Source organism: Taudactylus pleione, unplaced genomic scaffold (genome assembly GCF_031769625.1).
Source record: "Taudactylus pleione unplaced genomic scaffold, aTauple2 ptg000207l, whole genome shotgun sequence".
NCBI lineage: Eukaryota > Metazoa > Chordata > Amphibia > Anura > Myobatrachidae > Taudactylus > Taudactylus pleione.
Window position 1 is genome coordinate 4,166,300 of NW_028284609.1, and position 1,153,433 is coordinate 5,319,732.

Sequence of the window (1,153,433 nt, forward strand, 5' to 3'; positions counted from 1 at the left end):
TATATATATATATATATATATATATATATATTGTTTATGATGAAAAATTCAAGCACATTTCAAATAAAATAGCACAATTGATAACATTAAGTAATTGCTGATTATTTTAGAATTTTATAATTCAAGTTATATACTGTAAATATATTTTTTCTTTGAGAATTACCATGTTTTTACATACAGTATAATCTTAATATAACTATGATCTGCTAATGTATTATCAACAATGAACCAAACAATCATTGACTTGTTATTAGGTTCTGTAAAAGGTTAGTCCAGACAAGGACTTGAGGTACAGAAAGAGAATGTTTGACTTAAATAAAATAAAATAAATTGCATATTTGAGATGTTTGTAACTCTCCCCTGGCCCTTACTGACATTGGTCATTCAATAGTAATGCTGGAGTATAGTGCGAACCATGTGAGAGTATGCTGATTGTACCATTTTGCTAAGCCAATTGGGATTTATTGTTATGCAATATAACGTTTTAATATATCATACATCAACTATTTTTTTTACTTAAGATGACCTTTCAAATTATTGTTTTACATATATAAGCAGACATATGTTATGATAAAAATGCTTTGAAGGGAAGCATAATTTGCATAATCAAAATAATTACTTCCATAACAAACAATTCTAAGCACCTGTTGCATTTTCTTTAGATGAACTCCCAAAAAAAACATTTTGTAGTATCTCTTTGTTGTAATGCATTTTCTTTTTTTATACCATATTCACTTTATGTGCTTCTATATACAAGTTAAATTTACTAATATTCCAAAACAGCACATGTGTGTGTGTTTGTGTGTGTTCTAAATGTTTAGTGTGCTTTACATTTAATCAATTATCTAATAAAATAATTAAAATAATAAATATAACAATCAAAAATGTTTGGATAAAAATATTTTAGCTCATTGTCGCAATCATAAAAATATTACAATTTTACTTTTTTAAAAATATAATTCACTTCTAAAACAAAACACTAAATGCAAGATATAGCAAATTGTCTGTATAAAAACACCATGGGGACCTGAAAAAAATGTTTCTATAAGCAGAATGTTCTTTCAGCAGGAATAACCTTCATAGATGGGAACAATAACACACTTGGGATCGCATAAAAAACCTTTAAAAGCTAAATGCTGCTTTGAAAAGAAAAACAGTGATATTAAAATGCAAGGTGTCCAAATTAAAACACAGATAAAGCAGATCAGTTATTTATTAAATAGATTGTGCAGTACACGAACAAAATATTTTCATACTTTAAGTATTTACTATAAAAGATTAAAAAAAAATAGACTAGAATTATTCAAATTGGTCATAATGTAATTATCTACAAGTATGTCTTTATTGTTACAGCTGTCATTCATAAATAAAAACAGAGATGTGATAGTTATACTTATATTAGTGAAAACTTCTGATCCCAATTTTTGGCTGCAGATTCACTGTACACAAAGATGAAGGGAAATTAAGTTGTCCAATGACATTTCCAGCTCATATAACACCAAAAATGCAAAACAAAAACATAAAGCGTATAGAGTAGAGTAAATTAGAAAATGTAACTATCTTTTGACAACCTGAAATACTCAAGTAACCACCCCCATGACTGATTGGTTCTATTAAACAAAGAAAAAAAGTTTCCACAGATTTAACAGCATAAGGAGAAACTTCTATCTACCAAGGATACAAAAGTAATAAAGTTGCCTCTCCCAACATTGGCCACTGGCAATTTTCAAATCATACTCTTTCACATGGGAGCACATGGGTGAATTTTATCTTTTTTTTATATAAAATAAATTCTGTATTATACACATAAATAACATTACATAGATATTTAAAAGCTTAAAATTATAAATAAAATAACTGGTAGTCATGTACTAACTAATAGTTATACAGGTTTGGTATATCTGGTATATATATATTCAAAATATCGACATCAAAATTTTGAGATGGTCAACATGTCAACAGACATCATTTCAACGTGATCATCCATGTAGATATTGAGCAAGTTGACATTTCATAATGTCAACATTTGATTTTTCTCTGTTTTCTTCAAATCTTGGTTTTTGATAGGTTTTAAACAACTTGGGGCAAGAATATTTTTTGAGGGGTTTATTTTTTCTATAAATTATAAGTGGTTTTTCAGGCAGAATATCTTTTAAAATTGTAGCATGTTTTAAAATGGAGTAGTTTTTTCTATTGCATATTTTATTTGAAAAGATGATTTATTATAAGTGAAGACAAATGCTAAATGACAAATGCTAAATGCTGAGTGGAAGCCTGTGATATCCCTTGAAGATAATGAAAAGGTTATTTTACATTTTTTATATGAATGAATAACATGTAACCTATGTAACATGTTTTCTTAAAGATGTGATTTAGATATACAAATAACAAGGTTCGTTTCTAATTAAGTGTTTTTAACAAGTGTTTCCAACTAATTAATTAATTATGTTAAACAAGTCCACTTGCAGATTTAAATAGAGCATGAGGCAGATAACACTCATACCTTGACAAAGAAGCCAGAGCAGCATTGAAACGCTTAGGTGAACTCTATGCCAAGATCCCCCGATTGTCCCAGATACCTGATGCCAAAAAGGACACACAGCCTCACCGCTTCAGCCACCATCAGCCACTGAGGTCCGCTCCTTGCTGCATACGTCTCGGAGCCTCTGGCCAGTCTAGCCCTACAGGCTTCCACTCAGCTCCTTTCCCAGGTTGAGCTGATATACCAACTTGCTTTCTACTGCATGCGGTTGGTTCCTAAATCAAGGACATCGCAAACCAGCGCTCCATTCACCCTAACCAAAACCGGGGTCTGTTGCCAGGCGAGGATTTCAATTACCGCAGTCAGGAATACTGCTGCTGCCGCAGATGACACATGGAGATCCAGGCTCCTGCTACCAAGGTTAGAGCCTTCCCTAGTGACCCCGTGATTCCAACTGCAATTTTTCCATCACAGGCATATTGGCTGTTAGCGCTAAACAACTACTATCCAGGAAACCTGTCCCTTTCAACCACTGCACACGGCTGGCAAGTATAGCTATACTTTTTGAACTTGCTTGGATATCCATCTACTAAACTTATTGAGGACACTGTTTGTGTGGGACACAGGACTACATGTCAATATATTGCAACATTTATGTTACAATGTTCATCTTATAATACATGTACAACTAGGGGTATATGATTTATTGATTTGCTATTTTATACAATTTGATAATTAAAATATTATTTTAAACTACCGAACCTTGTTACATTCTATTCACTACTTGATTTACCAGCTGTTTTTATATTCACGTTTATCTTTATTATTGGGACTGACTACAACAATCAGCTGTGATATATCAAGGTGTGATATCCACTCATTAAGCGCCTAGGTACTTCTTTTATTTGTGATTTTTTTTACATTGTATAGGTGTCGAAATGTGAGGTATCAACATTTTAATCATGACAACATTATAACATTTGACATTCTGATGTCAACATTGTCGACAGTGAATGTCGACATCTTGACTACATGGTATCCAGTCAGATGATTGGCAGTAACCTTGCAATATTCCTAATGTCGGCACCACAATGTCGACAGAATCTTGAAATGGTTCAACATGCCGTCAGACACCATATCAACATGTTCAGAATGTCACCATGTTCACGATGTCAACATCTGAAATGTCGCTATGTGAAATGACAACATTCTGCGGATACCAACAAATATTATATATTGAAATGAGCGCACCAATCCAATGGTGCTGCAGGAAGTGCTTGGGTGGCCACTTACACCCTATAAATCACAATAAGTACAGTACTTGCAGTTCCCGTGCTCCTCTGGAGTACAAGTCAAACTCAGGAAAAGTTAATAAATGAGAAAGTATCTTCGGAATAGATTCCTATGCTGTTCCTTTTCAAATGATTCAACCAGAGCCTTTTCTATATGATAATAGTCCTATTATAGTGACTATTATCATATAGATTGGGGAAAAATAGAAACTTTATTGTAGGAGGAGATATTGAGTTGGACTTTAGCAAGTAACTGTGCCCTAGAAGAATAAAATAGGATCAGTGGGAGATGGACCAATAGGGAGATAATTTAGGGTATATAAGGAAGTAGTATAAGGTGATCAACACACACCTTGAAAAAGGCTCTGTATGAGCAGAAACGCGTTGGTGAGAAGGAGCTGCACTGAGAACTCCCAGGAATAAGGGCTAGAGGACGCATCACTGCTATTTAGACACCAGGGGGACCACATGAACCCATCCCGGGAGGTGACTGTTTATATCCCTGTACATGCTATTTTGGGTGTGAATTGTCCTACACCCCTATATATCTGGTACGCAGCCATTTTTATGTGTTTTATGGATGTTTTGATGTTTTGAATAAACTGTACTTCACTATGTACTACTTCTGAATTTTTTTGAGGAATTTTGGCATATTTACTGGTTGAATCGTTTGAAAAGGAACAGCATAGGAATCTATTCCGAAGATACTTTCTCATTTATTAACTTTTCCTGAGTTCGACTTGTACTCCAGAGGAGCACGGGAACTGCAAGTACTGTACTTATTGTGAACATTCTGCGGATGCCAACAGTTAGGTGACGCCGGGAGGGTTGAGGTTAGGCTATGGAGGGAGATTAGGGTTAGGCACTAGGGGGATGGTTTGGGGTAGGGATTAGGTTTAGGGATAGAATACTCACCGGAATGCTGCTGCTGAGATGTTACCACTGAAACTGCTTCTTATGTAACCATGGGGACCCAGCTGCTGCTGCAACTGGGAGTATGTATGAGGCAAATAGACCACCAGGGAAGGTTTCAGTTCATTATGTCGACATATCATCCATATAGTCATGATGAATGTTGACGTGGTCCCTTGCAATATGCTAAACATGTCCACATGATGCATGTCAACAGTTTGACTATGTCAACAGTATTATGTTAACCTGATAAATGACCAAACAAACCACACGCATACCAATTATACATTAGTGTATATTGCACATTGGTATGCTGTATGTTTGATTATGGTACTAATATTTTGAATTCAAAAGATTAGATATTTCTAAAACAAAATAATTTAAATATGTGCTTTTAGAAAATATAATATTCAGCAATCTGTTATTTTTAATTACAAGAGTTTTGTTCACATTTTCAATGTTGCTTAATTAGCTCATCTGGCTGTGATTCTATCTTTACACTCCTCACTGTTTTCGTTCAGTTAACTTTGTATAGAGTTTAAAAACTAAATTCAAATCTGTGTTCCGGAGAGTGATGAGCTAAATAGCTAATAAATATGTCAACATACGCCTCAGTTGCCCTGCTTAAAATACAGCTATTATGTTTGAATTATACTCTTTTAATTTAACAATGTAGCATCACATTTTAATTACAACATAGATTATACGTTACAGCAAAGAATCAGTAAACAAATACTTAATTTGTGATGCTTCTTTACATAGTCTATCATTTACTGACTAATTAGTTTCTCCATCAAGCTCCAAGTGACTGTAGTGGAGAAAAATCTCCAGGGGATTAAAAGGTTGTTTTTGAAGTCATTATTAATATTCTGGTAACATAACAATGGATAGCTGTATTTATTAAATACTTCATTTTTTAACACCCTCAGATTTTATATCAAGTGATTTAGTTCTGTGTTATTTTATTTGATATATTTCATATTTCAGTGTGAATATTATTTATTGCAGCTGTTATAAAATGGAAAGAAGCATTTAAATAATTTTAAAGTAATTACATTTAGAAGTACAATATAAATGACATATAATTAAATACTACAATGTTGGGAAATAAATAACTACAAGCTATTTAATAAAATCATTCAAGAAAAATGTGAGACAAGATAATCTTACAATACACCACTGACTCACTGTATGAACTGAGAATACAGTATGAACTGCCACATGCAGAGTGAATTCAGCTGGTATGAGAAAGTTCAAAAATACTGGAACCATGATGTATTTCTCTGTCTTTTTATCAATCTCATCAGAAATCAGGTATATTTATTCATAGAATTGGCCGTAAACTAATAATGAAATTAGGTAAATTGTCACCAAAAGCTCCCTCACAGGGAATAAGAAAATCTCTTTACAATAAAAAAAAAACTATATTGGGATTTATTCAAAACTTTTTCAAACAAGGATGATAAAGCGTAGAATTATGCAAATTATAGAGAGAAACATGACAAAATGCCTCAATTGCATTCCCTGCCAGTTACTAATACATGAATTGGTGAATGGCTTTTCATTTATTTGCAAATGTGTTTAACTGATATCGCTTTTCCACCAAAATCCCAGGTCCAGCCCGTGACAATGAACACAGTTTTCAAGCCGTGCCACAGTGGCTTGAACCCCATTTTTACCTCAAGCTGGAACCGGTGTATTGCGGGAGCTTACCTCTACCGACGCTCAGAGATTACATCATCTCCAAGCACCGGGAAAAGCATCTCTCCTTATGCTGTGATACCTTTTTCCACTGAGCCTTACCCGAGACCAGAGCATCACTGAGCTTTTTCCACTGAGCCTTGACCAGAGCATCACACTGCCTTCACTGGCTTGCCGTCTTCCCATAGTGCATCCTGATGCTCTCTTTCCCCATGTAAACAATGCACATGCATCCTGCTGTCCGCATAATATAAATGAAAATGTGATTAATTCGTCCAGGCCACTTTTTTCCATTGCTCCATTGTCTAGTATAGATTCTCACGAGCCCATTGTAGTTGTCAGTGGTCAGCATGGATACTCTGACCAGTTTACAGCTAGGCAGCCCCATACACAGCAAGCTGTGATGAACTATGTGTTCTGACACCTTTCTATCATAGCCATCACTAACTTTTTCAACAAATTTGTGCTAGAGCAGCTTACCTCTACCAATGCTCAGAGATTACATCATCTCCAAGCACCGGGAAATGCATCTCTCCCTATGCTGTGAACGGGACCTGGGTCGGATGACCTGGTATACCATTTTCCACTGAGCCTTACCCGGGTTTTACCTGCATAAAACCCTCCTCAAGACCCTGGAGGGAATTCCAGGTCAGTCAACCCGAGATTTTTTCCTAGGAGCCTTTTCCACTGAGCTGCAAACTGGGTTGACATGGCAATAACCCGTGTTTTAGCGGCAGTGGAAGGGGTATAAGACTTCTGCATTTTATTTACTGTACAAATAGAATGACAGTTTTTTGTTAACCGGCTTACAGGACTGTGGCCCTCATTCAGAGCCGGACACTCTGAGCAGAGCGCACGCTCTGAATGAGGGCCGTCCTCCATAATTATGGAGCGTCCTCCTGGACGCTCGTATAGCTGTGGGTCACCACCCACAGCCTATACGAGCGTGCAGGTTGATGGCCATGATGGTCTTGACCATCGCGACCATCGCCACTGTGAGCAGGAGCCTGCGGTTGAGTTTCTCAACCGCAAGGCCCGGAGTGATTTTGGCTCTATCAGAGCCAAAATCGCTCCCACTGACATCACTAGTGATGTCAGTGGGCCGGCTTCTGACGGTAGGCGTTCCCTTGAAAACACCCCCGTCTGGGAGGCACGCCCCCGGCACGCCCACCAAAGGGGGTGTGCTGTCAATCAACATCGACAGCATGCCCCCTTTGATCAGACACAACGAGCGAAGGAAAGTCCTTCGCTCGTTGCGTCTGGCGCATGCGCATGACGGAGCTCCCGCCGTCGTGCGCATGCGCAGTGCACAACATCGACCCACTTGCGAGCGGACAGCCGCTTGCGAGTGGGTCTGAATCAGGCCCTGTGTTTCATTTCAAAATTACCCCTCCCTTTTGAGTAGCTGCTGCTACAAAAAATATTCAGTTAAACTTCCATTTTGTGTATCATTGTCTGTGAGGCATATGAGTGACCAGTAGCTGGCAGGAAGTATAGCTCCTTGAAGTGCCATTTGGATGGCTTTTATTGTACTTTCTGGTACATTAGCTCATTGATTAAAAATGCATAAAAATATATGATTATATAAATGGACTGTCATTGTTTAGTGTAGAATCATTCTGAGCAGAGGTTCCATGAACAGCAAGTGGATTATCCTATGTTTGCAAATGTGTGTAACTAAGACTTCTGCATTTCATTTACAAATAGAATGGCACCACTTTTATTGGTTTACAGCAGTGTGCTGGGGGATTTTTTTTGTGTGTTTCTCTTCTAGATACCCCTTCCTTTTAGAGAACTTCATAACTGTGGTTGATAGCACCTTAAGCATATAAACTAAACGGCACCTCTTGAAAACTTTTATTTTTTTATTAGTTTTTGCAGGCCCCTGGCTCATTGTCCATTGATTGTTCTGAGTCTTTCCACATGCTGTTCTACAAAGTTCTTCTCACAGTTCTGCGTATCATGCTCCAGTGCTCTGTATGGGATGTCGCTGGCATCATAGCAGTCAGGATGCCAGTTCTCAGAATTCTGGTGCCAGAATCCAGACATCATACAGTATTCCGGCACCACCTTTCTGTCCGCTGACATTGCGATGGTAAGTATATGGGTTATGATTAGGTTTAGGGGTTAGGCATTAGGGGGAGGGTTAGGTTTAGTCTGTGGGGGGAGGATTTGTGTTAGGATACTTACCTCCAGGTGTCAGCATTCTCACGTAGTTGGGATTCTGGTGTCAGGATTTTGAGTGCCGGGATCCTGAGCACCAGCAACCCGTACCCCTCTGTACATCACCATGTGCTGTATTACAATTCTCATCTTCCGCCTGTATGCTGGGCTCCAGAGTTATGCATGGTGCGTTTATGTGTAGAGTGCTTTGATAAACAGCGCAACTGTGCGCTGTGCGTCTTGTATGTTTTATGTCTTATTTAATGTGCGTATGGGGTATGGTAGGACTTTTAACAATATGCGGTAGCAATGCAGATGCACGATGCTAATAATAGCATATAGCATCACACACAATCGTTTAATGCTGAAGACGCAAAATGGCGTCATCAGGGGCGACACAAAATGGCGTTGCCCATTATTAATTTAAGATCTGGTCTCAGCCAATCATCCAGCTTTGACAATAGTGTGTTGATCTTTGTTTTATAAACTAACTAGATGGTCCTTATTGAAAGTGTGATATAGGCTGCATCATATGCGTGATTTAGAGTGTCAATTTTTTTTGCTACCTTGAACTCTTTGTCAAGTTCTTCAAACCATTCCTGAACATTTTTTACAGAGTGGTAGGGTGCATTATCTTGCTGAAAAGGCTCATGCCATCAAGGAATACCATTGCTATGAAGTCTGCAACAATGTATAGGTAAGTGGTACGTGTTAGAGTAACATTCACATGAATGCCAGGACCCAAAGTTTCCCAGCAGAACATTGACCAGAGCATCACACTGCCTCCACCGGCTTGCCGTCTTCCCATAGTGCATCCTGGTGCTCTCTTTCCCCATGTAAACAATGCACATGCATCCTGCTGTCCGCATAATATAAATGAAAATGTGATTCATTCGTCCAGGTCACTTTTTTCCATTGCTCTATTATCTAGTATAGATGCTCACGAGCCCATTGTAGTTGTCAATGGTCAGCAGGGACACTCTGACCAGTTTACAGCTAGGCAGCCCCATACACAGCAAGCTGTGATGAACTGTGTGTTCTGACACCTTTCTATCATAGCCATCATTAACTTTTTCAACAAATTTGTGCTAGAGCAGCTCTTCTATGGGATCAGACCAGATGGGCTAGTCTTTGCTTCCCATGCACATCAATGATCCTTGGGTGCCTATGACCCTGTCTTTGGACCACTTTTAGTAGGTAGTAACCACTGCATTCTGAGTGGGAACCCACCACAAGATCTGCTATTTTGGAGATGCTCTAACCCAGTCATCTCACCATCACAATGTGGCCTTTGTCAAAGTCACTGTGACCTAAGCTTGTAATTTTTCCTTCTTCCAACACATCAACTTCAAGAAGTGACTGTTCACTTGTTCAGCTACTGGGGATGGAGATATAGAAAAACAATTATATATATATTTTATATATCATATATACATATATATAGTGCATAGAAAAGAAGGCACTCAAAATGGCCTAAATAAAATAAAATAAAACTTATCTTATGGAAAATACATTTTGTCCAAGGACATTACGTCACAGTTAATGAGAGGTTCAGGAACTGAGTTCCTGCTTGTTTCTGCTGAAAAATAGCACACACACACACACACACACACACACACACAAGAACATACACACGCACACCAGCTCAATTGTCAAAACAATGGGAACTGTTTTATAAAAGTTGTATATTTGTATAAATTATAGCTTACTCCTTCATATAATTCAACTTTTTTATTTTAGGTTTAGTTGTCTTTTAAATTCTGTTTAGCTGACTATGAAAACATAAATCCAGCTGCTTATGCTGCATTCAAGCACAACTCCTTGCAATTCTGTTTATGGAACATACAGTTTGTGAATCCCTCAAATAGACAGGATTTATTTCCCAGTCCCTCCCTGTGTTCCTTTTCAATCTGCTATTAATTGTGTTCTTCCTTTACCTCTCAGTGCTTGTGTGGATTTTAAACATAGCCGAATGGCCATAACATTATTAATTTATATTTTAGTACTTGGCTTTTTTCTCCTTACTATTACAGGTAAATTTATACTCATCTCCCAATTGTAAATGTCTTACTGAGAGAACTACTGTATCTAACTACATTCAACTTTGTAAACCTATATAATATCCAAAGTTCTATTTTAATGTTTTGCATCTGGACTGCTCCTTTTATTACTTATAATTAAGCATAAATATTCAACAACAAAATTTGTACATTTAATTAACAGATTGGTTTAAAAAAGTATGCTATAAGCTAGGCCTCAGAATGTAGAAAATGGAAGGAATAAGGATTAAAATGTAATGTGGCAAGATCAGGGTAAGGATGCAGTCTCCTGGGGGAGGCTGCACTTGTCATGTAGCAGCCAAGTCAGTGGCATCACAAGGGGGGTGTGGGCCACACCTGGGTGTCACCCGCCGAAGCGTGACACCAAGGTACTGGCTCCCCCTCAGTGACAGGAGCTGGGTGCTGCACTGTAGCATTAAATGCAGCACTCAGGTCCTGTCACAGTGAGGGAGTGGGCACTCAGCACTAGAGATGAGCGGGTTTGGATCTCAGAGATCCAAACCCACCCAGCCCCGGATCTCAAACCGAGGCAAAACCTCAGAGACAAAATCTCGCAGCTCGCGAGTTTTCATCTCTGCTATATAAGGAGTCCCTGTGGCAGCGCCATTTCACTCCGGTTGTGAAGAGTGAACAGGGAGGGTGGGTAGTGTAGAGGGCTGGTGCTGTCTACTGTGTCCATCTGGGCTGGTGCTGTCTGCTGTGTCCATCTGGGCTGGTGCTGCCTGCTGTGTCCATCTGGGCTGGTAGCCTGCTGCCTGTGTCGTCAATCACTGCTGCCTCAGTCAGGAGTGCTCCGGGCCCCAAATTTTGGACAAAAAAAAAATTATCATTTTTTTTCTGTGTGTGCGTGTGCGTTAGCCGCACTTATTATCAGACAGCAACCTAGTGCTGGCTGTGTTGTCAATCGCTGCTGCCTCATTCAGGGGAGCTCCGGCCCCAAGTCTGGACAAAAAATAAATAAAAAATAATAAAAAGTGTATTTTATTTTCTGTGTGTGTGTTAGCTGCCCTTATTATCAGACAGCAACCTAGTGCTGCCTGTGTCATCGATCTCTGCTGCCTTGGTCAGGGGTGCTCCGGGCTCCAAGTTCTGGACAATATATATATATATATATATATATATATATATATATATAAAATAAAATGTGTATTTTTTTTTCTGTCAGTGCGTGTGCGTTAGCCGCACTTATTATCAGACAGCAGCAACCTAGTGCTGCCTTTGTCATCAATCGCTGCTGCCTCGGTCAGGGGTGCTCCGGGCCCCAACTACTGGACAAAATATATATATATATTAAAAAGTTTATTTTTTTTTTGTCAGTGCGTGTGCGTTAGCCGCACTTATTTTCAGACAGCAACCTAGTGCTGCCTGTGTCATCAATCACTGCTGCCTTGTTCAGGGGTGCTCCGGGCCCCAAGTTCTGGACAAAAAAATAATGAAAAGTTGTTTTTTTTGTCTATGTGTGTGTGTGCGTTAGCAGCAACTTGGCAACACTATTGCTTCTTGCTTGGTGACACTGCTGCAAGACCGCAGTGAAAATGGAAGGCAGTCACATGACAGGAGAGCAAGAACCACATGTTGTAGCTGCCGGCAGTAGTCATGATGATGCAAGGCCGTCAACGTCCTCGTCCTCTATGAAGGTTGATGCCCGAGGGCTTAAGTCAGGCCATGGACATGGAAAAGCAACTTCTTTTACTGTATTAAAGAAAAAAAAATCTAAAGCCAAGTTGGCTTTAGATAAACAAAATATTGGCAATATGCTATTCACTACACAATATGAAAAGGAAAGGATAAGGCCTTGGCCTTTATTTATGACTGGTGTTTCAAGTGATGATAGCCCTTCTGCTGTAGTAGTGGTGGTACTATTAAAAAAAAATAAAGTTGTTAAGAAGAAGAAGAGTAAGACAGCTCCGGAAGAACCAACTGTGTGCTCCGAGAAATCAAAATCACAAATCCCCAAGGAGAGTGCAAGTGTGTCCGCGATTGCCATGTGTGAGCCAGACCTTTCAAATAGTATACTTGAGGATCCTCCTTCCAACATTTGTGTGCCCTCTGTAAATGTGGGGAAGGGCAGTCGACATATTGCTGACATAGTCATCGAGGATGAAATCAGATCAATATATTTTGGCGACCATACTTAATCCTAGGTTTAAGTCATACCTTGTGTCTTTTTTTCCAACGTACATAAATCTGAAAAGATGCAAAGAGCTGTTGGTAAAAAAAGTTGTCAGCTGAAGCGGCACGTGACCCGCTATCATCTCCTCCTTCAGTTTCTGTTGCTGCCAGGAAAAATATAAAATTTCCCTACAGAATCCCTGCTGGTCATGCAGATAATTCACCAAAAAATGACACCTGGTCAGGTCTAAGAGAACTTTCTACGGTTACCAGAGGGACCAGGGTGGCTGACAGAGCTACTTCATCACTCCAAGGTATTATAAATTTACATGGTAGATCTGTTCTGGATTTCTTTTCCCAGGCTGGCACACATTATAATTAACCTCACCCACCTTTCCTATCATTTCAAATGGTCTGTGTCAATTGGCCAAATATTTACTTTCTACAGTGGGAACATAAATAAGCACTCTGGGGGTGATTCAGTAGTGGATAGAATTGCAAAGCTGCATTCAAGCAGCTATGCAATTCCATCCTTGCAAATATGCAAATGCAGCAAGAGGTGTCTGACACCCCCTGCTGCATTTGCGATCCCAGCATTGCGACTGAGGTCACAGGGTGGTATAACCGCAGCGACCATCTGTCCACCACCCAAAAAATGCCTTTGCCTGTCAATCAGGCAGAGGCATTCGGGGGCCTGCATGCAATCATGCAGGACTTATTCTGCACATACGTGCAATGTTGAATCAGGCCCCCTGCCCGCAGGAGTAAAGGCGCGTAATTAGGTATTATGATTGTACACCCTTTGTTGTGCCTGTTGAGCCTGTTCCAAGTGCTCTCTCACTATTGGCACCACTGCAGCTATTATTTCCTGTATTTGAAAAACATGCTTAATAACCATCTTATAATGACTGGGTTGCCCCTCCCATGTCTCTTTTGCAATATCCAGCAATCTTCTTGTGTGTCTCCCATACAACAAATCAAAAGGTGAGAACCCCGGAAGACTATAAAACCTCTCTAATGGCCTGCAATAAATAGGGTGTCAGGGTTCGGCCTAGGATCGGCCATTACTCACCCCAGCACCGGCTTCCCCTTACTTCTCGTGCTTTCAGATGTAAGGTGCAGCAGTGGGTTACTAGCTGAGGATTTTGCCTTAGGTGCCCTTGGTCTTCCATATGTGGCTGTGACTTGGTTACTGAGGTTGCCATCATGGGCGCAGCCATGATAGTCTGCATCACCTGACTGTTCTTTCAACCAATGGTAGCGTGATCTCGGTCAGCTGACACTGAACTCCTACGAACTGCTACCTTAGGGTATATAAGTATGCTCTGGACACCAGGAAGTTGCCTGTGCAAAGTCATCACTTCCAGTGTAAGCTTGTTGTCATTCCATTGCAGGCTCCAGTTCCTTGCTGTCAAGTGATTTCTATTACCATCTCGGTGCCACTCTCCGGTGTATTGAAATTCAAACACCGTTTACTCAGTACACATGATCGAGTACAACTACTGAACCACTCTCCGGTGCATCTGGAGTCACACGTTGTGTACTCAATACACACTATCGAGTACAATCAATGAAACACTTTCCGGTGCATCTGGATTTGCACACCATGTACTCAGTATATCTCCATTCGAGTCATATCTATGAGTCCACCTCCTGTACCAACGGTACTCCAGTATACACACTCCATGCAGCCAGTGCTCTCCCAGTCAGCTCAATCACCACCCTCATCCAGTGCCAGCAGAGTGTCCTACTCCTCTGTGGATCTTTCCTCTGGTCTCCCATTGTACCACTTCAGGATACAATTCCCTTTGTGCCTACTCTGTACCTGTGGGTATAGAAACCGTACTCCCAGTGGGCCATAGCGGTATACCTTTCTCCATTTCCCACTCGCATCGGACACCTGACTAAAGGACTGCGACCTGCTTGTCGGGAGCAGCTGAAACCCATATCTCGCTTGGAGGGGTCACTGCTGTACACCTCCCAGCAGGTTTGACTCCGCACACTTGGTCAGGTCTCGTCAATGTCCGATAATTGTGGATGAGGAAAATGTACATCCAGGCCCCTCACCTCCAATTTCTCCCTCAACCCAGGACCACAGCTTTCAGCCCCTCAGTAGGGGATTCCATGGGCTCAGGCGTGACATAAAGTAACAAATAATCCCAATCTTTCCAACCTATATGCACCACTATCTTTAGCGTTTTCTCTCATGTTTTGAGCAACCTCTCCACTAAACCATCATTCTTAGGATGATACATGAGAGTCCTTAGCATTCTCCACTATGGTGAGATTCAGGGTTAAGGTGCTGTCTCCTGCCGTAAATGGTTGTACTTGACATGCAGCAGCCGGGATGGGTATGGGATGCCAGTGTTCTGGATCCCGGCGGTCAAAATCCCAATGCCGGCATCCTGACAGGGTTAGCATACTGACACCTGTTGGTTGGTATACTAACCCTCCCTATCTTCCTACCCTAACCCTAACACTCCCTTACAAGTGCCAGAACCTAACCTCCCCCCCTAGTGCCTAAACCTAACCTCTCCGCACCCTAAATCCAACCTCCCTCTCCCTGCACCCTAAACCTAACTCTCCCTCTAGTGCCAAACCCTAACCACTAATCCTAACCCTCCCCCTAACCCCGCTACTTACCTTCGGGATTCCAGCGATCGGGTTTCTGACAGGTGTCGGGATTCTGGTGCCGGCATTCTGACCACCGGAATCCCATGTGCCGGGATATTGAACGTAACCCACAGCTGCCAAGTAGTAGTACACCAGTCAAGAGCCATGCAGCTAGTTTTATTAGAAGCACTAAACAAAACTAAAAGTAGATCCTGGCCTGTCTGGCTCTAACTAAACAAAATGATTTGCTTTCTCGGAGTGAAAGGACATAATATCTCTCTCACAATACAGAATTCTTTAGCACAAAACTTACATTCAGTAATCACAGTGTCTCTCAATAGGCCTCTGACCTGTTCCCTAGGCAGTGAGAGCCTCACTACAGAGACTGACACACCCATTATCAGCCTCTCACAGGTGGCCTGGCAATCAAGGCTGCTAATAAGCTTCTGCCTAACAGACAGAAGCTAAAAACCTGGGTCATATATATCACCCCTTGACAAACTTTCCAGTGTTTTGTCCTAGTATTCATTCTTACAGAACCTTTGACATGAGGCTAAGGCCATTATTCTATTCATTTTTCTACTTCTGCTTGTTTGGAATTTTCATCAGTTTTGAAGTAACTCAAGGAGAGAAAATAGCAGTGCTTTTAAGAGCTTTATATTTATAGCAGCTTCCAAGATTTCAGGCATTTATTCATTTCTGAAATAATTTTTACTTATTTCTTCCTGTTTCTGGAACTACTTACAAGAATTAGTATACAAAAATAGGTTCCTGTACTGAGTATTGCTGAGTACCATCACAAAAGAGCACTGGAAAAAAACTGTAGTGAAACAGACAACAGCAGGAGATGAGTGTTCTGATCTTGAAGGTATTAGCAGAATATTGTACCACAGTGGTAGGACACTGGATTCTGCCACCTATTAACTTGTGACTGCTGGACTGCGTCTGTAACCTGTTAGCAGTATGTCACAGCGGAAGATGTGTCTGGGTGTTATTATATTTATCCACTGGGAAAACAATTCACTTGACAAAAGTGTATAAAGGTGTTAAGCATGTTGCGCTGTATGTTGGTGCTGGTGGCACTTAGTCCACATGTGTTACAGCTTACCCAGGTCTTAGGTTTATTTAAGCAGGCAGAAACAACATGTAGCACAGAGACATAGGGATGTACTGGTTTAGTAACTGTCTAGAGCAGCCTGGAGCACAAGGGTATTGCTGGAAATTGTAGTGAGCTGTTATGTATTATGACAAACACCCTGGTGATTAGTGCCGCTATGCCCCTCTAGGGTAGCAGTAGTGATATAGTGTACTTGCTGTACTGTGCAGGCTATGTATGGCACTGTAGTAATGGGAGTTTTGGAGGGCTCATCCATTAACATGGAGCCCTGGGGAGGAAAGAAGAGCCAACAGGACATGTGTGTGCAGTAGCACATGTTCGAGGTCAGGCCCCCGGGTGAGCTCTAGTCACCTACTCAGTTACCCGGATGCAGTGTGGGTGGATCCAACAGAAGTAAGCAGTTTTTTGCGAAGTGGGTGGAATTGGACTAAAAAGGCCTCATCCCCACTGTGATGTTATGCAGATAACAACCAGGACATGGCCTTTAGGCTTCCTCTCTTGAATCTCTTAGAATGCAGGTCCAAAACTAAGCAATTATGAGCTATATTGTCATATATTATAATAAATATCTAGAAGTGGTGACGGTGAGGAAGAAGTGTGAAGCACTGATCTAGAGGGTATACACACACATACACATGTGACTGGCATATACATGTCACAAGCAGACTAGTGATAGGAAACTGGGACACGGTTTTTACATTTATCCTGTCTTTAAAACTATTGCGTTTTTCCATGCTATAAGATTACATTTTTCAAAAGGCCTGATTAAATTTGCAAGTACAGCATACTTGGTTAGATGACACCATAATGTATATATTACATTTATTGTTTGAAAAACTTTACTGTTATCAACATCATTAAAGTATACATTAATACATTTGAATTAGGTATGCTGTTGTAGTAAATGTTTTTCATTATATTGATTTGTTTTATTAAGATGATCTCAAATGTTATTATTAATGTTGTTGAGATTAATGACTAGTGATTTAATCATATCAACATGTTCCATGTGATGTCATTTGTAACATTAATTATGGAATTTGCTCAATGTGTCATATTCCGAGATATAGGCCTTAATTTCATCACAGAATTTAAAAAATTAGCACCTACAATACTTTAAGTGCAACCGTGACATGTTAGTGTGATAAAAGAATGACAATACACAGGGCCTGATGCAGAGATGTACACTAATGCCACCGCACCTGAAAATTTGTAGGCAGCAGTTGTGTGAAAATATATAAATGTCGCTAGTTGCCGGGATTTGTATTGAAATACCAACTGGCAGCTTCATAAATCCAAATGACTACATGCAGATCAGTCATTTATCGGAGTTCTGAGTATCCTTATGGTCGCACAGATAGGTCGTGGAATTTGAGACGCTGGTGCCATTTTGATTGCAGGCTGCCCTGAAACAGTCTCTACATTCCTACATTTGAGCAGTCACTCCTGTTACCTCCCCAAAATGCTGACTGTCAATCACACTGCAGGCAAATATTCACTGCGACCGCCAAATGTAATGAAAGTTAATGGCTGGGATCCATGACCCTGTGGACACCCTGCAGGGATTTTTGCCAGCCACATGCAGACATGAGAGACCATGTGGAGTCAGGCTGCTGAGAGAGAGAGCTGGGACTCTGAGAGCCACTGCTGTGGCTGCAGGGATGCAACGAGCCAAGCCAGACACTGGGAGAGTCAGGCTGCAGTGGAGGACACACTGATACCTCATTTCCACCAAAAACCCTGATCCGAACTGGGTTTTCAGACATGATTCTAACCCAGGTCAGACCCAGGTCAGACAATGTTTACACAGAGCCATCGATCTGGGTCGAAGTTTAGCAGGTCAGCCCCATTCATACTGAACCCGGGTCTGCCCTGCTAAACTTGTGAGGTCATAAAAAGTGGGAAGTAACTGCTCCACAACCACCAATCAGCTCATTTTAGGCATGACCCAGGTCGGACAACCATGGTTAGCCCGTTTACACTGCATCATTACACAGGTCCATCCTGGGTCTGACCCTGGTAGCTAGGTCTCTTGACCCGGGTTAATTTTTAGGGAGTCTTTTACACTGAGCTGCGACCCGGGTAGACCCAGCAATAACCAGGGTTATCGCAGCAGTGTAAAAGGGGTATAAGTAAAGCTGGGCTGAGCAAGGTTAAGCTAAACTGCAGGTCTGTCATATGCCCATTTACACTAAACTGATGCATACAGGTGTCCCTGAGACCAAAAGCCCAGAGACATGTGCAGGTGTCTTGTACTTGCACTATCTTATTCCTGCTCACTAAGGCAAGTATCTAACTACAAGAGGGACAATTTGCAACACTACAATATACAGTGCAGCATTTACAGTTTGGAGCCACCCTGACAACTTATGCTTATTTGATTGGTGATTGTGAACCAAGGACACGCCACTTACCCAGCTGTTATACAGTGCTAAGTTTACCCTTACTACAGTGCTGAAAGTCTTATACCCCTTTTACACCGGAGCTAAAACCCGGGTTTTTGAAGGGTTAACCCGGGCAGCTCCCTGGTGTAAAAGGGCAGAGGGTTGGATCGCCGGGTCGAGTGACCCGGCAATCCAACCCAGGTAACTAGCAGGGTTTAACACGGGCGTAGCCCGTGAAACCTTGCTATGGGAACAGCGCACTCCGGGTCACGATGACCTGGAGTGCGCTGCTAGCCGGCCGATTGGTCCGGCTTCAGTGGCGCTTGGAGATGACGTCATCTCCAAGCGTCCACTTTCACTCCGCAAAAACCGGGTCTATGCAGACCCAACTGCGGTGTGAGCGGGAATATCCCGAGTCAGCGCCGGCAAAATTCCTGGTCTGATCCGGATAGGAACTTTGTTCCAACACCCGGTCAGACCCGGAATTTAGGTGGAAAAGGGGTATTAGTGGAAAGGGACAGTATTCTTGATGCTACAGTTAATAGGTACTACGCTTTCATTAAGTACTTTCTGTGCTAAGGGCAGGTAGCACACCAGTCAGTGAATGGCCTCATTGTGACAGAGAAACGTGGTCAACACTGAGCTCTCTAAAATCCAATTGCCTCTTTTCATGTGCAGCACCGAAAGAGCTGGCTAGTGAAGATTAACGGGTTAACCCATTCTTTGCAAGGACTCATTGTGTTAAGGTTAGGTATCCTTACAGGACTTATTCTACTCATAGACTTATTATTGAGTTTGTTGCCTTCCATTATCTCATTTATACTGAATGTTATTTATCCTGTTTATTGAATGCACCTGAATTACTGCATTATCAGGCTTTTTATGCGATTGCCTATATTATAGTCTTAAGTGAATTACAGCTACAGTGTGTGTTGCTGTAGGGCCTTTCAGTCAAGTAGCAATTATTAGAAGTGTCAGTATCACACTTCGTGGTGAAGTGTACTGTATTAAGATTATTTATCACTCCTGAAGTATTTGCATATTGCACTATTGAAGCAGCATATTTGCTACTGCACAGTTTAAATTGAAGCTAAGGCCTTATAGTGATGCCAATAACACCGGCCAAGGTTTAGTTCAGTGTACTATAGTACAATGGTAATTGATATTCATTTTGCTTACCATAACTGAAAGCTCATTTTATATTGCACCTGTTGCTGATCCTTTTACATTTTTAAACAGATTTACAGTGACATAGGGATATATTTACTAAAGTGTGGGTTTTTTGAAGTGGAGATGTTGCTCTTAGCAAGCAATCAGATTCTACTTACCATTTATCTAGCACCTTCTAGCAAATAAAAGCTAGAGACTGACTGGTTGCTATGGGCAAAATCTAGTTAGTAAATATACCCAATAGTGTTCCACTAAACGTCACTTTATTTCTTTCTTTCTGCCTTATGTCTGTGATTTGGGAGTTATATGTTCCTGTGTCATGACAGGAAGAAAAGTAAGAAGAGCCTTCTGAGACCAGGGACCAGATTAAGACCCGCTCGCTAAGGCGCGTTCGCTCGCTCTGAGCGACTTTTGGCCATCTGCGTATGCGTATAATTAGCAGTGCGCGTGCGCAAGCCATTCGCTGCAATCTTATTTTGGTTGCACGTAAGCCACAATCAGGTCGCTGCTTTGAGTGACAGACAGTGCCGTTTGTGGGAGGTAAAGATGCTTGTGAACCGGGGAGTGGATGTGCGAACGCAGGCGTGTCAGGCCGCCAAACGCTGTTTAAAGGGCGTGCATAATTAGCAAAATAGCATCATTGTACACGTCACCTACATGTATTCCAGCCAGCACTGATCGCTGTGCTTGCGGCAGGTTAAGGCAACCCCAAGGGCTGCGAGCAGCTCCGATGGCTCACGATGGCCCCGATTAATCCATCATTTCCCGGAGATGACGTGTGTTGCAAGTGGCAAGGGGGCTTCTTTAGACACTTGCAAGTGCACTTTGCCGTAGCTCGTTAAAAATAGTGGGCGTCCATATGCGATGCAATGTGAGCTCTTAATTTAAATATCCAGCCCCTTTTTGCCAGCGAGCGATCGCATCTTGTGAGTGAGTCTGAATGAGGTCCCAGGTACGATCCACACCACACTCATCACCCACCACTAGGGGTGACACAAAACCAGCAATGTCTGTTACTCAGAACAATCCAACTGGTAATCATGGTAAATCCACATTTAGCTCCACTTTGTAGATATCCCCACAGAAAACTATGGGGATGGCTGATGTGACATCTGACAGCTGGTGGCTAGAAAGTAGAGATGTGCACGGACCCACGTATTTTGGTTCTAATTCAGTATTGTGTTTTTGTTTTGCCAATGTATGCCTCCTGGCACTTTCTCCAATACTCACTGCTGCTGCAGCTTCCAGACCTGCTATAGCTTCTTTTGATCTCATCTATACCCAGCCTTGCCTGCAGTATTCATCGTTGTGTCAGATCACTCAATAGTATATAGAGTTATCCAATACTAAGCTCCATCTGCGGCCTCTGTGGAGCATCACTACCTTGTGTGGAATGCTCCTTCAGTATAATCAGTATCCAGTTATGACTTTAAGAGATCTTCAGCTGCTCCACCTACTACCAGTAATAATCTGCACCTGTTCTCTCTCAGGAGGATGCGCCTCATAAAACATCCAAGCTTACTACACTTCATTCACACTCCAGTCAATCCAATGGTCCCTAAATCAAGTTCACCCAATTCTAGTATACTAACAGACACAAACTGAAGCAAGAGATAGTAAACAGGTGGAATTCATCTCTTTATATGCACAACTGGAGGAATAGCAACAAGCCATTCAAGCATACATAACAAGCCATAAGATTAGGAGAGGGGAGAGGGAATGTTACGTTAGTGCAGCATAGTGGAGAATACTCTCAATTTTATGCAAGCTACTGAAACCATTTGAAATATAGTAATCAATATAGTGAGTAGAGACACTGCCAGTCTGACCGAAGTCACACCCTAAATTACACTACTGGAAAAGCAGCTAGAGGATCTGAAGAGGGACATGAAAGTGATTCTGTTAAGTATGTTGGACTTGTAGATCAAGTTATTCTTTGCACTTTGCCAGGACCAAATGGTTTGCAACATCTTGCAATTGGACCAGTAAATTGTGGTAACCATGTTTGATTCTAGGTTTAAGCTCTTTGTAATGTCTTTATTTCCAACTGACACAGACCTTAAGAAATACAAAGAGCTTCTTGCAAGCAAGTTGTCAGCTCAAGTGGCACATGACACAACAAAATCTCCTGCTTAACTTTTTCCTCCAAATGCTACTGCCAGGAAAAAAACTGACCTTTTCCAAGAAGCCCATTGGTGGTGGTGGTGGTGTTGGTGGTGGTGATGATGATGATGATTAGTCAACTCAGCACATCAGAGTGAAACATTTTGACATCTGGTCAAGCTTAAAAGAATTGCCACAATTATTGACACCTGCTAAGTATGTTGGACTTGCAGATCAAGTTATTTTTTACACTTTTCCAAGACCAAAGGGTTTGCAATATCTTGTAATTGGATCAGTACATTGTGGTAACCATGCTTTAGTCTAGGTTTAAGTCCTATGTAATGTCTTTCCAACTGACACAGATCTTAAGAGATGCAAAGATCTCCTTGCAAGCAAGTTGTCAGCTCAAGTGGCACAAGACATGACAACATCTCCTGCTTCACTTTCTTCTTCAAATTTTGCCGCCAGTAAAAAAACAAACCTTTTCCAAAAGACCCATTGGTGGTGGTGGTGGTGGTGATGATGATGATGTCAACTCAGTGCACCAGAGTGAAACATTTTGATATCTGGTCAGGCTTAAAAGAATTGTCTACAATTATTGACACCTCTATTAAGACTCAATCTGATACAGTAAGCATCAACAGAACGCAGGATTTTTATTTTTTTTTTCCTTTATTGAAGCACAATAATTGTAAACATAATTACAACCGTACAATAGTTACACAGATACATTTAGTAGAAATAGTAACAGTGACAAGAGTGTATTCCTAAAACATTTCCCTATTTGTTATTTTAGTGATTGTGACAATGTTTCGACATAGCTTTCCCAAGTGGCAAAAAAGTTTTCCGTAAACTTTTCTTTTTGTAGCAAGGCTTCCAGCCACTCCATTCGGAAGATATGGAAAAGTTTTCCTCGAAACAATGTTAATGTAGGTGCTGTAGCCTGTAACCACACTTGCAAAATGCATTTCTTTGCTACTGCCGATATAATTAATAATTTCCTAACCTCTCTTGGTACTTTGGTTTCTTAGGTGTGATACCAAATATTGTCCACTCAGATGTTAATGGTAGACAGTTCACCAAATATCTGTTGACATAATTTCCCGCCATGACCCAAACTCCCTGTATTATTATTGGGCAGCTCCGTAAACAATGCATCAGTTCTGCTTCCTGCGCTCCACAACGTAGACATTTAGAATTCCCTAGCAGTCCCATTGCATGTCTATGATGAGGAGTGAAATACGTTCTGTGTAATACATTCAGAAAAAGTTCTGTGTAAGATGTTGCTGGCACCAGTTTGACTGATTGTTCAAATGAACGCAATTATTGTTCTAGAGGTAAAGATGGAAACTATTTTTTGCACTGTGTCATACCTGTTTGTTCAGTGTTATAGTTTAGAGGATTGTGTAAAAATAAATAGTGCTGTGATATATAGCTTTGTTTTGGGGATTTTCTGTTATTAGTAGATCATCTAGTCTATTAGCATAATCATTTGGTGCCATTTTTCTGGAGAGCTGGGCTATATAATGTTGGGCTTGGAAGTAGGATAGGGGTGACGTATTAACTATTGGATGTTTATCCACAGCTTGGGTCAATGTTAAAGGTTTTCTTGAGACGCTATCTATGAAATGTCGGATTGAAGTGATTCCCCGTCTATGCCATAAAATAAAGGGGTGTCCAGCATTCCCATGTTGGAAATTTGGATTGTGAATAAGTGGGAGGTGTAAGGACAAATATGGGTTTAGTGTGTATCTATGGCATAAAATATGCCCTATTTTTCTGGTAGTCATCAATAGGGGATTGGTTTGAATCTTTTCTGGTATTTCTTCATCATGTAGATGTATGAAGGATATGATACTAGTGTTCCCCAGAAATACTGCTTCTAATGTTGTATTGGCATGATGATTCTTATTGTGATTTCAATCCCTTAAATAGCAAAGGTGTGCGGCATGACTATACATATTGATGTTCGGCATATTGATACCCTCTTTTGATTTGTGTTGTTGAAGTCTCACCATACCAATTCTTGCCCTTCCACCCTTCCATATAAATGTTATAATCAACTTTTCTATTTTAGATGTGTCCTTTTTGGTTAAAAGGATAGGGAGAGATTGGAGTGGGTATAGGAGTCTTGGAAATAAAATCATCTTTACTAAATTGGCTCGACTCAAATAGGAGATGTTGAGATGTTTCCTATATCATACCTAATACTGTGCAAGATATGTTTCATATTTATTGTGTATAAATTATTAAGATATTTAGGTAACTGGATCCTTAGATATGGAATAGATTTGGTTGTCCATTCACTAGGGATTTCTCTAAACGAGGCTGGTCTCGCACAACCCTTTTTTAAATAAAGTGCCTTTGATTTTTCAAAGTTTACCTCAAAACCAGACACTGATCCAATTTCTAATATTCACTTCATTAATGGACTAAGTATTCTCCGGGGTTCTGAAATAAATAAAAGGACATCCTCTGTGAATGCTGACATTTTAACAGTCTCTGTGCCTGTGGTCTTGCACAACCCTTTTTTAAATAAAGTGCCTTTGATTTTTCAAAGTTTACCTCAAAACCAGACACTGATCCAATTTCTAATATTCGCTTCATTAATGGACAAAGTATCCTCCGGGGTTCTGAAATAAATAAAAGGACATCGTCTGTGAATGCTGACATTTTAACAGTCTCTGTGCCAATAGTAATTCCCTTGAATTGTGTCCAGTTTTGCAAGATTCTTAACATAGGGTCCAAGGCCAAGTTAAAAAGTATGGGAGAAAGTGGACAGCCTTGTCTGGTGCCCCTGGTCATTGTTATTCCTTCTGCTATAGTTCCGTTAATTAGCAATGAAGTGGTTGGCTGTGTGTAAAAAAATGTAATTAGTGATTGGAATATCGGTCCAAAACGCATTCTGTCAAGAATTGCATAGAGATAAGACAATGAGACCATATCAAAGGCCTTGGTAGCATCAAGACTCAAGAGCATAGATAGGTTTGTGGATTGTAGATTGGCTGTCATTACCGCTGCTATTGTAGTACGTACACCTTTTACTGAGTGCCTTCCTGTAGTAAAGCCTAATTGGTGTGATGTAAGTAAAGTGGCAAAAAAAATTTCAGAGGCGATCTGCCAATATTTTAGCTAATATTTTAAAGTCAATATTCAGCAGAGTAATTGGGTGGTATGATGACATTAAATTTAAATCTTTATTGGGTTTTTGGATTAAGGATGTATATGCTTGATTAAAATTTGGATAATGAGTATTTTCTCTTATTTTACCATAAAGGGCACACCATGTTGGGATTATCTCATGTTGTAAAATTTCATAATACTCTACTGAGTAACCGTCAGGTCCCAGGGATTTACTAAGGCGCATGGATGATATTGCAGTAGCTATTTCTGTTTCAGTAATGTCACTTTCTAATTCTTCACATTGTAGAGGTATTAGATGTGGTAGTGTTGCCTCATCCAATATTTTGGTAACAATACAGGATCATGGGTATCTGTGGTGTATAATCTTGTGAAATATTCCTGAAATTTTTTAGTTATATCTGTGGTTTTGGTAAGTAATATCTGTGTATGAGTGTCTCAAATAGCAGTTATGTGATGTCGTTATTTAAAACTTTTTGTCATGTTTGCCAATAATGTGCCGGTCTTGTTGCCCCATTTAAAGTACTTTTGTTTTGTTTGATCTAATTTTATTTGTGCTTGGGCTAGCACAAAACTGTCGAGCAGTTGTTTCGCTTCCAGGTATTTCAATTGATTTTCTGTTGTGAGTTGAGAAATGTAATCTGTCAATGTCGATTATAATGTCCGTTGTAATTCTGTATATTGCATCTTATTGTCTTTATTTCTCTTTGCTATATAGGAAAGAATGTATTCACGCATGACTGCTTTATATGTTTCCCAGAGTAAAATGGGTGTGTCCCAGTGGTCCAAATTATTGTACATGAATTCTGTCCATTTTGTCACCAAATATTTACAGAATTGTTCAGAATTATATAAATAGGATGGGAAGCGCCAAATGAAGAGTTGCGAATTAATTGATTTTGCAGCTAAAGTTAACGATATTGGTGCATGGTCAGATATTGCTATGTCCCCTATGGAAGTCGATATTATGTCTGAAAGGAGTCTATTCGTGAGATAGACCCATGAACAGCTGAGTAAAAAGTATATGATCTGACTGTAGAATTGTGCAGTCTCCATATATCTGTTAGAGTATGTTCAGTTATAAACTGCGGAACATATGTCCATTGTGTAGCTAGGGGGTTCGCTGTAATTGGCAATTTATATATGTTAGGGTTAGCTACATTATTCAAATCTCCACCAATTATTAAATTAAAGTTGACTCTACTATGTAAGAGTTGCGCTATGAATAGGAAAAAGGCCTGTTGGTCATTATTAGGTGCATATATGTTTAGCTATGTATATTTGGTTTAATAAATGTGGACATCTATCAATATATAGCATCCCTCTGGATCTTAGATAGAGTTTAGAATATTATATGGCATATGATTAGCAAATATGATAGCTATACCTCTTGCTTTCGTATGATAGGAGGCTGATATACAGTCATTAATCCATCGGTCTTTTAAAGTGGAGTCACCTCCCCATTTCCAATGAGTTTCTTGAATGTAAATTATATCAGGTTTCATTTTTTTTTGTGACAATTCTTTTTTTGCGCTTAATTGGTCTGTTAAGACCCCCTACGTTCTAAGAAGTAAGCTTCATTTTTTGTGATAATTGAGAGTCAGGAGGTGTTATGTTCACTGTGGAAATTGTCATCCTATTCCTCTATCATAGAGTAAGTATAAAAGGTATAATTCAAAAAGGACCAAATCCCCCCTGTCCCTGCCAGCAGGGAGAATGAACTGTGTATACAATAAAAGATCAGAATGCAGGCTCAGCTCACATAACATTACTGTACCTGTGCAATAATTCAAATATAAAATATGCTTTAATACATTTTCATAACTTTTCCTATCCAACATCTTACTATACCAAGTCTGAGTGTATTTCTCAGACAATGGTAAATTTCTTTTTTTATTCCCATTACCATATGTTGTTAGTTCTCATATTCTTTCAATATACATATCAGGTCCATTGAGGAAGTATTACCCTTCTACTCTATCCTTAGTTTTTATTGGACAAATCTGAATGGGAACAACTAAGAAAGTGTGTACGTGCCTTTTCATGTTTATCAAAGAATTGTGTTTGGCCATTGTCAGAAACTCTCAATTTTGCAGGATACAATAATGCGAATCTCTTATTGTTCTCCACCAAGAATTTACACACTGAGAAGAACTCTTTGTGTTTTTGCGCAACTGCAACAGAGAAGTCTTGGAAAATAAGAATATGTTGCTCATTAATCTCTAAATCTCTTTGTCTCTTGAAAGCTAATAGGATTTTATCCCTACCTCTAAAGTCCAGGAATTTCACAATCACAGGTCTAGGCCTATTTCCTGGTCTATCTCTTTCTGGGACTAACCTATATGTTCTCTCTATTTGAGGCACCCCTACGTCATCTTGGAGTTCCAAAAAAACTGGGTACAAGTGTTCTGCGCTCTGATATATAAATAAGCTGCTCAGTATTAATGGTCAGAGATATGTAGAAATAAAAACTAAGCACTGAAAGAGAAAGCATTTATAAAGATCTAAAAAAATATAAATGAAAATAATAAAAAAAAAAAAATAATAAAAATAAAATAATAAGAATAACAAATATAATGTTTAAAAGCCCTTTTGGGACGTGATGTAGATTAGCGGTATCACTCAGTCTCTGGTTAGAAGATGTCCATGGAGTAAGACTCCTAACACTTGTCCTTACTGACCCTACTTATGAATTGCAAATGGTGTCCTCGGTAAGTGTGTTAGATGCCTGGAATCCGGTGTCTGATAACTATCTGGTGTCCACGAGTACAGCGTGTATTCTCCACGGCACCTCATACCAACATTGGCACATGCTACACCTCGATCAAGATATAAAAGACCTCATACCTCCAAAAGCAAAAGTCATATATCGGAAAGCTAAAAATCTGAAACAACACTTAACATAAAGTTTTTTACCAATAGATATGGACAATCAAAAAGAGAAGAAAAAAGGCTTCTACCACTGTACAAATTGTATTGGTTGCAAACAAATCACAACCAGTACCAAATCAACAATGGAATATAAATCTACGAGAACACAAAAGCTCTTTAAAATTAAGGATAACATTATGTGTGCAACTGAAGGGGCAATTTACTGGAGTGCCCGTGCGGCTTGCAATATATTGGCCAAACTAAAAGAAAGATCAAAATAAAAATAGCTGAACATGTATACAATATTAGAAGAGGTTTAAAGACACACAGCGTATCAGCCCACTTTTCAGAACATCGCCAAAGGAATCCAAAAGGGATAAGATTCCTAGCCATCCAAAAAATTTCTCCGGATTGGAGAGGCGAAGACCTCATTAGAAAACTTAAAAAAGAGGAAATTGGGGCATTGCTTGGTGGCCTAAGATGGTGGATGCTATTTCTAGAGCTCCACATCTATCATCCATATAAGAAGGCTTCCCTGCCGAAATGGTGGACGGACCCTGCACCACTGTTTATCCGGAACACCGTTGAGGGTATAGTGGTCCTGCTGACCTTGTTTGTGGGGCCCCTTGGTGCAACACCATATTAGTGGCCTCTCCTAGGTGCCTCCCGCCGCCATTAACACTGTTTGCGGCTGCCTTCTCACGCACCTTATCTGGTGCGACTTCTCTGGATGGATCCGCATCGCTGGAGTGGTGACTGGCTTCCCTGCTCGTGGCCACTGCTGGATACTTGGATGCTGCCTAAGATTATAGCTGCATCGCCAACTTCCCTCCGAGGTGTGTGCTGTGGCCGGCACCTGATGCCTCCTCACCCTGCACACTGGGATTCCCGCTATGCGGTCCTCACTGTTTCTGTCTGGGATGCTGTAGATTACAGGTACACCGCCTCCTGCCCTGCCATGAGGTCTCCTGCAAATGGCACATACCTCCATCTCTCCCATCAGCCCGAGCCTCCTGCTGCACAGTCACTGCTGCCTTTTAGCTGGGACAGCTGCTTACCTCCTCATGGTGGCTCTGCAGCCCCCCCTGGTGATGGCTGCCCATCTGACTGGGACCTCTACTATTAAGGGCTGTTGGCTACCTTATCCCCCCAGAAGGCACCATTACACTCTGCATCCTATTCTCCACATGTGCATGTCTACCTATTGCATACCATAGTCATCCCACAGTGTACCCTAATCCTTATCACAGTGATTGTGTGGACACACTGCTCTCCCTTCTCACACATGTTTATTATATCATTATGTGGAACAGTTTTTCACTTGGTACCTCACAGTAATATTAGCTGACTTTTACAATATATTACCTGATTGTTTTTTGTGCTGAAGCTCCATCTAGTGGTCGCTACCTATGAGTACATCCCGACTGCAATTTCCAAATTTGCTCTAGATATATTCAGCTCCGCTCTATAATGGGATAACTTCAACCATAAAAGTTCCAGTTGTGCCTTGCTGATAAGAAGTTACAACTTCCCCTTCTCACCTTTCTATATGTTTGTATACCCTCTGTCCCTCTTTGTTAATATGCCTAAACACAAAAAACTGGGCGCTCAAGGCCTTACATCCTATTTTAAAGCAACTCAGGTCAGTGACTCTCAGAGACCACCTTCTACCCCGTCTCTAAACGGTGCTTCTGATGTGGATTCAGAAGCAGAAGATCTGGCTGCCCCATCTACCAAAGCAGATATTGCTGCTATTCTCTCTGACATGCAAAGTTTCCGTCAGACCATCCAAGACGAAGTCAACAAGGCAGTCTCTGGCCTCCAGACTGAGATTGCTGACCTGGGTTCCTGTATGGATGCTCTTGAGATCAAACAGGAAGAGATCATTAATTTCTAACAGATGTCTGAACAAGATAATATTCAACTCATGTAGGACTTTGTGTTGCTTGCTGACAAACAAACAAGAGGACCTGGATAACAGGGGGCAAAGAAATAATCTCAGGATCCATAATATTCCTGAATCCATGGAGTCTGCCCATCTCAAAGATTACCTTCTATGTCTATTCCGCTCCCTTGCCCCTACCATTCCTGATGATATGCTCCTCCTTGACAGAGCTCATCAGGCCCTTCGACCTCACTCCCAAGCATCTGATTCGCCGAGAGACGTAATCCTCCGATTCCACTATTTTAAGGCAAAAGATCAGGTTTACTCCCAGGCCAGGTGTTCTCCCAACATTGCCTTTGAGGATATCAAGCTGTTAATCTTCCAGGACCTATCTCTTCTTACCCTATCAAAGTGATGTGAAATGAAGGACATCAGCTTTGATCAGGAGACAAGTTCCTCATTGCAAGGTCCCCCAATGAAGCCCTACAGTTACTCTCACAATTCCATCTTCCACTTCCTATGCCTCCCGCCACAAATGGCCCTTCAAAAGGTGACACTAGGCCCTCACCCTCAAAGGTCCCTGGTTCCCCGCCGAAGGATGTGGTGCCCTTACCTCAATGATGAACACACAGAAACAAGCCTGAGCGCTATTAAGCCAGAGAGTCAATTATCAGTGCAGCAGTGAAACTTAGAGGTGATTGCCAACCTCACTGACAAGAACAATAAGAAAAAAACACTGCACTCTGAAATGAAAAAAACACTCACTCACTTCTAATTTGTCTTTTTACGTTGATCACTTTTTACAGGGTCACACTGTTGCTCATAGGTCACATATTTGAGATACGACTGATTTGCTAGAAAAATTTAAGGATATCACCTGGCGGCCTAGTTATGGTTTTTTGACTCTCGATGTCCAGGCGCTATATACCAATATCCTGCATGAAGCAGGTATTTCTGCGGTTAGGAAGGCATTGGGCATTGATGTGGATACCTCTGAGGAACAGCGTGAATTCCTGGTGAATTGTATTCGGTTAATTTTGACACACAATAATTTTATTCTTGACTCCACCCACTACTTACAGATTCATGGCACGGCCATGGGCACCAAATTCACTCCGAGCTTCACCAATATATACATGGGCGTGTTTGAAGATCTATATGTATGGAGTGGACTAGCCGGAGCGAGTCTGGTGTTCTATGGGCGATACATAGATGACCTTTTCTTTATTTGGGATGGGGATGTTGATTCAGTTTTTCATTTCACTAATTATTTGAACACCAACATGATGAATTTGAAATTCACATTTTAGTTATTTGACTATTGATTTTTTGGACGTCACGCTTTCAGTTGCTAATGACAAAATCATTTCAACTTTATATACAAAAAATGTGGATTGTAGTTCATATCTGCATTTCACTAGTGGTCATCATCGCCCATGGGTTCAAAATATTCCAAAAAGCCATATGGGCAGAATCAGACGCAATTGCACTAGAGATGCTGATTTTGAACTGTATGCAAATAAATTAAAGGAAAATTTGCTAGAAAGGGGTTATCCTCTGGGGCTGATAGAGAGTGCAAAAATTCATGCTGAAACAACTTACAAAAGTAAATTTACACAGAGTACTGATTTACACATAGAGAAGAGTATGGCTGAATCTAGTGTGATACCACAAGAAAAATCAATTGAACCTAGTGGTGGACCTAGGGATATCAAAAATAATATTATTGATAATAATAGTAAATATAAAGATACTATGAAGAAAGACACTTCCCTATTATTTATTTCTCAATTTAACAATGAATCTAGACGAATCAGTTCTATAATTAATAGAAATTATAAGATCTTACATTCTGACCCAATACTCTCTACCTTCATTGCACCTAAACCAAGTATAGTTTTTAAGAAAAATAGAAACCTCAAAAGTTTTCTTGCACCGAGGCTTTTCAGTAGTAATGTGACTACGTTTGGGCAGACCGATACTTGGACACCCAAGAAACCACTTGGTTGCTATACCTGCAATCACACGAGATGTTTAACATGTAAACACATTGCTAACAAAAGTAAACAAGTACTATCTGTCAAGACAGGTGCCACATTTGAAATCAATTCCTTCATTAATTGCGAGTCAACTTATGTGATATATGTACTTAATTGTAATTGCCCCTTTCAATATGTGGGCCGTACTACACGCACTCTGAAGGAACAGTTTCGTGAGCACAGACAAAACATTTTAAAAGGCAAGGAGACACATAGTGTCCCTAGATACTTTTCTCAGGTGCATCAAAATAAGCCTGACTGTCTTAGAGTCATGGGGGTAGAAATCATTAAAAAAACTATTAGAGGAGGTGATAGGTATAAATGTATATGTGAAGCTGAATCCAAATGGATTTTTAGACTTCAGTCACTAGCTCCAGATGGCCTCAATGAGGCACTGGAGTTTTGTGATTAGAACTCTATTTAGGATGGGGAGAGGGTCATCACCGGTCCGTATGTACTGTGCGGTCAGTGGACCGGTAACTACCCACCCCTCACCCGTCCATTGTTTTCAGCCGGGGGTCCATCTTTTTGAACTTTTCCATCTCTTGTCCTTTTCATCTAGGCTTTATATAATATTTATAGGTTGCTGTATAGTCTCGAGATTGAGTCATATAATAATCATATAATGACATTAACAAAAAATGTCTTTATCGTAATATAGTGTGACATGTTCTCATGTTTTATTTAAGTGGTATTCCTCTTCCATGTTTCTAGTTTTATATGAGCTACAGGTTTATTTTACATGATCTGATTTATGTATTGGGGGTGTATTTGCTTTCCTGTTATTGTTATTTTCTGTATCAATATGAGTTTTTATATACATGTGTATAAATATACATGTATATCATTTGTACCATATCATTGTCAGTTGTGATTATGGTTCTTTTTGGTTCTATGATGGTATCATCTAAAAAAATCTCAAATTCCACTATTATGACCATCATTATTCTAGTTTTTAGTAATTCAATCTATTAGGGTTAATTTTTATATAAATTCATTATTATTATATTATTTACATTAACATTATATTAATATTCTTTTTTTTTAATTTTTATTTTTCATTTATCATTTCTAATTAAATTATATTTGCACAATATAAGTGTTGGTATAGTTCTGTTTTCTTATGATGGCTGATATTGGATTAGGTGGTACTATAAAACAGCCTATATTGTCTAGAGCAGTGATTTTCAACCTTTTTTAACTCGCGGCACACTACACAAGATTTTAAAATTGCCAAGGCACACTATCCGGCGATGCGGTGTGCGCGGACTATGAAAAAACACACTACATTAGTTCCCACAGGAACAAAACACACTACATTGGCCCCCACAAGAATAAAAAACACACTACATTGGCCCCCACAAGAATAAAACAATCCCATTGGCTGGCCTAACAGAAAAAAAAACCACATTGCTCCCCACAAAAAAAACAACCATACCACATTGCACCCCACAGAATTGCTCCCCACAGAAAAAGAAACCTATGGCTGGCCCCACAGAAACAAAAAACAAAACAAAACACATTGTTCCCCACTAAATAGGCAAATATATGGCTGGATAACATATGGCTGGTTCTCACTAAAAAAAATGACATGACTGGTTCCCACGAAAAAATAAACTATGGCTGGTACCCACGAAGAAGAAAAAAATGTCTGGTCCCCACAAAACCCACATTTATTCCCCCCTTGTCACTTACACTGCAGCAGGATCACGTGCAGGCGGGCTTCCAGGCAGGCTGCAGAGCCTGCCTGGACAGAGCGCGGGCTGGCTGATTGACGCATGGCGTTGGCTGGCAGAGCGGGCTGGAGGGCAGTGGACAACACGGCGTGCGTGACCTGTGATGTCACGCTGCCGCATCTTTGCAGGTCACTACCCAGTTGCTCCTGAGTCTCCCAGAGGAGCTCAGCGGCCCGGGATGCTGAAGTACAGTAAAATGTGCCCGGTGGCTCTGACAGCCCCGCGGCACACTTCACAACCGGCCACGGCACACTAGTGTGCCGCGGCACACCGGTTGAAAACCGCTGGTCTAGAGAATCCATTTATTGTTATTATTATCATTAACTATTAATATTATTTTGGAATATACGATATATTATTTATTAGTTTTGGTCCATATGGCTTTGTCATGTTTTTTGTTGGGACATTGAGTTTATAAATATTAAAAATTATGCAAAATAATAGATAATATATGTGGGTATGTGCTGTGTATGTTGGTACATGTGCTTTAATATGTGTCTGCAAAATATTCATGTTTATACACATGTGCACGTATATGTGCACCACTAATTGCCTTATATGTTGTTGTAAGACTATTATCTTTATATTTATTTAAGTGAATAATTTATTTATTATTTTTGAATAGATTATATTTATGATATTATTTATGCCCACTGATATATAGTTTTATGCTGATACTATGAGAAGAGATGTGATTTTAGAAGAAAAATTACACAAAAAATGACACAGAGAGAAAGATATTTTGATCTATTTATGTTGAAACAAATGGTCAAGAGTTAAATTCAATTATCCAATTGTCCAATGGCTTTTAGCCTGATACTATATATATGAACTCACAATCTAAAGAGAGCATTTCAGCTTGAAAAAGGCTACAGCAGTAGCCGAAATGCGTTGCTGTGTTCTCTATTCAGCTAATTGGAACTGCTCCCCGATCAAGATACCTGCAGTTAATGGTTTGACAGCCGCTCACATTTTCTTCATGAGACCTGCTACTACTACCTAATTGCGGCTGTACCAGAAGCGGTAATTTACAACTTCTCCTGGGAGAGTGCGGGTGCACACCGGTTCCCTGTCCGCTGACCACACTGTGCTATCAGAGCATAGGCACCCAAGACGCTATCATTGCCGGTTGAAGGTCCCGGTGGACATCAGCACACAGACAGAGATTGGTATTAATTTCCATTACACAGTGTGCTCACATCTACCTCTGCCGGATGTCACTCCCTGGCTGGCCGTGCTGACCCACATAAAGCCACACTAGGTCCTGTGTTTCTAACACTCAGAGATTGTGATAGCAGCCTTCACAGGTAAACCTATGGCTTTCATCATTGTATAAACTCTCAGGTACCTACGTTTGTGTCCTGCAACACATTTCAGGAATTTACAATCATTTCAAGATACAGACTCACTTGCAGTTCTTCATGTTTACAATATGTTGGGGATAACCCACTGTATCCAGGACTTTGATACATGTGTTGGCATAACACCAAAGGCTTCTGTTTTTTCTAAAGCTAGACTGTGTCAATGTTTTCATTTTACATGCATTGCTGATTACACCTGAATTGGCTACTTAGCTGCAACTTTACTTTTTGGTACAGATTGTCATAATTAATATATCTATAGTCAATAATAGAGGATTGAGACACTAATATCGGAGCCTGATCATCTCCTTATCTGTATTCACCATCTTAATTATCCTTTATTGTTCACATTCTCTATAGCTTCCTCAGCTGACTTTATGTGATTATTATGTGTTTTTATATGTTATTTTCTATGTGTGTCTTATCATTATTTTAATATCTTTTTTATAGATAATAAATTGAGTTTAATATACCAAGGTGTTACTCATATGTTTCTACTTAATTATCAGAACGCAGTGTTTTTTTCTTATTGTTCTTACCTCAACAAACCCCGAAGAATGTATGGCACTAGTCCTAATCCTTCTGCAGTGACCTGACTTACCTACCGTTCCCCCTTTGTTGCTTAATATCTTTCCTTATCTGGGAACTAGGTCCTTTTATTGGACTTAACTCTATATTACGGTTCAAGAGTTTTTATGGCTGATACAGATCTCAGGTTACATCTCAAGTTTTGCTATATTTTGTTACATAATATTATAGTGATAATGTTTCCATCTCTGTTATTGTGTACCCCTTGGTAACCCATTATATTTCTTTATTCTATTGTCCTCCCAGTTATGGAGTAATTTATTCCCTTGACTTGATACTGCCAATGCCCTCCATAGCCTTATCTCAACCATTTCTTTAGGTGTTAGGGCAATTTATATTGTAGACCTGTAGTTTGTTGCTCTGTTACTATTTCTATGGTGCGACAAACTTTATATTCTGCCATACTTATCTAGAAATTTCTGTTTTAGTACTTTGCTGTTAAACTCCCATCTCTGATGCTGACCATTTCCCTGACCAGTTTTGATTAATGCCTCCCCTCACCTTATTGTAATTATAAACAGGGCTCCAAGGGCAATTTATAGTTCTGTCTGCTGTTATGCTTATTTTGTGTTATTACTGTGATTGGCTGAATTTCATACTTTACTGTATTTTGTTACGTAATTCTTGTAAAAGTAATACTACTTTCACCACTGTTGTACTTACTGTTATTGAGCCTCATTACCTCTATTGCTCTCCACCCTTGCATAACTGACCAACCTACTCTTATATGGTTTCTGAATGTGGTCCCCCCCTCCCCCCTTTAATTATCCGTATTAATTGCCGACCCCTTCTGACCACCCTTTCTGTGACAGTTGTATAGCCATCATCCTTCCCCTAATGCACACATGTGTTCCATTTCTTCCTTTTAAGTAACTTCTTGGCACCCTGTTGTTTTCTTATATTGTCTTTATAATTAACCCACACCTGGAGCTTGTTTTGTCATTTACTATATCCCCATAGCTTAGTGCTCCCTCTTTGGCACCTTTGACCACTCACCCCCAAGTGGCCATAATGACTGGCCTCAGACACTTTAGGCTTTTTAGCCATTCATCTCAGTGGCTCCGACGACAAGGACGGGACCTTCCCCATTTCTCACCTTCTCTACCTCTCTATCTTTTCCTATCCTCTCTTTCTTTCTTTCCCTGAGCGAAGTCCGGGTTCTCTGGTTTGTTACTAGCCTATTCTCTTTTGACCATTACTTACTAATCATCCTACACTCACCCCCATGACTACCAAACTCATAACATTTAACATTAGTGGTCTGAACAGACCACAACATTGACCTACCCTGTTTCATACCCTCTGCCAACTTCAAGGTGATGTTATTTTTTTACAGGAGACCCATTTCGCCGGCACTCGCCACCCCGAACTTAAATCCAAACACTTCCCCTCCACTTATCATGCTTGTGATCCTACCCGTAAAAAGAAAGGTGTTGCTATACTATTCTCTAGACAGGTCACCTTTGTTCCCTCCCTAGTCATCCGAGAGCCAGGGGGGCGCTATCTTCTTTTGGTTCGGGAATTAGATGGTACCCTTTTTACATTTGTTAATGTTTATGCCCCCAATTCTGCACAACCATGCTTTTTTCGCACTCTAAGTATACTGTTGTCCCAACACAGAAGAGGTAGAGTGGTTGTGCCAGGTGACTTTAACACTACCTTAGAGTCATGGCTAGATAGATCTAAACCTCCCCCTCAATTGTCGGTTAATCTGTCTGTGCTAATTCTGACGCCTTGCAACAGTTTCTCTCCCAACACCTCCTATTTGATGATTGGCGCGTGAAAGAGCCTACTGCTAGAGATTTTACCTTCTATTCACCTGTTCACGATATCCACATGAGGTTAGATATGATTTTTTGGGGGGTTGACCCCGCACAACTAATTCTAGATGCCAGCATTCACACCAGCACCTGGTCAGACCACTCCCCATTTACAGTAGATATTAAATCTCCCTTTCCTCGTAATCATTCTCATGTTTGGCGCCTTAATGATAGGCTCCTTGTGAATCCTGCCCTGCAGTCACAGCTGGCCTCTGAGATTACAGAATATTTTTCTCTTAACTCCAATCCTGCTATCTCTCCCCAGTTTCTCTGGGATGCCCATAAAGCAGTGATCCGAGGGTCTCTGATTAAGTCAGTGGGAATTGCTAGGAAGGCCAGGAGTAAGAGACTTCTTGAACTCATGGATCTCATTACCTGATTAGATAAAATCCACAAAACCTCAGGCTTGGCCGATGATTACCGTAACCTTGTAACTTGGCCTCCTTCTTACAGCAAAAGCTGAGACTTCTCTTAAATGGCTTTATCAAACATTTTACAAAAAAGGGATAAAGCGGATAAAATGCTGGTGTCTAGATTACGATCTAAACTTTCGCAATGGCACTAGACTGGGGTGCCCTTTCTCACCCCTGATATTTGCTCTCATCATTGAACCCCTTGCAGCGCAAATAGGCCTTGACTCGGATATTAAGGGTACTTCACTCAGAAAAACTGAATACAAAGTGTCTCTCTTTGCCAATGACATACTCCTAACCCTAACTTCTCTCCATACATCTCTTCCGAAACTTTTCCAAGTTTTGGCTGACTACGGCTCACTTTCGGGCTATAAGATTAACTTTTCTAAAACTGTGACTTTCACACTCAATATTTCACCTAGGGCCCTGGATCTCCTGCGTCACAATTATCATTTTGCCTGGTGCCCCTCTAAAATTAAATATTTAGGTGTTTACATAACAAACAGTTATGACACTTTATACGCTGTGAACTTTCCTCCCATGCTTAAAAAAATTTAACTGGACCTCCTCCGATGGCGAGATCTTATAATTTCCTGGTTGGGTAGGATAGTGGCAGTTAAAATAAATCTTATAGCTAGATTACTCTAGCTCTTCCAGACCCTCCCTGTTGCTGTCCCTAAATCAACTCTATTGCAATTACACAGGTGGTTTGTTAAATTTGTATGGAAATCCAGGCCTCCCCGCATCAGTTTTCTGACTGTCCGTCATCCCACTAACAATGGGGGCAATGGGTTTCCTGATTTTAACCTTTATTATTATGCTACCCATTTAAGTCAGGCAATAGCTTGGTTTGCATCTTCCCAGACAGCCTGGTGGGTAGAAGCTGAAGCTAATGCATGCGATATCTCCTTTATTTCCGCTATTGTAGGCTTGGCTACAGCTGATAGGCCTCAATCTGCTCGCTCACATCGGTAATCTCCTTTACATGCTCTATATGGGAAACTGTAATTCTCATTTTAACATTACCTCCTATCCATCCCCTATTACTCCTATATGGTTGAATCCACCATTTACACTGGGTTTCAACCTCACCCGCTTTTTTTCATGGATTAAAGGTGGGGATAGGGTGGTATTTAATGTTTTGTGGATGTGCCTCCCTGGGTTCCTTACAGAATAAACTTGATGTATCTTCTGTCAACACTTTTGCTTATATTCAGATACGACACTTCATTAACTCTGTCCCCATTAATTCAATTGATAGATCTCTTATGAGTCTTTGTGTCTCCACAATCCTGTCAGGAAATGGTATCATATCTGTCATAGATAGCCTTTTACTTTATGTTAATCTACCAGATACACCAGGCCATGAACTTCAGTGGGAAAAAGATCTGGGGAGTTCACCTGATGAGGACACATGGTCTGTGGTGCGGGAGAGGGTATCCAAGTCTTCTATTTCCACCTTAATAAAGGAAAATGCCTACAAAGTATATTATTGATGGTACCTATTACCTGCCCATTTGCACATAATGTATCACCTAGCCTCTGACCGATGTTGGAGAGGTTGTGGCAAGATGGGTACTTATATACACATATGGTTGTCATGCCCTAAAATAGCCAATTTCTGGGATGAGGTTACCATTCTCCTTTCGGAAATTCTTAAATTACCACTAAGTCTCCCTAGTCTTTTCTCCTTGGCTGTCCACTCGAGGGCCTTAACGCGCATGCTGATAAGCTTTCTTCACATATCTTAAATGCAGCTCGATGTCTAATTGCAAAGCACTGGAAGTATATTGACCCTCCTTCTCGCCAACAACTCTTAAATAAAACTTGGCATGTGGCGGCCATGGAAAAAATATCAGCTTATCTCCACAACACCTCTCATAAGTTTCTCATAGTTTGGGGTGACTGGTATTTATATAATAGCGCCACACCACATGGAACCCTGCCCTCAGGCTTTTCGAACCTACTACTTTACCATTCATAAATTACTTATATTAATTAGTCATTTATTTTCTTCTCATTTTGCGATGGCAATTTTTAATCAGGCTTTCCCAATATACAATGTATATCTCCCTACTTCCCCTGTCCCCCCCAATGTATTCTTCCTCTTTTTTTTCCTCTTTCCTTTTCTTTTTTTTTTTTTCTCTTCTCTTTCCCTCCATCTCGTAAGTGGTTCTGTTTCCCACCTTTACTTTCTTAAAAACTGTATATTTTGTATTGTTATATACGATTTATTCTAATATGTGCTTAGATAGATAATAGCTTTTAGTTTTTGATACTATATCTATTGCCTTTTTCTTTTCGTGGAATAGTTTGTTGATATAATTGTCATTATGATACCATGCTATTCTGTATGTCTGTATATCCCAAATACTTTTCTCTTTGCCTATGTATGTGTAGGTGTACAATTTTATTTTTGTAGAATCTAAAAATAAACTTGTTAAAAAAAAAGAGGAAACTAAGTGGATCTTCCTTTTAGACACACTTGAACCAAATGGCCTCAATATAGATATAGAGCTGAAAGTTTTTCTATAATATAGTTTCTATAACAGTTTTTAAAATATTGATCTCTATATTCATTTCAAACAAATTATTTCCCCCTTTTTTCACTACATTACTGATCACCATTATTGAGAAAGCATTGAAAATATTTATTTATTTTTTATAATTTTATTTATTTAATTTTTAATTTTTTTATGTTTTTTTTATTTTAAATGGAGCCCCAGAGAAGCATGTGGATACTGCTCTTTGGGGGACTTTCCATTTTATCACTTCCTGTTTGGGGATTTCCTATTTTATCACTTCCTGTTTGGAGAATAAAAGTTTTAAGTATTTAAAGCAGTCAAAGACAAACATATCCATCCTTGATAAAGAACCTGCAGAGGTTTGAAATGCGTTGGAGCACATAGAGCGGCACTTGGAAAAAGTTCTGAAGAACATTGCTAACGGCACCTGACGTCATTACTCAGTGCTGCGGAGAAGACACGCTGTACTCGTGGACACCGGAAAGTTATCAGACACCGGATCCCAGGTGTCTAACACACTTACCGAGGACACCATTTGCAAGTCAAAGGTAGGGCCACTAAGGGCAAGTGTTAGGAGTCTTACTCCATGGACATCTTCTAACCAGAGACTAAGTGATACCGCTTATCTACATCATGACCCAAAAGGGCTTTTAACATTATATTTGTTATTCTTATTATTTTATTTTTATTATTTATGTATGTATTTTTTCATTTACATTTTTTTAGATCTTTAGAAATGCTTTCTCTTTCAGTGCTTAGTTTTTATTTCTACATCTTGGAATTCCAGATTTGTGATCAAAGTTTGCCTAAATATTCAAACAATGCAGATCCCTTAATCTGTTCTGATATACCTATAAATCTCAAGTTGTTGGGGCTATGTCAGTTCTCTAGGTCATCGATCTTTTCTAGTAACAATTTGTGTGAAGCCACATAAAAATCATGTGACTTTTGTAAATTATGCAATTGATCTTCCACATCGCTTGTTCCCTGTTCAACAATGTCCAGTCTATTGGATTGCTCTGATAGCCTAGACAAGACTGTATCTAAGGAAGATTGAATTTTATCTAGCCTTTTATCAATTTTAGGGGCAAACTGATCAAGTTTGTCTTCCATTTTTGGAAGGAATTGATGAGATTTCTCATCAACTAAATGTTAAAGGGCTCTATTTATTAACATTATTTTTACTAAAATAAAGTGAAAAGGGGTGTTTTCACAACCTTTTCACATTATTTTAGTATCACCTACAGTTACTATAGGGCAAATGGAGTAGAATTCGTAAAATTCTACTCCAACCCCTAAATATCACTTATATTTAGTAAGCAGATCGCATTTCCCATAATTGTAATGGGAAATGTGATCCGACCAGAGTTACTAAAAATAAATTGTGAAAAAATACCAGGGAAAGCCCTGAGATAATAACGCCACCTGGAGGTGGCGTTATCCAGGGTCTCCCCTGGTTACCGGACTCCTGCTCTGCTCTAACGGGGAGAGCAGATCTGGGAGTCGGCCCCAGTAATCAGCTGTGTGGTCTAAACACACCACACGCTGATTCACTGTAAATAAAAGGAAAAAGAAACAATTTACTTAACAGACTCCAGGGACCGGTAGTCGGGGCTCTGGGTGATGTCCTCCCTCTGGTCAGCTGGTCTCCCATGCTGCGCTGTGGCCCGGTCATCAGGTGATTGGGTCCCAGTGCAGTTTGGGATATCACCTGACTGGAGGACATGGAGGACATCACCTGAGTCCCGGATCATGCAGGTAAGCGTAAGTAAGGGAGAGGGGGGTCGCGGGGGGGGAGGTCGCAGGGGGTTGGCGATTGCAGGGGGTGGGGCTTAATGACGGGGCATGGCTTAGTGCCGGGGGTAGCAGCCACGGTCGGTCGGCGCATGAGCGGGGCACTGGTCACGGTATTTTTTTGCGAAAATACCGTGACTAGTGTGCGGAGGGGATTCGCAGGGACAGAGCTTTCTCGCAAGCTCTGTCCCTGCAAGGGATTTGTAGTAAATCCCTGTGATATTGCCTGAATTCGCAATGCGAATTCAGTCAGTAATATCACACTACAATATGCATTACCAATGCGGATTGTAGTAAATAGAGCCCAAAGTGTTTCAAAGTTTTCATCTATTTTTTTCATTATAGCATTCAAGAGAGCAATAGCTATATCTGGTTTTGGGGTTATAGATTCAGCTCTCCTCATGTCAGACTGCTCAATGGGAGGAGTCTTTGTGGGAGATGATGGCAATGTACCTTCTTTCGCTGGTGTTTTGTTAGGTTTAACCATTGTACGTGAATAGGTTCTCTGTGGTAGTGGATGTAGAGATTTGATTAGATATTTCTCCATACACACTTGTATATATACAGCAAAAGATCATATCATGTATAATATGACTTAATATATTTCACATAAAATCAAATGTTTATATAGTTTGTACTATACACCAGTAGGTGGTGGTAATCATACACCAGATTAAACCTTTCTCCACAACTAAATAGGACAACAGTGGATATATACAGTATCAGCAGAAAGAATAATAATACCAGAACTAAATAATCTGTGTATTATTATGAGTGGTGATATTAAGGAATACAATAAGCACTTTCCTATCAGTATGTTATAATGATACAAATATGTAGTGAGCATACTCACAAAACCACTTTGTTTTACTGTATTCCAAACATTCAGGTCACCAATATCATTCCACTTTGGTAAAATAGAAAGTTGAAAAAACAATACAAATCTAGGACATTGTGCCGTATCTCATTATCTCCTTCCTATTAGGATTTTGAATGCAAGAATACTTCCCAGGACCGCAGCTTGTGGGAGTAAATTGAAGTATAAAGGAATATAGGGCTTGATTCAGACCCACTCGCGAGCGGCTGTCCGCTCGCAAGTGGGTTGATGTTATGGACTGAGCATGCGCACGATGGAGGGAGCTCCGTCGCGCGCATGCGCCAGACGCAACGAGTGAAGGAAAGTCCTTCGCTCGTTGTGTCCGATCAAAGGGAGCGTGCTGTCAATGTTGATTGACAGCACGCCCCCTTTGGTGGGCGCGCCGGGGGCGTGCCTCCCTGACGGGGGCGTTCCCATGGGAACGCCTCCCGTTAGAAGCCGGCCCACTGACATCACTAGTGATGTCAGTGGGAGTGATTTTGGCTCTGATAGAGCCAAAATCACTCCGGAGCTTGCGGTTGAAAACCTCAACCGCAGGCTCCGGCTCGCAAATTCGATGGTCGCGATGGTCTCGACCATCGCGACCATCACAATGCACGCTCGTATAGCCTGTGGGTGGTGACCCACAGCTATACGAGCGTCCAGGAGGACGCTCCATGAAAATGGAGCCCAGCCCTCATTCAGAGCGTGCGCTCTGCTCAGAGCGAACGGCTCTGAATGAGGGCCATAGTTCCAGCAAGAATTAACCTTAATTTCCTGTCAAGGTCCAATAGGATTTTCAGCAAAGATTTCCCCTGGAGCCGACACTATTCGTACTTTGCTGAATTCACGATTCAAGGGAGGAGTCAGCAAAGTTATTACCTCCGGTATCCACTAGTAGTCAGTTGTGTTTTCAGTGACAGGTCAGTTAATCAGGATTTCCCCTGATCATCAATTTTGTATTTTGTCAGATTATGTGCACCGGATATCAGCCTTTTGATCACCAATGAAAGCACTCCATGTGGGTGAACTGCATTTGGTATTAGTGATCTGGTTGTTGCATATTTCACCTCTCAACAGCCATATAGTTATGCGAACAAGGGCTAGGTATGTTCAGTCTCCATGATCACCTCACTGTTTTGCCGGTTCAATATGTCCTAGGTCAACCGGTGTCAGCAGCGTGGGAACAGTTAGCAACACTCACCCATTCACGCTAGTGTTTTCCGTCTGCAGCTCCATTTGCAGCCCCTTTATAAAGTGGTAAGAGCGGGTCGGGATGTGCGTGTCACTCCGCTAATTAGTCCTGTCGTCCTGTCATAATGAGGGGTCAAGCTGATGAAATTCAGCTATTTCCCCAGCGCCGCCATCCAGCATCCCAGGCCAGCTCCAGCTGAGTGGAGGTAGCCGAATGTAGTTATAGGTGATCACTTGGTCCCTTCTGTGGGCTCCGTCAATTTTCACCCAGTCCCCAGCTTCTAGTGTCCTCTGTACGGTATCTCTGCAGTGGGAAGTGTGCGGGTGTATGGGTTTTAGCTCAGCTTTGTCATGTAGTCGATCCCAGCCGGGTGTTGACCACTTCACCTCCTCCTCTCCCACGCTGTTTTATGCACCCATTTTGGTGTGGGCAAGTTGGCCTGATATTCAGTCGGCCAGACTCCAGTGTAATATGAAGTTTTGATGTTTCACTCCCACAGAGCTAATTTGTAGCTCAATCTACTCCCCAGTATTTGAGGAAGTAGATGGTAAATGTGTTGTAGTCCCAGATGGCCCAAATTTAGGAGATTGAGCTGGGTTTTCTAAGCTTCCTATGGGAGCTCACCTAAAACACGGCCATGCTTGATGCCCCGCCCACCAGAAGTTGAGGATGATTATTTTAATAATAATGTTCAAATCAGCATGTCACACAGTCCCTTTGAATACTGGGAGGAAAAAAAGAGCAATTTGGAGCCCCTTGTACAAACTAGCTTTCCTTTACTTATGCTGCACATCCTCCAGTGTGTACTCAGAAAGAGTCTTTAGCACAACCATGAACTTGTGAGTGCCCGGGGTAGGAGGCTATTTTCAAAAAATTTGGAAAAACTGATGTTCATCAAAATGAACTACAAATTCTATGAGGAAGACCTTTGCCACCAATTACTACAAAGTATAGACTTCTGTAATAGTGGATTCCAGTAGGGATGAGCAAAATATTGGGTGATGATAATATTAACAACAGTGATGAGGGTAATGATGATGATAATGTCATCTTCCAACTGTGGGCCTAATTCAGCTCTGGGAATAGAGTAAGATATAGCACATAACTGATCATCTTGGTGAAACCATGCTGCGCTGCAGGTGGGGCAGATTTAGATTTGGGAGGAAGGTGTCTAAACTGACAGTTAAATTGCAGTGTAAAAATAAAGCTGTGCAGTATTTGTGGGCTACATGCAAAAGCAGCCAGTATTTACCCTACATGCAAAATAAAATGTATGTATTTGCACCCCTTGCATTGCAACATGGTTTGTCCTGGTTCACAGTTACTTGCTATATCTTACTCTATTCCCAAAGCTGAATCAGGCCCTGTGACAATAATTAACAACATTGTCAGCTGCCTCAAGCCCACTAGTAATTTGGTTTGTGGGGGCCCAAACAAATCAAACACTTCAGCCACAAAAGTGGTAGTCCCTATCACTAAAATGCTTGGTGTGTTAAACTGTGCATGTCCTTATTAATATACACTCTAAGAGTGGTTGGGTGGGAGGGCCCAAGGACTTAATAGGTATGATTTCCCAGCGGCCGCATGGCCGGGAGTTCGAATCCCGGCGGCGGCAGGCCGACAAAACAGCAGAGTCCGGCAGCGGAAGCCCGACAGCACTGGAAAACCCGATTGTCCTAAGGTAAGTATCTACTAACCTAACCCCCTAACCCTAACCCTTCTTAGGGGTGCCTAACCCTAACCTCCCCCCTGTGCCTAACCCTAATTTCCCCTCTAAGTGCCTAACCCTAACCCCCCCTTCCCCGCTGCCTAAATCTCCGGGGGGAGCCAAACCCTAACCTCCCCCCGGGGGTGCCTAACCCTAACCCTCCCTCCCCTTAGCCTAACCATAACCATCCCAGGGGGGTGCCTAACCCTAAGTCCCCCCGGGAGCCCTAAACCTAACCCTCTCCCCATACGGCTGTCCGCTGGCAGTGCCCGGCATCCCTTCGTTCGGGATGCCGGGCGACGGTCTCCCGGCATCTGAAGAATGACAGGCGTCTAGATTTAGACACCTGTCATTTAACCCTCACCGGGATAATACAGTCGGGAAGCCGGCTGTCGGGCTTACATCAGCCAGTTTCCCAATTGCATCCCCCAAGAACAATTCCATTCTGCACCACTTTTGTGTGTTTGACAGGCAGTGCATATTACTGTACTTTACTGTGGTTTTCATGTTCTTTTGTATCTTGCAAGGGCTATATATAACTAGTTTCTCATCCAGGCATATAGGCCCCATTTCCTGGTGCTTATCAGCAGATACAGAATAGTATAATCAAAACTATAATTAATTATTATCGACTATGACTAGTTTGTTACTCTGCCTTGAATCTGTTGTATTGGCCTGAGACCTGTGATTTGCTGTATGGTATCTGTCTTCACTTTAAAAATCTCTTTGGTATTTCAGAAACTTGTTTTTAGTATTATTACTGTTATTAATCATTTAATACTTTGCCCATCTTCCAGAAAATACTGCACCTCCATTTACCTGTGCTGGTCTCAGACCTCTGATTTAGTTCTTGATTATTAAAAACATTCTATAGGATTGTATTGTTTAATAAACCACTATCCTATCTGCCACTGCAGTGCCACTATATTTCATAGATGCACTCTTCTTTTAAAGTGTAATGTGTTTGTGCTGCTGCTCTGTTGCTTACTATAGCCAGATGGCTCTCTACAGCCTTTGGCCAATATAGGCCTAGGAAAGACTCATTGCCTGAACAACTTTTCATTTCTGAGGATCATTTGAGGCTCAGTGTCTCCTGTGTTTTTAGAGCTTTTTTCTGTGGATACTCTCCTTTCTAAAACTCAGCCATTACCTACTTGTACCATTGCTGTTTGCCTCTCAGTGCTGTGGCTTCCATGCCACATACAGATAACCACCGAGACTGTTTACCATCGCTGCTTTATACCATCTCAGTGCCACGGCTTCCATGCTGCACACAGACTGATCATCTTTGTCTGCATTCCATCTACTGCTATGTACAATCTATCAGCGCTGCAGCTTCCATGCTGCACACAGAACGCTTCCAACTCCAGCTGCAGTTCTGCTAGTTCACCTGCGGTACATACCATCTGCTGTTGCCACACATCTTATCACCTGTGTGGAATCCACTCTGCGTTGTGCGGGCATCATCTGGATTGGGTTACTGCATAATCTAGGCTGACTATTTTGGTCATCCTGTACTATGTGTTCTGTGTGACAGTCAGCATTGGGGTTCCAGGTCTGGAGGGCATGATCGGGTCACAGTCTTTTAGCATTGAGGTGTTCAGTACTGTGGGCCTGATTCAGACCCGCTCACAAGCACTATGCACTCGTAAGTGGGTCGATTGTTAGGCAGTGCGCATGCGCGGCGTTCGCGAGTCCCGGACCGAGCGCAATAAGCACTCGCTCCAATGCTCGCATCCAAAAGGGGCATCTGTCGATATTGATCGACAGTTCGCCCCATTTGATGGGTGGGGGGTGGCGAGGCAAACTGAGGCATTCCTGCTGGAATGCCTGCTATTTGTGGGCGGCCCAACTGACATCACTCGTGATGTCAGTAGGTGGACTTCCTGCTCTATTAGAGCAGGAAGTCCACTGGTGCTTGGGGCAATGAGACCCTACCGCAATGGTATCATTGCAAGCCCAATGGTCGTGATGGTCTTGACCATCATGACCATCACCTGGCTGCTCGCATAAGCTGTGTGTGGTAACGAACAGCTATGCGAGGGGTCAATAGGCCGCAACTAAAAAAACAAGTGCCCACCATGATTCAGAGGGAGTGCTCGCTTTTTGCAAGCGCCTCTGAATCAGGGCTGTGTGTGCCTGAAGTGTCTCTCTATCCTGAGTTCCCCTTCCGGATTATGGTCCAGGTCTTGCATCACAGCTGTACCAGGGTTATAGCTTCATTAGTTCTTCCCTGGTTACATACAGTAGGATTCTGATTCCTGGCTTAGTTCCAAGGTCCAGACTGTCAGTACTATGCTGTTTTGAGTTCAGGTTCTTCTTGCCACCGGAGGTTATAGGTTATTGTATAACCTATAGCCTCATAAATGTGTATAAGATAAAGTCCCAGGTATGTTTTCTCTTCTGTCACCTGCAGGTAAATGACTACAACTCTCAGCATCTTCTAGCTACATTTTATTTGTATGTCCCAACCTCATAAGTTGTATTAGGTAAATGACTACAACTCTCAGCAATTAACTTAGTAGTAATGTTAAATAGTTTATCACTGTATACTATCTCTAGATGATGGTTTTGAATTTAGTGTTTGTGTTGTGTTTTCTTTTGTTAGCTTATAGATATGTAGACCCAGATGTTAGCTTAATGGCTTGTGCTATTTGTTTGTTTAAGGTAATTTATTGCTAGCAATATTAGTGGGAGTGTTTTGGGGGTTGTTAGCAATCAGTGGTTTCACATGCCAGGTCTCCTATATAAGTTTCATTGTTAGGCTAGAGTGCCCTTTCTCATAAGTGCTCTATTTAAAAGTGCTAATTACTTTTTAAATCGATTATTGGCATTATATCAGTGTTAAACAGAAGTGAAACAGAAGGAAAACCACCTATCTACAATCAAACAACAACTCAAACATTGATTGGACAAAGTGGGATCAACAATTGGGAGTTCACTTTCTCCATACTACAAGATCCTGTGGACTACAAAACCAAGACTTTCATTACTGAACTCCCTGTTTGGTGGCTACATAAACCTGGTGCCTCACCTTGCTACTATTTGTGCTGGCTCTATGCTTCACATATAGGGCTCTATTTACTACAATCCTCATTTGGAATGCAGATTATAGTGTGATCTTACCGACTGAATTCGCATTGCGAATTCAGCCAGTATCACAGGGATTTACTAAAAATCTCTTGCACGGACAGAGCTTACTATAAAGCTCTGTCCCTACGAATCCCCTCTGCACACTTATCACGATATTTTCACAAAAAATACGATAAGTGCCCACAAATGCGCCGTCGGGGTGCCGCTAAGCCCCGCCCCCGCCACTAAGCAGTGCCCCCCATGATCGCAACCCTCCTCCTTAATTACACTTACCTTTGGTGATTGGAGCTCCAGTGAAGTCCTCCATGGCTCCGGTAAGCTGATCTCCCTTCCTCCACTGGGACACAGTCAGTTGACTGGGTCTCAGTGCAGGATGGAAGATCAGCTGAATGGAGGGAGGACATCACTGGAGCCCCGATTTCCGGTCCATGGACTCAGGTACTGTAAGTGTTTTTTCTTTCACTATATATATATTTTTTTTAAGCAGTGATTGGCTTGTGGTCTGTTTAGACCACACAACTGATCACTGGGGCCAGCTCCGGGCTTTGCTATGCCTGTTAGAACAGAGAAGGAGTTGGGTAACTGGGGGAGACCCTGGATAATGCCACCTCCAGGTGGCGTTATTATCACAGGGTTTCCCCCGGTATTTTTTCACAATTTATTTTTAGTAACTACCAGACAGATCACATTTCCCATTACAATTATGGGAAATGCGATCTGATTACTAAAAATATTTGATAATTAGGGTTTGGATGAGAATTTTATGAATTCTACTCCAATTGCCCTTTAGGTGATACTAAAATAATGTGAAAATGGTGTGAAAATACAATTTTTCACTTTATTTTAGTAAAAATAATGATAATAAATAGAGCCCATAGTCTTAATGCATACTTATCTGTGTTAATGTTAGTTTACCTCTATAATAAAGTACTTTTACCTTAGCTCTTTTTCTCAGTTTTATATCATCTAGCTCCTACCACTGTCTATTTTACTATTTAATTTCTGCCCCCTTCAAATCTCCGCTTTTATTATACTCAATAATAAAGTTTTGTGGTACAGACACTTTGCCCACACTACTTTTACTTGCATTTCTGGAAATCTGCACTCTCTCTTGCATTCTTTCTTCATTCCTACTTTCAACTTTTTCTTCCCTTATTTACCTCGTCCTTACCATGGCCATGTTTTCTTCAACTCCCACCTTCACTCAGTGTCTACCTAATCTTTTGTTCTGGCCCTTGTTTCCACCTTTATCCTTTCCCCCTTGTCTCCTCCACTTTCTCCTCCTCTTATCTTCTCTCCTCTATTTACCTTCCTCCCCATCTTCTCCCATTACTCCACTTTCAATCTCCTATACTCCACTGAGGTACTACTACCTCACTGCTATTCCCTCCTCCCACCCCCCTCTCCCTATCACTTCACCCCACCTCCATCCACACATCATTATTCTCCCTCCCAGCCCACCTTCTACTGGCTCCCCTTCTAGCACTGGAGACCGCACCATCACTACACTCTATTCATCTCAGTCCACCAAATTAATCTCACCTCAACGCTACAGCAACCCTGATAATCTCATTCAAATCTCTCCAACAAACTTTGTCCCTGTGCCCACTGGAATGCCAGGTAAGTCTGTAATAAACCAGTCCCAACCCATGACCTTTTCATCTCCAACTCCCTGAAGCTCCTAGCCATTACTGAAACCTAGATTTTACCCTCTGACATCACTTCTCTTGCAGCTCTCTGCTCTGGGGGCCTCACATTTTCCCACACCCCTGACCTAGGGGTCGCCATGGTGGTGGTGTTGGGGTTCTATCCCCTGGTTACTCACACCAACCCATCCCTTACATTCTCTACATTTGAAGTCCATGCTATATGCCTCTTCCATGCAGTACACCTCCGAGTAGCTGTCATTTACTGTCCTCCTGGCCCTCCCTCCAAGTTGCTTGACAACTTTGCTCCCTGGCTCCCTCACTTTTTCTAATCAGACTGTCCCTCCATTTTCCTAGGTAACTTCAATATTCCAATTGATATCTCCACAGAATCCTCAGCCTCCAAACTCCTCACCCTCACATCTTCATTTGGCCTCACCCAATGGACCTCCTCACCCTCCCATTGGAGTGGCCATTTGCTTGATCTTGTCTTCACTCACCGTTGCAACATTTCTGATTACTCCAATTCCCCATTCCTCCTGTCTGACCATCACCTTCTCTGTTTTAACCTATCACTCTCTCTTTCCCCTCATCTACCTCCAAAAGCCACCATCACAAAGCGTAACATTGAGGCTATTGACTTCCCTGCTTGACTCGCTTCTCTCCCTGATTCTCTCTCTCTTCTGCCCTGAACAAATCACTTCCCTATACAATGCCTCCCTTACTTCTGCTCTGGACTCTGTTGCTCCAGCAATCACTACTCACACACGCAGATCTACTCCTCAACCCTGGCATTCCAAATGCACCAGATACCTAAAAAGATGTTTACAAACCACCAAGCGACAGTGGAGAAGATCACGCTCTAAGGCTGATTTTCTCCATTTCAAATTTATGCTCTCATCCTATAGTGCTGCTCTTTCCCTCTCTAAACAGTCATATTTCAAGAACCTCATCTCCTCTCAGTCCTCTAGTCCCCAGCGTCTCTTCACCACATACAACTCCCTCCTTCGCCCACCCCCACCTTGTCTCCCCTCCTTGCTCTCTGCCTTTGACTTTGCTATCTACTTTACATCTAAAATTGATTCCATAGTCAAGACATCATATCTAACCAGTCCCCCAGCTCTTCACCTCCTCCTTTCCCAGATCACCCCTCCCCATCAACTTTACCAACTCTAACCCTTCTCCCCTGTATCTGGAGAGGAACTCATGGACCTCATCCGGTCCAACCACCCTTCCACCTCCCCCTTGATCCTATCCCCTCCCACATCCTCCACTACCTCTCTCCTATTATCATTAACCTCTTGCTCTCATCTGGCATTTTTCCTTCTGCATTCAAGCATGCCCTTGTCTCCCCCATTCTTAAAAAAACCTAACCTTGATCCTAACCTTCTCTCTAACTACCAACCCATCTCTCTCCTCCCTTTTGCCTCCAAACTCCTTGAGCAGATTGTCTACACCCGCCTTACCACTTTTCTATCCTTCCACTCCCTCCTTGACCCTTTTCGTTGGCTTCTGTTCTCTCCACTCCACTGAAACTGCCCTCACAAAAGTCAGCAATGACCTCCTTGCTGCCAAATCCAAAGGCCACTACTCTCTGCTTATTTTCCTTGATCTCTCTGCTGCTTTCAACACTGTGGACCACCCCCTCTTGCTGCTCATATGTCCAACTGTCTCTCTGCTATCTCTTCCTGGATGTCCCAGTGATTTCTTAAACTTAATATGTCTGAGAGAGCTTTCCATCCTCCCACATAATCTCACTTCCTAATATTTATTTATCAATTAATGGCATAACTATCTCATCTAGGCCCAAAGTGCTTGGAGATATTGTGGACTCATCCCTCTCCTTCAAACCACCTATCCAGAACCTTTTTCAGTCCTGTCTTTTCCATCTAAAAAATATTTCCAAGATCAGACCCTATCTCACCCAGGATGCTACTAAAACCCTCATACACTCACTGGTCATCTCCAGATTGGACTACTGTAACCTTCTCCTATCTGGCCTCCCGAAATGCCATCTCTCTCCTCTCCAGTCTGTCCTTAATGCTGCTGCATGGCTTATCTTCCTCTCCAAATGCTCTACATCTGCCTCCCCTCTCATGCAAGCACCCTGCACATGTTAAAGCCCCTGTGCAGTTCCTCTATCCTGCCTGGGTTGTTTCTCTCTGCTCTGGTGCTTCTAGCACACAAACTGCTGAATCTCAGCATCTTGTTTCATCAGCGGAGTGTGCTAGAAGCACCAGAGAAGAGAACAACACACCAGGCAGGATAGAGTAACTGCATGGGTTGTGGCAGGTGCAGGGTGCTAAAAAGAAGACTACATACATGGGGCTATAAGTTATACACATACATGGGACCAGAGCCACAACTAGGGGGGCTAAGGGGGCACGTGACCTGGGTGCTGGACTTGAGGGGGTGCCAGGGAGAGGCTGCCAGGAGGCTAGGTTGCTGCTCTTGTGAGTTTGGAGCCACATCTCTGCCTTGAGAGGCACAGAGACACTGTCAGTCTAATGTGGTGCCAGTCACAAGCCAATCAGTGCATGCAGCCAATCAGCAAAGACTGCCGGTCCGTGAGCTCCAATTGGTTCATGAGCAGTGCCACATTACAATGACAGCAGTACTGACAGTTCCCCAGAGTGTGCTAGCCCCGTCCCATGCCACCCCGAGCTCACCCACCGCATGGCCCTGGCACATAAGAGAAGGGAGATGGGGTCTTACTGTGGCATAATGTATAGGGGGCCTAACTGTGGCATAATGAATAAGGGGCATTACTGTGGCTTAATGTATAAGGGGTATTACTGTGGCATAATATGTTGTAAGGGGCATTACTGTGTGGCATAATGTGTTGTAAGGGACATTATTGTGGCATAATGTGTTATAAGGGACATTACTGTGTGGCATAATGTGGTGTAAGGGACATTACTGTGGCATAATGTGTTATAAGGGACATTACTGTGTTGCATAATGTGGTGTAAGGGACATTACTGTGGAATAATGTGTTATACGGGACATTACTGTGTTGCATAATGTAGTAGGTGTTACCGCCAGATGCAGGACCGGCGGTTCAAATCCCGATAGCGGTAGCCCGGCAAGGGTGAAAATCCTGTTTGTCCCTAAGGTAAGTATCGCTAACCTAATTCTACCCCCCTAACCCTAACCCTCCCTTAGGGGTGCCTAACCCTAACCTCCCCCCAAGTGCCTAACCCTAATCCTCCCTCTAAATGAGCAGCTCCTCCATGTGGGTCCCAGCCAATGAGTGACCACTAATGGAAGCCGCCGCTGATTGGCTGGTACCACAGCACTAAGGATAACTCAAGGCCGAAGCTGTCATTAGCAATACTGTAACAATATGCTGTAGCGTCTTGTTACAGTGTCTCCGGGGCCCTCTTTGGAATACTGCGGAGAACACCGTGGGACAAAAGGTGAGTATTGGTTCTTTTTTTACAGGTACAACCATTGGATACTTTACGTTGAGAAGGGGATGTGAACATCTGGGAGCACATAAGTATGTGTGTGTATGTATGTAAGTAATAAATCTTCATTTTCACAGTGTGTGTTGTGTTTTTTTTACACATTTCTTTACAGGTGAACTACAGGTACCAGTGGCCCCTTAATGCCCTGCATGCTGGTACTTGTGGTTCTCCAAGTACCAGCATGCGGGGGAGGCTTGCTTGTACCTGCAGTTCTACTGTAAAGACAATGTTGATAATTAATTTTTTAACACTACACCTACACTATCAACCCACCGCCCACCGCCCAGGGATGGCGGGGATAGCCCCGGGCTATCAGCCTAGAGCCAGGGGAGCCCTGGAGAGGGGGTCCCCTTTATGGGCTTACTAGCGGTCAGGGCTGATGCAGCGGCTGGGGGGCCCAGTGAAAGGGCACCCCTAGCTGTGGCATCAGCCCCCTGCTAGAAAGGGTCCAGTGCTGGTTTTAATTTTAGGGGTACCCCATGCCAAATTTTTTACCCCTAAAATTAAAACCAGGACTGGCCTCTCAGCCTGGTGCTGGTTCTAAAATTACTGTGGAACCCTACACATTTTGTTCCCTGTAATTTTAAGAACCAGGACTGGCTGGCAAGTACGAGCTGGTTAGGCTTTAGGGGGAGCCCTATGTTATTTATTTTAAAAACTTTTAACCCATTTTTTTACAGCCTAGAACACAAGCAGCTTACGCATATCTCACTGATATGTGCAAGCTGCTTGCTCAGGAGAGTTTTGCAGAGAGAAGACACTACAAACTCGGGTGAGTAATCTCCTGCAAAACCTGCTACTCGGGAGAGAAATCTCATTCTGCTTCACCATCGGCCATGTCACTCTCAGCTAAACTCACTTCTTGGTAAATTTGGGAGTCTCATGAGCCTCAAATCACCTGAGTTTCGGTGAAGCTAATCGAGTTGAAAAAAGCAAACTCTCCCAGACTCAGGGCCTCATTCAGAGGCAGTTGTTAGATGCAAGCAGTCGCTCTGAATCTGGGCGGCCGCTTGCATCCTGAACGGCTGCCTCCTTGTCGATCATTAACAACTGACTGACATGGGTGATGTCGCGACCATCGGGGCTTATGACCAGACCCTAGGGTAGGGTCTGGGCACTTGTAAGCCCCAGGGAGCTTCCTGCTCTGTTTGAGCAGGAAGTTCCCCACTGACATCAGCAATTATGTCAGTGGAGCCGCCCCCAAATGGCAAGCATTCTGACTGGAATGCCTCCGTTTGGCCGGGCATGCCCCCGGCCCACCAAATGGGACGAGCTGTCACTCAACATCGACAGCTCGCCCCATCTGCTACGAGACCCCTAACGATGGAGCGCCCATCATTAGCCAGGTCCCGTGCATGTGCACGATGGAGCCGGCTCCGTCATGCGCATGCGCTGTGGGGCAACATCAAGTCGGTTGTGAGTGCTCAGCGCTCACTACCGACTCTGAATGAGCTACTCAATTCTTAGTAAATTTACAGCCTACACATCTTACAACAGTTGCACTGGTGGATTCTGAGTCTAAAGGAAATTGCATAGATAAAGGTCTGATGTCACAAACCGCAATTACTGGTTCACTTTTCTGGTTTCCTGTTCTATGATCCGGCTCCATGACAGATTCACTCCAGCTGTGGTATCTCCTGCAGTCTCTCTGGCTTCCACATGCAGCATTCCTTCCAGTGCTGGCTGCTGGGTGCAGCCTTCACAGTCTAAATCAGGTGACTATTCATCCTCCAACAGCAGACCAGTATGCAGTCACGTGATGCCTGCAGTCAATATTCTGAATGATAAACATGTGGAGTTGTATTTTTTAATACTACAGTATTATACTATTGTGTTTTTTCCTTGTGTTTATTTTTCATGAATGACGTCATTGAAATCGAGAGAAAACAGTAACAACATTACAAGACTATGGATTATGCTGTTGGGACAATCTAGAGCACAATGTGACTCTTTTTTCTATATTTATTAGTCGGAATCAGGTGACTATTCTTCCTTCAGCAGGAGACCAGTATGCAGTCACATGATGCCTGCAGCCAATCCCTGACTTGCTAGGGGTATATAAGAAATCTCCATGCACACAGCACTTGCCAGAGCAATGTTGTCAATAGCCCATCTTATACCTCTCCAGTGAGCTCCTGCATTTTAACTTGCTCTATTGCTCGAAGTGCCAAACTCCACCCAGCTGCACTACTGGCTCCTGAAACTGTCGGTCCAGTCTGATATGGTGCACCACCGGTTTCATCCCAGTGTAATCGGCTACTTAGCTATTCTGGTTTCATCCCGATGTACTCGGCTACCCAGCTATTCTGGTTTCAACCCAGTGTGATCGGCTACCCACCTATTCTGGTTATATCTCGGTGTACTCAGCTACTCAGCTATTCTGGTTTAATCACAGTGTACTCAGCTACCCAACTATTCTGGTTTCATCCTGGTGTACTCGGCTACAGTGGCGTAACTAGGGAGGGTTGAGCGTGGCTCATGCCCTGGGTGCCACTGACCGCGGTCCAGGACATGGGTGATCAGTGTAGTGAGGACTGCATGGAGTGCAATCCACACTACATAGTAACAAAACACAGCCGCCGGCTAGTACACTTGTACTGCCCGGCGACAGTGTGTTTGTTTTAGAAGCCAGCCAATGAGAGTCAGATAGACTCTCACTGACTGCTGTGCCCACTGCCGGAGCCAGACTGGAACACACTCATGAGCTCCTTCTTCCAGCTCCCATGGTGGGTGATGGAAGAGACGTCATAATGTCTCTCCCATAATGGAGTGGGCCAGCCCGGGAGGATGGAGGAGCGGATGATGACAGCAGGCAAAAGAGCAAGATCGGGGATTCAGGTAAGAGGCACTACTGGCGGCACTGCATCAGGGAGACCACTACTGGGGTCACTGCATAGGGGGGTACTACAACTGGGGGAACTATATAAGGGGCACTGCATAGGGGGGACTACTATTGGGGGCACTATATAAGGAGCACTGCATAGAGGGGACCACTACTGGGGGCACTGCATAGGGGGGACTACTACTGGGGCACTGTATAAGGGGAACTGCATAGAGGGGCCACTACTGGAGGAAATGCATAGGGGGACCACTACTAGCGGCACTGTATAAGTGGTACTACTAGGGGCACTGTATAAGTTGCACCACAGGGGGCACTGCATAAGGGGCACTGTATAATGGTACATTACTGAGTGCACTACTGGGAGCACTGTAGAAGGGGCACTACTACAGGATGCACTGCATAAGGGGCACTGCCACTGGGGACATTGCATAAGGGACACTATTACACTGGTCATTGCAAGAGGGGCACAACTACTTGCATATGGAATGGAAAGGAATATTCCCAGAGTGACGAGAAACTGTGGTGTGTCATTTTGGCCTGCCTCTATTTCCAGTGGTCACTCCCACTTTTTCAGCATGTGCATCTACTTGTGGGGGGGCTGTATATTTTAACTTGACGTGGGCTCCAAATACCCTAGTTACACCATCCCAGTGTACTCGGCTACCCAGCTATTCCAGTTCCATCCTGGTGAATCCTGTGTTTCCGAATCCATATCATACATCATCTGTGATTAGGCATCATCTGGACTTCATTTAGGTCCTCAACTGCATTTCCAGCACCCACAGTTGCCAACAGCACTTGCCTGTCCTTCAGCTTCTCACATATCACTAATATTACTCTTCCGGCCTGTCATCATTTAAGAGCAGAGATTACTATCCAGTTTCCCAATGCTAACCACAGATCCCAGGCCAGCCCAAAGGCTATTTCACACACACCGGTTTTCACCAGCTGGCAAGAAACATGCGTTTTTTTTGCCGTGTAGTAGTTTTAATAAAGTACAGTATGTAAATGGATGGGTTCTTTCAGATAGCACAGACACGACATGGTCACCATGTTACAGCCGGGAATATACACTGACAAAGATGGCTGCCATGCGTGTCCATGCAAGTCAGTGAAGTACATGTTTCCTTTCACTCACCGGCTTTTCTGGGCTTGCACATGCCCACAACTCCATCTGCTGCTGTGCATGCCTATTACATTGAAAAAAAAAAAACCCACAACATTAAAAATGGCTTAAAACTGTTGCATGAGAACTGCACTGATTGCCAGCAAAAAATGGCCGGCTTTGGATGGTTTTTTGCTGGCCGATGAAAACCGGTGTGTGTGAAATAGCCCCAAGACTCTAGTTCGGGTTCACAGACAAACCGATCCGTTACATATGATACATAAGCATCCAATTTCAATTATACAAAACATATCAGTATTCCATTAATACAATTGATGGATTGCCCATTGTTTTTGGTCCTTTAATAACTATACTGTATATCTTGAGACAGTGCAAGGTCACCCTTTAAATCTTGTTCTCGATGTGGTTCATTCACGTAAACATGGCTAAATACTAGCCACTACCCATCAATAAAGTGGCAAACTTAAAAACTTTTTTAACTTCTAAATTTTGCCTTGAAAAGTGCTTAAAGTCATTAAACTGAATTTCATTTGTAATATCCAGTAGTTCAATTCCTCAATGGTGGAAACATTTTATATGATTTTTTTAATAAGAGACAGACACAAACTCTTGCATTGCATCATATATGTATATATCTGATTGTGCCATTGGTAATATGCCAGGTGATCACATGCTTTTTGGGTGAAATTATTAATTGGCTGAGCCAAATTTAAAGACTTGTAAAGAATACATTAGAGGTAATGGAGTATGTGGACTTATATACCTCTTAGGCTGAAGCAACCATTTTCTTTTTAGTAAAAAAAGATGGAGGCCTGAGACTTCCATTGATTACAGGGTCTTGAATACAATATTCCTGCCAAGCATTCCTGAGCTTCTGAAGAAACATACCAGAGTCTTCACTAAATTCAATTTTAAGTTAAGAGGAGCACACAATTTGATCATAACACACAAGTGTTTGACTCTTGGATAGATGGTGTGGATGCTGATTGTATGTGTGGAATTGGTGTATACTCAGAACAGAGGCACAGAATCTAGGGCCCTATGACTGGGTTCCAATGTATGGGCTGGAGGATATGAATTAACTAAGGTAAGGAGTGAGCGTTGTCGCTCTGGGATATACTGGAATGGGTCAGATCCAGATGGGCAATGCTGTACCGGTGGGCAATCAGAATCAGGTCAGAGGAACAGTCGAAGTTAGAATCAAGAAATCAATAGGAACAGAACCAGAGCAGTAAACCAGGAGAGTTGTCAGATGCACCGGATCAGAACACTCATAACTTGCAGTGGGAGTTCACAGGGAAAAAAAGCTGAAGCAAAGTTATGGATCCTAATACTCTGGCACTTGACCAGTGCCCAGAGACTCTATTTTATAAGGAGGGAACTCCTCTTTAGTGCCAAACGTGAGGTCATGTTTGGCATGCCTATCTCTTAAAATTTAAAGGAGAGAGGTGCACGCCCCTATGAGCAGCAGCCAGGGGAGAGAAGAGGACAGCAATCCCTGCAGCCTAGGGGGCCCCTTCCCACAAACAGAGCACTGCAGCCCAGGGGGACCCGCACCGCTGTACCCGCTAAGTAAGAGCCGGGCTCCGGCCAGACCACAAACTGACAAGAGGAGATACCCAGAGGAGATAGAGGAGAAAGTTTCTACCAAAAATATCTAAGAAGTAATTTACTAAAGGTTGAGTTTTGTTTTTTGGTTGTTTTTCCATTGGTTTTGCAATCCGCTTTTTTACTAAAGGCAAAACCAACAGAAAATTACCGATTTTAGAACATCGGACCAACCATATTACATAGACAAGTGTACAAACCATAGATTTACTTGGCATCTGATTTCAAGATCAACCAAAACAAACCAAAAGACTACCTCAAGCCAGCCCAAACAATAGACCTGCCAGTGGCAGGAAAGTTTGGGTGCTGCCCTGCACATATCTCTATTATCTGTGCAGGCTTCATTTGCCTAATATGTTTATAAATGGTTAAAAATAGAAAAAAAAATGTGCGGAGTCCCCTTCCCCCAAATCCATAACTAGTCCTAGGCCTCTGAGCCTAAGCTCTTATTGGAAAATAGGGTGGAAATGGAGTGGGGTCCTACCATTTTCTAATAACTAGAATTAGGATGAACTAGGCATGGGGCTGACGATATAGAAAAAGGACCCCATCGCAAATAAGAGGTCACTCTCCATGGGAATGAATGGGTATGCGCTGATTGGTCAGGTCGAACCAGTTCCCACTCTCAAACAGCTTGTGCCCATTCATTCCTAAGGAGAGTTACCAGAAATGACTTCTCATTCGCGGCAGGGCTATGTAGCTAATAGCACAATTTTTTTGTTTTGCCAAGAGTCAGGATGCTATATGGAATGAAGAGGATGTAAGTAATAAATTGGTGAATGAGGGTGGTGCGGGCATATTTTTATAATTGATGAAAGACTCCAAAATTCAGTGTGTGCGTACCATGTTTTGTTTAATTTTTTTTGTAAGTAATAAATTGGTGAATAAGGGTGATGTGATAGTGTTTTCATTTGTTGAAATACTTTTTTTTACAAGTAGAGAACAGATGCCAGTGAGCCTTTAATATCTGGGTATGCTAGCACTTGTGATCCAAGAAGTGCCATCATGCTGGGGCAGGCTTGTAAAAAACAATATTATTTAACTCTGTCTTTACATAATTACTTCTGCACCCAAAGCATAATTACAGAAAAAAAGGGTGTTCCCTCCAGCACCCTGCAACAATATCAGCAAAAATACTTTAAACCTACATAATAATAGTAATTCAGAGGTATTAGTTGCATACATTTGCAAATATATGATTAAGTGTCGGGCCAGCGTCAAAGCTCCTCTATACCGGCGTCCCTAACATTCAGGGGTTCACCTCTGAGGTGCAGGGCACCACAAAAGAATACAGCCAAGGACCATCCCCAGGGCATCACACGAAAAAAGGAAAAAAGGTGATAGTGAAGTGTGAAGTATAGATGTGTATAGATAATCAATAAGTGTTAATATAGTAAGAAAGAATTAAAATTACATGGACAATAAACAAACAAATAAAAAGGTGATTTGAAAGTGTATCTATGTGAGTTAAGTGGTGATGCCCTTAAGAAGCCCAGCCAGATCAACCCCGGGAGCCCCATGCCCAAACGCTCACCCCAAAATAATTAATACTACCTAATAGTAGCACCCACTCTGGGTCATATAATTACATATTAATGTATTGCATAATAACAGCACATATATAAATATATATAAGCCGAGAGCTGACTCACTTAGGAGGTACCCCAGAAACCTCCAAATGGCACTATATGAACTAGGGGTGAGCGGGTTCGGATTTCTGAAATCCGAACCCCCCCCGAGCCCCCCCGATCCGAGGCCGATCCGAGTCAGGCTTGACTTTTCCCGCCTAACTCGGATCTGAAATCGAAGCAAAACGTCATCATCCCGCCTTCCGGGTCCAGCGGGTTTTGGATTCTATATAAGGTACCAGCGTCGGTTGTGGACAGTGAAGAGGGAGGGTGGGAGTTAGGGCTGGCTGGGCTGTGTAGTGTAGTGTAGTGCAGTGTAGTGTTGTGCTGTGCTGTGCTGCGCTGTGCTGCTGTTGTCCATAGGGGCTGTGTCCACTCCTCCAAAGTCCATAGGGGCTGGCTGGACTGTGTTGTGCAGTCAGTTGTCCATAGGGGCTGTGTCCACTCCAAAGTCCTGTGCAGTGTCCCAGTCCTAAAGGGGTGCTGTAGTGTTGTCCAGGGGGTGCTCTGTCCATCAGGGGTGCTCCCCCCAAGTGCAAAAAAAAAATATTTTTTCTGTGTTTGTGAATTGTGTGCACAGTAGCCGCACGTGCATCAACAAAGTAGTGCCAAGCGTTTGCCTGTGTCATAAGTAAAGGGCCGGCTGGCTTGTCCATTAAAGGGTGCTGTAACCCCCAAAGTACACTCCAAACAAAATAAAAAAAATATTTTCTGTGTTTGTGAATTGTGTGCACTGTGGCTGCACGTGCATCAACAAAGGAGCAGCGCCAAGCGTGCGCCTGTGTCCCATAAGTAAAGAGCCGGCTGGCTCATTTCTTAAAGGGTGGTGTAACCCACAAAGTGCACTACTCTCCAGCGAAAATAAAAAAATATTTTCTGTGTTTGTGTGCGCCTTAGCCGGACGTATATATCAATATAACCTAAATGGAGGACCAAACTTTCTCTGATAAAAATAAAATAGGGAAAGATCAAGAACCACTTCCTCCTAGTGCTGTTGCTGCTGCTGGGAGTTGTTCATCATCCCAGAGAGGAAGTAGGAACACCACTACTTTTACTAAACAATTGACCCTCCAACAGTCCCTAGTGAGGAGGATGAAGTACGACAGCAGTCATGCTGAAGCAAAACGTATAACTAAGGCCTTGACTGCTATGTTGGTGTTAGATGTGCGTCCGGTATCCGCCATTAGTGCAGTATGATTTAGACAATTGATGGAGGTAGTGTGTCCCTGGTTCCAAATCCCGTCTAGATTCCACCTGTACCATCAGAGCAGCAGCGACAAGCGTGCGTCTGTCTGTTAAAGGGTGGTGTAACCCTCAAAGTGCTCCAAAAAATAAAAAACTCTTTTTTTATGTGTTTGTGACTTGTGTGCGATGTAGCCGCACGTGCATCAACACAGTAGCAGCGCCAAGCGTGCGCCTGTGTCATAAGTCAAGGGCCGGTTTGGACATCTGGTCCGGACTGAATGACGTGCCAACAATTTCTGACAAGTCTACTTTCACTGCATATGATACTGTCCTCAAAGCAGCAGCGACAAGCGTGCGTCTGTTGTTTTTTTTTAAAGTAATTTTTTATTGATTTTTACCAATATAACATCCAAAAATTGTATACATATACGCACTCACATATACTCACATGCATACAAACTGTATAAATACACCGGTACACAAATACAGATATATGTGGAAAATACAGGTACCAATATATTATTCCATATTATATAAAGGATAAAGTTTATATTACTAGCAGAATGACACATAAATGAGATAGCAGTAAAGTATAATTATAGTTTAACTAAGACTAGAGAATAACTTTGTCTGCATCTCAGGACCGGCAATCTATAATATTTTCTAAAGTGCTTTATATATATATGTAGAACAATTCTCAGTAATTATCTGAATTAAGTGAGAAAAAGCACTAACAAATACTGACAAGGGACGGATAACACATAAGGAAAGTCAGGAAAAGCAGGGAAGGGAAGAAAAAGAAAAAGAAGGGGGAGGGAAAGAGGAGTTAAAGAAATGTGCCAAAATAATTTAGACGACATTGGGCCTGATTCAGACCCACTCGCGAGCGGCTGTCCGCTCGCAAGTGGGTCGATGTTATGGACTGAGCATGCGCACGACGGAGGGAGCTCCGTCGTGCGCATGCGCCAGACGCGACGAGCGAAGGAAAGTCCTTCGCTCGTTGTGTCCGATCAAAGGGGGCGTGCTGTCAATGTTGATTGACAGCACGCCCCCTTTGGTGGGCGTGCCGGGGGCGTGCCTCCCTGACGGGGGCGTTCCCACGGGAACGCCTCCCGTCAGAAGCCGGCCCACTGACATCACTAGTGATGTCAGTGGGAGTGATTTTGGCTCTGATAGAGCCAAAATCACTCCGGAGCTTGCGGTTGAAAACCTCAACCGCAGGCTCCGGCTCGCAAATTCGATGGTCGCGATGGTCTCGACCATCGCAACCATCACAATGCACGCTCGTATAGCCTGTGGGTGGTGACCCACAGCTTTACGAGCGTCCAGGAGGACGCTCCATGAAAATGGAGGCCGGCCCTCATTCAGAGCGTGCGCTCTGCTCAGAGCGTACGGCTCTGAATGAGGGCCATTGGCCCTCATTCAGAGCCGTTCGCTATTTGCGGTCGTTCGTTCAAAAACAAGGGGTGGCTATTCAAATGATCCATTCGCAAATTGCAGTCTGTTCACACCTCTAAGTCTGAACGAGCGAGCAAAACATATGCTCGTTTATTTGATAAAAACGCCACCTGGCCGCTCGCACCATACGTCATGTCCGCTATTTATTAGATTAATCGAGTACATCGTACAGCGTATGAACTGCTCGCTATTCTTGTGGTTGGTTTTTTCAACCGCTATTTTGCGAGCAGTTCTGAGTTAAAAAAAAACAAGTGACGTGGTCAATGACGCTGCTGTATTAATTATGCACTCCCTTAAAACGCCCGTTTTGACCTTTAAGCACGCCTGCGTTCGAATTCCACTCCCCGGTTTTCAAGCACCTTCCCCTGTTACCACCCACATACGCCTCATTCTGTCACTCAAAATAGCAGGCACTCGCTATATAGCGTACAAACAATTTTCGTCCGCACTGACTGGTTCGCGCATGCGTACTAAAAACCGTACGCATGCGCAGATGTGCGAACATCGCTCGGAACGAGCGTACGGCCGCTAGCGAGCGGCTCTGAATGAGGGCCATTGTCTTTATCAAGTTGACTATAATTAGAGTCTAACAATAGCCAAAGTAGCAATGGGAAATGGATATGAACTATAAACCCATATCATTTCTATTTTGGCCTCTATGAAGAAGATAAACGTCGAAGTAGTATCCAATCCGTATTTTCAAATAACTGAAAAATGTGGTCTTGAGTGGATTTATTCAATGTTACAATATAAGGTTCCCATTTATCATAAAACTTTTTCACTCCTTTATTTATGTCAGGTAAAGTTGACCTTCTGTCATAATATACTAATTGTAGTAATTTATATTTGACTTCCATCAAAGAAGGAGACGATCTATTAATCCAATGTACTAAAATTACTTTTTTTGCTACCGTAACTATATTAATAATTAATGAGAGTTTTGCCATTTTATGTGTCCCTAAATCTCAATGTTGGAAATTAGCACATAGACATGCTAATGGGTTAGGTGATAAATTTAATGTAAATATGTTATTAATCATTTGGACAACTTTGTACCAAAATTTCCGTACCTTTCCACATTCCCACATGCAATGGATAAATGTAGCATCTGTCATGTGACATTTGGGACAAACGCCCGTTTCAGACTCAACCATGTATTTACGCTGTGCTGGAGAAATATATGCCCTGTGAATCGTCCGCAAGTGTACTTCTTGCAAGTATGATGATTGCAATTTTCTTAAAGTTGATTCTAGGTGCATTGTTAAATCAGAAAGGTCAGGTATGGCTATCACATCTTTCTTCCATATATTATGTAATGATATCCACTGAGCAGCAGAGAAATTATTAACCAAATGTGCATATAACATGTTGATTTTGTATGGGACATTAACTAATAGTTTTAAAAGTGATCTAAGAGTGGTAGATTCAATGTCATTATCGGAAACTAAAGGAGCAGTAGATATGTAATGTCTTGTTTGCAAATACATGTAAAAATGTTGTTTTGGCAAATGATACTTCTGTTGTAAATCAGCGAAAGACAATAAGGAGCCACCTGGATCAAAAACTTTGGTGATACTTGATAGGCCTTTCTCTCTCCATCTAAGATAATTGCTGTTAGTCAAAGAGGGAGGAAAGGCTGGGTTACCCCATAAGGGAATGTACGGGGAATATAAATAATTACTTTGTAACTTTTTGTTAATAGAAATCCACGCATAATAAGTATCTTTAAAGATAATATTTTGTATAATAAAAGGAGGAATGTCTTTAATTTTGGAATGTAATAATGCACTAGGGGAGTATGGTGAGAATAATGCCCAATCCAATCGTCTATCTGTATACTCTTCTTTGTCTGATATCCAATCATTAATATAACGGAAAAATATAGATAACGAGTAACTCTTTAGATCTGGGAGACCAAAACCTCCTTTAGATCGAGTATTAGTTAACCTAGTCTGTGCTATACGAGGGCGTTTACCTTGCCATAGAAAATGTAAGAGATTTTTGTTGAGAATTTTAATGTCTTTTAAGGATAAACCAATTGGAAGCATTTGCATCAAGTAGAAATTTTTGGAAAAATAATAGATTTTATTACTGCTATTCTCCCCAATAATGAAAGGGGTAAGGATTTCCAATTATCTAGCAATGATTTTATTTTAGCTATCATTGGTATATAATTGGCCTCATATAAGTGTGATAAATCTGAAGTAATGTGAACACCTAAATATTTAAGTGTGTTTGAAACATCAGAAAATAATGGTATAAAAGGTAAAGAATTAAAGTAAGTCTTTGATCCACATATAGGCACTACCTCAGATTTATCTAAGTTAACTTTATACCCCAAAATCAATCCAAAAGAGGATATGAGATCCATCACTGCTGGGAATGATTCCTGGGGATTGGAAATGAACAGCAGCATATCGTCAGCAAAAAGCGCAATTTTCAAAGTGACGTCACCAATTGAAATTCCTTCTACATGCGGGGATACTCTTAATGCTATAGCTAAGGGTTCAATTGCCATGGCAAATAAGAGTGGAGATAGAGGACATCCCTGCCGTGTTCCTCTGTATATCTCAAATGGTGAAGAAATATATCCATTGCAAGAGACCTGTGAGAGTGGGTTCGTATATAATGTTTTTAAAACATCAACAAAAGATAAAGGGAAACCAAATTTAATTAATGTTGAATAAAGATGTTCCCAAATCACAAGGTCAAATGCCTTTTCGGCGTCAAAGGAAACTATAATATGGGGATTGGAACATTGAGAAAGTCGAAGATGCTGAATTGCAGCTAACAGTTTTCTAACATTTACTACAGAATGGCGACCCATAATAAATCCGGATTGATCCGTATGTATGATTTGTGGAAGGATTTGTTTCAATCTTTCCGCATAAATTTTTGTCAATATCTTATAGTCGATATTAAGTAAAGATATCGGTCTGTAAGAACCTGGGAGTGATAAATCTTTACCAGTTTTAGGTAAAACTTTAATTATTGCAGAATTAAAGTAAAGTGGAACTGTTTTAGTGTTGATAATATGATTATAAAATGAGACCAATGTGTCTCCAATCCTTGGTAAAAGGATTTTATAAAATTCTGATGATAAGCCATCTGGTCCGGGGGCTTTAGAAGACTTCAGCTGCTGCACACCCCTGTGACCTCCTCAAGTGTTATAGGATCTGTTACAGAATTTGCTAAGTCTGTTTGTATCTGAGGGAAATATTATTAGATTCAGTGGAAGTAACATTAAGTGAGTAAAGTTTGGCATAGAATGATCTCATAACCTCTGTAATTTGGCTACTTGAGGTGGTCAAAGAGCCATCTTCATTTTGTAATGGGTTAACAACCATTGGTTTCCTGGTTCCTTGCAACAAATTAGATAACAATTTTCCAGTTTTGTTGCCAAATTTATGAAATTTGTAATTAATCAAAAATAGATGTCTGTCTCCTTTATTTTTCATGTATTCATCGAAATTAATTTTAGCTTCATTATATGCCACTTTTGATGAGGGAGTCGGGTTCGTTTTAAATAATTGAAACACATTAGTGAGTCTATTTTGAATATCTGAATATGCAACAGCTAATCTCTTGTTCTCCGCCGAAACATATGAAATAATATTGCCACGAAGGACTGATTTCGCTGTTTGCCAAAATAATGACGGATTAGACTCGGCATGAGATATATTAGTGTGTTTATAATCCATCCACCCTGTTTCCAATTTATTACGGAAAGAAATAGGCTGCGAAAGGTATGCTGGAAATTTCCAATGTCGATATGGACCTCTATCTAGAGTTGTCTGAATAATCATCCAGACCAACGCATGGTCAGATAAAACTATAGACTCAATATTTGCCTTTGAAACTTGTGGAAAAAGTGAGTGAGATGCCAAAATGTAGTCTATTCGTGAAAAAGTATGATGAGCTGAAGAGAGACACGTATAATCTTTTTCAATAGGATTAATAGCCCGCCAAACATCTACTAATTGAAGTCTAGATGCTATAGTTGGGACTCCTAACTTAGGTAAAGATATTGTAGAAGAGGTTTTCTGGGATCTGTCTAAATATGGGGATGAAATTAGGTTGAAATCACCACATACTATCATTGAGTCAGAATCATATACCAATAGTTTAGTTAACAATGACTGAAAACAGGATTTTTTATATATGTTTGGAGCATATATATTACAAAGCACATAGTTAGTCTTATGGATACATATTTTAATTATGACATAGCGACCGTCTGGATCAGCGTCCATAGAGATAACAGATAAAGGAAAGGATCTTTTGGCCAGAATAACAACCCCTCGCGATTTAGAATTAAAGGGAGCAGCTGCTATTAATTTCCACTGAAGTATTTGTAATTTAGTTGTCTCTTCTGCCGTCAAGTGAGTTTCCTGAAGATATACAATATCTATTTGTTGTTTAGAGAGACACATGAGAATTTTACGTCTCTTCACAGGAGAATTTATTCCTCCTACATTCCATGTGCCAATCTTAAGCGCCATAGTGACTCATAGAAGGTTATAATAATTATAAGAATAAATCTTATATACCTGAAGTCATACATTTCCATTCCTCTTAAAATGATATAAAGTAATGGGGGAGGAAAAACCACAGGGGAAGAAGAACAAACAGACAAAGACAGGGGGAAGACAAAGCATATCATACTCCATTTTGATATTATATCAATGAACTCTAGCCCAAAGATTATTAGGCAAAACAATATTTGTATCAATAAACCAAGAAACATATTTAGACAATAATGGTCTACAGAGCCCCTTGTCATAACCCTCTAAAAATTATTAATCAAGAGAGCTAGTATTATAATGTCCTTATCACTAAGGTAAATAGAAAAACAAAAAATGCAAAGATAATATTTCTATAATCTAGTGGAAAATCTTTTAAGATCACATAAGGATAAAGATCAATTATTAATCAAAATATACTTATCCAATGATGAAATAATTATGCAGACTATTTTTTAGGACATCAACCTCTATTGAACCAATAGAAATGGTATCAGTCGAAACGTTGTCCACTTTTTATAAGTTTGGCCAATTTAGTTAAAATGAGATCATGTTGGTGTAACAATAGTATCAGAAATATCCCGAGACGAAGCTTCTTGTTCCTCACGGATGTAAGCCATAGCATCTGAAGGATTGGTAAAGTCCTTATACGTTGAACCTTCAAAAAGTCGAAGTCTGGCTGGGTAAATAAGGGCAAATTTGCATTTATCTGCAGCTAGTTGTGAACAGACAGGGGAAAACGCTTTCCTTGCTCTAGATAATTCTACAGAATAGTCTTGAAAGAGATAGAGCTTCGTACTCTCCCAAAGAATTGGCATGGTTCTTTTCTTTGAGGCCGCCCAAAATGCCTGTTTATGTAGGTAATTAAGACATCTAAAAAGGACAACTCTTGGACGCATGTTAGATGAATTGGGAGCTTGGCCCAGACGATGAACTCTCTCCACCACTAAGTCACTACATTCTTCTTCAATTTCGAGTAATTTGGGTAAGGTATTACGAACAAAATGAGCCAATGCTGGGCCTTTAATTGATTCTGGGAGTCCAACAAGTCTAGTATTATTTCGACGGGACCTATTTTCTAGGTTGTCTAGTTTGTGCCATAAATGGTAGTTGTCTTGCTCTAATTTCTTCACTGTGTGCTTTAGTTGTGAGACATCCTGAAAGACTTCTCCCATCCTTTGTTCTGTTACAGTAACTCTATGTGTTAACTCTTTCAACTGTGACGTGATATCTGAAACAGCTTGCGACAAGAGTGGACGCATTGTTGTTTTAATGGCTTCCACCACATCGTTATAAGTAATGGGAGCATCTGACACACTATGATTCTGTTTAGAAGACTGAGTGTCTTGAGGTAATATTACTTTCTTAGCTGCAGGTGATGCAGGATCTTTATCCTTTCCTGGAGACATTACCGTTTCAGCTCGACGTTTTTCCTGTCTCTGCTGTTGCGGCTTCAGCGTGGCTGGTGCAGAAAAATATTTTTCCATAAAAAATATATATATTATAAGGCTTTATAGTAATATTGAAATAAAGAAGTTGCGGGTAACAACAGGGCTCTGTGTAGGAGATATTCTCTACTTCATAATTATAATGAGAGTATGGAGTGTAAATTCAATACCACCTGGAATGTGGGATAATCATGGAAAATGAGTATGACCTGTCCAGCAGTGCCACTTATTATTGATGTCTCATCCAGTGGTTGTGGGGGAAAAGCAGGGTGATATTAGCTCTGTGGATCTCTATATGTATCCAGGAAGACCCCTCCTGTCAGTCTAACATTCAAGGCCTGAATGTTATCCAATATGGCCTGCTTCACTACTAGCTTTGTGTATTACACCACAGTAGTGTATCCTCAAATATAATAATCTGGGACCCCTTTGTTCTTTTACCAGTACTACTGTGCCCACCTTAGGAGCCCGATTATGTAGTGCCGCAGGCAGAGAGCAGTATATATTCCAGCGTCTCCTCACTTCCGGTTTCCGTCGCGATCGTGCTGGCCTGAAATCGAGGCCGCGGTCTCAGCCTCAGTGCTAGGCCCGAACAAGGACCGGAGACGAGTATGCTGCGAAACGGCTTAGACTTATGCGGCAGACTCCGGCGGAGTGCCGCTTCGTATAGTAGCCGCTCACCAGTCACTGGTGCACCCGTGAGCCTCTCTTTTGTGCTTGATCGCCAGGAGCGCTATCAAGAGCACGTCTTCCCGGATCCACATCCAAGCCACGCCCCCCGCGTGCGTCTGTTTGTTAAAGGGTGGTGTAACCCTCAAAGTGCGCTCCACAAACAATAAAAAAATTCTTCTTTTTTTTCTGTCTTTGTGAATTGTGTGGGCTGTAGCTGCACCTGCATCCTCAAAGCAGCAGCGACAAGCATGCATCTGTCTGTTAAAGGGTGGTGTAACCCCCAAAGTGCACTCCAAACAAAATAAAATAATCTTCTTTTTTTCTGTGTTTGTGTGTGAACTGTATGCGCAGTAGCCGCACCTGCATCCTCAAAGCAGCAGCGACAAGCGTGCATCTGTCTGTTAAAGGGTGGTGTAACTCTCAAAGTGCGCTCCACAAAAAATACAAAATTCTTTTTTTTCCTGTCTTTGTGAATTGTGTGGGCTGTAGCCACACCTGCATCCTCAAAGCAGCAGCGACAAGCGTGTGTCTGTCTGTTAAAGGGTGATGTAACCCTCAAAGTGCTCCAAAAAATAAAAAACTATTTTTTTATGTGTTTGTGACTTGTGTGCGATGTAGCCGCATGTGCATCAATACAGTAGCAGTGCCAAGCGTGCACCTGTGTCATAAGTCAAGGGCCGGTTTGGACATCTGGTCCGGACTGAAGGATGTGCCAACAATTTCTGACAAGTCTACTGTCACTGCATATAATACTGTCCTCAAAGCAGCAGCGACAAGCGTGCGTCTGTCTGTTAAAGGGTGGTGTAACCCTCAAAGTGCGCTCCACAAACAATAAAAAATTCTTCTTTTTTTCTGTCTTTGTGAAATGTGTGGGCTGTAGCCGCACCTGCATCCTTAAAGCAGCAGCGACAAGCATGCGTCTGTCTGTTAAAGGGTGGTGTAACCCTCAAAGTGCGCTCCACAAACAACAAAAAAAAATTCTTCTTTTTTTTTCTGTCTTTGTGAAATGTGTGGACTGTAGCCACACCTGCATCCTTAAAGCAGCAGCGACAAGTGTGCGTCTGTCTGTTAAAGGGTGGTGTAATCCTCAAAGTGCGCTCCACAACCAATAAAAAATTATTCTTTTTTTTTCTGTCTTTGTGAAATGTGTGGGCTGTAGCCGCACCTGCATCCTTAAAGCAGCAGTGACAAGCGTGCGTCTGTCTGTTAAAGGGTGGTGTAACCCTCAAAGTGCGCATGGTAAGGCCGGGGTTTACATTGAACCACAGAAAATGCTGGACAGAATAAAGCTGTCCAGCATTTGTGGGCTACAGTACATGCAGAACCAGCCAGTATGTGCCCTGCATGCAATCATAATAAATGTTTCTCCCCCTCCCTGTATTGCAGCATGGTTTGCCGAAGGTGTACAGTTACTTGTTATTTTTTGTTGCTTTGCTCCCTACTCAGAATCAGCCCATCTGCGTGCAAGAATCACCCTGTGTTTCATGTATCCCAGATTAAATTAGCCTCTGCCTGATCTACATCTATACATCTTCCACTCCTTAGTTGCAAGGCCATGAGGAATACATAAGGCCTGATTCAGAGGTGGATGCTAAGCAGCAGCAGCTGCGACTTCTGTCGCAGCCACTACTGTGAAATGACGCTAATGCTGCAAGTGAGAGGCTGTCTATTGAGACGCTCACTAGCTGCAGCTCTAATTCACCATGGAGTGCACAAAGGGGAACCATGATGCAGACATTAGCCACACCATTCTGAGCAACACTATGGTTTCTCAGAACTGCGATGGTATTTGGTTGCCACTGTATGCGAAGCTGCATCTTCCAACGCAGTCCCTGACACCAGCATGCTTCTGACATGCGGAAAACTCAAGCCACCTACCTATCACTGCCCATGAATGCAGTATCAGATACTATGTAATGGTAATGGTAACTATTGGGATGTATGTGCTGATGGCCGTCTAATCTGTCCTCAATGTTTCCGGTTTTGTACATGAGCGGCAGATGTGAGAGTCTTTCAATGGACATCTGTAAGCACTGGATGGCGAGTTAGTCATTAGCATAATTTATTAATTGCGATCCGTGAGAAATTACTGTTGTGATGGCATTTGCCTCCATCTCTGAGTCAGGCCCTCAATTTGTTATTTTTGACTTTTGTATATCTTTTGTAATTCTAAGACAACATTTAAAAATCGACTGTAGCAATTCCTAGCGCAGATGTAATTCTGGTTCACACAGAATCACATCTGCTTGTTTCCTTCTTTATGGCCTGATTCAGAATTGCACATTATGTGGACAGATCTTGCTATTTCCTCACTGTGCATGCCCTTCAGCCGAGCAACTATTATTTATCTATTCAACGTTGTCCCCACATCTCCATTTGTGGGTGTAACTGATAAGTGTTCTGTGGGCGTGCCATGGACCTGTAGACTGACTTATGGGCTACTCATACTGTAGGTGAGTGTACACATCTGATATGTGCCAGGGCTGTAGTGGTGAAGGCTACTTTTACAAGAAGATGTATGGGGGCCAATCTGAGTACAAATACACATTTATTTCCTATCATGCATGCAGCCCTCCTTGTGACCCACGTGCGTGTTACTCTGGATTAGCCCCTTTTAGCACAGGTAAGAACAAACGTTCCCCAGCAGTAAGAAAAAGATATTTGTAAGTTTGATTCCTATATGCTAGGTACTCCATAAAGAATACATTGTCTATCGTTGTTCCCATTTATCAACAAATAACGGAAGCAGTGCCTGGTACTTATATGATGCAGGTGGCACCTACTAAGGGACACTAAGGACTGTGTGTAACTCTTAATATGTATGATTTGCAATCATCTTCCATAATACAAACATTAATAGCAGATACCAAGGAAAGAGGATAAAAGCCAACATACAGAAGTGACGTGGTTATGTAACCTGCAGAACCAGATAAACCTGCCATGTTATGTGTAATTGTACAGGTCACTAATTGTCCCAGCCTGGTTACATGGTTGCTACAGACGCAGGATGGAGCTGTGAGGGAAACAGAGCTCTAGTAGAGCCTGGTGACCTTTTTCTGATTTCTACACCAGGAAACAGGATACGCTGCAATAAGCACAACTATTACCTTTAAGCTGTTTCATTTGGAAATAAAAGGATTAAAAAGTTAACAGAGAACTACACTCTCAATTTTACTTAATTACTGGCAATGAAGGTTTAATAGATCAGCTATTAGTGACCATCATTGCAGACCCCGCAATCATTATCAGAGTCCTGGGGATTTATTTACTAAAGGTCAATTTTAATCGATTTTAATCGATTTAAAATCAATGAAAAACGGTCAACATCGATTTTGCGTGTCTGGGGCTAAATCACACATTTACTAACAGACAATATTAAATGTTTCTTTAAGTGTTAGTAAATGTGTGATTTAGCCCCAGAAACATTGATTTTCATCTATTTTCATCGATCTTAAAATCGACCTTTAGTAACTGTGGGCCTGATTCAGCAAGGAACACAGTTGTAAAGACGCACACAATCGGTAAATTGTTGCGTTCTGCGCATGCATATGCATCACAGTGCGTGTGCGCGAACTAGCAATTGTGATGGAAACTGCATTTGCAGAGGCTACGCAGACCAAGAGCAAAGTGATTGACAGGAAGTGCCATTTGTGGGTGGTAACGGGGGGTGGTCGGGCAAACGCAGGCGTGCTGGTGCGTTTCAATGCCGTTACATGGGTGTGCATAAATTAGCCACTGCGATACCTGATGCCTCCTGAGGTCTCATAACGTGAGGTGAGGTCTGGGCTACCTTGATTGTGCGCATGGGTCCAATGTTACTCGATGTTACCGATTGTTTCGCTATGTTGCCCTATTATACAGATGTGAGTAAGGGGAAGTGGGTGTCTTTATGTCAGGCTGCGTACACAATGTGAATGCACACATTTAAATAGCACTGCTGATATTAGCAATGCAGTTGCGTGCGTATAAGCAGAATAGCGATCCATGCTGAATCAGGCCCTATATGCCCTGCACTTATCAAGGAAGGGTAACAAATAAACTATGTCAGGCATAGAAAAACTTCCACTACAGGAAATCGGATCTGTGTTATCAAAAAGGCGCTAAACTGATCAGCTAGTAATGATCACTACAGAAGACTCCTTCATTGCTGGGTATCCAAGTTCTGTACCTAACACTGTAATGTGCCTGATGCACAGATGGATGCTAATACCGCCACTGATGTTGCAAATTTGTACACAGCAGCTCTGCGAAAATATGCAAATGTTGCAGCCAGCAGGATTTGTATTCAGTCGCCCACTGGTGGCTTTGCAAATCCTAGCAACTCCAGACAAATTCACAGCATTGGTCGCAGATTAGTCGATAATTGACCCTTCTGAGTAATCCTATGGTCATATAGAATGGCATCAGGAACTCACGCTGCAGTGGAATCGCAGTCGCAGGGTAATACACTCCTTGAAAATGGTCGCAACGTGCCTACATTTGAGTCATCACCCAGCCCCATTACTGCCCACAAATGGTCCCCGTCTGTCAATCACTTGCGAATAAATCCTCACTGCTTGCAACAGTGGTAATGAAACTTCACACATGAGAAGTGTGATTCATACACATGTACAGATTATCCATAATTGCTCAACTGCATAAACATCAGCATTTATGTACATCTCTGAATCAGACCCAATGGTGGTTTAGAAGACAATTCCATCACTAACAATCAGAGCTTTGTTCTTACCAATAAGGGGTTATCAGCTCAGCTAATTATGACTTGTATAGAAGACTTTTCCAATACTAATATCAGAGACCTGTCCCTAATAATGGCTGGTGTAGTAGATCCCTACACCACTAGGGGGGAAATTTACTAAGAATCGTGTCTGGTTGAGTTTTAAACACATAGGGCATCACAAGGGCACAAATTAGTGTTACACAATCAATCGATTTTCATTGATTTCCTGCACCTTAGCCATGATTGGCTGAGTCCTACTGCTCTTAGCCAATCAGCGACCATTGTCATAGTAATCTGCCGCTGATTGGCTAAGAGCAGCTAAGGTGCAGGTATCGTGGGTTTTCTGTCATTCAGCTAGCTCTATACTAAAAATTTGAGAAATGCGGGTTCGGTTTTACCCGGTTCTTTTTGCCAAGTTCGAATTTCTCTTATGCCGAGATTCGAACCGCACATCTCTACTAAAAATACAGTATAGCAGTCGTTGTGGTCTGGGTAAGTCTTTTTTTATTTATTTTCTGAAGACTGGTTGTACTGGTGATGAGGACCAACCGGCACCAGGGAGTAGGTAAGTAAGTAGAGTGAGTGCGGGTGAATGAATGTTTTTTTTTATACTTTCTTACAGTGGGGGTACTGCCAAAGGCCTGCTGGCACTTGTGATTCTACATGTGCTGCAGGATAGGTTGTCTGGGATTTGTATTCCCACTGTGAATAACAATATTAGTACTTGATTTATACCATTAGCCCTGCACCCACCGCCTCCAAGGGCTGGTTGATGCATGGGAGGAAGGACCTCATTTTTATGGGGGGTACCCACTTTCTGGGATTGCCAGCTATGGGCTGACCAGTTTGGGGCTGTAGAATGGTTTGGCAGGAGGTCCCCATGCTGTGCGTCCCCCTGCTGTGCCATTACCATCACAGGTGGTTCAGCCTGGTGCTGGTTATAGAAAGATAGGGGAATCCCATGTTGGTTTTTCCCCTGATTTTCCTCTACCAGAACGGGCCCTGAGGTCCAGGAGAGGTTATGCTTTTTTTTGGGGGGGGAACCCTCACCATTTTGTTTAAACTAACCCTTTCTGTATATTATAGAATACAGAAGCATGCACAGATCACAAGCTGCTATTTGGTCCTCAGTTTGCTCCGTTTACGATTGTGATAGTAGACATGATTCTTGGTAAATCCCTGTGCTGTATTCTTGTCTATAGAAAGTACTTCCGAGTTTGACTGATGGTGTATTGAATTCTATTTGTGTGTTTAGCTGTGTTTTGCAGATTGATTTATGTTTTTACTCACATGTTTGACTTTAGTAAATACCTGTGTTTGAAAATCAGGGGAAACTCTCAGGTGAATGCTAACTTGGACAGACATGATTCTTAGTAAAGAAACCCCTAGGACTCAGAGGGGATGGGTACGGGATGCCGGCACTCGGGATCCCGGTGGTCAAAATCCCAACCCTGGCATCCCGACAGGGTTAGGATACTGACAACTGTCGGTGGGTATTCTAACCCCCTCTACCCTTACACTATCACTCCCAACCCAGTGCCTAAACCTAACCTCCCCCTCCCTGTACCCTAAACCTAACCATCCATCCCTAGTGCCTAACCCTAGTGCCTAACCCTAACCCCTAACCCTCCCCCCAACCCCACTACTTACCTACGGAATGCTGGCGGTCAGGATGCCAGCACTGAGATTCTGACAGGTATCAGTATTCCGATGCTGGTATTCTAAGCACCGGCATCCCCTGTGCTGGAAAACTGAATGTATCCCACTCAGAGCTTCCTCCTTACCAATAAGAGGTTACCAGCCCAGCTAATAATGACCTGTCACTAATAAAGGCCGTTATAAGAGACACCTCAAAGAGCTTTTTTCTTACCAATATGGGGTTGCCCAGTTCAGCTAATGATGATTAGCATAGAATATGTCTATGTTACTTGTATCAGAGACTTGCACCTAATAATGACTGGTGTTGGATATCCCTACATAAGTAGGACTCAGAGCTTCCTCCTTATCAATAGGAGTTACCAGCTCAGCTAATAATTGCCAGCATAGAAGACCTCTGTCACAGGACTCACGGTTTTCAGATCCATCTTGGGATCAATGGAACCAGCTGAAGCAGGAGTGTGGGTGAGACTTGATAAGTGGTCTGCTCATGGAGCAGATATGGACTAAAGCTGACTAACTTAGACATCTATGGCAAACCCGAACATTGGACTGGACAGGACCAAAAATACAGGGTGGAACTATGGACAGGAGTCTGCAAAAGGAGCTAAAGATTGAAACCCACAACTCGGAACTAACATGACTGGAGAAACACAGAGGTGCATAGCAGCAAACCTGGAGTCTAGAAACTCAGAACCTCTCTCAGAATGAAGGAACTTAGAGCATACAACCACAAGGGTCAAATTGCCCTGGAATCCACCCCCTGATTCACAGGCCTGGCACTGGAATCAGAATCTGGAACTCAGAAACTAGAAGTGGAGATACTGCACCACCCCGACTGAACCAGCAAGACAAACCTAAAAGCCACAGCCCACCTCAGCCCTGGAACTGGAATGTGACATTCAGGAACAGCCCTAGTGTAGAAACTCAGAACAGGAGAAACCAAACCACAGTACTGACCTATGGTTAGCAGCCAGAGGGACAGATGAGAGTTCAGATGTATTGATGTTTAAGAAACCTCCTGGAAGAACAGCAATAGATGATAGCAGCGGGTGCAGGACAGAAAGGCAGAATAGTAGAAAACTGCTGAGGACTGCAGACACAGAATTGCTAGTACATAACAGGAGTCTGCTCAGCAGGATACATATGACAGGTGGCAAAACTGTAAATGGTCAGACAGAGAAGCACTATAGCAAATAGGAACATCACAGGAATGACTGAAGCCTGTAGACCATGAACTATCTCAGGAAGACATTGCTCTGGCAATTTGCTGTTCTCCTGAAGGGGTTTAAATAGGCAGCAGTGGAATCCCATAGGCTTCCAGAATCATATAATCATGGCTGGAGCACAGGGATTGGACTGCGGAGTCACTCAGGGAAATCCAACATGGCAGTGCGCTTGCAGTTGGCTTGTTGATTTACAAATGTGATGTGGAGAGCTGTGTTGGTACTGGAGATGTGTGGAGCACAATGATGTGGCAGCGCTGGGTATGGTAATTGGGACTAAGACCCCGATTTGTAACAAATCTCCAATACTGCTATCTGAGTTTGTACCTAATAATGGCCAGTGTAGAAGACTCTTCCATTATAGGCATCTGAGTCCTGTACCTAATAATGGACAGTGTAGGATAACCCTCCATCACTAGGCATCAGAGTTTTGTTCTTACCAATCAGAGGTTGTCAATTCAGCTAATAATGCCCAGTATAGAATTGTTATCTGTCCTTTACCTAATAATGGACAGTGTAGGAGACCCCTACCACTATTAATCAGAGCTTTGTTATGCTTACTAATAAGGGGTTGGCAGTTCAGCTATTGATGAGCATCTCCATTACTGGTATCTGAGTCCTGTACCTAATAATGGCCTGTGTAGGAGACCCCCATCACTTGGAATCAAAGCTTTGTTCTTACCAATAAGGGGTTATTAGCTCAAATAATAATTACAAGAATAAAAATCCATTACTGGGTATTAATGTTATGTATTTAATTATGGACAGTGTAGGAAACCCCTATCACTAGTAATCAGAGCTTTCTTCTTACTAATAAGTTCAGCTAAAAATGACCAATATAGAAGACTTCTCCATTACTGGATTTCAGAGATATGTGCCTAATAATAGCCTGTGTAGGGTACCTCTCAATCACTAGGAATTAGAGCCTTGTTAGTAATAAGGGGTTACAACATACAAGCTCAGCTAATAATGACCAATATAGAAGACTCCTACATTACTGGGCATCAGTGATCTGTGCCTAATAATGGCCACTGTAGAAGACATGCTGAGGTAATAAAGACTAGTACAGAAGGTTCCTCAATTACTGGTATTTGAGTCCTGTCCCTAATAGTGGCCGGAGTAGGACACCCTTCCATCACTAGAAATCAGAGCTATGTTCTTACCAATAAGAGATTACCACCTCAGGTAAAAATGACTAGTATAGACCATTACTGGTGTCAGAGACCTGTATCTGATAATGGCTTGTTTAGGAGAACAATACATCACTAGGCATCAGAACTTTGTTCTTACCAATAATAAGGGAATATTAGCTCAGCCTATATAGCTAGTATAGAAGAAAGACTCCTCCATTACTGGGTATCAGTGTCCCATACCTAATAATGGCTGGTATAGGAAACCCACCACCACTGGGAATCCTAGCTAAGAATAATCAATATATTGTAGAAGATGTCTCCAGTACTGGGTATATAAGTTCTGTACCTAATAATGGCCTGTTTAGGAGACCCCCATAATTAGGGATCAGAGCTTTGTTCTTACCAATAAGGGATTACTAGCTTAGCAAATAATGACCAGTATAAAAGTCACCTACATTACTGGTATCAGAGGCTTGTGTTTTTTAATGGCCTGTGTAGGCGACCTCTCCATCACTAGGAATAAGAGTCTTGTTACCAATAAAGGTGTGATGAAATGAGGGGTCCCTTAATCCACAGCAATGCGGCACCTCGTTTCTCACAGGGATGAGCAATGCTCCTTTTACCCTTGATCCCTACCACAGACTTTAAAATAAGGTAGAAGGGTTATCATGTTGTTTGGTAACCCTGTATCTGTTATATGTAAGTTATAGGATATACTGTATTGTTACATATGTAATAGGTTTTGTTTTTATATTGTATTCAATGTTATACGCATAGGGTAAAGGCCAATGTTTTTATATACTGTACCAGGGAAGAATGTTCTGCAGCAGCCACAGGCATGGTATTACTAATATGCTGGGTAAGATTCTAGTTGTTATATCATAAACCAGATTCAGCCTTTCATTAAACAATATAATGTCCAGGGCTCATTGTCTACTGCTGCCAGAGTATGTGTAAGGTCCTTTAAGCTGGGTACACACTAGGCTGACAGGTATACACTTACCAATCGTCTGCCTGATGTGCCGGCTTGACAGCTCAACTGGGCGGGCATTTAAATTTGCCTGTCCTGTTGAGCTGTCAATCATCACCGGGTCCCTGCACCATGTGTATGGGCAATTGGCGGGTCATCTGTACACACCAGCAAATGACCGATATATCTTTCAGATATATCGGCCATCTGCTGTGCTGCACAGCAGATGGGATATATCTGTGAACTAAGTTGTCTGCTGCACAACAGATTGTATATGTCTGTGAACTACTTTTTTCATAGACATATCCACTGTACACACCAGGCGTTGCACTATAGATATATTGCCCACTCAATGGGAAGGGTGATATATCTATCAGTGTGTGCCCAGCTTTAGAACACTATAAAGGGATACTTAAATTAGCACACTGAATCACCAGTGTTATTTGTGTGGTCATAAAGTAACTATTGTCTACATGGCCCCAAGGCTGTAGCTAAGCAGAAATTACCCCTCTGTAAGATAAACCCTGCGCAACCTAAGTACACTGTTGTTGCTGCTGCCGGCTGCCGCTGTGCCTGTCAAACTGTATGACAGGCAGCGGCAGTTTGCTGCAGAGAAGCGTGGCCAAGTCTGAGTGGCTCTTCACACAGTCCCACCCCTTGCTGATAGCGGGCTGGGCAGGGGGGCAGGGTGTCAGATGCCCTAGACACCCCCTCCTTCCCTCTACCCTGTCAGTACCCTGACTATATTCTGCTCTATTGACTTTCCCGTGCCTGTCCATGACTAAAGCTGGCCACACACTAGACCAACTTACATCCAACCAGCCAACTTGTTGATGGGTTGGAATGAAAATCTGGTAATGTATGGGAGTAACTGATGATCAGCAATTTGCTCCTAAATGCCAGAAAACAGATGAAAATGGTCGTCAGACAAGTTTGTTAAATGTTTGATCTAAACTATTTGTTCAAACAACAGTTTTGGTCCATTTTCCAGCGTTTGGGAGCAAATTGCTGAGTGTATTCCTTACCAGATTTTCATTCCAACCAATCAACTAGTTGGCTAGTTGGACAGATAATCTTTAGATGTGTGGCCAGCTTAAGGTTATGTCCCCTCACCATGAGTCTCTGCCCCCCCTCCTTTCCTTTACCCTGTCACTACCCTGACTATTCTGTTCTATTGAATCTCCTGTGACTGTACCTTTCTAAGGCACTGTCCCCCTCCGGTCTGCCACTACTTTGACTCTACACTACTGCATATACTCATCTCCTGTCCCTAATTAATACCCTGCCCTACACCCCCTCATTTACCCTGTGTGACTATTCTAATATACTCCCTCCTGGCTAAGACCCCGCCCCTCACCCAAGACCCCGCCCCCTCATATACCCTGTCTGACTTTTCTAATCTACTCCCTCCTGTCCCTTGCGAAGACCCTATCTCATTGCCATGAGTCTGCGCCCCTTCCCCAGTCCATACTGTCTCTGAATTAATTTCCTGTACCCTGGAGCTTCACAGGGATCAGACGCTTCCTCCTTCTGGACAGATAAGTGCTAGTGGAGTGGTGAAAATGTTTAAATGTTATCTAGGGGGATGGACAATCGCACACATTGGGGGTTTCTGAGTACCCAGAAACCCCCCTGACAGACTTAAGAGCAGGCACCATCTTCTTAAGACCCACGCTTTCACGGCAAAATGCCACAATTCGTGGGTCAATTGGGAGGAGGTGGAGCCAATATGACGTGATTCCATTAGAATCTCATCATTTGGCTCTGCCCCCTCCCGATTGACCCACAAATTGTCGCTAGGGGGATGGGCCTAATGACATGGTACCAGCCTGCCAGGTCCCATCCTTATCAGGTCTACAACCCGCAGCTGCTGCAAGGTAAGTGTGTGTGTAATGTATGTGTGACATACATAACATACAGTATGTGTGTGTGTAAGGTGTGACATATGTATGTGTGTGTATGTAATATATATATATATATATATATATAAAGAATTTGCGGTAAAGTGGCGATAAGAACCGAGTAAATCCGAGTAAAACCGAGCCTGCACATCCCTAATATATATATATATATATATATATATATTTATGCGTGTGTGTGTGTGGAAACCCCCCTGTAAAAATCCTGAGTTTGCCCCTGGGATGGTATACTTATGCAATAAGATGGGGTGTACAGTATTTGTTTTTTACTTGGGAGGTTAATACTGTCTGTGCTAGGGATGGCGTATTGATGTGTGTGCAAGGGTTATATTGTGTTTTTGTCTGTGAGAGGTGTATTCATATTATGTGTTATATGTGGGTCAATGATGGTCTCTGCATTATCTGGCGGTCACAGCAACTCTCTTTGCATTGTCTGGCTGTCACTGCAATGCTCTCTGCATTATTTGGTGGTCACTGTTATACTCTATGCATTATCTGATGATCATTGCTATGCTTTCTGCATTATCTGGTGGTTACTGCGATGTTTCCTGCATTATCTAGCGTTTACTGTGATGCCATCTGAATTATCTGTTGGTCACTGCGATGCTCTCTGCATTATTTGGCGGTCACTGTTACGCTCTATGCATTATATAACAGTCACTGCAATGTTCCCTGCATTATATGGTGGTCACTGGGATCTTTCCTGCATTATATAAGGGTCACTGCAACACTCTTGGGCCTTATCTGATGGTCACTGCAACGCTCTCTGCATTATCTTGTGGTCACTGCGACGCCCTCTATATTATCTGAGGGTCATTACAACACTCTCTGTGTTATCCAGTAGTGACATTTACTAAACTAATAGTAATGTTGTACATGAGTTTACATGAATGGTAAGTAAGGGGCATTGACTCATGCACTGCTGTCTGAATGAATTAACTGTCTGGTTTATAGTGTCAAATTTTAAGGTATATTATTTAGTTTTTCCCAATAATATCCTCTAAATTTACTTGCTAATTAAAATGTTTGAAATTGCTTGTTTTTCTAACAGCCAGTGAGAGGGTGACCTACATGGGAGGTGTCTGTCGCCAGGGCCGGCGTAATACGGCAAGCCGGCCCTGCGCAGCAGGGAGGCATCTGGGTGGAGTGGTGCCACTGCCACCTTCTCCATTTGCCAGTGCTGTGATTTTGTTTCCAGAAGGCGCCCAGCGGCTCCCTCCCTGCAGCCAGAGGCTGGAGCTCACTCCTAAGCTCCATCTTTCGGCTCCCGTAGTGTGTAGGGAGAGACGTCATGACATCTCTCCCATAGTGTTTAGAGAGAGAAGCTGTCGGACAGTGGCGGGTGCAGGAGCGGGGGTCTCAGTTAATTATAGTGTCTCTGTGTGTCATTATGTGTAAGAGGCATTATTACTGTTTGTAATTATGTGTAAGGGGCATTATTACTGTGTGTCATTATGTGTAAGGGACACTAGTACTGTGGGCATTGTGTAAGGGGCACTACTACTGTGGGCATTGTATAATGGGCACCACTACTGTGGACATTGTGTAAGGGGCACTACTAAACCCATAGTGTTTAGAGAGAAAAGCTGTTGGACAGTGGCGGGTGCTGGAGCGGGGGACTCAGTTAATTATAGTGTGTCTGTGTGTCATTGTGTGTAAGGGGCATTATTACGGGTGTATCATTATGTGTAAGGGGCACTAGTATTGTGGGCATTGTGTAAGGGGCACTACTACTGTGGGCATTGTATAATGGGCACCACTACTGTGGGCATTGTGTAAAGGGCACTACTACTGTGGCCATTGTGTAAGGGGCACTACAACTGTGGGCATTGTGTAAGGGACACTACTGTGGGCATTGTCCATAAGGGGCGCTACTACTGTGGGCATTATGTGTATAAGGGGCAGTACTGTAGGCATTGTGTATAAGGGGCACTCTTGTGTATTGTAACATAAGTGATACTACTATGTGGTGTAATGTGAATAATGGGCACTATGGGCCTGATTCAGACCCGCTCGCAAGTGCATAGCGCTCGCAAGCAGGTCGATGGTGGGCCAGTGCGCACGCATGGCGTGCACACTGCGCGAGCCCTGGAGCGAGCGCACAAAGCACTTGCTCCGGTGCTCGCAACAAACGGGGCGGCTGTCGATGTTATGTCGAGGTTATGTCTCTGAGCCTGATTCAGCATGGATCACTATTCTGCCTATACGCATGCAACGCAGTTGCTAATATCAGCGGTGATATGTAAATGTTTGCATTCACATTGCGATCGCAGCCTTCCCCTTACACCATCTGGTATACTTTGACAACACAGCTAAACAATTGGTAACATCAAGTAACATCTGACCCATACGCACAGTTAAGGCAGGTCAGACCTCACTCAGGAATTGCTTACTTCTGCACACACTATGAGGCCTCAGGCGGCGTCTGATGTTGCAGTGGCTAATTTCTGCACGCCCATGCTATTGTGTTGAAACGCACTGGCATGCCTGCGTTTGCCCAACAACCCCCCATCACCACCCACAAATGTCACTTTCTGTCAATCATTCTGCCATGAGTCTTTGTAGCCTCTGCAATCGCAATTCCGATCGCAGCAGCTAGTTTGCGCACTGATGTATGCGCATACACTACAATCGGCCAATTGCGTGCGTATAAGCAACTGCAGGCCCTCTGTCTGTTTTATAGGTGAGGATATGTCTGTTTATACTTTACAGGTGAAAGAATGTCTCTTTGTGCTGTGCAGGTGAAGGTATGTCTCTATGTTGAGTACATGTGAGGGTATGTCTCTTGGCAGTGGCGTAACTTCATCCCAGGTGCCCGGAGGCAAGATAAATGTTGGTGCCCCCCCAAAAAATAAAATGTACCTCCCCCCAGCAACTATGCCAGCCCCAGCTGCCGCCGCTCCCCTTATGCAGTTCCTTTTATATAATGCCCCCAGTTGTGTTCTGCCTATGTAGTGCTCCCCAGTAATGGTCCCCCTATGCAGTACATCCAGTAGTGAGCCCCCGGTAGTTGCCCCCAGTAGTGAGGCCCCTTGTAGTTGCCCCCAGTAGTGAGCCCCCAGTAGTTGCCCCCAGTAGTGAGGCCCCTTGTAGTTGCCCCCAGTAGTGAGGCCCCTGAAGTTGCCCCCAGTAGTGAGCCCCTGTAGTTGCCCCCAGTAGTAGGCCCCTGTAGTTGCCCCCAGTAGTGAGCCCCACTAGTTGCCCCCAGTAGTGAGCCCCTGTAGTTGCCCCCAGTAGTAGGCCCCTGTAGTTGCCCCCAGTAGTGAGCCCCTGTAGTTGCCCCCAGTAGTGATGGCCCCCACCGCGCACACACACACAAAAAAAAAAAAAACACTTACCTTTATCCCCATTCCAGTGCTGCTGCCGTCCATCCCTGGTGTCTGCTCCTCTGCATTATGGGAGTGACGTCATTACGTCACTCCCATAGTGCACTGCGGGACCCGGAAGACGGAGCTCACTCCTGAGCTCCGTCCCCGGCGTCCGCTCCTCGGCACTATGGGAGTGACGTTATGACATCACTCCCATAGTACACTGTGGGACCCGGAAGACGGAGGGAGCTCCGTCCTCCGGCTAAATCCAGGAGGATAGGAGCCGGGCGCCCGCTGGTAACACACTCAGCAGGCGCCCGGCAAATGGAGGGTGCAGGGGTGCGACCGTACCCCTTGCACCCTCCATAGTTACGCCAATGGAGGTGGAGCGCCGATCAGCGGCGCTCCTTCTCCATGCAGCTCCCGGGGACGATGGAGCCAGGTGCCCCCTTCAGGGCTGACGCCCGGCAGTAAATGACTCCATTGTCTCTGGGAGTTCCGCCACTGTCTCTTGGTGCTGTACAGCTGAGGAAATGTCTCTATGCTTAGTACAAGTGAGGAAATGTCTCTATACTCAGTACAGGTGAGGGTATGTCTTTTTTGGTGCTGTACAGGTGAGATTATGTCTCTTTCTCATGTACAGGTGACAGTAAGTCTCATGGTGCTGTACAGGTGAGATTATGGGGTAAATTTATCAAAGGTCGATTTGCAAGTCGATTTGATGAGTGATTTAGCTCTTCTCAAATCGACTCAAATCGAATTGAGTCGAACCCGTTTTTTCACTGCATTTACTATTATTCAATTTGTTTTGCGATTAGCAAAACAAATTTGATATGAGTCGGTTTTGAACATTGATTTGCTGTTTGATTTGGCATGTTCATGTACAAATCGAACGGCAAATCACACCTCAAAACGAGCTGCAAATCCCTCAAGCATAGACCTGCTTCATGCTTTCACTTTCAGCATGAGCAATTTGTTCTCACACAGATACATGCAGACATCAGTGAGACGCCTGCATGTATCTGACCGTAAAAAGTAAATAAAGAGTTACAACTTAAAAAAAAATTGACGTGAGGTCCCCCCAAAACAGAACCAGCCGCGGACTGTTCAAACCCAGGTCTGGTTGACAAAGTACATGGAAAAAATTATGTAGGGTCTCCCTGTACTCAGTACAACCAGCACTGGGCTATGGGAAGCAGGGCTGGTTCTGGAATTACAGGGAAAAATTTACGTAGGGTCTCCCTGTAATTCACAGAACCAGCTCTGGACTGATGCCACAGCCAGGGAAACCCTATCACCGGACCCCCCCAGCCGCAGCATCAGCCCTGACCGCTAGTCAGCCCAAGCCAAGGATCCCTGGAGAGTTGGAGACCCCTCCAATAAAGGGGTCTCCCTCTCCAGGGCACCCCTAGCCTAAGCTGATAGGCCGGGGCTATCCCCGCCACCCCTGGATGGTGGGTGGTGGGTTGATTGTATTAGTGTAGTGTAAAAATAGAAGAATATAAACATTGTCTTTACATTAGAACTGCAGGTCCCAGCAAGCCTCCCCCCATGCTGGTACTTGGAGAACCACAAGTACCAGCATGTGGAGCATTAAGGGCCCACTGGGACTAATAGTTCACCTGTAACGAAATGTTGAAAGAAACGCACACACGCACACCTTACACAGTATAAGTTTAATACATACATACATACACACTCACACATGCTCACCTATATTACCTCGAGAGGTCCCCTTGTCCAGTAGGCATCCATGGGTCTTCTTAAAATAATAAAATGATAAATGCGACCATCGTACTTAGCAATATTCATCCTAACCAGGGTGAATATTCCTTCCCGAATGAAGCGAACAGACGCGGCTCCCCCCACAGGCACAGGAAACTGCTGCTGCTTAGCACACAGCACTGCTGAGAGATTAAGGGGGGGCGGAGCCAGGCCCTTCCAGCAAGCCCATGCAAAGGTAAATAGTACCTGCTCCCCCCTCTCTGCGCCCCTGCTTGCACACTGAGAGCTTTCATGCTGCGAATGCAATCGTAATGGCTAAATCATGTGCACCCATGAAACGGTGTTAAAACGGTCAGATACACCTGCGTTTTTTTTAACACCCCTGTTACCACCCCCAAATGCTGCCTACCTGACACTCACTTTGCGAGTGGATCCTCTCTGTGAACATAATCGCAAAGGTGGGTACAATATGTCTCTTTGTGCTGTACAGGTGAGGGAATATCTGTTTGTACTGTACAGGTATGCAGATGTCTCTATGCTCAGAACAGGTGAGGAGATTCTACTATGCTGAGTATAAATGAGTAGATGCCTCTATGCACAGAACAGGGAAAGGTATGTCTCTTGGTGCTGTACAGATGAGGTTATGTCTTGTTATGGTGTACAGGTGAAGGTATGTCTCTTATTGCTGTACAGGTGATGGCACAGTATATTTCTTGGTGCCAGACAGGTGAGGTTATGTTTCTATGCTCAGTACAAATTAGGAGATACCTCTTTGCTCTGTAAAGGTAACGAGATGTCTCTATGCTCAGTACATGTGAGGAGATGTCTCTATGCTCAGTACAGGTGATGGGATGTCTCTATGCTCAGTACAGGTCAGTTACAGGAGTGGCACTCATCAGTCTTGCCTGGTGTCATTCACATAGTGGAGAGAAAGAGCTATCAATTTTGCGTGTTATATGAATGAAGGTGTTGCCTTAGGGGGCTTTTGTTTCTCTTGTAACGTGACTCCTTAGTTACTCAACCATAGAATTCACAGCTTCAGTTATCACAGTAACAGCCTTACACAGTAACTGCAAAAATGTCACATTCATCACCCTCAGTATGACAGCTAATGGCAGAATACGCACTTTGCACAACTGAGGAGAGGCTGCTGCTATCTCTGTGTGTGAGTATCAGTTATACCATATGACACCAGAAAAGCTGCGGTTATCTCTGTTATATGTATCATTCAGCTAAGACTTGCTGTATGTGTTATGGGGTAAGGGACTAGTAATGTAAAATGTAATAGGAGTACAGACTGGTAATAACTGTGATGTGAGTACAGACTGGTAATATATGTGATGGGGCATAGACTAGTAATATGTGTGATGTGAGTACAGCCTGGTAATGTGTGATGTGAGTACAGACTGGTAATATGTGTAATGGGAGTACAGACTGGTAATATGTGTAATGGGAGTACAGACTGGTAATATGTGTGATGTGAGTACAGACTGGTAATATGTGTGATGTGAGTACAGTCTGGTAATATGTGTGATGGGGGCACAGACTGGTAATATGTGTGATGGGGGCACAGACTGGTAATATGTGTGATGGGGGCACAGACTGGTAATATGTAGGGGTGAGCGGGTTCGGTTTTACTCGGTTCTTATAGCCACTTTACCGCAAATTCGGCTCGATTTTATTCGCTATCCAAAACACATGTTCGGCGATAGCCAATAAAAAGATCCGAGTAAAACCGAGTAAAACCAAACCCGCTCACCCCTAGTAATATGTGTGATGGGGCACAGACTGGTAATATATGCAATGGGAGTACAGACTGGTAATATATGTGATGGGGGCACAGACTGGTAATATGTGTGATGTGAGTACAGACTGGTAATATGTGTGATGTGAGTACAGACTGGTAATATGTGTAATGGGAGTACAGACTGGTAATATGTGTGATGTGAGTACAGACTGGTAATGTGTGATGTGAGTACAGACTGGTAATATGTGTGATGGGGGCACAGACTGGTAATGTGTGTGATGGGGGCACAGACTGGTAATATGTGTGATGGGGGCACATACTGGTAATATATGTGATGGGGCACAGACTGGTAATATATGTGATGGGGGCACAGACTGGTAATGTGTGTGATGGGGGCACAGACTGGTAATGTGTGTGATGGGAGCACAGACTGGTAATGTGTGTGATGGGAGCACAGACTGGTAATGTGTGTGATGGGAGCACAGACTGGTAATGTGTGTGATGGGAGCACAGACTGGTAATGTGTGTGATGGGAGCACAGACTGGTAATGTGTGTGATGGGAGCACAGACTGGTAATGTGTGTGATGGGAGCACAGACTGGTAATGTGTGTGATTGGAGCACAGACTGGTAATGTGTGTGATGGGGGCACAGACTGGTAATATGTGTGATGGGAGCACAGACTGGTAATGTGTGTGATGGGAGCACAGACTGGTAATGTGTGTGATGGGAGCACAGACTGGTAATATGTGTGAGGCTTGGGTACAGACTGGTAATATGTGTGATTGGGGCACAAGCTGGTAGTACACTGAGGATATATATCGATGTTCGATTTTGGTCAATTTTGTGTTTTGGATGATATTAAATTCGATGTGCATTTGATATTTGAGCATAAGAGATCGAACACAAAATCCCCAAAATAATAGACCTGCTTTACACTGTAGACTTTAGCATGAGCAGGTGCCAGTTACACAGAAACATGCACAGATCAATGAGATCTGTGCATGCCTAAATGCACAACCAGCACCGGGCTTTTCTGAGCCTGTTCTGGTTGTGAGAATACGGGAGGTGTAATGCAAGGTGGTGGCAGGGGCAGGTCACTAGAATTTGTGGACTGAAGGTGCGAATGCAGGTGTGCCTGAGCATCTTATTGCCATTTCAGAGTTGTGCATAATTAACAGTCATAGTACACGTCACTTGGTTGTATTTCACACTAAAGTGCTTGCAGTGCTGGCGGTAGGGTATAGTCAACCACAAGCGCAGCGTTTGATTCCGATGCTACTAGATGTAACGATGGTTGCATACACAACATGGAGATGACTTGCGCAAGTGGGTATCTTAAGACAGGATGGTGGGCGTCTGCATACACAAAGCGATCGCATGCCAAGACATGGTGGGCGTGCTAATGCCTTGCGTTTTGTTAACATACATATAATTGCTGTGACTGCACGCAGTGTTAGCTGAGCTGCGCATTTAAAAAAGTGTAAAGAAAATAATTTCTATTGTTTGTACTACATCTGTGCACTATGGGATAAATTTACTAAGAATCGAGTTTGTGTGAGTTTTGGTGAGATTGCATTTTTTTCATCTCGCAAATTTAGTAAAGACAAACTCGAGTAAGTTTGGAAGAGAGTTCTCTTTTTTCACTGTTTTAACTCATGTGAGTTTGTAAACTCGAAAAAACTCACCATCGGCCAAAATAGGAAGTACTTTAGATTAGGGGTGAGCGGGTTGGGTTTTACTCGGTTTTACTCGGATCTTTTTATTGGCTATCGCCGAACATGTGTTTTGGATAGCGAATGAAATCGAGCCGAAATTGCGGTAAAGTGGCGATAAGAACCGAGTAAAACCGAGTAAAACCGAACCCGCTCACCCCTACTTTAGATGAAAAAGAAGCAACTCGCAAATTTACTAAGAATCCAGTTTCAAATCTCGTGTGAGATTGTAGCAAACTCACTGTGAAATAAAAGTTTCAAATAGACCACCTCCTGAGCTGCGAGTTTGGCAGAAACATACACAGATCAGTGTGATTTGTGTATGTTTCTGCCTGTATACCTAGTATAAAGTGTTTTTTTTTTTTTTAAATGACATAGGGTCATAGCAATACGTAAATAAACACAACATACACTGTGAAAGTATAACATACATTCATACTCACACTCACTATCACACATACTCACCTAGTATGAGTTAGGTTAAAACCTGATTTAAAATGTCATATTCCAAAAAAATTTAAGGGTCTTAATCCTCTTTCAGAAGAGGATACCAAACAATGGGAAATTCCACCTATGGTGGATGCTCCTGTTGCTATGTTGGTCAGGAATACAGTTTTTCCCACTACTCAGTCTGTAACTCTTAAAAATCCCATGGAGAGAAAGAATGAGGCTGTTCTGAAATATTTATTCACTTTGTCAGGAGTCTCGCTTTGCCCTATTCTGGCCAGCGCCTGGTTGGTAAAGGCTATCGGTCTCTGGATAAATCAGATGATTACTGGTTTTCAAACAGGGGATGAATCTGAAGCTAACTCATTAGCTGATTGGATTTCAGAAAGTTCTAACCTATATGTGTGATGCTTTATTAGATAGTATTCAGGTACAGTCTCATATTTCAGCCTTAGCTGTTTGTGCCAGACATTTGCTATGGCTTAAAACATGGAAGGCAGACACAGAATCAAAACATGCTTTAGAGGCAACTTCCTTTTGAAGGAAATTCTTTGTTTAGTCCAAAGTTAACCAATATTATATCTCCGGTTATAGGAGGAAAAATTCCTTACCTTCCTGTAACTACACCTAAAGCAAAAACTCCTAGGTTTCGTTCTTTTCGGAAAGAAGGCAGAGAAAGCCTTCAGGTTTTCCAAGGTGCGCATAGGGGTCCCCTGAAGAGGGACTTTTAGTGGACAGGGTGGCCTCGGCACCAGTTGGCCTGCCAGTAAGAGGTGTTGGTTAAGGGTCAGAGGGCCTGATTCTGCAAGGATCGCAGTAGCAAAGACGCACGCAATTGGTCGATTAATTAGCATTGTGCATGCGTATGCATCACAGTGCATGTGCGCGAACTAGCAATTGCGATGGGAAATGCATTTGCAGAGAGTACGCAGACCAAGAGCACATTGACAGGAAGTGCCATTTGTGGATGGTGACAGGGGGGTGGTTGGGTGAACGCAGGTATGCCAGTGCATTGCAATGCCATTGCAGGGGCGTGCAAAAATTATCCACTGCAATACCATACGCAGCCTGAGGCCTCATAGCGTGAGCTGAAGTAATCAATACCTGAAAGAGGTCTGACCTGCCTTAACTGTGCGTATGGGTCCGATGTTACTTGATGTTACTGATTATTTTGCTATGTTGTAGAAGTATACAGATGTGTGTAAGGGGAAGTGGGCATCCTTGTGTTAGGCTGTGATCACAATGCGATTGCAAACATTTGTATTTCACCACTGATATTAGTAACTGCTGTGCGTGCTTTCTAGCAGAATAGCGATCCTTTCTGAATCAGTTCCAGAGATTGTACTCTCTTAAGGAACACATTTCAGCCTTACCAATCCTGTTTCAAGGAAATTGGCCACCATTCCAGAAATTGACTTTCTTGCAGGGGGTTCTTTGTATACAGCCTCCTTATGTCCAACCGGTTCCTCCTTGGGACTTGAATTTAGTTTTGGAGGCACTCCAAATTGCACCAGGGCCTTTGGGGCCTGTAGAATTGCGATATCTCACTCTGAAAGTTGTTTTCCTGTTGGCCATTGCCTCATCCAGAAGTGTATCTGAATTAGCGGCTCTTTCCTGTAAAGCTCTGCTTATCATTTTACATGATGATAGGGTAGTGTTACGCACTAAAACTTATTTTCTGCCAAAGGTGGTATCGGCTTTCCACATTAACCAAGATACTGTCCTTCCAGCTTTTCGCCAGGATTCAATGACTAGTGAAGCTTCTTCCTTAGCACTGTTGGATGTGGTACATGCATTACACATTTAATTGGACCTTACTGCATCTTTGAAGTGTACGGATTCCTAGTTGGTGTTGATTGATGCACGAAAAAGAGTCTGGCCTGCCTCAAAAGTGTCCATCGCTAGATGGGTCACTTCTGCCATTAGGCAGGCATATTTTTCCTCAAATGTAATAGTTTTGGCCTCAATTCAGGCCCACTTGATGCGTGCTGTTGGAGCCTCTTGGGCTGTATGGCATGGTGCCTTGGTTGAGCAGCTCTGCAAAGCAGCTACCGGGTCAGCCATACAGATTTTCACAAAATTTTACCACTTCCATGCATTTGGCGCAAGGGGTGCCAGTGTTGGGTAGAAAATTCTTAGAGCGGTGAGTTCTGACGCTCCCCCTCCCTTAATTGGCTTGCTTTGGTATATCACCCAGATGTAAGGCATCCCCCAGATGGATGAAAAAGGAAATACAATTTTTACTTACCGTAAAATCTCTTCCTCACAGTCCATCTGGGTGATGCCAAGGTCCCTTCCTTGTTTGGTTTTCATGCTGGACACCTGTTGGTCTCTGGTTTCTCAGTTCTTTCCGTGGCTCTCCTCCAGCTTTGTTAAACATTATACTGAGCTTACGGAGGAAATGGAGGGATTACATGGAGTGGGAGACAGTTTTTAATTAGCTAGTGTCCAATGCCACACACCACTATACATAACCCAGATGCTAGGCATCCCCCAGATGGACTTCAAGGGAGAGATTTTCCGGTAAGTAAAAATCATATTTTTTGATTAATGAAAACATTCTATAGCATCATATACAGGTTGAGTCTCCCATATCCAAATATTTGGAAATACGGAATATTCCAAAATACGGAATATTTTTGAGAAAGTGAAACCATTGCTTTCTGGTGGTTCAATGTACACAAACTTTGTTTAAAGCACAAATTATGAAAAATATAGTATAAAATAACCTTCAGGATGTGAGTATAAGGTGTATATGAAACATAAATGAATTTCTTGTATGTACACAAACTTTTTCTGATGACCAAAACTATTAAAAATATAGTATAAAATTACATTCAGGCTGTGTATATAAGGTGTATATAAAACATAAATGCATTCTGTGTTTAGATTTGGTTCCCATTCCCAAGATATTTCATTATTTTATGCAAATATTCCAAAATATGGAATATTCCGATATCCAAAATACCCCTGTTCCAAGCATTTTGAATATGGGAGACTCAACCTGTAGTTTATATTAAACTGTCATCCTGTCTGCAACTGCAGTACCACTCTGTTTCCTAGATTTGCCATGTTGGAAGTTGAACTGCCACGTGTTTGTGCTGCCCACTTCTGTCGCATAGCTTAGTCAGCAAGCTAGCTCGGTCAACCTCCTGCCTAAACTGGATGAAAACAATATTGTGAGCTGGGAGGTGGTCAAAATTGACCGGAAATGACTGGAAATTAATGTAAATTTAACAGTTTTATAATGTAAAAAAAAAATACAGATCCAAAACCAAAACCCATGAGGGCGGTTTTTCCAAAACCAAAACACGAAGTTAATACAGTTCCAAAACCAAAACACTGGAGTCGGCACGCATCTCAACTCCTTAGAGTGTGTGTTTGTAGGTTGGATGCCTCAGGACCTCTTTTTACTCAGAGTGATGGTGATTTTAGACTGATGTCCTGGTTCTTTTGGAGTGTGTGTTTGATGGGTGACATGAATCATCTTATTACTTAGTTTGATAATAATGTGAGGCTTATGTTTTGGTTCCCTATTAGAGTGTGTGTTTGTTGGCTGAGTGCCCTGAGGACCTCTAATTATTTAGTGTGATGGTAATGTGAGGCTGATATTTTGGTTCTCCTATTAGAGTGTATTTTTGTTGTGTGTGTGCCATGAGGTCATCTTGTAACTTAATGTAGTTATGTGAGTCCGATGTTCTGGTTCCTCCTATTAGAGCATGTTTGTTGGATGGATGCCCTGAGGACCTCTTGTTACTCAGTGTTGTGCTACGGCACTAGGGGATTGTTGATATTGGTCTGGAGCTGTATGAGCTGTAGTGTGGATGAAGTTGGATGGCTTAACAATGCTGTTCCTCATGTAGGTATACTAGCAGTAGAAGACTACTAGTGGAGAATGATATTGGGAATTTAGGCAGAATTTCTGGATTGCACTGGAGCTGAATGCTGTGAAGCAACACTGTATCAGGTTTTCTGGATAGCCCTGGAGCAGAATGCTGTGAAGGAATACTGGAGCAGGTTTTCTGCATACCATTGAGGTAGAATGCTGCAAAGCAGTACTGTAGCAGATACTGTTACACTGGAGCAAAATGCAATTGTCACGGTCAGTGAGAAATTCCCCTATGTCTGTGGTCTTGCACCATTAGAATGTGTGTGTTTGTGTGAGTGCCCTGAGGGGCTCCTATTACTCAGTATGATTGCTATGTGAGGCTGATGTTCTGTTTCCTGCTCTTAGAGTGTGTGTTTGCTGGGTTGGTGCCCTGCTGAGGACCTTTTTATTACACTGTGTAATAGTGATGAGAAGCTAATGTTCTTGTTCCCTATTACAAAGTTATTTGATGGGTAGGTGCCCTGAGGACCTCTTTTACTTAGTATGATGGTGATGGTAGGCTGATGTTCTTGTTTCTCCTATTAGTGTGAGTGTTTGCTGGGTGGGTAACCAGAAGACCTATTGTTACTCAGTATAATGTGTTGCTGATGTTCTGTTTCCTCCTATTACAGTGTGTTATTGGTGCACTATGAGGGCATCTTATTACACTATTAGTGGGGTATCCTCATGCTGTATGATCAGTCTTCCCATTTTTATAAACCCTTTGTTTTCCCTCCCAGGCTACAAGATCATAGGACCAGGCATCCATATTCTCATGTATCATGGGGAACACAAAGAGTACGACTAAAAGTAATAACCAAGTAGATGGAGTTGAGATTTCCAAGAGGAACAACTTGCAGTCCCTACACCGTCCTGGCACTGCTGATGCAAAGAAAAGGAAAAAGACATCACCAAAATTCCTTAATGAAGCAAATGTGAGATATTGCATACAACAAAACTATGAACATTCATCAAACTAAATTATTTACACATCTATTCATATAATTTACACATTGCAGAAGGAGATTTTGTAATTCTATACCTCTGCTACTTACATTTTACCACAATGTAAAGTTTATTGTTTACTTTACTGTATTTTCTCTAAAAAAAATATAAAAAATCCAGGTACCATGAACCAAACAGCTTACACAACTTTTATGTTGCAAGTATACATGAACAGATACAGAGAATGTTATTTTTTTATACATTATGGTGAAAAAAGTTCAGTTACTGCCTCTCTCATGCCCACCTCATCTCTCTGTTATGTGGTTGGTAATAAGAGAGCTCTAACATATTGGAGATTAAGGGGTCTATTTACTAAGCAGTTTTAGGAGACAGAGTGAAAAGTGATAAGAAAGTGATAAGGTGCCAGCCAATCAGCTCCCAACTGTCATCTCACAGGCTGTGTTTGAAAAATGACATTTGGGAGCTGATTGGCTGGCAACTTATCACTTTCTTATTACTTTTCACTCTGTCTTCTAACACTGCTTAGTAAATAGACCCCTAAGACACCTGCCTCAGTTGTCTTTTCCTTCAGTTGGTGCTTTTTATCAAAGGGTTTATTGGTGAGTATGAGAAAATAATTGTAGCTAGAATATGATTAAAGCTTTTTTCCCTTATATTTTCTCAAACATAAGGCACCATAAATTCCATAAACCTCTTATTATTCTTTATGTCACAATGCAACTTACTGTCCATTCAGAGCAGAGTGAACACTAAACATTAACTTGTGACTTGAACATCAGAAAGATGATATAACATAAAGTTCCCAGGTTTTCCGAGTTTTTAGGTAGAAAAAAATTACCTTACATCTACATTTTTCCAAAATAAATCCACATTTTTTTCATCTGGTGTCTGTTCAAAGGGTACACAAATTGGTTTGTTTAGCCAATAAAGTAGGTAATGCATTTGGGTCTATTACTGGGACAAACTTTCAAACAGTCATAGTATACGGATGCGCTGTTGAATCACCGATGACCTAGAGTAGCAGCTTGTTATTGGTGTAGGATCAGTGCACTGCACTGTACAGCTACAGTAAAGCTCAGGCTAATGATCTTACAATGTCTAGAAATACCCAAGATGTTTTATAACTGATGCTCATCCATAGTTTGCTGAGACTGAATTCCTGGTGAATATTTACACTCATTAACCTCACTTGACACCACTATTAGGCACAGCAAAAAATACTCTGATTTCCTCTGTTATGTCATTCACAATACATTATACTACAATATCATCACATAACAACAAAAGTTATAAACATTTCCCACAAACTATGATTTTCTGTTATACTGTATGTTTTTATTCCTTTCCATCTCTTCAAACAGTTTATTTGTATGTTTTATGTTTAACCACTTTTGGTCTCTCTACCCTTCACATCTCTGATATCTGTAATAATGCCACTACTACTATTATTATTATTATTATTATTATTATATTTTATGTATATAGTGCCACAAGGGTTCCGCAGCGCCTCACAAAGTACATAAACAAATGAGCAAACAAGAAAACAGTGACTTCCAGTACAAAACAATGCAGGACAAGGACATAGTTTATAAAGATTGCTCCAATAGTGATCATGACACTCAAAAAAGCAGCAGGGTGTCAGTAACTAAGTGTTAGGTGCCCTTGTGGGGAATTTGGAGTAGACGATCGTATGAGTAAGTGAAGGAAACGCACATGAAGGAAGAGGGCCCTGCTCGTGAGAGCTTAAATTCTAAAGGGGAGGGGCAGACAGACAAGGGTGATACAGATGGGGTAGATAGTGATAAAGAAGCATGGACCAGCAGGTTGGGATGAGAGCTAGAAAGCTTTGATGAAGTAGTGGGTCTTGAGAGCTTGTTTGAAAATTTGTAGAGAGGTGGAAAGTCTGATAGGGAGAGGGAGAGAGTTCTAGAGGTAGGGAGCAGCACAGGCAAAATCTTGGAGGCGGGAGTGGGAAGAAGTAATCAGTTGGCAAGAGAGACGGCATGCATTTGTTGAGCAAAATGGGCAGGCAGGAGTGTGAAGTGAGTTGAGATTCAAGATGTAAATGAGAGAGAATTGGGTGAGTGTAAGAACCTTGAATTGGGTTCTGAAGGGGAGCCAGTGTAGGGCTTGTAGGAGAGGGGAGGCAGATGAAGAATGTTTGGAGAGGAAGCAGCCAAGCAGCAGCAATGAGGACAGATTGGAGTGCAGAGAGGTTGGAGTCAGGGAGGCCAGATACGAGGAGATTTCATTAGTCCATTCTGGAGATGACCAGTGAGTGGATGAGCTTCTTAGTTATCTTCAGGGGGAGAAAGGGTCTGATCCTGGAAATATTTTTCAGATGGAAGGGCAGGACTGTGAGAGATACTGTATGTGTGGTTTGAAGAATAGAGAGGAGTCAAGGATAACTCAAATACAGTGCACTTGGGGGTTAGAGGAGATAGTTGTGCCATTAATAGATAATGAAATTGTGGGAGGTGAGGTTATGCAGGAGGGTGGGAAGATGATAAGCTCAGTCATAGACAGGTTAAGATTAAGAAAGCACTGGGACATCCAGGAAGGCATAGTAGAGAGGCAGTTGGAGATACAAGTAAGGAGAGAGGTAAAGGTAGATCTGAGTATCATCAGCATAGAAAAGATACCATAGGCCAAATAGCTGACGAGTTCGCCAAAAGAAGATGTGTAGAGGGAGAATAGGGGAGTCCAGGAACAGAACCTTGGGCAACACCTACCATTAGCAGAAATGGGGGGGAAGAGTGGACATGAGAGGAGACATGAGAAGGATCGGTCAGAGAGGTAGAAGGACAACCAGGAGAGTGTGGTCCACAGTGTTAAAGCAGCAGAGAGGTTAAGGAGAATGAGCAGAGAGTAGTGGCCCATGATTTGGCAGCAAGGAGGTCATTGCTGACTTTTATAAGGGCAGTTTCAGTGGAATGGAGAGATTGAGGAGGTTGGCAAGATGGAAACAGACAGAGGGTGAAACTAAGTGGAAGAGACAGGAAGGTATAGCATCAAGGGGGGAGGTGTAAGAGGGAGAGGATCGAATGAGGGCCATGACTTCCTCTCCAGATACAGGGGACAAGGATTCCAGAGTTGGTAAGATGGATGGGGAGGGGTGGGCAGGGTAAGGGGAGGAGGAGCAATGACTTATGGAGTAAATTTTAGACATAAAGTAGGAGGCAAAATCAAGGACAGAAAGCGATGAGGGGAGGCTAGGAGGGGGTGGGCAGAGTAGTGAGTTTAACATGGCTAAGAGACGCTGGGGGTTAGAACAATGGGAGGAGAGGAGGTTTTTGAAATATGACTATTTAGAGAGGGAAAGGACATCTCTGTAGGATGAGAATACATTTGCAATGAAAGAAATCTGCCGTAAAGCGTGACTTTCTCCATTGTCGCTCACCAGTTCGTGAACACTTTTGCAGGTATCTGGTGCACTTGGAATGTCAGGGTTGAGGTGTGGATCTGCGGGGGTGAGTAGTGATTGCCGGAGCAACAGTGTCAAGAGCAGAAGTAAGGGAGGCATTGTATAGGGAAGTGGCCTGTTCAGGGCAGGAGAAAGAAAGGTTAGGGGAAAGAAGTGAGTCAAGTAGGGAGAAAAAAGTAACAGTGTCAATAGCCTCAATGTTATCAATAGTAATGGTAGCCTTAGGAGGTAGAGGAGGGCAGGGAGAGAGGGATAAGTTAAAAGAGAAAAGGTGATGGTCAGAGAGGGGAATGGGGAATGTTGCAACGGTGAGTGAAGACCAGATCAAGCATATGGCCACTCACATGGGAGGGTGATTCCAAATGAAGATGTGAGGGTAAGGAGTTTAGAGGAAGAGGATTCTGGGGAATATCAATTGGAATATTAAAATCACCTAGGAAAATGGAGGGAGGTTCGGAGGAGAGAAAGTGAGGGAGCCAGGAAGCGAAGTTGTCAAGGAATTTTGAAGGAGGGCCAAGAGGATGGTAAATGACAGCTACTTGGAGGTGTACTGGTTGGAAGAGGCGTATAGCATGAATCTCAAATGTAGAGAATGTAGTGGATGGTTCTGAGGGTATGAGTTGGTATGTGTAACTAGGGGAGAGAAGGACCCCAACACCACCACCATTGCGACCCCCATGCTGGGGGTATGGGAGAAGGTGAGGCTACCAGAGGAGAGAGCTGCAGGAGAAGTGATATCAGAGTGTGTAGTCCAGGTTTCTGCAATGGCTAAGAGATTCAGGGAGTTGAAGATGAAAAGGTCATGGGTGGGGACCAGTTTATTACAGACTGATCTGACATTCTAGAGGCCACATGATAGAGGGACAGAGTTTGTGGGAGAGATGTGAATGAGATTATCAGGGTTGCTGTAGCATGGAGGTAAGATTAATTTGGCGGACTGAGATGAATAGAGTGTAGTGATTGTGCTGGCTCCTGTGCTAGGAGGGAAAACTGTAGGAGGTGGGCAGGGAGGGAGTTTAATGAGATGTGGATGGAGGTGGGGTGAAGTGACAGGGAGAGGAGGGTGGGAGGAGAGATTAGCAGTGAGGTAGTAAGACTCTGGTGGGGTAGAAGAGCATGGAAGAAGAGGGGGAGGAAGGCAGACACAGGAGGGGTGATAAGGGGAAGAAAAAGTCAAGGAGACCAGGGAGAGATATAGGTAAAAGCAGGGGGCAGAAAAAAGGAATAGTTGGACAATGAGTGAAGGGGGAATTGAATAAAACATGGTCATGGTGAGGAGGAGGTAAATAGGGGGAGGAAAACTGAAAGTAGGAATGAAGTAACAATATGAGAGAGAGTGCAGGAGATTTACAGAAATGCAATTAAAAGTGCAGTGTAGGAAAAGGTGTCTGCACAACAACAGTTTATTATTGAGTATAATAAAAGTGGAGATTTAATGGGAATATAAAAGTAGACAGTGGTAGTACCTAGAAGATGTGAGACTATGCAAAAGAGGTAAGGTAAAAAAATACATTATTAGAGAGGTACAGATACAGTATGCATTGAGATGTTTATGAAAACCAGAGATCCAGCACAAATAGTAGCAAGTGAGGCACAAAGTTTTTGTAGCGACCAAACAGGAAGTCCAGTGATGAATGTCCTGGTTATGTAGTCAGCAGAATCTTGTAGTAAAGAGATTGTGAACTCACATTTGTTAATCCAACTTTGGCCCTCATTCAGAGCCGCTCGTTAACAGCAGTACGCTCATTGCCCTCCGATGTTGAGAAACCGCGCATGCGTCGGTGTAACACTGCGCATGTGCGTGCGGCATATTGCGAGTTTTTTTTGTCTCGTTCGTCAAATTGCGTACAGGAAGTGACATGTCAAATGTGATTGACAGAACAGGGCGTTTTTGGGCGTTGACGGGGGTGGCGATGGAAAAACGCAGGCATGGCGAGGCATTTTTTGGGCGTACATACATTATCTGATGCGAACGTCAAATGTGTTCGTACCAAGTCATACGTCACTGGATGATCCTCTTTCCGTTCAAACTGCTCGCACAGCTTGGGGTCTGGATTACTCGACCACATTGGCGATGGCCTTCTCCTCCGTCCCGGCCCTCCACGATGTTTCATCGATTAATCACGGCTTGTCAGAAAATCAATCAGTTTGGAATTGAAAACCAGCTTGTAATGTGTTTTGAAAACAGTTTTATTGGTTAGCACAAAACCGTACGCAGGTGGAAATCATAGCTGCTAATTTCAGGATTACACAATCAATTAGCGTACATTTGTAGGTATGTTTTTTTTGGTTTGTATTTGGTTTTTGTGCTATTGTAACAATAATGTCATCATGTTTGTGTGTATTTTTCCATTTTGCTTTTGTCTGGAGAATTTGCATCCTTATGTAAATTTTAAAGTGTTCCTTAAAGAGCCCTTTTTTTTTTTTTTTCGTTTTAATTTTTTGGGAGGTCGTTTTTGCCTTGTGGGCCAGGATTAACTGTAAACCATTTCTAAAATAATGTCAGAATACAATGTCGAACATTTTTTAAAAATGTATTGGAAACTAAAAACATTTTCTGGCACATTTTTGGCCCAAACATTTTTGGCAGTGTTATTCCAATAAAAATTATAATTTGTGCAAACATAAAAGGTATGGAAACTTAAATCAAAAAATTAAAAACAATTCACAAGAAAGGAGAGGGAAGTTTTGGCCAGAAAGGAATATGGGGCAAGCACAGAAGGAGTGTGGGAAAAGTAGCCAGTACAGTCAACGTTTTTTCCCCCGTTTGGCTGGGGGAGGGTGGGCTCCAGACCGGGTCCGGGATGTCATCGGGCTGGCCTGTCCAGAGGCAGATGTTGTGGCCTCTGGACTAGGCACAGGGCTAGGCACATTTGGAGGATTGGCTGATGTTGTGCCAGAGGTGGAGGATCCTGATGTTCCGGCAGGAAGGGAGGTCGGCTCCACCATGTGCTGGCGAACAAGCTGCTCCAGGGCATTGGCGATGCGGATGTTGGCCCTGGCATTTTCCGCCAGGGCCTGACCAATGGTCACGTTGGCCGCAGCATTTTGCTCCAGGGTCTCAGCCACCCATACCAGACTGGCGTCCGTCCTCTGCAGAATCTCCGTATGGAAATCCGATTTAAAATTGAGTTCTGTGAGGAGGGACACTGCCTGTGAGGGGGATTGCCTGGCTTCTGCAGGGTCCTCAGCTGGATGTAATGGTTCCTCCCCTGCAGAGCCAGCAGAAATTCTGCGGCCAAGGCTCCCCTCTGGAGCAGACTCATCCGCCTGTGTTTCTGTTTGAAAAATTAGAAAAGAGTCACATTAGAATCTACATATTGGCACAATAACATTTCAGAGTTGGTTACATCACAATATTTACCTTGGACAACATGAGGAGCGGCAAAGTCTGGCATGTCCGTATCCATGTTGGACAAGCCAAACACCTCCACAGCCTGCACACACCCCTGTGCCAGCTCTTCTAAATCATTCAACTCCAATGACACAGGGGTGGGACCCCCACCTGTCCCCCTTGCATGCCTAGCCCTGTCCGCCATTTTTTTTTTCAAGCGATATTTGAAGTCTTGCCATCTGTGGGTGAAAAAGGAACCATTATTCCGTTGTTTTTTTTGGTTTTGGTTTTAGGGGGGTCAAGTTTTTACTTACCGCCGTTTGACATCCCAGGCTAGACGGACATCATCACCCACCCTATTGACAGCACTGGCTACCTCCTCCCACATTCTCCACTTCTGGCTTGCACCCATATTCCTGTCTGCCTGTGGCAGGATGTCCACACACTTCTGAACCAAAACCTCCATCTCCTTTCTTGTGAATTGTGGCTGCCTTTTCTTTTTCCCTGCTTTGGCCGGAATACTGGGCCCAGCAGCCTCTTCCATGTCATCCTCCTCACCTATTTGTTTAAACATTGAGAAATTTAAGCTTGCAAACTTTCACTATATTATGTTTCAAAATATTCCTTGTTTGGAAATGCATGAAATACTTACCGGCAGACTCTTGGCCATTGTTTCTCTGGTCTGTAGCCATTTCTTACCTCCAAACAAGAAATACACCAGAACGTTTTTTTTTGGGTCGTGACGTATTTATACATGCGTTCTTATTTTTCATCCGCATCATTGATTGTGCGTTCCTATGATCCCTCCTTAATTTGTGTGGGAAAATAAACACTATTTATGGCTTTGGGCGTCTCGAGTCGAGGTGGCGGGTGTTGGTCGTTGGAGGTTACGTTGGTCGGAGTGGATTGTTGGCGGGAATTGTATTTGGCGTTGTTTGGAGTTGTTTTTGGTTTGTCTTTTTGGAGTTTTTATTTACGTTCGCTTTTTTTGGTGTGGTTGTTTTCTTTGTCGTGTTATTTTTTGGTAAGTTTTTGCCCGTCTTACTTTTGTTCACTTTGTGTCTCCTTCTTTTTGTTAAATTTGCGTCGTTAATTTTTTTCAAAATCTCCTTTGTTAGGTTTCTTTTGGCTCTGCCCCAACAACCTTTTTATCCGGTGACTTATATATCCTCTATTGGTAAGTTTTTTTTTTTCACTTGTTTATTAATTGTTCTTTTTTTTTTTTAACGCAACTTTGTTTGACCTTACACTTTTAACCTTTGGTTTTGTGATTCCGAAATGTATGAACTAATTAGCGCTTTTGTATCTGCGTATTTTTTGTCTTGTATTTGCAAACTAATTAGCGCATTTTTATCTTCTTATTTTTTGTCTTGTATTTGCGAACTAATTAGCGCATTTTTATCTGCTTATTTTTTGTCTTGTATTTGCGAACTAATTAGTGCTTTTTTATCTGCTTATTTTTTTACTTGTATTTGCAAACTAATTAGCGCATTTTTATCAGCGTATTTTTGTACTTGAAATTGGCTGTGATTTCCCTTTAGCAAATTTTTATTAAATTTGGGCCCAAATTGAGGTAGTCTGCACACTGTCGTTTTGCTCTTTGCCCAAATGTGTGTTTCTCCCCTTTTCTGTTTTGTCTTGCACCCAATTTAGATTCCTAAATGCCCACCCTAAATTGTTGCATTGTTTATTTGTTATTATTTATAGGTTGGGAAAATCATGACAATACCCCGGCATGTAAGCATCATTGGATTGTATCGTCAAGCTAAGTAATTTTTCAATTATTTATGGCCAAAAAAACCTTACATTCAATTCTTGCCATTTCAGGTTGATCTTGGTCGGATTGTTCTGGCCATGCTCCCGGAAGCCGACCAACCTCAATCTCGTCCCAGGCATAAGCATCATAGGCGTGCAAGGCCCCAGATATATCGAACACGTGTCACCCTTTTTGGAATGCCCGATGATGAGGTGTTAAGATGCTACCGTCTTCCGCCCCAAATCATCATAGACACTCTCTCATTAATAGAGAGTGATCTTGAGTGGCAAATTGACAGTCCTACAGCAATACCACCACTTACGCAATTTATGGCGGTGTTACATTTCTGTGCCTCAGGATCATTTCAAACAACGTTGGGAATAGTGGCAGGAATCTCCCAATCTTCCTTTTCCCGGATCCTGAGAGCAGTGATGGTGACCCTTTTCAAGCACCTCCATCATTTTATTCAAATGCCTTTGGATATGGGTGCCCTTAGTGTGGCCAAGGCAAATTTTTACCAAATAGCTGGCTTCCCACACATCATAGGGGTTGTGGATGGTACTCACATACCACTTCAGCCTCCAGCATGGCTGGAGGCCATATTTTGCAACCGGAAACACTATCACTCCCTGAATGTAATGGTGGTATGTGATGCCTCCCTCCAGATCCTATCCCTGAATGCAAAATTACCCGGAAGTGCACATGACTCATTCGTCATCCGGCAATCAGGGATATGGCACAAATTAAACAACCTACAAGCTGGTGATGCGTGGCTTCTGGGTAAGTGGAGACCTTTAGTACATAACAATGTTAAGCTTGATACACAGTGATCCTGATGTTGTCACTTCTTTTTCACAGGAGACAGTGGCTACCCTTGCACGCCCTGGCTGCTCACTCCTTATTTGGCTCCCACACCAGGGCCACAAAGTAATTTTAATTCCGCACTTACAGCCACCAGGCAAGTGGTGGAGCGCTGTATCGGCCTTTTAAAAGGCCGATTCAGATGCCTCCACCGCGCTGGTGGCGAGCTCATGTATTTGCCAGATATGGTTTCGAAAATTGTGGTCCTGTGTGGGATATTTCACAACATCGCCATAAGGAGTGGTGTCCCAATGCAGCCAGAGGATGCCTTGCCTGAGGATGGCCCCGCCGAGGTTGGTCGGAGGTCAGTATGTGGGGGGGGCCATGCGCGATGATGTGGTGGCCAGATATTTTAGGTAATTATTGGCACAAAAGAAGTTCTTTGACACAATGTGGTAAGGATTTTTGGAGACCATCTAATTAATTTGTTTTTTGTTTCCCATCTTCTGTTTGATTTCATAATCTTTGGGACTCAAACGATGACTACTTCCTGCTACCCAAATCAAACCTTCATGGGGATACATTGGATATATATTCTGGAACCAATATTGAAACGCAACATTTGTGGAATCATGTTGGCATGCTCATTCGTCAACCAGTTCTTGATTTTTCTTAACTTTTTTCATATGGTGTTTGATGGGTTGTATTTTTTGTTATCACTGTATTTATTGTTTGTGAGCCAACACTTTGGTTTTTTAGTTATGTTGTGAATAAATGTTTTGAGAGTGTAATTTTTCAAATTTTATTGACCATTGCAAGCAAGTGTAACCAGGTTCACCCACGTTAAAATTGCTTAAGGGTTAATCCTGTAATGTCGCAATTTGATCTAAATGTAAATATGCTTTCTGGGTCAAAACCAACACCAAAAGGTATTCTGTACAATCAGTAGGCTTTTTAATCTTGGCCTAAGCAGGCTGCCCCCCAAATTGGAACATGTAAAATGTAGTAATATAAAAATTGTAGCACACCAAAAAAGCCCAAGCAGATTGTTACTGTTAGCTGTTTCATGTGCCTGTTTCCTAAAAATCTACAACACACAATCTTAGTGACATTAATTGCAAATACTTGCTGGAAGAGTCTACTTATGTCAGTGTAAACAATCTAAGATTTGGAGACAAGGAATGAGACAGAACGCTAAGTTTAAATTTTTTATTAAGAAAAATATTTTAAAATGAAAAAAAAAAATTATGGACGCAGGATCCCAGACATACGGTCAAGGACCACCAGCAGGCCGATGACGTGGCCCCGCATCACTTTGACGCACCCAGCTAGGTCCGCCAAACGCCTCTGGTCCTATGTGGGTTAGAAAAGTGTGGGGCTTAATACATAATTAATGAAACCCACTGAAAAAACAAGCCAAACAAAGGTATACAAAAATGACAATATTGTGACCAAAAGCACATTTAACCCAAAAAACAAAAGGACACAAAAATGGACACCCAAAAAATTGCACAAAAAACAAAAAAATTTTGACAGGTGGGATATGTGTATGGGGAAATCAGCAGTAAAAAGTAAAGACAAACAGAGATCTACCCCAAATTCTGACAAACCAAAAAAAGTAAAAGGCACAGACACAGGATTAGATCCAAACATTTAAAAACCCAAAAAAGGATAAAAGGGAAACATACCGTTCAAAATGACGCCTGGCCCAGAACCAACTCCCTCGTCCTCCTCGGAGGTGGCAACATTCCCCAACGAGGTGGGAAGGGTGATTTCGGATTCAGGGGAGGGGGTAGTTATGAGAGGGGTGGTTGGAGGGGAGGGGGAATTGGGATGGAGGGGAAGGAGCCCAGACACATGTGCCACAGGGTCTGTGCAGGCTGGGGAGGAGGGGGAATTTAGGGTATTCTGGGGTGAAGATGTTTGGCTGGGGGTTGGGGATAGGGGCCGAGAGCGCCGTCTTTGACGGCGATGATGCCGTAGTCTTCACTCTGCCCCTAAAAGATGGAAAACAAATTGTGGTTATTTTAGAACATCACCTTGTTAAACGCTAATTTTTTACACCCAAAATATGTAAACATGCCCATGCAGATATGAGTACAAAGAATAAATAGGCCATACATGAAAACATGCCCATGCAGATATGAGTACAAAGAATAAATAGGCCATACATGAAAACATGCCCATGCAGATATGAGTACAAAGAATAAATAGGCCATACATGAAAACATGCACATGCAGTTAGGGCACAAAGATAAACATGAAAACCACAGTCAAAAAAACTTACTTTCCGCTATCTGCATGCGAAAGCATGCCAGCAAGCGGGGCGTCCGCCGTTGCAGGTCGGACCACCTGCGCTCCAGCTGGCCGATCTGGCGGCGTGAGCTGAAGGAACGCAGGTGGCCACGTACCTCCGCATATGCGGAACGCTTTTCCCTATTGGTGATGGGGGGAGGCTGGCTGGTGATCCGCCTGTCCATCACCTCGGTTAACACCATCAGCTCGCGCCGGGTGAATGCCGAGGCTCTCATGATGGCAATGGTGTATTTTCTAAAAAACAATTTTAATAAAGACCCGAAAAAAAATTTGATTGGCTAATGTATTTGGGTAATTAACAGGAACCATTCTATTGGTTAGTGTATGAGTCATGTGTTTTCGACAGGGCCACAAATCTATTGCGAGTTATGATAGGCTTGATGCAGTGACATGCGTAAGCTAATTTAAATAAAGAAATGAACCCAGGAAAATATGCGTGGTTAAAAACAAATGGATAATTGCCTCAAACATGTATTTTGACAAATAAAAGCGAATGTTTAAGCCGTACGTATTCTGCAGGTAAACACAAACACGGACAAGAGTAAAGTTTATTGCATTTCCAAAAAAAAAAAAAAAAAAGATGAGCAATTAAGATAATTGATATATTGATTGGCATGATACGATTGAGGGAGGTAGGCAGAATAAAGGAGCAGGTAATCGGAATCTGACAGGCCCACTTCCGGGTTGGACTTGTGCGTGCGTTCCCTGCAAGCCACATTGGGGATGTACGCTCGCTATTTGGCACGCTCGTAGTTAGAGGAGGGGTCGGTAGAGTTTGGGGAGGATGTTTAGCTGCGTTTGAAATTACGAGCGAGTGCTTGAATTAACATAATTCTGTACGTACGCCGAACGTACGAACGCCCACTTGCGTCCGGGTCTGAATGAGGGCCTTTGTCCATATATAGTTTAGGTTGTTGATAGAGTGAAGTTAGATTATTTTCCTTCTGTTTCACTATGGTTTAACGCTGGTATTATGCCAAAATTAGATTTTAAATGTAAAGTGCATTTTTAAATTCAGCATTTATTATATTCAGCAGTACAGTCAAGGCTTACAGCCTAATGATGAACCTTACATAGGAGACCTGGCAATGCCATGTCTGCTAATCTTCTACTAGTCAAAAACCAATGACTCTGGGCACTAATGAATGAGCATATAGGCCAAATCTATTAATGATCAATAGTACTGAAATATGATTAAAAACATATGGCAAAACCAGCTGTAGCACCCTGGTTATGAGTTTGTGGACACTCACTGAATGAAAAGTGAACAGAACACAATAGAGTGGTGCTGCTCTTATACAGGTGATGGATTAATCAGTCTTAAAGCTGCTTAATGGTTAAATATGCTCCAACATGCTGATTAGCAAAAGCTGCTTAGAAATTGTCACGCTTTTTTTATGACTGATTTAGATCAAGAACATCTATTTATAACTTATCCCACACAATTTTATTTAGAACGTTTTTTTTTTATTTAATAGCAACATTAACATCGATTTTTTTGTATTGGTCACTGATATATTGGACCACCGATGCTTGGAACATTACGAACATCGTAACTTTTATTTTCTCAGCAGCTGCTCCTCTGAGTGGCCGCAAGGTACACATTTGGGGCTGATGTGCACACTTGAATTTACATTTTTTGCGGTGGCTGCTTCTGCTGTGATGACCAATCAGCAATGATCGGTAGCATGGCAGACACTGGGAAAGGGTATAGGGATGAAGCTATTAGTAGCTGCTGGAAGATTGTCTTCCAGCAGCCGCCCACTGTGCACTTCTGAAAGGTTTCGTTTGTGACCATGTCAGTTAACACACTGCCTGGTGTGGTTGTAAACAATGCTACCACACCAGGCAAGTGGTTAAGCAGCTTTAAAACTTTGATTAATCCATCACCTGTGGCAGGAATATGGACAGTTTTTATTGTGTATACAAAAGAAGATTCCATTTACTGATCTGATTATTTTTAAACAGCAGTTTATGAAATACAATATTGATATTTATGTGATAAATCTCATTGTTACGTGTTGTGTGATTTTTTTTATTATTAAATGTATCACTGTTTAGTAATTAATTTGTCTTGATGACACCATTCTGCCACACCAATACTTCTACCTAACCATTATAAGCACAGCACCATTCTTTTACTTGTATCCTTATCTTCTATTGTCATGTCACAGCCTGACTGACCTTTCTCATCCTCTATTATTTTCTCACTGACCACTCCTGTGATGTCTCCTCCTTCCTGACCACTCTTGTGCTGTCTCCTACTTACTGACCGCTATTGTAATGTCTCCTCTTCACTTACCATTCTTACACTGTCTCCTCCTCACTGACAACCAACTCCTGTGATGTCTCCTTCTCCCTGACCACTCTTGTGCTGTCTCCTCCTTACTGACCCCTATTGTGATGTCTCTTCTTCACTGACCTCTCGTGATGTTTCCTCCTCCATGACTACTCTTGTGATGTTTCCTCCTCCCTGATCAGTTTTGTGATGTCTCCTTCTCACTGAACACTGTTGTGTTGTCTCCACCACTCTGACCACACTTGTGATGACTGACCATTATTGTACTTTTTTTTTCTCACTGACCATTCTTGTGATGTCTCCTTAATAACCATTTTTGTGATGTCTCTATCTCACTGACCAGTTTTGTGATATAGCTTCACATCTAGCCACTTTAAACATTCATAATTTTAATATGTAATTTCTGCATCCATTATTTCTCAAACACTTCTCTAACACTGTTGTAGCTGTGGTCATATACTTAGCAGCACTGTCCTTTTTATCTGCATTTTTTCCAATTTAACTGCCCTGTCTCTATATCACAAAGGCTCTACTCCAAGTTACATCCCTCTAATTCCCTCATCCACACCATGATCACCTTTACTTCAACCCCTCCCCTCACTCAGTGTCCACAAAATCCTTTACTTTCCTCTATTCCCACCCATATGCTCCAACTCTAGTCTCCTCAACCTCCTTTTCTCCCTCTCTTCCCTCTTCAGTCTCACTTCCCTCCTCCAATTCTCCTGTTCCTCCAATCTCAATCATGTCCCTCCCTCCATTACCCTACTATCCCACCACTAAGCCCTGCTCCCTCCCATCTCTCCCTGTCACCTCTGCTCACCTCCACTCACATCACACTAAACTACCTCCTTACCCATCACCTTCCATTTTCCTTCCTTGCTCAGGATCCAGCACCATCACTACACTCTCTCTGGCTCACTGCTCCAAATCAATCTCACCTCCACTTTACAGCAACTCAAATAATCTCATTCATATATCTACCACTAACTCGGTCCCTCTCTGCTGTAGCCTCTGGCCAGTGCTGCTCTTTCCCCCTGTAAACAGTCTTATTTCAATACCCTTATCTCCTCCCAATTCTCCAACCCCTGATGTCACTTTGTCCCTTTCAATTCCTTCCTTTGCTTTCACTCCTTGTCTCCCCTCCTCACTCTCTACCACCATCTCCTCTGGCCCGCAAGTGCACTGCCTTGGAGTCATCTCACAGTTCTGCCATTTCCAACTCAAAAATATCTCCATGATCATACCTTTTCTCACCCTGGAGGCAACTAGGACCCTCATCCACTCACTGATCATCTCCAGACTGGACTACTGCAACCTCCTCTTCTCTGTGCTCCCTGATTTCCATTTGTCTCTGCTACAATCTGTTCTTAATGTTGCTGCCTTCCAGCTCTCATACTAACCCACTGCTCCATGCTCTTTGCTCACTGTCTCTCCCCTCTGTGTCACCCCTGTCTGTCTGCCGCTCCCCTTTAGATTGTAAGCTCTCATGAACAGGGCCCTTTTCCCTTATATGCTTTTCCTTCCTTCACTTCTATCATCATCTCCTCCCCACTGCCTTAAATGGCACCCAACCTATTTGTTCTGCCTCCCTGCTGCTTTTTTGAGTATAATGATTGCTGATGCACCAATGTTTATAAACAATGACCTTGTTCTGCAATGTTCTGCATTATATGTCACTTTCATTTGTGACTATGTTCATACTGTTTCTGTGTACAGTACTGTATGTGTACTGATTTGCATTCCGTTCAATGAGTGAACGTGATTGGTCCGCTTGTCAAGGATATCGATCCACTTCTACAGTATGGTATTCAGTAGTATAAATTTCATCAGTGGAGCACTCGCCACCCAGCGTTAAGCGGTGTATTACATGCCGTGGAGTCTCTTACATTGTAGAACGCCACAGTGCGCCACAGTACAGCCACAATGCAACGTTCCAGGGTGCGTCTCAGAAGCCTGAATGTTGCGCTAAGACCAACAAACTAGCTGGGCCCATCTTTACTTTATAAGGTGCAGGGGACACCTTGTGGTGCCATATAAATAAAGGACAATAATATAATAATAATAATAATAATAAACAATAACAATATATCTCCACCTGACTGACCATTCTTGTGCTGTTTTTTTTTTTACAAACCACAGTTTCATTGTCTCTTACACTCTGACCAATGTTGTTCTGCCTCTTCCTCACTAACCACTTCTTTGATGTCTCACACACAACTCATGATTGCTGCTTCACATAGAACTCTTTTGTGCTGTCTTCATCTCTCTGACCACTCTTGTGATGTTTCATCCTTAGAGACAATACTTGTGATGTTTCCTTCACACTGACCACTCTTGTGATGTCTCCTCCTTAGAGACAATTATTGTGATGTTTCCTTCACACTGACCACTCTTGAGATGTCTCCTCCTTAGAGACAATTATTGTGATGTTTCCTTCACACTGACCACTCTTGTGCTTTTTGTTTTCTCATTATTTCTCTTTCATTCACAGGTTGATGTTCTTAACTCATGGGTATCAAGGAATATTAAGAAGAAAGAATGTGTGACGTTTATCCCACAAGCATCAGGTGGAGGGTACAGTAATTACTTTATATAAGCATATATTTAAATATTTTCTCACTGGAACTAATATGAATATGGGAAAATAAATTTGCCAGTAATAAATGCTTGGTCTTGTCTTCTATGCTAAGCATTGTTTTCTCTCTTTGAGAGCTTGGCAAAAGTCCCCATGCTGCTGTCTATGCAGATATAGAATAGTGTAATGTGCAAAGGGAACAGAGTAAAATACCCAGAACAATAATCTTGAAGGAAACATCTGTATGTAGAGCTGGATGGATCTAGTGAAAATTAGGCAGCATTTTTGGGGTTCACTGTCCTGAAATAACGTGTGAATCATTTCAATTGAATAGTAACACTCTGGAGAATCTTCTTATTCCCAGTTAATAGAAATGTAGGATGTCAGTCAGCATCAAAAGGCAATCTTCTTGTAGTGTTAGATGTGTATTTTGAAGAAACTATAATTTTTTTTATACTGCGTATGCATGAAAATCCCTAAAAACCTATTATGTGCACTAGAAATGTATTGGAAATGTGCTGGGTGTTCCTAGGCAGTGACTGGGAAGTGGCTATTCAGACACATGAAAATTGTCTATTTTATAGGCATGTCATAAGTAGTTGTGAGCTCAGACACTTAGGGCCTGATTCAGAGATGGACGCGTCTTTATACACAGTGGCTGTGTGAAATTATGGTAATGCCCCAGGAGGCGTCTAGTGTAAGAAGATGCCTGTTGCTGGCATCTCAGATCTGAGGGCTGCAGCCAAAGACACTTCATTGGATCAACATCATGATCATCGGTCACAGCATCTCTGCTGCTGAGGCCAGTAAATTTGCATCGGCACCCCACAAAACGGGACACCTCCGTTTTGGGAAACGGTCCTTGGCTCCACTCCGGAATGCCTGCAGCCTGTCAATCAGGCTGCGGTATCCAGGACACTGTTAGCGATGTCGCATGACAAGATCTACACATGTGCAGTATGACTTCTGCACATTTGCAGATCTCAAACCATCGGACATGTACGTGAACATTGAAGTTCTTTACATCTATAAATTAGCCCCAGAATTGCTCACATTGGACGCCACACTCTGATGAAAAATCTGCACCTGCCAGAGGGCTGAGTCAGGTTTTGATGATGTTACCGTTAGAGGCATCTAAAGACGCAACAAGCAGTATTACAGCATCTATAGATGGTCAAAGTGGGCGTCCCAGTCCTTACACAGTAAAACGCACACTTGTACACCAGGGGAAGGGCCGATACTAGCATTAGCATAAAGTCACAGAAGCAACTACGGCAAAAGACGCTAAAGCAGTCGCAGCAGTATGTGACTCAGAATCATGCCCTTATATCACTTTATTTTTCTTAAATCATTAATTTGTATATTTGGCTATAACTTGTTTATTAATTCACATTTATCTTGGCTATATTTAATTGTCTCACTGAATGAATGAAACATTTGTGTGTCTCTTGGCAATGCAAGTCCATATTCCATACAACACAAAATTTTCCCATTTTAGAAAATACACAAATTGAGAAAACAGTTAATTTCCTGTGTATTTTTGCAACTAGATGACATTGATAACATGTACAGAGAACAGTTATGTTTTGCAGGGGATGCAATCAAGTCGATGATGACAATATCAACATTCAAAATGTTGACATCAGAAGGTCTATGTTCATGATGTCAACATGGTCAAAATGTCGACATCATAAATGTTGACATTCAGAAGAATGTTGACATTGAGAGAATGTTGACATATGAAATGAAGGGCTACTATTAGGGTTAGAGTTACTCATTGGGTTACCATTAGAGTTGGGGTACCGTTAGGAATAGCATTAGTGTTACCATTATGGTTAGGGTTACCATCAGGAATAGTATTAGCATTAGGGTTACTGACAGGAATAGCATTAGCGATAAAGTTACTATTAGGGTTAGGGTTACTATTAGGGTTACTGTATGGAATAGCAATAGCATAAGTGTAACCATTAGGGTTAGAGTTACTGTTAGGGTTACCATTAGGGTTAGGGATACCGTTAGGGTTAGAGTTACCATTAGAGTTAGAGCTACCGTGAGGGTTAAGTTTACAGTTAGGGTTAGTGCTAGAGATAAATTTGCATGAAAAATACACTGTCGACATTCTGACCATGTAGACACATTAATAAATGTGAACATGCTAAATGAAGACATAGTATACCAAACCTGTTTTGCAGCAGTCAGTGTTTTTCAGTGATGGTAAAAAATGTGCAAGATATAAAGGGATAATAAAAATCAGGTAATGATGCTAGTACTGACTACATAGCTATGTAGGAGATGCAGAGTTCATAGATATAGTGCTTACCGATTGGCTTCTTTATGGTTCCTTCTATGCATTGTGATTGGTATGATTCTCCAGTGGGCATACATTATTCCATACATTTTGAAAGACTCGGAATCCATCAACTATTTATTGCAAAGAATGTGGATCTATGAAACATATCATCCATCTCTAATGAACACCAGGAAACATGTCACCATTTCACTTTTCCTCACTCAGAGAGACCTGCGGCTGTGGCCAAACCAGAGAGTTCCACTTCCGGGAAATCCCAGCTCCTGATGTGTTTCCAGAAATCACCTGGGATCCTCAGAAACATGTCATAGAATTCCCCAGTGATTCCCATGGAGATATGACCTTCACAGGAGCCAACAGGACATGGGCAAAGGTGAGTGCAAGATTCAGAATGTCTTCCTGGGCATTGTGGGATGTCTGAAACATTTAGGGCATTCCCCATATGAATGAGTGCTCATTTTACAGAATATTCTTTCTGTCTGTCTAACTACTGTGTATAAGTAACTCACACTAAGCTATGTTCCTAAACAGTATGTGCGGTCATCATGCAACACCTCACCCAGTGTATTGTATGACCTCATGACTCAACAATGGGGTCTCAGTGTGCCCAGTCTTTTGATATCAGTGACCGGAGGGGCCAAAAACTTCAGTATCAGCCCAAGGCTGAAAAACCAGTTCAGTCGTGGCCTAGTGAAAGCAGCAGAGAGCACAGGTAAGGTGGCTTTATGTATCACCACAATATTTTTCCCTGCCAGTCTTGTCTTCTTATTCTGTCCATTTCTCTCCCACTTATCTGCTGTCCTCTATAAACCTCTTTCCATAATGTTGAATTTGGACAGGGAAAAGGTACTTTATTTCCTGAACATGAAAATCTTGATCAGACCTACAGTACAACAGGAAATAATCATTTGCTGGTCAAAAGCTCAAAATCAAGTATTCTATGAAACTTTCAAGCAGCATTGATTGATAATTGTAGAGATAAACTTTGAGCTTATACGCCTCAGTTAATGCACATTTATGAACACTGAGTCCTTGACAAAGTCCAAATTATAATGAGGACTACTGGGTTGTAACCCAGGGTTATATTTAGATGCTGGGGCCCACATGTGTACTGTAAGTGTATTCTTAGAGGAATAATATTCCTGTAAGAGATGGAACCTTACAAGGGACCGTTGCCCATTTGTAGCAATGAGACTAAAGGGACCTATCCATTACACGACTTTTTGAATGATCCGACCAAAACCAGGAGGTTTTGGTTCCATTGTTCACAAAGCATGTAATGGATAACCAGCAAGGACCAGCGATGCACGTGCATGCTGGGTCCTTGCCGACCCGACTATATGCCGAACATGCTGGTCAACCTGACGACGTTCATCCGGTTCCACATGTTAGCAGATAGGGAGGTCGGTCTCATGCACTGAATGATGTTCAGTGAACGCCGTTCAGTGCGGGCAGCGCACCCGGCGACCAGAAGGACTGAACGCTAGACGGTCAGTTTTTCAGGTCGCGTAATGCATAAGCCCTTTAAGCTAGTTTGGATCCTTCATTTCTAATATTATATACAGGATTTAGAATGCTTTATGGATAGCATTACTGCCTTACCGCACTGAGGTCATGAGTTCAATTCCTAGTCATGGCTCATCTTGTATTTTACAGTATTTCTATGATTGTGAGAGTTTCCTGCAGGTGCTCTGTTTTCAATGGGGCAGGGACTGATATGAATGCCATATATTCTCTGTACAGTACTGTGTCTAGTTTTGGCACTATAGAAATAAATCATAAACAACAATGATCCACTGTGATACAGTCAGTGACAGGTGAAGAGACTACCCATACAGTACATAGAAAGAGCCTATCTGCCATAGGAAGTTGACCATGTGTGTGATTTAGCAGGATAGTGCTTCAGTAGAGCTTGTGGGGCAGGGGTGAAAGGATCTTATCACTGCCAGGGTGCATGATAAGTTTTCATCTTCCAGCACTGACACTTGTGCTTGTCTCTCCATTCAGGGGCCTGGATCATTACCGGAGGTACTCATGCTGGGGTGATGAAACATGTGGGAGAGGCTGTGCGGGATTACAGTGGAGGCCAACAAGAGATTGTCCTGATTGGCATCGCCACCTGGGGTATCGTCCATAACAGGAAATACCTGCTCAGCGAAGCGGTAAATTACCAGGACACTTTGCAGCACTGTACAACTCTATCTTTCTCTATGCCAAATCTCACTTCTCAACATTGTCTTCCAAATAGTCTACAATTATTTTTGAACTCTCACATCCTTCCTACTGTATGTCTTTATTTTACTTACTTTATATTCCATCAATGACTCATTAATTTTTACATTAAGTCCTATTACTTGCTAAAATTTACCAATATACAGTGCCAAATAAAACAAAAATAAAGTTTATAACAAAAAACTTTGAAAGACAAAAACTGACAAGTATGTAGGGTGTTATGACCCAGGGAATAAGAGAAGGCTGAAAGAGTAACACACAGTACTGAGACTTTTGAGCTAATACTATCTGGAATTAAAGTATATTAACCTGTACAGGATTAGGAGTTGATGTGTTGGATAAATAGTCCCTCTCTGCATCTTCTAGTAAAAGACTAAGTGAAAGCTGGGGGCATATAATATGGTTGATATGTAAAAACTCCACAAAAAACTATCTCTCATATATCGATTGTTTGAAATGAATCAATGATCAAGGCTCCTCTAAATATAAAAAAAAACAAATTTATTCACAGCCTACAATGTATAGAAAAAGAAAAGAAAAAAATATAAATAATAAAACAAAACAAAAACATGTATCTAAAACACACAGTAATTGCATAATATAGCACTGGCATAAATTAAATTTAAATCACTAGTGACATGCATATGATCCTTCCACATAAAGCTTAGTACATCAGCAAATGTCCTGATGGAAAAAAGGGAGATATCTCTCCTTTAGTTGATATATATCTGCCTGTATACGCTCTTATCCATATGCATATTATCGGTTAAAGAAAGTCTTTTCATGCACTGTGAATGTCTTTAGTAGCTAAAATAGGCTCTCACCACATGAGTTCAAATTGTAGAAGTAGCGGAGCATTGCCGTCTGCCTGTGTTCAAAATCAGTCCTAGGAGACCACGGAGTGGTAAATGAAAAGCGGCCGCTCTCACACCGGATGCTTCTCCTTGTGTACAGATGTCTCCTAGTAAAATAATGCAGTCTTTTTCCAACCGCACTGGATGGTAGGTGCAAGTGGGTGAACAAGTCAGTACACAGCTAGGTACACAGATCACAGGCACAATGGATTTACCCCATAAATGTGGACATGTTTCGCTCGATCAAGGGCTTATGGGTGTGGCCAGTGCCATGTGGGCATGTACACCCCTATACTATTAGCCTCAATAAAAACATAAAATAGAATTCACATGGTTTAATTAGAGATGTGTGGTTCGGTTCTCCAGAAATCCGAATCCACCCGAATTTCATGAATCCGGGTAAAGCCGGGTTGTGGGTCTGATCTTTTTGTGGTTTAAATCAGAATTTTGGGGTTTGGATTGCATAAATTACATGATTTTAGCTGTTTTTAAAGCTTTTTATCTATTTTTAAAAAAAAAATCCAGATGCAAAACCAAAAACAAAACACTTGAGGGTGGCTTTGCAAGACCAAATCCAAAACCTTGAAGGAGATACATATCCAAAACCAAAACACGGGGGTCGGTGCACATCCCTAGTTTTAATCGGCCACATAACCTGTGTAATTCATGAGTGTCCTGGTTTAAAGGAAATGTATGGTAAGCTTATATACTGTATACTATATATATGTATGTATATTTATATATATATATATCCAACGGGTGTCCATGAACCACAGACCAAGCGGCACTCCATGGGACTTTCAAAGTGTGCAAAAAAGGTTTATAATATCAACGTTTCAAAGCTCAATCGGCTTTTTCTTCAGGATGTTTTACATCCTGAAGAAAAAGCCGAATGGCCTTTGAAACGTTGATATTAAAAACCTTTTTTGCACACTTTGAAAGTCCAGTGGAGTGCCGCTCGGTCTGTGGTTCATGGACACCCGTTGGCTATATTTTGAACATAGGAAGGCACCTCGGCAGTTGCAAATTGATCCATGAGTGCCCCTCTACATGTTGGTGTATATATATATATATATATATATATAGATATAGTGGTCGAAGTGGAAATTTAGAAGTGGGGGTTTGGAAAATTGCTACAGTGGAGCAAGTAAAAATGCAGAGGCAAAGCATAGAGTCATGGCGTGTGAAACAAGAGTACTGCATGTCAGTGCACGTTGAATTGAAAAAAAAACAAAAGATAGTTTCATTGATGTAAGTCATTGACTAAGGATGTCCTTTCAGTTTAATATGGCCCACAATTCCCATTATGCCACACAGGAGTTCCCCTTATACACATTATGCCACACAGTAGAGCCCTTTACTCACATTATGCCACGCAGCAGTGCCCTCTATTCACATTATGCCACACAGTAGTGCCCCTTATTCATATTATGCCACATAATAGTGCCCATTATACACATTATGCCACACAGTAGTGCCCCTTATACATATTATGCCACACAGTAGTGCCCCTTATACCCATTATACCACACAGTACTGCCCCTTTTACACATTATGCCACACAGTAGTGCCACTCTGCTTGAACCAGTAGAACTGGCTGGGGCATCAGCTGTGAAACTGTTTACAGTAATTCATCAACTCTCTCATTTCCTTTGCTTAGTTCCCACTGTGTCTGTGCTCATGTGATGTGTGGCTGCTGCATCTAAGGGTAGAGAGTTGTGATACACCTTGTGCTTACTTACACTGTACATGGTGATACACCACATTCTGCTGTGCTGTACCTGGAAGGGTAAACTGAGTTACTGCCTGTATATCTCTGTTACCTGAGAAGTTGGGGGGATTATGTCAGCCAGCACTGTCTCTGCCACATCATCTGCTGTCATATAACCTTCTGTAATACTGGTTCCATGCTGTGACTGCCCAATCCCTGCTGACACAGGGTGATCATTGCTGGCTGTGACACCACTGGTTATGACCTCACTGGTCCCTGCTGGGCTCCATGACTGCTGCGTGTGGAGTATCCCGCGTAGCAGCATGCTTCATGACCATGGCGAGTAGCTGCTGTGTGCAGCTAATGGACAGGAACATTACTTCCTCATGCTCAACTATGTCCTGTACCTGCTGCTTGGGGCAGCGGTGTTCTCCTCAGTAGAGATGCCCTATATATATGTAATTCAGCAGCACAACACTACACTGCAGAATGTTTTGTTCATTATCTCTGATGCCAAATGTAGACTCAAGCTTAATGAAGTTAGATGGTGTGCTAGAGTGTGATTCAGCTTTTCCCAACCTATTTTTCATACACATACACTATGTTTTATGAGTAATATCTTCATCAGCTATTGAGGAGGTTCTGTCAATCCTACAATGCATATTTCAAGACTCCCTCCTTCTCACATACACCTGGAAGGCCTCATTTCAGGGGGTTGTAGGCATTTAAATCGTCTTCCAGAATCTTTACTCATGTTCCTTCTATGTTTCAGGTGTTCTAGGACCTACATCTCTCCCAGCAGTAACAGCATCACAGTGTGGTGTGGATAAATAAATGTATGTTTGTTTATACTTCTTATGTGTCAATCACTGTAGGGTGGAGCTCCAGCTCTGTACCCAATGGATGAAGGATCTCAGGGGGCTTTGTGCTGTCTGGATAACAACCACACACACTTTATTCTGGTGGACGATGGGACACATGGACGATATGGGGTGGAAATCTCATTGCGAACTCGACTGGAGAAATACATCTCTCAACAAACGATGCAGAAAGGAGGTGAGAAGGGAAATATAATATATTATCAGATAAGGCCCATGTAAATCCAGGCTCTAATTTGGGAAATGAAGAAGAGATTATCATGAAGTTCTGGACTTTTGTTTTCATTTTCATTTAATTTCATTAACAACATACAGTATATTGTATCTGCTCTAACCTGTGGTTATTGCAACGTAAATTATTATTATTAGTAGTAGTATTATTTTATATAGGGCACCACAAGGTATTTGCAACACCGTTCAATTGGCCTAATTCAGAGAAAGATGCTATTCCGATGCTCCTACAGTTGAGCAATTATCGGTGGTCGGCAAATGCATCAGATTCGCACTACACATGTGCCGCGATGCTCTTGCAATTGCGGTCACAGAGAAGATTTATTTGCAATGTGAGTGACAGGCAGGGACCGTTTAGGTAAGGTCATGGGGACAGTGGCGACTCAAATGCAGTCATGTCACGACCATTTTGTGGGAGAACCACAAATTTTGATCCTGGATGCAATCAAAATTGCTCCAGTATTTCACTTCACATTCTCTGCGATCGTAAGGTTACTTATAAGACTGATAATCAAATAATCTGTGTCTCATGCTGCATCTTTCTTAGCAGTTGCTTGGTTTTGCAAAGCCTCTGATGGATGTCTCAATACAAATCTGAGACATTTGCATATTTTCACACAGTCATTGCATACAAATTCACAACAGCGGTGGCATTAGCATACATTTCTGAGTCAAATGATATGAACACAATTACATGAATATTACATAAATACATTGATTAAACATAAACATAAACATAGTAATAATACCTATTACAAAGATATGGGGAGTAGAGGGTAGAATAGAGAGACTCACTATGGCTTGTAGATGCTGGCAATATTGGGGGGGAGTTTGAAGCAGACAGCGTTCAATGGGCCTGTACCCACTAAGTAGGCAGACAGTACCAAAGTAACCGGTGAAAAAATTGTAGACAGGGAAACAAATGCATACTAGTGACAAGGATAGTGCTAGGAGAAAAAAAGAGAACTCACAGTTTAAGAGGGAGGGGAGTAACAAGGAGAGTGACCTGGGATAGGGGTTAGGTGGGTAGTTAGAGTAGAAAGTTATGAAGGCTTCTATGAAGTAGTGAGTCTTGAGGCTTGTTTAAGGGTGTGTATGCTGTGGAATTATCTTATAGAGGGAGGAAATTAAGTCTAGAGTAATGGGGCAGCACGAGAGAGCTTGGATGGGGAAGGTGGTAGTTAATGGAGGAGCAGAGTAGGGAGTGAGGACAGAAATTAGTTTTGTGATGTAAGAGGAAATGAGAAAGTGTTTTGATTAAGGGCTTTATAAGTGAAACTGAGACGTTTAATTTATATTCTGTGGTGGATTGAAAGTCAACTAGATAAGAGGGACAAATGAGTGGAAAAGGCAAGATTGGGAGATAGAATGAATGTGGGGAGTGAAGTAGATGTATGATTCAAGGATATCTTCCAATCAGCAAGCTTGAGGGACAAAGGAAAATTTGGTATTGTCAACAAATAGAAATAGTAGAGGAGGTGAGGGAATCCTTGGGGGGAAAACAATGAGTTCATTTTTTGTCATATTGAGTTTGTGAATGTACTGGGACATCCAGCAAGATATAGCAAAAATACAGGAGACACAAGAGTGGATGGAAGGAGAGAAGTCAGGGGATAAGAGATAAATTTGGGTGTCATCAGCAAATACTGTAGGTGGTACTGAAGTCCAAAGGAGCTGATGAGATCTCCAAGGGTGAAGATAAGGGGGGCAATAACAGACCCTTAGAGAACACTGACAGGTAGAGGGACGAGTGAAGTGTAGTCAGAGGAGGAGACTAAGAAGGAGCAGTTAGTGATATTGGAGGATGAAAAGAAAAGAACAGAGTCATGGAGACTAAAGGACCAGAGTGTCTGAAGGAGGAGAGGGCAGTCCACAGAATCAAAGGGCACAGATATTTCCAGGAGCAAGAATAGAGAAACCTGGTCCCTACAACTTACTGTAAGAAATTTGTTACTGACCTTCTGTGAAGTGGAGAGATCAAAAATTAGACTGAAGTGGATCTAAGAGGTAGTGTGGTGAGGCAACTATAAACAAACATATTAAGAATCTTTTAGGCCAAGGCCAGGATATATAGGCTGGTAGTTGGAAAGAGAGCCTAGGTCAAGAGAGGTGTGATGATTGGAGTGATGAGATCATGCTTGAAAGAGGAATGAACAGTACCAGATGAAAAAAAAACATATTGAAGAGAACAAGGTGGTAACAGTCATTAGGAAAAATGGAAAAGAGAAGGTGATAGGGAATGTGGTCAAGGAGACAAGTAGAGAAGGGAGAGGATGAAAGGAGAGTATGGACTTCATTCCAAGTGGCAAGGGGACAATAGCATTCATTTTTTAGGTGAAATAGGTGACAAAGTTAAGGGCTCTGAGGGAGAAAGGAAAGTGAGGAAAAGGACAGAGGAGGGTTTTGAAGGTACAGTACTGTAGCAAAGAGGCATTGGTCATTGGAAGACTGGAAGGAAATTACAAATTTGAAAAAGAGCTGTAGGAGGAAAGGATGCATTTGAAATAGATGTAATAAAAGTCTGTGAGAAAACATGACTTCCTCCAGTGTTGCTTAGAAGTGTGAGACTATTTTGGGAAGTAGCAAGTGAGTTTGAAGTGCCAAGGTTGGGGCATGTGCCAATGGAGGCTGCTATAGCCGATTCCAAGGCTGAGGTAAGGGTAGAGTTATAAAAGCGTAGAGTCTTGTCAGGGCATTTTGCCATCTTTGCTTCAGAAGAACAACTTTGAAGCAACAATTGTGAGGTAACTGACTCTCCAAAACAAACACCTGCTGTCTACATAACCTAGTCACTCCACACTGAACTCCCTGCTTGGATACTGCAAGAACTTATCATCTTGCTTGAAAGTATTTGTTCTGGCCTTTTGTTCACATATACATCAGACTGCATATCTGTACCAATCCTGATTTGCCTTTATACCTCTGTTAGCCCTGTCTGAATTACCATTGCTTTTTAGTCTTGCCTCATATCCTCTCACTTCTATTGTCTACTTTAGCATATACTTTCTGCACCAATAAAATCTCCATAATTATTCTGCTTAATAATAACCTTTGTTGTTGTGCACAAATACAGTATTTACTGTACCATTACTTTACTTTCATCTGCATTTCTAAAAATTTACTGCAATGTCAACATCTCATACAGCCTCAGTTTTCATCCCCTATTTACCTCATCCACACAATGTCCATCTTTTTTTCAGATCCCCCCTCATTAAGTATCAAAATGATCCTTTATTCTACCCCCTGTTACCGCCTCTATCCACTCCAGTTTCCTCCACCTATTCCCCCTCTCCCCTCCTCTGCTTCCCTCACCCACATGTTCCATTACTACATTTTAACACCTCTCCCCCACCATTATCCAGTTACACTGCTATTAGGATCTGCTCCCTCCCTTCTCTCCCTGTCTCCTTTCCTCACTTCCATCTGCATCAAACCAAACTCCCTCCTGCCCACCATCTGCAGATTTAATGAGCAGGATGACAATACAAAGTTATCTGCTGGGGAGAGTTGGGATGTTCTGTAGTAATTACTGGGATCAGAAAGTTAGAGGAGTCAAAGCGATGACCAGAGAGCCAGGAAGATTGTTGGGAATAGCCAATGTCATCAACAGGTAGCCAGTAGTCATAGAATAATGGAGCAAGGCAGAGAGCACAATAATCTGGCAGTTTCTGCAACTAAAGCTAGAGTAGCTACATACTTGACAGAAATCCACAATTTTTTTTCTGAGACCTGAAATGATCCAGAGATCCAATTTCTAGTGTACACACTACTTGATTATGGGTCATATCTAAATGACAAAAGTCTCAAAGAATCATTGAGGTGAGGTTTTTGAATGCACTATGAGCCTAATTCAGAGTTGTATGGAACAGCATAGCCACTGTGTCTTTGTTCTCAGCGGCTATGCTGAATTATGCAAAAGCCGCAAGAGGTATCTAAAGTAAAAGATGCCCACTGCCAGCTCCTCTGATCTGCTGCTGTGTCTGAAGATGCAGCATTGGATCAACTGCGTGAACATCAGACATCTGAATAACCCTCAGGTTACTCAGGGTGACAGGCAATATCTCACTGCCAGGGTCCAAGGATGCAGCAACTGGCTTCCGGACACCTTGAAATAGTGCCAATATGCTTCAGTTTTCTGCAATTCTCCACATCATCACCCCAAATGCCAGCAGCATGACAATCATGCTGTGGCATTTGGGGCACTATAACAACGTTGCAGGACCTGATCTGCACATTAGTATTACGGCTCCTGTGCATGCGCAGAACAAAACACATCAGAGATTTTAAAAAATATAGAATTTACATAAATCTCTGAATTGGGCCCTATGTTGGCTCAATCTTGTACATTTGTGGTATGATATCGGCTACTTGGGACTGACAAATGTCATGCAGCATTACTGATATCAGGAGCAGATCTGATGGGTTTTGGAATGAGTGTTGGCCCCGTGTGCTGTGTACACACTGTGCAATAGTCAGACCAGGCAGCTGAGAATTGGCTGATTGACCCAATTATTGCACAGTGTGTACCTAGCATAAGTCTGGGATTCCATTTTCTCCAGAGTTTCTGTATTCAAATTTGGTCTTACTTTGTAAGATCTCAAATTTCCTCGACATAATAATTATACCACTGTGACACATACATAAAATTATAAATGAAATATCAAGGGCCTGATTAAGAATTGGACACAGACGTGGCTATGGCTGTGTGTTTTGACGTGCCAGGTCGGCATCTTTATGCTAATACCACAGACAATTTCTACAAAACTGAGATCCAGTTTGTTTTAGAGCATCATCAAACTATCATTGCAACTGTACCTGCCAAAGGGGCCTATTGTATGAGCCATTGTGCATCTTGCCCACAGCAGCTAAGCACCCCTCCCCCGATACCTCCCAGAAATGCCCACTGAAATCCACACTCTCTATACACTCTCTATATATCCAAATGTATTCTGCGTTTCCATGCGGTAATCATCAGGAAGCATGCACTCTGCTTAGAACATCGGCCAACTGTGTGCATATCGGCATTGCGTGCGTTAGCCTGCGACTCTGATTTTAGCTCACTTGAAACTTTGAAAACTTGAAACTTGGTTTAGTGTCCGGCAATCAAAACTTTTTTCTATTAAAGTAAAAGAAATAAAGAAAATTAAAAAGGCTAAAAACAGTTTTCTCAGTTCCCCAGTCAATTTCCCAATGATTGCAGTTAGTATTGCATTTACTGGTAAGTGTGAAGTGACAGGAAGTGAGTAAGTGCTGAGATTCAGGGAATTGGCTACACACAGAAAGTGGCTGTGTGCTGTTGCAGGTGATTGGCTGCAGAGAGGAAGTGGGCAGGTGCTAATGCAGGGAATTGGCTACAGAAAGGAAGTGACTGTGTGCTGATGCAGGAGATTGGCTGCAGACAGGAAGCAGGTGTGTCCTTATGTGATTGCATAGTATATAAATTGTGTGGCTCACCCAACCAAACTACTGCTCACAGGTATTGTGCAGACCTTCTGCTTCTTCCTATCAGACATACAGAAGAAATTGAGTGTGAACATTTTTCCTTTGATTTACAAAATATACAGTATAACCCCATGGAACACATTATGGTGTTTTAACATTTCTTTATTTAAAGTATGAGAATATTGTGCAATAAACAAGGCATAGGAGAGGAACGCCAAACAGAAGATATGAGCAACATTTTTGTCATGGTAATAACTTTATTTAATGTGAAAGAGCCCGGAGTGAAATGTTAAGCATAATAACAGTGACAGAACTATGAACACAGTATCAACCCCAAACAAAAGGAAAAAAATGTAGAGATTTATTTGTCTCATTTTCTACAATGAAGATTAGCCTGTATTTTGTTACGTGGAAAATATAATAGTAATAGGAGATTTTTCTTTATTTACATTTTTTACAAAGGATGGGTATTCAAGGAACACAGGGGAGATGAGGATAAAAGTGGGAGAGAGAATGGGGCAAAAAGGTTGAGTCAAGGAGAAAATAATAGAATAAATGAGCCGGGGGGCTAAACCATTTGGTATTACACAATTCACAAGGAACCTGGGAGTAGAGTGTTGTGTGAAAACCATGGATTCCATATTTTATGAAAATTGGCAACCTTAATATCATAGAGAGACTGGTGATGTATCCCATCCTGCCTATGAAACAAATACAATTCACAACTTCTCACAGTATAGGTGGATTGCTTGTTTTCAAATGATGGACTTTGCAGCACATGATATGTGCAGGGTAAGTTTGTCCAATGATGTATCAGTATATGGAATGGAAGCACAGAAGAGCATGTTGGTATAAGACACAAAATACTGAGTCCAGTGACACCCTCAATTAGGGAGCATATGTTGTCCTAAAAAATAGCATAATCTTAGGTCAGGATCACCAGATGTGTTAAAAGCTACCTATATGGCCACACAGCACAGGCTAGAATTGGTACTGTTGATCTTGTTGAGGTGCTCAGGAACCATATTCTGTACCTTCTGGTAAGACTTTTGAAGGATTTTCCTATAGCAACACTAATTGAACATTTAGAGTTGCTGGTCAAGATCCTATTCCATATCTTCTCGAAGGTTTCTCCCCCCAAGCCAATACAAGAGCATCAAGGTCACCCTGTGGTGGTCCATGTATAGTGTGATAGAGGAGGGAGATGGAACCCTTGCAGGGTTGTAAGAGGATGCCTGCTTTATGTGGGTAAGCTACCTTTCCAGAGCCTCAATAAGTAGTTTGTACAAAATGACAAAATTGAATAAATTGATTAATTTTTTTTATGGAAGATACAATACTATTTCTGGAAGTCTGCAAAGGACTGGGGAGCAAACATTCCCATTACTGTATGTAACATTAGCATGTGATTCCCACAGCCTTACTATTAAATGCCATATTATCATCCAAACCTGCCTGAAAAAGAGGATATCCATAAATTTGAGTGAATGGTGAAGCATAGCTTGACAGGTGGAGACCCTTGTGACATAGGGGCCTATTCCTCATCGGAGGCCGTATCGGAGGCCCTCCTAGCTTTTTCATATGCGCATCTTTCCACTCCAGGAACAGAGAACTTTTCTCTTTTTTTATATTGGTTTTAATTCTTAATAATATGTATTCTATTCCTATACAATTGTGATTCAGAATCTGAGTTCATTTATATTGACAACACATCAGCTCTCCTGCTTTTTTCCTTAATCTTTGCTCTTTGTTTGTGGGGTCATCTCCCCATTTGGATGTGAACTGCAGTTGATTGACACATTTTTCCAAATATTGGTATTAGATATCCAATATGTCTGTTTTTTTTTTTCTGGTTGCATTGCATAAAGGAAATTAACTGATGTATTTTCTGTATAATTGAAATTTAAGCATTGGATACTTTTGGAAATTAAATTCAAAGAGATTGTGAAAGCTACACCTATGCGTGCAGAACTGAAGAGGCCATGTACTAATCCATTCGAGAGCTGTGTCCAATGATAAATGAGCCGCAAACCAGTTGCATAGTTCGGCATCTATAAAATATAAATATATATAGCGCTGATATTTCTTTAATTTCAAAGTTATAAATCAGATAGATAATGACAGTAAGGTGCAAACATGATAATTGCTTGGTTCAAAGCACAGCATCCTAAGTTTTGCAAACCATGAGCAGTTGTCACAGAAAAATTCTGCAATGGCCACAGAAGGAGACAATGGCATCCATGAAGGGAGGAGAAACTGCCTGCCACTGACTGCTCATGTCAGAGACAGATATTTTAGAACATTATATAATAGTTAGATAAGCAAGTCATATATTATAAATAACAGATAGCATTTAATCTTTAGGATAAGCCATTATTATTGAAATAATGTATGTGAGTCTACAAGTCTAGAATTAGATTTTTCATTCATAAAATCATGTTATTAATTATGTATTTCAGGAACTGCCATAAAAATTCCTATTGTGTGTGTGGTGCTGGAGGGGGGTCCCGGAACCCTTGATGTGAGTATCATTAGAGCCATGTGTCCCTCCTACATTGTATTTGTCACTTTCTCTGTGTCATTCATTAATTCTGGTCCTCTGAGCTGTCCTCAACTGTTGTGGTCTCTACACTGTGAGATGTAGTTACTGGTTCTCTTAGTGCTGACTCTGTAATGGGAGTACTCTGGGCCTGATTCAGAGCCGGACGATATTTGCGCTCGCTCGTTCAGAAAAAGGGGCCGGATATTTAAATAGAGCGCTTGCTCTTTGCGGTCTGTTGATGCCTCTATGTCTGAACGAGCGAACGAAACATGCGCTCGCTATTTTTTAAAAAACGCCCCCTGGCCGCTCGCATCCTACGTCATCTCCGCTATTTATAAGATTAATCGAGTACATCGAAAGGCGTATGAACTGCTCGCAGTGCTTGTGGTAGGGTTTTCCTACCGCAATCATGCGAGCAGTTCAGGCTAAAAGACAACCAAGTGACGTGGTCGATGACGCTGCTTTGTTAATTATGCACACCCTTAAAATGCCCGTTTTGACCGTTTTGCACGCCTGCGTTCGGATCTCCACTCCCCGTTTTCAAGCATCTTCCCCTGTTACCACCCACAAACGCCTCATCCTGTCACTCAAAATAGCAGGCATTCGCTATTTTGCGAGCACACAATTTCTGACCGCAATGACTGGTTCGCGCATGCGTATTACAACCCATACGCATGCGCAGTTGTGCGAACATCGCTCGGAGCAAACGAGTGGCCGCTTACGAGTGGCTCTGAATCAGGCCCTCTGTGTCAGGTCATTTTATTGATGCACATGAACCTGACCTCTAATCTGTGAGATGCTGAATACCTCTCACATCATAGATATATGTCTAAATGTTACTATCCTGGCAGTTCCTGACTTGTGTATTTGGTCTTTTTGGTTAAAGTTCTAGTGTCCGGCTGAAATCCAATTTATGATGGGAACCCAGTGGTAGTTTCTGAAAGTTAGTAACTACCTGCCAGAGTGATGGAGAACTTCTTCCAGAGTGATGGTGCACTCCTACCAGAGTGATGGTGTACTCCTGCAAGAGTGATGGTGTACTCCTGCAAGAGTGATGGTGTACTCCTCCAAGTGTGATGGTGTACTCCTGCCAGAGTGATGGTGTACCATTTACAGAGTGATGGTGTACTCTTGCAATAGTGATGATGTACTCCTGCAATAGTGATGGTGTACTCCTCCCAGAATAATGGTGTACTGCTACCAGAGTGATGGCATACTCCTACCAGAGTAATGGCGTACACCTTCCAGAGTGTTGGTGTAATCCTGCAAGAGTGATGGTGTACTCCTGCAATAGTGATGGTGTACTCCTTCCAGAGTGATGGTGTACTCCTTCCAGAGTGATGGTGTACACCTGCCAGAGTGATTGAGTACTACTGCAAGAGTGATCGAGTACTACTGCAGGAGTGATAGAGTAATACTGTCAGAGTGATGAAAACTCTAGCCAGTGTGATGTATTAATCCAAAATTATGGAGTATTCCTGCCAGAGAGATGGAATACTCCTGCCAAAGTGATACATTCTTGCCAAAGACATGGTGTATTCCTGCCAGGGATATAGAGTACTCCTACCAGAGTGAAGGATTTCTTCTTCCAGAGTGATGGAGTTCTCCTGCCAGAGTGATGGAGTTATCTTGCCAGAATGATGGCGTTCTCCTGCTAGAGTATTCAAGTATTACTGCCAAAGTGATGATATACTCCTACAAGAATGATGGTGTAGTACTGCAAGAGAGATAGAGTACAACTGTCAGAGTGATGGAAAACTCCAGCCAGTGTGATGTACAGTATTAATCCAAAATTATGGAGTATTCCTGCCAGAGAGATGGAGTACTCCTGCCAGAGTGATGGAATAATTTTGCCATAGACATGGTGTAATCCTGCCAGGATTATTCCCACCAGAGTGAAGGATTACTTCTTCCAGAGTGAGGTAGTACTCCTGCCAGAATGATGGAGTTCTCCTGACAGAATGATTGAGTTCTCCTGACAGAGTGATGAAGATCTTCAGCTAGAGTGTTCAAGTATTCCTGCCAGAGTGTTGAAGTATCATTACCAGTGTGATGGAGTTTTCCTGCAAGAGTAATGGAGGACACATGCCTAAATGAAGGAGTACTCCTTTCAGAGTGATTGGAATACACCTGTTAAAGAGACTCCTTGCAGATATACATAGTACTCCCACCAAAATGTACTCCTGAAGAGCAATGGAGTATTCATACCAGAGTGATGGAGTACTCCTGTCAGAAAGATGAAGTACACATGCCAGAGTGATAGTATTCTCAAGTAAGAGAGACTGCATACTCCTGCCAGAAAGATGGAGTATTCCTGAAAGAGTGATTTCAGAGTGATGGATGGTTCCTGCTAATGATGGAGTACTCACTACTAACCTGTCTGTGTTGCATGGAAGAAGTGGATACCAGATCACCTGCCATAGAGAAAGAGAAAAATGAGCTTTTAAGGTATCCAGTCAAACAAATGGCACTTGATATATCTAGCTGTTAAAGAAAGGACTGCGCCCTTGGCATCCACTAGACACATTCCTTGTTCAGTTGGAAGTACGTCTGCACTTGTGTGACTACAGTATAGTGTAGTTATGGAAAAGACTTGGCACGTTTTGGTTGATGTTGCTGAGTTGTTTGTCATGAATTAAGCAGTTAAAAAGCAAGTACAGTAGAACTTGAAACTGATAATTTGAAAAAGAAGTTGATAGTTCTGGCATTTGTTAGTAGTGGAGTGTACAACTGAGCAGTCTCCAACAAAATGATTCCTCAAGGGAAGCTTCATTCATTATCCAAGATGACCGCTGGTAGTGTATCTACACATGCGCAGTGCTGTCTTGCCAATGTGTATGAGTGATCTGGTAGAGGGAAGACATTCTCCACTTAGAGTAGCTTCAGGGACACTTGTACTAAACCCTCTATATCCAGTAGTCCAGACCCTGCACCACTACCCGACAGAGGAGAGTCACCAGTTGGTAAGCACTCTACACACCTGCTTCACTAGGCTACAGGTTGTGGAATCCAATTACAAGAAAGTTTAAGAGACATTGTAGTTATGAAAACAGAACAAATTGTGGAAGAGACAGATTTTGACATGCAGAGCAAGTATGTGTCATTTGACATGCCAACAGCTGTAGAAAATTCTGACCAGAAACTACCAGCATCATCTGCTAGGTCATCTGCTAGAGCAAACATCAGCAAGCCACCCAAAAGATATGATGAAGATTATGCAAATCATGCATTCTGCAAATCTCTAGATATCTGCGATGAGAAAAATCCTGAAGTGACTGGTGCGAATAGAAGTCCGCCACAGATAAAGAAATGGAATTACAGTGATAATGACACATGGATCATGGTCCAAGGGCCAATTCATCAAAAAACTGTTAAATATAATTTTTTTGTTTTGCTTAAAGCTAATAATGGATGGGAGTATTACAAGTTACAAAGCAATACTAGTGGCGTAGGGTTATATTCAATACTCAGGAATCTACTATACCGTAGCTAGACATACTCCCCACTAGCAAAATAGTACTCTACAGCTCGTTATGGCTATCAGCTTTACAAAATATGTCACTGCACAAGATGGAATTCAGCATTCCTGAATGATGATTTAGTAGAAGAGATCTATATGGAGCCACCAGAACACTACGCTGATAGAATGTTAAAGGAAAGAGAAGTTTGCCTTCCTAAAGGGCATTGAATGTATTGAAACAGATTGGTCGGTGCTGGTACATTAAATTAGATGCTATGTTGCAAGAGATTAAATTAGAATGGTCAAAAACAGATTACTGCCTGTATTACAAACCTCTAAATAATCAACTATTTATCATTGTTGTATATGTGGGTGACTTGTTATTGGCAGGTCAAGAATAAAACATTGATGAGGTAAAGGGACTACTTGGTCAGTTCAGGATGAAGGACCTGGGTCTGGCACACCATCTAAAGAAGGCTTTATAACTGTTGACCAGCAAACTTACATAGAGCATTTTTGAAAAGTATGGAATGTCTGATTCAAAGCCCATCAACAATCACACAACTTAGAAAGGAGATGTCCCTAAAAGATGAAGGGGAAGCTGAATGCTCCTTACCAAAATCCCATTGGACATTTGGATGTATACAAGTATTGGGACATGTCTAGATATAATTTACGCTGTGAGTCAGGTGAGCCAATATGCCACAAATCCAAGAAGGCCACACTGGACGACATTATTAATAATTCTCCGGTATTTACAAGAGATACCCTACTTGAAGTTGGTATTTAGCAGGTCAGGAAATGTCAAGTTGGAGTAATTCTGCAATGCTAACTGGGGAGCAGATGAAGAGTGCCTTTATTCGTATACATGATCTGCTCTTGCTTGCAGGTGCAGAAATAATTTGGGCAAGGAAGAAGCAGCTCACAGTGGCATTGTTTACTACAGAGGCAGAATACATGGCCCTGACCAAATCAGTTAAGAAAGTATTATATTTAAAAAAAACCCTACTAGAGTTACAAGTCACAAACATGGGAGAGAAGATGAATATAATATTTGACAACAGGGGAACAATCACACCAAGCATCACAGAAGATTAAAAAATATCAAAATTAGACACCACTTTTTTTGGGAACTTGTTTAGAGGTTGTTTATTGTTGTAACTCACATTGTTAGTGAAGAGAATACAGCAGATATACTTACAGAAGGAGTCACATCTTGCTCTCAAATTTCCTAAAAAAGGGTGGACTGAATTAACTTGGAAAGAGACTTTTACAAGAAACAGGAGTCCAAAGTACAAAGATATCAAGCAATGTGATGTTTGAAAGCATTGAGTCATGAGACTGATGCTATGGCATACTGTATGTTACCATAGAGAAGCTTGTAGTGAGGGAGGGTGTTAGTGGTTGAGTGTGCAGTCTCCAACAAAAAGGCTGCTCTTGAGCATTGAAACTGCTCTGCTCCACGGGAGGTTTCTGTCCTACCTGAGCTTGCCACTGTGTATGAGCGACATGGTGGATGATGGACATCCTCCTCTCAGCTCCAGGGACACGCAGAGAAAGGCTTGTTGTTCTGATGAAACAATACACAGGCTATGATCAAATAGTACCTTGTGCTATACTATATGTGCATCATCTGGCTATAGTACTTACTGCCCCAGGTTGTTCAGGTAGATGGAGGCCCCCATGGGGGTAATAGTGGTCAGGCACTTGGTCCAATAGGGCCATCTAGATTGGCAGTATTGTCACAAACTAGAGCTATTAGGTCAAAGCTCAGATGCAAGCAGCTTCTGAAACCAGATACTGAACACTATCTTACAGAGTAAAGGTTAGCTGCCCTGGGATATTCACATCATTTATCAGCTAACCAATTTGCATCCTATATTGGCTTATAGAACATTGTTTATTCAGAACAACAAGCATTTTTCTGAATTTACAGACATTTTTATATATTTTATAAGTTTACACTGCTTACCTTGGACATGCAGGTAGAATTTTCTGAGTATTTTAATGTTATGAATATTTTGTATGTATAATGTATGTATTTTTACACCATTAAATTACTGAAATAATTTTTGGTACTGTATGTGATTTTGAATGTGCAGCCAATTGATTTTTTAAGTAATTGGACAATCTCCTTTATTGACAGCAGTACTCTATCACCTTAGTTACTTCAGGACCGCTGAGAAGGGAAAGTGGGGACATGATAGAAACGTTCAAATATATAAAGGGTTTTAACAAGGTAAAGGAAGGAGATATTCTTCAAAGAAAGAGAAGTATTAGAGAACGAGGACATGTTCTAAAACTGGAGGGTGGTAGGTTCAGGGGAACTTTGAGGAAAAATTACTTCACAGAAAGGGTAGTGGACAAGTGGAATAGCCTCCCATCAGAGGTAGTAGAGGAATAGCCTCCCATCAGAGGTAGTAGAGGAATAGCCTCCCATCAGAGGTGGTAGAGGCTAAGACAGTAGAGCAATTTAAACATGCATGGGATAGACATAAGGATATCCTTCAGAAGAAGTAAGGATCAATAAGGATTGAGGTAACAATTTGTTTAAAAATGGGGCAGACTAGATGGGCCAAGTGGTTCTTATCTGCCGTCAAATTCTATGTTTCTATGTTACACAGCAGTTTTTTTTCACTATTTCCAACAGTAAACCACAGGTTAAGTTCTTGACTGGTCATTGCCTACAGAATTAACCGCTGGTGTGTACAGTATTCTGTTTAACATCAAGGCTGCATACACATTTGCATCAGCATTATCCTCATTCATTCATTATATATATTGATGCTTAATTGTCTTTATTCTATCCAGCATATAAATCTATCTGCATTTTTTCCCTGCAACCCTTTCTACTGTAAGTTCCCCAATGTCCACTTTTTCCTTTCCACAGACCATATACAACTCCATGTGTAATAACACCCCATGTGTCATCGTGGAAGGATCTGGGCGTGTTGCAAACATTATCGCAGAGGTCGCAAATCTTGGTTCTTCCAAAATTACCATCTCCCTAATCAAGGAGAAACTGCAGAACCATTTCCAGGAGGTGTATGACACTTTCACTGAAACTCAGATTATCACGTGGACCAAGAAAGTGAGTCCCAAACACCTTTTATTTCATTCTATTTATTTTCATAGTGGCAGCATGTACAGACCCAATTTAATATATTATGTAGCCTCCAGCCCAATGTATACAGCAGCTAACTGCCCAATGTACTGTATACTGCATCCCACTACATAATATATACTACGTCCCACTACATAATGTATACTGTAGCCATTATTATAAATATACTGCAGACCCCTCCCAATGTATACTGCAGCCCAATACATAATATATACTGAAACCCAGTACATAATATATACTGTAGCCCTATATTACTGCAGTCCCTTCCCAATGATCACTGCAGCCCAATACATAATGTATTATGCAAAATGAATGCACTTTAGAGCAGAGCTTTTCAAACTGTGTGTCGCGGAAGACTCACAACACTTTAATGTTTCACAAATTGGTCCCTGGTGTGTCATGCACAGTGAGGTGACATAATAAACACTTAAGTCCTGCAGAACTTGCTCCGGCCAATCAGCAGATCAATGGGAGGAGAGGGAGGTTTCCCACTCTCCCTCCTGCTTCAGGTGGTGCTTTGGCCAATCAGCAGAGCAAGGGGAGGAGAGTGTGCTTTCCCACTCTCCCCATTGTTCCCCTGGATACGAAGCGAGCTTGTTAAAGATTTGCCCTTGCACTCCTTGGCTTCCTGCAGCATCAAAGAAGAGTTGGGAGCAGACAGGCAGCAGCAGCAGTGCAGACATCCCAACATCATCCTAAGGTAAATAAACTACAATAGTTACAGAGAATAGGGGGAGCGGTGTTTGGAATGTAAAGAACTGCTGGGAGTGTGCCCTTGAGTACACTATGCATCCTTTACATTTATTTTATATCTTTAAAATTTTGTGTTACATATGTGGATGTCACTCATCAGTCTATCACAGCAAAAAAAGTGTTAGGACAACTGCTTTAGAGTGTAGGAACCTCTAAGAAACTGCATTGGTCTCAGGTGACAGTGTTATGATTCTGCTGAAGCTGTTACTGGTTCTTTCAGACTAATGATGCACAGTTACAGTATGTGCTGTTGCTATAAATTCTAAATAATGGGTTGTCTGTAGCAGCGCTCTGCTCAACCTAATGTTGTGATCGGGAGCAGCTGTGTACTCAAGTGGTCCAGTCTTGCATGGGTACTTAGATAAAAAGGGGTTTGTACTCGTGATTGAATGCAGAGTGGCAGCAGGCTGTCAGTGATTGACAGTCTGCTGCCGTTTGAGGGCAAAGAGGGGGCTGCGACAGAGATTTGTATCTGTGGCGGCTGGCTTGCGTGAACCTAAGGGTCACTCAGCTGGCCAATGTTATCGCAGATTATCCTTGGACGAAGCTCAGATAAGTAATGCATGCAGGAGGCATGATGCCTCCTGCTGCATTACCATAACTGCAAGGACGGAATTGCAAAGTTGCTTGTGTACAGCTTTGCAATTCTGTCCTGTGCTGAATCAGGCCTTCTGTTTGATGGAATGGAACTGAGTTGCCTGGGAGATAAGTTGGCTGCTTTACGGTGCCCCTTCTGTACTATTCACTACGTAAGGTATACAATGGAAAGAGGCACCCTAATACCCCTTTTACACCGGAGCTAAAACCCGGGATTTTGAAGGGTTAACCCGGGCAGCTCCCTGGTGTAAAAGGGGAGAGAGTTGGATCGCTGGGTCGAATGACCCGGCAATCCAACCCAGGTAACTAGCAAGGTTTTAATATGGGCGTAGCCCGTGAAACCCTGCTGTGAGAACAGCGCACTCCGGGTCACGATGACCTGGAGTGCGCTGCTAACCGGCCAATTGGTCCGGCTTCAGTGGCGCTTGGAGATGACGTCATCTCCAAGCGACCACTTTCACTCCGCACTGATGTCAGTGGGGCCGGCTTCACACGGTAGGCGTTCCCATGGGAACGCCTCCGCCTGGCAGCCACGCCCCCGGCACGCCCACCAAATCAACATCGACAGCACGCCCCCTTTGGTGCGAGACCCTGAGTGACGGCTACCTCGTCGCAAGCCGGGTCTCGCGCATGCGCACGACGGAGCTCCTTCCATCGTGCGCATGTGCAGTAGGGCACCATCGACCCGCTTGCGAGCGTCCTGCGCTCGTGAGCGGGTCTGAATCAGGCCCACTGTGTCTCCAATTGAATAATTAGTCTACATCGACCTCACCCATAACAGTTCAGTGTGTTTATTTGCATGACATCAAACACCATAACCACTTTTTATCTAAGTCTTGAAATTCTATTTAAGCCAGTTCACTTGAATTCCGTTCAAGAATTGCACCTGTTATGGAATAGTCTTAAATTGGCCTCCTCATCACCCACTATGCTTTGCCCAATCCAGATTAACACTGCATGGGACCTAAGGCAAGTTGTTGATATCTAGCTAACCTTTGACCTATCCCTGCAAATAAACATGTAGGGCTGATTCTGAGTCGAACGCAGCCGTGGCCATTCTTGCGTCTGTTACTGCAAGCATTTGGTGAAGTGTTTGGTTTGTTTGGACCCCCACCAAACAAGCTACGAATGGGCTTAAGGCAGCTACCGGTGTTTTTAATCATATTTACATTTGTAAGATGTCATTCTCATCCTCATCTTCACCCTCATCAGTGTTAATATCATAAATACCTTACCCACACTGGAATCCACCATTACAAAAGTCTCTGTACTTTGATGTAATTGGTGTTCTTCCAAATGTAGTTAATTTTTCTTAATATCAGTTTTTCCAAAGTTATTGGAAGTAGCCTCCTATGCCAATCTATCACAAGTTTCCCGGCTGTGCTAAAACAAGCTAGTTTGTACAAGGAGCTGCAAATACACTTTTTTTTTCCTCCCAGTATTCAAAGGGACTGTGTGACAGGCTAATTTGTACATTATTATTAAAATAATCCTGTCACAAGCCGCCGCACTGCCAATGCTGTGCGGGGTGAATGCCAGGCAAGTGTTCGCTGAAATCTCCTCCTTCCTCCTGTTTGGATCTGTGCTTAGCAGCATATTGTTTGCAGTTCTAGTGTTGTTTGCTGCTGAGCCTCTGCACTATTACTGCCTTTCTGTGTGCAGTGTCAGGTTTCACTAATTGATTATCCTGAGTGTTCACAGCCCAGGTGCAAACTGGTCAGTCATCAAGGGAGACTGGCTCTGTTTGGACCCTGTTTCTGATAAATTCCAGCCAGCCCTTCACTCCATGCCAGTGATAGCGTAATCATCTGTTTCCGGTTTGTGTTGGTCTCCTGTTTCAGTCGAGTTCCAGTATCCAGCCAGATCCATTGTTCCTGCCGTTTGTGTCATCCAGGCAGCACAGTTCACACCTGCACTACCTGCCGTTTGTGTCATCTGGCACAGTCTGCACCTGCATTACGTGTTGTTTGTGTCATCCAGGCGGCACATGCCACACTCGGAGTCCTGAGTACGCAAACCTGTGTACAACCGCTTGTGTCATTCCCACTGCATTTAGCGCACCTTGGCGTTTTGGAGTATGCAATCTTGCGTACTAACTGCTGGTGTCATTCTGGCGGCACTGGCGCACCGCAGTGTCTTCTTGCCAAGTTTCCCTGCCCTCAAGGCAGCATCCAGCCTAGAGGCTGCTTCCGGCCCAAAGGCCACATCACAACAAATAGGCCCACAGGCCTCATTCAGCCCAGAGGCTGCTACCGGCCCAAAGACTGCTTCTCAACTAATAGGCCACAGGCCTCATCCAGCCCACAGACTGCTACTGGCCCAAAGGCCGCATCTCCATTTATAGGCTCACAGGCCTCACCCAGCCCACAGGTTGCTACCGGCCTAAAGTCCGCACCGCAACTAATTGGCTATAAGCCACATTTGGAGCTAGCTCCCTCAACCATCAAGGCAACCACCTGGCCGCATCTTGCCAAGGCATTCCAGCCCTCAAGGCTCTGCAAGACTGTCTCTTCTGGTGACCACAGGGTCGTAACAAATCCTCCACCATTCTATTGATTATTGTATCAAATTGATTCACGGTAGAGGTGTCAATAATTTGGGGCATTTGTATTGAGACTGAGCAAATGTCATAATGTTGTTTTACTCTGGTGTGCTCAGTTGACTCATCCTCACCACCATTGGGTATCTTGGAAAGGGTCATTTTTTTCCTGGCAGCAGCATTTGCAAGAGAAACTGAAGCAGGATACATTGTCGTATAATGTGCCTCTTTGGATGGCTTGTTACTGTTCTTCCCCTCCCCATATAAAGTTTGGAATTCCACCTGGTCACTACTTCTTGCTTCAGTTGGTGGCATAGCAAATGGAATTGTTCTTGCAGCTACTGCAATCTTCTACATGTAGTTGCTGAATGTCACAAATGTATAGAAATCTTTTGGCCCACGGACAACATCTCCTGCACGCCCCTGTCATTTATTTTAAATATTTTAAACCACCAAGTTTATTGTGTGAGCAAAACATGGGGAGTGTTGAAATTCACCCAGTTGTTATGCTCTCACAATGTTACATGCGTTATCGGAAATGACAAGTCCTGGGGAGAGTCCTAACGGGGTAAGCCATTTTGCTCTGACATCCCTGACTTTTTCTAACAGGTTGCCACAGGTATGCCTCTTAGTAAAGCTGGTGATACAGAGAGTAGCCTGCCTGTGAATGAGCTGTCTTTGTGTGTTTGATACTGCTGTTGATGCTGCTGTTGAAGACGATACACTCTGTCACAGTCATGTAATTTTGAGTTTGACCAGTTTCTAAGTCACCATCATTACTTTTACTGCTGCTCATCCCTACATTTGTAGGGTGTGGAAATGGTAGAAGAAGGCTTCTCTATGAGTACTGTTTCAGAAATGTCAGACTTACACATAGCACTTGTGTATTTATTAAAGTGAGCGTTTTTAAAAGTGGAGATGTTACCTATAGCAACCAATCAGATTCTGTTTAACATTTAACTAGCACCTTCTAGAAGATAATAGCTAGAACCTTATTGGTTGCTATGGGCAACATCTCCACTTCTAAAAACTCTCACTTTAGTAAATTCTAAAAACTCTCACTTTAGTAAATTTACCACTTAGACTCTCCTCAGGAGTTTGTGAACACAGTTTGTTTCTTCAGCCTTAGTTTTTTTTTGGTAAACTGATTTGCCTGTTGTAAAGGTGACATGTTTAGACTTAGGGTTATATTTATTAATGTGTGAGGTTTTAAAAATTGAGATGTCGCCCATAGCAACCAATCAGACTTTACATTTATCTAGCACCTTCTAGAAGATAAAAGCTAGAATCTGATTGGGGCAACATCACCACTTTAGTAAATATACCTCTTAGAGTAAGAAGGTGCTGCATGTGGGGTTTCAGAAGATGTCTGACTATGTTTGGCACCGGCTTCCGCAATAGGCAGTCTAGTGCAAAAACCAGCAATAGTAAGACCACCATTTACAATAAAAGGCCGTGGCCTGAGCATTCCCTTTCCACTACGGGTGTTGTATGGAATGTTGGCAATTTTATGCTTTACGGCAGTAAATGCTCCCTTTATTATTATAGGTGATGTTTTCTTTAACATTGTGAAATATTGTTTAGATTTCAGGTACCCTTTCTTAAACTATATTTCCCCTGGACCACCTGTAGTAGATGGTGAAGTACTATAATGACTGGCAGCAGCGTCAGCACTAGTACTGGGTTGCTGCTCCTGCTTTTCTATCGGCTGATCCATATTGACTCACAGCACTCCTAGTCAGCGGCGTCACAAGGTGGGTGCAGGCCGCACCCGGGTGTCACCCACCGAGGGGTGACACCAAGGTGCAGACTCCCCCTCAGCAACAGGAGCTGGATGCTGCACTGTATAATTAAGTGCAGCATCCACCTCCTGTCACTGTGAGGGAGCCAGCCGTCACTGCACCCTGCACACCCTCCACTGTAACCGCACCTCCAGCATCCCCGGTAATAATGGGAGGACAACAGTGCTTCGGCTGTGAGGACACCACCCTTCCTGACTGGCCATGCCCATTCACACGAGGCCATGCCCCCTTTCTGCAGTGCTGCACGCACACAGCATACCTGCCCGCACCGGGTGACACCATTGGGAGGGACGCAACTGCTCCTAGTAATGGCTTCCTAATAATGTTATCTTTTAACACAGTGCCTGATCACACAACACAGTGTCTCACAGCACTCCTAGTAATGCTACCCTAATGACGTTATGTTTTAACACAAAGCCTGAACACACAACACAGTGCCTAACAACACACCTAGTAATTAGATCTTTTTTTTTTTTAATAACATAGTGCCACTTTTACACATTGGTTTTAATGGTGTCTTTTTAATACAGTGCCTCACAGTGCTCCTATGGCAGTGGTACCCTATGGCTTTTGTTTATAACATGGTACCCCTTTAACACAGGGCTCCTAATGGCTTAATTTTTGTTTAACACAGTGCCTACCTGAAACCGGGAACACACAACACAGTGCCCCACAGTGCTCCTAATGGCTTTTTTTCTTTTAATCACACAGTGCCCATTTAACACAACGCTCCTGATGGCATATTGTAGTGCCTGAAAGTGAAATTTTTTAACACAGTGCCTTGCCCTGAACACACAACATAGTGCTTCACAGTGCTGCAGCCCTCAGTCCACACCCTTTCCTTCTGATCCCCTATGTGAAATGGCGCCTGATCACAAGGGAGGGACTTTTATATGCAATTCAAAAAACATAGGAGCCGATGCCGGGAAGATGACACAATTCAAAACACGCAAGATCCAGCACTGGAAAGATAGTGTTTATCCTCTCTTGTGTTAATTCCCAGTGTTTCTGGAACATGGGCCCCACCATCTTGGATGCAATCATATGAATGGCTGCTCTAACCAGACTATCAAATGCAGGAGCACTCTACTTAAATCCAGACCTGTGGTCAGACCTTTGCCAGTACAACATCTTTTCAGATATTTTTATCATTGCTCTTGGTATTTTGCATCTCTACATTGTTCCAGTCCTTACTTGCTGCTTGCAACCTGTGTTTGCATTTAGCTTAAGTCTTCGATATTGCTACAAGATCCTGTACTTTTCAGTTACAAGTTCCATCAATGCTAAACTGCACCCTGTGTTTGTTCCAGTTACAGATTTCTAACCAGTGCTATACGATAATACATTGGTTTAGTTCTTCAAACCCTTAACAACCTTGTATAGCTTACATAATTAAACTAGTAAATAACGACACAGACAACAAGAGCTTGGCTAAAAGGTCACAGCTTTTATTTAGAATTAATTAACTTAACCAGGGTGGCAAGAGATGCTGCAGACTCAGTTCCAGGTTTCACCTCACTCAAATACTCGGGGAACGACTGACACATCCCCCCTTAAGACGCACTAAAGATGCGAGGGTCGCACTCCCACTCTGGGCCAATCCAGGCGCTTACACACTGAAAAGCGCCCGGGTCCCCCCGCGCAGAGAAGGACATATTCGCCAGGTTCATTGAGGGCGAGTGCCCCCACAAAGATATCTTATGCCACAAAAAGCCACTGACCTGCAGCGTACTCCTGCCATGCTGTGCCTCCCCTTTTTGGGAAAGAAAAGGTTAGTGTGATACAACAAAATTCATTAACGGGTGGGATGGTGGGTTTCAAAGATCCATCACCAAAGAGGCTGTCATTATGCAAACGAGCCAATATATACTGATAAACTGACCACTCCCCCAATCCATGTCATTGGCTCTACCAAACATCTGACCAGCCAACACTATAAACTGTCCAGCAACAAGGCTGTCATAAACAGCCATACAGCAAAAACACCAGTAATCTTACATATGCTAATGCTTATGCCGCCTTCGCATACTATAAGATAATGCATTGGTTTATTGCTTCAAACCATTAACAACCTTGTATAGCTTACATAATTAAACTAATAAATAATGACACAGACAACAAGAGCTTGGCTAAAAGGTCACAGCTTTTATTTATAATTAATTAACCTAACCAGGGTGGTAAGAGACGCTGCAGACTCAGTTCCAGCTTTCACCTCACTCAAATACTCGGGGAACGACTTGCACGTCCCCCCTTAAGATGCACTAATGATGTGAGGGTCGCACTTCCACTCTGGGCCAATCCGAGGCGCTTACACACTGAAAAGCGCCCGGGAACCCCCGTGCGGAGAAGGACAAATTCGCCAGGTTCATCGAGGGCAAGTGCCCCCACAAAGTTATCTTATGCCACATAAAGCCACTGAGCTGCAGCGTACTCCCGCCAAAGTCAGACTCCAAAGGAAACTGGCCCACCACCCAAAATGACCGAGCCCCAGAAACACAAATCCTTATTACCACAAAGACCGAGGCCCTGATTCAGAGCCGGACGCTCTGACAGAGTGCTCGCTCTGAATCAGGGCCATCCTTCTTAATTTTTAGAGCGGCCTCCTGGCCACTCGTATAGCTGTGGGTGACCGCCCACAGTTATAGCGAGCGGCCAGGAAGATGGTCGCGATGGTCAAGACCATCGTGACCATAGGGCTTGCGTCGAGACCCTTGTGGTAGGGTCTCGTTGCCGCAAGCCCTGGAGTGCTTTTGGCTCTATCAGAGCTGAGAGCACTCCCACTGACATCACTTGTGTTGTCAGTGGGGCCGGGCCCAGATGGTAGGCGTTCCCATGGGAACACCTCCATCTGGGCAGCCATGCCCCCAGCACGCCCACCAAAGGGGGAGTGCTGTCACTTGCCATTGACAGCATGCCCCCTTTGGTATGAGACCCGGAGCGACGGCTTGCACATGCGCACTGGGCCAACATCGACCCACTTGTGAGCACTCAGCGCTCACGAGCGGGTCTGAATGAGGCACCCAGTCCAATTGAGACGCCTTCCGACCAGTCGTAAACTTCCAAGTTGGATTGCCAACGCAAAGTTATGACACAGAACCAAGCTACCCAGTGACACAGCATCTGGTACTGACACATACACACTAGACTTGCCTTGACCAACACCATATTTATGCGCCACTATCAAAGTCAAATAAAACAAGGCACCATTTTGACCATATACTCCTCCAATCCGCCTTATTCCAATAACATTCTAACCAAGAACAATCAACTCCACACCTTTCAACTGCACCACATCACTGCTCTTGACAGGCAACCCCACTCATAAACCACACCCAATGTGACAACCAAGGATCAAGCACGAAACTTGCAACTAAACCACGCACACTCTTCTTCAACCTGACACCCAGAAAAACAACAGAATTGCTGTGTAACCAAACCATGTCGCTCCAGCCCAAAATTATAAGAGTGGCCTACCAGCCCAACATGCTGTCAACTGCAGCAATTCCAGTGATAAACAACATTCCGTACCATGAGTACCTCACCAAACCCAACCATCCTGACACAACTTTGAGAAGAACACATAGCAACTACCTAGCAGGGATGCATTAGAGGGGAAACAAATAACCCGAGTGAAGAGGCAAAAACTAAAAAATCTACCCGTGAACCAAATTGGATCAGATCACGGCTCCCGGGAGGAAAAATTAAAAAATCCCTTCACAACCCCCAAATTGTCGAACGCTAGATATTCCACGATTGGCTGGTAAACAACATTTCAGGTTGATGCCAGGTGCGCAACTACTACTTGCCCTAACGTATAAGTCTCGCAGACAGCTGACTTACAACGCCCTAAATTCTGCATGTACCTGGGGGATGTCCCCTTAACACTGCGCCAAATAACTGCCCCAATATGAAAGAAATGAGTACTAAAAACTGAAGCTTACAACCTCACCTGACTAAACCCCTTCCAAATCGTAGCAAACTAAAATTTGTAAAGCAGGATACAGTTGGGATGTAAAAACCCAGTGCACCCCACCAGCAGGTCTATTTACATAATGTACCGAAGGACGTACCGGGCAAAGAACCTCAGGATGTTGGGAAAAGAAAACTAACCACTTATTACAGGAGACACACACACGTAGATTAAATTGTATAGGTGATATCATATGAATGCGTGCATACCGAAGGCCTCCATACCTGCTCTACCCTGTAAAATACATGACAATATCCTGTTACCCTGTAATCCAAAGACAAAATATTTTAAACAAAAAACCCTGACGATGAAGATGCCTTATTGACTACCATCAACTCTCTAACCTAAAAAATGCCCTAAAATTTGCTGCCAAAAATGAACAAATGAAATGAGGCCTAAATCCCCCAGAATTGCCTGACCCCTAACACTAGTAACACTTTTTTTAAATCAAAATTTTTACATTTTATTGAAGTAAATCGTACAACAAACAAATATCAATTACAGTGTTGATCACAAAATAAGTGAGAAACATCCAAAATACATATCAAAAATAAATTGCATAAACATAGGAAAAATATTCAAAAATCTTAACACAATAATATAATATTAAATAAATAATAAAAAAAAGAAAATAGAAATAAAAATAAAATAATATTAAAAAAAATAATAATAATAATACTTGAACACACTTAGTAGCTTATATCCAAAAAATTTGCATTGTAATGGGGAACAAAAATAAAGTATAAACAAATATATATAAATACTGTTAACGAATAAAAAATATAAAAATTGGGGGGAAGAGTTAGAAAAGTCAGCAGAGACCTGGAGTAATGAGAGACTGAGATTGGAACCAAGGAGACCAAATCGCGTGGAATTTAGCAACCCCATTAATTTGTAAGATAGTAATATACTCCATGGAGGCTATGAAATTAATCTTTGCTACAAAAGCAGGCAATGGAGGAGGGTTTTGGTCTTTCCAATGTTTGGCAATTAGGGATTTGGCTGCGTTGCATATGTGTACAAGCAATTTGTCTTGAGACTTTGAAATTCCAGGTACAGGAGCATTCAATAGGGCCGCTACAGGATCTAAAGTTACCCTAAACCCAAGAGCATGGTAAATCAATGAACGAACCTGGTCCCAAAAAGGAAGTATAGGAAGGTGCCCTCATTTCCACATAGCCTCCAGCATAAATTGGATTTAGCTGGGAAAATGGCATGGTGGGTACTAGATACCATCGGGAATAAACTTTGTAGCAAGTTTCTCTAATTGATACACTGATGGAGGCCTTAGCTGTACGTAATTTAATCTCATCCCACTGATCATCCTCCAGAGCTAAGGACAAGTCAGATTCCCAAGCCAATTCGTGGGGTTCACAGTGTGGGGGATCAGGGGCCAAAATTGAATGATAGATTAATGAAATGTTACCTTTCCGGCCAATTGAGTATAAACATAACCTTTCAAAAGGGGTAGGCGAGCGTAATGTAGAGGACTTAGGCCCTCATTCAGAGCCGTACGCTCTGAGCAGAGTGCACGCTCTGAATGAGGGCCGCCCTCCATGAAAATGGAGCGGCCTCCTGGACGCTCGTATAGCTGTGGGTCACCACCCACAGGCTATACGAGCATGCAGTTTGATGGCCGCGATGGTCTTGACCATCGCGACCATCGAAACTCCGAGCCGGAGCCTGCGGTTGAGGTTTTCAACCGCAAGCTCCGGAGTGATTTTGGCTCTATCAGAGCCAAAATCACTCCCACTGACATCACTAGTGATGTCAGTGGGCTGGCTTCTGACGGGAGGCGTTCCCGTGGGAACGCCCCCGTCAGGGAGGCACGCCCCCGGCACGCCCACCAAAGGGGGCGTGCTGTCAATCAACATTGACAGCACGCCCCCTTTGATCGGACACAACGAGCGAAGGACTTTCCTTCGCTCATCGCATCTGGCGTATGCGCACGACGGAGCTCCCTCCGTCGTGCGCATGCTCAGTGCATAACATCGACCCACTTGCGAGCGGACAGCCGCTCGCGAGTGGGTCTGAATCAGGCCCTTAGTTTGAGAACGGATAAAACTAAGAATTTGAAGATACTGAAAGTGACACGAGGAGGGCAAGCCACAGTGGTCCTGGAAGTCTGAAAATGTGGAAGGAGCAAATGCACCTTTAATATGGGTGAAACGTCACAATTGCCACAATTACGCCACTGAGCAGCAAATTTACTGTCACATCCTGGGGTGAACAAAGGATGGTTCCAAATCGGGGTCAGGGGCGATGGGTAAGAAGCTAAATCACAGGAATTACAAAGCCTATCTCATAACCGGATAGTAAAATATACAGTTGGAACTGAAAAGGCCGAGGCTGGTCTGCATGATCCAGGAAGCCATATTAGAGAGTTAATAGACCCACCCTGAATTAAGGAGTTTTCAATATCTACCCATTTCTTAATCCCATTTGCAGAGTGCTATGATACAATGTGATTAAGTTGACATGCCGAGTAGTAGTTTTGCAAAATAGGGAGACCCAGACCACCCGAGACTGTACTCTTAGCTAGGATGGCCCTATGAATGCGGGGCTTATGACCAGCCCATATGAACTTGTTACATAGTTTCTGCAGGGAAGCGAGTGCCGAACACAGAACTGCAACCGGAAGGGTTTGAAGTAAGTACAAAAAACGGGGGAGGAAATTCATTTTAATTGTATTAATCCTGCCTATCCACGAAATATACAGATTAGTCCACCTGTCTAGGTCTTGTGTAAGTAACTTAATCATGGGGCCATAATTTGCTTTATAAAGGGAGGAGTAAGATTTAGTGATAGACACCCCTAAGTATTTAATGGCTAAAGGTCTCCAAAGGAATTGGAATTTGGAGGTCAGTGTTGCCTGAATTCGAGTGGGAACATTTAAAGCAAGAGCTTCCGACTTTGAATGATTTACTTTGTACCCCGAGAGGGATCCGCACAACAGCAGTTCTGTTTGGAGATTGGGGAGAGATACTAAAGGATTAGACAATGTTAAAAGAACATCATCCGCAAATAATGATAGTTTGTATTGATTTTGTCCTATAATGATCCCTCCAATATTCAAATTCTTCCTGATGCGAGCCGCCAGTGGTTCATTACATAAGGCAAAGATTAATGGTGAGAGTGGGCAACCCTGTCTTGTGCCATTAGACACAGTAAACTATGGGGAGCAAAGGCCATTGGTCATAACCACTGACGAGGGGTTAGAATATAGAGCCTTAATTGCAGACAAAAAATTACCCTGAAAACCGAAAGAGGACAGTGTTGAAAATAAAAAAGGCCAGGAGATGCGATCGAATGCCTTTTCCGCATCGAGGGCCAGGACAACCGAAGAAAGTTTAGTAGAGTTGATATGGTGAATTATGTCAATAGTCCTTCTCGTGTTGTCCGAAGCCTGTCGACACGGAACGAAGCCCACCTGATCAGGATCCATGAGAGAGGCCAAGATGCCATTCAGTCTGTTAGCCAAGATTTTGGCAAATAGTTTGAGGTCGGTGTTTAGTAAAGGAATAGGTCTGTAATTAGCGCAGAGGGAAGGATCCTTACCTGGTTTTGGGATGACTATAATGCGGGAGCCCGTCGAGTCAGAGTGAAATGGAGCTCTGCGCATAATTTTGTTAAATAATTGAATCATATAGGGCATAAGTTGGGGAGCAAATGATTTAGAATATGACATTGGGAACCCATCCGGGCCTGGGGCTTAGATGGTTTTTGAGATTAAATAGCAATTTCTAACTCGTCTAGCGAGATATCTTCATTAAGCATTTGGCAAGTCGCCAAATCAATTTTTGGCAGGTTACAAGAGTCTAAATACTCCTGATACTCCTTTAAATGAGCAAGTGGGTCAGAAGGGGGGGCAAATTGTATAAAGCTTCATAGTATTTGATAAAAACATCATTAATATGTGTGGGATCGTAAGTCGTTTTACCAGAGAGATCTCTGACGGAGGAAATAGCTTGAGAAGCCCGTTTAGCACATAGTTTATTAGCCAATAAGGTGTGGGCTTTATTACCTTTATCAAAGAATATCTGGTTGACCCAATGTAAAGAACGTTCAATTTTCTCAGCCTGAATAGATTGTAGCTTGGCACGGGCCTGAGAGAGTCGAGATAGAACTTTTTTTAGAAAGGGTGCGCTTATGTTCCCTATCCAAATTCACTATAGTTGTAATCAAAGAGTTAATATGGTATTCCTGCTCTCTTTTTCTACGAGAAGCGTATTGAATTATAGCTCCTCTTACAACGGCTTTATGGGCCGCCCAGATCGTGGATATGCTACAGTCGCCAGGGGGGTTCAGAATGAAGTAGTCCTTAATATTGGCTTTAATGCTTTCCTGGAACTGAGGAATTTTCAACAATGTTTCATTCAGTCTCCAGCAAGGTCTGCCCCCTGTCGCTTCCAAAAGGTCAAAGGACACTATTAAAATAGAATGGTCTGACCATGTGTTCGGGACAATAGAGGAGCAGTGAGCTGTTTGTGATAGGGAAGCACAACACAAGAAAAGGTCTATTCTGGAGTAAACGTCATGAGGGTGAGAATAAAAAGTATAGTCTCGGGTGGTGGGATTAAGGGCGCTCCAAACATCAAACAGACCAGCCTCTGCCATACATCTATAAAGTGCAGAAGAGTTCAATGCCGCACCATTATATGAGGGAAGGCCTGATCTATCCAATTGAGGGGCGATGACTGAATTAAAGTCGCCACCTACTAGCGTCTTTCCTCATCTGTAAAGATATAGTTCGTGGAAAAAATTCAGCAAAAATCAGGATTGGCCGGTATTAGGGGCGTACAGGTTAGTCAGCGTAATCTCCTCATGTCCAATCTTACCACGAATCATAATGTATCTACCGTCAGTATCAAATTTTATGTCTAGCAGTTGGAATGGGAGGGAGCCACGGATGAGAATTGCTACCCCATTTTGTTTAGAGACATGATTATTGGAGGATAGTGAGGGATGGGAATCTTTTTTTAGGTGAGTTTCCTGCATAAATATCACGTCTCCACACAATTTCTTAAGTGTCAAATGGAGATGTGAATGTTTCTGAGGTGTGTTCTGGCCGTTGGCATTAATAGAAAGGCAAGTGATGGGCATTGTAACAGATATTTTGGGGCTCCTTAGACAGTGAAGCAGCACTACAGGCCCTGCCGTCTAAAAAGTGAAAAATAAATAAATAAAAAAAATAAAAATAAAAATAAAATATAATAAACTGAATTTAGAGAACTAATAAGTGGCAAGGATCACCCAATATACCAGGAGATCTGCCACTAAGGTTGAGCTCCACAAGAGGAGAAGCGCACTGGTGGGATCTAAAATAACAACTGACTATGGGCTCACTATGAGACCTCTACAGAGCTAAATTACAATAATCCCTAAATTTGGGGGGTGAGGTGGCCGGAGGAAAACCCACTGAAACCCACCCGAAGCTGATACCAAAATAAAATCAAACAATATAGAATAATAAACAATGTAAAGACCAAAAGGGAAAATAACAATAAATAATAAAGAGAGACATGGATAAAAGAATATCAGAAAACATAGAAAAATCAAAATCAGTAAACTTTAAGGTACATTGTTTAAAATAATGTGCAAACAGTTAAATAAGAAAATACCGGAAATGACCATAAACCTCAATCGTGGTGAAACAATGATAATTCGGTAAAAAATTTACCTATGGCATAAAGGCAACAACAATAATACCAATATAACAGGAACATATAAAGCATGGACTACTTATCAGACCCAGGTCAGGAATGCATCAGGTGCAAGAGGAGGCATCAGATCCATCGGGACCAGGACCAGAGGAGGAAGCTAGGCGAAGTTTACAAAGCAATTGCATCCCTTCTTCCACAGAACGCATAGTATGAAAACAACCTTCAACATCCACTGATAGGCGGAAGGGGAATCCCCATCTGTACTTATAACCATTGTCCCGAAGTGCAGTAGTAACTGCACGAAGGTCACGTCTTTTTGCAATGGTGGAAGGTGCCAGGTCCTGAAAAATCTGTAACTGAGAGCCTTCAAACAGAGGTGAGGTAGTCGTTCTGGTTGCCATCGTAATTCGGTTTTTGATCTTAAAAGACAGAAATTTAAGAACCGCATCACAGGGAGAGGTATAGGACGCAGCGTCGATGGGCCCTTTCTAGCTGGATGGATTCCACTGTCAACGATGTTACCAGCGAGATAAACAATCTTTTAAGATATGAGTCCAGATCAGATGCATTAATTGATTCGGGGACATTGCGAATGCGCAAATTATTCCGCCTCTCTCGATTCTCTAAATCTTCCATTTTATCACAAAGGAAGTTCAGTTCATTATGCAAATAGTCCATATCCCGACCAACTACTTCTTGAAATTCCTGATGCTTATCCACACGAGTTTCCAAAGAAGAGGTACGAGTGTCCAGGGTCGCTATATCAGATTTGAGTTCTCCAATGGCTGATTGAAGGGCAGAGGTAAATGAAGATTTAAGGTCTAGAATCATAGCCTGGAGAGACTGAATATCTTCTTTGGTGGAAGGAGCTGATCCGGGATCCATCACTGAAGGTGGTATACCAGAAATGGGCGAAGCGACAGAGGGTTGTTTGTCACGTCGAGAGAACTGTTGCGTAATATCTCGCGTGCCACCTTTGTTTGCTCTGTTATTCGCTCTGCTCATAATATCCTATAAAAAAAGGTACTAGTATAGAGGAAGACGACAAAAAATAAAGAAAAAAACCCAATTGGTCATGCTAGTAGCTCCGGGATAGGAATTGTGGCAGGTGGTGTATCACATCACAGTTAGTATAATTAAAACAGGAAGTCCAATATGTAACTTGAAAATCAGGAACGGGGGGAGTCAATGCCCCATCAGTAGCAAAAAACACCTCAGTAGGAACTTGTGAATTTTACTGGGGGATGAAACGTCACTCTGCACAGGGTTGTAGAAAATCCACATAGACTGTTAGGGATGAATGCAATAGGAGAAACTGCAGTCACAGGGCTGTAATGTGAAGCAGCCAACCTTCTCAGGTACCCCAAATCTCCCAATTCCACGGGGATGGATGCAGACCTCTGCTCAGATTAAAGTATTGTGATGGGCACTTGAGCTGGGGCACACTGGCAAGGTGACATGGCACAATGCTGATTGCAGCCCAGGGGTCAGGTGTCACGTGCAGGCCACATGGAGGAGCAGGCAGCAGGTTATTACAGTTTGGCTCCGGAGCTCTGTCAGTAATTTTATTGGAGCCTGCTATGTGAGAGACTTGGGTCCCAAGGCTCACCTGAGTCCAGATGTCAGGAGCTGCAGGTGGACCACGTGAGGCGGCAAGCTGCGGGTGATTGCGGAAAAGACTGGGAGCTCCGTAAGATGCGCCGCAAGAGCAGGAGCTCAGTAACAGGTGCTCCTGGGCGCTGATACAGCCAGGAGTCTGGGGAGCCACACGGAGATATATGCAATCGCGGGAGCCTCCGTCGGTTGAGTCGCGACTGCAGGGGGCCCGTGGTAGCCGGGCTGGATATCAGGTCCTAAATCGAGGCTGGGGATCGAATGCTGCGAGTAGGCCTCATGAGGGAGAGGCCAGCTGGTAAGCGCAGCCAGCTGCCGGAGCCTCAACGGGAGAGTCTGGGGGTTATTAGGAGCCCCAGGGGTGAGTATAATTGTCCAGTGCAGGGACAGGGCAGGTATGAGACCCCTAAACACCTGGAGCTCACAGTGAGTGCGACTGCACCGAAGGACCTCCAAGCCACGCCCCCCCATGAGAAACACTTTTAAAACTGCATGTCAATAGGCCACCGGTGGATGACGCGAACGGGGAACCCCTCCATACAACTTGTAATATTTAATCAACCAAAAATCGATTGGATTGGGTCATGACTACTTCCAATCTCACAATAGAATGAGATCCCCATTGGCGCAGCCACGCGACGGTCCTTGAACCTACCCTGCAAATTAATGGTTCCAAACAAAGGAGCAAAGCAAATATTCAAAGACTTACCCTCAGCAGACGTCTAATCTCTATAAGCTCGTCGAGCCCGCCCGGCAGACAATTATTTTGCAATGTCATTGTGACGAGAGGCCGCAGCACCAACTGTATGTTATATCTAAAATTTTAACAACAAAATGCACCAAATAAAATGACACAGCAATGCAAACTAAAACTGACGACTGGCCTTGGTTGTTTGTGGCATGAACTAAACCCAATTTTGTCACCAGAAATTAACAAGACAATAACTCAGTCGCGCAGACCAGAGAACATGGCCATGACAATTGGGAACAGTTCCAAACAGCAACAAATAACTCCTTATATCCACCTCACGCTAAGGCCGAATCCAAGAATCGACACAGAAAAAACCCATCAAAATTAGGAGCCAAAAATCCGGACGAGCCAGCCGCACTGGTGAACAGCTGCCTCGATAATTTGCCCTGAAGCCAAGGCAAATGTGGTTGCCATTAAATTTAACCAAATACAGAGTGCCTTATTGAAATCTGCTTACAAACAGACATGATGATAAGCTGGCTCTCCCCGGAATTGGCAACTTCCCTGCCCTAGATACCAGTCGAACCATGGAAAGATATAGAAAACTTAATTAAATGATCCAATAAACTAACAAACTACTCTCACTACAGATTGTGCCAACCATTAAACCACCCGCAATGTGACCATGCAACTGAACAAACTAGTCACTAACAAACGACCTACTGTTATCTCAACCAAATAGATCCCTAACTATAAACCGTAAAATACAACCTATCAACATGTCATATGAAAATGGAACCCCAGAAACGCATAAAGGTGACTGAGCAAAAAGAGAGGAGTGTCAAACCGAAGTCACTCCTTCCTGAACTCATGAAGAGAAAGCTAACCAGACAATGCGCTATACTAACCCCTCCAATTGCCGGCATGAGCACACTCTTGTCTAAGAATCTGTATAACTCCAAACAGACCCAGGAAACCACAGCCCAAGCATAACATTATTATTCCCAAAACCTGAAAACCACTGAAAAACACCCTGAAGTGACACGGCCTTGTATTGCAGACCACGAACTAAAAGCCTACCCAAAATCAAACATGACCATCAAGGCACCATAACCCAAACTGACTACTTACAGCTAAAATTCGACAAAAATTGAGAAACTATTCTGAAGGACCTATGGAGATGGCATAATATTGAACTATACTGACTAGGAGAAATGCTCCACTAACCGGAAACTAAATGCCACCTGTGAGGGAAAAAACCCCACCAGAGAGGTACAGAGATCCTGCAAGGGGCACAAGGAAAATGAACCTCCATCCACCCCACAACATCTTCACTCCAACTTATGCCCACAAAATTAGTAATAAACCCTGACCAAGCGGAAACTACAGAGTGTACTGATCAGCAGAGACTAAACTAACGACCAAAATTAAGCTGAATGAAGATCCTGCAACCACAACAAAATTTTCACCAACAGGTTATCTATAATTGGAACTTAGCCTAACTAGCTTCCTAGAAGCTGACCCCTAAGGCGGGAGCTAAGCCCAGCTGAACATCGGCAACCCCAGTTCCGGAGCTCGCCCTCGCAGAAGCGACAAGAGGGAAAAATGACAGCCCAACCACCGAGAGCCTCTGGAATCATACAGGCAACCATCGTCCTCCCGCCACCTCCGATAAACTAGGACCACCAGCAGAATAATCTCAGCAGGCGAAACCGTGACCAAGGGGTGTCGACACCACTGCAACCAACCTGAGTCTTTTTTTTTTTTTTTTACTCCCAGAAAGCATACAGTACCAATCCGGTGTATTTCCTTCTCAAGAAAATACCCACGCTCTTCAGCCCGCTAACCCAACCGCAATAGGTGAATATGAACCTGCATTTAAACCAATAAATATGGTAAAATCAAAATTTTCATCCCACCCATAGGGCCAAATGTAATAGAGTGAGAGTTTAGAAAAGTGAGAGTTTCTGACGCTTTTTAAACTTTGCCAATGTAATAGAGTCCAAAAACAAAGTAACAGAGCGAACTCGCATATTTTTTTAGACTTTAAAAACTCTCACGATTTAAAATCTCATTCAGATGTTTTCCCATTTTGAAGATAAAACTCAACCAATGTGAGAGTTTACTGCTAATCTCTCACATTTTGTAAACTCTCACCCTATTACATTTGGCCCATAGTGTTTGTCTTCTTAGTAAGAATACCCCTACAACCTCATATAAGTGAGAGAGCAAAATTGTGCAAATTTGTCTTTGCGGCTCTTTCCTCGCTGAAGTGCAACCACACAGAAAAACTGATGTCGCACAATGTAAGTTTCCGTCTTGCTAACCCCTGTCTATGTGTCATCACCTTCCTATCCTTATCACCAATCCTCTTAAATGAACGCCTCGCAACCTATTTGGTAATTTTCGCATGCCAGGTAACACAAATAGAGAGAAGAAATAATCAACAAAATTGTGAAACAATCATACTCACCAGAACCCTGTGGTCCCAAAACCTTCTCCACAAAGATTACACGCGGAGGATCCACTGGATCGACTGCCGGGGCCACCTTGATGTGCACAGGGTCATCAGCAGATCGGGTCACTAATTCTTCTTCCAACACTCTTCCCGCAAAACGCAACCGTGTCATAAGCCTCGCGATCCACCGAATCTTCTCAAAATTCCTCCCACAACCACTTACACCTGCAACTACAGGAGGCAGGTGAGAAAAAGCAAAGGAAGCAACACGGTGGGAGCGTGGATGAAAGCTGCATAGGGGGGATGGGCGGAATAGGATGGGGAGGCTAACCAAGGACGTGTTGAGGGGAGGAGAGGAAAGTAAACAGGGGGGAAGGGAAAAAAAGGGGGGTGTGATGAGAAGGGGAGAAAACACAATATGCATGTTGAATGTAGTAAGGGGAAAAAAAATATATACAATTTTTTGCAGGTAGCAAATGGGGCAAAAAGAGGTTGGAGGTAGGGGAACATGAGGGGATAAAGGGGCACGAAGAGTGTGCCTGCACAGGGGAATGTGCTAGCAAAACACTGTGACTGATTAGAAAAGAAAAGGGGGCAGGATGCAGGCTTAAGATCGGAGCTGAGCAGCACCTCAGCAAAATGGCCATGGGATAAAATGGCCACCGGGCCCAACTGTTTTGGCCAGATGCCAGGGGCTGATAGGATGGTGGGAGACTAAGTCCCACCATCCAGAAATATGCAGCACGATGGCCATTGGAGAGAAGGGGGGGTTGCCTTTATAGAGCGCGGCATGAGCCACGGCAGCGGGAGCTCCCGTGGGCGAGGAGGGGGTGAGCTGATGGGGCTGCCGAGTGTTGACACCATGCAGCCCCGGAGTAAAGGGAAGGTAAGGGCAGGGGAGGGGGCACCTGATGGGAGAACAGAAGCAAAGGCACCCGCTGATGCCTGAGAATGCCATGACGGGCTGCGAGCAACCCTGCACTGCAGGAGGAGTGACAGAAGGTGAGGGAGGAGGGAGGAGGAAACTGGCAGGTGCCCCGGCAGAGGGAGATGTAGCAGATGAACGGGGAATTGCTATAATGGGGCTGCAACTGAAAACCATGCAGCCCAGGGGAAACTGGAGCAGGTAAGTGAGGAGGGGGGATATACCTTGAAGGGGAAACAAACTATAAAACAAACGGCAGGGAGGATGGCCAGGGTAGGGGAGATGAAACGGAATACAGAGGGGCTAATTAAAACAGAGAAGAAATGAAGGACATGGTAAAAGTTAATCATAATGTACAGCCTATCTCAAAATGCAAACTACTCAGCCTGCTAGTGTTTCAAAGATCCATCGCAAAGGGGCTGTCATTATGCAAACGAGACAATATATACTGATAAACCGACCACTCCCCAATCCATGTCATTGGCTCTACCAAACATCTGACCAGCCAGCACTATAAACTGCCCAGCAACAAGGCTGTCATAAACAGCCATACAGCACCATCTGACCAGCCAGCACTATAAACTGCCCAGCAACAAAGCTGTCATAAACAGCCATATAGCACCATCTGACCAGCCAGCACTATAAACTGCCTAGCAACAAAGCTGTCATAAACAGCCATACAGCAAAAACACTGGTAATCTTACACATGCTCACGCTTATGCCGCCTTCGCATACTATACTTATCTGCACCTGTGTCAGTCACCTGAATTGCAAGTGCAGCCTGCTCCTGATTCAGCTAAAGTTATCTGTGGTTACCAAGAGGATTCAATTCCAGTTACCTGTGGTTACCAAGAAGATTCAACTTCTGTTTCCTGTGGTTACCAAGCGTACTCAACTCCTACTAGCTGTGGTTACCAAGTGTATTTGGCTCCTGTCACCTGTGGTTAACAAGTCTATTCAGCTCTAGTTACCTGCGACTACCAAATGCAGCTTACTTCTGCTATTTGCATTTCAAAGTGCACTCAGTTATTGACTCATGTTCTGCATTCATTAGTGCACTCAACTATTGATTCTGTTCTGTGTGTGCATTCAGTGTGTGCATCTGACCTAGCCTCCAGCTATCTGAATTTATCAGTTCTTTCTGTATCTGCTCCAGTCTGCATTCTACCGCCAAGGCTGCCCTGCACTTGTGTCTGTTCCAGATAGTATCATACTACACGCAGCTGTACCTGAGTCTATATAGTATTCCAAGTATCAACACTACCTGCAGGATAAAACGAGTATTACTAGCAGTGCGCCATACCTGCATTGGCTATATTACCATTCTGAGACATGCACTAATTATAGACTGTAATCATTGTGCTTCTGGCACTCCATTAAGTACATCTACAAACCATACCCATGGTCATGGTCAGGTGAGATACTTTTCTCAAGGTATCTGTTTATTCATACTTGTTGGTCTGGGTTCATGAGTAGAAACATCATCAAAGCCTCAAGCTCCATCCAGTCTCCAGCTAATAGCTGAATCTATGGTCCTGTTCTGAATCTACAAGATTCCAGCATCATGACACAAGAGATCCTTCAATTCTCAAATACTAGAGTCCCAGGACTTTGCCTATATGGTATCATCACAACCTGGTCTCTGTGCATTCTATCCACATCCATAAGAACTTATGAGCTCTAAGAGTCTATCATTCGTAACTCTTACATTATTTTAAAATTCATGTTGCATACTGAGGAATGCTCTCTCCATCCCTCTGTGCTTGGGCAAAGGATTGTCTTCTCAGGATAGCCACAGATGAGGTATCCCCATAAATATGCTGAAAAATTTGAAAGATGTCTTCCAATGTGACCCATTATTCTTCTGTCCTCAGCAAGATAGTGCAGTGAGTATCTCCTTTTAAAGCATGCAAGTCCAATTTGGCCTGTATGGCTGAATGTATCTGGTATAGCATCACAATCCTGCAAATCATTTCTTTCTGACAGCATCATATTGTTATATTGGGTGTTGAATCATAAGAGAATGGTTCAGCAAAAAACAGAATTTCCCTTGTGGGTGCACTCACAAGGGAGATTCTCTGTTTTTTGCTGAACCATTCTCTTATGATTCAACATCCAATATATAAATATATTGTATTTTCCCATGGTACACCACCAGCCATATATGGATTGGGCAGGCTTCTTCACCCCACTATAATGAGTGATAAAGCTGGTCTCAAATTATAGTTGTTGTTGTTGTTATTATTATTATTATTATTATTATTATTATTATTATTATTATTATTACTATTATTATAATTATCTTTTTCTTGTGTTTGATACAACAAACCCTTACCTACCCTTGCCAGGACCAATCCAAAGAGAATAGCCATAGGCAGTGCTGGTGGGTGAGCTTGTCCAGGAGATGCACAGCTGGGGGCAGAGGTTACCTAGCAAAAGGAGCTTGAGCCCCCACCATTGCTGACATCATTCACAGCATTGCCCATCCTGACAACTATGCCAAAATGTAAAGGGGCAAAAGGAACTGCTAATATTAAGTTTCACCTGGATGCTGGAGGGAGTGCCAGCACCTTCTCCTGGGTGCCTTTCAGTACACCGATACATCCAATTAACAAGACTAGGGAAGGAAAACAGAAGCAACTAGTCAGTATGTCTCACCTTATTACTGAGAAAGGTTGCGATTTATCACTCAAGGGTTATGATGACCTTCATCAGAAAGGTGAATGATCATCACAGGCACTGGTGCCTCAGTCACCCTGGGTTCACCATTTAGTACATTTGCACTGTGGTGAAACATGGCCCCTACATGGGCATGCAAGGATCACTAAAACTGACAAAAGGGAAGAGAACAAGATAAGACACACACACAATGTACACTCACTGCAGTAACTCTTGTCACCTTGCTCTGGGATCACTATCTCGCCAGTAAGGACAGCTGCTTTTCTGTGCCATTCCATCATCCACCATGCTTATTTGTGTGCGATCCTATTATCTGCCATGCTTATTTCTGTGCCATCCCATCATCCACTGTGCTTATTACTGTGCCATCTCATCATCCACCATGCTTATTTCTGTTCCATTCTATCATCCACCGTACTTATTTCTATTCCATCCTATCATCCACCATGCTTATTTCTGTTCCATCCTATCATCCACTGAGCTTATTTCTGTTCTATCCCATCATTTACCATGCTTATTTCTGTTCCATCCTATCATCCACTGAGCTTATTTCTGTTCCATCCTATCATCCACCATGCTTATTTCTGTTCCATCCTATCATCCACAGTGCTTATTTCTGTGCCATATCATCATCCACCGTGCTTATTTCTGTTCCATCTCATCATCCACCGTGCTTATTTCTGTTCTATCCTATCATCCACCGTGCTTATTTCTGTTACATCCTATCATCCACCATGCTTATTTCTGTTGTAATTTAGAGTTGAGAGAAAAGCAAAATAAAGAGTAAGTTTGCACCTTGGTAAAACCATGCTGCACTGCAGGTGGGCAGATATAAAATATGCTGATCCATTTAGTGCTGGGAGGGGCGTGTCTTAGCTGAACTCTATATTGTGTGACAATAAAGCTGTCCAGCATTTGTGGAATTCCAGCAAAAGCAGCCAGCATTTGCCCTGCATACAAAATAATAAATGTGTTTGCATAATTCCCAATATTTAAAAAAAGGAGGGGAAAGGGTAGAATACTACCCAGCTCCCAGCGCTAATATAGATTGATAGAAAACTGTCAGTCGTGATCAGCTGCAACTGCTTGGAGTTTAGTGTGAACTCCTAATACAAACACAGATATAACGACACAGGCAATGCACTGTGATCACATCTGACTAAATAAGATGTTCTTTCATGCAATAGAACACACACTGTGTGATTAAAAATACATTTTACTTCTATAAAAAATAGATACACAATATACATACAATGTATGAAACATATAAGAAAACTGAGCATATGAATGAAAAACGAATGAGTGAGAGAATTGTAACAACATAAATATTTGTATCAGAAGATGATTCTTCTATTGAGCAAATATGAAACAGTTAAAATGTAACAGATCAGTTCAATCAGATCACATCAATAGGATAGAATTGTACTGGATTTGTCCTTGTACACGCTGTTTATAGGTACTGCATTCTGACACCTGAAATATACAACTAGAATAGTTGTCTTTAACTTGTTGGTAGATAAAGTAGAAATAAGTCGTGCTGGCATCCCAGCATGTAATTGACTTCTGTGAAAACCACTTGGGATATGAGACTTCAAGTTCTATTGTGTTGTGAAGTCTCCCCGTGGGAGAGTATGTTCACCGGCACAGATGAGGTTTAAGTGGCAGACAGATAGTTTCCCTCTCTCCGTATAGATGTAAAGGAGAGAGTGTGTCTTACCGCTATCAGGAGCTGAATAGCAGCGCTCTCCCGGACCAATGAAGTCACTGTGAGGGGCTGGATGGTAGCGCTCCATGAGACCAGTGTCTCTGCTGTCTGTAGCTCCACGGTCGGCTCCGGAATCTCTCCAAAGGTGCAGGTGTGTATAGCGCAGTAGAAGGACTTGGCGGCAATGACGTCAACGCGTTTCATCTCTCTAATCCAGAGACTTTTTCAAGACTGACATTACAATGATAAGTGCCGTATTTATCCTTCAAGGAAGTCCGCCTCTGTAATTACTTTAATCATGGACAGCTGAATTGGATCAAAATAAACTTAACAGCTGTGTTTCACAGTTCATTGAGTTTGCGAATAGTATGAAGAAAAAACAATGACTATTTAACATCTATAATTACGGTTTTAAAGCCATAAAAAAACGTGTGTAATTGAACACAGAATTTACCAATATGTGATAAACATTGTATACAATGAAAATAATAATATAAACATAATAAATGTGTAAATGTAAATAAACATAATAGTATTGGTAATGTTCTGAATGGTAAATGATAAAAATAAATTATTGATAATAGACAATGATGGGTAGGAATATATGGGGTATGGGAAGTGGAAATATAGAATAAAAAATAATGATAATGAATGTTAAATGGAAAATGATAAAAATATATCAAAAATAAAATATATCAAAAAATGTGAACCTGTGTAGAGTATAACAAACATATGTGTGTACTGAAAATCTAACACATACATGATTGCACACATTTGATTGATCTTGTTTGTTAATTAATCAACTTATGTGTGTGAAATATATGAATATATATACTCATGTGCATCACAAAAAATATAAAGATATAAAAATATTCTCTATAAATATTGACTTAGAGATAGATGATATAGAATTTAAAAAAGCAAATGTGGATATAATATTTTAGAATTTATTATTTTCCAACAGAATTGAGACATATAACACGACAATAGTTTGTATGTACTACGACAATATTTGAAGTCATAAATATGTAGGTCAATAGACCTGCATATAGACCTACATATGAAGAATAAAAAATGGTAAATATATAAGTATAAATATATTTGGGTGAGATGAGAAATTGGTCTTGGGCATCATGCCAAAAAGGAATGGTTGGAAGAGACAGGGAGGATGGAGAAAGGTGGTTGGGGGAGTCTTGCTGTTAGTGGTCTTAATGTGCTTATGTTCTCCCTTTAATACTTTTGCATTTTTCTTATTTATATTTTTTTTTTCCAATACATTTTTTTATTGATTTTTCAACAAGAAAAACACAAATACAAAAATAGTAAAGTAAAATAAAATAAAAACACAAATAAAAACACATTACTTACAATTATAATGGTTGCAGATAAATGACATAAAATAAGTAAGCAATATAAACAGAAAATAGAACAAGGGGGAAAAAGATAAATATAATACAATACCAAAATAAAAGAAAAAAAGAAAAAAAAAAGAAAATAAAAGGTATTACAGTTCACAAAAATATACAGTACAAATAAAATATGTCATAATCAAAATGCCTAAATCCCAGTAAAGACCAATACCCCATATATTTTCATACAGAAGGTATATCTCCAAGCATAAGGTCTGCACCTTCTCCAACAGATACAAATTCCTGCCATTTACACCATAACCTCAGTGGCGAAACAGCAGACGTGGAATATGCAACGTCTACAGTCTCCATCAAAAATGCGAATTGTACCTTATGCATAATTTTATGAATAGAAGGAAGAGAATATGATTTCCATAATTGTGCTATTGCTGTTTTAGCTGCTAGGAGAACGTGCCCCACTAAGTAACAGTCAGTTTTGGCCATGCCTACAGGATAAACGTGCAATAACGCCAAAGAGGGGGATGGCAGGATATTCACTTTTAATACCTTGGAAATCAAATCAAATAAATCTTTCCAGAAAGCCTGAATATGAGAACAACTCCAAAAAATATGAAATATATCTCCAACATTCGTATTACACCTCCAGCAATATTTTGATTGCGTTGGCCATATTACGTGTAATTTGGCTGGAGTGAAATAGAGCCTATGGAGTATTTTATACTGTAATTCTAAATGATTATAACATTTGGACAATTTGTGGGCAGTAGTGAAAATAGATTCCCATTGCAGGGGAGTATAAGACTCCTGAAGATCAGACTCCCATTGCTCTTGGGACTTAAACTTAACTGGGGGGCAAGCCTCGAGACACATGGCATACCAAAAACCAATAGTACCTTTAGAATTACCCTTTTTTAATTTAGCTAAGATATCAGCCGAAGGCAACTCCAAGGAACCACACAGCTTTATTATATTAGCCACCCAGTGCTGAATTCGAAGATAGGAGAAAAGCTCTCCAGACAGTAACTGAAATAGGGATTGGATTTGAGAAAACGGGATTAGAGAGGAAGAACCCAAAATATCAGCGATAGTTTCAATCCCACATGAACGCCAGATCGCCACCGATAGATCAGGGATTGAGCGTGCTATAGCGGCTAAAGATAAACATTTAGCCGGTAAACTGATACATTTAGATTGAAATATCAAGTCGTCCCAGCTTTTGAGGGAGTCTAATATGGCCCTAGGGGTATTATTATTCGAAAGGGGACGCATTTGTTTGGGTGTCCAAATTAAGTCCACCAAGGGATACTCTTTCAATAGTGCCCTTTCTAGGTCAACCCAGGGTTTAGTGTTAGAAGGAAGAAACCAGTCACTAATTTGTGAAACTAAACACGCTGACTGATATAACTCTAGGTCTGGGATTTGTAATCCCCCCAGGATTTTAGGTTTGGTCAAGCGCTGGTAAGATAGCCGTGGAGTTTTACCTTTCCAAATATAAGACACAATTAGTTTACGGGCCTTAATGAGAAAGTGTTTCGGAACCAAAAAGGGAATGGTGCGAAATAGATACATTAACTTTGGCAAAATCATCATTTTAAATGCTGCAAGGTGACCCAGCCAGGAAACCTCGAAACCCAACCAGTTAAGTAATTGTTCGGCAATATGTTTTATTGTAGGATCAAAATTTATCTTAGCAAAGTTATCTAGTCTGTTCGAGATATTAATTCCTAGATAGAGAAGATAATCCGTTTTCCAATTATACCTGTATTGTGCTTGTAGACGTGACAAAACACAATCAGGTATGTTGAAAGGTAGGGCTTCAGTCTTGGTGGTGTTAAGTTTGTATAGTGAAGCTGCGCTAAATTTGTCTAGTATATCATGGAGGGTTGTCAACGAAGCAACAGGGTTAGTTACAAACAAAAGAATATTGTCTGCACATAAACATAATTTATGTGAAGTTGAACCGACTGTCACTCCAGGAAATAAAGGGGAATTTCTAATTGCTGAAGCTAATGGTTCAATGGCTAAAACATACATAAGTGGGGATAGAGGACACCCCTATCTTGTACCGTTTCTAATATTAAATGGGGAGGAAAGAAAGCCATTACTGAACACTCTAGCTGTGGTATTACTATAGAGTGCCTTGATAGACTCTAAAATAGCACCCTGAAAACCAAAATGGCTTAGAGATTCGTAGAGGAACAGCCAGTGAAGGCGATCAAATGCCTTCTCGGCATCGAGAGAAAGAAGAATGAACTCCTTGCGTTGCCTCAACATCAGCTCCACCAAATCAAATACTCTGCGAGTGTTATCTGATGCTTGTCTCCCGCCGACGAAGCCCACCTGGTCCGGATGAATCAAAAGGGGGATAAAAGGGGCCAACCGACTGGCTACCATCTTGGCATAAATTTTGATGTCTGAATTAAGTAGGGCTATTGGGCGAAAATTCGGGCAGGAGGAAGGAGGTTTACCTGGTTTAGGTAAGGTGATAATTTGAGCTTCCAATATCTCTGTTGGAAAGCTACCCTGACCGGAGACAAAATTAAATAAGGAGGTAAGTATGGGAGAAAGTGAATTAGCAAAGTGTTTATAGAATGGGTTAGTAAACCCGTCCGGACCAGGGGACTTCCCCAAAGGCAATGCCTTGATCACACTCAAAGTTTCTTGTTCAGTCCAAGGTGCATTCAAAACAGCCAAAGCATCCTCTCCTAACTGAGGAAAAGTAATGTCTCTTAAAAAGGTAGAAATAGAAGCGCCAGATGGCTGTGGTATAGTAATGTCAGTATGAAGATTATATAGTCCCGCATAATACTCAGCAAAGGCGTTTGCAATCTCAGCGGGGTTAAGTAGTTTCTTATTATTGGGTGTGATTAAATATTCAATCCTATTTCTGGTCTGACGTTTACGCAGTTTACGAGCTAGAAACTTGCCTACCTTATTCCCTGAATTATAGAACTTTTGCTGAAGTTTAATTAGGGATGATTTCATACGAGCCAAAAATAATTTCTGGAGTTGGTTTCGAATAGACACTAGTTATCTCTTAAGAGTACGTGAAGGACGGGCCCTATTTAGAGATTCAACCTGGGCTAAGCGTAATTTCAATTCGGATTGTTTGAGTAGATATTGTCTCTTAAGTCGATAACTTGTTTGAATGGCTACTCCTCTAAGGACAGCTTTGAGGGCGCACCAGTGTGTTGTGCTAGAGGTGTCCTGTGGATCATTATTTATTAAATAGGATTCCAGGGCCTCTGTTAACGGTTTAACACCTTCAGGGGAAGATAGTAAGTGATCTGGTAAATGCCATGGTCTAGAGGGAAATCTTGTGTTATGGCCATCCCAAGTCCACGTTACCGCAGCATGGTCAGACCAAACTATAGGCTTAATACTAGATTGTCAAGTATGTTGTAGTAGATGTTTGTCTAAAAGAATCAGATCGATATGTGAATAAGTATTATGTACATGTGAAAAAAACGTATAGTCTTTCACATTAGACGAATGAACCCACCACACGTCGTACAGATCGAATTCCGCCAAAAGCTTCCGCAGCAGAGCTGATGTATCGGCAACGCTATTGTTCACTCCAGAAACATTAACTGATGATTTGTCTATTCGACTATCAGGGACTAAGTTAAAATCACCCATTATAATCGTATGACCACGTCTAATCTGATAGACTTCCTCAAACACTCGTCTGAGAAACGGGATTTGAGGAGTATTAGGGGCATAGAGGGAAACTAATGTAACCTCTTTACCGTCTAGCTGACCTACTAATATAAGATACCGGCCGTTCTTATCTTCTACCTTTCTAGATAAAGTGAAAGACACTGAGTTATGGAACAGCACAGCTACACCATTCTTTTTGAGAGGACCGTTCGCATAATATGCAACATTATATCTCGCGTTTCTCAAAATTGGTGGGGCCGCAGATGAAAAATTAGTCTCTTTTAGTGCTACAACTTTAGCCCTGTGCCTATTTAAGGTGGACAAAGCAAGCCTGTGCTTGTTAGGAGAGTTCAAACCATGTACATTTAAAGAAAAAAATTGGACCATAATCTATAGACCATAAATAAGAGACGTTAGATTGACAAAAATACCCAAGGTTCTAGCGGAGATAGAGTAATATGCACTATGGTACCCAAAATACAAAATAAACCTGAAAAAAAAAACAAGAAGGACACACAGAAAAGGAACACATAGGGAAAACTGAGATAACCCAGAAAATTAGAGTTAGAGTGTTTGCTGTATAGAAAAAAAAAGGCAAATCTAAGAACATGGAGGAACGTGGCCTAGGGCAAAAGCCATAAACCCCCCATGCAGTATATTGGTAACCAAATACAAAGACAGGTGGACTACATAGATATAGGAATAAAGCTAAAATAAAACGCTCGCCAATACAGAGTGCGTAAGGACTATTCAAGTCTCTCTAGATGCCAGATATGCACGTTTAGCTAAATCCAAGCATAAACTAACATAAACTCGTCCACTTTACTAACAGTATAAATGTGGAGTCGCTAAACCCACAAAACAACAATAATAATAGTAATAGTAATACTATAGAAATGTTCGGAATCTGAATTACACACAGTAACAAAAACAATATGCATTAAACATGCTTATTTGATTATAGATGTACTAGAAGAGGGTCTCAAATTAAGACTTTTTGCAATAGTAGGAAGGATGGAAACCCTTAAGGGTTCCCCCCTCTTATTTCTTATTAGTAAATAAGGCCCTTAAACTAACAGAAATACAAAAATGCAGATTTTTGTTATTCAATTTGGTGCAATCAGACAATAAAAACATGATAGAACATACATAAGAAATTACTATCTCATGTAAAAAATGTAATCTAATATCTCCGGTCCTATCGATACAACAGGGCTGACCAGAATATAACAGAGATAACACAATAGCTGTATATATGTAGTAATCTCACGTAGCTTTAGACCAGTCTTGAGTTACTTGAACGCTGGAGCCAGAAGCACGAGTAGACACTGGGATGTCCCATTCCGCCAGAAGCTTAATTCCAGCTTCCACAGTAGAGATTACGTATGAGGAAGCCTCGTAGTTGACCAGAAGCTTTACAGGAAACCCCCAACGATATGTGATGTCATTATCTCTTAGAGCTGTAGTAATGGACTGGAAAGAGCGCCTTTTGGACAGAGTAGCCGCAGACAGAACAGGAAAGATTTGAAGGCTCCCCAAGGTGTCTGTGCCCTCAGCTTGACGTGCAGCGTGCATGATTTGCTCTTTGAAATGAAAGAAATGGACATGCAATAAAGTGTCTCGCGGGTAATTTCCAGCTCCTGATCTCGGTTTGGGAAGGCGATGCACCCGATCAATTAACAAGTCTTGTTGAGAAGCCGTAGGCACCAATTTAAGAAACAACTTTGAAATGTAATCTGGTAGCTCTGCATTAGATACAGAATCTGGGACACCGCGATTCTTCAGATTGTTTCTTCGTGAGCGATCTTCCATATCCGCCATTTTATCTCTCATAGATGAAACCTCTGATTGGAGTTCTGCGTGGGCTGAGAGGAGCTCATTATGAGATGAGACCAATTCCTGCATCTTCACCTCTATATGGTCTGTACGCTCTCCCAGCCCCAGAATATCAGCTCCAATAGATTGAATGGAAGTATCCACTCCCTTTAACACGTCAGACCGAAATGCCTCGAAAACCTGGAACATTGCCTGTGTAGTTAGCGGTGCATTAACATCCAGGTCTAGTCCCAGGTCAGCAGGTGAAATCGAATCCCGTGAAGAGGACATAGATGACGCTTCAGATGTTGGGGAAGGTATCTGTCCGACTTTAGATATAGGGGCAGTAGGAAAGCGGATTGGTGCTGGAAGTTTTTGTTGTCTTGTTTTCTTTGACGGCATAGTCGGAGAAATACATAAAATCTCACTTTGAAAAGGACCAGAGTGATATTTTGGGGAAAGCGACTCAGGAGATTACTGCATGGGTAGGCAGGGCATTACCCGTGGAGGTGCAACATTCTTTAGATAGGTATCTTCACATCGTCAACACAGTGGACTCTGGTAAGTATCTATTAGGATATTATCCGCTTGTAAGGATGGGTTAACACACAGGTACTGGGCTCCATCTAATGCTGAACAGCCCCTTACTTAATAGGATCTGATCTTTCTAACACACAGCAGGGCGACACACAGTTCTCTGTTTCACAGGGGGCACCAATGAAGCTCAAAGGAGATGAAGGATATATGTGAGCTCAACTAGATGGCTCACTTGGCACCACTCACAGGAGAGTGATTGTATAGTGCAGTCGCCAGGGAAGATGGCGCTGGCCTGTCACGTGACCAGGCCCTCCGGCAGGTCCACGCTGTTTGAGCTGTACATGCTCAGCCTCTGCACCTCTCAGCAGCTCAGGAGATTCCCCGTAGAGCCCTCCGGTCAGCGCCCCTGTGTGCAGACTGGAATGCAGGTCAGGTGGTGTGCGCTGAAGGGAGCCGAGTGGGGATGCCATCGGCATCTCACGCGGCCGGACTTGGCAGCAGGCTCAGTAGGAGAGAGCCCCGACTGCGCCGTCAGTGCAGCTCAGCGGCTCAGCCAGCGTCCAGGAGGTTCCCCTCACCTTCTACCATCTGCAGGCAAGTGTTTGGGTCCCGGGGAAGAGCAGGATATTGCGTCTGGATATTAATAACCTGGAGAGCACTGCAACCTGCGTACTACTCCATGCGCTCCTAGGCCACGCCTCCCCTCTTTTTTATATTTTAATATTTTGTTTTTTATTTTTTTTATATATTATATATTTTAACATCTATAGTGAATCTTGAATACATTGAATAAGGGCTTTGTTGTGGCATATTATAACATAGGAACATGTTGTAATGTTTAGAGATAGATTGCGAGGCCTTCTATGTACCAGGAGAAAAATGTGTCGACGGACGTCATCTCACATTATCATCATGGGACATACAAGGCCATATGTATTTTTAATTGTCTAAACAAGCAAAATCTAGGGCTTCGTTTAAACCTCCTAGATTTTGCTTCTTTATACAATTAAAAATACATATGGCCTTGTATGTCCCACGACGAAATTGTGAGATGACGTCCGTCGCCACATTTTTCTCCTGGTACATAGAAGGCCTCGCAATCTATCTCTATACATTACAACATGTTCTCCATCCTCCCTGACTCTTCCAACCATTCATATATTTCACACACATAAGTCGATTAATTAACAAACAAGATCAATCAAATGTGTGCAATCATGTATGTGTTAGATTTTCAGTACACAGATATGTTTGTTATACTCTACACAGGTTCACATTTTTTGATATATGTTATTTTTGATACATTTTTATCATTTTCCATTTAACATTCATTATCATTATTTTTTATTCTATATTTCCACTTCCCATACCCCATATATCCCTACCCATCATTGTCTATTTTCAATAATTTATTTTTATCATTTACCATTCAGAACATTACCAATACTATTGTTTATTTACATTTACACATTTATTATGTTTATATTATTATTTTCACTGTATACAATGTTTATCACACATTGGTAAATTCCGTGTGCAATTACACACGTTTTTTTATGGCTTTAAAACCGTAATTATAGATGTTAAATAGTCATTGTTTTTTCTTCATACTATTCGCAAACTCAATGAACTGTGAAACACAGCTGTTAAATTTATTTTGATCCAATTCAGCTGTCCATGATTAAAGTAATTACAGAGGCGGACTTCCTTGAAGGATAAATATGGCACTTATCATTGTAATGTCAGTCTTGAAAAAGTCTCTGGATTAGAGAGACGAAACGCATTGACGTCATTGCCGCCAAGTCCTTCTACTGTGCTATATACACCTGCACCTTTGGAGAGATTCCGGAGCCGACCGTGGAGCTACAGACAGCGGAGACACTGGTCTCACGGAGCGCTACCATCCAGCCCCTCACAGTGACTTCATTGGTCCGGGAGAGCGCTGCTATTCAGCTCCTGATAGCGGTAAGACACACTCTCTCCTTTACATCTATACGGAGAGAGGGAAACTATCTGTCTGCCGCTTAAACCTCATCTGTGCCGGTGAACATACTCTCCCACGGGGAGACTTCACAACACAATAGAAGTCTCATATAGCAACTGGTTTTCACAGAAGTCAATTACATTCTGGGACGCCAGCACGACCTATTGCTACTTTATCTACCAACAAGTTAAAGACAACTATTCTAGTTGTACATTTCAGGTGTCAGAATGCAGTACCTATAAACAGCGTGTACAAGGACAAATCCAGTACAATTCTATCCTATTGATGTGATCTGATTGAACTGATCTGTTACATTTTAACTGTTTCATATTTGCTCAATAGAAGAATCATCTTCTGATACAAATATTTATGTTGTTATAATTCTCTCACTCATTCGTTTTTCATTCATATGCTCAGTTTTCTTATATGTTTCATACATTGTATGTGTATTGTGTATCTATTTTTTATAGAAGTAAAATGTATTTTTAATCACACAGTGTGTGTTCTATTGCATGAAAGAACATCTTATTTAGTCAGATGTGATCACAGCGCATTGCCTGTGTCGTTATAATTCCCAATATGACCCATTCCAAGAGGGACAAAATGCTCTGTTCCTGAACTTCCCTCTCAATTTAGGCTTGCCATCACTTGTGTGGAAACATCTTTCGTATCATTGAACTAGTTCAACAGAGGTGACGGCAATCATAAATTAAGAGGGATGACCAGGAACAGAGCATTTTGTCCCTCCTGAAATTGGTCATGTTGGGAGGTATGCATTTGCCTCACTTGCATTGCAAGTGCAACATGGTTTGTCTGAGGACAAAGTTATTCCTTTTTCTTTTGCTTTGCTCCCAACTCTGAATGAGCCCACACTTAGGGCTCTATTTATTAACATTATTTTTACTAAAATAAAGTGAAAAAGGGTGTTTTCACACCCTTTTCACATTATTTTAGTATCACCTAAAGTTACTACAGGGCAATTGGAGTAGAATTCGTAAAATTCTACTCCAACTCCTAAGTATCACTTATTTTTAGTAAGCAGATCGCATTTCACATAATTGTAATGGGAAATGTGATCTGGCGAAAGTTACTAAAAATAAATTGTGAAAAAATACCTGGCGAGACCCCGTGATAACAACGTCACCTGGAGGTGGCGTTATCCAGGGTCTCCCCCGGTTACCGGACTCCTGCTCTACTCTCATGGGCAGAGCAGAGCCCGAAGCCAGCCCCAGTGATCAGCTGTGTGGTCCACACGCTGATCTCTGCTAAAATAAAAAGGAAAAAAAATAGTAAAAAAAAGAAACTTACCTGAGTCCAGGGACCAGTGATCGGGGCTCCTGTGATATCCTCCCTCCGGTCAGCTGGTCTCCCAGCCTGTCACCTGACTGAGTCCCAGTGCAGTAAGGGATGTCAGCTGACCGGAGCCACGGAGGAAATCACCTTAGCACCGATGACTGCAGGTAAGTGTAATTAAGAGAGGGGGGTCACAGGGGGTCCACGATTGTGGGGGGCAGGGCTTAACACCGGGGTTGGGGCTTGGCGATGATTGGACAGCGCATGCGTCGGCACTTGTCACGGTATTTTTTGCGAAAATACCGTGATAAGTGTGCGGAGGGGATACGCAGGGATAGAGCTTTATCGCAAGCTCTGTCCCTGCAATAGATTTGTAGTAAATCCCTGTGATATTGCCTGAATTCGCATTGCGAATTCAGTCGGTAATGTCACACTACAATCTGCATTACAAATGCGGATTGTAGTAAATAGAGCCCATAGAGACACAACTTGTGCACTGACAAATACTGTTTTAGGGTCTGTAAATTCATCTTAAAAGGCTATATATTAGTTTTGATTCACAAATTCCTTTACTAATAGTGGATCTCTGAAATCAGTACTGAGGGCCTGATTCAGACCCGGACGTAAGCATCCGTTCACTCGTATGCTGTCGATGTTTTGCTACCATGCATGTGTCCGGTCCATTATGCACATGTGCGGCCGTATCTTTGCGATCACTTTTTGATCGCTCGAACGGACTGCGAACAGGAAGTGACTTCTGAAATTTGATTGACAGAATGGGGTGGTAACAGGGGAAGGTGCGTGGTGGTGTGGACACAGGCGTGTGTGACCGTCAAAATGGCATTTAATGGGCATCCATAATTACAAAGACGCGTCATTGTGCACGTCACATAGCTTGATTTTTGACTGAAGTACTCGCAGAACTTGCGTGTGCCTAGGGCTACCTTAAACCTTGCGAGGGCTTCCGATGGCTCTCGATGTTACCGATGATCATACACTTCCTGGAGATGACTTGCGAGAGTAGAGGGGGTGGTATTAGGCTAGTTTGCGATCGCTTTGTCGCCGCTCGCAAAGACAAAAAGGCGTCCTTGAGCCTTGCATTGCAATGAGGGATTTTACATGGCCGGCCCCTTTTTGCATGTGAGCGAGTGCTTCTAGCGAGCGGGTCTGAATCAGGCCCTGAGTCCTTCTCCCACCATTGTTGCTCTGATTAACCTGATTTTAAAACCATACCAATAAGGATGATGGTCACTCTGCCCTGTTACTCCGCCAGCAGAAAGTAATATCCTACAATATGTCTGTCTGGAGAGAGAGTTCTGTTACATTTCACAGCTTATATTATTATAATATTTTCACTTATGTCCTCTTGCTGCACAGATACAGGATATTGTCCGAATGGGATCTCTGCTGACCATCCTCCGGGAAGAGAGAGTGGGAGACCAAGGGATGGACGTAGCCATTCTGCAAGCATTGCTGAAAGGTCAGAAAGTGGGGTGTATCTACATTGGGTGCAGGATGTGTGGGGTACATGGATCCACACCACACACCCTGCACTCATACATTATACTTACCTCTACAGAGTCTGGTGCTGCTGAAATCTCCAGGACAATGGTACAGCAGCCATTTTACTGAAGAGTTGCGCATGTGTGGTAAAGACTCTACATTGCAACTGCGCTGATGAGAGGTGGGCTACACTTAGACTGCAAGCGGGCTCCCTCCTCTCTTAAACAGCCCTGGAGAAAGAGATTGCTCCATACAGTATAATACGTCATACTGACAGAGGCCATCTCATTTTTACAGGTTCTGGTGCTGGCTCATGAAATAGGGTTCAGTTATATATTAGATGATGATTGTCTTTCCTGGAAGATCTCCCAGTGTGTGCCACTAACCTGTAGACAAATCCCAGATATGATGAATGACATGGTGTAGTTTGGTGAATGATAATTTCAGTGTTATTGCAGAGCTGTGTATCAGTGATTGACTGGGCTCTGTCATTAAGGTAGAACTATGAGCCTGATTCAAAGCCACTCATTAGCGGCTGCTCGTTCGCTCCGAGCGATGTTTGCACAACTGTGCATGCGTACGGATTGTAATACGCATGCGCGAACCAGTCTGTGCGGCAGAAAATTGTTTGTTCGCTAGATAGCGAGTGCCTGATATTTTGAGTGACAGAATGAGGCGTATGTGGGTGGTAACAGGGGAATGTGCTTGAAAACGGGGAGTGGAGATCCGATCGCAGGCGTGCTTAAAGGTCAAAACGGGCGTTTTATGGGTGTGCATAATTAAAACAGCAGCGTCATTGACCACGTCACTGGGTTATTTTATAGCCAGAACTGCTCGCAAGATTGTGGTAGCCAAAACCAACCACAAGAATAGCGAGCAGTTCATACGCTGGTCGATGTACTCGATTAATCTAATAAATAGCGGACATGACGTAGGATGCAAGCGGCCAGGGGGCGTATTTTTCAAAATTACAACCGCAAGTTTTGCTCGCTCTTTCAGACTTAGAGGTGTGAACAGACCGCAAAGCGAACGGTTCATTTGAATAGCCACCCCTTGTTTTAGAACGAACGACCGCAAATTGCGAGTGGCTCAGAATGAGGGCCTATGATCATAGTAATTGACTGGTGGTTATCTGTCTGGCAGCGTCTCACAGTACTGATCATTATGGACAGGAGAATTGGGATCATCAGCTAAAACTTGCTGTTTCCTGGAATCGGACAGATATTGCAGAGAGACAGATTTTTACTGAAGACAGGACCTGGAAGGTATGACTGCTATATAAATCATTCTCTCACCTGGCCTTTACTTTGCTTTCACCCTTGTGCAGTACTTCAATGTTCTTTCTAACTACCATATTGATCATTCTTGCCTCTGATCTCATAATATTTTTCACCCCATATTGTATTTTTTTTCCTTATGACATCCTATGGCTCCCAGGCTTTAAATAAAAATATTGATTGTCATGAGTCTTCACCACTTAATGTTGGGAATGGACATACAAGAACACTATTAAACAGACATAATTATTATTAGAGTTGAGTATTGCCAGGGATAAGAAAACTGAATATAATTAGAGAACCCCAGTATCTGAAATTTGCTTCATTCACTAGATATTTATAGTTTACAGGATTGTCTATAATTTCACACTTCAACTTCTGCATATTGATTTATATGCAATAGAGAATTCATCCGGTTGCACCTACATTTATAAAATATATTGAAGGGTTATCTATTATTTTTCTGGATTTACTCCCAACGTGAAATATTTCCTCCTTACTTGTATAACCCAATTATTAATGCTACATGGAAAATTAAGGGAGATAGGGAAGCCTCCTAAAGTTGTATTTCCATACATATATTAATTAATACAATTAAATTGTTAAAAATAAGTACAAAATTAAATAGCAATAAGTCGTATCTGTTTCTTGTGTGTCTGTGCAGCCTTCTCCCAGCTATGATCTCTCTCTGTACCACTGGACAGTTGTTGTATTTGCTTCAGGTGAAACAGGGCACAGGGAGAAATGCATGGATATGTCCTCTGGTTTTGTAAGTCACTTTGACAGTCAGGGCAAACACCTTTCCTCACCTCCCATGTGGTGTATTTATCACAATTCACATTTTTAATGTGGATGTGATAATAAAAATTTGGCTAAATTTGCATTGTAGAAATTAATATTTTAACAAAAAATTTCTTATGTGTGTATTGCCGGGGGAAAGGCTCGACCTGCTTTAGGTCCCCTGCAGCCAATGCACATATGTCACCATCAGCCAGCGCATGCATTATTGGTGGCAGATGGGGAGAAAAGGGACATATATAGGTGCGTGTACAAAAATCCAGGGCCATAACTAGCTATGGGTGACTGGTGCCGCCGCACTGAAGCTACCCCATGGCCTTTGCTTCTGGTTTGCAGGGTGCCTGGAACGGCACCTTGCAGCCACATTCAATGCAGCACTGCCGACCATAGCATCCGCTGGACACTACAGGCAGACACACTGCACTGTTTGCTGCCTGGATAGTCTTGAAGAGGCTCCGTGCACTGCTTCTGGAGTTCATGGTGCCAAGGGGTCCTGTCACCTATTCAAGATGACATGATGTCATGTACAAAGGGGCGGGGCAAGCACCGGGCAGCAGGAGCACTAGTTACGGAACTGCAATATCACAGGCTTATGAATACAATTAAACAACAGCAAAGGGTTCACCATATAGAGAGCCTGTTAGGCTACTTTACCCTAGAGGGGATGTAGTCAGATCATGGGCTGCTCTTTTGGCCATACTATTCTGTTCTATTCAAGCCTAATGTTCACCTGTATTTTGCAGATTTACATATTACCAAGGTCTATGGAGGCTCAGCAGGTCAAATCCTATAGAACGATCCAAGATCAGTCCAATAAGAACCATAACCTATCTGTCCAAAGTCAGGTGTAGAACCCAGCCTGGATGGCTGGACTCGCTCTTTTCACTTCAGTTCCGTTTCTCATGGTAGTGTTGTGACAGGATGACTGGTTAGTAGAGATGTGCAGGGAACCCTGTGTTTTGGGTTTGGTTCTAATTAATCATAGTGTTTTGGTTTTAATTTTGCCAAATCCACCCTCATGTGTTTTGGTTTGGTTTTGGGTCTTGTACTTTGTTTCTACAGTATTATTAACCTCAATAACATTAATTTCCAGTCACTTCCAGTCAATTTTGTCTGCCTCACAGCTCACAATATTGTTCACCAATATTGGCCAAAATCTGGTTGGCCAAACTAGGTGACAGAGCAGTGGTAAAAACACATAGCAGTTTAAAACAGTATAGCAAATCTATGAAACATTACCACACAGTAGTGGCAGACAGGATGGCAATATAATAAACTATATCACCCCATAGAAAGAATGTTTTCAATAATCAAGAACTAGATCAGAGTCCTGAGGGCAGTTCAGGGAATTGGAGGTGTAGTATGTAGTGGAAGAGAGGTAAACAATTGATTGATCGATTGATTAATTGATTGATTAATTAAGAAAATTGAATTTGAAATGAGGCTACTTTTTGCAGCAACTAAGAAAATGCCATTAAAATATACAATTTATCTTCTTAATATTACTGAAAAATACTAAATATTCTCCATAATTCTGTATTTTTTTTTTAGTTTTTTTATGAGGCATTATATTATTTCTGGTTAAAAATGTGTTGCATATTAGTAATCTGTTAGAGCAATAACCAATTAAAATGTTTGTCTATGCAAAAGTAACCAATGCCCTCCCCTAAATACAGCCCACAATAAAAAGAAAAGTGGTGCAAGATGGAATTGTACTTGGACCCCTCCACCCACCCTTATGTTGTATATTAAAAAGGACATGCACAGTTTAACAAACCAAGCAGTTGTGGCTGAAGTGCTTGGTTTGTTTGGGCCTCCACAAAACAAGCTACCAATGGGCTTAAGGCGGCTACAGCGTTATCTTACATACAGTAATGTCCCGTACTGACGCTAATATAGTTTTCCACAGTACTTTCCTTTAAAATTGGTTTCCAATTTTTTAATTTTGATGTATAAATTCCAATGGGTGCTGTATTTCCTCTTTGGTAAATTACTCCAACTCCCGATATTGGTGTACTCAAAGAGAAAAAGAAATACCACAATAGTGTAATATTGCCAGAAAAAAACACACTATTTATTTAACATATTGCACTCACATGTAAAAAGACATTTAAAAGCATATCACCTCAAAATGGTCAGAACTTGGAGGTGCAGATCGTACTTCCGTCCGTATTATGCCCAGGTGTTATAAGGACCAAGGACTGGAGACAGTAAACCACCAACAGTGAATCATCCACCAATGCTTAACGCGTTTCGGACTATGTCCTTCATCAGAAGCATGGTGGTAAGTTGAGAGGGGGCCCATTTTATACCCCTATGTTGTTAAAGTCCTCCTATAAACAAGCTACAGCATTGTTAATCATCTCTACCATGTAAAGATTACATTATCATCCTCATACTCCTCACCCTCATCAGTGTTAATGTTATCATCACACAATATTAGCGCATCTCCACTTGAATCCACCATTACAGAAGTTTCTGTACTTTGTTCCATTTAGCAGCAAGGGTCTACCTCATAGAATGATGTAGTTCATTTTTATAAACATGTTTTTTCTAAATTTTAGGAAGTAGCCTCCAGTACCAATCACTCACAAGGTTTTAGGCTGTACTAAAACCGCTTTCCATGTATACACTGTAAGGGTGGGCAGCTTAAGTGCACCAAAGGTAGTTTGTACAAGGGGCTCCAATTGCTTTTTTTTCCACCAAGTATTGTACATTAAAATAATCCTCCACCATTCTATTGATGCTTAGTATATCAGTTTCAATCATGGTAGAGGTGTCAATAACTGTGGTAAATTATTTTAAGCCTGACCAGATGTCAAAATGGTGTTTGACTTTGGTGCATCACCCTCACCACCAGTGGATCACTTGGAAAAGGTCAGTTTTTTCCTGGCAACAGCATTTGCAGGAGAAACTGAAGCAGGAGTTTTTGTCATGTCGTCATGTGTAATTTGCACTGTAAACTTGCTGTCAAGGTGCTCTTTACATCTCTTTAGATCTGTGTCAGCTGGAAAGAAAGACATTATGTACTGTATGACTTAAAGCTATCAAGCATGGCTGCCAAAATGTAGTAATCCAATCGCAAGATCTTGACAACTCTTTGGTCCTGGCAAAGTGAAAAAAGAAGTTGATCTACAAATCCAACATACTTAGTGGAATCACTTTGTTTCATCTCCTCTTTCAGATTTTCTGGCTGCTTTTCCAGTAGTTTTATTACGGAAATCACCTGACTCAAGTTGGCAGTACCTGAACTCACTTTATTAGTAGCTACTTCAAATGGTGTCAAAAACTTGCATAAAACAAAGAGTATTCTCCAGTGTGCTGGACTAAGTTACATTCCCCCTCCTCTCCTTATGTCATGGCTTAATGTGTAAATTTGGATAGCTTGTTGCTGTTCCTCCATATGCTAAAGCATATAAAGGCTGGAATTCCATCTGGTCAATACCTTTGCTTCAGTTTGTGGCATGGCAAATAGAACTGCTCTTTCAGTCACTGTAATCTTCTACATGCAGTTGCTGATTGTTACTTTTGTTAATGGAAATGACAAATATTGAGGAGAGTGGGGTATGTCATTTTGCTATGACATCCTTGAGTTTTTCCTAACAGGTTGACACCAATATGCCTAGTCTAGCACACAGAGTAGCCTAGCTTTGAATGAACTGGCATTGTGTGTTAGATACTGCTGCTGCTGAAGGCAATACACCTACCCAGTAAACTGTCATAGTCATGTAATCTTTATTTTGACCACTCCCACTTGTCCACATATTTGTGGTGGCTACAATGGCACTTCTAGGCCAAGATGTAGGATTTTTATAACTTCCTGCTACTGGCAAGGAATTGCTGTTCTGGTAAAATTGAATTGAGATGGAATTTGGTAGCGGGGACACAGGATCTCAAATCACTGCCTAAAACAAAATTAAATGATGGCAGATATTGGATGCAGAACTAATGCTAGCATAACCATCATGGCTTCAGTGATCTGCTGTGCAACTGGATGGCAGCTTTTATACTTGCTCCCTCTTGCAAAGGATTATTTCACAGTCAATTGTTGTTAGAAACTACTAGTCTTCTTGGTCCCTTCTTGGATGAAGATTGACCCCCAGCAGCAGAAGTCCTAGCTTGCAAGGTTTCTTCTGGGGAATTCTGGATAGGGGAGGAGTCAGTTAGCTTTTGCAAATTGGATGCAGAAGGACTACCACTAATCATTAATTAGATTGATTATGAAGGTGTTGGCGGTGCAGAGTGCATGTGTTAGGATCTATCCATGCTGCTGGCTGATGATGCTTGTTATAATTTTTACATGATTTTTGAGATGTTCCCAAATAATCTGCATGAATTCGCTGCAAATTATGTAAAAGGGAGGAGGTTCCTAGATGATTAACGTCCCTACCTCTACTTACTGTACTTTATCTTCACAAATGCTACAGATAGCTTGCCAAATGTTGTCAGTATTGGGGTAAAATAATTCCACACAAAATATGTGACTTTTTAGATCTTATGCCCAGACTTGACAATGGCCGTCTTCTTATCATGGGCAAGAACTTCTGCCACTGGTGGCTGATTTACATTTACACAAACAACATCCTCATTATCAACATCTTCATTAGTGTCAGATACACAAATATCCCCCTCATCCTGTTGCACTTCTACTGTAGCATTCTTAATTTCTAAGTCACCATTTTTACTTTTACTGCTACTCATCCCCTCATTCCGGTCGGCACATGCGTGGAACCTTGTCACTGTATTTTTCAGAAAATTACAGTGATAAGGCTGCGCAGGGACTGAGCTTTACCGCAAGCTCTGTCCCTGCAAGGTATTTTTAATAAATCCCTGTGATATTGCCTGAATTTGCAATGCGGATTCAGTTGGAAATATCACACTACAATCTGCATTTTAATGCAGATTGTAGTAAATAGAGCCCTTAGACTCTTCTCATGGATCTGTGAAGTATGTGAACACACAGTTTGTTCTTCAGACTTAGGGCCTGATTCAGAGCCGGATGCAATTAGCGCTCGCTCGTCCAGAAAATAAGGGTGACTATTCAAATGAACCGTTAACTCTTTGTGGTCTGTTCACGCAACAAAACTTGCGGTCGTTTTTTGGATAAATACGCCCCCTGGCCGCTCGCATCCTACATCATGTCCGCTATTTATTAGATTAATCGAGTACATCGACCAGCGTATGACCTGCTCGCTATTCTTGTGGTTGGTTTTTGCTACCACAATCTTGCGAGCAGTTCTGGCTATAAAATAACCCAGTGACGTGGTCAATGACGCTGCTGTTTTAATTATGCACACCTATAAAATGCCCGTTTTGACCTTTAAGCACGCCTGCGTTCGGATCTCCACTCCCCGTTTTCAAGCACCTTCCCCTGTTACCACCCACATACGCCTCATTCTGTCACTCAAATTATCAGTCATTTGCTATTTTGCGAGCACATGAATTTCGACCGCACTGACTGGTTCGCGCATGCATATAACGATCCGTACGCATGCGCAGTTGGGCAAACATCGCTCGGAGCGAACGAGCGGCCGCTTACGAGCGGCTCTGAATCAGGCCCTTAGTTTTGGTTTGGTGAACTGATTTGCATGTTTTAAATGTGACACATGTAAACTTAAAGTGAGAAGGCATTGCATGTGACATTTCAGAAGATGCCTGATTGTGTTTGGGGCCGGCTTCTGCAATAGGCAGTCTAGTGTATGAAACAACAGTAGCAGGAACACCACTCACAAAGGAAGGCCGTGGCTTGAACCTTTCCTTTTCTTATTTTATGCTTTTCGGCAGGAAATTTTCCCTGTATTATTAGAGGTGATGTTTTCTTTAACCTTGTGAAATATTGTTTATATTTCAGGTGCCCTTGCGTAAACTTTATTTTCCCTAGACCACCTTTAGTAGATGTTGAAGTACTATCATGAATGCTGGCAAGATCCACAGCATTACTACTGGGTTGCTGTTCCTGCTTTTCTACTGGCTGATCCATATTGACTCACAGCGCCCCTAGTATAAGGGTGGCACCTTAATGACATTATATTTTTTAACATTTTAATTTTTGATAATATTGCCTAAACAGGCAACACAGTCCCTCACAGCTCCCCTAGTAATGATGACACTCTAGTGACATAATATTTTTTAACACACAGATGATATAATTGTAACAGTGCTCGAACACACAACACAGTGGATCGCAGTAAATCTAGTAATGGTGGCACCCTAATGACATTATATTTTTTAACACACAAGTTTTATTTAACTTTTTCTAACAACACCTATACACACACAAGTGTTATTTTTTTTTAACACACTGCTACTCACAGCGCTTCTAGTAATGGTGACACCAACTGAATTTTATTTTTTAACACAGTGCTGCAGCCCACTGTCCACAGTGCCTCTATGGGGTAAATTTACTAAAGTGAAAGTTTTTAGAAGTGAGTTTTAGAAGAGATGTTGCCCATAGCAACCAATCAGATCCTAGACACTGCCCCTTTAAGTTAGACAGTGCTTCTAAATGGTCTTTTTTTAAATGACAGTGTCCACACAGTGCCCCTTTAAGGAAAGCACAATGGTCCTGATGGTATTTTTAAATGACAGTGCCCTGCCCCTCTTTGTGCTGGCTTGAAAAACAAAAACACAGTGCTCCAGCTGCAGTCCGACTAGCTCCTACTGGGGTTTCGTACCTCTGAGTGCTGCATGTGTTGCTAAATAAGTACAGTGGGGAGATGTATCAAGCCTTGGAAAGAGATAAAGTGGAGAAATTGCTCACAACAACCAATTAGGTTATTTCAAAGACCGTGCTAGAAGAATGACAGTAAAAAGCTGATTGGTTGCTTTAGGTAACTTCTCCACTTTATCTCTTTACAAGGCTTAATACATTTACACCCAAGAGAAATAGAGACCACCATAGCATAGTAAATATTTTGGCTAAAGTAATTCACACCAGGTATGTAGGCAGTAGCCAGGGGTGTACTATAAATAGGTATTTGAAGGCCCCATAGAAAAAGTTTGCAAGGGCCCCTATGTACCACCCAATGGTGAAAAATGTATATAGCACAAGTAACTTTGACAAGGAATATGGACCCCCCTCGGCTCTGGGTCCCATAACAGCTGTACCCCTTACACCTATGGTAGTTACGCCCATGGAAGTAGGCAATGGCAGCTAAAGTCATGAGTGGGGATCTGGCACACATGATAATGAAAATTAAGCTGGTAGCACCAGTCATGATCAAGCTAAGGGTCTGGTACTGTACATGGGATAGAAAACAAAGTGTGATGACAGCACAGCAGGGTTAGTGACTGATACTAAGTACTGTACAATATGGGAAAAGGATAAAACCAGGCATGTGGTTAGGAGTAAGCTACTGTATAGTCTGATACTGTACTTAATAACGTGAAGAATAAAGAAACAATAGACTCAGTAATTCAGCAATTGGTAACTGCATTGCCAGATATATAATATAATGACTGATGTGTGCTAGGCACCAATAAAGATACAACACCGGGCTTCATAAAATCATCTTTTGTTTAGCTAATTGTTCCGTCCCTTACCATCAGCTGTCTCCTTTGTCTCTTCTCCTTCTCCCTCTCAGTGACTCTGACACTGGCTGCTTGCCCATATGCTAGGTACAGAAGAGCTATTGTGTCTTCCCCTGCATTATCCCTACCACCAGTTCTCCTGGTCTCCTGTCTCCTTCTCCCCTCAGTGACACTGACACTGGCTGCTCACCCATATGCTGGGTACAGAGTCACAGAGAGCTGTTTGTGCCTTCCCCTGCACTATCCATACCACCAGTGCTGCTGATCTCCTGTCTCCTCTTCCTCAGTAATTCTAACACCAGCTTCTCACCCATGTACTGGGTATAGGGACACTGATAGTTGTTGTGCCTTCACCACTACCTGCGTAATATAGCTACAGTGAGTTGCTCCTTGTCTCCTGGTCTCCTTCCCTCAGTGATACTGACATTGGCTGATCACCCACATGTTGGGTACAGGGACACTGATAGCTGTTGTGCCTTCACCACTACCTGCTTAATCTAGCTACAGCGAGTTGCCCACCTTTCCCCTGTGCTTGTCACTCCATGTCTGTGGTTATCTGCTGTGTTTATAGTTATGCTCTATATTCACTATTGTGCATTCTATTTATCTTTACTTTAATTCATTTTATGTTACCTGTTGTATGGTGTTGTTTCTCATATAGATTGGCTTTTAGAACATGTGAAGTTCTGTGACCAGCTGTAGAGCAGTTCCCTAACTATGGATGTGTAAATGATGCCACTGCTATGGCACACGACTAAGGGGTGCCACTATTGATGCCCTATTGGTACCTGCATTTCTCTTGCAAATTAGAGATCTGGCCAAGTGACTATGGCGCTCAGCTTCTTGGTTCCTGCCCTCTCTTTATGATGTTGTGATGTAACATGTGCGGTATGTCCAGTGCTTCTATCTGTGACAGTACCACCTCCACAAAAAGCAGATGTCAGGAACTCCAGTAATTGTGGGATGTTGGTAATAAAATATGAAGAAGATTGGGACTTTGTTATTGAACATTCAGAGCATAACCTTTACATTAATGAAATATTTAAACTAACCATTAAATATTTCTGAATCTAAGATCTTCTTCACAATGAATTTCCCCTGCCCATAAACTTTAATGGGTGAGAGGGGTGGGGTTGTATGATGAAGTTGGCACTTCAGTCTTTATTTAAGATACATGAAATGTAATGTGAACACAGTGCATGAATATTGGAAAACTAAGTTATCACACAGATGAGGTTGGTCTAAGACAGTGAAAACACCAATAAATGTGTCTGCCAGCTTAGCCAATTGACATCATATTTTTTTTTTTTTGGTAAACAGCTAAACTGTCACCTAAAGAGTATTTATTGGTTGTCAACTTGTCATACAATGATCAACGATGATATCGTGTTATGAAGTATACAGTCCTGTTTCTTCCAGTACAGCCAACAACACAAGAGCTATGATACTGCTGCAGGATTATTTGCTTTAAATCTGTGGCTGAAACAAACACAAGCACCATCTGCTTGTATTAGCAGCTCAGTATATTTTAGCTTTAGCTTATGAAAGTCAGGATCTTTTTAATACCTTAAGTAATTTCACCCATTTGGTGGATACAGTAAGCACTGCTAAAACTGCTATGGCTTAACAATAGGTTCCTCTGCATCAATTATTTTTGGTATTGCTGATATAGTGCATCTACCTTAATGTATCATGACTGAGAGCGATAGATGACAATGAAGTTGTACAGATTGAGCTTGACTGGAGTTGAATTTTTAGCCAACTCATCATTGTTCCTATTCTTATGGTCTACTGTATATAGATTGTAATTGGTATGTTAAATTCTCCTTATAGAGGAATATGTTACCTGAGAGCCAATTGAAACTAGGAGTTCCTGTTCTCCTATCGAATAATTTTGCTTGACAAGTGACATTCTTTTAGAAATGTTTGCACAGGAATGGAGGATTCTTTTTTCTGTGACAGGATAGCTCTAGCTGTGGCCAGGCCCACCAAGAGTTGCAGCGGGCCCAGGTAACAGGGGGCGTGACCTAATCACGGAAGGCTGGGCCATGCCCCCTTCGGGAAAAAAATAAAATAAAAAGTTTTCACACGCTGTGTGCTGGGCTGCTGAGAGGGAGGGGGTGCGTCAGACCTGGGCCACCGCTGGGCCCCTCAGGAAGCCCGGGCCCAGGTAATTTGTACCCGCTCCCCCCCTCTCGGCGCCCCTGGCTGTGGACCAAGGGGGCACATACTCTGAAAAGAAAGTGGGAGCAAAATTCAAATGGACCAAGAGAGTTTGAAAATCTTTTTTTAAAGTAACAAATGGCTTTTTATTCTGGAATGACCACTGGAAAGAAATCCCTTTGGGCTCTATTTACTACAATCCGCATTGGTAATGCAAATTGTAGTGTGATATTAGCGAGTGAATTCGCATTGCGAATTCAGGCAATATCACAGGGATTTACTACAAATCCCTTGCAGGGACAGAGCTTGCAATAAAGCTCTCTCCCTGCTAATCCCCTTCGGAGCCTTATCACGGATTTTAGCAAAAAATACTGTGATTAAGAGCCCACGCATGCGCCGACGGATCGCCGCTGTTACCCCCCAGACACTAAGCCCCGGCGCTAGGCCCCGCCCCCGTGATCGCGGACCCCCCCCGCGACCCCCCTCTCCCTTACTTACACTTATCTGCATGCTCCAGGCCTCCGGTGATGTTCCCCATTCCTCCGGTCAGGTGATCTCCCATACTGCACTGGGGCCCGATCACCTGATGACCGGGCAGCAGTGCACTGTGGGAGACCAGCTGACTGGAGGGGAGTCATCACCGGAGGCCTGATCACCGGTCCCTGGAGTCAGGTAAGTAATTTTTTTTTTTACTATTTTCTTTTTCTTTTTTTTTACAGTAATCAGCTTGCGGTCTGTTTAGACCACACAGCTGATTACAGGGACCGACTCCTGGCTCTGCTCTCCCCGTTAGAGCAGGCCAGGAGTCCGGTAACCGGGGGAGACCCTGTATAACGCCACCTCGAGGTGGCGTTATTATCACTTTGCTTTCCCCTGTATTTTTTTCTCATTTATTTTTAGTAACTTTGGTCAGATCACATTTCCCATTACAGTTATGGGAAATGCAATCTGCTTTACTAAAAATAAGTGATACTTAGGGGTTGGAGTAGAATTTTACGAATTCTACTCCAATTGCTCTGTAATGACTATAGGTGATACTAAAATAATGTGAAAAGGGTGTGAAAACACCCTTTTTCACATTATTTTAGTAAAAATAATGTTGATAAATAGAGCCTTTGTGAGTTAAGCTGGGTACACACTATACGATGTGTGCACCCAGCGACGGTGCGATGGAACGATATATCGCTTGTGCCATACACACTATACGATCCAGTGTATGACCACTCAATATATCATTCTATGCTGCATTTAGCAGCATGGCATCATTCATTGCATCATCCCATCTGCTGTGCAACTCAGCAGATGAGACAATGCAATAAACAACCAACATGTACGCGCAATAGGGTATACATGCTGTACAAATACAATCCGCACAATATATTGTTCTGATCTGCGTCGGAACAATATATCGTGCAATATATCTTATAGTATGTACCTGGCTTTAGAGATCCGTTGTAGTTGTACAATTCTGGAAAAATTCTCTACGAATTATGTAGTAGTTTAAAAAGCCTAGAAAATGTTGCCGGCCACTCATCCACGCCGGCGGTGCTTAGATTAGGGTTTTGGGGTATTTAAGGGGCGGATGTGGACAAGAGCAGCATTCAGAATCGGGACACCTTGATAAAGACCACCAGATAGGGGTCGAAACGCGTTGGTGCTGTGAGGAGCCGATCCAGGACAGACGGAGGTACTGTTACCGGAAAGCTGAGAATATGAGCATGGACCAGTGGAGTTCCCGAGACTTACATTGATGTGATACATCACATGCTCATTGGGGTTTTTACTCCTCCGCCATCTGGTAATTACGTTTGGATACCCTGCCTAAAGAATGCTGCTATTTTAAATTTGTATTTCTTGTTTTATTATTAAAAACTGTGCTTCACTATATGCACTTTCTTTTCTTTTTCACTCCCGTTGGGAGTTCATAAGGTCTCCTGTTTAGACGAGTCATCCTCCATATGTTGTATATTGATCTTACTAAAAATGGAGATCCTGAAACATTGTGACTGGGCACAGGTTATGTAGTATTCTTATTTACTCTCAAACTTAAACAGTTTTCTCTTGTTATTAAATTTGCAAAAATCTCAAAAAAAACTTTTTACATATTGTCATTATGGTGTAATGTGTGTAGAATTTTTAGGACAAAAATTTATTTATTCTGTTGTGGAGTAAGACTGTAACATAACAAAATGTGGAAAAAGTGAAGCTTTGTGAATACTTTCCGGATGCACTGTAAATGATTGAAACAACTTCCTTTTTTAGGTTATCATCTATACTCCTTTAGAATGTCCAATCCTAGTTAAAAAAAAACATGCATATGCAGCTAAAAGGGATGGCAGCCCCTGGATTAAGATCAATTGAACAGTTATAACACCTATGAACTTGGAAATAGAGATGAGCGGTTGAGGCTCAGAGAAATCTGAAAGAACTGAAATAAGGAGTTCCCAAGTAATACTGATTCATGACCTGTGCACCAAAATTGGACCTTGTCACATAGCAAAACTCCATTTTCTCAGAGATCTCAGATCTCATGAGTTTTTGTTTGTATAATCCTGAGGTGAAGCAGGTTAAACTTAATTTTCCCATAGTTCTATGTGCTTGCTTTTTTATCATGTATAATGGCACTGTGAGGATACTCATCTGCCATTTTGACACTAGTGCATGTAGGCAAAGGAGAAAGGATTGCTGAGTATTACAGACGTCCATGGGCTGACTGCTCTCCATATCTCACTTATTAATTGAACACTCTTTACACATTAACTTTTTTCTACAATAAGACTCCCAAAATGGGAAATTGCAGTTTTTACTACCTATTTTAAGTAACTATATTTTCCATATTTATATAGAGGACACACAATGGGGAGATATAATATTGAGACTGGACAGCAAACTCTCTGTATCTGCCCATTGCAGATATGGAAACATTGGTTTCCACATGGTTAAAGTAACGTGACCATTAATTATTGTAGATCTGACCGGGCTGCCTTATTATTCAGCAATCCCCGAAAACCAAAAGTTTACAGAGTTTGCTTGCAGGAACCAATGCCATCTTAAAATGGCGTTGGTTCCCAGATCCCCATTCCTCCAACATGGTGGCTCTGCAGCTGTGTACATTCGTAACCGCTGATTACACATGCGCAGATGGCCAGCAGAGCAACAGTAAGTTACACTGCTACTTCGGTAGCAGTGATAAGGGGATCACAGGGACAGCTGCTTTTCAGATCAGCTGTCCTTGCACCGGAGCAATAATGAATTGCTCCGGTAATCAAGTATTCACCACCGCAACTCGCAGCAAGATGGATACTTAATTATTGTGGGGCCACCTGGCCCCTTATAATGTATAGGCCCCTTAATGTTTTAGCTAATGTTGTAGTGTTCAAAGGAGATGTAGGCTTTTGTTACTTCCTTCACCCATACATATTCTGGGACTAGAAAGTCCAAGCCCATCCATTTTGCTAATGTTATGTTTAATTATTACTATGAATGTGTCCTTTTTATCCGTGCACTTTCTAATAGTTTGTTCTATTGCAGCCCTCTGATCTTTACCCAAGTCTAATGGTGTCATTAATTGAAGATAAACCTGCCTTTGTCCACCTCTTCCTGGATCATGGAGTGAGTCTTTCGGAGTTCCTTACCTGGGACAGGCTCACATCCTTGTACAATAACACCGACCCATCCACCCTGATTCACACTAAATTGGAGAGACTGGCCACTATTGAAGGATCAAGGGAAACTTTTCAATCCACCATTGAACTACATCATGTATCCAGTGTCTTACAAGAGCTTCTGGGAGAGCTTACAGAGCCATTGTACCCAGAAGGAAAGCATCATCGCTTGCGAAGCCTGGCAAATGTAAACATCAAAGTGAGTGGCACAGGTTGGATGTTTTGGATGTATACAAAAAATGTGTCTAAAGGAGACACTCAAGTTGTGACACTACTGATGTGCCCTTGCACATCTTTGCTTCAGTCGGGTTAGACAGTCCCTCTCATCACGCCACGTAATGTGAGCAGGGCCGGATTGAGGGCCACATGGGCCTGGAGCTGAAAATTACCAATGGCCTATTATGAGAAGCAGAGTAGGCGTGACCAGTGCTGTGAGGGTGTGGCCAGTGCCTTGTGGGTGTGTACGCCAACTATACTCTCAGCCCCAATTTCTCCGTAAATATGTAAAAGAAAAAAAATGCATAATTTTGTGAGGTAAATAGAAATACAAGTTTATGACTTATGATTTATGGAGTGGAGAGCAGATGGCCAATCAACATCATGTTGTCATGACAATGGGCCTATTTTTATGTGGAGGCCTGGAGCTGTAGCTCCATCCGCCCCATTGTTAATCTGGCCCTGAATGTGAGGCTCTGCTAGTGCCGGGTGTCTTTTTTGCATCATTTTATTGCTGAAAAGACATCTAACTTGCAATGCGATGCAACTAGGATGCACCAGAAGAATGTGGTAATTAATTTGCTATGTGTCAGACTAAGGGGTCTATTTACTAAGCAGTGTTAGGAGACAGAGTGAAAAGTGATAAGGTGCCAGCCAATCAGCGCCCAACTGTCATTTTTCAAACACAGCCTGTGAGATGGCAGTTAGGAGCTGATTGGCTGGCACCTTATCACTTTTCATTCTGTCTCCTAACACTGCTTAGTAAATAGACCCCTCAGTCTCTGAATCATCATATGAAATGCCGCAATGCAACGGCTGCAGTTTTATTCCATGCCGTTCCATTTACAGACTCAGGGGTCTATTTACTAAGCTGTGTTAGGAGATAAAGTTAACGGTGATAAGGTACCAGCCAATCAGCTCCTAACTGACATTTTTCAAACACAGCCTGTGACATGGCAGTTAGGAGCTGAATGGCTGGTACCTTATTTATTTATTTTATTTTTATTTATTACCAGTTATTTATATAGCGCACACATATTCCGCAGCGCTTTACAAAGAATATTCGACCATTCACATCAGTCCCTGCCCCAGTGGAGCTTACAATCTATATTCCCTACCACATGCCCACACACATACACACTTGGGGTAATTTTTGTTAGGAGCCAATTAACCTACCAGTATATTTTTGGAGTGTGGGAGGAAACCGGAGTACCCGGGGAAAACCCACGCAAGTACAGGGAGAATATACAAACTCCACACAGTTAGGGCCGTAGTGGGTATCGAACCAACGACCTCGTGCTGTGAGGCAGTAACGCTAACCATTACACCGTCTGTGATGCCGTTCACCGTTCACTTTATCTCCTAACACAGCTTAGTAAATAGACCCCTGTATCGCACCCAGATATATAAGTATTGCATATAAAAGGAATCCACCAAGTTTCCGGTGCATCCTAATCACATCATATTGTGACAAAAATGCATTTTCGGCAAAAAAAAGATGCATGACACTAGAAGAGTTGCAATGGACCTGGCAGTTCACTCACGCCAGGCATATCACGCTGCGTGGTGTATTGAGGATAGATGTAGGAAGACACATCTGTAGTTGTTACTTGCTTACAGAACAAACAGGGGGAAGGGATTGACTAAAATTGCTGCACAGGAAGAGCAAAAAATATAGCTTTTGTTGAATACAGTTAAGAAGATAGTTAAAAAGTTAACAGCAAAATATCCTAAAACAATAGTAAATTGCATGTTTAAAAGAGCCAAATGATTGAACTGATTTGATTGAATTAAAGCATGGCTGTGCATGCACTTATTTGTTTCTTATATCAATAATTTTCTGTGAGAGGGGGTAATTTGTGGGTTCCTTTGTATTTGTGTGTAATAAATTGGTGTCATTCTTGGCTTATTATGTAATTGCCCTCGGATTTAATACACTCCGAAAAAAGGTTTTTTTTTGGTTTCTTATTTTCAGCAGCTGTGAATAACATCTGTATACTTTATATAGATTATTATATGTTCACGTTTTCAAGGCGTGGAGCTATTGGAGTGGTTGTTGGAACCATTGGGCTAATGTGATAAAGAATAGATACACAGAGTACTAGGATACAGAAGTCTGAAGCTGTTTATTGCTGTTTCTTAAAATCATCATAGTGATTGTCACCTTTTATGTGACATTTTCAGATGAATAGTAAAGTGGATGTAATGAAAGAATTTCAGGATTCCGAACATTTGGAACACCCTATACGTGACCTTCTCGTCTGGTGCATTGTCCAACATCGGTCAGAACTTGCAGAGATCGTCTGGAACCTGGTACTACAGTATGAATGATGTACTTTATTTATTACACCCACATTATAATCCATCTTATGGCCACCTTTTCTTACACCCACCCATTACTCTCATTGCACGTTCAATAAGTCTCATTCATAATTCCCATTTTTTCCTAATTGGATTCACAATATGCAGGAATATTAATTTTTAGCAAATACATACAGTATATTAAATTGCAAACATTAAAATGAAAAAATATGACATATGCAATAAATAACTGCTCCAGGTTTGGGATGATCACCCGATTTGTGCATTAAGTTGTCCAATGTTCTCTACAGTCACAGGACTGTGTAGCTGGGGCCCTTTTTTGCACCAAGGTCCTGAAAGCCCTGGCTAAAGAGGAGGAAGACAGTGAGAATATGGAGGAAATGACAGCACTGGCTGATGTATATGAAGAGCGAGCTATGGGTAAGATAATTACTATGGGGTCTATGTACTAAGCAGTGATAAGAAACAGAGTGAAAAGTGATAAGAAAGTGGTAAGGTGCCAGCCAATCAGCTCCCAACTGCCATCTCACAGGCTGTGTTTGAAAAATGACAGTTGAGAGCTGACTGGCTGGCACCTTATCACAGACTTATCACTTTTCACTCTGTCTCTTATCACTGCTTAGTACATAGACCCCTATATAATAGAGCAACATTACAGATAGTTAATCTGGATCACTTTCCATCCGTGTGTTTTTCTTTATTTCCTTATTATCTTTCCTTTCACCCTGTTCTGAAGTATTTTCTGTATCTTTGGTTAGGAGTTTTTTCCGAATGTTATTCTAATGATGAAAAACGAGCTGAAAATCTACTGACCCATGTGTCTCCCAAATGGGGAAAAACCACCATCCTAGAACTTGCTCGGGAGTCCCAAGCTCAGATCTTTATGTCTCATGGAGGTGTTCAGGTTTGTATACAGTCCTTAGTTCTGGCCCTATAAACACATCAGTACTAACAACCAGGGCTTGTGCAAAGTTTCCGGACGCCCTAGGCAACATTTCACCAACTGCCCCTGCTCCCTCAAATTCATAATATGCCACACATCAGTCTCCCCAGTTATATAATATGCCACACAGCAGTGTCTGAAATGATAATATACTATATAGAATATTGCACACAGCAGAGTGCTCAAACCATAATGTATCTCATAACACTGCCGCAAATTCATAATATGCCACACAGCTGTGCCATAACTTCATTGTAAGCCATGAATTATGCCATTCATTTTTTTTTGTGTGGACTCAGCGGTGCCCTCCAGTGGCCGGCGCCGGCTGCCTAAAGCTGCCTAATGGTAGCACTGGCCCTGCTAAGTCAACTACTACTACTACTATTACTACTACTACTACTACTACTACTACTACTACTACTAATTATTATTATTATTATTATTATTTTAAATTATTATATTGTACATAATATGCAAAATTAATAAATTAAATTAGAAACAAAGTCCCTTAGATTCTAGAATTAAACTCCAGGTTCACACATAATTAAAATCGCCATATCAGCTGAGGATGTAACAAACTAAAGCATTAATAGAACATAAATGTTCACACACATTTATTCCTTGACTCTGCTTCCTTGGAGTTACAGGTATTCCCATATATTTTATAATGGGAGCTTGCTTGCCAAAAATAGCCTGCAAAGAATGCGGTAATGTAACCCACGGAAAAATCTCCTCCTAAAGTAACTTTAGTAGTTGTTTCGACCACTAAGAGTAAAGTATGATGCCCTTAATGTTAATATGGCTTCACATTTTCACCTCAAACCTGTAGAGAGCAACTTTGTAAATATAGTCCTTACACTTTTAAGGGTTATAATGGTCTATCTGTATTCCTTTGTTAATTGCATTTTTCTCACCATTGTGATAGCAATATGCAACTTCTTGCAGTGCAATACTGTCCAGAATATGTTTCCATGGGTGTAATAGCATTCTGCTTGCATACAGACAGAGGGATGATGCAAGTGTTGATGGTGCACGCAATGAAGGTGGCATGTGAAGTATCATCGGTGGTGTTACAGCGTGCAGAGAGGCTGAGAGTGGGCATTTCAGTGCTTGCTCATTCAGATGCAGGAAGACTGAAGCCAGCATTGGCATATTATCACTGCTGCAACTCCATAAACAGATGCAGCAGCGGATGCAGCAGCGTGCACCACTGAATCAGGCCCATAATGTACAGACAGTCAGTATATTCATATATGCCATATATAGTAAGGAGCAGGTAGTATATTCCATGTGAAAACTTTAAATAATATTCAAATTCAACTATATAAGATATAACATAGTTCAAATGTATAGCCAGTTGGTGTCTTAATTCGAAAACAAAGTCCCATTAATGTTAATATCAGATGCTGATATTTAATGCTTATCAGTCAGCAAAGATCTGCAGAACAATCCAGGACTGATGAGCATTAAATAGCAGCGTCTGAAGATACGGGCCCTGATTCAGAGTCGCACACAATGCCGATGTTCACTTAGTTTAATGATTTTTTTGCAGCTGTGCACTCCTACAGCAACATGCATGCACGTACAAAGGTGCTGTTGAGACTGAGACGCACGTTTTAAAAAGTGTTGTGCAAAAGTGATGGCCCCTCGGGGATGGTGACTAGTTATACACACAAAATGTTCCATTTCATGGGTGTGTTATGGGAGTGTCGTGGGCATGTCAGTGAAAGCGGCTGCGTACATATACATAGGAGGCCATAGTCAGATGGAGAAATTGCACCTTTCATGGGGCTGTTGCAAGTTTCAATGGTGCACATGATGGTATCACAGAGTGTATAGACTCTGAATGGGGACATCTCAGTCCTTGCTCCTGCAGATGCACAGTGTACACCAGGGGAAGGACTGATATTAGCATTTGCATAATGTCGCAGATGCGAACATGGCAGCAGATACCGTCACTGGATCAGGCCCGCAATGCAGAAAAAAAAGCAAAAAGAGAGGATGAATCTGTTCAGCACATAATACAGGAAAGACTCTGCCACCTTATACAGCACTATATTTATATATATATAAAAATACAAAAAGTGGAAACAAGCGCCCAATAGTGTGATATTGCTATAATAATTGTGACACGTACCACACAAATATGTTCAGCGTACCGTATAAACCTAGTGAATAGGCATGTAGTATGGGATTTTATGGGAACCTCACTCCTAGTCTCTCTTTGCTGTACAGTCCTCAGAGAACATGAAAAATACAGAAATGGAAACAAACGCCCAATAGTGTGATACTGTTATGATAATTGTGACACGCACCACACAAAAATGCTCTGCGTACCGTATAAGCCTAATACATAGGCATGTCATTTGGGATCTTTTAGGAGCCTCATTTCTTTTCTCTCATATGATTTGGTGAGATGGTGATAACCGATTGTTACCAGGCCCAATTCGTTATATACGGAGACAAGATAACACTCTCATGGTGTAATACTACACAAATTTTTAATACACACACACAAAACACATATAAAAAGAATAATTACATTAAAAAGAAATATCAGAAGCTTATCTGGTATCTGACTCAGTCACAAAGCATTGGCCACACTGTCCTCAACGCGTTTCACCTCTGATGCTCAAAATAGCTGGGCTTCGTCAGGAGGATATTATGAGAGGGTTTATCCCTACCTATATACCTTAAAACCTAATTACATAATTAGAAGATGCCCAAAAAAGCCCGGATCGAATGTCCGGTGGGCGCCTCCATTTTGGGACTCATTGCACATGCGCGGAACTCCCAGGTATCGCGGGAGTTTCGCGGGAAGCCTTTCAAAGAAACTCCCCTATACGGAGCGTCCTCACTCTGTATATCACGCCCGACTCCACCAGGGGCTCTGCACGCTCCTGGCTGACCATCCATATGTTACTAGAACATTGGCGGCCATTTTCTCAAAGCACATTGCTTTTACCTGGGCGCCGCCATTTTGTGTGAGTCCAGTATGCATAACTGGAAGGGTATAGCTTAAATGGCAAGGATATAATCAGCAGAATACTCATTCTAATGTCCAAGATTAACAGATATATAGATATATAACAATTACAAATAAAATATTAATAAATTATATGCTATTACTTAGATATTACGAATAATAAATATACATAATATAAATAAATAAGTGAATGGCAATAATAATAATAAATATAAGATACCTAGATATACATTATTAAAAATACATACTTAAAAATACATTATTAAAAATCCATAATAAAAAAGAATATCTTAATATAAATAACATAAAATTATAAGAAGGATGTAAACTCATAACTTTCATTTAAACCACAGGGGACCATCGTATTCAAAGTGAAAATCCAGAACATCTCCCGTTGCGATAGTCTTTTCTCTCTGTCACCCCTCTGTTGCTCAACTGTACACATTCAATGGCTTTGTACTTTAACCCTTTTGGATCTCCATTATGGTGTTTGAGGAAATGTTTTGGTACAGAATGATTGTCCTCTTTGTTTTTAATAGCCCTAACATGTTCCTGTATCCTGAGTTTAACATTTCTCTTTGTTTTCCCCACTTATTTAAGATTACATGGGCATTCTAACATGTAAATCACCCAAGTGGTGAGGCAATTCATTTTACTATTAATCTTATAAGACACAGTGTTATTATGATTAAAAAAAGAGGTCTGACAGCCACTAACATAATTGCACATATTACAGCTATTACATTTAAAAAAACCTTTATTATTCAAGAAATGTGTTGCCGCCTTACCCAGGGGCCTCAAAGTATTGGGAGCCAAGTGGTTTTTCAGGTTTCTTACTTTTCTAAAGGCTATGGCCGGTTTCATTGGTAGGACTATTCAAAATAGGGTCAGTTTTTAAAATATCCCAGTGTTTATTGAGGATCCTTCTTATTTCTCTCTCTTTGTTATTATATTGTGTAACAAAAACAATATTCCTTTCCCTATTTTCCTTTTTCTTATACTGTAATAGTGTTTCTCTTTCCACTGTATGGACTTTTTCTCTCGCTTTCTGTATACATTCTACTGGATACTGTTTTTCTCTGAACCTCTCGGCAAACACCTCTATTTGTTGTTGACAATCGGTGTCACTGGTACAGTTTCTCTGAATGCGGCAAAATTGTGAAAACGGAATATTCGTCTTCCAATGTTTGGCATGGCCACTTTTGTAATGCACGTAGCTATTAGAATCCACATGCTTGATGTAGTTACAGCTGACAATGCCTCCATTGGCACTACCAATCACTAAATCCAAATACTCGATCTCACTATGACTGAATTTGGATGTAAATGCTAGATTGTATTCATTAACACTCAGGTATTCAATGAATTCAGAAAAATCCTCCTCTGTACCATTCCATTTAACCAGAATATCATCTATATATCTGGCATACATCACTAGTTGATCTTTAAATCTATGATTACCATAGATGTACTTCTCCTCCCAGCTACCCATGTGCAAGTTGGCAAAAACGGGGAGTGAACACTGTCCCCATTGCCGTGCCTTTAATTTGGATGTAGAATGACTCCAAAAACTTAAAATAATTATGATTCAATATGAATTTCATCAAAGTACAAATAAAATCTTTATGTTCACTGTCAAGACGTTCATCCCTTTCCATAAATTTGAGGCAGCTTGAAACCCCCTTTTCATGTGGGATAGACGTATATAGGGATTGTACATCTATGGTTGCCCATTTGTAAGAATCCTGCCACTGTATTTCTTTCAGAATCTGTAAAATGGCCGTCGTGTCCTTTACAAAGGATTTGAGTGTCTGTACATATTTATTTAAAAATGTTTCTACATATTTTGAACACCCTGTTGTCAGGGAATCAATTCCCGCCACTATTGGGCATCCAGGGGGATCAGTGAGTCCCTTATGGATCTTGGGTAGTTGATAAAAAGTAGGGATGACTGGATTATTTTTAATAAGAAATTGATATTCACTCTTGGTGATGATGCCCCTATGCATTGCATCTACTAATATGTGATGGAGTTCATCCACAAACACCAGGGTAGGATCCTGCTCTAATTTCCTGTATGAAACCACATCTTCCAGCAGCCTATTGGTTACTTTAATATAGTTATCCCTATTCAATATGACCAGGCCTCCTCCTTTGTCTGCTAGCTTAAAAATAAGATGTTCATTACTTTTCAATTTCTTTAGGGCCTCTTTCTCAAAATTGGTCAAATTTGATCTTTTTAGATTCTTATCCTCTAGTGCCTGGAAGTCTCTCTTTACTAAATCGTAAAAGGTCTCTATTTGAGTGCTTTTTGATTCCAAGGGGTAGTACTTGGAAGTTTCAATCCTGATTTTGACACTTCATCATAATTTTTCAATATACCTGATTCTTTCTTAATATAATGCCTTTTCAAGGTCAAATTTCTAGTAAATTTATTGAGGTCAATAAACATCTGAAATTTGTTAATTTTAGTAGTGGGGGCAAAAGAAAAACCATTTTTTAATAGTGAAGCATCTATACCAGTTATTTCAAATCTAGAAAGATTAAAGATACCTTGTTTCTGGAGGATATCATTACTAATTACTTTAGGTTCCTTCTTTTTAGGTTTCTTTCTTCCTCCTCTGGTCCCTCTTCTTCTTGGTACCTTCTTTTTAAGGGGGATGCTTTTGTAGACTCTTCTTTGAATAGGTACTTGGAGTATCGCTCCCGAGGATGTGAACTGAAAGGGGGTGTTTGGCAATCACTTTCCTCCTCTGATTCTATTCTATTTAATGCAGAGAATCTATTGCTCTGTGGAAAATGTGTCGATCTCTGGGTAATAATATTAGTAGGTTTAGAATATCTAGGTTTCTGTAATACATTTTTCCATTCACTCGTATAAAATTTCTTATGGTTTTGGTTTCTGTTATTATGGTGACTATAACCACTATAATAATCAAGATGCCTATTGGACACCTGGTGTCCATTCTTACTCCAATCTTGGATTTTATTATGAGTATAATCTGCCTTATCTCTGAAGAATTTTTTTTCTTTAATCTTTAATCATCATTCTTTTTGGGTTCTAAAATTGATTCCTTATTTTTAATTTCTTTCTCAATGGCTTCCAAATCGTTCTTTTTCTCTTTTATGATAAGTTTCATGAGTTTTAATGAGCTCTCATGTAATATATTGTTCCATTCCTTCTGGAATGTTTCATTATTTTGACCAAACGTAGGTCTCTTTACTAATCTCAGGCCTCTTGGTATTTGTCCCACTTTAACATATTGCTCAAGAATAGCTACATCCCACCATGTCCGAATTTCCTTATTCAATAACTTCTCCACCTCCCAAAAAAGGTCATCTAGACTCTGATCAGGGCAGGACTGATCCACGCTATATATATATTACAAATATACTGTAAATATAAATATATATATATGTGTGTGTGTAACAAAAAAGAAGAAAGGCGCGCCTTGTGAGTAAGGTATAAACACCAGTTTTACTGTATCAATGCTCACATACATCAAGAAATAGAACAATCAGTCTCATGATCATCCTCCGGTGCCTCCAGTTGGTTCTTGGTGTTCAATCCCATTGGCTTAATGCAGCAGTGACCCTGTCTGGTCCACAGGGCCACCAAGAGCCGCAGCGGGCCCGGGTACCAGGGGGCATGGCCTAATCGTGGGAGGCGTGGTCACGCCCCCTTCGAAAAAAAAAAAATTCACGGCGCTGTGCGCTGGTGAGGGGGGCGCACTGAGCCCCCTCAGCCTGGTGCAAAGCCGGTGGGCGCGATCAGTGTGATCGCTCCCCCCTACAGGCATAGGAGACTGCTGTGGCTGCTGCTCAGCAGCCACTAGCAGTCTCCCACTGCAGCTCAGCACACGCTGAGAGGGAGTAAGAGGGAGGGACAGCGCCAATTAAGTCAATTCCAAAACCATAAGTAAACAAATAACTTTTGTGAAAGCTAATTCTAATTCACAGCTGCACTCCCCAATAATATGGGTGTCAGGTATACAGGGCCGGATTAAGCCTTGTGGGGGCCCTGGGGCAACTAAGTTGTGGGGGCCCACTCCAAGCCATATGGCGCCTGTGCCTACCCTACCCCCCCATCCCCTGCAGCCACAAGGTGCCTGTGACTGGACGGTCCCGCACCCCCCTCCAGCCCCATACGGAGCCTCTCTTACCTTGTGTCCTGGCCGGCAGAGCTGCTCCTGGCTTTCCTCCTCAGCATCACGGACATGTGTCACATGATGCTGATGAGGGGACTCGGGAGCCGCTCTGACTCTGTGCTGCATGCAGCAGCACTAACAGTGCTGCTGCATGCAATAGAACAGCTGCGGCTTCTGAGCTCGGCCACCATCTGGGAACAGGTGCCGCTGGACACCTGTTCTTGGCAGGGTCACATCGACCCTGTGCAGGGGCCCCTCTTTGTGTGGGGGCCCAGGGACGACCGCCCCTGTTGCCCGCCCCCCCTTAATCCGGCCCTGTAGCTATACTAATAGGATTACAGCATTGGTTATATGCTATGAGATTAAACTGTGCTTAGTGTAACTGGTTGCAGTGACTAGCACGTTTTTAAAAATGAAATAAGCAAATGTGCAGACGTATATGTGTGTGGAAAAGTGCAATGCCAGGTGAAATATCAATAAATAAGTGTCAAACACAATAATTTAAGGTAAAAATATATAAATAGTTTATTTCTAAAATAGTAACAACTGTCCCCTAACTGATAGTCACTTAATATATATACACAGACCGTGCAATAATTAAAATCAAAGGCTTATCTGGATAAAGAGCAAATAGTTCATGAGGCAAGAAGAAAAGAGACCCAATGTATTTCATCCACTCAGGATTTCATCAAGGGGGTGATGAACTATTTGCACTTTATCCAGATTAATCACACACAAAAAAAATAAATAAATATATACAGTATATATATATATATATATATATATGTTACTCACAGTAACTTCCTACCAGATTGCATCAAGTACTGACATTAATAATTGTCACTGCTATTGTAATCAGGTTGTAGTGATGTCATAGTTTTATATATTGTCTGTCTCCACAGTTGTTCCTCACGAAGACCTGGTGGGGGCGCCTGTCGGTTGATAATGGGTTTCTGCAGATTTTGCTGTGTATGTTACTGTTCCCACTCATATACAGTGGACTCATCACCTACAGGTCAGTCTGCCAGACTTAGTAACATTGCAGTCATGTTTACCCCACAGCTAATTAAATGCACTGCCCAATTCAATTAGCTGCAGGAACCCAGGGTGCTAAGCCTTAGAGGGTGGATTTTACTCCACAGCCTCAGAAAGTGCAAAGAACAATCCATGTTAAAATTAAGACTTTGCATATTTTAGCATGTGGGGAAACCCATAGATTACAGCACTTTGCATGCAATCTACGGATTAGCATGTTAACCCATGGAAAATGCTGATTCATTGAATAGGTCCGGGCGTGAACTCCCCCCTAAGAAGGTTCAGCGCTGATAACTGAACTGAAGCTGGAAAAGCAATTCTAGTTTTTTGCTTTATATCCTTTAACCTAATAGATATAATTACTAGAGATTTACGCCAAACCCCGGTTTATGGTTTTGGTATTAGATCTGTATTAACTTTGTGTTTTGGTTTTGCCAAAATTCTCCCTTTTGGGATTTGGATCTATATAATCACACAATTTGGGCCTGTTTTTGTTCCTACAGTATTATTAACCTCAATAACATTCAAAATAATTTCCAGTCATTTTCAGTAAATTTTTACCACCTTACAGTGTGATCTGTGTAGTTCATTGTGTGTGTGTAAATGTAAATAAAAGGTTAAAATTGGAAAACAAAATGCATGGGGTATCCCACCCCCAAAGGCTCAACCAGCACCGGGCTTTTTTGAGCTGGTCCTAGTTGTGTAAAATTAAAATATGAGGGAAAAATGATGTTGGGGTCCCCCTATTTCACACAACCAGCAGCGGGCTCCTGAGCAAGTCCCTGTTGTGTAAAATACAGGGGCAAAATTACATAGGGGTCCCCCATATTTTACACAGCCAGCACCGGACTCTGTTTAGCAGGAATGTAATGCCACAGCCAGGGGACATGCTTATATTTGTACCCTGGGCGGAAGCATTCAGCATACCTCGCTAGTCAGCTGAGGCCGGTTATTCTGCAGGGAAGTGGGGAGCCCCTCAGCAAAGGGGCCCATCCGGGGACACCCCAGGCCCAGGCTGATAGCCCAGGGCTATGCTCTGCACCCCTAGTGGCAGTGGGTTTCCAAGTTCATGGTAAAAATTTTGAAAAAATACTATTGTCTCTTACAGGGGAGCTATAGGTCCCAGCAAGCCTGCCCCACTTGCAGGTACTTGGGGAACCACAAGGACCAGCATGCAGGGCATTAATGGCTCTCAGGTACCTGTAGTCCCCCTGTAAAAAGAAATAGTAAAAAAAAAGACAGGACACAGACACCGAATATTGTCTTATTTTATTACACATTCACACACACTCACTCACTCACACTTACTCACAACAGTACTTACCTTCACTCCCTGTAGCCATTCTGTCCTCTTGTCCAGTAGCATCCACCTACCCCTTGTGTCATGTCCTCTTCAGTCCATGTAGACATCCTGGGTCTTCTTAAAAAAAACAAAAATACAAATTGCGGAGCCCACTCACTTAGTAGTGACCTGTACGGTCATTACTACCCAAATAACCGCTAGCCGGGAGAATCTCCCATTGAAAACAATAGGGAGAGCGTTCATTGGCTAAGAGAGGGTGCACGGCTCTCTTAGTCAATAAACGCTTTCCCCATTGTTTTCAATGTAAGATTCTTCCAGCTAGCAGTCATTCAGGTAGTAATGACAGTCCTACAGTAACTGTGGCATTACATCCCTGCTACAAAAAGTCTGGTGCTGGTTGTGTAATATACGGAGGACCCCTACGTCATTTTCTACCAGTATTTTACACAACCAAGACCTGCTCAGGAGCCTGGTACTGGTTGTGTAAAATACGGGGGACCTCTACATCATTCCCCCCCATTAGTTTACACAACCAGGACTGGCTCAAAAAAGCCTGATGCTGGTTGAGCCTGTCAGGGGGTACCCCACGCCGGTTTTGTGTATATTTTTTTTTGTCTTTTTTTTTTTTATATTTGTCTCATCCAAACCAGCAGCCCCTAACAGGCCACAGATTGGCTGAGAATGGCTTTCACTCAACCAGCGTTTCCCCATAGACTTCAAAGTCCCCATTGAAGTCTTTGTGGACACATTGATTGGATGAGAGACAGCCATTCTCTGCCAGCCAGCGGCTCGTTACCATGGTAGCAGCTGATGGTTGCATCTGACAGTCTGCACTCCGGATCCAAAACATGGGAGATGCTACACCGCAAAGATGTTTTGCCCCGTTTTTGTATTTGGTAAAAAAAGATCCGAGCCGGGACCCGGGTCTACTCAGAACAGGTAAGTTCGGGTGGGTTTAGTTTCTAGGAAACTGGACCCGCTCATCTCTAATAATTACATGTTTTGGATGTACTGTAGCTGTACAGTGAGAGCTGAATGGTTGCAGTGCAGCTATTCACAGTGCTGCTAATTTTATGTGTTTTATTTATAGAAAAGGAGCTGGAAATTCTGAATCCTACATTGCAGAAATCCCAAGTGAGCAAAAAAATAGGAGTGTGCAATGCGACCGGAGGAATAATATGAACAGTAATACAGCCACGCTTCGCGGGTAAGGAATAACCAAGATCCTATGTAAGGCAGAAGCAGGGGAAATGTAAATTAATTCTAGTATTTTTTTACAGACACAGTGCTGATAGCTAGACAATTTCAGGTGAAGTTCTTTAGGAGCACCTTATAGTATAATGGTAGCAGAACATTACACCCCCCCCCCCAATTAAATGTGTCCTGGGGCATATTTATAAATGTTATTTTATTAAAGGGCAACTGGAGTAGTTTTCCTGAAATACTACCTCAATCCCTTCAAGTCACATATTTTTAGTAAACAGATCCCATTTCCCATACTTGTACAGGTTGAGTCTCCCATATCCAAATATTCCGAAATACGGAATATTCCGAATTACGGAATAATTTTGGCATGACTGAGATAATAAAACCTTTGATTTTTGATGGTTCAATGTACACAAACTTTGGCTAAGGTACAAATTATTAAAAATATGGTATAAAATTACCTTCAGGCTGTGTGTATAGTGTGTAAATGAAACATAAATTTAATTCATGTACGTACACAAACTTTGCTTGAGCCACAAAATTATTGAAAATATTGTATAAAATGAGCTGCACGCTATGTGTATAAGGTGCATATAACACATATATGCATTCTGTGTATATATTGGGGTCCCATTCCCAAGATATTTCATTATGATATGCAATTATTCCAAAATACGGAATATTCCGTTATCCAAAATACCCCTGGTCCCAAGCATTTTGGATATGGGAGACTCAACCTGTAATAGAAAATGTGATCTGCTCAGGTTTACTAAAAATATATTGTGAGAAAAAATACTGGGGAAAGACTTGTGATAATAACGCCAACTCCAGGTGGTGTTATTAGGGCTATCCCCCAGTTCCCCGACTCCTGCTCTGTTCTAACAGGCAGAGCAGAGCCAGGAGCCGGCCCCTGTGATCAGCTGTGTGGTCTAAGTAGACCAAAAGCTTATCATTTAAAAAAAAATAATAATAATTAAAAAAAAACCTTAAACACTTACCTGCTTCCGGTGAGGTCCTTTTGGGTTCCAGTCATCTGGCCTCTCGGCTCCTGCACTGTGATTCTGGTCAGCTGCTACATAAAACAGCTGACAAGGGTCACAGCGCAGGAGCCCTGACACCAGCTGACCGGAGCCCTAGAGAGGGGACCTCACCAGAGCACCGATCAACAGGCAGGTAAGTGTTAGCTAGAGGCACCGATCACCAAGCAGGTAAGTGTTAGCTAGAGGCACCGATCACCAAGCAGGTAAGTGTAAGCAGGAGAATTTCACACTGCAACACCCGACTCCTTTTAGGAGCAGCCGGCATTTTGGTGTCACTCCCTCCAGAGGGTGACACCCGGTGCGGCCTGCACTCCCATACCAATGCCACTGATTGATAAGAGTATACATTTAATGCTCATCTAAGACATGGGCTTCCTTGACAAAGTACATGAGATATGAAATGTATTGGAGAAGACACAATACAGCGCAGCTGTAAGCAGGCTTTTGCAACCCTTTACAGGCTTCCCCGCTACATCATTCCATTATGTCACTTCCGGTTATTGCAGACTGGGTGAAGCGCTTGGAGCAGATTGTAGACAGACTCCTGGGGGACACCCTGGCAACTCAGAAAACATGTACATGTACAACTTAGGGTCAGTTAGGGTAAGAAACTCAAAAAGTGTTCCTGATTACACAGACCTAACATTTTCCCCAAATGAGCTTTAAACTGTCTGATCTCTTCCATTCTAATTTACTTTATCTCTCCCTTACACCCTCTTTGGCATCACCTAAAGCATTTCAATCTATTTCTTCATCTTTCTACACCATTGGCTTCATCTTTTCTCTCTCCGCTCCCCCTCTCCATCACCCTCTCCCCCCATTTTTTCCCCTTTTTTATTTTTTTCTGTATATGTTTTTTTGTTATTTTAATGTGATTACATTTTATTTAATTCAATTAACATTATTTGGCTTATTACTCAATTTAAATACATCCATATTTGCATGCTATTATTGGCAACACATTATAATATAATTGGAAACATCTATAAATTGAAATTGGGCTTGTTTTGTCTTTATCTATAATAATGTACCTATAATCAAACTGAGCAGCACTTAGGCACATACTGTATTTCAAGCGCAAGAGTTTCTTTTTCAAATCATATAGTGCTATTGCTATACCTAAAGGGAATCCCTAAAAGAATCACCTGACAGCTCTCCAGCACATATGCAATTGGGAGGTTCTAGTGGTCTCCTACATTATACTACAGGTTGCTCCAAAAGGACTCTGGGCTAAATGTAATAGCTTGCGAATTTCTGATGCTGCAGGGATTTATGCGAGTTTCCCCTTATTTTTAAATGGCAATCATTTTAAAGGCTAAACCAAGTTGGTTTAGCCTTTAAAATGATTGTCACTTTAAAAATACGGGGAGACTCACATAAATCCCCACAGCGTCAGAAGTTCGTAAGTTACAGTATTACATAAAGCCCTCCACCTGAAATTGTCTAGCTATCAGTACTGTATCTGTATAAGAATACTAGATTTATATTTACATTCCCGGCTCACTTCTGCCTCATTTGCAGTATTTGCACCCACAGTACAATCACAGTTTAATTTCACCTAACACAACCAATTTCCCTTCCCCCAACCCCACCCTCACCCCCACATAGTGATAGCGCATCCCTTACCCACCCAAAGTCAATCATACTAAAAGGTCAGATATCTTCTAGGGGCAGCAGGTCCACAAACAGAGTAAAAAGCGCAGTATACCTGACCAGTCTTCAAGACCCTATATACCCATTAAAATATACTGTACATGTATGTACCATTATTACAGCAATACAGTAGCTCACAAAGTATAGCATGTGAATAATTCCATTCCCTGTTTCAGACATAAAACACCATCAAGTATTAATTTTACACCATTCTATACATCACTATTTATAACAGCAAGGAAAAGGACTTCTCCTTCCTATGATATCTCCCCTATGCTGTATAGAAAGTGTAAATTGTTTCTGTTCTTTCCGTGTAATATTTTCCATCAATTTGTGTGTCATACATTTTTATTATTATTTATTTGTTATCATAATTTGTCACAAAGCAATAGTACAAACCACAAGTGAAAACACATGAAAGCTTGTGGGCCTGATACGTATGCAGAGGCACATGCAGCGTCTATGGTGGACACCCACCGGCAACTTCATGCAAATGCCATTAAAAAACTAACTTGGAAACGTCTATCTCCCACCATGTCACTCTACACAGTGGCAAGATGGTGCCCACGCATGTGCAATATATTACATATGTCAACTATCTTGGTACAGGGAATGAAGCCTCTCTGGAGAAACATTAAGATGGAGTGTGCACAGTATTTTTGCTTCCCATTAAGGTGTCTTTGGGTGCTGAAATGCATTAAAACTAATTCTGCCAACTCTCCAGTGACTTGTATACTTTATGGGAGATCCACATAGTCCCTCCACTTAGAGTACTCACTTGTGACTGGACTTACCCCTTAGGATATTGAACAGTCCAAACCCAAAAACCAGTCTCAGTTACTACTCTGACCAACCAAGTGAAGTCTGATGAAAGCCGGTGGGTCAGAGTATTGGAGCAACATATTTTGGCTGGATCCTTTGCCAGCTCCTATACTTCTATTCATCTCTTCCATAAATGCTGTGTATGGGCAGACAACAATCTAGCCTGCCTCTACTGTACATTCAAAGCACTTGGTGGTTGTATAATGCATTCTCCACAGAGTAAGCTACATCTGCCAGTTGTGGTAGAGCCGAAAGCCAGCCTCAACAGAACTTTATCGACCTCCCCACTAAAGCTCTCCTCGATCGGTGCTGTGTATAGATAGACAGTAATTTATGCTGCCTCTACATTCAGATTACCTGGAAGGTGCACACTGCAGTAGAACAAGGCAGCCAGAAACACCTGTTAGCTGTGGTCTGCCTAAGACGGAGAACATGATGCTTTCACAGAGTTCTATTGATTTTTCCATAAAAACTCCCTTCAATAAACGCCAAGACTGCACCTACATACTAATTTACATCTGTATTGGGCGTTAGTTATTTACTGAGCCCTCAAGTCCATATATTGTAACATTTACAACCTTGGATTACATTCCAGTGGACCTCGTAGAATTATGTTGATATGAGTCATTTACACTATACTATTTGACTTGGCTGGAAATGTCTTATTATTATTATTATTATTATTATTATTATTATTATTTTTATTATTATTAATTTTTTTTTTTTTGTAAATATGTTTATTGAAAGGTTCACACAAAATATTATAACAGTAAATTCTAAGTGCAAAACACTCATTGGATGCCGGAAAATAGTTATCTTCATTTTTACTATATATTAGGTAGTTTGAAAGAGACTCTATAAAACATGGTCACATGTAAATCTGAACTGCAGAGAACAGAGTATCCAAGTAGGTAAATACAAATAATATTGTCTTCACCATAATGTAAATGCAGTACAAGAGAGAACATCGTTTTATCTCTAACTCATAGAGGAAATTAAAAAGGAGGGGACCCTTTAGCCAAAGTTTCTAGATTATACCAGGATGATAATTTAACCGTTTATCTAGTGAACTCTCTAACATGAGATGTTAAGTGACAAAATTGGGTAGCCAGATACTGAAAAAAGTTTAAACTCTGGTTTCCACATCTAATGAGCATTCAATCTATTCCATTTAAAACAAATGTGCCAATCTTGGGAACATTAAGGAAATGGGAACCGGTGAAATGCCTAATTCCCTAACAATATAACTCTGAGAACTCCTGAACCCTGGGGCATGACCACATGCAATACGGTAAATCTGCATCAGGCTGCGAACAATTAAAGCTAGAGATGTGCAGTTCGGCTTAACTCGGATATGTTTGGATCTCAAAAACAGCATCATATTGGCTACCGGGCTCCCGTGTTTTGGATAGCCAATAAGAAAACTCCACACTTATCCGAACTTGCGCTACTTTGGCGATAAGAACTGAACAAAACTGAACTTGCACATCTCAAATTAAAGCAGTAAGAGCCTGATGAGGCCCCTATCAGTCATCTCAGTTTCAGAGTGAGGACCTGTTTAATAATTTATCTCTTTAATAATTTATCTCTGCATACTGTAGGATGAAGAGACCAATTGGCGGTTTAATCTTACACATGAACAATGGTCTGTATGTCAACCTATGGCATTGCATTGACTAACTTATTTAAATCTGGTGTGCATATACAGTGCATCTGGAAAGTATTCACAACGCTTCACTTTTTCCACATTTTGCTATGTTACAGCCTTATTTCAAAATGGAATAAATTAATTTTTATCCTCAAAATTCTACACACAATACCCCATAATGACAATGTGTAAAAAGTTTTTTGTGATTTTTGCAGATTTTTTAATTAAAAAAAAACTAAGAAATCACACGTATATAAGTATTCACAACCTTTGCTAAATACTTTGTTGATGCACCTTTGGCAGCAATTACAGCCTCAAGTCTTTTTTGAATATGATGCAACAAGCTTGGCACACATATCTTTGGGCCGTTTTGCCCATTCCTTATTGCAGCACCTCTCAAGCTCCATCAGGTTGGATGGGAAGCGTCGGTGCACAGCCATTTCAGATCTCTCCAGAGATGTTAATTTGGATTCAAGTCTGGGCTCTGTCTGGGCCTTTCCAGGACAGAGTTGTCCTGAAGCCACTCCTTTAATATCTTGGCTGTGTGTTTAGGGTCATTGCCCTGCTGAAAGATGAACCATTGCCCCAGTCTGAGGTCAAGAGCGCACTGGAGCAGGCTTTCATCCAGGATGTCTCTGTACATTGCTACATTCATCTTTACCTCTATCCTGACTAGTCTCCCAGTTCCTGCTGCTGAAAAACATCCCCACAGCATGATGCTGCCACCACCATGCTTCACTGTAGGGATGGTATTGGCCTGGTGATGAGCGGTGCCTGGTTTGCTCCAAACATAACGCCTGGCATTCATGCCAAAGAGTTCAATCTTTGTCTCATCAGAACAGAGAGTCCTTCAGGTGCATTTTGGCAAACTCCAGGTGGGCTGCCATGTGCTTTTTACTAAGGAGTGGCTTCCGTCTGGCCACTCTAATATACAGGCCTGATTGATGGATTGCTGCAGAGATGGTTGTCATTCTGGAAGGTTCTCTCCTTTCCACAGAGGAATGCTGTAGCTCTGACAGAGTGACCATTGGGTTCTTGGTCACCTCTCTGACTAGGGCCCTTCTCGCCCAGTCGCTCAGATTAGACGGCTGGCCAACTCTTGGAAGAGTCCTGGTGGTTCTGAACTTCTTCCATTTACAGATGATGGAGGCCACTGTGCTCATTGGGACCTTCAAAGCAGCAGATATTTTTCTGTACCCTACCCCAGATTTGTGCCTCGAGACAATCCTGTCTCGGAGGTCTACAGACAATTCCTTGGACTTCATGCTTGGTTTGTGCTCTGACATGCACTGTCAACTGTGGGACCTTATATAGACAGGTGTATGCCTTTCAAAATCATGTCCAATCAACTGAATTTACCACAGGTGGACTCCAATTAAGCAGTAGGAACATCTCAAGGATGATCAGTGGAAACAGAATGCACCTGAGCTCAATTTTTTTTTTTTATTAAATTTGGAAAAATCTAAAAAAAACTTTTTACATGTTGTCATTATGGGGTATTGTGTGTAGAATTTTGAGGACAAAAATTAATTTATTCCATTTTGGAGTAAGACTGTAACATAACAAAATGTGGAAAAAGTGAAGCGTTGTGAATACTTTCCGGATGAACACTAGATACAAGAGTAGTGTAAGGACCCAAAAGGTTTTGTCATAAAGCCACATGTAATGGGCAGGTCACATACGCAGGTGATAAACGAGACAGCAATTGGGTGACATAGCTGTAAATTTTAAAATAGGAGAACAAGGTAAAATTAGCAGAAGGGTATTTTTCACTAAGTTCTGAAAGCATAAGAACGAGGAGCAATCAGTATTCAAGAATTGGTAAGCATACCATAACCCTTGGAGATGCCAAGAATGTATGACACCTCTTGTGTCGCTGCCCTGAAAGTCAGGATTAGACACTTGGTAGGAATAATGAATTGAAAGTGAGAGTGAGTGAGATGGTGTCATTTTCTAAGAGTATGCCAGGCATGGTAGGGTGTAGCAATAAGTGAGTTATCGGCTAGTTGAGGTGGAAATTTAGTGTGGTGCATATGTAATAAATACACAAATCCGTGCGTAGTTCTAGATGCAAGGGAGGTTGATACCCCCAAGAGTAGGGGGTTGCTACAATTTGAACAAGGAGATATGTGGACATTTATTTGCCCATATAAATTGAGTAAGAGTTTTATTGACAGAATGGTGATCTTGCTTAGTAAGTTTAAATGGAAGCATTTATATAGTATATAAGAGACGGGGGAAGCTTACCATTTTAAATAAATGATAGCGTCCTAGGTACTGTAGGAAAGAGAAAGGTTCTTCCATTTCCTAAAATCGGCTAACATTTGTTGAATAAAGGTGGGAATATTTACACTGGGGAGAGTGGGATGTGATATGGAGACCCAAGTATTTAATGGAACCCTCAGCCCACTTGAAGGGAAAGGAGTTACCACAGCCTACCTTAACATCTGCCTGCAATGCTAAGGACTGAGTCTTGGTCATATTAAGAAAAAATCGTCTGCTATGGTAGACATTTTAATTTCCTGACCACCTATGGCACTCGCTTCCACCTAGTATCTTTAATAAAAGTTCTAATTAAGGGATCAAGGGCTAGATTAAAAAGCAGAGGAGATAATGGATAGCCTTGACGAGTACCCCTATTTAATGTAAAAGAAGGAGTATTCAAACCATCGACAGTTAAAAAAGCAGTCGGCTTCTGGAAAATTCTATTAAAATCCGCCCCAAAATGCTGTAAATGTAGGACTGTTGGGAGATGTGACCAGGAAACGTGGTCTAATGTTTTGTCAGCATCACAACTAACAATAACAGCAGTTTTGCTGCCATCCATATGTAATCTAGTCATGGCAGCTACTAGGAGCCGAACATTATGCACAGACATACGGCCCTTAACAAATCCAGTTTGAGCTGGGTGCAAAAGTGTAAGTAAAATGGTCTGCATTTTCATGGCATTGAGTCTAGTAAATAGTTTTAGGTCTTGGTTTAACAAGGAGATCGGGTGGTATGACTGTACAAAAGTACAATCTTTGCCTTGCTTGACCGGAACGATAATTCTGGCTGTATTGAAATCAGGCAGAGGGACATTTCCTTCTATGATATAGTTAAACAGCAAAGTTAAATATGGTAAAAGATGGGTGGACAATAATTGATTCTAATCAGCCCCAAAACCATCTGATTGTATAAGAGATTGTACTCTTATTATTTTTATATCTATACAAGTTAGTCCCTGTTATATTCCTACTTCAGCACAATCATTAGCACTAATTACGAGAAGCTGTTTACAGATTTATGTAGTTTAATCTATATTATGTCTTGTTTAGTGTGTGTATATATACCGTTTTAATATTAAAATGGTGATACTTTAAAAGACAAGAGACTTGTTTTCCTAATTTGAGACAGTGCATCTTTATCTCTAATACCTATCTTGTGTGAAGGTTTTGCACAAATCCTTAATTGAAGGAAGCGACATCTCATTTTTATTTTTATTGCCACGTGACATAACGTTTCTTTTGTGACAAAGCTCTGACAGGCTCATTCTGTTGTAATCATAGTAACTAGAGATTTGTGGTGCGTTTCTCCAGAGATCCAAATTCACCCAAACTTTATGAATCCGGACGGATCCAAGTCACGATTCTGAACTAATGAGGAGACCCGGACAGATCCAAGTTGTGGTTCTGCTCTTCCCGCAGTTCAGATATCAGATTTTAAATCCAAAAAATTTGAGGTTTGAATTGCAAAAATTACCTGATTTTCGTTTTTCTTTTTCTTTTTAGCAATTTTTATAAAAAGAAAAATCCAGACCTAAAACCAAAACCTTGAAGGTGGTTTTGTAAAACCGAAAACCAAAACACGAAGATAAATCCAGATCCAAAACCAAAACCAAAGCACAGTGGTCAGTGCACAACTCTAATAGTAACCTGTCATAGTAGCATGCTCAGTGGACTGGAGACTCTATGGGAAGGGGTGGGTAAGAGGGTGCATGAATAGTGCTTGGCTTATCTCTGCCCTCATGGGTTGTAACAGAATAAATAGATAGGACAGGGTGTATGAAACCTTCTAAAGAGAACAACTGGAGAAGTCTATAACAACCAATCAGCTTATAGCTGTCATTTATCTAGCACATAATTGCCTACTTTTGGTTTCTCCTCTCTGGGAGAAGCCTGGAAAGGAAACGCAGCTGACCACTTAAGGTGGCATGGCTTGACTCTCACGTCATTAGGCACTATCCCTGTCATGGCAAAATGATGCTAATCGTGGGTCTGTGGCTAGGGGGAGGGGCAAAAATATGCTATTCTCTGCATTTTAGCCCATTCCCTTCCCTACGGACCCACGATTCCAGGCAATTATCTCCCTATCCTGGCCACTTCACTAGGAAGTAGGCGGGATGTGGGAGATCCGGCCACTCTTTCCAGGGTGCAAGGGACTACCGAAAAAATCAGGAGACTCCAGCACCTTCCGGGAGAGATGGGAAGCATACTCTAGTACATTCTATAAAATAGCCTCTTCATTCAGGAGCTCTGAGAGAGCATTTGGAGGAGGAGACACACAGACTGTAGTACTTATTTATCATTTTTTCTACTGGGGGCCTCCCAGATCTGCCCACACCCCCTCTGTCATTACGAGCCCAAGGTATGTTTTCACAGCCTTTTTCCTCTTTTAAAGGTTTGAGGCATCTCCTCCTGGGACCATTTAAGTGGTAACCCCAGTGCTTCCAGTATTTTGGATCGAGTTCACCAGAACTCCAATTCAGCATGTGAAATAGTTAAAAATAAATACATTTTCAAATATAGTTCACTAGAATAAAACACTGCCCAAAACAAAGTTCCCTGATTTTTATTTTTTATTTTATTTGATCAATTTTAATGGAATGGGGAATGCTTCTTTCTTTATAATGCAATGTGAGAATAAAAAACATAATAGCTGATACAAACACCTGCTACAGAATGATAGTGATTTGAACCTTTGCCCCCTCCAGTTTATCTCTCGGCTTGTGAGAGGGTTGGCATGTAGCAGCCTTGTTCGTTCCTGTTATGGTGAGTCAAACCCATAATTTGTTGGTAGTGCATCTTTATAGTAGATTTACAATAGTCATATCCCATAGTAGGATAAAATAACCATCTATGTAGGGCATTCTGGAACAGATGGTGTCTCTGCATAGTGGACGCTAATGTTTTTTGAAGATATTCTATATTTTCTTATGAATTGCTCAATAACTGGTAATGAACACCTATTTAAATTTCCTTTTCTTATTATTAGCTTGACTTTTGGGTACAAGTAGGTAATTTCTATTAGTTTTTGATGTTTTGCTTGTAACCCTAAAATGTAAATTCCTTATACATATATGTGAGGAAATCATCCTTAGCTGGGATGTGGAAACCCTCCATGGGATTCAGTTCGCTCGGGCATACCAAAATATATTATAAATATGCCTTTATTACACAGCACAACAACATTAGACATTCACATGGGACAGGGTAAATGGTAGCATGTACACTCCAGTAGCCTCTTACAGTCAGCACCCCAAAATAACAATCTCTGTATCCTCCCACAGAGTTACCACTACCATTAGCTAGGCAGTCCTGGGTCCCCCAGCCTGGGATACTGGTTCACACAGATTCTGTCCTTGTAGGGTTTCCTTTGGCGATACTGCATTGTCTGGCTCAGAGGTTTTCATGCTGGTGTCTTGTATACCAGGATGCTCTACAACAGAATGCCCTCCATTGCAAAACTGCTGTCATTATATAGTGTACGGCGGATCCCTCTGGTACCAAAAAGTCTACTCAGGGAGTAGGGTATGCAGTCGGGATGCCGACTGTCTAAATGCCGACCATCGGCATCCTGGCTGTCTAATCCCGGCAAGTGTCTAATGACAGACATCGAAATCCTGACGCTTGTCATTAGATCTACGCTGGGTGCCCAACACCCGGCTTACCGATCAAAAGTAAGCCGGGCACCGAGTGCAGACAGCCGTGGGGGGGACTTAGGGTTAGGACTTAGGGGGTGCCTAACCCTAAGTCCCAGGGGGGACTTAGGGTTAGGCACCCCCTGGGAGGTTAGGGTTAGGCACCCCCAGGGGGAGGTTAGGGTTAGGCACCCCCCTTGGAGACTTAGGGTTAGGCTGCGGGGAAGGGGGGTTTGGTTTAGGCACTTAGAGGGGGATTAGGGTTAGGCATTTGGGGGGGAAATTAGGGTTAGGCACCCCATAATGGAGGGTTAGGGGGGAGGTTAGGTTAGTAAATAGCAAAAACACTAACCTGTCGTGATCTCCATGTGGCCAGCGGTAGAGCACACACATTTTACAGTCCAGTATACACAGCCCCCCTCCCCCATATCAACCCAGTACACACAGCACCCAATATTACAGACCAGTTTACACAGTCCCCCAATATCTTCCCCCCAGTACACACAGCACCCCCATATAACAATCCAGTATTCCCAGACCCCCCCCCCCATATTAATCCAGAGTACACAGAGCACCCCCATGGTACCTGGTTTTATTGTTTCATACTGCAAAAAGCAGCAGCAAAATTCCAGGACATTGTGGTGAGGAGAGGCAGCACAGACACTAGGCAGGCAGTGTCACTCAGACGAGGAGCAGGAAGAGGAGGGGCCAGCCACTATGAATGTGAGGTACCGTGGCTGCAGTCTGTGCGAGCGTCATGCGCGGCACAGCTGTCAGCAGTTAAGCTGCACAGCTGATTATATTGCCTCTGACTGCAATGAGCTTCTGCACATGCTGCCTGATAGCAGCTGTGTTCTAATAGCAGTGTAAATCGGCCCGCGGAGCAGCAAGGGTGAGGGGTGGGGATGGGATCAGCTCAGACCAGCCCAGTCCTGACTGGCCCAGTGGGAAATGTCATGACATCCTGGTAGCCATATTATTTACTGATGCAATTTTGAATATTGCATCAGTAAATAACATGACACTTGATACCTCACACTTGCGTGAAATATTAAAAGATGTGACACATTTTATCTGCAGAATGACATGATCTAAGTCTGAGATACATTTTCCTACAATAACATTTACATGGATACCTATTAATACATTTCCCAATGCTACTACAGTGAGTAAAGTACGTTGCACACACTCTGGGAGTTTTCACCTAATTACCTCCCATATTACCTATTGACCTAGATAAGTAACTTGGGCTGCCAGCTAGCTTTTTTACCAGTCACTTAAACATTGTTCTTATTATATTACTAACAACCATTATCTAAGTCACACCAGAAACAATGGACTAGCACATGTGAGACAAATGGTAATTAACTTAGTTAACGTAACTGCCTGGCTCTGCATCTTGTCTTTGCCTTTATATCTCCAATGTATACAATATTGCACATAATAGCAAGGGCACAATACACCGAATAACATGAAATAACATTACACATAATACACTGGTGCTCGGGTGTATATACTTAAGGTGGGTACACACCTGATAGATATATCTGCAGATCGAGTGATCTGCAGAAATATCTTAAGATGATGGTCATTCATACACACTGAACAGCCATCATCTATCCGGCAGTCACAGGTCCCGCTGGCAGGGAGGCAGTGCAGGCCGGGCTGCCCCCCTCCCCGCAGCTGCCACTGTGTGTGTATGTGCGGTCTGCAGACCGCCCGTACACACTTGCCGATGGACAGATATGTCTACAGACATATCTGTCCATCGGCTGTGCAGCACAGCCAATGCGATATACCGTATCTGTGAACGACGCCGTTCACAGACATATCGTCTGTACACACTGGGCGACGGCCATCAGATATATATTGGCCAATCAATTGATCGGCCATTATATCGGCCAGTGTGTACCCAGCATTAGTCTGGACCAGACTCAATATTCTGACATACTGTGTCTGTAAGCTGTCCCTTGAAAACACTCTCTTCTATACAGATCCTTTGGAATTTACTTTTTAAGATTCCTTCCAGCCATTTATTATATTTATTATGATGCTCACTGAGCACATCAAATAGGAATTCGAATCAGTTGGTTTATTGAAACTTTTAATATGGATGACTCCAAAATTACATCTCAAGGTCTAAAAAATTAATGGAAACATTACTTTGGTTAAATACTGTATGTTTCATGTTTTAATTCCATTATTATTTAAAAATGCAAAGACTTCTTCCTGACCTCTTATAAATAAAAATTCTGTCATCATTGTATTTCTGCCAGGATACCAAGTTTGTTTACTGTGTATTTGGGTTTAGCCTTCATGGCCATTTCCTCCCATCTTGTCATGTATAAGTTTGAATAGCTGGGGCAAACTTTGTACCCATGACAGCTAAAGTCTTCTCTAGATAAAAATTCCCATTAAAAAAAAAAAATGTGTTCAAAATAAAACTGATGCTCTGTGTTACAAATTCCTTAAGGGATCTTCACTCATCTCAGTTTTTTCTAAAGAATGTGAGACTGATGATTTGCCATCATTGTGAACTATAATAGTATATAATTAGCTCAGGTTCGCTGACACTAATGTCATGTTATCTTCTCATACAGTATGACTTCTTCAAATTATTGAGGGTGTCCATACAGTCTTCTAAATATAATGGATTCTTCTTCAATAATTGTAAATAATAGTGACAAAGGAAGCTTATTAGTTGTCCGAGTGTTGGTCCTAGCATTAATGGGCCTCCCAGGTGGATTGAGACACTTCTGTACTTGTGGGGTATATACTGTAGATAACTGGAGTTTGCAGATGTTCTATATTGAGAAAGTCATATTTAGATTTAGTATTGGTTCCTTTTTTAAGATATTTCTCCAATAATTTCTGTAAACTGGTCTTAAAACGGTTTGTGGGATTTGAGAAGTTCCTTTATCTTGGAGTTGTCTGATAATACCTTTCTCATAGCCTTTCCAATTCAATAGAACGATTCCTCCACCTTTTTCTCCTGGCTTAATGTAAGATTTTCATCTTTCTTCAAATTTCTTATGGCATCTTTCTCCATTTTTTTCATGTTGTCTTTCCCTCTTACTTAATTTGTGGTGTCTTCCAGAACTACTTTATAAATTGTGTAAATAAAATTGCCTTTTGTATGGGATGGGTAAAACATGTACCTTTTTTATGAATTTTGATCATTCTTCTATTTTGGAAAGTCCCCTTCTTCTTCTTTATTTGGGTTATGTTTTTGGCATGGAATTTCTTGACAGTCAATGTCCTAATATTTTTATTTACATCAATGAAGGTCTGGAAAGGAGTTAATCTTTTTTTTGGTGCAAATTTGAGTCCTATCTCCAAATTAATGTCCGCATCCTTAGTCAGTTGTTTGGAATTTAAATTGAAAATCCTTGTTTTCTATTTGTTCTCCTCTATATAGACCCTTGACTTGATTTCTGGATGTAGTGTTTTTAGACATCTTTTTTTCTTTAATTTATTGTTTTTTTTTATTATTTTTCAGTTTACCATCACTTTTCCACATTTCTCTTAGAATATGTCAAAATTACTTGGTTCCTCACCAGGATATGGGGTTCCTATCTGATCTCTAAGGGTACCAGTTGGTTGAAATAGTTCTTATTTATTTTAGGGTTTGAACAACATTTTCTGTGTTGCCTCCACCTGTTATGATCTATGGCAGTACTACTCTTACTACAGTAGTGGTGCTCTCCCAGTGTTGAGATCCTGCAGTATTATTTTTCAACAATGGTGCTGCACTTCTGCTGGTGCTCCTAGCACTCCATGATGTGTATCTCTGCAGCTTGAGGCAATTGGCTAATGAGCTGCACCTGTTTTTCATGCTTATTATCAAGTGTCTGTCCTATTCCTGGCATCCAGTTCATTTACCAGGCTGCTCAGTATCCACATTCATGTACATGTTCCTTTCTGCTCCTAGCCTGCAGTCAATTACAGATCCATGCTGTCTCTCAAACCAGTCTGCACCCTTACAATCCATGCTCCCACCAGTGACCATTCCTGACTATTTTCATTAGCACATCAAGTGATTTTCATATATCAGGACTTTGCCTTATTGCCATTGTTTTGCAAGTCAAGCCTGCTATTCTGTTATATGGCATTAGAAATTATACCATTTTCTCCATGTGCTTATATTATAGGTAAAACATATGGAACAGGTTATAAGGATTTATTATGTTGATTTTTATTAACTTGATTCATAACAATATTTAGTCTAGTGGTGTATTTCCTACATTTTGCCACAAGAGGTCCACAGTTGTTTAAATATACCACAGTCAGTAGCTCTGGACTTACACCTGCATCATTTAATTTTAATCTCACGCTAGGGGCAAAATGTACTAAGTAGCGGATTCTAATCCCAGTGATTTGGCATTGGTTTTGCTACTGTATCTGTCTATTTACCAATGGCAAAACTGCTACAAAACTGCTGTGAAAGCACACTTTAGAATAGAATAGAACATAATTGAATATCAAAGTACCATCAATATTTTGACCATACAAAGAATAGAATAGAAACCCCGGATTTATCAAACAAGGGTTTTGAAATCTGCCATAAAAACCGCTGCCAAATCCACCCAAACAATAGACCTGCCCATGGCAGGTGAATTTGGGAGAAACACTGCACAGATCATTATTATCTGTGCAGGCTTTATTATGTTTAAAATTATAGAAATATTTTAAAATTATGGAAAAATACTGTATGGGGACCCCCACAAAATCCATAACCAGCCCTGAACCTTTCAGTCTCATCTGGTACTGGAAAATTGGGGGGAAAACGGGAGGAGGTCCCACCTATTTTCCAATAAACAGCACCAGGCTGAACCAACTGGGAACTTACTCTATAGCAGGGAGATGCACAGTGTGGGGTCTCTCTGCTATAAATTTAAACCAGCACAGACCAGGAAATTCTCAGAAAGTTGGGGTCCCTCCCAAGGGTCAACCATCCCTGGGATGAAACCCCAGGACTTTTCCCAGCATATATGGTGGCAGCGGATGTGATAAAAGTAGATAAAAGTTTTGTTTTTTACAATGGGACTACAGGTATCAGCAAGCCTGCCCTGGCATGCCGACACTTGTGGAACAAGTAAAAGCATGACCAGAAACTAAGTGTCTGATGCTACCTGTAGTACCCCCTAAAGAAAATATTACAACAAATACAGTACGCACTTACCAAAGAGGGAAGTCATTTACTAAAAAAAAAGTCACTGTACTGGGAAACCCAATGGATTGTATCCTCTTCATCAATGTAGTAGTCCACTGGTCTTCAGCATATAAAAAAATGCAAATCTGATCCCAGACGGACATGCACTGTACATGGTACAGTGACTAAGCCAAAATAACAGGGTCATCTAATGTCACTTTACTTGAAATCAATGAGAAAGTGCTGGTTGGCTGAAAGAGGATTCTGCCATAGAAACCATCCATCTCTCAGCCAATCAGCACTTCCCCATGCTTGTGTAGGTTTCCTCCAGGTACTCTAGTTTTGTCCCACACTCAAAAATGTATGCCTAGTGTATGTGTGTGTACAATATGTTTGCACTATGTTTGACAATATTTACACAATAACAGAATATACATAATATACAGATTAGCAGCTTCCCAAGGGGTGGTCCTTTGTTGGTCAAAAGAACTGAAATGTCAAAAAACAAATTTGTAGAATAAAAGGTCCCTGGGAGAGCTTATTATAAATATTGTCCAGTGGTGCTACCCAATTTTTCAAAGGCAGTTATGTCTCCTTTCATAAGGTGTAGGTTTCTGGGTAAGCAGGATGGTTAGATCTTCTTCTTCTGAAATAGAACCCTCGCACCAAGATCAGCCACCAAATAGTAATCAGCCTTTTAGTCTTGTGTAAAACCAATAAAATGTATTTATAAAAAAATTTAAAACTCTGTTCTTACATTAATTAATACAGCTTTCTGCTGAAAATAACTTCTAATTTAAAAATACCCAATGCATTTCCTCAATATTTTGACTTCATCGAGGGTGTTTTTACTATCCTGATTTCTCCAGTCTTTACGCAGTCACAGAGGATGTATGCCTCATGTATTATCATACTGCTTTTATTATCCTGACTCCAGTTTTCCAGCAGCCACAGATATATAGCAAATCTGCATGAATTAATTACACAAAAGCGTCCAATAACATGGCATCTTTCAAATATACTCCATAAAGTGGCACAGTAGATTTTGCAGCAATTCCTCTGTGTGTCTGATGATGTGTCATGGACTCTGTCTAAGTAGTGGATGCGGGGTTAATGTAAAAGTAGATAAAAGTATTGTTCTTTACAGTGAGACAACAGATATCAGCAAGCCTGCCCCAGCATTTTGGCACTTATGGAACAAGTACAAGCATGCCCAGACATTAAGTGCCTGATGCTACTTATAGTCACCCCCCTAAATAAAATATTAAAACAATGGCAGTACACACAGTTTGAAGAGGTAATTAATTTATTAAAAAGAAAACTATACTGACAAACCCATTAGATTGGATACTCTTCAGTGCATTTAGTAGTCCACAGGTCTTCAGCATATAACAAAATGCAAATCTGATCCCAGCCGGACATGCACTGTACATGGTATAGTGTCTAAGGTGAAAAGATAAAGTCACCCAATGTCACTTCCCATGAAGTCAATGGGGAAGGGCTGGTTGGATGAAAGAAGATGCTGCCATAGAAACCATCCATCTCTGAGCCAATCAGCACTTCCCCATGATTGTGTGGTTTTCCTCCAGGTACTCTAGCTTCCTCCCACACTCAAAAATGTATGCCTAGTGTGTGTATGTATGTGTGTGTGTGTGTATATATATATGTATATATATATATATATATATATATATATATGTGTGTATGTGTGTGTGTGTGTTATGTGGGCCTCTTCTATGTACTCTTATCTTTAGTTCTTTCCATAGATTTTCAATTGGATTCAAGTCCGGTGATTGGCTGCGCCATTCTAGCAGCTTTATTTTCTTTCCCTGAAACCAATTGAGAGTGCCCTTGGCTGTGTGTTTGGGATCATTGTCTTGTTGAAATGTAAATCCTCCTTTCATCTTCAGCATCCTGGTAGATGGCAGCAGATTTTTATCAAAAATATCGCAGTACATTTTTCCATTCACCCTTCCTTCAGTTACATGAATTATGACAGTACCGTATGCTGACACACAGCCCCACACCATGGAGTTCCCACCTCTAAACTTCACTGTTGGTATGGTGTTTTTGGGGTGATGTGCAGCGCAATTTCTCTTAAAACATGGTGTGTATTATGGCATCCAAAGAGTTCAATTTTGTTCTCATCTGACCAGACTATATTCTCCCAGTATTTTATAGGCTTGTCCAAATGTTGTCCAGCAAACTTTAAACAAGCTTCAACATGTTCTTTCTTCAGCACTGGAGTCTTGTATGGTGAGTGTGCATACAAGCCATTCCGGTTGAGTGCATTACTTATTGTTTTCTTTCAAACAATTGTACCTGTTAATGCCAGTTCTTTCTGAGGCTCTCCAGAAGTGGTCCTTGGCTCTTGGACAACTCTTCTGATAATTATTTCCACTCTATGAGAAATCTTGCGAGAAGCACCATGTCATGGCTGGTTTATGGTGAAATGATGTTCTTTCCACTTCTGGATTATGGCCCCAACAGTGCTCACTAGAACATTCAGAGTTTATAAATCCTTCTGTAACCAATGCCATCAGTATATTTTGCAACAATAAGGTTGTAAAGGTCTTAAGAGAGCTCTTTGCTTTTACCCATCATGAGATGTTTCTTGTGTGACACTTTGGTAAAGAGACACCTTTTTATAGGCCATCAGTTAGGACTGAACCAGCTTATATTAATTTGCACTGACAGTGGGCAGAAATTCTTTCTAATTACAGATAGATTTCAGCTGGTGTTTTGGCTTTTCGTGCCTTTTTGCACCTCCCTTTCTTCATGTGTTCAATACTTTTTCCCTGTGTCATTTCACATTATTACACATAACTTAATTTATGGACATCTATGGTTTGATTTCTTTGCATGTCTGGATTGCATGAATTGTTACTGACATTTGGTGAAAATTTCATTACAATAGCCCCATTAAAAATATATTTACTGAGAAAAATGTTGATGTGATCAATACTTATTTTACCAGCTGAATGTATATATATATATATATATATATATATATATATATATACACACATACATACATACATACATGTGTGTGTGTATATATATATATATATATATACTGTGTATATATATATATATATATATATATATATTAGGGGTGAGCGGGTTCGGATTTCTGAAATCCGAACCCCCCCGAGCCCCCCCGATCCGAGTCCGATCCGAGTCAGGCTCGACTTTTCCCGCCTGACTCGGATCTGAAATCGAGGCAAAACGTCATCATCCCGCCTTCCGAGTCTCGCGGGTTTTGGATCCTATATAAGGTACCCGCGTCGGCACCATTTTCTCACTCGGCTGTGGACAGTGAAGAGGGAGGGTGGGAGTTAGGGCTGTGTAGTGTAGTGTAGTGCTGCTGTTGTCCACTACTTCAATGTCCATAGGGGCTGGCTGTGTTGTGCTGTGCTGCTGTTGTTAATAGGGGCTGTGTCCACTACTTCAAAGTCCATAGGGGCTGGCTGGACTGTGTTGTGCAGTCAGTTCTCCATAGGGGCTGTGTCCACTCCAAAGTCCTGTGCAGTGTCCCAGTCCTAAAGGAGCGCTGTAGTGTTGTCCAGGGGGTGCTCTGTCCATCAGGGGTGCTCCCCCCAAGTGCTAAAAAAATAATATATTTTCTGTGTTTGTGAATTGTGTGCGCAGTAGCCGCACGTGCATCAACAAAGTAGTGCCAAGCGTGCGCCTGTGTCACAAGTAAAGGGCCGGCTGGCTTGACCGTTAAAGGGTGCTGTAACCCCCGAAAGTACACTCCAGTCCAAACCAAAAAAAAATTATTTTCTGTGTTTGTGAATTGTGTGCGCAGTAGCCGCACGTGCATCAACAAAGTAGTGCCAAGCGTGCGCCTGTGTCATAAGTAAAGGGCCGGCTGGCTTGACCGTTAAGGGTGCTGTAACCCCCGAAAGTACACTCCAGTCCAAACCAAAAAAAAAATTATTTTCTGTGTTTGTGAATTGTGTGCGCAGTAGCCGCACGTGCATCAACAAAGTAGTGCCAAGCGTGCACCTGTGTCATAAGTAAAGGGCCGGCTGGCTTGACCGTTAAGGGTGCTGTAACCCCCGAAAGTACACTCCAGTCCAAACCAAAAAAAAAATTATTTTCTGTGTTTGTGAATTGTGTGCGCAGTAGCCGCACGTGCATCAACAAAGTAGTGCCAAGCGTGCGCCTGTGTCATAAGTAAAGGGCCGGCTGGCTTGACCGTTAAAGGGTGCTGTAACCCCCAAAGTACACTCCAGTCCAAACCAAAAAAAAAATTATTTTCTGTGTTTGTGAATTGTGTGCGCAGTAGCCGCACGTGCATCAACAAAATAGTGCCAAGCGTGCGCCTGTGTCATAAGTAAAGGGCCGGCTGGCTTGACCGTTAAAGGGTGCTGTAACCCCCGAAAGTACACTCCAGTCCAAACCAAAAAAAAATTATTTTCTGTGTTTGTGAATTGTGTGCGCAGTAGCCGCACGTGCATCAACAAAGTAGTGCCAAGCGTGCGCCTGTGTCATAAGTAAAGGGCCGGCTGGCTTGACCGTTAAGGGTGCTGTAACCCCCGAAAGTACACTCCAGTCCAAACCAAAAAAAAAATTATTTTCTGTGTTTGTGAATTGTGTGCGCAGTAGCCGCACGTGCATCAACAAAGTAGTGCCAAGCGTGCGCCTGTGTCATAAGTAAAGGGCCGGCTGGCTTGACCGTTAAGGGTGCTGTAACCCCCGAGAGTACACTCCAGTCCAAACCAAAAAAAAAATTATTTTCTGTGTTTGTGAATTGTGTGCGCAGTAGCCGCACGTGCATCAACAAAGTAGTGCCAAGCGTGCGCCTGTGTCATAAGTAAAGGGCCGGCTGGCTTGACCGTTAAGGGTGCTGTAACCCCCGAAAGTACACTCCAGTCCAAACCAAAAAAAAAATTATTTTCTGTGTTTGTGAATTGTGTGCGCAGTAGCTGCACGTGCATCAACAAAGTAGTGCCAAGCGTGCGCCTGTGTCATAAGTAAAGGGCCGGCTGGCTTGACCGTTAAGGGTGCTGTAACCCCCGAAAGTACACTCCAGTCCAAACCAAAAAAAAAATTATTTTCTGTGTTTGTGAATTGTGTGCGCAGTAGCCGCACGTGCATCAACAAAGTAGTGCCAAGAGTGCGCCTGTGTCATAAGTAAAGGGCCGGCTGGCTTGACCGTTAAAGGGTGCTGTAACCCCCAAAGTACACTCCAGTCCAAACCAAAAAAAAATTATTTTCTGTGTTTGTGAATTGTGTGCGCAGTAGCCGCACGTGCATCAACAAAGTAGTGCCAAGCGTGCGCCTGTGTCATAAGTAAAGGGCCGGCTGGCTTGACCGTTAAAGGGTGCTGTAACCCCCGAAAGTACACTCCAGTCCAAACCAAAAAAAAATTATTTTCTGTGTTTGTGAATTGTGTGCGCAGTAGCCGCACGTGCATCAACAAAGTAGTGCCAAGCGTGCGCCTGTGTCATAAGTAAAGGGCCGGCTGGCTTGACCGTTAAGGGTGCTGTAACCCCCGAAAGTACACTCCAGTCCAAACCAAAAAAAAAATTATTTTCTGTGTTTGTGAATTGTGTGCGCAGTAGCCGCACGTGCATCAACAAAGTAGTGCCAAGAGTGCGCCTGTGTCATAAGTAAAGGGCCGGCTGGCTTGACCGTTAAAGGGTGCTGTAACCCCCAAAGTACACTCCAGTCCAAACCAAAAAAAAAATTATTTTCTGTGTTTGTGAATTGTGTGCGCAGTAGCCGCACGTGCATCAACAAAGTAGTGCCAAGCGTGCGCCTGTGTCATAAGTAAAGGGCCGGCTGGCTTGACCGTTAAAGGGTGCTGTAACCCCCGAAAGTACACTCCAGTCCAAACCAAAAAAAAATTATTTTCTGTGTTTGTGAATTGTGTGCGCAGTAGCCGCACGTGCATCAACAAAGTAGTGCCAAGCGTGCGCCTGTGTCATAAGTAAAGGGCCGGCTGGCTTGACCGTTAAGGGTGCTGTAACCCCCGAAAGTACACTCCAGTCCAAACCAAAAAAAAAATTATTTTCTGTGTTTGTGAATTGTGTGCGCAGTAGCCGCACGTGCATCAACAAAGTAGTGCCAAGCGTGCGCCTGTGTCATAAGTAAAGGGCCGGCTGGCTTGACCGTTAAGGGTGCTGTAACCCCCGAGAGTACACTCCAGTCCAAACCAAAAAAAAAATTATTTTCTGTGTTTGTGAATTGTGTGCGCAGTAGCCGCACGTGCATCAACAAAGTAGTGCCAAGCGTGCGCCTGTGTCATAAGTAAAGGGCTGGCTGGCTTGACCGTTAAGGGTGCTGTAACCCCCGAAAGTACACTCCAGTCCAAACCAAAAAAAAAATTATTTTCTGTGTTTGTGAATTGTGTGCGCAGTAGCCGCACGTGCATCAACAAAGTAGTGCCAAGAGTGCGCCTGTGTCATAAGTAAAGGGCCGGCTGGCTTGACCGTTAAAGGGTGCTGTAACCCCCAAAGTACACTCCAGTCCAAACCAAAAAAAAATTATTTTCTGTGTTTGTGAATTGTGTGCGCAGTAGCCGCACGTGCATCAACAAAGTAGTGCCAAGCGTGCGCCTGTGTCATAAGTAAAGGGCCGGCTGGCTTGACCGTTAAGGGTGCTGTAACCCCCGAGAGTACACTCCAGTCCAAACCAAAAAAAAAATTATTTTCTGTGTTTGTGAATTGTGTGCGCAGTAGCCGCACGTGCATCAACAAAGTAGTGCCAAGCGTGCGCCTGTGTCATAAGTAAAGGGCCGGCTGGCTTGACCGTTAAGGGTGCTGTAACCCCCGAGAGTACACTCCAGTCCAAACCAAAAAAAAAATTATTTTCTGTGTTTGTGAATTGTGTGCGCAGTAGCCGCACGTGCATCAACAAAGTAGTGCCAAGAGTGCGCCTGTGTCATAAGGGCCGGCTGGCTTGACCGTTAAAGGGTGCTGTAACCCCCAAAGTACACTCCAGTCCAAACCAAAAAAATATATATTTTCTGTGTTTAGCCGCACGTATATATCAAATCGATATAACATAAATGGAGGACCAAACTTTCTCCGATAAAAATAAAATAGAGAAAGATCAAGAACCACTTCCTCCTAGTGCTGAAGCTGCTGCCACTAGTCATGACATAGACGATAACATGCCATCAACGTCGTCTGCCAAGGCCGATGCCCAATGTCATAGTAGAGGGCACATACAATCCCAAATGGCAAAGTTCAGGAAAATGACCTTGAAAAAGACATTTAAATCAGCTGAAGAGAAACGTAAACTTGCCAATATGCCATTTACGACACGGAGTGGCAAGGAACGGCTAAGGTCGATCCCTAGTATGTTCATGACTAGTGGTTCAGCTTCACATGACGATGGAAGCCCTCCTCCCACTAAAAAAATCAAAAGAGTTAAGCTGGCAAAAGCACAGCGAAGAACTGTGCTTTCTAAGAAGATATCACAAATCCCCAAGGAGAGTCCAAGTGTGGTGGTGGTTGCGATGCCTGACCTTCCCAGCACTGGACGGGAAGAGGTGGCTCTTTCCACCATTTGCACGCCCCCTGCAAGTGCTGAAAGGAGCACCCACAGTCCACTTGCTGATATGCAAATTGAAGATGTCACTGTTGAAGTACAACAGGATGAGGATACTGGTGTAGCTGGCGCTGAGGAGGATGTTGGCGAGGAGGATTCTGATGGTGATGTGGTTTGTTTAAATCAGGCTCCGGGGGAGACAGTTGTTGTCCGTGGGATGAAAAAGCCCATCACGGTCATGCCTGGGCAGAAGACCAAACATTCCACCTCTTTGGTCTGGCAGTATTTCTATCCAAATCCGGACAACAACTGTCTTGCCATATGTACCATATGTAAAGGTGAAATAAGTAGGGGTAGGGACGTCAACCACCTAGGAACATCCTCCCTTATACGGCACCTGCAGCGCGTTCATAAAAAGTTACTGTCAAGTTCAGAAACTTTGGCTAAGACCGTAAGCAGTCCAGGGACACCTAAATCCCGTTGTCCTGTTGTATCCAAGCGCCTGCAAACCACACCGTCAACTCCCTCCTCGTCAATTTCCTCCTTAGTCAGGATCGGAAGTAGTCCTGCAGGCCATGTCACTGGCATGACTGACTCTCCTATCCGGGATTCCTCCGGAGGATCCTGCATTGCTACGCCTACTGCTGCCGCTGCTGCTGTTGCTGCTGCTGGGAGTTGTTCATCATCCCAGAGAGGAAGTAGGAACACCACTACTTTTACTAAACAATTGACCCTCCAACAGTCCTTAGCGAGGAGGATGAAGTACGACAGCAGTCATCCTGAAGCAAAACGTATAACTGAGGCCTTGACTGCTATGTTGGTGTTAGACGTGCGTCCGGTATCCGCCATTAGTGCAGTGGGATTTAGACAATTGATGGAGGTAGTGTGTCCCCGGTTCCAAATCCCGTCTAGATTCCACTTCACTAGGCAGGCGATACCGAGACTGTACAGAAACGTCAGAAAAAGTGTCCTCAGTGTCCTGAAAAATGCCGTTGTACACAATGTCCACTTAACCACGGACATGTGGACAAGTGGAACAGGGCAGACTAAGGACTATATGACTGTGACAGCCCACTGGGTAGATGTATCACCTTACGCAGCAACAGCAGCAGCGTCACCAGTAGCAGCATCTCAGAAACGCCAGCTCGTTACAAGGCAGGCTACGCTGTGTATCACCGGTTTCAGTAAGAGGCACACCGCCGACAACCTCTTAGAGAAATGAGGGAAATCATCGCCCAGTGGCTTACCCCACTTAGACTCTCCTGGGGATTTGTGATATCTGACAACGCCACCAATATTGTGCGGGCATTACATCTGGGCAAATTCCAGCACGTCCCATGTTTTGCTCACACAATAAACTTGGTGGTGCAGAATTTTCTGAAAAGCGACAGGGGCGTGCAGGAGACGCTTTGGGTGGCCCGAAAAATTTCTGGCCACTTTCGCCATTCAGCGACTGCGTGCCGAAGACTGGAGCGCCAGCAAACACTCTTGAACCTGCCCCGCCATCACCTGAAGCAAGAGGTTGTGACGCGGTGGAACTCAACCCTCTATATGCTTCAGAGGATGGAGGAGCAGCAAAAGGCCATACAAGCCTATACATCCACCTATGACATAGGCAAAGGAGGGGGTATGCACCTGACTCAAGCGCAGTGGAGAATGATTTCCGTGTTGTGCAAGGTTCTCCAGCCCTTCGAACTTGCCACACGTGAAGTCAGTTCAGACACAGCCAGCTTGAGTCAGGTCATTCCCCTCATCAGGCTTTTGCAGAAGCAGCTGGAGAAAGTGAAGGAGGAGCTAAGACGGAGCGATTCCGCTCGGCATGTGGGACTTGTGGATGAAGCCCTTCATTCGCTTTGCCAGGATTCCAGGGTGGTCAATCTGTTGAAATCAGACCACTACATTTTGGCCACCGTGCTTGATCCTAGGTTTAAAGCCTATGTGGTGTCTCTCTTTCCGGCCGACACAAGCCTGCAGAGGTGCAAAGACCTGCTGGTGAACACACTGTCAGCTGAAGCGGAACGTGACACGTCAATGGCTCCTTCTTCATTTTCTCCCGCAACTGGGGCTGCCAGGAAAAAACTTAGGTATCCTAAGCAACCCGCTGGCGGTGATGCAGGGCAGGCAGGACCAAGTTTGGACATCTGGTCCGGACTGAAGGACCTGGCAACAATTTCTGACATGTCTACTGTCACTGCATATGATACTGTCACCATTGACAGAATGGTGGAGGATTACATCGGTGACAGCATCCAAGTAGGCATGTCAGACAGTCCATACCTGTACTGGCAGGAAAAAGAGGCAATTTGGAGGCCCCTGTACAAGCTGGCTCTATTTTACCTGAGTTGCCCCCCCTCCAGTGTGTACTCCGAAAGAGTGTTTAGTGCAGCCGGGAACCTTGTCAGCGAAAGGCGTAGGAGGTTGCTTCCACAGAATGTGGAGAAGATGATGTTCATCAAAATGAATTATCAGCTCTTCCAGGCAGACCAGCCTCCAGAAGGTACAGAGGGACCTGTGGTGGTGGATTCAAGTGGGGACGAGTTAATACTTTGTGAGGATGAGGATGTACACACTGAAGAGGGTGAGGAATCGGTGGATGAGGAGGATGAGGATGACATCTTGCCTCCGTAGAGCCAGTTTGTGCAGGGACACATTAATTGCCAGCTTGTTTTGTGGGGGCCCAAACGAACCAATCATTTCAGCCACAGTTGTGTGGCAGACCCTGGCGCTGAAATGATTGATTTGTTAAAGTGTGCATGTCCTGTTTATACAACATAAGGGTGGGTGGGAGGGCCCAAGGACAATTCCATCTTGCACTTCTTTTTTTTCTTTGCATTATGTACAGTTTGGGGCCTAGTTTTTCTAACTGCCATCCTGTCTGCCACTGCAGTGTCACTCCTAGATGGGTCACGTGTTTGTGCCGCCCACTCGTGTCGCTTAGCATAGTCATCCAGCTACCTCGGTGCAACCTTTTGGACATGAAAAAACTATTGTGAGGTGTGAGGTGTTCAGAATAGACTGGAAATGAGTGGAAATTAAGGTTATTGAGGTTAATAATAGCATAGGAGCAGAGAAACCAACAAATTCTGTGATTTTAGCTGTTTTTATGCTTTTAAAAAAAAAATACAGATCCAAAACACAAAACCCAGAACCCAAAACACGGAAGGGTGGTTTTGGCAAAACCAATCCAGATCCAAAACACGAAGAAAGATCCAGATCCAAAACCAAAACACAAAACACGAAAAGTGGCCGGTGCACACCCCTAATATATATATATATAAATATATAGTTGGTGTGATTATACAATACTGTGCAGAAGGTTTTAGGCAGGTGTGAAAAAAATTAAGCAAAGTAGGAATCCTTTCTAAAATAGTAGTGTTAATAGTTTATTTTTAGCAATTAACAAAATTCAAAGTGAATGAACAAAACAGAAATCTAAATCAAATCAATATTTGGTGTGACCACCCTTTGACTTCAAAACAGCATCAATTCTTCTAGGTACACTTGCACAAAGTCAGGGATTTTGCAGGATTATAGACAGGTGTATGATTAACCAATCATACCAAACAGGTGATAATGATCATCATATTCATATGTATAGTAGGATAAAACACAGTCATTAATGTAAACAGTAACAGCTGTGTAGGAGGCTTAAAACTGGGTGAAGAACAGCCAAACTCTGCTACAAAGGTGAGGTTGTGGAAGACCGTTTCATGTCACGGGTCATACAACATGGCAAGACTGAGAACAGCAACAAAACACAAGGTAGTTATACTGCATCAGGAAGGTCTCTCCCATGCAAAGATTTCAAAGCAGACTGGGGTTTCAAGATGTGCTATTCAAGCTCTTTTGAAGAAGCACAAAGAAACGGGCAATGCTGAGGACCATAGATGCAGTGGTCAGCCAAGGAAACTTATTGTATCAGATGAAAGACACATCATGCTTACTTCCCTTAGAAATCAGAAGATGTCCAGCAGTGCCATCAGCTCAGAACTGGCAGAAACCAGTGGGACACCCATCTACTGTTTGGAGAAGTCTGGTCAGAAGTGGTCTTCATGGAATAATTGTTGGCAAAAATCCATACCTTTGATGTGGAAACAAGGACCAGTGACTGAACTATGCTCAAAATCATAGGAACTGGGGTGCAGAAAAATGGCAGCATGTGCTCTGAACTGATGAGTCCAAATTTTAAATATGTGGTTGTAACAGAAGGCAGTTTGTTCGCCAAAGGACTGGAGAGCAGTATAATAATGAGTGTCTGCAGGCAACAGTGAAGCATGGTGGAGTTTCCTTTGAAAGTTTGAAGCTGCATTTCAGCAAATGGAATTGGGAATTTGGTCAGGATTAATGGTAATAATGATTGGCTCCAAATATATTCTGCAGCAGGACAACCATGCCAAACATACAGCCAATGTTATTAACAACTATCTTCAGCGTAAAGAAAAACAAGGAGTCCTGGAAGTGATGATATGGCCTCCATAGAGCCCTGATCTCAACATCATCATGTCTGTCTGGGATTACATGAAGAGACAGAAGGATTTGAGCAAGCTTACATCTATAGAATATCTGTGGTTAGTTCTCCATCATGTTTGGAACAACCTACCTGCTAAATTCCTTCAAAAATTGTGTGCAAGTGTACCTAGAAGAATTGATGCTGTTTTTGAAGGGTGGTCACACCAAATATTGATATGATTTAGATTTCTATTCTGTTCATTCAATTTGCATTTTGTTAATTTATGAAAATAAACTATTAACACTTTTATTTTTGATAGCATTCTTACTTTGCAGCATTTTTTTCCACTCCTGCCTAAAACATTTGCACAGTACTATATATCTTTAGCTCTCTTGTAATCATATCCTAGAGCCAACCAGGTTCTTGAAGTGTGTTTATTCTTCTTCACAATGATGTAATTCCCTCATCCACCCTTCCTTCCATTATTCTCTACTTGCAATAGTGTAATAAATCATTAATATGTTTTACAAACAGAAAAAAAACTCCCCAATACCACTGGTTTCTTTGGGGAAGTTCAGTTCACATTCTCCTGACTGAATTGACTCACCAAGCTCTGCTTCTTCTGATATTAATATTGGCCAAAACAGTAAAGCTATTCTTGATAACCTTATTGATAGCATTCACATTCCTCAAGAGCAGAAGATGCCGGTGCTAACCAAAAATGCCAGCTAGTTAAATTTTCACATCAATTAACACTTACAAGTGGTTACACCAGAACATGAAAGAAACCTTGGCTCAGAGGAGCAATTGTGCAGTATTGTGACCTTCAAATACCATGTCTACAAGTGAATAGATGTCCTGAGTAAGCAAGTTGTACATGTAAGCTTTCAATGACAACTATAATAAAAACTACCTAACAGATAAGTGTTTAGGTCTAATGAAAAAAGAAACCTTTACGCCATTTGTGCATGATGAAGTGATCTACTTTCTTGTCTAATACCATTTTTAAATCACCTCGTATTATTATTGGTCACTGGAAACCTGTGAAAATTTCTGAAGAAAATAATTTAGAAGGTGCCTTGTCCAACATTAGAGGCATTTATGGAATCAACTATGATGGGCTATTGGTACACTATCCCAGTCAGGATTACATATCTGCCTTGGTCATCCAAGACCCAGGAGCCTGTGATAGTTTAGTCTTGTGTAGTAAGAGGGAAGTAATCTTATTCTTATACAGTCAAAAGTTGCTTAGTAACTATTTATGTTATTCCTCCTTCTCTTAGAGACCTTTACAGAATGAGACCAAGAAAAGTGTTTCTTACTGAAAACCTGTGAAAAAGTTTAAAATATTGGACAGCCACAGTATGCCTTTGTGAGAGGTTAAGCCCATTCACATTTAATAACAAAACTCATGTGAGATACTGTAATGTAGCTTTTCTTAACATTTTGGTTCCTAAAATGGACTGTGTCCAGTCCAAAGAATATGTGGAGGCAGCAATGGTATAGTGGCTTTTTAGTATGGTGATCGGATAATGCTGCAGTTAAATTGTCAATCTACCAAGCAGGTCTTGATTCCATAGTGAACAAATTAGCATATCCTGTGTGCCAGGGAAGCAATTGGGAAATTTTAGAAAATAAAGTAAAAAGTAGTGACAGGAGGACACGCAACAGTAACAAAGTAAGATAACAATACCAAACAACATCAAGCCCAATTCACTGGGGCATGGTGGCCTAATTTAGATTTTAATTGCAGACAAGATAAGATGATGTCATGCTTAGATTCACCATTTAAACCACTAAAACCATTAACTGTGATGATGTCAAATGGAAGTTCTCTTGTTTTCACTTCCTATAAATTAATTATTAATGTAACCTGCAATTTGGTGGACAGAGCATTATAGAGGAAAGGTGGCAACCGCCCTTAGAAAATTACAGTAATGTTTATGTTTCAAAGAAACAAAATGAAACACTGAAGCTATACAGTCCTGGGCACAGAATGATGTGTGACATATCTTTGCAATACCTGTGTAAGAGAATCAAAAGAGAAACAAACACTAAATACATTTAAGACATTACAGTCTTCTCGAGTGTATGATGGTCTAATCAGAGAATGGGTTGATCAGGAGAAGTTATAGAGAAAAAAGGACAGACAGTAATTACTTGTACTATTCAATTTGGAAATGTATATACGTGTCAGTAATATGGAAAAAAACTTAATAAATTAATAAAAACACAAATTCATAGGACATAATCTAAATAACAACTATCTAAAATTGCTGCTAATTAGGATAATTGAGTCTTCTATCTTGGCAAACAAAGTCCTGATCAGTCATAAGTCTCTTTTGTAAATTCAGTCTTTTATGAATAACAACTCAATCAGCAATATGCATATAAATGTATCTCTTACTTTGAGCCTGATTTGGATTTGTATACAAACCTCATGGTTCTAGGTCTGCACAGGCGCAGGACCCATTCTGCACATGTGCAGTATTGGTCTGACATGATCACTCACAGTCCCCCCTTAGCTGCAGCATGATTGACATGCTTTGGAATTTGGGGGGGCAGAGCTGGGGTGGCAACCAGGACCATTCTACAAAATGGGGGCATGTTGCCCTGTTATGTAAGAGTGCAGAGCCTAGGGCAAGTCCGATGGCCTGGCTGAGTAAGTTACAGCTTTCACAGACTGGCCAAGGACAGCGATGGTCTCAATAGTGATCCAAAGCAGCATCTACGGATGCTGCACTCAGATCGCAGATGCCTGTAGCAGGTGTCTATTTCCTATAAGCACCTCTTGCTGTTTTTGCATTTTACTTGTACAGTATTGCACAGCCATTTCCCTGCGGCATTCTGCACTTTGGAGCCGACAATGTAACTGTCAATATTGTGATTGTCAACATAGTGACTGCATCCTATCTCTATCAGCAGGTAGAATTATATGGGGGTAACATAAAAGGTTGTGTAAAAGGTAAGAATTATAAGCCAACATCCAGCAAAAAAGTCTCTCCCTCCCAACTCTGTAATACAGTATAAGTATTGAGCAAATCTCTAACAGCATTCAACATCTGAATTATCACAATGTTCACAGTCTCTTTCCACAACCCTATCAATGTCATCAACCAATGTCCCTATAATAGAGCTAAGCATCTAAACATTGTAAATGGTGATCGTGAAATAAAAAGCTGAGATCATGCAGCTAAAAAGCATCAGCCAGCAACAAGCAGACGTAAGTGTTCATGGACACATCTGGTCTCCACTGCTGCTGAATAATGTTTTGATACTGTCATGAATACTAATAGAAAATGTCTTTCTCTCTCTCAGACCTAAACCCTTCAGCTGTCTTTGGAAGTTAATGGCCTTCTTCAATGCCCCAATAATCAAGTTCTATTATAATGTTGTGTCATATATCGGCTTCCTGTGGCTCTTTGCTTATGTCCTGATGATCGATTTTCAGACATATCCATCTTGGGCAGAATACCTTTTGTATGTCTGGGTTTTCTCTATACTGTGTGAGGAGCTGCGACAGGTACTTTTCAAATGTTTATATTATACAAATGTATATTTACAGCCCTGTTTGTTTGGCTGCATCTGAAAGTGTCCTTATTATAGCTTATCAGTAACTTATAGAAAGTGTGATTGCTGCAGGAGTCCTGGCTCAGTGTCATAGTAATAAAAATGGCATAGTCAAAACTGTGACAGCACACATGGTGCAAATTGCATCACATGTGCTGCACTGTTTTCAGTCCCAAAAAACAGAGGGAGAGGACAGAGATATGTGAGGAATAGGGGGAGAGAAAGAGGGGAGGAATAGAGAGAGATGAGAAAATGGGGGAAGAAAGAGAAAGAGTAACCCTTCATAGATGGCCACAAAACTATACCTCGCAACCCGGTGAATGATATGAAATGAAAGTAGAAGTTTATACAGATAGATGAACATAAACTAGATTAAGTAAAAGTAATGCTCTTTTATTTAGAAAGTGATATTGATGACATCAGTGGGGAACTGCAATATGTATATAACATGAATACTTTCACAATTATTTCAACTGTTTACTTTAAATGCTTCCCCAGGGGTGTTGGATGTGATCTCCAATGTTCTGATGAGAATATAGTTACAGATAGGTACATATATTTAGATTACATTTGAAACAGCCTACAGGCTTGGTGGAAACTAATTACATTTATGCTGTTTCATTAAACAATTAAACTTTTGTAGATTGCTTGGAGCTAATATAGATTTCAAATTCATGCTTTTTAAAAATGTAGGTTTAGCTTTTAATACAGTTCATAACATTAGGTCTTGTTAAATAATGTTTTCTTTGGTCAGTCTATACCTCATTTAAGTGGATTTTGAATTAAATTCAAATATGAAAAATATGTAATCTCATCTGTTAAGCAAAGTTGGAATCCTATTCTTCTGCTTGTGACTCAAAAATGGCATCCGAAATGCAGTTCTACTTGAGTCTACTAAATTTGCCCTTTGGTATATTGGAAGTCCAAAGACAATAATTACATTTAAGATGCAAATAATTATTCAAATCTTATCAGAGGGTACTATCCAAAATGTTACCATGTCTACTACTAAAAGTTTATGAGAATCTAAAATTAAAAGTGTTAGAAATAAGGTAGGTGACAAAGTTAAGTGCTGGAGTAGACTCCCCATCCCACATAATAAATAAGTTGTTGCTGTACCATCCAAAGAGTACCTGATTCATGTGTGGTCCATCACAGATATAATCTTTCTCAAATAGGTGCATGTAAACATTGGTATAACTCAGCATGAATCTGGTCCCCATGGCCATGCCTAGAGCCTATAAATAAATTATGCTCTCAAAACAAATTTGATTATATAAGGCCTGGACATTAAGGGGTACATGTACTAAAAGTTGATTTTAACTGATTTTGATCGATTTTGTTAAATTTTGATAATTTTTAAATCAATCAACATCAATGTTATGTTTTAAAAATAAATCAAAAATTATCATTAAGTAAATGTGTGATCTAGCCCCAGGAACACAACATCATTTTTTATGGATTTTGATTGATTTTAAATTGATTTAAAATCAACCCTCAGTAAATATACCCCTAAATGTCAGGAAGCCCTAACCTTCTCTCCAACTGATGACCCTAACCAGACTTAAAATGTGAGTAACATCTCAGGTGTGTTTTTGTGAGGTTAAAAACTTCTAAGCAGGTCAGCAATTCCCTTAAGCTATATATAAATATAAATCAGAAGATATAGGGCGCACACTTGTGAGTAGTTAAAAATCACAAATTTTACTTGTAATAAAAATCACGTACATCTAATGGTGCATACACAGTCAGATAAAAAGGACTATATAAACGATAACGATATCGTTTATAGTTTGATCGTTTATATCATATTTTTTTTTGCCCCCTCCAACAACCAAACGATGGTCGATGCACGGGCATGGATGGTCGATATCGGTATCGACCATCACCCATGCATGCATGCCAACCTGGTCGATATCGACCAGGTTTGCCTGTTTACTATAGGAACCCGCAATCATTGATCGCAGGTCGTTATAGTAGTTCCCAGGGTTGGTGCATGTGCTGGATGTTCGATAACAATCATCCAGCACATGCAGGTCAATCAGACAACAATATCTGATCATTGTCTGATCTGACCATGTGTATGCACCATAAGTCTTAGATGTACATCATTTTTATTACAAGTAAAATTATTGATTTTATACAACTCACAAATGTGCGCTCTATATCTTCCTAAGCAAAAAGTATCCAGCATATCGCCACATAATAAGCACAGGACTATCAGCACAGTCACCAGTAGTGCTACCCAAAAACCAGTGTTCTGTGTCCACATTCAAAGCTGCCAGAATCATTCCTTGGCATCACAGCATCTCACATCATCTGGCTCTGCACTCACCTTAGTAAAGAATGGAGTTTTAGTTCATATTTTCATCAAAACATTTAAGCTTGAAGCCCCCTGCAATGATCTACCCTATCACTCAGAATCATAAACTTGGTAGCTGCTACCATACCAAAATGAAACTTTAAATGCCTCCTGGTGTAAAGGTCACCTGCACACTGGCTTTTAAAGGTGAGGCAGTTACCTAGCATATAAACCATACATCTCCTAGGAAAGCAGCTGACACATGTTTGGATTAAGGGGTCTATTCATCATCACTTAATGTTTACAAAAGCAGATGAAAATGAACATTTTCACCTGCAATTGTAAAAGTTAAGTTATCGGGCCATACACTAGTATGGGGACAGAATTCATAAAGCTCAGAAAATACAATATTTTTGGAGCTTGATTGCGGGAGCATTCGCCATCTTCAGATGGCGGGTGCTCCCACTACCCGCTCCTTCCCTAAGTAAAGGAATTCCATGTTGCGAAGAGGGATCCTTTTGGTTCCCTCCATCCCAGGCCGGCTCCTGACAACAGAGTGTAATGGTGTCTGCGCAAGAGGCCATTGCCAAGAATTTAAATCTTGAATACGATCTGACCAGAATAATTCAATTAAAACTAAAACTCTAGACCTGGGGAAGGAAGGGGAACACCACCAGCCTAAATATGTGGTAGTGAGGCCAATGGAAATTGAGGTAGGACCTAAGCTAAAGCTACCTAAGCCCTTTACCTCCTGGGTAGAGAGAAAGTAGTATAAATAAACCATGGATTCCAAACATGCTCAAATATGTCCAGGGAATCATGCAAAGCGTGAGTGATTCATTCCATATCTACAATAAACCATATTCTGGAAAAACCACATGCATAGAAGGAGGAGAGGGCTGTTTCCAGCACCTAGGTAGAGCATCTCTGGCAGCTTGGGGAACGTGTAGTACAAGTTTATTGGAAGAAGCACTAATACCTGGGACTGGGAGCCCTAACAAGGCTGTACATGGGCTAAGGGTACACCTGTCTCTTTTTATTCTGTTTCTCTCCACCTTTCTTTCTTTTTATCCTGTTCCTCCTCACCTGTCTCTATATTAATACTGTACCTCTCTGTCTCTCTGTAAATTTATCCTGCTCATTTCTGGCCATCTCCATATTTATTCTTTCCTTTCCAGCTGCCTCTCTATTTATATTGTTCCTATCCGCCTGTCTGTAAATTTATCCTGCTCCTTTCTGGCCATCTCAATATTTATTCTTTCCTTTCCGGCTGCCTCTCTATTTATATTGTTCCTATCCGCCTGTCTGTAAATTTATCCTGCTCCTTTCTGGCCATCTCCATATTTATACTTTTCCTTTCTGGCTGCCTCTCTATTTATGTTGTTCCTATCCGCCTGTCTCTCTATTTCTCTATTCATTCTGTTCCTTTCAGGCCATATCTCTAGTTATATTGTTCCTTTCCAGTCATCTCTCTATTTATCCTGTTCATCTCTTCCTGTCTCTCTATTTATCCTGTTCCTCTCTTCTAGTCTCTCTATTTATCCTGTTCTTCTCTTCTAGTCTCTCTATTTATCCTGTTCCTCTTTTCTAGTCTCTCTATTTATCCTGTTCCTCTTTTCTAGTCTCTCTATTTATCCTGTTCCTCTCTTCTAGTCTCTCTATTTATCCTGTTCCTCTTTTCTAGTCTCTCTATTTATCCTGTTCCTCTTTCCTAGTCTCTCTATTTATCCTGTTCCTCTTTTCTAGTCTCTCTATTTATCCTGTTCCTCTTTTCTAGTCTCTCTATTTATCCTGTTCCTCTTTTCTAGTCCCTCTATTTATCCTGTTCCTCTTTTCTAGTCTCTCTATTTATCATGTTCCTCTCTTAAAGGGCTCTATTTACTACAATCCGCATTTGTAATGCAGATTGTAGTGTTATATTATCGACTGAATTCACATTGCGAATTCAGGCAATATCACAGGGATTTACTACAAACCCCTTGCAGGGACAGAGCTTGCGAGAAAGCTCTGTCCCTGTGAATCCCCTCTGCACCCTAGTCACGATAGACCATGACCATGACTAGTGCCCCGCACATGCACTGACCGACCGTCGCTGCTCCCCCCCGGTACTAAGCCCAACCCCCAAGGCTAAGCCCCACCCCCGTGATCGCAGACCCCCTTCGCGACCCCCCTCCTTTAATAGCACTTACCTGCAGTCATCGGTGCTTTGGTGATGTCTTCTGGAGGGGAGTCATCACCGGAGCCCCGACCACAAGTCCCTGGAGTCAGGTAAGTGAATTTTTTTTTTTTACAAGTTTTTTTTTTGCAGTGTATCAGCTTGCAGTCTGTTTAGACCACACAGCTGATCTCTGGGACCAGCTCTGGGCTCTGCTCTGCCTTTTAGAGAAGAGTAGGAGCCCGGTAACTGGGGGAGACCCTGGATAACGCCACCTCCAGGTGGCATTATTATCACAGGGCTTTCAATGGTATTTTTTTACAATTTATTTTTAGTAACTGTGGTCGTATCACATTTCCCATTACAATTATGGGAAATGCGATCTGCTTACTAAAAATAAGTGATACTTAGGGGTTGGAGTAGAATTTTACAAATTCTACTCCAATTGCCCTGTAATAACTATAGGTGATACTAAAATAATGTGAAAAGGGTGTGAAGACACCCTTTTTCACTTTATTTTAGTAAAAATAATTTTAATAAATAGAGCCCATAGTTTCTCTATTTATCTTGTTTCTCTCCGCCTGTCTCTCTATTTAACCTGTTCCTCTCTAGTAGTCTCTCTATTTATCCTGTCCTTATCCTCCTGTCTTTCTATGTATCCTGTTCCTCTCTGCTTGTCACTCTATTTATCCTGTTAAGATTCATCTGTCTCTTTATTTATCCTGTTCCTCTCCTCCTGTATCTCTATTTAGGCTGGTAATTTCTGCCTGTCTCTACATTAACTCTGGTCCTCTCTGCCTGTCTATCTCTTTATTCTGTTCTTTTCTGCCAGCCTTGCTATTTACAGTATTCCTCTCCACCAGTCTCTCTAATTATCTTGTTCCTTTATGTCTGTATCTACATTTATAATGTACCTTTCCACCTTCTTATCTGCAGAATTAACCTCTATTTAATGTCTTCCTTACCTGTAATATGAGTTTTCCTTATGTAGTATTAATTTCTCTGACAGTCAGGATATCTCTTCTTTTAGTTACTTTATGACCCGGACCGACGTGGGTTTGTTATTAAGTGTGTCCAGTACATCTCTGAGTTTTGGAACCAGGTGGATGCATCTGCATTGTGCTTGTTTGCTGTGGGGCTTATCTGCAGGTGAGATATTGTTCATAGATAGTACACTGTTTTTGGGTGGAGCTAGAGAGAGTCTGGCATGAGGAAGTGATGGCATTGGTGGATTTGGAGGTGGAGATAGTCTGGCTGAAACTAGAGATGGTCAAGTGGAGGAAGAGATGGTCTGGTTGGAGGTGAGGATGGTCTGACTCTAGGTAGAGATTGTCTAGGTGGATGTTGAGATGGTCTGTGTGGAGGTGGAGATGTAGATAATCTGGCTTTTGGTACAGAGGGTCTGCATGGAGGTAAAGCTATTCTGGGTAGAGATGGCATGGGTGGAGGTGGAGATGAGCTTGGTGGAGATGGATATGGTCTGTCTCTAGGTAGAGATGGCCTAGGTGGAGGTGGAGATGGTCTGGCTTTAGTTAGAGAGGGTCTGGGTGGAGGTGGAGACAGTCTGGGTGGAAGTAGTTCTGGTCTGAATGGTCTGGGTGGAGGTGGATATGGTCTGTCTCTAGATGGCCTAGATGGAGGTGGAGATGGTCTGTGTGGAGGTAATGATGGTCTTGCTCTAGGTAGAGAGGGTCTAGGTGGAGATGGTATGGAGATACTGGACATTATGAAGCATGGCTTTGTAAGTCACTGCTTCTCAGTAGGTTGAAGCTAAATGTTTAAACCGGGACTAATATTCAGTGTAAAGAATGCCTGGATTTACACTGAATGTTCATGCTGCTTTCAATTTTTAACACCAACCCGCAGAGAAGTGGCAGCTTACAAAAGCCATGCTTAGTAAATATAGCCCCAAGGAGGAGTTACCTATAGTCAAGCAGCAAAGAGGATGGTATGTGTATACAAAATAAATGGCTAGCAAAGATCAGAAGGTTGCAGCAGCTTAGAATGAAGAGGTGCTTGTGGCATCACTAAGGCTCAATTCTAGATGGAAATAATGCTATGGGAGTCTGTGTTTGACTACAGAAATAGAGTGTAAGCAGCGTCTGTGGCAGAAAGTGAGTGTGAGTGGCACCTGTACATAAAGGGAGAGTGAGTGATGCTTGTGTCTGACTACAGAAAGGGATTTTGAGCGGCACCTTTGTCTGACTACAGGAAGGGAGTGTGAGCGCCATCTGTTTCTGATTATATTAAGGGAGTGTGAGTGATCCTGTGTCTGATCACATAAAGGGAGTATGAGTGATGCCAATGTCTGACCACAGAAAGGGAGTGTGAGCGCCACCTGTTTCTGATTACAGAAAGGGAGTGTGAGTGATCCTGTGTCTGATCACATAAAGGGAGTGTGAGTGATGACAGTGTCAGACGACACAGGGCCGGCTCTAGGGGTGTTCGACCAGTGCGGTCGCGCAGTGGCACCACCCATAGATTTGCGGCACCCCTCCCCAGCATCCTGATTTCAGTGGGACAGTACTGTCGTAGACCGTACGGCCGCCTCAGAATACAGCCCTGAGTGTACCTGAGTATACAAAAGGGAAGTGTGAGCACTGAGAGTGTTTGTAAACAGAAAGGAGTATGATTAATGCATATGTCTGACTAATGAAAGGGCATGTAAATGATGCCTGTGTCTGATTACAGAAAGGGATTGTGAGCAGTGAGTGTGTCTGGCTATAGGAAGGAAGTGTGAGCAGTGAGTGTATCCAACAACAGAAAGGGACTGTGAGCAGTGAGTGTTTCTGGCTACAGAGAGGGAGTGTGAGAGGTGCCTGTGTCAAACTACAGAAAAGGAGTGTGAGCAGTGAGTGTGTATGACTACAGAAAGGAAGTATGAGCGATGCCTGTATCTGGCAACAGAAAGGAAGTGTGAGCGATGCCTGTATCTGACTCCAAAAAGGTAGTGTGATCAGTGATTGTAGTCTGACTACAGAAAGGGAGTGTGAGAGGTGCCTGTATCTGACTACAGAAAGGGAGTGTGATCAGTGAGTGTGTCTGACTACAGAAAGGGTGTGACAGAGGTGCCTGTATCTGACTACAGAAAGGGAGTGTGATCATTGAGTGTAGTCTAACTACAGAAAGGGTGTGACAGAGGTGCCTGTATCTGACTACAGAAAGGTAGTGTGATCAGTGAGTGTAGTCTGACTACAGAAAGGGAGTGTGAGAGGTGCCTGTATCTGACTACAGAAAGGGAGTGTGATCAGTGAGTGTAGTCTGACTACAGAAAGGGTGTGACAGAGGTGCCTGTATCTGACTACAGAAAGGTAGTGTGATCAGTGAGTGTAGTCTAACTACAGAAAAGGAGTGTGAGAGGTGCCTGTATCTGACTACAGAAAGGGAGTGTGATCAGTGAGTGTAGTCTGACTACAGAAAGGGTGTGACAGAGGTGCCTGTATCTGACTACAGAAAGGGAGTGTGATCAGTGAGTGTAGTCTGACTACAGAAAGGGAGTGTGAGAGGTGCCTGTATCTGACTCCAGAAAGGGAGTGTGATCAGTGAGTGTAGTCTGACTACAGAAAGGGAGTGTGAGAGGTGCCTGTATCTGACTACAGAAAGGGAGTGTGATCAGTGAGTGTAGTCTGACTACAGAAAGGGAGTGTCAGAGGTGCCTGTATCTGACTACAGGAATGGAGTGTGCAAATACTTCTATTAAATCTATTTCTCTCCTAGATTGGTTCGCACTGATACGGTTTATCTGGGCCGTGTATTCCTATCATTGGACTTTATGATATTCTGCATGCGTATCATGCATATCTTCACCGTCAGCAAAGTCCTGGGTCCTAAGATCATCATTCTTCGTCGAATGGTGAGATATTTATTTGAAAAATTCCCAATACCTGTAATTTTAGCTTATTTATTGTTTTTTCTTATAAATATAACCCACAAGTAGATATACACATTTTAAAAATTATTCTGTGAAATAATCGCCCTCTAATTTGGCAACAGAAATTTGCACATGTAGCCATAATTTGGTCTGAAGTGTTCTGCATTGAAATGATCCCACCTGGAATATTCCGCACCCCCCACATACATTATACTGTACATTGGTATTTGCCAGCATTGTCCAACCTCCTTTGGTCCTTCAATTTGGAAAATGGAAAATAAAGAACGTATATTTTGAGATCCGGCAGAATGATGGAAGCAATGAAGGAAAGTACTGTATCTCTGGAAAGTCACACCTATGCACCTATTTTGCTGCAGCTTCGATAATCTTTGCCCACAAGGCAGAAGATATTGTTTATCCCATTGTAATTGATCAATATTTGTTATTGATTTGCTTTCTCCAGGTGAAGGACATTTTCTTCTTCCTCTTCCTTTTGGCTATTTTTATTATAGCCTATGGAGTTGCAAAGCAGGCGATTCTAACTACTAATGAAACTAGGCTAAACTGGATCTTTCGGAATGTTATCTATTATCCGTACCTAACACTTTTTGGACAGATTCCATCAGATGTGGACAGTAAGTTACCTGGTGCTATCTGACTGGTTATGGCTGTGAATTCATGGTATTGATGATGAGGAGGCTTCTGCTAAATAAGACTATGTTTTCATGCTGTACATTCTCCATAGCTAGCCGCATGCAAGCATACTGAAGAGGCGCATATGGGCTGATCTAACATAGGGTGTTGTTGGAAATATGCGTGACACACAGCTGGATGTAAGCATTAATATGTCTATTTCCAGGCTGATCTTTTGCACCTACTACAGAATGTTGCATGTATGCACTTAAAATATGATTGGTGGGTAACCGGGGCAGGGAGGCACCACAATATGCGGTTATTCAGCAAATATTCACCTTTTTTCACATGCATCCAGCGCAAGATCAAGCAAGTCCTATTTCTGTCCAACTCAGCATCAGGGCCAGAGTGTACAGCTGTACATACATGACACACAATATTTAGAGAATAATAATAATAGAATTGTATTCATACTTTTTCATCAGGTTTGAACTTTAACCCTTCACAATGTTCCCAAAATGGCACTAATCCTGCTCTGCCTAAATGTGTTTACAATGATGGATCCGGCAACGTACTATTTCCAGAATGGCTAACCATAATTTTACTGTGCTTGTATGTCCTTCTTGCCAATATCCTTCTGCTCAATCTGTTGATTGCAATGTTCAGGTAAGAATAATTCCTCCATGATTTGTCTGCTATGATTCTCATATAAATTGTCTTTTACTTCCAATGAGTCATGGATTCTGTGACAGAACAATTGTGGTGCGTGTTACATCCAATAACTTATGCACAGTAATATGTATTGTGGTATGGCTGGATGTCATGTATTCAAGAATGGAACAATTGTCATGCAATGCATAATCTATTGGATCACTTTTGGTACATTTTACCTATTATTATTATTAATTTATCTATCTATACTAATTTAATAAGAATATTGTTTGTTTGTTCCAAGTTGGTGCAAAAACTACTGAACCAATTTTCATCATTTTGTAATGGAAAACTCCTAGAAATAAGCTGCACATTGTTTCATCTCGATCAGTCAAGCTAAAGCTGAGCAATAGCAAAAACAAATATTATTGACATCATTCATGTAAGAGATAGGTGTGGCACCATGCGCGCAGCCAGTAAAGGGGTGGGGGGAGATAGGCTACATAGCAGTCTGTGCACAGGGCACACAGTGACATTGGTGTGAGTGGTGGGTGAAGGCCAGCTACCACCAGTCTGTATAGCGCTGCTGGTCACATGAACCATTCCACCGACAGGGCCCCTATGCAAAGCAATACTACTAGAACACCTCATATAAAAAATAAATGTTGGCAGAAGTGATTTAATCGTGGGCGAAGACACAGGCAACAGCTAGTTTATTTAAAAAGCACTGACATATTACACAGGGCTGTAGAGTGAGTAGATTATGACTTGACACAAAAAAAATACATAGAATGAGATGATACAGAAGCTAAATTGATAACCCTGGCAAAATGAGCTAACGCTAAGAAGTGTAGGGAAGACTTAGAGGCCCAATATCATTAAATATTTGCAGCATATTCCTCAAAAACACAAGTTTTCAGGGGAATTCCCAAATATTAAGTATTCCCTAAATGTACTATGGAGGGACTTCAGCAGATATCTCCCTCCATTCCTGCCAGATAACCTGCCAAAAAGAGGAGCAAATGTCATCTACTGTACTAAGGCCACAGCAGGCAGCAGCTGTTGAAAACTTGCTCCACTGAAAATGTGAAAGCTCGTCCGTAATGGAGTTATCAACCCCTTGGACATGTAGTACCACAAATCAGATGTTTAAACCTAAACAACACAACATGAGATGCAATAACAACCGCAAAACCGGAACAGTTGAAGAATGCTGGCTATTGATGGCACGCACCATGCCCAAATTTTTGCAGAAGAACATGATGTGACAGTCCCGAAGACGCTCCTCCCATAGATCAATGGCCACGGCAATAGGAATCAGCTTCAGAAAAAGAAGATTCCTGGTAAGCCCTGCCTCAACCTAATCTGATGGCCATGGAAAGGCTGACCAGGAATCCTCCAAATAAGCCCCATAACTAAAAGAGTCCACCAAATCTGTGAAGAGCTGGGCGCTAGACAAAGGAGGAGACAACCAAAATGCACTCCATTAAAATTGGTCAAGAATAAGTTCCAAGCCCCGAGGTCCCTACAAGTTTTTGATGTCAATCAAATATAGTGAAGAGGCCTACAAACCCCGGACATCACCTGCTCAAGTTTGCAACAAAAAACCCTGCCCATGTATATAACATGACAAGCAAACTTAAAGAGACCTAACAGAGACTGACCCTGGCATAAGGACACCACCGCATACCAATGCCCAAGCTATCACGTTGCACAACATAGCAGTTTTGTCTACTAGCAATCTACAACAGCATGACACTGAATTGATTTCAATACCGAAATATGATAAACAAGTGCAAGGGCCCTCACACTTGACTAGGGTCCACCACCGGGACCCTAAATTCAGAGAACAAGGCCCACAGTAAAAAAACAAGCTTGGCACACTGATTGAAACCAGAAGGGCCCACACAGAGGAAATTGAAGTAGGGTGCTACCCCAGACTCCCCTGTCACTGCGCAAATGCAACAGTGTAAAAAAGCACATGAAATCAAGCAACCCATGGACAGACATTTGACGATGTAAAACCCGCCACCCAGCCTAAAGCCCATGAATCAAAGAGAATCTGGATGGTAAGGTACTGTAAAAGGCTAAAGGCGGAATCCACATCAACCTTACTTAGCTATGAACCAGGCCCGCAGCTTTAACCTTAGCCAAGGCTGCATCACAAGTCTGATAAGGACAATTGAAAGGGACCCTGGAATGACGTTATTTACTGAAATGCCAGACAGGTGACAAGTGCTGTATAAAACGGTACTTCCCAGGCACTTTCTTGGGCACTATGCCAGTTGGGAAAAGCACCAAATTTGGTAAAAGAGGCATAGCAAGTGGCCCAACCATGCGCCCCAACTGAACCTTGTTCAGTATCTTATCTTAGACAATATGGGGCAATTCTATGACTGACCGCAGGTTCCTAGGGACACCCACAATCACTGTACCTGAAGTCGGGAGCCAAAATCCCTTAATAAATCCCTACAGCAAGAACCCAAAGAGCTCAAATTGGGTACCACTCCAACCACTTTGCAAAGGCAACCACGTGTACTGGGGACAGAGCTTTATTTAGCAACCACGTTACTAGAGGACCGCAATGTCAGGGGAGGGTCTGGACAATGTATGGCATTCCTTAGGTGGATGGGGCCCACCGCAATGCAAACAGAAGTGTACCATCTGCACAATTGTCATAGTTGAATACAAAACAACGGCCTTTAGGTCCCATCACTGGCAAAGAGTGAAATGAAGGCTGCAAGGAAGGATCTGGGTGCTTAGACAAAAGCTGCACCAGCCGCCACACAGGGAGGCTGCTTCACCTCCAGCCAAACGTATACATCTCTAGCACAAAGCACCATTATACACACACCATTTTGCTTGCGCCTAAACTCCTTGCCATAGCTCCTCCACACAGCTCCTTTGAACAAGTGGAAAAGACCATGAATCAACTGCAAATAACGCACCACATGCATGGCTTCAGCTGGCCTCATCTCAAGGTAGCACATCGCAAATACATGAAACTCATTCAGCCATTTAATGTATGTCCTCTCCTATGCACCTTTCTTTTTAGATGCTGCAAGTGCTTTAAGCACTTTAAATGTAAGGGCAAATACACAGAAATACTTGCCCTTTTTTTTCTCAAATATATTTTCATTAGTTTCAAATTATCACTTACATACATTTATAAAAAATAAAACCCTTTTAGACAATACATAAACATAAAACTTTTGGGATAACTTTTATATTTCGATGTATCTGCATTAAATACCAATTGCTTATCCATTACATATTCTTGCACTTAGATCACACATCTTAATTGATATCCTAATCAATCCCTGAATATACAACAATTTTATATTACTTAACCTCTACTTTACCTTCCTTCCCATATTCATCTTTTAATCATTAATATACTTAAATAAATTATCCCACCCATAAAAAAACACAAAACACACAAAGTAAATATCCTATAATCTCACAAAACACAACATATGGTATATTCTCCTAAAGCTTCTTTTTACTATTCTGTTCCTGGATTTCCCATTTAATGGTTAAAGTACCAATTAGTAGATTAAAAAATATATATTTTTTTTTTTCTTGAGTTGATTTTTCTAATGGCTTAATCTAGGGGCCTAACAGCTCCTATCTCAAGGTCCAAACTACTTGTCTTTATAAATGTATTATTTGCAGAAGTTCAGCTGTAATGTGTTCAATAAGAGATGGAGTATGTTCAATTCATTTGGTTAGATTAACTTTCTTAGCTGTTGTCACTATAACAATCAACACGTATATGTGTGTTGTCTTTAGTCCCCATGACTTAAAGTTTGCACATAATAATGCTGTAGGGTGTCAATTCAAATGTATTTTAAAAATTCTATTCAAAAAAGCAATAAGCATATTCCAAAAAACGTTGGAATTTGGAACAATGCCAAAAATTCGGAAAAAAATAATACATTTGAATTTCGATATTTGGGGCAATTCCCTGTTTCCTCCGGTATCATATATTTACATTGTCCTTGACATTTACTAAGCTTTATGTATCTTTCACATATGAATCTCTTGTAATTGTGCTGAATGTAAGTATTGTTGTGTTTTATCCAGTAAGATCCACTATATATGTAATGCTCAGACAATCTCGTGTCCTCTTAATTATCGTTAATTTCCAGATTTTTCCCATATTAGAATTTGTTAATTCCCAATACAAATATCTTGTTTTGTATGGCACATTATTTACTATCGACAATACCTTGATTGCTGAGTCTAAATCTATCATCAAATCTTGTGGTGATATAAATTGATAAATATAGTGACTTAATTGTAAATACATATAAAATTGTTTTTTAGTTATTCTGAACTTATTAAATACTTCTTGGAATGATAATAATCCTCCTCCTAGATCAAAAATATTTACATTTTTTAAAAATTCCTTTTAACTTCCATTGCTGAAATACACTGTTAGCCAATGCTGGTTTAAAACTGGGATCTCCACTAATCTCTATACACTTTGAGAACTCTGGCTTTCTCTTTACCATTTTATTAATACCCACGATGATAGATGGGTTTCATGAAACAATATACTAGCTGTTTTGAAGTGTGAATTAAAGTACTAAGCGAATAGGGAGCTACCATTGTTTGTTCTATTTCAAGGTTTGTAAATGTTAATTTATCCAATAACCAATCTACTATATATCAAAAGTGAACTGAATTAGATAAAGCTTATATCAGGTATTACAAGTCCTGCCTCCTGTCTCTTAGCTTCAATTTAGCCATCGATATACAAGGCTTTTTACCTCTCAATAAAAATCTTGAAAAGAGCCTTATACACAAAGCAATATCCCCTTATGAAATGATAAGGCCCAACTATCTGTTATAAGGATATTCTTTGGTCAGACCACCAGTTATAAAGATATGATAAGGCCCCGAGTCCCGAAGCGAGAGAATTTCTCTCTCGCCACGGGGCTTGCACATGCGCGCGGTGTGCGCCGCCCATGCGCAGTACTCCACCATTGACCCGCTTGCGAGCGTTATGCGCTCGTGACCGGGTCTGAATCAGGCCCTATGTTCGGTATGCCGGGCATCGGGCTCCCAGCATAGAGATAATGATAGGCGTTGGGATTTCGATGCCTATCTTTAGACCCCTGCCAGGATTTGACAGTCGGGAAGCCGGCGGTCAGCATTTCGACCATCGGCTTTCTGACTGCATCCCGTCAGACCACCAGTTATATGGATATGACAAGGCCTCACTATCTATTATAATGATATTCTATGGTAAGACCACATGTCATAAGGATATGATAAGGCCCCACTATCTGTTATAAGGATATTCTATGGTCAGACCACCAGTTATACGGATATGATAAGGCCTCACTATCTATTATAATGATATTGTTTGGTCAGACCACCTGTTATAAGGATATGATAAGGCCCCACTATCTGTTATAAGGATATTCTATGGTCAGACCACAAGTTATACAAATATGATAAGGCCCCACCAGAGCCGGCGACAGAAATCTTGTGGCCTGGCACACACATATTTTTGGGGACCCCCATCACTGTAGGTACAAAGTTGAAATAAGCAGGGCTTAAAGTTGTCTATGTGCAGTGATGGTAATAATAATAATAATCCTACAGCACCAGAGTCCTCTCTAATGAAAATTGCTCTGCAACACCCTCTATGGTCCTCTCCAACATACAGTATGGCAACTTGCATGTATTAGGCTTTTTGTGAATATGATTGTGATTGTGTCTCTGTTAGACTTTTATACTATTAAATATAGTTTGATATTTGGATATTTTACTTTAATAAATTACTTGCTTGTTTAGGACCCTTCCTAGTATATGAAAAATACCCTATTTATGTCAATTTCTAATGATTAAAATTCTAACTCAACACTTTTTATTCACATTTTGTTTTGTAAATCCGTTTCCCACCTCAATTCTCACATTGAAGTCATGCCCCCCCCCTCCAAACATTCTCACAAAGTAAAGTAACTTCTGCATCCCTTACCCTATGCACTATAATTGAATACCCCCCAGTTCTCCCATGGAAGCCTGCTCCCAACCTCCCCCACCCCCAGTTCTATTAGAGAAAGCATTTTTCACTAAGACCAAACTGCTTTCACCTTGCAGGTCTGTAGCTAACCGTACGGCATGTGTCATGCTGCAGCTTCCCTCCATGTGCGTGGTCTGCAACCTGCTGCAGTATACCATACACTGGACAAGCTCCTCCACGACCATCCCATCTCTAATTCTACCCCACCTGCATTGCACAGTGTGCACAGGGCACAGGGGCAGGCTTATTGTCACTAACGCAGGCTTATCCTCTTGACTTCCTTACACACCACTGCACTGGGCAGGCGCTTCCCGACTCCCCAATGCTATACTGGCAGTGCAAGGATTTCACTGGTTGATGACTGAAGGCTGATGTTTTCAATGCATGCAGGAGCCAGACTGCTGCTGCTTTCAAGAAGATCTCACTTTGCTCCATCAACATGCACATGGGGAAAAAGAGAATTATGCTGGGGTCCCACGGAAGTTCAGAGCCCGGTACATGTATCCCCTTAGTACCCCCCTGTTGCCGGGCCTGGCCCCACTATCTGTTATAAGGAAGGGATAAGGTCCCAGGGCTCACACTTCTTTGTTAGACAACTCCTTGTACAGATTTTATATTGAGAAGATTTTCAATGTCTGTCATTTTTCCTTCCTTCCTGTCCCAGTTACACATTCGGGGAGGTCGAGAGTCACACAGATCAGGTCTGGAAGTTCTATCGCTTTGGTCTAATAAGGGAATACAATGAACGCCCGGCTGCTCCACCACCATTCATCCTGTTTACCCATCTGTACATTCTCCTGAAATACGCCATTTGTAAACGACCGGAAAGAGGCTACAAAGTACTGAGTGAGTGTGAAACCGTTATTACCGTGGGATTAAGCATAGATGTGTAAACTATGTAATAATCAGGTTGGAGAAATTGTCACACATTGTCCATGCAGGACGCATGCTAGATGAAGGCCAGGAGTCATCGCTGCTGTCCTGGGAATCTTACATGAAGGACAACTACGAGCAAATGCAGCAACAGCAACAAAGGCAGAGCCAGGAATATCTGGTGAAGGAAACAGCTGAGAGGTAAAATCTCAGTGTAATTCTCTAATGTTATTACGTTGTTAAGGTATGAATGATATGTATCCTAATACACTAGTGTACATTGTACAGATCTCTGGATAAGGATACAAGCGTCTAATTTCTAGTGGGAACATTTGGTCACACAGTTCAGGTGTAGGGCCATTCATAAAGTGCTGACTGCCGATAACCTTTTCTTTCCATGCTGTGCCCTTAACACCCAACACAAGAAATCATGAGGGAAGATACTTGTACATGGGGAAATTAGGTCACAGCTTTTATGAATTATTGAAACTTGTTCAATTGAGAAGTTGGGGAAGCTAGCAGATGGGGCTGCGGACACCATCTACAAATTGCACATGTTGGCTTCATGTAACGCATGGATGTCCTCACTCCCAGCATCCTTGGCTAAGCCAGTCACCCCTGCACTGGTGTGTCTGTGTATGTTTTCCCCCTTAATGTTGACATGTGCATGGAGGCCGCTGTAGTGACCTCTCTGGCTGGATGGCCTAAAGGCGTAGCTGGTCAAGCAGGATCTTAGGGCAGCATAATGAATTTCTCAATACATTTTAGCATTTGTGTATGAGGGAGTGGGGGAGTAATACATAGGAAGATGAGAACTGACCAACCCCCACCTTCTTAAGATCTCTGAGCCAATTTGTATCTCATTAGGAGAAAATTAAAGACAGCTTTGAGACAATTTGAGTCTTGTTAGGAGGAAAAATGTAAATCCATTTCCACCACTGTTCTTGCGATGGCTGGCTGAAGTTTATCTCAACCTTTGTGCTGTATCCCACTTATATCTGCACCAGATCTTATGTACTTTTTCTGTCCACTAGACTGCCATTTGCCTAGCATTTTTATGCCTGTTTCCACTGTTGCTATAGCAACTGGGGTAGCAGCGCCATTGTGGAACAAGTGAATTTCTATAATAGCACAGATCTAAACCAAATAATTATGCTGTGAATTGGAATTTTGACAGGGCTATAGAGTCTGCATGTGCTAGGAAAATAGACTGGTACTGGGTGTGATGGCTGCAAAGTCCTTTACCAACTTTACTTGGCATGTCACTGAATACAGCGCTAGTGCTGCATGACAATTGATCCACTGCCATTCTTTTCGGTTTTAGATTTATGCATTCTACATGTAATGGAATTGCTGCTGATAACATTACGGGCTAGCGTGCCTGGAGGGGGCAATTAGCTATTCCTTAATGTCCTAAGAAGGCCATGGCGAAAGTAGCTTTAAATAATTTATCCTCTGGTTTACTTGTTTATAGTTGCCCTGTTGCATGGATAAGTTTGTTTAACAAGTGTCTCAAAATTGGATGTCTAGTGTAGCACGCTGGGGGCTTGGTGCATACTCTTCCATTAAGGATTTGATTTAACAGGAAAACCCTTGTAAAATCCTTAGTTTTCTGTAAATGGGTAAAGAAGGAAATGGCTGCAAGTGTGGCATTGATGAAAGACTTGGCATTGCCTGAGAAGTGCATCTTGGCTAGCAGCATGAAGAGTGTGGTCACCCAGATCTTACCGTGCCCCGCTCCTGATTTGTTGTGCTCCTTCCACTTACTCCACGCTGCATGATAAGCTAACCAGGTGGATGGGGCTAAAGATTCCGCTTTGAGTGCCGTTATGGTCTGTCGATGATCTACCAAACATGATGCAGGCAAAAGAGGTCTGTTAAGTGGGTGCTGGGGCCACTGGAAGAGTCATAGGGCATAACGATACTGGATCAGAACCTCTATACACTCCTTCCTATATCTTCTGATAACCTGCCTATACCTTCTATGGATGCCGCTAATTTGCATACGCAGTCATACAGTAAATAAAGACTTAGGCCCTGATTCAGAGCCGGACGCTCTGACCAGAGCACTCGCTCTGAATCAGGGCCCTCCTCCATTAATATGGAGCGTCCTCCTGGACGCTCATATAGCTGTGGGTCACCACCCACAGCATATACGAGCGTGCAGGATGATGGTCGCGATGGTCTTGACCATCGCAACCATCGCCACTGCGAGCAGAAGCCTGCGGTTGAGTTTCTCAACCGCAAGGCCAGGAGTGATTTTGGCTCTATCAGAGCCAAAATCACTCCCACTGACATCACTAGTGATGTCAGTGGGGCCGGCTTCAGACGGTAGGCGTTCCCTTGGGAATGCCTCCGTCTGGCAGGCACACCCCCGGCACACCCACCAAAGGGGGCGTGCTGTCAGTCAACATCGACAGCACGCCCCCTTTGATGAGACACTAAGAGCGAAGGAAAGTCCTTCGCTCGTCGCGTCTCGCGCATGCGCACGACGGAGCTCCCTCCGTCGTGCGCATACGCAGTGCAGACCATCGACCCACTTGTGAGCGGACAGCCGCTCGCGAGTGGGTCTGAATGAGGGCCTTAGACCTGGAATCTGTGGTTCCAAAGCACAAGTATTATTCAAGTAAAAGTTCAGACAGTTACACGCAATTGATCCAGACACAATTTTGGTGCAAAAGGAATTATACAGACCCAAGTACAGTATACATACGCAGTGCTTCCGGTACCAGGTGTTAGGCATCAGCAAGAAACCCCTCGTCTATCAGCATGCAGCATGAAGACTAAAAACCCAGTGTTTGAGCACACATATTTATACCCCCCAGGAATAGACAAAACAATAGAGACGTTTGTTGCTGATGCTATTGGGTCCCAAGGGGATCCATCTGTTACGGAGCATTTAACAGGCTGGGTCAAATAGACTCTCCCTGCCTCTAACAGCTGGGGGTCTCTCCCTTCCCGCCCCCTGTAACATCCTAACCGTTAATACATTTTGTTGCTTGAAGTCTCTGCAATCCATAACTCGAGAATGCATGATGCGATCTCTCCACCGATAACACCGGAATACTGTGGAAAGAGGGCCTGATTCAGAGCCGGACGCTCTGACCAGAGCGCTCGCTCTGAATCAGGGCCCTCCTCCATGAAAATGGAGCGGCCTCCTGGCCGCTCGTATAGCTGTATGTGACCACCCACAGCATATGCGAGCTGACAAAAAGATGGACGCGATGGTCTTGACCATCGTGACCATCGGACTTGCGACGGAGACCCTGCGGTAGGGTCTCCCTGCCACAAGCCCTGGAGTGATTTTGGCTCTATCAGAGCCAAAATCACTCCCACTGACATCACTAGTGATGTCAGTGGGGCCGGCTTCAGACGATAGGCGTTCCCATGGGAATGCCTCCATCTGGCAGGCATGTCCCCGGCACGCCCACCAAAGGGGGCGTGCTGTCAATCAACTTCGACAGCACGCCCCCTTTGGTGCGAAACCCGGAGCGATGGAAAGCCTGTCGCTCCCCGGGTCACGCGCATGCGCACGACGGAGCTCCCTCCGTCGTGCGCATGCGCAGTGGGGAACATCGACCCGCTAGTGAGCATACTGCTGCTCGCGAGCGGGTCTGAATGACCCCCAGAGTACGCATCAGTATGAAACCAAACACGGCTTGTTTAGCATGTATAAAACCTAAGTTATCAAATATCTTTATTTCACAGCGTTTATATTAACTGAACCAACTTAAATCTTATATCTTAAAGCTAATGGAACCTTGTAAGTGAATATGTAATGTGTGAGTGTACGGGGTTTGATATGAAGACGCTAGTTAACTTGGTGCGGATGCATGCGCATTTAGCTACTAAATGATGTTTTCATTCTGGGTCTTGTGCATTCGCTAATATGCGACTAGTTAACAGCGCTATTATGCGTATTATTGTGTATATGAGAAATGATGGGAGATGCAATCGCATGGTGCTAATAGTATTATCGCCACATGTACTAAAAAGTGAGTTTATCTAAAATGGCGCTTAGGCGGCCATTCGCAAAATGGCGTCTTGCGATCTCATTTTCAAGATGGCGTCTTGCGGCCAGTCGCAAGATGGCGTCGCCGCGATTCAATTTTAAACTGAACTTGTCTCAGCCAATTACTCAGCTTCGACAGGGCATCTGCTATGATATTTTCTGGAACATGATTTACGATTTAAACTCTCATCCAAATGTTTTCCCGTTTTGAAGATACAACTCGACCATTGTAATAGTGTGAGAATTTACTGCTAAACTCTCACATTTTCAAAACTTGGCCCTATATTTTTGTTGGAGGTGCTTCCAGGAGTACAATATCAAAGAACTCAAATTTGTGATGAAATAAGTAATAACAAATGTGCCCCAAATAGTTGTGTTCCCATCTTTTTGCCTCATGGCAAAACCCCACATATTTAAGCCCAAAACATTTTCGAAAGTGCCACTGCTATTGCAACATCTATAATTATGTAGTATTTGATCTGCCTATTCTGTTACTCTTTTGCTATTGCTAACTTATACAGGATACAATGTTTTTATATCTGCCTCAATGCAGTGTTTCCTCAGTGCTGCATCTGTTAAAGATGGAGAAAAAGGGTGAGCGACATCTGCTGGAAGGGCGTCTCTTAGCGCTGGAAGAGCAGGTGAGACAATGGTCCTACCATTAATAGACTATTCATATTGTACATTTGTCACAGGCCTCCATTTAATTCCAATGCTTTCCTGATTACAATACAAAGAGTTCCCAAGTGTCGCACTCCCAACTAGATACAACACAGTCAACTAATATACCGGCTACAAGAAATCAGACTTCTGCCATCATATACATGTTTTTCTCACACATGCAAATTAATATTTATCAAAATAGTTTTACAGCCATAACCCATTGTAGGGGCTTTATACTCCTCCAGTGTGGGGGGCGTCAGCACTTCTCCAGTCTTATTAATACAGCTAATGTACATCATAATTACTGAAAGTATAGTCACAAGACAAGTCCTGAACTCATGCTAGTTATTAAAACTCATTCCGGTCACATTAATATATATACGAGTAATTTTTGGACCTGTCCTATGACGGCATCCAACCTGCTCTGCCCCCATTCTCAACTCCATCCTCCACCACCCCATCCTCTGTCCCTACTCTGGCTTCTCTCCCTGCACCCATCCCTGCTCCACCTCCACCCTCTGTCCTGTATCCATCCTCACTCCACCGATGCCGTCCATCTGTTGCTATACTCTGTATATACTTACCCACCAGTGACTTTCTTGTCTATCATGTCTCTACAGCAGTGGGAGCCATTGGGGGAAGGCATGTGCCCTACTGTACATATCAGAGATATTATGGACTTATTTAGATAGATAGATAGATAGATAGATAGATAGATAGATAGATACATACATACATATTAGCATTTTCCCACAGCTTTGTTCACGTGGTTGTCTCTTATTGCTCAGCAGAACTAATTTTACAAAGACAGTAGTGGCATCTAATATTGTGATGTATATTTTATATTGCAGACATTGGACCTGATTCAGAGCCGGTCGCTATTTGCGGTCGTTCGTTCAAAAAAAAGGGGTGGCTATTCAAATGAACCGTTCGCTCTTTGCGGTCTGTTCACGCCTCTAGGTCTGAATGAGCGAACAAAACTTGCAGTTGTTTTTTGGGAAACTACGCCCCCTGGCCGCTCGCATCCTACGTCATGTCCGCTATTTATTAGATTAATCGAGTACATCGACCAGGGTATGAGCTGCTCGCTATTCTTGTGGTTGGTTTTTGCTACCACAATTTTGCGAGCAGTTCTGGCTATAAAATAACCCAGTGACGTGCACAATGACGCTGCTGTTTTAATCATGCACACCCATAAAATGCCCGTTTTGACCTTTAAGCACGCCTGCGATTGGATCTCCACTCCCCGTTTTCAAGCACCTTCCCCTGTTACCACCCACATACGCCTCTTTCTGTCACTCAAATTATCAGGCATTCGCTATTTTGCGAGCACATGAATTTTGGCCGCACTGACTGGTTCGCGCATGCATATAACGATCCGTACGCATGCGCAGTTGGGCAAACATCGCTCTGAGCGAACGAGCGGCCGCTTACGAGCAGCTCTGAATCAGGCCCATTGATCACAAAATGTCTTTGTAAACAATATTTGCAGTTTTTCCTTAAGGGATTAACACAAAAAGATGTTTGGGGCTACTAACTCGTAAGCAAGCTACGTAAGCTGCCCATGGGAGAAGCAGCTGGTCCTGATATCTATACCTGCAGCCCTCAGCATTTGTCCCTGCAACTTGTTGATCATCATAGCGAAGCAGACACTGCAGGCGCTTGAATTGAAAAGAAAAATTATTGGGGATTAGGGGTATACATGGTATAAACACAGTCTCAACTGCACCAGATCCCATTAGAATCTGCGCTTCAATTAGTTTCCTCTGTAGAGCAGTGACTTTAAGTCCGGTTCCTTAACATAACTTTGGTAGTGTCAAATTTCGCTGAAGCATTATCGGAACACCAACTTTCAGTGCAATGCTGTTTGCTGGAAGTCCAACTACACTATCTTGTAGATCCCAAATCCGTTGCTACTTAACCTACAGTAACACTGAAAGGTTGCAAGTAACATGATCAGTGACTCTATGATATGTAGTATTTGTCTTGGTGTGCCATCTACTAGATTGACATGTATACTACAACTTCATGAGTCAAGATAAGCTACCTGATTAGTACTTAATATATAGTTGGATTTTCCTGCGAAATAGATCTTGAGATAAATATATCTATGTATTTATATATGCATAATTATATATCTATTTGTGTCTTGGGTGTGAATTATATGTATATATTGTATAAATATATTTCTATTAATATAGTCATTTTGGACTTGTGGAGCCTATGCAAATTCCAATTAAAAATTTTTTATTTCCATAGTTCATAAACTGTCCCTAAAAGTATATTTGACATAAAAAATGATGATGATATATATCTAGTCATTTTTGGCTTGAGGAGCGTCAAGCATCTTTTTTTTCCTTTATTACTCCTCTCCCTGATGTCACAATGAGTTAATACATATCTCAGTTTCCTGCTATGTGACCGAGCTATACAATATTGAAAATGCAATCCAAATTCATCCCATAGTTTTTGCATGAGGCTGAAACAAACAGAGAGATAGACAAATAAAAATTCAGAAAAAGTTTTTTTTGTCTCCATAGTTCATACACAGTCCCAACGAGTATATTTCTCAAAAAAATGTCTATGTACAGACACAACCATTACAACTTTATTATAAGTATAGATATATACAGTATATATGAAATACATAAAAGACAAGGTGCGCCTCCTAATGCAATAAATCTATATTGCATAAATGGAAAAAGTGGACTTGTAACAAATAGAAATTAAATTTGGCTTATCTGAACATCCAGAATGATCCACAAATGTCCTCAATAACCAGAAAATAGTATTATATTTATGGCTTTACTGAACATAAAAAACATGAAAAACAAACAAAATAATATAGTGTAATCCATTATAACAACCAAGTGTAATCCCGTATAACCAGTTACACCAATAAAATATGTGATATTGCTCATACAATTTAAAATAATTATTTGCACTTATCTGAAAATGTAGACAGCCAACCAGCATATAACCAACGCGTTTCGTCAGGACAGATCTATGTCCTATTCTTCAGACTACCTCAGGGGTAAACAGACAAATGACTGAACTAACAACTGTGTCTATGCATTTATTACCACTGTCATTTTCTATCTAGCAGCTGTAGGATGCACATTGCTGGTTTTTGAGATAAAGTTACAAGTCTGATTAGATACTGTTACAACATTGCTGTTTTATTGTCTGTCTTATATGAAATATTTTCATGGCATCTTTTACTTTAGATCCATTTATCAATCTAAAATGCTGTTAATGTTTCATTTTAGAATTTGTCGTTTCTAGATTGTAAGTCACACGGAGATTTTGCTTGGGTAAAGGTTTACCAATTAGCACCATTGGGAGTCTGTTTTCTCTTCTCATATAGAAACATTCAGAGTATTTTGCTTAGTGGAGTGGTCAGAGATGCAATATTTGGGTGCACAAATAAGTGGCCACATGCAGTTTGTCTGGGTTAATACAAACAATATTATATTTTAATATCCTTATTCTCCTTGACCTCAAAGTACAACCTTCTTCCACTTCATCGGCTCTACAACTCCGATTTCTCATGATTCACCTCCTACTTGTCCAAACTGTCCTTTTCCAAATCTACACCCACCCCTTCCTCCTCTCAACACACAAATATAGAAGTGTAGCATATCAAGTTAATCAGTGCAGTCTCAGGAAGCAGATTGTCACATCCGTTTGTAACTTAAATACATTTCCAGCAAAATAAAGATGCTAAAAAGATGCTTGGTGCAAGCCAAGTTGCACAGGATCTGGTGGCTCACTAACTCCAGGTGCCCACTTTGCATGGTGTATTGAGGCTAGGTGTATGAGGACACATCTGTACTTTCTCCAGGCTCACCTCGCTCTGTTTAGAAGCCATGTGCTAAGTTCTCCCCCAACCTTCTCCCCTCCCCTATGGGAAAAGCGGGACTGTCCTGCAAAAAGTGGGACAATTGGAGGGTATGATATCCCCTATGGATAGTAAGCTTGTGCAAGCAGGGCCCTCTCTCCTTTGTCTTTCCTATACAAATCTATGTTAACTGCACACTGTAATTGTGTATCAATGTGTAACACGGTTTTGCCTTTTAAGTGGTTACTGCCTTAAAAATGTTGACAGACTCGCCTGAATTGCACCCATGCCTGTATCTCGCAAGGTATTATTACCAGTAAATACAAGCTATTTATATAGTGCACATATACTCTGCAGTTCTAATTTTTTGTTCTGAGATAATTGTTCTACCAGTATACTTTTGGACTGTGGGAGAACCCAATGAAAACCCATGCAAGCATGGGGACAATATATACAGGGAATCAATTCTAAGATGTCAGTGCTGTGAGGCAGTAATGCTAACCATCACACCATCCGTGCTGCATTGTCAAATGTATTCCCCCTACGCAGTGCTACAGAACCCTTATAGTTCCTTATAAATAACATTAGTACTAATAATGAACCATTTAACCAAGGAATGGTACACAATATAACACTATACAAGCATCTACAGTGCATCCAGAAAGTATTCACAGTGCTTCACTTTTTCCACATTTCGTTATGTGACAGCCAGGGGTTAAAGTGGGCAGGAACCGGGTGGAACTGAGGACCTGATTCAGACCCGCTCGTGAGCGCTGAGCGCTCACAAGCGGGTCAATGGTGCCCTAGTGCGCATGCGCGAGACCCAGATAGCGACAGCCAAGCTGTCGCTCCGGGTCTCGCACGAAAGGGGGCGTGCTGTCGATGTTGAGTGACAGCACGCCCCCTTTGGTGGGCGTGCCAGGGACATTGGCTGCCTGATGGAGGCGTTCCCATGGGATAGAGCCAAAATCACTCCAGGGCTTGCGGCAGCGAGACCCTACTGCAGGGTCTCGTCGCAAGCCCGATGGTCGCGATGGTCTTGACCATCGCGGCCATCATCATGGACGCTCGCATAAGCTGTGGGTGGTCACAGGAGGACGCTCAAAAAAAAAAACGCCCTGATTCAGAGCGGGCGCTCATTCAGAGCGTCCGGCTCTGAATCAGGCCCTGAGTTCCATCACTTCTAATGGTAGGCGGAACTAGTTCCACCTCCGCCATGTCCCTATATAGAAGTCCCACAGACAGAGAACTACTCTGTCTGACGGAGGCTGTTTCCAACTCCTCGGTTTCCAGCTCCATACTCCACCTCCTGCCCACGGCCTGCCTCTCCTGTCACTGACTTTGTGGGCCTGCTCCCTGACGGCTCCTTTTGTTGCACAGCGTATGTGACGTCATGCCATCACCGCCGCTGCATTGTGCACTGAGGAGCAGCGAAGGGGAGCAAGGGCCAGGGCAGGCATGAAAGTTAGCTGCTGCTAGAGGGACAAGGAGGGGGGATAAGCTGCAGGTAGGAGAGAACACACAAGGGCAGGGAACTGCTGCTATATTGGCAATAGGGGGATAAGCCGCTGGTGGTAGAGGAGACACAGGGGCAGGGATCTGATGGTGAGGGATACAGGGGCAGAGAGCTGCTGGAAGGACACAAGGGGATAAGCTGGAGAGACACAGGCGGATGGTGTTGGTGTGAACACATGGGAATGGCACTGGTGAGATGCAGGATGGCTGATGCTTATGAAACACAGGAAGATGGTGCTGAAGAGACAATGGGAGGATTGGAATTGGAAAGACTCAGAGGGGATAAAGCTGGTTGGACGCAAGGGGGGGTGAAGCTGGTGAGATGCAGGGGAGATGGTGCTGATGAGTAGCAAGTGGGGTGGCACTGTAGGGGTGATGCTGGAGAGACGTAGGAGGAGGCTGTCTCTCCAGTGTAAGAGTTACACTGATGATATAGTTTTTTTTTTTTTTTTTACATAACATTGTAGACTCAGTTGATGTCAGGAGTGCTATAAAAGCATTTAAAATATATTTCACACTGTAATAGCCCCCAAACCTTCTGTTCCTATACACAACAGTGTGTGTATGTGTATGTAAAGAACAGTTTTTACAGTTGTTCTGACATCTCAGAGTAGCTCCGCCTAGTGTGGGAGTGGAGGGGGAGTAGATGGAGGAGGAGATTAGTTCCACCACCTCTCCAGGACCACTTTAAGCCCTGGTGACAGCCTTATTCCAAAATGGAATAAATTAATTTTTGTCCTCAAAATTCTACACACAATACCCCATAATGACAACATGTAAAATATTTTTAGGGGGATTTTTGCAAATTTCATAAAAAAAAAAACCTAAGACATCACATGTACATAAGTGTTCACAGCCTTTGTTAAATACATTGTTGATGCACCTTTGGCAGCAATTACAGCCTCAAGTCTTTTTGAATATGATGCCACAAGCTTGGCACACCTATGTTTGGGCAGTTTCGCCCATTCCTCTTTGCTGCACCTCTCAAGCTCCATCAGGTTGGATGGGAAGCGTCGGTGCACAGCCATTTTCAGATCTCTCCAGAGATGTTCAATCAGATTCAAGTCTGAGCTCTGGCTGGGCCACTCAAGGACATTCACAGAGTTGTCCTGAAGCCACTCCTTTGATTTCTTGGCTGTGTGCTTAGGGTCGTTGTCCTGCTGAAAGATAAACCGTCGCCCCAGTCTGAGGTCAAGAGCGCTCTGGTTCAGGTTTTCATCCAGGATGTCTTTGTACATTGCTGCATTCATCTTTCCCTCTATCATGACTAGTCTCCCAGTTCCTGCCACTGAAAAACATCCCCACAGCATGATGCTGCCACCACCATGCTTCACTGTAGGGATGGTATTGGCCTGGTGATGAGCGATGCCTGGTTTCCTCCAAACATAATGCCTGGCATTCACGCCAAAGAGTTCAATCTTTGTCTCATCAGACCAGAGAATTTTGTTTCTCATGGTCTGAGAGTCCTTCAGGTGCATTTTGGTAAACTCCAGGTGGGCTGCCATGTGCTTTTTACTAAGGAGTGGCTTCCGTCTGGCCACTTTACCATACGGGCCTGATTGGTGGATTGCTGCAGAGATGATTGTCCTTCTGGAAGGTTCTCCTCTCTTCACAGAGGAATGCTGTAGCTCTGACAGAGTGACCATCGGGTTCTTGGTTACCTCCCTGACATAATATACACCTGTCTGTCTCTTCTTACTTTACATAATATAGACCGGTCTGTCTCTTCTTACATTACATAATATACACCTGTCTGTCTCTTCTACAGTACAAAATATGCCCTTGTCTGTCTCTTTTCATGGTACATAATATATACCTGTCTCTTCTTACAGTATTTAATATACACCTGTCTGTTTCTTCTTACATTACATAATATACACCTGTCTGTCTCTTCTTACATTACATAATATACACCAGTCTGTCTTTTCTTATAGTACATAATATACACCTGTCTGTCTCTTCTTATAGTACATAATATACACCGGTCTGTCTCTTCTTACAGTACATAATATACACGGTCTGTCTCTTCTTACTTTACATAATATACACCTTTCTGTCTCTTCTTACTTTACATAATATAAACCAGTCTGTCTCTTCTTACATTACATAATATACACCTCCCTAGTGCTCTTCTCCCCCGATTGCTCAGTTTAGACGGCCGGCCAACTCTAGGAAGAGTCCTGGTGGTTCCGAACTTCTTCTTCCATTTACAGATGATGGAGGCCACTGTGCTCATTGGGACCTTCAAAGCAGCAGATATTTTTCTGTACCCTTCCCCAGATTTGTGCCTCGAGACAATCCTGTCTCGGAGGTCTACAAACAATTCCTTGGACTTCATGCTTGGTTTGTGCTCTGACATGCACTGTTAAGTGTGGGACATTATATAGACAGGTGTCAAAATCAAACTGAATTTACCACAGGTGGACTCCAATTAAGCTGCAGGAACATCTCAAGGATGATCAGTGGAAACAGGATGCACCTGAGCTCAATTTTGAGCTTCATGGCAAAGGTTGTGAATACTTATGTACATGTGATTTCTTCATTTTTTTACATTAAATTTGCAAAAATCTCAAAAAAACTTTCTACACGCAGTCATTATGGGGTATTGTGTGTAGAATTTTGAGGACAAAAATGAATTTATTCCATTTTGGAATAAGGCTGTAACATAACAAAATGTGTAAAAAGTGACTCGCTGTGAATACTTTCCTTATGCACTGTATATGTCTTAGCCTATACATTTGCTCTTTGTCAGACAGAGCAGACAATTTTTAGACATTGACTTCTACGATTTCCACTAGTAATCAAATAATACAGATAAGAAATATGCTCTTATTCCAAATCCTAGTACTAAATTATTATACCAATAGCCTAGTTATCTACCCTTTGAATTATGACACTGAATATATTAAGCATGCATCACTCCTCCTCCTGTGAACAAAAAGTGTAAAATAATAAACAGATACCAGATACCTTATTGGATTTTAATACACACATTTTCACTTTTTTAGATCACATTTATTTTAAATATATTTAAATTAATTTAATTGAAAATACAAAATAGTTTAATGTGTCAGATTACTGAGTTAATGTATTTATCACATCTGTCATTGGCACTTCTCCACAATGCCCTCATACACCTAATAACCAGAACATGCCACCTGAATGCCAGAAAAGATGGGTGCCCCACTTAAGGATAGTCCTGTACTTTCTATTCTCTTTTTTTTTGCATGGTGGAATTTACACACTATCTGATGTGCTCACGGTGCAATATCGTGTCCGATTTCCCTTGAACTCTCCCTAGCAGCTCCCCGGCAGTCCTGGACACTATATGGTGCAAAAAAGTGTCTAATCTGACTTAAGCAGACAAGATCTGAAGATGCGATGTATGACCAGTGGGTACGCACGTCGGCATCGTGATCATGAGTGGACACACGATTTGGACATATTTTACACGATTTGTGGTTCCAATGCATCCAAATTGGTCAATTCATGTAAAATATCGCCTAGTGTGTTGTCACCTTTAGAGTCTGGTGTGAATGACTCAGTATTCTCTGTACAGTGCTGCAGAATATGGTGCTTTATAACAATAATGGCACTGGTAAATCTCAGGAATCCTAGTTCGATCTCTTTAGGTGGATCAGTATATTATGTCAATATTCTGTCCATCTTGTCATTTTCAAGGTATTGACATTTATGATGTAAACATTTAACCAAGTTGACATCATAACTCAACATTTCGAATTTTGTCATTGTCAAAATCCACTTTGTGACTGCTTTCCATTTCAGGACAGGACAGGTCTTGTGGTATATTCCTCACTACATGACTAATAATGACCCACCCTTTCTCTGTGACAGATGAATCAGTCCTCACAATACCTCAACTGGATCATTTCTGCGCTTACAGAGAAGGGTTTTAGCAGCAAAACCCGGATTTTAGGTGAGAGACAGACAGGTTTATATTATATACTGTAAGAAGAGACAGACAGGTGTATATTATGTAATGTAAGAAGAAACAGACAGGTGTATATTAAATACTGTAAGAAGAGACAGGTATATATTAGGTACCATAAAAAGAGACAGACAAGGTCATATTATGTACTGTATTAGAGACAGACCTGTGTATATTATGTAATCTAAGAAGAGACAGACCGGTGTATTTTATGTAAAGTAAGAAGAGACAGAAAGGTGTATATTATGTAAAGTAAGAAGAGACAGACCGTGTATATTATGTACTGTAAGAAGAGACAGACAGGTGTATATTATGTACTATAAGAAAAGACAGACTGGTGTATATTATGTAATGTAAGAAGAGACAGACAGGTGTATATTATGTAATGTAAGAAGAAACAGACAGGTGTATATTAAATACTGTAAGAAGAGACAGGTATATATTATGTACCATAAAAAGAGACAGACAAGGGCATATTATATAATGTAGAAGAGACAGACCGGTGTATATTACGTAATGTAAGAAGAGACAGACCGGTGTATATTATGTAAAGTAAGAAGAGACAGACAGGTGTATATTATGTAAAGTAAGAAGAGACAGACCAGTGTATATTATGTACTATAAGAAGAGACAGACCGGTGTATATTATGTACTATAAGAAGAGACAGACAGGTGTATATTATGTACTATAAGAAAAGACAGACTGGTGTATATTATGTACTATAAGAAAAGACAGACTGGTGTATATTATGTAGGGGTGTGCACCGGCCACTTTTCGTGCTTTGTGTTTTGGTTTTGGATCTGGATCTTTCTTCGTGTTTTGGATCTGGATTGGTTTTGCCAAAACCACCCTTCCGTGTTTTGGGTTCTGGGTTTTGTGTTTTGGATCTGTATTTTTTTGAAAAAAAGCATAAAAACAGCTAAAATCACAGAATTTGTGGGTTTTTCTGCTCCTATGCTATTATTAACCTCAATAACCTTAATTTCCACTAATTTCCAGTCTATTCTGAACACCTCACAATAGTGTTTTTATGTCCAAAAGGTTGCAACGAGGTAGCTGGATGACTATGCTAAGAGATACAAGTGGGCGGCACAAACACGTGGTCCATCTAGGAGTGACACTGCAGTGGCAGACAGGATGGCAGTTTGAAAAACTAGGCCCCAAACTATACATAATGCAAAGAAAAAAAAGAGGTGCAAGATGGAATTGTCCTTGGGTCCTCCCACCCACCCTTATGTTGTATAAACAGGACATGCACACTTTAACAAACCAAACATTTCAGCGCCAGGGTCAGCCACACGACTGTGGCTGAAATGATTGGTTCGTTTGGGCCCCCACAAAACAAGCTGGCAATTAATCTGTCCCTGCACAAACTGGCTCTACGGAGGCAAGATGTCGTCCTCATCCTCCTCATCCACCGATTCCTCACCCTCTTCAGTGTTGTGTACATCCTCATCCTCACAGAGTATTAATTCGTCCCCGCTGGAATCCACAACCACAGGTCCCTCTGTACGTTCTGGAGGCTGGTCTCCCTGGAAGAGTTGATAATTCATTTTATGAACACCATCTTCTCCACATTTTGTGGAAGCAACCTCCTACGCCTTTCGCTGACAAGGTTCCCGGCTGCACTAAACACTCTTTTGGAGTACACACTGGAGGGGGGGCAACTCAGGTAAAATAGAGCCAGTTTGTACAGGGGCCTCCAAATTGCTTCTTTTTCCTGCCAGTACAGGTACGGACTGTCTGACATGCCTACTTGGATGTTGTCACCGATGTAATCCTTTAACAGACAGACGCACGCTTGTCGCTGCTGCTTTGAGGATGCAAGTGCGGCTACAGCCCACACATTTCACAAAGACAGAAAAAAAAAGAAGAATATTTTTATTGTTTGTGGAGCGCACTTTGAGGGTGTCACCACCCTTTAACAGACAGACGCATGCTTGTCGCTGCTGCTTTAAGGATGCAGGTGCGGCTACAGCCCACACATTTCACAAAGACAGAAAAAAAAATAACAATATTTTTATTGTTTGTGTAGCACACTTTGAGGGTGTCACCACCCTTTAACAGACAGACGCACGCTTGTCGCTGCTGCTTTAAGGATGCAGGTGCGGCTATAGCCCACACATTTCACAAAGACAGAAAAAAGAAGAAGAATATTTTTATTGTTTGTGTAGCACACTTTGAGGGTGTCACCACCCTTTAACAGACAGACGCACGCTTGTCGCTGCTGCTTTGAGGATGCAGGTGGAATCTAGACGGGATTTGGAACCGGGGACACACTACCTCCATCAATTGTCTAAATCCCACTGCACTAATGGCGGATACCGGACGCACATCTAACACCAACATAGCAGTCAAGGCCTCAGTTATAAGTTTTGCTTCAGGATTACTGCTGTCGTACTTCATCCTCATCGCTAGGGACTGTTGGAGGGTCAATTGTTTAGTAAAAGTAGTGATGTTCCTACTTCCTCTCTGGGATGATGAACAACTCCCAGCAGCAGCAACAGCACTGGGAGGAAGTGGTTCTTGATCTTTCCCTATTTTATTTTTATCGGAGAAAGTTTGGTCCTCCATTTATGTTATATTGATATATACATGTGGCTAAAGCGCACACAAACACAGAAAATATTTTTTTATTTTTGCTGGAGAGTAGTGCACTTTGTGGGTTACACCACCCTTTAAGAAATGAGCCAGCCGGCTCGTTACTTATGGGACACAGGCGCACGCTTGGCGCTGCTCTTTTGTTGATGCACGTGCAGCCACAGTGCACACAAGTCACAAACACAGAAAATAATTTTTTTTTTGGTTTGGACTGGAGTGTACTTTGGGGGTTACAGCACCCTTTAACGGTCAAGCCAGCCGGCCCTTTACTTATGACACAGGTGCACGCTTGGCACTACTTTGTTGATGCACGTGCGGCTACTGCGCACACAATTCACAAACACAGAAAATAATTTTTTTTTTGGTTTGGACTGGAGTGTACTTTGGGGGTTACAGCACCCTTTAACGGTCAAGCCAGCCGGCCCTTTACTTATGACACAGGTGCACGCTTGGCACTACTTTGTTGATGCACGTGCGGCTACTGCGCACACAATTCACAAACACAGAAAATATATTATTTTTTTAGCACTTGGGGGGAGCACCCCTGATGGACAGAGCACCCCCTGGATAACACTACAGCACCCCTTTAGGACTGGGACACTGCACATTACTTTGGAGTGGACACAGCCCCTATGGAGAACTGACTGCACAACACAGTCCAGCCAGCCCCTATGGACTTTGAAGTAGTGGACACAGCCCCTATTAACAACAGCAGCACAGCACAACACAGCCAGCCCCTATGGACTTTGAAGTAGTGGACAACAGCAGCACTACACTACACTACACTACACAACCCAGCCAGCCCTAACTCCCACCCTCCCTCTTCACTGTCCACAGCCGAGTGAGAAAATGGCGCCGACGCGGGTACCTTATATAGGATCCAAAACCCGCGAGACTCGGAAGGCGGGATGATGACGTTTTGCCTCGATATCAGATCCGAGTCAGGCGGGAAAAGTCGAGCCTGACTCGGATCTGCCTCGGATCGGGGGGGCTCGGGGGGGTTCGGATTTCAGAAATCCGAACCCGCTCACCCCTAATATTATGTAATGTAAGAATAGACAGACAGGTGTACATTATGTACTGTAAGAACTTAAAAGAGACAGACAGGTGATATTATGTACAGTAAGAAGAGACAGACAGTTGTATATTATATAATGTAATCAGAGACATGCAGTATATATTATTTACTGTAAGAAGAGACAGTCAGGTATATATTATGTACTGTAAGAAGAGACATATGGGGCATATTTTGTACAGTAGGAAGAGACAGAGAATGGTTTTAGCAGTGAAACCCAGATTTTAGGCAAGAGACAGACAGTTAGGGATGGGTACGGGATGCCGGTTTTCGGGATCCTGGTGTTCAAAATCCACACGCCAGCATCCCGACAGGGTTAGGATACCGACACCTGACGGTCAATTTCCAAACACCCCCCCTACTACCGCCCCTAACCCTACCTTGACTAAACCTAACCTCCTCGCACCATAAACCTAACTCTCCCCCTAGTGCCTAACCCTAACCCCTAACCCACCCCTTAACCCCGCTACTTACCTTTGGGATTCCGGCGGTCGGCATGCCAATGCTGGGATTCTGACAGGTGTCTGGATTCCGATGCTGGCATTCTGACCGCCAAAATTCTATGTTCCGGGATATTGAATGTATCCCGGTGTAGGGATGGGTACGGGATGCCGGTATTTGGGATCCTGGTACTGTAAGAAGAAACAGACAGTGTATTATGTACAGTAGGAAAAGGCAGACAGGTGTATATTATGTACTGTAATAAGAGACAAAAGATATTATGTACTGTAGGAAGAAAGAGACTGGTGTTCAAAATCCACATATTATGCACTGTAAGCAGAGACAGACTGGTGTATATTATGTACTATAAGAAAAGACAGACTGGTGTATATTATGTACTGTAGGAATAGACAAGAGATATGTACTGTAAGAAGTAACTGCCAGGTGTCTATTATGTGCAGTAAGAAGATACAGACAGGTGTATATTATGTACTGTATGAGGAGACAGACTGGTGCATATTATGTACTGTAGGAATAGACAAGAGATATGTACTGTAAGAAGGGACTGACGGGGGTCTATTATGTGCAGTAAGAGCATACAGACAGGTATATATTATGTAGTGTATGAGGAGGCAGATGTTTGGTCTCCACTGTGATTATGTCCCGGCCATATAGACAGTAATGAGAACAGAAACAAGCAAACACAATACTCGAGCACTCCTTTTCAATCAGTGCATGAATAATTTTGTTCTGTTGAAGTCAATGCCTTTGAAGCAAATGAAACTGGTTGTCCTTCTTGCATCAGGCAACAGCCGAGTCTGTTTTACCTGCAATCACTCTGTATAGTAACTGGCTTGGGAACATCATAATACTTCAGCACAGGTTTAACTGTGACCAAATTCTTTATTTCCTGCACTACCTTATCATGCTTTGAAAGCCAGTGTCATAGCGCATCTCTGCATACATGCCTACTCTCCCGGGAGTCACGGGAGGCTCCCGATTTTTCGGGTAACCCCCCGCACCCCCTAAAGACATAACTCCTACACCCTGCCCACTTCCTAGTGAAGTGGGCAGGATGGGGAGATTTTAGGACAGATTTTCGGGTCCGTATGCAGGGGGCGGAGCTAAATGACGCAAATTGTGTAATTTAGCTCTGCACCCTCCTTGCAGACCCACGAATCGCGGGCTTTGCAGCAAAGGGGGCGGGGCCTAATGACAGCTGTAGCCTGGCCCCTGCACTCCGAAGCCAAGATGACCGTGCTGCTCCCGGAAAGGGTTCATTAAAAGTCGGCAAGTATGATCTCTGTCTAGAAGTCTGCGCAGAGATTCACACACCTCTGAAAGGCGAAGTATAAATTTGCCCAAATATGTTACAAACCCCATAAAACGTTGCACAAACTTTACATCAGTGGGCTTTCGCATTTCTAGAGCAGCTCTAGTTCTTTCAGGTCAACATTCAAACTATCAGAGGATATTGTTGTTCGGATTTGGGTAGAAATAGAACAACAGGATATGATCATAAAAATTAACCTCTTTAAACTTAAATTGCAGTTTCTTAACACTAAGGGGTATATTTACTAAAGTGAGCATTTTTAGAAATGGAGATGTTGCCCATAGCAACCAATCAGATTCTACTTAACATTTAACTAGCACCTTCTAGAAGATAATAGCTATAATCTGATTGGTTGCTATGGGCAACATTTTCACTTCTAAAAACTCTCACTTTAGTAAATATACCCCTTAAGGTGCATACACACACAACAATTTTTTGAACGATTATCGTTAACGATATCATTTATCGTTCAATCGTTGAAAAAATCGTTCACTTTCTGAGCTAAAACAATGAATGATTATCGTTCATGCCTGTTCACGTTTGTAGTTTGTAGGTCAGTCAGACTGACCAACTCAACGATTTTCAGTAAGGGAATATGCAAAAGTCGTTTGTAGTTAAAAAAAAACATTCATTACATTTAGTAAAAGAACGATTTTAGTAAACGATATTCGTTCATTTTTCCCTTGAAAAAATGAACGAAAATCGTTTACTAAAATCGTTCATTTACTAAATCGTTGTGTATGCAGCTTAAGTCTTAATTGCTCTTGTCTGCAGTGATCCAACAGTGCTAGCAACTTGCAGTTATGAGTATATACTGCTTCCTTTTCTGTCTCACCACAGCCAACAACAAGAATATCATCTGCTATCAGCTCAATGCCACTAAGCCCAATCAACAATTCATATTCTTTTCCCTGGTAGACCTCAGGTGCTACAGAAACTCCAAATGGAAGTTTAAGCTATTTTTTATTACACCAGGGGGGTCCATAAGGTGGTCCAGGGCCGGATTAAGGGGGGGGCGACAGGGGCGATCGTCCCTGGGCCCCCACACAGGGAGGGGCCCCCATACAGGGTCAGTGTGACCCTGCCGAGAACAGGTGTCTAGTGACATCTGTTCCTGGATTGAGACTCACTGCCGCGATTCGCTATTAATGTATGCAGCGGCACAGTCAGTGCTGCTGCATACAGTGAAGAGCGGCTCCTGAGTCTTCTCACCGGCGTCACGTGACACATTACGTCCGCGACGCCGGTGAGAGGACCAGGGAGCAGCTCTGCCAGGATGAGGTCACGCCGGCACTCAGGTAAGTCAGCGGCGGAGGCTTTGGAGGTGGGAGGGCAGAAGGCTTAGGGGGAAGGGGGGAAGATCTGTGTGGCTTGAAGGGGCCCCTGCAATTTAGTTAATATGGCCCTGAGGTGGTCATATAACTGCTTACTTCATCCAGCTTACATTGCAGGAATGCATAACGTGCATCAACCAGCGTAAAGACTTGTGCTTTGGGCACCTTATATAAAATATCCTTCAATGTTGGCATAATATAATGAGATCTCCGCAGTGCTTTTCTGCTATGTAGTTTCTTGACTCTAGGTGAGCACCGCTGGATATATATCTAATCTATCATCTCTAGAAATAATTATCATTACAGACAAGATAATTACCAGTTATATGAATATCACACTTGATTTGTGTGACTACATTTGTGCACAGACCATTCCCTATGTAGTATATAGAGGCTTTCAGTCAGAACATCTAAATAAAAAAACAATATTTTACAGTGGTAAAGAAAAAAACACCTCTAACAAAGGGAAAGTTTAGTGCAGAAAAACATAAAATTGCCATCATGCCATTCACCACATGCAGTGGCAAAGAAAAGCTCACCTCTTGGCTTGTATTTATGAGTGGTAGTTCTACAACTGTCAGTGAGGCATCTTCTTTTGCCTCTCATGAGGATGCAAGGCCTTTTCATTTCAAGTCTAGAAGAGATGTCAAAAAAATGAAAACCAGTAAAGCAGTAGAACAAACTGTGTGTTCAGAAACAGAAATCCCTGAGGAGAGTCTAGTGTGCTCACGAGTGCTATCTGTTAAGCTGGGTACACACCTATACAATCATCGGGCCGTTCATCCAATATTGAGAGAAAGGCCATTGGATTGTATAGGTGTGTATGCTGTCCCGATGCAGGAGCGTTAGCCGATAAACTGCTTTTAACGCTCCTGCAATGGTCAGGATCGAGAGCTCACATCTTATGTACGGTTTCATATTTATCAGGTCCACCTCCCGATCCCATAGAAGCCCACACACACTGTGCTATGTCTGTACAGTGTGTACGCAGCTGACAGGGGGTCACACTGGGGACAAACTGCATGGCTGTTTTACCCGATCAGCCTGCATTCGTAAAAGTGTATACCCAGATTAAGCCTGACTTTTCTGAACTCATAGAGAAGCCTCCTTCCTCCATTTCTGCTCCCTCTGCCAATGTGGGGATGAGCAGCACAAGTCAAGAAGTTGCTGACCCAGACATTAAGGATGCTACGGTAGAAATGCAATAGAATAAGGGGGATATTTTTTTAGCTGATTCAGGTGCTAGTGAGGATATTGATGATGAGAATATTGATGATGAGGATGTTCTTTGTGTAAGTGAGGCATCAGTGGACTTCTTGTCCATGAAAAGAAGAAGGCCATTGTCATGCCTGGGCAGTAGACAAAAAAATCCACCTCTTATGTATGGAATTATTTAAACCCAAATCTGAACAACAATTGTCAAGCCATCTGTAGCATTTGCAAAGCCACAGTAAGTAGAGAGGGGGACCTTAACCATCATCTAGGAACCTCCCTGTTGCATCATTTGAAGCACGTGCATGAAAGGTTTTGGGAAAGCCAGAATCTTTGGCTAAAAAAGTAACAAGCAGTCCAGCATCAGCTGGTTTCTTTTCTCTGCTAGATCCAAGCACCTGCCATCTCCACCACCAACAACTTCATCAACAATATCCTCAATAATGATTGGAAGTAGTACTGCATCCAGTTTAATAAGGCTGACTGCGTCTTCTCTTATCCAGGATTTCTCAGAAGAATCCTTAAGCATTACACCTGCTGTTGCTGCTGCTGGGAGTGGATCTTCACCCCAGAAGGTACCAAGAAGACTACTAGTAGTAGTTTAAAAAAATAATTGACTGTTAAACAATCATTTGCAAAGGGGAGCAAGCATGACAGCAGTCACTCAGTTGCACAGCGGATCACTGACGCCATAACATCTATGCTGTTATTCAATGTGCATTAAATATCTGCCATTAATGCAGTGGGTTTTAGACAGTTAATTGAGGTCCTGTATCCCTGCTACCAAATCCCATCTAGATTCCACTTCACTAGAAAATCAATTCCCAGCCTTTACAGCGATGTTAAAAAAAAGTTAATTAGTGTCCTCCAAAATGCTGTTGTACCCACTGTCCACTTAACCACAGATATGTGGACAAGTGCAACAGAGCAAACTACAGATTACATGACTGTGAAAGCCCACTGGGTGGGTGTATTGCCATCAGCAGCACCAACAGCAGCATCTAACAAACAGCAGCTCATTCAGAGGCAGGCTACTCTGTGTATCACTGGTTAACTAAGAGCAATACTGCTGACAACCTCTTAGAAAAACTCAGGGAAGTCATTGCAAAATGGCTTACCTGGCTTGGACCCTCCTCATGATTTGTCATTTCTGACAATGCCACCAATAATGTGAGAGCACACGTGGGTGAATTCCAACATGTCCCATGATTTTCTCACACAACTAGGTGGTGCAACATTTTTTAAAAAGAACAGGGCTGTTGTGGAAATGCTCTCTGTGGCCTGAAAATTTTCAGGACATTTAGGCCATTCAGCAGGTGTATGTAAATGATTGCAGCACTTCCAAGAAATGTTGAATTTGCACTGCCACCAGCTAAAGTAAGAGGTAGTAAAAAGGTGGGACTCCACTATTTATATGCTTCAGCGGATGGAGTAACAGCAAAAAGCCATCCAAAGCTACACAGCAACCTATGACATAGGTAGAGGAGGGGGAGTGTACTTTACTGAAGCTCACTGGAGAATACTTTCCATGTTGTGCAAAGTGCTGAAACTCTTTCCAGTAGTCACCTGTGAAGTGATTTTAGACACTGCAGCTTGAGTCAGGTAATTCCCCCAATTAGACTGTTGGAAAAGCAGCTCGAGAAACTGTAGGACGAGCTGAAACAAAGCAATTCTGCTAAGTATGTCAGACTTGTAGATCAAGTCCTTTATTAGCTTCGCCAGGATCCAAGGGTTGTCAGGATCTTCAAATTGGATCAATACATTTTGGCGACCGTGCTCGAATCTAGGTTTAAATTATATGTCTTGTCTTTCTTCCCAACGGACACAAATTTGAATAGATGTAAAGAGCTGTTGGTGAGCAAATTGTCAGCTAAAGTGGCACGTGACACAGAGGTGGTTCCTCCTTCAGTTTCGCAGGAAAGTGTGGCTGCCAGGAAAAAAAAATCAGCTTTCCTAGGAGACCCACTGGTGATGCAGATGAGTCAGTACAACCTGTTGACATCTGGTCGGGTCTAAAATAATTGCCTACAATTAATTACCATGACTCAATCTGATACGGTCACCATTCAAAGAATAGTTGAGGATTATTTTAATGATAGCATCCAAATAGGCATGTCAGACAGTTTGTTTGACTATTGGCAAGAAAAAAAAAGCATTTTGGAGGCCCTTGCACAAACTGGCTTTGCTCTACTTGAGCTGCCCAACCTCCAGTGTATACTGAGAAAGAGTTTTCAGCACAGCCGGGAACCTTGTCAGCAAAAAGGATTATTTTCTTCAAAATGAACTACAAATTCACAAGGAAGACCTTTACCATCAATTACAACCTAAAACATACAGAGGTACCTGTAATGGTGGATTCCAGCAGGGACAAATTAATATTGTGTGAAGATGATGTGCACACTGATGAGGATGAGGAATTAGATGATGATGGCGACAGCATCTCGCCTCTGTAGAGCAAGTTTGTGTAAGTAAAAATCATTCCCAGCAATGTCAGCTGCCCATTGGTAGTTAGTTATGTAGGGACCCAAACAAACCAATCACTTCAGCAACAAGTGACAGTCCCTATCGCTGAAGTGACTGGTTTGCTAAACTGTGCATGTCCTGTTTAATATACACAACATAAGGGTGTGTAGGAGGCCCCAAGGACAATTTGATCTTGCACCTTTTTTCTTTTGATTATGCGCTGTTTGGAGCATTGCTGCCTGTCTTTTTGCATAGATGATAAACATTTTTATCGTTTATTAAGCTGCCATCCTGTCTGCCACTGCAGTGCCACTCTTGTTTCCTAGATGTGCCATGTTGGAAGTTGCACTGCCACAGTCACTGAAATCTTCTACATGCGGTTGATGAATCCCAAAAATTTTCAGAAATTGTTATGGCCACAGATAGCATCTCCTGCATGCCCCTTTTATTTTTTAAAACATTCTGAACCACCAAGTTGATTGGGTGGGCAAAACATAGATTTAACAACGTAGATTTTCAAATTTACCCAGTTTTTTTTTATTGCTCCCCCCCGCAACCCCAACCAGATGCCCCAAGACCCTTATGAATTGATAGGCTGTTATAAATAATGGTTCAGCTCAATAAATGCATGCCTCCTTTGTATGTAGGTGACTCTGGAATAACTGTATAATGTAGATGATGGGTGTCATGCGAGAGACCAGAAATATGATCAGCAGCACAGAGCATTTCCTGCCAGGATGTGTGCCATAAAGTGCAAATATGTTTAATACAAAAATTATGTATATTGGTCACATCCATACATTGTTGACAAACAACTTCCAGCAGGCCCAGAAAACAGCACGGATTCTTTGAGTTATTGTTCAGCTGGATAGCTACAGGCTGCTTTCCTCTAATGTAAACAGCAAGTCTTTGTCCCATTATACCCAACAACCTCCCAGAGCCCAAAGTAAACATCTATTTTCAGTGTCTACTATTTTGCACCACCACATGCAAGGCCACTGCATTTCTATTAGATGTGTGAATAAATATACAGCATATATTGACTGAATTAATATTCAATCAGGATGTGGCACAAAATGGCTGCCCTTACTGTGTGTTAGCGACAGGTGCTCTGCAGATGTCACTCAGGTGATCAGTTTTTAGGTGGTTGGTTCACATAGGACTGGACATAAGTGGGCTTCATTGAGCCTGCTCCCATATACACCCCAAGCATCTCTGTGTGATGGTGCAGACACTGCATAATATCTTCTGACAAACTTTCCACACTCGAATAGCGAACCTTCTCAAGATAAAAGATGTCTTTCAGGAACTGAAGAACTTGATCCTACTTTGATCCTCCCTCTTAAATGTTCTTCAGAATAAAAAATGTAAACAAATTTTACAAATGAATCAATCCTTCCTTCCTTTCCCGGCCTTCAACTACTCCATAAACATACTCCATCTCCCTTGGGCCTCTGATCTAGTTCTTCATTAATGAAAACATTCTTGGTTTCTCTATGGGGTTGTATAGTTTATTAAACTGTCATACTGTCTGCCACTGCAGTGCCACTCTGTTTCCTAGATGTGCCATGTTGGACACTGAACTGCCAGTTGTTTGTGATGTCCACTGTTGTTGCTTAGATTAGTCAGCCAGCTAGCTCAATGCAACCTTTTGAATAAATCAATATTGTGAGCTGGTCAAAACTGACTGGAAATAAATGTTATTGAGGTTAATAATACTGTAGGAACAAAAACAGGCCCAAATTATGTGATTTCAGCTGTTTTAATGAGTTTTTAGAAAAAATACAGATCCAAAACCAGAACACGCAAGGGTGGTTTTGGCAAAACTAAATCCAGATCCAAAACACGAAGGAGATAGAGGGGTCTATGTACTAAGCAGTGATAAGTGATAGAGTGAAAAGTGATAAGTCTGTGATAAGTGCCAGCCAATCAGCTCCCAACTGTCATTTTTCAAACACAGCCTGTGAGATGACAGCTGGAAGCTGATTGGCTGGCACTTATCACAGACTTATTACTTTTCACTCTGTCACTTATCACTGCTTAGTACATAGGCCCCATAGATGCAAAACCAAAACACTGAGGTTGGCGCACATCTCTAAATGACACATGATCTACACTGGGCATAGCTCTTTCCCTCACCTGTGCATTTTACCACAGTATTTGCAAGTTGTATATTTAGCTGCTGGTGAGATCTTCTGCTGATTTTTATACTTTTGGCTATTCATGAAATCACTCCTGATGTGTTGTTGTCTTTCTGCAGCATTAACATTGTCAATACTGCATGTCAGACTATTGCTCTGATCCTCTGGTCAGTGACATCTGCTGTGCGACACATTTCAATAGCTGCTGACTACTCTAAACTCTGCTCTCTTAAGAGACGGCGACATGTGCTTTAGCAATTTATGCCCGAAACCAATTTATCTCGTATCAGTTCATCTTTTAATGTGTCATACTCTCACGTTGCTGCCTTTTCTTGCAGACAAGTAACAAGCTTATCAATGGATGCACCTTCCTCTAGTCTGCTGAAGCCAGAAATATACCTTTCATATATCACACTATTTTAGGTTTACAATATGTCTCCAATGCATCCAGGAGCAACATATTTTTGTTGCTCCTCAGAAAGATTCAGGTTGTGCTTATAAAAATGATGACATTCACTGCCCATCACTCTCCTCAGCATGGCTGCTTGCACCTCATCTGATTTGACATTAGAGCCTGTGGCTAAAGAAAAATCTTCAAACTCAGTTCTAAAGTTCTACCAGTTAATACACAAATTGTCATTCATCTGCATTCCATCAGATAGAGGAATAGTGTTTATAATTATCATGTTGTTGTGCTCCTACTTCAGAAAAGCATTAAAGTTTATCACAATGGCGTTTCAATCCACTTGATATCTACACAATCCTTCTCCTTTTCCTGTCACCACAGGTCTTTTCATAATCCTGAACTGTTGCACCACCAATAACCAGCATCATTTGTGGGCTCAGGAACTTCTGACACAATGTTTCAAAGGCATCTAATACTGACAAACACTGCAAGCTAGTTCCAAATAGCCATGTTGTGCAAACACAGGTAAAACAAACCATGCCCAAATCACAGGTAGCTGCACCTAATAAACACTGACATGGCACCACTAGGTGGCACCAAAAACATAAGACTAACAATACACTAACAAGTAATAACTACTGTATATGTGGGGAGAGATATCAGTATCTTACACAAAAATATATGTAGGGAGGTATACAATACTAGCATATATGTAGGGGGAGATATCAGTATATGATACTAGCAAGTATGAAGTATGAAGATTAATTTTGAGGAACCTCCCCCAATAATTATTCTGTCTCATTCCCAGCCCGCCCACTACACAATTCTTCCATTGAGCCTGAAAGAGAAGACACATTGGATGCTGATCGCAGTGAGGAGAATTGTTTGAACCATGTGAATTCCAGGATTCTGCAATATCCAAACTCCACTGTGACACGTTACCCAGTACCAGATGAGATGGTGCCATGGGAGGTATGGAAATGTATATGTGTATATGGGAGTTGTGTATATTGATTGTATGTAAATGTCTATATTGGACTTATGTATTTTGAGCGTGTGAGTGTATGTGAATATAATATATATCTGGCATGCGGCATATGTGTGCACTATAGAAATAACTATTAATAAACAATAAATAAATAATCATGTAAAGACAGTGACCTCTAAAAATACACCATTGTATTCTGTAGTTCGAACACAGTTTATTATGAGAGTATAGCATGAATTTGTAAAGGAAATGGTCACTTCTACACATACCAGAATATATTAGTCAAGCACTGCTAGACCCAGTGGCTGATGATCTGCCCCCATTTCAATGATCTCTTCATTCAGTGCTCCATTCACTTTGAGCTGTTACCTGGAAACTGTCCCTCTAAGAATGCCAAGTTGTCTTATAGTGTTTCCTTGCTTTCCAACAAGAATTAGTCAAGGTTTCTATGCTCTGGGAACAAGAGAATCCAGTTATTCATAAGTGCTCTTCCTTTCATGGTGTCTATAAATGTTTATTTAATAAACCTTGTTGTGTGTCCTCTGCTGCTGCTGGAATTCATCAACTTTGTCAAGACTCTGGGTCAATGGATCAGTGTAGTTCTAAATAATGACTTTAGAGCTTGGTAAAGGAACTATTCTCTGGATGCATCATTCTGGTAGAAGTTTTCTAATTCAACTAAAGATTAATTATTTCCTTCTCTAGTTGACCTCATCATGTACACTTTTCCGAAAAGCTGACTCCACAAAAAAAAAAGTATTTTTTTCGGAAGTGATACTTTTATTAATGAGGCATGACTAATGCCTCCAAAACATATTTTAAACTCGCAGCGAGGTAAAACATAATTATCAGTAGTGATACTATGTCATGATGAATAGGCCCCTTAATGTACAGTATTCAAAGATTCCAACCACCCACTTGCCTGTTTGTGTCCACCACATCAGTATCCTCTCAATACTCAGCTTTCTGCAAGCAGAGGGCCTGATTCAGACCCGCTCGCAAGCGCATTGCGCTTGCAAGCAGGTCGATGGTGGCCCAATGCGCACGCGCGAGCCCCGGAGCAGGCGCAAAATGCGCTCACTCCGGGACTCACTACAACAGGGGCGGCTGTCGAAGTTGATCGACAGCTCGCCCCTTTTGATAGGCGTGGCTGGGGGGTGGCTTCACAAACGGAGGAGTTCCCAAGCGAACGCCTGCCGTTTGTGGGCGGCCCCACTGACATCACCAGTGATGTCAGTGAGAGAGCTTCCGGCTCTATTTGAGCCAGAAACTCTCTGGGGCTTGCGGCCACGAGACCCTACCACAAGGGTCTCATCGCAAGCCCGATGGTCGCGATGGTCTAGACCATCGCGACCATCATAATGGCCGCTCACTATAGCTGTGGGTGGTCACCCACAGCTATGTGAGCGGCCAGGAGGCCGCTCCTTAAAAAACCTGCACCCTCCCTGATTCAGAGCGAGTGCTCGCTTTTTGCGAGTGCCTCTGAATCAGGCCCAGAGTGTGGAGTCATTAGCATCTCATCATTCATAAGGTTGTATTATAAATTTGATACTGGTCTGTGTGGTCAAGTTAATCCCTTGCCCCTATTAATTGTTAATTGGTATTTAAAAATTTGTTTATGATGGGGCAACATTTCTTATTTTATGGCACATCATAAATAATAAATTTTGCCCCTGTCATAAAAAATAGTTTTAAACACCATTTAACAATTAATTAATATAGCTCTTTAGTATAAATAATAAATAACATATATAAACAAAAACGTACCTACTAATAAATTAATAAAATAGTATATCCCTGACAAGAAAATTATCAATGTTATCTGTCTCCTTATTCAACACACAAAGATTACCCATATTGCAAGTGTATACTTTTACTACTGATTGATCACATACAGTAGCACACACAGAATGCTGTTTGAGCTACAGTATCTTGCCTGTCACAACCATCTAAATTTTTGGGGCGGAGTTGTTGGTGGGTTTGTGATTGGGTTTTATCCCTGCTGCTCTGTAAATCTGGGGTTCCTATACTTCTAATGGAAACACCATTGATGTTGGTTTGAGCTTAGTAAATCTGCAGGATGTTGAGCTGTGGCAGAATACTTGGCATTGGTTGCGGACCCCCCCGCGACCTCCCTCTCCCTTACTTACACTTACCTGCATGATCCGGGCTCCGGTGGTGTCTTCCATGTCCTCCGGTCAGGTGATATCACATACTGCACTGGGACCCGATCACCTGATGACCGGGCCGCAGTGCAGCATGGGAGACAAGCTGACCGGAGGGGAGACATCACCGGAGGCCCGACCACCGGTCCCTGGAGTCAGTTAAGTTAATTTTTGTTTGTTAACTTTTTTTTTACACTGTATCAGCGTGTGGTCTCTTTAGACCACACAGCTGATCACTGGGGCCGGCCCCCAGCTCTACTCTCACCGTTAGAGCAGGGCAGGAGTCCGGTAACCGGGGGAGACCCTGGATAATGCCACCTCACAGGGCTTTCTCCGGTATTTTTTTACAATTTATGTTTAGTAACTTTGGTCGGATCACATTTCCCATTACAATTATGGGATATGCGATCTGAATACTAAAAATAAGTGATACTTAGGGGTTGGAGTAGAATTTTACGAATTCTACTCCAATTGCCCTTTAGTAACTGTAGGTGATACTAAACTAATGTGAAAAGGGTGTGAAAACACCCTTTTTCACTTTATTTTAGTAAAAATAATGTTAATAAATAGAGCTCTTAGTCATGTGTGGACTATATAGAGGGATGTAATTGGAAAGAATAGTCTATGGGAGGTTGTGTGGGTGGTTCTAGAAAAAGATAAGCTACCTAAAGTTTTCAGGAAACTCTTGAAGGTATGAAAACTCGTATGCATCGCAGTGCGCATGCGCAAGCCAGTCACTGAGATCGGGAATCGTGTTCTCGTAGCAAAAAGACTGAGCGCTACCTTGAGTGACAGAATGTGCCGTTTGTGGGTGGTAACAGGGGAAGGTGCTTGTGGACGGGGGAGTGGTGGTTCGAACGCAGGCGTGTATGGCGGTCAAAATGGCATTTAAAGGGTGTGCATAATTAGCATGGAGGCGTCATTGTACACGTCACCTGGTTGTATTTCAGTCAGCACTGATCGCAGTGCTTGCGGTGGGGTAGGGTCTACCTCAAGCGCTTCGTGCAGCACCGATGGCTCTCGATGTTACCGATTAATCATACTCTTCCTGGAGATGATGTGTGTTAAGAAAGGAAAGTGGGCATCTTTATACACCAGCGTTCGCTCACTGCCGTCACTCTCTAAGACATAGAGGGTGTCCTTAACACCACACAGCTGTTGTGGAACTGCATGTTTGAACTGGAGTGGGACTGGATATAGCTGCAGCCAGCCAGAGTGGAAACACAGGCTTGAACTGGAATGAGACTGGAGAAACCAGCTTGGGGCCGGTGAGAGTAACAGTAGCCAAGCCAGACTGTGACTGGTGCTTGAACATAGGCTGGTAGGTGCAGGCTAGTAGTAGCTAAGAGGGCAGTGCTACAGAGTGGATGTTGCAGACTCAGAGGCAGCAGCTTGCAGGAATCCAGTATTGTAGGTTCAGGCAGAGGATCGGATGTAACACTTAATCATCACTGTGTGAGATCACTAGATAGTAAAGAACCACAATATTCAGACAATGTGCTAGTGTCAGGTGCAGGCTTTAATAGGGTGCTCTTGTCAGGGATACGATGAGGTGGTCATGTAAGAGCAGGAGACAGGTAGAGACACGATACTGGTACTCACCTGAACAGAGACAACATGGATGCACCCAATGAACCTCAGGGAATCCAGTGTGCTGAGACAGAATGGCCCACCTTGGTAAAGCACCGCCAGACAGGGTAAGAGTGACTAAGTCCCGGTTTTGTGACACTCTCCATCTTAGTATTCAAGATGTAGCTGAGGTGTGAGGGAAGAGGCGGGTTAAGGAGGAGAGGATATGGCCAGAGTGGGAAAGAGGGAGGAGGGTGATAGAGGAGAGGAGCAGTCAGAGTGTGAGAAAAGGAGGAGGGTGATGCAGGAAACTATATGGCCAGAATGTGATGTAAGGAACACAGTAAAGGAGAGGAGGGGACAGAGGGCCTGATTCAGACCCGCTCACAAGCGCTATGCACTCGCAAGCGGGTCGATTGTTAGGCAGTGTGCATGGGTGAGCCCCGGAGCGAGCGCAAAAAGCACTCGCTCCGGCGCTCTCATCCAAAAGGGGCGGCTGTCGATGTTGATCGACAGCTCGCCCTGTTTGGAAGGTGGGGAGGGGGGGTGGCTGGTCAAACGGAGGCGTTCCTGCAGGAACGCCTGCCGTTTGTGGGCAGCTCTACTGACATCACTCGTGATATCAGTAGTGGACTTCCTGCTCTATTAGAACAGGAAGTCCACTGGGGCTTGCGGCAACGAGACCCTACCGCAAGGGTCTTGTTGCAAGCCCGATGGTCACGATGGTCTTGATGGTCACCCACAACTTAGCGAGCGGCCAGGAGGCCGGCTCAGAAAAAACAAGCGCCCACCCTGATTCAGAGCGAGCGCTCGCTTTTTGCGAGTGCCTCTGAATCAGGCCCAGAGTGTGAAGGAATGAGAAGAGTGATGGAGGAGAGGAGGGGCTGCAGTGTGAGGAAAGGAGGAGGGTGATGGGGGAGAGGAGCTGCTGGAGTGTGAGGGGAGAAGGGTGATAGGGGAGCAGCAGAAGTATGAGGGAAAGAGGTGAATAAATGGCCACAGTGGGAAGAAAGAGGGTGGTGTTTTTATCCTCAGCCTCTCACACATCATTATGCTAGCTAATTATTGCAGGTGGCACCCACAGCTATGCGAGCGGCCAGGATGCCGCTCCATTTTCATGGAGGAGGGCCCTGATTCAGAGCGAGCGCTCTGGTCAGAGCGTCCGGCTCTGAATCAGGCCCTAAGTCCACACTGAGATTTTTATTTTATTAACATTTACTGGAAGCAAAGGAGTTATAGATCAGTAATAAAATAACACTGGGTAATAACAGACACAGAGGTAAGAGAGCCCTGTTTATAAGCTTACACTCTTTAGGGAAAGAGTAGTGTTATACACAAGGATAACTGCTACCTATTGCATATTGGTCTGGCCAGGTTGGGCTGTATGCTTGTGGTAAGCGGTAAGTGTGAGTTTAGAAAGAGAAAATATGTAACATTATGTTATGTGTGGACTATATACAGGGATGTAATTGGGAAGAATAGTCTATGGAGGTTGTGTGGGTGCTTCTGGAATAAGATAAGCTACCTAAAGTTTTCAGGAAACTCTAGAAGATATGAAAACTCTAGGTAAGTCTTACTGTGTGTGGCATCCAAGATAAAATTGCAGAAAGACATTCAGTAACACACCCAATATATATTGTGAGAGATCTGTAGAGGATACGTAGATTTTAATATCATCTGCATACAGTTGTTGCTGAAATCCAAAAGAGCTGATTAGTTTGACAAACGATGTGTTCTATATAGAGAAGAGCAGAGGACCTAGAACTGAGTCTCGTAGTCTCCAAATGATAGAGGAAGCGGAGAGGAGGTGGATCCAGATAAATGAACACTGAGAGAGCAATATGATAAGTAGGATAAAAACTAGGATAGGACTGTGGGCCTGATTCAGACCCGGACGCTAAGCTGCGATCACTCACTATCGGTGATTGTCGCCCGTCTGCGCATATGTATGCATCGCAGTGCGCGTGAAAGTCACTGCGATCAGGAATCGTGCGCTCGTAGCACAAAGACTGAGCGCTATCTTAAGTGACAGTGCCATTTGTGGGTGGTAACATGGGAAGGTGCTTGTGGACGGGGGAGTGATGGTGTGAACGCAGGCGTGTCTGGCCTTCAAAACGGCATTTAAAGGGCGTGCATAATTAGCATGGAGGTGTCATTGTACACGTCACCTGGTTGTATTTCAGTCAGCACTGATCGCAGTGCTTGCGGCGGGGTAGGGTCTACCTCAAGCGCTGCGTGCATCTCCGATGGCTCTTGATGTTACCGATTAATCATACACTTCCTGGGGATGACGTGTGTTAAGAAAGGAAAGTGTGCATCTTTATACACCAGCGTTCGCTCACTGCCGTCACTCTCTAAGACATAGAGGGTGTCCTTATGCCACACAGTGCGATTGCGGAATTTGCATACCCGGCCCCTTTTGGCAGCGAATGATCACGGCTTAGCGTCCAGGTCTGAATCAGGCCCTGTATCCTGAACTTGGGAGTAAACCTCAGTCAGCAAAGACCTGTGTTAGGTGCACTGGTGATACATCAGATTGAGGAGTTATTGCACTTGTATAGAAATGTTCTTAGAGGTGTAATTTCTATCTGATGATGCTCAGGGCTAAATTTCCTAAAGTTAGAGTTTTTAGAAGTGAGTTTTAGAAGTGATGTTGCCCCATACATGCCTACTCTCCCGGGAATCGCGGGAGGCTCCCGATTTTTCGAGCAACCCCCTGCGATCCCGGAAGAGTAGGCATATCTCCTAGTGAAGTGGGCAGGATGGGGAGATTTTACCTGAAATTATCGGGTCCGTCGGGAAGGGGCGGGGCTAAATTAAGCAAATCGCGTCATTTAGCCCCGCCCCCTCCTCACGGACCCGCGAATCACGGGGGTTTTCTGTAAAGGGGGCGGGGCCTAATGCAGTCTATCGTCTGGCCCCGCCCCCCGAAGAGGAGAGCAGCAGGTCCCCTCCTGCTGCTCCCGGAAAGCTGCCCAGCAAAGTAGGTAAGTATGTGTTGCCCATAGCAACCAATCAGATTCTACTTAACATTTAACTAGCACCTCCTAAAAGATAATAGCTAGAATCTGATTGGTTGCTATGGGCAACATCACTATTAAAACTCACTTCTAAAACTCTCACTTTAGTAAATTTACCCCTCAGAATCTAGCGAGGTGGTGCTGACTAGAGAAATCAAAGGAGAGAATGTCAAAGTACACTTTTACTTCATCCTACTTTTAAAGCCTTTACACCAGAAAAGACGCAAAGAGTTTTAAGGACCATTCTTATATATAGACAATTATTATTATTACATTTTATTTATAGGGCACCACAAGTGGTCCACAGTGCCGTACATACAGTACAGGGTACAGGGTACACAGAACATAACATTACAATACAGTAACCAAAATATAAAGAGAGCATAAGTGACAATTAGCAACACAGCTAAGAAGCTGAAGGCTGTCACTGAAGTGCTAGAGAAAAGGGCTGTGAGACAGTAGGTAGGAGAACCTTTCTTACAATCTACAAAACAAGTCTAATCTCCATCGGTGTATGTGAGCAAGTGATAAATAGGTCTTTGATTGCAGATGATATGAATAATCTCCTCAGCAGTGAATACTAGTGCTGAATCTCTGACAGTCTCTCAAAGCCAACTGCTGAATTCTGAGGTGCAGCGAAGAGAAAACTCCCAGGTGGTGAGGTTAGAGCACTTGTTGTATAGTGGACTATTGGCCTGATTCAGAGCCACTTGCTCTGACAGAGCGCTCGCTCTGAATCAGGGCCAGGCTTTTTATTTTAGGAGCGGCCTCCGTTGTGCGCATGCGCTGTGGGCCACCATCGACCCGGTTGCGAGCGCTCAGCGCTTGTGACCGGGTCTGAATCAGGCCCTATGTCTCTCATCCAATTACTAGCCAAACCCTGCATAGCTTTTGAGATCAGTCCAGGGCAGGCCTGCTGAGGCTGGTCAAGAATTAGGATATACTGTGATATGAGTTATGAAATATAGAAATACAGAAAACCATACTTGCCTACCCTCCCGATTTGGTCGGGAACCTCCTGAAAATCGGGTGCCGCTCCTGACCACCCGGAAGGCAAGGCAAGTCTCCCGGAACCAGCCGCAGCCATCCCACACCCCACGTTGCCGGCCACTTAATATACAGCCCGGGGGATCAGATGACGCGATTCGTGTTAAATCGCGTCATCGAAGCCCCGCCCCCCACAGTACAGTGCCTGTATTACGGGCTCTGAACAGCAGCAGGCGGGGCCACGATGACATGTTGAGCCACCACGCCCCCCCGCTCCGCCCACCTGCTGTGAGAGGAGTATCGTCCAGGCTGTCCCCTCCCGGAAGGGACAGCCTAAAGGTAGGCAAGTCTGATTTAAACCTAACCCAATTTAAAAATGCCATTACTGAATACTACTAGGAAATGAGCTCAGGCTTACTGTATCCTAAAACACAGCAGCAACCTTCCACTTCAGGGGCAGAACTATGGGAGACAATGGAGGCACCTTCCGCTGGGCGCCAGCAGTGAAGGGGCACCTCCTCCATTGACCACAATATATTCACCCCATTTAGGGCTGTAAATATGTACCCGGAGAGTACCGTCACAGCCTCCCAATACATGGCACTTCTTCCCGGCATAGATAGGATGGATGGATAGATATGCAACATATTTATTTTCCTTTTTTTTTGCTTCCGGGTGCCTGGGATGAACTTACACCACTGTTTCACTTACCATAATTGGACACACTTGTGAACAGTATAAGCTTAGCTATGGGTTAAACCAAAGATCTGGTCCTCTCTATACATTCCTTTTAGATGTGTCTCTTTTCTTCTCTATTAGACATGCGTTTTCTGCAGAACATTCGATCAGTGACATCCAGTCTCAGTCATCCATTGGTCATTTTTTGTATGGCATTTGGAACAGGCAAAAATGTTTTTTGTATTTAAAAAAAAGCTGCACTTGGAGGCATCGAAACGCAGTGGTCAAGGGGAACGGGTGTAATCTATTCTATCCAGCCTGTATTTCATCTTTCCAGCAGATAAGCTGCTGTGTGATGGCTATTCACTCATCTTTTACGAAAAATGACCCTTGTTTTTTTATTTATTTTAGAATACTAAAGTGTTTCTAATCAGACTATCTGCACTATTAGTTTTTTTAATCTCTTTTTTTTTGCCTGTGGAGGTAATTTTATATATACAGTAATATATATATATATATATATATATATATATATATATACTGTATATTATATATATGAAACCTCAATCTGTGAGATACGTAAAAGAAACCTTTACAGTATATGCTGTTCCTAGGCTGCATTTTGTTGTTTATGTCGATTGCATTCACCTCATTGTCCCATCCTCTTGGGGGAGCACCTTTTTCTTGGATTTTGAGTTGGTGGGATAAAGAAACCTTGATTTACTGATTAACAGTTTTACTATTTAAGCATCCAATTGATTCATCTATTATACTCCCCCTGTTTGTTCCAATTTGCTGAGGGAGCACTTCTCTTGGATTTCGGGAATATCTAACGACACCTTTTTTAATATATACACACCAGTGGTGCAAATTGTTATAGTATTTATGCCACTTTTTCTTTTCTGTCTATTTTCCTTTCATGTCTTCTGAGGATACAGCCTAGAGGCAACTAGAAAACTGGTATTCTATAGTAAAGGACTGTAAGCTGGGTCCAAGTCTGAGATTTTTTTTAGTTATGTATATACATTTTAATTTAGTATAGTATTGGTTATCCTATTTGTATATCCTTTTTTTGCTGGACAAACTTAGCACCAACTATATGATTTTTTTGGTATTGTACTAGTAATTTATGATGAATTAGGTGGTTCTCTGTTTTTCATCTGTGGCTGCTTGGTTTCTGTTTTTGCACCTTCAAAATTCTATCCATTTCCCCCAAACCTCTAATATGGTTTTATGTCCCTGGCGACTGCTGCTCTCTCCAGCCACCAGGTATGCACACTGATGGCAGTCCTGGATTTACCAGTGGCTGCAGAGAGGAGCAGCCACAAAGGATGCTCACTGGGGGCAGCACTGGAATTACTGGTGGCTGTTCCACTTTGTAGCCGTCACTGCTGGTCATACTGCTGGGAGAGAAACCGCAGGTCCGATGACCGTAAGCTGTTCTCTTTGCTTTGCCGTCCTGTGGCCAGCAGAATACTTGGACACCTTGTCAGCTTTAGACTAGAGATGAGTGGGTTCGGTTTCCTGGAAACCGAAGCCACCCGAACCTGGGGATTCCGTGTGGATCCGAGTCCCGACTCAGATCTTCCTGCCGGGCTCGGATCCGGAAACGAGGCAAAACCTCCTCTTTCTGGAGTCAGATCTCTGTGTTTTTTTTTTTTTTGTTTACTTCTGTCTGTCAGATCCAATTGGTGGGTTGTCAAAATGTTATGGGTGCTGATTGGATCCAACAGGCAGAAGTGATAGAAACCATGCCCCTCCACTGTGGTGACTATCACAGAGTTTCCCTTTGCACACTGAGGCACTGTAGGAGCCTGGACTCTCACATTTGCTACCAGCCAGATAGAAGCTCTGGGAGTTCTTGCAGCAATAAAGAATGAGCGGCCAGCTTACACTATCACCTGTCATCTCCCTGCAGTGTCCAGTTTGATCCCAGGACTCGGGCAAAGTGAGAGTATCCACTTTGTCAGCCAACACACACATTTAACTGTTTCCTGCCTTGCTCCAATCCATCAGCAGCACACAGCTGCACTCACTAAGTACATACAGCTGCACTCCCTGTCTATTTACACATGGCTGTAACTCCCTGTTCAGAGGTACAGGACCTGATTCAGACCTGGTTGCTAGATGCGTACGCTCGTTCACAGCGTATGCAACTTCAGCTAAGTGACGGCAAGGCAGGCGATCGCACGACAAGGCATAAGCATGCCCACTATGTCTTGGTGTGCAATTGCTTTGTGTATGCAGATGCCCACCAGCCTGTCTTAAGATGCCCACTTGCACACATCATCTCCAGGAAGTGTATGTAACCATCGGTACATCAGGTACCATCAGATGCATTTGCATTGCTTGAGGTTGACTATACCCTACCACAAGCACTGCGAGCACTTCGGTGTAAAATTCAATCAGGTGACTTGTACTATGACGCTGCTTGTTAATTATGCACGGCTCTGAAACTGCGTTAAGACGCTCAGGCACGCCTGCGTTCGCACCTTCACTCCCCTGTTTCTAGTGGCCTGCCCCTGTTAGCACCCACAAACTGCTTGTCCTGTCACTCATTCAGCTGGGCTGTCTATGCTCGGCAACCGTACACTTCCCGATCACTTGGACTAGTTCACGCACGCGCACTTTGATGCATGCGCACATTGCAAAACACTGCCAGCTACAAGCTATCGCATCCTAGTGGCCGGGTCTGAATCAGGTCCACAGTCTGGAGCACCATTACAATATAGATTGTGCTCATTCAGTATCATCTTGATTTGTATTGCTTTGATGCTTATGCTGCAGTGAAAGAGCTGTTTTTTCAATATACAGGCTGTCTGACGAGAGTTTGCTCATATTTCATTCAACATACTTTGCAGGGTTAATAAGACTCGGCTTCATGACTTTCTTTCACAGAGTTTCAAGGAGGATTAACATTGCCTGACTAATGATTGTCATGCCTAAGGGTTGGTTTGGGCTGTAACAGGCATGGGAGGCTGAAGAGGAGACTTGGGAGGTATGAATAAACCTGGGTGGCTTGAGCCAGGACTTGCTCGTGTATTGCTGTGAGGAGGTAGAAGAGCTGCAGAGGATGATGGGCCCAAAGGCGAGGACAGAAATAGAATGTCTTTATTAAACAGCAGAGAACTGGAGATGATAATACTGAATGAAGAGTAGAATTGGATTGGAACAGATGATGCTGGATTGAGAGCTGGATCAGTTTGAGACCGATGTTGATGATTTGAAAACTTGATGGATTTGAACCAGATGTTGAAAAAATGATGAACTTGATCGGTTTGAAACCGATGTTGAAGAATTGAAGAACTTAATTGATAGGAGTCTGATGTTGATGAATTGATGAACTTGTTCAGTTGGGGCCGATGTTAATGAATTGAAGAACTTAATTAATAATAATCCAGTGTTGGAAGCATCGGATCAGACTGATGCTTGGAGGTATCAGCTGGAACCAATGATGGCTGTAAGAACAAGTCTCAGTGGTAAAAACCAGACTGGTGTACAAGATGGTATAGAAGACTTGTTTACCAGTTACAGGAACTGGATATAATGGACTGGGACTGGTAAAATATAGAGTACCTGGGAGCTCAGCACTGAGCTGTAACTTCAGCAAGAAGCGACGTTACACTAGCAACAGAGGCCAGTCTGGAAATGAAATTTATAGGGGAGGGATTGGATGCTGTGATCAGCTGGTCTGGGAGCAACGCTCTGAGTGTGCCATCATGCTTGGAAGATACGCTGTGAGCATGAGGCTGCGGAGAGCCGTCTCCATGCTCAGTAACAGGACACTGAGCTGAAAGGGCAGGAGCTATGTGCAGCGTGAGCGGACCTCTGTGCTATCCTGGACAGGCACCAGAGCAGTAAGAAAGTGGTAAGAAAGTGGTTTTAATAGTCCAGAGCGTGACAATGATATGTTTTTTCTACTAACATGTGTTTTCGGGAGACTTTCCTTTTCTTATTGGCGGCCGAGAGTACCACCCGATCCTCCGGCCATTGCGAGAGAGTCTGTAAGTATGCCTTTAGCTGTTCCAATGTTATGGGAAGTCCAATCTTGTCTGCCACTGCGGTGCCTTTTCCTAGATGTGCCATGTTTGAAGTTGACCTGCCACGTGTTTGTGCCACCCACTGTTGTCGCTTGGCTTAGTCAGCTAGTTAGCTCCATGCAACCTTTTGGCCTAAACTGGATGAAAAGAATATTGTGAGCTGTGAGGTGTTCAAAATTGACAGGAAATAATTGGAAATGAATGTTATTGAGGTTAATAATACTGTAGGAACAAAAATAGGCCCACATTATGTGACTTTAGCAGTTTTTATCATTTAAAAAAATATATAGATCTAAAACCAATAGGGTGATTTTGACTAAACCAAAAAACGAAGTTAATACCGGCCCAAAACCAAAACACTGTGGTCGGCGCACATCTCTACTTTAGACATAGGAGTTTCAATTCTGAAACAAAGAGATATAATTTTGCAAACTGGATGATTAGGTTAAATTGTAGGTATCTGAGTACAGATCCAAAGAAGAACATTATGTTAGACCATTTTAAGGTTAGGGAATGTTACTAGATTGTCCAGGCTAGTTCTGTTACCACAGGTCATGTAGGCTCATATTTCATGTCAATTTATTGTGGTTCAGGAGCCATCACTGCTGCTGGCCAAGAGCAATGGTGTAGAGAGTAGTCTGACCAAAAGAGAGCACAGCTACGGTGATCATTTAAACAAATTTTAAACTAAAATCTGGCAAGTGCAATTACAGTAGTAGACCGGTATAAGTGAGCTTGAACTTAATTTAAGTCATATTTACCAACATTTGGGAGGCAGGATGCAGAATTGTATGGATGCGCAGAGGAAAGTGGGATGTGGCCACATCTCATAACCCAATTTCCATCCCAAGGGGGGCCTGCCCAGCTCTTCCTGAGCTGTTGGGTTGCCCCTAGTCCTTCTCTCTAGTGTTTAGATAATGTGCACATGCAGCTTGTGACCAACTGGTGAGTGATGGAGACCTTCCAACTGCCCCCTCCCCGATTCCCACGTGACATTGTATCCCACGAGTGGAACTTCAGTATAATGCCTGAAAAAAAAGGTTTCTGTACCAGAAGTCATGAACACCGCTGGTATTTCTCCAACATTCAGTAGGTCACTGATGACTGGCCTTTACAATCAGAACCCAGCTTGGCTCAGCCTCAGGCTAGAGATGACATACACCTCTCTCAGGTGTTACCACTAACCTCCAACACTGATAACTCATGCAGAGATTTCTCCATCAATCAGCCACTATAGGAACCTGCTGCGTGCACTCCACCAGTGCCTAATTATCATAGGTGCTCCCACTCCATAACTATAGTCTCTATCAGTGGCAGTTGCAAGGTGGGGGCTGCACCACAGTCCAAAACTAGTAGTGGTCCCATTTAAACAGTAAATTTAAGTCTACCTGGCTGTAAATGCTGCTGCCAGGGATTGATAAAATTGCCAGGGATCAGCTAGGTCTGTGTTTACTTGACAGGCACACCAGATTAGCCCCGCTCCAAACTCCTGTGTCATCTAGCTCCCATTGGCCACAACTAACCAATGGGAGATAGCTGACACAGGAATCTGGAGATGGGCTAATTCAGCATGCCTGTCAATCAAACAGAGACCCAGCTGATCCTTCCCTTGTGAATTTAGTGATCGATCCCCTGTAGCAGTGTTAAGAGCAGACTTAATATTATTATTTAAACAGCAACCCCTCTAGCAGTTTGGTAAGGACTGCATCCCCCACCTTTCAATTGCCTTTGTTACCCAGTATAGTTTTCTGCCAGTGTTGTTTTCAGCTCCAGTGTTTGGCTTCCATGACAGCAGCACATCCATACCCGCATTTCCATCTATGGTGTTTTTAGGAAGAGTCCTCATACCAGCTAAGTACTCTGTTGCGTTCATGGTGGGAACCAAGTACATTGGGCCATGTACTGGGCCCTAACTGAGGGCCTGATCAGCTTGGATCGCAGTTGCTAATATGCATGCAATAAGCCAATTGTTGTGTTCTGCGCAAGCATATGCATCGAAGTGCGCGAGGCCACTGCGATTGGGACTGCGATCGCAGAGGCTATGCAATCCCATCGCAGAGTCATTGACAGGAAGTGCCATTTGTGGGTGTGATGGGGTGGTCGGCCGAATGCAGACGTGCCAGTTTTGTTCGCACGCCATTTCAGGGGCATGCATAAATTAGTCACTGCAAAAGCCTACATAGCCTGAAGTCTCATAGCGTGTGTGGCTGTTAGTAATTTCTGAGTAAGGTAAACAAGTGTGTGTATGGGTCCGATGGTACTTGATTGTATCGATGGTTTCGCTTTTCTGCTAAGTATTACGGATGTGCGTATGGTAAAGTGGGTATCCTTATGTAGTGCCGAGTTTGCAGTGCGATCACAGTGGAGTGCCTTGCTGTTGCAGTTGAACTGCATGCATACGCAACATTGTGATCCATAGTGAATCAGGACCTAAGTACTCCTCTTGCAGGGATTCCTGGTGAAGTCTGGTGGAGGTCTCAGGCTCCACGCCAAGGTATTTGGTTGAGCCAATTCCATCAGTTGCATTTATCATCTGTGTGTGGGTGTGTGTACTTCAATACATTGCTATCTGTTTTGAGCTACAGAGTTATTGCAATATACTTCATGTATCTCATTGCATGATATGCACTGTTCCCACAGTGCCAACCAATCTGTGCCTCTCATTTCATGCTACTACTGTTCTCACAGTGCCAACAAATCTGTGCCTCTAATTTCATGCTATACACTATTCCCACAGTGCCATCACATGGGAGTTTTGTTTCATGCTGCACAATATCCAAACAGCACCAACATCTTCATATACCCTAATGTATGCTATGCACTGTTCAAACAGTGCCAACACTTCTGTGTTCCTTGCTGCATGCTACGCACTGCTCAGCCAGTACCAACACCTCCATGTACCTTATAGCCCACTATGTGCTGTAAAAACTGGCAACGCATCTGTAAACCTTGTGACACGCTACCAAAATTCCACACATTGTTTGCTTAGCTGTACCTTTGGCATTTGTGCCTACTGTGTTAAACACCTCAGGGTGTTCTGTGGCTATCACCTTTGGAGTATTGCAGCTATTACCTCTTTTACTGTTCCCCACAAAGAAGCAACATCCCAAGGCTTCACAAATGCCTATGGCCGGAACTCCATCCACAATGGATTTCCTGCAAGACATAACTGGATGGGTGGACAAATAAGTAAACAACTAATCACAGATAATGCTATGGTTGCAGGACTTATCACAACACCTGGAAAAATTTCACTAGCACCTTCTCATACTCTGGGAATTTAACAGTTCCACCTGCCAGCCCTACACCATCCATTGCCCAGGGCAGAGTTCAGCCACCTACGGATCCCTAACCACATAGTATATGGAGAGGACCACAGAGGTTGCTAGGGATTCCTCAATTAAATATTGAATTACTTCCAATTATTCCCCAGTGAATTTTCTTCTCAGAAGACCAGGGAAACATTTATCATCTCTTTACTATCTGGCCAGGTCCTAGCATGGGCTTCTCCCATCTGTGAGCAAGATAGTTTCCTTCTCCAGGATTCAACAGCATTCAGCAACACCATCCAGATGATCTTTAAAGAACTGGGAACAGTTGCATCAGCGACATCATCCATCTTTCGGCTCCACCAAGGTTCCTACACATTGGGAGAGTACGCCGTACAATTCTGGACTCTGTCCTGTGAGTTGACATGCAACAATGAAGCCCACCTAGCAACCTTCTGGAAGGGATTGTATTATGTATGCCCTAGCATCTGGAGACTTTCCACAGTCACTAGATAGCATGATTTCTGCTTGCCATCAAGTGTGACATCTGGGCTGTCTGAAAGAGCAGCTGAGAGAGAAGTTCCACCCAAATGGCCATCCTGGTACCAACCACCTCATGGCCAATACAAGGAACCCATGCATCTGGGTAGAGCATGCCTGACCCAACAGCAGCGAGAGCACCGTCTTAAGTACAAACAAATTTTTTCTATGTTGTCCCAGATCACCTGCTGTAGAGATGCCGAAGAAGTTGGGAAAAAGCCATGTCTAGTCAGGATCAGGTAATTACTCATTAAAAGTCTTCCCTGAACCTAAACTCTTCTTGGTATCCATCACTCTCATTTTCCCAAAGGGCAATATAGGGGTACAAGCATTTATCGATTTTGAGGTATCTGGAAACTCAATTGCTGATGACTTTGCTAAAGACAGGGGTCTCCAACTTTAAAAACGACTCCACCCATTCTCTTTGTTTGCCAAGGATGGTGGTTAGATCCCATATATCTTTATCACACAGAGTTCAACTGCTACTCAAGGCAAACAGAAGCCTCTCACTACAAATTCATCTCCTTTCTGGTCTTTTCACAAGCCACCCACTCTATAATTTTAGGGCTACCATAGCTACGTCTACACTCATCCACACTAGACTGGTCTTCTGTGAAGATCAAGGCATGAGGGACCAAGTGTCAACTACATTGCCTCACCAAAGTGGTCAAGAGTAATCCCTTGGTGCTCTGTGATTCTGAGGTCACCACAATCCTACCCTCCCACTATTCTAAATTCTCAGATATTGTCAATAATCAGAGAGCAGAGCAGGTTTCACACCACTGGGAGGGTGTCTGTGGAATCAACCTGGTTCCAGGAAAATCCCAACTTCATGGGTGGGTTTTCCCACTCTCATTGCCAGAGAACAAGGTTATATCAAACTATATCCAGGTGAATTTAGCAAAGGGATTTATTCAAAAGTCCAAATTACCTGCCTGAACTGGGTTATTCTTCATCACCAAGAATGATATAGCACTCCATCCTTGTATCATCTACAGGGGCCATAAGCATTAAAAACTTGTACCCTATACAACTAATTTCCAAACTATTCAGTCACCTGAAAGATGCCACTGTCTTTACCAAACTGGACCTGAAGGGGGCCTACAACCTTTTCCAGATTCAACAAGGAGATGAGTGGAAGTCCGCTTTAAAATAAAGGAGAAGCATTTTGAATACCTAGTGATGCCCTTTCGGCTCTGCAATGTCTCGGCAGTCTTCCAGGGATTCATGAATTAAATATTCCGAGATCTCCTGTACTCGTGTATTACAGTCTATCTAGACAACATTTTAGTGTTTTCTTTTTGTCTTGTGACAACCCGCTAATATGTAAAAGAGGTGTGAAAATGACTATAAGCCAACCTCTTACTGAATATGGCAAATTGGACAAGTGTCTTTTTGAGAAGATCTCCCTACATTGTTTCAGGCATGGGTTTGGAGATGGATCCGGTAAAACTCCAGACTATCAAAAAGTGGCAAATGCCTACTGACATCCGAGCCACAGAATGATCCTGGGCCTATTCTAAATACTACCGACAGTTCATTGAGAACTACTTTTAAGTACTAAGAATGGTGATAGCCAGGATAACTGCTCTCAAAAAGAAAGGGAGTAATCACAGAGAATGGCTGTCAGAAGCCATTCAGGCCTTGAATACCCTGTAAAAGGCCTCTACTTTGGTCACTATCCTCAAACAACTGGAAACCTCTCAACCCTTTATTCTGGAGGTGGATGTATCCTTTATTAATACTGAGAAAGTACTATCCCAGCGGTACACCATGGGGATGTTTCACCCTCGTTGATGTCATTCCCACAAGATGCTGCCAGCAGACATGAACTATGGAATTGGGGACAAGGAACTCCTAGCCATTAAACTCTTGCTCAAGCAGTGGAGACATCTGCTCGAGGGGGTCCTACACCCGGTGACAGTATTTACAGATCACACATAACTGACATAACTGTACAAAAACAAACTGATGACCTTGGCGCTTATATAACAATTTTGTATAAATATTTTCAGTTTTATTTAATTAATTTTATCAGTTAAAAGTCAACAATACGGGACTTGTCAGTACACAATAAACAACATTGAAAACAATAAAAATAAAAACAAATTAAGACTGCGCTGTTTAATTTAAACCTTTTATACTGTGAAATGGCAGAAAAATACACAGCAGTCAAGGCTCCATATCAATTGACAATTTAATTACATTAAATAGTTAAAACACATATCACAATCTGCTTCAGTACATATATGCAATAATAATATCACTTAAGTGTTTTCTTGCGGTCCTTTCACTTCAATATTAAAACACTATACTATTACAAACAGTATACTCCTAAAAATAAGTTTGTCTCTGAGCCACAACTATTAGGATCTGCAGTTAAGCAGATAATTTTAGTTGCTACTGAGACACAGCATTTATTCCTGTCTGTCTGTGTGCTGATCTCATGTGTTCAGTAATTGCTCTCTGGGCCTGATTCAGACCCGGTCGCAAGCGCTGAGTGCTTGCAATCGGGTCGATGGTGGCCCAGAGCACATGCGCACGATGGAGCCAGCTCCATCGTGCGCATGTGCGAGACCCAGATAGCGACGGGCAATCTGTCGCTCCAGGTCTCGCACCAAAGGGGGCGTGCTGTCGATGTTGAGTGACAGCACGCTCCCTTTGGTGGGCGGGCCGGGGTGGTGGCTGCCCAGACGGAGGCGTTCCCATGAGAACGCCTACTGTCTGGGGGCGGCCCCACTGACATCACAAGTGATGTCAGTGGGAGAGCTTTCGGCTCTGGTAGAGCCGAAAGCTCTCTGGGGCTTGCGGCCACGAGACCCTACCACAAGGGTCTCATCGCAAGCCCGATGGTCGCGATGGCCTTGACCATCACGACCATCATCCTGGCCGCTCGCATTAGTTGTGGGTTGCAACTCACAGCAATGCGAGCGGCCAGGATGCCGCTCCATAAAAAAAAAAAAAGACACCCTGATTCAGAGCGAGCGCTCCGTCAGAGCGTCCGGCTCTGAATCAGGGCCTCTGTCTCTGCACACTAATTGATTATCTTGTATGTGTGCACAGGCCAGGTGCAGGAGTCTGTCATTAGGGAGGCTTACAGGGCGTGCTCGGATGGGGCCCTGTATCTGTTAAATTGCAGCCAGTCCCTCACTCCATGCTAGTGATAGCAATCCTCATGTTTATGGTTGTGTCAGTCTCCTGTAATACAGTCGAATTCCTGAGTCCAGTTTGCCATACGAATTCTCTGCCGTTTGTTCCATCCAGGCGGCACGGTCCGCATTGCACCTGCTGTGTGCTTCTTGTGTCATCTAGGCAGCACGCTGTGCATCCCTACCTCTGCAATTTGTGTCATCCCAGTATTGAGTGCACCCAGGTCCTGGGGCGCATGCCAGCATCTGGTCACCAGTGTCAACCCGGTGACATTGGCCGCACCTCAGCATTCAGAGTGCGCAATCCAGAGTACCAATGCCAGTGTCAACCCAGCGACATTGGACGCACCACTGCATCCAAGGTGCACAGCCCCATGTACCAACACCAGTGTCAACCCGGCGACATTGGCCATACCTCAGCGTCCAAAGTGAGCAATCCAGCGTAACAATGCCAGTGTCAACCCGGCGACATTGGATGCACCTCAGCGTTCAAAGTGCTCAATCCAGAGTACCAACGCCAGTGTCAACCCGGCGACATTGGACGCACCACTGCATCCAAGGTGCGCAGCCCCGTATAACAACACCAGTGTCAACCCGGCGACACTGGCCACACCTCAGCGTCCAAAGTGCACAATCCAGCGTAACAATGCCAGTGTCAACCCGGCGACATTGGCCACACCTCAGCATCCAAAGTGCGCAATCCAGCGTACCAATGCCAGTGTCAACCCGGCGACATTGGTCGCATCCCAGCGTCATAGTACGCAACTTAACCAGAGACTGTTCAGCCCTCAAGGCTGCCACAGAGCCCATAGGCTGCATATCATCCTCGGCCCACAGGCTGCAACGAGCCAAGTCATACCAGCCCTCAAGGCTGACTTACAGCTCAAAGGCTGCATCTAATCCTCGGCTCACAGGCCGCGACTAGCCAAGGCAGACCAGACCTCCTGGCCACCACACAGCCCAAATGCTGCATCTCATACCTGCCTCGCAGGCTGCAACTAGCCAGCCCTCAAGGCAATCTCACAGTCCAAAGGCTGCATCTAGTCTACGGCCACTACCTCTATCCTGCCTGACTAACCCTCAGCTCCTAACAACAACCCAGATGAATATCGTATTTTAGAAGAACACTTTGTAGCAGTCCATTAATTAGACCTGGTGTGAACTTCCAGTATAAAGCTATTTAGTCCAATTAGGCCAATGGTTCTCAAACTCGGTCCTCAGGACCCCACACAGGTCACGTTTTCCAGGTCACCCAGCAAGTGCACAGGTGTATTCATTACTCACTGACACATTTTAAAAGATTCACAGGTGGAGCTAAGTATTTAACTTGGGATTCTGTGAGGAGACCTGGAAAACATGCACTGTTTGGGGTCCTGAGGACCGCGTTTGAGAACCTGTGGATTAGAGTAAAGTCCAAAGTGATGCAAATGTGTATATTGATTGGTTCCATAGCACGGATTATAATGTCACAATTGATGCACAACAGACAAATACTTCATAGAATGTCCTGCATAATTACCACGCTGAATGGAATCTCTGGTCTCCACACTAACCTCCAGCACCGATGATGCGTGCGAGGAATCACTTTTCAGCCAGCCCCTATTAGGACCTGCTCAGTGGGCTCCTCTAGTGACTGAGGGGTATATTTACTTAGGTCAGAGTTTTTAGAAGTGGAGATGTTGCACACAGGAAAAAATCAGATTCTACTTAACATTTAAATAGCACCTTCTAGAAGATAATAGCTAGATCTGATTGGTTGCTATGGGCAACATCTCCATTTCTAAAAACATTTACTTTAGTAAATATATCCCTGACTATCAAATGTGTTCTACATACAGTAGGTGTTCCTATTCCAGAACTATACTATCCACTAAAGTTTTATTCCAGTATTGTTTAAGCTCCAATGTATGGTTTCCTTAACAGCAGCACATCCATACCAGCAATTCCATCTGCAGTGTTTCCAGACAGAGTCCTCATTCCATTTAAGTACTCTGTGGCTGTCATGGTGGGAACCAACTAGACTAGGCTATGACCTGGCCCCTCACTGAGTAAAGTCAATATTCTCTTGCAGGTATTCCTGGTGAAGTTTGGTGGGGGCTTAGATTCTGCACCAGGGTATTTGGTTGTGACAGTGCCACCAATTATCATCTATGTATGAAACTCTGTTTCATTGCTGTCTGTTTTGAGTTCCAGGGTAATTGCAACATATTATGTACCTCTCATTGCACGCTATGCCTTCTTCCTACAGTAGGTGTGCACGCGGTAGGGGGTGGGGCTGTGCATTCAGCGCGGCTGGCAGAGGTTGTGGCTGGTGTGAGTAGGGACCAGCTTCCTGTGTATAGCCGCTGCTATTGCTGGATTGCCCGGATGTTGATGCAGGTGGGTACAAATGCAAGGGAGTAGATGTCTGTGGGTCCCCAATGCGTTTCGGCCTGAGCCTTTATCAAGGATAAAGGCTCAGGCCAAAACGCATTGGAGACCCACAGACATCTACTCCCTTGCATTTGTACCCACCTGCATCAACACCTGGGCAATCCAACAATTGCAGACACGCTGTCCCTATTTTCCAGCCTATTGGTTAATCATTCATTGCTTGGTTTTTCAAAGACATATGTATTCTAAATATAATTTGGTTTCTAAGTAACAGCTTGTCCTGTCTTATATTGTGGTGGGCTGGTTTACTAAATAACCAACTAATTGATTTACATTTGTAATAGGACTATAACATAGTGCACATTACTAGAATACCATCCCTTTTACAATCCTTTTTTTTATATCATATAAATCGTTACAAACAGGTGTAGCGCTGATCTCCTTTACCACTAAATACGTTTAATCATTGGGTGGGTGCCCAAACTGAGATTAGCTGCAAGCACCGAAACATACATAGGAAACATAAGTAGTGTAGCGCAGGTCTCCAATCACCCCCTAATCAAGAGGACCAACCAGCATCAGGAAATAGGTAAGTATGTGGTGTGAGTGTGGGTGAGTAAATGTGTAACAAAGTAATAAAACATTTTTTGTCTGTGTACAGTGTTTTTTTTATATATTTTTCACAGGGGGGGTACAGGTGTCAGCTGCCTGTTGGCTCTTGTAGTTCTACATGTAGTTCTACAAGTGCTTCATGGCAGGCTGGCTGGGACTTGTAGCCCAACTGTAATTAAATATATTAGTGCATGATTTAACCCACTACCCCTGCACCCACCATCACCAGCAGTGCAGGAAAGAGCCCTAGGCTTTTAGCCCAGGGCTGGTTGATCCTTTGGAAGGGGGACCCCATTTTGGGGGATCACACTTTTGGAGGATTGTCAGCCCTGGGCTGTCCAATTTAGAGCTAGTGAGTGGTTTGGCAGGGGGACCCCACAATGTGTCCCGTCCCCCTGCTGTGCCATTACCACCCTGGCTGGTTCAGTCTGGTGCTGGTTATTGGAAAATAGGGGGAATCTCATGTCTGTTTTCCCCCCTATTTTCCTGTACCAGAACTGGCTCAGAGGTCCAGGGCTGGTAATACTTTTTGGGGAGGACCACACACCAATTTTTTTATTTTAACACTTTATTTACCCTATAGCACATATACAGTGCTTCTGCTAAAAATGCAGCTTACAGGCAGGTCTATACATTTCAGTCCAAATACAATGAAACTATCAAACTTGATTCCATACACCATCAGAAAACACGATTCAGTCAATTCTTGTTAAATTTGTGAGTTTGTTTGAGAAAAACTCACTTGTGTTACTGCGATGCACAGTGTTTTTAAAACTTGTCAAGACACAATTCTTAGTAAATTTACCCCACAATCTCTATATCAAATTCAACTAATAGTGATACTTTGCCTATACATGCAAGGGTCAAATAGAAAATAATCATCCTCACAGTGCCCTTTATGAGATAAAAAAATGGTGAGAACAGATTTTTTGGGGGAAATTTATGTGTAACCTGGTTCAATTCAGGGTAGAGCAAATTATGCAATCAAAAACACAGAAGATCCGAGTTTTCCAGGAAAATGGAGGAGACATGTAAAGATAAATATGAAATAATGTAATTTCTCACTTTACTTGCAGGTAGATTTCCCAGGCTACAATCCACCACTTTATAATGCTGAGAGATCTGATCGGGGGACAAATGACCCGAAAACTGAGTAAGTCAATAAGTCTCACACAATAACTCACTTTTATGTCATTTATGTCATTTGGTTGAGAGTGATATTTACTATATGTGAATAAGTAGTAATGAATATTGACATTAATAAGTTGAAGGAACCAGTAATATCCAGTGTGAAGATACAGGGTTGCAGATCATCCTGGCATGGTAGCAGGTGAAAATCACTGGTGGTTTATTGAACAGAATGGGTGATAATAAGCATGGCACACTTCGATAATACAATCCACTAGTTCGACATGACAGTTCCCATAATGAATCCCTGGCATAGTCTCTTCTCTTAGCCTAGAATCAGTGACTACCAGCAAGGCAGCGGCCCTGTTTTGCTGTCACTGGCAAACACACAGATTCACGAGACCTGGGGTAACAAATCCAAAGGAAGAGGATCAAGTGGTCTCACAGTCCTACACCCAATCTCCATCAGCTGGCAGGAACCATTACTTCTTACACCAGCCTCATCTTTGTTCTCCGTGAAACACTGAACTGCTCCGTCTCCTCAGAATAGCCTCATGCTGTAGGGGTGTGTTTTGCTTTCTTCTTTCTAAGGATGTTAAGACGTAGGAATACAATATACATTTTGCTAATTTAGGTGAGTAAATCATGCACAGCAAATTACCCTGTCTGGCTAGATGTGAAACAGAAGGGGTACGCTATACCTAGCTACTGTAGATCGCCTGTGTTTTATGTAAACACAGATAGCTTTTGTTAAGCAACAGTCTGGTCTACATCACTTGATAATCTAATTATTGGTGTATAGAATACAGCTCTAGAATACAAATAGATTTATTCTAGGGGTGTGCACCGGCCACTTTTCGTGTTTTGTGTTTTGGTTTTGGATCTGGATCTTTCTTCGTGTTTTGGATCTGGATTGGTTTTGCCAAAACCACCCTTCCGTGTTTTGGGTTCTGGGTTTTGTGTTTTGGATCTGGATTTTTTCTTAAAAAAAAAAAAAAAACACTAAAATCACATAAAATGGGCCTTTTTTTGTTCCTACGCTATTAATAACCCCAATAACATTCATTTCCACTCATTTCCACTCTATTCTGAACACCTCACACCTCACAATATTGTTTTTAGGCCAAAAGGTTGCACCGAGGTAGCTGGATGACTATGCTAAGCGACACAAGTGGGCGGCACAAACACGTGGCCCATCTAGGAGTGGCACTGCAGTGGCAGACAGGAAGCCAATCAGCGTTATGGTGCCCATTTGCATGTAGCACGAACCCGGGAGATCCGTGCTACATGCATCTGTGTGATTGGCACAGAGCAATGACCGGTCCGTGAGACCCGTCTGTGCTGCTGTGGTAGAAAATAAAAAAAAAACCTGTGTAAAATAAGAAAAAAATGGCGTGCACCCCCCCAAAAAAGAGCAACCAGCCCCGGGCATTAGTAACCAAGTGCTGGGTGTGCTTAAATACAGGGGACAAATGACGTAGGGGTCCCCTGTACTTAAGCACAACCAGCACCGGGCTAGTCAGAACTAGCGCTGGTTGCCAAAATACGGGGGACAAACGACGTAGGGGTCCCCCGTATTCTGCGCAACCAGCTCTGGGCTCTGATCCGGTCCTGGTTCTGGAAATACAGGGGAAAAAAATTAGTAGGATTCCCCTGTATGTTCCAGAACCAGCACTGGACTTTTTCTAGCGGGGGGCTGATGTCACAGCCAGGGGAGCCCTTTCACCGGGCCCCCCAGCCGCAGCATCAGCCCTGACTGCTAGTCAGCCCAGGCCGGGGATCCCTGGAGAGCTGGGGACCCCCCCAATAAAGGGGTCACCCTCTCCTGGGCACCCCAGGCCCAGGCTGATAGCCCGGGGCTATCCCCGCCACCCTGGTGGCGGTGGGTGGCGGGTTGATTGTGTGGTGTGGTGTAAATAAAGAATATCAAACATTGTCTTTACAAGTAGAACTGCAAGTCCCAGCTAGCCTGCCCCGCATGCTGGTACTTGGAGAACCACAAGTACCAGCATGCAGGACATTAAGGGCCCACTAGTACCTGTAGTTCATCTGTAAAAAAATGTTTAAAAAAACACAGGACACACACACCGTGACAGTATAAGTTTATTAAACATACATACACACACACACATGTACACATACTCACCTATGTAACATCGTCCACTTGTCCGGTAAAGTATCCATAGGGGACCTGTGAAAAAAAACATACTCACCATCTCCTATGCGAGGTTCTGTCCTCTTCGTTCCAAAGTAGACATCCCCGGACTTGGCAAAAAAAAAAAAACGAAAACGCGATCCACGAACTTAGTACCGTTCTATAGAACGGTACTTCCCGAATGAGAGCTTAGAGGCGGGGTATCAGCAAGGAAACCCCGCTGCTAAGCGTTTTTTTTGCTGAGACCATAACCATAACCCTGTGTTATCCTTAGTTCTTTGTAAGAATATTCTTATTAATGATTTGTCAGATAAAAACAGAGATGGGTTTAGATTGGTGGTGGATCACCAGGGGGCTATATTTACCAAAGTGCGAGTTCCAAGAATTTGACAAAAGAGCTCTTTGAAAGTAAAAAATGAGTTTAGTAATAAAAACTCTTGGTAATAAATACTCCTTCCATCTCTATCTCTCTATTTCTGAAATCTCTATCCACCTTCTTTCCCAATTCTCCCTGTCTCTCTCTTCGCTTGTCTCCCCCATTCCTCCCATTTCTCTCTTTCCATCTTCCCCTGTTACTCCTATCTGGTATATTTCTCTTACTTGTCTCCCATTGTTCCTCCAATATCTTCTCAACTAATCATATTCTTCAAATCTCTCTCCTCCTATTCTTCCCCATATCTTCCTATTCATCCCATGTCTCTCTCCTCTCATCTCCACTATTTCTTATTCCTCCCATTTCTCTCTGTCCTCAGTCTCACCATATTCCTCCCATCTCCCTTTCTGGCATATCTCCTCCCAACTATCTGCCTCATCGCCTAATATTTCTCTCTCTCGCTCTCTCTCCCCCACTTTTCCTAACATCTGTCTTCCCCTATTCCTCCCATCTCTCGCTTGTCTCCTCCTTTTCTTCCCATTGTGTCTCTTTGCCTGTTTCCCCTTAATCCTCCAGTCTCTTTCTTTCTCTCCCCTGTCTCCACCTATTATTTCCATATCTCTCTCCACTATTCTACCCCCTTCTCTTCCCTGTTTCCCTAACCTTAACCTTGACCATTAGTCTATCGACCTTTTCTCCCTGTCAACCTTTGTCCCAGTCGACCTATTGACTGTCTAACATCTGGTGTCTATCTAGACATTGTCGACCTTTTTACTGTAGATCTATAGACCGGATTCCACCCATCTCACTCTCCTATCGGCTACCTTTTTTCTCATCTCCCCTCTCCTTCATTCTCTCTCTAATCTTATTTCTAACATCTGTCTCCTGGTAGGTGAGGGACATGCAATCACTATGTGTTGGTAGGAGAAGGGACATTTTTTGTGTTATGCGAAATGGATCTACAATTGTACTATGGGTGAAAATTATGCAAATGATGATGAGGCTGACATGGGAGAACCCTTTAAAATATTATAATGGTAAGAGACCACTATAACCCCAATTCAAAGTGTGCTGGAGAGATGCCAGGTGATTCTTTTAGGGAATCCCTTTAGGTATAGCAATAGAGCTATATTACTCTTAGATCTGTGGTCTATGGGCCTAATGGGGTCATTCAGACCCACTCGCGAGCGGCAGTACGCTCGCAAGTGGGTCGATGTTCCCCACTGCGCATGCGCACGTCGGAGGGAGCTCCGTCGTGCACATGCGCGAGACATGGCGAGCGACGGGCTTTCCATCGCTCGGCGTCTCGCACCAAAGGGGGCGTGCTGTTGATGTTGATTGACAGCACGCCCCCTTTGGTGGGCGCGCCGGGGGCATGCCTGCCAGACGGAGGCGTTCCCTTGGGAACACCTACCGACTGAAGCCGGCCCCACTGACATCACTAGTGATGTCAGTGGGAGTGATTTTGGCTCTGTTAGAGCCAAAATCACTCCAAGGCTTGTGGCTGGGAAACCCGACCGCAAGTCCGATGGTCGTGATGGTCAAGACCATCTTTTTGGACACTCGTATATGCTGTGGGTGGTGACCCACAGCTATACGAGCGTCCAGGTGGATGCTCCATTTTAATGGAGGAGGGCCCTGATTCAGAGCGAGCGCTCTGGTCAGAGCGTCCGGCTCTGAATCAGGCCCTAATTCAGCAAGGATGGCAGTTGCTAATATGCACGCAGTCGAACAATTTTTGCATTCTGCGCATGCGTGACGGTTGGGTGGTCGGCCAAACGCAGGCATACCAGTGCATTTGCATGCCATTTCAGGGGCATGCATACATTTTCCACTGCAAAGCCATATGCAGCCTGAGGTCTCATAGCGTGCGTAGCTGTTAGCAATTTCTGAGTAAGGTCAGGGCTTGTGCAAGTGTGCATATTGGTCTGATGGTACTCGATTGTACCGATGGTTTTGCTATTCTGCTAAGTATTACAGATGTGCGTATGGTAAAGTGGGCGTCCTTATGTAGTGCTAAGTTTCCATCACGATCGCAGTGCAGTGCCTTGCTATCGCAGTTGAACTGCATGCATACGTAGTATTGCGTTCCGTAGTTAATCAGGCCCTATGACTCTACAGGTGTGTATATGTGCACAGCAATGTTCACACATGGTGTCCCCTACTAATTGATAGTCTTATCGATAATTGTTGAAAATACTCAACCCTTTTCTCATTGGGGAGCCATGAACCTGCAGCCCTGGAGATTTATCTGCAAGCAGTGCTGGTGCTTGTCTCTATGGCAGGAGAGAGAGTCTTATCCTGTGTAGTGTGAAAGTGAGGATGGGGTTGGCGGGTTCCATTCTATGTTGTCACTGTCAATGCATTTCGGCATTAGCCTATATTTAGGATGGGGGTATCAGTGCTGTCACTGTTTAAATGAATGGGATTAATTCTTTTATTATGGTCCTGCCTTTGTGCTTGGCAAGTGTGATTGGTAGTTAGTGCTGTCACTTAACTTGAGGTGGAAAACATGCAGTAGGGGGAGGGTTGAGTGTGCAGGTAGGAGAAAAAAAAAGTTGGGAAAACATGGGATAGGGTGGGTGGAAAACATGTAATGGTGGAGGGGGGATGGAAAAAGATTTAAAACAAAGTTGAAAAAACATAATGGGGAGGGAGGAGGAAAAAATAAAAAATAATTTAAAAAAATGTAATAGGGGAGTAAGGAAGAAAAATAAACCTTTTAAGAGCCATTAGGGATATATTTTATGTGAACGTATTCCCTTGAAACACATTTCACTGGTGGTCCTTCTGTAGTTCATCTACATATGACTGCTTGTATGTTGAGGTCAATGTTCATGCCTTTTGGTGTCTTCATTTTAAGTGTGAATATCCACTTCAGTTCTTCTTTCTTCTGTTCTAGTGGTACGTTGTTCAACCAGTTTGGGTGATGGCTACTGGTGGACAGTATGTAACTGCTAATGTCTTTGCTCTTAAAGAATGTTTTCTATTTTGTGATTGTCTGTGCATGTCTAGATCAAGGAATTCAACTGTGTTTACTGTATGTTTTTCTTGATGTGGTCAATTCATTTTTTGAGGAGGTCTTGAGGTCCCTGCCAGATGAAAAATATGTTGTCTATGTATCTTTGCCATATGAATTAATTTGCACTGAAGTCATGCCTCCACCACGTGTAATATTCCTCCTGCCTACTCATGAAACGGTTTGCATAACTCGGCACAAATCTAGTCCCCATAGCAATTCCTGTGTTGTAAATAGAAGTCATTGTTGAACCAGGTGTAGTTATGTTCTAGGATAAATTTAATGGGGTCTAGTAGGAATTAGGAATGTGTTGGGTGCAATGTTGTGTCTGAGTGCAGGGTTTGATGCTCTGTGTAGAAGAAGGTGACATCCCTGGTTGCTTTGTTGTTAGTCCATGCTATGTTTTTTATTGTTTGTTGGATCTGTGTGGTGTCTCCCAGGTGAAACATCTGTTTTTCTTCATAAAATAGTGTTGGAGGAAGTAATCAATATTCATGAAAAGGTATGCTGTCAATTAATTCATAACTGAGATTATTGGTGGGTGGGTTTTGTTTTTATAGATTTTGGGGAAGGTAGTAAAAAACTGGAGTTACTGGATTTGTGGGGTTGAGGGAATCAAATTCTTGCTTATGAGAATCCCCGGTGTCATCCGATTAGTGAGGAATTGTTATAGGTCTTTTTTCATTTTGTTGGGTCTACTGTAATTCTAGTGTATGCGGTGGTGTCTTGAAGTATTCCCTGGCATTTGCCTCTCCCTTTATCTGCTGGTTTGATTGTGATGTTTCTTATCTTGTAGTCCCTTGAGGGTTGTTTGTTGTGCTTTTGTCAGGTTGAGGTTTGTTCTTTGTCATATGTCTAATTTGTATAGGTCATAGTCTCTGAGTAATACTGGGTCTGCATAATTATATTTATCAGTGGATAGTTTGGACTACTACAGTATGTAGTGCATTCTATAATTCAATTTTATTCTTTAACCTGATTGTCTTATTTGGAAGTCTATACTTGATACAAACTAATTCTACAAATAACTACATATGGATATTCTTAAGGACCAATTTACCTGGACAAATCCTATTTTGTGGTATCAAATATCCTTTTGGATTAATCACAAACTGCAACTGGTGGTTTAATCATATTGAGTCCATTTATATATTTTTAATGCTACTTGTTTGTTTTAAAAGGTGTTAATCCATGTTACATGTTTATCAGATAATACATTAATCAATTTTACTAATTAGTCTTTAGTAATATAGCTTGTGCTTCTTTTAGTGATTTATTAATAATTTCTCTAGTTTTAGACCAAGGATATGGGGGGTCAGTCAGACCCGTTCGTTAGCGCCGATGCGCTCGGACCGGGTCGATGGCCCCCCACAGAGCATGCGCACGACGGCACCTCAGACAGAGCTGAAAGCTCTCCGGGGTTTACGACAAGAGAGACCCTACCCTAGGGTCTCCTCGTAAGCCCCGATGGTAGCGATGGTCTTGACCATCGCGACCATCACCTTAGGCGGTCGCAAGGCTGTGGGTCTTAACCCACAGCCTTACCACCGCAAAGGAGGACATCTTGAAAATTCAAGAGGTCCTCCCCTCATTCAGACCAACCGCATGCTCTGTGCGACCGGCTCTGAATGAGGTCCATGGTGTGGACTGCTGCGTCTAGTTAGGTACTTCGGATTTGCGGTAAAGAATGGCAGCTGTATGATGTTATGAAGTTATGGGACCAAATGTCACAAATTAAAGTAAAAATCCAACTCGCACCTTCAGGCATTTTTTTAAGGTGCGAGTTGGTGCTGGGACTTGCAAATGTAATAGCCTGCAAACTTTTCAGCTCGAGGCTACTACACTATGCGAATCTGTGCGAGTATTTCCCTATGTAAACTTACACCTTTCAATCTGACTAGCATTAAAAGGTGCGAGTTATACAGAAGCCATCACAGATCATTGTGAAGGAAAAATAGTGTATCAGTACAGCGCTGTCACTAAGCAGCTGGTTCAAATGGAGGTAATCAGCCTCCCATACAAATAGAAACAAGAAAAAGTCCGGTGCTAGTTATGGAAATTACAGGGGACCCTTACTCATTTTGTCCCCTGTTTTTTCACAACCAGGACCGGCTCAGAAAAGCCCTGTGCTGCTACTTAATATACCGTGGTCTCCTACGCATTTTGCCCCCTGTATTTTTAGAACCAGGACAGGTTTTATACAGCCAAGTGCTGATTATGGTAATAGGGAGGGGGTGCAGGTCTTTTTTTTTTTTTAAATTAAAAGTGTTTTTATATGTACACCCAGAAACATGCACGTATCTCATGGATATGTGCATGTTTCTGTGCTACTCTGACCTGCTCAGAATAAACTCGCTATCCTGAAGCTGGTCTATTGTTTTTGCGAGTTCTCGGGCAGTAATATGTGCGAGTGAAGCACTCGCACTCTATTACACTGCCCGAGTTCTAACTAAAGAATAGCAAAACATCTGGATGCGATATGTTTTTTGCGAGTTATAGTAAAGCCCGAAAAGTTCGAGTACATTTGTGAATTAGTAAAAAAATGCGAGTTTAGTGCAAAACTCGCATTTTTCACAAACTCGCAACCTATTACATTTACCCCATGGTGTTTTATTGGGTGTGCTCTCCTCAAAGTTTTATACTTTGGGTCCAACAAGTAAAGTTGGAAGGAGAGTTGAACACCAGTGAATGGGTTCTTGTGTGCATGTCTTGTTTTAGCTACCTCACTAATAGTATTCCCACCACCATTTTATATAGATTTGATTAAGAAACAAATTTAAGTTTGTCAAAATATATTTGACCAATTTTAAATGCTAGACAGTTGTATGTCGTTTCCTAAAGGGATTGATGCACTGGGATCAAAGAGTGATCTGTCAATAGGGAGTTTAATAATATAATACAGTTTCTGAGGGTTTCATAAATAGTCTTTGTACCTGAATGGATGTGACATATTTGTGCTGGCAATTGCAAAATTTTGCAATGCAATTTAACATGAATTATATTTACAAGGCTATAGGTGATAAAGGGTCCACAGAGGCCTGAAATGTTGCTTATTGTTTGAAGAAACTTTGCATTTATTGCATATTTTCTGAAGTGTGGTTGTTCTTACACTGTTTAAATATATACTGTATGTATGTAATATGTGCACATTTGTAAAACAAGAAATTATATTAGTGTAAAATAAATAAAGTATCCATTATTTTCCTCAGTATTTCATGGTGATTATATCCTAGTATTTTTCTCTAGGATGGAGCAGAAGAACCGGAAATACAATTCTATGGATGGCCTGTTTGACTTCCGAAGCTGTCATGGAATATACACAGTGGCGGATGGCTTACCTCTGTGAGTGTTAGTATATCCCACCTCCCCCTTACACTGGTTGTGGGGACAATAGGGTAATTCATAGCACTGCAACCTTTAGGATAAATCCAGAAGGAGTGTAATGAGTTGTGGGGTTTTACAGATAGTGATCCCACTCATGTGTGTGGGTGGAGCTTTGACAAAAAGAAGCAAGGAAATCTGGTATCTATGTTAATAATAATAATAATAATAATAATAATAATATTAAGTTGATTAAAAGAAATATATGTATGTTTAGAGACATATATCAGACATTTATGTGGTCAGATAACGTCACAGAGGTTCTCCTAATAGAAGACCTTTTGCAAGACTAGTAAATGGAATGTTTATCCATTCCCTACCTAATCCATACCCCTAACAGTGGCTAATCCTAATTCCTGGATGGATCAGTATCACTATCCCAATCTCAGGGGAATTAGGCACATTTTGCATATTGGTCCAGTGGAAAAGTACATAATGAGGATATATATATATATATAGCTTGTCCTGGTTTCACAGGAAAGATGGTTTGGGAGTTAGTAGGTTCTTCCTACATATAAATTAGAGTGAACTGTGTAGAGGAAGAGGGATAATCAGGAAGAGCAGGTTATGGACGTTAAGGGGTTTGTAAGGGATTTTTCAAGTGACACTTGAAAGTCTGGATGCTAGAACAAAGTCTTGTTATATGAGGAAGGGAGTGAGTGGATGCCAAAATATTCCTGTAACCAAGACTGGAAGCAGATAATGAGCATGGAAGAAAGATGGAGATCTTGGGCTTAGTTGAAGGGTCTAAAAGAAGAAATGGTTGTTGGTGTAGTTTTGTTTAGGGCCTTGTAGTATAAGTATTTTATATGGGGTTTGGTAAAATAAATAAACATATGTAGGAAATAACAGAATGGAGGAACATTAGAAGAAAGTTTTACAAGGAAGATCAGTCCAGCTGCTGCGTTCAGTATAGATTGTAATGGTGACAGTCTGGTTAGAAGGGACAAGTAAGGAGGGAATTGCAATAGTCAATGTCAGAGATAATGGGCCTGATACAGAGGTGGATGCAATGTTGATGTCGTATGTAGTGGAGATTTTTTTTTGCTCTTGCACATGCGTCTTAGCCATACTGAGCATGCGTGACAATGGATTAGAGTGTCACATATCAGTTACTTAGACCCATTTATCCTACTCAGCACTGTGCATCGCCATCTTGCCTGAAGTATCTGAGTAGTTTCAGCCATTCACAGCATCTCTATGCTGCACATGACTCTCACATCAAATCCTGTGCTAGAGCTCCTTATTTAATCTGCTCTGTGCCACCTGCCTATTGCCAGTACAACAAGTCTCCTTGGACTCCTGGTCTCCTGTGACATGAGTGGTTCCCAGTTCCTGAGCTCCAGCATCTGTACTGTTCTCTCCATTTCAGCTGAGTGCTTTTTTTCCATTGGATTCAGCCTGTCAGCAGCACTCACCATTCTGAGCTTAAAAAGGAAAGTATGAAGGTAGCACTTGTATCTCTCGGTCATATGGGGCGCTGCCTGTGAGGGAAAAAATTAGGGGTTCAACTTCCCTAAGATTGTTTATTGCTCACCATTCTGCAACTAAGAGTTACCATGTGCTCATCTGTTGTAATGAGCAATACCTTACACCAGTGTGCTGTCTGTTTCCAGCAGCAAGCATATGTACATCATTACAGTCTGCTAATCCTAGCTTCCTGCATGTAGTCTCTCTCACCTATATCACCTGTGTTGAAGAGCTGCTACTGACTGTTTGGGATACAGTTGGGATGCCAGTGCTCAGAATGCCGGCTCTGACACCCAGACACCAGTCAGAATACCAGCGCCAGCATTCTGACTGTCAGCATCCTGATGGTACGTATTGGGGTTATGGGGAGGGTTAGGGTTTAGGGTTAGGCACTAGGGAGAGGGTTAGGGCTAGATTGTGGGGGAGGGGGGGCTAGGGTTAGACAACTGGGGGAGAAGGTTAGGTTTAGGCTGCAGAGAGGGTTAGGGATAGGGTTAGGATACTTACCGACAGGTGTTGGTATCCTAACACTGTCAGGATGCCGGCGTCGGGATTCTGATCACCGGTATCCTGAGCACTGGCATCCCGTACCCAACCCGACTGTTCAAGTTCCTTCAGCTGTCATCTGCACACACACAAATTATAGTGTGTTACAGACTGATCCTTCCAGTACTCCTTTGCACTCATTTGTACTAGACTGTTAAAGGTTTAGCTACTATTGCCAAGTAGCATACTTAAGCAGACCTAGATTTACTTGTTTTTGTATATGCTATATAAGTGATACTGAATGAGGAGAAGTTTCATTCAACCTCCTAGTTAAATCACTCTAGTTCTAGTCAGTCCTGTCCTATGGCCCCAGTTCTGGGTACTATACAAACTCTGAATCTGACATAAAAATGGCGAATACAGTGAGGATTTATTTGCAAAATTAGCATTTTGGGGAGGTAACGGGGAGTGGCTACAAATACTCAGGTGTGTTGGAACGATTTTCTGGGTGTACTCTAGTGAGCAAAGCCGTAACTAGACTTTTTGGGGCCCTGTGCCAGAAAGAGCATTGGCACCCCCCTCATTTATCAAAGGGACAAAATGCACCCAAAAAAGGGCAATGGCCTCATGGGGAAGGGCCAGGGAAGAGATAGGAAAGGCCAGGAGATGCTGGGATGAAATAAGAGGAAGCTACAAGTGAGAGTGATACTAAAAAGAAATTTGACAGGCCCAAACAGCGCGGTGGTGCCCTGTGGTGCCCTGTGTGATGGCACCAGCCGCACTACCCTAGCTACGGCCCTGCTAGAGAGCCTCTATGAATTTGTATGCAGATGGAAAGGCCCTGGTATCTTACGTGAGACAGACTTTCTGAGACAACATAGGGTTACTCAGATGTTCGATGTGCAACCAATGTTTCATCTTTTGGGTTTGATTAAGAAATGGATGCAAATCAGATGTTTTCTCACTTGAGCGACTATCAGCGGTCTGAGCATGCATCTCAGTCACACTATGCATGCGTCAAGTTACAATACCATCAGCAGTCACAGTGACTATTTTCCTGCAGTGTGATTGACAGGGAGCATTTGGGGAGGGAATAGGGGAGTGTCAGCAAAACACAGGCATGTCGGAGACTGTGACTGCAATCCCATATGCAGAAAACATGGTTTCGGCCAAGGGCATTTTAAGAGAGGAGAGGGCACATGTGCAGACTCGTGGCCTGATTCAGCGGGTCGATGTCAGGCCACTGCGCATGCGCACGCCAGAACCGGCTCCAACGTGCGCATGCGCGAGACCCGGCTAGCGACAGGCGCTCCGTCGCTCCGCTTCTCACACCAAAAGGGGGCGGCTGTCGATTTTGATCGACAGCTCGCACCGTTTTGGAGGTGTGGTGTTTGGGTGGCTTCACAAACGGAGGCGTTTCCATGCGTTTCCATGGTCTGACCATAGTGACCATCATCCTGGACGCTCGCAATAGCTGTGGGTGGTCACCCACAGCTATGTGAGCGGCCAGGAGGCCGCTCCAAAAAAAAAAAAAAACGCCCCGATTCAGAGCGAGTGCTCTTCAGAGCGTCTGGCTCTGAATCAGGGCCTCAGGACCTGATTCAGACCTGGTCGCAAGCGCTGATTGCTCGCAACCGGGTTGATGGTGGCCCACAGCGCATGCGCACGACGGAGCCGGCTCCGTCGTGCGCATGCCCGAGACCCGGCTAGCGACGGCAAATCCATCGCTCTGGGTTCTCACACCAAAAGGGGCGAGCTGTCGATGTTGAGTGACAGCTCGCCCCCTTTGGTGGTCGGGCCGCGGGGGTGGCTGCCCAAATGGAGGCGTTCCCATGAGAACGCCTGCTGTTTGGGGGCGGCCCCACTGACATCATGAGTGATGTCAGTGGAGAGATTCCGGCTGTTAGAGCCGAAATCTCTCTGGGGCTTGCAGCCACGAGACCCTACAACAAGGGTCTCGTCGCAAGCCCGATGGTCTTGACCATCGCGACCATGTGGTCACCCACAGCTATGCGAGCGGCCAGGTGGCCGCTCCATAAAAAAAAAGCCCAGCCCTGATTCAGAGCGAGCGCTCTGTCAGAGCGAGCGGCTCTGAATCAGGCCCTCAGTGCGGGCCCATCCAAAACATCAGCTAAGTCATTAGAGTATTTGCACATGGCAACTGCATCCACCAATGAATAAGGCCTAATGACTGCATGTATTAGTGAGTTTGCATTGTATTGTGTGAGAAATGGCCATATTCTGCAAATGTTTATTAGATGTATGTAACAGGATTTGGATGCAGACTAAATGTGGGGAATAATGGACAAAACAAGAATGACATCTAAACAGGGAGCTAGAGAGGTAGGGTTTAGTCATGATGTGTTGTCCGCAGAAATAGAGATGTCAGGTTTTCTGCTTCTGTTGTCACTTGTCTGGTGTTAATATTATTCTGTAGTGAGATAAGAAGGATTTTATGAGTTGATTATGAGAGGTGGTATAGAGAATGAAGAGGATCTTTTACTTTATTCAGAGTTGTACGCTATGCCGATGTTAACGCAGAGCAGCATTTTTTTGCTACTGTTCATGTGCAAACACACTTGAACTAAAGTTTGAAACAGCATTCACAATGTTTCCGTGATCGCCAGGTCCTAAGCAGACCACTGTGATCTATGGGCATTTCTGGGTGTAGTCGGGGAGGTGACCAAAAGTGTTCACAAAAAGAGGGCGGTCCATGGCCATGATATGGGAGTTCAAGGGGTGTGTCTGCACTCGCAGCTGCAATCCCAATTGCAGAACCCCAGTCTCAGGGGCCAGTTTTAGAGAAACAGTTGACCCAGAATCTGCACAGCCCAGGACTTACTCACTGATGTTGCATCGATGGTGATGTGTTCTCAACCCCAGGCGAATCTGCACATATCGCAGATGGGTGAAATAGGTGTAGCGACTTTTGCAGTCTGTCGTACACTATTTCAAGTGAGGAGATTACCATATCTTCTGAAATACATTGCGAACTCAGGGCCTGATTCAGAGCTGAACGCTCTGACCAGAACGCTCGCTCTGAATCAGGGCCCTCCTACCTGTTTTAGGAGCGTCCTCATGGACGCTCGCATAGCTGTGGGTTACCACCCACAGCTTATGCGAGCGTCCATGATGATGGTCGCGATGGTCAAGACCATCGCGACCATCGGGCTTGCGATGGAGACCCTGCGGTAGGTTCTTGCTGCCGCAAGCCCTGGAGTGATTTTGGCTCTATCGGAGCCAAAATCACTCCCACTGACATCACTAGTGATGTCAGTGGGGCTGGCTTGAGATGGTAGGTGTTCCCATGGGAACGCCTCCGTCTGGCAGGCACACCCACCAAAGGGGGCGTGCTGTCAATCAACCCTTTGGTGCGAGACCCGGAGCGATGGAGAGCCCGTCGCTCTCCGGGTCTCGCGCATGCGCACGACGGAGCTCCCTCCGTCGTGCGCATGCGCAGTGGGGGACATCGACGCGCTTGCGAGCGTACTGCCGCTCACGAGCAGGTCTGAATGACCCCCTCAGGCCCTGATTCAGAGCCGGACGCTCTGACAGAGCGCTCGCTCTGAATCAGGGCCGGCCTTCTTGTTTTTTAGAGCGGCCTCCTGGCCGCTCGCATAGCTGCCGGTGACCACCTACAGCTATAGCAATCGGCCAGGAAGATGGTCGCGATGGTTAAGACCTTGTGGTAGGGTCTCGTTGCCACAAGCCCCACTCGTGAAGTCAGTGGGGCCGCCCCCAAACGGAAGCGTTCACATGGGACTCGTGAGCGGGTCTGAATCAGGCCCTCAGTTGAGAATGTAATAATGTACAACTCTATATCAGGTCCCTAGCATTGTGGTCTACAACTGATAATGGACGTGCAGAGTAAGTGGATTCAGAGACATGGAAATTGGAAGAGCGATTTGATAAGTGGGATGAGAACCTGTATAAGACAGTGTCTAAAAGGCCAAGGGATTATAGTGTTTTATGAGAAGAGAGTGATTGCATGTTTCTAACAAAAGCACAGGATGCATTAAATTCTGCTATTCTCCCTAAAGTATGGTCCTTTCATGATTAAAAGGGAAAGTCTGGAAACCATTTAGTTGCAGCTAGAGTGATGAATGCAAAATCTGCCATACAACTGGACTCCGTGCACTGTTGATGCAAACCCTGTGTCTATAATGTTCCTCAGTTACACTTTAGCACTGTAATAATTGTGCTATACATTCCTCAGAAACCCAATGGGACGCACCGGACTACAAGGAGTGGGGAGCCTGCGTTGGTTTGGACCAAATCATTCTCTTCATCCAGTACTAACACGGTGAGATGTAATATATCCTTGACCACAAAACATATGTGACACACGTTTGTAAGCAAGTACATGGGTTGTGAAACTTACTGCGAGTGCAGGCTGATTTGCTTTGTTGCTGCAGTAACCTGGAGGTGACTCTGATCTTCTCTTTATAAAGAGGTCTAAATATTGTGTCTATATTTTTCTATTCAGACAGGACCATCACAGGTTATAGGAAGTTAGTACACTCAAATAGTAATCGTATAAATGCAAAAGTTTTGAGTTTTTCTAATGAAATAAATGCAAACTTAATTAATTTAAGTTTAAGAACCACTTTAAAAATCATTTTGATAAATCTGCCTCATTATTGCAGTCATTCCTTATGGTTTATATTTATAAGGAGGAGATTAATGCTTATTCGCTAACATGTTCATCTTGTGTCCTGACCCCCAGACGGAGCATGAATGTGAATGGAGGGTCCATCAGTAAGAAATCCCGGAAGAAGTTGGAGGTTTTGGTAGTGAAGCTAAGAGGAAATGAGCTGTGGGCATTACCAGGGGTAAGGCCAGAATCTTTCTCTCCAATAATAATATACTGCAGCATTAGGAGCCTAAGTGGCAGCACAATACTATAGGGGTCAGGAGAAGATGTTTGCGGCTCTTTGCATGGAAGCCAGAGAGTAATGTAGTGGAGCAAACTAAATTCTGTGCAATGCAGGGTAATGTATACCCCATGGCACACTGGGTAATGTGCATTGCAGGCCACTCTGGGTAATGTGCATTTCTGGACACTTTAGGTATGTGCATTGGAGGCCACTCTGGGTAATGTGCAGAGCCGTTGAGAGCAGACATGGGCCTAGGTACTGGGAACGGCATTAACAATTTGAAGGGCATGGCCACACTCCCCCTCCAAAAAATTTGAAAAAAAAAAATGTGCGCGGAGCTCCTGCTACAAGGGGGGGAACCAGGGGCGTCTTTAGAGAGGGGACCCATGTGCACGCCCATCATGGACCCCCTCCTCTCACCCCTGACGCAGTTGGTCGGCCACCACAGAATCAGTAGACTCTGGGCACTAGAGTGTGCCCAGAGTCTACTGTGCATGCAGGGCTGCCATTTTCCGGGCGATTTTCTCACAGCGTATGCACAAAATGCTGGAAAAATGGCCATAGTGGCCATTTTCTGGTTTGTCGAGAAAGCAACGCTGGACCTCGGAGAGGTAAGTTTTAGATAATATGGGTGCAGGATGTGCGGACCACCCCTGGACCTGGGGGCCCGTGTGCACTGCACACCCTGCACCCATTACAGATATGCCCCTGGGGGGAGCAGTTGTCCCCCTCACTGTGCTATCTGAAGACTGTCCCCAGCTTTCCTCACTTTGTAATGTGCTTTCTGAAGAGTATAGTCCCTGCAGATTACTCTCAGCCCCCCTTACCTTATAATGTGCTATCTGCAGAGAATTGCACCCATTCCCCATCACCCCTGTATTGTGCTCTCTGCAGAGCAATGCCCACAGCCTTCTAACCGTGTAGAGTGCTATCTGCAGTACATTGTCCCTGGCCTTGTAGAGTACTATCAGAAGAGCATTGCACCCAGCCCCCTCACACCTTGTAGAGTGCTATCTGTTGGTACAAGGATGGGAGTCCCACCAGCAGCTGCTCGCAGCTCTCTAGGCAGTACGCCCATTCGTGTACTGCCTCCTCCAGCCAGGCCGAATGAATCCCACACTCCTTCCCGCATCACAGACAAATCCCCTGCACCTCACAGAGTCTCTGCAGTGCCCCCAGCAGCTGGTCCCAGATCTCCTAACAGTCTCCAGAGGAGTAGGAGTGGACTCCACCTCACAGTAGCTTGTCCGGGGGTGACACTGAGAGGGCTTGGGCCAGTCCCAGGGACAGAAGCAAGAGGGAAACACATGTTGGGGGGCAACTAGGGTACTCTGATATAACATGCACTCTCACTCTGCATGCAGCTGTGCACAGAGGCTGTGTCTACCTGTCTGGACTCGAAGCTCCACCTCACACAGTCACTGCACTAGTAAAAATGCATTTCTTAAATCTGCAGACCTAATACGGGACAAAATGCATTTCAGATTTAATCAATACGGGACTATCCTGTATTATACAGGATGGGTGGCAACTCTATCAGGCCACATAGGGCATTCTGGGTAAAGTGTATTGCACGGCATTCTGGGTAATGTATATTGCAGGCCACTCTGGGTAATGCATTGCAGGGCACTCTGGATAATATATTGCAATATATTGCACTCTGTGTAAAGTGGTTAATGTGCATTGCCGGGCACTCTTGGTAATGTTTATTGCATGAATTACAGGCCACTCTGGGTAAAGTGCATTGCAGGGAACTCTGGGTAATGTGTATTCCACATATTGCAGGCTACTCTGGGTAATGTGCAATGCAGGCCACTCTGGGTAATGTGTATTGCAGCAGGGCACTCTGGGTAATGCAGGGTACTCTGGATAAAGTGTACTGCAGTTCACTCTGGGTAATGTGCGATGCAGGGCACTCTTGGTGATGTGTATTGCATGTATTATATGTCAGTCTTGGTAAAGCGCATTGCAGAGCACTCTGGGTAATGTGTATTGTACATATTGCAGGCTACTCTGGGTAATGTGTAGTGCAGGCCACTCTGGGTAATGTGTAGTGCAGGCCACTCTGGGTAATGTGTATTGCAGCAGGGCACTCTGGGTAATGTGTATTGTACGTATTGCAGGCTACACTGGGTAATGTGTAGTGCAGGCCACTCTGGGTAATGTGTATTGTAGCAGGGCACTCTGGCTAATGCAGGGTACTCTGGATAAAGTGTACTGCAGTTCACTCTGGGTAATGTGCGTTGCAGGGCACTCTTGGTGATGTGTATTGCATGTATTATAAGTCACTCTTGGTAAAGCGCATTGCAGAGCACTCTGGGTAATGTGTATTGCACGTATTGCAGGCAACATTGGGTAATGTGCATTGCAGGGCACTCAGGTTACTGGGAATTGCAGGCCACTCTGGGTAATGTGTATTGCAGTTAGAGCAGGCCGCTCTAGGTAATGTGCATTACAGGGCACTTTAGGTAATGCGTATTGCAGGTAGGGTTGCCACATATTTGCCTACCTTTAAAGTCCCCTCTCAGCAAGAAGCCAGGAAAAAAACAGCAAGCATACTACTTTAGGGGTGGGGCTAAACTTCCATGTCATTAGGCCCAGTCCCTGTCACATCAAAATGTCATGAATCGCAGGTCCGTAGGGAGGGGGCAGAACTAAAATGACATGGTTTGCATAATTTTAGCCCCATCCCCTCCCTACGGACCAGCTGGTATCCTCTTCCCATCCTGCCAACTTTACTCGGAGTGGGAGATATGTGGGAGATCCAGCCACTCTTCTTGGGGTGCAGGGGGATACCCAAAAAAATCTCCTGCACCTTTTGGGAGAATAGGCAAGTATGGGTTGCCATTTTATCCCTTTAACAAGAAACCGATATGAATTACATGGATTATGTGGCTGGCTGACTTCGGATCTCTATTTTACCTGGTTTTAATTAGAAATGAGCTGTTTGGTTTTTCTGAAAACTAAATTCACCCAAAGGGATCCGAGTGAATCCGAGTACCAGTTCAGGTCTTCCCGCCATATTCAGATCTTAGAATGAGACAAAATGTAATTTTCCCACAAATTTCAGATCTGTTGTGTTTTGGATTGCATATAACAGTAACCCCTTAGTGTTCAGGTGCCATTTTACTCAGGAGAGTGTAGGTAGAGAGTGTGGGACTGTGGGCTCTGTTTAAAAAAATAACACTAGAGCACAATTATGGCAAAGAGAGTTGCGAAGGGTGACTGCAGGCATCTTTGTCACTGCAAATGTGTTTGTCAGACCAGTGGAGTAACTTGTAAGTGGTGGGCCCAGGTGCAAAAATTTGCTTTCGGCTCTTCTCATCCACCATACTCCAAGTTCAAAGTGCAGAAGGTGACAGGGAGAGGCAAGAGGTAGACAAAAAGAGGCAAATAGGTGACAAGGAGACGGTAACAGGGAGAAGCAGTGGATGACAGGGAGAGATAACATGCAGTGGGAGACAGGGAGAGGGAAGAGGCAGTGGGTGACAAGGAGAGGTGACAGGCAGTGGGTGACATGGAAGAGGGTGAGAGGTGACAGAGACAAGCAGTGGATGACAGAGAGGGGGAAAGGGTGACAGGGATAGTTGACAGGCAATGGGTGAAAGGGATAGGGGATAGGCAGTGTTTGACAGGGGAGGGTCATAGGGAGAGGTGACAGTAGTGACAGTAATAGCAGTGGGTGAGATGGAGAGGTGACAGGGAGAGGGAGGGGCAGTGTTTGACAGGGAGAGGGTGATAGGGAGAGGTGACAGGCAGTGGGTGACAGGGAAAGGTGACAGGCAGTGAGTGATAGGGATATGCAGTGGGTGCCTGACACATTATACAACACTGTAGTGTCCCCCACAATCTCACACTGTAGTGCCCCACACATTGTGACACTACAGTGCCCCCACATTATGCTACACTGTAGTGCCCCCACATTATGTCACATTGTAGTGCCTACAAATTATGCCACACTGTAGTCCCCACACATTATGCCACCTATAGTGCCCCCACATTATGCTACACTGTAGTGCCCCCACATTATGTCACATTGTAGTGCCCTACACATTATGCTACACTGTAGCACCCACCCATTATGCCACACTGTAGTGCCCACACATTGCGCCACACTGTAGTCCCCACACATTATACCACTGTAGCGCCCACACATTATGCTACTTGTAGTGCCCACACATTATGTCACCTCTAGTGCCCACACATTATGTTACACTGTAGTTCCCACACATTATGTGACACTGTAGTGCCCACACATTATGATACTGTAGTGTCAATACATTATGCCACACTGTAGTGGCCACACATTATGCCACACTGTAGTGCCCACATATTATGCCACACTCTAGTCCCCTCACATTATACCACTGTAGTGCCCACACATAGGCTACCTGTAGTGCCCAAACATTATGTGACCTCTAGTGCCCACACATTATGCCACACTGTAGCCCCCACATATTATGCCACACTGTAGCCCCCACACATTATGCCACCTCTAGTGACCACAAATTATGCCACCTCTAATGCCCACACATTATGCCACACTGTAGCCCCCACACATTATGCCACCTGTAGTTCCCACACATTATGCCACCTCTAGTGACCACATATTATGCGACCTCTAATGCCCACACATTATGCTACACTGTAGTCCCCACACACTATGCCACCTGTAGTGCATGCTGAATTAGCCCCTATATGTGGTAATGCAAAAAAAGGCTCTTGACTGTTAAAAAGTGAACTTGCACTTTGTTCACAAGGAAATCTATCTACACTGCAGTGTGTGTGTGTGTGTGTATTTATATATATATATATATATATATTTATATGTATATTTTTTTAAATGACCTTGGTATATAGCGACAGCAGTGCTTAAATGTGATGAATTTTTATATAACAATAATAGATGAATCAATAAATATACAGTGTCCTATTATAATAAATACAGTTTAAGAAATATTAAAATTAATAGTGTCAGTGCAATTAATAGATTGCGTAAAATTCTAAATATTCCAAAATGATACACCTGTGAGTGTGTTTTACCTTTAAAAATATTCTCTAATGAATAAATATATAAACTTATGAAATATAACCAATAATAATAAAGTGTCAGTGCAAATGTGCAAAATAACGCTATGAAGCATACACCTCTGTGTATGTAATAAGCCTGTTGGCGCGTCTTCTTTATAAATGAAAGAGACAAGTGCTGTATATATACAAAATATTACCAATATTTATTAAGCTAATAAAAACAATAGTTTATAAAAGGAGAGAATATAAAAACATACATATAACAAGAAATCAATGTTTAAAAGAGGGATTTAATAGTAAACATAATAGACATTTCTAGTGCAAAGTATGCAAATAAATGGCAAAGTGCTGAATGCTTATCTTGTTCATAAGTATTTCAGGTAAGTTAATATAAGGCAGGTATGGAGCTCACCAATGCGTTCCGTCCGTTCCACAGACTTCCTAAAGGGTAATGCAGTTTGTCACTTGTTTATGAGGGCAGAAAAAATATTGTGCTGTGTCTGATCTGCACCCCAAAAAACTGGTCTATTCTAATCCAATTTTAATTGTATTTTTCAAGAATTGTGGGCTGAGAAGCAGCATATATTACTGCTGTAACTGTGAGTGGTGGTATCCCTTCAGCTGCACCCCAAAACAATTATTGCAAAGGAGTAATTTTCTGCTCCTGGTGTGTAAAAAATTGCCAGTATTCTATAAAAAAAGAAAAAAAATAGTTTTGTGTGTTTTTTGAGATGTAGCATATATTAATGTACTTAGCGGGTGTCGTATCCCATCATGTTTTTGAGATGCAGTATATATTGCTGTACTTAGTGGGTGTTACTTTATCCAATCAGCTGCACACCAAGAATCATAAGTGGAAAAAAATATATATTTTTTTCCGGTTTTAGAAAACTCTCCAATCTTTTTATGACTCTGCATGGTAAGGGTAACAGCCCCTCTATTTTCTATCTCATTGTATGTGCACATGGTGTGGTGGCTTTACTCAATTCCTGGTGTAGAAAATAGTCCACTACTGGTGCTGCCAGGTGTAAATGGCACCTCAAATCTAAACAATATTTCACAATCATAAAGAAAACATCACCTCTAACTATGAAGGGAATATTTTTTGCTGAAAAACAATAAATGCCTTTTGCAAAAGCTGGGGGCAAACACAGTTAGGCATCTCCTGTAACTTTGCATGCAACATCTTCTCACTCAGAGTCTAGATGTGTTACCTTTAAAATAGGCAAATCAGTGCACAAAAAGAACACTAAGGCTGAAGAACAAACTTTGTATTCACAAATGTCACAGATCCCTGAGGAGAGTTTAATGGTTGCCACGAATGCTATGTGTGAGTCTGACATTTCTGACACTATAGTCATAGAGAAGCCTCCTTCCACAATTTCTGAGCCCTCTGCAAAAGTGTGGATGAGTAGTAATTATAATAATGAGGACATAGAACTTGAGGAAGCTAATGTGGAAGTTCAATAGGATGAGAGGGATATTTGTATATAGGATGCCTATGAGAATGTTGATGATGAATATGTTGAATAAGAATAAGTTGATAACATTCAGGAAGAGGATGTTGTTTGCATCAGGCACCAGTGGCAGCAGTTCTTGTCAGTGTTAAAAAGAAGGACATTGTCATGCCTGGATATAAGACCAAAAAAGCCACCTCTTCCATGTGTAGTTTTTTATACCCAAATATTCTCTTTAAAGATCAGAGGTAGTCCTCCTGAATCCAGTTTGCATTGGCTAATTGACTCCTCCCCTATCCAGGATTCCCAAGGAGAATCTTAAATGATAGGGTTGCTGCTATGGGTGAATTTTCATCACAAAAGGGGACCAAAAAGATTACTAGTTTCAAAATAACAATTGAATGTTAAACAAGTATGACAGCCGCCATCCTGTTGCAAAGTGGATCACTGAAGCCATGATGGCTATGTTAGCATTAGAACTGCATCCAATATCCACCATCAATGCATCTGGGTTTGGACTATTATTCCTGTGTCCATGCTACCAAATTCCAACTCAGTTCTATTTTACCAGAACAGCAATTTCTCACCGATACCAGGACATTAAAAAAAAATTATTCTTGCCCTAGAAAATTGTACAAACTATCCACTCAACTACAGAAATGTGGACAAGTAGTAAGCTTACATGACTATGATAGCCCACTGGGTGGTGTATTACCTTCTGTATCTACACACAACAGCAGATAATTTACAGGCAGGCTACTCTATCTATCACAGACTTCACAAAGAAGCATACCATTGTCAATCAGTTGTTATGAATCCCTGGGTAGATTCACTGTGAGATTGATTTGGATTACCAGAAATGAGGAGCACAACAAAATAGAGTAAAATGAGTAAAAGAGCAGCCTAAAGGCCAGTAATAGTCCTAAAGTCTGATGCCTATCAAAAAGAGGATGTTGACCTGTGGTTGTCTCACAACATTGAATGCTGATGTGTACAAGGTTTGAGATGCGAGTCAATTGATAATTAATATTATGATGGTTGGTGTGTACTTGATAGAAATGCGGCCTTGTGGCCAAGTTGCAGCCTTGAGGTCTGATACGTACTTGGCTGGGATGTGGTCTTGTGGCCATGTTGCAGCCTTGAGGGGTGATGTCTACTTGACTAGGATGGACCTTGTGGCCAAGTTTCCGCCTTGAGGGCTGATGTGTACTTGACTAGGATGGCCTTGTGGCCAAATTGCAGCCTTGAGGGCTGATAAGTACTTGGCTATGGTGCAGCCTCGTCAGCTGTGTAGTGATAACGAGTGTCCAATCTGACATGGAAGTGCAGCTGAATCTTCTGTAGGATGGGCAATTGAAAGTCTATTCAGACACAGGCAGAGCAGCTAGGACAACAGTAAGATTGCAAATAAATATCCACTCAGACTCAGTGGTGTGGCTGAGATGGCTGTAAGTTAATAACGAACAGTCTACTTTGGCACTGCAGTGCGGCTGAGACTACCATGAAGGAAAATAAAGTCCTCTCAGATGCCACAGAACGACTGTAACAGAAGGAAATCACGATGACAGTAGGTACTGGATAAACCACGAGAATGATCTCCACACACTGAACCAGAAGCCACGTAACAAACGCTATAGCCGTCATCCAAGCAGAGACTCAGCAGAGGTGAGAAAGGAGAGGGATCCAATCAGGACATGACGGAGATGACAAAGCAGCTGGGTAGGAGGAGCTCAAGGAGTGACAGGCCGGCATCTTCGTCTCCTAGCAATGGGCCTTAGAGGAACGCTCGGAATACTGTTGTCAAACAAAAAGCAGTGGCGGCTTGTGACATCAGATGGAGAAAAATGTGGAAAAACTGACATTCATAACAAAAAAATGAACTACAAATTCTATGAGGAAGATCTTTGCCACCAATTACAACAAAGTACAGAAGCTTCTGTAACAGTGGATTAAATTGCGGTTGAGCTAATATTGTGTGATGTATTGACAACACTGATGAGGGTGATAAGGATAATGACATCTTCCAACTGTGATGATAACAACACTGTTATGGTGGGTACACACCTGACAGATATATCTGCATATGATGGTTGTGCGTACACACTGAACAACCATCATCTATGTCTGCCTGTAGGTCCCGGCGTCCAGGGGGCATGTCAGGGGCATGTTCTGGTGTGCGGGGGGGTGTCCTGCCCCCCTTCTCGTGGCTGCCACTCTGTGTGTACGGGCGGTCTGTTGTGCAGCACAGCAATGCGATATGATGGTGAACGCTGACATTCACCGACATATCGTGGGTACACACTGCCCGACGGGCAGCAGATACATTGGCCAATCAATTGATCGGCAAATGTATCGGTTAGTGTGTACCCAGCTTTAGCCACCTTATGTCCATTGGCAGCTTGTTTTGTAGGGGATCAAACAAATGAAGCACTTCAATCACAAACATGGTAGCACCTGTTGCTAAAGTGCTTTATTTGCTAAACTGTGCATGACCTGTTTAATATACAACATAAGGATGGGTGGGAGGGCTCATGGACAATTCTTAACCACTTTTCATTATGTGCTTTGCCAAGATTGTGCGTGTTTGACAGGCAGTGTACCATCATTTACTTGTGTGCTTGTTCTTTTGTTTCTTGCAATGCCATTTATTACCAGCTACTCATCCAGGCATATAGGTTTCACTTACTGCAGTTTCCCCTCTGATACAAAGTAGTACCATCACCATGTTTTGCATGTCAGTTTTTCTTTTTAGTTATTAATACTGAAACCAATAAATTAATCAAACAATTAATCTCATTGGGACTTTGGAAGCTTATTTTTTAACAGTGTTTTCCATGTCTGATTTGTTTTTCTTTATAGTTATATTCTGTAACCAATTAATTAATCAATCAGTCAATCAATCCTTTATCTGGATTCCAAAAATACTCCACCTCCATTTACTTGTGCTGGTTTTAGGCCTCTGATCTAGTTCTTGATTAATGAAAACATTCTATAGGATCATATAATTTATTAAACATGCGTACTGTCTGCCACTGCAGTGTCACTATGTTTCATAGATGTGCTATATTCTGTTAAACTGCGTGTTTGTTCCCCTTTTTTGTCGCTTAGTTTAGGCAGCCAGCTCACTGCAACCTTTGGCCAATATTGTTGAAAACAAAATAGTTAATAGGGTGGTGGTCAAAATTGACAGGAAATTACATGAAAATTACAATTATTGATGTTAATACTGTAGGAACAAAAACAAATTACATCATAGATTTTTTTTTAATTTGAAAGAAATACAAAACCAAAACATTTGAAGGTGGTTTGCAAAAACCAAAACACAATGAAGAAGCATAGCCGCATCTGAATTAAAGAAGCATATCCGTTTTTGTGAAAAATACCCTGAGAAGTGCGGGAGAGAGATTCACAGGAACAGAGTTTTCTCTGAAACTCTGTCCCTCCATGCGATAATTGATACATCCTTGCAATGTATTCAAATATTGCATGGCCTAAAACTCTGCGCACTCCTTATAAAGTAGCACACACCATACAGCAAAGAAACCAATACAATACTATGAATATAGTCTTACTGCCCAAAGGGAATGTTCAATGTGATGGATGCAGTTCTAGTTCTTCTTGTATGGAATCTCGCTGAAAATGGAAAAAGAGAACAAACAAGAAAAAAATAATATAGTTGTAGTAATTCGTAAAAAGTCTCACAAATAACACAAATAAGTGGTGATTTCTTCCTCTGAATATGAACAGAAAGGATGATCGTACCGCACTCACGTTCAAAAACTATGACTTCCACATATAAAGGTATCTTTAAATCAGATGGCCTCGTCACCACTGTGCAGCATACCAATAGTGAAGTTCACCCATGCAAATGGTGTAGTATAAAAAAGGCGGGCGTTCCCCAACTCACACTGATCATAAATTCATAGGCCAATAAAGGTATCTTTGAGCTTCAACACTTCTATTCGTTGTGGTTGATGACTTATCCTCTTACTCCAAACATATGAATATGGAATGGGATAAAGTGGAAACCAACCATCAAACGTCAGTTTAAAAAGTTTAATGGTTCATCATACAATACAAGTTAAAAAACGGGTAACCAAGTGGAAATAAAACAGATGGAAAATAAAAACAATGACCTGAGTGGATTAAAGGTATGGACTTTTTCACCACAGGTCACTGCTGCAGAAATCCACAGGGTCCCCTTGTATCCTGCTACCACCAACGCATTTCAACAATAAGTCTTTCTCAAGGTGTGTAGTGCAGGATACACCAAACAGCTTTATATACCCCTGGGATGTCACTCCTCCCATGAAAAGAAGCGGGGTCTCAATTAATTATACTCCATGTTTCACATAAATAGAAATAAAATGGACAAATCCAACCATCACAAAAAAGGTTACCTTTCTAAGGAATCCCATACCTAATGATCAAAGTGGAACGGAGATGGTACAAGTTAATTTCTATATGGCATTCCAATGCGTGGAACGCATGGTGTACAGAGGTGAACAGCTGACAAACCCCGTGATCACCCGAACCAATCATCGCGGGTCACGCGGGTAAGCGGCAGACCAAACCCTGCTTTCCAAATCAGTGGAGCGCATGTTACCCGGAAGTCCGGGAGGGGATGAACACGTATACCACGTGATATGTACAACCCATTATCGCGAGTCACATTAATGACTCAAAATAGAAGTACCACGCCTACCTGAGCGTGTTGGTATTATATAGCAAGAATATTTAAGCCTCATAGTGTGCGGATGGTTATAAATGTTACATCCCAAAAAATGCGTTCCAAACCTCTGTTTGGGGGACGCAATATAGTGTTCCAAAAACCTGAAATTCAGAAGGTTTGAGATTCCTTATAAATATACATATACACAATATGTTGAAAATATTAAAAATATATAAAACACCAAAAAATACCAATATGGATAAAAAAGTAGGAAAATAAATAGTCTATAATTCCCTAAAAAACATTGTAAAAATCATCATAAAAATCATTATAAAAAATCATTATAAAAACCATTTGGTCTCAAAACCAAGGTTGAGGCCTTTGGGAATTAAAGTTCCCAAGGTAAAAATGGTTTTCATTTCTGTTTGTGCTAACTTTTCCTCTGCATTGTTTTTTCTCCAATGATTAGGAATGAGTTGTATACCACAAAACAGAGTAAGTTCACTTGTGTCTCAATTGTGTTTCTGTTTAAAATGGGAAGACACCCCATGACTAATAAGACCTTTTCTAATATTGCGCAGATGTTCGGCCATTCTCTCTTTTAGCTTCCGAGTAGTACGGCCCACATATTGTTTTTTACAACTACATTCCAACAAGTACACAATATTCTTACAGTGACAAGTAATAAAATCTTTGATTTCAAATGTTTTTAAATTACTTTGAGATTGATATGTTGCAATAACAGAGTCCTTACTCTTACAGTTTTTACACATAAGACAAGTGCCACAACGGTAGAATCCCTTCGATTTAATCGGTCTATCAACTTCTTTCGTTCTTATAGCACTTTTAACTATATGCTTCCTCAGATTGTCTGCCTTTCGATATATGAATTTGGGTTTTTTATCAAGATAGTTATTTAAGACCGGATCTTTCAGCAATATCCCCCAGTGCTTCTTCACAATTCCTTCAAATTCTCTATATTGGCTATTGTACTTTGTGATGAAGGGAATTGTAGCGGTATTCCCATTTTCATTACGTTGTTCTTGTTTCTTAACAAGAATCTCTTCTCTCTTAAATGAGGCATATTTTTGGTAAGGTGCCTCAATACTATCCAGATCGTATCCTTCATTCACAAATTGTGTTCTCAGTGACAAGCCTTGAGTTTGATAATCCTCCAATTTGGAGCAATTTTTTCTTATGCGATGGAACTGGCTTCTGGGAACAGAATTTAACCAGTTCCTGTGGTGGTTGCTATCAAATTGGATGAAGGAATTACAATCTGTAAGTTTTGTATAAGTTTTGGTATGTATTTTACCGTCTTCAATAAAAATTGTTAAATCTAAGAAATTAATTGTAATAGGGCTACTGCAAAAAGAAAGCTGAATGTTTAAGTTGTTAAGGTTTAATGACGTACAAAATTCATTAAGTGATTGTTGGTCACCTTTCCAAATAAATAAGATATCATCGATATATCTTGTCCAGAGCACCAGATTCGCAACCAAGTCATGGCCACAAAAAATATAAAAGGTCTCCCAATGGGCCATGAATAAATTAGCATAACTTGGTGCGAAGCTGGTGCCCATGGCTGTCCCATCGAGTTGTAGAAAAAAAGAATCATCAAACCAAAAGAAATTGTTATTTAAAATAAATTCTATACTCTCCAAAACAAAATTTTTTAGATCCAAACTAAAATCTGTTTGGTCCAAAAAATACTTGGTAGCGGACAGACCAACCTTGATTTTGAGACCAAATGGTTTTTATAATGATTTTTCATAATGATTTTTATGATGATTTTTACAATGTTTTTTAGGGAATTATAGACTATTTATTTTCCTATTTTTTATCCATATTGGTATTTTTTGGTGTTTTATATATTTTTAATATTTTCAACATATTGTGTATATGTATATTTATAAGGAATCTCAAACCTTCTGAATTTCAGGTTTTTGGAACGCTATATTGCGTCCCCCAAACAGAGGTTTGGAACGCATTTTTTGGGATGTAACATTTATAACCATCCGCACACTATGAGGCTTAAATATTCTTGCTATATAATACCAACATGCTCAGGTAGGCGTGGTACTTCTATTTTGAGTCATAAATGTAACTCGCGATAATGGGTTGTACATATCACGTGGTATACACGTGTTCATCCCCTCCCGGACTTCCGGGTAACATGCGCTCCACTGATTTGGAATGCAGGGTTTGGTCTGCTGCTTACCCGCGTGATCCGCGATGATTGGTTTGGGTGATCACGGAGTTTGTCAGCTGTTCACCTCTGTACACCATGCATTCTACGCATTGGAACGCCATATAGAAATTAATTTGTACCATCTCCGTTCCACTTTGATCATTAGGTATGGGATTCCTTAGAAAGGTAACCTTTTTTGTGATGGTTGGATATGTCTGTTTTATTTCTATTTATGTGAAACATGGAGTATAATTAATTGAGACCCCGCCCCTTTTCATGGGAGGAGTGACATCCCAGGGGTATATAAAGCTGTTTGGTGTATCCTGCACTACACACCTTGAGAAAGACTTATTGTTGAAATGCGTTGGTGGTAGCAGGATACAAGGGGACCCTGTGGATTTCTGCAGCAGTGACCTGTGGTGAAAAAGTCCGGACCTTTAATCCACTCAGGTCATTGTTTTTATTTTCCATCTGTTTTATTTCCACTTGGTTACCCATTTTTTAACTTGTATTGTATGATGAACCATTAAACTTTTTAAACTGATGTTTGATGGTTGGTTTCCACTTTATCCCATTCCATATTCATATGTTTGGAGTAAGAGGATAAGTCATCAACCACAACGAATAGAAGTGTCGAAGCTCAAAGATACCTTTATTGGCCTATGAATTTATGATCAGTGTGAGTTGGGGAACGCCCGCCTTTTTTATACTACACCATTTGCATGGGTGAACTTCACTATTGGTATGCTGCACAGTGGTGACGAGGCCATCTGATTTAAAGATACCTTTATATGTGGAAGTCATAGTTTTTGAACGTGAGTGCGGTACGATCATCCTTTCTGTTCATATTCAGAGGAAGAAATCACCTCTTATTTGTGTTATTTGAGAGACTTTTTACGAATTACTACACTATATTATTTTTTTCTTGTTTGTTCTCTTTTCCATTTTCAGCGAGATTCCATACAAGAAGAACTAGAACTGCATCCATCACATTGAACATTCCCTTTGGGCAGTAAGACTATATTCATAGTATTGTATTGGTTTCTTTGCTGTATGGTGTGTGCTACTTTATAAGGAGTGCGCAGAGTTTTAGGGTTGCCCAATCTTTTTGGTTTGTGACTTATCTATTGGGGGTTGGTGATCCCCCCATGGTCAATCCTTCTTTGCAGCCCCCTTGTGCGCAGTTGTCCACTGTACCTTTCTTTTCAAATATTGCATGGCGACTTTTGGCAAATTTATCACATCCCATCCACATCTGTGGATTGTGATAAAAATGCCCCATAAAGTGAACATTAATCATGCTGTAGATAATGAACGGACATCTTAAATACTGATACTCAGTGACCTTTTAATAGATAACTACATTGCTCAATATGTGACAGCTAGATAATATATACTAATTATGCTGTGAAAAATGAACGTACAGCCCACTTTGTGGTAAGTTAAATCCAGCCTTACTGAAACAAATACTTGCACAGTCTGATTAGTGAAAATATTCACAGAACTATAAAGTAAAACTATGGGGCTAATTGAGAGATGTGCACTGTTCTGCACCGGTACAATACCAATACTGCACATGCAGAGCAGCAGCAGACTGTCAGTGATTGATAGGTTGCAGCCGTTTCCAGGAAGGGGAGCGGCAATGGCCTCCATTTCCCCAAATGGAGGCATGGGGGAAGAAAGAGGCCATGATCTCCTTTGGCTGACAGAGATTTCATGGCCTCTTTTGAGCTACTGCATTCACCGGATTGAGTGACCCCATGGTCATTTAGCTGGTAGAGGATCACATAGATGCTCTGATGCTGTGTCCATGGATGCAGCTCATAACAGTAATACATGCAGTAGGCGTGATGCCTCCTGCCGCATTACCATAATAGTGTGTATGCACTTGCCAATGCCGGGAGCCTTGCCTGATCCAGTCACATGACAGGTCGGCTGGGTACACACATCGTTAAATGTGTAGCCTGCTTAAGTCTGCACAGATCATACCAATCTGTGCATTGCTTTCAGCCCACCCAAAATGGTTGTGCTACTTTTTGGAGGAACAGGAACTAGGAAGTAGACAGGAAGGGATTTATGCAATCCAAAACATGCAAGATCTGCCATTTCTGGGATTATGATGGTTTTGCCTCAATTTGAGACCCAGATTTGGTTGGGGGTATTCGAGGCATGCATTGGTTCTTCCCAGAACCCCAAAGATGATGTATTTTTGTTTTTTAACAAAACCGAACCACTCACCTCTAATTCATATGTGTCTCTTATTAAAGAAATGATCTGGCAACTCTAATTTGAGGGCACTCTGGGTAATATGTATTGCATGGCTTTCTGGGGAATACATCACAGGGCACTCTGGGTAATGCAGTGCAGGGCACCGCATGTGATGTGTATTGCAGGGCAGGCTTGTAATGTGCATTCAAGGTATTGCAGGCCACTCTGGATAATTTGTATTGCAGGCCACTCTGGCTAATATATATTGCAGCTACTCTGGGTAATGTGTACCGCATATATTGCAGGCCACTCTGGATAATGTGCAGTGTAGGGTACTCTGGGCATGTATTGCAGGCAACTCTAGGTAATGTGTATTGCAGTGCACTTTGGGTAAAGTCACTATTTAGCTACCCCCTCTTTGGGGTACAGCCAGATCGGCACAGTAGGTGGCACATCATAAATGAGAAGTGTGGGGGTGTGGCAGCATGATCACATCATTGTGGCCCCACCCCAATGGATTACTGCTATTGTAAAGCAGGGACAGGGCTACAATGAAGCAATTCAGCACGAATCATGTCACAGTGCGTCTGGGGCACTCACTTCACTCGGAAAGTGGGTGGTGCATGCAGATGCAGGCAGCAGCAGCTCTGGACCGGGAGACTTGAAAACTTTCAATGTGGCCGGGTGCACCACCTGAGATTCCGGAGCTTGCCTGCTGTCCTGGGAGAGTAGGCAAGTATGGATAAAGTGCATTGCATGGTTCTCTGGTTAATGTGTAGAGCAGGCCACTTTGGGTAGTGTGTAGTGTAGGCCACTCTGAATAATGTGTACTGCATGGCACTCTGGGTAATGTGCATTGAAGGCCACTCTGGGTAGTGTGTAGTGCAGGCCACTTTGAATAATGTATACTGCATGGCATGCTGGGTAATGTGTATTGAAGGCCACTCTGGGTAGAGTGTAGTGCAGGACACTCAGAATAATGTGTACTGCAGGGCACTTTGGGTAATGTGTATTGCAGAGTATTCTGGGGAATGTGTATTGCAGGATATTCAGTATTATTCTGACTCAATAACCAGGCTGTAAGTGTAAGGCCCCTGAGATAATTCCTCTTTGTATATCTGTATTGAACCTGTACTTACACCAAGAGACTTTGTCAGACAGTGTCAACTAAACTAGTAAGGCATGTATGAAGAATCCAGATGAGGGTTTATTTCAAGCTGATATTCTTGTCATTATGCACAAAATAGTAGGTAAAAAGATGATAATTTGCCAGAACTCAACAAAAAGCAACTGAAAGCTAAAAAGGCAGACAAACAATGAGCTAGAGACAGGAAGAAAGGACGGCTGATGACATCAGATCCTAGCTACAGAGAATCGGGAAGGACAAATTTAACAAGATGCAAAGCCTTGCAATAGTAACATGGCAATAACTAAACAGCATATGAAACATATATATAGTGGGACATGACAGATATCATGATGTATATTGCATTGCAGGGAACTTTGGACCCAGGTGAGAAAATTCCCATTAAGTTCCAAGCTCTCCTGAAACATGAGTACCTGGGCGAGTTCCTGGCCTTGCTTGGCACCGGTGTTGAGGTAGGTGTGTTAGGGGCTACAGTTTGATGACACTCACATACAGTAAGATATATTAATAGTGACACAAAGACACACAACATTATGTTCTCTCTCAGGTTTTCCATGGATACCTGGATGATCCACGAAACACAGATAATTCTTGGATTGAGACTTTGGCCATCAATCTTCACTTCAAAACTAAGGAAACGCTAGACAAACTTCTCCAGGTAAATGATGGGGAGGGGGTGTCATGGTAATAGTGTAATGTCAAAAAATCATTAAGTAGTTCTATGGAACTACAAGTGTCAGCATGCCCTGGCAGCCATTATCTGCTCATTCCTTTGCTCATTTCTGTAGTTACAAGTTAATATCTACCACTAGAGCTGACAACCACAAACACTAGAGCTTGTGATATTATGCAGTACTGTTTATTGGAATGGCCTCAGATTTACAGCACATTAAGGTTACAATTTTTGTAGTATGGACCTTCTAAATAATATTTGTCTTGCAGAACCTGAAAGAATCAGATTCTGATATATCACTTCGCTGGCAGCTTTTGGACCATAAAATTCCTCTTTATGCTAATGAGAAGGAGATACTTCTGCAGACTGCTGAGCAACATGGAGCCCACTACTAAACTAAGAGCTAAGGAACACAGGACCACTACGGAGCTTTTAGCCAATGAACATGGGACCACGACTGACCTAACAGCTGGGGATCATGGGGCCAATACTGACCTAACAACTGAGGAACAAGAGGCCAAGATTGAATTATCAATAGAGCAGACTCCTCCCTGCAAAAACAGTTAGAACTTCCATTTTAATAAATTTACCCCTATTTAAGAAGTGATATTGCCCATAGCAACCAAACAGATTCCAGGTATTATCTTCTAGAAGGTGCTATATAAATGAGAAGTAGAATCTTATTGGTTGCTATGGGCATCATCACTTCTTAAATAGAACTCCTATCTTAGTAAATTTACCCCTTAGTGACTAATTGAAGAAATAGCCCCCACTCCATGAAGCCAGTGTAGCTCTCCTACAACTGCATCGTGTCACATGGTTTTCTAGCTAGAATATGGCAGACATCACACTCATTGGTTACTTATGTTCTGAGGATGATGGATTTTGTGTAATTGCATTCTTACCATTATACTAGTTGTTGGTGTATCAGAGTCAACTGTATTGGGATGCAATCGCAAAACCGGCTGTCTTAATCCCGACAGCCGGCTTCCCTACTGCTTTATCCTGGCAAGGGTTAAATGACAGGCGTCTATATCTAGACGCCTGTCATTTTCCCGATGCTGGGAGACAGGCGCCTGGCATCCCGATCAAAGGGATGCTGGGTGCCGAGAGCGGACAGCCGCGGGGGGAGGGTTAGGTTTAGGGCACCCGGGGGCAGTTAGGGTTAGGCACCCCCCCAGGAGGGTTAGAGTTAGGCTAGGGGGAGGGAGGGTTAGGGTTAGGCATCCCTGGGGGGGACTTAGGGTTAGGCACCCCCCCGGGAGACTTAGATTTAGGCAGTGGGGAAGGGGGGGTAGGGTTAGGCACTTACAGGGGGGATTAGGTTTAGGCACTTGGGGGGAGGTTAGGGTTAGGCACCCCTAAGGAGGGTTAGGGGGTTAGGTTAGTTTTTAATTACCTATGGACGATCGGGATTTCCAGCGCTGTCGGGCTTCCGCCGCCGGGATCTCTGCTTCTATCGGCCTACCGCGGTCGAGATTCGAACTGCCGGCCAGAGGGACGGCGGTATTTCATACCAATTCCACTGTATTTATATGGTTCTGTGCTGAATTTATTTTATTGTGGACAAATGGAAAACAACAACTTGTAGAAATACAGAGCATAAGTACAATACACAATAGTTATCTACAGCATAAATACAAAGCATATCCAAAAAACATTACAGTAACATAACACAATAGGTAGGAGAACAGGGGCGAACAGGGCATAAAACATGACATAAGTGACAATTACAAAAAGGCAGAATAAAGGTGTATGAAATGTGATTTCAACCAAACCACATGTCAGACAAACGAACTTGGCCTAAGGCCTGGCAGACATGAACATAACAGCTATTCAGAATAGGATGTGAGGATGCTGCTTGGGTAAAGCACATGAGACATTGCAGGCATACATGATGAAGATGAAGCATTGACTGATGTGAGATATAAGGTGGAGGAACCTGCCCCTAAATGATAGGCCAAGGAGTATGGACTGTCCATCTTGGGTAAAGTAATACAGTAAAATGGTGGAAAGTCTAGAGTGAGAAGGCTATATTAGCAACAAGACAATAAGTAAGGCAATGACAGATGCAAGATGACAATGAAAGCAGTATAAAAAATTGGAGACCAAAGTGAATGCAAAAAAAAAAAACAATAAAGAAAAATAAACAACACATGGTGTCATGATAAGCCTTGGGAGAACACAGGTGAATAAACATGGTTAAACAGATAAGAAAAATAGTAACACAGATTAATTACAATGACAGAGAGTCCTGCATCCTCACACGCCACATGGCTGCAGACATCAGGTGAGTGACAGTCTGCTGCCATTTGGGAGTGGGTTGCATTTCTGGAAACAACACATTTCCTGGGAGTGCCTAGGCCAGGGTCTGCATCATTGGACCCAGATTTCCTTGCCTCATAAGCGGTCAGGAGCTATCCAGGCTGACTAAGTTTTGGCTTAATCAGCCTTACTGAGGACAGCAACCATGCGATCGATGGGCACGATAGTGATCCAGAACAGCATCTACGGATGCTGCTCTTGAATCGCAAGTGCATGCAGGAGGTGTCTGTCTATTTCCTACTGACACCTCCTGCTGAATTTGCATATATGTGTACGGTATTTCACAGCTGATTCCCTATGCAATACCATCCACATCTGAATCAGGCCAGGGTGAATGAAACAATCAACAGGTAATCCAAAGTTATAAGAGGGCGATTGATAAAAATAGATATTGTACCATGCGCTCACCTTGTCATAATATAGGGGATGTAACAGATGTAAAAATTGTGGAGATGACGACAGATCTAATGTATGTTTTATTTATTTTAATTTATTTAATTTATATAGACACAATGTATCAATGTGTCTAGTGATATAAATAGCTATTATAAAAACTATTATATCTCCTTTCTGGTAATAGGAGTATAATAAATAATCTGATAAAATATATCTGATGACTAAGTCCTATATGGAAGGATCCAAGTTTGTCTGGGTGGTAGGTGTGCCCTTTGAGGGGGTTACCTTTCCGTAAATATATACGGTACCCTTATATAATAGCATCAGCTCAGTTTATGTCCACACCAATTTGCAGTGAAAAAGGCAGCCAATAGAAATGTTCCCAAATAGGTCAATAATGTCTGAGTGGTAGGTGTGCCCTTTGAGGGGGTTACCTTCCTGTAAATATATACGGTACCCTATGTCTAAAAAGACAGATACATGTGTGTCTCTTTGGCTACTTGTAGTGTGCTAGGGAAGAAAGGGTAACCTTGTATAGAAAGGTAGCTCTCCGTATGCAAATGTCTACATACGTGTCCCTGAATCTTGTAATTTTGGCTCCGCCCCCTGCTTCACAATGCCTGTAATATCGGCATTGTGTAGCAGGGGCGGGACCAAAATGATGCAATTGTGTGGCCCCTCCCCCCGCCCAGCCCACAAATACTCCTAGTCTGGCCAGCCCCGCCTCCATGCACTGGCCACGCCCCCCTGTCATGCCAATCTTGCTGCTCCCTCCCAGAAGGGGTAGCCAGAAAGTCAGCAAGCCTGTGGTGTACCCAGCCAATGGGATGACACAATGTAACGATACATTGTGCCGTCCATACACACTGCATGTTGTGTTGTACAACAGCGCAATATATAATTCCATGCAGCATTTAGCAGCATGGTATCATTCATCACATTGTCCCATCTGCTGTGCTGTACGAACCTCGGGGATGCGAGATCGGGCATATACACTATGAGTTCCGCACAATACAGTATATCATTCCAATGTGAACGATATATCATGCAATGGATCACATAGTGTGTACCCAACTTAACTGTGCACTTGGACAAACCACAATGCAATGCAAGGGGTGCATATATTTTAATACATTTTTTTGCATGCAGGATAAATGCTGGCTGTTTGCATGTAGCCCACAAAAGCTGCAATCAAGATTTCAATTTGGCGCACAACCCTCTCAAATCGAAATCTCTCTGCACATTGTACATCTGCCCCACCTGCAGTGCAACAAGTTTTTGCCAAGGTGCAGACTCAGGGCCTGATTCACTACCGATCACAAATGCAAATGCAATAGCAATTATGCACGCAGTTCAACTTCAATAATATGCTAAACCATTGCAATCAGTATGCCACTGCAGCACAACATAAGGATGCCCACTTTAACATTCGTAAAGTTTAGCAAGACTGTGAAACCATCCTTACAATCGAGTACCATCGCAGCCTCATGCACACTTGCACAAGGTCAGACCTTACTTCAGCACACGCTATGGGGCATATACAATTGGGCGCGAGGTTTAGCGAGGTAAAATCCTCACGCCCCTGCGCCCAATTTAGGAATACCACAGGTATGCACGCTCCTGATACCCGCGGTAAAATAAAAAAAATAGCGGTCGCAGGGTTTTCAGCTCAGAAAATCCTGCGCCGTTAAAAAAAATAAAAATCTTCACTTACTTGCCCGAGGGTCTCCAGTGTTCTCCATGACTCCAGGTGGCCTCCCCTCTATCTTCTTACTGGAGAGGGGGCTCTTGGTAGCACCAGGGGCTTCTGGCAGGCTCCAGGGGCTGTTGGGAGGGGCAAGGGCTGCTGGGAGATGTAGTTCTCACTCATACACACTTACAAACACCACACACACTGTCATACCATACTTGCCGACTATCTGGCTGCCCCTTCCGGGAGGGAGCAGCCAGATCGGCATAACTGGGGGCGTGGCCAGCAAACAGGGGCGGGGCCGGCCAGATGACAAGAGTTTGTGGGCAAGGCGGGGGCGGAGCCACACGATCACGTCATTTTGGCCCCGCCCCCGCTACACACTGCCGATATTACAGGCAGTGTGAAGCAGGGGGCGGGGCCAAAATGACGTGATTCGGCGCGAATCACATCACAGGTCCCCTGCTGCCGGGCATTTTCTTGTAATTGCGGCGGGGGGCAGGAGGGGTCGGCAGCTGCCGGGAGATTTGCCTGCCTTCCCGGGAGGTCGGGAGTGGCACCCGATTTTTTGGAGGCTCCTGACCAAATCGGGAGGGTAGGCAAATATGTGTCATACTCACCCTGCTGCGGAAGACCCGGCTTCCGATGCTGGATGAAGAAGACAGCGCTCAAGAAGGTGAGTAATTATGGACTAATTAAGCTATTTGGAAGCTTCCAATTGCTTAATTAGTCCTAAGGGGGGGGAGCGCAGCCGGGGTGCCAGAGCAAGTCCCACTGATTCTTCCTAAAATTAAAGTTTTTAGGAAATATCACACTTCATCTGGAGGTGCGTGAAAAAAAACCTCCTGGAGCACAAAAAAACCCCCCACGCACCTAATTGAGTATCAAAAATTCCATACCTGCAGGAAAACCTCGTAGGTGCGTGTTTTTGCTATCCTCGCACCCAATTGAATATGCCCCTATGAGTCCTAAGGCTGCATAAGGCATCGCAGTGGATAATTTTTGCACGCCACTGCAACGGCATTCAAATAAACTGGCACGCCTTCATTTCGCCGGCCACCCCCCATCACCTCCAACAAATGGCACTTCCTGTCAATCAATGAGTTGTCACTGCGATCGCAGTGGCCGTTTCTCACACGTGCACTGTGATGCATGCGCAGTATGCAATAATCGGCTGATTGCATGCGTATTAGCAGTTGCGATCCAAGCTGAATCAGGCCTTCAGTTACTTGCTCTTATTTGCTTTACTCCCATCTCCTAATCAGCCGCTTGTGCGGCTCTGCAAATCTGTCCATCTCTGAATCAGGCCCTAAGACAGCAAAGGTTTTTACCACAGTTCCCTGCAAGGTGGGATGGACTTGGCTGCTTTGCTGGCCAGGTTGTCTGATCCTATAGTTATTTAAAGAGTAGGATAAACATAATAATGCAAGATGGTAAATGCAAATGAATAAGATTCAGCAAGGAACACACGCTAGCAGACACACGCACCCAGCCGCTGCGAGAATATGCTAATCAATGCATACGCACGGAGTCGTCAGCACAGGATGCAGATACTTAGCCCCATATTAAGCCACCTATCTCCCTTTACTCACAGCCTGATCAGTACACAAGATAGAGTAACCATCGGACCCATACGCACAATAGTGGTTGACCTGACCTGCCACAGGATTTTGGCTACTTCCTCTGTACAGCTTACAGTATGGCTGCGTATTGCCGCCGCACTGCCTTAATTATGCACCCCCCTATAATGGTGTTATAACACCTGCGTACGCCTGACCACCCTCCGTCACCACCCACAAACGGCACTTCCTGTCAATCAATATCGGATGGGTCTGTACACACTGGGTATAGTCTGCGTACCATAACCCGATCGCACTGGCCAGTTCGCGCATGCGCAGTGCGATGCATATGCATGCACAGTGCAAAAACATTGTCCGAGTGCGTGCGTTCTCTCCTTTGCGTTCCTTGCTGAATCAGGGCCACAGTACACACATACACAAAGCCCTGACTAAACTGCTGAATTGAGTCATATTCAATTAGCCGCGATAAGTCCGTTTCTGCAGAAAAGTATCGCGAGTGACGTAATTTTGTCATGCGAAAAGTTTCCTCCGTATTCAATTCTGAAGACTTTCACTGGTGTGGAAACTCAATGCAATGGGACCTGCAAAAAATTTTCGCCTATGAATAGGTGTTGAAAAAAGTGCAGAATTGGGGATTTGGGGTGCAAAGCTACGGGAACCCCCCTACACCCTTGCGACAGTCCCCCAAAGGTAAACTGCATTTAAAAAAGTTTTAAAAAGTCTTTAGATCTTCCCAAAAAAATACTTTCATTTTGGGGGCAAAAAAGTCCAAAGTTGGGGGACAAACTTAAAAACTAGCGAAATAGACTCCAGGGGGGTCCCCAAGTATGCCCCATGTGTTTTTAAGATTGCAGGTGTTTGCGTCAGGTGGATTTTTAACGATTTTTAAAACTTCACTTTAGCAACATAAAAATATGCTAGCACCCATTTTCAGGTACCCCAAATTTGCTGGGACTACTTATTTTCTTTAAAAAAAATGGTAAACGATATTCTTCACCACTTATGCAAAGACGCTAAATAGCAGCTATTGAGAGCATTTAAGTGCCCCAAATACCTTCAGCAGGCCTATTCGGGGGTAACTAGAGTGATCCCCAATGTCAATGCATCTTTTGCGGGGATGTCAGGCTGATTTCCCCAAATCTGACAGTATTTTTCACACTTTAGAGTTTCACCGAGTCCCGTTATCGACGATTTGTAATTGAATATGGGGAAAAGCGGGCACGCGCGCGATAATTTTCCACATTGAAAAACAGCGAAGTTGGCGAAAAGTCCTGCATGCAAAAAGTACAGGACTCTTCGCTTGGAATTGAATATGCCCCTAAGTAGTATAACACGCAGCTAAATTACTCTAAAGATAGCTACACACTATGTAATTTTTTTGGTCAAACCATCAATCAGCACAACTTTTCTGCAAGTAGACGGTCCTGATATCTGTGCTATACACTACACATTTTAAATGGCTGATTTTTCGTCTCATGGAACGATCTTCAAAAATCGCATTTACCGACACACTACAAGATTTTTGCATCTGAAATTTAAAGAAAATACAGGACTACAAAAGAAGGCTGAGTATTTTTGACAGCTGGAAGCAAACAAACTTAATTTCCTGTATATTTAGGAGGCTTCTGTATGTATTTTAGTTGTTTTTGCTGTTGCTATTGTGACTATTTTGCATGACTTGAATAGGATGAGAAGTGAAGCTTAAGGCTGACTTGTAAGCCTGAGTCCAATTTAAACCCTATGGTTGAGCTGTGAGGCAGACAAATTAATGTCTGTCACTTGTATGTTTTCCCTAGTGGTTCGGGAGCCTATTGTATATGGTGTTTTGTAAATTATCAGGGATTGATAGACTGCATCATTTTTGTCTTCTGGAAATTCCCTCCTTTCCTATTATGAATTTTGTTGTGTTGTTGTGCTGTCATTTGTTGGTGGTAGAAATAATGCCATTTTTTGTGAATAGGGTATATTTATATTATAAACAAAAGAAACCAGCCATGGACTGTCACCCAAGAGCAATAAAATATAACAAAATGATGATGTCCTCAATAGAACCTGTGGCCACAGGACTTTAACAGCAAAAATATGATTGTATTGCACAATATATCACATCAAACTCCAGGTGGCATAGTAATGGTATATACACTGGAAATAGCAGTCTCTTATTTAAGTTATATCACATTGCTAAGATTGGTGCTAAATAGCAAAAATAAAGTATTTATTTTCAAAACATAAAACACACAGGGCTTGATTCAGCAATGCTAGGGAATCTGCGCAGGCGTGCAAAACGGGTATGCGATCCCGCTCGCAGACTGGCAGCAGACTGTCAGTGATTGACAGTCTGCTGCCATTTGTGGGCGGGGAGGCGGCGGCGATGGCCTCTGTTTCTTGAAACGGAGGTGTGTCACCGCCTTTGCTGGGGAGGGAAGAGGACAGGATCTCCGTCAGCTAACGGAGAATTCCTGGCTTCTAACTCTCAACTGCGGTGGCCAGCTGCATGACCCAATGGGTCACCTTAGCCGGCCGATGTTACACAGATTATCCGATGCAGCGTTGGACAACGCAGCTTGGATAAGTAATGCACAGGTGGTGTGATGCCTCCTGCTGCATTACTATATCTGCAAGGGTCGCAATTACAAAGCTGCCTGCATGCATACACCATATATCTATAGCCTGCATGCAGTTTTGCAATTACAAGCCTTGCTGAATCAGGCCCACAGTCTCAGAGATTACGTTAGTATAAATTAGAGATGAGCGGGTTCAGATCTCAGAGATCTGAACCCACCCAAATTTCAGGGATCCAGGGCGATCCTCACAACAGTTGGATCTCCCTGCCTGCCCTGGATCCCTCAGCCGAGGCAAAACCTTGCGACCCCGCTGTCGGGTCGCAAGGTTTTGCATTGAGCGGGCTTAACGCTGATTGGCTGAGAGAGCCGTCTGTCACAGCCTTTGCTCAATACTTTGTTGATGCACCTTTGGCAGCAACAATTTAGAGCAACAGGTGTGTTCTATGCCAACTCGACCTTCTTCTGTGTCACAGTTGGCCGCTGTACTTAAGGCAGAATAGCAAACCATACTACCTGCTGTTGTCCAGGAACTTGTGGACAGTTTGCCAAGAACGGTGTCTGCAGTAATCACTGCACGTGGTGGACTTATAAAGTACTGACGTCAATAAAATCTTGTTGATCTATTTGCTGTCAGTGTCCAATCACTTTTGTCTACATAGTGTATAAACTTGAAGTGTTCATACTACAAAGAAAACTGTAAAGCTGGCCATACACCAGACCAACTTTCCTCCAACCATACACTAGTTGGTTAGTTGGAATGAAAATCCGGTAATGCATGGCAGCAAATGACAATCAGCCATTTGCTCCCAAACGCTGGAAAACAGACGAAAGCTGTTGTCCAGGCAAGTTGTTTAAATCAAACAGGTTTAACCAACTTGCCTCAATTACTTTTTTGTGTTTTATGGTGTTTGGGAGCAAATTGCTGATTGCTATTTTCTCCTATACTTTAGCGATTTTCATTCCAACCAACCAACTTCTCTGATGATTGGAGGAAAGTTGGTCTCGTCTGGTGTAGGGCCAGCTTTGCTACGAATCACTGACAATGCTTCAAGTTTATTCAGGAAAGATGTTCTGTCTAACAGATATTTAGGATGTCTGACAGTACATTGTTGCGCCAAGGCGTCCAAGTAGATGGACACCAGTTGAAAGAGTGACCCATAGGCTGCAATAATTGGATGACCTGGCAGAGTCCCCACACATTCATGCACTTTCAGAAGTGTATACAATAAAGGGGTCATCCTGCACAATACGTAGCACCCAGGTGAGCATTTGTCTCATTTGTATAAATATGTTTCCAATTGTAACGCGCAACGGAATATGCTGCGCTATATAAGAAATTGTTAATATATATATATATATATATATATATATATACTGTTTATGTGGTGGCAAAAAGGGTTCCTTGCCATGTTTGTGTTACAAGTCGCGGTCACAACTTGAATCCTTCTGCAAACCTTAATGGGACTTCAGCCTATTTATACTCACTGGACTATTGCAGGTGTGCCGACTATAACGTGTCTGTGAGTTTCATCAGCTTTGCTGCATGGTCAGTTTGTTTGTTTCTCCTCCTGATACAGCTCATCAACTTCCATATGGCTTTCCAGCTGCACCAAGCAGCCCCTGTGCTGCCATCGGCTCATCAGCTTCCATACGGCTTCCTAGCCACGTCAAGCAGCCCCTGTGCTGCCATCGGCTCATCAGCTTCCATACGGCTTCCTAGCCATGCCAAGCAGCCCCCGTGCTGACATCGGCTCATCAACTTCCATACGGCTTTCCAGCCGCGCCAAGCAGCCCCCATGCTGCCATCGGCTCATCAGCCTTCATACGGCTCCCAAGCCATAGTCAAAACCTACATTGCTTTCTAACAGCTATTGCTGCACCATCGGCATTATTGCCGCACCATCGGCACTATAGCCGCATCATCGGCTCCCAAATCCATTGCCAAAACCTAGGCTGTTTAATAATGGTTATTGCCACACCATCGGCACAATCGCTGCACCATCGGCACTGTTGCTGCACCATCGGTACAACTGCTGCATCATTGGCACATTTGACGCATCATCGGCTTCCAAAGCCATTTCCAAAGACTAGACTGTTTTCTAACAGCTATTGCCCCACCAGCGGCTGCTGTGCTACCTTAAACCACTTCAAGTCATGCCATTGGTCAAATATCCACTCTACCTTCACCTGCATCTGTTCAAACTTTACATTTCATCTATTGAATTCCCTTGTACCTCCATGTGAGCCGCTACTACCCCGAGCATAAGTCTAGGTGGCCGCCTAAGTACCAGTGAACGTATCCAAGTTCTAAGGGAACAATAGGCAGTTGTTATTGTTGAAGATCTCACTAGCCGGGTTCTTGTGGTCTCACATGGAGTAGGCATTGGGAATTGTAACATTATAGTCGGCCTACATTCACAGGTACACTTGGATATAGATAGAGAAAGAGTCATGTTGGACTTATAGCTTCTGCTGTCATGGAGCAGGGACAGAATCTTGCCCAGGTGCTTGCAGCCCAGATACAAACTCTCACTTAGAAAGTACAGGAACTCATTATATGAGTTGAAGAGAACCATTCTCCTGTGCATGCAGCTCATCATTTTGAACCAAAGATTAATTTACCAGATCGGTTTTCAGGGGATTGCAGACAGTTTTCAAACTTTCGTGAAAATTGCAAGCTCTATTTCTGACTTTGGCCAGTCTCTTCAGGGACACAGTTACAACAAGTGGGACTGGTAATCTCTCTCCTTCAGGGGGATCCACAGACTTGGGCCTTTGGACTGCCTTCAACCCATGCAGTATTACAGACTGTTGAGGTTTTCTTTACGGCCTTGGGCCTATTGTATGACAACCCAGACCGTGCTGCTTTGGCTGAGTCCAAATTGCGTGCTTCAAACATGGTCAGAAGGCAGCAGAAGATTACTCAACAGAGTTCTGCAGATGGGCAACTGACTCAGGTTGGAATGATCCGGCTTTACGTAGCCAATATTGTCTCGGTCTTTCTGAGGCCATCAATGACATCCTTGTTCAATATTCATCTTCTGAATCCTTGGGTGATCTTATGCAACAAGCCATTAGGATTGACAATCGGCTATGGGAATGTAGAAGTGAACAAAATCTTCCCATCAAAACGCCTCGTTCTCTCGCTTGGGTTCCATCTTCGGTCACAGAGGAACCAATGCAGATTGGTGCCTCTCGCCTATCATCAGAAGAGAGATGCAGAAGACGGTCTCTTAGCCTCTGTATGTATTGCGGTGACAAGGGACATACTGTGAATAACTGTCCACTCAGACCGGTAAAAGACAAGGCATAAGTGTTCGGGAGGATTTAGACTTAGGCCTGGCATCCATTTCCTCCAAGAATTCTCTTTTAGTCCCAGCAGCCATCGAACTCGCCAATTCCACTTTGACTTCTTCAGCCTTCATTGATAGTGGGGCAGCAGGCAACTTCATGGATTTTCTGTTCTTTCGCACTCTGGGAGTACCATCTGTCCCCTTGGAACAAGAAATTCCTATCTGTGGTCTAGACAGAGGTTTTATTTCATCAGTTCATGTGACATTTAAGACACCTCCTCTCCAGTTATTGGTCGGTTTTTTACACTCATAAATGTTGTCTTTTTATCTCCTCTATTGTCCCTTGGCTCCAGTCATTCTTAGTTTTCCATGGCGTAGGGATCATAATCCCGTGATTGATTGGCAATCTGGTGAGATAATCAGATGGAGTCAGATCTGTCAGAATCATTGCTTGACCATGCCTATGCGGTCTGTATTAACTACGGTTGCTGAGATGCCTCCAACCATTCCGCTTCAGTACCAGGATTATGCTGATGTTTTCTCCATCAGCGTAATCCCGGTAATGAAGCGGAATGGTTGGAGGCATCTCAGCAACCATATGTTCTTCCACCATATAGATTTTATGATTGTGCCATGAATTTGATTCCAGATACCAAATTACCCAAAGGCCAGTTGTATTCCCTTTCAGAGGAAAAAGCTATGAGAGAGTACATCGAGGATGCCTTGGCAAAAGGATTCATCCATCCCTCAAAATCACCAAGGGGAGCTGGTTTTTTCTTTGTGGGGAAAAACGGATGGGTCTCTTCATCCCTGTATAGATTACAGAGGACTCAACAACATTACGGTAAAAAACTAATAACCATTAGCTCTCATTCCGGTACTGTTTGATCAGCTGCATCAGGCTAATATCTTCTCCAAAATTGACCTCCAAGGGGCATAAAACCTGATTCGAATCAAGAGTGGAGACGAGTGGAAAATGGCCTTCAGTACCCATTCCGGACACTATGAGTATCTAGTCATGCCTTTTGGCTTATCTAATGCCCCAGCTGTTTTCCAGGACCTGATTAATGACATTCTTCATGAGTTTTTGGGAGTATTCTTGGTCGTATATATGGATGACATTCTCATTTTTTCCCAGTCACTGAATCAACATCATCAGCATGTAGGTCAAGTTCTTCAAAAATTGCGGGAGAACCATCTGTATGCCAAGTTGCAGAAATGTGACTTTGATGTCACTCAGGTTTCTTTTCTGGGATATACCATCTCGTCCCAGGGATTTTCAATAGATCATGGAAAGTCGAGGCTATACTTAAGTGGGACCAACCAACTTCCCTTAAAGCCATCCAGTGGTTCCTCAGTGTTCCCAGTAGAATGAAATAGGGTTCTTGGATACAGAAGGTTAATTAAGCCACACAAACCAGTATCATGAAAAAAGATGCACTTTATTACAACAAATAACAAGATATATAAGAATGATAGTAACTTAACTTCAGAATATAAAATGGTTACATGATACAGGAGCCTCGGTCTATTCAGAATAGCTGGAATGAACAATATCCTGGCCACCAGCTGCAGACTGATCCAGACAAAGGGCAGGCCACTGAAACCTTCTTTATCTCTGTTTATATAGCATCCTACTTGTCATACCTAGCTAAAGCTTACTAATATGGGTATAAACCTACTTCAAACTACTCTATTGGTTAACTACTGATAAGAAATTTCTAAAACTTAACACAAGCATACATCGCAAAAGACAATGCCTAAAGGATTTATGGCTTGTCTGCTTTCCACATTCCTGTACCACTTCATGTCTGATACACACATTAGAACCATGAATGAAATGGCTCTCAGTAGCCATTTTGCTCTCCCAATACACTCGGCTTTTCTAATTATTATCGCTGATTCATTAAATCTTTTTCCAGTATTGGGCACCCATTGGTAATCTGACCAAAAATGGAGCGGATGCTTTAAATTGTCCAGTCGAGGCGATCCAGTTTTTTAAAACTCTCAAAGTCACTTTCACTCAAGCACCTTTCCTTTGACATCGTGATCCTGACCTTCCTTTTATCCTAGAGGTAGATGCCTCTAAAGTAGGAGCTGGAGCCATTTTGTCACAGAAAGACACGGCAGATAGTAAGTTGCACCCGTGTGCAGTCTTTTCTCTGAAATTCTCTTGCGCTGAATGCAATTATGTGGGAAATCGAGAATTACTAGCTATTAAATGGGTTTTTGAGGACTGGAGACACTGGCTGGAAGGAGCCAAACACCGAATATTGGTTCTTACTGACCACAAGAACCTGTCCTACATTCAGTACGCAAAAGGTTGAATTCCCGACAAGCACGTTGGCCATTGTTTTTTACCTGGTTCAACTTCCTCATCTCCTTTCGTCCTTGTTCCAAGAACGTCAAGGCTGATGCCCTATCCAGGAATTTTGGACCAATTCAACAGACATCCAGGTCAGAGGAATCTATCATTCCTGACTCTTTTTTTCCATTGTGCCCTCACCCGAAATCTGGCAGATCTTATTCAGGCATGTCAATCAGAATCACCTCCAGAGAAGCCTTCTGGTCGATTGTTCCAGAGAATTTTAGAAGAGCAGTTCTTCTGGATTTTCACACTTGTTGAGTTTCTGGTCATCCAGTCCAGTCATCACCTTAGAATTACTCTCCCGCTCTGTTTGGTGGCCGTCTTTGACCAAAGATGTGCATGAATTTGTCTTGGCATGTGAGGTATGTGCCCGTAATAAAACACCTCGGACAGCTCCTTCTGGTCTGTTACTTCCACTTACCATACCTAGGAGACCCTGGACCCACATTGCCATGGATTTCATTGTTGACCTCTCGATGTTCCATTATCAGGACAGTGGTGGACCGGTTTAGTAAAATGGCACACTTCATACCATTACAAAAACTTCCTTCTGCTAAGGAACTTTCCAGTCAGTTTCTTCAACACATTTTTCGGGTACAAGGCTTACCAATGGATATCATTTCGGATCGAGGATCACAATTTGTGGCACAGTTCTGGAGAGTGTTCTGTTCTTCTGTAGGCATTGACCTTAGTCTTTCTTCAGGTTATCATCCACAGTCCAATGGACAAACAGAGCGTGTTAATCAGTGTCTGGAACAATATCTACGCTCTTATGTTTCCAAGTGTCAAAATGACTGGGTATCTCATCTGCCGCTTGCTGAGTTCACCTTTAATAATTCATGCCATTCTACATCTCCAGTATCCCCATTCTTCTGTGTTACAGAGCAACATCCAAGGTCTAATGCCTTCGACTCCGGATCATCAGCCTCGTCATCTATTTCTTGGCTCCGACATATTTGGAGTAAGGTTCATCAAAGCCTCCGTAAAGGTATCTCTTTGCTCAAAAAGGTCTGTTGACAAACATCGGAGATCATGTGGTTTTAAGAAGGGTGATTTGGTTTGACTTTTCACCAAAAACATCATGCTCTGTCAACCAATGCAGAAGTTGGGTCCCAGGTTTATTGGCCCATTCCGAATTATTTCACAGGTGAACCCGGTAGCCTTCAAACTTCAATTACCCAACTCTCTCTGTATCAATACTACCTTCCATTGTTCCTTGCTCAAACTAGTCTTTTCTTCAGTCAAGTTCAAACCCAGGTTTTCATCCAGACCTGTGTCAGTTATGGTCCACGGTCAGCATGAGTTCATAGTGGAGAGAATCTTAGACTATAGAATTTCCAGGGGTCGTCTGCAATTCTTAGTTTACTGGCAGGGCTTTTGTCTGGAGGAATGTTCCTGGGTTCCTGATTTTGCATTGCATGCTCCCAGGTTGAGAAGATGTTTATTTTGTGATTTTCTAGACAAACCAGATTCTGGGGGTTCTTCAACCCCGTGTCAAAGAGGGGTACTGTAACAAGTCGTGGTCACAACTTGAATCCTTCTTACAGGTTGCCCAGACAGGACAGGGTTACTTCAGTTGTTCCTGTTGCTAGGCGATTGGCACGCCTCAGGAAGTCATGTATTCCACAAGTGCAAACCTGATTGGGACTTCAGCCTATTTATACTCACTGGAGTATTGCAGCTGTGCCGACTATAGCGTGTCTGTGAGTTTCATCGGCTTTGCTGCATGGTCAGTTTGTTTGTTTCTCCTCCTGATACAGCTCATCAACTTCCATATGGCTTTCCAGCCGCACCAAGCATCCCCCGTGCTGCCATTGGCTCATCAGCTTCCATACGGCTTCCTAGCCACACCAAGCAGCTCCTGTGCTGCCATCACCTCATCAGCTTCCATACGGCTTCCTAGCCATGCCAAGCAGCCCCCATCCTGGTACAACTGCCACACCATCGGCACATTTGCCACATCATCAGCTCCCAAAGCCATTGCCAAAACCTAGACTGTTTACTGACGGCTATTGCCACACCATCGGCACAATTGCTGCACCATCAGCACAATTGCAGCACTATCAGTACAATTGCCACACCATTGGCACATTTGCCCCATCATCGGCTTCCAAAGCCATAAGACTAGACTGTTTTCTAATGGCTATTGCTGCACCATCGATACTATTGCTGCATCATCGGCTGCAGTGCTACTTTAAACCACTTCAAGTCATACCATTGGTCAAATATCCACTCTTACCTTCACCTGCATCTGTTCCAACTGTACATTTCATCTATTGAATTCCCTTGTACCTCCATGTGAGCTGCTACTACCCCGTGCATTAATCCAGGTGGCCGCCTAAGTACCGGTGAATGTATCCAAGTTCTAAGGGAACAAAAGGTGGTTGTTATTGGTGAAGATCTCGCTAGCCGGGTTCTTGTGGTCTCACATGGAGTAGGCATTGGGATTCAAAACAGTTTGGCTATAAAGAGCATGACTCATTCCCTGCGACAAAGAGGCTGGTTACCTTTAAAACACAGCTGCACCACATGGGTGTTTGTGGTGACAGTGAGCTGCTAATGTTAGCTTAGTGTCAGGCAGCCACATGTGCTGAAAGAACATTGTGCATAAGTAAAAAGCCATCTGACAAGGATAACTGTTGGAAAGTGTGTTTCTTAGTATGGAGAATCATATATATATATATATATATATATATATAGAGAGAGAGAGAGAGAGCTAATCCACGGCACTCACCATGCCTAGATTTGGGGTGCAACATGGTATGTGACCACATTGTTTAAATAGAAATCACAGGAGCTCTGCACTCACCATAATAACTAACAATAATAATAATAAACATAATAAACAGGATCAATGCATTTAAGCTTGCAGCCCCCATCACGGGACCCCACTTTACTGCAAGTCCCTACTCTATTGCTCAGAATTATAACATGGACATAGCCATCACGTTAGTGTTAAACTCAGGGTATGCAATCAAGGTTTAAAGCTCACAGCAACTTTGCTTTTAAATGTGAGACAGTTACCAAGCACACCTGTTAAGCACCTAGGAAAACAGCTGACACAAGTTAGATTACTAGTTAAAAGGGGTGCATGAGAAAATGTGATCACAAAAATGATTAATTATAACAATTAATCATAATAAACAAAAAGCACTAATCCACGGCACTCAGCATGCCTAGATTTGGGGTGCAACATGGTATGCAACCACATTGTTTAAATAGAAATCACAGGGGCTCTGCACTCACCATAATAACTAACAATAATAATAATAATAATCATAATAAACAGTGGGGTTTTGGTTCATGAATTGATCAATGCATTTAAGCTTGCAGCCCCCATCACGGGACCCCACTTTACTGCAAGTCCCTACTCTATTGCTCAGAATTATAACATGGACATAGAAATCACAATAGTGTTAAACTCAGGGTATGCTATCAAGGTTTAAAGCTCACAGCAACTTTGCTTTTAAATGTGACACAGTTACCAAGCACACCTGTTGCTAAGCACCTAGGAAAACAGCAGCCCCCATCACTGTCTCACATTTAAAAGCAAAGTTGCTGTGAGCTTTTAACCTTGATGGCATACCCTGAGTTTAACACTAATGTGATGGCTATGTCCATGTTATAATTCTGAGCAATAGAGTAGGGACTTGCAGTAAACTGGGGTCCCGTAACGGGGGCTGCAAGCTTAAATGCATTGATCAATTAATGAACCAAAACCCCACTGTTTATTATTATTATTGTTAGTTATTATGGTGAGTGCAGAGCCGCTGTGATTTATATATATATATATATATATATATATATATATATACTGTGTTACCAAACAAACCAAGTGAAATCCCATATGGAAATGATGCCACTCTCCAGACTACATGTAAAGCATAGTAATACAGTGCATTTATTGTCCAACAAGACACATACCAAATTTAGGCATACATACCATACCAATGTTTCGGTCCCTGCTGGGCCTTTTGTCATGGCAACATCATCTAAGGATTAATGGTGAAAACAGCAAATTGAGCAATAATAGCAGAACACTGTGATTACCAGGTTCTACATGTCAGGATAACATTCACATGAATGCCAGGATGCAAAGTTTAGCTACAGAAAATGCCCAGAACCACCAGCTTGTCTTGTTCCCATAGTACATCCTGGTGCCTTTTCTTCCCTATATAAACAATGCACATGCACACAGCATCCATATAATATAAAAGAAAACATGATTCAGACCAGGTCACTTTCTTCCATTGCTCCATGTTCCTGTTCTGATGCTCATGAGCTCTCTGTAGGCACTTTCAGTGGTGCACAGGGGTCAGCATGGGCAGTCTTCAGCTAGGCAGCCCTATACACAGCAAGCTGCGATACTGTGTGTGTTCTGACGCCTTTCTACTTTCTATCATAGCCAGCATTAATGTTATCAAAAATTTGTACTAGAGTAGCTCTTCTGTGGGATCAGACCATACTGGATAGTATCGATACTATCATTGATACCATGCATATCAATGATCCTTGGGAACCCATGACCGTGTCCTTGGACCACTTTTAGTAAGTACCAACCACTGCATACCGGGAACACCCCACAAGATGTGCAGTTTTGAAGATGCTCTGACCCAGTGTTCTAGCCATCACAATTTGCCCTTTGTCAAATTTGCTCTGATCTTTAAAATGTTCCTGCTGCCAGAACATAAAGAAGTGACTGTTCACTTGATGCTTAATAAATCCCAACTCTTGACAGGTGCCATTGCAACGAGATAATCAATGTTATTCACTTCACCTCCTGTCAGTGGATTTAAATATCTAACTATCTGTCTATCTATCTATCTATCTATATATATATATATATATATATATACCATCTGGCGGCACTCTGTGGTAGAAGAAAAAGAATCACATCAGCCGTGCTTCATAGGTATAAGCAACGTTTCAGCGTGTTGTGGCGCTTTTATCAAGCTTAATATACATACAATATATATGTATATTAAGCCTGATAAAAGCACCACAATGCGCTGAAACGTTGCTTATACCTATGAAGCACGGCTGATGTGATTCTTTTTCTTCTACCACGGAGTGCCGCCAGATGGGATATATTATCGGTGTGTATGTTGTTATATACTGTGGATGGCACCCGGACTATATATTGTGCATGTTTGATCTTATGAGTGCCGGAATTTGGATGTGTATATATATATATATATATATATATATACACATATATATATATATATGTGTGTGTATTACACATCTCAAGTATCATAATATGGGAACTTTTTTATGAAAGTTGTATATTTCTATGTACTATTGCTTACTCTTTCGTATACTGTAAATCATGCATTTTATTTTAAGTTTAGTTGTCTTTTTAGTTCTGTTTAGTTGGCAATATAAAGATAAAACCAGCTGCTTATGCTGCATTTAAGCACAATTCCTTGCAATTCTGTTTATGGAAAATACATTATGTAAATTCTTCAAATAGACAGGATTTATTTCTCAGTCCTTTTCAATCTGCCATTAACTTTGCTGTTGCTTTAACTCTCAGTGCTCATGAAGATTTTAGACATTGTCTGAATGGCCTTAAAATTATTAATTTATATTTTTAGATCTTGGCTCTTTTCTCCTTTACTATTACAAGTCATTTTTTACTCAATTCTCTTGGTAAAACATATATAATATTCAAAGTTTTATATTAATGTTTTGCATCTGGACTGCTCCTTTTCATTACTTAATTAAGTATAATGTGTACATTTAATTAACAGTTTGATTTTAAAAAAAAAAAAAAGGAAAAAAGTATGCTGAAGGCTAGGCTTCAGAGTGTAGAGAATGGAAGAAATAAGTATTAAAATGTATTGTGAATAGTTCAGGGTAAGGGTGTCATCTCCTGGGTAAATGGTTGCACTTGTCATGGAGCAGCCAAGTAGTAGTCCAGGGCCTTGGTCAGGGGGGTTTCTATTATGGATGCAGGGTGTGCGGGGCACATGGGCCTCTGGGTTCAAGGGGACCCACACCGCACACCCTGCAACTATATTTTTAATACTTGCCACTCTGCTGCCAGAGTCCCAAGTCGGCGCCGGTATCAGCGCTGTCAAAATCGCTAGGTAAATTGCTGCTGCTGCCATTTTCCTGGTGTTTTGCTTATGCTCGGTAGGGAAAACACCTGGAAAATGTACACAGCGCCTTTTTCCCGGTGACTTGCGCATGTGCTGTAGACTCTTGGCACACTCTAGTGCCCAGAGTCTATCGTTGCGGCACTGTGCTCAGTGCACTGCCGGCCGCCAGAGAGAGAAGAGGGGGCCGTGGGCAGAGACTGCACACAGGCACCCTCCTTTCTTGAAACACCCCTAACCTTGGTACAAGTTTCTGCAGCTACTGAAGCCTGTCTGACTCTAACTAAACAAAATGATCCCTCTGTCAGATTGAAAGGACCTAATGCCGTCTTAACATAAGCCTTTAGCACAGCACTTACAATCAGGTAGTCACTGTTTCCCAGGCAGGGAGAGACTGACTACAGATACTGATACACCTTTTATCAGCCTCTCACAGGTGGTCTAGAAATCAAGGCAGCTAATCCGCTTCTGTCTATACCAGACAGAAGCTAAAAGCCTGGGTCATATATATTTCCCAGTGACAACCTTTCATCACATACTGTACCCCCTCTTCGCCCTGTGGGGCAGAATAACTGTAGTCCCTAAACAAAAATACTGGACAAAGCATCTGCACTGGTTTATGCTCTACTGAAAATAGCATTGGCTGGATTATAGGGAGTGCGACAGGGGCGGTCATCCCGGGGGACTCACACATAGGTGGCCCCCACAGAGTGTCCCCGGCCCCAATCCCCAAGATGGACTTTTTTTTTTTCTTTAATCAGGGCCGCCTGCCACAACCCATGAATAAGCCCCAGCCTGATAGTTAGCTCTGCCCCCTTCTGCTGCTGCTGGCCAATATGCCCGTCCCTGCCTCTGAAGCAGTAAGTAATGTATATATGTATATACGTATATATGTACTGTGTCTCTGTGTGTGTGTGTGTGTATATATTTATATATAAATATATATATATATATATATATATATATATATATATATGTGTGTGTGTATAATATATATACATATGGATATATGTGTGTATGTGTATATATATATATATATATATATATATGTATGTGTCTATATGTATATATGTGTGTGTGTGTGTCTATATGTATATATATATATATATATATAGACCCCCACATGTTTGTTGCCCAGGGGTCCCCACAGACCTTAATCTGGCCCTGCCTCCCATTGTATATGTAAGATAGGGATTGATCCCATTTATGTCAATAAATAACACTGCTTGCTGACTGCATTTCTTATACTCTTGCCCCTCATGAATAGTTCCCATAATAGATGGTTTCTTATTTAGATGAATAGTAGAAGATAGGATTGACAACTGGGATAGTGACACTAATGGATCTCTGATCTCACTGCTTAGAATCAGAAGGGTTCCTAAGCCATGAAATATGGGTCACTATGGGGGTAAATCAATATTGGGAAATGCAGGATATTAAGAATATAGTAATTTGAACAAAAGAGGGGACTGATAGAGTTAAACTCTGGATATTGGTTTGTTCAAATTTATGCTTGCGAGTGAAGGGGGTAGAGGTCATTTTGAAATTAGTTCTTGTTTCTAACATTTCTTCAATACCTATCTGAAACCATACTGTGATGCTAAGAAAATTAAATACATCAGAGTGTTTTGTGATTGTAATTGCATCTTAGTAAGGTTTTAAAATTGAGTGTTTTCTTTCCTGTCTGTTGACATTCCTATGTGCCTGCAGACAGATCATTTGACATTGTGGAGAAAACACTTAGAAAAATTAAAAATATTCCTTTTCCGAATAGTATGATGCAGTATCTGCAAGTGTTGGGACAGTTCACATTCTAGAATCAGATTTTAAATGGGTGAACTGGCAAGAAGTAGCACAATATTCAGTACCAATTACAAAAATGTTCAAAATTAGTGAGGCTAAAAGACTGACAATTCAGGCAAAGTCAGGTTTGGTTGGACTTTTTTCTGCTTATAATGTGTCTGTCAACACAAGATGGGGATTGAGGTATGATCTTGTGATAGCAAACATAAAGGAATTGCAGTGTAATCATGCACAATATGATAAAAAGAATGGTGGCACTGCTAGCAGCCATGGGGTACAAAGATGTAAACCAGCTGCCATTTTACAAACACACTGTAGAGGATAATACAGAAGTACAAGAAAATAATGATGAGAATACCTCAGTTGTTTATGATGACTAAATAATATCTTTGCGTTCAATATGCAAAGAAAAAATTATGTATTAACAGAAATAGTGACCTTTTAACTTAACAATAAACTATATAGAACGGAATACTTGCTATTACGCAACATAAATAATAGTTACAGTCAAATGTTCTCTGTAGCCTTAAAGGGACTACTTCTACTGTACATGTATTTTAAATTGAAGATTCATGCCAAAATGTACCAAATCCCAACTTGTTTCCAAAAGCTACCAGATGCAAATTTATTTGTTGAATAACTCCATAATATCGGGCAAAGTATGCAAATATGACATTTGGCACAGAAAGAATATATGAGCAAACAAGCTCTATATATATATATATATATATATATATATATATAATGAAAATATTTTTATTGAAGCTCACATATTTTTCAATCGATAGTCTAGTCAACTAGACTATCGATTGAAAAATATGTTGAGCTTCAATCAAAATATTTTCATATTTTCTATATCGAGAGTGCCCATCTCTGTGCATGTTCTAAATTTTGGTCCATTCAGTTGGCCCTTAATGGAGCACCTCATTAATAGTATATAATACGCTGGATGTGCAGTTTCTCAGTTGGATTATATATATATACAATATAAAACACCCTGTAGAGAAGTTACTTGCATATACATGCCACAAGCAGAGTAGTAGCAGGAAACTGTGATACCATTTTTTTACATTTATCTTGTCTTTAAAAATTTTGTTTTTTCATGCAATAAAATTAAATTTTTCAAAAGGCCTGACTACTTTTGCAAGTACAGCATATTTCATTGGATGACACCACCATGTACGTATGCTATGTTGTAGTAAATAATTTAATTTATCTTGTGTGTTTTAAAAATTGGTATTTAATCCGGGTGATTTATTGAACAAAATGTTATATTCCCTATTAATACATTGAATACAAATTTGTGCATAAAACTTTGCCCTGCCTATAAGATTCTCTTTTCAATAGACTTAATTCTCTACTACCCCCCCTCCCCCCCCCCCCCTTGGGTCTTCTGTAATACATTCCAATACAGAACTTCTTACTTCCAAATTGCCTTGGAAGACTATGTATTGATTTTGTTTTTCATGTTTCTTAGATGTTCCTGTATTTGGAATTTCAGACATCTTACACACATAAAAAAAGTCCACAGATGTGTTTCTATACATCACAAAATTTGTTTTACAGGTTACCATGTTTTTGTGTGTATAGTTATTTTTATTTTCTACTTTCCAAACAAAAGGATTTTTTTTCCATATGTTTACAGCACATACATTTGTTGCAGGGAAAACAACCTGTTTTTTTACTTAGAAAATTCCTACACTTCTTTAAGGGGAAAAGATGTTTCTAAATAGGTCATAACATACTAGGGGCTAAAATACACTTAAGGTTTTTGGATTTTCTAAAGATTGACTTTGTTTTATCTGGAAGATGTGGGCCTAAAATTGGGTCACATAACAGAATGTTCTAATGTTTCTATAAAATTATTTGTATTTTTTGTTCTCTTTATTAAATTTATTGATAAATGGTCTGTCATTCTTAGTTTCCTTTATCTTTCCTATTGGTCTTTTCTCTAATAATTTCATTCTATTCCTATTGAATATGTGCTTTTTCAATTTGTTTTAATTCATAACCTCTAAGTATCTCATAACTTATAACTTTCTAAAGAATTGCTCTGCTACTATTTGTGATTGATCCCAATAATGTTTTTCTACAATTTTTCCTCATTCTCAAAAACTGGGCACAGGGAATGTTATTGTAAATGGCAATTAGTAGAGGAAATGTACTGTAACTGTTTAAAAATGTTTCTTTAAAGAAGGTGCATGTACTGATACCATTGTTGGCATCACTCTCCAGTTGCAAGTCAAGATAATCCATGCTCTTTTCTTGATGTTTATAGGTAAATGTTAGATTATAGTCATTCTGACTTATATGTGTAACAAACTAATTTATTCTTGACTTATCTCCTATCCATATCAAAATAAGATTGTCTATATAATGCAGATAACATGTAATGTTCTCATCTTCATATTTGGTACCATAAACAATATTAATCTCCCATTCACCCATAAAAATATTTGCATAAGCTAGGAAAACTTTAATACCCATGGCTGTCCCTTGCTTCTGGAGAAAAAAATTCACCTTCAAATTTAAAAACTTTTGTTCTATGATAAACCTAATACTATCTAGTATTAACTTCCTTTCAACTGATGGCATTTCAAATTTGTTTATTAGAATGTTTTCTATAGCCTCTCAACCCCTCTTTGCATGACTGATAGATGAGAACATCTATAGTAGGGGTGGGCAATAAGCGGTCCCCCTGATGTTGTAAAACTACACATCCCAGCATGCCCTGCCACAGTTTTGCTATATGGTCATGCTAAAAATGTTGAAATGCATACTGGGATTTGTAGATCAACAACAACTGGAGGGCCACTTATTGCCCACCCCTCATCTATAGTCATCCAATTGAATAATGGACCTCGGTTTGCATCTTGAATCTCCTTTAACAAACTTGTAGAGTAATTTAGAAATGATTGTAAATTCTTAACATAAGGCTGAAGTTTGAGATCTATAAAGTGGGATAGATTGGCCATTAGGGAATCAATTCCTGATATGATGTTAGGATTTGCGGTTAGCAAATCATCTTGGTGGCAATTCCCAGTCTTAGTTGTTACTGGGATACTGCATCATGTCCTATCCTTGTTCTGGCTGGAAGCTGGAAATCCTGTCTTGTTTGTGTCAATTCATTGCCTGTCATTCAGGTCTGTCTGTGTTTGTGTTGTTTCATGTGTTCACTAATTAACTAGCTCTCTCCTTGCAGAGCAGGTACACACATGCCTTTTAATTAGGAATCACTCTCCAGGAATGGTCTCTGGTTGGATCCTGCATCTCATAAGTATACACCCAGCCCTGATCTCATTGCTGGTTATACTGTGTCCCTACCAGTGTATGTTTGCTGTTTTCAGTTCCTAGTGCTTGCCGGTCTACTGAGTACTTTGGTTATTGAATCTGGATCCTGTCTCCATTCAGGCCTGCAATAATTTACCACAGTCCTGTCTGTCTGCATTTATCTTGTTACCTGCAGTGTTTCCACCTCACTGCCTCCATTATGTGTTACTGCAGCATTTGAATCCACCTGTCTACTATTTAGGCCCCTGCCTAGACCATCTCAGCTGCTTGTGTCAACCAGGTGACACGAGCTGCATTACAGAGTGTCTGTGAGTTCCCTCAGCCTGGTTGCAGAGTCAGGTTGTTCCTGTTCTCCTGTTCACTGAACTACCATATGGCTTCCTAGCCACTCCAAGTAGCTTCCGTGCTACCACCAATCTCCAAACGGCTTCCTAGCCACGTCCAGCAGCTCCCGTGCTGTCAACATTCACCATACAGCTTCATAGCCACTCCAAGTAGCTTCCATGCTACCACCAATCTCCAAATGGCTTCCTATCCACGTCCAGCAGCTCCCGTGCTGCCAAGGTTCACCATACGGCTTCCTAGTTGCTCCAAGTAGCTTCCGTGCTACCACCAATCTCCAAACGGCTTCCTAGCCGCACCAGTAACTCCTGTGCTACCACCATTCCTCATTTGGCTTCTTAGCTGCTCCAAGCAGCTACCTTGCCACAACATCAGCACCATCGCCGTAACATTGGCACACTTGCCGCACTATCGGCTCTCAAAGCCATTATCAAATCATAGACTGTTTATCTATGACAATTGCCCCAACATCAGCACCATTGCTGCAACATCGGCACACTTGCCGCACCATCAGCTTTCAAAGCCATTATTAATCCATAGACTGTTTATCTATGGCTATTGCCGCACCATCGGCACAATTGCCACACCATCAGCACCATTGCCGCACCATCGGCACACTTGCGGCACCATCGGCTCTCAAAGCCATTATTAAATCATAGACTGTTTATCTATGGCTATTGCTGCACCATTAGCACCATTGCCATATCATTAGCATCACTGCCGCACCATCAGCACCATTGCTGCACCATCAGCACAGCTGCCACACCATCGGCTCCCAAGCTATTGTCCAAAAAACCAAACTGTACTCTCACAACATCTGGACCATCGATATCCTTATCATCATCAACTGTGTCAGTCCTAACTGTACATTCTTTACCTATTGAATTCCCCTGTATCTCCATGTGAGCCACTACAACCACAAGCATAAGTCCAGGCGTCCGCCTAAGTACCGGTGAATGCATCCTAGTTCTAAGGGAACAACAGGCGGTTGTTATTGGCGGAAGATCTCGCTAGCTGGATACTTGTGGTGTCACATGGAGTAGGCATCAGAATTCATAACATATGATTGGTCTGCTGGGAGACAGTCTTTGTTTTTATGTATCTTAGGTATATGGTAAAAGATTTTTATCCAAAGGTTTCTATCATACAAAGACTCAAATTCTTTATTGCATGTAAAGAAGATAAAAAGTTCATCATGATATATATTTTTAGGCTCCCTGGCTAGTTTTTCATATGTAGAGCTATCTCCTATGATATTATATGCTTCAGATATATCAAATTCTCTATCTTGAACTACGACTGCCCTCCTCTTATCAAACTGTTTTATAACAACAGATTCCTCTGATTTGAGTTGTTTAGCTTCTTGTCTTTCCTATTAGTTCATATTACTGTTACACTTGTTTGTTTTTTATTTTCTTCCCTTACTGCATCATAAAAAATATCAGTAAAACTCTCTCTTCATTCCAATTTAACACAGTGCAAAAAAACTACATCCAGTATGCACTAATCGAAATTGAAATTAAAATGAATCCACAATGAGCAGTAAAAAGAGAAATTCAATCAATGCTGCTTTGGTGTGAGGGTTTCGACACAGACAAAGAAAAAGAAGATTTTAGTCCTTACCTCAATAAACCTTAAAAGGACACTTATTGATCAATTTGGTGGACTTTGTCAATGGACATTAATCATTTGTAAAGTTTGTCACACCCAATTACATTGACTGTTCCATTGGGTCCTCTTCCAACAAAGGACCATCCCCAGGGAAGCAGCATTTAATTTCTATTTTTACTGCTATATATATAAGTAGAAAAAAAGGGGGGGGGGTAGCACTCACCAGTCTTCTTAAAAACATTTCTTTTTTACATCTCAGTAAAAAAAATTACAGCATATCAAAATCCGACGTTTCGGTCCTGTGCATGGACAAAGGTCCATGCACAGGACCGAAACGTTGGATTTTGATATGCTGTAAAAAATTTTACTGAGATGTAATAAAGAAATGTTTTTATGAAGACTGGTGAGTGCTACCCCCCCCCCCTTTTTTTCTACTTTTGCATGAAGAGGATTATTGTGATCCCATATGGGTGTGTCACCCCAGCAATTTATTATTGAAGACGAGAGTGTGGACCTATTTGGACTATATATATATATATATACATATATATATATATATATATATATTTGTGAGATTTTTTAAGACGGTGAATTAAACTTAAACATTAGAACCTTCTAGCAAGTGGAATAATCTATTGCAAGGATCTGAGAATAAAACAACAAATATTGAAACATTTTGTTACAAAACAATTACTAAGATACTATTTTAGTTTTTAGGGATCCTGGTAAACCTATGTAACAATATGTTTGCTTGATCCATACAATCCACCAGTTTCTTCTTTTGGGTCTCAAATAAGGAAATACAATTTTAGAAACCTACTTCAGCTCATACATACCTACCTACTTTGGAAGATTGACCATAGGTCTGGGGAGTGGGATGTCCAGATGGACAGGGTGGGGGTATGGCATAGGAAATCATATCATTGTGGTCTGCTATTAGCAGTATCTGCTTTTGGCCAGTCACATGAAATTGCTTCATCCTGTCAGCATCAGTGGTGTAACTGTCCAGTATCCATACTATTTCTCATTTTTAGAAGAGACCATGCAGGTGGTGCAGATGTATCTTCTGTTGGCAGGGTACATCACACCACCCTAATTATGGTTCATCTTTTTCTCTGTAAGTGGCTTGCTGCCCACATATTCTTGTGGGCCAGTCTAACAATTGATAAGGGTTCTTGCTACTTTATCCTAGTTTTCTTTTTCATATTTATCAAAGTATACCACTGTGGAAGCTTGTTCTTGCCTATGTAAGAAAAACATTAGCGGTACAAGTAACGCTGCTGTCTTTCAACACTAATGCCATCATATTTTTTATATTTTTCTTTTTTTCTGGAAACTACTAGTGGAAGCAAAAATCAGGCCTTCTAGTTGAGTTGGCGATGCTATAAATCTCTTCTTATCATTTAGTAAATAAACCATTTGGTGTACAGAGAAGAAACTAATCATATGATAACTAATTTAAGAATAAATGAATGTATATATGAATCACTATCTCAAGAACAAATATGCAAGAAAATATATGCAATTTAGAACATAACACAAAACTAAGCACAAGTAAGTGATGCAAAATAAAAATTGGACTGTAAAAAAAACTCTTCTACCTATATAAGGCTTGATTCAGAGATGTATGCAATGGAAGTTTGAGCATTTTTTTTATTATTGCGCAAGTCGCACTGTGCAGTGCAGCAATTGTCTCGCAATTCACAGAGAACCCATTCGCAAAGCGAGTGACAGGAAGTCACCATTTGGAGGAGGTAACAGGGGGCGGTTAGAAATCCGCAGGAGTGTCTGACCATTTAAACGCCGTTACATGAGCGTGCATAAATTAGCCATTGCGTTCCATTGCCATTGCATTCACATACACAGCATGAGAGCTCTCTGCATGTCAGGAGAGTTGCTGTATTTGAGAAAGGTCAGACCTGATGCAGGGCTTCATGGCTGGTAGATGTGCATCTATGTTAGCAACTTTTACGCTGGTAAGTGACATCAGACGCAGATGAGGAGGCAGCGGTGGGCATCTCTATGCTCTGGTAAGCTTTGTAACTATTAGCATATTTTCACAGCTGCGGTCTGTGCGAATAAGCAGCTGCAATCAAATTAGCGTCCATCTCTGAATCAGGCCCTTAGCATACAGTCAATAATTTCTACTTCAAGCTAAAGGTCAAAATCATAAAATGAATACTAAATCACATTCTAATGGCAACACAGGTTCCAAAATTTAATATAAACCAAACAAATACGGAAAAATGAACTGACTACCGTATGCTGCACAATTAGTTTTCAGCTGCACTAGGAGCCTTGTGTAGAGAGACTGGAGAGACCTATGTGACCCTCGTTCATCTCCTCCATTATGGAACCAAGGGCCTGATTCAGACCCACTCGCGAGCGGCTGTCCACTCGCAAGTGGGTCGATGGTCTGCACTGTGCATGCGCACGACATAGGGAGCTCCGTCGTGCGCATGCGCGAGACGCGACAAGCAAAGGACTTTCCTTCGCTCGTAGTGTCTGATCAAAGGGGGCATGCTGTCGATGTTGATTGACAGCATGCCCCCTTTGATGGGCGTGCCGGGGGCGTGACTGCCAGACGGAGGCGTTCCCAAGGGAACGCCTACTGTCAGAAGCCGGCCCCACTGACATCACTAGTGATGTCAGTGGGAGTGATTTTGGCTCTCCAAAATCACTCCTGGCCTTGCGGTTGAGAAACTCAACCGCAGGCTACTGCTCGTCATGACCATCGCGACCAACATCCTGCACGCTCGTATATGCTGTGGGTGGTGACCCACAGCTATACGAGCATCCTGGAGGACTCTCCATATTTATGGAGGTGGGCCCTGATTCAGAGCGAGCCCTCTGGTCAGAGCGTCCGGCTCTGAATCAGGCCCCAAGAGTTCTAGGGAAGTCTGAAGGATTTATTTGCTTACTGCCTCCTACTGCAGCTACTACAAGAGATTTAATATTTGAATCTACGGAAACTCCTCATCTGCAGTAGAAGCCTTGGAAGGTAATGAAACAATTTTTTCATTCTAATTTGCCCAACTTACCAGGCAGTGAATGAGTCTAAAAACGTGTCACTGTCACCACCACTGTTTTCTGCAGCTGCACTTACAATACTATAGTGGTGTAAGCTGCTGCCATCCGGTGAATGATTCTAAAGTGTCACTGTCACCACCACTGTTCTGTGGGCTTGGACCCACCCACTTATTGGAGGATTGGAGCTACAACTCCGGGGGTTCCAGCCCGCAGAGCAGTGGTGGTGACATTTTAGAATCATTCACCGGTCGGAAGAAGCTTGCACCATTATGTTAATGTAATTGCAGGTGCTCCTGGCCAGCATGGTTGTGGTAGAAGTGCTGCAGGGTAGCCCTGCCCATCCACAGAAGTGGGTGGAGTTACAAGTCCGGGGGCCCACCAGAGATTTTCCCAACTGCCTTTGTTCTGTACAGTTGGATACCATGTTGGCAGACCTTTAACCAAACCTGGCCTGCCTCTGCCTTTATCCTACATACTTGGATATCTTTTTGCCAGATCTTGGACCAGACCTGACCTGCCTCTGTCTTTATCCTGCATACCTGCTTATTTGGTTATCAGAACCTGGACTGAGCAGGACTTGCCATCCATCAGACACTAATGTGTATGCCTACTGCTCAGGGCAACTTTGCCATTTATTAGTTTGACCTGAGTCTCTCTACTTTGTTATGTAGTTCAGCTTATACTAGAAAACTAGTAGGTGGTTTCTTGTTTAAAATACTTATATATATCTAGAATTCACTGCATAAATGAATTATGTGTCTGTAAATTGAATTATTTCTAGTATTCACATGACATATTCATGATGACGCAATACAGGAGGATACAGAGGAGTCTAGGCAAGTATTCTCTAGTGAAGTAACTATTTTGTGTAGAAAAGTGAGACTGTCCTGGGACACAAGGTTATGAGATGTACAAAACATTATTTTAAATTGTATATTATTATTATTAGTATTATTAAATTTTATTTATAGGGCGCCACAAGTGATCCGCAGTGCCATACATACAGTAAAAGGTACACAGAATATTACAATACAGTAACCAAATTATAAACAGAGCACAAGTAACAATTAGCAACACAATTCTCCAAACACAATACAGCTGGGAAAGTGAAGGCTGTCATAGAAGTGCTAGAGAAGAGGAGGACCCTGCTCCTAGGAACTTACAATCTAGGGGAGAGGGTAGACAGACAGATGACATGAGGCATGAGTATGTAGAGGGTGACCTGAGTGCAGGAAGTAGGCAAGGTAGAGATGGCTGAGGCAGGAGTGCCAGAGACTTGGTGAAACGGTTATGTGGTGGAAGGGTATACTTTGATGAACAGGAGGGTTTTCAGTGCACGTTTGAAACTCTGCAAGGTCGGGGAGAGCCTGATTGAGTGAGGGAGCTCATTCCAGTGAAGGGGGGCTGCACGGGCAAAATCTTGGATATGAGCATGAGATGAAGTAACGAGGGTGGAGGAGAGGTAACGGTCATTGGCATGCCGGAGTGAGTGGGAGGAAATATGTAAGAAGATGAGATTGGAGATGTAGGGAGCAGTAGAGTTAGAGAGGGCCTTGTATGTGAAGGTGAGGAGTTTAAAGAGGATTCTGTAGGGGAATGGGAGCCCGTGCAGGTTTTGGCAGAGGGGAGCAGCAGAAGTGGAACAGTAGGAGAGGAAGATAAGACTAGCTGCAGCATTGAGAACAGACTGGAGGAGAGCAAGATGGCAACGTGGGAGGCCAGTAACGAGAAAGTTGCAGTAGTCGAGCCGAGAAATTATTAGTGAATGAATAATCAGTTTGGTGGCATTTTGGGAGAGGAAAGGCTTAGGCCCTGATTCAGAGCCGGACGCTCTTACCAGAGCGCTCGCTCTGAATCAGGGCCCACCTCCATAAATATGGAGCGTCCTCCTGGACACTCGTATAGCTGTGGGTCACCACCCACAGCCTATATGAGTGTGCAGGATGATGGTCGCGATGGTCTTGATCATCGCGACCATCGCCAGTGTGAGCAGAAGCCTGCGGTTGAGTTTCTCAACCGCAAGACCAGGAGTGATTTTGGCTCTATCAGAGCCAAAATCACTCCCACTGACATCACTAGTGATGTCAGTGGGGCCGGCTTCTGATGGTAGGCATGCCCCCGGCACACCCACCAAAGGGGGCATGCTGTCAATCAACATCGACAGCACGCCCCCTTTGATCAGACACAACGAGCGAAGGAAAGTCCTTTGCTCGTCGCGTCTCGCGCATGCGCACGATGGAGCTCCCTCCATCATGCACATGCGCAGTGCACACCATCGACCCTCGCGAGTGGGTCTGAATCAGGCCCTTAATGCGAGTGATGTTGCATAGCTGGAACTGACAGGATTGAGCCAGAGATTGAATGTGGGGTTTGAAGGAGAGGGTGGAGTCAAGGGTGACACCCAAGCAGCGAAGTTGGGGGACAGGGGAGATGATGGTGTTGTCAACAGTGATAGTGAGATTGGTTGGAGTGGAGACTATATTAAGGGGAAAGATGATGAGTTTGGTTTCGCCCATGTTGAGCTTCAGAGAGTGCCCAGACATCCAGGAAGAGATGGTGGAGAGGCAACTGGATACCTGAGAGAGGACAGAAAGGGAAAGTTCAGGAGAGGAGAGGTATAGTTGCGTGTCATCGGCATAGTGGTGGTATTTGAGGCCAAAAGAGCTGATGAGTTCTCCTAGTTTAGAAGTGTACATGGAAAAGAGCAGTGGGCCCAGGACAGAACCCTGCAGGACACCAATGGAAAGGGTGAAAGAGGGGGAGGGGGAGCAAGAGGCAGACACAGAAAGGAGAGGTTGGTGAGGTAAGAGGTGAACCAGGCATGGATGGTGTAAGAGATGCCAAAGGTCTGAAGAGTGCAAAGGAGGAGAGTATAATCCACGGTGTCAAAGGCTGCAGAGAGGTCCAGGAGGATGAACAGAGAGAAGTGGCCCCTGGATTTGGCTGCAAGCAGGTCTTTGGTGACTTTGGCCAGGGCAGTTTTGGTGGAGTGAAGTGGGTGAAAGCCAGATTGTAGAGGATCAAAGATGGAGTTGTCAGAGAGATAGCAGGTGATGCAGCTGTAGACAAACTGCTCAAGTAGTTTGGAGGCAAAAGGGAGAAGAGAAATGGGGCGGTAATTGTCAGGTGAGAATGGGTCGAGGTTGGGTTTTTTAAGGCTAGGTGTGACAAGAGCATGTTTGAATGATGAGGGATAGATGTTGGTGGAGAGAGATAAGTTGAAATGGTGAGCAAGGTGGAAGCAGGCGGTGGAGGAGAGGGAGCGTAGAATGTGAGAAGGGAGGGGGTCAAGGGGGCAGGTGGACAGGGGAGAGGACAAGATGAGGCAGTGGACCTTGTCATCCGTGGTGGGGCTGAAGGAGCACAAGGTGGGGTGGCTCCAAGGTGCGGATGGTGGGGTTGCAGCAGGGAGATTGGAGGATATATTGTGATGAATTGCCTCAATTTTGGAAGAGAACAAAGAGGCAAAGTCAAATGTAGTGAGGGAGGATGGAAGGGGTGGAGTTGGGGGTGAAGTAGAGTGTTGAAAGTACCAAAGAGGCAGTGGGGATTGGAAGACTGAGAGGAGATGAGTGACTGGAAGAAGAATTGCTTGGCGAGGGAGAGCGCCGAGCTGTAGGAAGAGAGGACAAACCTGAAATGAAGTGAATTTGTGATGTCAATAGGGATGTTAAAGTCACCAAGGATTATAGAGGGGAGGTCAGCAGAGAGGAAGTGGTGAAGCCAGACAGCAAAGTTGTCAAGGATTGGGGTGGGGGAGCCTGGGGAATGGTAGATGACTGCAACACAGAGATGAATGGGGTAGAAGAGACCGATAGAGTGGACTTCAAAGGTGGAGAAAGAAAGGGAGGGCTCAGGTGGGATAATGCGAAAGGTGCAGTTGGGGGATAAGAGGATGCCCACTCCGCCGCCTTGGCAGTTGTCAGGTCTGACAGAGTGGGTGAAGGAGAGGCCCCCATAGGAGAGCACAGCAGCGGATGCAGTGTCAGAGTAGGAGAGCCAGGTTTCAGTGATGGCGAGAAGATTTAAAGAGTGGAGAAATAAAGAGGTCGTGGATAACGGGCAGTTTATTGCAGACAGATCTGGTATTCCAGAGGGCACAAGAAAATGGGAGGGAGGGGACGGGGGATATGTGGATGAGATTGGTTGGGTTGTGGGTGAGGGGGTGTGGGCTAGATCTAAGGGGAAGGTGTAAGTCAGTGGAGATGGTTGGTATGGTGCAGGGGCAAGGAGGCATGGTGGCTGACTCAGGGTGGAGTGAAAGCAAAGGATGACAAGTGAGCAAATAGGAGGTGGGCAGGCAAGCACAGCAGAGCATGCAGGTATTTAGAGGCAGACAATTAGGCATTGTAATAATGCAGTGAGGTAGTGGAAGAGAATAGGTAAATAGTGTTGGAGGAATAAAAGTCAAATGAAGAGCAGTAAATAATACACTGGTAAGAAGTACATTTAGACAGGGTAATCATGTGTATATAAAGCAAATGACATTGTTCGGGATGTGCATTCAGATGTTTCTCAGAAACTGAAATTACAATGCAAGAAGCTGCAGCTGAGGGGAAAAGTTTGGCAGTGTCCAAATCAGGGAGATCAGTGTAGATTGTGCAGGTTATGCAGACTGCAGAAATTAGTTTTGATGATTTTGTTGACTTTGTGTAGCTTGAGTGTAGTCCATCTGTGTTAGTGCTGGCTTGCAGTATGTTTTCCATCTGTTTTCCTACGGTTTAACGCTGGTATAACGCTAATATTGATTTTAAATGCTCGACACACTTTAGAACTAAACACCCTAACATCCTAAATGGCCTAGCAGCCTACTTCTATATTATGTTATACTAATCACTCTAGTATTACACACAGTAAAAGGCTTAACAGATGATTTTAAAAGATATTATGTTCAGTATTTTGTATATATTTTTTCACTTTGAAAATCCGTAGAAAGACAACCTGTTAAGAAACCATAGTCAAAGCTGGTTTTGTCGTAATATTTCTCAATTCTTCTTTAGAATGCATAGACCTTAATATGTCAAGTATAAAGATAATTGTTGGTTGAGGGAGTTGATTTGGTTGTTTTCCAAAAGCAATCGGTGTCTGGTAAATTTATTCTATGAACTTTAAAGGCCTTAGAGAGGAATGATTTGTGGCTTTGCTTCATGACAGTTTAAGCATAGAGCTCTTGGAAGCTTAGTATGAAATCTTCTCTGGTTTAGTAAAGAAATAGGAAAATGTATCTATCAAACTAGGTATTGTAGCATTTTAATATCTTATAACATAATATAAATTCCTATTTCTTTTTTTATGGAGTGTAAATAAATCATTATTGATATTTTTGAAAAACACTAAACATATACTGCAATTCTGACTAGCGATGTTTATAGAAAACTAAGAAAGGTGTTGTTGCTTATTTGGCAACCAAAAGCTATCCAAGAGGGATACAAACATTGCAAAAATGTAGTCCATATACAGCTATTCTCAAACAGCTCCAAATAGCCCTGTATGGCACAACATGTATTTTTGTACATCACTAATGCAACAAAAGTACTATTACACATCGAGTGCATAAGAAAGTACTGAGTGTGTAAGCTAAAACCAATGTACTAGTATCTGTAAAAAGCAGGACTTCCTTACCAACAGAGCAATGGGCACCTTAACTGGCTGGAGAACCTAAAATGAATATTTTGATCTCAGCATACAGGACACCAAGGCCTTCTCTAGTCTAAAAGGTTAAATATTAGACTATGAGTTAACATGGCTGATCAAGCTCAACTAGTCTACAACCGGAGTTCCTATATAAAACAATCAACATGGCCACAAATTTATAATATAATCAATATGAGGAGTCAAGATCTACCCAAATTACTGTAAAATTGGTGCTAATAAGACAAGTGGATACAAAAAAAAGTGGATCCCAATGGGAAGGTACAGCAGTTTCTTCAAGATGATCCTCCAATACAGCCCACATTGCAGTTCATGTTACTGTAGGGGTGCAAATTACCTCAAAGGATGTGGGTGAGATGAAGTGCAGGGGTATGAAAATGATGGTAGGCCCACAACAACATCCAACCCCATGCTAGGATCTCAAGCCAGGGACCTGAGCTAGATAAAGTTTTAGAGATGTAATGAACCTGGCTATATAACTGTTAATCTCCACTTCACACTTAGCCAATGATGCATGACTAGCATGAGGGCCACCCTTAGGACTGTTTCCTGGGGCTCATATGCCCCCCTGGGTGCTGAAAATGAATGTTACATGTTGTCTGTTATACTGAAACTTGGAGTGCTGCAGTGGACTGTGAGTAGAGGGGAGGAATGAAATTTGTTCAGATGAAAGCAGAACATGTTGTTTTAAGGCACCCAGCATACAGATTAGTGAAGATGGAAATCTGTTTCCACAGGAGAATATGGGTGCACTCTCAATGTGTCTGTCTGTCCAGTCAGTCTGTATGTTTCTCCTGATACTCTGAATCCCAGTCCAGGGTCAGAGTGAGTATCTAAAAGCAAAAAATATGGTAGTTGCTCAATCAGCTTAATATACTACAGGTGCTTGTAAAGGGCGGGGTTTACACTGAACACAGAAAAAAGAAAATTGCCCCCCAGCACACTGCAGATAAATCAAAAATACTTGAATCCTACATGATAATAGAAATTCAGAGGTATTGGTTTACATACATTTGCAAATATATGAATAAGCGCTGGGCCGTCGTCAACGCTCCTCTATACCAGCGTCCCTAAAATTAAGGGGTTCACGTCCGAGAAGCAAGGCACCCCAAAAAATTCCAGCCAAGGACCATCCCCAGGGCATCACACGAAAAGGGGAAAAAAGGTGATAGTGAAGTGTTAAAGGATAGGTGTGTAAAGATAAATCAATAAGTGTTAATGAGATGTAAAAGAATTAAAATGACCTAAATAATACACAAACGCATAGAAAAGTGAAAAAATATTCTATGTGAATTAAGTGGTGATGCCATGAGCAAGGTCCAGCAGAACAATCCCGGGGCCCCACTCTCAAACGCTCACCCCAAAATAATTATTGCTACATAATAGTAGCACCCACTCTGGGTCATATAATAACAAATTGATGTACTGCATGATAACAGTACATGTATGAGCTGAGAGCTAACTTACCTTGGAGGTACCCCAAAAAACCTCCACATGGCACTATAAGGATCTGCACCTCCTCCTAATGCTGACTCCTTTCATGCCTCCAAACTGCAAGCAAAAAATATGGTAGTTGCTCAATCAGCTTAATATACTACAGGTGCTTGTAAAGGGCGGGGTTTACACTGAACACAGAAAAAAGAAAATTGCCCCCCAGCACACTGCAGATAAATCAAAAATACTTGAATCCTACATGATAATAGAAATTCAGAGGTATATGTAAACCAATACCTCTGAATTTCTATTATCATGTAGGATTCAAGTATTTTTTATTTACTAAAGGGAGAGTTTTTAGAAGAGGAGTTGTTGCCCATAGCAACCAATCAGATTCTATATATCATTTAACTAGCACCTTCTAGAAAATAATAGTTAGAATCTTATTGGTTGCAATGGGCAACATTTCCACTTCTAAAAACTCTCACTTTAGTAAATATACCCCCTAGGGTCTTATTTGGGAGTTAAAGCTAAAAACAATTCCTTTTTGGGAATGTAACATACACTTTCCTGCACTAAGCTTGTACACATGATTATGGACATGCACACTTGTTAGACTTTGTTGAATCTCCCAAACACCTCATATAATGCTTCTTTTTCAGGCCAGGTGTAAAGATACATGATAATAATGATGAATACCAGCATGAATCCTCAGGGGCTCCAAAAGGTGGGGGTCTGGTGCAACCACCCCACTAGTTATACTTGCAGGCTCCTCATTTGTCTCTGATTATGTTGGGAGTCCGAAGTTAAAATATGCCACATTAGCTTAAGCATGTGAAAACATTAAAGTATTGAATGAGAAACCTCAAGCACCTGGATCCTCAAATGGCAAGTAGCAACTTATTCTACAAGGTAGATAAAATACATTGCGAAATTATTGCCTGATATTACCTGTCCTAGATGTGACTGATCAAAATGTATTTGAAGGACTTTTGGATTATTTGAAAATAAAAGAGCATATAGTTATTTGTACTGAATAATATTCTGATATCAAGAAATACTGTGAATCATGCCTAAAATGTCAGATGATGGAACCTATGCCACATTTTCATAGCGTTTTGCTCACTCCATATATTATAGAGGTTGCCATTAGAAGCATAGAAGGGAGAAAAATGTATAAATGTATGCAGTGGTGTACTTTGTGAATCAAATTATTATGTCCATGGCATGGCTTACATGAATGAATTGGAGGTAACTGTTAGTCACTTTAAGAAAAAACATGAGGCTGAATAGGGAAAAATTACTATTAATTTTTAGTTACCTCCACTCAGTCTGCAGACACCTTACTGCAAATTAAAATGTAGGTGTGGAGTGAGTCATTTTCATGGGATTTGTATTTTTTAACATTCACAACATTAGATCAAGAATAAGAAAATATTTTATTTCTTAGTTGGACTATGATGAATCAAGAAAGATGGTTTTATTTTATACTTAATAAAGTGCTATAGTAGATTTTTTGGGACTCATTTTTTTCAATGAAAGTTTAATTTTAAAAGCTCCAGAAAAAAAATGTTGTGTTTCTATTAGAGGAATTTCTCTATTTCAGCTTACAGTAAAGCTTGATAAACAAGACACATCTGTGAGAGCTCTCAAATATGTTAGACCCATGAATGAGTTGCAGCTGGAAACAAAATAAAGCAAGATAGTATGTAAACTTCTGTTTAAAACTTGCTTGATTTAGGGTTGAGTGGGTATAGGAAAGAGTGGTGGTATCCCTAGAATAGGTTGCTGAGACTTGCACAAATTGGACATGTTTTAACATAATCTTTGATGCTTTATGTTAAGGTAGCCCTCCAGAAATTAAAAATGAGAGCCAAGGTTTTAAAGATTACCCTATCCTTGGCAGTTTTGCTGCAGAACATATTGAACAAAGTTTTGGATATAAATACAGACTGGTAGGTCATCTTGTAGAGTCTCCACAGGCGTGATGGTTAAATCAGCAGAATGGTGGTAGATTTCTTTGTGACAGAATGTTCTGGACAAATGATATTGGAGAGTGTATTTGCTGTAATACTTTGGGTTCTGGTATGGTAAGTAATTCTAAAGTTTACACAAGAATATATTTGATTCAGAGTAAAGTGCTCACTCCAGATGGTGTATGTATTCTTGCAAGGACAGTTTTACAGCTGTTGCTCTCATTTTCCGTTATTATATGATTTGTGACACTAAGGTGAACTTGAGAAATATGAGCAGAGAGGCTGATTCTAAAAGCTGCTAAAAGAATTGCACCTGCAGTAAAATAAGAAGTATTTATAGTAGAGATGTGCATGAACTCCCATGTTTTGGTTGTAGCTTGGCAAAACCACCCTCAAATGTTTTGGTTTTAGGTTTCTTTAAAAATTAATAAAAACAGCTAAAATCATGTAACTTGGACCTATTTTAGTTTCTATAGTATTATTAACATCAATAACATTAATTTCCAGTAATTTTCATTCAATTTTGATCACCACATACAGCACCTGAAATCACGAGGGAGGGACTCAAATGCTATCCAAAGCACACAAGATCCAGTGTTTAGGTCCGAGTTCAGAACTTGGTGAACTCGGTTTTACTGAGCCCCAAAGTGATCTGAGCTGGGACTAGGTTTGACTTGGAACCCCAAAGTTTGGGTGTATTTTCAGCAAAACCAAACCACTCATCTCTAATCTATAGTGCTTCAAAAAAAATTGTATGATTGGGATTAGAATAAGCACAGTGTTCTAAGCTAGTGGACAGTATAGCAAAATCTTCATCCCATGATGTTCCCATGAATCCAAAAATACTAAAGCTATAATGTTGTTGTAAATTAAATGGATTGTCCCTTGGAACAGAATTAACTGATTGTTAGGGAGTTGTTTGCGAGCTCTCAGGAGCCAAACTAATGGAGTTTACCTGAACACATCTTGGTTTTGACATAGTCCTGGATTTTTAGGGCTTGTACTTATTAAATGTACCTTCATACTAGCCCAGTATTCCTCCAATATCTCTTTCTCCAATCCAGTTACATTGTAACGCCAAGTGGTAAGGAAGTTTCAAACAATTTTGTTTGTTGGTCAAAATTGATAGGAAATTAATGTTATCGATGTTAATAAAATTGTAAGAACAAAAACAGGTCCAACATGGTTTTAGCTGTTTTTATCAATTTTAAAGAAATCCAAAAGCTAAAGAGAACCAAAACACTTGAGGGTGGTTTTGCAAAACCAAAACATGTGAGAGTGGTTTTACAAAAAACAAAACATGGGGGGCTGTGCGCATCTTTAACAGTAAGTACCGTTACCTGGAAGAAGGCATCCAGCTAGCCTGTCCTGTGTCATGGGGGTATACAGCAAAAAATCCTAAGTAATTCAATATATACCTGCTTAGTAGTACAAGTGTGATGCTCCAAGTTTATGTACTGCCTGACACATATATTATTTAATAAATCTAGGAGGAAACACCACTTCTATCTGGATGTGATTCTGCACACTGAGAAATTAAGAGAAGACATTTTTTATTATTTTATAAATCTCTGACTAAGGGCTTATTGAGAGCCATGTGGTAAATAAAGAAAAAAAACTCACTCTATGTCACATACATATAAATTATGATGAATATTTTTTTAATTATATTTTAAATACATATTTAGCTTAGAAAGAGCAATCAGTCTCCTTACAACAAATGTTACATGTTTTACACTGTATTGTCAAGTCAAAGGGAAGGTGCAAAGATACCGAACTTGAGTCCCAAAATAGGAACTACAGAGAAATAAACCACCACCAACATTCACCAAAATATTACTAATATGAAATTAATGTTACTCTGTATAAGTGTAGAAAAAATGCACACATTAAAAGTAAAGGTAGAGCCTCGATTTGCATTACCTCATTAACGCCTCTAAAAAGTGTCCTTTGTGACAGGTACCCACTAACCATGGAACGAGGATTGTGTACCGACCCCCGTGTTTTGGTTTTGGATCTGTATCTCCTTCAAGGTTTTGGATCTGGATTTGGTTTTGCAAAACCACCCTCGAGTGTTGTTGTTTTGGATCTGTATTTTAAAAAAAATGATAAAAAGTTTAAAAGCAGCTAAAATCATGTAATTTATGCAGTCCAAAACCCAAAATTCGGATTTAAAATCTGAATTCTGAACCACAAAAAGATCAGAACCATGACCCGGATTTACCCGGATTCACAAAATTTGGGTGGATTTCTAATTCTGGAGAACCGAACAGCACATCTCTACATGGAACACTCTTTATTGCTCCTGCTCACATCTAGAATTTAATTTACAGCAAATATTTACTTCTTCAAAAATAAATTCCATCATTGTTATTACCAGCGCAATTCAAGGTACATTCATGCTCTCAGTTAAATATTTAGCTAGGCATACACTATTCAGCCAAGTTTATCCCATTAGAAGATACAATGTTTTGAAGCCCACTCAGAAGCTGCCATTTTGACATGCACTTCCCATAAGAATGGGTGTCATGGGTGCAGACACATAAAGAAAATCGTCTGTGCTTTTTTTTAGTACGCATTTTAGGACTTTTGTAATAAAAGCATCTAAAATTACTTATTATCTATGAAAACTAAGCCGATGGTAGCAGAGAATAGAAGTGATAGAGAGATAGCAAAAGTGTATATGTTATAGCTGCAAAGTGCTACAATATCCTCAGGTCTAACCATACCAAGGAAATAAAGTGACAAATATTGACACGATTAGCAATTTTGTATCATAAGTCTCGCCCACAGTTATAAATAAACATACCAGTCTTTTACTTTTTTTTCTATATAATGCTGCTACTGATAAGAATGTTGGTGTTTTCAGGTATCTTTTAGTGCTAAGCTTTTTGAGTTACAGGTCATGTTATGAGTGTGTTTCTAAGCTCCACACAATTACTCATAACCTCAATAAAGAGCTGAGCAGCAGGAGGGTATTTATGTGATCTCACACTAAAAGCCCTTGTCTTATGCAGCACAACAGGGGTCTCAGTATTATGCAGCACTGATAAATAATATGAAGACATAACAGAAGGATAACATATTTAAACTTTCTATTACTGCTCCTGTGCTTATGACTCCTTGCAGGCCACTTGTGTTTTTTAGTGAGAATACGCTCCACATGGCTCCTGGCAGATTGCTGTAGAAGATTTCATTTTCTCCTTTTTTTTTTTGCTTGCTTTCATAAAATGTTTTACCTATTATTTTTTCAACTGAATTATTTTCAAGTCTCATTGCAGTATATAAGAATCATTGGGGGAGTTGTATGCTAGCATAAATAAAACAGCATTGCATCTGTGTTTATAATTATTTTGCCATAGTTTTGTTTTTGCTATTTTTCAGTAATGTTAGTTAATGCATGAAATGCTCATAATATTGCATAATTTATGGATATAAATGCAATAATAAGCAATGTTCATAATTCTGCAGGAAAATACTACTTATTAAACTTAAACAAAAGTTAACGATACTGCATGAGATAATTTTTAGTATTTTTTAATGAAAGGTACAAATTCTAGAAACATGGGCTTCTGTGCTGTTATCAGGTTAGCCTGATTCATCTTTGGATTGTCTCTTCTTTAAATAAAATGTTCACCCTGGATAATTTTACAACAAGAATATTTTTCTTCCCAACATGAAAACCTACCAGGGCCCCCAACTGTGACCCATGTTGTTTGTGAAATACTTACAGCTCCTTTGCCTCAACCCTTTGCTGAATCAATAGTAATGTTATCATTCAATTAAGACAAAGTGCTGACTGCAGCTGACTGGATAACTATGGCAGATATTTGGTGGTAGGAAGGGGTTATTCTTGGTGTAAATCTTTTACCACATTATTTTAAATATTGATTTTTTATACTTGAACTTATTCAAATTTTAGCAATTCTATTGCAAGCCAACATTTGCCCTATAAAAATACAAGTATTCTGGAGCCTGAAGAAAAACAGTTAATAATTACATGCATGACTTTGTATATGGAAGATTCTGGTATTCAAATAGATGCAAAAAGCCAGTTTCTGTGGAAAAGTTTCGCCGGTGACATGATTTCGCCAGGAGAAAACTTATCCCTGTTCTCAATTCCAAAGACTTTTCGCCGGTGTGGAAAGTCAATGCATTGGAACAGGTGAAAAAGATTCGCCTATGAAAGCTGTATAAAAAAATAGCAGAATTGGGTTTTTGGGGTGCAAACTTGCGGGAACCAACCTGCACCCTTGGGACAGCCCCCCCAAAGGTAAACTGTGTAAAAAAAAGATTAAAAAATACTTATGAACACCCCAAAAAATTAGTGTGAAAAAGGGGGTCGAAAAAGTAAAAAGTTGGGGGACAAACTTAAAAACTAGCGAAATAGACTCCAGCGGGGTCCCCAAGGATGCCCCAGGTGTTTTTAAGTGTGCAGGTGGTTGCGGCAGGTGGATTTAAAAAAATTTTAACACTTCACTTTAGCAACTTTAAGATATGCTAGCACCCATTTTCAAGTATCCCAAATGGGACTTTTCGCACCTAATTGAATACGGCTCTAAATCTGTAAAAGTGTAAACATTTGTCACATTTCCAAATGTATAAAAAAAGAAATGTCTGCATACTAATATATACAATTGTTGAACTCTATTTAAGATATCCAGGCAATACAATAAAGGATTAGTAACTCCCATGTTCTCTGATGCTGCCCCTGTCATTCCAATTTTTAAATTAAACATGATTGCAATATATAGAATTACTGTACTGTATATTTAGGTAAGGTATATATATATATATATATATATATATATATTAAGGGTGAGCAGGTTTCGGATTTCTGAAATCCGAACCCCCCCGAGCCCCCCCGATCCGAGGCAGATCCGAGTCAGGCTCGACTTTTCCCGCCTGACTCGGATCTGAAATCGAGGCAAAACGTCATCATCCCGCCTTCCGAGTCTCGCAGGTTTTGGATCCTATATAAGGTACCTGCGTCGGCGCCATTTTCTCACTCGGCTGTGGACAGTGAAGAGGGAGGGTGGGAGTTAGGGCTGGCTGGGCTGTGTAGTGTAGTGTAGTGTAGTGCAGAGTAGTGTTGTGCTGTGCTGTGCTGCGCTGTGCTGCGCTGTGCTGCTGTTGTCCACTACTTCAAAGTCCATAGGGGCTGGCTGTGTTGTGCTGTGCTGCTGTTGTTAATAGGGGCTGTGTCCACTACTTCAAAGTCCATAGGGGCTGCCTGGACTGTGTTGTGCAGTCAGTTCTACATAGGGGCTGTGTCCACTCCAAAGTCCTGTGCAGTGTCCCAGTCCTAAAGGGGTGCTGTAGTGTTGTCCAGGGGGTGCTCTGTCCATCAGGGGTGCTCCCCCCAAGTGCTAAAAAAATAATATTTTTCGTGTGTTTGTGAATTGTGTGCGCAGTAGCCGCACGTGCATCAACAAAGTAGGGCCAAGCGTGCGCCTGTGTCATAAGTAAAGGGCCGGCTGGCTTGACCGTTAAAGGGTGCTGTAACCCCCAAAGTACACTCCAGTCCAAACCAAAAAAAAAATATTTTCTGTGTTTGTGAATTGTGTGCGCAGTAGCCGCACGTGCATCAACAAAGTAGTGCCAAGCGTGCGCCTGTGTCATAAGTAAAGGGCCGTCTGGCTTGACCGTTAAAGGGTGCTGTAACCCCCAAAGTACACTCCAGTCCAAACCAAAAAAAAAATTATTTTCTGTGTTTGTGAATTGTGTGCGCAGTAGCCGCACGTCCATCAACAAAGTAGTGCCAAGCGTGCGCATGTGTCATAAGTAAAGGGCCGGCTGGCTTGACCGTTAAAGGGTGCTGTAACCCCCAAAGTACACTCCAGTCCAAACCAAAAAAATTTTTATTTTCTGTGTTTGTGAATTGTGTGCGCAGTAGCCGCACGTGCATCAACAAAGTAGTGCCAAGCGTGCGCCTGTGTCATAAGTAAAGGGCCGGCTGGCTTGACCGTTAAAGGGTGCTGTAACCCCCAAAGTACACTCCAGTCCAAACCAAAAAAAAAAAAATTTTCTGTTTGTGAATTGTGTGCGCAGCAGCCGCACGTGCATCAACAAAGTAGTACCAAGCGTGCGCCTGTGTCATAAGTAAAGGGCCGGCTGGCTTGACCGTTAAAGGGTGCTGTAACCCCCAAAGTACATTCCAGTCCAAACCAAAAAAAAATATATTTTCTGTGTTTGTGAATTGTGTGCGCAGTAGCCGCACGTGCATCAACAAAGTAGTGCCAAGCGTGCGCCTGTGTCATAAGTAAAGGGCCAGCTGGCTTGACCGTTAAAGGGTGCTGTAACCCCCAAAGTACACTACAAACCAAAAAAAAATTTTTTTCTGTGTTTGTGAATTGTGTGCGCAGTAGCCGCACGTGCATCAACAAAGTAGTGCCAAGCGTGTGCCTGTGTCATAAGTAAGGGGCCGGCTGGCTTGACCGTTAAAGGGTGCTGTAATCACCAAAGTACACTCCAGTCCAAACCAAAGAAAAAAATATTTTCTGTGTTTGTGAATTGTGTGCGTAGTAGCCGCACGTGCATCAACAAAGTAGTGCCAAGCGTGCGCCTGTGTCATAAGTAAAGGGCCGGCTGGCTTGACCGTTAAAGGGTGCTGTAACCCCCAAAGTACACTCCAGTCCAAACCAAAAAAAAAATTATTTTCTGTGTTTGTGAATTGTGTGCGCAGTAGCCGCACGTGCATCAACAAAGTAGTGCCAAGCGTGCGCCTGTGTCATAAGTAAAGGGCCGGCTGGCTTGACCGTTAAAGGGTGCTGTAACCCCCAAAGTACACTCCAAACCAAAAAAAAATATTTTCTGTGTTTGTGAATTGTGTGCGCAGTAGCCGCACGTGCATCAACAAAGTAGTGCCAAGCGTGCGCCTGTGTCATAAGTAAGGGGCCGGCTGGCTTGACCGTTAAAGGGTGCTGTAATCACCAAAGTACACTCCAGTCCAAACCAAAGAAAAAAATATTTTCTGTGTTTGTGAATTGTGTGCGTAGTAGCCGCACGTGCATCAACAAAGTAGTGCCAAGCGTGCGCCTGTGTCATAAGTAAAGGGCCGGCTGGCTTGACCGTTAAAGGGTGCTGTAACCCCCAAAGTACACTCCAGTCCAAACCAAAAAAATAATAATTTTCTGTGTTTGTGAATTGTGTGCGCAGTAGCCGCACGTGCATCAACAAAGTAGTGCCAAGCGTGCGCCTGTGTCATAAGTAAAGGGCCGGCTGGCTTGACCGTTAAAGGGTGCTGTAACCCCCAAAGTACACTCCAGTCCAAACCAAAAAAAAATTATTTTCTGTGTTTGTGAATTGTGTGCGCAGTAGCCGCACATGCATCAACAAAGTAGTGCCAAGCGTGCACCTGTGTCATAAGTAAAGGGCCGGCTGGCTTGACCGTTAAAGGGTGCTGTAACCCCCAAAGTACACTCCAGTCCAAACCAAAAAAAAATTATTTTCTGTGATTGTGAATTGTGGGCGCAGTAGCCGCACGTGCATCAACAAAGTAGTGCCAAGCGTGCGCCTGTGTCATAAGTAAAGGGCCGGCTGGCTTGACCGTTAAAGGGTGCTGTAACCCCCAAAGTACACTCCAGTCCAAACCAAAAAAAAAATTATTTTCTGTGTTTGTGAATTGTGTGCGCAGTAGCCGCACGTGCATCAACAAAGTAGTGCCAAGCGTGCGCCTGTGTCATTAGTAAAGGGCCAGCTGGCTTGACCGTTAAAGGGTGCTGTAACCCCCAAAGTACACTCCAGTCCAAACCAAAAAAAAATTATTTTCTGTGTTTGTGAATTGTGTGCACTGTGGCTGCACATGCATCAACAAAGGAGCAGCGCCAAGCGTGCGCCTGTGTCCCATAAGTAAAGAGCCAGCTGGCTCATTTCTTAAAGGGTGGTGTAACCCACAAAGTGCACTACTCTCCAGCAAAAATAAAAAAATATTTTCTGTGTTTGTGTGCGCAGTAGCCGCACGTGCATCAACAAAGTAGTGCCAAGCGTGCGCCTGTGTCATAAGTAAGGGGCCGGCTGGCTTGACCGTTAAAGGGTGCTGTAACCCCCAAAGTACACTCCAAACCAAAAAAAAATATTTTCTGTGTTTGTGAATTGTGTGCGCAGTAGCCGCACGTGCATCAACAAAGTAGTGCCAAGCGTGCGCCTGTGTCATAAGTAAAGGGCCGGCTGGCTTTACCGTTAAAGGGTGCTGTAACCCCCAAAGTACACTCCAGTCCAAACCAAAAAAAAATTATTTTCTGTGTTTGTGAATTGTGTGCGCAGTAGCCGCACGTGCATCAACAAAGTATTGCCAAGCGTGCACCTGTGTCATAAGTAAAGGGCCGTCTGGCTTGACCGTTAAAGGGTGCTGTAACCCCCAAAGTACACTCCAGTCCAAACCAAAAAAAAATTATTTTCTGTGATTGTGAATTGTGGGCGCAGTAGCCGCACGTGCATCAACAAAGTAGTGCCAAGCGTGCGCCTGTGTCATAAGTAAAGGGCCGGCTGGCTTGACCGTTAAAGGGTGCTGTAACCCCCAAAGTACACTCCAGTCCAAACCAAAAAAAAAATTATTTTCTGTGTTTGTGAATTGTGTGCGCAGTAGCCGCACGTGCATCAACAAAGTAGTGCCAAGCGTGCGCCTGTGTCATTAGTAAAGGGCCAGCTGGCTTGACCGTTAAAGGGTGCTGTAACCCCCAAAGTACACTCCAGTCCAAACCAAAAAAAAAATTATTTTCTGTGTTTGTGAATTGTGTGCACTGTGGCTGCACATGCATCAACAAAGGAGCAACGCCAAGCGTGCGCCTGTGTCCCATAAGTAAAGAGCCAGCTGGCTCATTTCTTAAAGGGTGGTATAACCCACAAAGTGCACTACTCTCCAGCAAAAATAAAAAAATATTTTCTGTGTTTGTGTGCGCAGTAGCCGCACGTGCATCAACAAAGTAGTGCCAAGCGTGCGCCTGTGTCATAAGTAAGGGGCCAGCTGGCTTGACCGTTAAAGGGTGCTGTAATCACCAAAGTACACTCCAGTCCAAACCAAAGAAAAAAATATTTTCTGTGTTTGTGAATTGTGTGCGCAGTAGCCGCACGTGCATCAACAAATTAGTGCCAAGCGTGCGCCTGTGTCATTAGTAAAGGGCCAGCTGGCTTGACCGTTAAAGGGTGCTGTAACCCCCAAAGTACACTCCAGTCCAAACCAAAAAAAAAATTATTTTCTGTGTTTGTGAATTGTGTGCAATGTGGCTGCACATGCATCAACAAAGAAGCAGCGCCAAGCGTGCGCCTGTGTCCCTTAAGTAAAGAGCCAGCTGGCTCATTTCTTAAAGGGTGGTGTAACCCACAAAGTGCACTACTCTCCAGCAAAAATAAAAAAATATTTTCTGTGTTTGTGTGCGCAGTAGCCGCACGTGCATCAACAAAGTAGTGCCAAGCGTGCGCCTGTGTCATAAGTAAGGGGCCGGCTGGCTTGACCGTTAAAGGGTGCTGTAATCACCAAAGTACACTCCAGTCCAAACCAAAGAAAAAAATATTTTCTGTGTTTGTGAATTGTGTGCGTAGTAGCCGCACGTGCATCAACAAAGTAGTGCCAAGCGTGCGCCTGTGTCATAAGTAAAGGGCCGGCTGGCTTGACCGTTAAAGGGTGCTGTAACCCCCAAAGTACACTCCAAACCAAAAAAAAATATTTTCTGTGTTTGTGAATTGTGTGCGCAGTAGCCGCACGTGCATCAACAAAGTAGTGCCAAGCGTGCGCCTGTGTCATAAGTAAAGGGCTGGCTGGCTTGACCGTTAAAGGGTGCTGTAACCCCCAAAGTACACTCCAGTCCAAACCAAAAAAAAATTATTTTCTGTGTTTGTGAATTGTGTGCGCAGTAGCCGCACGTGCATCAACAAAGTAGTGCCAAGCGTGCGCCTGTGTCATAAGTAAAGGGCCGGCTGGCTTGACCGTTAAAGGGTGCTGTAACCCCCAAAGTACACTCCAGTCCAAACCAAAAAAAAAATTATTTTCTGTGTCCCATAAGTAAAGAGCCAGCTGGCTCATTTCTTAAAGGGTGGTGTAACCCCCAAAGTGCACTACTCTCCAGCAAAAATAAAAAAATATTTTCTGTGTTTGTGTGCGCTTTAGCTGCACGTATATATCAATATAACATAAATGGAGGACAAAACGTTCTCCGATAAAAATAAAATAGGGAAAGATCAAGAACCACTTCCTCCTAGTGCTGTTGCTGCTGCTGGGAGTTGTTCATCATCCCAGAGAGGAAGTAGGAACATCACTACTTTTACTAAACAATTGACCCTCCAACAGTCCCTAGCAATGAGGATGAAGTACGACAGCAGTCATCCTGAAGCAAAACGTTTAACTGAGGCCTTGACTGCTATGTTGGTGTTAGACGTGCGTCCGGTATCCACCATTAGTGCAGTGGGATTTAGACAATTGATGGAGGTAGTGTGTCCCCTGTTCCAAATCCCGTCTAGATTCCACCTGCATCCTCAAAGCAGCAGCGACAAGCGTGCGTCTGTCTGTTAAAGGGTGGTGACACCCTCAAAGTGTGCTACACAAACAATAAAAATATTGTTCATTTTTTTTTCTGTCTTTGTGAAATGTGTGGGCTGTAGCCGCACCTGCATCCTTAAAGCAGCAGCGACAACCGTGCGTCTGTCTGTTAAAGGGTGGTGACACCCTCAAAGTGTGCTACACAAACAATAAAAATATTGTTCTTTTTTTCTGTCTTTGTGAAATGTGTGGGCTGTAGCCGCACCTGCATCCTTAAAGCAGCAGCGACAAGCGTGCGTCTGTCTGTTAAAGGGTGGTGACACCCTCAAAGTGTGCTACACAAACAATAAAAATATTGTTCTTTTTTTTTCTGTCTTTGTGAAATGTGTGGGCTGTAGCCGCACCTGCGTCCTTAAAGCAGCAGCGACAAGCGTGCATCTGTCTGTTAAAGGGTGGTGACACACTCAAAGTGTGCTACACAAACAATAAAAATATTGTTCTTTTTTTTTTCTGTCTTTGTGAAATGTGTGGGCTGTAGCCGCACCTGCATCCTTAAAGCAGCAGCGACAACCGTGCGTCTGTCTGTTAAAGGGTGGTGACACCCTCAAAGTGTGCTACACAAACAATAAAAATATTGTTCTTTTTTTCTGTCTTTGTGAAATGTGTGGGCTGTAGCCGCACCTGCATCCTTAAAGCAGCAGCGACGAGCGTGCGTCTGTCTGTTAAAGGGTGGTGACACCCTCAAAGTGTGCTACACAAACAATAAAAATATTGTTCTTTTTTTTTCTGTCTTTGTGAAATGTGTGGGCTGTAGCCACACCTGCATCCTTAAAGCAGCAGCGACAAGCGTGTGTCTGTCTGTTAAAGGGTGGTGACACCCTCAAAGTGTGCTACACAAACAATAAAAATATTGTTCTTTTTTTTTCGGTCTTTGTGAATTGTGTGGGCTGTAGCCACACTTTCATCCTCAAAGCAGCAGCGACAAGCGTGCGTCTGTCTGTTAAAGGGTGGTGACACCCTCAAAGTGTGCTACACAAACAATAAAAATATTGTTCTTTTTTTTCTGTCTTTGTGAAATGTGTGGGCTGTAGCCGCACCTGCGTCCTTAAAGCAGCAGCGACAAGCGTGCATCTGTCTGTTAAAGGGTGGTGACACCCTCAAAGTGTGCTACACAAACAATAAAAATATTGTTCTTTTTTTTTCTGTCTTTGTGAAATGTGTGGGCTGTAGCCGCACCTGCATCCTTAAAGCAGCAGCGACAACCGTGCGTCTGTCTGTTAAAGGGTGGTGACACCCTCAAAGTGTGCTACACAAACAATAAAAATATTGTTCTTTTTTTCTGTCTTTGTGAAATGTGTGGGCTGTAGCCGCACCTGCATCCTTAAAGCAGCAGCGACAAGCGTGCGTCTGTCTGTTAAAGGGTGGTGACACCCTCAAAGTGTGCTACACAAACAATAAAAATATTGTTCTTTTTTTTTCGGTCTTTGTGAATTGTGTGGGCTGTAGCCACACTTGCATCCTCAAAGCAGCAGCGACAAGCGTGCGTCTGTCTGTTAAAGGGTGGTGACACCCTCAAAGTGTGCTACACAAACAATAAAAATATTGTTCTTTTTTTTCTGTCTTTGTGAAATGTGTGGGCTGTAGCCGCACCTGCATCCTTAAAGCAGCAGCGACAAGCGTGCGTCTGTCTGTTAAAGGGTGGTGACACCCTCAAAGTGTGCTACACAAACAATAAAAATATTGTTCTTTTTTTTTCTGTCTTTGTGAAATGTGTGGGCTGTAGCCGCACTTGCATCCTCAAAGCAGCAGCGACAAGCGTGCGTCTGTCTGTTAAAGGGTGGTGACACCCTCAAAGTGTGCTACACAAACAATAAAAATATTGTTCTTTTTTTTTCTGTCTTTGTGAATTGTGTGGGCTGTAGCCGCACTTGCATCCTCAAAGCAGCAGCGACAAGCGTGCGTCTGTCTGTTAAAGGGTGGTGACACCCTCAAAGTGTGCTACACAAACAATAAAAATATTGTTCTTTTTTTTTCTGTCTTTGTGAATTGTGTGGGCTGTAGCCGCACTTGCATCCTCAAAGCAGCAGCGACAAGCGTGTGTCTGTCTGTTAAAGGATTACATCGGTGACAGCATCCAAGTAGGCATGTCAGACAGTCCGTACCTGTACTGGCAGGAAAAAGAAGCAATTTGGAGGTCCCTGTACAAACTGGCTCTATTTTACCTGAGTTGCCCCCCCTCCAGTGTGTACTCCGAAAGAGTGTTTAGTGCAGCCGGGAACCTTGTCAGCGAAAGGCGTAGGAGGTTGCTTTCACAAAATGTGGAGAAGATGATGTTCATAAAATGAATTATCAACTCTTCCAGGGAGACCAGCCTCCAGAACATACAGAGGGACCTGTGGTTGTGGATTCCAGTGGGGACGAATTAATACTCTGTGAGGATGAGGATGTACACAACACTGAAGAGGGTGAGGAATCGGTGGATGAGGAGGATGAGGACGACATCTTGCCTCCGTAGAGCCAGTTTTTGCAGGGACAGATTAATTGCCAGCTTGTTTTGTGGGGGCCCAAACGAACCAATCATTTCAGCCACAGTCGTGTGGCAGACCCTGGCGCTGAAATGTTTGGTTTGTTAAAGTGTGCATGTCCTGTTTATACAACATAAGGGTGGGTGGGAGGGCCCAAGGACAATTCCATCTTGCACCTCTTTTTTTACTTTGCATTAGGTATAGTTTGGGGCCTAGTTTTTCAAACTGCCATCCTGTCTGCCACTGCAGTGCCACTCCTAGATGGACCACGTGTTTGTGCCGCCCACTCGTATCTCTAAGCATAGTCATCCAGCTACCTCGATGCAACCTTTTGGACATAAAAACACTATTGTGAGGTGTGAGGTGTTCAGAATAGACTGGAAATGAGTGGAAATTAAGGTTATTGAGGTTAATAATAGCATAGGAGCAGAAAAACCCACAAATTCTGTGATTTTAGCTGTTTTTATGCTTTTTTTCAAAAAAATACAGATCCAAAACCCAGAACCCAAAACACGGAAGGGTGGTTTTGGCAAAACCAATCCAGATCCAAAACATGAAGACAGATCCAGATCCAAAACCAAAACACAAAACACGAAAAGTGGCCGGTGCACACCCCTAATATATATATATAAGTAATGGGCCATACAGTTGTAGTTTAATGCTAATATAACCACTTTATGACTAGCTGATGCCTGATGTATATATCCAAAAACATCTTTTTATCTATGCTTACATATAATAACTGTTGCTTATTTACTTGAAATTCAGTTCAGTGGGCTGTACCGCCGAATGGCCCAGAGATAAAGCTACTGTAGCCTTTCAGTGTTTATGCAGAAATATATGGGACAATGATTCTTAAGGTGAGTACACACTAGATGATTTGCTCCATGATCGACATCGTCTAGTGTGTCCCTGGCCGCTTCATCCCTCATTCCCGAACATGCAACAACCTGACAATATCGTCAGGTTGGCCTGCATGTTCGGGCGATAAACGACAAAGACAAACAACCAGCCGAAGCGCGCATCGCTGGTTGTTGGTCGTTATCGTTCACCGTTTTTGCGCAAAAATGAACAATATTTGGATGACTGAACGATAACGATATCGTTATCGTTCTGTCGTCCAAAATATCGCCCAGTGTGTATGCACCTTTAGAGTGGGGATATAGCAGAAATGAAGTTGATTATGTAATTTCACATGTTGGATGTTTTAAAAGGGAGGAAAATCCACAATCTAAAATTCTGCCATGTCCACAGACTATGTAAAATGTATATTATGCAGCACTTATACTGTTGCATAATAAGGGGCGGACTGGGATGGAAAACCAGTCCAGAAAATTTCTGGTAGCAGCCCTAATGGGGGGAGGGTCTGTGGAGGGGGCAGGGTCTGTGGAGGGCAGCAGGATACTCCCTCCTCATAGGGCATGATACTGTGATCTGAGTCGGAGGCAGTTGCAGCCTCCCTTGAGTCTTTTGATGCAGTTGTGTCGGTGAATTAATACTAAAGCCGTCAACATTAGTTGTGCCATTGAAACTTGCACCAGCCCTATGCTAGTGCAGATTGACCATCTAAAGGGGCCTATCCATTTAACGACATGAAAGTATGAACATCAAGCATTCAGACTTTCATGTCGGTGAGGTATGGGCCCTGCACTCAAAGACGTTCACTGAACGTCTTCAGTGCAGGAGCCCAACCTCCCTATCTATTAACATGCCGAACCTGATGACCATCGTCAGATTGACCGGCATGTTTGTTAGATAGTCGGGGTCGGCAAGGACCCAGCATGCACGTGCATCACTGGTCCTTGCCGGCAATCCACTAGCAGACTTTCTGCATGTTCCGACCAAAACCTCCTGGTTTTGGTCGCATAGTGCAGAAAGTTGGCAAATGGATAAGCCCCTTAAGTATGGCTTTCAATTTCAGCGAATCAGTGTCTCTGTACACAATCATTTTCCACAACACTCCTGTGTCACTCCTATAACACACCCATCTATACATCTGCATCTGATTAGCCAATCCCATGTAACTAAACAGGAATGTCCAACACATTTCTGATGCACTTCTTTTTGTGTGTGTCCGAATCTGTACTGCGCAATTGAACAAATCCCAGCAGAATGTATGCACGGTGCAAAAAACACCACTCCACTACATCCAGCATCACCTCTGCATCTGACTCAGAATCAAGCCAATTATGCTATATACTATGCCATAGTGGTGCTTGCTATATAATATAACTACAAAAGAGACATACATACTTACATAATGTCACTGGCATGACATTATGGTGACCAGTACACCAACCATGCTGCAGCATACAAATCATGTATGGAAAATATCTATATCTATTGATATATATAGGTACAATAGTCAAAGGGTATATATAATATAATAATAATATATATAAAACTCACTAACATGATTGGACACCAAAGATCAGATGACTGTACATTATTCACCAACGACCGCAGTTTCCAGCATAACTGCACACCTGCACTACTTCCAACAGTCACACCACCATATGTAAACAAATCCAACTGTAAGCACTGGTACACTCACAGGGAGTGATTCAATTCACCGCAATGTAGAATAACCTGGGGAAGGAGTTCCTGGAGTTATTTAATTTGACCGCGCTGTTAAGTCAGACTAGAGCCACTTAAGTTGGAGAATGTCAGTTACCGCGCCTTAAGCTTGGTGTTACTGGCATTCTCTGACTAAAGTGATGGCTGCGATGTGCTGTGTCTTGGAGGGGGTTTGGGAAATGTTTGGAGCAATGAGGAGAAAGCAGTAAAGAGGACATGTGTGTGTGTGTGTGTGTGTGTGTGTGTGTGTGTGTGTGTGTGTGTGTGTGTGTAAGTGGGGAGTCTGGGTCTGTGGGGAGAGGGTCGGGGAGGCTACGATTGGGGGTTGGGGAAGTGTTTGAAGCTTTGTGAAGTAGGGGTAGAGAGCAGGGTGTTATTTGCACATATTCAGTGTATTATAGCTTTCTACCTTCTGCCTAGGCTGCTGTGCCGGCTGTTTGATGTTGCAGACGGATATGGAACTGAAGTCAGGCCACAGACAGATTGGAGGCGGAGTCATCAGTGGTGACTGATGGGCTCTGCAAAGGCTTATAGGAGCAGCTGTTGTGGCATGCGTAGCAGCTCCCCCATCGGCCATTTTTTCTAGCTACAGTGTACAAATGTAGCCGCTCTCATTGTTGCCCCAATGCGCACGCACAGTCCCCCATTGCAGTCTATAGCGTGTGCATGCATATGCCTGTGAACGCCATTGATGTGGGCACACTAGTCTTGCCATCCATGCCATCACAGCAACAATGACGGTGGCTATATCTGTACTTCCGTTCAAGCTATAATGCTTCCTGATTGGAGCTGAGAGGTGAGTAAAGGGTGGCCGCCAGACACTAAAGGGAATAACAGGACCAGCCCAGCGAGAAACAGCCCAGTATCCCGGTGTCCCAATGCGCCCCTGTGCATCATTAAGGCGGTGGTAACTAAACACTGGAATTTGATTGGCAATGATTCCATATTTGTAATACTATTTCATCCACGCTTTGTCTATAGAAGGGGTCCCAATTTAGGACATTGTTTGGGTAAAACTGCCATTTTCATAGACAAGCTTTGAAAACTTCTAATTGGCTGACAGACATTCCTGGAGTTGATCAACATCTGGATCTAATAAGATCGCTACAGACTTAATTGTGAAACCAAATTTATTTACTTTCAAATGATACAGTAATTGTACTGTAACTATGAAGGAACGATATTAGAGCTACTGTAGTAACTCATTGTGTTTTTCAGACAAAAGAAGCATGTTAAAATATAACTTTTATTCCAATGTACCACATTTATTCAGCATGAATATTCAGCAACATAACATTAGAAGTATGGAAATTGAGGTTAAGCTTCCAGAAGTGATGAAAGGCAAGATGTATAAGTGAATATCCTAGTGTGCGATATGGGAATAGTTTAGAGCAATCTGCAGTGAACAGAGAAACTGTGTACTATTACAACTAATAGAATCTGAAATATCTCTATAGAGAGAACTGATAAAGCTTTATTCATACTGATCCTAGCACCGTCTTTCTGTGGTATGTAGGTTAAAGGTTGCAGGATCTATTCAAATGAATGTCAACTCAGCATATTGTCATAATCACTTCTATCTTTTAAACTTCTCTAGTTTTTATGCCTAATTTATTTTACAGTTAGGTTTGAATAATAAATGAAAAGGACTGTTTCAGGCAGGAAAGGAACACATGGATAGCAATAAGATGTATGCTTGTCACTAAAGGCAAACTGAGCTGTTTCTTTCAGCATCACAAAACTCTTTAGATTACTGGTAATAAAAATAATTAAAAAGGAGTGCTAGATAACAGTTATAAAATAATTCACACATGAGTAGAAAAATATGTATATAAAAATGCTATTTATTTAATAAGTAGGCAGCCGACAAAAACAGGAGAACTACATAACCATGCTTTTTTCCGGGATAATCAATACAGTTAATATAAATATAACAAATGATGTCTATAGAAGAAAACAACATAATTCATATCCAGGTACAGAAGTAATACAGTTTGAAACTTACTTGCACCAGGTTTCATTATAACCCCCACCCAAGCCAATAGTTGTCTTCCATGAGGTTACTATTGGATTAAAATCTTGCTGACACAGCATTATCCAGAGATGTGGGCCTTTTGTTGCAATCATTATTTACCCAGTTATTCTAACATATTACCAGTTATCAAAAAAACAGATCTCTCTCTTCCCAACTTGGTGTACTATTATTTCTGATGTTGGACTGCTACTTTATAATTCTTGTAATAAAAAAGGTGGCTCTAACAGTTACATTTATTATAATGTATTTTACATTTACATTTACAGTTACATTTACAATTACCTAATTTCGTGATGCCTCCTGACAAAATAACGACAGCGGCATCCCGATGGTTGGTATCCCAACAGGGGTCAGGTAAGTATACTTACACTCACTCCCCCCTTCTCCCCCTAACCCTCCCTTCTTGTAGCCTAACTCTAACCCTGTCCACCCCACACCCTAACCTTAACCCTCACCATTAGTGCCTACACGTAAGTCTCCCTCCTTTGTGCCTAAACCTAATCCTCCCCCCTTAGTGTCTAACTCCCCCCCCAGTGGTGCCTAACCCTAACCCCCCCAAACCATAATGCTAACCCCGCTATGCTACCTAAACCTACCCCTCCCCCCCTGCGGCTAACAGCTAAGGGTGCCCCGGACTTACCTCATTCGGGCTGGCATCCTTCTGGATTCCAGCATCAGGAATAAGATAGCCGTCGGTATTTCAATGCCTATCTTACGTTCCTTGTTGGGCTTCCCCCATTGGGATTTAGACCGGCGGCATCACGGCTACTGGTCTCATAACTACATCCCGGGCCAAACTAATCTGGTTACCAGTTAGACCTAAAAGATTTTAATATGGAAAAGAGAAGTGTACATGTAATTTGTATGTACACAAAAGTGTAGAATCCTTAATTCATGATAAATGTTTAATAGAAAGTTAATTAACTGTTAGTCCACATGTACAATTTATTTGGTGGAATGTAAATGTAGAGTTTAGTGTGCTGGACATATAACTTTGGAGCACAGGCAAATGGTTTTACAAATAGTGTCCCAACTCTTCCCAACATATCACATTACCATGATGTTGATTTTCAAGGACTAACAGTTAATGGTATTAAACATTTAACATTTACACAAATGGACTAGTATAGATTTATACTCTTAAATAATATAAAGGCTTATTGGATATTTATTTTTAATATTACTTTTTCTCCACTGTTAAATTACACAAAATATACAAAAGGCTAAGTAATATTTCTGCATTATACACATTTTTTCTTCTCTCATATTTGCATGCATTTGATTAGCATGATTAAAAATCAGATTTAGATATTTTAACCTCTAAATTATTAACATTGAGAGTTTATATTATATTCCATACTTGCTCTCTATATAAGGGATTTTTTTAGTTTTATGGTAAGATGTGTCTTCTGTGTGGCTAGGTCTTTAACTCTGATATCTCAAATTCTATAAGCTTAATTTAATTGTAACAATAACTAAATCCTCTCTGCTTGCTTAATTTACACCGTATGTCTACTTGATAATGAAGGAGAGTTGCCGGTCCCCACCATACCCATGTGCCCACTGGTGTGGACTACAGTACCTTTGAGCCATCTGTGATTACTCTGGGGACCCTCTTTGCCATGACAGTGTCTCCCTTCCATGGGAGGTGGTCTTCCTGCACTGACTGCCCCTTTGACTTCTAACAGACTCCACACTAGGGGGTAAATTTACTAAAGTGAGAGTTTTGTGAAGTGGAGATGTTGCCAATAGCAACCAATCAGATTCTACTTAACATTTGACTTGCACCTTTTAGAAGATAATACCTGGAATCTGACTGGTTGCTATGGGCAACATCTCCACTTCACAAAACTCTCACTTTAGTAAATTTACCACTAAGTGTCCAGATCCCAGTTCTGGTTTACTCACTTGTGCATGGACAAGCTGCTTCTCACCAGTTGTGATGTATTTTGGACCTGCCTCCCTCCTCTGCCCCAGGCAGGTGCTGCAGATCTCCTCTGTGACACCTGCATTGGTTTAGCTTGGTGCATCTGGAAGTGCACAGAAAGCAGAGCTAACTAGCCCTCATGGCATGGGAAAGACCAGGTGAGCTGCTTCCCTGATGTTGTTACTCCATGAGCATCTGTTGAAGACCAAAACAAAAAGCTTCTAAAGACCTTTTCTCCCAAATTAGGGATCTTTTCACTTATCAATACTTTTAAATCCACTTACTGAGATCTTTACTGGATGATTTAGACAATCAAGGGCAGCATAATAACATTTGGTTCTGAGGCTTGCCTGAAAACATACCTCAATCCAACTTAAATTATGTTTTCACAAACATCTTTTGTGAAGTTCTGGGTTTGGATCCTAGTTGAGAAATACAATTTAATAGGGCGCACAGAGCACTCAGACCCAGAGGTTTACCATTGGAAATCCCCGTGATGTAATCTATTACCTCCATTATTACACCCAAATGGAGGCAATTTTGAGTAAATCCCGCCAAGTTAGTGAAATTTACTTTAGCCGTGACAAAAAACAAATATTTTAGAACTTGTTGTGGTATACCCTACAATAAATAAGATCTTTAAAACCTCTTACAGATGGTCTTCACAAACATGACCTGAAATATTGATGGGGCATTTAGCCTACAAGTTGGAAAAAACGATTTTCATAAAAAATGAGCTACAAATTATATGAGGAAATCCTTTGCCATCAATTATAACAAAGTACAAAGACTTAAAATTGCATGATGATGATATTAACAGTGATGAAGGTGATGATGAGTATGATAATCACATCTTAATGATGATGATTAACAACACTGTTAGCTGCCTTAAGCCCATTGGTAGCTTGTTTTGTGAGGCCCCAAACAAACCAAGGGCCTGATTCAGAGCCGCTTGTAAGCGGCCGCTCGTGTCCTCCAAATGATGTTCGCACAACTGCACATGCGTATGGGTTGTAATGTGCATGCGCCAACCAGTCATTGCGGTCAAAAAGCAAGCGCTCGCAAAACAGCGAGTGCCTGCTAATTTGAGTGACAGGATGAGGCATTTGTGGGTGGTAACAGGGGAAGGTGCTTGAAAACGGGGAGTGGTGATCCGAATGCAGGCGTGCCAAATGGTCAAAACGGGGTGTTTTAAGGGTGTGCATAATTAACAAAGCTGCATCATCGACCACGTCACTTGGTTGTTTCTTAGCCTGAACTGTTTGCATGATTGCGGTTTAGACGCCTTTCGATGTACTCGATTAATCTAATAAATAGCAGAGATGACGTGGGATGCGAGCAGCCAGGGGGCGTCTTTACAAAATAGCGAGCGCATGTTTCGTTCGCTCGCTCAGACATAGAGGCGTCAACTGACCGCAAAGAGCGAGCCCTCAATTTAAATATCCGGCCCCTTTTTCTGAACGAGCGAGCGCAAATAGCATTCGGCTCTGAATCAGACCCCAAGTTCTTCAGCCACAAAAGTGGCAGTCCATTCGCTGAAGTGTTGGGTTTCTTAAACCGTGCATGGGCTTTGCCAAGTTTGTATGTGTTTGGCAGGCAGCATACAGTATATTACTGTACTTTACTGGAGTGTCCATGTTTTAATATAATGCAATATCATCCATCACCAGCTTTCATCTAAGCATATAGGTCCCGTTTTCTACAGCTTCTCTACAGATACAGAGTAAAGGTTGAGTCTCCCATATCCAAAATGCTTGGGACCAGGGGTATTTTGGATAATGGTATATTCTGTATTTTGGAATATATGCATATCATAATGAAATATCTAGAGAATGGGACCCCAATATACACACATAATGTTTTTATGCGTTATGTACACCTTATACACACAGCCTGCAGGTCATTTTATACGATATTTTCAATAATTTTGTGGCTCAAGCAAAGTTTGTGTACAGAAATGAAATTCATTTATGTTTCATATACACCTTATACACACAGCCTGAAGGTAATTTTATACAATATTTTTAATAATTTGTGCCCTAGATAAAGTTTGTGTACATTGAATCATCAAAAATCAAAGGTTTCATTATCTCAGTCATGCCAAAATTATTCTGTATTTCGGAATATTCAGTATTTCGGAATATTTGGATATGGGAGACTCAACCTGTACTATCATAAAATCATATAATCGTCATATAGTTAATTATTATTTGACTTTGACAAGGCTGCTACTCTGCCTTGAATATCTACTATTGTCTTGAGGATTGTGATTTGCTGTTTGGATTAAGTTTCCATTTTAAAAATCTCATTGAGATGATAAGAGCTGATTTTTTAGTAGTTTGTTCCATGTCTCAGATTTACTTCTATTTATAAGTATTAATTTTTAATACTATTAGTAATTAATCAATTAATCAATCAATCAATGCTTTACCTGGCTTCCACTAAATACTCCACCTCCATTTGCTTGTGCTGGCCTCGAGTCTTTGAACTAGTTCTTGATTAATGAAAACATTCTACAGGATCATATAGTTTATTAAACTGCCATCCTGTCTGCCACTGCAGTTCCACTATGTTTCAAAGATGTGATATATTCAACATTGACTGGAAATGACTGGAAATTAATGTTATTGATATTAATAATATTTTAGGAACAAAACAGGTCCAAATTACATGATTTTAGCTGTCTTTTTTTATCAATTTGAAAGAAATCCAAAAACAAAAAAACATTTGAGGCTGGTTTTACCAAAACCAAAACATGATGAAGGTTTAAAATCAAAACACGGGGTTAGCTTTCATCTCTAGTGTTAATAGGAAATATTGTTGCATTTATGAAATAAGTATGACCAAGAACTTGACTTAAATACATGTACATTTTAAAATGTGTATGTAATTTATTTTCAGTGTATTTGAGATCTTATTTTAAATTAAAAACAAAAATTACCATCTAATATTGTATGTTGTAAATTATGTCTTTGTTATTTTGTTCATTTGGGCTGAGTGACCAATTTTATTTCTTTTAATATTCCTTTTTATAAACTTTTAGTTACTTTTTTCATATTCATTAAATGACAAGACACTCTCATTTGTGTTCATGTAAAATATATAGAAAGAATTTTCTAGTAAAAACAAAACATTTGCCAGTCTAATATCCATCAGAAATCTAGCAACAAAAAAAGCTAGGTAATCAGATATGCCTTGCTGATACAATAGCTGTTGTCACTGTAGATATTCATTCTCTTAGATTTATTTAAATTTCAAAGAAACACAACTTTGTGGCTTGTTTCCAGTTTTCAGTATAAAAGTTACATTTAACTGCAATGGAAGAAAGAGCTATTTGCAAATCACAAAATGTGCATAACCACACTTCTACATTGTATGTGAAGGGTGTCTGGTTCCCTTGCTGCCACATTATAAGGACTTACAAACCAAAGAGACTTACCAGTGTGTAATTGGGTTGTAGTGAGGCATTCTCATGTAGGTAGAGGTCAGAGTAGGTGCCAACAGATTTGCGGACTATGCAGAGTTGGACAGAAGCATAAAAATGCCTGTTTTAGAAGGGTCAGGGTAGGCTGTTACAAATGTGCCCTGACAATGATGATAATGAGGTCATTAAACTAAGCATACTGTACTGAGAGTGGGCAGGTACATGGCAGAGATGGGTGTAAAGTGGGTAAAGGGGTGAATATACTTATTTTTTCCATGCACATAAAATAGAATTAAAAGTAAGAGCATCTGGGGCAGATTTGCTGAGTGTATTATTATTATTAATAATAATATTATAGAGCAACAAGGTGTCCGCACCACCTTACAAAGTACATGAACATAAACAGTATGAACAAAACAAGAAAATAGTGACTTACAGTACAAAACATTGCAGGACATGGACAAGGTTTATAAACATTGCTGCATCAGCAGTCATAATACACAAATAAGCAGTAGGTGACAAACTCAAAGGTTTGGTGCCATTGTTGGTAGTAGGGAGGAGATTGTGGTACAAGTGAGTGTATTCAAGATAACAGAAACTGGAAGTTAGACTCAGTCCTTAGAGGAATGATAAACTAGTATCTATAGCATGAAACCTACACTGAAAAAAGTGTACTGTACATTTTCTTCATGGTAATTAAACAAGTGTCATATTTATTGGTACAGGATGGCTATACTTGCTTAGACTTGATATGGTTATTTCAAGTTGTTTAAATAAAAAATCTGATGTTAAAATGATCAATGATAAAACTATGACAAATTTGTTGTCCTTGGGTAGTAAGTGCTGTTTCTAAATTGCTTATGTCTCAAAAGTACAGACAATAGCATTTATACCCCTCAAACTTTGCTTTTGTGACCAGGACATTTTATACTTTGAAATGTAACTATTTCAGATGAGAAAATGGTGAATTTGCATTTTCTTTTATATACAATGCAAGAAAAAAATCAATATAGATATATATATATGTATAAAATGTAACATATAAAGTTGTACAAACATGAACACAAAAGAATTAGAAGTGAGTAGCTTTTTGAGATTTATGATTATACAGTACATCACTTTCACAAATTCTTCTGAAGAATATCCTTATGTCTATCCCATGCATGTTTAAAATGCTCTACTGTCTTAGCCTCTACCATCTCTGATGGGAGGCTATTCCACTTGTCCACTACCCTTTCTGTGAAGTGATGTTTCCTCAAATTTCCCCTGAACCTACCTCCCTCCAGTTTCAGAACATGTCCTTTTGTTCTAATACTTTTCTTTGAAGAATGTCTCCTTCCTCTACCTTGTAAAAACCCTTTATATATTTGAATGTTTCTATCGTGTCCCCCCTTTCCCTTCTCTGCTCCAAACTATACATATTAAGATCTTTTAGTATTTCCTGGTATGTTTTGTGGTGAAGACCTTGCACCATTTTAGTTGCCCTTCTTTGTACAATCGCTAATGAATTAATATCCTTCTGGAGATATGGCCTCCAGAACTGAACACAGTATTTGATATGAGGACATACCAATGACCTATACAGTGGTATTATCACTTCTTTGTTTCTGTTACTGATTCATTTCCCTATGTCACCAAGCATCTGACTTGCCTTCCTCATTGCTTTGTTACAATGTTTGCTTGCCTTTAAGTCACCTGAAATAGTGACTCCTAGATCCCTTTCCTCTTCAGTAGTTTCCAGTATTGTGACATTAATACTATATTTAGCCTTTGGATTTTTGAGACCAAGTGCATGATCTTGCATTTTTTGGCATTAAACTGTGCCATGTTCTTGACCATTCCTCTGGTCTACCTAGATCATTTGTTTTACCCCTCCTGGTGTGTCTACCCTGTTGCATACCTTTGTGTCATCTGCAAAAAGGCATAGTTTCCCTTCAACATCATTGGTAATGTCACAAATAAAGATATTAAAAAGCACTGGTCCAATACAGATCCCTGAGGTACTCCACTGGTAACATTTCCCTCTTGAGACTGCACTCCGTTTACTACAACTCTGTTTCCTATCCTGCAGCCATGATGTTATCCATTCAACTATCTTTGCATCCAATCCCATGCTTTCCAGTTTATTTAACAGTCTGCGATGTGGAACAATGTCAAAAGCCTTACTAAAGTCTAGATAAGCTATATTTATGGCCCCCCCTTTATCTATTTCCGTAGTCACCCAGTTAAAAAAAGTCAATAAGATTTGTTTGACATGATCTCCCCCCAGTAAATTCATGCTGTTTGGGGTCCTGCAAATTGCTGGATATGAGATAATTTACGACTCTTTCTTTTAAAAGTGTTTCCATCATTTTCCCTACTACTGATGTAAGGCTCACTGGTTGGTAGTTGACCTTTGCCTTAGATAGCTTATGGAAGAAGTTTTGAAGGTACTTGAAGGCTGTCAAATCCTTATCTAGAGCCCTATTTGATGTGTAGTGGAGGCATCAGCACCTTCCTGAAGTCCACAAGTGGCTCTCACTTGAAGTTATTCATCACCACACAGAATTCTGTCTGTTGTGGCCAGTGTAATCTGTTGTAGTGTGCCTTGGTGTCACACTACACAATGTAGTGCTGTCCCAAACCCAAAGAAAGCAGATAAACTTGGTAAAACCTCCATGCAGACCCATTAGGATTCAGACATTTTATCATATGCACAATGAAGGTGCTAGTGCATGTCAGAGCATACTTGATGGGAAATTTATGATCCAAATGCAGATGGTAAAATAACTTGGAATGTGCATGTATTGCATATAAGAAATTTATAGCAGCCTCCTTATTTTAGTTTTATGTTGAAAACCATGGGGATATGTACTGTGATATCAGTGTGTACAACATAGTTATAGATGTACCTCCCCCTCTACATCATATGTGACTGTTTGCGGCTTTTGACTTCTTTATCATGTTGTATAATGGGCCACATAGACCTTAGAGAATTAAGCTGGGTACACACTGACAGATATATTGGCCGATCAATTGATCAAGCAAAATATCTGGTGCCCGTCGCCCAGTGTGTACCAGCGATATGTCTGTGAATGATGTCATTCACAGACATATTGCATTGGCTGTGCTCCACAGTCGATGGACAGATATATCTGCAGACATATCTGTCCATAGGCAAGTGTGTACAGGCAATCAGCCGACCGACCATACACATGCAGCGAAAGCCATGGGGAGTGGTTCGCGGAGCAACCCCTAGCCAGCAGGACTTGCGGCTGCCTGTAAGATGATGGTCATTCAGTGTATATGAATAACCATCATGTACAGATATATCTGCAGATCACGGAACGTATGGGACTGCTGTTAGTCAATTTTACCAATTGTTTTGCTATGTTGCCTTAGTATATGGATGTGAGTAAGGGGAAGTGGTCGTCCTTATGTCAGGCTGCAATTGCAAAGCGAATGCAAACATTTACATGTCACCGCTGATATTAGCAACTACATTGCGTGTGGTTAAGCAGAATAGCATTCCATGCTGAATCAGGCCCATAGTGCAGAATGTTTTCATTTAGTCAAATGAGCAGAAATAAAATGTAGGTATATTGAAAAGCTCTTCTTCCTATATTCCAGGACCAACAGGGACATCCTTGTTGTAATATCCTTACTAGAACAATGTTGTTCAGGCATATCAGAAACCTTTTCAAAAACTATTTTTCATTCTTCATCCAGTGGCATGTGAGAGAAGAAATGGAAAGTATATAAAGTCTCTTTTTGGAAACTTCTGCAATAGGATATATCTCGCCCTTAGCTGGTAGGTCAGTCCCCGGGTAGGGGAGTGGAGTTAAACTTTCGTAATATTTTTATTTGTTGCTGCCCTTCACTTAGCTCCATACATACTCAAGATTTCTATGGGACTGCTGTGTAGCAGGTCCACAGCAGATATATCTAATATCTGCTATTGACAATTTTTAGCACATATTATGAGCCATATGCATTGCAGTAAACCTCTGAAAATGGCTGCCAGATACTCTATTTTTTGTTTTATTTCTGTATTTTATTTAGTTTTTTAAAATTTTTCTCATATATTTGATACCTTTTATGAATACCGTTTAGTCACTATTTAGCGCTGCAAGTCGCTTAAGAAAGAATTACTTTCCAGTCCAATCATGAGGTTCTAAAGCACAAAAAGTTATTTATGTAAAATGGGGTAACACGATGTAAGAGTTAACAATTAGAGTAAAAAGCAATAAAATAGTACAGCCGATACATACGCATGTGCACTGGTCCCAGTATACAGTCATCAGTCCTGAAGTCTGCAGTTGCAAAGAAGATGTGTGTACACTGGGGTCAGGACACCAGCCTATATACCTTACCGGTTTCAGAGTTAACAAAGGGTCAAATTGACAGGTTCTCATTGGTTCTTGCTTCTGGTCAATCTGGTCATTGGTCAGTTCATATGGTGTCATCAGGGGTATGTCATGACTGCCGACACTTGAGACTCCTGGGAGGAGGCAGGCCTACTAGGCACAATAAACTGGGGTGGCTTTAGTAATGACCTTTTCATGAAATCTCGATAGCATGGAGTAAAAGTTAATGGAATTTATTCACAGGAGAAATATAATATAGCAGCGTCTCACATAAAGTCTCAACAACTCTGAGGTGCACATAAGCAATAACGAGTATAGGAGAAAAACCCCCATATAGTCTTTAACACAGGAAAGTTAATATGGTAGGGAACCCCGAGTCCAGTATGAGGCTATCACCTCAGGATGGTATAGAGGAGCTTGACCTGGCTGGAGCCCTGTTGTGATGGAGATCTGGAGCAGAGTGAGCCCTGTGATGTGGTGGATGATGGAGCAGGGTTGAGCCCTGTGATGCGGTGAAAGACAGAGCAGGGTTGACCCCTGTGATGCAGTGAAAGATGGAGCAGGGTTAAGACCTGTGATGCTGTGAGGTCAGAGCAGGGTTGAGCCCTGTGATGCCGAGGTGTACTAGTGTATGGGTAAGGATAAATGTAAAATGTATAGATGATGCAAAGTGCTCTTGGCTTATGGCAGGCAATGATATTGAAATGATATTCAAGCTAATGTCAATTACTATACGTAAAAATATGTTCTATCAATGCCTGTCAGTTGTTAGACCAGAGGTACAGCATTGGAATGGTGAGATGTGATTTGAGGGTAACTAATAGCAATGTCTCACATAAAGTCTCAACAACACTGAGGTTCACATAAGCAATAATGAGTATAGGAGAAAACCCCCCATATAGTCTTCAACACAGAAAAGTTAATATGGTAGGGAACCCCGAGTCCAGTATGAGGCTAACACCTCAGGATGGTATGGAAGAGCTTCAACTGGGTGGAACCCTGTAGTGATGGAGATCTGGAGCAGAGTGAGCCCTGTGATGTGGTTGAAGACAGAGCAGGGTTGAGCCCTGTGATGTGGTGAAAGACAAAGCAGGGTTGAGCCCTGTGATGCAGTGAAAGACAAAGCAGGGTTGAGCCCTGTGATGCAGTTAAAGATGGAGCAGGGTTAAGACCTGTGATGCTGTGAGGTTGAAGCAGGGTTGAGCCCTGTACTGCGGTGAGGTTGGAGCAGGGTTGAGCCCTGTGATGCAGTGAGGTCAGAGCAGGGTTGAGCCCTGTGATGTAGAGGTTGAAGCAGGGATGAGCCCAGTGAAACGGTGTGGTTCCAGAACAGGGTTGAGCCCTGTGGTGTAACTAGTATCCAGAGCATGGTTGAGCCCCGCAATGAAATGAAGGTTGAAGCAGGGTTGAGCCCTGTGAAGCAGTGTGGTTCCGGAACAGGGTTGAGCCCTGTGGTATGACTAGAATCCAGAATGGGGTTGAGCCCGCAATGCGGTGATGATAACTGTAACGGTGCAATTGACAACTGTAATGAAGATGGGTTCAATGTCCACAGGAGTGAGAGACAACAGGCAAAGTAAATAGTGCAGCAAAAGGTGAAACCACAGCAATGGAGCAAAAGCAATACTTAGGCAATGGCTATGCTGAGCTCTGTAGTGTGGCAGGTAACTGACATCAGAAGTTTAGCTGGAACATGAGTGGAAATATAGCAAAGTCCACAGCAACCCAGAGGCACAGCAGGGATCTGGCAGGATTCCAAAAAAGACCTGAAAGTAATGTTGAACAGGCACTGAGACACAGTTAGTAACAGGCTTTATACCAGAGGTCTGTAATCCATAGGAAATTCAGAACATGTAATTCAAATGTAATCAGGTTTGAAATAATGAGCAATCTAAGAATCCCACAACCTGACAATACCATGGAAACAGATGATCACTTTAACTCTCTATTCCCTGTATGTGAAGAACACCAGCAAGCAGGACAGCTCCTTCAATGACCACAAATGAAATTTGGAAAAAGTAATCTATCTTTATGTACTGAAATAGTCACAGTCCTGACAGTACCCCCCCCCCCTTTTGGGTGGTCTCCAAAAACCCACCAGGTTTTAAAGGGAATTTAGCATGAAAATTACGTATCAACTTAGGAGCATGGACATCAGAGTCTTTAATCCAAGATCTCTCTTCCGGGCCATAAAACACTTCCAGTCTACAAGGTATTGTAATAGATTTTGATGCTTACGTGAATCCAGAATCTTATCGATCTCAAACTCCACACCTCAAACAGTTGTTATGGGAGGTACTTTAGGCAAACTGTCATGAAATTGATTAAGAAATCTAAGCAAGGAGACATGAAAGGAGTTAGGTACACGCATAGTTGGAGGTAACTGTAAATTACATGCCACTGGGTTGCTAATTTTTATAATACGAAAAGGACCAATATACTGGGGAACAAACTTCATAGTAGGTACTTTAAGTCGAAGATTTGTAGTAGACAACCAAACACGATCCCCAACAGAGTATTTAGGAACAGCCACACATTATCTATCAGCAAAGACCTTATAATTATGAGAGGGTAGCTTTGGCTGCTGGAATGTCCACTGTAGGAATTGATTGAAGCTCAGGAACTCAAGGATGCTGACCAGAATTGTCAAAAAAAGGACTTACACCTGTAGCAGATGAATAATGAAAGTTATGAGCAAACTCAGCCCAAGGCAAGAAATCCATTCAATCATCTCGAGAACAAGAAATATACATTCTCATGAAGGTCTCCAACTCCTGGTTCACTCTTTCGGTTTGTCCATTTGACTGAGGGTGATATGCTGAAGAAAACAGTAATTTAATTTGCAATCATGAACATAAAGCCCTCCAAAACCGAGCAACAAACTGGACACCCTGATCAGACACTATATCAGAAGGAAGTCCATGAAGATGAAATATCTTTTTGATAAATATTTGTGCTAATTTGGGGCTGATGGAATTCGAGCCAAAGGACAAAAATGAGCCATCTTGGTAAAATGATCCACCACTACCCAAGTTACTGTACACCCCCTATACTCAGGAAGATCTGTAATAAAATCCATGGAAAGATGGGTCCATGGTTGGGTGGGAATGGATAGTGGATGGAGAGGACCAACTGGAGACTGCCAGGAGGACTTATGTTGTACACACTTAGAACGAGAACGTATAAACTCTTGGACATCTTTTTTCATGGAAGACCACCAATAGGAACATTGCAAAAATGAGTACATTTTATGAACCCCTGTATGTCCAGAGAAATGAGAATTATGAGCCCAGGAAAGAAGTTTACCTCGTAACTCTGGTGCCTCAAATATCTTCCCAGGAGGAGGATCAGGAGAGATGGAAATTGAAGAAAAAGCCAGAGGGTTTATTATAGGGTACCTATGATCCTCATTTTGTTCTTTCTCTTCCAACATTGAGCGTGAAAGTGTATCTGCCTTTTTATTCTATGAACCTGGACGATACCTGAGGACAAAATCAAAATGAGAAAAAAAGAGTGCCCGACTAGCTTGTCGTGGATTCAGACAATGGGCAGTTTTCAAATACAACAAATTTTTATGGTCTGTAAAAATAGTAACAGGGTGCTTTACACCTTCTAATAAATATCTCAATTCCTCCAAAGCTAACTTAATAGCTAACAACTCTTGGTCCCCGATGGAGTAATTACTCTCAGCACTAGAAAACTTTCATGAAAAGAATCCACAAGATACTGTTCTCCCATCTGCAGCCACTTGAGACAAAATAGTCCCAACTCCATAAGTGGAGGCATCCACTTCTAGCATAATTGGATTCTCAACATCAGGTTGAACTAGAATGGGAGCCACAGATAATGCATCTTTGAGAGTCTGAAAGGCATCCAATACCTCTGGGGACCACACTTTTGGATTAGCCCCTTTATTTGTCATAGCAGTAATTGGAGCTACAATCATTGAAAACGCTTTGATAAACTTTCTGTAATAATTGGCAAAGCCTAAAAATCTCTGAATAGACTTTAATGAAGTGGGCAAAACCCAATCTTGAATAGCCTTTAACTTCTCAGGATCCATCTGAAGTTCAGAACCGGAAATGATATACCCCAAAAAGGGTATCACTAGGACTTCAAAAACACACTTGGAGATCTTACCATAAAGCTTATTAGCTCAAAGACAACTTGATATCTCTTTAACATGGGTACAATGATCAGAAAGATTCCTGGAAAAAATCAAAATATCATCAAGATAAACAATAACAAACTGATAAAGTATATCTCAGAAAATTTAATTCACAAACTCCTGGAACACCGCAGGAGCATTAGATAAACCAAAAGGCATGACGAGATTCTCATAATGGCCATCTCGCTTATTAAATGCAGTTTTCCACTCATCACCCTCTTTAACTCTGATCAAATTGTAAGCTTCCTTTAGATCAAGTTCAGTAAACAGTCGAGACACATTAACTCTGTCAAACAATTCTGTAATGAGAGGCAAAGGATATTTATTTTTACCATGATCTCATTTAGACCTCTGGACGAAGACCACCATCTTTTTTCTTTACAAAATAGAAGCCCGCTCCAGCGGGAGATGAAGAAGGCCTGATAAACCCTTTTCGTAGGTTATCTTGCACATATTCCGACATGGCTTGAGTCTGAGGAACAGAGAGAGGGTATACTCGACCTTTGGGTGGCATTTTACCAGGAATAAGTTCAATAGGACAATCCCAGGGACTATGTGGTGGGAGTTCGTCTGCCGCCTGCTCAGAAAATACATCAGCAAATTCATGATAAGGCTGTGGGAGAGAAGGTGGAACATCTACTTTCACTTCAGCCAATAGTACCACAGGTATCAAACTATTTAATTAGCATTTAGGACTCCAAGAAAGAATTTGAGAACAAGTCCAATCAATATGAGGGTTATGAAGAGTTAACCATGGTAAACCAAGAACTGTATCATACATAGAAATAGGTAATACCAAAAACTCTAAACTTTCTTCATGCAAAGCTCCTACCCTCAACTTCATAGACTTTGTGTGATGCGTAACATATCCATTAGAAATTCTAGTCCCATTAACTGCAGAAAGGGAAAAAGAACGGGTTAATTTAACAACAGGAATTTCTGAACTAAAGACAATGAAATAAAGTTGCCAGCTGCTCCAGAATCTAGCAATGCAGAAAACTCTTGACACGAAGAACCAAAATCAGGAATGCTCACAGAAGTTAAACAATCCTTTTTGGGGGGAAACTTTAGAAAGTACCCCTAGTCTGACTTCACCTCCATCAACTAGGGATGATTGTTTTCCCGGCCTTATTGGACACTTAGCCAAGAAATGTTCTGAGGATGCACAATACAAGCACAAATTAGAACGCCTCCTACGTTGCTTCTCAACTTCAGACAATTTATCAGATGTACTATGAAAAGAGCGAGACTGGGTAAGAGAACTTTTAGAACACTCAGAGCAACTCCTCTGAACCCCTCATTTTCGCATATGCAGATCAATTTTAATAGTCAATGAAATGAACTCATCCAAATTCTCAGGAAGATCCCGAGTCACCAACTCATCTTTAAGTCTCTCAGAGAGACCATTCCAATATGCTGCTCTTAATGCCTCATTATTAAATTTAAGTTCTGCAGCTATATTTTGAAAATGAACCACATACTGACCAACAGGAGCTGGTCCTTGCTTTACTCGCAAAATATCCACTGATCTTCCAGGTTCATTAAATATCCTTTTGAAAGTAGAAATAAAAGCTTGGTAATTAGACATTAAGGCATCATTTTTCTCCCATACAGGAGAGGCCCACTCAAGAGCAGCACCAGACAATAACGACATAATTTAAGCCACTTTAACATGAGAGGTGGTAAAACTTTGAGGTAACAATTCAAAATGAATCACACATTGGTTGAGAAATCCTCTACATGTTTTTGGATTACCATCATAGAGGTAGGAGTTGGTAAATGTAAATGAGAAGCAGAAACCCCTGATGTACTTGCAACAGGAATCTTAAGTTTATCAAGATGTGTGGAAAGATCCTGTAGACTTTGCAAAACTTGAGTGTTTTCCTGTACTTCCAAACGAGCGGTCAAACCCTGAAGCACCTGTACCCAGGTAGCCTGTTCCAGATCTGTATTCATTTTTAGGTCTGTGCAAACTGTCACGGCTGCTAACACTTGAAACTCCTGGGAGGAGGCAGGCCTACTAGGCATAAAAAACTGGGGTGGCTTTAGGAATGACCTTTTCATGAAATCTCGATAGCATGGAGTAAAAGTTAATGGAATTTATTCACAGGAGAAATATAATATAGCAGCGTCTCACATAAAGTCTCAACAACACTGAGGTTCACATAAGCAATAACGAGTATAGGAGAAAAAACCCCATATAGTCTTTAACACAGGAAAGTTAATATGGTAGGGAACCCCGAGTCCAGTATGAGGCTATCACCTCAGGATGGTATAGAGGAGCTTGACCTGGCTGGAGCCCTGTTGTGATGGAGATCTGGAGCAGAGTGAGCCCTGTGATGTGGTGGATGATGGAGCAGGGTTGAGCCCTGTGATGCGGTGAAAGACAGAGCAGGGTTGACCCCTGTGATGCAGTGAAAGATGGAGCAGGGTTAAGACCTGTGATGCTGTGAGGTCAGAGCAGGGTTGAGCCCTGTGATGCCGAGGTGTACTAGTGTATGGGTAAGGATAAATGTAAAATGTATAGATGATGCAAAGTGCTCTTGGCTTATGCCAGGCAATGATATTGAAATGATATTCAAGCTAATGTCAATTACTATACGTAAAAATATGTTCTATCAATGCCTGTCAGTTGTTAGACCAGAGGTACAGTATTGGAATGGTGAGATGTGATTTGAGGGTAACTAATCTTATGATAAATAATTACATTTGTTTATTGATAAATACATGGTTTTTAACAAATAAAGACATGGTGATGGCCATAGTAGGTCAAGTAAAGCTGGGTACACACTAGGTCAATGGGCCGGTTGTTTGGCCGAGTCGCCAACCTATCTGGTGATTGGTAAGTGTACACACATTTACCAATTTGTATTGTCTTTATTCATCATATTATCCCTTGTTATTTGAGATCAGTGTTTATCCCTTTGTTGCCAAAGTTCATAGTGTAAGTATCCATTTTATTTCTTCTATATTTACCTATTTGTTGAAGTCACCCCTATCCAGTTTGCTTCTGGAGTAAAGGTGAGAAGGATTGGATCTTATTTGTGTACTTGTCTGAAGTGTTCTGAAACATTGTGTAGTTTAAACCATTTGGTGATCTTTCTCCAGTGCTCACCTATTCTGCTTTGAATGATCTATTTGTTTTTCCCACATATTGCTTACCACAAGGCCATCTAAGTGGGTAAATTATACCATTTGTATCATAATTTGCTTCTTTTGGAAGCTTTTGTCTGTTATATTTGAGGAGAATATTGTTCTTGATCTCGCAGTGGTGCAGTTCTTATACCTTTTACATTTTTATTCAATTTGTTTAGTTAAATTTCTAAAACATGTGATATACAAATTGCCAAGAAACTTTCTTAAATTTGCTTTACATTTAATATGTTAATACAATTGATTCATCCCAATTTCCAATATATAACTTGAGAAAGTGTCAAGTACAGGACATTGGGACTGGGATCAGGTGGCACCCTTCTGACTTCTTTCAATATAAATCTTATTGCTTTGTTTCAAGACCACAATGGTTCTCTCATCAGGGTGATCTCTCTCTCCCTCCCCCTCCCTCCACTCTCCCTCTCCCTCCCCCTCCCTCCCCCTCTCCCTCCCTCTCTCTCCCCTTCTCTCTCCCCCTCTCTCTCTCCCCTCTCTCTCTCCCTCTCTCTCCCTCCCTCCCATTTTTCCTCAAGTACCTAGTCTGTCCCTCAGAATTATAAACATGGCAAGTACTGTCACATAAAATTAAACTTCAGACATGCTTCCTAGTTTGAAGCTAACCTGCAGGCTTTTAAAGGTGAGATAGCCACACATCATATTAGCCATTAAACAGCTAGGAAAGCACCTGACAAAAGTTTGATTACATGAACTAACACGGGTTCACAATAATATTAATTATTAAAAAGATTAATTAAAAAAAATTAACCAAATAAACAAAAGGCATTGATCCAGTGAACTCACCACTCCTAGATCTGGGGAATGTGACCACATTGTTTAAATTAGATCACAGAGGCTTTGTACTCAGCATAATAAAGCATGTGATAGCAACTGCCAAGTTTATAATTCTGAGTGACAGAGTAGGTACTTGTTTTGATGAAACCACAAGAAAAATCCCTTTGCTTTATTTTGGAGAGTGCAGTGGATGCCCTCTGTGTACTATTGTAACAAAAAGAAAAGAAGCAGCAGCACTCTGAAGCTTTAGAAAAGTGAAGTATAGTCACATAAGCATATCTCTTTGTCAAGGTGAATATATACACTATATATTAACCTTGACAAAGGGTTGTGCTTATGTGACTATACTTCTCTTTTCTAAAGCCTCAGAGTGCCACTACTTTTTTTTCTTTTTATTACATTAGTTCACTGAGGGCATTGGAGCAAGTATTTTTTTAATTATCAGAGTGCCGGGCTTCTCAATTACCTACTGGATATTAACCAGGTGATATGTCTCACCAGCCCACAGGCAGTTGCAAAAATATCTATACATGAAAAGTAACTATAAAGACAATATCTATTCACACACCAATCAGCCATTACATTAAAACCACTAAAAGGGGAAGTGGGTAACAGGGATTATGTCATTACAATGGTACATATTAAGGGGTGGGATATATTAGGCAGTAGGTGAACAGTCGGTTCTTGAAATTTATGTGTTGTAAGCAGAAAAAATGGGCAACCGTAAGGATCTGAGTGTCTATGACAATGGCAAATTATGTTAGCTAGATGACTTGGTCAGGGCATCTTAAAAACAGCAGAACTTGTGGTGTGATCCTGGTATGCAGTGGTTAGTATCTACCAAAAGTAGTCTAAGGATGGACAATAGGTGAATCGGTGATAGGGTCATGTGCATCCAAGGCTCATTTAACCATGTGGTGAGCAAAGCCTATCTCGTCTGGTCCTAAAGATGTGTCCTCCATGATGTTGCACCAGTTTTCTTTTTTTGCATCTATTTTGGCTGAAAATGCAACAGACACAATGAGATTTGACTAAGATGCACCAGGAGACTGCACTGATAACTGTGTAAACTCAAACTGTTAATTTGTATAAAGACAATACCTGATCACTTGCCACCAACAAAAGGTTCATTACAGATTCTTCAAATTGATTACATTGAACTTTCTATATGTAGGATGTTAGAATATGTATTAGTATGTATTGATCTATTTTCTGGGTGGATTCAAGGTTATGAAGTAGCCAGAGCCACTAGGTAAACAGAGCTGGATTGAAAAAAATATGTAGCAAGAAGGATCCCATATATAATCTTCATAAGGATTTATTAGATGCATTGAGAAGTATGCAATAATTTCATGTGGTATAAGTAATATACTGTACCCAATATGCCTCTGCACTTTATACGTCTACATTTATTTTTATTGCACTTTACATATGCTTACATAAAGGTATGCAATGTGACACTTTATGCTTTATGTAGATTAGGTTTTTTTAATAAACATCTTTATGTACATATATATATATATATATATATATATAGTGTGAACTATCTTTCAAGAGACAAGCACATAGATTTTATCACTTATTACCTTTATAAATATGAGTAGCCAGAGCCACTGCAACTGTTACTGCTAATAGGATAGTACAGGAGTTTGTAGGCAGATATGGCATACCACAGGTAAATTCCTCTAATGCAGGTACTAATTTTAAGGGACTTTCTTTTAAACAAATGTTTGAGTTGTAGGGTCTAAAACATACTCCTTATCACTCACAATCAAGTGGAAAAGTCAAAAGATGCAATGGCGTTATTAAGTCCAAACTATCTAAATTAACAAAGAAAATAGGAATGCAATGGCCAGAGACACAGTCATTGGTTATCAGCGTAACCCCTCCATAACTCCTCAATTTATCACCATGTGAAATCCTTTTTGGAAAACTTCCTAATTTGAATGAATTGCTATACCAGTCAAAGCCAAGTTAATGATGTGACTTTTAAATATGTTTTATCATTTACTAAGCAGTTAAGATAGATTAAAGCTTCTTTGAAAGGCACAAAAGCAACTCCAGTTGACTGAGCCTGTCATAACCTGCATCCTGAAGATTGGGTGATGGTAAGAAGTTTCTAAAAATCTGGTTCGCTGATTGATCAGTGGGAGCTCCATATGAAGTGCTATTCACATCACCAACTGCAGTTAAAGTCAAGGAAAAGGGCACGTGGATACTTGCTTCTCACTTGTAAAAAAGCAAAAGATCCTGAAAAAGGACATCCACCATGTCTCAGCCGTTACCAAGGCAGACAGAAATTGGTATACAGAGTTAATGAGTCCTCAACCAAACATAAAATAATGGTTACTGTTATCTGTGATAACATTGATGATGTTTCCATTTAGAATTTTTCTTGACATTTATATTTATAAACATGTAAATGATCAACAGAAAATACTGTGACAAACATGGAAAGGAGGGATAAAAGAGAAACTATACTCACATTAAATGAACAATCAAATGAACACTATAGAAATGTACCCCCAATTCCAACATCTATTTGTAAATATTGTAAATGCTATTTAGAAAAGCCTTGTATTTAATGGTATGAGGATGATCCTAATTACTGTAGTGACCAACATCCTATAGATGTTTTTCATCAATTGTTAGGAAACAAATGTAATACTGGTAATTGATTGGTTTCTCCCCAAGTACATCAAAGGCATTATAATGTTAATCTGATACCATTTTACAATAAATTAAGGTGGGTACACACTATACAGATATATATGCAGATCGAGTGATCATTCATACAAACTGAGTAGCTATCATCTGATTCTGGCCACGGGTCCCAGCGGCCAGGGGGCGGATCCCACCCCCCTCCCTGTGGCTGCCGCTGTGTGTGTTTGGGCAGTCTGCAGACCGCCCATACACACTTGCAGATTGACAGATATGCCTGCAGACATATTTGTCCATCTGCTGTGCAGCACAAACAATCTGTGAATGACGCAGTTCACAGACATATCGTTTGTACATACTGGCTGATGGCCAACAGACATATTGGCCAATCAGTGTGTACCCAGCTTAAGGTAAGCAAAAATGTGGTAACAAGACTAGGTGAGAAAATAACACTACTACACCCAACATATGTTATTAAAATATGTTATTAATTTTAATATAACATGTTAAACAAAATACTGAACCAACAAAGAGACAAAAGTTAATGAATTATAATACAACAAGGATATATTTAGAAGAAGGTAAGGAATATATTACTTTATACAGTACACCTTAAATTTAATTGATGAACTAATAAATGTAACATTTAATGGAAATATGACTAGATGGACAAGACATTTTGTTAATCAGACTATTTGTGAATTAGGATTAGGCTGCTCATATCCTGATATCCCATTTATGCTCGCGAAAGAAGAGGAAGTACTCTCTTTTTGTGGGGCACTCTACCTACCTATTGATTGTAATCATAAAATATAACTTTTATTAGTATATCATTAAAAGCTTACACATATAGAATGTTAAGCATACAATATCAAAAATTATTTTCTATTCATAAACAACATAAAACATGAAACAACAGACAAACATGACAAATGAATATTAAGTCTGGCCACAGTGGCCCAATAGATAAAGTGCTGACTGACCTATAGCAAGGAGATCATCAATTCTCTGATCTCTGAGTTCCTATTAACGGTAAATCAAACATTTGAGTAATAACACTATTAGGTCAGGCAAATGGCGAAAATTATATAGAAATGATTTTGTATATATATTTATATAGGGAAGAAGAATATTCCCTCTATTGATAACATAAGTGACCACCAGTACAATTGCAATGATTAATTATCACACCTGTGTTATTCAGTATATAGGGCCTGATTCAGACCCACTCGCGAGCGGCTGTCCGCTCGCAAGTGGGTCGATGTTCTGGACTGAGCATGCGCACGACGGAGGGAGCTCCATCGTGCGCATGCGCCAGACGCGACGAGCGAAGGAAAGTCCTTCGCTTGTTGTGTCCGATCAAAGGGGGCGTGCTGTCAATGTTGATTGACAGCACGCCCCCTTTGGTAGGCGTGCCGGGGGCGTGCTCTGATAGAGCCAAAATCACTCCGGAGCTTGCGGTTGAAAACCTCAACCGCAGGCGCCGGCTCGCAATTTAGATGGTCGCGATGGTCTCGACCATCGCGGCCATCAAAATGCACGCTCGTATAGCCTGTGGGTGGTGACCCACAGCTATACGAGTGTCCAGAAGGACGCTCCATTTTCATGGAGGCCGGCCCTCATTCAGAGCGTGCGCTCTGCTCAGAGTGTACGGCTCTGAATGAGGGCCATAGTTCCAAATTCCAGCATATGGTTCTGTATGGATAAAACTCAGAATAACAAGTGCTTTGAGCAGCAGATAGTAGTGACACATTCAGGATTACATGTGTATAAATACACACATGTGTGGAGAGCTTACATAACTCTCAATTCCAGACGTCCCATATGATCAATCATCCACAGAGTATAAATTGTAGTATCAACAATATTAAACCTCATCAGGTATTGTACCAAGATATACAGTAATTACATTTAATTTGAGAACAATAAAGAAAAAAGGTCCACCAACTGATATATTGCAGAGATGGCTGCAACAAAAATAAGTGAAAAACTCAAGGACTGTGTCAGAATAAGTAATGAAAATGGTAATAAAAAATTGTAGTGAAAAATTTCAAAATAGCTCCACTTTCAAAAAATTATAAGTGACAAGGGTAGTCTCTCCACTGGTGTATGGTATGGATGGCTGGTGCAGGGTATCTTGCTTATGCATATAATGCCCTGTGAGTGGATCCCTCCCTATACATGGAGATAGAGGGATAGGTCATAGGCATCTGCTGTTACACAGAAGCACTAAGGTAGGAGAATCTGGTGAAAATCAGTGCAGATACATCCTCCTGTGTCTGTTAATGAGAGTGCCTTAGTGGAGTAAATGAAGGGTTAAATAGTGAAAATGAAAGGAAAAGTAAGGTCAAAGATACAGATGTGTGGAGAATAGGGTGATTCTCCAGGGTGCTACTTCTCACAGTGTGTGTCCAAATCACAGTGGACTGTGAGTGAGCGGTCCTATGAGTTCCCTATCACACTAATGAGTGCAGAGAAAAGGGAATCTGTGCAGAGTACTATACCTCCTGTGCCCTGATGGAATGAGCCAGCGCAGGGACAGAGACACTCTTCCCAGAGTACCTGAGTGGAGAGGTAAAATGCTGCTCGTGGTGGTGGTCATCCAGACTGGGTATCCCAGTGCACCAGGGACACCTCGTGGTCACCCAGACGTGCATTTCGGCAGAGGCTTTCTCAGTGGGTGGCCTCCCATATATGCTTCCAGACAATTTATATTTTATATTATTATTTATTACCAGTTATTTATATAGTGCACACATATTCCGCAGCGCTTTACAGAGAATAGTTGGCCATTAACATCAGTCCCTGCCCCAGTGGAGCTTACAATCTATGTTCCCTATCACATGCACACACATACACACTAGGGATAATTTATGTTTGGAGCCAATTAACCTACCAGTATATTTTTGGAGAGGAAACCCATGCAAGCACAGGGAGACTATACAAACTCCACACAGTTAGGGCCATGGTGAGAATCGAACCCATGACCTCAGTGCTGTGAGGCAGTAACGCTAACCATTACACCGTCTGTGCTGCCCTATCTGGAAGATGAGCATATAAATGGACACTGCCAAGTTTTGAAGGTGTATTTTATATTAGTGAATTAATTCCTAGTACTATTCTAATGGTACATAAAGATCAGATGGACAATATCACTCAAAATATAAGAGAAATAAAAGACTTATAAAAATTATAGATATCAATCAGCATATTTTTAAAGTAGACCACTTAATTAAAATAAGAATGAGATTGGATTTTTTTATGGACAAATTGGACACTTAAAAATTGTTAGTGCAATCGAACAATTTGCTGATTTATTGGATAACATTACAGAATTTATGATGATACATTTAGGCATGTTTCAAAAGAACTTCAAGCATATAAAACTGAATTGATTAAATATAGATTAATATTAGTTTATTTAATTGCCCAAAGTAGTTGATATTGGGGGTGATTCCTCTTAGGATGGAATTGCAAAGCTGCACGCAGGCAGCTTTGCAATTCTGTCCTTTCTAATATGCAAATGCAGCAGAAGGTGTATGACACACCCTGCTGCAATTGTGATCCCAGCAGGCTGGAATCACCATCGTGAACATTGGTCATGATGGTGGACGTTACTGGACCACCAGCCAGCAGAGTAAGACTTACTCAGGCTGACCAGCTTGCAAGGCCAGGAAACTGCATCTGTGGATGCAGCCCCTGGCCTTGCCTCTCCTGGGCAGAGGCAGAGGCATAAAAGGGGCAGAGGCATAGAAGTGGCTGCATGTGATCACACAGCAGCCATTCTGCAAATTTGCAAAGTGGGTCCTGCACACACAAAGATTCCTGATAATCAGGAATCTGCATTCAGCATTGCACAAACATGCAATGCTGAATCAGCCCCATTGTCATATATTAGAAACTGTGTATGAAACACATTGTTGTACTTCTATCACTAATTCAAAAGAAAATCCTAAGGAAGATATAGATAAATATATGTTAAATATTGCAAAATTGAAGGATACGTTTAAAACAGACCATAATGATCTAGCTTATAAAAATGATGACTGGTGGGTAAAGTCTTGATGGAATCCTTCTAATTGGTTTTCAGGTATATTTTCAGAATTATCTACATACATTGTAGAAAGGGTTATTTTATACTTAAAGAAAATATGTCTTTTGCCGAAATGATAAGTGTTTAAATTGATGCCAGAGTCCTTTAGCAGGACATAGGTTTAACAAGATGTAAAGGTCACATATTCTCTTTGACCTTAGGAGTTAAGATTCCTGAATACTTGTTAAATATGTCAAATGTAGTTATTGTTGAATATACTGTATGTCATCTGACATACAGTATATTCATACATACATGCATCTATGAGAGCCTTAATGTATTAATTGTATATGCTAATTTTTATTATCTGTATGTATGATTGTTCTTAAGTTTAATTCAAGTGGTACTACACTAGATAATATTATAATAAACTATTTTATTTTTGCCAAATAATTATAATACCAATGCTGTTGTCTCCTTTTTAGTATAGTTATTGTGGGGTTAGCAATTTTTTCCCTTTTTTTAATTCCATGATTACAGTTGATAAGGGGCGCTAAAGAGATTTGTTGTTGTTTTGTGGATCCATGCCTCAGAGGGTCAGAGCTGTTTTGGTGACATTAGGGGGTCCTGCACAATATACTGCTTACTAAAGAGTAGATAAACTAGTTTATGAGATAAACAGTTGAACCTGTATTTACTTCTTGCCACAATGCACAAAATAAGTATCCATCAACAGTGGTAGAGCTATTTTTGCATACAGTATGTTTATTTATCTGAGTAACTTACACCTATTAAGACTGATTCTGAGTCACATGCAAAGTGGCTGTAGTTGCGGGTAGCCACGAAAGCCTGGTTTACTACTTTATTCTAATGCCCAGCTGCTGCCCTGAAACACCCAAGTTCATAGAAAATCAGATCCGGCTGAGCTCTGTACCACTCAGAATAGGACAGAGATACTCAAAAATGCATATATTTGCTTCTGTGCATGTGCTGTATGCAAAAACTCGACACTTGCATCAATGCATAGCGACCCATCTGGCTCAGTATCAGACCTATCTTGTAACCAACACTGCATCAGCATCACTTCACAGTGGACGTTTATGCAGAAGATATACACTATTGGGCCTGATTCAAAGGTGGATGCTAATTGAGCCGCATAAGAGTCTTTTTACACAGTGTGACTATGTCCTTATGCCAATACTGCAGCTAATGGAATTCATACAGAGACTCCCATCATCTGAGATCCTAATCCTCCACTTTGTGTAAAAAGATGCACCATCGGATGCACATCAGCAGCATTATCAAACAATACACCAGCCCTATGGAGATGCAGAATGTCTATCTGTACATGGGCATCAAAATCAGTGCAACTGTGGAAAAAATTGCAGTCACTGACCACGACACACCCACAATATGCCCTTGGCTGGGTAGCCACCCCCATGTTGCCACCCAGAAAGGCATACTGAAAGAAATTCTATCTTTCTGCATCTGTATTCACTTTGCATCTCCTGTCAATATCCATTGGGACACATGTGCAGTGAGACTTGGACGCATGTGCAGACTAAAAACATTGTCCACTTGCATCAACAACTGAATCTGTGCCATAGGACCTCAATCAGAGTTGTATGCTATTACACAGTAGCTGTGTCTTTAGACGCAGCTACTATGCAATAATATGCTAATGCTGCAGGAGAAGTCTTATGGAAATATACACCTCCTGCCACCTTCTGTGAACCACAGCTGCATCCAAATCGAATCATTCTGCGTGTCCACCGGTCATCTGCGTAACCTTAGTTACTCAGAATGGCCACAGCTGAAGCCAGTGAAGTTGCGTCAAAGGATGCAGCCACTGACTTCAGCACACCCCTGTTTTCTAGGATGCTGCCTGGTACCGCCTCCAAATGGCTGCAGTGTCTGGGAGGCATGGGAGCTCACAGGAGATCGGCACAAGCACAGTACAGATCCTGCATATGTGCAGTTCTTCCTACATCAGAGTTGTATGCAAACCATTGGGTTTGTGTAGCACTCTAAAGGTCCATTGTCTGCAACCCAGACTACATGCGAGGTCACAATTTTACTGTACGTCTGAAGGCTTACAGTTGGACTGCAAAACTGTGGCCATTTCTAAGTTAACCTCAATATGCTATAATTGCATAGTTTCTTCATCACTAGCAAACTATCTTCAGGGATCGTGTATGTACTGTAGCTTCCATATAATTATTTTAATTTATTCAGATTACTGTGTAGACTTGTACATTAAAACGCATCTACTGTACCTTTGAAAAAACTTAATGGCATAAATTATCATAATTTCCACTAGTCATTCGAGAAAACATTTGTAATGTATACATTTATAACTAAGATTTTCTGAAATTCAAATACAGTTTTACAATATATGTTAGTCATATTACTCTATTAATGGTAAATGAGTCAGGCACAATTTCATATAATTTAAGTACACTGCAGTTTCATATTTATCAGACATGAAGGCATATCAGCTGATGAATGCCTGGTTTTAATTTGTGTTACAGCTCTCCTTTGCACTCTTAATTTAATGTTATGATTATTAAACATTTAGATGATTGTGCCTATGGGAACATACTGAACTTCATTTAGACACAATTTACATGTCTGTATGTGAAAATATTGTAATTGCAGTTATAAGGTTGTCACAAGTGGCCTTGATTATTCATTTATTGGACTACATTATATTTAAACAAATCACTGCCAATTTTCAGGAGACTAATTTCACAGTTTAAACTACTGTACTGTGCAGAGCATTTTTAAAATTACTTTAGCCAGTGATGGAAATATAAAGTGCAGTAGGGTGCACAATGGAGCTAATTTCCAAAACAAAAAGGGGTAGGATTAAATTCCGTTCAATGGATGCTATCCATTATCCATTATCCTGGAAATGCAAATTGGATCCATCTACATTGCAAGTTTTGCCTCATAGAGGTACAGCAACTGGTCAATGTGTGTGTATACATATTCATTAATATTTACAAACATTCTTAAATAAATATGCCCCTAAAAGTTCTCAGACAACCCCATATCATTAAAAATATTGTACAAGAAATGGAGAAATGCTAGTGCCAGGAGTAATGAAACAAACAAAAGGTATTGCTGAGGAAGCTTCATTCACATATTTTGAAAACAAGTAAAACATCTTACTTATGCACAATGCAAAGCAATTTGTGTTTACAGATTCTGGCCTCATAAAATGGGATAACATTAGATGAATTATTTTCAGGAATTGCATGTTGAGCAGCGATGATGAAGAGGTAACTGTCGCACAACGCGATGCAGCTGCCATTCTGCAATCACATGACAAGCATTTCAAAAGCACAACTCTCCCATTCTTGCCTCCCAGAAAACAAAATTATATTGCGAAGAAGAGACTAATTTATCATAGTCTAAGTGAGATCAGTAATGACATAGCAGACACTGGCAGCAATTTCTCCATTACAGAACCTTAAAATCAAGCACCTAAAAAAAGTTCCCAATACAAGATATAAAAGATATACCTATTATGTTCAGAATGTTAATTTAGGAAATTAAACTTGGAACATCAGCACTGATACATCACATGGAATTGCATCATTGTGTCCTCTGGGAGAAACATGCAAGACCTGATAAACCAGAGTACTATAAAAAAAAATAATGTTATTTATACATCTAGCAGTGTTGCCTCTGATGTGGCAAATTGAATACTTTGTCACTGTTGTGGAACTGAAGTTGCACTTGATAGGAATTATAACGTGCACACTGTGAGTTCTTAGTCATCATAATGTCATGTTTTTATTAAGTAAAATTCCAAACCAGATAATGGTTATTGACCACAAAATATCACTACTGGAGGTAGTACATAGAAGGAAAAAGAAGAGCAGTACACATTAAAAAAGACCATTTTTAAAATAATTTCTTGCTAATATTTGACATCTGCCATCTTTAGGTTCATCTTGACAGGAAAAAAACAAAACATATTGGTCTGTCTTGGTGGTGGGTATTCCGTCAGTGTAAGCAGCAATGATCCATCAGGGAACCACTGAACTGACAAATATTTCTTTAAAAATGTATTGGAAATTGTTGATTTTTAATTAATTTAATTAGGTAAATAATAAAGCCTTCAGTTCCCTGTTCCCTTTTTCAGTGCTGGGAACTCCACCTCCAGAATGCTGATTGCAAGTCATTCTGGGGCACAGAATCTATATGTGATGACGGCAGTCAAAAAAAACTGATATCACCGGCTGGTCCCTCACTGGTTCCTGTCATACAAAGTAGGGAGTCCAGGGCATGCTGGCAGCATTAATGGGCTGGCAGAGGTGCAGGATGCCCCTAACAGACTCTTTTACCGGGAGCTTGAACTCCACTAGCCCCGTCCTTGCTATGCTCCTGGTTGGGATGAACAATCTTTTGTCACATGACTAATGGATCAAAGCAGAGGGATGAATGCTAGGAGAAATATCAGAAAAGCTTACAAAGATTGCAGATTGTTGACAGACTGTTGATTTGAGGATTTTCAGTAACACATATGGTAAATCTAGCAAACAGATGCGAGCATAGTAACAATAAATGGTGAATAGTAATGACTATTACTGACTATTGAACTTTATTGTTTACATTTTTTAAATAAATATTATTATTATTATTATTATTTATTTTTCAGGCACCACAAAGTTTTCACACTTCCCTATATTATCATATATACAATACAGTATGAATTGACATATCTAGAAAAAGCATAGTAATTAAATTACAAACTGGTGAGGATGAGGACATGGGGTGAGGGTAGAGTAACTCACTAACTTGCAAGGCAATCAGTGGTGTGTCAAAGGGGTAGGGGCAACTCGATGAGTCTGTATACAAGTTCACTGAATTCTCTTGCTATTGTATAAATAAAACCAAAAATAATGTTTGCAAGTATTATTATTTATAATACATGAGACTCGCCAACAAGGAATAAAAAATATGTTTGAATTATTCTATCCAATATTATTCTATTTAATGCAATGTCTTGTGTTGTGTTCCAAGTAGTTTTATGGAGTGTACCGAATAATATAAATTTATATTAAAGTAAATTAGAAGAGGCGCATTAAAAGTTACTTCAGATTTATGTCATTGATATGCTATCTACTCAAAAACAAATCATATTTCTGCCTAAAGGAACAGTCAGAACAGTTTTCACTCACTACAAGAATGCTTCATTATAATTGCTCTTCTAAAATGCAATATATTTTTGTTCTAAGAAGCCTCTTCAACAAGAATTACTCCTACATTTATTCTTGAAAACACAGATAAGGTTATTTTTGTACTAAAACTTGTACACAAGAACTAATAATAACTAGCTTTTAGTCGGATTTATATAGTATGTGCAAAAAAGTATCTCTGGTGACTTAGACACAGTAAAATAAGGGGAGGACGTGGGTGGTGGGGATAATTTCCTGCACAAACAATGAGCCAGGATTAAGAATCTAGGTTGTTATGGTAACTGGAACACATCAGAATATTGTTTTTTTGGAACAAAAATTAGTTTGTAATTGCAAAATTATACACATAGGGCAATGTTTATAACATCTGCATCCCCTCTCCCTATACCAGAAGAGCTTTGAGCATAACAGTCTCTTTTGCCTGCGGGTGGGGTGGTGTGGAGAAGCGATCACACTGGATTTGCCTTTGTTTTTTTAAGGGAGCATGACCAAACCTGCATGATTAGGTCACACACCCCTGCATTGTCAGGGCCCAGAGAAGTTACTCTACAGCTCTGTATGCTTTACTTGTTGTGGAATGGGAGTATTTGGGGAGAGGATAGTGTTATATTAAATACTAATATTATAATTTGTTCAAACCTCAGTGAGATAAAGATTCTTCTTACTCTAGTTACAAGTTAGAAGTCTCATAGGGCAAAAAATTTCTTCCTATGGTATACAATCATACTTCAGATGCAATGGTACTTACAATTCCACTTGCGATTGAATGAATTACTGAGCATGCAGATTAATGCATACATACCTTTACAATCTACCTTGCAATTCCACACTGATCTCACAAAACCATCTGTATAATATATGGTGACTCCATACTGATATCACGCTAAGCTTTGATAAATAAAAGTCAGTTTTCATGTAAAACACGAAATTGTCTGGGTGACCCCAAACTTTTGAACTGTAGTGTAGGTGTAAACCCAGTTTAGCAAATGTTACAAACATCCTGCACTGACAGCCCGACAGGGGACAAAAGATAGATGTCAAAATTCCGACGAGGCCCACTACAAAATACTGACACCTGGCATACTGAACGTAGGTAAGCCGGGTGTCTTAGCATCTAGCAATGGGGAGGTTAGGTTTAGGGACCCCTGGGGGACTCAGGGTTAGGCACCCCCTGGGAGGGTCAGGGTTAGGGTAAGGAAAGGGGGGGTAGGGTTAGGCACCACCAGGGGGGATCAGGGTTAGGCATCCCCTGGGAGGGTCAGGTTTAGGGTGCAGGGAGGGGGGTTAGATTTAGGCACTATTGGGGGGGGAGGTTAGGGTTAGGCCCTAGGGGGAGGTTAGGGTTAGGCACCACTAAGGGAGGAAAAATAGATAAAATATATCAGGCGCCAAAAACAATCACTAATCAAGTGAAAGATATAGATGGTGAGAGCTGCTGCTTAACACCTGGGAATATTGCCAGTCTTCCCAACAACAAAAGATATGTAAAAAATGAGGTGGAAAGCGCTGCACAAACACACATAGATTCAGAAATTGTAATTAAAAAATACAATTTAATACAAAATAATATAGATCCAGATTACTGGTGCTTGAGTATAAGTAACCCAAAGGACAAATATAAAAGCTTGAAGAGATGTAATATGTAACAGAGTGCACAATAACAAGATGACAATGCTGTTGTTGGAAAGGCTTAATATTCCTTACTTTACCAGAATATAGTCATTATTAGAACCGATTAAATTGTCCATAAAGTAGAATGGAATTATAGCAGAGAAATATATAGATGATAATGTCTATTGACTCTGCTATTAATTGTATCAAGATAGTGTGGCTGTGTATAGCTTGAAACACAGTATCCACATATAGTTCACATACCCATTGACCACTCATTCTGCCTTTTGAGAAAGCCGCTGTTAGCAGTGAAATGCCTTAAGGAATCACCATTTGATGTTCCACTTTTGCCCTCCCGCACTCCCGGAGCTATTACCTGCCATGCCGTGGGGACCACGCATATCTAGCACCTAAGTCCGGTACAACCGATTCATCTGGCATGCATAATCACGCTCCATTTGATGTTGGATTTCCCTTCTGATACATACCTTTGGTCGCTGGGACACAGCTCTCACCAGTGTGGCACAGACATAACTTCAGCAGAAGAAGGGTCCCATTACTGACCGCAGGATCACTTTCTAGCTGGTAGGACAGCGATCCCACTGTGCTGCCGGAGGATACATCACTTGCAGCAGTGACAGATCTGTCCATCCGAGGAGGTGCTATGGGTATGTGAACTATATGTGGATACTGTGTTTCAAGCTATACACAGCCATGCTCTTGATACAATTAACAGCAGAGTATATAGACATTATCATCTATATATTTGTCTGCTATAATTCTATTCTACTTTATGGACAATTTCATTGGCTCTAATAATGACTATATTCTGGTATATGGAGCATTTTTGGATTAGGCCCTATAGCATCAACCATCAACAGCATAGAATTGATAATGAAAAGATCCTGTATTATGGGCTGTTAGTAATAACTTCTCCATGGTATATAATGCTCCATTTTTTCTCGTAAAGGACAATGGGCCTGATTCAGACCCACTCGCGAGCGGCTGTCCGCTCGCAAGTGGGTCGATGGTCTGCACTGAGCATGCGCACGATGGAGGGAGCTCCGTCGTGCGCATGCGCCAGACACGACGAGCGAAGGACTTTCCTTCGCTCATTGTGTCCGATCAAAGGGGGCATGCTGTCAATGTTGATTGACAGCACGCCCCCTTTGGTGGGCGTGCCGGGGGCGTGCCTCCCTGATGGGGGCGTTCCCACGGGAACGCCTCCCATCAGAAGCCGGCCCACTGACATCACTAGTGATGTCAGTGGGAGTGATTTTGGCTCTGATAGAGCCAAAATCACTCCGGAGCTTGCGGTTGAAAACCTCAACCGCAGGCTCCGGCTCGCAATTTCGATGGTCGCGATGGTCACGACCATCGCGGCCATCAAAATGCACGCTCGTATAGCCTGTGGGTGGTGACCCACAGCTATACGAGCGTCCAGGAGGACGCTCCATGAAAATGGAGCGTGCGCTCTGCTCAGAGTGTACGGCTCTGAATGAGGGCCAATATTATTAATATGGGTCCACTATCTTAACCTATTTTTCAAGATCTAGAGTGTACTAACTACTCTATTTCCTCCACTATTTATAGTGAGAGGATATGCGTGGCCAATATTTTTTTCCCAGTTTCAAATCAGGTCTCTATCTCTTTCCTTAGTATTTCATGATGTTTCCAATCATAATTACTTCCATAGTCAGATAATATATAAGAATACATTTATTCCTTTACAAGTGCACACCATCCATAATTATATATAATACTTACTACATTTCTTCTTTTTTCCTCCCCCCCCCTTTTTCTTGCTCTATGTATTTTGAAAAAAAAATTTGCACAACCTGTTTTATATGTAATTTTTTCATTCAAAACTACATTCTTACTACAAGGTAAGCTCCCTGTGTGATACAGGGATAATACAATTTTATTGATAGATAGACTATTTAGCTTAGCAGTAATTGGCACAACAATAGTGGACAGGTGCCAGCTGCTAACAAAGGCACATAGCCCTGATATATACCCCACAAGATAAAACAGGCACGTAGCACTCATTGGCACATTAATAATGAGCAAACACGTGCTGAGTGCTAAGAAAGACACATAGCCTTGATGCAGACTTCACAAGTTAAAGCCCGCGCCAGCACACATGATCGTGATGAGCTGAAGAGGCGGGACTCCTTCCAGGCAGCCGCTCATTGGTCCGTGGTCTGTTATTAGGAGGGTCTAGTGTTGAGACCCAGAATGTACCGTGAACAAGCCAGCAGAGGTGAAACGATATCGTCGGGAGACAGACACAGCACCTCCATTCCCGCTGTGCGCACAGCGGGTGCTGTAACATACCAGGAGATGCTTCATCCTACAACCTCAGCCACATAAGGTAACAAACTACATGTACCTTGTGGCTAATGATCGTGCTTTTTACTACACAGGCACAGTTGAGTATTATACCATGTTGTGATATTCAGTGGATACAATATCTACTGATTAACATAAACTTTGTGGTTAATGAATCCTGCAGACAGTGGGGAAATAATTACCTGTGCCATGCAGGATCCAGTTTGTCTTACAGTCAGATTACCAAGTGATTACTAACACATTACTGACTGTCGACAGGGTGCCATTCATTACACAGGCACAATTCATCACCCAACTTTACTATTACTACCAACTTACAATATATTTACAGAGTGACATATATGATATACTAAAGTGAGGTCTATAAACAATCAGTGATATTTTTAGACATAATACCACCTAGAATTTATGACGATACCAATAATATATCTTAATACCTCAAACAACTGATGACAGTAATTAATATTGACAGGTGATATTTGTCTATTACCGGAGTAGATTCATTGAGGTAAAGAGCATGCAGGATTGCAAATATAGTTTCTCATCCTCATGCCACCATTTGGAAGAATTTAGAATAATGGCGTGGCAGTGACAAGAGAAACCTATATTCAAGCCTGTGACAACTGTTGATTAAATATTGAGTGATATCGGTGACAGCATCATTACCATCGATTGTCACTGCACCCATTTACAAGGGGAATGTCAATCGTGATGATATTTTCTAGTTATTTTTGCCGAGGAAATTTTGATTGAACCAAATCAGATTACTATCCTTCTACAAACGTTTTTGTGGGAGTTTCACTATCATACATAATGCTGTCTAGATCCTCAGGTGTTTTGTGACTATATTTACTAACAGTTATGCATTACAAGCCATGAGCCCTCACTTGCTACTGTATATAAATTGTATGACATTAGTCACTTGATAGATGTTAGGATCATTACTCTAAGCACATATCATTTTGCAAGGTGTTTAGATACTATTCAAGGTAGAATATTCCTATAGAGGAATTACTGATCAAATTATGAGCAAATGTCTTTAGTCTATTTATCAGCTACCTGGCATGTTAGAATGGAATAAAAACTCTTTGAAGCATCCAGATATACATATATGAATTTGTACTCTAATTATCTAACACAGATGTGGAATATTACAGACTCTAGCCTAATCTTACTATCTTTCTTCGCACTCTCATTGGTGCTAGCCCACAGGAGCCAGGCACAGTAGGACCAAAAGCAGATGCACTTATCAAAGGGGATCAATTAATGTCACTATATGTACTCTCATCATTATCTCCTCTGCACGATAGTTTTGAAGCATTGAGATGTGAAAGCAGATGCATGGCATTCTTGATTCGTTCTTTTCGGTATGACTACTACTCATCCTAATTTTCTGACTATTATAACTGACACTGAGAAGGTTAACACTCATTAATATCATTCGATACATGCAGATGAATTAACAGCAGTATCTCACTCCTCAAAGTGTGCAGTTCTTTTATACCCACTAGTCTTCTTTCCTTTCTTCCTTTTTGGCAGTCAAAATCATTGACATTTATTAACCCTACATTATTAGGGAGCAGTCTGGTGACATTCCCAGTTGATACTTCATTCTAATTGTTCTAATATTTTTTGCCTTGACATAGGAACACGGTAGTACACACTGGGAGGACATATTCTGGACTGGAATAAGCAATTTTCATGGCCATTATGTGACCAGAATATGATAGAATTATCCAACTATTGATATTTAAACAGTGTAATACTTATACATATAACTTTTCTGTAATTTGTCTATCTATATATGGTGTTATGTCTTTTATGTATGTTTGTAAGTTGAAGACAATATAATAAACTTTGTTTTAATAGATTATATTAAGTTTGTGCCCCTAGCAAAAAGAGTTTTCTTCTCTTTCTTTTATTCATTACACAGTATCTTAACTCTAGGGGAGCACCGCCAATCGTAAATATAAGTTGATGGCATTTTATTTAGTGAAATTTCTAACCACAATTTGAGATTTACAATCCATTGTCATATAACTGCAAGTATTTGGCAATATTTATTTGAGTTTTTTAGCCTGTGCGAGGACACTCTCTTCGTTCTTTGTATATTCTGGTATAGTAAGGACTATTAAGCCTTTCCAACAACAGCATTGTCATCTTATTATTGTGCACTCTGTTACATATTACATCTTTTCAAGCTTTTATATTTGTCCTTTGGGTTACTTATACTCAAGCACCAGTAATCTAGATATATATTATTGTGTATTAAATAGTATTTATTAATTACAATTTCTGAATCTATGTGTGTTTGTGCAGCATTTTCCACCTAATTTTTTACACCACTAAGGGAGGGTTAGGGTTAGGGTGGGGAGAGGGGATGGTTAGGTTACTTACCAGGCCCAGTCGGGAATTAGGTCCATTGGGGTTCCACTGTCTGTATTTGATCCAGCTGCTATTCAGCCGCCGGCATTAAATACTGATTCCATTTCAAGTCAGTGACTTGCATACAGTCATGTTTCATTGCTTGATAAGTAACTTAATACTTCCATGATACTTCCTATTCTCTTTTGATTTAAAATAATAGCCATATACTGTATACAGTCATGTCGCACATATTCCTAACAATTAGCTCACACATTGCAGCTTTTGTATTGTTAGAAGATTATTACAATACATTTAAATTTACAGATAGAGAAAAAAATATATGTATGAATACACAGATTCTACGATTAGAATGTAAAATCGAAACTGTTAATTGGGCATTAGAATAATAATAGCTGTGTACGTATTGTATATAGGAAAATCAGGTAATGCAGAATAATAAAATAGATAAAAGTATAGATATATAGTTTAACATGTAGTTGCAGCCTACTTGGTAGGAGAAATGTTGGTTTATCTCCTAAACATGAATTCTAATAGGATGGGAAAAAGCTAAGTGGTACTGTAAATGTTTTGTTTAAAATAAATATAAAATATATGGAACCCAATCTATATATAAAATAAATAAATGTATATTTATATAAGCACACAATTGTTTAACAATTCTAAAAGATAAAACACATTTAGAGATAAAAGCTAAAAATTCGTATTAAAAAAACATGTAGTACAACAGATATATATTAAAACTTTAAAGTTGTTATATACGAATATTCAGAGACAAAATGTATAAGAATGCTTGTCACTGAATTAGTACAAATTTCAGTAATTGGATTCAGTAGAAATGAAGTACTGATGATTTGATACTAAGCAAAGTACAGTATATAGAAACAAAGTTCCATCCATTTAGCTTATTATCCACATCCTCATCATGTATGGGTTCAACAGATAAACATATAAATTCCTCTAGGTGTAAATGAATCATAGTATGTAAAAAGTGAAAAATAGAAAGGTAAAATCTCACCTGATGTGTTGTATACCAGTATTTAGCAGGGTGATTGGAGACGTCTCCACTATTGTGAATATTGATATGCTGGTGCCATTTGAGTTAACCAATTTGTCTTAATGACTGTTTTTGTCAATTTTCCAGCATTTCTGAGCAAATGTTCGAATGTCATTTGCCCCCATTCATTACCAGATTTTCATTCCAACCAGCCAACTAGTTGGATGGTTGGACAGATAATCTTAAGATGTACAGTATAGCCAGCTTTAGACAGCAGGGGTGAGCTGCGTTAAGGTCTCCTTATATTTGCCATCTGTGTTTTTCGGAGCTACAGTACAGGTAAAAGTCAGTTATCATCTTTTTTTTAGCAAAGGTGGGAGAAACTGGTCAGGCAAGGACCGTATGTACTACACTGGGGCAGTCTCAGAAAAGCGTAATTGAAAGAGGTGAATTCTGCCTCTATCTTCTGTCATTAATATCACTTTTACTGACTTATTATATAAATCATAATGTAAATGTTATTGGAACAAAAAACAAATTAAAAAAATAAAATAAAATGTATGTATAAATATAAAATTAAATAAATGGACAACAGGATTCTAAACTAGAAAGTCTACTATCCATGAGCTGACCGGGAGTTTCTGGCTTAGCAATTAAATCATATCGAATAGCTATTTAGTGCTATTACCAAATATCTAAGAAAAAGGGGAGAGACATACCAAAAGAATAATGGCTTTAAATAGGAAAAGAATAAGGAAATTAATTTACAAACTCCCCATAAATGATCAATCTCACTAATTGTAGGAAACAAGATAATCCTAAAGTATAAAGTATAATAGAACATGGCAGATGATATGGAAGGAAGAGGGGAACATTAAGGGGACAGATTACAGTATATGTACTATGATCTAAAACTGTGGACCACAGTTCAAATCAACAGATGTTATTAAATTTGATGTTCTCGTTAAGGCCATCTGGTGTCATGCAAATATCCAAAATACCCCACGTTTGCATAATTTGTTATTCTAGTCACCATACCTGGTAGTTTTATTTAGAGACTCAATGCCTTTTATATGTTTTTTCTTATTTCAGCCTTCTAATAAGATCTCCCTGGGGCAGTGCACACACGTTTGTATGGTTCATATTTACCACTTATACTGAAAGGGACATTATTAACATCTCAATAGTTTAATGCTGTCATCTGACACTTATATGAGAAAACAGATACCAATTAGTGCGCAATAAACCAAAAGCAAGCTGTCAGTGAAACAAACAGGGAAAGTTCACCCAATTCTCTAAAATTAAATATTGGAAAACTAAATATTGGAGCAACTCTAAAACTCACAAACAAAAAGAAATGACCATTGTGTAAAAACTTTCAAGCAGTATAAAAAGGTTTAATTTATACCATTGCACTAACATTTAAAACAAATATAAAAGCATATCACCACATTATGGGTTCCCAGGCAATTCAATGGATAGGCTGGAGCATGCCTTAACTCATCTGGCGGTAAAGACAAGTTGTCACAGGTTGTCACAAGATGGTTCCGGTTACCAGGTGTCCTATGAGATGGTTTGAAAAGTTCCAGCTGGTTCCAAGTGGATTGCCAAGTCCAAAAAAGTATTACAAGGTAAGTCCAGTGATTTGCTTAATGCATTTTGAACCTCCAGGTTTCTTTATCATGCTTCTGAATTTATTTTGATTTGTTACTATCTATACCATTTCCTTGTACGGACCACAATTTGGTTTACTAATTTTACATCTGCATGGATTTCTTTGAGGGATGTACATTTTACAAATTCACTTTTTATTATTTTGGTACTCTATTTCCTCCTGGTTATATTCATGTGGATTCTTAATGATTTATTTTAGTCCTTGCAGGGTTTTTTTGCTATTGCATCCATATATGTTATGATTTTATGATAATAAATGAGCCAATTATTTTTTATTAGAATCTGTTTTTCAGACTTTTGTCTTATTCAGTCTCATGTGCTAGCTCTTCTATGTTACCCCATACTTTAGAGAAGAGGTTTTCATAGGAGAGGCTTTAGGGATATTCTTTATATGCTTGAATCCAGATGGTTAAATCAAATTGAATGAGGTACAAATTAAGACATCTGTGCTCAAACTTGTGGACTGTAATGGCGGAAGTTTGGGAACCTCTGCTTTAGAGTTCATGTAGGCGTGCCCCTCCCAACTCTAAGTTTCTGAACTCTGGTTGAGATTTGCATTGTTAAAGAGTATTCCGCGTTCTGCCTCACAGCCAGTCAAAATCATCACCAGTCTACAAGATATTATATCATGCCAAATCCTGTACACTCTGTTAAGATGGAGAGTGCTACTGCGCAAACTCAATGTTGATCCACCATGGAAGCTTTATTGCCTATTCCTAGATGGCTACCAACCTAAGTCTGCACATTAACAAAGCAGAACATTTTAAATCTCTGTGGCTTTGCAACAGTTCAACAGTTTACCATTGAGAATGCATCCCACAGGTTTACTAAGATCAAACATGCTACAAAAATCTAAGATTATAAACTTTCAACACTTGAATCACAATTAGTGTTTTTACCATTAGACTAATAGACACCCCAGATTTATTCCATACTCCATGTGAATGATAGGGGCGATGCTGATTGGTCAGAGCATTGAAACTGCCATGCTCTGACCAATTAGCATAGTGTCATTCATTCCTATAAAGAGTGTCCCTGAGTAATCTCTTATAAAAGGTGGGGCTGCTGAATGAGCAGTAGCTAGTGATTTGTCTTTTGCTAAGACCTGGTGATGCTGCTTGGAATGAAGAGGAACTGATTCCTTGAATTTGTGAGTTATTTGTGAGTAATAAAGTGGAGAAAGAGGGATGTGGGGGTTGATATTTGTGTACTCTTTTGTTTAATACTATAAAGTCACCATCCCTGGTGGTTTCATCCTAGTGCTGGCTAGTGAAAAAGAAGGGAGACCTCGTGCAAATGTCCTGCTCTTTTTTTCACTGGCTAAATAACCCAGGGCTATTCATGAAATAGGGGAATTTTTTTCTTTTCTTTTTTTAAGTTTTAACATTTTTGTACACTATACCTTAGAGATCAGTGCAGACTTGCAAACCATAGAGGGATTGTGGTAAGTTAGCTGAGGGATAGTGGCGGGATAGTGATTTAGAATCTGCTGGGGACAGATATTGGTTGATATTTAGAAGATAAAACAACCTTTAGTAAATACTGTCTCTTAATAATAGAACCCGCTGTCAGGTGCTGTTGGTTTTGAAATTACTTCAAACTCACCGCTTAGCAAACTTACAGTACCTCAAAGTCTGTGCACTCCTCTCATCACCTCAACCTACTACCTGCCCTTCAACCCTATTCTTTATTCCCTCTTCCACACTGCATGACACCGCTGGCTCACTTCATAAACATGTCTCTCTCCATGGGTACATTACCATCCTCCTTTAATGAAAATTCAATTAAGACAGTACTTTCAAAAATAACCAATGATCTACTTACAGCAGTATGTAATGGGTTACTTCTCAATACTCATCCTCCTGAACCTCTTTGCTGCTTTCAACACTGTTCATCATCCTATTACTTTGTATACTCCATTGCCCTTGTGACACAATATTTTCTTGGTTCACTTCCTACCTATCAAATTGCTCTTTTGCTGTATCCTCTTCTAGCCAATTCTTCTCTTCACTAGCACTCTATTGGGGTTCCACAATGCTCTGTACTCATCTCTCTGCTTATCTCACTGTACACTTTTACTGATAAACCAATTTCACTCATTCTAGTTTTACCTGTACACTGACAACACCCAAATCTGAGTGTCCTCCCCATCCTTTTCTCTGCTGTAATAACTTGTGTATCCATCTCAATGCTATCTTCATACAGATGTCCCAATGCTAATTAAAGCTCAACATGTCCAAAACTGAGCTAATAATTTTTCTTCTATGCAAAGTCACTGCCTCCCCTCAAATCTCCCTCACCGTCAGTAACATCACAATTTCCTCTGTCTCACTAGCTCGATGCTTTGGTTTCTCACGTGACTTCCACCCTGTGATTTATTTCTCAAAGCCTCATATTCTCTTTACCAATCATGTCCCCTCCACCTTACAAATATTGCTAGACTATACCCTTTTCTAAATCAAAATGTTACTAAAACTTGAGACAATTTTTCATCATCTTCTGCAATTCCTGCTATCTGGTATTTCCTTCTACTTTTTCTACCCACTTCAATCCATCTTAAGGGGCATATGTATCAAAGCTTGATGTGAGATAAAATTGTGAGATGTATATCACCAACCAATCAGCTTCCTACTTTCATTTTGCAGGCTGTGTTTAAGAAATGTTAGTTTGGAGCTGATTGGCCCGTGATATATATTTCACAATTTTAACTCACATCAAGCTTTGATATATATGCCCCTATATGCCAGAGCAAGACTGGTCTTCCTTTCTTGCCTCTTTACGTCTGCTGCACAACTTTTCAAATCCTTTCTTCCAATATCCACCAAAATCCAATTTATTCACTGTTACCTGCAAAGCATACATTTCAAATCTCAAATCAAAATACTGTCACCCACTTGTATATATATATGACATTCACCTTGCCTTATCATGGTAACCCCCTCTTAACTACTGTCTCTAATACTTCTCCTATGGCCTTCTTTAAATGCTCTCTGAAAGCCCATCTCCTCATTAGAGAGTACTCTATTTCCACCTATACAACTGACATTAATCCACTTTCTTAAATGTGCCAAACTTCACTCACGCTCCTTTTCATATCTGAATATATTTTGTATGTTTCATGTGTGTCTTGTTTTCCTCACACTTTATTTCTAAATTTAGTAACTTTACCCTCATATGTCTGCTCACAGGCAACCACAGTGACTTATGTTAATATAACCTCATTTTATTCAGTGCCTTGCATCTTTAAGTATTATATTTGTATTTACAAAATATTAGGCATTTGCCAAGTTTAAAAACTGGAAATATTCACAGATCAGAATCTAGGGCTTGTAAAATGCTCTGCTTATAAACTGTACACGTCGTAGTGCATGCATTAATATTTTAACAGTCAAAATTATTTTCTCATCTCTGCACCAGTGTTCATGATGCCTCCCTGAAACAGTAATCAGTCACAGACAAAATAAATATCTATACAGCCTGAAGCAAAGCCTGGAAAAATCACAAATAAGTGTTACAAACTTTGCTGTTTGCTTGGGTTTTTTTGTTAAATTGAAAGTAGCTTTTTTAGTTATGAAATTTGACATATGTTTTTGTGTGACAGGACTGAGTACAATGCACATAAACAATCCTGACAGTTTTAAAGAGTTCTGTGGAAGAAACAATTTTGAATGTTCAGCAAAGTTCCATAACTTTCTATGATTTCCCAAGATTATCCCAGGTTCTAATAAGATAACTGTATCTTTATAGACCAGAAAGTACTCCATATTCTGTCTTGTATGTACAAGTAGTCACTTATCCATTAAATGCATATAGCTGTATATGAAAATGTAAAACTGTCACAAAAAAGTCCCGTTTTCTACCAATATAGGACCATTCCCTTCATTAATGTAAACTTTTCAGTTTTCCTTATAAAATAATGCTTTTTTTAGCTTCTCTAATGTCTCAAAGTAATAAATAATTTCAGGAATATCAGGACTGTTGTTTGGATGTTTGAAAATGTTATAATTTTTTTCAAAGTGCACCTAGAAATAATGCAGAAGTGTAACCTGAGCTGACTTCTAGGGGTAAATTTACTAATATGGGAGATCTATTAAGAAGTGATGTTGCCCATAGCAACCAATAAGATTCCAGGTATTATCTTCTAGAAGGTACTAGATAAATGAGAAGTAGAATCTGATTGGTCGCTATGGGCAACATCACTTCTTAATAGAACTCCCATCTTAGTAAATTTACCCCCCTAGGTCCTCAGTGCTGATTGAGAATAAACTCATCACACAGTGAGATAAACCTGATGTAGTCTCACAAAAGTTATTTTTATGCATTGTTCAAGCAACAATTGCAGGGAAAGATTGTGGATAAACTTTACTGTGACCAAACCATACAAACCTTTATAATATTACATATTGGATAAAGAAGAGAGATGGCATGCAAAAACGCAGTTTACTTTCACAATAACAAGAGAGGTTATACGGGATCATTATGGTCAACAAATTCAAAGAGTGCTTAGGTGATTCTATATTAAGGTATATTCTAGAGGTGTGCACATGTCCCCATGTTGTGGTTTTGTTTCTAAATCATTGTTGTGTTTTGGTTTTGGCAAAACCACCCTCAATTGTTTTGGGTTTGGTTTTGCTTTTGGTTTTGGAGTTCTTTAAAAAATTAATAAACACAGCTAAAATCATGTAACTTGGATCTGTTTTTATTTTTATAGTATTAGTAACATCAATAACACTAATTTCCAGTCAATTTTGACCACCTCACAGCTTACAATATTGTTTTCAGTGACAGAGCAGCAGCACAAACACATGGCAGTTTAAAAAAAAAAACATTTTTAAGTGCAGCTGTCTTCAATTTAATTTCTAACAAACTATTAGAACTGTTTAGCATTGTCCATTTGAAGTATGATTCCCTACACCACCAGGGGTCATCAGGCCTCTGATTATGTGATCAGCAATACTGGTCCTTACCAAAGGTGCTGCTCTTTGGACTCTATTCTGTGCCCAACTGACAGGTAATTAATAACTCAATTACCACAATGGACTACTACTGACAGCTGGCTATTTAGTCTGCATGAGCCCAGCAGTCAATGCTGGGTCATTAATGTTTCATGTTTGGTTTCTGCGGCTCCCTGTTTTGCTGTTGCAAGAACTTTGAATTCCAGTGCATGTCGTGTTCCTGCATGCTACAGTTTCTGCCAAGCTAAATGAATTCTGCCATTTATCAGGTTAACATTCTGCTATTTGTTTCTGGATTCTGTTTACTTCTACCATTCACCACATTATCATCCTGCTATTTGCTTCTGTTCATCAAATACCAACTATATTTGCATTGTTTATGTACCCACATTCCCCAGTATTCATGCAGTTTGCAGTAACCTGTGTTTTTTAAGTTTACCTGCACCCTCCTACAATTGTATTTTCCCACAATAAATACCTTCATATGTTTTATTATACTCTCTGATTTGTGGTTTAACTGTACCCATGGGGTTCATAATACAAACATACACAAGAGCCTATTCCCATTGTATTGCAGGTGCTAACAAACTGACAAACAAACACACACTGATAAAGATGTATGCAGTCTTTTAAATGCTTCCCACCCACTGCATCTACCTACAACTCTCTCTAATTGTGACTAGTATGTAGTACTGCAGAACAGACTACAGTACACACCTTCTCCATACGTTTTTCTGTGTGAAATAAGACCTAAAATCATGAGGGAGGGACTTACAAACAATCCAAAACATGCAAGAACCACTTTTGAGATCTGAAGTTGCCGAGGAGGCTTGAGCAGTGACCAAGTTCTACTCTGAAATCCATAGTGATCCAATCCAGAACTCGGTTCAACTGAACCCCAAAGTTTGGGTGTGTTCATTTTTCAGTAAACCCGAACCAATCATCTTTAGTATATTCATAATTTTTTATATTAAAGTATTATTATTAAACTTTATAGGGTGCGACAAATGGTGTGCAGCGCCATACAGAGGGCAAAACAATAAGACAGTACAGGGTAAAACAGTGCAGTACAATACAGTAGACAAGTAACAAATAGCACTACAACTCTCAACTCAGCCATTGTAAATATTCAGGGAGCGATTGAAATATTCAGTGTAAGCTAAAACCTGTATCTATTAGCGTTGGTGCTAATAATGTGTCTAGGTCATCTGAAGAAACTAAAACAATGGGGGAGTGATGTCTAGGGGAAGAGAGCCCAAGGAGTAGGTGTAGAATGTAAATGGTGTGCAAAAGCATTAGGTAATGAGAACAAGAGGGTGGAGGGCCCTGCTCATGCAGCTTAATTGTTTAGAAAAACAAGTGAGTCAGATAGAGGATTATACTATTTACACCTAATAACATTTCTGTGCACTTCCCCAAGTGTCATTCTGGTTATGTATTATTATTTTGGTTTATTAATTAAATCCAATTGTTACAAGAACTGCAGTTCTTAGAAGTGCTAGAAGGTGTTTATGTCATCCATGAGGATCTATAATGCATACTGTGGGCCTTGGGTGAATGTGTAAGAAGTGAGAATCTTGTTAAATTGATATCTTAACTTTTGAAAAGTTGATGTTTCTTATTTTTCAGTTTGGATGCTTTACTCATATCTATGACAGAGAAAGAGGACACAGCTGAGGAAGAAAAGGAGGCGGAGAGCCAAGTTTGGTTCCAACTCCAGATAACCTTCTGCGGGACATCCTGTGCACCTGGGGTGTAACAGCCAAGAAATGGGGTGTTTGAATATAGGCAGATATAGCTGTCAGTAGCTGTATCTATTTTCGGTTCATATGGTCTGGTACAGACAGTGTAATGGTTAGCTTTACTGCCTCACAGCACTGAGGTCATGGGTTCGATTGCCACCATGGCCCTACCTGTGTGGAGTTTATATATTCTCCCTGTGCTTGCATGGGTTTCCTCCGGGTACTCCAGTTTCCGACTACACTCCAAAAATATACTGGTAGGTTAATTGGCCCCCAACACAAATTAACCCTAGTGTGTATGTGTGTGTGCATGTGATAGGGAATAGGGAGTAAGCTCCACCGAGGCAGGGACTAATGTGAATAGACAAATATTCTCTATGAAATGCTGCGTAATATGTGTGCGCTATATAAATAACTGGTAATAAACAATAATACCTAAAAATACACATGAAAGATGATGATGATTGCCAGCACTAGCTAACTGTGTTAGATTGGATGATTGCATATTTGTATCTAAAGCTAACTGCTTTCTCTCTTAATTGTGCATAGATTTTTGTTTTTTGTGTTTGTTTTTACTTAATAAAAATGTTTTTGCTACTTTCATTCATAGATGATACAGAATATTATAACTGATAAATAAAATCGAACAGTGAAATTGTTTTTAACTATCAAAACAAATGTTAATAGACTTTTTGCTTGTGGTTATGACCTGGTAGTGTTTATATCTATTTGAGGATTTGCATGCCTGTTGTGAACCTGGCACAGGTTCACAACAAAGCTAAGGATGGGAACCTGCACTGCACTAGATGATGGGTTTAGTGTTAGTCAGCTGCGGAGCCTCTGTAGTGTAACCTGTCTCTATGGAGTACACTGATAGATTATAAACATTATAACCAATAAACATTTCATGAACCCCCATATTTTGCTTTTGATTTTGGCAAAACCACCCTCCAAGGTTTTCATTTTGCCAAAACCAGTTTTGGTTTTGCTTTTGGATTTCTTTAAAAAAAAATTGATAGAAACAGCTAAAATCATTTAACTTGGACCTGTTTTTGTTCCTATAATATTACTAATGTCAACAACATTAATTTCCAGACATTTCCAGTAAATTTTGAGAAATTTTGGCACCTGATATCACAAATGATGGACTTATATGCAATCAAAATAATGGGAGGTCCAGTTTTTACATCCAAGATCTCGACTTGTGGGAAAACCCGTGCCGGGATTGGGTTCTACTTGGAACAGCAAAATTGATCTGAGTCGGGACTTGGTTCAACTTGGTACCCCAAGGTGTGGGTGTGTTTGCTTTTCAGCAAAACTGTGCCGCTCAGTTCTACTTACAAACACACAACAAAAATACAACGGGTTGTGAAAAAATTATTAAAGTACATGGAATGGCTTGACTTGGCCATATTGTTAAATAGTTAAGCAGCTGACCACTCCAGATAGGGTGCTTTGTGTCATGAGGATGCAAGTAACTACCTAGGCATTTTCAGAGTTAGGTGAATGTTAAGTATTTCAAGAATGTCTGGACCTGTTTCAGGGTCTCCACGAGTTACAGCCTTATGACATATATCCAAACTCATGATTGAATTCTGAATTGTCAAAACGTGTGAACTGTAACCTCAATGGAAGCTGGTTTATAACAAGGGATTGGCACATCTACCAGAGAAAAAGTTTAAATGATGAAGAGACTGAATTTTTCCACAAGGGAGTAGTTAGTAAAAGAAGTCAGGGGTTTGTGGCCCTCATGCCCTGCACCATTCCAATAGTATAGTTGGATGTTTGGTATATTTGGGCACTTCAATATTTTTCCTGCTTTACTGGGACTGATTTGAAGTGGACTGGGAACAAACTCAACTTACCATGTGACTGAAGACAAAGTTAGCTGGTGCCTAGGTCTGGAGAATCTAAGCAAAAGCCAATCTTAAAAAGAGAAAATTGAGTTCGATGACCACAGATGCTTCAGGCCAAATGTGAGGAGCCAAGTTGAGCATACATGTGACCCAAGGGCAATGGAGTCAGGATCTGACTGTACAATCTTGGAGATGTGATCTGACCTTTTGGACTGTGCCCCACTAGTACAGCGAGCCCACCTGATGATAAAGAGCTTAACAATGACCTAGTTAAATAAGCAGGGAGGCACATGAAGTATACAATAAGTATATATATATATATATATATATATATATAACAATTAGAAAAAAAATGGTAAACAATTGGAAATTGAGTAGAAAAATACAAGCAGATTTCTATTACACTGGGTTACATTGGAAGTACTGTAAAATATAGGATCAGGATATTTTTAATTCCACATAATCCAGCCATTTTGTAGCGATCACTACATTGCAAAGACTCAGATCAAGCCAAATCTACACAACACACCTGGAGTCTATGACACATGTGTATCCTCTGCAGTCTCACCGTTTGCATTAAAGGTGCATAATATCTGCTGCATCCTCATGTAGGGTATACACTAAGAGCTGCATTGCCATGGAGTGTGACAGCATCCTGCAAATCTCTCTACTTTCTCCTTCCTTCAGATAGCTAAATCTGTTTCATAGTATAGAATCTGTAATTTCCCACGAGAATCCAGTAGTAGCCAACATTTCACATATATATTTACTGTACCTTACTGGCCCCTCTGTTTCTCAAGGACTGGATGCATTAATAATTGTCAAACTGATCAATAAATGTAATTTTATCACAACACACCATACTCAAAGTGAGTATGATATTTGTGCTTACCAGGTTTGTCGACTACAGCTTTTGCTGGTCTTCAAAGTGGTTCATGTTGACTGTGTCATCCCTCTTTGCAAAGAGGTAGGCACGCAGCACTTCCCTGGTTTTATTACCATGGTCATGTGATTAATGCCATCACAGAGATAGACTATTCAAATTGGGCTTTCCTATGTAAGCACCATTCTTGCTGCAGATGGCTACCAGAGTATTAGTCTAACTACCTACTGTATAACCAACTAGCATCTGACTCTTCTCTGCAATATCCCTATGGCTTATCCATGAGCTCTCTGTGTTCTGACCCAGGCAGTGTCCATGACTCCTCTCAGCATTATTGAAGTGGCCTATCTGTGGCCTCCCAGCGTGTTCACCTTGACTTATAGAAGACTGTGGCTTATAGAAGACTTCTCTTATTTACCACCAAGCTTTTGTGGCAGTAACCTGTACTAGAACTGCTTCTTGTGTAGTGGGAGCAGTAATGTCCAAACATTCTTGAGGAGTTCCCCAGCTGTGTGTTACACTCTCCACCCTTGATATCTCATAGAACTGTAACACATGTGAATGGAGGCTGGAGAGCATACAGATTGACATGCCTAATAGTCAAAAAGGAACAGAATGCACAAAATTAAAATTGCCACTATTGAAAGATTATGATATATAAAATAATATACAGTTGTGACATTGAAGTTTAGTTATAAAAAGTACTGTTAATTAATGTTAATTTTTTAATACTGATAGTTAAATACATTCAACTTAACTACTCGGAATAAATGTTTTGTAAAGGAGGTCATATTTTTTAATCTGATAAATAAAGCACTTTCTTTTTACCATGCTCCATCAGTCATGCATATTCACATAGCAAATCCAATTTGATACTGTGATGATAAAAATATATGCTGCATGTAAAGTAGATGAATTTTAAACCAATGCTTTCCTCATAAATGCTTTGCTGTCAATGTGCTTAGTGGTTAGTAGCAGTAAAATTGCAATGTGAGATTAAAAGAAAAAATATAGGGAACACTCATTTGCATTACTTGCTCATTTTTTACTTTAAAAACAACCCATTATAATTTCATACTAGGAAACTATAACTAAGATACAGTGCCGGCATTTATGCATAAAATCACATTTTACAATTGTATAAATACTGTACGGTATATGTTTTCATACCTTAGAGGATATTTGGTTCATTGTTTATGGACTCACGTGGGAATAAATGAATAAATTCTAAACTTCATATTTCTCTGTTCTGCAGATCAAAGTCCTGTTGTGTATCATAATAACTTTCTATTGTAAAACACAGCATGGGTCTACTGTAAAACCAATGTAATGAGGACGACACAGGGATTAATCTCTTGATAAACATAAGAGTATGATCAAATAAAAGTTCTAGACTGTTAAGATAAGAACAATGTATGCTGGTTATTTATGAAGGGGCATCAATTAACATTAAATGATGTAATGTTGATAAAAAAATATATGTATTTAGAATTTTTAAAACCTTTTTGTGACTGTTCCTATTAAGGGATGAAGTTATCAACATTTTCCTAAATAACTTGAAGATATTTAGCAAATGAGGGATTATTTACATGTAAACTATATACTAAAATATAAGTCAGGAGCTATTACTATAGCAAGCCGTAAAAATTCCAGTGTCCCGCTTACATATTTTTTCATGTGCTTAAATCCCAAAGTACTACTAGCTAGCCCAAATGTTTAATCTCCAGTAAACACAAATAGATGGATTTCCACACATCAAATTTAAATGTAAATCCGTGTATACTTTATACAGACATGGCATAATGTTCCTTGAAATGCAGTGCTGTGTATGTTTAGCAAAATTCTCAACTGACTTACATTTGGTGTTTCAGAATAAATGTACTTGCATTTTGCAAATGAATTTGGGACTAAGGAGTGTGTAGTGTATTGTAGTTTATATGTAGATTTTGCTAGAATGTTTGTTAATTTGCAAAATTATGTAGCACAAAAGAGTATTTACAAGATCGTTTATGCTTAAAAGTTGAACTATACAAATTATGAGATAGGACAAGAACATGGCGGATGATAATGATTAAAGAAAGGTTAGGTATTTGGGTAAATGGAAAAAATAATAAGCAGCTCAGATACTATATTGGACATTACTTACTTCTCCATAATACAGAAATAAATCAGAATATCTGCAGATCATCGTCTTGTCAAATATATGAAATGGCAATCTGCAGCATTCAGAGCCACAAGGTTATTCTTGTGTGATAGAAACTAATAGTTAAACTTAATGAATAGAACTACACTATGTATGCTAAAGTAATTGGACACTCCCGAGTAAGCAAAATGCATACCATTGCAGATGAGTTCCATAGGGCCACTAATGTGGCGGTTTCAACAAGAACACTTCATAGGGAATCCCATGCACTTGCAGTTCTATGGAAACAACAAATGTTTTTATCAGGATAATAATGCCACCTGTCATGTTTCCAAAGCAACGCTTGACTGGTATACAGAAAATTTGGTAACCCGGATGGACTGTCCAGCTCAGAGTCCAGATCCTAACCCCACTGAGAATGTCTAGGATGAAAAAGAGTGACCTGTGCCTTCTAGGTCATCTCGACCTTCTTCGGGAATCGCAGTTGGTCACTGTACTGAAGGCGGAATGGCAAAACATACCACCTGCTGTTGTCCAGGAACTTGTTGGATAGTTTGTCAATGTTACAAGCCATCATCACAGCCTGTTACTTTCTCCTGCTCTGACTGTCTCTCCAGTCACCAGGCAAAGCAGACGCCGAACTAGGACGGTGCCTGTGGTTGCTGGGATACCAAGATGCCAGGTGGCCGCAGGTACTGCTGGGACTGCCAGATGACGTGCAGCATCCCAGGTGTCCATTTTCTAGCAATTGGCATACCTGCCTCTCATTGGTGGAGGATCTTTTATTATTTTGCCTGGACCAATGCCACATCGCTGGTTTTAGTTTACTCTTCCTGTGTGAATGCTGGCCCTGTTGGTCCTGTTGTTAAATCCATCAGCTGGTTCTCCTTTGGTATCGACTGTCTGTTCTGCCTTGTCTATGTCTGTTTTCCTCTTGTCATCCCAATGCCGCCCCGCCGCATCTACAGCAATCACTCCAGTGTGCTAATACCATCTCAGGCCTCCTTTTGTCTACAAGTGCTGCCTATGCCATAATTTCCAGTGGCATCTGCCTGTGGTCTCATGACCTATACCTTCAAGGTCACACCTATACCATCAAAGCAGCACCTCTGCCATCAATGCCACATCTTTGCCATCAAGGTCACACCTCAATGCTCAAGGCTGCATCTAAGCCCTCAATGCTGCTTCCATACCAACAGGGCTGCACCTTGACACCTCAGCTCACAAAGCCACATCTCAGCTCTCATAGCCACACCTCAGCTCTCAAGCCTGACCTCAACTCTCACGCCGCACCTTGGCTCTAAAAGCCGCACCTTGGCTCATATCCATACTTGGTCGCATCTTGTCTTCCAGCTCATATCTCAGTGATCTACCTGTGCAGTTTCTATTACTCTGTCCTGAATCCACTACCAGCTGCTAAATACTATCTGATCACCAGTATAGCCGTGTAAGACACTACTGTCCAGACGGCAACCTAAGTACCAGTGTGCATACTAGCATTTAGGGAAAATGGGGGGCTGTTATTGGCAGAAGACCTCACCAGTGTGATTCTAGAGGTCTTACATGGTGACTTACTGGTGGTCTGCAGTAATCCCTGCACATGGTGGACCTACAAAGTACTTCTTGTTGATCTATATGCTGTCAGTATGCAATTACTTTTGTCTACATAATGTATAATGTTATCCCTTTATAAAGCACTGGTTAGGCCTTATTTCTGAATATACAGTATAATTTTTTGCACAAAAAAATTAATGTGTAGCAAAGGAATTGGCATAAAGTTGCAGATTAAGCATAATGATGCATGGCACAGGTCACCTGTATCAGACCTATCTATTGCCTTTTTGACCTAGATTTTGCTACTTTTCTATGGCAATCTTGGTTAGTGATATGTACTTTGAATTCAGCAGCCATCTTGGATCATATTAGGAATCTGGACCTATTTTAACTAGTCTACATTCACAAACTCTTAATATAATACCTTGCTACTGGGCATTCATTACTGCATTAGATCTATAAACATTATTTAATATTCATTCTTGACCTTTTGCATGTACTCAGACCTGATGATTGTCCTAACCCCATGCCTGGACTTTGACTACCCAACAGCATTACACATGTGTACTGTTGTTTTATTCTGCCACTTGCTTGGCATATTATACAATTCAACAGTTCTAGTGTAACTACTCAGCTCCCTAGATTTGCCCCAGAAAAAAAACTGATGGTGGTTGGAATTCTGGAAGCCTAACAAGAGAATTCAAGATAGTTATATAAGTGAGAAGACACTCTACTATGGGAAAGCTTGTCAGCAGTCCCTGACAAGAACAACCAAGTACACAGTTAGAGGGATCCATGTTTCCCAGAATCCCCTTTCAAACTCATATCACATTCTTTACCACTCTTCTATTTGCATGCAAACTTCTTTTGCCAAGACCAATCGAGCAAGTGCAGGAGGGACTGTAGGCTCAGGTAATGTGGTGGATGCAACCCATCCCCAGAAGTAAGAAGTGGGTAAAAGAGAGCTAAGGTAGGTAATCATATGCTTAACAGAGGAAGAACTCTTGGGGACATACTGTATTAAGTTCTTGTGATGTACCACTGGACATCACCACATTGTTTGTCTGCATACTTTACCATTTTTGCTAATTTTCCTGCACTCCTCTAGGAAAAATAAGCGAAGGTACTGTAGAAGTCGCAGAGTGCCTTCACCCAAACATTCCGGAGACACTTCAAACACATAGCTAGTAATTGAATAAACCCTTTTGAAGTTTTGAAACCCTGGTCTATAAATTGTAATTATTACCATAAAGCCATTAAAAATGGTACAACCTTTATGCTATTCAAATTAGTATCTGTAGTTAAGGGTTCATCAATTTAAATAATCCAAACAATTGTTTAGACTGTAACTAGTGCCACTGATAATTTGAATAATTGCTTCACATGCACTGCAGAAGAGAAAGAAAATGATTTCCATAATCTTGGCATTGTCCAGGCCTTCAGAAGTATACAATAGTAAAAATTAAAACTATGTCAAAGTAATGGGGATATACAGTACCTAATTGTATGAGTAGGATGAAGTTGCCATTTTGACAATCATAGTGTTGACAATGACAAAGGGGACAGTTAGGTTGAGCACTAGATGCCACCATGCTAATAATGCAATGTTAAGAATTTTAACATTGTCGGCTTTAGAACATTATACATGATGGTTAACTAACATGATTTACATCGCCCTATTAGCATGTTAGCATGTATTATTTGACCTAACAGTGGGCCTGATTCAGAGGTCAACGCTAATGCGTATGCAGCTGCGCATTCCCACGCTTGCAGCTGTGCAAATATGCTAATGTTAGCAAAGATCACCCAAGCATAAAGACGCCCACTGCTGCCTTTGTACTTGCATGCTTGATCGCAAACACACATAAATATCGGAAACATCGGAGGACATCGGTGGCCATTTTACCCTTGCAGTAGGTCTGACCTGCCGCAGCCTCAGGAGCTCTTCTGACATGCAGGGCTGCGTATGCACTTGCAGTGGCTAATTTATGCACACCCATGAAATTGTGTTCAAACGCCCAGGCACGCCTGTGTTTCCTTATCCACCCCACGTCAACACCCCCAAATGGTCACTTCCTGTCAATCAAACTGCAAGGGGCCTCTGTGGTCTTCGGGCTCACACAGCGATCACTGCAGGATCGCACAGCTGCCTTTGCGCACACGCACTGCGATGCAAACACATGCGCAATGGCAAACAATCACTCAGTCTGCGTGCAAATTGCAATATCGTCCACCTCTGAATCAGGCCCAATATCCCCATTATCATTGTACACTTTATGATTGTTGAAATGATATACCAAACCCGTATGACACCTACCCAATCAGACCCTCGCATGATAACTTCCAGTGATAACATGGATGTTTCCGATAGCCCAAACCTCTCCCCACATAGCATTTTCTTTGTTCAATACCAAGGATTTGAAAGGCCTCTCTGGCAATCCTGGTTTTGCAACTCCACTGTTCTCGCTCACAAAAGCAGCCTCAAAAGGCTTCTATGTGGGCTGTTTTTGCATAATTTAACAAGTTCTAGAGAGTCATGCATTCCGGAGCTTGGTCATGTTGGTTAATGCCATCTTCAGATGGCATTAGCTGCTGTAGCCTATTATTACAGATCACAAGAATTACTGGTAGAGGAGGGATCCATAGGATCTCTCCCTTGTACCCTTCACTTGCTCATGAGTGGTCAGAAATCACACATGTCGAGTAGTGCGCCCAGGTCCCAAAGGTTAAGTGAAGTAATCATATTAGCGATCACTTCACTTCTAACTCACCACAGGGACCCTGGTCCCTATGGGTCTATTTTAATATATTGAGGTGATCATTAATTTCTTATTGCTGCAAATAGCAGTGATCACAGATTATAATGATTGGATCCATGACCTGATAATTAATAAATATGGCTCTTACTATTCAAAAATGAAATATCGTTTTAATATCGTATCATATACAGTACCAAAAAGTTGTAAAAAATTATGAAAATATGAAAGACTGCCTTTAATAACATGTAAGTTGCCCTTCTTGAACCAAAGGTTTATTTGTGAGGCCTGTTGATTGGTATGCAATTGCTTAGCTGAACTTAAATGTACTCCTAATGCAGTATTTTGAGATTTCAAGCCTGAACGCAATGAATATAAAGTAATGCCGAAGTGCTAGTTTGCCCACCATGAAAGTGTAGCAGTCCATGTGAGATTTACAAACAGCAGGGTCCTCTCTGTGGGGGACTTATTTTACCTTGTTTATAACAGTCTGCTGTGCAAAAAGTTACCATTCTGGAATATATAATATTTTCTTGCACTAGTTAGTCATATTTATTATTATTATTTGTTCTCATATTCTGTTATATTTTTGATCAGAATACCACACATGACTTTATTTTATTTTTCTTCAAAAAAAGTATCCTATAAATTAAATAACTAAAAACTAACCAAGTTTTGTATTAAGTAAAATAAAGCTCAGGTCTGTATTGACATGTGAAAATGCAATTTGATTGCTAAATTGTGTTCTATCAAAATTAATGCATAATATAACAGTATACAAAAACAGATGCAGCCATGCCAATACATAAGACTTGTCAGGATAAGCCCAATATAAAAAAATGTCTGAGAAGAATTATACATTGAGGCCAAATATGCCTATTTCCTTCAAAAAGAGTTACAATAAATAATACTGTCCATAAAAACACTTTTAAAAACAATAAAATACAACAAAGTATGTGAAAAAATGCATATAGACTTTATAAAGTAGGTAATACTGTACAGTTCAACATTGAGTATCACTTACGAATTGCAACATAAAGTCCTTCATGGTGGTAATTTTCCTCAATGCCAATCGCATAATTGCAGTGATGACGCAAATTGTATATTCATGTCTCCATGCACTAGTCCTTTGGACTGTGACCTCGCTGCCCCAGAAGGGAGGCCCAAGAAATAGGCAAATATAGTTTAGTGAGATCCTTATAAAGTACCGAAGTGCAACATATGCAGTTTAATTTTGCAGAACAAGATAACTGAAATTATATAAAAGTGTATGTATGTATGTATGTATGTATGTATGCCAAGCACCAAATCTCCTACTCTCCCCATGTAGTTTACAATATGTCCACACACTCTTCTCACCTATGACAGCTACTGTATAAAATTTTGAAGTCTCAATGCTACCTTGTAAAGTGTCTCCTTAAACAGACGATTCACTGGACATGGAGATGAGATAAGGGCACTTGGGGTATATAAAGTGCATTTTAGGAGTATTCCTTTATTGTGGAGGGACACATAGCATGTCACAAGTCTCAGATGGATTATGGATGCGGCCCGTAGTTAGACAATTGGCTAAACCTATGCCTGAGGTGTGGAGTCTAATGTGCTGGCGGTATTCACCAGGGACCCTCGCAAGAAGGTATGGACTTTGCTGCGTCTGACACACAGGTCATGGCATTCAGGATAGGTTCCCCTATACAGGTGCTGGTGAACTGTGGATGAAGTGCAGAAGAATAAACGTAGTCAACAGGCTGGGTCAATACCAAACAGATGAGACGGTACCAGAGAGCAGACATAAACGGGTCACAGGGAGTAGCCAAGGTCAGAACCAGATATCAGAGGCAGTACCAAAAGGGTCAGACAAATTCGGAGTCACAAGCAAGCCAAAGTCAAGATCAGGATAACAGGTAAAGTACTGGAACGCTGGCACCTGTGTGCTGCCAGAGACTCCCTCTTATAGGGAGGACTTGAAATCCCACGCCAAATGCGATTTGCATTTGGCGAACCTGCTCCTTTAAATTTAGAACTGGATGGCGCGCATGCTCCTAGGAAAGCCATGGCCAGCTGTCACAGCCACTGTAGGGTGGGCGCCATGAACTCCTTGCCCGCTACCTGACAGTCCAGTGTCGCCGGACCCGGCTGAACACCCCACAAATGGTTTAGAAGGAAACTTCTGATGGAATTAATTGAGGTGCATGAATGTCTGAAGCCTTGACCCAACAGTGTTCCTCAGGGTCATACCTCTTCCAATCAACCAAGAACTGAACAGATCCCATCGACAGTCTGGAGTCTAAGATCTGTTTTACCTCATACTCCTCCTGATGGTCCACTGAAATCGCGGACTGCGAGGTACCGAGAAACAATTAAGCACCAGGGGTTTTAGAAGGAATACATGAAATACATTAGGTATCCTAAGTGTACCAGGTAATTTTAAACGAAATGCCACTGGATTAATCACCTGAAAAATTTGGAAAGGACCGATGTACCTGGGAGCAAACTTCAAAGTAGGAACTTTTAATCTCAGATGCTTGATTGACAGCCAGACTATATCACCAGGACTTAACTCCTCTTCCTGTCTGCAAAAAATGTATACCTTGAAGAGGCTTTGTACAAATTTTTCTTTACCTCCTTCCAAATATTGCAAAACCGATTCACTGTACCATGCACAGCTGGAAGTGGTACTGACTTGAGACCTGGTAACTTTGGTAACAGTGGATGCAGACCATACTAAGTAAAAAATGGGGAATGTCCTGACACTTCATGATACAATTGTTGTGGGAAAACTCAGCCCAAGGCAGCAGAGAAACCCAGTCATCTTGATTGGCAGAAACATACATTCAAATAAACTTCTCTAATTCTTGGTTTATGCACTCCGTCTGGCCATTGCTCTGTGGATGGTAGGCTGACGAGAAGTGTAAATTGATGCCAAAGCACCTGCATAGAGTTCTCCAGAATCTATAGGTAAATTGTACTCCTCTGTAAGAAACAATATCTTTATTAAACCCGTGCAACCTAAAGATTTCCCATACCTCCTCCAACTTAGGTGCTGAGGGTAGCCCTTTTAATGGAACAAAGGGAGTAGCCTTGGAGAATCTATCCACCACCACCAGGATAGTATTGAACCCTTGGCATGAAGGGAGATCCATCACGAAGTCCATGGAAATGTGAATTCAAGGACAATCAGGCACTGGTAGTGGCACAGAGGACCAGCTCAAGAGTGATGAGGAATCTTGTGCTGAGCACAAATTTAACAGGCTGCCACAAAATTCTTAACATCTTGACAGACTGTTGGCCACCAATACCCCCTGAGAATTAATTCCAGAGTTCTATTGACTCCTGCATGCCCACTAAAATGTGAAGGATATGCACATTGCAGCAACTTGGATCAGAATTCAGGTGCTACAAATGTTTTCCCTGGTAGAATCTTGACCTTGTTGGTAACATCCACAAAGCAAGCAGGATTTAGAATGGCTTTGCCCTCCTTTAATTCCTCCATCTCATCAGAACTGAATCCTCGACACAGTGCATCGGCCTTCACATTCTTATTACCCAGCCGCAAGGTAATCACGAGATTAAACCGATCAAAAAATAATGACCACCTAGACTGGTGGTAATTTAAACAATGGGCCGTCTTGAGATACATCAAGTTCTTATGATCAGTATAAACTGTCACCGGAAATTTAGCTCCCTCCAACAAGTATCACCATTCCTGAAGAGCCAACTTGATGGCCAGCAGTTCCTTATCTCCAACCACGTAGATCCTTTCTGGCACAAAGAACTTTCATGAGAAGAACCCACAGGAGTACCACTGGTTTTTCTTATCCTTCTGCAACAGCACTGCCCCCACTACAACCGTGGAAGTGTCCACCTCCAAGAAAAAAGGTAAATCACAATTAGGTTGCCTCAGAATAGGTGCTGAAAGAAAACACTGTTTCAATTGGGTGAATGCTTCTTCTGACTCCGATAACCATACACGAGTGTCTTGACCCTTTTTGTAAGAGCAGTGATGGGGCTGCGATGGATGAATAGTTCCTGATGAACTAGCAGTAGAAATTGCAAAACCCCAGGAAGCATTGTATAGATTTCAACCCAATTGGACGGGGACAGTTTACAATGGTGGCAATCTTTTCTGGATCCATTCTAAGACAGGAACCAGAAATGATATACCCCAAAAATTTTAGTTCCTTTTGCTCAAAGGAGCATTTCTCAAGCTTGCAAAAAAGCTGATGAGCCCAGAGTCGTGACAGCACCTCACACACATGTTGACAGTGACTTGCAATATCCTCTGAAAATATCAAGATATCATCCAGATATACCACCACATACTTGTATAACAGGTCCCAGGAAAATATGGTTCATGTACTTTTGGAAAACAGCTGGGGCATGCTTAATCCAAAGGGAATGACTAAGTACTCATAGTGGCCATCACGAGTATTAAAAGCCAACTTCCATTCATCCCCAGACCGGCCCCATGGAGATACAGTTTGGTAAAAATCTTTGCCCATTTTATTCGATCAAAAAGTTCAGAAATCAGTGGTAGGGAATACCGGTCCTTAATGGTGATTGCATTCAAACCCAGGTAGTCGATGCATGGTCTCAAACCTCTGTCTTTCTTCTTAGCAAAGAACAAACCAGATCCAGTGGGTGATTTAGACTCCCTGATAAATCCGCACTCCAGATTTTTCTTAACGTATTCAGTTACTACCTGGGACTCGGAAAGCGAAAAGGGAAAAATTATTCCACGGGGCGGTACCTTCCCAGGCAGTAAGTCTATAGCACAATCTCATTCTCGGTGAGAAGGTAGCATCTCTGCTGTCTTTTTACTGAACACGTCTCTAAAGGATTGCTAAGGAACTGGAAGTTGGTCTTCTGGAGAGATGACTGAGCTTCGAATGGCACAGTGAGGAGGCTTAACAGATGATAAATAGAACCCATGGCATTGAGAACCCCACGACAAGATTTGAGGTTCATTCCAATATAGAACGGGAGCATGCTTGCGGTGCCAGCGGAGACCAAGAATGACCGGACTCTCAGCTGACGGGAGAATGTAGAATGTTATCAACTCTCGATGAAGAGCACTTATTTGCATGGTGAATTCCGTCATCTGTGAGGGAATGGTAGCTGTAGGAAATTTATTCCCATCCACTCCGATGATGCAAAGGGGGTTTTCCAGAGGCATAATAGCAATACCTAACTCTTGGACCTTTTTAGCCGTGATGAAATTGCCATATGCACCCAAATCTAAGAAGGCCTTGACTGCTTCAAAGGAATTTCCCACAACCAGGGTTACATCGATGGAAAACTGAGAAGTAATTTGTTTTTTGGGGTGTGTTTCAACGCACCTAAACTGACCACCCCTCAATCATTTAGGCCTTCTTGTTTCCCGGACGCTTTGGACAGCCACAGAGAAGATGGCCTGATTTGCCACAGTACAAACAAAGTTTATTTTTCAGCCTCCTTTCTCTTTCTGCGGCAGGAAGGCGAGATTTCCCAATCTGCATGGGTTCTTCTGGACACTCAGTAGGTGCCGTGAATCATGGAGCCAGCTTAAAAGTGTAGTAATGAGACTGTTCCCTTTCTCGTGCTCTCTCTTTGTTGTGATGATCTGCTTGGATACACAAGGAGATCAAGTTGTGCGAGGAAGTGGCAACTCCTTAGATGCAAGGACATCTTTAATTTGATCCGATTGTCCCTGCATAAATGCGGCAACCAAGGCTTCATTGTCCCACCCCAACTCTAAAGCAAGGGTTCAAAATTGCACAGCATACTGTCCCGCAGATTGGTTTCCCTGCTTCAGCTGCAAGATGGCCGACCCTGCGGAGGACACTTGCCCAGGATCATCAAAGACTTTCCAAAAGGCTCTCAGAAACTCGGCATTGTTGTTGACCAGTGGATCATTCCTTTCCCACAATGGAGAGGCCCAAGCCAATGCTTGACAATAGCGAGATCATATAAGCCACTTTTGTCCTGTCTGAAGGGAAGGTTGCTGCCTGGATTTCTAACTGAATCGAGCACTGGTTCAGGAGTCCACAACAGCCTGTAGGGTCCCCATCATACTTTGTTGGATTCGGAATCTGTATTGGTGTGGAAGCCCCTGTGGATGGTGCAGTCATCGTAGTAGATGGACATGCATAATATGAGCCTGATCTTGTTCTTGCTTCTCGACTCTAGCAAGTAAGTTCTAAAGCAGGTCTCATGGTGACGGATTACCAGCAGCATCCATGTTTTAGGCCAGAGTATTCTGTCACAAGTCTCAGACGGATTTTGGATGCGGCCCGTATTTAGGGATTTGGCTAGACCTATGCCTGAGGTGTGGAGTCTAATGTGCCGGCGGTATTCATCAGGGACCCTTGCAAGAAGGTATGGACTTGGCTGCATCCAACACACAGGTCACAGCCCTAAGGTTACAGTAGGTTCCCCTATACAGGTGCTGGTGAACTCTGGATGAATGCAGAAGAATAAATGTAGTCAATAGGCCGGGTCAATACCAAACAGACGAGACGGTACCAGAGAGCAGACATAAAGGGGTCACAGGGAGTAGCAGAGGTCAGAACCAGATATCAGAAGCAGTACCAAAAGGGTCAGACAAGTTCGGAGTCACAAGCAAGCCAAGGTCAAGATCAGGATAACAGGTAAAGTGCTGGAACACTGGAGTATGGTATGGAGCCTATACTCTGGCACCTGTGTGCTGCCAGCGACTCCCTCTTATTGGGAGGACTTAAAATCCTGCGCTGAATGCGATTTGCATTTGGCGCACCTGCTCCTTTAAAGTTAGAACAGGATGGTGCATGCGCGTGCTCCTAGGAGAGCCTCGGCCACCTGTCACAGCCGATGGAGGGAGCCGGAAGCATCGGCAGCGGGTGCCATGAACTCCTCGGCCGCTGCCTGACAGTCCAGTGTCGCCGGACCCGGTAAGTACTCCCTGGAGTCCAGCACACTGTGACACAGCCATTTCAACTCCACCAAAGGAATTGATTTTTCCTACCGGGTTTGCTTCTATACTTGAAAGTAATGCATTGTGCACCATCCAGTCGCATTTCAATGGAGAAAACATGCCACAAGTAACAAACACAGATTGTTACAAAATCTCTTTATTCTCATGACTAATTAAATAAATAAATGAGGCTAAGCTGATATGTATTTTAAAAGGAAAACTGAACAGTTCTGTTTAATAAAAGAGGTTGTTATAAAGTGATAGTAGTTTGGAATTTTGATGTTAACACTTTTGCACAGTGCACATTTCCCACCTCTCCATACACATTTGCACACTTCTAGTTTATTGTGTAGTGCCCTCTGAATGGAGAGTAAGTACTTTGTTGTGCACCAAGTATAATGAACCAGAGCAAAGCAAAAGCATTTTGATGTGTGCATCCAAGCCACTACATAAAGGAAGTCAACTGTACTTTGTAGAGGAAGAAAACAAAGAACAATTTCCACTCTAATAAAGAACATAGGTAAATATTAGCTGTATATAAATTCATAATGTGGCAAGTAATGCCTGTTTTTGTTTTAAAACCAAATATTTTTGATTTCACATATTATAATATGTTAAGCTAGCTACAGTAGTTGCCCATAAAATACATGCTATAGGGATCTCAGCCCAAAGCTCTTTCCTAATTGGTTTATATTAGGGACAGGAAGCAGTTCTTGCTTGAATTTTATTGGACAGTTTAATAAAAACTCTAAAATGTTTCTTCTCAAAATGTATTTGTTAGATTGAGAACCCATAATATCAGCATTATAGCTAGCTATGTATTGTATCTACAAGAATATTGCTGCCACTGCTCTCAGGAGAAATGCCATGAACATCATATGTTGTAATTAGATTTTCTGAAAGCATTTGACAAAGTTCTGCATCAGAGGTTAATGAATACAGGGCAGTATGATAGAATCAAAAATGACAGATTGAATTGAAAGTTGGCAGTCCTCCAGAAAACCTAAGTAATAGAAAAATGAAACCTTTTTTGTAGCACATTTATTGAGTCTGTGGGGACAATGTGGTTTTAGTCATATAGTTGTAATAAGTTCCCCCAAATGAAAAATAAAGATAATTCCATCGTGTTGAATGTTAACCCCATCATGACTGGGTAAATTCCCCCCAAAAGTTGCTCCAGAAGATCACCAGGCATACTGTATCTAAGATCATGTCTACCTATATTGTTCAGATTAAGCATAAATTTGGCAGATTTAGAATTTAGAGTGGAGCATATGTTGCATTTTTAAATAAATGCAGATCTCAGTCAACACAATATCCTCTTGTGTATATGACACTTCCATAATTTGGACCCATCATTGCTGGGTCGGAAAAATCTCAAATTGCTTGAAACTATTGATCTGCATTTCTACCTGTAGCTGTTGTGCTTGGCATTGCCAGGGCTTTCCATATCTTTTCTCCCCTCGTCGACTTTCTTCACTCTGGGCCTGATGCAGCAAGGATCGCTACTGCTAATGCATACACAGCTGGGCGATTGAGCACACTGAGCATGCGTATGCATCGCAGTGTGCGAAGATACCACTGAGATCGCACTGCGATCAGGGAGAACACAGAGATCCATTGCAGAGTATTTGACAGTCAATGAGCATTTGGGGGTGGTGGTGGTGGTGGGGGGTTGGCAAAATGCATGCCTCTCCATTCAAGTACTGTTGCGTGGGAATTCATAAATTAGCCACTGCGATGGCATACGCAGCTTCAGCTATTACTACCTGCAAAGAAGTTAGCAATTTCTAAGTAAGGTCAAGGCTGCTGTAATTCTGCATGAGGAGCCGATGATACTCGATGTTACCGATGTTTGTGGAGGATTGCAAGGTATTACGGATGTGAGATAGTGGTAGTGGGAGGCAGTGAGCGTACCTATGCTGGCAGTATGACGGCTTTACAATTGCATTTTTTTGCATATTTTCGCAGCAGACCTGTGTGTGATTACAGAGCTATGATTGCAATAGGGATCCTTATTGATTCAGGCCCTCTGTCTGTTTGCCTCTTTTCCTGTCTCTTGTCTCTCTCTGTTTCTTTCTTTCCCCCTGTCCTCCTATTTCTATCTATCCCTCTCTCCTTGTGTTTTAATAATTTAGTGGGGATGATTTGAGCAAATTCACCAGTAATATCTAACACTGTAATCACAATGTGTACATCTCCTGTTAATTCAGTTCATTATGCTAAAATAGCATAAAGTGTAATAGAACAAGCAGATTTAAGTTTATCCTAATAATAACATAAATAAAGTTTAATACATGAATAGACTTTATAAAATAATTATATGAATCCATAGTTTGACCAAGGGCAGTTGTTTATCACATCCATCTAATGAACGATGCCATTCAAGTCAAACCTGATACAATACCACCATTGCGGGTCTTGCAGCACCTGAGAAAAAAGGACATAACCTGATTTTTAGTCAGAAATATTACATTACACATCTTCCAGCACAGATTCAAATATGCCTGTGTAATATAATGTTTAATTTATATTCTTGGCAATATTTTTTTTATATATATACTTTTATTTGAGGCATTACAGTACACAGAAAAATAAAATACTGAAAAAAAAGATATAGTAGTTACAAGGATGGAATAGAAAAAACAGTAATTCAATAAGATTGCAGACTACTTCCAGCAATACAATAACACAATAAAAGTAACAGATGAACAACGAGGAACTGAGATCACTACCATTTATATTGAAAACAGTAGAATCTGAAATACACATTTGTCTTGAAAATAAACATATACATTAGTGCAATTGGTCCGGTGGCAGGCGTCAGTCAAACAATCCACCTCTAGAAATGAATAGGGGGATCCTGCACTACAACTCCAGTAAAGGCGGGTATCTACTTGACAATTAAAATAAGTGACTGAACGATAACAATATCGTGATAGTTCAATCGCTCATTAATCGTGCACAAATCGGGCATGAAAATGTCGGAAACGACCAGCGATGCGCGCTCCCGTTGGTCATTTCTGACATCAATCATCACCTGAACATGCTGGTCAATCTGCTGATAATGACAGATTGACCATGTTCAGGGATGAGGGAGGGTGCCTACAATTAACGACATATCGTTCAGTGTAGGCACTGCAGGGGAAGAGGAACGACTGTACGATTACAATGTTGTAATCGTTCCACTATCGTTCCACTATCTGCAAGTGGATACGCACCTTTAGGTACCAGGTGATCTGATGAAAACCCTCATGAATTTGCTTTTTAGTTGTAAGCGATAAGGTATCAATATGAGATTTGCATAACGTAAACAATCGGCCTGCCTGTCCCTCTTTGTTACATAATGTTTCTTCCCATTCCATTCGGAATAGGAGAGATGCAATTTTTTTAAAACAAAGGCAATTGTGGTGATGTATAAGTAATCCAACCCTGCAAAATGGTCTTTCGCCCAGCTGTGCTAAGAGCTTGTAAGAATTTTACTCTCCGGGGTTATTCATTGTTTATGATCAAATATCCCTAAAATAGCCAAGTCTTTCTTCAACATATTATCGGGCAAGGTGCCAAAAATATTTATTTATAGGGCAAGCCCATAAACAATGGTAAATATCTGCCTTTACAGCTGAACAGGAAGCTATTCCAATACTTAGTTTGATAACCATTATCATCGAGGTGTCCTTGAACAATTGAAATGTAGTATGTGCAGATAATTATGCGCAGTGGGTGCGCGTTATAATTAGACCACAGAACACACAAAATCAATAAACATATATTAAAAACATATAATTTATTGCACATAGACTGGGAGACTACCTGCCTCTCCAAAAGGAGCAATATTAAATACTAGATTAATTAGTAATCCACAGAACTGGAACACAATCAGAAATATATATATAAAAAATATAAAAAATTACATAAAAAGTCTTCCTCTTATGGACCCATATTGTGCTAGTCTCCTTATATTTTAACTACACAGTTAGATGATGATTTGTCAGAAAGCCTATAGTTTTATGTTACTGTATGTAGGCAGAACAGGAGCCGGGAGAATAAGTGAATATGAAAGACCAATTTGGAAGCCTCAATACACCTTGGTCCTCACTGGTAGGAACTTTGGCACTACCGTGGTTATATTATCTTGGTAGGTATCATCACCGCTGTTCCTCTGTTTACAATCACTGCTTTCAGCCTTAGTGGCTTGATACTGCCTGTAACCTGCGGAAGAAATTTCCCAATGATAGTGAGGCTCTGTGCAGTAAGATACTTTGGGCAGCGGGACTTGGTATTAGGAAGGCAGTCTGCTCCCGATTTTGTTTAGCTGCACTCCGCTGTACAGCAAATAGCAGTAAGAAATGTTCACTGTCAAGTAGGTGCACTGGACATGGTGTCCATAAATCAGTGATAATCCCTTTGGTAGCACCCTCATGCATTTCTCTGTCTGTTTAGAGCTGACGGTTTCCTCAGTGGGTAAGTATATGGGATTTCCAGTGAACTCCTTATATATTAACTTTGGCCAATCACATTTGTACACAATCAGATTGATTAGCTCAGCATCAAGAAATACATGTGTCTCTAGGCAATAGCATCCATTATTGTAATCCAACAATTTCAAATATCAACAATGATCCAATACATATAATATAAATAAGCATAAAATAAAAACAATAATATATCCATGGCATCCTCTAAGAGCATTTTGATATGACAAAGTAACAGCTTTTTCAAACAATATATCAAGTCCCATATCTGAATTGGTTCCGTTAACAAGTCTAGCACTGTGGCTCAGTGCATAGAGTGCTAGTGTCACTTAACAAGCAGACCCAGGTTTGAATCCCAACAGTTTCATTTTATTTTGTATTATTTTTATTTTTATTTATATATATATATATATATATAGCGCTCAAATAAATTGAGCTGTAATAAAAATTCCATAACTAGATTTTTTACACCTACTTAACCAAAACTCCAATTCTTATATGTCCTTGTACAAACCCATAAAAGGTGCCAGGAAACATGTGTACATACACTTCATCCAAACTAAGCAGAGCCTGTAGTTGTGTCAACATGCAGCATTTCATTAAAGGAGACCTCATATAGTAGATTACTTACACTAATAATTACACTTTCAAACAACATTCTGCTATTATCCATCTATGAGTGGTAGGTTCAATTTGAGGTGATGTGCGCATATTACCCCACTAATCAGCCACAGAATACACTACGCAATGGTAATGTACACAGCTGTACATTGGGGTGATGTCCAGTGGCTCTTCACTGAGACCTAAATTGGCCTGGAAAACAATAATTTATTGCTATCTGACTGGAATCAACATATTTAACTATTCATCCTAATAAAGGGATGAGGGGTAATTATCTGCACCAGTCTCACAGTGTCACTTACTAGTCATGGTTAAGAATTAGAACACATCCATATACCTACTTGTAATAATGTCTTACACATACTAGGCTTATGATGCTTACAAGTCTACTTGCATCAGTGATATTGCCTTTCAGGCAAGTGGAAAATATATCCAGCAAGTTTGGTTGCCAAAACAATTGATGGTACTTCAGCAATATTAGAAGTCATTTGGGGTTTAAACTGATGTGGCTGAAAACCAGAAGAACCTGTCCCAATAGTATTACAGATCATTTCTTTTGTTTCTTTCTTTTTTGAAAAAGGCATTTAAGAAAGCAGTTGGAATGAGACATTAGTGATACAATATGAGAGAATACATTAACTTATTCACTTAACTTGGAATGGTTATCAGGGCTTTGGGATGGTAGTGGAAAAAGTATCGGAAAGATATAGATTGAACAAAATTACTTTTATTTGAAGGATTATGAGTTTCATAATACATTTAAGTTGAATGTATTGAGTTTAAGTCAAGCTATTACCAAAGTTCAAAACCATAAGCCCATGCAATTAGATACCAGGTTCTTTTTTTTACAATGCATATATAATATCCAAACGGTACAGCCTGATATAACATTTATATATTTATATTTTTAAAACTTTTCTTTTTTTGTATAAAAAATGTAAAGTCTTGATAGCTAGTATTTTAATTATGATGAGAAACATCAGCATGTACATTTGTTCAATCAAACCATAGAAGCAGCATTCAAGTTTTCTTTATTGTTAAATAAGTGGGCTTTTCTTGTTTTTTTAGACAGGTGTTTTAAACAGTTTCCCTGTTTAATAAAACAAAAGGAAATTGTGTAATAGCTATTGTCATCTTTTCATGATGTACTGTAGAGACCATCTGGGAGGACAGTGTGCCAATTTTTTACTGGCAAGATGTCAAGTTACTGTACCTGCTGCTTTGAAAAGAAGCCTTTATTAAGATTAATAAATCAATAACCAAGTATATGTCTAAATGAATGCTTTTGTCTTTTAACCAGAAAAATATGGGCACGGTATAACAAAAATACTATGTTTGCCCATCTTGTGATGTCATGTACCTATTTTTTAATAATTGGGAATGTTTATATAGACAAGCCCATAGCTTACTGCTTCAAAGTGTTGGCTACAAATTTCTGGAATGTGGGATAGCTACAATTATGAACCTTTTACCATACTGAAATTTAAAAAAAAAAACATTTAGTAGAATGTTCCTGGTTTAGCACACCACCACAGAACCTTTTTACCCCCAAAACAACTTGATTTTTACCTGCCCTTGGAAGCACCCCACCCTCCTAACTCAGCCATCTTTACTTCACCTATTTCCTACCCTCAGGTCCACATCCACATGCTCATGCCTCATGTCATCTGTCTGTTTCCACTCTCCCCTAGATTGTAAGCTACTGTGAGCAGGGTCCTCCTCCTTCCTGTTCTCTCAGTCCTCTTCTCTAGCACTTCAATGATGGACCTCACCTTCCCAGCTGTATTGTGTATGAAGAATGATGGTGCTAATTATTACTTGTGCTCTGTTTATGTTTTGGTTACTGTATTGTAATGTAATGTTCTGTGTCCCCTGTACTGTCCTACTGTTGCACTTGTGGCGCCTTACAAAATAAAATTTAATATTAATAATACTTTCAAAGGGGCATCATTTTCAACAACCAGATGCACTTTATAGAGAAAAGCACACGTAAAGGTACATAAATATCAATGTAATTCAAAGATTAAAATGTACATGACACATGAAGTATACACAGCCCTATGTCCTATGTCATTACTTCTTTACAATGTATTTATGGCTTGAAGTGTATTTTAGTAGAAAAACAGAATGATGTAAATCAGGGTAGAGCTGGAAAGTTTGACCAGTTACACAAACAAAGCATTTATTAGTGACCAAAATGCTGTGCTAGCCCTGTCCTAGAAACCACCATATAATGCAGACCACAAAATATCTTGTGGATTTACAAGGCAGGACCCCAAATGTCCAGTAGACGTATCCAAGCATCTTAGGAATTGCCAGTGTCATTCCCCAATTGGAGTGTTGGGAGGTCCACACACTCTGGGCCTTATTTAGAGGTAGATGCATTTGCAGCCACGACTGCATCTTTTGCCACAGTCGCTACTATGTCTTTATGATAATGCGGCAGCCAATAGTCATCATATTGAGATACCCACTGTGGCACTGATATTTCACTGTGTGTATTAAAAACACACCATCAGTCACTCCATCAAAGACTGCACCAGCCCTATGGAGATGCAGGTACATGGCCATCTGTGTCAGAGCAACTGTGTCTTTAGACGTAGTCGCTAAAGACAACACGCTCTGCATCTGGCTAGCCACCCCCATGTTACCACCGGTGAAATCTCACTGAAATCCCTAGCTCTTGTGTATGCATGTGCAGTCAGGTTTCCTGACTGGTAAATAGCCAGTGCAACCACCAATGAGAGAGCTGGACCAAGGAGAGGCTGTCCTCAGGGTAAAGTTATCTCCTACTACCCTTACCAGTCCACCTCTTGGTTTATTTAACTAAAGGGGTTGCCCAAAAAGTGTGAGGAATTTATGGTGAATTTTAATTTTTATGGCATGTGTATTGCCACCCTCACCCATAAACTCAAAGGAAGCTTTTGCACAGACACACTTCCTATAATGTGTGCATGAACCTATGCATAAATGGGGCAGTCATTTGCACAAAATTAAATGTACTGGGCATAAATAGTGTACATACTTTTAATTTGAAATGTATTAATTATTTGGTGATAGAATTTGAATTACTTAAAGTGGTTTTAATTAGTGATTGGTTTTATTTATTAAAATAAAAAATTTATTTGAAATATTATTTTTTTGTGGTACTCTATATTCGATAAACAAAATATAAATGATCTACTTATCTACAAAGCTAAAGGTTACTGTGTTAACATTTTTGAATAGATTTATACTAACAATAGCTGCAGTTGCCTGTAGTAATCTATTTTTTGTACAGTGATTAGTGATGTGAAGAAGAAATTACAGCACAAATTAAAATATTAATATTAGCACATCAACTAACATCTCCAACCGGAGGAGTAATTGTGATTGATTGGGCCCATGGCAAATGTAAATAATGGTGGCATGTTGAAAACTTTATTTTAAAACATCCATCCCCTATCACAGAAATGTAAGGCAAGCAAGGGTCCATCTGCTGACAATGCCTGCCAAGCCATGCCCCTGCACTGGTCTCCACCCCCCCCTAACAGGTGCCCAGGGTACATGCACCACTTGTTCCATGCTTGCTTATAACAATGATTTTAACAGATATTACTATTGTTTTGAGAATATGATTTCAAAAGAGTAAACTTTATTTCTATGTGACCATGTCATACGTAGAAGTGAGCTATGGTTTGAAATCGCTCATTTATTTCAATTGTCAAAGTACCTTGGAATTCTTGAAAAAATGTGTGTATTGATTTAGTATCTCATAATACTAGTTATTGCTATATTGTATTGTTCATTTAATAAGGCTGTGTCCATTTATCCAATTAGATAATTAGATTCTGCAATTCCCATCATGCAAGATAAAAGTATCTACATTCCAGTCCTAACATGGACCTTTGTCACATTCTGACAAAGGTCCATGTTAGGACCGACACATTGATGCTCATTCAGTATCTTGCATGATAGGACTTGCTGAATAAAATATAGCATTTTTCAAGAATGGTGAGTGCATCCTTTTTTTTTACTTTGGCTTTGGACCATGTTTTTTGGATCTATTTGGATTGCAATTTATTTTACCTAATAGACATGAGTTTGGACCTTGCTAACTTTAGGTCAGGTGCCTTTTCACATAGGTGAGTGGAGGGAGAGGGTGTGGTTCTGTGAGCTGTGTACTAAAACGCCATTAGGAGAACATCAGGACAAAAGGAGCTATAGTTGTTGTAGAGTAGGTAGATGCAGTGGGTGTGGGAAGGGTGACTGCAGGCATCATTGTTAGTGTATGTGCGTTTGTTTCTCACACACTGCACATGCACACACGGCAAACTAACAGGTTACTGTGTGTGTCGTTCTTGATTGTTTGTTAAAGTGAAGCTACACTTTTTATTTACTCATGGAAATCTGCAGTGTATTGTTTGTCACTTGACAGAGGCAGTGTTGATTTCAAGATTACATGAAGAAAAAATGCCCTGCTGTGTCTGCACCCCAAGAAGACCTATTTGTTTTGTGTCTTTTTCTTATAAGAGAAATATTTGCAAAACAATATTCTTTTCCTGTTGTATAAAAAAAACCTGCCGTCTTTTCTAATTCAAAGTATATTAACAGAAAACCGCAACGCTAAAAAAAAACCACATAGAAAAATAATAATAGTAATAGTACAAATAATCTCTATTTAATTGGTCAAACAGATAAACACAGGAAAAATATAAACAGTAATTCACAGATATAATAAAGTAAAATACTAAATATTTATTACAGCTTTTATAAAATTTCTGGATCAATTCATTTGCTTGTAGACATAATGTCCTCTGTAACTTTAAAGAATATTGTGTCCAGCAACAATGATAATAATTGTAACCACTGGATACTTATGTAGCAATATAACGAGCAGTAATTCCATCCAGAGATAAATTCTGTTCCCAGCTTGTTTGGTTGCAAAGTGTCCAAAGTCAGCATCTTTAAATATGCAATCAGTGCTGTTTAAAATGTGCACCTTGGTACAACAACAGGGATGTCTGTCAGATTTGTGGCCATACTAGCCTTCGGTATGTTTCCGGGCAGCTAGAACTTAGAGATCTGCCGGCCACTGGATCCGGTGATGGCTACATAGTGAGGGACTGCAGAGGTATTAATGGGCACCACTTGTCCAGGCAGCAATTGGCTGTTGAAGTAAATGTATCCGCTGGAATACTAGTGGCATAGCCGCAACTGCAGGGATCCCCGAGGATATATTTAGATGACACAGTGTAAAAAATATAACCACTCATGGATCAGTCAATAGAAGAGCATGAGCAAACCAGTACTAGTGCTACCGTTGCTGCCAGTCATAGTACTTCTTCAACATCTACTAAAGGTGGTCAAGGGGAAAGAAGATTTATAAAATGGCACCGCAAATCTAAATAGTATTTCACAATCTCAAAGAAAATATCACCTTTAATAATAAAGGGAAAATTTACTGCCAAAAAAATAAAAAATTGGCAACATCCATACACCACACACAGTGACAAGGAAATACTCAGACCATTGTCTTTGTTTGCAAGTGGTGGTCCCGCTACTGTTGTTTAATGCCATAGAATGCCTATTGTGGGAGCCAGGGAAAAACACAGTCAGGCATCTTCTGAAACCTTGCATGCAACACCTTCACGCTTTCAGTCTAGAGGTGTCACCTTTCAAACAGGCAAATCAGTGCACAAAAAGTACATCCTGTTCACAAATTTTACAGATCACTGAGGAGAACCTAAGGGTGTATACGAGTGATATGTGTGAGTCTGACATTTCTGACACTATAATCATAGAAAAGCCTCCTTCCATCATTTCTGGACCATCTGCAAATGTGAGGATGAGTAGTAGTAAAAGTAAATGTTGACATAGATATTTAGGATGCTACTGTGGAAGTGCATCAGGATGAGAGGGATATTTGTGTATCCGACGCTAATGAGGATGTTGATGATGAATGTGCTGGATAAGAACAAGTTGATAAAATTCAGGAGGAGGATGTTTGTGTCAAAGAAAGTCAGCCACCAGTGGCAGCAGTTCTTGCCAGTAATAATAATAAGAAGGACATTGTCATGCCTGGACATAACACCAAAAAAGCCACCTCTGTCTTGTGGAATAATTTTTTCCCAAACCCTGACAACATTTGTCAAGCCATCTGTACCTTACATGAGGTCAAAGTAAGTAGATGTAGGGACATTAACCATCTATGCACCTCCTCCTTGGTATGTCATTTGCAGCAAAATTTTAAAAGTCCTGTAGAATAATATCAAGCAGTCTATCATCAGCTACTACCAGCAAGGGTAGATCCCAGCACATGCACTCTCCATCACAAATACCTTCATCATCAACCTCCTGCATCCAATTTGCAATGGTTAAATGACACTTTCCTTATCCAGGATTCTCATGTAGAATAGGGCTGCTGTTGTTATAGGGGGTGAGTCTTCATCACAGAAGGGGACCAAGAGAATTAGTACTGTAATTTGAAACAACAATTGACTGTGAAACAATCATTTGCAAGAGGAACCAAGTATGTCAGCCACGATCCTGTTGCACAGTGGATCACTGACGCCATGATGGCTATATTAGCATTACATCGCATCCAATATCTGCCATCAGTCTGAATCTGATTTTAAACAGTTGAGGTTATGTGTCCCCACTACCAAATTCCATCTCAATACCTCTTTACCAGAACAGCAATTTCTCACCTATAAAGGGACATTAAAAAAAAACGTATTCTTGACCAAAGACGATTCCATCATGTGTTTAAAGGCAGTGTATATTACTTTACTTTACTGGAGCAGTCATGTTTTTTTGTATCTTGCAATGCCATCCATCACTGCTTCTTATCCAGGTGTATCAGCCCTGTTTCCTGCAGCTTCTCCACAGATACAGAGTAGTATCATCAAATCATATCATCATATAATTAATAATTAATTATCAATTTCAACTAGGCTGTTACTCTGCTTTGAATCCTGATGCCTGTGATTTGCTCTTTAGATTCACTTTCCACTTTAAAAATCTCATTGGGATTTTGGAAGCTTCTCGTTAATTAGTATTTTCCATGTCTTCGATTAGAATTTTTTTAGTTATATTAGTACTGTAATCAATCCTTTATCTGGCTTCAATTAAATTCTCCAGTTCCATTTACTTGTGCTGGCCTCAAGTCACTGATCTTGTTTAATGAAAACATGTTATAGTATAGAATCATATACAGCAGTTTATATTAAACTGCCACCCTGTCTGTATATTCTTTTAAACTGCCATGTGTTTGTGCCGCTGTTCTGTCACTTACTTTAGCCAAATTCTAAGCAGTGAGATGGTTAAAATGATTAGAAATTAATATTTTCGATGTTAATAATAATGTAGGAATAAAAACAGGCCCAAATTACGTGATATTAGCTGTTATTATCAATTTTAAAGTAATTCAAAAACTAAATTCAAAAAAATAAAACATAACAAAAACACTTGAGGGTGGTTTTGCCAAAAATGAAAGCTTTGCCAAACCAAAGCCAAAACATGGGAGTCCATGCACATCTCTAATATATGCACTCCTCCTTTAAGTCCATCAATAGGAGTGTCTTGTACTGTCTCAGCATAAACGACTAAAACCACAATAGTCCATTTCAAAAAGAGGGCACACACCAATCCACATGAAATATAATCACTTTAATAATTATCACCTTTAAAAATTTCTCAGTAAGTAATGAGTCATGGGCTGCTGCATGTGAAAGGCGGTTGCTGTGAAGTTGGTTGTCTTGAAAATGGACTGAGAGTGGTCTGAAATGTCGACATACATGCTGACATAAAAGCATATGTGGTGGTGATGATGTGCAGTTTTTTCATGACTTATTGAGAACTTTTTAAAGGTGAAAATGAATTAAAGGTGGCACTTGTCATGTAGCAGCCAAATAGTAGTACCCCAGTCCAAGGCCAATATCTGCAGCTAGTTGTAGCAGCACAAGAAAGTAACAAAACATAAAAGTAAATCGTTGTCTGTCTGGCTCTAAAATATAGAAAATAATTTACTCTCTCAGAGTGAAAGGACCTAAAGTCCCTCTCACAAAGCAGAAGTATTTAGTACAGCACTTAATTCTGTAATCACAGAGTCTCTCAACAGCCCTCTGACCTGTTCCCCAGGCAGTGAGAGACTAACTACAGAGATTGACATACCCTTTATCAGCCTCTTCCAGGTGGCCTGGCAATCAAGGAATGCTAATCAGCTTCTCTCTACCAGACAGTAGCTAAAAACCTGTGACATGTATATCTTCCCTTGACAAACTTTCCAGTGTTTTTGTCACTATATATAAAAAGTTATAGGGTGCCACGTGTGCTCTGCAGTGCTGTACAAAGTGCAAAACAATAAGACAGTAAAGTACAATACAATAGACAAATAACATAGCACTACAACCCTTGTATCAATTAGAGTGGGTGCAGAAAACAGGTATAGGTTGTCAGAGAAAAAACAAAAACAACTAAGGAGTGGAGTCTAGAGGCACAGAGCTCTAAGATGAGGTGTAGAGTGTTGCTGGTGTTTATGAGATGTAGGTAATGAGAACTGGAGGAAGGAAGGCCTTGCTAATGGAGCTTACAGTCTAAATGTAAGAGGGAGACAAATGGAAGACACTGAGCCAGTGTAAGGGAAACTTAGGGCAGAAAGGAAGAGTGGGAGAACTGGAAGATGCAAGAAGGTGATGTAGACTGCTTAGTGAGATGGTTAAGTGATGTACTGGTGGGTTTTTAGTGCCTGATTGAAACATTGCAGGCTGTGGGATAGTCTGATGGAATGAGGGAGAATGGTGGGGGCGGAGTTGTGCACCTGAGATTTGTCTGTTTCTGTGCCTACAATTAGTCTCATCAGGTAGCACCTCCCATTATATATATTCAGGGTGTGCAGACCAGGATTTTTTCCCATATACTCCATTTAATGTGCTTTATTGCACATCTGAGGGAAAGGAGACGCCTCTAGCACCCTTCATTATTGGTTTAAAAGCATGGAGTCTGGTAATGTATATGCACACTGGTATTAGGCACAATTCTAGGTAAGTCCTACAAGTTATATACTGTAGTGCAACCTTGGTTCATTTTTGGGGTGTGGGTCCCCCTGGATTGCTTTGGTTGATTTGTTTCAGGGCACCGCATTATAACACATTTTCCTTCATAACACATTTTAACCCTTCACTGTTTGTTTAATATATATGTACTTCACTTTTTTATTTTCATTCTTTATATGCAGCTGTGGCTGCTCTTAACAATCTCTTTACACTGCACTTTTCTTACTATGGCAGTGCCCTGGGGCGGCTCAGCTGGGCTAGTTTGGGGGGGTCCTGCACTCTGGATTTGAACCCTAGTATGTTAGGGACCTACCCTAAAGAGGTTACCTGGATATGGTGGGTAGGTCTCTAACCTTGGCCATGATTTTGCTAAAAATCTCTATTGATTGCAAAATTTTATTGCATTTATATATTAGCACAGTAATAATTTGTTTTTGTATTTCCTGCCCAGTAGGTACCAGGGATGTTTACTATAAGAAGAAAAAGTAGAAATAATGTTGGGGCATGTTTAGGTTAAATAAATAGGGTAAGGATGGATCGGACTAAGAGGCACCAAAATGGTTTCTAGTCTAGGAATTCATGGGTCTTAATCTGGCTTTGAACTGTGGGCTGCGCAATCTTAGCGCTGTTTGATGCTATGAGCTGGAATAAGAGACATTACTTGCTAATAGTTTGGCACATGACTATGCCTACTGTTGCAGCATTATGCAATAATAATAATATGTGAGGATGAGATTAAGTGATGGATTTTTGTCTATTTGTAAATCTGCCCTTTGGTGTCTCTTCAAAGGAAAATGGTATTTACAAAACAATTATTAATGGAAATACAATAAAGTATTTACTTACTAAATCTTTCAGATTGTAAATATTGTATTATTGGTCCTATAAATCTATTGTAAGGGGTTAAATCAGGGACAGCAATACACTGAATCTATCAAGTTAAACTCACTTCTTAACAGTATGCTTTCAAATGTACAAACTGTGAAAATACCTTGATGATTAAAGTAAAGGCTTTGAATTTGAATGCCCTATATAACTACAAAGAAACTGCTTGCAAATCAACTTTCTTTTATCTTGCCTTTGCTTTATTTAGACTGTAAGGAGAAATCATTCCTTAGTATTTTAAAACGGTTGCTCGCATTAATTTTAGCTGTTTCAAAACTATTTATGTAAATGTATTGTAGAAATCAGTTACAAGGACAGTTGCATTTTTATGTCTGTTAATGCATTTTTGCTATTATTGTGTTTTCTGCTTTATTGTCCTGCTTTACTTTTTAAAAGAAAAGGTTAATGAATCAACAACAATACAACACTCAATCTGTTCAAAGCATACAATATACACAGGGGCATTTTAATAAAGGAGGGGGCCCGTGTACAGCCTCTGTTTGGGCCCTCTCCTCTCTGTCAGAGCAGTAGATTCTGGCTTCATGTGGGTCTCCAGGAAAATGGTGCCTGCGCCTTTTTCCCGGAGACATCTTTTCTGCGCATGCGTGAGTCACTGGGAAAATGGCCACCGCCATTTTCCCAGTGACTTTTTCTTCTCAGAGCAGCATGCCAGAATCTGCAGAAAAGTAAGTATAACTAGTATGAGTGCAGGGTGTGCGGTGTGGGCCCCCCTGGACCCAGGGGCCCATGTGCACACCTTACACCCATTATAAATACGCCCTGAATATACATTAAAATAGAATTCTCCTTTCAAACCTACACTTAATAAACAATAATAAGCAAAAATCTGTAGGTTATTACAGTTTATGTCAAAGTGCAGGACCATTTGCTTACAAACACTGGAAAAAAGACAAAAATAGTCATTCAGAGAAATTGGTTAAGTCAAACGAATTTAACCAATTTGAACAATTGTTTTTGTTAATTTTCCAGTGTTTGGAACCATATGGTCGAGCATCATTTGCTTCCATACATTACCAGGTTTTCATTCCTACCAGCCAGATTGGACAGATGTCTGACAGATAATAGCATAGTGTATGCCCAGTAAACGTATATCAGTCCAATTGGAACAGGTGTCACACTTGCGGGACCAATTAGGAAATAAAAATCCCCTTAAAGTACCGTATAATTGCAGTCCCTCTGGCTGGCCGGGTTCAGGTGGTAACAGAATAGTAGTGCTGATGGATTAAAGCAACATATAAATGTCCAAAAGTAGGCTTATAGGGTATCCTGTGTGTAAAGACCTCCTTTAACTAACTTGTTTCAGCACTCTGCAGCACCCTGTGCAATTATACTTTAAGGGAATAGAATTACCGTATAGGTAAAATCTGTTAATGAACAAAAATACTGAAATATGATTAAAAAATGTAGTAAAATCATCTGCAGCAACCTGATTATGAGTTTGTGGACACTCACTAAAATAACTTTCTAACAAAAAAGGTAAACAGAATACAAGTAATAGAGTGGTGTTGTGCCTATAATGGCAGAATGATGTAATTAAGACACATGAATTACTAAACAATTACACAACATTTAATAAAAAACAAATCACACATCATATAACAATAAGAGTTATCACATAAATATGTACCAATATCAAAAATAAGGTGTTCTATAAACCACTGTTAAAAAATAATCAGATCAGTAAATGGAATCTCTGTCTGTATACACAATAAAAACCTTCCACAGGTGATGGATTAATCAAAGTCTTGAAGCTGCTTTATGGTTAAATAAGCTCCAAAAATGGTGTACTTGCACATGTCCCAAATTACCAGTATAATATTTGGCTTGTATGAAGATAATTATTTAGCGAGAATACACGCAGAGCACAATCTCCAAGTGTATATGCCCTGTACCAGCACCACCATGGGAAACAGATAGTCTTGATGTGAGCTCACAAACCAATCTAGCAGCAACAGCAGCAGCAAAAATTCCAAACAGGTGGCGACACGTTGTTCTCTGGGTTCAGTGTACAGCAAGAAGATAGTACAACAGTACCAAATGAGCAGCAGCAGTCTCCTCTGCATGTGGGGTGGCGGGATCACACTGACCACGCCCCCCCTGGATTTGCGCAGTTTAGGCCACACCCCATTCTATCGGGTCAGGGACGGCTCTTAATGGCCTTGACCTCTAGCATCTCTCTTTTACTGTTTAACTGTGGCCCACTAGTGAAACAATAAGACTGTGTCCAAAAAGAGGGACAGTCCTGCCAAATCCGGGACAGTTGGGAGGTATGAGTGTGTGTTAATGCAGCTTAAATATAAGAGTTTTTATAACATTTCACTTCCATTATAAGCTATGTAGATACAGGGTTTCTCTCACATGTTTTCAGATTCACACAAGTACTTTTCAGCTCTACATGGAGAAATATTGCAGATTAATGTTCTTTATTTGTATAGTGCCACCATTTTAAGCAATGCTTCTCAGAGAATATTAAATCATTGAAATCAATACCTACCTACCTACCTACCCCATTTGCAGTTACAGAATAAAATCTCTACCACATATACAAAACTAAGGTCCACTTTGTCAGAAATCAAGTACTGTACAGTATGATTTTGGACAGTGTCAAGAAAATGAAGCACTCAGAAGAAAGTCACACAATCATGGAGTGAAAGTTTAAGCTTGATTAATAGAGTGCCCTGGTTGGCTGGGGAGCTGGAATGTTATCCTATGTGCAGGGCCGGCTCCAGGGTTCTGAGCACCCTGTGCCGGCTCTTGGCCTAATTACCATAGGCCACGCCCCCTGTATGACATTTTTAGAGGCTTGCCTCCAAGTAACGTCAGGCTGGGGGTAAAGCCCAGCACTCCGTCACTGGCTGGGCTTCCCCCAGCCCTCTGCTGTCAGTGAATGGTTGCTGCGCGCATCCATTCACTCTCTGGGGTTTCAGCCCCCCGATTTGACCACCCATGGGCCACTTCGGCCCGCGGGTAGAATGGCGGAACGGTACTGTCCCACTGAAATCGGGATGCTGGGGAGGGGTGCCGCCGTCTACAGGTGGCGCCCCTGTGCGACCGCACTGGTCGAACACCCCTAGAGCCGGCCCTGCCTCTGTGTTATTGTGTTGAAATGATAGATAATAACATTATATGCAAAACAATAGCGTTGTGCTGCCCTATGTGATATTATAAAAACATTGAGTTATGCTGTATTAAACTTATCAGTATCTTTCATTTAAAGACTGGCTTATACCATTGGCATGGCAGTTACGTTGCATTGCCACTCACTATATTTCACACCTGGAGTAATTTATGCAAAACCAATTACAGTGGTTAGATGCATGAATGCCAATTCAAAGAGATGTAATTTGCATCAACAGTTTAAATTTTTTATTACATTTGGAAATGTGCTATTTTGCTTTGTTTTGCATTGTAAACTGTTTAATGTAATTACTGGCCTCAGTTTGTTTAGCCCTGTGAACAATCAAATGTAGAGTTTGGCTGCAGGCCAGTTGTTGCCCCATCCTCTGCAGAGTCATTTACAGAAAATCAGCACTAGAAAATAAAAAGGTTCTCACGCCCCAGTGAAACATATCTATAATGGACAATATATCCTTTGTACAACTGACAAATGATGTTTCTGGCCATACATATTATGTGCAGGGGTGCCAAGAAGGGGGGAGCAGGTGCTAAATACCCAGGCCCAGGCTTGCTGGAGGGGCTCAGGTCCGGCTCCACCCCCTCCATCTTAAATCAAAGCAGCCCAGTACACGCTGCTGTGTGCTGGGCTGCACTGGGAGACTGCTCACGGCTGCTAAGTAGCAGCAACAGCAGTCTCCTATGCCTGTGGGGGGAGTGATCCCACTGATCGTGCCCCCCACTCGCTATGCATCAGGCTGGGGGGCTCACAGTGCCCCCCTTCCCAGCTGCAATTTTTTTTCCGAAAGGGGCGTGGCCACGCCTCCCCACAATTAGGCCATACCCCCTTCTTCCACTGGGTCTGGCGCGGCTGTCGGTGCCCTTGGTTATGTGGACAGTTGGTAAGTGTGTGTATACAATATCGTTTGTGCATAGCCTTAGCAAATCGTTATTTCAGTTGGCCTGTCAGTCAGACAGCTGATTTGTTATTCCAGTGTGTACCCCAGAAAGTAATGGTTGGTAATATGAGTTTAAACTCTGAGCTGACAGTTATTTACAGAAGTGTTCTCAAACACCTAGGGGTATATTTATCAAAGTTCGATTTTGATTTTGTTTGATTTTGCATTTGGAGATTTACTAAAGGCAAAATCGAATAAAAAATGAACATAAAACTGAATCCCAGTCAAATCCCAATCAAAATTGAATATTGGTGCTTTTACATAGACCAACATAGAAACTCCTGATTTACTAATATTCGATTTGAAATTGAACATGAATCAAACTCCAAATCGAACATCAAATCCCCAAAAAAATAGACCTGCTACTTGCTGGCAATTTTAGCATGAGCAGTTGTGAATGTCACAGAAGCATGCACAGATCAGTGAGATCTGCGCATGCTTCTGTGTGTAAAAATGTGGCAAGTGTTACATTTTATTTAAAAAATTACGTGGCTCCCCCCTAAAAGCACAACCACTACCGGCCTTTTTTGATCCGGTCCTAGTTGTGAAAATATGGGGGACAAAAGATGTAGGGGTTCCCCCGTATTTTGCACAACCAGCACCGGCCTATTTCTAGCGGGGGTGTAATGCCACATACATGGTACCCTTTCACCGGGTCCCGTGGCCAAAGTATTATACCTGACCGCTAGTCAGACCAGGCTGTGGATCTCTGGGGGTTAGGACCCCCCAATAAAGGGGTCACCCCTCTCCAGAGCACCCCAGGCCTGGGCTGATAGCCCGGGGCTATCCCTGGCACCACTGCCCGTTGGTACCAGGTTGATTGTGTATAAAAATAGAATAAATAACATTGTTTTTTAAAGTAGAACTAGAAGTCTCTGCAAGCCTCCCCCTCATGCTGGCACTTGGAGAACCACAAGTACCAGAATGCAGGGCATTATTGGCCCACTGGTACTTCTAGTTCACCTGCAAAAGAAATATTAAAATAAAGAGACGACACACACCATGACAGTATAACTTTATTACACTCACACATACTCATCTACAATCCCTGTACATGTTCTAGTCTCCATGTAGGCATCCACGTATTCACAAAACCAAAAAGTGACATTAGTACCATCCTCTGAGGATGGTATTTCCTGAATGACAGCTCAGCCATGGCATTTCACGTCTCTCTAAGCCAATGATTTCTAAAATGCATGGGCTGAGCAATCATTGGCTGAGAGAGGCAAGCCTCCGCCTCTCTCAGCCAATGAACGGTTCTCACCATTGACTTCAATGGTGATAACCGCTAGGTTACTAAAGGTAATATGGCATAATTACAAATGTCCTGATCAGGGACAGGATTGACTGTGGGATCTATATATGAATGAGAGACAAGCCTAAAAGCCAACAAATGTATTTTTTACTAGCTTTTTATTAATGCAACCCAAAATTTGGTGACACGTAGCCTTGACCTTCATTCTATTCTGCATTGCATATATCACTGAACATTCTGCATGACACATGTGTCACTTCTGGGTCTCCCAGGTCCCCTAAGTGGGTCACCTCCTAACTTCTGAAGGTGTCAGACTAGATGCTTCTGAAATATTGGCAATACAAATGGCCACTTCTTTAGACAAGCTCAGTTTTCAGTGTTTCATGGGCATAATTAACTACCTGTCCAAGTTCCTGCCATACTACAGTGAAGTGACTGCTCCACTCCATCAGCACTTACATATGGAAAGTGTGTGGTGCTGGACAGGGCATAATGATCCTGCAGTTTCCTGACTGAAATCCATGCTGAGAAACAGCTCTGTGCTCCTGTTCTTTGATTTACATCTTCCAGTGTTACTCTCTGAAGATGCTTCCCAGCACTGTCTCTTTGCTGTTTGCATCTGTTTGCATGCAGTGTAACAAACCAGGTGCTTTTGCTTCTAGAGCACTAAAGTTGCAAATATATCATTTAGAGATGTGAATGTACAAGTGTAGGACAGAACTTCATGTGATGCACTCTACTGAGTTAATTTGCCTCAGTCCGATGTTACAGATGATGAAATTGCATTGTAATTTGATGTGTTGTCATGAAGGTATTTGAAGGAGCTCAACAGATCCATCAAGGACACCAAGGCTGTGAGGCAATAAAATGGTGGGCTAAGGATGTTCTGTATTGGACCTCCATGGGGTCTCTGATTGATCCCCCTGCAATGCTTTTCAAGCTTATCATGCCAAAGTCCATCATTACAGCTGACATCTTTGATTGGAGGGGGAAGAGTTCTTGGTGCTGGTTGAGTCATACTCTGGTAGGTTTAAATTGACTACTTTCCTCACATAACAAGCTCAGGAGTCAACAACAAGTTGAAGAGACACTTTTCTGTGCATGGCATCCCACAGCAACTCCTCATGGATATTGCCATGCAATTAATGAACAATGATATTCAGGACTTCAATAAAATTTAGGACATCAAGAAATCACCAGCAGTGCTTTTTTATCCATATTACAATGGACTGACCAAAAGGGTAGTTCACTCTGTCAAACACTTAAACTGGAAAAGTGCTTTCAAGAAGGCTCAGGTTTGTTCATGGTGTTACTTAACCTGAAGAATACCCCTAAAGAGGAACTGCTAACTCCTGCCCAGCTTCTGCTCTCAAGACATACCCATACTCTAATCCCTGTAGCTAAGTCTAAACTGCAACCACATATTTAAGTTGATATACTGGGTACACACACCAGATCTAGGACACAGCTCAAAACCAGTCATGACAAGTCCTCTCATCGTTTGAACCATATATATCCTGGTTATATGGTCAACTCGTGTTTCAAGGGTGTTCCAACTGAACCAACAGTGTCTCTGTGGAAGCTGGAGACACCACATATAAATGAAACAAATGCCACTTTCTGGAAATGTCCAAAACTCCAGATTCTCCTATATCACTTATGTGTCTAGAATCAACCTGCTAAAGTTGATGACAGTCCTTTTCCCTTGCCCTATCATAAGTCATGACCAAACCTCACTTTCTCTCTCCGTTATTACTGGTTCTGGTCAAGTTTCCAAATCTAAACCATAGTTTCAAGACTTTGGGGTAGATGTATCAAAATTTGGAAAGAGATAAAGTGGAGAGATAATGTACCAATTAATTAACATCTAACTGCCATTTTACAGGCTGTTTTTAAAAATGTACAGCTAGGAGCTGATTAGATGGTACTTTGTCTCTCTCCAATTTATCTCTCTCCAAGTTTTGATACATCTATCTCTTTGTTACCTAGTTCCATCCCTATGTGCATTTCAGTATTGTGTTTATCTCACTGTCCTACATTCAACACTGATTTACACCCACACACTTGTTTTATATATTTATTGCTTGAAAGGACGGCTGTAGATGTATGATACATTGGTTGGCATAAGTTGCATCATGCCCACTACAGGATCAGGAAGTGTGCCAGTAACCATCTTGTATTCAGTTTACTGCTATGACACCATAATAATCTTCCCTTGCTTGGGTTAATGGAGAGCTACAGTGGAAAATGAAATGAAAGAGGATTGAAAGAGGCAATAAAATATTAATGTTAGTCATTTTAATATTGGTAATATTTTTTCCATTATAAAAGGAAAATTTTCACCATTAACACAGTAATATTTTTCATTGCATGATCACATTATTCCATATTCACTATAAATTAATTTATGATCACATTATTCCATATTCACTATAAATTAACATGTTTCCTATACTTTAATTTATTGGTAACATTTTATGTAACAAATACTAACTATTGTTTTTACACAATTTGCACTTATTCCTTAGACTATTATTAAAGAGTCACCCTTTACATATATTTAGGATTTATTAGAAAATGTATTAATATTGAAATAATCTCATTACTAATTAGAGGACTTTTCTTAGTTTCTCTTATTTTATTTATGAAAATGATCATTAGTGAAATAAAATCACAAAATGGTCTTGGTTTGCGATCATAAAAATCACTAATTATATCTGCTAACTTACCCCTTTGTATCTATTAAGAAAGCTGCAGAGTAGGAGTGGGGAAGAGAGGACGAAAGAGAATTGTAAGAAAATAAAAAGGTGGGGAGATACGGCAAGATAATAGAGGTCTGGAAAGGCAAAAGTGCTAAAGGAGAAGAAAATAGCAGAGGATATATATTATTAATTTTATTAATTTTAATAGTAGTAACCTTATAGTACATTTGCCCCTAATGATATTGGTGAGGATGTAATTTCATTACAGAATGGATCATTCCGTCCTTTATATTAGTCAGATAAATTGCTATTTACAGTACCCTATAAACTAATCATTCAAGTTACTATTTATAGCCTTGAAACTAGCCAGACTAAGTAGTATTTATAGTCTATATTATAGTATGTACATACTTTATCTAATTAAGTTTTTAATAGGAATTCATAGTGCAGCTTTTCATTGTTTATCAATCTAGCTGCAATTGTCATTAACGAAAATCCTCTCAATGATTTGTGCAAAAAAACAAACATTTAACTGCAGATAATATTTCCCTACTGGAAATCTGACTAATGGGAAATAAACATTGTTTTAGTAGACTTGTGTTAAAGGATGTGCTAATCCACACGGAGGAATTAATAGTCAGGGAAATATAATTTCTATTTAATAACTACTTCTAACTAATATAATTAATTAACTACTCACAAAGCTAGTTACTGCTTAACCCAAGGAATATAATTTTTGTATTCTAAATTAACTCTGTGGTAGAAGTATTTATAGTTACTATATACTATTTATTTAGATTAGAGGAAATATCTTAGAAATGAGATGTGTGTACAATCATACACACAATACATGCAGTATAGTAACTTTCTAGCTACTTATACACATATACCACCAGTGCTGTAGCTAGCGCTCCCGGGCGCCTAGTTCAGGCCATGCCCCCTCCATATGATGTCACGTGGAGGGGGGCGTGGCCTGTACCCAGTGCTGGCAGCAGGTGATTACAGCAATGCCTGGAGTATCCTCAGGGTGCTCCAGGGTGCTGTAAGCGCAGCGTTGTGACCATTTGGAGCGTCGTAAGGATGCTCCAGGCTGCATTACTGCAAAGATTCTGGCAGCAGAGTGATGTTACAGGCACCCTTCTAGCTAGATGCAGGAGCTGTTGGAGAGTGGTGGTGGCGAGCGGCATGACCACAGAGCGCTGCGATCATGCTGCTCGCACACCCCTAGTTATGGCCCTGTATACCGCTATTCAGTCATACAATATTATATTCATATCACACACATAAACAAATCATAGATGCTTATTTCAGAAAAGATTACAAGCAAGATGTGGCTTCATTGAAAGTATTCTACTGTATATACTCTTGAAAGCAAAAGTTAATAAAAAATAATATAAAACAGTGAATAACACATCATCACATTTCCTTCAAGCTATACTTGCCAACCTTTGGGCTGCCCCCTCTGGAAAGAGGCAGCGAGATCAGCATTGCAGTAGTGGGAGGTGCTGGTAATGTGGTGATACACCATTCCGGGAGAGTAGGTAACTGTACTTTAATCTATTAGCATACAGAGTAATACAATACATTACATTATTTGCCTGTTTCATATATATGTGTGTCTGTTTGTGTCTATGTGTCTTGTGTATGTGTGGAGAGAGATAAAATTGTGAAAGATAAAGCACCAACCAATCAGCTCCTAACTGTCATGTTACAGGCTGTGTTTGAAAAATGACAGTTAGGAGCTAATTGGTTGGTGCTTTATCCCTCATAATTTTATCTCTCTCCAAGCTTTATTCAATCTCCCACTAAGTGTCCATTACAAGCTTGTCAAGCACCATTTTGAGTTTTACCACACACTTAATCCTAATCACATAACAATATATGATATCTCAAAACCACAGGTTTCCATATGCTACAAACACTGAACAAACAACTCTGTACTCCATAAAATCTAATAAAATCACAACACAGTTTTAACTGTACCATATTTTCTTACAAATAATCTGTGTAATATAACTATACTGTAGATTTAACTTTCAAACTCCATTAACATAGCTACTGTATACCACAAAATTCCATAAACTATAAACTATATGATCTCACAAAATGAAATTAGATGAAATTAATGTGTATAATCTGGGTCATAGCAAAATCAACACCATTCTCTTTCCTAACGTTACTGTTTGTAGAATTAATACTTAATACAGTCTCCATTGTTACTATATATATAAATATATGATAACTCAAAGCCTATCCACATACTAGAAGGTGAAGGGAAACAAGTTCAAATAAACCCTTGCTGCCCCATTAAAGAATTATACTTGAGAGGCATGACCTGTCAGCCATACTGAGTATACACAACTACATGTGGCTGTGGCCTCACAAATGCTAAGCAACTTGTTTTTGAACAGTTCCACTTTTGCCAGTTGCCATTTACCGGCTACTGAACTGGTTCACTGAGGAGCCGTTCCTGATGGGTATTCTCCCTGCTAGACCATCCCACAGCTTTGGGTTTACACCACCACCAAAGCCAGTGCCTGAAGTGAGAAGGCTTCCAGGCGGATTGTCCACGCTGCTGCTACAGGAACCCCCTCCTGCTGCTACCACCTATATTTCCTTGGTTAATCTCCTCCTACCATTTGCTGCTCTCAACTGGAGCTCAGACCCACTACTCTGGTACTGTGGCTGTCAGAACTCCTGTGAGTCCCAGCTGCCCCTGTTGCTTGTGTTGGAGCTGCCTGAGACTTGCTGCAGTTTACAAGATTTGGTCTTTTGCTGCTGCCTCCTTAGTCCAGTTGCCTCTTCACCTGCGGCTCTCAATGTCACATCCTCTCTCTGACTCTTTCCTGGGGACTCTGCTGATGACTCCTGCACCTGCTCTTTCCACCACATAGGAAGCTACAGCCTGCTGGGTCCTGATGAGTCCTGCTTCCTGCCATAGCAGTGCTGCCTTGCTCACCTAAACCTACTGTATTGCACCTATTGTAGCTGCAGTTATTGCCCATGGAGGGCTTGATACTTTGAAATCCAACTGATTAAAGGCTGGAGTGGTTGTCTCTGTATCAAGTCTCCTTACCCTTTCCACACTCCTGACTCACCACCTTCATCCATAGAAGCCTATTGCTCTCATATTACTTACCATAGCCTGCATAGGTGTCTCTTCTCTCCCTAACCTGCTAGCCTACATGAAGGCTCTCTTAATATGTATGTATTATGAATGTATGTGTAATATGTAGCTACTAATAACTAACTGTTCTGGTGCTACTATATGTGGGACTCTGTCTTAGCTGAATGCTGTTTTCACAGTTGTGGACCCATCCTATTTTAGTGTACAGGCACAGGCACATAGATGTTTTCACTAAACACAACACAGATCCCCTCAGTGGCTCTTACCTGCTTTCTCACCTTGTGGGGTCAGCTTAATTAATTGTGTCTTTCTTAATTCTTGTGTACTCCATTTATCATTTCTGAACTGCCTGCAATGTTTACCGTTAGCCCACAACTATCCTTGTCCCTCTCTGGTGCCATGTGACAGTTGCAATATGTAAGGCTACTTAATGGGGGCACGTAACCTCTGCTAGCCTTTGTCCTAGCCATGCTAATTACTTCCGTGGAATCTTTTATAAAGATTTTCCAATGAAGAAGGGTAAAAAATAGCATAAGGGAGATTACAAAAGACCATTCAAATAGTCCAGTCCCCTCGTTCTGATCTCTACTCTTTTCTGAAAACCACACCCTGACCAGAGTGCACTACGCCCTCTCCTCTGTTGGCTCCTGCCTCTCCAGTACCAATGGAGCAGGCAGCACCGGCAACTGATTTAACCACTTTGGTTCTTCAACTTCACAATGAAATTAGTGACATTCTCAACAATGTCCAAACCCTTCTTTCTAAAGAAAATATGCAAGACCTTGAGTCTTGACTACAAGAATCTGTACAGTCTCAACTCACAAATGTTGATGTGGATCTGACACATCTTGATGCGAGAGTCTCTACCTTGGAAGAGGAAAAACACAAGTCTGATGATCTCCTTAGGCAACTAAGTAGCACTATCATGCAACAAATCACTGCCATGAGGGCCATGCAAGTAAAACTGGATTACCTTAATAATCGTGGCCATTGCAACAACATATATGGGTACGGGGTCTTTCTGAGGCTGTTCCTGGCCACATCCTCAATTATACCCTTAGTAAGATATTGAATTCGACAAAGCTCATTGGGCTCTGCACCCGAAAAGTCAGACAGGCGACAGACCTCATTATGTGATCTGTCAACTCCTTTACTTCTCCCAGAAAGAGAATATTCTTTGAAAGGTGTGGAACCTTGGTAGGGTGGGATTCATTAGCCACAAATTGGCCTTCTGTGGAGGAAACATTTGTAAAGGGTTCAATGCTACAGATGTATTTGGTAGCCCCTGGCTGCCATCACCTGATTTTTATCCTTTTTGAAATTTGGTTGCAGTAGTTGGAGGAGGGGAGGTGTCTGCTTGTCAAATGTACTGTCTTTAACCAATTATTTACAATAGTTAATATTTACATTCCCAATCAGAGTCAGCCCAATTTTCTCAATATTATTTTAGAAAGGATTTGTTCTTGTGATTGATGGAGACTTCATTTGGGCTTTAGATCCCCAAACATGACACTTCTGTGGGGTCCATTACTTATCTGAGCCAAACAATGTGTAGAGTAAGGAATGCTTCATAAAATAAAAAATCGGTGATAGAAAATATTACATCAAGATGGAGAGCAAATTACATAGAAAAAGACTGCACAGTTAGAGATGAGATGGATACATAAAATAAAAATGAGTGACTCCTTTTCTGGACACACTAGAGACATGATTTTATATGAGGAGCACTTTGGTTTTGACTCTGATCTTCTCGCCAAGTTTAATCTCAGAAATAGGCAAAACATGATTTTTCATGGGAATCTGTGTCTATAATAGATTATGTTTTGCCTCATCCTGAGATCTGAATTTGCCAGGAAGATCAGATTTAAAACCAAATCGCTAATCTCTAGTTTTTCATCATAATACAATAGCAAAAACATACCCAAAATGGAGTATACATTTTTATTGTTTGGAGTTGACATTTGGGATCTTGGACTTGCCCCTTTTTACTAAGGGATGTTTTTGAATTATTTGAGACACTTTCAGCTTTCAGTCAGACTGGTTGTGCCTAACTTGAATATTTATTGATTCTGTTACACTATATTTTTTTTATTTCTCTCATTTTAAATGTGATAAAAATACGAATTTGAGAAGGAACCATATATAGCATAAGAATAATCCTTTTATGAATGTACTTTTGTTTCACTGATACCAATCACCCTATGTTAATATTTAACTATATTTAGTCTAGGTAGTAGAAGAAGTATATCATATGTGTATTTATAATGGGTGCAGGGTGTGCAGTGCAACTGGATCCCTGGGTTCCACTTCTATGGCTTGAGGTGCACTTAGCTGCATACTGACTGTCTGTTATAGTGATAAATAAATAATTAATTTTAAACCTGTTTGTTTTATTCGTATGTTATAAACATCTGATTATTTTTTCTGAGGTTACCAGTTCTACTTTATTAATCTGTGACATCCTTGTGGCTCCTCCCAGATACATGCATATGTGCTCTCTCTAAAAGAATGAGTAAGGGAATGCCTAATAACAGTTCTGTGTCATAGATGCATGTTTTATGTTTGTACCCTTTCAGCACCATCTTCTTGTATTTCAACTTGTACCTTAAGGGTTGGGGAAACCATTATATCTCCTTAGGCTGCAGGTATAGGGTACCCTTTGGTGTTGCCTATTACCCCTGAATCCCACCAACACAAATTATTTCTTCAGAATACATACAGTATTATTTTCCATTAGTCTTTTGTTCCATCTAAGATGTCAAATTAAATTTTAGTAAATTGGTCAAAAAATGTTTTATTTTTAATAACATGGTCTAAAAGCAAATGTAACATTTCCTATTTTTCTAAGCACTACAAATAAATAATTAGTAGTTCTTACTTCAGCATTAAGCCACCTTTACAAAACTGGAAAAAACTATGAGGTATATTTACTAAAGTTAGAGATGTTAGAAGTGACCATATCAACCAATCAGATTTTAACTATTATCTTCTAGAAGGTGCTAGATAAATGTAAAGTAGAATTTGATTGGTTGCTATGGGCAACATCTCCAATTCTAAAAACTCTCCCTTTAGTAAATATCCCCTAGAAGTCTACATTTAGGTTTTCATTAAAAAAAATCTAATAATGCATGTTTAATTTTATTATAATTTTAGCCCTCTCTATTTAAATGCTTGCAATGTATAGGAATAAGTCTACCACTTTTTAGTGCAAATAAATTTTTACTAGTTTATAATAGGGATGTGCAGGCTCGGTTCTACTCGGTTCCGTTCGGTTCTTTTTACCGGATCTTATTGGGTTTCAGCTGTCACGAGTTTTGGATAGCCAATAAGATTCGGTAAAAAGAACCGAACGGAACCGAGTAGAACCGAGCCTGCACATCCCTAGTTTATAATAAACAAATTAATAAAAACAACAATTTGGCTGTATATATTACAGTCTACAGACACATAGAAAATAGAGACATCTAGATATATATATATATATATATAATTACAAAATCCTAAAAAATTGTCTCAAAATAAGTCAAAACAAAACTATTGCAAAAAAAACCTAATAATACTAATAATGCTAGAAAAGGAAAGAAAAAAAACTTGTTAAGTTAAAGAAAAGAAAGAGAGACAAGTGCAGAAGAAAAGAGAAAAAAAGAGGGGTGGGAGGAAAATAAAGAAAAAAGGAGAAAGGGAACAGCTCCGAATCCCATAGAAAACATAAGAGAAAGAAAAATGAGACCTGCAAAGTACAAGAGAACCAAATCAGTGCCGAAACCAGGGGACCAAGGACCCAGAAGGATCTACAGACTGTAAGGAGGTATTAGGAGAAGTGAGATGCGATAATATCCCTATAGGTACCTGAGTCCTTGAAATCCATCCAGCGGAATCAAGTATCCCTGAAAACTGCATAGTTCCCTTCCACAGAAGATAAAATATCTTCCATGTTCATGTAGAAGTTGATTTTAGTAAAGCAGTCCCTAACCATGGGAGGAGAGGAGGAGCGCCACCTTACCGGGATGACTGACTTAGCAGCGTTGTTTAGGTGACACAATAGGAATTTTTATATCTCGATGTAGGGGCGGGGGACAAGTGGAATAACCAAAACAACGGGTCAGAAGGAACCGGTTCTTCTATAATAATAGCAGAAAGTTTAAGAACCTCCGACCAAAATGGGTGGAGATGAGTACATTGCCACCATATGTGAAGGGGTTGCCAGGGGCGTTCCCCACCAAACTCCAGATCCAAGTTCTAGTGAAATGTAGTAGAAGGAGACTCACATCTTCTGAAAGAAAATTATATATCAGCAAAATAGTATGAGAGGGGGCCGAGGGACCAGCACATAGGAGTTCGAAAGGCGTTAGAGTGGCATGAGGGGTATCGGAGGAGCCAAGCGAGTGGAGGAAGTGGTGCACCTGTAGGTATTGCCAGTATTCTCCCCGAGGTAAATTCCATTTGCTCTGTATATCAGCAAATGACGCAATTTTGCCCTCACTCACCAGCTGGCTGACTCAAAAGAGGCCCACATCTAACCAGTAACGAAAAGCTTTGAGGTTCAACCCAGGAAGAAAATTAACATTCGATAAGAAAGACAAGTACGGAGAAGTCGTAAACAAGATAGAGGGATTATTTCATAGAGACCTCTAACAAGATAGCATATCGCCAATGGTAGGATGGGAAGAGCTGGGGGAAAGGGAGCCATGGAACTATGGAAATGGGGATATTTAATACCTGTTTTTCTATCTGAACCCTTTGCTTTGGAGTATCAGTTGTAGAACATTCCAGAATTCTGGAATTATGCAGGAAGCATAATTTGTTAGGGAACATGCGTAGTAGTACCCCTGAATATTGGGGAGCCAGAGACCACCTCTATGCTTTGTCCTGTAGAGCAGATCTAGTTTCAGACATTGCTGGGGTATCCTAATAAATAAAGTTTGCAGAAGATACAGAATCTTTGGTAGAGAATTCATTTTTAAAATGCCTAACCTCCTGAATCATGAAAAAGGTCTAGCTCTCCAAGATCGCAAATCTGAACATATTTTGGCTAAAAGGGGAGTCAAATTAGCTTCAAACAAATGACCAAGGTCTCTAGTAATGACAACTCCAAGGTATTTCAATTGAGAGGCATGCCAAGCAAAGGGAAAAGCAGATTTAAGTCCTGACAACATTTGAGCAAGTGGCTAACTAGGCAAGTGGCTAACTACAGTTTGTCAGTGTGGTTGGAAGATCATTTTAGACATTACCTGTAAATGTTCCTATAAAAATCACATTCCATATTGGTAAGGCCCCATTTCACTCCTCCCATTTGCCTCCAAACTCCTTGAGCGTATTGTCTACAACAGCCTTACCACTTTTATTTCCTCCCTCTTCCTGCTTGACCCATTTAAGTCTGGCTTGGGTCCTCTCCACACCACTGTAACTGTGCTCATGAAATTCAAGGGCCACTACTCTCTGCTCTTTTTGACCTCTCTGCTGCTTTTGACACTGTGAACCACCCTCCCTTCCTGCAAATCCTTTACTTCCTCATTCTGCATTATACTGCACTCTTTCGGCTATCCACCTACCTTTCTGACCACTCTTCTTCAGTCTCCTCTCATGACTCCACATCCCCCCACTTCTACTAACAGTAGGTGTCCCCCAAAGTTCTTTTCTGGGAACTCTCCTAATCTATATGTCCTCTCTAAGTCAGCTCTTTTGGCCTCCAATATCATCTCTCTGATGATGACACTCAGTTCTACCTCTCCTCTCCTGACCTCTCTCCTCACTCATATCTCCAACAATCTCTCTGCTATCTCTTCCTGGATGTCCCAGCACTTTCTTAAACTTAACATGTCTAAGACTGAGCTGATCATCTTCCCACCCTCCCACATAACCTCATCTTTCTCCTTCAAACCACACATTCAGTACCTCTTGCAGTCCTGTCATTTCCATCAGAAATATTTCTCATCCTAGAGGCAACTAAGAGCCTCATACACTCACTGGTTGTCTCCAGTACTGTAACCTCTTTCTATCTGGCCTCCCTAACCCCCTCCTCTCCCCACTCTAATCTGTCCTCAATGCTGCTCCCCTGGTAATTTTCCTCTCGTCTCTTGTTACTACATCTGTCTTCCCACTCCTGCAAGTCCTACACTGGCACCTTTCCCTTTCAGAACCCAATTAAAGCTTCTCACACTCACTTACAAAGCCCTCACCCAATCTGCTCCTCCCCTTTAGACTGTAAACTGTCATGAGCAGGACCCTCTTCCCTCATGTGCTTCTCCATTCCCTAAAGTAAACTATAATATATTACCTACAATAGCACCTAACCCTTGGTTGCTGCCACCCTGCTGCTTATTATAATCATGGATTCAACAATGTTTATAAACTTTGTCCTTGTCCTGCATTGTTTTGTACTATAAGTCACTGTTTTCTTGGTTTGCTCATTTGTAAGGTGCTGCAGAACTTTATAAAAATAAAGTATAATAATAATAATAGACATAATTGCATGATATCAGCTGCAGCTTGGAAGCATGTAACTAAATTAAATGATGCTGAAATCTAACTCATCTGAAACTAATGCATTTATTAGTTGTCTACGGTATGTGTTACTATTGGATGCTAATGCACTAGGGTATGCTCATACCACTTTTATTGCTACAAGTTAACTCATTTATTTTTTACCTGTGCTTTTTATCTATGGTAAACACCTTGGTTGTCCTCCCTCATACTTTGAATGTTTTTCACTATAGAGATACCCAATTGTGTTGTGCACCCACTAAAATTTACTTAATCTCATTAGTCTTAGTTTTCAATCTATGCAATCAGCCAGATCATATTGTTGGTCAAAATAATTAGAATACACAAATAAAAACAATATGCATATACAATTCATTTTACTTTTAATTTGCTTATTTGGTATTTTATAGATTGATTTATGCACGGCAACATCAGTCCTTGCATGTCATAAAAATTCCAAATTGCTATGTTGAAGTCTATACAACATACCATTTATGTTCAAGACAAATGATTTACTTTGTACTGATACCTCCTACCATAAAAAAGAAGAATCATAGTGCTGTCACTATACATAGACAAACCAGTAAGCCTGACTCCATTTACAGTCTTCTTGATTTAATTTAGTTAAAGGCATTTTATTATAATACCTACTTCAGTCCACATTATTGCAGTTAGGAAATACTGTATGTCGGTAAAGTAAGTGGAAAAGGAATACACCAAAACAACTCAATATGCAAATAAATTTGTGTAACAAAGTAATGAAATACCATTGTTTTGTGAAGTGAAATATTCAATTTAAAATTCATCAGTCCATATCTGACCAATATCATTTTAATAAATTATTATGATAAACTCAAAAAAATACAGAATGGATTACACTGTTACATTAATCTAATACAGTTTATAGCATTGTAACATAAACATGCAGTTCTCAACCCTGTCCTCTAGGCACAACTGTGCAAGTCTTGCGAAAGTATCACTTTGATATAATAATCAATAACTCATCTATTCCCCTGGAAGAGCAGCAGAAAACATTACCTGTCAGTGTCCTATTAGTATAGGGCTGAGAACCACTGACATGAATGATGATATATATAGTTTACAACACTCAAAAATGACAAATATTATAATATGAATGCGTTAATTTTGCACAATGTATACTATATTTAACAACAAGTGATAAACAAATTGTGATTTATTCTGCACAACACAATTTATTATACAATGCACATAAGTAACTATTGCAAATGATATACAGTTTATATCCTTGTCATTTATTTTAATTATTAAACAACTTTCTTATACTTAGATTCAATATTCAGACATAGTTTTAAAAGAATTTACTTTATGTTGAAATAAAAGAATAAGTCAGTACAGCTAAACATATTTTAAACTGTTTATTGGGTTTGGCAAGAACAAAACTAGGACATTTATTTAAAGTACAATATACTGAACTTTCAAGTGAATAATTAGTTCATATTTACCTGAGTTTCGCTATGTAAGTATTTGCTGAAAGCAAGCTTCCATGAGGACATTGCTTTACTGCATATGCAAAAGATTACATGAGAATTGTTTTCACTATGACTATAAATCACATGTGGTAAAGGAGGGTATATTGTAGCTGGCACACAGATAATAAAGATGAGGAACATTTTTAAATCTGTTCTACTACAATAATCATTTTATTCCAGGGTTGCCTACCCTCCCGATTATAGCGGGAGGCTCACAATCTTTAATGAAGCCTCCCGCTGCCCCGCAAAATGTACTTTAATGCCCGGTTATTTATTTATTTTTTAAGCCATCGAACTGCGCATGCGCAAGTCCAGGAACACTGCGGGCAGGGCCTGTATGAGGATGTCATGATGTCGCTTACGTGACGCCATGTTACTTAAAGGCCGGCCACCGTGGGGTTGTGATTAACGGAGGCCGGAGAGTCAGCCCAGCTGTGCATGTTGAGAGGGCACCGGCGGGCAGACTGTTGGTGGCGGCGGTATCAGCAGCTGTATCAGCGGCACAGGTCGGCCCCCTCTCTGATCAGCAGCCGCTGCCACACACTGTCACCAGACTGACAGTGGGCCGGAGATGTCAGTCTGGTGACTGGGCCGGCCACTGCAACATGTGACAACAGCATATGGCCCCACCCCCTACCTTTCCTCCCTGGGGCTTCTCGCAGTTCAGAAGAAGTGCTGCAGGACCCGCTCCTCCTCCATGGTGGCCACACAGCAGTGTGCAAATGACCCAGCCAGCACAGAGCAGCACACATATCAGTGCTCTGTGTACTGGGGGCTAATATGGGACACTGTGTGTACTGGGGAACCATGGGGGCACTGTGTGCACTGGGGGGGTACTATGGCATTGCACCATATATAAAAGTAACACATGATACAAGATTGCTGGATTTGACTATACAACCTCTGGTAGTAGGCTACCCATAGAAAAACTAGCTCTGGTGGTATGCTGCTCTTAGTACTATAGTTTTCACCTGCCACTGCAGGACATGCCCCTGAGTGACAATAGACATGCCCATATGTGAAACTAGACATGCCCTTTGGGCGGAATATGACACGCCCCCCAGCAGCTACCACCTAAAATCTCCCTGAAACTATTTTTTAGAAGTAGGCAAGTATGTTTTATTCATCATTTTTCCATATAATTGTGTACTGTTTGCTTACAGAATTTGACCTTAAGGGGTTGTCCATAGCAACCAATCAAATCCTAGCTATTATCTTCTAGAAAGTGCTAGATAAATAAAAAGTAGAATCTGATTGGTTGCTATGGACAACATCTCCACTTCTAAAAACCTGCACTTTAATAAATATACCTCTAAGTGTTCCCAGTCCTATTCCAACAACACCCTTAAGCAAAGTAGAAATACAATTTACAAACACAATGTGAAATGGTACTGCACAGGATGGAGAAGCAAGGGTGAAACCTATAGACTGAAATGCTAAATTTTTCCGCCACTGCGGAACAGGCTTTTCAGTCATAAATAATCCTTAGTGATTCAAATTAGTTTCTACAGTACAACATAATACAATATTTTGAAAGTTTTAATTGCTCTTTCTTAACACAAACTTATTTTATGTTACTTATGTTATGACTTATTTCTATAAATATTTTTATATAAAACATAATTCAAAAGGAAAACTGTTATGAATAAAATAATATTTGAATGCTAAATAAAAATATATTATTTCAACTTAATTTGATTGGCAGTGATATCACTGTGCTTTGTTGTGGTTTAACTTGAAAATTGAAACAGATAAAAATTTATATCCATATACAGTATATCACCACTGCTATATTTTCCATTTACAATGATAGCTCACAAAAAAGTTACAACATATTAGTAAGTAGAGCATGTTTGGCAGTAGACACAGTACCTTTGTGTGATTAAAATAAAACATCCTTAAACATTTAATGCCCATTTTGTTTGTTGTAGATGCAGTTATGTAACATATATGAAAAATTAATTCTGTATAAGTTAATGCTGTGTGTGGCTCACTGTATTTTACTAAGAGTACATATTTTACAAAGCATGTCAGAGGAGCACAGGTGGAACCATTAGTAATCCAGCAACTGGAAATGCAAAAGGCCACCACACATTGCAGTTCCCTGTAAACAATGGTAACTTTACTGACCAATGTTTTGGAAATGCCATGTACCATCCCCGTACTCAAAATCATGTTATAAGAAATAGAGACAATAATATCTCTGACATTTTGATCAGTACAGGTTGTACTTTGCAGAAAAGTCCAGTGTAGTGTTTTTATGGTATGCCAAATTAGGTTTCTGGGAACTATAGCAGTAGCATAATTTAGTAAGTATACGACAGATCCATACAAAATGCAAGATAAGACTACAATTGGCCTTCAACTTTAAATTTATCTGTCCAACCGTCCAACTAGTTGGCTGGTTGAAACAAATGACAATAGACCATTTGCTCCAAAAACACTGGAAAATGGACAAAAATGGTTGTTCAGACAATTTGTGTAAACCCATTTTATTTAACCAATTTGTCTGACCAACAATTTGTGTCCATTTTCCCGAATTTTGTAACAAATGGTCAATTGTCATTTGCTCCCATAAATTACCAGATTTTCATTCCAACCCGCCAACTAGTTGAATGGTTGGAAATATAATCTTAAAGTATATGGCCAGCTTTAACAAACACCAGTACTGTAGATTGAGTAATACTGTATGAGTTATTTCTAATTGGTTAAATTGAATAACTGATGTGGAAAAACACAATTAACATGAGTTATTTAATCCAGCACATATTACAACAAATGGACATTACAGAGAAAATATGAGAAGAGCAGATGAAAAGCATAAATTGAAATGTAGGATTACCTGCAAGTAACATACACATTCATTTTTTAGTGTATTTTATATATAGCTTTTAGGATCAAAATAAAATTTTTTTTTAGAAATCGTTCATGCCAGGTCTTTTCAAGTCACTTTTTCTATGCTTATACACATGGATAAATAGTAAAATGAAAAAAAGTGCAGAAATGGTAAAGATAAATTGTATTATTATTTTTCTATAGTGTATTCCTTCAGGAAGATTGTTACCTTCTCTGAATGAAAAATATAACCTTGCAAAACAAAATAGAAAATACCATTAAATAAGAGATCAGTGAAAAAAGCACCATAATCTTCAAGTTTTAATAGAGGATCCACATGGACATCATTTCCTGCAATTCTTGTGGTTTTAAATTGACTTGAGAGGTGTATCCCAAAAGGGACCAATGCACCCAGAATTGGGAATCACCACTGCTCTCAAAAAATCCACATGCACATAGGAATTTTTCACAAGCAGTGTTGAAAATAAAGCCATCTTCTTCCATTCTCCAAAGCACCTGAAGTGTATTTTTGTTTATAAAAAAAAAAACATAAAATGCATAAGGCATTTCTTGAAAAATTATTAGTTTTCTAATCTAAAACACATACACTCTAAAAAATATATATTGGAAAAAATGCTGAATAAAATAATGAGATAGTTCTCGAAAAATTACTTTTTTAAACATTTTGAAAAAATATAATATGGCAAAATAATAGAACATTCATTTTGGATGTAGCCTAATGAACAATTGGAAATTATTCTCAAAAGTGGAGTACAGAGGAAAACAATTAAAATCTTACACTTACATATTTTTACATACTTACCTGCATTTATACAGAGATAATTCTTAAAAACAGAGGTATAAATAAGTATCAGAAGAGTAGAGAAAAGTAATATTTTTATAAAATTAATAATACCAAATATACTGTACATTTATGTTTTCAAGAGGCATCTTGATATATGGCAACCTGCAGCAAGGAGTCCCAGCTGAAACATGCAAAAAACAGAACTGCATAGAAGACTAATTATTTCATACTGCATTTGAAGCATGAAAAATGATATCCGCATCATATACAGCACCCCACTTCTACATGTGGCTTAATAGTAAAAGTAACTCACAGAAAAGTGAACAATTGGTACAAGTCTATTTAATAGGGCATTACACTGGGCAGATTGATAGAGTTTGGGAAGAAAATTAAAAAAATAATAATATTATAAGAAAAATCTTGAAAAAAAAATATCCATACAGACAAAGCCCTACATTTTAAAAAATGTCACAAACAGAAATATGCAAAAATCCTATTATAAGGCTGATAGGGTTGATGAAGGGTCTCTAATACTATAGTAAAAGGCATTCACATTTGTTTTATACTCTGTGTACGCCACTCTACTTCAACCTAAATCTCTTAGTCCAGTTGATCTATTCTCCTGAATCATTGTTAACAAATTTAAGATGTGTTTCTTGCTGTTCAGCTATGTGCAATCCACGTAGCATTCACAAGTGAATAGAAAATCACCCAACAAAATTTGCGTAATTAATCCAACCATATGCAGCTTATATACACACTATAGGAAGTGAAATACCAAGTACTTGCAAAATCATATATAATGCCATAAAATAAATGAGTTTTGATAGCTCTCTGTTTAGAATGGACATTACTCATGTGATAACTATAAATCAAATAATCCCTTTTTTCAAAAATTGGGACTACAATGAAAGAGAATACATATAAATTTATTTATGGAATATTATACAAGACATAAATAAAAACCATTAATAAAACTCATTCCAATGAATAAAATGAATTCAGGGATAATTGGATGGACAACACTTTATACATATATGAAATATATGATATAAGCCCTCTGGGTCATACCCTTTATTGGCGGTGGTGTGAGCAAACGTGATAGTAACTGCCCATTGTCTGGATCCAAGGCCAGTTTAGCATCACACCACTTACTGTAGCTTTTAGCCTTTAATCAATGGAGAGATATCCAGAAGCAAGAGGTTGTTTTTCAAAAAGGATTTAATAATCCAAAATGTGTTGTGTGGGCACTGTGCTGCAGACTTTGAGGATCTGGGATTTGGATGACCTTCAACAACCCCCTGCTTCTGGACATCTCTCCATTGATTAAAGGCTAAAAGTTAAGTGGTGTGATGCTAAACTGGCCTTGCATCCAGACAATGGACAGTTTGTATCACGTTTGCAAACACCACAGCCAATAAATAATAAAGTGTTGTCCATCCAAAAATCCCTGAGTTCATATCCATTGGAATGATTTTTATTAATGATTTTTATTTATGTCTTGTATAATATTCCACAAATAATTTTACCTGTATTTTCTTTCATTTTAGTCCCATTTTTGAATAAAGGGATTATGTGATTTTTAGTTATAACATAAGTAACGTCCATCTGAACAGAGCGCTATCAATACGCATTTATATTTTGGCACAATTCACATAGCATGACAGCAATTCACCTCATAATGATAATGATTCAGTCCTCAAGGCATTCATATTCTATATAATAAAAGCAAAACCATTTTACTTTATAAATGTTAATTCATATGTAAGACAAAATGGTCATTGACACATTAGCCTTGAAACACAGAAGACTCTCGTGTAATTGTTACACAGTTTGAAAACTATGGGGCATATTTATTAATTATCCGGTTCAGACCTGATAACTATAACTGCTCATTGACACTTATTTGTGGTACAAAGATATTAAGGATCATCAGAATTAAGTAAATAAACACATGCAGCTGCAGGGATATTATAGGATCCCAACCCTATGTTAGAAGTTAGGTCTTGGCATATGCAAACACTTTACTTCTGGGTTTGGGACCTGGCCAGCTACTGCGCATGCGTAATCAAAAGACTGCGCATGTGCGACTTGCAATTGTGTAATTATCAGACTGCGCATGTGTGACTGAGAGGGGGGTCTGAAGGCAATTGCCTTCAGATAGCCCTCTCTGTAAATTGTGCATAATGTACCCCATTGACTACAATGTGTAACTCCATGTAAAGATGGCATTAGCTGAAGGTTCAAAGCTTGGTAAAATTTATATTTTAGCAGCCACCATGAATATTATGGTGACTGCTTTTGCAGTCAAAAATGGGGACCACAACAGATATCTCTGATTTCTGCTGCAGTACTCCCTAGATTCATCCTTGGGATAATTGCGCCAATTCTTGAAATTTGTAGGTTATTACATATAGGCCCTTATGTACGTAATTTAATAATAGTACACTAGAAAGCAGTTATATCATTTACATTTAAACATTTTGCTATAAAAAAAATTTTGATAGGCAAGTTAATACATGAATTTAATATATACTGCAGCAGTTGTCAATGTATGTTTGTGATGTAGTGTATGTTTTGATGTGTGTGCATTCATATGTAGATATCATTGGGATTTATCACTGGCCTCTCAGTTTGACTTATGCATATTAATCATACAGTAAGCTGTGAAAATACCTAGCTGCTTACTACTTTTGAAACTAAAAACATACAAAATATGAGAAAATTTCATATATATATTCCAAATGATCTTTAAGAAAGCTGAAGTCTTTCCGATCAACTTGTAATAAATATTTTAGAAACAAACAAATTAAATAAATCTGGAGTGAGTAACTTAATGCATATCTCCATCAATATCATGTTTAGCATTATTGCAGATACTGGTATAATTATTATAATTATCAAGTAATTATATATTTTTTTTAATAACAGCTCTGCATATTGTTTAAATCTTTAAACAATAGTAATATAAATATCTGAACATCACATATAGAAACTGTGGTGGCAGCAAACACTAAACATTATTTCATTTTTCAAAATAATTTTCCCACTGAGAACATTTTGGTAAATCATAGATTATCTAAATATTATCTATATATTTTAAATATGAAATGCATTTACATATAATATAATTGTAAGTTATTTAGCAGTTCTATAATTTCACAGCACAAATAATGTTAAATGCTGTTAAATAAAAACAATTTACTTTTTTCCATACAATATCAGACCATATACTTTTGATACCACAACAATATAAAACAAAAATTTCATAGTAACATATTCCTTAACATTCTAAATATATAGAAAGTGAATTTGGTTCTTATTTAGCTAGATAGGTCAAATGCACACTTATTTCCCTGATATTTGGTATTTTAATTTTCTGTAGATGGTATGTGATTTAAGTTGCATCACTTGTTTACTTGTTAAAACCCACTATACCATTAATTAGCATAGTATTTTGTATGATACTTGCTTATGTTATGTTTACAAAAATAAATCGTATTAATATACCAGTTCATTTTATATACTAGTTTCCCTTTCTTTTAACTTAGTCTCTGCATTAGATTGCTTTTTGACAATGTCAATAGGTTCTGGGCTTTTCAAAGGTTCTGTCTCTTTCGCTATATTTTGTCTTTCGTTTGCCATCTTTTCCTTTGCCAGTAGTCTGTAATTGATGGCATTTCCAATAAATAACCATATACTTGCAACAATCACAATCACGCCACATACAAAGTACATGTATTTATAGTTTCCAGTTACGTCCACCAACCAACCTGAAAGACAAGAAATATGTATCTTTAGATAAATATGTTCCATCAAATCTAATGACTTTCACCCTTTAAAATATCTGAAGATATTTTATAAATTTGCAGTGGCTACAAATAAAACTATTATACAATATTCCAGCACTTGAAAATACTTGATGCTAAAATGGAAAGAAGAGATATTTAGTATAACATTCCTTCCTCGGAGTTGAGCATCCATTATCCTGCAGTATACATGTAGATGCCATATAAACAGCACCAGAACCACAATTGTGACACAGAAGAGTACCTTAGCTTCAAACGCTCATGTAGATGTACTAACTACATTCAAAATAACTAAATTATTATTTTCTTTAAATCATGATATATTCTCTATACTATTACTTTGTTAGCCTGAGAACTGTATAGACAAGGGATTTGCATTACTTACACAGTTATTATTAGCACAAATGTACTGTACATAATTAAATATGTTCTAGCCTCTAGCCTTACTTAGTACACAGATGTATAACTTTCAGAGGGACTTACTTTGTTATAACCATATGCTCCTGCTGCATCATAATTGGTTTAGTTAAAAATATACTTTTAAATCAGAGGTAGAGTATTTCTACTCTTTAACTACAGCATATAGAGTATAGGAGTGAAGTACCCTGATGTGGACTATGACTATATGGAGTCCTCTGTAATCAATATCACAATACAATTAACCCGAAGGGGTAAATGTACTTAGAAGCACTTTTCAAGTGCCACCACATCCTCTGCGTTTTTCTATTGGATTTGTTAAGTACAAAACTAGCTTGCATTGAAAAGTGCTGCTTTGCAAATTTACCCCTATAGATGATCCTTGACAAAGTGCATTACTGCATGAAACGCATTGGATGGTGGGATAGCTGAAAGACACCAAACCGGAAGTGCGATCGTGACCACTTCCAGTGGACATAAGACACCGACGGGGACCCAGGACATTGCCGCATTGCTGTGAAGAGGAAGAGGTGACCGCTGCCAGGAGACAAAGGTAGGAATAGGGTCAGCTAGTTAGAACCTGCCAGTGTCTCCAAAACATCGAGCAAGTGACACCGCCCTCAAAGCCTGCAACATCTACAACCCCCACAGCCCCGGCTCCACACAAATACCCGCAAAAAAGCTATAAACACATAGTGGTTAATACCACAATCTCTAATTTCATATTTTCTTCACAGCATTGCCCGGAGATATTTTTATTATCTTTATCCTTTACTTTTTATCTTAATTTTACTTTTTATTGCTTTTACTCTATTTTATCATTTTCTTAACTTTTAATTTCTCAGATCCATAGTTGTACATTTTACTCATTATACAAGCGCTCTTTTTTATACTTAAAGCAATGTTTGTAAGCCATGTACTTGTCCTGCATTATCTTATACTGTAAGTCACTGTGTTCTTGTTCTGTTCATTTATTTATGTACATTGATAGGCACTGTGGACCCCTTGTGGCGCCATATAAATAAAGGATAATAATAATAATAATAATAATAATAATACATACCCAAAGACATACTGTAGGATAATTAGATTCTTAATAAATTGACCCTAATGTGTGTCAGTGTCAGGGATATCGGGCCTGATCCACTACGGATCGCGACTGTGATCGCGGCTGTGATTACACATGCAGTCTCACTGCGATGATATGCTAACCCATTAAGTTCGCTATGCCATCGCAGCACTACATAGGGATGCCCACCTTGCCTTACACACATCTGTAATGTTTAGCAAGACTGCAAAACCATCGTTAACATCGAGTACAATCGGAGCCTCACGCACACTTGCACACTCACTGCAATGGCAGTCCCGATCGCAATGGCTAGTTTGCACACTGTGATGCATACACATGTGCAGAACGCAACAATCAGTAGATTGCGTGCGTAATCGCAGTTGTGATCCTTGCTGAATCAGGCCCATTGTAACTTTTAAAGAGATAGGTACCGAGTTTCATGATGCATTTATTTGATTGTTCAATGGTACAGTATATATTTTGGTACTATATAATGTAATCATTTTTGCTGCACTTGCTTTATTTAAATTCTATAAAATTGCTTACTCTCTGCATACATCTAGCTAATATTTTATGCAAAATATCCTTGATCTTAAACACATGAATCTTGCAACAGCTTTTCATTTGATGAGTTTCATATCTTTCAACAGAATGTTCTCTTGGGTTCCAGGAATTTTAAAGTTAATCATGTTATGTCCTTCAGCAGACTGGCTCATATAATAGTTAAAATTCCTCTAAGAACTAATATTTAATGACTGAATATAAAGCTGATATTATTTTATACACAAAGTTTACATTAATTATACTGTACTGTGTTTAAAACAAGAAGTAATATTCAACACTTTAATAAAGGAATTTATGAATTTATAGTCTTGTAATTTTATAATTCCCTCACTGGCAGGGCTGTAACTAGGGTGGTGCGACATGTGCCATGGCACAGGGCACCACAGGGCAGGGGGTGCTGATTGGGCTTGTCAATTTTCTGTTTATAATAATTTTTGCTTGTAGCTTCCTATTCTTTTATCCTCTATATCCCCTAGCTGCCCCTATCTCCTCCCTGGCTGACTCCCCCTCTATCTGACTACCTCTCTAACACATTCAATCACTTCCTCTTTTATTTAACAAACACATTTCAATATACTGTCATACCTGGGACCTTACACATGGAGCTATGTGCCCCATAATTTCTGATGGCAGCCCTGAACACAGCTACTGATTCCCAACCCGGGTGTTACCAGCTAACCTTGGGAACCTTTGCCGGTGAGTTCAGCAGCAAGTGCAGGATACATACAGTACACGGACCTCCCTTCCACTGGTGTTTGATGCATATATACTACAAGTAGCAGTCTTTCTATACCTTAAGTCGGTGATTTACACTGCCGCCTCCAGGTTTGTGCATTGCTGTTCTGATAGACAAATCCTGCTGCACGTGTCTTATGTCTCTATTTGAAAAATGGGGGGGACAATGCTCTTTCTGGCCCAGGGCACCAAAAAGTCTAGCTACGGCTTTGCTCACTGGTGTCACTAGGAGAGGACAGCACACCCTGCAATACAAAGCTGTTACAGCTAAGACTAAACGATGGGCACCTCACCACAAACACAAATACAGTAAAATCAACAAAAGATTTGTGAATAGAGACTTTTGGTTATTTTATGAAAACATTAGATTGGCTAAAGTAGAATCAAATTAATTAATGGGTTCAAGGTGTCTCTTTACCACGGTGTCACACAAGAGACATCTCATGATGGGTGAAAGCAAAGAGCTCTCTCAAGACCTTCGCAACCTTATTGTTGCAAAACATGCTGATGGCATTGGTTACAGAAGGATTTCTAAACTTCTGATGTTCCAGGGAGCACTGTTGGGGCCATAATCCGGAAGTGGAAAGAATATAATTTCACCATAAGTCAGACATGACCAGGTGTTCCTCATAAGATTTCAGACAGGAGGAGTGAAAAGAATTATAAGAGTTGTCCAAGAGCAAAGGACTACTTGTGGAGAGCTTCAGAAAGACCTGGAATTAACAGGTACAATTGTTTAAAAAAAACCAATAAGTAATGCACTCAACTGCCATGGCCTGTATGCACCGTCACCATGCAAGACTCCATAGCTGAAGAAAAAGCATGTTGAAGCCCTTTTAAAGTTTGCTGCACAACATTTGGACAAGCTTGTGAAATACTCTGAGAATATAATCTGGTCAGATGAGACTAAAATTGAACTCTTTGGATGCCATAATACACACCATGTTTGAAAGGGAAATGTCACTGCACATCACCCCAAAAATGCAATACCAACAGTGAAATTTGGAGGTGGGAACATCATGGTGTGAGGCAGTTTTTCAGCATATGATACTGGCATACTTCATATGATTGAATGAAGGATGAATGGAAAAATGTACAGTACCCAGACATCCTTGATAAATATACTGCCATTAACCAGGATACTGAAGGTGAAACGAGGGTGGACATTTCAGCAAGACAATGATCCCAAATGGAATTGGTATGATTTACCGCCCGGACCCATGCCCGGCGGTTGGAATCCGGAGAGCGGCATCCCGGCAGAGGAGGAAATCCCAATCGTCCTAAGGTAAGTATATACTAACCTATTTCTACCCCCTAACCCTCCCTTAGGGGTGCCTAACCCTAACCTTCCCCCTCAGTGCCTAACCCTAATCCCCCCTCTAAGTTCCTAAACCTAACCCCCCCCTTTCCCGCCACCTAAACCTAAGTCCCCTGGGGGGTGCCTAACCCTAAGCCCCCCCAGAGGTGCCTAATGCTAACCCCCCTTCCCCTAGCCTAAACCAAAGCCTATGGAATCTACTATCAACCGTGTTTGAAGGTTTTTAAAGTGATGATTTTGGACAACAATTCCTATATAAAAAAGAGGTTTATCCAAAAGGACTAAAACTGGACATTATTTTATAAATTGACTATTTACATCTGGATATTCATTGTGCCCTCTAAGTATTGTTTGTTGTATCTAATTTGTCAGGTTCCCACTAATAGGGGTTCCACTTGAGGTGCAGCAATCTCTGTACATCACAGCGCAAGATAAGGGCATCATCTATTCCCATATATATATATATATATATATATATATTTATGTAAATAATCGAGCGCATCATGTCTATTGTTTTCTTCCTTCCAGTCCCCTCCCATCTCTACCCATCATACTTGCCTCCCCCCCATTCCCAGTCCTCTTAAGTCCAATAGATAATGCTGTGTGCTTGTCAAGCCTAATGTGTAGGGCATGTTGGCCGGGGCGCATGCCGTGGACATGGCCACAGCGCGCGAACAAATTTAGGTCACCACATGTGGTTGATGACCTAATTTTGATCAGGGAGCGATTTATACTGTATATATATATATATATATATATATATATATATATATCTATATATATAGATATATATATGTACACAGTATACAGTGCATCTGGAAAGTATTCTCAGTGCTTCACTTTTTCCACATTTTGCCATCCACCAATCAGGCCTGTATGGTAGAGTGGACAGACAGAAGCCATTTCTTAGTAAAAAAACCACATGGCAGCCCACCTGGAGTTTGCCAAAATGCACCTGAAGGACTCCCAGACCATGAGAAACAAAATTCTCTGGTCTGATGAGACAAATATTGGACTCTTTGGCGTGAATGTGTTGTCATTATGGGGTATTGTGTGTAGAATTTTGAGGACAAAAATGAATTTATTCCGTTTTGGAATAAGGCTGTAACATAACAAAATGTGGAAAAAGTGAAGCACTGTGAATACTTTCCGGATGCACTGTAGATATATATATATATATATATATATATCGAAATAACGGCGGCACTCACAGGACTTGTATAAAGAAGTCTCACGACTCAGGAAGGTCAAAGTTCAACGTTTCAGTCTGGCGACTTTTATCAAGAACTACAGACAGAAGATACAGTGCATACCTTTATACCCAGTGACATCCCATAGTGACAATGTACACCTGCTCACCACGCTGCTGCTGGCGTCATCAACACGAGACAGAGCGCTTGCGCAATGATGCAATCGCGCACAACGTGGTTACCATGGTAAGTAACCAGGACGACTAAAAGGTAAATACACAAAACAGGCTCTGCAACGAAAGCGTGCTGCAATCCCCACCGCTTGCGCACTGGGGAGTGAGCACGCTGTCGCTGTGACAAGGCAAACACATAGCAACACCGTGTAATGATTCCTGGTAAGGTGGCAAAGCAAGCGGTGGCATACAAATTAAACACCAATGCGAATACAGAAACAACAATATGATACATGCGGGTAATAACAACACAATTTCAATGTCATAAAGAATCATATTATCGATCTTGCTACATGAGCAAGCATGTACCATGTAACATACATGATAACAACAGGTAAGTGGCATATATCTTGGGTAATATTGAAAATCAGAACCCACAGGTCAAACATGTTATCCAGATCTTAAGCAAGTGTGAAGCCAAGCAATGCATCTATAGAAATATATGTATATGAATAATCAATATATGAACTTGTGAGGATAAAATGACCTCCACATGACCAAAACTGAACAAATGAAACCTTTAGGCTCATAAATGAGTGGTTCTGACACTGCCAAGAAGGAAAAAATGTGACGTATAAAGCTGATATGAAACAAATGGCAGGTCATTAGGCTCTGACAGGTCCGCCATGTAATATAGACCGGTGGATCCTAAAGGGGATTCCGCAGTGCGCATTACAAATGATCAAAACACTGCCCAGCTGGATGTATCTGACAAGAGTCCATCCACTGTGTGGAATAAGGAAAAGTGACGGCAAATGCAAACGGATGAACATCAGGTAAGGATAAAAAGTGTTTTTTAATATTCTGTTTATTTCTATTAATATTTTTTTTTATCTGCCCACACAAATGTGTTTTTTTCTGTTTTCTCTTGGTTAACACCATATAAAATGGTGTTAACTTTTGGAAAAAAAATTGGAGAAGAGAGAAGTTTCTCTTCTGTATAAATACAATAACTGATCACTTACCATTGAAGCCCATGGGAGCGATATCACTAATATCACTTTTACAATAAATTCCTGGGTTTGACCCGGTATTTGGAAAAAGGTTACAAACTGGGTCAGACCTGGGACAGATCTCCTTCAGACCATGGCGTTGAGACAGGTTTTTCCCAGGTGGGCGCTGTTCACACTGTGCAGTGGAATTGATCCTCCAACACTTGGAGATTACATCATATCCAAGCACCAGAAAATCTGGAACTCTCCATCCTGTAAATGAGACCCGGGACAGACGACCCAGGTTACCCGTTTACACTGTAGAGTTACACGAGTCGTTCCCATGTTAAACCATGCAAATTACACTGGTTGGATTGGCAGGTTACTCGACCCAGGAATCCAACCCTGGCCCCTTTTACACCTAGCAGCAACCCGGGATAACCTGGCAATAACTCGGGAGTTTAGCTGTGGTGTAAAAGGGGTATTACAGAAGAGAAAACTCAACTAAAATTTTTTACTTCACTGTAATTTTCTCTCCTGTAGATAGGGAGAAGAGAACAAATGTCCTTTCTCCAGCTGAAATGCTGGAGAAAGAGGTTTTATGTTTACTAAATGTAAAGAATATACATTTATTAAAGCAGATTAAATATAAATTAAACTTACCAAAAGTTAAACTTTGCCATCTTATAGATCAGGGGTGAGAACCTTTTTTCTGCCGAGGCCAATTTTGATATGTATAACATTACTTGCGGGCCTGGTTTAGGCCATGACCCCTCCACATGACATCACATGGGTGCGGGGCCACAATCGCCAGTGATTACAGCAATGCCCTCTCGGGAGCTGTAAGGGCAGCGGTGTGACTGTCTGAAGCATCCTAAGGATGCTCCAGGTGGCACTCTTGCATAGATATTGGCTGCAGTGTGCCATTCTAGGCACCCTGTTAGCCAAATGAGGCTAGCAGAAAAAAGCTCTGAGGGCCAGACCAAATAATATCAAGAGCCTTATAAGGCCCAAGGGCAAGAGGTTCCCCATCCCTGTTATAGATCAACACATGAGCTGCTTTGATGTAAAAAAATTTAACATTCACACAATGATACAGGAGCTAGCAGCATAAAGTATGAAACCAGTCTTCCAGCAGGAGAACAGTTCGTGTCAAGCTCCATCCTTTAAACAATTCCTCACACCTGCACTCTGAAGAAATCCTGGTGTGATGAAATGAGTAAAGGGTGTGACTGCTGGAAAGGCTGATATATGCTGCTGGCTCCTGTATCATTCTATTGCAGTTAAAATATTTGAAGAGCTTCTTTAATTGTTAGTTAAACCTGTTAAAATATATCTATTTCATAGCCAGGAGCCTATGGCGCAGTACATGCCACCACACCCCTGCATCAAATGGTGTCTTTCACAATTTAAGTACTATATATGGGAAGGTATGTCTGCAATTCACTGTTATACAATTCGTAGTGAAGATGGCAGCATATCATGGTTTAAGCTACTTTGAACGAGACTTGATTGTATGTGCTGAAATCTACACGATATTTGCATTTTCACATGCAACAATATGGGTGTACTGCGACTACACAACATCAGGGAAGACATCCAGTGTGCATCATCTCTGTGACCATTGAAAACTCTGGATGATTGTGGACAGCATCATCTGGCACATAATGTAACATCTGATCAGCAACATTTAATGCTGGGGCCACAAGTAACATTAGAGTTCGAACAGTGCAATGTTCTCTTCTTCTTTGGGTTACAGGAGCCAATGGCCCACTTGGGTTCCATTGCTGACCCAATGGCACTAGGCTCTACACTAGTGGTTCCCAAACTTTTTTGAAATGTGGCGCCCTAGTGCATCAGCAGTATTTTCACGGCACCCCTAAGCCAAAAGTTTGTTATTGAGAAATTAATTATTTACATTACAATGACCATAAAGAATTTGATTTGGTGCTGGACCACCAACCTGAGGCACCCTTGCAAGTGTCCCGAGGCACCCAAGGGTGCCGCAGCGCACAGTTTGGGATCAACTGCTCTACACACTAAGAAGGTATCTCCGAAAAGAAGAAAAGCTTGGGCCAGTTGGGAGCATAAATAGGAACAGAATAAAATGGAGCCCTGACACTGTAACAACTGCAACCTGGTAATCTAAGGTAACACCCAAACCAACTGTGCACAATAATGCTAAAATAATGGTGAAAACCAGATTGCGCTAGTGACATAAACTCATGAAAAACTATACTTCTCTCAGTCGTACAAAACTGGCTTGTTGGTCTAATGTTCTTTACCTTGAGGGTGCAATTCATAACATGTAAAATATAAATAAGCACAGACCATAGTGTAACAAATTCACACTTAATTTATTCAATCACAAATTCTAATATTTAAAATGAGTGCAGTATATCAATAGTGATGAACTACACAACATAAAATATACATGGGATACAACTGGTTAAAAATTGGAGAATTACCAGATGCCCCTAGTAAAAGGGCCTGTAGATGTATAATTGGTGGAGGTCTCCGGAAACCTCTCGCAGACTCCATTATCAAGGGACCAATTCTGGATAACTACTCCACTGGATAATTATGTCACAATTCCACTGACGCGTATCGAGAGATATCACTCTCTTCTTAAAGGTAGTGTGACACTAGCTACCATGGTATGCTTTATATACCCTGTCTTAACTTCACATCTGGGTCATAGGTCGCTTTCAACAAAAAAGTAATCCTAAATAAATTATGTATCCCTGCCATGATACATAATACTTCTATATGTATGTTAGTCCTTGGATTAGAATTTGGATTCTTCAGTATTGATTTTATACTTTGCAGTGTGCTAATGCTATTGGAAAGCTTATCAAGCCAATCTAGATCTTCACCAGGGGAATCACTAATAGTAGAATCACTGACTGAAGGTCTATATTTTGAACTAAGCATGCTGAGAGTTGTCATGCACTGCCACAGTTTACTGTGTGATGGTGTAATTGTGAGGTTTACAGACCTGCTCCTTACTGATTTCTCTTTCTCAGTACTCTAGTTCAGCACCCAGATTTAATGGACAGTGTGTTTCCTTATTAGTTGCATATGACACAGCCCTTGCAGCAGCTCTAATCATTAGATTCCCAGTCATAGAAACATTGTTTATGAGGAGGAGTATCCAAATTTGGCTGCATTCAACTCCCTCACCTCATCCCTGCTGGGGTCTCTGCTGACTGACTGACTATCTCACAGATTCCTGGCTCTCCCAGCACCTCCTTCAGTCCAGCCTCCTCATGTAATGGAGCAACAGCTCTAAAGGACCCTGGACCTGCCGGCTAACTAACGCAGGCCTTCTCTGTTACCAGGTACCTCAGCTCCAACTTTCACACTTGTCTCAGCGTTATTTATAGCTCCTCTTGGGTTACCTTGCCAATCTCAATCAATTCACAGAGACCTCATTCTAAGAGTATAAAATATACTCCTACATTAACCCTCTCACTGCTGACATTACACACACGAACACATTTAAATACTGTATATACTGTATATGTATTGCTTGACATCATAAAAATTATACAGAACATTAAAAACATTCTTACCTCCCAAAGGTGGCCCAATAAGGACTGGGACACATTCCACGATGGTTACAAGTCCAACAGCACTGGAGAATCTTGCTGCTCCTACAATGTCCATCAATGTTTCAAACAAGACACTGCTTACCATGCCAAAGGCAAAGCCAAAAAACACTGAGTATATCACTAGTCCAGTATAGTCATTAGCAAATGGGCACAAAACATGGCAAATACCATTATACAAAATGGCAAAACTGAAAAAATATTGTATCTTTGGACGAATGTATTTAGAGTTTGCAACCATTCCCATGGTAGGTCGTGCAAACATATCTACAAAAGCTAGAATGGACAGTAGAAATGCCGATGAATACTGATCAATTCCCATGTGCTTAGCATAGGGTGCCAGGAAAACAATTGGAGCAAAGAATCCAATGAACATGATGACATTCCCAGATAAATAAATAAGAAACCCCCTGTGTTTAAAAAGTGATAAATCTAAATATTTGTTAATATGTTGGCAAAATGTCAACTTTGTGTTTTGGTTCTGAACAGCTTTTTGTTGCACCTTCTCCACATCTTTTTTTACAGGTCTAGGTCCAACTGGCCTCATGAGACTTCCAGCCACACAGCAGTTTAATAGGAGCCCTCCTAAAACTAAAAAACTCCCTCTCCAACCAAATTTATTGAACAGAAATTGATTAAGAGGAGCTAATGTGCTCAAAAATACTGGACTTCCTGCCATTGCCAGTCCATTTGCAATTGGGCGTTTTTTGAAAAAATACTTTCCAATAATTGTTAGGGAGGGCTGAAGATTAAATGCTAATCCAAAACCTAGAAGAAAAAAAATAAAACCTTGGTCAATCATAAAATGCATGATCAACAAACACTAATCAACATCAAACTATGAGCAAAAAAAGCTAATTGTGTAATGCTCCTGCATTAACCCTTTACTGGAAGATGGACATAGGACAAAAGTACGATGAGATAGGAACGCCTATATTTATTTATTTCCATTATACACATTATGTATTTGTTTATCCTAAATTACACTTATGCTATATTTTATTTTATACTATTTTCAAATATCCTACATTTAGCTATTGTGTAATTGGAAATACTTTTAAAATGTTTGCTGCTTCACATAACCAATAATCATCAATATTTGAAATGCCCATGTTAGATTCTGAATTAGTTGTGGACCCGGGGTGGTGACAGAAGTAGACACAGGAGCAGACTTAAATGAAAAAGTGGGGTTTTTAATAAGGACTGAGAAGACATGGGAGTGGCAATCAAAAGTCCAGGTATAGCACTAAAGTGCACTTGATAACTGTTGTGATGGTTAATGAACAAATGTCCAGGTAGTGACAGGCAGAACAGTCCAGTATAGGTATGGTGAGCTAAAACAGAATGCAGGCTTGATGAGCTGTAAGTGAATGCAGGTTTGGTGAGCTGTAGCTGACGCAGACAGAGGTAGTGAAGTCCAGCTGGGAATGAAATGAAGCAAGGTGCAGGGAAACAGCAGGATCAGGTACTCAGGCAGGTAGAAAGGTATATGGAGGAGGTAGGGGAATCCAGCAGGGTTTGGAGCAGGTTAGGAAAAGCAGGCTTAGGCAATGAATCCAATAGACATGTTTAAGCACAGGAACACTCTCTCTCAGCTCTCTCAGAGAAACATGTTGCACTGGCAATGCAAGGGAGCTCTGAACTCCCTTAAATCCCAATGCTCAGCCGTGAATGGTCAGAGAGGAGCATGTGACACAACAAGATAGGGCAACTAGGTCACCTGACCAGAGACAAGATGGCGGCACCCATGCCAGAACGGAACGGTAGCACCCCCAGGCCTAACCAGACCAGAGTGACAGTATGCCCCCATAGAACCGCTCACAGCCAATGCTCTTCACCAGGCACCACCGCCACCGCCAGATGCCCCTCGCCATAGCATCCTCACAGGTATTAACCGTCGACTACCATGCGGAGAGATCCTGGTCGTGACAGTACCCCTCCCCTTTATGGGTGGCCTCAGGACACCTTCTAGGCTTTTCAGGATAAGCCAAGTGGATTTTGTTGACCGGACTGGAAACAAGGATATCCTCAGCTTGGGCCCAACAGGAACTGGAAACTAAAAACCCCTCCTGGGGTACGAGACTTGAGGCCCCTTCCTGGGGTGCTAGATTTGAAATCCCCTCCTGGGGAACAAAACTTGAAGCATCCTCTCGAGGTATGGGGCTGAATACCCCATCTTGAGGCTGGACACTCAGAAATCCCTTAAGGGGCTGAGGCTCTGGAGACCTCCTTTGATGTTGAGAATTTAGAGACATCCTCTGGGGTTGAGGCTTTGGAGTCACCCCTCCTGGGGCTACAAAGGGCTTTCCAACAGGCAGTTGTAGATGTATAGCTGTCAAAACTTTTGCCCCAAGCATGGGTGTATTCCGTAGTGTTTCTAGACCACTATCAGAGGATAATGACCGTGAAAAGGCATCAGTCTTCGGAAGGCAAGACACTTGACATTCCACACTCCATGACAGAACCTGCATAGTGTTCCAATCAATTCTGGGGTTGTGCTTACACAGCCACAGGTATCCAATTATAACTTCATGGGAAGTTTTCGGTATAATGAAAAAACTGATATGTTCAACATGGAGGGCTCCAACACGAACTAAAACAGGTTGAGTTCTCTTAGACACAATTCCATTACAAAGAGATTTACCATCAATAGAGGTCCAGGAGACAGAATGATCCAAGGTGCGGCAGGGAATTTGTAATTTATCTGCCAACCGAGATGACATGAAATTCCCCGCTGCCCCAGAGTCCAAAAGGGCAGACACAAACACAGGGCTAGAATTAATGTCTAAGGCTATGGACAACACAGAGTCAATATGTTTAGAGGACGGAAGAATTGCTCCTAGCTGAGTGCATCCAGAACTAGCTAGAAACGGGACGCTCCCCGGCTTGCGGGTACAGGAAGCCACCAGGTGACCCGAGTCTCCACAGTATAAACAAAGGTTCTCTTTAAAGCGCCTCTGTCGTTCTTCATTAGAAAGGCGGGTATGATTTACCTGCATGGGTTCTTCCTCGGAAAGGGAGGGAGTGGGACGGGTAGGGGAAGGGAAACGCTTAGCTCTGTGTTTTTCATCTTGGCGCTCTCTAAAGCGTATATCAACTTTATTACAAAGGGAAATGAGATCACTAGGACTAGAGGGTAATTCACGAGTCACTAGATCATCCTTTAAACAATCTGATAGACCTTGCCAAAAGGCCAATGTCAAGGCTTCTTCGTTCCACTTGAGTTCAGATGCCAAAGTCTGAAACTGAATGACGTACTGGCTGACAGGATGGGTCCCTTGTTTTAACTTCATAATACTGGAGGAAGCAGAGGAAGTTCTTCAAGGCTCGTCGAAAATCCTCCTGAATGTTGCTAGGAACTCTGGGTAATTGTCCAGAAGTGGATCTGAATGCTCCCAGAGCGGAGAAACCCATTCTAGGGCAGAGCCGGATAACAAGCCACTTTGGTTCTGCATAGCTTCCAGGTTGTCCAAACGGCCAGCAATACTTCGGAAAAAATCCACTCCAGACTCCTGTTGGCCGGATCCATGGGGCCAGTGCAAACTGTTAGATTCTGAATTTGTTGTGGACCCGGGGTGGTGACAGAAGCAGACACAGGAGCAGACTTAAATGAAAAAGTGGGGTTTTTAATAAGGGACTGAGAAGACATGGGAGTGGCAAACAAAAGTCCAGGTATAGCACTAAAGTGCACTTGATAACTGTTGTGAGGGTTAATGAACAAATGTCCAGGTAGTGACAGGCAGAACAGTCCAGTATAGGTATGGTGAGCTAAAACAGAATGCAGGCTTGATGAGCTGCAAGTGAATGCAGGTTTGGTGAGCTGTAGCTGATGCAGACAGAGGTAGTGAAGTCCAGCTGGGAATGAAATGAAGCAAGGTGCAAGGAAACAGCAGGATCAGGTACTCAGGCAGGTAGAAAGGTATATGGAGGAGGTAGGGGAATCCAGCAGGGTTTGGAGCAGGTTAGGAAAAGCAGGCTTAGGCAATGAATCCAATAGACAAGTTTAAGCACAGGAACACTCTCTCTCAGCTCTCGCAGAGAAACACGTTGCACTGGCAATGCAAGGGAGCTCTGAATTCCCTTAAATCCCCAGTGCTCAGCCGTGAATGGTCAGAGAGGAGCATGTGACACAACAAGATAGGGCAACTAGGTCACCTTACTGGAGACAAGATGGCGGCGCCCATGCCAGAACGGAACAGAAGCACCCCCAGGCCTAACCAGACCAGAGTGACAGTATGCCCCCACAGAACCACTCACAGCCAATGTTCTTTGCCAGGCACCACCGCCACTGCCAAACGCCCCTCGCCATAGCATCCTCACAGGTATTAACCGTCGACTACCATGCCGAGAGACCCTGGTCGTGACAGCCCAGAAATAAATACTTAAATGGGTTTTCCTGGTAAATACAATGTTTACCTAAATCCCACACTTTTTATGAATGTTTATAACCTTTTTTTTCTATATTTACACTTAGATATCCCATCCAATCCTATAAACCCAGGTCTCCTGACTCTTTAATGCACTTAAATGTATATATTTGGTAGTACAATTTAGTTATTGTTGCTCTACAATGTACTGTCAAGTGAAATCACTTCCCATCCAACCTGATGGAGCTTGAGAGGTATTGCAAAGAGGAATGGGCGAAATTGCCCAAAGATAGGTGTGCCAAGCTTGTGGCATCATATTCAAAAAGACTTGAGGCTGTAATTGCTGCCAAAGGTGCATCAACAAAGTATTGAGCAAAGGTTGTGAATACTTATGTACCCTTGATTTCTTCATTTATTTTTTTAATTAAATTTGCAAAAATCACAAAGAAACTTTTTACAGGTTGTCATTATGGGGTATTGTGTGTAGAATTTTGAGGACAAAAATGAATTTATTCCATTTTGGAATAAGACTGTAACATCACAAAATGTGGAAAAAGTGAAGCGTTGTGAATTCTTTCCGGATGCACTGTAAATGATCACAATACATAATAAAATCTCCTCTACTGACTAATAACAATGATTCAAAGGAGACAAAAGTCAGCTCCTAGGTGCTATACATAAATAAAGCTTTGCCAAAGGAGCTGCCCCTTAATGTAAGACAGTGCATCACCGAAGCATTATATTCTCCCAATTGGACCTAACCACCCAGCGTGATACCGCCACTGTTTGCTGTTTTTCTCTTCACTTCAGTATTCCCCTACAGGCTGGCCATACCCCACTGGGACAGTTCAGTACAGGAGGGGGGGGGGGCGCTATGACATGCCCTTTCTTGGGGCACCATGACTCCACGCTACTCCTCTGCCTATAACTATGTATAAATACAAAGTGTGTGCAGAATTATTGAGGTCAGCATTTAACATTCAAAATTAAAACATTGCTTTTTTATATAATGCACTTTTCCATTGGCTGATAAACAACACAGGGCCTGATTCAGCAAGAAACGCACGGATGCGGATGCATGCAATCGGTTGCTTATTTCGCATTGCGCATGTGTATGCATCACAGTGCGCATGCGCCAACTTGTTATTGTGATTGGAACTGCGTTTGCAGAGGCTACGCAGACCCAGAGTACAGTGATTGACAGGAAGTGCCATTTGTGGGTGGTGGTCGGCAAACGCATGCATGCCTGTGCGTTTGGACGGCGTTTCATGGGCATGAATAATTAAGCCCTTGCAGTGACAAATGCAGCCTGAGGTCCAGTTGCACACAGGAAGTCTCGCTATATCTGCGGGAGGGTCAGGTCAACCACAATTGTTCGTATGGTTCCGATGGTTCTCTATGTTACTAATGTTTCCACTGTCTTGCCAGGTATAGAGGACTCAAGTAAAGGGAAGTGGGTGGTATTATGTAGTGCTGGATGTCTGCTTATTCTGCTGTGATTGCCGTGCGTATGCATTCATTAGCATATTATCGCAGCGCCCGATTGCATGCGTCTGCATTCGTGTGTTCCTTGCTGAATCCAGTGAACTAATGAATGATTATTTTTTGTTACTCACCACCAATAACACCAATGCATAGGTATAACTGAAGGACACTGTTGCAGAAAGAAGCTGAAATCATTCCCAAGGAGCATAGTAAACCTCCTGCTAATACAACTGGCCGACTGCCATACTTGTTTACAAGGATACTGCTTATTGGACCTATAGTAAAATAGTAAAGCAATAATGACATGAAAGCATTGCATTCAAAATGAAAACATTTGTATAGTTTTATAATTAAAAAGTTTCTTTTTTTTACATGTATAACTAATTATAAACCACAATATTATTAGTCACTGAAGGTCATTTTAATATTTGTATAAATCAATGCTACTGAGAAGATAAAGACATGAGAGTTATTAAGTAACATAATATGCAGTAAATGTGCAAAAATTGGAAGTGACCCGTCAAGCAATTGCCCACATTTTCTGACTTGCAGTAGCTAAATAAAAACTGATTGCTGATTGGTTGATTTGGGGTACTGCAGATTAAAAATTTGCTTTTAAATAAAATTGTAATTTGACATCAATAACTGATAACAAACTGCTCTTCACGCAGATACTCAAAGAATAAAAATTTGGTGATAATCCCTTTGACAGATGCTTTGGTAAAACAGGCTGTAAATATAAAACTTATTACATAAAAATTTGTGTGAGCATAAACAATTTAATCAGTGAGGCAGCATTTAAAGTTGGATGACATCCTAATATGCAGAATAATTTTACACATTTCTGTACTGCACATGTGGAACAAAAATGTGCCATTATATAAATGTGATCACCTACACCTGGGGAGGCAGAATGTGGAAGGCAAGCATAATAAGTATACTTATTGCTACATAATTTTGGCTCGTACATTCGGGAAAAAATGCATCCAACTGTAAATAGAGCCTAAATGTCTCCTGGCTATTATATTGCTCAAATTATATTTTTTAATTCTTAAAATTGGAGTTTTGAATATATTTTTTTTAATTTGCATTCCTAGAAGTGGGGTATGGGATCCCTACACTCAGAATGTCAATGGTCAGAATACCAACAGTGGCATCCCGTCAGTCAGAATCCCAACAAAATGTTGTAAGTAACCCTAACCCTTACCCTAGCCCTCTCCCTATCTCTAACCCACCTTTCCCACAGCCTAGCCCTTACCCACCCCTCCCACAGCCTAACCCTAACACTCACCCTAACACTCACCTAATGCTAATACTCACCATTGGGATGTCAGTGGTTGGGTTTCTAGAGCTGGGATTCAGATGCTGTTGGAATTCCAGCACTGGGATGCTGACCACCAACATCCTGACCATCAGGATGCTGACTACATCCTGTTAGAATGTTGCCCTGTGTAGCTACATTTAAAGGTGCACTACCATCTTGTAGAATTTTATTAAGGTGGGCTCTCTTCATTTCTCCTCCAGCCCCACTGCTTATGTTAGCAGGCAGGTGGTGGGGGTGGCATTTCTCCTCCTGAAACTGGAAGTGTGGTACTTGGCTGTAACATCATTGTCAAGAGCTACATTTTCAGTATAACAATGATATGGAGAAGCATAAATAAACAGTTTCACATGTAAGAAGCTGCAGACGGCTTCTCTATTATCTAGCAGCTCTCATTTGGGGGCATGCTGGGACAAAATAAACACTCACTTAGAGACATTATGTTACTCATTCAGTGTTTTAGATGGCCACTGCACTGCAGCAAAAGCAGTGCAGCTTATACAGTAGACCAGGAAGCGATGCCCTGGGGGTCGCACACCTCTGCCCTAGTGCATGATGATGACACCCAGGTCCCAGTGCCCATCTTCCTGCAGTAATAGATAATACTCGCTGTGCACCCGGCAGGTCCCTGGCTCGGAGGCTCCACTCCTCCTGTTCCGTTGAACAGTTTGCAGGGGAAGGAGATGTCGAGACATCACAATGTCTCATCCCTGGGAGAGTGTTCAATGGAGCATTCAGGAGGAGCTGCAAAGGAGCTTCCAGTCTGCAGGATGCCCAGAGAAGAAAAGAAGAGTAGTAGAAGAAAGTACAAAAGAGGAAGAAGACTGCTTGTGAGTAATAAAAAAAGATGGAGGAGGGGAAGTGCATTACATGTGTGTTGAATGCATATCCATGTCACTTGTCCAGCTTAGTCTACACACCTTTTCTATATGCTTTGTAGACACTTACTCATTAATTTCCCCACAAACATAGTTATCGCCGATTAGGGATATTTGTCAACCATTTCAAATAAGGATAGAAAGATGTATGGAGGTACAGCCTGGATGCAGTTTGTATGTCTGTTATTACTATGTAGCCATGCATCATTTATTTATAACAATTGAAGGGCAATATCAATGTTCCATTTGATGGACTCATCCCTATAACTATTTTTCCTGAAATATATCCTATGAGTATGATGAAGTCTCATCTCTAATGGTTGACATTCATTTTCAAAAAAGTAGATTTTATTGCAGTGCAAATGGAATTGTATCAGTTGTGTGGTGTAAACATTACAAATTGCTTACAGGAATGGGGAAACCGCTCCACCTACTGGACAAATGTATTAAAAAATAATAGTGGATTAATATCAGTATTTGTTGTGGGGGTGGCTTGGACCCAGGGACCCATCAGTTATAAAATGTGGTGTCCTACCTAATTTTTGCTGGGTCCCATCAGAGTTTTCTCTTCCATATGCCCCTTAAATACTCTTCAGACCTCCCCACATGCTCCTCAGATTGCCCCTTATCTGCCATCAGATTCCTTAATTTGCCTTTTGTAAGCCATCAGTCCCCTCCACATGCGCCTCATTTACAAATTGGTATTAAAACTGTATGTGTGTCCCAGGCCAGGATATATGAAGGGGCACCTGTGCTCTCTCTTGCCCAATGCACTAAAATGTCTAGTTACAGCTCTAGATGCCCACTAACCAAAGAAAGTGGTGGCCAACCCTGGCACTCCAGCTGCTGTGGGACTACATATTCCAGCAAGCACTGCCAGAGTTTTGCTATTAGGGAATGCTAAAACTGTGGCAGGGCATGCTGGGATATGTAGTCCCACAGCAGCTGGAGTGCCAGGGTTTGCCACCACTGCAGTCTAGGCTATCCACCTAGGACCACATAATGGTAGCACTGGTCCTGATCATATAAATGCAATAGTTGTGTTTTGCTTTTAACTAAATACACCTAACATGTAAACCTGCAGTACAGTCCATCATCAATATTTGTAAAACTTATTAGAAATTTTTTTTTAAAGTATCAGAGCTGAGAGCCGTAGCAAAATTATGGTTGAATGTATGTACAATAAATGAGTCATAAATGAATAAAAAGACAATGTAGAATAAGGTAAATATCCATTAGTTGAAAAGAATGGAATGAAATTTCCAGCCTAATGTACAAAAATATATATATAATATAATTATCATGAGCATGTATCATTTAAAATTGCAATGATAAGTCATCATATTGTGTAGGAAGATTCTCTGTCTATGTTTTTTAATATATCAAAATGTACATTGATGGCAATGCCCAATTGTGGGACTGTTCTCTGCTTGAACCTTTCCTATGCCAAACAAATATGCACTTTCTATGTGACCTCTGAAAAGTTTTAATAGACTTATTTTGTTAAGGATTCTATTGGTCTCGGTTGATGGGTTTAAGTTGAATTTACCTTGCATGCTGTGGACGTTTATAAACTCTGGAAACATTTCTGACAGGGTACTAATCAAGTGATTCACAAAGCAAATCTGTAACACTTTTGCACAGTAGACATTGATAAATAGAGCTCTTATTGAAAAAAAGAAAAAGAGAAGAATAATGTTTAACCACGAAATCGAACAGATGCGACACTTGGATGTTTCAGACACAATATAAAAATGCAGTTAGTAGGCTGATTTTCACCTTAAGAACAATAAAATTAGCATAAACTTGGGTGTTTCTAAAGCAAAATAGTGAAGAAAAATTATTAACTTAATTCACGGTAAAAATAATAATAGTAATAATAATAATACTAATAATAATAAACAGCACTATTTTAAGTTTTACCTTAAAGTTCCTTTTGAGTGCCTTTTTTCTAAATACTATATATATATTTATTTATTTAATTACTATTTTTCTATAGCTCCACCACCAGAAGCTCTACCCCCAGTTCCTGAACCTATTTTACCAGAAAAATTGCCCTGATAATAATAATCAGACATTACTGCAGTAGCTTCAAAATTATACATTTTCTTTTAAGCTTATACACACTACTAGCCCTACATCTAAAAGTACTGTAGGAAATATTGGGATGAATTTGGATATATTAAATTAAGGATTTAAATATTAAGATATAATTTCTATTTGAATTTGCACATAATTGACAAACAGTTAAACAATATCACTTAATGTTGCAATATCAAGAAATTAAATTGGAATTCTCATGGCATTCAGACAGATACTGTATTGCAGATATTGTTTAGGTACTTAAATTGTAATACTTCTAGTGCATTTTCTTAACAAAAAAAAACAGTCGATGGTAGGCGTCTGTCTGTTTGTTCAGGGTAATCTCAAGAACAACAGGACAGATTTTGATGCAATTTTCACTATTCTATAGAGCATTTGTAGAGAGAGGTTTAGGTGTATGAAACATTAATATATGACAAAAAGGAGGTGAGCAGTGACGATTTTAGTGAAGCAAGTCAATGAAAAAATTATCCCTGGTAGGCATCTATCTGTTTGTATGTGCTAATCTCAAGAACCTATAGACAGATTTTGATTGAGTATTCACTATTCTTTAGATCGTTTGACGAGAAAGGTTTAGGTGTATGTAACATTAATGTATGGCAAAAGAGAGCTGAACAGTGATGATTTTAGTGAAGCAAGTACATGAAAAATCGGATATCCAAGCGCTTTTTTTGCTTACACTGCCTAAACCATTAAAGATATATCACAACGATGGACTTTATTTTATACCATGTAGAGATTGATACATATCTGTTTTTTCCAGAAAATTGTATGTAAGCCCTGTTTACTGATACAACAGTTCAGTTTTTCCCTTCTTTTACCGTTCCAATTTAATTTAAGTGAAAAAGTATTCTTTCATTTCAAACAGGTCCAATTCCCAGTAAGAGTCTGCTTTGGCATGAGAATAAATAAAGCACAGAGACAGACACTTAATTTGGCTGGAGTTGACCTAAATGGAATCTGTTTTTCTCATGGACAACTTTATGTGGCCCTTTTGCGTGTCATATCAAAACTAAGGCCCTGATTCAGAGCCGGACGCTCTGACCAGAGCGCTCGCTCTGAATCAGGGCCCTCCTCCATTAAAATGGAGCGTCCTCCTGGACGCTCGTATAGCTGTGGCTCACCACCCACAGCATATACGAGCGTCCAACAAGATGGTCGCGATGGTCTTGACCATCACGACCATCGGACTTGCGAGTGAAACCCTGTGGTCGGGTTTCTCAACCACAAGCCCTGGAGTGATTTTGGCTCTATCATTCGGGCCGGCTTCAGACGGTAGGCGTTCCCATGGGAATGCCTCCATCTGGCAGGCACGCCCCGGCATGCCCACCAAAGGGGGCGTGCTGTCAATCAACATCGACAGCACGCCCCCTTTGGTGCGAGGCCCGGAGCGATGGAAAGTCCTTCGCTCACCGGGTCTCGCGCATGCGCACAACGGAGGGAGCTCCGTCGTGCGCATGCGCAGTGGGGAACATCGACCCACTTGCGAGCGTACTGCCGCAAGCGAGTGGGTCTGAATGACCCCCTAAATCTTCTCGTGTTGATGTCAGGTGGGAAAACGACTAATGTCATCTACAGGGAAATCTAATAAGACCTCGGTTAAAAAAGACTATCACGTAAATTCAAAATTGCTCCCATGCAAAATCGGGGCGGGTCGCTAGTTATTTATAAAACTATTTTCTTTTGTCTCATTTTCTGTATTTCTCACACTACTGGCGCTGCATACCTTGGGATAAATGATGAATGTTAGATATTTGTCAAAATATATTAGAGACTGTAAATCGTGATCCTTTTTCTGACTAGTCTGATATAATAAGATATTTTGCAACCTTTAATTATACAATAAAGGAAATACATTAAAGCAAAATACACCAATCACAAGCTTAAAATCTTAAGAGTGCAGAAGTTTAGTGAGAATGTTTTAAAAAAAAGCCTATATTTGTGTATCACTTTCTTCATGATAAATTTAGCAGAGCTTCAACACCCTTTTTATTGGAAGAACTTTGCTCTCTACACTTTGGAGTCTTGATATGATTGAGGTGAATTTACTGCAGATTACATTTTAGGTTTCATCATATTGGAAAACAAAGGCTGCAGTGAACACAGGTGTTTTTGATAGTTCTACAGCAGTATGTATATGAATGTCAGCAGTTTTGATAATACTGTACATCTGGGCACTGGTTGGAAGTCTGTTGAGCTTGTTGTAGCAACAATATTGGAACATTTTTTTTCTGACAGTTTGTGTGAGTGGCCAGTATGGTTTTAGGCTCTGCTCCAAATTTGTGACTTATTAAAGCAAACATATGTTGAGTCCTGCTAAGGAGAGTTATGTCTTCTTCTGCTATGCTAGTTACGAGGGTGGTTTGATAAATAAGGTAACAAGACCTCTCATTGTGTAAATTTATTCAACTCGTAGATATATGTATAATCAATACTATGGTCTTGGTAAAGGTTATTTTTCCACATTGTTCCCATATTAGTCTAAGTATTTGTTCCAATGGTACACCTGCATCTATCTCATCATGGAAGAAATCAGTGTCAAGCGCCTGAAGCCAGGACATATCCGAGTTACCCATGAACGATGTTGTACACAGTACCCACTGAGATGTTCAGTTCATCTGCAATATCATTAACTCGAATACGTTTGTCCTCCTGAATCAGCAGTGGCAAACGCAGGATTTCTAGAGGGGGGTTTCCAAATGCTTGGTTTTAGAGTGAGTGTGGCCAGTCCATGAAGAGGGCAGAATTCGTACTCAACCAGTTTTAATATGCGTCATACAAAGTGCAGTGTGTCATAATTCCAGCATATACAGGACCAGTGATCACAGTAAGCCATTAGATGCGGCAGTAGGGCCTTCCTATCTGAGCTGAATGGTTTTATTTTAGATGTAGGCACCATTCCAGACTATTGGAGCAAGTTCGGGAGCCTGGAGGAGAGGCAGAAGAACCTAGCACTACCCTGGACATATATGTACATATTGGGCTCTATAGCAGCACATCCCTAACAGTGCATGTTTTCCAGATCTCCTAGTTGGTGCACAGGTTATTTATTACTGACTGATACATGTTAAAAGATCCACAGGTGGTGCTAATTATTTCATTTGTGATACTGAGAAGAACATGCAGCACTAGTAACAATCTATTATATTACTATTTCTATTGTGGTCATGGTGTGGGCTGGGGAGGGGGGTTTCCAGGCAGACGGAAACCCCCCCTGCGTTTGCCTATGATCAGGCCTCCAATGCAGCACAAATTGTGCTTGACCAGGCCAGATTGCTGCTCATCTTGAACGTCTGTCCTAACGTTATCAAACGCAGTGCACCAAACCCAAACTTGTTTATGTGAGATGACGTTATCACTGGTGGAGATTTAGAATGAAATAGAGAACAATACACATGTGAGAGGTCTTGTTATCTTACTTATTGAACCACCCTCGTAATTCATAACTGGCATCTCTATTCAATTTTTTGGGATTTTGAAGTGTTTTTGGATTATTCAGAAAAAATTGTTGTGCCTATCATCTTTGTTGAGGATTGATTCAAGGTGCTTTGAGGTATGTACTGTAGTAATTCTGCCATTTACTAACATTTTCCTGTCAGATGTTTTGTCTGTGATCACAGTGAGGCAGTGCTGTGCTGCTTTTACCTCTGTGGTCTCTGGGCGAGCAATGGTTATTAGTGTGGAGAGAAACTTCAGTCATGTGATGTGTTTTGTCCCATTGTTTCAATGGGATTTGTTTGATTTTACCTGCTCATTTTAGAAAAAAACATTATTTGACTGCTAAACATCTAAAGGTTTGCAACTCTTGTAATAAATACTGCTAATAAACACAAATTCTGCTTCAACTCAATGGTAAGAAATACTATTGCTTTCTAAGTATTTATTAACCATTAGCTTAACTACAGCAAAATTACCCACAAGGTAATGATTTACTTACAGTACTTTAGCAAAAAGGTATAATGATGCTTTAAAGTGCATTGTTCTTTTTGTATCCTTGAAAGGTGGTTAGTGCACAGATTAGCGGTGTCATTACATTACACAATAACAGAAATGATTGCTCTGTCGACACCCAGTGTTCATTGTCTAACACCTTTATTATATAATAAATTACTGAGGCCACTGTGAAATTTGCAAAAACATTCTGGTCATGCAGTTTGCTGTAATTACACTAATGACTTGACTTTTATGACCTTTAGATACTTTACTGCATTCATTTATTTCTCTATGGAAATAAATAAATAAAACCTATGCAACAAATATGTGAAAGAATGGTAATTATGTTTATAATTTATTTCATATTGAAAATTACACTAAACCATCTGCTTGTCCATATGGTGTTATTGCTCATCCCAGAATATAGGTTTAGCAAACAATAAAATATTAATAAATGCCAACCAATAATGAAAACATAAACACGTAAACAATATGGCCATTAAAGTATTATAAAGTGTAACTAGTTACTCAAAAGTACACTGAATCCTATAAATTACATTTTCAGATATGAGCCATTAAAGTAAAATACTTGGTTTTGTGTTATCCTGACATTCCACTGAAGCTCTATTACAAAGTATTACCTTGGCATTCAGTGTCAGAACAGTGCCCTCATAGGTGCAATCCTGGGAATGCAGTAATTTGTGTCACTGTGCCTGGCCCTTTCCACTATATGAATCAATCATTTCACACAGACCATCACTGCAAGGCAAGTCTACCAAGCAATAAGTATTTGCTGTGTTTGGGAACACGTCACTTCTAAAATGACAGTCTTCTACACGGCAGTAAAAGAGAGCATGGTCTATTTATTTAGTTATGTATAGTGTAAATGTACTCAGTTTACACTTGTCTGACATCTCAACACCCAAGGACAGCCACAGTTAGCATTGACTAGAAGGATCCTGAACTACAACTCAGCAGCTCTCTAACTCAGAACTCCCAAATGCATCAAACCTCTCAGGACCCAGCTCAGGTCTCTCTTATACCTTCAGATCCCACCGCACACTATCTGTCACATCTTATAGATGATATTTCCAACCCCACAGGACACCAACCACACTTATGCATCAAAGGTTTATAACAATTCTGAATAGAGTAGACCCATCCGAATATGTGAGCCACTGTACCAGATTAGTATTTTTGCCAGATGTACTTACAATAGCATATAGATGTGACTTGACAATGATTTTAGTGAATGTTAAAGTTTAAATACTTTATTTGGACAGTACATAATATTATAATGTAACAAAGGGTCATATACACAAAAAATTATATTGTCTCGGCAGTTATTAATAAATAAGGAAGATATGTTTTCCAAATAAAATATAATTGCATTTGCACATGCAAATTAAATTAAATTACAGACTCTGGCCCTCATTCAGAGCCGCTCGCAAAAAGCGAGGGCTCGCTCTGAATGAGGGCGGATGCTTTTGTTTAGAAAGGTTGCCACCCACAGCTTTAGCGAGTGACCATCGGGGCTTGCGACGAGACCCTTGCGGTAGGGTCTCATCTACCGCAAGCCCCAGGTAGATTCCTGCTCTACCAGAGCAGGAAGCTCCCTACTGACATCACTGGTAATGTCAGTAATGCCGCCTACAAATGGCAGGCGTTCCTTCAGGAAAGCCTCCTTTTGTCCGGCCACCCCCCCACCCCGCCTACAAAACGGGGCGAGCTGTCGATCAACATCGACAGCCACCCATTTTGTAGCGAGCCCCGGAGCGAGAGAATTTCTCTCTCGATCTGGGGCTTGCGCAGCACCGTGCACACTCGGCACGTGCGCAGTGCCCTGCCATCGACCCGCTTGCGAGCGCATAGGCGCTTGTGAGCGGGTCTGAATGAGGGCCTCTGTTTTTTTCCCCTCTAAAAATAAAGGCAATCTCCTTCCTGCAGTAGTTGAAATATAAATGTGAAGTAAGTGCTGCAAATGGACCACAACTCATATAATAGAGACGTAACACTAATGATAGAAGTATTATCAGCTGGAGAGGTCAATACACAAGCAGCCAATTAGAAACAACTAAATAATGCTGTTGATAGTCAACATAGTCATTGTGTATTGTTGCCCCAGACCTACAGTGATTGTAAGGGATACATTGCTTATCTATTTAAGTATACATGTCTAATTGTGTCACAGTTATGTGAACACACCATTACAGTACTCAGGATGTCCCTGCTCGCCCTTGTTCCACCTTTCCACTTCTAAGCAGACACATGTCAACCATGTATATAATGTTATACGGACATACTGTATGCGCACACATTTTTTGTGTTAAAATTTACTACACATACAGTATTGGGGTTGATTCAATTAGCCATGAGCTCTGTGACATGCCATTGCAGCGGCATGAAAAAGCTAGTAACGGCACATCAACTTGCCCCATTACACTTTGATTTCACCAACCTGTATGGCTGCAAATAAAAATCTGTGATCTCGGGGCTACCATTAGTGTGCCATAAGCAGGCATTTACTTGCAGGGCAAGCTATCTCGTGGTTAATTTAATGAACACCTTTTAATACAAAATAATAGATATTTCAACTTCTAATGAACCTCAAGGAGTATTTCATTGCTGACCCTTTCTCTTTCTTTGTGTGCATAGTCATGTTGGACAGATTCATGTAGGTATAAAGCATGAAATAACAAACTATATGATTGATTTAGTTTTCTGGTTCCGAAAATGTATAGTAAATATTAGGTTTGGAAGCAGAATGTGAAATTTTCGGCATATGTCTTAAAATGTTCTTTGATCTTATTTGAATGTCCTGTCATTATTTAATTTCAGAAAATATAACTCACACATGTACAAGCATGTAGAGTTAACATTGTAATAATTAATGTCAAACAGGACATTATGGGAGAAATTTACTAAGAATCGTGTTGGTGCGATTTGGTCATTTTCATTGATAAACCCATGAATTTGAAATTCAGGAATTTTCTAAAGGGCAACTTAAATGTTTATCGCATGCTGAACACGACTTCGCAATACAAATCACAGCATATTACCATCGTATCAAACATCGTTTTAATAACATTGACATCAATACAAATCACAAATTTACTAAGAATCGTGTGGACCAACATGACCAACTTGCACCAAAATTGCAACGGATTGCACAAAATCAATAAACTACCAAATGAGTGGTGTGATTGAACGTGAAAAGCATTTCAATTAGGACACTCACAAATATGATGCTTATATGATGCTTGCAAGGCAACCAAGTCAACTGCTGCATTGTCTGTGATTCCAAACATGGCTCAGGCAGACTTTTCTGTCATGTGGTCACAGACATCGCTTTCATTTGGGTTGCACCAGCTGACTCAAAGGTTCCAGGAGCAAGAAAAAGAACTGTGGAATCAGCATTTAGGGATGCCGAAGAGCCTACCTAGGCCTAGGTTCTTCCATGGGTGGTTAAATCTCAATGCAGTGTCTAATGACAAGGTCATCCAGATGTTCCACCTCAACCACAACAACTTAGTTCACCTGTATAACCTCATTCAAATTCAGCTTGAACCAGACACTGCACTCATAAGTCATAACAGGCCTACACAAACTGCTGGCTGTTCTTCATTTTTGGGCTACTGGGAACTTTAAGTCAGTCACGGGGAAGGTGGTTGGAATATCACAAGCCACCTTCTCCCGCTACCTGACCCAAGTCCTAGCCACACTCAAGACCCTCTCCTACATCTATTTCTGCTTCCCTAGCCAGGAGTCACATTGGCTCAATGTCAGGTTAGCTTTTTAAAGCATTGCAGGTATGCCAAATGTCCTGGGTGCTATAGACTGCACACACATTGGTCTGAGACAACCTAGGGCTGGGCCCACATGTAAGAAAACAGACACCATGGAAATTCAACCAATTTGCATGTGGTTTGTGATGCAAAACAATGAGTCATGAGTGTTATGGTGGGCTATCCTGGCTCAAGTTATGATGCCTTTATCCTCAGTCACTCATCCCTCTACGCTAATAAAAAAAAATTGCACTTCCGGTTTCTGCAATGAACTAGAAACAGTGAGTTGTCATTTGAGCATGGGCAGTGCTGAATGCTGACTTTCCAATTACTAGAAAAGCCTTAGTGCTAGTAGGGAGGAGGCACAATGATTAGATGGAACTATAGGTTGCTACAGTGATCAAATGGAGGTCCGAACCAGAAATCGCTATTTATATTGTTTTTATACTGTTTATATACACAGTTTATATACACCTCCTACATATGATGTCAGCAGCACGTAGCCCATGAAGTACATCACATGCCATGCACTGGCTTGGTGGGTATATATGTGTGCAGATAGGCTGTCTACACACATATCTCTCGTTACTGTCATGGGTAAAAGGGGTGATATATCCAAGTTGCAAAAAGGGATGATTATTGGCTTTCGAGCCAAGGGTGGCAGTATTTCTGAAACAGCGCAGTTTGTGAACTGTTCGTGTGCTGCTGTGGTGAAGGGGTATCGTGACTGGATGAATGGCACCATTGCAAATAACTGAAGTGGAAACTGGTGAGCACCATGTGTGAGAGGTGAATATTGGCTACAAAGGTACGTGAGGGCCGACCGACACGCTACAATGGAGCAACTCACCCTCAAACTGAACCTGGGGCCCATCAGATGTGTGTCCAAAATGACAGTTCAGCAAACTCTGCTGCGTATGTCTTTCCTGAAGCATATTGATGGTCACTACACCTATGCTAACGAAGGTACATCGGTGGAAAAGGCTTCAATTTTCACGTCTGTATCGAAATTATCCTCGGCTGATTGGCGAAGGGTTGTCTTCTCCGATGAGTCACATTTTCTGCTTCATCAAACAGATGGACGTTGGCGTGTCAGACGAGAAACATCAGAAAACAAACACCCTGCAACCATTGCTGGAAGAACACAAGCTGGTGGTGGCAGCGTTATTGTCTGGGGAATGCAACATGTCACATGGCTAGAAATGTCAGACAGTGTTTGGACGAGCATGACCAAGACTTCCAAGTACTTCCCTGGGTCCCTAGTTCCCTGGACTTGAACCCAACTGAGCATCTGTGAGACCACCTCGATCGATGTGTTTGCTCTATGGACATTCCACCATGCACCCTCCTGAAGCTGTGGGATGTACTGCAGTCAGCATGGCTCCAGATACCTGTGCCAACCTACCAGCACCTTATAGTGCTGCTATTAGCTGGTGGTCATAATAATGTGACTCAACTGTGTATATGCTTATAGGAGTCATTTTCAATGTTTACACTCAGCATTTTTATAACTCAGAATACGTAATTGCTATATAACAATACCAGTATGTTTTATAGAAAATTGTAGATGTTTTATTGACACTAACCACTAATGAAGGGGTTGCAGTCAATATCCCAATTGCAGGGATTTCAGCGGTCAGAATGCCAGGGGCCAGAATCCCGACACCTGTGAGAATCCCAGCGCTGGCTTCCTGACCTCCAGAAACCCAAAGGTAAGTAGCAGGGTTAGGGGGAGGGTTAGCTTTAGGGTTAGGAGTTAGAGTTAGACTTTTATTACTGCATTTTAATTAGAATAAAAATTGGCATATTACACTATGAGATTCTCTTCTGTTTAATGCCGAGTGTATTTGGAGTTTCCCTTGGAACCTGCAGAAGGGAACAAAAAAACCTTTATACGCCTTATAAAAGCAGAACCTATGTAAGCATTAAAGTGATCATTGTTTTCTACACTATATATACATGTTGCCCCCTTTTTCTGGGAGTGCTGAGGCCAGGGTCTGCATCAATGGACACAGACTTCCAAGCCTCTCAAGCCACCAGGATCCGGTCAGGTTGCGGTAACTAGCACAGCCTGGCCAAAGAAAAAAAAATTGCGACCAATGGTCATGATTATTCCAATGGTGATTCCAAGCTGTGACAAAGGATGCAGCAAGGAGGTGTCTTTTTCCTAAAGACAACTCCTGCTGCATTTTCATTTGAGATTAATGGAACTGCACAGCTGCTTGTGTGCGGCTCTGCAACTCTGTCCATCTCTGAATCAGACCCAATGTATAATGCAGTGGAGATGTAATTTTTCATAAATAAAACATGTTTTTTTCTAAGATACTCACCAAATGGCTGTGCACATGGAGGTGTATGTGGTGTCTGGGGCAATTATTGGTTTTTGTTTGCCTGAGTGAGGCTGGAATGTTTTCCTTTTTGCCTGGCATATTGGCATGTGAAGATGGGCCTTAAAAAAAATTGTATTTTTGTTTGCAAGATTCTGTCTTGACACAAGACACACCATAAACCAGAAATGGTATTTACCTGTCTGATCCTCATCCTGCCTTAAGGGTGGGTGTGTTGATTTTCTTTTGACACTTGTACTTGGTCTGTGATGTAACATGTGAAAATAAATACATCAAATACTGTTTTTAAATATTTTTGACACATTTAACAAATATGCATGTAGGCTGGCAACATGTGCTTGGACATGCTTTGCAAATTATGAGAGATGGATCCTATGTAGTTTAGCCTAACTATTTAAATACAAATAATCAACTGTACTTTGTATAGGCATTATGTATACCTTTTACAACATGGAAACTCACCATGTTTTTAATAATGCATGACAATATACTGTGTATATATATATATATATATATATATATATTAATTTATAATATTTTAAAGCACAACCAAAACAAAACACTAAGATAAGTTTTACAAAACAGGCAAAATATTGCCATACTATATACGATGGCTGTGTGGACTCACTTGTTTTATGATTGCAAAGGGACATTTCCACAAAACTTAAAAAATACAGTTTGTAGAGAACTATGCACTATTCAGTAAAGATGTGTAGATTATATTTACAGAACATTAATTCATAGACAAAACATTTATCTAACAATACAAAGGTTAACATGAAGACATTATTCACTCTTTTTGGGCAGGGCATCAGAGTCATGTACATGGGTACCCTGCATCACTTCTGCGGAATAATTCTGCACAGAGGCTCTTCATATTGCATCCATTCCTGCTGAAATGATGATCCACCTCCGGCCAGCCTTTCCATCTGCCCCTCTGTGTCCATTTTCTGCTTCATGCGATGCTTGATGTCACTGTAGCGCTTTTTGCAGACCTCATCACTGCACTTCATTGACACAGAACAATTCACCTCATCCAATATTTGTTTCCAAATGAGGGACTTTTTGCGTCCACTTTTTCTAGAGGCATGACGCCCAAACAACACTTCAAAATGTTTCAGAAGCCTTCTCACAAGGGTCACATTCTCCTCAAATCTGAACCGCAAGTTGCGGGTCAGTCTTGGTCTTTGCCCTGAGCAAAGACACATCATCATCATCAGCCTCTGACTCTTCCAAAGGCTGCTGCATAGACATCTCATCCCCTCTCCATATCAGAGTCTGAGACCTCACCATCCACTGGCTTCCTACTTCCGCTGCTCTCCTCCATGAACACAAATAACACAAAACACAGAGAAATAAAAGAAAAAAACAAACCACCTCCAACACCACTACCCACAGACTCTTCACACACACACAAACACACACACACACCACAGACACATACAGACAACAAGACAAACACACACACACCACAGACACATACAGACAACAAGACAAACATTAAAAAGGACAAAAATGAAGACACACTGTAGAAAAATAACAAGACAACAGAAAAATTAAGACTACTTACACCAGTAAACAATTGTCAAATAAGCCAAGAACTCTCCTCTCCAACCACAGTGCACACGCCTCTCAAACCACAAGCCAGCAATGCATCTGTTGCGGCGGTTTGGTGGGTTGGTGACGACACAGGACCATTTGTGACTTTGGACCTATCGGAAGAGTTTTGCAAAGTTGTTGCGATTTGCCTCTGATTACATGGCGATTTGTGTTGTGTGCTCCAGTGCTTCCACCTTTAGAGATTTGATTTGCGAGTTTTAGACACAACAAGTTTTTTAAATTGTTGTGCGATTAAGTGCCAATACAAGTGAACTCGCACGCTCCACAACACAATCATTATCACCATCGAATGACAATTGTCAGCCCAACAAGCTTCTTAGTAAATTTGAGATTTGCTGCGGGATACTTTCCGGCGATAAGCTGCAAATTGTAATTGCAGTCCAACACGATTCTTAGTAAATATCTCCCTCTGTGTTTAGCAAATCAATAGAATAATAACAGTTAAAAGGCCGGATATTACAAAATAAGAAAACAAAACTCTAAAAGCAAAGATTGACCAATACCCAAAATATTGCAGTCATGAGGGTGAGGTTATATATGTGAGCAAAGATTTGCAAATGTAGACAGTAAATATATAAATATACTAAGGTGGTTTGAATGGTCAATAACCATAAGTAGCTACAGTAAGGTACAATTTAAAAGCAAACGTGGTTTTGCTATACTAAAATCATTCAGTGATTCAGAGTCGTGCGCTAATGCAAACGCATTTGCAAATTTTGCCGCTTAGCAGTAGCTAAAATATGCTAATGCATCAGCCAGCAGAATTTGCATCGGAGCCCTTGCAGCTGGCCGCAACTGCGTACACAAACGCAGCATTGGACTCCTTGAGTGAGTCTATGGTCACTCAGAACGGACGTGGTAATTGAGACGCTGGAGCTTTGTTCTCTTGGTGCGCGATCACAGATGCTGGCTAGTACACTCCCAGGAAACGGCACTGATATGCCCGCATTTTGACCGGAACTCCCCGTAACCACCCACAAAATGGTCTATTCCTGTCAATTAATTGCATGTGAATCCTCACAGTAAGCACAATCGCAATTCATTCGCAGCACGTGCGCAATGCGGGCTGTGATGCATGTGCAAACCACTTATAATTGCTCAACTGCATGAACGTCGTAATAGTGTTCAACTCTAAATCAGGCCCCTAATCCATTAAATTAATTATTTTATAATTTATTTTAAAAACATTTTTAATACAGCCTAAAGTTAAGTTTCAATAGTTTGTTCTTACAACTCAACATCATATGAACAAATAATATTAGATGTCTAAACTGACCTAATTAGTGGAATATTTACACAATCCTAGGAGAATACATTCTAAGCCAAACTGCATGATTAGAAGTATCTGTTGTGCTACATTCTCTTTATTGTTGACTCATTAGCAACATTTTGGCCTGAACAATATTATTATAACTATTCTTATAAAGTGTGGTGCATTTTAATATATAAAGGAGTACATTTGTTGACATGTGGTTGGCAGAACGATATGACCTATGGTGCTATTTTGTTTAATGTGAATTTTTCACATTTAATCATTAAAATAAATTAGTAATACAAGCCAATCACCTAATATTCTGTCACAGCAATGCAGTGTCCATGTGTCCATAACTAAATGAATGAATGAATGAATGTATTGACAAATTGGGGAATATATACAAAAGTTCGATTTTGCATTTGATTAAATTGGCTGAAATCGAATCATATCGACATTAGTTTTCACTGAAATCCTACATTTACTTAAGGCGCACATCCACATGCCGATATTACTGAGCGATTGCACGATTATGACATCGTAATCGTGCAATCGCTCAGTAATCGTGCACAAATCGTGCACTTTTATGTCGGAAACGACCAGCGATGCGCACTCCCGCTGGTCGTTTCCGACATCAATTATCGGGTGAACATGCCGGTCAATCTGTCGATAACAACAGGTTTCCCATGTTCAAAGATGATGGATGTGCCTACACTGAACAAATGCTTGTTCATCATCAGTGTAGGCACAGCACAGACTGTCAAACAACTGCACAATTACAATGTCACAATCATGCAGTCGTTTTTTGGTCTGCTAGTGGATGTGCAGCATTAGAATTGATTTTGAATTTGATTTCAAAGTCTAGTTCGATGTGTGTCAATTTTGAATCATGGTTTCTTGTTTGGTTTTGGATGTCCATTTCAAAATCATACATAAACTCACCAAAAAATCGTATATAAAATTCGACAAACACATCCTTATGTATTCCTATTGGATGAAACATATCACATGCAAGAAGCTGCTGTGGTTGCTCTAATTCTGGCTTGTGTACATCTCCGATGGTGGGCCGCATGCGCATGTACAAGACTCATTCTGTGTATATGCAGTACAGGTCATCGTACACAGCCGCAGCCTGTAACCGATGGGGACGTGGTGCCCAAAGAAGTCGGGGCAATGTGCACTAAGTCTATCTCTGAATGAGGCCCATAATACCTACAGTACAGCCACAGTAAACCACATGTTTGGGTCCCTTTGTATTAGAGATGTGTGCAAATCTTCAAGTGTTTCTTGATTTCTTTTAAAATTGATAAAAATGTCTAAAATGTAGTAATTTGGACCTGTCACATAGAGCCTTTATAGAATTACTAATATTTGGCCTGATTCATTGATGGATGATATGGTGATTGCAGCTGCGATTGTGCACAATGAGGATGAGAAAAATGATTTTAAAAAACCCAGCAGCCCTGAAAAGTACAGAGACGCCCAGCGGAGCAATCACAAAGGCTCAACGGGATCAGTTTGGAATCTCGGTTCTAATCCCGGCAGCTGTAAAGGTAAGTACTAACTAACCTAACCCCCCCTAACCCTAACCCTCCTTTAGGGGTGCCTAACTCTAACCTCCCCCCCCAAGTGCCTAACCCCCTCTGTATGTGCCTAAACCTAACCACCCCCATCCCCGCAGCCTACATCTAAGTCTCCCAGGGAATGACTAATACTAACCTCCCCCCGGGGGTGTCAAACCCTAACCCCCCCCTTCCCCTAGCCTAAACCTAACCCTCTTGGGGGGTGCCTAACACTAAATCCCCCCCGGGGAGCCCCTAACCTAACCCTCCCCCCCTGCACCCGACGCCCGGCTTACCTTCGATCGTTATGCCAGGCGTCAGGCTCCCGGCGTAGGTAAAATGACAGGTGTCGGGATTCCGACGCCTGTCATTAGACCCCTGCTGGGATTAGACAGTCGGGAAGCCGGTGGTCGGCATTTTGACTGTCGGCTTCCTGACTGCATCCAGGCTCAGCAACTGCATACACATTGCAGGCACACAAGCAAATCCTTCGTTATCGTTAGCTCGATGAAATGAATGGCTATGCACCATGGGAGTATGAACAGAAATGCCAGAGGCACACTGCTTGAGTACGGATTCACAGGCACACCCAGCAACACATCCCAGAAACAGCCACGAGACATCTGCATTTTTGCCACCAGTCATCTGTCAATGGCCAGAATCGGTGCCTGACTATCAATCACTCTGCATAAAGGTAAACGCTGGGAGCGGCATTGCTATTAGACTTTGGCACATGCACAGTGCGAATAATATGAATGGACAGTTTTCCAATAATTGCTCAATTGCAAAAACATCAGCATAGTGTCCATCATCTCTACTTTTATAGGTATCCTAATGCAGGTTTAGGGAATAGAATGTTGTTTAGAAGCTAAAATCTCCTGTCTGTTATTATTATTTTGGGATTTTGTGTTCAACTCTGTGTTCAATTTGTCTTCGATATTCAATTAGAATGTTAGTAAATCAGGGGATTCTATATTCCTCTATGTAAAAGTACTGATGTTTTGCCGATGTTCGATTTTGAATAGGATTCGGTTTTATATTCAAATTTACATTTGATTTTGCCTCCAATCTCCAATATGCAAAATCGAATGAAAAAATAGAATACAAATACACCAAAAACCCAAAATCGAACTTTAGTAAATATACCCCACTATCTCTTTCACTGTCTCTTCCTCCATCTTGGCATTACACTGTTACAGATGCAGACACGTGGATGAGCTTACAGCTTCCCATATCATTCTGTGCTGTGGACGGGAAGGATAACTAATGCAACACCTGATTATTTTTAGGTAATAAAACTTACCTTAGTAAAATCAGTTACCACCTGTATCCTGTCTGCTTGGAGAGAGCACGTTGCTGCAGTCTCAAAAAACAGGTAACAGCAGTGGACTTGGGAAAGTACAGGTTCTAAGCAGTTAAAGGCAGGGGACCTGGAGAAGTGTACCATTACCAAATAGGGTTGGGGCACTAAAAATATAGCAGCTGTCTGAAAAGGTACAAAAAATTAAATAAGGCTTTAGGTTAGGAATATAGTCTAAGGCTTTATTTGGTTAGAATTTACAATAAATAGAAAGAACATATTGGAAATAATGTCCTTTGTTGTTATACTGAGACAATATGCAGGCCTTTCCAATCTGTATGTAGAAGTGAAGGCCTTGACAAGTGGCAGGTAAAGACGAGTGGCCTGCATACATTTATCACACTTCCCTGGCAGTATAGAGGCCAATCCTTTCATCATCTACCATAGAATGTCTTGTAAAAACCAAAGCTCAACTGGATGACAAAGTGACTCACACGTAAATAAATATAATGCCATAGGATAATTAAGGTTTCTTATACTGCTGCCAGAGAGTGTCACTGGGCAGCTATCACTCTGCTGCTATGACAATATTTTAATGGTAAATTGTGGTGATAATAGATTTCTGTCATTTTAATAAATTGAGATAGAAATTCTCTCAGTGCAAAATGTCAGATATACCTGTATGACTCAGCAAGTCATTTGAATGCAGAGGGAGGAGAGGTTGATTTAAGAGTGCAGACAAGCTCTGAAAGGCATTCCAAAGCTCACTACATCATATGCCATGTGACTGAGGTTTACGTGATAGTTAAATGACACTGTGATTACAAATCAACTGCTACATGGACCCAGGTCACCCACCCTTTCTTGCTCCACCCGTAGTATACTTATCTCCAGTGCAGTTGCAACAGCCCTCTCCTTTTCTGGTCTGTCTCATCACCATCACTGCAGTGGGTTCCATTGGGGGGGGGGGGTACCCAGCATACTCCTGCCCCATGCCCTGTCCAGCCCTGTGCCCTCTCTATTTGCTGATCCAAACCTCTATTATATAGGAAGCAACCTGGAATAATACACCAAAGAAAAAGGGTAATTACCAAACTGCTACTTTTAGCATTCTACAGTGATTTATGTAAAGAGAGCATACCTTCTTTTTTTATGGGATTACTACTTTAATTCTATGGAAAACTAATATAATTTTTTAATGCATATGATTGTTATGTTCTGGGTTGTTTGTGGACCCGGGGTGGTAGCAGGAGCGATCACAGAAGCAGATTTGAAAATAAAACTAGGATTTTTAATAAGTGCTTGAGTAGACATATAATGTGGCAGTAAACAAAAGTCCAGGAATATATAAATGTGCACAAGAGTTCTGTGGTGGGAGTAATGGGTTAATGTCCAAGAAAAGCAATTAGAGCTGTCCAGGTGTGCAGGTAGTGAAACTGAAAATAATCAAGCCAGGTATGCAGGTAGTGAACTGAAAATAATCAAGCCAGGTATGCAGGTAGTGAACTGAAGCAATGAGCAGGATGTCAGCATGCTCAGGCACTCAGGTATGAGCAAGGGTGATGGAGGAATCGGGGTAGTCCAGTGGGAGCTAGGAGCTGACAGGCAGACTGGCAGACAGTGAATTCACAGGAACAGGATAAGCACAGAGAACTCCCTCTCAGTTAGGCTGATATACACGTTGCACTGGCAAAGAAGGAAGGCACTGACCCTTCCTAAATACTCCATGCCATGCTGTTACTGGCCGGAGGGAACATGTGACTCACCAGGATTGGCGAGCCGCATCACATGGCCAGAAGGCAAGATGGCGGCGCCCATGCCAAACAGAATGGAGACGCCACCAGGCCTTACCAGCGCAGAGTGACAACAGGCCCGCACAACAACGCGCGCAGCCAAAGCCCCCCGCCAGACACCAGCTCCGCCACCAGACAGCCTGCGCCACAATGACCTCACAGGTAACACTCGCCTAGCGCCATGCTGAAATACCCTGGCCATGACAGTGCCCCCCCCTTTTGGGGTGGCCTCAGGACACTCACCAGGCTTCTCCGGATGGACAGAATGGAATCTCCTGATGAGTGTGGGAGCATGGACATCACGAGCATCGGTCCAGCAATGTTCCTCTGGATCGCAACCTTTCCAGTCCAGCAAATACTGTAGATGACCTCTGTGTAGACGAGAGTCCAAGATCTGGGCGACCTCAAACTCAACTCCTCTCTCCGTCTGGAATTGAGGAGAAGCAGGTAGAGCATTATGGAACTTATTCAGGACCAGGGGCTTTAATAAGGAAATATGGATGGAATTAGGGATTTTTAGGTATGGGGGTAACTGTAGACGATAGGCCACTGGATTAATGACTTCTGTTATGGAGAAGGGACCAATGAAGCGTGGTGCAAATTTCATCAGACGAAGATTCCGGGTGGACAACCAGACCTGGCTTCCAACTTGCATGCGTGGAACTATTCTACATTTTCTATCAGCCTGGGTCTTATAGCGAGAGGATGCCTTCAACAAATCAGACCGTACTTGAGTCCAGATGGCAGCAAAATTCCGCACCGTGTCCTCCACGGCCGGAACATTGAAAACAGGCAGGCTTCGGAATTCGGGAACATGAGGATGAAGGCCATATACAACCTGAAATGGCGTTTGGTTAGTTGACGAGTGGTAGGAAGCATTATGTGCAAACTCAGCCCACGGCAGCAAGGCAGCCCAATTGTCCTGGGAAGATGACTTAAAAATTCTTAAGAAAGTCTCTAGATCTTGATTAACTCTCTCGGTGGAGCCGTTGCTTTGCGGATGGTAGGCCGTGGAAAAGTTTAACTTCACTTGAAGAACAGAACATAAAGCCCTCCAGAATTTTGCAGTAAACTGCACACCACGGTCAGAGACAATTTCAGCAGGAAGGCCATGTAGACGAAATATGTGTTGGACAAACAACTGTGCCAGGTCAGGGGCAGAAGGTAACTTCTTCAATGGTATATAGTGGACCATCTTAGAGAATCGGTCTATTACAACCCAGATAGTGTTGAAGCCTTGAGAAACTGGCAGGTCTGTGACGAAATCCATGGAGAGATGCGTCCATGGACGTGATGGAGTAGGTAATGGAAGCAATTCCCCAGCTGGAGCTTGTCGTGATGATTTATGCTGGGCACAGGAGGAGAAGGAAGAGATGAACTCCATTATATCTGCCTTCATAGAAGGCCACCAATAGTGTCTTTTCAGGAACTCCAAGGTCTTCCGAGTGCCTGAGTGCCCTGCGAAGCGAGAGGAATGTGCCCAAGTGAGAAGCCACTTCCTTAATTCCGGGGCCACAAATGATTTCCCCGTAGGAGGCTGAACTTGTAATGTGGCGAAAACTCTTGATTCCATGACAGGGGTATTGCTTTGATTTTCAGATTGATCATCACAGAGGAGAGATCTCGATAGGGCATCAGCCTTCTGATTAAGTGCTCCAGACCGGAAGGTCAGGGTGAACTGAAACCTGGCAAAGAATATTGCCCAGCGTGCCAAACGAGGACTCACACATTGGAGGTTTTTGAGAAATAAGAGATTTCTATGGTCCGTAAATACAGTAAATGGAAACTTGGCGCCTTCTAGCAAATATCTCCATTCCTTCAAGGCCAACTTTACAGCTAGTAGTTCTTGCTCACCTATGGCGTAGTTCCTTTCGGCAGGTGAGAATTTTTTAGAAAAAAACCCACACGGATGGACTCGGTTGTCCTCATAACGTTGAGACAAGACTGCTCCCACAGCTTCAGATGATGCGTCTACTTCCAACAAAAAAGGCCTGTCCAGATCTGTTTGTTGAAGAACTGGTGCTGAGATAAAGGCCTGTTTTAGAAGATGAAAGGCAGACTCTGCCTCAGGTGACCATTGGGCAGGATTAGCACCTTTGCGGGTCAAGGCTGTAATGGGAGCCAGCAGTGTAGAAAATCCCTTAACGAAGCGTCTATAATAATTGGCGAACCCCAACAATCTCTGGATGGCTTTCAGTGTCTGAGGTCGGGTCCAATCCAGAATTGCTTGTACCTTCTTGGGGTCCATTTCTAAACTGGAGCCAGATATTACATAGCCGAGAAAAGGTACACTGGGCACTCCAAAGACGCACTTCTCCAGTTTGCAGTAAAAGTGGTTTTCTCTCAAACGGGTCAGAACTTCTTTAACATGTTCTTGAGGTTTAGCCACAGAGGGTGAAAAAATCAGTATGTCGTCCAGATAGACAACAACCGAAACATATAACAGATCCCGGAAAATCTCATTAACGAAACTTTGAAAGACAGCAGGGGCGTTACACAATCCAAAAGGCATTACTAAATATTCGAAATGTCCATCTCTGGTATTAAAAGCGGTCTTCCATTCATCGCCAGCTCAGATACGAATGAGGTTGTAAGCCCCTCTCAGATCTAATTTAGAAAAAATGACAGAGCCCTTGACCCTATCAAACAACTCAGTAATCAGGGGAAGAGGGTATCGATTCTTTACAGTAATGTAATTAAGGCCTCGATAATCGATACATGGTCTTAGACCACCGTCCTTCTTGCCAACAAAGAAAAACCCAGCTCCGGCAGGTGAAGTAGAGAGGCGAATGAACCCCTTTGCCAGGTTGTCCCGGATGTACTCGGTCATGGCTTGAGTCTCAGGCAAGGACAGTGGATAGGTACGACCACGAGGTGGTATCTTATCAGGTATCAATTCAATTGGACAGTCCCATTCCATATGAGGGGGTAAGATATTTGCTTGTTGCTCAGAGAACACGTCGGCGAACATCTGATATTCCTTGGGAATGGCAGAAGAAACTAATGGAACTGTCTTTCTCACAGGTCGAATTTTTGGAAGACAGGATTTCTGACAGTCCATACCCCATGACAGAATCTGCATAGAACTCCAATCAATCCTGGGATTATGTTGACGTAACCAGGGTAGACCAAGAACAATTTCTTGAGAGGCCTCTGATATCACCAGGAATTTTAAGGACTCAGAATGTAGTGCCCCAATTCGGACCAATACTGGTTGAGTCTCTTTGGTGACTATCCCGTTAGTTAGAGGGCGTCCGTCTATAGAGGTCAGAGAGATGGCATGGTTGAGAGACAAACAAGGAATCTGAACTTTATCTATGAAACTAGACGTTATGAAATTTCCGTCTGCTCCCGAGTCAAGTAGAGCAGTAGCAAAGACAGGTTTGGGTTTAAGATCCAAAGCTAGGGTAATCATGAAATCTTTAATTTTTGGAGACGGGCTCATAACTCCTAACTTGATGTCTCCAGGGTCAGTTAGGATTTGGCATTTCCCGGTTTACGGGGGCAGGAGATCAGCAGGTGACCGGACTCTCCGCAGTACAGACAGAGGTTCTCTTGCATTCTTCTCTGACGTTCTTCTTTGGAGAGGTGTGTATGATTCACCTGCATAGGCTCCTCTTCAGTAGGAGAAGGAATGGGACGGGTAGAAATGGAGGGGGTAAATGACTTTTGCCAGTCAGTTCTGTGTTTTTCAGCCTGACGTTCCCTGAAGCGTAGGTCAACTTTCATACACAACGAAATCATGTCGTTCAGATTAGTAGGAAGCTCTTGAGTGACTAGATCGTCCTTTAGTAGGTCTGACAACCCATGCCAGAAGGCCGAGGTGAGGGCTTCCTCATTCCATTTGAGATCTGATACTAAAATTTTAAATTGCACGGCATATTGACTGACAGGACGGACCCCTTGTCTCAGTGTCATGATGTTTGATGATGCTGATACAGTACGCCCAGGTTCATCGAAAATCCTCCTGAAGGATGACACAAAGCCTGCGTAATTATCCAGCAGCGGATCTGAGCGCTCCCAGAGTGGGGAAGCCCATTCCAAGGCCTGGCCGGATAACAGAGAGACTATATAAGCCACTTTAGTTCTTGCAGTTAGAAAGTTGTCAGGCTGCAGGGTAAAATGTATGTCAAACTGATTTAGGAATCCTCGGCAGAGTTTAGGGTTGCTGTCAAATTTACTTGGTAAAGGAAGATGTAAGCGGGGAGATGATCTGCCTTCTGTATTCCCAGACGCTAAAGCGGATGTAGATGCTCCAGGGGTAGAAAAGGAAGTTTGCAAACTATCCTGTCGCTTGGACATCTCTTGCAGAAATTGGGCCATCTGATGCTGCATGTTTTCCAGATTCTCTAAACGACCAGAAATGCATCGGAACAAATCCACTCCTGACTCCTGATCCATGGCCGGCTCCATGGGGCCAGTGCAAACTGTTATGTTCTGGGTTGTTTGTGGACCCGGGGTGGTAGCAGGAGTGATCACAGAAGCAGATTTGAAAATAAAACTAGGATTTTTAATAAGTGCTTGAGTAGACATATAATGTGGCAGTAAACAAAAGTCCAGGAATATATAAATGTGCACAAGAGTTCTGTGGTGGGAGTAATGGGTTAAAGTCCAAGAAAAGCAATTAGAGCTGTCCAGGTGTGCAGGTAGTGAAACTGAAAATAATCAAGCCAGGTATGCAGGTAGTGAACTGAAAATAATCAAGCCAGGTATGCAGGTAGTGAACTGAAGCAATGAGCACGATGTCAGCAGGCACTCAGGTATGGGCAAGGGTGATGGAGGAAGCAGGGTAGTCCAGTGGGAGCTTGGAGCTGACAGGCAGACTGGCAGACAGCAAATTCACAGGAACAGGATAAGCACAGAGAACTCCCTCTCAGATAGGCTGAGATACACGTTGCACTGGCAAAGAAGGAAGGCACTGACCCTTCCTAAATACCCCATGCCGTGCTGTTACTGGCCGGAGGGAACATGTGACTCACCAGGATTGGCCAGCCGCATCACATGGCCAGAAGGCAAGATGGCAGCGCCCATGGCAAACGGAATGGAGACGCCGCCAGGCCTTACCAGCGCAGAGTGACAACAGGCCCGCACAACAACGCGCGCAGCCAAAGCCCCCCGCCAGACACCAGTCCCGCCACCAGACAGCCTGCGCCACAATGACCTCACAGGTAACACTCGCCTAGCGCCATGCTGAAATACCCTGGCCGTGACAATGATGGACTAAATGTGAAACCTCCCACAAACATTTCAACACTAGATACAGCTTTGAAGTCCCAGGGCAATACTTGTTTTTGAGATGTTGGGACATGTATACATACCTCCCAACATGTTTGAGTTTGGCATTGGAACAGTAACTGAGACTGGGGTACTCTGGTGGCGTGACTGTGCCGTGTGCAGGTGAGTGTTTTAAGCACAAAATGCTTCTTTTCATATGCATAGCAGGGGATTATGCCCATATTCCATGCTAATAGGCCCAACATGTCCCTATTACAGGTAGGTGGGTCAATACCCTCAGATTAAATGAAATGGGATTGTTGGAAGTTATGTGTATACTATCACAGTACAGAATAGAGAAGCATAGAACTATATGTGGCTTCAAAGACTGGTCTATTGGTGTGAAAAACTGCTGGTTTGTGCCTTTCATTAATTCTAAACATTATACATTGTTCAGAATTATATAAGAATGCAAGATTTAATGTAAACTGAATCACTACTGTATGTGAAAGCTGATTGGTTGTTTTGGGTAACTTGTACCCTTTATCTCTTTCGAAGGTTTGATACATCTCCCCTTAGGTATGATGGCTTTTTAAAAAAAAGAAAAATAAACAAATAAGTACAAAAACAAATACCTAAAGGAAGCTTCTAGCTATAGCAGTCATTGTCCACGAGAGCCTTAACAGCTGACTAGGAGGCTGCCAGTAGCATGAGCTTGGTGACAAAATTTGGTATTAGTTGTACTTAATTATAAAATACACTCATCAGCAGTTTACCTCAAAACACCCAGGTTACCTACTATAACCACCCTTCTTACTCATATATTGTAGCTTTACATAGGCAAAAATAGATAATTTCTTATGTTCATTAATTTAAAAATGTAGAGTTTTATTATCTTGAGTTATAATTGTCACAGTGCCAGATTAGCTCGGGGGGAGGGGAGTTCTGTGATGTGTTATTTACCATTTTATGCATTTATGTCCATAAAGTTATAAAGTTATGCGGTAGTGAAAGGTAAATGAGCTGCTTGAGTCTGTATGATTTATGATGTGATGTAAAATGGTTTATGATGTGATATGCTGTGATGTTAATAGGACTTGAACATTAAAATTGGCTGTGGTCTTGTCACAACTCATGTATGTGTTATTAATATGATCAACTATTAATATGTAATATTAAATTGTTTATTGTAAGCAAATGCATGCACTTTACTCAATCCCATGGTTCAAAAAAATTCTTGCATCAATTGTAAAGTTTTAACATTTGCAATAACTTTAGATTGACTAAAACACAGCTTCTCAAACTCGGTCCTCAGGACCCCAAACAGGTCATGTTTTCCAGGTCTCCTCACAGAATCACAAGTGAAATAATTAGCGCCACCTGTGGATCTTGTAAAATGTGTCAGTGAGTAATGGATACACCTGTGCACCAACTAGATGACCTGGAAAACGTGACCTCTGTGGGGTCCTGAGGACCGAGTTTGAGAAGCTCTGGACTAAAACAATGTAGCTAAATTTGAGCAACACAAACAAGATTGAACATGTCTTAAGGTACGTACACACGCAGCGATATTTTGGACGACGGAACGATAACTATATCGTTATCGTTCAGTCGTCCATAATATCATTCAGTTTCTGCCCCAAAACGATGAACGATAACGACCAATGCACGCTCCCGCTGGTCGTTGGCTATTGCCGTTCATCGCCCGAACCTCCTGTCCAACCTGACGATATTGTCAGGTTGTAGCATGCTCGGGGATGAGGGAGGGAGCCCGGTACTGAACGAAATCTTTTTAGATATCGTTCAGTGTTTCTGCTCAGTGTCGTTAACAACACTAAGCACACGCCTGCCGGGGACACACTGGACGATGTCGCTCATGGAGCGAATCGTCCCGTGTGTATGCAGCTTAAGCTTTACTAGCTTCATTTGAGTGTTTTAAACGTTTTTTCATGCTTGTACTTGAGAAATGTAATTTTCACTGCTCGTATTAAAAAATAAAGAAAAAGAAATACTATAAAATATAGTCAACTGAGCCCATATTAGTAGAAAAGGCAACAGTTTCAAACTCATTTTAACTGCAAGCTGCAAACTGCAAACACAAATGTTGAAATTGATTAGCTGTTTTAACATTCCCATAATTTGGGGGGGAGTTTTGCCTGAGAATGGTTCAAATGAATAGCTTGAGTATGTGTTAAATAGATTGTTTTATATTAGGCATATTTGGAAAATACAGTATTTAAGAATGTTTGTATTAAAGTGCACTTACAGTATATTTTTATTTTCATCGAGCACAGTTTAGTTACATTTTGTTGTGTCTGTAAAAATAATTCATATTTAAAATTATTTAATTTACATAGTGAATCATAAATTGGGTACAGTTACCCACTAGTTGAGGTTATTTATATAATACCTATAGAATCTCTTTGTATTTATAAAGTGGAGATAAGGGTACTGCCACAGAATAAAGGGAAATCAACCCCTTTGTAAAATACAGGCTTTGGCATAGCAAAGGAGATTTTAATTAGTATCTGTAATATTAAATCCAAGCAAGTTGGCTTACAACTTTTATTTTAGTTTTCTGAAAAAAAGTTAAAGCAAACAGACCCGACTGTAAACAATCAAAATTGCTCTTAATATAAAATTTTTTGCACACTTAACAGTTAGATATTGAATTTGACTATGAAACAACAAATTAGCTTATGGGTTATCTTGCTATAGAAGAGACTAATGAAGTATTGTGAACTTTTACTTTACAATCACTAATCTATATTTATCTACTGTAGGAATAAGTAAACAGCTAAAAGCAAACACAATAGCAAACTATTGTGCTGAGTTCATGGGAAAGAAAACATTAAGGTTATGTAGTTATACGCAAGAAGTAAGGTCAAAGGATACTCACTATACAGGTTTGCAGTTTTAAAACATTGTTAATGTCTCAGATGAGATGCCGACGGATAGATTCACATGATTGACTCTGTGAAACTGTTACACAGTCACAATACAAATTGTTCATCGAGTATGCCTTGAGCAATAAGCTGGGATGGAACCGTCAGTAATGGTAGAAATCTTTTATATGTTCTCTCCATTCACTTACGTTTTAAGAGGAGATGGGTTTAAATGAAAGGAGATGATACATAGAACAAATGTATCTGTTACAAATCCTAAAATGTCCCTTTCAATGCATGATACTGTATATGTAAGTGAACAATTGTCATAACCGGAGGCACTAGAATCTATGGGTGGTAAAGTATTTCCTTTTATTCCATCAAAGCAAATATGGGCAATAAAATAATATTAATTAATCTATATCCTCAGGTGATTTACTGCACAGCAACAGGCACACTCATGATTTAAATTCCACATTGAATATATTAACTCAGTGATTCTCAAACTTGGTCCTCAGGACCCCACAGAGTTCACGTTTTCCAGGTCACCACCAGCAGGTGCACAAGTGTACTCATTACTCACTGACACATTTTAAAAGACCAACAGGTGCAGTAATTATTTTACTTGTGATTCTGTGAAGAGACCTAGAAAACATGCACTGTTTGGGTCCTGAGGCTAGAGTTTGAGAACCTGTGCATTTACCTGATGTTTTCATTACTGTATATGCCTCAAATAATTTTATACTGTTTTCTTAAGAAACAAATAAGGTTTTGTTTTGATGGTACCTTATAAAGTTCATAATGAATTTGTTGTCTGTCTTTTAAAAGTATACATGGATATTTGGAAAGCTGGAAAACAAATTTTGAGTTGAAATAAGTAGGGTTGGAAAAAGCTGTGTTCACCAAGTTCAACCTTATATAAACTCTGAGTTGGCCCAGAGGAAAACAATTAATAACCACTGCGATAGTGACAATTTAGCATGACTAGGGGGGAGCTAAGGTGTCCCGCTATGAGTCTTACTATCAACCATAGAGGCATGAGTTGGATCCCTCCAGGGGGCTCACATTCTCTTGCTGTTGCTGGGGAATGAGATGCTGTGATACCACAACATTGTGCACTCATGTTCTGACAGTCTCATCCTCAGTGCAAAGAGGAGCCACCTATCCAGCCTAGTGAGCCCAGCAATGGTGTAATGCAATCTCCAATCTGCTTACCAAATTTTCTATAGAGATGATCAGTTGTTAGGTAAGAGCTGGTCGGGACAATATATACATTTATACCCACAGTACAGTCTTGTAGCACTCACTGTGAGGGTATTTATGACACAAATAAATATATTGCTACTGTCTCCGGATTAGCTATTTGAAGTACTTTATGGATCAGGCAGCCTTGGATATTTCTAGAAAATTAGAAAAATGCTACTACTTGGGTCATAACTCCAAAAAAAGAGAGAAATGGAAGGGAACATTCTGTGCAATTCAGTCAAGTCAGATGCATTCTGTGTACACATTTACATAACTATCTGCTTTTTTTGTTGTCACTCAGTATTTTTGTTGTTTTTGCTGTCACTCACCTGCAGCAGATATATCGGCTATCTGCTGTGCTGCAAAGCCGATGTGATATGTCTGTGAACGACGTAGTTCACAGACATATCGGAGGTACACACCCGTGATGCTTGTGCAAAATATCGGGCGTTCAAGCTGATATATCTCCCATGGTGGGATGCACCATGTCAGAAATGCGGAGAGCAGGCACCATCTTCTTAAACTCCGCCCCCTCATGGCAAAATGCAGTGATTCATGGGTCAATATGGAGGAGGCGGAGCCAATACGATGTGTTCCATTAGAATTGCATCATCTGACTCCTCTGGCTCCCGATTGCCGTTCGAAACGTGCCATTTTGTCGCTAGTGGGAAGGGCCTAATGACCTCATGCCAGCCTGCCAAGTCCATCCTTATCAGGTCTACAACCTGCAGCTGCTGCAAGGTACAATAATGTTGGCCATACACCTGCACGACCAGCATCAGATCTGATTCACCATCCCTGGCAGTCCCAGCGGCATGTTTGTTGTATTTCAAAGCACATGATCAGTCGTACGATCGATCGTGTGCTTCAAGCCCTCATTAGGGAAACAGTCATTGAAATTAATTGAATTGCCGCATGATGGATCGCATGAACAAAATAAACGGCACAATCTGCACACGATAGGATGGAACATATGGGCTGCACATCTGTCCATAAGATCCGATTCTAGGAGCTGCGGGAGCGCGCATCGGATCTTATCTTACTAAAATAATGCACAATTTTCACAAGATCCATCATATGACTCGTTGAAAATCGGGCACTCAGCTCAAAATCGTGCAGGTGTAAGGCCAGCATTAGTGTGTGTGTAATGTATGTGTGACATACAGTAGGTGTGTGTGAGGTATTTGTGACATGTATGTGTGTGTATATATATATATATATATATATATACACTATATGCATGTGTAAGGTATGTGTGACATATGAGTGTATATATATATATGTGTGTGTATGTATTATATATATCCGGTTTCGCAGCTTTTTCAGCCCGGTCCGGGACGCCAGTGTTAAGCGGCTGATTGATTCTTCCCCAGCACACTGCACGGATGCACCTTCCACTTACTGACCAGTCCTGATGTATGAGGTAAGATCATCACCGTAGACACACGCGGCACATTATGCCGAGCAGTCAGTTCATGGTTCCCTCATGTTTTGCAGGCTGTATACCTCGATTAGCATTGCCGGTTTAAACGGCGTTCCAATTGTGTCATGGATCAATGAGGTACTTTTTGACAGTTTTTTTGTCATTTAGAAGGTCAGACATCTGATGCATGGGTGTAATGAGGCTTTTTCTTTAATATATTCTCTCGGTTATGTGGGCTTGTCCCCACAGGACAGTGTGACCACTGGTGAATGGGTCTATTGGTCAATTTTTTATATTGGTTTAATTTCATATATATGTGTGTGTGCACTGATGCCGTATTCACTTTTTTGTGCATGCAGGTATATTTGCACTATATTACAGCAAGCTTTATATATATAAAAGCTTGGCTCTACATAGTCTTCTATTACTTCTGGGGAGCCTGTTAGACTTGTCAACTTGTTTCTTCTCCTTTTCTTTCACAGAGTTTTTTGTTATCATGCATATATATGTTTTTTTCGGATGAGGTCTTGATAAAGGTCCGGATTGGGACCGAAACGTCGACCAGAACATAGATGCATCCCAATAAGTGTGAAAATGGATTATGAATAAACATTGTTTTTAATATTCAAGTGGCGAGTGCCTCCTTTCCTTGGCTGGAGATTCAAGCATTTATGTGGGATTGACGAATCCTTGGAAGCACCCCATCGTTGTCTATTTCTTAGTTGAGAGTGCGGGACAATTTTGGTATATATGTGTGTGTGTGGAAACCCCCCTGTAAAAATCCTGTGTTTGCCCCTGTAGAACATGTTCTCTGGATTGTACCTCTGTCCATTTATTATTATTTATTTATTTATTATAATCATCATCGTTATTATTATCCTTTATATATATGGCACCACAAGGGAACCGCAGCACCTTACACAGTGCATAAACAGAAGCAGTACAAACAAAACAAGAAAAGCAATATGACGGCTGAATCCACAGGTTTGATGCCGTTGTTGGCAATTGGGAGGAAATGATGGTATAAGCGAGGGAGGGACGAGCACGATCAGGAAAAAAATAAGTAAGACTCAGAAACTATCCATTCACTACTAATTAAAGTAATAGTAATACATTATACTTATTTATAGGTCTAGTAAAACCCCACATTTAAATTTTGTTTATGAACTATCAACATATAGGGCCATATTCAATTTGAAGCAAAAACTCAACGAAGACGTCATTTTCGCCTGTTTCAATTATCCCGTTTTCAATTTCAAAGACTTTTCGCCGGTGCGAAAAGTCTTGGTTAAAAAACGGGGATAACTTTTCACCATGTTTTACATGGCGAAAAAAAGTGCAGAATTGAGGTTTAGAGGTGCAGGTTTAAAAAAAATAGCCTGCACCCCTGGGACTGTCCTATAAAAGTAATCTGTGTAAAAAAAAAATTAAACAAACCTTAGGACACCCCAAAACAAGGTCTTGAATTTTGGGGTTAAAAAAAAAAGGGGGAACAAACTTCTAACCTAGCATAATTGATTCCTAAGGGGTTCCCAAGTATGCGGCAGGTGTTTTAAAGAATGTGGGTAGTAGTGGAAGGTGCATTTTTGAAGAATTTTAAAAAAACATTTTAGGGACTTAAAAATATGCTTGCACCCATTTTCATGTACCCCAAATTTGATGGCCATAGTTATAAAAAAAAAAAAATAGATAAATGCTCTTCTTCACCTGTTCTTCACGGCGCATTTATGCGCCTGCTGCGGCTATTTCAAAACCCTGACTCCCTTCAGCAGGCAAAAACGGGGGTACCATAGTGATCCTCCATGTCTGGACATCTTTAGGGGGCTCCCAGGATGATTTCCTGAAAATTCCCTGTACTTTCCCATATTTACTTTCCGCCAGGTTCCGTTTTCGCACACGCCCGATATTTCATCCCAGAAAAATGATGGCGAAAAGTCCGACCTCTGACTTTTCACCATCAAATTGAATACCCCCTATAGTGACATTCCACTGCAGCTCTGTTGAAAAGTAAAATGTTGCTTTCCCCACTTCCTTAGATACAGCTGTAATATCTTTCACATATCTTGATGATACGTGACTCAGGTTCCTGTGACATTACTGGCCCTGCCCATGTACAGTATGATGTTTATAATCATCCATTCCGTACCATGCATATCTGCAAAGCAAATCTGACTGACTAGCTGTCAGACTGTCTGAATGTTTAATTCTCTCCTGACAAGGGAGTCTGTTCCAAAGAGGTGGAAGAGAGGACATGATGGGCATATTTATTTTAGTTAACCACAGCTTATCAAATCAGAAAGAATGGTACTCTCAGGACTTGCAGCAATGTCACAAGACAAGTGTGTTTATTGGAATTTGTAATAAACACATTTGTCTTGTTATATTGCAGTAAGTCCTGAGAGTGCTATTTTGTTTGATTTGATGGATTTCAGATAAGTTTAAAGCCACATAGTTTTACATCTCAGCTGGAATTGGGCTTAATATGGGTGACCAACTCAGATAGTGACTTGTTTTTTTGTTCTTTAATGGGTAAGCATTCATATCAATGTATCTCCGTTGTGATATGCTAATATGTTGCTTGATGTGTAACTTATGTGTAAAAATGGACTCGTATTTTGTCTATAATTTGTCTTGTTCAGTGTTTTTTATAGTATTTTGGCAAATGATGGCAGGGCTAAAAAACAAGAAATAATGTATGAGCTGAGAATGTTGTCACCACTGGCTGAAATAATTGTAACCAGCTATAGTGGATTAAAGGGAGAACGATGAGTGTTTTTAGTTCAGTGTAAAATAGTAGATAAACTTTCCTTTTGAACAACCCAAGTAAAACATTTGATAACCTAACAAAACATTATTAAGAACAAAAATGAAAAATAACTACAGAACTTTGGTAAAAATTGATAGAAAGTAAAGCTGGGTACTTACCGTTGAGACCACTCGGCTGATCGCGTAAACGCTTCCAATCAGCCGAGTGCTGTGTCCCTAGTTTGACCTCCTATGAGTCCCCTGCGAGTCCCATACACTTTGTGCTAGAAATAGTTAAGTGTGTATGGGCTTCTATGGGATCAGGAGGTTGGGTCGAAAAAATTAAACCTCCCAATCCCGACCATTGCTTGAGCGTCAATAGCCATTTACCAGCTAATGCTCTTTCATGCACACCTATACAATCCTCAGCCTGATCACCAGAAATCAAGTGATTGAGCTGAGGATGGTATAGGTGTGTACTCAGTTTAAGACAGTACTCCCTAACTAAAGTGCAATATAAGTACATTTACAACAGTAGAGGAACTTAATATACAAGAGGTTCTTCAGTTTAATATACCTGGCACACACTCATGAATGGTAATAGAAACACAGGCCTCACCATGCATGTAAATGTGCTGGAGCATGATTTACCTAAGCACAAATGTATGCCAGTTCAAACGCTGAATTTTCCAAAGTTAGTCTCTATGCGCATTTACAACTTACAAAGGGGTCTATTTACTAAGCTGTGTTAGGAGATAAAGTGAACGGTGATAAGGTACCAGCTAATCAGCTCCTAACTGCCATGTCACAGGCTGTGTTTGAAAAATGGCAGTTAGGAGCTGATTGGCTGGTACCTTATCACTGTTCACTTTATCTCCTAACACAGCTTAGTAAATCGACCCCAAAATCTTTCCTCTGGACCGTATCCTTTCCACTAAACTAGGTATTGTAATTCATTCTGTAGTGTTGTTGTGGTAACATTTTTCTTCAACAAATTATTCTTCCTCTTCAACATTAACTGGTGTTGGTGACAGCTATACAATTCTGCTTGGCACAGTACTCTCACTACAGTATATAGTTTAGGCAGAGAGGCATAAAATGTATTTTCATAGATAGAAAGAGTCAGAGTAATATTAGCTAATATTTAAAATGATCCCTACAAAATACCCCTATATTGGTGCTTATCCAGATAAGAAAACACCTAAGCAGCTCTAAAAGGGGAGACAGCTATAGTCCCACTAATGAAAAGATAAGACAAAAAATATAGTACAGCACTACTAATCTCACACCAAAAACAAAATACTAAACTTACTGCAAAATAACAAAAAATTGTATTATCCTAAAATAGCATAATAAAATATTAATATAACATAATGCTTAACGAGTATATAAACACAGTGGAGTGCAAATCAAATGTCTCCTACAGAAAAGAGATTATATGCATATGTTATAGTTGGTAGGAAGAAATACACATTCTGGCCACTACAAAACAAATGTCCCAGTAAGTGTCCCGGTAAGTGTGTACAGAATATTTTGAGTGATAAAGCTCAGGTGGTCACAAATGTCTGTATTCCATATGGAACCAAAGTCCCAAAGCAAATCTCTTACGGCACAAGCTAAACAATCCCAATATAAAAATGACACATCCAACAAAGTAAGATACTTGTGGGGATTTATATATTACTTCTCTACTGGTCCTGGCACCAGATTTTACTCTTATTAATGACAAAAAACTATGCTCTCCACAAATGAACTGTGCTCCATTTCCATACCTGGAGAAAATTAGTCAGGTATAATAATGACATCACGAAAGAGTCTCTCCGCAGATACCTCCAATTGCTAGCTGTGGGCTTGATTCAGAGATGGATGTAGTGTCGATGTTTGCACAGTTGAATGATTATTTGCTAGTGCACCTGCGCAAAATGTCCTGGAAACCCCTACAGCACAAGCATACCACTGAGTGTACACAGAGACTGCGGCTGTGTATGGGATTGCTTCCATTTGAGCTAGCGGTGTGATAACACTTTGTCTTTTCTACTATCTTTTCTGGCAGCAAGTTTCCCCACCACCCTGGGTCACCAGAGCTCCTGTAATGAGAGCTGCAGTACTAGTCCTTACCAGAGGTGATCTCATTTCCCAGGTGTCAGGTAATAGATGTCAGTTACCAGCATGGACTACACCTGTCAGTGGCCTTTTTAGTCTGTCTGTTTCCAGCACTCATTGTTGGATCATTTATGTTGTCTGCCTTAGCTTTGGAGTAATGTTCCCTGTCTGTTCTGATCTACCATACCTGGAACCTGTCACGGATGTTACATTAATGTTTCCAGTTCATTTCTGCATCTGCCTGTTATGTTGTTTGCAAGAACTTTGGATTCCTGTTCTTGTGAACTTCTGTATCTGCTAAGCTAAAGAAACTTCTACCATTCCATTGTATTCTCTCACAAGAAACTGAACTGTATTTTCTCACATTTAACTTCATTGTTCACTAGTATAATCTGTGACTTGTGGTTCAACTGTACACAGGGGTTCATAACATAATGGAAAACCATTGGAATTTCCCGGGAGGTGACTGGGAGACAGCTTGAAGTGATCACAAAAAAAGTTGTTTCATTGGTGTGTTATGAGAGTGTCACGGGCAGCCATAGAGCCATGTTTAGAGAGCAGCCAGAGAGCCATGTTTAGAGAAAATTCAGAAGGATACACTGTACCAGCCATAGAGCATCATAAGTGTCTACGGTGATAATAATTATGAGCTGATGGTGGAGTTTTGAGTCCACCGGTGGATTTGCACTGACCGTGGTCATTGAAAGTGGGCATCTCAGGGCTTGCAATGTCCGGTGCTCATAAGTACACAAGGCGAAGGCTGAAAGTAAAATTTGCTTCAAATTCCAAATAAATTGCAGCCGTGCATGTATTTGTGCACACCTCTGTCAGGCTCTGCATTACATGGCCCAACTCTGTTACATTTAGTAGTGAAAGTTCCAAGTAAGCTATCACAAAGAGTGGAAATGAAAACATTAATGCTGTAAGGTCATATCTCAGTGGTAGGGCACTTTGAAGCTTTTGATGAAGAGGGTTTATAAATAATAAACAGGTGCAGCCAGTTTAGTGCATAGTAGACAAGGTTTATTATACAGTACTATAAACCTGCTAAAACCTTGTAAGAATAGTGACAGCTATACTGTCAGGTTTGAGGAAAAACCAAGTGAGACAACTACAATAGTAGCAGCATAGAAAATATGTCTTGGGCTAAACCCTAAACAGAATACTTAAACTAAGAATATGTTAAAATAGAATATAAATGTTTCTATAAAAAAAAACAGAGATCGTTCACATTACAGTCACTGAGTCTGGGGTCTTAGTATAAAACATGACAGAATACCAGCAGCAAACAATGAAGTAAAACAGACAGAAGATACCGGAATTGGGAGTCATTGCGGAGTCACTCGGTTGTGACAAGATGGGAGTGTCAGGACATTGGATATAGGGGATTATTCCCTTTCTCATCCAATCAGTTTTTAAGAATGCTTGTATTGTATTAAGTTAACCATGTTTATATTTATTTTATGTCCACAAGTTCAATTCTTAAATGTAACCAGATGGGGTCACACACACTGCTACTATTGTGTAAGAATGCCTTTTGCTGGTGTACTGTTACTTCTGTAATATTCAGTAGTCTACATCTGCACATGTGCATATTGCTGGAACTCTGCGCTGTCAGTGTTAGGCTACCAATGGAACTGATAAAACTACTGCATAGGGGTTTCTAAGAGGATCTCTAGAATGATAAATGGAGAACAACTTAGGTTCTGTATTACTGTGATTTGTAGGGATACAGAACATACCTACTGACCCATCAATAGTACATAGACCACTAAGGGTCATATTTTTCATAAATCTCGATTTTGCACTGTTAACTATCATCTCATATCATTGCTGTTCGCAGCGACAAAAAATGAATCTTCAGTGCAATTTATCAAGCAACCTAAGCTGGGTAAGACCATCCACTATTTCGGTGAAGAGTTTACAGAACAGTGATAGCTATATGCTTCCAGATTCTGACCCACTCGTACTAATGAACATGTGCGGTAGTTAGGCCGGGCATATGCATAGAAACATTACTGAGAAGAGGGACTGTACCATCGTGCAGCTCGCTGGAAAGGGATTCAAGGATCCCTCTCCATATGGGCTTTCCCCAATGGGAAAAAAAACAGCTCATAACATATAAACTTGGCATTAGCTGTTGGAGACATGCTCCAATAAACTAAACTATTTGGGGCTTGTTAAATATCCCTATATTGTTGTCTCCATAGAAAACTGAGTGAACCTTTTGTAGACTAATACCACAGGTATCTGCAGCATTACAGCATTAATACATAGCAAATGACTTAAATAATGTTGTCCTGCTATTAAACCAGGCTGAGAATTCCTGCCACTTCAAGTATGTACAGTAAGTATGTATGGCATAGAGAAAAGAAAGAGACAAGGAAGTCACCTACTTTACATACAGTACAACCCAGTACACAGCTTCTGATATAGCTAGGGCAGGGTAAAACTGTAACATCAGACAATACTCATATATACATGCCATGTCAGCTGCGGGTAAAGGTGTTGGGTTCTGACTGAGGGCAGGAAGACAAGCACCAATATATATATGGGTTGACTGGCAAAATAGCAGTCGCCACCACTTTACAGTATCTGGCATTTTAACATATGTTTTAAATATTCTATTTATCCATCTCAAGGCCTCCTTATCAACAGTGCTGTTATTTACTTTCAGTTACCTGACAGGAAATTGTGGTTACAAGTTTCAAACTTTAAAACGTGTAATAGCAATTTAGGAGCTGTAACTCTATTACATTTTCAGTATAAGTTTTCAATAAAGGAATCCCTGTAAAACATTCTGTAAATAAATATTAATGTACCAGTCTGGCCTTTAAAATTAAAGCTAAGTAGATTCTGTGCACAAAATGATCTATAGACAAATAGAATTTCTCTACAGTCCCATGAAACTTCTGTTTGGCCAGTATTGCTTTACTTATAAAGTCTGTCTTCCTGTACACAACTTTCTTTAAAAACAAAAAAACACCCATCTAGATGAGGATTAAAAATGTGCTAATTTGTGTGACTAATTTAGAGTTACAGCTATGTGCGCTGTGCAGATGCTTTGCTTTTGAGTAACTACAGCTAATTTTTAAGGATCTCAGTTGCATCTCCACTTCCATCTTCGGAGCATTTGCACGTCATGTAAGTATCCCATGGGAGTGTGGTGGTATATAGATGGAAAACTGAGTTATTTAGAATTGTGTGTACACAGAGACACATCTGATTTCAGGTGGATATCTTGCACCGAAGATAAGGCTGGTGCATATGTGAGCTGATAAAGATGATGGCTACCTTCACAGATGTATATAGGCCATGCAGCAAAATCTAAATTCAAAGATTTGTATTTATTTCCAAGCATGCACTGTGGCCGCAGATGCAGCTGGATTGTGTGCAACTCTAAATCAGGCCCTTGTACACTGCTGTATGTAGGCTCTGCTACCTTCAACTATGAGTAGACCACTCCTTTCAGTTCAATTAAAAATTAGGTTCACACAGCTAGTTATGATTTTGCTAATGCAAATAGAGCCTAGTGTGTGTTTTCACAGTGAGGGGAGAGCCCCGAGGGCAGCCCAGCATCTCCGGGTGTGCTGGGCATACCCCCAGGGTGATAAAAACAAGGGTATGCTACAAGGTAATCCCCCCTCAACACTAGGTCACATCCCTTTCGGCGTGCAGCATCCCGATTCCTACACTGAAGATGTTGGGAAGTATGGGTAGGGACTGAAATGAATGATCGGGTTTGATGTGAATGATCAAATATTCCCTATAAAGCGCTACATAATAATCATGCCACTATATAAATAAATGATAATAAGTAAAATAAATAATGCAGGTAGATTGATTTACAAATAGGCATTTTCAACTTTTGTGCTATGCTACTCAGTCACTGCTGGTTTAATTGATTCGTAAAGTAGTTTTTATGCACAGAGTTTATGTAATTGAACTACAGTATTTACAGTATGACATCAAGCCAACATTTCAATTTTCATCTAATAAAGTCTATCATCTTCTGTCTCTGATTCATACAGAGGATCTCATTTAAAAAAACAATGTTTCCCATGGAATCTAACTGTTTATAATGTCATTTTTGTCTTATATTTTATACAACCTGCAGTTCAAAAACATGTCAAATAAACATTTTTAGTATTTCCACTTACTGAATAAGTGAATAAATATAAAAAAGGCAGACCTATCTGTGACAGTTTGCTAAGATCCTGGGAGAGTTTGTTTCCTTACAATGCACATGAGGTACAGTAGTTATGTTCTGCTGAGATTCACAGTTTCTAGTCCAATTAAGAAAAGGTAAAATATTTGCAGGAGCTGGTTCCCATTATGCTCTTTGCATAAACTTTGCAGTTCCCTGCTTGTTCTGTTCTAATCATGTCCTTGAGGAAGGTCAGGGATATGTGGTATCATGTTAGCAGAAGGGATTGCAGTTCAGTGCCATAAATTGTATATACTGTATGAATCATACTTATTGGGAGGTTAAAAAAGAATATGTACAAGAATACAGAAAGTACACTCGCACAGTGCTACATACAATCACAATAGATGTTTCAGAAATCTGGATGTATCACTGCATACTGCATATGATGTGTGACAGAAGGATGTATTTTACAAAGTCAAGTACACTAATGAGACCAATGTTTTTCAGTCATCCACAAATGCACTATTTAGCAGCACAAATATACACATTTTTAAGATACAGATAGGCTAAACTATATTTTAAGCATAGAGAATTAATGGGCAACCTGTTATTAAATTCTTCTCACTGACGTTATAGACAGATACATTTTATCTGGAAAGTCAGTAGCCAGTTATTCTGCTGCTAATGGGGATGACTATATTATACAAGGTCTGGCCAATTGACCTTAGAGCAAAGCAGTCAGATATCTCCCAGATAAAACTGAGGTCTGTGAATGCAGTCCAGCAGATAACAACATACACAGGCCAATAATGCTGATATTCTGACTGCACTTGTTAAAGTGCCATGTTACAAGAATCCATTCAATCAGTTAATTATAGATATCAACATCAGCTTATTTTCCATCTATATAACTGTCAAGAAAAAGCCCAACTAGGTGGAGTAAGTGGAGATAGGGGCTGTTGTAATACAAAATGGGGTCTAATTAATTTTTTATAACTATGCAATTGTACAACAATTAGCCCTAAAACACTACGCCTGGGCTATAAATGATCGTATTTGAATGATTTACAATGCATAAAATCTGGGTGGCTGAGGATCATTATGACATATGTGTAAATCTGTCTGAGCTATAGATGCCTATGTACATGTGTCCAATTTGCCTTTAAAGCATGTAACCAATTTGGCCACAAACCTGGTAATTCTTTTATCACTTTGTAACTAGCTTTAAATGGATCCTCCTTTCTTATAGTCAATCACATAAAGTTGAAAATGCCTCATTTATGGACTCATGTGGTCCCTGAAACATATTGCAAAATAAGTATTTGCCAACTTACCTCCAGCATACATTACAGCCAGCATAATAGATGATATCCATGCAATTTCACTGTATGATGTGCTGAATATCTCCTGAATTTCCTTGAAGTATACTGTAATGGCTTTGGGAAATGCATATGAAAATCCAATTGAAATGAAAGAAGCCAAAACTACAACCCATCCCCAGCCTCCATCTGGTGGGGTGTGTTGTAGTGTCGCTGGCGTATCAGGCATTTTTTAACGTGCAGATATTCTGAAAAACAAATATCATTTTTTCTTAGTTTAGAAATGAAAATACATAAAAAGTGTTACACATCCTAGTTTCTTGAGTCAGGCCTTTACAAATGATAAACATTATATAGTTGGACGGTCATGCCAACAAAATCAACTCTTCAAAGCTTTATATACAGTGTCTTAGCAACTGTAATATTAAAAGAGCAAAGAGTGGCTGAGGTAGATTTTTACTTAAACTTCAGCAACAGCCCATCACCTCGCACATCTTTTGTAAATATGGCACATTAATTAGGGATGAGCATAAGAAACATACATGCAGCGGACAAAATTGTAAAATATAACACCACATGCGGCCACTACAAACTGTATGTGGCATTAAGGGGTCTATTTACTAAGCAGTGTTAGGAGACAGAGTGAAAAGTGATAAGTAAATAATAAGGTGCCAGCCAATCAGCTCCCAACTGTCATTTTTCAAACACAGCCTGTGAGATGACAGTTGGGAGCTGATTGGCTGGTACCTTATCACTTACTTATCACTTTTCACTCTGTCTCCTAACAATGCTTAATAAATAGACCCCTAAGTCTTCTAATGACTAACCATGTGCAGAAAGTATACAGCACCACTTTTCTACAAGAAAGTCATATAACTGATGGTAGTGGAAATTGTCATCTCTGGCATTATTATAGAATATCCCATAAATGCTAATTTGGATCAGTTCTGGTGACAGAAGGCCATTTTGATTAATCCGTTGGATGATGACATAACCTCTGTGGAAGGGCAAATTGTTACAGACATCACAACAATCAGGAAACAAATGCTGGAACATGGGATGAACATGATTCCTTTAAGAGCTTTGACTTTGCCTTTTAAGGATATTACTGTACCCCAACCATTTCAGGAAAATCACCTCACAACATTACAGAACCACTATTACCCTTTAAAAGTTTATCTTTTGTTCACTGTTTGGTAGTCTATTGCCTGTCATCTTTGCCCTACTATACTTTCAATCATGCATTTCCTGGATAAATGAGGTTGAAATTTGCAGTCAATCTGCAATTGTTTGACTGTACTGTCTTGCACTTTAAATGCCTTTCTGCCCATTGATGCCCTTTGTGTTTGATGTTTCTCTTTTGGAGACACAAGCTGAAATTGCATTAGATAACTTTGCTTGTAGTACATTAGCAAGTTGATTGGTTGCTGAAGCTTTTGACAAATCCACTCCAACAATTACCCCTCTTCCAAAGTCACTTAGATCTCCTTTTGCAGTCATGCTAGCCATAATTATTAGCATCCAAGCAATTCATCATTTTTATACATGACCCTGACCCATTTTAAGGTATTATTTGATTAATTAATGCAGGAACCATTATTGTGTCCTTGCATTATCCTTTCTTTCACGTTCTCCCACTTCAATTACTGCAATGTCATCCTATATGGCATTACCCTCATAACTCTGTTCCCAGTTCAATCTGCCTTAAATGCTATGACAAGAGTGATGATTTACTCTTTCAACTCCAAGTCCATGGTATAACTATATCCTCCAGAATAGTCCAGAAATTCAAATTACTCACTCTCACCGACAAAACCCTCAATAACACCAATTCTTCTTAGATCTCAAAGCTCATTATAAAACACTTTTCATCATCGCAACGTAGACATGCACCTTGCCTCCTCTCTGATAACCATTTCTCACTATTGCCTACAATCTTCAATGCCACTATAAGCTGTGGAATTTCCTACCATACATGATCCTGTCATACATGGCACTTAACAGTCTAATATTTTTTACAAAAATAACCCCAAAATTGTAGACTTTTTTTATATGTTCAAATCTGAATTAGTATAATTTTATTATCACATATACAGGTTTTGGTCGCATTGTTCACAAAGTCATGTAATGGATAGCCGGCAAGGACCAGCACCCTGGATCCTTACCGAACACGACTATCTACTGAACATGCCCGTCAACCTGACGACGCTCGTCAGGTTCGGCATGTTCAGAGATAGGTCAGGCTCCTACACTGAATGACGTTCAGTGAACGCCGTTCAGTGCGGGCACCACACCTCGGCGACCTGAAGGTCTGAACGTTAGACGTTCTTTCAGGTCGCTTAGTGGATAGGCCCCTTAATTTGATATATACACAATTCTTAGGTACAAAAATGAGTCATAAATATTAATTATCACATATATATACACTTTTATTTTAATTTGATTTTAATTTTCCAGTACAATTGAAAAAAAAAATTTACATTTCAATGCAAAAGGACAATGCTTATAGGGGGCAATTCAATTGTTTTGTGGACAAGCAAATGTAATTGGCACCCATTGGAGTGCCTAAACCCATCTACTTTGGATACCAACTTATCGCACATTTCTGCTCGCCACCTCAGGGGGCGGTGAGCAAAAATGTGTGCACCTGCGGCTATTCGCACCCAAACAGAGCAACAATTTAATTTCTCCATTGGTCACCCAAAAGAAATAGCCAGGGGCAGAAATAATTGAATTGCTCTCATGAGGTATTAACCAGTTACAAATCTTGGAAGAACAGCACAATAGAGCACTAATCCCAGTAAAGATCCAAAACACAGCGAATTATAATATTACTACATCCAATCATACATGTAACAAACAATAGTAAACTTATAAACATCAAATTGAGCCATACTGTATACACTATGTAGACAAAATTGATTGGACACCCCTGCGCAAGTGAAATGCATACCATGCATACCATTGCACACGAGTTCCAAATGGTCACTAATGTGGCAGTATCAACCAGAACACTTTGTAGGGAGGTCCATGCACTTGTAGTTCTGTTTGAATGTTTTTATTAGGACAACAATGCCACCTGTCATGTTTCCGAGCGACACTGGACTGTTATACAGAAAATTCGGTAGCCCGGATGGACTGGCCAGCTCAAAGTCCAGATCTTAACTCCATTGAGAACCTCTGGGACGAATTGAAGTGACAGATTCATTCTAGGCTGACTCAACCTTCTTCAGTGTCACAGTTGGTCATTGTACTTAAGGCGGAATGCTAAAACATACCGCCTGCTATTGTCCAGTAACTTGTGGACATTTTGCCAAGAATGGTGTCTGCAGTAATCACTGCACATGGTGGACCTACAAAGTACTTACAACAATAAAATCTTGTTGATCTATTTGCTGTCAGTGTCCAATCACTTTTGTCTACATATTGTATATATGACTTAATTAATCTTACAGAGGTTGCGAATCTTTATATCTGTAGAGTCCTAGGGCTAGTACTCCTTGTGATAGATGGCATTAATAATAACCACTGTTCTTGTTAAAGTAGAATTCCAAGAAGAATAATGCAGGCTGTCTGAGAAGAAAATTAGCCCTTCTGTCTTAAACAAACACGGAGTATAACTATATTTATCTAGAGCTCCAGTAACATAAACTCACCAAATGACACATAATACAGTATAAACATCCTTGATATAAAAAAAACTTAAAAAATAAAATCTATCAGTGTCTGATTGGGAAGCTGGTGCTCAGCAACCATGGGCATCCAGTTAGTTTAGCTTCACATTTGCACTAAGCGCTACATTGGTCATAAATTCTGCAATTGGTAAGTGACCACCACCAGGACATACAGTGGAGAGTTTCTTGAAAACTATTAAGTAGGGAAATGGTTTGTTCAATATAATAAAAAGAGGGCGGCTCCCCTCTAGTTGTTCTTAAACTAAATATCTAATCTTAAAATTGCAAAACTATAGAGCAGGTGTAAGTATGATAAGAACTCATGTTTGGTGATTCATATCATGTGCACCATACCTTTGTAAACTTGACCTTGAATCTTTCACTTTGGGATTCTTTGCTAAAGGAATGTATTGTTGAATATTTTTACGCATATGTTATAGGCAAAGTGGGAAATAAGACACTGTGGCTGATGCCTAAGCATTGTGCACAGTGCCTGAAATGTGTTAAGCAAAGTAGAAAAGATCTTCATTACCTACTTAGACTAGGAAATGTTAACAATACCTAATGTATGTTAGGCAATGTGGGAAATTAATTACCTATTTTGTTTAGTAAATGTAGGAAATTGAAATACATGCTATATGGGATCCACTTAGTCTGTCTCATAGGTTTTCAAACTCGGTCCTCAGTGCATTTTTTCCAGGTCTCCTCACAGAATCGCAAGTGAAATAATTATCTCAACCTGTGGATCTTTTAAAATGTGTTATTGACTACACCTGTGCACCAAATAGGTGACCTGGAAAACATGAACTGTGTGGGGTCCTGAGGACTGAGTTTGAGAACATCTGATCTATCTGAACCACCTGAAAAAGAGGGGCATGTATCCAAAACTTCAAAAGAGGACAAATTGGAGCTTGCCCATAGTAAGCAATCAGATGCTACAGTACCTTCTGTTCAATAGAATGTACTAGATAAATGCTTAATGGAATCTAATTGGTTTCTATGGGAATCTTCTTTGATTTGATCAATATCTTCACTCTCATCAGAGCACCATCCATTCTCCAGTCAGAAAATGGAAGAGAGTCTACAGATAGCATTACCCCTTTGCCTAAAAGCATTTAGGAATTGTGCACAATGCCTATAGAAAATGATTGCAGTTTACTTTAGAGATGAGCGGGTTTGGTTTCCTGGAAACTGAACCCACCTGAGCTTCTCTTAACTGCTCGGATCTCCGCTCCATTTTCGAATTGAAAAACAAGGCACTACATCATCTTCCTGGTATTGGATCTCGCATATTTTGGATCCAATATAAGTCTCTCTTGCAGTGATTCAGCTTCATTTGTCACAGGACCGCCGAAGGGGAAGGAGGGTAGGCTAATTAGCAGGTGTAGTGACAGTTACAATTAGTGTAATGACAGTGAGTGAGACAGTGAGAGTTAGAACAGGTTTAGTGACACTGTCTTTAATGGGCAGTGCCACCCACATCAGTGACAGTCCCCTAGGTAATCTTGGCCAAACTACTTTTTTGTATAGCCAGTCAGCAAATCATTATTTTTTTCTTTATAGTGCAGGAACATCATTTAATATTAATAATATTACTTGTATGTGTTTTAAAAAAACAAAGTTTATTGTGTCTGTGATATATAACAGTCAGTAATGGTTAGTAGGTTAAGGTCCACCGCCTTATACTATCTGTGAAGTGTGTCGCAATCAGTGGGCACGTTTTTATTTGTTAAAAAAATTGTATATTTTTCTGTAATAAAAACTTCAGACCTTGATACTTTGTTTGTGGCCTTGATACTATGTCTGTGATATATAACAGTCAGTAATGGTCAGTAGGTCTAGGGCCACCGCCTTACACTATCTGTGCAGTGTGTCACAGTCAGTGGGCACATTTTCATGAAGAAAATATAAATAAATGTTGTGCTAAAAACTTCAGGCCATGATATGGAACACAACATTTAATAGAACAGCAGGAGCAGCAACCAAGCACTTGTGCTACAGCTGCTGCCACCAACATTCATCACAACGATACAGTATCATTGTCATCTACTAAAGCTGATGCTCAAGGGCATAGAAGCTTTCAGTCAGGGCATCTAAAATTAAAAAAAACTCCATTGCTAAAGAAAAAACACCTTTAATAAAGGGAAAGTTTCAGGCAGAAAAACATAGTGGCAAGGGAAGGCTCAGGCCTCGTATTTTATTTCTGAGTGGTGGTTCTGCAACTGCTATCAGTCAGGCAACTGCTTCTGCCTCGCATGATGACACAAGAGAGTTTCACTCTAGAAGAGGTGTCAAAAAAATTCAAACCGGAACATTAGAAGAAAAAAAAACACTAAGGCAGTTGTTCAAACTGTGTGTTGTTCAGAAACATCAAAAATCCCTGAGGAGAGCATAAGTGTGTCCGCAAGTGCTATGTGTGAGCCTGACCTTTCTGTCTGTGTCTGGGGATAAGTAGAACAAGTCAAGAAGTTGGTGACCTAGACATTGACGACACTAGGATGGAAGTGCAACAAATGAGGGGGATATTTGTGTAGCTGACACAGGCGCTTATGAGGCTGTTGATGAGAATGATTTTTGTAAGTAAGGCACCAGTGGAAGCAGTTCTTGCCCCTGATAAGAAGAATACCTGGACATAAAATGTAAAAATCCACTTCTTATGTGTGATATTACTTTTACCCAAATTCAGACAATTGTCTTGCCTTCTGTAGCATTTGTAAAGCCACATTAAGTGGCGGTAGGGACTTTAACCATCTAGGATCATCATTCCTGTTACATCATTTGCAGCGCATTGCATGAAAAGTTTTTGACAAAATCATAAACTAATTTTAAAAAAGCAACAACAAGCAGCCCAGCATCAGCTAGCTCCCATTTCTCTGCTAGATCCAAGCACCTGCAATCTGCAACACCAACACCTTCATCATAAAATATCCTTAATCATGATCATAAGTAGTCCTGTATCCATTGTGATAAGGCTAACTGAGTCTACCCTTCCTCAGAAGAATCCTTGAGTGCTAAGCCTGCTGCTGCTGTTAGGATCTTCATCCCAGAAGGGGACCAAGAAAACTAGTACTAGTAATAATTAAAAAAAAATTGTGGATCACTGACACCAGGGTTAAAGTGGACCAGAACAGGGTGGAACTGCATTCCGTCACTTCTATTTGGAGATGGAATCAGTTCCTTCTCCTGCAGCCAACCACATGATGTCATGACGTCTCTCCCATAGTTCTGAGAAGCAGCCAGGCACTATTTTTTAGTGCGTGCCTATGTAGTGCACTGTTCCTTTTATTGAAAGAGCGCCGGGTGGGGAAGTTTCTCCACTTCTCTAGGACAACTTTATGTCCTGACTGACACCAAAACAGCTATGCTAGTATTAGATTTGCATCCAATATTCTCCATTAATGCAGTGCATTTTAGACAGTTAATTGGAGTCCTGTGTCCCCGCTACCAAATCCCATCTAGATTCCACTTCACTAGAAAAGTAATCACCCACCTGTACATGGACATTAAAAAAATTTAATTAGTGCCCATTAAAATGCCTTTGTACCCACTTTCCACTTAACCACAGATATGTACACAAGTGGAATAGGGAAAACTAAAGATTACATGACTGTGATAGCCCAGTCTGTGAGTGCATAGCCTTTAGCAGCAAAAACAGCAGAATCTAACAAATGCCAGCTCGTTCAGATGCAGGCTACTCTCTGTATCACCGGCTTCACTAAGAGGCATACCGGTGTCAACCTCTTAGGAACTCAAAGATGCCATTGCAAAATGGCTTACCCCGCTTGGACCCTCCTCGGGATTTGTGATTTCTGACAACAACACAAAATTTGGTTCGGAATACAAAAATGTTATTAAATTGACATATCCTTTATTCCTTTTTCTGCCCTTAGGCCTCTGTTATAGTTCTTGATTAATGAAAATATTCTTGGTTTCTAATATGGGGTCATATACTTTATTAAACTGCCATCCTGTCTGCCACTGCAGTGCTACTCTGTATCCTAAATGTGCCAGGTTGGAAGTTGAACTGACACGTGTTTGTGCCTCCCACTGCTATCACTTAGCTTAGTCAGTCAGCTAGCTCGGTGCAACTTTTAGACTAAACTGAATGAAAACAATATTGTGAGCTGTGAGGTGGTTAAAATTGACTTGAAATGACTGGAAATTAATGTTATTGAGGTTAATAATACTGTAGCAACAAAACAGGCTCAAATTATGTGATTTTAGCTGTTTTTATCATTTTTTGAAAAAAATACAGATCCAAAACATGTGAGGGCTGTTTTGGCAAACCAAATTAGAATAAAAAAACAACACACGGGGGTCGGCACAAATCTCTATATTCTTTATATCCCACTTTCCCTAAAATGATCAGACACAAGGCCTGGATTTCCTACATTGATTGTAAAACATATAAAATATCAATTGTGAACATGTAGCCAACCAGCAAATTCTTGAAGAAATAGAATGACAAAATAAAGTCTATCTTGGAGACTTATTTGTGTTGTTGCCACACTAACTAGTAAACCAAAACAACCTAAAGCAAATGGATGGAATTTGACAATGAACTAAGGGCCTGATTCATTACCGATGACAACTGCGATTATGCACGCAATCAGCTGATTGTTGTGTTCTGCGCATGCGTATGCATCGCAGTGCATGTGTGCGAAGACTCCACTTTGATTGGGATTGCGATCGCAGTGACTACAAAGTTCCATCGCAAAGTGATTGACAGAATGTGACTGTTTTGGGGTGGTGACGGGGGGTGGTCGGTGAAAAGCAAGCGTGCCAGTGCATTTGAACGCCGTTACATGGGCGTGTATAATTTAGCCACTGCGATGCCATACGCAGCTTGAGTACTCATTGCTTGCAATGAGATTAGCAATTCCTAAGTAAGGTCAGCCCTCGATGTTACCGATGGTTTTGCAGAATTGCTAAGTATTACGGATGTGTGTAAAGTGGGAGTCCTTATGTTAGGCTGCGACGGCACAGCGATAGCATATTTTCGCAGTGTGACTGCGTGCGTAATCGCTGCTGCGATTGCAATAGAAATCTTTACTGAATCAGGCCCTAATACGACTAATACTACAATGTAGCAATCATTTTATATTCATAGATGTTGGCTTATAGGAATTGCATGTATTGGTGAGAAGTAATTTCCTGTAGACCGAGTTATATCTGCAGCATGTAAGCAATGCCATAGCTGCAGTGTGCAAGGAAGAAATAAATCTTATAATAGTTGGTAATATATTTAATGTGGGTAAGAACATACATGAGGTAAGCTTCCTATTCCATACTGCTTCTATATCAGTTCATTGGGTAAGTGTAGCACTTATGGCTGATCTTGATTGTCCGATATTCAGGTTTTTGGTTGATGTTCTGAAAAAATGGACATGTACTGTACTTAGGGCCAGATTCATTAAGGATCGCTATTGCTAAAGCGTACGCAGACGTATACATCACAGTGCGTGTGCACAAAGCCACCACTGCGATCACACAGACCATGGAGAGCCATTGCAGAGTGATTGACAGGCAGTGAGCATTTGGGGCTGGTGATGGGGGAGTGGTCGGAGAAATGTATACATCACAGTGCGTGTGCACAAAGCCACCACTGCGATCACACAGACCATGGAGAGCCATTGCAGAGTGATTGACAGGCAGTGAGCATTTGGGGCTGGTGATGGGGGAGTGGTCGGAGAAATGCAGGTGTGTCTGTCCGTTTGAACGCTGTTGCATAGGCATGCATAAATTAGCCAGTGCGATTGCATACACAGCTTGAGTAATTACTGCGTACAACGAGGTTAGCAATTTCTAAGTAAGGTCAGGGCTGCTGTAATTCTGCGTTAGGGGCCAATGGTACTCGATGTTACCGAAGTTTATGGCGGTTTCCAAGGTATTACGGATGTGAAATAGCGGTATTGGGAGACAGAGGGCGTCTCTATGCTGGCAGTGCGACTGCATTGTGATAGCATTCATTAGCATATTTTCGCAGCATACCTGCATGCGATTATGGAGCTGTGATCGCAATAGCGATCCTTAATGAATCGGGCACTTAGTCAACTTCCAAACTTATATGACTGTCATGTATGTTGGGATAATGTGAAACTTTGGGCACCTATGAATATATTTTTAAATCTTGTACAAACATAAGTCTCAGACCTAGCTTGCTAAAATAATTTGGATAAGAGTGGTGAGCATATCTACAGCCAAGCTGAAAGAATATAAGCCACGTAAAGTACTGTAAGTAATATTCTGTAAGTATACTGAGATTCCAGAAGAGATTATACTGTAGTTTAAATGTATGTGTCTAGTTCCTGAAAGATTCTGAGAAATAGTTTTCATTTTCAATATATAAATTTTTGCAAATTCATTGTTGACCCAAAGTACCTAAAAAAGCAACACATAGTTTGGGTGACTGGGGTAAGGAAAGTACCATACAATCAGTGTGGTGGTGTAGTTATTTAGTCACTTTGCTAACAGAGATATCCCAGATGTCTTCTGATTTTTGAACATGTATATTGCAATTGCCTTTGTCCAGTGAGGGCACAGTACAAGCCTGCTGTCTGGCCTTAATCACTGGAGAAGAGTGTTTAATATGCATGGAGGCTTACGCGCTATAGAATGAAAATTTATTTTAACATACTGTTCTGCTCCAAGTAAAATAAAATTACAACTACTGTATTTGCCAAAAAAAATACTTTTGGGCCATTGGCTTGGCTTAAATTATATTTGAAAACTCATGTGTGAAGTTGCTCATCACTTGGGGTACCCAAAATAGAAACTTTATTTATTTCAACCTGACTGAAAAAGGACTTTTGTAACACATTACTGAAAGCGATTGAAGCTCTGTGGTACAGTATGAGACTTCTTCATACTTATGTATACAGTTGGAAAGCAGGTGGAGAAATAGCTGAAAGGCAATGATAGACTGCTGCTCTGACATACTGGGGAATTCGTCTATGGGCCTCAGTCAGGGACAATATGCCTTTAATATTTGATTATAAAAGCAATTGCTAAGGAGGCTGACAGGGCTCCATCACTATGATGCGTAATGGGTTGGCATACATTAGAATAGGGTGCAATAGTTGAATGTTCCACATTCTGGCAACTACTTATCATCAGCTGGCTTTGTACTCTCTCCTGCTGATCACCAGGGTCTTACAAAAGGAAGAGCCTACATTCATAAGCATAAAGAAAGACTCCACATAACACTATCAGACAAACTCCTCACCCCTGAAGGGCAATCAGAGACTGCACCATCACAAGACCTAACACATTCTGGGCTGCATCATAATCCGTGTTATTTTTGTAGGTGACATGTACACAAAGTCCGTGACAAAATAAAGTATTGGGAAATAAAATACAAAAGAATATGTAAATATGAGTAAAATGTAATATCATATAGGAATTGTTAAGCTATCAGTAAATGTAATATTTATACTAAACAGTATTGCAATTTGATATGTATTAATAAAGTAAAATGATTTTTAAAAATGTTTATATAAATAAATTGTCCAAGAAAATGCATTCAAATTGCTGTTTAAATGCAAAAGAGAGTAGCAACATTTATAATATCAGCCTGTAAAGTGTGATTTTCAGAAATATTTAAGGTAATCAACGTTGGTAAAATAGATCCTCATGAAGTAGACCTGATCAGTATGGTATGGCATGTGTAACATTATCTCGTTCTAGGTGTGTAATTTCTAGAATGCTTGCTGTATTGTATAGTACTGTACAGTAGTCACTAGAAGGCTCTCTGTATTGTATACTGTACAGTAGTCAGTAGACGAATGTGTATTGTAAACTGTACACTTGAAATTTTGCTATTTCATAGAGGTCACTAAAAGTACTATATATTGAATACAGGTCACTAGAACACTTTCTGTATTGTATATAGGCCACTAGAATACTTTATGAATTTTAAATTGGAGGGTAGAAATCCCTCTGCATTTTATAGAGATCATAAGAATGATATCTATATTGTACATAAGTCACTAAATTACTCATTCCATTATACAGAGCTCACTAAATAGTGAACAATACTATTCAGATGAGACGGTGTTGTATTTGATTACAACTCCTTAACATAACATTTAGCTATATAAAATCTCACCCTTAGCTACAGTATATCCACAATATTTTGGTCAACCCCATCTTTCAGTTGCGATACACTTCTAGAAAAACATGGGCCACTTGTTTGTGTTTAGCCCAAGGCTAACGTTGCCATGCCTCCCAACTCCAGTGCCTAAGGCACCCTAACTTACAACTTCTTCTAACCACCTCCATTCCATTTTAATTTAGATAGCTAAACCTAGCTTAACATTGGTGTGGGTGGCTGACACTGGAATAACAGGAATAAACATTGTACACTACTTTTTTGAGTCCTAAAAAATAGTATACATCTAAAAATGTTATTCAATTGATTCATTAGACAAAACAGTGGTTAAACAGTAAAATATCATAGTTAGAAGTTGTATTGTAATGCATTAGTTTTAAGATAGGCATTGTGCACATTACATTCTCTCTCGAGAATTCACAAGCAGCAGCAACATATATGGAATGGAAACTTCTAAACATAACAATGAGTTAAGGAACTGAGTCACCCTCTCCATTCATATCTACAAAAATGCTCCACACATCAGGTGATCTGTTAAAGCAGTTCAAGTGAGAAGCATGTGACTGAGATTTGTATATATTCAATGACATGACTGGCCCTGGCCAGTGCAGATACATATTCAATTAACATTACTATGTACGTATAGCTGTTAAAGTCACAAAGGTAAAATAATATGTATGACTATAGATCCCAGATTACTAAATACACATTTGCTGTTTTTCTTTGAAACCACTATTTATTTTTAAAACTTGTTCTATCCGGTTATAAAAAATAATCTGAATACAGTTTAAATGTGTATGTACATATTTTTTAACGAAGGAATTAAATGTAAGAATAACATATAAAAGAAATGTTGCCAGCAACAGTCCATTTGTACAGTGGTTTAGCTGCCTACTCTCAGGCACCTACTGCAGGAGAAACTCATGTATGCCACTCACTCCTCTTCTGTAGGAAAAGTGGGTAGTTACATGGACGGGTATCATTGTGTATGCAGGTTTAGTAATAAATATACGCTGAATGTGGAGCTACCGCAGGAATGTTAGCACAGTACATTTACAGTTGACAATAAATGAGTGACAGTCCAATTCTCTGTTGAAATTAAGCTTTGCTTTTATTGCATCTTTTCCTCTTGCACAGTTCTAGTTACATGACTCCCAGTAGCATCACTTCACATGATAACACCAGAGCTGGCAATCTCACATGCTTAGATTGTTATGACCAATCTTTAATTCTCAGTTATCAGAATGTTTCCTCTTGCTATGATCTCAAACCACTAGAGCGCAGCTTCCCTTTAGTTCTTCTGTCTCCCGCCCCACATGTACTCACAGATGGAAAGGTCCTGCACACATACTTTGCTCTGGATGCCTCTGATAATAGACATTTACAGTATCACCTAGTCAGTCTGAAGCACCTGATTTGGTTGAACCCCTGAACAGGGACAGAGGGGTGGGGAAAGAGGGTACTAATTACTCAGGCCTAGCACTGTCTGAGGGGCCTGGCAGGGGCCCTGGGAGCAGTGGAGGAGGAGAATGTCCACCTCTGCAGCACGAAGCGGTATTTGTCCAGTGTGTTTTTTTCTGAAGCGGCGTGACCACTCCTCCCAGAATTTGGTCACACCCCGTCTCTACTGCTCCCACAGTTTTTCTCGGCAGCCCTGTCCCTGATCACTGTGCCCATTATTTTTATTAATAATGTATGTGCCACCTTTGTTTCAATAATATCTGGGGCATTGTATAAGAGATACTACTTGGGGCACTAATTTTTATTAATAATGTATGTGCCACCTTTGTATCAATAATATCTGTGCCCCCTTAGTAATAATAATGAAGTTCCCTTTTTAAATTATCTTAATATTAGTGGCCACTTAATTTTTATATTCATTGTGTACCAGCCATATTTTTCTACTCCTTCTTGTCTTGATTCAATATAGGGGGGAATTCAATTAGATGCAAAAAAAGCAAAAACGTAATGTTTTTGCACATTGTGTGTTTTGGTGCGATATTTTTGCGTGCTCCCATTTTTCACACAATCCAATTACAAAATACGCGAAAACGCGTATTAGTGGCACTACTGGGGGCACTGCATAAGGGAACATTACTGGGGGCACTATATAAAGGTGCACTACTCGGGGCACTGTATAAGGGGCACTACTGGGGGCATTGTATAGGGGCACTACTACAGGGGGCACTGCATAAGGGGCACTGCTACTGGGGACATTGCATAAGAGGCACTATTACAGTGGTCATTGCAAGAGGGGCACTACTACTTGGGGCATTAAGGTGTATATGGAATGGAAAGGAATGTTCCCAGAGTGACGAGAAATGGTGGTGTGTCCTGTTGCCATGCCCCCATTTTCCAGTGGTCACGCCCACTTTTTTGCACCGACTTGTGGGAGGGGCTCTTTTTTTAACTTGCCCTGGACTCCAAATACCCTAGTTATGCCACTGCTCACAAGTGGCTGTGCTGCTTAGTCAATGACTTTGTATAGGGGGTGCACGGTTGTGTATGCTGTGCTGTACTCTGCTATATAGGCTGTGTTCAGACTCATAAGTCACAAGTGGCTGTGCGTCTTAGTCAATTTGTATAGAAGGTGCACACTGCTGTATGCTGTGCAGTACTCTGCTGTATAGGCTGTGTCCAAACTCACAAGTGAAGTCACAAGTGGCTGTGCTGCTTAGTCAATGTGTAGAGGGGTACACGCTGCTGTATGCTGTGTTGTACTCTGCTGTAATGGCAGTGCTGTGTCCATCAGTGAGACATTCACGTGCATATATAAGTCCTGTGACTCCACTCCACACTGTTTAAATAGACCTGCACCTGCCACATCAAAAATTTTTAAAATTATATTAAATAATTGTATTGTTTGTACTGTTTGGTGTGGTTTGTTCACGTGCATATATAAAGCAAGCCCTGTGGCTCCAGTACACGCAGTAATAGAGCTGTGACATAAAAAAATAATAATAATAATTGTACTGTTTGGTGCGTTTTGTTCACGTGCATATATAAGCCCTGTGGCACCAGTCCACACAGGAATAGAGTTATGACATAAAAAAAAATAATTCAATAATTGTACTGTTTGGTGTGCTTTGTTGACATGCATAAAAAAGAACTCTGTGTCCTAAATGTGACATGTTTGAAGTTGAACTGCCACATGTTTGTGCCTCCCCCTGCTGTCGCTTAGCTTAGTCAGCCAGCTAGCTCGGTGCAATCTTTTGCACTAAACTGGATGAAAAAAATATTGTGAGCTGTGAGGTGGTTAAAACTGACTGGAAATTAGTGGAAATTAATGTTTTTGTACATTTTGGAACAAATCCAAATCCACAACCAAAAGCAGTCACGGCGTTTTGGCAAAACCAAAATCGGACAACGCATTATTGCCACAACAAACAAAAATGATCTCTAATAAATGACTTTTTTAAAAGTGCACATTTTTGACTGAAAAATATATTTGCACCCATTTTAATGCACCCCCAATTTAACTGCATCATTTATTTTGTCCAAAAATGCTTTTTATAATTTTTATTCACTTATGGAAATAAGCAAATAACAGCCATTTGACAGAATTTTAGAACCCTAAATACTTTTACGGTTGAGTCTCCCATATCCAAAATGCTTGGGACCAGGGGTATTTTGGATATCGGAATATTCTGTATTTTGAAATATTTGCATACCATAATGAAATATCTTGGAAATGGGATCCAAATCTAAACAACAATGCATTTATGTTTTATATACAACACAAGTTTGTGTACATACATGAAATTAATTTGTGTTTCATTTACATCTTATATACACAGTCTGAATGTCATTTTATACAATATTTGTAATAATTTTGTGCCTTAAACTAAGTTTGTGTACATTGAACCATCAAAAAGCAAAGGTGTCATTATCTCAGTCATGCAAAAAATATTCCGTATTTCGGAATATTTGGATATGGGAGACTCAAACTGTATTAGGGCCACTAATACACTTCTACATTGATTACCTATGTCAGTTACCTAATTTAAGTGGTACAGACATATTTTCCCAAATTCACCAGTACTTTTCGCTGTTTATTCCAAGAACAGTTTTCGTTCTAATGCATTTTCGCATTTTCGCGTATTTTGTAATTGGATAGTGTGAAAAATGGGAGCACGCAAAAATATCGCACCAAAACACACAATGTGCAAAAACATTAAGTTTTTGCTTTTTTTGCATCTAATTGAATTCCCCCCTATATTGAATCAAGACAAGAAGGAGTAGAAAAATATGGCTGGTACACATTGAATATAAAAATTAAGTGGCCACTAATATTAAGATAATTTAAAAAGGGAACTTTATTATTATTACTAAGGGGGCACAGATATTATTGATACAAAGGTGGCACATACATTATTAATAAAAATTAGTGCCCCAAGTAGTATCTCTTATACAATGCCCCCAGTAATGCCCCTTATACAGTGCTGCTAGCAATGGTTCCCCTATGCAGTGCCCCCAGTAGTGGTCCCCCCTATGCAGTGCCCCTTATCCAGTGCCCCAGTAGTAATCCCCCCTATGCAGTGCCCCCCAGTAGTGGTCCCCCGTATGCAGTGCTCCCAGTAGTGCCCTTTATACAGTGCCCCCAATAGTGGTTACCCTTATACAGTGCTCCCAGTAGTAGTTCTCCCTATGCAGTGTCCCCCAGTAGTGCCACTTATATAGTGCCCCCAGTCCCCCCTAAGCAGTGCCCCCAGTAGTAGTCCCTCTATGCAGTGCCCCCAGTAGTGGTCCTCCATATACATTGCCCCCAGTAGTGCCTCTTATATAGTGCCCCCAGTAGTAGTCCCCCCTACGCAGTACCCCCAGTAGTGCCCCTTATGTAGTGTCCCAGTAGTGGTTCCCCTATCTAGTGTTCCTTATATAATGCCCCCAGTAGTAGTCCTCCCCATGCAGTGCCATTAGTAGTGGTCCCCCCTATGCAGTGCCTCAGTAGTGGTCCCACCTATGCAGTGCCCCCAGTAGTGGTCCCCCCTTTTCAGTGCCTCCAGTAGTGATCCCCACGATGCAGTGCCCCCAGTAGTGCCCCTTATATAGTGTCCTCAGTAGTAGCACCCCCAGCAGTGCCAGACAAAGACAAACACGTTAAAAAGGAAAAAAAAACACTTACCTGAATTCCCTCTCCTGCTTCTACTCCTGCACCCGCCGCCATCGTCCGCTCCTCCGTCCTCCTGGGCTGGCCCACTTTGCATTATGGGAGAGATGGCATGACGTCTCTCCCATCACCCACTGTGGGAACCGAAAAGATGGAGCTCATGAGTGAGCTCCAGTCCGGCTCCGCAAGTGGGTGCAGCAGTCAATGAGAGTATATCTGACTCTCATTGGCTGGCTGCCAAAGCAAACACACTGCCGCTGGGTAGTACGAGTGTACTAGCCGGCGGCTGTTTATGTTACTGTGTAGTGCGGACTGCACTCCATGCGGTCTGCACTACACTGACCACCCATGTCCTGGACAGCGGCCGGCGGAGCCTCCGCGCTGCTGGCCCAATGTCTCCCAGGGCACGAGTCCTACTCGACCCCCCCCCTAGTTACACCACTGACTGTGAGTCTGGACACAGCACAGCAGAGTACAGCAGAGTACAGCACAGCATACAGCAGCGTGCACCCCCTATACACAGTCATTGACTAAGCAGCACAGCCACTTGTGATCTGGACACAGCACAGCCTATACAGCAGAGTTAAGCACAGCATTCAGCAGTATGCCTGAAAAGGAAATGGCGTGAGACCAGAGCCCAGACCACAGCCGCCGCTTGGATTGACTCGGATTCCCAATGTTCGAGTGGATTCGGATTCCAAGGAATCTGAACTGGTCATCTTTAATATTTATTCCTTAACTTTAAAAAAATATATATTTTTATTGTAAACCATAAAATTGGAATACACACCAATCTCCCCCTAAAAATGAAAAACAGTAAGCCAGATCTCCAAATATAAGTAATGAATAATCTATTTTTGATGCAGTATGTGGTATTTTTGTATATACAAAATAGTCAAAGTTGATGCAATATAAATGAACTGCTAGTAATTACAAAAGCAAATGAACCAGTTTATACAAGTTGCTCCACTTAACGTGTACAGTTTTTATATTTATTATACCTACAAAGGAGATCAAGTTGTTCTGGTTTCTGTGATGATCACAAAAGTTTTTTGCTCTGAGCATAAGGCATGTAATTGATATTAACCCTTTAGATTGTAACAAGTGATGCCCTAATCAGAAAACAACATTATAAACAACATTATAGTATCAAATGAGTTTCTGAAGGTAAATCATTGCTAATTGAAACTAGCCTTTGATGTGGTGATTGTTTAATGTAAACTTATTTAAATGTTCAGCTGACATAGCAGTACATAGCCACAAACAAAGTTATCTGCAGGTGGCGTGGTAGGAGAATCACGTTATCATGATGAAGGAGGGTTGTCTACTCCACAGAGATCACGGGAAATTCAGGAAAAAAAATATTTATTTAATATTTATTCATTCATTTTTTTTAAATGTACTATTTTTATTTCTGCAGTTTCCTCATAAATGGCATGTTTTATATTTGTTTGAAACAAAATAAGCCGGCCATACACAGTGCAATATGCACCTTGCAACGCGACGGGGGATCCGATGGCTGACATATCTGGCAGTCCCCACACATGGTGCGATCGGGTGGCCGATCTCCCAATATGCCAGCACCCCCCTCCCCCACCCGCATAGCGCTGCATGGGATCGCACATCGCAACCCCAGATCAACTGAACCTGCAGTATGATCTGGAGGTGCGATGTACGACCCCACAGGTGCGCGCACTATCTGATGCCCATACAAGTTACAATATAGCAGCGATATCTTACCAATCCATTATATCGGCTGCTTTATCGCACCTTGTATGGGCACCTTTAGTGTTTCATTTGCTAAACAAACATTTTGTTTCATTCATGTGTGCTTTCCTTAATCAGGTTCTCCAGTTATACATGGGCTTATTAGCTTATTGTATATTGTATTATACTGTAGGACATGGTACCAAACTCACCACTACTCTGGCTGCAAGATGTTTTATTTTCCAGTCTGTTATGGAACTCTCTGGTTACAGCTTCCCTGCACTCCCCTGTCACATATACTGTAACTGACTATAAATTACTATTCTGTGATAGCAATACTATCATAGTAAAGTATAATTTGTCATCATAGTACAGCCAGTTACTATCAGTTGTAGGTGGTATTAGGTTTACGAGGAAGAATACTTAATTTTCATATTGATTAACTATTCTGTAAAGACTGCAGGTTCAAGTTTGAAAGTCAATATGCGGTGATCAGTTTTGATGGGAAAATAACAGACCCATTTAGCCTGGATGTTTAGATAATATATAGGTGTAGCCATATCAGACAGATCTGACCTTTCAAACTCAATTAGTGTGGTCAGACAATGACCTACTGTACACTGATAAACCTTTAGTGTCTATTTAAATGTACACGTGTATAATTTGTTTGTGCCCCAATCCAATCAATGTACAGAGCTGTGTACTACTTTATCTCTTCATCAATAAAGGATAATAATAGTTTCATACTTTTTTCATTGAAAATACTCCTAATCAAATTATGAGATAGTTAACAATAATCATCATTATTCTATTATTGTCTAGCTATGAAGATCCCAAGCAGAAAAAGCCCTACAACACATTTTTTCGACAGAGCAAGCGCTTCTCCCTGTTTAACAAGCCACACAGCCAGTGATAACTATTGCGAGGTGTCAGCAGCATTAGACTTTGCCGGTTGCCTTCAGCTACAGGGGTGTATTTACTGAGCTGTGTTTGAAAAATGGCAGTTAGGAGCTGATTGGCTGGTACCTTATCATCGTTCACTTTGTCTCCTAACACAGTTTAGTAACTAGACCCCATAGAGTCCATGCAGGGCCGTAGCTAGGGTAGTGTGGCCGGTGCCATCACACAGGGCACCACAGGTCAGGGGGCGCTGTTTGGGCCTGTCAAATTTCTGTTTATTATCATTCTCACTTGTAGTTTCCTCTTATTTAATCTCCAGCATCTTCTGGCCTCCCCTATCTCTTCCCTGGCCCTTCCCCATGAGGCCATGGCCCTTTTTAGGGTGTATTATGTCCCTTTGAAAATTGAGGGGGCGCCAATGCTCTTTCTGGCACAGGGCACCAAAAAGCCTAGTTACGGCTCTGAGTCCACGTGCAAAGCCCAGAGAAGCCTGTTTAAGAAGTATTGCTGTGGTAGCTGTACTGCCGCAATTTTCTTACCCTGAGGTGGTGATAGTGGGAGAGTTACATGACTGTATTAGCCCGTCCCTGTGTTGTTTTCGAAATTAATTGTGATCACTTCACTTCTCCTTCATGGGCTGGACATGCGTGGTGTGTGCCGTGGAGGGAATCCTTCAGACTGTAGCCCATAGTTTACACCAGCTAATACCATCTTAAGATGCCTTAGCTACCAAGACTTGATAAATTCAGCAATTAAGCAGACTCCATAGAAAGAAATGTAACTGCCTTTGTTGTCGAAAACAGCTATCATAATAGCTATCTCCAGTATGTAATGCATTCCCCCCTATACACATCACTGGAATACTTAATATTTGCAGGAACTACCTGAAAACAGGTGTTTAAGGGGGATATCGCATAAATATTTGTTGATAAATATGCCCCATAATCAGAAAAATAATTGGCTTGGACAGTATTGTAAAAGTTTTGAAGATTATTAGAATATATTTTAGATACATGTGTAAAACATTTAAGAGACATTTTCCTACACAACTTCCTAATAACCTCCTAAAGGACACTGCGACCAGATTGTATTAGCCACATATGACTTATTGGGCTGATAACAGAAAATAATAGTTTCAACTAATATTTCTGTGTGGTAAATGGCGCCATGATGGCACCCGCTTGTCGGCACAAGATAAGATCGGAGCTTGAAGGGGGCTGCACTCAGGCCTCCTCGGGCATTAATGTCCAGCTGCATGGCATGGGTTTTATCCTGCAGTCAACCAGGTTTGTACCAATCCACACAATGTCTCCCATCAGAGAAAGTCATGTTTGGCATTACCAGAAACTGTTATATTTAAGTGAAAGTCACAGTTGCATTTGCACAAAATAGACCTGTAATTTTTCAGAATTGACCGCTTATATTATTTTTTCAGCATTAAATATTTAGTGAACAATAACTAAGCATGCTCTCTGTATTTTTATTTAAACAGGAACTGTTTGATTGTGCCAGTCACCAAGATAAGAGATTGCACTGTGGTCAGGAAAAGATTAAGCTAAATACTGGAATACAACATACTGAGTGGGCAGCTCTACAAAGTAACACAAAGTAACATTGGCAGCATTATAATGTAATAAAATAAGCAGGGACTGAGGGGAGAGAATGTTGCTCTTCATTTTCTACAGCGTCTTTCAATTATGCTACAGAGAGTTCAATTCATTCCACAAATATTTGCTGCTGATTGGCTGCAATCAGCCATACCCCTTTTGTTGGTTTCACAAGCGTGCTAACCTTGCTATTAGGAGAACGACCTTTAAAGCAGATATTCACATTGAATATGCCTTTTAATCATGTGCTTTCAAAGACAATTGAAATATTTCAGCATGGTCACAGGACGATTCTTGAATAGCCTGTGTGAATAAGATGATTACTGACAAGTACTCAGAGTAACAAGGCAAATGCTAAGCCAAAATAGTCCTTCCATTCAATATGTAAATAATTTATGCAATATATTATCTCTCTACACATGCATGCTTAGTTGTCAGCTGTCCATAACTTTTAGGCATAGTCTCAGATTTTACAGGTGGTCCTGTATAAAATGTCCTTATGTTAGATGCAATTCTAACAATCTATTGTTCTTCTATGCACTTTACAAATTAACATATATTATTATTGAGGGGGAGAATCAATTAGGTGAGAGTTTCTTTGCACATAATTTTACCATAGGTAAAGTGCAGAGAATCAATTCAATTATTACAACCATGATAGTCATTGTGCCTAGAATCGGGCTAATATCCCTCATTTTTGTTTGTAGCACTGTTTGTTGACTTTGTCAGGGACATGGGGGTTGATTCAGTTATCCGTGGGGTTTACTCACAGCTAATTGTCAGCCCAGACCTATTCGATTAGGTCCCACATCCCCATATGTTAAAAAGCCCCAGAGTGTAAACTCAACATGTGGGGTAAACCATAGTTTCCAGCACTTAGGACCTCATTCAGAGTTGGTCGTTGCGGCCGCACGGTCGTACGCCACCGATGTTCGTTATACAGCGCATGCGTAAAGTTCGCAATGCGCGTGCACAAACTAGCCGCTACGATCAGAAATTTCTCTCTCCTTGAACACAGCCAGGTCGGTAGTTTGAGTGACAGATGGAGGCGTTTGTGGGTGGTAACAGGGAAGGTGCTTGAAAACGGGGGAGTGGAGATCCGAACGCAGGCGTGCCTCATTATGCGAACGGCGTTTTATGGGAGTGCATACGGATTATGGGAGTGCATAATTAACAAAGTAGCGTCATGGCACATGTGACATGGGAGGTTTTTACACTGACATGATCGTAGAGCTTAAGAGAGGGTATGGTCAACCTTAAGCTCTACGACCAGTTCCGATGGTTCCCGATGGTCTCGATTAATCCTTATATGCCCGGAGATGACATGCAATGCGTACGAGAAGGGGGCGTATTTTTTTGTCTTCCGACTGCTTCCTCCCCTTGGTCGGCCAACTACCGATCCGAACTTAGGGACGCAACTTGCGAGTGAATCATTTGCATATCCGGACCCTTTTTCCGTACGACCGTGCGGACGCTTCGAACGACTCTGAATGAGGTCCTTAATGCGGAATCTATGGTTTACCACACATTGCCCATGGGTTTATAGTACTGGGAAAATACAGAAAGATTGATTAGCTCTAAGAGTTAATCCAGGAGCTTTACCCAAATCGTAAACACAGCGTGTAATTGAATCTGCCCTGTGGAATTTGTTGTTTTCAATGAACTGATATATATTAATTGTTAAGTGATAAAGTCAGTATATATATAAAAATATTACATGTAAAAAATCTAAATGTAAAACAGCCTAAAAAATACATGCTAAAATGTTGATATAATAAATGAGTAACGTATTAAAATTTCATCTCAAGACCTTTATGATAATGTGCAGATTGTCACAAAGGGCTTTATTTAGAGCAGACCACAACTTTGTATTGGAATGGCACTGCGAATTTCAAGAAATATTAATCCCATTTTGCAATTGGCCATAAATTTGAATGTTTCTGCAGTGGAAATTGAATTTAAGAGTTCCCACACCACCTTCTATCACACCAGACAGCAGAATTAATTAACGACTATCAACCCAGCTCTAGCCATAGACAATCAATTCTGCAAAATTAAAATGTAAAAATAAAGTTAGAAAAAATTAGTTATGGGAATGGCAAAGCAAAAAAGCAAAAATCATGCAAAAAATTAAAATTATTGCCAGAACTTTGCAGCTCTACAAAACTGCTTGATCAAACAAAAAATGTAATTTCTGGTTCAATATTGTCCAAACTATGCTCATCATACATACACAAACAGCAAAATAATGTTTAACAGTTCGCGTGTTCTGTGGAATTTACCGCTTGTCTTTTCTTGTTATATTATCTTCCAGACTATGCTGGTAACCATAAATTAACACCAGCAATTTGTAGGATTTGTAATTATAATGACAATTGGTGATGTGAGTAGAGACAGAAGCTCTGTGTCTGGAATCTAACCTTGACAGCAGAACATAGTTGAAGATACAGTAGGTAAAAAAGTTACTTAATTGTTTTTATTTATCACAATAGTTGGACAAATACACTAGGAAAGGGTTAGAGACAAGGTTGGAGAATACTTCTGAGGCTGTGTCTCTATGGATTTCCTTGCTTTTTTAAAACTAGAGATTGCAGTGGAGTAAATCACCAGCGATGCACTCTTTGGGGTAAATTGACCAAGAATCATGGGAGTTGCATTCCTGTGTGAGTTTTCCCTGAACTTAAAACTCGGAGATTTGCTAAAGGCAAACTCAAGTTCAAAAATATGATCCCGCGCAGAAGTAAACAGCAAAACATGCAAATAGAAGTCATAGTATCGAAATAACCCGCAAGTATATTGCATACACAGTGATACAACTCAAGGATTTATGAAGAATCATGTTTCAAAACACGATAGAACATGACAACAATTCAGTGTTGTGTTCTCACAAAGCATTGCACATACCAGTAAACTTACAGCTACCAGAACTTACAGCTACAAAAGAATGAACAATTAAAGCCCACCTGAAAAGTTGGGACTTACATTAGGGTCACATAAATCCAAGATGTACATTATGTACAAGAGAAGGGAAAAAATCTTACAGTAATCAGTGCCATAGAACAGTAAAGTCACAGAGGTCTCTTCAATAAAGGAAACATCATTATGTAAAACAAAATGGGGAAAGTAATAGCTACAGGCCCAAGGTGTCAGTGTCCAATTGTACATCCTAGATACACAGTATTGTTAGGTAATAATGACAAGTCACTGGAACTTTGGCGCAGAAAATTTGGCAACCTTGGATACACTGTGTTTAATGGGATGTAGTTATGAGACAGGCGGCCGCACGGCCGCCGGTCTCAATCCCGACACTACAATCCCGGCAGGGGATTTAACATAGGCATTACCAATGTTAATCCCAACAACGGGACACCGACAGGACACCAGACCGATCGTCCAGCGCTGGAGGTAAGTAGCGATGTAGCCATGGACAGGTTTAGGGACCCCCGGAGGGACTTAGGGTTAGGTACCCCCTGGGGAAGGTTAGGCTAGGGAAAGGGGGGGTTAGGTTTAGGCACTAGGGAGGGAGGCTAGGGTTAGGGACCCCCCCGGGAGGCACTAGGGGGGAGGTTAAGGTTAGGCACCACTAAAGGAGAGTTAGGGAGGGAGAGGGGAGGGTTAGATTACTTACCTCTGCTGTCGGGATTTCCTCCGCATTGGGCTAGCGCTGTCGGGATTTGAGCCGGCAACTACACAGCCATCGGCATTTCAATCCCGTTCTGTGTTTGATAGCTACAGAATGGGATGGTCACAGGAATGTCAGGGACTAACACAGAGAGGCCTGTATGTGAGAACTGTATATCAGAAAAACAAAGTTGTCAGCCATTTTGCAAATCAACAAGCAAAGCTACAACACCACATGAGATAGTGCATTCAGATGTGTTTGGTCCAATGGAAGTAAAGTCAGTAATACTTCATGACATTCATAGATAACTTCACAAGAATGACACAAATATACTCAGAGAAAAATCTGAAGTAACAAAGGAAAATGCAGACTAAAAGAGACTTGTGGAAAATCAAACCGGTCACAGACTCAATGTCCTGAAATCTGATAATGGTGGAGAACATCTGAACAAAATGGTGGAATTATTATAATTATTATGGAATATTTTGTATAGTGCATCAATTGACCATTGTCTACACTTGTTAGGAAAACAGTGAAGTGAACAAGCAAACCATACACTAGTGGAGAAACCAAGATGTATGCTAAAGGATGCAGACCTAGACAAATAGTTTTGGGCAGAAACCATGTCCACAGTAGTTTATTTCAAAAACCATTTTCCCACAGTTACGCTAAAGTTCATAACACTTATTAAAGTGTTGACAAAGAGAAATTCAAGTATAAAACATCTCAGAACTTTTTTACAGCCCTCTAACATATACCAAATGAATGAAGACATAAACTGGATTAAAAATCAGTAAAGTGCATCATGCTTGGCTATTGAAAGCAAAGGCTACAGATTATGGAATCCAAGAACCAAAAGGCTTATCAAGTCCAGAGATTTTATATAAAAGGAAATAGTGCAAGTTGTACAAAAGTTGGAAGTTAATATGCAGAACAAGTATGTGTCACTGGATGTGCCAGCAACTGGAGATGCATCTGAACCAAAGGCTACCAGCATGGAAGCTCAACCACAGAAAATGTCTTCTGCAAGATCAAAGTTTGGCGAACCATCTAAGAGGTATGATGTGGAATTTTAAAATATGCATTCAGTGAGCCGTAGGTTATTCAAACAGCATAGTCAAGAGCCGAAATGAGTGAAACTCAGCAATGGATAAGGAGTTGGAATTGCTTGATGACAATAACACATGGATCATGGTTCAAAGGCCAAGCTATCGTAAGACAGTCAAAAGTAAATCGTTGTTCTGCAGAAAATTGAAGGCAGATGGGAGCATTGCACATTCTAAGGTCCAATTGGTTGCAAAAGGTTGATTGAGGTAAGACTTACTGTATTCTCTGGTAGCAAAATACAGTATTTTACGACTGGTTATGGCTATATCAGCCATACAAAATATATTGATGTATAAGCAGGATTTTGATTTTACTTTCCTAAATGAAGAATAAATATGAGCTGCCAAAGCCCTATAGTGAAAAAATGTTTAAAAAAGGGAAAGTCTGCTTCTTTAAAATTATGTGGTTAATTCTAATATATTAAATTAGTCAGTACTACAAGAAATTGCCTTTACCACAAACACAATACCGAGTTAGCTCATCATTGTGGTATATGTGGATAACTCGCTATTGGCAGGTCAAGAAGAGCACATTAAAGAGGTAAAGGGGTTACTTGGACAAAAGTTCAAGATGAAAGACCTGTGTCCAGCACACTCTGAAGGATTAATCAAGACCTTGAAGAAGGTATCATATCTGTCTATTTAGAAAGGCTCCAGATATAAAGAAGAAATTAGTGACAAACCACTTCAGAGACACCACAACACTAATACAAAAAAGTATTCTAACAAATGCAAGAAGGAAAGGTTTCTTTTGGTGTGGGAAATGTAGTAGCTGTAGAAACACAGGCAAAAACACCACAAAACCAGCCATTAAGTTCCAGTCCAATCAAACAGGACAAATGTTTCATATAAAACAAGAATTAACATGTGACTCAAAAAATGTGATCTATCTTTTAGAATGTGGTTGTCATTTACAATATGTGGGAAGAACAGTACGACCACTGAAAGTAAGAATAGGAGAACACATTAGAAATATAAAAAGAGGATTTCAGCAACATAGCATCTCCAATCATTATAAAGAGGTACATAACAATGACCCTAGATGTTTGAAATTTCTAGCAATAGAACAACTAGTACCGAATTGGAGAGGAGGCAATTTCAATGCATGGGTAGATAAAAATGAGAGTAAATGGATCTTCAATTTGAAAACCCTGCAACCTAGGGGGCTAAACATAGATCCATAAGACCTTTATTATATATATATACCATTATAGACATATGGATATACACATGAGATTCTATGCATGTATGTACAGATGTGTAAGATATGTACTTTTATATCTAGATACAGACAAGTGCAGACAAATATGGATTTGATATAAGAATGATCAGATATGATTGATATATGAACATTCTTCAATTGTGGGGTACATAGAATGAATACAGGATGTGATGATTTATGTAATATACTAGAATAATTTAATATTCATGATAAACCAACCGAATATATTAACAAAATATGCGCTAGAACATCTGAATTTACTTCTGAATATATATGTGAATATATATGTGATTTAACATCTGAATAAGCTAAATAAGATGATTGCAATTAATAATGAGATAAATGAGCCAAATATTGTAAGTGAAATACGATAACCATCTGCATAATGATAAAATGACCACGACAAAATGGCCACCGGCTCATAAGAGACAGAAAACGATATAACATGCAAGAATAAAGCAAGGGAACACGGAACTAATAGACATGATGCATAAGGAATCCGCTTGTCCCCAGAAGAGGTTTGACGCATGCGCAGAAGTCCTGGTATGCAGTAAAAGATAGAGGACAATTTGCAACATCAAGAATACACGTGGAACACAAGTCCACGCAAGTGCATTATCTCCAGATAGCGAACTGACTCCAGTGCGCAGGCGCTAAAGATGGAACCCGGAAGTAACAACGAATGGAGTCCAGGGAGCAATTAACAAGGTATTTAAAGGGCATACGAACTGCAGTCTGGTAACACCCTTGAAAAAGTCCCGCAAATGGGATGAAACGCGTTGGGCACATTGGACACACATAATTGATTGTGGTTTTGTTTTGTTTTTTGCTTTTGATTTCGATATTGTATATATAGTTTTTATTTACTTCTACAAATAAATTGATTTTACTGAGCCAGCATCGTATACTGAGCCAGCAACATCCTATGTGGCACACTGAATATAACGCATATACACACAGAGGTCCACACACCCCCACTCATTCACCAGCTGATTTGGACAGAAGAGACCAGCAGAGAAGGATACCATGGGTAAGTTTATTCTTATCACCTCTCTGCACACATTGTGTCTGTAAGAAAGTGATACTGTTCCTATCCTTATTACTGAAGGTGCTGATTTTTGGAGTGGAGCTGTGGAGGAGTATTTAAGGTGGACCCTGTGGATAAATACTTTGAAAGAACAGTGTGGCATGAGTTTTTCAATCTTGGGATTTATATAAGGACATTGATTAACCACAGTGACTTCTGGTATTATTATTATACGAGACTCTCTTATCATACGAGACTTTTTCTTCTTAATTGGATTACTGTGGGACTCACAATAGGATTAGAGTCAATGGAGTTGTTATGGTACATGAGAATGAATTTCATTACAAGATTTATACAGGATTAAATAATTGCATTTCGACTCATATATATTAACGTCTACATCATATTTATATTTATATACAATATTAACAGATGAGCGCTGCATGTTTGTATATGTATTGATCATATCTGTCGACCAACGAAAAATATTTGAGATGACCACCATTCCTATATAGGGTATCTGTTCTTGCTGGCACAGGGTATCTGTTCTTGCTGGCATGCACAGCGATAAGCTGGGCAAGTAGAAAGCAGTCCACAGTAGCATTGTCTACCACCGAAGCAGAGTACATGACCTTGACTGAATCGGCTAAGGATGTCTTATATTTTAAAGATACGTTACATGAACTGAGTATTGCAAGTGTAGAAGATACCATCAACATAGAGTGTGATAATAAGGATGTAATCAACCTGTCCCATAGCATAAATCATCACAAGAGGTCTAAGAATATCGAAATCAGGCACCACTTCATTCAAGAGTTTGTAGAGAGGATCTCTTTATGTGGTTCATATGGTCAGTGAAGTGAAGCCTGCAGATGTGCTTATAAAGGCTCCTATCTCACACTCACTTAGAAATTCCTAGAGAAATGTTGACTTGATGTCATGTGATATGTTGATGTTTTTCTCATGTGTTTAACCCTGTTTCTCTTTCTGGTTACTATACAGAAGCTCAAATTGAATGTGTGTAAAATGGAGAAGCTTGTCTTAAGGTTGGTTGGGTGTTGATAGTGGAATGCGCTACTGTGCAGATTCCATTTTGTTCTTCCAGGAAGGCTTCATTTCCTGTTCCAAGATGGACACCAACAGTTAGTACTGTACATGCATGGCACCATATTGTCACTGTGTTACAGTGCCACAGTGGAATACAAATGTATTCCACTTAGCTAGGGTGAGATCTGCACTATTACCTGCATTTACCACTGTTCCAACATCCTGCACCGCTACCCACAAGTTACATACACTCACCGGCTGGTGAGTGTATGACATCCTGCTCCACTCAAGTTTCACAACATCCAAACCAGTGTGTATCATAGTGAGTACGGCTGTACCTCATTTGTCCTTCTATAAACCATTCTACTGGTTTAGCAGTTGTTCATAGTGATAAGGCATCCACTGTTGTGTAGCCATACCACTGCACTGTACACATATTTCCAACAGGTTATAGAATATTGTTGTCCATAGCCCTTGGTTTGGCATCTTTGTAGTCTGGGCCACGTGCTCTCTGTAGCATTAAAAAGTTAGTGTGCATCCCCGTCTCCCCCTGTACTTCACCTCCACTCTCGTGAAGGAAGCCTCAATAGAAGCCCCTAACAGGAGAAAGCATAGTTCACCAGGACTCGACTGCTATCTACAAGCTAGTAAGAATGGAAGGGGCACTGGCTGGGGATCTTTCCTATAGGTGATAGGGAAGAAGTTTCAGCATTGTGCAGAATGCATGCATAACAATCCAGATGTGGAGTGGAGACAGAAAGAACTAGTCCCAATGTACATCATCTTTGGGGCACTTTCCTTAAACTCCCTGGGCTACAAACAACTGAGAACATAAAATAGAGAAACTTGCTTGTGATGACACTCCTATTGTGACATTTAAAAATTGACAAAACTGTCACTTTTCAAACCGTTTTTAGACTTAACTGACAGACCTGGGGACCTGTGCTGCACATCATATTGCTTATGTCAACATACTAGTATATACTAGTACTGTTTATATATAAAATATCAACTTCATTTAAAATAGGCAAATACATTAAGCCAGTGTTGTTAGTGCTTGTTTCTATGAAACAGTCTGGTTGTGGCGCCTCATTTGCATGCTGTATGAAATCTGTATTTGATTATCTTACATAAGGGTATGATTAACCAAGCAAAGCTGTGCTATATTTCCCACTAATGTACTACATTCATTACAACTGCATTACAAGATATTGGATATAGCTCAGGCTGTTCTTAACCTTGGAACAGCAGTTTGGATGACACCATATGGTCACATATTTTCCTGTAGATTGGAAGAGACCAGTGCGTCGTGCGATGTTTCAAAATAGTGTTTTATTTAGTACTTCACCACAAACTAACCCTAAAAAAGATTTTAAATAAAATTACAATGATTTTTCAAATAGTTCCATTACCTAGTAAGGGCAGATACGTAATGATTAATATTGTGATGTATTTTTTTTAGTGATTGTTAAATATAGATAAACATGTATATGTGTGCGTTCTTAAATATATGTAATTGTTTCCGGTTACGGCAAACAGTGTGCAAACTGCAGATTTCAGTTAACCATACTTAGTATAAACAGAATCTGTGTAGATTATTCTACGTCACAATGACACATTTATTCCCCTGCTCTGGGAGCAGGAAACAAGCACACCGCCCCTGTAATGTAGGACAGCTACAAATATTTCACAGCACAGTGGAGGCTGGCTCCATACTGTACCTACAGTACAATGCAAGCTGGATTCTCAACATAACACATGTAAAGAGCCAGAGGAAACATAAGAACCTACATAATCGGTAATGCACGAGTGTCATATTGCTAAGTATTACACAACACATTTTATCCTTCCATTTCTTTATGTTACGAAAGCAGAGGGACCAATTCTGTATGTAAAATCTGAACATACTGTACACATTATTTGTCAGCAAAATACTGTTGAAAAATCAGTTAAGTCAGTTTACCTGATTAATGCTGGAATTCCTACTTACTGTACGTCCTGGTTTTTTATTTCTTTTTTTAGAAGTATGAATGGGCACAGTGTCAGTGTTTCAGTGACGTTTCAAATGTTTAGTAGGAGGAGTAGACTTGAATGATCTTATTGCTCCTAAAGAAAAAGGAGGTGGTGGAGGAGGCTGGTTCAGCTTGTCCTGCTGATGCTGGCTTCTTCTCTTACATTCAGTGTGAGTAATGCCTTAGGCAACCCAATAGAAATGGCAAATGGCACTTAAGTGAGAGGAAATAGTTCCTTTGTTAAGCTTCTCTCAATGAAAATACCAGAACACAGGTTAGATATATAATTTTGTTGCACAAAATCATTTTGATGTACTTTTCTTGATGTTGAAATATTACATCGATGCCTGGTATGTTTTATAAAAAGTGTTCACAAAATATTTGTGACTAAATATAGCGCAAATACTAATAAAGTAGGGATGTGTGCCGACCCCGTGTTTTGGCTTTGGTTTTGGATCTGTATCTCTTTCAAGGTTTTGGATGTGGATTTGGTTTTGCAAACCCACCCTCAAGTGTTTTGGTTTTGGATCAGGATTTAAAAAAAAAAAAAAGTAGATAAAAAGTTTTAAAAACACCTAAAACCATGTAATTTATACAATCCAAATTCTGAACCACAAAAAGATCAGAACCACGACCCGGATTTACCCGGATCTCCACAGGAGATCAGAACCGCCACTCGGATTTACCCGGATTCACAAAATTCGGGTGGAGTTTGATTTCTGGAGAACCAAACCGCACATCTCTATAAAAAAGTTAAATATTTTTGTACACTGAAATACCTACACAGCTTCATATTTTGTGCCTCTGGACACTTGCAGGGGTGCCTCAGCTCGGTGGTCCAGCACCAAATCAAATTATTTATGGTCAGTGTATTGTAAATATGTGGACAAACAGATGCGTGAACCAGTTCGCCACCACATAACTGACCCTAAGGATGACAGGTAATCACAGTTTACTTAATTATTATTCTGAATTTCTCATTAACAAACATTTGGCCTAGGGGTGCCTTGAAAACAATGCTGATACTCTAGGGCACCGCGATTCAAAAAAGTTTGGAAACTACTGCTCTAGTGCAAACCTCACTTACCAACTTCTACATTTTCTTAAAACGTCTGCAGTAAAAGGTGTTATACCTTAGCATTCATTCATACAAGTGCCTGTGGCACATTTTGTCATGTCATTTTCATTTTGATTGGGGAGTATAAGCTCTGTGAAAATACGGCAGGTACAGTGTTGTTTTGTCACTGTGCCATCACGTCTCTAGGTTATGTTTTAACTACAGTACATGTTAGAGCAGGTCTGAAGTTAATCGTACACAGGCTACATATGATCTGACCAGCTTTCTGTACCATCCATGTGACAGTATAATGCACATGCACTGTGATCAATGATCATGGTACATTCAGTATATTTAACTTGTTTCTAGCTCATTCCAAACACAATGTAATGTAACAAAATATGCCTGAAAAAGTCCTTAATAGCAGCATCTGTACAGAATTACAGACCCTTACTTCTTACAATACATACAATGTGTAAAATACAGCAAAATTATATAACACTAGTTTTATGAAAATAACTTACTAGTTCAATACTGCACACAAATAACCAAACAAAATGCTTATACCAACAAAACATAACATTTCCTAACTACAAATGTGGAAGAAGCTGCTATGTATCATACCTCGGGTAAACTGCAAAGAGAAATAAGTTTTCAAAACTACCAGACTGTTGCAGTTGTTCTTACAATTCTTTCCCAGCCCCGTCTTCTGTTCTGATTCTTCTCCAGTGAGAGAGAAAGAATCCATGTAAACCCTGCCTTCTTTTCCATACAGAGGAGAGGGGGTCACCAGTCATCAGCAAATACAGGAGAGTTTCACAATAACATAGTAAGAGATACTTTACTTGTACCAGATGAGGTGTGTGTCAATGTTTTCTAATGATAAAAAATTACAGGACTGCCCCCCTTAATCTGGCATGTGGTTATCCAGGGCCACAACTAGGGGGGGCTGGAGGTGCGCGTGCACCTGGTGCCGGATTAGGTGCCCATAGCCCCTGCATTCAACAGCGCTGCTGCACCAGCCACCAGTGTCCCCCAGGCCACCTCAGCCAGACAGCGCAGGTTGGCTCCATTTGCCGGACGCCAGCTGGGATTTTATTACCAGCGGGTGCTCGGCTTCTTCCCTGCGGGGCAGCAGCAGCCGGAGGCTGGAGTTCTCTCCTGAACTCCAGCTTCCGTCACCCCCCACAAGCACTATGGGAGAGACGTCATGACATCACTCCCATAGTTCCGAGGAGAAGCCGGGTGGATCGGACGGTGGCGGACGCAGGATAGGGGTTTTAGGTAAGCATTGTTTTTTCTTTCCTGTGTAAGTGGCACTACAGGGAGCATTACTATGGGGGCATTACTATAATGGCACTACTAGTGTGGAGGCATTACTATGGGGGAATTACCTCAGTGAGCATTACCTTAGGGGCACTGCTGAAGGGGGCATTACTATAAGGGCACTGCTGCAGGGGGCGTTACCTCAGGGGGCATTACTATAGGGGCACTGCTGAAGGGGCATTACTATAGGGGCAGTACTACAGGGGGCATTACTATAGGGGTACTGCTACAGGGGGCATTACTATAAGGGCACTACTACAGGGGCATTACTATAGGAGCACTGTTGCAGGGGGCATTACTATAGGGGCACTACTACAGGGGGCATTACTATAGAGGCACTACTACAGGGGGCATTACTATAGGGGCACTGCTGCAGGGGGCATTACCATAGGGGCACTACTACAGGGGGCATTACTACAGGGGCACTGCTGCAGGGGGAATTACCATAGGGGCATTACTACAGGGCGCATTACTATAGTGGCTCTGCTGCAGTGGGAGCATTATGTGTAAATGGCATTATGTGTAAAGGGCATTACAATATATGGCATTATGTGTAAAGGGCATTACAATATGTAGCATTATGTGTAAACGACATTACAATATGTGGCATTATGTGTAAAGGGCATTACAATATGTGGCATTATGTGTAATATGTTTGTTCTGTCGATATTTGTAATTTTAATAAAATAATTTGGACATTTGATGGTTTTATTTAAGAAATTTTAACTAATATTTTTTAAGGGTTGGATATTAAATTTATGTCAGAAAAGGCCATTTTATGATGGGTGGTGGGGGTGCCAAATTACTGTCTTGCCCTGGATTACAAAAATCCTAGTTTTGGCCCTGGGTTATCATATGCATATGTGTATCAACTCAGCTAGAGGCGGCCTGTGATAAAGATATATTTTGCAGTTGCTATGCATGGTGAGTGGCGAGCAGGATGTGGACAGCCTGTCCTACCTTACAGCTGTTCACAGTGCCTGATCAAATATTATGCTGCGGCCTGAGGCACCAGGAGTGGGGGTCAGGGCCAGCAACATAAGTATTGAGGCCCAGTACCCTCCCTGGTAGATACAGACTGTTAGGCCATTGGTTCACCCCCTGTATCTCTCCAGCTTCATCCTCCTGTCTCTCCAGCCTCATCCCTGCCTGTGTCTCTAAACATTATCCTTCCATGTCTCTTCAACCTTATCCTCACCTGTGTTTCTCCAGCCCAGGGGCAGACTGGGATGGAAAACCAGCCCGGGATATTTCTGGAAGCAGCTCTTATGGGTGTGGGTCTGTTGTGAGGGGGTGGGGTCTGTGGAGGAGGGCAGGATGCTCCCTCCTCTTAGGGCCTGGAAGCGCTTTTGCAAGCCACTGAGTGGAGCAGGGTCGGCAACAGAAATGTTGGACCCCCATCCCTCTGCACTAGGTACAGGCCAGTCAGTTTGGAAGTCTTTTTACTTACCTATATGGTGGTTTCTCTGCAACGGGGAACCCCTGAAGAATGTGAGCCTCACTGGGCAGCGTCTTCAGCCGATATTCACTATTCATGTAGATCACACTGCCTGGAAAATGCCTGTTTACGTAAAAATATAACCAATGTCATCATCATAACCAGATAATATATAGTAACAGAAGTGTTTGTGCAGGGCAAAATGTGAATTTCCCTGATCAAACAATTTCTGTGTCTTTCCAGGTCCCCGTGTTACTCCAGACTCCCTTACATCTCTCCATCCTCAGGCCCCCCTGTGGTTCTCCAGGAACCTTGTGGTTCTCCAGGCTCCCTGTGTCTCCCCATCTCCAGGCCTCCATGTCTCTTTCAAGGACCCCCTGCATCTCTCCATACCCAGGCCCATCTGTAGCTCTCAGCCTCATTCCCCCAGCCCCAGTGTGTCTCAGCCTCATTTCTCAGACCCAGTGTGTGTCAGCCCCATTCCCCCAGACCCAGTGTGTCTCTCAACCCCATTCTTTCAGACCCAGTGTGTGTCTCTCAGACCCATTCTCCAAAACCCAGTGTGTGTCTCTCAGCCCCAGACTGTGTCTCAGCCTCATTCTCACCAGCCCCAATGTGTGTCTCAACTCTATTCCCCAGCCCCAGTGTGTGTCTCAGCCCCAGTGTGTGTCCGTCTCATTCCCCCCAGCCTCAGAGTGTGTCTCACCCCCATTCCCCAGCCACAGTGTGTGTTGGTGTGTCATTCCCCCCAGGCCGTGTGTGTCTCAGCCCCAGTGTGTCAACCTCATTCCTCCCAGCCCCAGTGTGTGCCTTAACCCCATTCCCCATCCCCAGTGTGTGTCTCATGTGTCAGCCTCATTCCTCCCAGCCGCAAAGTGTGGTCTCACCCCATTCCCCAGCCCCAGTGTGTATCTCAGTCCCAGTGTGTGTCAGCCTCATTCCCACCAGCCCCAGTGAGTGTCTCAACTCTATTCCCAGCCCCAGTGTGTGTCTCAGCCACAGTGTGTGTCTCAGCCCCATTCCCCTCAGCCCCAGTGTGTGTCAACCCCATTCCCCAGCCCCAGTGTGTGTCAGCCTCATTCCCCCCGCCCCTGTGTGTGTCTCAGCCCAAGTGTTTGTCTCAGCCCCAGTGTGTCCCAGCCCCAATGTAAGTCAGCCTCATTCCCACTAACCACTGTGTGTCTCAGCCCCAATGTGTGTCTCTCAGACCCATTCCCCAAAACCCAGTGTGTGTCTCTCAGCCCCAGTGTGTCTCAGCCTCATTTCTCAGACCCAGTGTGTGTCAGCCCCATTCCCCCAGACCCAGTGTGTCTCTCAACCCCATTCCTTCAGACCCAGTGTGTGTCTCTCAGACCCATTCTCCAAAACCCAGTGTGCGACTCTCAGCCCCAGACTGTGTCTCAGCCCCAGTGTGTCTCAGCCTCATTCTCACCAGCCCCAGTATGTGTCTCAACTCCATTCCCCAGCCCCAGTGTGTGTCTTAGACCCAGTGTGTGTCCATCTCATTTCCGTCAGCCCCAGAGTGTGTCTCAGCCCATTCCCCAGCCCCAGTGTGTGTCAGCCTCATTCCCCCCAGCCCGTGTGTGTCTCAGCCCCAGTGTGTGTCAGCCTCATTCCTCCCAGCCCCAGTGTGTGCCTTAACCCCATTCCCTATCCCCAGTATGTGTCTCATGTGTCAGCCTCATTCCTCCCAGCCCCAAAGTGTCTCACCCCATTCCCCAGCCCCAGTGTGTGTCTCAGCCCCAGTGTGTGTCAGCCTCCTTCCCACCAGCCCCAGTGAGTGTCTCAACTCTATTCCCCAGGCCCAGTGTATGTCTCAGCTGCAGTGTGTGTCTCAGCCCCATTCCCATCAGCCCCAGTGTGTGTCTTAACCCCATTCCTCAGCCCCAGTGTGTGTCAGCCTCATTCCCCCAGCCCCAGTGTGTGTCTCAGCCCCAGTGTGTGTCTCAGCCCCAGTGTGTCCCAGCCCCAATGTAAGTCAGCCTCATTCCCACCAACCACTGTGTCTCAGCCGCAATGTGTGTCTCTCAGACCCATTCCCCAAAACCCAGTGAGTGTCTCTCAGCCCCAGTATGTGTCTCTCAGCCCCAGTGTGTGTCTCAGCCCCAGTGTGTGTCAACCTCATTCCCTCCAACCCCAGTGCATCTCAACCACATTCCCCAGCCCCAATGTGTGTCTCAGCCCCAGTGTGTGTCAGCCTCATTCACCCAGCACATGTGTGTCTCAGCCCAGTAAGTCATCCCCAGTGTGTGTCTCAGCCCCAGTGTGTGTCCGTCTCATTCCCCCAGCCCTAGAGTGTGTCTCAACCCCATTCCCCAGCCCCAGTGTGTGTCTCAGCCCAAGTGTTTGTCAGCCTCATTCCCCCCAGCCCGTGTGTGTCACAACCCCAGTGCGTCAGCCCCAGTGTGTGTCAGCCTCATTCCTCCAGCCCCAGTGTGCGTCTCAACCCCATTCCCCAGCCCCAGTGTGTGTCTCATGTCAGCCTCATTCCTCCCAGCCCCAATGTATGTCTCAACCCCTTTCCCCAGCCACAGTGTGCATCTCAACCCCATTCCCCAGCCCCAGTGTGTGTCTCAATTGTCAGCCTCATTCCTTCCAGCCCCAATGTGTGTCTCAACCCCATTCCCCTGCCCCTGTGTGTGTCTCAGCCCCAGTGTGTGTCAGCCTCATTCCCACCAACCCCAGTGAGTGTCTCAACCCCATTCCCCAGCGTGTGTCTCAGCCCCATTCCCCAGGCCACGTGTGTGTCAGCCTCATTCCCCCAGCCCTTGTGTGTGTGTCTCAGTCCCAGTTTGCCCCAGCCCCAATATAAGGCAGCCTCATTCCCACCAACCACTGTGTGTCTCAGCCCCAATGTGTGTCAGCCTCATTCCCACCATCCCCTGTGTGTCTCAGCCCCTGTGTGCCCAAGCCCCAATGTGTCTCAGCCATATTCCCACCAGCTCATGTGTCTCAGCCCCAGTGTGTGTCATCCTCATTCCCACAAACCCCAATGTGTGTCAGCCTCATTCCCACCAGCAACAGTGTTTGTCTAAACCTTGCCCCCTCCCATCGCCCCTGTGCAGCCACTGCATCTTACTTGTCTTGCCACAGCATCGCTGTGCAGGCTGAGGCTGCTCTGCTGGAGGTAGGGAGTCGGGCCGGGCCGCAGAGGGGCTGGATGGAGGTGGAGCTGTCAGCCTTTTTTTCTACCAGTAGCATTTGCGCATGCGCTGTAGAGATGCCCAATCGGAACTGAACTCCGATTGTGGCAGCGGGGGTGAGTAAGTGCTGGGTGGCTACCTACAGAGGCAGGCCCAGCGGGAACCAGCCCAGTGTCCCAGTGGCCCAAACTTCCCCAGCTCCAGCCTCATCATCATCTGTGTCTCTTAATCTTCACCTGTGTCTTTCCAATACCATCCCTGCTGTGTCTCTCAAGCACTATCCTTTTGTCTCCAACCTCATCCCTCATATGTCTCTCCAGCCTCCTCTCCCCTGTGTCTCTCAGCATCATCTCCCCTGTGTCTCTCAGCATCATCTCCCCTATGTCTCTCTGCCTAACCCCCCATATATCTAACCCTTGTGTTTTCAGCTCCTCCTATGTCACTTCATCTCCAGATTTTTCAGAGGTATGTCCTACTGACTGCTGCTCTGTACATTGGCAGATACATATAGCAATGTTGGGGAATGTTATGACAGAAGCCTATTTCTTCAGTAGTGCTAATCATTGCCTCGGGGACACAGCATGATGTGACATGACTATGCCTACAATGTGACTTTGCCACATCCTGTTTTGGAGATTGCGTATCAATTGCAAAACAATGAATGATTAGAAGTATGGAATGAGCTGTTTAATAAATCACAGTGTAAATACTGAGCAGTGCAGCTACTGTACTTAGAAAAAGGCAATGTATGCAGCTGATGTAACTGGGTCCAGAAGAATGTGCTACACTTGCACTAGAATATTGATTATCAGCTGAGGAAAATGGTGAGGCATCAGATCTGTACACACACCTTAAAGGTGCATACACACGGCCAGATTTGTTAGATGAACGATTGAACGATCTGAACGATCTGATAAACGATTTGACCAACGATTTGAACGATTTGAACTACGAACGATTTTTGACTGCATTAAAATGAATGGAATCGTCCAAATCTGACTGCAAACACATCAGATGTCAGATATCGTTATCTGACCATCGGGAATGCGCATCGTTCATCGTTCATCATTCAGACATGTCAGATATGCTAGATTTTCCTTCAGATATGAACGATTTTTTAAATTGTTATCGTTCAGATCTGAAGAAAAATCTGACCGTGTGTATGCACCATTACTATTCTACACTATATAGACTCACATTTACTCCTCTTGTTTTACCTGAGCCCTCTGCCAATTTCATTGTAAGCTGTCCATGGGGATGCAGTCACCATGTTCACAATTAATGTCAACATGGATCATGTCGACATCTGCAAAATGTTGACATGTGTTCAGTGTAGACATGTGAAATGTCGACATTCTGCAGAATGACAACATTATGTTTAGGCTGTGTCAGCGGAGGGTTACACTGTGGAAGGGTTAAGGTAAGGCATTAGGAGGGTGGTTAGGGTTAGGCTGTGGGAGAAGAGGATTACGGTCTGGGTTAAGCTGCAGAGAAAGGGTTAGAAATAAAATTAGGGATAGGGGTAGTGTACTCACCGCCACTGGATCAGATGACTGGTTCAAATTCTGAATCACAATCAAGAACAATGGTTTAGATATATATCATAAATGGTAAATGGTTGAAGAAACAAAGGCATATTTAGTATTCAATTATTACAAAGAGGATTGTGATCTAGAATTGTTCATCTGCTGTGGGTTGGTAAGTAGCCAAAGTGTACTGTTTTAATATGCAAAATTGCCAGGAACAAAGCTAGACCATGCATGAGTGTTGAATATAAGGTACATTGGGTTGGATCCGGGATCCGGGCGGTCAGTATCCCAAAGCCGGCATCCCAACAGGGTTAGGATAGCGACACTTGTTGGCAAGTATCCTTACCCTAACCCTCCCTCCCCGCATCCTAAGTCTAATTCCCGAATGCGTAAACCTAACCCTCCCCCCTAGTGCCTAACCCCCCCACACACACACACCCTAGTGCCTAACCCTAACTCTAACTCCTAACCCCACTACTTACCGCTGGGATGTCAGTGCCAGGATTGTGACTGGTATCGGGTTTCTGGCGCCGGCATTGAGAGGGTCCGCATCCCGGCTGTTGGGATTTCAACTACCTCCCGGTACATCTACAGGCACAACTTCAGACATCTATGGATATATTTACTAAACAATGTTTTTAAAAACTATCATTTAAAAAAAAAATTTGCAATACACACCATATTTAAAAAACACACTTTAAAAATGTAAAAATGCAGAAAATTGGCAGTTTGTAAAAGTTTTGTTTAATAAACGTTATCCATAAACATTATAAACCATATTCAAACCTGTCACAATTTATTATTTCAAACTCTCAACACACAGGGCCTGATTCAGAGCCGCTCACAAGCGCATAGCGCTCGCAAGCTGGTCGATGGTGTGCATGCACAGTTTGCGCACTACGCGTGCGCGAGCCCCGGAGCGAGCGCACAAAGCACTCGCTCCAGCACTCGCATCCAAAAGGCGGGGCGGGGGGGTGGCTGGGCAAACGGAGGCGTTCCTGCAGGAATGCCTGCCGTTTGTGGGCAGCCCTACTGACATCACTCGTGATGTCAGTAGGTGGACTTCCTGCTCAATTAGAGCAGGAAGTCCACTGGGGCTTTGGGCAACAAGACCCTACCGCAAGGGTCTCGTCGCAAGCCCGATGGTCGCGATGGTCTTGACCATCGCGATAATCACCTGGCTGCTCGCATAAGCTGTGGGTGGTAACCCACAGCTATGCGAGCAGAAAAGAGGCCGCAAGTAAAAAAAACAGCGCCCACCCTGATTCAGAGCGAGCGCTCGCTTTTTGCGAGCGCCTCTGAATCAGGCCCGCAGTACACTGAATAGCAGAGGAGTTATGAAGAACTATTCATATTGCCTAATATAAGGAAAATTTTCCTGTTTCCCTTGTCATGTGCATTACAGGCCAGAAATGTACAATTGAATTACACACATAACAATTAAGGTAAGGCTAAAATATAAACAAATGAAAGTAATATATAAAAAAATGTCACCTAATTATCGATTAATAAGTAAACTTAGGAATGTATTGAGGTAATAAAAAGCAGTTAGGTTAAAACAACAAACCTTTTTAGTATCGCTTATGTGTGAACATCTTTAAAAAAAACAGCATGTCCTTCAAAGTCATTGAGATCATGTTACAGCATATGACTGCACCTTTTATGCTGCTGGATGAAGCACAAGAAATGCAGGAACATTGCCAGTAGACCAAGTCGAGACAGGATTAGAGTACATTTAACACTTTAAGTGAATGATAGTAGTTGATTTAGTACAGTAACTGTATTTATCTATTCTTCCAAGCTCACAAACACATAATAAATATAGTAGTATTAGTCATCCACATCAGTACACTTGTAATGAATGTTTATTTTGCTGATTTCCCCTACTACATTTTTTCTTTATTTAAAGTTTTAATTGAAGAAAAATAATAAGACACAATAGCATATGCACAAAGATAAATAAGAGTTGCAAGAAATATAGTAATACAGGGCCTGATTTAGATGTGAATGCAGTGTCAATTTCGGTCACAAGTAGATGATGTTTTCCGTCTGTGCATGTGTCAGAGTAGCAGTGCACATGCGATGGTCTTGAAAAGGCGGTTATAGTGTGGAATAGGATGCAGAGTGATTGGCAGACTGTGACCGCTTGGGGGAGGTAACAGATGGGAGTGGTGACTAAAACACAGACATGTTCAGTGGTGTATCTATAATGGGTGCAGTGTGTGCAGGGCACACGGGCCACCGGGTCCAGGGGAGTCCCGCACCGCACACCCTGCACCCATATTATTTTAAACGTACCTGTCCGTGGTCCTGCGGTGGGTGTCAGCACTGCTCAGAACACCGGAAAATGGCCCAGAGTTTACTGTGCATGCACAAAACCCTGGAAAATGTCCGCCGTGGCCATTTTTCCGGTGTTCTGCGGAGGCGCGGTAGACTCCGGGCACACTCTAGTGCCCGGAGTCTACTAATGCTCCGGTGGCTCGCCAGCCGCTTCAGTTGGCTGCCGGCCACCGGGGAGTGCACACGGGCCCCTTCCTCTCTTGTTGCAACCGTTCGGGGGCGTGCCACTACCAGCAACTGTATCTTTGGACGGCCCCGGTCCCTTACTTACAACGGACATTCTGAGTAACAATAGGGTTGCCCAGAAGTCCAGTGGTGCAACTGTTGGTGTGTCCGATGGTGCCTCTTAGTACACAAGCAGCTAATCTGATAAGCCAGCGGTGGGCATCTCAATACGAATACCGGTGCCTGCTATATTTGCATATCCTCTCGAATCCACTTCGTACAAAGAGGCTGCGCACATGACCCGTACTGCGCATGTGCTGTATGGGTCTGCGATCCTGCACTCAGAGCGGCAGCAGACTGTCAGTGTGCTGCCATTTCTGGGCAGGAAGGGGCAGTGACAGCCTCCGCTTCCCCAAATGAAGGTGTGTCGCTGCCTTTGGGTGGGAAGGAGGAGGCTAGGATCTCTGTCGGCAGATGGAGATTTCCTGGCCTGTTTTGTGCATCTGTGTTGGTCAGCTAGAGTGACCCCATGGTCACTCAACTGGATGCAGTTCACATCAGTGATGCATGCAGGACACATCATGCCTCCTGCTCCTTTACCATAATAGCGCTATCGCATGCTGCCATGTTAGCAGATGTGATAGCTTGTCCTTCTGAGGCTGAATCACCCCGAAAGATGCAGCCATGAATCAGGCTCACAGTAAATTATGTCACAGTGAAATATAGAGGCAATTAAAATAATATCACATTACACATTATACATTATGTCTGGATATATAATGTATAATTCAATATATATAAAAGCAAATGAACCATTAAAAGAAACAATACACATAAAACCTCCATAAAATGAGTAATAGAGGAAGGGAGGAGGGGGGGGGGGATGACAAAGGTATGAAGAGAGGGTGTCAGGAAAGGAAGGGTAAGTAATTCACTTGTGTAACTGGAGGAGGTATTATGTGGGCTAGACACAAATCAACATACTGTATTCCAAGTCTAAATCTGTGAGAGATGGGAAGGAGGGCACTGTTATGGCCAGGTGGCCAAGAAGTCTGTGTGTTTGCCTACGTACATGGCACTAACTTTCCCATTAATGTACAATGACATGGTAAGAGTCATAAAAGATACCAAGGGCCCTATTTACTACAATCCGCATTAAAATGCAGATTGTAGTGTGATATTACCGACAGAATTCGCATTGCGAATTCAGGCAATATCACAGGGATTTATAAAAATCCCTTGCAGGAACAGAGCTTGCGATAAAGCTCTGTCCCTGCGAATCACCTCCGCAGCCTTACCACTGTATTTTTTGTGAAAAATACAGTGACGAGGTCCCGCACATGCGGCACCCGGCCGCTGCTACCCCAGCCGTGATCGTGACCCCCCCAACCCCCCTCCCCGCGCGGCCCCCAAATGACCATCCCTTCCCTTAATTTGACTTACCTCTGGTAGTTGGGCATCCGGTGATGTCTTCCGTGGCTCTGGTCAGCTGGTCTTCCACCCTGCACCGTGACCCGGACAGCTGATGACTGGGTCACAGTGCAGGATGGGAGATGAGCTGTTTGGAGAGAGGACATCACCGGAGCCCTGATCTCCAGTCCCTGGACTCTGGTAAGTTTGTTTGTATTTTTGCAATTTTTTTTTTCTTTAGCAGTGATCAGCTTGCGGTCTGTTTAGACCACACAGCTGATCACTGGGGCCAGCTCCCAGCTCTGCTCTGCCTGTTAGAGCAGAGCAGGAGTCCAGTAACCGGGGAAAGACCCTGGATAACGCCACCTCCAGGGCTTCCCCTGGTATTTTTTCACAGTTTATTTTTAGTAAATTCCAGGCAGATCGCATTTCCCATTACAATTATGGGAAAGGCGATCTGATTACTAAAAATATGTGATAATTAGGGCTTGGAGTAGAATTTTACGAATTTTTCTCCAATTGCCCTTTAGTAAATTTAGGTGAAACTAAAATAATGTGAAAAGGGTGTGAAAACACAGTTTTTCACTTTATTTTAGTAAAAATAATGTTAATAAATAGAGCCCAATGACCCCTATTATGAAACAGCAACTCAGTTTGCAGAGGCAATTAACCACTTAACTGGCTAATATTTTTTCAAAACACTTTCCAAAATTGACAATTTTTTTTATTAGCAAATTACGTAAATAAGAGCTATTTAAACCTGATTTAATATATTTTTTTTTAACAAAAGTGTTAAATCAAGTTTATAGAGCTATTAATTACATGAAGTGATAATAACTAAAAATGGCTGTTTTGGGGACATTTTTAAAAAAAAATACTTTCTAGTTTTAAAAAAAATCTGGGGATAGATTTAGCGAGGGGCAGGTGTGTGTGTGTGTATGAATGTATGTATATATATATATATATATATATATATATGCAGGGTGGTCCAGTGGGGGTGCGGGAGGGTCCCACGGCGGGGCTCGTTTGGCATGGGGGGTCCAGTGGCAATAGCCAGTGAGAGAATGGCTGCTAAGCTACTTTCATGCTAGCAGTCATTGGACAGGAACATAGTGACTTCATGACATCAGGTCACGTCATGACGTCACAAAAGATCCGAAATATTCAGGGTTTTTTTACAGACATTATATATATACAGACATTATACATATATATTTATATATATATATATATAATGTACAGTCTTTACCACCCAATCACTGTGGCCAACAGCGATTGGACACATGGAGGGCAGAGGCAAAGCCAGAAGGAAGAAGGAGGTGGTGAGGATGCCATTGGCCAGACACATCATCGTAGCAGCTGTGGTTACCAGGAGCCGTGGCTGCTGCTTTCAATGTGAAGTGGGGGAAAGCTTCTGGCTGTGGGACACAGCAGTAACCGGAAGTAGGGGGTGAAGATGGTGCCGACTGGAAACAGCAGTAGCCGTGGCCAGCTTCCATGAGCCACAGCTGCTGGCTCAATGCAGGTAACCTGAAGCAGGAGGTGGAATTGGTGCCGGCTGGAAACAGCAGTAGCTGGGGCCAGCTTCCATGAGCGGCAGCTGCTGGCTCAATGCCGGTACAAATGTGTCCTCATACATCTAGCCTCCTTGCATGTTAAACAGCACTGCGGGTGGGGGGTGATTCCAGCTTTCCGATCACTACTTGCCACAGTGATCGGGACACAGCAGCAGCCATGGCTACCAGAAGTCGTGGCTGCTGCTTCTATGGATGTCACGGCTTGGGGGGATGCCACTGGGTCCCGATCACTGTGGCTAGCAGTAATGGGACATCGTGGAAGGGGAGCCGCGGATGCAGGGGGACCAGCAAGTCCCTCTGATATAGCCGATTGCTATAGCTGACTAGTGGGCGTTTCAGACTGGTCGCATAAGATGTGACCATGTCAGGAAAACCCAGCCTGGTGTAGTCGCATCTGACATGACCATTCTAGGCAAGTGGTTAAAGGCATCAAAGCCCAATTGGCCTCAACAGACTTTCAAAGTCATTGTAAATAAAACAAAACTTGGGGAACATGAACCGGCTATCTTTGATCTTCAACAGCAGGTGACATTATTACAAAAAACTAACTACCATTTAGTCAACAAGGTAGAAGACCTAGAAAATTGTTCCTGCAGAAATAATTTGCGGATAGTTGGATTACCTGAAAGCTGGCAGGGCCCTGATTTAGACATATTCCTCCATACAGAATTACCACAAATTTTAAGTATTACTGGTGATTTCCTAGACTTTGCTATCAAATGGGCACATCATTCAGGTCATTTTAAATACTCTACTCATCCCCGCACCATGATATTAAATGCCTTAACTTTGCTCACAAAGTCAACATTTGCCGGCATATGTATCAAAGCTTGATGTGAGATAAAATTGTGAGATACAGTGCATCCGGAAAGTATTCACAGCGCTTCACTTTTTCATATTTTGTTATGTTACAGTCTTATTCCAAAATGGAATAAATTCATTTTTGTCCTCAAAATTCTACACGCCTACACCACTCCCTATATAAGGAGTTTACATTTTACTCGGCACCCCATAAAATAATTTTCTAGGATAGATTATATTTTAATTTCTAATTTACTCCTCCTTAGCTATTGTAACTCTAAGCCTCATGGATCATTCTTTGATTTGGATAAATCTCTGCTTCCCAATTTCTATAGACAACTTTAAACATTAGTACTTCCCCACTTTTCTGGCCTCTTCCACTAAATTTAAAGGCATGTTATAATCCTCCTGGAACTATTATGCATTTTTCAACTCCCAACATCTTGACGACCCCTGTTTATACTGGCAAGTGGCAAAGACTGTTCCAGGGGAACATCATCTCATTTACCTCTCACTATAATAAACACCACTCAGAAATACTCCATTCTGCTCAAACTGCTTTGACCATAGCCTAACAAAATGTATGTTGTTCCCCTTCCATTTCAACAAAGGCAGGAGGAATGCAGGATCAAATTTGATGCATTGGTGCAGTGTGTTGGCGATCACAAGATTCATGGTAATAAATATGCATTTCACATCTTTGATGATAAACATGGCAAACTTATCTCTAACTTATTACGAGAAGACCATACTAGTTCTGCTATCCTAGCTTTGACTGGCAGCATGGGTTCCTAACAACATAGTTATCCAGCCATACTTATATCCATTATGATTTTTACCAAATCAATCAGGTTAATAAAACATCTTTCTGGCATCATGTCTTTCCACCACAATTAACTATCGATCAAGTCACCTCTCTTACTCAGCCTATAACCAAACTGGAAGTCATAATGGCTATTAAAGGCCTCAAGTCATGTAAGTTCTATGATCCCAATGGCCTCTCAGCAGAATTTTACAAAGGTCTTCTTTAGTTACCCCTCTAATGAGTTTCAACAATTCTATTTTCTCAGGCAATCCCTGTTCTTTTCAATGATGCCATTATCAAGGTAATACCTAAACATCCCACACATCTTACCATCTGATTTCATTATTGAATGTGGATTATAAATTATTCACCAAATTAAGAGCTGACCTAGTGGTTCCCTCCTTTGTACTTTGAGACCACGTTGGCTTTGTTTATTGCGAAAGCTAACTTAAGCAAAGCCCTGGCAGTTCTGCAATACCTGGGGGATATTCATGAAGATGAACTCAACATTTACTAATCACTTGATGCTCAAAAGCATGGAATTTTCTTTATGAATCTTTACGCAGATTTGGCCAAAATGATCACTCTTATTCAACTATTGAAGTCGCTTCATCTTGAATTGTAGCAAACAACTTTAGCTGCCCCTCCTGTCCTATTCAATGAGGTATCCATCAAGGTTGTCCTCTATCACCATTGTTATTTGCCTTAGCCTTCTCCTTAGGTACCTACACTCTGTTCTGAGGTATTGATATAGCTAATATAGAATTAAAGCTTCTGTTATTTGCTGATGATATGCTTTTATTTTTTTCCCACCCCACTAAATCCATACCAGTTGTGTTGGAGGAAATTACTTGATTCAGCTTCTTTGCTGGATACAGGATCAATATGCAAAAATCAGAGGTTCTTCCTCTAACACGACCTAAAGTACTACACCAACACCCTGTTCTTTCCTCTCGTTTTCAACACTTCTAAATTGAAATACCTCAGTATTTATATTACCCCTTCCATAACATGCATATATGCTGCTAATTTCCCACTGATTTTTGATAACATTTTACAGACAATACAACGCTGGATGTCTCTGCGCCCCACCCCCTAAAAAAAGGGGGTGGGGCGCCAATGCTCTCTCTGGCATAGGGCACCAAAAAGTCTAATTACGGCTCTGCCTGGGGCTCCTGGGAGGCTACATGGGCTGGTGGGAGGGTTAAGGGCTGCTGAGAGATGTAGTTCTCCCAGCGTCCATTCCAGGGGCCACACAGACACTAGGGGGGGCACACTGGCAGTGGGGGTTACTCATACACAAAAACACTCACTCATACACACTTACAAACACCACACACACTGACATACTCACCCTGCTGCAGAAGAGCCGGCTCCTGACGCTGGACGAAGAAGACAGCGCTGTCGAAGGTAAGTAATTAAGGACTAATTAAGCTAATTGGAAACTTACAATTGCTTAATTAGTCCTAACGGGGGTGCCGCCAGGGGCCCAGAGCAAGTCCCACTGATTTTTCCTAAAATTAATGATTTTAGGAAAGATCATGCTGGCTCTGGAGGTGCGAGAATAAAAACCTCCCAGCACACAAAAAAAAAACAGACACCTAATTGAATAGCAAAAAACCCGTAAATGCAGGAAAAGGCTCGCAGGTATGGGTTTTTGGCTATTCTAGCACCCAATTGAATATACCCCTATGTATTATATGTTTATGTGAGGGACAACATTTTTTTTTCCCAGTTGGGGGGATATTGTGTTTGTTTTTTTTGCTGTGAGGGAAAATTTGTGTGTATTTTTTTTCCTGTGGGTGCCAATGTGTTTATTTTATTTACTGTGGGGGCAAATGTGTGATTTTGTCAGATAGTCCCAACACCACTTCCTGCGAAGTCACTCCCCATTTTTTGGAATACCATGCCAATTTTTTTGGGCATGCGCCTACGGCACATGCAAAGTAACTTGGTAGATTTTTTTGCTTTAAAAGTAGATAAGTCCAAAAGTCTGGCCACACCTGCAGTAGGAAATATTGGCAGATCCCATTGACACCTGAGGCCCAAGAGTGGACAGCCTTTATCACCTCATTTGGGCTATATGAGTTTTTAGCCATGCCCTTTGGGATGAAACTGCAGATATTAAATAGGCAATGATGACTGGGATTTAATTTTAGTTGTAAGGAGGACTTTAGGCTTCCTATTTGGAATAAATATGTCCTGAAAGACCCTTAAGTGGTAACACAGAAATTAAGAGTGAGTGGGAAAGATACTGGGGTGGGTAATCATTTCTGTAGACAGACCAGGTGTTGTTTGAGACCCACAACAAGCAAGCTCAAGTGAGTGCAGATCTTGATAAAGTTATGGACAGCGGTTAGAGATTGGAGTATCTTGAATCGGGTACGTAACACTCTCTTTCTCCACTGGCACTTTCCCCTATGCCTTTAAACATGTAATTGTCTTTTCTATATCCAAAAAAACCCTATATGGATCCAAACTCCCTGTCTAACAATTGACCCATCTCTTTATTCCCCCTTGCCTATAAACTCTTGCAACAACTTATCGTCTAGTGCCAGGTCACCTTCCTTTCCTCACACTACCTCCGCTACCTGCTTCAATCTTGTTTTCGATTCCTTCGACCAAGGTCACCAATGACATTCTCACTGCTAAATTTGATATTTATTTTTTCACTCTCATCCTGCTTGACCGGTCAGTAGTTTTTGACTGACTTGACCACTCTCCTTCCAACCCTCCACTTTTTGGGGCTCTACGGCATTGAGTTCTTGTGGCTGTTCTCCTACCTTTCTAACTGGTGTCTTCTTTTCTTACTCTACCTCCCCATTCCCCACTTGTTTTTAAAATCGTGTTGACATGTATAAACCATTTCAATTAGCCCAAACTCAATCAGGATGCTTATGAAAGGCAACAAAGTCAGCTGATGCACACTCCTTCTGCTGTCAAGCACGGCTGAGACAGGATACTCAGGGCCTGATTCAGCACGCACACTCGGCTGCTGCATGTATATGCTAATCAATTCCAACGCATGGCACCCGCAGCATAAGATGCAGACGCCCAGCACTACACAATGCCGCCCACTTCCCTTTACTCAAAGCCTGAGTAGTCCGCAAGCCAGCAGAAACATCGGTAACATCGAGAACTATCGGGCCATACGCACAATACAGGTTAACCTGATGTCGTGCAGGATTTTGGCCACTTCCTGTGTGCATCGAGTCATTTGGCTGCGTATGCCACCCCAATGCCTTAATTATGCATGTCCCTATAACGGTGTCCCAATGCACAAGCACACCTGCATTCGCCAGACAGCCCCATATCAACACCCACAAATGGCACTTCCTGTCAATCAATATCGGAAGGGTTTGTGTACACACTCCCTGTAGTCTGCATATTCTTACCCGATTGCATTGGCTAGTTCGCGCATGCGAAGTGTGATTCATACGCATCCGCAGTGCGAAAACATTGGCAGAGTGCATGCGTTCTCTCACTTACATTCCTTGCTGAATCAGTTCCTCAGTTCTTTGTGCACAGGCACTTATTTCAAGTTACTGAAAGGGCCCAGGAACAAGAAACAGAACAGAGGAACCAGCTGGGAGGGGTGCACAGAGCCTACATAGACCTAGGTTCTTACATGGGTGCTTGGACCTCAATTCACTGTCTGATGATGATGACATACAAATGTTCTGTCTCACCTGCAACAACTTAAAGAACTTGTATGACCTTGTCAAAGCTCACCTTGAGCCAGATACTGCACGGTCACAAACCTTATCAGGCTTACACAAACTGCTGGCTGTTCTGCACTTCTTTGCTACTGGGAGCTTTCAGTTAGTGATGGGGAGGGTGGTAGGCATTCCACAAGCCAACTTCTCTGCTACCTGGGGCAACTTGTTGCTGCACTCAAGACCCTCTCCTACACCTGTATATGCTTCCCTAGCCAGGAGTCACAGTGGCATAATGTCAGGTTAGCTTTTTGTAGGATTGCAGGAATGCCCAATATCCTGGGTGCTAAAGAATGCACACACATTGAGCTGAGACCACCTAGGACATGGGTCCATGTCTATCTGAACAGTCTAATGTCCAGATTATTTGTGAATAAAAACCAAAGAATACTGAGTGCTGTGGATGACTGTTCAGAGTCATGCCATGATTTCTTTATCTTCAGTCAGTCATCCATGTGTACTAAATTTGAGGTGAGCAAGAAGAATGGCTGATTGGTAAGTACCACATTCTTCTGGTAACTTCCTCACTACACACCTATTAATGTTGTAATGTTAACCATCAAATACACTTATTTATTTTCCTTACAGGGGATTTGGGGTATGGATATATCTTCTGTCTCCTGACTCCATTGCCACTTCCTGATAGTCCTGCTGAGCACAAGTATAATGAAGCACATAAGTTTATAGATCTGTGATAGAACATACATTTGGCCTATTAAAAATTAGGTTCCGCACTCTTGATAAATCTGGTGGGGCTTTGTTGCATTCTGTTGATAAAGTCTCAGACATTTTGCTCTGCTGCTGTGTGTTGCATAATATGTCCCTTAATCATTCTACCCTGCCACATTATGCAATGCAGAGTCAGCAGGTAGGGCTACTGGTTTTATTTGGTGACTCTGTGATCACAGAAAGTGTGAGGCAGGTTAGGGCTTTGGTGATTGACAACTATTTCAGTGTAAAGGGGCCTATTCATTAGATAACTTTTTGAACGATCCGACAAAAACCAGGAGGTTTTGGTCGGAATGTTTAGAAAGTCGCCTAATGGATAGCCAGCAAGGACCAGGGATGCGCGTGCACGCTGGGTCCTTGCCGATCCCAACTATCTGTGGAACATGCTCATCAACGTGAGCATCAGGTTCCACATGTTCACAGATAGGAGGTCAGTCTCCTGCACCGAATGACGTTCAGTGAACGCTGTCCAGTGCAGGCACTGCACCTGGCGACCTGAAGGACTGAACGCAAGACGTTCAGTTTTTCAGGTCGCCTAATGGATAGGCCCCTTTAGTGTATTACCCAACATTGCTATTTTTATCGTCAATAAAAATATATGTGTCTTCTAAATTGTTGAAAATTACTGTGCATCCTGTGCAACTTAAGCTGGGTACACACGTAAAGATTTTCTGTTCAACCATCCAGTTAGTTGATTGGTTGGAATGAAAATCTGGGAGTAAATGATAATCAGCAATTTGCTCCTAAATGCCAGAAAACAGATGAAAATGGTCGTCAGACAAGTTTGTTAAATGTTTGATCTAGGGGTGTGCACCGGCCACTTTTCGTGTTTTGGTTTTGGATCTGGATCTTTCTTCGTGTTTTGGATCTGGATTGGTTTTGCCAAAACCACCCTTCTGTGTTTTGGGTTCTGGGTTTTGTGTTTTGGATCTGTATTTTTTTTTTAAAAAGCATAAAAACAGCTAAAATCACAGAATGTGTTGGTTTTTCTGCTCCTATGCTATTATTAACCTCAATAACCTTAATTTCCACTAATTTCCAGTCTATTCTGAACACCTCACACCTCACAATAGTGTTTTAATGTCCAAAAGGTTGCACCGAGGTAGCTGGATGACTATGCTATGCGACACGAGTGGGCGGCACAAATACGTAACCCATCTAGGAGTGATACTGCAGTGGCAGACAGGATGGCATTTTGAAAAACTAGGCCCAAAACTGTACATAATGCAAAGAAAAAAAAGAGGTGCAAGATGGAATTGTCCTTGGGCCCTCCCACCCACCCTTATGTTGTATAAACAGGACATGCACACTTTAACAAAGCAATCATTTCAGCGCCAGGGTCTGTCACACGACTGTGGCTGAAATGATTGGTTCGTTTGGGCCCCCACAAAACAAGCTGGCAATTAATCTGTCCCTGCACAAACTGGCTCTACGGAGGCAAGATGTCGTCCTCATCCTCCTCATCCACCGATTCCTCACCCTCTTCAGTGTTGTGTACATCCTCATCCTCACAGAGTATTAACTCGTCCCCACTGGAATCCACCACCACAGGTCCCTCTGTATGTTCTGGAGGCTGGTCTCCCTGGAAGAGTTGATAATTCATTTTGATGAACATCATCTTCTCCACATTTTGTGGAAGCAACCTCCTACGCCTTTCGCTGACAAGGTTCCCGGCTGCACTAAACACTCTTTCGGAGTACACACTGGAGGGGAGGGCAACTCAGGTAAAATAGAGCCAGTTTGTACAGGGGCCTCCAAATTGCCTTTTTTTCCTGCCAGTACAGGTATGGACTGTCTGACATGCCTACTTGGATGCTGTCACCGATGTAATCCTCCACCATTCTGTCAATGGTGACAGTATCATATGTAGTGATAGTAGACATGTCAGAAATTGTTGCCAGGTCCTTCAGTCCGGACCAGATGTCCAAACTTGGTCCTGCCTGTCCTGCATCACCGCCAGCGGGTTGCTTAGGATAGCTACGTTTTTTCCTGGCAGCACCAGTTGCGGGAGAAAATGAAGAAGGAGCTGTTGACGTGTCACGTTCCGCTTCAGCTGACAGTGTGTTCACCAGCAGGTCTTTGCACCTCTGCAGGCTTGTGTCGGCCGGAAAGAGAGACACCACATAGGCTTTAAACCTAGGATCAAGCACGGTGGCCAAAATGTAGTGGTCTGATTTCAACAGATTGACCACCCTGGAATCCTGGCAAAGAGAATGAAGGGCTTCATCCACAAGTCCCACATGCCGAGCGGAATCGCTCCGTCTTAGCTCCTCCTTCACTTTCTCCAGCTGCTTCTGCAAATGCCTGATGAGGGGAATGACCTGACTCAAGCTGGCAGTGTTTGAACTGACTTCACGTGTGGCAAGTTCAAAGGGCTGGAGAACCTTGCACAACACGGAAATCATTCTCCACTGCGCTTGAGTCAGGTGCATACCCCCTCCTTTGCCTATGTCATAGGTGGATGTATAGGCTTGAATGGCCTTTTGCTGCTCCTCCATCCTCTGAAGCATATAGAGGGTTGAGTTCCACCGTGTCACAACCTCTTGCTTCAGGTGATGGCGGGGCAGGTTCAAGAGTGTTTGCTGGCGCTCCAGTCTTCGGCACGCAGTCACTGAATGGCGAAAGTGGCCAGAAATTTTTCGGGCCACCCAAAGCATCTCCTGCATGCCCCTGTCGCTTTTCAGAAAATTCTGCACCACCAAGTTTATTGTGTGAGCAAAACATGGGACGTGCTGGAATTTGCCCAGATGTAATGCCCGCACAATATTGGTGGCATTGTCAGATATCACTAATCCCCAGGAGAGTCTAAGTGGGGTAAGCCACTAGGCGATGATTTCCCTCAGTTTCTCTAAGAGGTTGTCGGCGGTGTGCCTCTTACTGAAACCGGTGATACACAGCGTAGCCTGCCTTGGAACGAGCTGGCGTTTCTGAGATGCTGCTACTGGGGACGCTGCTGCTGTTGCTGCGTAAGGTGATACATCTACCCAGTGGGCTGTCACAGTCATATAGTCCTTAGTCTGCCCTGTTCCACTTGTCCACATGTCCGTGGTTAAGTGGACATTGGGTACAATGGCATTTTTCAGGACACTGAGGACAGTTTTTCTGACGTTTCTGTACAGTCTCGGTATCGCCTGCCTAATGAAGTGGAATCTAGACGGGATTTGGAACCGGGGACACACTACCTCCATCAATTGTGTAAATCCCACTGCACTAATGGCGGATAGCGGACGCACGTCTAACACCAACATAGCAGTTAAGGCCTCAGTTATACGTTTTGCTTCAGGATGACTGCTGTCGTACTTCATCCTCCTCGCTAAGGACTGTTGGAGGGTCAATTGTTTAGTAAAAGTAGTGGTGTTCCTACTTCCTCTCTGGGATGATGAACGACTCCCAGCAGCAGTAACAGCAGCAGCGGCAGCAGTAGGCGTAGCAATGCAGGATCCTCCGGAGGAATCCCGGATAGGAGAGTCTGTCATGCCAGTGACATGGCCTGCAGGACTACTTCCGATCCTGACTAAGGAGGAAATTGACGAGGAGGGAGTTGACGATGTGGTTTGCAGGCGCTTGGATACAACAGGACAACGGGATTTAGGTGTCCCTGGACTGCTTACGGTCTTAGCCAAAGTTTCTGAACTTGACAGTAACTTATTATGAACGTGCTGCAGGTGCCGTATAAGGGAGGATGTTCCTAGGCGGTTAACGTCCCTACCCCTACTTATTCCACCTTTACATATGGTACATATGGCAAGACAGTTGTTGTCCGGATTTGGATAGAAATATTGCCAGACCAAAGAGGTGGAATGTTTGGTCTTCTGCCCAGGCATTACCGTGATGGGCTTTTTCATCCCACGGACAACAACTGTCTCCCCCGGAGCCTGATTTAAACAAACCACATCACCATCAGAATCCTCCTCGCCAACTTCCTCCTCAGCGCCAGCTACACCAGTATCCTCATCCTGTTGTACTTCAACAGTGACATCTTCAATTTGCATATCAGCAAGTGGACTGTGGGTGCTCCTTTCAGCACTTGCAGGGGGCGTGCAATTGGTGGAAAGAGCCACCTCTTCCCGTCCAGTGCTGGGAAGGTCAGGCATCGCAACCGCCACCACACTTGGACTCTCCTTGGGGATTTGTGATATCTTCTTAGGACGCACAGTTCTTCGCTGTGCTTTTGCCAGCTTAACTCATTTGATTTTTTTAGTGGGAGGAGGGCTTCCATCATCATGTGAAGCTGAACCACTAGTCATGAACATAGGGAAAGACCTTAGCCGTTCCTTGCCACTCCGTGTCATAAATGGCATATTGGCAAGTTTACGTTTCTCTTCAGATGATTTAAATGTTTTTTTTAAGGTCATTTTCCTGAACTTTGTCATTTGGGATTGTATGTGGCTTCTACTATGACATTGGGCATCGGCCTTGGCAGACGACGTTGATGGCATGTTATCGTCTATGTCATGACTAGTGGCAGCAGATTCAGCACTAGGAGGAAGTGGTTCTTGATCTTTCTCTATTTTATTTTTATCGGAGAAAGTTTGGTCCTCCATTTATGTTATATCGATTTGATATATACGTGCGGCTAAGGCGCACACAAACACAGAAAATATTTTTTTATTTTTGCTGAAGAGTAGTGCACTTTGTGGGTTACACCACCCTTTAAGAAATGAGCCAGCCGGCTCTTTACTTATGGGACACAGGCGCATGCTTGGCGCTGCTCCTTTGTTGATGCACGTGCGGCTACTGCGCACACAATTCACAAACACAGAAAATATTTTTTTATTTGGTTTGGAGTGTAATTTGGGGGTTACAGCACCCTTTAACGGTCAAGCCAGCCGGTCCTTTACTTATTACACAGGCGCACGCTTGGCACTACTTTGTTGATGCACGTGCGGCTACTGCGCACACAATTCACAAATACACAAAAAAAATATTTTTTTTAGCACTTGGGGGGAGCACCCCTGACGGACAGAGCACCCCCTGGACAACACTACAGCACCCCTTTAGGACTGGGACACTGCACAGGACTTTGGAGTGGACACAGCCTCTATGGACAACTGACTGCACAACACAGTCCAGCCAGCCCCTATGGACTTTGAAGTAGTGGACACAGCCCCTATGGACAACAGCAGCACAGCACAACACAGCCAGCCCCTATGGACTTTGAAGTAGTGGACACAGCCCCTATGGACAACAGCAGCACAGCACAGCACAACACTACTCTGCACTACACTACACTACACAGCCCTGCCAGCCCTAACTCCCACCCTCCCTCTTCACTATCCACAGCCAAGTGAGAAAATGGCGCCGACGCGGGTACCTTATATAGGATCCAAAACCCGCGAGATCCGGAAGGCGGGATGATGAAGTTTTGCCTCGATTTCAGATCCGAGTCAGGCGGGAAAAGTCGAGCCTGACTCGGATCGGCCTCGGATCGGGGGGGCTCGGGGGGTTCGGATTTCAGAAACCCGAACCCGCTCACCCCTAGTTTGATCTAAACAATTTGTTCAAACAACAGTGTTGGTCCATTTTCCATTGTTTGGGAGCAAATTGCTGATTGTCATTTCCATTCATACCTTACCAGATTTTCATTCCAACCAATCAACTAGTTGGATGTGTGTACCCAGCCTTACCCATCATTGCAGCAAATGTTATATTATGTGTCTTGCCTTCCCTCTAAATTAATTTTTGGCCTCACCTGTGGTTAACAACTTAGCCAATGTGTTTTAACACAGGTGATATCCTTAAAAATTAAAGATTGAAGTCCATGTGCAAAGCATTTAGCTCCTACTGTAATGTGTCCTGTTGGCAGTTCAAAGTGCTTAACATCTGCATCATTTTCAGTAGTTAACAAAAAATGTTTCTTGCCTATGTCACTTCAAGAAGCCTAAACACATCACCATCCAATGTTTTGGATAGGAAACATCTCAAATAACCACACTATTAGGGTGCCTCTGTTTGTGCTGCATATAATTTGCATGGCCTTTTGTGAAAACATTAAAAACGTCACATTGAGTTGAAGTATGTGACTGTATTTACCTCACACACTCTTTTAATAATATGTAAGTGAATTACAACTTTTTTCACATTAAATGTATCCAAACTCAGTTTTCCCTTATGTAAAGGTGTGTTATATTTAAAAATAACTAACTGCATGAAAACAAGTTTTACAGTGAAATAGAAAAGCAATAACACAATAAACAGGTTGCTAACATGTTTTATTCTGTCAACACAAGCATATAATGCTGTTTCTGGCTTTTTGTTAAAGTGGTGTAGGCAAAAAATAACTAATGCCTGAAATAGGGCATAAGCCAAAATAAAAATAACTATGCTGTTTTTCAGCATACAAATATAAAAAGAAATGTGTAATTTCTTTTCTGCATATAACAATAATAAGAAATGCTTTTTTTCAGCATACAAATATAACAAAAAAATAGTTTTTTTTTCCGCATAAAAATAAATAAAGTACCGAAAATGAAATATTCCAGTAACTAGGGAGTCAATGGGGAGTCAATGAAACCATATAGCATGGTTCTGCTTAAGACCATCCACAGAACCCATTTACTTAGGATCTGGTATGGACGGGTGCTTAAACTTGGTCCTGCTTTAGGGAAGTCCAAAGTGAAAATAACGATAATTTAAAGAAATAAATTATTTTCAGCATACACATACAACTGTTAAGCGTATATAGTAATAATATTGTGAATGGTTACTTACACTTTCATTTAAGAGAAAAAAACTGGCATTAATAGTGGTAAGCCTGCCCTCAAGTTTATGGAAATGCCAACCAATTTGTGACAAGTGTCTCATTTGTGTGTCCATTAGTGCCATATGATGGTGATGGAATGCTGTCATGGAGGGGAGGAAGGCAGAGGCAGTATCTGCACCCATATTTGTTGGTGTCTCTTGTAAGTCTTGGCTGGGTGGGCTTGGTGTTTGTGGCCATTGTGGTGTGACTGGAAACATGTGTAATGTGAATATTCCATCTTCTTGTGTTTCCCCAGGATCACCAAGTAAGTCTGAGTGAATAGATGCAAGAGTACACAAGGCAGAATTTCCAATTGTAGATTGTGGACCTTAGAAACTAACTTTAAAGCTGCATACACACACAACGATTTTGTTACCAACGATTTTATAAATGATTTTATGAACGATTTTCTGTTAGATAATCTGAACTAGAAATTATTTTTGTAGCTTCCCTTAATGAAAATCGTTCAGTTGGTCAGTCAGAATGAACAACAAAATACAAATGGGAACGCGCGTGAAGGATAATCGTTCATCATTATAACTCAGAAACGGAACGATTTTTTCAACGATCGAAAGATAACGACGTTGTTATAGTTAAATCGTTCAAAAAATCGTTATGTGTGTATGCACCTTCAAACTCAGACAGCACCCCCAACCCCCCCTAAACAACATAAATAAGTCCAATATGCAGATGCTTGTTTTAGTGCATGAAATGTAACCAGGATTGCCCGGGGTGTATGATTTTTTTGACAAAGTCAAAAGGATGGTCATTTGTGGGGTACAACATAGCAAACATGTAGCTTAACAGTCAAGGAGAGTTTTAAAAATTTTCTGTACATGATGATTTTTCCCTATGCTAAACTTCTCCGCTGTGCTACTTTACCACTTTTTACATCAATTCAAGTCATGAAAGTTTGACATTCTTCTTTGCAAATACTGACCAAATGGATGCGCATCCCGGAGGTGTCTGTGATGTTGGCAGAATGTGGGACTGTTGTTTCTCCCTACTCCAAAAAGAGAAGGCGGTGACAGTGGTGGCTGTCTGGCAGATTGGCATGCTGAAGATGGCCCTTAAAGAAATGAAGCATGTGTAAATTGCAAGACAACAATGTTCTTAAAGCCTGATTCAGCAAGGATTGCTATTCTGCGAATACGCACGCACCGCAGTTGCTAATATCAGCGGTGAAATGCTAATGTGTGCAATCGCTTTGCAATCGCAGCCTAACATAAGAACACCCACTTCCCCTTACTAACATTCATATACTTGGGCAATATAGCGAAACAATCGGTACCATCGGGTAACATAGGACCCATATGCACAGTTAGGGCAGGTCAGCCCTCACTCAGGAATTGCTAACTTCAGCTCACGCTATGAGGCCTCAGGCTACGTATGGTATTGAGGTGGATAATTTATGCACACCCCTGCAATGGCATTGCAACGCACTGGCACGCCTGCGTTCACCTGACCACCCCCCGTCACCACCCAGAAATGGCATTTCTTGTCAATCACTGTGCTCTGGGTCTGCGTACTCTCTTCAAACACAGCTCCCATCGCAATTGCTAGTTCGCGCACGTGCACTGTGATGCATACGCATGCACAATTCAAATTAATTGACCGATTGCGTGCGTCTTTGCTACTGCGATCCTTGCTGAATCAGGCCCTTAGTCGGTTATCCAAACACTATCCTGAAAATATATTTACCTGGCTGCTCATCATCCTGCCTTACGGGTGACCGGGCTGCTTTTTTTTTACCACTAAAGCTGGCCACACACTAGACCAACTTACATCCAACCATCCAACTATTTGATTGGTTGGAATGAAAACCTGGTAAGGTATGAAAGCAAATGACAATCAGCAATTTACTCCCAAACGCCGGTAAATGGACAAAAACTGTTGTTTGAACATATTGTTTAGATCAAACATTTAACAAACTTGTCTGACCGTCAATTTTCATCTGTTTTCTGGCATTTAGGTGCAAATTGCTGATCATCAGTTACTCCCATTCCTTACCAGATTTTCATTCCAACCAATCAACAAGTTGGCTGGTTGGATGTAAGTTGGTCTAGTGTGTGGCCAGCTTTACACTTTTGCCTGTAATGTTATATTGGGATATTATAACAAAATGCATTAAGGAAAAAAAATGTTTTACTACAAAAGTAAAAGGCTGCTAATACATATAAGGATATTTGTACCAACAACAAATGGAATCCAATGTACATTGTCCTAACCATTAGCAGAGCAGAAAAGCAACTGCACTTAGTATAGGCCTCATGTTTTGCCTTTTGCACATATAAAAACAGCTGTAATGCATTTAGTCATGGCACAAACAAATAAACCTGCCATTTTCTTTTTTACTTCTAAAGTTCATGTTTTGTGTTTTATACAAACCACATGCAACATGGGCAACAAAAACATAATGGTAATGTAGACACATATATTTGCTAACTAGACTAATTCACATTTCCAGGTCTGCACAAAACACAGGACATTGGGCCTGATTCAGCAGCGTACAACTACATACGCAGATCGGGCGATTGTTCAGTACTGCGCATGCACTGCAATGCACGTGTGCTGCAATCGCACTGCTATTACTCACGAACATAGTAATCCATCGCAGTGTGAGTGACAGACTGTGAGCGTTTGGGGGTGGTGATGGGGGAGTGGTTGGGGGTAAATTTACAAAAGTGAGAGTTTTTAGAAGTGAGTTTTAAAAGTGATGTTGCCCATAGCAACCAATTAGATGCTACTTAACATTTAACTAGCACCTTCTAATAGATAATAGCTAGAATCTGATTGGTTGCTATGGGCAACATCACTTTTAAAACTCACTTCTAAAAACTCTCACTTTTTCTAATTTACCCCTTGGTCTTGCCCCTGACCTCAGAGCCATCATCATCATCCTCCTCCTACAAATCTGCTGCAGAGAAACCTTCTCCACATCAGACTCCATCTCCACAGCCCTCTTGCTAACACTCTCCTCCTCCATCACAACACAAAATACTGAACATTGATAAATAAACCCTCCAACATCACCTCACACACATACACGAGTCACACACACCACAGACACTCACAAATAAGTACAAGATAAAAATAAAATTAACGCAGAACAAAAAAAGACAGACTTTAAAACCTAAAGGTGCATACACACAGAACGATTTTTTGAACGATTATCGTTAAACGATATCGTTTAACGATAATCTTTTCTAAAAATCGTTCACTTTCTGAGTCAAACGATGAACGATTATTGTTCATGCGCGTTCACGTTTGTAGTTTGTAGTTTGTAGTTCAGTCAGACTTGTCAACTCAACGATTTTCATTAAGTTAATATGCAAAAATCGTTTGTAATTCATAAAAATCGTTCATTACATTTAAATGAACATAGCAAATGAACAACTTTAGTAAACGATTTTAGTTCATTTTTTCAATGTAGAAAATCGTTTACTAAAATCGTTCATTAACTCAATCGTTGTGTGTGTATGCAGCTTTACAAGACTGTAGAAAAAGACAATGAGAAGTATAATAATACAATTGTGTAGCCACAAAAATGACGCAAAATGTAGGTAGCCCAGATACTATAAAAACTGGGAGGTATCCCTTGTAACCCATTAGGATAGATATTGGAAAAGAAAAAGGTATTGTTTCTTCTCCTGGCGCTTACAAAGAGAGTGTGTCTAATTAGTTTCTTTAAAACTAATGGCATGACACTAAAAAAAATAATAAACCAAATGTGGACGTAAAGTGCTGTCCTCAGATGAGTTATATAAACATCATTTATAATGCTCAATTATGTGCTGTTTATTCTAATCTTTCACAAGACAAGATAGCACCATTTATAGATACTTAGCTCATATACAGTACACGATGGTTAAAATCAATAACAGATAAGCACATAAGAAATGCATAAACACTCATAAAGAGCACAAACTAGTTGTATGTAAGAGTTCTGCAATACAATAAGAAATTGCAGTAAAAAGCAAATGTATAAGATCAAATTAGAGCATGGATTATGGTAGAAATAACTTTATCTCCTATGGATAAGTGTAGCAACTATCTTTAAGGTATTTAGAATCAAAATAAATAAAGTCAATGTCCATATATGAATAGAAGGAGATTATACCCCGCTGATGAAGAAGGAGCCACAGGTGTTTGTGTGCAGAGTATTCCGGATATACCCTGCTAATGGCTCCAAAGCAAATCAGTCTGAGGGATCTCTCCCTTAAAAGGTAATGGCTGGATAAACAGATCCTCTTTACTATTCAATCAAAGAGATCATTATAAAAAAAATATTGACAGGGTCAACTATTTAAAATCAATAAACCGACATCACATTGTGGTACAATTTCTTTTAGGACCTAAAGAAGACGGAGAAAAACTTCTTTGATTATAGAACAAAAAAAAATATTATTGACTTATGAAATTTGGTTATTGATCATGTTTTTTTCCTGAAATAATTTGGTGATAGAAATATTAAAAGCAATTATGGGAGATGACTTGGGAATATGTAGACCTAAATGTATCCATCCTCCTGGCCTTTTGGTTCTCCCACCAACAGTGTCGGACTGGGGCATTAAGGGTCCACCAGGGAAATGTAGCAGCAGGGGCCCGCTGAAGAGGTATGTTCAACCACTGGTAGGTGTGGTCACACTTTAGTACAGTATAATGCACAAGTTCTCAAACTCGGCCCTCAGGACCCCAAACAGTGCATGTTTTCCAGGTTTCCCCCAGAATCACAAGTGAAATAATTATCTTCACCTGTGGATCTATGAAAATGTGTCGGTGAGTAATAAATACACCTGTGTACCTGCTGGGTGACCTGGAAAACGTGAGCTGTTTGGAATCCTGAGGACCGAGTTTGAGAACCATTGGTCTAATGATAATATGTACACTATGCCACTCACACACTGACGCACACTCTGTGCCTCTCTCACACACTGATGCACACTCTGTAACTCTCACACACTGACTCACACTCTGGTGCCTTACATACGCTGATGCACGCCCTGTGCCTCTCACACATGTTGACGCACGTCCTGTACCTCTCACATACTGATGCATACTCTGTACCTCTCACTTACTGACGCACACTGTGTGCCTCACATGCTGTCGCATGCCCTGTGCCTTTCACACATGCTGACGCACGCCTTGTGCCTCTAACACATGCTGACGCACACTCTGTGCCACTCACACACGCTCTGTGTCTCTCACACACGCTGAAGCATGCCCTGTGCCTTTCAAACATGCTGATGTACGTCCTGTGCCTCTCACACATGCTGACGCATGCCCTGTGCCTATCACACATGGTGATGCACACTCTGTGCCACTCACACATGCTCTGTGCCTTCACACACGCTGACACATGCCCTGCGCTGGCGTACCCCCCATTCCTCACACACGCTGATGTACGCCCTGTGCCTCTCACGCACTGACGTACCCCAATTTCCTAACACACACTGCTGTACGCCCTGTGCCTCACACACGCTGATGCACACCCTGTGCCTCTCACATATGCTGATGCACATCCTGTGCCTCTCACACTGATGCAAGCAATGTGCCTCTCACACACTGACGCACGCCATGTGCCTCACACACGCTGACAAACACTCTATGTCTCTCACACACACTCTGTGCCTCTCACATACACTGACGCACACTCTGTGCCTCACATGCTGTTGCACACCATGTGCCCCTCACATATGCTGATGCACACCCTGTGCGTCTCACACATGCTAACGCATGCCCTGTGCCTCTCACACATGTTGACACACACTCTGTGCCACTCACACATGCTCTGTGCCTCTCACTCATGCTGACGCATGCCCTGTGCCTCTCACACATGCTGACGTATGCCCAATGCATCACACATTCTGACGTACACCCTGTGCCTTACACACGCTGATGTACGTCCTGTGCCTCTCACACACTGATGCATACGCTGTGCCTCTCACACGCTGACGCACTCGGTGCCTCACACACACTGACGCACACTCTGTGCCTCACATGCTGTTGCACGCCATGTGCCTCTCACACATGCTGATGCACACCCTGTGCCTCTCACATATGCTGACGCACTCTGTGCCTCTCACACATGCTGATGTATGCCATGTGCCTCTCACACATGCTGACGGACATTCTGTGCCACTCACACACGCTCTGTCCCTCTCATACACACTGACGCATGCCCTGTGCCTCTCACGCACGCTGACGTACTCCGCATCACACTTGCTGACATATGCCCTGTGCCTCACACACGCTGTTGCACACCCTGTGCCTCTCACACATGCTGAAGCACATCCTGTGCCTCACACACTGATGCATACACTGTGTGTCTAACACACTGGCACACACTCTGTGCCTCACATGCTCTTGCATGCCCTGTGCCTCTCACACACGCTGACGTATGCCATGTGCCTCACACATGCTGACATACACCCTGTGCCTCACACACACTGACGCACACCCTATGCCTCTCACACATGCTGACGCAGGTCCTGTGCCTCTCACACACTGATGCATGCACTGTGCCTCTCACACACTGATGCACACCATGTGCATCATGCTGACGAACACTCTGTGCCTCTCACACATTCTGATGCACGACCTGTGCCTCTCACACAAGCTGACACATGACCTGTGCCTCTCACACACACTGATGCACACTCTGGTCCTCTCACAAACATGTGTCTCACACACACTTTTCCTCTCACACACAATGATGCACACTCTGTGCCTCTCACAAACATGTGTTTCTTGCACACACACTGATGCACACTATGGTCCTCTCACAAACATGTGTCTCTCTCACACACCGGTCCTCTCACACAAACTGATGCACACTCTGGTCCTCACAAACATGTGCCTCTCACACACGCTCTCTCACACACTGGGCCTGATTCAGAGCCGGACGCTCTGACCAGAGCGCTCGCTCTGAATCAGGGCCCTCCTACATGAAAATGGAGCGGCCTCTTGGACGCTCGCATAGCTGTGGGTGACTACCCACAGCTATAGCGAGCGTCCATGATGATGATCGCGATGGTCAAGACCATTGTGACCATCGGGCTTGCGATGGAGACCCTGCGGTAGGGTCTCGCTGCCGCAAGCCCTGGAGTGATTTTGGCTCTATCAGAGCCAAAATCACTCCCACTGAAATCACTACTGATGTCAGTGGGGCCGGCTTCAGACGGTAGGCGTTCCCATGGGAACACCTCCGTCTGGCAGCCACGCCCCCGGCACGCCCACCAAAGGGGGCGTGCTGTCAATCAACATCGACAGCACGCCCCCTTTGGTGCGAGATCCGGAGCGACGGCTATCCCGTCGCTACTCGGGTCTCACGCATGCGCACAACGGAGCTTCCTCCGTCGTGGGCATGTGCAGTAGCGCACCATCGACCCACTTGCGAGCGTCCTGCGCTCGCGAGCGGGTCTGAATGACCCCCACTGTGCCTCATGCACACTCTGTGCCTCTCACACATAGAGACACAAACTCTGTGTCTCTCACAAATACTGATGCACACGCTGGTCCTCTCACAAACATGTGAATCTCTTACACACACTGGTCCTCTCACACACACTGATGCACACTCTGGAGCTTATTCAGACCCGGTCGTTAGCTCTACGAGCTCGCAACCGGGTCGATGTTGCTCCAGTGCGCATGCGCGAGACCCGGCTAACGACGAGTGATCCGTCGTTAGGGGTCTCGTAGCAGATGGGGCGAGCTGTCGATGTTGAGTGACAGCTCGCTTCGTTTGCTGGGCGGGCCGGGGGCGTGCCCGGCTAAACGGAGGCATTCCTGTCGGAACGCTTGCCGTTTGGGGGTGGCCCCACTGACATCATCAGTGATGTCAGTGGGGAGCTCCCTGCTCAAACAGAGCAGGAAGCTCCCTGGGGCTTAAGGTTAACGAGACCCTACCTTAGGGTCTCGTCGTAAGCCCCGATGGTCGCGACGGTCTTGGCCATCGCGACCATCACCCTTAGCGGTCGTTAGAGCTGTGTGTGTTAACCCACTGCCTAACGACCGACATGGAGGCGGCCGTTCAGGATGCAAGCGGCCGCCCTGTTTCAGAATGACCGCTTGCATCCTATGACCGCATCTGAATGAGGCCCTCTGTCCCTCTCACACTCTCCTTGTCTCTGGTCCTCTCACACACACTTATGCACATTCTGCGCCTCTCACACTACCGCAAATTCTGTGTCTTTCTCAAACACACTGTGCCTCTCTCTCTCACACACAATCCCTCGCACACACACACATACACACACTGTGTATCACACTGACACTAACCATTTTCCTGTGTTCTGCCTGAAGTTTCCTCTCTATAATCCACGCGAAGGCAGTCCTTTATGCAGGGGTGTAACTAGAACTTTCTGGGCCCCATAGCAACATTTTGAAGGGGTCCCCACCCAATGCTCCTAGAGACAGACCTCTTTCCACAGCAGTTCTTTATTTTATGATCTATGGTAGTGCCTAGGGATGTGCGCCGGACCATTTTTGACGGATTTGGATTTGGTTCTAATTCGTCGTCCGGCTTTTAATTTGGATTTGGATTTGCCAAACTGCGGTGACTGGCTTTGGATTTGGATTTGGATTTGGATTTTTTGCCAAAATTGGCAAAAAAAGCTAAAATTACATAAATTGGGCTTTTTTTTCTTCCTAGAGTGTTATTTACCTCAATAACATTAATTTCCAGTCATTTACAGTCAATTTAGACCACCTCACAGCTTAAATTATTGTTTTCACCATTATTGGCCAAAGGTTGCAGTGAGCTGACTGGTGACCAAGCGTCAGAGCAGTGGCGCAGTGGCACAGACACCACAGTTTAAAGCACATCTATGAAACTATGCCACACAGCAGTGGCAGAAATGAAAGGTAGTGCTAGATGGAATTGTCCTTGGGCCCTCCCACCCACCCTTTATGTTGGATCTTAAAAAGGACATGCACACTTTAACAAACGAAGCATTTCAGCGACAGGTACTGCCACTTTGTGGCTGAAGTGCTTGGTTTGTTTGGGCCCCCACAGAAAAATCTTCCAATCTACTAAAGGCAACAGGTCTACAGTGGCATGATGTCACCATCATTGCCATCCTCACCCTCATCAGTGTGTACATCATCCGATTCCTCACACAATATCAGTTCATCCCCGCTGGAATCTACCATTACAGAAGTATCTGTACTGTGACGTGATTGGTGGGAAAGGTTTTCCTCGTGAAATTTCCTGTTCATTTTAATGAACATCATTTTTTCTACATTTTGTGGAAGTAGCCTCCTTCGTCGTTCACTCACAAGGTTCCCGGCTGTACTGAAAACTCTCTCCGAGTACACACTGGAGGGTGGGCAGCTTAAATAATGCAAAGCCAGTTTATACAAGGGTCTCCAAATTGCCTTTTTTTTCTTCCAATATTCGAAGGGACTCTGTGACATGTCTACGTGTACGGTGTCCTGAAAATAATCCTCCACCATTCTTTGGATGGTAATCGTATTAGATGGAGTTGCGGTAGAGGTGTCACTGGTGTTGGGCAAATCTTTTAGACCCGACCAGATGTCAAAATGTTGACTTGACTTATCTGCATCACCACTGGGTCTTTTGGAAAAGGTGCATTTTTTTCTGGCTGCTGCTGGAGAAACCGAAGGAGGAGACGTCATCGTAGTGCCATGTGTCACTTCAGCTGCCAACTTGCTCACCTGGAGCGCTTTGGTTCTTTTAAGATCTGGGTCAGTTGTAAAGAAAGACACAGCATATGACTTGAACCTAGGATCAAGAATGGTTGCTAAAATATAATGATCAGATTTCAAGATCTTGGCCACCCGTGGATCCTGGCGAAGTGAACAAAGGACTTGATCTATCAGTCCAGCATACTTTGCGGAATCACTATGTTTAATATCATCCTTCAATTTCTCCAGCTGCTTTTCCAAAAGCGAAATCAGGGGAATCACCTTACTCAAGCTAGCAGTGTCAGCACTCACTTCACAAGTGGCAACTTCAAATGGTTTGAGCACCTTGCACAAGACAGAAAGTACTCTCCACTGTGCTGGGGTAAGGTACATTCCCCCTCCTCTCCCAATGTCATGGCTTGTCGTATAGCTATGGATGGCTTTTTGCTGCTCCTCCATCCGCTGAAGCATATACAGGGTTGAGTTCCACCTCGTTACCACTTCTTGCTTCAGTTGATGGCAGGGCAAATTAAACTGCTCTTGCAGGTGCTGCAATCTCCTGCACGCTGTTGCTGAATGCCGAAAATGTCCCGAAATTTTTCGGGCCACAGACAGCATCTCCTGCACGCCCCTGTCGTTTTTTAAAAAACCCTGCACCACTAAGTTTATTGTGTGAGCAAAACAGGGGATGTGTTGGAATTCACCCAGCTGTAATGCTTTCACTATATTTGTAGCATTGTCAGAAATCACAAATCCTGAGGAGAGTCCAAGTGGGGTAAGCCATGTTTCTATGACATCTCTTAGTTTTTCTAAGAGGTTGTCAGCGGTATGCCTCTTATTGAATCCAGTGATGCACAGAGTTGCCTGCCACTGAATGAGCTGGTGTTGTTTGTTAGATACTGCTGCTGCTGAAGGCGATTCACCCACCCAGTGGGCCGTCACAGTCATCATGTAATCTTTAGTTTGTCCACTACTGCTTGTCCACATATCTGTGGTTAAGTGGACAGTGGGTACAATAGCATTTTGCAGACCAATAATTAAGTTCTGTTTAACGTCCTGGTACAGCCGAGGAATGGCTTTTCGGGTAAAATGAAACCGAGATGGAATTTGGTACCGGGGACACATGACCTCAATTAGCTGTGTAAATCCCACTGCATTAATTGAGGATATTGGACGCAGATCTAATATTAGCATAGCTGTCATGGCGTCAGTGATCCGCTGTGCGACAGGGTGAGAGCTGTCATACTTGCTTCCCCTTGCAAGAGATTATTTAACAGTCAATTGTTTTTTTGGTATACTACTAGTAGTCTTCTTGGTCCACTTCTGGGATGAAGATCCACCAGCAGCAGCAGCAGCAGCAGCAGGCCTAGCGCTCAAAGATTCAGTTTCTTCTGAGGTGTCCTGGAAATTGGAGGAGTCACCGTGACTTAGCACTAACAAATTGGATGTTGTACTACCACTGATCATTCCTGAGGATATTGAGGAGGAAGGTGTTGTCGGCGGAGATTGCAGGTGCTGGGAATTAGTAGAGAGAAGGCATCTAGCTAATGCTGGACTGCTAGTTGTTATTTTTTTTGCAGTAGTTTCTGTTATCAAACACCTGTCATGAGCTCGCTGCAGATGACATAATAGCGTAGAGGTTCCTAGATGTTTAATGTCCCTACCTCTACTTACTGTGGTCTCACAGAGGCTACAAATGGCTTGACAAACGTTGTCAGGGTTTGGGTAAAAGTAATTCCACACAAAAGATGTGGATTTGTTGGTTCTATGCCCAGGCATGGCAATGGCCTTCTTATCTTGGCCAAGAGCTGCTTCCACTGGTGCCTGACTTATACAAATAACTCATCCTTAACATCCTCATTAGTGCCAGCATCAGCTGCACATATATTCCTCTCATCCTCTTGCAATTCCACGGTGGCATCCTCAATTTCTATGTCCTCGGCAATACTGCTCATCCCCACAACTACAGATGGAAAAGAAACTGTGGAGGGCGGCTTCTCTGAATGGTCAGGCTTACACATAGAAATGCCACTCGTGGACCCACTTAGACTCTCCTCAGGGATTTCTGACATTTGTGTTTCAAAAAACACAGTTTGTTCGACTGCCTTATTGGTTTTAAATTTTTTCACACTTCTATAGTCTGATTGAAAAGGTCTTTTATCATCACGAGAGGCACAAGATGCCTCACTGACAGCTGCAGAACCACCACTCAGAAATAATGGGCAAAGCCTGAGTCTTTCCTTGCCGCTACGTGTGGTGAATGGTATGTTGCCAATTTTCTGTTTCTCTGCAATAGTAGTAGTCTTTAGAGGTTTTTTTTTTGTCTTTACCCCTGTAAAATCTACATTTTTTGATTTCAGGTGCCCTAAGGTTTTAAAGCCTCTACGCCCTTGAGCATCAGCTTTAGATAAAAGTGATGGACTTCCCGCCGCTGCAATGCTAGCATTTACATGTTGTTTCTGCTCTCCTCTCAGGTCATTCTCGTGATTCATATTACTTTATCACTATGAACTGGAGTCACAGAGCTTGTATACACACAGTGGGCTATGCCCTTTCACGGAGCTTGTATAATAGACACAGTGGGCTATGCCCTGTCACGGAGCTTGTATAATACACTCAGTGGGCTATGCCCTGTCACGGAGCTTGTAAAATAGACACAGTGGGCTATGCCCTGTCACGGAGCTTGTATAATACTCAGTGGGCTTATGCCCTGTCATGGAGCTTGTATAATAGACACAGTGGGCTATGCCCTGTCACAGAGCTTGTATAATACACTCAGTGGGCTTATGCCCTGTCACGGAACTTGTATAATAGACACAGTGGGCTTATGCCCTGTCACGGAGCTTGTATAATACTCAGTGGGCTTATGCCCTGTCACGGAGCTTGTATAATAGACACAGTGGGCTATGCCCTGTCACGGAGCTTGTATAATACACTCAGTGGGCTATGCCCTGTCATGGAGCTTGTATAATAGACACAGTGGGCTATGCCCTGTCACGGAGCTTGTATAATACTCAGTGGGCTTATGTCCTGTCACGGAGCTTGTATAATAGACACAGTGGGCTATGCCCTGTCACGGAGCTTGTATAATACACTCAGTGGGCTATGCCCTGTCACGGAGCTTGTATAATAGACACAGTGGGCTATGCCCTGTCACGGAGCTTGTATAATACTCAGTGGGCTTATGCCCTGTCACGGAGCTTGTATAATACACTCAGTGGGCTATGCCCTGTCACGGAGCTTGTATAATAGACACAGAAGGCTATGCCCTGTCACGGAGCTTGTATAATACTCAGTGGGCTTATGCCCTGTCACGGAGCTTGTATAATAGACACAGTGGGCTATGCCCTGTCACGGAGCTTGTATAATACACTCAGTGGGCTATGCCCTGTCACGGAGCTTGTATAATAGACACAGTGGGCTTATGCCCTGTCACGGAGCTTGTATAATACACTCAGTGGGCTATGCCCTGTCACGGAGCTTGTATAATAGACACAGTAGGCTATGCCCTGTCACGGAGCTTGTATAATACTCAGTGGGCTTATGTCCTGTCACGGAGCTTGTATTATAGACACAGTGGGCTTATGCCCTGTCACGGAGCTTGTATAATAGACACAGTGGGCTTATGCCCTGTCACGGAGCTTGTATAATACACTCAGTGGGCTATGCCCTGTCACGGAGCTTGTATAATAGACACAGTAGGCTATGCCATGTCACGGAGCTTGTATAATACTCAGTGGGCTTATGTCCTGTCACGGAGCTTGTATTATAGACACAGTGGGCTTATGCCCTGTCACGGAGCTTGTATAATAGACACAGTGGGCTATGCCCTGTCACGGAGCTTGTATAATACACTCAGTAGGCTATGCCCTGTCACGGAGCTTGTATAATAGACACAGTGGGCTTATGCCCTGTCACGGAGCTTGTATAATACACTCAGTGGGCTATGCCCTGTCACGGAGCTTGTATAATAGACACAGTGGGCTTATGCCCTGTCACGGAGCTTGTATAATACTCAGTGGGTTTATGCCCTGTCACAGAGCTTGTATAATACACTCAGTGGGCTATGCCCTGTCACGGAGCTTGTATAATAGACACAGTAGGCTATGCCCTGTCACGGAGCTTGTATAATACTCAGTGGGCTTATGCCCTGTCACGGAGCTTGTATAATAGACACAGTGGGCTATGCCCTGTCACGGAGCTTGTATAATACACTCAGTGGGCTATGCCCTGTCACGAAGCTTGTATAATACTCAGTGGGCTTATGCCCTGTCACGGAGCTTGTATAATAGACACAGTTGGCTATGCCCTGTCATGGAGCTTGTATAATACTCAGTGGGCTTATGCCCTGTCACGGAGCTTGTATAATACACTCAGTGGGCTTATGCCCTGTCACGGAGCTTGTATAATAGACACAGTGGGCTATGCCCTGTCACGGAGCTTGTATAATAGACACAGTGGGCTATGCCCTGTCACGGAGCTTGTATAATACTCAGTGGGCTTATGCCCTGTCACGGAGCTTGTATAATAGACACAGTGGGCTATGCCCTGTCACAGAGCTTGTATAATACAATCAGTGGGCTTATGCCCTGTCACGGAACTTGTATAATAGACACAGTGGGCTTATGCCCTGTCACGGAGCTTGTATAATACTCAGTGGGCTTATGCCCTGTCACGGAGCTTGTATAATAGACACAGTGGGCTATGCCCTGTCACGGAGCTTGTATAATACACTCAGTGGGCTATGCCCTGTCACGGAGCTTGTATAATAGACACAGAAGGCTATGCCCTGTCACGGAGCTTGTATAATACTCAGTGGGCTTATGCCCTGTCACGGAGCTTGTATAATAGACACAGTGGGCTATGCCCTGTCACGGAGCTTGTATAATACACTCAGTGGGCTATGCCCTGTCACGGAGCTTGTATAATAGACACAGTGGGCTTATGCCCTGTCACGGAGCTTGTATAATACACTCAGTGGGCTATGCCCTGTCACGGAGCTTGTATAATAGACACAGTAGGCTATGCCCTGTCACGGAGCTTGTATAATACTCAGTGGGCTTATGTCCTGTCACGGAGCTTGTATTATAGACACAGTGGGCTATGCCCTGTCACGGAGCTTGTATAATACACTCAGTGGGCTATGCCCTGTCACGGAGCTTGTATAATAGACACAGTAGGCTATGCCCTGTCACGGAGCTTGTATAATACTCAGTGGGCTTATGTCCTGTCACGGAGCTTGTATTATAGACACAGTGGGCTTATGCCCTGTCACGGAGCTTGTATAATAGACACAGTGGGCTATGCCCTGTCACGGAGCTTGTATAATACACTCAGTAGGCTATGCCCTGTCACGGAGCTTGTATAATAGACACAGTGGGCTTATGCCCTGTCACGGAGCTTGTATAATACACTCAGTGGGCTATGCCCTGTCACGGAGCTTGTATAATAGACACAGTGGGCTTATGCCCTGTCACGGAGCTTGTATAATACTCAGTGGGTTTATGCCCTGTCACAGAGCTTGTATAATACACTCAGTGGGCTATGCCCTGTCACGGAGCTTGTATAATAGACACAGTAGGCTATGCCCTGTCACGGAGCTTGTATAATACTCAGTGGGCTTATGCCCTGTCACGGAGCTTGTATAATAGACACAGTGGGCTATGCCCTGTCACGGAGCTTGTATAATACACTCAGTGGGCTATGCCCTGTCACGAAGCTTGTATAATACTCAGTGGGCTTATGCCCTGTCACGGAGCTTGTATAATAGACACAGTTGGCTATGCCCTGTCACGGAGCTTGTATAATACTCAGTGGGCTTATGCCCTGTCACGGAGCTTGTATAATACACTCAGTGGGCTTATGCCCTGTCACGGAGCTTGTATAATAGACACAGTTGGCTATGCCCTGTCACGGAGCTTGTATAATAGACACAGTGGGCTATGCCCTGTCACGGAGCTTGTATAATACTCAGTGGGCTTAATCCCTGTCACGGAGCTTGTATAATAGACACAGTGGGCTATGCCCTGTCACAGAGCTTGTATAATACACTCAGTGGGCTTATGCCCTGTCACGGAACTTGTATAATAGACACAGTGGGCTTATGCCCTGTCACGGAGCTTGTATAATACTCAGTGGGCTTATGCCCTGTCACGGAGCTTGTATAATGGACACAGTGGGCTATGTCCTGTCACGGAGCTTGTATAATACACTCAGTGGGCTATGCCCTGTCATGGAGCTTGTATAATAGACACAGTGGGCTATGCCCTGTCACGGAGCTTGTATAATACTCAGTGGGCTTATGTCCTGTCACGGAGCTTGTATAATAGACACAGTGGGCTATGTCCTGTCACGGAGCTTGTATAATACACTCAGTGGGCTATGCCCTGTTATGGAGCTTGTATAATAGACACAGTGGGCTATGCCCTGTCACGGAGCTTGTATAATACACTCAGTGGGCTATGCCCTGTCACGGAGCTTGTATAATAGACACAGTGGGCTTATGCCCTGTCACGGAGCTTGTATAATACTCAGTGAGTTTATGCCCTGTCACAGAGCTTGTATAATACACTCAGTGGGCTATGCCCTGTCACGGAGCTTGTATAATAGACACAGTAGGCTATGCCCTGTCACGGAGCTTGTATAATACTCAGTGGGCTTATGCCCTGTCACGGAGCTTGTATAATAGACACAGTGGGCTATGCCCTGTCACGGAGCTTGTATAATACACTCAGTGGGCTATGACCTGTCACGAAGCTTGTATAATACTCAGTGGGCTTATGCCCTGTCACGGAGCTTGTATAATAGACACAGTTGGCTATGCCCTGTCACGGAGCTTGTATAATACTCAGTGGGCTTATGCCCTGTCACGGAGCTTGTATAATACACTCAGTGGGCTTATGCCCTGTCACGGAGCTTGTATAATAGACACAGTGGGCTATGCCCTGTCACGGAGCTTGTATAATAGACACAGTGGGCTATGCCCTGTCACGGAGCTTGTATAATACTCAGTGGGCTTATGCCCTGTCACGGAGCTTGTACAAAACACTCAGTGGGCTATGCCCTGTCACGGAGCTTGTATACACTCAGTGGGCTAAGCCCAGTCACGGAGCTTGTATAATACACTCAGTGGGCTATGCCCTGTCAGTTGTCACGGAGCTTGTATAATACAGTGAGTAGTAGAGTACACATACACACAGTGGGCTTATTATGCCCAGTCACTGAGCACACACAAAGGGCTTATGCCCAGTAAAGTCACAGAGCAGCAAGAACACTGCCTACTCTAATCTATCTAACACTAGAACAGACAGCGCACTAGCTAACTACCTAACTACGCGTCATGCGAGAAATGGCGCCGACTGCCGGGTGCCGCGCCTTTTTATAGAGGCCGAACGTCACTCGGCTCTCGCGAGAATCCGACGCCGGACGGGTGACGTTCGGCCTCGAGGTGGAATCCGAGTCAGGCGGGAACACCCGAACTTGCGTTCGGGTGGACTCGGATTCCACCTGTTCGGAGCGGTTCGGATTCCTCAGAATCCGAACCGCTCATCACTAGTAGTGCCTAGTTAAAATTATGCTCTATATAGTGTCCACATAGTTCACATTATACCACATTGTAGTGCTTGCAGTTCATCTTTGGCAGACTCATGCTTATTGCACTTCTTGTTGGTACCCTAGCCTATTAGATGGCCATTACCCTCCCAATTGTCCCATTATCGGTGTGCCGGGTGAACCATCCAAAAGACACAGACACAGACACACATATATAAAGATTTGTCAAGAGAGGGCATTCACTAGGCTTCTTCCAAAAACAACAGGCAGTGATTGCAGACTCATTTGTACACTCACAAAATAACGTAGTCATATATAATTATTATCAGCTCACATTAAAAATATTAATTACACGCATATGCTCACAAATCTTACAATGCCCTGATTATAGTACTGCCAGTAACATTCATCTTGTATCCCACAGCTACCACCCTGAAGTCATGGAGCTTTTGGCTTGTGTCTGAGACACAAAATACACACATTTACTGTTTTGTGTCTCACTATGAAATGCAACTTCTACACATACTTGCCTACACTCCCGATTTGGCCGATAGCCTCCCAAAAAGTGGATGGCGCTCCTGGCTTTCCGGAAAGGCAGGCAAGCCAGCCGGTGGCCACTACCCCTCCGACCCCCACCCACAATAACCTGAGAAACCCCCGCAACGGGGGGGGGGTGACGTGATTCACTCTGAATCGTGTCAATTTGGCCCGCCCCCTGCTTCACACTGCCTGTAATATTGGCATTGTGTAATGGGGGTGTGGCCAAAATGACACAATTTGTGTGGCCCCGCCTCCACCCACAAATGACCGTAAGCTGTTCTTCCCCACCCCCTTGCGACGGCCACTCCCCCCTGCCATGCCGATCTGGCTGCTCCCTCGCTGAAAGGGCAGCCAGAATGTCAGCAACAATGCTTCTACATATTATGCACAACTGGGTATAAGGGCTCTATTTACTGCAATCCGCATATTAAATGCAGATTGTAGTGTGATATTATCACAGGGATTTACTACAAATCCCTTGCAGGGACAGATCTTGCGAGAGAGCTCTGTCCCTACGAATCCCCTCCGCACACTAGTCACGGTATTTTTGCCCGCGCATGCGCCGACCGGCCGCCGCTGCTACCCACCCAGTGTTAAGCCCGCCCCCGGTGCTAAGCCCCGCCCCCACAATCGCGGACCCCTTGTGACCCCCCCTTCCCTTAATAGCACTTACCTGCATGATCCGGGCCTCCGGTGATGTCCTCCATGCCTCCCGTCAGGTGATATCCCATACTGCATTGGGACCCGATCACCTGATGACCGGGCCGCAGTGCAGTATGGTAGACCAGCTGACTGGAGGGGAGACATCACCGGAGGTCCGATCAGCGGTCTTCTGGAGTCAGGTAAGTAAAAAAAAATGTTGACAATTTTTTTTTCTTTTTTTTACAGTAATCAGCTTGCAGTCTGTTTATATCACTGGGACCGACTCCGTTAGAGTGGAGCAGGAGTCCGGTAACCGGGGAAGACCCTGGATAACGCCACCTCCAGGTGGCGTTATTATCACAGGGCCTCCCTAGGTATTTTTTCACATTTTATTTTTAGTAACTCTGGTCGGGTCACATTTCCCATTACAATTATTGGAAATGCGATCTGATTACTAAAAATAAGTGATACAAAGGGCTCTATTTACTACAATCCGCATATTGAATGCTTGCGATAAAGCTCTGTCCCTGCGGATCCCATCCGCACTCTAGTCGCGGTATTTTCGGAAAAAATACCGCGACTAAGAGCCCGCGCATGCGTCGACCGACCATCGCTACTACCCCCCACCGACGCTAAGCCCCTCCCCCCCCGCCCAGTGGGAGACCAGCTGACCAGAGAGGAGCCATCGCCGGAGGCCCGATCACCGGTCCCTGGATTCAGATAAGTAAAAAAAAAAATGTTTAATTTTTTTTTTCTTTTTTTTACAGCAATCAGCTTGCGGTCTATTTAGACAACATAGCTGATTACTGGTACCGGCTCCTGCCTCTGCTCTCCCCGTTAGAGCAGAGTGGGAGCCCGGTAACCGGGGGAGACCCTGGATAACGCCACCTCCAGGTGGCGTTATTATCACAGGGCTTTCCCCGGTATTTTTTTACAATTTATTTTTAGTAACTTGCACACAGATCACATTTCCCATTACAATTATGGGAAATGCGATCTGCTTTACTAAAAATAAGTGATACTGGGGGTTGGAGTAGAATTTTACTAATTCTACTCCAATTGCCCTGTAATAAATACAGGTGAAACTAAAATAATGTGAAAAGGGTGTGAAAACACCCTTTTTCACTTTATTTTAGTAAAAATAATGTTAATAAATAGAGCCCTTAGGGGTTGGAGAAGAATTCCACAATTTCTACTTCAATCACCCTTTAATAACTGTAGGTGATACTAAAATAATGTGAAAAGGGTGTGAAAACACCCTTTTTCACTTTATTTTAGTAAAAATAATGTTAATAAATAGAGCCCTAAGACACAAAAAGATGCATTTCCCGATTTGATATTCACTGTCGACCACAACTTCTACATGTTACTCACATCTGCGTCTAAGGGCTGTATTCAATTAGACGTGTAAAGTCGAGATCGGGGCTTTTTGCGTGGCGGAAACTTATGTCCGTATTAAATTCCAGCCGGGTTTCGCATACGCGGAAAGTCAATGTAATGTAATAGGCAAAAAAGATTGCCTCTGAATAGCAGGAGAAAAGAAGTGCAACATTTTTATTTTGGGGTGCAAAGGTGAGGAAAACACTCAGAACCTTTGGGACAGCCCCCAAAGTACAACTGTGTCAAAAAATTCCAGGAGAAAACTTAAGAACACCCCAAAATAGTACTTTCATTTTGGGGGCGAACAAGCATAAAGTGGGGGGACAACTTCAAAAACTAGTGAAATAAGCTTCTGGGGGTGCTCTAAGAAGAGGCCAAGTATTTTTGGGATTGCAGGTGCTTGTATGACGGTGGAATTTCACTTTTTTAAAAGAAAAAACTTCACTTTAGAGGCATTAAAATAAGCTAGGACCCATTTTCAAGTACCCCAAATTTGACAGGACTACTTACTTTCACCAAAAAATACTGCTTTATGCCATTCTTCACCACTTGTGCAAAGATGCTAATAAGAAGCTATTGAAACAACTTAAGTACCCCAAATTGCTTTAAGAGGGTTATTGAGGCACAACTACATTGATCCCCAATGTTAGTGCATCTTTTTGGGGAGTGCAGGCTGATTTCCGCCTTTTTCTGACAGCACTTTCCGCCTGTTACGACTTTGCGGCTTGCCTTTTTTGCGTGGTTTGGAATTGAATACGCGAATAGTGGGGGCGTGCACGATAAGTTTCCGCGTCCAAAACACGTGATGCAGGCGGAAAGTCAGCCAGGCGAAACTTTATCGCGAACGCGAAACTAATTAGATACGGCCCTAAGACACCAAATAGACACATTGCCTATTTCCGTCCCAAACATCAATACGCTTTAAAGCTTTAAATCACCAAGTAGCATATTTATCACAATCCACAGTTTTAATGTGATAAGTATTTTTTTACCCAAATTCATATGTGAAAATTAATATGTTCATGCAAATTGACTTAAATCCTCTTGCCAGGAGACAGGCTCCAATAAGAGCCCCTCCCTGCAAAAAAGCTGGAAGCAGTGTGATAGAGTAACGTTATCACAGTGATTCCTGGTCCCCGGCATGTGTATGCACGTCTGGCTAGCGCATGCGTCACTGGAGGCCGACGGAGAGGACAAATGTGTGAATTAGTAACTCAGAGGCTACTATAGGGTAGCGCCATCTGGAGATGGCGTTATCCTGTCAGGTCCAAGCACTGAGCTTGGTAATTCCGGCAGCACACCAGACCCCATAGAAAACTCTGAAGGAACATCTGAAGGATAATAAATATTTGCGGGTACCACCAAAAAACATCTATCCCCAAATATCTGGTATATGTGATGTTATGCTACTACATTGTAGGTATTACTCCCAAGTTAACTGTAAATCTAACTTCACCAAATAATCTTAACAACACTAATGTGGCCATAGCATAATATACAATACATATTTGGGACTACAAATCCCAGCATGCCTTCTGGCATGGCATGCAGTGCCTAGTAGCTGCGCAACATTAATGAGCTAAGGCAGTTACAAAAGTAAAAATGCCAGTCCTACTTACAGTATCTTGCTTACACAGCTTGTCAGCTTGTAGGGTGTCCTGTATTCAGTGTACTGTAATTTGCAGTGCTGTGCCTCCGCCCACATGGTACGGGAGCTACCTGGAGACAAATGTGACAGTTTGTCCTCTGATGGGAGGATGCAGAAAACCAAAACCAGACCAGAGAGGACGGGAGACAGATGGCGCAGGTAATTGGTGGGCGTGGCTGGTCTCAGGGGAGGGGCCAACAAAAATCAGGAAGTGACTGTATAGCTAGCAATCCCGGGGGCCGGAGGAATCAGAGACCATCACAATCACACACTGTGCCCAGACTGCTACTGTCATGTTCTGACAGTGAGTCAGAACATGATGGGCAGCACCCCCCGACGAACACCCCTCTGATCGCGACCTGCTAAGCCCTGCCCCCTTGCCAAAAGGGACGTGGCCTCGAAGCAGTGGGGCCCACTGGGAAATTAACCGGAATCCCGCCGGCCCAGTCCAAGACTGGCCACAAAACCCCTATCACCTATCTTCCAACATGACCCCTCCCATCAGGTACAAAATGGTCTGCTCTTGGACTTCCCACCTAATTTATGATTGCAGTCACCTGTGTTGAACTAGTTAACTGATGAGACAGGTGTTTCTACACAGGTGGTTGCAATAATCAATTAAGAGGAAAGTCCAGGAGCAGAGCATTTTGTACCTAATGGAACGGGTCATGTTGGAGGGTCTGCTATCACTGCAGAATTACATAGTCCTAGCTCCCTTCTTCAACTTTTTAAAATAAATTGTGTATTATACCAGTACTTTATGATCATCATACTGTTTTTTTTTCAATGCTGAACAACATACATAAGGGAAAAAATCCAATAAAATAAGAAAACATAAGGGGCAGTCAGATGTCCCTACTGTCTTGCTGCCATCGGCCTTGGCATATGCATCCTTCTGGCCTGGGAATATGTCCACCTTGTTTTTGCTCATTTAGAAAATAGGACTGCAGGCTGATGAGATGCTAAAAATAGGACTGCAGGCTGATGAGATGCTAAAAATAGGACTGCAGGCTGATGAGATGCTAAAAATAGGACTGCAGGCTGATGAGATGCTAAAAATAGGACTGCACGCTGATGAGATGCTAAAAATAGGACTGCAGGCTGATGAGATGCTAAAAATAGGACTGCAGGCTGATGAGATGCTAAAAATAGGACTGCAGACTGATGAGAAGTTAATGTTGTTTTAAGTAAGTCACAGTTTCATACAGGATTTCAAAACTATGCCCTTAGTGGCATAAGAATGTCAATCCAGTGTATGGTATCAAGATACTGTAAGTATATCACATTATTGAGTTAGTTCTGCTTGTACTAGTTTAATCACTGACATAGGAATAACCAGCTTGACATGTTTTTAATGTGTTGATTTCACAAAAATAGTATACTTACACATTGCATGTATATATAACAATTTAATAAACTACAATAATGAAAGACTTCCCTAAAGTATTATTTAGAAGATGTTTAGATTTATTGTGTTACATAATTAGGCAGAATGTGACAACACTTATGCAAAACTTAATTGCACATAATTGGTTAAATATTTGCACAATCTTGATAAAAAAAAATATGTCTACATAACAGTAAACTTATGGTGCTACACATAACGGATGGGCGATTATTTTGTGCATAGTTCTCTAGCTAAGGAGGTGGCAATGATTTGTATTATGCGACATTTAGGGAAATATGACTGTATGGTAGAAATGATTTTATGAGTGTTTGCACCTGTGCAGTGCTCTGCTTTCCCCCAGTAGGCAAACTGTGGCAGTCCAGCTGCTGTGGAACTACACATGCCAGCATGCCCTGACACAGTTTTAGCATGCCCTAACAGCGGCACTACTGTGATTGCATTTAGAGCTACTGTGATAGGGTTTTGTGTAATGGTCGCAGAAATTAATTTATGGTGCAGCATGTAATGGGCAGGCAGTTAGTCAGTGTAAAGTTCTCTAGCCGTGGGATGGCGATGATTTCTATTATCTAACATTTAGGAAAATATGGCTGACATATTAGGATCACTGTTTGCCATGTGTAGTGTTCTTCTCTCAGTGGGATACTATCTTGTATATTTGTCCATAGTGACATTTGTCTTATATGACTGGTCACAATTATTTATTATTATTTTATCTGTGTCAATATTATTACTGTGTTTACATTTGAATGTCGACCTTATGTCCATGTAGACATTTTGGTTATCGTAATTTTGACCATGTTAACATGACAGTTGACATTTTCGTGTCAACCTTATGATTGTCTATATTTTCATTGTCTATGTTTTGACTGCAAACCACTGAACCATCACAGCTACAGTACATCATAAGGCGAGTTCCATTTTTTGAGCAAATGCCTTTTTATTCAATACTAGCGACCTGCCTCAGCTTCACATGGGAGCAATTTCATCTCACCACAGCTCCCTGCATCTCATAACCTACGTCATGTCACCCCAGCCCCCTGCATCTCACAACAGCCTCCTTCTTTTCCCTATGGTACCCTGCATTTCACCACAGCATCCGATATTTCACCTTCAGGCCCTCATTCAGAGGCGGTCGGAGGATGCAAGCGGTCGCTCAGAAACTGGGCGGCCGCTTGCATCCTGACCGCCCACCTCTGTTTCGGTCGTTAGGCTGTGGGTTTACACCCACAGCTCTAACAACCGCTAGGGTGATGGTCACGATGGTCATAGACCATCGCGACCATCGGGGCTTACGACGAGACCCTAGGGTAGGGTCTCACTTGTCGTAAGCCCCAGAGAGCTTCTGGCTCTGTCAGAGCCGGAAGCTCTCCACTGACATCACTAGTGATGTCAGTGTGGCCTCCCCCAAATGGCAGGCGTTCCCATGGGAACGCCTCCGTTTGGGCTGCCACCCCCCCGGCCCGCCTTCCAAACGGGGCGAGCTGTCAATTAACATCGACAGCTCGCCCCCTTTGGAAAGAGACCCGCTACGACCGGCGCTGTCGGTCGTAGCGGGTCTCACGCATGCGCACGAAGGAGCCGGCTCCATCGTGCGCATGCGCACTAGACAAACATTGAGGCGGCCGTGCGGTCGTAGACCGTACGGCCGCCTCTGAATGAAGCCCTCAGTGTAGGGATATACATTGAAATCCAATCATTACTAACCATCAATGTTTTTATTCTGACGGCAGAGTTTTTGTCATTTGATGGTGGCGGTCCAATGTTTGCCACCATAGAAATAAAATCCTTTGATGGTGTTCCAGTGGTTGTGTGTTTTTTTTCCTGAAACCTTGCCTTCCCTGGCTTCTTCCTAGCCACAGTGTCTGCTTCAGGGCATCTTCATGGGTTTGTTGGAGGCTGTCTCTCACTTTCTGTCTGCTACAGACATGACCCTGCTCAGTCCCTAACTCCTTCCCCTCTCTATGCTGCTGCTTAGCAACAGGGCACATTGCTATCTCTGATGTCTCCTCTCACTGTCTCAGAGAGCCAATCAGAGTGCAGCCCTCAACCCTGCAACAGCAGCAGCAGTCAGTCACTCACAAACTACGCAACAGTTTTTTCTGTGACTTGCTTCATTAGATGCTGTCTTGCTGTTTCAGCACCCTGACCAGATCCTGTTCAGCAGCTTGGCCCAAGATTTCTTTCTGTCACTTGCTTCACTAAAATCATCACTGTCCGACTCCTGTTTGTCACAGATAAGTGGTTCATACATCTAAACCTTCTTCGACCAATGCTGCATAGAATAGTGAAAACCCCATCAAAATCTATTCTGTGGTTCAAGAAATTGGCACAAAAAAAACACACAGACTCCTAAACTGGGGAAGAAAGAGAGAGAGGGAGAGAGAGAGAGAGGGAGGGAGAGAGAGAGAGAGAGCGAGAGAGAGAGAGAGAGAGAGAGAGAGATGACTTTTGGATATCTTGTCAGATGCGCGTATGTTTCACATATAGGATTTGTGAGATCTATTCTGCCATATGTATACAATTATATAGTTTCCATATGCAGTTTGAGTGGATTTTTTATACATAGAGGGAGCTAGTCATACATGATAGTATTAATGTACAGGAGTTTTAACTGATGGAGCAATGTGTTGCACCTTTTTAACTTAAAATATGAGAGAACACACATTTTTATTGTGTTTATTTGTAACATCATAATAAGAATTAAAAATTAAAGGAAGGTACAAATATAGTTTGTCCTGGAAAAAAATATATTCACATTTACAGTTTACACGAAGGCTACTGGTACCAGAATGGGTTAAAAGGAGAGAGTAAAAAAATACAGAATTGTAGCCTGGCCAAAAAAAACACCTATTGCTAAAATTTGTTGTATTTTTTTATATGGATACTATGGTTTGACGTTTCATTTTGAAAAATGTCTATATTTGTCTTTGGGAAGGTGGCATTGGTTGAGGAAGGATATATTCATATTTATTTAAATAAACACAGCAAAAAATGTCTTTAATATAACAGCAGGTGCAGGAATTATCCAATTTACCGCACTGAAAATTGGCAATTAAGTTTTATTACGTTATACAGATGATTACTGTAACAGTTACACCTTCAAAATATAAAATGAATAATTTTATAAAACTACATTGTATAAAACTGTAAGCAACAAAATAACATTTTTAATGACAGATGTTTAGTAGAGATTTATGAAAAGCACATTAATGTAGACACATCTAGAGTGCTAAAAAGCTTTGAAAATTCATATGGAGTAATTAGAGGCAGGACGCTGTGCAGTTACAAATTATTCTATACTGTTAAATTTCTCTCATAATATTTTATTCAAGTAACCACTATCTTTAATATACAAAATGTTGGTTTCTTTATATATATTGAGATGGAAAACCAACAGGCTATCAAATAAAAAAAAATGATAATAGTAACTCAGTCCAGACACATTGCCTGTTTTCTCAATCCCGGTGGTATTTTGTGTTCCTGTTGCTGCCTCAGTTGGTGGATTTAACTTCTTTGCTGTAGCAAATGAGCAAGAAATAATAATAATAAGGCAATTTACGAACTACAATCTCTTCTGCACCTGTTTTTACAGGAAAGCACAAGTATCACACACTGCCAAGAAGGTACTGTGTGATACTTGCCTATTTTTTTTCCCTCTGGCAGAGTTCCAGGAGGATGGATGCAGGTGGCTACTGAAGGGGGACAAAGCATCACTATGCCCCCGCCCCCATAACACAAAGCCCTGAAATGAAGTAACAAGATTTCACTTTGTGGGATGATATTGTTCAAAACGATGAAATGGGTGCATTACTGGGATCGTCTTTTTTTCTTGAAACAAGTGGCCCTAAACACTTTGCTGCCTCTGAGGTCTCAGATAACCATCTCTCACCACTATATTTATAATGTGATGCACTTTGCAGACTTCCCTTGTACTTCTGTGGGAATTTGTCTGTGCACTTTGCAATTCAATATATTACAAATTTGTACTATTCACAAAAGCTACATGTCATAAAACAGTGCTAATGATACCTCACTCTCATGAATGATTCAAGATATTTAGGAGGCTAAACTGTGTAGTATTTTAGGTAAATACATAAAAGCTTATTTGAAAAATAGGTGTAGTTATGAAATTCTAATAATGTGGACTTTGATAGTTTGGTCTTTAACAAGTGCGTTGACATGCATAGGTGCACATTATAATAACATCCTCCTTTGTCTGTAACAGGTCCATGCATGGAGACTTTGGGCCAAATGTAATAGGTAGTCTGTTTTGGTAAATTGCGAGTTTGGTGCTAAACTCGCAATTTTTCACAACTCTCCAATGTAATAGGGTGTCTGTTCACTAAAACTCGCATTTTTCAGAGTTACTAAAACTCTCCATTCTCAAACTCGCATCCAGATGTTTTCACATCGAAAACAATCAACTCGCCCAATGTAATAGAGTGTCTGTTTCAGACTCGCAAAAAAAAGTTTACCAAAAGTCCCCAAATAATAGACCTGCTTCAGGCTAGCGAGTACATCCTGAGCAGGTCAGATTAACACAGAAACATGCACATATCCATGAGATATGTACATGTTTCTGTGTGTACTTATGTTAAATGGTTTTAAATAAAAAAAAAATGACGTGCACCCCCTCCCCAAAAGCATAACCAGCCCCGGGCTTTATAAAGCCTGTTCAGGTTCTAAAAATACAGGGGCCAAAATGCACAGGGGGCCAGTTCTGGTCCAATCATCTAGATTATCAACACCCTGGGCCAAATGTAATAGGTTGTCTGTTTTGGTAACAGTACAAACTCACACTTTATCACACTTTTAAAAAGTGTGAGTTTGTCCTGCAACTCGCAAATGTAATAGCCTGCAAACTTTTCCACTCGAGGCTACTACATATGCGAATTTAGGCGAGTTTTGGACTATGTAAACTGACACCTTTTAATACGACAAGCATTAAAAGGTGCGAGTTATACAAAAGCCAACACAGATCAGTAAGATCCGTGACGGCTTCTGTCTGTATTAAAAAAAAAAATTACATGCAGCCCCTCGCCAAATGCATAGCCAGCCCCGGGCTTTATAAACCCTGTCCTGGTTAAAAGCACAGGGGCCAAAATGCATAGGTGGCCCCTGTATATGAAGAACCAGCACAGGGCTTTGCTGAGCCTGTCTTGGTTGTGGAAAAATAGGGGACAAAATGAGTAGGGGTCCCCTGTAATCTCCATAACCTTGGACCGCTAGTCAGCCCAGGCCGGGGATCACTGGGGAGGTGGGGATCCCCCAATAAAGGGGTCCCTCTCTCCAGGGCACCCCAGGCCTAGGCTGAAAGCCCGGGACTATCCCCGGCACCCATGGGTGGTGGGTGCTGGGTTGATAGTGTCAAAGTGTAGTGTAAAATAGAGGTGTAAATATTGTCTTTAGCTGTGGCACTACACGTGCCAGCAAGCCTCCCTCGCATGCTGGTACTTGGAGAACCACAGGTACCAGCATGCAGGGCATTACGGTCCCGCCGGTACCTGTAGTTCCACAGCCAAAGAAACACTTAAAAAAACACAACACATACACAGTGTCAGTAAAAGTTTATTACAACATACATGCACACTAACACTCACACTCACTATCATACATACTCACCTAGTATCTCTGATGACATTATGTCCCCTTGTCTAGTAGGATTCCATAGGGGTACCTATAATAAAAAATCCTTACTCACCTCTCCTATGCATAGTTCAGGGCCTCTTCGTTCCATGTAGGCATCCAGGGGGTAAAAAAACAAATCAAAAATTCCCAAAAACATGCTGGACAGGAGGAAAGGAATGTGTTTCCACATACCTTTCCTCCGCGCGAATGACTGGGCCCATGTGCGCCCAGTCATTGCAGGAGCCACCAGCCAATCAGTGGGCATCTCCGTCGGAGCTGCTCACTGATTGGCTTTGTGCTGTCAGCCTGTCTCCTCCATAGACTTCAATGGTGAGAAATCTCCATTGAAGGGTATGGTGGGAACCGCGACATTGTATCCAAGGATCAGGGCCAGCCCGAGCCTAATTTTTTGGTAAGAGTATATAGATGTTGGCGCCCCCTGTTGAAATAATCCCGATTGTCCGGCTTTACAAAAAACTCTATTTAATTATACAGCCTTTCCCCACGTAGCAGGGATTTTTTACGGTAATTAGTCACGGGGGAAACCCTGTGGCTAATTGAATACCCCCCATAGGCTACCCATAAAGAAAAAAAAAACACATTAGCCCCCACATGACAATAATTATGCTTTTATGCTCGCAAAAAAAAAAAACAGGCCCCACATGAAAATAATTAAACACACATAGGCCCCCACTTGAATATGTATGAAGTCCTTATACAGCAGGACCACCCTGGGTGCTAAGATACAATTATACCCAAAGATACATATTCAGGGAGAGGGTAACAGCACTAGGTGACGGGGAGAGGGTGACAGCACTGGGTGACGACAGGGAGAGGGTGACAGCAATAGGTGACGGGGAGGGGGTGACAGTGGGTGAGGGTGACAGCAATGATTGATGAAAGGTAGAGGGTGACAGCAATTGGTGACAGGGAGAGGATGAGAGCAGGGTGAGAGCGACAGCAGTTGGTAACAGGGAGAAGGTGACAGCAGTGGATGACAGGGAGAGGGTGACAGCAGTCGGTGTCAGGGAGAGGGTGACAGCCAGTGGGGATGGCTAATATACAAATCAGGCCACAGTATTTATGTTTTCTTACCTGGGCCCAGAACTCTTCCCTGGACTTAACGCCGGACCCGGTCATGAGATTGATCCCTCCATCCATCCCAGCCATGCCTGTACTCAGGGCCGGTTCTAGACAATGTGGAACTCAGGGCGAAAATTCCCAGTTGCCCCCCCCCCCCCCTCCGCAAAAACGTTTTTGCAGATGTCGTTCTTCTGCACAAGCCGCTTTCAAAAAGGGGGAGTGGCCATTCGGGGATGGGGTTTTTTCCTTGCGGAACATCCCCAAATGATCACCCTTTCTAATACATTATGCCTACACACTTGTAATACCCTTTATAATAAATTATGTCACACATGTAATGTCCTTTATAATAAATGATGTCACACATATAATGCCCTTTATAATAAAGTATGCCGCACATATAATGCCCTTTATAATAAATTATGCCACACATGTAATGCCCTTTATAATAAAGTATGCCACACATATAATGCCCTTTATAATAAATGATGCCACACATGTAATGCCCTTTATAATAAATGATGTCACATATGTAATGCTCTTTATAATAAATTATGCCACACATGTAATGCCCTTTATAATAAAGTATGCCACACATATAATGCCCTTTATAATAAATTATGTCACATATGTAATGCCCTTTATAATAAATTATGCCACACATGTAATGCCCTTTATAATAAAGTATGCCACACATATAATGCCCTTTATAATAAGTGATGTCACACATGTAATGCTCTTTATAATAAAATATGCCACACATATAATGCCCTTTATAATAAATTATGTTACACATGTAATGCCCTTTATAATAAAGTATGCCACACATATAATGCCCTTTATAATAAATGATGTCACATATGTAATGCCCTTTATAATAAAGTATGCCACACATATAATGCCCTTTATAATAAAGTATGCCACCCATATAATGCCCTTTATAGTAAAGTATGCCACACATGTAATGCCCTTTATAATAATGTCTGCCACACATATAATGCCCTTTTTAATAAATTATGTCACATATGTAATGCCCTTTATAATAAAGTATGCCACACATATAATGCCCTTTATAGTAAATTATGTCACACATGTAATGCCCTTTATAATAAATTATGTCACATATGTAATGCCCTTTATAATAAAGTATGCCACACATATAATGCCCTTTATAATAAAGTATGCCACACATGTAATGCCCTTTATAGTAAAGTATGCCACCCATATAATGCCCTTTATAGTAAAGTATGCCACACATATAATGCCCTTTATAATAAAGTATGCCACACATGTAATGCACTTTAGAATAAATTATGTCACATATACTACATAAATTTTATGGTCAATGGGGTTTGATTGTTGGACATAGCTCTTTGGTCCTTTTGTATTGCCTCTTACAGAATGCCAGAGGAGTAGACTATGACAAGTTACAAGTCTCACACATTTGTTTATATGAGCAACTATACATTGGGATGGGGAAGGTGAATGCATAGGATCACACAATGCAATTACTGCATATACCTACACACTGTATGAAATTATAAATGCAACATCAATTGCCTTGGCCAACATGGACTCACAGTGTACAGTATTACACCTACAGAATAAAGTGGTTTAGCAAAAGAACAAAATGCTACATTTATTAACCTTCAGCCACCATGGAAACAGCCTCCTTGTGGACCCTCCTATTGGGCAAATCAGCATGCCAGGCGCTTCCATCTTCCTGTCATATGAAGTAGCTAACAGGGTGTGGCTGCAACTACAATTAAGAACCATGCAGCAGCCAAAGAGCAACCTCTGCCTATCTTGGCACCAGGAAGATGAATGCTCTATATGGCCCAATAGCTTGTGATCTAAAGGGGTTCAGATTCCCTATGCACCTATGCCAGCCCTCCCCGCACATATGAAGGGATGAGATAACCATTCAGTGTACCAATATTTTTTAATGAATTATGGTCATCATTTGAGAATACAATAGTCTGTAGTTGTGTCTTTGTGGCAAGAGATGTATGTAAAATTGTTAGGCTGGGGTAGGACATAATTGGGAGCATGAAAATGTCTAGGAACAATTAAAAATATTGCTGGGTGAAGGCAAAGAGGTTGCAGATGGCACAATTCCTAGCATCTCCTCATAGCTTGTAAAGCACAGTGCAATACCATTAAACTAAACTTAGTAAGGTTACAGTTACTGTACCAGACGTAAAAATACCATGACACAAGATTTAATATTTTAAATGAGATAAAACATGAAATTATCTAATCTTTGAAGTTTATTTTTTAATATACTATTGGTATGTGCTGGGGGGGGTTTCTCTCAGTGGTGCAGTTGCAGAAGAGACTCTGGCACTAGTGCCATAGTCTACTGTACATGTGCAGGTGTTCAGGAACATGGTGATGCGCCATGTTCCCTGTGATTTCTCTACTGCGCATGCAAATATATTGGGAAAATGGCGGTTACATCATTTTCGATGATATTTTTGCAATGCCGGACTGTGGGGAAGTATGTATGGGTGCAGAGTGTGTATGTGGTGCTTAGATGTTTACACATTATATAAACCTTTTTTTACTATTATTAATGCTATAGAATTACAGAAATACAATTATCATACTAGGAAATGTGCTTCAATTTGATGAAAAGCAGTGATCTGTAACATACATGTAATAATGTTGTTCCTTTAAACATTGTGAGTTTGCAAAAATAAAACATGTTTGAATGATTTTGAAGCTTTCACTAGATCAATAAGTAAGAGTTCTGATTAATTTAATTGATTGCAATTCCATGATAAGCCTTGATAAATATAGGGGGCCCGGACGCTAAGATGCGCTCTCTCGCAGGTATGCAAATTCTGCGATTGCACTGTCTGGTGTAAGAACTCCCTTTACGTCTTAGAGAGCGACGGCAGAGTGAGCGCACGCCGGTATAAAGACGCCCACTTTTCTTACTTAGAACACGTCATCTCCAGGAAGTGTATGATTAATCAGTGACATCGAGAGCCATCGGAGCTGCACGCAGCGCTTGAGGTAGACCCTACCCCACCGCAAGCACTGCGATCACTGCAGGCTGATATACAACCAAGTGACGTGTACAATGACGCTTCCATGCTAGTTATGCACACCCATAAAACGCCATTTTGATGCCTAGACACGCCTGTGTTCGCAGCACCACTTCCCCGTACACAAGCACCTTCCCCTGTTACCACCCACAAATGGCACTGTCACTCAAAGTAGCGTCCAGTCTGTGTACTACGAGCGCACAATTTCCGAGCTCAGTGAGTGACTCGCACATGCACATAAGCATGCACAGACCGGTGACTATCGGCCATAGCGTGCGTCCGCGGCTTAGCGTCCAGGTCTGAATCAGGCCCATAGAGCTTTAATAATCTTTCAATAAAAAGCTTTACTTTAGAAGTCCTCTGCCTACTTTACAGGATCAATCCTTTAATTTGTTCTGAGATTGTTTCTCCCTTTTATGTAATTATTTTAAACCCTTATGACTTTTTAAAAACTATATATTAAAAAAAATTATTGCACTGGGATTTGGCAAAAATTACCAACGTGTTTTCTGACACATTTCCGTTTTGTAGATAATAAAAGATATTACATGTTTTATTTCATTCTAAATCAGACACCATTGTCAGCTGACACCGCTGGGATAACCTGTGGATGTTTGTTTTCTAGTGACAGTAAATGGTGTAGTACGGAAAGAGAATTACAGATATAACCCTCTTGCGTACAATGCTGTATTTCTAGCTTTCAAATAATGGCACAACCTTGTCCACTGTGTGCAATATGTTTTTTCATCAATTAAAATGTCAATAAAAAAAACGCATTGCAATCTCACAAAGGTTTCATAGTGTTTTCTTAGAAAATATAACAGTATTTTGTATTTCAAATGGTTTAAAAAATAAATGTTTCCTTTTTATACATGATTATAAGAATTTGCAGCATTTTAAAAGCTACATCAATGGATAAAATTTAAGAATCTTAATATTATATTTAACTTTTAACGCTGACAACAAGGCTACATTACTAATTTAATAAACTAAAAGAAAGTAGAAATTCAAACCCTCCTTCCCCAGCAACAACATTACCATCCCAGGGACTATGGGGTTGATTCAGACCCGTTTGCTAAGCTGTGGACGCACGCTATGGGCGATTATCACCCGTCTACGCATTCGTATGCATCGCAGTGCGCGTTTGCGAATCGGTAATTGCGATTGGGAATCGGGCTCTCATAGCACAAAGACTGAGCGCTACTTTGAGTGACAGATAGTGCCGTTTATGGGTGGTAACATGGGAAGATGCTTGTGAACTGGGGAGTGGTGCTGCGAACGCAGGCGTGTCTGGGCATCAAAATGGCGTTTTATGGGTGTGCATAATTAGCAAAGATGCGCCATTCTACACGTCACTTGGTTGTATTTCAGCCTGCAGTGATCGCAGTGCTTGCGGCGTGGTAGAGTCTACCTCAAGCACTGCATGCAGCTCCGATGGTTCTCGATGGTTCTGATTACGTGTGTTAAGAAAGAAAAGTGGGCGTCTTTATACTGGCCTGCGTTCGCTCTGCCGTCGCTCTCTAAGACATAGAGGGCGTCCTTACACCAGACAGTGCGATCGCGGAATTTGCATACTTGGCCCCTTTTGACTGCGAGAGAGCGCAGCTTAGCGACTGGGTCTGAATTGGGCCCTATGTCTGTAGGTTATGTGTTTAGTCTCTGTGGGATGTTAGATGCAGAGGTGATACACCGCATTAGGCTAAAACATCCGTCCCTCATGCACATTTTGCAGCTTGTGCAGATAGAACTAGAGCCTATGATAGGCATCCACAGCCTAATTTCTTGGCCAGGTTACATAACTGTGCATCTGGATCCGATGTTGCAGCAGTAATGCGGCAGCTGCTTTCAGTCGGTTGCGCTAACAAGTATTTCCAGAATTTCTGCGGTGCATTATCCAGTTTACGTCACTGATATTGAAAGATGAATCTCTTATGCTCATAAAACAGTAATTATTTTAACATTGCTGGTTTTACACATCACATAAGTTCAGTAGATGGTACTCATGGGGTACTGGTTCCACTGAGAAAATCTTAATTATTTTTTCAAATTCAGAAACATTTTCATCCCATCAATGTCCAAGCCACTGAATGTGTGATACGTCCATAGTCTGGTTGCCAAATTCCCAGGGAGTGTCTATGACTTTATTGTGATAAGGCAATCAGTCATAGGGTAGAAATGATCACAGAGGCTATGTGGAAGTGTGTGGCTCTGAGGTACAGCAATAATATATATTTTTGAAATTATTACTTAACATGACCTTGTTCATGTATGTATAATTATACATACGGTAATATAGTTGCCACAGTGCTCAATGTAATATCATTGTCTCTATGCAGCTAACCTTTAGAGAATCATGTTTTTGTTGAAAGACATTGGCCATACTGTAGCATGTCTGTATTAACTGAACAACTGAAGATATTCAGACCCAGCAAACAGGTAAGTTAGAAAGGGAGGGGGGGGCGAGAGTGCCAAAATTAAATTAAAATATGCCCCCACTCAACCTAAAAACGTTCTGATGCCCCTGGTGCAGGCTTCATTGTGTTAAAAATAGAAGAAACATTTAGAAAAAAAAAAGTGTGAAATTCTCCTCCAAATCAGTAACCAGCCCTAGACCTCGGAGCTTTTGCTGGTAGGGGAAAATTGTGAGGGAATTGGGGGGGAGAGAGCGCAGGGTGTAATAAATTGAAACTTTGTCAGCACCGGGTTAATAGAAAAATCACTCAGAATCAGATTTATACAATTATATAAATGAACAGCAGTTTGATAAACAATGACATAATAATGTATAATGTTCCTTTAACAAGAAGCTGTCAGTTAGCTTTACAAATATGTTTACTGTACCTTATCAGTCTACAATTACCATGCAGAGAGGTTATCCGTCTGACTATTGGGGTCACATTTGCTTTTCAAATCCATTAGTATAAGACCAGTTTGCAGAGAGTATTCACAAATGAAAACTAAAGGTTTGGCAATAACTGAAAGCACGCGAATGCTAGAATAAGCAGGAGAGGACATAAGCACCCTGTTTTTTTATTGTGCTAATACTGGTTAGAACTGGCTTGGGGTTGCAGTCTCGTTGTAGGTTAGGTTAGTGGATCAATCAGTAGTGACAGCCTATCAGGGACCTGTTTGGGCGGGCTCTGTTTAGGAATATTAGGGTGATGGGAGGAGTCAGCTTCCTCTTTTCCAGTTGTGATCCCACCCGCCCACCCTAGGATTATTGAATCGGCTTGGGCCGATGTTGGTCGTTGGAATGTTGTTGTATATGTTTTTTCTTCCAACAGGGGAGGCGCAGCTGGTGGAATGCAGTTCTCCTCGGCGGCTCAATTTAGTGCAGCTGAACTTGGCTAGCATCCCCCCTTTGAGAGAGGCGAGTCGGTTACTGCCTTAGGGGAGGACCAGGTCTCCATCTTATGGAGGGATCAGCACTGTGCTAGATTAAGGGGGGATGGTACTACTCAAGATAGCTCACATTGGGTGGTGGATTCTCCACCTCCTTCTTAGTAATATACTCTCAGATGGGCTGTAGCCGAGTTAGCACTGATTTTTTCGCCACCATGCTCGATCATACAATTCAATTCCTGATCTGATTTTAATAAATTTGGCTGCGACCTCTTTTTTGCAAATCTATATCGTTGTCAGTGTCTTTATTTTAGTTTGATAAGTTTTAGTTAAGTATGGTAGAATAATAAAACTATGGGTGACTTACTATATTCTCTGCAGATATTTGGTTGTAAGACATTTGGTGCCGATGATTTATCCACACAAATTTTGTTCAATTTATTTTAAACCAACACAGTGGTACATTTGGTATGGTGAGAGTAGCATTATTATAAAACATTCATATTTCTTGTTCCTCTGAATACAAAGAGCTAAAGAAAACATTTAATAACTCTTCCTTCTCATTGACACTTGTGACCAAACTGTTATTTTTTTATGGGACTAACATATTCAGTCCTTGTGTTTTTGTTTTTGCTAAACCTTGCTTTTCTTAGCAACCTGATCAGGGGATATCTGTGGTGGGCCCCACCACCTGTGTGCTCCCCTCCTTTTAATATGGGGCAAGGGCATAATGCAGGAAGCCGTGCTGTGAGATTCATGGATCCCTGCATCAACAAGCAGAGCCAGCTTAATGGTGTGAAAGTGCCGTTCCCCCTCTCTGAGGGGGCCACAAAACCAAAAATTGCCTCCCAGCACACATCCAGTGACCCCCTAACTCCTACTACCGCATGCTGCCCTGCTATCTACAGTGAGAAAGCTCTAGAGTTTCTGGATGTTTCAGCAACAGTGGGCAGGAACTGCCTGAACTTCTGAAGGCAAGCTGTGTCCATGCACATCTGACCAGGCTGACATTGTGCACAATAATTGTGAGTAACCTGACCTACATTCATTGTGATAGTGAATGTAGGTCGGTTACTCACAATTATGTTTCAGAAAAAGTTAAATGGCAAACAAATGGCAGAATTAGCTACACTACAGTAGCTGTAAATAAATGCTGACAGAGATTAGAGAAAGGAAGTAGATATTTTGTAAGTTACATTCTATGGGCTTGATGCATAAAGGGAAACATTATAGTCCTCTGTGGCAACTAATAAAGATCCATAGGGGACGGAGGGGTAGAGGGAGAGAGATAAAGAGAGAGAGTGCGAATTGTCTTGTACCTTTGAATTTCTGTGAGGTAAATAGGAAGGTATGCAGTCAGGATGTCAAAGCTCATGATGTCGAAGGTCAACATTGAGAATGTCCCGGGGGTGGATTTTAAGGGTCAGGGCCCCCCTAGGTAGAACAGTAATGGCCTCTTTGCAATTTTATAATTTTTCTTGTTTGATTATAAGCCCTCGTTTAGAGGTTAACATAGGAATATAATATAATTATAAAAAAGCCATAAGCATGATATTTCATTTTATTTTTATATTCAGTATGCATATTTACTAATTAGGACAGTTTACAGGGGCATTCTGCACATGTCCTGCCTGACAACACTCCACTGAAGCTGGTGTAAAGTACAGTGAAAATATTTTGTAGTTACTGGAAAATTTCAGACTCACAGTGTCCAAGTGCTGACCCTAGCAAGTAGAGCCCCTATGCATGTGCCTAATGAGAATTCACCACTGAGGATTTCCACAAGGTTAACACTTGCAAAATGTCAACTTTGATAAAATGTCAACATCGGAAATATTGACATTAGCATAATGTTGACATTTCCATGACGGTTAGGGTAGGGTAGGGAGATGGTTTCCATAAGGGTAGTTAGGGTTATTGTAGCATTAGAGCTACCATTAGGGTTAGTGACAGAATGACAGGAAAAACAGTATGTTGACATTTTAACAATGTCGACATAAATGTTGACATGTTGAATGTCAACATGGTCAATGTCAACATTACAACAATGTCAATGTTCTCATGTCAACATGATGAATGTCAACATTGTGAATGTCTAACAAATATACCAAAGCAATAATTAATAACCACTGGTTTGAATGTTTAAAATGCAAATCGGTGAAAATATGCAGCAAGTTTAATCCAAAAGAAAATGTCTTGAGCTATCTGTGCAATCAGTACACATGAAAGAGGCACATGAAACATATGAATTGTAAGTTGCAACAAATTATTAAGTAACGGGACCAAACTATTCATAAATATATTTATGGGGTACATTTAATTAATTACTTTATTATTTGGACAAATTAATAATACATAATGAAACAATGAATTACATTGACACTATCATTTAAAATAAATATTATGGGGCAAATATTATTTGTAAATTAAATAATGGGATAATAATAATTTTATGTTCATATGGGCCATCTTAATAAATTAATGATGAGCCATCATAATTAATTCATCTACTTGGTAATTTTGAGTGAACTCAATGTCAATGAAATTGCTCTTTGCCCTGGATTTTTGCTGAAATGGAAATCCAGCAGGAACCAACCTGAAATTTAATAAGTGTGTGCTGATATTTGCCTTATACGACTCAGTTGCAGTTTTAGGGTGCCTTGAGAACCAAGTTTGGGAACCACTGAGTTAAAATAAAGACATAATTGATGATGTTTATTGTAAATCACAGATTTATGGTTTCACACTGATGGTCTGAATTAGAGATGTACGCCAACCCAATGGTTAGCATACATCTCCAATGGTGCAAGGACTGTGCATATGCAGGATGTGTACTGCACATGTGCAACCCTCCATCATGCCACAGTCTGATTGACAGGTTGTGGCATTTGGGGGCAGAGCAGGGGGGGGCGTTCCTGGCCAAGTTCCCAGAAACAGGGGTATGTCACCCCATTTTCTGAGAGGGACGAGGCCACGATCTGCGTAATTGGATTTAGATTTCGTGACATCGCAAGTTGCCAGGAAACGGCCAGGTTGAGTCTCAACTTCGCAGCCTGGCCAAAGAAGCAGCTATTGTAACCGATGGTCATGATGGTTGCGATGGTGATACAAGGCAGAGTCTACAGACGCTGCACCCGGATAGCAAATGCAATGCAGGAGGTGGCTATTTTTTATAAAAACCTCCTGCTGTATTTACAGTTTGTTGGATGGTATTGCACAGCCGCTGGTGGGTATGAAGGCAGACCATAAGACTGCCAGACCAGGTAAGTAGGAAATGAGCTCTGGTGTGCTGTGACATGCAGCTTCTGTCTGTTGGAGTACATCTTGCAGTTTAGCAATTTGTCCACTTTTGAAAAGCATGAAGGATCACTAGATTTGGAGCTCATGGACATCCTTTTGAAACCCAATATGGTCTATCCTTGTCCAGGCTTGCACCTCTTATGCCTAATATTTAGTTTGTAGTTCTTGCATTTGCTGTACTTGAGACTGGAGGCCAAATGCCATCTTGGTACAAACTCATGTGCATTAGTGGCCTCTAGTGGCTGGAAGTGGAATTAGCACAATTAATTCTAATAGTGGGTGCTAATGGTATGGCATTGCAAAAGGTAGCAGTATTTAGGAGTGTTTCAATATAAGATGACACAGGTGAACCATATAAGGGGGTGAAAGCAATGGTATAAATAGGCTGTGATTGTTATGAAAGAGCATGAGGAGAAGAACCAGCAATAATTAAGGAATAACAGTTACCAACCTGATCTCTCAATCTCTGTTGATAACTCGACAATCCACCCTGCCCCACAAGCTCTCTGCCTAGGTGTCATACTCTGAACTGTCCTTTGTTTCCCACATTCAATCTGTATCAAAATCATATTACATACATCTAAATAACATATCCAAAATTCGACCATATCTTACACAAGACACTGCTAAAACTCTAATCCATGCACTCATTATTTCCCGTATTGACTATTGCAATAGTCTCCTTACTGGCCTTCCCAAAAACAGGCTATCGCCATTATAATCCATTATGAATGCAGCTGTGAGGCTTATCTTCCTTGCCAAACGTTCGTCGTCTGCTGCACCACTCTGTCAGTCCCTCCATTGGCTGCCGGTTTTCTACCGTATTCAATATAAAATACTTTTACTTACACATAAGGCTATTAACCGAAATACACCAACATACATCTCTTCACTCATTTCAGAATATCTCCCAACCTGACTTCTCCGCTCAGCACAAGATCTGCGTCTCTCATTCCCATGCATTACTTGCTCCCACTCATGGTTACAGGACTTTCTTCGGGCTGCAACCAGTCTATGGAATGCCTTACCATGCACAATAAGACTTTCTTCTAGTCTCCAATCTTTCAAGCGTTCCCTGAAAACTCACCTCTTCAGACAAGCATATCAGATTCCAGAACCGCCCACATAACCTTCATAGCTTCCATATCTAATTACATCCCCTTTCACAGTCCACACATAACCTCAGACACTGTCTTTCTTTCACATCCTCCTGATATCTGGCCAACATTCCTGTGTGACTGGATCATGCAGCCCACCAAAAAACTCTCCATTCTGGCTGGACCAAAATTGCAATATATAGCACCTATCCTTGTGTATCAATGCCTATTTCCCTATAGATTGTAAGCTAGAAGTTAATTTTTTTTATATATGTCACAACATATATTAGAACAGAAAGTCAGAATTAGCGAGTAACGATATAAGAGCTTAGTAGAGATTTTATCATTTAAATCCTGTGCCCTTGATTGTTTGTGAAACATTAAATAAATCTATATAGCATTCTGCATAGCTATTATTCTGGGAAAATAGTTTCGGGAACTGGGGGTGGAGCTATAGAAAAACAATTATATTTATATATTATATATACATATATATCATAGGCAAACGCAGGGGGGGTTTCCGTCTGCCTGGAAACCCCCCTCCCCAGCACACACCATGACCACAATAAAAATAGTAATATAATAGAATGTTACTAGCGCTGCATGTTCTTCTCAGTATCACAAATAAAATGATTAGCACCAACTGTGGATCTTTTACAATGTGTCAGCCAGTAATAAATATACCTGTGCACCAACTAGGAGATGTGGAAAACATGCACTGTTAGGGGTGCACTGCTATAGACCATCAATAGGGTTAATAAATAATACTGTATAATAATATACTATCTATAAGGAGACCGATATGTACATATATGTCCAGGGCAGTGCTAAGTTCTTTTGCTGCTCCCTCAGACCCGGGCTTGCTCCAATGCTCAGGAATGGTGACCACATCTGAAAAAAACTTTCTGCTCAAACAGGATGGACCTACTGCCGCATCTAATGGCATACTGTGATTGCTGGTACTGTATATGCTAGAATTATGTAACACAATATACTTTGTATGTAACAAATGAAAGCTGGATAAGTGCTAATTATGCCCTCTTCATGGACCGGTCACTCTCACTCTAAAATCAAACATTTGGAAACCCCCCTCTAGAAATCCTGCACTTGCTACTGTATATATTATTTAGAAAATAAGGCACTCAAAAGGGACTTTAAAATAAAACTTTTCATATGGAAAATACATTGTGTCTTGTATAACCCACTTTATATAGGGCCCCCACAGTGTGCAGAGTCCCGCAGATCAGGAAGACACCACCCTTGTGACCAGAGCAGTGTGATGTCCATCCTGGAAGTGTGGCCTGCGTGTCCATGGAGTCGGCTTACACTCCACAGGACAGGAAACACCCGTGCTCCAGCAGTGAGGCGGGTCTGTGTGGAAATCAAACAGTGCAGTGAATACCACACTGATAAATATAGGTTGAGTCTCCCATATCCAAATATTCCGAAATACGGAATAGTTTTGGCATTACTGAGATAGTGAAACCTTTGATTTTTGATGGTTCAATGTACACAAACTTTGTTTAAGGAACAAATTTATTAAAAATAAGTATAAAATGACCTATAGGCTGTGTGTATAAGGTGTATATGAAACATAAATAAATTTCATGTATGTACACAAACTTAGGCCCTCATTCAGAGCCACTCGCTAGCGGCAGTACGCTCGTTCCGAGCGATGCGTACGGATCGTTATACGCATGCGCGAACCAGTCAGTGCGTCCGAAATTCATGTGCTCGCAATATAGCGAATGCCTGCTATTTTGAGTGACAGATTGAGGCGTATGTGGGTGGTAACAGGGGAAGGTGCTTGAAAATGGAGAGTGGAGATCCGAACGCAGGCATGCTTAAAGGTCAAAACAGGCGTTTTATGGGTGTGCATAATTAATACAGCAGCGTCATTGACCACGTCACTGGGTTATTTTATAGCCAGAACTGCTCGCAAGATTGTGGTATCAAAAACCAACCACAAGAATAGCGAGCAGTTCATACGCTGGTCGATGTACTCGATTAATCTAATAAATAGCGGACATGACGTATGGTGCGAGCGGCCAGGGGGCGTTTTTAACAAATAAACGAGCGTATGTTTTGCTCGCTCGTTCAGACTTAGAGGTGTGAACAGACTGCAATTTGTGAACGGATCATTTGAATAGCCACCCCTTGTTTTTGAACGAACGACCGCAAATAGCGAACGGCTCTGAATCAGGCCCTTAGTTTGAGCCGCCACAAAATTTTTGAAAATATTGTTTAAAATGACTTGCAGTCTGTGTGTATATGGTATATATGAACCATAAATGTATTCTGTCTTTAGATTTGGCCTTATTCCTAAGACATTTCAATATGGTAGGTAAATATTCCAAAATACGGAATATTCCGATATCCAAAATACCCCTGGTCCCAAGCATTTTGGATATGGGAGACTCAACCTGTACAAAATAATACTATTCTTAAAGGGAAAAGAAAAAAAAGCTAAAATAAATGTTAAAAGCCCAAAGTAAAGCCAGATGATTAGAAACAAGGACAATTTGCATAAGTGAAGTAATATATAAAGTCACTGAAGAAACAAATGTATAAAAGATCAGGTTATATCAGAAAGTGAATTGTGAGACTGTTTCAGTTTATTTTTTAGTCTAGACTACCAGGTGCAATGGTATCTAATTGAAAAATCTAGTTAGACTCCCTCATCAGTAAGATGCTGGCTCTATCACCTCCATGTAAAGTCTCCGGAACATGGGCCCTCATTCAGAGCCGTTCGCTATTTGCGGTCGTTCGTTTAAAAACAAGGGGTGGCTATTCAAATGATCCGTACGCACATTGTAGTCTGTTCACACCTCTAAGTCTGAACGAGCGAGCAAAACATACGCTCGTTTATTTGTTAAAAACGCCCCCTGGCCGCTCGCATCCTACGTCATGTCCGCTATTTATTAGATTAATCGAGTACATCGACCAGCGTATGAACTGCTCGCTATTCTTGTGGTTGGTGTTTGCTACCACAAATTTGCGAGCAGTTCTGGCTCTAAAATAACCCAGTGACGTGGTCAATGACGCTGCTGTTTTAAATATACACACCCATAAAACGCCCGTTTTGACCTTTAAGCACGCCTGCGTTCGGATCTCCACTCCCCATTTTCAAGCACCATCCCCTGTTACCACCCACATACGCCTCATTCTGTCACTCAAAATAGCAGGCACTCGCTATATAGCGTACAAACGATTTTCGGCCGCACTGACTGGTTCGCGCATGCGTACTAAAAACCGTACGCATGCGCAGATGTGCAAACATCGCTCGGAACGAGCGTACTGCCGCTAACGAGCGGCTCTGAATGAGGGCCATGGTCCATTATAAAGTAAGTGGAGTGGCCAAACTGTGATTGGTTTCTTTAAAATGGCGTGTCACCAGTTGGTCAGTCTGCTTGCCCTAGAGGGTCATTCTTATCTCTAGAGATGTGCGCAGACCACTGTGTTTTGGTTTTGGTTATGGTTCTAATTCATCATTGTGTTTTGGGTTTGAATAAACTACCCACAAGTGTTGTGGTTCGGATTCTGTTTTGGATCCTGACTGCAGAATCAAACCGAAACTTGGTACAACTCGGAACCAGAAAATGATTCTGAATTAGGACTAAATTCAACTCGGAACTCCTAAGTTTGGGTGTGTTTGTATTTCAGGGAAACCAAACCACACATTTCTACTTATCGCAATCCGATGTAACGCCATGTATTCTTTGAATTTATGGGTAGTCTGTCCAAAAGGGCATACAATGACATATACAACATGCAAGGTATTTCATGTTAGTACAAATCTAATATCATTACCACTGTGTGAAGTGTGAATTATTTACATGACACCATATACAGTAGCTGCATTTAACTCAATTGTTACACTTACAGCAGCCTGGAGATTGTAATACCAAGCATGTTGTATATGTCATTGTACAACACCACTCAAAGCATATTAGAGGCGCTGGGCTGCGACTTTAACTGCACATGATTTTGTTTTAAACACGTACAAAGTGGCAGATGAAGCATAACAACACTTGGAGTGAGAAAAAGCTGCTTCCCCTGCATCGTAGCACTTCATATTAAAGATATTCCAGACCCCCATGTTTTGGTTTTGGTTCTAAATCATCATCAATGCCATCCAAAATACCTGAGATCCGATATTTAACCTATGAATTACCAATACTTTGATACTATTTTTTACAATCTTCAAGTCTGGATATCCTCTATATGAAGTAGTCTTCTCTAATATGAATAATGTACTAATCTATTTAGAGTTGATAGTTAAGCCAGATCAATTTCTTCATAAACAAAGTCAATATTTCTGCTTTGCCCCTGACTCTGCATAAGCCCATTTGTGTCTAAATATAATTTTAATAAGAATTTTTCAATCCTTTGGTTGGATTACAGACTTGCAAGATGAGCCTCTTATAGTTTTTAAGAGAGCAGATACTCTGAGATCTCATTTAGTTCCCAGTTTCTTTTAAGAGGAAAAATATAGAGGACAAGAGTTTTCAGTTACTAGTCTTAAATGGTCATTGCCCAAAGTGATAGGATGTTATAAATGCGTCTGTTGTGGATGTAAGGAATTTAAATCTAACATGACAAAAAAAAATTTGAAAGATATTTATATTAACTGTCAGAGGAAATATATTATCAATTTTCTAGAGTGTGGTTGTGGTAGGAGGTAAAATGATTAGAACTATGAATATTAGAAATTTTTGAACACAGAAAACTTCCTCAAATGCCTCTTCAAATATTGTGTATCTAGTTACTTCAATACTCATACTGATGTCTAAATGCAAGGATTTAAAAATGCAGGGAATTGAACAAATGAAAACTACCATTAGTAGGGGTGATATATATCAAAGACTATGGGGTAAATTAAATAGATTCCAAGTTTTGTTTGCAGTTGCCTAATCTGGCTGCGAGTGTGCTGCGAGATTGTTCCCAAACCCACTGCGATTGTGTTGCAAGATTGTTCCGCAATCCACAGCATTTAATAGCATGCTAGTTAGAAGGTGGCTAAGTAACTCACATGTGGGTTTGCTGCGGTCTAAACCCAAATCCAAAGTCAAGTTTTATTACATGCACCGTGTTTGCTTTGAAACCAATGTAGCCATTTGTCTGCAAAAGTCACAGGAAGTTGACCTCATTGGCCCTATGTAAGTATCACTTCAGCTTTTTTTCTCTGATAGGTTTTGAGAAGGAGACAGGTGTAGGAGAGTGCAGTTGAGGAGCAGATTAGCGTTTGGAGTGTGGTGAGTTGTGATATTGATTTGACTGAATGTGTTGTCATTGTGCCCTTGTTTGTCTTTGTACTTATTGTTTTCAGCAGTTTTATGTCCTTGTTTAATATCTGTCTGTTGTCCTGTCCTGTGTTATTTGTGCTTGTGAGCTGAGTAAGTGGTGTGTGCTAGTAAGTGTTAGTACTATATTTAAGTGGTAAGTGTTTGTGTGTCCTTTGTGTGGTGCAGAATGGCATGTAGGAAGAGGTTTGAGGGTCAGGTCAGCAGTGAGGAGGAGGTTGTAGGGGCCCCTCTGAGTTAGTGGAGGAGGATGTAGAGGAGGAGGAGGAGGTAGAGAAAGTGCTTGCAGTGTGTGCCGCGGCAAGACCAGAGCAGGGTGCAATGTGCATTCTTCCTATGAGGAAAACTGTGCACTAGTGCATGAAATTATTCCAGTGCATGAGAGGCTGATAGAGGTTGACACAGAATGCACATCCCTGCCCCACAAGAAGGCTTTATGTCAGGTGGTAGGTGATGTATTGAATAAGTTCCTGCAAGTGCTGTGTGGAGAACCGTAAAAATCATTTCTCAGATGTGAAGATAGTCCTCAAAGCTAATTTGGCCAAGGAGATACATTAAACCCGGAAAACAGGTGGTGGGACAGTAGTGCAGATCCAATGCACTTCCTTTAAAGAGGAGCCGAAGCAAGTCATTCCACCTGAAATGTTCCCCGGCAGCCATATTGAGGACACTGTCGCTCAATCCACTCAAGCAGCAGCTGGTGAATTACAAACAATATTTTGATGTTTTACATGTAGAAACAATTCATTCTGAATTTACACTTAGACCTTTTTTACATTTTGATAAACTTATATTGATCCAATTTTGGGGGCAATTTGAACACAGGACTCTGAATGGGTGTGAGGAAATATAGCAGAGGAACTGCCATTTGCAAATGTGAACAATGTTTATCCAAAATAAAGCATTCGTTATTTGGCAATGGTAAAACAGACAAAAAATAAGGATCCCTATTTATTAATGACAAATATATGTATTCTTGTACAGATGCCTGTACTTATAGCAAATAAAGGCCATGATAACATCTCATTGTCTATATCAATCCTCAGCTGCACCGAAGAGGACAAAGGGTCCTGCCAAAAGGCAAAGGGCCTGATTCAGAGTTGGGAATAGAATGAGAATTAGCACTTAACTGTGAACCTGAACAAACCATGTTGCAATGCAAGGGGTGTAAATACATACATTTATTTGCATGTAGGGTAAATACTGGCTGCTTTTGCATGTAGCCCACAAATAATGCACAGCTTTATTATTACTCTACAATTTAGATGTCAGTTTGGAAACACTCCTCCCAATCTAAATCTCTCTGCACATTTTAAATCTGCCCCACCTGCAGTGCAGCATGGTTTCACCAAGATGATCAGTTGAGAGAGAAATCTCTCTCTATTTCCAACTCTGAATCAGGCCCAATGTCCACAAACTGATGATGATGTTGAACTTGCTGGTGAGTACTAAACAGATAGAAAAGTACAATCAGAGCATGGGTTGGCCGACTTGTACAATACATTAATATTGTCACATAACATTTTCACTAATAACATTGTGACATTTAGGCCATCATCCATTCAGCAATGTAAACATGTCAAAGCCATAACAGTAAGCAACTATTCACCGTTTGTAGGACACTGGTTTGAAAACTTGGAACTACAGGCACCCTTACTCTCTTGTATTTGTTAAAAACCATGCTTGAACTCAGGATAACATCATCCTCACAGTAGTAGATTCAGCAGATCCTGCAGAGAACACAGCAGAAACCAACATTGAGACCAGAGGAATGGCAGCTCCTGCAGCCCACACCATCACCTCCAACTATCCCAACTGTGGAAGAAATGTCACACTCATTGAATATCAAATCAAGTTCATGAATGTGTAAAACCACACAACTTATCTACATCACAACACAGTTGCGTAAAATGGAACAGGCAAACTGAGTAGCACAAACCTAGATCTGCATATGTTGGACATGACTGAGGTTATTCAGGCTCAGAGGCACTTCTCAGCCTGCAAAAAGAGCATCTATCCCCCCCAAACAATTGGCTGCTCTTAGTACATCCACTGCTAGCAGTGAAACAAACACCCTACCAATCTCATCTTCCAACATTCCCCCAAGGCACAGTGTTAGAACATGTGGTGGTCTATCAAAAGGCAGAGTAAGGGGCACACACCCCAAAAAGCACTGAGGGGTCTATTTACTAAGCTGTGTTAGGAGATAAAGTGAATGGTGATAAGGTACCAGCCAATCAGCTCCTAACTGCCATGTCACAGGCTGTTTGAAAAATGACAGTTAGGAGCTGATTGGCTGGTACCTTATCACTGTTCACTTTATCTCCTAACACAGGTTAGTAAATTAATCCCTTAGTATTTAAATATGTTGTTTTATACTTTGTTGGCTAATTTGTGAGTTAAGTAAAATTATTTTGAAAATGGATTTTTGTCTGTGATGTTTATTCTACTAATGTAACACATGTGTGTATATAGTACTCAGTAACTTATTGCAAAGCAAAGTAACAGATTGTTTCAGTGGTGATAATAGCCATTTTGTTTTGAGGTTGTTTTTAATTCTTAAAAAATAGCTTGTTAGGTAGAAGATCAATTTAACTACACTTACCATATGCAGATGCCAAAAGATATATGGCAGCATCTCAGATGGGTAGATGTAAGTTCACTCTATAATGTAAACATATTTTTTAAAAATTATTAGAACCGTAACTGTGGTACAGATCACCATTTTTAGACTTTCACAAACTTACATGTGAAATATTGGTGTATGATACTCTCACCTCATTCCCCCCTCCATATTGAGCACATCCTGAGATGGTGAAGGGTCAGCTGAATGCCTCTGTCCCCAAGATCAGGCCTATCTTGTCCCAGGGCAATGTTGTGTAGGATACAGCAGGCATTAACAATGTCACCAACTTTATTTGGCTCATACAGCAGAATTCCTTCTGACCTATCCAGAAAGCAGAACCTGCTCTTCAAGAGGCCAAAGGTATGCTCTGTAATGTTTCCGGTGGTAATTTAAGCATCCTTATATTTATGCTGTGGTCTCGACAGAGGGGTCATGAGGCAGGTTTGACATCCATATCCTGAATCACCTGGTGTTTTAGAGAGGTAAAAATTAATACAAGCATATCAGGAAAGAGTCTACATATCACATTGATCACACCAGGGATGTTTAAGGTTGAACGTGAAAGAACAGTAACCATTTAACTTGGAAGCTATTTGAAGCAGAATTACAGGAAGGCTATTTTGGTTTTGCAAACATGGTAACCAACACAGATACAGAAAATCTTAACAAAAAGTTTGTTTTGAGCAGATTGCCTGGTTCACTTTAAAGACGTGCTCATTTGGGGCCCTGCAGTCATATACTATCACACACCCACAACAACAGAAGTAATTGCTAGTGGGAACAACAAGTACTATATACCTAGTAGCCATTCCTCCGACATCTGTCCACATTCAAACTTCTTGTCGAAGCCGGATAATTGGCTGAGACAGAATCTGTTAAAATTAAAATCTGCACGACGCCATTTTGCAAATGGCAACAAGATGCCATTTTACAAGGGGCCGCCCAACGCCATTTTAGCGAATCTCACACAATATCAGTACATACGGCAATGTTATTATTTAGCGTCGTGCAATTCCCACGCAATAGAACAATGTTAAAAGTCCTCATTATTTAAATACATACATTTACTAAAACATATAATATGAACAACCCTGCAAAACACATACCACGGTGTACTTCACAAACACGTAGACGCACAATGCTAACTAGCGTCTTTTCTTAATATCCTTACACTTACACATTGCACACTTACATAGAAAGGTTCCCTAGCATTAAGGTTAATATTCAAGGTTTTATTCCTTATTAATTATGTAATAAAGCGACTGTATTTAAGATCTCAGGTTTAGTACATGATAAGCAGACCATGTTTGGTGCTATTCTAAACCACTGTTTATTTGCAGATCTCCGGTCCATCGCCAGGGAGATCGCAACATGCGTCTGCGAATTATGGATCATAGAGAGTTAGGTATTGAAATGTACTCTGTAATGTGATGTTTATTAGCCAGTTTAGACTTGTTCTTCGGTGGGAAAATGGACACAAAGAACTGTTGGAGGCTGAACTATTACAATACAAACTGACCTATGAATTGCATTGTAACAGAAGAACCTGGAGGAAGAACCAATGGGATTATGCCAACTTGTTCTATTGTATTGCCTATCTCTGCAAGGGTTTACATGCAAGAACCTTGGATCTGATAGTTAGTAATTTTTCTTATCTGTTGATGGAGGTTTCATAGTTGATGCCTGGGAAATCTGGATCCAGAGCACATGCATATGTATTCGACTGTACCTAGTGATTGTATAATTTGTTTGCAGTAATTGTATTTAGATCACAGTGTGTAACTATATGCTTTTTGGTGAATAATATCTTTTTGTGCTTTGGAACCACAATCAAAGTCTGGAAAGCAATTATTTCTTGTGCGACTTATAATGCTAAATAGTGACATTTAGGGTGTATAGATCATTAGGTATTCATAGTTGGGGGCTCATAGAGTGAAATCAAATTTACATGGTAACACACGGTTATCGATCTCTCAGCAAAGGGTGGAGGCGCCATACGCAGGAAAGAACGCATTGTGCCTTCGAAAACCTGCTACCACTTGATGCTGAGAAGCCGCTATCCGTTATTGTGTGAGTTCAAGGAGCAATGATTAGAATCCAGGGGACAAGGAAGGAAAAAGTTTGTTTTCCTTCGTTGATAAAGGTTAGTGTTAAAAGGGGAAGTCGCACAATAGCGTACGCATATTTCCTGTATTGCTGCCACGTGTTCAACGGCCATTGTATGTATAGTGTGATTGCTGGTTAAAACCTCTGAATTATACTTCCATTTTAAGGGAAAAAGGTTTTTATTTTCTGTACAGAAAAGGAGTGTTGAAACGTGTTATTGCAAAGTGGAGGCTAATGTCTGTTAAGCCTAAGTGTGAGTGGAGGTTACTGTCTGTTGAACCTCGGTATAAACTCGGTAGGTGCCTGATGGGGCAGCACAAACTACTGGGCCAGTGTACAAAGCAGGTACATTGTGGTTTAGGTTATCAAGAAACTAAGGGGTTTCTTGGTCCGGCATCCATTAATCGCAAAGTCCATTGATCAGTTAGGTTCCTTGGGCAATGCGATTGGATCGCATGATTATATAAATTGGGATTGTGAAGTGGGTGTCGTGGGAGTGAAACTGCTGGCAAGGTTAGGGGTTATTGGAACTTCTTGATGCTACCAGTGGGAGTAAACTCAAAGTAGGAAGCTAGTGGTGAAGCTTGAGTTAATTTTACCACAAGTAAAATAAATTGCTAGGCGGTTACTTTACTCGTCGTGTAAAAACACGGATCATAACGTAGAGGTGAAGTGGGGTATAGCGGGAAGGAGCAAGCGGCTGAAGCTTGGTTTAATACAGCCGCAAGTAGAATAATTTACAATAGGTGGTTATTCTGCTCCTCGTTGTGCAGGCCGACTGTAATGCCAGGCGGGTCAGCTGGGTATAACGGGAGGGAGTGAGCGAACGTTACTCTCTGAAAATCGTTCACCAGTCAAAACTCTCTAGAAATTGCTAAGTGTTTTCCCAGATGGGTGCAAAGCCATCTCTAGTAATGGTCGATAATACGCTGCAGATGGAAGGGCCGTTAGGATCGGCCAGGTATGTTATGTTTAAAAAGTATGGTGGGTACGCTACAGTGTATTGTGACATATGCGTCAAAATGACCAAGAAATGTAGAACACCTTTTCCTAAGATTGGTAGCTTTGATTCGGAGGTTCTGAACAATCTCAGAGACAGTATATGTTTAGTGAAGTCTCTGAAGAAAAGGGTAAAGTTTAATGATTGCTTGAAGTTGTGGCAGCACGAGGGGGTTATGTGGCTTAGCGGTGTGCATTCAACGCTAACTAGCATCTCGTGCACGACGCAAGGGAGCGCGCATGCAAATAGCGTTGCGTGCGCACCGCAAAGTAGCACGCACGCACAGCAAGGTAGCGTTGTGGAAGGTAATGTCAGTAGTTCACGTGCACCACCACCACCCTATGTGGATGGGGGTGAAGGTGTAACAAGTAATTTGTACCCTCTTCTAAGTAACTATAAGGAACATGTTTATGATGTAGATGATGACCCTGTTGTGATGTCCGCTCTCTACCATGTTGCACAAATGTTAAATGTACCACCACAGCAAGCACAGGTAGCTGCCCTAATAGTACCAGAAATGGAGGTAGCCCCACCAGTGCAGGAAGTATTAACACAACCGCTTTAACAGTAGCGGAGATTACTAATACCATACGTAGTAGCAGTAGGCTGAACTCTCAACTAGGTAATCAGGCCAAAGGTAGCATTAGGGCAGGCAACCATTCCGTCCGGACTATAACTGTTCCCAATGGGAATCCGGATGCGCATGGTGTAGTACTCACAAGGGATGTAGCGATACATTGTCCATGGACAAGAGCAGAACTATGTTCCATAATGACAGATTTCCCTGACCCTTGGAAAGAACTAGCAAAGTGCCAGAGATTTGTAAAGGATTTAGGTAATGCTCATCAGCCTACCAATAAATATTGGCGAGTGGAATTACGGGCATGTCTTCCACACAATACCGACGTGAAAAAGTTTATCACGGCCTGTGTATTGGATGGAGATAGTCCCATAACTGATGCAGGTAATCCGGACAATATAACCCACATTGTTACCCAATTTGCTGTATTTTTCCCATTAATTGTTAACTGGAGTAAAATCTTCATGATTAAGCAGAAAGAGAGTGAGTCTGCAGTAGATTTTTTTACCAGAGCTCTGCAGACTATTACCCAATACACAGGTATAGAGGACATAAAAGACAACACCCATCACAGGGAAATGACAATCACAGTGCTTATGGATGGTCTTAAGGACACTCTAAAAGCCAGGGTTCAGACCTCTCTTCCTGGGTGGAGGGGAGTTACAGTGGACACACTCAGGGAATCTACAATTGAACATGATAAAAACATCTTGAGGAAGAGAGAAATGCAGAGCAAGAAACTAATGGCTATTAGTATCCAAGCTCTGGAAGTAATGCAAATAACACTGCAGCATTCTTATCACACCCAGCCACAATACACTCATCCTATACAACCTCCAAACCCTTATCCCTATACACAACCACAATCTTTCCTCATTCCCCAACCCACACAACAACAACCTTTCACAACACGTCAACTACGAAGGTGTTATAGGTGTAACCAGGAGGACCATATTAGTAAGTTCTGTAAGGCTAAGGAAATGGGAAACACCAAACCTGGGAACACCGACATACCTACAGAAGGGGCACACACAACAGATAGGACAATTCCAGCCATCACCTGCTCACGTTGCAGCAGTGAATGCTTTGCTAGAAGAAGATAGTCAGCTCTAGGGGTCAGGTCACACCTGTAGTCTACAGTCAGGTTAACTGGGGATGTTAAAGAAGAACCTGGAATGTTAATCGATGTAGCTGGTACTAAACATTCTTTTTTTGTAGACACAGGGGTGACCAGATCAGTGATAAAATCTCCATCTAATTTACAGGTGACTAGCGAAACAGTACCAGCAATGAGTGTAATGGGTAAAGTGCAACATTATCCTTTAACCAAATCTGCGGAAGTTACTATCGGTCCATTGCATAAAAGGCATGCCTTTCTCCTGGCGGCAGCGGCCCCCACTAACCTACTGGGAAGGGATTTGTTATGTAAAATGGGATGTGTCATTTATTGTACCCCTGACAGTATATTTCTAGATATCCCAGAGAGAGTTGTGCACGAGGTGAGGGATATACTGGACACTCCCCAAAAGTTAAAGTAGAACAATTGTTAACTCAGATACCGGGGTCCCTCTGGATCAAAGATGGACAGAACACTGGATTAATGGCAAACGTAGCTCCCATAATGGTAAATCTAAAAAGCGGTAGGCAAGCTCCAAAAATTCCCCAGTACCTGTTAAAACAGGAGGTAGAGATAGGGGTTTATCCCATAATTGAGCGGTATTACAAGAGGGAATTTTAGTTTGTACAGCGAATGTAGCCAACAGTCCCATCTTTCCTGTGAAAAAGAGAGTTGGGAGGGGTTATAGGCTGGTACAAGACCTTAGAGGGGTTAATAAAGAAGTAGAAAGCCAATTCCCTGTAGTGCCGAATCCAGCTGTCATCCTCATACAGATCCGACCAAATGCAACCCATTTTACTGTCATTGACTCTGCTCTGCTTTCTTCTCTGTCCCTCTTCATCCTGACTGTAAGTACCTATTTGCATTTACATACAGGGGGGTACAATATACATGGACACGATTGCCCCAGGGCTTCATAGACAGCCCCAGTATCTTCTCGCAGGCCTTACACGACTGTTTACAATCTTTTCAACCTGCCAATGGATCTGTTCTAATACAATATGTGGACGATTTCTTGTTGTGTTCTGATTCGTTTATGTCATGTTTAAATGATACTAAACTTTTATTGCTTCATCTCTCTTGCTAAATTCTGCCCAAACCAGACATGTCTCCTCAGCTAGGTTCACGAAATGGGAACTAGCCCTAATAGCACCTGCAAACACTACCATTAAGTGGTGCAGTACGTTAAATCCAGCAACGTATTTACCATATGTGCCTCAGGATGCACAAAGGGTGGAGAGAGGTGAGTCGCTGGTGGAAGGGGAGTTCTGCAGGTATGTTGATGCACATGATTGTAGGGAATATCTGAATCAGACCTTTACTGCAAGACCTGACATACGGGATACACCTTTAGAAAATGTAGATGTGACATTTTACACGGATGGGAGTTGTCATAGACAGACTAACACTGGAGAGTTATGTACAGGTTATGCTGTGGTAAATGATGAAGACAGCATAGAAGCCAATCCTCTTGGTCCACCTCACCCCACCCAAGTGGCGGAGCTGGTGGCACTAAGAAGAGCGTGTGAATTAGCAAAAGACAAATCTGCTAATATCTACACTGACTCTAGGTACACCTTCAGGGTAGTACATGATTTTGGTGCTCTATGGCATTTAAAAAATGTTATGACAGCAGCAGGCACACCAGTCGCACATTCCAGACATATAAAAGGACTACTGACAGCGATCCAATTGCCTAAGGCAGTGGCTGTAATTAAGTGTAAAGCTCATACATGTGAGGACGATCCGGTGTCACTGGGCAATAACAGGGCAGATGAAGCTGCCAAATGGGCAGCAGGGTTAAAAGTGAACATGCCAATTAACCAAATGATGTTTAAAATGATTGATATGCAGAAATTAATTGAGATACAAAATTTGTGTTCCATTCAGCAAAAGGCAGTCCAGAGGTCCAAGGGATGTGGGCAAGAGTCCTCTGGACTCTGGAGAGATGGACAAGGTAAGCCAGTGACTCCCAAGGTGTACTACCCAAGCCTGGCTGAGGCAGTGCACGGTCTGACTCACCTGGAAAAGCAAGGTATGTGCAAGTTGGTGAGAGCATACTGGTGTGCATCGGGTTTTTCTTCCTAAGCTGAAAAGAGAGCAATGTCCTGTTTAACCTGCTTGAGGAAAAACATTGGGAAAACAATCCCTACCGAGCCATCCCACATTCCTCCGACCGACGGACCTTTTCAGGTTGTTTGACAGATCGGTGGGAAGGTTCATATCAGGTGTTGCTGACAAGTACAACTTCCTTGAAAGTGGCAGAGAGAGATACCTGGGTCCATTCCACTCACTGTAAGAAGGTCAACCAACCGGTGGAGAGACAAGGCGGAATCAAGGCAGATAACATAGACCTGTCAATTGCGAGTCTGTTCCAGGAGGGTTAAAGGTTACAGTGAGATACCTGAGCTAAATAAATTTGTAGATCATTGTTTTCAGCAATGGAGTGGTCTGCTGTGGTTATCTTTGTGTTTTCTCCAAGATTTCTCATTATCTTGGGTTGTTTCGGGATCTCTGGTTTCTGTGGCGGAGGACAGAGGATGGAGAGGGGAGCTGATGGTGATATCAATGGAGTGGAGTTGGAAAAAGGAGCAATACAGCCACAAGGGCGGTATCTGACCAAACCCAGTACAGTCATTATTAAGAGATCTGCTATGTTGGGAACTCGGAGACAGTGTGAAGGTCTATCATCTGAGGACTATTGTATTTGTGAGTTTTGTGGGTCCTTAGTTGATGAGAATTGCATCCAGCAGTGCCAACCTAAGTATAATCAGTATTGGGGTGGGTATCCTTTAGAGGATTATCATACTATGGTAGGCAAAGTTTTAAACCAGACTGACTGTTGGGTGTGTTCTCATGTGCCTCAGGGACAGCATAATGTAGGGTTAGTGCTGTTTCCATTAAATGTCTCTGAGGTTTTGGAATTACAACAAGTGAAGATGCTGGATGGAAAATTTCTTAACACCAAACCACCTCATTTTAAACTCCACCAGTACCAAGTGGATAAATCACTTTTATGTTTGAACATCACCAACTTCAATAAACCAGGAAGTTGGGAGGTGACTGGGAATAACCAGACAATGACCTTCTCACTAAGAGCTGATTATGAGCCTATGAATTTTGAACTGTTACGCACAATTAGGGAATGGGAGACACTTCCAGTATCGGTACACACTAAGTGACATCAGAGAAATGGTTGGCAGAGTACCAGAAGGGTACTGTGCCAGGGTTATACAACCAGAAACGTGTACTAGCCAGATGGGAGAACCTGAGATAGGATCATTTGCTAGGGAAATGTGTTGGATGATCATGATGCATTCTATTCCTTATGTTCTCCCCGATGATGATATATTTTATATGTGGAAGTAAAGCACATAAGTGGCTCTCTCCGAGTTCCGAAGGTTTGTGTTATCTGGGAAGAGTGCTCCCAGAGGTTATGACCCTTACACATGGTGAAATGCTTGGTCTTCATAAAAACACACCTTCACCATATCTTCACACACAGTATGAACATAGAGACAAAAGAAATATGATACCCGGTGATGTACATAAAGCCACACAGTTAATTAGTGAAACAACTGGCTTTCAAGTTTTAGTCGCATTGGATCCCACCAGTATTGCTCGGGGTACACTAAATTTCAGATATATCCAAGATCTTGCTAAATTAATAGATAATATCACCGAGTTGTATGATGACACGTTTAGGTACACATGTAAGGCATTACAGGCCTACAAGAAAGAACTGGTGCAACACAGATTAGTATTAAATTAGCTAACAGCTGTCACTGGAGGGTACTGTGTGACCTTAGCCACCCAATTTGGTGTAAAGTGTTGCACATACATCACAAACGATACTAGTGACCCCAAGGAGGTGATAGACCGGAAGATGGACGAAATTCTGCAGTTAAAATGGGAATTCTGGAAGAACCATAATGCTTCAGTGGTTGAAGTAGAGGAGGTGGTAGAAGAATGGGTTTCTTGGTTGAACCCTGTAAAATGGTTCTCCGGTCTAGGAGAGTGGGTCCAGGAAATAGTTGCTAGCATAGGTAAACTCCTGATCCTCATATTGGTTGTCATCATAGTAATTGGCTTATGTGTCCAATGCATTCCTACTGTGTTGAAATGTGGAAAATGTAAAGATAAGGTAAATCGAAGGAATGAAATTATGATGGTGGTCAGTTGTAACAATATGAATACTGAGGTAAATGAAGGACTGCATTACAACCCTGAACTAGAATGTACCATCAGATGATGTATAGATTTAGCCATGTATGAAATGTATTATTAAATGTTATTTTAAACATCCTAAATAATGTAAGTCCCTATCCCCTCCAAGACTTCCTTTATAGGTTAGATGCATCCCCACATCTCTCCCATGATTTCCCAAGATCCGCGGTGTGCATATAAGGGTAGTTTTATGTCCCTCCTAGAGACACATTATTGATGGTTTAAGAACCACCTTGTGCCATCCCATAATGTAAAATTAAATAATATGTCATAGTGTTAGCCTAAATTAATTTTAAAATCAGAGTGTGATAGCATATTGTTTGCTATCAAAGGGTGGACTGTTGAAGCCGGATAATTGGCTGAGACAAAATCTGTTAAAATTAAAATCAGCATGACGCCATTTTTCAAATGGCAACAAGACACCATTTTGCTAATGGCTGCCCAATGTCATGTTAGCGAATCTCACGCAATATCAGTACATACGGCAATGTTATTATTTAGTGTCGTGCGATTCCCACGCAATAGAACAATGCTAAAGTCCTCATTATATAAGTACATACATTTACTAAAACATATAATATGAACAACCCTGCAAAACATGTACCACAGTGTACTTCACAAACACGTAGACGCATAATGCTAACTAGCGTCTTTTCTTAATATCCTTACACTTACACATTGCACACTTACATAGCAAGGTTCCCTAGCATTAAGGTTAATATTCAAGGTTTTATTCATTATTAATTATGTAATAAAGCGACTGTATTTAAGATCTCAGGTTTAGTACATGATAAGCAGACCGTGTTTGGTGCTATTCTAAAACACTGTTTATTTGCAGATCTCCGGTTCTATCGCCAGGGAGATCGCAACATGCGTCTGTGAATTATGGATCATAGAGAGTTAGGCATTGAAATGTACTCTGTAATGTGATGTTTATTAGCCAGTTTAGACTTGTTCTTCGGCAGGAAAATGGACACAAAGAACTGTTGGAGGCTGAACTATTACAATACAAACTGACCTATGAACTGCATCGTAACAGAAGAACCAGGAGGAAGAACCAATGGGATTATGTCAACTTGTTCTATTGTATTGCCTATCTCTGCAAGGGTATATATGCAAGCACCCTGGATCTGGTAGTTAGTCATCTTTCTTTTCTGTTGACGGAGGTTTCATAGTTGATAACGGAAAAACTGGATCCAGAGCGCATGCATATGTATTCGACTGTACCTAGTGATTGTATAATTTGTTTGCGCTAATTGTATTTATATCACAGCGTGTAACTATCTGCTTTTTGGTGAATAATATCTTTTTGTGCTTTGGAACCACAATCAAAGTCTGGAAAGCAATTATTTCTTGTGCGACTTATAACGCTAAATAGCGACATTTATGGTGTATAGATCATTAGGTATTCATAGTCTCCAATAGAGCTGACTGGCACAGGATCTAGGCATCAAGACAAGATCCTGGATAACCTTTAACCACACTGAGAATTTGGGGGTGAACATCACAGACCACCTGCAAATTGAGATAGTGGTAGTGATCAGTGGTGACCCCAGAGGAGGGGCTGCAGCACAGTCCAAAATTCAAAAAGGGAGCCACAACAACTGCCATTGCAAACAGTGCCAAACATGGCCAGCCGGGACTTACTGGCAGTTGGTGTGGCTCCCCTATATGAATTTTGGACTGCGCTGCAGCCCCACCTCATGGGCCACCACTAGTAGTGATGCCTATTAACATACATTTCCCTCTTCAAGTGTGGGGCTCTTATCTCAATGTGGGCAAAATCTACATTAGGAGTCCGGAAAGTTTATTGTAGGCTATCTTGAGGTCCTGTCACTCTGACTCACGATTGGGGAATGAGATTTATTTATACCATATTTTCTTCAAAACACAGAGCACTTGAGTTAAATGCCTGGAAAAAGTAGCCAGTATAATCCCCAACAACCTAGTGCTCACAGACTAAAAGGAGCCTGTTGTAAAAAAGTACAGTGCATACAATCATTTATGCAAGCCAGACACTGCATAATCACTGCCAGACAGCGTTTTCTAAATCATCTTGCAGCTGCTCATATAAGTTCAGGAGGTTTGTGTGGTTCAGCCTAAAAAGCTGCATCACCTCTTGATCTGAGAGGGAGTTCAGGCCCATCGCCGCAATCTATAGGTTCGCAATCTATAGGTTTGTCAATACCTAATGGGGTGGTGTATCTGGTGATGCTACTGCACCCTCCTCCTGCACTGCTCCTCTATAGCGAGGAGGACAGACATGTACATCTCATAGAAGTTCAGAAAATTCACCATTGCTACACCCACATTGGTGAAATGGAGGGAGGAGTGGTTTATATAGGGGTTTTAATGGTATAAATGAGCATATTGTGGGTTAATAGGCCTCAGATGCTGATTTCCATTAAATTTGCACATTAAACTCACCATCCTGGAATCAGTCTTTTCTTTTGCAAGTTCTTTAATTCCAGTTCTGTGCAAATTTACGACTCACAACCTATTACATCTGGAGAGTTGTATGTTTAACATGGAAACCATCTGGAGGCCTTTTTGGTCCGGTGCGAGAAGGGTTAATGAGAGTTTAGTGCAAGTTTTCAAGTTCTCATAGTCTATTACATTCCATAAAGGCAAACTCGCACGTTTCTCGTGGTAAACTTGCATTTTTTTAAAAATTCGAAACCTATCACATTTACCCCTATATAGGAGAGAGGCAATTTGTACATACATTTTTAGTTGATTTGTCCAGATGGTCTAAATGAAGAAAAGATATACACATAAAGGTCCATAGATGGTATTTTGTTTTCTACTTGATTTACAATATGCATTTTGCAAGTAAAAATGGAGGTGCTTAGCATCGTAGTAATGTTTTTTTGTTTTGTATTTAAACATTATTGAAACACTTTTGGTATTTCTTAGCTAATGCATTAAAGCATTCTACCATTATCTTTTATTTACGTTTGTATTTGCCTAATGGAAATACAGTAGTTATAAATAATTGTATAACAATATACTTATTATAGGATTATATATATTTACTTTGAAGGTGTTTCTGCAGAAGGTGTTTGAAGTCTGCTGTTAGAGTTAATTATTAGCTAAAAATCCATTCTTCTTGGCTCTGTAACATAATCTCTTTATTTTTGCTAAAATAAATTTTTCCAGTCTAATTAATCCATTATTATACAATAATTTGGGAGCATAAGCAAGTGACATGTGGGGGTTATGACATAATTTGGGTTCATGATGACATAACTGAGGGTGTCCACAGTGTCCTGAGATTACAACATATACTGTACAACTTTGAAAGTTTGCTAATAGCTAGTACAAAGAAAAATCATAGCCTAGCATATGATACACAATAAAAGCAAAATAAAATGTAAGAGGTTATAGGTCTTGATTTAAAGTTTTACAAAGTGGCATTTGCAACTCACAATTTTGAGTGTCACATAATATATTTCACACAGGACAGGCACAATACCTTTTTCATTATTTTGAGCTGAATCTAAATATTGCTGTCATTTGCACTTAGAGTGGCAGATCAGGGACATTAAGGTGCATGTGCAGTAAAGTAAGGGCATGGAGATGCTAGTTAACTATGGCCCCTGGATTTTATGTGTGTTTAGAGATAGAGTTGTATCTGAAATGTGTTTTATGGGAACATTTTATACAACTATACTATGAAAGTGCACTTTCAACACTGACTGTCCAAGCAGGGCTGTAACTATGGGTGTACAAGTGATGCAAGATTGGCATCTTCGCTGCCCCAGTGGCACCTGCATTTGGCTGGCATGTGCCTGGAACTGGACAATAAAGCCTGGAGAACTGCATATGAGCAGCCCAGCACATCTTTAGGACATGCCTGGTGCTGAACTTCCTGATCCAGGCCTCCCTTCTGTGGTATTAAGACATTACATGGGCTGGGGGCAGAGGTGCCGGTCAAGGGCACAATAGAGCCCTGCTATGGAACTTCACCAAATATTGTGTTGTGTATCAATTATGTTGATACATATGGATGAGATGCTCCTATGAGATGCAACTCTAAATTTTGGTGCATGTTTCCAAAGAGCATATTTGCAAGGTGCAAGTTTGCAAACCTATGTGCAAATCTAAATCACCACCATAGTGCCTTTAACCAGACATTCACTTCCCCATCTAACTTCAAAATAATTTGATTTATTTTAACCATTTCAATCATCCCCTCCACAAACATTAAAATTGCAGAGGATGAATCTCACTCAGGGACAGGCACCAGTAAAAAGAGAAAAAGAAATTAACCTATTGAACAGGTCCAGATGATTTGTTTGGGCTGATTGCAGCTGTGGACCAGACATGACAGCATCATTTTTGTGGGAAAAAAGTATGGAATAGGATGGGGGACAATATTACTCTGTGTTGCCAATAGACCTGAAATTAATTCGATTTATTTTACTGCGGATGAGTGGGGCTCATCCTCTCCATAAACATTAAGATTGTATAGGACGAGAGGGCATTACACGCAATCTCATGCCAAGAATTGTACCTGCATATGCGTAGACACCCACATTTGAAATAGGGGAGTACCCTCTTTAAAAGAATGTGACCCCTTAGCAGCTATTGTCTGTAGATCACATGTGATTACTAGGCAATATTACACTGCGCTAGGGAAATCCTATATTTTCAATATATTGACTGGTAGTTAATACCCATGATTGCACCTATACACAGGAGGGCAATTTACAAAAAAATGCATTATTATTTTAAAGTGGCAATTTATTTGAAAACTTATTTTAGAAAATGGACTAATGCCGATGCCAGAACCACAAAGTATTTCTTTGTGGTGTTAATAAAAAAAAACACTATGTTTGCTTTTTGGTTAATTTTCTAGAAATGTTACACACACACACTTTTTTGCCCATTTTGGTTACATTCTATTTGATGTGTTAGAATAAGCAATAAGACTAGTAGTATTTTCTGAAAATACAAAATCTTCTGAAACAAGAAAACAGTTATAATTTGTGTGAGTACTCCGTAAAAAAATATGTTGGAATGTAGCGAATGTAGCGAACGCAGACGTCGGAAAATAGCCTCAGCTCAGGGGTGAAAAAACCCTCAGCGATTAAGGGGTTAATGTTGTAGGACATATTTTACTCATACAGTGAATGACTTCTTATTCTGCAACAGACCATTTTACAGTATAAAGAGAAGGAAGGCCTCATACTGGCTTTTTATTACTAACACACTTTCCAGCCTGCAGAAATGATTCAGTAAATGACTCCTGACTGAGTAAGGCCAGTATAATGCTTAGAGTGTATCTATTGTGCTACCTCCTTATCTGTAGACTGAACTGAACAACATTTACTTCACAGGGTGTATTTCTCCCCAATTCGGTCTCACAATCTTAATATCAGAATTCAAGTTGCTATTGAATAATATTTTCTGTGCCCCTTACTAAAGGACACATTGACAAACAAGAATATGATGATGCTATTAAACCTTTGTATATATGTGAAAGTATAACTGTATGCCAAAAGTGTTCATTTTCTTAGACCACTTTTTAAGCATTTTTTTAGATTTTACGTTAGCATGAGAACTGGCTACCAATAAACATTTTAATTGTGTGTCTGCCAAATCACATTAATTCACAATACTTGATGTCCTAAAATAAGGTTAACAAGTGCCTAAGTAAGACTGGAAATTGTTACATCTGTTCATTTAGCATACTCCTGCTTCAACTTAATTATACTGATTTTGCAAATCATATTTAGTAATGTTCATTGTGGAATTTTGCCCTAATAGGCTCATTTGTGATTATTCAAGTTATAGCTTAATAACTTTCAGATTGTTTGTTTTTATAGTTAAAAAAAAACATTGTTATATGTTTAAGATTTAAAAATTGATTTCCAAAGATTTGTTTATATATTTAATAATAGGATAAATTAAAGTGCATGTAAAGTATCAGACTGGAGAATTCTGTGTCAATATATTTCTACTTAAAAGAAAACTAATTTATAGTAAAACAAAACCACCTCATCTGTGAAGTTGGCTAGTTGTGGTAACAAAATTAGGATCAGTTCTAACAATAATTAGAATCATAATAATTTTATAAATTAACCTACCATCTGCTCATTGTATAATAACTCTGTTCATGCATACAGTACATCTGTAAACAATGGATATAGAAATTGAAAAAATGTTGCATATGCTGTATGCAGAGGTATCACTGGGGTCGGTAAAATCCAGTGTGCCAATTAGCCCCTCTGTGCATGCCTGAAAGAGGTGTGGCCTCGCTGTGAAGGGGCATGACCTCTTAGCAAACCCTTGGTGTTATCATTCTGGAGGCGGGCCCAGCACTCCTGGAGAATCAAGGCTGGCCCTAGAGATTCTCTCTGTACTTCGGGCTCCTTCTCAGTGACTCAGGGCAATTACTTATAAGGCAAAACAAAGTAATTGTCACTTTAAATTTAACAGCAAACTCATTAAAATTCCATCCCATTTACTTGGAACAGTAACACACATTCAACCATTCACAGGGAATTGGTATGAAATACCGCCGGCCGCATGGCCGTTGGTTCGATTCCCGGCAGCGCCTGGCCGACAACAGCAGAGTTCCCGGCAGCAGAAGCCTGACAGCGCTGGAAATCCCGATCGTGGTTAGGTAAGTACTAACTAACCTAACTCTCTAACCCTAACCCTCCTTAGGGGTCCCTAAACCTAACCTCCCCCCCAAATGCCTAACCCTAATCCCCCCTCTAAGTGCCTAAGCCCCCCCTTCCCCGCTGCCTAAACTTAAGTCCCCCGGGGGAGTGCCTAACCCTAACCCTCCCTCCCCCTAGCCTAACCCTCCCAGGGGGGTGCCTAACCCTAAGTCCCCCCGGGTGCCCTAAACCTGACCCTCCCCCCCGGCGGCTGTCCACTCGCGGCACCTGGCATCCCTTCGATCGGGATGCCGGGCGCCGGTCTCCCGGCGTAGGGGAAATGTCAGGTGTCTACATCTAGACGCCCGGCATTTCATCCCTCGCCGGGATATGACAGTCGGGAAGCCAGCTGCCAGTATTAAGGCAGCTGTCTTCCCGATTGTATACCATTCACAGTGCTTGCATAGATTGCATATATTTTCGGCAGATGGAGGACCGAGAGATTCTTTCATGGGTAGACAGAATAGAAAGCAAACAGGGAATCAATGTACAGCAGACAATCTGGGTGAACAGAAACTACAGTAGTATCATAAGTGATGCAGTAAATGCTGCTACTCCTGATATTATGATTCATGTCTGCATACCTTTACAAAGTACAAAGGCCATTTAATTCTGCTTTCCTAAACTACACTATACCAAATATGCATTAGCACTATAAATAGGTAGTGTAAAAAATATATTAATAGCAGCACTGAAAGTAGGCACTACAACCACATATTAAATAAAGAATAAGCCACATATTAAATCAAGAATAATTAATTAAAATAAAATAAAAAACAGAACACTTCAAAGATTTTATATAAACAATTCAAATAATAAACTCATTTTTAAACCATAGTATTATTATTATTATTATTATTATTATTATTATTATTATTATTATTATTCATATCATTGTTTTTCTTATAATTATATTCTTCTTACTACTATTATTTTTATATTATCATTATAATTATTGAAAATCAGTGTAGGGACTGACCAGATTGGGAAGACTGTGATGTGGTTGGTCAGCCTGACAAACTATCGCAATACTTTGGAACTAACATTCCCTGGAATATAATGGTGAGTGCTGAGTTTGTATGATTTTTTTAAATGGTGTGGTCACATACTACTGGCACTGCAGATGTTTGAGTGCCATGGGCAAAGCCAATTGTATATAATATATATATATATATATTATATAATCGTCTTCACCTTCCCTTGTTAGGGGAAAAAAGGCACTCTCCAGACTTTGTCAGGTATAGTAAATTTTAATCTTTTATTCACAACTTATGTGCCAATAAGTGCTTACGCCAACGTTACGATTCATAATGAATCTTATCAAGGCATTAGCAACTGCATCACAGCTTACTTGACTTCACACATCTCTCTTATGGGCAATATGCACCATGCCCATGAGAAAGATGTGTGAAACCAAGTAAGCTGTGACGCAGTTGCTAATGCCTTGATAAAGATTCATTATGAATCGTAACATTGGCATAAGCACTTAATGGCACATAAGTGGTGAATAAAAGATTAAAATTTACTATGCCTGAAAAAGTCTGGTGAGTGCCTTTTTTACCCCTAACAAGGGAAGGTGAAGACGATTGTTTATGGGTGAAATATCTCATCCTGAAGAGCACCCCAGTTGGATAAATGTGGAGAAGAGGTGTGAGAGCAGTTCCACGTACAAATATATATTTATATATATATACAACCACAAAATTCCCTTATTTTGCGCCAAGGTCAATAAAAGCAGCACCTCAAGGTGGAACTGCTGTCAGCGGGAACCTGGCAGATATTCCAAAATAGATTGTTGTACCGGAGGGTGCTAAAATACAGTGAATTACAAATGATTTGAATAGTGTGGTAAAAATAAAATAGTGAAATAAAATTTAAAAACAGCCTGTATATTTAAAAAGAACACTTGTGCTTGTTCCAATCTGAAATGGTTCAAAGCCGTCCTGAACAGTAAGTCACTTAATGATGGAACTATTACGGTGAGTACAATTGTCCTGTAAATATACCCTCACACTGAAAAGTCACCCAAATATATGGCTAAATGGCCTGATATTAGTAACTGATACAATAATGTATCATTTGTTTTTTTAATAAAATAATTTAAACAAAGCTAAAAGGTTCTTACATCAAATAACATGGTGTCAAAATAGCCAACGTCTTAGTTAGGAGGATGTTAACCACCAACCACCCCAAAGGGTGTGAGCTCATAGGTGCAAACCTGACGTGGGACAGAATGAATATGGCACCAAAAACCTACGCGTTTTGTCCCTTAAATGGGACTTCCTCAGGGGTGTAATCAGAATACAGAATTTGCACTTTTTAGAAAAGAGCTTTTAAACTTTTCTCCATTGGATGTACCTATTGGGACCTGGTATCATAAGCAGTGTGAGGCCAATGAGTATTATCCCAAAGGGCTTGTAAACACCTAGGAACATGATCCACAAACAACCACTGCCTTCTTGCTGTGGTAAACCAGAAGGCAGTGACTGTTTGTGGATCACGTTCCTAGGTGTTTACAAGCCTATTGGTAAGGGAGGGGCTTATCCTTGGTGTGGTGTGGTCGTATCCTATACATATTGTGGACCTGTCCTAAACTTTACTCTTTCTGTATCACCTGCATATCCCCACTTTTTTCATTTCTGTACCTGCTGAAAAACTTGCATTTGACTTCTGTATAACATGGTAACAGAACCCTTTCATGATGGCGTATGTACAATACAGACCTCTACCTAGTAGACTATTATAGGCTGATAGAGCTCAATTTCCTGTTCACATTGTCCTGCCCTGATTGATGACGTTATGTGTGAATAGGAAATTGAGCATTATCTCGCAATAATTAGATTATCTGATACCAGTAAAGGAAAACAAGGAGGCGGGGAGCTTTACAATCACATATTATCTATCTATATAAAATCATTACTCCTCACTTATTTTATCTGAACTTTATCTGTTTTGGTATAATTTTTAAACTACAAAACTGAAAAGTCACTCTACTTATCACTTATTACTTTTTCAGACTACTAAGAGAAGCCACTGTTATTTTATTACAAAGATATAAACAAAAAATTATTGTTTAGTGCAATAAATTAAATTGAATTATTCTCATTGTGACTAATAAACTATTGCTCTAATCAACAGACTAAGAAAAACATTATATTTATTTTTTATATTTTTTATTAACAATAAATAATTAATTGACAAGTATGTTATTATGACTTCAAACTTTCAGAAGTTTCTTATCAGTTCTTCCTAAATACCTTCCTTTAGTAGATTTTAAACATTTGATTTTTTTTTTAGATTAAAACGTAATAATAACCTAAAGCACAAAGTCACCCTGAGCTTTGTTTGGAAATAAAGCATGCATTTCCTCTAGAGATAACTCAGCCTGATGTTACAAAGAGGATAAGCCACAAAAATGACATGAAAGTTGTTTGACAATGCTTTAGGGGCTATGGTCAGCCTTCCTTATTTTATATATTTTTTTTTTCCTTTTTAAAGTTCATATTGTACTTGAGGCTACAGGGGCATAGGAAACTACTATTATGGATAGTAAAATAAAAATTTAATATAACTGACAGTTTTACAGTACACAAAATATGAAGTAGATTACTCTCAGGTGAGTACTTATCCGATTTAAGATTGGTTTTAACATTCAAGTTACAGGAGATCCATTGGGTAATCTCTAAACACCCACTTTCTATGCTTGAAAATAGAAAACTACTGAATGGAACATTATGTTATGTTATTTTCCCACGCGTCTCTAATCAATATTCTTATTGTTTATATATCAATTCTGGCACACCAATGAAGCACTATTTATTAGACTTTATTATGGATATTTATATATCTGTCTAACACAGGAAAATAATGCTAGAAATTGTTTTTCTTGTTAGTGTTGTGTATTGTAAATTTATATATCAGTGTGAGATATTAAAAAAGTACTTTGGTAACTATGATAAAAAACAGTGTGCAACTTGGGAAATATAACTTTTCAGACTTAAGGGTAGATGTACAGTCCTAAGCCTTGGAGAGAGATAAAGTACCAACAAATCAGCACCTGTCATTTTTCATACACAATCCTGTAAAATGTTTGTTAGATGCTAGATGCTGATTGGTTGGCACTTTATCTCACTCCTCTTTATCTCTCTCCAAGGGGTAAATTGACTAAGAATTGAGTTTGGGTAAGTTTGTGTGATTTTGCAAACTCACGTGAGTTTAGGCATGTTTTTCATCTCGCAAATTTACTAAAGACAAACTCGAGTGATTTTGGAAGTGAGTTCTCTCTTTTCACTGTTAAAACTCATGTGAGTTTGCAAACTCGAAAAAACTCACCATCGGCCACATTAGGAAGTACTTTACACGAAAGAGATGCAACTCGCAAATTTACTAAGAATCAAGTTTCCAAACTGACTGTGAAATTGAAGTTTCAAATAGACCACCTCCCGAGCTGCGAGTTTGGCAGAAACATACACAGATCAGTGTGAGTTGTGTATGTTTCTGCCTGTATACCTAATATAAGGTGTTTTTATAAAAAAGAAAAAAAAATGACATAGCACCCCCCCTCTCCAAAGCCTAACCAGCACCGGACTTGCCAGCCAGTCCTGGTTCCTAAAATTACAGGGAACAAAATGAGTAGGGTTCCACTGTAATCTAGGTACCAGCACCAGGCTGCAGGGCCAGTACTGGTTTCAATCACTCAACAGTCGGGAGCCGGTTAGCAGTGTATGTGGTCACATACATACACCGCTAGTGGTAAGTATATGGATCGGGTACTCGGTTTGTTTTTTTGTGAAAACCCCCCTGGATGCTACGGAGACCAGCGTGAGGATGGAGGCGAGTATAGGATCTTTTTTGCAGGTCATTCCTCACGGATTTCTTAATGGGAACATCTGGTAGAAGGTAATTATGTGTGATTGATGGATGTGTGTATTAAACTTTTACTGTATACGATGTGTGTGTACTGTGTTTATTTAACTATTTATTTTACAGTGGAGGTACAGGTTCCGGCCGCCTGCTGGCACTTGCAGTTCCACAAGTACCAAAGGGCAGATATGCTGGCACCTGTAGTTCCACTGTAAAATACAATAGTTTACTTTGATTTTCCACTTTATTACCCCCGTACCCACAGCCCAGGGGTGTGGAGAAGAGCCCCAGGCTTCAGACCAAGCCTGGGGTTTTGGGAGAAGGGGGACCCCTTTTTGGAAGGTCTCTGCCTCCCCTGAGATCAATGGCTTGGTTTGAGTGACTTGGGGTGAGAATGCTTTGGCCCTGGAGACCCGGTAATAGGGTCTCTGGGCTGTGGCATTATACCACGGTCGTTTAGGATCCGGTGCTGGTTTTATTTATATGGGGACTCCTACGCATTTTTTTCCCCCTATAATTAAAACCAGGACTGGCCCTGAAGCCTGGTGCTGGTACCTAAATTAATCGTGGAACCCTACTCGTTTTGTTCCCCATAATTTTAGGTATCAGGACTGGCTGACAAGTCCGGGGCTGGTTAGGCTTTTGGGGGGGAACCCTATGTCATTTTTTTAATATATTTTAACCTGTTTTTTAGAGGTAGAACACACAAGCAGCTTATCTGATACGTGCAGGCTGCTTCTTCGGGTGAGTTTGGCAGATAGAAAACACTGCAAACTCGGGTGAGTAATCCCATCTAAACTCGCAAATAGGGGGAGAAATCTCAATCTGCTTCACCATCGGAAAACTCACTTTTAGCTAAACTTACTTCTTAGTAAATTTGCGAGTTGTTAAAGGATCAACGACCTTGAGTTTCGGTGAAGCAAAGAAAGTTTAAAAAAATAAAAACTCAACCAAACTCGATTCTTAGTAAATTTACCCCCGAGGCTTAGAACACCTCCCCCATAATCTTTGATTACATGTACATATAATATTTATGGTGTGACGAACGAGAAAATGTTATGCACAATATTCACCATTTACAGTATTTCATTTTGCTGTAAAATTTCACACATGGTGGCAGTGGATTTGTTTTTTATGTTTCAGTCCCACCCATATTCACCAATCAATAGAATGAGAACATCATCATCATCACAGCTTTTTCACTATACTAATATAATGAGAACATTGTGTCTGTCTGTTTGTTCCAAGTTGACACAAAAACTGCTAAACCTATTTACATGGACGCTGCATCATTTTGTAGTGAAAACTCCTAGAAATAGCCAGCACTTTATTTTATCTTAATCCGTTAAGTTAAAGCTGAGTAAAAACAAAAACAACATTTATTGACATAATCAATGCAAGAGATATGTGTGGCACCATGCGCGTGGCCGGTAAGGGGTGGGAGGAGAGTGCTTTGGACTTGCAGGCACTTGAATAGGATAGACTACATAGCAGTCTGTGCACAGGGCACACAGTGACATCGGTGTGAGTGGTGGGTGAATAGGATAGGCTACATAGCAGTCTGTGCATAGGGCACACAGTGACATTGGTGTGAGTGGTGGGTGAAGGTACTGCTGCCACCTGTCTGTATAGTGCTGCTGGTCACGTGAGCCTAGTCTGCGACAGGGACTCTGGGCCTGATTCAGACCCGGTCGCAAGCGCTGAGCACTCGCAACTGGGTAGATAGTGGCCCACAGCGCATGCGCACAACAGAGCCGGCTTCGTTGTGCGCATTCACGAGACCCGGCTAGCGACGGGCACTCCGTCGCTCCGGGTTTCGCACCAAAGGGTTCGGTTGATTGGCGCTACTATCCTTATGTGGTCTTATAAATGAACCGAAGGAAGGTGCAGCCTGGAATAATCGGAACTTTCAACAGAGATCCGGATAGTTTTTTGTATAGAAGTATTCCGGCACTCCCAAGGATCAGTGTTATTAAAAAAGAATGGAAAAAAATATAGTGTAAATCCATGATAAAAAACAAAAAAGAAAGTATATAGACATATACTCACCCTTTATAGGTGAGATCAGTACAATGGAAAATCAACACCGTGGTCCTACGGTGGTTGCAATAGCAACAATGAATCGATCTGGATGGGGCTCAAATCCTGGCAGTAGTCGTTATGCGAAGAAAATAAAACATGCCTTCATAGTGCAAATCGGTTGTCATTAAGTCAGAATAATAATAAATAATATCCTGCTCACCTTATTCCAATTGCATAAGCGCCTTAGACATTCATTTTAAATCCCAAAGTCCGTCGGTAATGAAAAAATATATATCTCTTGAAAATAATTTTATTTAACTTCCATTAAAATAATTTCATATATGGCCATACAAAAAAAGAAAATCAATAAAAATATAAAATATAATATAATTATACCATATATACTCGAGTATAAGTTGACCTGAATATAAGCCGAGGTGCCTAATTTTACCACAAAAAACTGGGAAAACTCATTGGGGCAGATGTATGAATCTCTGGAAAGTGATAAAGTGCAGAGTGATAAACGACCAACCAATCAGCCCCCAACTGTCATGTTACAGGCTGTGTTTGAAAAATGACAGTTGGGAGCGGATTGGTTGGTCGTTTATCACTCTCACTTTAACACTTCCCAGAGCTTCATACATCTGCCCCATTGACTCGAGTATAAGCCTAGGGTGGGAAATGCAGCAGCTGCTGTAGTAATCCCCCCCTGGTAGTGCCCCAAGTAGTAATATCCCCCCTGGTAGTGCCCCAAGTAGTAATCCCCCCTGGTAGTGCCCCCAGTAGTAATATCCCCCCCTGGTAGTGCCCCAAGTGGTAATCCCCCCTGGTAGTGCCTCCAGTAGTAATCCCCCCCTGGTAGTGCCCCCAGTAGTAACCCCCCTGGTAGTGCCCCCAGTAGTAATATCCCCCCTGGTAGTGCCCCCAGTAGAAATCCCCCCCTGGTAGTGCCCCCAGTAGTAATATTCCCCCTGGTAGTGCCCCAGTAGTAATATCCCCCCTGGTAGTGCCCCCAGTAGTAATCCTCCCCTGATAGTGCCCCCAGTAGTAATATCCCCCCCTGGTAGTGCCCCCCAGTAGTAATCCCCCCATGGTAGTGCCCCCAGTAGTAAACCCCCCTGGTAGTGCCCCCAGTAGTATTATCCCCCCCTGGTAGTGCCCCCAGTAGTAATCCCCCCCCTGGTACTGCCCCCAGTAGTAGCCCCCCCCAGTAGAGAGAGACGTAATAAAAATAAAAACACTTACCTGAAACCCCGCTCCTGGTCTGCTACCGGCTCCTCCGGCCGCTTTGCATTATGGGAGAGACGTCATGGCATCATGACATCTCTCCCATTACCCACTGCGGGAGCCGGAAGATGGCTTCCGCAGTGGGAGCAGCAGCAGCCGATGAGAGTCTGACAGACTCTCATCGGCTACTAATTACAACAAACACACAGCTGCCGTTGCCGGCGGCTGTGTGTTTGGCACTGTGTAGTGCTGACCGAACTCCATCTGGTCAGCACTAAACACGCGGTGCAGCTGTGTCACAGAGACACAGTCTGCACATCGGCCCGCGTGGTACACAGCTGAGTGAGGCGCCCTCCAATATGTGGCGCCCTACTCAGCTGCGTAATGGGAGAACCGGCCCTGGTCCTGGACCATCACTCGAGTATAAGCCGAGGGGGGGCTTTTTCAGCACAAAAAATGTGCTGAAAAACTCGGCTTATACTCGAGTATATACGGCAAATAACCAAAAGAACAATAAATAGTGCCAAACCATAATGTAAAAAATGTGAAGAAGGCACCAATAGCAGCAACACGTTTCACATACCCTATGTCTGCTTCCTCAGGCTGACCTTCCCATGAGAACACCTGCTGTTTGGGGGCGGCCCCACTGACATCACAAGTGCTTCTACAAACAGTTTTTTTTATTTAAGGTGTTCTAGTTGTATTGCTTTGCTTAGAGGGCCTAATTCAGCCGCTCGCTCTGACAGAGCGCTCGCTCTGAATCAGGGCCGGGCTTTTTTTTTTTGGAACGGCCTCTTGGCAGCTCGCATAGCTGTGGGTGACCACCCACAGCTATAGCGAGCGGCCATGATGATGGTCGCGATGGTCAAGACCATCACAGCCATCGGGCTTGCGACGAGACCCTTGTAGTAGGGTCTCGTTCATCGCAAGCCCCAGAGAGATTTCAGCTCTAACAGAGCCGGAAGCTCTCCACTGACATCTGATTATTCGACATTTCCCAATACTTTAAAATTGAGTGACTTTTGTGCATATCAGCTTTACTCCATACACTACATGTGCCGTGGACTGCTAGTCATCAACATACTTGGAGTTTATACAGAGGTCCCCGATACAGGACTGCTAGTATGGGTGAATGGATTCTATATGTCCAGTGACCAGCAGCCTCACAAAGCAGGTGGTGAGCAGACTTTACCATCTGTCTGGCTGTTTCATATTTATATTCCATATTGGAGGACAAAGGACTGTTTTGTTCCTGGCCCGTATTTCACCAAACACTTTATTCTAATTATCCTATTAAGAAATCAAGGCTTCTTGTGCTACGGTGGAGTTATTTTGCTCTCAGCTGAAAATATCGGCCTATTTGGAACAATCACTATTGTATGCTATGCTTATTTATTTTTGCTGTGTGTTTTTCTATGATGTGATATGCTGGCCATACACGCTACAATTATCGGGGCGATCCGCCTGATATCGGCAGATCGCCCCGATAATTGTAGCGTGTGTGCGGGCGACCGAGGGTTAAATATTGCTCGGTCGGGCATGCTGGATTGTCCAGCATGCCCGTCCGATGCGATATTTACCCACTAACTGTCGGCCGCATCGGGCAGTGTATGCCCAGCGCGGCCGACAGACAGACATTTCCTGTGTTCCTTCCTACGGAAGGAACAGGGAAATGTCTCCTCCCCCGGGGGCGGAGCGCGGATGTCGGGCTATACACTGTGAGATTTCTCTCACAGTGTATGCCGGCGACATCTGCAGCTGGCAGCCGGCCAGATAAAATGTCTGTCGGTCTGACAGACATTTTATCTGGCTGTGTATGCCCAGCAATACTAATCAGTATTTTTATTTGTTTATAATTATATCAAGTATTTTTAATTATACATTGTTGGTGGATTATTTACTATTATCATAGCAGTACAGTGAGATCTGAGCTCATCACATTTCTTGGTTTTCTGTTAGAAAAATACCTCACTTTTCCACCAATGTATGCAGGTCCAACCCCAGTGTAATTTGACTATACTGGCGGATAGCACCTGAAATTTTCCAGTATATTGATTACAGCAAGTCCCATAAAATCATGTTACCACCTCCCTCTCCCTCACTGGACAGTTGTGTCAATTGCCATAAAAAAATTAATTATACATTATGTAATAGTTAATCACCTTCAAGATGGATTTCTGGATTAATGGCTACACTGGTAAGTAGTCTTGAAGACAGTGCCTACACCTGAGTATTCAATTTCAGGTTGATGATAGAATAGCATGTTTTCTAGTAGTCAGTTTGGGGGAACCCCATAAGAACCCAATACCCATGAATATATTTTAAACATCTCTTTCCAATGAAATCACACAACATACAGATTAAATAGTATGTAAATTCCTTCCTTATAGGGAAGTTATACACTTTATCACAACCGTAATACCACAGGGAAGGTATTATTTAGTGTTCTCTAATTGAATGTTGTAGCATACATATAATAACCATATCAACAACAAATCAAATTTAATTATATTTCCAGTTTCATTCCCTGGTTCCTAGTTGCTTTACACTTCCCTAAATATAAACAAATGCCTAAATGTCAGTTTTATTTTCTTATTATCACGCTAATTACTGAATTAGCTAATTTAAAGTCAGCTCTATACCTATTATATAATTTTCTTAACTTTTCATTTTAAATACTGATGTACCTCTAACTCCCCCCAATACCTATAAAGGTTTTAAAAAGTAGTAAAGTTACTTGAAGTTATCTTTGATAAAACGGCACCTAACAAGACATTTTCTTGACTTATACAAGCGTACCTGTTCTCAATTATAAGTGGAGTTAATGGATACATCTCCAACCACTTGTATGGGGATCTGAATGGTAAATTATTGATTAATATCTAACACAACTAGTGAAGTTGTTACAGTATATTTAATATGCACGGTTGTTATAAATGTATTTTTTAGAGATTTTATTTTCAGAATATTAAAATTGGTTTTATTTATGTTTTAACTGATATATTTGTGTTGAATTTATACTATTACGCACACCCAAGTGGTGGTGGTGGGTTATTACCCTACCGTTTTATATTTGGTTTTCTTTATATGAGTAAACTCATAGTTACTCACTGGGGAGCTGCGTTGACTATATGATTGCTAAAGAAGGCTTGACTTTATCTATTTAAGGTTGATTCAGAAGCGCCTGGTAAGGGTTAATATAGTAACTCTCAAAGATTTCGTTCTGGGTGGTGAGCCTACCAAATAAATTATTTGTGATGGTGTTATTTACTGCCCACCAGTCCTGAATATAGCCCTCACTTTTCTCCTCAACAATCAAACAATTTAATGGTTAGTATTACTGCCTCACAGCACTGAGGTTGTGGGTTCGATTACCACTATGGCCATAACTGTGTGGAGTTTGTATATTCTCCCTGTGTTTGTGTGGGTTTCCTCTGGGTACTCCGGTTTCCTCCCACACTTCAAAAATTTACTGGTAGGTTAATGGCACCCAACAAAAATTAACCCTGGTGTGTATGTGTGTGTACATGTGGTAGGAAATATATATTGTAAGCTCTGCTGGGGCAGGGATTGATGTGAATGACCAAATATCCTCTGTAAAGCACTAAGGAATATGTCTGCGCTATATAAATAACTAATAAGTAATAAATAATTAAATAAATCACAGCTCTGATTTAAGCTGCAATCTGTTCCTAGGCAGCCTGCACCCTTAGTTGGTGCTTGGGTGGCTTCAAACAGGCTTTATCCACCACTGGCTTTTTCTCCTCCCACCTCTATCTCATTGGAAGAGTTGTCGGATATTCTCTGCACAACCCAGTCGTCAGTTGCCATCCTTGCTCTCACATGACTGACTCCCTCACCATCATATCTTCCCTCAGCAATACAGATGGACATCAGAAACTCATGGTTAACAACCATTGATGTTCCTGATTAGATGGAAATACGTAATACTGAAGATTGCCAGCCATCAGATGCTACTTCAGATACCCATCCGATGGCTGATGTTAGAATTGAACTGTAAACACCTGGAATTAGTGTCCCTAGCTCAACTTCTGTGCACATGCTCAAAGCTCTGGCTGCTATTGTGCATGCGCACAGTATAACCATCAATGGTTTTACCATAATATGGTTATGATGCGATTGGCTAGTTGCAATGTTGCCATAGCATCACCGATGTCCATCTCTGCTCAGCTATTGCCAACTGCCACTTGGAAGCACTAATATTTATAGACTCCCATGCCTCCAATATTCCTTCTTTACGGTGACGAGTGCCAAAACTCCAGAAACCTCTCTGGCTTGTACTTGTCCCTGGCTGTCAGCTAAGATCTGTAGTCCTTCACCAGTTTTCTCCACTGCAGTTCATATGAACAAATTAAATGGTAATCAGACATTCAAACATTTCATCCCTTATCTCCATGTTAGTATTTACGTGAATTGTTTCATTTACTTTAACCATTTCACTAAGATAATTCTACAATAACGGGGGTCACAATTTTATTAGTAAAGTCATTTGATGCAGACATTTTATGTTTTCTCAGAAACTGGCAGCAATGCTCCATTAACTTCATTTAATTGCAAATTAGTTAATGTAATTTTAAGTTGAACTTGGACCCAAATATTTTTAGATCTGAAAAAATCTGTCAAAAGAATCAGATGAGCTGAAATATAAAACTTGAGTCTCATTTGTAGCCTTTGCTCCTAAGAGATGTTATCAACACATCCTGGGTATGTTTTTACACTTTAGTGACCATCACATTGCAACTTCCAGATCAGTAACATTTCTTTAAAGTACTCACACAATAAATTATTGGTATTCTTGAGGGGGCTTTTCTTTTCAAAAGACTTTGCATTTTTAGAAAACACTTTTGGTTTCTGTATATATTCCAAGGCAGGAATGTGTAGCATCTGGAAAATAGCACTAATGGAAAATACTGTAACATATTTAGTAATTTAAAATATGTTTATTTTCTTTAAAAGGGACACCATAGTATTTCCCGCTACTTGACTATGGAGGAACTGCAGAAAAAGTTAAGGTGACATCTCAAAAACATGCATTGAAACATCATCAGTACTAGAACCTCCAGCTTATATTATTATTATCATCATTATTATTATAAATGTTACTATTAATATTATTACTACTACTATTATAATTATTATTACTATTATTAATATATTTATAAGGCACCAAATGGTTTCTATAGTGCTATCACAAAAAAAACATATCAGAAGTACAGTAACAGATAACCATGTCGTACATACAAAGCCAAAGTACCAAACAGTACAATAACTTCATACAGTAAGTAAGGCATACAAGGCATACAAGTCAACAAAAACCATATATGACAATTACAGATAAGCAGTTTAAAAATTAATGGATGCAATTTCAAACAAATTACATGGCAAACAGAAGAATTGAGTTTTCAGTGGTTGATGAGGGGAGGTCTCCATAATAGTATATGGGTACCGTGGACAATAATATACATGGTAAGCAAGATATATTAATGATTGCCTGTGTAATGAATAGCCCCAATACTTGAATTTTACAAATGTAAGTGTAAATTACTATTTTCATTTACATTAAGGGATTATGACTGGGCTCCTTAGCCTCTGTCAGTACTTCCAAGACATTACCTTGCAGATTTTTTTATAATTAGGAATCTTCAAATTGAGAGTTCTGTTCCTTTTAATGTGGTACTCCATTGGGTTGATAGAGTTATACCCCTTTCACATAGCAAACCTGGCTCTGACCCAGGATTTTGAACACTGGTAAAACCCAGCTGCGACCCAGGTCAGACCCCTTTCACACTGTACCTTCGACCAGGGTTATTCCCGGGTTGGCCCTGTTCACACTAAACCCGAGTCAGCCATGTAAAACCCTATGAAAGTCATTAAAAATTTACTTTTTCAGGCTCACAAAAATAAGATCACAAAAGAGAACACAAGGGAGGGATGGAGACTGCTCACAGCATTGCAGAAATTATAGCTGATGGATTACTACTGTGTAGCCCTGAGTTCATGACTGTTTGTGCTTTACTGTGATTTGATTCAGCCAGTGAGAGCATGATGCAGCTTCTGGCAACACAGTGTACAGTTCACTTCTTCATCACACTGCACATCAACCCTGCTTGTTCCTGAGTTCAACTCTGGTCGATTGCAGGGTTGAAATGCTGAGTCGCCAGACCTGCCAATGTTTCTGTTGGCGCACTCACACTGCACCTTGACCCAGGTCGACCGGGCAATATCCCGGGTTACTTTTGCGATGTGAAAGGGGTATAAGTCTAGTATAGCATTAATTTTGTAGGCCTGCTTATTGATAAAACATTTATTAGATACATATGAAAACAGATCCATTAAAGTTGAACCCAAACATGAATTCAAATATAAATTGTTTGGAGGAATTGGCAGAGTCCTGATGCTTGGGTGAGGCTCAAAGTTGGCCATCTTCTCAGGAAGATGAAGAAACATCTCAAACCCTCACAGATGTACATATTGCTTTGACATAGATGTTCTGTCAGAGCTATTGCTTCATAAGAAGTGCAGTACCCAGAAGGCAATCTTCCAACATGTTTCCCCTTTAGGCAGTGGTTGATCTGGTAATTTAGAAGTGGGGGTATGGACAAGGTAAGAATTTAGCATTTGATAGTCTTACAATCAAAGCAGTATTAATAGCGGTGGCATAGTATAAGCCATATACAGTCCCACTTCAACCACTGCCTTCAGGCATATGCCACTGAAATGATGGAAGAAACAAGACCATGCTGCAATTGTTCACTTTAAGTTCAACATTAGCCTTTAAATTCAACATTGCAAATTAGAAGGCTGCCAGCAACAGTATTTTCCTGCACTTTAAGTCTAAGCAGGCAATTTCAGGCAAATGTATTATTATTTATATTATTCTATTAAACTGTCACTATCATCATATTTATTTTAATTACAAAACATCCAATTTAATGTAGTTTCCCATTTGAGTTCATTCATAGTTTATAAAACAAGTATGTGCTAAAGGCTTAATCTGCATACCTGCATGTGGTAAAAGGTATGGTTTGGCTAGGGGCCTGATCATTCAGAGATGGGCTCAAATGCCATCGGAGTTGTGATCTGTCATTGATCGCAATTGCAAAAATATACTAATGACTTACTCGCCATCCAGTGCTAAGAGACGCCCACTGAAAGCATCCCACATGCGCCGCTCACGCACAAAACACTGAATGCAGATCAGGCAGCCATCAGCCTTCTGTGTAAGTCTAAGCTGTGAGCAAGATCACAGTGGCTAATTTAATGAAGTCCAGAAAACAGTGCTTAAATGATCCAACATGCCTGTGTTTTTCTAACCACCACCTGTTACTCCCCCCTCCCCCCAAATGCTGACTACCTGTCACTCACTTTACGAGTGGATCCGTTGTGTGAGCATATTCGCAATTCAATTGCTGCATATGCGCAGTGTGGCTTATACGCATACTCAATGGTAACAATCTGCGTAAATATCAGCATTGCATCCATCTCACCAGGCCCCAAATCACTTGTATACTATGATTATTATTTTTTTTATAACATTGGAGTCAGAAAATGTATTTAGTATTTACTAAAATGTCCAAAAGTTAACCTGGAAAATGGAAATGTATCCCCTACTGTAAATGTGCACCATGAATTGAAAATACTATTTAATATTGCCACCTAGTGGTACCAGTGCACGCATCTTTCCAGAAATGACTGCAATAAAATGTCCATATAGTAAAGGTGACATTTAAGCTGGTCAGCCATTTCCACGCAGGATATTCATTTGCTTGGTTGTGCAAAATGCTTCAGCTGTTACACCAAATGATCTGACAACTTGATGAATTTAAACTTCTTTAGAACAGTAAATAACGATGGTATTATTATTATTAGCATCATTATTATTATTATTATTATTATTATTATTATTATTATTATTATTATTAATAAAGGTATGTATAAAGGCTTTCTGTCTGGCTACTTAACCACTTGCCTGGTGTGGTCGCATCAGATGTGACCATGCCAGGCTGGGCTTTCCCTGACCATTGCATCAGACCATGGCAGCATTTGCTTTAAGCTAATCTTCCAGCAGCCGCTGGTTTCAGCCTACCAGCTGGCCCCTTGGTTACAGAAGGGGGACGATCCTTAAACACTGGCAAATGCAGGATTTACAGGGGATGGGTCAGTATATATATATATATATATATATACTGACCCATCCCCTATATGGAATCAGTATGATTCACTGCTGGCCGCATGTCCGGCGGTTCAAATCCCGACTGCTAATTTAGGTAAGTACCGCTAACCTAATTCCCTATCCTAACCCTCCTTTAGAGGTGCCTAACCCTAACCTCCCCCCCAAGTGCCTAACCCTAACCCCCCTCTAAGTGCCTAAACCTAACCCCCCCCTTCCCCGAAGCCTACACCTAAGTCTCCCGAGGGGGTGTCTAACCCTAGCCTCCCCTCGGGGGTGCCTAACCCTAACCTCCCCTACACCTAGCCTAACCCTAACCCCCCCGGGGGGCTGCCTAGCGGCTGTCCACGCCCGGCTTACCTTCGATCGGTAGGTCTTTCCACCTTTTCTTTCTCGGGATTTCGACGCCTGTTATTAGTACCTTGCTTGGATTTGACAGTCGGGAAGCCGGTGGTCGGCATTGCTACCATCGGCTTCCTGTATCCAGTATTTCCCTAGGTATGTCTGGCCATCTGAAATATTGGTGCAACACTCATAGGGCTCTATTCAGCTTTGGTGGCGTTGTTGTCCCGAATATTTTAGGGCAACATCATCACAATATTTTTTTTTCATAGCTATTCAGCAAAAAAACTACGCTGGGACAGCGGTTGCATCAACACACTATCACCGCAAAGTTCCTGGAGTCATTGTTTTCGGAAGTCCAAAAACAAAATCTTCCTTTTCTTGTTCTGCGCATACTCGGTCATGCACTTTCTTAGCCTTCCAAAAGTGTCTAAAATTATTAAAATCTGTCCATGGCTTTATATTAGTCTGTATATACATTTATACTTTATGCTTTTATATATAAAATGTATACATAAAATAGGGGTGTGCACTGGCCACTTTTCGTGTTTTGTGTTTTGGTTTTGGATCTGGATCTTTCTTCGTGTTTTGGATCTGGATTGGTTTTGCCAAAACCACCCTTCCATGTTTTGGGTTCTGGGTTTTGTGTTTTGGATCTGTATTTTTTTGAAAGAAAGCATAAAAACAGCTAAAATCACAGAATTTGTAGGTTTTTCTGCTCCTATGCTATTATTAACCTCAATAACCTTAATTCCCACTCATTTTCAGTCTATTCTGAACACCTCACACCTCACAATAGTGTTTTTATGTCCAAAAGGTTGCACCGAGGTAGCTGGATGACTATGCTAAGCGACACGAGTGGGCGGCACAAACACGTGACCCATCTAGTCTAGGCGTGATACTGCAGTGGCAAACAGGATGGCAGTTTGAAAAACTAGGCCCCAAACTGTACATAATGCAAAGAAAAAAAAGAGGTGCAAGATGGAATTGTCCTTGGGCCCTCCCACCCACCCTTATATTGTATAAACAGGACATGCACACTTTAACAAACCAATCATTTCAGCGCCAGGGTCTGCCACACAACTGTGGCTGAAATGATTGGTTTGTTTGGGCCCCCACAAAACAAGCTGGCAATTAATCTGTCCCTGCACAAACTGGCTCTACGGAGGCAAGATGTCATCCTCATCCTCCTCATCCACCGATTCCTCACCCTCTTCAGTGTGTACATCCTCATCCTCACAAATTATTAACTCGTCCCCACTTGAATCCACCACCACAGGTCCCTCTGTACGTTCTGGAGGCTGGTCTCCCTGGAAGAGCTGATAATTAATTTTGATGAACATCATCTTCTCCACATTCTGTGGAAGCAACCTCCTACGCCTTTCGCTGACAAGGTTCCCGGCTGCACTAAACACTCTTTCGGAGTACACACTGGAGGGGGGGCAACTCAGGTAAAATAGAGCCAGTTTGTACAGGGGCCTCCAAATTGCCTCTTTTTCCTGCCAGTACAGGTATGGACTGTCTGACATGCCTACTTGGATGCTGTCACCGATGTAATCCTCCACCATTCTGTCAATGGTGACAGTATCATATGCAGTGACAGTAGACATGTCAGAAATTGTTGCCAGGTCCTTCAGTCTGGACCAGATGTCCAAACTTGGTCCTGCCTGCCCTGCATCACCGCCAGCGGGTTGCTTAGGATAGCTAAGTTTTTTCCTGGCAGCCCCAGTTGCGGGAGAAAATGAAGAAGGAGCTGTTGACGTGTCACGTTCCGCTTCAGCTGACAGCGTGTTCACCAGCAGGTCTTTGCACCTCTGCAGGCTTGTGTCAGCCGGAAAGAGAGACACCACATAGGCTTTAAACCTAGGATCGAGCACGGTGGCCAAAATGTAGTGGTCTGATTTCAACAGATTGACCACCCTGGAATCCTGGCAAAGAGAATGAAGGGCTTCATCCACAAGTCCCACATGCCGAGCGGAATCGCTCCGTCTTAGCTCCTCCTTCACTTTCTCCAGCTGCTTCTGCAAAAGCCTGATGAGGGGAATGTCCTGACTCAAGCTGGCAGTGTCTGAACTGACTTCACGTGTGGCAAGTTCGAAGGGCTGGAGAACCTTGCACAACACGGAAATCATTCTCCACTGCGCTTGAGTCAGGTGCATACCCCCTCCTTTGCCTATGTCATAGGTGGATGTATAGGCTTGAATGGCCTTTTGCTGCTCCTCCATCCTCTGAAGCAAATAGAGGGTTGAGTTCCACCGCGTCACAACCTCTTGCTTCAGGTGATGGCGGGGCAGGTTCAAGAGTGTTTGCTGGCGCTCCAGTCTTCGGCACGCAGTCGCTGAATGGCGAAAGTGGCCAGAAATTTTTCAGGCCACCCAAAGCGTCTCCTGCACGCCCCTGTCGCTTTTCAGAGAATTCTGCACCACCAAGTTTATTGTGTGAGCAAAACATGGGACGTGCTGGAATTTGCCCAGATGTAATGCCCGCACAATATTGGTGGCGTTGTCAGATATCACAAATCCCCAGGAGAGTCTAAGTGGGGTAAGCCACTGGGCGATGATTTCCCTCAGTTTCTCTAAGAGGTTGTCGGCGATGTGCCTCTTACTGAAACCGGTGATACACAGCGTAGCCTGCCTTGGAACGAGCTGGCGTTTCTGAGATGCTGCGACTGGTGACGCTGCTGCTGTTGCTGCGTAAGGTGATACATCTACCCAGTGGGCTGTCACAGTCATATAGTCCTTAGTCTGCCCTATTCCACTTGTCCACATGTCCGTGGTTAAGTGGACATTGGGTACAACTGCATTTTTCAGGACACTGAGGACACTTTTTCTGACGTTTCTGTACGTTTCTGTCTCGGTATCGCCTGCCTAGTGAAGTGGAATCTAGACGGGATTTGGAACCGGGGACACACTACCTCCATCAATTGTCTAAATCCCACTGCCCTAATGGCGTATACCGGACGCACGTCTAACACCAACATAGCAGTCAAGGCCTCAGTTATACGTTTTGCATCAGGATGACTGCTGTCGTACTTCATCCTCCTCGCTAGGGACTGTTGGAGGGTCAATTGTTTAGTAAAAGTAGTGGTGTTCCTACTTCCTCTCTGGGATGATGAACGACTCCCAGCAGCAGCAACAGCAGCAGCAGGAGGCGTAGCAATACAGGATCCTCCGGAGGAATCCGGGATAGGAGAGTCAGTCATGCCAGTGACATGGCCCGCAGGATTACTTCCGATCCTGACTAAGGAGGAAATTGATGAGGAGGGAGTTGATGGTGTGGTTTGCAGGCGCTTGGATACAACAGGACAACGGGATTTAGGTGTCCCTGGACTGCTTACGGTCTTAGCCAAAGTTTCTGAACTTGACAGTAACTTATTATGAACTCGCTGCAGATGCCGTATAAGGGAGGATGTTCCTAGGTGGTTAACGTTCCTACCCCTACTTATTCCACCTTTACATAAGGTACATATGGCAAGACAGTTGTTGTCCGGATTTGGATAGAAATATTGCCAGACCAAAGAGGTGGAATGTTTGGTCTTCTGCCCAGGCATGACCGTGATGGGCTTTTTCATCCTACGGACAACAACTGTCTCCCCCGGAGCCTGATTTAAACAAACCACATCACCATCAGAATCCTCCTCGCCAACTTCCTCCTCAGCGCCAGCTACACCAGTATCCTCATCCTGTTGTACTTCAACAGTGACATCTTCAATTTGCATATCAGCAAGTGGACTGTGGGTGCTCCTTTCAGCACTTGCAGGGGGCGTGCAAATGGTGGAAAGAGCCACCTCTTCCCGTCCAGTGCTGGGAAGGTCAGGCATCGCAACCACCACCACACTTGGACTCTCCTTGGGGATTTGTGATATCTTCTTAGAAAGCACAGTTCTTCGCTGTGCTTTTGCCACCTTAACTCTTTTAATTTTTTTAGTGGGAGGAGGGCTTCCATCGTCATGTGAAGCTGAGCCACTAGTCATGAACATACTAGGGATCGACCTTAGCCGTTCCTTGCCACTCCGTGTCGTAAATGGCATATTGGCAAGTTTACGTTTCTCTTCAGCTGATTTAAATGTTTTTTTCAAGGTCATTTTCCTGAACTTTGTCATTTGGGATTGTATGTGCCCTCTATTATGACATTGGGCATCGGCCTTGGCAGACGACGTTGATGGCATGTTATCGTCTATGTCATGACTAGTGGCAGCAGCTTCAGCACTAGGAGGAAGTGGTTCTTGATCTTTCTCTATTTTATTTTTATCGGAGAAAGTTTGGTCCTCCATTTATGTTATATCGATTTGATATATACGTGCGGCTAAACACAAAAATATTTTTTTATTTTTCCTGGATAGTAGTGCACTTTGTGGGTTACACTAGCCTTTAAGAAATGAGCCAGCCGGCTCTTTACTTATGGGACACAGGCGCACGCTTGGCGCTGCTCCACTTTGTTGATGCACGTGCGGCTACTGCGCACACAATTCACAAACACAGAAAATATTTTTTTTTTTGTTTGGACTGGAGTGTAATTTGGGGGTTACAGCACCCTTTAACGGTCAAGCCAGCCGGCCCTTTACTTATGACACAGGCGCACGCTTGGCACTACTTTGTTGATGCACGTGCGGCTACTGCGCACACAATTCACAAACACAGAAAAAAAAAAATTTTTTGGTTTGGAGTGTACTTTGGGGGTTACAGCACCCTTTAACGGTCAAGCCAGCCAGTCCTTTACTTATGACACAGGCGCATGCTTGGTACTACTTTGTTGATGCACGTGCGGCTACTGCGCACACAATTCACAAACACAGAAAAAATATTTTATTATTTGGTTTGGAGTGTACTTTGGGGGTTACAGCACCCTTTAACGGTCAAGCCAGCCGGCCCTTTACTTATGACACAGGCGCACGCTTGGCACTACTTTGTTGATGCACGTGTGGCTACTGCGCACACAATTCACAAACACAGAAAAAAAAAATTTTTTTGGTTTGGACTGGAGTGTACTTTGGGGGTTACAGCACCCATTAACGGTAAAGCCAGCCGGCCCTTTACTTATGACACAGGCGCACGCTTGGCACTACTTTGTTGATGCACGTGCGGCTACTGTGCACACAATTCACAAACAGAGAAAAAAAAATTTTTTTTGGTTTGGACTGGAGTGTACTTTGGGGGTTACAGCACCCTTTAACGGTCAAACAAGCTGGCCCTTTACTTATGACACAGGCGCACGCTTGGCACTACTTTGTTGATGCACGTGCGGCTACGGCGCACACAATTCACAAACACAGAAAATATATTTTTTTTTTGGTTTGAACTGGAGTGTACTTTGGGAGTTACAGCACCCTTTAACAGTCAAGCCAGCCGGCCCTTTACTTATGACACAGGCGCACGCTTGGCACTACTTTGTTGATGCACGTGCGGCTACTGCGCACACAATTCACAAACACAGAAAAAATATTTTGTTATTTGGTTTGGATTGTACTTTGGGGGTTACAGCACCCTTTAACGGTCAAGCCAGCCGGCCCTTTACTTATGACACAGGCGCACGCTTGACACCACTTTGTTGATGCACGTGCAGCTACTGCGCACACAATTCACAAACACAGAAAATAATTTTTTTTCTGGTTTGGACTGGAGTGTACTTTGGGGGTTACAGCACCCTTTAACGGTCAAGCCATCAGGCCCTTTACTTATGACACAGGCGCACGCTTGGCACTACTTTGTTGATGCACGTGCGGCTACTGCGCACACAATTCACAAACAAAGAAAAAATATATTTTTTTGGTTTGGAGTGTACTTTGGGGGTTACAGCACCCTTTAACAGTCAAGCCAGCCGGCCCTTTACTTATGACACAGGCGCACGCTTGGCACTACTTTGTTGATGCACGTGCGGCTACTGCGCACACAATTCACAAACACAGAAAATAATTTTTTTTTTGGTTTGGACTGGAGTGTACTTTGGGCGTGACAGCACCCTTTAACGGTCAAGCCAGCCGGCTCTTTACTTATGACACAGGCGCACGCTTGGCACTACTTTGTTGATGCACGTGCGGCTACTGCGCACACAATTCACTAACACAGAAAATATTTTTTTTTTTGGTTTGGACTGGAGTGTACTTTGGGGGTTACAGCACCCTTTAACGGTCAAGCCAGCCGGCCCTTTACTTATGACACAGGCGCACGCTTGGCACTACTTTGTTGATGCACGTGCGGCTACTGCGCACACAATTCACAAACACAGAAAATATATATTTTTTTGGTTTGGAGTGTACTTTGCGGGTTACAGCACCCTTTAACGGTCAAGCCAGCCGGCCCTTTACTTATGACACAGGCGCAGGCTTGGTACTACTTTGTTGATGCACGTGCGGCTACTGCGCACACAATTCACAAACACAGAAAAAATATTTTGTAATTTGGTTTGGATTGTAATTTGGGGGTTACAGCACCCTTTAACGGTCAAGCCAGCCGGCCCTTTACTTATGACACAGGCGCACGCTTGGCACCACTTTGTTGATGCACGTGCGGCTACTGCGCACACAATTCACAAACACAGAAAATAATTTTTTTTCTGGTTTGGACTGGAGTGTACTTTGGGGGTTACAGCACCCTTTAATGGTCAAGCCAGCAGGCCCTTTACTTATGACACAGGCGCACGCTTGGCACTACTTTGTTGATGCACGTGCGGCTACTGCGCACACAATTCACTAACACAGAAAATATTTTTTTTTTTGGTTTGGACTGGAGTGTACTTTGGGGGTTACAGCACCCTTTAACGGTCAAGCCAGCCGGCCCTTTACTTATGACACAGGCGCACGCTTGGCACTACTTTGTTGATGCACGTGCGGCTACTGCGCACACAATTCACAAACACAGAAAATATATATTTTTTTGGTTTGGAGTGTACTTTGGGGGTTACAGCACCCTTTAACGGTCAAGCCAGCCGGCCCTTTACTTATGACACAGGCGCACGCTTGGTACTACTTTGTTGATGCACGTGCGGCTACTGCGCACACAATTCACAAACACAGAAAAAATATTTTGTTATTTGGTTTGGATTGTACTTTGGGGGTTACAGCACCCTTTAACGGTCAAGCCAGCCGGCCCTTTACTTATGACACAGGCGCACGCTTGGCACTACTTTGTTGATGCACGTGCGGCTACTGCGCACACAATTCACAAACACAGAAAATAATTTTTTTTTTGGTTTGGACTGGAGTGTACTTTGGGGGTGACAGCACCCTTTAACGGTCAAGCCAGCCGGCCCTTTACTTATGACACAGGCGCACGCTTGGCACTACTTTGTTGATGCATGTGCGGCTACTGCGCACACAATTCACAAACACAGAAAATAATTTTTTTTTTGGTTTGGACTGGAGTGTACTTTGGGGGTGACAGCACCCTTTAACGGTCAAGCCAGCCGGCCCTTTACTTATGACACAGGCGCACGCTTGGCACTACTTTGTTGATGCACGTGCGGCTACTGCGCACACAATTCACTAACACAGAAAATATTTTTTTTTTTGGTTTGGACTGGAGTGTACTTTGGGGGTTACAGCACCCTTTAACGGTCAAGCCAGCCGGCCCTTTACTTATGACACAGGCGCACGCTTGGCACTACTTTGTTGATGCACGTGCGGCTACTGCGCACACAATTCACAAACACAGAAAATATTTTTTTTTTGGTTTGGAGTGTACTTTGGGGGTTACAGCACCCTTTAACGGTCAAGCCAGCCGGCCCTTTACTTATGACACAGGCGCACGCTTGGTACTACTTTGTTGATGCACGTGCGGCTACTGCGCACACAATTCACAAACACAGAAAATAATTTTTTTTTTGGTTTGGACTGGAGTGTACTTTGGGAGTTACAGCACCCTTTAACGGTCAAGCCAGCTGGCCCTTTACTTATGACACAGGCGCACGCTTGGCACTACTTTGTTGATGCACGTGCGGCTACTGCGCACGCAATTCACTAACACAGAAAATATTTTTTTTTTGGGTTTGGACTGGAGTGTACTTTGGGGGTTACAGCACCCTTTAATGGTCAAGCCAGCCGGCCCTTTACTTATGACACAGGCGCACGCTTGGCACTACTTTGTTGATGCACGTGCGGCTACTGCGCACACAATTCACAAACACAGAAAATATTTTTTTTTTTGGTTTGGAGTGTACTTTGGGGGTTACAGCACCCTTTAGCGGTCAAGCCAGCCGGCCCTTTACTTATGACACAGGCGCACGCTTGGTACTACTTTGTTGATGCACGTGCGGCTACTGCGCACACAATTCACAAACACAGAAAATAATTTTTTTTTTGGTTTGGACTGGAGTGTACTTTGGGGGTGACAGCACCCTTTAACGGTCAAGCCAGCCGGCCCTTTACTTATGACACAGGCGCACGCTTGGCACTACTTTGTTGATGCACGTGCGGCTACTGCGCACACAATTCACAAACACAGAAAATAATTTTTTTTTTGGTTTGGACTGGAGTGTACTTTGGGGGTGACAGCACCCTTTAACGTTCAAGCCAGCCGGCCCTTTACTTATGACACAGGTGCACGCTTGGCACTACTTTGTTGATGCACGTGCGGCTACTGCGCACACAATTCACTAACACAGAAAATATTTTTTTTTTGGTTTGGACTGGAGTGTACTTTGGGGGTTACAGCACCCTTTAACGGTCAAGCCAGCCGGCCCTTTACTTATGACACAGGCGCACGCTTGGCACTACTTTGTTGATGCACGTGCGGCTACTGCGCACACAATTCACAAACACAGAAAATATTTTTTTTTTGGTTTGGAGTGTACTTTGGGGGTTACAGCACCCTTTAACGGTCAAGCCAGCCGGCCCTTTACTTATGACACAGGCGCACGCTTGGCACTACTTTGTTGATGCACGTGCGGCTACTGCGCACACAATTCACAAACACAGAAAATAATTTTTTTTTTGGTTTGGACTGGAGTGTACTTTGGGGGTGACAGCACCCTTTAACGGTCAAGCCAGCCGGCCCTTTACTTATGACACAGGCGCACGCTTGGCACTACTTTGTTGATGCACGTGCGGCTACTGCGCACACAATTCACTAACACAGAAAATATTTTTTTTTTTGGTTTGGACTGGAGTGTACTTTGGGGGTTACAGCACCCTTTAACGGTCAAGCCAGCCGGCCCTTTACTTATGACACAGGCGCACGCTTGGCACTACTTTGTTGATGCACGTGCGGCTACTGCGCACACAATTCACAAACACAGAAAATATTTTTTTTTTTGGTTTGGAGTGTACTTTGGGGGTTACAGCACCCTTTAACGGTCAAGCCAGCCGGCCCTTTACTTATGACACAGGCGCACGCTTGGTACTACTTTGTTGATGCACGTGCGGCTACTGCGCACACAATTCACAAACACAGAAAATAATTTTTTTTTTGGTTTGGACTGGAGTGTACTTTGGGAGTTACAGCACCCTTTAACGGTCAAGCCAGCTGGCCCTTTACTTATGACACAGGCGCACGCTTGGCACTACTTTGTTGATGCACGTGCGGCTACAGCGCACACAATTCACAAACACACAAAAAATATTATTTTTTTAGCACTTGGGGGGAGCACCCCTGATGGACAGAGCACCCCCTGGACAACACTACAGCACCCCTTTAGGACTGGGACACTGCACAGGACTTTGGAGTGGACACAGCCCCTATGGAGAACTGACTGCACAACACAGTCCAGCCAGCCCCTATGGACTTTGAAGTAGTGGACACAGCCCCTATTAACAACAGCAGCACAGCACAACACAGCCAGCCCCTATGGACTTTGAAGTAGTGGACAACAGCAGCACAGCGCAGCACAGCACAGCACAACACTACTCTGCACTACACTACACTACACTACACAGCCCAGCCAGCCCTAACTCCCACCCTCCCTCTTTACTGTCCACAGCCGAGTGAGAAAATGGCGCCGACGCGGGTACCATATATAGGATCCAAAACCCGTGAGACTCGGAAGGCGGGATGATGACGTTTTGCCTCAATTTCAGATCCGAGTCAGGCGGGAAAAGTCGAGCCTGACTCGGATCTGCCTCGGATCGGTGGGGCTCGGGGGGGTTCGGATTTCAGAAATTCGAACCCGCTCACCCCTAACATAAAACCACATAAATATAAATGTGTATAGACTAATATTAAGCCTATGTGCACATTTTAATCAATTTAGATAGTTTTGGGAGGCTAGAGCTGGACATACACTTGCCGGTCTCCACATTGCATGGAAGGAGAACGTAGCGGTGTTTCAAGAGCCTGTAGGATCTGATAGGAAAATTTCCTTCTGTCCCTGCAGTTTTCAGGATAATTGAGGATTTGCTTCATATAATGCCATTCTTAGATCAGGGTTGCCGACAGTTGGCTCCCTCCTTCCAGGAGGGAACTGTCGGGCAACCACACAGGGGCGTGTCGTGGCAAAAGGGTGTGTAGCCTGTCATGTACCGGGGTGGGGCATAGGGCGTGAGAGCGTGATCGCGTCATCGTGGCCTCGCCTCCTCTTCAAATTGCCATGATTAATGGCATTGTGATGCAGGGGATGGGGCTACAATGACGCGATTCTGCGCGAATCACGTCACCGCCCTCTCCCCAGCTGCCGGGGTTTATACAGCCAGCTCGCTGGGGTCGGGAGGCATGCCTGCCTTTCTGGGGGGCCAGGAGCAGCACCCGATTTTTGGGAGGCTCCCGGTCGAATCGGGAGGGTAGGCAAGTATGTCTTAGATGCCGTATAGAACGTGAAGACTTATGGAGAAGTTGAACGATTTTTGCCTTGCTGAACAGCAAAAAACTGTTAATATGCTGTAGAGAGCTATGGCTTGTTCTCTACATTGTGATAATATGAGATATGGGTATTAAAGCAAGAGAAGATAATTGCGTTATCTTCTCCATTAACCCATTGCTGAATAGTGAAACTACTTACAATGGTTTCTTTTATTGTAAGTAAATAATTAATCGCTGAATAGAGCCCATAGACTGCTAGAATAGGTTACTGTGACATTCTCTGACTGTATTAGCACATTTAAAATTGTAATAGCTAAAACCTAATAAAATATCTCATATGATAATCCAGTGTTACATACACATATTTTATTTATAGTACAGGTGAAAATATTATTGAATAAACCATGTGCAGAATCTAAAGCCAGCTGTCTTCTTGGGAAAAGCTTCCAAAAATACCCCATAGTGCTCTCATATTTGAATAATACTTATCTCTATTCATGTCTGTAGATTGTTCTACTTACTTTGTTCTACAATCTCTTGGGTGCAATTAGCATATTTGTATAATGTTGCAGCAGAAGTTTTAACAATCTCATAATTATTGTAAATCTGGAATAGAGCATTCTTTGCCTTTTTAATGGCGTGCGCTGCAAGTTTTTGTTCTATGCTATTATTTATTGAATATGACCTAAATCAGCATTTCAGAAGGATAGCTGCATGGACATGTGCTCTCTTATTTTGCCATATTCATGTATCTAGGGACCGGAGATCGGTGCTCCGGTGATGTCCTCTGGGGCCCCAGTCAGCTGGTCTCCGGGCTCCTGCACTGTGACCCTGGTCAGCTACTGCATAGAACAGCTGACCAAGGTCACAGTGCAGGAGCCGGGAGACCAGCTGCCCGGAGCCCCTGAGGACATCATGGGAGCACCTATCACCGGAGATAAGTGTAATATTAGCAGGGGGGGAGTCACAGGTGGTAGGCCATGGGGTGGGCATGAGTGTGCATCTGCATTTTTCCCCTTTTTTCTGCATTAGAACTACAGATCTCAGCATGGTAGCACCTCTTATTATGTTTAAATTAGGATGTGCAGCCCAGCCTTCCCTTTTCCTATGTATGTGTGTAGTTAAGGTCAGAGCTGCTGACAGCTCTGCCGGACCCAGGTAAAGGGAAGGGGCGTGGGCGATCGGGGAGGTGTGGCCAGACCCCCTCCTTCCGAAAAAATAAATAAAATTACTTTGTTCGCGGCCGCGCGCACCGCATAGGGGGCGCATGTGTCAGGGTGTTGGGGCACAATCGCTCCCCCGAGAGGCATATAATGCTGAGAGAGAGGTCTGACTGCTGCTGCCCGGCACACAGCGTGACAGCAGTGTGTGTGCTGGGCTAGGGCAGTCAGTCCTCTCTCCCTGCTGCCCGAACTTGACAGCGGCGGCTGGGGTGGGGTGGGGGGCGTGTTCAGGACCCGGGCCACTGCCGGGCCCCTTCAACAGGCCTGGGCCCAGGTAAATAGTACCTGCTCCCCCCCCTCGACGCCCCTGTTTAAGGTACACTTGAAGGTGAGACCCTTTCTCCTGGGCTAGCACTCCTACCTGCCCCAGGTGTTTTTATTTAGTAATGGTCCTTTACATTGCAGTACACACATGTAATGGGCACTATTAAAGTTAAGTCCTAGATAAATTTATATTATGTGTCAGTATTAGGGATGTTAGGGACCCACCTGATGAGGTTCACCATGACGTGGTAGGTGGGCAAACATCTTTGGCCAAACATGTACTAAGAACCTTATTATAAAACCATGTTAATTGTAAGTACTTATTATATATATTTTGATAATCAGTATTCTTAGTGCTTATATATATATATTGTGCATCTGTATTTTTTTCTGCATTAGTTTATAGTAGAGATGAGCGGTTCGGATTCTGTGGAATCCGAACCGCTCCGAACATTGGGGATCCGAGTCCACCCGAACCCTGTTCGGGTGTTCACCGCCTGACTCGGATCCCCGTTCGGGGCCGAACGGCGGCCGCCTGATGTCGGATTCTCACTAGAGAATCCGACATCAGGTCTCCTCGCGTGTAGGGCAGAGCGCAGTGATAGCGCTCTGCCCTACACAGACACAGACACACAGCCGCCAGCGGCAGCTGTGTGTTTGTTACAGCAGCCAATGAGAGTCACACAGACTCTCATTGGCTGCTGCACGGAGGGAGCCGGCTGGAGCTCACACATGAGCTCCGTCTTCCGGCTCCCTCCTCAGCGTGTGACAGAGCGGACGGCGCGGGAGCGGGGATACAGGTAAGTTTTATTTTTTTTATTTTTTTACTTGTCAAAGGTCCGGGGGCGCTACTGGGGGGGGGGGTCTGCACTACTGGGGGGGTCTGCTACTGGGGGGGGGCTATACTACTGGGGGGGCCATACTACAGAGGGGCCTGCTACTGGGGGGGCTATACTACTGGGGGGGGTCTGCACTACTGGGGGGGGTCTGCTACTGGGGGAGGCAATACTACTGGGGGGGCCATACTACAGAGGGGCCTGCTACTGGGGGGGGCTATACTACTGGGGGGGTCTGCTACTGGGGGGGCCATACTACTGGGGGGATCTGCACTATTGGGGGGCCATACTACAGAGGGGCCTGCTACTGGGGGGGCTATACTACTGGGGGGGTCTGCACTACTGGGGGGGGTCTGCTACTGGGCAGGGCTATACTACTGGGGGGGCCATACTACAGAGGGGCCTGCTACTGGGGGGGGCTATACTACTGGGGGGGTCTGCTACTGGGGGGGCCATACTACTGAGGGGCCTGCTACTGGGGGGGGCCATACTACTGGGGGGGCCTACTACAGGGGGGGCCATACTACAGGGGGGGCCCATACTACAGGGGGGGCTACTACTGGAGCAGCCTACTACTGGGGGGGCCTGCTACTGGGGCAGCCTACTACTGGGGGAGCCATACTACTGGGGGGGCATACTACTGGGTGGCATGCTAATGGGGGGCATACTACTGGGGGGGCCTGCTAATGGGGGACATACTACTGGGGGGGCCTGCTAATGGGGGGCATACTACTGGGGAGCATTCAACTGGGGGCACTGCATAGTGGACCGTACTACTAAGGGGACTGCATAGGGGGCACCACTGCTGGGGGACATTGTGTAAGGGACACCGCTACTGTGGGCATTGTGTAAAAGGGTCACTACTGTGGGCATTGTGTAAAAGGGGCACTACTGTGTGTCGTAACATAAATAAGAGACACTACTTTATGGTGTAATGTGAATCAGGCCCTATGTGCGGTGTAATGCTAATAAGATTGTGCACTGTGACTCCTAGGGCCGTAGCCCACTTTGTAAACAAGTACTGTGACTCTGCTGGCCGTACCCCACTGGGTGGGTGCACTACTTTTCATTTCTGCCACTGCTGTGTGGCAATGTGTCATAGATGTGCTTTATACTGTGGTGTCTGTGTCGTTGTGCCGCTGCTTTGTCGCTTAGTAACCAGTCAGCTCACTGCAACCTTTGGCCAATAATGTTGAAAACAATATTATAAGCTGTGATATGGTCTAAATTGACTGGAAATTAATGTTATTGAGGTTAATAATACTCTAGGAAGAAAAAAAAGACCAATTTATGTGATTTTAGCTTTTTTTGTCAATTTTTGTAAAAAAATCCAAATCCAAATCCAAATCCAAATCCAAAGCCAGTCACCGCAGTTTGGCAAATCCAAATCCAAATCCAAAGCCGGACGACGAATTAGAACCAAATCCAAATCCAAACCCGGCAAAAATGGTCCGGCGCACATCCCTAGTTTATAGTGAGTGTAAAGACATGGCAGGAGGGAATACGGAAATGGAATTGGTATAAAGTAGCAGATTGAAATGTATATTTAAAAAAAAGTCACATTGCGCAGCTAAGTTGTAAAGTCTGTGTTAGTTACGTTACAGCTCCCGCTTCCTTACTACCAGTTACGGAATACATCTACTTCCAGTTTTGCAGTCCACCTTGTGGAATGCATTTTTGTTTAGCCGGCGTGCTCCTTATGACTCCAATGGGCTTCTCCTATATAATAAGGAAGTCCGAAGAAGGGATACATTCCTTATCTTATTATATTTGGAGTATGCAGCCCTTAAGAAAAAAAACAGAGGGATGTATATTAAACCAGAAAGATTAAGGGCCAACATTTAGTTACTGACTCTTACTATTTCCAGTTTTGCATTCCACCTATGGACTGCATCTCTTGTAAACATAACACCCCTATTGTCCACACATATAATGGGACATATCCAGTGGCGGCTCCAGCTTTGGGGCTGCAGCACAGTTCAAAATTCAAATAGGGGAGCCACGATGACTGGCACTCCAACCAGGGGCAGAACTATGGGAGACAATAGAGGTGCCTGCCACAGGGCTCCAGCTCTGAAGGGGCACCTCCTCCATTGTCCACAACATATTTAGGGCTGCAACTATGTACCCGGCGTGTACTGTCCCAGCCGCCCAATACATGGCACCCCTTCCCGGCACCTGAGAAGCCACCATACACTAGTGGAGAGCTCCATGTCAGACCATCATCTGCTGCCTTCGACTATTTATAGCCTGTCTGCATGCAAATTGCTACATCACAGTGTTAGCATCTGTGACGGGGGGGCACCAAATTATAACTTGCCTCCGGCGTCTGGGATGAATTTACGCCACTGACCCCCAACTGCTGCCAAACATCACTGGCCGGGACTCACTGGCAGTTGGTGTGGCTCCCCTATTTGAAATTTGGAAAGTGCTGCAACCCCACCACTGGAGCCACCACTGGACATATCTTACATGTCCCCGAAAATTAAACCTGAATACTTTTAATATTAATTTATCTTTTAACATTAAGTAAATAGGAAGTAAGCGTTTTAGATTTGATGATATATATAGAAAATAATGTTTTAAATACTAAAAATTATTGTAAACCCGCTGACAGTAATTCTTATATTAGTATGGAAAGTAATCACCATCCTTTATGGTTGAAGAATATCCCGAAAGGTCAGATAAGAAAAGTAAGGAGAAATTGTACGGATATTGAGGTTTCTTAAAAACAAGCGGATAATTTTAAACAAAATTTTTTAGCTAAAGGGTACTCAGAAAAAAATATAGATCACACTATAGAAGATAAGAAAAATATAGATAAGGATAATTGATTGGTGGGAAAGGAAAAAGAAAAAAGCTATTTATTACTTCCCTTTATAAATACATTTAAAGACAAAAACAAAAAGTGGTTAAAAAATTCATAAGGAGACATTGGTATTTGTTAGAGCAAGATCCTATATTAAAAGCCATATCTTAAAAGAAACCAAAGTTTATATATAACTTAGAGAATAAGGGGTCTATTTACTAAACAGTGTCAGGAGACAGAGTGAAAAGTGATAAGGTGCCAGCCAATCAGATCCTAACTGCCATCTCACAGGCTGTTTTTTAAAAATGACAGTTTGGAGCGGATTGGCTGGCACCTTATCACTTTGTCTCCTAACACTGCTTAGTAAATAGACCCCTAAGTTGGTTAAAAGCGCCATTTGCTAATAAAAGAATAGGATGCATAATAGAGGTATACTTCCATAGTCACAAATACAGAATACAATTGGGGGTCTTCAAGTAGCCGCAGGGTTGATACTGCGACTAATTGCCGGCCAATTCCCTGTGGCGCGAGGGAATACTATTCAATAAAATAACCCTTTTTCCGTATTGAAAAATCAGGATTCGCGTGTGGAAACACACTGATTCCGCATGAACTGCAAAATCAATGGGTTTTGTTCCCCACATGCGAGTCCGATTTGGTGTTCTTTCCGCTGACTTTACCTCGCAGCCCCATGAGCTGAGAGGTTCAGTCCGACTGTGGGGACTCGCGCGCTGGGTAATGCCCACTAATTGAATAGCTCCCGCGCTGCTAATTGAATACCCCCCAATATTTCAGATTTTATTACTTGTAATATCAAGAACTGTATTTATTTAATCGAGTGTAGGTGTGGTCTTCAATACATACTGTAGGCCATACCTCCAGACCCCTTAGAGAATGATGGGCGGAACATGTAAGGAATATAAGAAAGGGGTATGAGAATCTCTCTATCAAAACTTTAAAGAGCAGCACCAGAGTTCACTGAAATTCTTAAAAAAGGAATAAGGAACAAACAAGTGGAAAACCACTGGAGGAAAAGAGATGTGGATAGGGTGCTTGCTTAAACAGAAATTAAATTAATCTATGAAATGAAAACACTGATGTCCCAAGGTTTAAATATTGATTTAGAACTTGTGTTTTTTTAATTTTATTTCTTTTTTGTTTGTGCCCCCTGGCAGATAATCTCACCATCAAGCTTAGTGTTTATATATGTACACCAAAAATAACACATTGGTTTATGTCTTATTTTTTATCGTTAAAAAAACACGTGCCAAACGCACAAAATATACATCTATCCAGGCATCCTTCTTTGTTGTGGCCCGTGGTGCAGAGATGAACAGCGTAAAATGAGCCAGTCATACTCATTATACTGCTGCCTGCGTTCATTGCGGCGGGCCCAGGAATGTGCAATGCACCAGCTGCACCTAAACTAGTTCCGCCTCTAACCCAGCACCCCTCTCCGTATCACAGCACAGCACCTATCACCTAGCAGCTCAGATCACAGAGGCAGCCAACAACACCCATCACCCTTTCTCACACACAGCAATACTCATCCAGCAGCTAAGCATTTTCTTAGTTTGCCAAAGCCTATGGCCGGCTCTGCTTGTATACCTCTTTTATTATGTTTGAGTGTTGATTTTTATGTTTTATTATTTGTATGATTCATTGCACTTTATTGTATTTTATGGATTTTTTAATGATTCTTATGAATTGAATGCACCTTATATTTAGTAAGTATAGCAGCTTTTGCCAACCTCAGTCCTCAAGGCACAGTAAAAGTCCAGGTTTTAGTGATATCCATGCTTGAGTACAGGTGGTTAAATCAAAATAACTGCATTACTAATTAAGACTCTTGTGCTCAAGTATGGCTATCCTTAAAACCTGGACTGTTAGTGTGCCCTGAGGACCATGGTTAAGAACCCCTGAAGTATAGTCTTCAAACTAGCTTATTGTATTTATGTATATGTGGAATATTTTTGTAGAATTTTAACCCTCCCTGTTTTTATTTTTGGGGATATATAAGATATATCCCATTATACATGTGGACAAAAGGGGTGTAATGTTTACAACATAGGTGGAACGCAAAACCGGAAGTTGTAATGGGTCAGTAACTAAATGTTGCCCTTTAATCTCTCTGGTTTAATATACATCCCTCGGTTCTTTTCCTTGACGGCTGCATACTCCAAATATAATAAGATAAGAGATTTATACCTTCTTTGGACTTCCTTCGGTATATAGGAGGAGCCCATCAGAGACATAAGGAGCGCTCTGGCTAACCGAAAATGCGTTCCACCAGGTGTAACGCAAAACCGGAAGTAGGTGTATTCCGTAACTGGAAGTAGGTGTATGCCGTAACCAGAACTAAGGAAATGGGGCCTGGAACTAAAGGTTTTAGTATGCCTTCCAGTGCTGTAATGCAATTAATGTTTTAAAGAAGGTAGAGGATGATTTGGGAGATACAGAAGCTCTCCTTTTAGTGTAAAAGTGTTTTTAGAAGTGTCATATATGTTTACACAATTTTTTGACTCAGCCCCCAGTATCATATAAGATCTTCATCTCACAAGGTGTTAAATCAGAAATAGAGTTGAGCAAAATTGTTGGTAGCTCTTGCGTGATTTCAATTAAACTGTGAAAGAGGTAATTTCACAGATGTTCAAAGATCTAGTGATACAATTTTAGAATTCTTAATGGGCAATTCAATTCTAAATGATGTGTGGTCGGAATGTATGGCTACACACATCAGTGGGAATTTACAGTAGACCAACATTGCACAGGGGCGTCTTTAGAGAGGAGGGGGCCCTTATACATTCCCTATCTGTGGCCCCCTCCCCTCTTCCCGGCGGCAGGCAGCCGACTATCTTGGCGGTCCAGCCACCGGAGCATTGGTAGACTCTGAGCAATAGAGTGTGCCTGGAGTCTACTGCGCATGCCATTTTTCTGACATTTTGTACAGCGCTGAAACCTGGCGTGGGACCTCGGAGAGGTAAGTTTTAAGTAATATGGGTGCAGGGTGTGTGGTGCGGACCCGCCTGGACCCATTATAGATACGCCCCTGGGGATGCAAGGAAAATTTGTGATGTTGGAGGTTACGAAATGCTGGCGATAATTCCAGCACCTCGCAGCCATCAAGCAAAATGTAAATTATCACCTTAGAATTCTACCTTTCCTTTTGCAAATTCACAGAATGCCATTCCCGTATACATTTCTAAAGTCATTGTGGAATACATAGTCTATGGGCCAACAATGATCAATTAATTTTTCTGAGTGGTGTGGTTGGGGAAGGAGTGGGAAAACATAAGGCCAAATTCCATGAGCAAAGCATTCAAACTTTTGCAGTCAAATGCAATATAAGGTGAATATTGTGTGGAACAGGTTTAAAAATTGGGCTCATCTCTAGCTAGAAACAGCTTTAATATATACTTGTTCCACCAGGGGGCAGCAAAAGAAATCGTTAAGAATCATTTCCAAATCTAGTTATTATCATTTGGTGAATTTGTTTACTGAACTTATGAGGTACAGAAGGAAAAATGGAAAGTAGGGAAAATATATTTATACTTTCAAATTATTGTTTAGTAAATTGTTTAGTAAATCATTCTAAAGTTACATAGGTAATGCCATATCTGTAAATGCCATAAGTACAGGGGCGGATTAGGATGGAAAACCAGCCCGGGAAATTTATGGGAGCAGCCATAATTGGGGCGTGGTGTGAGGGGGCGGGGTCCCTCCGCATAGGGCCTGATTCTGAGTTCGACGCAGTTGCGGCCTTCCTTGTGTCTTTTGCTGCAGTTCCATCTGTGACTATATGCTGATGCAACTACAGTGCGCCTCTCTGGTGTATATCCATGTGTCTGAATGTGCAAGGACTGAGACGCCCACTATTAGTGCCTACAGATGCTGCAGTCATGCTTTATGTGTCTTTAGATGTCACCATTGAAACTTGCACCAGCCCTATGCTAGGAGAAGATCATCCATATGAGCATGGCCTCCAATGTGAGCAATTCAGAGTCTCTGTACGTAGCCACTTTCAGCAACCCACACGTGACTCTAGAGTAACATGGCCATACTGCGCTACATCTGCATCTAATAAGCCCAGGAATGCCCATCACATTTCTAATTTAATTCTTTGTGTGTGCATGTGAATAAGTACTGCGACTCTGTACCAACACCATCAGAATGTATATGCGGTTCAAATCAGATGAAAACATTGCTCCACTGCATCCAACATTGGCACTGCGTCTGACTCAGAACCAAGCCCACAATGCTGTATACCAGTGTTTCCCAAACTGTGCTCAACGGCACCCTGCGTGCCTCAGGTTGGTGGTCCAGCATCAAATCAAATTCTTTATGGTCAATGTAATGTAAATATGTGGCTCACACACACTTCCCCAGCTAGAGATCATACCTGGCTGCAGACAGAGGCAGTATAATGGGGCGCACCATGTGTCTTATATGAGACAAATCCTCTGTGTCCTATCACCTGTGTATAATGCACCTACACACATATTACATACATGGCAATGAATAGAGAATAGACAGACATGCATGGTTTCTATAAGTACACAGTGATGTGTGATCCCTTTATTTATAAATGTAGAAATAAATGCACCATATAAAAACAGGTGTGTTTATATCTATCTATCACATATCAATCTATCTAGGGGCATAACTAGGTATTTGAAGGCCCCATAGCAGCTGCACCCCTTGTACCTATGGTATTTACATCTATCTATCTATCTATCTATCTATCTATCTATCTATCTATCCTAAAATCAAAGCACAAGAAGGGGGTGCCACATTGTGCATCAAATAGTAAAACAATTTATTGCAATCATAAACCACTGAAAAATGGCATACATACCAATATTGGCCGTTGAAACTACAGCAAGTATAGCAGATTTAGGGGTCTATGTACTAAGCAGTAATAAGTGACAGTGAAAAGTGATAAGTCTGTGATAAGTGCCAGCCAATCAGCTCCCAACTGTCATTTTTCAAACACAGCCTGTGAGATGACAGTTGGAAGCTGATTGGCTGGCACTCATCACAGACTTATCACTTTTCACTCTGCCACTTATCACTGCTTAGTACATAGACCCCTTATACAGAGATACCACCGGCAATACATCAGGCTTCATCGGGCAGACACATCACAGGAACGTCTTGTGACGTTCCTGTGACATGTGTGGATTCAGGTAAATTACTGGGAAAGTTTATATACATATAAAACAATCCAAGACTCCGGCACTCCAGCTGTAACAAACACACGTAGATGCCCAGGGGCCCTCTCAAAAAGAATCCACTATTAATCTGTCAATTTCTTTCTTAAACTCACTCAGAAATTTCTATGACCTTTGCCTATGATGGAGATAAGCCAGGGTTGCCGACACTGAGCTCCCTCCTTCCAGGAGGGAGCTGTCCGGCAACCACACGGGGGAGTAAGTATAGCAGGCAAAAAAGGGGCGTGTCGCGGGGGGAAAGGGGGCATGGTTCAGAGGATGACACATCTTTTGGGGGCGGGGCATGGGGGAGTGACAGCACGATCGCGTCATCGTGGCCCCGCCCCCTCTTTCACAATGCCAAGATTAATGGCATTGTGATGCAGGGGGCGTGGCTACGATGATGCGATTCAGCGCGAATCGCATCATCGGCCCCCCCGCTGCCGGGGTTAATGCAGGTGAGTCGCTGGGGCGGGGAGACTTGCCTGCCTTTCCGGGGGGCCGGGAGCAGCACCCGATTTTCGGGAGGCTCCCGGCCGAATCGGGAGGGTAGGTAAGTATAAGATAAGCTTTCAATGGTAAACGTAATGATCTTTGATTCAAATAAACTATGTTCTAGGCATTACCAGACAGAACCAGCTCGCTCATATTCCCAATATTCTCTCCATGACTAGCTTTGTTTAATATGTAGAGTACATCATCCTTTAGCTAAGACCTCATTTTATTAAACCTCACTTTATTAATAACCGAAATGCTGTAACAGTGTGGTGTTTTATTCTGTACAAGACTCGAGTGCCACCCATTCCCACTGTTTGTGTGTGTATATATATATATATACATACATACACACACACATGGCCGTTTCTAGAAAGGAAGGAGCCCGACACTGGCCCCCCTCCTCTCTGGCCGGAGGCCGGCAGCGCACTGAGCTGTGCGCGGCCAGCACCGGAGTTATAGACTCTGGGCACTACAGTGTGCCCAGAGTCTATAGTATATGCACAGGTCCCCCGGGAAAATGGCCGCGGCGGCTATTTTCCCTGTACTGCGCATACGTCGGGAAAAATGGCCGCCGCGGCCATTTTTCAGTCGTTTACAGCACCGGACAGCCGCACCGATGTGGGACTCCAGAGAGGTAAGTATTATTATGGGTGCAGGGTGTGCGGTGCGGGGCCCCTCTGGACCCAGGGGCCCATGTTCCCCACACACCCTGCACCCATTATAGATACGCATGTGCAGAAGCTCATTCATGACTGCTGCCCGATCGGAGCTGAGCTGAGCTCCGATCGCGGTAGCGGCCTTCAGAGCGGCCGGCTAGCGGTCAGTGTAAAGCAGCCCATCAGAGGGGAGATGGGACCGGCCCAGCGGGGACTTTCCCGGTGGCCCAATCCGCCCCTGCATATGTAATTAGCATAATGAAGGTGGTTGGATATTTATGAAGAGGTCCTGTGAGGAAACAGCTTTCAGCAACAAAATTAATAAGTTACAAAGCTCTACTCTATAAATATAGCCCGATACGTTGGTCATCACTTACATGACTTAAAATACAATCAGGATTTTTCAAAACCCGGAGTGCCGTTGTATTTATTTCTTCTATTCCATGCATATACCAGAGGGCACCCGGATATGAAGGATATGGTGTGAATGAGTGCCGGATTGTTTGCCTAGTAGTATATATATATATAAGTGTTATATAAAAACAGGACGACCTGTAATAAGATAAACAACATATTGTAATTTTCCAGTGCCATTTCTTCTCTCTTTTTCATATACAGTATATATATATATATATATATATATATATACACAAGTCAGAAATAAACTGCACTCGCCACTCCCAGATTTGGGGTGCAGACCTGCACTCGCCATTCCCAGGAATGGGGTGCAAGTGGCTTGTGACCACATTGCTTAAATAAATAAAAACAGAAAACTCAGCACTCACCATTGTTAAATCACTCACAATAATATATAAATAATGAGGCTTTGGTTCATGGATTGATCAATGCATTTTAGCCTGCAGCCCACAACACGGGACCCCATTTCTCTGCAGGTCCTACACTATCTGTCATACTTATGGAAACCTGGTAGCTGCTATCACAGAGTTTAAACTGAAAAAAATTTAACTGGTTTAAAGCTTATCTGCCAACTAATGGCTTTTAAAGGCATTTTAAACCTGCAGCCCATATCACAGGACCCCATTGATAGCAGCTACCAGGTTTCCATAAGTATGACAGATAGTTTAGGACCTGCAGAGAAATGGGGTCCCGTGATGAGGGCTGCAGGCTTAAATGCACTGATCAATCCATGAACCAAAGCACCATTATTTATTTATTATTGTGAGTGATTTAACAATGGTGAGCGCTGAGTTTTCTGTTTTTATTTTTTCAAGCAATGTGGTCACAAGCCACTTGCACCCCATTCCTGGGAATGGCGAGTGCAGGTTTGCACCCCAAATCTGGGAGTGGCGAGTGCAGTGGATTTCTGACTTTGTTTATTTGGCTAATTTGTAATTAGCCTTTTTGTGATCACAGCTTTCTCATGCACCCCTGTGCAAGCTCATTTATAATAACCTGTGTTAGCTGCCTTTTTGGCAGTATGATAGAAGCTATGTTTGGTGACTGTCTTGCCTTTTAAAAGCCATTAGTTGGCAGGTGAGCTTTAAACCAGTTAACATTTTTTCAGTTTAAACTCTGTGATAGCAGCTACCAGGTTTCCATAAGTATGATATATAGTGTACGACCTGCAGAGAATTGGGGTCCTGTGATGAGGGCCGCAGGCTTAAATGCATTGATCAATCCATGAACCAAAACCCCATTATTTATTTATTATTGTGAGTGATTTAACAATGGTGAGTGCTGAGTTTTCTGTATATATATATATATATATATATACACACACACACACAGGGCTGGTGCTAGTGTGTTCAGCACCCCCTGCAAACTACGGTATAAATTTGCACCCCTCAGCACCTCCATCAGGGACAGGCAGCTGCCAACTGTCTCTCTATCTCTCTCTCTCACTCACTGCTTGGTGGGTCCTACTCAGTGGCGTATCAATAATGGGTGCAGTGTGTGCGGGGCACACGGGCCCCCGGGGGGGGCCCGTGAGCCCCGCACCCACACCTGCACCATATTAATTTAAACTTACCTGTCCGTGGTCCAGCGGTGGGTGTCGGCGCTGCTCAGAACATTGGAAAATGGCCGTCACGGCCATGCGCAGTAGACTCTGGGCACACTCTAGTGCCTAGAGTTTACCGTGCAGCCATTTCCTCTGCGTTCTGCGCATGTCTACTAATGCTCCGGTGGCTGGCCAGCCGCGTCAGTCGGCTGCTGGACACCGGGAAGAGAGGAGGAGGCCCGGCACGGGGAGTGCACACGGGCCCCCTCCTCTCTTAAGACACCCCTGGTCCTACTCCTTGCATTGCAGGGCATAGCTGGGACAGCTCCTCCATTGCACCCCTTCTTGGGCCACAGCACACCAAACAGACAGACAGCAGGTGTGCACGTGTGGCATGATGTCATGTTATGCGTGTAAAGTGCCAGTCTTCATGCTATTGCTGGCAGTGGCACTGTTAATAACAACATAACACGGCAAGGGAATGGACTAGCTCCTCCCTCTCAGGGGGTGGGCAGTGCTGAGCAATAAAAGCAGCAGATCAGCACACCACCCATTAGCCAGATTGCTGATCTGCTTGAATTTAAATATAATTTATGTCCGCGGTCGCCCTGCCCAGCCCCGGACCACCCCTTATTTTCGCCTTGCCAGGCTAGCGCATGAAACTTCTGCACTGGCTTCCTTAACCCGCCTTTCACAGGTGCAGAAGAGCAGTGAGTGCAGCTGTAAAGGTGCTCAGAAAGCAGTAATGTCCTGGGCCAAAATTTATTTTCCATAAGATAAGTTATATTTTAAAGGCCCTTTTAAGTGTTTTCTTTTATAAATACTATATATATTATTTTTATATATATATATATATATATATATATACACATAATATATATAAGGATATATAATATATATATATAATTGTTTTTCTATAGCTCCATAATATATTCATATTATTTATTTTTATCAGCATATGATTAAAAGCTAAGTTTTAAACTTTGAAGTAGGTTGAGTGCCCCACAAAAAAGAGAGTACCTTTCTTTTTTATTTCTCATAATGTTGAGCTTGTAAGAATGTAATGGTGAGTAATTTTGATTTGATATTTTAGTTTGCAAGATTTAAGGTTTTCTTGGGGGGGAGTTGTGTTTGTGTCTTATAAGACTTTTATGTTTGTATGGTGGTTATGCAGCTTTGGTCAGTGGTAGTCGTTTAGCTTCAATTGTTTATCACATCCCATTTAACCCATCCAGTGTGGACCACTTATTTCTGGATCTCAGATAAGCTTAAAAGATTTTCTCTTTGGTACGCACATTTATTTTACGAGCACCGGTTACTATTTTATTTTAAATACTACAGCATCAGGCGCATGTCTTCTTAAACCTTTCTTCCAGAACCAATCCATCCGTTAGCCAAACGGACCCCAAGAAGACTGCTGCCGCCTTCTAATTAAGGATCAGTGACTTTACGGAAAATACCATACTCACAAACACATATTGCACTAGATGCACGTTATTTATGTACAAATAATTTATTATCACGCTACTTAATTCAGTTTGAGGGAATCAGTATTTACTGTGCGCTGCCCCTATACATCTCTCATATATATATATATATATATATATATATATATATATATATATTTGCAATTATTAAAAAAAAAATTTTCTCTAAACTAGAAGACAAACAACACAAGTAGTAACTCAGAATGTATCAGGTGATTTAAGTGAATATATTAATATATTGTAATATCATATACAGAATATGTATAATTTGTGGTATAATTTAAGGGGCTAAACAACAAGGTTATTAATATATATCAACTTAAGGAATAACCAAATGTCCTTGCTATCTACATGTTTTTATAAATAATATATAAGAAACATAAATAATGTAATAATGTGTTAGAATCAATGTGAAAACACTGCAATAACTCATGAATATGAGCCCCTACTGTATATTTCAAGGATATTTAAATTCACTATGGAGTTCCATGGTCATAAACTGAATAGTGTACAGCTTTTGAAATATGTATTAAAAATATTGTAAGGGAAATTTTGATTTTATTTATAATTTATGTTGAGCTATTGAAGTGACCTAATTCATTCTTTGCCATATCTTAGTGACCCGACTGCTTTGGAGATATGTTTTACATCTGAGACTGGCTTTTTCTCTCACTGGAAGTAATCCGGTATGATATGCACAGTAACTGAAAAGAGGACAAACATTTATTTTATTACAGAAGACATTAGCTCTGCCCTGACTTGACCCTTGCTTTATATTAACCAGAGATGAATTTGTACTTGAATAAAATTCCTGTTTTGTGATTTACTTTCCAGGCACACCACATAAAATTTTCAGACACATTTATTTTATCCAATATAATATTTTGGTGCCTGGAGCATCGGCTGATAGTGACTTTTGCAAGGTCATCCTCAATATTGACATGGGATTTGAACGAAGGCTGAAAAGGTAATACTTTTTACAGAGCTACAACTGAAATAATTTCCCTTTAAAGCTAACTTACATAGTGCACTTTATATTTCATTGTTTAAGCATAACTTGGTATACAAAAGCAAGTAAAATGTATGGAAACAAGTGGTGTTTTCCCAGATATGGTGTTATTATTATTATTATCCTTTATTTATATGGTGCTACACAGTACATAAATGAACACACAAGAAAAACAGATAATAGTAATACAAAACAATTATTATTATTATTATTATCCTTTATTTATATGGCGCCACAAGTGTTCCGCAGCGCCTTACATAGTACATAGAACTAATAGGTGAACAAGAAACAAGTAACATACAGTACATTACAGTACAGGACAAGGACACAACTTATATACATTGCTGAAATAGTGATTAAAGCACTCACAATAAGCTGCCGGGAATTGGCGGTCCCGTGTTAGGTGCCCTAATGGGGAGTAGAGAGTAGAAGAAAATGTAAAGAGAAGCACATGAGGGAAGAGGTCCCTGCTCGTGAGAGCTTACATTCTAAGGGGAGGGGCAGACAGACAGGCGTGACACAGAAGGGGAAGATGGGAAGGAAAGAGCATGAGGTGGATTAGGATGAGTGCTGGAAGGCCTTGATGAAGTAGTGGGTCTTGAGAGCCCGTTTGAAGATTTGTAGAGAGGTGGAGAGTCTGATGGGGAGAGGGAGAGCATTGCAGGACAAGGACATGGTTTACTTTATACACATAGCTTAGCTGCATAACACAAGCAGCAGGGCCTCAGCAACCAAATGTTGGGTGCCAATTGGGGAGTTAGAAGTAAATGACATTATAAGTAGGGATAGGAGAAGCATGTGAGGGACGAGGTCTTATAGAGAAATGTGAGCAATATAAATTTCAAACTTGTTATGGACAATATTTTTTGCTCCTACAGTTACTGATTAATTAATCTGCCCAGATTGCTTAGATAGTAACATGTGGCCAATGTTGGACTGCAGTTTGAAGGTCCCACCAAGGGAATTCAATGGCAGGGTTCCTTGGAAGAGTGTGTGTGCTGACAATAAAGAGGCATAGTCAGCCACTGAATTACATATCATATTATATTTATTAAAATCATTATAATATCAAAAACTCTCAACAAAATGTATATGTAAAATATATCATACAACAAGTAAAATAAAGATGGACTTATGTAGCTTAAAAACAATCCAAACCAATCCATCTCCCACAGAATACATATAATAGCTACATTCAGTTGATTGAAACTAGACTACGTTCCATCATATATTCCAGTTAAGATTCAACTTTAATCTAAAGTTATCATAATAAGTTCCAAAACATTTAGCTTTTTGGAGCCTGAGCCCACTGGTTAATGCAATCTTTCGATAGAGTTAGCTTATTGTAGCTGTAATTATTATCACATGCTTATTTTAAAACAATAAATGGTCATGGTTATTTACATAATACATTTTTCACCTGAAATGTTGTAATAGGGAATGTCCTCATTTCTGCAGCTTGGAAGATATACTTATCTCATTTTATACTTTTAAACTGGGTATCTAAACTACCTGTAGCATAAAGTAAAACAAGAATGTAACAGTAACAGATGTAATCAACTATAAACACTAGATGGCAGCACAGAGAAGCACAACGGCAGTATTTTTTGGACCTTATTACCTTTCAGACTTACTGGTTGTTCATGGATGAATGACTGTGTAAAATGCAGGCAACTCATGTGTTTCTCAATCACAGTTTGTGCCACTGGAAATACTTACAAAAAAATAGGATGCGTGCTCTACTAGCAGAATAAGTAAATATAGCAAGTCTGTTTAAATGCATGAGGCAATATTTACTGACTGAGCACATTTAAAGTTGGGTGCCCTGATTGGGTGCCCTGTTTAAAAAAAATATGTAATTAATGAGAGGAGTTTATTTGGTTAAATATGGCATCAAAAAGGAGCAGTTGCTACTATCAATTAGAGAAGTGTGTGGAACCCTGTTTTTTGGTTTTGCCAAAATCACCCAGAATTGCACAGGCACACACAAGCAGCTGTGCAATTCCGTCCATGTAAAATGCAAATGCAGAAGGAGGTGTCACACACCTCTTTGCTGCATTTGCGTGATCCCAGAGCTGCGACCCAGGTCGCAGCCTGGGGTCTACATCGGTCATCATCGAAACAATCGCAACCATCGGTCGCAATTGTTGTCGATGTTCCATTGGCCAGGCTGTGGGAACTAAAGCTTCCTGCAGCCTGGCTGGATCCTGGCAGCTTGCGAGGCCAGGAAGTCTGCGTGCACACAGACCCTGGCCTCATTCCTCCTGGAAAACAGAGGTGACATGCCCCCATTTCTGGGAACGCTGCCAGGGAATGCCCCCGCTCCGCCTCAGGCTGTGGCTTGGACCCACTGCGAGCGGTCTCACAGTCGGAGGGCTGCACATGCGCAGCACACCTGCTGCGCATTTGCAGTCCTCCAAACATTGGAGATGTCAGCTGACCATCAGGTTAGCGTACATCTCTTAATCAGGCCCTTTAGTGGCTAAACTAAGCTACAGAGCAGCAGCAAAAACACATAGCAGTTTACAAAGAATATACTGTAGCACATATTGGAAAAATAGTTCCAATGCAATGGCAGACATGATGGTAGATTAATATAAACTATATGATGCTGTAGAATGTTTTCATTAATCAAGAACTAGATCAGAGGCCTGAGGCCAGCACAGGTAAATGGAGGTGGTGTACTATTTAGTGGAAGCCAAGTAAAGCATTGATTGATTAATTGATAGATTGATTACAGAATATAACTAAACTATAAATACAAAAAATATATATATTGAACAAATTATTAAAAAACAAGCATCCAAATGAGATTGATTGAATATAAATATAACTGTAAATAAAATAAAATTGATAAACATAACAAACCATTAAAAAACAAGAATCCAAATGAGATTGATTGATTAGAGTTAATATAATTTAACTATAAAAAAAACAGAGAAATGGAAATGCTACCAAAGAACAAGCATCCAAAATCCCAATGAGATTGAGGACCTCATTCAGAGTAGGTCGTTGCAGCCACTCGGTCGTACGCCACCGATGTTCGCTAAACTGCGCATGCGTAAAATTTGCAATGCGCGTGCGCAAACTAGCTATTACGATCAGAAATTGCTCTCTCCTTGAACACAGCCAGGTCGTTAGTTTGAGTGACAGGATGAGGCGTTTGTGGGTGGTAACAGGGGAAGGTGCTTGTGAACGGGGGAGTGGAGATCCGAACGCAGGCGTGCCTGACTATGCAAACGGCATTTTATGGGAGTGCATAATTAACTAAGTAGTGTCATGGCACATGTGACATGGGAGGTTTTTACACTGACTAGATCGTAGTGCTTAAGAGAGGGTATGGTCAACCTTAAGCTCTACGAGCAGCTTCGATGGTTCCCGATGGTCTCAATTAATCCTTATATGCCCAGAGATGATGTGTAACCCTTATGTTGTATATTAAAAAGGATATGCACAGTTTAACAAACCAAGTACTTCAGCAACAGGGACTGACACTTTTGTGGCTGAAGTGCAAGGTTTGTTTTTGCCCTCACAAAAACAAGCTACCAACGGGCTTAAGGCATGTAACAGTGTGGTTAATCATCTCTACAGTTGGAAGATGTCAATATCATCCTCACCCTCACCATCATCAGTGCTATTATCATCATCACAATATTAGCTCATGCCCACTAGAATTCACCATTACATAAGTATCTGTACTTTGATGTAATTGGTGGCAAAGGTCTTCCTCTTAGAATTTATAGTTATTTTTATAAAAATCAGTTTTTCCACATTTTGAGGAAGTAGCCTTCTACACCAATCAATCACAAGGTTCTCGGCTGTGCTAAACACTAGAGGGTGGCTAACAGTGTTGTTAATCGGGTCTACAGTTAGATGATGTTATTATCATCCTCATCCTCACCAGTGTTGTTAAGCATAACACAATATTAGTTCATCCCCACTGGAATCCACAATTACAGAAGTCTCTGTACTTTGTTCTAATTGGCGGCAAATGTCTTCCTCAGAGAATCTGTAGTTTTTTTTATGAACATCAGGTTTTCCACATTTTAGATCAAATGCTAGAATAGCCATCATGGTTTCATGATCCACTGGGCAACTGGATGACTTTTGTACTAGCTTCTTCTTCCAAATGATTGTTTCACAGTCAATTGTTGTTTAAAGCTACTAGTGTTCTTGGCCCCCTTCTGTGGTGAAAATTCACCCCAGAAACAGCAGAATCCCTAGCGTGCAAGAATTCTTCTTGAGAATCCTGGATAGGGGAGGTCAGTTAGACTTTGATAATTGGATGCAGGATGAATACCACTGATAATTAATGAGGAGGTTGATCAGAAGATGTTGGCAGTGGAGATTGCATGTGCTGGGATCTATCCATGCTGCTGGTAGCTGATGCTGGACTGCTTGATATTATTTTACAGGATTTTTCAGATTTTGATAAATAACTAGCATAAACTAGCTGCAAATGATGTAACAGGAAGGAGCTGCCTAGGTGGTTCCCTACATCTACTTACTTTAACCTCACAAATGGTACAGATGGCTTGACAATTGCTGTCAGGATTTGGGTAAAAATAATTCTACACATAAGAGATGGATTGTTTGGTCTTATGCCCTGGCAGGACAATGGCTTTCTTCTTATCACTGGCAAGAACTGCTGCCACTGGTGGCTGACTTACTTTGACACAAACAACATCCTCCTTCTTAATTTTGTCAACTTTTTCTTGTCCAACACATTTATCATCAACACTCTCATTAGCGTCAGATATACAAATACCCCCCTCATCACATTGCACTTCCACAATAACATCCTCAATTTCTATGTCACCACCAATCCTTTCATCCTAAGACTCTCCTCAGGGATCTGTGAAATTTGTGAACACACAGTTTGTTCTTCAGCCTTAATGTTCTTTTTGTGCCCTGATTTGTCTGTTTTAAAGGTGACATTAATAGACACGAGAAGAGTGAGAAGGTGTTGCACGTGAGGTTACAGAAGATGCCTTACAATGTTTGGCCCCAGATTTTGCAATAGGCATTCTACTGCATGAAACAGCAGTAGCAGGACCACCACTCACAAAGGAAGGCTATGGCCATAGACTTTCCTTGCCACTGCATGTGGTGTACGGCATGTTGGTAATTTTATGGTTTTTCTGTAGTAAATTTTCCTTTTATTATTAGAGGAGTTGCTTTCTTTAACATTTTGAAATATTGTTTACATTTCAGGTGCCCTTTTTTAAACCTTGAGAGATATGTATTGTTTATTTAGAAACAAACTTTGTCACTATCTGTGAATGCATTTGAGCACTGAAAACTTGCTATTTGCAGGCTGTTTAATAAGGATTTCTTTTAAGGAAATATTTCACATGTAGGATTAATAAGCAAAATAATCTTTTGTCTTGTGAGTTTTCATTGTCGATTTCATGTATCAAAATGACTGCTAAATTTTATACTAAAGGAAAACAGTTTTCAAAATGAAGTTTGATTGGATCACCTTAGTTAACTACCTTTAGTAGATGTTGAAGTACTATGACTGGCAGAAGCCGCAGCACTAGTAGTGGTTTGCTGCTACTGCTCTTCTATCGACTGGTCCATGATTGGATTTCTTTTTGATACCAGGACAGGAGTCACCACACCAAGTGAACGTACAATAAATAATGAGATAGTGAACGGAGGGACTGTTATCATTACCATGCAGTTTTATTAAAATAATAGAGATTTTTATTTTTACACCAGCAAAGAAATTATTTTTGTGCACTTGAGAATTGTTTAGGAGTGCAAATGATGTGGAGACAACATCAGACACACCAACACTTACACTGGAAGGAAGACACATTATGAAATGTTTTTTGCACTAATGTCTTTGTTTTTTTTATGCACAAACAACACTGGCAATTGGTTTCATGCACTAGGAGGAACAGGTCTTTGTGAGAATTGTTTTGGGAGTGCAGATGATAAGTGGACACCACTGCACACAGATCAATAATATACGATGCTTCATATACACCTCTTGAAATACACAATATCATTTTTAAATTCAATTAGAAAAGACTGCAGTTTTATTTGTTTTAGACAACCGGAAAAGACACATTAGATGATATTTTGGACAGATAAACAAAATATATATTAGTATTCTGCAGTGATAGATTCCTTACCTAGAACTATACATCTAATTTTAGGCCCATTATTTTCAGTCCACACATATTTTACTCTACTGTAATGTGTATGGTGCAATAACTGTTAATGCAAACAGAATTGTAGTTAAAGCACCTTTCAATGCCAGGTATGATGTAGGTAGAATACATGTGTAACCAGTATACTTTGATATACCCTGCCACTGTATGTTCTGGGAATTATCTGTCTAATTTGCTCTTAAGTGCCACACAGGTAGACCAGATTCATAAGTGCAATTCATTGAACTGGCCTAACTGATTTCTTATATAAGCACATTTAATACAAATCCTTATTTATATTTTTGTCATACACTTTTTGTTATTGCAAATTGTGCCTTAACAGATAATTATTTATATTTTAATACATACATGCCTGCGGGCTACAATCTATGGCTTGCCAATTACTGTTTCCATTTGTGTTTGTACTTGTAAGGATTGTTCTGTTATTACTTATTATTGTATATGTGTTTCTTGATGAAGAGGTATGGAAAGCATGTAATAAATAGAGGTTTTTGTTTATGTGTCAATGCAGTATTTACCTATAATACATTTTAACTTAGCCAGTGCCTGGAAAAATACCAAGTGTAAAACATTTTCTGTTCACTTCATGTTAAAACCCTGCTCATTAATATAAAATAGAAAGCACAAGCAACTATACACCAAAGAACAATGAATAGCTTTTGCATCTGCAAAGTGAACTGCTACATTCAGCTGGATTTCAGTATAACCAAAATATCCGATGGCTGGTGGTCTTGCTGCTCATACCCAATTAAAGTTTGTATCTGAAGCTCATTTAGGGCCATGGCACCAGAATATGTTTGATCTTTGTATGTTTCCATTCAAGAAACTAGTGTTACGATGGTCCAACACTGGTACTAAACTCAAATAAAAATATAAAAACTATGCCTAATGGTTCCTTGATATTCTGTTAGGGGGACTCACATATTGTGGATCTGAACAGCCGTCATTTAATTTGGTGAAGGGTGTGTGTTGCAGGATTTTCTTAGGGTGCTTTCTGGAAACAGAGGGCTTGATTCAGAGCCGGACGCTATTTGCGCTCGATCGTTCAGAAAAAGGGGCCGCATATTTAAATAGAGCGCTCGCTCTTTACGGTCTGTTGACGCCTCTATGTCTGAGCGAGCGAGCGAACGAAACATGCGCTCGCTATTTTGTAAAGACACCCCCTGGCCGTTCGCATCCTACGTCATCTCCGCTATTTATTAGATTAATCAAGTACATCGAAAAGGTGTCTGAACTGCTCGCAGTGCTTGTGGTAGGGTTTTCCTACCACAATCATGCGAACAGTTCAGGCTAAGAGACAACCAAGTGACGTGGTCGATGACGCTGCTTTGTTAATTATGCACACCCTTAAAATGCCTGTTTTGACCGTTTGGCACGCCTGCGTTCGGATCACCACTCCCCGTTTTCAAGCACCTTCCCCTGTTACCACCCACAAACGCCTCATCCTGTCACTCAAATTAGCAGGCACTCGCTATTTTGCGAGCGCTCGATTTCCGACCACACTGACTGGTTGGCGCATGTGCATTACGACCCATACGCATGCGCAGTTGTGCGAACATCGCTCGGAGCGAACGAGCGGCCGCTTACGAGTGGCTCTGAATCAGGCCCAGAATACCCTCCTCTATGGTTGGATCTTTATTTACGTCCAAACACTGAGCAATAGTGCATATCACTTGTTTGTGGGTTAGACACATATTTGGTATTGAAGGCCCTGACTTCTCTTTAAAGTATAAGTTGTATATAAGAAAAAAAAGTTTACACAAATCCTTAGATCTGGATTATAGGACAGTTCTATATGATTTGAATCTACTGGATCCCTTATGAATTCCTTGCACTTCATTTTAACATAAATAGATTAACTTGTAAAATGTTCATTTGCTTTTCATTTTGGCATCACAATCTGCTTTAACATTTTGTTAATTGACTATTGTTAATAGGATAACTGACATCATGATGACAGTATCTGTAAAGACTACTGTGTGCAAACTAGAGATGTGCGGGTCCGGTTCTCAGAGAACAGACAACAACCGAATTTAGGGGTTCTGAGTCTAACTGAGTCCCAGTTCAGTATCACTTTCAGGTACCATGTCGAACCGAGTCCCAGTTCAGATGTTCCCATGGTTCAGAACTCAGATTTAAAACCCAAAATCGGGTTTTGGATTGTGTGCTAACAGGTCAAAATAACGTCATTTTAGCTGATTATTTCTATGTTTTTTGGGGGGTTTTTTAAATACAGATCCAAAATCAAAACACATGAGGGTATTTTTGCAAAACCCAAACCAAAATACGAACGTGAAACCGGATCCAAAACCAAAACATGGGGGTCGGTGCACATATCTAGTGCAGACACATATAACACAGTTCTAACAGGTAACCAGACTGGCTGTGCACACTGCTGTGCATTCAGATAGGGAAGGTAAAGGTGGCTATTGCAATCTTAGTATCCCCATGATGCTGCCATACTGCAGTGTTTGCAGAGCAGTAAAGAAGGCAATAAATTAAGAGTTACACAAGATAAATACAAGGTGTATATTCTTGGCATTGCACATGAGGATTTCGACCCAAAGTTGACATGATTAAATGCTGGTTCTACTTTCAGAATTGTTCTTTGAAAAATTAATTCCCATGTGATATAATTCCTTTGTAGTAAATGAGGTCCCTATTACCAACTTTACAGTGTAAAATCTGTGGTATTTGTAGTATTTGGAGTTCATCCGTCATCTCCAGTTACAGCGAACAATTTGTTTTAAAAAATGTATGAGCAGTGTTCTCACAAAATTTAATTTGACCTATTGGGGGATGGCTAAAATAAAAGTTGGAAAACCAACAATTACTTCTTACTTCTATAACTTTGCTTAAACTATTATCAACTATGGTTATTTGTGTTATTAATGTAAAAGGGAGGAATAATAACTACAACATTTTTATAACATACATTTTTGAAGGTATGTTGACTGAATAAGAATAATAAAGAGAAGACCAAACTGAGCACTAAAAATGCTTGGGGTACTAGTGTCTATGGTTGTTAGAATAATGTATTAGGCCCCAAAATATGGAAATGATGCTACCTCCTTAGGACTTATGTAACATTGGTCCATTATTACTCATAACAGTCAGATCTAGAACTACTCTGTGTGGAGTGGGTTTATTTCCCAGGAGCAAACCAAAACAATTATTGACAGGCTTCAGCAGAAAAAATTCATACAGAGGGCCTGATTCATTACCGATCGCAACTGCGATTAGGCACACAGACGGCCTATTGTTGCATTCTGTGCATACGTATGCATTGCAGTGTACGTGCGCGAAGGTCTCACTGCGATCGTACTGCGTTCGCAGTGACTATGCAGACCCATCGCAGAGTGATTGACAGGAAGTGACCATTTGGGGGTGGTGACAGGGGTTGTCGGTGAAACACAGGCGTGCCAGTGCATTTGAACGCCGTTGCAGGGTGTGCATAAATTAGCCACTGCAATGCCATACGCTGCTTGGAGAAACGTCTGACCTTGTGCAAGTGTGTGTGAGGCTCCGATGGTACTCAATGTTACCGATCATTTTGCAGACTTGCAAAGTATTACGGATGTGAGTAAGGAGAAGTGGGCATACTTATGTTAGGCTGTGATGACATTGTGATTGCAAACATTAGCATATTTTCGCAGTGGGACTGCGTGCGTAATCGCAGCTGCGATCGCAATGAATCAGGCCCAGAGTCTACAAAATTTGAACAAATTTCACCAATTTAATGGCCAAAAACATGTTTATAGTAGAATTGGCAAGTGACCCATCTTTTTGATTCTGAATTTGCAGTTCATGTTCATACTGCATTTTTTACGTCAAATTTTAGGTCGTTATTCACATTCTAGGTTCACTGCTTGTGCTTCAGGGTCTCCTTTCGCTTTTGCCATTTTAGACTAACTGAACTAGGCTGGTTACCATGAAGCTTTTGATCACTGAGCTGATTGTTTTTAGTGGAGTGGGACCTTCTAACATCTGATGAAGCCACTGAATTAGTACTATAAATGTATATCCATATAATAAGAATAGTTATCATTTATTTAGAATGTGCTATACATACTTGCAATTCCCATGCAATTATGGGACCTCTGGGAGCTTGGGCCCACCACCCTGGTAAATATAGAGTATAGCTAGTAGTTTAGCCAATAAAGTATCATCATATACTTACATTCTTTTGATAGGGGGTGCGACCAGAGTCAATTAAAGAGAAAGGAAATCACATTACTGGTTGAAAGTTGTGATAGCCCAATACAGAAATAAGAAACACCAGAACAATCATACAACAAAATAAAAATATATTCAAATAAACAAGTTCAGGCAGACCTGACATTCCAAAGGACGCAGGAGAGAGCAACAGAGTGAATAGGAGGAAAGTAAATGAAAATATTATGGTTGCTAAAGCATGGTGGTGAAAGGGGAGATTGGGAGAGTGTAGATGTATGCTGTAATGTGGATGGCAGAAGTTGCATCACCACCATCCATTTGTTATTCAGGAAGTGTCTGGGTGTATTGTTCAGCATGTATGCAGCTAGTAAAGACACACTTCTGCATCTCTCCAGCATCCACTGGTTTTCAACGACACCATCATGGATGTTTGGATCAAGTTTAAGAAGGAATGGCACATCAACTGAACAACTGAAGTGTCGGGCTCTCAGACAAGTCAAAAATGGAAGAGGCATATACCCTGCACAACCTAGCGAGTGCAAAGGTTGACAAAGCAGACACATTAGTCTATTTGGGGGGAGAGGATCCATAAACACTAATGCATTTTTCTTCTGAACTATGCTTACCGGTGAATAATGTTATAATGGACAGACACGTTCATGACACCTGTGGACAGGTACAGTTTCCTCCGAATGCCCTACATCATATGTACTAGCAGTGAAGTTTTCCAATGCTGCATGGAGCATCTCTTTGAGGGATACCTGTGTGAGATCATTGTGAATGACATCCTGGTTTGGGGCAGCACCATGGAAGAACATGACATGCACATATGCAAAGTCCTACAAAGAATCTGTGAAATCTATATGCAATTATACCCTGACATGTATTGTTTTAGAGTAACTGAAATCCCATATGTTGGCTATCCCCTGACTTCCGACGGTGTCAAACCAGATCCTGCCAAGGCATGGGCTATACAACACATGCCTACCCCCACAGACAATTTGATTCTGCAATGCTGTTTGAGAATGACCAACTACCATTTATAATTCCTGCTACACTACAGTGCGGTAACAGTATTGCATTGCCAGGTTTTGCACAACAACATTGACTTGTGTTGCTTGGACTGCCATGCTATTGCTATTTCTCACTTCAAGATTATGCTCATTTCCAGCACAGTTCTCTAATTTTTTGACATGTATCTTCTTGTGGTCTTCTCTGCTGTTGCCTCCCAGCATGGTCTTGGTGCTCTCGGCCTGTAGCATAATAAACCCATCAGTGTTGCTTCTGGGGCCCTTACTGTTATGCTCAAATTGAAAAGGAACTGCTGGTTCTAGTCTTTGTTTATCAAAAGTTTCACAAGTTCATCTATGAGCATCCAGTATTGGTTGAGACAGACCAGCAACCCCTGATTTACCATTCTCTGCAAGCCCCTGCATACTGCCTCATCATGTATTCAACATGTCATGCTAAAACTCCAATGGTACCACCAAGTTGTGGTGTACAAACATGGCAACGACCTCCATTTTGCTGATGCCTTATCACATGCTCACCTCTAGGACTCAGGTGTCCTAGATGCTAATGATGACCTGGATGTTATGGAGTGTCATGTCCTCTCCAGCTGCATGGAGGAGCTCTGTGATGACTTCTGCCAATGGTTGTCTGATGTTGTCCTGCATGGTTGGCATTCCTCCTCCTTGGAATTGTCTTGTGACCTCAAGTCTCTTTTAACCTTTCCCTATGAATTTACCCTCTCTAATGGCATCCTCTTTTGTGGTCAGCATTTTGTGATACCCTATGGCATGCAATAATTCTATGCTAGTAGGCCCACCAGGGGCACCCTGGGCCTGAGGTCACCATACAGAGGGTAGAGGATGCCCTGTCTGACCCCTTATGGCTGCTGACATTGAGCGAATTGTTTCCACCTGTGCCCCATGCAATGCTTTACAGGCCCATCATTCCAAGGAACCTCTCATTCCAGACTTCCCTTGGTTCATCACTACATCAGATCTTTTTGAATGGAGTGGGAAGGAACACCTAGTGTTGGTGGATTTATATTCCAGTTGGTTCAAGATAGGTTATCTTCCCAAACTGACAAGTGCCACAGTCATCAACATAATATACACTTTTCTGCACATGGCATACCGAGCAAGCTACTTACTGATACTGTGATGCAGTTCATGAGTGGTGAGTTCCAGACTTTCACCAGTGACTGGGACATTTTACATGTCACCAGCAATCCTTGTTATCCATAGACTAATGGACTAGCTGAAGGGGCATACTGCATACTGTTCTGTGAAGCACTTATTAGATAAAAGTTACAGAGATGGTTCTACAGTATTTCTGTCAGTCTTCATTTTGAGAAATACTCCCAAGAGATGGACTTCCCTCTTCTGCTCAACACCTTTTGTTGAAGTGCACCCACATCATCTTTTCTGCCACCAAGTTCAAACTTAGACCAGAAGTTAAGAATAATGTTCAATATACTCCATATTCCATATTGTGGCTCAATGCCACTCATGATAAAACATCCAATCTTTTAAGCCAGATATCCCCATGGGCAGACCGTCCACATCCAGAGCCTTGTCTGGTATGACAGAGTCAGAATGGTGCACAGATGAACCTTAAGGACCAGCAGCTATATAGTGCAACCTTATGCTACCTTGTATGAATACAACAAATGCCACCTCCTTGGGGTGTGTGAACCAACACCTCCACCTCACCTGCCACCAACTGAGGGTGTCATAACACCAATCATCATGGATGAGTTCCCTGAAGAAGAACCTATTGTGGTGCAGAACAGTCTTATGCGCTTGCCAATAGTGAGCCCACTCAGTCACCGGCTACACCACTAGCCCTTATATTTGTCACCAGGTCTGGAAGAATTTGCAGTCTAATTCCAAAATTCCAGGACTACAGTATGTTATTTAATTACCCACCTTCTTCATCTCAAGTCTGTTCTTTGTTGCACACTGTCCCTGCATCCAACAGCTGTCGCATTGTCTTATATCCACATACCTGTTTATTCTTCTTTATGTTTGAAAATTGGAATTTAGATGTATTCTGTAATGTGTTTGACCGAAGTTGCATCACAGCCATCCACTTGTAATTCAGGAAGTGCCTTAGCGGTCATTGTTTAGCATGCATCAAGCTAGAAAATACATACTTTAGCAGCTCCCCAGCATCCTGTGGTGATTTGCACACATGGAGCAAGGATGGGAAAAAGCCATTGGAGAGCTAGTGTGAGGTGATAAGAGGAGAGGAGAGGTGTCATGGAGAGAAGGGAGGGAGCAGGTCTGAGTGGGAGGAATCAGCACCACAGGGTGAAAGTGAAGAGATGTGATTAAAAGTGAAGGGCGGGTTAGCAAGTGGCAGGGGGAAGGAGACAGAGACAGAGGAGCAAGAGAAGTTTAGAGAGAGGTGGAAAATGAGGTACAAGAAAATAGTGCCAAGATAATTATTGTATGCATGTACTTTAGGGGAATGGTGTGGATTAGGGGAATAGGGTAGAGAAATAGCAAAGGCAATGAAAATGGCAATAGTGAGATGCAATTACAGTACAGGGAAATATGACAGTGCAGGTAACATTGGAAACTAATTACAAAATTTTCCCAAAAAGAAAGGACAAGAGGTGTAGACAAAGAAAAAGAAAGAAAGAAAAGGTACAGGATACAAACTGTGGTGTTGAATCTACTAGAAATAGTAAAACAAATATTAGTAAAAATAATATTGATAAATATGGCTATAAGGGTGAAGTGTAATACTGACAAAGAGGTAGCAAACTAGAAAAAAAAAACACAGCCCTGCAGTCAGATCATTTCAAATGTAGATTGTAGTGTGATAATTTCATCTAAATTCGCATTGCGCATTTAGGAATTATCATTAGAATGTATCAACATTCTCAAGCAGGGACAGAGCTTGCGAGAAAGCTCTGTCCCTGCGAATCCTCCCCACACACTGCTCACTGTATTCTTTGCAAAAAAACACGGTGAGAGTGCCTCTGCACATGTGCCGATGCTGACTAGTGCTACTCTCCCCTTGCAAACCCCCTCCCCTTGGCTTAGCCCTCTCTCCTTGACACCCCTGCAGCCACAGACCCCTCCCCGACGATGCCCCACCTCCCCCTCTCTTCTAGCTAACACTTACCTCTGTGACTGGTGAGCTCTCTTCTCCAGTCAGCTGGACTCTGACCGGAGAAGAGAGCTTACTGATCAGCAGAACCCTGGCTGCAGGTAAGTATCTTTGTTTTTTGGGGGGGTTAACTATTTTTTTTGCAGTAATCAGTTTGTGGTCTTTTAAACCACAAAGCTAAGCTGCAAGCAAGCAGCTTTGCATTTCCTTCCTTGCGAATGCAGCAAGAGGTGTCTGACACCCCCTGCTGCATTTGCGATCTGAGCACTGCAACAGAGGTTGCAGGCTGGTATAACCATAGCGACCATGGCTCCAGCCAGCTGAGTAAGCCTCAGCTTATGCAGGCTGGTTGGCTTGCGAGGCCAGAAAGCTGCATCTGTGGACCAGATCCTTGCCTTGCCACTCCCGGAAAATGGGGAAAACACACCCCTGTTTCCAAGAATGGCAACCATCCCCGCTCACGGCCCCAAAATGGGAGCACCGATCACCAGTCCCTGGAAGTGTTTGTTTTATTTTTAACTATATTTTTTTAAGTGATAAGCTTGTTTTCTAATTAGAAAACAAAGCTGATCACAGGGGCTGGCTCCCGGCTCAGCTCTGCCTGTCTGGAATCAGTATGAATGACCACCGGCCCTATGGCCGGTGGTTCAAATCCCAACGCCAGTAGATCGACAGCAGTGAAAATCCTGACAGGGGATTTAGGTTAGTATAACTAACCATACCCCCCCCCCTCACCTCCCCCTAGTGCCTAACTCTAACCCCCCCTAAGTCCCTAAACCTATCCCCCCCTGTCCCCGCAGCCTAAACTTAAGTCTCCCGGGGGGTGCCTAACCCTAAACCCCCTTTCCCCTAGCCTAACGCTAACCCTCTCATGGTGGTGCCTAACCCTCAGTCCCCCCCGGAAGCCCCTAACCCCCCCCCCCGCGCAGCTGTCCATGCCCACCGCCCGGCTTACCTTCGTTTGGTATGCTGGCTTATATCGGACTCCCAGCATAGGTATAATGACGGCATTGGGATTTCGCCGCCTGTCATTAGTACCCTGCCGGGATTCAACAGTCGGGAATCCAGAGGTCGGTATTTTGACCATCGGCTTCCTGACTGCATACCGCCTGTCAGAGCAGAGCAGGAGTAGGGCAAACAGGGGAAAGCCCTGATAATGCCATCTGAAGATAGCGTTATTATTACAGGGATACTAATACTAATCCAACTCTGATTCACAGGTCTGCGATGAAAAAGCTTTTTTAACGAATTTATGTGATACTTATAGATTTTTGGCTTCTGAACACGAAAAGGACTCCCGATTTTGCATATCACATCATGTTTTTTTGCAAAACTTGTATTTATGAATGTAATTTTTTTCATATTCTTTAAAGTAATAAATGTATTCTGCTTACATTTATTATAAAACATTGTCTTAAATGAATTCAGTCAGAAGTATAGAATGTTGCAATTCAGTTCTCGTCATAAGGTCCACATGGTCCTGGAGCTGAAATTTACAAAGGGCCTAAACCCCATACTGTCTAAAGGAACATTTTACACACACAACAACTACAAGGTGAGCTGGCGAAGGTGGAACCAAATACAACAGATGCAACACAGTTTTGCCCTGTGCCGGCTCATTTTAACCCCTGCCTACCACCACATACACACACATACACACACACAGTACACACTACACACACACAGTACATATACCGTACACACCACTGATACAGTACAAGTGATTTCAAAATTTTTAGGCAATGTCAAGGATCCAAACTACAAAGAAATTGCAGGGAAATGCTTACTAGTTACAGAAACCTTGGCTGCAATATGAGTTTAAAGGTACATTTTTTGAATCCCCATATTGAGCATTTCCCGAATAATCTCGGAGACAACAGTGAAGAAAAGGGTGAACAGTTCCACCAAGACGTTAAAGATCTAGAAAGAAGATACCAGGGTCATTGGGACGTCAGCATGATGGCTGACTACTGCTGGATGATACACAGAGACGGCACATAAAAAGCTTATAAGCGAAAAGCGATAAAACAAAGTTTGAAGGAAAAAAAACAAGATAATGATTTTTTCAATAATTATGGTTTTGTTTCTATTAGTGTTTGATTTTATTGTTATTTTATTATGTAATTAAGACAAAAACACAGTGATATCATCTACACTTCTTCGTATTTCACAATAAATATGTCAAACAATTAACTTCTTGTTTTTTCTTAATAATTTAAATGTTATGTGGTAATTTTTTTTAATATACTATTTCTTGATGTACACAGGAGTATAATTAAGAATATAAAAGTATTATTAAAAGCTTTCAATACCTTACATTTCGCAGACCTGTGGTATGTGTAATACATATAATTTTTTTAAAACATGCAAGATATTAACAATAAGTTTTAAAAGTATTTGTAGAGAATAAATATATTTTAAGCAGTAAAAGTTGTAAATTCTAACAATGAGCTCTTGACAGTAGTCAGGAATCTGCCCTTGCTCAGGACCCATTCTGTGCACGTGCAAAATGGGTTCTACGTGATTGGACGCAGAGTGGCGACAGTCTGCTGCCATTTGGGGCAGGGAGGGGACAGCGATGGCCTCCGCTTTCCAAAATGGAGGCGTGTGGCCGCCATTGGGGAGGAAGGAAGAGGCCAGGATTTCTGGTCTCTTTTCGACATCATGGTCACTCAGCCGGCCAGGGATCACGTAGATGATTTGATGCTTTATCTATAGACACAGCTCAGATTATTAACTAAAGATGTGTGCTGACTCCCGTGTTTAGGTTTTGGATCTGTATCTCCTTTGTGTTTTAGATCTGGTTTTTGTAAACCGCCCTTGCGTGTTTTGGTTTTCTAAAAAATCATAAAAACAGCTGAAATCACATCATTTGGGCCTGTGTTTGTTCCTACAGTATTATTAACCTCAATTACATTTATTTCCATTCATTTCTAATCAATTTTGCCTACCTCACAGCTCACAATATTGATTTCATCCAGTTTAGGCCAAAAGGTTGCATCAAGCTAGCTGGCTAACAAAGCTAAGCGACAGCAGTGGGTGACACAAACATGTGGCAGTTCGGCTCTGTGGCACAGAGTGGCACTGCAGTGGTAGACAGAATGGCAGTTTAATGTACTATACCCTATAGGAAGTTTAAAAACCAAGAATGTTTTCATTAATCAAGAACTAGGTCAGAGGCCCAAGAGAGCTGGAGTATGTTGATGGACTGAAGAGAGGTTTACAGATAAAAGGTTTGCTTGGCAGGTCCGCACAGAGGCAAAACAAGTGATATGTACAAAAGGATATATATCAAATAAGTGCAATGTGAATTTCAGTCAGTCTCCTGAAACTGACTTATTAATAATTACAAATATTAAGCAATATTCCCATTCTACTTTTATGCAAAGATAATGGTAGTAATTCTGGTCAGTCAGTGGTGCTCCCCAGAGCATATATACAAAACAGCAAGTTGCTCACTAATGAGGGACCATACCCAATAAATATTGTACAGTTGAGCAGGAGCTAGTTGCCAGCTACAGATTATAGTATGATACTGTTTTAATATTTTTTTCATTAAGATTTATATTTTGCTCTCTGCAATAGTAATAGTCTATAAAGTCCAACAGAATATTACTATTTGCTTTTTAATATTTTTGCTCCACACTTTATTTTACATTTATACATATTAAAAGTTAAGTTTTAATCAGTCAATCTCCTTTCAAGTGTGCCCTCAAACAGAGTCCTTTTCCTTTCCTTTTTGTTTTGTATATAGAACTGAAGAGAGGGAAAGGACGGAAGGATTGATTATTTTGTAAATTTATGTTTTGCTTCCGAAGAAAATATATTAGGGAGGATCAATATAATATCAAGTTCTTCAGTTCCTGAAAGACCTATTTAATCTGGAGGAGTTTATAATACATTTAATAGAAATATGGTGGCCTTGCTTGTGGAGGTGCTGCTAAATAGTGCGCACTGAAAACAGACATTTACTTTGTGCTTAGGGAGGTTGTTAGGGATAATGGAACCAAGACTTGCTGTTTACATCAGAGGAAAGCTCTCCAGCTGAACAACTCCCAGCATCTGTACTGTTTGCTGGGCCTACTGGAAGTTGTTTATCAAGAATGGGTGGAATGCCTCAGGTTACCTCAACCTGCTTTACGCATGGTATGTACCATATAAATATGTATGTATGTGACCATTATACACAACTAATTTCTGTGTTCAACGTATTTGCACATTATTGCACACATCCTGACAGGAAAATGCTCTGTGCTGCTGCTCATATTTCTGGTCTCTCACATGACACCCACCATCTATATTATCCAGTTATTCTGTTTAAAATCACCTACATACAAAGGAGGCAGGCGTTTATTGACCTGAACCATTATTTATAACAGCCTATCAATTCACCAGGGTCTCGGGGCAACCGGTTGGGGTTGGGGGGGGAGAAATGAAATAAACTAGGTAAACTTGAAAATCTACCATGTTTTGCCCACCCAATCAACTTGGTGGTTCAGAGGTTTTTTAAAAATGAAAGGGGAATACAGTACATGCTGTCTGTGGCAATAAAAATGTCTGGACATTTTTGACATTCAGCAACCACATGTTGAAGACTTCAGCAGCTGTGGCAGTTCAATTACCAACATGGCACATCTAGGAAAGAAAATGGCACTGCAGTGGTAGGCAGGATGGCAGTTTAATAAACTATAACAATGATGTTTGTCATCTACACAAAAAGACAGTCCGCAATTATTATTATTATCCTTATTATTATTTATATGGCGCCACAAAGGTTCCGCAGTGCCTTACATAGTACATAAATGAGCACACAAGAAAAACAGTTAATAGTAATACAAAACAATGCAGGACAAGGACATGGTTTAGAAACATTGCTGCATAATACAAGCAGCAAGGCCTCAGCAACCAAATGTTATGTGACAATTGGGGAGTTAGTAGTAAATTATACTATAAGTAGGGGGATGAGAAGCACATGAGGGACATGGGACATGAGAGCTTACATTCTAAAGGGGAGGGGCAGACAGACAGGGGCGACACAGATGGGGCAGATAGTGAGGAAGGAGCATGGAGCAGTGGGTTAGGATATGTGCTGCGGAATGTGGGTGTTATAAGATGACCAGATGTTATGTCAAAATTAAGTCCTTCATACATCTATCTCTATGACAGAAAATAGATTTTGTTTATGTGTTATTTACATGAGAGGTACAAAATAAAGTTGTAGCACCTTCATTTTTGTGTGTTCCATTTTAGCATCTAAATACATCCTGCTAAAAATGCAGCTATTGTGGGACTGTCCCGCCATCGTAATACAGTAGTGACTACTTTAGTCCCAGCTGCTGGGTGCTATGCCATGCCGCTGTGAGTGGGTGCATCTCACATGCTAGACCCACCCACAAATAGGTCCCACCATGCCTAACATGCTGTGGTCCCACAGAATGTTGCTGTATCCGGGCCCAGAATTTATCTTGGCAGCCCTGGAAATGACAAGCAGGACCAGGAGGAAATGGGTCTTAGTGGCGGGGTAACAAGGCCATGATGGGAGGGAGGTGGTTGAGAGTGGAGGAACAGGAAAGGTGGGGAAAAGAAGCAGAGAGTTGGAAAGCAGACTGATGAGAGAGAAAAAGGGGAAACAGCAAGTGGAGGAGACAAGAGGGGGAGGATGGGGGTGGATAAAGTAGAGTGGACACTGAATAAGGGGGGTGTTTGAGGTAAGACTGTTCATGCTGTGGACGAGGTAATAAGCGAGATGAAAACTGGACTGGAAGCTGTATGATGTACAGACATCATAGTTGTTAAATGTTCAAAAATACAGGTAAAAGAACAGCGCTGCTAATGTATGAGCACAGCTCTGAAAGTGAATTATATGAGTAGTGGGAGAAGGAATTAGTTATTAAAAGAATGATTAAAGTGGATTGATGTGATGCAATGGAAAAAGGCAATACAAACAAATGTTCTATAGTATGAAGGCAAAAATTACAATGTACAGAGCCGATCCAGTCAGAAGTCTTTTGAGCAACAAAGATCAATCAACAAGAGCAGCACGCAGATAGGGGAGTACTTGCAATGTCCAAGCAGCGAGTGCAGTAAGGAGTTTCCTGGATATGCATACAGCAGCAGATGCTGAATTCGGTTATTCACATAAGTATGTTGCTAGATGTCATTAAGAATGTGTTCTGGTTTTGAGAATGTTTTCCCTCAGTTTTCCTCCGGCGTAACTCAGTCTTAGTAATCAAATTGTAATTACACTCATAATCTAACACTTTGAATCTAAAACTGACTAACACAGCCTACATCTATGCAGCCTTACTGATCACTAATAACTAAAGTTACAAACATGTGTCTGTGTGCTCACTGATTGAGACCCCACCCCCTGTGCTCAACATACACTAAATTGGGTTGCAATAAAGTCTAATATAAACAATTTGTGAGAAGGGGGGAGACCATCACAGATTCACAATAAATTCCTAACTACCTTTATAGAAATTGCTCCTAATATAAAAGTAGTGACAATGTACCTAAAATTGTCCAGAGCTGTGCTTTGCAATCAATATAACAGAATCTGATGGGAGCAGTAGTGACAATTTACCTGCAATTCAGAGAGAGAGAGAGAGAAGTCACATAAGTCTTTGCATGGTGTGCATATGGATAATAAGATCTCTGGCGTAACTCCGCCTTAGTTATCAAATTGTAATTACACTTATAATCTAACACTTTGGGCCAAATGTAATAGGGTGAGAGTTTAGAAAATGTGTGAGTTTAGCAGTAAACTCTCACATTAGTTGAGTTTTATCTTCAAAATGGGAAAACATCTGAATGAGATTTTAAATTGTGAGAGTTTTTTAAGTCTAAAAAAACATGCAAGTTCGCTCTGTTACTTTGTTTTTGGACTCTATTAAATTGGCAAAGTTAAAAAAGTGTCAGAAACTCTCACTTTTCTAAACTCTCACCCTATTACATTTGGCCCTTTGAATCTAAAACTGAATAATGCAGCCTACGTCTAAGCAGCCTTACTGATCACTAATAACTAAAAGCCCCAAACAATGCATAATGCCCAAACAACACATAATACAAAGAAAAGAGGTGTAAGATAGAATTGTCCTTGGGCCCTCCCACCGACGGGAGTACTGCCAGTGTCACACCAGCCTATTTCAATTCTTGAATGGATGGATGAACTATTAATGTGGCAGCACACAAAACGGAAGCTTTGAACAGGAAGGGGGCAGTGGGATTTAAAAGTCTGGTACTAAAGATCTCTTATCATTGTGCTTCTGATTATGTATGGAAAGGATGGGAGGGGAGCAGGGAGAACTTCTCCAGATACCATCACAGAATAGCCTCCATTTGGTGTTTGAGTTGCATCTGACCAAACATGGCTGTTATAATCAAGGAAAGCCAAGCTCACCAGGATGGTATCTACAAATCAAGGTCGAAAAATGGCATATTAGTATTTTGGAAGTATACTTATTTGTGATTTTAGTTGAAATAAATACAGTATGAAACTAAAAAAAAAAAAGTAAGCGCCAGAGCAGTGGCACAAATGCACAGTGCTTATATGGATATACTGGGATACAGCCAGCAGCGTCACAGTAGTTATATGGAATCTGGATACACTGGGGTACGGCCAGCAGCATCACAGTACTTATATGGATACACTGCCTGCAGCATCACAGTGCTTATATTAGGGATGTGCAGGCTCGGATAGGTTCGAGTTTGCACGTGGAGTTCGGATTTTTCCCTCCAAAAAAACGGAACTCAGAACGAGGCAAAACGTCATCTTACATGGACGAACATCATCATTCCTGGTCTTTTGTCCAGGAATGATGATGTTCGTCCATGTAAGATGACGTTTTGCCTCGTTCTGAGTTCCGTTTTTTTGGAGGGAAAAATCCGAACTCCACGTGCAAACTCGAACCTATCCGAGCCTGCACATCCCTAGCTTATATGGATACACTGGGGTATGAAAGCATACACTGGGGTACAGCCAGCAGCGTCACAATGCTTATATGGATATACTGGGGTACGGCCTGCAGCATCACAATTCTTATACAGATACACTGGGGTCTGGCCAGCAGCATCACAGTACTTGTATGGAAACACTGGGGTACAGCCTGCAGCGTCAAAGAATTTGTATGGATACACTGGGGTATGGCATGCAGTGTCACAATACTTGTATGAATATTACACTGCAGTATGACCTACAGCATCACAATACTTGTATATTACACTGCAGTATAACCGGCAGGGTCACAATACTTATATGAATAGTACACTGTGGTATGACCTACAGCATCACAATACTTGTATGAATATTACACTGGGGTACAACACAAAAACAAAAAAAACAATTCTTTTACTGTTTTTTTTTTTTCAACTGGAGCAGAGCCCCTTTACGGATGCAGCAGAGCCCTTCGATGGACACAGCAAGTAGCTCCTGGATGGACACAGCAGCCGCTGCCCCTGGATGGACACAGCAACACCTGGATGGACACAGCAGCCCTTGCACTGGATGAGCACAGCAGCCCCTAGAAGCAATGGTAGCCCCTGGATGGACACAGAACAGCCCTGACACGAACACCACAAGAGCCACCGCTGGAATAAAAATGTGTGCCAATCACCAGGACCTTTATTGAATCCAAAACCCGCGAGAATCTGACAGCGGGAAGACGTTTTGCCTCATTTTAGATTCCGAGTCAGGCGGGAAAACCCGAACCTGACTTGGATCCTACTCAGAATTGCCTTGTTCAAGTGGGTCGGTTCTCTGAGAACCGGACCTGCTCATCTCTATCAATAACGAATGCAGGAGGCATTCCTGTTGCTTTAACATAATAGTGAGAACGGAGTTGCAAAGCTGCTTGCGTGCAATTCCGTCCACTACTGAATCAGCCCCTTAGAATCAATTGTCCCAGTGAAGGAACAGCACTTTTCCTATAGGCTATCAGCTTATAGTTCAAATAGTTATAGATCTATATAATCACCAGTGTGTAATGAAAAAAAATGTTCACTTGGTTGACATAAGTTTATAGAGGAAAACAGATCTGATTACTGTGGATATAAACAATAAATGTCCTGGAAGGTACTGAGAATGTCTTACCTGCCAACCCTGCAGCACTTACCGCTTTTAGACTGTGCTCCTGGACCTTCTATTTCTTCATTTTCCTCTTTTTTGTTCTGCGGAGTGGCTGCCTGCTCAGTTCCTATTAGGTAGTGTCAAGAGTCAGATGGCTCCTCTTCATAATAAGCAACTATGCGCAATGTGACACTATGATGTCACCTTTTCACACTCTTACACTAACTTAGTCGAGCAAAGCCAAGCAGTAGGCGGAGCAGCCAAGTTGGTATAGAGATGTGGAGTTGGGTGATTTAACCACTCTGCACCCCCAGTACTTTTAGAACTAAAATAAAAAATGTGTAAAAAAAAAACAGGGTTTGCACGCCCCCCTGAATCTACCCCCAGAAGCCTGTGAAATTTTTTGCAATGAGGTGAATAACCTATGCACCATCACTGCAATCTACCATGTTATGTTAATAGTTAACAGCCAATATTTATCTGTGCTTTGCAGATGTCTGTAGCATATAAACTATCCTATATAATCCCATACACTATGGGCCTGATTCAGACGCGCTCACAAGCGGGTCGATGGCCGGGCAGTGTGTGCGCACTGCGCTTGCATGAGCCCTAGAGTGAGCGAGAAATCACTCTCTCCGGGGCTCGCTACAAGACGAGGCGGCTGTTGATGTTGATCGACAGCTCGCCTCGTTTTGTAGGTGGGTCGGGGGGGTGGCTGCACAAACAGAGGCATTCCCTTAGGAACGCCTGCCATTTGTGGGCGGCCCTACTGACATCTGATGTCAGTAGTAAACTTCCTGCTCTATTAGAGCAGGAAGTTCACTGGGGCTTGCAATGGATGAGACCCTACCACAATGGTCTCGTCACAAGCCCGATGGTCGCGATTATAGCGACCATCGCCAGGCCGCCTGCTAATGCTGTGGGTGGTCACCCACAGCTTAGCGAGTGGCCTTGAGGCCAGGGTTAAAAAAAAAAAACATCCCGCCCTGATTCAGAGCGAGTGCTCACAAATAGCGAGCAGCTCTTAATCAGGGCCTAAGGTCCCCTTTAGAGCCAGTAGCAGCACTTTTCTACTGAAGTTTGCAAGCTATTTTCAGTAGCCTGTGCTAAAAAGCATGCAAGCTACTGAATGCTTTTTAGCAAATTAACAAATTGTGCCACTTTGTATAACCCTTGTTCCCTGGAAGTACAGATGTGTCCTTGCATACCTGTGCTCCAGTCACACCAAACAGCCCCTCTCAGTGCACCAGGTCCGGTGAGACTCTGCTAGCACCCGGCGTCTTTTACGCATTGTTTTTGCCAAAAATCTAAGTCCTCATCTCCCGAGATATGGACAACTTACAGAAAGACAAGAATACTGGTAGTCATCTTGGGGACAACCTGAGCCATGAGGAAAGATGGGCACTTAAAGAAATAGAGAAGTGGGACGATATAATTATCAAGCCCTCCGACAAAGGAGGTAATATAGTCCCAAAGATAAGTACCTCACAGAAGCCTACAAACAATTAAATGACAAAACATGCTACAAACAGATGCTCTTCAATCCCATGGAACTCTATAACTTACTGTATCATAAACTCATCAATGAAGCATTTAATGAAGGAACCATCACTAAAACTGATCAAACGTTCCTACTTGTGGAGAAACCTAAAACACCAACTTTCTATATGCTACCTAAAATCCATAAAGATCTGGAAAAAAACCCCGGACGACCTATAGTATCCGGGATAGGAGGATTATCTGAACAGGCCAGTGTCTTTTTGGATCAGCACCTTCGACACCATGTAGAAACCTTACCATCCTTTGTTCAAGATACAAGGGAAGTATTAAGGAAAATACATGACATACAACTGGAGGAAGATCATCTGCTCGTAACACTTGACATGGAGTCCCTTTACACATGTATCATACATGAGATAGGCATTTCAGCGATCCGGTATTTCTTGCAAATGGAGGGTATGGATGACTTCAAAGAATTTCTTTTGAATTTATTGGAGTTCATTTTACATAGAAACTTCTTCACTTTCGATGACAAATTCTTCCTACAGATCCGAGGAACAGCAATGGGCGCGGCATGTGCGCCCACCTATGCCAACCTGTTCCTCGGATGGTGGGAAAGGGAGATAGTCTTTAATGAGAGCAACAACCATCATACCAGCCATATAACAACATGGCTGAGATATATATCGATGATATTTTTATGATTTGGCAGGGCAATCACACTGACCTACTTGCTTTCATTCAAGAACTGAACAATAATTCCATTAATTTGAAATTAACACACACAATTAGTAAAGAGGAGGCCACCTTCTTGGATTTACATCTGTTCCTAGACAAGGAGAAACATCTCCTAACAGAACTCTTTAGAAAAGAGACATCTACAAACAGCCTTCTACATAGTAGCAGTGCACATTTTCCGCCGACTATTAAGAACTTACCTAAGGGCGAGTTCCTCAGACTCAGAAGGAACTGCACCACGGTAGAAACTTTTATGGCAAAATCTGAAGATCTTACCACACACCTACTTAACAGGGGTTATAGTAAAAAAAATGATTAAGACTGCCAAACATCTGGCCTTAAAAACGGACAGACAAACCCTGATCTTCTCCAACAGTAAGAAACCTGAACGAGATTCAGATCAGATACGTTTTATAACCAACTTCTGTAATGAAGGATCTCCAAAAAATTGTCACACGACACTGGCACATCCTTCTAATGGATCACGATTTACGGAAATCCCTACAGGACAGACCTACTTTTAGCTGGCGGAAATCTTACAACCTAAAGTACAGACTAGTCAAAAGTCACTATGTGGGCAATGCTAGGAGAAAACCCAAGTTAAGAGGCACTTTCCCCTGTGGCAAGTGCAAGGCCTGTTCGTATATTACAAAAAAAGATCATGTTACGGACAAATATGGCCATGACATTGAATTAACACAATTTATCAATTGTGATGCCATGGGGGTTGTATACTGTCTGGAGTGTAGCTGCAACCTCAGATATATAGGTATGACCACCCGTATATTTAAACAAAGAATCTTGGAACATGTAGGAAATATTAGAAATGCCCACAATGACCTTATGAAAATGAAGAAATTAACTTCTGTCGCCCGACACTTTCTGAGACATCACAACGGAACCAAGCAAAGTCTTAAAGTATTCGGACTTGAGCATGTCAGATTAGGTGTCAGAGGCGGCAACCTTATGAGAGTATTACTACAACGAGAAAGCCAATGGACATTCAGGCTCAACACGGTCAGCCCTTACGGACTCAATGAAATGATTAATTACTCTTCCTTCTTATAAGAAGAATAAAGGATTATAGAATAATTTCCTTTACAGCTTGTATTTCCTACTTCCCCTTTTTCTAAACCCTCCTTTCCCCCCCCTCCCCCTTTTTTTCTCCATATTATCATATTAATTGAAAGGCTATATACGTTAATTACTTTTTACCTTTATAAATCTAATCTTTGTTCGGACCATCTCTTCCAATATAATTCCAAACATCATCCACATCTTATCAATTCATTACACTATATATATATATATATATATATATATATATATAATTTTTTATATTCATTTACATTCTATCATTAAATAATTAATTTTATCAACATTTATTCACAGTTTCACGTATACACCATTTAACACAATCACCATATTATTTTATTCTATTCTATTAAAAAACAAATTTCATTTTTTTCATTATTAGCACTTATTCTTCACCACTCATCCCATAATTAGGTTATTTATTGACATTATCCCTAGCATCAGTTCACTAATATCATAAATATAGATAGTTTTTTTTTCTCACTTTATTCATATCAATTTTTTCTGTCACTCACATAATTTATATATTTATATATATATATATATAATTTCTTTTATAGCCTTCCCTCACTTTCTCCTAATAAACCCCCCCTTCTTTCACTACTTACTTATAATCACTACACTAAATAATAATTAAAAAACGAGTGTATATACTCATATATTTAATGCGTATAATCGTCGGTCCAGAAATAGACTGAGTATCAGTATCTTCAATTCACACATTTCCCTCTTTATTTACATTTTATCAAGCCATAATACTAGAATTCCCAATTAGTAAGTCACGTGGAATTGTTATTGTTTTGCTCCCTGGTTTCCCGGATCTAGGCCAATCAGGAGTAAGTTTAGCTTGACCTATCACTGGGCGTTTAACAAATGCACAGCAGAACCTGGCCCTATGATTGGTTAACACACAGGTTAAAGATCATCTGTGCACTATTACCAGCATCTGACTGAGGAAGCAACTCGTGAAACGCGCGTCTCGGATCGGTGCTCTCCCGCTGTGTACAGGTGGGATTTCACAGCACCACACGTTGAGGACTCCGGTGATGGCAGACTTTGCTCACCACATGCCGACTCACATTTGTGCAATCAGGTACAACACTATTCATATCTCCAGGCGCACGTGTTGACCATTTGTCATGTGTAAGTGACTGGCCCTGCACTACCCCCAGAGGCAACCAGAGCATAACTTACCTTGTATGGATTACAGTTCAGCCACTATTTTACTTTCTTCTTACCATAGTATACGATTCTGTGCTTCTCACTACTCACCACTGCCCGTATGGCATGTGAGTAGCAGCAGCATCAGGGACGATACCATATTGTGGCTTTTACCCTAATTTATGCTTGACATAAAATTCTTCTCACTATGGGCACTCTCATTAAGGTCAGATTTGAATAGGTTCCTGCACTATTTACACACCAGGTTCCTTTTTCACATCAGGCTTAACAGCAGATGCTCAATACACTTATTCATACCCTTGGGTGAGCCTGACAACATGCTCACATGTCATTCACTGTGATACATAATGACAGGCAGCAGCTGTTGCCCTGACACCATATAAAGGGGATAATCTTACTTATATCATCTCTACATTTTCAATGGTATCTATTTTCTGTGGTACCTGAAACAATCACATATATACGGCATTTGGTGGATCCACAGGCTGTTATACAAGTTTATTATTGCCGTTTTTGTCGGTTTCTATCTACACATATCTGACAGACCTATTATTTTCAGTCTGCCTACTTTGAAGATATGAATATTGAGAGTTCTCTACAGATATCTGTTGATATACATTTTTTTAAATTTTGAGATTTATTATACTAAAATTGTGTTGGTGCTGTGACATGTCATGGAATCTATTTTTCTTGTGAAAAATCACATTATTATGAACATTTAGTTGCTTGGACTGACATCTGGGGGGTATATTTAGTGATTTTGCTGTATGACCAAACCAGTAATTTTTTCTCCTGATGTCACTCCACTGATTTACATTTCACTTTGCTTTCTATATCAGTGTTAAGTATTGTGTCTTGTCTTGTTTTGTCCATTATTGATTATGTACTACCGCAATTCTGCCATTTAGGAACTGTACTCTTTTTCAGCAGATATTTTAATGTATACCTAATAAATGTTATTTATTAATTACTAAACAAGTATTATTAAGAGTGACCCCAACCAGAGAGTTCTTTTTTTCCCTTTCTCTTCTCGAAAATCTAAGTCGCAATGTGATTCCACCAGGATGCACCAGCAGACTGTACGGTTTAATTTGATTTGCGACACTTGTATATCTGTGTGCGACTGAGCCTCTGAATCAGCATACAAAGTGCTACGATGCAGTAGCTGCAGCTTTTTTCCACACCTAGTTCCATTTAAAGACAAGTACTGCATATTATTATTATTATTATTATTATTATTATTATTATTATTATTATTACCAGTTATTTATATAGCACACACATATTCGGCAGTGCTTTACAGAGAATATTTGTCCATTCACATCAGTTCCCGTCCCAGTGGAGCTTACAATCTATATTCCCTACCACATGTACATGCACATACTTACAAGCTAGGATTCAGTTTTGTTGGGAGCCAATTACCCTACCAGTATAATTTTTTGGAGTGTGGGAGGAAACCGGAGCACCCGGGGGAAACCCACGCAAGCACAGTATACAGTATACAGTATACAAACTCCATACATTTAGGGCCATAGTGGGAATCAAACCCATGACCTCAGTGCTGTGATGCATTAATGCTGACCATTACACTATCTGTGCTCCTCATCCCCATCATCTTAATCACCACATTTTACTGGTGCGTCCCAGTCGCATCAAATTTTCGGCAATAAAAAATGCCGGACCTGGCAGATCACTCACCCCAGGCATGTCGTGCTATGTGGCGTATTGTGCATGGATGCAGGAGGACATCTGTAGTAGTTGCTTGTCATACTGAGCTCCCACCATGCACGATCCTTGGGTTTGCCACCTGGCTGCAGTTCCATCTCCTTCACATCAGACTTCTGTGGGGTAAACATTAGCAATCAGCTGAATATAGAGGTTTAGTGATAGTGAAGCAGATGCAACAGGTGTAGTATTGTACCACTGATGGTGAGGAATTTAATGGGTTACAAACCAGCTCATGGTCAATTGAATTAAATGAATGAGGCAAATTATTTATGTCACATATTTACATCTCCCATCATTACTATCTAACACACATTACTCATACCCCTTTTACACCAGAGCTAAAACCCGAGTTATTGCAGGGTTAACCCGAGTAGCTTGTGGGTGTAAAAGGGGCTATGGTTGGATCCCCAGGTCGAGTGGCCCGGTAATCCAACCCAGGTAACTTGCAGGGTTTAGCACGGTAACAATCCTTGAAACACTGTAGAGTAAATGACGCGATCCGGGACACGGATCTGTCTGATTGCCGCATGCCATCTTATTCGCTGGCCTCAGTGTCGCTAGGAGATGACGTCATCTCCAAGCTTCCACTGCAATGACGGAAGAGATGGGTCACTGCAGACCCGGCTCCGGTGTGAACGGCGCCGACTCAGGAATATCCTGGGTCGAACGCCGCAGTAGGAAAGGGTTAAGTCCCGGGTCTGATCCGGATTGGAACCCTGTTCCAATCCCTGGGTCAGACCCAGAACTTTGGTGTAAAAGAAGTATCAGTTACATACAGCAGTATTATCACTTAACAGCTGACACTCTCACATTGTACTGGTATCGGCATTTTCAGGGGTACTCCATTATTTTGGTTCCCCAAATTTGCTATCAACAACAGTGCTGTTACACTTTGTTTTAAATGATTTATTTACTAAAAAAAACATCTAAACGTCAGCCATTATCATTAAATTGATGCTGACATTTCTTGCATAAAATACCTCAAACTCTAAATTAGCCCCAGTATGCTGATGAAGGAAAATGACAAATTGCCAGTATGGTTTCAGTGACTATAGCAACTAATTTTTACCCTATTAGGACAAATTGGCTACCGTATCATTTTTTTTTGTCTTTAGGTATTTTTTAGGATGAAAGGTTAAATTGGATGGATTTATGTCTTGTATCTATTTTAAATAAAGACCATTATACTTCTGGGTTAACAAGGTCATTGTTTAACAACACAAAGAAAATTCCAGTGCAATCAAACTAGGAAGAACAAACACCACTATAAATAGAAATCTGTTTCTGTTTGTTTTTTTAAATATTATTATTACAATTTATGGAGCGTACACACGGTCAGATTTGTCAGACTTGTCAGATTTGTCAGATGAACGATTGAACGATTAAACGATTTGAACGATTTGAACGATTGAACGATTTTTGACTGCATTAAAATGAATGGAATCGTCCAAGTCTGACTGCAAACACATCAGATATCAGAAATCGTTATCTGACCATCGGGAACGCGCATCGTTGATCGTCCATCGTTCAGGCATGTTAGATATGAACGATTTTCCTTCAGATATGAACGACTGAACGATTTTTAAATCGTTATCGTTCATATCTGAAGGAAAAATCTGATCGTGTGTATGCACCATTATTACAGTGTGCAACTTTTAAAATAATACTTTGCTGAATGTTATTATAAATATGTTTTATACCAAGTTAAACACCTTCCCTGAAAAAAAAAAAAAAAGTTTGATGGCTTCCTCTTATTGGGGGTATCCACTTAGTGATTTAAACAAGCGATTGCACGATAACTATGTCGTTATAGTGCAATCGCTTACAAATCGCACATGCATCGGGCATGTTTTGGACGGTAGCGACATCGTTCGTACATTCTGGTCAACCTAACGATCTCATCAGGTTCAGCATGTGCGGGGATGAGGGATGTGCCGGGACTGAACGAGTGAACGTTCAGTCGTAGCACATCACTAGCTATACAAACGACAGCACGATTGCAATGTCGCAATCATGCTCTGGTTTGTATATCGCTAAGTGGATACCCCCCATAAGATGCAAGAAACTGTAGTAATGGATTGCTCTTTATCACATAAAAGACAGAAAGACAATGAATCACATTGCCACAATTAGAATTGTTTGTGACGCTGCTGAGCCTTTATAAGATTCTCTGAAATCGAATCAGATTTCCTTAGGACATTTTCATTTGTAAATGATCACATAATTAAGAGTAAAGACTTCTATACGCTGGACTCATTCTTATGAAAAACTCAATGAGTTAACACATTTAGATACTCAATGAAAGCCGCAGGAGGCAATCCAGCTTCCTTCACACTTCTACCTTATGGAAATATTTAGACACGGCCAAAAACACTTAGTAATTCCAGGAAAACATTTTGTCCTTCTGTGAACTTCCCTTCCCCCATTTTGTTCTTCATCGTTTGTTCTTTGCACCTTACCTCAATAGCAGATAATGGTCTAATTTCAAGCTGTCACAGCTGAGGTGACCAAAGAGAATAGATCAACAAAGCCCATATCTCAGGGCAGCCAAACAAAAGGCTGCTGAGTGCTTGTCAGGGGTTTGAGAATCTCAATTTTGTTGTCGTTCTGTTTTCCCAGGTGTTGCCTGTGAAATTGAGGGCTTCTTTTTCTTTTGCAGCTGCTGTGTAATGAAAAAAAAAAAAAGTTTTCAAAAGTAAAGAACCTGATGTTTTCGAAAACCATTTCCTTTCCTGCAATTCTATTCTTGTCTCAACAAAAAGGTTGGATTATACACAGGACTACTGACAGCATTTGTTGAATGACAGTTGAGGTAGAAAAAAATAACTTTCTTTTGAATTCTGATTTCTCACAAGCACATCCAGTTCTAATTGCTAATTAATTAAATAGTATTTACAATATAGCATATCCTAACTTCTACAATGAAACAATCATTTATTTTGTTCCATTTTACCGAGAACACAATAGTCTGCTCATGCTCGACTATTTTAAATTGACATTACCTTTGTTTAACCATGATTAGTCAAATCACAGGTGAAATTTCCATTATCTTAATATATAAAAACAAATGTCCTGACTAATACCCCTTTTACACCGGAGCTAAAACCCGGGTTATTGAAGGGTTAACCCAAGCAGTACCCTGATGTAAAAGGGGAGAGGGTTGGATCACCGGGTCGAGTGACCCGGCAATCCAACCCAGGTAACTAGCAGGGTTTAAAACAGGCGTAGCCCATGAAACCCTGCTGTGAGAACAGCGCACTCCGGGTCACGATGATCTGGAGTGCACTGCTAGCTGGCCGATCGATCCGGCTTCAGTGGCGCTTATAGATGACGTCATCTCCAAGCGACCACTTTCACACCGGAAAAGCTGGGTCTATGCAGACCCAACTCTGCTGTGAGCGGTGCCGACTCGGGAATATCCCGAGTCGGTGCCGGCAAAATTCCGGGTTTGATCGAGATAGGAACCCTATTCCAACTCTGGGTCCGACCCGGTATTTTGGTGGAAAAGGGGTATTACTGACTCAACAACACCCAGCCCAAACCCCTGGACCGAAAAATATGAAATTTGGGGAGTATATTCTGACCTAAGCACCCACTAAGAAGGGATTTTTTTAAATTTGACTCCTAAGTAGCTGAAAAGGGTTGAATTGCTTCCTCTTGACAAAGGTGATTGGGTGAAAAAGCAACATGGCCCAAGTGCTTTGGGACTGTAAACTCATTGTATAGGAGGAGCGGTGGCTGCAGAGGTGTGGCAGCAGTGCAGTCCAATATTCAAATAGGGGAGCCACACCATCCATGATGTTTGGCAGTGCCCCTATTTGAATATTGTACTGCGCTGCAGCCATTCCTCTGTAGCTACCACTGCTAAGTACTTAACACTGGAAACTGATTGTCTGGGACAATGAGCCACTGACATCAGAGGAATGTTTTCAGAGCTTGTAAAAAGAAAAGGAGGGATTTATTCCAATAGTTACATCATATGAAGATACGAAGATGCGACGTTTCGGTCTAGATAAGACCTTCTTCAGGCAAAGACAACAAGTCCATTGACTGGTTGTCTTTGCTTGAAGAAGGTCTTATCTAGACTGAAACGTCAACAATAAATCCCTCCTTTTCTTTTACAAGCTCTGGTGAGTGCGCTATTTTTTCAAAAGTTTATATATATATATATATATATATATATATATATATATATACACACATATAAACTAGGGGTGTGCACCGGCCCCTTTTCGTGTTTTGTGTTTTGGTTTTGGATCTGGATCTTTCTTCCTGTTTTGGATCTGGATTGGTTTTGCCAAAACCACCCTTCCGTGTTTTGGGTTCTGGATTTTGTGTTTTGGATCTGTATTTTTTTTTTAAAAAGCATAAAAACAGCTAAAATCACAGAATGTGTTGTTTTTTCTGCTCCTATGCTATTATTAACCTCAATAACCTTAATTTCCATTAATTTCCAGTCTATTCTGAACACCTCACACCTCACAATACTGTTTTTATGTCCAAAAGGTTGCACCGAGGTAGCTGGATGACTATGCAAAGCGACACGAGTGGGCGGCACAAACACGTGACCCATCTAGGAGTGACACTGCAGTGGCAGACAGGATGGCAGTTTGAAAAACTAGGCCCCAAACTGTACATAATGCAAAGAAAAAAAAGAGGTGCAAGATGGAATTGTCCTTGGGCCCTCCCACCCACCCTTATGTTGTATAAACAGGACATGCACACTTTAACAAAGCAATCAGTTCAGCGCCAGGGTCTGCCACACGACTGTGGCTGGAATGATTGGTTCGTTTGGGCCCCCACAAAACAAGCTGGCAATTAATCTGTCCCTGCACAAACTGGCTCTATGGAGGCAAGATGTCGTCCTCATCCTCCTCATCCACCGATTCCTCACCCTCTTCAGTGTTGTGTACATCCTCATCCTCACAGAGTATTAATTCGTCCCCGCTGGAATCCACCACCACAGGTCCCTCTGTACGTTCTGGAGGCTGGTCTCCCTGGAAGAGTTGATAATTCATTTTGATGAACATCATCTTCTCCACATTTTGTGGAAGCAACCTCCTACGCCTTTCGCTGACAAGGTTCCCGGCTGCACTAAACACTCTTTCGGAGTACACACTGGAGGGGGGGCAACTCAGGTAAAATAGAGCCAGTTTGTACAGGGGCCTCCAAATTGCCTCTTTTTCCTGCCAGTACAGGTATGGACTGTCTGACATGCCTACTTGGATGCTGTCACCGATGTAATCCTCCACCATTCTGTCAATGGTGACAGTATCATATGTAGTGACAGTAGACATGTCAGAAATTGTTGCCAGGTCCTTCAATCCGGACCAGATGTCCAAACTTGGTCCTGCCTGCCCTGCATCACCGCCAGCGGGTTGCTTAGGATAGCTAAATTTTTTCCTGGCAGCCCCAGTTGCGGGAGAAAATGAAGAAGGAGCTGTTGACGTGTCACGTTCTGCTTCAGCTGACAGTGTGTTCACCAGCAGGTCTTTGCACCTCTGCAGGCTTGTGTCACAACACAATAGTCTGCTCATGCTCGACTATTTTAAATTGACATTACCTTTGTTTAACCATGATTAGTCAAATCACAGGTGAAATTTCCATTATCTTAATATATAAAAACAAATGTCCTGACTAATACCCCTTTTACACCGGAGCTAAAACCCGGGTTATTGAAGGGTTAACCCAAGCAGTACCCTGATGTAAAAGGGGAGAGGGTTGGATCACCGGGTCGAGTGACCCGGCAATCCAACCCAGGTAACTAGCAGGGTTTAAAACAGGTGTAGCCCATGAAACCCTGCTGTGAGAACAGCGCACTCCGGGTCACGATGATCTGGAGTGCACTGCTAGCTGGCCGATCGATCCGGCTTCAGTGGCGCTTATAGATGACGTCATCTCCAAGCGACCACTTTCACACCGGAAAAGCTGGGTCTATGCAGACCCAACTCTGCTGTGAGCGGTGCCGACTCGGGAATATCCCGAGTCGGTGCCGGCAAAATTCCGGGTTTGATCGAGATAGGAACCCTATTCCAACTCTGGGTCCGACCCGGTATTTTGGTGGAAAAGGGGTATTACTGACTCAACAACACCCAGCCCAAACCCCTGGACCGAAAAATATGAAATTTGGGGAGTATATTCTGACCTAAGCACCCACTAAGAAGGGATTTTTTTAAATTTGACTCCTAAGTAGCTGAAAAGGGTTGAATTGCTTCCTCTTGACAAAGGTGATTGGGTGAAAAAGCAACATGGCCCAAGTGCTGTGGGACTGTAAACTCATTGTATAGGAGGAGCGGTGGCTGCAGAGGTGTGGCAGCAGTGCAGTCCAATATTCAAATAGGGGAGCCACACCATCCATGATGTTTGGCAGTGCCCCTATTTGAATATTGTACTGCGCTGCAGCCATTCCTCTGTAGCTACCACTGCTAAGTACTTAACACTGGAAACTGATTGTCTGGGACAATGAGCCACTGACATCAGAGGAATGTTTTCAGAGCTTGTAAAAAGAAAAGGAGGGATTTATTCCAATAGTTACATCATATGAAGATATGAAGATGCGACGTTTTCGGTCTAGATAAGACCTTCTTCAGGCAAAGACAACAAGTCCATTGACTGGTTGTCTTTGCTTGAAGAAGGTCTTATCTAGACTGAAACGTCAACAATAAATCCCTCCTTTTCTTTTACAAGCTCTGGTGAGTGCGCTATTTTTTCAAAAGTTTATATATATATATATATATATATATATATACACACATATAAACTAGGGGTGTGCACCGGCCCCTTTTCGTGTTTTGTGTTTTGGTTTTGGATCTGGATCTTTCTTCGTGTTTTGGATCTGGATTGGTTTTGCCAAAACCACCCTTCCGTGTTTTGGGTTCTGGATTTTGTGTTTTGGATCTGTATTTTTTTTCTAAAAAGCATAAAAACAGCTAAAATCACAGAATGTGTTGGTTTTTCTGCTCCTATGCTATTATTAACCTCAATAACCTTAATTTCCATTAATTTCCAGTCTATTCTGAACACCTCACACCTCACAATTGTGTTTTTATGTCCAAAAGGTTGCACCGAGGTAGCTGGATGACTATGCTAAGCGACACGAGTGGGCGGCACAAACACGTGACCCATCTAGGAGTGACACTGCAGTGGCAGACAGGATGGCAGTTTGAAAAACTAGGCCCCAAACTGTACATAATGCAAAGAAAAAAAAGAGGTGCAAGATGGAATTGTCCTTGGGCCCTCCCACCCACCCTTATGTTGTATAAACAGGACATGCACACTTTAACAAAGCAATCATTTCAGCGCCAGGGTCTGCCACACGACTGTGGCTGAAATGATTGGTTCGTTTGGGCCCCCACAAAACAAGCTGGCAATTAATCTGTCCCTGCACAAACTGGCTCTATGGAGGCAAGATGTCGTCCTCATCCTCCTCATCCACCGATTCCTCACCCTCTTCAGTGTTGTGTACATCCTCATCCTCACAGAGTATTAATTCGTCCCCGCTGGAATCCACAACCACAGGTCCCTCTGTACGTTCTGGAGGCTGGTCTCCCTGGAAGAGTTGATAATTCATTTTGATGAACATCATCTTCTCCACATTTTGTGGAAGCAACCTCCTACGCCTTTCGCTGACAAGGTTCCTGGCTGCACTAAACATTCTTTCGGAGTACACACTGGAGGGGGGGCAACTCAGGTAAAATAGAGCCAGTTTGTACAGGGGCCTCCAAATTGCCTCTTTTTCCTGCCAGTACAGGTATGGACTGTCTGACATGCCTACTTGGATGCTGTCACCGATGTAATCCTCCACCATTCTGTCAATGGTAACAGTATCATATGTAGTGACAGTAGACATGTCAGAAATTGTTGCCAGGTCCTTCAGTCCGGACCAGATGTCCAAACTTGGTCCTGCCTGCCCTGCATCACCGCCAGCGGGTTGCTTAGGATAGCTAAGTTTTTTCCTGGCAGCCCCAGTTGCGGGAGAAAATGAAGAAGGAGCTGTTGACGTGTCACGTTCTGCTTCAGCTGACAGTGTGTTCACCAGCAGGTCTTTGCACCTCTGCAGGCTTGTGTCGGCCGGAAAGAGAGACACCACATAGGCTTTAAACCTAGGATCGAGCACGGTGGCCAAAATGTAGTGGTCTGATTTCAACAGATTGACCACTCTGGAATCCTGGCAAAGCGAATGAAGGGCTTCATCCACAAGTCCCACATGCCGAGCGGAATCGCTCCGTCTTAGCTCCTCCTTCACTTTCTCCAGCTGCTTCTGCAAAAGCCTGATGAGGGGAATGACCTGACTCAAGCTGGCAGTGTCTGAACTGACTTCACGTGTGGCAAGTTCAAAGGGCTGGAGAACCTTGCACAACACGGAAATCATTCTCCACTGCGCTTGAGTCAGGTGCATACCCCCTCCTTTGCCTATGTCATAGGTGGATGTATAGGCTTGTATGGCCTTTTGCTGCTCCTCCATCCTCTGAAGCATATAGAGGGTTGAGTTCCACGCATCACAACCTCTTGCTTCAGGTGATGGCGGGGCAGGTTCAAGAGTGTTTGCTGGTGCTCCAGTCTTCGGCACGCAGTCGCTGAATGGCGAAAGTGGCCAGAAATTTTTTGGGCCACCTAAAGCATCTCCTGCATGCCCCTGTCGCTTTTCAGAAAATTCTGCACCACCAAGTTTATTGTGTGAGCAAAACATGGGACGTGCTGGAATTTGCCCAGATGTAATGCCCGCACAATATTGGTGGTGTTGTCAGATATCACAAATCCCCAGGAGAGCCTAAGTGGGGTAAGCCACTGGGCGATGATTTCCCTCAGTTTCTCTAAGAGGTTGTCGGCGGTGTGCCTCTTACTGAAACCGGTAATGCACAGCGTAGCCTGCCTTGGAACGAGCTGGCATTTCTGAGATGCTGCTAATGGTGACGCTGCTGCTGTTGCTGCGTAAGGTGATACATCTACCCAGTGGGCTGTCACAGTCATATAGTCCTTAGTCTGCCCTGTTCCACTTGTCCACATGTCCGCGGTTAAGTGGACATTGGGTACAACGGCATTTTTCAGGACACTGAGGACACTTCTTCTGACGTTTCTGTACAGTCTCGGTATCGCCTGCCTAGTGAAGTGGAATCTAGACGGGATTTGGAACCGGGGACACACTACCTCCATCAATTGTCTAAATCCCACTGCACTAATGGCGGATACCGGATGCACGTCTAACACCAACATAGCAGTCAAGGCCTCAGTTATACATTTTGCTTCAGGATGACTGCTGTCGTACTTCATCCTCCTCGCTAAGGACTTTTGGAGGGTCAATTGTTTAGTAAAAGTAGTGGTGTTCCTACTTCCTCTCTGGGATGATGAACGACTCCCAGCAGCAGCAACAGCAGCAGCGGCAGCAGGAGGCGTAGCAATGCAGGATCCTCCGGAGGAATCCCGGATAGGAGAGTCAATCATGCCAGTGACATGGCCTGCAGGACTACTTCCGATCCTGACTAAGGAGGAAATTGACAAGGAGGGAGTTGACGGTGTGGTTTGCAGGCGCTTGGATACAACAGGACAACGGGATTTAGGTGTCCCTGGACTGCTTACGGTCTTAGCCAAAGTTTCTGAACTTGACAGTAACTTTTTATGAACGCACTGCAGGTGCCGTATAAGGGAGGATGTTCCTAGGTGGTTAACGTCCCTACCCCTACTTATTTCAACTTTACATATGGTACATATGGCAAGACAGTTGTTGTCCGGATTTGGATAGAAATATTGCCAGACCAAAGAGGTGGAATGTTTGGTCTTCTGCCCAGGCATGACCGTGATGGGCTTTTTCATCCCACGGACAACAACTGTCTCCCCCGGAGCCTGATTTAAACAAACCACATCACCATCAGAATCCTCCTCGCCAACTTCCTCCTCAGCGCCAGCTACACCAGTATCCTCATTCTGTTGTACTTCATCAGTGACATCTTCAATTTGCATATCAGCAAGTGGACTGTGAGTGCTCCTTTCAGCACTTGCAGGGGGCGTGCAAATGGTGGAAAGAGCCACCTCTACCCGTCCAGTACTGGGAAGGTCAGGCATCGCAACCACCACCACACTTGGACTCTCCTTGGGGATTTGTGATATCTTCTTAGAACGCACAGTTCTTCGCTGTGTTTTTGCCAGCTTAACTCTTTTGATTTTTTTAGTGGGAGGAGGGCTTCCATCGTCATGTGAAGCTGAACCACTAGTCATGAACATAGGGAAAGACCTTAGCCATTCCTTGCCACTCCGTGTCGTAAATGGCATATTGGCAAGTTTACGTTTCTCTTCAGATGATTTAAATGTTTTTTTCAAGGTCATTTTCCTGAACTTTGCCATTTGGGATTGTATGTGCCCTCTACTATGACATTGGGCATCGGCCTTGGCAGACGACGTTGATGGCATGTTATCGTCTATGTCATGACTAGTGGCAGCAGCTTCAGCACTAGGAGGAAGTGGTTCTTGATCTTTCTCTATTTTATTTTTATCGGAGAAAGTTTGGTCCTCCATTTATGTTATATCGATTTGATATATACGTGCGGCTAAGGCGCACACAAACACAGAAAATATTTTTTTATTTTTGCTGGAGAGAAGTGCACTTTGTGGGTTACACCACCCTTTAAGAAATGAACCAGCCGGTTCTTTACTTATGGGACACAGGCGCACGCTTGGCACTGCTCCTTTGTTGATGCACGTGTGGCTACTGCGCACACAATTCACAAACACAGAAAAAAAATTTTATTTGGTTTGGAGTGTACTTTGGGGGTTACAGCACCCTTTAACGGTCAAGCCAGCCGGCACTTTACTTATGACACAGGCGCACGCTTGGCACTACTTTGTTGATGCACATGCGGCTACTGCGCACACAATTCACAAACACAGAAAATATTTTTTTATTTGGTTTGGACTGGAGTGTACATTGGGGGTTACAGCACCCTTTAACGGTCAAGCCATCCGGCCCTTTACTTATGACACAGGCGCACGCTTGGCACTACTTTGTTGATGCATGTGCGGCTACTGCGCACACAATTCACAAACACAGAAAATATTTTTTTATTTGGTTAGGAGTGTACTTTGGGGGTTACAGCACCCTTTAACGGTCAAGCCATCCGGCCCTTTACTTATGACACAGGCGCACGCTTGGCACTACTTTGTTGATGTACGTGTGGCTACTGCGCACACTATTCACAAACACAGAAAAAAAAATTTTATTTGGTTTGGAGTGTACTTTGGGGGTTACAGCACCCTTTAACGGTCAAGCCAGCCGGCCCTTTACTTATGACACAGGCGCACGCTTGGCACTACTTTGTTGATGCACATGCGGCTACTGCGCACACAATTCACAAACACAGAAAATATTTTTTTATTTGGTTTGGACTGGAGTGTACTTTGGGGGTTACAGCACACTTTAACGGTCAAGCCAGCCGGCCCTTTACTTATGACACAGGCGCACGCTTGGCACTACTTTGTTGATGCACGTGCGGCTACTGCGCACACAATTCACAAACACAGAAAATATTTTTTTATTTGGTTTGGAGTGTACTTTGGGGGTTACAGCACCTTTTAACGGTCAAGCCAGCCGGCCCTTTACTTATGACACAGGCGCACGCTTGGCACTACTTTGTTGATGCACGTGCGGCTACTGCGCACACAATTCACAAACACAGAAAATATTTTTTTATTTGGTTTGGAGTGTACTTTGGGGGTTACAGCACCTTTTAACGGTCAAGCCAGCCGGCCCTTTACTTATGACACAGGCGCACGCTTGGCACTACTTTGTTGATGCACGTGCGGCTACTGCGCACACAATTCACAAACACAGAAAAAATATTATTTTTTTTAGCACTTGGGGGGAGCACCTCTGACAGACAGAGCACCCCCTGGACAACACTATAGCACCCCTTTAGGACTGGGACACTGCACAGGACTTTGGAGTGGACACAGCCCCTATGGACAACTGACTGCACAACACAGTCCAGCCAGCCCCTATGGACTTTGAAGTAGTGGACACAGCCCCTATTAACAACAGCAGCACAGCACAACACAGCCAGCCCCTATGGACTTTGAAGTAGTGGACACAGCCCCTATGGACAACAGCAGCACAGCGCAGCACAGCACAGCACAACACTACTCTAAACTACACTACACTACACTACACTACACAGCCCAGCCAGCCCTAACTCCCACGCTCCCTCTTCACTGTCCACAGCCGAGTGAGAAAATGGCGCCGACGCGGGTACCTTATATAGGATCCAAAACCCGCGAGACCCGGAAGGCGGGATGATGACGTTTTGGCTCGATTTCAGATCCGAGTCAGGCAGGAAAAGTCGAGCCTGACTCGGATCGGCCTCGGATCGAGGGGGCTCGGGGGGGTTCGGATTTCAGAAATTTCAGATTTCAGAAATCCGAACCCGCTCACCCCTAATATAAACACACACACATTTATGTATATATGGGTATATATTTATGTACATATGTGTATATAAATATTTATGTATATGTATATATATATTTTAACATGGGGTATTGAAATGAGGACTCCAGACCGGCAGGTATTTGGTAAAGCAGTGTCTTTTTAATGGTAGCAGACACTGCATCTTAGCATACATGAGCATAGGCCTGGATACACACAGACACATAACAGAAAATAAACAAACAACATAAAAGTAAATGTCTCAGCACCAGGACTGCCATTAGAATCTGAAGGGCCCGGGACTTAGAAAATAGGCAGGGCCCCCCCTTCTCATATAGTACAGGAATCTTGAGCCGGAGGAGGGCTTATATACTAATATATAAATATATACATACACACACACACACATATATATATATATATATATATATATATATACTAGGGATGAGCGGGTTCGGTTCCCTGAGAACCGAACCCACCCGAACTTCGGGGATCCGGGGCGATCCGAGCCCAAGCTCGGATCTCCCTGTCTGCCCCGGATCCCTCTCCCGAGGCAAAACCTCGAGATCTGCTGTCGGATCTCGAGGTTTTGCCTCGAGCGGCCATTTTAAAAAAAAATGCCTTTGCCTTTAATGGGCAAAGTGCTGATTGGCTGACAGAGCCGTCTGTCACGGCTATCAGCCAATCAGCATTATGGTACTCATTTGCATGTAGCACGGACTCGTGAGATCCGTGCTACATGCATCTGTGTGACTGACAGTGACACAGAGCACAGATGGGTCAGTGAGACCCGTCTGTGCTGCTGTGTATTTCAATGACACAGATGCACGCACGGACCAGGAGATCCATGCTACTTGCATCTGTGTCATTGACACAGAGCACTGACGGGTCCGTGAGACCCGTCTGTGCTGCTGTGGTAAAAAAAAATAAAACCTGTGTAAAAAAAGAAAAAAATGGCGTGCCCCCCCCAAAAAAGAGCAACCAGCCCCGGGCATTAGTGACCCAGTGCTGGGTGTGCTTAAATACAGGGGACAAACGATGTAGGGGTCCCCTGTACTTAAGCACAACCAGCACCGGGCTAGTCAGAACCAGCGCTGGTTGCCAAAATACGGGGGACAAACGACGTAGGGGTCCCCCGTATTCTGCGCAACCAGCTCTGGGCTCTGATCTTTTTCTAGCGGGGGGCTGATGCCACAGCCAGGGGAGCCCTTTCACCGGGCCCCCCAGCCGCAGCATCAGCCCTGACCGCTAGTCAACCCAGGCCGGGGATCCCTGGAGAGCTGGGGACCCCCCCAATAAAGGGGTCACCCTCTCCAGGGCACCCCAGGCCCAGGCTGATAGCCCGGGACTATCCCCGCCACCCCAGGTGGCGGTGGGTGGCGGGTTGATTGTGTGGTGTAAATAAAGAATATCAAACATTGTCTTTACAAGTAGAACTGCAAGTCCCAGCTAGCCTGTCCCGCATGCTGGTACTTGGAGAACCACAAGTACCAGCATGCAGGGCATTAAGGGCCCACTGGTACCTGTAGTTCACCTGTAAAAAAAATGTTTAAAAAAACACAGGACACACACACCGTGAAGGAATAAGTTTATTAAACATACATACACACACACACACATGTACACATACTCACCTATGTAACATCGTCCACTTGTCCGGTAAAGTATCCATAGGGGACCTGTGAAAAAAAACATACTCATCATCTCCAATGCGAGGTTCTGTCCTCTTCGTTCCAAAGTAGGCATCCCCGGACTTGGCAAAAAACAAAACGAAAACGCGATCCACGAACTTAGTACCGTTCTATAGAACAGTACTTCCCGAATGAGAGCTTAGCGGCGGGGTATCACCATGGAAACCCCGCTGCTAAACGTTCATTGGCTGAGAGAGGTCATTTCCCGTCTCTCAGCCAATGAACGGCTCCCTCCATTGTAGTCAATGGTGGGAGCCGCAAGGTTATTAAAGTTTACCCTGCGGTTCCCACCATTGACTACAATGGAGGGAGCCGTTCATTGGCTGAGAGATGGGAGATGACCTCTCTCAGCCAATGAACGCTTAGCAGCGGGGTTTCCATGGTGATACCCCGCCGCTAAGCTCTCATTCGGGAAGTACTAAGTTCGTGGATCGCGTTTTCATTTTGTTTTTTTGCCAAGTCCGGGGATGCCTACTTTGGAACGAAGAGGACAGAACCTCGCATAGGAGATGGTGAGTATGTTTTTTTTCACAGGTCCCCTATGGATACTTTACCGGACAAGTGGACGATGTTACATAGGTGAGTATGTGTACATGTGTGTGTGTGTGTGTGTATGTATGTTTAATAAACTTATACTGTCACGGTGTGTGTGTCCTGTGCTTTTTAAACATTTTTTTTACAGGTACTAGTGGGCCCTTAATGCCCTGCATGCTGGTACTTGTGGTTCTCCAAGTACCAGCATGCGGGACAGGCTAGCTGGGACTTGCAGTTCTACTTGTAAAGACAATGATTGATATTCTTTATTTACACCACACCACACAATCAACCCGCCACCCACCGCCACCAGGGGTGGCGGGGATAGCCCCGGGCTATCAGCCTGGGCCTGGGGTGCCCTGGAGAGGGTGACCCCTTTATTGGGGGGGTCCCCAGCTCTCCAGGGATCCCCGGCCTGGGCTGACTATCGGTCAGGGCTGATGCTGCGGCTGGGGGGCTCGGTGAAAGGGCTCCCCTGGCTGTGGCATCAGCCCCCCGCTAGAAAAAGTCCAGTGCTGGTTCTGGAACATACAGGGGAACCCTACTAATTTTTTTCCCCTGTATTTCTAGAACCAGGACCGGATCAGAGCCCAGAGCTGGTTGCGCAGAATACGGGGGACCCCTACGTCGTTTGTCCCCCGTATTTTGGCAACCAGCGCTGGTTCTGACTAGCCCGGTGCTGGTTGTGCTTAAGTACAGGGGACCCCTACGTCGTTTGTCCCCTGTATTTAAGCACACCCAGCACTGGGTTACTAATGCCCGGGGCTGGTTGCTCTTTTTTGGGGGGGTGCATGCCATTTTTTTCTTTTTTTACACAGGTTTTTTTTTTTTTTTTTACCACAGCAGCACAGACGGGTCTCACGGACCTGTCATTGCTCTGTGCCAATCACACAGATGCATGAAGCACGGATCTCCCGGGTTCGTGCTACATGCAAATGGGCACCATAACGCTGATTGGCTTCCTGTCTGCCACTGCAGTGCCACTCCTAGATGGGCCATGTGTTTGTGCCGCCCACTTGTGTTGCTTAGCATAGTCATCCAGCTACCTCGGTGCAACGTTTTGGCCTAAAAACAATATTGTGAGGTGTGAGGTGTTCAGAATAGAGTGGAAATGAGTGGAAATTAATGTTATTGGGGTTATTAATAGCGTAGGAACAAAAAAAGGCCCATTTTATGTGATTTTAGCGTTTTTTTTTATTTTTTAAGAAAAAATCCAGATCCAAAACACAAAACCCAGAACCCAAAACACGGAAGGGTGGTTTTGGCAAAACCAATCCAGATCCAAAACACGAAGAAAGATCCAGATCCAAAACCAAAACACGAAAAGTGGCCGGTGCACACCCCTAATATATACACACACACACACGTACATATATAGGCTTAACAATAAATAATCCACATCGGCGGGACTCAGATGAACATCAAATAATACAGAGAATGTGATGATTATCACCAATGTTTCGGAGCTTTATTCCTGCCCCTTCACCTTGATGAAGGGGCAGGAATAAAGCTCCGAAACGTTGATGATAATCATCACATTCTCCTGTATTATTTGATGTTCATCTGAGTGCCGCCGATGTGGATTATATATATATATATATATATATATATGTGTGTGTATTAAATAGGACTGTAACCAGACCAGTGCCCTGCCCAGCTTTTTCTAAATTCTCTTTCTCCCTGGGTTTAATAAATATGTCTGGAGCAGAAGTGCTCTGCCTTCTGCCTAGCATTTTCTGACATACTTACCTTTTTCCTTGAAGAAGGCTCCGAGTCCGAGTACTTCCTTTTAACTTCCTCTATGCGCATCCCCCGGCAGACGCTGCTCCTCAATCAATGCGGCTCCTCCGACCTCTCACCTCAGTGGCGCACCGTGACGTCATGATGGCGCTGATTACAGTCTTTACTGTACATAGGAGCCAGCAGGTCTCTGTGTGTCTGCAGGTTGGAGGAGCGGCCCGAGCGGGCGCTCCCACATTTACTTAAAGAGGACCAGGTCTGCGGTGGCGGCCAGTATCAGCAGCTGGGCCTCTCTCTTTTGTTCAAGGGGTAGTGCTGGGCTGCTGCTGACTGTGCCCGAGTAGTAGAAGCCGGTGCCACCCCCCCCCCCATTCTGCCAGGGTCCGGGCCCGGGACTCAAGTCCTGGCAGTCCCCCCCTGATGGCAGCCCTGCTCAGCACTTGTTGTGCTAATGTCTGTGGACCCTCCAGGTCCTGGCCATTTTTCCCGGCATCAGGAGCAAAGCGCTTGAGGTGTATGGGAGTTTTAAACCCTTCCTGTGATCCAGTGATTATTCCAGCTGGGTCTGTGTAAATGTGAAAACCTGGAATTCCACACCTCCACTGCTAATGCAGAATGCAAAGGTTTCACTCCAGCTTCCCTTGGAGGGAGCTGATTCCACAAGAATGTAGGTTTGTTTTATTAGGTAGCTATTGTGCCAGGGTAAGTGCTTTTGGGGTTCAGGTAAATTAGAAAGTTACAGTTTTTAAACTATTACCTCATGAATGCGCCATTATACAGATAGGACTTTTCAACTTGTTGTGCAGCCTCAGTAGGAGCCTCCAGCAGGTGAAATCAATGTGGCTTCACTTGGGTGCACAAAGATGGCCGTCGTTTGCGGGCGATACCGGCACTGGAACACAGCAATGGTAGCAGCGGCGGGGACACGGCGGTGGCAACATCAGCGGTGGTGGCACGGGTGTCAGCGGCGAATGGCAGCGCTAGTGTCGGCAGTGGGTTGCGAGTGTTGGCAGCGGTGGCAGCACAGGTGTTGGCTGGCCCCAGTGGCAGTGACGGTGCGGGCGTTGGCAGCGGGCCTGGATCCCAGAGGATCAAGTCCCTGCCAGCCCTTCTGCCAAGCATGGGAGCGGCGCCCATTTATAAAATGGCGCCCAGCGCCATTTTTGAAAGTTAAAGATGGTTACCGCTAGCCGTGATTGGCTCATGGCGGCCATCTTTGATTTTTTTTAAAAATGGCACTGGGCACCATTTTTGAAATAGGCCGCACTGCCGTACTCGCCAGAATGACTGACAGGGACTGAACCCTCTAGGATCTAGGCCCGCCGCCAACACGCAGCTGCCAGGTGCTGCCACCGATGACGTCACGAGCCATTATTGGCTCACGGTGGCCATCTTGTAATTTTAAAGATGGTTGCCGCCAGCCAATCACGGCTCCCTAAATCATTGGAGGCTGCAGCTGAGGGACCCAGCGCTTCTGAAGAGCACACAAGAAGCCCTAGGGAAGTGGTGCCTACCAGGCGAAGACGGCAAAGATGGCGGAGCCCTGGCGGGCGAAGACGCCAAAGCCCTGGTGGGTTGGCGCCCACCAGGCAAAGACCTGAGAAGTCCTAGTGGGTGGCGGCCATGCAAAAGAGCTAACACAGGCTGCCACCCACTAGGCAAAGATGCCACAGCCCTGGCAGGTTGGTGCCCACCAGGCGAAAATGCCAAAGCCCTGCTGGGTTGTCGCCGACCAGGCGAAGACGTGAGGAGTCCTAGTAGGCAGCGGTTATGCAAAAGAGCTGACACAGCATGCTGCCCTCTAGGTGAAGTTGCCGAAGCCCTGGTGGGTTGGTGCCCGCCAGGCAAAAACGCTGAAACCCTGGTGGGTTGGCACCCGCCAGGTGAAAACATCAAAGCCCTGGCGGGTTGGCACCTGCAAGGTGAAGATGCCAAAGCCCTGGGGGTTGGCACCCACCAGGTGAAGATGCCTGAAGTAATAGTGGGCGGCGGCCACAAAAAAGAGCTGACACAGGCTACTAGGTGAAGACGCCAAAGCCCTGGGTTGGCATCCGCCAGGCACATACACCGAAGCCCTGGCGGGTTGTGCCCACCAGGCAAAGATGCCGGAAGTCCTAGTGGGCAGTGGCCATGTAAAAGAGCTGACACAGGCTGCCGCCCACTAGGTGAAGAGGACAAGAGAAGCCCTGGCGGGTTGGCGCCGACCAGGCAAAGATGCTGAAGCCCTGGTGGGTTGGTGCCCACCAGGTGAAGATGCCGGAAGTCCTAGTGGGCGGCGGCCACAAAAAAGCACTGACACAGGCTGCCACCCACTAGTTGAAGAGTACAACAGTGCTAATTGGCTGCCACCCCTCAGGCGAAGGTGCCAAAGCCCTGGTGGGTTGGTGCCTGCCAGATGAAGATGCTGAAGCCCTGGTGGGTTGGCACCACCAGGCGAAGACGTAAGAAGTCCTAGTGGGTGGTGGCCACACAAAAGAGCTGACACAGGCTGCCGCCCACTAGGCGAAGGTGGCGAAGCCCTGGCAAGTAGGTGCTCACCAAGTGAAAACACTGAAGCCCTGGCGGGTTGGCACCTGCCGGGCAAAGACACCAAAGCCCTGGCGGGTTGGCACCCACCAGGCAAAGACACCCAAAGCCCTAGTGGGTGGTGGCCATGAAAAAGAGCTAACACAGGCTACTGCCCACTAGGCAAAGATGCCGTAGCCCTGGTGAGTTGGCGCCTGCCAGGCAAAAACGCCAAAGCCCTGGTGGGTTGGTGCCCACCAGGCAAAGATTTAAGAAGTCCTAGTAGTCAGTGGCCAAAAGAGCAGACACAGGCTGCCACCCACTAGGTGAAGACGCCAAAGCCCTGGCAGGTTGGCGCCCACCAGGCAAAGACACCGAAGCCCTGGTGGGTTGGCGCCCGCTAGGCAAAGATGCCGGAAGTCCTAGTGGGCAGTGGCCATGAAAAAGAGCTGACACAGGCTGCCGCTGACTAGGTGAAGATGCCGAAGCCCTGGAGGGTTGGCACATACACCGAAGCCCTGGCGGGTTGAACCCGCCATGCAAAGACGCTGGAAGTCCTAGTGGTCGGCGGCCATGCAAAAAGAGCTGACACAGGCTGCCGCCCACTAGTTGAAGAGGACAACAGAAGCCCTGGGGAGGTGGCAGCCGTGCAAAAGAGCTAATTGGCTGACACCCCTCAGGCAAAGACACGAGAAGCCCTGGTGGGTTGGCACCTGCCAGGTAAAGATGCTGAAGCCCTTGTGGGCTAGCGCCCACCAGGTGAAGACTTAAGAAGTCCTAGTGGGTGGCAGCCACAAAAAAGAGCTGGCAAAAAGAGCTGACACAGGCTGCCGGCCACTAGGTGAAGAGGACAACAGAAGCCTTGGTGAGGTGGCAGCCATGCAAAAGAGCTAATTGGCTGCCACCCCTCAGGTGAAGACAACCAGAAGCCCTGGCGGTTTGGTGCCTGCCAGGCAAAGACGCCGAAGCCCAGGCAAGATGGCATCCACCAGGCGAAGACACCGAAGCCCTGGCGGATTGGTGCCCACCAGGTGAAGACACGGGAAGTCCTAGTGGGCAACGGTCATGAAAAAGAGCTGACACAGGCTGCAGCCCACTAGGTGAAGATGCCAAAGCCCTGGTGGGTTGGCGCCCACCTGGCTAAGACGCCAAAGCCCTGGCAGGTTGGCGCCCACCAGGCAAAGGCACCGAAGTCCTGGGATGGTGACGGCCATGAAAAAGAGCTTAAAGGCCGCCGCCCCCCAGGTGAAGGTGCAGATAAAATAAATTTTATTTAAAAAAAATGGTGTCTGTTCATTTTAATATTTCTTTTACAGGTGCACTACAGGTACCAGTGGGTCCAAAATTCCCTGTTTGCTGGTACTTGTTGTTTTCCAAGTACCAGCATGCAGGGAGGCATGCTGGAACCATTAGTTCACCTGCAAAAGAAAATATTCTTTAAAATGCACCACATCACACAATCAACCTGGCACCCACCGCCCACCCCTATGCCTGGGGTTCCCTGGAGAGGGGGATCCTTTTATTGGGGGGTCCCCAGCTCCCCAGGGATCCTCGGCCTGGACTGAATAGTGGTCAGGGTTGATGCTGTGGCTGGGGGGCCCGGTGAAATGGCTCCCCTGGCTGTGGCATCAGCCCCCCATTAGAAATAGTCCGATGCTGGTTCTGGAAAATACAGGGGAACCCTACTCATTTTTTTCCCCTGTATTTCCAGAACCAGGACCGGATCAGACCTAGTGCTGGTTGCGCAACTTACGAGGGACCCCTGCATCATTTGTCCCCCATATTTTTTGCAACCAGGGCTGGTTCTAACTAGCCCGGTGCTGGTTGTGCTTAAATACAGGGGGACCCCCTATGTCGTTTGTCCCATGTATTTAAGCACAACACAGCTGCCTGTGTTTAAAAAAAAGTGTGTAAAAAAATGGCATGGCCCCACCCCCCAAAAAGCAACCAGCACCAGGCTTTGGAGACTTGGAGACCCAGTACTGGTTGTGCTAAATACGGGGGACAAACGACGTAGGGTGTCCCCCATATGAAGCACAACAAGCACCAGGCTTTTCAGAACCAGTCCTGGTTGCCAGAATACGGGGGACAAATGATGTAGGGGTCCCCTGTATTCAGCGCAACCAGCACTGGGCTCTGAGCCAGTCCTGGTTCTGGAAATAAAGGGAGAAAAATATGTAGGGTCCCCCTGTATTTACCAGAGCCATCACTGGACCCTTTCTAGCAGGGGGGTGATGCCACAGCCAGGGTAGCCCTCTCACCATGCTCCCCAGCCGAAGCATCACCCCTGACCACTAGTCAGCTAAAGCCGGGGATCCCTGGGGAGCTGGGGACCCCCCCAATAAAGGGGCCCCCCTCTCCAGGGCATCCCAGGCCCAGGCTGATAGCCTGGGTCTATCCCCAGCACTCCTGGGTGATAGGTGCTGGGTTGATTATGTAAAGTGTGGTGTATATGATCGTAATTTCATTGCTTTTTGGAGTTTGAGTGGCAGAAATTCAGTAGGTTTTGTGAATTTTCAGATCATGTCTAAGCAGCCTTAACGGGACATGCGAAACCATAAGGTTTTTTTGTCTATGGAATATATGTATATACTAGTGTATTGGACTCTGCATACTGTGCCTTATACTGCGACACTTCAGTGTCTGCCTCATCCCGCCCTCCATGCCATCCCCCCACACCTGCCGGCTCAATCTTCAATGCAGTGATTGACTTGGTGCAAACTGCCCATTCTCCTAACAACTGGTCTCCTTGACCCTGTACTCAGGGGTGCGCTTCAGAACTTCCTCCTGTCACTCTCCATTTGTGACACATGCCAGGGTGCTGCACCGATGCCTGACTGACCTCCGGTCTCTGTCTCTATGGCCACTGGGGTGCTGTGGATGGCCTCCCTCATCCTGCTATTCAGGTTGTTGGACCTGCTACCTATCTACCTATCTGCCCCATACATACTGCTACCTATCTGCCCCATACATACAGTATACATGTGTATGTATGTATATATGTATATATATATATATATGTATATACATATATGTGTGTGTGTTTGTCATGACATCTCTCCAGACTCCCAGTGATGAGTATAGAGTTAAGATATTGGAGTTGTTGGGTGTGGAAACAATTGCATTTCATACTTGGTAGAGGGGTAAGGTAACTGGTGGAAACATTACATTGCCAGGTAGCCCAGTGAAAGCTCTACCCTTTCACTTCTTCCTACAATGTTGTTTTGAACAAATTCGGCGGCATATGCATGCACAGTAAAGCTCCATTTGGACTTCATTGTGCAAGCTTTTAGGTGACTCTGGGTGCAATTAGTGGCAAAACTACATGAAGGGTGTGTAGTAGCTATGGGTCACTCCTCACCCATGGGCCTGTAGCTGTTGTGCCCCCTGTAATGGCAGTAGTTCCACCGCTGTTCACTGCTAAACAGGAAATGTTTTCCTCACTACATGAGTCCTAAACTACAACCCTCTGCAATATTTGCCGGAAAAAAAAACATTTGCCTAATTCTTCCTTTTGTTTATTGAAAAATGCTGACATTTGTGGAATAGAGATTCAAATGCAATTAATCTGTTAATATTTAGTAAACAGAAAACAAAACAAATGATAGAAACACCATGTAACAATAGATTTATACCCCTTTCAGACATACTCCAAAATCCAGGGTTTTTGCACATGAACACACATCAGCCCGGGTCCAGCTTATGTCTGAAAGGGTCTACCTGGGTTCACAGTCCCAGGTCCTGCACCTCTGCAATCAACCTGGGTTTTACCTGGAACTTGCAACCCGGGAAGAAGTCCCGGGTTATGCCTGAATGGTGCCACCCGGAGATTTTACTCCCGGGTTGCACCTAGAAGCCTCTGATTGGTCGGTCAGGGCTGCCTCAGGCAGCTTCTGATGAGGTCATCAACGGCAGATGGGTGTAAGAGACGCAAGAGACACATGAGCAGACCCCATAGCAGAGGCATTGGATGGTCAGCGGATGCTACATGTGTTGCCACATGCAGACAGCACGCCAGACAGAGAAAAGCAGAGGCAGAGTGGATTAAGCTGTGATGTCTCATTGGAAGGAAGAGAAGGTCTGAGAGCTGTTACTTGTGTGGGGAGAGGAGGCGATAAAAGCGCAACTCACCGGCACAATGAAGGATGCTATAGTTTATAAAGAATATAAGAAAAAAGGCACTGTATTGGGTAACTTAAGTAATGATGAGTATAGAAATTTGAAGGATTTGATTTATATACCTAGTAATCAATGTCTGTAAGGACCATCACTTATAGCTGCCCTTCAAAAAATCAGATAGTCCCCTGATTGAAACATTTATATCAAATACAAACAAAGGGAATGGCACAAAAAATTTAGCTTGGATCAATTGGGACTTATATAACCAGTATATTTATATTCATTTTTGAAGAAAAATAATATAATAAACAATATAGAGCCGTGTGATCTTGTATAAAAATACTTGTAATATTTAATTTTCACATATTAAATCACATATAATGAGTCATATTATATACAAAACATTTGTAGCTTTCAACTATATTGTTATACAAATCTATTCTGTGATTTTATATTTATCGTGATTTTGTCTTTTCAAAAGTGTATTTCTATGACACTCTTTTTACATAAGGGTTGTCTTATTAAAAGTTAAGTTTTATTTTTTTTCATCATTTACAGAACATACACTTACATAGTTCTAAGAGTGCCCCAGAAAGACTTATTTGTTCTTCTGCTTCTCAGCAATATTTTTCATGTAACACGTTTTGGACAGCTACAGAAAAATTATTATTTTAATAAAACCGGTTTGGTAAATACAACTTGAGTATGAGTTTTATTGCAACATTGCATTCACATTCCTAGCAATAGTGGTTCGAATTCATTTGGCTGCATTATGTACACTTTCTCCCTCAGTGGTGGGTGGCAGGGGAATAATATCAGACCCAACAGGATGTGCTGGGACATCCCACTCTGGCAGATACTGTTCCTTCAGTATCTTGCAAATGTCATGCATGATACAGCATGCTTCTACAACGTCAGGAACCAGTCTAATGTCAATTGTGCTTGAGCAAACTGCGGCAACTTCCCTTTAGCCGACCAAATGCATTCTCCACTACCATCCTGGCAGAGCTGAGGGTATTGGTGTACCGTATCTGCTCCGGTGACAGCTCGAGATGCTGGGTGTACCCTTTCATTAGCCATCTTCCTAAAGGATATGCAGCATCCCCTGTGATGTGGATCGGCAGGGCCGGATTGTAGGCGGGGCGAAAGGGGTGGTCGTCCCAAGGCCCCCGCACAAAGAGGGCCCCCACACATTGGAGAACTTCCCCCAATACGTTTACAATTAAATTGCTGCTGATCCCGTGCATCACGGCTACTTGTGTTATTTAGGCGGGTGGCGGCTATAGCTGCTACTTAGTTTACTTAGGCAGGTGGGCGGGCGGCTATATTCGGCGGCTCAGCTGTTTCTTACAGCAGCCGCTGAGGAACTTCTCCACAGTCGGGGTCTCGCGAGATGATGTCATCATCCCGCGAGACAATGACTGAATGATTGTGATGCTGCTGCCGCTCTACGACGTGAGTGAGACACCCAAGGCTTTTACTCATTGTTGCTCCTCGAAGGCTGTCAAGTCAGTCGCTGCCAGCCTGAGCCTGCTGCACGTCTGACACTCAGTGAGATCATCTCACTGTGTTGGTCCCTGGCTGCCTGCCCTGTGAGAAAGACCTACAGAGGCAGGTAGTAATCATGTCTCCCAAGTCCCACTCAGTAAACAAGCACCCCAAGTCCAATTATTTAATTTATATATAGATCTATGTGTATATATATATATATATATATATATATATACATACATACATACATACAGGATAGATGGCAGGGCCGTAGCTAGGGTAGTGCGGCCGGTGCCATCGCACAGGGCACCACAGATTAGGGGGTGCTGTTTGGGCCTGTCAAATTTCTGTTTATTATCCTTCTCACTTGTAGCTTCCTTTTATTACATCCCCAGCATCTCCTGGCCTCCCCTATCTCTTCCCTGGCCCTTACCCATGAGGCCATTCCCCTTTTTTGGGTGCATTATGTCCCTTTGAAAAACGAGGAGGGCGCCAATGCTCTTTCTGGCACAGGGCACCAAAAAGTCTAGCTACGGCTCTGATAGATGGCACTCTTGGTCACCAATAAAAAAGGGTGCCCTCCGCATGTAACCACAAATGCAAATGCACTGTTGTTGCTACGGAAACGGGTCGCACCTGTGAGGTCATCATTGAGCGTTTCCATGTCGGACCCGGATGCTGCGGTGGTTTCACGTGGTGTGGTGAAGGGTATGTAAGTACTGTGTTTTATGTGTTGTTTGTATCTTGAGAACGATGCATTAAATGGCATCGAAACGTTGATGCAGAATCTCCTGCCTACTGTTATTTTTTTTTAAATAGGAGTGCCGCTGCCAGAGGAATTGTATATATATATTTATATATATATATATAGATCTATGTGTGTGTGTGTGTGTGTGTGTGTATATATACACGTGTGTAATATATATATATATATATATATATATATATATATTTGATCTATAAAGATGTATCTGGTGAAAATATATAGAGATATATCCATCTATATATAGATAGCTATATCTAGTAGATATGCATCTATAGATGTATATGCAGTGTATACAAACTTGTATGCACAGGGCTAAGAGAGATGTATATACACTGTATACCTCTGCCTATTCCTTTTCTGTGGGGCTTGCACAGCTCCTAAGGAGATACCCTGCATATATTCAATGGGGGATGGCACCCACTTCTCATATTGCCAAGCTATGAACTTTTCTATTATATAAATATATATATAAAGCAGGTACAATTTGAAATACCACAGTTTTCATATGTTTGCCTGAAGTTCAAGGGGGACTATGTGTATAACAATATTATAAATATATGTATTGATAGATTTCTATCATAGTTATATAATATATTGTATCAGCTGCAGTGCTGCGGCACTCTCCTTCAATACTCAAATGTTCTGGTGCTGTCCTATAACTCCTACATAGTGAGTGGACATAACAAAATCCTTAAACAGTCGGCACTCATAAATATAAAAGAAACACAAGGCAGGGTCAAATGAACCCAAACAGCCCTTCTCAGGGCATGTTTTTTTTACCAAAAATGCGTCTTATGCTAGGTACACACTAGACGACTTGCAAACCATGCGATGTCGTCAACGATTTCCCTTTAACTCTCGGGCAAACCATCAAGTGCTTACACACTGTGCAATTAACAAAGGACCAAACGATATATATCATGCGTCGTTCAGCCTTTTCGTTAACTATATAATGTTAAACATATCACCAGGTCGTTCGGTAGAGCATACACACACTGCATGATCTGAAGGGAATCGTTAACGAGATTAACAGATCTTCCTGCATGTACAAAAGATCTGAAGATGCGACAGACGACGCCAGGGCTGTAACTAGGGCACAGGGCACCTCCTCTTTATCTCTTCCCTGGCCCTTTGCCATGAGGCCATGGCCCTTTTCCAAGTGCACTATATTATGTCTCTATCTAAAAAATGGGGAAGAGGGGGTGCCTCTGGCACAGGGCACCAAAAAGTCTAGTTACGGCTCTAGACAACACCACGGGAACATGAATAGTGCGTACTCACTTCATGATTTGAACGATTTGTCCGATGTTTCTGAATCGGTCAAATCATTCAAAATCGTCTAGTGTGTAGGGGCCTTTAGTCACACTAGGACTCACCAGAAGACTGCTGATTAATTTAAATATGCAACACTGATTTGACAGACTCAGTCGCACTCAGATATACAAGTGATGCATATCAAATTAATCAGCGCAGTCTCCTGGAGCATCCTAGTTGCATCGCATTTTCACTGAAAAAGTTGCAAAAAAAATGGCTGAAGCCAATGGAGTTGCATGGGACGTGGTGCCTCACTTGCACCATGTGCTCTATGGTGTAGTGAGGCTAGATGTTTGTGGACACATCTGTTTTGTATATATATATATATATATATATATATATATATAGTATATGAAGGCCACTAATCCTTTTCTCGCTTTATCAAACAGTAGTTCTCTACATAGCGACTGTGATAGAATCTTGGCTGAAACCATCTAGACACTAGCAAGGTAAGAAATATTATGATTTATTTTAGTAAAAAAACAGTTTTAACAGTTCAAAATCAGAGCATTAGAATGATCACAACACAAAACAAAAATATAATTTTTGGGACTTATTTCCAAGGTATACTGTGTTGTATAATGTACATTGGGCCTGATTCAGCACGGATTGCAACAGTGTACACAGACGGCCGTATGCATCGCAGTGAGCGTGCGCGGCCAGTGAAACTGATCGCACTGCAGCCCTGATTCAGAGGCGCGAGCGTTCGCTCTGAATCAAGGCTAGCGCTTGTTTTTTTAGTTGCGGCCTCTTCGCCGCTCGCATAGCTGTGGGTTACCACTCACAGCTTATGCGAGCGGCCAGGTGATGGTCGCGATGGTCAAGACCATCACGACCATCGGCCTTGCGACAAGACCCTTGCGGTAGGGTCTCATGGCCGCAAGCCCCAGTGGACTTCCTGCACTAATAGAGCAGGAAGTCCACCTACTGACATCACAAGTGATGTCAGTAGGGCCGCCCACAAACGGCAGGCGTTCCTGCAGGGTCAACATCGACAGTCTCCCCTTTTGGATGCGAGCGCCAGAGCGAGTACTTTTTGCGCTCGCGCACACGCAGTGTGCACGCCGCACGTGCATACTGGCACACCACTGGCCCGCTTGCGAGCACTATGGACCTCATTCAGAGTCGGTCGTTGCGGCCGCACGGTCGTACGCATACGATGTTTTTCTTTCTGCGCCTGCGCACGGCTATCTGTGCGCATGTGCGTACGAGCTCTACCGATCAAAAATACTGTCGGTCGTAGGGCTTCCGACACGGAAGTGGATTGCTAAAGTTGATTGACAGGAAAGACCGTTTGTGGGAGTATACGGGGGTGGAGGTCTGCAAACGAAGGCGTTCCTCAGCGTTTCCAGGCATTTTAGGGGAGTGCATAAATTACCTGCTTTGTACGACCAAGAATTGTGGATGCATGACAACGTCACTCTATGAACAGGATGATCGTCCAGGCTAAGGTAGGCAAGAAGCGTCCGTAAGCCACAACAGTACAATTGTTAATCTGATTTTACCTGCGATGTTTCTATTTGGAACCACACAAACCAAGCAGCTAAGATTGCTGCATTGTAACTATTAACACTGCTAATTACCTTGTAACTGATTTCATTTGCGTGTGCATTAGGGAATTCGTAACACAAATGTTTATTTATGCTTTTTAAACATTTCTTTTGTAAAACAGTTTTTAAAACATCTAGCATTGTGTTTTGCATAGCAGCCTTTTCAGATACCATACTTTTTAAACCTTGTATACATTGATATAGTTAAAGATAGACATTTTTGTTATTAAAATTTTTTAATAATTTGAAATTTGCCTTTCAGCACAATTTAAATAATAATTGTTACGGCAACATTTGCATATAATTAAAATAATAAAAAATAAAATAAAAAACATAAATTTGTTGTTTTTTTTTAAAAAGAAAGAGCTTGAGACATTGGTGACAAGAAATATGGGGACAGGACAACAGGTGAGGGAGGAGATATCCAGGGCTACTTTCGTCGTTTGGGCCGGCTCGGAGGAAGAGGTAAACTACGGACAGCCGACTGGCGTGTAACACGCCGACTGGCCTGGCCAGAGGTAGATGGGATTTCCTCTGGCCTAGGCATAGGGCTCTCCATACTTGCAGGGGTGGCTGTTGGGCTGCCAGAGGTGGTGGTCCTGGGAGGAAGGGAGTCTCACTCCATCATAGCAGGTGGGTTGGCCTGCTCCTGGGTATTGACCAAACGATCTAGAGCCCCAGCAATGGTCTCCAGGGCCACCGCCACCCTCACCAGAGTGGTCTCCATCCTCAGAAGAACACGTGTTCTCATGAGTTTGGGAGACCAACCTGGTGAGGAGAGGCACTGCTCGGTCTGATGGTTGCCCTGGAGTAGACTCCACAGGGTCCCCAGATGGAGTACTTGGATCCTCCCCTGCAGAGTCTCCATGTGTGCTGGACCCAGACCTGACCTCAGGAGCAGGCACTACCTCCTCTGAGTCTGGAATTAAAATAAAAAAACATTAGTATTTTTTACCCCCAAAAAAACGCATACACGTTTGATCTTTATACTTTTTGGCTTCCAAAAAAAATTTACCTTCTTGCACATGTGGAGCGTTGAAGTCAGCCATGTCAGTGTCCATAGTGAACACGCCGACTATCTCCTTTTCCGTCACACATCCCTGTAGGAGCGTCTCCAACCTCATCAAGGCCAGCTCCTCAGGGATGGGACCACCACCTGTCCCAGCAGCATGGTCCACCCTACTCCATAGCTTCCTCTTCAGTTGGCACTTGAAATCCATCCAGCTGTCAATGTGATTTTGCTTTTTTTAAGGGTTAGCTTTTTAAAATAAGCTTTTGACTTTAGTACACTCACAATATCATTTTCTTACCGTTTTTTAACGACTTTCAAGGTTCTGTAGGTTGTCCCCACAGCATTAACAGCCCTGGATATATCCTTCCAAATCCTGTCTTTGGCTCCAGCCCCCATATTTCTTGGGGCATGGACAAGGTTCTCCATTATCATGGTCAATATGTCTCAAGCTCGATCCGTGAAAATGGAGGGTTTCTTGGCCTTGGCCTGCTTGGGTCCTCCTCCTCTACTGGTGGAATTGGATTCCCTGCACCTACAACATTTTTAAAATTAGATAAAATTAAAAAAGTATATTTTTGGAAATATGAACTGTTCTTGTGTTGTTTCAAAAATGTGATTCGCACTTACCTGCCTCAGTTGGCATCTGCTCACCATGCTCCTCGCTTGACATTTTTCAAACCTGTGAGAGAGCATGAAGAATACTGCTTGTGCAGACTTTTTTATAGATGTGAGCGCATCCCTGGATTGGTTACCCGTGCATCCCTATTTGCCTAAGTACAAATGCACACCTTTCCTGCATTCCGTAATCACTGCGTGGGTTGGGTTAGATGTGAGCGCATCCCTGGATTGGTTACCTGTGCATCCCTATTTGCCTAAGTACAACTGCACACCTTTCCTGCATTCCGTAATCACTGCGTGGGTTTGGCTACATGTGAGCGCATCCCTGGATTGGTTACCCGTGCATCCTTATTTGCCTAAGTACAAATGCACACCTTTCCTGCATTCTGTAATCACTGTGTGGGTTGGGCTAGATGTGAGCGCATACCTGGATTGGTTACCCGTGCATCCTTATTTCCCTAACTACAAATGCACACCTTTCCTGCATTCTTCAATAATTGTGTTTTTTTTTCAGTATTTAAGGCAAAGCCAAATGTTCCCTTACTTGTGGGTTGTAGTTGGAGTGATTTGTGGTGCAGGAAGGGATTGTTAGTGGTTACATTGTTTGGAGTTGTTTGAGAGGTGCTTGTGTGAGTTGTTTGAGAGGTGCTTGTGTGAGTTGTTTGAGAGGTGCTTGTGTGAGTTGTTTTAGAGGTGCTTGTGTGAGTTGTTTGAGAGATGCTTGTGTGTGTTGTTTGAGAGGTGTTTGTGTGTGTTGTTTGAGTGGTGCTTGTGTGTATTGTTTGAGTGGTGCTTGTGTGTGTTGTTTGAGTGTTTTTTTTGTTTTGTATTGTTTTTTTGTATTTTTGGGTGTTGGTTTTATTTTTACTTTTTTGGGTGTTGGTTTTATTTTTATTTTTTTTTGGGGTGTTGTTTTTTTTTTTTGGGTGGTGGTTTTATTTCTCTTGTTTTTCTGGGTGTTGGTTTTGTTTTTATTTTTGTTTTTGGTGGTGGTTTTATTTTTATTTTTGTTTTGGGTGGTGTTTTTTTTTTATTTTTTTTTTGGTGGTGGTTTTATTTCTCTTGTTTTTTGGGTGTTGTTTTTGTTTTTAATTTTGTTTTGGGTGTTGGTTTTATTTTTTTTTTTGGGGGTGTTGGTTTTTTGTTTTTTGGTGGTGGTGGTTTTTTTATTTTTTGGGTTTTGGGTGGTGTTTTTTTTTGGCAAATTTGTTTGTAGCATACAGTAACGAAAACTGGTTACTTGTTGTGTTTGGGTGGCCGTGCATTTGTAGGCTTAAAAAACCAACATTATTAGAAGACTCAAGTAAGTGTGCCAGCCTACTGCATTTTTTGTTTATTTTTATTTTGTTCTATTAACCGAAAAAAAATACATTATTATTTAAAATTTAATCTGGATTTTTTTAATTTTTTTAAGGTATTTAACAGTCCAGTTTGTACTTGAATCAGGTAAGTGTCTATTTATACAAACCTAAAAGTTTGTTTTTTAAAATGCTGTAGTTTTTGGTGTCTTTTTTTAACATTTAATAATGCATTTTTTAACATTTTGGAAATGAAAATAATAAAATTACCCCAAAATAATATTGACCAATTTAAAAGTTAAGATTTGTTTTAACAATAATAGTAGTAATAGTGGTTTTTAATAAAACAAATAAAAAAATATTTTTCTTCCCTTAAAAAAACAACCGTACAACAAATACATCTGTAGGGATTTCCAAAGATGGCACTGCCCGACCCTGAAGATGCACCATTAAAGCTAAGTATTTTTGCAAAAAAATTAAAAATCCATTCTCTAAAATCCTTTTTTTTTTTTTTAAATAACTTTACAGAGCGATGTTGGACAGCTAATAGTGGCCATGTTGCCCCCCCCACCAACCATCCTCAGCCTCCTCCTGGGCGTAGGCATAGGAGGCGTGCAAGGGCCAAGATATATAGAACACGTGTCACCCTTTTTTGGAATGCCTGATGATGTGGTTGTAACCACTTATCGTCTGCCTCCAAATATTATCCTAGACACTCTTTCAATAATAAAGAATGATCTTGAAAGTCAGATTCACATTCCTACAGCAATCTCACCACTTACACAGTTGTTGGCTGTGTTACATTTCTGCGCCTCAGGGTCCTTCCAAACCACTGTGGGGCTGGTGGGTTGCCTCTCCCAGCCCTCATTTTCACGGATCCTGAGGCGTGTGCTAGATGCATTCTTCAATCATATATCACATTTTATTAGTATGCCTTTGGATATGGAAGCCCTTGATTTGGTAAAGCAGAAGTTTTTTGAAATTGCAGGCTTTCCACACGTCATAGGGGTAGTGGATGGCACTTGCATAGCACTTCAGCCCCCTGCATGCAGGGAACAAATATATAGGAACTGCAAACATTTCCATTCCCTAAATGTAATGGTGCTATGTGATGCCTCCCTCCAGATCCTCTCCCTGAATGCCAAATTCCCAAGCTGCAGCCATGATGCATACGTGATCCAGCATTCAGGGATTTGGCAAAAATTAAGGACACTGCAAGCTGGTGATGCGTGGCTTTTTGTAAGTAAAAATATTGCGCCTGTATCCCGCACTTCTCAGCGTTCGTCTCACCTCCGCATAGGCCGCCCGCTTTATGCGGTTGGAAATGGGCGGCTCTGCGGACGTAATCCACCTGTCCAGGATATTCACCAGGACCAGCAATTCTCTCCTGGTAAAGGCCGCGGCTCTCATGATGGCAATGGCCGATTTTTCAGAAAACATGAAATACACATGGGGTAAACAAAAGATGATTGGTTAAAATATTTACAGTTTCCAAAAAAAAACACTATTGGCCAATCCTTTAATCATGTGGCCTGAAAAATAAGGTCACATTTGATTGGCTACAATACGCAGTGTGCAATTGCAAACATAAGAGTGCAAATGATCCTAACGCAAAATGCACATGTATTTTTAAAGCTAACACACTTATCAACAGTACATTCACAGATAATAAATCTTACTTTGTTTTTTAAATTGTGTTAAAAAAAAAGAGAATGGAGAAAACACCCACGAAATGAACAATAAAGTTTATTGACACATTATAAAAAACTCGTTTTCAAGAACAGCAAGAGTTAAACACTCTTAATTAGATAATTGACAACAAGCTCATAACAAGCTGATCGATAGTCCATGTAAACATGACATGTGACCATCAAAACAACACATACGGCTGCAAACATCAGAACATAATTAGCATACAACGACTGACAGTGCCTGACTACGATTGTTTAGTTTGTTCGATCAAATCAGTCGGTAGCTAGAGGAGGTGCAGTGCTAACGAATGGGCATCACTTTGTTTACGATCAACCTGTCGTACGATCGGAATTTGTGGTCGTTGGCTGTACGACTGTGCGGCCGCAACGACCGACTCTGAATGAGGTCCTATGCGCTTGCGAGCGGGTCTGAATCAGGCCTGCAATCACAAGAGCACGGAAAGCCATCGCAGAGTTATTGACAGGCAGAGTGTTTGGGGGTGGTGACAGGGGGGTGGTTGGAGAAACGCGGGCGTGCCAGTCTGTTTGAACGCCACTGCATGGGCATGCATAATTTACCGATTGCGATTGCATACGCAGCTTCAGTACTCACTACGTGCGATGAGGTTAACAATGTCTGAGTAAGGGCTACCTGTAATTGTGCAAGAGGCTCTGATGTTACTTGATGTTACCAATGTTTCGCTGGATTGCAAGGTATTATGGATGTGAGATAGGGGAAGTGGGTGTCTTTATGTTGGCCTGTGACGGCTTTGCAATTGCAGACATTAGCATATGCAAAAGAGATTAAATATTACATACATTATATGTAATATGTGTATATTATAACACATTGATTATAAAAATGTGTGAGTAATACCCCTTTCAGACATCTCGAGAATCCCGGGAATTTACCCGAGTCTGTCTGAAAGGTGCCTCCCAGGTAGCCGCCCCTGCAATCAACCAGGGTTTTTCCCGGGACTTAAGTCCCTGGAAATTACCCTGCTTCTGTCTGAATGGTGCTACCCGGGAATTTACTACTCCCGGGCAGCACCAAGCAGCTTTTACATTGACAGCGCAGATCGTCCTATAGGACACTCTGCGCTGCTGCTCATTACAATGAGTTGACAGCACTCTGCGCTGCTGCTCATTACAATGAGTTGACAGCACTCTGCGCTGCTGCTCATTACAATGAGTTTGCAGTGCAGAGCGTCCTATAGGACGCTCTGCGCTGCTGCTCATCACCCCCCGCACCGGTGGCTGTGGCACTGACAAACGAGTCAGCGACCATGGCCGGGTCCTCACACCGGCGCTGGAGACTGCCAGTGGTTTGCAGCCACTGCGGGCCACCCGCACTCCCGCTAGACCACCAGGGTAGATAGGAGTTATTATATTATAGATAGGAGTTATTATATTAACTATTTAATAGAGGCTGCACTTTGATTGGATTGCTGCCTGCTGCATGATGACATCATCAGCGGCAGCCGGAGAGGGGATAGGTTAGGAAGAGCAGAGGAGATGCAGGTAATATTTAAAACTAAAAAACCTGACTTATGTCTGAAAGGGGTCTACCTGGGAATTTCCCGGGTAAACACTGCAGTGCGAAAGGGGGGTCTCAACCAAATACCCAGGAATTTGCACAGGAGAAATTCCCGGGTCTGAGCAGGAAATTTCCCGGGTTGTATGTCTGAAAGGGGTATTACTGGAATGTTGTGTGTACTGTATGGCAGGTGGGGGAGGATTAAAGGGGTAGCTCGCCCCCCAAAAACATTTTAGAGGCGACTGTGAAGCTGCTGGCCGCGGACGGTCAGGGGCGGTGCATTATAGCAAAAGACTGCACAGCCCCTACATGGAGGAGGTGTAATGTGTGGTCTTTTAAATTAAAAGACTGCACGCTACACCTCATCCTCCGTGCAGTGCAGGGGCTGTGCAGCCTATTGCTATAATGCACAGCCCCTGCCTCCTGCTACATTATGGTGCCACCTACTCCTTCCTGGTGGTCCTGCACTTCCCTTCCTCCGTAGTTGGCTACCTCCTTCCCCTGAGCACCAAAATTATATTATATCTTGCCCTCAACAAATGTTCTAACACTCCTGTGTATAGTGGTCAATTGAATACTGGACACTGGGATGCAGGCTGGGTTACTTAAAACTGTTTTTTCTCTTCCTTAAGGAATTTACCCAAACATGAGTGACAGACATAAAACTCCACGTATATATGAAAGTGGTGCAGAAAAAAGGAAACTGGCTAAAGAACGTGAGAGTAAGCAACAAGAAACTATTGCAAAGGTTGGAAGAATTGAGGATTACTTTATGAGCAAGAGACAGCCTGCTGTAGCAGATTCAACATTGTCAGTGCCAGCAGTGGCATCAACAGTGGCATCAGTGCCAACAGTAGCATCACCTTCATTTACATAGTTGTGAAGAATCCGGTGAAGATAGTAGTAATTCCATGATGGAAGGAATTAAAGAGAAACAAAATGAGGAAACTGGGGCTCAAAATCCTGGATTTGACAATGATATTGGCTTATGGCCAGAATCATCCACACAGGAAATGATAACATTTTGGGCAAAAGCAGGATAATCTCAATTACAAAACTGCGATGATCAATTGTTATAGAAATCATCAACTCCACAAGAACAGTCTAAGAGTGGGAAGCAATTTCTGCGAAAATGTACACGGAATTTGTTTAATCGGAAAACACAGAACGAACAATAAATCGTTCCTGGCTCTGCTTCTCTCCAACAACTGGGAAGGTCTACTGTTACGTATGTAAACTTGTTCTACAGAGAATAATAAATTATCCAGATCAGGATTTTGCAACTGGAAACATGCAAATGAACGGTTTATTGAACATGAAAAATCAAAATCTCATCTAGAATCTGCATTCATTTAGGCAAAGCGTGGGAGAATAATTGGAGGAGTGGACCAGGATTTAGCAAAAAAAGAAGCAGAAATATGTGGATACTGACAAAAGCTTCTCATGCGTGTTGTGAGTACCATAACATTTATAGCTGAGCGTGGTTTGGCTTTTCGAGGTACAGACGAAGTCATTGCATCACCAACAAATGGAAATTATCTAGGAATTTTGGAATTGCTTTCAGAGTTTGATCCATTTCTTTCAGCACATATTAAATTAAATGTAAATAAAGGTCGTGGTCATACAAATTACCTTTCATCCACCATTTGTGAAGAAATAATTGGTATAATGGGGAAACACCTTTTGAAGCAGATAATTACAAGAATAAAGGAATCAAAGTATTATTCAGTGTCTCTTGATTCAACCCCAGATGAGTCTAACATCGATCAACTGACTTTGGTCCTACGCTATATGGAGTACACAACACCAAAAGAAAGATTTTTAACTTTCATGCCCAACCGTGGTCACACAGGAGCTGCTATGGCTAATTCATTACTTGAATTCTTGGCCTGCCATGACATTGATATAAATGACTGTCGTGGGCAATCCTATGATAATGCTGCAAACATGAGTGCCAAGTACCGTGGAATGGAAGCTCTCATAAGAGAAAAAAATAGCTTGTCAGTTTTTGTGCCATGCTGTGGACATTCTCTGAATCTAGTAGGAAAATCAGCAGCCAATACATGCTCCGCAGCTGTACGTTACTTTGATTTTGTACAGCAAATATATGTATTTTTCAATGCATCTACAACACGTTATGCAATTCTAAAGGAAAAGTTGTCCCAGGCAAACAAACGGATGCATATTCCTAAAAGGCTGAGTGAAACTCGTTGGTCCAGCAGAGCTGATGTAACAAAAGCCATTGTGCAAGGATATGAAAAGATTAAAGAGGCACTGGATGACATTTCAACTGACCAGGAGCAGAAGGATGTAGTTCAAAATGAAGCAGATGGTCTTCATGAGAAGATGAGTAACATTGTAAATTGCTTTGTACATGTCTTTCTGGAATTATATTTTAGAAAGATTTAATGCAACAAATCACATGCTACAAGACCTTACATTGGTACTAAATTCTGCAGTAATGGCACTCAAGTCCCTGAAAACATTTGTATAGTCAAAGAGAGAGAGTTTTGATGAATATGAGGATTTGGGGCAGAGATTGTCTGGAACAGCCGACTATACTCCGATTCGTCATCGCATGAGAAATGTTCGCCTCAACCCAATGGATTATGGTAAAGCAGAGATGGCCCAGATGACTCCCAGGGAGAAGTTTCGCATTGAAAACTTTATTCCAGTTGTTGACCAGTTGATTCTATCCTTAACTGAGAGAATAGCTGCTTATGATATGATTTGTGAGCGGTTTGGGTTCCTCAACCAGCTTTAAAAGTTGAATTCTTCTGAGATCTATTCAACTGCAGCTAGTGTTGTCAGCATATACCAAAATGACCTAGAGGACAGCCTTGGTAATGAGTTAGTGCATTTTGCTGCCATTGTGAAGCTTTACAAAGAAGACTACAATCACAATATGCCAAAGGAACTGTTCTTCTACAAAATTCATGTTGAGAAAAATTTTAAATCAACATTTCCAAATGTTGAAATTCTTCAAAGATTCTACTTGATAATGATGGTGTCAAAATGCAGTGGTGAATGGTCTTTTCCCAAAATGAAGATCATAAAGAACAGACTAATAACAACAATGTCTCAAAGTCGTCTTTCGTGGCTCACGCTAATGAGTATTGGAAATCAACATTTCCAAATGTTGAAATTCTTCTAAGATTCTACTTGGTAATGATGGTGTCAAAATGCAGTGGTGAATGGTCTTTTTCCAAAATGAAGATCATAAAGAACAGACTAAGAACAACAATGTCTCAAAGTCGTCTTTCGTGGCTCACGCTAATGAGTATTGAACATGACATGTTGCGTGAACTTGACTTCAAAGATGTAATTTACTTATTTGCCTCTCAAAAAGCAAGAAAGCATGCTTTCTATTAGTTTAAAAGCATATATATCATTGGGTTTGGCTGTCCTGCTGCTATTTGAGCATTAGGACTGCTGAAGCATTACTGTATATAAACCATGAACATGTCCTATAATGTTCTGTAGTGTACAGTAAGTAAAAAAAATTTGTTTTGTTGAAACTATTATTGTTTATGTAGTTTGTAAGATACTGTGGACTGGGACCCCTTGTGGCACCATGTAATTGATAACAACAATAAAACCCTGTTAATACATACACTGCATGGTAATGCCATTTTTGTATTTGTTGTGTTATTTCTTTGAATTACTGTATGCAAGATTATTGTAAGATTACAATACATTTTGTAAAATGCTACTTGTATTTTTTACTTTATATCATCCATATTAACTTTCTATAGGGATTGATAACAATCTTGATATATTATACTTTGTTATAACCTTGCAAATATATAATTTTGATCATTTTATTAATACGCCATCAACAATCATGGACTTCTGCAAAGCAAAACAACAGTTTCAATATAGAGTAGAGCTGTGGAACTTACACTGAAAAATTGAACATGGATTACGTATAGTCGGTACAGAACATCTATTTGTTTGTGAGACATATTATTTGTCCTTTGCTGAACAATATCTGTGCCTTTAGTTGTCATCTTTTCCAACTTAGCGCACAGAATATCTTGGTAACTACTGCAGTGTAACTTGTGCTCAAATAATATCAAATATATATTTATCTCACAAGGGAACAGCCAGCCATTTTGCCTCTCCTCTGTGATCTTATACAGATCAGAATTGGCCAGCACACGCGCATCATGTGCACGACCAGGCCAGCCAATGAACACGTCGGTGAAGCTGGTTAATACAGATATTATATTGTTAAAACTACTCTTATACGGATCATTTACACTTCATGCAAATCACATTATAAATCACAATAAAAAAAAAAGAGGTTTACCAATATTGATGGTCCACGATTGCTTGTAAAATGATGGAATTACATCCCTTTCTGTTGTGGCAGTCTGCTGGGCTGTCTCTGGGAGCAATTATGTAGATATGGGTGCCATCAATTGCCTCAGCAAACTGCAGATAACCGAGATGCAGGAGACCTGACACTGTCTCATCCAGTCGCTGTCCCTGGGGTAAGGTATTAAACCGATGATACAAGGTATCCAGTATTGCCTTCGTTGCTTCACACACCAAAACACAGACCGTGGAGATACTGTACTGACACCAAACAAGCAGGAGATTATGCAGTACTCACCAGGGGTGGCTGTCTCCAGCTGGTGGTGTGCCTTGTAAGTGCCCTTGGTCAGGAGTTCCAGGATGTAAGTAAAGGTGCCACGCGACATCTTAAATATGTGCCATCCATTGGTTCTCACGGAAAGCCTCTACTGTAGCCCAGAAAACCTCTCCATGTTGCCGATCTCGAGCCCACAATGTGCGAGCTAACCCTCTGGTTACCCGCAATATGGACGAGATGTTGGACATGATCAAGGCTCTCCTCCGGCGTACATAATGGTGGTGGTTGGCCTCCCTCTCCACCAAAAAAAAACATACAAGCTCCACATGTCCTCAGCGGCCATTACAGCAATGCATTATGGGAACCCCACCCAGTCCCTTTACAGCCAGCCCCCATCTTTGCATGACCTCATTATTGTGAGCATTATTGTGAGCCCGCAAAGAATCCCGATTAAATGAAAAAAAATGTGAAAAGCTGAGCAAATTACTGAAAAACACAGCTTATGTCTGAAAGGGGTCGACCCCAGAATTTCCCGGGTCAAAGGTGTAGTGTGAAAGGGGGTCTGTGAGCAAAAACCCAGGTTGAAAATCCTGGGTCTGACCAGGCAAAATCCAGAGTCGTAAGTCTGAAAGGGGTATCAGTGGTCATGTTTCACTAGAGGTGCTCATATAGCAGGATAGAAGCTGCAATCTCCATAACTAACTGGTCTAAACTTGGTTTCTTGTTATAGTTGTACTGTGTACATGAACGTAACAGTTATTGTATATGCCTCTGTCAAAATCTTGTGAAGTATTCCGGAGATAAGGTCAGAATCTGACCTTGTTTTAGATATACTGCATGAAAAAAATGCACTTTTTCTCACCATTTAAGTTGTTAGCAATGTATTTTTTCAGTGATTAGTTTCACATTGTTCAAAAGTAAGTCAAGGAGAAATCATTTAATTGACTCTTTGAAAAATTGCTTTTATAATGTGACAAATCTGAAAAAGCATTCAATTACACCGAAAAAGAAATAAAAATAAAATGCAAATGCAAATGAAAAATGTAGGTAGGATAATAATATATGATTTTGTAATGACAACAGAACAAACTAACATCATTCTATTATTTGAAGGATAACCAGATTGTTTTTGTATATTTCTCAAAGTGTATTGTTTTTCAAAGACTCCTGATATATCTACCTTTCAGGTTCAGTTAATCTGAAGACACTCGTATTATATAAAGCTGTGTTCTTCAGAGGAACAATTGCTACATTTTTTTTTTCAAATGGGAGGTAAGACTTTGGGGTATAATTACTATGGGTTTTAAGATGTGGAGATGTTGCCCATAGCATCCAATCAGATTCTAGCTATTATCTTCTAGATGTTACTAGATAAATGTTTAGTAGAATTTGATTGGTTGCTATGGGCAACATCTCCACTTCTAAAAACCCTCACTTTAGTAAATATACCCCTTGTAATCCAGAAGATTTTGATCATGATTATGGAAAATGATGCAAAACCATGGAAAATGCCATCAATCTCCATTAGTCTACCTAGGCTAACCATATCTTTGAAAATTGATGAACCTTTGATTTCTCATGTTTTTTTTTTAAATAAGTATTACTCCAGGCAAGGGAATGGTGATGACCTCACTGTCAGGTTACTGGGATTTTGTCCACCTTTGCCATGAACCCTAGGGCTGGTTTCTGTATAAGGGGAGAGTAATTGAAGCTTGGAGGCTTAATCAAGCTCCTCCACATGCAGGTTGGTAGTAGTGTGGATGAGAAGCAAAATGCGAAGCAGGTTAGTGAGACACCTTGCATCTGGATTCAGGGCCGCCGATACCCATGCCGGACCCAAGTGACAGGGGGCGTGGCATAATAGCAGGGGCGTGGTCTAATTGCAGTGTGGTCACGCCCCCTTAGGGGGAAAAAAGAAGAAAAATTTTTGCAGCTCCGCGAAGTGGGGCAGCGCGCTAGGGAGGGGGGCGCTGTGTGCCCCTCAGCCCGTTGCACAGCCAATGGGGGGCGCGATCAGTGTAATCGCTCCCCCCATAGGCATAGGAGACTGCTTCAGCTGCTGCTTTAGCAGCCACGAGCAGTCTCCCAGTGCAGCCCAGCATACAGCAGCGTGTGCTGGGCTGCTGTGGCATAAGAGGGAAGGGAAACGGTGCCGGGCCAGGGTAATTAGTTCCCGCTCCCTCCCCTCTCGGCGCCCCTGCCTGCAGTACTAAAAGAACTGGAACTGTCTACTAGTGGAGAACTGATAGAAACATGAAGCATATAACACAGACTGGCTCAGACCAATTAATGCAGCAGATACAGGAACAACATGAGGCATGTGGTGAAACCTAGCAAGTATAATACACAGCTAAAGCTGGTGAGAGATATAGTTGATTCTTGTGCACAGCCTGGAATAGTTGGTACGGTCTGACTGAGGATTTGACAGTGATAGCTGGATATGGTACACCATAGGGCACTGGAGTCTACTGGGAGCAGTACTCAAAATGAGTTTACTAAATATGTACCACAGCCAGGAATAAATATTGGAGTCAGCCATATACAGTCTGGAATTGATATTGATGTAAGCTGTATATAGCGCACAGTATAGAATTAATATTGAAACTTGCTGTATGTAGCACACAGCCTGGAATGTCTGTTGGAACTTGTTATGTTTAGAGCGCACAGCCTGTAATGGCTGCTGGAACTTGCTTTGTGTAGTGTACCGCTTGAGTTTGACGCTAGAACTTGCAGTATATAGCGCACAGCTTGGAATGGATACTAAGGGGTCTATTTACTAAGCAGTGTTAGGAGACAGAGTGAAAAGTGATAAGAAAGTGATAAGGTGCCAGCCAATCAGCTCCCAACTGTCATCTTACAGGCTGTGTTTGAAAAATGACAGTTGGTAGCTGATTGGCTAGCACCTTATCACTTTTTTTTTATCACTTTTCACTCTGTCTCCTAACACTGCTTAGTAAATAGACCCCTAAACCTGCTATGTATAGTGTACAGCTTGGAATGGATGCTGGAACTTGCTTTGTATAGCACTCAGCTTGGAATTGATGCTGGAACTTCATGTGAAATTTACTTGGAATGGATGCTGGAAATTTCATGTGAAATTTGTGTATCAGACTTAGAGCATGTACATATGTAGGTGGCATTAACCAATGCTCTTTCATATTGACCATAGCCCTTCCAATTAATCACATACAGCAAGTGTCCATGTCAAAAATTAGAAACTATGATGCTTTTGACTTCATACTTGACTCCTCATTGAGTCTGAAAATTAGGTGAAGTCTGATTGGATGAGTATAACTGATTTATGACCAGAGGTTTCAGCAAGGACACATGGAAGAAATTGGGTACCTGAATATATGGAGGTAGTTGTAATTTATAAACTACGGGTTTGATCACCTGTGATATATTGAATGGCCCAATGTAGCAGGAAACAAACTTCATAGATGGAACATTCAGGGCCAAATGTAATAGGTAGTCTGTTTTGGTAAATTGCGAGTTTGGTGCTAAACTCGCAATTTTTCACAATGTAATAGGGTGTCTGTTCACTAAAACTCGCATTTTTCAGAGTTACTAAAACTCTCCATTCTCAAACTCGCATCCAGATGTTTTCACATTGAAAACAATCAACTTGCCCAATGTAATAGAGTGTCTGTTTCAGACTCGCAAAAAAAAGTTTACCAAAAGTCCCCAAATAATAGACCTGCTTCAGGCTAGCGAGTACATCCTGAGAAGGTCAGATTAACACAGAAACATGCACATATCCATGAGATATGTACATGTTTCTGTGTGTACTTATGTTAAATGTTTTTAAATAAAAAAAAAAACGTGCACCCCCTCCCCAAAAGCATAACCAGCCCCGGGCTTTATAAAGCCTGTTCTGGTTCTAAAAATACAGGGGCCAAAATGCGTAGGGGGCCCCTGTATACTAAGAACCAGCACAGGGCTTTGTTGAGCTGGTCCTGGTTCTGGAAAATCAGGGGACAAAATGAGTAGGGGTCCCCTGAAAATTCCAGAACCAGCACCGAACTCTTTCTAGCGGGGGGATAATGCCACAGCCAGGGAAAACCTTTCACCGGTTTCCCCGGCCAAAGCATTACCCCTGACCGCTAGTCAGTCCAGGCTGGGGATCCCTGGGGAGTTGGGTACCCCCCCAATAAAGGGGTACCCCTCTCCAGGGCACCCCAGGCCTAGACTGATAGCCCGGGGCTATCCCCGGCACCCTAGGGCGGTGGGTGCCGGGTTGACATTGTATCAGTGATGTAACCACAAGATTAACCTCAATTAATCTTGCAGCTATGATGTAGCGGTTCCCACAATAGACGTCTATGGGGATTTCTCACCATAGACGTCTATGGAACACACAGGCTGACCGCATTCAGCTAATCAGGGAGCTGCTCCGACGGAGATGCTCCCTGATTGGCTGGCGGCCCCTTCACTGACGGGGCACACGTGTGCCCCGGTCATTTACGCGGAGCAAAGGTATGTGTACACACATACCTTTGCTCAGTCCGTATGGTTTGGGTTTTTTTTCGTTTTTTTATTTTAACCCCTGGATTGCCTACTCGGACAAGTGGACATGATCTACGCATAGGAAAGGTGAGTATGGATTTTTTTTTTCAGGTACACCCCTATGGATTACTTCGGATACTAGGTGAGTATGTGTGAGCATGTATGTTTTATTAAAATGATACTTTCACGGTGTATGTTTGTTTATTTACGTATTTCTTTAGTTGTGGAACTACAAGTGCCAGCGGGCCCGTAATGCCCCGCATGCTGGTATTTGTGGTTCTCCAAATACCAGCATGCAGGGGAGGCTTGCTGGTACTTGTGGTTCTACAAATAAAGACAATATTGAAAACATAATTTTACACTTTACACTATCAACCCGGCACCCACCGCCCTATGGTTTCGGGGATAGCCCCAGGCTATCAGTCTAGGCCTGGGGTGCCCTGGAGAGGGGTACCCCTTTAATGGGGGGGTACCCAACTCCCCAGGGATCCCCGGCCTGGACTGACTAGCGGTCAGGGGTAATGCTTTGGCCGGGGAAACCGGTGAAAGGTTTTCCCTGGCTGTGGCATTATCCCCCCGCTATACAGAGTTCGGTGCTGGTTCTGGAATTTTCAGGGGACCCCTACTCGTTTTGTCCCCTGATTTTCCAGAACCAGGAGCAGCTCAACAAAGCCCTGTGCTGGTTCTTAATATACAGGGGCCCCCTACGCATTTTGGCCCCTGTATTTTTAGAACCAGAACAGGCCTTATAAAGCCCGGGGCTGGTTATGCTTTTGGTGAGGGGGTGCACATTTTTTTTTTTTTTTTTTTTTTACACACACACAGAAGCCATCATGGATCTCACTCATCTGTGATGGCTTCTCTAAAACTCGCACCTTTTAATGCTACTCGCATTAAAAGTTGTCAGTTTACATAGTCCTGAACTCGAAAATGTAAATCTGGATAATGTCACTAGATAAATGTTGGATAATAAACCTAATAGTGTAGTATAACTGTGACTGAATCCAGACAAAGAGCGCTAAATATACAATTTATTACATAATGCAATTACAAGGAAAAACTGTACTGATTTCTCATTCTGTCTGGCCATTAGCCACTGGGTGATATGTGGAAGAGAAATTAGGTTTTATCTGTAGAGCAGAAAACATGGAATGCCAAAATCTGGCTACAAATTGCACTCCACGATCAGAGACAATCTCTACAGGACACCCATGTACAGTAATGGAAAGATCTCCCTTATGAACAATTGATTGCGCACTGGTGCAGCGGGTAGCCCACGTAGAGGACCGAAGTGGGCCATTTTGGAATAGTGATTAACAATGACGCAAATGGTGGTATCTTGTTGGAGGGTAGCAAATCTGTGACAAAATCCATTGAGATGTGAGTCCATGGAACACTTGGCACAGACAGAAGAAGAAGTTGGATAATGTAATGTCCCACTGTGTGAAACACTTCACGCAGACATAAAATATGATACAGCTGAGGTGGTTCTTTCTGGTTCAATAAATATTCTGTAAAAGGTAGTTATGAAATTGTGGCAACTCTCAGATGGATAGTGGACGCTAACCAACCCGTATTTGGGATGGGCTAGACCTATTACTGAGGTGCGGAGGTAAACATGCAGGCGGTATTCACCAGGGACCCCGCAAGAAAGTTTGTACTTAGATGTGTCTGACATGCAGGTCATGGCCCTCAGACCAGGCTGCCCAATACAGGTGCTGGTGAGCTCTGAATGGACCGGAGTATGATGAAGATGTACAGCGTAGTCCACAAACCGGGTCAAAACCAAATGGACAAGATGGTATTAGGGAGCAGATGTATGCAGGTCACGGAGGATGGCCAAGGTCAAACAAGAATACCAAGCACAGTACCAGGGAGCAGACAAAGCCAGGTCATGAACAAAGCCAAGGTCAGGAATGAGCAATGAAGTCAAAACAGGAATGCTTGAGTAAGGTTTGGGAGCTTATACTCTGGCACAGGAGTGCTCCCAGGGACTTCCTTATATATGCAGGGCTTGAATTTAGGCACCTCCTGTGATGTCAAGATAGAAGGTATCTGTTTCTTTAAATTAAACAAAGAGCGGTGCGCATGTCCCTATGGGAGCAGCAGCCGCCTGCTCGCTGCTGCTGCATGAGAGGAAGCAGGAGTGAGGACACCAGCAGTGGGCCCTGGGGATCCCCTGCCATCTGCCCGCCACTGGCCAGGACCCCTGCCCTGCCGGACCTGGTAAGTGACAGCCGGTGTACGGCTAGCTGCAACAGAAAAGGTCATAATCAGATAGAATGGGACCAGACCTTTCCCACAAAGGTGATGCCCATGACAGGGCCTGCCCGGTAGGCAACAATATGATGTAGGCAATTTCAGCTCTTGCAGTGGAGAAGTTCCCAGGAAGCAATTCAAAATGGATGCTGCATTGATTTCAGATCCCCTGCAGGTTTTGGATTGCCATCCTATATAGAGGGTGTAGACAGGTTGGTAATAGTATGAATTAAAGGCAGAATGGGGAGCAGGCTGGCTTGCTGTCTTGCAACTTGGATTACGGAAACAACTGGAACAGTTTACTAATAGAGAACTGCTAGAAACATGAAATAGCACAATCTGGGTCAGAAGCAGCAGGAACATGTGTCAGGTTGGTGAGTCTTAGCTAAAGATTGTGGGAGATATAGTTGGATCTTGAGCACAGCCTAGAATAGTTGGCTTGAGCTGACCGAGGTTTTGACAGTGATAGCTGGATCTGACACACCATCTAGAACTGGTGATGGAGTCTACTGGGAGCAGTGCACAAACTGAGTTTACTAAATATGCCACACTGCTAGGAATAAATATTGGAGTCAGCCATATATAGAATACAGTCTGGAATTTATATTAATGTAAGAGTATATAGGGGCTGATTCAGCAGGGATCGCTATTGCGATACGCATGCAATCACCCGATTGTTGCATTCTGCACATGCATTTGCATCGCCGTGCGGATGCGCAGACTCCACTGCGATCAGGACTACGATCACAGTGACTATGCAGACCCATCGCAGAGTGATTGACAGGAAGTACTGTTTGGGGGGGTGGTCTGCGATATGCAGGCGTGCCAGTGCGCTTCAATGCCATTACAGTGGCGTGCATAAATTAGCCATTGCTTGCGATGAGGTTAGCAGTTCCTGAATAAGGTCAGACCTAATGCAAGTGTGTGTGAGGCTCCGATTGTACTTGATGTTACCGATGGTTTTGCATTTTTACTAAGTATTACGGATGTGTGTAAGGTAAAGGGGGTATCTTTATGGTAGGCTGTGTATGGCATTGCAATTGCAATCATTAGCATATCTTCACAGTCAGACTGCATGCGTAATCGCTATTGCAATCGCAATAGCGATACTTACTGATTCAGGCCCATAGAGCACAATATAGAATTAATGTTGAAAGTTGCTGTATGTAATGCACAGCCTGGAATGGCTGTTGGAACATGCTGTGTACAGTGTACAGCCTGAAATGGATACTGGAACTTGCTGTGTATAGCGCATAACCTGAGATGAACTCTGAAACTTGCGGTATATAATGGTCAGCTTGGAATGGATGCTGGAACTTGCTGTGAATAGCGTTCAGCCTGGAATAATGACAGAGGGACTGATTCAGCTTGGATCGCAGTTGCTAATATGCAAGCAATTGGCCGATTGTTGCATATTGCGCATGTGTATGCATCGCAGTGCGCATGCGTGAACTGGCCACTGCGATTGGTACTGCAATCGCAGTGACTACACAGACCCATCACAGTGTGATTTACAGAAAGTGATATTTGCGGGTGGTGGCGGGGGGAGGTCGGTGAAACGCAGACGTGCCAGTGCGTTGGAATACTGTTGCATGTGTGTGTGTTACAGTTTCCTAGACCTTACTGCTTAAATCCCCTAAAACTCTAATATGGCGAGGTTTTCTGCCAATAACAGCCACCCGCTGTTCCCTAATTACGTTCACCAGTACTTAGGTGGCCGTCTGGGCTTATACTGAGAGTAATAGAGGTTTACACAGACAGTCTAGGAAGACCAGAGTGTAACGTGACACAATAGGAGCTGCAAGAGTAGATGCGGCTTGTGCAGCTGGAGCATGGATGCAACTGATTAAGCTGTAGAAGTTGACTTGGCCTATGGAGACCGTGGTGTGGCTGGATTAGCTGTGGAATGGCTTTTGAAGCCCGAGTAGCTGAAGGTCGAGGTGTGGCTTGGTACGCTGTGGAGCGGATATTGCATCTGGAGAAATTGAAGCGGCCTGGAGGCCAAGGTGCGGCAAGGTTTGCCATGAAGCAGCAATGGCAGCAGGTGAAGTGATGCAGCCTGGAGGCCAAGTTGTGGCTAGGTATGCCATGGAGCGGCAATGGCAGCTGTTGGAGTGATGCAGCCTGGATGCCAAGGTGTGGCTAGGTACACTGTGGAGCGGCAATGACAGCAGGTGAAGTGGTGCAGCCTAGAGGCCGAGGTGCAGCTAGGTACGTTGTGGATCAGCTATTGCAGCTGGAGGAATTGTAGCGGACTAGAGGTTGAAGTGCGACTAGGTACACCATGGAGCGGCTATTGCAGCTGGAGGAATTGGAGTGGCCTGGAGGCTGAGGTGCGGCGTGGTTCACCGTGGAGTGGCTATTGCAGCCGGAAGAATCGGTGCAGCCTGGAGGCCGATGTGTGGAGTGGTTTGCCGTGGAACAGCTTCGACAGCCGGAGGAATCGTTGCGGCCTGGTGGCTGAAGTGTGTCTAGGTATGCCGTGGAGCAGCAATGAGAGCAGGTGAAGTGGTGCAGCTGGAGGCCGAGGTGCAGCTAGGTACGCCGTGGATCAGCTATTGAAGCTGGAGGAATTGTAGCAGCCTGGAGGCTGAGGCGCAGCGTGGTTTGCCGTGGAGCAGCTATTGCAGCCGGAGGAATTGGAGCAGCCTGGGAGCAGAGATGAGGTAAGGAACAACGCTGTGATGGAGTCTAGCTACAGGAACCGGAAAGGCACATACAGAAACGCTATAGCCGACAATACCGTGAGGATGCCGCTGGATATTTAAAAATGTAGAACCAATCAAAGCAATGGAAGATCATTCTGTGTTCCCAGTAACACGTGATGTTGTCCGGGGTCTAGATCGCCTAGCAACAGATAGCTAAGTTCCCGTATGGCAGGTGGAAGTGAAAGGAGTAACCATCAAAGTGCTGGAGGGAAGCAAGTCCTGCCGGTGATTTGTAATAGTACCCCAACCTTGACGAGGGTTTAAGGAACCCTTAGAACCTGGTTTATCAGGGAAGTCTTCAAAAAAACATCTTCTTCAATTTTGGAGCATATAAAGACTTCTCCGGAACTCAAGACCTTTCCTCCTCCACCACTAAGTCCTGTTGTCCCTGCAGCATGATTGGAGGAGGTCTAATCGAATGTCTGGACTTAAACTTAGAGAAGAAGAAAACTGTTTTCAACAAAGAACAATGAAAAGTGTTGTTAATGCATAAAGTCTTATGCAGTTTAAGTTGAAAAGCAACAGGATTAACCCATGCAATAATCCAGAAAGGGCCTATGAACCTGGGGCCCAATTACTGTGTGGGTTGCCACAACTTGATGTTCTTCGTAGCCAGCCAAACCCAATCTCCAAACTTGAATTTGCACAGCTTCTGACATTTGTCCGCAAGGTTCCTGGATCACACAGAAATTTTAAGGAGACACTGACGTACCTTGGTCTGAATGGAGCGCAACTGGAAGACTGAAGATGGAGATGTAGATCTCCTAGCATTGGGTTCGAAGGAATTAGCTCTAGGGTGTTGTCCTGTGATGCAGTAAAATGGAGATACTGAGAAAGCAGAATGACAAGGGCAAGTGAGTAACCCAATCATTCTGACATTTTTAAATGAAACAACGGAGATATTGTTCCAGAGACTAATTGGCACATTCAGTCTGAAAGTTGGACTGAGGGTGATACCCAGAGGAAAGACTAAGGCAAATACCTAATGAGGAACAGAAATTCTTCCAAAATTGGGCAATGAACTGAGTACCCCGATCAGACACAATATCCAAAGGTACAGTAGCCAATGCAGACGCAAAATATGCTTGAGAAATAAGATGGAAAGTTATTTGGCAGTAGGAAGTTTAATTAGAGGAATACAATGTGCCATTTTACTAAAGCGATCCACTACAGTCCAAATCACAGAACATTGAGAAGAGGCAGTAAAGTCAACAATGAAGTCCATGTTAATGTGTCTCCTGGGTATACACAAAGGAAGAAGGAGGCCAGGTGGAGCAACTCATGGAATCTTATTACGAGCACAGATATCACAGGCAAGAACGAATTCACAGACGTCTCTCGACAACGAAGGCCACCACACCGAATGAGAAAGTAATTCCATTGTCATGGAAACACCTGGATGACCTATGGCCTTCTGGGAGTGGAAGTCCAACAGAACAGCATCCTGGAGTCTTTCTGGAACAAACATTAGTCCTGCAGGTTTTCCAGATGGAGCTTCCGACTGACAGTCTTGAAGGGAATCAGCCAGGTTGCGTGCAAGAGCCAGATGGATACGTGAAGCAGGAATAATAGGTACATCTGAGCTCACGGACTGTTGAGCAGGAAGAAAACTCCTGGACAGCGCATCTACCTTGATATGCCTAGATCCTGGATGGAAAGAGATGACATAGTTGAAGCGGATGAAAAATAATGCCCAGCATGCCTGTCTGGAATTAAGTTGTTTTACTAATTCGATATATGCCAAGTTCTTATGATCGGTAAAAATAGTAACCTGAAATTTGGCCCCCTCTAACCAGTGCCTCCAATCATCTAAAGCCCATTTAATCACCAGTAACTCACAATTGCCCGCATTGTAGTTTCTTTCAGCTGAGGCGAACTTACTGGAGAAAAAAGCGCACGGATGCAACCTATTGTCTTGAGGATCTTTCTGGGAGAGAATGGCTCTTGCTCCAACCTCTGAGGCATCTCCATGATAAAATGGAGATCCGGATTCGGGTGCCGGAGAACTGAGGCATTAGTGAAAGCAACTTTTAAGTGATTAAAAGCCTGCACGGCTTCAAAAGACCAATTAATGGTGTCAGCTCCCTTTTTGGTCAACTCTACTATTGGAGCCACAAGGGTAGAGAAGGAGTTGATGAATCTCCTATAATAATTAGAGAACCCGAGAAAGCGTTGGATGGCTTTAAGGGTCGTGGGCTGCACCCAGTCCAGGATTGCTGTGACCTTACTTGGATCCATAGAGAACCCCTGAGAGGAGATGATATATCCTAGGAAGGAAACCTCTGTCACTTTGAATTTGAATTTCTCGAGTTTGGCAAAAAAATGGTTTTACACAGTATTTGTTATACCTGTCTGACATGTAGACAATGTAGATCCAGAGACTGGGAATAGATCAACATATTGTCCATATATATGACAGCAAATACACCCAGAAATTTGTGGAGAATATCGTTAGTCAGATCCTGGAAGACAGCTGGGGCATTAGACAGCCCGAATGGCATGACCAGGTACTCAAAATGGCCAGAATGAGTATTAAAAGCTGTCTTCCACTGATCTCTTCTAATCCAGATCAAGTTATAAGCTCCATGGAGATCGATTTTAGAGAAGACGGTTGCCTCGCATAGTTGATCAAACAGTACCAAAATTAATGGCAGAGGATAGGAATTTTTAACAGTGATGTTGTTTAGACCCCTGTAATCAATACAAGGCCTAAGTGACCCATCTGTTTTCTCAACAAAAAAGAATCTTGCCCCAGCAGGAGACTTGGATGGGCAGATGAAGCCTTTGGCCAGTGCGTCTTTGATGTAATCCTCCATAGCCTTATTCTCCAGAAGCAACAAGGCATACAAGCATCCTTTTGGCAACGAGGCACCAGGGACTAGGTTGATGGCACAATCATATGGTCGATGAGGTGGAAGAATGTCAGCCTTTTGTTTGAAGAATACATCAGAAAATTCACAGTACTGAGATGGAATCTCAGAGGAAGGTTTTGACACAGAAGGTTGCAACAGCCGCACAGGTACTGCGAGACAATGAGAATAACATTTGGAGCTCCACTTGGTCATTTCACCGGTCTTCCAATCAATAACGGGATTGTGATCTCTGAGCCAGGGAAGACCCAGGATGATAGGTGTCAGAGGACAATGTATGAGAAGAAAGGGAATTTTTGTGGAATGTAACAATCCCACGGATAGACAGATGAATGGTGTCCGGAAAGCAACAACACCATCAGGGAAAGTTTGGCCATCTATACCACAAATGGAAATAGAATGATCCAAAGGCACAGCAGGGATTCCCAGAGTCTCAAACAAGGAATGGTCCATGAAATTACCAGTCACACCACTGTCGAGGAATGCAATGGTAACAAAAATTTTTCTGTATATCCAAAGAATAGTAGGAACCAAAACAGAATTTTTGGGGGAAATTGGTGCGAAGCCTAAATGTAATTTCCCCTTAACATTTAGGCCTTTCCTTTTACTGGTTTGTTAGAACAGTTATTAACTGAGTGACCTTTGAAACAGCAGTACATGCAAAGACCTAAAGAGCGCCTCCTGCACTTTTCCTCAGGAGGCAGACGTAAGGCTACTATCTGCATTGGTTCTTCTGAATCAGGAGGAGGACCCCAGGAAGGACCCATAGGAGTTCTACTGGGTAGATTCCTCTCATGTCTGCATTCACGAAGAAGATGGTCGATGCAGATGACTAGGTGCATAAAGTCATCCAGAGACTCTGAAACAGGGTATTGAGCCAGAATGTCTTTAATAGGCTCAGAAAGACCTAGGTGGAACTGGCTACGAAGAGCATGGTCATTCCATCCAGAGTCCACTTCCCATCTATGAAAATTTGTGCAGTAATCTTCTGCTGCACTCAGTCCTTGTTTAAGAGATCGTAGTTTAACCTCTGCCATCGCAGTCTTATTCGGGTCATCATACAGGAGGCCTAACGCCTTGAAAACAGCCTCCATGGAAGAAAGGGCACTATGAGTGGAGAGTAGTCCAAAAGCCCAGGTCTGCGGATCTCCTTGAAGGAGTGAAATAACTAGCCCAACACATTGTGCCTTGGTTCCAGAGGAAATGGGGTGTAATTTAAAATAGAGTTTACAACTCTCCCGAAAATTTAGATATTCCAAGCGATCACCTGAGAATTGGACAGGGAGATGCATTTTGGGTTCCTTGACACTCATTTGGACTGAAGTGGATGAACATCTTCCACCCTGAGGGAGAGCTCCTGCACCTTCTGAGTAAGGATTTGAAACTGGCCTGCCAGAACCTGAGCTAGATTTTGTGAAGGCTCCATTGATGTCATTGCTGTATTGGCCGGCTATAATGTTATGGTTTCCTAGACCTTACTGTGTAAAGTCCCTAGAACTTGAATATGGCGAGGGCTTCTGCCAATAACAGCCACCCGCTGTTCCCTTAGAACTAATTACGTTCACTGGTACTTAGGTGGCCGTCTGGACTTATACTGAGAGTAGTAGAGGTTTACACAAAAAATCTAGGAAGACCAGAGTTTAATGTGACACAATAGAAGCTGCAAGAGTAGATGCAGCTTGTGCAGCTGAAGTATAGATGTAACTGGTGTAGCTGATGAGAAATTGAGTATGGATGCAACTGGATAAGCTGTAGAAGTTGACGTGGCCTATGGAGACTGTGGTGTGGCTGGATTAGCCGTGGAACGGCTATTGAAGCTGGAGTAACTGAAGGTCGAGGTGCAGCTTGGTACGCCGTGGAGCGGCTATTGTAGCCGGAGAAATTGAAGCGGCCTTGTGTCCGAGATGCGGCGAGGTTCGCCATGGAGCGGCGATGGCAGCCGGAAGAATCGGTGTGGCCTGGTGGCTGATATGCGGCTAAGTACGCCATGGAGCGGCAATGGCAGCAGGTGAAGTGATGCAACTTGGAGGCCGAGGTGCGGTTAGGTACGCTGTGGAGCGGCAATGGCAGAAGGCGGAGTGATGCAGCCAGGGTTGTCTTAACAGCAGTGTGGGTCCTGGACAAAGCGATGCACTGGGGCCCCTATCCATCCATTCACGGGAAAAAATGTAAATGATCAATAAAATTAAACCCTCCTGCATGCCCATCAAATCTCCCACACATGCAGAGAGACTCTGGAGCTCATTCAGAGCCGGTCGCTAGATGCGATCGCTTGCTGGCAAAAAGGGGCCGGCTATTTAAATTAAATGCTTGCACTGCGTGGCATAAGGATGCCCTTTATGTCTTAGCGAGCTACGGCACTGAGCGCTCGCAAGTGTATAAAGATGCCCCCTTTCCCCTCGCAACACACGTCATCTCCTGGACTTGTTTGATTAATCGGTAACATCGTGAGCCATCGGAGCTGATCGCAACCCTTGAGGTAGCCTTTCCCCGCCACAAGCACTGCGATCAGTGCTGGCTGAAATACATGCAGGTGACGTGTACAATAACGCAACTTTGCTAATTATGCACGCCCTTTAAACAGTGTTTTGTTTGCCTGATACACCTGCGTTCGCAATACCACTCCCCCGTTTACAAGCACCTTCCCCTGTTACCACCCACAAAAAGGCACTGTCACTCAAAGTAGTGGGCAGTCTTTGTACTACGAGCACACGATTCCCCATCGCTGAGACTGGCTTGCGCACGCGCACTGAGCAACAATCACCCAGCAGCGATTACTTTTTAGCGACCGGGTCTGAATCAGGTCCTCTGTCGGAAGCCGGCTGATGAAGTGAAATTGGGACTGAGGTGATTACTTATCACCAGGGGGGGGGGGAGGTTAGATCAGAATACAGTGCTCCGGCGGCTGGCTTATAAAAATATCACAAATTTACCAACTGGCCGGGCTGCAAGGGGGCTCTTGGGCAACTGCCCAACAAGCCCAATGGAAGAGAAGGCCCTGGATGCAGCCTGGAGGCCGAGGTGTGGCTAGGTATGCTGTGGAGCAGCAATGGCAGCAGGTGCAGTGATGCAGCCTGGAGGCCGAGGTGCGGCTAGGTATGCCGTGGAATATCTATTGCAGCCGGAGGAATTGGAGCGGCCTGGGAGCCGAGATGAGGTAAGGAACAACGCTGTGATGGAGTCTGGCTACAGGAACCGGAAAGGCACATACAGAGACACAATAGCCGGCAAGGCCGTGAGGATGCCGCTGGATATTTAAAAGATGAAGAACCAATCAAAGCAATGGAAGATCACTCTGTGTTCCCAGTAACATGTGATGTCGTCCGGCATCTACATCGCCTAGCAACAGATGGCGCAGTTCCTGTATAGCAGGTGGAAGTAAAAGGAGTAACCATTGAAGTGCTGGAGGGAAGCAAGTCGTGCCGGCGACTTGTAACAGCATGCATAAATAATCCACTGCAATGCCCTACGCAGCTTGAGGCATCATAGCGTGCGCTGAAGTTGGCAATATATGAGTAAGGTCAGAGCTTGTGCAAGTGTGCGTGAGGCTGCAATGGTACTCGATTGTACCGATGTTTTGCAGTCTTGCTAAACATTACAGATGTGTGTAAGATAAAGTTGGTATCCTTATGTAGTGCTGCGGTGGCATAGCGATCGCAATGAATTAGCATACTATTGCAGTTGCGATCGGTAGTGAATCAGGCCCAGAGTCAGTGGGAGATAATGCACAGCCAGGAATGGACTGTAACAGATGTAGGCACACTGAGCTAGGAGCCAGGAAGCAGGTCTCATGGAGAGAAGTTTTTCTGGTAATAGGTGCCGATGCCGGATATGATTCCAGAAGGACACCAACCACCCCGCTGGTTGGCAAGCATGGAATTCTGGGATGTCTCTGGCAGCCAGCAGGAGCTCTGATAGCCATGAGGCAGGACCGCCATGTCAGTTAACGGAGTCTGGAACCCCAATGTGTGACACAAATTTGAAGGTATTACATTTCTCTAATTTGACTAGTATGTCTCTTTTCTAGCTATACATGTTACATCATTTCAATATTTACACTCTGATCCCTGTGTTACTCTGTTGCCTTGTGTTTATCTACTCAGGTATAGCTCTAATCCAGGCATGTCCAACTTCCAATAGGTTGTGATCTACTTTCATATCTCAAAACTAAATGTAATCTAAAACACCTCCCCACCACCATTTCTATGTTTAGTTGTTACATAAAAAATGCCACATACAGTAGTTCTTCCATGTGTCACAGAAAATGCCACATAGTGCCCTCTATGTTACTGAAAATGCCACAGAAAATACATTTTGTGTCACAGAAAATGCCACATAGTGCCCTCTAGGTTACTGAAAATGTCACAGAAAATGCCCCCATATGTCACAGAAAATACCACATAATGCCCCATATGTCATAGAATAATTCCACATAGTGCCCCCATATGTATTAGAAAATGCCACATAATGCACCCCAATGTCTCAGATAATTCCACATAGTGCCCTGTATGTCACAGAATAATTCCTCATAGAGCCCTCATACAGTATATCACAGTAAATGCCACATAATGCCCCATATGTAACATATATTCCACTCAGAGCCCTTTGTCATGCCCCATATGATGCCAGCCTGACAGTCCTCTTTGTCAGATTCAGAGTTCGTATAGTACCCAGACCTGGCGCCACAGGGCAGGACTGACTAGAATCAGAGTAAATTATACTAGGAAATGAAAATGTCCAGCAGATGTGTGCCAGCCAGTGAATTGGCAGCGCTGAGTAGGGTAGAAGGTTCTAATTGCCCAATTTGTGGCACCTAATATGCCAGCCTCAGAATCCTTTTCATGCCCCCTTAGTATACCAGCCTCAGAACCCTTGTCATACCAGAGATGTGTGATTGAATCTTGTGTTAAATTAGTAAAAAGCGGAACTGAAACTCATGAAATGTTACGACAGCATACGGTGGAGAATCAATTAGCCGTGCTGCAGTATTACGGTGGTGGAACACTTCAAAGAGGGTAATACATGAGTAACTGACAAAGCGCGTTCTGGGAGACCATCCACCTCGGTTACAGATGTCAACATTGCCAAAGCTGTGGAGATGTTGCAAAATGACAGAAGGTTAACTTTGAGCAAACTTTTGCCTTCACTTAGCATCTTATTCGAACAGGTTTCAGCATAGTGTGACAAAGGTACTGAAAATGCATCACATGTGTGCCAGGTGGGTACCCAGAAATCACACAGAAGAGCAGATGCGACGATGAGTTGAATCGTTCAAGAACACCATTCAAATGTCAGAGAATATATCCGATTTCCTGACATCGATTGTGACGTGTGACGAATCATGGGTTTGTCTCGTCATTATAATCGGGAATTCAAAAAACAGTCCAGTGTATGGAAACACCCGTAAGCGTCTCCACCCAAAAAAAATCCATGTGATTACTTTGGAGTGTAAAGTCATGATTCTGCTGTTCTTTGGTGAGTACGGAATGATCCTACAGCACTGGGTTCCCCGTGGACAGACAATTAATGGTGACTACTATGCAAACATCCTGAAAACATATTTGTTTAGAGCCATGAGGAAGAAAAGACCAAATTTGCTGAAGAAATAGTGTTTTTTGCTCCAAGACAATGCCCGGCCACATGTTGCTCTTGTTGCATTGGCTGCACTGACTGAAAATAATGGGACAGAACTGGAACACCTGCATATAGCCCGGACTTAGCGCCCTGTGAAATCTGGGCATTCCCAACCCTGAAAAAACAACTGCGAGGAAAGTAGTTCTCAACAGATGATGAAGTGAAAAATGCCACAGGTGTAACACTAAAAATGATGTCACAAAACAATCTACTGCACCTTCATTGTTGAAACGCTGCAAACTAGTTATTGCATGTGAAGGACGCTACTTTGAAAAATAAAAAATGTTCAGATCCTGTAAAGTCATCTGATTCTGAATAAAAAAATCAGTCTCATTACTTTTAAGTAGGGGTGAGCGGGTTCGGATTTCTGAAATCCGAACCCCCCCGAGCCCCCCCGATCCGAGTCCGATCCGAGTCAGGCTCGACTTTTCCCGCCTGACTCGGATCTGAAATCGAGGCAAAACGTCATCTTCCCGCCTTCCGAGTCTCGCGGGTTTTGGATCCTATATAAGGTACACACGTCGGCGCCATTTTCTCACTCGGCTGTGGACAGTGAAGAGGGAGGGTGGGAGTTAGGGCTGTGTAGTGTAGTGTAGTGTAGTGCTGCTGTTGTCCACTACTTCAAAGTCCATAGGGGCTGGCTGTGTTGTGCTGTGCTGCTGTTGTTAATAGGGGCTGTGTCCACTACTTCAAAGTCCATAGGGGCTGGCTGGACTGTGTTGTGCAGTCAGTTCTCCATAGGGGCTGTGTCCACTCCAAAGTCCTGTGCAGTGTCCCAGTCCTAAAGGGGTGCTGAAGTGTTGTCCAGGTGGTGCTCTGTCCATCAGGGGTGCTCCCCCCAAGTGCTAAAAAAATAATATATTTTCTGTGTTTGTGAATTGTGTGCGCAGTAGCCGCACGTGCATCAACAAAGTAGTGCCAAGCGTGCGCCTGTGTCATAAGTAAAGGGCCGGCTGGCTTGACCGTTAAGGGTGCTGTAACCCCCGAAAGTACACTCCAGTCCAAACCAAAAAAAAAATTATTTTCTGTGTTTGTGAATTGTGTGCGCAGTAGCCGCACGTGCATCAACAAAGTAGTGCCAAGCGTGCGCCTGTGTCATAAGTAAAGGGCCGGCTGGCTTGACCGTTAAGGGTGCTGTAACCCCTGAAAGTACACTCCAGTCCAAACCAAAAAAAAAATTATTTTCTGTGTTTGTGAATTGTGTGCGCAGTAGCCGCATATGCATCAACAAAGTAGTGCCAAGCGTGCGCCTGTGTCATAAGTAAAGGGCCGGCTGGCTTGACCATTAAAGGGTGCTGTAACCCCCAAAGTACACTCCAGTCCAAACCAAAAAAAAAATTATTTTCTGTGTTTGTGAATTGTGTGCGCAGTAGCCGCACGTGCATCAACAAAGTAGTGCCAAGCGTGCGCCTGTGTCATAAGTAAAGGGCCGGCTGGCTTGACCGTTAAGGGTGCTGTAACCCCCGAAAGTACACTCCAGTCCAAACCAAAAAAAAAATTATTTTCTGTGTTTGTGAATTGTGTGCGCAGTAGCCGCACGTGCATCAACAAAGTAGTGCCAAGCGTGCGCCTGTGTCCCATAAGTAAAAGGCCGGCTGGCTTGTCCGTTAAAGGGTGCTGTAACCCCCGAAAGTACACTCCAGTCCAAACCAAAAAAAAAATTATTTTCTGTGTTTGTGAATTGTGTGCGCAGTAGCCGCACGTGCATCAACAAAGTAGTGCCAAGCGTGTGCCTGTGTCATAAGTAAAGGGCCGGCTGGCTTGACCGTTAAGGGTGCTGTAACCCCCGAAAGTACACTCCAGTCCAAACCAAAAAAAAATTATTTTCTGTGTTTGTGAATTGTGTGCGCAGTAGCCGCACGTGCATCAACAAAGTAGTGCCAAGCGTGCGCCTGTGTCATAAGTAAAGGGCCGGCTGGCTTGACCGTTAAAGGGTGCTGTAACCCCCAAAGTACACTCCAGTCCAAACCAAAAAAAAAATTATTTTCTGTGTTTGTGAATTGTGTGCGCAGTAGCCGCACGTGCATCAACAAAGTAGTGCCAAGCGTGCGCCTGTGTCATAAGTAAAGGGCCGGCTGGCTTAACCGTTAAGGGTGCTGTAACCCCCGAAAGTACACTCCAGTCCAAACCAAAAAAAAAATTATTTTCTGTGTTTGTGAATTGTGTGCGCATTGTCGCACGTGCATCAACAAAATAGTGCCAAGCGTGCGCCTGTGTCCCATAAGTAAAAGGCCGGCTGGCTTGTCCGTTAAAGGGTGCTGTAACCCCCGAAAGTACACTCCAGTCCAAACCAAAAAAAAAATTATTTTCTGTGTTTGTGAATTGTGTGCGCAGTAGCCGCACGTGCATCAACAAAGTAGTGCCAAGCGTGCGCCTGTGTCATAAGTAAAGGGCCGGCTGGCTTGACCGTTAAGGGTGCTGTAACCCCCGAAAGTACACTCCAGTCCAAACCAAAAAAAAAATTATTTTCTGTGTTTGTGAATTGTGTGCGCAGTAGCCGCACGTGCATCAACAAAGTAGTGCCAAGCGTGCGCCTGTGTCATAAGTAAAGGGCCGGCTGGCTTGACCGTTAAAGGGTGCTGTAACCCCCAAAGTACACTCCAGTCCAAACCAAAAAAAAAATTATTTTCTGTGTTTGTGAATTGTGTGCGCAGTAGCCGCACGTGCATCAACAAAGTAGTGCCAAGCGTGCGCCTGTGTCTTAAGTAAAGGGCCGGCTGGCTTGACCGTTAAAGGGTGCTGTAACCCCCGAAAGTACACTCCAGTCCAAACCCAAAAAAAATTATTTTCTGTGTTTGTGAATTGTGTGCGCAGTAGCCGCACGTGCATCAACAAAGTAGTGCCAAGCGTGCGCCTGTGTCATAAGTAAAGGGCCGGCTGGCTTGACCGTTAAGGGTGCTGTAACCCCCGAGAGTACACTCCAGTCCAAACCAAAAAAAAAATTATTTTCTGTGTTTGTGAATTGTGTGCGCAGTAGCCGCACGTGCATCAACAAAGTAGTGCCAAGCGTGCGCCTGTGTCATAAGTAAAGGGCCGGCTGGCTTGACCGTTAAAGGGTGCTGTAACCCCCAAAAGTACACTCCAGTCCAAACCAAAAAAAAATTATTTTCTGTGTTTGTGAATTGTGTGCGCAGTAGCCGCACGTGCATCAACAAAGTAGTGCCAAGCGTGCGCCTGTGTCATAAGTAAAGGGCTGGCTGGCTTGACCGTTAAGGGTGCTGTAACCCCCGAAAGTACACTCCAGTCCAAACCAAAAAAAAAATTATTTTCTGTGTTTGTGAATTGTGTGCGCAGTAGCCGCACGTGCATCAACAAAGTAGTGCCAAGCGTGCGCCTGTGTCATAAGTAAAGGGCCGGCTGGCTTGACAATTAAAGGGTGCTGTAACCCCCAAAGTACACTCCAGTCCAAACCAAAAAAAAAATTATTTTCTGTGTTTGTGAATTGTGTGCGCAGTAGCCGCACGTGCATCAACAAAGTAGTGCCAAGAGTGCGCCTGTGTCATAAGGGCCGGCTGGCTTGACCGTTAAAGGGTGCTGTAACCCCCAAAGTACACTCCAGTCCAAACCAAAAAAAAAATTATTTTCTGTGTTTAGCCGCACGTATATATCAAATCGATATAACATAAATGGAGGACCAAACTTTCTCCGATAAAAATAAAATAGAGAAAGATCAAGAACCACTTCCTCCTAGTGCTGAAGCTGCTGCCACTAGTCATGACATAGACGATAACATGCCATCAACGTCGTCTGCCAAGGCCGATGCCCAATGTCATAGTAGAGGGCACATACAATCCCAAATGGCAAAGTTCAGGAAAATGACCTTGAAAAAGACATTTAAATCAACTGAAGAGAAACGTAAACTTGCCAATATGCCATTTACGACACGGAGTGGCAAGGAACGGCTAAGGTCGATCCCTAGTATGTTCATGACTAGTGGTTCAGCTTCACATGACGATGGAAGCCCTCCTCCCACTAAAAAAATCAAAAGAGTTAAGCTGGCAAAAGCACAGCGAAGAACTGTGCTTTCTAAGAAGATATCACAAATCCCCAAGGAGAGTCCAAGTGTGGTGGTGGTTGCGATGCCTGACCTTCCCAGCACTGGACGGGAAGAGGTGGCTCTTTCCACCATTTGCACGCCCCCTGCAAGTGCTGAAAGGAGCACCCACAGTCCACTTGCTGATATGCAAATTGAAGATGTCACTGTTGAAGTACAACAGGATGAGGATACTGGTGTAGCTGGCGCTGAGGAGGAAGTTGGCGAGGAGGATTCTGATGGTGATGTGGTTTGTTTAAATCAGGCTCCGGGGGAGACAGTTGTTGTCCGTGGGATGAAAAAGCCCATCACGGTCATGCCTGGGCAGAAGACCAAACATTCCACCTCTTTGGTCTGGCAATATTTCTATCCAAATCCGGACAACAACTGTCTTGCCATATGTACCATATGTAAAGGTGAAATAAGTAGGGGTAGGGACGTCAACCACCTAGGAACATCCTCCCTTATACGGCACCTGCAGCGCGTTCATAAAAAGTTGCTGTCAAGTTCAGAAACTTTGGCTAAGACCGTAAGCAGTCCAGGGACACCTAAATCCCGTTGTCCTGTTGTATCCAAGCGCCTGCAAACCACACCGTCAACTCCCTCCTCGTCAATTTCCTCCTTAGTCAGGATCGGAAGTAGTCCTGCAGGCCATGTCACTGGCATGACTGACTCTCCTATCCGGGATTCCTCTGGAGGATCCTGCATTGCTACGCCTACTGCTGCCGCTGCTGCTGTTGCTGCTGCTGGGAGTCGTTCATCATCCCAGAGAGGAAGTAGGAACACCACTACTTTTACTAAACAATTGACCCTCCAACAGTCCTTAGCGAGGAGGATGAAGTACGACAGCAGTCATCCTGAAGCAAAACGTATAACTGAGGCCTTGACTGCTATGTTGGTGTTAGACGTGCGTCCGGTATCCGCCATTAGTGCAGTGGGATTTAGACAATTGATGGAGGTAGTGTGTCCCCGGTTCCAAATCCCGTCTAGATTCCACTTCACTAGGCAGGCGATACCGAGACTGTACAGAAACGTCAGAAAAAGTGTCCTCAGTGTCCTGAAAAATGCCGTTGTACACAATGTCCACTTAACCACGGACATGTGGACAAGTGGAACAGGGCAGACTAAGGACTATATGACTGTGACAGCCCACTGGGTAGATGTATCACCTTACGCAGCAACAGCAGCAGCGTCACCAGTAGCAGCATCTCAGAAACGCCAGCTCGTTACAAGGCAGGCTACGCTGTGTATCACCGGTTTCAGTAAGAGGCACACCGCCGACAACCTCTTAGAGAAACTGAGGGAAATCATCGCCCAGTGGCTTACCCCACTTAGACTCTCCTGGGGATTTGTGATATCTGACAACGCCACCAATATTGTGCGGGCATTACATCTGGGCAAATTCCAGCACGTCCCATGTTTTACTCACGCAATAAACTTGGTGGTGCAGAATTTTCTGAAAAGCGACAGGGGCGTGCAGGAGACGCTTTGGGTGGCCCGAAAAATTTCTGGCCACTTTCGCCATTCAGCGACTGCGTGCCGAAGACTGGAGCGCCAGCAAACACTCTTGAACCTGCCCCGCCATCACCTGAAGCAAGAGGTTGTGACGCGGTGGAACTCAACCCTCTATATGCTTCAGAGGATGGAGGAGCAGCAAAAGGCCATACAAGCCTATACATCCACCTATGACATAGGCAAAGGAGGGGGTATGCACCTGACTCAAGCGCAGTGGAGAATGATTTCCGTGTTGTGCAAGGTTCTCCAGCCCTTCGAACTTGCCACACGTGAAGTCAGTTCAGACACAGCCAGCTTGAGTCAGGTCATTCCCCTCATCAGGCTTTTGCAGAAGCAGCTGGAGAAAGTGAAGGAGGTGCTAAGACGGAGCGATTCCGCTCGGCATGTGGGACTTGTGGATGAAGCCCTTCATTCGCTTTGCCAGGATTCCAGGGTGGTCAATCTGTTGAAATCAGACCACTACATTTTGGCCACCGTGCTTGATCCTAGGTTTAAAGCCTATGTGGTGTCTCTCTTTCCGGCCGACACAAGCCTGCAGAGGTGCAAAGACCTGCTGGTGAACACACTGTCAGCTGAAGCGGAACGTGACACGTCAACGGCTCCTTCTTCATTTTCTCCCGCAACTGGGGCTGCTAGGAAAAAACTTAGGTATCCTAAGCAACCCGCTGGCGGTGATGCAGGGCAGGCAGGACCAAGTTTGGACATCTGGTCCGGACTGAAGGACCTGGCAACAATTTCTGACATGTCTACTGTCACTGCATATGATACTGTCACCATTGACAGAATGGTGGAGGATTACATCGGTGACAGCATCCAAGTAGGCATGTCAGACAGTCCATACCTGTACTGGCAGGAAAAAGAGGCAATTTGGAGGCCCCTGTACAAGCTGGCTCTATTTTACCTGAGTTGCCCCCCCTCCAGTGTGTACTCCGAAAGAGTGTTTAGTGCAGCCGGGAACCTTGTCAGCGAAAGGCGTAGGAGGTTGCTTCCACAGAATGTGGAGAAGATGATGTTCATCAAAATGAATTATCAGCTCTTCCAGGGAGACCAGCCTCCAGAAGGTACAGAGGGACCTGTGGTGGTGGATTCAAGTGGGGACGAGTTAATACTTTGTGAGGATGAGGATGTACACACTGAAGAGGGTGAGGAATCGGTGGATGAGGAGGATGAGGATGACATCTTGCCTCCGTAGAGCCAGTTTGTGCAGGGACACATTAATTGCCAGCTTGTTTTGTGGGGGCCCAAACGAACCAATCATTTCAGCCACAGTTGTGTGGCAGACCCTGGCGCTGAAATGATTGATTTGTTAAAGTGTGCATGTCCTGTTTATACAACATAAGGGTGGGTGGGAGGGCCCAAGGACAATTCCATCTTGCACTTCTTTTTTTTCTTTGCATTATGTACAGTTTGGGGCCTAGTTTTTCTAACTGCCATCCTGTCTGCCACTGCAGTGTCACTCCTAGATGGGTCACGTGTTTGTGCCGCCCACTCGTGTCGCTTAGCATAGTCATCCAGCTACCTCGGTGCAACCTTTTGGACATGAAAACACTATTGTGAGGTGTGAGGTGTTCAGAATAGACTGGAAATGAGTGGAAATTAAGGTTATTGAGGTTAATAATAGCATAGGAGCAGAGAAACCAACAAATTCTGTGATTTTAGCTGTTTTTATGCTTTTTAAAAAAAAAATACAGATCCAAAACACAAAACCCAGAACCCAAAACACGGAAGGGTGGTTTTGGCAAAACCAATCCAGATCCAAAACAAGAAGAAAGATCCAGATCCAAAACCAAAACACAAAACACGAAAAGTGGCCGGTGCACACCCCTACTTTTAAGTCAGCCCTCGTGCCTTCACCTATCACTGAAGGGTCCGGTTTATCCACAGCTTCGACAAACCAGTGACCATGGCTGGAGAAGCAGAGAAGGCCAGGTCACAGTGCATTACTGGTGCAGCGACCTGCTCTGCTGTGTGATTTCTATACACCACGCATCTGGGATGAGGCAGCCTCTGGACTCACTACTGTTCAGGGCCTTCCAGGTGGGATAATAATTTACAGCCAAGCATCCTGCAATCAATCAGTTGAATGTGATCAATGTGTTGAACACTCTTGCTCTAATCAAGAGCCTTCCCTTTAATTCTTTCTTTTATTGTCTGTTTAACCTGATTTTCTATCCTTGTTTCTGTTTGTAGCATGCTCCTGTGTTTGTAATTGTCTGTCTTGATGTGCTCATCTGTGCTTTTTTCTGTGTCACTGAATCTGTCCAACTAAATATCTAATGCTGGCCACACACATAGCGATATTTTACCCGATCTGGCCGATTCCGACACATTGGAATGACGGATTGTGTAAAATATGGCCAAATCCTGAGTAACTCGTGAGTCCTCACTCACGATCACGATGCGATGCGCATCTCCGCTGCTCGCACATCGCATCTTCAGATCTGCCGTGCAGAAGGGCAGATCTGACAGTCTAGGAGGCGATGCACTGTGAAAGTCTGACTGCAGGAGAGATCGTTTGAAGATTGGACACCAAATTGTGTGCATATCGTGAGGAGATCGTGTGCAGAGCTGCCGGGGAGAGTTTCAAGGGATATCATACACAAATCATACACATCGGCTGATCGTGTGCAGATCACTATGTGTGTGGCCACCTTAACTTTTATTTTATGTAAAACCAGTGGCAGATTAGAATATGTGTGGGTGGTGTTACCATCCAGGGTTCAGAGTAATAGGGACCATGGCTATGATTCAGGGCCTGATTCAGCTTTGGAAATAGAGTGAGATTTAGCACTTAACTGATCATCTTGGTGAAACCATGCTGCACTGCAGGTGGGGCAGATTTAAAATGTGCAGAGAGATTTAGAATTGGGAGGGAGGTGTCCAAACTGACATCTAAAGTGCAGTGTAGTAATAAAGCTGTGCGGTACTTGTGAGCTACATACAAAATCTGTTTGTTTCTGTGCCTACATACAAAAGCAGCCAGTATTTACACTACATGCAAAAAATGTATGTATTTACACTAGGGGTGAGCGGGTTCGGATTTCTGAAATCCGAACCCCCCCGAGCCCCCCCGATCCGAGTCCGATCCGAGTCAGGCTCGACTTTTCCCGCCTGACTCGGATTCTGAAATCGAGGCAAAACGTCATCTTCCCGCCTTCCGAGTCTCGCGGGTTTTGGATCCTATATAAGGTACCCACGTCGGCGCCATTTTCTCACTCGGCTGTGGACAGTGAAGAGGGAGGGTGGGAGTTAGGGCTGTGTAGTGTAGTGTAGTGTAGTGCTGCTGTTGTCCACTACTTCAAAGTCCATAGGGGCTGGCTGTGTTGTGCTGTGCTGCTGTTGTTAATAGGGGCTGTGTCCACTACTTCAAAGTCCACAGGGGCTGGCTGGACTGTGTTGTGCAGTCAGTTCTCCATAGGGGCTGTGTCCACTCCAAAGTCCTGTGCAGTGTCCCAGTCCTAAAGAGGTGCTGTAGTGTTGTCCAGGGGGTGCTCTGTCCATCAGGGGTGCTCCCCCCAAGTGCTAAAAATATAATATATTTTCTGTGTTTGTGAATTGTGTGCGCAGTAGCCGCACGTGCATCAACAAAGTAGTGCCAAGCGTGCGCCTGTGTCATAAGTAAAGGGCCGGCTGGCTTGACCGTTAAAGGGTGTTGTAACCCCCGAAAGTACACTCCAGTCCAAACCAAAAAAAAATTATTTTCTGTGTTTGTGAATTGTGTGCGCAGTAGCCGCAAGTGCATCAACAAAGTAGTGCCAAGCGTGCGCCTGTGTCATAAGTAAAGGGCCGGCTGGCTTGACCGTTAAGGGTGCTGTAACCCCCGAAAGTACACTCCAGTCCAAACCAAAAAAAAATTATTTTCTGTGTTTGTGAATTGTGTGCGCAGTAGCCGCACGTGCATCAACAAAGTAGTGCCAAGCGTGCGCCTGTGTCATAAGTAAAGGGCCGGCTGGCTTGACCATTAAGGGTGCTGTAACCCCCGAAAGTACACTCCAGTCCAAACCAAAAAAAAAAATATTTTCTGTGTTTGTGAATTGTGTGCGCAGTAGACGCACGTGCATCAACAAAGTAGTGCCAAGCGTGCGCCTGTGTCATAAGTAAAGGGCCGGCTGGCTTGACCGTTAAAGGGTGCTGTAACCCCCAAAGTACACTCCAGTCCAAACCGAAAAATAATATATTTTCTGTGTTTGTGAATTGTGTGCGCAGTAGCCGCACGTGCATCAACAAAGTAGTGCCAAGCGTGCGCCTGTGTCATAAGTAAAGGGCCGGCTGGCTTGACCGTTAAGGGTGCTGTAACCCCCGAAAGTACACTCCAGTCCAAACCAAAAAAAAATTATTTTCTGTGTTTGTGAATTGTGTGCGCAGTAGCCGCACGTGCATCAACAAAGTAGTGCCAAGCGTGCGCCTGTGTCATAAGTAAAGGGCCGGCTGGCTTGACCGTTAAAGGGTGCTGTAACCCCCGAAAGTACACTCCAGTCCAAACCAAAAAAAAATTATTTTCTGTGTTTGTGAATTGTGTGCGCAGTAGCCGCACGTGCATCAACAAAGTAGTGCCAAGCGTGCGCCTGTGTCATAAGTAAAGGGCCGGCTGGCTTGACCGTTAAGGGTGCTGTAACCCCCGAAAGTACACTCCAGTCCAAACCAAAAAAAAATTATTTTCTGTGTTTGTGAATTGTGTGCGCAGTAGCCGCACGTGCATCAACAAAGTAGTGCCAAGCGTGCGCCTGTGTCATAAGTAAAGGGCCGGCTGGCTTGACCGTTAAGGGTGCTGTAACCCCCGAAAGTACACTCCAGTCCAAACCAAAAAAAAAATTATTTTCTGTGTTTGTGAATTGTGTGCGCAGTAGCCGCACGTGCATCAACAAAGTAGTGCCAAGCGTGCGCCTGTGTCATAAGTAAAGGGCCGGCTGGCTTGACCGTTAAGGGTGCTGTAACCCCCGAAAGTACACTCCAGTCCAAACAAAAAAAAAAATTATTTTCTGTGTTTGTGAATTGTGTGCGCAGTAGCCGCATGTGCATCAACAAAGTAGTGCCAAGCGTGCGCCTGTGTCATAAGTAAAGGGCCGGCTGGCTTGACCGTTAAAGGGTGCTGTAACCCCCAAAGTACACTCCAGTCCAAACCAAAAAAAAAATTATTTTCTGTGTTTGTGAATTGTGTGCGCAGTAGCCGCACGTGCATCAACAAAGTAGTGCCAAGTGTGCGCCTGTGTCATAAGTAAAGGGCCGGCTGGCTTGACCGTTAAAGGGTGCTGTAACCCCCGAAAGTACAGTCCAGTCCAAACCAAAAAAAAAATTATTTTCTGTGTTTGTGAATTGTGTGCGCAGTAGCCGCACGTGCATCAACAAAGTAGTGCCAAGCGTGCGCTTGTGTCATAAGTAAAGGGCCGGCTGGCTTGACCGTTAAAGGGTTCTGTAACCCCCAAAGTACACTCCAAACCAAAAAAATATATATTTTCTGTGTTTGTGACTTGTGTGCACTGTGGCTGCACGTGCATCAACAAAGGAGCAGCACCAAGCGTGCGCCTGTGTCCCATAAGTAAAGAGCCGGCTGGCTCATTTCTTAAAGGGTGGTGTAACCCACAAAGTGCACTACTCTCCAGCAAAAATAAAAAAATATTTTCTGTGTTTGTGTGCGCTTTAGCCGCACGTATATATATCAATATAACATAAATGGAGGACCAAACTTTCTCCGATAAAAATAAAATAGGGAAAGATCAAGAACCACTTCCTCCTAGTGCTGTTGCTGCTGCTGGGAGTTGTTCATCATCCCAGAGAGGAAGTAGGAACATCACTACTTTTACTAAACAATTGACCCTCCAACAGTCCCTAGCGATGAGGATGAAGTACGACAGCAGTCATCCTGAAGCAAAACGTATAACTGAGGCCTTGACTGCTATGTTGGTGTTAGACGTGCGTCCGGTATCCGACATTAGTGCAGTGGGATTTAGACAATTGATGGAGGTAGTGTGTCCTCGGTTCCAAATCCCGTCTAGATTCCACCTGCATCCTCAAAGCAGCAGCGACAAGCGTGCGTCTGTCTGTTAAAGGGTGGTGACACCCTCAAAGTGTGCTACACAAACAATAAAAATATTCTTCTTTTTTCTGTCTTTGTGAATTGTGTGGGCTGTAGCCGCACCTGCATCCTTAAAGCAGCAGCGACAAGCGTGCGTCTGTCTGTTAAAGGGTGGTGACACCCTCAAAGTGTGCTACACAAACAATTAAAATATTGTTCTTTTTTTTTCTGTCTTTGTGAAATGTGTGGGCTGTAGCCGCACCTGCATCCTTAAAGCAGCAGCGACAAGCGTGCGTCTGTCTGTTAAAGGGTGGTGACACCCTCAAAGTGTGCTACACAAACAATAAAAATATTCTTCTTCTTTTTTCTGTCTTTGTGAATTGTGTGGGCTGTAGCCGCACTTGCATCCTCAAAGCAGCAGCGACAAGCGTGCGTCTGTCTGTTAAAGGGTGGTGTAACCCTCAAAGTGTGCTCCACAAACAATAAAAATATTCTTTTTTTTTTTCTGTCTTTGTGAATTGTGTGGGCTGTAGCCGCACTTGAATCCTCAAAGCAGCAGCGACAAGCGTGCGTCTGTCTGTTAAAGGATTACATCGGTGACAGCATCCAAGTAGGCATGTCAGACAGTCCGTACCTGTACTGGCAGGAAAAAGAAGCAATTTGGAGGTCCCTGTACAAACTGGCTCTATTTTACCTGAGTTGCCCCCCCTCCAGTGTGTACTCCGAAAAAGTGTTTAGTGCAGCCGGGAACCTTGTCAGCGAAAAGCGTAGGAGGTTGCTTCCACAAAATGTGGAGAAGATGATGTTCATAAAATGAATTATCAACTCTTCCAGGGAGACCAGCCTCCAGAACGTACAGAGGGACCTGTGGTTCCAGCAGGGACGAATTAATACTCTGTGAGGATGAGGATGTACACACTGAAGAGGGTGAGGAATCGGTGGATGAGGAGGATGAGGATGACATCTTGCCTCCGTAGAGCCAGTTTGTGCAGGGACAGATTAATTGCCAGCTTGTTTTGTGGGGGCCCAAACGAACCAATCATTTCAGCCACAGTTGTGTGGCAGACCCTGGCGCTGAAATGATTGGTTTGTTAAAGTGTGCATGTCCTGTTTATACAACATAAGGGTGGGTGGGAGGGCCCAAGGACAATTCCATCTTGCACCTCTTTTTTTTCTTTGCATTATGTACAGTTTGGGGCCTAGTTTTTCAATGCCATCCTGTCTGCCACTGCAGTTTCACGCCTAGATGGGTCACGTGTTTGTGCCGCCCACTCGTGTCGCTTAGCATAGTCATCCAGCTACCTCGGTGCAACCTTTTGGACATAAAAACACTATTGTGAGGTGTGAGGTATTCAGAGTAGACTGGAAATGAGTGGAAATTAAGGTTATTGAGGTTAATAATAGCATAGGAGCAGAAAAACCTACAAATTCTGTGATTTTAGCTGTTTTTATGCTTTTTTTAAAAAAAATACAGATCCAAAACACAAAACCCAGAACCCAAAACACGGAAGGGTGGTTTTGGCAAAACCAATCCAGATCCAAAACACGAAGAAAGATCCAGATCCAAAACCAAAACACAAAACACGAAAAGTGGCCGGTGCACACCCCTAATTTACACCCCTTGCATTGCAACGAGATCGGTATGATTTACCGCTGGATGCATGTCCGGCGGTGAAAATCCCGACGCTAGAAGACCGGCACCAGTGATGATCCCGGCTGCGCTAAAGATAAGTATAAACTAACCTAACCCCCCCTAACCCTCCCTTAGGGGTGCCTAACTCTAGCCTCCCCCCAAGTGCCTAACCCTAACCCCCTTCTAAGTGCCTAAACCTAACCCCCCCTTCCCCACTGCCTAAACCTAATACTTCCGGGGGGTGCCTAACACTAATCCCCCCCCGGGGTTGCCTAACTCTAACCCCCCCTTCCCCTAGCCTAACCCTAACCCTCCAAGGGGGTTGCCTAAATCTAAGTCCCCCCCGGGAGCCCCTAACCTAACCCCCTCCTCCCACCCCGCAGCTGTCCGTGCCAGATGCCCGGCTCACCTCGGGCTCCCGGCGTAGGTAAAATGACAGGTGTCAGGATTTTGACAACTGTCATTAGACCCTTGCGGGATTAGACAGTCGGGATGCTGATAGTCGGCATTTAGACCATCGGCATCCCGACTGCATATCATTGCAACATGGTTTGTCCAGGTGCACAGTTAAGTGCTAATTCTCACTCTATTCCCAAAGCTGAATCAGGCCCAATGTCCTTATGTGCCATAGCACATGGCAATCATAGATTTTATGAAGCAAGATAAAAAGTTTTAAATGCTGATATTGCTCCTTGGGTTTAATCCACTGGAGACTCCATCTGTATATCTGATGCAGAATTGGCTGCAATGTTGGTGGACATCAGATGCCATTTTGTAGATATATTTTTTCTTTTAAATAATGAAGAAGTGGGGGTATATGTAATAGCCTGCGGGCTGCAGGCATCGGCGAGTCCAGTGCGAGATTGCCCAACGATTAAAGTAGCAATTATTCAAAAAGTGAAACCAGGTAGATTTTGCCTTTTAAATGACTGTTACTTTAAAACATCAAGCAGTCTTGCACAGGACTCTCCGATGCCTGCAGCCAGCAGGCTATTACATATACCCCATGGAGTTGGCAGAAATTAAATAGAGGTCAGATGAGGTAAACAAAGGTTGATAGTTCAGCAAATGGGAGAGCAACAGTGGTTGTAAGAGCATGATGTATTAATGTTTGCATTAAGGTCCACAAGTATTCTTCATCATTCTTCTTTTTTCTGGGACAGCTCCAAGTTTATGACCTGGGTGATGTAATATCCATGTATAGCCATCAGCCTGCACATGTGCAAGGGTCAAGTAACAGATCCCCCTCTGTGAATTTTGAGACAAGTCTTCCATAGACTACAATAGTCAATGCCATCTATTGATTGTGTCTGGAGCTTGATACATGTGACTATGTGCTCTATTTACTACAATCCGCATTTGTAATGCAGATTGTAGTGTGATATTACCGACTGAATTCGCATTGCGAATTCAGGCAATATCACAGGGATTTACTACAAATCCCTTGCAGGGACAGAGCTTGCGAGAAAGCTCTGCCCCTGCGAATGCCCTGCGCATGCGCCGACCGGCCGCTGCTGCTACCCCCCTGTTGCCAAGCCCCGCCCCCATCGCTAAGCCCCGCCCCCACGATCATGGACCCCCCACAACCCCTCCGCGACCCTGCCTCCCATAATTACACTTACCTGCAGTTATCGGGCCTCAGGTGATGTCCTCAGTCGCTCCGGTCAGCTGACATCCCACACTGCACTTGGACCTTGTCAGGTGATGACCGGGACTCAGTGCACCATGGGAGATCATCTGACTGGAAGGAGGACATCACCGGAGCCCCGAACTTCGGTCTCTGGACTCAGGTAAGTTTGTTTTTTTTTTATTTGTTTTTATACTTTTTTTTTACAGTGAATCAGCATGTGGTCTGTTTAGACCGCACAGCTGATCACTGGGGCTGGCTACGGGCTCTGCTCTGCCCGTTATAGCGAAGCAGGAGTCCGGTAACCGGGAGAGACCCTGGATAACGCCACCTCCAGGTGGCGTTATTATCACAGGGCTTTCCCCGTTTTTTTTTTCACATTTTATTTTTAGTAACTTTGGCCAGATCACATTTCCCATTATAATTATGGGAAATGTGATCTGATTACTAAAAATAAGTGATAATTAGGGGTTGGAGTAGAATTTTACGAATTCTACTCCAATTGCCCTTTAGTAACTGAAGGTGATACTAAAATAATGTGAAAACACCCTTTTTCACATTATTTTTGTAAAAATAATGTTAATAAATAGAGCCCTATATCACAGTCTCATAGTAACCTATTCTGTGTCGCTGGACTACAGCAGATATCGGAGATAGCTGTCGGGTACAAGCTTTGGACAGCTTGTGCCAATAGCTAATCTCCGGGATTGGTTACGCCATCCCCATGCTTATAATGCAGATGGCCAGTATCCCAGGAGTGTAATCTTGATGGTGGAAATCCCAATTTATGGAGGTTATTCTAACCCTTCCCCTAACCCTGCCCCTAACCCATTGCATGTGCCGGGATGCCGACTAAATCCAAATCTCCGATATCTGATGTGGAGTGGACCTTAATAATATACAGTATATGGGGATCCATAAGTGATGAGGTCTACCATATATATTTTTTTTTGTATGTATTTATTTGAGGCATTACAGTACACAAAAAATATAGAGTACTGAACAATAAATCCACATTAGTACAATATTGAAAATAAATACATAAATAGTGGTGCAATAAATTTGCTAACCACTGCCAGTAATGCAATAAAATAGTCAGATTAACAGATAAACAACAAGAAGCCATAATCTCAACCATTTGGAAAACAAAGGAGAGAAACAGCAGAATCAAAAATACCCATTTGTTATGTAAACAAACAAGTTAAATAGTACAATTAAATGAGTAATGGTGCATACACACGGTCAGATTTTTCCTTCAGATATGAACGATAACGATTTAAAAATCGTTTAGTTGTTCATATCTGAAGGAAAATCTGACATATCTGACATACCTGAACGATGGACGATCAACGATGCGCGTTCCCGTTTGTCAGATAACGATTTCTGACATCTGATGTGTTTGCAGTCAGACTTGGACGATTCCATTCATTTTAATGCAGTCAAAAATCGTTCAATCGTTCAAATCGTTCAAATCGTTCAATCGTTCAATCGTTCATCTGACAAATCTGACAAGTCTGACAAATCTGACCGTGTGTATGCTCCATAACTCCATAGTCCAGACGGGAGTCATCAGTTAGACCGATCATCCCTAAAAATGAATAGGGGGATCCTGAGCTACCATTCGAGTAAAGGTGGGTACACACCTGACATATATCTGCAGATGATGGTCAGCCATCATCTGCAGTTCCCGGCGACCAGGGGGTGTGTCCCGGTGGGCGGGGGCTGGTCCCGCCCCCTCATCGCGGCTGCTGCCGTGTGTGTACGGGCGGTCTGCAGGCCGCCCATAAACACCTGCCGATGGACAGATATGTCTGCAGACATATTTGTCCATCGGCTGTGCAGCACAGCCAATGCAATAAGTCAGTGAACGCCGACATTCAACAACATATCGCGGGTACAAACTGCCCGACAGGCAGCAGATACATTGGCCGATCAATTGATCGGCCAATGTATCTGTCAGTGTGTACCCATCTTAACGTACCAGGTGGTCTGGTGTAGACTGTTATGAATTTGCTGTTTAGTGGTGAGTGGTAAGGTATCAATATGAGATTCCCATAATGTAAAGAACCGGCTGGCCTGTCCCTCCTTATTACATAGTGTCTCTACCCAGTTCTTTCTAAACAAAAGATGCAATTTGTCAAAGAACAAGGGTAATTGTGGTGGTGTATTAGGGATCTTTCGACCAGCTGCGCTAAGAGCTAGTAACAATTTTTTGCCCTCCGGGGTTATTTGTGGTTTGGGGTCAAATATCCCCAAAATGGGGAACATTTTTACCTTTGATGCATCTCACCCTAAGGCTGGGTACACACCTAAAGATTTTCTGTCCAACCATCCAACTATTTGATTGGTTGGAATGAAAATCTGGTAAGGTATGAAAGCAAATGACAAGCAGCAATTTGCTCCCAAACGCCGGAAAATTGACAAAAACTGTTGTTTGAACAAATTATTTAGATCAAACATTTAACAAACTTGTCTGAACAACCATTTTCATCTGTTTTCTGGCATTTAGGAGCTAATTGCTGATCATCAGTTACTCCTATACGTTACCAGATTATCATTCCAACCAATCAACTAGTGGATGGTTGGACAGATAATCTTTAGGTGTGTACGCACCATAAGAGATAGATCTGAGTTAACCCATTGTATACCTGTGGCTAGCAAAACTACTATGAGACAAATGTTTTAGTATTCTCTGCACAGGATGGTAAAAAGGTTGCATTTAGTATGAGTTGGGGGTGAGTAGAGAAAAGCCTGGGTCCAGACAATAGGTATATGTGACAAAGGGAGAGATATGAGGGATGCAGTCAGAAAGCCGACGGTCAAAATGCCGACCGCCGGCTTCCCGACTGTCAAATCCCAACATGGCACTAATGACAGGCATCGAAATCCCGATGCCTGTCATTAGACCTACGCCAGGAACCCGATGTCCGGCATACCAAATGAAGGTAACCCGGGCGGCGGGCGCAGACAGCCACAGGGGGGGAGGGTTAGGTTAGGGGCTCCTGGGGGGGACTTAGGGTTAGACACCCCCCAGGAGACTTAGGTTTAGGCTGCGGGGACTTGGGTTAGGTTTAGGCACTTAGGGAGGGGTTAGGCACTAGGGGGGAGGTTATGGTTAGGCACCTCTAAAGGAGGGTTAGGGTTAGGGGAGGAGTAGGATTAGTTTATACCCACCTTTTTAGCTGTCGGGATTTTCACTGCTGCCGGTCTTCCGGCGTTGGTATTTGAACCCGCCGGACATGGGTCCCTGATATGATGCAAAGAGTGCGATTTAATAAACATGGCTTTTCTCCAGCATTTAGTATTTAGCTGGAGAAAGCCATACTTTTGTTTTCACTGTATTTGGCTACATGAAAAGTGCAAAAAAATTACTGATTTTTCTACCTTTTCATTTCTCCTGTCACATTCCTCCAGCCCTAATTGGATATAATGGGGGCTGTGCAGGAACGGTATTTATATAGATGAGAGAAGCTTTCGTCTGCTACCCTGGTCAACTCCATCATCTCTGCCCCCCTCGACAGCTCCCGCTCCCCCGGCCGGCTTCCGCTTCTCTGCTCCCGCCGGGCCCTTCTCCGTTCAGCATCAGTCTAACATCACCAACGCTGATCGGCGCTTGCATAGACCATGCTAACGGTTTTTGTGAAAGATGCTCGATATCTCTTCACTGCAAGGGTTGTCTCGGCACTTAAAAAATATAAATGTGGAGATAAAAACAAAATGAAAAGTTTTTCTGTGCTGTTTTTCATTTAATCTTTTTAAAATAGACCCCCAAAGGGAGAGTGCAGGGTGGGAGCTCATGGCTAACAGACAGCCAAGGGCTCTAATTCATATTACTCAAACATTAGGACTATTTACCTTGCCTTCACTAACTGCTCGGGCTGTCTGACCTCTGGCTTATATATGCAGATTATAGTAATCAGTGGGCCAGAATTTTTTAACAAGATCAATTAAAGTCACATGACACAATTTAATTATCTTAACACCAACAATTGGAGCTGCCTGAAGGTAATTTCTAGGGTATGCCTCTTCTCTCTGTTTGACACTACAATGAGCTGCATCTGAAATAACAGCTTGATATGTATTTGTTTTACAAATTATATGGTCAAACTATAAGGTAGAGTCCATAGCAACCAATCAGACATATGGCTACAGTAGTGTAAGGTGAACTAGTACTAACAGAATAAGTTGCTAATACTATTGGTTGTAATTTTAGTTTTAAGGGTTTTTATTTTAACACTTTCATTAATGATGAAGGTAGAAGACATATATCAGGTTTGATTTGTTCCTGACCTCTTTTCACTTCATTTGACACATATGCACTAAGAATTATGTTTTCATATGTAAATGATTTACTGTACAAAGAATACTCCTATAGGACCTAGACTCCACCTTTTACTCCCCAGGTTATCTTGGCATCAAGGCAAAAGGTCAAAAAGCAGCTGGATAACTGATAAGGGTCAAACAAAAACAAAAAACAAAAACAATCATTACTGAAGAATTAGGATGGACAAGGCTAATGTGACAAGGGCACTTTATGATTATAGTGTTTATTTAATCAATACTTTTAAACGTGGTTCAATCACTCAAAATATTGGTACAGAAAAGTCATTGTAATTTCCATGTACAGTACCTGTCACACTATAATTCATACAGCGTGAATAGGCTGCATACAGTTATTATGTAGTGGAATGAAGTGATTAAGCATCACATTTAAAACATGTAAACATAAAACACCAAAGTTTCCTCTTCCAAATAAAACAAAAAACAACAAAAACATACATATTTTTTTTTACTTTTTACATTTAATTTCAGACTGCTCAACTGCAGTAACATGGGCAGATAATGAAAAGCACCATTACAGGGTGTTCTCTTTATAAACTGGCCTAATTCAGAGTTGTACATACCGTAGCAGCTGCGACCTTGTATGCAGCTGCTGTGCAAAAATATCCACATGTCACAGCTGCCAGGATATGTATTGAGACGCTCACCGGCGTCTTTGCAAATCCAAGCATCTGCATACAGAGACGCAGCATTGCTCGCAGATCATTCAATGTAGCAGTTCTCTTTAGAACTGAAACATCGGAGCCACTAGTGTGCACTAATAGCCACTTCCCAGTCACAGCCCAGGAACACCCATCACTTTATTGCCATAGTTCTGATACTGTCTGAATCGATTGTAACAGCACCTTTATGCGTACACTCTGTGTAACACATGCATCCTAGGAATTTTCACACATTATTATGCATGCACAGTGCAAATAATTGCTCAACTACGTGAACATCAGCATTGTGTACCGTGAACATCGGCATTGCGTACCGTGAACATCAGCATTGTGTACCATGAACATCGGCATTGCCTACCGTGAACATCAGCATTGCGTACCGTGAACATCAGCATTGTGTACCGTGAACATCAGCATTGTGTACCGTGAACATCGGCATTGCGTACCGTGAACATCAGCATTGTGTACCATGAACATCGGCATTGCCTACCGTGAACATCAGCATTGCGTACCGTGAACATCGGCATTGTGTAACTGTAACTGTATGGCTACTCAGAAGGAATGATGGAACTTAAGGTGTATATCCACTACACGAGTGTAGAATGACTGTACGATTACAACATTGTAATCGTTCAATCGTTCTTCATACTGTGCAGTGGATAATGTGCCCACACTGAACAATATGTCATTCAGTGCAGACACCCTCCCTCATCCCCGAACATGCACAACCTGTCGATATCGGCAGATTGACCAGCATGTTCAGGCGATGATAGATGCTAACAGCGACCAGCGGGAGCAAGCATCTCTGGTCGTTGCTGGCATATTCAGTGCATGATTAATGAACGATGTCGTAATCGTTCATTATTATCGTGTAGTGGATATGCGCCTTAAGGCGCCAGCACCAGTGAAACTGCGAATAAAGATGCAGTTGCTAAATATAACATGCCTATAAAATGGTTGCGATACACCTGCATTTTCCTAAACACCCCTTTGTTACCACCCACAAACAGACCCTAAAGGGTATATTTACTAAAGTGTGGGTTTTTAGAATTGTAGATGTTACCCATAGCAACCAATCAGATTTTACTTATCTAGCACCTTCTAGAATTTAATAGCTAGAATCTGATTGGTTGCTATGGGCAACATTTCCACTTCTAAAAACCTGCACTTTAGTAAATATACCCCTCACTATCATTCACTGTGCATCTAAATCTGCTCTGTAAGCAACATCGAGGAGGCATTGGGCATAAATGCTGTGTCACTTAGACGCATGAGCTGTAAGAAATACCGTACATTTCTAGCATAGCATACATTTCTGAATCAGGCCCCTAGTGCTATACATAATGTTTGCTGCTCTCTATAACCCTGATCTTGGCTTTCCTCTTGACCATGATTTGTTGCTGCCAGCGCTGGCCCCAGAATGTTTAACAGTTTACTCATTTTACTGCCTTTCTCCAGTCCTTTACTTTGGTTATATTGTTTTGAAGTGTTGGCCATTCTACACCAGCATATATACCCCTTTCAGACATATCGAGAATCCCGTGAATTTGGCCTGCCTCAGCCAAATTCCCAGGTAGCCGCGTATGTCTGAAAGGTACCTACCCGGGAACATATACCCAGGTAACCGACCCTTCAATCGACCAGAGTTTTTCCCGGGAAATTACCCTGCTCATGTCTAAATGGTGCTACCCGGGAGCATGCACCAAGCAGCTTTTACATAGAGTTGGCAGCGCAGAGCGTCCTATAGGAAGCTCAGCGCTGCCGCTCACCACCCCCCGCATGCGCCGATGGCTGTGTCGCTGTAAATGGAGTTCAGATACACAGGACCCCATTGGACGCTGGGGACACCCACCTGCGCAGGAGACCGCCTACTGGTCTCAGCAATGCGGGCCACCCGCATTCCCGCTGGACCACCAGGGCAATAAAAGAATTAAAACAAACAATTAAATAATAAAATTAAAAAAATTTAAAGTGCAGCATTTTGATTGTCTGGCTTCCAGCAGCCCAATGATGACATCGATGACATCATCAGCGGCAGCCAGAGAGGGGATAGGCTAGGAGGAGCAGATGGAAGAGGAGAGGCAGGTTAGCAGAAAAACCCAGCTTAAGTCTGAAAGGGGTCTACCTGGGTAGACACTGTAGTGTGAAAGGGGGGTCTCGCCAAATACCGGGAATTTGCACAGGAGAAATTCCCGGGTCTGAGCAGGAAAGCCTTAACTACCAGAAGGTTTACCATTATATCTGCCAGTACACAGGAGTCAATCTTCTAGTACAACATTGTTTACAGGAGTCTGCTTCTAGCTAACTAACAGCTGCACATAGACAGTACACACAAGTGTGAAGTGTACTTTGCTAGATAACATTACACTATCCACTTTCAAGTGTTATCATATCTTCTGCCTCTGCCTATACTGGATCTCTTTATCTGATAACATCTTACAACACAGTTTAAGTGCCCTGTACATTTATAAACTACAACTAAAGCTGGGTACACACTGGCCGATATATTGGCCGATCAATTGATCAATCAATATATCATGCCCCCGTTGGCCAGTGTGTACAGACAATATGTCTGTGAACAATGTCGCTGATCGCCCCCCCATTGGCTGTGCTCCAGGCTGAGGGGCACACAGCGCCCCCTCCCCAGCGCCACAAATGTGTGTTTTTTAAGGGGGGGATTAGGCCATGCCCCCCAGCCGCCGGGACCTGCTGCAGCACAGATGATGGTGGTTCAGTGTGTATGAACGACCATCTGCAGATATATCTGCAGATCACTCGATCAGTTTACCCACATTAATTGATAAAAAGCCACTACCACTTGGAGTAGAAGTCCTGGGGGCATCTGAGTGAAGAACTCAATCATCTGTTCTAGAACTTCTTACTCCTCTTCAGGTATTATCATAACAGAAACATACCTTTATACTGTCTGAGGGTTGGTTTGGGCTGGAACAGGCGTGGGAAGCTAAAGAGGAGACTTGGGAGGTGTGAATAAACCTGGGTAGCTTGAGCCAGGACTTCCTTATGTATTGCTGTGAAGAGGTAGAGCAGCTGCAGAGGATGATGGCCCCGAAGGTGAGAACAAGAATGGAATACCTTTATTAAACAGAAGGTTGGAATGAGAACTGGAGATCATAATACTGAATGAATGAGTAGATTCGGATTGGGACCAATGATGCTGGATTGAGAGCTGGATCAGTTTGAGGGCCTGATTCACTACCGTTTGCAAGTGCGATTACACACGCAATCGGGCAGTTGTTGCAATCTGAGCATGCATCGCAGTGCGCGTGTGTGAACTAGCCACTGCGATCAGGACTGCGATCGCAGTGACTATGCAGACCCATTGCAGAGTGATTGACAGGAAGTGCCATTTATGGGTGGTAACAGGGGGGGTGGATGGCAGAACGCAGGGGTGCCAGTGCGTTCGAACACCGTTGCATGGGCGTGCATAAATTATCCACTGCAATGACATATACGCAGCCTGAGTACTCATAGCATGCGATGAAGTTAGCAATTCTTGAGTAAGATCAGAGCTTGTGCAAGTGTGCGTCAGGCTGAGATGGTACCGATGGTTTTTCAGTCTTGCTAAACATTACGGATGTGTGTAAGGTAAGGTGGGCGTCCTTATGTTTTGCTAAGACTGCATCGCGATCGAAGAGATTAGCATACTATCGCAGTGAGACTGTGTGCATAATCGCAGCCATGATCACAGTTGCGATCCGTAATGAATCTGGCCCTTAGACCGATGTTGATGATTTGAAGAACTTGATGGATTTTAATTAGATGTTGAAGAAGAATTGAAGAACTTAATTGATATGAGTCGACTTCATACTCAACTCCACGATGAGTCTGGACTTTGGGTGCATTTGGAAGTGCAGAATGAAACCGGTTGAGTAGGAGTGGTTTCAATAAAGAAATATGGAAGGAATTTGGTATCCTCAGAAAGGAAGGTAGCTTGAGTTTGAATAACTGGGGGTGGTAGGCAGTGGAGAAATTGAGCTTGACTTGAAGTGAAGAACACAAGGATCGCCAAAACTTGGGAACAAACTGCACTTCTCTGTCAGAGATGATTTCCAGAGGCAGTCCATGGAGTCTGAAGATTTCTTGTATGAATAATTGAGCCAACTTGGGAGCTGACAGAAGACTGGTGAGGGATATGAAGTGAGCAATCTTGGTGAACCGGTCAACTACCACCCAGATGGTGCTGAACTTGTTTGAAACAAGGAGGTCGGTTATAAAGTCCATCGACAGATGTGACCACGGTTGATGTTGAACAGAGAGGAGACTGTCAAGGCACTTTATGCTGGGTGCACTTGTTACAAGAGGCAATAGAGTCTAGGACGTCTTTTCCGAGAGAGGGCCACCAATGAGACCTGGAAATGAACTGGAAGGTCTTTTATATGCCTGCATGACTTGCGAAGCAGGAAGCATGAGCCCAATGTGGCAGTTTCTTGCGTAATGCAGGATTGAAAATAGTTTTTCCAACAGGTGGTAAGGATTCTACTCTGACTGCAGAGAAAGGTACTGGATCAATAACGAGATGCTTCTCAGTGTACAAAGTCTCATTTTCTTGCTCCATGGAGCGAGAGAGGGCACCAGCCTTTTGGTTCTGGACCCCTGGACAAAAAGACAATTTGAAATTAAATTGTGAGCAGAAGTGATCCCATCTGGCTTGCCTCGAATTCAGGCAATGGGCTTTCTTAAGATATAAGAGGTTTTTGTGATCTGTGAGAATATTAATGGGATCCACAGCTCCTTCCAAAAGAAAGCACCACTACTCCAAGGCTAAATTAATAGCGAGAAGTTCTTGTATCCAATAAAGGAGTTGCACTCAGCTGGAGTGAATTTTCTGTAGAAAAATCCACAGGGGTGGAGGTCTTCTCAGAAGCACAGCTCCGACTACTACAGAAAAAGCATCAATTTCCAAGATGAATGGCTGTGTGACATCAGGTTGATGAAGAACAGGAGCTGAAATGAACTTCTGTTTGATTTTTGGAAGGCTTCCCTTGCTTCGTCTGACCATCAGGATGGATTGGCACCTTTCTGGGTGAGAGCAGTAATAGATGTAATGATGGTGGAAAAGTTCTTTATGAATTTGCAATAGTAGTTCGCAAACCCTAGAAAGCGCTGAACAGTCCTGAGAGTATTAGGAAGCGGCCATTCCTGAATTGCTTGGAGCTTTTCTGGGTCCATTTTGAGACCAGAACCTGAAATGATCCCAGGAAGGGAATAGACTTGACGTCAAAGAAACACTTCTCCAAATTGCAGTAGAGACAATTGGAATGGAGACATGTCAGAACCTCCTTTACTTGCTGGCGAAGTTCTTCCAGATCATTTGCGAATATGAGAATATCGTCAAGGTAGACAACAACATGTTTGTACAACAGATCATGGAAGATCTCATTGACATAGTGCTGGAATACTGCGGGAGCATTGCTGAGACTGAAGGACATAAGATACTCGTAGTGACCATTGTGGGTGATAAATGCGGTCTTCCACTCGTCTCCTTCCCACATTCGTATGAGATTATATGCTCCTCGCAAGTCCAATTTGGTGAAGATGGTGGCTCCACTGACTCGGTCAAAAAGCTTTGTGATCAGAGGGAGAGGATAGCAGTTTTTAATGGTGATGTCATTCAGTCCCCTGTAGTCGATGCAGGGGCGCAGACCTCCATCATTTTTTTATGAAAAAGAAGTCTGCACCAACGGGAAAGGTGGAAGGATGGATGAGCTCTTTTTCCAAATTCTCTTGGATATGGTCAGTCATGACCTTTGTTTCTGGGAGCGATAGCGGATAAGTTTGCCCTCTGGGAGGAGATTTCCCAGGGATTCATTCAATTGGATAATCCCATTCACGATGAGGAGGAAGAATATCAGCACCAGCTTTGCTGAAAACTTCAGTGAATTCTTGATAAGGATGTGGAGGAGTATCCAGATGAGACAGTACTGCAGATCATACTGGAAGAACTTTTTGGAGGCAAGAATCGAAGCAGGAAGATCTCCAAGTGGTTATTTGTGAGGTTTTCCAGTCAATTTAAAGATTATGCAGACGGAGCTAGGGAATGCCCAGAACTATGGAATCTGAGGCCCTCGGAATGACAAGAAAATGTAAAAGTTCATAGTGCAGAGCACCAATCTTGACTCACAGAGGTCAAGTCTGAAGTGTAATTGTATCCCCTAGGATCCGGCTTCCATCAACAGCAGTGAGGTAGATAGGATGAAGCAGGCTCTCGGTTGATGCCCACTGGACTAATTCAGATGTGATAAAGTTACCAGATGTGTCTGAATCCAACAGCGCAGAGACTGGCTTGAAGCGCTTGGCCACTTGAAGAGAAACTGAGAGAATGCAATCAGTTTTCTTTGGAGAGAAATGAACTACTCATAACTTAGCCTCTCCTTGCCAAGTTAGGAGCCGGAGTTTCCCGTATGCTTGGGACAATTGTTGAGCTGATGAGAAGGAGCAGCACAGTGTAGACAGAGATTCTCAGACAATCACATTCTGCGTTCTTCCTGTGATAGGCGAGAGTGGTTGATTTGCATTGGTTCCTCTTTGGGAGGAGAAACTGACTGAGGCAAGACTGTCGCTTGAGATTTAGGATGAATGAATCTCCCTCTCTCGATAGCATACACTTTAAAATGTAATTCCACCTTATATGCTGTGATCCGCTGGTCTGGGAGCAGCACTCTGAGTGGAGGAAAAGCGTCAGGTGACAACATGGCTGCACCCATACTGTTGTTTAGGAGGGAACTCTGGTGTGCAGTCTGTGTGCCATCATGCTGGGAAGACATGCTGTGAGCAAGAGGCTGCAGAGAGCCATCTCCATGCTCAGTAACAGAACATGGAGCAGACAGTGCAGGAGCAGCACAGACTGACCTCAGCACCAGCCAGGAGCGATGTGAAGCATGAGTGGACCTCTGTACAAGCACCGGAGCGGTAAGAAAGTGCTTTTATATAGTCCGTATAGGTCATAGAAGAGAGGGCTTAGAACTGTGGGCCTGATTCAGAGTTGTACTGTGTTTTGATTTTTACATACTTTTCCAATGTTTTAAGATCTGTGCATGAGCAGTAGCCACACTGTGCACGTGCAGATCTGATCCTGAAATGTCGACTGCAATGCCCCAAAACCTGCATCATGATTGATATGCTGCTGGCATTTGGGGGCAATGGTGGGGTGCGTTACAGAAAAAGGGGATGTGTCAGCCCAAATTCCTGGGTGTGTCGAAGCCAGTGGCTGTGTCCTTGGATGCAGTTTATAATAGAGAGAAGAAAGGGTCTAAACAAATTGAAAGAGGAGATTAATTAACATTTAATGTTTCTCAATCTATTTTCAGAAATAATTGAATATAAAGAAAAGGCGAAATCTATTGAATAAAACTCATGAGCAGAAAAAGTTTTGAGAGATAGAAAATTTTAAAAGTTAAAAAGGGATATAAATTAAATTATTCAATCGGGCAAACAGATATTCAATACTTTGATAAATTCAGTACAGGAAAATATAAGTAAAACAATGAAAGGGGGGAAAATTGAATGAGGAACCCTAAGCTTTATTCGAATAAACAGAAATGTAACTATAGGACAACAGCCATGTATAGGAATCCCATTAGAAATAGCTAACCCACTTCTCCATCGAAATAGATAAATAGAAATAATAAAAAAAATTAAAAATTACAGAAGAAAAAAACAGCAATTCATTAATTCTGTACAAAATAGATTGTCTACTGGATGAAAAGTATCCATCCTCTTCTGAATTTTTTTTAGATCAGGAGAGATGGCACAATTATCAAAGATAGTTAAATTCAAACACAAGCAGCCGCATACAGTCTGATTGGGTCTGATGGCACATGTGGAGGAGTCTGAGGGCACAAAAGGATCAAGTTGTGGAGTCAGATAGCACAAGATGGGCAGGTGGAAAAGTCTAAATGCAATAAAAGAGCATGTAGAGGAGTCTGATGCTATATAAGGGGCATGCGGGTGGTCTGATGAGCCTTATAATGGGCACACAGAAAACACCTGGGACTAAGAAGCTTATTTTTCCATGTTCGGTCACATATATGTCAAAACTGGCTATGCTACTGATCACAGGCCTAAGTGGCCTTTCCACAGATCAAGGACTGCGCATCATTAACCAACTTTTATTACCTATGCTTACTTTGTGAACTTTTGCCTGAAAAAGAAGCCACTGTGTTCTTGAAAGCTTGAAATGTAGTTTTTCCTTTTCTTTTCTTAGCAAGACAAAAGTTATTGCTGTTACGTGTCAAAATGGAAAGTGTCTCAGAAATGTTTACTTTTTTACATTATGTTAATGTTAACACCCATTCAAAGAAACTTTGTTCTTCTTTTGTCTTTACTGTGATTGCCAGAAAATCATTTTTGTATTTTTATTTTAAAATTTGGAAATTGACTTTTGGAGTTATAGCCTCATTAAGCTAACCGGTCTACAGTTTGACAAAGTGATGCCATCAAGTCTTCAAAATTCAATGTACATGATGGATGTTTCATAACATTCTAACACTCTGCAGTTCAAATAAGAGACTAAATCATGACCTTCGAACGTAGTCATTCTTTTATATAAAAAGTAAGATTGTGATTTAATGTACAAGGCTGAAGAGAGAAATACAAATGTAATCAAACTTTCATCTGTCAAAATATAATTGGTTTCACATAAGGTTTGTTCCCCTAGATAGTAGTTTTGAAGAAAAATAGCATCTTGGTAGTTGTAGGAATGATCACCTTTCAGGCACAGGCACTGCGATAATTCTTACAAACAGTACTACACACATCATTTTATAGATATTGTAGTAATAAGCTACATTCAAGGTGTCAATAAATTATAATGATTTAGAATATGTTGTGCATTTTGCAGACCGCACCTATAAATAGAGCCAGTATTATCACAACAGATTTCTAATAAGTATATCATTTATATAATTATTTTGTTTTGTCCCAAAATCTCCATGTTTTCATGAGAAGGAATGGAACTTGCCTGTGTGTTTTTGTGTCAAATCAAGCCATATACATGTACTGACTCCATGTTAGACTATTGCTAATACAGTAGTATTAAAGTACCAAAACATTATTCATGCTAGATAGTAGAGAATGTTTAATCAATCACATTAGTCACTCCTACCCGCTTACATGAGGGGGGCTGCCGCTGCTTCTGGTCCAGAAGCCGCTCTCTGCCAAGCACAGCCTGGACTGGCAGTCCCAAGGGGAGAAAACACCTAGGGCTGCCTGTCCTGTGCGTGAATGGCAGGTAGCGCTTCCAATGGGAAACCACCGCTGGTCATAGTGTAGCCAAGTGTGGTCAATGGCTGTAGCTGGCTTACTGAAGTGGAAGATTTTACTGGGGGGGCTGCAGCCCATAGGTAATATCTGCCACTGGTCCTTATGCTGGAGGAGCAGACACTGTAATATCCATACCACATGCGCACAAACATCAGAGCCAGTTTCATCAGAAGCCAGTTAACTCACCAGAGTTTTTTGGAGGGAGCAAACTGGGGTACATACAACAAATCTAGGTGAACAAGGAGAAAGCATACACAATACTGACTGATAGAACATATGCAGCTGTTGGTAACATATTTACTGTACTTAATTGTATTTTATATTATCCTTTAAAATACAGTTTAAAGCAGAGGTTCCCGAACTCCGCCATTACAGTCCACGTTTTAAGATATCTATGCTTGAGCACAGATGACTTAATTAGTACTTGAGTCAATTTGATTTAACCATCTGGACTCAAGCATAGATATTCATAAAACCTGGACTGTAATAGTGGAGTTTGGGAATCTCTGGTTTAAAGTAAAATATCTCTCTGTCAACACGGATTGCTTGAGTATGTCTGACACTGAGGTCAGTCTGACTTTAATCCATACTTTGTAGGTTTGCCAGTTTTGGTTTGCTGCTAGAAAGCTGCATTTGTTGCCTAAAGTACAGTGCTGAGGGCACACTACAAGCTGTAAGATGTACCTAATTGTATTTTCCCACTGGTAATACCCACCACTAAACACATAGGGGTATATTTACTAAAGTGAGAGTTTTAGAAGTGGAGAAGTTGCCCATAGCAACCAATCATATTCTACAGTACTTAACACTTAACTAGCACCTTCTAGAAGATAATAGCTAGAATCTGATTGGTTGCTATGGGCAACATCAGGGCCGAAACTGGGATTTTTGTCACCCGGGGCAAGGCCATAATTTGGTGCTCCTAAAACAATGACACCATAGAGGACGAAAAAGGGTGTGTGGTTTTGTGACGCAGTAATGCCCCTTATAACACATTATGCCACACATTAATGACCCTTATAACACATTATGCCACAGTAATGCCCCTTACAACACATTATGCCACAAAGTAATGTCCCTTATAACACATTATACCACAGTAATGCCCCTTACAACACATTCTGGCTGTCACGACCCTGTCTAGTTGTCACCTTTTTTGCCTTGAGACTTACCCCTGTCAGCTGCCCCATGGATCTGTGTGTGTAATTTGCCTGGAGGATTTGCTCTGATTATTGCACTTGGTCTCTCCTCTGTCTGTGAGCACTGCTAGCCCTGATTGGAATCACAGGTGTGGTTCTGATTCTCAGAGCTGCAGAGATGAATACTCTCTCTGCATGTTGTGCCTTCCACCACTCAGAATGCTACTGCCACACCACCTGTCCGTATCCACCAATTGCTGCCAGACCCAGGGTATATATATCCTCCCCTGATAGCATTCTGGGCCTGAACATCTCGTCTTCCCGTGGTGTATGGTTCATGCTGTTTCTGCATTCAAGTATATCCCTGAAACCTGCTACAGCAACCCCTGGTGCAATCCAGAAAACCTGTTACAGCTGTACATGGCAATCCAGTAAATCTGCTGGCAGCATCCCCCGATGCTTCCAGAAAACCTGCTACAGCTAAACCTGGCAATCCAGTAAATCTGCTGACAGCAACCCCTGGTGCATCCCGAAAACCTGCTACAGTAATACCTGGCATCCAGTTGTCCTGTTACAGCAATACCTGGCCTGTGCTCTGCTGCTAGTCCTACTCCTGGTTGGTCCCTGGCACTCTGTAAACCTGCATCGTGTCACCCTGCCTTGCTTCCTGCTGTGGATCAACTCCTGCCCCTTTTACCTACCTACTCCCTCCCTGAACCTAAAATTCCCAAACCTACCCATTCCTTCCTGAAACCTGTTATTCCCTATTATCCAATCCAGCCTGCACCTGAGTTCCAGCCTTTGTCCTGTTTAGCCCTCGTCTCAGCATTACCTGACTTCCCTTCAGCCATTGTCACATTCCAGTCCAGAGTCAAGTTCCAAGCTCATCAGTTCAGTCCACGTTGTTCCAGTCCAGAGTCAAGTTCTTAGTTCATCAGTTCAATTCAACAAGTCTTCCTGCCGGTCCCAGTCCGGTTCCTCCAGTTCCTGTCATTTATCATCAAAGGCAGTTTTCACTGCTACACAAGTCTTGTAAATAGAGCTATCTACATCACCCATGGTTCCGGTCCAGCCGGCCTCCAGAGAATCCAGTTCATCACCTGAGACAGGTAACTCACAAGCACCAATCATGACACTGGCAGAGTAATGTCCCTTACAACACATTATGCCACAGTAATGCTTCATATATATTAAGCCACAGTGATGCCCCTAATTCATTAAGCCACAGTAATGCTCCTTATACATTATGCCACAGTAATGCTCCTTATACATTATGCCACAGTAATGCTCCTTATACATTATGCCATAGTAATGCCCATTACACATTATGCCATAGTAATGCCCATTACACATTATGCCGCAGTAAGGCTCCTTACACATTATGCCACTGTAAGGCCTAGTTTACATTAAGCCACAGTAAGGCCCTATCTTCCTTTTCTTTCCTGCCAGGGCTGTGCGGTGGGTGAGCTTGGGGTGGCGCGGGATGATATTGCCACATGCTGGGGAACTATCAGTACTGCCGTCATTGTAATGTGGCGCCGTTAGCGAACCAATTAGAGCTCATGGACTGGCAGCTTTTGCTGATTGGCTGCCGGTCCGCGAGCACTGATTGGCTTGCGATCGGCACCACATTAGACTGACAGTGTCTCTGTGCCTCTCAAGGTCGGGATGCGGCTCCAAACCCACAAGAGCAACAACCTAGCCTCCCAGCAGCCTCTCCCCGGCACCCCCTCAAGTCTGGCACCTTGGTCATGTGCCCCCTTAGCCCCTCTCCCTTCAGGGCCAAAACTAGGATTTTTTGTCACCCAGGGCAAGGCCAAAATTTGGCGCTCCCCCCAAAACAATGACATAGAGGACGAAAAGGGTATATGGTTTTGTGATAAAGTAATACCCCTTATAACACATTATGCCACACATTAATGACCCTTATAACACATTATGCCACACATTAATGTCCCTTACAACACATTATGCCACAGTAACGTCTCTTATACATTATGCCACAGTAATGCCCCTTATACATTTATGCCAAAGTAATTTCCCTTACACTTTATGCCACAGTAAGGCTCCTCTTACATTATGCCACAGTAATGCCCCATCACACTTCTCTTACCTGCCAGGGTTGTGTGCGGTGGTTGAGCTTGAGGTGGCACAGGACGGGGCTGCCACATGCTGGGAAACTGTCAGTACTGCAGTCATTGTAATGTGGCACCGCCCGCGAAGCAATTGGAGCTCACGTAACGCAGTCTCTGCTGATTGGCTGCCGGTCCGCAAGCACTGATTGGCTTGCGACCGGCACCACATTAGACTGACGGTGTCTCTGTACCTCTCAAGGCCGGGATGCGGCTCCAAACACGCAAGAGCAGCTATCCAGCTTCCCGGCAGCCTCTCCCCAGCACCCCTTCAAGTCCGGCACCCGGGTCACATGCCCCCTCAGCCCCTCCCCCTAGTTGCGGCCCTGGCAACATCTAAACTTCTAAAAACTCTCAAATTAGTGAATTTACCCCAAAGTGTCAGGTCACTGTTACCAAAGGTGTCAGTATCTAAGAGTTGTATTTCACACACAAATAAAGGTAAAGGAAGAAATATAATTATCTTCACCTTTCTGTAGTCACATGTCTTTAATGTAGGGGTGTACACCGGCCACTTTTCGTGTTTTGTGTTTTGGTTTTGGATCTGGATCTTTCTTCGTGTTTTGGATCTGGATTGGTTTTGCCAAAACCACCCTTCCGTGTTTTGGGTTCTGGGTTTTGTTTTGGATCTGTATTTTTTTGAAAAAAAGCATAAAAACAGCTAAAATCACAGAATTTGTGTGTTTTTCTGCTCCTATGCTATTATTAACCTCAATAACCTTAATTTCCAGTCTATTCTGAACACCTCACACTTCACAATAGTATTTTTATATCCAAAAGGTTGCACCGAGGTAGCTGGATGACTATGCAAAGAGATACGAGTGGGCGGCACAAACACGTGGTCCATCTAGGAGTGACACTGCAGTGGCAGACAGGATGGCAGTTTGAAAAACTAGGCCCCAAACAGTACATAATGCAAAGAAAAATAAGAGGTGCAAGATGGAATTGTCCTTGGGCCCTCCCACCCACCCTTATGTTGTATAAACAGGACATGCACACTTTAACAAACCAAACATTTCAGCGTCAGGGTCTGCCACACGACTGTGGCTGAAATGATTGGTTCGTTTGGGCACCCACAAAACAAGCTGGCAATTAATCTGTCCCTGCACAAACTGGCTCTACGAAGGCAAGATGTCGTCCTCATCCTCCTCATCCACCGATTCCTCACCCTCTTCAGTGTTGTGTACATCCTCATCCTCACAGAGTATTAATTCGTCCCCGCTGGAATCCACAACCACAGGTCCCTCTGTACATTCTGGAGGCTGGTCTCCCTGGAAGAGTTGATAATTCATTTTATGAACATCATCTTCTCCACATTTTGTGGAAGCAACCTCCTACGCCTTTCGCTGACAAGGTTCCCGGCTGTACTAAACACTCTTTCGGAGTACACACTGGAGGGGGGCAACTCAGGTAAAATAGAGCTAGTTTGTACAGGGACCTCCAAATTGCTTCTTTTTCCTGCCAGTACAGGTACGGACTGTCTGACATGCCTACTTGGATGCGGTCACCGATGTAATCCTTTAACAGACAGACGCACGCTTGTCGCTGCTGCTTTAAGGATGCAGGTGCTGCTACAGCCCACACATTTCACAAAGACAGACAGAAAAAAAAAGAATTTTTTTATTGTTTGTAGAGCGCACTTTGAGGGTTACACCACCCTTTAACAGACAGACACACGCTTGTCGCTGCTGCTTTGAGGACAGTATCATATGCAGTGACAGTAGACTTGTCAGAAATTGTTGGCACGTCCTTCAGTCCGGACCAGATGTCCAAACCAGCCCTTGACTTATGACACAGCCGCACGCTTGGCGCTGCTACTGTGTTGATGCACGTGCGGCTACATCGCACACAAGTCACAAACACATAAAAATATAGTTTTTTATTTTTAGGAGCACTTTGAGGGTTACACCACCCTTTAACAGACAGACGCACGCTTGTCGCTGCTGCTTTGAGGATGCAGGTGGAATCTAGATGGGATTTGGAACCGGGGACCCACTACCTCCACAATTGTCTAAATCCCACTGCACTAATGGCGGATACCGGACGCACGTCTAACACCAACATAGCAGTCAAGGCCTCAGTTATACGTTTTGCTTCAGGATGACTGCTGTCGTACTTCATCCTCATCGCTAGGGACTGTTGGAGGGTCAATTGTTTAGTAAAATTAGTGGGGTTCCTACTTCCTCTCTGGGATGATGAACAACTCCCAGCAGCAGCAACAGCACTAGGAGGAAGTGGTTCTTGATCTTTCCCTATTGTATTTTTATCGGAGAAAGTTTGGTCCTCCATTTATGTTATATTGATATATACGTGCGGCTAAGGCGCACACAAACACAGAAAATAAATTTTTATTTTTGCTGGAGAGTAGTGCACTTTGTGGGTTACACCACCCTTTAAGAAATGAGCCAGCCAGCTCTTTACTTATGGGACACAGGCGCACGCTTGGCGCTGCTCCTTTTGTTGATGCAGCCACAGTTCACACAATTCACAAACACAGAAAATATTTTTTTATTTGGTTTGGAGTGTACTTTGGGGGTTACAGCACCCTTTAATGGTCAAGCCAGCTGGCCCTTTACTTATGACACAGGCGCACGCTTGGCACTACTTTGTTGATGCACGTGCGGCTACTGCGCACACAATTCACAAACACAGAAAATATTTTTATTTTTTTTAGCACTTGGGGGGAGCACCCCTGACGGACAGAGCACCCCCTGGACAACACTACAGCACCCTTTAGGACTGGGACACTGCACAGGACTTTGGAGTGGACACAGCTCCTATGTACAACTGACTGCACAACACAGTCCAGCCGGCCCCTATGGACTTTGAAGTAGTGGACACAGCCCCTATGGACAACAGCAGCACAGCGCAGCACAACACTACTCTGCACTACACTACACAGCCCAGCCAGCCCTAACTCCCACCCTCCCTCTTCACTGTCCACAGCCGAGTGAGAAAATGGCGCCGACGCGGGTACCTTATGTAGGATCCAAAACCCGCGAGACCCGGAAGGCGGGATGATGACGTTTTGCCTCGATTTCAGATCCGAGTCAGGCGGGAAAAGTCGAGCCTGACTCGGATCTGCCTCGGATCGGGAGGGCTCGGGGGGTTCGGATTTCAGAAATCCGAACCTGCTCACCCCTACTTTAATGTAAAAATAAATCTGATCTCTTTCTCACTTCAGAGTACAACCAACAAATATACAGTCCAAAGATGTAACTTTTTTTTCTCTGGCCATCAACAGAATAGTCAAATCACTGACTATGTATGAAAATGTGTATGTGTGGTATTCAACCAAACACATTTATTGGTTTATCATCTGGATTACCAAACAACCGGGAGGGAACTGTAATAGCCTGCAAGATGCAGGTTTCAACGAGATATTCCAGCGAGTCTGCCCCTTGTTTTAAAGCGGCAATCATTTGAAAGGAAAAGTCAACCTGGTTTTGCCTTTTAATTGATTCCATACTCACTGGAATCTATATTATTCCTGCATCTTACATGTCCCCGCAGGGGGGTCCCATTCAAGCAACAATTTGTGGCAATATATCACATATAGACATCCCATGTGTTTAATTGACTGCAATAAATCAGTGATCAATATGAACACTGGGCCTATGAAATGATTACATGAACATAACACTCCTTTCCTTTGATGATATGCACTTTACTTTCATTTCCTGCACCGCATCAGTCCTCACAAAATGCTTTTATCATGGAATTGCGTCATTCTTACGGTGTATTCTTCTGTGAACATGCAGAAAATGTCTATTTGAAGATGGCTCCATGGTGCTTCTTAATTTAATAGACACATATTAGGATAACTGTCTTACTGAATGTCAATGTCATTTATCATGTGCGCAAGTCATTGTCTCCCAAGACAATTATCTCAGTACTATATTATGCAGAATATAGTGTTTCTATATTTATCAATGTATGCAAATCGTATGGCATTCTAATCCATGCTTATAGTCATAGCAAAGCCTCCTAACTAGATCTAATAGTCAGGATAGATCTATTTTTGCCATAGGTAGAATCTCGGCAAATTATGATTATACTGATATCAGTCTGATGTAGTTCAAATGCGAAATAAGTGACTTTGTAATTAGTAAGATATGTCCATCAGGAATATTCCTTTGATGTTTGTCTGTCTATCCTAGATCTGAAAGACTATAAAGGAAAATAGCATTGTTGCGGAGGGAAGAAATAGCTCAGTGTTGGCCTAATATGTGAGCAACAGAAAGCTACAATCTAATTCAATGTTTGTTTTGTAAATTATAAAAAAAAAAAAACATTTATTAGTTAACTCAAAAAATGATGAAGTACAGTTATTTTTCCTTAATCGTTGGATAAAGTATAGTGGCGCTGATTCTGAGTAACACTCTGCTGCGACCGCCTTATGGTCTGTTGGCGTAGTGGCATCTATGACTTTATGATAATGCTGGTATCAGCCCTTCCCCTGGTGTACAAGTGTGCAACTGACTGTGCAAGGACTGGGATGCCCACTATGAGCATCCTTAGATGCTGTAATACAGCTTGTTGCATCTTTGGACTAAACCATTGGGTGCACCTTGGAAACTTGCGCCAGCCACATGCTAGGTGCTGAATCTCTGTCAGAGTATGGCCTCCAATGCCAAAGATTAAGTGTATGAATTCACAAGCACTTCAGCGACATGCCCGCAACACTCCAATAACACACGCATGAAATGGTGCATCTCTGTGCATCCCAGTCTCCACCCAGCAATATACATGTCACACACTATGCATCTCTATCACAACTGCACCTCTGTACGTACACACTGTGGGACACATGCCTTGTACATGCTTTTATGCATCTTCGTGCATGTGTGCTACTCAGAATCAGGCATGAGGTTGCATCCTAAGCACTATAAATGATAAAGCAATTGACTCCTACGTGTTTTAGTAGTTGCGAATTAAAAAAGTATGTGACCTACATATAAGAGATATTTGGTTCTACAAATTAAACTGTGATGTGACTTATACAATGTCTGTCTACCAGATCTTACATTAAATCTTTAAACCATCTACAAAGACTGTAGAGACAGGGATGGAGTAGGAGGGACAAAGGGGAAAAGATTTTCTGCGTGATGAAGGGAAAGCTGTGAATGATGCATGTCTCCCTCTCAGATGTCTGCATTACTGTGAGATCAGAATGTTATGCACGGCAGTCAGACCAGCCCAAGTGTTTTAACAGCTGTTCTCTCTTTTTCCCTTGTAACTAGTTTTTCTGGAGATCTGATTTCCCTCTGAAGGGGTGGGCTTAGCATATCCCAAAAAGCTGCTGGAATTGTTTATGTAAAGTAAATCCCTCCCCCCCCTCTTGTTTTCTTTCTAAATTTACTTGTAGTCATTACATAGTAATCGATGAAGAAAGGATTTTAGAGAGAACAGATGTAAACTTGTTAGAGTTGATTGGTACCAATCCATGCAGAGTACATGCAGGGTGATCGCCAGTGTGATTTTCTGAGTTTCTACTGTTTTTGATTTATATTATTAAAAATAATCTAGATGGGTACTTATGGATAATGTAGGTACTATCTAATTTAACTTGTAGGTACTATATAATGTAACTCTATAGCTTGCTCCTTCATGATCAACGTTTGTTGTATATGTTTCTGTATCGCAAGGGATATATTTGTATCTTTTTTTGTAAACTACTTTTTTATGGAGACAGATACTGCTTTCCGTGGTTAGCATATAGTATTTTTATTTTTGGATTTTTGTGGGGAAAAAATGATATAACCTATGCTACAAATTTTAGAAAATTTTAGTTTTAGTTCTTTTGTCCTTTGAAGGCATATAAACACTGCACACAAATAACTAATCTCTTTATAGTGAGAATAAACAATTTAAAACATACATTTCCATACTGCACACCAAAAATGTATATACATACATCCGTACTGCAACACAATTAGGTTAGATTGAATGCATCTGCAGATATGCCTTGTAGAATGTGTGTCTCTTGCTATTTCTGGGCTGGTGCAATAGTATGCAATGATGACAATGACTGTTACCAAGAGCATTTTGTAGTTGCTTTCGATAGGCTGATTGCATGTTGATCCTTCCAGCTGATAGCCACAACTGTAGCTGCAAATAACTTAAGTACTATCTATTTGCTTTACTTATTTTACATTTCCATTTAAATTACTATCCAGTTGCTGTAGTTTGGCCTCAGTGCCCGGAGGCAGCACTATGCGTTAGGCCCCTTCCCCCAATTCACACACCTGCTCTCTCCACCGTCATCACTGCTATACACCATCTGTCATGAGCATAGATGGACTAATTATCGGGCAAGGTGTACTTTTGCTACAAATCATGTCTGCATCAGAATGAGCGAGGAGTGAGTATGGCTTTCTATGTGAGCAGGTGAGTGTCTCTGGATGCAACCACTTCTGACAACTCCCTAGCGATATGTCTCAGACACTCCCATAAGACGCATCTCCTTGATGCATCTCTTTAGCCACCCCGTTACCTCCCAGTCACCATACAGGAACACACCTTACATTTTTCATACATGCATCCAAACCTGTACTGTGAATCTGCACATATAAAAACGGGATGCATGCACACATGCACATATGAAAAACGTTGCTCCTATGCATTTGATATCACCACTGCATCCGACTCAGAACCTGCCCCATCATGTCTGTTATTTGCTCTCTACATGCAGGTGCCACTTCAAAGCTGTTTGATCTCTGACAATCTCTGCAGTACAGCCAGGGCCGCAACTAGGGGGTGCACGTTTACGTGCATCGGGTGCCAGAATGCAGGGGGTGAAAAGGGGCTGACTCAGCCCCTGCACACCCCACACAGTCTTGTAGTGCGCTGTGACTTGGGGGCTGCAGATTCCATGCGGACGGCTCCATCCGCACGGGATCTGCTGAAAACGGCCAAAGAAATATCACAAGGAGGGAATATAATAAGAAAAAAACTATATTAATTTAGGTTATTATATAATAATAACCTTAATATCATTTTTTTATTTCTTTGTTCTCCCGTTAAACAAGGAGATTATTTCCCCTCACTATCCTGTAATAGTTCTTCTTTTTACTTTATGTAATTGCATCGTATCCCTATTAAGCCTCGCTCTCTTAAACTTGTGCAACTTTTTATCTCTCCTGTTCTGACGAGATATGCTAAATAGGACTTCCCCCAGTGATCAGTATTAAACAGACCAATCACTCTTTACACAATTAACCCGCCTACCCATGATGGTGATAGGCTTAGGGCATATGCAGATGCACCTGATTGGCCGCTTGAGTACACTTATGCGGCCAGCCCCGTGATGACACGGAGCTCAACTAACGAAGCCTATTCAGGTGAAACGCGCGTCCTGTTCTGTTGGGAGCCTCTGGAGTGCACAAGGAGACTCCCTTCTCCTGGACACACACTGTCGCTGTGGTTGTATGGTATCAGGTACCTATATTACTTTCAAGGGACATAAGGACTGCACCGCCTCATCCAATGTTCCCACTGCGCTGTATCAATACATCAGTGGGGTGAGAGCGCTGTTTGCAGATCCTTTGTTGTTTTTCCCTTCTATCTATTTTCAGGTGTGTGTAGGTTGCTATTGACGCCGGCTGTCTGCTTACTGAGAGTTCTCTCCAAGTTTTCCGGCACTGACATCTCTCTGATTATCCTCTTATCACCACTTATTTGTTGGCTATAATTCTTTTCTGTAGGTACTCTTATTCTCCTACTGTCCCACTGAAATAACCTGCCTATGTAATCAGGCTTACAGTGGATGCATACAGGGGAGAGTAGCAGATACCACTTAATCGATATTATACCCTCATGGCATATGCGGTGGGTCCGCTCATGTCCTATTCACTACATCTGTACATGGGATATAGTAGCCACCTATCCCCTCACCTCAAATGAGTGGTAACTTTATATTTCTATGATCATGGTCTACTCTGATATTATACCTGACACCATACCCAAATATTGTATGTCCTCTCTTGGCACAATTTGCATATAGAGAAACTTATTTACCACACAGGTCATTTATAAAATCAGTACCCTGAAATATGTTGTGTGAAGTTTAAGTATCAATGTCATCTTGTGCAATACCATAATATCTATTTTTGTGTTATAAATCCATAATATGCCCTTAGGTTGGGACATCTGATATGTTATCATTTGAGGAGGACATCTGAGGATATGCATTAAATTATAATTGTTCATAATATTGTCCTATTGCGGCATGTGGATGCTCCAGTGTTTACTATAGGAATATATCCGTTCATTCATTTAATTGCCTATTGAGATATTTCACCTTGAATTGTATGTTCTTAATTACAGCATACAGCTGATGAGATTTACAGCATATTACTAAAATTATTTATTCATACATGTGATTATCATGATTATTAAGATATTTCACCTTGAATTGTATGTTCTTAAATACCACATATAACAGCATATAGCTGACGTGATTTACAGCACACTGCTGAAATGATTTACTTATATATGTGATTTTCAATTAAACATTCTATTGATTGATCACTTTGATAATCACTAAATGATGTCAATCGTCATTTAGCTATTTTTATCAACAGGGTATCTATGTTTTTGTCCCTGCTGACACTATATGTCATGTTTTGTCTGTGTCTGATATCAGTAACTATATAAACAAAAAATAAATGTCTTGCTCATGGGCGTAACTACCATAGGTGCAAGGGGTGCAGCTGCTGTGTGGCCCAGAGATGAGGGGGACTATTCTTCCTTGTCAAGTTACACGTGTTATATACATTTTTCACCAATGCGTGGTACATATGGGCCCTTACAAACTTTTCCTATGGGGCCTTCAAATACCTAGTTAAGCCCCTGGTCTTGCTTATTATTATTATTATTATTATTATTATTATCATTATCATTGATACGGGACCTGATTCTGAGTTACTCTATTGTCTTCCGGGGGTAATTCAGCAGTGCACTGCTGAACGCAGATACTCGATTATTGGGAATCTGCGCATGCGCAGGACCCATTTTTCGAGTGTGCAGAATGGGTCCTGCTAACACACACGCTAGCCCTTGAATGCCTCTGCCTGATTGACAGTCAGAGGCATTTAAGGGGCGGGGTCAGCTGGCGCTCCCAGGCTTACTCAGCCGGCTGGCCACCCGGCGCCGTCCACCGTCGCGACCATCGACCAACGATGGTCGCAATGGTGATCCCAGCTGCTGGGACCGCAAATACAGCAGGGGGTGTCATACACCTCCTGCTGCATTTGCATGATTGCAAGGATCACATTGCAAAGCTGCCTGTGTGCAGAATGCCGGCTAGGGATTATTGATAAGCGTCTATATACCGACCCCTATCATAATCCCGACGCTAGAATCCAGAACGACGTGGGACTGAATGAGGTAAGTACGGTCCGTGTGTCTTCATAGCCGCGGGGGGGAGGGCTAGGTTTAGGGCACCCTGGGAGGATTTAGGGTCAAGCACCCCCTGGGCAGGGTTAGGGTTAGGCTAGGGGAAGGGTAGGGTTAGGCACCCCCGGGGGAATATTAGGGTTATGCATCCCCCCCATGGAGGGTTGGGTTTCGGGTGTGGGGAGGGGGGGATTAGGATTAGGCACCCCAGGGGGGTGGTTAGAGTTAGGCACCCCTAAAAGAGGGATAGGGTTAGGGGGGGAGAGGGGAGGGTTAGGTAGTTTACTCACCTCCGTCAGGATCTCCGCTGTTCGGCCTGCTGGCGTCGGGATCTCGTCTGGCGGTCATTCATCCCGATCCCACATGCTGCTTTGCAATTGCGATCCTTGCTGAATCATGCCCTTTGAATGGAGCGGCTATGTGATAATATGCTAATGCTGCAAGAGGCATCTTTTATAAATAGACACCGCCTGTCGGCTTCTCTTATCCACTGCTGTGTCCGATGATGCAGCATCAGATCATCTGCGTGAACATCGATCATCTGAGTATCCCTCAGGTCACTCAGGATGGCTGGGAAATTCATGCTGCTGAAGCCAGTGAAGCTGCAGCCCCGTTTTCTGGGACACTGCCTATCGCTGTCCTATTGCTGCCTCAAATGCCAGCTGCATGCAAGCAACATCGTAGCCTTAGATCTAAAAACATCAGAGGTGTACATAAGTCATCAAGTTTGTGTACATCTCTGAATCACGACCATAGTGCCTAAGTATTAAGAAATTACAGAGAATATTTAATAATTCACATCACTGCATACTACAGTGGTTTGTACAATCTACATACTTCAGTGTCTGAGGGGGGGAATGCAATTGTATGGGCCTATGGGAGGGCTGTGAAGCAAAACTGAAGGGGTGTGGCCAGCCACCAGCAGGGCAGAAGCCATAGCCAGATTAAAGCAGTGCTGAACGCAGATTCCCGATGGTTGGGAATCTGCGCAGGCGCCGGACCCGTACTTTGCATGTGCAGTACGGGTCCTGCATGTTTGCACGCAGTCTCGCAGCAGACTGTCAGTGATTGACAGTCTGCTGCTGGTTGTGGTGAGAGGGGGAGGCGATGGCCTCGGTTTCCCGAAATGGAGGTGTCGCCTCCGTTGGGGGGGAGGAAAGAGGACAGAATTATAAAGCTGCTTGCGTGCAGCTTTGCAATTGTGTCCTGTGCTGAATCAGGCCCTAAGTCTTCATAGTGCAATAATCAAGATACTTGTTTGTGGCCTTCACCACCTTTGCTCCATCACTGCAAAAATACATTTTCTAGGCAAAGTTAAAAAGTGCCCCACAATTATTACTCATGAAATTGAATACATACTGTACATAGATACTATAACACTTACCGAAAATGTATCTGATATCCTAAGGTTGAGTAATGAGCTCACTATTGTCATCCATAGTGTCAATGGATCAAAACTGTCTACTATGGAAGCTGATGGCTTGACTAGAACATGTCTATAACGTAATCCAGAGAATGTATATGTGCAGTGCAGACGGAGCCCTTAGGCATCAATTACTGTATGTAAAGTTAAGTAACATCACCACAATCTAGGCTCTGAGGGCCTGTTTCAGAGATGTGGATACTAATGCAATCGTAGCTGCAATCCCATACACAGCTGCTGGGCAAAAAAATACTAATGCATGCAGCAGCCTGAAAATAAATTGAGGATCCCACTGTTGGCTACGGAAATCCACGCAAGTGCATACAAACACCCAGCGGTGGTCACAGAACCTTAATAGACCATATGAGCAATCCTATTGATGTAGGCAGATACCAGATACGATAAAGGCTTAGTTGTACTAGTAAATTTATTGTTGACGTGATTACGTGCGGGCTGAGCATTGTGAGTAAGACGGACCGTACTTTACGTGACCGTATTGCCCTACATTGCTCAGCCATCAGGGCGGCTATTGCATCAGACACCAGTGACCTTTGCGAGGCACTTTGTGTGGGCGGGCCAAAATCTATCTGCACTGCGATATATTATAATAGATCAGGTCCCGGCCTCAACAAGGGGAGGTATCCGCTCGCTCCTACTACATTGCGAATCTCTTTGGATTCACAATCTGGAAACGCTCTCCCCCAAAGGTCTGAATGAAAAGTTGGGGTTACATTGTTTTTTATAGATTTTCATAGATTATGGTACTTAACTTGTTGCTCCCTTAATTGCTCCCTTAATGATGTGCAGGGTATTATCTTTCGCTGATATATCTGTGACAATAAGGTATTATTGATTACGTATATATGTGACCTTGGCGGTTCTTCACCCAAGGATGTCTGTCCAGGGTACATAACCTCCACTGTTATGCTTATGTCAATCTGCTCATATTTATTATAATTATGATATTGTATAACCACTGTTTCATCTGGATAGCTCACAATAATTTATGAATAATTTACAAAGTTTATCATCTGTATTTGTATACCATAATTATTGATTTTCTGCTCTATGCTATCCTTGCCTTTATTTTCAATTGTGATTTGAATTTGATGTCGTTTGGATTATTATTTATGTGTACACTTGTTGCCATGACAGCCGTTGACGAGGTTGGCGGACACTGATGTCGTGGCATCCGTAAGTTGAGTTACTGATGTGTGCGGTGCGGGTCGAGGCTGTGACATCATCAGAAGGTGTCCCCCCTCCGGTCTGGCGGCCATGGGTGTGCACATGTGGTGGGGTTATAAGGTGAGTTGTACAATATGTGTATTTCAATAGTCCTCCTGAAGGAAAGGATTTTTCTTCCTTTAATGTATTCTGGTTCTTAAGACCAATGGAAGCGATGTTCCAAATCAAGTATCCCTTAGGTAGATAAACTGGAGTGTCCTGGATTTAGACCCTCTGACCAATAATTCACCGAAACATGGCCTTGTTAGTAAAGCAGCATAATATTTATTCTTGATAAAAAAAAATTTAATAAAATTTGCTTACATCAAGTAAAAATGGTGGTAAATAACCAATGCCTTTGTGGGGTAGATGTAACTTCACACCAACACCCCTTAGGGTCTGAGCTCTATGGTGGGATGCACTATTGGCGAATGGATATATCACCGGAAGTAAAATTATACGTGTTTCATCCCCAGCAAGGGACTTCTTCAGGGGTACAATCTTTAAAAGGGTAATAGCAAATATTGGTGTGTGACAAATTTACAGAATTACTCCACGAGATCTTACAATTAATGGAGTTTCCAATATAGACTTATGAAGAGCATCAAGCATTAATGTGTATCAGACTGAATGAATTAGTCCACAAATTCAAACATAAGCAAATGCTCCCGGTGCAGCTTGAAGCCCACACCGAATGTGTATCCTGAGATGACTCCTTACAGCAGAAGAGGCCACTTCTGCCTAAACGAGTTGCAGTGATGTCATTGCAAGTGCAAAAGAGTATAACTGACATGTTATGTTTTACATTTTTAGATTTTTTACCCATATCAGTAATTATTGAAATAATGTAGGATGTAAATATGAGTATTTACATGTCTATATTACTTTGTCCTTGCAATGACATTTTAGTCAGTGTAGATTTAGAAATGTTCAGTTTGTTTATTATTTATATTTTGAACTTACAAATAAATGGCAAAGATATCAATCTTTGTGTCTGAGACAAATTATTCTGCTGCTTCTTTATTAAAACAGCAAATTACATATTAATCTCTAGCAAATTAAAAGTGCATTGCAAATGTCACCACCATGGAATATTTTACATAATTCCTAGGATTAACTACCTGCAGAAAAAGATGAAAGTACTATTTTCTTTGTGGATTTGATAACACCAGAAAGCAAGCTGTCATCACTTTTGCATCTGATCTAAGCTTTTTTAAAAGAACAATAACTGTGTACAATAAGATGGTCAGTTCACAAAAATCCTTTAAAATGGCCCGGATTAGTTGTTGATCTTGATTTTCAACTGATCAAAGGTCAGATATTATACCACAATTGTAAAAGTAACCAATTCAACACTAGGGATTTTACTTATATTGTTCATTGAAAATAGCATTGTCTTATATTTATTGTTGCTTTACAATTTAAATGTTTCTTTTTGTGTTTATTATTTTATTAACTATATCTTTCTCAATCTTAATATGCTTAGATTTATACTTTTTATATTCAAGTCTCTAAATAGCACAAAGACCTGCAAACCATGTCAACAGTTATAAACAAATGTGATATTATTAGAACAAATAGGTTATTTATTTAAATTAAGCCAATACTCTAATTAAGAAAGAAAATGACAAATGTTATGTAAAAATAGGAAAAGAATCTCATGGGGAGCGTTAAAGAAACTCAAGAGTAAAAACATAAAATAATAATGTGGTTTTTTTTCATAATTTCTATATGGTATGTGTATCAGAATCTGTTAAGGACCAATTGCAATAATGTGGTGATTGGTTGCTCCCAGGGCCTGATTCAGCAGTGATCGCAACAGCATATGCAGCTGGTCTGCATGTGTAACTGCAGCTGCGATTGCAATAGCGATCAGTAGTGAATCAGGCCGTCAGTCCACTGCCAATTGAAATGCAGTAGCAGGAAAGTTATGCCGCACCAACATATTCTGATGCCACTGGGCGGAAGGGTCCACAAGGGTATGATATAGACTCTGGGGGGTATATTTACTAAAGTGCGGGATGTTGCCCATAGCAACCAATCAGCTATTAGCTATTATCTTCTAGAAGGTGCTAGATAAATGAGAAGTAGAATCTGATTGGTTGCTATGGGCCACTTTTACAAACCCACACTTTAGTAAATATACCCCTGGGAGAGAAAGGAATGTCTAACTGCAGAATCACTTGAAATAGACACTTAATTAGGAATGACCATTAGAAAGCAGCCATTGGATTGTTGATTCCGTCTAGCCATTGTCTGTTAGACATTCAATGGTATAGCCAACAAAGAGTTTCTCCTTCCTGGTGTATGCAGCAGGAGTGATGTCAGCAGCTGTCGGAAAGCAACCATTACAAAGAAGCATTTGGTGGTGGTAACTATTGCAATGCCAGAATCATATCTATCGGGTCAGACAATTTGATGGTTGTCAACCATCAGTTTCTGACTTCATTTCATTCCAAAAGACATGGGGCTAGATTTACTACTGAGCGTTTTATCAAAGCAGCCAATGATCTACGGCTTTGACCAATGAATTTTAAAGCGGCAAGAGAAATAAATGTAAAAACAGCCTGGTTTAACATTTATTTCTCTTGTTGCTTTAAATCCATCGGTCAAAGCCACTGATTATTGGCGCTTTGAAAATCTGACATTTGGTAAATCAGATCAGGGCACATTGACCAAATATGGAGGAATAATCCTTCTGCAGAGAATCCCATCCAGGGGGAAGTGGGAACATCAGGGTTAGTTTTACGTAGCCTTTCCGAAATATACCTGTAATACCAGTGATAGAAAAGCTTGTATGAATTTTATTACATTTTAACATAGGTGGGGCTGGAAGCTGTGCTTACTCAGATTTTTTTGCCAGTACCCATTATATAATATTAAATATTTTTCTATATTTAAATACCCTAACACACATTTACACATAAATCCCTTATGTTGTGAAATTAAATTACACATAACCACATAAGCAAAACTATAAAATGAATGGTAACATTTTGGAAAATGCCCCCAATTTTGGAAATTTTATTTCAACCAATGATTTTTGGCTAATAAGAATTTGTCCAGATAATTGTTATTTCATTAATGGAATTTAAATATATCTTGCAGTTGTTCAGTGTTTACAATCATACATGATATATTTTCCAGAACTTGGGTGCTTCCAGATGTACATGCTCAATAATATGGGATTAGTGACTAGCAAAGAAAGGTGACCTACATAACAGTCATACGTATGAGTTCAAGGCAAATAATGAGAAGAAAAATAGACACAGAATACCAACATCTTACATATTCAGTGACATAAGATGAGAGATTAATTACAAAGGATCACAAAGTTAAGGATGGGACTCACAAAAAAGTCATATGCTTAGATGGTTGACATTCCAAGCAGGATTTAAATAAGTTCCAGGTGTACACAATGGATGTTCCATTGAAGGTTTGTTAATATGGAAAAAGAAAGAAATGCCTGAATAAAATGATTAATTTATCATTGCTAGTAAACATTGCTATACTTTTTCATTGTTATTGTTTTCCTTTTAATCTTCAATTCTGATAAATAGACAGACACAGAATGCTGGAGAAAACACAATTTGCATTCCGTCAAAAAGTTAGGAAAAGGGGTTTTGAGATGACTGACTCATTTGATAATACATTGGCACAAAAGCGGGCTATGCAGAACAGGATGTAAGCAAACAATATGGATTGTTCGAGGTGTATCTTTTGCATCTAGTATAAGGCTGATGCAGGGGTATATTAACCACCGAGGGGGCCTGTGTACAGTTGGCCCACTCCTCTGAACAGTGGCCCGTGATTTTTGTGAGGATGCAGTGCCATATTCATGTCCACATGGGCCTGGAGCTGAAATTTATGAAGGGCCTATTTTGCATCGCTGCAGGAGTTGTGACAAGTGCTGCAGACTGATAATGTAAGGTTGTGACCAGTGTGGTTTACATAGGGCTGTGGGTGTGTTTAGTTCCATGGAAGGTATAGCTGGGCCATACATGTCTACCCTCCCGGTTTTCGCGGTAGGTACCCAATTTTTCGGGTAACCCCCCACACCCCTGGAAGGGTAGGCACTTCTCCCGTACTCTGCCCACTTCCTAGTACGCATTCTGCCTGCTCGCCTCTCACACCCTGCCCTTCTCACTTAATGATTCCCTCTCTCTTTCACCCCCTACAAAACTAACTGCCTGCCTCCCTCTCTCTATTCCCTCTCTCACACCCTCCCCTATCACTAATTCCCTCTGACCGGCGCTGCTGGAATTGTGCCATAGGGAGCCTCGGGTCTTCATTGCTGCTGCAGTAGTGCTGCACTGCAGTTTATCTGGCACTGCTGTGAGCCAATGAGAAGCTGCTACTTGGCAGCTTCTCATTGGCTGGTGGCCGCGAGCCCCACCATTGGCTGGCGGCTGCGAGCCTCATGATTGGCTCGCAGCTGCCCAGTTCGTGGTGCTTACAGTGCAGCCGGAACCCAATACTTTGTCCCGGCTACACACCAGCGCCTCCGCTGCCGCCGATCGATATGTGTCCCCTGCGGGACACATCTCTACACATTGCCGCCGCTGTTCCAGCGCTGGGATGCCTTGCTAGATCCCAGCGCTGGTACATTCTCTTCTGCGTTTAAAATGAAGCGGGGCCGGGAATTTGCGGTATGTCATACCGCTGTATACCACCCCACTTCGACCACTATATATTAGGGGTGTGCCCCGGCCACTTTTCGTGTTTTGTGTTTTGGATCTGGATCTTTCTTCGTGTTTTGGATCTGGATTGGTTTTGCCAAAACCACCCTTCCGTGTTTTGGGTTCTGGGTTTTGTGTTCTGGATCTGTATTTTTTTGAAAAAAAGCATAAAAACAGCTAAAATCACAGAATTTGTGGGTTTTTCTGCTCCTATGCTATTATTAACCTCAATAACCTTCATTTCCACTCATTTCCAGTCTATTCTGAACACCTCACACCTCACAATAGTGTTTTTATGTCCAAAAGGTAGCAACGAGGTAGCTGGATAACTATGCTAAGCGTCACGAGTGGGAGGCACAAACACGTGGCCCATCTAGGAGTGACACTGCAGTGGCAGACAGGATGGCAGTTTGAAAAACTAGGCCCCAAACAGTACATAATGCAAAGAAAAAAAAGAGGTGCAAGATGGAATTGTCCTTGGGCCCTCCCACCCACCCTTATGTTGTATAAACAGGACATGTACACTTTAGCAAACCAATCATTTCAGTGCCAGTGTCTGCCACACGTGGCTGAAATGATTGGTTCGTTTGGGCCCCCACAAAACAAGCTGGCAATTAATCTGTCCCTGCACAAACTGGCTCTCCGGAGGCAAGATGTCGTCCTCATCCTCCTCATCCACTGATTCCTCACCCTCTTCAGTGTTGTGTACATCCTCATCCTCACAGAGTATTAATTCGTCCCCGCTGGAATCCACCACCACAGGTCCCTCTGTACGTTCTGGAGGCTGGTCTCCCTGGAAGAGTTGATAATTCATTTTGATGAACATCATCTTCTCCACATTTTGTGGAAGCAACCTCCTACACCTTTCGCTGCACTAAACACTCTTTCGGAGTACACACTGGAAGGGGGGCAACTCAGGTAAAATAGAGCCAGTTTGTACAGGGGCCTCCAAATTGCATCTTTTTCCTGCCAGTACAGGTATGGACTGTCTGACATGCCTACTTGGATGCTGTCACCGATGTAATCCTCCACCATTCTGTCAATGGTCACAGTATCATATGCAGTGACAGTAGACATGTCAGAAATTGTTGCCAGGTCCTTCAGTCCGGACCAGAAGTCCAAACTTGGTCCTGCCTGCCCTCCATCACCGCCAGCGGGTTGCTTAGGATACCTAAGTTTTTTTCTGGCAGCCCCAGTTGCGGTCGAAAATGAAGAAGGAGCTGTTGACATGTCACGTTCCACTTCAGCTGACAGTGTTTTCACCAGCAGGTCTTTGCACCTCTGCAGGCTTGTGTCGGCCGGAAAGAGAGACACCACATAGGCTTTAAACCTAGGATCGAGCACGGTGGCCAAAATGTAGTGGTCTGATTTCAACAGATTGACCACCCTGGAATCCTGGAAAAGTGAATGAAGGGCTTCATTCACAAGTCCCACATGCCGAGCGGAATTGCTCAGTCTTAGCTCCTCCTTCACTTTCTCCAGCTGCTTCTGCAAAAGCCTGATGAGGGGAATGACCTGACTCAAGCTGGCAGTGTCTGAACTGACTTCACGTGTGGCAAGTTCGAAGGGCTGGAGAGCCTTGCACAACATGGAAATCATTCTCCACTGCGCTTGAGTCAGGTGCATACCCCTCCTTTGCCTTTGTCATAGGTGGATGTATAGGCTTGAATGGCCTTTTGCTACTCCTCCATCCTCTGAAGCATATAGAGGGTTGAGTTCCACGGCGTCACAAACTCTTGCTTCAGGTGATGGCGGGGCAGGTTCAAGAGTGTTTGCTGGCGTTCCAGTCTTTGGCACGCAGTCGCTGAATGGTGAAACCCAAAGCGTTTCCTGCACGCCCCTATCGCTTTTCAGAAAATTCTGCACCACCAATTTTATTGTGAGCAAAGTGTGAGCAAAACATGGGACGTGCTGGAATTTGCCCAGATGTAATGCCCGCACAATATTGGTGGTGTTGTCAGATATCACAAATCCCCAGGAGTGTCTAAGTGGGGTAAGCCACTGGGCAATGATTTCCCTCAGTTTCTCTAAGAGGTTGTCAACACTGTGCCTCTTACTGAAACCAGTGATACACATCGTAGCCTGCCTTGGAACGAGCTGGCATTTCTGAGATGCTGCTACTGGTGACGCTGCTGTTGTTGCTGCGTAAGGTGATACATCTACCCAGTGGGCTGTCAAAGTCATATAGTCCTTAGTTTGCCCTGTTCCACTTGTCCACATGTTCGTGGTTAAGTGGACCTTGTGTACAACTGCACTTTTCAGGACACTTTTTCTGACGTTTCTGTACCGTCTCTGTATCGCCTGCCTTGTGAAGTGGAATCTAGACGGGATTTGGAACTGGGGACACACTACCTCCATCAATTGTCTAAATCCCACTGCACTAATTGCGGATACCGGACTCACGTCTAACACCAACATAACAGTGAAGGCCTCAGTTATACGTTTTGCTTCAGGATGACTGCTGTCGTATTTCATCCTCCTCGCTAAGGGCTGTTGGAGGGTCAATAGTTTAGTAAAAGTAGTGGTGTTCCTACTTCCTCTCTGGGATGATGAACGATTCCCAGCAGCAGCAGCAGCAGCAGTAGGCGTAGCAATGCAGGATCCTCCGGAGGAATCCCGGATAGGAGAGTCAGTCATGCCAGTAACATGGCCTGCAGGACTACTTCCGATTCTGACAAAGGAGGAAATTGACGAGGAGGGAGTTGACAGTGTGGTTTGCAGGCGCTTGGATACAACAGGACAACGGGATTTAGGTGTCCCTGGACTGCTTACGGTCTTAGCCAAAGTTTATGAACTTGACAGTAGCTGCTGCAGGTGCCGTATAAGGGAGGATGTTCCTAGGTGGTTAACGTCCCTACCCCTACTTATTTCACCTTTACATATGGTACGTATGGCAAGACAGTTGTTGACCGGATTTGGATAGAAATATTGCCATACCAAAGAGGTGGAATGTTTGGTCTTCTGCCCAGGCATGACCGTGATGGGCTTTTTCATCCCACGGACAACAACTGTCTCCCCCGGAGCCTGATTTAAACAAACCACATCACCATCAGAATCCTCCTTGCCAACTTCCTCCTCAGCACCAGCTACACCAGTATCCTCATCCTGTTGTACTTCAACAGTGACATCTTCAATTTGCATATCAGCAAGTGGACTGTGGGTGCTCCTTTCAGCACTTGCAAGGGGCGTGAAAATGGTGGAAAGAGCTACCTCTTCCCGTCCAGTGCTGGGAAGGTCAGGCATCGCAACCGCCACCACACTTGGACTCTCCTTGGGGATTTGTGATATCTTCTTAGAACGCACAGTTCTTCGCTGTGCTTTTGCCAGCTTAACTCGTTTGATTTTTTTAGCGGGAGGAGGGCTTCCATCGTCATATGAAGCTGAACCACTAGTCATGAACATAGGGAAAGACCTTAGCCGTTCCTTGCCACTCCGGTTTGTAAATGGTATATTGGCAAGTTTACGTTTCTCCTCAGATGATTTAAAAGTTTTTTTTAAGGTCATTTTCCTGAACTTCGTCATTTGGGATTGTATGTGCCCTCTACTATGACATTGGGCATCGGCCTTGGCAGACGACGTTGATGGCATGTTATCGTCTATGTCATGACTAGTGGCAGCAGCTTTAGCACTAAGAGGAAGTGGTTCTTGATCTTTCCCTATATTATTTTTATTGGAGAAAGTTTGGTCCTCCATTTATGTTATATTGATATATACGTTTGGCTAAGGCGCACGCAAACACAGAAAATATTTTTTTATTTTTGTTGGAGACTAGAGCACTTTGTGGGTTACACCACCCTTTAAGAAATGAGCCAGCCGGCCCTTTACTTATGGGACACAGACGCATGCCTGGCGCTGCTCCTTTGTTGATGCACGTGCTGCTACAGTGCACACAGGGCCTGATTCAGAGCCGGACGCTATTTGCACTCGCTCGTTCAGAAAAAGGGGCTGGATATTTTAATAGAGCGCTCGCTCTTTGCGGTCTGTTGACGCCTCTATGTCTGAGTGAGCGAACGAAATATGCACTCGCTATTTTGCAAAGACGCCCCCTGGCCGTTCGCATCATATGTCATCTCCGCTATTTATTAAATTAATCGAGTACATCGAAAGGCGTCTGAACTGCTCGCAGAGCTTGTTTTTGGATTTTCATGCGAACAGTTCAGGCTAAGAGACAACCAAGTGACGTGGCCGATGACGCTGCTTTGTTAATTATGCACACCCTTAAAACACCCGTTTTGACCATTTGGCACGCCTGCGTTCAGATCTCGACTCCCCGTTTTCAAGCACCTTCCCCTGTTACCAACCACAAACACCTCATCCTGTCACTCAAATTAGCAGGCACTCGCTATTTTGCGAACACATGATTTCCGACCGCACTGACTGGCATGCGCATTACGACCCATACGCATGCGCAGATGTGCAAACATCGCTCAGAGCGAACGAGCTGCCACTTACGAGCGGCTCTGAATCAGGCCCACAATTCACAAAGACAGAAAAAAAAGAATTTTTTATTTTTTGTTGAGCGCACTTTGAGGGTTACACCACCCTTTAACAGACAGGCGCACGCTTGGCGCTGCTGCTTTGAGGATGCAGGTGCAGCTACTGCCCACACAATTCACAAAGACAGGAAAAAAAAGGAGAATTTTAAATTTTTTGTGGAGTGTCCTTTGGGGGTTACAGCACCCTTTAACGGACAAGCCAGCAGGCCCTTTACTCATGGGACACAGGCGCACGCTTGGCGCTGCTCCTTTGTTGATGCACAAGCAGCCACAGTGCACGCAATTCACAAACACAGAATATATTTTTTTATTTTGTTTGGAGTGCACTTTGGGGGTTACAGCACCCTTTAACGGTCAAGCCAGCCGGCCCTTTACTTATGACACAGGCGCACGCTTGGCGCTACTTTGTTGATGTACGTGCGGATACTGCGCGCACAATTCACAAATACAGAAAAAATATTTATTTTTTTTGCACTTGGGGGGAGCACCCCTGATGGACAGAGCACCTCCTGGACAACACTACAGCACTCCTTTAGGACTGGGACACTGCACAGGACTTTGGAGTGGACACAGCCCCTATGGACAACTGACTGCACAACACAGCCCAGCCAGCCCCTATGGACTTTGGAGGAGTGGACACAGCCCCTATGGACAACAGCAGCGCAGCACAGCACAGCACTACACTACACTGCACTACACTACACTACACAGCCCAGCCAGCCCTAACTCCCACCCTCCCTCTTCACAGCACAGCCAAGTGAGAAAATGGCACCGACGCGGGTACCTTATATATAATCCAAAACCCGCAAGACCCGGAAGGCGGGATGATGAAGTTTTGCCTCGATTTCAGATCCGAGTCAGGCGGGAAAAGTCGAGCCTGACTCGGATCGGCCTTGGATCGGGGGGGTTCGGATTTCAGAAATCCGAACCCGCTCACCCCTAATATATATATATATATTAGGGGTGTGCATCGGCCACTTTTCGTGTTTTGTGTTTTGGTTTTGGATCTGGATCTTTCTTCGTGTTTTGGATCTGGATTGGTTTTGCCAAAACCACCCTTCCGTGTTTTGGGTTCTGGGTTTTGTGTTTTGGATCTGTATTTTTTTGAAAAAAAGCATAAAAACAGCTAAAATCACAGAATTTGTAGGTTTTTCTGCTCCTATGCTATTATTAACCTCAATAACCTTAATTTCCACTCATTTCCAGTCTATTCTGAACACCTCACACCTCACAATAGTGTTTTTATGTCCAAAAGGTTGCACCGAGGTAGCTGGATGACTATGCTAAGCGACACGAGTGGGCGGCACAAACACGTGACCCATCTAGGAGTGACACTGCAGTGGCAGGCAGGATGGCAGTTAGAAAAACTAGGCCCCAAACTGTACATAATGCAAAGAAAAAAAGAGGTGCAAGATGGAATTGTCCTTGGGCCCTCCCACCCACCCTTATGTTGTATAAACAGGACATGCACACTTTAACAAATCAATCATTTCAGCGCCAGGGTCTGCCACACAACTGTGGCTGAAATGATTGGTTCGTTTGGGCCCCCACAAAACAAGCTGGCAATTAATGTGTCCCTGCACAAACTGGCTCTACGGAGGCAAGATGTCATCCTCATCCTCCTCATCCACCGATTCCTCACCCTCTTCAGTGTGTACATCCTCATCCTCACAAAGTATTAACTCGTCCCCACTTGAATCCACCACCACAGGTCCCTCTGTACCTTCTGGAGGCTGGTCTCCCTGGAAGAGCTGATAATTCATTTTGATGAACATCATCTTCTCCACATTCTGTGGAAGCAACCTCCTACGCCTTTCGCTGACAAGGTTCCCGGCTGCACTAAACACTCTTTCGGAGTACACACTGGAGGGGGGGCAACTCAGGTAAAATAGAGCCAGTTTGTACAGGGGCCTCCAAATTGCCTCTTTTTCCTGCCAGTACAGGTATGGACTGTCTGACATGCCTACTTGGATGCTGTCACCGATGTAATCCTCCACCATTCTGTCAATGGTGACAGTATCATATGCAGTGACAGTAGACATGTCAGAAATTGTTGCCAGGTCCTTCAGTCCGGACCAGATGTCCAAACTTGGTCCTGCCTGCCCTGCATCACCGCCAGCGGGTTGCTTAGGATACCTAAGTTTTTTCCTGGCAGCCCCAGTTGCGGGAGAAAATGAAGAAGGAGCCGTTGACGTGTCACGTTCCGCTTCAGCTGACAGTGTGTTCACCAGCAGGTCTTTGCACCTCTGCAGGCTTGTGTCGGCCGGAAAGAGAGACACCACATAGGCTTTAAACCTAGGATCGAGCACGGTGGCCAAAATGTAGTGGTCTGATTTCAACAGATTGACCACCCTGGAATCCTGGCAAAGCGAATGAAGGGCTTCATCCACAAGTCCCACATGCCGAGCGGAATCGCTCCGTCTTAGCTCCTCCTTCACTTTCTCCAGCTGCTTCTGCAAAAGCCTGATGAGGGGAATGACCTGACTCAAGCTGGCAGTGTCTGAACTGACTTCACGTGTGGCAAGTTCGAAGGGCTGAAGAACCTTGCACAACACGGAAATCATTCTCCACTGCGCTTGAGTCAGGTGCATACCCCCTCCTTTGCCTATGTCATAGGTGGATGTATAGGCTTGTATGGCCTTTTGCTGCTCCTCCATCCTCTGAAGCATATAGAGGGTTGAGTTCCACCGCATCACAACCTCTTGCTTCAGGTGATGGCGGGGCAGGTTCAAGAGTGTTTGCTGGCGCTCCAGTCTTCGGCACGCAGTCGCTGAATGGCGAAAGTGGCCAGAAATTTTTCGGGCCACCCAAAGCGTCTCCTGCACGCCCCTGTCGCTTTTCAGAAAATTCTGCACCACCAAGTTTATTGTGTGAGCAAAACATGGGACGTGCTGGAATTTGCCCAGATGTAATGCCCGCACAATATTGGTGGCGTTGTCAGATATCACAAATCCCCAGGAGAGTCTAAGTGGGGTAAGCCACTGGGCGATGATTTCCCTCAGTTTCTCTAAGAGGTTGTCGGCGGTGTGCCTCTTACTGAAACCGGTGATACACAGTGTAGCCTGCCTTGTAACGAGCTGGCGTTTCTGAGATGCTGCTACTGGTGACGCTGCTGCTGTTGCTGCGTAAGGTGATACATCTACCCAGTGGGCTGTCACAGTCATATAGTCCTTAGTCTGCCCTGTTCCACTTGTCCACATGTCCGTGGTTAAGTGGACATTGTGTACAACGGCATTTTTCAGGACACTGAGGACACTTTTTCTGACGTTTCTGTACAGTCTCGGTATCGCCTGCCTAGTGAAGTGGAATCTAGACGGGATTTGGAACCGGGGACACACTACCTCCATCAATTGTCTAAATCCCACTACACTAATGGCGGATACCGGACGCACGTCTAACACCAACATAGCAGTCAAGGCCTCAGTTATACGTTTTGCTTCAGGATGACTGCTGTCGTACTTCATCCTCCTCGCTAAGGACTGTTGGAGGGTCAATTGTTTAGTAAAAGTAGTGGTGTTCCTACTTCCTCTCTGGGATGATGAACGACTCCCAGCAGCAGCAGCAACAGCAGCAGCGGCAGCAGTAGGCGTAGCAATGCAGGATCCTCCGGAGGAATCCCGGATAGGAGAGTCAGTCATGCCAGTGATATGGCCTGCAGGACTACTTCCGATCCTGACTAAGGAGGAAATTGACGAGGAGGGAGTTGACGGTGTGGTTTGCAGGCGCTTGGATACAACAGGACAACGGGATTTAGGTGTCCCTGGACTGCTTACGGTCTGAGCCAAAGTTTCTGAACTTGACAGTAACTTTTTATGAACGCGCTGCAGGTGCCGTATAAGGGAGGATGTTCCTAGGTGGTTGACGTCCCTACCCCTACTTATTTCACCTTTACATATGGTACATATGGCAAGACAGTTGTTGTCCGGATTTGGATAGAAATATTGCCAGACCAAAGAGGTGGAATGTTTGGTCTTCTGCCCAGGCATGACCGTGATGGGCTTTTTCATCCCACGGACAACAACTGTCTCCCCCGGAGCCTGATTTAAACAAACCACATCACCATCAGAATCCTCCTCGCCAACTTCCTCCTCAGCGCCAGCTACACCAGTATCCTCATCCTGTTGTACTTCAACAGTGACATCTTCAATTTGCATATCAGCAAGTGGACTGTGGGTGCTCCTTTCAGCACTTGCAGGGGGCGTGCAAATGGTGGAAAGAGCCACCTCTTCCCGTCCAGTGCTGGGAAGGTCAGGCATCGCAACCACCACCACACTTGGACTCTCTTTGGGGATTTGTGATATCTTCTTAGAAAGCACAGTTCTTCGCTGTGCTTTTGCCAGCTTAACTCTTTTGATTTTTTTAGTGGGAGGAGTGCTTCCATCGTCATGTGAAGCTGAACCACTAGTCATGAACATACTAGGGATCGACCTTAGCCGTTCCTTGCCACTCCGTGTCGTAAATGGCATATTGGCAAGTTTACGTTTCTCTTCAGCTGATTTAAATGTCTTTTTCAAGGTCATTTTCCTGAACTTTGCCATTTGGGATTGTATGTGCCCTCTACTATGACATTGGGCATCGGCCTTGGCAGACGACGTTGATGGCATGTTATCGTCTATGTCATGACTAGTGGCAGCAGCTTCAGCACTAGGAGGAAGTGGTTCTTGATCTTTCTCTATTTTATTTTTATCGGAGAAAGTTTGGTCCTCCATTTATGTTATATCGATTTGATATATACGTGCGGCTAAACACAGAAAATAAATTTTTTTTTGGTTCGGACTGGAGTGTACTTTGTGGGTTACAGCACCCTTTAACGGTCAAGCCAGCCGGCCCTTTACTTATGACACAGGCGCACTCTTGGCACTACTTTGTTGATGCACGTGCGGCTACTGCGCACACAATTCACAAACACAGAAAATAATTTTTTTTTGGTTTGGACTGGAGTGTACTTTGGGGGTTACAGCACCCTTTAACGGTCAAGCCAGCCGGCCCTTTACTTATGACACAGGCGCACGCTTGGCACTACTTTGTTGATGCACGTGCGGCTACTGCGCACACAATTCACAAACACAGAAAATAATTTTTTTTTGGTTTGGACTGGAGTGTACTTTCGGGGGTTACAGCACCCTTTAACGGTCAAGCCAGCCGGCCCTTTACTTATGACACAGGCGCACGCTTGGCACTACTTTGTTGATGCACGTGCGGCTACTGCGCACACAATTCACAAACACAGAAAATAATTTTTTTTTAGGTTTGGACTGGAGTGTACTTTCGGGGGTTACAGCACCCTTAACGGTCAAGCCAGCCGGCCCTTTACTTATGACACAGGCGCACGCTTGGCACTACTTTGTTGATGCACGTGCGGCTACTGCGCACACAATTCACAAACACAGAAAATAATTTTTTTTTTGGTTTGGACTGGAGTGTACTTTTGGGGGTTACAGCACCCTTAACGGTCAAGCCAGCCGGCCCTTTACTTATGACACAGGCGCACGCTTGGCACTACATTGTTGATGCACGTGCGGCTACTGCGCACACAATTCACAAACACAGAAAATAATTTTTTTTTTGGTTTGGACTGGAGTGTACTTTCGGGAGTTACAGCACCCTTAACGGTCAAGCCAGCCGGCCCTTTACTTATGACACAGGCGCACGCTTGGCACTACTTTGTTGATGCACGTGCGGCTACTGCGCACACAATTCACAAACACAGAAAATAATTTTTTTTTGGTTTGGACTGGAGTGTACTTTCAGGGGTTACAGCACCCTTTAACGGTCAAGCCAGCCGGCCCTTTACTTATGACACAGGCGCACGCTTGGCACTACTTTGTTGATGCACGTGCGGTTACTGCGCACACAATTCACAAACACAGAAAATAATTTTTTTTTGGTTTGGACTGGAGTGTACTTTCGGGGGTTACAGCACCCTTTAACGGTCAAGCCAGCCGGCCCTTTACTTATGACACAGGCGCACTCTTGGCACTACTTTGTTGATGCACGTGCGGCTACTGCGCACACAATTCACAAACACAGAAAATAATTTTTTTTTAGGTTTGGACTGGAGTGTACTTTCGGGGGTTACAGCACCCTTAACGGTCAAGCCAGCCGGCCCTTTACTTATGACACAGGCGCACGCTTGGCACTACTTTGTTGATGCACGTGCGGCTACTGCGCACACAATTCACAACCACAGAAAATAATTTTTTTTTGGTTTGGACTGGAGTGTACTTTCGGGGGTTACAGCACCCTTTAACGGTCAAGCCAGCCGGCCCTTTACTTATGACACAGGCGCACGCTTGGCACTACTTTGTTGATGCACGTGCGGCTACTGCGCACACAATTCACAAACACAGAAAATAATTTTTTTTTAGGTTTGGACTGGAGTGTACTTTCGGGGGTTACAGCACCCTTAACGGTCAAGCCAGCCGGCCCTTTACTTATGACACAGGCGCACGCTTCGCACTACTTTGTTGATGCACGTGCGGCTACTGCGCACACAATTCACAAACACAGAAAATAATTTTTTTTTTGGTTTGGACTGGAGTGTACTTTCGGGGGTTACAGCACCCTTAACGGTCAAGCCAGCCGGCCCTTTACTTATGACACAGGCGCACGCTTGGCACTACTTTGTTGATGCACGTGCGGCTACTGCGCACACAATTCACAAACACAGAAAATAATTTTTTTTTTGGTTTGGACTGGAGTGTACTTTCGGGGGTTACAGCACCCTTAACGGTCAAGCCAGCCGGCCCTTTACTTATGACACAGGCGAACGCTTGACACTACTTTGTTGATGCACGTGCGGCTACTGCGCACACAATTCACAAACACAGAAAATAATTTTTTTTTGGTTTGGACTGGAGTGTACTTTCAGGGGTTACAGCACCCTTTAACGGTCAAGCCAGCCGGCCCTTTACTTATGACACAGGCGCACGCTTGGCACTACTTTGTTGATGCACGTGCGGCTACTGCGCACACAATTCACAAACACAGAAAATAATTTTTTTTTGGTTTGGACTGGAGTGTACTTTCGGGGGTTACAGCACCCTTTAACGGTCAAGCCAGCCGGCCCTTTACTTATGACACAGGGGCACTCTTGGCACTACTTTGTTGATGCACGTGCGGCTACTGCGCACACAATTCACAAACACAGAAAATAATTTTTTTTTAGGTTTGGACTGGAGTGTACTTTCGGGGGTTACAGCACCCTTAACGGTCAAGCCAGCCGGCCCTTTACTTATGACACAGGCGCACGCTTGGCACTACTTTGTTGATGCACGTGCGGCTACTGCGCACACAATTCACAAACACAGAAAATAATTTTTTTTTGGTTTGGACTGGAGTGTACTTTCGGGGGTTACAGCACCCTTTAACGGTCAAGCCAGCCGGCCCTTTACTTATGACACAGGCGCACGCTTGGCACTACTTTGTTGATGCACGTGCGGCTACTGCGCACACAATTCACAAACACAGAAAATAATTTTTTTTTAGGTTTGGACTGGAGTGTACTTTCGGGGGTTACAGCACCCTTAACGGTCAAGCCAGCCGGCCCTTTACTTATGACACAGGCGCACGCTTGGCACTACTTTGTTGATGCACGTGCGGCTACTGCGCACACAATTCACAAACACAGAAAATAATTTTTTTTTTGGTTTGGACTGGAGTGTACTTTCGGGGGTTACAGCACCCTTAACGGTCAAGCCAGCCGGCCCTTTACTTATGACACAGGCGCACGCTTGGCACTACTTTGTTGATGCACGTGCGGCTACTGCGCACACAATTCACAAACACAGAAAATATATTATTTTTTTAGCACTTGGGGGGAGCACCCCTGATGGACAGAGCACCCCCTGGACAACACTACAGCACCCCTTTAGGACTGGGACACTGCACAGGACTTTGGAACTGACTGCACAACACAGTCCAGCCAGCCCCTATGGACTTTGAAGTAGTGGACACAGCCCCTATTAACAACAGCAGCACAGCACAACACAGCCAGCCCCTATGGACTTTGAAGTAGTGGACAACAGCAGCACTACACTACACTACACTACACAGCACTAACTCCCACCCTCCCTCTTCACTGTCCACAGCCGAGTGAGAAAATGGCGCCGACGCGGGTACCTTATATAGGATCCAAAACCCGCGAGACTCGGAAGGCGGGATGATGACGTTTTGCCTCGATGTCAGATCCGAGTCAGGCGGGAAAAGTCGAGCCTGACTCGGATCGGACTCGGATCGGGGGGGCTCGGGGGGGTTCGGATTTCAGAAATCCGAACCCGCTCACCCCTAATATATATATATATATATATATATATATACACACACATTTATACACTCATGTATATATATATATATATATATATATATATACACACAGACACCCATATATATACATTCATTTATACACACACATAAATACGCAGAGGACAGACGGAGCCGCCTCCGTCGTGCACATGCGCGAGACCCAGCTAGCGACAAGCAATCCGTCGCTCTGGGTCTCGCACCAAAGGGTTCGAGCTGTCGATTTTGAGTGACAGCTCGCCCCCTTTGGTTGGCGGACCGGAGGGGTGGCTGCCCAAACGGAGGCGTTCCCGAGGGAACGCTTGCCGTTTGGGGGCGGCACCACTGACATCACTAGTGATGTCAGTGGAGAGCTTCCGGCTCTGTTAGAGCCGAAAGCTCTCAGAGGCTTGCGATGAATGAGACCCTACCACAAGGGTCTCGTCACAAGCCCGATGGTCGTGTTGGTCATGACCATCGCGACCATCATCATGGCCGCTCGCAATAGCTGTGGGTGGTCACCCACAGCTATGCGAGCGGCCAAGAGGCTGCTCCAAAAAAAAAAAAAAAGCCCGGCCCTGATTCAGAGCGAGCACTCTGTCAGAGCGAGCGGCTCTGAATCAGGCCCCAAGTCCCAACATTTTTACATTAAAATAGGGATGTTCCCCAACTTTTCACCTGCTAAAGGGGTCCCGAAATAAAAGACGTGTTAACCACTATGCAGATTTAGTGCACGTTAACTGGACAGCTAATTGAATAGAGTGAAAAAAAATGTAATACCCGAATTTCACTTTTACATGCAAAAACACGTTATCACAGCTACTTGAATTCCCCTCTATGCAGTATTATCATTTTTACCATAACCATATGCAAAAAGTGTAGCAGTATATAGTCAGAGATTGTGGGTCACCACATTGCTAGCATCAATATTTAGGGCTGCAACATGTGCACCGACCCCAGTGTTTTGGATCTTGATTTTTATTTTTTTTAAATAAATACAGAACAGCTAAAATGATGTAATTTTGACCTGTTAGTATGCAATCCAAATCCAAAGTTCGGCTTTTAAATCCGAGTTCTGAACCACGGAAAGAACTGAGCGCCCGCAACCGGGTCGATTGTGGCCCAGAGCGCATGAGCACGACGGAGCCGGCTACGTCGTGCACATGCGTGAGACCCGGATAGCGACGGACAATCCGTCGCTCCGGGTCTCGTACCAAAGGGGGCATGCTGTCGATGTTGAGTGGGCTGGGCCGGGGGGTGGCTGCCCAGACGGAGGCGTTCCCATGAGAACGCCTACCGTTTGGGGGCGGCACCACTGACTTCACAAGTGATGTCAGTGGGAGAGCTTTCACCTCTGTTTGAGCCGAAAGCTCTCTGGGGCTTGCGGCCATGAGACCCTACCACAAGGGTCTCGTCGCAAGCCCAATGGTCGCGATGGTCTTGACCATCGCGACCATCATCCTGGCCACTCGCTATAGCTGTGGGTGGTCACCCACAGCTAGGCGAGCGGCCAGGAGGCCGTTCAAAAAAAAAAAAAGACTTGCCCTGATTCAGAGCGAGCACTCTGTCAGAGCGTCCGGCTCTGAATCAGGGCCTCAGTTTGACTTGGAACCCCTAAATTTTGTTGTTACTGGTTCTCTGAGAACCGGACACGCACATCTCTCATTATTAGTATTATATACTATACTATTATAGTATATTGGTATCATCTACAGTATATACAGTATGTTGCAGATTATTAAATTTTGGAACTATTGATGGTGTATATAGTTTAACTTTTACTAGCTATCGGAATATGAAGGTCATATAATCTATTAACCAGCTCCATTATAGCACTCACGTATAAACTGATTTGTCCTCACAGTGTTGACCACATTCTAATCCTTGTCTCTCAACAGGATTTGCATACACACATAGCATAGGTATATATTAGTTTCATAGGTCGGGGACCCACATTCTTTTCAGAGTATCTACGAAACAGGGATGGGTACGGCATCATTGTGCTCAGGATCCTGGTGGTAAAATCCAGATGCCGGCATCCCAACAGGGTCAAGATACCAACACCTGTCAGTAGGGATCCTAACTCTCCCCCTCTCCCTACCCTAACCCTATCCCTCACTCCCTGGTGCCTAAACCTAACCTCCCCATAGCATATACCTGCACCTGTATGGGATACCTTTGCAGAGCAGCAGCTTATTAATCAGTTTAAAATTATTTGGAGCTCCAATAGGATTGATTAAGACTGACCAAGGCTGGATATATGATATATTATATTGTCTGAAGTGATACACTGATACATTGTTTCAAGCACATGCCACTTTCTAATTATACCTCTATTCAAGGACTGATGGTTACCACAGAATTGATCTATCCACATTGATATCAGAGCATACAGCTGGTGCCCTCTCTTTAAAAAATGTAGATAAGATTGTGGAGTGTGATTTTGAGCTCATTATTTTTTTATCTTTTTTACTTGTTCTGCATGCAGATTATGATGTAAATGTGATTTCTTCCAATATGGTTATTTACTGATCGTCTATTAAGACCTGAATGTTAACATACAGTCAGGTGCATAAATATTGGGACATTGACAGAATTTTCATATTTTTTGGCCTCAATTCACCACCACAATGGCTTTGAAATGAAACAAACAAGATGTGCTTGAACTGCAGACTTTCAGATTTAATTTGAGGGTAATTACATCCAAATCTGGTGAACGGTGTAGGAATTACAACGGTTTCTATATGTGCCTCCCACTTTTTAATGGGCCAAAAGTAATGGGACTAGCAACTCAAAAGCTATTTCATGGACAGGTATGGGTTATTCCCTCGTTATTTCATTATCAATTAAGCAGGTAAAAGGTCTGGAGTTGATTCTAGGTGTGACATTTGCATTTGGAATCAGTTGCTGTCGACTCTCAATATGAGATCCAAAGAGCTGTCACTATCAGTGAAGCAAGCCATCATTAGGCTGAAAAATCAAAACAACCCCATCAGAGAGACAGCAAAAACATTAGGTGTGGACAAATCAACTGTTTGGAACATTCTTAAAAAGAAAGAACGCACCAGAGAGCTCAGCAACACCAAAAGACCCGGAAGACCACGGAAAACAACTGTGGTGGATAACAGAAGAATTATTTCCCTGGTGAAAAAAAAACCCTTCACAACAGTTGGCCAAATCAAGAACACTCTCCAGGAGGTAGGTGTATATGTGTAAAGTCAACAATCAAGAGAAGACTTCACAAGAGTGAATATAGAGGGTTTACCACAAGATGTAAACCATTGGTGAGCCTCAAAAACAGGAAGACCAGATTAGAGTTTGCCAAACAACATCTAAAAAAGCCATTACAGTTCTGGAACAACATCCTATGGACAGATGAGACAAAGATCAACTTGTACCAGAGTGATGGGAAGAGAAGAGTATGGAGAAGGATAGGAACTGCTCATGATCCAAAACATACCACCTCATCAGTGAAGCATGGTGGTGGTAGTGTCATGGCGTGGGCATGTATGGCTGCCAATGGAACTGGTTCCCTTGTATTTATTGATGATGTGAATGCTGACAAAAGCAGCAGAATTAATTCTGAAGTGTTTCGGGCAATATTATATGCTCATATTCAGTCAAATGCTTCAGAACTCATTGGACGGCGCTTCACAGTGCAGATGGACAATGACCCGAAGCATGCTGCAAAAGCAACCAAAGAGTTTTTTCAAGGCTAAAAAGTGGAATGTTATGCAATGGCCAAGTCAATCCCCTGACCTAAATCCGACTGAGCATGCATTTCACTTGATGAAGACAAAACTGAAGGGAAAATGCCCCAAGAACAAGCAGGAACTGAAGACATTTGCAGTAGAGGCCTGGCAGAGCATCACCAGGGATGAAACCCAGCGTCTGGTGATGTCTATGCATTCCAGACTTCAGGCTGTAATTGCCTGCAAAGGATTTGCAACAAAGTATTAAAAAGTGAAAGTTAGATTTAGGATTGTTTAGTTTGTCCCATTACTTTTGGCCCCCTAAAAAGTGGGAGGCACATATAGAAACCATTGTAATTCCTACACCATTCACCTGATTTGGATGTAATTACCCTCAAATTAAATCTGAAAGTCTGCAGTTAAAGCACATCTTGTTGGTTGACTGTATGTTAAATTGTTTTAAATATATGGCTATATTCATATAGAGCTGATTTGTGTCTCTTGGGTCAGGTATAGGCATATTGGCGCTATCTGCACTATTACCTTTGGGTTTAGGGTGTGGGCAGACCCAGGAGCGTAGGGAGGGCGGTCGCTGTGTACCCGGCAGCTGTCTAAGATGACAGCGTGCCGGGCAGAGGCAGACTGGGGTGGGGGTAAGGTGCCGTGTGCCCCCCGGGCCGCAGCGCCATGCGGGCCGCGGGCAGTCTGTGTCTCTGTGACACAGCTGCACTGCGCATGTAGCGCTGACCGGACGGAGTTCTGTCAGCACTACATAGTGACTGACAAACACACAGCCGCTGGCGCCAGCAGCAGTGTGTTTGTTTAAATTAGCAGCCAATGAGAGTCTGTCAGACTCTCACTGACTGCTGCTGCGCCTACTGCAGGAGCTTTGGAAGTGGGTAATGGGAGAGACGTCATGACGTCTCTCCCATAATTCATAGCGGGCCAGCCCAGGAGGACGGACGGAGGAGCGGATGACGGCGGGAGTGAGGATTCAGGTAAGTGTTTTTTTTGTTTTTTTATTACGTGTGTCTACTGGGGGGGCACAACTGGTGGCACTACAAGGGACAGACCACTACTGGGGGCCCTACAAGGGGGGAACCACTACTGGGGACTACTACTGGGTCACTTCAAGGGGGGGACTAAAACTGGGGGTACTACAATGGGGGGACTACTACTGGGGGCAGTACAAGGGGAGACTACTACTAGGGGCACTACAAGGGGGGGCTACTGCTAGGGGCACTACAAGGGGAGGGGCAAGGGGAGGGGACTACTACTAGGGGCACTGCATAGGGGGAGGGGACTACCACTGGGGGCACTGCTTCGGGGGACCACTACTGGAGGTTCTATATAAAGGTCAATACTAGGGGTACTGCATGGGGGGAACTATAACTGGGGCCACTATTTAATGGGCACTGCATAAGGGTTACCACTATTGGGGGCACTGCATGGGGGGACTGCCGCCCGGGTGGCACTATATAAGGGGCACTGCATAGGGGGTACCACTACTGAGGGCACTGCATAGGGGGTACCACTACTGGGGGCACTATATAAGGGGCTTACTACTGCCGGCACAAGGGGCACTGCACAGGGGGACCACTACTGGGGGCACTGTATAAGGGGCACTGCATAGGGGGATCACTACTGGAGGCACTACTGGAGACCTGCTTAAGGGGGTCCTCTCCTGCGGCACAGGGGGCAGTGTATATGGGCTGCCCCTAATCATTATTTTTATTTTACATTAATCCCATATGGACCATCCTCCTCCCTGGAACACTTGAGAGGGGGGGGGCATGCCGTAGCACGTACGTGCTCCGGGCACCCTGTCTACACGCTACTCCTCTGGGCGGACCTCTAGGATTAGCTGCTGGCCACTTATCAGCTACAGAGAGGTGAGCACACTATTTCTTCCTTTCTATCATCACCTTATCTAACCTGCAATCTGAATTTCACCACTTTAACCTCTAACTGTGCTAAGTCTCCTCATACCTACAGGTTATTCAGATCTATTAATTTTCCATTACTTTCCACCTCTCTGCAACAACTTCTCTTCCCAGTCTCTCCCGTCTAGGGGCCTGATTCAGCAAGGAATGCAACTGCTTATATGCACGCAATCGGCCGATTGTTGCGTACTGCGCATACGTATGCATTGCAGTGCGTGTGCGTGAACTGCCCACTGCAATCGAGACTGATCGCAGTGGCTCCGCAGACCCATCGCAGAGTGATTGACAGGAAGTACCGTTTGTGGGTGGATGACGGGGGAGGGGGGGAGGGGAGATGCAGGCATGCCAGTGTGTTTGAACGCCATTGCAGGGGTGTGCATAAATAATCCATTGCGATGCCAAACGCAGCCTGAGGACTCATAGCGTGCAATGAAGTAAGCCATTTCTGAGTAAGGTCAGACCTTCTGTAATTGTGCGTGAGGCTGCGATGGTACTTGATGGTTTTGCAGTCTTGCTAAACATTACAGATGTGTGTAAGGTAAAGTGGGCATCCTTCTGTAGTGCTGCGGGGACATAGCAATTGCAATGGATTAGCATATGATTGCAGTGGAACTACGTGCGTATAAGCAGTTTCATACGCACATGCGTTCCTTGCTGAATCAGGCCCTATGTCCATTGCTAGTCATGGTAGAACGCCTCTTACCCATCAGCTACTACTATTTCCAACTTCTACTTGTTACTCAAACCTCACCATAGACTTTCTGCTGAACTGTGTTTCTGGACAGACTGAAGTACTACATATTGCATGCAACTAGATTGTTGCTGTTATTGCTGTAGCTTTTGTTATATCTGGCACATCAACTATCTAGAGTATCTGTTGAATTCCATTGATGTTTCATTGGCCTTCCCTTAAATGGATACCTTCATCTCATCTCATTTCATTCATTCATTCATTCATTCATTCATTCATTCCATGGGAACTGGGGTTGCTGTCAGTAAAGAACTCATCAAGACCTGGCCTATCTAGGGGACAACTGTTTAGCAGTGTACATAAATGTCACATTTATTTTCATTGGTAGGAACTGTCACAAGACGGACAGAACCCGCAAGATGGTGTCTCCGTTCTGAGAAAGCACATTTGATAGTCAGTAGCTCCTTTTTGCAAATATTGTAATTCTTCTCAGTCAAGGTAATTTGGAGAGAAAAATAGACAATGTCTCCACACCCACATGCTGAAAGAGGATTGTTCCAATAGTGGAGGCATCAGCTTCAATAACAAAAGCAGTTTTGGATCTGGATAGAAACAAACTGGGGCTGATGTAATAGACATTTGTTTAGGTCAAATTAAAGCTTTTTGTTCATTTGTAGGAGCAATTATTTTATAGAAATGTCAATTTGAATTTAGGGTAGAATTTTGCAAAGCTATTAAACCACTGCATTTTCTTAGGTGCATACACATTAGACTACATATGTACGCAGCAATGCAATCGTTGACCCACTTAACGAGGGGCAGCCCATACACACTAGATGCCTGAAATGTCGGCCCCTGCCGCATCCCGCTACATGGGTTTGAGAGCCACATTGTCAGGTTGGCCTGCATGTAGGGCCAACCTGACAATGCTGCTTATGACCCCACGGGAGCACACACCGCACATCATAGTGCATACACACTTAACGACTTTAACGATTTGTCATTCCGATCCGTTGGTATCAGGCAAATTGTTAAAGAAATCGTCTAGGTTGTACGCACCTGAGACAGGCCAATTAACAACTGCATCAATTTTCCTGGGATCCATGCTCGGATCATCTGAAGCATAATATATACCCTAAGAATAGTATTTGGGACTTTTCAAATTCACACACCTCCTGTTCAGGTGATTCTTCCAAGTAAGTATAAACATGTTTGCAATGTTTTTCAAAGTTAGCTGTAAAAATAAGAATGTCATTCAGATAGGCAAGTACAAATTGATCTAGTAGATCTTTTAAAACATAATTGTTAAAATGCTGGAAAGTTGCAGGGACATTACACAGACTGCGAACAATAAACCCCATGTAGGTTAAGCTTTGTAAGCAGCTTAGCCTTCTGTAGCCTGGCAAGCAATTTGGGAATTAAAGGGAAGTTTAGGAAGTTTAAAGAAGTTATAAAACTATATGCAAAATAAAAGGTTAAAGAAAAGAAATCTGTTTTTTCTCGTAGCTGTGGTCAGACACATGTAAAGTACACATATTTAATTGCCCAAAACTAAAGAGAGGTCACATACAGTACATAAATATGGGTTAATGAAAACGTCTGGATGAACTGTATGAAGATAATTGGGGAGAAATATATAACAAAGGGAAATTTCACTTACATTTGCTATTTTCTCTTAAATCATGGTATTAAAATGAAAATATAAAATACTTATTCTAATTTGTTGCTATAAGGACACAAAGAATACTATAACATTTGATTTTGTTGTGTTCATACTAAGACATGGTGAATCTGATACACAATGGTCTAGTTTTAAAGCTATGATGGCATAATCATTTTTTATTTTTATCATTAAGGGGTACAATTAGAAGGTATGATTATCTAATCTAATTTTGCCCTCCAGTAGAGACATCCATGCAGATTCATAATGATATTTGTTCCTATGTATTATTACCTGAATAAAATAATATAAGCCTTGCCTTCATTGATATGCGTGTTGACACAATAATATCTAGAAAATGTTATTAATTTAGGCAAAGTTTTATTATTGTCTACTACCAACCAAAATACATAATACAAATAATACATTCAAATCCAATATTTGCAATTTTACCTGTACCCTAGAGGTGTGGGCAGCAAGGGCATGAGGCCAAGATGCAGACTAGACAAGTTGGAGAGGAGTGCTATATGCAATTGATAAAAAAAATATCAGGGGTAGAGGAGGAGGAAGAGGGTGAGCAGATACAAAAATAACAATATAATTAATTAATTGCAATAAGATGAGTGCAATACGGCTGGCAGTGCAACTGCACAATGAGGAGGTAATTCTCTACATCTGGGGGGTTCCTGCACACATGGACAACTAGCTAACTCCACTCCAATTGTACTTTCAAAAATATTATATTGCACCATACTTGTCATAGCCTCCAGTGACAGAGCTTAGGGAATGAGCCCTTACTCAGGCTGCAGTAATTCTTGTTTACAACCCTGTATCCCATTGAAACTTACCTAAAAAAGAGAAACAATCCTTTCTTTTTTATTGGTAAATAAGCTTAACTTTTACTTCTACATCAAAAAGACTTCCCTATTATCATGTAGAAATGTCAGGAATACTACATCTCCACAGGGTACAAATTGTCCTGTTGAGTCTAATACAATCCCTACTATTAGGAGTAGAAGCTTTTTTGGCCACACACATGAGCATTTATTCAAACATAGGAGGGAATTCAAAAAGCCAAGATAAGCCGCTTTTTCGTAAAAAGGGCATATCGTGCAAATTTATACTTATCGCGCAATCCTATTAGCAGCGGTTTTCGCGAATTTTGACATGCAGTTTTCACTAATTAGTTTTCACCTCCTCCTGAGCACGTGAAAAGTTTGGGAAAATCCTATTTCAAGGGAAAAATGTCGGGGCTGGGTTCAGAATCACTGGGACACCCTCCTTAATGACTAAATAGGCAAAAATATAATAATTAATTAGCCTAATTTGGCCAATAATTGCATGTTATTTTTGGGGTGAAAAAGCGCAAAGTTATGGAAAATGGGTTAACAGGTATATGGGGGTGCAGTATGAACGGGACAGGTGTTTTTAGGATTGCAGGTGGGTGTTAAAGGAGTATTTTGAAGGTTTTTTAAGTGTTTTAAATGACACAAATATATACTTCTAGGCATTTTTATTCACCCCCAATTTAAAAAGAACATTTATTTTGCAAAAAAAAACACTTGCTCTCGATCATTATTTGACTGTTTTAGAAAAATACATATAACAGCCATTTGACACATTTTAAGAACCCCAAATATTTTTATTAGGGCCACTAATACATTTCTATATTGTTACTCTATATCACTTTGCATTTTTTTGGGGTACAGACAGATTCCCCCATTTTCACCTATACTTATCATGGGTAAAACGAGGAAGAATTTTCACGCAAATTCCAAATCGTGACTTTTGGAGTTGGACTGCGTGAAAAACATGAATGCATAGGTGCAAGAAGTGGAATTCGCATGCAAATGGTACCAAAACAGTGCGCAAAAATAATCCTATGTGATACAAGCAATTTTTTTTTACTTTTTTATTCTTTGTAAAAGTATGTAAATCATTATATTGCTTTGTAATTCAATACATTTATATAATAAATTACTAAATATTGTTTTTGCAATGTTTTTTAGAAGTGTAAACAATTGTGAAAGGCTCTTCACAATGAAATGTTCACATAATACTGAAAATAAAAAAAAGTTTTTAGGTTTTTGTAAATATCTACTTAAATAGTGCCAAACAAAGACATCCTTCGGATTATTAATTAAACCCACTTTAATTTGTCTCATTGACACTGTACAGTCATGCTTATATTTGGACCTTTGGGAGACAGAGCACATTTGCACTCCTATATGAATTCCTAACTTGCTTGGACAGCACCCGTTTACTTCCTCAAATTGAGAGGTGTAAAATGCCTTTGCCATGAATATTTTTTCTTATTCTGTTAAAAGCTATCCTGCAGTGTCTTTTCCCACAGTTCAGTTTCATGGCAGCAATCCTTGCACTGGAACTGAAGTCAGGGACCTGTATGTCTTCCATAATTCCTTCATTCTGTATATTCCTAATAACCATTAGCTTTTCTGCCATAATGCTATAAATATTGTACCGATGGTGACTAATCTTTAATATTACGTGGCTGAATAACTTTACACCTTGGCAAACTATGTTGTAATGAAGGTGGAGCAGATATGAAATCTGCAAGATAGATTTAGATTTGGGATGGACAATTCCTAGCTCAAATCTAGATTGCAGTGTAAAAATAAAGCTGTCCAGCATTTTTGAGCTACATGCAGAATCAGCCAGTAGTTACCCTGCATGCAATAGAAATGTATTTGCACCCCTGTATTGCAACATGGTATGCCTAGGAGCAAAAATACTCCTCTTTTGCTTTGCTCTAAATCAGCCCCTATATCTTATGGTATACTGTTGACAAAGTAATAAAATACAGATGTGTCCTCTTGCACCATTGCATGGCGCGAGTCGCACACCCACGAACAGGTACACTCACTGCGTTCGCACACGTCTCCATGGGATTGCATGGTGCGAACGCAGCGCACGGCATGGCATAGCTAATCGCCTTGACCGATGCTTGCGCAGGTTTGCAGCATGATCGGCAAAGATGCAAGAGGACACATCTGTAAATATATTGTTGAAACATCACTGCCTGTACTTGTATTGTTCAACTTAAATATTTAAATGCTCTAATTGGATGATACATTTTTATTTTATTTTTTTTAGAATCCTTCAAACATAACATCTGTATGCCTTATTGCAGTGGTTCTAAAGTTTTGATTTTCTCTAGTGAAAGGTTGTATAATTGCCTTTGATGTTTCTTCCGTATCACCATCTACTGGAGCCAATTTGGACGTAGCACTAACTTCCAATTGTATGAATAGGTCTTCTGTAAATTCATTACTGTTTGACAATTAATTTATGGTGACCTTACATGCAGACAGCCAGTCTTCCTTTCTTTGCCCACTTCTTGCTTGGTGAGCTGGGTAAAAGCATTTCTTAACAAATGGGCAGGACGAATGGTGCAATAATTCTAGGAGCATCTGAAAACAATGAAGGACTAGAACAAGTGCTTGGGATTCAATCAGGTTGAAAGTAGAAATGAATGAAGGTGTGTAATAAAGATAGCCCATGATTGGAAGGATACAGCTTTAGTCAAGTGAGGTGCTGCTCATGCACTCTAATAACACAGCCAGTCTTAACAATTAGCCCGATATAACAGTGTCTGACTTGAAATAGCTAGGTTATAAGTATGTGCAGCACACTTCATTAGGGCATATACATGTGTGTGTGTATTTTGTCAATGTTTACATAAATAATTATTGGTTCTCTTATGATTGATGCAACTGTTTCTGTCCCGCAATGATGTTCCTATTAACATATAAGTATTTAACTTATACCAGGCTGACGGTTATGCTGTCACTGTAAGTGACACAGGACACAGTTGTTTAGTACTGCTCCACTGGTCCTCTTCAAGGATAGTCTTCTGGGAACCAGGGATTTGTTTCTCAGGCTTCTGTGCAGATGAAAACCATAAGCCAAGTCTCAAGTCATAAAGAGCATAGCTCAAAGAGAATGCTGCAGCTACTGTATATAGCAGGAGCAAGATTGGAGAGCGAAAGCGGGTGGGGTGTTGTAGTTAACAGTAAACCTTTCCAAGTGCACACCTGGGGTTGGACATAAATCCTGGAATTGCATTGAAACTGTGCACTGTCAGGGGGCATAGTAATGTCAGCCCTCTGAGCTGCCAACATTAAGGTGTGCCCGTGCGCATGCGGCATACACCAAGCTATGGCTATGGCTATGTGCAAGGGCCAATGACAATAGAATAATAATTGAAAGATGACTGCAGGTCACCAAGATTGACTTGTGTGTCATTTTCTAAACACAGTGTGATGGACATATTTATTATCAGGTCCTAGATTATACATTTCTTATTGCCACTATTCCCGGCAATATAAAAATGTATGATCGCCCATATGTATTAAAAAAAACAACCGCAGGGACAGGGACTACAAAAGGAGCGGGTCCCTGCAGTGTTGTAGAAGTGAAGTGTTCGCAAATACAATCGCTTCACTTCTCCTTCAGCTCTACTGCGCATGCACGATCTGTTGACCACACTTGCACGGGTGGAGAGTGTCGGGGAGGGATCCTACATATCTCTCTCCCGGTAACTGTTGTAATTTGTAGTCCATAGGCTACAGTTGCTAATGTCATTGGAGAAACCTATGGGGGCTTTTCTTGCAAGTGAAAACTATGGACTGCAGCAGATATCTTTGGTTTCCCCCCAGATAAATTCAGAAGATACTATAAAGTTGTTTTCATAAGTGATCCTACAAATATACTTTGGTAAAAGATCCCTACAGTATATGTGTAGCCATATTGAATGCTGGACTTTTTAACCAGCTCTCATGTTATGTTGAAACTGTTTGTCCTCCACAGCTGTCTCACAGTTCTACATTATCCTTGATGCAAAAAAAAGCTAGGAGTTCGTAGCAGTATTTTCTGTAAATAATGCAAAAGAAACAGCCAGTAATTTGTGGTGGCAGCTAGTGGGGTATCGCGATGGAGGGTTGATTGTATTAACTTGAGCACCCCCAATTTTTTTTTTAAATTGACTCCTATGGTTATGAATAAACCTTATAGTGGGACAATACAGTAGAGAGTGTATGTGTATTAATATATGGATTCTAAATAAAATCATATAGAGTACATCTATATATCTGCAGTACAACATTTTTGTGGTTAGCTGATATATAGTCAGCAACTAAACCAATAAAATAAAACCTTTAATATTAAACAAATAACTTTCTTAGATCAGTCTCAACAGCTCAAATCTTACAGAAGACCAGTTCAACGACCACCCAGTCTGTGTAGGTAATATTTGTATAAGTCTGCAGAACTTTTTGGCATAACATTAACTTAATATTTTTATAGCGTAAATACATCTGCTTAATCAGCCGAGATTTCCTCAGCTGTTTATCTAAACTCATAAAAAGAAGGTGAGCTTATTTCTAGTAGAAACAGATAACTCTGTTTAAAGTTTCGCTCTTTGAGTCTTTGTGTAAATTAATATGACACCTACACAAAAGAATCCCATTAAAGGTATCTGTGCTTTCATTTAATGTCAGGTGTGAAATACTTTTCCACTGATTTGTTTCTATTATACTTCATTTCCAGCTATTGTTATTTTTTGGAAGTGACAATTTGTTTTCTGTCTTGAAACAATGTAGATGTAAATGTAAGTTATCTTTGCCATTATCGTTGAGCACAAATACAAATTAAAAAGTGTTTATCAATTTGCAAACTACAATTTAAATTCACAAAGGTAAAACATACTTAATTTTTTTTATTCAATGTATTATTAATTATTATTATTGTTGTTGTTATTATTATAATTATCATTATTATTTACGTTTAACATTTCTCAAATAGGCCACAATGCAACTCTAACAAATCTTTTAAAAGGAATCATTGATCACTTTGCTGATTACAAAAGTTGTTCAAATGGTCACTCCAGGCAAACAGGGTAATTGCTTAATAGAGTATTCTGTTAATTTTAACAACAGTTTATTATTATTTATTATTATTATTAATATGTATTTATTACTTACCATTTACTTATATAGTGCCAGCATATTCTGTTGCATTTTACAATTTGGAATACACAAGGATAATTGCTACACATTGCATTTCAGCCAAGCCGAATTGCAGATGTTCTTGGTGAGTTGTACGATCAAGTCACACAGCAATGTTGGCCTGGGGTCAGTAGCGTGTGAGTGTAGAAAGAGAAAATATGTAAAGTTATGTGTGGACTATGGGCCCGACTCAGACCCGCTCGCTAGGATGTGTTTGCACGCAGCCTGCCGATGTTTGCAGTGTACGCATGCGTATGCATCGCAGTGCGCAAACTTGTCCATGCGATCGGGAAGCGTTCGCTCGCTGAGCATAGCCACCTCGCTAGAATGAGTGACAGGACAAGCCATTTATGGGTGGTGACAGCTGATGGTCGATGGAAATCGGGGAGTGGTGGTGCGAACGCAAGCATGCCTGAGCGTCATAACGCCGTTTCAGAGGCGTGCATAATTAAGACGCAGCATCATAATATATGTCACATGGTTGAATTATACACTGAAGCACTCGCAGTGCTTATGGTAGGGTATGGTCAGCCACAAGTGCTGCGTACACTTCAGATGGTACTCAATGTTATCGATGGTTGCATACACATGCTGGAGATTACATGTATGAGTGGGCGTCTTAAAATAGGCTGGTGGGCATCTGCATACACACCGCGATCGCACGCCAAGACATAGTGGGCGTGCTAATGCCTTGCCGTGCAATTGCAGGATTTGCATACTTTGTCTGCATGCGAACGCATCTAGCGAGCGGGTCTGAATCCAGCGCTATGTACAAGAGGTAATTAGTAGAATAGTTTATGGAGGTTATGTGGGTGGATCTGAATGTATTGCAGGTTGGGGGAGAGAAAAACTATGCCTCCAGGGCCTGATTCACTACAGATTGCAACTGCAACAGCGTACGCAGATCGGCCGATGGTGTGTACTGCGCATGCGTATGCACCGCAGTGTGCCTGTGCCAGTTGGCAATGAGACCACACTGTGATCACCTACGCAGATACAAAGCAATTGCAGATCAAGGGATGGGATGTCAGCATTTGGGGGTAGTGACGGGGGAGTGATAGGAGAAAAGCAGACGTGCCTGTCCATTTGAACGCCATTACAAGGACGTGCATAAATTAGCTACTGTGACGGCATATACAGACGGAGTAGTCACTGCGTGCGACGAGGTTAGCAATTTCTAAGTAAGATCAGACCTGATGTAATTGTGCGTGAGAGGCTGATGTTACTTGATGTTCCAGATGTATATGCAGGACTGCAAGGCATTACATATGTGAAATAGTGGTAGTGGGCATCTCTATGCTGGCTGTGCGATGGCTTTGCGATTATATTCATTAGCATATTTTTGCAGCAGACCTGCGTTAGTAATCGCAGACCTAATCGCAATAGCGTACCGTAATTAATCCCATAGTACACATACTGTTAAGCAATAACATCATTATGTTTACTTAATAATAATGTAGGAAGCATGCACAACTGACTCATGAGACTAGTAATAATAAGCACAAGGGACGTACTATATAATATAGAGACATTTGTGACAATGCAGTATTAAAGGATTATATATAGAAACAGTATTTATTATATTTAACTTGATGTTCCATCCAGAATTATAACTGGATTGCTGTGTACATCAAGGTTTGTGTCTCTTACACATCATATAGGGATAATTCACCTAATCAGTAGCAAGTAGAAAGGAGTTCACTATGAGGGGCACTACAATGTATGACATCATCTCATGTGCCCTTAAAAAGGGGATATTTTGCTGAAATACAATTCACTGTGTGTGAGAATTTACTTCATAATGTAGCCTATTGCAAGCATGTCCACTTTTAGGACCGGATTCAATTTCAGTTCAAGCTTCAGGAGGAGGTGAACACAAATCTGCGTCAATTGGCTGCCGTGGGCTGTAACTGAATAGCCCCGGGCACTGAATCGCGGGTAATTAGCCCTTCAAGGCTAATTGAATTCGGCCATTAGTGAAATTCCATTCTGTGCCATCCAGGTGGCAAAACCCGCTCTCTCTTTTGGTGATAAATCGAGAAAAAAATTAGTGGGTGCTACAATTGAATGTTTTTATTATTTAGTTATTTATATAGCACACACGTATAATGCAGTACTTTACAGAGAATATTTAGACATTAACATCAGTCCCTGCCGAGTGAAGCATTAATTCACAGGACACTACCTTAGCAACAATATCCATACAAGAGCAAATACAATAAATGCACTTAGATACACATACACATATGCACATACGCACACATACACAAACTTGTCTGCTGCACTACTGCCTGGGTCAAATTCCTTGCATATGTAATGTCTATTTAAATATAACTTTTGTGTTTTATAGCTATGTATTAAAGCTAAATGGTGTTAATTTAACATTTCAATAAGATGACCTTTCGTAGCTCACCACCTCTGAATGGAAATAGTACTTATGGATGAATTTTCCCACAGGAACTCATTTTGTGCAGCATGCTGTTCAGCTAATTTGCTTAATAAAGGTTCTCAAGTCTTTCTAGGATAGGTATTGTGGATAAATGGATTCCAATGCTACACTGTTACCTAATCTAGTTAGCATAACTTGAAGTTAGTATTTGCTTGATAACATGCTTTAAGGCTGTGTTAATGATACTCTACTATTGTTCCTACCAGAGGGTGTGGGGGCATGTGCCCTCTGTGCCGGACTCCTTCTGAAGTCAGAAAAAAAAGATGATATTATGTTAACTTTGATCTAAATAGGTGTATGATCAGTAGTTTTATATTTACTATAAATATTGTTTAGGATTAGCAAATACCCAGTGTAAGAATTGCCATTGTAGTTCTGACACTGTCTGTGATCTATTAAAATCCCAGCGCCAGAACCCACACATTGCAGAATATAAGAAAGAGGATAGGATGGACTGCATTTCCGAGATCACTTTCCACAAAAAAATCTTTTGTAATGTAATCATTAACCACTTGATATATGTTTCAGTTGGTGAATATTTAAAATAAAGAGAACATATAACTTGTATTTAAAAAAAAAATGTTTTTTATTTTGAAATGTATTGATTTAATTAAGTAATTTTTTTATATTTAGGGATGGACTGCAGTTCATGGGTCAGTGTGGTGTACTCTTTCCCTAGTCTTAAATTTATCTTCCAAATTCTGGTAAAAATAAATTAAAATATAGTACAAGTAATGCTTCTGTCTCATTTCAATTTGAGAATCAACTATTTCTTAAGTATAAATAATTTTTAACATGTAGGTTTAGTTGTAGTTTGAAGCTAATGTCATTACCACCCCTTCTGTAAATGTTGATTTGGATGCCTTGAAGGCTTTAAACACATGACTATACCACAGTGAGGTGTTAATTGGTAAAGCAATGATTTGCCTGTGATAATTAATAGCAACTGGACAATCCATCAGGTGTTTGCCTGAATAACATATTGTTACGATCCAGTATAGAACTGTAATTGATTCATTAATAGTTGTTACACTTTATAAAACATTTGTATACATTAGATAATCAATTATTCTATTAAAATAAAATAAACCACTGTAGTATAAACCACATAATACAAATAAATATACCAAATAATAACATAAATGTTTTTTTTTGCTTTTGTCAATTAAAAAAAAATATTTTATTAAAATGATCTTATTAAAGTTATTAAAACGGGGAAAAAAATCAGTGTATAATAAAATGTATATGTTTACAAACACATTGTACCTTTGGTATTATTTTAATAATTCTTCCTATTTCCCAGATTTCCTTTTGCTGTTGTATTTATGCTCTAACGAACTCTATACATTTTTTTATTATTCAAATGTAAATGATCTCGATTTAAACAACATTTCATACCACCAGTAGCACCAACTCTGGATTCCCTTCCCTTTAATTTTAACCTCCCCATACATTATCATCAAAATTTCTCCCTTCCCAACTACACAACTTACTTACACTTTGATCATAATAACAATATCAAATGACATATCATTTTGAAATAATATTGTTTTATTTCCTAAACAATCTTAAACTTTACTCATATTTATATTGTTTTGTATTGCACTGCACCACTGTGCTGTATTTCTAGTTATACGAGGTCTGTCTAAAAAGTTCGGTGAATGGTCTGATATATCTGTATGCAACGCTTGCAACAAGGTCGTTCATGCGTGCTGACATGCATGGACATGTCTGGACCTGCCCCCAGTCGGGGTTTGCCTGAGGCTGTCACCGCACTGTCATTGCATTAATTTCAACAGAGTGTCCCGAGTAGTGTGCGACAAACAGCAATGGAGCAACGACACAGCGTTAAGTTCTGCTTCAAATTGGGTAAAATGGCGACGGAGATGCACAAAATGTTGGTGAAAGTGTACGGGTAGGATGCTGTGAGTAGGAAATGTGTGTGTACGATTGGTTTGCACGCTTTCGCAGTGGCAATTAATCGGTGGAAGACAAGCTCCATTGCTGTTCGACGCACACTGCTCGGGACACTCTGTTGAAATGAATGCAATGGCAGTGCGGTGGTGGCCTCGGGCAAACCCCGACTGGGGGCAGGTCCAGACATGTCCATGCATGACAGCGCGCATGAGCGACCTTGTTGCAAGCGTTGCATACATATATATATCAGACCATTCACCGAACTTTGTAGACAGATCTCGTATATGTTTATTACATAACACTAAAGAAAGATTTATATAGAAAAATGTACGACACAGGCATACCTCCCAACTGTCCCGCATTTAGCGGGACAGTCCCTTTTTTCTGGGACTGTCCCGCTGTCCCGCCCGCGGGCTGCATTGTCCAGCGGTGGGGGGGGAAGTTGGGGGAAGCATACGCGCTGCTCTGCTATGCAGAGCAGCGTGTATGCAGAGCTAGAATAGACGCTGTGCACAGTATCTATTCAGAGTATGGGGGAGTTGTGCACCTGAGATTTGCCTGTTTCTGTGCCTGCAATTAGTCTCATCAAGTAACACCTCCCATCATATATATAGTCAGGTTGTGCAGTCCAGAAATCTTTCCCATATACTCCATTTAATGTGCTTTATTGCACTTCTGAGGGAAAGGAGACGCCATCATTCTGGATTAGCACTCTTCTTTATTGGTTTAAAAGCATGGAGTATGGTAATGTATATGCACACTGTATTAGGCACAATTCTAGGTAAGTCCTACAAGTTATATACTGTAGTGCAACTTTGGTTCATTTTTGGGGCATGGGTCCCCCTGGATTGTGTTGGTTGGTCTGTCTCAGGGCACTGCATTATAACACATTTTCCTTTATAACACATTTTAACCCTTCACTGTGTGTGTTTAATATATATGTACTTCACTTTTTTATTTTCATTCTTTATATGCAGCTGCAGCTGCTCCTAACTATCTCTTTCCACTGCACTTTTCTTACTATGGTGGTGCCCTGGGGCGGCTTGGCTGGGCCAGTTTTGGGGGGGCCTGCACTCTGGATTTGAACCTTAGTTAGAGACCTACCCGAAAGAAGTTACCTGGATATGGTGGGTAGGTCCATAAGCTTGGCCATGATTATGCTAAAAACCTCTATTGATTGCAAAATTGTATTGCATTTATATATATTATTAATAATTTGGAGTTGTGCACCTGAGATTTGTCTGTTCCCTCCCAGTATAGAACAGGCCCCACTCACCTGTGCAGTGCTTACCTATCTTCACGATGGCCGTTGGGCACCACTCCAGTCCACGCCATCTTCACTCCCACCATCCCGCAGAGACGCTGCCGCTGACTGGATCTAATTAGATCCAGAATGGCAGGCACAGGCTCCTCTCATCGTGGGAGACGCTACATCACTGGGAATGCTGGCCTCTGAAGCGATCAGAGGCTTCTGATCGCTTTAGAGACCAGCGTTGCCAGCTTTAAATAAAGTAAACACTGCCCAATCAGAGCTGAGCTAAACACAAGCTGACCCTGACAATTAACATACTAACTCGCAGCGAGAGCCTGAGCAATTCATCATTGCTCCGGCTCTTGCGGTGAGTAAGGGGTTTATTTATCAAGCAGTGAAAAACTTAGTGAAGCGGACCAGTGGTGAAGTTGCCCATGGCAACCAATCAGCTCCTACCTATTATTTTTTAGACTGTACTTAAAAAATGTTACTTCAAAGCTGATTGGTTGCCATGGGCAACTTCACCACTGGTCCGCTTCACTAAGTTTTTCACTGCTTGATAAATAAACCCCATTTAATATGTTACTTATCGGGGTCCGCTTGTGTTTAGCTCTATATTGGCCCCAGTATCTTTGACAATGGTCTCTGGAAGAACAATGATGACAAAGGTTCACAAATATTGTACTGCAACTAGAATATCAACATGTTCATACATAACCTGAGTGAGCACATTTATTGCATTTATTACTTCATTTAATATGTTGAAACCAGCTGAAATTCAGTGAATTGTGAAACCTAAAAAATAGGTCAAAATGACAAAAAGAACATGTAAGTTATCCCATAAAACATCTCAAAATATTTTTCTTTCATTTTTCTGTTTTTTAATCCATTAGTACAAATCAATTCCATGGAGACTGCAAGCCAATCACTTGGACATATGAAACTCAAGGCATTTATGCTCATCTTCACCTGCTCCCTATACCAATTCCAGAATCATGAAGGTCAGAAATTGGAAATAGTGACTAAGTTGACCAAGAAAGTAGATGGCCTGCATTGCATTAATAAAATTACCTTTTACAAATGAGATGGTACATGTAGTACTCTGGCCAGGTTTGGTAATGTATAAGGGGTAAATTTACTAAAGTGAGAGTTTTTAGAAGTGGAGATGTTGCCCATAGCAACCATTCAGATTCTACTTAATATTTAACTAGCACCTTCTATTAGATAATAGCTAGAATCTGATTGGTTGCTATGGGCAACATCTCCACTTCTAAAAACTCTCACTTTAGTAAATTTACCCCTAAGTGTGGGTGTTGTTAATTAATATACACATTTTTACTACTATTATTATTTAGCAAGTGCAAACAAGTTCTGCAGAATTGATCATGTACTATACATATAAAGGGCATTATAGTAATGAAATGAACTGCAGAGAAGAGGTAGGACAGACAGACAAGAGGAGGGATACAAGGAAAGAGTATTGTGCTATACTGACTGAGAAGACCAGAAGAGGATTTAGAGCTGTAGTGGAAGGTACTAAAGGTCTAAGTTAATGCAAGACATTCAGGACCTCATTCAGAGTCGGTCGCAAGCGCTGAGCGCTCGCAACCGACTCAATGTTTTGGTCCTGCGCATGCGCAGCGGCCGCACTGCGTGTGCGCAAGCCCTGGAGCGAGAGAGAAACTCTCTCGCTCCGGAGCTCACTACAAAAGGGGCGGCTGTCGATGTTGATCGACAGCTCGCCCCGTTTTGTAGGTGGGGCGGGGGGGTGGTTACACAAAAAAAGGCGTTCCTGACGGTACGCTTGCCGTTTTGTGGGCGGCCGCACTGACATCAGGAGTGATGTCAGTGGGGAGTTTCCTGCTCGATTAGAGCAGGAAGCTCCCTGGGGCTTGCGGGTGCCGGGTGCCGGGTGCCCTCTGAATGAGGGCCTAAACTTTTTAAGAAGACAGAGTTTTAAAAAGCAGACAATATTCAGATAAGTCAGAGGCTGCAGATTAATTAGAATAATTGAAGTAACATCCTTTTGGATTTGGCAGTGAGTAGGTCATTCAGTAAGGGAAATGTCTGTGGAGTATTAAGAGAGGAGAGCAGATCTAAAAAAATACATACATTGACTTTGTTGAGGAAAGAGGAGAAGCAATATGAACAACACAACAGGTAGTAAAATGGAATTTGAAGAATTAATGACGTGAGGAAGGAAGAAGATTGGGTAGATAATGGAAATTATATGTGAAATACATGTTTAATCTTTAAAGTTTAGCTTTAAAAACTTTAAAGACTATAGGCATGATGCAGAGGGTAAACAGAGAAGCGAATTGGAAGTGTTGAAAAGCTGTGTGGTATTGTGGGATTGGGTGGATATGTGAGAGAAGACACATGTTAATTTTGCAAAGAGAGAGCATCTGTAAACTCTTGTGCGCCAAGTTTATAATATGTGAAATCCCTTTTAGAGCTGATTTTCCAAAAATCATCCCTCAAGTGTATATTTTTTGCTTTCCAGTGTTTAGTGTTCTTGGTTCAGCAGTCTGTGTGCAATGGATGGACTTCAGCGATAGTCTATTTGTGTCTGAGTAGCATGTAACAGCAACATTAAGGCCAGTAAAGGAAGAGATGGAAAGATGTTGACGAGTGTCAGAGTAGTTGAAGATGCATAATATAAAAATACCTGTATATATGTGTGTAGACTGCTGTACAGAAGGAGATGCAGGAAGAGAGGAGAATGCTGGTGCTAAAAGACTGTGTTCAGACAGTGAGAAATCAAAGTGTCAAAAGTTGGATACAGAACAGAGGTGAGTAAAAACTAGATTGAACACATGACCATCCAGATAAGATGTAGACCATTATGTGAGGTGAGAGTGAGGAACTTTGTGTAACATTTGTCTGTCTCAATGGCAATATTAAAATCACCCACAATGATGGTAGGAATATCAGTGGAGAGGAAAGGCAAGCAGAGAAATGATCCAACAATTGAGAGCAAGGTTCAGTCGAACAGTAGTTTAGTAGAGTAAACTTCAATACAATGAACTTTGAGTGGGTAGGAATAGATGTGTTGGAAGGAGCAATAGTTGGAAAGCAAGTTTCCTAACAAAACCATGTTTGTTTCCCTATCTAGGGGTATGGCTGAAGTAAAGGCCTCCATAGAAAGTTGTGCAGGAAAGTTAGTAGTTTGTATCCAAATTGTCAAATTACATTTGGGACACTGCTAATCAGTTGAGACAGGTGAATTAATAAATATTAGATGTTAGAAATATATTGATGGGCATTGACATTGAGGCCCTCTAGTTAAGGATAGACAAAGAGGGTTTTTTTATCTGATGGTATTCAGGGTACACAGTACCGGCACCTTTTTTTGTATCATTATTATAATTAATTCCATAAATAGGAACAAATCAGCTACACAATTTCAGAAATGATTAATAAACAAAAGCGTGAGACTTATTCAGTGTATGATACTGCCACACCTGTATCACCTTTTAACTGAGTACCGGGTACCTATTTTCATAGAATATAGTTTTCATAGAAAATAGAGGATACCAAACAATAGATGGATAGAACTATTGCAGTTCATTCTGGAGCATAAAAGGTCCCCTGTAACACATCAAATCTATCTAAAGGATGCAAATTTGCACCTGACCATGTTACAATGGAGAAGATTAAAAAAAATATATTCTTTTTGCATGCATGCAGGGAAATTACATGTAGCTTGCAAATACTAGGCAGCTTTAATTTTACACCTAGGTTTGAGCAACTGTATATATTACAAAAACTTAGATATGCAGCCCCCCTCCTGAGCTGGAGGAAATCCAACTCTAAAGCAAACTTCCTCCATTATAAATTAATTATTTTATCATACAACACAATCTTTTTACAGTACTTGCCAAGCCTCCTGACTCCACTTCTCTAATATCCATCCAATATTCTAAACCTGACACCTTTTTCTTTGCTTCATTCAAGTAACTTCTCTGAAAATGTACAACAATAATACCCACTTCAACCCCTACAGTCCATTAGTTTGCCACCTACATCAAAGATAAAATCAGCACCATTCAATAAGATATTTCCTCATCCCAGATCCCGAACATCCTGCCCACCTTCTCATATATTACCTGGTTATTCCTCAGTTCAATATCCCCTACATTCATCTCATCCTGAACAGTCTATCCAGCATGCTTGCCTCTATCTTACCTCTACAACCTGTCTCTATCCACAGGCACATTCCCTTCCTTCTTTAAATACATTCTTATCTCAGTGATCCTAAAGAAGCCATTTATGGACCTAGTTTCTGTTTTATATCCAATTTTACCATGCAGTATGACATAAATTAATTGCAGTTTGGCCTGAGCCGCATGCCATTTTAGGATTTCCAAACCGCAACACAACACATGCAGTTTAAGTTTTCAGACTCCAACCCGCAGGTAAATCCTGCTGTTTAGATTTGAGGGCCTAATTCAGACCCGCTCGCAAGCGGGTCGATGGTGGCCCAGTGTGCATGCGCACGATGGAGCCGGCTCCGTCGTGCGCATGCGTGAGACCCGGATAGCGATGGGCAAACCGTCGCTCCAGGTCTCGTACCAAAGGGGGCATGCTGTCGATGTTGAGTGACAGCACGACCCCTTTGGTGGCCATGCCAGGGGCGTGGCTGTCCAGATGGAGGCATTCCCATGGGAACGCCTACCGTCTGGGGCCGGCCCCACTGACATCACAAGTGATGTTAGTGGGAGTGCTTTCGGCTCTGTTTGAGCCGAAAGCACTCCAGGGCTTGCGGCAACGAGACCCTACCACAAGGGTCTCATCGCAAGCCCGATAGTCATGATGGTCTTGACCATCGCGACCATCTTCCTGGCCGCTCGCTATAGCTGTGGGTGGTCACCCACATCTATACGAGCGAACAGGAGGCAGCTCTAAAAATCAAGAAGGATGGCCCTGATTCAGAGCGACCGCTCTGTCAGACCATCCGGCTCTGAATCAGGGCCTGAGAGCAGCATCCAAAGTGTTGCAGTTTGCAAACAACCCACAGGGGGTAAATTTACTAAAGTTCAATCAGAGATTCATTTTTATGAATCTTTGAAATCTCCTGAGATCGAATTGAACTTGAAGAGCAAAATCCCTTAGCAAATCTTTCGATTTTCAACTCGAATTCAAGGGATTTGCTGTTTGATTTTGCATGTACATGTCCAAATCGAACAGGAAATTCCACTCCAAAATGAACTTCAAAGCCCCAAATGAATAGAACTGCTTCATTATTTCATTTTCAGCATGAGCAGTTAGTTTTGACATAGATACATGCATACATCAGTGAGTTGGGAACCCCCCAATAAAGGGGTCCCCCTCGCCAGGGCACCCCAGACCTAGGCTGGTTGATAGTGTAAGTGTAGTGTAAAAAGAGAATAGTAAACACTGTCTTTACAAGTAGAACTGCAGGTCCCAGCAAGCCTCCCCCGTATGCTTGTACTTGGAAAACCACAAGTACCTGCTGGTACCTACTGGGGTGCCCCAGGGATCCCCAGCCTGGGCTGACTAGCGGTCAGGAGTAATGTTTCGGCAGAAGAACTAGGTGATAGGGTTTCCCTGGCTGTGACATTACCCCCTGCTATAAAGGGTATGGTGCTGGTTGTGGAAATTACAGGGGAACCCTAAGCATTTTTTCCCCTGTAATTCCAGTACCAGGACTGGATCAGAGCCTGGTGCTACACAATTATTTTACCTGTACTTACACAACCAGGACTGGCTATGAAAAGTCCAAGGCTGGTTCTGTTTTAGGGGGGGACCCCATGTAATTTTTTTTAAACATGAACTCTTTACAAGCTTTTTACAGTAAGATAAATGCATGCATCTCACTGATGTACGCATGTATCTGTGTGAAATCGAACTGATCATGCTGAAAACGAATAAATTAAGTTCTTCTACTCAATTGGGGATTTGCAGTTCGAGTTTGAGTTAGTTTTTAATTTGATTTACAAATGAAGGGATCCTATTGTCCTCTATGTGAAAACATCGATGTATTTCAGAAATTCGATTTCATTTCAAATTCCTTTTTCTGTTCGATCTGGCCTTTAGTAAATCCCTTTATAAAATATCGAACCAAAATCGAATGCAAAATCGAACAGAAAACAAAATTGAACCATAGTAAATATACCCCAAGAGTTCTAACTACATGGAGAATTTTTCCCATGTTGGTTTCCTACAGTTGCCTCAGTTACCTCCAACAGTCCAAAACAGTATTATTAGGCTATTTAACCTCTGGCAAAATTAGCCAAACAATCTGTGTGGTTGAAAGCTTAGATTGTAAAAGCCAATGGGGCAGAGAAGATGTGGATGAATCATAATTAATTACACAAATAAATGATAATAAACAGATTGATTTTGCCTACAAAAGAATATAAATGAGCAATTTTTATATTATTACTATAATTATCATTATTATCATTTATTATTATCATTTATTATTATTAACCTAAATTTTAAGTGTTTTTTTAAAACCTTTATGTTTTTATTTTACTGCTTTAAACATGCAGAATAGATTATGATAGGCTAAACTATTTAATGGCCCCAGGGAGTTCAGCTCAGTCACTGGAACATATTGCTCACAGCTGTGCTGAAATAGCCATCCGTGCGCCTCACAGTCCCTTAATTCTACCTCAATTAAATTGTTTAAGATAATTTAATTATTATTTACATGTCAAGCAGCGACTATTTACATTCATCAACTATCCCTATTAATTAGCTAGGCAGTAAATTGGAGTTTCACACAAATATGTTAATTTAGCTTATGCTCTATATTGGAAATGATTAAATATAAGTAAATGTCACTTTTGCAAAATTAAAATGATTTCTGTAATAAATGAATATGACATAGGAGGAGCATAAATTTGCATATGATGCTATTTCATGAAATCTGGATTCACTTAATACTGCACTTACATATGAATAAAACTCCATTATGAAGATCTCCATTGTGAATTTTTTAAAGCATTTTTTATATTAAATTTACTAAATACAGTAATGTTTCAGAAGTTTATCAAAAGACAATAAATTGCACTATTGGTTTTAATAAAACTAGATTTACTTAAATAAATGTGTAGATTTTTTACAACTATCTTTTTTTCTTTTCCTAATAAAATTATTCAGGCTGGGAAGGAATACAAAAAAAATTAACTTTTGTGTAAAATATAAGTATAAATTGTTTATTTATACTAAAAGATCTGGCAATATGTGAATTAAAAGTGTTTTTGTTCAATTATTTGCAATTTCCTAGTTACTCATGTGCAATGCATGCCTCCACAATGGAAATATGCCTGATATGGGTTGCTCAAGGATAGGTTTATTTATAAAAGTCAAAGAAGCATTAGTTATTTGGCTGGATTCTTTAAAAGTTAAATATTTCAGGCCCTAGGCTATATCCCACAAACTGTTCATATGGTAGTGTTTGTAGCAATCAGTGCACTCAAATTATGCTATAATTTGCTTTCCACGGTTCTGAGTCTAAGATCACATAGAGTCAAGAATAATTACTAGCAAGATGGGGACGTGTACACGCACCTTGGTATAGTCAAGATGTAAGTATAACATATTAAAAAAGATCTAAATTTACTAGGAAATTACTTAAGTAGACTTGATTTGCCTTAGAGGCATACATATTAACAATGACTAATAGCAGGAACTCTTGTAAATTTTATGGAACCCTTTCTTAGAAAGGTAAATGATACTGCTAAAATATATTCTCTCATGTGTATCCTCATTTTAAGGTTCTAAGCCATGTTTTACATTGTTACACTAAAGCCAAACCATATTGACAGCATAGCCCTATATCATAATTATAAATGGAGATGTGAAACTTAAAACTTTAAATTATGTTTTGTCAATTAATACATTTAAATTATTATTACTTCGTATATTTATCTATTTACCTATCACTTATAGACAGAGCCACAGCAAGGTGATAATACACTGGCCTTGCCCCTCCACATGTGATAACTTGATGTCATGAAGGTTGGCCGGGGCTGAGGTACTGCCGGGATCGGGAAGCTGAACTCCCAATGCATCCTAAGAACCTGCAGTGCAGCTATCCAAGTTTGCAAGGTACTTGCAAGCCAAATGCTGATGCCATCTTATGTCCTGGGCAGCGAATGCTCGGTATGTGAAAACTTGAGGTAAGCTTTACATACTATAGAGAGACTTGGACACTCTCTCATGAAATCTCGCATAATCATGATGATTTAAGGGACTTTTTTTCGTATAAACTTTATTAACATTCCAACAATACTATATAGAAGATGACCAGACACCCTCTTTTCCCTTCAGCTGAAGGCAGATTTTGGGAGCTTCTAACAGCGCAATCAGCAAAGAAGAAAAGAATTGACAGTAAGTGTTGTTTGATATTCTTAGTAATACTTGGGTCGCTTAGCACTGCCATAGATGCCTATGGTGGCACCGATTATCTAGCCGGCTTCTAGAGCTTGTGGACAGAAGGCAAAGAAATCCCTCTGGCACATGTCGAGAAGTGACATGTACAGCGATTTTCTGTATTTTTTAATTTTTTCCCCCTTATTTCCAGTTAGTACAAGTACCCCAGTATTCCTAAGGGAGGTACTCATGGGTTTGAATTTAATAGACTGTTAACAATTTACTGTCTACACACCACACCTGCATCTGAGGTACATTCATATTGGTGATATGGATTTTATAGCATTATAATTCTCTGTTAACAGCTGAAGCTGAATGTGCACATTAGGAGAAATATATTACAACTATTTACCACTACCTGTGATGCATGAAATCTGCCTGAACACAAATCTATACTAATATTATAAGAACATTATGTCTACTAGTTCCAAGTTGGCGCAAAAACTACTGATTTTCATGAAAACTGCATAATTTTGTAGTAGAAATAACCTGCACTTTGTTTAATATTCATTAATCAAGTTAAAGTTGAGCAATAACCATGCGCGTGGTCAGAAAGGGGTGAGGGGAAAGATGCTGTGGGCCTGCATTCACTTGAATAGGCTAGGCTATAGCAGTCTGCATGCAAGGCACACAGGGACATTGGTGTGAGTGGTGGGTGAAGGCGCTGCGGCCACCAGTCTGTATGGTGCTGCTGGTCACGTGGGCCACTCCTGCGACAGGGCCCCTATGCAAAGCAATACAACTAGAACACCTCAAATACAATTTTTTTTGTCAGAAGCGATTTCATCATGGGCAAAGCTGTGGGCAACAGCTAGTAACATAAACACTACATTATTAAAGACAATAAACAGAACATAAGAGTTTATCCCTACAACATACATTTTATTGAATTTTCACAGACAAAATGGGATACAGAAAATAAACAGGGACGGGGGAAGAGAAGAAATGAAGACCTCGGGGATACAGGTATTTTTATGACTACAATGAAATACCATTCTTTAGGAATAAGAATCAGAACCAATGGACCTCCCACTGCAATCAGCCAGCCATTTCTCATCCCAATATTCACTCCATCCAAACCATTTCATCAACAGAGAACTAGCCAATGAGGAGTAAGGGCACCCCACCATCTTAAGCTCTAAGTGGGCTTGTACCTTTGACTCAACAGATTCTAAACTAGTCACAACAGCTGTATGCCAATGTTATACAATCAGTGCTTTAGTCACTATTAGAATATATCCCATAATATACCTATCACCAGAGGCAATATCACCATGATATACATGAAACAACTCCAGGAGTGGATCCAGGCCTATTCTAATCCCAGTAACACTAGCAATCAAAGCAAAAGTATTCCTCCACAAGGGCCCAAATCACATGAAAAATATCCCCTATGAGTCCATTGTTTCGCCAACAGAATTTAGAAACGGAAGGCTACATTTTATTAAGTCTATCTGGAGTCTAATACAATCTATGCAGTACTGTAAAAAACATTTTAGCATTTAATATACACTTAGAAATACGAAAACAAGTTCTTAAAATAGAACTCCAAGTATCCTCAGAGAGGGACTGGGAGACATCAGTTTCCCATTTTAATTGTTCCGGTAATTTCAATAGTTTATTTGAGTAACCAGCAGAAGTGAATCTCTCTACAATATACTGGGTAGTGGCAACTCTCATATGCATATATGCAAAAAATATTGTAGGTCTATAGACCACTGCACGTAGTAGATCAAAAATTAGTATTTATTTAAAACATGTCATAGATTTCTTAATCATAAAGATAATAATAAGCATTCTAATGCAGCAATTGAAAAAAAATAAATAAAAGTAAAAAAAAATAAAAAAATAAGAACAAGACTCATATAATAATATCTGAGTCTCTGGTTCAGAAAAAAAAGGCCTAACCTGCAGGTCTGAGGTGTATAGATTACCGTATCCAAGTGTGAAGGTCCATACCATCCAAAAGAAGGTAATCCTGAGAATAAAGTTAATCCCTGCAGCTCCATGCTGTCCCGCTGGTGGGGTGAACATGTCGCATGATGATAGATTCCAGCAGCTTCGTGCTGTCTCGCTTGGGGTAAATGTGTGCTCTTTTGATGGAATAAATCAGGATACTGGGTAGGGATGGTTGGCAGATCTTCAATGAACAAGCTAAATCCCAATGTCTAGGTCTGGGACAATAGGGGTCTGCATGACCAACTGTTATTATTGTGTGTGGCTGGTGCAAAGGGAATAAGTATGATTTACCGCTGGCCGGTAGTTCATGTCCTGACAGCGGAAGCCCGGCAGTGAAGGTCCCGACAGGGAATTTTTATTTTATTTACTAACCTAACCTCCCTCCCTAACCCTAACCCTCCCTTAGGGGTGCCTAACCCCCCTCTAAGTGCCTAAACCTAACCCCCCCTTCCCTGCAGCCTAAGCCTCCCGGGGGATGCCTAACCCTAACCTACCCTTGGGGGTGCCTAACCCTAACCCCCCCTTCCCCTAGCCTAACTCTAACCTCCCGGGGGGGTGCCTTACCCTAAGTCCCCCCCAGGAGCCCCTAACCTAACCCTTCCCCCCATGGCTGTCCACACACCGGCGCCCGGCTTACCTTCGATCGGTAAGCCGGGTGTCGGGCTCCAAGTGTGGGTCTAATGACAGGCGTCATTAGACACTTGCCGGGTTTTGACAGTCGGGATGCCGACGGTCGGCATTTAGATCATCGGCATCCTGACTGCATACCGTTCAAAGGACACCCTTCAGCCGATTGAAGGTTTACACAACTATAAATTACATATATTAAGTTTAAATTAAATATATGCATATGTTTTCCTCCTTTTTAAATCAAATGTGAATCTTCGTTCCTGTTGCAGAACAAATGGAAATATTTATTAAGAAATGTCAATAGACTTCATACAAAATAGCAGCCACACTTATTAATTGAGTATAATGAGAGCTCATTCTGAATTCTGCAAATGAGCAGTGGTTAGATAGTGCTGATCACAGCCAACATCATTGTGTCTCATTGCTTCAGCCCTTCATAGGGATGGCCATCGGTGGGGTATCCATCGATGGTTACCATTGATGGGTCCATTACTATCGATGGCACAAAAACCATCTATGTTGAACCATCCTCGATGGCCACCACTGCTGGGGGCTGGGGCTGGCTGACAACTTTTAGCCTGGGGGGCAAATGCATGCAGACGGCCCTGGCAGAGATGTAGCGTGTAGCCAGGGTGCCCAAAGAACGTGCGTGCTATGACGCCCCCCCTCAAGTGTTCCAGGGAGGAGGCGGGTCCATAATGAGATTAATGTAAAGTAAAAATAAACATATGGGGCAGCCCCGTCATGGTGCCCATATGCAGTGCCCCCCTGTGCCCCAGGAGAGGACCCCCTTATGCAGGCCTCCAGTAGTGCCCCCAGTAGTGATCCCCCTATGCAGTGCCCCTTATACAGTGCCCCCAGTAGTGGTCCCCCCCTGTGCAGTGCCTTGTGCCCCCAGTAATAAGCCCCTTATATAGTGCCCCCAGTAGTGGTACCCCCTATGCAGTGCCCCTTTTATAGTGCCCCCAGTAGCAGTCCACCCCCCATGCAGTGCCCCCAATAGTGGTAACCCTTATGCAGTGCCCCTTAAATAGTGGCCCCAGTTGTAGTCTCCCCCTATGCAGTACCCCCATTATTGCCCTTTTTATAGAGCCCCCAGCAGTGGTCCCTCGATGCAGTGCCCCCAGTGGTAGTCCCCTCCCCCCTATGTAGTGCCCCAAGTATTAGTCCCCACCCCCCTATGCAGTGCCCTAGTAGTTGTCCCCTCCCCTTGTAGTGCACCTAGTAGTAGTAGTCCACCCCTTGTAGTGCCCCCAGTAGTAGTAGTCCCCCCTTGTATTGCCCCAAGTAGTAGTAGTCCCCCCCTTGCAGTGCCTCCAGTAGTGGTTCCCCCCTTGCAGTGCCTCCAGTAGTGGTTCCCCCCTTGTAGTGCCCCCAGTAGTAGTAGTCCCCCCTTGTATTGCCCCCAGTAGTAGTAGTCCCCCCCCTTGCAGTGCCTCCAGTAGTGGTTCCCCCTTGTAGTGCCACCAGATGCCGATGCCATCACACAGGGCACCACAGGTCAGGGGGCAAGTTTGGGCCTGTCAAATTTCTGTTTATTATCATTCTCACTTATAACTTCCTCTTATTTTATCCCCAGCATCTCCTGGCCTCTCCTATCCCTTCCCTGGCCCTTCCCCATGAGGAAATTCCCCTTTTTTGGGTGCATCATGTCCCTTTGAAAAATGAGGGGGCGCCAATGCTCTTTCTGGCACAGGGCACCAAAAAGTCTAGCTACGGCTCTGGAAGTATGTCCAAGTCTACATGAGCCTCAATATTTTTTTTTCTTTTAAATGATCACAGTAGCTCATCACAAGTTAAGTGGTGATTAACTTTTGTTTGTCTGGACCTGAAAGTTAAGAGCTGCTGATTAATTAGTACAGTCATTAAAAGTGATTTAATTTAGGTAGGAAGAATTTTGTTTGGTAAAATTTTTGTCAGAATGCAAACTGTAATGGATATAACTGTGCAGATTTTTTTTTTCTTTTGATAAGATGTTGGAACAGGCAGCTTATCATTAGTGTCTTATCTCTAAGCCACTTGCCCTTGCCAACACTTCAGATAAAACAAGTTCACACATTCCACCCACTGCTTCAAGTAACAGTTGTAATTCCCAATACATAGCAGATAATATGCTTTTTTAGTACTCTGCAAAGAAAAATTTAAATCAGGCTTCATTCCACCAGCAATGCTAATTATGAAGATTGAATGATATCCAACAATCTTACGACAAACTATTCTAATCACAATCCTTTAAGCTGGGTACACACTGATAGATACATTGGCCAATCAATTGACCAACATATCGCATTGACTGTGCTGCACAGCCATGGACAGATATGTCTCTGCAGACATATCTGTCCATTGGCAGGTGTCTTCGGGCAGTCTGCAGACTGCCCGTACACACACAGCGGCAGCTGCGAGGAGGGGTCAGGACATGCCCCCTGCCCACCGGGACACGCCCCCTGGTCGCCGGGACCCGCAGCAAGACACAGATGATGGCCGTTCAGTGTGTATGAAAGACCATCATCTTCACAACACTCGATCTGAGATATATCTGTCAAGGGTGTACCCAGCTTTACTCACTTTCTTTTTTTGACACATGCCCTTTAGAAAATGTAACATTTAAAACTACAAAACAACCAATCTAAATATATAACTAAAAAAAGACTTGCATTAGAGAAATATGTGTAACTAGCTGAAGTATCCGGCATTCCCCAAGTTTAAATCTTCAAGTTCTTAAGTTTTATTATATCATGTCATACAAATCCATCCAGTAGAAGGCCCAGAACAGACTCCCTGGTTCAAAGGTTTACCGGGCGCACTGCACCGTGAGGTCCAACCTGGACCCCAACCCCACCATTAGGCATCCCAGACCAATTGTCTCCCCTCTGTAAAGTTTTCATCCAAATCCATCCAGTGTAAGGCCCAGTACAGGCTCACCGGGTCAAAGTTCTGCCAATCATGCCTGGGTCAAAGTTCTACCCAGCGTACACCAACGGGAGGTCTGACCGGGACCCTAATCCCCCTAAAACCTGGCCAGGATCCAACTGGACCACCACGCATTGATTTCATACCAATCGGTTCAGGGGTGTCCGAATGCATAACAAACAAACAAATAGACCAATTAATTTTATATATAAGATAACTGCATTGCTAGGCTTCTGGCTGTACAACAATATAGGTGGCACCGTGGTTACTATTGTTGCATTAAAGGGCTGGGAACATAGGTTATAGGAAGAAAAGATAGAAATAATAATAATGATATGGCAATGTACCACAGACCTATTAGTTAAAAGTTGAGTAAATGGCTTGCTAGGATATGGTGATAGCTTTGCATAAAACTAGTGAGGCTTCTCCAGACGGGATGAAGTCAGGAAGCCGACGGTCTAAATACCGACCGCTGGCTTCCTGACTGTTAAATCCCGGCAAGGTACTAATGACAGGCGTCGAAATCCCGACGCCTGTCATTAGACCTACGGCCACGCACGGCATACCGAACGAAGGTGCGCCGGGCGCAGACAGCCGCGGGGGGGAGGTTTAGGTTTTAGGGCACCAGGGAGGACTAAAGGATAGGCACCCCCCCCTCGGGAGGGTTAGGTTTAGGCTAGGGGAAGGGGGGTTAGGTACCCCTGGGGGGAGGTTAGGGTTATGCACCCCCTCGGGAGACTTGGGAAGGGGGAAGGGGGGTTAGGTTTAGGCACTTAGAGGGGGGTAATACCAACTACACCCCTCCAGACAACAGATATTTGAAAGGAAGAACATTCAGAAAAAGTTAGAGACAGATATAAAATAAAAACCATTTCTACTGTTACATAACCAATTGAAATTCTGATTTTTAAGATAATAAAATATTGGGTAATCTAATGATAATTATGATTTCATGGTTAAACCAAATTAATAACTATTTCCTGTTGTGAAGGGACATCATCTCATAAAACTTGGGGTTCAGTCCCACAACCAGGGTCTTTATAATGTGCCATGGTGAGGAAGATAAAAGAACTTCCAATTCCTCCACCCATCCTTTAATTTATATTTACAAGATATTTTTTAACAAAATATTGACATTGCTGTGCAGGCATATGATGATTACACATCCTAGATGACTCTAGGGTTGTTCATCAACAAGGAAAGCATCAATGTTTGATGGTTTTTAATCATTGGCAAATACCATTAATAGTTCATGGCCAAGCATGTGCAGATTAAAGTAGACTCCCCATCGATCATAAAATCATCAGCAGGAAAACATCAATGATTCCTAACCACCGATGGTTGGTGGCCAACCTTAATGGAGAGTGGACGTGTCACATGCCTGCCCCCTGGCCACCTGATAACTGCATACAGATTGTCAGCTGCTCTAAATGCCTAAAAGTGTACTAGCCTGGGTGGGAAGATGCCACCCTGTCCTCCAGTCTCGTCCGCAACACTCTCTGGTCAGGTGCTTTCTGATTTTATGGAGATAAAATCCTGTAACTGGACTGTGTTAGTCATTGTCTTCTGGATCCCCAAGGAGATAACAACAATCCAGAGAATGTCCAGCTCATCCATGGATTTTTATTGTTATATTCGTATTTATATTTGGCATGTTCTCTCACCTTTATACTTTGCTCCATCTCTCTTCTCTTGCTGACTTATATTTTCTGGTTTAGTTTCTTCATTTCTTTAAATAAAAGGCTGCTGGAACATATATGCCAATATGTCAGGGCACATTCAATTAACATCTGACAACAGTAACCATACATAATATACCTGTACATGTCCATAAAGAAGACCTCAAAAATATGAAATCTAACAATCTATCTATCATGAATAAACCATTGAAAACTCAATGTTTCAAACAACTGGATGTAATGAGTGTCGGATTTTATCTAGGGGCTGCAGCCCCCAGTAAAATCTGCCAGCTCAGTAAGTCACTTGAAAAAATATTGCCATTGTTCCAAAACCATCTACAATTGAGAACCACCAGTTACCGATAGCCATCCCTAATTGAATCACTGCCTATTCATAAGTCCTTACCAGTCATCAAAACCAGCAGAAAAATAAAATGAATACAATATTTTATCTTCCCTGACAGCAGCAAAAATAAGAGTTATGGTATGACATACCTTCGTTAACTCTTTTTCTTTGAGGTCCATAGGGTCCACAGGAACTACCTTGGGGGATATGTAGTTGGAGTAATCCATTGCACCAAACAGCTACAGCTTTGAAGCTCCCAGCATACATAGGGCCTCCTCCCTATATACCCCGCCCCCAGCCACAGGCATTCAGTTTGTAAAAAAGCCTAACGGCAAGAGACGGGGAGTGGAGAAGGAAGTACAATGTACATGTTAAGGCTTGGGCATGATAGTAGGGAATTGTCCTGCAACAGCCTTGAGAGTGGTATATCTTGGCTGGATGCGGCCCTGCAGCAGCCTTGAGGGCTGAATTGATTTGATTAGTTGTGGCCTGATGGCCGAGGATGTGTTGCAACCTTTGGGCTGTGGAGGCAGCCTTGAGGGCTGGAATGCTGTGGTTAGTTGTGGCCTGATGGCCCGAAGAAGTGATGCAGCCTTTGGGCTGTGGAGGCAACCTTGAGGACTGAGAAATTTCTGATGTTAAGTGCCCAAAGGCGAGAAGGAGTTGCCAATGTTGCCGGGTTGACACTGGTGATGGTGCGCCGGGTTGCACAGTCTGGATGCTAAGGTGTGGCCTATGTCACCGGGTTGACACTGGTGCTGGTACACTAAATGGCATACCCTGGATGCTGGAATATGCGCACTTCAGACGCTGAAGTGTGGCCTATGTCGGCGGGATGACACTGGCGCTGGTACACTAAATAGCGTACCCTGGAAACTGGGATTTGCGCACTTCGGACGCTGAAGTGTGGTCTATGTCGCTGAGTTGACGGTGGCGCTGATACACTAGGTAGCATACCCTAGAAGCTGGAATACATGCCGTCCCGCCAAGATGACATAAGCGGCAACAGCAGATGATATGCAGACCGGGCCACCTGGATGGATCAAATGGTAGTGGGAAAACACAACAGGACTGGACTCTCAAACTTTGACAGATCAACAGGAGACGTGATACCACTGGAGACACAGCAAATGCTATAACTGGCATGGAGTGAAGGGCTGGCTGGAATTTAACAGAAACAAGGCCCAACCAGAGCAAGCTCCTTAATGACAAACTAATGTGCAGCTGGGCTGTGCACAGACAGGAGAATCAATTAGTGTGCACCTGATACTGCACACAGACAGGCAGTAATTAATGCAGAGCCTCAGTAGCAACTAAGGCTGGAACTGCAAACCATATGCTGCAACCACAGATCCTGACAGGAGGAAGGAGAAGACTTTAGCGAACTCTTCGCTGGAGGTCACCCCACACAGCATTGGCAGCGCGTCGGCTTCTGACAGTACACAAGAAACACTGTAAAAAAAATGGGAATCATTGACATAAAAAAGAAATAGAACAGATCCCAACTCAGGCCAGGTGCATCAGGGTAGGTGCCCTGTGGACCTAGAAGAAAATGAGTTAACTAAGGTACAGTATGTTATACCATAACTCTTATTTTCTTAATCAGGGTCCATAGGGTCCACAGGAACTACCTTGGGGATATCCTAAAGCAGTTCCCTTAAGGGTGGGGATGCTCCTGAGCAGAAAGGAGAATCCATAGGAAGCATCCTAGGAGGCAAAAGTATCAAATGCATAGAATTTGTTGAGACTTTGGACCGAAGACCAAGTCGCCACCTTGCACAATTGTTCTGCAGGGGTGCCATGTCTAAACGCCCACGATGGTACCACAGACCAAGTAGAATGTGCTGTCACCATGTTTGGAACAATATGCAGCCACCGAGCTAGAGTCTGCTTGTTAGCTGGCCAGCCTCGCTTATGAAAGCCATATAGCACAAAAAATGCATCTGGTTTTCTGATGGAATTGGTACGATCCATGTAGATACGAAGAGCTCGAACCACATCCAGTGATGCTTCACCTACAGAAAGGCCAGAAGACTGAAAAGCTGTAACTACAATTTCCTCATTTATATGAAAACGGATACCACCTTTGAAAGGTAACCTACCCTTGTACAGAGGACAGCTCTATTCTGGTGAAAATCAAAAAGGAGAGTGACAAGAAAGTGCTGCCAAATCAGAAACTCTGCGAGCTGAGGAGATAGCAAGGAGAAAAAGCGTCTTCGCTGTCAACCATTTGAGATCCACTGTGTCTAAGGGTTCAAAGGCGGGGCAGAGTGGCAATTCTGAGCTGGAACCAAATTGACAAGGCAGAAACCTGTACTTTTAAGGTGGCCAGACAAAGACTTAAATCTAGTCCAGCTTGAAGAAAAGCAAGAACTCGGGAGACCCTAAAAACCTTAGGGTTATATTTTCTGTGAGAACACCAGTGAAAAATGAATGCCAAACCCTGTGATAGATGCGGGCGGAAGTAGGCTTCCTTGCCCTAAGCATCGTCTGGATCACAGAAGTAGAAAAACCTTTGGTCTTTAAAGACGAAAGCGTCAAGAGGCATGCCATCAAAGCCAGCCGAGGTAGATCCGGATATAGGCAGGGACCCTGCACTAGCAAATCCGTCCGTAGAGGAAGTGGATTGTCTACAGTATGGATAGACATGTCAGATTGGTGAACCAATATATCCTGGGCAAGGCAGGAGCTATTAGTATCATCCTGTCGCCTTCTTGCTTGAATTTTCTGACAACCCTTGGGAGGAGGGAGACTGGAGGAAACAGGTATGCCAACCTGAAGTCGTACCTCACCACCAAAGCATCCACGAAGGCGGCTGAGGGGTCCCTTGTTCTAGACCTGTACCTTGGGACCTTGTGGTTGTGATGTGATGCCATGAGGTCTGTCCAGTAGCCCCCACTTGTCTACCAGGCACTGAAAGACGTCTGGATGAAGAGCCCATTCTTCGGCGTGTATGTCCTGATGATTTAGAAAGTCTGCTTCCCAGTTGAGGATTCCTGGGATGAATATTGCTGATATTGCTGGAAGATGGCATTCTGCCCAAACCAGAATGTTTGCCACTTCCCTCATAGCTGCCGGACTTCGGGTGCCTCTCTGATGATTGAAGTAGGCAACTGTGGTTGCATTGTTGGACTGAATCTTGACAGGCCTGCGGTGAAGGAGGTCCTGCGCCTGAATGGGCGCCCTCTGCACTGCATGAAGCTCCAAAATATTTATGGGTAGGTGACCTTCCTGAGCTGTCCATCTTCCCTGAAAGGTGTGATGACCTGTCACCATGCCCACTCCTCGCAGACTTGCATCTGTGGTGAGGAGCACCCAATCTGGGATCCATAATGGGCACCCCTTGTCTAAATGAGTTGTCTGTAGCCACCACGCCAGGGAGAGGCAAACTTCTGGTGATATGCGGATCCTTAAGACTTTATCAGATGGTACCAACCATCCCAATGAGAATGAATCCATCGTTGCAGAGTCCTGGAATGGAACTGGGCATACGCCACCATGTCGAAGGTGGATACCATGGACCCCAGTACCTGCATTGCTAAGTGAACTGATACCCTCTTTTTTCTTGGTGAAGTTTGTGTACCCATTCTTGTAGGACAGCAATCTTGTCTACTGATAAAAGAATCCTTTGACCCAGAGAATCCAGCAGTGCCCCCAAATGTACCATCTGATGAGTTGGAGAAAGAGAAGATTTTTTCCAATTGATTATCCAGCCGTGCTCCTGCAGACAGATAATGGTCATTTCGAGATGGTGCTGTAAAACTTCCAGAGATTGTGCCAATATTAGGAGGTCGCCCAAGTATGGTAGTATCCTGACTCCTTGTTGCCTGACATGAACACCATGACTGCCATTATCTAGGTAAATACCTGAGGGGCTGTAGACAGACCAAAGGGCAGTGCCTGAAACTGGTAATGTTGCTGATGAACAGCAAACTTCAGAAACCTTTGGTGAGATATGCATCCTGTATGTCCAGGGAAACCATCCCCGGCTCCATTTCCAGTATAATTGACCATAGGGTTTCCATACGGAACTTGGGCACATGGATAAACCTGTTGAGAGATTTCAGATTCAGAATAGGGCAATGAGACCCATTTGGCTTCTGTTGGGCCAGAGGAATGGGGATTATTACCCCTGAAACCAGCAGGGCACAAAAATCCACCTGAAGGGCCAGGGCCTTGACCGGGTCTGATGGAGGAGCTGTACAAAAAAAACTTCTGAGGGGGATGCCTCTGAAATGTGAAGGCATATCCTTGAGAGACCACTTCTCGAACTCAAGCATCTGTAGTTATCTGATGCCAGGCCTCCCACCCTGAGAGCCATCAGGCTGATGACTTATCATCCGGCTTGGAAGCTGGACATCTGGGCGACCATGATTTCTTCGTCTGCAGTCTGGCCTTCCAGCGAGAATTAGCTTGTCTGGAAAAATACTGTCCCTTTGCCATTCCTTGCAGGTGAAAGTTCCGAAACAAAGACTGCCTATATATAGAGGTAGTTGCAGATGCCAAACCTGGCAGATTTTGATGCTGCCAAGGTAGCCACTGCTTCTTGCATTTGGGAGAGATAGGACAGTTGTTCTCTGGTAGCCTGTGGCATACTGACTTCCAGAGCTTTTGCCCATTCCTCCATCGCCTTGGCTACCCAGACTATGGCCATAGCTGGCCAGGTAATAGCTCTAGACAATGAGAAAACCAGGTCTGATGGAGGAGTTGTATTTCTGGGGGATGCCTCAGGAATGTAAGGGCATACCCGTGATGGACCACTTCTCTAACCCAAGCATCCATAGTTGTCTGATGCCAGTGGTAAGAAAACTGGAGAAGTCAGCCTTCTACCCTTCGATCCCCCAGGGGGAGGCCCGCTCCACCAGGTAGCTGGCTTAACGTCCAGCTTGGAGGCTGGAAATTTGATTGTCCAAGATTTCCTGGTCTGTGTCTTCCTGCGGGAAATATCCTGTCTAGAAAAAGACTGTCCTTTTGCCCTTCCCTGTGGTTGAAGGGACCGTTTTATACATAGGGGTAGATGTGGAGGGCAACCCCGCAGTTTTAGATGCTGCCACGCAGTCACTATGTTATCCAATTCTGACCCAAACAGTACTTTCCTGACAAAAGGTAAAGACTCATGGGCTCTCTTGGACCCTGCATCAACCTTCCAGGTCCTCAGCCACAGGGTCCTCCGAGCAGCCACCGAGGTTGCTGATACTTTAGAAGCCAGAATACCTGAATCAATAACTGGTTCCCCAACATATGCAACTGCTTTTCGCAGACAGCTATTCTCTGGTAGCATCTGGCATACTATCTTCCAGAGATGTCCATTCCTCCATAGCCTTAGCCACCCATGCTACGGCAATAGCCGGCCTGGTAATAGCTCCAGATAATGAAAAAACTGATTTAAAAAAGTTTTCAAGTTTTCTATCTATAGCCTCCTTAAGAGGGGATGCAGCCAGGATAGGTAATGTAGAGCTCCAGACTTATCTTGTCACATGAGCGTCTACCGTTGGAGGAACTTCCCAATTGCTACACTGACTCGGTAAAAATGGATACCGAGAAGTTAAATTCTTTGTCGCATGGAAACGCCTATCTGAGGTATTCCATGCTTCAGACATGAGATCCGTCAGTTGTTCAGACTGAGGAAAATAATCTTTTGGTCACCTTCTGACGTGTAAAAACTGGAGTCTTACACTTAGTCGGAACCTTCTCTTCCTCTATACTTAGGACAGATCTAACTGCTCTTACCAGAGAGGGGACATCTACTGAGGATTGGTGGTCTTCCTCAATCGAGTAAGAACCGGAACTCTGAGTATCAGAGTCTGATGATGATGATGCCGTGTGAGGATCCTGAGGCAATCCCTGAAGAGATGGTCTCTTATTTTTGCTTTACCACCACTGGACTATTCGCTTGCATTACCTGCTGAGTGGCTATAGACGGTAGCATACTCTGACTAGAGTGAGCATAAGCATCAAACCAAAAAGGATTCATGTAAGACATATACATAGATGGATGTAACTGTTGTGGGTACACCACAGAGAGATGCAGCACCGTTGCAGGCGCCTGTGAAGCTGCTACACAGTCCACTAAATTCGACCACAAGGCCCCAATGTGGTTCTTGTGCAGGTGCTGGTGTACCAGAATGGAGAAGAGGCTGTTTAAAACAGGCCCTACATAAACCATCTTGCACAAAATTCTGTTCTGACAAGCCTGCCGAACAGGATCTACATGATACCAGCGTAGGAGGCTCAACCTCCTTCTTTCCTGTGCTTTGTCATAACAGCGTGTCACAGGTATAAAGTATAAATGTAATGTGACCGTCTTCACAAGTAAATGTGCAAGACTATGAAAAAACCCACACACCTGTACAGAGGGATGAAACACAGTGATAGATATATATGACAGTTCAGAAAATAAAAAGATAGTATCAATACAACAGCTAGCGTTAAAGTCACATACAATGCAAGTATATTACATATGCCTCGCAAATGTAAATGCAAATGGACTCTGAATCACATGACCAAACCCCTGGGGGCTTGGTAGGATATAGAGCACTGTATACCTTACCCAAGGTTAGAGGCATACAGGGAGACTGGCGCACAACTTTGAGAACCAACAGCATTCAGCAGCGCACACTAGGTGAACTGCGAGCATTTCAGTACACGAGGTGGTCATAAATAACAAACCAGATGTGGAAACCTACACAGGAAGTTGCGTCTGGGTTGGGGGAGGAGCGGCCGGAGGGGAACCTATCTCCCCTAAACTGCGATTTTGACGACCAGGTACGCTGGCCTCACAGCCGTAGATGCCTACTAGTGCGCTGCTAGTGTATCTACTACCCATCCCCGGCATCATACAATAAGGTCTCTGCCGCCTTAGTGAGGCACTCTGATGAGCCCTTCACCCGCAGCAGTCTTAGATGCATCTCCTACACCAGAAGCGAGGACTGCAGCATATAATTCCTCACAAGCGAAGAATCGCCTTACCTTGTCAACTCCTTGGATCCGATTGCAGTTCCGGGCCCCAGCGTCGCTGCTAACTAAGCTTCAGTGAGACCCTCCAAAATCCCCAAAGCCCTTTCAGGAGCTGGCGTTTCAGCATCAGCGGAGGTAGCAGGAGTCGTAGTACAAGCGTCCCCTTGGACGCTTCCCCGCAAGCGAGGTTAGTACTATCAACCCAGTATATGTAAAAAACTAAGGTAAATCAACAAAATAAAAAAGAAAAAGGACTGCCTAAGCAGTCCCGCTGTTATAAAAAGTGCATCTGGACACTTGCCAAGCACCAAACCAAAAAAATTGAATGCCTGTGTCTGGGGGCGGGGTATATAGGGAGGAGGCCCTATGCATGCTGGGAGCTTCAAAGCTGTAGCTGTTTGGTGCAATGGATTACTCCAACTACATACCCCCAATGTAGTTCCTATGGACCCTGAAGAAGAAAAAGTTTATCCCATGAGTCAAAGTGAGAGTTTGATTTTAGTTGACACAATTCTAGTGGCAGGCGACACTAGCTTCTTAATTCACCTTATGGCCCATAACTTGTTCCTGCTCCTCCTTTTGCTCTGCCACCAGCCACTGCACCCCTAATTTATTTCAAAAGACAATGTAATATGACACAAATACATAAGTAGCAATTTGTTTTGCAGTTACTATATTCAAGGATTCCACTGAAAACTTGTGTAGAATAGGTAAGGGAGAGGAAATGGTATTTCATATCCTTCCTTGTTATGACAATACCTAAAGAGAATTGATAAGTCCTCTTCACCTATATCCACAACTTTTCCCTTAAAGTTGAACACACTTACTGGTATTCAGATGTCATGGCTGCTGACACTTGAGAGTCCTGGAGGGAAGCAGGCCTACTAGGCACAATAAACTGGGGTGGTCTTAGGAATGACCTTTCCATGAAACTCAGTAGCACAGGATAAAAGTAAAATAGAATTTATTCACATATTCAAATAAAGTCTCAAACAGCACAGAGGATCACATTTGCAATAATATGTATAGGAGAAAATCCCCTAATATATATATAAGCAGTCTTAGTATATAAGAAGTAACGTGGTAGGGAACCCCGAGTCCAGAATGAGGCCAACACCTCAGGATGACATTAAGGACCTTTGCGAAGGTAGAACCCTGTAGTAATCCAGAGCAGAGCGGACCCTGCAGAATAGTATAGTTCCGGGACAGGGCCGTGCCCTACGGTGCAGTGAGAGCCTTGTGGAGTAGTGAAGTCGGAGCAGGGTTTAGCCTTGTAAGACGATGAGATTCCAGGACAGGGTTGAGCCCTGCAGGGTGGCTAGAGTTCAGAGCGGGTTGAGCCCCGTGATGCAGAGAGGATTGTAGCGGGGTTGAGTCCCGTGATGCGGAGAAGATTGTAGCGGGGTTGAGTCCCTAGATGCGGAGAAGATTGCAGCAGGGTTGAGCCCCATGATGCGGAGAAGATTGTAGCTAGGTTGAGCCCCGTGATGCGGAGATGATTGTAACAGGGTTGGGCGCTATAGTGTGGCTAGGGTTCAGAGCGGGGTTGAGCCCCGTGATGCAGAGAAGATTGTAGCAGGGTTGAGCCCTGTGGTGTGGCTAGAGTATGGACCGGGGTTGAGCCCCGTAATGCGGAGAAGATTGTAGCAGGGTTGAGCCCTGTGGTGTGGCTAAAGTACGGAGCGTGGTTGAGCCCCATGATGCGGAGATGACACTGTAACGGTGCGGTTGACAACTGTAACAAGGATGAGTTCAATATCCACAGGAACGAAAAGACAACAGGTAAAGTGCAGCAAAATTATGAAAGCACAATGATGGAGCAAAAGCAATACTTAGACAATAGGAATGCTGGGCTCTGTAGTGCAGCGGATGACTGGCATCAGAAGTTCATTTGGAATATAACAAAGTCCACAGCAATCCACAGGCACAGCGGGGATCTGGCAGGAGTCCAAGAAAAGACCTGAAAGCAACGTTGCACAGACACTGAGACACAGTTAGTAACAGGCTTTATACCAGAGGTCTGTGATCCATAGGGAGTTTCAGAACAAATGGAATCAGGTTTGAAATTATGAGCAATCTAGGAATCCCACAACCTGATGACACCTGGGAAACAGATGATCACTTTAACACTCTATCCCCTGAATGAGAAGCATGCCAGCAAGCAGGATAGCTCCTTCAATGACCACAATGGGACTTTGGCAAATGTAGTCTATCTTTATGTACTGAAATAGTCGCAGTCTTGACATCAGATGCCTGAGGTTATTGTACTGATATCTAGCAAAGTACACTTCACTCTGGTATGTCCATATGCAACACGAGGATTAGCAGCAGATGCATTAACCATGGTAAACCCTCTGGTGGTAAAGGCTGGCTGCAGATAAAGGGGTTTATTCAATTAACTTGCTCAGCATGTGAGGAAGGTGAATAGCCATTGCAACAGCATAGAAACGTTGACAACAGCAGGCAAAATTGCCCCCCTTTTGGCCTAATCTTGCCCTGGACTTGCTGATTTTTATACATAACCCTTTGGGACTGCGAACAAAAATCTGTGAGTCTGAAGACATCACAAATGTGGCATATAGCTTTTACTCACGGACGCAAGATGAATCGAACCGAAAAATAGTAATACTTAAGCATGCCAATGTATGAGACTGAAGACATGTGGTAGAAGAGCAAAAACTGGTTATAAATCAACAAAGCCAATTATACAGGCCAAGGTCAAAGACTGGTAAAAGAAAGCAAAACGTCAAACATTCCAGGGTCATGACTGGCAGCAAACAAACAGAAAAAATTATGTATGAAACTCAGCAATAGCGAATTGATTACAGAAACACAGGTCACTACACTGAATTGGGAGCTATCACCGGTCGTTACTGAAGTGTCCAACAAGTTTTTTAAACCTTCCAGGACCAATAGGCTTGACCCTAAATCAGCCTAGCACCACTAAGGCTGGGGAAAGAGTGGGGTCCTGGAGAAGAGGAGGACACTAGCAATGTTTCCTGAGCAACCAGTGAGACAGCCAGAAAATAAATAACATCAGCATGCAATGTGCCAAGCACCAGCTGCTAGTGTGCTGACACCCAATGTCACTTCTAATACTCCTCTCTACCTCTTCTCACACTGCTTATACCATGACTTCTAGAAAAAGAGATGGGGCAACGGACAGGAGGCGCATTTCTAGGAGGATAATGGGAGAGGAAATAGCACTGCAGTGCTGTGTCAGGCATGAGTGACTTGTGGAATGCCTCTATTCCTACCGTTGTATGCACCAAGTGACACTAATGAAAAGGAGAAATTTCTGTTAAACATAACCTTTCTGTAGAAGTCACAGGCAGACAATGTAACTATACTGGACAGACTTTAGATATATCAAAGTAAATGCTATTTTGGTACGTTATGTATTTTGGAAAATGTTATGTATATAAACCTTTGCACATGTTTATTAGAATTGATTGACCTAATTTAAGAAGTGGAAAAAATAAGTCCTTGCACAGTGTATTACAATCTTGGCAAATTTACCTTTTCATATGCCTCGCACAGACATAGGTGCACGCCCACAGTACTTTTATTGGAATTGCACCTGGAAAAACACTCTACAGCACTCCAGATCCAGCTGGAAATCTGCATGTCACTCCAAAGTACAGATTATTATCACCTTAGGAACAAATATTTCATGAATTAATTTTCTTTTTTTCATGAAATACCGCTCATGTCAGCCTTCATTATGGCTTCAATTAATCATGAGAGTAAATGAACATCAGGACTATATATAGTACAAGCATTAGCATTGTACATTTGAATGTTTTTATGCATAGTTTGACAACCACTTAACAATAAGATTTACCATATTAGGCAAGCCCGGAATGTGCAAAAGGCATTAAATATAAACCCAATTTCCACCACCACCATGTGTAAAATCTCTGCCATCCAGTTGATATCTCTTTAAAATAAACCTACTCCTAACCTTTGATTTGTATTCATCTCATCCCAAAAAATTATAGTAATAACACAGAACATCCTGAATGCATAGCTCCTTCTGTCAACAGAGGCAGAAGTTTGCACCACTGCAACATTACTCTTCATAAAATAATTAGTCGAAAGCTAATTGGCATAAAAACTCCACTTCTTACTTTCTAAATGTTTGGTTGCTGAAGATTCACAAGTAATATTTTATTGAATCTGTATTAACATCATCTATCTAAAGCCGCCATAACATTATTAGTATTTCAATTGTCGAACAATAATTAAACTAAGGAGACTACTTTGGAGATAATCCTTTGCATTTCATTTTACAGTCATACTCCTTAACATTAAAATATTCTCTAAATGCTAGAGAATGTGTGAAGACAAAATAATTATTACTAAGTGGCCCAATTAAAACACTTTTGAATAGCAATTGAAAATTAACAAGATGCATACATATATATTATTTACATATTTACAGTATATGTAAAATATTCATTGACCCATGTCTTGCTACACACATAATTATATATTACATGTCTAAGGTTTACTTTATCTTAGGATGTATGCAACTCAACATAATGCAGACATTCAAATACAAGTGGGTGTGCAAACACATATTTGCTTATAGATAAATATGACATCTTTATGGTCAAATGTAAATAATACCTATAATGTTTAATTATGTGATAATCAGACACCAACTCCCAATAGGTATTTATGAGAGGCAGTTCAGGAAGTGATAGATGAGAAATTAGCATTCACAACTCTGTCGAGTGACGTACATTAAGCATGGGAACAGAATTGTTTACAGAAAGTCTCTGTAGTGCTTACCAACATTATCTTCCTCTATAGGGGTCATTTCAATTAGATACAAGTCTGTAAAAGAAAACGTGTATCATCAAACTTGCATATATAGTGGCAACATGTGTTTTTGCAAAATGCAAGGTTCAATTAGAATGAATCATTCCTGGGACTTGTGGAGCTGTTGCGCAATTTTTCTACAAAAAACGATCTGGGAGAAGTGCATGAAAGAGTGGGGACATCATCCTTTACCCCCAAAATATTTCAAGTGAGATAGCAGGACCATATAGCAGGCTATGAGTGGCCATAAGGAAAGTACTGGAGGTCAATAAAAGATGTAAAATAACTGATTTTTGCTTTTTTTTTATTACTGGTGGAAACATGACATCCAGCAAGTGTTTTTCAGCCAATTACAATCATTACAGTATTTTTTGTTCCTAAAAGTGTATGTGAAGTGATTTGTCAGTGTTTTTATGCAAGTTTGTAAAAAGTTATAGATCCTAGAAAAAAGTTAAAACAAAACCCTCTCCCATACAACACTTCTCAATATACAGTATATACGTCATTTAACCATTTATCAAGCGTTTTAGAGAAATTCACCTGAAAAATGACAGTACATCTCTTTATTGTCCAAATTATGCTATTTAAACTTGTCCAAGTGCATGATCATTAATTGGGAATAGTATACCAGAAGATCTGCACTGTGGGGGTGATTCAGACCCGGACGCAACGCAGCACACTTTCGCAGCCATCAGGGGCAGGGTATGCAAATTCCCCAATAGCGCAGCATGGCTTAAGGACGCCCTCTATGTCTTAGAGAGCAACGGCACAGCGAACGCCACGTTTTCTTTCGCAGCACACGTCATCTCCAGGAAGTGTATGCAAAATCAGTAACATCGAAAGCCATCGGAGCTGCTCGTAGCCCTTGAGGTAGACCCTACCCTGCCGCAAGCACTGCGATCACTGCAGGCTGAAATACAACCAGGTGACGTGTACAATGTTTCCTCCATGCTAATTATGCAAGCCCATGAAACGCCGTTAGATCACACAGGCATTCCTGCGTTCACACATCCACACCCCCGTTTTCATAGACCTTTCCCCTGACACCACCCACAAACGGCACTATCTGTCACTCAAAGTAGCGCTCAGTCTGTGTACTTCGAACGCCTGATTTCTGATCGCTAAGACTATCTTGCACACGTGCACTGCGGCTTATACGCATGCGCAGAATGCAAAAATTGGTCAGCTATAAGCGAACGCCGCGTTGCGTCCGGGTCTGAATCGGGCCCTGTGTCCTAACATTTTTTTCCTTAAGCTAAAGATAATCCCTACTTTTTCACCTGCTGAGGGGGTGCAAGCACAAAAATGTGAATTTACTGTGAAAAAAAGTGTGAGTTTAGAATGGAACTGCAAAGGCAATTTGAGAAGTAAATTGGCTGTGAAAATAGCTTGAAGGACCCAACTCATTCCTAAATTAATATAAGTTAGCCTGACTGCGCTAAATTCTAAATATCATAACACTTAACAAATTAGATGAACAAAAATGCAATCTGATGTATCCAATGGAAATCCAGCAATTAAATTCAGTTTCCATATGGTCCAAAAATATGTACAGTCAGGTGCATAAATATTGGGACATTGACAGAATTTTCATATTTTGGCCTCTATTCCCCACCACAATGGCTTTGAAATGAAACAAACAAGGTGTGCTTGAACTGCAGACTTTCAGATTTAATTTGAGGGTAATTACATCCAAATCAGGTGAACGGTGTAGGAATTACAACAGTTTCTATATGTGCCTCCCACTTTTTAAGGGGCCAAAAGTAATGGGACTATCAACTCGAAAGATATTTCATGGACAGGTGTGGGCTATTCCCTCGTTATTTCATTATCAATTAAGCAGGTAAAAGGTCTGGAGTTGATTCTAGGTGTGACATTTGCATTTGGAATCAGTTGCTGTCGACTCTCAATATGAGATCCAAAGAGCTGTTACTATCAGTGAAGCAAGCCATCATTAGGCTGAAAAATCAAAACAAACCCATCAGAGAGATAGCAAAAACATTAGGTGTGGCCAAATCAACTGTTTGGAACATTCTTAAAAAGAAAGAACGCACCGGAGAGCTCAGCAACACCAAAAGACCCAGAAGACCACAGAAAACAACTGTGGTGGATGACAGAAGAATTATTTCCCTGGTGAAGAAAAAACCCTTCACAACAGTTGGCCAAATCAAGAACACTCTCCAGGAGGTAGGTGTATATGTGTCAAAGTCAACAATCAAGAGATGACTTCACAAGAGTGAATATAGAGGGTTCACCACAAGATGTAAACCATTGGTGAGCCTCAAGAACAGGAAGACCAGATTAGAGTTTGCCAAACAACATCTAAAAAAGCCATTACAGTTCTGGAGCAACATCCTATGGACAGATGAGACAAAGATCAACTTGTACCAGAGTGATGGGAAGAGAAGAGTATGGAGATGGAAAGGAACTGCTCATGATCCAAAACATACCACCTCATCAGTGAAGCATGGTGGTGGTAGTGTCATGGCGTGGGCATGTATGGTTGCCAATGGAACTGGTTCCCTTGTATTTATTGATGTGACTGCTGACAAAAGCAGCAGAATTAATTCTGAAGTGTTTCGGGCAATATTATATGCTCAAAATCAGTCAAATGCTTCAGAACTCATTGGACAGCGCTTCACAGTGCAGATGGACAATGACTGAAGCATACTGCAAAAGCAACCAAAGAGTTTTTAAGGCTAAAAAGTGGAATGTTATGCAATGGCCAAGTCAATCCCCTGACCTGAATCCGACTGAGCATGCATTTCACTTGATGAAGACAAAACTGAAGGGAAAATGCCCCAAGAACAAGCAGGAACTGAAGACATTTGCAGTAGAGGCCTGGCAGAGCATCACCAGGGATGAAACCCAGCATCTGGTGATGTCTATGTGTTCCAGACTTCAGGCTGTAATTGCCTGCAAAGGATTTGCAACAAAGTATTAAAAAGTGAAAGTTAGATTTAGGATTGTTTAGCTTGTCCCATTACTTTTGGCCCCTTAAAAAGTGGGAGGCACATATAGAAACTGTTGTAATTCCTACACCGTTCACCTGATTTGGATGTAATTACCCTCAAATTAAATCTGAAAGTCTGCAGTTAAAGCACATCTTGTTTGTTTCATTTCAAAGCCATTGTGGTGGTGAATAGAGGCCAAAATATGAAAATTCTGTCAATATCCCAATATTTATGCACCTGACTGTATATATATTGTATAGAATTCAGACAGAACCACAGCGGAAGGAAAAGATGTGAACAGTTAAACGTGTAATGTGCTGCATAATATGTTGGCAGTATACAAATAATACGGTCAATCAAATTTATTGCAAAGGGTGCGAGCTGCCATTGCCACCTCATTAAAACGCCGTTACAGCACGTCATCTTGCACCTCTTGTTGTCTGCTCCAAGCCCAAATTTGCATAATTTTGTTCTGAGCCCTATGGGACTGCGAGCACTTCTATGTGAATTTGGGCTGCCATCAAGTGCGCCCGTTGTCGTGATGACTCTCAACCGCAAGTACATTGCATTTAATTGGATTGAGCCCAAAGGTTGATGATGATGATAATAATAATGTAATCACTGACAGTAGTTATCACACCGATAAATAGGTCAATGTTTTCAAGTCAGCTACAGTATTATTTTCTGCTAACCCAGAGTACGGCAACATTTCTTGTGTGGCTATAATACAACAGCTGTCAATACGTCCCCAAACCCAGGTTTTATAGATAAATACTTATGAAGAGACCCCATAGTATTTTATAGCAGAGCTCAGTGTGTGTGGCCACAACCTGCAATAACAAATGTTTGGTCACATGATTGGTGTGATTTCAACGTTGTTGTACAAACAGACGCTCCAGAGACCAGAACACATTTTTCTTAGTGGTTCTAATGAATTAAATCCTGTCTATTGTTTGCTTCTTTTGATAATTATTTTTGTTTGTGTAGAACATTTAAAAATAACTTTCCTGGGTTTTGTATTCATAGTATCATATCCTTTTTGTTTATAAAAAAGAATCCTAAATGAAGTGATCATGGTGTAAGGTTGAATGTTCTGAGAACAACTATCAATTGCTGTAGTCACGTCTAAAGATACAGCAGGGAAGTCTTTAGCATGGATGATAGCCCCCCTCCCCCTGAATAGGGAAAGCACAGTGTAATCAGGGACTATCAGCAATCTGTGTCACCCCCTGAGTGAGAGGTGTGAGATAGGTGGAGTGCTGCTGCTTTCTTCTCTTTAGACCCCATCCCCCACACAGCAGCGCATGTTTGCATCACGTGAAGAGCACTGCCTCGGCCAATAGCAGCAGAGCCCAGCACCCTTCCCTGCCCAGCCAGGGGGACGAAAGGGGGAAAGTTTGTTCTGCAAGTTGTTGTACTTTTTCCTGATCGGATTCTGCTCTGCAAAGTTTTTGGGGCCCTAATCAGTTGCGCTGTGCAGCGTGTGGCGGCTCTGTCGGTCCGGACTGAGGATTATTGCTGGAACTGGGATCTATCTGCAGCTGTACAGGAGTATACTCATGCTGCTGTGCGCCTGGCCGGCTCTGCGGGCTCGGAGGAGAATGCTGGTGCTGCTGGTGGCCCTGCTGATACTGGAGTACCCGGTATCAGCGCTGCGTACTGATCACAGCTCCTGCCCGGCTCCATGTCGTTGCTTTGGCGACCTGTTGGATTGCAGCCGCGGGGACCTACAAACGGTGCCGGAGCGCCTCCCGGGCTGGGCTGTGCAGCTGTAAGTACCCGAGGACGGGACGAGGGGCTAGCAGCAGCACTGGGAGGACGGAGGATGGGAGCGGGGTACTTTGCGCAACTGAGGGGGCAAGGAGTCAGTTACCTGATCTCTGTATCACAATGTAATAGGGGCAGGAGGGTGACGGGACTTTGGCTATTAGTAATGACGGTAATAGGCTTAGATTTACTGAGTGCCTCTGCATATAACTCGACTGGTGTCCTTTGTTTTGTCGGTGTTACATGATCAATTATTTACATGCATGTACAATATCTGTTCTCCATGTCCTGGGTACGTGTTTTTAACAAGGGTTTGTTTGTTTTATGGGGTGGGGGTGGGAGAGAGTTGTAAATTCTTCCAAATGTAGCCTTTGTTTTGTGGTATTTGTGAATTTAGAGCTAAAATCTGCTATTATCAATAATTGTTGGTAATATGAATTTTAAATTGAGCCTTGGGATGTGATGTTGTAGATCTGAAGCACAACCTACAATTGTACTTACGTGTGGTTTGTTCATACCAAGCTGCATTATGTTCTCATCCTGGTCACTCATCACCAATGATTACCTACAAGTAAGGTTCTTATCTGAGACATGTGGCATTCAGCACTTCATTGTTTAATCACAAAAAGACTGCTAACAGTAGTTATGGGTTTTAGCACTTGCTGGTGAGCTCATGTAAATGAAGTGACTGTCCATAGTTTCCATTCGCAACAATGTATCTTATTAAATATATATTCCCATCTATTCTTTTATTCTAAAATCATGTGCACTGGCTCCTAAGTGATGTTCGTGGTCCTTATAAATAGTTACTTATGTTCCTGCTAGTAGTACATTGGCCTAATCGTTTGTAAGACAGGGAACCCTTTTTTAACCACCCTAAAAAATGTGCACAGACTCTGCTTAGCTGTATGGAAATGTTGTCACACACATTCTGATCACACCTTGGTAATGTAATTCAAATCCTTCAGCTAGTGGGGAGTTTGCTGTGCAGCACACATCTGTAGCTTTGTTACTTTCCTGTAATGAAGTTTCATCTCATGTAGCAGATGTTTTCATTTGTTATATTGTTGTTTTTCTTTATATTACATTCAGCGTTCACATTTGTTGTGTATTGTCTGTTCTAGAAAGTGGATTGTTACAATAAAATGTTGTAAACACTTGCAATACATTGGTTCCTCTCACAGACATTCTTTTTATTAATGGCCAAAGTGCTGGAATTTAGTACTTTTTATTTTTATTTATTTTTTTATTGTTGCAGAAACAAATGAAGGTTTCAGTGTTTACTAGCAAGAAGTGTTTTTAGTGGTTTGCTGTTTTTAATTACAATATAATATTTCAGTGGAATACAAATACTCCATTTTAAATGTTTGGTTCATGGAGGGTCTGTGCATACACACCAGAATGATATCGGCATGATTAGGGCACATCGTGTCACATAATATTGCACGTGAGGCTGTACATATTAATGGAGAACGGAACAGTGATTCTTCCGTCTTTCATTAAATTTTTTTAAGTGTGTACCGGCAATCATGCAATGTCCAGGGTGAAGGCAAATCGCCCTGAACATTGGCATGATTGGTCGTTTAGGTGTGTACCCAGGCTAATGGTGCGTATCCACTACACAAGAGTGGAACTACTGTATGATTACAACATTGTAATCGTGCAATCGTTCCTCATCCTGTGCAGTGGATAATGTGCCCACACTGAACGATATGTGGTTCAGTGCTGGCACCCTCTCTCATCCCCGAACATGCACAATCTGTCGTTATTGGCAGGTTAGCCTGCATGTTCAGGCGATGATAGATGTCAAACGACCAGCGGGAGCGCACATCCTTGGTCGTTTTCAACATTTGAATGCATGATTTATAAACTATTAATGAGCGATTGAACGATAACCATGTAATCGTTCAATTGATAATTTTAATCGTCTAGTGGATATGCGCCTTAAGATGCAGATTGCAACATCATATCTATTTCTGTAATACTTTATTTTAAATATTGAATTTAGGAACATTGAAGCCTGTGCAAATAAAGCAATTGTACAAAGTATAAGCTATTTAGTCATGGTATTATTTTATATGTATGTGTTTTTAATACTTGTCCCATCTTATGCATATAAAAATGAGGACTTGGCTTAACAATACTACATACCAATTGTACTTTGCTACATTCAGAAATTCATTATTGAAATCTGCTCTACTGTACTACTTTTAAAGCTGGTGCAAGTGATTGTAATTTACATGTCACCTCCTACTGTGTCTTACAATAGACTTCTGCATAGAAAAGACTCAGGAACTTAAGGCAGGAAACCCCCCAGTGTAAGCTCCATTCTAATAAATAAAAAAACCTGTTCTCTTTAAAATACTTTAAACTTAAGTTCTATAAAGCTAAACCTTACAATAGACTTAACTATATGTAATTCAGTGCAGACAGCCTCCCTCATACCCGAAAATGCCCAACCTGTCATTATCGGCAGAATGACCAGCATGTTCAGGCGATGATTGATGTAAAAAATGACGACCGGAAGCACGCATCGCTGGTCGTCTTTGAAATTTTCATGCGCGTTTGTGCACTATTAATGAGCTTTTGTTATCGTTCATTCGCTCATTTAATCGCATAGTGGATACGCATCTTAAGACTTTTATCAGTTTGTTTAACTTTTTGAGTTTGCTGTAGCAATTGTATAACTTGGATAAGGGGTTTCAAACTTAAACTAAGCAGGAAGGCTTCCAATTAAATGTGGCTAGTTTTTGTTTAATTACCTCATGGATATAATGCTGTTTTATCCATGAGAGAATAGCTGTTTTGACAACATATGGAATAGATTATTCAAGTGACTTGGTGAGCTCTTGTAATTCACTGCAGGCATCCATTATAGTCCTAGTATATATTGGAATATGATTGAAAAATAACTTGTTTAAACTATTTACCCTTGTTTGTCAAAAAAAAAGTAAAAAAAAATGTGTATATACAAATATTTTTATTTTATGTTTAACAACTGTTTTTAATTTGATTGTAAAGATGAATTACAGCAGTAAGGCCCAAGGCAACATACACAATGGACATACAAGGGTGAGCACATGGAATTCACTGTAATTATAACTCTAGAACATGGAAAACACTCATCATGAGTGACATGGATGCATAGTGAAAGGAAGCTGTGTGAGGTGCATGGCTTCATTCACTAAGCAGCAATGATAGGCATGTGTTCTCTGTGGCTACTGACTAAGGACCGTCCATACATCAGTTGTTGTTTTTAAATTTCGGAAATACTCTGCATTAGCTGCATCTTTTCAGGGTAGGCATGCAGGGAAGCCAAGAGTTACTGGTGTCCTTGAGGTAAACAGCAGTGTGCTGTGGACACACACTAGACCCCAGAGCAGCCAGGCTCCTTCTCTTCATCCCCAATAACTACTATATTTGGGCAGCACCTGTTCTAAACTCCTCTGTACAGGCAGTGATCGCGCTGAGCAAAAAGAAATGTGGGTCCCAGGAACCCCTAACTTTAAAAAATTGCGGTTCTACTTTGCAGTTTGAGTCCTGTCACAATTTATGGTTTTAAGCTCTCCATACGCCCTGATACCACCCCACCCCACCCCACATGCCCTACACATACTGTACACTATGGAAAGTCAGTCACCAAATACCCTATAATCTTTCCCATCCCATTAGTGTCATCATTGGGATCAAACCCCAGCCCCCATGGCCATAACAGCACCCAAATCAATAAAACACATGAAATGAGCACAGACTATGGGGCCTATGTATCCAGCTGTTTTTTACATAGAATTATGCAGAAACTGTAGTTTCTGCATAATTTTATGCATCGTTCCTATGTACTAATAGTACAATGCAGGAGATTTTACAAAAGTGTCCAGCAAGTGCTAACTTGCACTGTAGAAAGCAGTCCCTATTATTATCAATGGGGACTATGATTTGACCTCTATGTACTAAACTCAAGAAAGAAAAGCTTTTTGGAGTTTACCATCTTCAGGGGGCTTCAGGGTCAGGAGAGAGAGCTTTCGAACGTTCCCCCGCAGCCCCCGACCGGCTCCGGAAGTTGACGCTGTGCGCATGTGCAGGACCAGCTTTCCCCCGGTGAAGTCTTTCATTTCTGTGAAAAGACTTCTATAATTTCCCGGAATATAACTCGCAAGGACAGCGGTTACCGAAACCACTGTCCCTGTGAGTTCCCCTTTGTACATAGTGGGGATATTTTCATAAAAAATTAAAATATCCCTGGCAATATGGATAGATAATTGTGGACCAGCCGTTATTATTACATAGACCCCTATAAGCCCTTTTCAAGTGAATATTAAAGGACACTAATGTGTAGCCACCTATATACTTTTCTTAACAAGTCAATTTTTTTAGTGTGAAAATCTAAACTTAATGGTGCAATTATTATATTAGAAGGGTGTATGCAGTGCAACATAATAATATTAATACCATAACATCCAGGTGACCAACCAATACGAGATATACACATGAGGAGGGACTATATTTGTAGAGAGACCTTCTCTGCTGACTCTGTATATGGCTGCTCACTATTATTACAGCAATGAGATGGAAACAAGCTGTAGACACAAGAACATAAGTCAAGAATATGACAACATTGTTAGGGGCGTGGCTTATTAGCTGCCGTCATGCTAGCGTTAGCAATAAAGTTTTCATGCTGTAGGCATTGGCCCAGGGATGGGGCTGCAATATACATGTGCCCAGTTATGAGGCTCCTCAGTAAATGCACTATTCATGTGTCCCATGCTGTGTGACACACAGGGATGTGGGGATGCCCTGTGCTTTGTGGCACACAGGGATGTGGGGATGACCCCCTGTGAATGTTGCAGGAAGAAGTTGGAATGCCACACTATATGCAACACAATGAAGGCTAGCTGCAGTTCTTGCTCCCCTGGTGTATTAGATGCCTTCACTCTCCCAGCTGAGATCACTGCTCGGCCCAGAACCGCCTATAGTCACATTGTTCATTCCCCCTCGGCAGTGAGCGGCTCCTGCTTCACCACCACCAATGCCACATCCATCAACCTCCCTCTGGTTCCCGAGATGACTGCCGGAGAGGTTACTGACTCACAGCTGGCAGCGACCAGCGGGGGCCCCATCTGTGGATGCTAGCAAGCAGCAGAGCAGACAGCTCTGATCAACAGCAGCTCCCCGCCAATCACAAGCCAGGACGAGAGCTTCAGTCAATCAGAGGTGAGCAAGGCTGGGCTGTTGGCTGCTAACCATGCACAACAAGAGCAAAGTCAGCCAGGTCCAGCCCAGCACAAGTTTGGTATAGAAGCTGTCAGTGACACTGACAGCGCGTCCTACGGGACCTGGTAATTTTTTTTTTTTAATCCGAGTCCCTTTCTGCCTGTAGCATGTAAAAATGCGATATCGCGTGTTGTTTGTGATCATTTATAGGTATGTGTTTTTGGGGGGTACCCAAGAATATTACGCATCTGCAGGATTTAAGAAAAATGAAACTCTGCAGACCTCTCTGATATCTGCTGCAGTCCTTCCAATTCTGATCACAAAGGAGCCCCATATGTTTTTAAGGGGGCTGCTATGCTATTGGGTTTATCAAGCTCTAGAATGTGAAGCATTCTGGAGCCTAGCCTCCGCTAACGCCATCCGATGTAGTATCCTTTGGGCTATTCTTTTGCAAACTTTATTGGAGAGGGATATTCCGGAGAAGGATCTTCTGGATCGCTCTGTCTGGCCCGCTGACACCAGTGATCGTGGTAGATATCACTTTGCTTATAAGCATTCACCGGGACAGAACTTTTTTTGGAAACACTGTCCCAGCACTCTAACTTTGTTCTCCATACATAATTAATAGAAACCAATCATAAATACCTCCTAAACAGTTGGTATGGTGCTGTTTTCATAAATACAGGATCTGATAACATATTGAGAATTACCAATGTGTCGCCGTATTGTTCTGCTTTGCACGCATCTGAGAATTACAATAATCCAATATCGCTAATTCTCTTATGCACCTCTATGGAAAATTGGTGACATTCATTGTCCCAAGGTACCAGTGTTTCGTGTTCTAATTACAATTTTCATACAATGCCTGGAATTAAATTTCCCCCTAAAAAAATTGCGGAGTATAGACTGTATTTTATGATGAAATGTCATAAACTTATTTTGAGACTTAAAGAATTAAGGGTATTTCCAAAAGCTCTATTACTTGGGACACTGTCTAATTGCACTGCTTGTATCTATAAAACTTGGTTATCTTTTGAGTTGTTGGAAGGTTTTGTTATCTTTACAAAACAATTTCTGAGCAGATTGGTAAATGAGAGAACCTTCATGAAATGTAGTATTGTTTTTTTTTCAGATGGGAGAGGGGCTCTTATAACGATGACGCCTTAGCATGGGAGTCAACTTTTTAAAATTATTGGCTGTGCTTACATTCCTTCCACCAAATTACTGAGAAATGCTATGAAACGACATAACTACAGGCAGCACAAATATTATTTTCCCCTTTGTAATCTAAAATTCTAGACTTGAAGAACCTGCATATGAAAATAATTAGTCCAATGAATTCTGTACCATTTAAGCATTTTATTCTAAAGATGCACTGCAATCCAGTGCATGAGATGATCCAGCTGTGCCACTTGGTAATAGAATTGCACATCGGGCACACTGTGCCACACTCGTAGCTTATGAGTACCTGAAGCTATATTGAAGAAACCTCCTCCCCTTCTTTTTTTTTTTTTTTTCTCCTTCTTCCAGATAATGGCATATAAAATTTGCACAAAGTTCTTCTGGTGATATTAACAATTGATTCCATCAAAAAAAATATACCAGCTTATAAATTTAGAAAGCCTTGTCCTAGTAATTGCCAAGGGCTGTCGTTCACCTATTTAACTTTGAATATGTTAAAACCAATAAATAGTTCATAACCAATTTAAAAAAAAGTAGAACTTTGGAGATGCATATTCTGAGACTATTCTGGTATACCTATCTGCGGCATGGGGTACTTTGTGTTTTTTCTCTTCTTGACAAATAGTGTTTTTGTTCTTTATGCTTTTAATACAGTTTAAGTATAAAATCTGTTTTGTTGTAGTTACTCCACTAGTATAATTGCTACACATGTTGAGTATTATATACACTGTCATAATACAAAAAGTTTTTTGCAGTTTACATAGCTGCAAACTTGTATATGTATCATACACATCTTGAAAAGAACAACAGAACTGAATCTGCCTTGCAACTCAACATTCCTAAAATTCATTCAAGAGCATTGCATCTGTGTAAATAAGCCATGATTTGAAGACAGAAACCCCACTGTGTTTACTCAATTAACAGCTGTGACATTTGGCCCTGGAGTCACAGGACTACATCTCTGTAGGTGTGAGGGACACATGTGGTCAGACTGCTGTACAAACAGGGTTCATTTCATGAAAAGAAAAGTGTTAATGGAATTTTGTAAATAAAGATATCTATTAAAAAAAAAGAAATGTATTCTTTGAAGAAATTGAGATATTACAAATAATGTAAAAATATTATCTGGGTGCTGTAATGTGGGGATTGACAAAAGTTTGTTTGTTAAACTTTGTACAGATTTGTTTGATCTCTTAATCTAGTTCAGTACATTTTTGATTGTCCTAACAGTCCAGTCTGGTGGCCTTTTGATGAAAAACTTAACCATTCTCTACTGTACACATGTAAAAATGTAACGCTTCTCCTGTTTAAGCACTAACTGGGCATTGATGGGTGGATTCAATTAGCCCTAAGGTTCAGTCAGAACCCCATGCGTTATTAATTTGATGAACTATCTGGGTAGGAAAACGTTCCCACCGTAGTGACTTGTCTAAGGGCATAGCCAATCCATTGCCCTTGTTTATGACATAAATGTATTCTAATACTTAAGCGAACGGTTATCTGAGTAGTAGAAGTTGTTGTCCTGGGCATACACTGTCCAATTATCAGCCCATAATCATCTGATAACTGAACAGTGGGTTGCCATGGTTGATCAGGAATTATCAGTCTGTCGGACATGCAAAATTGTCCAGCATGTCCTATAGATCCAGTAATTTGTGCACTGCCGCGGACAAGCAGCAGTGCATACATACGGGAGGAACGCAGATATCGTGGCCATACATTGTGAAATATCAGTGTATGCTCCTGGTATCTGATGGGTTTCAGCTTGTCGCATAAAATTTCTGTCAGACCGACCAGACATTTAATCTGACCATGTATGCCCAGCTTGGACAATGAAAGCAAATGTCTGTCTGCCTTGGATTTATTCTGGCTACACATGTAGCAATATATGCGTTTTGAACATAAAAGCCTGATACATTTCTGAGCGGAGATGCAGGCAGCCAGGGGTGGAGTGATGCAAAAAGCATTATCTTGGTCCACTGCCCAATACTGAAAATTGCTGCATTGAGTAGAGAAAGTGAGCCTATGGTGCTGCGAGCACGGTGTATGATGTCATCACATGCTTCATCCCTCATTTTACCTATTTCACTAGGAAGTGGGCAGGTTGCGGAAGAGTGGCCCACTCTTCCAGGAGTCCGTGGGGACTCCCTGATGTGCGGGAGTCTCTCAGACGTTCCCGGGGAATTTGTATGGCCTGATGGCAACCTGCTTGGATTATTAGAACTTTCCAACTGTAAAGCGCTGCAGGCTATGAATATTTTTTTGTAAATATGTAATGATCGGATAGGGTGCAGTTATTGAAAGAGGCCACACCTATAATGGGGGTGTGGTCTCAGAGGCGGAGTGCTGCGGGCCCTCTGGCGTCATCCTATTAGCAGGATGCCTTCATAAGCACAGGGTGCATTTCGGGGGTTTTAAAATTTGTGTAGGAATGCTAATGTAAATACGGTTGAAAGATGACAATCAGCTTGTGTTTGTATGATCTGACCATGTGTGGCTGCTTTTTTTTTTTTTTGTAAGCGGTTTTAAACGTTCATATACAAATCTACATGCATGCATTTGAAAGTCTCAGGGACCATTGTGAATTATCACATTTTCTCTATTGCTCTGAATTTATATAAAGATATTAAGATAAATGTATTTTTTTGCATTTATACATTTATGTACATATTTAGGGGGAGATTCAGTTCTTTTATCAGACGACTTAACTAATGGGCACCTGACGGAGCAATTCATTTGTTGCTCTGTTCGGTCGACCATGCTGCGTGTGTGTGCGCCCGACAGCATCTGGTTTAAACACACGCAGCAGCTGAACCCGTCTAAAACAATGCTTAGGGCGCCCAAATGTCGACTTCTCGCACATTTCTGCTCGCCACCTCAGGAGGGTGCGAGCAGGAATGTGTCTGTCCATGGCTATGTGTGCCCGAACGGAGCAACAATTGAAATGCTCCATCGGGTGCCCATTAGTTTCTTAGTCAAAATTTAACTTAACATGAAAAGATCAAATTAGTTTGTATCTATAAAAAAATAAAGTGCAAATCCCATCCATCTGCCTTTCAATAATTTATCTTTTTATTTTTGTTTGTTTTTTTTCTGTTTCAATTCACTTTTCTACAATTTTTTTTATTTGTTTTTGTTTTTTTTCCCTTACGTCATTTGCATTTATAGTTGACAAATTGTGGTCACAGCTGCTGGTTTATTTGGAAATATATGGAATAAAAATTGAAGTTGCAAAATGTGCACTAGCTAGACCACCAGAGTAGGGGAGGTTTTAAATAATTACTTTTACAGATCCAGGTGCATTGTGAACAGCAAATCTGTTCTAACCGTATTTACCAGCTATTCAGATGATTATGGTAGTTGATTTTGAGGAGTGTGATGTTTTCTCACTTGAAATCGATGGTAAATAATTATGCATGACTATAAAGCCTTTCTAGTAATCTCTCTTGTGCATGCATGATTAATGTAAAATTGTAAAGCAGTACATATTTTTAGTGTTAAAATACCAGAGTCTGTTGGATGCCTAATGGAACTTGTTACGCTTGTGGCTGTGGTGATGGAATCCAGATGGACGGGGGCTTGGCTTTAGAGTAAAAGTGTCTGGCTCCACTGTGGTCCATCATGCAGCATTTTTTAAGTTTTAAAGCTCTGCACTTTGTGTGTCTGCCTTAAATCCCACGAGAACAGATTTTCTCACCTCTTCATGAGGTTGGTGGTTAGGCGAGAGTACTTTCAATAGCAAGGATTCTAGTTTTTTCCTTGCAAGAAAGTTGTTTTTTTTTTTTGTTTGTTTTGTTTTTTCTTATATTTAGTGGAACATTTTCTTATGTTGTTTGTTGACATTTCTGTGAACATTTAAAAAACAAAAAAAAACTTTTATTCTTATTAAGCATACGCATGTCATAGACAATATTATAAATAATCCTAAACTGTAGTTACCGTATATTCATCTTTTATTCGTGTGTGTGTGTGTGTGTGTAGCTTAAAGGAGAGAGAGAGATATAGATAGATATCTATCATATATATTGGTGTGTGTGTGTACTAAGATTTTACAATGCCTCTAGTAGAGTTTACTGAAGCTTCATGTGCATGAACTGCTGATTTCCATGTTTATTCATTAGAAAATGTTAAGTCAGCATCTCTTTGACTGTACGAGGGTCAGATGTTAATAAATCCCAAATCATGGTCTCATTGACTGTCTCCAGCTTCATCTGGATTTCATTAATTGCCTGCAAGTAGTACCTTTTTTATACAGTGGAATAAGCGAGGCAAGGAATAGGAATAAAAATTCCATTTGCCTTTAGAAGTCCATACTATGATGTAATGTGATCAAAACAAGACTATATTTTCTTTTCACTTGCAAATTTTAGTTTAACTGTTTAACATGCATGTCAATAATTAGATTGTTGATGTGTTGAAATGAGAAAATGCTCTTATTTGCATTTATATGTACACTTTTTTTGTACTAATATGTACATAGTTAATTATTGCACACTCTTTGTACACCTTTTCACTGTTGGTTATTTGCTTATTTCTTTAAATCACTTGATAGGGTTTGTGTGGGTTTTGTCTTGCATCAGATAGGACAGCAGAGGACACGTGGAGAAGCCACTTAAAATCATTTGGAACCTGAAATTTTTATCTGGCAAGACCGGAGGCTTGGGGCCTGATTTTAGAGATGTACGCTAACCTGACGAATTGCGCACATCTCCGATATTTCTTCTCTGTGCATGCACAGGACCTATTCTGCGCATGTGCAGAACGGATCCTGCGGTACCGCACGAATTTCCCCAAAGCCTCTGCTTGATTAACAGGCAGAAGCATTTGGGGGGCGGCCCGAGTTCCCAGGAATGGGAGCCTGTCGTCCCCATTTTATGGGATTGCTGAGGGCAGGGTCTGCGCAGATGTCCTGACCTCGCAAGCCGCCAGGACCCTGTCGGGCTCCGGTAAGTTTCAGAACAATTGATGGTTGTGATTGTTCTGATGGTGATCCTAGGCTGTGACCAAAGTCGCAGTGCTGGGATCACGCAAATGCAGCTAGGATGGGTCTGTTTCCTAAAGTCACCACTTGCTGCGTTTGCGATGGACGTAATTGCAGTAATGCTTGTGTGCGGCTCTGCAATTCCATCCATCTGAGTATATTTAGGTACACATTGTGCTGAGAGTGTATAGACAAAAACCTTAGAATCGTTCATCCTGAAAATCCTTAAGTTACGTATTTGGGGAACACATTGTCAAAGTTCAACGGGGGGGCAACATCACTTACCTTTTAATCCTCTTCAGCACTGTTTAAAACTGGTGCTTAGCATCATCTTTGAAGTAACTGCATTTTTATCCATGGATTATACATACTAGTAAAGATTCTTCAGCATGTTAGTTTATATAGAGGGAGGATTGCATTGCAGTGAAATAGTAAAAGTGTGAGAATGTATAATTTCTGTTTGGGCTGACACATACACTACATTGGTCCTTTTTTACATTGTAAGGTTTCAGTTTTAGGGGCCTATTCATTAAACCTAAAAATTCTCTGGAGATTATTAGCTTTAGAACTCTCATGGAGTTCTAGCTAATTATAGGAGGAATTCATCATTTCTCCTCTCCATAAGTATCTATTCCGAAAAGCTGTAATTTTTGCGATGACAGCTTTTCGGGAAATAGATAATTTTCCCTGCCTACACTACCTTATCGCATCTGGAAACAGTGCTGCGTATGCGCTGTTACATCTGTAAAACCAGCGCATGCGCAGCACTGCCTACAGATCTGTTAAGTTTGTGTACCCCCCCCCCGACTTACTTGTCCGCGCAGCAGCCTCCGGCTCCGTCCTGATGGTCTGTCATGTGGTTTCCCAGCAGACCACATGACAGATTAGAAAAAAAAAAAAAATACTTTTTTTTTTTTTTTTTATTTGTCTAAACTTTCTTGTGCTCTGCTGGGGAGCACACATGTCCGACAAGCCTCCGGAGCCTGAGGACGGAGCAGAGCGCCGGAGCGACTCGTCGGGGGACCTGCACACGCGGATACAGGTAAGTTTCACCTGCTTCACAGTGGCGAATAGTAACTGCATCAAAGTCCGAAAATTGATAATTTTCGGAATTTGATGAATACCACAATTTCCACATCCCCATACTAATGTATGGGGAGTGTGGAAATTAACGCAGGGGAACTTAGCAAGGAGATATCTGTGATATCTCCTGTGCTAAGTGGCTACATGAATACCAAAATAACGTTATTTAAGGAAAATGTCCTTTAAAAACATTATTTTAGTGTTGATGAATAGGCCCCGTAGGCTGTTATGTGCCACCCAAGTGGGCACTTATTCAATAGAGCTGCCAAACTGCAAGATCTGTGGCCACACACAGGAGGCCAGATTGCACATGTCCTATCAATTGCTGCTCAGTTCCAGGCTAATTAGGTCAGTGGTCCTTATGAAGGTGTCATGCACACACATGTTGTGGTCATTGGCTGATTTGCATTTTCCCAATATATCCAAAACAATAACAATGTAGTGTTGAGTGGGTTGTTAATTTTCTTTTTCTTTGGTTATATGATCAATTTTTAGTTTGACACATTTTAGCATTTTTTTTTCTCTAAGGACCAAGTTGCCTTTAGCACTGTGTACTTGGGCATTGTTGATTTAAGGGAGGGAGAGAGAATAATAACACATTTATCTCAAAACACAAATTGTGTAATCTTCCCTGTAGATAACAACTTAAATCTCAAAAATCATCTGATCATGCAATGCAAATAGATGTTGTAATTTTGACAGGTCTTTAAGGTCCATATACACTTCATTTTCTAGAGCTGCACTAAGGGCCCAAAAATACTGTTATCCCAAAATCAAATAATTTTTGATAAGATGATTGGTATGGGGGCTAAATTCAGCAGATGACCATATATGACCCAGAATGTGTTACACATTTGAGACTCTATTTGGTTTGGCACCAGCTTTGAACTGTTGGACATTCGATGCAAGACTATACAGTTTTAGTTTTGTCACTTTTCTTTGCAATGTGACCCAAGCCCTGATTTTATTTAAGGGTATCTTTAAGTTGCTTGAGTATAACTCGTGGTTTGTATTCAGGTGTTGGCAATGCTATAATCTAGCCCCAACAGCTGGAGTGCCACTGATCTGGGCAGCACAGACTGTGTAATGATTAGCGCCTCACAGCACTGAGGTCGTGGGTTTGATTCCCACCACGGCCCTACCTGTGTGGAGTTTATATGTTCTCCCTGTGCTTGCATTGGTTTTCTCCGGGTACTCCGGTTTCTTCACACACTCCAAAAATATACTGGTAGGCTAATTGGCTCCCAACAAAAATTAATCCTAGTGTGCATGTGATAGGGAACATACATTGTAAGCTTCACTGGGGCAGGGACTGATGTGAATGGCCAAATAATCTCTGTAAAGGACCGCGGAGTATGCGTGCGCTATATAAATAACTGGTAATAAATAATAATAATCTAAGGGGCCTTTTTTTGTGTGTATCAGTTCTAAAAACAATTCCTTACTTCTTGTAATATTTAACCTAGATAGTGCTGTACAAAATATTTTCTAACAATATTTAGTGAATTTTCCAAGCAATCGGTATGTGTCACAAACCTGTCATTGACCACATGTTGGTTGGAAGATCGTGCTACAATGTGTTACCCTGGAACAGCGTTTTTTGAACTGACTAGCACTAGAAACATTATTTGATTGAGTGACTCTGAAGCTGGTGTTGTCATCTTTTTCAGTTCCAGGATTTCACTCTGCTTTGGTGCAAATAGAAAATAATATTTTATAATACAGTGGAGGCAATTTATCATAAATATTTGTAATAAAATGCTTTAATTTATGATGTCACTGGTTCTTACAGAAGATTAAAAATGCATTCTTGAACATGTTGGTTAAGCTCGCTAATGGGAGACTGTTTATGTAGAGTCGCTTTAGGGTATAGTTTATCAGATAGCAGTTTTCTTCCAAATTTTAAAAATTTCTGTTTCTTTATCAGCATAGTCCATGTAGCCCAGGAAATGTTTTGAGAGAAATCATTAGGGTGTCTTAAAATCAAAGTTTTAATAGTAGTAGTTTTCATGGAAGCTCAGCACTTCAACTGAATTACATTGCGAGTTTTCATATATGGAGGTTTTTTTCCCTATTTGTATCATTCTCATTTTAGTCTAGTCTAAAAGTATACATTAGTGTTGTATTAGCGTTCAATCGTATTAGCATTGCTAACTGTATATATACAAAAAATAGGAATAAAAATTATCTTTCTCCTTCTCTTTTTTTTTTATTTTTTTTTTTATTTTATTTTTTTAGAGATTTAAGCCAGAACAGACTGTCTTCAATCAAAGCCAGTTCAATGGAACACCTCCATAATCTGCGTGAATTGTAAGTTTGTTTGACTATTAATTGTTCGTACTGAAAATCTTTGCTAGGTATATTGTGTATTTAAAGTTTTAAAAAAATGAGGGTTTTTTTTCTTTAGGGTACACTGCACTGAAACAAGGCCATAAGAAACCATTCCTTCTCTTTATATGTGTTATATGCTTTTCAAGCATTAGTACTTAGTACTAAACACAAGAATAGTGTATAAGTGTGAAGATGCCCTTAAACCAGTGCTCTGATTTTTAACTGTGTTGTGGATAGATAAATATTTATTTGACCTCCACCTCATAAATTACCTTTTTAATGTATTTTATTCAAACAGGAGATTAAATAGAAATGACTTGAAGATCATACCCAATCTTGGTGCTTTGTCAGCAAATATCACACTCCTGTCCTTGTAAGTATAATTATTTTATTTAGACTTTATTTAAGTTTTTAGAGTGATCTATCAATCACTTTACATTATACATGAGACGTACCCATGTCCAACCAAACGCTTACATTTCTGTACAGTCATTGAGGAACACACATTTCAATGACATTGGCCATGATTCAGAGATGGGCGCTGTTCACATCGCTTGTGCGTCTTTGGGTGTGAAAACATGCTAATGCTGCAGGAGGCAACTGAGGAGAAAGGACCCCTCCTGTACACCATCACAGATCTGAGCGTTGTCTGAAGACACAGCATCGGATCATCTGCGAGACCATCGGCCATCTGAGTAACCCCCGAGGCTACTCAGATTGGCCCTCCCAGCTCCGTAGCAGAGATCAGGGAGTCTGTGTCAGAAGATGCAGACCCTGGCCACGGCACTCCCAAAAAACATTTTCCATAGCAGAGGCTGCACATCCCACACCACGTCCCCAAACGGCTGCAGCCTGGTAATCTTGCAACGGCTCAGGGGACACTGCATGCAACGACGCACGACAAGGGAGGGGGTGCCGATATTCAGGGTGGGGGTGAAATCGACCCCCCCCCACCCCTCCAGCATATAATGAAGGGAGAGAGGACTGACAGCAGTCTCTCTCCCTAGCCCAGCACACGGTGTGACAGCAGCACGTGTGCTGGGCTGGGGAGAGAGGCTGCCGCAACAGCAGGAAGTTCTCTCTCTCTTCCTGCATGAACTAAGGGTCTGAGTCAGAGATAGACTGTAATGTGGTTGCAACTGCGATTTCATATGCAACACAACAGCGAAAATATGCTAAAGATCACCCGAGTTTAAAGACTCTGCCGCCTTACCTATGTGTGACGACGCATACCTGCGTAAATATCGGTAATATTTGATCTGCCGCAGCCTTGGGAGCTCTTCTGACACGCAGAGCTGCACATGCACTCGCAGTAGCTAATTTATGCACGCCCATTTAACGGCATTTAAATGGAGAGGCAACACTGCTTTTTTCTGACCACTCCCCGTTACCACCCCTCAAATGCTGACAACCTGTCAGTCACTTTGTGATGGGATCTTCTGTGTGTCTGTAATCGCAATGCGATTGCTGCGCACGAGCAGTGAGGCTTATACGCGAGCGCGATGGCAAACAATTGCTCGATCTGTGTGAAAATCGCATTTGGCGTCCATCTCTGAATCAGGCCCTGAAGTAGCAGGGGTGGGCTGCAGGACCAGGGCTCCTCTAACAGGCCCGGGTAAATAGTACCCGCTCCCTCCCCTCCTATTCTGCACATGCGTAGAATGGGTCCTGTGCAGGCGCTCCACTATCACAGATGTACACAGACAATCTGGTTTGTGTACATCTCTGAATGCGGCTGCACCCCATGGTAGTTATGCCCATGGTAAGGAAGAGAAATGACTCTTGTAATTGCTGTTCATTTGTGGAGCATCTTGTATAGTCTTCAATTCTCTAACAGACTTCTTAACTGTTCCGCTCATATTCAGCTGTTACATTAAAAAAAACACTGTTTTGAGTTGAAAATATGGAGCCACTGTAGAAACTGTAACCTGTTTGTTGTAAAGAATTCACAAGATGTGTAAAAAGGGTATGTAATCAGGAAGCCAGCGGTCGAAATGCCGACTGCCGGCTTCCCGACTGTCAAATCCCGTCAACCTCTTCAAAAACAAAGAAAATGGAATTACTATTTCATAACTCATTAACTTATGAGCTCATTGGAGGATACCCATGCAAAACTCCGCACTGGTAGTGCTTTGGTTAGCAGCCTATAACTGCAGCGTCGTGTGACTGATCACCATGCCATAAAGTAAAGCTGGGTACACACTAGGGGTGTGCACCGGCCACTTTTCGTGTTTTGGTTTTGGATCTGGATCTTTCTTCGTGTTTTGGATCTGGATTGGTTTTGCCAAAACCACCCTTCCGTGTTTTGTGTTCTGGGTTTTGTGTTTTGGATCTGTATTTTTTTGAAAAAAAGCATAAAAACAGCTAAAATCACAGAATTTGTAGGTTTTTCTGCTCCTATGCTATTATTAACCTCAATAACCTTAATTTCCACTCATTTCCAGTCTATTCTGAACACCTCACACCTCACAATAGTGTTTTTATGTCTAAAAGGTTGCACCAAGGTAGCTGGATGACTATGCTAAGCGACACGAGTGGGCGGCACAAACACGTGACCCATCTAGGCGTGAAACTGCAGTGGCAGACAGGATGGCAGTTTGAAAAACTAGGCCCCAAACTGTACATAATGCAAAGAAAAAAAAGAGGTGCAAGATGGAATTGTCCTTGGGCCCTCCCACCCACCCTTATGTTGTATAAACAGGACATGCACACTTTAACAAACCAAACATTTCAGCGCCAGGGTCTGCCACACAACTGTGGCTGAAATGATTGGTTCGTTTGGGCCCCCACAAAACAAGCTGGCAATTAATCTGTCCCTGCACAAACTGGCTCTACGGAGGCAAGATGTCATCCTCATCCTCCTCATCCACCGATTCCTCACCCTCTTCAGTGTGTACATCCTCATCCTCACAGAGTATTAATTTGTCCCCGCTGGAACCACAGGTCCCTCTGTACGTTCTGGAGGCTGGTCTCCCTGGAAGAGTTGATTATTATTATTACCAGTTATTTATATAGCGCACACATATTCCGCAGCGCTTTACAGAGAATATCTGGCCATACACATCAGTCCTTGCCCCAGTGGAGCTTACACTCTATATTCCCTATCACATGCTCACACACATACACACTAGGGCTAATTTTGTGTTGGGAGCCAATTAACCTACCAGTATATTTTTTGGAGTGTGGGAGGAAACCGGAGCACCCGGAGTAAACCCACGCAAGCACAGGGAGAATATACAAACTCCACACAGGTAGGGCTGTGGTGGGAATTGAACCCATGAATGACCTCAGTGCTGTGAGGCAGTAACGCTAACCATTACACCGTCTGTGCTGCCCATGAACATCATCTTCTCCACATTTTGTGGAAGCAACCTCCTACGCCTTTCGCTGACAAGGTTCCCGGCTACACTAAACACTCTGTCGGAGTACACACTGGAGGGGGGGCAACTCAGGTAAAATAGAGCCAGTTTGTACAGGGACCTCCAAATTGCTTCTTTTTCCTGCCAGTACAGGTACGGACTGTCTGACATGCCTACTTGGATGCTGTCACCGATGTAATCCTTTAACAGACACACACGCTTGTCGCTGCTGCTTTGAGGATGCAAGTGCGGCTACAGCCCACACAATTCACAAAGACAGAAAAAAAAAATAATATTTTTATTGTTTGTGGAGCGCACTTCGAGGGTGTCACCACCCTTTAACAGACAGACGCACGCTTGTCGCTGCTGCTTTGAGGACAGTATCATATGCAGTGACAGTAGACTTGTCAGAAATTGTTGGCACGTCCTTCAGTCCGGACCAGATGTCCAAACCAGCCCTTGACTTATGACACAGGCGCACGCTTGGCGCTGCTACTATGTTGATGCACGTGCGGCTACATCGCACACAAGTCACAAACACATTAAAAAAATAGTTTTTATTTTTTGGAGCACTTTGAGGGTTACACCACCCTTTAACAGACAGACGCACGCTTGTCGCTGCTGCTTTGAGGATGCAAGTGCGGCTACAGCCCACACAATTCACAAAGACAGAAAAAAAAAGAACAATATTTTTATTGTTTGTGTAGCACACTTTGAGGGTGTCACCACCCTTTAACAGACAGACGCACGCTTGTCGCTGCTGCTTTGAGGATGCAGGTGGAATCTAGACGGGATTTGGAACCGGGGACACACTACCTCCATCAATTGTCTAAATCCCACTGCACTAATGGCGGATACCGGACGCACGTCTAACACCAACATAGCAGTCAAGGCCTCAGTTATATGTTTTGCTTCAGGATGACTGCTGTCGTACTTCATCCTCATCGCTAGGGACTGTTGGAGGGTCAATTGTTTAGTAAAAGTAGTGATGTTCCTACTTCCTCTCTGGGATGATGAACAACTCCCAGCAGCAGCAATAGCACTAGGAGGAAGTGGTTCTTGATCTTTCCCTATTTTATTTTTATCGGAGAAAGTTTGGTCCTCCATTTATGTTATATTGATATATACGTGCGGCTAAAGCGCACACAAACACAGAAAATATTTTTTTATTTTTGCTGGAGAGTAGTGCACTTTGTGGGTTACACCACCCTTTAAGAAATGAGCCAGCCGGCTCTTTACTTATGGGACACAGGCGCACGCTTGGTACTGCTCCTTTGTTGATGCACGTGCAGCCACAGTGCACACAAGTCACAAACACAGAAAATATATATTTTTTTGGTTTGGAGTGTACTTTGGGGGTTACAGCACCCTTTAACGGTCAAGCCAGCTGGCCCTTTACTTATGACACAGGCGCACGCTTGGCACTACTTTGTTGATGCACGTGCGGCTACTGCGCACACAATTCACAAACACACACAAAATATAATTTTTTTAGCACTTGGGGGGAGCACCCCTGATGGACAGAGCACCCCCTGGACAACACTACAGCACCCCTTTAGGACTGGGACACTGCACAGGACTTTGGAGTGAGTGGACACAGCCCCTATGGAGAACTGACTGCACAACACAGTCCAGCCAGCCCCTATGGACTTTGAAGTAGTGGACACAGCCCCTATTAACAGCAGCAGCACAGCACAACACAGCCAGCCCCTATGGACTTTGAAGTAGTGGACAACAGCAGCGCAGCGCAGCACAGCACAACACTACTCTACACTACACTACACAGCCCAGCCAGCCCTAACTCCCACCCTCCCTCTTCACTGTCCACAGCCGAGTGAGAAAATGGCGCCGACGCGGGTACCTTATATAGGTTCCAAAACCCGCGAGACTCGGAAGGCGGGATGATGACGTTTTGCCTCGATTTCAGATCCGAGTCAGGCGGGAAAAGTCGAGCCTGAGTCGGATCTGCCTCGGATCGGGGGGGCTCGGATGTCAGAAATCCGAGCCCGCTCACCCCTAGTACACACTATACAATGTATCGTACAATTATATCACTCCAGCGCGGATCGGAATGATATATCGGACACCTTATATAGTGTAAACGCCCGATCCGTCGTTCCCAGCCGTCATTCATCATTTCATCCCACCTGCTGTGCTGCATGTCCGATGGGACAATGCAATGGCCGATGCTGTGTAGTTACATGCAGCTTGTAATGATACATCATATAGCAGATTATGCTGTGTGTACAGCGTGCGTGATGTATCGTTAAATCGGTTGCTGCATCATTGGGTCGCACCGTCATATGGTGTGTACCCAGCTTTATTTGTCTGCTAATAATGCACCAAAGTATAATCACTTATAATTTGCATATTGAAACATTTCAGATTTTAGTGTAAAAAGATATACAATATATTCATTTATTTTTAATGTTTAGTGTGGCAGATATTTCTAGAAGCCAGCTATATTATAGTGCTGTTTTCTGGACTCATTCTATATAAGCACATTAGATCATGTTAATGTTTTGTGATACAGAATCCATTATCCATTCAGCCATTAAAAAAAGATCTGTGTTATAAAGTGGTGCACAAAGGCGTCACTGTGCACCAGTCTGGATTATAACCGAGCGCTTTCAGGCTGCAATTTAGAGGGTGTGCAGTTCAGGAAATTGCTGGCCCCTGCTTGCTGTAACAAGCCATGCTGCAAAGGAAAGTTTATCACTTTAGTAATTTATGGGTTTAACGCCTTGTCAGTAATTACCTCCTTAATAAACCAGCATTGTGCCCTGCTGTGTTTGAACATTTACTTTTTCGAGAAGATACACCTGTGTCATTTATTACAATTTTGTGTGCCAGCATTGGTCTTAATTATGGTGTAAAAATAATAGTAATATTCCATGTGTAATCATCCAGCCTTCTCATAACTGTTACTCCTAAACTGTTATTTAAATTGTGCAGGAAGACCTGGTCCAACATTTCCATGCCAGATGTAATGAAACACAGCTGTTCTATAGCCAACCTTTTTCTTTGGCCTTCAGGATCGGTTGCTTAGCTTTTTTTTTTCTCAAAAAAGTTATTTCTGTGTAACCAGAACTTTTGTTAAAGTAGTATTTGGGCAATTGGCTTCTCTTGTGCAGTTTAATTGTCAAACTAAGTACAGTACTCCACGTTTTGGTGTTTTTCTGTTATAGGGGTCTATTTACTAAGCTTTGTTAGGAGATGAAGTGAACGGTGATAAGGTACCAGCCAATCAGCTCCTAACTGTCATTTTTCAAACCCAGCCTGTGACATGGTAGTTAGGAGCTGATTGGATGGTACCTTATCACTATTCACTTTATCTTCTAACATAGCTTAGTAAATAGACCCCATAGCCTTGATAACCTGAGACCCAACTCATCTTTTTCTGTACAAAATCCTTGTGCTGACTTATTTATTTTGAAACGCTTACTAACAATAGTTTTTATTGCATCGAAAATAATGCATGCATCATTTGCCACAGCAGGAACTGGTGTCAGAAGCTGAACTTTTATACTCTGAGAGTTTTCTTTACATTGCTAAGAAAGTCACTGAATATGCACTGTTACTGTGTCTTGGTAGCTACGATATATTGTCAGCAGCACACCACCAGGTGAAAGCCTATCTCTGTGAGACTCTTTATAGAGATAGTGACTGGCACACATAGAGGACTTGGTGCAGCTTGGTATAGCAAACTTATGTGAAATATCTCTGTGCAAGCTCATACATTTTTGTGTGATTCTGCCACTTGTACCTGGTTGGTCGAATGGGAGTATTTTAATGTAGGCTGAGTAAAACCATTAAAGTTGCATATACACGTAAAGATTTTCTGTCCAACCATCCAACTAGTTAATTGGTTGGAATGAAAATCTGGTAATGTATGGGAGTAACTGATGATCAGCAATTTGCTCCTAAATCCCAGAAAACAGATGAAAATGGTCGTCAGACAAGTTTGTTAAATGTTTGATCTAAACAATTTGTTCAAAGAACAGTTTTCGTCCATTTTCCGGCATTTGGGAGCAAATTGCTGATTGGTTGGAATGAAAAGCAAATGACAACTTGCTCCCAAACACCGGAAAATGGATAAAAACTGTTGTTCGAACATTTAGATCAAACATTTAACAAACTTGTCTGACGACCATTTTCATCTGATGATCAGCAATTTGCTCCTAAATGCCAGAAAACATTTACTTCCATACGTTACCAGATTTTCATTCCAACCAATCAACTAGTTGGATGGTTGGACAGAAAATCTTTACATGTGTATGCAGCTTAAGACTAGGGGTCTCATTCAGACCCACTCGCATGCGCCTGAGCGCTCGCAAATGCAGCGGCCACACTGCGTGTGTGCAAGCCCCAGAGCGAGAGAAATTCTCTCGCTCCGGGGCTCACTACAAAAGGGGCAGCTGTCGATGTTGATCGACAGCTCTCCCCGTTTTGTAGGCGTGGGCGGGGGGGTGGTTTCTCAAACTGAAGCATTCACAAGCGAACGCTTACTGTTTGTGGGCGGCCCCACTGACCTCACCAATGATGTCAGTGGGAGAGCTTCCAGCTCTATTAGAGCCGAAAGCTCTCTGGGGCTTGCGGCAGACGAGACCGTACCACAAGGGTCTCGTCGCAAGCCCCGATGGTCTTGACCATCATTCTGGTCGCTCGGTAACCCACAGCTTAGCGAGCGGCCAGGAGGCCGGATCATATTTTAGATGCGGCCGCTCTCATTCAGAGCGAGCACTCGCATTTTGCGACCGGCTCTGAATGAGGTCCTAGGTACATACTTAGCGACCTGCCATTGTGATGCCTGATGGTGCCAATGAACAATATATTGTGGGGTCAGTAAACGCTGCACGAATCTGTGAACAACCGCCCAATATATCATTCACCAGCACTATTGACCTTGCCAGCGTCGGCAGCTGGCTTGTTCCATCGGCTGTGCATGCAGGCTGATAGAACAACCCCGATGGACGACCCACGGGAGCATGCATAGTGGGCAGGGCCGGATTTAACGCTACCCATCCTAGGCGGCCTCCTAGGACCTGGTGGGCTCCCCTGAAATCCGGCCCTGGATAAGTACTTGCTTTCTGTGCTGCTTGTTTTGAGCGCACCATCTGGGGAGAGGACACCGACACACTCAGGTATTCTGTAAGCACTGCAGCAGCATGGTGGAGGAGGAAGGGAAAGGGCAGGGGAGCAGGCGTCGGAGTTTGGTAGAGCGCCGGAGAGTCACGAGTCTAACCCCTCTCCCTGTGCTATCAGGAGGCACTGCTCCATAATGCGATGTGACGTCAACACGTCACATCACAATTTACACTGACTGAGGCAGAGGAAGATCTGCTCGAGCCATGGAGATCAGCAGAGCTAAACCAAACAGCCATGGCAGGTAGGTTTGGCGTGGAGGCTCCCCTGAAAGGTGCTGTGAGGGCCTTTCTGGGGTCTGAAGTGTGAGGTAATGGGTCTCTGCTAAAGTGGTCGGTGACGGCAGAGGTGTCTGTGTCAGTAGAGGTGGGATCTGTGGGGAGGGAGGGGTCTGTGCTGAGAGGGTAGTGGGGGTCTGTGCTGTGAGGGAAATGGAGGTCTGCTGTGAGGAGACAGGTTCTGTGCAGAGAATGGATCTGTGTTGTAAGGGGAGAAGGGTTCTGTGAGGGGAGGATGGTCTGTGTTGTGGGGGGAGAGGGTCTGATCTTAAAAGGGAGAGTTGTCTGTGCTGTGAGGGGAGACTGGTGCTGAGAGGGGGAGGGGTTCTGTGATGTGAGACAGTGAAGGGAGCAGTAAGTGGTGCTGTGAGAGGGCAGTGTATGGTGCTGTAGTAAAAGATGGTAATGTCTAGATGCCCTTTGCGGACAGGACCCTGACGTCATCAGATACTGTCCAACGTCATTCATTCCCTACCATCCATGTGGGCATAGAGGGGGAATATAAGCTTGTAGTGAGACACCAAGGCTGAAGTGCAGCGAGCCCGTGAGGGGACAAGTTTGTTTTTTAGGTGGCCTTTATGGGCTGGAAACTGCACTTCCGCCCTCACTCACATCACTTCCAGGTCCCCAGCATGAAGAAGAAATAAGCGCTACCATAGTAAGATGGGCAATAACTGGGTCAGTGTGTATGCTATGGGGGGCAATGAGTGAGTTGGGATGAATGTCAGTGTGCTGAGTGAGTGATTGCTGTGAGAGGGCAGTGGGTCAGTGTGATATGGAATGGACTGGCAGTGAGAGCTAATAGAGGGGGCAATCAACTGGGCCAAACTTGGAAAAGCTTAGCAATAGCTAGCGAAGATCAAGTGTATTGCAAATACATAGGGGAATATTTACTAAAGGGAGAGTTTCTAGAAGTGCGTTTTAAGTGATGTTGCCCATAGCAACTAGATTCTATCTATCTTCTAGAAGGTGCTAGTTAAATGTTAAGTAGAATCTGATTGGTTGCTATGGGCAATATCTCCACTTCTAAAAACTCTCACTTTAGTAGATGTACCCCATAGCTAACGTTTCTAGGCCGCGGTGGACCTTTCCTTCAGGGTGCTGTGCATGAATTAGGAATGAAAATATAGTGCTATGGATTGTTTGAGAGAGGGGGTATCAAAACCGGTATCTTGCCTAGGGCCCCATGAGGTCTAAATCCGGCTCTGATAGTGGGTACACACTAGACTATGTGCCCGATATGTGGGCTCGATTTGCGGTATTGGGCAACATCGTTTAGTACAGTGGTTCTCAATTTCTGTCCTCAGGACCCCACACAGGTCACATTTCCCAGATCACCCAGCAGGTGCACTAGTGTAGTAATTACTCACTGACACATTTTACAAGATCCTAGTAGTGCTAATTATTTCATTAGTAATTCTGTGAGGATACCTGGAAAACATGCTGTTTGGGGTTCTGAGGACTGAGTTTGAGAACCTGTGGTCTAGTGTGTACCTAGCTTAAGGCCATGTTTGTGCAACTGTGAACAGGTACAGACCAAAATAAAGACACGTGTCTGAGAAAGACTGGCTGTTTGAAAATTGTCTGCTGAAACAGATTTGTAATTTGTACAAAAGATGGAGAGTTGTTTCTGCTATATTAGAGAGGTTTTGGGAGGTAGATGTACTAAGCTCTGGAAAGTGATAAACTACCATCCACTCCGCTCCTAACTGTCATGTTACAGGCTGTTTGAAAAATGACAGGAGCTGAATGGTTGTTACATTAACACTTTCCAGAGCTTAGTACATCTGCTCCTCAATGTAATTTCATGTACAATAGCATGGGTTTATTGCAAATAAAATACATTGTTAAAAAAAAGTGTGCAAGCGAGACCTGCTTGTATGTAATGTTTACTTCAGAGATTTCAAGACAAAAATAAACATTGTTTGCTTTACATTAAACTTCTTTCAAGATGGCATCCCTTTCAAACAATGTGATCCACAAAGCTAAACCATTTATTGCCTTCTCTGATAAACATGGTTTGTCCAGTCATGAAGTGCCAGTTTGCGGATTTAGTACAAATCCACCTTTCAGATTCTACAGGACTTGAAAGTGCTAAAATTTGACAGCACAACTATTAATCGCCTAAAATATAACTGATGTTGGAAGTTGCTTAGCTAAAGCTGATCTTGGTATATATACATTGACATGTACTTGGATTGCATTCAACATCTTTAGTCATTTGTCTTTTTGTTTTCAGGACAAACAACAAGATTGATTTAATTTTACCAGAACATCTGGAACCTTACCAATCATTGGAAACCTTAGATTTGAGTAATAATCTTATTAATGAGCTGAAAACGCCGTCATTTCCTGTCCTGAGACTCAAATACCTGTAAGTGATTTCAATTGGCAACTTGCATATTCAACTTAATGCGCAATAAATATGTTGTGGCCAGGTGGTAACATTATAATGTGTATTCTGCATTTTTTTTGAAGGTGTTGAAGGACAACAATTTTTTTTTTTAATTAGCTGAAAAAAAAAATTGGGCTTCTGTTTGGTTACTTTCAGATTTGTAAATCTTTTTTTCTACACTTATTCTTTAATGGGATGCTGAAAGATCTCTAGTAGCCTCTGTACGATGCTGCGGACCACTTGTAGCGCCCTATAAATTAAGTTTAATAGCTTCTAATGTTGGAAATACTCCTATCCTGTAAAGGCATTGGGCACAGCGACATCTATGTATTTTAAAGACCTGTGTTCTATTGTGTTCAAGACAGTGAAAAATGCATATAACATCTTACATTTTAGTGAGGTGTTTTTTTTTTTTTTTTTTTCTTAAATCTAGGTACATTAATAAAAATGTAATAACGTCCATGGAATCTGGTGCATTCGACAACTTATCAGCTACTTTACAAGTGTTGAAACTCAATAAAAACCGAATTGGCCACATCCCACCAAAGATGTTTAAACTTTCCAGTTTGCAGCATCTGTAAGTATATACCCATTGTATTATGTAATTTGCCTCCAGAGAATTTGCCATTGTATTCTATGCGGTTCTCTGAACTGCAGATCCTTTTAAACCTTTATTAACAAGAACCCAAGTGGGTTTTAATAGACTGTGGTGTTGTTCCAGAATTCTATTATACCAGGCGTTTGTTTTGTCACAGTGAGCTGAAGCGTAATCGGATGAAACACATTGATGGACTCACTTTCCAGGGTCTTGAGGCCTTAAAGTCTCTAAATATTCAAAGAAATGGAATCGCAAGGCTTATGGATGGAGCCTTCTGGGGATTGAGTAATATGGAAGTTCTGTAAGTCCCTTTTGTTATGACAGAATATAGATCGGTGTATATAAGGAGATCTATATAGGGGGATATGGCAGAAAGGATACAACCATTACAAATGTTATTTAATCCAAAGAAACAAATATGATATTTTTCCATCAAAATTGCTCAAGGCCAGAGTTGGCACGGTTTTCCACCTAATTGGGCTACTCCAAAATTATTTACTTGCCATTTTAAGTTGCAGATATTTGTTGTAATGTGGAACTTGGAACCGTTGCCTGTCTGAGACGTACAACGTTAACATCAAAATTGTAACAAGCATTTTTATGCATTAATTTATTTAAGATTGTTTCATTTAAAAAAACAAATATAGATATCTATATCTCTATCTATCTATCAAAAAGTCCTGCACTCTCAACAGTAAAAAGACATCTTCGTGGTGCTTCCAAGGACCCGCAGGCCCCAAATTAGTAGTAAATTTCCTTGGAGGAAGGATGCACTCGCCACTTTAAAACAGCATTTGAATTTATTCATAATTAGACATCACAGTAGAATCGATGAAACTCTGTGATCATGGTCGACGTTTCGGTTCTGCTCTGAACCTTTTATCAAGACCTCAGTCCAACACAGTCATATATGTAAAATGATAGAGGAATGATGTAACAGAATCTGAAAAATAAGAAAAACAGAATAACCTGTTTATCAGGCTCCTATATATCAACAGGTATAAAGGGTGGAGTATATAACTGTGTTCACCACTCACTCATTGCACCGACCATCACAATACCGCACCAATGTGTAAATTAATGGTCAAAAAGTGCAATTCCAGCATGCCACCCGATCTGGCCAATTTCAACACATTGGAACGACAGATCGTGTAAAATATGGCCAAATCCTCAGTAAATCGTGAGTCCCCCACTCACGATGCGATGCTCGTCCCCGCTGGTCGCACATCGCATCGTCAGATCTGCTGTGCAGTAGGGCAGATCTGAAAATCTAGGAGGCAATGCACTGTGAAAGTCTGGATGCAGGAGAGATCGTATGAAGATTGGACACCAAATTGTGTGTAGATAGTGTGCAGAGCTGCCGGGGAGAACTTCAAGGGAAATTGTACACATCGGCTGATCGTGTGCAGATCGCCATGTGTGTGGCCAGCATAACAGTACTGGTTTTAGTGATATCTATGGTTGATTACAGATGGTTAAACCAAATAACTGAGGTACTAATTAAGTCACCTGTGCTCAAGTATGGTTACCCTTTAAAACCTGGATTAGTGTGCCATGAGGACCATGGTTGGGAACCCCTGGTCTAGTGTGTGGGCACCTTTTTTAGACTGCAAACTCCACTGGTACAAGCCAGCTGGTACAATAACTAAAATGTTATAATTTTAATAATTGGCATGATTTAACATTTAAACATGAAGGAGAAATAATCTTTATGATCTTAATGTCTAATAATACTATCTGTATTTAATAACCTGGTACAAAGGTTTTCCTTTTTAAGTGTAAATTCCTCAGAAAACATTTAACTTATAAGATATTGAATATAGCAAACCAGGAGATGCAGCTACAATGCAGGTAGACTTTATTGTGGCCCAGTGCTGACAGAAATCCCTAGAGCTGTCTTTTATCCCCCGAGCTAATTCAATTAGCCCCGAAGCACATACTTATCAGGGGGTGTGGCCTAATCACCATAGCCACACACCTAGTAAAAAAACAAACCAGTATTGGCAGCACTGTGCAGGCTGAGGAGACTGCTGCTGGGTCACTCCAACAAGCCCGTGTCCGGGTAATTCAAGCGTTAATTCTACCGTAAAAATATCCGGCCTAAATGAATTCCCCCTCCCTCCCCCCCTCTTAAATCGAAGTATCATATCATATTTTCTGTCTGTGCATTGGTAGAACAGTACTTTCTTCGTATCTGTTTAGTGACCCGACATGTTATGGCAAAACATTGTACTTTTAAATATGGAATAAAAGGCTTTTCAAGGGAACAGAAATGGATTACTGGGTCACATGTTCAGTCAGCAGTCAGTTCATTTTACGTTTGCATATTTCTATTTTTTAGGCAGTTGGATCATAATAATGTCACAGAGATTAGCCGAGGCTGGTTGTATGGCTTGCTCATGTTGCAGCACCTCCATCTCAGCCAGAATGCCATCAGCAAGATCAGCCCTGATGCCTGGGAGTTTTGCCAAAAACTCAGTGAGCTGTAAGTTGCTTTTATTTAGTTCCAGTCTTTAGTACGGAATTCATGCCAAAACATGAGTTTCTTGCCACACACAATTTTTTTTAAATAACAGTCCTACTGAGGCTTTTTTTTTTTTTTTTTTTTTTTAATTTATCTTTTATTTTTTATACAGACCTACCTTTTTATATAATGCATGTGTTTTTTAATTAAGAATTTTCTGTGTGAAAATGTATCTCAGACTGAATATAATATAAATGTTCACACTGAATAACAAGTTTTATCTATTTTGCAGTGATTTAACATTCAATAAACTAACAAGATTAGATGTGTCAAGTTTTATGGGATTAAACATACTTGGTCTACTACTAATTGGAGAAAACCAAATTAGTAATATCGCAGATGGTGCTTTCCATGGGCTGTCCAGTTTGAACACATTGTAAGTGTCCTTTTGATATTAGTCATGTTTTTAACTTTTTATTTTTTTGAATTGTGTGGAATAGTTCTGCGTTCTCAAACAATGGCAGTGGTGGGAAGTAATGAGTACTGTAAGGATCCATAGATCAATGTGAGAGACCATGCTGACCATAGATTGACTTGCAAATATAATTTTTTTTCTTTCTTTTTAGAAGTAATGAATGTGAGACTATGTACATCTCAATCAGGGTGTACAGCAAGTATTCTTTACTTTGTCTAGTGCATTGAACTTTAATAATACTAATGTTATTTATATACATTTCTCTCAATAGGACTCAGGCCCTCATACAGAGGCGGTCGCAAGAAGCGATCGCTCTCTGAATGAGGGCAGGCGTTTTTTTTTTTGTTTGTTTGTTTTTGTGCGGCTTCCTGGTCACTAGCTAAGCCGTGGGTTACCACCCACAGCTTAGCGACTGACCAGAGTGATGGTCGCGATGGTCAAGACCATCGTGACCATCGGGGCTTGCGACGAGACCCTAAGGTTGAGTCTCGGCACCCGCAAGCCCGAGGGGGGGCTTCCTGCTCTGATTGAGCAGGAAACTCCTCACTGACATCACAACTGATGTCAGTGCGGCCGCCCACAAAACGGCAAGCGTTCCGTTAGGGGCTTGCACATGCACAGTGCGGCCGCTGTGCTGCGCAGGGGTGACCATCGACCCAGTTGCGAGCGCATCGGCGCTTGCAACCGGGTCTGAATGAGACCCTCAGTGCTTTACGTTTGCATTTAAAAAAAAAAAAAGTTAAAACACAAACTACAGTACACAAGATGCAAAAATTTTACAAAATTTGATTGTCATAAACTGTTCAATATCTATCTGCCTTGTGATGGTTTAGTACTCTTCTGTTGTAGATTTATTCTGAATTAATTAGGTATGTTCACACTTTTTTTTGTAATACTTTTGTTTTGTGCTTTGTAAATGCAACTTAAGGTGGGTACACACCTGACAGATATATCTGCAGATCATGGTCGTTCATACACATTGATCGGCCATAATCTGCTTGTGCCCTCGCGTCCTGGGGGTTGGGACTCGTTTGCCAGGTCGGGGCATGTCCTGCCCCCCTCCTCGCGGCTGCCGCTGTGTGTACACGGGCGGACTGCAGACCTCCCAGACACACTTGCCGAAGGACAGATATGTCTGCATACATATCTGTCAATCGGCTGTGCAGCAGAGCCAATGCGATATGTCGGTGAACACCGGCGTTCATCGACATATCGTAGGTACACACTGGCCGACGGGCAGCAGATTAATTGGCCGATCAGTTGATCGGCCAATGTATCGGTCAGTGTGTACCTAGCTTAACTGTTAGCGCTGTTATCACCTTGGCTTCCTCAAAGTACCCTGAGATGTACACATCACTTTGGGCTCTATTTATTAACATTATTTTTACTAAAATAAAGTGAAAAAGGGTGTTTTCACACCCTTTTCACATTATTTTAGTTTCACCTGTAGTTATTACAGGGCAATTGGAGTAGAATTAGTAAAATTCTACTCCAACCCCCAGTATCACTTATTTTTAGTAAAGCAGATCGCATTTCCCATAATTGTAATGGGAAATGTGATCTGTGTGCAAGTTACTAAAAATAAATTGTAAAAAAATACCGGGGGAAGCCCTGTGATAATAACGCCACCTGGAGGTGGCGTTATCCAGGGTCTCCCCCGGTTACCGGGCTCCCACTCTGCTCTAACGGAGAGAGCAGAGGCGGGAGCCAGTACCAGTAATCAGCTATGTGGTCTAAGTAGACCGCAAGCTGATTACTGTAAAAAAAAGAAAAAAAAATTAAACATTTTTTTTTTTTTCCTTACTTGAATCCAGGGACCGGTGATCGGGCCTCCGGTGATGGCTCCTCTCCGGTCAGCTGGTCTCCCACAGTGCACTGGGGCCCGGTCATCAGGTGATCGGGTCCCAGTGCAGTATGGGAGATCACCTGATCGGGAAGCCCGGAGAAGATCACCGGAGGCCAGGAGGATGCAGGTAAGTGTAATGGGGGGAGGGGGGGTCGCGGGGGTCCGCGATCGCGGGGGGCGGGGCTTAGCGCCGGGGTGGGGCTTAGCGTCGGTGGGGGGGGTAGTAACGGTGGTCGATCGGCGCATGCGCGGGCTCTTAGTCGCGGTATTTTTTTCCGAAAATACCGCGACTAGAGTGCGGATGGGATCCGCAGGGACAGAGCTTTATCGCAAGCTCTGTCCCTGCAAGGGATTTATAGTAAATCCCTGTGATATTGCCTGAATTCGCAATGCGAATTCATTCGGTAATATCACACTACAATCCGCATTCAATATGCGGATTGTAGTAAATAGAGCCCTTTGTAACAATTTGAAGCCATTACCTGATTGCATATGACCAAATGAGATCTAATCACAAACCTCTTATAACAACAAAATAATTCATGATAATAATTCTAACATGGAAATGCATCATTTACATGTTGTGTAACTTTTCATCTTTAGTTCCCATAATTTCTGGGTGAATGTTCTATTTAACAGAAAAAAAAAATCTTTCAGATTCAAAGTTAGGATTAGGTAATTATGACCACCTTCTTTGGCCTTTGTTTTGCATGCTGCTGTTTAAGGGAACAGTAATAACTAAGTAAGAGGAGGAGCTATGCTAAATGCTACCCTCCAAAGAACTCTCCAGGGGAGAAGCAATCATGGGTATCATTTGTTATGTAAGTAAGGTCAACTAAGGGCAAATGCCGGTCTGTTCCAAGATCTAGTGATTGTTATCTTTGCCTGGGGTTATACAACCTCACCTCTTGCTGTTGTAGCAAATATACTTGTGGATTCAGTATTTTAAAACTTGTACATATGACACTGTTGAGCTAAATAATTGTATCTTCCAATATTGAAAAATAAAGATGGATATCTATCTCTTAAAGCATTTGAATTGGTTTATCCTGCTTATTTTAACACACACAATTTTTATCACAGAGATCTAAAGAATAATGAAATTTCTTGGACCATTGAAGATATGAATGGAGCATTCTCTGGACTAGAAAAACTTAAAAGGCTGTAAGTAACTTAGCAGTGCAATTACATAAGAATACTATGTGTGTGTGATATAGATAGATGTGTTTTGTGTGTGTGTGTGTGTGTGTGTGTGTGTGTGTGTGTATATATATATATATAATATATTATTTATTATGTGTTTTGTATGTGTATATCTGTGTCTCTTTTTTTTTTCTTGTTTCAGCATTAAAAACAGTTGTCATCACTTTAAACATTTTAGTGTTTTATTTCTTGTTTTTAATTAAGGATGCTTCAGGGTAATCGGATAGGATCGATAACAAAAAAGGCATTTTCGTGGTTGGATGCACTTGAGTACCTGTAAGTAATTGCTTTCTATTTATGACACCTTTTCATTTTTGAACAAGACCAAACCTATGTTTCTATAAAAAACAATTTGTAGAATTTAAATATTCCAAACCTTTTGTGCGCTAGAAATGTAATTATTTTACTGTAGTGTAAGTGCTAATATGGGACACACTTAAGTTCTACTTCGACTACAAATGAGAAATACATTTTAGCACAGATCCTTTGTTCTTGAATTCATGACACATAGGGACTGTTGAGTGTGCAACTGTTTGCAGTGCATATCTTGGGTATTTTCACACTCTGCCTACTAAAATACTGGTGAGTCGTACACATTTCATTCATATCTCTACTTGCGACTGAAGGGGCGTGACTGGGCTGTAATATGGCGTTCTCACATAGGCAAAGGACAGGGATGGAGGGTCGACGGAATTGCGGGCTATATGGAGTTGGATGGAAATGTAATATCGTCTGTTTACAAGGCATCTCGTTTGCACAACATTTTGGCTGGTGTAAGTGTGCCCTAATGAGTAGTATTGAACTAAGCGTACATATAGGTGACTGGCACAACAAAATTGCCTGCAGGCATCAGCAAGTTCCCAGCGAGACTGTCCAATGTTTATTTAAAAGGCGAAACCAGGTTATATTTTGCCTTTTTAAAAAACTGCTACTTTAAAACATCGGGCAGTCTCGCATGGGACTCGCTGATGCCTGCAGTTCGCAGGCTATTACATTTAGCCCACAGAATATTGTTTTTCCCCTAGTTGGGGGTGGCCGTATGTTTCTAAATAGAATGATTGTTATGTGTAAACTTTAACAATATCTTTTTTATTTTTATATAGGGATCTAAGTAACAATGCTATTGTGTCAATGCAGAGTAATGCATTTTCCCAGATGAAGAAGCTTCAGCAACTGTAAGTCGATTATTTTAAATATATGAACTTCTTACAGATAATAATCAGTCTTTTCCTGGAGAGCTGGAATATTGAATTCTTTTTAAAATATACAGAAAGAGTTTTGCCTTTTTTTATAGCTACTGCACAAGTATATTTCCCTTAGTTGACAGAGGGTCCTGGTTCCCAAGTGGTACTCCTCGTGTTTTTACTGTGTAATATTCTGCATTACTAACCATTTTTTGCAAGGCAATTTGCCTTTTTTGTCCAATGCTTAAACATAGCATCAGTGTGTGGTTCTGAAGTTAAAATCCATACTTTGTTTAATGTGCTTTCATAAATTGCGTAACCATAATTAATGCTGCCTGTGGCCTGCCTCTTTTTAATGAGTATGCCCTTAACAGGTGTTCATTTTTATAACCGCCCTAGGTATTTATTAATACTGTAACTTGCATCTATTCTCTTTATACAGTCATCTTAACACTTCAAGTCTTTTGTGCGATTGTCAGCTAAAATGGCTTCCTCAATGGTTAACCGAAAATAAATTGCAAACCTTTGTAAATGCAAATTGTGCGCACCCCCAAAGTCTCAAAGGCAGAAGTATCTTTGCTGTGAGTGCTGATGGATTTGTATGTGGTAAGTGTGGTTTGTTTTTTTTTGTTTTTTGTGGGTTTATTTTTCGGTATTCTTATTGTCATTTGAATTTGCTATTGCTGTATCGGCTCACTTTTTTTTTCTATTTTTACCCACATTGTTTTTTTTTTTTTTTTTTTTTTTATCCATAAAGACCTGTGCATTATAATGAGGAAAATGAGTGAATAAAGAACAGAATCACAACTGTGTAGACATGGTCTAAAACAGAGGTTCCCAAACTCTGTCCTCAAGGCACCCTAACTGTCCAGGTTTTAAGGATATCCATGATTGAGCACATACTGAAGTACTAATAAAATCGCCTGTGCCCGAGCATGGTTATCCTTAGAACCTGGACTATTAGGGTGCCTTGAGAACCGAGTTTGGGAACCTCTAGTCTAGAAAATCGTTTGAGCCTGGCTATAAACCTCAACTTTGAAATGCATGCTAGTCTTAACTATTCTGTTTGTGATAATTTTAATAATATTATGATTGCCATCATAGGAGCCAACTTTTTAAAATGATTGGGGAAGGGTTATGTGAGCACCCCCAATGTGACTGATGAATGCCATGCATGGGCAGTAGATGTGGCAGCACAAATATTGGGTCTGCTGAAGCACCCACACAGCTGGCTACTATGATCACAATTAAACATGCCATTGTTATATGGTGCAACCATATTATCTATAAACTCCTGCGAAAATCTGTACTTGCTGACTACTCTTCATGGAACTAATGTACAAGCTTTGCTAATGGTGACTGTGCAATAATACATACATTCATGTTTGTTTGCTCTTCTTTTATAACATAGATGATTTTCCAAAACCACAGTTCACGGTCCAGCCTGAAACGCAGTCGGCAATAAAAGGCTCCAATGTGAGTTTTATATGTTCAGCAGCCAGCAGCAGCGACTCTCCAATGACTTTTTGTTGGAAAAAAGACAATGAGCTACTGCACGATGCAGAGATGGAAAGTTATGCCCATTTGCGGATAGAAGGTGGCGACGTGATGGAGTACACCACTATACTGAGACTGCGGAATGTTGAATTTGCCAGTGAAGGAAAATACCAATGTGTCATTTCCAATCATTTTGGAACTTCATACTCCGTCAAAGCCAAACTGACCGTCAACAGTATGTATTGTTTGTATTGTTTGTATTGTTTGTTTTTTTTATTTTCTTGTTGTGCAAGTTTTTTTGTTTTTAAATTCAGATGTATTTACGTGGATTTAAAATGAAATCTGTCCTATGTTCTTTCAGTTCTTCCTTCATTTACCAAGATGCCTATAGATCTCACAATTCGAGCCGGATCAACAGCACGGCTAGAATGTGCTGCAGTTGGTTACCCAACACCGCAGATAGCTTGGCAAAAGAACGGTGGCACAGACTTCCCTGCAGCTCGCGAGAGACGGATGCATGTAATGCCAGAAGATGATGTCTTCTTTATTGTGAATGTCAAAATTGGGGACACTGGAGTGTACAGCTGTACAGCTCAGAATAATGCTGGAACCATTTCAGCCAATGCTACTCTGACAGTGCTAGGCAAGTGTCTTTTACACATACTATTATTAATTGAGAGCAATATATTTTATTAAATATTATTTGGGAATCTCCAAGCTTAAGAAATAAGCGTCATGCTAAAAAAATGCGTTGTTTTTAGAAATGCTGGTGTACTTGGTCACCTGATTGACACATTTTTTTCCCCTTTTAAGGAATGAGCCTTGCCCACTTTGGCATTACCATTTGCAGGGATATGACTGGAGTCTTCCTTAACTTTAAAAGTTTATTGTTCTGGGAGGCTATAGGAATTGTATTATGTTGTGGGGGGGGGGAGCCTAAGATGGGCAGGAAATAACATCTATTGTAGTAGGCATTGGTGGGTCAGAGCCTAGGGGAGGGCACACTTGGATTTGCCATGATTTATATTGCTCTGTCGTTCAATGTAAATTAGATTTTTGTTTTTGCATTAAAGTATTATCACGTAGTAAAAACATTTTTTTTTTTCTTGACAATATAGAGACTCCATCATTTCTACGCCAATTAGTGGATCGAACTGTGTCCAAAGGAGAAACCACAGTTCTGCAATGCATTGCAGGTGGGAATCCTACACCAAAAGTAAACTGGACAAAGGACGATAACCCATTGGTTGTAACAGAGAGGCATTTTTTTGCTGCGGGGAATCAGCTTCTGATTCTAGTGGACACAGACTTTGAAGATGCTGGAAAATACACTTGTGAGATGTCCAATATACTTGGAACTGTTAGAGGAAACATTCATCTTTCTGTTATTCCTAATCCAACTTGCGATTCCCCTGCAAATGCCACACCATCCTTGGAGGATGACGGATGGGCTACGGTTGGTGTTGTGATTATAGCAGTGGTTTGCTGTGTGGTGGGAACCTCCCTTGTGTGGGTGGTCATCATATACCACACACGGAGAAGGAATGAGGATTGCAGCGTTACAAACACAGGTGGGTAGAGCAAGCCAGGAAATAAGTCATTACTTTTCACTCTTGGCTAATTAGACATTGCTTAGAGGGAGAGACAAATCTGAAAAACATATGTTACAAAGTGAACTTCGTCTGGCAGGCCAGCTGTATGGTTTTTAAAGGGTTTGTGGTTCATTTTCAAACCAAACCATGTGCTCTGACAAAATACTACTACGGTAGTACTTATGTTTTTCATAAGACTTCTAAAAACCACAACAATTCGTACAAAATCTATATATAAACATACACTAATATACACCCAATAACTGCAAAAGTGAGTTACAGTATTTTCTATAATTGTTATATTAAATCATATAAGTCTATTGACATCTATAAAATTGGCAACACGTGTTTTATGAAATTATAGTTAATGTACTTTCTACTTCAGGTTCCATAGGGGGTCCACATGGTTGACCTTGGGGTATAGCTGGATCTGGATCCACGGGCACCACGCAGCTAAAGCTTTTGCTGCTCCCAGTATGCACTGGGTCCATCCTCCTCTATACCCCACTCCAGCCACAGGCACATCAGTTTTAGTTGGTGCCTGGCCGGAGTCGGGTCAGCCTAGCGCAGGGGGGCTGCTTAGCAGCCCCATAGCTTATTTTTTGAGTTTCTTATTTTATTTTTTAAGAGACTCTTCAGAGCGGCAGCATTAGACTGTCCACTGGACGTCCAAGCTGCCGCTCCTTCACCCCACTGGCGCTGTGATGCCAGTACAGATCTGGAGATCGCGGCAGCTTGGACGTCCAATGGACAGTCTAATGCTGCCGCTCTGAAGAGTCCCTTAAAAATAAAATAAGAAACTCAAAAAATAAGTCTGTACTAGCACGGGCTCTGGGCTCTCCCTCGACTGCTGCCGGAGCGCCAGGGATCAGGTAAACCACTGGTCACTGCTTGCGGTGACCCGCCTGTACCAATGCAGTCGCATGCCTCCGATCTCTGGGGACAGACCAGAGGCGCTAGCAAGTGGCGGTGGGCTCTCCCTCTCCGGAGGCATGCTCTGCGGGACCACTGGACCACCAGGGTGTTATGCGGTAGTGGGAGCCAGCAACCCTGGGGTTAATAGCTATCCAGGGGAGGCATCCTTCCCTGTTTAGCGGCTCCTCCCCTCAGATCAGCGCGCCATTCCGCTTAGGTCTGGCGACGCTGAGCTGCTTCCTCCTGCGGCCACTCCTTCTCTGAGGTCTCCGGCTGCCATCTTTTCTCTGGTGGGCAGCGCAGATCTCGCTAGCAGTGTGCGGTTGGTCCCCCTGTGTACCTCTCCCCGTCTAAAGGTCAGTGTACATAGCACTATATCCCTCCCAGACACTGAATCTGGGCAGTTGATTGTAGTGACAAGGTGCAGTGAGTATTGACTTTCTGCATTGTATGTGACTTTTGCTAGTGCTGAGTGTCTGTGCTTTATTTCTCTTTATTGTCAGTCTATAACTAGCCCTGGCTGGTGTGTGTAGGGATTTTCAAGGATCTCACTTGTATAAATTCATGGATTTGTGAGGTCGGTCACTGTGGTGTGCTACACGGTACTATATTTGTGGACTTGCGTGCTGCAAACTTGTGGGTGCGCCAGGAGTACTTTCTGAGCTTCCCTGTTGTATTGCTATATATATTTGGGTATATATTTTATTATATTATAATTATCATGTCTGATAAGGAAGTTGAGCGCTCTACGGTTCCCACTCTGCTCTCCTGCAGACGCTGCGCTGCAGGGGGGGAATATGGAGGATTTATCACAGGATGGGCTGTGTATAAGGTGCTGTCAGTTACCTGGTCCCTCTAACCCCCCCCCATCTTCGGGACAGGATTCCTCTTGGGCGGTGTTTTCTCAGGTGCTGGCTTCCATCGCGAACCGTCTGGCGGTCTCGACTGCTCTCCCCCATAGGGGGTTACCCCAACCAGCCATCCCCCCTTCTCTGGGTGTACCGCAATTATTGCAGTCTCCCCCCTGGGTCTCGCTGTTCATCCATATGCGGGGTTTCCTATGTTTCTTCAGTCTCCTCAAATGACGCAGCAGTCCGTTATTCCCTTCCAGTGTCTCCCGTAAACGGGTCAACCACCTTGGCTGGATGTGTTCTCCAATTCAGTCCAAAGTTTGGCAGCGTCGTTTTCCGCCTTTCAAACCATGTTGCGTAGTGACAAGCCTCACAAGGCGTCAAAGCGCACGGTTATGTCATCCCAATCTGCGTAGCTATCAGACTCCGAGGCGTCCTTGGATGAGGGAGAATTGCATGAGGACTCTGATTCAGATTCCCTTGCCCCGGAAGTAGAGCCGAAATCTTCCATTAATGTGCCGGTCCATTCTGGATATAGAGGATGACGCCCCGGCCCCTAAGTCCAAGTATCCAAATTTTAAACAGGCAAAAGTGACATTGGCTGTTTTTCCTCTCTGACCAGCTGACTGATCATATGGCGGAGGCCTGGCAGTCGCCTAGTAAGAGGTTCCAGCCGCAGAAACGTTTAGCATTCAGTTATCCGTTTCCTGACAGTCATTGCAAAAAGTAGGAAACCCCGCCTGCGGTGGATTCTCACATTACTCGTTTGATCAAAAGTGCCACCTTGCCTATGCCATCCATTTCATTCCTAAAGGATCCCATGGACAGCAGACTTGATTAAAATCCATTTACTCTCTCTCTGGGGCGGTAGCCTGTCCCACCATGGCCATCTCTTGGCTGGCTAAAGCTATTGAGAGCTGGGCCAATGTACTGGAGGATACTTTTCCTGAGGATGCTCCGGAGGTTCAGAGACTGTTAGTTGGACAGATGAGGGATGCCGCTTCCTATATTGGGGAAGCGTCTTTGGATGCCAGTCTTCTGACTTCCAGGGTTTTGGCGGCAGCGGTCTCTGCTCACCGGTCTTTGTGGCTTTGTTCTTGGAGAGCAGATGTGGATTCCAAGAAGGACCTGGAGGCCTTACCCTTTAATGGGGATATTTTGTTCGGTCCTGACCGAAATCTGTGTTTTTGCCATCAGCAGCTGCGCCTTCTAAGGCTAGGACCTCACCCTGAGTCCGAAAGGACCGAAAGGCTAAGTCCAAGGGTCAGTCTTTCCCGAGGCAGTAGTCAACCAAGGCTGCCCTAAAAAAAAAACCGCAGGCCTGGAGCACTAGACGCCCTGCTTCCAAGCCAGACGATAAGCCTTCAGCCTGATGGGACGGGCCTCTCTCTGGGGGATCCCAGAGTGGGGGGCCGACTTCTTCAATTCGCCCAGTGTTGGTGCAATACCACCACGGATGCTTGGACATGAGAAGTGGTCTCTCAGGGGTACGCCCTGTCCTTCTGTCACAGACACCCCCCCCAACAGTTCTTTTGCATGAGTCTTTCTCAGGATAAGACCAAGGCCTTGCAGATTCAGAAAGCCATAGAGTCCTTGCTGAAAGCAGGGGTGGTTGTTCCCGTTCCGCTTTCTCAATGCGGGACGGGTTATTACTCCTCTCTGTTTCTGGTTCCGAAACCCAATGGGTCTCATCGGCCTATTCTCAACCTGAAATCGTTGAACAAGTTCCTCAGAGTACCCACTTTCAGGATGGAAACTTTGCGTTCCATCATTCTGGCTATGGAACCGGGGGATAATATGGTCTCACTGGACATACAGGACACCTACCTCCATGTTCCTATAGCCCATTCACACCAGCGGTATCTGAGGTTTGCTATACACCACCAGTTTGTTTCAGGCTCTGCCCTTTGGTCTTTCCACGTTTCCAAGGGTGTTCACCAAAGTCATGGCTGCCCATCTGCGCAGCCAGGGAATACGGCTTCTGCCATATCTAGACTACCTCCTTTTGCTGGCAGGCTCTCCGGAGGTACTTCTGCAACATCTGCGCCTGACTATCGCTTGTCTGCAAGCGCACGGGTGGTTGATTAAACTGGAAGAAGTCCTCCCTCATTACGTCAGAGAATGGTTTATTTGGGAGCCCTTCTGGATTCTCGTCAGCAAAGGATCTTTCTGACTCAAGAAAAGGTTTCCTCTCTACAACTACGAGTGAGCAGTTGTCTAAAGAGTTCCCAGGTGTCAGTTCACACGGCAATGAGAGTACTGGGGTCCATGGTGTCGACATTCGACATGGTGGAGTATGCCCAGTTTCATTCAAGGCCCCTGCAGGGGCTGATTCTATCCAGATGGAGCGGGTTACCACACCGGATCAGGACTCAGATGCTGGTGCTGTCTCCGGAGGTGCGCCTGTCACTGGCTTGGTGGCTTCAGACCTTTAATCTCACCAAGGATCGCCCCTTTTGGATCCCGCACTGGGTTCTGCTCACGACAGATGCCAGTCTCCAGGGTTGGATGGCAGTGTCAGGTCAACTTTCACTTCAGGGCCGTTGGACGGCGGAAGAAGCGGTTCTTCCCATCAATATTGTGGAACTTCGGGCCGTTTACAGGGCCTTCCAGTTGTCTGGTCACGCTCTTCAAGGAAGGGCAGTGCAAGTTCAGTCTGACAACGCCACCACCGTGGCGTACATCAACCATCAAGGGGGGACTAGCAGTCGAGCAGCAATGTCGGAAGTGTCGCGCATCCTGCCTTGGGCGGAGTGCCACCTTCCGGCCATCTCAGCAGTCTTCTTTCCAGGAGTTCTCAATTGGGAGGCGGACTTCCTCAGCCGTCACGACGTGCATCCTGAGAAATGGTCCCTTCACCCAGGGGTATTTCAACTACTCATGGACAGGTGGAGACTGCCGGAGGTGGACCTCATGGCCTCCCATCACAAACTGCCTGTGTACGGGTCCAGGACAAGAGACGCCGGCGCAAGCCTGGTGGACGCACTGTCAGGGAAATGGACATTTCAGCTGGCGTATCTATTCCTCCGATATCACTGCTGCCTCTGGTCCTTCGGAAATTCAAACAGGATGGCGGCACGCTTCTGCTGGTGGCTCCTGCTTGGCCCAGGCGTCCCTGGTACTCCGATCTTCGGGGCCTATCCATCGACGTTCCGTTTCTTCTGCCTCAAAGTCGGGACCTGTTGTCTCAGGGGCCCTGCCTTTACCCGGATCTGGGTCATCTGTCTTTGCCGGCGTGGCTCTTGAGACATCCGTCTTAAGGTCCCAGGGTTTTTCCAGCTACGTCATCAGCACAATGCTACAGGCGAGAAGCCTGCTTCCACCAGAATTTACCACAGTATACTTATACTTATTTTCAATGATGAGAGTCCAGAAACTATGATCCTCCAAGCGTTTCGTGTTTCTAGAATTTTGGAGTTCCTTCAGTGTGGATTGGACCTAGGTTTACGCCTCGCTACTTTGAAAGTTCATGTGTTTGCACTTTCTGTGTGGTTCCAGCGTAGAAACGCTACTCCGCCTGATGTCCGCACCTTTTTCCAGGGTGTTCTCAGGATTCATCCTCCTTTTGTTCCATCAGTGGCTCCTTGGGATTTGGCAGGGGTGCTTCGGGCCCTGCAGGGTCCTCCATTTGAACCTCTTGAGTCGGTGGAACTCAAGTGGATGACCGTTAAGACTGTTTGTTTATCTCCTGGCGATTTGCTTCGGCCAGAAGAGTGTCAGAATTGGGTGCGCTTTCTTGCCATTCTCCTTTTCTGATTTTTCACCAGGACAGGGCGGTGCTTTGCACATGTCCGGGTTTTCTACCTAAGGTAGTCTCTAAGTTCCACATTAACCAGGAAATAGTTATGCCGGCATTTCAGTCACCTGATCTCCCGGCTGGGGAGGCTTCCTTAGATGTTGTCCATGCTCTCAAAGTTTATGTGGCCCGGACTAGTTCCATTCGGAAGTCTGATTCTTTGTTTGTTCTCTTTGTTGGCAGGCCAACCCCTCTTGTGAAAACCAAACAAACTTTGGCCCATTGGCTTCGTTTGGTTATTTGAGAGGCTTATTCACAGGAGGGTTTACCTGTTCCGGCCTCTGTTAAGGCTCATTCCACTCGGTCTGTGGGTCCCTTGTGGGCTGCTGGCCGTGGCGCCTTGGCTGTTCAGCTGTGTAAGGCGGCCACCTGGTCTTCAATACAGACTTTTCTAAGGTTCTATGCGTTTGACACCTTCGCCTCTCAGGATGCATCCTTCGGGTGCTGGATTCTCCTTTCAGCGCAGGAGCGTCCCCGCCCTTTGTTGTACTGCTTTGGGACATCCCCCAAGGTCAACCCTGTGGACCCCCTATGGAACCTCAAGTAGAAAACAAGAGAGATGGTAAGAACTTACCTTTTTGTTATCTCTGTTTCTACGAGGTCCATAGGGTCCACAGGGCGCCTGCCCTGATGCACCTGGTTTCATATGGCTTCATATGTGGCTGGTCACCCGTTTTCCATCTCCCTTTCTGTGAGTATGGTTCTTGTGTGTTCCAGTCTTCCTTCTCTCTGTGTTTTTTTTTTTTTTTTCTCCGGCCTTGGCTACTTACCAACTGATGTGCCTGTGGCTTGGGCGGGGTATAGAGGTGGATAGACCTAGTGCATCCTGGGAGCAGCAAAAGCTTTAACTGCGTGGATCCAGATCCAGCTATTCCCCAAGGTCAACCCTATGGACCTCGTAGAAACAGAGATAACAAAGGTAAGTTCTTACCATATCTCTTGTTTTTAATTTGCAACTAAATATTTTTCATATCATGCACACATTTTGGCAGTGCCAGATATTAAATTATTAGTGTACAGTTTGTGGAATTTATTGATTTTGAAATATGCAATTATTTTTGTTTCTTTTTTACATTGTATTGTAAAATTGCGTGCATTATTTATGGGTAACGGAACACTTCATTTTACAGATGAAACAAATCTGCCTGTGGATACTCCAAGCTACTTATCTTCCCAAGGAACTCTAGCAGAGAGACAGGAAGGATACATCTGCTCTGAAAATGGAAGCCACCACTACATAGCCTCCTACATGAGTGGTTATCTCTTACAGCAAAGAGAAGTTAATGGTATGGCATTAACTCCTCGGCTTTCTCATTACATCCTATAATAAAATAAAGTGCCGGTGCTTCACTGGGAACGCCCAGCCTTGTCAGACTGCAGGGGATTGGTAACCCACACCATTCCCATAAACCACTCAGCCTGATTAGTTAATGGAGTACCTTTTTTTTAATAATTCCTTTGTGAATAGAAATTCTGTTGTCAGTTGCAGAGTAGAAAGCCATCTAGGCACTTTACACCTGCTGTTTTCTTTTTTAATACTGTCTTTATGAACATTCCTATTTGTTATTTACATTTATAGTTAGCTAGTTATAGCTGACTGTTATGTCATGTAACATTATTTTATTTACAGGAGTTTGCCATTTGGATAATGGAAGTGAAAGTGACTCGGAAGCAGTAAGCGATCCGCTCAACTTTCATTACATGGGGCCGCAGAGCTCGTCCTATTTGAAGGGAAATCTATACAGCCCTGAAGCATGTGAGACCTATCATGCAGGTTAGTTTACTATACAAGCATATGCTGTTCAATTGAGGTTATGTTTACGTCAGTTTGTATTTAATACACACCTTTATTTACTGATTTATTTGTATTTTAAAGGTTACAATCCAGATCAAGATTCTGCTAATGCTTATGAACCTGATCATTTAACGCAAAAGGACTGTGGGTCATATACACAACAATGCAGTGATTCTTTTGCGAAGAATACAGATATCTGTAAAGCATTTCCTGTGCATGGATTTGTTGGCTCCATCTGCAATCAAATTGAAGATAATAATAGAGTTAAAATGGATTCTGATATGGACCTTTTTGGCTTGAAGAACAATCCAGACAAAACTTCATACATGGGTAAGTTTATGGAAAGGTGGTTGCATTGGTTATTTAATTTGAATGATAACTGTAATTGACTAATGTCCAGAAAGCATCTGTTTCTAGATGATGAATTTTACCATTCATCAAAACCGAAAACTGACAGTAAATAAAATATTGGGAAAAAAACTTGTGTGGAACATATGGGTTCCAAATACTTTTAGATGGTGGTAGACTGCTTTTATAGTAAGTAGGTTGGAGTTGTGTGTTCCACACCTGTGCTTAGACTACTTCAATGGTTACTATTGTACTTCTACTTCCTATGTGGATGGACACATTTCTGGAGAAAAAAAAAAAGATAGCTGTTTTTAGTTATATGTTACATGTATTACAAAGCTTTCCATAGAAGTTGATTATAACAAAAAATTGTAACGTAACATAACATGCAAAGAAACAACTTCATATTGTATTTTTCTAATGTGCCTGCTCCAACAGTGGAATGCTTTATAGAACTGTAAACATAACGTGGTAGCAGAGACACGTCATATCAATTTAAAAATTTGTCTGCCAAATCTCAAATACGGATTAGTGTAAGTGGCTGTGGGTGAGATGTACTAACAATAAAATACGGTCATACCTCCGAAAACTGATATTTATTTATTTTTTTCCCCCTGAGGTTTGCCGCGATCCTCATATGTATCGAGCTCCCAAAAAAATGTTTCTGGAGCTTGTGTGCAATAGGCAATGCTGTTGACTGTAGACCCCTATAGCCTTCTTTCTGCAATGAGTCCCAGCAGAGGGAATCAAAAGGATCCTTCTCTGCCCCCCCCCCTCCAAAGCTTGCGCAGGCGCAATAGGACACCTGGGTCATAAATCAAGAAGTTCTTACATCGCAAGGGACAGCTCTTATCAGAAGAGTTGCCCAGAGTGAAATTATTCATGAGTATTAAGGCATATGGCATTAATAAATGCCACTATGCATGCGATAAAGGGCGGGATATATTGCATACAATATGCAGGACCTGAAGTATGACACTTTCTTCAGTATTCAAAGGTTACATTTGTGGGGCTCATTAATATTTGCTAGTGGATGTGCGCCTTTAGGGATCAGTCTAATTGGGAAGGGTGCGAGTTTGCGTTGCCACAGTGTTAAAACGCCGGCAACAGCACGACAACTCGCGGCACGCTCCGAGCCCGAATTCACAGAATTTTTCTCGTGGAGCTTTATAGGGCTGCAAGCACTATTATGCAAGTTCAGGCAGCCATTGCCAGGATGACTCCTACCCACATGTACATCGCATCTAATTTGATTGAGCCCTTAGTGTGCGTTGGGTCTTGGCTGATGCTCAAGGCCATATTTGCAGTCTGTACTGCCGCAAGCTGTTTTGAATACATCCGTTACATTTTGGAACTTTCGGGCACAAAACATACTTCCCAACACACATTATTCAGGAAGTTTGCTTGTATAAATGTGAGTTTGTCACACAGCAAGAACTGCAAAAAAGGGAGAGGTGATAGGTGGAGTCTTGTGTATATGCTCCCCAAGAACTGTTCTGCTATTGTATAAATTAATGTAGTAAACTATTAGATTTTAAAAAACACAATTGGCTTTAACTGTCCCTTTCTTTCCTAATTTACAGGCACATTTGGGAAACCTGTGTGGAAGACTGCTCCTGATTCATTCCTACAGACAATGGATTATGTGACATCCCACATTAATGAGCACTCCTCCTTGGATATACACTTAGACTGCAATAAAGAAGAACCAACAACCATTTTTCCAGATGAAATTGGAATTGTGTTTAACAAAAAAAAACTTTCTGAAAATCATAGGACTCCCACATTTTACTGCTATGACCTGGACACATAGCAGCTTAACACTTTCTGCTTTTCTTAATCCAAAGACATTAACTTGCTACCTCAGCCATGAAGGAAATATTTGTAATGAATGTAAAGAACGCAGAACGGGATTTATGGACTAATCGGATCCACAACAAAAAACTGCATAAAATGTATCTGCATATTTCATAGCTTTGTCTAATGACATAAAAACTACAGCCTTAATTTAAAAACTGTAAATAGCGATTATAAATATTTTTGTATTTTTATATTATCAGATTTTTCTATGAAAAGTACTAATGTATTCTAAAGAACTTGCAAAGCCTTCTTGTCTTTTGGCTGTATGCAGGTATTGTAAATTTGCACAATATATAGAATAAAAAATTCTGTTGTGTTCTTAAAGGTTTTTCATGAAGTTTTTTTCCATAAATTCTCTTTGAGCCAATGATGATCAAATATTGCAAAGGCTTTAAATGGCCATACACAGTTTTGTTCACCAAACGGCCATCCACTTACATATTCATACATGCATTTTTGAAAATCCAGCTATTCTGTTTTAATGTATAGAAATACTTCGAATGAGTTTACAAGAATACTCCCATGTATAAGAGATCCTTTGCTCTGTTTAGGAAAGCATACCAAGTATTTCACCATTTTTCTTACTCATTTTAACCACTAGAGCAGAGTATTCCAAACTGGGTGCTGGAGGGCACTTGCAGGGGTGTCACGGGTTGGTTGTCCAGGACCGTATCAAATTGGGATGTAGTTATGAGACCGGCGGCCTCGCAATCCCGACGCTAGAATCCTGATAATGGGCTAAAGATAGGCTTCGAAATATGCCTAATCTCCCGACGCCTGAATCCAGAAGGACGTGTGCAGAATGAAAGTAAGTCTGGGCGCCCTTAGTGTTAGCAGCGGGGGGAGGGTTAGGTTTAGTTAAGTTAGTGGGGTTAGCGTTAGTTTTTTTGGAGGGGGGAGGGTTAGGGTCAGTCACCACTGGGGGAGGGTTAGGGTTAGGCACTAAGGGGGGGAGGGTTATGGGGTGGGTTAGGCTACAAGAAGAGAGGGTTGGGGGGAGAAGTGGGTGGGTAAGTATACTTACCCAACCCCTGTCGGGATACCAACCATCGGGATGCCTCTGTTGGTATTCTCACAGGAGGCATCCCGACAGCCGTTATTACATACCCATTCCATCAAAATTTATAATGGTCAATATGATGGGCAAAACCAGTGCTATTGGCTGCCAATCATATATGAAGATTAAAAACCTTTGAAATAGTGCGCAATAAAAACCAGAGTGCTGCTCAAATTAATGTTAATTAATTAAGAGTGTACATCCACATAAACACTCAAAATAGCCTAATACAAAAGAAAAGTGTTCCACAAATAATGGACGCTCACTGATTACCACATTTTCTAATACACCACAGTCAGCACATTCTAACACCTCTGTGCTTAAAAGCATTACAATCAAAATAATCACCATAAAGATATTTCAGATGATGAAGTTGCCACAACTTGATTGTGTATAATGTGCAGATAATTTAAACTGTTATCTTTCTCTTTATATGGATCTTCCCTCCCTTGTAAAAACTGGGTTAGGGGAAGACACAAAAGAACAGAAGATAGCGCAGTAATCCTTTTTAAAATCAAAAATGTAATACATCAACGCACTTATAATAGATGGTAGATAAACATTTCTCCATAAAAAAAATTTTGCGCAGCATTGTGGTTCCTGTTGTTTTATTGATATGTCTTTTTAATGTGTTTTATGGGGTTTCCTATGGATTTTATAATGGACCATATGTATTTATCAAGCAGAATGGATATTGATTCCTATGGCCATTATGTGGATTTAAACGAACGGACCCATCAATGTGGAATCAATTTTATAGTATGTACTGATTTAAAGCTGTGACTATGGAAGATGACAAGTGATTTATTGTAGGAAATGTGTTTTTATCATATTAGATGTTTTTTTCATATTGGATGTTTACATGTTTCCGAGGAATGGAGCAGAAATGCAGGTGGTTGCTTCCAGGTTCGGAGGCACGCATCTAGAACACAGGCAACCGCGTAACTTCGTGTTTCCAGGTCCCCTGTGCATGTGCAGAAAGCTGGACATGCCGATTAGCGGCGAGTGTTACCAGCTGGATGTTTGGGCAGTGTAGGGTATAAAGGGAGAATCTTTTAGAGCCAACAACACTCTTGTGAAAAAGGGCTCATTAATGTCGGAAACGCATTAAGCGTGCCTCTTGTTACTTTGGACTCTAGGAAACCGGCTGGCACAGAGGTGCCCTGCTAGATGGCTCTTTTGTCCGGAAATCTGACCCATCCAGCCCTGATTTTACAACTGGAACAGCAGTGATTGTACCATCTGAAGCTATTTGCCTCTATGGAGAAATGTTTATATGCCTGTTTATATCTACCATCTATTGTAAGTGCGTTGATGTATTACATTTTTAATTTGAAAAGGATTGCTCCACTATCTTCTGCTCTTTGTGTCTTCCCCTAACTCAGTTTTTACAAGGGAGGGAAGACATTTATATTTGCAGATCCATGTAAAGAGAAAGATAACACTGGAAATCATATGCAGGGCTGCCATCAGGGGGGGACTGCCGGGACTAGAGTCCTGGGCCCGAACAGAAAGGGGGCCCAGCCGGCAGCAGAGTAGATAAGCTCTGGGGGCATTTTGAAAGCAGCGCCGGCCACGAGCCAATCATAGCTCGCGCACCGACAGCCAATTAGGAGCAGCCACAGCGGCAGCTCCTAATTGGCTGCTGGTCTGCGAGCGCCGACTAACTCGCGGGCGGCACCAAATTTAAAATGCTGATGTCTTAGTCTCTGGGCCCTGTCTATGTGCGGGTGAGACCGTGAGCGGCAGCCAGTCCGGCAACAGCCAGCCAGCGGGGAGAGGCTGGGCCAGGAGGAAAGCAGCCAGAGGAGCAGCAGCAGCGGCGTGGGTAGAACCTACTTGCTACAGCCGCTGTAAAGAAGAAGTGCACAGACAGGCAGGGGATCCCACTTCCCATCCAGGTACAGAGATTCCTGCTTTCCCACCACCCTCCTGTTTTCCCACTTTGAACCCTGCTCTCCCACTTTTACCTTGCTCTTCCACCTTCACACTGCACTCCCACCCTCACCTTGCTCCAGGGCCAGTGCTAGACTTATAGGCACCCTAGGCAAAACTTCTGCATGCGCCCCCCATACTCATTTAGCCCCTCAGGTGAAAATGACTTTGCACAGGTGGAGTGGCGGATAAGTTTTTTGCGTTAAAAAAAATATATATACATATACCCACCCACACAGTATCAGGGGCGTAACTAGAACTTTTTGGGCCCCTTAGTAATATTTTTAAGGAGCCCTCCCCTAACTTGAGTATTACACAATGCCCACAGTAGTAGTTCCCCTAAAACACTAAATGGCCACTGTAATGGTGCCCCTTACGCAGTGCCCCCTGTAGTAATGACCTGGTAACAATGCCCCCAGTAGTAATGCTCCCTGCAGTGCCCCAGTAGTAATGCCCCTTGAAGCACCCCCAGTAGTAAGGCCCCAGTAGTAAGCCAGCCCCTCCCCCCCTACACACACACACACACACGCAAAAAAAAAAAATACTTAACGTATACCCTGCTTCAGTGCCTGCTGCTGTCCGTCCCCGGTGCCCACTTCTCGGAACTATGGGAATGGCGTCACTCCCATAGTGCACTGTGGGACCCGGAAGCTGGAGCGCAGTAGTGAGCTCCGTCCTCCGGCTGCTGCTGACACCGGGGGAGGAGAGAAGGAGCCGGGCGTATGCTGGTAACACATGCTCAGCGGGCACCTGGAAAATGGAGGGTGCAGGTGGTGCGATCGCTGCGGCGGGCCCCATAGCAACCGGGTGGACTCTGCAGCGCCCTCCAGTGGTCGGCGCCCCCAGGTAGCTGCCTAAGCTTGCCTAATGGAAGCGCCAGCCCTGCCTTCCTCTCCCACTTTTACCTAACTTTCACACCCTCACACCTTTTATATTATAGATCAACTTGTTTTAACACCCACCCCACAGCCCAAGCTTTGATATTTTTTTTTTTAAACTGGTTTACGCACCAATGCCACACTTCTGCTATAGCTCCACCCACATCCACAGCAATGCCCAACTCTGACAAACTGCCCCCCCAATCCCAAAGGTCCCGGGCCCCACAATCTCTGATGGCAGCCCTGATCATATGCACACTATACACAATCAAGTTGTAATACTTTTAAGCAGCAACGTGTTTTTAATGTGTTGGCTGTGGTGTATTAGAAAATGTGTTAATCAGTGAGCGCCCATTATTTGTGGAACACTTTTTTTGAGGGGGGGATTAATTGTATGTGGACAAATGGAAGCTCAACCTGTCCACCACCACATAACTGAAACTAAGGATGACATAAGCACAATTTACTTTAGTTTAATAATTTTTGCTGAATTTCTGTATAGGACATTTTTGGCCTAGGGGTGCTGTGAAAACATGCTGATACTCTAGGGCACAGGTTCTCAAACTTTGTCCTCGGGACCCCAAACAGTGCATGTTTTCCAGTTCTCCTGAAGAATCATGAGTGAGATAATTAGCTCCATCTGTGGATCTTTTAAAATGTGTCAGTGAGTAATGAATACACCTGTGCTCCTGCTGGGCGACCTGGAAAACATGACCTGTGTGAGGTCCTGAGGACCGAGTTTGAGAACCACTGCTCTAGGGTGCTGTAATTCCAGAAAGTTTTAGGAACCACTGCACTAGCAGGACCGTTCCATTAAAGTTTATTGAGGTCCCTCACTGACTGGAAAAAAATGAGGGACTCCTCCTTTTGCATTGGTGATACTTTTTATGTTGCTAGATTAATCCCACAGTGTGCGACATGTTGTAGGCTTTCAGTTTGATTGAATGGGCGTGTCAGTGTCACCTCAAATTGCTGTCTACTATAACTTTTAGCTCATCCCTTTGTAATTATTATTCTTTTCTCTCTGATATATTTCCTGTTGGAGCCTTATTTATGACTACACTAACTATTCACCAATTTATGGTTTTTTTATTGCATTGCTTTATGTGTGCACTTTAATGTACTTGCCTTTATGATATATGACTATATTGTACAAAACTGTTGCACTGACAGTAAAGACAGGGCAAAAGTCAGGTTGTTTTGTATAATCTCGTTTAACTGAGTGTCTCTAAAAAAAAAAAAAAAATGCAATCTCTGTCCCTTGAAGTCATTCTAACATATTGTGGTGATAAATGACATCTCCTTTTAGCACTTAGCTGCAGAAGAAGACACATTATTTTAGTATTCTCCATCTGCACAAAAACACATACACATAACCATATAAATTGGCAAGACATAAGCTTGTGACTTAACAAAAGAAGAAATATACTTTGCGCAGCACTTATTCATTCGATAACTGCTAAGTAAGCAGAATGGCAGCTTCCACTTTTCTCAGTAAATGTAATTGTTGAGTAATATTAGTGATTGTTAGCCATAGCTTCTGTTTGAAGAAAAGTAAAGTGATGATAAATTATAATAGAGATGAATTAAAAGGTTCTATGAATTTAATTTACAAAGTTGGCACCACAGAAGAGCGTGCATGAGGCCGATACATGGAGGGAATTTGTAAATGTGTGCAGAAAGTCACAAAATAGTGCATGGGCACATTCCTATATACCTTAGTGGGTACATTGATGGAAGGCAGTTTTTCTCATGTGTTTTAGCACTGTTTTTGCATGCAGGACTGTAACTAGGGGTGTGTGAGCAGTGCCATCATGCATGGTCCTTGTAGTGGCATCGTCTCAGCCCCTGCATGAGGCTTGTAGGGTTCCTGGAATGGTACCCTGCCGCAAGTAGCACAGCTAAAGAGGGAGCTACCTGGAGTGTCCTTGGCACACTCTGGGCAGTCTCCCTCTTGCTAGAGCTGACAGCCTAGTCACCTAGACGTGCCATCATGGGTTTAGGGGGTGGAGCCAACACATGGCGGCATCGAACCCTGTTCTAGCCCTGTGTGCATACCCCAGATAAGGGCGTACACAAGTTAGAGGTGATTCAGTTAGTTGCAACTTCACTTGCCCTTGAAGGAGGGTATCGTTGAGGCAATGGGACATTCTCATACAGGCTTTGTGAAGGCGCATCAAGGCTATGCAGAGTTGTGCATACACAGAGACTGATCTCTTACACCAAGGATAGGACTGCTGCAAATTTGCACTAATAATGATGATGACTATGAAACGAAGCATATGGATGCCCCACGTGGTCATAAAGATGGGTATAACTCTGCCTAAGGGTTGGCATGCACACAATGCACCTGTAGTTGCGAATTGTAGTCGCACATGCAGGGGGGTTTCTGAGTACTCAGAAACACCCCTTGACAGCCTCGAGTGCAAACACCATGTTATTAAGCCACGCCCCCCTCGTGGTAAAATGCAGCAATACATGGGTTAATAAGGAGGCGGAGCCAATATGACACTATTCTATTAGAATCTCATCCTTTGGCTCCACCCCCTCAATTGATCCGCAAATTGCGGCATTTTGTCATTAGGGGAGGAGCCTAATGACATGGTGCCAGGTCCCGTCCCCGCATCTGCTGCAAGGTAAGTGTAATGTATGTGTGACATATGTATTTGTGTACATGTATATGTTTGTGTGTGGGAACCCCCCTGGAAAAATCCTGCGGTTGCCCCTGACTTGGGTTCAACTTTGCATAAGCCTCATATATTGCACTACTTATGTTTGTTCTTGTACTACATTTTATAAATAATTGCCCCATAGAAATAAAATGAATGTGTGGTAAGATCGTCAGTACTTTATTTTTTTTTCTTTAATACTGTCATAGATTTGGTAAATGATGCATAATAACAAAAACACTACTGCTATCATTATCCCAGGTACATACAAACTTTGAATACAGCAGTATTTTTCCAAAAACACCTAGCTGCTGGATTCCTGAATGTGTAAATGGAAAACAGTGTTATTAACTATTACTGTCAGCAGTATTTCACTCTGAGAGAAATAAGTGAAAATAATAAGAGGGTTGGAGGAATCATTTGTTCTTGGTTCAGTTTTAATGAACAATGTCTACTTGTTATTGACATTTTGTTGACTAGTAGAAAAAGTAATAAAGAGAAGATTGCAGAAATGGAAGCTGTTAAAAACAAAACTGTTTTGCTTTAGGATAATTTAGCTTACATACATTTTGACATAGCAAAAATTGCATTGATACAAAATAAAGTGTAAAATATATTTTGTATTATGCAATATTTATGAAGTGCCAGCATGTTCTGCAGTAACAACAATAAGGAGAAGTGTAATATACACAAATTCCAAACCGTACATGTATGTTGCACTAGAAGGTGCAGATGCTGCTGTTTATATGGGGTTGTGTACTGGATCCCGTGCTCAGAACTCCAACTGGTATGAAATACTCAGAGCCGTAGCTAGACATTTTGGTGCCCTGTGCGAGACATTTGTATGTATGTATGTATGTGTGTAATATATATATACATATATATATATATTATACACACACATACATACAAATGTATGTGTATATATTAGGGATGAGCGGGTTCGGTTCCCTGAGAACCGAACCCACCCGAACTTCGGGGATCCGGGGCGATCCGAGCCCAAGCTCGGATCTCCCTGTCTGCCCCGGATCCCTCTCCCGAGGCAAAACCTCGAGATCTGCTGTCGGATCTCGAGGTTTTGCCTCGAGCGGCCATTTAAAAAAAAATGCCTTTGCCTTTAATGGGCAAAGTGCTGATTGGCTGACAGAGCCGTCTGTCACGGCTCTCAGCCAATCAGCATTATGGTGCTCATTTGCATGTAGCACGGACTCGTGAGATCCGTGCTACATGCATCTGTGTGATTGACAGTGACACAGAGCACAGATGGGTCAGTGAGACCCGTCTGTGCTGCTGTGTATTTCAATGACACAGATGCACGCACGGACCAGGAGATCCGTGCTACTTGCATCTGTGTCATTGACACAGAGCACTAACGGGTCCGTGAGACCCGTCTGTGCTGCTGTGGTAAATAAAAAAAAAAAAAACCTGTGTAAAAAGAGAAAAAAATGGCGTCCTCCCCCCCAAAAAAAGAGCAACCAGCCCCGGGCATTAGTGACCCAGTGCTGGGTGTGCTTAAATACAGGGGACAAACGACATAGGGGTCCCCTGTACTTAAACACAACCAGCACCGGGCTAGTCAGAACCAGAGCTGGTTGCCAAAATACGGGGGACAAACGACGTAGGGGTCCCCCGTATTCTGCGCAACCAGCTCTGGGCTCTGATCCGGTCCTGGTTCTGGAAATACAGGGGAAAAAAATGAGTAGGGTTCCCCTGTATGTTCCAGAACCAGCACTGGACTTTTTCTAGCGGGGGGCTGATGCCACAGCCAGGGGAGCCCTTTCACCGGGCCCCCCAGCCGCAGCATCAGCCCTGACCGCTAGTCAGCCCAGGCCGGGGATCCCTGGAGAGCTGGGGACCCCCCCAATAAAGGGGTCACCCTCTCCAGGGCACCCCAGGCCCAGGCTGATAGCCCGGGGCTATCCCCGCCACCCCTGGTGGCGGTGGGTGGCGGGTTGATTGTGTGGTGTGGTGTAAATAAAGAATATCAAACATTGTCTTTACAAGTAGAACTGCAAGTCCCAGCAAGCCTGCCCCGCATGCTGGTACTTGGAGAACCACAAGTACCAGCATGCAGGGCATTAAGGGCCCACTAGTACCTGTAGTTCACCTGTAAAAAAATGTTTAAAAAAAACACAGGACACACACACCGTGACAGTATAAGTTTATTAAACATACATACACACACACACACACATGTACACATACTCACCTATGTAACCTGTAGCATCGGTCCACTTGTCCGGTAAAGTATCCATAGGGGACCTGTGAAAAAAAACATACTCACCATCTCCTATGCGAGGTTCTGTCCTCTTCGTTCCAAAGTAGGCATCCCCGGACTTGGCAAAAAAAAAAAAAACGAAAACGCGATCCACGAACTTAGTACCGTTCTATAGAACGGTACTTCCCGAATGAGAGCTTAGCGGCGGGGTATCACCATGGAAACCCCGCTGCTAAGCGTTCATTGGCTGAGAGAGGCCATCTCCCGTCTCTCTCAGCCAATGAACGGCTCCCTCCATTGTAGTCAATGCTGGGAGCCGCAAGGTTATTAAAGTTTACCCTGCGGTTCCCACCATTGACTACAATGGAGGGAGCCGTTCATTGGCTGAGAGACGGGAGATGACCTCTCTCAGCCAATGAACGCTTAGCAGCGGGGTTTCCATGGTGATACCCCGCCGCTAAGCTCTCATTCGGGAAGTACCGTTCTATAGAACGGTACTAAGTTCGTGGATCGCGTTTTCGTTTTTTTTTTTTTTGCCAAGTCCGGGGATGCCTACTTTGGAACGAAGAGGACAGAACCTCGCATAGGAGATGGTGAGTATGTTTTTTTTCACAGGTCCCCTAGGGATACTTTACCGGACAAGTGGACCGATGCTACAGGTTACATAGGTGAGTATGTGTACATGTGTGTGTGTGTATGTATGTTTAATAAACTTATACTGTCACGGTGTGTGTGTCCTGTGTTTTTTTAAACATTTTTTTTACAGGTGAACTACAGGTACTAGTGGGCCCTTAATGCCCTGCATGCTGGTACTTGTGGTTCTCCAAGTACCAGCATGCGGGGCAGGCTAGCTGGGACTTGCAGTTCTACTTGTAAAGACAATGTTTGATATTCTTTATTTACACCACACCACACAATCAACCCGCCACCCACCGCCACCAGGGGTGGCGGGGATAGCCCCGGGCTATCAGCCTGGGCCTGGGGTGCCCTGGAGAGGGTGACCCCTTTATTGGGGGGGTCCCCAGCTCTCCAGGGATCCCCGGCCTGGGCTGACTAGCGGTCAGGGTTGATGCTGCGGCTGGGGGGCCCGGTGAAAGGGCTCCCCTGGCTGTGGCATCAGCCCCCCGCTAGAAAAAGTCCAGTGCTGGTTCTGGAACATACAGGGGAACCCTACTCATTTTTTGTCCCCTATATTTCCAGAACCAGGACCGGATCAGAGCCCAGAGCTGGTTGCGCAGAATACAGGGGACCCCTACGTCGTTTGTCCCCCGTATTTTGGCAACCAGCGCTGGTTCTGACTAGCCCGGTGCTGGTTGTGCTTAAGTACAGGGGACCCCCTACGTCGTTTGTCCCCTGTATTTAAGCACACCCAGCACTGGGTTACTAATGCCCGGGGCTGGTTGCTCTTTTTTGGGGGGGTGCACGCCATTTTTTTCTTTTTTTACACAGGTTTTTTTTTTTTTTTTTACCACAGCAGCACAGACGGGTCTCACGGACCTGTCATTGCTCTGTGCCAATCACACAGATGCATGTAGCACGGATCTCCCGGGTTCGTGCTACATGCAAATGGGCACCATAACGCTGATTGGCTTCCTGTCTGCCACTGCAGTGCCACTCCTAGATGGGCCACGTGTTTGTGCCGCCCCCTTGTGTCGCTTAGCATAGTCATCCAGCTTCCTCGGTACAACCTTTTGGCCTAAAAACAATATTGTGAGGTGTGAGGTGTTCAGAATAGAGTGGAAATGAGTGGAAATTAATGTTATTGGGGTTATTAATAGCGTAGGAACAAAAAAAGGCCCATTTATGTGATTTTAGCGGGGTTTTTTTATTTTTTAAGAAAAAATCCAGATCCAAAACACAAAACCCAGAACCCAAAACACGGAAGGGTGGTTTTGGCAAAACCAATCCAGATCCAAAACACGAAGAAAGATCCAGATCCAAAACCAAAACACAAAACACGAAAAGTGTCCGGTGCACACCCCTAGTATATATATATATATATATATATGTGTGTGTGTGTAGCATATACATATATATGCAGTATGTGTATGTGTGTGTGTATATATATATATATATATTTATTTATGTAATAAATTCAGCACACGAGTTGTAATGGGGAGGCTGCTGTGCTGGGCTGGCCATTACTTTTAATACTGCCAGTGCCACTGACAGTCACAGTCAGACCTCACCTGGCAGTAGCAGCTCTTCGGTCCTGTATCATCTGGTTTCCAGCCCTGCTGTGTGCTGTCTGCTGTGTCCACACTCCGCGCCTTTCCTTGCCAGCCACCCCCAGCACACAGGACAGCAGCTCCTCTGTCCTCTGGGAGCCTTGGGCGGGGAGACGCCATGACGTCATCACGTCTGCGTCTCTCCTGCCTGGTTGCCCTAATACTGTGGATGCCGGAGCCGGAGGCTTTATGTCATAAGGAGGCGGGGAAGCAGCGTCTGTCTGCCCTGCCTTTTCTGTGCTGGGCGCCGCGGACACGCAGCAGCGGCCGCCCGGCACTAGATGAAACAACAATAGAGAGAGATGGTGGGTGGTCAGTGTTCCGCCCTCAGCAATGTTGCGCTCTATGCGGAGGCACCGACCGCACCACCCTAGCTACGGCCCTGGAAATACTGACAACTCTAGGTAACTCTCTAACCCTGCTCCTAAATCAAACTCTTCCGACCTCACTGCAGCCTAAACCCACGGACTTCGGGCACCTACCAGTAGGTAAGCATCACCCCTCCTCACCAGTGCAGGATGCCATTTACTGGGGACAACCCCCAACCACCACAACCAGGGCATCCCAGTTCTCAAGTCTGTAGACCATAGGTCCAGCAGGGGAACATGCAGTAAGTATGGAGCCCCTGAAAGGGTTTACCCACTTCCCAAGCTGTGGATTGCACCTGTTCATCCCCTCCACCACTATATTGGGCAACCACACGCCCCCACGAAAAATCCAGGGACGCAAAGATCCCCGAGGAGCACTGTGCCTCCAATCAAAAGATGCATATCTGCTCACTGTAGCAGAGACCCTTTGCCCTGCTGAGCACATGCCTGTAGTGGGACATGTACCTTGAAACCCCAACTGGGATTTACATTTCATCACAGTGAGAAGAGAGGAACTCCAGAGTTTATGATTATGCACTACTGTATAGGCTGCCAATGTAGGTACACCCCTTGGCACAGCATTCTTTATTTGGCTGTATAGTGAGATTAAATGCTAGAGTCATGAACAGTGTATTGAATGATGCAGTTTAGTGTTTATCTGCACTACGGGGTGGGAAAGACTACTGCTGGGGACACTGCATTGGGGGGGCACTGCATCGGAGGGGGGGGGACTACAACTGGGGGCACTGCATCAGGGGGGACCACTTACTTGGGACACTACTGGGGGGTTCCACTACTGGGGGCACTGTATAGGGGGGTGACTACTACTGAGGGCACTATATAAAGGGCACTGCATAGGGGGGACCACTACTGGGGGCACTATATAAGGGGGACCACTACTGGGGGCAGAGGAGTATTGTGGAACCATGGTGCCCGGAGAAAGTGCATGTCAAAGCGCCCCCCCCCCCCCTGTATTGAACTGTGCCAGTAGGGTATGGCCAGCCTGTAAGGGAATACTGAAGTGAAGAGTAAAAAAGCAAACAGTGGCAGTATCGCGCTGGGTGTTGAGGTCCCTTTGGGGGAGTAAAATGCTTCGGTGATGCACATTAAGGGGTAGGTGCTTTGGCACTGCTTTATTTATGTATAGCACCTAGAATCTGACTATTATCTCCTTTGAATCATTGTTATTAGTCAAGAAGATTGTGTTATATATTCTGATCATTTAACTTAACTTAACAGAGTACATGTGCTAGAGTGAGATTCCACAGGGTGCACATCTTATTACTGCAATTACTGCCCCAAGCAGCTTTCACTGGAGTGGGAACACCTATGCGAAGCTCCCTTCTCTTAGCTTTGCTCCTACTTTGCAAATTTCCATTACACCTATATTAATGTGAGTACTACTAATCATGTTCTGTCTACCACCATTATTATTATTATTTCAGGTCTCCTAATATTTTTTAAAAGACCTTTCAAATAACACTGTGTGGTCATGCCTCTGAACACCACCATTACTTTAAAGAGCAAAGCAGTGACTCTGTTTAATCTTATACCTTATAATTGAAGTTTAGTATTTTACCTCAGATGTGTAACTATTAAGTCCATTGAAGCACAATGAATGAATGAGGAGAGAAGGAAGGAGGGGATAAAAGAGGAGAGGGGAAAGGAAAGTGCTGATCAGAGAGGGGAGGTGGCAGAAGCCAATAAGAAAAGGAGAGCAGAGTGGCAAAGCCAATCAGAGATGGCCAGTGACATGAGCCAATAAGAAAAGAAAAGAAGAGAAGAGAGGTGGTGACAGAAGCCAATAAGAAAAGAAGGAGAAAGGAATGGTGACAGAAGCCAGTAAGAAAAGAAGGAGAAAGGAATGGTGACAGAAGCCAATAAGAAAGGAGTGGACAGGGGCAAGAGCCGATCACAAGGTAGAGAGGGGAGGGAATTAAAGAGGTGAGAAGTGGATGTAATCAATCTGACAGGAAAGGAGAGGTGACAGAAGATGATCACAGAGGAGGGAGGGCCAGAGGGGAGGCAATCTGGGCAGCTTGAGTGAGCATGAAATGTAGAAATGGATCTCAGATCCGTAACTTATTTAGGATATAGAGCAAACAAACCGAGATAAAACTAACAGGAGGCCATCACACTATGCAGTGCCCCATAAATTCCGGAAACACTGGATGGCGCCCTCTGTCCATTTAGTCGCCCGGAGCTCATGCTCCACTGGAACCACCCTTGCTACACCCCTAACTGGAAGTACAGTATAGGGGGCATCTCTACTGAGGGCCTGCATAAGGGGGACCACTACTGGGGGCACTGCATAGTGGGGACTACTACTGGGAAATTATATAAGGGGCACTGCATAGGGGGGACTACTACTAGGGGCACTGCATAATGGGGACTACTACTGGGGGCACTGCAGAGGGGGGCAGTTTTGGGACATAATTATATTGTTGGAAGAGGCTGTTATGGGCCATAATTGTGTGAGGAGGGGGCAGAGTTTAAATACCACAGTATAGCTTAGTGGCCCTCGGCTTCGTTGAATTTTTTAATGTGGCCCACACTGCCTTAAAGGTTGAAGACCCCTCCCTATTCGTTGGCATCCGTAGCATGTCAACATTTCACATGGAGACAGTTCAGATGTTGAGATTGTGAACATGTTGACATTCTAAAGTCAACATTGTGGTGCTGACATGGTTACTGTCGACCTTCTGACTGGATAACAAAAGTAGTCATTAGTTGAGGTGATAAACCAGAACTGTAAATGGGTAAGCCTCTAATTGGCACCTGGGAAAGGGAACAGTTGAATTTCTGAATACAATATTTCCCATTAATGCTGCATAATGTAAAAATGAAGTAACCTCCATTTACGTTAACTGCTTATAAAAATATATTGGCTGAGTTGACTTCTTATCATCAAGATCATTATTCTATTCACCGCAGGTGACCAGAAGGATACAGACATAGCGCCTTCAACTAGTGTAGTAACTCTTAGGTCCTGAGAAAACTTGGGGACAGATGTATGCAAAGGTCTGTGCAGCAATAGGTCTGACTTAAAACCCCTCTGATACTATTAATTAGAGATGTGCGTCTCGGTTTTGCTAAAAACCAAACACACCCTAACTTTGGTGCTCTGAGTCGGATTGAATCCTGGCTCAGATCACTTTTTGGGTTCCGAGTAGAACCATGTGGCCATACACAGGAAGATTGATCACACGATTTGGGCAGTTTCTACAGGTTGGACAGACCAATCATTTGAAAATAGTTGTATTTTGAGTCTTCTGCGACCCCGATGCACGTCCACGCTGTCGTCTAGTTGGATCACAGATCAGATGGTTTTGCAGAGAGATCTCAACTGATCGTGTAGGAATTGACACACATCATGTGATGTGATTGATCAAATCGTATGGTCTTATGTGAAATAGTTGCATTATAAATACAAATCGTCCTGTATCTGAAGGGAAGAATTTTCAAGGGAAATCGTACAACTGATCTGACCAACTTTTGAATCTCACCGTGTATGGCCACCTTAAGTTCCAGCTCTTGTCTGCTATAAGTTCGGAACTGAGATTTAAAAAACGATCTCAGGTTTTGATTGAATGTAATGGAAGCAGGTCTAGATTACAAGATTTTAGTTGTTTTTTTAATCAATTTTAAAGAAATCTAAAACAGAAAAGAACCAAAACAATTGAGGGTGGTTTTGCCAAAACCAAAACACGGGATTCCGCGCACATAAGTTTCAGCAATTGCCTTACTCCGGGACCTAAGAGCTACTACACTTACTGAATGCACTATTCTGTATGCTAGCGGAAAATATGTGAAAAGGTTCTGGTCACTTACATAATACTTAAAAGATTTGGCTGATTACCCTGGAAACTTTACTCTTAAAGGCAAAGTGTTTAGATAAATGTGGGTGCAATCAAGAGGATCCTTTCCCAAAGTCAGTTAGATGTTCCAAACTCTGCCATTACAGTCCTAGTTTTAATGATATCCCTCCTTGAGTACAAGTGACTTAATTAGTACCTCAGTCAATTTGATTTAACCATCTAAACTCAAGAGGGATATCCTTAAAACCTGGATTGTAATGGCAGAGTTTGGGAACCACTGATCTGAGTAATTTTGTGCTAAATGAAGAATGTGTGAGGAAGGGTATTTTTTTAAATAAAATACCTTGTCAATACCTGTCTTTTTTGTAGTATTTTCTATACAGGTGCCAATGGGCAAGTTCTGTTCTAACGTGTGGACTCTCTACATTTTTGTGGTGGTTTTTAGCTTAATAAAAATGCTGTCTTGAAGACACATTTTTATGATGGACTGAAAACCCAGGATGCAAGTTTCAAAAATTATATAAACACAGAATTAATGTGTTCTCTTTGTAAAAGATTGAAATACAGGAGGGTTTCAAAAATTTGGTCCTCAAGGCACCTCAACACTTCAGGTTTTAAGGTTAGACATACTGGAGCACAGATGGTTAAATCAAGCAAAAGCAGCACCTAACTACATGTCTGCACCCGGTTTTGTCGCAGTTGTAAGTACTGATCATGGTGATCCCATACTCTCTAACATGGCTACCAGTCTCTATCATTCCTCTCCCAGCAGGCCTCCACATTTCAGGCTATCCTGGGCTCCAGCCACAGTTGTCCGTGACCTGTGGACAGCAGATGCCAGAAAGATTCATCTGCATATTAGGGACCAGTCCGTAGCTTCTATTCTGCAGATCAGAATCACCATGAGCTTCCCGGGGACAGAGGTTACAGAAGGTCATGTGGGGGTGGTGTCCATTTTATCTGATTTACAACAAGATTTATCATACTATAGACAGGGGTCGCATAAGCAGGCTAGATAGACGATGTAGGGTGATCTGGGATAAGCAGGTTAAATAGACGGTGTAGGGTGATCTGGGATAAGCAAATTAGATAGACAGTATAGGGGACCTGGTATAAGCAGTTAGATAGATGGTGTAGGGGACCTGGTATAAGCAGTTAGATAGACGGTGAAGGAAAGCTGGGATAAGCAGGTTAGATAGACGGTGTAGGGTGATCTGGGATAAGCAGGTTAGATAGACAGTATAGGGGACCTGGTATAAGCAGTTAGACAATGTAGGGGACGTGGTATAAGCAGTTAGATAGACGGTGTAGGGTGATCTGGGATAAGCAGGTTAGATAGACAGTATAGGGGACCTGGTATAAGCAGTTAGATAGACGGTGAAGGAAAGCTGGGATAAGCAGGTTAGATAGACGGTGTATGGTGATCTGGGATAAGCAGGTTAGATAGACAGTATAGGGGACCTGGTATAAGCAGTTAGATAGACGGTGTAGGGTGATCTGGGATAAGCAGGTTAGATAGACAGTATAGGGGACCTGGTATAAGCAGTTAGATAGACAGTGAAGGAAAGCTGGGATAGCTTTCCTTCACTATCTATCTAGACAGATAGATAGAATGTGCAGGTGAGGGCAGTAATGCCACTGCCGCCTGGCAGAGGAACCCAGCCAATGAGGAGTGAAAACAAGAAAACAGCTTAAGGTACAGTAAGTAACCTATGGGGTTTCTGCAGGCCCACAGTACAGATATTACAGCCGATGGCGGAGGATGGGGGGAGATTGCACTTGTTAAACAGAATGATAGGGAAAACACCGAAGAGCAATACTGAAAACACAGGCACTGAGGCAGTACATATGGAGGAGGGGGTCAGTAATGAACTTACAGATGGGGGATGGAGCACAATAAGGAGCATACATATGTAAGTATAAATATCCCCACCAGACCCAATAGATAGGTACCTTTTTGTATTTTAATCAGATATGAGTCTTCCAGATCTTGCTTTGACAGTTGCCCTTAACTTCCATTTCCTAATGATAGTTTATTTTTGTTTGTTTTTTCAAAGTGGAAATTCCAAGCTGCGAGCCTTTAGATGTATTCCCCTGCTTTTTACTTGTTAATTACCTTTACCTCCTAGTCCTTGCTCAGCTGCTGACATTAAGTCATATTTATCTGGTGTAAACACAATGTCCTGAAGGGTCAGAGTATATCTTATTTATTCATCCCGGAAATAGTATTCAAAACATATGAATGAATCGGTATGTAGTCAGAATGCCGGCTAGGGATTTATGACCGGCGTTGAAATACTGACGCCTTCCATAATCCTACTGCTGGAATCCAGGCACCCCCTGGGAGGGTTAGGTTAAGGCTGCGGGAGTGGGTGTTAGATTTAGGCACCCCTGGGGTGTACTCTAGTCAGTAATGGCTATATGATACACATGCCTAGTATACAGTAAATACATATATAAAATGTATATCTCATTTAAAACAACACATTATGAGAAGTTTGGAGCATACAGTAAGAAGGTTATACATCACAGCTGCGACTATTTGCTGCTACTGTTACATTACTCACTTCTATATTTGCAGAGAGAAGGGAGCTGGATGGACACATGACAGCTCTGTACCTAAGATGCATTGTCCAGTCTACTGTCCTGCCAGCGCTGTAACAACTCCCTGCACAGCCCATACAGGAGCTGGACACATAATGTGACAAGACACAACACTTCACCATGCCAGGCTTTAGATCAGACAGAAGCTGGTGGGGGGTTTTCCTGGACACTGTGACCGGCTGTTGAGGACCACTTGACCGCCCTCAGTGACAGCAGCTGCCACTCCAGTCCTCCACCCCACAAATCTGGGATGTTAGGGCATCCCAAAGACTCTTCAGGAGACACAGAGACACAGACTCCAATTCTGGTACAATCCCAGGAAAACCATGTATAGCAACCCTATACCATTTGCGTTTGGCCTCAATGATATGAAACCATCAGCTGGGAAACATCAATAGTTTCAGCCACAGTTGGTCATCTCTGTTTTAATTCTAGGCTTGTTCAGCTGCTTACATTAAGTCATCTTTGTTTGGTGAAAATATAATGTCCTGAAAGGTTAGAAGGGTCAGAGTATTGACTATTTATTCATCCCGGAAATAGTATTCAATAGTCTTAATTTAAACTCTAAGAGGCGAATCAAGTTTGAGATATTAAAAAATATGAATGAATCAACTAGAAGACTTGCCAAACTTTTCCAAATATCACCTTCAATGTGTGTTTTCTATCTATGAAATACACCAAATAAATAATAATTGTGCACTAGTTTGTACAGGAATGTGTCATATTTAAGTTTGTACCCTACAGAGGTTATGTTGACTTGTTTTCTACTACAGATTCCATGAAACACAGAGTCAGAGTTAGGGATGGTCATTGGTGGTCAACCTTGATGGTATTAAACCATCAACTGGGAACCTTCGATAGTTTCATCCACTGATTGGTCATCTCTGCTTTAATTCTTGCTGTGTAGTGAGCCAATCAGGAAGTGGGGACAGTGCTTCAGGTGTCATGTCGGGGGTAGAGTATAGTGAAAAAAAACAATGCATGGCTCTGTGCCATTGATAGTTAACTATAGATGGTCGATGGCCATCTCTAGTGTGTTTCAAGGGATATTAAAATAATAAAGAGGCACACACTAAATAAAGCCATACTTACTATTTTGCATAGCCACATCTACAAAAAATAATTGTGTACCCTTATGAATTATTGGGCACCAGAAAAAGTTTCCACTCACATGTTGTAATCGAACATTGGCACTAAATAGACAATTAGAAAGGCTCAGTAATACAGCACTTTATACAAAATATTTCATTTTGGAACAGTTAATGTATTTGAAATATGCTTGCATTCAAGGGCTAAATTTATAGCTGTCATTGATCCTTTCAGTGGTAAATAAGAAGCAGATGTTGGAAGCACTATCCGTAGACACAGTTTCTGAAGGATAGGATGAGAGCAAAAGGTTTTCCTGTTTAACTAAAAGTAAGTCTTTTGTTTGTAGTCAGAACCCTGTGCACAGAATGCAGTGGAATTTTCTCTTTAATTTAGGCGCCAGTGTTTTCGACAGGAAGCTGATCCTACCTTAGACCACCAGCATATTTGGTCAAAGAATGGATTTTATACAAAACATATACACAATCAGAAGTGAACATTAAAAAAAATATATGAACTTGCAAATATGAAGAGGAAAATAATAAAGATCACACTTAAAAAAGCAGGTGGGTAAAAATATTAAAAGCAGCTTATTCAGTTGTTCCTTATGAAATGGTACAAAAAAAATATATATATTATTCTGTCAAAATTTAGTACATACTGTATATCGGCCATGACCTAGTCTAGTCCTGACTGACTTCATTGCATGTGTAGAACATCTGGAAACCAAAATCTGGCAATAATTATCAGCTGTAAAGATAATAGTCCTTATAGGCTTACATTTTAAATATTCCTTTTTATTAATCAATAGGCTTTCAGAAAAATTCTTTGTAAGTTTGTATTGGCAGCTGATAAAATGATTGAGTAATTGCATGTACAGAATTGAACTGCTTCTAGGCATACACTCCAGGCTTTTACCGTAAAGTTTGGGTCAACACAGTTTTAGAAAGATTGCATTATGAGCTGTAGTAATAAGGCTTAGAACCATGAACCTTATAATTCTGACTTTGCATGAGGTCGCTAGTGATGCATTTTATAAGGTCAAAGCTCCTGGATTCCAATGTTTCTTTTAAATTTTGAAATATATGTTAAATGGAAATTATGTACATTTATATTAATTTATTGTACAATAAATATAAAGAACATTGGCAAAATATATGTTTAAACATGACCATAAAGCTAAACATGGCCAAAGTTATCAAAGCTGCAGTTGTTAACAGGTCCACTTGGGTCACTAGGCTTCACACTTATATTACTCTGTTACATACTGAGCTGCTCTGTGCCAGTCTATACCTTTTATATATACCTCTCAGTGAAATCATATACTGTCCTTCAGAGCCGTAACTAGACTTTTTGGTGCCCTGTGCCAGAAAGAGCATTGGAGCCCCCCTCGTTTTTCAAAGGGACATAATGCACCCAAAAAAGGGCCATGGCTTCAAGGGGATAGGGCCAGGGAGGAGATAGGCGAGGCCAGTAGATGCTGGGGATGAAATAAGAGGAAGCTACAAGCAACAATGATAATAAACAGAAATTTGACAGGCCCAAACAGCGCCCCCTGGCCTGTGCTGCCCTGTGCCATGGCACCGGCCGCACTACCCTAGCTACGGCCCTGCTGTCCTTAAATGTTTGGTGCTACTTTGTGTTTTCTTGGGATACTACAGTATATGGGGTAACATACTGCCTAAGGTGAACTATCAGGATGTTAAAAGTCTTGGAGGAATTCAATGACCAAACAAATGCACAGGCAGCTGGTTTAAGCTAAAGCGCTCAGTACAAGCTATAGAGGCAACATTGTTTGTGGCTACAGCAACGCTTTGGTGAAATGAGGTAGCAGAGAATCTCATGTAAAAGATAAGCAAGCCGGCTGCTACTCAGGGAAAATTAACACATGCATTTGTATTTAATACTATCAGATTATACTGTACCATTATCAATTTTATATTTCATGATAAAACAGAGATTTTAATAAATAGATAACTTCATTAAGACATTCAGACTGCATTATTGTATTTATAGGATTATAATCTATCTAGGTTTGAGCGCCAAGGTATAACCAAAAATCTGTAAATCAATACTTGAATCAAGGGTGGTCACCTCTTATACCTATAGCTGCTCCCACCACAAGAATAACTGGTTTTAGAGCGTATGGGCATACAAATACATTTGAAAAAGATAAAGCTGAGTACAGGAGAGAGGGACATCCATGCAGAGAGCCACCCCTGCTGTGCCCTGATGTAATGAACAGTGCAGGGCAGGAGACAGGGTGTGCTCTGCACTCTGTTCCCAGAAGGAGATACCTTGTGGTTGCTGCTTGTGGTAGTCTGCCGTCAGGGAGTGCCCCTGGTGGTTGTTAGGGGTTCCCTGAAGTGCCCAAACACGTGTTTCACCGGAGGGGGCTTTCTCTGCATGGATGTCCCTCTCTCCTGTACTCTTCCTGATGACTAAGGAATCCCCTGAACCGCTCACCTATGGTTCACTGTGTATCACACATATATCATAGGAAGCAGCATTCTGAGGAATATTAAACCTTCTCACATTTTTTATTTTACACTATTGTGTCCTATTCCTCACACTGTTATCTGCTGTAGGTAGTCTCAGTGTGCGGGGCGCAGGAGAGCAAGTCTACACTGCAATGTCATCAGATTTGCCCTCTAAATGCCCTGTCCAACAGCAGATGCCTGTGTCCTATTATTTCTATCCCCATGTATAGGGTGGAATCCGCTCACACAGTGTCCTATGCTTATGCAAGACACTCCGCAGCAGTAATTTTTCCCATACAATAGTGGAGAGCCTTTCCTCCTTTAAACTAGGGGTGTGCACCGGCCACTTTTCGTGTTTTGTGTTTTGGTTTTGGATCTGGATCTTTCTTCGTGTTTTGGATCTGGATTGGTTTTGCCAAAACCACCCTTCCGTGTTTTGGGTTCTGGGTTTTGTGTTTTGGATCTGTATTTTTTTTTTAAAAAGCATAAAAACAGCTAAAATCACAGAATTTGTTGGTTTCTCTGCTCCTATGCTATTATTAACCTCAATAACCTTAATTTCCACTCATTTCCAGTCTATTCTGAACACCTCACACCTCACAATAGTGTTTTTATGTCCAAAAGGTTGCACCGAGGTAGCTGGATGACTATGCTAAGCGACACGAGTGGGCGGCACAAACACGTGACCCATCTAGGAGTGACACTGCAGTGGCAGACAGGATGGCAGTTAGAAAAACTAGGCCCCAAACTGTACATAATGCAAAGAAAAAAAAGAAGTGCAAGATGGAATTGTCCTTGGGCCCTCCCAGCCACCCTTATGTTGTATAAACAGGACATGCACACTTTAACAAATCAATCATTTCAGCGCCAGGGTCTGCCACACAACTGTGGCTGAAATGATTGGTTCGTTTGGGCCCCCACAAAACAAGCTGGCAATTAATGTGTCCCTGCACAAACTGGCTCTACGGAGGCAAGATGTCATCCTCATCCTCCTCATCCACCGATTCCTCACCCTCTTCAGTGTGTACATCCTCATCCTCACAAAGTATTAACTCGTCCCCACTTGAATCCACCACCACAGGTCCCTCTGTACCTTCTGGAGGCTGGTCTCCCTGGAAGAGCTGATAATTCATTTTGATGAACATCATCTTCTCCACATTCTGTGGAAGCAACCTCCTACGCCTTTCGCTGACAAGGTTCCCGGCTGCACTAAACACTCTTTCGGAGTACACACTGGAGGGGGGGCAACTCAGGTAAAATAGAGCCAGCTTGTACAGGGGCCTCCAAATTGCCTCTTTTTCCTGCCAGTACAGGTATGGACTGTCTGACATGCCTACTTGGATGCTGTCACCGATGTAATCCTCCACCATTCTGTCAATGGTGACAGTATCATATGCAGTGACAGTAGACATGTCAGAAATTGTTGCCAGGTCCTTCAGTCCAGACCAGATGTCCAAACTTGGTCCTGCCTGCCCTGCATCACCGCCAGCGGGTTGCTTAGGATACCTAAGTTTTTTCCTGGCAGCCCCAGTTGCGGGAGAAAATGAAGAAGGAGCCGTTGACGTGTCACGTTCCGCTTCAGCTGACAGTGTGTTCACCAGCAGGTCTTTGCACCTCTGCAGGCTTGTGTCGGCCGGAAAGAGAGACACCACATAGGCTTTAAACCTAGGATCAAGCACGGTGGCCAAAATGTAGTGGTCTGATTTCAACAGATTGACCACCCTGGAATCCTTGCAAAGCGAATGAAGGGCTTCATCCACAAGTCCCACATGCCGAGCGGAATCGCTCCGTCTTAGCTCCTCCTTCACTTTCTCCAGCTGCTTCTGCAAAAGCCTGATGAGGGGAATGACCTGACTCAAGCTGGCTGTGTCTGAACTGACTTCACGTGTGGCAAGTTCGAAGGGCTGGAGAACCTTGCACAACACGGAAATCATTCTCCACTGCGCTTGAGTCAGGTGCATACCCCCTCCTTTGCCTATGTCATAGGTGGATGTATAGGCTTGTATGGCCTTTTGCTGCTCCTCCATCCTCTGAAGCATATAGAGGGTTGAGTTCCACCGCGTCACAACCTCTTGCTTCAGGTGATGGCGGGGCAGGTTCAAGAGTGTTTGCTGGCGCTCCAGTCTTCGGCACGCAGTCGCTGAATGGCGAAAGTGGCCAGAAATTTTTCGGGCCACCCAAAGCGTCTCCTGCACGCCCCTGTCGCTTTTCAGAAAATTCTGCACCACCAAGTTTATTGTGTGAGCAAAACATGGGACGTGCTGGAATTTGCCCAGATGTAATGCCCGCACAATATTGGTGGCGTTGTCAGATATCACAAATCCCCAGGAGAGTCTAAGTGGGGTAAGCCACTGGGCGATGATTTCCCTCAGTTTCTCTAAGAGGTTGTCGGCGGTGTGCCTCTTACTGAAACCGGTGATACACAGCGTAGCCTGCCTTGTAACGAGCTGGCGTTTCTGAGATGCTGCTACTGGTGACGCTGCTGCTGTTGCTGCGTAAGGTGATACATCTACCCAGTGGGCTGTCACAGTCATATAGTCCTTAGTCTGCCCTGTTCCACTTGTCCACATGTCCGTGGTTAAGTGGACATTGTGTGTGTACAACGGCATTTTTCAGGACACCGAGGACACTTTTTCTGACGTTTCTGTACAGTCTCGGTATCGCCTGCCTAGTGAAGTGGAATCTAGACGGGATTTGGAACCGGGGACACACTACCTCCATCAATTGTCTAAATCCCACTGCACTAATGGCGGATACCGGACGCACGTCTAACACCAACATAGCAGTCAAGGCCTCAGTTATACGTTTTGCTTCAGGATGACTGCTGTCGTACTTCATCCTCCTCGCTAAGGACTGTTGGAGGGTCAATTGTTTAGTAAAAGTAGTGGTGTTCCTACTTCCTCTCTGGGATGATGAACGACTCCCAGCAGCAGCAACAGCAGCAGCGGCAGCAGTAGGCGTAGCAATGCAGGATCCTCCAGAGGAATCCCGGATAGGAGAGTCAGTCATGCCAGTGACATGGCCTGCAGGACTACTTCCGATCCTGACTAAGGAGGAAATTGACGAGGAGGGAGTTGACGGTGTGGTTTGCAGGCGCTTGGATACAACAGGACAACGGGATTTAGGTGTCCCTGGACTGCTTACGGTCTTAGCCAAAGTTTCTGAACTTGACAGTAACTTTTTATGAACGCGCTGCAGGTGCCGTATAAGGGAGGATGTTCCTAGGTGGTTGACGTCCCTACCCCTACTTATTTCACCTTTACATATGGTACATATGGCAAGACAGTTGTTGTCCGGATTTGGATAGAAATATTGCCAGACCAAAGAGGTGGAATGTTTGGTCTTCTGCCCAGGCATGACCGTGATGGGCTTTTTCATCCCACGGACAACAACTGTCTCCCCCGGAGCCTGATTTAAACAAACCACATCACCATCAGAATCCTCCTCGCCAACTTCCTCCTCAGCGCCAGCTACACCAGTATCCTCATCCTGTTGTATTTCAACAGTGACATCTTCAATTTGCATATCAGCAAGTGGACTGTGGGTGCTCCTTTCAGCACTTGCAGGGGGTGTGCAAATGGTGGAAAGAGCCACCTCTTCCCGTCCAGTGCTGGGAAGGTCAGGCATCGCAACCACCACCACACTTGGACTCTCCTTGGGGATTTGTGATATCTTCTTAGAAAGCACAGTTCTTCGCTGTGCTTTTGCCAGCTTAACTCTTTTGATTTTTTTAGTGGGAGGAGGGCTTCCATCGTCATGTGAAGCTGAACCACTAGTCATGAACATACTAGGGATCGACCTTAGCCGTTCCTTGCCACTCCGTGTCGTAAATGGCATATTGGCAAGTTTACGTTTCTCTTCAGCTGATTTAAATGTCTTTTTCAAGGTCATTTTCCTGAACTTTGCCATTTGGGATTGTATGTGCCCTCTACTATGACATTGGGCATCGGCCTTGGCAGACGACGTTGATGGCATGCTATCGTCTATGTCATGACTAGTGGCAGCAGCTTCAGCACTAGGAGGAAGTGGTTCTTGATCTTTCTCTATTTTATTTTTATCGGAGAAAGTTTGGTCCTCCATTTATGTTATATCGATTTGATATATACGTGCGGCTAAACACAGAAAATAATTTTTTTTTTGGTTTGGACTGGAGTGTACTTTCGGGGGTTACAGCACCCTTAACGGTCAAGCCAGCCGGCCCTTTACTTATGACACAGGCGCACGCTTGGCACTACTTTGTTGATGCACGTGCGGCTACTGCGCACACAATTCACAAACACAGAAAATAATTTTTTTTTTGGTTTGGACTGGAGTGTACTTTCGGGGGTTACAGCACCCTTTAACGGTCAAGCCAGCTGGCCCTTTACTTATGACACAGGCGCACGCTTGGCACTACTTTGTTGATGCACGTGCGGCTACTGCGCACACAATTCACAAACACAGAAAATAATTTTTTTGGGGGTTTGGACTGGAGTGTACTTTCGGGGGTTACAGCACCCTTAACGGTCAAGCCAGCCGGCCCTTTACTTATGACACAGGCACACGCTTGGCACTACTTTGTTGATGCACGTGCGGCTACTGCGCACACAATTCACAAACACAGAAAATAATTTTTTTTTGGTTTGGACTGGAGTGTACTTTCGGGGGTTACAGCACCCTTTAACGGTCAAGCCAGCCGGCCCTTTACTTATGACACAGGCGCACGCTTGGCACTACTTTGTTGATGCACGTGCGGCTACTGCGCACACAATTCACAAACACAGAAAATAATTTTTTTTTTGGTTTGGACTGGAGTGTACTTTGGGGGTTACAGCACCCTTTAACGGTCAAGCCAGCCGGCCCTTTACTTATGACACAGGCGCACGCTTGGCACTACTTTGTTGATGCACGTGCGGCTACTGCGCACACAATTCACAAACACAGAAAATAATTTTTTTTTGGTTTGGACTGGAGTGTACTTTCGGGGGTTACAGCACCCTTTAACGGTCAAGCCAGCCGGCCCTTTACTTATGACACAGGCGCACGCTTGGCACTACTTTGTTGATGCACGTGCGGCTACTGCGCACACAATTCACAAACACAGAAAATATTTTTTTTTTTGGTTTGGACTGGAGTGTACTTTGGGGGTTACAGCACCCTTTAACGGTCAAGCCAGCCGGCCCTTTACTTATGACACAGGCGCACGCTTGGCACTACTTTGTTGATGCACGTGCGGCTACTGCGCACACAATTCACAAACACAGAAAATATATATTTTTTTGGTTTGGACTGGAGTGTACTTTCGGGGGTTACAGCACCCTTAACGGTCAAGCCAGCCGGCCCTTTACTTATGACACAGGCGCACGTTTGGCACTACTTTGTTGATGCACGTGCGGCTACTGCGCACACAATTCACAAACACAGAAAATAATTTTTTTTTTGGTTTGGACTGGAGTGTACTTTGGGGGTTACAGCACCCTTTAACAGTCAAGCCAGCCGGCCCTTTACTTATGACACAGGCGCACGCTTGGCACTACTTTGTTGATGCACGTGCGGCTACTGCGCACACAATTCACAAACACAGAAAATAATTTTTTTTTTGGTTTGGACTGGAGTGTACTTTCGGGGGTTACAGCACCCTTAACGGTCAAGCCAGCCGGCCCTTTACTTATGACACAGGCGCACGCTTGGCACTACTTTGTTGATGCACGTGCGGCTACTGCGCACACAATTCACAAACACAGAAAATAATTTTTTTTTTGGTTTGGACTGGAGTGTACTTTCGGGGGTTACAGCACCCTTAACGGTCAAGCCAGCCGGCCCTTTACTTATGACACAGGCGCACGCTTGGCACTACTTTGTTGATGCACGTGCGGCTACTGCGCACACAATTCACAAACACAGAAAATAATTTTTTTTTGGTTTGGACTGGAGTGTACTTTCGGGGGTTACAGCACCCTTTAACGGTCAAGCCAGCCGGCCCTTTACTTATGACACAGGCGCACGCTTGGCACTACTTTGTTGATGCACGTGCGGCTACTGCGCACACAATTCACAAACACAGAAAATATATTATTTTTTTAGCACTTGGGGGGAGCACCCCTGATGGACAGAGCACCCCCTGGACAACACTACAGCACTCCTTTAGGACTGGGACACTGCACAGGACTTTGGAGTGGACACAGCCCCTATGGAGAACTGACTGCACAACACAGTCCAGCCAGCCCCTATGGACTTTGAAGTAGTGGACACAGCCCCTATTAACAACAGCAGCACAGCACAACACAGCCAGCCCCTATGGACTTTGAAGTAGTGGACAACAGCAGCACTACACTACACTACACTACACAGCCCTAACTCCCACCCTCCCTCTTCACTGTCCACAGCCGAGTGAGAAAATGGCGCCGACGCGGGTACCTTATATAGGATCCAAAACCCGCGAGACTCGGAAGGCGGGATGATGACGTTTTGCCTCGATTTCAGATCCGAGTCAGGCGGGAAAAGTCGAGCCTGACTCGGATCGGACTCGGATCGGGGGGGCTCGGGGGGGTTCGGATTTCAGAAATCCGAACCCGCTCACCCCTACTTTAAACTATCCTGCTTTCTATAACACTTGGAATGAAATTGTCCTAAGATCATGGATATTATATATCAGAAAGTACTATCTATATACACGTCATTATTTTTCATTATTTTAATAGCATACATATTAAAAGCTAAGTTTTATATATTATAGTAGTTTGAATGCCCCACAAAAAGAGAGTATCTTTCTCTTTCTTTTTCTTCTCATATAATACAACTCTCAAGGGTGCACCTCCATAGAGAGACTTCTTGGGATTTTGACCCACATAGTATACTTATTTTGGAATACATCTACTATACAAGTGATTCTGTCAGTAGTCCCACCAGTGCTTAGGATATCCTCATCCCCTTTTCCCTGTACAAAGTGCATATTAACTTTTGTAATTTACCTCTTTATCAGGTAATGGTGTATGCTCACCTTACAGTCTTTGCTACTTAAGCTCAAATCAATCTGGACCTAGCTTTTTTTTCAGTTTTGCTATTCCAAACTTCTAACAGTTTATGACCTAAATATAATGCTTGGTGTATGTTTTAAATTAGAGTAAGAATACATCAGGAGTGTAGGTGAGTGAAGCTGCAGTAGAGTGGGCCATTTTGTAGAGTTGCAAAGTATTGTTGTTAAACCTTTCCAGGTTCTACTTCAGTTTTGCTGTTCCATTAAATTTCACTATGCAGTATAATGTATTTGTGAATTTAGGACCAATTTAAGGCTTGTGGGGGTCTGAGGCAACTAAGTTGGGGGGCCCTCTCCAATAAAATTGACACCCAGCCACCAATGTGCCCATTACCTTGCTCTACAGTGCCCCGCTGTATGTGTTACAGTTCCCTCCCAATATGTCCCACAGTGCTCACTTGTTTGCTACACAGTGCCACCACCACCAGTGGAGTGGGCCATTTTGCAAAGTTGCAAAGTTCTGCCGTTAAACCTTTCCAGGCTCTACTTCAGTTTTGCTATTCCATTAAATTGCATTATGCAGTATAATGTATTTGTGAATTCAGGACCAGATTAAGGCTTGTGGGGGTCTGAGGCAACTAAGTCAGGGGGGCCCTCTCCAATAAAATTGACACCCCACCACCAATGAGCCCCTTACCTTGCTCTACAGTGCCCCCCTGTATGCCTCACAGTGCCCTCCCAAATTGCCCCACAGTGCTCCCATTTGCTACACAGTGCCATCACCTTCCCGCCCCCGCGTGCCCCTCAATACTCACCTCCAATGGCATGGCCACCTTCACTTGAAGCCTTCCAGCTCTTCTGTGTTCTGCATGCACAGTACATACAGTGCAGAGCAGCTCCTGAGTCTCCTCATCAGTGTCATGGATGTGATGTGTCATGTGATGCTAATGAGGGGACTCGGGAGCTGTTTTCTACTGTAAGTACTGTTAATGCAGTACTTACTGTTAATGCAGAGCCAGGGCAGCCCCCTTCCGAGAACAGGTGCTGCTGGACCCTTGTAGTTGGCTATTGCAGGGTCAGACCAACCCTGTGTGGGGGCCCATCCATGTTTAAGGGCCCTGGGTCAACCACCCCTATCCGGCCCTGTTTGAATTCCCATTTTGATAAGTTTACAGTCTATGAATAATACTTATATGATGGCAGTCAATTCGTTCTGCTCTGTAGTGTATTTGGGGTAGGGCTTGGAACACCAAAGTCCAAATTGCACTGGTGATTTATGTGCTTATGCATGGCCAAATGAGGAAGCAAATATTTTACAGAGCAGATTTGAAGATCTCTGTCAAATTCCTATTTATCACATCACTTTTGAAGCATTGTATTACATTTAGTGTTTCTGCAAATGGAATGTGTTACAGAAGTACAGGTTTCAAGAAGCAAAATGACTTCCATTACAGTATAGGAAGAGAGCCACTTTCCTACAGCACAAATGTATCAGAAAAATCAAATTGTTTTGTGGGAATATAAAAGACGTGCACCCTCTTGCAGAGTAAGAAATGGCCATGCCAATACAGCCTCTCTATTCCTTAATCCAACTTGTCCTGCAATCTTCTATTTGCAGGTTGGCATAAAAGTAGTCACACCGAGGGCCTGATTCAGCAAGGAACGCAGTTGCTTATACGCATGCAATCGGCCGATTAAATCGCACTGCACATGCGTACACATCACAGTGCATGTGCTCAAACCAGACTCTGCGATCGGGACAGCGATCGGGGAGGATACGCAGATCCATGGCAGAGTGATTGACAGGAAGTGCCGTTTGTGGGTGGTGACAGGGGGGTGGTCGGGGCGAACACAGGCATGCCAGTTTGTTTCAACGCCGTTGCAGGGGCATGCATAAATTAGCCACTGCGATACCAGATGCTGTATGAGGAGTCATAGCGTGCGCTGAAGTAAGCAATTCCTGAGTAAGGTCTGGGCTTAATTAACTGTCCGATGTCTTGATGTTACCGATTGTGTCTCTATGTTGGCCAAGTATATGGATGTGAGTAAGGGGAAGTGGGCGTCATTATTTCAGGCTGCAATCGCAAAGAGAAAGCAAACATTTACATGTCACCGCTGATATTAGCAACTATGTTGCCTGCATATAAGCAGATAGCGATCCATAGTGAATCAGGCCCTGAGACACCTAAACAATAATTATCAAGAGGCGTATTTAGTATTCTTAAATGCCCGTGTGTTAAAATGTATGAAAACTTGCATGTGCCAACTCTTTCTTTAAAAGAGCTGCAATCACCTCAGTATACCAGTAGAGTTGAAAGTATTGCTCCTTTAGATGACTGGAACAAATCACCCTAAATAAATGTACAGTTGATCCCTTTCTGACAACCTGATTGGACAGTACTAACATGCAGGATGTTTTTTTTTTTTCAATGTGTATCTGCCCACAGATTTTCACTGTAATGCCCCCATGATAAGTGATCACTGGCCATTGTTTCAATTGCTGTGTCCAACTGTCCTTGCTTCTGGTCAAATGACTCCAGAGCAAGACACTGCGAGGAACACAAATAATAAAACAGGGGCTACCCAGACCACAGTAAGTCAGTCTTGGTTATTTTACTCAGTGTACTCGTCCCCTGACTCTCATGGTATAACTTCCTCTGATTGTAATGCTGTACACACAGGGCTGTATTATAAGGGGAGCGACAGGGGCGGTCGTCCCAGGGGCCCCACACCTAGGAGGCCCCCACACAGCAGCAATAGCTGCACCAGAGCAGGCACTGTTATTAAGCCCCGCCCACCTTGTGGCAAAATGCATAATTTGGCCCCGCCCTTTTTCGATCGATCCATAAATCACTGCATTTTGCCATGTGTGGGGCGGAGCTTAATAACATGGTGCCTTCCTGCCAGGTCCCGTCCCCATCCACAATATGCAGTGCAGATACTGCAAGGCAAGTGTGTGATGGGAAGTAGTCAGGAAGCCGACGGTCTAAATGCTGACCGCCGGCTTCCCGACTGTCAAATCACGGCAAGGTACTAAAGACAGGTGTCGAAAACTCGACGCCTGTACTTAGACCTATGCCGGAAGACCAACGCCCGGCATACCGAATGAAGGTAAGCCGGGCACGGACAGCCGTGGGGGGGGAGGGTTAGGTTTTAGGGCTCCCGGGAGGAATTAGGGTTAGGCATCCCCCCGGGAGGGTTAGGTTTAGGCTAGGGGATGGTGTGGGGGGTTAGGGTTAGTCTGCAGGGGAGGGGGTTTAAGGTTAGGCACCCCTAAGGGAGGGTTAGGGTAGGGAGTAGGGTCAGCAGTACTTACCTTATTTAGCATTCGGGATCTTCACCTCTGCCAGGCTTCTCCTGTCGGCCGGCAGTAATACCTACTACACCCTGTGTGATTTGTGTGTGCATATATGCAAGTATGTATGTATGTGTGTGTGTGTGTGTGTGTGTGTGTGTGTGTGTGTGTGTAATGTATGTGTGACACATGCATGTGTGGAGTATACGTGTTTTTCTGTGTGAATATATGTATGTATTTGTGTTTAAGTATATAAATATATGCATGTTTGGTGTGTGTGTGTATATATATATATATATATATATATACATACATATATACACACATATATACACACACACATACATATATACACACACACACAACCTGCACACCTGTCCAAGCACCACTCCGTCCTGCCTGCCTAAGCAGCTCTCCTGCACAAATATAGTCTACATATATATATATATATATATATATATATATATATATATATATACAGTCAGGTGCATAAATATTGGGACATTGACAGAATTTTCATATTTTGACCTCTATTCACCACCACAATGGCTTTGAAATGAAACAAACAAGATGTGCTTTAACTGCAGACTTTCAGGTTTAATTTGAAGGTAATTACATCCAAATCAGGTGAACGGTGTAGGAATTACAATGGTTTCTATATGAGCCTCCCACTTTTTAAGGGGCCAAAAGTAATGGGACAATATACTCAAAAGCTATTTCATGGACAGGTGTGGGCTATTCCCTCATTATTTCATTATCAATTAAGCAGGTAAAAGGTCTGGAGTTGATTCTAGGTGTGACATTTCCATTTGGAATCAGTTGCTGTCGACTCTCAATATGAGATCCAAAGAGCTGTCACTATCAGTGAAGCAAGCCATCATTAGGCTGAAAAATCAAAACCCATCAGAGAGATAGCAAAAACATTAGGTGTGGCCAAATCAACTGTTTGAAACATTCTTAAAAAGAAAGAACGCACCGGAGAGCTCAGCAACACCTGGTGGATGACAGAAGAATTATTTCCCTGGTGAAGAAATATCCCTTCACAACAGTTGGCCAAATCAAGAACTCTCTCCAGGAAGTAAGTGTATATATGTCAAAGTCAACAATCAAGAGAAGACTTCACAAGAGTGAATATAGAGGGTTCACCACAACATGTAAACCATTGGTGAGCCACAAAAACAGGAAGACCAGATTAGAGTTTGCCAAACAACATCTAAAAAAGCCATTACAGTTCTGGAACAACATCCTATGGACAGATGAGACAAAGATCAACTTGTACCAGAGTGATGGGAAGAGAAGAGTATGGAGAAGGAAAGGAACTGCTCATGATCCAAAACATACCACCTCATCAGTGAAGCATGGTGGTTGTAGTGTCATGGCGTGGGCATGTATGGCTGCCAATGGATCTGGTTCCCTTGTATTTATTGATGATGTGACTTCTGACAAAAGCAGCAGAATGAATTCTGAAGTGTTTCGGGCAATATTATATGCTCATATTCAGTCAAATGCTTCAGAACTCATTGGACGGCGCTTCACAGTGCAGATGGACAATGACCCGAAGCATACTGCAAAAGCAACCAAAGAGTTTTTTAAGGCTAATAGTGGAATGTTATGCAATGACCAAGTCAATCCCCTGACCTGAATCCGATTGAGCATGCATTTCACTTGATGAAGATAAAACTGAAGAGAAAATGCCCCAAGAACAAGCAGGAACTGAAGACATTTGCAGTAGAGGCCTGGCAGAGCATCACCAAGGATGAAACCCAGCGTCTGGTGATGTCTATGCGTTCCAGACTTCAGGCTGTAATTGCCTGCAAAGGATTTGCAACAAAGTATTAAAAAGTGAAAGTTAGATCAGGGGTGTATCTAGGGGTCCGAGCGCCCCTGGCAAAGTAAGGGACTGGCGCCCCCCCATATTTGAAATAGGTAAGCCGCACGTGTTGAAACCCCATATCTATATTTATGATAACTTTACCTGCCCATTAATAACAGCACAGAAAAACCCTCTCACCTCGCAGCCCCCATCACAGCCCCTCGTACCATAGCGTTCCTCAGCACAGCCTCCCTCACTACACAGCCCATACATTTATACACACACACACGAGCACACACATGAGCACACTTACTCCCAGCACACATACACACATGAGCACACTTACTCCCAGCACACACACACACACACATGAGCACACACTCACAGCACACATACACACACAAGCAAACTTACTCACAGCACACATACACACACATAAGCACACTTACTCACAGCACACACACACGAGCACACTTACTCACAGCACACATACATACATATACACAAATAAACACAAACATGATTACACACAGCATATATATATACATACACACACACACATATACACACACACACGAAAGAAGCATACTTACAAAACCAGGGCTGAGGAAGGAGGAGGAGGGTCTCTGCCGGGCTCCAGCGGAGCTGCTGCTGCTACTCAGCAAGCGTAGCTGCTCCCGCCTCGGCCAAATCCTCTGCAGAGAGCTCTGAAAATCAGAGCTCTCTATCTGAAGAGTGACAGCTCCGCCGCACCTGATGCATGGCTGCATTCAGAGACGGAGACAGGGCTGTCTCCGTCTCTATGAAACAAATTTAGTCCGTCAGGGGGGGGAATTGAGTACCCGTGCGCATATTCAGCCTCCTCACCTCTCCCCGCCAGCCACAGCAAACTTACCTGCCGGCTCCTGCACAGCGGGGGACTGGCAGCTGCAGTGGCGTGTTGGCGGCGGCAGCATCACCATCATTAGTGTGGACTCACTGGAGCTGATGGGCGGGCCGGCACTTGCTGCCCGCCCAAACGTCGCAGCCATCCTAATGGCTCCTCGGCGCAGGGCAATATGAGAATTGACTGGGAGAAGAGTCATGACGTCTCTCCCAGTCCCAAGAGACCCTACAGGAGGCGGGGGAAAGACTGCTTTGCGTCGTAATAACAAAGCACTCAAGGGGGCTCTCCATGTTACTGGGCACTGATTGAGTTCGCTACCCTCTGGCCGTGGGTAGCACTGCCGGGAGGCGTTCCCCCGTTGGCTGGCGCCCCTGGCAAGTGCCATCCTGGCCATAGGGTAGATACGCCCCTGAGTTAGATTTAGGATTGTTTAGTTTGTCCCATTACTTTTGGCCCCTTAAAAAGTGGGAGGCACATATAGAAACCGTTGTAATTCCTACACCGTTCACCTGATTTGGATGTAATTACCCTCAAATTAAATCTGAAAGCCTGCAGTTAAAGCACATCTTGTTTGTTTCATTTCAAAGCCATTGTGGTGGTGAATAGAGGCCAAAATATGAAAATTCTGTCAATGTCCCAATATGTATGCACCTGACATATATATATATATATATATATATATATATACACACACACTTTTAATACAATTATATTGAGAGGGGCCCCCACAAGGTTGTTGCCCCAGGGCCCCCACAAACCTTAATCCGCCCCTGTGTACACAGCATGGTTGTTTTATATGTTCGTGTTAAACAATGATATTTCCTTTTTTATTTATATTCTTTACCAGTAGGAATAGTGTAAAAAGCCAAAATCTACTTCTAGAATAGAGATTCATCAAGTTTCCTCTTCTCTTATATACTCCAAAGCTCTGATGGTTTTACTGCTGAGTACTACAATCAGTTTAGATTCATAATACTGTCATCTCCTCTCCATGGATAATGCTTTTCATCAAAATAATGTATTCCTATTTCTGCATATGCTGAGGACAAATAACATAGCTAGTCATAGGCAATGATGCAATATTACAGAATATAGACAGAATATAAACACATTTCCTTTATCAATTTAGATGGGAAAATAAATTAAGTATATGAAGCCCTTATACAACATATCAATGCTAGGATGATAAAATTACTTGTTGAAGTATACACTATAATCAGTATTCACTGTTGTTCAACAATCCCAACTTTTCTACTAGTCTATAACCAGCAGGATTTGAAAGGAGGGCCTTGTTGCAGAATATGCATCTGTGTTAAACATCAAACAAGCAGGGAAGGATTTTGGCATAAGCTCTACTATGACTAGTATTTGCAAAATTTCATAGCATAACCTAAAGTATTACCAACAAGATTCTAAGGCAAGTGTACACTATTACAGAAAAAGAGTCTACATGGTGATAATTTAAAAATACAGCTCCACTGTTCCTCCACTCTAGGTTCTCAAGTATACTTAGCCTGTAGCTGTTGCTATACATAAACTGTTATTTCAAGGTTTCACTTAGACCACAGGTTCTCAAACTCGGTCCTCAGGACCCCAAACAGTGCATGTTTTCCATGTCTCCACACTGAATCAAGTGAAATAATTAGCTCCAGTGAAATAATTAGCTCCAGTGAAATAATTAGCTCCACCTGTGGACCTTTTAAAATGTGTCAGTGAGTAATGAGTACACCTGTGCAGCAAAATTGGACAGAAGCCTAAAAGGAGGAGACAGCACTGAGAGGAGGAGAATCTACAGTAGCAGTAGAAGCATCATCCATTACCACATTGCTTCTCAGTGGCAAACGCAGGATTTCTAGAGCGGGGTTTCCAAATGCTTGATTTTACAGTGAGTGTGGCCAGTCCATGAAGAAGGTAGAATTAGCACTTAACCAGCTTTAAAATGTGTCATACAAGGTGTATTGTGTGTCATAATCCCAGCATATACAGGACCAGTGATCACAGTAAGCCATTAGATGCAGCAGTACGTCCATCCTGCCTGAGCTGAATGTTTTTATTTTAGATGTGGGCACCATTCCAAGAACATGCAGCACTAGTATTATTCTACTATATTACTATTTCTATTGTGGTAATGGTGTGGGCTGGGGAGGGGGGTTTCCAGGCAGACGGAAACCCCCCCTGCGTTTGCCTATGCCCCTCCTTGTTGGTGATGCAGCCTTTCCTCCATTAACTCCTCACCTGCAGAAGTGATTGGCAGATTGTAATAAGCAGCTTCTCCCCGTCTGTCCACAGGAAAGCTGCTGATATCTCCCTCCATACAGTATATCACGTGCACGTCAGCCAGTGTGTGCCAGCGATATGTCTGTGAATTACGTCATTCACAGACCTATCGCGTCGGCTCTGCTGCACAGCCGATGGCAGATATATCTTTCCATCAAGCAGTGTTAACAGGCAGTCTGCCGACTATACATACACGTGCAGCAGAGGCCCGCCAGGACCCGCGGCCAGAGACAGTTGATGGTCGTTCAGTATGTATGAACGACCATCATCTGAAGGGAATTGGTATGTTATACTGCCGGACGTCAGCCCGACGGATGAAATACCGGCGCCGGAAGGTCGGCACATGAAGATCCTGACAGAGGAGGTAAGTAGGCTATCCATAACCCTGTCCCCCCCTAACCCTCCCTTAGGGGTGCCTAACCTTAACCTCCCCCCAGGGGTGCCTAAACCTAACTTCCCCTCCCCACATCCTAAACCTAACCCTCCCAGGGGTGCCTAACTCTAACCTCCCCCCCGGGGGTGCCTGACCCTAAAGCCCCCTTCCCCTAGCCTAACCCTCCCAGGGGGTGCCTAACCCTAAGTCCCCCCGGGGACTACCGCTCCCGACGCTCAGCTTACCTACGATCAGTATGCCGGGCATCGGGATTTCGGCGTAGGTCTAATGATAGGCGTCGGTATTTAGACGCCTATCATTACTCCCATGCTGGGATTTCACTGTACTTAAGCCGGCAATCTGCACTTCGACCGCTGGCTTCCTGATTACATACCATCTGAAGATATATCTGCAGATCACTCAATCTGCAGATATATCTGTTCAGTGTGTACCCAGCTTTACACTCATTGGCGTCTTTATAATGGGTGCAAGGTATTCAGTGCACACGGGTCCCTGGGTCCAGGGGGTCCACACCGCACACCCTGCACCCAAAAGTTAAAATTATACTTACCTTTCTGAAGATTCTGAAGTGCTGCTCCTCAGCGCCGGACCATCGCTGCAGAGCAGCAAACACTCACTGGGAAAATGGAGGCGACCATTTTCCCTGTGATCTGCACATGCGCAGAAAAGATGTCCCCGAGAAAGTAGGCATGGGCGCAATTTTCCCAGAGACCCGCGCATGCGCAGTAGATACAGAGCTCAATGCGCTGACAGAGAGGAGGGGGCACAAAAGGAGGCTGTACACAGGCCCCCTCCTCTCTTAAAACGCCCCCGTTTACACTGTGGATCAGATATCAGTCACAGTGCCTCAGAGATAGACGCTTCAATTAAAAAGGGTTCCAGTAAGGCAGCAAGAAGTAGTCAGGCCGCCCCTGTTATTAGTGCATTCCTAAAGGTGGGAACACACTATAGTGATATATCTGCAGATCGAGTGATCTGCAGATACTTCTGCAGATGATGGTTGTTCATACACACTGAACGACCATCATCTGCATGCTGCAGCGGGTCGGACCGGACTGGGGGCGGGTAGGGGCGTGGCCCAATAGCGGGAGGCGTGGCCACACCCACTTCGGGGGAAAAAACAATCTCAATGCGGCAGTGCGTGCTGGGGAGGGGGGCGCTCCCCCTCTTTGGCATAGGAGACTGCTCGGGCAGCCTCTCAGTGCAGCCCAGCACACAGCAGTGTGTGCTGGGCTGCTGTGGATGAGGAGCTGTACGGGAGCTGGGTAAGTAGTACCCGCTAGCGGCTCCCCCCCCTCTCGGCACCCCTGTGTACGGGCGACTGTTGTTCACAGACATATCGTCTGTATACACTGGCCGACGGAGGTACGATATATTGGCCGATCAATTGATCGGCCAATATATATCGGCCAGTGTGTACCCAGCATTACTGTTGGTGAAGACTTCGATAATAGGCACATCTGCAAACACTGTGGCAGAAGATAATAGTCTTGGTGTGTACAGTGTAAGGAAGTGATTTGTATATTATTCTCCATTGGGACTATAGACTATAACTAGAACTCCTCTATTTAGGTGCCCATCCTATGCAGATTGTGACAGCAGCTTCTTTGACAGGGTACCTACCGTTGGGATCAGCCTCATACCCTAACAGCAGCAATAGCAAAGCCTGAGCTTGGGAAGCTAGTAGTACAACTCTCTATATGGAGATTACATGAATACATTAAAAAAAATCTTGAATTAAAATCAGCCACTAGATAACACAATCTGTGTATGTTATTTACTAGACTAAAAATAACATATCATATACTAAATGGCAATCATAAAAGGCAATTGATACAGTAACAATGTTCTTGCTTAGGTTTCATGCATCGTAAAAATCACCAATAAAACAAGATCCACATTTGTAACAATATACATCAAATGGTTATAGACTTATGCTAAAATCATTTATAAAGAAGATAAAGTAATCTACAATATGTATATAATTACTGTGTCCAACGAGGAGGAGCATAAAAAAAAACAAGGATAGTCTTATGAAATATCAGTTAAGGAAAGTTATTAGGTAATTGTTTCCAAATTATCAGTTCAATATTAACTGATTGATAGTTCTAATGCACAATGTCATTAATTTACCTGCCTTTAATTTGTGCCACAGGTTATCATTGACCGCATTGTATAGGATCCGATTTTGGCACTATAAGCCACCCTGGCTTATAGTGCCAAAATCGGAGCCTATACATTTTCCTATTTCACTGCTTATTTGCACTGCAGCGGCTGTCAGATTTTTATCCGCTCTAGTCCTCGGTCTCTCTGCGGCTTGCTTTTCCCACAGTGATCCGCCGGCTTTGTGGGTTGAGCGCCTGCGGACGCTGTCAGATCTTAACCACTGTGGTCCTTAGTCTGAATGTGGTTGAAATGCACAGTAGGAGCCGCTGGCTCTGTTGGTAAGGCAGCGTCAGTAGCGGTCTCAGATCTGTTATATCGCTAATGATATTACAAAAGTTCCTCCAGTTAAATTGGATACAGGAATAATTCTTTATGGGCAGCAACGCGTTTTGACCAACCCTCCGGACTTTTTCAGTGTGTCCTACTGTGCCTTTCAACCGCAGACAGACTTAAGGTTGGCAGCGTGTGACAAACGTTTTTTCCCTGTCAACGCTCAGTCTCCTGTGGGCCTATTTTCTTTGGGGTCATGGAACTGCAGCTCCACCCACCCTATTGTTAATCTGGCCCTGCTTAAGGTGCCCAACCACTAGCCGATTACACTGTACGATTGCACGATTACGACATCGTAATCGTGCAAGAGCTCAGTAATCGGCCACAAATCGTGCACAAATCGTGCATCCAAATGTCGGAATGACCAACAATGCGCGCTCCCGCTGGTCGTTTCCGATATCTATCATCGGCAGAACATGCAGGCCAATCTGGCGATAATAACAGATTGGCCATGTTCGGGGATGATTGATGTGCCTACACTGAACGATCAATCGTTCAGTGTAGGTACTGCACCCCCTAGGGGAACGAGGGTATGAGTACGATGTTGTAATCGTACCGTCTTTCCCTGATCTACTAGTGGATGGGCTCCTTAAGGACCACAGCAGTTAAGATCTGACAGCCTCCGCAGCCGCTCTCAACTCCAGTCTTCAAGTATATCCCCAACAGTTTATGTTTTGTGGAGTTCTTTAATGAGGCACAGATAAGTTAATATATTTTGCTGGGACAGTAATTATTCCACCTGTTTCCACATACAGGGATCCTCAAAACATGATCTGTTGGGGGTATCTGAGGTTTGCAGTTGAGAACCACTACTTTTGATCATGGACATATGTGCTGCCTTGTGATATCTATAATCGCTTACAATAAGTGCTGCACTAGTCCTTACAATATACACAATTTCCAAAAGGACATTAAATTGATAGCATAAAAAGACAATGATAGTAGGCAATGACTTTAGAACTGTTTATATAGATATTGTTTACAGGATATATTATAGTTACTTCTATTAAGATCACTTGTATAAAATATTAAATAAAACGCAGTCTATCCCAGAGGTTCCCAAACTGTGTGCCGTAGCACCCTGGGGTGCCCTGGGGTGCCTCAGGTTGGTGGCCCAGCACCAAATCAAATTATTTATAGTCAATATAATGTAAATATGTGGACAAACAGAAACACAAACCTGTCCAGCTCCACATAACTGAACCTAAGAATGACAGGTAAGCAAAATTTACATCACTTTTCTACATTACTACATTTTCTTCTGAATTTCTCAATAACAAACTTTTAGCTTCGGGGTGCCGTGCTTCAAAAAAGTTTGGGAACCAATGGTCTATCCTATAGGTGCTTGGTCCACTTTAATGTATTTGTGTCAAATGTGGCTTCTAAAAATATAATGTTAATTAAAAAAAAAAAATTCCAATTGGTTTACAGATACCTAGTCAACATATGACAAGTTCCAAACTGTACAGGATCTATTTAGTCATCTCTACCTGAGAAATAAAGATGTTTACCTGTGTGCTTCACTTTGCAGACTTAAGACTTGGTAAATATATCCATCCTGTTAGTCTTCTTTGTTAAACAATTGTTTTGAATATTTGTTTTAATCTCGTGAGTCATAAAATACACACTGACATACATGAGAATTAAGTGGATTGCTGCGAGATTTATACAAGGCAGAGTTTGGTATGTGAATGTGGTTTTCTTCAAGAAATAATACATACTCCTACTGCCTAATACACTCTTATTATATCTATGTATGCTTGTTGCAACATCAGGCTGAATAGACATGTGATGCATATATCAATTCCAATAAATCCCAGCACCAACAACAATGTCAGATACCATAAAGTAGTATTTCAAACAATGTATTTAATAATAAAAAGGGATTAAAAACCCATACATATAAATAATGACAAATGGGCATCAAATATAATTCACCAAGTCCTAAGAGGAAGAGATGGGGTATATTTACTAAAGTGCAGGTTTTTAGAAGTGGAGATGTTGCCCATAGCAACCAATCAGCTTCTACTAAACATTTATCTAGCACCTTATAAAATATAATAGCTAGAATCTGAACATCTCCACTTCCAAAAACCAGCACTTTAGTAAATATACTGCATGGAGTACACATCACAATTACACGGTCAGATTTTTCTTTCAGATCTGAACGATAACGATTTAAAAATCGTTCAGTCGTTCATATCTGAAGGAAAATCTGACATGTCTGACATGCCTGAACGATGGACAATGAACGATGCGCGTTCCCGTTTGTCAGATAACGACATCTGACATTTGATGTGTTTGTAGTCAGACTTGGACGATTCCATTCATTTTAATGCAGTCAAAAATCGTTCAATCGTTCAAATCGTTCAAAAACTTTGGTCAAATCGTTCAATCGTTCATCTGACAAATCTGACAAATCTGACCGTGTGTATGGTCCATAACACAAAGAGTGTGATCTCTAATCAGCTGACAATCTGGGTGATGGCAGGATACACAGGAAACATCCAACGCATTTTATTTAACACTTCTTCAGGGATGTGGACATTTTTTATTTTATTCCCACTCCAGAGGACCTATAGAGGCTATACCCCGCACTGACCCCTTTCTAGTTTCACCCTCCATCAATTTTCCTTAGTTATCTTATTAATAAAGTTGAAGTTAGACCCACCTACAGTATTTGAACTGTTGAAAGGAATGCTAAGCAGCTTTCCAGATTATTATACAGCACAAATGACATATAGGGGCCAAGGGCCGTATACAATTAGCTGCGAAAACGGAAGTTTTTTTCACCATTGGCGAAAATGTCCATTTTTGCAAAAAAAACAGCTACATTTTTGCCAAAAAACAGGCGAAAACGGCAACAGGCGAAAAAAAACTGGAGAAATGTTTTCTCAATCCCAGACAAGACGAAAAAAAAATGCAAAATCCCTATTTTTGGCTAAAAATGTGGGGATTTCTTTCAGAACCCTTTGGACACCCCCTTAATGATAAATTACTGGGGAAAAAAATCGTAAGTTGCGTGCTTTGCCAAAAAACGACTGCTCAAATTTTGGGCAAAAAAAAAAAAAAGTTTTAATTAATTTTCGTGTCGTAAAAACACAATTTTAAAAACCGTTAAAAAAACGCCTGCTGCGACAGCGTGCGATATTTAAAACACTTGACGCATCCATACCGCCCATGGAAAAATCAGACCCAATACTTTAAAACCATTGTCAACGATTTTTTTTAACCCAAAATTTGCGCCAATGGCTAATTGAATACGGCCCCAAGTCGGACACTGCAGCGTCTGTGTGTGCCATTTGCCAGTATTGCTTCTGCGTCTTTATACAAATACTGATGCAAGTCCTTCCCTGGTGTACAGCCGAGCGTCTGAAAGTATAAACACTGAGACACCCACTTTGAGTGTCTTTACTTTAGATGCTCAAATGTCACTTGAAGCATGTTTAGATGCAACCATTTGTCGCATAATCGAACCTTGCACCAGCCCCATGCTAGGTACAACTTCTCAGTCAGAGTATGGCTTCCAATGTGAGCGATTATGTGTTTGAGTTTACAACCACTTCAGTAACATGCCTGCAACACTACCACAACTCACCCCAACTCCCAGTCTTCACCCAGGAATATCCAATACATTTTCAAGACATTTCTGAGACTATGCATCACAATTGCGACTCTGTGCACACAGGCTCAGGAAGATAGTACATATGCAGATGTGCTCTTATTATGGAGTGTTGAATCGCATCGTCACATACTGAGACGCTGGAAAAGCTGGAGAGTGTAATACAACTTTATGTCCAACAGATGTCGCTTTTCCTGAACTGCACTGCACATGCGTAAATGTATTTATTTATTTATTAACAGTTTCTTATATAGCGCAGCAAATTCCATTGCACTTTACAATTTGAATCAACATTAACATTATACAGGGTTGTAAAAGACATACATACATACATAAAAGACATACATAAGGGTAAGAGGGCCCTGCTCGCAAGCTTACAATCTATAGTAAATAAACCAACTCACTTTTTGTAGCACCGCCCGCTGATTGGTTGACTGAACCTGTCATTCGGTACGCTATACAGCATATTCGTCAAGGATCGAGAGCTGTAATTGAGTGTGTAATAAAGGATTAAATCATTCAGTGTGCGAGTCCTGTATTTGAAAAAATATTTAAAAAATTTTGATTGCTCGACGCCAATTGCTGCTCCAATGTTTTGCCGTACTGTATTTCTATAATACGACTTTATAGCGTTTACTTCCACAGGCACTGATATCAGATCTGTTTACACTGTCCAGTACATGATTGGCCTGCCTGTCAGGATTTGCTACGTAAACTGTAGTGTCATCTCCATCCACTGCTATTCTTTTCAGATATGTACTCTAGTCTTAATCAGTGGAGCACTGGCCACCCAGTGGTGAAGCTGTGTATTGCATGCCGTGGTTTCTGTGCCATCTCACTGCGCCTCACTGTGCCTCCCAACAGTATTTTCATGCTGTGACTTAGAAGCCTGTAAACCGTGACTTCAGAAACAACGTAAGAGGACACATCTGTAATAATAATTTAACATTAATAATTTAGTAATGCAACATTCTCATTTCTTCAAACTGGGCAAAATGCTATGTACAGTATGTATTTTATTCCTTTAAAAGTAATGACAGCTAAACAATACCTTTTATATTTGTATTTTGATCAACCTATGCTATTGCAAAATTATTATTAAAAAAAAACACTTATTGTAGGCCCACACTGCTGGCCTTGCCAACATCTCTCTAAGCTGAGCCCTGGAGAAGGCAGATCATTGTCAAAGGGCCAAAAAGAACGCTTTTAGGCTTATTGATAGTTAATACATATATATAAATATCTTCATTGCAGATATCACCTTTGAGAAAACCATTCACATATCAGAACTCTATGTGAATTATTTACCCAGTGTGTATTCTGACTATGACAAACACGAGCTGAGACTCTCACCAACAGATAGCATTTTTGGTATCAATTGGCAAAATGTATGAATTTTCTGTGCTGTATTCTGTATAGAAATATGTGAAGAAGTAAAGGAATTTCAGGGGATGAGGCATTTTTGTAGTGGTATGAAGGTCCATAAATACCGTCTTTGTGTTTTGTTTTACTTTTTGTTTCTGTGAAATTACAATTGAATTCTATATTTATAAATTTACATATATATTCTGCCTACAAATAGAGCTGGAATCATGATGGCACGTTAGGGGTACATTTGTAAGCATTGGTTTGCCTGTTAATTGCAATCCATCAGGCATCAACATCGGAATACAATCTAAGAAAAAACAGTATTTACTATTGGTTTTGACTGTTATTTCTAATCTGTTGTCGATATCCCACCATAATTCTAACAGGAATAGGCCGTCAATCTACAGCGTACTCGAAGCATTGCACAGATCACTGTGATCTACTGTATGTAGGTTTTGTTGTTGTAAATAAGGTCAAAAAGTGTAAAATAGTAAATAAATGGTGTAGCCACCCCCCCCCCAAATTGTTAACCATCCCCGCACCTCTGAGCCTAGGCAGCTTTTAACATATGGGGGGAATAAATGGTGTGAGATCCCACCTATTTTCCAATAACCAGTACTAGTCTGAACTATCCGAGGCAGCTAACGCTAGAGAAGGGGCACACACAACCATGGGCTGGAATCTCTACGGAAGTGGGGACTACCCTCTCCAATTACAACTATCCCCCACCTGTTCAGAGAGGGCATGTGGCTGAGCAGGAACATCAAACTGGAGAGGTAGCACTTCACTGTGGAGGAGTGTTGGCTGGAGACTGCCTGCAGGTTCAGAGAAGTGATGGGCATCGGAATCCGATGGTTACTAATCATCAATGTTTTTATTTTGGTGGTAGTGTTTTTACCATTTGATGGTGGAGGTCCCATGTTTGCCACCATCGAATGGAAATCATTCAATGGTGTTCCGTTTATTTTTAAATTCCTGATAGCTATACCTCTTCCTCGCTCCTTCCTGGCTACCGTGTCTGTATCAGGGCATCTTCTTGGGTTCATTGGTGGCTGGTTCTCACTCTCTGTCTGCCTGAGACGTGACCCTCCTCAGTCCCCGACTCCCTCCCCTCTCCACACTGCTGCTAAGGGAACATTGCTTTCTCTGATTGGCTCTCACTGTCTCAGAGAGCCAATCAGAGCACAGCCCTCGGCCCTGCACAGTCAATCACTCACACAGCACAACAATGCTCCTATTCAGTAGCTTGGTGAAGATTTTTTTCTGTGACTGACTTCACTAAAATCATTGCTGTTCGACTCCCTTTTGTTACAGAAGATTGGTTCATACACCTAAACCTTCCTCAACCAAGGCTTTATAGAATAGTGAAAAAAATCCATTCAGTGGTTCAAGAAATTAGCATGGATGCACAGACAGACCCCTAAACCGGGGACTTTAGTTTATATATAGAGAGAAGAGAAGATAAACACATCCCGACACAACCCTTGTTTACCCTTTTATCATTACAAAATGAAGGGGTCACATCCTCTTTGGTCCCTGTAGCAGTTAGAATCTTGGAAAAACAAAAAAACGCAGCTACTGCTCCCATTGGAGGCCTTTTGCCAATGAGAGGTCATTCGAAAACACACTCCAGTAAAATGAATGGGGCTGCACTGGTCAGTTTGCGGCACTTCCCACACTCTGGAAACTGACAGCAACTTGTCTGCAAGTGGAAGTTCTGTTATTTTGGTGGGTTTGTCGACTGTGCATAGTTCTAAGGGCTCGATTCAGACCCGCTCGCTGCGATGCGTTCGTACGCAGCCTACAGATGTTTGCATTCTGCGCATGTGTATGATTTGCAGTGTGCGTGCATGAACTAGTCAATGCGATCGGGAAGCGTTCGCTCGCTGCGCAAACGGGGGAGTGGTGGTGTGAACACAGGCGTGTCCGAGCGTCTTAACGTCGTTTTAAAGGTGTGCATAATTAACACGCAGCATCATAGTACACGTCACATGGTTGATTTAGACACTGAAGCACTCGCAGTGCTTGTGGTAGGGTATGGTCAGCCACATGTGCTGCGTACGCTTCAGATGGTACTCGATATTATCGATGGTTGCAAACACATCCTGGAGATGACGTGTATAAGTGGGCATCTTAAGACAAGCTGGCGGGTGTCTAAATACTCACCGCGATCGCACGCCAAGACATCGTGGGCGTGCTAATGGCTTGCTATGCAATCGCAGGATTTGCATACTTTTACATCGAGGGAAGGGACTATCTATGCACATAGTTAAAGGTGGGTACACACCTAAAAGATATATTTGCAAATTGACTGATCTTGCTGGCCGGGGGCCACGTCGCTCTCCCCCTTCCCCGCAGCCTCTGCAGTTGGTGTATAGGCGGCCGACTGACCACCCGTACACACAGCACGGGTGGTCATATGTCCAGATATATCTGCCAACGGCTGTGCTGCACAGCCATCGCGATATGTTTGTGAACAACGGCGACATATCGTCTGTATACACTGGCCGGCGCACCTATAATATATTAGCCGTTCAATTGAACGGCCCATATATCGGCCAGTGCGTACCCAGCATTACCCCTATTTACAGTGCTGCAGAGCTTGTGTGGCACCATATACAGTAAATAGAAAATAATAATATGGTTAGATGTCAACATGGCTAAAACTAACTCTTATCGGTGATTTGCTATGTGTCTTCTACACAAATTCTGCTTGTGCCAGTTGTAACTAATGTACTTTCTCATTTTGCTAGCTCCCTCTTCTCAATAGAAGAATGGTGCTTTCAACTCAGTGGCGACAAAGCTGCATGTGTGCGCTACTGACAGCTACTCATCAAAGTGAGTGTTCCTCTAGTTCTTAAAACAAAATGCTAATATGTTGACAGTATTACTTCAAAAGGAGATAGATTCTTTGTTTCCTATTTCATGATTTCCATTTGCTTTTCCCTTTATAGATCTCATTCCTTGTTTTGTAATGTACTTGAATAAAAATAATTATTCAGCCTGAAATATCAGAACAGACAGTTCTCAGAATGTAGCACATTACATATACTTCATTGTATATTATATATTGTGGTTCATTTTGTATATCATAAAAGTGATTATAATGTAAAATGTTTCTTGTTAATATTCCATTTTTACAAATACATTAAGGAGGAGATTTATCAAAACTTCTAAAGAGGACAATTGGAGCTGTTACCCATTGTAACTAATCAGATTATAGGTATCATTTACTCTATAAAATGATAGCTGAAATCTGATTATTTGCTATGGTAAACACCTCGGCTTCTCCTCTGTAGAAGGGTTAATAACTCTCCCCCTGAATGTATTTGGAGAAATGATTACAGTGTTATTAACATCAATAACATTCATTTCCAGCCATTTTTTGTTAATTTTGACCACCTCACAGCTCACAATATTATTTTTACCAATATTGGCCAAAGTCTGCAGCAAGCTGGCTGGCTAAACTAAGCGTGAGCAGGGGCACACATGGCAGTTTCAAAATAGAATATAGCACATCTATGAAACATAGTGGCACTGCAGTGGCAGACAGGATGTCAGTTCAACCATATAAAATGTATTCATTAATCAAGGACTAACAACCTAAACTTAAAAGCCTAGTAAAAAACATATTACCAAGACACTTCTCCAAAGCCACTAGTTTAGATATTTCACATTGCAGCTAAATAGTTCAATTAAGAAAAAAAAAAATGTGTGGAGTCACCCCTCAAATCAATAACCAGCACTGGGCCTCTGAGCCTGGTCTGTTATTGGAAAATAGAGGTAAAAAATGGCATGGGAACCCTATTCTCTAATAACCAGTACTAAGCTGAATTAGCCGGAGGGCTGACGCTATAGTAAGGAGACACACAGCATGTGGTCTCCCTGCCATACTGTCAACCAGCCCCAAACTGGTCAGCCCAGGACCGGGATTCCTCTAAAAGTTGGGATGAATATGATGAATAATTGATAAAATAACAATTTTAATTCACTCGTTAAAATACTGGTGCTCACAGCACTGAAAACACTGAATACCAAGACAAGACAAAAAGACGAACATAAACATATAACATATAATATAATAAATCCTGCCTGAAGTATCCAATCAATATTCTTATCGCAGCGAAAAAAGGTTAGGGCGAAAATATAGCCTATCTCTTTGAAGAGATGGTGAAGGCTGGCAGCCGCAGACAAGATAAGTGTGGAAAAACAATAAACACAAAGCAGGTATCCCTTACCACACATATCCCTGTTGTTTAACAATAAGCTTAGGTAGGAATGTAATCACATAATAAATCCACTTGTTTCTAAATGATGGATAATAGTGCCTCTGTGTCTAAATTCCATAAACCACAGTCAGATGTTTATCAAGCTACTAATTGAGGCCTAGCATGCAATCTGCAATCAGTATAAAATGATTCTAGGCTTGACACAAATGGATAACAGCTTTAAAGATCATCATTTGCTAGGTTTGTAAAGTACACATATTATACAAGTCTCAACCATTAACATTGAGATCACATTTATGCATGTCATCAGTGTAAATAATAAACACAAAGCAGGTATCTCTTACCCCTCTGTGTCTAATTATCACAAAACACAGTTAGGTGTTTGACAGGCTCCCTGTTAAAGCCTAGCATGCAATCTACAGTCAGTGTTGGTACAGGGCTTGACACAAATAGACAACAGTGTTGAAAATCATCACTTGCTTGTTTTGTGAGGCACATATAATACACAAGTCTCAACCTTTGATATTGAAATCACATTTGTGTATAACATCAAAAAATATATATATAAGTAGCTGAAAGAAGGAAAGTAGCCACATAGAATAACTTCCCACTTCTGCTTTCACTCAGAATAAGTGCAGGCCGAGTGATGAGAGAGTGGAGAGTTTAGTGTCCAAGGAAACAACAGGGTAGTGGTGTGTGTTAAGGACCTGTAGGGTGTTAGGTGGGCTCTGTTACATAAGCATTGCAGAACCTCAAATGTGCCCCAGATCAGTCACACTGCCACCAGAGGGGATAGAAAGGTACCTGTACAGTATAATGTAGTCTGAATCAGCAAAAGTAGTGAGCGCTGCCCTGCCTTCAGCCGTCTGATCAACTGCCTTGTTCCAGGCTGCAACAAGCTAGTGTATACTGTGCAGCGTCTGAAGCGTGTTGCACAGTGGCAGTCACGTGACTCTGGTCAGCTGATCAGGCCTGTGCTGACGCGCGTTTCGCCCGCAAGCTTGTTCACAAACAGGATGCCCTGGGGCAGCTTGGCTGGGCCAGTTTTGGGGGGTACTGCACTCTGGATTTGAACCCTAGTATGTTAGGGACCTACCCGAAAGAGGTTACCTGGATATGGTGGGTAGGCCCATAACCTTGGCCATGATTATGCTAAAAACCTCTATTGATTGCAAAATTTTATTGCATTTATATATATTATTAATAATTTGGAGTTGTGCACCTGAGATTTGTCTGTTTCTGTGCCTGCAATTTGTCTCATCAGGTAGCACCTCCCATTATATATATATATTCAGGATGTGCAGTCCAGAAATCTTTCCCATATACTCTATTTAATGTGCTTTATTGCACACCTGAGGGAAAGGAGACGCCCTCAGTCTGGATTAGCACCCCTACCTTATTGGTTTAAAAGCATGGAGTCTTGTAATGAATATGCACACAAGTAATAGGCACAATTCTAGGTAAGTCCTACAAGTTTTATATACTGTAGTGCAACTTTGCTTCATTTTTGGGGCGTGGGTCCCCCTGGATTGCCTTTGTTGATCTGTTTCAGGGCACCGCATTATAACACATTTTTCTTTTATAACATATTTTAACCCTTCACTGTTTGTTTATTATATATGTACCTCACTTTTTATTTTCATTCTTTATATGCAGCAGTAGCTGCTCCTAACTATCTCTTTCACACTGCACTTTTCTTACTATGGCGGTGCCCTGGGGTGGCTTAGCTGGGCTAGTTTGGGGGTGTCCTGTGCTCTGGATTTGAATCGTAGTATGTTAGGGACCTACCCTAGAGAGGTTACCTGGATATGGTGGGTAGGCCCATAACCTTGGCCAAGATTATGCTAAAAACCTCTATTGATTGCAAAATTGTATTGCATTTATATATTATTAATAATTTGTCTGTTTTTGTACAATCAAGATATAGGGCCTGATTCAGTAGTGGTTGGGAATCTGCGCTGGTGCCTGGCCTGTACTGTACAATAAGAGTCCTGTGTAATTGAGTTTTAATAAAAGCATCTAAAATTAATTTTACAATATCAAAGTCCCTAAATCTTCTTCCATTCCACAACATATTATGAGATTTCAGGGAAGACTGGTGTATACTATGTGATTTGGGGGCACACTGGGCATTTTATGTGATTTGGGGACACATGGCGCATATTATGTGAATTTGGGGCACATTGATGTATAATATGTGAATGCGGGGACACATTGGGCATATTATGTGATTTGGGAGCATATTATGTGATTTGGGGCACACTGGGGCATATTATGTGATTTCAGGGCACTGCGGTATAATAAGTGATTTGAGGCACACTGGGGCCTATTATGTGATTTGGGGACACATGGGGCATACTAAGTCATTTGGGAGCACACTGGGGCATATTATGTAATTTGGGAGCACACTGGGGTATATTATGTGATATGGGGGCACAGTGAGGCATATTATGTGATTTGAGGGCACAGTAAGGTATAGTATGTGATTTATAGGCACACTGGAGCATAATATGTGATTTGGGAGCACACTGGAGCATATTATGTGATTTGTGAGCATATTATGTGATTTGAGGCACACTGGAGCATATTATGTGATTTGGGGACACATGGGGCATATTATGTGATTTGTGAGCATATTATGTGATTTGGGGAACACTGGGGTATAATATGTGATTTGACGCACACTGGGGCATATTATGTGATTTGGGGACAAATGGGGCATATTATGTCATTTGGGAGCACACTTGGGCATGTTATGTGATTTGGGGACACAATGAGGCATATTATGTGATTTGAGGGTACAGTAAGGTATAGTGTGTGATTTGGAAGCACACTGGAGCATAATATGTGATTTGGGGGCACAGTGAGGCATATTATGTGATTTGGGAGCACACTGGAGCATATTATGTGATTTGGAGGCACACTAGGGCATAATATCTGATTTGGAGACACATCGGGGCATATTATGTGCTTTGGGGCACAGTAGGGCATATTATGTGACATGGGAGTGTATTATGTGATTTAGGGGCACACTGGGGTGTATGATGTGATTTGAGGCTCAGTGTGGCATATAATGTGGTGGGGTGCACTTTGTGGCATATAAAGAAAATTGGGGGCATAGTGTGGCATAGAATAGTAATTAGGAGCATTGTGTGAAGTATTATGTGAACTGAGGGGGTCATTCAGACCCGCTCGCGAGCACAGGACGCTCACAAGCGGGTTGATGTTGCCCCACTGCGCATGCGCACGACAGAGGGAGCTCCGTCGTGCGCATGCGCGAGACCCGGATAGCGACGGGCTCTCCGTCGCTCCGGGTCTCGCACCAAAGGGGGCGTGCTGTCGATGTTGATTGACAGCACGCCCCCTTTGGTGGGCGTGCCGGGGGTGTGGCTGCCAGACGGAGGCGGTCCCATGGGAGCGCCTACCGTCTGAAGCCGGCCCCACTGACATCACTAGTGATGTCAGTGGGAGTGATTTTGGCTCTGATAGAGCCAAAATCACTCCAGGGCTTGCGGCAGCGAGACCCTACCGCAGGGTCTCTGTCGCAAGCCCGATGGTCGCGATGGTCTTGACCATCGCGACCATCATCATGGACACTCGCATAGCTGTGGGTGATCACCCACAGCTATGCGAGTGTCCAGGAGGACGCTCCATTTTCATGGAGGAGGGCCCTGATTCAGAGCGAGCGCTCTGGTCAGAGCGTTCGGCTCTGAATCAGGCCCTGAGAGCACTGTGTGGCATACATTGTAAAACATTTTAAGGGGCCTAACATTTCAGTCTCACCTGGTGACCAGAGTTTTAAAAAAAAGCATCTAAAATTAATTTTACAATATCAAAGTCCCTAAATCTTCTTCCACAACAGTGTGCACACCTGGTATTCATCCCTATCATGCTTCCCTTATTGTTCATTTCTGAGCTCCACCACCTCTCTAGGAGCACTTGCTTATTTCCATCCTAGGCCTGATTCAGAGATGTACGCAATGCCAATATTTAGTTTTACGCAGTTGAGCAACTAACAGTAAACTGCGCGTGCATATATGTCACACTGTGCATGTGTCATTACCGTGGTCACTCGCAGGAACTTTTTACCATACTTGCCGACAATCTGGCTGCTCCTTCCGGGAGGGAGCAGCCAGATCGGCAGAACAGGGGGTGTGGCTGGCAAAAGGGGGCGGGTCCAAACGAGCTGAGGTCGGTTTGCGGGCGTGACAGGGGCGGGGCCACACGATCGCGTAATTTTAGCCCCGCCCCCGCTACACAATGCAGGAAAAAAAGGCATTGCGAAGCAGGGGGCGGGGCCAAAATGACGCGAATCGTGTCAGCGGCCCCCCGTCTGCGGGGGTTTATCAGGTAATTTGGAGGGGGGGTCGGGGATCGGCGGCAGGCGGGAGGCTTGCCTGCCTTTCCGGGGGGGCGGGAGCTGCACCCGTTTATCGGGAGGCTCCCGTCCGAATCGGGAGGGTAGGCAACCCTGCTTTTTACTTGCAGTGTGATAGTCAGTAAGAGTTTGTGAGAGGTAATTGGCAGTTTTCTCTGGGCTGAATGCAAATACCTAACATATTGGTAGTGTACAGGCTTCTTGGCTCAATTTTCTGAAAGAGCCCTAATGAAGAGATTTTTTTGTATATTATTCTACAGCTGGAAGACTTTATAATTTTGTGGTTTACCAAACTTAAGTCTAATAAAGAAATTTTCCTCTCATAATGATCTTGCATGCCTTGTGAATGCAGTGCTTGTGAAACATACAGTTTATGGATTATGGAAAGTAAACTGTAATAAATACAGCATGTGAAGTCTAAGCTGTGATATCTCACATATTAACTGCAGAGTTGTCAATGCAGTCACAGAATATGCACCTGAATAGCAGACTGTGTACACATTCAGATAAAATAAAGCAATATATGTTGGCAGCTTATGCCTGACGTTATTGTGTACTTACACATCTAGCTGTATCATTGCTGTGGCTATATCACCCCGCACGCAACCTCGCTGACAATCGTTGGATTTGAAAAGACTCCATTTAGTAAATATTTCCTCAACACTGCGGGTATGGTGTTTCAATAAATAAAGACAATATATAGAATTTTATGTTCAAATTCAAAACGCTAGACAAGCTTCACCAACATTATATTAACATAAAAATTGTCTATAACTATCCCTTTTACACCCTCAGAACATATTTTTACAACGAGCTGTAAAATCCCTGTATATTAAATGTATATTTAATAAAGATTGTTTTTCCATACCACCAATTCTTCCTATTATTATTATTACCCATTTCTATCTAGCCACAGAATCATCAGCTTTGAAAAAAAAGATCTTTAGTAATACCACTTTTACACCTAAATTCAAGGTCTGACCTGGAGTTGGAACAGGGGGCCTGATTCAGAGTCGCTCGTAAGCGGCCGCTCGTTCGCTCTGAGCGATGTTCGCACAACTGCGCATGCGTATGGGTCGTAATGCGCATGCGCCAACCAGTCAGTGCGGTCGGAAATTGTGTGTTCGCAAAATAGCGAGTGCCTGCTAATTTGAGTGACAGGATGAGGCGTTTGTGGGTGGTAACAGGGGAAGGTGCTTGAAAACGGGGAGTGGAGATCCGAACGCAGGCGTGCAAAACAGTCAAAACTGGCGTTTTAAGGGTGTGCATAATTAACAAAGCAGCGTCATCGGCCACGTCACTTGGTTGACTCTTAGCCTTTCGCATGATTGCGGTAGGAAAATCCAACCACAAGAACTGCGAGCAGTTCAGACGCCTTTCGATGTACTCGATTAATCTAATAAATAGCGGAGATGACGTATGATGTGAGCGGCCAGGGGGCGTCTTTTCAAAATAGCGAGCGCATGTTTCGTTCGCTCGCTCAGACATAGAGGCGTCAACAGACCGCAAAGAGCGAGCGCTCAATTTAAATATCCAGCCCCTTTTTCTGAACGAACGAGCGCAAATAGCGCCCGGCTCTGAATCAGGCCCAGGGTTCCAATCCGGATCAGACCCGGAATTTAGCTGGCGCCGACCCAGGACATTCCCGAGTCAGCGCCGTTCACTCTGGAGTCAGGTCTGCATAGACCCGACTTCTCCGGCGTTGAAGTGGACGCTTGGAGATGGCGTCATCTCCAAGCACCACTGAAGGCGGACCAATCGGCCGGCATGCGGCGCGCTCCAGGTCATCGTGACCCGCAGCGCGCCATTCACACTGCAAGGTTTCAAGGGTTACTCCCGTGTTAAACCCGGCAAGTTACCTGGGTTGGATTGCCGGGTCACTCGACTCAGCGATCCAACCCCCCTCTCCCCTTTTACACCAAGGAGCTACATGGGTTAACCCTGCAATAACCCGGGTTTTAGCTCTGGTGTAAAAGGGGTATAAATGTATCTTTTAGGTTCCTGAGCACAGCCACAGATATGGAGCTAGGCTGTCATTGACAGAGCTGGACTGCACTAATAATACACAGGTTTCGAATTTAATCCTCAGGACCCCAAACAGTACATGTTGTACAGGTCTCCTCACAGAATCGCAAGTTAAATAATTAGGTCAACCTGTGGAAGTTTTTAGGAGTATGTTCAGATCCAATTCAGGCTTTCAGTTGTCAACTGAGCTTCTTCCTTAGTAAGCTATTTTTTCTTTGTTTTACGTATAATAAGTGTAATTTTCCTTTTCAGGGATTACACAGGGCCAGCAACAGAAATCATGGGGTTCGGTACCCATTTTTATAGGGGTCCCCATCCCAGGGTTCCTGGCAGGTACAGGCCAGTTGCCCGAGAGTCTGCCTTACCTCTATGTGTTTTATCTGGGGATCCTCTGAGCCCCCAGTGTCCCTCTATGCCCCACACTTACCTTATTCTATGTTTGGTTTACAGGGAAATCAGGGGAAAGCAGGGAGACCTGAGCACAGGTGGGTTGGAACTGATCTGAAATGTATATCAATTTATATGTAATAATGCTATAGTTATCCACAATTGCAGAGGAAATTACTATTATGAATAAACAATAGTCAGTCATGTGGAGGTGCTCCCCTGAGAGTACATGTGTTAATGTACAGAGGACAAAAGAAGAAAAGGAACTCTCATCTTTGCTCTCATACTTTTATTATGTATGTTAAAATGATCTTAACAACAAACAAACACTGTACTACACAAAGTATCAAACAATGATACATCGAAAATATGAATAATAAATAGTATGATATTTCTGAGTGTTTAATACTCACTAGTATAGGCAGCAGTCATGTTCAAGTAAATAGGCAACTCTCTGTATATAATCCGTAGTAAGAAAATATATAATACCTGGTAATAGCTTAAATAGAGTTACCTAGTATAGGCCCTCATTCAGAGCCGCACGTTACCAACAGTACGCTTGTTGCGTTCCGATGTTGACTAACCGCGCATGCATCGGTGTTACACTGCGCATGTGCGTACGGCAGATTGCGAGCTTTTTTTCTCTCGTTCCTAAAATAGCGTACAGGAAGTGACATGTCAAATGTGATTGACAGAACAGGGCGTTTTTGGGTGTTGACGGGGGTGGAGATGGAAAAACGCAGGCGTGGCGAGGCGTTTTTGGGGCGTACATACATTAGCAGACGCGAACGTCAAATGTGTTCGGACCGTCACATACGTCACTGGAACATCCTCTTTCCCTTCAAAATGCTCGCACAGTTTAGGGTCTGGATTACTCGACCACATTGGCGATGGCCTTCTCCTCCGTCCTGGGACTCCATGATGTTGCAGCGATTAATCGCGGGTGGTCACAAAAGCAATTAGTGTTGTATTGAAAACCGGCTTGGTATGTGTTTGGAAAGCAGTTTATTGGGATAGCACAAAACCGTACGCAGGTGGAAATCATACCTGCTAATGTCAGGATTACACAATCAATTGGCGTACATTTTTGGGGGGTTTTTTTGGCCTCACTTTGTTGTTTATGGCCTATTGTGACAATAATGTCATCATGTTTTAATTAGCTCCCCTTTTTTTTATTAATGTGGAATTTGCATCGTTATGTGATTTTTTAAACGTTCCTTCAAGAGGCCTTTTTTTAAAAAAAATGAAATGGTTTTTGGTGTCCTTTTTTGCCTTTAGGGCCAGGATTAAATGTAACCCATTTGTACAATAATGTCACAATACAATGTCAGATTTTTAACATAAATTTATTGTTTAAACACAAACCAATTGGCATAATATTTTGTTTTGTTTTTTTCTGGCAAAGATACTTTTTATCAAAAATAAATAATCAATAACTGCTAACATAAACGTACAAAAATAAATTAAAAACATTTCACAAGAAAGGAGAGGGAAGTTTTGACCAGAAAGGAATATGAGCCAAGCACAGAAGGAGTGTGGGAAAAGTCGCCATTGCTGTCACCATTTTTTCGCCCGTTTGGATGGGGGAGGGTGGGCGCCAGACCGGGTCCGGGATGCCATCAGGCTGGCCTGTCCAGAGGCAGATGTTGTGGCCTCTGGACTAGGCACAGGGCTAGGCACATTTGGAGGATTGGCTGATGTTGTGCCAGAGGTGGAGGATCCTGATGTTCCGGCAGGAAGGGAGGTCGGCTCCACCATGTGCTGGCGAACGAGCTGCTCCAGGGCATCGGCGATGCGGATGTTGGCCCTGGTATTTTCCGCCAGGGCCTGACCAATGGTCACGTTGGCCGCAGCATTTTGCTCCAGGGCCTCAGCCACCCGTATCAGACTGGCGTCCATCCTCTGCAGAATCTCCGTATGGAAATCCGATTTTAAATTGAGTTCTGTGAGGAGGCCCACTGCCTGCGAGGGGGCACGCCCTGGACTGGCTTCTGCAGGGTCCTCAGCCGGATGTACTGGTTCCTCCCCTGCAGAGCCAGCAGAAATTCTGCGGCCAAGGCTTCCCTCTGGAGCAGACTCATCCGCCTGTGTCTCTGTTGGAAAAATGAGAAAAGAGTCACATTAGAATCTACATATTGGCACAATAGCATTTCAGAGTTGGTGACATCACAATACTTACCTGGGCCAACATGAGGAGCCGCAAAGTCTGGCATGTCCGTATCCATGTTGGACACGCCAAACACCTCCACAGGCTGCACACACCCCTGTGCCAGCTCTTCTAAATCCGTCAACTCCAATGACACAGGGGTGGGACCCCCACCTGTCCCCCTTGCATGCCTAGCCCTGTCCGCGAGTTTTTGCTTTAGGCGATATTTGAAGTCGCCCCATCTGTGGGGAAAAATGGAAGCCATTATCCTTTGGTTTAAAATGGGGTTTGTTTTTAGGGGGGGCAAGGGTTTACTTACCGCCGTTTGACATCCCGGGCTAGACGGACATAATCACCCACTCTATTGACAGCAACGGCTACCTCTTCCCACATTCTCCACTTCTGGCTTAGACTCATATTCCTGTCTGCCTGTGGCAGGATGTCCACACACTTCTGGATCAAAACCTCCATCTCCTTTCTTGTGAAATGTGGCTGCCTTTTTTTTTTGCCCGCTTTGGACGGAATACTGGGCCCAGCAGCCTCTTCCATTTCATCCTCCTCACCTATTTGTGTAAATTTACAGAATTCACAAAATCACAACTTGCCTAATCTTATGTTTCAAATTAATCGTTGATAGAAAATGCATGAAAGACTTACCGCCTGACTCTTGGCCATTTTTTCCCTGGTCTGTCGCCATGTCTGAGGTCCAAACAAGAAATACACCAGAATTTGAATGTGTTTTCGTGACGTATTTATACATGCGTCCTTATTTTGCGGCCGCATCATTGATTGTGCGGCCCTATGATCCCTCCTCAATTTGTGCGGGAAACGAAACACTATTTATGGCTTGGTGTGTCTCAAGTCGAGGTGGCGTTTTTGGATTGTTGGAGGTTATCTTGGCTGGAGTTTATTGATTGCGTAGAAAGGAGTTGGCGGTTGGAGATTCGTTTGTTGGTTAGATTTGCGTTTTTTTTTCCGTTATCTTTGTTGGTTTATATTTTTGGGACCTCGTTTCTTGATTTGGTAAGTTTTGTGAAGTCTAACTTTTGTTCAGTTGTTGTTTCATTGTGTTTCGTATATTTTGTAATTTTTGGATCCCTAATTTTTTCTATTTTAGATTTTGTTTATTTTCGACCCCAAAGACCTTTTGATTTTGCATCTTAGATATTTGCTCTTGGTAAGTCCATTTTTTATCTTGTATTAGCGAACTAATTAGCGCATTTTTAGTAGTTACTCTTGTGACTTGTATTAGCGAACTAATTAGCGCATTTTTAGTAGTTACTCTTGTGACTTGTATTAGCAAACTAATTAGCGCATTTTAAACAGCTTAATAATCATTCTAACTTTTTGGTGGTTTATCTTTCGCTTTTTGAGCCAACATTTCGACCCGTTTTGATGTACTGTGTTAAATGTCGCTTTGCGGTTTTGCTAAATGGGTGTTTGGCATATTTTAACTTTGGTCTAGCACAAAATTTTTAAACAAAAATGCACAGAGTGAAATGTGTCAAGTAATTTTGGTGTTTATTTTCAGTTTGGATGTATCATGACAATACCCCGGCATGTAAGCAGCAATGGATGGTATCATCAAGCTAAGTTGTTTTAATATAGTTTTGGGGTGGGTCAAAAGCCTTACTTTGAAATCTTTGAATTTCAGGTTGATCTGGGGCGGATTGTTCTGGCCATGCTCCCGGAAGCCGACCAACCTCAATCTCATCCCAGGCGTAGGCATCGTAGGCATGCAAGGCCCCAGATATTTCGAACACGTGTCACCCTTTTTGGAATGCCCGATGATGAGGTTTTAAGACGCTACTGTCTACCTCCCAAAATCATCATAGACACTCTCTCATTAATAGAAAGTGATCTTGAGCGGCAAATTGACAGTCCAACAGCAATACCACCACTGACGCAATTTATGGCGGTGTTACATTTCTGTGCCTCAGGATCGTTTCAAACAACGGTGGGAATAGTGGCGGGCATCTCCCAATCCTCCTTTTCCCGGATCCTGAGGGCAGTGATGGAGGCACTTTTCAAGCACCTCCATCATTTTATTCAAATGCCTTTGGATATGGGTGCCCTTAGTGTGGCCAAGGCCAATTTTTACCAAATAGCTGGCTTCCCACACATCATAGGGGTTGTGGATGGTACTCACATACCACTTCAGCCTCCAGCACGGCTGGAGCCAATATTTAGAAACAGGAAACACTATCACTCCCTGAATGTAATGGTGGTATGTGATGCCTCCCTCCAGATCCTGTCCCTGAATGCTAAATTACCAGGAAGTGCACACGACTCCTTCGTCATCCGGCAATCAGGGATATGGCAGAAATTAACCAACCTACAAGCTGGTGATGCGTGGCTTCGGGTAAGTGGAGACCTTTAGTACATAACAATGTTAAGCTTGATACACAGTGTTCCTGATGTTGTCTCTTATTTTTCACAGGAGACAGTGGATACCCTTGCATGTCCTGGCTGCTCACTCCTTATTTGGCTCCCACACCAGGCCCACAAAGTGAGTATAATTCCGCACTTACAGCCACCAGGCAAGTGTTGGAGCGCTGTATCGGCCTTTTAAAAGGCCGATTCAGATGCCTCCACCGCTCTGGTGGCGAGCTCATGTATTTGCCGGATGTGGTGTCGAAAATTGTGGTCCTGTGTGGGATATTTCACAACATCGCCATAAGGAGTGGTATCCCAATGCAGCCAGAGGATGCCTTACCTGAGGATGGCCCCCCCGAGGTTGGTCGGAGGTCAGTATGTGAGGGGGCCATACGCGATGATGTGGTGGCCAGATTTTTTAGGTAAGTTTGACCAAAACTACAGTGTTTATACCTAATGTGTTTGTTTGCGAACATCTAATTTATTTTTATTTTTTTCACCATCTTCTGTTTGTTCACATAATCTTTGCCACTCCAACGCTCACTACTTCCTTCTACCCTTACCAAACCTGGATCTGGTGATTTTGGGCATATATTCTGGAACCCATATCGCAACGTCATGTTTGTGGAATCATGTTGGCATGGTCCTTCGTCAACCAGTTCTTGATTGTTTTTTTTATTTAAATATTTTATTTGTATGTGTTGTATTTGAGATTATCACTGGTTTTTTTTGGGGGGAGTGACCACTTTGATTTCTCATTTATGTTGTGAATAAATGTTTGGAGAGTGAAATGGTCTTCCTTTTTTTGGACGTTAACAGCAAGTGTAACCAGGTTAACACACCTTACATTTGACTAAGGGGTAATCCAGTACTGACACCAGTTGATGTAAACTGAAATATGTTTTCAGGTTCCCAACCCACACCAAAAGGAAGCCTGTCCAAACCTTTGGATTTTGAAGATTGGCCTAAGCAGCTTGCACACCAACTAGGAACCTGTAAAATGTCGAAATATCTAATTGACACTACACCCAAAAAGGGAAATGACATTGTTACTGTTATGTGTTTCTTGTGGATGTTTAACATACAAATACAAAACACAATCTAACTTTTAAAAAAGGGAAATCCTTGCAGGAACAGTCTACTTATGTCAGGGAAAACTATTTTTGTTTTGGAAAAAAAGAATGAGCCAGAACGTATATTAGAACAATAAAATGTATTTAGAAAACGAAAAAAAACAAAAAAAACTACTGGCGAAGGATGCCAGACAGCCGGTCAAGGCCCACAAGAATGCCAATGACATGTTGGCGCATCTGGCCAACACATTCGTCCACCTCTTGTCGACGCCTCTGTTCCTCTGTGGGTGAGAAAAGTGTGTGGATTAATAAAACAATAGGGAATCCACATTAAAAAAACAAAAACACAACGAAATCACTCCTAAACCTAAAAAAAAAAAAAAAAAAAAAAAAGGGGGTGCTGCCAAAAATACAAGGCCTATGTACAAATTCCCACAGGTGTGATATGTGTATGTTGAAATCAGCAGGAAGAGGTAAAGGCAAACTGCTAAATCACCAAAAGTAAACCAAACAAGCACGAATAAAGGCACGACACATGATTACATACAAACAGTTTGTGGTTAAAAAAAATGTGAAAGAAAAACATACCGGGAGCCAAAACGGGAGCTCCGGAAGTCCCTCCATGTTCTTCCTTGGAGGAGCCTTCATTCCCCAAAGAACGGGGAGGGGTAATGACGGACTCCGGGGAGGGGGTAATTGGAAGAGGGGTGGGTGGAGGAGAGGGGGAAGTGGGACGGAGGGGAAGGAGGCCCGACAGTTCCGGGAGAGGGTCTTGGAAGGCTGGGGAGGAGTGGGGTATAGGGGAAATATTTGGGGTGGAGTGTTGGCTGGGGGTTGGGGATAGTGGCCGGGAACGCCGTCTGGCCGGACGGTGACGGCGTAGTCTTGGCTGTCCTCCTAAAATATGTCAAACAAATTGAGGTTAGTTTCTGGGCAAATCCGGGGCCCAAATAAAAAAAAAAAAACCACCAACAAAAAACATGCAAATAGGAGTAGAATGAAAAAAACAGATATAGAGGGAAAACATGCACACGCAGATATGAGGACAAATAATAAATAGGACAGACAGGAAAACATGCACACGCAGATATGAGGACAAATAATAAATAGGACAGACAGGAAAACATGCACACGCAGTTTGCCCCACAAACACAAACATGAAAACCACAATACATAACACTTACTTTCCAGGATCTGCATGCGAAAGCATGCCAGCAAGCGGGGCGTTCGCCGTTGCAGGTCTGACCACCTGCGCTCCAGCTGCCCGATGTTGCGGCGTGAACCTAAGGACCGCAGGCGGGACCGTGCCTCCGCATACGCGGAGCGCTTCTGCCGGTTGGTGATGGGTGGAGGCTGGCTGGTGATACGGCAATCCATCACCTCCGTAAGCACCAGCAGCTCGCGCCTGGTGAATGCGGAGGCTCTCATGATGGCAATGGAGTTTTTCATACAAAACATTTTTGATAAAGTGTGCAATAAATTTCTGATTGGCTAATGTATTTTGGAAAGTAACAGGAGCAATTTTATTGGTTAGTGTATGAGTCATGTGTTCAACAGGGCCAGAAATCTCTGGAGAGTTATGATAGGCTTGATGCAGTGACATGCGTTTGCAAATTTAAATAAAGAAATGAACCCCGGAAAATATGCGAGGATCCACAGCAATAGAACAATTGTTTAATTGTGGTTCACATGTTTTTTGAACAATAAAAGCGAATGTTCCATCCGTACGTATTCTGCGGGTAAACACAAACACGGACAAGAGTAAAGTTTCTTGCATTGTGTTGAAAAAAAAAAAACAATTAAGCTAATTGATACATTGATTGGCATGATACGATTGAGGGAGGTAGGCAGAATAAAGGAGCGGGTAATCGACATCTGACAAGGCCACTTCCGGTTTCACTTGTGCGTGCGTTCCCTTCAAGCCATTTCGGGGATGTACGCTCGCTATTTCGCACGCTCGTTAGTTAGAGGAGGAGTCGCCTGAGTTTAGGGAGGAATTTTAGATGCGAAAGAAAATACGAGCGAGCCATTGAATTTAAATAATTTTGTACGTACGCCTAACGTACGTGCGCCCGCTTGCGAGTGGGTCTGAATGAGGGCCAAAGTCTTCTAATAGACCAATATGTAGTCTCTTTAGCACTTACTATTTCTTATCTCCAACATATAACTACATATACATTTATATACAGTTTTTCAAAATATAGTGATAGCATCCACCAATCGTACAATATGTATTGCCGTCCATCAATACCGGCAATAAGTCAATACAAATAAATGGTTCCGCTGAACATACTGTGGTTTAGGTTAGTAGTACAGGTAATTGGTGTGTCTGCTAAACAATATCAGCCTATAACCACAACAACAATTATTATACTAATTAGAGCGGATCAATAGATGGTATTGAAAAAGATGCAGAAAGATTGGTTTAATTTATCAAAGTATCATGTAGTTATGTTGGTTGCTATACAAAAATAATTATTGGCTATATATAGAGAAAAATAGCTTTTGCCAAAAATATGGTAGTGTGTAGAAGTATCGCCAAAAATTTTTGTTTGCCTGCCGCAGCATCTCTGCTTGGGTGTCTTTTCTTTGGATCAGCGCCACTCCTCAACTCACCAAGCGCCAGATCCTCTCTTGCCTCTTGGTGGTGGCTTGACTCCTTGATTCTCGATGGACTTAACCTAAGCAGCATGGGGGCTGGTATTAGATCCTTTATATATCTATGTATTTTATATAAGACGGGGGGTCAGCGGCACTTGGAGACTGGTGAGTAAATTTTAATGTGATCCTTCACATAGTACCAACGTTTCTGGGCTCACATGCCCCTTTGTCAAGGTAATTGACAAAGGGGCGTGTGAGCCCTGAAACATTGGTACTATGTGAAGGATCACATTAAAATTTACTCACCAGTCTCCGAGTGCCGCTGACCCCCCGTCTTTTTTGCATACCAGTTGCAGATGGCACAGGAGCATCAGTGCCCTTGTTAGTCAATTACCTTGACAAAGGGGCATGTGAGCCCCGAAACGTTGGTACTATGTGAAGGATCACATTAAAACTTACTCACCAGTCTCCGAGTGCCGCTGACCCCCCGTCTTTTTTGCATACCAGTTGCAGATGGCACAGAAGCATCAGTGCTCTTGTTAGGCAGAGTGCCAGTCCAGTGAGCATATATATTATAAGGGCACAGTCGTGCCCTTAAATAAGGCTGAATCGAAAAAAATGGAAATCTCCATAGAGAATTCCGGAGGGGGATGGGGCATGGTGTTTAAGTGGTTACACCTCAAAAGCTATTGGAGGTACCAAGCTGAAATTTGTCACGAGTGAGTAGAATTGTCACCAAATTTCAGGGCAAAAAAATTGAAAATGAGCAATTGGGAGTAATCTAAAGTTCTAACTGTCAGTCTTTTCTACCACTCAGTTAGGACCACTTTTCTGCTGTTCTCTATGAGGGATTTTTGTGAAGGTATAACTAAAGATAGGGGGCGAATTTAGACTTGGGGTTTGTTTTATTAGGTAGCTATTGTTCCAGGGTAGTGCCTTTTGGGGTTAAGTAATTGAGAAAGTTAAGGTTTTTAAACTATCACATCACAAATGCGCCATTATAGAGATAGGAAGATTAAATTCCTTGCGCAGCCTCAGTAGGAGCCTCCAGCAGGTGTACTCACTGTGGCTTCACTTGGGTGCACCAAGATGGCTGTCCTCTGTGGGCAGTAGCAGGGGCCAGGAGAAGGGAGCTGGTGTTTGCTGTGGCCGGGACCCAGGGGGAGGTAGCAGTCGGTAGCGGCGGCTGAGACCCGGGGGAGTAAGCAGGCGGCTGTGGCGGATCAAGGGGCGGGCAGTAGGTTCCAGGGGAGGTAGTTGGCATCAGCAGCAGATGCAGGCTTGTGAAGCCTGCATCTGTGTGTAAATTTTTCTTTTTAACAATTTAACATGTGTAAAAAAACCAAAAACAAATGGCATGCCTCCCCATGGGGAGCTATGGACACCCCCTAATAAAGGCCGGACCTATCCCCGGCACCTCTGGGACGGTGGGTGCCGGGTTGTTAGTGTAAATGTGTTGTGTAAAAATTAGAATTGTTAATATTGTCTTTAGCTGTGGTACTACATGTCCCAGCAAGCCTCCCCTGCATGCTGGTACTTGGAGAACCACAAGTACCAGCATGCTGGGCATTATGGGCCCGCTGGTACCTGTAGTTCTACAGCAAAAGAAATATTAAAATAAACACAGGACACACACACCATACAAAGTAAAAGTTTATTAAACATACATGCACACACACATGTACACATACTCACCTATGTATCCCTGTAGCCATGGGTCCCCTTCTCCAGTAGATTATCCATAGGGTACCTGAAAATAAAAAAACATACTCACCTTCTCCTATGCATGGATCGGTCCTCTTCAGTCCAAAGTAGGCAATCCCTGTGCTTGGCAAACCAAAAAAAGTGATACGCGACCCACGGACATTCCGAATGATAGCTTAGCGGTGGGATTTCACTATAGAAACCCCACCACTGAGCACTCATTGGCTGAGAGAGGCGAGCCTTCTGCCTCTCAGCCAATGAGCGGTTCTTACCATTGACTTCAATGGTGAGAACCACGCGTGCCGATTCAAAAAATGGCACCTCATGTGAACCGACGTTTCGGGTTTTATTTAACCCTTTTTCCTTAACCATCGTTCCTTAAAAAGGGTTAATTAAAACCCAAAACGTCGGTTCACACGTATGGCTGTCATTTAACGCTGCAACGCAGACCTAGGAGTGCCTTTCGTTCCAACTAACACTATACTCTCTCATACCTCATCCCACAAAGTGCTCTCCCATCCCCATCTCACACTGTGCTCTCCCATTCCCCATCTCACACTGTGCTCTCCCATCTCACACTGTGCTCTCCCATCTCACACTGTGCTCTCCCATCTCACACTGTGCTCTTCCATCCCCATCTCACACTGGGCTGCCCATCTCCCACTGAGCTAGCCCATCCACAATCCCACACTGTGCTCTCCCATCCCCATCTCACACTGTGCCCTCTCATCCCCCACTGCGCTAGCCCATCCCCATCCCACACTGTGCTCTCCCATCCCTCACTGTACTAGCCCATCCCCATCTCACACTGTGCTCTCCCATCCCTCACTGTACTAGCCCATCCCCATCTCACACTGTGCTCTCCCATCCCCCACTGTGCTAGCCCATCCACAATCCCACACTGTGCTCTCCTATCCCCCACTGCTATTCCATCCCCATCCCACACTGTGCTCTCCCATCCCCTACCTCACACTGTGCTCTTGCATCCCCTACCTCACACTGTGCTCTCCCATCCCCATCTCACACTGTGCTCTCCCATCCCCCACTGTGCTAGCCCATCCACAATCCCATACTGTGCTCTCCAATCCCCCATCTCACACTGTGCTCTCCCATCCCAAACTGTGCTCTCCTATCCCCATCCCGCACTGTGCTCTCCCATCCCAAACTGTGCTCTCCTCCCGACTCCCTCCCAACAAATGTTGGGAGGTATGATCTCGCACTGTGCTCTCCCATCCCCTACCTCACACTGTGCTCTTGCATCCCCTACCTCACACTGTGCTCTCCCATTCCCTTCTCACACTGTGCTCTCCCATCCCCATCTCACACTGTGCTCTCCCATCCCCATCTCACACTGTGCTCTCCCATCCCCCACTGTGCTAGCCCATCCACAATCCCATACTGTGCTCTCCAATCCCCCATCTCACACTGTGCTCTCTCATCCCAAACTGTGCCCTCCTATCCCCATCCCACACTGTGCTCTCCCATCCCAAACTGTGCTCTCCTCCCGACTCCCTCCAAACAAATGTTGGGAGGTATGATCTCGCACTGTGCTCTCCCATCCCCTACCTCACACTGTGCTCTTGCATCCCCTACCTCACACTGTGCTCTCCCATCCCCATCTCACACTGTGCTCTCCCATCCCCCACTGTGCTAGCCCATCCACAATCCCATACTGTGCTCTCCAATCCCCCATCTCACACTGTGCTCTCCCATCCCAAACTGTGCTCTCCTATCCCCATCCCACACTGTGCTCTCCCATCCCAAACTGTGCTCTCCTCCCGACTCCCTCCCAACAAATGTTGGGAGGTATGATCTCGCACTGTGCTCTCCCATCCCCTACCTCACACTGTGCTCTTGCATCCCCTACCTCACACTGTGCTCTACCATTCCCTTCTCACACTGTGCTCTCCCATCCCCATCTCACACTGTGCTCTTGCATCCCCTACCTCACACTGTGCTCTCCCATTCCCTCGGGGCACTGTATAGGGGGACCACTACTGGGGGCACTATATAAGGGGCACTGCATAGGGGGGGACCACTACTGGGGGCACTGCATAAGGGGCACAACTACAGGGAGCACTGCATAGGGGGGGACCATTACAGAGTGCACTGCATAAGGCTCACTTCTACTGGGGACATTGCATAAGGGGCACTACTACAGTGGGCATTGCCGGAGGGGCATTACTACTGGGGGCATTAAGGTGAATAGAAAAAAAATGTTCCTAGGGTGACAAGAAATGGTGGTATATAGGGCCCCCCACAAGTTTGTTGCCCCGGGCCCCCACAGACCTTAATCCGGCCCTGAAAGCAGAACACTGTGGTGGGGGCATGGCTGCAGTGAGTGAGTGACACAGACCAGCCGGCCCTGCTGCTATGTGTATATGCAGTTTGCAGCCGGCTGCAGTTCATCTCTACTTGCCGGATGGCAGATAGCACCCTGCCCCCCCCCCCCCCCCGCCACTGGACTTGCTGCTGCAGTGATCTACAGGGGCCCCGTACATGCCCACACCCTGCTGATCATTGCAGTAGCAGCGCAGGCAGTGGTACACCTAGGGCCCCCTCGGACCTCTCAGCCCTGTACAGTTGTAGCCTATCGCCGGGTCTGGGATTACAAGCGTCAAATCTATCAACACAAAACTACAGCTATCACTAATCACAAACTTATCGCTAAAAAATTACTTTCTAATGGGACCCTTGAAAATCTCATCCCTCATTTTTTCTTTTTATAAGAAAATGTATAGATCCACGGAGTGCAGCAAAGAACATAAGGTATGGGAGCACAATAGAGATTATATTGAGGGTGGGAGGCATAATACAGAGTCTATAGTAGGCAGTGAAGGAGTATAAAACAGTGACATACAGACAGGGCTAGAGTAACAGTGGGCCAGATGGGCCCATTCACAAAATTCTGCAATATTTAGATTTTTATGTATTTAGGGAGACAGTGGGGCTGATAGTGTAGCAGGTGTTCCCACATCCACACAGTACAGGTTACAGCTCCTTCTCAGTATAGGCCCATGTGGCCCTTAATCAGTGGTAGATTTTACCTAGGGGCTGCAGCCCACTACCTCCATTAAAATCCTCCACTTCAGTGAGCCAGTGCAGTCTGTGACTGCACTGACTACACTGTGACTGGAGGTGGCTTCCCATTGGAAGCGCCACCTGACAGTCACGCTCAGGACAGACAGCCCCAGGGGGAGGTGTCTCCTCCCCCTGCGACTGCCAGTCCGGGCTGCGATTAGCAGAGAGCGGCTTCTAGTGGCAGCCGCTGCTCTGCCTTTCAAGCAGCCTTACACGGCTTCTCGGGGCTGCATTGAATGCTCAAGCGCATGCACCCTTTTCGGTGTCTGCCAGATCTATTGTGCAGGCACCAAGACCTGGCTGGCCAGACCAGCAGCAGTGGCATCCCCCCTCAGGTAAGGTGCATACCAACATAAGCATATACATAAGAATATACAGACCTACTCTAGACAGGTACTTCTGTGGTAAAATGTCAGGGGGTGATGGTGAGTAAGTAGAGTTACAGTGGGAAAGCCATTGTGTCAAGGGCCGGAGGGTATTTCAATGGGTGAGACATGGTGCTAGAGAGTGGCGGTGAGTGAAGTATGTTTACGTATGTGAGGTATGGGGCCTGCAGGACCTATTTTAACATCTTTGCTCATCCTCATGTCAAAAGCTGGCTACACCACTGCTTCCCTGTAGTCACAGTTCTCATAATGCAGCTCTGACACTACTCCACAGTATATCTTCAGCTGCTACTCAGCTCTTCACAAGGGCTCACTCTTACTTTAGCAGGGTCTGTTTGGGTCTCTCCCCCTCTGCATCTATACAGGGCTCCTATAGCTATTCTCCTTGTTCTCCAGGACCAGCAGTGATAGAAGTTTCTTTTACTTTGGCTAACTGGGGCGTTAGATAGGCATCATTGCAGATTTTGTGGCTCCACCCTCCAAAACACTGGGGAAGTGTGTGTACTCCCTTCTTGACCTCTTTGCTCTGGTGAAATCTACTCCTAATGCTGGGTGATCCATCTAATTTCATCAGATTGCCCAGATAATTGTACTATCTATGTGCATGACAGATCCGAAATTATGGATCGGTCGGGCATGCTGGATTGTCCAGCATGTCTGTCCAATGCGATATTTTGAAAGTTAAAAGTCTGTTTCATTGGGCCGTGTGTGGCTGACCGACGGACATTTCCTCTTCCCCAGGGGAGGAAGCCAGATATCATGACCAATACACTGTGAAATATCTCATAGTGTATGCCCATGATATGTGATGGGTGTCAGGCTGTATGTGCGGGGCACATGGGCACCCGGGTCCAGGGGGACCCCATTCCGCACACTCTGCACCCATATTATTTTAAACTAATCTGTACTTGGTCCCGCGCCAGGTGTCAGCGGTGCTCAGAACATTGGAAAAATGGCCGCTGTGGCCATTTTTCCGGTGATCTGGGCATGGGCAGTAGACTCTGGGTACACTCTAGTGCCCGGAGTCTACTAATAATCCAGTGGCTGGCCAGCCACGTCCTTCAGCTACCGGGGAGAGAGAGGGGGGGCCCTGCACAGGGAGTGCACATGGGCCCCCTACTCTCTTAAGACAATATATGCCCCGTATAAGTTAGGCGTCCTAATGGTCACTTACTGTCCATTCTGGTTCTGTCTCCAACTGTAACAACTTACCCACATCCCCATTATCATTCTCCCATGTCACCAATGTGCAAAGCCACTCTCACTCTGGAGGGGGTGCTACATTTATACATTAGAAATAAGGAGACAGTTATCAGTAAGCAGTATTAAATTCCTGGCTATGATTTTACAGATTTGTCATAAGTAGGGGTGAGCGGGTTCGGATTTCTGAAATCCGAACCCCCCCGAGCCCCCCCCGATCCAAGGCCGATCCGAGTCAGACTCGACTTTTCCCGCCTGACTCGGATCTGAAATCGAGGCAAAACGTCATCATTCCGCCTTCCGGGTCTCGCGGGTTTTGGATCCTATATAAGGTACCCGCGTCTGCGACATTTTCTCACTCGGCTGTGGACAGTGAAGAGGGAGGGTGGGAGTTAGGGCTGGCTGGGCTGTGTAGTGTAGTGTAGTGCAGTGCAGTGTAGTGTTGTGCTGTGCTTTGTTGCGCTGTGCTGCTGTTGTCCATAGGGGCTGTGTCAACTCCTTCAAAGTCCATAGGGGCTGGCTGGACTGTGTTGTGCAGTCAGTTGTCCATAGGGGCTGTGTCCACTCCAAAGTCCTGTGCAGTGTCCCAGTCCTAAAGGGGTGCTGTAGTGTTGTCCAGGGGGTGCTCTGTCCATCAGGGGTGCTCCCCCCAAGTACAAAAAATAGATATATTTTTTCTGTGTTTGTGAATTGTGTGCACTGTGGCTGCACGTGCATCAACAAAGGAGCAGCGCCAAGCGTGCGCCTGTGTCCCATAAGTAAAAGGCCGGCTGGCTTGTCCGTTAAAGGGTGCTGTAACCCCCAAAGGGCACTCCAAACAAAATAAAAAAATATTTTTTTTTGTGTTTGTGAATTGTGTGCAGTAGCCGCACGTGCATCAACAAAGTAGTGCCAAGCGTACGCCTGTGTCCCATAAATAAAGGGCCGGCTGGATTGACCGCTAAAGGGTGCTTTAACCCCCAAAGGGCACTCCAAACAAAATAAAAAAAAAATTTCTGTGTTTGTGAATTTTGTGCACTGTGGCTGCACGTGCATCAACAAAGGAGCAGCGCCAAGCGTGCGCCTGTGTCCCATAAGTAAAAGGCCGGCTGGCTTGTCCGTTAAAGGGTGCTGTAACCCCCAAAGGGCACTCCAAACAAAATAAAAAAATATATTTTTTTGTGGTTGTGAATTGTGTGCAGTAGCCGCACGTGCATCAACAAAGTAGTGCCAAGCGTGCGCCTGTGTCCCATAAATAAAGGGCCAGCTGGATTGACCGCTAAAGGGTGCTGTAACCCCCAAAGGGCACTCCAAACAAAATAAAAAAATATTTTCTGTGTTTGTGAATTGTGTGGGCTGTAGCTGCACGTGCATCAACAAAGGAGCAGCGCCAAACGTGCGCCTGTGTCCCATAAGTAAAGGGCCGGCTGGCTCATTTCTTAAAGGGTGGTGTAACCCACAAAGTGCACTAGTCTCCAACAAAAATAAAAAAATATTTTCTGTGTTTGTGTGCGCCTTAGCCGCACGTATATATCAATATAACATTAATGGAGGACCAAACTTTCTCCGATACAAATAAAATAGGGAAAGATCTTGAACCACTTCCTCCTAGTGCTGAAGCTGCTGCCACTAGTCATGACATAGACGATAACATGCCATCAACGTCGTCTGCCAAGGCCGATGCCCAATGTCATAGTAGAGGGCAAATGACAAAGTTCAGGAAAATGACCTTGAAAAAAACATTTAAATCATCTGAAGAGAAACGTAAACTTGCCAATATGCCATTTACGACATGGAGTGGCAAGGAATGGCTAAGGTCTTTCCCTATGTTCATGACTAGTGGTTCAGCTTCACATGACGATGGAAGCCCTCTTCCCACTAAAAAAAACAAACGAGTTAAGCTGGCAAAAGCACAGCGAAGAACTGTGCATTCTAAGAAGATATCACAAATCCCCAAGGAGAGTCCAAGTGTGGTAGCGGTTGCGATGCCTGACCTTCCCAGCACTGGACGGGAAGATGTGGCTCTTTCCACCATTTGCACGCCCCCTGCAAGTGCTGAAAGGAGCACCCACAGTGCACTTGCTGATATGCAAATTGAAGATGTCACTGTTGAAGTACAACAGGATGAGGATACTGGTGTAGCTGGCGCTGAGGAGGAAGTTGGCGAGGAGGATTCTGATGGTGATGTGGATTGTTTAAATCAGGCTCCGGGGGAGACAGTTGTTGTCCGTGGGATGAAAAAACCCGTCACGGTCATGCCTGGGCAGAAGACCAAACATTCCACCTCTTTGGTCTGGCAATATTTCTATCCAAATCCGGACAACAACTGTCTTGCCATATGTACCATATGTAAAGGTGAAATAAGTAGGGGTAGGGACGTTAACCACCTAGGAACATCCTCCCTTATACGGCACCTGCAGCGCATTCATAAAAAGTTACTGTCAAGTTCAGAAACTTTGGCTAAGACCGTAAGCAGTCCAGGGACACCTAAATCCCTTTTCCTGTTTTATCCAAGGAATCGGTGGATGAGGAGGATGAGGACGACATCTTGCCTCCGTAGAACCAGTTTGTGCAGGGACACATTAATTGCCAGCTTGTTTTGTGGGGGCCCAAACGAACCAATCATTTCAGCCACAGTCATGTGGCAGACCCTGGCGCTGAAATGATTGGTTTGTTAAGTGTGCATGTCCTGTTTATACAACATAAGGGTGGGTGGGAGGGCCCAAGGACAATTCCATCTTGCACCTCTTTTTTTTCTTTGCAGTATGTACTGTTTGGGGCCTAGTTTTTCAAACTGCCATCCTGTCTGCCACTGCAGTGTCACTCCTAGATGGGCCACGTGTTTGTGCCGCCCACTCGTGTCGCTTAGCATAGTCATCCAGCTACCTCGGTGCAACCTTTTGGCCATAAAAACAATATTGTGAGGTGTGAGGTGTTCAGAATAGACTGGAAAAGAGTGGTGGAAATGAAGGTTATTGAGGTTAATAATAGCATAGGAGCAGAAAAACCCACAAATTCTGTGATTTTAGCTGTTTTAATGCTTTTTTTCAAAACAATACAGATCCAAAACACAAAACCCAGAACCCAAAAAACGGAAGGGTGGTTTTGGCAAAACCAATCCAGATACAAATCACAGAGAAAGATCCAGATCCAAAACCAAAACACGAAAAGTGGCCGATGAATACCCCTAGTCATAATACATAAACAACCCTGTTCCCATGCGACTTGCCTTGCGCCAAGCATCTTTTTCACTGAAATGTGCATCTAGTAAACAATTGGAGGCAACAATAATGCTTTACAAGACTGCACTGATTCATTTGATATGCGACATTTGTACATCTGTGTGTGAATGAGCCTGAATCTGTATATGAAGTGCTACGATGCAGGGGCCGCTGATTATTTTCATTCCAAGTTCTGTTGTGCTTCATGTGTGGCTTTGTACATATTTAAAATTAATTGCAGTGTGGTGCGAATAAGACACAAATGTACAAAAAAAGTCGCTGTGCTACACCACTTGGCACAGCTTACTCGTGCTGGGTGTCTCGTACTGCATGGCATATTGAGAGTTTATGTAGTGGCAACCCTCTCCCTGGCAACACCTGGTGCGGGGAGGAATGTAGTGTGCATGGAAAGAAGGGGGTGCAGCCTTGTGGGCCTGGGACATGGCCTCGTGGGTAGGGTGCGTGGCCTCACGACCCGAACCCCAGTTTTAGTCACTCCGGGGTCCTGGAGGTGCGGACTGCCTCCAAGGACCACTCTGTGTGCAGTATCGGCTCCCTCAATGTGTCAAGAGCCGAGTGCAGCACGCAATGCTACAGTGCAGCACCCGGCTGCTGTCACTGTGGAGGAGTTGGCACTTTGGCTTTTCACCCCTCCGTGGGTGACACCCGGGTGCGGCCCACACCCCCTCTTGTGACGCCACTGGCTTGGCGTATGAGGATATATCTGTGCCTGCTACAAAAAAAGCACTATCTCAATTAAACTCTTTGGCTCTCCCTGGTATGCCTATGTTGTTTGTAGACTAGATTATATTTACATGGTCATTGGGTAGAAACTACCAATGTTCTAGAAATATTAACAGAAAAGTTCTAGCTGCTGGGTTGCCATATAGTGAAACCTTCCCTCCAATAGTTGTGTAACTAGGGGGGGTCAAGCAGGGCACGTGCCCTGAGCCCGACGGAGCAGCGGTCCAGAACAGTAGTTTCAAGTCAGTGTTGTGCAGACCGTGTGGAGTGTGGTCCACACTACACAGTAACAAACACACCGCTGTCAGCACCGGATAGTACACTCGTATTACTCAGCGGCATTGTGTTTTAGCAGTCAATGAGAGTCAGATAGACTCTCGTTGGTTTCTGCACCCATGTCCGGAGCTGGGCTGGAGCTCACTCATGAGTTCAGCCTTTCGGCTCCCACAGTGGTTGAGGGGAGAGACGTTTCTCCCATAGTGTCCAGCGGGAGGACGGAGGAGTGGACAGCGGCAGGTGCAGGAGCGGGGATTCAGGTAAGTGTTGTGGTGTTTTGTATTTTTTTTGTATCTTCGTTCTATATATGTAAGGGGCACTGCATACGGGGGACTACTACTGGGGGCACTGCATAGGGGGAACTACAACTGGGGGCACTGCATAGGGGGGACTACTACTGGGGGTATTGTATAAGGGGCACTGTATAGGGGGGACCACTACTGGGGCACTGTATTAGGGGCACTGCATAGGGGGGACCACTACTGGGGGCACTGCATAAGGGGTACTTCTACTGGGGACACTGTATAAGGGGCACTACTGGTCACACTGCATAGGGGGAACTACTACTGGGGACACTGCATAGGGGGTACTACTGGGGGCAATGTATAAGCAGCATTACTGGGGGCACTGCATAGGGGGGACTACTACTGCGGGCACTACTGGGGTAACAACATAGGGGGACTACTGCTGGGGCACTGTTTAAGAGGCACTACTGGGGGCACTGCATAGTCGGGACTACTAGTGGGGGCACTGTATAAAGGGCTCTACTGGGGGCACTGCATAGGGGGGACCACTACTGGGGGCACTGCATAGGGGGGACCCCTACTGGGGGCACTCTGTAAGGGGCACTGCATAGGTGGTCCACTACTGGGGCACTGTATAAGGGGGGCTACTACTGGGGGCACTGTATAAGGGTCACTACTGGGGGCACTGCATAGGGGTGACCACTATTGAGGGTACTGCATAGGGGGCCACTACTGGGTTCACTGTATAAGGGGCACTACTAGGGGCACGTGCATCAACAAAGGAGCAGCGCCAAGTGTGCGCCTGTGTCCCATAAGTAAAAGGCCGGCTGGCTTGTCCGTTAAATGGCATATTGGCAAGTTTACGTTTCTCTTCAGATGATTTAAATGTTTTTTTCAAGGTCATTTTCCTGAACTTTGTCATTTGGGATTGTATGTGCCCTCTACTATGACATTGGGCATCGGCCTTGGCAGACGACGTTGATGGCATGTTATCATCTATGTCATGACTAGTGGCAGCAGCTTCATCACTAGGAGGAAGTGGTTCTTGATCTTTCCCTATTTTATTTTTATCGGAGCAAGTTTGGTCCTCCATTTATGTTATATTGATATATACGTGCGGCTAAGGCGCACACAAACACAGATAATAATTTTTTATTTTTGTTGGAGACTAGTGCACTTTGTGGGTTACACCACCTTTTAAGAAATGAGCCAGTCGGCCCTTTACTTATGGGACACAGGCGCACGCTTGGCGCTGCTCCTTTGTTAATGCACGTGCAGCCACAGTGCACACAATTCACAAACACAGAAAAAAAAATTTTATTTTGTTTGGAGTGCCCTTTGGGGGTTACAGCACCCTTTAGCGGTCAATCCAGCCGGCCCTTTATTTATGGGACACAGGCGCACGCTTGGCACTACTTTGTTGATGCACGTGCGGCTACTGCGCACACAATTCACAACCACAAAAAAATATATTTTTTTATTTTGTTTGGAGTGCCCTTTGGGGGTTACAGCACCCTTTAACGGACAAGCCAGCCGGCCTTTTACTTATGGGACACAGGCGCACCTTAGGGTATATAACTGGGCTCTGGACAGCAGGAAGTTGCCTGCACAACATTGTTTCTTCTGGTGTAAGATTGCCGTTACTACGTTTCAGGTTACTTATTTATTATTAGTTTCTTATATAGCGCAGCATATTCCGTTGCACTTTACAATTGGAGATTCCGTGCTGCTCTCTTGCCAGAGCTATTTCTAGTGTTAATCCGCAGCTAGTGTACTCAGGCCCGGATTCAGAGCCAGACGCTCTAACAGAACGCTCGCTCTGAATCAGAGCCGTCCTTCTTGTTTTTAGAGCGGCCTTCTGGCCGCTCGTATAGCTGTGGGTGACCACCCACAGTTAGAGCGAGCGGCCAGGAAGATGGTCGCGATGGTCAAGACCATCGGGACCATCGGGCTTGCGACGAGACCCTCGCGAGCGGGTCTGAATCAGGCCCTCAGTACTTTCGCCAAGTGCCTTCTCGTGATACCATCTTCCAGTGACAGTGCTGCGTATATAACCACAGTGTGTGTATTCTGTACCCCCACCTAGTACCATCTTTTGATACCATTCATCTGTGACTGTGCTACGTCTAAGGCCACAGTGTGTGTACTCAGTACCATCATCAAGTACCATTGCATGATACCATCTTCCAGTGACAGTGCCGCATCTAAAGCCACAACTAGTGTACTCAGTACCTTCATCAAATACTGTCTCGTGTTATTTCTTTCCTGTGCCAGCACAACCTCAGGACCTGCACCAAGCACACTCTATACGCAGCTTAGTTCTATTAGTGTTATTCCACTGTGTCTCACCTGTGATGGTGTTCCTCTATTCCCACTTGTACCGGATACCTGACCAAAGGGCCGTGACCTTTGGTTAGGTCTCGCCAACATCCAGTACTTGTGGATGAGGAGGACGTATATCCAGGCTCCTCGCCTCCGGTTCATTTCCCAACCCGGGACCTGGACTTTCAGCTCCACAGTAGGAGATCTGCCTAACACGAACTTAACAACATCTAGCCCATTATCTTATTTACACAATAACTGTTGCCTCAAAATATTGTAAGGTTACGTAAAGCCCTACATGTATCCAAATATATTTCATTTTTACATAGAGGGACGGCAGCTCCAACTACAGTCTATAAATATTAATGTAGCTTTACTGTTGTTTAATATTGTCAACATGCTTTCATATTAAGGTTTTATTCAGGAGATATCGTTTGCTATTTTACTACTGGACCAATAAACTGTATTTTACAATAGTGTCATAAATTAATTTAATTATTAAGATTGGTCAATTCCAAATGTTCTAAACATAAGTTACTGTATTGCTAACTTGTTGTTGAAATTCATCTTTTCACTTCCTTTTTTCTTTACTGTAATGTAGCAAATCTCATTACACAGTTTAAAGAGAAGCAGATTGATGCTTAGATGGGAGAAAATGAAAAGAAAAAGAGGTCACATTGCTTATTCAGGAAATGATAAAGAATAAATTGATTAAATTCAGACTTCCCCTCCTCCCAAAGGTGATATGAAACAAAATTGTCTATAAATATTAGATAGAATCTACTTTTAGGTACTTAAAACCAAATAACCTTAGAGACTAGCAAGATACTTTGTACATAGAATGAAAAACCCAGTGGGATAACAAGTCATTCATTAAGGAGTGTAGAACGTTTTCATAATACTGTAGTTTTATTATTTAGTGTTTTCATTAAAGTAGATGAATACATGTTGTTGGACAGCAAATTTAGACACAAGGTTCTGTTTGAAAAATTCACAATGAATATTAAAATTAATTTAATACACAACTCATATTTATTCACATATACTTGTAAAACTATATTCCATAAAAGAAATATACACATTTTGTGTTTGAAGATTTATAGGGCTCAATCCTATTAGGTGCAAACGGTGTTGCCAGCATTAAAACACAGACAACGGACTGGCACCTCGCACCCTTCGTGCCCCGTTCCGAATATGCTGAATTTAGCTCAGAGCACTATGGGGCTGTGAGCAAAATTCAGTGAATGCAGGTGTTACGTTCCTCTAGCAATTGCTAGGACCGAGATGGAGGTATTGGAGATACGTGGCACATAGAAGAACAGTCACAAGCAGAATATTAGAATAATGGCAGTTTACTTAATAAATGATATGGTGGACCAGGAGGGCCAGTACAAACACAACATGTCCATGATGCAATACGGAGCTGAAACAATAGGACAGTCAATAGAATATACTGTAGACTTAAAAGTCCAAACTAAAGTTGTTAAATGGCCAGGAGTCCTAGTTGACAGCGATGCTTAAAACGTGGTGTAGAAGCAGAATTGCTGGATGGCCTGGAGGGCCTAGTAGACAGTGATGCTTGAAACGTGGTGTTGAAGCAGGATTGCTGTATTGCCTGGAGGGCCTAGTAGACAGCGATGCTTGAAACGTGGTGTTGAAGCAGGATTGCTGTATGGCCTGGAGGGCCTAGTAGACAACGATGATTGAAACGTGGTGTTGAAGCAGGATTGCTGTATGGCCTGGAGGGCCTAGTAGACAGCGATGCTTGAAATGTGGTGTAGAAGCAGGATTGCTGTACGGCCTGGAGGGCCTAGTTGACAGCGGTGCTTGAAATGTGGTGTAGAAGCAGGATTGCTGTATGGCCTGGAGGGCCTAGTAGACAGCGATGCTAGAAACGTGGTGTAGAAGCAGGATAGCTGTATGGCCTGGAGGGCCTAGTAGACAGCAATGCCTGAAATGTGGTGTAGAAGCAGGATAGCTGAATGGCCTGGAGGGCCTAGTAGACAGCGATGCTTGAAACGTGGTATTGAAGCAGGGTAGCTGTATGGCCTGGAGGGCTCTGCAGACAGCGATGCTTGAACCCAAGGTACTTGGGCCACTTAGAAGCCGGTGAGCAGAATACACGCAGCATGTACAAATTATAGCTGGAAGTCTGGATGCACAGAAAGCAGGTTGCATTACCAAAAGTTCCACATGAAAACTCTATAGCCAACAGGGTGGCGACAGTCCAGGAAGTTCAAATAGGATCAGCTGCCAATCAGGCAACACTAGGAGGAAACATGTGAAATCCTCTGACGTCTGGGTCTCCTAGCAACCGGCAACCTAGAAGCATGGTCAGGAGCAGGAGGAATACTGGCAGGAGACAAGTCCTGGACTGGACTTGTAACAGTACCCCCCCCCCCCCCTTGACGCGGGGTTGAAGAACCCCCAGATCCAGGTTTATCAGGAAACTTCTGAAAGAAAAGTCTTTTCAGTCTGGGAGCATGGAGTGCATCTTCCGAAACCCAGGAATGTGCCTCTGGGCCGTAACCCCTCCAATGAACCAAAAACTGTACTTTACCTCTGGAGAACTTGGAGTACAGAATTCTTTCAACAACAAATTCCTGTTGACCATGGACAGTCACTGGACCAGGTTTGGCACTAGACTTACTTCCAAATCTCGTGGAAGAAAAAACGGTTTGAGGAGAGAGCAATGAAAAGTGTTGTTAATACGTAAAGAATTGGGTAGTTGCAACTTGAAAGCAACGGGATTCACTTGAGCAATGATGCGAAAAGGCCTGATGACTCTAGGTCCCAATTTATGAGTTGGTTGGCGCAGCTTGATATTCTTAGTAGAAAACCAGACCAAATCTTCCTTTTTCAATAAACACGGTCTTCGATGCCTGTCAGCAATACTCTTGGAACGAAGAGAAACTTTGCAGAGACTTTGATGAACTTTGCTCCAAATACAGCGAAGCCAAGACACAGATGACGGAGTAGACACACTGGAAACATTAGGTTCAAAGGAGTTAGCTCTGGGATGCTGACCGGTGACACAGAAAAATGGAGACACAGATGAAGCTGAACGACAAGCATTGTTGAACGCAAATTCTGCCAGAGGCAAATGCAGGGTCCAATCTGAATGACATTTGGAAATGAAACAACGTAAATATTGCTCCAGAGACTGGTTGGCACGTTCCGTCTGACCATTGGACTGAAGAGAGACTGATAGAAATACCCATCGAGGAACAAAATGCTCTCCAAAATTGTGCAATGAATTGAGTGCCACGATCGGACACAATATCTAAAGGCAATCCGTGAAGTCTAAAAATGTGTTGTATAAATAATGAAGAAAGTTCTCTGGCCGATGGCAGCTTGGACAAAGGAACAAAGTGTGCCATTTTACTAAATCGGTCCACAACCGTCCAGACAACCGAACATCCAGAGGAAACTGGAAGATCCACAATGAAGTCCATGATGTAATAATGAGTTGAAACAATATGACAGTCAATAGAATATACTGTAGACTTACAGTCCAAACAAAAGTTGTTAAATGGCCAGGAGGCCTAGTTGACAGCGATGCTTGAAACGTGGTGTAGAAGCAGGATTGCTGGATGGCCTGGAGGGCCTAGTAGACAGCGATGCTTGAAACGTGGTGTTGAAGCAGGATTGCTGTATGGCCTGGAGGGCCTAGTAGACAGCGATGCTTGAAACGTGGTGTTGATGCAGGATTGCTGTATGGCCTGGAGGGCCTAGTAGACAGCAATGCTTGAAACGTGGTGTTGAAGCAAGATTGCTGTATGGCCTGGAGGGCCTAGTTGACAGCGGTGCTTGAAACATGGTGTAGGAGCAGGATTGCTGTATGGCCTGGAGGGCCTAGTAGAAAGCGATGCTAGAAACGTGGTGTAGAAGCAGGATAGCTGTATGGCCTGGAGGGCCTAGTAGACAGCGATGCTTGAAACGTGGTATAGAAGCAGGATAGCTGTATGGCCTGGAGGGCTCTGCAGACAGCGATGCTTGAACCCAGGGTACTTGGGTCACTTAGAAGCCGGTGAGCAGAATACACGCAGCATGTACAAATCATAGCTGGAAGTCTGGATGCACAGAAAGCAGGTTGCATTACCAAAAGTTCCACATGAAAACTCTATAGCCAACAGGGTGGCGACAGTCCAGGAAGTTCAAATAGGATCAGCTGCCAATCAGGCAACACTAGGAGGAAACATGTGAAATCCTCTGACGTCTGGGTCTCCTAGCAACCGGCAACCTAAAAGCTTGGTCAGGAGCAGCAGGAATACTGGCAAGAGACAAGTCCTGGCCTGGACTTGTAACAGCAGGCTGCCGTAAAGTGCGGCCACTGCCGTGATAACTCACACTGGCGAGATCATCGTGGTTAATAGAATTGACCCCATAGATTTTGCATTGTTGTATATTAAATTACCAAACTAATGAAAATAATAATAATATTTTAATAGAATCATGATTTTCAAGCAAAATCTTAGACAATGATAGTAAGACATAATAAAAATATAAAAAATGATCGTTATTAGCAGTGACTATTATTGGGCCGATTATCGGGAATCTGCATGTGCGAATGTGCAGAACGGGTCCTGCATGATCGCAAACAGGCCTGATTGACAGGCAGAGGCATTTAAGGGGCGGTGCGTGGGCGGGGATGGGCGGTGTTCCCGGTAACGGGGCATGTCGGCCCCATTTTTCCGGGAGTGGCAAGGCCAGGAACTGTGTCTACGGATGCAGTTTCCTGGCCTTGCAAGCCGGTCAGCCTGAGTAAGCCTCAGCTTACTCAGTTGGCCGGTGGCCTAGAGCCATCTACAAATGGTGAATCACCCCCATTGTTATTATTCCAAGTAAAAGTAAGCCTATGGTCCCACAGAATGGGCGACTGAACTAAGACCCCAGTACCAGGGAAACTACATACAGATGCAGCTAGATCCAACACGCCTATAAAACGGTTGCAACGCACCTACATTTTTGTAACCACTCCTCGGGTTGCCATCCACAAAAGGTCCATAACTGTCAATCACTGTGCCTAAATTCTCTCTGCGAGCAACATCGCAGATGCATTGAGACGAATGAGCTGTGATAAGAACATCTGCAAATATCGGCATAGCTTACAATTAGGCCAAGAGTTAACAATATAAACATTGTAAAGATTTAGTGGCCAATGTATCATTCTTTTTTTCATAAAATGATGTAGAAACTGCAGCCTCCCCTGTCATACATCTGAGATTTGATATAAAAATGATTAGAATAATACAAAGAAGATATTTATAACTTTTGTAATCATTTAGTTAAAACTCACCAACTTTGTGGCACTCCCTGGGACTGCAGGAAGCTGAGAGATGAGGCAGCAACAGCTCAGCCTTGTTTCTGTATAGTAAGATACTGCTTGCAGAGCTGGGGGCGGGGCCACACCACAGGCAGTAAGCTACACAGAAAGAGCTAATACAGGCATGCCTTGAGCACTGATGGACACCTTGGATGTATCATGTGACCAGGAAGTGCACTGTAGTGTTTAGAGATCAGAGCTCAGTCAGCAGCAGCAAGAGAAGACAGAGTAATGTAGGTAGAAGAATCAGTGGACACTGAATGTGTAGTGAGGTGATATTTACCGTGAGTAGGGGGTGAGACAGGCTGCCAGCACTCAGACCCATCTCCATGTGTGCCTCTCCAGACATTGACCTCAACGTACGTCACTGCCTGGTAGAGTTTCTCTGTTGAAATGAGTCAAGAATTGGCAAACCTGCCTAATTTTGTAGAGGGACAGTCAATAAAGAGCAATGAAAGACCACTCCTGATTGGCTGTCCATTCACAAAGTTGGTCGCATTTGAAAATGGCGGTTGTGCAACAATTTTTTGATGGTTTTAGTTTGATGAATCCTGTGATTTTAAAATCACCACACATCATGCCAAATAGGGGTTAACCGCACAAATTAGCACTTATAAATTATATAAATGCCCCTCATAGACTGCTCATCTTCCACTCAAGTGATTTTCAACCATGCAACAATACACCTGTTTAAAAAAATGTTAATGAGTAGAGAAAAGTAGGTGTAGTACCGAAATGATTACATAGCTAATAAATATAGTTTTAATTATGCACAAACACCAGGTTGTCAAGTCATGTTGGTAATAAGGAAAAGGAATTATTATGGTGGAGGTGGCTATAACTATCCTCAGTCAAATGTTTTTAAATGATGCCAACAAGCTTGAGGACAGTTCATTCAAGTCTAGGAGATGCGGTTAAAATACCAATGGACAGGATTCCGGTAGTCACTTTACAGCAGCACGAACTTGCACAAAAGTGCTCACAGCCCCATAGTGTTCAGAGCAAAATTGTACAAATTCGAGCTTTGGGTGGGCTGCAAGGGATGCGAGTTCAGGTGCTGTTGCCAGCATTTTAATGCAGTGGCAACAGCAACTCGCACCCTTTGTGTAGAATTGGATTGTATCCATAATATTATTGTTGTTGTTGTTGTTATTACTGTATTATTATTTTATTATTATTATTTTTATATTTTTTTTGAAGCTGTGATTTGCTGGAAATTTTAAGAAATGTTGTAAGACTGAACTGACTTAATTTCTCTATTTTAAGGTTCAGTTTTGTGAACACTATTTAAAATAACAAAATGTATTTTTTGTTTGTACTTGTGTTTGAAGTGTTATTTCCTAATTGCCTATGCCCTATGCTGCGTACACACCTATAGATATATCTGTCCAATCCATCTGGTGGGATGTAAAATTTGGTAATGTATGGGAGCAAATAACAATAGAAATTTGTTACCAAACACTGGAAAACGGGCCAGATTTTCCTTCCCACCAAACAGATTGAACAGATATATCTGTAGGTGTGTACACCTTAGAGTATAGAAAATGGCAATTATTCCCCACAAACTATGCCCTTTGTGACCTGGTCAGAGATATTGAAATGCTCTTATTTTCCAGGACAATTCTGATACTTCAGTGTGGTTGCAATGTGGGGGCTGCAGGACAGTCCATCTCTGCTAGAGGGGAGCCCAATAACACTTACTGCACCTATAAATGCTGCTTCATGTTGCCGGGAGTCTGCAGAACAGTAAGCTCAGTGGGGATCAGCTAAGTGTATATAACAGCTGCCGCCAAGACAGAGCATTCAGTCACATCCCTACCACGTTTCTGTGATTTCTTTGCTTTTGGGACAGCAGGGACACCAAGGTGCACTACAACAGACAACAATGGCCACGGCAGATAGAGTTCTGTATGGGGACGAATAACATCAAGTGGGAGCCACTGGTGGATTCCAGGAAGGTACTGGTGCCTCCACTACACATCAAGTTGGGCCTTATGAAATGATTTGTTAGAGCTCTAGATAAGGATTCGGCAGCCTTCAAGTCCCTTCAAGAATTTTTCCCAAAGCTGTCTGAGGCAAAGGACAAAGCCGGTATTTTTGTGGGACCACAGCTTAAGATCCTGCAGTGCAAGGAATTCCTAAAGATGCTCGCTCAGAAGGAGGAAGCTGCTTGGACCAGGTTTTTCGCAGTGATTCTGGGCTTCCTGAGCAATCACAAGGCCAAAAACTAAGTGGAGTTGGTTGAGACTTTGGTGAAGAACTTCGGCACAGTGTGGTGCAGGATGTCCCTCAGAGTCTATATTCTTGATGCTCATCTTAAGAATTTCAAGAAGGACATGGGAGCATACTCGGAGCAGAAAGGTGAGCGCTTCCAACAGGATATACTGGAGGTTTTTTTTTTTATTAATAGTTTTTATTGAAAGTTTAATACAAAGAAATGGGGATACAGAAGAGAAAAGGGGCAAGCCAGACATATTGCAAATCACAATATAAATCAATTGATCTTGGTCCATTTACATATAATTAATACTTAAACATTTTAGGACAAGAAAAATGTTTTATAAAACACTTCACAACACATATAGACAAAATACTAAATAATCAGATAATGGAATTACCCTGGATCTGCGTGAGGTGAACAGAGAACACCGAGATCAACCGGAACACTATAAATGGTGGAATGGCCTCGTTTTTCCCTATATTCTCCCCATTTAAACCATTTCATATGGATGGAATTGACAGAGGAGGAGTATTTCTCACCCGTTGTTTCAAAAACAAAATGCTTATGGATCTTGTTTTCTATGAATCTGATGTTGGGGAGAGAGGCTGTCTTCCACCCCTAAACAATTGTAGCTTTTGTAGCAATCAGCACATGACCCATGATATATCTCTCGTCACGTGATAATTCCCCAGGATAAAAATGGAATAAGGCAACTAGAGGCTCCACCTGAATAGTTACACCAACTATTTTACTAATCATAAAAAATACCGCATTCCACAAGGGGCGAAGTAGAGGGCAGGACCAAAAGACATGAAAGATGTCTCCCACCAAACCACAACCTCTCCAGCAATATTGCAAGACAGAGGGCCAGATCTTATGCAGCCTTTCAGGAGTAAAATATGCTCTCTGAAGTAATTTGTAATACATTTCTGAATGGTTGATACATTTGGATATAGTAAAACTGGAACGAAAAATAATATTCCAGTCCTCATCAGAAAGGTTCACAGCCAGATCCCTCTCCCATTTAAGTTGACAAGGAAGTTTCCCTTTTTTTAAACATTATCTGATACTGATACCACCAAGATATACCACCTTTGTCATTAGAGGATCATAGGCGAGTCAGCAGCAGCGATGGGAAGGCGGGTTTTTTAAGTGAAGAAGGGAGGTGACTGTGCAACCAATGTCTCAGCTGTAAATATTTATGAAAGTCCTGCCTCGTTAAACCAAATTGCGTTTGAAGGGACACAAAAGAAGCCAAATCCTCCCCCGTGAATACATCTCCCAAAGAAGAGAGGCCCACTTTCGCCCAGGAACCTAAGTGCATATCAGGGATCAAAATGGCTATTGATCGGAGAGACAGATTAGGAGAAGGCAGGGAAATCTCTTCATTTAAGGAAACACAGGCATGCCAACATACTATTGTAGTCTGGACTGCTTTACAGAATCCCGGTCTGAAGGGGATTTCAAAAGAGGGCAGCCAGAATAGATCAGGAAGGGGAAAGGGGCACATAAGTTCCCTTTCAATAATTACCCAGGATTTGGGAGAGTCTATTATGAACCAGTCCCTTGCCTGGCTAAGTATACACGCTGAATGGTATCTCTCCAAGTCAGAGAAGGCCACTCCGCCTGTCTCCTTAGAGAGGGAGAGGGTATTTCTTGATTCCCCTTCTAAATATATTTAGTGAGTATTTGGTAAAATTTGTTACATATGGATTTGGATTGGGGTCTAGTAATGGTCCGAAATAAATACATTAGTTTCGGGAGCAGCACCATTTTTGCATCTGCAATCCTTCCTAGCCAGGACACCTCATGTAGCATCCATTCTTTTGTTAAAGTTTCATAAGCTTTCAAGAGGGGCCCAAAATTACATTCAATAAGATCATGGTCTCTAGCTAAATGCACCCCCAGATATTTGAGGGACCTAGATTTCCATGTATATCTATACGTCTCCTGTAGTTTCTCCAAAATTACAGTTGGGATGTTAAGATGCAGGGCTTCTGTCTTTGCTGTGTTGAGCTTGTAAAAGGACACTGCTGCGTATTGATCCAAGATGGCATGCAATGCTGGAAGGGACTCTTCTGGGTGGAGAAAACACAGTAAAATATCATCTGCGAATACGTTTATTTTATGGGAGAAGCCACCGAGCAAGGGACCATGTATGGATTTGAGGGTTCTGATCGTCTCCGCCAGAGGCTCAATGGCAAGCGCAAAGATGAATGGCGAAAGTGGGCACCCCTGACGTGTGCCGTTGGTTATGTCAAATTTGTCAGATAGACAACCGTTTACAAATACCTTCGCAGAAGGGCAAGTATATATGGCCGAAATGGAATCTAAAATACCTCCCTGGAAACCGAAACTGTGTAAAACCTTCATCAAATAACCCCAGTGCAGGCGGTCAAACGCCTTTTTGGCATCAAGCGATAGGATCAACAAAGGCTCCCTACAGTAGTCATAATATTCTATAATATTGAGAACTCTACGTGTATTATCTGAGGCTTGCCTATGCATCACAAATCCGACCTGATCCGGTTTAATGAGAACCGACAACAGTTGAGATAGGGGACTAGCAATCAATTTGGCAAACAACTTGACATCTGTGTTAAGCAAAGCAATAGGTCGGTAATTAGCTACAGCATTAGGGTCTTTGCCGGGTTTTGGTATGGCAATTATACGTGCCTCCAGCATTTCTTCAGTGAATTGCTTAGATTCCGTTGCTTCACCGAACACAGACAGCAAAACCGGAGCCAGCTCAGCTTTAAATGTTTTGTAAAAATTGGCAGAATAGCGGTCCGGACCTGGAGCCTTATCTGATTGCATTTTACTAATGGCTACATCTATTTCCTCCAGAGTCCAAGGAGTGCTAAGGGACAGACAAGCCTCAGAAGACAATTTCGGGAGAGAAAGCCCACTCAAGAATTGCTCAATAAGGGCTGCCGTTGGTTGGGCAGTATTGGGGTCATCTTTGAGGTTATAAAGTTGTGCATAATAGGTTGCAAAAGCATTAGCTATCTCTACAGGGTCCGATACTTTAGCCCCATGCTGATTGTAGATTCTCTGTATCTGACCCCTAGCCCTTCGTCCACGTAATTTACTAGCCAACAGTCGACTTGCTCGATTACCAAATACATAATATTTTTGATTTAATCTGGCAATATTACGCTGTACTTCTCTAAGTGAGAAGGCATTCACCCTTTCTCGAGCATTGAGGAGTTGTTTATATAATATTTTATTAGAGGGGTCTGCTTTATGAGCTTCTTCAATTTGCGCTGCCTCAACTTCCGCTTTCTCATACTGTTGTTTATATTCTCTCTTAAGCCGAGCCGCGACTTGAATTGCTGAACCTCTAATAACTGCCTTCAATGAGCACCAAAAGTTAAAAATGGAAGTTTCTTCCGGCTTATTGGTACTAAGAAAAATGGAAAGAGCCTCCTGAACTGCTTGATGAGCCTCCTTCTGAGTCAACAGGTGATTACTTAGTCTCCACGGGCCCGGGACTACTCTCCTATTCCCTATATCCCATTTAACAAAAAGGGGGGAGTGGTCTGACCAAGTCATGGGAAGAATATTGATACTACTAATAGAGGACAAGGTCCATCTATCACATAGGGCCAAGTCTATCCGGGAATACGTCCTATGGACATTCGAATAAAAGGAATAATCTCTTACTGTAGGGTGTTTTGCTCTCCAAGCGTCGAACAACCCGTGCTCTACTAAAAGCTGCTGGAAACCCTTAGAAAACTCCTGTGGTCTATTTGAATGGGAAGTTGTTGAATGGGATCTATCCATGGTTGGATCCAGGACCATATTAAAGTCTCCGAGGAGCAATAATGCTCCCTTAGAGTGTTTTTGTAAAGTCAAACAAAATTTTCTACAGAAGGCCAATTGCCCTGTATTTGGAACATAACATGAGATAATATTAACTTCAACATTATCTAGTAGTCCCACTAGAATTAGATACCTTCCCTGTGGGTCTGCATATTTTGAGTTTAGTGTAAATGCGCAATGTTGGGAAATAAGGATGGCTACTCCTGCTTTCTTTTGAGGCCCATTAGCTGTGTAGCAATGAGGGAATCTAATGTTATTAAATCTTGGAGGGGCAGACTGCTGAAAATGGGTCTCCTGAATCGCAACAATGTGGGCTTTAACCTTAGAAAAATACTGCAGTGCTAAATTTCTTTTTTGGGGAGAGTTCAATCCTTTCGCATTGATTGATAATAAATTAACCATATCTATACAAACATGGTGTAAAATACTGTGCAGTGGCCAACATCAAAATAACAATCCTGGGATTGCAAATCTGGCTGGGGAAAAGACAAACACATAACGGGGTAACATAGATAAAAAAGAAAAGAAAAAGGAAAAAAAACAGCAGACATTAGAAGGGGTATAAGAGAACATAAACGACCCCACTTGGAGCCAACAAGAGTTGTGTAAAAAACTACGACTCTTAGGAATTTGTGATTGGGGGGCTAGTAGCCTATCCCCGTCACCCATAAACAAAACAGTTAATTAACACTATAAATAAACCAAGCATATAACCATATCTCTATGTACAAACGAGATTACTCAGGTAATGCAATTATGTGAAAAAGATAGCACGTAGTTTCAGCCTCCCCCTGAATTTATGGGGAAGGGGCAGGAAACATTACCCCTAAATGAGCAGTACCCAAGTGTAACCCCCTAGGAGAACATGGCCATACAAAACTTGGTAACATATAAAAAAAACCGTATCCAGAGATACATACAAAAATTAAAAGTAACTGGCCTACTTGTAAATGAAACATATACTAGAAATCGAGTAAAATAATACAGTGAAAATGCATTATTGCTATGAATAAACTGAGACATTCAAAATACTCACAAAACTCTCAGAATATATATAGTAGCATACAGCAGAAAGGAAATTATAACGTGTATTTATGCTTGAAATCCCGCCATAGATCAGTCTTTCTGCAGGTTTTGATTGGATGAAGAATCAAAAGAATTTCCAGCAGTGTTCCACCTAGATAGGGTTTTCCACCCTTCATCCAGGTTTGTAATGATGACAGTGGAACCATCACAAGACACTAGGAGTTTGGTAGGAAAACCCCATCGATAAAGTATATTAGCTCTCCTGAGGGCACTAGTAATTGGATAGAAGGAGCGTCTCTTTGCCAATGTTGCTTGAGAGTGATCACCAAATAATTGAAGGCCTTTCAAAGCTGCTGTTGATTCCTCTGAAGGTCTAGCTGCCTTCAATAATGCCTCCTTCATATGAAAGAAATGCATCCGCATTAATACATCCCTGGATGCACCCTCCGGAGCACTTTTGGCTTTTGGGAGTCGATGAATGCGATCAATAAGAAGGTCATCTGATCACGCTTCAGGCAGGAGCTTCAGAAATAAATGCAACGTAAATTCGTGGAGACCACTATGGAGAACAGTTTCAGGAACTCCTCGGAGTTTAATATTGTTGCGTCTTGATCTGTCCTCCAAATCTCCGACTTTCTCCCGAAGAGCAGTAATTTCAGTTTGGAGAGACTCATGCTGAACTATGAGATCATTGTGTGACCCGACTACCTCCTCCATTTTATTTTCAAAGTTATTTGTTCGATCACCAAAATCATCAATTGACTGTTGACAAGCTTGAAGAGTGGGACGAAACCTCTACTTTAAATTGTGAGAGGAGTAGTTTCATGGTGCTGACCGTGAGAGAGTCACAATATTTAGGGGAACTCGGTGCAGAATCGGTATGAGTGGGGGAGGAACTTGCATTAGTTGGAGTAGTCAATTTAGTTTTCTGGGAAGCCAACGTCACCATCCCGATAGCTTTAACAGTTTGAGGAGAGGGTTTGAAAAAGGCTATTTTTGAGACAGATTTAGAGACTAACTTTTTTCGGGCCCATAGTAAAATCCAGCGTAATCTCTCACGATAAAAAAAAATAAAATAAAATAAAGTGAATAAAAATGGGTATCACGTGAATGTATGTTCCACTTAACTCAGAAAAGTGTTAGGCCATTGGGATATCAGGGTGACAGGACAGAGAATCATCAGGCATAGAGAACTGCATCAGTGTGCCATGTAATATACGTTTCGGCCACCAGGGGGAGCTCACACATCATACAAGCTCTGTTTCTATATATGGAGAATATTGCAGAAGAAAAAAAAACAAGATGGCGTCATCCCGGAGCTCAGTGTCCCCCACACTGTGGTCTTGATATGGGGATCTCCCAACAACTTAGGTAAGTCCCCAGGGTACCTTTAGATATGTGTCTGTTGCCCTTGAGCTTGAAGGCAGCAGGCAGACACTCGCTGCAGCGCATCTATGGAAGTCGGAGGGCCTCTCAAATCTAGGTCCCGGCTGCAGGGTGGAAGGTAGGCCGCAGCACTCGGGGAGGCAGGGAAGGTCACCCAGGCACTGCAGACACCTTTGACAAAATTATATATGTGCCTTTATCATGAGGCCTTATAATTGGTATATTTTACATTTGGGGTGAGCGTTTGGGCGTAGGGCCCCCGGGACTGGTCTGGCTGGACCTCCTCAGGGCATCACCACTTAATACACATAGTTGCTTTTCACATCACCTTTTATGTTTGTTTATTATTCATGTATTTTTTCACATATATTTTAACCTCTCATTCCACACTTAATGATTACTCACACACAGCTATACTTTACACTGCACTGTCACTCTTTTTCCATTTTCGTGTGATGCCCTGGGGGGGTCCTGGGCTGGACATTTTTTGGGGTGCACTGCGCCCCGGACGTGAACCCCTTAGTGTTAGGGACTGCTGGTAACAGAGAAGCCGTGACGTGACCCAGCATCCTCCCATGTATTTGCAAATGCATGCAACTAATATCTCTGAATTTCTATGACCATATAGTCTTCATATATTGTTGCAGGTATTATTCAGTGTGCTGAGGTACAATAGGGGGTTAAATCCCCCTCCTTTTTCTACTTAGTATGACCCCTCCCTTTCATGCACCTGATTAGTACTGCTAGGTTGATTGAGCAGCTGCCATTTTTGTCTGTTTGTTATGAGTTGCATGAAGGAGCCAGCATTAGTAGGACATGCTGGTTCTAGTAGTGCTAGTTGGAGTTCCCAGGGGTGACTCCCAGGTAAGCTGGCTCTCAATTTGGATGCATTTATGTATGTGCCTTTATCATGAGGCCTTACATTTGACAAAATTATACATGTGCCTTTATCATGAGGCCTTATAATTGGTATATTTTACATTTGGGGTGAGCGTTTGGGCGTAGGGCCCCCGGGACTGGTCTGGCTGGGCCTCCTCAGGGCATCACCACTTAATACACATAGTTGCTTTTCACATCACCTTTTATGTTTGTTTATTATTCATGTATTTTTTCACATATATTTTAACCTCTCATTCCACACTTAATGATTACTCACACACAGCTATACTTTACACTGCACTGTCACTCTTTTTCCATTTTCGTGTGATGCCCTGGAAGGGTCCTGGGCTGGACGTTTTTTGGGGTGCACTGCGCCCCGGACGTGAACCCCTTAGTGTTAGGGACTGCTGGTAACAGAGAAGCCGTGACGTGGCCAGCAGCCTCCCATGTATATGCAAATGCATGCAACTAATATCTCTGAATTTCTATGACCATATAGTCTTCATATATTGTTGCAGGTATTATTCAGTGTGCTGAGGAACAATAGGGGGTTAAACCCCCCTCCTTTTTCTACTTAGTATGACCCCTCCCTTTCATGCACCTGATTAGTACTGCTAGATTGATTGAGCAGCTGCCATTTTTGACTGCAGACACCTCTGCTGGCCACGCTCAGGGTGAGAGACGCAGGTGAAATTAAATATTTGGCAGTAAGATGCCTTTAAACTGAGCAGTAGGCAGTTTTAGAGAAGGGCTATCAGGAGCTCTTGAGCCACACTTCTGTCCCTGATGGCTGCCAGGCCAACCCCCCCCCCCCCTCCCCCCGATATACTGGAGCTTGAACACTGCTACCAAGGACAGTATAACGAGAACATGATGGGAGACTACATCTGGGGGCTGCTTCGTGAAAGTGATGTACTGTATAATCGTAAATCTCAAAAAGCTACTCACTTTTAATTATTTTGTGGTCATGTTTGTACAACTTCATATGTTAATTTTCATAAATTCATTGATTTTTTTCCATATTGTGTAAAAGAAAATGCAAAATTACTCTTTTCTCATTTGAAATAGGTAAATTTCAAAGTATAACATTTCAAGGTCACAAATGCAAAGTTTGAGAGGAATAAATACCATTTTCCGTACATTTGAGACAAAAGAATTAAGAAATAGCACTTACTACCCAAGGACAAAAACTGTGTTACATAGTCAAATCAGTAATTATAAATTATGTGGAATGAACTAGTGTATCATTAATTTAGTCAAGCGATTTTACAATCAGTTTTAGATGAACGATGTTAAATGCAGCACTGAAATGATGCACCAGTAAATCAGATATATTATAAACTGGAGCTAGCTTCCTGTTAAGAAGCCATCTGTTATTTCTTAATTGACTGATAGATAAATATTTTATGGGTCATAAAATAAAATATTTTTCAATAATCACAATACATATAAATGCTGGGAATGTTTAATGCTTCAGTGTGATGAATTGTTTACTAATACATGAGTATAAAGATCATTTCAGATATTATTACTGTAGTTTCAGCATTTCACCTTTGATGAAGTAAATATTAATAGAGCTATAATTTTTTTTGTAGCACAAAACATGTACATCACCAAAAAATAAAATAAAAAATATTTGTGTATAATAATATAAAAACATATATATCATAAATTAATTTCATCTTACGTCATCTTAGAAAAATCTCCCATAAAAAATTCTGTATAATGACATGAAAATAATATTATACAAGTGAAAAAAGCAGAGCATTAAGGATGATCAGATCCATATAAGCTTATTTGAAATTCAGCATTCTGATTAGAGATGGATGGTACTGCACAGCCGCACAGCCAACTCCTGCTGCATTTACATTTTGTTGGGGAAAATTCCTTCACATTTAAACACTTTCCTCCAATGTGCTGGTAGGTCTGTGTTGCTCCTCCAAAACTCTCTACCAAGACATTTCAACTATCTGCCTTTAAAAAAGGTACAAATTGAATAATTAAATATATAGTGGATGGGGTAGTAGAGAAAATTCAGCTTCGTCCTGGTAAAATTTATGATAATCTGGACTGGTTCACAACAGTGCATCTATTGTGGATTGTTATGGGACTGGCCGTGGCTGAGATAAAACACAAAACGTTGAACACACAAAAGAGGTGGGGTGAGACGGGAATGGAGTGACATGAGTAACAGGGTATAAAAATATATGGGATGCAGATATAAGTGGCTGGCGCTACGTTCCCTGTGAAGTCTAACGATAGACCTAGAATGCAGCCAGGTACAGCATGAGCTTTCAACAAGGCCCCTCAAAAGGATAATTGTATTCTAAAGTGGTTCCAGCGCTTCCTGTGATCTAATGAAAGATTTTTCTTTTTGGTATTTTTCTCCAAAAAATATATGTAAAAGAAAAAGATAATATATAGTGTAAAACCATAAAATGTTTTATAAAAGAAATATTGATATACACTCACCCTTTAGAAGTGAGTTATAGACGTTGGACACAATATTCACTGTGGCCCTGTGGTGGTCCCATTTAACCTGAAGAAATTTCACCCCACGCTTCCTGAAGCACCTCCCGCAAGTTGGATTGGCTTGATGGCCACTTCTTGCGTACCATTCGGTCAAGCTGCTCCCACAGCAGCTCAATGGGGTTGAGATCTGGTGACTGTGCTGGCCACTCCATTACAGACAGAATACCAGCTGCCTGCTTCTTCCCTAAATAGTTCTTGCAGAAATTTGGAGGTGCGCTTTGGGTCATTGTCCTGTTGGAGGTGGAAATTGGCGAGAATCAAGCGCTGTCCACAGGGTATGGCATGGCATTGCAAAATGTAGTGATAGCCTTCCTTATTCAAAATCCCTTTTACCTTGTACAAATCTCCCACTTTACCATAACCAAAGCAGCTCCAGACCATCACATGACCTCCACCATGCTTGACAGATAGCATCAGGCACTCTTCCAGCATCCTTTCACTTGTTCTGCGTCTCACAAATGTTCTTCTGTGTGATAAAAACACCTCAAACTTCGATTCATCTGTCCATAACACTTTTTTCCAATTTTCCTCTGTCCAGTGTTGTTTGCCCATATTAATCTTTTCCTTTTATTGGCCAGTCTCAGATATGGCTTTTTCTTTGCCACTCAGCCTAGAAGGACAGCATCCTGGAGTCGCCTCTTCACTGTAGACATTGACACTGGCGTTTTGCGGGTACCATTTAATGAAGCTGTCAGTTGAGGACTTGTGAGGCATCTATTTCTCAAACTAGAGACTCCCACTTCTCTTTCTACTCTGGTTAGAGCCTATTTGTGCTGTTCTCTGAAGGGAGTAGTACACACTGTTGTAGGAAATGTTCAGCTTCTTGGCAATAGCCTTCATTTCTAAGAACAAGAATAGACTGTCGAGTTTCACATGAAAGTTCTCTTTTTCTGGCCATTTGGAGAGTATAATCGAACCCACAAATGTGATGCTCCAGTTACTCATCTAGCTCAAAGGAAGGCCAGTTTTATAGCTTCTGTAATGAGCAAACCCGTTTTCAGCTGTGCTAACATAATTGCACAAGGGTTTTCAAGGGTTTTCTAATCATCCATTAGTCCTCTAACGCACTTCGCAAACACAATGTACCATTAGAACACTGGAGTGATGGTTGCTGGAAATGGGCCTCTATACACCAATGTAGATATTCCTTTAAAAAGCAGATGTTTGCAGCTAGTATAGTCATTTACCACATTAACAATGTATAGAGTGTATTTCTCATTAATTTAATGTTATCTTCAATGAAAAAAACTGCTTTTTTTTCAAAACTAAGGAAATTTCTAAGTGACCCCAAACTTTTGAATGGTAGTATATATACAGTGTGTATATATATATATATATATATATATATATATTTATTTATTTATTTATTAATTTTTTTCTCCACATATCTATCCTATTGTACAATCCACTTATTTTCCTTTGGCTAGAAATCGTCAGTTACAACATTATACGGAGATCCAGTTTGGTTTGGTTCAGAACCTTTAGCCTGAGTCCAGCAAGATGCAGAGAGTAAAGATGTAACGAGCACATAGTGGCCCTCATTCAGAGCCGCTCACAAAAAGTGAGCGCTCGCTCTGAATGAGGGCGGCCACTTTTGTTTTAAAAGCCGTCCTCCTGGCCGCTCGCTAAGCTGTGGGTGACCACCCACAGCTTTAGCGAGTGACCAGGTGATGGTCGAGACCATTGCGACCATCGGGGCTTACGACGAGACCCTTGCGGTAGGGTCTCGTCTACCGCAAGCCCCAGGTAGCTTCCTGCTCTAACAGAGCAGGAAGCTCCCTACTGACATCACTGGTGATGTCAGTAGGGCCGCCTTCAAACGGCAGGCGTTCCTTCAGGAACGCCTCCATTTGTCCGGCCACCCCCCACCCCGCCTACAAAATGGGGCGAGCTGTCGATCAACATCGACAGCTGCCCCGTTTGTAGTGAGCCACGGAGTGAGTGAATTTGTCACTTGCTCTGGCGCTTGCGCATGCGCACTGCGAGCGCTGAGCGGGTCTGCATGAGGGCCAGTTTCTGATTGTGGTGGTATAATAGATAGTGTGAAAATTTAAAAAGTTAATAAATTCAATTTAAGTCAGGGTAAAGAGGGAGAGAGTATAAAGTGATTGCTGTACAGCACTGTGGACCACATGTAATCTATAAATAAAGTTTAATAAAAATAATAAAGTAGGATGATAATAAAAAAGGAAATAAACAACAGGGGTATATTCATTTGGCTGCGTGATTTTTGTGGTAAAAATTACCACGGCCATCACAACCAATTTTTCATTACTGCGGGTATGCACAATTCTCACCGTAAATACCCACAGTAATAAAAAAAAGTGACCTGGAAGAGATGCTTGGTCCTATTGGAATGCCCAGCTAATGCCAGAGTGTGGGGATAAACGTACAGTGCAGCAGCTCCATGACTGGTAACTACCAGCTGCTGGAGTTTACAGGCAGGTTTGGGCTCACATCAGGATGCCCTCACCAACCACAGATCTTGCCATACACCATAAGCATGGGCACAGTATCACACCTGGGTCTTTGTGTGAAGGGGATAGGCTGCCTTCATAGAATCCATAGGAGTTGTAAGAGCCATTATATGCCAGCTCGTAGCGCTTGGCAAAGAAGATATCCCATGGATGCCACCGATGTGGATCTGGTAAGATCCCAGCTGCCCATATGGGGAGATGTCACTGCAGTGCTGCTGCTGGTTGGTATAGTAGCTGCTGTCCGTGGCTACTGACATGGGTAGGGTTGGGAACTATTGTCACCTAACACAGCAATCACCCAACTAAACAGCCGACTCTTGCATAGTGACTCTCATGACTTCATACAAGACTGCCTCCTTCTCAGCAGCCAAACTGTGCCACCCACACCTCTTGCCTCGCATGGCAAAAGTGAGGTGACTTCTCTCACAGCACAATCATGAAGATCCCAGGCTAAGTAGTGAGCAGACAATGAGCAGACAAATCCCCTCATCACTGCATGTCAGGGAGTGGAGGAGGTGGACATGTCAGCAGATGGAGGAGGCATGTAATTATTGACTATTCAAGCTAATTGGAAATTTCCAATTGCCTAATTAGTCATTATAGAGGGATGTCCAAGGGTTCTGAAGCAAGTCCCAACATTTTTTCCTCAAATAAACAATTTTAGGAATAACTGGACTTGCTCAGAAGCTGCACAAAAAAAATAGCGGTGCAAGATTTTTGACAATCTCACGGGCCAATGAATATGTCCCAAGAGGTTGGATTGAACTAGCTGTGGAAACTGGTATAACGACTTCAGACAGCTTCGTGTGTGACCCTGCACTCACAGCCTACAGAGGCGCAAGCAAAAATCTGCTGCTGCACTGGACTCATAAAGGCGCAAAGCAAGCTGCCGCATCTAATTGAGTCTGCTCAATTAGATGCGGCAGGTTTTTATTTTACCTAAGATGTCCAATGAATAAACCCAATGCTTATGTGTTCCACCTTTTACTCGTCTTACTAGGTGGTGGACCACAATGTTTATAGTGCATTCAAAACATCACGCTAGTAATAAGCAAAGGCTAATCCCACTACTGAATGTATATTGTAGACCATTAACTTTGACAACTCACCTGCCTGTTCTGAAAGAAGCAGACTGTGTGCATGCTGCCAAAAAGCTAATAATGTATATGTAATGCCAGTGTATCTGGACACTATCCTGATGTACCTGGCATGAAGGTAGACCATGGGTTGGGTACTGAAAAACTGGAGTTCAAGTAAAAAAAAAATAACAAATTGTCATATATAAATCCTGGCTACAAAACACAAAACATCATACTTGCCCTTAAATTACTTCCAAATCGTTACTACTACCTGGTGGTTACCAGTATAACAAAGACATAAAGCAATTATTCACACACAAAATAAACGGAATGTCTAAATAACTCTTAAGATGTATTCAGTGCCAGATGATGTCATGATGTCACATTGAGGGAATGAGGCCACCAGTGCTGTGAAGTACAGCACTACCCAGAGCGTTCTGAGGACACTCCGGGAGGCAGTATAGGCAGCAGTGTGCATGTCTGGAATGTCCAAAGGACGTTCTGGGTAGCACTGCAGCAATGATCATGGCTGCAGGGTGCTATTCCAGGCACCCTGCTAGCCAGATGCAGCGGATCAGTGACTGTGCCACCGACAGAGCTCTGCACTGTGTGCGACAACATCGCTCGCACATCCCTAGTTACGGGTCTGGATATATTATACTAGCTGGGATACCTGGTGTTGCCCGGGTTGTAGACTGGACCCTGAAATACACCTGCAGCCTTTATTTGTTTACATTGTCCTCATCCATAACCCCATTCTGTTGATCCTGAAAAGAATCCCACTGTTTGCTAACATGCTTGCAAACAGTGGCATAACTACAGTGGGTGCAAGGGTTGCAGCTGATATGGTGCCTGAGCTGCCTCTGTGGCCCTCCGCTCCCCCTGCACCCAGTCACGCACACAAGGTGTGCCGATCTAGTCAGGGCCGTCAAAGGGAGACCTGGGTGTCAGCGATGTTGATTTGGTGCCAACGCGTCAGCTGATTACAGTTGGCGCACTGGCATGAAGTCATGGAGAGACAGCGCCGTCGGCCACAAGGCAATCAGAGTTCACAAGCCGGCAGCCAATCAACAGTGGCGGCTCTTGATTTGCTGCCAGTCGACAAGCTCCGAAATGTATGTGGGTTTTTTTATACCTCTGGGGGTGCCTTTTTAAGATCTTGGTATGTGGCCCACAAAGTTTTAGCTACGCCCTTGCATACAAATACAGAGGCTCTGGATTTAATATGAACTTGCATAAGTCATCAAGTTGCTCAGACTGAGGTTAAAAGGATACTTTGTAGCTTTCTCACAGATTTTTGGCAGACTGCCAATTTCCACTGGAGCCAGCCTAATAACCTGTGTAATTTAAGAGTATCTGCATTTTTAGGGATTATGTGACAGTGTGTGGCCCAGACGAAGTTCAAACCTAGGCAAAAACCTGATCCTGGTCTAACTACACCACCATGCCAAATTTGGCGGCGCTAGGTCCAAAACTCTGGCCGTGCATAAAGGACTAACAGACGGACAGACAGACACGCTTTCTCGCTTATTATATAGATTACTACGAATTATTTCAAGCCACATCTCTATGCTATCTCTACGTACTTGTGGGGTGGATGTATATACTTGTATGCCTGATATATGTTTGTCGCAAATGCAGCCATTTTTAAACTAATAATACATAAGTCTTTGTTTACTTGTATCTGTTCCTATGTAAGTTCGAGGCACATATGTGTCCCCAGTAGCCATTAAACTTGATTGTTTCTATTATGGTGGATATTTAATTCTGGGTGTAGCATGAGTTTTGTCAGCTTTGTGTTTTGTAGAGTTTGTCTTATTACTTATACCACTTTTACACCTAAATTCCGGGTCTGACCCTGAGTTGGAACAGGGTTCCAATCCGGATCAGACCCGGAATTTAGCTGGCGCCGATCCAGGATATTCCCGAGTCTGCGTCGTTTACACCAGAGTTGGGTCTGCACAGCTGGAATGGGTATGATATACCGCCTGCCACATGGCAGCGGCAGCCCGACAGGAGCAGAGTTAGAAGCAGCGGAAGCCCGACAGCGCTGGAAATCCCGATCGTGGATAGGTAAGTATACACTAACCTAACCTAACCCCCCTAACCCTACTTAGGGATGCCTAACCCTACCTTCCCCCCGAAGTGCCTAACCCTAATCCCCCCTCTAAGTGCCTAACCCTAACCACCCCCTTCCCTGCTGCCTAAACCTAAGTCCCCCGGGGGGGTGCCTAACCCTAAGTCCCCCCCGGGGGTGCCTAACCATAACTCTCCCTCCCCCTAGCCTAGCCCTAACCCTCCCGGGGGGGTGCCTAACCCTAAGTCCCCCCTGGGAGCCCAAAACCTAACCCTCCCCCCCCGCGCAGCTGTCCGCTCGCGGCGCCCGGCATCACTATGGTCTCCCGGCATCGGGGAAATGCGGGCGTCTACATTTAGATGCCCGGCATTTCACCCATGCCGGGATAAGACAGTCGGGAAGCCGGCTGCCAGTATTTAGGCAGTCGGCTTCCCGATTGCTTCCCGCACAGACCCGGCTTTTTTCGGCGTTGAAGTGGACTCTTGGAGATGACGTCATCTCCAAGCGCCACCGAAGCTGGACCAATCGGCCGGCATTCAGCGCGCTCCAGGTCATCGTGACCGTTCATAATGCAGGGTTTCACGGGTTACTCCCGTGTTAAACCCTGCTAGTTACCTGGGTTGGTTTGCCGGGTCACTTGACCCGGCGATCCAACCCTCTCCCCTTTTAAACCAAGGAGCTACCCGAGTTAACCCTGCAATAACTCGGGTTTTAGCTCCGGTGTAAAATGGGTATGATTGTATATATTTAATAAAACCAACCAAGTAAGCAAAGAGGGTCTGGTGCAAAAACATTTTCTTGACTAGTTAGCTTTGATTTTATATTATTATTCAAACATAAATTCTAAAGGAATCTTTCCTCAGACGTTTTTATTTCTCTGTTGTTCGCATAATAACTTAGATTTATGCTTTGCAATAAATTTAAATTCTCTGCGCCAAATTGTGATGTGTTTGTAAAATCTCTACTCTTGTGGTTTTATGCTAATAGTTACTGCATGTCCAGAGCTGATGGTATATTAATTGATTTTTAATGCTTCACTTATAATGGATATTTTTTCTTAATGCTGCATTTCTTGGTGAAGGCTAAATCAATAATAATGAAATAATTGAATCACTTGTAGAACACATTACCTACTAATAGCATCAACTCTAAATGAAATATAAAATTGGCAATAATTTCAATTTGAAGCTGGGAACATGATTAGAAAAGAAAATGCACAAACATAAATGTTTCAAAACTTTGAAGGAAACAAACCTAATTACAGCATTGGCAATAAAATAATAATTGGATAAAATTACTTATTTTCTTAAAGCAGTCACTGTGCTAAAGGTTACGGGATGAAATCTACCAGTTCCATAATATTTGAATGTGATCTTTAGCTACTTATGGGGGGAATTTAATTAGGCGCCGGGTATAACTCTGGGTTTCACACCCTGGTGCTATTCAGTTACTTTACAATTTCCCCACGCAGTAAACCAGGGCCTGATTCAGAGATGGGCACAATGCAGAATGAGCAATTGTTTGCTATTATGTATGAGCGAACACTGCATTGCGCACACGCAGCTATTGCAGTTCAATTACATTCATACAGAGGAACCATTCGCAAAATGAGTGACTGGTAGTCAGCATTTGGGGGTGGTAAATGCCATTACATGGGCGTGCATAAATTAGCCATTGCGTTCTCCAGCGCAGCATGAGACCTCTCTGTGTGTCAGGAGAGCTGCAGTGTTTGCGGCAGGTCAGACTTGCCTTACATGCTGCGTGACTGGCCGATGTGTGTCGATGGTACCGATGTTTACTCTGTTGCTCAACGTCAGACGGATATGAGAAAGCAGCAGTGGGTGTGTGTCCCTATGCTCAACTGTGCTTTGGAAGGCATTAGCATATTTTAGCAACTTTGATTCATGAGGGAATGCAGTTGTGAATCAGGCCCACCCATAGAATCCACACAAAGTGCTGGAATCGATGAGTTTTCCCGCATGTTAATGCAGATATTTCCTTCCTCTGGGGATTAGCGTGCGGAGGTTCCACAGCTAGTTGAATCAGGCAGTACCTACATTTAGCGCGGGGTAAACCCTTCGGATAATTGGATATGTCTCTTAGACTTCTTGTAGCAGGTATGTTAGTTAGGGGGGAATTTATCAGATGGTGGGTTTAGCGCTGACATCAAACACGCTGCACATCCCAAGCCATTTTGCCCTCCAAACCATTGGTCTAGCCATAACTATCGAAGCTAAGCCACTCTGAATTGGACATTGCAGACAAACTTCATGGCCGGTCATTAGCTTTGGGGATCCACAATGAGTTGTTCAGCAATTGCATATTGTTTTCTTAATATTCCCTTTGGTTAAAAAGAAGAGGATTCCTTTATTTATGAAGCCTCCTAAAGAGTTGAGAAGTTGGCAAGTGGAGAAATTGGCCATAGTAACCAATCAGCTTCTACCTATCATTTTATAGAATGTATTTGATAAATGCTATATACAGTGCATCCGGAAAGTATTCACATCGCTTCACTTTTTCCACGTTTTGTTATGTTACAGCCTTATTTCAAATGGAATAAATTCCGTTTTGTCCTCAAAATTCTACACACAATACCCCATAATGACAAAGTGTAAAAAGTTTTTTTGAGATTTTTGCAAATTTAATATAAAAAACACTAAGAAATCACATGTAAATAAGTATTCACAGCCTTTGCCATGAAGATCAAAATTGAGCTCAAGTGCATCCTGTTTCCACTGATCATCCTTGAGATGTTCCAAAAGCTTAATTGGAGTCTATTTGTGGTAAATTCAGTTGATTGGACGTGATTTTGAGAGGCATACACCTGTCTATATAAGGTCCCACACTTGACAGTGCATATCAGAAAACAAACCAAGCATGAAGTCCAAGAAATTGTCTGTAGACCTCCGAGACAGGATTGTCTAGAGACACAAATCTGGGGAAGGGTACAGAAAAATATCTGCTGCTTTGAAGTTCCCAATGAGCACAGTGGCCTCCATCATCCGTAAATGGAAAAAGTTCAGAACCACCAGGGCTCTTCCTAGAGTTGGCTGGCCATCTAAACTGAGCGATCGGGGAAGAAGGGCCCTAGTGAGGGAGGTGACCAAGAACCTGATGGTCACTCTGTCAGTGCTACAGCATTCCTCTGTGGAGAGAGGAGAACCTTCCAAGGACAACCATCTCTGCAGCAATCCACCAATCATGCCTGTATGGTAGAGTGGCCAGATGGAAGCCACTCCTTAGTAAAAAGCACATGGCAGCCCACTTGGAGCTTGCCATAATGCATCTGAAGGACTCTCAGACCATGAGAAACAAAATTCTCTGGTCTGATGAGACAAAGATTGATCTATTTGGTGTCAATGCCAGGTGTTATGTTTGGAGGAAACCAGGCACCGCTCATCACCAGGCCAATACCATCTCTAAAGTGAAGCATGGTGGTGGCAGCATCATGCTGTGGGGATGTTTTTCAGCGGCAGGAACTGGTAGACTAGTCAGGATAGAGGGAAAGATGAATGCAGCAATGTACAGAGACATCCTGGATGAAAACCTGTTCCAGAGCACTCTTGACCTCAGACTGGGGTGACGGTTCATCTTTCAGCAGGACAACGACCCTAAGCACACAGCGAAGATATCAAAGGAGTGGCTTCAGGACAACTCCGTGAATGTCCTTGAGTGGCCCAGCCAGAGCCCAGACTTGAATCCGATTGAACATCTCTGGAGAGATCTGAAATGGCTGTGCACCGACGCTTCCCATCCAACCTGATGGAGCTTGAGAGGTGCTGCAAAGAGGAATGGGCGAAACTGGCCAAAGATAGGTGTGCTTAGCTTGTGGCATCATATTCAAAAAGACCTGAGGCTGTAATTGCTGCCAAAGATTCATCAACAAAGTATTGAGCAAAGACTGTGAATACTTATATACTGTACATGTGATTTCTTAGTTTTGTTTTTTTATTAAATTTGCAAAAATCTCAAAAAAACTTTTTACACGTTGTCATTATGGGGTATTGTGTGTAGAATTTTGAGGACAAAAATGAATTTATTCCATTTTGTAATAAGGTTGTAGCATAACAAAATGTGGAAAAAGTGAAGTGCTGTGAATACTTTCTGGATGCACTGTAGATGCTGATTGGTAGTTATGGGCAACTTCTCCACTGGTCCACTTCTCCACTCTTTAATAGGCTTGATACATCTAACTCTAGGTGGTTTGGTGAACTGGAGGAATATTTATTTTAAATAAATTAATTATTTTAACCATGCATTTGTTAACAGTATTTTTCTTTGTGGCACTTCAGGTCCAAAAAGGGAGAAACTGGTGCTTGTACCTCTATAAGTGACAATTTACAACAAGTAGCAGCAATACCAATCAGTTTATAGTTGCCAGGGCTTGCTGCTAATGGTATTCACACCAATGAAAATGTTGTTTTTGACTTTACCACTTTATAAAGCAACAACATGAGGTGTTGGGAGTATTTTCAGTGCTTTCAGCATGGGCATGCTCATTCCTGAGGGGGCTACACTTTTTTCCACAAGCTAATTCAGCCCTTTGTTAAACAGGCTGGGAACTATAACAGATGTATGACATGCTGTGAGTTCCCCTATTACAGTGTGACCAGTCTAGACTGTCATTTCCCCACACTGATCACCAACCACCACTATCATAGCAAACCCAAGCTATGGGGCATATTCAATTGGGCGCGAGGTTTAGCGAGGTAATAAACCTTGCATCCCATTTTGGAATACACGGATATGCTCACTCCCGATACCCGCAGTATCCAATATAAAAAAAGTGGTCGCTGGGTTTTCAGCTCTGAAAACCCAGCGTCGTTTAAAAAAAACAAAATTCTTCACTTACTTGCCCGGGGGTCTCTGGTGGCCACCACGACTCCCGATGGCCTCCCCTCTATCATCTTACTGGAGAGGGGGCTGCTGTGAAGCTCCAGGGGCTCAAACACACTGACATATTCACCGCTGCTGCAGTAGTCCGGGACCCGACGCTGGATGAAGAAGACAGCACTTCGGAAGGTGAGTAATTACTGACTAATTAAGCTAATTGGAAACTTCCAATTGCTTAATTAGTCCACAGGGGGGGTTCCGCTGGAGTGCCAGAGCAAGTCCCGATGATTTTTCCTAAAATTATCGTTTTTAGGAAAAATCACACTTGCTCGGGAGGTGTGAGAATTAAAACCCCCGGTGCGTAAAAAAAGAAAAAATCACCAAACTATTTGAATAGTAAAAAACCCGCACCTGCGGGAAAAACCTTGCAGGTGCTGTTTTTTTTTTATGCTATACTCGCACCCAATTGAATATGCCCCTATGAGTGATGGTGCTTGGTTGCCTTTTTGGTGTGAAGGACATAATTTTTTTACTTTTTTTTTTTATTTTTTAAATACCCATCAAAACACCTGTTATTGTCATCTACTTGATAGAAGATAAACTGTCTCTCGGGGATGCTGCAGTCTCATGATATGCTTAAAACATATCCAGATAAAATTCATATGTATCATCGTGTGGACACATTTACAGTATGTGCAATCGAATATATATATACGTAGAAGAACCATTTTTATGGTATGCATTTTGCAACTTTAATGCAACTGCATTCTCTTCACATTACTCCTGTTATGTGGTCTTTCCACTTGTTACCATATATACCAACCACTCCTACTATATGCAGAGCAATGCACCAAGAGAATACTGTACAGTACATTCTGTGATAATGGAGAGTACAGTAACATCTATTGTGATAAAATGGCTTAAGAGCGTGAATGACTTGAGTATATGCCAACAGAACCTAGCTTTATTTGTGTTTTCTAATGCATCCTCTTCATGTTCTTAAAACTGACTTCCCCATAGTAAATTTAATGAAAATATTAGTAAGACAGCTAAACTTTGAGAGCCGCATCTAAAATAAATCATCTGGAAGGTCTTAAAAAGTGCTTTATATCATTCACAAATCACAATAGTACAAATGTGAAAGCAGCATCAGGACAAGGCAGCATCATACATATAATGCATTTTGCACATATTTTTCATTAAAATTTTTAAAACATTTTCAGCCCTTTCCAAGATTAAGCAGCATTTCTATATAATAATCAAGTATGATCTGTCCCATCTCCATCAAAGGGATGCAATCAGGAAGCTGACGGTCAAAATGCCAACCGCCGGCTTCCCGACTTTGCAATCCTGACAAGGGACTAATGATATGCGTCGAAATCCCGACGCCTATCATTATCCCTCTGCCGGGAGCCCAACGCCCGGCGTACCGAATGAAGGTGAGCTGGGCATCGGTCGCGGACAGCCGCGCGGGTGGGGGGTAGGGTTAGGCTCCCCCCAGGGAGGGTTAGGCTAGGGGAAAGAGGGGTTAGGGGCAGGCACCCCCGGGGAGAGGATATAGGGTTAGCCACCCCCCGGGAGGGTTAGGTTTAGACTGCGGAGATGGGGGGTTAGGTTTAGGCACTTATGGGGGGGTTAGTGTTAGGCACTAGGGGGGAGGTTAGGGTTAGGCACCCCTAAGGAACGGTTAGGGTTAGGGGGGGGAGAGGGTTAGTTATACTTACCTTAATTACCTGGCGGGATCTTCACTGCTGCCGATCAATTGATCGGCCAATGTATCTGTCAGTGTGTACCCAGCATTAATGAATATGAAGGTGTTTGAGAATTAACACATTTTCAGTAGTTAATGCACATTAATCTACTGTACATAAATGGAATTATAAATGTGTATTGAGATTTGGCAAACATAAGGGGTTGGCATGGGGAATTTAGGGGTCTGGAATCGGGATGTAGTTAGCTTCAGGGAGCTGTAAGAGGGGGTTAGGGTTAGGCACCCTCGGGGGTAAGTTAGGGATAGGCACTAGGGGGGGGGAGATTAGGTTTAGGCACCACTAAGGGAGGGTTATGGGGGGGACAGTAGGTTAGGATACTTACCTGCCCCAGGCTGGATCTTCATCCTGTCGGGCATCCGCTGTCAGGATTTAAACCGGTGGCTAAAGAGCCACCATTCTCTGAAATCCTTTCTATACTGTACATTAGAGGACTCCTTCCTTTTGGGCATGCAAAACAATTTGCGCTAGTTTTAATATTGCGCTAGTTTTAATATTGCCTGGGTTATCAGCACCAGAGCCAACAATTTAATAACACTGCCTTGAATGTACTTGGTGTAAATAACTGCTAGGCACTCCTCTTTCATCTCTCTCAATTTGCTCACCTCTGATTCTTATCTATCTATGGATGGATGGATGTATGATTTGATTCCTTTTATGTCATTAAACTTTGACAGTTTGGGGGGATAGTCTCACACTGTTGCCAATTATAACATGTAATGAAATGTGATAGAAGGCCTTTTAAGCTTTGTGCGCTGTTTTATTTATTTTTTTAAATGCACTTTTCTTTTGAAATAAATGGGTGTTCAGAGATCCAGATGAAGCACAGTGACAGTTACTTATCCATAATTAAAACATAAGAGAGCTAATTAACAACAGTAGATAGCAAGCGTCTGTAATCTGCTGGAACTTTGACAAACTTTATACCAAAAATGTATGGACTTTCTAAGGCTTGATAGAAAATTATAGCAACACTACCCAGCATCCCGATTTCAGCGGGACAGTACAGCTATTTTTTCCTGACATATAATCAGATAACGTACATTTCTCATAGTTCTATGGTGCCACAAAACATTTGGCTGTTTGGCCTTTTCTTTCAGATTGATATTTTGGTTGACCTGTTTGTAGATTAAGGTTAAGCACTTGTCCGTTAGCATAATGCACTCTTGGTGTCCCACTTATTCCATAAATGTAATTTTACCACATAGAAACACTATATTAGTGTGAAAATTCTGTCCATGTCCTGGATGAAAAATGCCACATTTACTGTGTCAAGTTGAACAGGTTAATTGCATTTCACAGGTAACCTTTAGCTGTCTTTATAAATTTAATAATCTAAACTGTGCCATAAATGGTGATTAAAATCCCTTTAGGGAAAATATGTATACTGAATATAAAGACCGGTTAAGCAAAGATTGGGACATATCTCAATATAACTATAACATTTTCTCTGCACGATCCTTCTTAGCACAATTTATCTCTTTATGTTCTCTAACTTACTCTTCCCTAAAGGCCATCTTTTCTTTCAGAGAGACTAGAGTTACTACTGATATTATTATAGTTAGAAACCCTAACTCTACCAAAAATGTGTGTTATTGACAGAGGTAAGGCTTCTCCATATGAAAGAAGCTCCCAGACCAGCAGAGCTGCCAACAGCTTTGCCAGGCCCAGGTACAGGGAGGGGGCATGGCCGACCCTGGGAGGTGTGGCCAGACCCTCTCCTTTAAAAGATAAATAACTAACATCTCTGCGGCAACAAAGCGGCCCCGCGCCCCGCACAGGGGGCACCGGTGTCCAGGGGTGGGGGCGCAATCGCTCCCATCCCCGCGTATGTTGCCAGGAGAGAGAGAACTGACTGCTGCTGCAGCCTCTCTCCCTAGTCCAGCACACAGCGTGACCGCAGCATGTGTGCTGGGGTGGGGAGAGAGGCTGCTGTAGCAGCAGCAGCCAGTTCCCCTCTCTCTTCCTGGCCAAACTGAAAGTAGTGGTAAGAGAGAGGACGGGAGGAGGGCTGCAGGACCCAGGTCCACCCCGAGCCCTTCCAATAGGCCTGGGCATGGGTAAATAGTACCCCCCCCCACACCCTCTCGGTTCCTCTGCAGACCATATATAGCTGTTGCCAATAACCTTTCCCAGATACCTCTGAGGATATCTTTACTCTGCAAAATGTCCCCTTCTTCATTTCATTACAATAATCTCGCTCTGCAAAACAAAATCTAGCTTTTCAAATAACTGAGGCACATTAGTTCGCCTGCTCTATACTTCACCAAGAATTACTTTGCTCTACCCAACTGCTTCTATACCTGGGCTATGTTGCTACTACCCAAGCATAGGCATCTTGCTTCGTAAATCTATGCACATCAGTGAAAATATATGTGCACAGCACGTGCAAATCTGATTTGCCACTACGGAGTGACCATATTGCATTTCTTAACTCACCGCCATTGTGGAATAATGCACTACGGGCAAACAGAGCTGGATTTAGACCTCATGGGGCCCTAGGCAAGATACTGGTTTGGGGCCCACCAGCCTCAAACAATTCTGTGCATATATTACAGTAGGTGTCGCTGGAGCAAGATACACACATCAATATTATATATATGAAATAATATGCAACATTTATTTGAAACTTTGTCAGTTTGTAGTTTAATATGTCTGCTAACTACATATCTAGTTTTGTTTAGGTAGTCCAAGAAATACCATGGAATCCAAGATGAAACAAAGAGCCGTCATTGAATTTCTGGAAAAAGAAGGCTGCAGTGCTACAGAAATCCACAGAAGACTGAAAAAAGTGTATGGTGAGCGTACACTTGACTATAGCAATGTCAGAAGGTGGATGAAGCATTTTCAATCGGGATAATCGTCCGTGTGCGACAAACCTCGTGGTGGCAGATCATCAACTGCAGTGAGACAGCAGAGAACTGACACAAAGTCGATGCCATGATTCAGAAAGACCACCGTGTGACCATCAGAGATATCAGTGATGAACTTGAATGTAGCCATGGCACTGTAGAATCACTAATCAATGATTTGGGTTATCATAAAGTTTGTGCTAAATGGGTTCCAAAGCAATTAACCAGGGATCATAAGGCCCAGAGGGTGGAAGTGTGCAATGACCTTTTGACCAACTTTGAAGCCAACCCTGAGATGTTCTTGGAAAGTGTCATTACAGGAGATGAGACCTGGGTATTCCTTTATGACCCAGGAACAAAGGCCGAATCAAAGTAATGGAAACATCCAAGTTCACCTAGGCCAAAAAAGTTTAAATCACAGCGATCCGTAAACAAAGTCATGGCCACATTCTTCTGGGATTGCCGAGGTGTTATTCGAATCGATTACTTGAAACCAAACCAAACAAACAACAGTGATCGATATATTTTAACACTTAAGAAGCTGAAAGAAGCCATCCGCAAAAAAAAGGTCAACAATTCCACTGTTAAATGTCATCTTAAACCACGACAATGCCAGACCTCACACTTCGATGGTAACATCTGCGGCTATTGCCAAAATGGGGTGGGCAATAATGCCACATCCACTATACAGTCCTGATTTGGCCCCTTCTAATTTTCATCTTTTTTGCCCTCTCAAATACTGTCTCCAGGGTCAACATTTTGAAGACATAGAGGTTGTTAAAAACGCCATAAGTTCCTGGGTCAAACACCAACCACTGGAATTTTTCCAAAGTGGATTCACAGCTTGGGTTGAGAGGTAGAGAAAATGTTTGAGGGCACATGGTGAATTTTTTGAGTAGAGTCATTCTGTTACTAAGACTTCAAAGTATTTTACTGCAAATTTTCAAATCTGTATCTATAATAAAATTTGAGTTGTGAGCATTTAGGCATTACTTTTTGAACAACCCTCGTGTGTATGTATATATATATATATATATATATATTCATACACACACACGCACACAATCCAAATGTCCGGCACTTGGAACAAAAGAAAACAGGCTGATCTGGTGCCAGTTCTGCAATGAGTATACAATGCAAATTAATGGATGGTACTCCGAGTCTGAGCAACCCCAACAATAATAAATAGACACAGTCTTATTGTAGGTCAATAAGACTGTGTATATATATTATTGTTGGGGATGATCAGACTCGGAGTACCATCCATTAATTTGCAATATATATATATATATATATATATATATATATATAACTTGCTCCAGTGACACTACAGTAATATATGCATTACAGTAGGTGTAATCAAATACACATTGGAAACACTAATTAAAAACCATGTGAGCTAGGCCAAACATCAAGTATGACACAGATTAATACTACTTATGCACACACACATACACAAACAGTCGTAGAATGGAAATTTTAATTGAATGGCCAAGGCCCTCCTTTTGCGAGCCTGCAATGTAGAGTGGGAGAAATGGGGGACAAGAGGGAGGAATGGGGGACAAACAGAGGTAGACGCTAGGAATGGGGGACAAACAGAGAGATGGGAGGAATTTGGGGACAAAAGACAGTAGGAGAAGGGGACAAACAGGGAGATGGGAGGAGAGCAGGACAAACAGAGGGAGATGGGAGGAATGGGGGGCAATCAGAGGTAGACGGGAGGAAAGGGGGACAATCAGAGGTAGACGGGAGGGGAAAAGGGGACAAACATAGGGAGATGAAAAAAAAAGGGGACAAACGATGGGAGGAATGGGAGACTATTAGAGGGTGACTGGAGGAATGGGGGACAATCAGAGGGAGACGGGAGGAATGGGGGACAATCAGAGGTAGAAGGGAGGAATGGGGGACAATCAGAGGTAGACGGGAGGTGGACAATCAGAGGTAGAAGGGAGGGGGACAATTAGAGGTAGATGGGAGGAATGGGGTACAATCATAGGGAGTTGGGAGGAATAGTGGACAAATAGAGGTAGACGGGAGAAGAAGGGGACAGAGGGAGAAGGGAGGAAAGAGGAAGAACATGGTGAGACAGAAGGAAATAGGGATGGACAGAGGTAAACTCAGCAAATATATATAAATATATAATACTCCAGATAGGCGGCACCCCCCGTTGAAATAGACAAACACCGGTGCCCTCCGCAGGTGGTGCGGCACGGAACCCCAACAATACACTCGAAGAACGGCGGCACTTGGATAAAAACTTCCAGTCAGCAGCAGGTATAATCATTGTTTCGATGATTTATTTCATCGTCATCGATGACGATGAAATAAATAATTGAAAAGTTGATTGTACCTGCTGCTGACTGGAATTATTTATAAAAAGTGCTGCCGTCCTTCGAGTGTATATGTGTAAATATATATATATATATATATACACACACACACATAGACAATATATATAACACATGCAGTGTGTATATATATATACATATATATTGTGTGAATGCCCTCACTGCACCAGTTCACACTGACGGAGTTTAGATGCTGACTCTTCCTCCCCCGCACAGTAGAGGCAGGGCCTCATTCCGTGCTTCTGTGTGTGGGTGTCCTCTCCAGCCCAGTGCCAGCAGCAGCACTTCAACGTCAAACACAATTCCGCAGGTTCAGTTCTGGGCTGGATCTCACTGGTTGGGGGCCCTTGGAACCTGACGAGCCCTAGGCGGGTGCCTAGGTTGCCTTATGGTAAATCCGTCCCTGCGGGCAGAAATACAAGACCTTAGAAAGGGTAATGATAATGATTACACAGATCTGCAATGGGAAGATTGTTTGAAATATTTTCATACTTTCCCTAGAATATTTGGTGCTGATTTCAGTAAAAAAAAAATCCATTACACACTTTTTTATTTTTTTAAACAATAGTTTTTATTAAAAAATATTCTCCAAAACTATAGGGATACATAAAAGAGAGAGTGGGAGAAAACACAGGGGGATGGGGGGTACAGGCAATTGGCACTCAAGAAATCAAAACAATAATTTAAACAACAAAAAAAAGTCAAAAACAGTATATGACATACACAATTGACAGGGAGCACTTTTTATCTTTAATAGACAGTCCAAAACATATAAAAGAAAAAATAGAGTATCAATGTGCATTTACTGGAAGGCATGGACCCTCCGTAACAAACTGATGCCAGCTAAACCACTTTGTAATCGGTGAATTAGCAGAGGAAGAATAAGGGCAGTTTAGTGTCTCCATCACAAAAAATATAATTAATTCTGGACTTAATCAACAGAAGAGGGGGTGGGGGGGGGGTTTATCCTGCTTTCAGAACTGAGCAATAGCTGCTCCGGTAGCAATAAGAACATGACTTATAAAATATCTGTGGTAAACTGGAACATCATCATTGAATATATGTAAGAGAGCAGTAGAGGGGGACAGAGTCAGCCGTAGACCGTAACCTTCAGATTTAAATCCTCTACCTCCAACTAAAGGGGCTGTATAACAGGGCAATGCTAAAAAACATGAAAAAGCTCTCCAACTTGGCCACATGCACACCAACACAATTTAGATTGGGAAGGTCATATTTTATGCAGTCTATCAGGAGTCAAATATATACGGTAAAAGAGTTTCATATACATTTCAATATGCGAAATACATCTAGACATTTTAAAAACAGAAAAAAATAGTTTAGACCATACATGCGAGTTTAAACATATATTTAGATGTTGTTCCCATTTCAAAATGAGTTGGGACTTATTTGATTCTTCTACCGTCAATATAAGAGAATACCAAAAAGATATTCCTCCCTTGCGAGATGTCGAAGACACTCGGGAAAGAACATGGGGGGGATAGTACCAGTCGAGCCTACCAAGGATGGAAAAGATTGAATCCAGTGTCTGATTTGAAGAAATTTATAGAAATCTCTGGAGGGAATGGAGAAACTAGCTTGTAGTTGAGTGAACGACATAAGAGTATTATTTATAAACAAGTCACGAAGGCAGCGAATGCCATTGAAATGCCAAGAAAGTAAATTCAAAGTGTCTAAAGTATCGCCTGGACATAGATTTTAAGAAAACTCTACAACTAGATGGGATCCACAGTAAGTTACACACAGTGGGAATTTACCAAACATATAATTCTCCAGCTTAACCCAAGATTTAGGGTTAAGGACCGTTGACCAATCGCTAAGATGATTGACCAAGCATGCAGCCTGATAAAGTGCTAGATTTGGGTAGGCCAGACCTCCTGACGATCTAGACATCATGATATATTTTTTAGCAAGTCTGGCTCTCTTATTGTTCCAGATAAATGTATTCAGCACTGCATGAAATCTATTTAACTAGGAGGAGGGGAGGGTCCCAGGGATAGACCTAAATAAATATAGGAGTTTTGGAAGTAGTGTGATTTTGACAGCCGCCATTCTGTCCATCCAGGAAACCTCCTAGTTCACCAATCCTTTGTGAAAGCAATACATTTGCTTTAAAAAGGGGCCATTATTATATTCAAGGAGGGTTTCTTCTTTAGCCGACAAAGATATACCCAGATAACGAAGAGAAAGTGGTTGCCAGTTATAATTATGGTGTGATTTGAGAGAGAGTAGGAGCTGAGGTGGGACATTGAAGGCCAAAACTTTTGATTTAGATGTGTTCAATTTATAATATGAGGCCGCAGAATAATCATTTAGCAATAGTTGTATATTTGGAAGAGAGGTTTGCGGATTTGTAAGAAACAAAAGGACATCATCTGCAAAAAGACAAATTCTATGTAGCAACCCATTAATAAGGGAACCGCGAAGAAGCGAACAGGTACAAATTTGTTCTGCTAAAGGTTCTATTGCTAGGACAAAGGTTAACGGAGATAGTGGGCAACCCTGTCTGGTACCATTGCTAATAGGAAACATAGAAGACAGCAAACCATTGCTAAATACACGGTGTCCTGGTGTACTATAAAGTGCAAGAATGGCATCTTGGAACTGTCCTGTAAAGCCAAATTTGAGGAGAACGGCCTTCATATAACCCCAGTGTAACCTATCACATTTAATTTTTCGGCATCTAATGAAAGTGCCAGCAACGGGTCCCCCACTTGCGTAAAATGCTCAATAATATTAAGAGGACTACGTGTGTTGTCCGGAGCTTGTCGACACAGTGCAAAGATCACCTGATCTGGGTTAATCAAGTCAGGTAACAATGGATTAAATCTATTAGCTACCAATTTTGCATATAATTTAATATCAGTGTTTAACAGGGCTATGGGTCTATAATTTTGGGCGTATGTAGGATCCTTGCCCGGTTTTAGAATGGTGATAATTCGAGCATTCAGGGAGGGAAAGAGCCTAAAGAGGTCCCCGCTTCAAACACCTGCACCAGTGCCGCAACAAGGTCTGCTTGAAAGGCTATATAAAAATTGTTAGAGGTGCCGTCAGGCACTTTATCACATTTCAGGGACTTGATGGTATCTCCCACTTCCCCATCTGTCCAAGGGTTGTTTAGGAAATCTAAAGATTGTTCATTAAGGATGAGTAGGGAAAGATTTCAAAGGAAAGTGGAGATAGTCTCTGAGGTGGGTTAAAATGTATTTACATCATCTTTTAAATTATAAAGGTGAGAATAATATTCTGCAAAGGCATTACAATTGTCCAATGGATTGGTCAATTTAGCTCCAGAACAATTATATAAGGCCCGAACTGAAGCATGAGCCTCTTTCCCTCTCAATTTCCGCGCCAGGAGGTGGGATGCCCTATTACCATCTACGTAGAATCTTTGATTCATCCTATCAATAGAGGATTTGATATTTTTCAGAGTGTAAACCTCTAGCTCTTCCCTAATTTTCAATATTTCTAATATTGGAGGGGTCAGATTTATGTTGATCTTCTAGAGCTCGAAGTCTAACTTCCAAACCTTTTTGAGCTTGAGCTTCTTGGCGTCTAATTCCAGAGGCTGCTTGAATTGTCAATCCTCTAAGGACTGCCTTAAGGACACACCAGAAGTTGAAAGGGGAGGTATCCATGGGCTTATTATGTTGGAGAAAGTCTGAAAGGGAAGATTGGATGGCTTGTTTTGCTACCTCTGAGGATAGGAGTAAATTCTTAAATCTCCATGGTCTAATGGAGGGAAAAGGCTGAGAAAGGTCCCATGTAAGAGTCACGGGGGCATGATCATACCAGGTTATAAGGAGAATATTGGAACATTGGACCTGTTGCAGAGACTATTTATCTATGAGGGTAATATCAATTCTGGAATATGATCCGTGAACACGAGATAGAAAAGTGTAGTCACGGGTTGTAGGGTGTATTGCCCGCCACACATCACACAGACCATACTCCAGAACTATCTGACCAAAGAACCTCGAAACACCAGAAGGATCAGCGGAAGCACCATCAACTGCATTATGAGATTTATCCAGCCGAGGGTCCAGGACCAAATTAAAGTCACCAAGAAGAATAACCTGGCCGGGACACACCCTTTGAGTAACCCTAAAGAACTTTCTAAAAAAAAAACAATTGACCAGTATTTGGGGCATATACAGATGCTAGAGTAACAGCTTTTCCCTCTAACTCCCCTATCAAAATAAGATATCTACCTAGAACATCAGTTACTTGGGATTTTAAAATAAAATTACAGTGGCGGTGAAAAAGAATTGTCACCCCTCTTTTTTAAACAGGACCATTAGCAAAATAACCACATGGGTAGTGAGGGTCAGAAAAAGTAGGGGAAGAATCTTTAGCAAAGTGAGTTTCTTTGATCTCTATAACATCCATTTTGTGGGTTTGGAAGTAGCGCAGGGCAACTCTTCGTTTCTGAGGAGAATTTAAACCTTTAGCGTTGATAGACATAAAATTCACCATTCAAATAAATCTGGAGAAATGCAGACGTTAGACTTAGGCAACCTGTCTATCCTGGGCCGATAAACACTGACATTAATAATTACAGAAAAAATAATCATCACATAGCCTGTAAACATAATGGGTGGAAGGGATGGGCTTAAGGAGAAAATTAGCTGAAAAAAACACCATAAATGACTCCACAGCGGGAGTCAGAGGGGTCACGGTACAGAGTAGCGAAAATGGTATAACAGTGGGGGTAGTGACATGGTTCCCACCACCTGGGAACAAAATAGGACATAACACTAAAACAGTAGTAAATAACACACACCAGATATAGGCTTATTAGCATACAATACGAAAAAATATAAATTATGCCTTTTACAGCAAGTGTAAACAGAAAGTCACGTTACCAAGGTAATGTAAAGAATGAACGTAAAATAGCTGCAGGTTGCCCAGTGCTGCTGAAGGGGAGCCAGAGTCTCAAGACACTCGGAGCAGGTGTTCTTTCACATGAAAGTAATGCATCCTCATGATAGTATCTCGCGGGGAGGCATCAGGGGAATTGCAAGCTTTAGGGAGACGGTGTATGCAATCCAGAAGGAATTGTATGGGAGGCAAGTCAGGGTGTAATTTCTGGAATAGTGCAGTAGCAAATTCAGGTAGTTCGGAGAACTGTATAGATTCAGGGATCCCTCGGATCTTAAGGTTATTCCGGCGAGCCCTGTCCTCCAGATCAACCAATTTATCCCAGAAAGTTCTGCTTGAGTAGTTTCATGGGCAGAGATTAGATCATTATGAGATGCAACCACCTCTCCCATCTTATTCTCAAAAAGATCCGTGTGGCCGCCCAGTTCAGCGACGTCATGTTTCAACTTCCCAAACAGTAGAAGTCAACTCAGCTATAATATCTTTCTTAAGATCACCAAGAAGTTGCAACATCTGCCTCACTGTCTTAGGCTCATCCATAGATGCGCCATACGGAGACACAGTCGGGTATGAAGCTGTGGAGGGAGAAACAGCCTTATCTTGTGATACTCACGGATGTTAAGGTTGAGTGGATCCACTCGCCAACGGAGGAGTCATAGATGAAGTCTTGAAAAAACTCACCGGAGGAGTATTTTTGGTCAATTTGTTTTTTTTAGGTGCCATGATGCCAGAATAAAATAGCAATGAAAGAGTGAGCGTCTGGAGAATCGCTGGAGAGGTGAGAATGCGAGATCTGGTGCGTATCTGCTAAGGTGGTGGTATAATAGTCACATTATAGAAGAATCAAAGCAATGAGAACATGTTTAGAGGCAGGTGGTTCCTTGTGGAGCAATGTAGCGTATTAGCCACACGATGGCAGTAGAGTGTCACAATTAGAGACCATGCAGAATCGATACACTTATAGCCAAACAGTACAGGTGGAAAAATTAGGAAAAACAGCTTTTTTCACTCCCAGATATTAGCAGAATTGACACCCATATGCAGGGGGTAGGGGAGGCAGGGTATGAAGGGCAACAGGTAGACTGGGCAGTTGAGCGCAGATCACATAGCCACTGTATTAGTATAGAAGCCAGCAGAGCTTGTAGAAATAGTAGAGATAGTATCCAAAGTAGATCTGGACTTTGAATAATGGTGCTCAATAAAGGAGTAGTAGTAGCAAGTATGCTACATGTGTGAAAAGTATCTCTGTAGGAGGGGCGATAATCCAAAATGGCGCCTGTTAGAAAGCTATTTTACACTGCAGTGTCCACTGCAATAGTGAGGGAGCCAGAGAGAGTGGAGAGACCCCGGGCCAGCTGACAAGTCATCCACTGCAGCCACTAAAAGCTGCCAGACCCCGAGAGGAGTTTTGGAGGCAGATGTAGGGGAGTTGGGGGCCAGGAGATGTGATCCAAGATGGCGGGTGCAGCAGCGGGGACCGAATACCTGGTAGCCGAGGAGACAGCTCAGAGAGATCCCAATGACGGCACCCCTCTACTCCCGGCGGCAGTCTCTACTAAGCAGCAGTGCCGCAGGTAAGTGCAGGGGTCTCTCCTGAAGCGCCCAACAGATATCCGCGGAACTTCCGGTCCCGGACTTTAGTCCTCAGCTTCAACTAAGTCACGATGTGAAATGGCGTCCGGCAGGTCCGGGAGTCCACGCCCGCAGGGTACTCGGCAGCGCAGAGCTGGGAGGGTAAGACTCCATGCAGGAGAAGTCAGGAGAGCCCCGTTTTAAGCCAGGAGGGGAATGATTTTAGGGAGAGCTCCTAGAAGCACGTCCTCTGTCTCATAGGCAAGCCACGCCTACACACCATTTTTTAACAAATTGAAAATGTATTTTGCTATCCAGTCATTTGTCTATTCTTATGTATAAAGCTATTGTTTTAGATTTATCACCTTTGTTTACAGAATTCAGCATCATTTGACAAATCTACTTTAAAAGGAATTTTATTGGCTCCTGACACCTCTTTCTAGTGGTATAAAAATAGAGATCATCCCGTACTTCTCTCAAGATGGTGACCTAGTGTACTGTAATGATGTTATTGGACTGATGCAAAAGTTCAACATTGAGCACAACGTGAACGTTTGGACTCTATATTGACTCATTAAAAGAAGTCTTAAGCAGTGTTGCTGCACAATGGCAGCAAGTATGCTTCAGTCCCAGTTTTCTTTGCACCTGAAAGAAACTTATGAAAATGTAGCCTTAGTTCTCACAAAGCTCAACTACAATGATCACTGATGGATACCATTTGGTGATATTAAAGTGCAGTCCATGCTCCTTGGACATTATGGTGAAAGCACAAAGTACCCATGCTTTTTGATCAAAGGCCCAACACTAATTCCAAAAACAGTGGGCAAGCAGGACTGACTTAAAACCTGTATAGAAAAATGTTATCTGAAAAAGTTTGGTAAATCCAAAAAAAGTCATCCTACCCTCCTTTTCATTTCAGACTAGAATTTACTGAATTAAGCAGTTTGTAAGGGATCGGTATGAAATACTGCCGGATGTTAGCCCGGCGGATGTTAAAACGACGCCGGAAAGCAGAACAGCAGGATCCCGACTAAGGTATGTTTCTAACTATTCATAACCCTCTCCCCTCCCTAACCCTCCCTTAAGTGTACCTAACCCTAACCTCCTCCCGTAAGTCCCTAAACCTAACCCCCCCTCCCCGCAGCCTAAACCTAACCATTGGGGGTTGCCTAACCCTAACCTCCCCCCGGGGGTGCCTAACCCTCCCTTCCCCTAGCCTAGCCCTCCTGGGGGGTGCATAACCCTAAGTCCCCCCCCAGGAGCTCCTAACCTAACCCTCCCCCCCGCAGCTGTCCGCACCCAGTGCCCGGCTTACCTTCGTTCGGTATGCCGGGCGTCGGGTTCCCGGCGTAGGTATAATGCCTATCATTAGTCCCCTGCCGGGATTTAACAGTCGGGAAGCCAGCGGTCGGGCATTTCGACTGCCGGCTTTTTGACTGCATCCCGTTTGTAATATATATATACCCCCATACCCACAGTCACTGCCAGCATTACACCACATACATACAGTCCTGGGCTCACCTTCTACAGCCTCATGCCCAACCCATATATCCCTTATACCCACAGTCACTGCCCATGTCATGTATCTGGATGTGACTCTTCAGTGTGTCACGGCAGAAAAAAAGTTTGAGAACCACTCACTCTTTTTACAATGGCATGTATTTAACCTTTACTAGACCTAATGTAGTTCTCATTGAGTTTTAGGCACTGGCTAGTGTGTACGGGTGTCCCCCATCATATGTAGAGTGAATTAATGTAGTATATAAAGACAGGATCACAATCATGTGCTTTAGTATTATACTTATGTTACATTATATTGCACTCCCAGGACTATTGTGTATTTACTACAGTGCCTGGACTGATAGATTATACTGCATGAATATCAGTATTTACTATATAGACTAGGGGTGTGCACCGGCCACTTTTCGTGTTTTGTATTTTGGTTTTGGATCTGGATCTTTCTTCGTGTTTTGGATCTGGATTGGTTTTGCCAAAACCACCCTTCCGTGTTTTGGGTTCTGGGTTTTGTGTTTTGGATCTGTATTTTTTTTAAAAAAAAGCATAAAAACAGCTAAAATCACAGAATTTTTAGGTTTTTCTGCTCCTATGCTATTATTAACCTCAATAACCTTAATTTCCACTCATTTCCAGTCTATTCTGAACACCTCACACCTCACAATAGTGTTTTTATGTCCAAAAGGTTGCACCGAGGTAGCTGGATGACTATGCTAAGCGATACGAATGTGCGGCACAAACACGTGGCCCATCTAGGAGTGGCACTGCAGTGGCAGACAGGATGGCAGTTTGAAAAACTAGGCCCCAAACTGTACATAATGCAAATGCAAAGAAAAAAAAAAGAGGTGCAAGATGGAATTGTCCTTGGGACCCACCCACCTTTATGTTGTATAAACAGGACATGCACACTTTAACAAACCAATCATTTCAGCACCAGGGTCTGCCACATGACTGTGGCTGAAATGATTGGTTCGTTTGGGCGCCCACAAAACAAGCTGGCATTTAATCTGTCCCTGCACAAACTGGCTCTACGAAGGCAAGATGTCGTCCTCATCCTCCTCATCCACCGATTCCTCACCCTCTTCAGTGTTGTGTACATCCTCATCCTCACAGAGTATTAATCCACCACCACAGGTCTCTCTGTATGTTCTGGAGGCTGGTCTCCCTGGAAGAGTTGATAATTCATTTTTATGAACATCATCTTCTCCACATTTTGTGGAAGCAACCTCCTACACCTTTCGCTGACAAGGTTCCCGGCTGCACTAAACACTCTTTCGGAGTACACACTGGAGGGGGGGCAACTCAGGTAAAATAGAGCCAGTTTGTACAGGGGCCTCCAAATTGCCTCTTTTTCCTGCCAGTACAGGTACGGACTGTCTGACATGCCTACTTGGATGCTGTCACCGATGTAATCCTCCATCATTCTGTCAATGGTGATAGTATCATATGCAGTGACAGTAGACATGTCAGAAATTGTTGCCAGGTCCTTCAGTCCGGACCAGATGTCCAAACTTGGTCCTGTCTGCCCTGCAACCAGCGGGTTGCTTAGGATACCTAAGTTTTTTCCTGGCAGCCCCAGTTGCGGGAGAAAATGAAGAAGGAGCTGTTGACGTGTCACGTTCCGCTTCAGCTGACAGTGTTTTCACCAGCAGGGCTTTGCACCTCTGCAGGCTTGTGTCGGCCGGAAAGAGAGACACCACATAGGTGGATGTATAGGCTTGAATGGCCTTTTGCTGCTCCTCCATCCTCTGAAGCATATAGAGGGCTGAGTTCCACCGCGTCACAACCTCTTGCTTCAGGTGATGGCAGGCCAGGTTCAAGAGTGTTTGCTGGCGCTCCAGTCTTCGGCACGCAGTCGCTGAATGGCGAAAGTGGCCAGAAATTTTTCGGGCCTCCCAAAGCATCTCCTGCACGCCCCTGTCGCTTTTAAGAAAATTCTGCACCACCAAGTTTATTGTGTGAGCAAAACATGGGACGTGCTGGAATTTGCCCAGATGTAATGCCCGCACAATATTGGTGGCGTTGTCAGATATCACAAATCCCCAGGAGAGTCTAAGTGGGGTAAGCCACTGGGCGATGATTTCCCTCAGTTTCTCTAAGAGGTTGTCGGCGGTGTGCCTCTTACTGAAACCGGTGATACACAGCGTAGCCTGCCTTGGAACGAGCTGGCGTTTCTGAGATGCTGCGACTGGTGACGCTGCTGCTGTTGCTGCGTAAGGTGATACATCTACCCAGTGGGCTGTCACAGTCATATAGTCCTTAGTCTGCCCTGTTCCACTTGTCCACATGTCCGTGGTTAAGTGGACATTGGGTACAACGGCATTTTTCAGGACACTGAGGACACTTTTTCTGACGTTTCTGTACAGTCTCGGTATCGCCTGCCTAGTGAAGTGGAATCTAGACGGGATTTGGAACCGGGGACACACTACCTCCATCAATTGTCTAAATCCCACTGCACTAATGGCGGATACTGGATGCACGTCTAACACCAACATAGCAGTCAAGGCCTCAGTTATATGTTTTGCTTCAGGATGACTGCTGTCGTACTTCATCCTCCTCGCTAAGGACTGTTGGAGGGTCAATTGTTTAGTAAAAGTAGTGGTGTTCCTACTTCCTCTCTGGGATGATGAACGACTCCCAGCAGCAGCAGCAACAGCAGCAGCGGCAGCAGGAGGCGTAGCAATGCAGGATCCTCCGGAGGAATCCCGGATAGGAGAGTCAGTCATGCCAGTGACATAGCCTGCAGGACTACTTCTGATCCTGACTAAGGAGGAAATTGACGAGGAGGGAGTTGACGGTGTGGTTTGCAGGCGCTTGGATACAACAGGACAACGGGATTTAGGTGTCCCTGGACTGCTTACTGTCTTAGCCAAAGTTTCTGAACTTGACAGTAACTTTTTATGAACATGCTGCAGGTGCAGTATAAGGGAGGATGTTCCTAGGTGGTTAACGTCCCTACCCCTACTTATTTCACCTTTACATATGGTACATATGGCAAGACAGTTGTTGTCCGGATTTGGATAGAAATATTGCCAGACCAAAGAGGTGGAATGTTTGGTCTTCTGCCCAGGCATGACCGTGATGGGCTTTTTCATCCCACGGACAACAACTGTCTCCCCCGGAGCCTGATTTAAACAAACCACATCACCATCAGAATCCTCCTCGCCAACTTCCTCCTCAGCACCAGCTACACCAGTATCCTCATCCTGTTGTACTTCAACAGTGACATCTTCAATTTGCATATCAGCAAGTGGACTGTGGGTGCACCTTTCAGCACTTACAGGGGGTGTGCAAATGGTGGAAAGAGCCACCTCTTCCCGTCCAGTGCTGGGAAGGTCAGGCATCGCAACCACCACCACACTTGGACTCTCCTTGGGGATTTGTGATATCTTCTTAGAACGCACAGTTCTTCGCTGTGCTTTTCCCAGCTTAACTCATTTGATTTTTTTAGTGGGAGGAGGGCTTCCATCGTCATGTGAAGATGAACCACTAGTCATGAACATAGGGAAAGACCTTAGCCATTCCTTGCCACTCCATTTCGTAAATGGCATATTGGCAAGTTTACGTTTCTCTTCAGATGATTTAAATGTTTTTTTCAAGGTCATTTTCCTGAACTTTGTCACTTGGGATTGTATGTGCCCTCTACTATGACATTGGGCATCGGCCTTGGCAGACGACGTTGATGGCATGTTATCGTCTATGTCATGACTAGGGCCAGCAGCTTCAGCACTAGGAGGAAGTGGTTCTTGATCTTTCCCTATTTTATTTTTATCGGAGAAAGTTTGGTCCTCCATTTATGTTATATTGATATATACGTGCGGCTAAGGCGCACACAAACACAGAAAATAATTTTTTATTTTTGTTAGAGACTAGTGGACTTTGTGGGTTACACCACCCTTAAAGAAATGAGCCAGCCGGCCCTTTACTTATGGGACACAGGCGCACGCTTGGCGCTGCTCCTTTGTTGATGCACGTGCAGCTACAGCCCACACAATTCACAAACACAGAAAAAAATTTTTAATTTTGTTTGGAGTGCCCTTTGGGGGTTAAAGCACCCTTTAGCGGTCAATCCAGCCGGCCCTTTACTTATGGGACACAGGCGCACGCTTGGCACTACTTTGTTGATGCACGTGCGGCTACTGCGCACACAAATCACAAACACAGAAAAATACTTTTTATTTTGTTTGGAGTGCCCTTTGGGGGTTACAGCACCCTTTAATGGACAAGCCAGCCGGCCTTTTACTTATGGGACACAGGCGCACGCTTGGCGCTGCTCCTTTGTTGATGCACGTGCTGCCACAGTGCACACAATTCACAAACACAGAAAAAAAAATTTTATTTTGTTTGGAGTGCCCTTTGGGGGTTACAGCACCCTTTAGCGGTCAATCCTGCCGGTCCTTTATTTATGGGACACAGGTGCACGCTTGGCACTACTTTGTTGATGCACGTGCGGCTACTGCGCACACAAATCACAAACACAAAAAAATATATTGTTTTATTTTGTTTGGAGTGCCCTTTGGGGGTTACAGCATCCTTTAACGGACAAGCCAGCCGGCCTTTTACTTATGGGACACAGGCGCACGCTTGGCGCTGCTCCTTTGTTGATGCACGTGCAGCCACAGTGCACACAATTCACAAACACAGAAAAAATATTTTTTTATTTTGTTTGGAGTGCCCTTTGGGAGTTAAAGCACCCTTTAGCGGTCAATCCAGCTGGCCCTTTATTTATGGGACACAGGCGCACGCTTGGCTCTACTTTGTTGATGCACATGCGGCTACTGCGCACACAATTCACAAACACAAAAAAATATATTGTTTTATTTTGTTTGGAGTGCCCTTTGGGGGTTACAGCACCCTTTAGCTGTCAATCCAGCCGGCCCTTTATTTATGGGACACAGGTGCACGCTTGGCACTACTTTGTTGATGCACGTGCGGCTACTGCGCACACAAATCACAAACACAAAAAAATATTTTTTTTTATTTTGTTTGGAGTGCCCTTTGGGGGTTACAGCATCCTTTAACGGACAAGCCAGCCGGCCTTTTACTTATGGGACACAGGCGCACGCTTGGCGCTGCTCCTTTGTTGATGCACGTGCAGCCACAGTGCACACAATTCACAAACACAGAAAAAATTTTTTTATTTTGTTTGGAGTGCCCTTTGGGAGTTAAAGCACCCTTTAGCGGTCAATCCAGCTGGCCCTTTATTTATGGGACACAGGCGCACGCTTGGCTCTACTTTGTTGATGCACATGCGGCTACTGCGCACACAATTCACAAACACAAAAAAATATATTGTTTTATTTTGTTTGGAGTGCCCTTTGGGGGTTACAGCACCCTTTAGGGGACAAGCCAGCCGGCCCTTTACTTATGGGACACAGGCGCACGCTTGGCGCTGCTCCTTTGTTGATGCACGTGCAGCTACAGCCCACACAATTCTCAAACACAGAAAATATTTTTTTATTTTGTTTGGAGTGCCCTTTGGGGGTTACAGCACCCTTTAGCGGTCAATCCAGCCGGCCCTTTATTTATGGGACACGGCGCACGCTTGGCACTACTTTGTTGATGCACGTGCGGCTACTGCGCACACAATTCACAAACACAGAAAAAATATATTGTTTTATTTTGTTTGGAGTGCCCTTTGGGGGTTACAGCACCCTTTAGCTGTCAATCCAGCCGGCCCTTTATTTATGGGACACAGGTGCACGCTTGGCACTACTTTGTTGATGCACGGGCAGCTACTGCGCACACAATTCACAAACACAAAAAAATATATTTTTTTATTTTGTTTGGAGTGCCCTTTGGGGGTTACAGCACCCTTTAACGAACAAGCCAGCCGGCCCTTTACTTATGGGACACAGGCGCACGCTTGGCGCGGCTACTTTGTTGATGCACGTGCAGCTACAGCCCACACAATTCACAAACACAGAAAATATTTTTTTATTTTGTTTGGAGTGCCCTTTGGGGGTTACAGCACCCTTTAGCGGTCAATCCAGCCGGCCCTTTATTTATGGGACACAGGCACACGCTTGGCACTACTTTGTTGATGCACGTGCGGCTACTGCGCACACAATTCACAAACACAGAAAAATATATATTTTTTTTTTGTTTGGAGTGCCCTTTGGGGGTTACAGCACCCTTTAGCGGTCAATCCAGCCGGTCCTTTATTTATGGGACACAGGCGCACGCTTGGCACTACTTTGTTGATGCACGTGCGGCTACTGCGCACACAATTCACAAACACAGAAAAAATATATTGTTTTATTTTGTTTGGAGTGCCCTTTGGGGGTTACAGCACCCTTTAGCTGTCAATCCAGCTGGCCCTTTATTTATGGGACACAGGTGGACGCTTGGCACTACTTTGTTGATGCACGTGCGGCTACTGCGCACACAAATCACAAACACAAAAAAAAATTTTTTTTTATTTTGTTTGGAGTGCCCTTTGGGGGTTACAGCATCCTTTAACGGACAAGCCAGCCGGCCTTTTACTTATGGGACACAGGCGCACGCTTGGCGCTGCTCCTTTGTTGATGCACGTGCAGCCACAGTGCACACAATTCACAAACACAGAAAAATTTTTTTTATTTTGTTTGGAGTGCCCTTTGGGAGTTAAAGCACCCTTTAGCGGTCAATCCAGCTGGCCCTTTATTTATGGGACACAGGCGCACGCTTGGCTCTACTTTGTTGATGCACATGCGGCTACTGCGCACACAATTCACAAACACAAAAAAATATATTGTTTTATTTTGTTTGGAGTGTCCTTTGGGGGTTACAGCACCATTTAGCGGACAAGCCAGCCGGCCCTTTACTTATGGGACACAGGCGCACGCTTGGCGCTGCTCCTTTCTTGATGCACGTGCAGCTACAGCCCACACAATTCACAAACACAGAAAATGTTTTTTTATTTTGTTTGGAGTGCCCTTTGGGGGTTACAGCACCCTTTAGCGGTCAATCCAGCCGGCCCTTTATTTATGGGACACGGCGCACGCTTGGCACTACTTTGTTGATGCACGTGCGGCTACTGCGCACACAATTCACAAACACAGAAAAAATATATTGTTTTATTTTGTTTGGAGTGCCCTTTGGGGGTTACAGCACCCTTTAGCTGTCAATCCAGCTGGCCCTTTATTTATGGGACACAGGTGCACGCTTGGCACTACGTTGTTGATGCATGTGCGGCTACTGCGCACACAATTCACAAACACAAAAAAATATATTTTTTTATTTTGTTTGGAGTGCCCTTTGGGGGTTACAGCACCCTTTAAAGGACAAGCCAGCAGGCCCTTTACTTATGGGACACAGGCGCACACTTGGCGCTGCTCCTTTGTTGATGCACGTGCAGCTACAGCCCACACAATTCACAAACACAGAAAATATTTCTTTATTTTGTTTGAAGTGCCCTTTGGGGGTTACAGCACCCTTTAGCGGTCAATCCAGCTGACCATTTATTTATGGGACATGGCGCACGCTTGGCACTACTTTGTTGATGCACGTGCGGCTACTGCGCACAAAATTCACAAACACAGAAAAAATATATTGTTTTATTTTGTTTGGAGTGCCCTTTGGGGGTTACAGCACCCTTTAGCGGTCAATCCAGCCCGCCCTTTATTTATGGGACACAGGTGCACGCTTGGCACTACTTTGTTGATGCACGTGCGGCTACTGCGCCCACAATTCACAAACACAAAAAAAAATATTTTTTTATTTTGTTTGGAGTGCCCTTTGGGGGTTACAGCACTCTTTAACGGACAAGCCAGCTGGCCTTTTACTTATGGGACACAGGCGCACGCTTGGCGCTGCTCCTTTGTTGATGCACGTGCAGCCACAGTGCACACAATTCACAAACACAGAAAATATTTTTTTATTTTGTTTGGAGTGCCCTTTGGGGGTTAAAAAACCCTTTAGCGGTCAATCCAGCTGGCCCTTTATTTATTGGACACAGGCGCACGCTTGGCACTACTTTGTTGATGCACATGCGGCTACTGCGCACACAATTCACAAACACAGAAAAAAAAATTTTATTTTGTTTGGAGTGCCCTTTGGGGGTTACAGCACCCTTTAGCGGTCAATCCAGCCAGTCCTTTATTTATGGGACACAGGCGCACACTTGACACTACTTTGTTGATGCACATGCGGCTACTGCGCACACAATTCACAAACACAAAAAAATATATTGTTTTATTTTGTTTGGAGTGCACTTTGGGGGTTACAGCACCCTTTAGCGGTCAATCCAGCCGGCTCTTTATTTATGGGACACAGGTGCACGCTTGGCGCTGCTCCTTTGTTGATGCACGTGCAGCTACAGCCCACACAATTCACAAACACAGAAAATATTTCTTTATTTTGTTTGAAGTGCTCTTTGGGGGTTACAGCACACTTTAGCGGTCAATCCAGCTGGCCCTTTATTTATGGGACACAGGCGCACGCTTTGCACTACTTTGTTGATGCACGTGCGGCAACTTCGCACACAATTCACAAACACAGAAAATATTTTTTTATTTTGTTTGGAGTGCCTTTGGGGGTTACAGCACCCTTTAGCGGTCAATCCAGCCGGCCCTTTATTTATGGGATACAGGCGCACACTTGGCACTACTTTGTTGATGCACGTGCGGCTACTGCGCACACAATTCACAAACACAAAAAAATATATTTTTTTATTTTGTTTGGAGTGCCCTTTGGGGGTTACAGCAACCTTTAACGGACAAGCCAGCCGGCCCTTTACTTATGGGACACAGGCGCACGCTTGGCGCTGCTCCTTTGTTGATGCACGTGCAGCTACAGCCCACACAATTCACAAACACAGAAAATATTTTTTTATTTTGTTTGGAGTGCCCTTTGGGGGTTACAGCACCCTTTAGCGGTCAATCCAGCTGGCCCTTTATTTATGGGACACAGGCGCACGCTTTGCACTACTTTGTTGATGCACGTGCGGCAACTGCGCACACAATTCACAAACACAGAAAATATTGTTTTATTTTGTTTGGAGTGCCCTTTGGGGGTTACAGCACCCTTTAGCTGTCAATCCAGCCAGCCCTTTATTTATGGGACACAGGTGCACGCTTGGCACTACTTTGTTGATGCACGTGCGGCTACTGCGCACACAATTCACAAACACAAAAATATATATTTTTCTATTTTGTTTGGAGTGCCCTTTGGGGGTTACAGCACTCTTTAACGGACAAGCCAGCCGGCCTTTTACTTATGGGACACAGGCGCACGCTTGGCGCTGCTCCTTTGTTGATGCACGTGCTGCTACTGCGCACACAATTCACAAACACAGAAAAAAATTTTTTATTTTGTTTGGAGTGCCCTTTGGGGGTTACAGCACCCTTTAGCGGTCAATCCAGCCAGTCGTTTATTTATGGGACACAGGCGCACGCTTGGCACTACTTTGTTGATGCACGTGCGGCTACTGCGCACACAAATCACAAACACAGAAAAATACTTTTTATTTTGTTTGGAGTGCCCTTTGGGGGTTACAGCACCCTTTAGTGGTCAATCCAGCCGGTCCTTTATTTATGGGACACGGCGCATGCTTGGCACTACTTTGTTGATGCACGTGCGGCTACTGCGCACACAATTCACAAACACAGAAAAATATATTTTTTTATTTTGTTTGGAGTGCCCTTTGGGGGTTACAGCACCCTTTAATGGACAAGCCAGCCGGCCTTTTACTTATGGGACACAGGCGCACGCTTGGTGCTGCTCCTTTGTTCATGCACGTGCTGCCACAGTGCACACAATTCACAAACACAGAAAAAAAAATTTTGTTTTGTTTGGAGTGCCCTTTGGGGGTTACAGCACCCTTTAGCGGTCAATTCAGCCGGTCCTTTATTTATGGGACACAGGCGCACGCTTGGCACTACTTTGTTGATGCACGTGCGGCTACTGCGCACACAATTCACAAACACAGAAAAAATATATTGTTTTATTTTGTTTGGAGTGCCCTTTGGGGGTTACAGCACCCTTTAGCTGTCAATCCAGCCGGCCCTTTATTTATGGGACACAGGTGGACGCTTGGCACTACTTTGTTGATGCACGTGCGGCTACTGCGCACACAAATCACAAACACAAAAAAATATTTTTTTTTATTTTGTTTGGAGTGCCCTTTGGGGGTTACAGCATCCTTTAACGGACAAGCCAGCCGGCCTTTTACTTATGGGACACAGGCGCACGCTTGGCGCTGCTCCTTTGTTGATGCACGTGCAGCCACAGTGCACACAATTCACAAACACAGAAAAAAATTTTTTATTTTGTTTGGAGTGCCCTTTGGGAGTTAAAGCACCCTTTAGCGTTCAATCCAGCTGGCCCTTTATTTATGGGACACAGGCGCACGCTTGGCTCTACTTTGTTGATGCACATGCGGCACTGCGCACACAATTCACAAACACAAAAAAATATATTGTTTTATTTTGTTTGGAGTGCCCTTTGGGGGTTACAGCACCATTTAGCGGACAAGCCAGCCGGCCCTTTACTTATGGGACACAGGCGCACGCTTGGCGCTGCTCCTTTGTTGATGCACGTGCAGCTACAGCCCACACAATTCACAAACACAGAAAATATTTTTTTATTTTGTTTGGAGTGCCCTTTGGGGGTTACAGCACCCTTTAGCGGTCAATCCAGCCGGCCCTTTATTTATGGGACACGGCGCACGCTTGGCACTACTTTGTTGATGCACGTGAGGCTACTGCGCACAAAATTCACAAACACAGAAAAAATATATTGTTTTATTTTGTTTGGAGTGCCCTTTGGGGGTTACAGCACCCTTTAGCTGTCAATCCAGCTGGCCCTTTATTTATGGGACACAGGCGCACGCTTGGCTCTACTTTGTTGATGCACATGCGGCACTGCGCACACAATTCACAAACAAAAAAAAATATATTGTTTTATTTTGTTTGGAGTGCCCTTTGGGGGTTACAGCACCATTTAGCGGACAAGCCAGCCGGCCCTTTACTTATGGGACACAGGCGCACGCTTGGCGCTGCTCCTTTCTTGATGCACGTGCAGCTACAGCCCACACAATTCATAAACACAGAAAATATTTTTTTATTTTGTTTGGAGTGCCCATTGGGGGTTACAGCACCCTTTAGCGGTCAATCCAGCCGGCCCTTTATTTATGGGACACGGCGCACGCTTGGCACTACTTTGTTGATGCACGTGCGGCTACTGCGCACAAAATTCACAAACACAGAAAAAATATATTGTTTTATTTTGTTTGGAGTGCACTTTGGGGGTTACAGCACCCTTTAGCTGTCAATCCAGCCGGCCCTTTATTTATGGGACACAGGTGCAGGCTTGGCACTACTTTGTTGATGCATGTGCGGCTACTGCGCACACAATTCACAAACACAAAAAAATATATATTTTTATTTTGTTTGGAGTGCCCTTTGGGGGTTACAGCACCCTTTAACGGACAAGCCAGCCGGCCCTTTACTTATGGGACACAGGCGCACGCTTGGCACTGCTCCTTTGTTGATGCACGTGCAGCTACAGCCCACACAATTCACAAACACAGAAAATATTTCTTTATTTTGTTTGAAGTGCCCTTTGGGGGTTACAGCACCCTTTAGCGGTCAATCCAGCTGGCCCTTTATTTATGGGACACGGCGCACGCTTGGCACTACTTTGTTGATGCACGTGCGGCTACTGCGCACAAAATTCACAAACACAGAAAAAATATATTGTTTTATTTTGTTTGGAGTGCCCTTTGGGGGTTACAGCACCCTTTAGCGGTCAATCCAGCCGGCCCTTTATTTATGGGACACAGGTGCACGCTTGGCACTACTTTGTTGATGCACGTGCGGCTACTGCGCACACAATTCACAAACACAAAAAAAATATTTTTTTATTTTGTTTGGAGTGCCCTTTGGGGGTTACAGCACCCTTTAGCGGTCAATCCAGCCAGTCGTTTATTTATGGGACACAGGCGCACACTTGGCACTACTTTGTTGATGCACATGCGGCTACTGCGCACACAATTCACAAACACAAAAAAATATATTGTTTTATTTTGTTTGGAGTGCCCTTTGGGGGTTACAGCACCCTTTACCGGTCAATCCAGCTGGCCCTTTATTTATGGGACACAGGTGCACGCTTGGCGCTGCTCCTTTGTTGATGCACGTGCAGCTACAGCCCACACAATTCACAAACACAGAAAATATTTCTTTATTTTGTTTGAAGTGCCCTTTGGGGGTTACAGCACACTTTAGCGGTCAATCCAGCTGGCCCTTTATTTATGGGACACAGGCGCACGCTTTGCACTACTTTGTTGATGCACGTGCGGCAACTGCGCACACAATTCACAAACACAGAAAATATTTTTTTATTTTGTTTGGAGTGCCTTTGGGGGTTACAGCACCCTTTAGCGGTCAATCCAGCCGGCCCTTTATTTATGGGACACAGGCGCACGCTTGGCACTACTTTGTTGATGCACGTGCGGCTACTGCGCACACAATTCACAAACACAGAAAAAAATATATTTTTTTATTTTGTTTGGAGTGCCCTTTGGGGGTTACAGCACCTTTTAACGGAGAAGCCAGCCGGCCCTTTACTTATGGGACACAGGCGCACGCTTGGCGCTGCTCCTTTGTTGATGCACGTGCAGCTACAGCCCACACAATTCACAAACACAGAAAATATTTTCTTATTTTGTTTGGAGTGCCCTTTGGGGGTTACAGCACCCTTTAGCGGTCAATCCAGCTGGCCCTTTATTTATGGGACACAGGCGCACGCTTTGCACTACTTTGTTGATGCACGTGCGGCAACTGCGCACACAATTCACAAACACAGAAAATATTTTTTTTTTTTTGTTTGGAGTGCCCTTTGGGGGTTACAGCACCCTTTAGCGGTCAATCCAGCCAAGCCTTTATTTATGGGACACAGGCGTACGCTTGGCACTACTTTGTTGATGCACGTGCGGCTACTGCGCACACAATTCACAAACACAAAAAAATATTTTTTTTTATTTTGTTTGGAGTGCCCTTTGGGGGTTACAGCACCCTTTAACAGACAAGTCAGCCGGCCCTTTACTTATGGGACACAGGCGCACGCTTGGCGCTGCTCCTTTGTTGATGCACGTGCAGCTACAGCCCACACAATTCACAAACACAGAAAATATTTTTTTATTTTGTTTGGAGTGCCCTTTGGGGGTTACAGCACCCTTTAGCGGTCAATCCAGCTGGCCCTTTATTTATGGGACACAGGCGCACGCTTTGCACTACTTTGTTGATGCACGTGCGGCAACTGCGCACACAATTCACAAACACAGAAAATATTTTTTTATTTTGTTTGGAGTGCCCTTTGGGGGTTACAGCACCCTTTAGCGGTCAATCCAGCCGGTCCTTTATTTATGGGACACAGGCGCACGCTTGGCACTACTTTGTTGATGCACGTGCGGCTACTGCGCACACAATTCACAAACACAAAAAAATATATTTTTTTATTTTGTTTGGAGTGCCCTTTGGGGGTTACAGCACCCTTTAACCGACAAGCCAGCCGGCCCTTTACTTATGGGACACAGGCGCACGCTTGGCGCTGCTCCTTTGTTGATACACGTGCAGCTACAGCCCACACAATTCACAAACACAGAAAATATTTTTTTATTTTGTTTGGAGTGCCCTTTGGGGGTTACAGCACCCTTTAGCGGTCAATCCAGCTGGCCCTTTATTTATGGGACACAGGCGCACGCTTTGCACTACTTTGTTGATGCACGTGCGGCAACTGCGCACACAATTCACAAACACAGAAAATATTTTTTTATTTTGTTTGGAGTGCCCTTTGGGGGTTACAGCACCCTTTAGCGGACAAGCCAGCCGACCCTTTACATATGGGACACAGGCGCACGCTTGGCGCTGCTCCTTTGTTGATGCACGTGCAGCTACAGCCCACACAATTCACAAACACAGAAAATATTTTTTTATTTTGTTTGGAGTGCACTTTGGGGGTTACAGCACCCTTTAGCAGTCAATCCAGCCAGCCCTTTATTTATGGGACACGGCGCACGCTTGGCACTACTTTGTTGATGCACGTGCGGCTACTGCGCACACAATTCGCGAACACAGAAAAAATATATTGTTTTATTTTGTTTGGAGTGCCCTTTGGGGGTTACAGCACCCTTTAGCTGTCAATCCAGCCGGCCCTTTATTTATGGGACACAGGTGCACGCTTGGCACTACTTTGTTGATGCACGTGCAGCTACTGCGCACACAATTCACAAACACAAAAAAATATATTTTTTTATTTTGTTTGGAGTGCCCTTTGGGGGTTACAGCACCCTTTAACGAACAAGCCAGCTGGCCCTTTACTTATGGGACACAGGCGCACGCTTGGCGCTGCTACTTTGTTGATGCACGTGCAGCTACAGCCCACACAATTCACAAACACAGAAAATATTTTTTTATTTTGTTTGGAGTGCCCTTTGGGGGTTACAGCACCCTTTAGCGGTCAAACCAGCCAGCCCTTTATTTATGGGACACAGGCACACGCTTGGCATTACTTTGTTGATGCACGTGCAGCTACAGCCCACACAATTCACAAACACAGAAAATATTTTTTTATTTTGTTTGGAGTGCCCTTTGGGGGTTACAGCACCCTTTAGCGGTCAATCCAGCCGGCCCTTTATTTATGGGACACGGCGCACGCTTGGCACTACTTTGTTGATGCACGTGCGGCTACTGCGCACAAAATTCACAAACACAGAAAAAATATATTGTTTTATTTTGTTTGGAGTGCCCTTTGGGGGTTACAGCACCCTTTAGCTGTCAATCCAGCCGGCCCTTTATTTATGGGACACAGGTGCACGATTGGCACTACTTTGTTGATGCATGTGCGGCTACTGCGCACACAATTCACAAACACAAAAAAATATATTTTTTTATTTTGTTTGGAGTGCCCTTTGGGGGTTACAGCACTCTTTAACGGACAAGCCAGCCGGCCTTTTACTTATGGGACACAGGCGCACGCTTGGCGCTGCTCCTTTGTTGATGCACGTGCAGCCACAGTGCACACAATTCACAAACACAGAAAATATTTTTTTGTTTTGTTTGGAGTGCCCTTTGGGGGTTAAAGCACCCTTTAGCGGTCAATCCAGCTGGCCCTTTATTTATTGGACACAGGCGCACGCTTGGCACTACTTTGTTGATGCACGTGCGGCTACTGCGCACACAATTCACAAACACAGAAAAAAAAAAATTATTTTGTTTGGAGTGCCCTTTGGGGGTTACAGCACCCTTTAACGGACAAGCCAGCCGGCCCTTTACTTATGGGACACAGGCGCACGCTTGGCGCTGCTCCTTTGTTGATGCACGTGCAGCTACAGCCCACACAATTCACAAACACAGAAAATATTTTTTTATTTTGTTTGGAGTGCCCTTTGGGGGTTACAGCACCCTTTAGCAGTCAATCCAGCTGGCCCTTTATTTATGGGACACAGGTGCACGCTTGGCACTACTTTGTTGATGCATGTGCGGCTACTGCGCACACAATTCACAAACACAAAAAAATATATTTTTTTATTTTGTTTGGAGTGCCCTTTGGGGGTTACAGCACCCTTTAATGGACAAGCCAGCCGGCCCTTTACTTATGGGACACAGGCGCTCGCTTGGCGCTGCTCCTTTGTTGATGCACGTGCAGCTACAGCCCACACAATTCACAAACACAGAAAATATTTCTTTATTTGGTTTGGAGTGCACTTTGGGGGTTAAAGCACCCTTTAGCGGTCAATCCAGCTGGCACTTTATTTATGGGACACAGGCGCACGCTTGGCACTACTTTGTTGATGCACGTGCGGCTACTGCGCACACAATTCACAAACACAGAAAAAAATTTTTTATTTTGTTTGGAGTGCCCTTTGGGGGTTACAGCACCCTTTAGCGGTCAATCCAGCCAGTCGTTTATTTATGGGACACAGGCGCACGCTTGGCACTACTTTGTTGATGCACATGCGGCTACTGCGCACACAATTCACAAACACAAAAAAATATATTTTTTTATTTTGTTTGGAGTGCCCTTTGGGGGTTACAGCACCCTTTAATGGACAAGCCAGCCGGCCTTTTACTTATGGGACACAGGCGCACGCTTGGCGCTGCTCCTTTGTTGATGCACGTGCAGCCACAGTGCACACAATTCACAAACACAGAAAAAAATGTTTTATTTTGTTTGGAGTGCACTTTGGGGGTTACAGCACCCTTTAGCAGTCAATCCAGCTGGTCCTTTATTTATGGAACACAGGCGCACGCTTGGCACTACTTTGTTGATGCATTTGCGGCTACTGCGCACACAATTCACGAACACAGAAAAAATATATTGTTTTATTTTGTTTGGAGTGCCCTTTGGGGGTTACAGCACCCTTTAGCGGTCAATCCAGCCTGCCCTTTATTTATGGGACACAGGTGTACGCTTGGCACTACTTTGTTGATGCACGTGCGGCTACTGCGCACACAATTCACAAACACAAAAAAATATATTTTTTTATTTTGTTTGGAGTGCCCTTTGGGGGTTACAGCACCCTTTAACGGACAAGCCAGCCGGCCTTTTACTAATGGGACACAGGCGCACGCTTGGCGCTGCTCCTTTGTTGATGCACGTGCAGCTACAGCCCACACAATTCACAAACACAGAAAATATTTTTTTATTTTGTTTGGAGTGCCGTTTGGGGGTTACAGCACCCTTTAGCGGTCAATCCAGCTGGCCCTTTATTTATGGGTCACAGGTGCACGCTTGGCACTACTTTGTTGATGCACGTGCGGCTACTGCGCACACAATTCACAAACACAAAAAAATATATTTTTTTATTTTGTTTGGAGTGCCCTTTGGGGGTTACAGCACCCTTTAATGGACAAGCCAGCCGGCCTTTTACTTATGGGACACAGGCGCACGCTTGGCGCTGCTCCTTTGTTGATGCACGTGCAGCCACAGTGCACACAATTCACAAACACAGAAAAAAAATTTTTATTTTGTTTGGAGTGCACTTTGGGGGTTACAGCACCCTTTAGCAGTCAATCCAGCTGGTCCTTTATTTATGGAACACAGGCGCACGCTTGGCACTACTTTGTTGATGCACGTGCGGCTACTGCGCACACAATTCACGAACACAGAAAAAATATATTGTTTTATTTTGTTTGGAGTGCCCTTTGGGGGTTACAGCACCCTTTAACGGACAAGCCAGCCGGCCTTTTACTAATGGGACACAGGCGCACGCTTGGCGCTGCTCCTTTGTTGATGCACGTGCAGCTACAGCCCACACAATTCACAAACACAGAAAATATTTTTTTATTTTGTTTGGAGTGCCGTTTGGGGGTTACAGCACCCTTTAGCGGTCAATCCAGCCAGCCCTTTATTTATGGGACACGGCGCACGCTTGGCACTACTTTGTTGATGCACGTGCGGCTACTGCGCACACAATTCACAAACACAGAAAAAATATATTGTTTTATTTTGTTTGGAGTGCCCTTTGGGGGTTACAGCACCCTTTAGCTGCCAATCCAGCCGGCCCTTTATGTATGGGACACAGGTGCACACTTGGCACTACTTTGTTGATGCACGTGCGGCTACTGCGCACACAATTCACAAACACAAAAAAATATATTTTTTTATTTTGTTTGGAGTGCCCTTTGGGGGTTACAGCACTCTTTAACGGACAAGCCAGCCGGCCTTTTACTTATGGGACACAGGTGCACGCTTGGCGCTGCTCCTTTGTTGATGCACGTGCAGCCACAGTGCACACAATTCACAAACACAGAAAATATTTCTTTATTTTGTTTGAAGTGCCCTTTGGGGGTTACAACACCCTTTAGCGGTCAATCCAGCTGGCCCTTTATTTATGCGACACAGGCGCACGCTTTGCACTACTTTGTTGATGCACGTGCAGCCACAGTGCACACAATTCACAAACACAGAAAATATTTTTTTATTTTGTTTGGAGTGCCCTTTGGGGGTTACAGCACCCTTTAGCGGTCAATCCAGCCAGTCCTTTATTTATGGGACACAGGCGCACGCTTGGCACTACTTTGTTGATGCACATGCGGCTACTGCGCACACAATTCACAAACACAAAAAAATATATTGTTTTATTTTGTTTGGAGTGCCCTTTGGGGGTTACAGCACCCTTTAGCGGTCAATCCAGCCGTCCCTTTATTTATGGGACACAGGTGCACGCTTGGCACTACTTTGTTGATGCACGTGCGGCTACTGCGCACACAATTCACAAACACAAAAAAATATATTTTTTTATTTTGTTTGGAGTGCCCTTTGGGGGTTACAGCACCCTTTAACGGACAAGCCAGCCGGCCCTTTACTTATGGGACACAGGCGCACGCTTGGCGCTGCTCCTTTGTTGATGCACGTGCAGCTACAGATCACACAATTCACAAACACAGAAAATATTTTTTTATTTTGTTTGGAGTGCCCTTTGGGGGTTACAGCACCCTTTAGCGGTCAATCCAGCTGGCCCTTTATTTATGGGACACAGGCGCACGCTTTGCACTACTTTGTTGATGCACGTGCGGCAACTGCGCACACAATTCACAAACACAGAAAATATTTTTTTAGTTTGTTTGGAGTGCCCTTTGGGGGTTACAGCACCCTTTAGCGGTCAATCCAGCCGGCCCTTTATTTATGGGACACAGGCGCACGCTTGGCACTACTTTGTTGATGCACGTGCGGCTACTGCGCACACAATTCACAAACACAAAAAAATATATATATTTTTTTTGTTTGGAGTGCCCTTTGGGGGTTACAGCACCCTTTAATGGACAAGCCAGCCGGCCTTTTACTTATGGGACACAGGCGCACGCTTGGCGCTGCTCCTTTGTTGATGCACGTGCAGCCACAGTGCACACAATTCACAAACACAGAAAAAATATATTTTTTTTGCACTTGGGGGGAGCACCCCTGATGGACAGAACACCCCCTGGACAACACTACTGCACCCCTTTAGGACTGGGACACTGTACAGGACTTTGGAGTGGACACAGCCCCTATGGACAACTGACTGCACAACACAGTCCAGCCAGCCCCTATGGACTTTGAAGTAGTGGACACAGCCCCTATGGACAACAGCAGTACAGCGCAGCACAGCACACCAATACACTACACTGCACTACACTACACTACACAGCCCAGCCAGCCCTAACTCCCACCCTCCCTCTTCACTGTCCACAGCCGAGTGAGAAAATGGCGCCGACGCGGGTACCTTATATAGGATCCAAAACCCGCAAGACCCGGAAGGTGGGATGATGACTTTTTGCCTCGATTTCAGATCCGAGTCAGGCGGGAAAAGTCGAGCCTGACTCGGATCGGCCTCGGATCGGGGGGTTCGGATTTCCCGAAATCCGAACCCGCTCACCCCTAATATAGACTATACAGTATAGTCTATATTGTAAATGCAGACTATGCACTATAGTATCCTTGTTGTCTGCGGGCTATGGGCCTGATTCATTAAGGATCACAACTGCAACAGCGCTTGCAGTTGGCCGATTATTGCGTACTGCACAAGCGTATGCATCAAGGTGCACGTGTGCGAAAGCACCACTGCAATCACACAGAGCCAATCGCAGAGTGATTGACAGGCAGTGAGTGTTTTGGGGGTGGTGACGGGGCGGTGGTCAGTGAAACGCAGGTGTGCCTGGCCATTTGAACGCTGTTGCATAGGCGTGCATAAATTAGCCATTGTGATTGCATAAGCAGCTTGAGTACTAACTGCCTGCAACGAAGTTAGCAAGTTCTAAGTGAGGTCAGGGCTGCTGTAATTCTATGTGAGGGGCCGATAGTACACGAAGTTACTGATGTTTATTAAGGTTTGGATGTGACATAGCGGTAGTGGGAGGAAGTGGGAGTCTCTATGCTGGCAGTTCGACAGCATTGCGATTGCAATCATTAGCATATTTTTGCAGCAGACCTGCGTGCGATTACGGAGTTGCGATCACAATAGCAATCCTTATTGAATCAGGCCCAATGTCCTCTCTAATGGTTGGCCAAGCCTCTGTGGTGACTGGCCACACGCCATGAGCATGGGTCCCACTCCCTACCACTGCATTTCACCAGTGTGTCATTCATGTCCCGGTCCAACACCATGTGAAGAGACTACTTTTCCATATCTTCATATCCATTTTGTGAAAGATCTTTATGTCTTAGTGAAAAATTTTACTTATTTTAGAAATTAGCACACCAAATACCTTTGGAATCATCTAGATAATTAAGGACAATTTCAGTGGATTAAAATGTGTTACCATTATTTATTTATAATTGCCCTTTAGTATGTATTAAAACTTACATGGGGCTGTCCACCAGGTGACAAATGGGTTAGACGTGTCATTCCATGCTCTTTTTTTATGCCCCAATTGAACCTCTATTGACCTGTTATCATATCTCTATAGCATAAACACAACCTTCTTCATTTACTTTCCAGAACAGCAACTACAATATGGACAAATTAGATGAATAATTTTATGTTATCAAATAACAATGCATGCATGTTATAGGGGTACAGTCAAGCCGTGTAAATAGTATAGGGTGACAAAACTCACACATGTCCCTGCAATATACAGAGAACAATTAACATATCTGAGTTACTAAATATTTAGCAATAATAATTGATCTATTACTTTTATAGTATCTGGATTATAACAAAACATTTGGATTTATAGTAATTTTCTTTGTTATGTTAAGCATACAGTATGAGGATTGTTAGTGACAAAAACAAAGAAATATTACTGATTCAACATAGAGATGTGCACAGACTCACCGTGTATTAGTTTTTGGCCAAACCAACCTCAAATATTATGGTTTTGGTAAAATCACACTCAAGTGTTTTGGTTTTTGTTCAGTTTGGTTGGGATTTTTTTCCAATTGAAAAAAACAGCTAAAATCATGTAATTTGCAACAGTTTACATGGAAACCAAAACCAAGATTCGGTTTTTAAATCCGAATTCTGAACCAACAGCAGACCAAAACCGAGACTTGGTTCGAAACTCCAAAAGTGATTCAAAACTCGATTGGACTGGGAACCCTAAATTCAGGTTTGTTAATTTTTCAGGAAAACCAAACCACATATCTCTAATTCAACACCAAAACTAGTATGGATGGTTATGGATAAGGTATGCAGTCAGTTTGTCGACATCAGAATGTCGACAGCATAAATCATGAGGGTGTTGACGTGTACAGGAAGTTAACATTCAGCATGTCGATATTCACAAATGTATACACTGACATAATTTCAGAATATCTACATTGTCCAAGTCAACATTCAGAATGTCAACACAATTGCAATTAGGGTTAAGGTTAGATAACGGTTCATGATAGGCTGCAATTAAGATTAGGGTTAGATCTAGAGTAAGGTTGAATGGCAAATCCCTTTGTAGACATGCTGATTGTTGACATTCACCATGTCAACATTCTGATGTCGACATTATGTAACTGTCAACATTGGGAATATGTCACAAGCCGCCAATGCAGCTTGCTCTCGGTTAGGGTCCTGGTTGTTCCAGCAGCAGGGTCCGATGGTCCCGTCGGCTGCTGGGTTACATGGACGCCGTGCCAAGATGGCGCCTGCAGTTGCCAGGTGACCAGAGCGCCGGGCAGCCACAGAGACTGCTGGGGCTGGTTCTCTCTAACAGGGCTTAGCTGTGGCCATGCAGCACCGCAGCTGCTTCCATTTTACAATTAGGAGCCTCCTCTTCTCAGGCTGCAGCTGATTGGTGGATCTCCCTGTTTTAAGGCAGCCAGGTTAGTTCCTCCCCGCTGGTTATAGCTTATACATTCTGTGTAAGTCGCTGGTCCTTTTCTTCCAGGTACTGTGGATACTCTACTCACCCAGTGTATTCACTGCTCGATTCTCTCTGAACATCTTGTTCAAATTGCCTGTACCTGTCTGCCCTGTCTGTGTCCTGAGCCTTGTCTTGTACCTGCATTGTTTACCCCATGTTTGCTCTGCTCTATATCTCTCCTCCATGCTTGCTTGTTATTCATCTGCTGCTCTGCGTCCATATTCCACCTCTCAGTGACCCTTCTGCCTATGCTGTTATTTGGACCCCCACCTGCCTTTACCCCAGTGCTCCAGTCCAGACTTGACTGTTATTACTCCAGCCTATATTCCTTGCTGTCTTCAGTCAATTGTGTAAGACTCTACTGCTAGAGGTTTAAGTCCTGGCAGCACCCTAAGTACTGGTGTGTATATCTAACACTAAGGGATCAGCTGTTATAGGCAGAATACCCACTCTCAGGCTCTAGGGGTTTTACACAATTGTGCTGGAGCATCATAACAGAATATTAGCATTTGAATTGTCAATATCCTTCATTTCTATGTCCAGAACACGTTGACATTATGCTATTGACAAAATATACCACACCCAAGGAGAATATTACATGACAATAGATAAATAAATCTCATAATGGCCCTAGTTGAGAAGAGGGTTGTTTGCAAAATGTGAAAATAATGATTATGACAAGTTTAGAATTAGTTTTGTATTACTTGTGATAACATATAACAAGCACAAATCATCATTGTTCTGTTTTCTTGATCTTAAGTAAATTAAATTTAGTAAATTCCTTTTCCTTTTCTAGGAAAAGTCATTGAGAAGGTGGTGGCAATGCAACTGGAAACCCACCTGTCTACCCATGATATTTATGATCCATTCCAGTCAGGATTCAGAAGAAGACATAGCACTGAAACAACCCTGGTATGTGTGCTTAATGATCTTCTGATGGCAAGAGACAGAGGTGATTGTTCAATCTTAATCCTTCTGGATCTCACAGCAGCATTTGATACTGTGGACCACAGGATTGTAACAGTCCTTAGCTGGTTCAAATCATTTCTCACTGGCAGGTCACAGAGAGTTTCTTCTGGAGTAAATGCCACTTCCATGCAGTGTCCCACAAGGTTCTATACTATCTCCCATGCTTTTTGCAGTATACATGCCACCATTAGGTGAAATAATCAGATGCCATGGCCTCGTCTACCACTGCTATGCAGATGATACACAACTGTACCTGTCCTTTGCTCCAGGTACAAAGGACCCAATAACAACCCTAAATGGCTGCCTAGCTGAGCTTCAGGAGTGGATGAGTGCCAGTTGGCTGCGACTGAACCCTGATAAAACAGAGTTCCTTATGATAGTTCACAGGACAGGGTTACAGCATAGCCAACCAACAGGACTTATGCTTGGGGGTTCAGAATTACAAAACACTAAACATGTGCGGAATCTTGGTGTTGTCCTGGATAGTGGCTTGACACTTAAACATCAGGTATCAGCCACAATCATAAATCCTCATTCTTTCATCTGAGGGACATAGCCAGAATCAAGCACTTAATTTCCTCAGAAGATCTGCCTAAAGTCATACATGCATTTATATAATCACGCCTAGACTACTGCAACACCCTCTACCTCGGTCTCCCAGCAAAAGAATTGCACCGCTTGCAGATGGTACAAAACGCAGCTGCCAGGCTATTAACCAACCAACCACATTCCAACCACATAACACCTATTCTCTACTCCCTTCACTGGCTGCCTGTCAGATGGTGAATTGTTTTCAAGATTGGCTTACTAACTTACAGAGCCCTACATGACCATGGCCCAGGATACCTGAAGCAGCTTCTTATTCCTTACCGTCCCTCTCGATTACTGCGATCTGTTGACAAAGGACAATTAACAGTACTTAGAATCTCACGGAATTCGTCTGGGGGTCGAGCTTTCAGTTTTGTGGCTCCAACCTTATGGAACTCACTTCCCCGCACAGTTCGAGAGGCTTCCACTCTAGAATGCTTCAAAAATAGTCTCAAGACTCACCTATTCACCCAAGATTTTTAATAATGTCCATTGTTTAAGCTTATTTTGTATTTTGTACTGTAAATGTAAAGCACTTTGAGTCCTTTAGGAGAAAAGCGCTATATAAATAAAATTATTATTATTATTATTAAATAACTTTCATCTAAAATAATTCTTTCCAGTAGATAGTATATACGCCTTTTACTTTAGGGTTCATCTAAATGTGACTTTTTTTGTAGTGTTTTAGATGTATAGGATATGCCTTTACAATTCTTCTCCCAAGGTTTTAGGTTTAGGGGTAGGATACTTACCGACAGATGTCGGTATGCTAGCCCTGTCAGGATGACGGTGTCAAGATTCTGACCGCCAGGATCCTGAGTGCCGGCATTCCGTGCCCAACCCATGCTAGTCATCTACCATCCTGCTCCATTTTCCTTTGTAAATATATATGTACCTCTGCATGTAGCACACCCTAGTGCTATGGGATATACCCATGCTGTCAGAATAATTTGCCAACCATCCCCTACCTCAGGGGTTCTCAAGTACCACCAACAGGTCATATATTATGGTTTCTTTAATCATGCACAGGTGAGTTAATCTATTTTGCTGGGTCAGTAATTATCCCACCTCCAACTTTAAACAGAAATCCTCAAAATGAAGAGAGTGCGCTTTTTGTGCAGGAACGGGCGTAAACACCTAGGAAGTGGATTATTGCAAGAAACTCAGGGCCTGATTCAGACCCGCTCGCTAGGAAGCATTCGTACGCAGGCAGTCTATGTTTGCATTCTGCGCATGCGTATGCATTGCAGTGCGTAAACCAGTGTGAGCGAGCGGGAAGCATTCACTCGCTGCGCATAGACAGCCCAGCAGAGTGAGTGAGAGGAGAATCCGTTTGTGGGTGGTGTCAGGGGCTGGCCATTAAAAATGGGGGAGTGGAGGTGCGAACGCAAGCATGCCTGAGCGTCTCAATGCCGTTTTAGAGGCGTGCGTAAATAAGAGGCAGCGACATAGTACACATCACCTGGGAGGATTTTACACTGAAGCGTTCGCAGTGCTTACGGCAGGGTATGGTAAGCCACAAGCGCTGCGGTCGCATCCGATGGTACTCAATGTTACAGATGGTTGCATACACTTCCTGGAGATGACGTGCGCAAGTGGGCATCGTAACACAGGCTCTTGGGCGTCTGCATACACAATGCGATCGCACACCAAGACATAGTGGGCGTGCTAATGCCTTGCCATGCGATCGCCTGCCTTGCTAAATTTGCATAAGCATTGAGCAAGCAACGCATCTAGCGAGCGGGTCTGAATCAGGTCCTCAGTGCAGGGAGCTGTAGGGTTAAATTTTTTGATGTTAGGGTTTGTCAGCCTAAGGCAGGTATTATTGGGAGTGTTTATGGGAGGAGTTTTGTGGTTGTAGTAGAGTGTTAGGCAGGGATCTGCCTCTTTTTTTCTGTGACTTCCCCAACATCTAATGTAAATTTTTTTTACTTGTGTGGGGTAGCGGGAAAGAATGGCAGGACCGGAGCTATTTTACTGCAATTACATTCTGGGTGTAATTCGCTTCAATATACTGGATAGACTGATTTGGCTTTGGTATTGGATCCCGGCGGTCAGAATACCGACAGCGGCATCCCAACAGTCAGAATCCAGACAGGATTAGGTAAGTAACCCTCCCCCTAAACCATCTTTCCCGCAGCCTAACCCCCCCCTCCCACAGCCCGACCCTAACCCTCTTCCCCACAGCCTAACACTAACCCTCCCCTCCTGCGGCCTAACCCAAACCCTCCCCCTAGTGCCTAGCCCTAACCCTCCCCCTAACCCTAATACTCACCATCAGGATGTCAGCGGTCGGGATTCTGGAGCCGGGATTCTGACTGCAGTTGGGATTCTGGGGATGGTATTTTGACCACCGGCATCCCGACCACCGAGATGTCGACTACATCCTACTGATATTAATCTACTAGCGTTAGCGACACTGGCTGACTGGCTGGGCATGCAGCGGGTCCAAAGGGGTCCGTGGCCAGGCCCCACAAACTAAATGGCATGTAGTCAAAATCCATTACTTAGCTGTGCCTCTGTAAAACCTTCCCAGAAGAGCACAGCCGCACCACATGATGTCATGACGTCATGCGGACCCTCCACGCACACCCACAGTGTCTGCTGCACTGTAATGAAGTCTGCTCTGCGCAGAGCATTGGACGGGAGGTGAATGACCTCAAGGCTCCAGTCAGCCCCACTAGGGGGCCCTGCATCCAGGATGCTACCAAGACCTTAATACACTCACTGGTCATCTCAAGATTGGATTACTGTAACCTTCTCCTATCTGGCCTCCCCAAATCCCATCTCTCTCCTCTCCAGTCTATCCTTAATGCTGCTGCACGGCTTATCTTCCTCTCCAAACGCTCTACATCTGCCTCCCCTCTCCTACAAGCCCTCCACTGGCTTCCCTTTCCCCTTCAGAACCCAATTCAAGGTTCTCACACTCACTTACAAAGCCCTCACACTCCTCTCCCATTTACATCTCTGACCTCATCTCCCTTCACTTTCCTGTCTGCCCTCATCGTTCAACAAATGCACACCGACTCTCATGGCAACTGATTACTTCCTCCCACTCCCGTCTCCAAGACTTTGCCCGTGCCACTCCCCACCTCTGGAACTCTCTCCCTCTCCCCATCAGACTCTCGACCTCTCTACAATCCTTCAAACGGGCTCTCAAGACCCACTACTTCATCAATGCTTTCCAGCTCTCATCCTAACTTGCTACTACATGCTCCCCCGTCTTCCCCATCTGTATCATGCCCATCTATCTGCCCCTCTCCTTAAGAATGTAAGCTCTTGCGAGCAGGGCCCTCTACCCTCTTGTGCTTCTCCTTACTTTATGTTTATCTACTTCTTACTCACCACTAGGACACCTAACACTTGGTGCCTATGCTTTGTTGCTTATGTGGGTGTTACGGCCACCTATGCATCAATGTATATTATCCATGTCCTTGTCCTTCATTGTATTGTATTTTACTGTAAGTCACTTTTTGGTTATGTACCTTGTAAGGCGCTGCGGAACACGTGGCGCCATATAAATAAACGATAATAATAATAATCCACCTGCATAATACAGCTGGTGAAGACTGCAGAGAAAGACATGAAGGAGGTGGCTGCTGCGCTGCCTATGAGGAGAGAAGAGCTGAGCCAGGCCCGTGGTGGAGCTACAGGCAAAAGATCCCAGCAACCACCTGCTATAGTTTAGGAGGTGGGGGGGGTTTGGGTGATGTTTCCAGCACCCACCTGCTAATGCTATAGACGGTGGGGTGGGGGGGGGTTGTTTGTCTTCTTGTGCTGTGTGAATGCATTATAAATGAATAAGTCTGTGTCAGTAAGTGTATGTGTCAGTAAAGGGTATTGGTCAGTAAGTGGTGTCTGCGTCAGTCAGTGGTATCTGTGTCAGTGTGTGTGTTAGTAAAGAGTATTGGTCAGTAAGTAGTGTCAGCGTCAGTGGTATCTGTGTCAGTAAGTGTGTTTGTTTCAGTAAGTTGTGTGTGTGTGTGTCCGTAATGGGTATCTGTGTCAGTAAGGGGTGTCTGTGAGTAAGTATGTATAATAATGTGCCAGTAAGTGTCAGTAAGGGGAATCTTTCAGTATGTGGTATTTATTTCAATAAGTGTGTGTGTCAGTAAGGGGTGTCTGTATCAATAAGTGTGTGTGTCAGTAAGCGGTGTCTGTGTCAGTAAGCTGTGTCAGTAAGCGGAGTCTGTGCCAGTAAGTGTTTCTGTTAGTAAGTGGCGTCTGTCAGTAAGTGCGTCTGTTAGTAAGTGGTGTCTGTGTCAGTAAGTGGTGTCTGTCAGTAAGTGTGTCTGTTAGTAAGTGGTGTCTATCAGTAAGTGTGTCTGTTAGTAAGTGGTGTCTGTGTCAGTAAGTGGTGTCTGTGTCAGTAAGTGTTTCTGTTATTAAGTGGTGTCTGTGTCAGTGTGTCTGTTAGCAAGTGGTGTCTGTGTCAGTAAGTGTGTGTCAGTAGGTGGTTGTGTTAGTAAAGCGTGTCAGTCAGGGCTCTATATCATTACATAATTATCACTTGTGATAATTATATTTTAAACTCGCTGCGAGTTTAAAAAATGTTTTGTAGGCATTCATCATGCTGCCCTAACAGAAGTATCACTTCCGAGAAGCTGCTGTTTTTGCTGAGTCAGCTTTTTGGAAAAGTAATACTTTTCCCCCTTACACCTGCCATGTCCCTATGGATTTTCCCACAGCCAGTGTCCCGCTACTGTGTGTAAACCCTCCCATCCTTTCCCTGGTGTCCGCTCTGTCTCCCCCGTGTCCTCTCTCCCATGCACCGCATACTTTCCCCGCTGCTGTGTCGGCTTTGTCCCACTCCATGTCCTCTTTCCTCCCCCTGCTGCCGCATCTTCTCTCCCCTCTGCTCCCTCTCCTTTGTCTCCTCCACCAGGAGCCTGGACGGGAGCATTCACCCCCCGCTTCCTCTCATCTGCTGCTGCCGGGAGCCGGGGCAGTGTGTGTTTGGCTTTGGGACAGGGGACCTGATTCAGAGCCGCTTGCTGCTGGCGGCCACTCGTAGGGAATGTGGGCGTATGTTTGTTTGTTTGTTTTTTTCTCTGGCCACTCACAAAGCTATGGGAGACCACCCACAGATTGTGCGAGCGGCCAGGAGACCGTCGCGATAATCGCGACCATCGGCCTTGCGATGAAACCCTGGGTAGGGTTTAGCTGCCGCAAGGCCGAGTGGACTACCTGCTCTAATAGAGCAGGAAGTCCACTACTGACATTAGTAGTGATGTCAGTTAGTCCGCCCTACAAACGCCAGGCGTTCCTAAGGGAACGCCTGCGTTTGTGCAGCCACCCCCCCACCTGCCTACAAAACGGGGAGAGCTGTCAATCACCATCTACAGTCGCCCCTACTTGTTGTGAGCCCCATAGCGACTGAACTGACAGTTCATTAACATCGAGCCGCTTGCAGCGCACAGCGCTTTCAAGCAGCTCTGAATCGGGCCCTGTGTGTGTATCTGACTATGGGGGCAGTGTGTGTGTAAAATTGCATGCAGCTAAGGGATTGGGGCCCCAAACTGATATCTTGCTTAAGGCCCCATGAGGTCTAAATCCGCCTCTGACAACCACTGGTCTACTTGGTATTTAACCAAATTCTCAGAAGTAAGCCGAAGGATTACATGTAATCATGAGGGACATTAAACCACAAGTGTTTTGAGTGTTGGCAGCTTAATAACGTGTTGGATATTGCCCCTTTAAGTTTAGCTGGTCTTATGCAGCCATTGAATGTTTCATGGGGAGTGGTCTAAGAGTATTTAATGCAGTGATATATGGGAATCGGCCTCTTTGTTACAGTTTTTTCCCACCCTCCCTCCCTCTTTTTGTTTTTCGTTTGTTGAATGGTTGGTTTGTTGGTTGCGGAAAAGAACGACACTTGGAGTTAGTTTATGTTAATAATTAGGCTTAGTGGGTGCGCTCTCATTAAAGTGGAGTAAGGCGACAGTCAATTGTCCTGGACGGGAAATGGCTATACCACCTGGACTGGTGGTTTGAAGGTAAAAGAGAGTTGATCTCCAATGCTTGGCTCGTGTGTGTGTTTGTTTGAGCTGTTTGGTTGTTACTTTATGTTAATAGTTAGGCTTAGTGGGTGCGCTCTCATTAAAGTGGAGTAAGGCGACAGCCAATTGTCCTGGACAGGAAATGGATATACCACCTGAACGGGTGGTTGAAGGTAAAGGAGGGTTGATCACCAATGCTTGGCTTGTGTGTGTGTTTGTTTGAGCTGTTTGGTTGTTATTGCCCTGTGCATTTTTTTTGTGCCGTCACCATTATTAGTATTAACTTATAGTCTAAAATTTAATGACTTGTCAAAAATATATTTGACAAAATATTTAAACACCAAGGGGCCTATTCATTAAACGTTTGTGGAGATAATTAGCTTTAGAACTCTCATGGAGTTCTAGCTAATTATAGGTGGAATTCATCATTCCACCTCTCCATAAGTATCTATTCCGAAAAGCTGTAATTTTTCGGGAAATAGATACTTTTCCCTGCCTACACTACCTTATCGCATCTGGAAACAGTGCTGCGCATGCGCTGTTACATCTGTAAAACCAGCGCATGCGCAGCACTGCCTACAGATGCGTTAAGTTTCGTACCCCCCCCGATCCCCCCCCACCCCCCCCTCCGCTCACCTTCCCCCCCCGACTTACCTGTCCGCGCAGCAGCCTCCGGCTCCGTCCTACTGGTCTGTCATGTGGTTTCCCAGCAGACCACATGACAGATTAGAAAAAAAAAAAACTTTTTTTTTTTTGTCTAAACTTTCTTGTGCTCTGCTGGGGAGCACACATGTCCGACCAGCCTCCGGAGCCTGAGGATGGAGCAGAGCGCTGGAGGGACTCGTCGGGGGACCTGCACACGCGGATACAGGTAAGTTTCACCTGCTATTCGCCACCTCACAGTGGCGAATAGTAACTGCATCAAATTCCGAAAATTTATAATTTTTGTAATTTGATGAATACCATAATTTCCACATCCCCATACTAATGTATGGGGAGTGTGGAAATTAACGCAGGGAAACTTAGCAAGGAGATATCTGTGATATCTCCTGTGCTAAGTGGCTACATGAATACCAAAATAACGTTATTTAAGGAAAATGTCCTTAAAAACTTTATTTTAGTGTTGATGAATAGGCCCCCAAGACTGTTGTCCGTGTCTTTATTTTTAGAAGTTAAGTTACATTGTATTTAAGATGGTTGTTATATGGTAACACGATAATACACGTTAGTGAGTTTAGTGATTTATACACTGTATATAAATAAATGTGATCAAAAGTGGTCCAGTGTGGGGTTCTGGGCAACTGATAACACTCCCTATTAAATGTGTTTCTGACTTTTTAAAACACCATAGCTAATTTACTGTGTGTGTTTCACTGAAATACACAGACATTTTAAGATTAAATATGGGGATTCTTAATTTCATGTAAGAAAAAAGATTATACTGTATGCCTCACTAGCAGCAGTATAGTCGTAAAGTGGTGATTCAGAGAGCAAGAGGGGTACTGGATAAGGGGTGATGGGCCAGGTGCTTAGAGTGGCACAGACTGAGGGTTATAAGACAGGTATTGAGATGGGCATGTGTTTGGAGGGTAAATGGATGATGATGCAGAGAGAATGAGCGATACCAGCCTATGGCAGCGGTAGGTACTGGGAGACACTGGCATGTGGTTATGAGCATTATAATGAATGGAAGACAGATAGATAACTGAATTAGAGGGTTACAGAGGGAGTTCAGAAACTGGTGCTAATGTAACCCAGCCTGGATGTGATGGAGGATAAGGAGAATAAAACAACAATGCTGAGGACCAAAGCTGTCTCCTCAGAAGCTCGGGCCAAGTGCATGTGTTCTCCTTGTAACCCTCTGTCACTGGCCTGAGAGAAGCATTAAGGTCCTGATTCAGCTTTGGAAAGAGTTAGATTTAGCACTTAACTGATCATCTTGGTGAAACCATGCTGCACTGCAGGTGGGGCAGATTTAAAATGTGCAGAGAGATTTAGATTTGGGAGGGAGGTGTCCAAACTGACATCTAAAGTGCAGAGTAACAATAAAGCTGTGCAGTATTTGTGGGCTACATACAAAAGCAGCCAGTATTTACCCTACATGCAAAAAAATGTATGTATTTACGCCCCTTGCATTGCAACATGGTTTGTCCAGGTACACAGTTAAGTGCTAATTCTCGATCTATTCCCAAAGCTGAATCAGGCCACAAGTCTTTTCTGAAGCTCAGTTGCCCTGGCAAACTTTTTTTGGGCAAATTAGCTCAATGCTTTTGCTGCAAAGAGTGACAATATTTATTTTTGCCCATTATTGATAAATAGGCCCCTGGATATATAATAGTGGATGCTTAAAAGGGTGTTCTTTTTCCATGTATCTACAAGTCACACAATTTGGGCACCTGTAACATCCCACTCTTTTTTGTAATGAATCGTTTTTATATTGTGTGATGTCCATAAATTCCTAGCACTTCTGTAACATGACGTGATCTTTTTATTTTGTAAATATAGTAAATCCTTATCAGCACTGATGATAGGCCACAAGCTTCTTAATTAAAATAATAAAGAATCCGTCCCATGTCATGTCACAGAAGTGGCGGATATGTGTGGAATTTAACGTATACAGACATCACACAATATAATAAAGTTTCATCACAAAAAAATGACTGCAGACTGCCCTATTGGATCCGAGAAGGACCAATTAGGCAGCAGGAGTACAGTAGCTTCCTCTGAGCATCTGTTATGGCTCATGTGGCGTCTGTACTGGAGCTGCTGCATGTCTCACATGCAGTGGCGTAACTAGGGTATTTGTAGCCCAGGGCAAATGTAAAAATGGAGCGACCCATGTGCGGCAAAAAAAATGGGCGTGGCCACTTAAAAATGGGCGTGTCAACATGACACACCCCTTTATCGTCACTCTGAACTTTCCTTTCCATATGCACCTTAACCCCAGTAGTGTCCCTTATACAGTACCCCCAGTATGCAATGTCCCCAGTTGTGGTCCCTCTTATGCAGGCCCATAGTAGTGCCCCTTATTCAGTACCCCCAGTAGTGGTCCCCCTTATGGAGCACCCAATTAGTTCCCCTTATACAGTACCCCCAGTATGCAATGCCCCCATTAGTGGTTTCCCTTATGCAGCCCCTCATTAGTTCCCCTTATTCGGTACCCCAGTAGTGGTCTCCCATATGCAGTGCCCCCCCTATGAAGTGCCCCAGTAGTGGTCCCCCTTATGCAGTGCTCCTTTATATAGTGCCCCCAGCAGTAGTCCCCCCTCTTATGCAGTGCCCCCAGTAGTGGTCCCCCTTATGCAGGCCCCCAGCAGTGATCCCCCTATCCAGTACCCCTTATACAGTGCCCCCTGTAGTTTTCCTCCCTATTTAGTGCCCCTAGTGATCCCCCAATGCAGTGCCCCTAGTAGTAAGCCCCTTATATAGTGCCCCCAGCAGTAGTCCCCCAATTTACAGTGCCCCCTGTAGTTTTCCTCCCTATTTAGTGCCCCCAGTAGTAGTCCCCTAGTAGTAAGCCCCTTATATAGTGCCCCCAGTTGTAGTTCCCCCCCTCCCGATGCAGTGCCCCTAATAGTAGTCCCCCCCAGTTGTAGTCCCCAGTAGTGCCCCACCCCCAGTAGTGGTCCCCCCAGTAATGGTGCCCCTAGTAGTGGTCCCCCCAGTAATGGTACCCCCCAGTAATGGTGCCCCCAGTAGTGGTCCCCCCCTGTAATGGTGCCCCCAGTAGTGGTCCCCCCCTGTAATGGTGTCCCCAGTAGTGGTGCCCCCCCCCGATGTGCAGACACACAACACGAGTAAAAAAAAAAAATTACACTTACCTGAATGCACGATCCGGCTCCAGCCACTGCTCCCGGTGCTGCAAATCACTACTCCCGGGCTGGCGCGCTCTGAATTATGGGAGAGACGTCATGACGTCTCTCCCATTACCCACTGCAGGAGCTGGCTCTTGTAGTGGGAGCTCTGCAGTCAATGAGAGTCTGTCTGACTCTCATTGGCTGCTGGTTAACACACACATCGCTGCAGCGCGGCGGTGATGTATGTGCAGCAGTAGCAGCCAATGAGAGTCTGTCTGACACTCATTGGCTGCTGGTTCACACATTCACACATCGCTGCCACACTGGCGGCGATGTGTGTGTTACTGCACAGCCTGAGACCACCCGCCTCCCACTCTCCTCCTGGCGCTATTGGGTAAGCGCTCAGGGGGAGGGAAGGTCTCGGCTGTGCAGCAAAGGACCGGCGCTGGGCGCAGGGAAGCCTAGCGCCAGCCTTTTGTAAATGTGTAGCACTGACCTGCTCAAACCCCTTTAGTTATGCCACTGCTCACATGTCATTCTCACTGGAAACCCCCTAAGTGCTGAAAACCCCTCCTTATTGGTTTCTGAAATTACTGTAATGTCAATACCCGTATCTGCACATTTGTGCTGAATTTTGATGCAGACAATTCCTTTGTAAATATACACATTTCATAATTGTCTTTTTATTTTTTTAAATGGAGACTTGAGCAGCCTAATTTCATTTATGATTTTGGAAAATTTACATGCACGTGGATGTTATTTTATATCATCCTATGCTGTTGTAAGTGGTTCTGTCTGAAAGCAAATTATACTTCTGAGAGAGATCTTGGCTTCTACAATGGAATTACAGTATTCCAACTGTGAGATTTTAGCCAGCTGTTTTGCTATCCTTGACTGAAACTATGATATTTATGATTCCATTTACATTCCGTCTACAGTACAGGCACAGCAGATCTTTTTGATATGTAAAGTATTAGGATTTATGTTATTCTTTAGTCATATTCATATATTCAGCAGGAACATTTGCATACGATAAAAAAGGACCATTCATGTCTACTCTTTATACCACTCACAAGATAATTAGGATCTTTACTAACTTTATTTATACAAGAGTGAATTGTATGGTGAGATTTGTGGCTGACAAATCAGCTTACAAGTTACGGGATGCGTTTAATATCCCGATCGCGAGATTTCCAGCAGTCAGATTGCCAGTGTCAGAATCCCTGTACCTGTTAGAATCCCAGCGCCAGCATTCCGACCGCGGAGTTAGGGGGAGGGTTATCGTTAGGGTCTATGATTAGGCACTAGGGGGGGTCAGAGTTAGGTACTATGGGGAGAGGGTTAGGTGTAGGGTGCGGAGAGGAGGATGTTAGGTATAGGCACCGGGGAGGGAGGGTTAGGATAAGGAGAAGGGGATGGGTAGGATACCTACCTACAGGTGTCGGTATTCTAACCCTGTCGGGATGCCAGCGTCGGGATTCTGTGCCTGTACATGTGAGTATGCAGGTTAATCCCTGGAAAAGCCATCATAATAATAGGGTAAGCAGTAGTAATACACACGTAAGTAATTTGAAAGGTCTATAATATGTTGAAGACAAATTGTACATCAATTTTACTAATAATTATTAATATTTATCAATGTGTTGACAATTTTATATAATACATGATGATTTCTAATTATTTTCTAAATGAAATACTAAATAAATGTAAATAAATTCAAATAACTAAGAAATTCACAAAGGAAAAATATAAACTTGGTTCATTTAGTGATTATTACTTTCAGTTGCTTTATCCTTTAGCTCTCTGCCTTAACTCAATGCCCCATCAGCCGTGTGATCTTCTGGGCAGTCCAAAAAAATATCAGTTATGCATACTTGCCGACATTCTGGCTGTCCCCTACGGGAGGGGACAGCCTGGTTGGCACAGCAAGGGACGTGGCACAGCATAAAGGGGACATGGCAGGGACATTGTGAAGCAGGGGTCGGGGCCACGATGGTGCGATTCAGTGTGAATTGCGTTATCATCCCCCCCCCCCACTGCGGGCGGGTGTGTGCATGTGGGGGTGTTCGAGGGTAGGTGGCTGGCCGGGAGAATTGATTACTTTTCCGGGTGGCTAGGAACGCCACCCGATTTTCTGGAGCCTTCCGGGCATTTCGGGAGAGTAGTCAAGTATGCAGTTATGCTGGCAACTTAATGGATAATCCTGTTACTTGGTCTGAACACAGGGATCAGTTTGTCCACTCGAGTAGGATGCCTGTTATTAGGAGCAAGTGCACTTCTCGGGAACTCTTTTAATGTCACCGGGACCTCGTAGAGCAATTGAAAACTGACTGGGCATACCAGCCAAAAGAAGTAATCTTCTGATAGCATTAACCAGCATGTCCAAGAAAACTTGCATAAATTACTGTGTGTGCCGTCGCGAACCGCACGCTCAGCACAGGGGAAGGCAGCTCCAAGGGAGAAGGGGGCGGCTCCAGTGGGACATTTCTCCTCTCTGCCCACTATCGCTGCCCGTGCCTGTATAGCAGCATAGCCGCAGCAGTACATCATGATGCGAGAGGAGATTGCTGCAGGAATTTTCTTTAACATTTTTGAAAGAAAGTTTAGTGGTTAAGGGTGGCACTAATGAGGCAGAAGATGGGTCCTGTATGTGATCTTTAAACTTTTGCACAGTGGTCTTCTACAGATCACTTCCACACATCTAGATGCATATGTAAGTTGTGGTGGTGTCTCCTGATACTAGAGGCTACTTAAAGTGTATTGAGTGGACATTTTACTAAGCATTTACTATCAAGCAGTTAACAAGGTATAGAGATGAGAGTCACATTGCTAAAAGATGTACTGTAGCTCACATCTATATAATGGGCCCGCTTCTAAGTCGGACGCATCCACGGCCACTTTTCCATTTGGCTATGTCAGCCTACTATTTCCTTATACCAATGCTAGACTCTTCCTGTGTACAGTATACTAAATATCCATGTGTCTGCATGCCTACTGCTTCTATGTTCCCAACAGCAACTGTCATCATTGGTAAAGTATATGGACTTATACCCAATCTATGCTGGGTGCAAAAGATCCGTCTGAAAGAGGCGTCCAATTTTCATCCACATGCTATGATCGATCACGGAAGCTGCATACCCATGGTACTTCCACAAAACAGAAGAGATCCATTCAGTCCCATGGTCACCGCACAGTTACCACCCAAAAATGCCCATTTCACAGATAGGGGCAGATGTATCAAGCAGTGAAAAGAGTGGAGTAGTGGAGTGTGGAGAAGGTGCCCATAGCAACCATTCAGTTTCTACCTATAATTGTATAGAATTGACTTAATAAATACAACCTTGAAACTGATTGATTGCTATGTTCATCTTTTTCACTGGTCCACTTCTCTACTCTTTTCACTGCTTCACTGCTTGATACATCAACCTCTCAATTATTATGCCCCATAGTGTGCTTCATCGACGGAAGGATTGATCCGTACGCAATAGTGATGTCCATCGGCGCAGAAGCTGGTTTCTTTCTTTGGGGCATGAAATCCGAGAGCTTTGTGCACGTTGGGACTTGCTTATGGCTCAAACTCAGGCCCAATGTGTGCATTACCACAAATAATATATACAGTAATTGAATGATAAAAGATATTAAGGAAACCTGGTCAATAACTACATACAGTAGGAGTCCATCTTGCACAATAAACACTGAGAACTCCTCTTCTAAAAGTTTTCACTATAGAGATTAGAATTATCTTTTCAATTTTCTTTCTGATTTCAAAGCTATACCTGATATAGATGCAATTTCACCAGCCACATGCCTGGCAATTCAAATTATTATAAAGGGATATTGTTTCAGCATGGCCATGCTTATTTTGAAGGATTTCATTTTCTGTCCTACAGTGAACTGTAATAGTTGTGTATCTAGAAACGCATAATGAGAAAGCCTTATTTGCACAGGTTGCTGTACTCTATACATTGTGAAATACATTACAGAAACACAGTATTTTTATATTGTGTTACTTTTACAACATTATTGCTTAGGTTATTTGTGTTCATTCATCTATTTAATTACATTTATTTAGCTTAAGCATTCATACTGTATACTGATCTACTTGTCTTTATGTCCCTACATTTACAATCTAAAGGCAAATGTAAATAAATGGATGAATAAGCATGATACTTGAATGAATTGTAAATTGCACAATTCTACAAAGATTTAGTGGTCTATTTACTAAGCAGTATTAGGAGACAGAGGGAAAAGTGATAAGAAAGTGATAAGGTGCCAGCCAATCAGCTCCCAATTTTCATTTTTCAAACACAGCCTGTGAGATGACAGTTGGGAGCTGATTGGCTGGCACCTTATCACTTTCTTATCATTTTTCACTCTGTCTCCTAACACTACTTAGCAAATAGACCTCTGCATTTGTTGACAATAGTGATTGTTACATACTTCTTGCACACAAAGTATTCTTGCAGGGATGTATTGATGAGGCAATAGGAAGTATTTTCTCCATGTACCTATCTACAGGAGACACCTTTGGTGGTAGAGGTGCAGGGGTTGCAATATACCCTACAATTCATTAAATAGTTTCTCTGCGTGGCACATGTGCAGTATGACTTGTTCCCTGAATAGAGAAGCTTTTCAGATGAGTTTGGGATCTCTGTATGCTGATGTAAGCTAACAGTGCTCCCATAAGAGAACTCAATCTGAAATAACAGTCATTGAGTGCAAACAGAAGAGGTGGAGAAATGCTGTGGGATGGTCAGTACTCCTAATATACATATGGGGCAAGAGAGGCAGCGACTAGCTGGCAATTGCCAGCTTGGGGGTCAACACAAGCAAATGGCCCACTCGGAAAAACTGTGACGGAAAAATTAGTAATGCCCCATCTGTATACCCAGTATTATGGCCCCCTCCCCATCTCTATACACTTTATTGTGCCCCCCTTCCCATCTGTATACCCTTTGAGGTGCACTAATCTCCACCTGTAAACCCATTACTGTGTACCCCTCCCCATCTGTATACCCATTATAGTGCACCCATCCCCACTTGTATACCCCTCCCCATCTGTATACCCATTATAGTGCACCCATCCCCACCTGTATACCCATTGCTGTACATCCATCCCCACCTGTATACCCTTGTTGTGCATCCATCCCCACCTTTAAATTGAAAATACCCAGCGCTCAACCTTAGTGTGTTAATGTGACAACCTACGTGTGTGTCCTGTTTACATTACCAATGGCATATGACAGAGGAACTGCACTTGGTAAAATCTATATGCAATTTATTTAGTTGTCTAAAATTCTATACATAGCAATACTGTACATAGCAGTACTAATTAATCTGGTAATTACCGTTCTTATTCAAAGTCAGATTCGTAGTATCAAATAACATTAAAATGTAAATACATCTTAAATCAGCTGGCTAATTTGATGTATATAACCCCAAACACAGTACAGACTCTGACACATTGGACTAGGGAAGGGTGTGTGTGTTGGGTACTTGTGTAGAGACTCAGACAAAAAGTGTATGGTAGTGAAGGGGGAAAGGCAATAATGGAAAGTGGGTTGACTGTCCAAAAATGTTTCTGGAATGTAACTTGATAAACGAGTGTTGCAGCTGATTTTAAACTGGTGCAGTCTGGTAATCTGGCTGCACATGAATGGCCGCCATTGCCGGGAAAGGTTCAGGAGGTACCCTCTGCCGGCTAATTATGTGCGGTGTAGCGCTTAGGCTACAGGGGCGGGGGCCAATATCCGGAATGCATCGAATTCATAATGTTGGTAAATTTGTCAGCATCGCATCTCCCATAGAAACCTATAAAGGGAAGCAGATTCCTGTAGGAATGGAGGGGTCCCTCCTTCATACAGCGAGGAAACTTCAAAATTTGTGGTTAACCCCGAAAACGAGTGTTTTCGGGGACTTATACCTTAAATATACAATGATAAATGGGCCCCTCAGAGTGCTACCGTTAGTTTCACCTGTTTATATAGATATATTATACAAATATATATATTATAATACATATATCTTGACACACACACACTATATATATATATATATACACACATACTGTAGATATATAAATATATAATATATATACATACACACACACATTCATTATATATATATATATATATATATATATATATATATGTATATTATAAAGCTATGGGACCCAGTGCCTTGAATTAATTACATTTTATTTGGTGCCAAAGAAAAAAAAGTTCAATACTCTTATTTTTTTTTTCTTTTATGATGCTGACAGACAGGCTCAGCCTCACCCGCCATTAGCTGCACTGCTGTATGTTGTTCCTCTCTCTCTCTGTCTCCATATAGGCTGTGCACTGCTTAGTGTGCCTGTGCCCAGCGCCCGCCCCTCCCTTCCAATTTGCACGTTCCGCTCTCTTCTTCCCTGCAGCCTGTACACCATCCAGTCACTTGGAGCCGCGTGCTGCAACCTGGCAACCCATTGGTCCGTCACCAGCTCGGCAGTCCAGCACTGCTCTGAGGCGCCGGCGGGGCTATGAAGACTTTCTAAGACAACGGCTGCTACTGGTCTGGCTGTGCTGTGGATCTGATTTGAGGCTGGTGGCCCTCTTGGAGAGGGGGGCCCAGGGGTACTTGCCCCAGTGCACCCCCCTTAATACGGCCATGCTGGTGGCTCCAAAACACAGAAATTGTACTGGCCCAGGGGGCAGATGGCACTCCGCCCCCTGGCCCAGCCTGCCCCTGTATATATTATTTATACATATATCTTGACACACACACACACACATACAGGCAGGTGCATAAATATTGGGACATTGACAGAATTTTCATATTTTGGCCTCTATTCACCACCACAATGGCTTTGAAATGAAACAAACAAGATGTGCTTTAACTGCAGACTTTCAGATTTAATTTGAGGGTAATTACATCCAAATCAGGTGAACGGTGTAAGAATTACAACAGTTTCTATATGTGCCTCCCACTTTTTAAGGGGTCAAAAGTAATGGGACAAACTAAACAATCCTAAATCTAACTTTCACTTTTTAATACTTTGTTGCAAATCCTTTGCAGGCAATTACAGCCTGAAGTCTGGAACGCATAGACATCACCAGACGCTGGGTTTCATCCCTGGTGATGCTCTGCCAGGCCTCTACTGCAAATATCTTCAGTTCCTGCTTGTTCTTGGGGCATTTTCCCTTCAGTTTTGTCTTCATCAAGTGAAATGCATGCTCAATCGGATTCAGGTCAGGGGATTGACTTGGCCATTGCATAACATTCCACTTTTTAGCCTTAAAAAACTCTTTGGTTGCTTTTGCAGTATGCTTCGGGTCATTGTCCATCTGCACTGTGAAGCGCCGTCCAATGAGTTCTGAAGCATTTGTCTGAATATGAGCATATAATATTGCCCGAAACACTTCAGAATTCATTTTGCTGCTATTGTCAGCAGTCACATCATCAATAAATACAAGGGAACCAGTTCCATTGGCAGCCATACATGCGCATGCCATGACACTACCACCACCATGCTTCACTGATGAGGTGGTATGTTTTGGATCATGAGCAGTTCCTTTCCTTCTCCATACTCTTCTCTTCCCATCACTCTGGTACAAGTTGATATTTGTCTCATCTGCCCATAGGATATTGTTCCAGAACTGTAATGGCTTTTTTAGATGTTGTTTGGCAAACTCTAATCTGGTCTTCCTGTTTTTGTGGCTCACCAATGGTTTACATCTTGTGGTGAACCCTCTATATTCACTCTTGTGAAGTCTTCTCTTGATTGTTGACTTTGACACATATATACCTACCTCCTGGAGACTGTTCTTGATTTGGCCAACTGTTGTGAAGGGGTTTTTCTTCACCAGGGAAATAATTCTTCTGTCATCCACCACAGTTGTTTTCTGTGGTCTTCCGGGTCTTTTGGTGTTGCAGAGCTCTACAGTGCGTTCTTTCATTTTAAGAATGTTCCAAATGGTTTATTTGGCCACGCCTAATGTTTTTGCTATCTCTCTGATGGGTTTGTTTTGATTTTTCAGCCTAATGATGGCTTGCTTCACTGATAGTGACAGCTCTTTGGATCTCATATTGAGAGTCGACAGCAACTGATTCCAAATGCAAATGTCACACCTAGAATCAACTCCAGACCTTTTACCTGCTTAATTGATAACGAAATAACAAGGGAATAGCCCACACCTGTCCATGAAATAGCTTCTGAGTTGATAGTCCCATTACTTTTGGCCCCTTAAAAAGTGGGAGGCACATATAGAAACCGTTGTAATTCCTACACCGTTCACCTGATTTGGATGTAATTACCCTCAAATGAAATCTGAAAGTCTGCAGTTAAAGCACATCTTGTTTGTTTCATTTCAAAGCTATTGTGGTGGTGAATAGAGGCCAAAATATGAAAATTCTGTCAATGTCCCAATATTTATGCACCTGACTGTATGTATATATATATATATATACACACATATATATATATATATATATATATATATATGTACTCAGAGGCACGATATATGAGGCAAAAATAAGTGTAATATAACTTCAACATTTCAGGGCATCAGCCCTTTTGTCAGGACCCCCTCACCCCCCCGTCTCGGCAGCCTAAACCTAAATCCTTAAATTCTTTCTTTTATGATGCTGACAGACAGGTTCAGCCTCACCCGCCCTCAGCTGCACCTCTGTAAGTTGTTCCTCTCTCTCTCTGGGCTCTATTTATCAACACTATTGTACCCTGATGATGATACATTAAAAGTATCGAAATGTTGGAAATTTCATAACCCTGCATCTGTGATCTTATTCGAAACTGAGTGCCGCCGACATTGTGCTATATGTTGGACCTGGCTTCAGGTACCTACAGAGGGCCCCAGGCTTGTTTGTTTTTTTATAAGGGAGTGCCGTCCTGATTTGGATTGTATTTGAGTGACTGGCTGAGCGGGACAACGACACTCTGGACATAGGCACCCATGTCATCCCTCGAGTGGTAAGATACCAGATCCAATATAGGCTTAGTTGTACTAATACATTTATTATTTATCTGATTACATGCCCTTGTGGGCTGAGTTATATGGGGAAGACAAACCGTACTTTACGGGACCCGAAGGCCCTACACCACTCAGCCAGTAGGGCCTCTACTGCGGCAGGTACCAGCGATCAGCCCGTAGCGAAACATTTCATCCAGGTGGGCCATAAACTTTCTGCAATACACTATATTATCATAGATCAGATTCCAGCACTAATGAGGGGTAAATAGCTCTTTGAAACTTTTGCAATGTGAGTCCCGCTGGATTCACCGCTTGGGTGCACTTTCCCCTAAGGGCCTGAATGAAAGTTTCTACATTGTTTCTTATAAATTCTGTATCAAGTGTAACAATCTGATCTACAGTTCCTTTTGTTATTCCTAAGGGTATATCCTACATGTACTGTTGAGTATTATCTGTTTAAATATTATCGCATAATGATATATCTGTAATGTAGCCAAATGTCTTTTCTATACTTAACCTTTAGCACTATCCGGGAATGGTATATTTGTAATGTTGTTTAACTATTTATATGAGTGAACGTGACGGGTCTTTAATGTATTTATCTATAATAATAGATTTATATAATATAGTATTTCACAAATTACTATTTAAAATGTGCAAGTACCAGTGTTCTCCTTTTGCCTTGTTTTTAAACTGTATTAGTATGGAATGTTTTTTTCCTTCGGTATGTATATTTATATTTACACTTGTTGCCATGGCAGCCCTGGACGGAGCGGGTGTACACTGGTATTGTGACTTCCGCTTTCTGAGCTTCCGGTTTGTGTGTGCAGGATCGCTGTTGTGACGTCATCAACAGGCATCCCCTCTCCGACTCGGCAGCCATGGATGTGCACATGCGGTGGGGATATGAGGTGAGTTAGACATGTATTTCACTCTTGTACCCTGATGATGATACATTAAAAGTATTGAAACGTTGGAAATTTCATAACCATGCATCTGTGAACTTATTCAAAACTGAGTGCCACCGACATTGCGCTATATTTTGGACCTGGCTTCAAGTACCTACGGAGGACACTAGGCTTGTTTGTTTTTTTTATATGGGAGTGCTGTCCTGATTTGGATTATATATATATGTAATTTCTAGCATGCAGCTATTATTTGTATATCTTTGCTCACATTCATGGATGTATGTCATGTCAGTATGTTATTTCATAGCTTTTATTATATTTATTTATTACTGCAGGCATTATTTTACCTAAGAAACTTTTTTTTTTGTTGGTATGTATATACTGTTAATGGTCGGTATAAAGTCAGGAAGACTTCCCGACTGTGAAATCCCAAAATGGGACTAATGATAGGCATTTAAATACTGACGCCTATCATCAGCCCCACGCCGAAATCCCGATGCCCAGCATACCAAATGTAGGTATTCCGGGCGTCGGGACCTGGTAGTCGCAGGGGGGGGGGGTTGGGGTCAGGCACCCCCGGTGGGGAGGCTAGGGTTAGGTACCCCCCCTGGAAGGGTTAGGTTTAGGGTATGGGGAGCGAGTGTTAGGTTTAGGCACCCCTGGGGGGAGGATAGGGTTAGGCACTAGGGGGAGAGACTAGGGTTAGGCACCCCTAAGGGATGGTTAGGGTTAGGGGGGGGAGGGGAGATTTAGGATACTTACAGGTGCCACCGGGATCTTCATCTGCCGGACAACTAGCGCAGGGGCGGATCTAGACTTTCCATTTAGGGGGCGGCGGTTGATGATAATAACCATGACTCCTCCTCTTTCCTATCCTGGCACCTCCCCTTTCGGTTGTGGTGGGAGCACACCTTAGTGCAATTGTGAACAGGTGCATGGAAAGGTATGTGTTCAGTATCCCGGCGGAGGTGATGCCGACGCTTAAAATACCGGCATCAGAATACCGACACCGGTCAGAATACCGGCGCAAGCATCCCATCCGCCGGGATGCCTAAAGTAAGTAGTGGGGTGTTGGGGGGTGGTGGTTAGGGTTAAGCACTAGGGGGTGGGTTAGGCACTAAGGGGGGAGGGTTAGGTTTAGGGTGCAGGGAGGGGGACGTTAGGTTTAGACACTGAGGGGAGGTTAGGTTCAGGCACCAGGGAAGGAAGATTAGGGTAGGGAGAAGGTTAGCATACCGACCAGCAAGTGTCAGTATGTTAACCCAGCCAGCATTCAGACATTGGGATTCTGACTGCCTAGATCCGCTCCCCATGGAAAGCACCTATTTAAATACATATATACACACACATACATATATACATATATATGCACACACACAGATATATATATATATATATATATATACACATATGGGGGGGCGTGGCCTGGCAAGCAGTCGGAGCAAACATCTTTAGTATACGCTCCGGCATCTTCATCCCGAAAAGGTCTTCTTTCTGCCCCCTTGATTGCCCCAGATACCACAGCATACCAAGCCACCCTTGCTGCGACCCTCTGCCAGCGAGGAGACACGATCCCGGAGTTGGGAGGTGCGCGGTAGCGGGCCCGGGTACTGTGGCCTAGTACCTGCTCACAAGCCGTGGACTCAATTTTCTGTAGCTCCCGCCTGCCTTTGCCGCATGTACCGGAGGCGGATTTTCCCCTCCATCGCCACACGTATCTTACCTGTGGCTGCTGCTTGACCCCTCACCACGCCGCTCACTGCTGGGGACTGCCTGCTGCGGCCAGCTTTACCTGCGGTGGCAGACGCAGCCGCTCCCTTCTGCTGGTGCGACGCGGCCCTGACCTCCAGCCCTCCACACGTCTCTGGTGAAGAGAGTCAGCGGTGACACCCAGGCAGTGCTGTCTCCTTGGGCACTTATGAGTGGAACTGCATGCATTCTGGTGGCCTGTGTTTCCTGCCTGGACATACAGTGAGTGACCCTGCCTCCAGCACCACATATTTAACCCTGCACTGTCCAGGACACAGCAACCTTTACTGGGTTTCACTTATCACTGTATATGCACACTTTTGCCTAGGCTGCTGGGTCCCTCTATTTCTCTCCCAAGTGACTATGGGCCTGATTCAAGTGGGTCGATGGCGGCCCAGTGCGCATGCGCACGACGGAGCCGGCTCTGTCGTGCGCGAGACCCGGATAGCGATGGGCAATCCGTCGCTCTGGGTCTCGTACCAAAGGGGGCGTGCTGTCGATGTTGAGTGACAGCACGCCCCCTTTGGTGGGCGGGCCGCGGGCATGGCTGCCAAGACGGAGGCGTTCCCATGGGAACGCCTACCGTCTGAAGCCGGCCCCACTGACATCACTAGTGATGTCAGTGGGAGTGATTTTGACTCTGATAGAGCCAAAATCACTCCAGGGCTTGCCTCAGCGAGACCCTACCACAAGGGTCTCGTCGCAAGCCCGATGGTTGCGATGGTCTTGACCATCGCGACCATCTTCCTGGCCGCTCGCTATAGCTGTGGTTGGTCACCCACAGCTATGCGAGCGGCCAGGAGGCCGCTCTGAATAACAAGAAGGACGGCCCTGATTCAGAGCGAGCACTCTGTCAGAGCATCTGGCTCTGAATCAGGGCCAATGTTCGTTTGTACTGCAATTATTACTAATTAGCCTTCTGTACCTAGCCTAGGCTATTGAATTTCAAGGCTTTTATTTCCATTTCTGTGGATCTGACTCCCTCTAGTGGTGAGGAGGAGTAACTTCACTATGTAATCTACTGAATTCTAACGTCAGCTCCATGCTTGCTGTGTGACCATATCCTCAGGGGAATGTAACTCTTTCCGTCCACTCATTCATGATGATATATTAAAGTGTAATATCCATTTCCGTCTCTTCCTAATGGGTAAACCAAAAAAAGATACACAGAAAAAGGAGCCCAGGACGCCACGCCCTAATCCATCCCGAAAAACCTCCATTCATATCTTTCTATTTTCCAGTCGGCTAATTCCTCTACATTGACCTTGGATTCGATCCCATCAACTCCGACTAATATGGCTCAACCCCCCTCGCCCAGTGACTTTCAGGTTCAGATGTCACAACTACGGAGCGAAATTACAGAAGTCCTGACTCATGTCCGCTTACTCCCCTCTAAGCAGGACATTCAGGATCTAGAGTCCAGAATCCAAGACTCGTTCCAATCCCAGATTTCTATAGTGCAGGAAGACGTCAAACAGCTGGGACCCAAGTAGCAGTCCTCGAGTATGAAAAGGATGCAGTAAACGACCAATTGTCCAACCTACACACCTTGGTCTCTCAGCAGTCCTCTAGCATGCAGATCCTCCAGTCTAAACTCGACAACCTTAATAATAGAGGGCGTAGAAACAATATTCGAGTCAGAGGTCTTCCTGAGGATGTCCCACCTTCTGGCCTGCTTGATGCCTTGAATAAAATCTTTGGAGAGTTACTCAAACTTGACCCCAGTGAACCCATCGAGTTTGACTGGGCACATAGAGCACTGCGTCCTAGGGGCCTGGTGTCTGAATACCCGAGAGATGTTATATGTAGACTTCATTATTTTTCGCAAAAAGAGGACATTCTTCACAAAGTCCGTACCCTAGAGGGAGTGGAGTTTAACGGAACGAATCTGCAAATATTTCCAGACCTCTCCTGGTGTACCCTTCAACAACGTCGACTGGTGAAGCCCTTAACAGAATCTCTTCGCAAACATGACCTCAAATACACATGGGGTTTTCCTTTTTCTCTCCAACTATCTCATGTTGGCAAGCTTATATCTCGGTAAACACCATTAGATCTACCGGATTTTTGTTCATCCTTGGGCCTAGATCCTGTTGCCCTCCCGGATTGGCAGGCCTTTCTGTCACCATCTCCGACCACCCAAAGTCGTCCCAAAAGAGATCAATGGCATACGATACAGAAACAACAGAAGAAACCAAAATGGAATGAATCTACCACTGACACTGATGATACCTGAAGCTAGTTTATTATATTACTCAGCCCTACTTATTTACTACTGTGTTTCTAATGTTGAAATTAATTAATTTTATACATATATACGAATATTATAGTTGAGGTTTGTTTATATCTCAGACTGTCTATTTGTGTATTCGAGCTTCACTGTTTCTTTTCCCTTCCCCTGGAAGAAGTTTGGAAGTGGTTTTCCCCTATATTTTCCCTTTATTAGAAAATATCATTGTTAAATGTTTATATCTTCATATAATGTCGGAGCGGTATATATTCTTTTAGCATTTTAATGTATTTTGTTTATTTTTTTTTTTCAAATAGGATGTTAGGGTTACTACCCCCCTGTGTGCCCCTTGCCGCTAACTTTTTTTCCCGAGACATCGGAGCCCTGGTGGCACTCTCTTTGTCCGGTAGCTTTTTTTTGTGCTCTATACTACCACATTATTGTTTATGTATGTGATTGATTTATACTATTGCAATTATATGTCCCCCTTCTCCCCTCTTGTTCTATTTCCTCTTTTTTTCATTCCTCTTTTTTATTTTTTATTTTCTGCTGCTTTTAAAGTTTCTGCTGCTTCAGTCTAAGTGCCTTCTAATACACAATCTGTGTTTAAGTCCTCATTCCCCATGGCTGCTCCGTTTCGTATAGTATCTATTAACGCGAGAGGATTGAACATCCCCCGAGAAACGAGCCCAAGCCCTTTGATCCTTCCACTCTGAAGGTGCAGACGTGGTGCTTGTACACTTTCGTCACTCTTCTACTCATATGAAACTAAGTAATCACAGGTACCCTACTGCATTTTATTCAAATTTTTCCTTGTCTAAATCTAAAGGTGTTGCCATTTTGTTTGCTAGACAATTGCCAATTGTGAACCCAGAGGTGCACTGTCTGGAGGAGGGGAGAGGTTTATTGGTTAAATGTTCCATTTTCAACCATCTTTTTACCTTTGTCAATATTTATGCCCCTAATCATGGTCAACCTTCCTTCCTCGAGAGGGTTCTAGACCGGGTGGATGATCTTCAGCAGAGAATTTTGATAGTTGGCAGCGATTTTAACTGGGCCCTTGTCCCCTCTCAAGATACTTCAACCCGGTTCCTCCTCCATCCCATATCGATCGCTGAGAAAGGTAAGACGCTTATTACACGCTCACCAGCTGTCTGATATCTGGAGGCTGCATCATCCCTCTGACAGGGACTACTCCCATTATTCTAGCTGCCACCAATCCTACTCTAGAACTGACTATATATACTTATTAGCCACCGCCATCTCCATCTGGTCAAGGCTACTTCGATTGGTGTTGCTACATGGTCAGATCATGCCCCTGTTAGTGCTGACCTTTCTCTTGTCTCCTCTAGTCCTACTTTTAGGATGTGGCATTTTAATGAATAACTGCTGACTGACGACTATTGTAGAGCAAAGCTTTTAGAGGCATTAGACGTCTATATTGAATGTAATGATAATCTTGATACCTCTAATCTTACCATATGGGAGCCACATAAATGTATACAATTGGGCTCTTTTCTAAAGAAACAACATCTCAGCCAAATAGACTCCCTTTTGCAAAAAATTCATCAATTGGAATCTGTTCATAAATCCTCCCTATCCCCTGATGTTTTTATAGAACTAACTCAAACTCGCTCTACTTTAAATAAACTTTTATTGGAGAAAGTTAGATACTTTTTCCGAAAGTGTAGAAGCCGCTATTTCCACTGGGGTAATATACCTGGGAAAATGTTGGCACATGCTCTTAGGACCCAAAAAATGCGTTCGTTTGTCTCTTCTGTCAAAGACATCGGAGGCCAGACTCTTCATGATAACGCATCAATAGCGGGAGACTTTTGTTCGTATTACTACTCACTTTATAATTTACCAGCCTCTGTGGCATTCCCCGATGCCGACGGGAATCACCGAGCTATCGAAACTTATCTTTCCAAAGTAGGTTTTCCTAAACTCGATGTCCTGGTCATAGATGAGTTAGAGACACCATTTACCCTACTGGAACTGGAGGAGGTTATCAAGACCACCCCTTCTGGTAAGAGCCCTGGCCCTGATGGCTTTACTATTAATTACTACAAAGCTTTCCGAGACAAACTAGCCCTCCTGCTCCTAAAAGCTTTTAACAATATTTCAGATGATTCACCCTTTTCTAATCAATCTATGGAGGCCCATATCACAGTAATTCCTAAAGATGGTAAGGACCCCTCTCTTTGCCCCAGCTACCAACCAATTTCCCTTCTAAATGTTGATGTCAAACTATTTGCAAAGCTTCTCGCAAATAGACTAAAACATTCCCTACCTTCTCTCATTCATAGTGATCCGGTGGGGTTTGTACCGGGACGCAAAGCCAGAGATAATACCTCCAAACTTATAGCTCTGATCCACAATATATCCTTGACGGACACCCCAGCAATTCTGCTGTCTACCGACGCTGAAAAGGCGTTCGATCGTGTTGATTGGGATTTTATGTCAGGGGTTTTGAGGCACTTGGGATTAGGTCCTGTTTGTCTACAACGTATTCTTGCATTATATAGGTCTCCATCTGCAAGAATAAGAATTAACGGCTCAGTTTCAAATTCTTTTCCCATAAAGAATGGAACCAGACAGGGATGCCCATTGTCTCCCCTGATTTTTGTGCTTTCTATGGAAGCTCTGGCATGATCTATACGCTCAAATTTAGATATATCAGGTTTCAGAGTAGGCAGAGAGGAATATAAATTGGCTCTGTTTGCCGACGATTTATTGGCCACAATTACGAACCCTATAGTTTCACTCCCAAATTTATTAGAAGAGTTTAAGATCTTCGGAGTCCTTTCTAATTTTAAAATTAACTATTCGAAATCTGTTGCTTTAAATATCACTGCCCCTTCCCAGATGGTAGCTGGTCTCAAAACTTCATTCCCCTTTGCCTGGCATACAACTCATTTAAAATATCTTGGTGTTACCCTAACTAGAAACCTTGCACACCTATTTTAATCTAATTTTGTCCCTTTATTAGCCAAACTCCGTTCAGATTTACAGATATGGAAAACCAAATCTTTTTCGTAGTACTAGGTGTGTTAAAGATTAACTTTTTACCTAGGATCCTATACCTCCTGCAAACTCTCCCGATCAAACTACCATCTAAGGGCCTGATTCAGACCCACTCGCGAGCGGCTGTCCGCTCGCAAGTGGGTCGATGGTCTGCACTGAGCATGCGCACGACGGAGGGAGCTCCGTCGTGCGCATGCGCCAGACGCGACGAGCGAAGGAAAGTCCTTCGCTCGTTGTGTCTGATCAAAGGGGTCGTGCTGTCAATGTTGATTGACAGCACGCCCCCTTTGGTGGGCGTTCCGGGGGCGTGCCTCCCTGACGGGGGCGTTCCCAAGGGAACGCCTACCATCAGAAGCCGGCCCACTGACATCACTAGTGATGTCAGTGGGAGTGATTTTGGCTCTGATAGAGCCAAAATCACTCCGGGCCTTGCGGTTGAAAACCTCAACCGCAGGCTCCGGCTCGCAGTTGCGATGGTCACGACCATCGCGGCCATCAAACTGCACGCTCGTATAGGCTGTGGGTGGTGACCCACAGCTATACAAGCGTCCAGGAGGACGCTCCATAATTATGGAGGGCGGCCCTCATTCAGAGCGTGTGCTCTGCTCAGAGCATACGGCTCTGAATGAGGGCCTAAGTCCAAACTTTAATTAGAGACTTCATTTGGAATTAGATCTGATCCACAAGGATAGAGGCGGTATTTGCCTTCCAAATATTAATAGATACCATCAAGCATGCCTCCTACACCGCGATTAGAATGGCCTAGATCTGACTCCCCTAAACAATGGATACGTATAGAACAACAAGCACTTGAGATCCCCCTGTCTATAGCTCCATGGCTTCCTGCCCTCCCCAATATCATGCATCCCACTATGGGTCCTACATTTTCCTGTTGGAAGACCATGAGGAGATCTCCTTCGATATCTGCACCTAACTCTCCTCTAACACCGGTCCTCTATAATGATAGTTTCCCTCCGGGGATGGACCATATTGCCTTCCATTCTTGGATGAGGGTAGGCCTCTTTAGGGTTGGACAATTGTTTAGCGATGGTAATGTACTATCTTTTGCAGAGATATGTGAGCGGTGGAAGCTGCAGGCAAATTAATATTGGCACTATTTTCAGGTCCGCCACTTTTTACAGTCCTAGGGAACACCTCAAACTCTGAATAGGGTTTATACTCCCTTTGAGCGCCTATGTCCAGGTTCCATGCCACCTACCCATTCTATTTCATTACTTTATAGCTCTCTTTCCTCAGATTCTGGCATCTCCCTCCCCAGCTTCACTGACAAATGGAACCATGACCTTGGTTCCAGTCTAGACGAAACTCAATGGAGAAAAATATTTACACTAACACATGCTTGCTCCAAAAGTACCTCCGTTGTGGAGACTCAGTATAAACTAATTTCGAGATGGTACAGATGCCCAGATACCCTTTCTAAAATGGGGATTGGTGTATCCAATATATGTTGGTGCTGTTTGAATGCCCCGGGTAACCCTTTCCATATCTGGTGGCAATGCACGCTTCTTCGGCCCTTTTGGTCAGAAGTGATTCACCTTTCAGCTTTAATTCTTGGTGAACCGGTTCCCACAGACCCCTTGTTCTGGTTAATCAATTGTCGTCCGGGACCCTCTCGAGGTACAAGAGGTCTTTATTATGTCACTTGAATAACGCAGTGAAGGCTGTTTTTCCGGTCCTCCCACGGTTGCTGATTGGTTCACGAGATTGGACTTATATGTGGAAATGGATGATTTGTTAACCTCCGCTGATGGCGATTGCGAATCCTTTAGAGATACATGGTCCTGCTGGATGGACTTTAAGGACTCTGTGTCCTATTGAACCATTCTTTCTAGCCAACCTACACCTGTATAAATTATATCTCTCTCCTGCCTAGGCCCTATATGACCTAACGGAGTCAATATACAGGTTTAAAAATTGTAGCAGCCTCGTTTTTGGTTTATACTCCAAACATGCAGCAACTCTTTTTCTTTTCTCTCTTCTTTCTTATATTCCTCCCTTTTTTCTAACTTTGGATGCTTTTGTATCGACCCCTCCCCCCCTTTTACCCATTTGTTTTGTCTCTCCCCAAAATATTATAGTCTCTAATTAATGTCCCAATATTTAATATCTATATTTTCGATTACAGAGGTTCTTTTTCTTTTACTATGATCAGGAATCTTGTTTTTTCTAGGATTTTATCGAAATTTTATTTTGCAAATTCATTCCAGATTATTAATTTGGAAAATGTTTTTTTCTTTTGTTTGTATTGACTTATGTCTGTATTGACTTGATATTATTCAATAAAAACAATTTGCTATATATATATTATATATATATATGCACACATATATATTTATATATACATATACACACACTATATATACATATATATATATATATTATATATATATATACATACATCTACATGCATACATATATTTTTCCCCCACAGCTCCACAATTGTTGGTGCCAGCATGCACATCACAGTGACACACACAGTTATTCGTCAAACCCTCCCCAGGGCTGCAGACACTGGCTGGGATGTACTAAAGGAAAAATGCGGTAAGAAAACCATTTTCGGGGTTTTACCGCATTTTCCATATGTACCAACACCTGCGCCGGCTCTCCCAGCATGCCCCAGGGCTGCCACGTCAGTCTGCGCATGCGCAGATGGACTCCCGGGTCATAAACCCGTAAGTCCACAGCGAAGACCAGGTCGCAAAGGACAGCTCTTATTGGAAGAGCTGTTCTTTGCGGTACTGATCGCATATGTTAGTACATATGCGATCAGTAGGGATGCTGTGACTGGCGGTAAGTACATCCCAGCCACTGGCTGTTCCCACAGTGTGTGGCACCTGCGGTAATAATACCGGGGGGCAGAGTGGCGGGAGGAGGATGAGGGGAGGCTCGGAAGTCTTGCAGGAGGGATAGAGAGGTGATAAACGGCGAGGAGACGCTCTCACTCATGGGTCCTTTTGTGGAGCCTTCTATTACCTCAGAGGCAGAGCTGATTCCCTTGCTACTGTCTGGCCCCGGAGCCGCTGTCACGTCGCGCTAGACAGCGAGCATCAGCAGTGCATTGTGCCCGGAGTCAGAAACAGACAGGAGCAGGAGGTGGAGGAGCGGAGCGGGAGGCGGGACCATCTGCCAGCACTGCAGCACTGTCACTGAAGTTACAATACTCTGTGGTCGCGACTTGCACCTGGACCATGAGGCTGTACACTGTCTGGGGGAGTGTCTGGCCCTTGTGCAGTGCTAGGGGAGCGATCGCTCCAATCACCCCCCCCTGGATCCGCCACTGTTCTGGCGTCTGTATTTCCCGGCAGTATATCATACCGATTCCAATGTCATGTATGCTTCTAATGCTAGTTCTAAAATAAATACCATGGAACTTTATTTTTGGTATTGTAATGATCATGTTACCTTTCTCTCACATTTGCACTATCATCTGGGCACAATCATAGCACCCATGATCACATTGCAGGATGTGATCATACCACCTGGATGTATGATATGGTACCCGTAGGGATGGGGGTTTCAAAAGCAGCCGGTCTCTGTGAAGTGCCAGGAGGTGACCATGTCAGCAGTCTTTTCACTCCTGTGCCAGGACTCCAGCGCATGCGAGGCCTACAGACCACGCATGCCCGGGGGCCATTGCTGGGTGAGTGTTCCTATGGAACCCTCTCCTGGTATTTTTTACGATGTGTAGTCCATAAGCTACAACAGCTAACACCATCTTTAGATGGTGTTAGTTGTGGGGACCAATTTGGTCACTCTGGCAGCATCGCATTCCCCTTAGAAACTTATGGGGGTTGTGTTGCTGATGGAATTGGAGGAAATGCAGCAGATCCTGGGGATATCTGCTGCAGTCCCACCATAATATCAGGTCTATTCATAAAGAACATGAAGTGGCTCACGATAAACATCACTATATAACGCATCAAATTGATGCGATATACAGTTATGTTTAGTAGCCATTCATGTATACATACCTGTCCGGCGTCTTCAGGCGTTGTCCGGACCATCCGAGATCCCTTTACGCAGTGTGATTACAGACATATCGGGTGTCTGATATACCTGTATTGTCACTGCACATGCGCCGGCGTCCGAGAGCAGCTGTTTCACTGTTTGTTTATTATACATGTACCTCACTTTTTTATTTTCAGTCTTTATATGCAGCTGTGGCTGCTCTCAACTATCTCTTTTAAACTGCACTTTTCTTACTATGGCGGTGCCCTGGGGCGGCTTAGCTGGGCCAGTTTGGGGGTGTCCTGCGCTCTGGATTTGGTTCCTAGTATGTTAGGGACCTACCCTAAAGAGGTTACCTGGATGTGGTGGGTAGGCCCATAACCTTGGCCAAGATTATGCTAAAAACCTCTATTGATTGCAAAATTCTATTGCATTTATATATTATTAATAATTTGGAGTTGTGCACCTGAGATTTGTCTGTTTTTGTGCCTGCAATTAGTCTCATCAGGTAGCACCTCCCATTATATATATATATATTACAGGGTGTGCAGTCCAGAAATCTTTCCCATATACTGCTGCAATGGACGCAGGGAAAAGGGGGCAGAGCCAGTGTGCAACTTTCCTGCTCTGTTCCGCTTGGCGAATCTGTACCGCAGTAGAGGAACGGAAAGCAGAACTTTCCATTCCTTTATGAATTGCACTCAACATACAAAAGTATGGTAATGCGATTCATACACGATGTAGGGGTGCCGCTGTAGAAGGAAGAACCTTCTCCACGGTAACCAGCCTCTATGAATCGCCGAAAGCAGTGAGAAGTCCTGTTTTTTCAGCTAAAGTGGACTTTTCACTGCTTTTTGAATAGACCCCTATATCTGGGAGATACTAAATATTTGCGGGTATCTTTGTTTTAGAGAAATATTTTGCCAATAATCTATGATAAATGGGCCCCTATATCTTTATAATATTGGATATTAGTATTATCTGCAAATATTTTTTTTATTATGAGGTTTATTTACTGATTCCTATTTGAGTGTTATCCCCACCTAACAACATTTGTAATCTAAATCATTGGGAAAGCTGCAGATATTGGAAAAAAAATAATAAATTTTTGAAGATTGATCCATTTAGACATTTAGATCTGTCCGTCCCTTCTCCTGCTCTGTGTGTTCTGATTCAGAGATGGACGCAGTTAGCATAGCTGCTGCCTCTTAGCAGTGATGCTAAAATATTTGCCTCACAGCAGTGATGCTAAAATATTTTAATACAGCAGGAGGCGTCTATAGTAAAAATATGCCTTCTTCTTACATCAAAGATCCCAGTGCTGCGTTCGTGGATGCAGTCTGGGATCACCATCACGAACATCAGTCGCAATGTTTACTGCAGTGGTTATCTGAGTAAGCTCAAGCGTTACCAATGGCAGGATTATTATTATTGTTTTACGCAGACCCTGGCCTCGCCACTTACATAAGATGTGGCTGAAATGCCATCTTTTCCGTGAACGTAGTGCGACGCTGCAACCTCCCCATCCGTCAATCAGGCTGTGGCTCAGGGGACACTGCATAGTCACTATGTACCCATTCTGCTAATGCACAGAACGGGTTCTGCACAATCGGAGTCTGCCAGCCATCTGAGTAGTATGCAAACCATTGGGTTTGTGTACTACTCTAATATATCATTCCTTGTGTTAATTTTTCGGCATTTTTGAAGGGGAGGCTCATAAACGATTTTATTAAATATTATAGTCGCTAATATCATAAATATGTACACTTAAGAGGTCTATTCATGATGTTAATTATCGGGGTTCGGACTCAGATAATCAGCATTCTAACTCACCGCGGAATCCAGAGCAATTCAGCATTGCTTTAGCGCGGTGAAAGCTGATGCAAAATTGTCTGTCCCCGCGAGCGACTTCACTGCTCCTTTCCAAAAGGAACAGTAACGCTCGTGCGCATGCGTGACCTACAGGAGCCGGACAAGGACGGAGGGATCTGAAAGGTTCCCTCTTCGCAATCTGGGGTTTGCGGGTTTCGGGCACGGAGTGGGAGCACTCCGTGGGAGCTTGATGAGTTCTGTCCCCATACTAGTGTATGTGGACAGCGGGCCATTCCACCAGATGAAGGTAAGCAGGAGATATCTGGTATCTCCTGCTTTACCTTTTTGATGAATGGCACGAAAACTTAATTTTTACAATTACCTTTGTAAAAATTAAGTGATGCTGAATAGGCCCCTTAGAATGCTTCATGAACAAATTTGAAACCCTGACACTAGCGTTATGATAGTACCACATCCTAGTCATCATGCAGAAAGTGATAGCATCCGTGATAAATGTAATTTTATCTATAAACCCTATTGCGGTTCCTTTTGAGAGGCTTTACAGCTATGTATTTGCAAGGCAACAATAAAGCAAAATTAATTAGCAGCATCCTGCAGGCCACTTTAATGGGATCAAACAATATTCTCATTCTGGCAACAGCACTAGTAGGTAATGATAGAACACCACATGATTATGGCATTTGCATAAGAAAAAAAATTAATTAAAGCTGTTCCTTCTGTGTAGCATAAATAACCGTCCATATCAGGGGTGGCTCAAGGGGCCGGCTGGCAGGGCTATTGTGCATAGCACTGCGTCCTATGGGTGCAGCCGCAGTCAGCCCGTCTATGCTACACTAGGATCCAGCTGCTCTCCACAAATGTGGGTCTTCTAACACGCCTTCTACACATACGATACTCACTGATGCTTCTTTCCTTCATGCTGGGCTGCTGAAGAAGAGGGGCAGGCAGTCGATCAAAAAGGAAAATGGGCCGAGGAAGAGGTTGAAGAGACAGGAAAAAAGATGCTGGAGTCACAGGAGGCTGCACCGACAGGAGTGTGGAGTTATGGGGCAGTAGCATAGTCTGGAGAAACAAGAGGCTGGAATGACGGGGCTGGAGTTTGGAGCAACTGGTGCATGTAGTGACAAGGGACAGGAGTTTAGAGTGACTGAAGGCTGGATTGACAGGGTGCAGGAGACTGCAGAGACTCAAAGGGCATAGGCATGTCCAGAAGCTGGCACAGGGATTGCCGCTTTGGCATTTCCCCTTACACTGGCTCATAGAATACCTCGCCCACCCCTCTCTCTGGAACATACACTACCTACTTGGACTTTCCTGACCACCCTGGTGAGTAATTTATGTCTTAAGGTGCCCACACACATAGCGATGTGCACACTATCTCCCCGGCAGCTCTACACACGATCTCCACACGATCTGCACACAATTTGGTGTCCAATCTTCATACAATCTCTCCTGAATCCAGACTTTCACAGTGCATCGTGTCCTAGATTGTCAGATCTGCCCTACTGCACGGCAGATCTGAAGATGCGATGTGCGACCAGCGGGGACGCGCATCGCATCGTGATCGTGAGTGGGGACTCACGATTTACTCACGATTTGGCCATATTTTACACAGTCTGTCATTCCAATGTGTCGGAATCGGCCAGATCGGGTAAAATATCGTTATGTGTGTGGGCACCTTTAGTGGGAGGGGGGATGGGGTACTACATGCCCCAGCAGAGGATGAAGTGAAGAAGCACAAACCCCTGTGCCATTTTCTGTGCATACCTATGACAAGGTGAGGTAGGCTTGACACAAACACTGGGCAGGAAGTGATACAGGTGGCACAAGTGGGTTGTATAATGATGACATTGTTTGCTTTCCTTCACAAACAGGCATCTCCTGGACCATGTGATCTCCTACATCAATAGTGAGTACTAGGGGTGAGCGGGTTCGGATTTCTGAAATCCGAACCCCCCCGAGCCCCCCCGATCCGAGTCCGATCCGAGTCAGGCTCGACTTTTCCCCCCTGACTCGGATCTGAAATCGAGGCAAAACGTCATCATCCCGCCTTCCGAGTCTCGCGGGTTTTGGATCCTATATAAGGTACCCGCGTCGGCGCCATTTTCTCACTCGGCTGTGGACAGTGAAGAGGGAGGGTGGGAGTTAGGGCTGGCTGGGCTGTGTAGTGTAGTGTAGTGTAGTGTAGTGCTGCTGTTGTCCACTACTTCAAAGTCCATAGGGGCTGGCTGTGTTGTGCTGTGCTGCTGCTGTTAATAGGGGCTGTGTACACTACTTCAAAGTCCATAGGGGCTGGCTGGACTGTGTTGTGCAGTCAGTTCTCCATAGGGGCTGTGTCCACTCCAAAGTCCTGTGCAGTGTCCCAGTCCTAAAGGGGTGCTGTAGTGTTGTCCTGGGGGTGCTCTGTCCATCAGGGGTGCTCCCCCCAAGTGCTAAAAAAATAATATATTTTCTGTGTTTGTGAATTGTGTGCGCAGTAGCCGCACGTGCATCAACAAAGTAGTGCCAAGCGTGCGCCTGTGTCATAAGTAAAGGGCCGGTTGGCTTGACCGTTAAAGGGTGCTGTAACCCCCAAAGTACACTCCAGTCCAAACCAAAAAAAAAATATTTTCTGTGTTTGTGAATTGTGTGCGCAGTAGCCGCACGTGCATCAACAAAGCAGTGCCAAGCGTGCGCCTGTGTCATAAGTAAAGGGCCGGCTGGCTTGACCGTTAAAGGGTGCTGTAACCCCCAAAGTACACTCCAGTCCAAACCAAAAAAAAATTATTTTCTGTGTTTGTGAATTGTGTGCGCAGTAGCCGCACGTGCATCAACAAAGTAGTGCCAAGCGTGCGCCTGTGTCATAAGTAAAGGGCCGGCTGGCTTGACCGTTAAAGGGTGCTGTAACCCCCAAAGTACACTCCAGTCCAAACCAAAAAAAAAAATATTTTCTGTGTTTGTGAATTGTGTGCGCAGTAGCCGCACGTGCATCAACAAAGTATTGCCAAGCGTGCGCCTGTGTCATAAGTAAAGGTCCGGCTGGCTTGACCGTTAAAGGGTGCTGTAACCCCCAAAGTACACTCCAGTCCAAACCAAAAAAATATATATTTTCTGTGTTTGTGAATTGTGTGCGCAGTAGCCGCACGTGCATCAACAAAGTATTGCCAAGCGTGCGCCTGTGTCATAAGTAAAGGGCCGGCTGGCTTGACCGTTAAAGGGTGCTGTAACCCCCAAAGTACACTCCAAACCAAAAAAATATATATTTTCTGTGTTTGTGAATTGTGTGCGCAGTAGCCGCACGTGCATCAACAAAGGAGCAGCGCCAAGCGTGCGCCTGTGTCCCATAAGTAAAGAGCCGGCTGGCTCATTTCTTAAAGGCTGGTGTAACCCACAAAGTGCACTACTCTCCAGCAAAAATAAAAAAATATTTTCTGTGTTTAGCCGCACGTATATATCAAATCGATATAACATAAATGGAGGACCAAACTTTCTCCGATAAAAATAAAATAGAGAAAGATCAAGAACCACTTCCTCCTAGTGCTGAAGCTGCTGCCACTAGTCATGACATAGACGATAACATGCCATCAACGTCGTCTGCCAAGGCCGATGCCCAATGTCATAATAGAGGGCACATACAATCCCAAATGACAAAGTTCAGGAAAATGACCTTGAAAAAAACATTTAAATCAGCTGAAGAGAAACGTAAACTTGCCAATATGCCATTTACGACACGGAGTGGCAAGGAACGGCTAAGGTCGATCCCTAGTATGTTCATGACTAGTGGTTCAGCTTCACATGACGATGGAAGCCCTCCTCCCACTAAAAAAATCAAAAGAGTTAAGCTGGCAAAAGCACAGCGAAGAACTGTGCTTTCTAAGAAGATATCACAAATCCCCAAGGAGAGTCCAAGTGTGGTGGTGGTTGCGATGCCTGACCTTCCCAGCACTGGACGGGAAGAGGTGGCTCTTTCCACCATTTGCACGCCCCCTGCAAGTGCTGAAAGGAGCACCCACAGTCCACTTGCTGATATGCAAATTGAAGATGTCACTGTTGAAGTACAACAGGATGAGGATACTGGTGTAGCTGGCGCTGAGGAGGAAGTTGGCGAGGAGGATTCTGATGGTGATGTGGTTTGTTTAAATCAGGCTCCGGGGGAGACAGTTGTTGTCTGTGGGATGAAAAAGCCCATCACGGTCATGCCTGGGCAGAAGACCAAACATTCCACCTCTTTGGTCTGGCAATATTTCTATCCAAATCCGGACAACAACTGTCTTGCCATATGTACCTTATGTAAAGGTGGAATAAGTAGGGGTAGGGACGTTAACCACCTAGGAACATCCTCCCTTATACGGCACCTGCAGCGCGTTCATAATAAGTTACTGTCAAGATCAGAAACTTTGGCTAAGACCTTAAGCAGTCCAGGGACACCTAAATCCCGTTGTCCTGTTGTATCCAAGTGCCTGCAAACCACACCGTCAACTCCCTCCTCGTCAATTTCCTCCTTAGTCAGGATCGGAAGTAGTCCTGCAGGCCATGTCACTGGCATGACTGACTCTCCTATCCCGGATTCCTCTGGAGGATCCTGCATTGCTACGCCTCCTGCTGCTGCTGTTGCTGCTGCTGGGAGTCGTTCATCATCCCAGAGAGGAAGTAGGAACACCACTACTTTTACTAAACAATTGACCCTCCAACAGTCCTTAGCGAGGAGGATGAAGTACGACAGCAGTCATCCTGAAGCAAAACGTATAACTGAGGCCTTGACTGCTATGTTGGTGTTAGACGTACGTCTGGTATCCGCCATTAGTGCAGTGGGATTTAGACAATTGCTGGAGGTAGTGTGTCCCCGGTTCCAAATCCCGTCTAGATTCCACTTCACTAGGCAGGCGATACCGAGACTGTACAGAAACGTCAGAAAAAGTGTCCTCAGTGTCCTGAAAAATGCCGTTGTACCCAATGTCCACTTAACCACGGACATGTGGACAAGTGGAACAGGGCAGACTAAGGACTATATGACTGTGACAGCCCACTGGGTAGATGTATCACCTTACGCAGCAACAGCAGCAGCGTCACCAGTCGCAGCATCTCAGAAACGCCAGCTCGTTCCAAGGCAGGCTACGCTGTGTATCACCGGTTTCAGTAAGAGGCACACCGCCGACAACCTCTTAGAGAAACTGAGGGAAATCATCGCCCAGTGGCTTACCCCACTTAGACTCTCCTGGGGATTTGTGATATCTGACAACGCCACCAATATTGTGCGGGCATTACATCTGGGCAAATTCCAGCACGTCCCATGTTTTGCTCACACAATAAACTTGGTGGTGCAGAATTTTCTGAAAAGCGACAGGGGCGTGCAGGAGACGCTTTGGGTGGCCCGAAAAATTTCAGGCCACTTTCGCCATTCAGCGACTGCGTGCCGAAGACTGGAGCGCTAGCAAACACTCTTGAACCTGCCCCGCCATCACCTGAAGCAAGAGGTTGTGACGTGGTGGAACTCAACCCTCTATATGCTTCAGAGGATGGAGGAGCAGCAAAAGGCCATTCAAGCCTATACATATGACATAGGCAAAGGAGGGGGTATGCACCTGACTCAAGCGCAGTGGAGAATGATTTCCGTGTTGTGCAAGGTTCTCCAGCCCTTCAAACTTGCCACACGTGAAGTCAGTTCAGACACTGCCAGCTTGAGTCAGGTCATTCCCCTCATCAGGCTTTTGCAGAAGCAGCTGGAGAAAGTGAAGGAGGAGCTAAGACGGAGCGATTCCGCTCGGCATGTGGGACTTGTGGATGAAGCTCTTCATTCGCTTTGCCAGGATTCCAGGGTGGTCAATCTGTTGAAATCAGACCATTACATTTTGGCCACCGTGCTCGATCCTAGGTTTAAAGCCTATGTGGTGTCTCTCTTTCCGGCCGACACAAGCCTGCAGAGGTGCAAAGACCTGCTGGTGAACACACTGTCAGCTGAAGCGGAACGTGACACGTCAACAGCTCCTTCTTCATTTTCTCCCGCAACTGGGGCTGCCAGGAAAAAACTTAGGTATCCTAAGCAACCTGCTGGCGGTGATGCAGGGCAGGCAGGACCAAGTTTGGACATCTGGTCCGGACTGAAGGACCTGGCAACAATTTCTGACATGTCTACTGTCACTGCATATGATACTGTCACCATTGACAGAATGGTGGAGGATTACATCGGTGACAGCATCCAAGTAGGCATGTCAGACAATCCATACCTGTACTGGCAGGAAAAAGAGGCAATTTGGAGGCCCCTGTACAAACTGGCTCTATTTTACCTGAGTTGCCCCCCCTCCAGTGTCTACTCCGAAAGAGTGTTTAGTGCAGCCGGGAACCTTGTCAGCGAAAGGCGTAGGAGGTTGCTTCCACAGAATGTGGAGAAGATGATGTTCATCAAAATGAATTATCAGCTCTTCCAGGGAGACCAGCCTCCAGAACGTACAGAGGGACCTGTGGTGGTGGATTCAAGTGGGGACGAGTTAATACTTTGTGAGGATGAGGATGTACACACTGAAGAGGGTGAGGAATCGGTGGATGAGGAGGATGAGGATGACATCTTGCCTCCGTAGAGCCAGTTTGTGCAGGGACACATTAATTGCCAGCTTGTTTTGTGGGCGCCCAAACGAACCAATCATTTCAGCCACAGTTGTGTGGCAGACCCTGGCGCTGAAATGATTGGTTTGTTAAAGTGTGCATGTCCTGTTTATACAACATAAGGGTGGGTGGGAGGGCCCAAGGACAATTCCATCTTGCACCTCATTTTTTTCTTTGCACTATGTACAGTTTGGGGCCTAGTTTTTCAAACTGCCATCCTGTCTGCCACTGCAGTATCACGCCTAGATGGGTCACGTGTTTGTGCCCCCCACTCGTGTCGCTTAGCATAGTCATCCAGCTACCTCGGTGCAACCTGTTGGACATAAAAACACTATTGTGAGGTGTGATGTGTTCAGAATAGACTGGAAATGAGTGGAAATTAAGGTTATTGAGGTTAATAATAGCATAGGGGTAGAAAAACCTACAAATTCTGTGATTTTAGCTGTTTTTATGCTTTTTTTCAAAAAAATACAGATCCAAAACACAAAACCCAGAACCCAAAACACGAAGGGTGGTTTTGGCAAAACCAATCCAGATCCAAAACACGAAGAAAGATCCAGATCCAAAACCAAAACACAAAACACGAAAAGTGGCCGGTGCACACCCCTAGTGAGTACCAAATTAAGACACTGTCTGCCCAGGGAAGATCAATTTTTTGGGGAGTTTCCCCATTTCAGAAAAAGTACCATCTAGGTTTGTTTTTATTTCGTACACACCAAACCACCAAATGATACATCGTACATCTCAGATGTTAAGGGGTCTGCGCATGCACAGGATGCATTCTGCACATGTGCACAACGGGTCCTGCGATCTCGCTCGCAGACCCCCCCCCCTCAAGCTGCAGCATGATTGTCATGCTGCGGCGTTTCTGGGGTGGAGCATGGGCATGGATGGTCAACGTTCCTGGATACAGGGCCGTATTTCCTCCATTTTCCAAGAGGGACAAGGCCAAGGTCTGTGCCGGTGGGTGCAGATTTTCTGGCCTCGCAAGTGACCAGTGCCTAGCTTGGCTGTGCCTAGCCAAGGAAACAAATATTGCAACCTTTGGTCACGATGGTGATCCCAGGCTGCGACTGCAAATGCATCAAGGGGGTGTCTGTTTCTTAGAGACACATCCTGCTGCATTTGCATTTTAGATGGATGGAATTCACTGCCGGTTGTGTGCAGCTCTGCAATTCTGTCCATTTCTGAATCCAAGCAAAACCCCTCATCAAATATGGAGCAACAAAGCCTGCTTGTTTTGGCTTTGTCCTCAGGAAGGCCAGGCTATGTCCGAAAAAAGTGCTATGATGTTATTACCAATTTTGAACAATAAACTCTATTCATAAAAGTCTCTTTATTAAAGTGCACTTTATTAATATAGAGAGAGATACTGTAGATATAATTTTTACTATTCCTATCTGAGGGATACTTGCCCATATATATGAAATAAACAGTATTGTTTACATATGTAAAAGGCATGTTCAAAAAATATTTTACTAAATGATTTAATATACTTCGATGTCAATAATGCAGTTTTTATCCCTCATATTATTTGACATAACTGATAGTATGCTATGATACTGTCATTTCCAAAAAGTAAAACTACAACTACATTATAAATGTATTACTATATTTTTTTTGCACACAAAAATATCTAAATTATGATTAACTTAAAGCTAATCCTTTGGTAATATTGTATTTCAGATATTAAAAAAAATATTTTATTTAATACTGGAAATATTTATTGAATTTCTCTGGATAACTTTTAGAATAATCCATGCAAGAAATCGACAATCAATAACCCTGCATCAGCAGAGTAGAATACTATGCCATCGTAAAATTAGGGTATTCAGAAAACACCACACTTTAAAACTTAAGCATGAGGAAGATGTGATAAAATTATACAGATTACCAACAACTGGCATCATGTACTTATATCAACGAATCAGAAAGCAGATAGATCCACATACACAGAGATCTAAGGCTATGCCAAAAATTGCAAAATTATTTTGCCTAGGTTTGAACTTCGTCAGGGTCACACAGTGACCAATAGGATGAGTTCAACGTAATGAGAAGAGGGGTGTTTTTACTTTGGTCTTTTTTTTTTTAAATTATAGATTGGATGGGACACCTGTTGTGATATTTTGACAAAAGTCCCAGTTAGGACTGAAACGTCAATGTAAATGGGATGATGGCCTTCTGAGAATAAAAGTATTGCAGCTGCCAATACAAGACTGTTGAGTGCACCCTTCTTTGGAGATCGATCGATCTATCTATCTACTGGGGACTAATACTGGGGGGGGTACTACTGGGGGCACTGCATTGGGGGGACCACTACTGGAGACTACTACAAGGGGCACTGCATCAAGGGGGACTCCTACTGGGGCACTATATAAGGGGCTTTCTACTGGGGCACTGCACAGGGGGGATTCCTACTGGTGCACTATATAAGGGGCTTACTACTGGTGGCACTGCACAGGGGGGACTCCTACTGGTAAGAATGCTTTCAAAAATAGAAGTGTTAATAATTTATTTGCAAATGCAAAGTGAATGAACAGAAGAGAAATCTAAATCAAACCAAATTCTGCACTTTTTTTCGTCATGTATTACATGGGGAAAACTTATCCTAGTTTTTTAACAAAGATAATGGAACAGGCGAAAATGATGTCATCGGCGATAACAGACTTTTCGCCTCAAATTGAATATGGCTCATAGAGGGGAAGGAGAGCAAGAGGGGGAAAAGAACATGATGGGATTGAAGAGAGAGAGTCAAAGTAGTTGGATTGGAGAAAAATAAATAGTGGAGGGAGAAGAGAGATATGGAGAAGAGACAGAGCGGGAAGTGAAAGATGGGAAAAGTGGGGAGGAGAAACGTGGGTGGAGAGAGAAGAGGGAGAGTTTAAAAAAATTAAAAAGAAAGCCAGGCAACGATGGACATTACATCTAGTGTGTGTATATACAGTGTATATATATTTGTGCAGTATGTTTTTAAATGTTAATTCTTGTGTGGATATTTTTTTTGCAATGTTGTGTGTTTTAGGAAGAGGGTAATAGCTGAATCCATTCTAAGTTTACTGAAGGCGGATTCACAGACACATGCCAGATCGACTGTAAGGGGTCTGTGGACTAAGCCTTAGAGAGAGATAAAGTGGATGGAGATAAAGTACTGTGTTTGAAAAATGACAGGAGCTGATTGGTTGGTACTTTATCTTCATTCACTTTAACTCTATCCAGGGCTTAGTACTGTGCATTGTGATCTGGAGTGACTTAGGGGTCTATTTACTAAGCCTTGGATGGAGGTAAAGTGAACGGAGATCAGGCACCAGCCAATCAGATCCTAACTGTCATGTCACAGACTGTGTTTGAAGCATTACAGTTAGGAGCTGGCTGGCTGGTACCTTATCACCGTCAACTTTATCTCCATCTAAGGCTTCTAGTCACTGATGCTGATGTGTGCCGGTGCTGCCCGTAGCTGAGGGCAAGGGGGAGATTGGGAGCTCCTCTCTCTATTCCGCTCTTCAGCCCTGCAACTTGAAGTGGTCATTGAGTTTGATTTGTTTTTCCTGTAAGGGACAATTGTGTTTTATGTTTTTTCCCGTGAAGGCTATTGTGTTTTACATGCAACCTCTAGTCCCGGTTAACAACACCAGGGCCACTTGCTTTTTTAGCCCCTCAGGCTGAAAGTTGCCAGCCAGTCCCTGCCTGTCGAGATGGCAGCGTCGGGATTTTGAACGTTGGGATCCAGAACGCCGGCATCCCGTAACCATCACAAATAAAAAGGATATATATACTTACAAGTTGGACCCGCGCAGGGCTTCTCCCCCCAGCAACCAGCATCTCAGGTCCCTGCAAATGCAACGGCTGTCACTGATCCTGAAATGGGGATAGGTTTTACATGTGGCTGCAGGGGCATATAACAGTTATAAAAGACTAAAATGAATAAATGGGATACGTTCAATATCTCGACACATGGGATTCCGGCGGTCAGAATGCAGGCGCCGGAATCCTAACACCTGTCAGAATCCTTACGCTGGCATCCTGACCACCGGTATCCCAAAGTTAAGTAGCGTGGTTAGGGTGGTGTAAGATTTAGGCACTAAGGGGAGGGTTAGGTTAGGGTGCGGGGAGGGGGAGGTTATGTTCTGGCACCGAGGAGGGAGGGTTAGGACACCGTCCAAAAGGTGTCTGTATCCTAACCCTGTCGGGATGCCAGTGTTGGGATTTTAAATGCCGGGATCCCGTACCCATCCCAAATAAATAAATTGGATATAGATACTTACAAGTTGGATCCGCGCAGGGTTTCTCCCTCCAGCAACCAGTGCCGGGCGTCTCAGGTCCCTGAAAAAGCAGCTGCTGTCATTGATCCTGAAATGGAGGACAGGATTTAATTGTGGCTGCAGTGGCATTTAATAGATACAAAAATGTAAATAAATAAATGGGTTACACTCAATATCCCGGCACATAGGATTCTGGAGGTCAGACTGTCGGCGCCGGAATCCTATCAGCTGTCACAATCCCAGCACCAGCATCCCGACCACTGGAATCCCAAAGGTAAGTAGCGGGGTTAGGGGGACTGGGGGTTAGGCACTAGGGGGAGGTTCAGGGTTAGGCACTAAAGGGGAAGGGTTAGGATTAGGGGTGCAGAGGGGGAAGTTAGGTTTAAGCACCGAGGAGGGAGGGTTAGGATACCTACCCATCATGCTGAAACAGTGGCCCGGCAGCAGTAATTACAGAGCCGGCCCGAGCCTAATTTATTTGGTAAGTGAATAAAGTTTTTGGTGCGCTTTGGTGAGCTCAACCACACATACAGTGAACGCACTGAGC

General features: G+C 42.6%; 3 protein-coding genes across 9 annotated transcripts; 2 read left to right on the plus strand and 1 right to left on the minus strand.

Moving 5' to 3' along the window:
* The first annotated feature begins 88,517 nt into the window (after nucleotides 1-88,517).
* Nucleotides 88,518-336,642, plus strand: LOC148517856 (transient receptor potential cation channel subfamily M member 2-like). The gene is made up of 34 exons (XM_088478123.1): nucleotides 88,518-88,562; nucleotides 95,914-96,108; nucleotides 112,561-112,643; nucleotides 115,160-115,325; nucleotides 115,484-115,664; nucleotides 116,960-117,114; nucleotides 120,625-120,805; nucleotides 128,760-128,821; nucleotides 135,193-135,393; nucleotides 172,859-172,961; nucleotides 174,128-174,249; nucleotides 188,284-188,616; nucleotides 190,818-190,946; nucleotides 191,246-191,375; nucleotides 191,714-191,859; nucleotides 199,935-200,047; nucleotides 202,461-202,577; nucleotides 234,065-234,269; nucleotides 239,804-239,922; nucleotides 242,491-242,626; nucleotides 243,108-243,279; nucleotides 243,763-243,943; nucleotides 250,630-250,811; nucleotides 250,907-251,039; nucleotides 255,404-255,491; nucleotides 264,725-264,806; nucleotides 278,634-278,797; nucleotides 302,292-302,368; nucleotides 311,137-311,232; nucleotides 317,444-317,530; nucleotides 317,954-318,059; nucleotides 335,161-335,262; nucleotides 335,358-335,468; nucleotides 335,753-336,642. Exons 2-34 carry the CDS (start codon nucleotides 95,956-95,958, stop codon nucleotides 335,876-335,878), a joined length of 4,542 nt encoding a protein of 1,513 aa, XP_088334249.1. The 5' UTR covers nucleotides 88,518-88,562; nucleotides 95,914-95,955; the 3' UTR covers nucleotides 335,879-336,642.
* LOC148517857 (monocarboxylate transporter 2-like) lies at nucleotides 302,873-587,625 on the minus strand. Of its 7 annotated transcripts, none has more exons than XM_088478118.1 (7): nucleotides 587,466-587,625; nucleotides 554,656-554,888; nucleotides 511,793-511,936; nucleotides 505,774-506,577; nucleotides 376,863-377,028; nucleotides 328,165-328,225; nucleotides 302,873-302,929 (listed from the first exon to the last, which is right to left on the minus strand). In XM_088478118.1, the coding sequence occupies exons 2-6, from the start codon at nucleotides 554,867-554,869 to the stop codon at nucleotides 328,201-328,203; spliced, it is 1,353 nt and encodes a 450-aa protein (XP_088334244.1). In that variant the 5' UTR covers nucleotides 554,870-554,888; nucleotides 587,466-587,625; the 3' UTR covers nucleotides 302,873-302,929; nucleotides 328,165-328,200. The 7 variants fall into 7 exon arrangements, with proteins under 7 accessions (XP_088334244.1, XP_088334245.1, XP_088334246.1 ...); XM_088478119.1 differs by lacking the exons at nucleotides 302,873-302,929; nucleotides 328,165-328,225 and adding exons at nucleotides 351,985-352,064; nucleotides 353,643-353,691; XM_088478120.1 differs by lacking the exons at nucleotides 302,873-302,929; nucleotides 328,165-328,225 and having other exon boundaries at nucleotides 376,653-377,028.
* Nucleotides 587,626-920,026: 332,401 nt separating this feature from the next.
* LRIG3 (leucine rich repeats and immunoglobulin like domains 3) lies at nucleotides 920,027-967,140 on the plus strand. Its single transcript, XM_088478124.1, has 19 exons — nucleotides 920,027-920,431; nucleotides 935,123-935,194; nucleotides 935,514-935,588; nucleotides 946,237-946,371; nucleotides 946,826-946,969; nucleotides 947,148-947,291; nucleotides 949,332-949,475; nucleotides 949,747-949,890; nucleotides 952,859-952,939; nucleotides 953,183-953,254; nucleotides 954,082-954,153; nucleotides 954,605-954,768; nucleotides 955,574-955,894; nucleotides 956,021-956,302; nucleotides 956,778-957,230; nucleotides 963,944-964,099; nucleotides 964,444-964,587; nucleotides 964,690-964,938; nucleotides 966,540-967,140. The coding sequence occupies exons 1-19, from the start codon at nucleotides 920,220-920,222 to the stop codon at nucleotides 966,767-966,769; spliced, it is 3,294 nt and encodes a 1,097-aa protein (XP_088334250.1). The 5' UTR covers nucleotides 920,027-920,219; the 3' UTR covers nucleotides 966,770-967,140.
* The last annotated feature ends 186,293 nt before the right edge of the window (nucleotides 967,141-1,153,433 follow it).

What these genes read in the sequence shown, in the direction of transcription:
- LOC148517857 (XM_088478116.1), bottom strand. Translation starts at nt 554,869, where the DNA reads ATGCCTGATACGCCAGCGACACTACAACACACCCCACCAGATGGAGGC. An exon ending in GGCTGTAATGTATGCTGGAG is followed by an intron (nt 511,937 to 554,655) that starts GTAAGTTGGCAA and finishes ATTTTACTATAG; the next exon opens with GTCCAATAAGCAGTATCCTT. An exon ending in TATTGGGCCACCTTTGGGAG is followed by an intron (nt 495,705 to 505,773) that starts GTAAGAATGTTT and finishes CTTGTCTTTCAG; the next exon opens with GTTGGTTGGTGGACGTAACT.
- LOC148517856 (XM_088478123.1), top strand. Translation starts at nt 95,956, where the DNA reads ATGGGGAACACAAAGAGTACGACTAAAAGTAATAACCAAGTAGATGGA. An exon ending in TGTGTGAGGAGCTGCGACAG is followed by an intron (nt 234,270 to 239,803) that starts GTACTTTTCAAA and finishes CTCTTCTTTTAG; the next exon opens with TTACTTTATGACCCGGACCG. An exon ending in AAGAGGCTACAAAGTACTGA is followed by an intron (nt 250,812 to 250,906) that starts GTGAGTGTGAAA and finishes TTGTCCATGCAG; the next exon opens with GACGCATGCTAGATGAAGGC.
- LRIG3 (XM_088478124.1), top strand. Translation starts at nt 920,220, where the DNA reads ATGCTGCTGTGCGCCTGGCCGGCTCTGCGGGCTCGGAGGAGAATGCTG. An exon ending in TTGAGTAATATGGAAGTTCT is followed by an intron (nt 947,292 to 949,331) that starts GTAAGTCCCTTT and finishes TCTATTTTTTAG; the next exon opens with GCAGTTGGATCATAATAATG. An exon ending in TGCTGATGGATTTGTATGTG is followed by an intron (nt 954,769 to 955,573) that starts GTAAGTGTGGTT and finishes TTTATAACATAG; the next exon opens with ATGATTTTCCAAAACCACAG.